Source organism: Paramisgurnus dabryanus, chromosome 7 (genome assembly GCF_030506205.2).
Source record: "Paramisgurnus dabryanus chromosome 7, PD_genome_1.1, whole genome shotgun sequence".
NCBI lineage: Eukaryota > Metazoa > Chordata > Actinopteri > Cypriniformes > Cobitidae > Paramisgurnus > Paramisgurnus dabryanus.
This window is the reverse complement of record NC_133343.1, coordinates 19561714-20561713: the sequence shown is the minus strand read 5'-3', so window position 1 is coordinate 20561713 and position 1000000 is coordinate 19561714. Positions and strand designations below refer to the sequence as shown.

The 1000000-nt window shown below is 37.1% G+C and overlaps 22 protein-coding genes and 2 long non-coding RNA genes across 75 annotated transcripts in view; 16 read left to right on the top strand and 8 right to left on the bottom strand.

The window, feature by feature from the left end:
* Nucleotides 1-4518, top strand: part of dnajc6 (DnaJ (Hsp40) homolog, subfamily C, member 6) — a 39177-nt gene extending 34659 nt beyond the window's left edge. For all 6 annotated transcript variants that reach the window (XM_065239941.2, XM_065239912.2, XM_065239920.2 and 3 more), the window contains 3 exons: nucleotides 390-538; nucleotides 1069-1245; nucleotides 2648-4518. In XM_065239941.2, the coding sequence (XP_065096013.1) occupies nucleotides 390-538; nucleotides 1069-1245; nucleotides 2648-2749 (428 nt within the window). In that variant the 3' untranslated portion in view covers nucleotides 2750-4518. The remainder of the gene's footprint in view (nucleotides 1-389; nucleotides 539-1068; nucleotides 1246-2647) is intronic.
* A 24513-nt stretch (nucleotides 4519-29031) lies between these two features.
* On the top strand, nucleotides 29032-91154 carry lepr (leptin receptor). 4 transcript variants are annotated; one of them, XM_065239956.2, is made up of 21 exons: nucleotides 29032-29129; nucleotides 47204-47260; nucleotides 50979-51031; nucleotides 53728-53780; nucleotides 60506-60718; nucleotides 63136-63244; nucleotides 66244-66425; nucleotides 68280-68425; nucleotides 69695-69833; nucleotides 73800-74072; nucleotides 74230-74335; nucleotides 74422-74645; nucleotides 76883-77034; nucleotides 77117-77270; nucleotides 80602-80684; nucleotides 81045-81258; nucleotides 83031-83234; nucleotides 83350-83427; nucleotides 83814-83907; nucleotides 86485-86560; nucleotides 89586-91154. In XM_065239956.2, coding segments are annotated over exons 3-21 (3219 nt in total). In that variant the 5' UTR covers nucleotides 29032-29129; nucleotides 47204-47260; nucleotides 50979-51029; the 3' UTR covers nucleotides 90303-91154. The 4 variants fall into 4 exon arrangements, with proteins under 4 accessions (XP_065096028.1, XP_065096032.1, XP_065096031.1 ...); XM_065239960.2 differs by lacking the exons at nucleotides 29032-29129; nucleotides 47204-47260 and adding an exon at nucleotides 47273-47629 and having other exon boundaries at nucleotides 86485-86564; nucleotides 89586-89695; XM_065239959.2 differs by lacking the exons at nucleotides 29032-29129; nucleotides 47204-47260 and adding an exon at nucleotides 47274-47629 and having other exon boundaries at nucleotides 60506-60697.
* Nucleotides 91155-120117: 28963 nt separating this feature from the next.
* Nucleotides 120118-312262, top strand: pde4ba (phosphodiesterase 4B, cAMP-specific a). Of its 5 annotated transcripts, XM_065264857.2 has the most exons (17): nucleotides 120118-120429; nucleotides 165478-165573; nucleotides 174091-174332; nucleotides 261615-261809; nucleotides 262251-262287; nucleotides 262383-262453; nucleotides 265077-265126; nucleotides 295798-295910; nucleotides 304377-304470; nucleotides 306760-306932; nucleotides 307021-307119; nucleotides 307211-307375; nucleotides 307462-307561; nucleotides 307645-307799; nucleotides 307888-308010; nucleotides 309247-309429; nucleotides 309519-312262. In XM_065264857.2, exons 2-17 carry the CDS (start codon nucleotides 165532-165534, stop codon nucleotides 309873-309875), a joined length of 2199 nt encoding a protein of 732 aa, XP_065120929.1. In that variant the 5' UTR covers nucleotides 120118-120429; nucleotides 165478-165531; the 3' UTR covers nucleotides 309876-312262. The 5 variants fall into 5 exon arrangements, with proteins under 5 accessions (XP_065120929.1, XP_065120931.1, XP_065120932.1 ...); XM_065264859.2 differs by lacking the exons at nucleotides 120118-120429; nucleotides 165478-165573; nucleotides 174091-174332 and adding an exon at nucleotides 191511-191929; XM_065264860.2 differs by lacking the exons at nucleotides 120118-120429; nucleotides 165478-165573; nucleotides 174091-174332 and adding an exon at nucleotides 238295-238401.
* A 7975-nt stretch (nucleotides 312263-320237) lies between these two features.
* On the top strand, nucleotides 320238-426689 carry sgip1a (SH3GL interacting endocytic adaptor 1a). Of its 4 annotated transcripts, XM_073815149.1 has the most exons (29): nucleotides 320238-320456; nucleotides 321099-321223; nucleotides 332245-332383; nucleotides 336517-336541; nucleotides 336976-337020; nucleotides 371418-371481; nucleotides 372443-372470; nucleotides 380159-380221; nucleotides 380364-380421; nucleotides 380935-381113; nucleotides 389971-389982; nucleotides 391371-391382; nucleotides 393426-393450; nucleotides 393527-393632; nucleotides 393830-393918; nucleotides 394475-394552; nucleotides 396797-396871; nucleotides 397057-397803; nucleotides 409102-409226; nucleotides 409813-409966; nucleotides 411908-411967; nucleotides 415107-415166; nucleotides 417453-417564; nucleotides 418464-418619; nucleotides 419442-419577; nucleotides 421768-421970; nucleotides 423999-424063; nucleotides 424169-424333; nucleotides 424918-426689. In XM_073815149.1, the coding sequence occupies exons 5-29, from the start codon at nucleotides 337011-337013 to the stop codon at nucleotides 424938-424940; spliced, it is 2805 nt and encodes a 934-aa protein (XP_073671250.1). In that variant the 5' UTR covers nucleotides 320238-320456; nucleotides 321099-321223; nucleotides 332245-332383; nucleotides 336517-336541; nucleotides 336976-337010; the 3' UTR covers nucleotides 424941-426689. The 4 variants fall into 4 exon arrangements, with proteins under 4 accessions (XP_073671250.1, XP_073671248.1, XP_065096060.1 ...); XM_073815147.1 differs by having other exon boundaries at nucleotides 332298-332383; nucleotides 336517-337020; XM_065239988.2 differs by lacking the exon at nucleotides 389971-389982 and having other exon boundaries at nucleotides 336517-337020.
* A 2932-nt stretch (nucleotides 426690-429621) lies between these two features.
* insl5a (insulin-like 5a) lies at nucleotides 429622-430670 on the bottom strand. The gene is made up of 2 exons (XM_065264688.2): nucleotides 430475-430670; nucleotides 429622-429767 (listed from the first exon to the last, which is right to left on the bottom strand). Exons 1-2 carry the CDS (start codon nucleotides 430668-430670, stop codon nucleotides 429622-429624), a joined length of 342 nt encoding a protein of 113 aa, XP_065120760.2.
* Nucleotides 430671-432773: 2103 nt separating this feature from the next.
* Nucleotides 432774-444962, bottom strand: dnai4 (dynein axonemal intermediate chain 4). Its single transcript, XM_065298232.2, has 17 exons — nucleotides 444831-444962; nucleotides 444384-444543; nucleotides 444101-444276; nucleotides 443863-443972; nucleotides 443642-443771; nucleotides 442692-442831; nucleotides 442373-442561; nucleotides 441548-441733; nucleotides 440050-440198; nucleotides 439865-439951; nucleotides 439445-439596; nucleotides 437513-437670; nucleotides 437030-437157; nucleotides 436820-436918; nucleotides 436206-436432; nucleotides 434596-434749; nucleotides 432774-433777 (listed from the first exon to the last, which is right to left on the bottom strand). The coding sequence occupies exons 1-17, from the start codon at nucleotides 444878-444880 to the stop codon at nucleotides 433727-433729; spliced, it is 2346 nt and encodes a 781-aa protein (XP_065154304.1). The 5' UTR covers nucleotides 444881-444962; the 3' UTR covers nucleotides 432774-433726.
* Nucleotides 444963-445081: 119 nt separating this feature from the next.
* pars2 (prolyl-tRNA synthetase 2, mitochondrial) lies at nucleotides 445082-447337 on the top strand. Its single transcript, XM_065240105.2, has 3 exons — nucleotides 445082-445215; nucleotides 445649-446234; nucleotides 446317-447337. Exons 2-3 carry the CDS (start codon nucleotides 445674-445676, stop codon nucleotides 447196-447198), a joined length of 1443 nt encoding a protein of 480 aa, XP_065096177.1. The 5' UTR covers nucleotides 445082-445215; nucleotides 445649-445673; the 3' UTR covers nucleotides 447199-447337.
* A 202-nt stretch (nucleotides 447338-447539) lies between these two features.
* LOC135746205 (basic immunoglobulin-like variable motif-containing protein) lies at nucleotides 447540-456374 on the bottom strand. The gene is made up of 10 exons (XM_065264777.2): nucleotides 456239-456374; nucleotides 454896-455459; nucleotides 453230-453359; nucleotides 453044-453139; nucleotides 452712-452816; nucleotides 452528-452622; nucleotides 452172-452304; nucleotides 451936-452019; nucleotides 448747-448843; nucleotides 447540-448656 (listed from the first exon to the last, which is right to left on the bottom strand). Exons 2-10 carry the CDS (start codon nucleotides 455365-455367, stop codon nucleotides 448360-448362), a joined length of 1509 nt encoding a protein of 502 aa, XP_065120849.2. The 5' UTR covers nucleotides 455368-455459; nucleotides 456239-456374; the 3' UTR covers nucleotides 447540-448359.
* A 1357-nt stretch (nucleotides 456375-457731) lies between these two features.
* On the top strand, nucleotides 457732-460325 carry LOC135717872 (uncharacterized). Its single transcript, XM_065240158.2, has 6 exons — nucleotides 457732-457832; nucleotides 458914-459113; nucleotides 459203-459388; nucleotides 459554-459665; nucleotides 459757-459893; nucleotides 459969-460325. The coding sequence occupies exons 2-6, from the start codon at nucleotides 458931-458933 to the stop codon at nucleotides 460323-460325; spliced, it is 975 nt and encodes a 324-aa protein (XP_065096230.1). The 5' UTR covers nucleotides 457732-457832; nucleotides 458914-458930.
* Nucleotides 460326-460424: 99 nt separating this feature from the next.
* On the bottom strand, nucleotides 460425-511952 carry tmem131 (transmembrane protein 131). Of its 3 annotated transcripts, none has more exons than XM_065265016.2 (41): nucleotides 511802-511952; nucleotides 502041-502102; nucleotides 498241-498281; nucleotides 491028-491096; nucleotides 487295-487415; nucleotides 486580-486696; nucleotides 486373-486495; nucleotides 486174-486254; nucleotides 483968-484118; nucleotides 483825-483881; nucleotides 483678-483739; nucleotides 483479-483587; nucleotides 481916-482024; nucleotides 481248-481401; nucleotides 480984-481154; nucleotides 479905-480015; nucleotides 479601-479735; nucleotides 477010-477114; nucleotides 476840-476926; nucleotides 476330-476482; nucleotides 476143-476218; nucleotides 475942-476056; nucleotides 474837-474975; nucleotides 473748-473857; nucleotides 473344-473416; nucleotides 470884-471035; nucleotides 470660-470802; nucleotides 470385-470568; nucleotides 470101-470286; nucleotides 469318-469473; nucleotides 468802-469235; nucleotides 468477-468679; nucleotides 468203-468342; nucleotides 466984-467105; nucleotides 465653-465808; nucleotides 465301-465460; nucleotides 464769-464884; nucleotides 464598-464682; nucleotides 464008-464111; nucleotides 463780-463922; nucleotides 460425-461461 (listed from the first exon to the last, which is right to left on the bottom strand). In XM_065265016.2, the coding sequence occupies exons 1-41, from the start codon at nucleotides 511920-511922 to the stop codon at nucleotides 461201-461203; spliced, it is 5397 nt and encodes a 1798-aa protein (XP_065121088.2). In that variant the 5' UTR covers nucleotides 511923-511952; the 3' UTR covers nucleotides 460425-461200. The 3 variants fall into 3 exon arrangements, with proteins under 3 accessions (XP_065121088.2, XP_065121089.2, XP_073671247.1); XM_065265017.2 differs by having other exon boundaries at nucleotides 468504-468679; XM_073815146.1 differs by lacking the exons at nucleotides 502041-502102; nucleotides 511802-511952 and having other exon boundaries at nucleotides 491028-491098; nucleotides 498242-498259.
* A 4498-nt stretch (nucleotides 511953-516450) lies between these two features.
* On the top strand, nucleotides 516451-521359 carry actl6a (actin-like 6A). Its single transcript, XM_065240170.2, has 14 exons — nucleotides 516451-516619; nucleotides 516919-516995; nucleotides 517084-517258; nucleotides 517354-517454; nucleotides 517561-517658; nucleotides 517851-517945; nucleotides 518024-518130; nucleotides 518243-518332; nucleotides 518421-518482; nucleotides 518816-518930; nucleotides 519018-519098; nucleotides 519202-519297; nucleotides 519404-519490; nucleotides 520853-521359. Exons 1-14 carry the CDS (start codon nucleotides 516595-516597, stop codon nucleotides 520931-520933), a joined length of 1290 nt encoding a protein of 429 aa, XP_065096242.1. The 5' UTR covers nucleotides 516451-516594; the 3' UTR covers nucleotides 520934-521359.
* Nucleotides 521360-521568: 209 nt separating this feature from the next.
* On the bottom strand, nucleotides 521569-524523 carry mrpl47 (mitochondrial ribosomal protein L47). Its single transcript, XM_065240183.2, has 7 exons — nucleotides 524357-524523; nucleotides 524082-524185; nucleotides 523814-523874; nucleotides 523629-523725; nucleotides 522820-522950; nucleotides 521916-522011; nucleotides 521569-521799 (listed from the first exon to the last, which is right to left on the bottom strand). The coding sequence occupies exons 1-7, from the start codon at nucleotides 524491-524493 to the stop codon at nucleotides 521691-521693; spliced, it is 735 nt and encodes a 244-aa protein (XP_065096255.1). The 5' UTR covers nucleotides 524494-524523; the 3' UTR covers nucleotides 521569-521690.
* A 358-nt stretch (nucleotides 524524-524881) lies between these two features.
* ndufb5 (NADH:ubiquinone oxidoreductase subunit B5) lies at nucleotides 524882-527734 on the top strand. The gene is made up of 6 exons (XM_065298248.2): nucleotides 524882-525041; nucleotides 525541-525626; nucleotides 525761-525827; nucleotides 525905-525966; nucleotides 526044-526150; nucleotides 527493-527734. Exons 1-6 carry the CDS (start codon nucleotides 524924-524926, stop codon nucleotides 527611-527613), a joined length of 561 nt encoding a protein of 186 aa, XP_065154320.1. The 5' UTR covers nucleotides 524882-524923; the 3' UTR covers nucleotides 527614-527734.
* A 1362-nt stretch (nucleotides 527735-529096) lies between these two features.
* usp13 (ubiquitin specific peptidase 13) lies at nucleotides 529097-566107 on the top strand. 2 transcript variants are annotated; one of them, XM_065240209.2, is made up of 21 exons: nucleotides 529097-529326; nucleotides 530709-530834; nucleotides 537021-537081; nucleotides 538326-538447; nucleotides 540883-541025; nucleotides 541368-541552; nucleotides 541648-541742; nucleotides 541894-542084; nucleotides 543435-543506; nucleotides 543791-543884; nucleotides 544668-544790; nucleotides 549107-549260; nucleotides 549524-549698; nucleotides 550280-550368; nucleotides 550832-550954; nucleotides 551949-551975; nucleotides 552100-552243; nucleotides 559380-559546; nucleotides 562250-562442; nucleotides 562535-562619; nucleotides 563221-566107. In XM_065240209.2, the coding sequence occupies exons 1-21, from the start codon at nucleotides 529216-529218 to the stop codon at nucleotides 563315-563317; spliced, it is 2577 nt and encodes an 858-aa protein (XP_065096281.1). In that variant the 5' UTR covers nucleotides 529097-529215; the 3' UTR covers nucleotides 563318-566107. The 2 variants fall into 2 exon arrangements, with proteins under 2 accessions (XP_065096281.1, XP_065096270.1); XM_065240198.2 differs by having other exon boundaries at nucleotides 529098-529326; nucleotides 544665-544790.
* Nucleotides 566108-566251: 144 nt separating this feature from the next.
* On the bottom strand, nucleotides 566252-663079 carry pex5la (peroxisomal biogenesis factor 5-like a). Of its 5 annotated transcripts, XM_065264904.2 has the most exons (16): nucleotides 662612-663079; nucleotides 662333-662387; nucleotides 616519-616623; nucleotides 609024-609135; nucleotides 599995-600189; nucleotides 599625-599742; nucleotides 595547-595643; nucleotides 595303-595332; nucleotides 591898-591993; nucleotides 580509-580625; nucleotides 579020-579163; nucleotides 577494-577564; nucleotides 574185-574391; nucleotides 570549-570714; nucleotides 569815-569972; nucleotides 566252-569100 (listed from the first exon to the last, which is right to left on the bottom strand). In XM_065264904.2, the coding sequence occupies exons 2-16, from the start codon at nucleotides 662345-662347 to the stop codon at nucleotides 568899-568901; spliced, it is 1833 nt and encodes a 610-aa protein (XP_065120976.2). In that variant the 5' UTR covers nucleotides 662348-662387; nucleotides 662612-663079; the 3' UTR covers nucleotides 566252-568898. The 5 variants fall into 5 exon arrangements, with proteins under 5 accessions (XP_065120976.2, XP_065120981.2, XP_065120975.2 ...); XM_065264909.2 differs by lacking the exon at nucleotides 616519-616623; XM_065264903.2 differs by lacking the exon at nucleotides 662333-662387.
* Nucleotides 663080-711703: 48624 nt separating this feature from the next.
* On the top strand, nucleotides 711704-720820 carry pde6d (phosphodiesterase 6D, cGMP-specific, rod, delta). Its single transcript, XM_065264913.2, has 5 exons — nucleotides 711704-711971; nucleotides 717570-717658; nucleotides 717870-717995; nucleotides 719767-719872; nucleotides 720306-720820. Exons 1-5 carry the CDS (start codon nucleotides 711922-711924, stop codon nucleotides 720385-720387), a joined length of 453 nt encoding a protein of 150 aa, XP_065120985.1. The 5' UTR covers nucleotides 711704-711921; the 3' UTR covers nucleotides 720388-720820.
* Nucleotides 720821-721542: 722 nt separating this feature from the next.
* Nucleotides 721543-729051, top strand: phb2b (prohibitin 2b). 2 transcript variants are annotated; one of them, XM_065240267.1, is made up of 10 exons: nucleotides 721543-721620; nucleotides 722515-722644; nucleotides 724929-725013; nucleotides 725129-725208; nucleotides 727295-727479; nucleotides 727559-727688; nucleotides 727770-727873; nucleotides 728017-728094; nucleotides 728353-728429; nucleotides 728626-729051. In XM_065240267.1, the coding sequence occupies exons 1-10, from the start codon at nucleotides 721600-721602 to the stop codon at nucleotides 728645-728647; spliced, it is 912 nt and encodes a 303-aa protein (XP_065096339.1). In that variant the 5' UTR covers nucleotides 721543-721599; the 3' UTR covers nucleotides 728648-729051. The 2 variants fall into 2 exon arrangements, 1 of the variants encoding a protein (XP_065096339.1); XR_010520456.2 differs by lacking the exon at nucleotides 728626-729051 and having other exon boundaries at nucleotides 727770-727913; nucleotides 728353-728414.
* A 25643-nt stretch (nucleotides 729052-754694) lies between these two features.
* LOC135717949 (uncharacterized) lies at nucleotides 754695-763307 on the bottom strand. 4 transcript variants are annotated; one of them, XR_010520459.2, is made up of 6 exons: nucleotides 762278-762876; nucleotides 761897-761985; nucleotides 759863-759988; nucleotides 759052-759197; nucleotides 757132-757207; nucleotides 754695-756398 (listed from the first exon to the last, which is right to left on the bottom strand). It is a non-coding gene; the product is annotated as an uncharacterized lncRNA (long non-coding RNA). The 4 variants fall into 4 exon arrangements; XR_010520458.2 differs by lacking the exon at nucleotides 759863-759988 and adding an exon at nucleotides 763289-763307 and having other exon boundaries at nucleotides 754697-756398; nucleotides 762278-762759; XR_012336969.1 differs by lacking the exon at nucleotides 759863-759988 and adding an exon at nucleotides 762905-762966 and having other exon boundaries at nucleotides 754697-756398; nucleotides 762278-762759.
* A 221-nt stretch (nucleotides 763308-763528) lies between these two features.
* Nucleotides 763529-767228, top strand: ptmaa (prothymosin alpha a). The gene is made up of 5 exons (XM_065240278.2): nucleotides 763529-763685; nucleotides 765813-765881; nucleotides 765965-766055; nucleotides 766184-766257; nucleotides 766371-767228. Exons 1-5 carry the CDS (start codon nucleotides 763641-763643, stop codon nucleotides 766407-766409), a joined length of 318 nt encoding a protein of 105 aa, XP_065096350.1. The 5' UTR covers nucleotides 763529-763640; the 3' UTR covers nucleotides 766410-767228.
* Nucleotides 767229-778689: 11461 nt separating this feature from the next.
* dlg1a (discs large MAGUK scaffold protein 1a) lies at nucleotides 778690-929999 on the top strand. Of its 17 annotated transcripts, none has more exons than XM_065240299.2 (27): nucleotides 778690-779222; nucleotides 779309-779440; nucleotides 784839-784999; nucleotides 833869-834036; nucleotides 843350-843457; nucleotides 880352-880450; nucleotides 880831-880884; nucleotides 884788-884838; nucleotides 885855-885979; nucleotides 887742-887911; nucleotides 888195-888331; nucleotides 890552-890696; nucleotides 892066-892192; nucleotides 894163-894222; nucleotides 896422-896578; nucleotides 896717-896819; nucleotides 912776-912890; nucleotides 918148-918315; nucleotides 919123-919189; nucleotides 921614-921710; nucleotides 924865-924906; nucleotides 927016-927066; nucleotides 927193-927294; nucleotides 927394-927566; nucleotides 927711-927820; nucleotides 928084-928175; nucleotides 928309-929999. In XM_065240299.2, exons 1-27 carry the CDS (start codon nucleotides 779204-779206, stop codon nucleotides 928413-928415), a joined length of 2940 nt encoding a protein of 979 aa, XP_065096371.1. In that variant the 5' UTR covers nucleotides 778690-779203; the 3' UTR covers nucleotides 928416-929999. The 17 variants fall into 17 exon arrangements, with proteins under 17 accessions (XP_065096371.1, XP_065096382.1, XP_065096377.1 ...); XM_065240302.2 differs by lacking the exon at nucleotides 921614-921710 and adding an exon at nucleotides 922041-922065 and having other exon boundaries at nucleotides 778692-779222; XM_065240310.2 differs by lacking the exon at nucleotides 843350-843457 and having other exon boundaries at nucleotides 778691-779222; nucleotides 880355-880450.
* LOC135718095 (uncharacterized) lies at nucleotides 904964-909292 on the top strand. Its single transcript, XR_010520541.2, has 5 exons — nucleotides 904964-905237; nucleotides 905774-905869; nucleotides 906916-907047; nucleotides 907130-907189; nucleotides 907715-909292. It is a non-coding gene; the product is annotated as an uncharacterized lncRNA (long non-coding RNA).
* A 235-nt stretch (nucleotides 930000-930234) lies between the features above and the next one.
* On the top strand, nucleotides 930235-939162 carry meltf (melanotransferrin). The gene is made up of 16 exons (XM_065264775.2): nucleotides 930235-930885; nucleotides 931035-931189; nucleotides 932136-932235; nucleotides 933166-933351; nucleotides 933445-933595; nucleotides 934529-934596; nucleotides 934733-934917; nucleotides 935013-935178; nucleotides 935252-935403; nucleotides 935764-935860; nucleotides 936391-936585; nucleotides 936679-936832; nucleotides 936920-936987; nucleotides 937090-937277; nucleotides 937382-937574; nucleotides 937859-939162. Exons 1-16 carry the CDS (start codon nucleotides 930837-930839, stop codon nucleotides 937924-937926), a joined length of 2175 nt encoding a protein of 724 aa, XP_065120847.2. The 5' UTR covers nucleotides 930235-930836; the 3' UTR covers nucleotides 937927-939162.
* A 1442-nt stretch (nucleotides 939163-940604) lies between these two features.
* On the top strand, nucleotides 940605-955774 carry lrrc40 (leucine rich repeat containing 40). The gene is made up of 15 exons (XM_065240387.2): nucleotides 940605-940848; nucleotides 941248-941429; nucleotides 943423-943496; nucleotides 943571-943700; nucleotides 943944-944067; nucleotides 948297-948439; nucleotides 948520-948692; nucleotides 948862-948952; nucleotides 949078-949123; nucleotides 949236-949344; nucleotides 949629-949736; nucleotides 949822-949932; nucleotides 954007-954084; nucleotides 955032-955217; nucleotides 955386-955774. The coding sequence occupies exons 1-15, from the start codon at nucleotides 940704-940706 to the stop codon at nucleotides 955489-955491; spliced, it is 1806 nt and encodes a 601-aa protein (XP_065096459.1). The 5' UTR covers nucleotides 940605-940703; the 3' UTR covers nucleotides 955492-955774.
* A 1289-nt stretch (nucleotides 955775-957063) lies between these two features.
* Nucleotides 957064-1000000, bottom strand: part of lrrc7 (leucine rich repeat containing 7) — a 136302-nt gene continuing 93365 nt past the window's right edge. For 2 of the 10 annotated variants that reach the window (XM_065240420.2, XM_065240406.2), the window contains 19 exons: nucleotides 999916-999988; nucleotides 999035-999052; nucleotides 997634-997763; nucleotides 996750-996865; nucleotides 996123-996192; nucleotides 988297-988396; nucleotides 988080-988204; nucleotides 985353-985541; nucleotides 985144-985287; nucleotides 982829-982915; nucleotides 978820-978931; nucleotides 976878-977058; nucleotides 974220-975930; nucleotides 971768-971917; nucleotides 970820-970945; nucleotides 966063-966293; nucleotides 961528-961620; nucleotides 960629-960703; nucleotides 957064-958094 (listed from right to left, as the gene is read on the bottom strand). In XM_065240420.2, coding sequence (XP_065096492.1) covers nucleotides 957987-958094; nucleotides 960629-960703; nucleotides 961528-961620; nucleotides 966063-966293; nucleotides 970820-970945; nucleotides 971768-971917; nucleotides 974220-975930; nucleotides 976878-977058; nucleotides 978820-978931; nucleotides 982829-982915; nucleotides 985144-985287; nucleotides 985353-985541; nucleotides 988080-988204; nucleotides 988297-988396; nucleotides 996123-996192; nucleotides 996750-996865; nucleotides 997634-997763; nucleotides 999035-999052; nucleotides 999916-999988 — 3839 coding nt within the window. In that variant the 3' untranslated portion in view covers nucleotides 957064-957986. Of the gene's footprint in view, nucleotides 958283-960628; nucleotides 960704-961527; nucleotides 961621-966062; nucleotides 966294-970819; nucleotides 970946-971767; nucleotides 971918-974219; nucleotides 975931-976877; nucleotides 977059-978819; nucleotides 978932-982828; nucleotides 982916-985143; nucleotides 985288-985352; nucleotides 985542-988079; nucleotides 988205-988296; nucleotides 988397-996122; nucleotides 996193-996749; nucleotides 996866-997633; nucleotides 997764-999034; nucleotides 999053-999915; nucleotides 999989-1000000 lie in introns of all 10 variants that reach the window. The other 8 variants (XM_065240422.2, XM_065240426.2, XM_065240417.2 and 5 more) reach the window with 8 other exon arrangements.

The window sequence follows — 1000000 nt, the reverse complement described above, 5'->3', positions numbered from 1 at the left end:
TGGCGAAAATTATTGTTTTGCAAGATAAGACCCTTATGTCTCAGATGGGATAATTTTGGCCCTTTGAAGCAGCATTGAACATGCAAACCATTGAGGTCCACTAAAGTCCACTATATATAGAAACATACTGGAATGTTTTCCAAAATGGGAGGTATCTTGAAAAAAATTTTCAACTAAAGAAAGAAAGACATATACATCTTGAATGACATGGGGGTGAGTAAATATCAGGTTTTTTATGAAAGTGGAGTAATCCTTTAAATATCTATTAATATTATATTCAATGTAAACAACACTTGTGAATGGGAATTTGTTTTAGCTGGAGACTTCTGCTGAGACGCTTTCTTCATGTTCCTTGATTAAGGCAATTTCCTGTTTTTTGTTTCTTCCAGGAACCAGGCCGAAAGTTTCGGATGCTAATTTTGATGACCTGCTATCTGGCCAGGGCTTTGCTGGTAGCAAAGATAAGAAAGGGCCAAAAACCATAGCAGAGATGAGAAAAGAAGAGATGGCAAAAGAGATGGACCCAGAGAAACTGAAGGTGAAAATTAAAGAAATAAACACATAAATATCCTGTAAGATGACACTTCTCTTTGGAATACTTGATCACCTTTTTTAATGACCAGCTGACCTTTATATCAAATATACATATCGATATAAATGAGATTATAAAATTAAACAATCTAGTAATTATATATATATATATATATATATATATATATATATATATATATATATATATATATATATATATATATATATATATATATATATATATATATATATATATATATATATACTAGTAGTATAATTTATTTATTATTGTTTTTCCACTAACATTTTTAAGGTTCCATCCAAATCAAGTTTTTATTGGGACAAAATAAACTATTTTTAACTATTCTAGACCAAAAACATTGAGATATCAACTATTGTCAAAATGTATAAAGATGTTTTGATGTCAGATTTTACGTACTTTATATCGCATAGCCCCACAGCTGACTTTGTTTATTGTACCACTCTCAAATATATGTCATCATCATATTTTAAGATAGCATCTCTTGAATGATACAGATCCTTGACTGGATTGAAGGGAAGGAGAGGAACATAAGAGCGTTGCTGTCTACCATGCACACAGTGCTTTGGGAGGGGGAGACACGCTGGAAACCTGTAGGCATGGCTGATCTTGTGACACCAGATCAGGTGAAGAAGGTCTACCGTAAAGCTGTACTGGTGGTGCATCCAGATAAGGTAAGAGATGTACAATATTCAATCACAATGTACAGATTAGCTGACCAATCAGGGACACAGAGCTTTTAAAATCAGGAAGTGAGTGAAATCTGGGGGTACAAACATTTACGGTACTGTCTGTGGAAAATAATGTGTTTTTTAACCATAAACCATGTGAACACATTGTATTATACCAATTACACAAAATAAAGTTGTTTTTGTAGCAATGAAATAGGTGCTCTTTAACACCCAACTCTTTAAAGGATTAGTCCACTACTTTCTTAAAAAAAAATCCAGATAATTTACACACCACCATGTCATCCAAAATGTTGGTGTCTTTCTTTGTTCAGTCGAGAAGAAATAATTTTTTTTGAGAAAAACATTCCAGGATTTTTCTCATTTTAATGGACTTTAATGGACCCCAACACTTAACACTTAACTCAACACTTAACAGTTTTTTCAAAGGACTCTAAGGGTAAGGGTCTTATCTAGCGAAACGATTGTCATTTTTGACAAGAAAAATAAAAAATATGCACTTTTAAACCACAACTTCTCTTCTTCCTCCGGCTGTGTGACAAGCCAGCGTGACCTCACGTAATTGCGTAGTGACGTAGAAAGGTCACGTGTTACATATATGAAACGCACATTTGCGGACCATTGTAAACAATAAACTGACACAAAGAGGTAAGTTAGTATCATTCGACTTAAAACAACGTCGGAACGGTCCTCTTTCTCCACACCTGTAAACACTGGGGTGTAGTTTTGCATACGTCATGCGTGACCTCTTGACATGATGACGTTTTGCGTGGGGTCGCGCTGGCGCATCACAGGACCGGAGCTAGACGAGAAGTTGTGGTTTAAAAGTACACATTTTTGTGTCAAAAATGACAATCGTTTCGCTAGATAAGACCCTTATGCCTTGTTTGAAACCGTTTAGATTCCTATGAAACTCCATTGAAAAAAACTGTTAATTGTTAAGTGTTGGGGTCCATTAAAGTCCATTAAAATGAGAAAAATCCTGGAATGTTTTCCTAAAAAAAAAAAAATTCTTCTCGACTAAACAAAGATAGACATCAACATTTTGGATGACATGTGGTGAGTAAATTATCTGGATTTTTTTTTTTTTTTTAATTGACCAATCCTTTAACTACGGCCATGCCTCAAAGGAACATATCTTTACCAAAATGGTACATATTAGGATTTTTTAAAAAGGTACCGTCCCAGTGACAACTTTTGTACTTTGCACTGAATGCTTTATCAGTTAAGCCATACAGTATGAACATAAAAAGGAACAAAACAGCGAAAATAAATTAATAAGAATAAACTCTTTAAAAGCTTTTTGATAATAAATGATACGACTGCTTTAGTAATTACTGTTTGCCGCTTTTTATACTATACCTCTTTATTCTCTTTCCATTTAAAGGCTACTGGACAGCCCTATGAACAATATGCCAAGATGATTTTTATGGAACTAAATGATGCCTGGTCAGAATTCGACAGCCTAGGACAGAAAGCGCTATACTGAGACTTAAAATCCAGAAAATGGCCCCAAATCTAAATATGGTTGCAACTAACAGCTCCTACCCAGATCGGACATCTTGCAACTCATCACAGCCCAAGAAAAAAACAAATCTTTATCATCTCTTCCACCTCCAGAAAGCAGAACTTACGTACAGTATAGTTGTGTGTCTCCCTATTTATCTATTTATCAGGTCAGGTCATGCACTAAGCCAACTTAACTGCTGTTATGAGAAGACTGCTATTGAACTTTAATTTTGTGTTTAAAAAGTTTGTGTTTCTGTCCCAGGATGCCTGCATAGCAAAGGTTGTGGCTTTACACAGCTGTAAATATATCCTAAAGTCATTGTTGAGTATCGAAGATGTGAAAATGGTGATGAATTTTGTATGGGAGGTATCTTTATTAAATGAACAATCCACATTCTCCAGAAATTTTTGGTTTCATGACCACTTGAGAGAGACGATGTTTAGAAAAAATATGCACAAATAAAAAAGAACATTGTATTACTGTATGTAACATAAAACTTATTTTAGGCATTAACCAGTAACTGCAGTGAGTATTAGTTTACATTCATTTTTGGGAGGTTAAAGCACAATAAATAAGAAAGACGATTTTTTTCTTTACCCTTGTTGGGAAGTTTTGCAAAACGTAGATTTACTGATCTGTCTGTATATGTTGCACTGTACTACATTGTTTACAAGCATAAATAATTAAGACAAATTGTATATTCGTTGTTTATTCAGAGGATAAAACGTATAAAATAAAGTAACTCAGCAAGACTACATTAAGATAAAATGGTGCTTTGGCATACAGAAGTTGTAATATGTTTTAACTGTTTAACGGTGTCCTAAATAACAAATTGCACTCGTAAGGCAATATGTTTTAACTTATTTGAATACAAAAAATATTGTTCTCAATATTGTATTCTCGACTGATTTCGCATAGTATTTAGAGACTTGCATTTGGATTGTTTGTTTCTGATCTGCTTGTTGATGAAGAGTGTCACTGAAAAGTGGTTAAAAATACATTCATGACCATCTATGTCTGTTAAAACCTTTATACATATCAGAGTGGACCATTAATATTTTCAACAGGTGATTTTGCATATGAACTCGATGAACATTCAGTGAATCAATCTTCAAAATCCAACTATATTTAGCTATTTATCTTGCTCCCACGTACTGTAATGAACTGCATGTTTGACTGTAAGTGGCACATAGTCCGGCGAAAGTTTCTTTAGTGTTCAGCCACTAATCTGCCCTTTCTCCTTTCAGTGTATTTGCACTTCAGTGGCATCAGGTAAACACTTGCAGTAACTGCTGTACATCTCATTATTTTGCGCTTTAGATCATGCAGCTTTGAATGGTATGAAAGCAGTCTTCTCTATCTCATATGTTATGTTGTAAGTTACCTTTACCTTCATGCTGTCCAGTGCTAAAGACATGCACACAGTGCATCCGAGTTTATCAAGAACGGATGAAAGAAGAGGTACCGTGTATCCATGATGGAACTTTTCCGCCCCCTCTTGTGGACTGAGCTGTTTATCTTCAATCTACGTGTATTATAATGTTCAACAGCTAACCTCTGTATACAGTAGTGAATGTGTGGTGTTCCCAATAATGCTGTTCTCTGTAAGAAAGTGATACGGTTCGGATAGAGCTCTGTGTTTATCTGCTGTTTCGGTTTTATTGTGAGATTTATTGTCTTCTATTTTCTGTTCTCCAAATGGAGTTGTACATATGATAATGTGCGTTGCACAAATAAATGGAAAACAATGCGGTCAATGGATCATTTCTTTAAAAAGTGATATTGCATTGTTCATGTTTAAAGGGCACCTATTGTCCGATTTACTGTTTTTTTATTTCCTTTGTTGTGTAGTGTGTATTAGTACATGTTAACGATATGCAAAAGGTACATACCCCAAATAAAAGATGACACGAGTTATTGTCTCCAACTAGGGATGCATAACGATTAAAGGGATAGTTCAGCCAAAAATGATATTAAAGCCATGATTTACTCACCCCCAAGCTGTCCGAGTTGCAGATGTCCATCGTTTTTCAGACAAACACATTTTCGAATATTTTAGAAAATGTTTTAGATCTTTCAGTTGATTAAATGTAATGTTACGGGGTCCACGACCTTCAAGTCTAAAAAAAGTGCGTCCATCTTTCACAAAATAAATCCAAACGGCTCCAGGATGATAAACAAAGGTCTTCTGAGGGTAATCCGCGTGGTGTTGTTGTAGAAATATCCATATTTAAAACTTTATTAACGTAAATAAATACCTTCCGGTAGCGTAGCTATTAGGGCTGGAACGACGCGTCGACGTAGTCGATTACGTCGATTACGTAATTACGTCGATTTGCCGGAAATGCGTCGATGCGTCGCACTGTTTACATTTTGAAATGATGGCGGCTTCAGCTCCGACCGGGTGATACAAGTGTTATACCAAAACAGACAGAACGCGATCAAAAGTGTGGGAATACTTTAAGCAGAGACCAAATAAAACACATACTGTGTAAAACTGAAATGGCATACCACCGCAGCGCAACACCTGTGTATGATCATCTTAAAAGAAAACCTGGGGCTCTCCGACCTCAAAATGACGAGACGTCAGCGTAAGAATTTGAACTATTACAGTAAGTTTTTATACTTACTCTATAAACAATAGAATCAATACATATTGTGCTTAATACAGCTGTGTTTACATCTTCGTTTAATACGAGCTGCGAGACGCCTGACAGACGCGACATTGCATCGCTTCTGGGCAGTATGTTGAAACAGTAAATAAAGAGCAGGACATGTTTTTATATTAAGAAGTTATGAAATAATAAGTTACTGTCACATTGAGAACTGATAGGCATGTGCCCGCGTGCACTGAAAGCCATCTGGCAGTGCGGAGTTCCCAATGAACGTCTTTTTTTCGAATATGTGCGCAGATATTACAGAAGCTCGTCTTGTAAGGTATTCCTGACATTATAAACAGTAACAGCGGCGTAAACGCCGTTTATAAAATATTAGATGATCATACTAACTGAACTTGTTTTTTACCCGGAACTTAAGAAAAGTTAAATGTTAAAGTTAAATGAGAATGCAGTACTACTAATAGTAATAATATTAACAGTAATAATATAACCATTACATTTTATATAAGGGTTCATGAATCACAATGAACTTATTTTTACTTCAGTCTGAACTAATGCTGAGTTAATGCATGTACTAATCATAAACTAATGTTTAAAATATTAATATATGCCTATTTTATTGTTTAAGGTGAATAATGCCTCTTTTAAAGTGGCACTGCCACTTTATTTTTCATGTTGAAAATTTTGGTTTGTGTGTTTGTTTAATTAAGAAAATGCTTAAATAAAATGTTGGCGTTAATGGCAGATGTTACATTTATTATTTGTTGGGGAATTATATGTATAAAAAAATCATTAGACTATTCGATTAATCGAAAAAATAATCGATAGATTAATCGGTTGAAAAAATAGTCGATAGTTGCAGCTCTAGTAGCTATCTTAGTCGCGTCCGCATTCAGGATGAGAGCTACGGAGGCTACTCTGCTGCTCTGTGCCCCCGGCCTCCGAATTTGTCATGCGTCACTAAGAAAAGTGCGTACACTACGCTAATACTCTCTCCTGAATACAGAGGAGTCTAAGATGGCGGCGCTACCGGAAGGTAGTTATTTTCGTTAATAAAGATTAAATATGGATATTTCTACAACAACACCACGCAGATTACCCTCAGAAGACCTTTGTTTATCATCCTGGAGCCGTTTGGATTTATTTTGTAAAAGGATGGACGCACTTTTTTTGGACTTGAAGGTCGTGGACCCCGTAACATTACATTTAATCAACTGAAAGATCTAAAACATTTTCTAAAATAGCCGAAAATGTCTGAAAAACGATGGACATATGCAACTTGGACAGCTTAGGGGTGAGTAAATCATGGGTTTAATATCATTTTTGGCCGAACTATCCCTTTAATCATGATTAATCTATAGCAGAATAAAAGTTTTTGTTTACATCATATATGTGTGTGAACTGTGTATATATATGTGTGTGTGTGTGTGTGTGTGTGTGTGTGTGTGTGTGTGTGTGTGTGTGTGTGTGTGTATATATATATATATTCACACATGCATGTATAATTTTAAGAAAAAAGACATTAAAGTATTTATATAATATAAATGATACATAAAAAAACAAATGTATATGCACATTTCTTAAATATATACGTGCATGTGTGTGCATTTATCCATACAAAGTTATTATACACAGTTCACACACACATATATTATGTAAACAGAAACTTTTATTTTGCTATAGATTAATCACGATTAATCGTTACGCATCTCTATGCAAATCTATTTTCTTGGACTACAACAAACACACGGATTGTAGGCAACAGTTTACTTTCTTGTTGACGTAGTAAAGACCGACATTATCATAATTCATCCAGCTTCAGACTCACAGTCTGTAAGTTAACTCCTGTTAGCATTGCATTGTGACCGAATCTTTTAAACATGGTAAGGAGGGTCACATTTCTGGCTGACGTCAGAGGTATTCAGGCCAATCACAACATACTGTACAGATTAGTTGGCCAATCAGGGACACAGAGCTTTTCAAATCTGTGCATTTCAGGAAGAGAGGGAAATCTGGAGCTATCTGTACTGTATGTGGAAAGTAATGTGTTTTTTAACCATAAACCAGGCAAACACATTGTATTATATCAAATACACAAAATATTGTTGCTTTTAAGCAATGAAGGTGCTCTTTAAAGAATCACAATGACATCATCATCTAAAATGTTTAATTCATGTTTTTAATGTTGATCACATAAAATGACCTTTAAAAGTGAAGACGATTTGAACTTAGTACGTCATTACTTGTAAAAGCCTGTAGGGTATGACCAAGCTCCTAAAAGTTTATAATGCATATAATAGTAATGAATCAACTGACTAACCTTTGATTATTCATTATATTTTATTGGCTGATTCATCGGGCTTGTTCCTCTCCCCTGTTGTTTAAGCATTTCAGAATATTGGATTACAGTAATAAACTGAAGTGTGTTATTTCTGCACTTTGAGCTGGTTGCATATGAAATCACCATACATTTTGTATGTTGATTTACTGTCCAATCAAACTCCTGCAGTACCCATTATCATAAGGCCTTTCTAGGACCCTAGACAGGACTATCTATTGAATAACTGAATATGAGCAACAAAGGCATGATACAAAAACTAACCAGTTCACCCATAAACAAAAAGTCTGTCATCTTACTCACTCTCATGTTGTTACAAACCTGAATTAATTTCTTTGTTCTGATGAACATAAAGGAAGATATTTTGAGAAAAACAGATCAGAGGCCCCATTGACTTCCATAGTGGGATAAAGAAGACTATGGAAGTCAATGATGCCTCTGATTGATTGGTTTGGTTACAAAAATTCCTTAAAATATTTGTCATTCTGTAAATGATGACAGATTTTTCATTTTTGGGTGAAATATCCCTTTAAAAATAGTAGCCTACTTTCTGTCTTGCAGTTCAACTTGGCTGCTAAAAGCTGCATGGTAGCACCATAGTAAACATGCTTTTCATCCACAGAAGACTTGGAAAGTGCAAGAGCACAAACATACAGAAATTATATTGTATGTAATACAGATTAAAGGTGGAATTGGTGTAAAGGGGTCCTAAAAAAACGTTCATTCAAAGATTATATACTTAAAATCTATGTATAATACAAATATTAATGGAGATTATTGCATGCTTTACAGAACAGGATTAGGGCCAAGCTAAAATAAAAAATAAAAAAACATCTTGATACTAAAGTCAAGATTTAACTAAAAAAAACTTTTATTTACACTGCAAAAAAATGTTTTTCAAGAAAAAAATTATTGGTATTTTTGTCTTAATTTCAGTAAAAATATCTAAAAATTCTTAAATTAAGATGCTTTTTCTTGATGAGCAAAACGACCCAAATTTAAGTGATTTTGTGCATAAAACAAGTAAAAAAATCTGCCAGTGTGGTAAGCAAAAAATTTTACCGCATTGGCAGATTATTTTGCTTGTTTAATGTACAAAATCGCTTAAATTTGATATTTTTGGTCTAAAAACTTATTTTCTTGGGTCGTTTTGCTCATCAAGAAAAAGCATCTTAATTTAAGAATTTACAAGACAAAAATACTAAGAAAATGTTTTCTTGAAAATCATTTTTTGCAGTGTAATATTTATAAAGAATTCAAACTAAAGAATAAGCAAACCTATAAGAATAAAGTAATCATATTTTGAAAATAAAATAAATAAAGTAGTAATATATAAGAAACTCTGCTATGCTCAGGGCTCCGGTTTGTTCACCGGTGTTCCAGGAAATTCTGTTCCCCTGTTAAAGTATTCAAATGTCCATACTTTCCCATGACAAAAAAGTACATACTTTTAGGGTATAGTAGACTAATTGGAATGCAGACTTACACATGTGATTTGAGTTTATGCCCACAAGATGGCTCTACTGCTTTCATTCAGTGATATAATACTCTTTTTACATCATATTTTAAACAAACCAATATAGTACTGAAGCATAAAATATGCTGGTGTGACAAATAAATCAGACAATTGTCATAGTTTAGAGCATTTTGCAAAAACCCCCAGGCTGCAGGTGTTTACCATAACAATACAACATACTGCAGGCTACTAAAATGCATGAATACAGTGAAGTTTATTGATTTGTTATAAGTGTGTAAGATTATAGACCACCATCAAAACTGAATGTGAATGTACCAGGCTATTATGTTAAGAAGTAAAATCATTCATTCAGTACAGGCCCATAACAAAGGCCCTTTTGTGTAAGCACTGGTCCTTAAAATAAGGGAATGTTGAGTCATCCTCAAGTAAGTGACTATAATGGGGTGCAATTCTGCTCCATTTAAGATCCGAGGCCAAGGATGAATTGACTCTGTTAATCTTTATAGTTTTCACCTGTCCTTATTCTCCTCGGCACTTAGACTACGTTAACAGTAGTGCGTTTTTATTTAAAAATGTTTATAGGCCTAGTATCCACATACTCTTGAGATTTTCGACTCATGTTAAAGGAGTCCTTTGGAGATGCTGCAGACCCTGATTTATCATAATTACTTTGGGGTTTGCGCTGCAGTGTAGACGGACCTTAACAGAGGAAGCCGTGGCTGCCTACATTCACTGTTCTTAATCATTGCGTAGCCTATCCTTCCCTGTTTTTTCAAGCTTCTATCATATGACCATTACAGTACTGAAAAATGACAGTGACCAGCCGCAACGGCCGTGTTAACAATAACATGGAAACAATAACTGCAGGCTTTGCTGAATTTGTTGTTTTTAAGCCCATTGTGTGTTTTTTTTCATGGCACAAACACCCAAAACAAGCAGATAAGTGCTACACAGAATGTTTTTGCCACTAATGAAAACGTACATAACTTTGACGTAACAGCGCAAGGTATTTATTCTGTCCAATTGAAATAGTGCACTTAGTGCAACCAACTATTGCCACAGATTATAAATGCTTTATCCACTTGTTTTTAATATGTATCCTGATGAATATATAAAGTTATGAGTGCTTTGTTTTTGTTTTGAGCTGTTAATGCAGTATAAACTCACATCAGGGCTGAAAATGTTAAAAGCCATTGTGCAGTAATAACACTGTGGCTGCCTACATCTGCAAGTTACATGGTTCCCTTCATTTGACTTAATTCACCTTAAAAATATTAACAACAATTTTTGAGTTAGCTAATATTTTAAAGTGGAATTAACTCAAAATTTAATGCATTCAGGTACCTTACTTTAAGTTGAACCAACAAAGCTTTTTACAGTGCAATAGAAAGGACAGATCCCAATTGCAGACAGCTTTTAACCAACTTTTAAGAATGAACAAAAACACCCTCGAGTACAAAGGCAAGAATCCAAATAATGATAATACGTAACAAAACAGTGTAAAACAATACAAAGACTCCTGACGGTGTCCCACAGGACATAGAATAATCAGGCACAAGACATCAGACATTAAATAGGGGAAAACTAAACTAGGGAACAAGGACGCATAGATGAAGGGCATTGACAAATAATGAATAATTAATAAGGAAACAAGGGGGTGGGGTCAAGACTAGAGACAGGAGAGCATGAGGTGCACATAACACAACACAGGCAACGTGACTCTTCACACAAACACAAGGATACAGGGCTGTCAGGACCCTGTCACCAGAAACCAATCTAAACACATGACAGAGAGGTGTCCCCAAGAAACAGTACACTAGACAAGACATGACAAGTCCACAGGCCAGAAGACCAGACAGCACTAGCGATCTGGACCCCCACGACAAGAAGCGGGACAAACAGTCTCCGCAAGAGAGACAAAGGGGAACAAAGTTGGGTGGTTCGCTATCCAGGAACACTTTTGCGGAGCTCACCGACCAGTAAAACTCTCACAGGGCTCGCCGACCAGGAACACTACCATGGAGCTTGCCAACCAGGCACAAGTCCGCAGGGCTCGCCGACCAGGTACTTATTCCGCGAGGCTCGCCAACCAGGAACACTCCCGCAGGGCTCGCCCACCAGGAACACTCCTGCAGAGATCGCCGACCAGGAACACTCCCACAGAGATCGCCGACCAGGAACAATTCCGCAAAGATCGCGACCAGGAACACTTCCGCAGGGCTCGCCGACCAGGAACACTCCCACAAGGCTCGGTGAACAGACACCAGAACCACTCAACGGACACAAAACACTTGACTTGGTAAAACAAAAACAGAGCTTTCTGCTGGGTTCTAGAAGGGCCGGTTCATTCTGTCAGGAATGGGGAGGACAGAACCCGAGTTCAGACAGCTCTTAAGCAAAAAGACTTTTACTAAGTAACAAAAACACCCTCGGTGAGGTAAACAAGGCAAGAATACAAATAATAATAATACATAACAAAAAAATTGTAAAACAAGGAAAAGACTCCTGACGGTGTCACACAGGAAACAAAACATCAGACACAATGCCATTAAATAGGAGAGAAGCAAACTAGGGAACAAGGATGCACAGATGAAGGGCGTTAACTAATAATGAATAATTAACAAGGAAACAAGGGGGTGGGGTCAAGACTAGAGACAGGAGAGCATGAGGCGGACATAACACAACACAGACACAAGACAAGGATATGGGTCTGTCAGGACCCTGTCACTAGAAACAAGATTAAACACATGACCGAGAGGTGACCCCAGGAAACAGTACACAAGACATGACAAAGGCCAGAAGGCCAGACAGCACTGGGGATCTGGACCCCCATGAGAAGAAGCGGTACAAACGGTCTCCACAAGAGAGACAAAGGGGAACAAAGTTGCAAGGTTCGCCGCCCAGGAACACTCTTGTGGGGTTCGCCGACCAGTAACACTCTTGCGGGGTTTGTCAATCAGAAACACTTTTGCAGACCTCGCCGACTAGTAAAACTCTCACAGGGCTCGCCGACCAGGAACACTACCATGGAGCTTGCCAACCAGGCACACTTCCGCAGGGCTCGCCGACCAGGTACTATCCCGCGGGGCTCGCCGACCAGGAACACTCCCACAGAGATCGCCGACCAGGAACACTCCCGCAGAGATCACGTCCAGGAACACTGACGCAGGGCTCGCCGACCAGGTACACCGAAGGCTCGCTGAACGGACACCAAGAACACTTGACTTGGTAAAACAAAAACAGAGTGTCTACTGGGTTCTAGAAGGGCTGGATCATTCTGTCAGGAATGGGGAGGACAGATCCTAATAGCAGACAGCTCTTAAGCAAAAATACTTTTATTAAGTAACAAAAACACTCTTGAGGGGGTAAACAAGGCAAGAATAGTACCTAACAAAACAGTGTAAAACAAGACAAAGACTCCTGACGGTGTAACACAGGAAACACAATGATTCAGCACAAGACATCAGACAAAATGGCATTAAAAAGGAGAGAACCAAACTAGGGAACGAGGGTGCACAGGTGAAGGGCGTTAACTAATAATGAATGATTTACAAGGAAACAAGCGGATGGGGTCAAGACTATAGACAGGAGAGCATGAGGCGCACACAACACAGGCCACGTGATTCTCTACACAGACACAAAACAAGGATACGGGGCTGCCAGGACCAGGGGGGCAGGGTTTCATATTTTATTGAAGCTTCCCTGGACGCCGCCATTGCTTAGCGAACACCCATCTGCTGTTAGCATCCCATTGACTCCCATTCATTTTGGCGTCACTTTGACAGCGAATAACTTTACATCTGAGGCGTTTAAAGACTCCATTTGTCCATTAATTATTTCTAAAGAAACACGAAAATGTATAAAAGGCTCCATAACCATGTATCTTACGTTAGGTCCCAGTAGAAGCAGTTTTTGTAAAAATAGGCTAACGATTGCGTCATAACCTGCGACTTTCTGTCGCACAGTAGAGAAATTACTGTATGGACTGGTAGAGAAGCTCACAGGCAATCTTTTACTGACTATGAGGCAATCGGGTGGACGTGAAGGCATAAAGTCAAGGGAGATTATTAATCAGAATACTAACCAAAATGTGCTCCTGTTCACGCTCGCGGTCTCTGCAAGATTCAGTAGGTGATTCAGATTTCCCGTGGCACGGCTATTAGAAGACTTACAATTGCCAGACAGGTTGCTCACGTGTGTTGTGGGTAGATGTGACTGAGAGGTCGTGAGCAGATGTAAACACTCAGGAGAAGTTGGATGAGTTTGAGAAGATGGGATTTTTTATTTATTTACCCCAATTCAGGCCAAATAAAGGCAATAAAAATCATCAACATTAAAGAAGAAAAATAACTATTAAATAAGAAAGTAAATTGACATGAGAGTCAAAAAAAAAAAACAATCAAAATTTATAATTTTCAGCTGCTTAGAAACAGAGCTTAATAAGAAATCACATTTGAGAGCCTACATCAGACTTATGTCTTCACCTCTCCTTTTTCCAAGACTGACACTGTTCGACTATTTATAGACCTGAAACACACCTCTGAAATTGGCACATACCAACACACCATACAATACAGGGGTGGCTCAGGTGAGCAAACAATAAAAGCTTAACAACAGCCAAAATACTAAATATACAAACGTAGAAAATTGCAGACCATTATTTATATAATGCAAGCTCATATTTGGCAAAGCCACAATATATATTTACAGCTAATAAATTAAATTAAATTAATAAATCAAACTCGGGGTAACTTCCTGTTGACCCGGAAGTAATAGCGTCATTTCAAGCTATTTAAACCTGCCCATTGCAGCAAACTTCCCTTTAAACAGACCAAACGGGATATGCTGGTAAGACACAATGATGATACCTTGAAACTCTGTTACCTTTTAAACTAAATAAACAGACACATAATTAATAAAAACATGTATTGTGTAGTTATTGTGATCAGCTATTGTTGTGAAGTGAATGGCATGATTTGAACAGTAAGAGATGTATAAATGGCTGTAGCTATAGCATATAAATCACCGTAGTGTTAGATGTCAAAAATGTGCACACAAAAGCTACGGGATAAATGAGTGTATTGATGAATGGCTATAATTGACAAATGATTAGAAACAGTATGATGGTTAACGAAATACATAAACACACTATACCAACATATAAAGGTAACATACTCAGTCTTTACCTTATGGTAGGTAGCGCTCCGCTACCGTGACGGTAGCTATGCGCTCTGTCACACACCCCCCCCCTTAAGAGAGAGCGTCCAGATCTAGTTCATGACGCGAAAGAAAGTCAGCAATGAGATTGTCCTTTCCAGCCCTATACTTCACCGTAAACCTGTATGGCTGTAAGGATAGATGCCATCGGGTTATTCTAGAGTTAAAATCACGCATGCGGTGTAGCCACTGCAAGGGCCTGTGGTCTGTCTCCAAAACAAAGTCTTTGCCAACTAGGTAATATTTTAAAGTGTCCAGAGCCCACTTGATGGCAAGACACTCTTTTTCGATGGTGGAGTACCGTGTCTCGCGAGGGAACAGCTTGCGGCTCACAAACTGTATTGGCCTTTTGTCCTCCCCCTCACCCTGCAACAACACTGCTCCTAGGCCAATGCCCGAAGCATCGGTTTGCACAGTGAAGGGCAAGGAAAAGTCAGGACTCTGCAACACTGGTTCGTGGCACATACTTTCCTTTAGGTCATGGAATGCTGCCTCACACTCAGCAGTCCAGACCACCTTGTTGGGGCTGGTCTTGCGAGTGAGGTCTGACAGGGGAGCTGCTCGGCTCGAAAAGTTAGGGATAAAACGCCGATACCATCCGATCAACCCCAGGAAAGATCTCACCCCTCTCTTGGTTGCAGGCGGCTGGGAGTTGCGTATGGCGTCCACCTTGCTGACCTGAGGACGTATTGTGCCACTACCCAAGACATATCCCAGGTAGCACACTTCAGACCGGGCAAGCTGGCATTTGCTGGCATTCACTACCAGCCCGGCCTGCCGAATCCTTCGAAAGACATCACTGAGGTGTTGAAGGTGTTCTTCCCATGATGAACTGTGGATGATGACATCATCAATATAAGCCGCGGCATAGTCCTCAGCTCCCCTCAGCACCTCATCCATGAGACGCTGAAATGTTGCTGCTGCCCCATGTAGGCCAAAGGGCATGACCTTAAAATGGAACAAGCCAGATGGGGCTTTAAAGGCAGTCAGTTTCTGTGCTTGGGGGGTGAGTGGCACTTGCCAGTAGCCCTTACACAAGTCTAAGGTGCTGAGGAACTCAGCCTTACCCAGGCGCTCCACCAGCTCGTCCACACGGGGCATAGGATATGGGTCAAAAGCGGAGATTGTGTTCAGCTTTGAGAAGTCGACGCAGAAGCGAAGCCCCCCATCCTTTTTTGGCACCAGGACCACGGGACTACACCACTCACTGTGTGATGTCTCAATCACCCCCATCTCAAGCATTGCCAATACCTCCTGTTTCAGTGCGGGGATCAATCGCGCTGGAACTCTGGTGGTGGTCTGCCTAATGGGGCCTGGAGAAATCAGCCGGATGTCATGGGTGATGACGTCAGTTCGCCCCGGCTGGTCTTGGAACAGGCCTCTTGGGATGATTTTCATCAGGTCCTCCTGTTGCTCAGATGTCAAGTGTGTAATGGAGGGGTAGGTTGACTTGCCGCCCGCAGTAGGAAAGTACTGCTCCGACGGCTCTTCTTCCTCTTCCACGGTCCGTGCCCACAGCTGATCTTGTATAGTAGATGGTCGATCAATCCATTGCTTTAAGAGGTTCACATGGAAGATCTGTTTGGAGCGACGTCTGTCTGGTATTGAAATTTCATAAGTAACTTCACCAACCTTGCGAAGTACCGTGTAAGGGCCTTGCCACTTCGCCAGCAGACTGCTTTCTGATGATGGCAACAGCAGTAGCACTTTCTGTCCGGACTTGAAGCTGCGACTGCGTGCTGTCTTGTCATACCACGTTTTCTGCCTCGTTTGAGCCTGGGCCAAGTGTTGATGGGCCATGGAGCTCAGCTGGTCCAGCTTCTCCCGCATCTTCAGGACATAACTCGCAATGTTGGTTGGCTGGTGAGGAGCGTCCCCCTCCCAACCCTCTCGGAGGATGTCGAGTGGGCCTCTCACCTCCCGTCCGTACAAGAGTTCGAAGGGAGAGAACCCGGTGGATGCTTGCGGTACTTCTCTATAGGAAAACAACAGGTAAGGAAGCCACTGGTCCCAGTCTGCTCCTGACTCAGATACAAACTTCCGCAGCATCGACTTCAGTGTCTGATTGAACCTTTCCACCATGCCATCGGTCTGCGGGTGGTAGGGTGTGGTCTTAATACCCTGAATCCCTAACAGGGAGTATATCTGCTTCAATGCCTTGCTTGTGAAATTACTTCCCTGATCGGTTAAAATTTCTTTGGGAACACCCACACGGGAAAAAAGTTGAACTAAACTATTGGCCACTTGCCTTGCCTTAGTATTTCTGAGGGGGAATGCCTCTGGGTAACGCGTTGCGTAATCACAAATTACCAAGATATAGCGGTGCCCTGTCCTACTCCTCTCTAAGGGACCAACTACATCCATGGCAATACGACTAAATGGTGTGTCAATAATTGGGAGGCTGACGAGGGGAGCTTTTAAGCCTCTTTTGGAGCGAGCAGACAACTGGCACTCGGGGCATGATCTACAGTACTCAGCTATGTCCTTGTTGAAACCTGGCCAATAAAATCTTTGCAGGATTCTCTTCTCTGTCTTCTCCCTGCCTAGATGTCCTGACCACGGAATGCTGTGCCCTAGGTGTAACACTTTGGCTCTAAGATTCTCAGGAACCACTAACTGCTCTGTGTTTGCACTCACTCGATAAAGTTTCTCATTATTGACAACAAAACATACGTCACCCTCCCTCATGGCTTCTTTAGCCTCTTCATCGGTCTTAACAGAGGAAAAGCAAGAGCTAAGTGTGGGGTCTTCCTGTTGAAGCTTCTTGAAGTCTTCACAAAAAACTTCATTGCCATCTAATTGTGGGAAGGACAGACTTTCCCGCATTTTGGTACCTGACACCTTTGCTCTGCGCCTCTCTGCCTTGGACTTTTTAGGTTTGTTATCAGAACAACCCTCAAATGGTAAGTCTGACCAACCATCAGTGTCTGGTTTGTCTCTGGCTTGTGCTCTAGTTGTAACATAAGCACTGACTGTGTTAACACTTTGCAATAGCTCTGTAAGAACTGGTACATCCTGGCCTAAAATGACTGGGTAAGGGCATTTATCCAAAATCCCCATGGTTAATAAGTATTTTTGGCCATTAATCTCAATGAGAACCTCACTGGTCTGGTGCTCAGACTCATCGCCATGGATACAGCGGACCCTCACTTTGCCCACAGTCTGAAAATCAGACTTCAAACAAGATTTGAGAATGAATGATTGACTACTCCCTGAGTCAACTAAAGCCTGAACTACTTTTCCTTTTATCTTCACAGGGACAGTAACATCCGAAGTAGTACAAGGTAAGTGTTTGCTAGGGCCAGGTAAATAACATAGTCTTGAATCAGACACTTTCTTCAGTGTACAATTGGGCCTAATGTGACCTTGCTGGCCACAACCATGACATATAGGTACTCTTGGTGTTTCAGCTGGAGTGGGGTTAACACTGGGGCTTTTGGGGTTATTAGAGGACCTAAACATACGACCACTACCCCCCGCAGACCTACCAGAGGATGTCTTCTCCGGCTCACGCTGGGCTACTTGGTATGGTCTTCTCCAGTCCTGCTGTTGTATACCCAGGTGATAGCCTTTTCTGGGTTGCCTAGCGGTCATGAATGTCTCCACCAGGTCTGCAGCTTGTGCCGATGAGAATGGGGTACGTTCTCTCACCCACACCTGAAGCTCAGGGTACAACATGTCCAGAAACTGCTCCAGCACGATTTGGTCACACACCTGCTCTTTGGTCAACCTGTCTGGAACTAGCCACTTTTCCATCAGGTCCTTTAGCCGGGCTTGAAGTTCTTTCGCCGCCTCGCCCTCCTTGATGAGCTTGGAGCGGAAACGTTGGCGGTAAGTCTCTGCACTGATATTAAACTTGTTGAGAATGGCTTGCTTCACTTTCTTGTAATCCTGACTGTCTTCCAAACACATGGCTACGTAGGCAGATCTGGCCTTACCATTTAACAAGGGAACGAGGTATAATGCCCAAGTCTCATGGGGCCACTGACTTGCTGCTGCGAGCCTTTCAAAGGTGGTTAAATAGTGCTCAATATCTTCATCCTCTTCATATGGGGACATCTTAGGAGGTTTCCACCCCCGCTGGAGGTTAAGTGGTGCAGCAAGGCCGAGAGTGGTGGAGTTGAGGGAGCTCTGTATCCTGGGTGCTGGGTGTTGACCTGGATGTGGCTGAGGAGTTGGTACATCCAGAAAAGGCATGTTGTGTAGTTCAAAAGTTGTCGAAGGGCGAGAGCCAGGTGAATCTATCTGCTGTAGTACGTTGAGTGGCTGTCTCGACGCCTGTATTAATGCTGGATCGCCTCTCACCAGTTGCTGTAGTTGCTTAAATTGGTGCTCCATACCTTTCCATCTGCGCTCTTGCCGGAGCGCCTCTGCCTCTATCTGGTCCTGCTGACGGCGCTGAGACTCCACCATCGTTCTCACCATCTTCTCCAAGCGGTCTGTTCTGTCTTCGACCACAGGAGTGGGATATTTAGATGACTCTGTGGATTTGGGCCTGGTCCCCATAGTTGAACCATCTCTAGGGGGTGCCATACCTCTGCCTTGACTGTCCATCTTGACTCACTGAGTGCTGCTCGGACACTGTTTACCCGGAAACCGCTGCCACCAAATGTTGTGGGTAGATGTGACTGAGAGGTCGTGAGCAGATGTAAACACTCAGGAGAAGTTGGATGAGTTTGAGAAGATGGGATTTTTTATTTATTTACCCCAATTCAGGCCAAATAAAGGCAATAAAAATCATCAACATTAAAGAAGAAAAATAACTATTAAATAAGAAAGTAAATTGACATGAGAGTCAAAAAAAAAAAACAATCAAAATTTATAATTTTCAGCTGCTTAGAAACAGAGCTTAATAAGAAATCACATTTGAGAGCCTACATCAGACTTATGTCTTCACCTCTCCTTTTTCCAAGACTGACACTGTTCGACTATTTATAGACCTGAAACACACCTCTGAAATTGGCACATACCAACACACCATACAATACAGGGGTGGCTCAGGTGAGCAAACAATAAAAGCTTAACAACAGCCAAAATACTAAATATACAAACGTAGAAAATTGCAGACCATTATTTATATAATGCAAGCTCATATTTGGCAAAGCCACAATATATATTTACAGCTAATAAATTAAATTAAATTAATAAATCAAACTCGGGGTAACTTCCTGTTGACCCGGAAGTAATAGCGTCATTTCAAGCTATTTAAACCTGCCCATTGCAGCAAACTTCCCTTTAAACAGACCAAACGGGATATGCTGGTAAGACACAATGATGATACCTTGAAACTCTGTTACCTTTTAAACTAAATAAACAGACACATAATTAATAAAAACATGTATTGTGTAGTTATTGTGATCAGCTATTGTTGTGAAGTGAATGGCATGATTTGAACAGTAAGAGATGTATAAATGGCTGTAGCTATAGCATATAAATCACCGTAGTGTTAGATGTCAAAAATGTGCACACAAAAGCTACGGGATAAATGAGTGTATTGATGAATGGCTATAATTGACAAATGATTAGAAACAGTATGATGGTTAACGAAATACATAAACACACTATACCAACATATAAAGGTAACATACTCAGTCTTTACCTTATGGTAGGTAGCGCTCCGCTACCGTGACGGTAGCTATGCGCTCTGTCACAACGTGACATCCACGTCATTGAGCTCAGTTTGAGTCTGCGCAGTACGCTCAACACCCAGGAAGTGCGTGCTTCTAATTGACTTCACTTGTCTCCGTTGAATCCAATGGGGTCGCTGTGTCCATTTCTTTTACTGTCTATGGCCAGGACCCTGTCACTAGAAACAAGACTCTACACATGCATGACCAACAGGATCCTGACAAGTTCTTGTTGAATGCATTTTCTATGTCAGTCCGAGTACATATCTTACCTTTTAATTTATTACCACATTTGTTGAAAAAAAAAAACTGTATCCTATTTGGGTTTTCTCTGAAATATTGGTCTACCCTTTAGTGCTATTTTCTGTTTGACCAGTAGATTAAAGATGGAGGTATATTAATGAAATAGTGAGGGAATACCACTCCTTAATACTTTAAATGGGAACAAATTACTTTTTGTCAGTACTGCTATAACAAGTTTCCAGAAATTCCACAGTTTTCTAGGTCAAATATCTCAGTACTCCCAGGCCCCTTGGAATTTTCCAGGGGAAAACTTTACAATACGTCTTGCACATGCACCATATTGCAATTACTCTTAAATGTAGGTTTTTTTATTTTAAATATTTTTTCTTTAAAAAAAAACTAGGTTATAATCAAAGTATATCTAAAATAACATGTTCAAATAAAATAAAGGTTCACAAAGCTCTTACTATACTCAAATCCTAGGGCTGTGGCGCAAGTCAAAAAGTTTGAAAACCACTCCTGTAACTTATAAAATAAAGTCGAAATAAGTTAAGCTAACTTACAGCAGTTACAGAACCTCATAAGTTACAGCAACTCATCACTAGTCAAAATAAAAAATGAAAGTTTAAACGATTTGTAAATCTTAAAAAATTGGAAGTGCAATTTTTTTTACAGTTTTATTTGGAATCTAATCGATGCAACATTTTAATAAGAAGGCTTTATAGACCCTGTGATCAATATGAAAACATTGCACTACCTTTCTTATAGTAAATCACAGAAAAATGATACAAAAGCTGTAACTATCCTTTATATAGGACATATACTATTTAAGTACAGATATGAGCATGTGTGTTTTTGATAAGTAATGCAGATGTGGTGACACTGTGAAGGTTATACATAATTTTGGCAGAGACGGCAAGTATATAACAGAATTTCATATGCTTTTGTTCCATCCTTTCTATTGGCATTGCAGTCCCTTTCACATCAATAGAGTGTGTGGATGAAGATTTAACAAGGCCAGAGATGAGTCAGGCCAGTTTACTTCATCATGAGGCATAATAAAATCAAATAAAATATGTTTAGTACAGAGTGGAAAAAGATTTTGTGTTCCAAATAGCCCCTTTATGTTAAATGGGGACCTTCGTTTTGACAGTAGCTAAAACAAATATTGAGAGAGTTGTGACCCTATGTGCAGAGTTATAATCATGTTGAGGCTTTCTGTCTCTTCCTCTCTTTTCCTATTCATCTGTTGTCCTTCTGGAAAAAGTGATGATAGCTAAGCACTCATTTTCAATTATAGACCAATTACAATCACGTTATAGTAGAGGCAACTGATGGAAGTTTATGTGAAAGTACATTACCACATAATTAACTGTCACGCTTAACACTATCATATTTCTCTTGGTGTTATTAATATATTAAACTTTGTTTTCATTGTTTGTTATATCATGTTTGCATTTAAAACAAATATTAACTCTTTCCCCGCCAACATTTAAAAAAAAGTTGCCAGCCAGCGCCAGCATTTTTTCATGATTTTCACAAAAGTTTAATGCCTTCCAGAAAATGTTCTTTTTTAAATATATAAACATACAATATATCAAATAAAAAACAGACCCTCTGCTTTCCAAAAAAAAAAAAAACGTTTCATCTTACCTTCATTAGTTCTCTTCACCTCTCAAATATGGGTAGATTTCTTCAAAAACACCCAATTTTTTTGAGCAAAAAGGACTTTTGATAGAGATCAGATGGAGAGAGACCAAAACATTCACGGAGTTCTTTCTCTTTCAAGCGAGGCGTTACTTCCGGGTTGTATAAGTTGCGGAAGTGCGCCACCTGGCGGATTGCCGAAAAATCTCGTCATTGGCAGGGAAGCATTTTCTCTTAACTCAACTTAGAGTTAATATATTATTACATTATAGTAATAATTTCATTACAATAATTACATTCTCATGATGTGCGTACTGTAAAAATAGCATACTGTGTGAAAATACTCCAAATTCCCATTTTGGATGCATATGGTACACCAATCCTTCCCGTTCACTTAATATGGCACATCTTTTCGTGTCATTTTATGTATTGGTTTCTCAATTTATTTCAGTTTTTTCTGATTTTGGTAGTATGCCATACATGGGACACTGGAGGTGAGTTTCACCTCGATTGTGTGTGCGTGTGTGTCAGATGACCCCTATGTCCTTTACCTCGGGGCACCAGCTAAAGAATTAAACTGAATTTGATCTGCAACAAATAAGAAAATATATCATTTATCCGAAGGATTTTGTGAAATTCTGGCCAACTTATAAAACTTTGAATTGTATAATCAATACAAAGAAGACACCATGTGTAACAGTTGTGTTTTGTTTTCTTTGTTCATGTCTCTTTTGAAATTTGTGTCTTTAATCATGTCTTTTATTTTGAAATTGTTCACTGTTATGGTTGTCTCTTCTTTCCCTGATGTGTCATGTGCTGATTGGTTCCCTGTATGTACAGTATAAGCCCTCTTGTATAGCATTGTCTTTTTCAAACTTTGTTTAATGTCAGTGTATTTACTGTTAAGCTCTCGTCATGCCATGCTTTATGTTTGTTCATGTTACTTTGTTTTGTTTAATGTAATCATATTTGCTGTACTGTAGGCTAGTCATGCCATGTCTATGTTTGTTCATGCTACTTTGTTTAATAAAACTGCACTTAGATACTTTTATAACTTTCAGATAAGGAGGAGTTCGCATCTTGGAACTGTGCTGATGCAGAACCGTGATTGGCTGTTGGAGCCCACAGAATGTGGCCCACTTTTCTTCACTGTGAGGAATTCATTTGCATAGCATAAAGTACACATTTAACTTTGCCTTTAGAATTTGTTCTAACCCTACCCTTGCCTAAATTGGTCGCTTTGACGTGGATGGCTCTTATGATGTAAAATTACTGTCTTATACATAACAGGGCTATTAAAATAATTTATAGGGTGATTTGTTCTTTGGTAAGCCAATACTTTGCAAAGCACTGCTGTTTCCTTATGGAATTTTTTACGATCACCCTGCCTTAAGATGAGGGTGAAGAGCGTTTGAAAGGATGATAAGGAGAAATGGTGTGGACCAATTAAAACGTCCTCTTCATCTCAGCTTTGACACTAAGGTCGGCCATTAAAAAATGTTGGTCAGTTTTATAATCTGTTCGAACTGGACAACTGTTTGTGCTAACCCACCAAAATCCAGTCCCAGTGTAGCAGTTGGGGAGGGGTCTGGAATGCTTTGTCGTATGCGCTGTTCACTACACTGTTTTTTAAACCATTGTCGCTTGGGGTTAAATTTGAGATTTGCTTTGGGATGTAATTTTATGTAACAAAAAGTTGTAACCCCAAACCCAAGTGACAATGGTAAAAAGAAAGAGAAACCAATACATAAAATGACACAAAATGATGCGCCATATTAAAGGTGCTCTAAGCGAATTCATGCGTTTTAGGCCACAAAACATTTTTTTGTTTCATATAGTAAACATCTCCTCATCTGTCGGCTGACTGTCCCCTGAACACACTGTAAAAAAAAACGCTGTCTCTGTGGACAGATCAGGCTCTGCAACCAAAACAAAGTTGTCAAACCTACCACCACAAAACATAACAAGGTGTTCCAGCCAATAAACGACAAGAAGGATTTGTGTTTGGGAGTTGTGTGCATTCATGACTCGTTTAGAAAGCACGGAAGAGAGGGGTTAGCTACATTTAGTTTTGTTTGACAAGACTTCGAACGTCAACAAGAAGTGACGTCACAAAGATTCGCTTAGAGCGCCTTTAAGTGAACAGGAAGTACTGTCGTATCATTTGCAAGCAAATTGTAATTTCGTATGTATTGCACAACTTTGGACACTGCATGCTAATTATAAGCAAATCATAAGAATGGGCTGCAAAGGGGCAGGACCCTAGAACAGTGGTTCTCAAACTGGGGTCCGGGGCCCCCAGGGGGGCCGTGAGATGGTTCCAGGGGGGCCCCAGTTTTATGACATTTTATAAAATACATTCATTTATCATGAATTCTGTGTAATTAAACCTAAAAAAATAAGGCTAACCAACAGAACTACTCTGTATAACATAATATGTTTTGTTTAAAGGCTCTCTAAGCGAATCTGCGAGACGTTAGTTATTGTTGACGTTTGAAACTGTTTTCAAACAGACGGAGCGTAGCTAACTCCTCCCCCTCCCCCTCCCTTCCCTTGCTTTCATGAACGCGCCCAACCCCCACCCCCAAATCCTTTTTGTCGTTTATTGGCTGGAATACTTTGTTTTGTTTTGTGATGCTAGGTTTGGCCACTTGTTGATATTGCCGTTTGTGAAGCCTGGGCTGTCTACAGAGATCGCGCTTTTTTACAGTTTGATCAGCTGACAGGCAGCAAGCTGATAGTGAGGAGATGTTTCCGGTATGTAACAAAAAATGTTTTATGGTCTAAAACGCTTCAATTCGCTTAGAGCACCTTTAATTAAAATGTTACATTTTTGAACAGTTTTTTGCCATAAATTTTCTTTTGGGGGGCTGCAAAGTAATGCACTGTACACAAGGGGGGCCGCATGCGGAAAAAGTTTGAGAACCACTGCCCTAGAACAGGGATAGGCATTCCTGGTCCTGGGGGGCCACAGCCCTGCAGAGTTTATCTCCAACCCTAATCAAACACAGCTGAAAAATCTAATTGAAGTCTTTAGTACTGTTTGGAAATGACATTCAGGTGTGTTCGATTAAGCTAAACTCTGCAGGACTGTAGGACCCTCAAGGCCCACACCTGCCCTAGAAAGATATGTGCCATGTAGGTACAGATATATATACTTATATATATAGAGGTACTTATATGAACTACACAAAAAAAAGCATAAAGTAAAAAAACACTTGATTTTGCAAGTCAATTCAATGTACTATTAGGAGTTTTGACATTGAGGCTGACATAACTTATAAAAACAAGTTGAAAACGTTTAACTTAATTTGTTAACTTAAAGTTACAAAATAAATGTTGATTTGACATGATTTTTTACAGTGTAGGTGTAATGGTGTACGTTTTGAAAGGGTACAACCCCACTTGGAGAAGTTTTTTATAACACTGTAAAATAAAATATTTACATTCTGATCATCTGTTTCTGCATTTTCTTTTTAAAAGGGTACTGTATCAGTAATGCATTTGTCATGTAAAATTCAAAGCACATATGCAGATGTAGACAACATCACAAAACTTCCAACAAAAAAACATATGCCAATATTAATTAGATTCAATGTATTTACGTAAGAACATGACATCTGTTAACCTTGTAAGGTACTGCCTGCTTTGAATTCCCTCATAAGTTTTTCTGTGAATTGACATGTAAATGAATCAAAGAGAAATATTCATGAGCCATAGATTTGGTTTTGAATCACAATTACTGTTCAAACAAAACTACTGGTTCATTATGTGCAAATTAGATGACACTTTCTACCAGGCAGGCAAGGCCACATATAGGGAAATTGACAGCACCTTATTGTACAATTTCAGTTCTTCGTCATTCCAGTGTTCTTGAGAAGTCAACGCAGCTCATAACAAAACAAAAGCTGTCGATGCCAAGCTCCAGGTTTTCCAAATCAACACAGCTGGCACTACAACTTTTCTTTTAGCTTAAGACATTTTTATGGATCTTTGAATTCATCTCACAGATTCAGTCAGAAGAAAACGTTGTTCTTAGCTTTCTCAAAGATATAGCAGAGGACATGATTTAAAAATAATCAGCTCTTCTCAAGGAAATCATAAGGACAATCTTTCAAAGGACACATTTCAGCCCACAGCATTACAAGCACTAGAACTAAAGCAGTCTGGATTTACAGTAAGATGCCCATTACAGCACAGAACCTATAAACAACTCTGTTCTGGAGTATACTGTACCAGACCCGGCGCCAGACACAAATTCACGGACAGGCATTTAATTCTTTCGGGGGGCACAAATGAGATCAACCTCACTGCAATGCATAATATTATTAATTATGAATTAAATGGACAAAAAGGAGGAAGAACTGACGTACCTCTCCATTGATGCAATACAACAGAGGAGTCGTAAAGATTGGACCTAGCCTACGTTGCCTGACGGGACAAGTGGCCTAGCCTGATTAAAACGCCAATGTATAGTCCCTGACACAAGAAATCGATCAGCATTTAAAAAAAAATATAAGGTGCACTTTAAAACAGTAACTTTTTTTTTAACTGCACTTTTTAAAACAGTGGCAACTATACATGATATGACAACTATTTATCTGTTAATTATTTTCAAACAGTTTATGTATGAAGCTGATATTCAAAACGCTTGAATTTGTTCCAGGAAAACTAAACATAGGTAGCTCTAAAATCTCCTCTTACCGCCATTCAGTGTGTATATTGCAGCTGCTGCTATGGAAACTATAGGTATAATAGTAGAACTAATAAATAGTTTGAGTGAAGTTTATGGGAAATTTCTCATCCGAGCCAAAATAACAGGTGTGGGGATTCACACAGTACCTCTTGTTGGGCCTTTAAATCTGTGCATCAAAAATAGGAAGCACTGATATTTAAAGATCAACAGTGAACTGAGATGTTGTGAGATATTCGAACTCATTGGCATCTTACTGGAAATGTTTAATAATAATAATAATAACCACAACAATCATAATAATCATAATAGGATGCGACACCTGAAATATATTTTAACATATTTTTAATACTTTCAAGCTTTGAAGTCCTTTGTGCTCCTGCACTGTTAACCTTCATTTTGTTTTAACCCAAATAAATAAGTACACCTAACCTAAACCCTGAAAAATTGAGTGTTGTTTTGCTGTTTGTTGTCTTTATTTATACAACTGCAGTTATTATTGTTGCTTTTTATTATTTTTGCGGTGAAGTCAAGTGCTCATCTTTTCACTTCATGAGATTTGATTCCTGTCACCATTATAAAAACTTGTGTGTTGAGGTCTCTGTGTGAAGTTTAACCATTGCTTTACTTGATGTTACTTTTACTTTGCAATATGTCCGCTTTTTTGGAAGGCAAAGATTGCAGAGTTCTTTTAAAATTACAAGTTTTATAAAACTATGTAAAAATAAAATGTGTGAAATAATGTTTCTCATATTGTTAACTGACCAACTGTAGAACAGGAAATGTTTAGTCACAAGTAAATATTGCTGGAAGATGTTTTACGTTCAGTAAACGAAATTTTTTGAATTGCCTGGTCAGCAATTTTACACTGCAAAAAAATGACTTGTTTGCTTAGCATTTTTGTCTTGTTTTCAGTAGAAATATCTAAAAATTCTTAAATCAAGATGTATATTCTTGATAAGCAAAATGACCTAAGAAAATAATACTAGTGTTTAGACAAAAAATATACAATTTAAGTGAATTTGTGCTTAAAACAAGCAAAATTATCCGCCAATTGGGTGAGAAAATTTTACTTGAATTAAGTGTTTAAGAAAAAAGAAATCTTATTTCACAATTTTTTTTTCTCACCCCATTGGCAGATAATTTTGCTTGTTTTAAGGACAATTTCACTTAAATTGTATATTATTTGTCTTAAAACTAGACTTATTTACTTAGGTCATTTTGCTCATCAAGAAAAACCATCTTAATTTAAGAATTTTTAGATATTTCTACTGAAAACAAGACAAAAATACTAAGTAAGAAAGTCATTTTTGCAGTATAAAATTACTTGTTTGTTTAACTCAAACTTAAGCGAATTACCCTATGTTTTTCTAAGTTGAATCAACTTGTCAGTGTGAGGTAAAATGATGCAGACTCATCCAGTGAATGCAGATCTGTCTTCGGCTACAGATATCAGGTTGATCAAAGCAAACACTTTATGCACGCACGCACACACCCGCACACACACGGTACGTGTTTGTGGCTGTGTGAATACTCAGAATGGTTTTGCATAACGTGGGAACTTTCTATTGACTTGACTGTTGCTTTTATACTGAGCTAAAGATGTTTTCTCTTCCATACTCCTAAACCTATTTTAGTTCACCCAAAAAGTTTTCATTATTTAGCTCCTTCTCATATTATCGTTTGAATTTCTAATGTCTTTCTTTGTTATTCAAAACACACATGCATATTTGTGACCTTCAAGGTGGTCACCTTTTACTCCCATCGTAACCCAAACAAGACAATTAAATTTTTCATTCGATGTTCTGAAGAACAACAAACACCCTGGGTGAGTGTCAAACGCCATGAAAGTTTGAATTTTTGTGTGAGCTATCCCTTTAAGCCATGTTAAGCCGTTTACTCAAGGAGACTGTTGGTCGGTCCTCACAATATACTGTAGGTGATTTCAGGTTTACTATCCCTGTGGGCACATCTGGTCCCCCCACCTGACCAACAAACACACATTATGGCCGGTCACATTGTGGTCAGTGTTAAACGCATGCACACACAGTTTCTAGTGAAAGATCAATAGGCAGTATTTGTTTAGATGTGGCAAATTAAATGAAAGCTCTTTGCTTAAACCACACACACACACACACACACACACACACACACACACACACACACACACACACACACACACACACACACACACACACACACACACACACACACACACACACACACACACACACACACACACACACACACACACACACACACACACACACACACACACACACACACACACACACACTTGGGCTAATAGTTGATTGGTGTATATTTCTGGCACTCCCTCTCAAAATAGCTCCATGTTTGCCTGGAGACCCGCTGGAAAGGAGAGATGGGGTCTGCAAATTCAACACAACAAAACTGAGCTCTCTTACTTTCTCGAAAACATTCACAGACCGCTTGTTCACATCCTGACTGCACAAGCCACATAGAGAATAAACTTACCGGGTGAGTTTGGCAACTTTTCAGGCAACTTTTTTGCCTGAATAAAGTCCTATTATGTATTCTTTGAACATGCAGATAGTTTTCCCAATGTTAATGCTGGATTATTTGAGCATATAAAGGAGCTTTCAATTGAAAAAAATATTGTGCAGTGTAAAAGGCCACAGATGTTAACTTTGATGTACATTGTGATGATGTGCGATGCCAGATGGTAAATTCAGTGATGGATTTCATTCAATTCAGTTATGACTAACAGATCCTACACGTGTTGTTTTCATTGCTCTACTGTTTCTGTTCATTGGTGCTTTGCATGAGTCAATAAAAAAAGATTCAATGCCAAACTGAATCTTAAAGAGCAGGTATATCATATTTTTGGTCGGTGAGTTCTATCTCTTTCCACATAAAAAGATGTATGCGTGTTTCCCTATATACTATATCATTATATAACATAATATCATTTATATTAAAATGACAGTTTTTCACTTTGATGCAAAAATATTCATAAATTGCAGAGAAATGTTATATTATTGCTTTTGCATTTTGCCAACATATTGTTTGCTATTATGAATATATCCAGTAAAAAAGGATGCACGTTTAGTTACACTTTTTTCGAAACAGAGAGAGAGAGCATTGAGGGCTCTTTCTGATCTAGTTCTTGAGATGTTCAGAGCACACTGTTCAGAATTAAACCCAATTACAGTAAAAAGCGAGTAAAAGCACATCGTGTTGTCTGCTCACAAGTAGCTGTTGATGACTTGGAGAGTCATTTAGTCACTGCATGAGGCTGTTGCTCAGTTTTTGTTTCAAATCTGGTGGTGCTTGTCTTTCTAGTGATAGATGGATCAAAGGGATAGTTCACCCAAAAATGAAAATCCTGTAATTGTTTACTCACTCTCATGTTGTAACAAACCCGCATAAATGTCTTTGTTCTGATGAACACAAAGGAAGATTTTTTGAGAAATGTTTGTACGTGGACCCTATTCATTTCCATAGTAGGGAAAAAGAATAACATGGAAGTATGGAACATGTTGTATAAAACATTTCTCAAAATATCTTCCTTTGTGGTAATCAGAACAAAGAAATGTATACGGGTTTGTAACAACATGAGAGTGAGAAACAATGACAGAATTTTCATTTTTGGGTGAACTATCCCTTTAAGGAAGCTGGTTAGGCTTGAAATGCAGGGTTCACACCAGACGCAGTAGAGGTGGCAAGCGTGAGTAATTTACATGTTACGTCAATGCAAAGACGCGAATTGACATCCTGCAGCACGATGCGCGTAAATGGCAAGGAACGCGTGGATGGCGCGTTCCGCGCAAATGGAGCGTTGCCGCGGAATACGAGCGAGATAGAAAAATCTGAACTTTTTCCGCGCCGCGTTAACCAATCAGTCGCAGAAGCCCCTCCCATGACGATAATTTCCACTTGAATTTCTCGAATTACTAGATTTTCACGCATGGCTTTCAAGTGCGACTGAAGCGAGTAAACTCAAATGTTCAAACGTCTAACTACGCGCAAATAGCGCATTTTTGCCACGGCTGGTGTGAATGCACCATAAAGCAGCCAGATGGAGATACCAAACAAAACATATTGACGCACTTTTAAAAAAAGTACAATTCCTTGTTGCACTTAAATATTTAAGTTTAATCAACTTGAATTTACAATTAATTTCAGCTTTTTTGAGCAGTTGCTATAAATTATAAAAATAAAGTTAAAATAACTTAAGCTAATTCAAGTTTATTTTTATAATTCAAAGCAACTTCTCACTAGTCAAGAAAGTTGAAATTAATTGTAAATTTAAGTTGATTAAACTTGATTAAAATTTAAGTGGAACAATTTATTTTTTTACATTGTAAATGTTGGTGCTGCCTTGAAATAAGTTAATTCAACTTAAAAATATTACTAAAAAAATTAAAATGTTGAATGAAGTAAACTGAATGAAGTAAAATTTAAGTTTAATTAGCTCAAAACAGTGATGCGCGGGTCAATGTATAAACCACCTGCACCCAACCTGCGTTTTCAACTAACCCGCCCGCAACTCGGACAGCAAAAAAAAAAAAAAGAATATAGAAGTAATAGTAGTAATTGTTTAAAATAGTTAATTGCCATCTTTATTTCAAACGACCTGACCGACTACCACTCGCATATCATTAAAAAATATTTTTGGATGACTCATGACCACAGGCTCATTTTGGATCAACCGCGCATCACTGGCTCAAAATTGTCAGCATAAACAATACTTTTTTTTGTTGAGACAACAAATCTTTTTTTACAGTGAACCTCCAACCCCGTATGCCCCACCTCATGCATATGGTTAATTCATTATCTTGGCAAATTTGTTAAATTTAGCACTCTAGTATCCTGTGCTTACTGTAAATCTTACACTGTACAATATTCTTTGCTACCTTAAATTTTTAAGTTTAAGTCATTTTAACTTAAAGGGGCGATTTTCCGGACAGGGTATAAATTGATCCAGGACTAGCCCTTGGTTAAATTAGGATATTTAAGTAGTTTTTACAAACAAAACATACAAAAAATACTGGTGTGCATCTTGAGACAAAACAATGGCACTAATATATGTTAAGATAGTACAAGGAGTTTTTAAATTAAGGCAGATCAAACATAAATTTTAGTCTGGGACTAGGATAAGCCTAGGATAAGTCTGGGAAACTGCCCCATTATTAATCTTGAATTTTCTTATTTTTTTGTCATGATAATAATAAATAATAGCAAGTTTAAATGACTTGTAAATCCAAGTTGATTAAACTTAAAAAAATTTAAACGGTGTATAGATTTACTTTAAAAAATTAGCATGGAAAGTTTGAAAAGGCAGATATTATCTGTTAAAAAGAGTTTTTTCATCCATCATCAGATTGGTAACCAAAATATGTATAAGACCTTATAAAACACAAAATTTCTTATTATTATAAATCAGTTTTCCAGAGCTTTTTCAGTTTTTAGCTTTACAAAAGAGAACTGTTCATATGATTATTTTTGCTGGGTGATCTTGTTGCATTAACACTAATGACTTCAGCACAAGGGCTGTGGACGGGTGTTAGCGCTGGATGCAGAGATGTTTTGGTCATCCAATGATTGTTCAGCAGTTCCAGGAACATGCATGCTGCTTATTCTAATCACCAATTAGTATTAGTGAATCAGTTCAACATACTCTTCTTCCATTCAAATGACAGTATAATCTAGTTTGTGGCTATATTATAATGTGCCATTAGGGCCAGGCTGTTAGGACAGGTGGGGGACGGAGTTTTCTCAGACAGACCCCTCTCAGACAGAGTTCATTATTCTAATGAGGATCCAAAACTTTTTTAAGATTTGTCACTGTCAAAAGAACTTGAACTGCAATTGCTTATAATGTTGATTAATGCATCAGTCACATATATTAACGCTTCGGCATGTTTTACAGCATTGTTCATTGATTTTCTCTGTTTATTTGCAATGAAATATCTTCTTCAAGGCTGGCCGGTGATGCACTGACATCTTTTCCATCACTGGTGCCCAATCTGTTAACTTAAAATGTTGGTTTTGATATAGTCTTGCCATATGAAATTAAAGACCCTCCATTAACTAACATTAACATCAATCAATTTTTGGCATTTTGATAGATCATCATATACAAACCAATTTTCTTTTTTAACTCATAAATGCTTCATCATTTTTTCTTGTGGTGTATAGGTCTCAACAGACATATAGGGTCCTGTCAGCTCACTGCTCACACCCACGCCATCATTTTTTATTTATTTCTTTTATAATTTAGCTCTATTATCCCATGCACATTCATTTAGGAAAATGGAGTGCGTTACACAAATGACTCTATGCTCTGCATTACCCTGTCTGTTGGATCCATAATGCTTTCATACACCTCGAATTGTAAACACTGACATTGAACAGTGCGTTTATGTTAGTCAAACATTTAATTCATGACTTGCAAAATTAGATTTTCCTTCTGTATGTGCTATGAAAGGACACTGAAGATATAAAGATTAAAATTATTTAAAAAATATGTTATTGCTCTTTTATAGATCAGATAAAATGGATGTCTCCATTGGGTTTCAACTTTGTGTCACCATCTGCGATTGAAATTGCTTGGAAGAAAACTAAATAAAATACAATATACTGTAGATATACAAAAGATAAATGAGGCAATTGTCGAAAAACATTGAGTATGGAGCAGCAGTATAAACTTAATTTAGATATAAAAGCTGTCACTGGGATGGTACTGTTTAAAAAGGTCCTAACATTATACCATTTGGTACCAATATGTAACTTTGAGGTACTAATATGCAATCTTTAGGTACAAAGGTGTCACATCAGTAGCTTTTGTACCTTTATTTCTGAGAGTGTTTGGATAAACTGGTTTTGGATACATTTAATAAAAATCATTTAAGTTCATACTGAAAACTTGCACAATATTTAACAATACTTGGCAAATCTAAAGTTATCTACATACCACTGGTTGATTAGTTGTTAAATATTTATTTTGTTCTATGAATATTTCTAATTATACATGTTCCCATTAAAACTAAATGAACTAAAACAAAGAAAAAAAGGCAAGAGAAAGACTATCAAAGAGAAACAAGCCATTCTCCTTGTTTTAAATCTTGTAACTCATCATGGACTTTTAACTGTTGGACTTTTGTAATCTGGTTTAAACATCTGGGAAAGTTTGAATGCAGAAGATGATGCAATGCATTTTGCTTGAGTTTCTTTCATGAAAACATCTTGTCGGTAAAAAAGTAAGCCACTGTAGGTCTGTATAAAGATAGTTTTTATCTTTTCTTTGTAAAAAGTGAAATTTGTAAAAAAGGAATTCTTACACTAACTTATATGAGTGTGAAGGGTTTTAACTGTAAATGATTCTCAGGTCTTTTATTTGTTTGGTTATTGTAGTTGCTTGCACACTATAGAAAATGTATTTATTATGATTCATAAATTATGTAACTTAAATAAGGGTGTCAAATTAAAACATTAAATCAGATAGTGCATTTGCTGTAGGTCACATTTTTCCTTATTCCACTTTAGAACACTTTTTAAACAATTTTAAAAAGATCACTAAACAAATGTAAAATATTTGTCAAAGATAACAAGATGCAGTTTTTAAATTAAGGGTTTTATTATGACGTCTAGGGTAAAAGTAACACCGCATTTCATAAAAAGAACATAACAACAGCAAAATATGGTGGTGGTAGTGTTTTGGTTTTGGTTTCTTTAGCTGCTTCAGGACCTGGAAGACTTGCTGTGATAAATGGAACCATGAATTCTGTTGTCTACCAAAAAAATCCTGAAGGACATCAAGCGAACTTGGGTTCTGCAGCAGGACAATAATCCAAAACACACCAGCAAGTGCACCTCTGAATGGCTGAAGAAAAACAAAATAAAGACTTTGGAGTGGCCTAGTCAAAGTCCTGACCTCAATCCTATTAAAAAGGCGGTTCATGCTCGAAAACCCTCCAGTGTGGCTGAATTACAACAATTCTGCAAAGATGAGTTGTCCAAAATTCCTCCACAGCGCTGCAACAGACTCATGGCAAGTTATCGCAAATGCTTGATTGCAGTTGTTGCTACTAAGGGTGGTCCAACCAGTTATTAGGTTTAGGGTAGCACTTTTTTATAGGGCCATGTAATTTTGGATTTTAATTCTTATTAATAACATAAACCTTCATTTAAAACTGCATGTTGTGTTCAATTGTGTTATCTTTGACTAATATTTAAATTTGTTTGTTGATCTGAATGAGGAGATTCCCCCGTTCATATGTAAAGCGCTTTGAGTACTGAGAAAAGCGCTATATAAATGTAAGGAATTATCTGTGTGACAAACATGCAAAAACATAGGAAATCTGGAGATGGGCCAACACTTTTGACACCACTGTATTTTACCACATCTTATAAATATGTGACTCTCCAACCCTTTCTGTAAAATCCAGGCTAAAGTCTCATGATATAATTATGAGTTATAAACATCAAATTTTGATTCCAAACAATAGCCTTAGTCAATATTAAAGATATCAAAGTTATATTTTCACATAATGTTCTTAAGGGTCACATACTGCATATGTGTTTGATTGTTTAATGTGTGTGTTCGCAGCAGTCAACAGCCTAACAAACTGTAACATATCTGCCTTACAAGTCAACACATTTGAAGCAACTTCTGGCTGCCATTATTTTCTTGATTACAAACCATCATCCTGATGATGTTTGACTGTGGGTGAAGAGCCTTTGGTGAATCAGGCCAATTGTTAGTACATCTGGATGCCTCAAAGAAATCACAGTAATGCAGACTGACCCAGTATGGGTGGTATTGCTATTGTATGCTTTAGCTAAAGGATTTGGAAATTAGAGGTTCATGCTGAGGTCAAATGGGACCATCGCTTTTTCAAAAGAAAAAGCTAAATCAGCATGTTTGCATTTAAACAGACACACATACAGTACACGTACATTCGTACTGACTTGCCTGAAATATTCTCAAGTTATAAAGCCAAAACCTGGCACACTGTTAAAATGCTGGCTCACTGTAAAAACTGTTGTAAACAGATTCAGCCTAGTTTGTATATGAGATGGTTTAATTTAATTGGTATGTGACACTTTAGTGGAAAACAGGGAATGGAAAGTCATTTGTCTCATGCTCATTGTTTTATATAACGGGTAACAAAAGTAACCACATCTGCACTTTTAGATTTCCTCGTGACTTTCTTTGAATTGTTTGTATTTTTAGATTTTTTGGCATGTAGCCCTCTTAAATGTGCTCACTTCTGGGAAATGGACATTGTAGTATTCTTTGACTGAAGTCGGCCAGCTGGCATACAACGGTCATGACTTTACAAGCCAGACTTTATGAATTAATGTAGACTGAAGTTAAAGCTTTAATATTGGTGCAGATTAGAACTATTTCTGCTCACACATAATAAACATAAACCATAAGCAAGATCAACTGGAAGTCTCTGAAGCTGCAAATCGGCACAAAATCCTAACATAAACATACTCTCTAGAAGCATCTTGTTTTTTGTATTTATCAGGTCCAGTGCAGAGTGGAAATGTAATACATCAAATAACACACAGATGTTGCAAATCATTTTGACAGGTACAGATAAATATTATATTTCAAAATTATTTTGCAGAATTGTTGTAATTCAGCCTCATTTGAGGGTTTTCGAGCATAAACCACCTTTTTAAGGTCATGCCACAGCATCTCAATAGGATTGAGGTCAGGACTTTGACTAGGCCACTCCAAAGTCTTTATTTTGTTTTCCTTTAGCCATTCAGAGGTGCACTTACTGGTGTGTTTTGGATCATTGTCCTGCTGCAGAACCCAAGTTCGAATGAGCTTGAGATCAGGGCTGTCGCCAGAACATACAGAACGGGGGGGGGGGGGGCATTTTGTTTTCATGGGGGGCACACTTCATAAAGTAAGAAACTGTCCATTTCTCTTTCCAAAGGCTGCAGCCTTTGGAGGTCGCATATGAAGGCTGTATTCGTAAACAAGCTTGGTTTATTTAAGTTAACAGAGTATTAGACTCGCAAGTCGTAAGCATATTACAAGAATTTATGATCAACTAAGAATAATTAAGAATATTCAACTTTATAAATGTTAATATTCTGAAATAAGACTTGATGAAGTACTGTATGCAGCCTACAAATGCAACCTCTGGAGGCTGCAGCCTTCGAATTAAGAAATGGCCACAGCCTGAACAAACTCAATTGAAATAGGCCAATACAAGTCCAGTCTACAATGACAAAAAAACACATAAGTAACATCATGCCTATACACGATAACGAGTCTTCAGTTCCTCCAACAACGCAATAACAACAATACATACCAGGTAGCAATAAAAAAAGTGATCTGTAGCATATAAAAGTGTACTCACCTTAAAATAATCACAGCCGGTAACAGGAGTAAAATCTCATAAGAACTCAATCTTTCCTCTCATGTAGATTTTTCGCGTGAGGTTTTCTCAGACATGATCTGAATGAGCTGATAATGGCACAAAACCGCTAAAATTTTATTTTTTGACTGCTTACAATAACCAGCTGTGCCAAAGGAATAACGAGTGACATAAACCTACAATACGGTATGCTTACTGTATAACCATCTTATCATTTATATCTATGTACCATTCTACAACCAAACCCTTTTATTTTAATAAACAGAACGTCTGATACAAAAATTGAGTTTTGCTGGAGACTTGCCATTGGATGTTGTATTTGAATAAATTAGTAGGCGAGTCTAAGAAAGGATTACAATGGCTATTTTTGAGATGTTTTAATATAAATGTTATTTTGTTTCATATAATGATGTTTTATATTATTATGTTTATGTTTTTTAATTTACCATTGTAGAGTTTGGCCATATTAGGGGGGCACGCTGTGTCATCTGGGGGGAACTGCCCCCTAATGTCTGCCCTTGGCGACGGGTCTGGGTCACAAACAGATGGCGGGACATTGTCCTTTGGGACTTTTTGGTAGACAGCATAATTCATGGTTCCATTTATCCAGCAAGTCTTCCAGCAAAACAGCCCCAGACCATCACACTACCACCATCATATTTTACTGTTGGTATGAAGTTCTTTTTCTGAATTGTGGTGTTATTTTTACGCCAGACGTAATGGGACACACACCTTCCAAAATGTTCAACTATTGTCTCTTCAGTCCATAGAGTATTTTCCCAAAAGTCTTGGGCATCATCGAGATGTTTTTTGGCAAGTCTGAGACGAGCCTTTATGTTCCTTTTGCTCAGCAGTGGTTTTCATCTTGGAACTCTGCAATGCAAACCATTTTTATCTCTTTCTTATGGTGGAGTCATAAACACTGACCTTAAATGAGGCAAATGAGGCCTGCAGTTCTATGGTTGTTATTGTGGGGTCTTTTGCGACCTCTGGGATGAGTCGTCGCTGCGCTCTTTGGGGTAGGTTCACCACTGTTTCATGTTGTCACCATTTGTGAATAATGGCTCTTACTGTTGTTTGCTGAAGTCCCAAAGCTTTAGAAATGGTTTTAGATCTTAAGTGACAAATCTAATAGATCTCAATTACTTTCTTTCTTATCTTTGGATCTCTGCATGATGGTTAGTTTTTGAGGATCTTGTGGTCTACTTCACTGTCAGACAGGTCCTATTTAAGTGATTTCTTAATTTAAACTTTGTGGCAGTAATCAGGCCTGGGTGTGGCTAGAAAACCTGAACTCAGGTGTGATAAACCACAGTTATGTTTTAACAGTGGGGGCAAACACTTTTTCAAACAGGATTTTGTTTTCCCTTAATAATAAAAACCTTCATTTACAAACTGCATGTTGTGTTATCTTTGACTAATATTTTAATTTGTAGTGATGATCTGAAAAATTAAAGTGTGACAAATATGTAATACCATAAGACATCTGGAGGGGGCCAACACTTTTCACACGACTGCATCTTCCTTTGTATTTAAAGTAAATTGGGTAACACTATACTTGAAGGGTTTTCATAAGACTGCCATGACACCTTCATAATCATAACATGACATGTCATGAACATGAAGAAGATTTTATGCACATTATAACTTTCATAAGTGTCATTCAATTTTGACATTTTTAATGCATAGATGACATTGTTTGAGATGTCTGTGTCATGAAAATTTTAGAACCAAGTGTGAGGAAGAACAAGTTCTGTTAGTTTTCAGTTTTTTATGTATTGTGCACCTGCATAAAGTTAAGTATAATATTTGATGTGTCTGTTGCATTTTTTTTAAGGTATTTACAGTTATTTGACATAGTATTAACACTTATTGACATTTTAATGACAAGTTCAATTTGTATCACTGTAGTTGAGGTCAAGAAAAATATTCAACTATTTGACAGAGTAGTAACACTGAGGGCCCTATTTTAACGATCTAAGCGCATTGTCTAAAGCGCACAGCACAAAGTCTAAATGGGCGTGTCCGAATCCACTTTTGCTAATTTAACGAAGGGAAAAATGGTTTGTGTGCCGAGCTCATGGTCGAAAAGGGTTGGTCCTTTTTTTATGAGTAATGGGAGTATTTTGGGCGTAACGTGCAATAATCCAATGAGAGTCTCAGCTCTCATCCCCTTTAAAAGCCAGTTGCGCTGGCGCTATGTCTAATCCTTATTTAGATGACAGACTTTGTAAACTGAAAAACTAAGCGGAGGAAGAAGATCCCCAGTTTAAGATTAATGTTAAATAATTGTGTTGTTTTTCACTTGTATTGAAATTGTTATTTTTTTATTAAAACCTTTAAAACCCGTTTTCTTTAGTCATGGATGTAAAAAAGCAGGCTTTTAATTGCTTTAAATGTATGGCTATCCAATATCATCAACAAAGTGTAAGAAAAGGTTTGTACTCTAAAAATACTTTATTTGTAACAAACAGGAGATAAAGAATTTACAAACGGCTAATCAGCACTTGGACAGCATCATGAGTTTTTTTTAAGCATTACTTAAAAATGTTTCTCATCTCACCATATCCACAGATACAGAGTCATCATATACAATAAATTCAGGAGGTAGCATTAAAAAAAACATTTTAAAACAGATGCATTTGTTTAAAGCAAAGCATTTATTTACTAACCAGTCTACAGGTGAAGCAGCACTCTTCTAACGTCTCATAATCAGTCCTCATTTATGTCCAAGAGACTCAATAATAATCTTTTACATTCAATCCTTTAATCTTTCATATTTAAAAGCGTTTTTGTGCTGTTGCGCATTCGTGTGTGAAAAGCAAACCCGCGTTTTCGTCCCGTTTATAGGCGCATATTACTAACGCGCTCTTTAAATAACAAAAAACATATTGCGCCATTGACTTTAGACTTTAGACAAGGTTTTTGTTGGTCAATGGCGTAGTCTATTTTAGTTGCCTCAAAATAGCAACGCGCCAACAATGCGCCTGAACACACCAATTGTACAGGTTTGAAACAACTTGAGGGTCAGAAAATGAAGACAGAATTTCTCATTTTTCTGTGAACTATCCCTTTAAGACCTATAGTGACAATTGCATCATTTGGCAAAGAGCAATAAGACTTTAGCCATTTACGTATTATGACGTAAACAGTCTGATTAACCTTTAGGCTAGAGGTAATTTCCTTTTGTTTAGAAGACAGCATTACTTATTCTGTCTCTCATGGTCGCTAAAACAAATTGAATTATTGATCTGCCGACACACATTTCGTTTCCCTACATCTGCAGGGAGGTAAAGAACTCAATGCTATGGTTTGCATAGCTTTACGTAGCTGCTATATAAAAGTGTTAAAACTTTCAGTAGTTAAACATTCACTGTTTATTTTTCTATTTCTAGTGGACCGTGGTCAGTGCTGTTTCTGGTCAGTAAGTAGTTACTGTCTCGATATGACTTGTCTTCACAGAGACTCATTCATATTGGACATGGCACAGACCCAGCAACAATTGGGTGGAACGCAAACATATAGACCTTCCAGACAGAGTGAGAGGCTCTCTTGTATGATTTTAGGGGGGAAAAAATGATTGTCCATGATTTGTACCCTAGCATACAGTAAGAGATGAATGGATTGCTTATTATCTTGGTAAGTCAATATTTGGCAGAAGTTGTTTTTTGAATGTGGTCTACAGAACAGCAGTTGGAAGCAGACCCCCTGCAGTAATCTGCTTTTAAGTGCCTCGCTCGAGAACACAATAATAACACAGGAAGAATTACTAACAGCCATTGTAGGCTTTGATCCTTAGGCATTAAGCTACCAGCACCTCTTCTCTTTCATATAATTCACATAATCGGAACCATCCTGATTCATCCTCAAAAGTCCTCTTTTAAGGTGCAAAATCAAGATTTTGTCTTTAGGTCTTGTTTATTTGTACATAGCCTACTAACTTTCTGTCACAGTGATTGTTTTTAATTTAGTGATTGACCCTGTAAAGTCAGATATTAGTGTTTTGAGTTTGTCACACCACAGAAAAATGCGTTATTAACCAACCAACTAAATTTGAATGATGAAAAACAAGTACAAAAAAATAAGTTATCAAAATCTTAGGCAGGATTTTCTGCTCTCGGGCAGTGGGGGTGTGTCTGTTGTCAGCATGTAAACCACGCCCACTCACGGGAAAGCTGCCGTCTCTCTCAACTTTCAAATACTGATACAATCTAAATGGATGCTCGCGAATGTGTTAAGGGTGGGGCTAGTGGTGGCCGGTGACTTCTTTTTTTGAGGGTGCATGATGTGAAGTTCAAAACAACATAGGACGTCATGTGTGTGGTTCGTAATTTCAAAATATGTGTTCGGTGCGTCGAGGAAACCTATGTGCATCACGTGTCTTGTCAAAATAAGTGCCTGCTGCAGACACGACTAAAGGTAGGCACTTATTTTGACAAAACACGTGATACACATGGTTCACATGACACAACAAACATATTTTGAAAACACGAGCAGCACACATGACACTCCGAACACATATTTTGGGTGGGGCCATGTGCGGTGGCTCAGACAAGTGCATCATCGAGCCACAGCGCATGGCCCCCTAAAAACTCCTGAACTCAGAAATGAAGAAATACTGTTTAATGATCTGACTCTGCAATTCAGTGCTACATAGTTTACAGTCTTTGTGGTGTGCCACAGCATTAGATTTCTAACATCTAGAAACAATTGTCAAGATTGAATTAAATAAAGACTATTAACTTACACACTTTAAAGCTTGAGAACCAATGTGGTAAATGTTCAAGACATTTCAGAAAAAATGTCAAAGATTATCATACCTGTCAACGCTCCCATTTTTGCCGGGATTCTCCTGTATTTTACCATTCTTTACCGCCATCATCCCGTTTAAACAATTTCTCCCGTATGTTTAAATCTATAAAAACATTTAAACGGCCGTAATTGATGTTTGCTAAATTCACCTCCGGTAAAGCAGGCAGCAGTATCTGTAATATTTCACTCAAACCATACCCGCAAATAAAACAAGAAAAAAGATGGGTGGAGGATGACGATCTGCGGCAAAGCTACAACCCTCACGCCATTTAGATGGCACGTCCGCCCCCAGCATACACACACTCACATATTGGGTTGTGCCATGTGCGGGCTGTTTTTTCTAAACTTTGCGTACCTCTTTTTTAAGACTGCTGCTTGTGCTTTAATTCTTAACTCTGAAGGTGTTAAGAGTTAACAAGTCCACGTGGGTGCACCGGAGTCGTATTTTGGGACAGACTCGAGCATCATTTTTACGCTTTGAAGTGTGCTCATCAGCGCCTCCTTTGCCCCCTTTTATGCGGTCTTCAGCGAAGCCCGCACTGCAGCAGGCTTCGCGCACTTTACCAACCCAGAAGTCCTTGCGAAAGGGCAGTCAGACCAATCAGACGACGGAAGGGAGGAGTTCACACTGACGGGCAACTTCTCTACCCATTTCTGGTGTGATGCTTGAGTCTGTCCCAAAATACGACTCCGGTGCACCCACGTGGACTCGCATCAAGGGTCCCTAAAGTCTGGACTACGTGATGTCATCAAAGTGTGGACTCTGAGGAGGACCACAAGTCCGGAGTGTGCCATTTGGGACAGGGCCATAGACGGTTTCATCGGACGCACGTGCGCTAACGCGATACACGATCCGAACGTTACTTCCGGTTTCGTTTTTTTTAATCGTCTAACTAGTTGCTAAACTGATCTCTTAAATGCCTCGTCGAAAATAACAAATGTATTGGTTTCCTATGTAATCTGTTTTTTTGCTTGTTATATAAATAAACTACGTTTAAAGAACTTTGTTGTTATTTATTCTTAGCGGAGTTTACCGGAAGTTACGTGCGGATCACGACAGCCGCTTGTTTATGTTGTTACTGCTGAAACCGTCTATACAAGACTACACACTGAGACAGGGAAAAGACTGGGATACAAAACAATGAACTAGAACACTACTCTTGACAACTTGACTTCTAGTTAACACACATGAACAAACATAGGGACAAAACCAATTAGCACAAGACTGCAAACACAATGGCATTAAATAGGGGAGAACTAAACTAGGGAACGAGGACACAGGTGAAAGGAGTTAACCAATAATGAATATTTAACGAGGAGAGAAGGGTTTTTAATCCCAATGTTGACAGGTATGAAGATTATAAAGTTCTCCTATTATGTATATATCATTTTGGACCAATCATCCACAAGGCAAGAAGTGTGTCAAGAAGTAGTTTAACAATAACCCAATAATGCATTCTGCTAACCAATCACAATGCTATCATAAGTAAAATTCCAACAATCTAGCAAACCTCTTGCATTACACACATACACCGAAAACACTTTGCATGTGTGTTAATCTGTGCTGATGAATCAGATGCTTTACTGTGAGTCAACTCATCAGTGTGGGTTAATTGAAGCTGTGACTTAGAGCTTGACTGGGTGTCAATTCTGTCTCGGACCAACGGTTTCATATGCAGAATTAAATGCCCCTATCTTTTGACTGACCTTTTAAGGCTTGCAGTTGTACATTTCCGTGACAATCGTGACACGGACGGTTGGTTAAATTGTTAAAATACAGAGATGAGCATTAACATCATGTTTTTGAGAACACTTGTATCTACTCGCAGACGAAAGAAATAATCAATTCGGTATATTCTTTAGCCAGGCCAAACTTTCCTTATTATTTTCTCTTCATTATTATTTTCCTGCTGTCGAAATTATCCTCCTTCTTGTGATTTACTATAATTATACCTGATTATGTAACAAAATGCATTCATTATACATACTGGGTTGTTTTTCTAAGCAAATGCGATACTGCTGAGATGCTCTTGACCTGTCTGCATGCAGTGTATTGAATATATGATGCTTTGCAGGCTGATTAGGGCAGCTATCCTTGTAATTAGTTAGCCCATAAATCTCACAGTCCTCCTCGTAATATATATTTCAACCAGAGGAAATAACGGTCCTCATTCACTGTGTGAATTGGCCAAACACATTAGGTGCCAAAAGAGTGCTTGTCTTTGTCATTGATTGTAAATCTGCTTTTGTGCTCAGAATGTTGTAAAATTCTCTCACCAATTGCTTTCATTTCATTCTCTAGAAGGTTTCATTGTGTAACCGTGTCCTCTTTGTTGTCTTTTTATCATTCAGAGATATATAGTATCAAAGCTACACATTTAATTGAGAGGTATTTGATGCTAAACTAAAGAGTGGGATAAAATTGTAATGAGGAAACTTTTGAATATTTCATCAGTTTTGCCCGCATCAGTTCTTTTAAGAACATGACACATTTTGAGTGCATGATGTCATAACGTTAACCCTCCAGGACGACATCATCAACATATTTTTGTGTTCAACCTCTCTTTCATCCATCCAAAGAAATGCATTTGCCACCCATTCAGTCCTTTGATAAGATTGAATCAATTCATATGAACTGCATGGCATGCTGGTTGATGACTAACACTGGCCAATGACTCTTTAGCTTTGGTATTTCAAAGAAAAAAATGTGTAGGGCTTTGATGTTTTGTAGATTATATGGTTGTTTCAATGGTTTCATTGTTTTTTGATGGCTTGAATTTATAAAAATCATACTAGATCAGTGCATCGTAAGCTGTGGGGTATAATGGCATGCTGTGACTCATTTGAAATGCATCCCATGTTGCAGTCTGCCCTAAGATGCTCATCTGCCCTCACCATTCAAATAGTGTATAGGTCCTCCCAAGCATCAGTAATTTAACTACATAATTATACAATGCATGACTAAACTCATTCTTAAGGATAAGACCCAGGAGAGCGTCGGCACCCCTATACTGTCAGTGAACACCCACACTAATCTGAGGATCATGCAATGCATTGGCTGCCCACATTCAAGCATATACAGTAAATATACCTAAACAAACAGATCAGTCCTGCAGTCACTTTTCACTGCGGCAATCTCAATAACCTTGGACAATCTGTAGTGAACAAAATTAATGGTATAATATTTTAAAAGTGCATTGTGTAACTTTTAGAAGGATCACTCTTGAATGAAATGCAATATAAAATACATAACTCTATTCAGTGGTCTATAAAGACCTTATAAAATGAACCGTTATGTTTTCATAACCTTAGAATGAGCCGTTTTATCTATACAACGCACCTTACATGAAAGAGGTTGTTATTTCGCAAGCCAACATGTTTCTACGGTAACCCTAAATGGACAAACTGTTCTACAGAGCTCGTTTTGTCACTACGTTGTCTCAGAAGATGACATGTTTGTCCTGTGTTGGCTGTATACTGTAGCTTCACCATGTGTTTTGAAAAGGAGGGGTGAGCTGTGGACTAAGCCGTTGGTTGCAATTCACAATCTTACCACTAGATGCCGCTAAAATTTACACAGTGGACCTTTAAAGGGGACATTTCATAAGTCTTTTTTAAGATGTCAAATAAATCATTGGTGTCCTTAGAGTACGTATGTGAAGTTGTAGCTCAAAATACCACACAGATAATTTATTATAACATACTAAAATTGCCACTTTGTAGGTGTGAGCAAAAATGTGCCATTTGGGGTGTGTCCTTTTAAATACAAATGAGCTGATATCTGCCCTAAATGGCAGTGCCGTGGTTGGATAGTGCAGATTAAGGGCGTTATTATCCCCCTCTGACATCACAAGGGGAGCCAAATTTCAATGACCTATTTTTTCACATGCTTGCAGAAAATGGTTTACCAAAACTAAGTTACTGGGTTGTTCTTTTTCACATTTATTGTGACCCAATTGTAGCACTTAAACATGGGAAAAGTCGGATTTTCATGATATGTCCCCTTTAAATAAACAAAAATGTGTTTATCCTGCATTTACAATCAGTTTTTCAGGGAATGCACATATTGATAAAGCCTGAATGGATAAATGTGTCCATCAAATTTGTTTGAATGCATTCTGCAAAAGTAATTGATAACAGCATGGCCTTATTTGCATAATAATGTAGTGTGAAACAGGACATTGTTACAAACACAAATGTTATTCATCTTTTCCTAATTCATTAATAAAGAAAGAAAGTGTATATCAAAATACAAATGACTGTATGTTTGAATATCATTGAAGAATTATACCTATAGTGATGTGCATCTCCAGATCTAATCTTTCAATATCCCCTATGCGTTCTCTGATAAAACATTTTCTGAAATGTTTATATGGTAATAGACTTGATGGTGGATTTGATAAGCACGTACATCTGATTAACATCCTGCTGGCAGTGAGCCGCTGTGGTCCAACCCGCTGTGAGCAGCTGATGGGATACAAGCTGTACTTACTCTGGATCACAGCATACGAAGGGCATCACAGTTCATGTTATGCATTTAAATGGCAAATGTGGGCAGTGGCTGTAGTGACATTGTGTGTTTATGTGAAATGCTTGATAAACATTTAGGCATTTGAGCATCACAGCATTAACAGCATGCTGCTTTGGTGTTGATATCTGTATGAACACATTGTGCTTCAAATAAAAACTTTATGAAGCTTAGGAGAAAGCTTGTGGGCATGTTTCAATTCTGTCATAATATTTAAGGTTAATAAGTTGGTAATAAAAGCAATTATAAGAGAGACATGGGTCTAAGCAGTAGTCAATCGTACAACCTTTATCTAAGAGATCACAACCGCCTCCTGTCTCCAGGGAAAGATAAAGAGAAGTTTATAAATTACATTTCGTGTCTGTATAGTGAATATTACATTGAACTCATGCAACATCATTCCCTGGGAGAGAAGCATGTCACGTGTGGGGCATCCTCGCACTCACTTAGAATAGATGATGACAGCATGGTGAAGTCATGCGGATGACGTAATGTTACTGTACTGCAACCCTGAGAATTACATCATATAAGCGCTGATTTCATGGATGTGTTCATCTCATTAATTTACTAGTTACTCATTATTAAACAGATTTAATAGCATTACAACCATGACAGTGGAATTTTGAAGAGATACACGTGAGTTTAGTGAAAGTATTAAATAAAAAGTTTTAAATTCAAAGAAAAAATTTTGTTACTATTTACGAGGTATTGACAATAGATATACAGTAAATCGCACATGTTTAACAACATAGCAAGTACTGGAATAAGGTAAATATTTATATATATATATATATATATATATATTTTTTTTTTTTTTTCTCAAGGAAGAATTGCTTACATTACAGATGCTGCAGACTTTTCCTTGCCTAAACAATGAAGATGATGATGGTGTGACGCAGTAGGTGAGGCCACGCCCTCCGCTGGGAAACTCAGCTCAGCAGCAAGCAACGGTCGATGCGAGAAAGCCGTTTCAACCCACACAACAGCTCTGGAAACACTGAGAAGGTCATACGCATCTCCTGCATAACGACTGCAGACATTCTCCACTACATGAGGAAGAGCTTAACTTTTTCCTCCAGATCCGGGTCTTTGCCCTAATTTTTGAGTGGAGGATTTGACACGTAAGACTTTGCCAATATAGTTTGATCAAATCTGCGGAGAGTCAGAAGTGCGTGAGCTCAGGTGTGAAATTCTGCGGATATTTCACATCCAATGGTGCCAGTTACAGCGGATCTCAGGGAGCAGTAACTGTTAACGTTAGCCTAATAGCGGTAAGACAGTTTATCTTATTTATAAACTTGTTTTTTAATGACACAGCTTTTTAATGTTGCATGTGTAGGTTATTGTCCACGCGCTGAATAAGATCGTTCGTTTCATGTAAACAGGAAAATGCCCTTTACACGTTTCTTTAGTTTATTTTGTGAAGTTTTTACACGTTGGCAGTGTTTTAATGTCTAGGTTTGCTTAAAAGGTGCCAGACAGGGACAACATTAGACTATTCTTATAGCGCTTTCCTCTTTTCTAGAGAAAATGTCAGGATTTCCGTCTCCATGATGTCAATGAATGAAATGGAAGTTTTTCACCGGTGGATAGCATGAAAGGGGAATAACGTTACAGGCAGATTATTAGATTTCAGTTAACCCGTTTGTGATCTTTAATGGAGCCATTTGTTCTTAATTCTGTAATTAAAAACCACTGTGGTTTAAAATCAGCAAGACTTTAAGGAACAATAGGGTTCTGTTAAAGTGTTAATTAGGCTAATTAGATTTAAGTGTACTATAATTTTTAAAATTATTTTTATATATATTTTATGTTTAATAGACATTCATCGATAGTGGATTTGTTTTTTGGCAAAAACAGACCCATATGCACTGTAAAAAAGTTGGTTCAACATAAATTAGTAAGTTGCTTTACTTGGTTGCTTAAATAGTTTATTTAACTTTAAAATATTAGTTGACACAACAATTTTAACACAACTATATTTTGAGTTTTTTTAATACATTTTATATATTTTTTATATTTTTTATAGGGCTGTCAAAAGATTAATTAATCGCATACAAAATAAAAGTTTGTTTTTGCATAATATATGTGTGCACTGGGTGTGTAATAATTTTGTATATATAAATACACACATACATGTACACATTTAAGACAAATGTTATGTATATTTTTAAAATCTATATATAATAAAAAACATACCAAAATCTATACATATATATGTGTAAAAGTTTCTTAATTAAATACATACATGCATGTGTGTGTATTATTATATACAAAATAATTACACACAGTGCACACACATATATTATGCAAAAACAAACTTTTATTTTGTATTGATTAATCTTTTGACAGCCCTATTCTTTAAGTTGAATTAACTCAAAATTTGAACTTACTTTATTAATTTAACAAATTTTTTTACGGTGTGTTGAATTAAGTGATTTATAAGTAATTTAGATCGATAGTTTGAACCAATCAGTGATATCTTAAAGGTATAGTGGAAGATTTTCCCGAATTTTTGAAAAGAACCGCCCCTCCACTTTAAAAAAAAATGCACATGCGCAACACTCTACCTGCTCCAGAGAGGGAACGCCTATTAAGCGTGTGCATGAGAGAGAGCATGTATGAGCCTAGTTCTTCTCTTCGCCCTGTTTCAATAGCTGTCGGCATGTTTACCGTGTCTGCGCGGTTCGCGACTTGCGCCAGGGTTGGCATTGCTAATCATAGCTTACATCAACTTTTACTAGCAGTGATTTTAAATGAATTTTTCCAAATAGCATGCCAAACTTTACCTGTCGAGTAGAAACTTCGCGTGGGAAGCCCAACCTGTGCTTTTAGCGCACGCCAGCGTGTGAAATAGTCTCCCAAAAACACTCTGGTCTTGTTTCGTCCTTTTCGTCTTCTTGTCATACAATTCGTAGACACTTTTTCTCTTGCGACCCTCAAACATTATGAAAAAACACGATGAGAATGCAAGCTTTAACCAATGGCTGAAACCGTAGACCACCACAAATATACACCTGAAAGTGCAAATGTGCAAAAAGAGAACCTAGGGACGAGCACGTACGATGGCTTTACGTAAACATACAGTATCACCAGAATGATTGACAACTGGGATGACCAATAGTCTTGATGATCCACCCGGAAAAAGAAAATCTTGTGCTTTACCTTTAAATAAATAAGCCTATACTTAAAATATCAGTATAATATAAATAATTCACCAATATTTAAAAAGTTGCTATTTACGCACATAAGGCTGTGATATATCGGTCAACATCTAATGTCCAACTGTAGCGCTTAAAATACTGCAGGTTTCTCCCCTGAAAATGAATGACTGTTATAGGATGTTATAACATCAGTCATTAAATAAGCTAATTAATTCACTTGTTCTGTTAGACGTCCCATGGCACCCTCCAAAGACTTATTGCTAGACTTGACATTAAAGAACCGAAAAATCATTAGCATATCGGTACAACAAAATCGGTCAAACCGATTTATTCTGCACATTTACACAATAATAAAATAAATGCCAGGATAGTACAAAACACCATCCAAGAGCATCTGGACTGGTTTCCATTTCAAAATCCATACCTAGACAAACCACTGATCTTATCAGCCTGGAAATAATCTGGATTAGCATATGGAGTATACTGAGTTAATAGTCATTTTGGTGAGCATTTGGTGTTATGTTATTGACACAGAAATGGAACATCATCAAAGTTGTTTTGATATTTGATAGGAGGGTACATGCATATATGGCATGTTATCACAAGGGCTTTCCTGTAAAAGGGCTTTACTGGAGTGAATGCCCACTTGCCTGTCTCCCTCCATATTTATTATGTTGATTCTGTTTTTATGTCAGATACCTATATCATGTTTGCTTCAGAAGCTTCTGTTAACACCACTTCACTTGGCGTTAACAGATGGTGTGGTAAGCATTGCATTATGGGAGCTGTAGTGTTTTATTTGCTGAATGCATGGCAGGTAATGACGCACTGGCTCTCGTCATGCATACATCTCTCGTAGAAGGCACAATGACTTTTGTTCACTGGGTCACTTTATCACAGCATTGTGCCAAAACAGGTTTTTCGATTACAAAATATAACACACAATAAAACACCAGGAAATGACTCTGCTTATGGGTGTTGTTGCTGTTAACAAGTTTATACAGGCAGGCATACAATACAAAATAATGCTCAACATTGTAGATATAATCTAACGTTTAAATACATTCAGGAGGAATAAGGATGACTTTATTTCCGGTATGTGAAGGTGAATTAAGGGTTCATGGTTGTCATTGACTTAAACAAGAAAGCTTATTTGTCTCCCCTGAGAAAATATAATCAGAGTAATTCACTCAGAAACTGGGGTCGCATTACTGTCTGATACATTTAATGCCAGAAGCAATCTGTGCCTGCTCCAAAAAAAAAAGAAAAGGTTTTATTTTCCATCATGTGAGTCAGGATTGAGTTTTATTACAAGAGCACAAAACTATGCCTGTTTTTTTCCAGTAAAATACTCATTTATGTTAGTTAAAATCAAAGAAGTGTGCCTAAAGGTTTTCCACACAGATGTTCTGATCGTATCTTTTTTTTATGTCCTTTTTCCTACTGCTTACTACAGACTTCATCACTTCTTCAACAAGAGCAATGATGTCCAGAATCAAGTAAAATTATGTAAGTTTTGTTTTTTATTTTATTTCACATGCTCAGAAAAAAAGTTGTAACTGGGACGGTACCTTCAGCTCCGAATATGTACCATTATGTACCTTATACATATTAACATGTATCTTTGAGGTAGTAATAGGCTCTCTTTTGGTACCAATATGTACCTCGGAGGTACTAATATGAACTCTTTAGGTGCTAAGCTATACAGTACTTTTTAAAAGGGAGTAGTCCCAGTGACAGCTTGGGTACTATTTTTTCCTCACAGAGTATTTAGCTTCTTAACTCTTTCACCGCCAGCGTTTTTAAAAAAAGTTGCCAGCCAGCGCCAGCGTTTTTCATGATTTTCACCAAAGTTTAATGCCTTCCAGAAAATGTTCTTCTTTAAATATATAAACATACAATATACCAAATGAAAGAACAGACCCTCTGCTTTCAACCAAAAAAAAACGTTTCATCCTACCTTTAGTGGTTCTTTTTCAATCAGCTTTTGAATATGGGTAGGTTTTTGCAAAAACACCATATTTTGAGCAAAAAGCAGAGATAATTCCATTTTTATGACGGACTTTTCATAGAGATCCCATTCAGAGCGATCTTTTAAACAGACACGGACATGCAGCAGCTTGCCATAGGGCAATACTTCCAGTTTTAAAAAGTTGCGGAAGGGCGCCACCTGGTGGATAATAGCGGTATTGCGGAAAGACGGAAAATCTCGTCATTGGCAGGGAAGTGTTTTCTCTTAATTGACGAGATATCTCGTCAATGGCGGGGAAAGAGTTAAAGGACAAGTTTGGTATTTTACACTTAAAGCCCTGTTTTCAGATTGTTTATGATGAAATAGAACGGTTTTGACTGAAATTTCGACATATGCGGCTGCCCCAAGATTTTTCGGGTGTTTGTTGTTTCACCTCTACAATGGGGGTATAGGTGCACTGGAACAATCCTTCCTAAAATGCATTAAACTTTCATTTACAAAGCCGTGAAACTCACAGAGTGGTCAGGGGTGTTCACTGATATGCTCACACAAAAATCGCTGCAAAAGATGCTTTCCAACAGGTGTTTTACCATTCGTTGTAAACTTGTGGACCTATTTTTCCAAATGCCTCACACCCGTATATACTTCCGTTGAGAGCTTGAATAATAGACCCTCCAGCCCAGTTGGTGGCGATAATCTGACTTTTGAAACAAAGTTCCCGGCGCGGAGTAATACCGTACCTCACAGCACATCTTATACAAGTCAACGGAGTTGGCAAAAACTACGATAAAATCTGTTGGAATGCATCTTTTGCAGCGATTTTTGTGTGAGCATATCAGTGAACACCCCTGACCACTCGGTGAGTTTCACGTCTTTGTAAACGTAAGTTTAATGCATTTTAGGAAGGATTGTTCCAGTGCAACTATAGACCCATTGTAGAGGTGGGAGGTGAAACTAGTGATGGGAGAAACAAAGCTTTTCGAAGCTTTGAATCAATTGAACCAATTGCTTTGAAAATGTATTCAGTTTTTCGAAGCAGTTCGAAACCCACACACGCTGGCGACCCCTGCTGGTCAAAATAGTGTAAAAGCAGATGTGTCCAAACATTTTACACTGTTTTTACAAAATAATAGCAAGATTTTTATTAAAATATGTTAAAAAAATTATTTAACCTAATTAAGACATAGTTAAAAGTTTATTATGTGTTTTTAGATTTATTTAGGGCAAACAAATTATTAAAACTAACTACCCTTTTAATTATGCACTTTTTTGTCATTTAATCTGTCTATAAACAAAAAGTAGACAAAATGGCATGTGTTATTAGTCAGAAGGATAAATGTTTTATGAAATTGCATAATAAAACAGACCCGAGTTCACCTAAACATATTAGACACTGGTCATGTGATCAACTCCCCCTAGTGGTGAACCATCGGATTTTCGAAATGTTTCGAAACAATTATGACGTAATGAAGCCTCGTTTGCTAAAATCACGTGACTTGGGCCAGTTTGAAACACGCTCCGAACCACTGATTCGAAACAAAAGATTCGTAAATGTTTCGAAGCCTCATGAAGCAGTGCTTCGAAAACGACCATCACTAGGTGAAACAACAAACACCTGAAAATTCTCGGGGCAGCCGCATATGTCGAAATTTCAGTCAAAACCGTTCTATTTCATCATAAACAATCTGAAAACAGGGCTTTAAGTGTAAAATACCGAACTTGTCCTTTAATACCCCTTTTACAAATATTGTCATTACCTGTCTGATCAGTAGTAATTTTTGAATTAATAATTTGACTTGCAACCCTCCACCATAAAAAGCTCATAGCAATGGACTAAAAACTACTGAAAACAACTAATATGAACAATTTAGGCACAGACATGTACCTTTGAGGTAGCATTATGCATCATTTATGTACAAAGGGGTACTTTTGAAAAGGTTTCACCCCAGTGATGTTTTTTATACCACTTTTCTGCAAAACAACTTTAATGCAAAAATCAAGTTCAAACTGTTCTTGCTAAAAGCATTTTCAAAATAACATAAACAAACAAAATCCATTTGAACCAAGCAGTATCCGAATGACACCCCCTGCAGCATATATGAGTAAACTAAACTAGTTTACTCGTACAGTCAGTACTGTCACGATGTTTGAACCTAAGGATTTTCCCTGTGAAAGAAGATAGTGAGTCATATCTCTATTAAACCATTTTACAGACGTCCTCTCTTTCCCCCAGGTCTCTGTTTATCATGCTTACACTTCTGGTGAATTTCGTTATCATTTCCAGAGGTGAGTTCTTGATCCATTTATATAAACTTGGCTAAAATGTTGCTTTTTCCTGTTTTCATTTAAACTCAGTTTGCCATAACCTGACCAACAGTCAAGTGTCTTTTCATTGTTTTCCATTTCCCATTTGCTGCTGTGGCAAATACCTAAATGTGGGTTGGACACCCACCAGCTGTCAGCAGTGCCCACCTCACAGATGCATTAGCGACGCACATGGTTGAGTGCGCACAGAGAGCAGGAGGTTGATAAATGTACAGAGAGATAGGAAAAGGGAGAGAGTGCAAGAGGGAGATTGAAAGAAAGAAGGTGGAGGGGGGAGCTGCTTACACCTTCATCATGAATCAGATGAATAAACTTTATTGGCCAGCCAGGGGCATGACGGCTGTTGGTGGGTTACTAATGGTGATCTGTGTCATGTTTTGGATGATACTTTGTCCCATTTTTTGTGTTTTATATGAGACACCTCCTTGTTTGTTAACTCTAAAGAGTGGTTTTAACACAGCCCAACACAGCTACATTGGCTTAGTCAATACTGTGAGTTTGGGGCTCTGCTATTTATCAACTAATGGAAAATGGAGAAGAGTTCTATGAAATCTGTGTGAATAAAGCAGGATTTTTAGGAATACACATTTTGCACATTTTACCTAAAAATAAATAAAACGATGTTGGGTCGATACGCTCTTTCAACGAGTACAAAACAAGATGTTTGGAAGCAGATAATTGCTTGCTAATGTTAATGTGCCAAACAGCTTTTGTTGTCTCAATGAAAGCAGCCAGTTTGCTGAACAGATGAACATTGCGCTTAAAACAGATTCGTCTAGTAGATGTTTCACAAATGACCTAGTTCGTTCGTGAAACTCTATAGAGGTGCAGGCTTGTCCTAGCCTTGCAGTCCGCCAGCCAATCAGCTTGCACTTTAGCATTAAAGAGATACTCTAGCGTATAATTAAAATTAGGCCACGATTTACCCATCCTTAAACCATCTTCGATGTACATGATTATCTCTTTTCAGACATACACAATTAGAGATATATAAAAAAATTACCTTGCTCTTCCAAGCTTTATAACAGTAGTAAACAGGGAACAACTTTTGACTTTGAAGCCCATAATAATGCATCCATCCTTCACAGACGTAATCCACACGCGCTCCATTGGGTTAATTCTTATTCGTGACTGGCGTTTTGTTTTTGTCTCTCCTATAGGGGTATAACGGTACTTGTATTCATATCGGACCGTTTCGTGCACCGAATGGCCAAATGCTATCTTTTGTATGCTGAACATAAGTCAATTTTTGTGTTTCCACATAAACATATTAAGTGGCAGAGGTCTCCGCGTTCAGCACAAGTCTTCTGTCAAACAAATAACATAATTCGGCCCGCAGAAAGATTTTTATTTACATAGTTGTATATTCGTTTGATTATTGATGTAAACGTTTTGTTCTATCAAATTGCGTGAGAGGTTGCCCGTCTTTTGTTGCTACGCAAATAATATATTTATTATATTTTAATAAAAAGTGTTTAAAAAAGTGTAAAGAAATTGTTAAAAAAAGTTTATAGTATTAAACAACCTGCAGTTTAATGTTTGCATTTTTCCCCTTACTTTACCGAAAATGAACCGAACCGTGGCTTCAAAACCGAGGTACGCACCGAACCATAATTTTTGCATAACGTTACAGCCCTACTCTCCTATGTGTCTCCGTCATTATAAAAATGCATGGAAAACGCGTGGGTTCTTGTGACATGACCTGTGGTGCGCTTGCGCCATTTTGAAAAGTTGAGATGTTTTTAACTTGATGAGGTGCGGACTCGCCTGGAAATAGCGGCTGCGTCACAGCACGTGCGTGCCTACATTTGAAATAACCAACTTGAGTGCGCAAAAGACGTGATATGTGAACGGCCCTTTTTAGGTGGGGCCTATAAGGGGACTATGAACTGCCGCATTTTTTTAGCTGTTTAGCGCATGACGTAAAACAAGGTGGCAGACCTACACACAGTCGGGTTACTTGGTGGATTTAGAGTGGTCATTTTCACACAAAAGAGAGAAAAAACAAGAGCATTGCAGAAAATTGGGAGAATGGGAAGATGCAACAATATTGGTTCTGAAACAAGGCAAGGAAAATCTCTGAACGTTTCTCAAACGCAAGGCTGCAACCTCAGGAGGTCGCATATGCATGCTGCATACATCATCAAGCCTGGTATATTTAAGTTAACTGAGCATTACATTCACAATTTAAGATATACTAAAAATAAAAGTCAACTTTACAATTGTTAATATTCTGAAATAAGACAGTCTTGAATTGATGACGTATGGAGCTTATAATGCAACCTCCAGAGGCTGCAGCCTTTAGATTGAGAAACGGCCTCTGTATCATCAACACAAGTTTCCCACCAGAACGATTTTTTACAACGAGGGAAACATTGTAACATGCCTGCGTTTCTCCCTGATGCCTCAAAATGTTGATCGTTTAGTATTTTAAAGGTTTCGTATTTTTAAAGTTTTAAGGTTGGCCAGTTTGAGTGTACAAAAGCACAGGTGCTATTTATTCAAATTCTTTTTATTTATTAATGTCAACATTATTTATGTTTAACAGCTAACAAATTTTTAATTACTCATCTTATGGGGTCTAAAACAAGGAAAAGAGACTTTTAAGACATGTTATTATAACTGAAAGTCCTGTGTAGCACTTAATATGCAATAAATGTTTTTGTTCAAAAAATGAGAATTGTGTAAGAGAATCATGATCTCATTTCCCATGGAGAAAAATCGTGATTCACATTTTAGCAAGAATCGTGCAGCCCTAGGATGGGAATGCACTTTTTGGGCTTAAAAAATGCACAGCATCAGAGATTAAACAGTCACTCGCTCCACCTGTCTAAATCTGTTTTCGGGAGGCTATTGTGCCTAACATTGCAGCTGCATCATTTGCATGCTCACTGCATTATGTGTATTCAGCAGTAGTAAGGTTTCTATGAAGGTATATTTGGTGCAAAACAACTGCACACCTGTGACAGTAAAATTTGTATTTGTAGAGATTATCCACACATGTGTATCAGTAAATTTGAAGTCACAGATGAAGAGTTGCAAACTTGTAGATTTTTTTTCTTTCCCTCAAATACAACACAACAGTTACACATTCACAAATCCTTCAGTGCAGCTGCACAAATCCCATTTTACAAATCACAGATTAAGAAACTCACAAGCTCACGTTTTTTGCTACAATTGCTGCAGTAAATATGGTGCATAACCTACTTGAACACCTGCATCAAAATATGTGAAGTCACACACAAATTTTGTACATTCGCAAATCAGTTTGTGCATCTGTGCGATGAGAGTTGCATGTGTGTACAATTGTTTTTTTCACAAATATTTTTTAATTTTTTTAATATTTTCTAGCACAAACACAAGTACATAAATACAACTGCTTGAATCTGCTGCTACGAGTTTCAAACACTCTTTTTCGTGTGCTCTCTGTTTTGCACCAAATATCACGAGATAAATGGTGCGAAAGTGATTTGTATACCTGTAGGCTATGGCGAGCACTGTTCAGCACTGCCCACTAGGTGGCGCCCGACACTCACTGAAGCAGAGTTTTTTAATTACCACCAATGTTTCAGCAAGGTAAATCAAGGTATTATTTTCACCAAGTGGAGAACAATACAAATGGGAGTGCTAATTATGCACAGATGAAGGTAATTACATACAATATTCCAATGATTCATTAGTAAACAAAATATAAGTTCCTTAAATCTCAAACCATCAATATAAGTAGATTAAAAAATACAAGCAGCAAATACACACATAGGCCTACATATAAATAAGATACCAAATGATGTAAGTCCCATTCATTTTTAATATCATAATACCTATTAAAACAACCCAAATCAAAATCTTCTTTTAAACCATGTGTGCCCAATGTTCGCATTTAATATACCTAAAAGGCCTCCTGTCTAAGTAAAAATTGGTCCAACTCACCTCACCTTCTAGATAAAAAATACCGTGTCAATTCCTATCTGGACACCCATCTGGCTCAGCTGCAGTAATGTTTCTTGTCCTATCACCTTGACAGTCACTGCGGTTTCATATTTCTCATCATTAAACTCCTGTCTGATAGCCAGCTTTTGACTAACCCTAAACCGAAGTGACAATGGTAAGAAAATAGGACAAAACAGTTGAGTAACCAATCTGTGAGAATGCCACGGAAAAGAAAGTCTGTGGCAGGGCCACGGAAATATGCAGGGATCCGTGAGAATGCCACGGAAAAATTAGCAAAAAATTCTGTGACTATGCCACAGAAATTCGTGAGATCAGGTTGAACAAAATTGAATGCCTCCCCTTAATTCTTGAAGAGATCTTTTACTGTATATTGATTAGATTCACTGTATTGTACTTGTCTGCCGCCTTGAACTTGAAAACACGACACATCATGTGTGCGGCACAACGCTTCATCCACAAGTAGAGTCTAAATGAGCCCATGTTCGGCTTGGCTTACACTGAACAATTCACATTATTTGTGAATTTAGCTGTTTTAGTGAGTATCATAGTAAACTACTGATTATGTCTTAATATGTCTTCCGAATGTAAACATTTTATTACAATCTGTCTTAAAGCCTAATAAACATTACCTGTTGAAGTCATTAAAGTTACTTAAATAACAAAAGAAGAGAAAATCACTCACTGGTCCTGACTGTAACTTTGTAAAAAAAAATAATAATCCATATTTACTTTAAAATAAATACCTTTTTTGCCAACAATCCTTAATGTTGAGCCCTGCTCTTTGAAGTAAGTTGGTTTATTATTGGTTTATTATGCAAGTTCAGCCTTGCATTATGTTTGTATCTTACAGTTAGTATAATGCATGTAATGAATTCAGGGCAAGAAGAATATTTATCTAATATGGGGTAATGTGAAGTATTATAATAATTACATGTCGTTTTCTTTCATGGAATATGGACCCCTTAAAAAAGCCTTGGACACCCCATTTATAAAATTCTAGTTCTGCCACTGGATTATTGATGTTGTATTTCAGCATATTAATAAGTGTATGCATATTGTGAATGAATTTAATAAACAAATTATTGATAGCCTTTAGTTAATTCACTAAAATTATCCTATATTCAGTTAGCCTATGTTTTCTTTACTGATACAGCAGTGTGCCCAGGATGGTAAAATAATTATTTCTATGTATTACTAATAAACAACACAAGTCTTGTGCATACTGAGATCTATATTTATTTGATTGTTTTTTTCTGATGTGTTAGAAGTCATATATGTAGAGCAGAGAAATAAGAAATTTTTTCCTGGGATGCATGCCCTAGAAAAATACATATGGACCTTGGTATTTATAAAATCCTGCGTACAACCCTGCCCATGACAATAAGAATCCACTCTCAATAGTGTATTACGAGCTGAACGTTTTTTATTCGGATCCCTATATAAACAATTACGAGCTACCCACAAGTCTAAAAAGCTGATTTGATTTGGGTTAGCATCCAAAGTAAATGTTAAGAAATCAGAACAACTGTTTAGATAATAATAAAAAGAATTTAGTTGTTCAGTAACCCGATTCAAAAAGACAGAAATAATCATCCAAATTAGTATATTAGAATAAAAAGCATGTATCTTATTTAAATGTAGGCCTATGTGTGTATTTGCTGCTGGTATTTTTTAATCTACTTATATTGATGGTTTGAAATTTATGAAACTTATATTTTGTTTACTAATGAATCATTGGAGTATTGTATGTAATTACCTTCATCTGTGTAAAATTAGCACTCCCATTTGTATTGTTCTCCACTTGGTGAAAATAATACCTTGATTTACCTTGCTGAAACATTGGTGGTAATTAATAAACTCTGCTTCAGTGAGTGTCGGGCGCCACCTAGTGGGCAGTGCTGAACAGTGCTCGCCATAGCCTACAGGTATACAAATCACTTTCGCACCACTTATCTCGAGATATTTGGTGCAAAACAGAGAGCACACAAAAAAGAGTGTTTGAAACTCGTAGCAGCAGATTCAAGCAGTTGTATTTATGTACTTGTGTTTGTGCTAGAAAATATTTAAAAAATAAAAAAATATTTGTGAAAAATTTTGTTTTACACACATGCAAATCTCATCGCACAGATGCACAAACTGATTTGCGAATGTACAAAATTTGTGTGTGACTTCACATATTTTGATGCAGGTGTTCAAGTAGGTTATGCACCATATTTACTGCAGCAATTGTAGCAAAAAACGTGAGCTTGTGAGTTTCTTAATCTGTGATTTGTAAAATGGGATTTGTGCAGCTGCACTGAAGGATTTGTGAATGTGTAACTGTTGTGTTGTATTTGAGAGAAAGAAAAAAAATCTACAAGTTTGCAACTCTTCATCTGTGACTTCAAATTTACTGATACACATGTGTGGATAATCTCTACAAATACAAATTTTACTGTCACAGGTGTGCAGTTGTTTTGCACCAAATATACCTTCATAGGTTTCATCCCTGCTCTGCAATAGCAGGAGCATGTTTAGTTCTGCCAGGACCAAATACATTGACGTCATGACCACTAACATGATAAAACATATCCTGAGAGTTGCAATGACTGAGAAGGAACAGGATTTCTTTCCTCATTCTATAATAGTTTTGATATCCGAATTAAATTAGATTTGAAGTTCCCTTGACCACATTTTTGCAGTAATACAAGGCATTAAAAGAAATAATGTTCAACTTTGAGATCAATGTGTTCCAGGCTTTGCTGCTTTGATTCCCAGTGATGGCAAGGCTGGGGTTTATGAAGACCTGAAGTGGACGGCTCTGCTATGTTGTCAGATGCCCTTAGATCAGAGAGTGGGCAGTGAACTATCTGTCACCAGCGGTCTTTTGGAACATTCATCCACAGAACGGTGCCAACTGCTAAATGCTTCAAGACCTGAACCCTCCAGTAAATTACTCACCCTTTCTGGTAAAACTAATCTTGCTGATATTATAACAATGATTAAGTCAGCAATTATTTGCACTGTCTACATTTTAGTGTGTTTGCACTTAATGAACATGGTGCTATGAGCAGTGATTTTATAAATAAAGTGCACTAAATAATATCAATTAAATAATTGTGTTTTTTGACAGTATTACTGTGCTTTCACAACGCCATCGGCGAAAGTGTCAATAACCCTGCCAACGACGCTATAAAAAAGATGTGGTGGACGCTCTGACACTTGAATGCATTCTCTGAACTCCTCTCAAGCGGAGGTTTCCGCCTTCAGATTGGTTGCCGCCGAACGTGTCCGCCTTCCAAGTGGTTGCCGCCGAATTGTGTCATAGCTTGTTACTATAAAGTTTAACTAATTTCAACTCCCCTCGATGCTCACACCGTACATGATGCGCCGGAGCTCACCTCTCATTGAAAATTAATGACTTACGGCCAGTGGTGTAACAAGTCAAGGCCAATATGCAAAAAAAAATTAAGGGCCCCCTTAAGCCAAAGCCACCCCCCCCCTTCCTTCCCCGTTGGCATTTAACTGTTGCGCGCAGGTCTGTTTACAACATATACTTTTTATAAGATAGTCAAATATTTTTACTTTACTTTTTTACTTTAAAGGGTAGATTTAAAAACAAAAGTTTTTGACTCTTGACTAACTTCTCCGCCTTCTCTTTTCTCTTTAAGGCCCCACTTTTATGTTTATATTTGTCCATCCTTACTGTTCATGTAGATGGCCGCTATAGTAACCTCTCACACTGTGTTTTTTATTTTTTTCGCGCGGCGATGCATGTAAAAAAATGGTGGCATAGTAGTCTACGCCGGCCGCGGAGTGCAAAATAAATAAATAAACGCAAACAAGAAATGATGGAGAAATTTGACATTTCGGAGAAATAAGAAATCAATACACATGATATGCATACAAAAATATATTTATTGCGGCCACAAATAAAAATTAAATTGAAAAAAAAAATTAATTAAAAGATGGCCCGGGCCCATTTGCACGTGCATACCCTGCATGCCCAGACGCTACGCCACTGCTTCCGGCCACTTTGACGCTTTAGCCGGTGGCGGTGTGAAAGCTTTCAACATTGATTAACATTTTTTGCACACACCTTTATTCAATCAACTTTTTTATGGTGCATGTGTGCCACATACACATTCAGTTCTTGTGCATGGATTACAGTTAAAACAAATGTTTTGTAGAGATTTACTGCATTTGTATAAGCTATTATGGCAACCCAAACTGTACAAATTATGTCAGTCTTCCTGGATTTCATAATAAACATTAAACAACCAGTCAAAACGGCACACTTGTGTACTTCGCAATTAGCTTTAGTGGCTCACCGGAAGTCATAAACCGGAAAGCTTAAAAAATGGCGGCGCCCACATTTACGTCAAGAAACAGGTGGATACCGCTGTTTTTACTGTCCTAAAATGAGCTGATATCTTCCTTGTTTTATGAAGTCCCTTCTTCAGAAATATACGTAACGAGTTCTGATTGCGTAGCTGGTTTAGTGTGTTGTGATTCGACAGCAGCTTAGCTTAGCTGGCTACTGGTGTATTCCTGTTGGCGGACGTTAGTCAAAAACTCTTATTTTGATTTGAAATATCTGTGAAATAGAGGACTGTAGTCCAAACCGGCCATTCTCTGTAGTCCTTAAAAAGCGAATTATGTTAAAGAAAATATATTACCTGCAAATTTGCGCGCGACTATGAAAAAATGCGCGATTGCCACGAACAAGCGTTATTCACGCTCAAGCGCGACTTCTGCGCAAGTTACACATTTTCAACTCAAGGAGAAAATTTGCGCGACGCAAAGTTAAATCCTGTGAATAATCTAATGTGAATAACACAATGCTTCGTGTTTGGTGTGTATGCAGCATTAGGGTGAGTAGAGCTAGTGACTGTAGAAAATAAATCAGTTGTATGGACGAGTAAATAAATTACGCATATGCTAATCAATTCTCATTATTTTCTTATCTCTGTGAAAGGCCTCAGACCTGTAATGGAAATCTACAAATAAATTGATCACATTAAATAAAAATGAGTTAGGGTTTGTGATTAAAGTGCATATTAACTTTTCAAAAAGAGCAAGAAATCAATACAGACAGTCAGAGGTAGAGGTTTATTTTGCCTCCGTCATAACATTATAAAGCATTTATAAAATCTTCAAGGTTAGGAGAAAAAAGTATTCTCCAGATTATTAACTGCAATAGTTCATGCCTTAAACTTTAATCCACACCAGACTGAATATTTGATGCTTTATGTGATTTGCTTTATTCATAGGATAGTGTTTGTGTCTTTCATGCTATTATTGCACAGAATCTAAAATCTAGAGGCGTCTAGTTGCTACAACCTGTGAAGAAAGAGGCTAACAAGAAAATGTAATGTCTTTTCAGGAAACTGTTTGGACATCTTGTGCATGTTTGAAGGTGAATGGTCAAATCTGATTTGCAGTGCAAAGAGCCATAAAGCAGCAGTCCCAGCCGTTAACCCACAACAATTAGTGTGAGTCTTCTCTTTCATTCCCCCCTCCAAATTAAATGCTAGCTGGTGTGTTGCTGGTCCCTGTTGTGTTTAAATAGTATTTGGGACGAATTAAAGAAAAAGTGTACTGAAAAATTTTAATTCTGTCAGTTTTTATTCACCCTTGTGTTGTTCCAGTCTGATAGTTTTAATGCATTGTGTGAACGTTTTACATGGTTCGTTTTTCTAATATCCAATTTGCCAAATTAGCATTTTATCCAACTTACAGTGCATTCAAGCTATACTTTTTTTATCTGTATGTGTTTTTCTATCAAACACATAGCACTCTTTGAGCTGTTAATGCAAAGCTCTTCAAGCTAAGCTCTGTTATCGTGCAGATAAAACCCCACATTGCATGATGGAAGTTTCTGTGGCATTTCCTTCTGCTGGTAGGAGCACTAATTTAGTAAACGCTCCTATGGGTCACATTCGAGGGAAGTGACAAATGACCTAACTGTATAGTCTTCTGTGGGGTGGAGGATATGTATCTAATGCTACTTTCTTTCTCCTGTAAACCACAAAGGCTAAAAGAAAGGAACTGACGGTCCTAATCACGATTCATTTACATGTTTTTTTTACTCTGAATAAACATTCTAAGTCTATTAAAGGAAAACACCACCGTTTTGTTATATTTTACTATGTTCTTACCTCAACTTAGAAGTAATACATACCTATATTTTTCAATGCATGCACTTAATTTTTGTACAGCACGTTGTGAATGTGTTAGCATTTAGCCTAGCCCCATTCATTCCTTAGGATCCGAACAGGGATGAATTTAGAAGCCACCAACCACTTCCATGTTTTCCCTATGTAAAGACTCACGAAATTACGTACCTATAGTCATGTAAATTTTTGATTCTTTTTCGGGATATTGTCACGAATTTCCGTGTTTTTTGGTAACGTATCACAAATTTCTGTTTACGTTGTCATGTATTGGTTATGCAACTGCTTTTTCTTATTTTCAAACCATTGTCGCTTTGGTTTAGGGTTAGATTTGGTGTTTGCGTTAAGATGTCACTTTAAGTATTGGTTTATACTATTTTTCTGGACTTAATTTTTTTTTTTTTTTTTACCATTGTCGCCTGCCGTTAGGGTTAGAGTTGGGTTCGGGTTAGGATGTCATTTTATGTTAATCAAACCCTAAACCGAAGCGGCAATGGGAAGAAAATAGGACAAAACAGTTGTGTAACCAATACGTGACTATGACACGTAAACAGAAATTCGTGATACTGTCACAAAAAAACGGAAATTTGTGATAGGTTCACGAAACAGAATCAAAAATTTACATGACTATAGGTACGTAATTTCAGGAGACTGGGCTGCGAGTAAGTATGGTGGCACTCGGTGCCATAGACAGTAAAAGAAATGGACACAGCGACCCCATTGGATTCAACGGAGACAAGTGAAGTCAATTAGAAGCACGCACTTCCTGGGTGTCGAGCGTACTGCGCAGACTCAAACTGAGCTTAATGGCGTAGATGTCACATGAGCAACCTGTCTGACAATTGTAAGTCTTCTAATAGCCGTGCCACGGGAAATCTGAATCACACACCGAACATTGCAGAGACAGCGAGCGTGAACAGGAGCAAATTTTGTTAAGTATTCTGATTAATAATCTCCCTTGACTTTATGCCTCCACGTCCACCAGATTGCCTCATAGACAGTAAAAGATTGCCTACCAGCTTCTCTCCCAGTCCATACGGTAATTTCTCTACTGTGCGACAGAGAGTCGCAGGTTATGACGCAATCGTTAGCCTATTTTACAAAAACTGCTTCTACTGGGCAATAACGTAAGATACATGGTAATGGAGCCTTTTATACATTTTCGTGTTTCTTTAGAAATAATTAATGGACAAATGGAGTCTTTAAACGCCTCAGATGTAAAGTTATTCGCTGTCAAAGTGACGCCAAAATGAATGGGAGTCAATGGGATGCTAACAGCAGGTGGCGGTTCGCTAAGCAATGGCGGTGCCCGGGGAAGCTTCAATGAAATATGAAACCCTGCTCGGTGCACAATAACATCATCACTCCTGACTACTCCCCCTCTCGCTCAAACTTCCATTAATATTACTGCGCCTGAGGTCGAAGTGCTGCAAACTAAGTGCTCTTCCGCCATACAATATTGTTCTTATTTTTTATCAGCTTAAAAAGTAGCCACTTTTTATTTTGTGGCACCATACTTACTTGTGTAACTACTCATGTTATAGTCTTTAGATTGTGAAAACATGGAAGAGTTTGGTGGCTTCTAAATTCACCCTGTTTGGATCCTAAGGAATGAATGGGGCTAGGCTAAATGCGAACACATTTACAACGCGCTGTACAAAGATTAAATGTACGCATTGAAAAAAGGTAGGTGTGTATTAATTCTTCTAAGTTGAGGTAAGAACATAGTAAAATATTGAAAACGGTGGTGTTTTCCTTTAAATATATACCAGCTGTTATGTCATACTACAAGTGAAAATGTAATATATAGTCATAAAGGCCTGAGTATAGTCTTTTCTATGTGAACTGTTGAACGGACAGCCTTGCAAAACGTATTTTATTTGACTCGTACTGGTAAACAGACGTTCAACGCATGCACATTGCGTAAAAATGCAATGCATCTCCTGGGCTACATACGTGCATGATGCATGACCTACAGTACATGTTTAAAGTACTCTCAGTTACAAAAATCCGGCGGTGTGCTTGCAGTGCGTGCATACTATTCAGATGGCGAAATGTGCATCAGGTGCACTATACGCGGACCGTCATGTCTTTCTTTTAAGAGTGGGTCTTGTGCTCATGAAGATGTATATAATTAGATATATAATGCATTTTCTCTATAGATTTGTATTGTATTGTAAATGGGTACCCCCCTTTTTCATTCTGGTTATAAAACGACTAATTTAAATATTTGTTTTAATTAATGTGTACGAGTGTTGTTAATGCTATGAATGCTAACATAAATTACATTGATTCTTGACTTGTTTTTTTCATTGTAGTTTGGAGATGGGTGTACTTTCAAATGCAACAAACCATACTACTCAGTGTGCTGGGGAAGATACCGCCACATGCTCTATTCCTCTTCATGGAAATGATGCAACTGTTTCGCTGTCCATCGGTTTATCTGTGAATGGCACTACTGCGCTCTCACCAAAATTGCTGATCAACACACATCATCTACGTAAGAACTACATTTTGAGTTAAAAGGTTATATGCCTGTATGTTTTCCTGTCTATGATTTTCTCTGTAAAAAGTAGTATGTTGCATAGCTTCTGGTCAGTGAAAGTAAGTGAATTAGGGCACAGTTCTGGTAATAATGCTGAATTCGTTTTAATCTGCTGTCATCAAAGTGAAAAACAGCCTTTTCATTTCCACCACATACTGGAAGAGCTATCATTCCTGTGCATGTTTACTTTTTTAAAGCTGTAAAGATAGCCGGATTGCTGTATTTCCTTTCGGTGTTGTTTAACATTTTTACTTTTTTAATTTTCAACATGGTACCACACCTAAATCTTTGCATGGCAACATAATCATCTTTATTAAAAGCGTAATGATGTGGTATTGGTGTAAAGCATTGGTTTTATGGCCTATAAATGCATGATTGTAGCCTGCATGATACTGTGAGTCAGTTGTACTGTTAAAAGCATGAGCTCATGGCGACAGGTGTTTTATTGGGGTGTGTTTGTTTTGTTGAAGTCTGGTGCTGATGGATCTCTCCCTCAAGCGTTTTTCCAGGCAGTGAAATACGCGAATATTACCATAGTATGGTTAAATAACCAAAGCTTAACAAAGCCGCATGATGGTCTTTCGGGAAAGAAGAAAATGACTTAAACATTAATTGAGTGAATCGTCCAATCAAAGTAAGCCTGTTTATATTAATTGCAGAGACAGGTCCAATTTCCTCAGAGCTGTTGGTGTGTTAGTGAGATAATGCATGTTAATAAGGTATGCTTTAGTTGAATGCTAATAATGGTTGCGCTAGTATTAATAGAAGGCACTTTGCTGTTTAATGATGCATTTGCTGTTCAGGACATCTTGAACTACAGGTACACAGAATAGTTTGTCTTTGAAAGTAAAACAGCAAATGTAAACAGCATACACTGGTAAACATGGTTTACTCTTGCAAATGCACGGGTGTGTTATTGATGTTTCATAGACAGTGGATTAGACGTCTGTGCCTTGCATTACTTCTAGTGTGTGTTGACAGCAGACGGTGTGATGCTGCTTAGCTAAACTCACATTATTTTAACATTCAAATAAAAAAAATTCAATGTAGGATATCATCATCACCAATTTTACAACACTGACATCCATCTATCTCAATATTTAACTATAAAAATGGGAAAAATCTATTGAATAATCCCCATATAAAATACAGTAGCAAACAGCAATAAATAAAGGCAGCAAACATTCATTCTTATTAAATGGTCCTTTCAGACAGCTTAGTTGTTTGTGTACTTGCCTGACTGTTTGTTGATCTTTTTTCTATCTCTTGCAAACAGGAATAGTTTGTTTGTAGAAATAATGGATTTAATACAGCATTATGCAGTATAAATACTGACTAAAGTGAAGTCAATTCACTTCACTGACCTTTATTATTGCTATAGTTTTGTTAGTTGTGTCAGATGTTTTCCGAAGTGTTTTTTAGAAATTGTGCACTCCACCTGGAAAAAACACCACGGTTTTTCAATATTTTACTATGTTTTTACCTCAACTTAGATGAATTAGTACATACATCTCTTTTCTCAGTGTGTGCACTTAATCGTTGGACAGCGCGTCGTGAATGTTAGCATTTAGCCTAGCCCCATTCATTCATTAGGATCCAAACAGGGATGAATTTAGAATCCACCAATCACTTCTATTTTTCAGATATACGAATGGAGGAAATGTTTACCACAAAAGTATATTATAAATCCGTACATTCACTGAGAGCAGTTTTATTGCATTTTATCCTTAATTTTTTTTTGGATGTGGCTGGTTTAAGAAGCCCACAAACAAAATAAATCAATATTTTGTGCTTTGTTGTCCTTCACAGGTACACCAGACCCGCCAGTCAATCTACATTACAATGTAACTACTGAGGGTGAGGTGATATTTCGATGGAGCGGTACGCAACCTTACAGTGATACAATCCGCTATGAGGTCCGATACTCATCTAACTCTTCAATTCATCAGTGGGAGGTCAGACTCATTATATTTTTTCAAAACTATTCTAAACCTATTTTGGAGGATACACAGAATCTATTCTGAAAAATCTATGAATAGCAACATTGTTTGCAATATTCTACGCAACCCCCTACTCTTGCATGATTGTTTACATTTTTCCACATTATGCCCACTTTAAAAAAATATATAATATATGAGGAGTTCAGAAACAAAACCCTCTTAAAGGAATAGTCTATCCATTTTCCATATTAAACTATGTTATTACCTTAACAATCTTTGCAATACATAGATACAATATATGAAATAAAAGAACAGACCCTCTGCTTTCAAACAAAAAAATCTGTTTCATCCTATCTTCATGTGTTCTGTTTTTATCACCTCTCAAATATGTGTAGGTTTCATCAAAAACACCAAATTTTGAGCAGAGATAATTCCATTTTTGTGAAGGACTTTTGATAGAGATCAGATGCAGAGCGATCTTTAAAACATACACGGACATACAGCTGTTTGCCCTAGGGCAATACTTCCAGGTTTTACAAGTTGCGGAAGAGTGCCACCTGGTGAATAATAGTGGTATTGCAGATTGACGAGATAACTCGTCAATGGCGGGGAAAGAGTTAACTAAGAAGAGTTGATAAATACCTCTATCATCTTAGTGCGTGCACGTAAGCGCTGGGGCGCGCTGCGACACTTCAATAGCATTTAGCTTAGCCCCATTCATTCAATGGTACCACTCAGAGATAAAGTTAGAAGTGACCAAACACATCAACGTTTTTCCTATTTAAGACGAGTAGTTATACGAGCAAGTATGGTGGTACAAAATAAAACGTATCGCTTTTCTAAGCCGATTTAAAAGAGGAACTATATTTTATGGCGGAATAGCACTTTTGGGAGTACTTCGACTTGCCTAAAAAATCCGCTCCCCTTCTCCCTCTCATAATGGAGAGAAGGGAGAGTGTTACTGCGCCAAGCATTTTTAACAGGGTGATATGGCTGCTTAATGAACAGATATTATGTGCTGATAGCATTCGGTTAATATCATTGTCTCATTTTTGATGGTGGTGTTAAGCGGCTTTTGCATCTGAGCTCCTCATATGTTTCAGCTATAAAGAAAGGTTTTCTCTACTACTGTATGTTTTTGACCATTCTAAAAGATTTGGTTCCTACTCATATATTGATCTTATTTGATTTTTTGATTGTTTTAGCTAACATATGTTAGTTAGTCTAATAAATGAAAAACCTTAACAGTGTCAAATAAATCTGAATGACCTGTGGCTCTTTTAGATGGTGAAGGTCAGAGGTCACTCGTGGGTGGCTCTGAATGAACTAAGTTCTGGGATCAGATACATGGTTCAAGTGCGATGCCAAAACGACTTAAACTACTGGAGTGAATGGAGTCAACCTTTCTATTTCACCCTTGATGGTAAGGATTCTGCATTTATTGCTACTGTATTCATTCTGTAATCAAGATGACATACTGCCATTTTGCATAGTTGGGTATCGAGGAAGGTCAGAAAATGAGTAAATATATGCAAATTGTGATATTTGTGAAAGGGTACTTAAAATATTTCAGACTGAGCATGATTTACAATCACCTGTTCTCAATAATAGAATGTACAGGTTACTTACACTAAAAGCATTCAGAATATTATCTATGCAGCTTTGGTGTACTATACATAAAACCTCTTGGGCTTTTTCATATGTGACCTTGGACCACAGATAAGTCATTATGGCCAATGTTAATGCTTTCAGGTGATTTATACATCATCTGAATGATGAATAAATCTGCCTTCCACAGATGTATGGTTTGTTATGACAGGACAATATTTGGTCCAGATACTGTACAACTAATTGAAAATTTGGAATCTGAGGGTGCAAAAAAATCAAAATAGTGAGAAAATCACCTTTAAAGTTTGCAACACATATTACTAATAATAAATACATTTATCATATATTTATTTCATGGGACATGATCTTCACTTAATATCCTTATGATTTTTGGCAAAAACAAATCAATAATTTTGACCCATACAATGCATTGTTGGCTATTGCTACAAATGCACCAGTCAGCCATAACATAAGGATCACCTGCCTATATTATGCAGGTACCCCTTTTACCACCAAAACAGCAGTGACCCATCGATACATGAACTCCACTAGACCTTTCTATCAGAACCAGCATTCACTTGTTCAGCAATTTCAGTGCAGTAGCCCGTCTGTTGGATCGGACCACACAGGCCAGCCTTCGATCCCCATTTTTCCTGCTTTTAACACCTCAAACACTTCTCCTCAAAGTTGATGTGTTAAAAGGAGGAAAAATGGGCAAGCGTAAGGATCTGGGCGACTTTGACAAGGGCAAAATTGTGATGGCTAGACCATGGGCCAGAGCATCTCCAGAACTGCAGCTCTTGTGTTCCCGGTCTCCAAGGAAGGAGAACCGGTGAACCAGCGACAGGGTCATAGGCGGCCAAGGCTCATTGATGCACGTGGGGTGCGAAGGCTGGTACGTGTGGTCCGATCCAACAGACGAGCTACTGTAGCCGAAATTGCTGAAAAAGTGAATGCTGGTTGTGATAGAAAGGTCTAGTGAAGTCCTGCCTTGACGTGTCAAGGCTGTTTTGGTGGCAAAATGGGGACCTACACAATATTAGGCAGGTGGTCATAATATTATGGTTGATTGGTGTATACCCGAGCAACTTTTGACTGGTTTTGTGGTCCAGGGTCACATATATATTAAGCTTCCAGGGTCACTTTAGTGAGATCTATCATTTTGCTGTGCTTCCACCTGAACAGCAGATGTTTAATAAATACTTTGATGCCTACTCTGTATGCGGACAGCACTGTGGCTTGTTGCTATGCTCTCAAACCCACATCTGAAATGTTCTCTAAAGATGCATCCATAATTCAAAGTCCTTTGAGCTCTCAGAATTAATTGGAATGCTTAACAGACATTTTTTGATCTTTTACTAAAGCCTGTGTATACCATGTTCTAGAAAACATCTGTCATGATAGGATTTTTTGTTTACTGTACTTGTTACTCATGGTTCTGAGGATTTTATGGATTAAAGAAATGTTCATATGATTAAAAGGGCACTTAGTTATAATTTTTTATTTCTTGGTTAGTATATTGTTTGATTTTTTAAATCCTGTTATTTTTGTTTAAATATGTGACCAGGACCAGGCCTTTAAAGTTGTCCAAATGTAGTCCCTAGAAACACATATTACCAATGGTAAATACATTTATAATATATATTTACGGTAGGAAATTTTCAAAACATCTTCATGGAACATGATCTTTACTTAATATGATGTTGGCATAAAAAATCAATAATTTTGACACACATAATGTATTTTCAGCTATTGCTGTGCTACCCATCATACTGAATCTCAAAGAATAACATAGTTCAAGAGTAGTAAAAGATGATGTGTAGTTCAGTGAAAATTTCATTGAAGTTAAAAGTGAATATGTATCTAGAGGTTATACAGCAAAGAGATTGGGATTATTTTAACCAAAGGTACACATTAAATTAAAGGGGACATTTCACACGATTTTTTTAGATGTCAAATAAATCTTTGGTGTCCCTAGAGTACATATTTGAAGTTTTAGCAAAAAATTCCATATAGATACTTTATGATAGCATGTTAAAGGGATAGTTCGGCCAAAAATTATATTAAACCCATGATTTACTCACCCCCAAGCTGTCCGAGTTGCATATGTCCATCGTTTTTCAGACAAACACATTTTCGGATATTGTAGAAAATGTTTTAGATCTTTCAGTTGTTTAAATGTAATGTTACGGGGTCCACGACCTTCAAGTCCAAAAAAAGTGCGTCCATCCTTCACAAATTAAATCCAAACGGCTCCAGGATGATAAACAAAGGTCTTCTGGTGTAATCCGCGCGGTGTTGTTGTAGAAATATCCATATTTAAAACTTTATTAACTTAAATAAATATCTTCCGGTAGCGCCGCTAATATAATTTTTGGCCGAACTATCCCTTTAAAATTTTCACTTTGTAGGTGTGTGCAAAAATGTGCCATTTTGGGTGTGTTCTTTAACATGCAAATGAGCTGATCTCTGCACTAAATGGCAGCGCTGTGGGTATATAGTGCTTATTAAGGGGCGGTATTATCCCCTTCTGACATCACAAAGGGAGCCAAATTTTAATGACCTATTTTTTCACATGCTTGCAGAGAATGGTTCACCAAAACTAAGTTACTGGGTTGATCTTATTCACATTTTCTAAATTGATAAAAGAACCGGGGACCCAATTATAGCAAAAAAGTCAAATTTTTATTTTGTGTTCCATTTAAGTATGATTGCATGAATGCTTTAGGTTTTTATCAAACCCTTTAAATCAGACACTTTTGTTGTGTATACACACATGTGAGTTCCTGTAGCTCAACTGGTAAATCATGGCGTTAACAGCTTAAGGTCATGGGTTTTAATACCCTTGTCTGGCAGATGCATACTGTAAATGTAAACATGCACATACTGTACACACCTGACCTTCAGCTATATGAATTCAGTATTTCAGTAAAATCTGCTTCTTCACTGGATAATTTGGTGGATAAAGAAATACATTTTTACACCTATGAAAGAACAGAGTTTCATTTATCAGCTTAGCTGAACAAACTTCAGGTGAGGTTTCTCTTTGTATTGTCGTCTTCACTTTTCAAAGCCCACACAACAGCAGTGCCCATGAGCAATATAGGAGGAGTTGAAAAGAATACCAAGCGAGCGCTTTAACGCATCTGACGTATTGCAGACAGCTACAGCACAATGAACTTGTTGAACTGTCTGCATATTTGTTCATATTTCAGCCTGACTCAACATGATATGGCCTTGTAAGGTTTCTCAGTTTTTTTCACTTTAATGCGATACACATGGCACCGACTTCCTCATATGATGCGAGGAACCAAGAAGAAAGTTGGAAGTGTATTTTCTCCAAAATGGAAAGAAAACATGAGGAATTTGTATTTTACAGTACATAAATAATATATTAGACTTTAGGAATTATTTCAATGCCAATAATGGGTCATTTAATAATTTGACAATGCAAAAATAATTATAATGCAAAAATAGGCATTTTATACAGTATGTGACACTGGCTGTGAAATACAGGCGTCACATTAATTCAAGACTTTGACATGACCTTACCGAAAACTTTATATGTTTACACAATGTTATTTACATTATGTAGGATGATTTTACAGCTTAAGCTGGGTTTTCACATGCATAGTCAAATTTCTTGGGGGTGAAAACTGACCCAGACATGTTTTTGAGAGGTCACATGGTGACTGTTATGAATTCTGATGTATTCATTTGTATTTTTACCCTACTAAACCTCCGCTTCACTTTATTTTTCTCTGTTTGTATCTTTTCAAAGTGAGTTACATCCCTGCTGAGGTCTTCACAACACCTGGCTCGAATGTAACTGTTTACGCCGTTTTCCACAATCGCAGCTGGAGTGCCAGCAAAGCTGTGTGGATGCTGAACGGGCAGGTGAAGATTCCGGAAAGCCAGTACATGGTCATCAACGAGCGTGTTAGCGCGGTCACGCTGCAGGCAACCAGCCCAGGGTTCGACTCTTTGATGTGTTGCCACCCGTGGGGAGAGAGGTTCAAGTGCACCATTGCCTATGCCAAAATGTACACGGAAGGTTAGCCAAGCATTATGGACATTTTTTCTAACCAAACAGTTGATTAAATATTACTGCTTGTTTAAAAAGCTAAGATGGTATTATTGACATACTCCAAGCAATAGAGTGTACTTTGTGTTAAAAATCAATATTTGAAAGTGTGTCTGTTTGTATTTAGGGAGGTTTAATGCAGATATTTCCTGCCAGAGCAAGAATTCAAGGGTTGACACAATGACCTGTGAGTGGAATAAGAGTGCCTGGGCAGAGGTCAGGTTCCTTTACAGGTATGCGGTTGTTTTCCTTTTGAACCAAGTTGTTTTCTCTATAGGTGACATTTATGAGCTCCCGCTTGTATGTTTTCATTTTGTAGACAATATAATTCGATGTGCGAAGATGTATTAAAGATGGAGAGCATTGAAGATGGTGAAGAATCCCTGTCTTCGGTTAAGGAATGTCCTTATGGAGCAGGGGACCACAGGGAGTGCACTTTAAGCGACCTGAGCTTGTTCTCTTGCTACAAAATCTGGCTAGAGGTGGAAGGGGGGCGTGGCAAAGTGAGGTCATTTCCTGTATATGTTGCACCTATTGACTACGGTGAGTTAAAAGATTTTTCACCTGTGTTTTGATGAAATTATGAAGTACAGCAAGTTCAGTTACAAACTTCATTATTCAAAATTTAGGATAATTTGTTGCTATGCATATTTTAATATTTTACTATAAAATGATTTTAAAATGTAAATTCTGCAAGCTTCCACATAATGTGTTGTGTGTATATGCATATATGTTTATTTTTGTACAGAAATTATGTAAAATATGTAGGGAATAACTGATGACGGGCCATTGAATTATTCAAAAATAATGCATTGCACACCCAAGGTGGTAATGAGGCATGACGTAAAGCGGAGTGCTGTTACACCACAGGTCTGCCTTATTTTCGAATAATTCAAACTACCAGAGTCAATTATTCCGCTTATAGCATGGTTACCACAGATAATGCTCTGGTGGGACATTTGAAAAGTTAGGTGTGCGTTTATCGAAAAATAATGCATACCTGTGGTACATTTCTCAACCAATCAGAATAAAGCATTCACAGCGGACCAATAATAGATCAGTAGTTTTATATGTTTTGATTATGAGTTTTTGTAATTATCAGTCCTTTCAGAAAAACGTGACATTTTTTTGTGATTGTTGCGGGAAAAAAATCATTGATCTTGCTGCACGTTTTCTTAAAAAATGCAATGGAATATGCGGGATATTTATGCAATTTAACGCGATGAAAATACAGGAACTTGCAAAAATTGGGGGAACTTGCAAAAACTGTTTGCAGCTTTTCAATGATGTCCACGTTACATAATCATGTCACTTTATAACGTTCCCATGGCAACAGGGGACATGTCTGCGCTTGTGTGAAGTACGAAAATGCCTTGTTGATGCTAGAGGTCAGAGGAGAATAGGCCGACTGATTCAAGCTGATAGAAGAGCAACTTTGACTGAAATAACCACTCGTTACAACCGAGGTATGCAGCAAAGCATTTGTGAAGCCACAACACGCACAACTTTGAGACGGATGGGATACAACAGCAGAAATTGGACAGTTGAAGACTGGAAAAATGTAGCCTGGTCTGATGAGTCTCAATTTCTGTTGAGACATTCATTCGTTTAAATGCCACGGCCTACCTGAGCATTGTTTCTGACCATGTCTATCCCTTTATGACCACCATGTACCCATCCTCTGATGGCTACTTCCAGCAGGATAATTCACCATGTCACAAAGCTCGAATCATTTCAAATTCGTTTCTTGAACATGACAATGAGTTCACTGTACTAAATAGGGCTGAGCAAAAAAATTGATTTATCGATTAATCGTTTTTAAAATGTGGTCGATTCAGAATCGATTCTCAACGAGCAGAATCGATTTTTTTTTCTTTCATAGTTATTTCTGAAAACATTGAACGAAAGATTAACGTTAATCGAATTACTAGTCTTCTTCACTAGATGTCACCCTATTTTTTGCTTTGTGCGAGGTTACCAAGGAGAGAGAGGCAAGCCTGTCATTCATTAATTCAGTGCTTAAAATGGCGGTTTCAGGTGCTTCATCGATTTTAATAATTAATTACCCACTTGAAACCTGCTGTTCACTGTTCTTTTTATTAGTATAGTATTTGAATTTAATCTATATTTATTGAGTTGAATCGAGTATAAAAACTGCCCCGAGAACCGGAATCGAAAATTGAATCGAAATCGAATCGATTTGACAGCTTGTGAATCGAAATGGAATCGATCTGAAAAATCTGAATCGATACCCGGCCCTAGTTCTAAAATGGCCCCCACAGTCACCAGATGTCATCCCAATAGAGCATCTTTGGGATGTGGTGGAACGGGAGCTTCGTGCCCTGGATGTGCATCCCACAAATCTCCATCAACTGCAAGATGCTATCCTATCAATATGGGCCAACATTTCTAAAGAATGCTTTCAGCACCTTGTTGAATCAATGCCATGTAGAATTAAGGCAGTTCTGAAGGCCAAAGGGCACAAACACAGTATTAGTATGGTGTTCCTAATAATCCTTTAGGTGAGTGTATGTGATTTTTACTACAAAAAAGCGGGGATTATAAAATTATGCAAGCCCCGTCTATTTTAAGCACAGAAATCTGCAATTTATGCTGTGAAAGTGCGGCGTATTTAAAAAAATGTGGCCCCTTCATAAATATGCGGACTTTGGCTGATTATGCGTTGAATTATGCGATCGCATAAAATCACGTTTTTCTGGAGGGACTGAATAATAACTAAATAACTATTATTCTAACTATTCCTTCATTTTATTTCCTAGTTAAACCATCTCCTCCCTCAGATTTGGAAGCAATCACTTTGCCCAATAAGACACTAAATGTAAGGTGGAGACGGCCTCTTTTACCTGTATATGATATGCAGTATGAGCTGCGCTTTATAGCTCTCCGTGGGATGGCTAATATGCAATGGGAGGTAGGAAGAAGAAATTTAGGTTTTAAGTCAAGGCATCAGGTGGCCAGTGGAACCAAAAAGATGAATCTTGTGTCTCTTGCAGGTTATCGGTCCTTTCTTGGAACCTCAGGCAGAAATTCTACTTGAGAAATCGTGTGTTCAGTTTAAAGTAGAGGTTCGCTGTAAAAGACTAAATGGATCCGGTTTCTGGAGTGACTGGAGCAAGAGTCAGCCTTCGGTTGTTTACAATAGAAAAGGTAAGACTTTCTTTTTTTTGACATTTGAGACCTGCTAAACCCAGTCTAAACTATTTCAACAGACAATGTTTTTGAGGATCTGGAATGATTTAGAGTTATGATGATTGTATTTATTAATAGACAATTCATTATACAATTGTAAGAATTTCATTAAAACAGTTGATAAAATATCAAACTGGCATCTGCAAACAAATGATGCTGGATTTTTTTCTCAGAATTTTCTTTTCTACCCATTTTTTCTAGTTTTTTATCTATTTTTTGCAAATACTTTTAACTAGTTCATATGACAGTTCATACAGGTGAACAGGTTTACCACAGCAGAGTAACCAGAGGTGTTGTTTATAATTTATTAGATATACACTTTTTTATCTTTTATTTGAAAGTGAAGAAAATTGCAACTTTTTTGTACTTTTTTTTAATATCCATACATTTTAAAGTGTGGCATAAGTGTTCAAATACTTGTTGGGGCCTAAAGCTGTGATCTGAATATAAGAGGAGATGCCTGCCTGTATATGTCATGCAGTACAATCTGCACTTTTTGGCTTTATTTTGGGCCTAAAGCAACTTTTTTATCACACACCTGCCGTTGTTTGATCTTATTAGGACATTATGTACAGTATATGTACAGTGATAGGCACTTTTGGTAAATATGAACAAAGAAGGCTTTAAAAAAAATCCTTTATTGTTTAACCTTTTGATCTTTTGCTCAAAATATTAACAAAAAACTGCTCTCATTAAAAAACAACTGGAAACACAACACAGTTTAAAAAAAAACTTAATTAAATATATGTGTGCCACAATTATTGGCACACTTTTAGTCAATACCACCCTTTTTGTGTTGTCCAACTGCAAGATCCAACCACGGTCCATTTTAAACTTTCCGGCAGAGACAATCACGCATTCATTTAATATTTATTGACATTTGATGAGCTCATGATGGCATGTATCCTAGCAAGATTCCCAGATCCTCTGGCAGAAAAACAGCCCCAAAACATTATTTTACTGTGGGCATGAGGTACAAGTTCCCCAGCTGTGATTCTTGAAGATATTTGGCCCTTCAAGCCATCCTCCTGACAGTGCGTTGGGACAAGATCAACACACATGCTCTTCAAGGCTGATTCATAACACGTTGACTGGAATTTCTTAAAGGTCTCGTTCTTTCTGTGTTTTTGAAGCTTTGATTGTGTTTACAGTGTGCAATATAACATGTTTATGTTTCACTTGTAAAAAAACACATTATTTTTCACACAATTTACTTATATGTATACCGCACTTTTCACTGTCCTAAAAACGGGCTGATGTCCCTCCTTCAGAAATACGTATTGTGTTCTGATTGTGTAGTTTGTTTATTGTGTTGGGATTCGATAGCAGCTTAGCTTGCCGTTAGCTTATCTGGCAATTGACGTATTCCTGTGGGCGGAGTTTAGTCAAAAAACTGTTCTACTGACGTCATTAAAACAGGAAGTATATGGCTGTAGTCCAGACCGGCCGTTTTGTGTAGGTTTGGAAATGGGAATTGTGTTAAAGAAAATATATCGCCTGGCAGTGAATTTTGAGCTTTATCATTTTATAGGTAATATTTAAGCTTTTAGCAACATTACACACTAACTAGGGTTTAAAAGATAGGACCAGGAAGAACGTGACTTTTAAATTATTAACCTGGTTGTGGAAATTGGCATTCACTGTGTTTTTGATATTTTCTTATATCCACTTCCTGCTTTGTTAAGCTCTACAACATTTTGCCACACATCACAACTATGTTTTTGGTCTTACGCATGTAATGAATTCATTCATTCATTGGGATGAATGAATAGGGGACTTTGGCCTATGTGTCCTCATAAATTTAAGTCATGGTTGACCAGTTTCCTGTTCCTAGTCACCCAGGTGTACTAAAAAAATGAATGCGAATATTCTCAAAAAATAATTTTTCTCATTCATAGGGGTGCCAATAATTGTAGCATTGTTAATATTTTGAGCAAAAGATCAAAAGGTTATCCCTCTGGGGTCTGAAGGTGTTTTGGGGCCCATGAAGAAGCTTTAACATGCTCTGACTTTTTATTTTTTTTAGATGCTTTATTGTTTTATTTTTCCATATCCGTCTTTACTCATATTTCACTGCATGTCATAAGCAGGTCCACATGAACATATGTGACCCAGTCTGTGAAAACCCAGCTTTAAGGTTATTTTTTGTGGGTTTTTTTTATGTAAAGAACATTCTGTACAGGACAAAGTAAAACCTTGATATCTTTAATATTGACTGACTAAGGCCATGTCAGATATTGAAATCAATGTTAAATCAATATCCTAATCCTAGATTATGAGGCTTTAGCCTGGATTTCACAGACAGGATCACGTAATGTATGCACAAAACCTCCACAAATATTGGTTGCACTCCAGTGACTTAATTAGTTGTCGCTGCCACACTAATTTGTCAGTGTGATTGTCATCATTTTAATGGCTTTGCACATACAAATTGGTTTCTGCTCCTTAGCTGGATTACTTTTGCTTTAGTAGGAAATGGAATGCATTATCGCAATTATAATAAAGTTAACTTACTTGTAAGTTAAATTTATAGTGCGCCACAGCTTATTGCAACATCACTGTAGGACTGTGAACTAAAACACAAATAGTACGATTGATGTCTACTTTGCAACACACTTTATTGTACCTTCTGTATGGCTATTTGTACAGAGTTCATGCTGAGACTTTGTTCGAACGTTCCTGTTGAGAGCACTTTGACGTCAGCACTACAGGATAGGCTGTAATCATAGTCCTTCTTGCTTGTTACAATAAGTATGTGGTTATAGGCTTGTGCAACACTTTCTTTCTTAGTTGAGGAATTATTTAGCTGGAGGGCTGAATGTCTGACCATTGTGATAATGTATTTCATTGTGTGGTTTGCAATGCTTGTAGATCTCACAGTAAGTACAGTATTTATTTCATGGGATCATTGCAGTATATTAAAGGAACACGCCCAGATTTTGGGAATTTAGCTTATTCACCGTATCCCCCAGAGTTAGATAAGCCCATACATACCTTTCTCATCTCCATGCATGCTGTAACTCTGTCTGACGCAGGCCCCGCTAGCTTAGCTTAGCATAAAGACTGGAAGTGAATGGCTTTAGCTAGCATACTGCTCCCAATAAGTGACAAAATAACGCAAACATTTTCCTATTGTGGACTTATCTAACTCTGGGGGATACGGTGAATAAGCTTAATTCCCAAAATCTGTGCGTGCTCCTTTAAATGCAGAGGAATGCATCTAAAAAGCTCACCTAGATTTTCTAGTGCATTCAGACACAACACCATGACTTGTATGTTGTCATTGCAGCACCAGAAATGGGACCAGACTTCTGGCGAATCATTCAAGAGGACCCTGTGAGGAATGTGACAAACGTCACGCTGATCTTCAAGGTTGGTCAAGATGCCTTAAGGGATAGTTCACCCAAAAATACAAATTCTGTCATCATTTACTCACTCTCATGTTGTTACAAACCTGCATAATTTTTTTGTTTTGTTCTGATGAACACAAAGATAGATATTTTGAGGAATGTTTGTAACCAAACCGTTTGTGGATCCCATTCACTTCCATAGTAGGAAAAAGAATACCATGGAAGTAAATGGGGTCCATAAAAGGTTTGGTTACAAACATTTCTCAAAATATCTTCCTCAGAACAAAGTGATTTAAATTCATTTTTGAGTGAACCATCTCTTTAAATATCGATGTGCCATTTTTCTTGAGTGTGATTTATGTTTATTTTACATGTTTTGCAGTCGGCCCGGGCAGGAGATCCAAACAGTTGTGTGGAGGGAATGGTGATCGTACACCAGGTTGCGGGAGGAGCCGCATGGTCAAACGAAACATCTATAGTCCCATTCCACTCGTTCCAGTGGAGGCGGGAAACTCACACGGTTACCGTCATGTCTCGCAACTCTTTGGGCGTCTCTACATGGAATAGCAACATCACGCTATCACGTCGACCCAAACGTGAGCTGACATGCCTTATAGCCTTCCTGTCACATCCTGCAAAATTATTTTGCATTCTGCTTGCCATTTGCAGTAGTTCTTAATGTTCATCACAGGGTCTAAAACTGATGCTATGTAAATTAAAACAAGATTTAAACAAGATTTTTTGACATACATGTGTGTTGACGGTGTTTGAACACAACCCTACAATGAAAAAATCCACCCTCTCCTTCTTTTATAATCCCCATTAGATCAAAGCAGTCTCATTAGACACTTTGATTCTCATGTTAATGTGATGTCACACTGATAAAGTCCCGCCCACAGCTACCCAAAAGCATGTAGCTTTGTTGTAGCGCTAATGTGGCTAAAGATACTATTGTTTCAGGGGCTGTTTACACTTGGTATTAAGATGTGTTTTCATCGATCGGATCACAAGTGGACGAGAGAGACATTGCGTTTACACCTGGTATTTAAATCCGTCTCTTTTGTCCACTTTCGATCGCATCTGTCCTGAATACTGTGAGGGGGCGGTCTGTGAGACGGTGGGCGAGTCTCTCTGCTGTCATTCAAACGCGAGCGGGGGTAATTATGAGTTTATATGGACGCAAACTAATATTATGTCGGAGTACACTGCTTGTTTAGCAAGTATACATGCTGCACAGTGTTTTGTACGTTTATTTGTTGGAGCTTTCTCTGAATTTTCAGCGCAATTGATGAAATAGGATCGCGCAACTTTCACGCTTTCAAAACGAAACTACGGAGAACACCCCGCAGTAGTTTTATCAATGAAAGTCTATAAATAGCGCTGTTCACCGTATGTTCACGGCAGAAGTCAAAAAAGACGTAAAACTTGTGTTTAATACCTCAGATTAGATAAATGGGAGGAGAGAAGGCGGTCGCGTGTGGGTGTTCGAACGCATTCAACCACATTGCGTTCCGCAACTCCAAAGCGATCCGATCGAAAGTGGTTTCGACTACCTCTGAATGTGGTTGAAAGTGGTCGAAAGTGGACGCGTTCAAAACGTTTTGAACACCGTTTACACCTGGCATTAACGTCGTCCACTTGTGATCCGATCGACGAAAACGCATGTTAATGCCAAGTGTAAACAGCCTCTCAGACTGTATTCACAGGAATCAGATCTTTCTTTAAACAAAATTGCTCGCTGTGTGTTGCTAAGGGAGTGAGGAGCAGTAGCTTATTTGCATTTAAATGTACACACATAAAAGAAACGTTTGTGTGTTTTGAGCTGAAACTTCACAGACACATTCTAGGCACACCTGAGCCTTATATTATATCTTGTATGCATAAACATTTAGCATCCTAAATAATCTCCTGATGATAAATGGTAAAAGTTAGACAATGCATGTCTTAAGCCATGATGTGTTTTCTTTAGTGCAGTTTTAAAATTTGGCCATACTATACTTAAGATTCAAATTAAAATCAAATGGTAATTCCAAACCACTAGGGAGTAACTCCAATTAATTTACTTGTATTATTTGTTACTTAGTTTGGACTCAGTAAATATATTTGTGGCTCTTGTTTCCAGCACTCATTTTGTTTAGATGCTTTGCTTTGATGGCGGCTTTGTGATGTTTGGTTAGAGAAAGGAGTATTTATTCCCTGAATAGCACATTCTTTCTATCCAAGGGAGGAAGGATTTGATTAGTCATTACATAAATACTTATTTACAATAAAAGATAATAGGGCAAACTGATATTCACTTCCTGCTAGCACCGTCTTGTCTCACATAGCTTTCTTTTTTTGAGCTAATAGAGTCATTATTGTTTTTTAGGACGTTCTGTACGGTCGTTCAGCGCAGGGGCTAATGCTAGCTGCGTGTATCTCTCATGGACGCTGTTATCTGATCAACCCCGGCCTCAGTCTTTTGTCATCCAATGGCTAGACCTGAACAAAGACCCTGAACAGAACCGGTCACTAACTGAGAGAATGCAGTGGGTCAGAGTTCAGTCCGCCGCAAGAGATCTCTCTCTTTGCCGTATGTTATTTACCTTCATTTTTCAATGCACATTTTTCTCCTAAAATCAACTGCTTGCTTATCATTATCAAAAAGTTTAGGATTTCACAGACACGTTGTCTTATTTATCTTACAGAACGGTTCTATGGCTCGGAGGAGTTCACCTTGTATCCAGTTTTTGTGGAGGGTGAAGGGGAATCGGTACGATGCACAGGTGGGTCTGGCAAGGGTGATATCCAACATTAATAGGCAAATTCAATAAGCAGTGAAAATCTCCATCTTATTCACCCATAAATGACGCCATCAGTCGGTGCACTTTATTTATTTATCCATTCATCAGATTTTCCCTTAGTGTATTTAAATATGATGCGGAGAGATATTTGTCATCTTTAAAGTCATATTTAACATTTATTCAAGGCAACATAATCCCGAGAACTTAATCTTATTTAGTATGAGATGGGTTGCTTAAAATTTAATAATATGCAATTTTATACAAAATGGCAATATATACTGATATAAATGAAATGCGTGGTAATCGAGTTACTAACAATGAGAAACATCATATCATGGAAATTTAACCGTTTTGTTTTTGTCATTCAGCTACAAGGGGAGACCCTGCAGCCTACATGCTCCTAATGATCATTGCCTTCCTGTCTATAGTCCTGTTCATCACACTTATGATGTCTCAAAACCAGTAAGACCTACAACATTATCCTAACAAATATGCATTTGACACAACATGAGCCCATTAAAACAGTGTCATGGTCATTACATAGAAAGTTACAGTATTCTGATGTTTTGTGCTATTATGCTTTGTTTGATCTATGGGAGGAAATTAAGACTAAGGGCCCTATTTTAAAGATCTAAGCACATTGTCTAAAGCGCACAGCGCAACGTCTAAATGGGCGTGTTCGAATCCACTTTTGCTAATTTAACGACGGGAAAAATGGTTGAAAAGGGTTGGTCCTTTTTTTTTAATGAGTAATGGGAGTATTTTGGGCGTAATGTGCAATAAACCAATGAGAGTCTCAGCTCTCATCCCCTTTAAAAGCCAGTTGCGCTGGCGCTATGTCTAATTCCTATTTAGATGACGGACTTTGTAAACTGAAAAACTAAGCGGAGGAAGAAGATCCCCAGTTTAAGATTAATGTTAAATAATTGTGTTGTTTTTCACTTGTATTGAAATTATTTTTTTATTAAAACCTTTAAAATCCGTTTTCTTTTAGTCACAGAAGTAAAAAAGCAGGCTTTTAATTGATTTAAATGTATGGCTATCCAATATCATCAAAAATAATTTACAAGTATGTCAGAAAAGGTTTGTACCCTATACTTTATAAATACTTTATTTGTAACAAACAGGAGATAAAGAATTTACATACGGCTCTCCGCACGTTTCAGCACTTGGACAGCATCAGATTTTTTAAAGCATTACTTAAAAATGTTTCTCATCTCACCATATCCACAGGTACAGAGTCATCATATACAATAAATCCGTGAGGTAGCATTTAAAAAAAAAAACATTTAAAAACAGATGCATTTGTTTAAAGCAAAGCATTTATTTTCTTACCAGGCTGCAGGTGAAGCAGCTCTTTTTGTCTCATAATTAGTCCTCATTTATGTCCAAGAGACTCAATAGTAATCTTTTACATTCAATCCTTTCATCTTTCATATTTAAAAGCGTTTTTGTGCTGCTGTGCCTTCATGTATGTGATAAGCAAACCCGCGTTGTCGTCCCGTTGATAGGCGCATATTACTAATGCGCTCTTTAAATAACAAAAGCATATTGCGCCATTGACTTTAGACTTTAGACCAGGTTTTAGTTGGTCAATGGCGTAGTCTATTTATTTGCCTCAAAATAGCAACGCGCCAACAATGTGCCTGAACACACCTCGTTTTCAGACCAGAACGCCCATGGGCGCAAAAGGGAGAGCAAATGCATTTCCTATTTAAACAACGTGGTGCTTAACGTGAAAATGAAATTGCGCAGGGTGGAAACTAGCAAAAGACACTTGCGTCGTGCATTGTGCTGCATTGCGCCGGGTGTAAGGTAGAGCAATAAATCTTTGCAGTCCCTTTGGTTGACAGTTATTGTTGGAATGCATACCAAGTTTTGTGAATAAATACAATTATTCATTTGATACCCATAGTGGTTACACTTTATAATAAGAGTGCTTGAATCATAATGAATTGAGGCATACATTTATTTTTTTCAGCATGAACTATTGCTGACTTAAGGCATGCACTATTCATAAACTAATGAAGAATTATCATTAAGTACAACATTACATGTTTTTAGTTGTTAGTAAATGTGTTCATGTGTTGAGTCATAAGGCATGTTGTTGTTAATGATGAATCTTCATTAGTTTATTATTAGTACATGCCTTAACTCAGCATTAGTTCATATTTAAGTAAGAATTAATTTAGGTTTTCATTTATTATGATTCATGGACCCGCCGGTGACTTCTTTTTCGAGGGCGCTCATTGCGAAGTTCGTCACAACATGTATGTAGCCCGTCATGTGTGTGGTTCTTGCGTGTCTTGCGTGTATTTTGTGAACGTGAGCGTATCTTTTATCATAAACGGTTTTCACGCATGAGCAGCAGGCACTTATTTTAACAAAACACGTATTGCAAACACTGTTTGTAAAAATGTACAATACCCACTGATTTTCAAAAAAATTAATGAGACAAAAGAAATGCAATGTACATAAATCACCCAAGTAATAATTCTCAGATGCCTTAAGGGTGAATATTTCACAAGATCTACCAGTAATAACTAGTAATATAAACTCGTATAAACTAATGTGGGCTTGAATTCCTGGTAATACATTAGCTATGTGGCCCATTTAAGGAGTGGCTGCTTTTTGCAGTGCTTTTGTTCAGTCTGCTTTCAAATGCAGAGTAAAAGAAACTTTTTGATCCATTCATATAGTATGTCATCATTGCTTACAGTAAATCTAGTTTACATCTGATGTCACGCTTTTCTGCTAACAAAAAGCTTGTTGAATGCTTGAGTGCAACAGGGAGTTATCTGTCATGAAGGTGGAATAAGAGCTGTTATGCAAATGCTTCATAACTAGATAATTCCAATTTCAAGTACCGTTCGCCACAAAACATAATATGAGTTGTTAGGAGTTACTTTAGACTTAATAAATGGACAGCAGACTTGTAGTGTGGAAGATAATGTTCAAAATTGTGTGTATTAAGTAAGGTTATTTCTGAAAATGAAAGGTAATGGTCTTATAATAATTTATTTGTAATGTAATTTACAGAATGAAAAAACTAATGTGGAAGGACATACCAAACCCAAACAACTGCTCTTGGGCCAAAGGAATGGATTTTAGGCAGGTCAGTAAGTATGAATAAGCTAAAAATGTTGTTCTCCACTGAAATCTGTTATAATTATGATTACAGTTATATTATAATTACAGTGTTTATTGGCAGAAAACTATTAAATTAATTAGGCTCAAAATATTTTAACTATTATAATCTTATAAAACTCGTGGTCATCACAAATTGTGGTCGCAATGTTGGGTTGATGTTATGCAATCATGGGGTATAGCCTAATAACCCAGAAGTCAGGTTAAAGCAACACCAAAGAGTTTTTTTACCTTAAAATAACATTTCTAAAAAAGTTTCAGTCGTTCATCCACTCGAAACAGGGTGAACGGTACTTTCGCTTTGCAGCCCTCTATATGCCAAAACCGCACTAAAGAAGTTTCCAACCATCTGGTCGCGGTCCTGTAGTTTGAGTGAAAACTACAAAAACTTGCTTTACGGCAGACCTACAATCCAATCAGAGCCAGCTATGCTGCAGTATTTATGACAGTGGTAATGAACAATTATGCTTCTAACCAGTAGGGGGAGCAAAGAGCAAAAACTCTTTAGTGTTGCTTTAAAACAACCCAGCATTGGGTCAATTTTAACCCAGCTGTCACTGAGATGGTATCATTTAAAAAAAAGTACAGATTTGGACCTAAAGAGTTCATATTTGTTAGGGCTGTTTGGATAAATTGCGTGTCCCATTAAAATGCCTGTCTAAAATCGATTCTGCATCGCAAGGCTGCGATTCTGTGTTTTATGTGCAGCTTGTGCGTGTACTATGGCGTTTTGGTCAGTAAGAAGTCCTTATCAATCTAAAATCATTATGAGTCAGAGTCGTTTATAATGTGCATTTAAAAAAGCAACACTCGTTAAATAAAATCATTCAAAATATTCTTTATTATCATGAAAATACCTGAAACAATCTGAAGAACGGCAATATAAATATCCTTCTAGACATATCCTGGAATAGCGTCTGTAATGCTACTTCTTCTGTGGCACAAAGGAAGTTTCTGCATGAGAGCGCCCTCTGGCTTTTGGATGTGGAGGCATTTCAGCATAATTTATTCAAATTCATTCATTGAGAAAACGCGCATTTGCACGATTAATCGCTACAGCCCTATTATTTGTACCCCAGAGGTATATGTATACATCTGTAATTAGGACCCTTTTAACTCTTTCGCCGCCAGCGTTTTTTATTAAAGTTGCCAGCCAGCGCCAGCGTTTTTCATGATTTTCACAAAAGTTTAATGCCTTCCAGAAAATGTTCTTCTTTAAATATATAAACATACAATATACCAAATGAAAGAACATTCATCCTACCTTCAGTAGTTCTTTTGTAATCAGCTTTTGAATATGGGTAGGTTTCTGCAAAAACCCCACATTTTGAGCAAAAAGCTGAGATAATTCCATTTTTGTGACAGACTTTTCATAGAGATCCCATACACAGATCTTAAAAACAGACACGGACATGCAGCCGCTTGCCATAGGGCAATACTTCCGGGTTTAAAAAGTTGCTGAATGGTGGATAATAGCGGTATTGCGGAAAGCTGGATATATTCGTCATTGGCAGGGAAGCATTTTCTCTTGATTGACGAGATATCTTGTCAATAGCGGCAAAAGAGAGTTTCATATTCATAGCTGTGAATGATCAGAAATGTAAATTTTTCAGCAAATAGTACATTCTGACTACAGAAATGTATGATCTGAAAACATTCGTTTAGATTTTCTACTCTTACCATTAAGTGACAATTTGAAAATTATTTTTTGAAAATTATTAAAAACATACTAAAGTTTTTACATGGCACCAAGTAACATCATGTTGTAAAGTTAGGGCTCTTACAGTGTAATATGTCAAAAAATATGCTTTCCTTGTAAAATGTCACCAAGAACAGTTCACAATGGCAGGAGTGATTTCTTTGTCTCTGACATCCATCTAAGACGAAATTTTGTGACAATTGACACTCTGACATCTAGTGGATTTTTTGGCATAACATACATCAAGCAAATGGTAGAGATAGCTCAATCAGCTTGGGGACTCCTCTCAATAAAACATTTTGACTACAAAATGTGCTTAACCATTTAGTTAAAGGGATAATTTGACTATTTTTTCTAACAATTTAATATTAGTACACTTTAAAAATGATTGGGTTATTTTTACCCATAATTGATAAATATTGGACAGAACACTCCTCTGGGTTAAAATTGACCCAATACTGGCTTGTTTTAACCCAACTTCTGGGTTATTAGGCTATACCCCATGACTGCATAATATCAACCCAACATTGCATCATTTTCAACCCAGCAAGGGGTAAATTTTAACCCAGCATGTGTTCTGTCCAATATTTACTATTATGGGTCAAAAATAACCCAGACAATTTTAGAGCGTACTTTCTATTTCTGTGAAGTTTCATTATTGGTTTTAGAGAGGAGTGAATGTTTTTGCATTTATTGCAGTCACGACCTACCAACTAATAATAATAGTTTATTACATTTATTACTTGCCATTAGAGGCTATAGAGATATTATTACATAAATACATTTGCATAAGGGAGATGAATCGGAAGGGCTTAATAAAGCAGAACACACAGCCAATTTGATACATTGTTTTCAATTTAAATGAAACCCAGGTGCTTAACATTATATTTGTGTAAATTGGTTATTTTAAATGGGTTATTTTTTACACAAAAATGAAAATTCTGTCATCATTTACTCACCTCATGTTGTTACAAACCTGTATAAATTTATTTGTTCTGATGAACACAAAGGAAGATATTTTGAGAACTGATCATGGACCCTATTTACTTCCATAGTATTCTTTATTCCTACTATGGAAGTGAATGGGGTCCACAAACGGTTTGGTTATAAACATTTCTCAAAATATCTTCCTTTGTATTCATCAGAACAAATGCATTTATAGAGGTTTTTAACAAAATGAGAGTGAGTAAATGATGACAGACTTTTTTTTATTTTGGGTGAACTGTCCCTTTAAAGCTAAATGAGGTTATAATAAAAACAGTCAGAACATTGTTTGTCCTTTTCTCCCCTGCAGATTGACACCATGGAAAACTTGTTCCCTCACCCAGAAGGTCTCACTGCTTGTCCTCTGCTGCTGGTCTCTGAGAGTATCTGTGAAGTGGAGATCATTGAGAAACCTCATCCTCTTTTACTAAGATGTGAAAAAGACAATGACAATCTCCTTTACAACTCTGTAGACATCAAAAGGACAACCACCGACTCTTCAGAACCCTTATCTCTGGAGGCCTCCACTGCCGCCGCTACGCCAGAAACATCAGGCCAGTCCTCGGTAATATACTCCAACGTTCTCATCTCCGATCAGCCTGGTCTTCTTCGAAAACAGCAGGAGAGTCTGAGCAGCTCCAGCGATGAGGGCAACTTCTCTGCCAACAACTCGGATATTTCCGGTTCCTTCCCTGGAGGACTCTGGGACCTAGAGAACCAAGTTTGCTCTGACGGCACCAATCGCCATTCCAGTTCCTACAATTCTGTAGAAGAGCTCTCAGAAACCTCAGAACAAGAGTATGAAGCTTCAGGTGTAGCCAAAAACCTTTACTACCTTGAAGTGAACGGAAATGAGGTGGAGGAAGAAGAGATGATGGATGACAAATCGGAGAGCGAAGAAGCACAGGATAAGAATGCAGAATTCCAGCTTTGCAAAGCAGATACTAAGCTTCTTTTGGAAGACAGTAATCACAGCATTCCTCTTTATCTGCCTCAGTTTCGAACTGAACACATCAATCCACCGTGAAATAACGAAGTGAACAGTGCCCCCTAGTGGTAACTTGGGATCATGTTTTTTCTGGAGGTAAATTATGAAAATGCCTCGTTATTAACAACCACAACCCTGATCTGACATTTTTATTCATTCTGAGCACAACCAGACCATTAAATTCATGTTTTGCTCACTGCCAATCCAGTGTTACAAACCGTGTTTCAAAGGACTTGATCTGCTTGACTCGCCCCTAATTTTTAATGCCTTTGAAGGGTCGAGTTGTTAAGGGAATCTAAGCACTCTGAATGTCTCACCGATAGGTTGATGATCAGCCTGTCATTGCTGGAACTCGCTGCTTTGCGACTTTATCGCAAGGAATCTTTTATACACGTTTGAAGGTTGAAGTGAAATCCTGAAAAGACCACATTTACAGGAAGTAAGTGCTTTAATACAAAAGTTCAAAGTAAGAAGGACTTTATTTTCTCTAACAGTGTGGCATCGTGTACACTGGTCACAGCTTTAGTGGCTGTTGTGCGTTTTAGTTGCTTCATAAAGTGCCGTATAAAGTTCAGTGTTTCATACGTGAAGGGGCTTCATTCATCCTTATTGCAGCTTTGTGAAGGTCTGGCTCTTAATGCCCGCTTTTACGTACAGTACATTGAGCTTAATCATTCAATATGAATGTATATTTTCTCAGTGAGGTCAATGTTCTTAAAAAAAACTCAAATATTTTGAGTATAAAATGTCACTTATTTTCAGTGTCTGATTTTTTCTTATGAAATAAGGGTTGAATGTAACTGTCAGTGAATGTGGTTATATACGTATCAGGAAGAATGTATACGTGTATTTTTGTCTATTTTTCTGGTCAGAATAAACTATTTATTGCAATCATTGTGAACTGTAATTTGTTTTTAATTTTATCACAACATTTCTAGATATTTCCCTTTGCATCTACATTAACATGACTGTTTTTTCTGATCACTAAGGGTCTGTTTTCCGGCAGGGTTTAGATTAATCCAGAGCTAAGCCTTAGTTATAGTAGGGCATTTAAGTAGTTTTTACAAACATATCTTACAAAAAAAACATAACTGGTGTGCATTTTGAGACACAACAATGGCACTGATACACTGTATGTTAAGATACGTCAGTGCAAGATGTTTTAAATTAAGGCAGCTCAAACATGCATTTTAGTCTGGGAGTAGGATACGCCCTGTCTGGAAAACCGCCCCAAAGAATGCTTTTCATGAGAAAAAAACCTGATTGTACGATACACAGCATGTTGTTTTTAACCAACAACAGGCAACCAAAAACTAAGCAGGAGGTTTTATGCTACTGTAGGAATAGCTACAGTATCAGCATTTTCTCTTGTTTTCTCTTTTACTAGGCTCTGGTATGATGCAAAAAATAAAAAGTTGGATAAAGTAAGTTACTTGGTTGCCTTAAAATTTTGAGTTAATTCAGTTTAAAAAATATTGGTTGACAGAACATTTTAAATTAACTAATATTTTTTAATTGAAGTTACTAAAAATTTTAAGGCAACCATATAACTTTCTTTTTTTGGTTGAACCAACAAATACCCCAGAAAAGTCAAAAGTTCTTAAAAGAATCATTTTAAATGCAATAAATGAATCCATTTAAAGTTGAGAATCACTAAAAAAATATGAAAAATATGCACAGTAAATTTGAACAAATTAAAATTTGTATTAAAGGGGTCATATTATGAGATTTTTCCAAGATGTAAAATAAATATTTGATGTCCCCAGAGTGCATATGTGAAGTTTTAGCTGAAAATACTCCACAGATAATTTATTATAAAACGGGCAGTTCTGGTTCTTCATTCTGATTGGTTGAAACGCGTTCCAAGCCGTGATAAAATACACCGGTAACCTCACGGTTCAGACCACATTACATTAGTATCACTGCGCCACTGTTGCTGCGTACTGATTTATGAAAATAAACACCACAGTCTATAATTATATTTTTAATTTGTCTACAATTGCACAATTAATGGCGATATCCAGATAACTGTCAATAAATATTGTTGAGTCATCTCGTCGATAAAGAGAAAACGTTGTCTGAGGAGTTTATAAGTCAAGTTCATACGTCCACTATTATCCACTGGGTGGCGATCTTACCCAACTTAAACACTGACGCATTCACTCAACACTGAAAACACAGCGTGTAAATTCTGATGGCTCAATCTGATCTCTTACTAAAGTTCTTCACAAATATGGAATTATCTTCGCTTTTAGCTAAAAAATTTGAGAGGTGATAAGAGAACAATGAAGGTAGGATGAATGAAAGTTTTTTTGTTTGTTTTTGATTGAAAGCGGATGGTCTGTTCTTTCATTTGATATTTTATGTTTATTTAAGAAGATAATTTTTCTGCAAGGCATTAAACTAAAACTGGGTGGCAACTTAAAAAAAACAAACGCTGACTGGGAAAGAGTTCAGCATGCTTCCAAGCATATTTGATCATCACTTCAACAGCACAATATAAATGTTAATGTATAAATTAGATAACTGGTGATTTATAAAATAAACACCACAGTCTTAAAACATATTTTCATTGTGTCTTTGCTGCATCTCTGTTGGTTGGGAACTGCGCTCTGTTTCAGTCACACTTGATTCTGAGGAACTACTTTGTTTGGCGGAAGAGGAATATTTGTACTAATATAATTACAACTTATTTGTGTTTTATTTTATAAAATCCCGCTAACGTTATGCATATGAAGTAACCGTTTTATAAACGCAATAAACCCCTTAAAGCTCTGCTTCGCGTCGTGCCTAACAACGCCCCTTAGCTGTTATAAAATGCACTGGTAACCCACTGCTTCTCGGGGTTTATTGCTTTATTATAGCATGTTAAAATTGCCACTTTGTAGGCTTGAGCAAAATGTGTTGTTTTTTAGAAGTGTATTTTAAAATGCAATAAGTGGATGAAATGCAAATACTGATCGCAATGATGGTGATTTATTGCAATCGAAACTCATTTTTGATTGACTGCTGTCAATTATTTTCTCTCTCTTTCTCTCTGCACTAAATGGCAGTGCCGTGGTTGGTTAGTGTAGATCAGGGATGGGCAACTTCGGTCCTGGAGGGCCGGTGTCCTGCAGAGTTAAGCTCCAACCATTATTAAACACACCTGAAGCAGCCAATTAAGGTCTAATAGGCATACTAAAACCTTAAAGGGCGTTTTGCAGGTAAAATTTTTCAACGAATTTGTGCAATTTGCTTGTTACTAATAAACATTTAAACTGTTATCCATTGTATTTTATGTTGTTGAGTATCACAAAACCCGAAAAAGTATGAAAAAGTACAGCGGTTTGCAATGATTCTCCTTTCCCCCACAACGCACTGTATGACGTCACGCTGGGGAGAGAATTTACCAAAGCAGCCTTGAGAGCATTGAGAATGACTATAGAAAGACGAGTAAAGTACAGTTCTGATAGCGCAGATTATTTAGATAGATAGATAGATAGATAGATAGACAGACAGACAGACAGACAGACAGACAGACAGACAGACAGACAGACAGACAGACAGATAGATAGATAGACAGATAGATAGACAGACAGATGGATAGGCTAGTACAGAGAGATAGGCAGACAGCCAGATAGCATAACGTTAGCATATTATCTTCGTGTAGAAAGTAAACAAACAATTAACATACTCGTGCATGCTTGCTTGAGGGGGTCCATGATCCTGCCTGAAGTGGGTGTAACTTTTATGCGATCTTCAGCACAAACGGTTTTGGCAGCATGTCTCTAATCCTGGAAGGTGAGTGAAGCACGTCACATCTGTTCGCGGGGACCAGCGACCCAAACGCACTCACTTTCTTACAGCCAGTAGCGGAATGGCAATCGAGAGAGTCGGGACTTTCCCGGTGGGTCGATCTGATAATAGTTATACGTTTCGAGTTAACAACACCGTCTGGCGGCGTGATGTGCGCCGGTTCCCGCAGCCCGCTGGTCAAAGTGCAGCCTCTCTGCTCAACAAAGTATATGAAAGTGCTCAACCTGTTCGGCGGGTCCAAACATGTACAGGATTTATAAAAATACGGTGATCAATGAGCGGTTCCTCCTCAAATGGCATAGTCTGTCGTGATGTAAAAAGCCGCCGAACGCCTGTTTATTACAGTATGTATGCGATCGGATCCGAGTGTGCTGCTGACTGCTGCTGCGTATAAAATGATCGTGTGATTCGTTATAATCACATAAACAATATAACAAAGCATCCTTTTATTTCACAAAACAATATATTTGAGATATTATTTGATAGACTAGTAAGTGTGGATTAAGGATGTTTAAAAATCTCTAGCCTGGTGGTCAGGACATGAATGGATCAAATCAGCAGATTTGCGAAGTTTTATTTATCTCCACATATATCATAAATAATAATTAGCATGGTAACTTTGCAGTATAACACATTATATATTTCCTACGATGTATATATGATTTCCAAATTATATACGTAAGTATTAAACAGCAATAAATGTCTCATCTATCTCTATGGCTCTGGCTGAGTCTTTCTCCACTTCTCCCCAACGTGACGTCATCGCAGAATTGCGTTAAAATAACCGTTAATACCAAAAACGTAAAAAAAGTGGTCTTTAAGACCATTTTTGAGACATTTTAAAAATTATACACATATCTTGAGTGATTTATGTACCCATTAATCGACAGTGGTGGTTAACCTGCAACACGCACTTTAAGGCAGGTGTGCTGAGGCAAGTTGGAGCTAAACTCTGCAGGACACCGGCCCTCCAGGACCGAAGTTTCCCATCCCTGGTGTAGATTAAGGAGCCATTTTATTGTAATTGGCCTTGCTACCTACCTCACAAAACAAAATCTAAGTGACCTAACTTTTCACATGCTTGCAAAGAATGGCTTACCCAAAAAAAGTTACTGGGTTGTTGTTTCTAACATTTTCTAGGTTGACAGAAGCACTGTGGACCAGAGGTGTATAATACTTAAAGCTCCACTGTGTACTTCTTTTAGTTAATTCTTAGCAAAAACCCATGTTTTCTTTCAAAAGTATGTGCTCATTCATGTGTAATTACTTCCACCCCACTAATCAAAGTATTCTCGTAAGTGTAGAATCTGCTATTTAAAATACATACCGCCGTATCGCTCACTGGCTGAATCCATGTTGTGCCTCCATCTTTGAAATACATTCGCCGACGAGGGACATTCCTGAAATTCAAGCTCCGCCTTTCGCGCTTTCAGACTACACTCACGCTGGTTGCACGGAGGTTGCATGTGTAGGCGGTATACGTCATCAAGACAGACTTATTTCAGAATATTAACAATTATAAAGCTGACAATTATTCTTAGTTAATTGTAAATTGATGTAATATGCTTATGACTTGCGAATGTAATGCTCAGTTAATTTAAATAAACCAGGCTTGATGACGTATGCAGCCTGCGACCTGCGTAGACTGAATCCTTCGGCCGCACGCCGTGTTACCTGCGATCTAATGCTTTGATTTGAAAGCCTGTTGAAGACATATTCTCGAGGACATTAAAACAAGTCGCCAAGGAAGCGAAACGGGGATTTTAAACGACAACGCGACAGAAAAAAACATCAAGACCAAAGTCAATATTGGAGTTAGTTTTCCAAGATGGGGCTCAAGGGACACTGAAGTTGCTACTTTCTATCTTCTCCACAGGTAATTCAGCATATTCGTTTGCATCTATACAGTCTATGTTGTAAACTTGAAGTTTTATAGTTCCTTGGCTAACTATAGCATGGTTATGCAGTTAGTGTAACCACGCATGTGGTTTTGTGTGCTCGAACCGCCACACGCCGTCTCTCCGCCCATTTATGTAATCTGAGGTACTGAGATAAATGTTTTTCATATTTTCTGACCTCTAGCACACACACGGTGACAGCGATATTTTTAGCCTTTCATTGATAAAACGCCGCTGATCTGCGCATCGTTCGTTTCATTTTACAAGCGTGTGAAAGTTGTGCAATCTTATTTCACCAATATCAGAGAAAACTCTTACATATACACGGACATGTAACGTTTACTTAAAACATAAGCATTGGACTCTGACATATTAGTTTCGCGTCCATTTAAACCTGTGATTACTCCAGCTCATGATTAAATGACAGGAGAGGGTCTCGTCCACAGACCATCTCCTCAGTAATCTGGAAAGAAGCGGTCGAAAATGGACAAAAAGAGACGGATTTAAACACCAAGTGTAAACGTAATGTGTCTCTTCGTCCACTTGTGATCTGATCGACGAAAACACATCTAAATACCAAGTGTAACAGCCCCTGTGATATTTTTCCTCGCGTGGATGAAAAAGGAGTGTCTAAGCTACGTTTATGGTTGTTTTTTGTATGTGATTTTAAGCGGACATATCATGACAATCAGACTTTTTACATGTTTAACATAAATCTGTGTGCTTTGACGGATCACACGATTGCAAATTGTTCATTTTTTTCATTGCTTTAGCTTTAGCTACTGGAAGCCATGTTAACCTTGACATGACAGGGCCACCGTACTAGTTAAAACGCGTTCCGAATGGTGGGGGCTAGAGCGTAATAATCAGTTGGTTGTCATATAGATTTTTACCGCTAGATGGGAGTAGATCCTACAAAGTGGGGCTTTAAGTATTTTAGTTACATTTTCCAAGCATATCCTTCGGATAAATAAAGTATCAATCAATCAATCAATCTGTGCTTTATTAGAGTGTTTGACTTGGGAAAAAAATTATTTTTTTTACTAAAAAATGTTTACTACATTCTAAAGCATAGAATCATACTGTGTATTCAATATATATTGCATATTAAAATTGATTTAATCCCTAATTACATAAAAATTGTGTACTTTTACTTTCTTGAGTAAAAGTACGAAAATAATTTTTACTTAAATAAAAGTACAAAAAATTACTAGATGTTTAATGTACTTAAATATTAAATATAAATCAAAAAACTTGAAATTATGAAATTTAGTGGAGTAAAAATTATGATAATATGTTTTGGAATGTATGTTTTCCAAAGAAAAACACTAATAAAATACGAATAATTGAAAATTTACTTTTATGTAGAAAGTTAAAATACTTAAAGGAGCATTTCACCCGTAGAAACATTAATCTTTATTGAAAGTGTGTCATATTTGTAGTCAAAATGTAACATACATTTAGAATTTGGTGCCTATTTGACTGAGAAAAGAGGTGTTTGTAGTCTCACTCCCTCAACAAAGATATTGGACTTCCTTCTTTCAATGATGCAAAATGATGATTTTTACATCATTGAAAGAAGGAAGTGCAACACTGAAATCTGTATTTCTCCTGTCGCAGTGGCAACCGAGGAAATGAGGCATGACCATTCAAAAACATGACTGGGGTTCTTACTATACAAAGCTTAATGCAAATGGTTGAAGTGTCCCTTTAAGTTCTACAACTCTGCTGTGGACCAAATTATAGCACTTAAACATGGAAAAAGTCAGATTTTCACGCTATGACCCCTTTAAGTAATAAATTGGAAAACACAGATGAACCCCATATTGAGCCATTATTCTCTGTGTAAAATGTGACATATTCAATGATAAACAACTTAAAATGTCTTCGAATATGTCTTTTTTGTAAAAAAAAAAAAAAAAAGAAGTTGTTGCAGTGCACTGAATTAAAAACTTAAGTTCAATTTCAAGTTCATTTTTAAAACTTAAATACAAACTAAGAATAGTGATAAATAGCACATAAAGTGGTTCACTGGCTCGTAAATATAGTGCCATATACCTTTGTAGAACCATGTGACCCTGGACCACAAAGCCACTCATAATTCGCAAAGGTATATTTGTAGCTTGCCATTAATACAGTGTAGCCTATAGACGGTTTCATCGGACGCACGTGCGCTGACGCGATACACGTCTGGATCCGAACTTTACTTCCGGTTTCATTTTTTTTATGGTCTGACTAGTTGCTAAACTGATCTCTTGAACAAATGCCTCGTCGAAAATAACAAATGTTTTGGTTTCCTGGGTAATCTATGTGTTGTTTTTTTTTGCTTATTATATAAATAAACTACGTTTAAAGAACTTTGTTGTTATTTATTCTTAACCAGAGGTGTAAAGTACTTGAGTAATTTTACTTGATTACTGTACTTAAGTATTATTTTTGGGGATTTTTACTTTACTTTAGTACAATTTAAAATCAGTACTTTTACTTTTACTTAATTAAATTTTTTAAGAAATAAAAGTACTTTTTACTCCTTACAATTTTATTTACAGTCAAAAAGTACTTATTTTTTAGAGATCACTTTATTCTATTTTCCCTTACTCTTACCAAACCAATTGAGCTGACAGCCAGTTTAATTTAAATGTTATTTATTTTCCTTGGCCGAGATACAGCTTGCCACTCCCTGAAATTCATACGGTTGTAGCTCAGGCACCTTAAGTCCGGGGTGTTCGCCCTTCGGGTCCCTTATCCTACCTGAGAGGGCCTTTCCAACGAGCCAATTCTGACGCTCTTACCCTTTCCCTGGCTGAGATACAGTGGTCATTCCTCTGATTTTCCCACGACTGTAGCTTGGATGCCTTTGGGTCGCTTATACCCGAGGGGACTTAAGGTGCCCGAGCTACAGTCGTGGAAAAAATTGGGGAAAGGACCACCATATCACGGCCGGGGAAATGGCTAGAGACTCATGGGTGGCTTGTTGGAAAGGCCCTCTTGGGTAGGATAAGGGACCCGAAGGGCGAACGCCCTGGACTTTTTAAGGTGCCTGAGCTAAGGCCAAGGAAAAATCCGGGAAGGGTTGACCATATCTCGGCCCGAGAAAGGGCTAGAGACTCGCGAGTGGGCTCGTCGGATGAAGATTTTTTCGCTTCTTTGAAACCGACAACACATTAAGCCAGCAAAGAGTTGGATGGATATCTGGCCTGAGTTTCAGACACCAGGAAGTCTCTGCTCACGTTCCCTGCTATTTGCAGCCTCTCTATCAAGACTAAGACCTTGTTCACGCTGTCAGTCCAAATCTGATTTTGTTGCATGTCTGACTGGACAGACTCACTGTCCACATTGTGTATCACAACTGTTTAGATCCGATCTGTGCGTCCTGTAGGGCTTTGCCATTTTCTGGATTATCTGCACTGTGTCTATGGCAATGACGTCACACTGGCACAACAATCCTGTTTTACATTTTACGTGACGCAACAGCATGACGTAACCGAAAAGCTACAAAAATACGATCAGAGCGGTCAGACTTAAATGTATTTCTGGAAATGTGATTTGAAAAGTATTCCAAACCACCTCTGGATATAGCTTGAAACAGAAAAGAAAAAAACAGATTACATGTGGTTTTTGGCCGTTCACACGTTCTAAATGTGATTGGGTTCCAATCGAATATGTACCAAAATCAGATTTGGACTGACAGTGTGAACAAGAACTAATACAACTCTTTCTGCACTGGCTGTCTGTGAGATGCTTGATACTCAATTTTGAAAATCAGCTTCTGCTTTAGTTAAATTCGAGGTTTCACAACTTTGAGTAGCATGTTGCATACTGAAATTAGTAGGGGTGGGAATCGCTTGGACCCTCATGAATCGATTCAGAATCGATTCTTAGGGTCCCGATTCGATTCAGAATCGATTCTTGATGTACTAATTTGCATATCTGTGACGTCATTACGTCGCATTGCTTTCAAAGCCAGGTTAATGTTTGCGCTTTTGCTAGTCTCTGAACTGTCATATACTGTACTTTAATGCAACTAGGGATAAATAATGTCATTCTTATATACATACATGTCCTGTTTCTGTTGTAAGACATTAAAACCAGTAAAAATATTAATTTAACGTGACATATTAATTCTATATGTTAACCGGCATTAACTTCCACAAACGTTAAGCGTCTAATCATCATCATTATACACAGTGATTGGCAGTATTACTGTATTTATATAATGCAGCGCACCCAGCGACTGAATAACAAACTATGTGCATATTTTTACAGAAGTATATTCATGTTATATCTAAACAGTCAGCGGATGGTTTAGGGCAGGGGTGTCCAATACGTCGATCGCAAAGGCAATGCCGGTAGATCGCACAACTGCTGCTCCACGCGCAAAATTGTCATTATGGTCTTTTGGAGTAATTGTGAAACATGCAGGTCTTTTTGAGTTGCTGCGCCTTTCTTCGAAATGTGTTTTGCCATGCCACTGCAGCTCAGTCGTCTTTAACTTCCAAAATTCACATGGATGCGCATTCTTGCCTCACGCAGTTGCTGATTCACACGCACGGTGTGTGTGAGCGAGCAAACGAGAGGGAGAGAGAGGCAGCGCTACGCTCAGTGGCGTGTTTACCCACCACGCAAACCACGCAATTGCTTGGGGCCCCACGGGCTTGGGGGGCCCCCTACTGTCCACAAGCGGTTAACTTATTTAATGATTTTTTATTTAATGATTGCAGAGTTATAAAAAGTCTGCGTGGTAAGCATTCCGCTTTTTTCTTATTTTTTTTTTAAGATCACACACTGAAGTTGCAGTACTGTATTAATTACATCATTTTAAATACATCCTATAAGGAATTTGCCAGCAAAGGATATATCTGAGATAGGCTTAAAAATATATTTCTGTACAAAAGGGAGGCCTTTTGGAAAAAGTTTGGAAACCACTGCGGTAAAACCAAGACCTTTATGTTTTTGACAGATAATGATTCTTTATTCTTTTGAATAAGACAATGGGCACTATTTGTATTTTTAAACCAATAATTTCTTAATGTTGGGGCATGGGGGGCCCCACGTCCTTGGACTTTGCTTAGGGCCCCCAAAATGGTAAACACGCCACTGGCTACGCTGATTTGTATTCTGATACTGTTTGTTTCACTAAACCGCATCTCCGCTATTTTAAGGAGTACTCAACATGTACTCATGGATTTTTTTTTAAAACTCCTCAAAAAGAATAGAGTAATGGTGACAGCCCTAAATTCAATGTAGAGATATATGCAGTATAGTCCTACAAGCACTTAAAGTGTTCTTTCTCTTCTGCTCTTGTAAGCTCCGCTATGCGCTCGTACAGTGCGCGCTCTCTTAAGTTGTCCGTGTGCATCAGCGCTCCCCCAGTTGAGTTCCGCCTTTTGGTTCTGATAACGTGACGTTATTTTGTAAACTAACATTTAAGAATCGATTCTTGACATTTGTGAATCGATTCAGAATCGGCCCACGTCCGAATTGCGATTCATCTAAGAATTGATTTTTTTGCCCACCCCTAGAAATTAGGTTGTTTTATAGTTTGATAATGAAATACAATTAAATACAACAGTTGTAAAGCAGGATAAAACCCTGTATATGGTGCATTCACTTCATGTTTTTAGAGATTAAAAGCTTAAACAAGAATCTGTAGTTAAAAATTTTCCTGTTACTTTTACTTTTTTAATACTCAAGTACAATTTTAATGTGGTACTTTTTACTTTTACTCAAGTATGATTCTGGCCAGATACTTTTACTTTTAATTGAGTAAAATTTACACTCAGTACTTGTACTTTCACTTGAGTAACATTTTTGAGTACTTTTTACACCTCTGTTCTTAACAGAGTTTACCGGAAGTTACGTGCGGACCATGACAGCCGCTTGTTTATGTTGTTACTGCTAAAACCGTCTATAGGTTTTTTTATGTAAACGGTGCATCCCCCAAAGAAAATGTATGACATAAAACATTCCAAAACGTAAAATTTGAATGACACAAAACTATTAAAGGTCAAGTTTTTCCTGTGTTTTTGAAGCTTTGATTGTGTTTATGGTGCGCAATATAACATGTTCATGTTTTGTGTGTAAAAAAACGCAGTACTCTATACCCCTGTTTTCCTTGTCCTAAAAACAGGCTGATGTCTTCCTTGTTCTAAAAAGTCCTTCCTTTAGATATACGTAATGAGTTCTGATTGTGTTGTTTGTTTAGTGTGTTGTGATTCGACAGCAGCTTAGCTTAGCAGAGCTGTTTGAGCTTAGCTTGCGACTGATGTATTCCTGCGGGCGGAGTTTAACTCTAACATTGACGTCAATTAACCTGGAAGTAGAGGGCTGTAGTCAAAATCGGCAGTTCACTGTATTATTATAAGAGGAATTCTATTAAAGAAAATATATCACTTGGCATTGAACTTTGAGCTTTATCATTTGAAGGTATCATTTATGCACTAATAGCAACATTACACATCAAACTAAAGTTTGAAAGATGGTATCAGGTAAAACAGGACCTTTAAAAGATACAATGTAGTGCTGTTGGTTAGTATAGCCTTATTTTTCTGAGATTTAATTACACAGAATTTATGATAAATTCATGTATTTTATAAAATGTCATAACATTAGGGCCCTCCTGGCACCGTCTCAGGGCCCTTCGGGGACACAGCCCCCAGTTTGAGAACCACTGCATTATGATAATAAGTAAAGATCATGTTTCATGAAGATATTTTGTAAATATACTATTATAAATATATCAAATAAGTATTTATCAGTAATTAGTGTTGCTAATCACTTAATTTGGACAACTTTAAAGGCAATTTTGTCAACATTTAGATTTTTTGGCACCCTCATATTCCAGATTTTCAAATTCTATCACGGCAAAATATTCTCCCATCCTTACAAACCATACTGTACATCAATGAAAAACTTCTTTATTCAGCTTTCAGATGATATATAAATCTCATTTTCAAAAAATTCACCCTTATTACTGGATTTGTGGTCCAGGGTCAGGGTCACATATGCACTTTAAAAATGGCTGGGTTATTTTTTTTACCCATTACGGGTCAAAAATAACCCAGCCATTTTTAGAGTGTGGTTCTACAAAGGTGCTAAGTGCTAAACTGTAGCACTTAAAGTGGTCCCCTACGAGCCAGGTTTTTATATAATGTACTGATTACGAAAATTTTGACATTTTTACATTTCTTATTAGAAATTATTAAGACAAGCTAAATGAAGAAAAAAAATGTAGTGCTGTTAGACTCACCCACAGATGGCACTATACAACTGCTTTTTAAAAAATGGCATCATCCATATTCAAGAGAATCATGTAAAATCATCATATTAGTTATGGGAGAAGTTATTAGGTTTTGCAAGCGAAAATGAGTTATAAACGTTTTAGTTTATATTTTAATTCCTTCAGCATTAGAGGAATTATGTGCTGTTATCAGTATATATAACCTTATGCATCACATTGCCTTTAATATTGTATAGTTAATTTTAGTGTGTTCAGCTTCCCAAAGATGAAAAGGGTCTGTTTGTTCAACTGACACAATGATAGTTTAATCTACATGTCTGATCATTTACATTGCTTCTTTTAATCGACTTAAGAGAGTTTTGAGGATCCCATAAGATACAGATCAGGACAACTCTCCGTCTTATCCTGCTTATCCTGCTAACAGACACATCTAAGCATTAAAAGTCCTTTTGCAGTGCTGCATGATATCTGAGTTAGCATTCACCAATCATCCTTGAGACAAGTTTGACACTTTTGTGCCAGGCTGAATAAAAGAAACAAACTTCTGGACTTCAGATTAAACTGAGAGACACTTTAGTTAACACATGCCTAAAATCTTTGATCTATTTGTATCGATCTGTATGCCGGCTCTGTCAGTCAGTGTCTGTGGGCAGTGATTTATTTAAGCAACAGATCTGAAAGTCCATATACTGTATATCGTATACCGAACTTTGTGAATTATTCAACATCTCAGATTTTGGTTCTCAGATTAATATTTGCAAAGAACTTCAGATGCCTTACAATTTATCAGCAACACTCTTTATAACCCACGTCTAAAAATTTTGAAGATCAAAATTACAACATGTCAGAAAGGAAAGATCTCTCAATGCCGTCTCTTCTTGTCTCCTTCAGAACTAAGCACCCTGCTGAAACGTACCAACAAATAAATAATGTAGTGATGTTAACTGAGCTGTTCATGAAACTTGTAGGAAGTCAATGTAAATTTAGCAGTATAAAACTACAATATCATAGTTTGTATTGCATTCTGGGTCATTTTGATTGATTTCAGTTAAGTATTTTTGCTGTAAAGGTATACCATGATTTCTCGCTTGCTTTTCGGTTACTATAGGGTCTTGAGCACAAAGCCATTTAATCCTTACCGTAGACAACCTTTTGGTAACCTTTTGTTATAACAAGTAGTTCTAAATGTATACCGCAGGAACCTGAAGTGATCTTTGCATCCTTTCTGGACGATAACTCGAAAGCTTTCACAAAGTCAGATCAAATACGAAACACTAAAGAGCTAAAGGCAAATCTGTGTAGGGTAGAAAGGACTAAATGGACTGAAATGGAATCAGACGGAGCTGCGTGTGCAGCAGGTTAAGTGCAGCTAAATGGCTCTTTCATACGGAAAACTGTCCAAAAATTGGATCCTTGCTGGATATGGCATTTCTTGTGAAATATTCCATTAGGTGTAATTTGATGGTCTGTAATACTTTGATTCATATTGTTAGTACCTGATGCAAAGTCATGAATCTATGAATAAGCTCTTTCATTTTGACAACAGCCAATCTTGAGTAAGTCATTTATGTAATGTTGTTTATGTTAGTAAGAGAGTAGCCTTCTATACATCAAAGAGTTTAAGGAACAGATGTGATGTGGGATTTAAATGAAACTGATGGTTGACTGATCGGTCAAGGTTATTCTGCTAGAGGCCTAGGCAACATATTATGTAACTCTAAAATCCTACTTCATCGAAGTACACAGGTAACAGTTATCATAGCTTATTCAAGTCTGTCTAGCATAAAAAAAATGTAATTTAATACAAAAATATTATTTAACTCAAAGTTATTTTTCCATACTGCCACTGGATAAATGCCATTTGATTATCCTGGTTCACGTACACTACTCTTTTATAACTGTAATGATGGTTTTATATTGATCTTGTCATTTAATATTAGAGACGGGCCTGAAAACACTGAATCATGTTCTCTGAATAATGCATGAAGCTCGTGTGTCCCCTTCGGCATGGTAAGGATGGATTTTTCCCCTGAGGTATTCAAAGGTTTTCACAGTCCAGTGCACATGTGATATATATTATCATGTGATGTTTTGTTTCTCCTGCAAAGGTTCCTTGTTTTTTGTCACATCAGACTATTTTTTATTTCTTAATATTTATAGGTTTACTGTAAAAACCACACTACAATACACCAGTCACCACAAGATTCTGAGAGAATTACAGATTACACAAATTTATCTTAACCGTTTTATTTTCAGGTGGCTTGTTGCTGATGTATAAAATCTCTTTTAGGTAGAGTTTAAAGGGAAAATGATATTAAACCCATGATTTACTCACCCCCAGGTTGTCCGAGATGCATATGTCCATTGTTTTTCAGACGAACACATTTTCAGTTTTTTTGTTTGTTTTTTTGAAAATGTTTAAGATGTTTCAGTTAATCAAATGTAAAGTTACAGGGTCCACATCCTTCAAGTCCAAAAAATGTGCATCCATCCTTCACAAAATAACTCCACGATGACAAACAAAGGTCTTCTGAGGGTAATCTGTATGGTGTTCACATCCGACTGTAAAGCTTTCTTCACACACTGTCAGAAAAAAATGGTAAAAAAATGGTCCTTAGCTGTCACTGGCGCAGTACCCTTTGAAAATATCCTAATTTGTACCATTTAGGTACAGATAAGTATAGATTTGGTCCAGTGGCGTAGCAAGTGAGTCCCGGGCCCATATGCAAAAAACATTTTATGGGCCCCCTTAAGCCAAAGCCCCCCTCCCCAACCTTGCCCATTGGCACTGTTAACTGTGGCGCACAGGTCTGTTAACAACATATACTTTTAATAAGGTAGTCAAGTTATTTTACATTACTTTTTCATTTTAAAGGGTAGATTTAAATAAAGAAAAACGTCTCGGATGTAACCCTCATTCCCTTTCAGTCGGTCACTACGACGTCACGTCGTGACCGACGAATTGGGAACTCGCTTAGAGAGACCAATCTGCTTCGAATACTACTAAAACGCCAATGAACTTGGCATTGAGATATTTGCATAATGCTGGCGCCGCCCCGCCAGGTGCGTATATAAGCAGCAGGTGCAAATAGGGAAATTAGCTTCTTTTATTGCTGAGAAAGCCGGAAAGTGTGACCGGCCGTAACAGCAGGTGGCAGCACCAGTGGCGACAGGACGTGACGTCTCTGTTCCCTCCTTCAGGGAACGAGGGTTACATCCGTAACCGAGACGTTCCCTTTCAGTCGGTCACTACGACGTCACGTCGTGACTGACGAATTGGGAATCCCTACCAAAACGCCACTAGGGGCTGACCTCTTCCAGTGTCTGCAGAAAAACCCTCCAAATCCCCTTAGGGAATGGAGAAATAGGATAGGGCAGAAAGGCCGGGCACTAGATGTTCCTTTAACCCCACAGAAGTGCCAGCGACTGGGAAGCGCCCTACCTGAGCGGGATAGGAACGCTGCGGAAGCCACCGCCCCTCTTAAGGGCTAATGGTGGACGATAAGAATAAAGACAGCCGTGGCTGTGTAAGCAAAGCAGTGCTCTGCTAAGGGAAACGTGGGCTGGTAGGATTAACCCCACGGAAAAATACTCACAAAGGAACCCGGTGGGACACAATGTGGAGCCCGAGCCAACCTGTAGGTTCGCGAGGATGCAGCTAGTGAAGGCTGACAGCCAATTCTCCGCAACAAAGGCTGCCAAGGCAACGGAGGAAGAACAATTCAAACCATTACGCATTTTTGCTCTGAAGGCTTTCCATACTGACACAGTTATGAAGCATCAAATGGAGGCTGCAAGCCGACCTGCGAGACTGCTCTCCGTGCTCCCCCTGATGAGGAAAGAACACGAGAGGATACAGGCTCGATACGAACACTGTAGAATCTAATGAACGTATTAGGTGTCGCCCAACCAGCAGCTCTGCAGATGTCTGTTAGCGAGGAACCACGAGCGAGAGCCCAAGATGAGGCAACACTCCGTGTGGAGTGCGCTCTCAAATTAAAGGGGCAAGGAATACCCTGAAGATTATAAGCCAGGGCGATAGTATCAACTATCCAATGAGACATCCTCTGCTTAGTGACAGCTTTCCCTTTCTGCTGGCCACCATAACAAACAAAGAGCTGGTCTGTGGTCCTGAGGCTTTGCGTGCGGTCCACGTAGAATCGCAGTGCGCGTACGGGGCACAACAAAGCCATGGTTGGGTCTGCCTCCTCCGGGGGCAGCGCTTGAAAGCTCACCACCTGATCTCTGAAAGGAGTGGTGGGAACTTTGGGCACGTAGCCTGGTCTGGGCCTCAATGTTACACTCGAGGCAGCAGGACCAAACTGAAGGCACGAATCGTCAACAGAGAATGCATGTAAATCCCCTACTCTCTTCACTGAGGCCAATGCTAGCAGGGTCAGAGCTTTCATTGACAAAAGCTTCAGACTCGCAGACTGCAAAGGCTCGAACGGGGGGGCCTGAGGTGCTTTCAGCACCATGGACAGGTCCCAGGGAGGAATAAAAGGAGTGCGCGAGGGGTTTAGCCTACGAGCGCCTCTTAAAAATCTAATAACCAAATCATGCTGGCCAACTGATCTGCCGTTGATAAGTGAGTGATGAGCAGAAATAGCAGCGATATCAACTTTAAAGGTGGAGGGTGACAGCCTACCGTCTAACCTATGTTGAAGATATAAAAGCACGATGTTAATAGGGCATTCTCTGGGGTCCTCGCGTTGCGAAGAGCACCAGGTGACGAAAAGGTTCCATTTAAACGCGTAAGCCCGTCTTGTGGACGGAGCTCATGCCGCGTCGATTGTGTTAGATACCGCTTGTGGTAAATCACCTGAACCTTGCGTGCGCTCAACGACCACACATGGAGATCCCACAGGTCGGGGCGCGGGTGCCATAATCTGCCCCCTCCTTGAGAAAGAAGGTCCTTCCTCAGGGGAATCCGCCAGGGAGGGGCTGTCGCGAGGAGCATTAGTTCTGGAAACCAATTCCTGCTCGTCCAGTATGGGGCGATCAGTAAAAGGCTCTCCTCGTCCTGCCTGACTTTGCACAGTGTCTGTGCGATTAAGCTCACTGGGGGGAATGCGTATTTGCGCATCCCCCGAGGCCAGCTGTGTGCCAATGCGTCCACGCTGAGGCTGCCCTCGGTTAGTGAATAAAATAGGCGACAGTGGGTATTGTCCGGCGTCGCAAACAGATCTATCTGCACACGACCGAACTTCTTCCAAATTAGCTGGACCGTCTGGGGGTGGAGTCGCCATTCGCCGGGGCGCGCAGCTCGAGAAAGGGAGTCTGCCGCTGTATTGAGTGAGCCCGGGATGTAAATGGCACGAAGGGACCTCAGATGCTTCTGACTCCAAAGGAGGAGATGACGAGCGAGATGCGACAGGTGACGGGAGCGCAAACCGCCTTGACGGTTGATATACGCAACGGTCGCAGTGTTGTCGGTGCGTACTAGTACATCCTTCCCTCGCAGCTCCGTAGCGGAGCGTACAAGTCCCAGATATACCGCCCACAACTCTCGGCAATTGATATGCCAGTGCAACTGGGGTGCTGTCCACAACCCTGAAGCTATAAGCTCGTCGTCGGACGCATCTGTGTGGACAACAGCATGCCGAGAGACCTGTCTCATGGACACACCGGACCTGAGAAACGCGGGGTCCGACCACGGGGGGAATGTTAGGCGACATGCAGGTGTAATAGCTACACGATGAATGCCGGCGCGCCACGCTCTCCTCGGGACTCGATCGTGAAGCCAACGCTGAAGCGGTCTCATATGGAGCAGTCCGAGCGGTGTCACGGCCGCTGCTGCTGCCATATGCCCCAGGAGCTTCTGAAATTGTTTCAGCGGGACCGCATTCTTCCCTCGAAATGAACCGAGGCAAGTCAGAATTGACTGGACGCGCTCTTCTGTCAAACGCGCCGATAAATCGATCGAGTCCAGTTCCATACCGAGAAAAGAGATCCTCTGCGTGGGGCAGAGTTTGCTCTTTTCCCAGTTGACCCAAAGACCCAAACGGGCGAGATGCCGAAGCGTTAAATCTCTGTGCTCGCAAAGCGTCCGCCGAGAATGCACTATTATAAGCCAATCGTCGAGGTAAGCCAATATGCGAACACCGCTCTCTCTGAGGGGTTTTAACGCCGCCTCCACTACTTTCGTGAACACACGGGGAGAGAGAGACAGCCCGAATGGTAAAACTTTGTACTGGTATGCCCAGCCCTCGAATGCGAACCGGAGAAACGGTCTGTGACGAGGGAGAATGGACACATGGAAGTACGCGTCTTTCAGGTCTATTGCCGCAAACCAATCTTGGGGGCGAATTGAATTAAATATTTGCTTCGGTGTTATTATCCTGAAAGACCTCCTCTGCAGAGATTTGTTCAGAACGCGCAAATCCAAGATCGGTCGTAGCCCACCGCCTTTTTTGGGTACTATGAAATACGGGCTGTAGAAACTCGACCTCATCTCGGTTGGAGGGACCGACTCGATCGCGTCCTTCGCCAGCAGGACTCCGACCTCTGCACGCAGTACATGTGCATCGGACGCTTTCACCGTGGTGAAACGAATGCCCGAGAATTTGGGTGTGTGCCGGTTGAATTGTATTTCGTAACCGAGGCGGACAGTGCGTAAAACCCAACGAGACGGGCTGGGAAGCTGAAGCCAAGCCCCCAGGGACCGTACGAGGGGAATTAACGGCACTACCGGTGTACCCGCGGTGGGGTGGGGAAGCGAGACAGGTGGTACTGCCGGTACGTCTGCTGTGACAGCATAAGTATCTACAGTATGTGTGTGTGTGACACTGACCTGAGCCCCCTGAGGGTGACGGTCGTCTGGTCTCCTCAGCGGAGAGCGCAGACTCCGATGAGGGTGCTGGTGGTCCAATCTCCTCAGCGGAGAGCTCGGACTCCTCAGGACACCCGCTGGCGATAGAGGAGAGGGAGGAAAAGCATGTGAATGCCCGCTCACATCTCTCTCGATCCTCTGGAGAAGGAATAGGAATGCACTCTTTTTGTGGTTTTGTGGGTGCCGGCTGAGAAGCCGGCGGAACAGAAACAAAACGAAACCAAAGATTCTCCACACGGCCCTCTACCGGTGGAGGGAGCGATGCCATCACTGTCTCCCGTAGAGTGATCCCATTCGACCCCAGGTCGCCCGTCTCAGGGCCGCTTCGACTTCCGTTTGCCGCTGGTCCCCCTCCGTGGCCTGGAAGATATTCTAGCGAGGGGGGTGGAGGCAGCCGCCGCAGGAAGCCCTCGGCGAGGAGCAGACGGGGCAGCCGGCGCTGGGGGGTGAGATGCAGATCGCTTGCGCCGGGGCATGATCTGGGCGATCGCCTCCGTCTGCTTCTGGGCGGCGGAGAACTGCTGGGCGAAAGACTCCACCGACTCACCGAAAAGACCAGTCTGGGACACTGGAGCGTCCAAGAACTTGTTCTTCTCCGCATCCGACATGTCCGCCAGACATAGCCATAAGTGGCATTCCTGGACCACCATCGTGGACATGGCACGACCAATCGCCTGCGCTGTCACCTTCGTAGCGCGAAGAGCCAAATCAGTGGCAGCCCGGAGCTCCGAAAGGACAGGCGAGTCGTGTCCTCCCTCGTGCAGATCCCTCAAGGCCTTCGCTTGGTGAACCTGCAGCAACGCCATTGCGTGCTGGGCTGAAGCCGCCTCTCCACATGCCTGGTGGGCAGCGCCCATTAAACCGGACGACTGTCTGCAAGCACGACCGGCTCAGCACAGTGATGCGGAGGTCGTCCTTTGAGAGCTTAACAGCCGCTCCGTGGCGGCGCTCAGCACTCGCATGACGAGGGTTGCGTTTTTCCCGAAGGAAAGACAACCGTCTCCGCAAATCCACAAGGGACATCTTCTCGCAGTGAGAACACTTATCCCCAGCAAACGCCGCCTCTGCGTGCTCGATGCCCAAGCACGAAAGACAACGCTCGTGACCGTCCTTCGGACCCATGTACTTGCCGCACCCAAGATCGCACGGACGAAAAGCCATCCTGAAAAGGACGCTGATCTCTGGATATACGAGAGAGTGGCTGCCTTTAACAAGGCGCAAAGCTCTCTCGTATCACTCTTTTAGGGAAATTCACTCAGATGCTCAGTTGATGATGCGCACAGGGAAGGGCAACGCACACACTAAACTCAAAACAAACAAACAGATGTAGAGCCGTGGAATAAGCGAAGCGTCCGCTGTGGTACTGCTAGTCCAACCAACTTCAGCAATCGAATCCCAACAGAGTAAAGTAGCTTCTCAGTAGCAGATACTGCCGGCTTTCGAAGCGATAAAAAGCTAATTTCCCTATTTGCACCTGCTGCTTATATACGCACCTGGCGGGGCGGCGCCAGCATTATGCAAATATCTCAATGCCAAGTTCATTGGCATTTTAGTAGTATTCGAAGCAGATTGGTCTCTCTAAGCGAGTTCCCAATTCGTCGGTCACGACGTGACGTCGTAGTGACCGACTGAAAGGGAACGAAATGTTTTGGGTTTTTGACTTGTGACTAACTTCTCCGCCTTCTCTTTTCTCTTTAAGGCCCCACTTTTATGTTTATATTTGTCCATCCTTAATGTTCATGTAGATAGTCGCTATAGTAACCTCTCACACTGTGTTTTCTTTTTTTTGCGTCATGTAAAAAAATTATGCCGTAGTAGTCTACGGCAGCCGCGGAGTGCAAAAATAATAATAAACGCAAACAAGAAATGACAGAGAAATTAGACATTACGGAGAAATAAGAAATCACTACACATGATATGCATGCAAAAATATATTTATTGCTGCCACAAATAAAAAATGTAATTTAAAAAAATTAAAAATTAAATTTAATGTGGGGTGGGCCCATTTGCACGTGCATACCCTGCATGCCCAGACGCTACGCCACTGATTTGGTCCCAATATGTAACTCTGAGGTATTAATATGAACTCTTCAGATGCAAAGGTGTACTTTATAAAAATTTTACTTTTCTTTGTTCTTTTTTTTCTTTCGAAACTCATCTTTAGTATTGACTATTTACACTACAATTTTGTAAGTGATGAAATCTGATCCACTTGTTAAATATAAGGATTATGCATACTGTAGGTGCTTTCATAATTATGTAAGCACACAGTGCCAAGAGACTTTCTTATACAATGACTAAGCATAGCTTTTAGGGTGGAAGTAGAGTATGGAGTATATTTGAAAACAAGTATTTCGCACTTGAAAAAAATACTAGACATCTGAGTTGTTTACGACTCTTAAAACAAATCAGATCTGAACCAGGTTTGTAAAATGTGACAAACTTTTATTTGACAAAATGTTATGCTGTTGCGACTAGATAAAAAAACTAAATGAATAAAGAAACATTTTTGTTGTCTGTCTGAGCAAAGTGCAGTTCGGCTATGACTGCAGATTAGTCATCTAGTATTAAATGTGAATCTTGCTGCTTATGTCACTGGTTGCTGAAGCTTGAATCCTTTGAAGAGTCTCTAACACTACGACCCCATTCATATTCATTAGATTCAGCCGCTGAGGTGAATAATATCAGTAGGAAATGATTGAATGGCCGTGTTTAGACAGCTAAATGACTCATTAATGATGACCACGCCGCACAGTGGAAAGAATAAATGATAGAATAAGTAAAATGAGGGCGAGTTGAAAAGGAGGAATAGAAATGGAGAGGATAGGCAAGAACAGCAAAGTGGCTTATTAACGAAATTAGATGAATAAATAATTCTGGGGTGCGTGTGGAGAAATAAAAAGCTTATAGCTAGAAAAAATGTGAAGACAATAACATGAGATGATTTAGAAGGCGATGACTGTGGCACTAACGTCATCAAACTGAAATACAAAAATGATGATTGTTTCCTAATTGTTGCCACATATCAAAATTACCCCATCATATGCTTACCCTCAAGCAATCTGAAATACATATACCCATCATCTTTCAGACAAACAAATTTGGATTTATTTTAGTAAATGTCCTTGCCAAGCTTATAATGGGAGAAAAGAGGGATCAGGGAACAACGTCTGACTTTGAAGCCCAAAGAAGTGCATCCATCCTTCACAGAAGTAATCCACACAGCTCCAAGGGGTTAATAAAGGGTCTTTTATTAATTGTATTATTATTAATTTTACTCATCGAGTAATCGATGCGATTTTGTAAAATACATATTTTAAACCATAATAACTTGCTTTCGGTAACGGCACCATCTTGGACTCATGCGATCTCGTGATGGCGCCATTGCAATTTAAAAAGTTTGAAATATGGATATGGATTTTTTGTAGAAGACAAGTAGTTTTGGGGGGTTTAAAGTCAGAAGTTGTTCCCTGATCCCTGTTTTCTACCATTATAAAGTTTGGGACAAAGCTGGGACATTTTCTAAAATAACTCAAAATGTGCTTGTCTGAAAGATGATGGACATATGTATCTTGGATTACTTACAGGTTAGTACACGTTGGGGTAATTTTGATATTTGGCTGGAGTATCCCTTTAAATTTATTTATAATATTCAGTTTGGTTGAAATCAATGATAATCCCATATGATTATTAAATATATTTTTGTTTCGGAAATAAGACACATTACCAAAGTACAGTAAAATGGTTTCAAATGGCAATTCATATTGACTTGTCATAGGAGAAAGTATGTTTACATTGAAAAAATTATACAGTTGACCTTTTTAGATAAAAGGAAGGGGAAAAAGTGAATGGAGCTAGAGAAGCTAGAAATGAACATAAAAGGTTTGAATACGTCGATGTGGGGAAGAGAGAAATTTGGGAAAAACAAGAGTGGTTATAATAGACAGATGTACAGGAAGTTATGGAACGTACAGTATTACATTAAAGGGATGAGTAATGAAGGATGTATGGATAAAAAAATAATATAGTGTCAAACGGTCTGTCATGTTTATAATGTATACCTACAGCACACAGCAGGTAGTCGGTCATGTGTGTCTAGGGGGGTTTTGTGGCGCAGGTCGGGGGTTGTGTTGGTGGATTGATTTATTTCATGCGCCTTAATACTGATGACTTTTTCAATCTCACACTTTCTCCAACTTATGAATTTTTCATGCATGCTGGTACATACCTTTATACTTGAGCCATGATAGGCATGGTAAACAATTCGATTTTCCTCCAATTTCCTGAATAATTCTCACAGTTTGAAAACACACACGTGGTTGGTGGTTGGCAACTGATAAGGGCTGAGGGGTTCTGGGGAAACACTCTTTGTTGAGGTGCATCCCACACTAATAAATATTCTGTTTATCAAACACTTTTAATTACAGTACCTTCATCCTGATGTGAGATCAGCTTCTGACCCAGTTCTATTATTTAACTTAATAAGCAGCCTGCGATTTCACACCTCCAGCTACAATCTTTTAAAGCAAGAAATAGTAAATGCACCCTTAAAATTAAAGATTTTTTAAGGTTCTTCGCAGTGATAGTAGAGTAACCATTTTGTGGTTCCTCAAAGAACAGTGCATTCAAAGGTTCTTAGGAACCATTTCTGGCATAGCTTTTTATAATCTCATGAACATTTTTTACCACAAAAACCTTTTGGGAAACAGAGAACTCTCTGTGTCTGTAAATGTATGCAAACTAAACTGGGTGGATGTTTATTAAAGCCCCCCTAATCGTAAAAATACACTTTTAAATATGTTTCTATCAGAAAATGAGTTGCCAGTGTGTGTGCAGAAACATCCTGTTATTATCTAAATCCATCTATTACTCTTTGTGTAATCTTCTTTAAACCGCAACAGTCACGTAAAAAAGGCTGTTGGGGATCCCCTGCAATGTGATGTCACATTGATTACCCCACAACCATAATCGCTCACAGCCTCCGCCTTATGAGCGTGTAGTTCAACCTTCTGCCAGAGACACATGTTTTGAGTCTAAAGCACACGTGTAAGCGTTCAACACCCTACTTTGTGGGAGGGAAACAGAAGCTTTATTTGCTTTTAAAGAGACACACACAAAAACATTGCAGCCAATTTTTTATTGCAGCCACAAATGGTCATTTTCAGAATCCTATAATGTAAGATCTGTGGTGTATTTTGAGCTGAAACTTTACAGACACATTCTGGGGATACCAGAGACTATTTTAATATTGCTAGGTTAGGCCCTTTAAAAATAACAGATCTAAGACACTGTAAATCTATAATGTATAAATGTTGGTATTTATCAAAATTTGTGTAAAATAGTGAAAATGTGGGTTTAGGTTATTTGTCTAACTAGGAAGGAAACCTTGTCTTGATTTTATAGGCATCCCACTGGCTCATTTATTCAATTAGATTTTTTTCTATAAAGCTTTAGCATTTGTGATTTAGCACCCCTTGTGAATGCACCTTAACAGGCCGAATTTTTGAAATTTTTTACGCATACGCGAAGGTGTATTTTTTGACAGCAACTAATGGATATTTGAAACCTTACGCATAGGTCGCACGTGTGTACCGGACTATATATCACAATGCGCATGCATCGAACGTACGTGTATAAGTCAAATAAACTATGCTTTGCAAGGTTCTTTCGAATGTGCGCGCTAGCGTATGAAAAAACAGACTATACTCAGAGCTTTAGGGCCGAAGAATAGTCCATTTTAACGTGTAAGCAAGGGTACGCATAGTGTTCGTGCCGCAATTTTTGTCAAAAAAAAGAGGTCGCGTGATTTTTACAAATTTGTAAAACCTGCGTACTTTGTACGCGTAGGTTGCGCATGCGCCTACGGGAAAATGTAATATGTACTTCGAACGTCTGTGTGTGTGTAAGCATACAAATCAAATAAACTTTGCAACGCTGTGCATTTGACTTTGCACGTTCGTGTACACATTCGTGTAAAAAAACAGACTATACTCTTGGCTACAGACTATACTCTTGGATTAACTGCAAATGTCACAATAGTAAAGTAACCGGATCTCACAAAGTTCCGTGGGATAGACACAGAAATTTTTGCTAATTTTTTCGTGGCATTCTCACGGATCTCCGCATTTTTCCGTGGCCCTGCAACGGACTGTCTTTTTCCACGATATTCTCACGGATTGGTTACTCCACTGTTTTTTCCTATTTTCTTTGTCCTATTTTCAACTGTTTTGTCCTATTTTCTGTTTTCTTAAAAATGAGCAAAACATTCCGTGACTATCCCACGGAAATTCGTGAGATCAGTTAAGTAAAGACAGTAGTTAGCGAAAAGGTTTAAACATTTGGAGGCTATTTTACTCAATCTGACCCACAAAAATGTTTTGATTGCATCATATTGAATTACAGTTTTGACTTTAATGAACCATAATTTAGCTGTCACCGCATGAAACATATTTTGGTTCACAAGTTTGTCAAGACGACATTTGAATTTTGCCATATTTCTACACTGTCAGAAAAAAATTCCCAGACTTTGTCTTCTGCGTGGATGTTTCTCTAAAGGGGTAATGTGAGTATAGGTTGCATGTTTCCATTTATGCCCCATTTGCTTTGAATGATGTTTAGCTGCAGCTCAGAATAAATTCTACTTAAAAGTTGTCCGGTGCATATTTGTATATGTAAATTATAGCAGTACTATAAGGGACTGTAAGATGATGATGTAAGAGTGATGAGTCATGCCTGAGGGTCGAGTGAGCGGTTGTTGCGGTGAAGGCCTCTGATTCGGGTGGGTGGCTGTTTACGCCTCTTCCATTAGATGAGTAACACCACCCCATTGAGTGAATAGTACGGCAGGAATGCTGATGCGGATGCCAAGACGCTAAACTAAAGTAAACCTATAGTCATTTACAGTATAGAGCAATGCATCCTTCAGATATTACACTTAAAAAGAAGAAACTTCAATATTAAATAACATCACAAAAGGTCACCATGTGAGATCAGGCAAGTGGATGCACTTTCAGAAATAAAAGTCACAAGATGTCACAAGGGGATCCTTTTAAAATATCATAGTATGTACCATTTAGGCATTGTGATGTATACATTTGGTACCAATATTTACCTCTTATATACTAATATAAACTCTTTAGGAGCAAAGGTATACTTTTTGTAAGGGGCCCATCCTACTAAAAGCTTGGGAACCTTTTTTTTTCTTTTTTTTGCTGACAGTGTGGATCAGGTTTTGCTTATTTGTGGGGATCAGTGGAAACACTTAAATCATCTACACTGTGGAAATTTTAGGCAATGAAAAACTTTCTGGACTAAGTAATGATTTAATGCTATGTAGTTTTTGCAAAAGTTTGGTTTAGGGGTAGGTTCCTTGTAGTTTGAAGACCAATGGAAAAAAATATGGGCGACAGAGACCGATTTGGGAGTTGCTTGTACACAGATCCTATTCTTTGTCTCTGCTTATCATAAGTCCCCATTTACAAAACAAAAACATGTGTTTTTCAGGTTTTCATATTCAGGGTAAGAGTTTTATGTTTTATGAAGGATTCAAAAATACCTCATTTAAAAAAGGTGCAACACAATGTTATCTTGCTGTAACAGCAAAACATGAGCAATGCATGTAAACATTTAAACACATTTCGGTTTCTAATCTAGACAAGGCCTCTATGGGGGTTATTAATCTGCTAATTGCTGGTTGGTAACTAATGAGAAGCCTGTGCTGTGTGTTACAGTGTGTAATTGTGTCCTCAGGGACCCTGATATCCTCTCCTGCTCTGTCTACAGTTATTGTGATGTGCATGGGAAATCTTATAAGAGTGTGCCCCTGAATATTGTATTTATGTGCGTTTGTTTACAGGCATTTCTGTGTTTGTTTGCCTAGACTCTTAAGTTAATGCAGAATGATATTATTAATAGTACATGTATGTGTGTTAATGTATTTTTGGCATTGGTGAGGCCAAATGTCAACAAACAACAAGAACTGACTGACGTGTGGGCTGTGCATGTTACATACACTGGGCCATATTAAAAATCTATGTGCATGTAAAAAAGAATCAATAAATGCCTGTGTGGATGAGCGCAAGGGGAAGATTTGGTATATTTTGAAAGTAAAAGTAATTTCATTTTTAATTTGATAGTATTCCCTCTTTGCTCTTTTAGTGTGGCTCCTTTCTTTTTTTAATGAAAGAGAGAGAGAGAGTGAGAGAGAGAGAGAGAGAGAGGAAGAGAGAGAGAGACTGACACAGACTAGCAGTTCTCTCTGACACAGGCTAGCAGATGGTCATGTTTCTTAATCATGGTCATGATGCTTAAGCACTAAATCCTCATTGCAAAAATTCAGCCAGACTTTGCTTTGGTTTCTGCATGACCACTTCAAACCCCTTCATAACATATACGCAGACCTTGACTTACAGTATTCATTCAATCTATGTCAACATGCTTTAAACTGAAAGTCTGCTAACGCATCATTATAAATGTTGGTAATTTGCGGTAGATTACTACACAATGCAGGAATTTTGAAAAACTTAAATGTCACTTCACAAGTTCTCTGGGAAAACTTACATGGATTTCCAAATCTGTCACAGGTTTCTCCCCCAATCCCATCAAGGCTGTACCTAAAAGCACCAATGGTCTGATTCACGATTTTAAATTTCCTTTGGTGTGTGTACTGTAGGTGTGTATTAGTACATGTTAACAATATGCAAAAGGTAAATACCCCAAAGTAAACAATGACACAAGTTATCGTTTCCAACCCAAATCTCTTTTCTTGTACTACAACAAACACATGAATTGTAGGCAACAGTTAACTTTCTGGGATTTGTGATGTAGTGAAGTGATGTAGAAATCTGACATCACAAGGGGAGCCAGATTTCAATGACCTATTTTTTCACATGCTTACAGAGAATGGTTTACCAAAACCAAGTTACTTGTTCTTTTTCACATTTTCTAAATTGATACAAACACTGGGGACCCAAATATAGCACTTAGACATGGAAAAATCTGATTTTCATGACGTGTCCCCTTTAAAGAATATTTTAATAGTTACAATGTTACAACTGTAAGAAAATTTTTGCTTTTAAAGTTGAGTACAGGAGTAGTAATACACTCAGGATGTGTTAATTTTAACACCTCATTTTGTGTTATCATTTTTAACACATTATGTGTCATTTCGTGCTGATTCTGTCTTCAAATAAATAAAAGGGACAACACAAGATGTGTTATTTTAACACATTCGTTTTAAGAGTGTAATCAAGCTTTTTTGTTTTATACCAGCACTACTTTAATGTGTGAACACTGTATTAAGTGTTATTAAAGTAGCCTATTTGATACTCTTATGGCAAGTTGCTTATAATATTATTATTTAAGGATTTTAGAGATCGGGTTAGTCACATGGGAATATTGTGACAGGAGTAATTCCTTTAAGGTTTTGAGTCAGATTTTTTCCCCTTGCATTTCCAAAAGTTTAGGAAACGGTCATAAAAATAATGAAGGTAAAGCTTAACATAAAAAAGTTTTTTTTATGTAAGTACTTTGTAGGTTGTCACATTTGTATAGGTGCAGATTTTGTGGAGGTTTATTGTTTTGCATCTTAAACTTGAGAAGTCATCAGATAGCTTTGAATATGTTTAAAAGCCTTTGGGCAGGTTTTAATTGTGGCAGCTTGAATATATTGATTACATGTTCTGCTACTGGGATATTGTCACAAAAGGTCAAGTGTGTTCAATGAGCTATATTTAGGGCACTGGCAATCTTCAATAGCTGTTTTGGAGCCAATACTTTAACGTGTCAATATACATAAAAATGGACTAAATGAAAAATAGGCTACAAACATCTAAACGTCAAATATCCTGTTCGGTAGGTTAATTATGGTTTCTTTAGGAACGAATGGCGATGAAAAAAGAGTAATCGCAGTAAATTGAGCATTCATCCTCCCATCCACTGACTTTAACACGCATCCCACGTCCCTGTCTATATAAGCGCTCTTTACTGGAATACTGGAGATCCTCCTCTCCTCTGCTTTGACAGATACACGTTCAGTGCTCGCGAACGGAAGCGCGCGCCTGCAGCGCGTGAAAATCGTCTACACCTTGCTAAAGCGAAATATACAATATTTAAACGTATATATTTTTTAACTATAGTTGGAGTGCTCGTTTCTGATCGGACCCCACCTTTCAGTTCACACACACACACTGAAACCAGCAGCGTTGACGGAAGGAAGCAAAGCACCGGGACAGAAAGATGCTGGTTCCTCTTCACTGACCGTCTGCTGGTACTCATGGGCTGGACACGCAACCCCAAAACGACACAACACTCGTGTTCCTATCGATCACGAGTTTAAAAAAGGAGATCCTTTTGTGCCTTTTAGTCGCCCACGTGGGAGAAAGTGGATCCGTATTTGAGGTAAGAATGTGATATTTGAGTCTTCTGCTTTTGTTCTTTTGTTTAGCCTACACTGTATCCTTTATGTTAATACGATGTATAAGAGTGACTGGGTGCTGTAAGCAATTTGGAATTCTTAGGCGGGATGCTGACTGACTGCACTGAGTGATAAACTCCTCGTGAGGATATGGTAGTGATGTCTGGTTAAGTTGTCTTTCTTTATTTGACAACAACGTTAAAAAACGGCCACCTTGGGAAAGGTTATTGACGACGTGAGTACTTTTATCGACAATTTTTCTTTTGTTTAATTACGATTCTTGTTCTGCTTCACAGTAAGTTACAACTGCACGTCACGGAATCAGAGTTAACGTTAATTTAAATACCAATGAAAGGCGCGAGGCAGATAAGATAATGTTAATACTATAGGCTTCATTAGACAAATAAAGTGAAAATACAAGAAGGTTAACGTTACGAAAGTTGGTGACTCGATTTGAATATAAGACAACCTTTAAAATATAAATTGGTAAGTGACTTTTAAAGCGAAACTCCCATGAGCTGTTTCTCTGCCATATTAAATGCTATGTTAATCAAATAAATGTCAGACATTATATTTAATAAAAATTATAATATTTATGAAATTAAAAAAATAAATGTTTGTTAGATGTATTCTCTGGCTTTTATCTCAAGCAAAGTGTTTGTTTAAAGTATATTTTTGACTCTTTCTTAAATAAAATTTGGTTAGAAGTGATAAAAGCACCAGTTTTGTTTTTTATTGGTTCGGAGTAATGTTAATCAGACAAAAGCAGATTGAGTGTTTTCAGCTGGCAAACTGTACTCTGGGAAATACCCTCCCTCCTTATGGTTTCATATTCGGTGGTAAATAAGTATGTGGTTATTAATTACAACATTAGTGTCCACAACTATTTGTTTGTAATTCAGTCAGCATCATCTCACTTTATCTGCCCTGTGTATTGTCAGTGTATAACCAACAACCACATTTCAACACAATGAGTAAAAATATTATCTATTTGTAGACGTAGTCTATTATTGTAACGTTACTGTTAATGTACTGCCCATACATAATATGAAGCCCTGTGGATCAGATGAGGTCAGTGTTAACTTAACAGTGGTTAAGGTCGAACTGAATTGTAGCCCACCTGTGGTAAACTAGATGTCATTTCATATAATTTTTCAAGGCTTTTATGTCAGCGTTTCATAAGCTGTAGGCTATTAAGGCCAGTTGTATTTGTAGACATTATATAATTATACAGACAATGACGTAAATGCTACATTTTTGCTTTAAAATACCCAGTGCTACAGATATAGAAAAACTCTTCTTGTGACTTTATGGCAGAAGACAGCATATTGCAAACCACTGACAGAAAATATAATACCTCGTCTAGAAAATGAGTGTGTGGGAGAACATATGTGTTTTAGTTTATCCTCCTCCTGATGCCAAAAGAGTTGGCTATCCTCCTATTTCGAGGCTTAGCTCATGATTACTTGTCCTGTTGGGACGTACATGTTTGCGGCTATCATTTGATAGACCATCAATCAGAGTTTGGGTGAACAGATGGACCTTCAGTGACAAAAGGATGCCTGATGAATGTCATACGATGATAACACATTCACTTCCTGGCTTGCAAGAATGTGTGTGTATTTTGATGTGTGGTTGTGGAGTGGCATTCCCACTTAACAGAATGTGTGGTGTGTACTGTATTTGTTAGCTGGTTGTTGAGTTTGGCATTGTTCTGCTTTTATAAACAGTAAGCAAAGAGATTTTCTCATTGTTTGTTTGATGTGCGATGTTTGGGGACTCTGGTAGAATTTTGACATCAGCCCATTGTCGTAAATCATCTGTTTTTTACTTACAGGTAATAAGTGGTGGACTCCCTCATTATAAAGGACAGATAGGAAAGGTTGTTTGTCCAGAGAAGCAAGGGCAAATGGTCACTGGTTAAGTGACATTCAAGTTATATTGTAATGTTGTAGGATCTTAAAGATAAACAATCAGTCATAGTAAAACTGGTGTCTGGCTTTGTGCCTGTCATGTTGATCACCTTTACAGGTTTAATATGGTTAGGGTTAGGTTTGAGTTAAGGGCCTTATCAGCATGGCAGGCACAAAGGGTTAAAGTCCCTGTGAACTGGAAGTTGCAATTGACTCTACTTCCAGATTGTGACGTATTCCAGAGTAAAACGGAATATCATGCGAGGAAAATAGTTGGAGTGGGATGTGTTTTCCAAGTAAGGGATAATGTAGAGGCATTGTTATGCTTCGCGTCGGGTCCTGATCACACTGTCGGGGCTTATTTCCCAATAACTACCGGCTGCCTCTACATTATCCCGCTTATTACACGGCTACTTGCCACATAAGAAAAAAAACTGGACATGAATATGAATTTTAAACATTTTATGGCATATTTGTTTTAAATTAACATTTTTATCCTTCCGCGAAACTTTGCACAGATGCATAAAATGATCGTAATACCTTATTAAGATCCTCTGCTTCATACTTGTCTGTCTCCATTTTTTCTCTTTTAGCCAGTCTTTGAGAAGTTTTAATCCCCATTCTGTATTTTTGTGTGTGTTGGCTTCGTAGCTGTCATGCTCTATTTTGTCAAGTTCAGTCTCAGTAAGCTGTCTGTGTCTTGTCGTGGTTGTCCAGTGTTTGTCACAAGATGGCGCCAAAAAGATAAAGATCTTATTGATCTTTATTGGCGCGGAGCGATTTTACTCGTGCAAGTAGTCCTGCTATGCGTTATTAATTTGGAGGGGTTATTATTTGAAAAGAACGAACCTGCAAATGTCTTAACTGACCAATCAGAATCAAGCATTCCAGAAAGCCGTGTAATAATGTGCTTTAAATGGATATAGAAAAGTAGGTGTTTCATTCAGAAATGGAACTTGCAGCAGACTAAAAGTTGGAGGGGGAGGTGCCCCGGTCCAAGCAGACATCATCAGAGAATAATTGCTACAAGAGGGTGTAAGTACATTTTCAGATTTTGATTAAAGTTTATGAGGGCGCATGAATGAAAAAAAAATCATACACTTACACAGATAAGATGTTTATAAGAAACGCTGCATTATTAAAGCAACACTATGTAGTTTCCATGTAAAAATGATTTACAGCTCCCCCATGTGGTTAAAAAGCGCAACAGTGCCTGGTATCAGACACTCTTCTGCAGTCAGGGGGAGGGGCGGGGCTGTGTGCTCTACCCTCCACCGCCACTTTCAGAGTGTGCTTATAGCAGCTAGGAGGCTGCTCAGGTTGCAGCAACAATACAATTTGTCCAGTTAAAAGTTGTGTGCACTTACACAGATAAGATGTTTATAAGAAACGCTGCATTATTAAAGCAAGACTATGTAGTTTCCATGTAAAAATGATTTACAGCTCCCCCATGTGGTTAAAAAGCGCAACAGTGCCTGGTATCAGACACTCTTCTGCAGTCAGGGGGAGGGGCGGGGCTGTGTGCTCTACCCTCCACCGCCACTTTCAGAGTGTGCTTGTAGCAGCTAGGAGGCTGCTCAGGTTGCAGCAACAATACAATTTGTCCAGTTAAAAGTTGTTCTATCACTGAAATAATTTTAGAGACATTTTTTAAAGGTAAAAAAACTACATAGTGTTGCTTTAAATAAAAGAATTAGAATGATCAGTTTTGATTTCATTGGGACTTTAAAGGGGATGTTGTGGCATAGTAGCGCAGAGAGTAAAACATAACGACAGTCAAGAAATAGCTATCTAAAAATGGAAATTTGCATTTATCATTACACCACTACGTCTCGAAGGTTACGTCATTCGTTGGAAACACACTCTCTCGTAACCGTGCATCAGCTTTTAACGGAACCTAGTTATTATAGTTGGTACATTTTTAAATATTAAAAATAATTTTTCTTTCAAAATTGCATCGATTGCCCTCATATGCCTTTATTAACCCCCCTTGAGTCGTGTGGATTACTTCCGTGAAAGATGGATGGAGTTTTGGGCTTCAAATCAGAAGCACCATTTGTTATACACTTACCTAAAGGATTATTAGGAACACCTGTTCAATTTCTTATTAATGCAATTATCTAATAAACCAATTACATGGCAGTTGCTTCAATGCATTTAGGGGTGTGGTCCTGGTTAAGACAATCTCCTGAACTCCAAACTGAATGTCAAAATGGGAACGAAAGGTGATTTAAGCAATTTTGAGAGTGTCATGGTTGTTGGTGCCAGACAGGCCGGTCTGAGTATTTCACAATCTGCAAAGTTACAGTACTGGGATTTTCACGCACAACCATTTCTAGGGTTTACAAAGAATGGTGTAAAAAGTGAAAAACATCCAGTATGCGGCAGTCCTGTGGGCGAAAATGCCTTGTTGATGCTAGAGGTCAGAGGAGAATGGGCCGACTGATTCAAGCTGATAGAATAGCAACTTTGACTGAAATAACCACTCGTTACAACCGAGGTATGCAGAAAAGCATTTGTGAAGCCACAACACGCACAACCTTCAGGTGTATGGGCTACAATAGCAGACACCGGGTACCACTCATCTTTACTACAAATAGGAAAAAGAGGCTACAATTTACACAAGCTCACCAAATTTGAACAGTTGAACACTGGAAAAATGTTGCCTGGTCTGATGAGTCTCGATTTCTGTTGAGACATTCAGATGGTAGAGTCAGAATTTGGCGTAAACAGAATGAAAACATGGATCCATCATGCCTTGTTACCACTGTGCAGGATGCTGCTGGTGGTGGTGTAATGGTGTGGGGGATGTTTTCTTGGCACACTTTAGACCTCTTAGTGCCAATTGAGCATCATTTAAATGCCACGGCCTACCTGAGCATAGTTTCTGACCATGTCCATCCCTTTATGACTACATCCAGCAGGATAATGCCATGTCACAAAGCTCGAATAATTTCAAATTGTATCTTGAACATGACAATGAGTTCACTGTACTAAAATGGCCCCACAGTCACCAGATCTCAACCCAATAGAGCATCTTTGGGATGTGGTGGAACGGGAGCTTCGTGCCCTGGATGTGCATCCCAAAAATCTCTATCAACTGCAAAATACAATCCTATCAATATGGGCCAACATTTCTAAAGAATGCTTTCAGCACCTTGTTGAATCAATGCCACATAGAATTAAAGCAGTTCTGAAGGCGAAAGGGGGTCAAAATGGTCGAAATGGTGTTCCTAATAATCCTTTAGGTGAGTGTAAAGCTCAGAACAGCCAGGACATTTATTAATATAACTCAGATTATGTTTGTCTGAAAATAATCATATACACCAGGGATGGTAAACCATGGGATAATTTGCATTTTTGGGTGAACTATCCTTTTAACAAGGTGTCATTGTTAAAAACAAAGAGTGAGACAATTTGTGTGACCCTGACTGTCTCTTATTTTGATTATGAGATGAAAAGCATCAAAGTTTGACTACACTCACTGATTTCACTTTATTTTCAATCGTTGTGTTGGCTTTACTCAGTCACTATTAAAGATATCAAGGTTATATTTTCACAGAATGTAGACATCCGAAAATCAAAAAAGGCTTTAGCTGGGTTTACACAGGCAGGGTCACAAATTGATCAGTTTTTTAGTTGGATCTGCTCCTGTCTGATAACTATACATTAAACATCGAATATCTTTTAGCTTCCCTGTTGTTGTGTCATGTCTTTCAGCCGTTTCAGATTAAATTGCGTGTGCTGCAATCTTATTGCATCACATCTGGTTAGGACAGGTTGTGTCAGGGTGATGATTGGAGGGCAGAAAATATCCTCTATCATGATTATGTGCCTGTTCACATACACATGTGCGATAGAGTGTAAGAACACAAAACAGACCCAAAGCAATAGCGTTGTCAAATTGGCCAAGGATGGAGATGAGTGTTTCTGTTTAATGAGGATATTAACATTGAACATGCATGCATATGTTGTAATTTTGACATTTTAGTCCCATGTGATGAAATGATTGATTTATTTTATAAAAGCCTCTTTCCCCTCATCTTCTGCCTTATTTTTAAGATTTGCTGCTGCACGTCCTTGTTTAGTAAACGACTGACATTTACAGGCTTTGTAACACTGATGGTTTGTGATTAGGGGGTCCCAAAAGGCCACTGTAAATTAATTTGGTCACCGGTAACTAGCTTGAGAGGAATTTATATTCTACAATAAATTTAATGTCTAGGCTGGCCTTGAGTATAATATGCAGAGTTGTATAATGCTCAAATTGGTCATAACATTTTTGGTAATTATGCCAAGTCGTTTAATGCTAGGCTTATTAGGGCAAGCACTGGTGTTCTTTAATAATTTGACAATGAGGTTAAAACTTTACATGGACGTTATTTCTGTAAGACTCAAAAAATACTTAACATTTCAAACATGTTTCTGAGGCCTCTTGGTGCCATGAAATGAGCCTTGCATGTGAAATGAGGAAGGAAGAGGACATAGACTGTTGCTGATGTGTAAAGTTGCATGTTTGTGGTTGAATGGAAGCGCTTTCTAGTGCAAACTGAATGATATGAATGCTGAAATGACAAAATAAGTAACAAGATCTAACAGTGGCTATTTTGGCAAACCAAGAGCTATTGGTTTTGTAGGTGTTAAGTTTGAGAAAAGACCATGGGTTCATTGTAACCCTACTGTATGTCATGTTGTTGCAACTGTTATTTTTCCTCTTTTTATATATGTGCTGAATTAAATGTTGTGCAGATGAACTTTGTGAGCTCTGGCAGTGCTCCATTATGTGGTTTTATGTAACAGTTCAATAAATCCATAACTATAACAAAGGAGTATTTTTCACGTTGGTTGTAATAAGTAGATGCGTTTTGACAACTATTTGGCAAATTTGCCACTGTTTGAGTGGCGTTTTCATTAGCTGCCTGGGACAAATTGATCTTATTTTATTTTATGTAATTGTACCTTGTGGGAAATATGAATCTCATTTCATATTTTGTGCTGGCTGGTGTAATGTATTATTTGAATTGCAGAGTACTGTTCTAGCTCAGCAGTGATTTTGTGATTATTATGTATGCTTAATGTATGCTGTGCATGTTATATTTATAGGTTTGAAGGTTATGGTCTGCAAATCTGGACATGCAAATTTGATCGTGTATTTGCATTTATTTGGGTGTTCATACTGTAGGTCAGGTCTGTCAGCTCTCAAACAGAGAGAGTGATCAGAGAGACTATGAACAAATAGGGGGTGATCTGACACCAAAAGCAAATGTTTTTTTTTCACATTTATGATGTGTTAATGTATTTGCATTTCTGTGTTAAAATATATTCAAGTCTATGTAATCTTGAATATTGTTGTATCTGGAATAACATTACTGTCATTTAGATTCAACCAATTAACCAATCAGATTTTAGTGTTCAAGCTAGGGATGCACTGGTGCAAAATTTATGTGATGGTATTGAGTTACGAAATTACATTTGCCGACACCGATTGATACTGATGGATGGTTCTGCTTTTCACACCTTGCTTCAAATTATGTTGAGAAATCCTAGCAGTGCAGAGCTTACAAACTGCAATTTTGTTGGGATTGTTACCCATTCCATCCATTTTCTTCTGACCAATTGTTCCACCCACTTTAATTGCATGGATTTAATCGGTTCGGATTGCTGGTTGTTATTAAACAATCGGCAGATGTCCAATTGCGGAAAATTGCTTTTATCTGCCCAAAACTTATAGGTTTTCTAGTTTGAGGGATATGTTAGATTGTTAAGGATTGTTGTTCTAAGACCAACAAAAGATTTTGTTCAGGGTTTGTCTGAATTCTATACTTTCTGTATTTTGAGATTTTTCTTTCCTTTATCTAATGGTTTATGTTTTGTGCAAGAATATAGACAAGTTCATAATTCTATTTGATTGACTAGTCCTTTTGTTGATCTATTTATCCACCTTAGTTTTGACGTAAATGTGGGCGCCGCCATTTTTGAGCTCCTTTGTGTAAGACTTCCATTGAGGCACTACAGCTAATGGTAGTCGTATTGCAAGGAATACCAGTGTGCCGTTTTGATTGGCTTTTTAATGTTTTTTTATGAAATCCAGGAAGACCGGCATAATTTGTGCAGTTAGAAGCTGCCATAATAGCTGATACAAATGCAGTAAATCTCTACAAAACATTTGTTTTAACCATAATACACACACAAGAGTGTATGTGGCGCATGTGCATCCATTATCTGTATCCACACATCCATCCAGTTAAACCTTTCATAGAAACTGCCAGTGAACAATACATTTAATAACAACTAATTTAAATGTAAAAACAACTAATATTATGCTAATAAAAATATGCTGATTTAGCTGGTTTATTTATTCTGCTACTATATATTATTACAAAAATGTGATTACAGTACAGATATATACAATAGAGCCCGACCGATATATCTGCAGGCCGATATTATTGGCAGATACTAGGCATTTTCCACACTATCGTTATCGGCATTCATAATGGCCAATAAATGAATATTTAAAAAAAAATAAAAAAACGGACGAAACAGCCTTCATTAGGTATCCTCACTGTTGGTGTTTTTGACAGAGCGCTCTGAACCAGTAGCTGCTGGTGGGGTCCAGATTTAGGCGTCTAGCAACTGCCTGAGTCAAGTGATCAGCAATTTATATTTTGCTGTTGTTGTTATTTATCAGAACTTAACAGAATTTGTCTCCAGTCCTATTCAAAGTTATATTTATGAACCAAATCTTTTAAAACTGGTAACTTTGATTTGGTTGTTGTTGTTTTGTGTTTTTGTTCAAAGCCTTTACGTTTCATATCTTAAGTTTGTCTTTTTATACATTTTATTTATCAGAACTTTAAAATATTTTGATGTTCCTCTGTTCTGTTGTGGCGATAAAAGAAACAAGTTTCTTTTTGAAAAGCATTATCATATTATTTTAGTTAAAACTCATAAATAACTACAAATAACTAATGTTAGGGAAATCAGTTAATGTTTTATTGCGCGTTTCTGAAAAAAAAAAAATCGGATTTTAAAACCAACAAACATTTGTATCGGTATCGGCCTTCAAAATCATTTATCGGTCGGGCTCTAATATGCAACATAAATTGCTCATTAGTTAATGTTTATAATAGTTTGAAATGTTTTTGCATGTACTTTTGTTATGTTTTAAATGAATTTGTTTTTAAATAAGCAAATAATTTCATAAGCTCATGTCTTATCTACTGCATAACAATATCTTCATAAAACCAAAAAACAATACTGAATACATGTAATAGTAGTTTAATTGGTTTATTATGGTTTGTTCAAATAACTCACAATGTGTTGAATGAGATTGATGCTGCTGACTGTCGGATCACGTAAAGCTTATGTGTTGCCATAAAAACTCAAACAACTCCATAAAAAATTGTAAAGATACTGGTATGCCTCTATGCTTTAATATTTGCGCATTGAAGACCCGCTACCCCTAAGCAACAACATGGAAAGATTGAATATATCTTCATGATATATCAGGCCACTTCTTAATTTCATCCTCACACTGGTCCATACATGGCAGGTGTAGTAAATATTTACCATAACTGTTTAAATCATGTTTTATGCATGCTCCCACCAAACTGTTATCTATCGGCTGCCTATTGAAATGGACGTCTCGCAAAAAGAAGGGAAATACATGACATCACTTTCGCGTTCGAAAATAAGGTGGATAGCGTGTGCACTTTTAATTCATAAACATGAAATACCTCTGCAGGCCCAAAATGGCAGTCTTAAGCTTTGTTAATACTCACACTTTGGTGTATGTGAGCATCCGCTGAATGTGCGCAAATTTAAAAAAACGGATGAGGCGTTTTTATAGTTGATGCGCTCGCTGTTGCACTATTCTTTGAAACGACAGGGGGCGATGCGAGCAAAATATCTCTAAAATATGTCTTTATTAAACATTATAATTTCATTAAAGTTACAGAAATCTCAAGGTTTGTATTTTATTCCTCATCCAGCGATACATTTACTACAAATATAAGCCAAAAATTCTTAATCCTCGCGGTCGGTTATTTTCGGATGCGGAGCCTTACGCGCAGTTACAAAAATTGCCGTGCACACCTCGAAATACGCGAAATAAGGTTTTGCGCACCCAACGCGCACGACCGCCCACTCCGCATTGCCGTAATTTTTGCCATGTTCACCAACGCGCTTATGCGGATGCGTCGAGTATAAACAAGGCTTTACAAAAAGGCCCAAAAAGGAGTCATCAGAATGTTTACAAAATTATACAGATTCTCCGCACATTGCATCTTTGTTGCTGGTTATTTAGCTACAGTACGGCTTTGCTTTTTACCCAGCAAGCAAAAACCATGACATTGAAATGACTAATGATAGACCCAAGTAGTCCGGCTATGAGTAACCCACTGCTACCCTAAATAACCTTGAATTTGGTTACATGCTATTTTGCCAAAATAACTTGGAAATGTACTATATTCCATCATGTAATCAAAGTCAACAGGTGTTCAAGGTGTTTGCTTTCATTTCTTTTACATGTTCTAAATGTATATGCATCGTTTATTCTTGGGCTCTGGTTAGACCTCTATTAGACTTTCACTGACAGCCCTTGTTTTAGTCAAAATTGATTGCTGGGTTGGTTACTGACACTGCTTTTGGCAGATTTGACCACATCTAGATCCATTTAGAAGAATTCGGCAGATGTCACACTAGAATCATAGAAAATGTAAAAAAGCCTTTCTAAGGGCTGCAAATATTCCATTTGGGGCTGCACATACTACAGTAAGTTGTTTCTCAATAAAAATCACATGAATTATTGTTACAGGGTAGTTTGCCTTCTGGTTAAGAGCCACAGATCTGCAGTTGTTACATATATGTGGCTTTTACATCAGATCAAGTGACTTTTTTGAAAGAAATGCACAGCACTGTAGATTGACCTTGGTGTTGTTAACAGTGTTTTAAAAAGATGGTGTTAAGATGATTTGTGGCTTTATTGAAGCTGTGCCGTTCTGCGGATCCGACAGTATTTTAACACGTGAAACAGCCATTGTGTTGTCACAGCTATTGCATTGAGAGACTAATTATTCTGTTTTAAAATTACAGTAAAATCCCAGGATCACAGTTCTGCTTAAATCATCTTTGTTAGAAAATTATAAATGCCTGGCTTACCCTCATATCATTGTAAACCCAGATGGCTTTCATTACTTGAAGAAATCATAAAAGGAAAGGTTTTAGGAGAATGTTTGAATTTTCATTTGTGGGATTTACTTTAAGCAGATGCGATCCATTGTGCTGTAAATACACAAAGTGGATCAAAAAAGTTAATCCAAGTTGTCCTAAGACAATAAAGAGTATTGTTCAAAATATTAAGAAAATTTTTATGAAAGGCTTTGAGCCACTTCAAATGTATAACCAGAGTGATCAAGGTGGCTGTTTGAAGAGTGTTCACTTGTTAAGTCATGCACTGCTTCCAGGTCCAACTAATCTCAAATGCCATAGGGAAATAATGTTTAAATAACATACTTTATTGAAATGAGTGGTTGCTTGGACCTGGAAACAGTCACGACATTAACAAGTGGATAACATCATTGATTAGATAAAACCGTAGACTGTACAAAAAGAAGGACACAGTGTCCATGAAGTCACCCATAGGTTTCTGAAGATTGTTTTTGAAGCTTAAAGTAGGCGGTGCCTGTCTTCGCCATCTTGGCCGCGCGTCACCGCGCATCACTCGCGGGTATCTGAACATGGGTAAAGAGGCGGGACGTGGATAAGCTAAGGTGGCTAGTTTCTGAAACCACGCCCGCCTAGGTCGACTCCGGTGACAGCAGTGGCTGTTAAACTGTCACTCAAGTGGCCACGCCTTTAATTGTGCAGAATGTTAAGGATTAAAGGGATAGTTCGGCCAAAAATGATATTAAACCCATGATTTACTCACCCCCAAGCTGTCCGAGTTGCATATGTCCATCGTTTTTCAGACAAACACATTTTTTGATATTTTAGAAAATGTTTTAGATCTTTCAGTTGATTAAATGTAATGTTACGGGGTCCACGACCTTCAAGTCCAAAAAAGTGCGTCCATCCTTCACAAATTAAATCCAAATGGCTCCAGGATGATAAACAAAGGTCTTCTGAGGGTAATCCGCGTGGTGTTGTTGTAGAAATATCCATATTTAAACATTTATTAACAAAAATAAATAACTTCCAGTAGCGCCGCCATCTTAGTCGCGTCCATTTTAACATGGAGCTCTATTGGAATTGACTCCCTTTTGGAGCCAGCCTCTAACGGCCAGTTGATGCAGTTTAAATCACTTCCTTATTGGCTTCATCAGAGAGATCAGAAGGTTGCCCCTCGATAAAAACCTGTTGTTCTCTATTGTTAAGCAATCCTCTATTGAAATGAGTGGAGACTTGGACCCTGAACATTAATAAGCGGATAGCATCATTGAAAACCTGTCCTTCTCTATTGTTTAGCAGGATCTATAGTTATACCAATCTTTAGGATACCGAGTGACAGTATTCCAGGAAACATTCAATAACTAACAAAATCCAGACTCTGTCCAGCAAATCTGTGTCATGTTTTACTCAGTTGTGAGTTATAGACATACTGTACGTGTGTGTGTGTGTGTGTGTGTGTATGTGTGTGTGTGCATAGGAAACCTGTTTTTTCCACAGGGTGTCTGGAAGGAACTAATACATCATGTTGATGCTAGCCAAGCTGCTCTGTTTGATGCCTGCATGTGTGGCTTGAGAGAATTTATTTATTTTCATTTCTGTAACTAAAACATTTATTAGGCAGCTCAGAAGAATACTTTTTTACTTATAGTTCTTTGTCTTGTATACCTGTATGTGTAAATGTGCACTGTAGGCACGCCCAAAACCACAACAAAATCTATGTATTTTTAGGCATACTTGGCCAGAAGTGTATCGATCTTTTTTTTCTGTTCTGGTCAGTTGCAGCCTTCAGTGGTCAAATGTTATCCTAGAAAGGCAATTAAACTGACCGGTAAGCCTTTACATGTATGTTTCTTCCATGTCTTGGTCCTGTTCGTCCTTGTAATGTTTATTTTGTGAAACTCCCACTATGGGTCTCCAACTGACTGATTGTATATTATCCTAGTGTCCACATATTACAAAATGGAAACACTGGTGCTGCATGAGGATTGCGATTATATTTCAACGCACAACGCACTGCCTTTTTAACCTTTTGGGGTTATAATGTTTCCAGCCTGACATGTTTTATTGTTAAAAAAGTTTTCTTTTTTTATTGGACTCTAACGTGCTTGTTTAATAGGTGCCAATTTCTTTTTTTGCAAATGGGTGCTCGTCACAATGTCAAGCAATGCTTAGGTTACTTTGCAATGTCAGACGCTCTGGACCGCCCAAGATCTTTAAAAAGGAGAAAAGCGACACGGATGGGTTTAGAGTAGGGTTGTGCTGATATTGACGATCGTCAGACATTTGGTCGATAGCAGGCGTTCATGTCAATAGTTGCCGTCATGGCGATAGTTATTATTATTATCATCATCATAGTTTCACATCAACATGCGCATTGAGTGATTTTCCACTGTGATTAATGGCATCACTTTTAAGAATGTTGCGGTAAATGAGTAAACTATTGCCCCGGCCCCCGATACTATTGTGTATCAACGATCTCACAGGCTGACGATAGGATGATCTCACAATGGAGCATATCGACCAACACTAGTTTAGATGCGAAATTTGAAGCAAATGTGAAGCAAGTGAGCATATGTGCTTGGCCATTTCAGTGGGTGCTTACGCTGAGCCCCACAGTACCCACGGGGTCGGCGCCTATGTGCTAACTCTGAATCTGCTAGTTTTTTTGCGTTCACACGACCATGAAGACATTCGCTAGGCGTTTGTACTTTTTATTTTTTATTGTTTGTGTGGATGTGTGGTGGTTATGACAACAGCCACAGCCCTTATTCTGCCAACAAATTGGAATTTCTGAATGACCCGAGGCCAGGATTAAGCTGATTTGAATCGAAAGTATTTGACGAATGTATACTAAATGCCAAGAGCATTCGGTTAATATCATTATCTCAGTTTTTTTGACAGAGGTGGTGTTAAGAGGCTTTTGCATCTGAGCTCCTCATATGTTCTTCTGTAATAAATGCTTTTATATAGATGGTTTCAGCAGTTTTGATGAATAGGCTACTAAATGCTGGCTGAACTTAAATTTGTTAGACACCATTTTATATCTTCAAATGGCCCAAAGGTTGCAATATTGTTTTTTCTTAGTACGAGTGAATGAACCTCAGAGCATATGCTCCCTGTAAAATTGTCCCCCAAACAAAGAAAAGCTGCCCAGATGTTAAATTCCTCCCTGCTAGCAATTTCACTATATCACAGTGTCATTTTCTGGCAAGAGTCAACAGTTTGGCATTCTGCTCCCCAGGTGTGCCTTCTGTGTCATTTTAAGAGGGCTGTGGAAACTGTGCCTTATTGTGTTGCATATTTCATGATGGTTTCAGACAGCGGAAAAAGCTAGCACCATCTGCTATCCGCACGTATACAACATGAAACGTCAATAACTTTAATACAAAACAAGGTTAGAAAAACACATTTGATGCGAGGACAGTATAGATGGGCGGGTGCGAGGAACATGCAGTTAAATGAATTGATGACAGAAAATTACACTCAGGAGCATTTTCGACAAAACACCTTGTATTTACAGTGTAATTATTTGTAAAGCATGGTTTCAAGGACCTTGCTGGTGGTTGCAAATAGGTAGAGCAGCTGGCTCAATGGTAATGATCTCAGAATATCTGTTGCGAAACAAGCAATGCTCCAGGGACCCGCTGTTTGCAGAGAGATCCTCTGCTTTTACGTGTCTTCACATTCTCAGCGAATAATGAGAGGAGAGACTGATGGAGACAGGGAGAGTGGGAGGATGAGAGAGGGAAATTGCACTGGGAACAATGGAAGCAAGGGATGGCACAAAATGTTAGGACGAATAGAAAGGCAGTTACTTTTTTGCCAAAAAGTAAGATAGCATCTTTCAGACGCTGTGAGATTGGGAGAAAGGAAGAAGAAGGAAATCACTGACAGAAAGATTTCCACAGGGGTGTTATAGCCCTAGAAATCACCTCGTATGGGATTTCTTCTAGCTATTTTTTTCCATTACACACAGGAGCTTCTTTAGAGCACCCTGCCTTTGGCCACGCTGTCTTTATTTCAATTCTGAGATAGCAACCTACAAGATCTGATAGACGGATCCTTATAAGCCAGAAGGATTGTAAATTAAACATTAAATTCATTGAACATTAAAAAAAAAACAATAAAATATGCATATGCAATTTATGCACCCTGAACCATGTACATCAAAATTCTGTAGTGAATTTACTCCCAATTTAAGCTTGAAGGAAAATCTCAGTCCGAAACATAAATGAATTATGCTGTTAGTGGAAATCCAGTTGATTCTAGCCAAACCATGCTTACTGAAATCAGACAGCACAGCATGAGCAAGAATCCCTTTGCGGCTTCTTTTTTTAGGAAATCCCAGTAAGCAAGCGTTTGCATACTAGTGTTGCCAGATCTTGCACCTTTTTATTTTAATAAAGCCAAAAACTTGATTGTTTCACGAGCCAAGACCAAAAACGATTAAGCAACACAGCGGTATAAGCCCCGGTATAAAACGTGGACATGGCAACACTGTCAAGCAGCCTCACAAAAGCTTGCAATACGCAACACCAAGATGATGGTTTAATACAATTGCAAAACTTGCAAACTTGTTTTTTCTAGAGCATGTTTCCCATTTTTATTGATATTGATGTTCATTATGTTGATGATTTACTGTCACTCATCAGCTAAGCCTCTGTATTAAATTTAAAGACATTACATTGACAATACTGGCCACTGACTTGATCTTTAAAAACTGGGAGGTGAGTTGAATTTCCTTAATTATTTCGTTGGAATATTCCTGTAAGATATCTTCCACCTAAATTGGTATAAATTTTATTTTATTTAATAAAATGTAAAATTGAAAGAAGGCAGTCTGTCAAAATGCTAGACATTTAAACTAGGGCTGTGCAAAAATATCGATAAAGCTAACTATCGTGATAGTTTGCTGTATTGATAGTGTATCGATATTTCAATCACATATTTCGATGTTTTAAAAACCATCAAATCCCTCTGTGTGCGTCAAACGACCTCCTCTGCCGCTGCTGTAGTTGTCACTGTCCAGTTGTCTGCCATATACGGCCATTTGGCCAATGTCACAGAAGTTAGAGGGAGTGAGAAAATGGCAGAAAAATTTAAAACATGTATCGCAACATTCAATGTATTGTATTGTATCGTGATGCATTGTATCATGATCCATGTATCGTGATACGTATCGTATCGGGAGGCCCTTGCCAATACCCAGCCCTAATTAAACACCATGCGTCATTCACCCATAAACACGTCTATGCACTTGCGCAGACACGGGTGGACGCACACACACAAACATGCTTATATTACCAACGGGACCATAACTGAACACTGAACGAGAGGGGACTTTTAAAAATCTTTGGGAAAAAACGGCATGCACATTTAAAGTTATATTATAAAAAAGCCTTAAAAAAATGTTCTATTTCTGTGGACACACACACACACACGCACGCACACACGCACGCACGCACGCACGCACACACACACACACACACACACACACACACACACACACACATTCTGGTTTCCATGTTTTGTGGGGACATTCCATTGACATAATGCATTTTATACCGTACAAACTGTATATTCTATTCCCCTTACCTGCCCCATTCCCTAACCCCAACCATCACAAAAACCTTTCTTGTACCTTAGATTTTCAATAAACATCATCTTGTTTGATTTATAAGCTTGTTTCCTCATGGGGACGTCAAAATGTCCCCACAAGGTCACAAAAACACTGGTATTCCTATCTTTGTGGGGACAATTGGTCCCCACAATGTGATAATTACCAGGTACACACACACACACACACACACACACACACACACACACACACACACACACACACGCACAATTAAAAATAAAATAAAAGAAATGCATTTATATGCATAAAGAAAAGTAGATATAATACTGTATATGCATTTCTTCTCTTATAATCTGTTTTTGCTGGGTGGGGCCAAGAGCTTTATGAAAGCAGCCATAATTCTTCTATTCAGCTTAGCAGCTTGGTTCCGTTTCAGCACATAAAAGCTTTGTGCTTTTAAATATGCCCTCCCTTCAGCTGCATCCGCTGTGAATTTACATGAAAATACAAAAATGAGAATGAGGCAAGATACGGAAAAGGCAAACTCTTAACTCTTTTTACTGGATTTTTCTAATTGTCTAGTGTTATTGGCAATAGAAACCCTACTAGATACTAGGAAAGTAGGATGTAATACAAATTGCAAATGTCATTGTCATATGTCGTAATCAAAACAAAAATTACATAAGAAGCAATACTGCATGAAATTTTAGATACTGTTGCTAACATACATTTTCAGAAGACTTTAAATAAGTGACAAAAGTGTAGTAATTTGTATTGCTTTTACAGTTTTTTTCGATTGCTAAACGACAGTGGGCACAACTGGAGTCACATGTGCAAAACTCTAACTACAGTCTGCACAGCAGCAGTTCATGTGGACCAAACTCTAGTTCGTTTTTCATTGGTTAAACACAGTTTTCAAAACTTTACACACTTATCCCATGACTTTAACCACAACCTGCACAACACTGTGGATTTACAGCACTTTGTTCAAATGCTAACACACTGCTGTCAAAACTGTGAACCACACATTCAAAACAGAATTGATTTCAGCCTTGTGCCTTTCAAACACTGCTGATTGCAATTTCATATAAATATAAATTCCAATTTCATTTATATATTTCATTTATATATAATATTACTTTTTATATAAATATGATAGGTAGAGCTTAGAAAGACAAATTTTGGAAATGGAACAAGGAAGACGGGTTCGTGGAGGGAGAAGGGTGGCAGGTAGTGGCCTGATGCTAGCGAAAGGCAGGATTAGCTCCTCAATTATTTGTTTGAAATACAGTATGTACTTTTAGTTTCTACCTTTTTCCTCATTACTATAATTCCATAAACTACTACAGACTATTGAAGCAAACTGCAAATTTTCATTTACCTTAAAGAATTGTTCTGGTCAAAAAATTTCAATAAATCATGTGATAAATCAATCAATAAATACATCATTATTTGAAGAAAATATTACTTTGTATGAAGTCACTGAAATTGTTCAAACTGTGAAGATAAAAAGTTAGTAATTTCTGTATTGGTGTTTGATGTTAGTGTTTTTCCTCTCAGTGTGTTCTGAGTGACAGTGTGTGTTATCTCAGTGAGGGTTGTGTTTAGTGTTTGGCTGCACTGAGCTGTTTTGAGTCATGTGTTAAGAGTTGTGCTCAGGTGACTTTTGGTATTGCAGGTTGTAGTTAGAGTTTTGCACATGTAGCTCCAGTTGTGCCCACTGACGTTTAGCAATCGAAAAAAACTGTAAATGTTAATTTTAGAATATATTAATCGGCAAAGACGCAAATACTCAACGTTTTTGTAATGATATTTTTGTAAATGTATATTTAAAAGTGTGTTATGTGTCCGAAGTAAAGTGGAGCTATTTTAGTAAAGATAGCCTGGATATAGGTGGTTTACCGGACAGGGTTTAGAACTCGGTCTTTATTATAATTGGGACATTTTTACAAACAAACCTTATAAAATACAATACTGGCGTGCATTTTGAGACAAAACAATAGTACGTTACTCATATGTTACAGTTTTTTTCGATTGCTAAACGACAGTGGGCACAACTGGAGCTACATGTGCAAAACTCTAACTACAGTCTGCACTACCAAAAGTCACCTGAGCACAACTCTTAACATATGGCTCAAAACAGCTCCGTGCAGCCAAACACTAAACACAACCCTCACTGAGATAACACACACTGTCACTCACAACACACTGAGAGGAAAAACACTAACATCAAACACCAATACACAAAATACTAACTTTATATCTTTACAGTTTTAACAATTTCAGTGATGTCACACCAAGTAATGTTTTCTTTAAAGAATGATTTATTTATTGATTTATCACAATATTTTTTTTAGAACATCATAATTTTTTAGGGTAAATGAAAATTAGCAGTTTGCTTCAGTTGTCTGTAGTAATTTACGGAATTACAGTAATGAGAAAAAAGGTAGAAACTTAAAGTACATGAAAGGTAATATTATATATAAATGAAATATATATATGAAATTGGAATTTATATTTATATGAAATTGCAATCAGCAGTGTTTGAAAGGCACAATGCTGAAATCAATTGTGTTTTGAATGTGTGATTCACAGTTTTGACAGCAGTGTGTTAGCATTTGAACAAAGTGCTGTAAATCCACAGTGTTGTGCAGGTTGTGATTAAAGTCATGGGATAAGTGTGTAAAGTTTTGAAAACTGTGTTCAAGCAATGAAAAACGAACTAGAGTTTGGTCCACATGAACTGCTGCTGTGCAGACTGTAGTTAGAGCAGGGGTGTCAAACTCAAGGCCCGCGGGCCAAATCCGGCCCGCCCCCTTATTTCATCTGGCCCGCGAAAGCTTATAAATTATGTTAATTATGTGGCCCGCGAGAGTTTACAGATTATTTTATTGTTATTAAGTTTTATTTTCTGCAGGTTATTTCCTACATTGATTTTTTAGCAGCCACCAATACTCATTTTTGTCCCGCCAAAGTCTTTTTGTAATGTAATTATATTGATAATGTTGATGATTGCATGAGAGAGAACGAGCAGTACCTCGCACGCGCGCACTACTAGAGTGGCCGTGCGAAGGCTGCAGCGCCCGGAGGTCGCATTTCCAGGCTGCATACGTCATCAAGACTGTCTTGTTTCAGAATATTAACAATTATAAAGTTAAATATTATTCTTCGTTTATAGTAAATAGTTGTAATATGCGCATGACTTGCGAATGTAATGGTCAGTTAACTTAAATAAACCAGGCTTGATGACGCTGCTTATGCGACCTCCGCATATGGAAACGGACAGTATCTGCTCGTTCTTTCTCTCCCTCTCTCGCGCACGCGCATCCAGCGAGAAAATGTTTTCCGTCTCGTTTGCAGAAATGTTTCGCGATGTCCAGCTGGGATCAGTTTACAACGCGTCTATTCCCGCTAAATACGCGAACTAATGACTCATCTGAACCGATTACTTTTAATAAACGATTGAAACTATTGATCTGTAGCCTACAACACTGAACTCATGAGACGTCAGTCAATCAGACACTCAAAGCCAGGTAAAAAAAATCACAGCTTTTTTGTAAAGAGGGCAAGAAAAGACAAGCCAGAGTATATGTGTCTAATAAATGCATATTGTGGTGGAGATTGTAAAACTCTTTATTAGTATCTGAAAATGCCTCTCATTTTCTTACCTGCACAATGAAGAATAACAGAATATTTTGAGTGTATTCACATACAACTTGTGTTTTTGTCACCACAATTATTTTTAAAATAATCTGTAGAATAGTTGTACTCTATACACTTGTCATTATTTGCCTGGGCTTCTACTTTCAAAGCTAGGTATTAATTGAGTTATTAACAAAACCAATAGAAATCAAATGCAGAGAAAATTATGCAATGTACAGTAATAAAAGAGTTGATACATTCATACAGTCGTTCAAAAACAACCGGCCCCTTGAGAGCAACCATAAAGCTGATGTGGCCCGGGATGAAATTGAGTTTGACACCCCTGAGTTAGAGTTTTGCACATGTGACTCCAGTTGTGCCCACTGGCGTTTAGCAATCGAAAAAAACTGTAATTACAACCACTTACCTGACGTGAACTTGAGGAAACGGCTGATGACTTGTGTCCTGTGAATCAGTAAGTGATTCCAGCTGTTGCGTGCGGATTGATCTCAGATGAAATGACCTGTGATCCAGATCCTTCCGAGTTAAGACATTTTAAATTAAAAACTCACGCACATACTGTACATACACAAACGCGTGCGAGCGGGTCGCGCGCACGCAGGCGCGCACACGGGTACACACAGGGGTATATTTAGAAGTTTTATTTAAGATTGTTATGATATTGGAACTATTTCTCCATCCGCTCCTTCAGCTCTGAAGTTCAAATTCGCATGCTGTCCGGTTATAACAAATGTAAAAGATATGAAACATCACTCAACAGCGATATCAATTAAGTGCAATCCTAAAATATGATTTAAAACATAACCCTTTCATTGTTAAGTATGAGAAATTAAAATGAATTAAATCACGTTTAAACGCCACAGAGATATCAGAGCCAGCAGTCGATTTCTGATGCGCTTGCCGAGGCGAGGCTGCGCTGGGCGGGGTGTGAGCACTTAAGCGCCGGTGATTTTCTGGAGCTCATATGGAGCTCATATGGAGCTAATCTCCGTCCGAAAGTGTCCGAGCACACTTTTAAATAGACGCTATCTTTATTAACCGACCGCATATTTAAACTTTAAGCACATACATTCACGCCTGAACAACTCTTACAATTACATTTTGTGACCAAATAACAGTAATATTTTGAGCATTTTGTTGTCAGGCAAAATAGCTGTCATAAGTCCACATATTTACCTGATTTGTCTTAATTAGTTCAGTCAACACTAGCCATTCTGAATGTTGACTGGATTTGAAAATAACCATTCATTTAATGTTTTAAACACAGATTTATCTAGACTTAAAATAATATGTCTTCTCAACTAGCTCAAACAAAAAAATTGGTTTAACTTATATATTTTTGCCCATCCAACATTTCATTAATTGGATTTTTTACAGTGTAGGTTCACCAAATTAAACACGTCTATAGAATGTATAATCACAGTTTCAGACCCATTAAGTAATTTTAAGTCTCTCAGCCTTTTATCATCTGATGAAACATGACCTATAGTTTCCAAGTGCTTCTTCCAAGGATACCTTTTGTTCCTTTCATTAATGCAGGACCTGAGTCTGTTCATCTTTGCATACATATGAGAGTTATGATTGTGCGAGAGCTTAATTGCTGTATTCCACACTTTGACATTTATGATATAGCCACAGTATTTAAGAAAAATATTTAGTTACACTGTTCTGCAGTTACAGTGGGGTGAAAAAGTGTTGCCCCCCTCCAGATTTCTTATGTTATTGTATATTTGTCACACTTTAATGTTTGAGATCATCAAACAAATTTAAATATTAACCAAAGATAACACAGGTGAACACAACATGCAGTTTTTACATAAAGGTTTTTATTATTAAGGTAGAGCCAAATCCAAATAACATAGCCCTGTGTGAAAAAGTATTTGCCCCCAAAACCCAATCCCCCTGACTGACAAAGTGAAGTAGACCAAAAGATCCTCAAAAGCTAGCCATCATGATGGCCATTCAGATATTCAGAAATAAATGAAAAAGAAAGTAATTGAGGTCTATCAGCCTGGAAAAGGTTATAAAGCCATTTCTAAAGCTTTTGGGACTTCAGCAAACCACAGTAAGAGCCATTATCCACAAATGGCGAAAACATGGAACAGTGGAGAACGGTGGCCAGCCGTCCAAAATTACCCCAAGAGCACAGCGATGACTCATCCAAGTAGACACAGAAGACCCCACAACAACATCCAAAAAACTGCAGGCCTCGTTTGCCTCAGTTAAGGTCAGGGTTCATGACTCAACCATAAGAAAGAGATTGGGCAAAAATGGCCTGCCTGGCAGAGTTCCAAGATGAAAACCGCTGACGAGCAAAAAGAACATAAAGGCTCATCTCAGTTTTGCCAGGGGGCATCTTGATGATGATCCCCAAGACTTTTGGGAAAATATCTGTATCAAAATCTGTAGACAAAAGTTGAACTTTTTGGAAAGTGTGCGTATCGTTACGTCTGGCTTAAAAACAACACAGCATTCATTAAAAAACTGCATGTTGTGTTCACTTGTGTTATTTTTGAATAATATTTAAATTAGTTTGATGATCGAAACATTAAAGTGTGACAAACATGCAAAAACATAAGAAATCTGGAGGGGGCCAACACTTTTCACACCACTGTATCTACTGGTAGGGTATTTGATGCTATATTGTATTCCATGCAGTCAGGCTATCTCCTCCTCATGCTACCTGAGTGGACAATGTGATGATGAGACAGTTCAGGTGAAATATTTCAAATTAATTTTAATTTAAGATTTTAGTTGAATTTTACAAGGTGTACAGTGGCAAGAAGAAGTATGTGACCCCCTAGGAATAAACTGGTTTTCTACAGTGATTTGCCATAAAATGTGATCTGATCCTCATCTAGGTCACAACAATAATTCTATTTTATTGTGTATTTTTTGATAACCCCATTATAAATTCACAGTGCTGGAGGAAAATGTAAATAAACCCTTTGATTTAATAGCTTGTTAAACCTCCTTTGGCAGCAATTGCTTCAAGCAAGCACTTTCAGTAGTTCTGAATCAGACCTGAACATCATTCAGAAGGAATATTTCCCATTCCCCTTTACAAAACCGCTTCAACTCAAACACATTTGTAGGATGTCTTTGTGTGAACCACTCTCTTGAGGTCATTCCACAGGTTAAGGTCTGGGGTTTGACAAGGACACTCCAAATTGTGCATTTTTTTTCTTAAGCCAGTCTGTTGTTGACTTACTTTGATGCTTAAGGTCATTGTCCTGCTGCATCAACCAACTTCCAATGAGCTTCAACTGGTGGACATCCACCCTGACATTATCCTTTAGGATATTTCTTTAAACTTGGGAATTAATTTTCTCCTTGATGATGGCATGTGTTCCAAGCCCTGAGGCAGCAAAGCATGCCCAAATCAAGATGTTCCCTCCACCATACTTCACTGTTGGGAAATGCTTATTGTTAGTAAGCTGTGTCCTTTTTGCACCATAGTATTTTTTACGAACAATTCAACGTTAGGTTCATCAATCCATAAAATATTTTCCCAGTAGTCTTGGGGTTTGCCAAGTTGCTCTTTTGCAAACTTCAGGCTCACAGCAATGTTTTTCAGAAGAGCAGCGGCTTCCTCTGTGGTGTTCTGCCATAGACACTGTCCCTGTTCAAAGACTTACGTATGGTAGACTCATGAACAGAGATGTGTGCCAGTTCCAATGATGTCTTCAAGCCTTTAGCTCTTACTCGTGGATTCTTCTTTACTTCACTGAGTGTTCTGCATTGTTCCTAACGCCCCATTCAGACAGCCAAAGACAAGCAGTAGCAGAGCGACGGGATCTCATTCATTTCAATGGAAACCTGGCGACTTCCGGCGACACGAGTGAAAGTGACCGTTGGCGACCGTATGGGTGTGTCCAGCGACACGAGAAAGTTAAGAAAAGTTTAACTTTATGCAAATGTCGAGCGACTTTCGGGAGCGACTACCAATGAGAACAAAGCAGTGGAGTTCACGTCACCCTTCTCTCGTCAGTTACTGGCGTGGATGGTACTAATTTGTTTATGACAAGCAGATTTAAAAATGCCTCAGTGAAAGAGATGGGCGACACACAGCGATAATGTCGCTGGCTGTCTGAGCGAGGGGTTAGGAGCCATCTTGGCTGTGCGTGCACTTCTAGGAAGCGTATTAAACTCTCCATTTTTGGACAATTTGTCTAACTGTCAACTGATGGATGTTTAAACATTTTGAGATTGTTTTGTATCCCTTTTCAGCCTTATGGAGTGCAACAACTATTGATCGGATATGTTTAGAGTAGTACTAAACCACACCTTTAAACAAATTTTATTAATTGGACTACAGTTTGCCAGCTTCTGAAACAAATTAGCATTCATTAAAATAATTAGTCTATGGGTTCACTTCCATTTTCTTTCATCACTGAATGTTTAATGGGTGTTTTCAAAAAAAGACACAAGAAACTAAAATTATTTGTGCGTTGTCAGCTTTTACACATTGTGTTTGTCTATTTTTGTGACTTTATTGTAAATCACTTGAGAAAATAGTTTATTCCTAGGGGTTCAAATACTATTTCTTGCCACTGTATATGAAACAATTATCCCCAGCACAAGCGCAAATAACTAGGCCTGTCACGATAACAAATTTTGCTAGGCGATAAATTGCCTCGGAATTTATCGCGATAGGCGATAACATTGATGCTCCGGGACCATTATAATAATGCAGATACACCTTTTCAAAGATCTATAAACTTTTATTTCTAAACAATAAGTAATACTGGAACTGGAAGACATTTTAAATATCCACAAGAAATGAACAAAATAACAGGATGATTGCGTTTTAGGTGCATATGCATGTTTGTCGTGTTGCCACTTTTAAGTGCTACGTTATTACCACAAATGCGACATAACGGCTCGTTCAGGTTTAGTGGTTCACCTCGGTCATTAGGTTTAAATCCAAAGTACTCCCACACTGCAGCTGTAGCGTTTGGTTTTGAAACTTGGCTGTTTACACTTGGTATCAAGATGTGTTTTTGATCAGATCACAAGTGGACGAGAGAGACATATCACATTTACACCTGGTATTTAAATCCGTCTCTTTTGTCCACTTTCGACCGCTTCTGTGCTGAATACTGTGAGGGGACGGTCCGTGAGACGGTGGGCGAGTCTCTCCGCTGTCATTTGAACGCCAGCGGGAGTAATTATGAGTTTATATGGACGCAAACTAATATTATGTCGGAGTCCGCTGCTTGTTTAGCAAGTATACATGCTGCACAGTGTTTTGTACGTTTATATGTTAGAGCTTTCTCTGAATTTTCAGCGCAATTGATGAAATAAGATCGCGCAACTTTCACACGCTTGCAAAATGAAACTGCGGAGATCACCCGCTTTAGTTTATCAATGAAAGGCTAAAATAGCACTGTTCACCTTGTGTCAGAAAAGTCAGAAAAGACGTAAAACATTGTGATCCGATCGATAAAAACGCATGTTAATGACAAGTGTAAACAGCCTATAGTAAATCCATCTTTTTCTCCAACTCTCGTCTTAACTAGTGTTTTCTCCTGCTACATTTCTCACGCGGCTCTCATCCTCCTCAGTACTCCTACTGTGATAGGCTACGCCAGGAGTCCCCCCTCCCCACACAGATCATGCGACTGACAAATGACTGACGAGGGTTCACTCCTTGTCACTCGTTGCACGGAGCGGTCATCCAGTCTCTTTGGTAGAGAGAGAGAGAGACAAGGAAAACAAACAAGCATGCAAATGTGAATTATCGCGGCCTAAAAAAATGATCGAGCTCATTTTATTTACCGTGCGATTAATCGATTTATCGTTTATCGCGACAGGCCTACAAATAACACTGCTGGATTTGATCTTCGTGATAAAGTGGATCTAACATATGATATGGAGTGATATTAAATGCGTGTGAGCTGTGAGACATAGTTGTTTTTTTCCCTTTTACTTTCTACAATCTTACTTCAATTCACAACCTTACCATCTGTGTTGCCAATTCCTTTTGTCTCCAGAATGTGCGTACACATGGCTCAGAGTTTACTTACAGGTGCGCACACTCTCCCGTCAGGTTTGTTTTTCATTGATCACAGCCTTTGAGTGAGAAGTGGCATATGCACATTTCCAGCCCCCTTTATAATCTGGTGTTAGAAGATAGTAAGATAGTACTAAAGTAATGTCTTTTTAGCAGGGCGGCTTGTGTGCTACGACCTCAAGTCATTTAAAGTGCCAATTAAAATGAGGAAATTCAGGTAGCAAATGTTCATGCTTTTTGGAAAGAAAAAGTAAAGTTTATACTTTGTCTCCAGAGGCATCAATTAGATAAAAAAGGGCAGTGATGGCATCCAGTGATGCTGTTAACCGTCAATGGGCCAGTGCTGGGCCTCAGCATCTTACTCGCATTCATGCCGTGATATCTTTGTTCTACGGCTTGCCTGAAGTTATGTTCAACAATTGGCTTGTAAGACATTTGAGACTGTCTTAAAATACCATTGGCTATTGTCAGCCAGTACCTTACAAACCAGTAAAACCAGTATAATAAGCAGTGGTGCTGGGGCTTTAAATTTTTGGGGGGCGCAAACAAACTCAAAATCAAACTTTTACTGTAGTAATGCAGGACTGTTAATAGCCATTTATCAGATGACGCTGTATCATTACTGCTTAGCTAAAATGCTGAAAATGTTACTGTTAAAGTCAACTGTTAAAGCATGAAATAAATGCACAATGAATGAATTTGAGTATAATGTGGGTTTATTATCAGTAATGAACTAATCAAGGTAATCATTCTCACACACACACTAACATTTCATGTTTTAATGATAATAATTGTTTTCGTTCACATGTTCATTTCTAATCATAAACTTACAAGACGTGCATACAAGTTAAAATGTGTTTATTCAATTTATTTGTGAAAAAGTGAACAGATAACTGGACAGGACTAGGAATTACATTTAGACAAGTTGTAAGTGCAATGGTCAAAATGGAATTCAGATTTTTTTTCCTGCTTAAAAATATTCAGTTGAAGACTTTTCGGTTAACGCGACCGAACACACATGAAAAACACACACATACATACACACACTAAAGTTCTCTAATCACGTTTCTTTTTCAAAAGGGTAGCACAAGGACATGTTTTCCCTCACAACAGACAACATACAGTCCAACAGCTGGTTCTGCAGGGTTCAGCCAAGTTCCCTTAAACACAGTGGCATTCTCGTGGGTGCTCTTTCAAACTCCATAAGCAACAAAGTTGACCAAGCCATGGAATATACTGGGATTATCTGAGCTCTCGCTCTCATTATGTCCATGCAAAGCCAGCTCAAACGTGCCACAAAATGTTGTGCTGTCTATCATACATTCAGACTTTAAAACAGCAAACAGGGAAAACAATAAAATGCATGACTTACATAGCATCCAGCTAGCCAACTCCATTTGCCAGAAGAAGTGGCTGAAGCACACAGACTGCAATCATTTGATACAGTTGGTCGATCTGGTCCAAGCCTTTTAATCCTTTATTTATTCTTAAACTAAACGCCTTGTAAAGAGTGATTTTATAAGGATAAAATTTTATTTTCTTTCATTTCAAGATGGGAGCAGCGCTGATAATGAGTGTAACCGTGGGTTCACACCAGCCGCGTTTGAGGTGTCAAAATTGCGTCTACTGCGCCTAGTTTGCCGCTTAAACAGTTTGAGTTTACTCGCCTCATTCGCGCGTGAAAGCCCTGCGTGAAATTCTAGTCATCGAGACATGTGTCATGGGAGAGGCTTCTGCGACTCCACTCACTTCCTGTAATCACGTCACTACTAGAGCAAGCTACTGATTGGTTAACACAGCGCGTTTTTCCGCCAAAAGCAACACTCAATTTGCGCAATTCGCGCAAACTAGACGCACGACTGAGGCAGAATCGTGTCTACTGCGCCGCGTAAATGCCTCATTCGCCCCACGCGCTTGACGCCTCTACCGCGGCTGGTGTGAATGGCTCTTGGTTTTATTCTTTACTTCAAAGCTTGCATTCAGCCTGCAAATTTTAGCAGTTTGTGTTTTTCCTGACTGAAATTCAAACCCTTGACCTCAACTGAGCTACAGGAATTTTGCCTTTGGAATAACTAAAGGGGCAAGATTATGATATCATTCAATACTTTCTGAAGGCTTTAGAATAGACTTGTTAAAATATTATTTCGGCTACACAGTTGCATTATTAAAAATTACATAATAGTTTCAGAGCAAAGATAATTGCGATTCGGAAATGCAATTAAACACCCCCCTAAAGGAATTACTAGTATAAACTGTGGTGTTAAAATCAGCCGTGGACAATGTCTTGACTATTCCTGCTGTATACTGGCTAATACAACTTTCTGCATTTCAGCCCACCTTCACCCAGCTGATTACCATACATTACATATTGTAGCCAAAAGAGATGTCACAATACTTAAAAAATCAGACTATTCCCCTAAGAAGATATTTAGATTGAACTTCATTCTAGAGTCGGTTTTGCAAGCTTTTATGGTAGTGTTTTCAATACTTACATTGCATATGCTTTTGCTAGATACTGTAATCCAAAGCAACTAAAAGTGCTTTTATACTTTACATTTCATGAATACCTGTACATCAATTTCCTGAGAATTGAATCCATAGCCTTGGCATTGCACTAACAACGCCCTACCAGTTGAGCTATACAGGAAAGCAATACAACACCGAGTCAATGACTGTGCTATGGTAGATTGATCTTTTGTGATCTGTTTCATGTTTAATTCAACAGAACATCCTGCATTCAGCCCTAAATTATCAAAACACAGTTGTTGTAAGAGAAATGGGTTTCAGTGAGAGTGAGATGTATTCTTTATCTTGTATTTCCTATTTATTGTGAAGGACATGCTTCACAGTCTCCAATTAATAGATAATTCTGAGTTTGAATTTCTTCATTTTAAAGATAAAGGGTGTAAAGTAGAATCACATGAAGTTATGTTTTTGCATGCAGTGGCATTGCACTGTAAAAAACATATTGTGAAATTCACAGTAATTAACTGGCAGCAATTGACAAGTAACTTACTTTAGAAAAAGCACAGTAAGTTACTTGTCAATTGCTGCCAGTTAAATACTGTGATTTTGCCGTACTGTAAGTTACTTGTCAATGGCTGCCAGTTAACTACTGTGATTTTTCCGTACAGTAAGTTACTTGTCAATTGCTGCCAGTTAACTACTGTGATTTTTCCGTACAGTAAGTTACTTGTCAATTGCTGCCAGTTAACTACTGTGATTTTTCCGTACAGTAAGTTACTTGTCAATTGCTGCCAGTTAACTACTGTGATTTTGCCGTACTGTAAGTTACTTGTCAATGGCTGCCAGTTAAATACTGTGATTTCTTTTCCACAGTAAGTTACTTGTCAATGGCTGCCAGTTAACTACTGTGATTTCTTTTCTACAGTAAATTACTATTGTCAATGGCGGCCAGGTAACTACTGTGATTTTTTTCCACAGTAATTTACTGGCAGTCATTGACAAGTAACTAAGCAGAGATTATAAGTTTTTAATATATAGTTCATTGTGGTTTTCCCTACAGCATTTGATTGGTTAGTTATTTTCTGTAAACATTCATCAATGTTAAAATAAAGTTGTAACGGCCAGCCTTAAAGGTTGAGTTACAATTATTTAAATACTCAAGACTGTTAAAAGAAGGAAATACAAAAAACAAATCTAAAACAATATAAAAGTCTAAGCGTGTTAAAAGTCCAAATGTGCAAAGTTTCCACTGTGTATATAAAATCCAAGAAAGTGATATCCAAAGTCCATAAAACGTAACTGGACAGGTAAGCCCAAATACACAAACTCCACAACCCAGCAACCGCTTGTTTTAGCTATAGCGTCAGCTAACCATGTGCTCCTGCTCCTTCCTTTTATACAAAGTTCCATGTCATGTGACCCCTCACATGACAGGCAGACGAAGCAAAATAAAAGACATACACACATAAAATAGCAAAAGGATAAAATGGCTAAGAAAACACGTAAAACGAATTTAAACTCAAATATACATAAGTCACAATATAATGAGTGGTAAAACATGTATCTTGTGTGATCATGTCACAACGTTAATGATCTAATTTAAATATGCTAAATTACAAAACAATACAATAAGTTTTCTGATTTGAGGGAAAATGCTACTATTTCACAGATATGTACTAAATTAAAAAAATTTTTTTACAGTCAAATACATTCAATAAATGCATGCTAACATTTGTAAAATAACATTTTAATTTGAAAAAGTATGAATTCCCAAGAAATGTATCTTAAAACATCTTAAACTTTTGTTACAATCTAAAAATATCTAAATATAATTCAGTACAATCTGTAAATAAAACAAAATCATTAATTATAAATCAAAAGTACACTTCAAGTAAACTGTTAAAGTTTCCTCCAATTTTTATTAAACACAATATTACTGTGAAGTATAATAACTGAAATGCAAAACAAATTTATGTCTACAATATTTTCACTCCAAAATAAATAGTTCTAGTGCACAACACAACCATTGATTCTAAAAATGATTCTAAATTCAGAATCCTAATTTTACAGTGTATAAGTAACATTAAAATATGCCCAAAAAGGTCAGTGAAACCATACCACAACAGACAATGTTAAGAGATTGAAAAGCTATTTTCATTTAAATTGTTAGTAATCTACTGGATCCTACAGTATGAATAAACATATTTACAAGATTTACTAAAAGTTAGAATTTATGTTTTAATTCTATTCAACATGCTTAAACACATTATTGTTTAATTTACATTAAACGTGCCTGTATTGACATTTAAGTACGAAATAATATCAGCTTTGCGTGGACTAGTTATCAGATGTTTAAGTGAATCACCAAAACATGACTCCAAACAATGGACCTTTTCCAATAGATTATGTATCATATATGTGAACAAAGTTATTTATTAAGTTATTTATACACACTTCACTTTGATGAAACTGTGCAATTTTATTTTCTGTGTGCAGTTTTAGCCACTGGTAAAACTCTAATGGGACTGCTCTCCATTCAGAGGGCTTATGTGTTTTCATGTCTCACCAGCATATGGCCAAGATGATTTCAGTGTAATACTGTTTAAAGTATCTATTAGCCTACCATGTGTATTTTCTCTAAAATTAAATATTTTAGCAGCAAAAGAAGTCACAGAAGAAGAAGCTAAGCAAGTTAACCCACAAACGAAGAAGAAACAGCAACTTGTTGTGTATAATTTGAGAAGACCAGTAATGATGGAAGTAAATAAACATCGACTTTTGATGCAATTTGAGTTAAATCACTCCTCAACTTGGCTCATTTTTGTTTTCACCGTCACAAACGGAAATACCTATGACACAGTTTTTTTTACCTGACGGGAGGGGTTCTGGTGGACCAATCTGACGCGCTGTAGATCTGACGCGCTGTTAAAAATTTTGTGAGGTGCGCGTCAGGCTACGCAGAGCTACGCACAGGCTACGGACCTATGCACGACTATAAATCGCCCTTTAAACTGACATACTGGGTGCATCCCAATTCAGGGGCTGTGGCCTTCCAAGGCCGTATCTGAAGGCAAATGACATCACCGGGCTGTGACGAAGGCTGTCACAATTCGAAGGCTCATTCATATAAAAGCCTCTTACTGTGGCCTTTTCCCCACTGATTCCGAGTTAGGGCTGTAACGCTATAGCTTGTCCCATTATAAAGACCTGCCTGATTATGCATCAAAAATATAATCATTCAAAATAAAACAAAATCATTCAAAATCATTCAAAATATTCTTTATTATCATGAAAATACCTGAAACTATTTGAAGAACAGCAATATAAATATTCCTGTAGACATTTCCTGGAACAGCGTTTGCAATGCTAGCCTACTTCTTCTTTGGCACAAAGTTAGTTTCTGCACGAGAGCGCCCCCTGGCTTTTGGATGTGGCGGCATTTCACCGTAATTCATGCAAATTCATTAATTGAGAAAACGCGCATTTGCACGATAAATCGTTACAGCCCTACCGAAGATCCATAGATGTATCCTTCACAGCCTTGGCTATCCCAAAATTCAATATGAAGTCTGGGTATTTTGAAATAAACATTCAAAACTGTAGTTAAATAAAATTGTATATTTTGCTAATTAAAGGTCCTTGTGTCTGTTTTACTATTATAAATGATGTTTTAGTGATGTAAATTAATATTATTGCTGCAATGTTGTGTGGTGCATTTTGCTTTTGTATATTTCTAAGGTTGGTGAATTTTACATACTGTTGGATAGTTTAATCTGCATCAATGTGTTATATTTTCTAAAGTATACAAAGAACAATTCCCGCACACTATCTGCTTGCTGAAAAAATGTATTTAATGAAAGTTGCGTTGCAACGTTTCGATCAACTGATCTTCATCAGGCAACTGATGAAGATCATGTTGCTCTTCATGTTGCCTGGTGAAGATCAGTTGCCACCATATTTATTTTTAAAAGTCTGATAGGTCTCAGCTTTTGTGTCCCAGTGACAAGCGTAGTGGGCGGGAAAAGCAAGTGATGCCCCCGTAGGCTAGACCGTCTCATTTCATTTCACTCCGTGGCGTTTAGAGGCTGCTGCCTTCAAATATTGAGCCTTGCCTTCAAAGTCCGCGGCCTTAAAAGGATCCAGACCCTGAATTGGGATGCACCCTTAGTTTGTTCAAACTAAACCAGTGCTCACACAGCAGTCATTGGCCAGTTTACTGAATGATAACCAATTATACTCAAAGCAACATGACGAGTCAGCCAATACAATTTGGTAACACTTTTTTTTGATAGTCCACTTTAGACATTTTACTAATTATAAGTAACTTTGCAACTATTTGTCCTACCAATCTTTACCGTATTAGTAGACTGTCTGCTTAATATCTATTCACACTTTATTGTGATGATATTGTGATAAGTATCTTTGCAGGTGCATGTCAACTTATTCCACTAACCCTAACCTCTTCTCTAACCCTAACAGTCTACTAATACTCTAAGGACAGTTAGACAGTTAGTTGAGATATAGTTGCAAATTAGTGAAAGTTGGTTCACATAGTTGAAAACTTATTTATAGTTGTATAAGTATTAAGTGTAACCTACAATTTATTTCAGTGTGGTAGCATATTTAATGGAATGTTGTGTGTACCATATTGCAGACAAAACAATAATCATAGTGACTTTCTCCTTTAAAGAAATAGAAAATAAATCTAATTTGTCATTACTAGCATAATACTCAAATATAATATAATAAATATACTTTAAAAAGGAATTCCCAACAAAGATTATTGAAGAAATAATTTTCTTCAGTTTATTTTGAGTATCCTGAATAAGATTAGACATCAGCATGTTGCTAACAAAAATTGTTGTTGACTAGACTTAAATACATTTACTGTAAAATGTGCTGTAACACATCATGAAATTTGATTTCTCAGAGTTTTTAAAAATAAAACTCAATCGGGTTTAAATGTCATGAGTTCCTGTCGGGATGAAAGTAACACTTGTTACTCTTCTCCTACTGCCAATACTGTTGGATTATGTTGAAAATGTATATTTTTTTATTTGATTTAATTTTATTGTGTTCAAACTGTTAAAAATGTTTTTTTTCAACAATTCAAGTTTGTACTGTCAGGTTGCTTTAGAAACATTTGATGAAACCAAAATTTAACCAAAAATACATATAAACAAGATCATAGTCATGTTTATTTACTAAAAACAAGTGTAACACAAAAAACTATCTTGTTCTGTTCTGCTTTTGAGCCACCTATGTGTTACTTTCGTCCCTGCTGACAGAGTCTAAGGCCATTTTGTTTCCAAAATTTCACCTGGAATTCATAGTCCACACTTGAGTTACTGATCACAGCAAAAATATATCTGTCTAAAACTTTATCTTTTAAAATTAAGTTTTTCTGAAAAATTGTACTTTCGCCCCTGCTCACCCCTACTGTGAGTCTCTACAGTACAATGTTGGTTACTGTGAGTCTCTACAGTACAATGTTGGTTACTGTGAGTATCTACAGTACATTGCTGGTTACTGTGAATCTTTGCAGGATATTTAATTTACTGTGATTTTCTACAGCACATACCTTTTTACTGTGATTTTTACAGTTTAAAAACACTACTGTGATTTCACACTGAATGCACTGTAATCCACTGTGAACTTTATTACAGTTATTTGCTGTGCATGAACACAGTTAATTACTGTAGATTTCACAAGCATTTTTTACAGTGTGAGGCTCAGAAAATGGAGACATAATTTGATTGCATTGCATAGATGAGAAAAGTGTTATTTAGTCATATACCACACTTATGAGTCTTAGCTCTATTCACTCTTTTACTCATGCAGGGTTTGATTATGGAAAAACTAATTCAGTAAAGTGTTAAATACGACCCCCTTCTGTCAACAGGTCTGGTCTTAGCCCAGAGGCTCACAAAATAAAACATTTATGAGTCCTCCAACAGTATCAGTAATTAACCTAATTACAGATAAAGTTAACCATCAGTCTTTACTCTATCATATGTCAAAGCAGAGTCCAGAATAATGATAGAGAAGTGAAAAGCTTCCTAGAGCTGTGTGAAAGATAATATAACCTGCATAATCACAGTAGTCAGCTAAACATGAAAAAAGGCCACCTGCATCTATTGAGAAGATTGACACACAGGCCGTTTTGAAGTGGATGGATAGAGAGAGAAAGAGAGCCTATAAAACTTTGAATATTGAATGATTTCAACCAGATGCGTGCTGAGAAATCAGTTTTATCTGTCGTAGACATTTAACTCATAGACATGGCTCTTTTCTTGATAACGTCACCTTTACCAATCAATCAGCTTTGCATTGACAGAATGTTGCCGCCTTATACAAAATCTCATAGATGGCAATTTTCCATGAATATAAAGCAGTATGAAATAGACCATAAACCTTTATTATCAAAAATATTATCAAGTTTAGTTACAGCCACAATATGTATGATTTTTGTAATAATATATCCGATAACCACTTGCACAGTGTTTGATGTATTTCATGGAGATTATCCCAAAGGTTCCGATGGATTTGTAAATCCAGAAAAATCCATTTACATTTATTACATTTATGCATTTGGCTGACGCTTTTATCCAAAGCGACTTACAGTGCATTACTAGGTAATAGGTATACATTTTTATCAGTATGTGTGTCCTGGGATTGAACCCATGACCTTTTGCACTGCTAACGCAATGCTCTACCACTGAGTTATATGGGAGCACATATCCCTCATCCCTTGACTCCCTTATAATACGATATATGTCGAACATCACGTAGGGATGCAGCGATTATAGATTTTGATGGTACGGTTATAGTCTGATAAATAATTACGGTTGTACGGTTTTTACGGTTATTATGGACTCATTTATTTTACAACATTAATGTAAAAAATCACATGGATACATTTTTGAACAATTGCTAAATTCTTTTGTATTTTCAGTTTGTGTATTTTTTGTCCAATTCTTGGACAAATGATAATAATAATAACCTAGCAGGCTTTGACTTAAACAGTATAGGTGCCTTTTGAAACCTGTAGGCTATTCATTTTAATGATCTTTGGAATAAATGTAATTTTATATTTGGACTGAATAAATGTATATTATTTTGATTTGTTTGAAGTATTAGTAAAATGATAAGAGCCTCTCAAAACGAATAATAACACAGGGTCATCCTGGACTGGGTACTGCGAGTCATTTTGGACCGGCAGCATTAACGTGTTAACTCATGCTATTAATTCATAAATCATTAACGCGTTAAAATAATTCAACGTTATTAAATGCAGTCAGAACACCAGGAGCCCCGTCCGGATTTGATCCCCGAGGAGGAGGTTTTTAATGCTGCACAGACTGATTGGAGTGTGGCTCTTTCACGCACCCGTGCAGGCACGCACGCACACACACACCGATGCATGAACAACCAAGAGACGTATCACGCGCACATATTCTTTTGAACGCGGAGCTTTGTAATACAGTGCGCTAACGAGCATGTCGCACGCCGCACGCGCCTCTTGGTGGTCCGTGGATCTGGTTTGTGTGTGTGTGCGTGCGTGAAACAAAAACACGCGGTGTAGCGGATAGTGAAACCGGTTAATCGCTGCATCCCTAACATCACGTGACCAAACCGGAAAACTGTGTCGATAGCTTCCGGTTGCAGTTATGTGCTATCGTAGCTTGTTATTGGTATTTGTAGTATTATTGTGTTATGTTTTTTTTATTCTATCTGAATGTATATGAGGAGAAAATCCCTTTGTCAAAAGCTATGAAGTATAAAAAAAGTTGAAGTTAGTACATTTTCTTTTACTTAGCTTTAAGATGTTAATGAGCATTTCCACTTGACATTGGTTATTTTTGTCTTTGATAGCTCCTAAATGTTTCATGTATGAAAACAGCACCATGTCAGCGTAAAGCATACAAAACAGGAAGCGATCTACTATGTTTAACAGGAATGCAGTTATGAAGTTGCGCATATACCCTATTGTTGCGCTTTTATGACTTGATATCCACGCTATCCACATTTTCCGATTGTAGAAGCTACAGTGTGGCAACATGAGTGGACAACTGCGGAAGTGGCAGCTGTTGTGTCTTGCAGCTAATTTATTACGATGGCATAAAACGTACTGTTACAGTCTTGTCTTTGTTAATTAGTTTTTCTTATGTTTCATTTAGTCTTTATTTTCTGCACCTGTTGTTTGTTGCACCTGTGTCCATAAGTATATATAGCCCTGCCTTGGTTGTAGTCTTTGTCCGATCTCGTTTGATTTATGTATTTATTGTATTTGTTGTATTCAGGTTCTATGTATGTTCCAATCTGTCGTCTACACTTGCACTTTCCTGCATTCCTATTCATGAAATCAGCTGACGTCACTTACATCTCAAACTTGTCTTCCGCCATTTTGAGTACCTGAAGTGGTCGCAAAAGAACTAGAAGCTATGCCTTCAATATGTTGTGAGCATCAAAATCGCTCTTTTTACAACACTAAAAAGGCTCGACACAACATGATACTTTGCTATCACTTGGTATCACTTGGGTCTCTACATGTGAACTCGAGCATTGTGAACATTGTTTGTTTACATGGAGTTTACTAAAAAGAAGGTTTTGAACAACTGCCTTTGGTTGTTTTGCTGTCCGCTCTCCGCCATCTTGCCAGTTAAGATCTATCAACCCAGAATGCGACGTAAGGAGGGAGGAGAGTAAAGATGGATAGCTCCTAAAGCATAGTTCCATATAAATGCACGGATAATTTGTTGTTTTGTCGCAAGTGAAAAACAGTATTGACCTTCTAGTTAAAAAAGGAGCCTCGTATGAGATTCATTCATTCGCATTCGGAAATCGATTCTTTATGTCTGGCAAAGACGGCGATCGGACACCATAGTCAGTTGTTCAAAACCTCGCCTTCATGTGTAGAGATCCAGGTGATACTTTGAGCAAAGTTTCATGTTGTGTCGTGCCTTAGTGTTGTAAAAATAGTGGGAGTTCGGTAGCAGTGGACAGCGGCTGGAAGAAAACATTAGGGATCGAGTAGGCATCACACCCTAACCAAGATTTTTTTCTTTTCATGAGAGTCGAGGTGCGAAATGTTGTCTTTCGTAGCCATTTCCCGTATCCGTAAGAATCATAGACAGTAAAAGATAAGAAATCCGTAAATCGTAGCAAGCTAGCCAATGCTTGTCAGTAGCCTACTGGAACTCGGAAGTTAATTAAGATGGCGGTAGGCAACTGGAATGACATAAATGACACCCCATCCAGAACATTACGTTTAGCGAAGGAGTGGCCTTGTCTTACCTTCACAAAATTGGCACCAAATTACGCACAAAATCCTGCTGCCTCTGGCTTGATAATCTTAATAGTATCTTGTAGTATGTGATACGCCATGATTTTCAAATTATGTAGTGTGAGCATGTTTAGGATTTAAGATCTGTCAAGATTCTCCTTATGTGTGTGCTTTAACCAAATTTCATGATTAGCCAGGATTCAAAAAAATCCTGTAGTGTGAGCCCAGCCTTATTATAAAAAACCTAAATGTGAAGCCAGACACAATTTATTACCTTATTCCTAGAAGGTGTCTGCTAGATTATTGATAAAACAAACTTGAATTTTTTAAGGCAGTCTTCTGTAGGAGGCATAAATCTAACTAAACCTTAACTATATTATTTGCTGCTAATAAATACTTAATGTCGGGTCCCCAGGTGAGCTGGATGAACTGCTGTACGCAGAACTCCAGTTTTGAGTAAAGGCAAAGGGGAAGACATGTTTGTATTCACCCGTGTCCCATCTGACAGGAGAATGCCAGTGTGACTGGTTTCTGGTGGCAAGATGATGTCAGTTGGGAATCCATTGCATGCAATGGATCAGATTCAGCAAGCAGGAAATTTCCATTGCGCCGCTGTATGCATTAATTCCTGCGTTCGACTGACGTTCGAGAACTTGTTTCGGCACTGTGGGGATGACTTAGAAATATGCACCTCTTCTGTCACCAGACCCACTGGGCACAAAAAGTCTTCTCATTAAATTTTTTAATGAATCCAATGATGACACCTTAAAAATTTGATCAGTTGTATGGTTTGCTCAGGGACTACTTTAACAAACACTTTTTTCTCATGGGTCATGGTGCCATTGTTTGTGTGTTTAATAAGCTTCAGTGCAGTTTCATTCTTATGGGTGACACACCCTAATTGATGCCTGCACTTGCTCCTGTTTAGGAATTGAATTTACTGACTGTGACTATAACCTACACCTTAAGAGATGAGCAATACACCAAATTGCACCTTACATGAAATAAGCTTTTCTGATCTAGACCTTATGGGATTTGCTTTGCTTACAGATGAAGAGGTGATTCCTTTGCAGAGCTGATTCCAATGAACCAGTGTTTGGTAACATGTTCATACTGTACATACTGTATGAGAAGTCAAAGGTTGTGTTTTTGGCGGATGAGCTTGTTGTCAGTTCATGTTCATTGCACAATAAGGTGTGACCAACCACTCATTGCAGCTGTCAGATCTCTCCATCTGATTTTCAGAATGCTCTCCGTATTACGTCATTATTAACTGTCATCATTTGTTTCCATTTTCCTCCCACCTCATTAATGCTGAAATGCATTCTTGTCAGTTTAACCAGTAATACGTTTTATTGAATGATCTACAGTATTTTCATAATCACTGTATAAAATATATCAAAACGACATTAATTATACTAAAATAATTTTGATTTTGCTTATATTAGACATAACCAGGTTGGTTTTTTGGAGATCTGGCAACCCTGCAGGTTGGAACACTTTTTTGAAAATATGCTCATTTTCCAGATCCCCTAGACAACATTTGATTCTTACCATTTTGAAATCCACTCAGGTGATTTCCGGGTCTGGCTGTACCACTTTTAGCATAGCTTAGCATAATCCATTGAATTTGATTAGACCATTAGCATCGCACTTAAAAATGACCAAAGAGATAATTTTCCTATTTAAAACTTGACTCTTTTGTAGTTACATCGTGTACTAAGACTGACAGAAAATTAAAAATTGCTATTTTCTAGGTCGATATGGTTAGGACTATGCTCTCATTCTGGCGTAATAATCAAGGACATTGTTGCTGTCTCATGGGTGCAGCAGGCGCAATGATATTATCCAGCTCTGCAACTACACAAACTAAGTGCCGGTCACATTGAAAGTTACCTAGCTGGGGTCTATTTTTGGGTGCTGCGTTATATCATTGCACCTGCTGCGCCCATGGCAGCAAAGTTTCTTGATTATTATGCTGGAACGAGTCATATCAGCCTATAAAATCAAAACTTTTAATTTTCCGTTGGTCTTACTACACAATGAAACTATAGAAAAGTTGAGTTTTAAATAGGAAAAATATCGAAACTCTTTGGTCATTTTTGAGCGTGATGCTAATGGTCTAATCAGATTTAATGAATTATGCTAAGCTATGCTAAAAGTGGTAATGTGAATTTTAATGTTATCCCACAAACGTTAGTGCATGTGTATGAGTTAAATGAACTATGCTTTGCAAGGCTATGCATTCGACTTTGCAAAACAGACTATACCCAGGGCTTTAGGCTACTTCATGCAAATGTGCTATCGGCTATTATTCTTCAGAAAAACATTGTCAATGTTCTATTGTCAATGCGCTTTTATTTTTCAGGACAAAAATATTTTGTTTAATAAAAATGCTTTTTGTTTGTGCCGGGGTATATGAATATGGTGTGATGCATGAATAAACATTGTTCTTAGCCTTAGAGCTCATGCAGCTCAGCTGGTAGAGTCCCATGGGTCTGATTCCCTGGAAAAAGACATAAAATGTATACCTTTAATGCACTGTGGATAAAAGCATTGGCCAAATGCATGAATGCAATCTAAAGATCAATTCTTGGAAAATTGTCTACCTAAAACAACAGTTTTCTTTCAGCGATTTCTGTAGTTCTGCTTCATGCAAATTTTCTGTACTGTAGCTAACTGTGTTTAACCACTAAAGCACTCTGTATTTTATGTGTCGGTTTATTCAGTCTGCATACAGTAATTATTTTCTGGGTGTCAGAGCTTTTTCACAGAAGAACGGCAAAACGACAGCAGTGGGACAAGATTTGTGATTTTTCCCAGAGGACCCTTTAAATATTATAAACTATTCATGTGAATCTCTAATGAGAATAGACTCCTCAATTCATGCAGTACTGTTTTTGTTGGAAATTTAGCAAATTTAAGTACAAACAAAACTTAAGGAGAAAAACTAAATATTTAAATTAAAGGAATAGTTAACCACAAAATTAAAGTTCTGTCGTTATTTAGTTACTTTCATGTTGTTTCAAACCCATATGTGCTGTAGATTTTGATTAACACAAAGTAAATGTATAATTTCGTACTTACGTTCCATGCTATCACAGTTCATAGTGACCACATCTATTTTACTCCAAAAATGCTGATACGACTGATCTATAGCTACTCCAGAATGAAACTTAATTACTCACCCTCATGTCGTTCCACACACGCAAGACCTGTTTTTGATCAAATCCCTGAGCTTTCTGAGTCCCTGATTTACAGCAACGTTCAAGGCCCAGAAAGGCAGTAAAGACATTAAAATAGTCCATGTGACTATAGTGGTTTACTCTTCATTTTATAGTGACAAGATTGTGCACACACAAAAAAAACAAGAGAATCAATTCATTAAATATTTTCTTTTCTTTCGTGTCACTCTTTAAATGTGGTGAACGCTCGCACCACATTAATTGTCACGTCTCGGCAGAAGATGCTGCCCGTACTGCGTTGCTTCCAGCGAGCTCAAGTTGTCAGAATTCACTCCTTCGAGTGAACTATATTGGTGGACAGATGCAGGGAATGGTAAAATGAGGGTATAGGGGGATATTATAATTTTAAACACGGCGCATGTGAATGAATGATAAGTATATGGAAAGTATTATGGGCTATTTCTGTGGTGCTTTTGTGTGTGATTTTTGTTTTATTTTTAATTGGAACATGCTCACTTTAAAATGTCATAAAACAGAGCTACATGATTTTTCTTTTGTGTTTGCCAGAAAAAATAATAAGATTTTTTTGGAAGAGCATAAGGGCGAGTAAATAAAGTGTGTAGAAAAGAAAACAGAAGAATAAGAATTGTAATCTTACTAAATATGTAAAACATATTTGTATCACATCTATTCTGTGGCAGACTTTGTTTGGCGAGTGTGTATACAGTATGCTGATTTTATGGAAAATGTATGGATAATTTATATAATTTGTATGTACTGTATTAGGAGAGGGAAGAGTTGCAAAAGGTATTAAACGTTGCATTTGTTTAAATTGATACACCGGGTCACTTTCTACCCAGCATTGTGCCAAAAAGTGGTGAAACCAACTCGTTGGGTTGTAATTTTACTTATGCTAGGTTCTTTTAAACCATTGTTTGGTTTGGTCAATGATGCGACGTTAATTATTTTGTGTCCGTATGGTTCAATTAAATGTAAAAGTGTTAACATTTCAAAATAAATTTTCGATTACTTGCATACATTCTCTTTTTTGAGAACCAAGTCCACAGAACCACAATGTCAATGGTCTGTGTCAATTGGTGTAACTAGTATTTTTTTATGAATATATAAATATATTAATAAAAAAATTTAGAATAAAATATAATCATCTAGTTTAGTGTAATATGATTTTTTTACATACATTTTTACATAATTTGTCAAAGATAATTTAGAAAACAGAGCTGTTTTCTACCGAACCCCTAAGGTGATATTGGAGTAAAAAAATCTAAAGTTCATGTGCTCACATGAAACTTTCATGTGCTCAGGCGAAACCTTTATGTGCAGAATTTTTTTTTTAAGTTTAGTTTCAGGTGCGCACTCGATAGTTTCACGTGAAACTATTGTGTGCGCGCGCTAAACTAACTGCGATAGTTTCACGTGCGCACGCCAAACTAAAATTTATTTAGTTTTTGTCCCCTTAGGGGCTCCGTAGTTTTCAGCATATGTCAGGACAAATATTACAAAAACGCATTAAAACGTACATTTAGAAATAACTAATAAAATTATATTTGATTTTTTTTTTTTTTTTTGAGGATTACGCATACATGCCATCAAGGTGGATAAATGATATTTCTCAATCTTTGGGGCAATTGGCGGTTACACCATTTGACATTTTCATGTCTATTCAGTCTTAACTTTCATAAAAATGGTGCAAATGTAACTTTTTTTTGCATAAAATTAACATAAATACACGATGTGCATTGAAATAAACTTGATGCATGCTTTTAAAACAAGTTTTTTTTTAAATTTATCTTCTTGCCAAACCATTTTTGTCACTGACCCATAAACATTTTCTTACCCCAGCGGTTGGGTTCGTCACTTTTTGACCCAACACTGAATGATGGACTTTTGGACAGTCTGCTTGCAATGTGGTCATTAGACCATATAGTGGTGTAGCCACTGATTTTATTGAGTAAAATTCTTGTAAACATAATTTTCTTGCAAGATAATGTATGTGATAATGAAACTAGATGAGATGGAGTTCAAGTATTATCTCAGAAAGCAATTTGGCGTTTAAGTACAGCTAAGACGTCTAGGAATAAACAAGGTAAAATTTGAGCTGTCAATAAAAATGTAATAAAATGTATAACCAAAGCCCAAATATAAATAACAAAACACCTTGTAATCATGGAATATCATACATCTCACAAGTTTATTTTGGCTAGAATTGGGTTACTTATAAGAGGACTGTATTAGGTTTAAAGTTAACCTGGTGAAATTATGGCAATGCTTGCTGGGACCATTCCCATGACAACCAAAGAAAGAGATTTGTTAATTTTTAGATGTAAAAAATTTAACATTTGAAGACATTGACCACAATCACCGTGAATTGTAGATGCTGATGAATGATTGATTTTAGCAAGTTGTGAAAATGTCTAGAAAAAGGAAAAAAGTATAATTTGGCAAAAAGCAAAATGTGTGCTCACATTGTAGAAAATCCTATTTGAATTCCCTATTGGAATTCCCACTTGTCTGTGTCTAAAGTGTCACGGATCAGCAGCTGGCATACAAAAGACACATATGCTGCTAGAGACTTCTATATGCCTTTTTACTGACCCAGTCCGATGGCTCACTGACAGTGCTGATAAAATATAAACTCTTACTTACCATTTAGACTTGACAGGCAATCTAAAATCTCTCTTTCTTTGGTTAACGTCAGTATATACGGGCTGCTTGGAGTACCTAGAACAGACAGGTTAAGAAAGTGATGGTCAAATCAATAGAATCTGGTTATAGAGTGACGCCTTTCTGGCCTTCAGCTCTTGAGTGACATCTCAAAGCTTCCTTGTTCCCTCAGGGCTGGACTGTCTGTCATATATATTGATTTAAGCACAGATTTGGCTCATGGTTTGACAAGACCCTTAAAAACAGCCATATGTAAATACTGAAGAGAAAACTGAGTTGCAGACAGACCCAGCCAATATACACACATAAAGGCACAGCTAAGTTCATTTATGTTTACTTAGGATAACAAAATTTTTACTTTTGCACAAATGTTTACTTTATAGTTTTCAATATTTCATCCTGTAGATGAGTTTTCAGGCTTACAGGAATAGTTTGTCTTATGTAGTTTTGTTCAGTTTTTATTTTATTTATCCTTACTTGTTGTGCTAAAAGCACTCAATATTTGTACACTTGAACATCTTCAATTTACAGCAACAGCACAAAAATCTGCTTGATGTTGCTTCTTTTGATGTTATCTTCTGAATAGTTATATATGTTATTGCTTGTTTAAAAATCACAGGTTTAAATCAGCCCATTTATTTCAACCTGTCTCAATTTGCATGGCAGTACAGACCCCATTAAAAAAACACAATCTTACCCAACAGTGGTATAAATCAATGTTGTGAGTATGGTCGAGGACTTCCTGTTTGTCCTGCCAGGGTCAAATGGCGGAAGTGTATGCAGTTCTGTTTGTTAACATAAGTCTGCAATTTCTGTTTCACTTCATCTAAACACTGCTTTGTACATTTCCATAAATAATATCCAGCAAGGTTGTTTTTGAAAGACTACAAGCTGTGCTTCTCTCTCTCTCTCTCTCTCTCTCTCTGTCAGTCTGCTTGAGCTACAGAAGAATTGTGAAGGACTTTGCATTTTATTATTACCCTGAGGCATCGCTCTAGCAAGAAAGGTCAAATGTTATTATTTATCCTCTCTTTGAAAGATGACGTTTGACGGGGTTGTGTATCTGTTTTTGCAGGAGTGTCAGTGGAGCAGGCCTGTGCGGGACGGTTGGAGAAAGACTTTGCAGAAGATGAGGAAGAGCCGGAGTGTTCTTACTGTGTCACCCAATGAGGTGAGTTTCAAGGCATCACAAGATGCAACTCGAAGGAGCGGGGCTTGCAAGCATGCTTCTTTCATCATGGGAGCAATGTTGCGTTTTGATGTTCGATAATTTCCATCGCAAAATATATGTCATAAGCTGACCAAATGGGTTGTTGCTTTATCCTTATGCCTTTAGGTTTGTAACAGGGATGTGTCCGTACAGTATGTAATTTTTTCATTTTGATTAATCCATAGGTCTGAAAAATGAGTACTCGATTAACTGGGGGCGGGGCAATCAAAGGCCTAAAAATAAAATATTTTTATAAAAAAAATCAAATAAAACTTAATTTTGAAGAAACTATGACAGAACAATGAACACATATATTATTAATGAATTCAATGTTTTTTTAACCTCTAAAAAACCTCTAACAGGAATAGCTGCATGATAAAGTGAAACTAAAGGGTTAATAAACACAAACTAAAGCGATGTCTACACTCACCTAAAGGATTATTAGGAACACCATACTAATACTGTGTTTGACGCCCTTTCGCTTTCAGAACTGCCTTAATTCTACGTGGCATTGATTCAACAAGGTGCTGAAAGCATTCTTTAGAAATGTTGGCCCATATTGATAGGATAGCATCTTGCAGTTGATGGAGATTTGTGGGATTCCACCTTCCTGCTGGAAGTAGCCATCAGAGGATGGGTACATGGAGGTCATAAAGGGATGGACATGGTCAGAAACAATGCTCAGGTAGGCCATGGCATTTAAACAATGCCCAGTTGGCATTAAGGGGCCTAAAGTGTGCCAAGAAAACAACTCCACACCATTACTACACCACCAGCAGCCTGCACAGTCATGATGGATCCATGTTCTCATTCTGTTTACGCCAAATTCTGACTCCACCACACTCTAAAAAAACAAACGGTGCTATATAGCACCAAAACAATTGCTTTGGATCGTAACGATAGAAGAACCATTTTAGTGCCATATAGCACCGGTGAAGAACCAGTGAAGCACCAGTGAAGCACCAGTGAAGCACCAGTGTAGAACCATATAGGGGCCATATAGCACCACATATGGTTCTACATAGCACTATATGGTTCTACACAGGTGCTTCACTGGTGCTTCACTGGTTCTTCACCGGTGCTATATGGCACTAAAAATGGTTCTTCTATCGTTACGATCCAAAGCAACTGTTTTGGTGCTATATAGCACCGTTTGTTTTTTAGAGTGCATCTGAATGCCTTAAAGGAATAGTCTACTCATTTTCAATATTAAAATATGTTATTACCTTAACTAAGAAGAGTTGATACATCCCTCTATCATCTTAGTGCGTGCACGTAAGCGCTGGAGCGCGCTGCTACACTTCGATAGCATTTAGCTTAGCCCCATTCATTCAATGGTACCACTCTGAGATAAATTTAGAAGTGAACAAACAAATCAACGTTTTTCCTATTTAAGACGAGTTATACGAGCAAGTTTGGTGGTACAAAATAAAACGTAGAGCTTTTCTAAGCGGATTTAAAAGAGGAACTATATTGTATGGCGGAACAGCACTTATGGGAGTACTTCGACTCTGCGCAGTAACACTCTCCCTTCTCTCCATTATGAGTCTTAGTTAAGGTAATAACATATTTTAATATTGAAAATGAGTAGACTATTCCTTTAACAGAAATCGAGACTCATCAGACCAGGCAACATTTTTCCCGTCTTCAACTGTGCAATTTTGGTGAGCTTGTGCAAATTGTAGCCTCTTTTTCCTATTTGTAGTGAAGATGAATGGTACCTGGGTGGGGTCTTCTGCTGTTGTAGCCCATCCACCTCAAGGTTGTGCGTGTTGTGGCTTCACAAATGCTTTGCTGCATACCTCGTTGTAACGAATTTTTAACAGTGTACACCAAGAAAAAAAAACACCAAGGGCAAGCACCACAATTTGTCTTGCATTCAAAAACAGCAGAGTGTATGGTTTATAAGACACTTTTGAGACAAAGACTTTTTTAAACATAAGACACAAAGTTGAGCTGTTTAACTTGTCATGGCATCTTTATAAAGAAACACAGATAAGACGTTGAAAACACCAAGTTGTTATGCAGTGACAGTGGGCGTCAGTCTGCATGTGCACTGCTGGCAAGGCAACTCGCCAGGCTACATCGAGCGCATGCAGCACAGATGCACACAGGATGCTTGAGTGATAAGGATGATTTAATTATTTGTAAATACAGCAGACAAAACCTTATTCCCAATAAGTCACTGGAGATTTCTAAACCCAACATAAAGAATACATTGTGATTAACCCTATCACATCCCTAGTAATAAAATGTTACCACTGCCCTGACGGAGTTTTACATATTGCTACTAGGAAATAAAAGCTTTTAGATGGTAGCCTGACTTTGTAAGCTGTGAGGCAGGTGGAAAGTCATTGGAACAGTGTGTGTTTTAATCTCTGGCTCTTCTGCTCTACTATTGGTTGGGTTTTTATGAGATGGGACAGATCCAGACGGAGTGCCCCAGATCTACTCAACCTTTTGCTTAACCTTCCTTTCTGCCCTCTTGTTTGCCATGGCTCACGCTTTTGCTCCCTGCCTGGCAGACGTTAAATGTCACACACTGATGCTTAACAAGCTCTCTTGTAAGCAGCAGGATGTGCGATAAAACGCATGTGTGATGTTTGTCTAATCATGTTTTGGCACTCATCTGATCCAGCTATTGATTTAAGTGACATGAATGTCAAGCGCAGTAGCAGCTCTCTCTTTCTCTCTTTATCACCCTTTAATGGGTCTCTTTATCAGCTCTGGGATAAATGGAGTAACTAATGTGTAGTAAATACTAAGGTTTAATTGAAGCTAGTTACTGCTTAGTTAACTCTACTATTAACGTACTGTTATATTTATTGTTAGATTACAGATATAACTAATTGTCAAAGTATGTATCATACAGTATGTGTTACTGTACAGATCAAGTTTAGAAAGATAATAACATCCTAAAGTGGACCCCAGCCCAATTCATTCAGCCCAATTTCTTTGTAAGCTTTATACTTTTTCATTACACAATTCATACTCTTGCTATTGGTTTATTCAAATATATAAGTCTGTATGTGAGAACATTAAAATACAGTAACATCAATGTATCCACAAGAATACAGCGGTCAGCTTGTATTATTTATTACACAATAAAATAGTTAATACAATAGTTCTCATTTTTTATCTGCTTAAAAAATCACCACGTTTTATTTTGTGCCACCATACTTTCTCGTGTAACTACTTATGTAACAGTCTTTAAATAGGGAAAACATGAAAGTGTTTGGTGGCTTCTAAATTCATCCCTGTTTGGATCCTAAGGAATGAATGGGGCTAGGCTAAATGCTAACACATTCACGACGTGCTCTACAAAGATTAAGTGCACGCATCAAAAAAAGATAGGGATGTATTAATTAGTTTAAGTTGAGGTAAGAACATAGAAAATATTGAAAAACGGTGGTGTTTCCCTTTAAATTGTTATATGTGACCCTGGACCACCTTCAGATTCCAGATTTCCAAATAGTTGTATCTCAGCCAAATATTGTCCTATCCGTAAAAAAAATAAGGATTTAATTCATTCAGCTTTCAGATGATGGATACTTCTCAATTTTAAAATATTGAGCCTTATGGCTGGTTTTGGGGTCGAGGGTCGCATATATGATACATTACTCTGATGAATTCTCTCCTGGGAATTAGTAACTTTTTTGCAAGGTGGCAAATTTTTATGAATTTGCAAGAAGTAATCGTACAAAAATTTTGGATTGTATGAAAGTGCCACCTCATTAGATAGTTAGAAATGGCAGTGAGATTTAGTGTTGTAGTCAAGACCACCTAAACCGAGACCAAGTCTTGACCAAGACCAAGACAGGCCGACACAGAGACAAAACCAAGACTTTAAAGGGTCGAGACCAAGTCAAGACCAAGACAGGCCGAGACCATGTCAAGACCAAGACCAGTGCAAGTCACTGCATTAAAACACTTATGATAAAATGTGGAATATGCAAATGATTATGCACTTCTTGTTTGTTTGTTTGCTTGCGTGTGTGTGTGTGTGATGTCTTTCTTTTTGTTTTTTGAGGAAAACATTGCAGGATTTTTCTCATTTTAATGGACTTTAATAGACACCAACAATTAATACTTAACTCAACACTTAACAGTTTTTTTCAACAGAGTTTCAAAGGACTATAAACAATCCCAAACGAGGCATAAGGGTCTTAACTAGCAAAACGTTTGTCATTTTTGATAATAAAAATAACAAATATACACTTTTCAACCACAATTTCTTGTCTAGATCCGGTCGTGATACGTCAGCGTGACCCCACGCAATACGTCATGACGTCAAGAGGTCACAGAGGACGAACACGAAACTCCGCCCCAGTGTTTACAAGTGTGTTGAAAGAGGACCTTTCCTACGTTGTTGTATGTCAACTGATACTAATTAATGTCTTCGTGTCAGCTTATTGTTTAAAATGGTCCGCAAATGTGCGTTTTATATTTGTAACACGTGACCTCCCTACGTCACTACGCATTTACGTTAGGTCGCGCTGGACCAACCTAGACGAAAAGTTGTGATTTAAAAGTGCATATTTTTTATTTTTCTTGTCAAAAATGACAATCGTTTCGCTAGATAAGACCCTTATGCCTCGTTTGGGATCGTTTATAGTCCTTTGAAACTCCGTTGAAAAAAACTGTTAAGTGTTGAGTTAAGTATTAAATGTTTGTGTCTATTAAAGTCCATTAAAATGAGAAAAATCCTGCAATGTTTTCCTCAAAAAACATAATTTCTTCTCGACTGAACAAAGAAAGACATCAACATTTTGGATGACATGGTGGTGAGTAAATTATCTGGATTTTTCTTTTAAGAAAATTGACTATTCCTTTAACCATTTATTCTGAACTGTCTTTCCATGGCTTGCAATCCACTTAACACAATGCAGGTGTTTTTATTAATAAAATTAGAAAAATTGTCATTGGAAGAAACCTAAACCATGCTTAAACAATGCCAACATCATATGCCAAACCTGAATAAGCATAAAATTAATGATAAAAAATATATTTGTGATGTGCCATCAGTTGTGGTCTTGACCAGTCTTGAAGTAAAATTCCGAGTCCTCTTTGTCTGAGACCGAGTAAAAATGTGGTCGATTCCAAGACGAGACCAAGACCTTTAAAAAGTGGTCTTGAGACCGATCTCGGTCTCGAGAACTACAACACTAGTGAGATTGTGTTGGATGTATAAAATGAGATTATACTATTTTGTCTTCGTATTTGCTGTTTGTGACTTCCGACAAAGTCAAACTGAGTCAAGCAATCATATGGTCAAAGGTTTTTGTCTGATTGCTTTGGATAATTTTAGTTTGAAGGAGAAAAGGTTGTCTGCCAAAGCACAGGAGCATTTTATGACTCGGAGCGAAGCTGCATTAGTCTAATGAATTAAAAAAGAACGAGGTCTCGGGTGACTGCAGTCGCTGGTGGTGAGCTGACCGCAAAGTGTTCCCCGAGAACGGGGAATCTCGGGAGGTCACCTCGGTCATTCCTCGTCTGGTTTATTTCCTCCATCAGAGCTGGGCCAGTCTTCTTAGCTAACGTTTGGATCAGTCGGAGCAATCTCATTCCGAAGGCTGCGTTTTCTGGAGGTTGCATTTGTCAGCCATGTGCGTCATCAGTGTTTATTATTTCAGGTCTTGTTACAGAAAAGCAACCATTTCATCTAAAAGCAAGAATGAAATCACAGTGATTATGTTTTACGAGGAACAAATTAAAGAACCTTGATGAAGTACGCGGCGGACAAAAAAAGCAACCTTCGAAGGATGCTGCCTTTGAAATGAGACATGATGAGCTCAGAGATGACATCTTCTGCACCATCTTTGTGTTCTGTCTGAGTTTTGTTGTTTTCTGTTTAAGCCCTGTGTGACATCAATCATTGTACAAGTCACTTCCAACTGTGAAGATGTTTTGTAAGAAGAAACACGCTCAAATAAATCGTGTCTTTGAAATTGAAATTCTGCCTTCATTTACGCTCATGTTTTTCCAAAGCCATATGTTGTTTTTTATTCTGTGGAAAATATAGGATTGGAAATTCAGCTTCAATGGGAATATCTTTAAAGGATCGGACAACATGCCAAAGCTTTTATAATGTCCTTACAGTATACAGTATGTGCGTTAAGAAATGTGAACCTTTCTGTGGTGAAAAATCTCTGTTCCTGTCAGTTTTTTGAAATATTGTAAATGTCTTTCAGCATGACTCATCCAAACATCTCGTATGTGATGCGAAGGATGGCAAATTGTTCCCAACATTCATAGCAAATATTGCCAAGCACACCATTACATTTTGGCCTTTCATTTGTGACGGCCTCTGTTGAAGGTTCAAGGAACATTAGGTGCTGTTTGTCAAAGCTGTGAAGAAAAATCCCGTTTATGTGGTTTATATAGGACAGTGTAGGCGTGTTTTTCTTGTCTTACAATCCAGAACTTTGCATCTCTGTCTGTTAAAGGAGGTTTTTACCAGCTCATGTCCTCAGATTTTCTTTTCACATGAAGCTCTGTTCGGTTCTTTTGTTGTTGTTGTAGTCCCTGACAGATGATGCAGATATATACTGTAACTCTTCATCTCTGACAACTTCTCAGCTTTAGTATCAGTAGTTGGTGAGTTCTTCTCTCAAGCCTGCGCATCTCGCTCTTACTACCTACCACTGTTTGACAGCACAGCACACATTGTCAATGTTTATGTGTGTGGTATATTTTGTTCATACAGTATATCCTCTCTAAAAAATGCTGGGTTATTTTCAACTCAGTGTTGGCTTAAAAAGGGACAATGCCAACATGTTGGGTTGTAATTTAACCTATGCTGGGTTGTTTTAAACTATTGTTGGGTCTAATGTAAACATTTTCTGGGTTTATTTAAATTCTGGGTGTCTTCAGGGGTTTACATGTCTCATGTTTTTGTATGTGATTGTTGGTAGAATTAAATGTTGCTAAAGATCTATTATATCTACACTCTAAAAACAAACGGTGCTAAATAGCACTAAAAGTGGTTCTTGGCTCGTAATCATAGAGGAACCATGTGACCCAGGATCACCAGCCGTAAGGGTCAAATTTGGAAATTTGAGATTTTAACAACTCCATTGATATGTCATTTGATAGGATAGGACAATATTTGGCAACTATTTGATACAACTATTTAAGAATCTAAAATCTGAGGGTGCAAAAAACTAAATATTGAGAAAATCGCCTTTAAATTTGTCCAAATGAAGTCTAGCAACACATATTACTAATGATAAATACATTTTTGATATATTAACAGTAGGAAATGTACAAAATATCTTCACGGAACATGATCTTTACTTAATATCCTCATAATATTTAGCATAAAAATCTAGATAATATTCGCCCACGTATTGTTTGCTATTGCTACAAATATGCCTGTGCATATAATCGCTGGTTTTGTGGTCCATGGTCACAAATCTTGAATATAATATGGATACGTTTTTTGATTTATATGGTAATTTAGTTTATTATTATATTTTTTTATTATTATATTATATATTATTACAGTATTATTGTAACTAATCAGTAATATAATCAGTTAGACTAAAGATTTTTTCTGATATTTCTGTTTTTGGTTGCCCTGACTTTGTTGATGGAAAGGGATTGGCTCCCTCTAGTGGTGTGTAAGTCTAATGCAAAGCTATCTCAATCCACTCAATAGTGGTCTATAAAACTGTAAAAAAGTTGTATTTTATCATTCATTTGCTATTCGTCTCATTGGCCGTTTTTTTGCTTTGGCATGACCATAATAACCAATCAAAGTCCATGCTGATGCAAACTATCCCTTAAAGGCGGGGTGCATGATCACTGAAAGCCAATGTTGATATTTGAAATCACCTAAACAAACACACCTCTACCACAATAGAATCTGGACCTTGTTTTTATAGACCCGCCCCAAACATACGCAACCCAGGCAACGATGTTGGTTAGTAGACATTGGTATCTTTAATTTATTTTAAATTGAATTATGTCTTGTCATTTGATGTGAGATTTACTGTGTCTTATAAGGCAACTCTGTATGTACAGTCAGTTCTGAACACATGCGTTTTTTAAATGCCACATGGAAAATCAAAGTAGGCGAAAAAATCATGGTAATTCTGATTGGCTAATGGCACTGCAAGAATGGATATAGAGTGGCAAAGTCTTCAGTAGAGAATATCCTTAGATGTTACATCAAAAGCAGCAGATGGAAAATCCATTTCAGCTTTAATACCTTTCCCAAAAATTATTGTGAATCGTTTGCTAGACATCCATCATAATATAATAAAATATATATTGTATCATGAAATATTTGTGTGTATGTTTTGCTTGTAACTTGTAAAGCCTTGTATTTTGTCACATTTACTTTTTAATGGCTGTGGTAACAACAGCTAACTAACCAAAGCTTGATTTGCTTATGTAACTTGCCAATTTATTTATTCAAATATTCTGTAGACTCTTACAAACAACATTTTTTCTTCTTTTTCTTTCTATCTCTAGCTCCAGGACAGCAAGGAGCCTCCAGACTGCAGACTTAGTGAATCTTTCACGTCTTCAGGTTGCACATTAGGGTTGGACCTACGCCGGAGGTGTCGTCGTTTGTCTGGTAACCTGCAGTTGCCTCCTTTGTCATGGAGGCAGATGGAGAGATCACGCAGTCCAGATGAAGAGTTCATGGCGAGACCGACCACCCTGCCCTTCATCACCCCTCGCATTGACATCACACCTGTGGACTCTGATTGGTGAGTTCAGTCCATTTATTTCCTTTGAGTTCATACATTTAACTGATGCTCCGAGGCAGGAAAATAAATTAAGCAGGGCTTGGTGCAAAAATGTTGCCAAAAGTTTAAAAAAGCAAAACATGCCTTTTATAATACTCGGATGGAACATTTATTCCTGAAATGAATAAATGAAAGCATTAATAAGTGAAAATATACACTCTTCAAGTAGCATTCCACTTTCATAAAAATAAAATCCTGATCATTTACTCACCCCTATGTCATCCAAGTTGTTTATGTCTTTATTTCTTTAGTCGAAAATAAATTATATATTTTTTTACAGGAAACATTTTGCGGATTTTTCTCAATTTAATAGACTTTATTGAACCCCAACAGTTTACAATTTAAATGCAGTTTAAAATTGCAGTTTCAACACAACTTCAACGGGCTCTAAATGGTCCCAAATGAGGCATAAGAGTCTTATAGTCGCAAAACAATAGTCATTTCCGTCAAGAAAAATTTAAAAATATTCACTTTTAAAACTTTTCGTATTGCATAAGCACGTCTTATCATGATTAAATTATCATGATTTTTTATAAGAGTGGAATATTCCTTTTAATTTTTATGTTTTTTATTTTTTTATTTTACTTTTATTGTACCGGGAAGTCTCATTGAGATCAAAATTCTCCTTTACACAGAGAGACCTGGCCAAGGGAGCAGCCATACATAAACATAAACAAAATATTAAAATGCTACATAAAAGGTAGCAGCCATCATAAACACAACATAGTAAAAACATACATACAGCGGGGAAAATAAGTATTTGACACATCAACATTTTTATCAGTAAGGGGATTTCTAAGTGGGCTATTGACACAAATTTCCATCAGATGTAGCCATCAAGCCAAATATTGAATTCATACAAAGAAATCAGAACATTTAAGTAAACAAGTTGAGTCATAATAAATAAACTGAAATGACATTTTTTATGATGGTCTTAAATGTATGTATTGATATACACGTTTCTAGTTAAGATCTTTTTGAAAATGATTCCTTTAACATGATATCAATGTTAACACCTTTGTAAACACCTTTGTAAGGTAAAATTTCTCCTGACAATCAGCTAAAGATAAAATACTGTTCTTTATTAATAAAGTAAAAATCATTTCTGACACTGATGAATAGGGTTTACACTAGATCTCAAGTGGTAAAAGTACAGTAATTTTTTTTCTCTTTTCTATTAAACCAAGCAAATGTATTTATTTGCATTAAAGGGATAGTTCACTTTAAAATGAAAATTCTGTCATCATTTACTAATCTCCATGTTGTTCTAAATGAATTTCTTTTTTCTGATGAACACAAAAGAAGATATTTTGAGAAATCATGGTAAACACACAGCAGTAAGTGACTATAGACTTCCATAGTAGGAATAAAAAATATGTTGGAATTTAATGGGTACCGTCAACTGTGTGCTTACCATCATTTATCAAAATATTTTCTTAGTCATTTATCACAAAACTTCCAGTCAATTTTTTTCCTACTATGGAAGCCTATGGTCACTTACTGCTGTGTGTTTACCATCATTTCTCAAAATATCTTCTTTTGTGTTCATGTGAAAAAAGAAATTCATACAGGTTTAGAACAACATGAGGATGAGTAAATGATGACAGAATTTTCATTTATCCCTTTAAATTATTTCGCCTGTATGTTATAGCCAATGACTTGTAAACCTAAGTTGATTAAACTTTACACTTAAAATTTAAGTGTAAAAAGATATTTTTACAGTGTGGTTAACTGCTAAACCTACTGTAAGACTGCAAATTTACTTCAGTGTGAAAATCCATTTTAAGTCATGTAAGATATAAAGTGTCTACAAAGTAGCAAATGGCTTTTATGTTATTGCATGTCTAAGCATCTGTGCATTACATGCACAACATTATGGAAAACACAATTGCTGCACTGAGAAATTAAATAATTGGTTTCTAGTTTGGATGATTTACAATCCAGATGCTCAATTTTCGTTGTTGCCTAAAGGAGAGTGAAATCTGTTTGTGTGAGGTTGTCTACACTGCAACATCTGGTTTTAATCTATCATTCATTTTGTCTGTCAGTAAGTTTTTAAGTGACATGAACATATGATGTCTTGTGCCCTATGGTGCCTTACCAAATGCCAAAAGAGACTAACGCACACGTGTGTAGGTAAACAGTAATAAGTTGTTTTTGGTGCACCCGCTCTCTTCTTCACTTTTTATCTCAATGGCACATGGTTTTATAGTTTGTGTATACAGTTTCGTTGTATGTGAGAATGTTTACCTTTGCATATCACTGACTGAGTAGTTGTTGTTCTTTCGCCAGTGGAGGGCAGCATTGAGAGTCAAATACAGCAGTCTTCTGTGTGTCTAAGCATTAATAAACCATATATACATTTATGAGCATCTGCAACTGGTAACAAAACAGTCCCACACATACTGTAATATATTCATGATTGCCATTCAGTTACATGACTCTTTAGATGTATTGTAATATATTATATATGGTGATATAACATGTTCTTTATGTTTGTAGTTCACTCTCGAATACATATTTGGTCATTATTTACTTATTCTTTAGAATACAATGCCAGTGCATAGTATCCAAAAAAGCAAACAAGCTCCAAAAACATCATAAAAGCACCTTTTTATAAATGTCTATACAGTGTGCTCCTAACTCTTTTAAAAACATGACAGATCATTGTGTGTGAGGAACAGACTGAAATGTAGGTTATTACACATTGTATGCTATATGCGTTGTACTGTATATGCTTTCCATTTTGGAGCTTGATAATCCCATGGTCACTATGAAAGAGACATCCAATAAGATGTTAAAGTGCACCTATTTCATTGCTAAAAAAACGTTATTTTGTGTATTTGGTATAATACAATGTGTTATCGAGTGGATTATGGTTAAAAACACATTATTTTCCACATACCGTACATTTTTGTAGCTCCAGATTTCACTCTCTTCCTGAAACACACAGATTTGAAAAGCTATGGCTGTTTCTCAATATGCGTTCTTCAGCGATCTTACGTCCTTGTGTCCTCGCTCTACGTCATCATTAACAGTCGAAGTTCAATTCTAATTCTCAAGAACGCAAGTACAGAGGACGCGTTGAAATCTGGGGAGGTCACGTGACCAGCAGGAAGATCGCACACATCTCGATTCTCACAAGTGCGTTCTGTGTTCTCGCGACCTTCTGAGTTCGTTCTTCCAAGGTCGCCTTGCAAGACCAGTCTCCATGAGAACGCAAGTCCGTTCTTAGAATTGAGAAACAGCCTTTGTGTCCCTGATTGGCCAGCTAATCTGTATGCTGTGATTGGCCTGAATACCTCCTTGTGACGCTCCTTACCATGTTTGAAAGATTTCTGCACAATTCAATGCCAAAAGGAGTTTACTTACAGGCTGTGAATCAAAGCGAGAGGAATTATGATACTATCGGTCTTTACTACATCCCCAATCCCAGGAAGTAAACTGTTGCCTACAATCCGTGTGTTTGTTGCAGTCCAAGAAAATAGATTTACCTCGGAGATGATAACTCGCGTCATCATTTACTTTGGGGTATGTACCTGTTGCATAACATTAACATGTACTAATACACACTTACACACCAAAGGAAATGTAAAAATGTGAATCAGACAATAGGTGCTCTTTAAATGCTTTACTTTCTGTTCAGTGGAAAAAAGACACCTGTAGTTCAATTGGTAGAGCAGGGCAAAGGTCATTCAATATATCCAAGAAACATATTGATGATAAATGTACACTTTAAATGCATGCATAGATGTACAAGATCATCAGAATCAATAAGCAGTATGCATTGTCAAAATTCACTGATTTGGTTTAGCCACACACATATACTACTTTCTTTTGTACTTGTATATGTGTTTACTTGTGAACGCTTGCTCATTATGCACATGCATGCACACAGAAGCACTCCTGTACTGTATACAGCGACATTCATTATCTGCCCCGCGAGCTCCTGCAGTTCTGCTCTTGTTAAAGCTGTCTGTTTGATGTGTGTGTCAGGAGATTCAGGAGACAGGGTTTGGGGAAAGTGCTATTTTTGTTGCACAATTATTTTCCCGCTGACGTGACTCCGTTGCAGATTGATTTAGGCGCTCCCAGGTGGATGGTGGGATGGCTTTATAGGCCAGGCATAAGAAATGATGCTGGAGGACAGACACTACAGGTCACTGAGCTATCTGCCAAGCAAATTCATCTGTGACTTTACCCACTTTCGCTTGACGAAGAGTCATCTGTTTATGGAGATATTTATTGTTGCTCTGGTGTTTTGCGTGCACATGTTTATAAAAAAGAGAGAGAGATAGACCGAGAAAAATAGAGACATGATTTGTTAATGAAATCACTATGTCACACAGACTTTGGAAGTCATTCAGAAATGCTATTACACAAATCTCCAGGGCAAAAGATCTTCTCTATGCTTTTGTATCTAGGTCTGTTAAGCCTTAATCTGTAGGATAATAGGGTGGATGATGTAAAAACAGGTCTGGCTGTGTGACGTTAAACCATCTTAAAGGGGACGTAATTCAGAAATCGGGAGAGAGCACCAATCGGGATTACAGAAATAATGACATGTTTCTTTCATGCATACCCAAAGACTTCATTCATCTGCTTCATGTGGTGTTGAACAGTAGTTGCAGTGCTCATGTTGAAAATGTGAAATAAAACAGAAGCTATTAAATGTCTTATCACCAAAATATGAAATGACATTTAATAGTTATGACGGAATTTTTGCGATCCTGTCTATCAAAATGACGGATACTGAAATAAATCTTAGGTAGGCTCTAATGTGTGTGTGTACAAGAAGTGTATGTGTGATGTTTCCCAGTCAGTGGTATTTTCTCATTACTCTGTGCCCTTTTCGGAGGAAGATTACAATCGTCTGTCTCAAAGGCTTTGGTTTTTTTATTGATGGTGTCCTTGAGTGCTCTTAGTCGGAGAGTTTGAGACATGGCCTTTCATATGACCCTTCACCTGGAAATGACATCAAACAAGAGGTATTATGGAGGCTAGATGCACACATATCATACCTGTGTCAACCCTCCCATTTTTGCCGGGATTCTCCCGTATTTTACCATTGTTTCCTGCCGTCATTCTGTTTAAACCATTTCGCTTATTTCTCCCATTTTTTTTTGTCTATCTATAAAAAATTCCTTTGGCCGTATTTGATGCCTGCTACATTCACCTCCGGTAATGCAGTATATCTGTAACATATCACTTCCTGTAACATATCAGCTTCCTGTGGATGGGAGGACGAGCCGCGCGCAAAGCTACAAGCACCACACGCATTTAGCGCGCATGTCCGCCCGCCAGCGTACACAAACTCACACATTTGGATGTGCTGGTAAATGCGTATGGCTAGGTGTGCATTTTTTTATCTTTTTGTGTAGGGAAACTGCTGGTGAATGCAATGTCTGCGACCTATGTGTATAACATGTCACTGGGAGATGCAAAAGAGCCATACAAATAATAATATAAGATGAAAAAAATGACTTTCTTACTAAGTATTTTTGTCTTGTTTCAGTACAAATATCAAAAAATTCTTAGAGTCGCCATGAAACGGAAGTAGCGATTGCCTTATTTTCCCCGTGGTGACGTATATCCGAATGAAGCGGCTTTTGAGATGAAATAAGGCAGGGCTGGATTTGAATTTATCTATTGAGATCTGATTGGATCGTTTGAAGTTGGGTCGTGTTGCTAATTGCTAATCGCTGCGATCTTCTCCCGGACCCCGCCCACCTGCCATACTTATGACCGGAAGTGAAGAGAGATTGTTTTGAAGAGAGGAGGAGATTTACATTTTTGATTAAAGATTATGAGCACACATAATTAAAAAAAAAATAATGAAGCTCACAGATAAGTCATTTGTTAATAATACCACAATATTAAAAAAAATATATATATAGTTTTTCATTTCAATTTCATTGCGACTTTAAATTAAGATGTATTTTCTTGATGAGCAAAATTACCTAAGAAAATAAGTCTAGTTTTATGACAAAAAATACCAAATGTAAGTGAGTTTGTGCTTAAAAATCTGCCATTGGGGTATGAAAAATGTACATCATTTTTTCTTGAATTAAGTGTGTAAAAAAAGTTTACTTATTTCAAGAATTTTTTTAACCCATTGGCTTTTTTATGTTGAAGGGCCAATATTGCCGATATGGCTAGGAACTACAGTATAATCTCATTCCAGCATATTAATCAAGGACTTTGCTGCTGTTACATGGCTGCAGGAGGCTCAATGGTACAGTATTACGCAGCAGCCGAAAATAGTCTCCTTGGTATCATTCAATGACAGGGAACACTTTTCGGGCACTACGTAATATCATTGAGCCTCCTGCAGCCATGTTACGGCAGCAAAGTCCTTGATTATTATGCCAGAATGAGAGTATAGTTCCTAGCCATATCTGCCTAGAAAATCACAACTTTTAATTTTTTGTCGGTCTTAGTACACGATTTAACTACAGAAGAGTCAAGTTTTAAATAGGAAAAATATCGGAACTCTTTGGTCATTTTTGAGCACGATGCTAATGGTCTAATCGGATTCAATGGATTATGCTAAGCTATGCTAAAAGTGGTTGCACTAGACCTGGAAATCAACTGAATGGATTCCAAAATGGTAAGAATCAAATGTTTAACTGGGGAGCTGGAAATGTGCATATTTTCAAAATAGTGTTGTGTCCCTTTAAGCACAAATTCACTTAAATTTGATATTTTTTGTCTACATTTTTTTGATCATTTTAATCATCAAGAAAATACATCTTGATTAAGAATTGTTAATTTTGACGAAAGAGGGTTATATAAAATATCTTTAGTTTGACATGCTTCTGCAAACAGGACATTTTTAAAGGCTTGGACATCACAGTAACTATTAACTCTCAAAATGCGCTTTTAAAGTGTATGAGCCTCAGGACAAAATAAGGATTAGTCCATTTTCTTAAAAAAAATCCAGATAATTTACTCACCACCATGTCATCCAAATTGTTGATGTCTTTCTTTGTTCAGTCGAGAAAAAATTATGTTTTTTGAGGAAAACATTCCAGGATTTTTATCATTTTAATGGACTTTAATAGAACCCAACACTTAATACTTAACTCAACACTTAACATTTTTTTTTTAACGGAGTTTCAAAGGACTCTAAACGATCCCAAACGAGGCATAAGGGTCTTATCTAGCGAAACGATTGTCATTTTTGACAAGAAAAATAAAAAATATGCACTTTTAAACCACAACTTCTCGTCTAACTCCGGTCCTGAAAGCGCCAGCGCGACCTTACGTTAATGTGTAGTGACGTAGAAAGGTCACGTGTTACATATATGAAACGCACATTAGAGGACCATTTTAAACAATATACTGACTCAAAGATGTTAATTGGTATCATTCCACATACAACAAAGTCTGAACGGTCCTCTTTCTTCACAAAAGGGAAACACTGGGGCGTAGTTTCGTGTTCGTCCTCTTTGACCTCTTGATGTGATGACGTATTGCGTGAGGTCGCGCTTTGAGGACCGAGATAGACGAGAAGTTGTGGTTTAAAAGTGCACATTTTTTTATTTTTCTTGTCAAAAATGACAAACGTTTTGCTAGATAAGACCCTTATGCCCCGTTTGGGATCGTTTAGAGTCCTTTGAAACTCTGTAGAAAAACCGTTTAGTGTTGAGTTAAGTATTAAGTGTTGGGTTCCATTAAAGTCCATTAAAGGTGACATAGAATGATTGAACGGGGTATTTATCCTTGTTCTATGATGTGACATGTAGACAAAAAATGTTTGGCGCTTCCTAAAAACCTCTCTCAGATAGCTCTATTAGGGTGGGGGATTTTAAACAAGTGGTTTTGCACCTATTTGGCTCCTCCTACTGGCTTAACTTGCAATCTCATTACTGATTGGCTGACTTTGCTGCCACTCAAAAAATTTAGCCAATTATTTTAAAGTGGAGGGGCAGTTAGATGCCTGTGATGTCATAAGCATCAGTTTTTTCATCAGACTGAGATGTTTAGCATGTCTAGCACTTTTTGTATATTCGTGAATGCGTGTAGACTACCATTATTCAACAAAGACAAGGTAAAAATGGCTTTTCAATCTCTGTCCCCTTTAAAATAATAAAAATCCTGGAATGTTTTCTCAAAAAACATAATTTCTTCTCGACTGAACAAAGAAAGACATCAACATTTTGTTGATGCTGTTGTTTTAGGCTTTTTGTTTACAATGGGATTGAATTGTGACTGCCTCTTTAAACTAGGGCACAAAAGGGCACAAAATCATCAGAAAATGACTAACATATTTTAAGTGATTGAAGGCATATATAAACAGGATTGGTGTAAAAAAAAATCCATTATTTGATGAATGTTTTGACCCGCACTAAATCTTGCCAAATTTAGCCAAACTTAAGCATAATTAAATCCTTATGGTTGTAGTTTGACACGGTGTATGTGTGTTTGTCCAAACTATTACACTACTTTGGCTTTCTAGGCTCGATTTGGGCTTCAGAGACCAAGTAATGGAGATTGTTTGGAGACTGAGAGGGCCTACAGTAATCTTTCTTCCGAGTCAAACTGACCTGCATTTTCCCACATTGTCAACTATAATGTTTCCTGCAGTGGAGCTGAGTGCTCATTCTAATCATTTCAAACAATTTACTAAAGCGTCTTCCACATAACATCCATAAACAGCAGTAAAAAAGGAAATGGTTTAAAACCCCAGGAGATACTGACAGGGTATAGAGCAGAACAGTTATGTTGGGAACTAGATGATTTGTTTCTGAAAAAAATGTGTGTTGATTGGCCATGGTATTTTGGTTAGTTGTCCAGTATCCGCACTGTACTATATGGTTTTAGCTCACATAACACACATTTTTGCTTATCTCATGTTAATCTTGAGTACTTATAGAGTACTATTAAATCCTTCATATATCCAAAAGGTCTTTATTTTTATCAGACTTATAAATGTCTATACCGATTCTTTCTGATTAAACCCGACCCCTTCTAGGCACACCACGTACGGAGTCTCTGGATCAGTTATGATTCACTATATGTTTGTGTGGTTTACATGATATGCAATTACGCACCGCTTGCCAACCCAACTCAGACATTTGATGCAGTTTTACTGCCTGCAACTCATGACCCGTTTGGGACTCCCCATTTCAATGAAATCCTTTAAACAAACACACACGGATAACTCTGCTGCTACCTTGGATTTATAAGCCTGTATTTATAAGCCTAAATTTCCCTCACAAATAAAAACACACTTCTCTGGTGACTTTGATTTTGTGTCAGCTCTTGGTTGGTGTGTGCGTGTGCTATTCCAGTTAAAGTGCCCATATATGGAACTCCATTGTACTTCCTGCACTGAGATTGCCCATAAAAGAAATAAAGTAAGATGATTACGTATGAATCTACTTATGTATAAAAAAAGACTTGGCTGGCTTTCAGCAGAGAAATATTTCGTCATAGGTCCACATGCTTTTTTGACTCTTAATTGCCTATGTTTAGCATGAGGAATCCAAAGCTTACTGTACGTTCACACCGCCGTCAAAAAATGCTCAGATCAGAGTTTCACATTAACTTGCGCATTGCATGTTTGTCATTGCATGGGAGGGTTTGTGGGCTTTACTTTGCGGGGGAGAGCTCCTAATGCGGGTGGATTTCTTCTTGCATGCACGTGGACTCAAAGTCTCTTTTTTTGCTCGGACCTGAATGCGCGCAGCATAGACTCATTCTAGGACCTAAACTTGTAATACGCGTGAAAAACAGCGAGTTTTTTGTTCCCACTCCCTGGCACGCAAGAAATTTTAGACTTAAAGATGCGGATCTTTTCCACGTTTCTCCTAATCTTTGCTTGTGTCACCAATGTAAGCTGTGATTTAAACTAATGAACCCTTCCGCAGCCGAGTAACAGCTGAGTAAGGCCGGGTTACAGCTCTTCTCGGTCCCGACCAGACAAACTGATGGCATTTTGACAATGATATGATTGACGTGAGGTGCAGATGAAAAATCTGATCACAGAAAGTGCGGCTCATGATTGCGTAGCAACGAGAGACGCGCAACCTCTCACGCACTTTTGAAAGAACTAAACAGCGCGTTGACACGCGTTTAACATGCGCTTTTAGACGCGTGTCACGTAAGCGGCCGTTTACATCATTAATCAACCCAGTCTCACCCCATGTCGTCAATATTTGACGACACTTGACCATTCGTCATATGTTGACGTGAAGGGTATACCTTTCGCGTCATTTTTTGACGAACTGGGGACTTCAATACTATTACGTCCGTTGCATTCTCTTTCCTATTTTCTTACCATTTCCGCGTCGGTTTAGGGTAAGATTTACATAATGACATCCCTACCCAAACCTAACTCTAACCCCAACGCCAGGTGACAACTGTTTCATTTCGCGTACCTAACTCTAACCCCAACGCCAGGTGACAACTGTTTAATTTCGCATAGACTGTTTAATTTTGCGTAATCTAACCCTAAACCGACGCGGAAATGGTAAGAAAATAGGAAAGAGAATGCAACGGACGTAATAGTATTGAAGTCCCCAGTTCGTCAAAAAATGACGCGAAAGGTATACCCTTCACGTCAACATATGACGAATGGTCAAGTGTCGTCAAATATTGACGACATGGGGTGAGACTGTGTTACAATAATCAACCGAACATACAACGAAGTAAATAAAGTAAATAAAATCTTTCTGCGGGCCGAATTATGTTATATGTTTGACAAAAGACTTGCACTGAACGCGGAGACTTCCGCCACTCAATATGTTTGTGTGGAAACACGAAAATTGACCTATGTCCCGCACACAAAAGATTGCATTGCGGTCATGACAGTGTTGCCCTTACTTCTTTTTTGTCCACCAATCAAGTGACTTGTCACAAGTAAAGTATTGTGGTAGTAGTTTAATAAATGAGTAAATTACTGCCCCGATACATGATCGTGTATCGGCGATCTCACAGGCTGACAGGACAATCTCAAAATATTGCCCAACACTACTCTGGTTGCCCTGCCAACGATGCTATAGAAAAAGAGTAGTGGACACTACTCTCGAATGCATTCTCTGGAGGTTTCTGCCGTCTGATTGGTTGCTGTTGAATGTTTTCGCCTTCCGATTGGTTGCCACCAAACCACGTCATCGCTTATTACAGTACCATACAGTTGAGCTGATTTCCACTTTCCTCGACGCTCACAACCTCCAAGGCATGCTGCGCCGCTGCTCACCGGGGCTCTCATTAAAAATAAATGAATTTCAGCCACTTTGACGCTATCACCGGTGGTGGTGTGAACACACACCTAAACAGTGTTAATAAGTCAGAATGCATGTAATAACTTTAATATTCTAAATCATTTTCAGTGAGTTGCTACTTTGTGTAAGTTATTACTTGGGTTAATAACTAACCCAATTCAAAAATAATCCCCTAACAGGCTTCAAAATATTCTGGTCCTTAGACTTGGCTTGGGTCCCCACTTTCATGTTCAAAATCTGAATATACAGATAAGTAATAGCACACCTTTCCAAGATATATTGGTGGTTTCATTCATCTTCGCAGCATGAATAGTACAGGATGATTTACATGCCAAAATGTAAGTCAATGTAATTGCGATTCGCTTAAGCAAGCACTACTAATATTCATCTACACCAGAAATCAGGACTGTGTGGCTTTGCAATGGTTTTGGAAAGAGCTTAATTTAATCTGCTTGATGCATTATTTACTATTGTGAACAGAAACCCCAACAGATGTGCTGAAAGTGTATTGTCTGTGCTAATACGTGTGGTTTTGGGACGGTGCAGATTCTACACGATACAGTGTGCAGATGACATAATACTTAAATATTGACGTCAACAGTAGATTAAATGATTGCTTCTCTCCAATTTGATTCCAAGCTGGTGTTTTGTTTCCCTAATACTCATTCTGTTACTAACACACTTCGATTATCTCGGTTTTCACTCATATTTTTCCCTTTGAAGTCCATTTCTCATCCTTTCTCCTTTGTAAACTTGCATGAGGGTCCTTCTGAGCCATATGACGTCCCTTGCTGCGTCAGTCGGCAGTAAGGAAATGGCTTTATGTAAGACATTCAGTTATGTAAGACCTCTCCTCAGAGGCTTCTTCACTGAATAGGCTCCAGACTCAAAAAGGTCAGCCAGAGTGACTTAAAAACATTCACATTCCTGGTCACTGAATCCAGTTTCCACAGCAGTGCTAGAACTCTGCGGTAATAACTGTGTTGTTAAGGGTCTACACTGGTAACCCAAAGGTTATAGGTTCAAACCCTGGAAATCATGAGTGCCACCGGTGATCAATGAACTGTGTGTGAGTAAAAAGGAGAGAACCAGAAAGATTTCTCAGTTTCTCATTATGGTTTTTCCAACCCAGGCTCACTCTCCATAACTACATTTCTGCATAACCTTAAATTTGTTGCTCTCGGTATCACTGCATCTTTGATGGAATGTCCACTAGAGGCGATTGTCTTTGTGTTTGTTTGACGCAGGATTTTTTAATATTAAGCAGCAGACACATACACAAATTACAATCTGCTCATCTCTGTTAAGTAGGTTTGTGCCGTTGGCAAACATGCGGCATGCCTAAACGACTTTGCGTCTTTGTGGTTTCATTTTAATAAAGCACAGCCGACTAAAGCATACAGATGTATTTTAATCATTGATTACTGTCCCTTTTAAAAGCAACTATGAAGTTCTTGACAAACATCATCCTGACAGTGAAGATATCAGACACTTATCCGGCACAGTCACACACACTGAAGAATATATTCCAATAATGTTCAGTATTGTCTGCTTTGTAACCTTGAAGAAACCCGTATCAAAACAGAGAAAAATCAAGCGCCTTCAGGGATTTTAGTGGACACTCCAACCAAAAGATGCAGTGATATGTACAGTAGGGCCCTATAAAATCCTGTTTTATTTATTCTTAAATTCGGTGTTTCTGTTTTTATTTTTCTGGATTCTGGTTTTAATGATTAAATTAAATTTCAAATCAAAAAGCATATCTTATCAACTAAAAACATTAAACGAATACAATTTAACAACAGTTTATTGAAAGTTTTATTTAAAATTACATAAAGTAATTACTACAACAATGCTACTGACCCCTTCAGGCATCTGTATTAAATGTAAATATATCAGCAGGCTACTGTCACTTTTAACCCAAGACAGCTTTAAAACTGCACTGTTTCAATATACTGATAAACATCCAGCTGTTTATGTTCATTTAAACAAGAATGTCCTGTAAATATTAGGGCTGTGTATCGCCAACAATTCCATGATACGATACGTATCCCGATACAAGGGTCCCGATACGATGCGCATAACGATACAAGACTATTTTGATTTACATTTTTGTTCAGAATTTAGTAACATTATTATTATTATTTTTATTATTATTTGTTTATTGTACATTGAATAAGCAGTGTTGTAACAGTTGTGTTTTGCCATTCATTTATTAGCTATTAGAAATATTTAAAATCCCAGAGTTAGTACTTAACTTATGTTTTTAGAAGATGGTGCCTTACTCTTGTCTCTCTTGTCTACATCTATGAATATATCTATAAACATGCAGTCAGACTTAATACAATTTAATATAAAGTAGCTCCATATCTCTTCTCTCGACATACACTTTTCACATGCAAATCTTTGTCGTGTTTCTTCTCAAATGCGTTAGTACTGTTTTATAAGAGCGTGGCTAATAAAGCCCTTTGCAGTAGTATAGGCTAAGACATCTGCGCTTTCATACTGAACCCATTGACTTTAATGTGCACGCGAGAGAGCACGAGTATGCGGCTCACTATGCAGACACGTGCGCCAGCGAGACAAACACGCAAAGTGAAAGTATACTCCGCCACCTTTAACTCTACGTACTTCGCGGGACACATGCGTCCTTTCCATAGATCACAGATCAACAGCAATTCGTCACGTTACTTTCAAAAGTACATCCGAATCGATACGGAAGGTGCTGTATCGATGCGCGCATCGCCAGGCGTCCATGACGATGTATCGTCGTATCGATATTTTGAACACAGCACTAGTAAATATACCTTCAAAGTTGTGCGGGCATATGCACGTGCAAGGCGACGATAGAAGAAAGTATACCGTACCTTTTATGCCTGCTTTGGTCCAGATTTTCACAAAACCTGCTTGCGCTCTAATGAGGCAACACTTGCCATTATTTGCAATGCATATACCTTTCTTTAGGTCCAACAGTACACAAAAGAAAAATGTCTCTGCGCATTTCTGTCATTTTATTTGCCAATAAAGTAAACCACATAAAAATGCCTTAATCCAAAATTTGTCAAATTCCGTGACATTCCGCGCTGTACAGTTAATTCTATTTTTATCCTTGGATTTCTGTAATTTAGTCTGCATTTTCCACATCACAGAAACCATATGGTCCTATACATGTACCAGGAAAAACATATTTCAGGTTATGGTACGTAATTCCAATGAGCCTGTGTAGGTTTTTTTTCTCCTGATGGGAAATTTCTCTCCATATGACAAAAAAATCAGGCATGAGACACAGTTTTTTTTAACTCTTTCCCCGCCATTGACGAGTTATCTCGTCAAATCTGCAATAATGCTATTATCCACCAGGTGGCGCACTATCGCAACTTATAAAACCCGGAATGTGTTTTTATAAATCTTATGCCAGGCTGCTGCAGCTCAGTCGTCTAACTTCCGAAATTCACCAGGATGCGCATTCTTGCCCTCACCCAGGAGCTGATCCACGCGCACGGTGTGTGTGCGCGAGCGAGCAAATGAGAGAGAGAGGGCGAGGCAGCGTAGCGCTGATTTATATGTTGCCAATACTCGACATGTACTCAATTATTTTTTTAACTCCTCAAAAATAATAGAGTAATGGTAACAGCCGTAAATTCAATGTAGATGTATAGTCCTTACAAGCATTTAAAGGGTTATAAAAATAATTAACTGTGTTTTTAGCAGGTAGACCTTGTCGGCTCTATTATTTTTAAAGTAGATCACCACACAAAAAAGTCTGGACACCCCTGCCTTAGGGCAGAACAGCTGTATGTCTGTCTAAGTTTTGAGGATCGCTCTGCATCAGATCTCTTATCAAAAGTCCTTTACAAAAATGGAATTATCTCAGCTTTTTGCTAAAATTTTTGTTAATTTAAAGAAACCTACCCATATTTGAGAGATGATAAAAAGAGAACTAATGAAGGTATGATGAAACATTTTTTTTATTTGAAAGCAGAGGGTCTGTTCTTTCATTAAATATATTGTATGTTTATATATTTAAAGAAACACATTTTCTGGGAGGTATTAACTTTTGTGAAAATCATGAAAGAGTTAAGAGTTAATATGATCAAAATGATCACAATGTAGTGAGCCCTTTACGGAACCTTAAAGCAAAAGTTCACTCAAAAACTGCAAAACCTGTACTTTCTTCTCTGGGGCATTATAAAAGATAATTACATTTTCCATTTGGGTGAACTTAATGAAATAGCAGTATAAAATAAACAACCTGATGTTCAAACGATTGTACTGTAAAACTGTAATAACATCGCTTGAATTTTTCATAGGCAGCAACCCCATCTGAAGTTCAGTTATTTCCCTCTACTAAAATAATAAGGGAATGCAAATTTTGTCCTAGTGCCCCATAAATTAAATTCACTGTAAATCGAGTACAGTAAGCGATTACAGACCTCACCGTCTTTATACTGCCTGTATCCATACTGATTGTCTTCACATTGGTTTTCTTGTTTTCATCTCTCTTTTTCTTATTAGTAATCTTAAAAATTAAACATCATTGTCGTCAACCCAGATCTGTACGAAGCTAAACAGAGGGAATCACAGCCACCTATCTTAAATACTCAGCGTTTGAACATCAAAGTCAAAACAACACAGAAAATATTTCACCATCTGTTCGCATTTTTTGTTTATGCTCTCATTTATCATCTTTTCTTGTTCTCATTACTTCTCCTCTCTGGTCTCCATGGTGAAGCCCTGGCTGCCGGCAGATGTTGACTGGCAGGTTGATAGCTGGCTAACATGCTTCCATTCTTCAATATTTCTCTATGAGAGCCACAGATAATCCTGCTGTGCTGCTGACACACTGCGCCGTTTCACTATCAAGCGTGCTTTGAAGGAAGCATAACACCTCAGATAATGGCTGTACGTCGTGGCTTCAGAAGTTTTTTTTTCTTGGTGTGGATTTTGTATTACTTTCTGACTGAACAACTAAACCATTGGAGGTATCTTAAAATGCTAATGAATGAGATGTAAAAGATGCATTGAATTGCACCAGTTTGCTTATGTGAAGTAAATATAAGGAGCACCTTCGCATAAACCCCATCCACGTAACATTTAATATGCGTTATTTTCTTGTCAAAGCAGCACATTTAATATCCAACCCTTCGTTTACCTCAAAGCTATATTTATTTTGTAGACACAGCTAATCCGGAGCTTAAATTGCTTTTGGGATTTTTTTATCGGTGTCTTCAGCGCCGCTGAGCTGTGAAAGGGCAGAAGCCCTCATCAGAATTCAACCAGAGTCACCCATCAAGCGAACCAACGGCTGACCAATCAGCCGCGAAGGTGGGCGGAGCTTTCACCGTCACCATGCACATTTTTCTCGTGACCTTTTTTTTTAATCCGGGGCTCTCAAAGCTATTCAGAATTTTTTCATTGAAAATAACACCTGAGGCAGCAGAGTTAGATGCGATCAGCCGATGCCTTTCTCCGGGTGTCCTCTTTGTATCTGCTGAAACTGTGCGGAGCATCATGGGAAGCTTTGCCTGCTACTTTCCAAAGAGAGGAGGTGATGGGAGAGAAGATCTGCTCTTGTTGAATAATTTAAGATGGAGTTTCCTGAATGAAGTGAGCAGAGGAAACGGTGTAGTGAGTGGAAGACAGACATGTAAATAAATAAGTATGTGAGTCATATCAAGAAGCACGGACATCCTTTGATTCTAAAAGGAGTCGGTTATGTCCATAAGAGAGAGAGAGAGAGAGAGACAGAGAGAGAGAAAGCTTTGCCTATATGAAGAAAAGGGTGAGAGAGGTGTGGTTATAGAAAAGAGAGAGGGTGTTTTTTTCTTGCTCTCACAGGAAGGAGGTGTGACTGCGCTGAGAGAGACTGTGCTCAGTGTGTCAGTGGAACCGAACGAGAGAGGATTATTCTACTGCATTGCTGAAAGCCTTAGCTGACTGAGAAAGAGAGAGAGAGAGAATAGCACAGCCCGAGCTCACGCAGATATTCCTGTCCGACACACAAAACATCAGCCTGCATGGCATAACCTCCAGTGGACTGATAGACCAGGAGGAAACAGTTGGCAGCAGTGTGACTCAAAAAAGGGGGCGAAATAGGGCCGGCATCATCATGTCATCCAATGAGCTGAGCACTACAGAATTGGACCCCTGCATTCGTACCTTTAAAGAACACATGCATTTGGAGCTGGAGCCGGCGAGACTGGGTACAGGCAACAAGCGCATCACATCACCCAAAATCTCCCCCCGCAGCTCCCCGCGTCTCTTTCGCAAGCTCATGGTCAACAAGGGTAGCCGCCACAGACGCCGGTTCACCGTCGCGCACACCTGGTAAGATCCAACTCTTAGAGAGGAGAGTACAGTACGTTGTTTTGCTAACTTCGGATTAATTTTTATGAATGACACAGAGTTACGGGAATTAGGGATGGGTGAATGGTTATAGGTCAGCGGGGTGTGATGTCACTGCAGGTATGTGAAAACAAAATCATGAATTAAATGACAAAAAAACTAGTGAATGTCGGGTGATGTGGACCGTGAGATGGAGAATGTGAAACGACAGGGTCATTTTTAAATCAATATGATATTGAGATGCTTTCTTTCTATTGTCGAAATTTCCTTTCAGGAAGGAGTCGAACCCTTGACCCTTTCTCTGAAAACTACCAATTACCACAAACACGGTACTGTAGATGTTAATCTTATAGAAAAGTGTAACTGTATGCAATATAGCTCAAGCGTTCTCAAAATAATGAGTGTATGTGTGTATTATATAAAAATGCAAATAATAAAAATAAATTTACATATATGCATAATCTTAAATACAATATAGACAACCCAATCTTGCCTTTTTCTCCTAAAACCTGCAGCTGCATACTGTAAGAAGGTCTTTGCGTCACTCGAAATAAAAACGTAGTAAGAGTCAAATCCACTTATCGTTTACTGAAGAAAATAAATGCTTTGTGTGGTGAGATGTTTCCTGTGTATTGAAGTGATTGGATCAGACTCGGGAGGATGTGGGCAGGATATGATGTGGCACAAAAGGTTATTTATTCTTTGGTAAATAGAAGATTTCTCATCCTGTCTAGACTCTTGCTACGGTCATATTGTACTACAATTAAGCATTGAAACACTTTTTAAAAGAGATCTCATAGTGACACAGCATGAAATATTTTTGTGTTTTGTGTGCTGTAAATTGAACGTTAGCTTTGGCCACACATGTAAAGCTCTGAGTCATTCTGTTTCAGTTTTACAGTAGTAGGTGTTCCTTCTACTTAGCTAGGCAAATGATGTTTGATGTTAAATGTGCCAGATAAAATAAATAGTATGACAGGATTACGCTGTCAGACATGCACAGACACACCTCATCCAGACAAGTATTAGACACAGATTGGAGACAGTTTAATGGGGCACACTGCAGTAAAAGCTTTCCTTTATATGGTGATTTGTCAGATTATAGTGGCAAAGATTTTCAGCACCGATCTGCCATGAATGGTGTCATTGAAGATTTTAACCATTCATAAAATAAAGACCACAAATCACAAATACTGTAGCACCAGAGTGAACATAAATGTCATGGCAGCATAGCTTAGAGGATTTAAACAGCTTTAAGTTAAAGGGATAGTTCAGCCAAAAATGATATTAAACCCATGATTTACTCACCCCCAAGCTGTCCGAGTTGCATATGTCCATCGTTTTTCAGACAAACACATTTTCAGATATTTTGGAAAATGTTTTAGATCTTTCAGTTGATTAAATGTAATGTTACAGGGTCCACGACCTTCAAGTCCAAAAAAGTGCGTCCATCCTTCACAAAATAAATCCAAATGGTTCCAGGATGATAAACAAAGGTCTTCTGAGGATAATCCACACGGTGTTGTTGTAGAAATATCCATATTTAAAACTTTATTTAAATAACTACCTTCCGGTAGCGCTGTCATCTTAGACTCCTCTGTATTCAGGAGAGAGTATTGGCGTAGTGTACGCACTTTTCTCAGTGACGCATGACAAATTCGGAGGGCGGGGGGCACAGAGCAGCAGCAGAGTAGCCTCCGTAGGCTGCGTAAGATCTCATCCTGAATGCGGACGCGACTAAGATGGTGGCGCTACCAGAAGGTAGTTATTTACGTTAATAAAGTTTTAAATATGGATATTTCTACCACAACACCGTGCCGATTACCCTCAGAAGACCTTTGTTTATTATCCTGGAGCCGTTTGGATTTATTTTGTGAAGGATGGACGCACTGTTTTTGGACTTGAAGATCGTGGACCCCATAACATTACATTTAATCAACTGAAAGATGTAAAACATTTTCTAAAATATCCGAAAATGTGTTTGTCTGAAAAACGATGGACATATGCAACTCAGACAGCTTGGGGGTGAGTAAATCATGAGTTTAATATAATTTTTGGCCGAACTATCCCTTTAAGGACATCATTATCTTATTATGTTTGCTCCTAATATGATTGTTTCAAATACAGCAGATCAGTTATTCTTAACTATTCTTACCTACCGACAGCGCCGCCGCTCCCGTAACGCACATCACTCGCTGTGCGTAGGGCACCAAGTGCTGAGGGGGCACCAAAAATAATAGCCTAATGAAAAAGCATTGTAATGGCGATATTATTTCATTAAACTATGGCAATAGTATTTTGCACTTTTTAGCCATGCATATCGTTGCTGGCCGATGAAACTTTTCAGGAAGTGAAAAAAAACACGGTATTTCAAAAGCAGTTGAATGTAGCGTTGTCATACTTGGTACGGCATCTTTACATGTGACCATATTCTTGCCAGTGTAATGATATAATTCACATTCGATCAAAATTGAGTTTAAATGGACATACGTGCATATTTTACAGTAACGGTGGTCGATACACGTTCTTCCGATCAATAAATAGAATGGCCAAGTCGCGTTTCATATTGACAGATGAATACACTCAGTTTATTAAATAGCCTACGTCTAAGTTTATTAAATACGCTTAGTTTATTTAATATTAATTATAAATGTATTAAATGTCTCTTGCAAACTATGAAGGGACAATGAATCAATACACTGGTAATGCTAGACAGATACTTTGTTTGCACAGTCCTACCGTAATTTTGTCACTCCTAGACGTACGTCTGGCGTCAGGGGGGAAACGTTTACCTCGATAAAGGAAAGTCATTGTCTCACCAGGCTATGTTTATTCGGCTATCCAGTGCTGAGCTTCGATGAAACTTCACGAGACCGGCGAGATGCTTCCACAGGGCAGGAGATATGTGGCGTGATTGACAGCTTTGACACCAAATGGATATACGTGAAAATCAGATGACATGATTTCAAAACTTTTCATTGGCCATTTAGATATGTGAAGCATACTGTATATGGAAATGAACTTGGACATTCAATCCGTCGAAAAATCTCAAAATCGGCAAAATGGACATACGTGGTTTTCATCGGACAGTGAAAAAAGGGGGAACGAGATCATTTAATTGCTCTAGTCTGGAAAGTATGCCCCCCTTGCCTTGGATGGTATGCGCCGGTTGATCGCGGGGGCCTGACGAAGTTTGACAGACAGTAGGCAAATTTTATGTTAACGTTAATGTTATACCGTTGTTATAACTTTGGTGTAAGCTAAAATGATTTAACTGTTAAACATTACCTATGCAAATGCATTTCACAAATAACTGACGTCAGCTAGCTGTTACTTTCTTTACTATCTTTCTTTAGATATTGAGCAGTAGTTTATGGTTTATTTTGATGTGACGGTGGTTAATACTTTCTCAGTTATAGTTAGCAGTGAGTGCAGTGTGCATGGTAGGCAAACAATTCCTGTTAAATATATTATCAAAATAATACAGACATGTTTTTTCCAAATTAAATATCACTTTTTATTTTTAAATTAATAATCATCAATTTTTACCAACCTGATCTCACAAATTTCCGTGGCATAGTCACAGAATTTTGTGCTCATTTTTCCGTGGCATTCTCACGGATCTCCGCATTTTTCCGTGGCCCTGCTACGGACTGTCTTTTTCCGTGGCATTCTCACGGATTGGTTACTCAACTGTTTTGTCCTATTTTCTTACCATTTTCGCTTCGGTTTAGGGTTAGATTTACATGAAATGACATCCCTACCCAAACCCAACTCTAACCCCAACGCCAGGCGACAATTGTTTAAAGTTTAGAAAATATAAAAGAATAAATCAGAAAAAATTATATAAACCAATAGTTAAAGTGACATACTAATGCAAACACCAAATCTAACCCTAAACCGAAGCGAAAATGGTTTGAAAATAGGAAAAAGCAGTTGAGTAACCAATCCGTGAGAATGCCACGGAAAAAGACAGTCCGTAGCAGGGCCACGGAAAAATGCGGAAATCCGTGAGAATGCCACGGAAAAATGAGCACAAAATTCCGTGACTATCCCACGGAAGTTTGTGAGATCATGTTGATTTTTACAAACACGAATAGCCAATCTTCTTATATAAAACAAAGATTTAGAGGACTAAAAGTCACAAATTTACTTACTTTGTAAACACAGTAGGCTATGTAGAACAGCTAAAACATCTAAAAAAATCTAATCTAAATATAAAAGCATAATAAAATGAGGTGCAATAATGCACAGAATTCAACAGTAATGTTTGCTTTATATCATTCATAATGACATTTTATATTTATATATTGTTTAATTTTTCTATTTACAAAAGAAAAGTTTGCACATTCAAATGTGTAGTGTGTGTTGGCTATTTTACATATGTTTACAAAGTCAACAAAGCTGTGAAGATTTTACTTTCTCTTTTTACTGCTCTTAAGTTTTATACTGTGATGCTGCCTATTGTGTTATTGGTATTAAGTTATATGTTTAGTAAAAAGTTAAACTTCTCATGGTCTGGGTGGGGGCATCATAAAGGAATTATGCTTAGGGCACCAAAATGGCTAGCAGCGGCACTCCCTACCGAACTTTTATGTTAGACACCTGAATTTGTGATTTCACGCCAAATGCAATCAGTCATTTTTAATAGTGTTTTCATCAACCCTGTCAGAACGGATCACTTGAGAACCCGTGGCATAAAGCGTTTAACCAAAATATGATTCAATTGAAAACTTTTGCAACTCATTAAACGTTTTATCGCAGATGTGCATCTTGTAACCGATGATTTCACATGCATTAACAGCTTGTGCCACAGTTTAGTGTGTGGTTTAGCCCCTGCAGTGTTAGCTGACACATCAGGACTGGATGGAGGGGGCAGGGCTGTTTTGAGGGAGTGAGGTGGTGCATGAACACAGAGGTGGAGAAGATACAGAAGTGCACTGGTGTGGAAAGCCTTTGAAAAGACTCTCGTCGCTTCATATTACATGATGCTCGGGAAGAGATTGAAAGGGGAATCTCTCGTGTCAATTAAAACGCTCAGTAACCTTGTGATGTAAGCTTTTCACTACATAAAACAAGTTAACTCCTGTGTTCACCGCTGATGGTCGCAGGCTGGACTCGAATCTACATTTCTCATATGAGCACCATAACTCAATGAATCTCATACATGAATTTGTGTGTGAAATCTGCATAATAATGAGTGCATGTGTGTATCATATTTAAAAAAGAATAAAAAACGCAAATACTAAAAATAAAAATATAATTTAATTAATTTTCAAATAATAAAAAGACATAAATATGCATAATCTTAAATGTTAGAAACATATAGACAACTAAATTTTTGCCCTTTTCTCTTAAAACCGGCAGCAGCATACTGTAGGAAGGCCTTTACGTTACTCGATATAAAAACGTAGTAAGAGTCAAATCCACTTATCGTTTACTGAAGAAAATAAATGCTTTGTGTGGTGAGATGTTTCCTGTGTATTGAAGTGATTGGATCTAGAGCACCATAACTCAATGAATCTCATGCATGAATTTGTGCGTGAAATCTGCATACAAATATTTTCACAAGCAAATGTTGATTTAATCCAACTTTTTAACTAAAGTTAATACATCAGAATGCATGAAATACTGTTAGAATTGCACTTTAATGGTCATTATATGAATTAATAACATTCAGAAAATGTAAGCTTTAGAATTTACTTAATGCAAGTTCATTTAACCAAAATATAAGTATCAGTATTGGCAGATATCAGTCTGAATAATCTGCTATAGATGTATATATTGGTGGAAAAACGTCCATATCGATGCATTTCTAGTTTAACCCAACATTTATTCTTAATGCACGAAAATAAATACTTAAACCACAAATATACAATAATCACACATGCTATAATCACAAACTGTAATTATAGTATATTTTGCAGAAAGCTCTTTTATAGAGCAAGTTTGGGCGTATATTATGCATACAGTATTACTAAACTTAGGCATGTCCAAACCCAGTTGTGACCACGTCAAGCAGTTGGAAGTTGTAATGGTTTCTTTTTTTTGTGGTGTTATGTTTTTTAAATGTGTGCTATTAGTCGCTGTGAAATCTATTTTTATGCTATCAGAAGTGTATTTGAAATTGGTAACATGCAGAAACAGATATTACTCAGACTATTTCCCTCAGCTGTATCTAAAGGGAGAAAATATTTTTTTTTCATACTAATCTACTTTCTTTTTCATCTAATGAGATATGCTTTCATTCTGCCTCCCCAGGGCCTAATATTTGGAGCTGTTCCATCCCTTCGTGGAAGACATTATACTGGATTAGCATACATAAACATTTGAAGTTTGGCATGCTCTATTAAAAGTTGTGCAAACAACTCTATATCAATACTCAGTTCTGTTAAAACCAAGGGTAGAATGCTTTTATTCACTAAAGTCTGTGTAAAGTAAATTTAGAGAACATATTATAATTGTTAAAAAATGTTTTGCTGAAACACATTACAAAGACTGTGAACTGTGTAGTACTAAATTGTTGCGTTGAGTCTGAGTTAAGGATTTTTTGGTGGGCCTAAAACCATGGCTCGATGACAGACTGGAGCAAGTGAGCATGGTCCCAAACTTAACATAATCGCGAGCATCCATTAAGGTTGTAGCGGTATTTGAAAGTTGAAAAAGAAGGCAACTTTCCTGCGTGTGGGCGTGGTTTTAGCACCGATAGCAGACACACCCCCAGTGTTTGAGAGCAAAGAATCCTACCTGTTTTGCCAAGATTTTGACAACTTATTTTATTTACTTGCAGTTTTTCATCATTCAAATTTGGCTGATTGGTATATAACTTATTTTTCAGTGGCGTGACAACAATATAAGTTTTTGTTTTACTTTAAAAGTAATAAATTAAGTTAAATAACTTCAACTTATTTTATAAGTTATCTCAACAAAGTAGTAGGTTCAATGGACTTGCTTAAAGGAAAACACCACCGTTTTTCAATATTTTACCATGTTCTTACCTTAACTTAGACGAATTAATGCATACCTATCTTTTTTCAATGCGTGCACTTAATCTTTGTACAGCACGGCATGAATGTGTTAGCATTTAGCCTAGCCTCATTCATTCCTTAGGATCCAAACAGGGATGAATTTAGAAGCCATCAAACTTTGTTTTGTGCCACCATACTTACTTGTGTAACTACTCATGTAACTTTGAATGGGGAACACATGGAGGTGTTTAGTGCCTTCTAAATTCATCCCTGTTTGGATCCTAAGGAATGAATGGGGCTAGGCTAAATGCTAACACATTCACGACGCACTGTACAAATATTCAAAGTGCACGCATTGAAAAAAGATATTAATTTGTCTAGGTTGAGGTAAGAACATATAAAAATATAAAAAACTGTGGTGTTTTATTTTAACCAATTGAATGAAACTTGCATGCAGCATTACAGCATTTTTATACCGCGTGAACACATTTCATGTCGGACTTTACACAGACTTTATATGTTTTTTCCAACCCAATTGCCTCTGCATCACTTCATTTTTGGGTCAGTTTTTGCTTGAGAAAATCCAATTTAAATCTGCTGTTGTACTTCATTACTTCATTTGGACAGGTCAGTGACTTGTGTGAAAGATATGTTGGTGTTTCTTGTGTTTTGGGTTGTAAACCAGGCCCATCCTGTCCCCAGTCAGTCTGAAAGTGTTTACTTATTTTACGTTGTTTAGTGTGTCGGGTTTTATGCGAATTTGGCTGCCGGATTCTTCAAGCCATTGGACTGGAATGCTTGATAATCAGATAACTAGGAGAAGAGATATTCATGCTTGCACAAAACATACACTATGCTGTCTCAGACGATGACATGTTTGTCCTGAGGTCGATACTGTATCTTTTCTATGCATTTGAAAGGGAAAGGAGAGCGGTGGACTGAGTTGTTGGTTGCAATTCGCAATCTCACCTCTAGAAGCCGCTAAAATCTACACACTGCACCTTTAATGAAACCTTCATAGTCTTTGTCTTAGCTTGTCTCTTACCTTATTTATTTATTTGATTTATTTTTTCACTTAGCGTGGCCAAATGCATTCTGGTATTGGTTTTTGCACAAAGGTCACACACAATAGTGTCATAAATGAAATGAAGTATCTTAGAAGGCAACAACTTTCTTTTTTATTAGGAGCTTGCCTACTGTATGATGCCAACATACAGGGGTGGTTTCCCAAACAGGGATTAGCTTAAGCCAGGTCTAGGCCTTAGTTTAATTATGAAATATAACAACAAACATGCCTTACTAACAACATTACTTGTGTGCATTTTGAGGCAAAACAAAGGGTTCTGATGTATTTTAAGACACGCCAGTGCAAGTTGTTTTCAGTTTGGACTGCTCTTACATTTTTTTAGTCTAGGACTAGTCTAATCCCTGTCAGGGAAACCACTTACTCACTTTTAGAACAGAGCAAATGTGCACAGTATTTAGATTTTGGCCCTCAAGACCATTCTGTCTCATTATCAACAGAGGATTTTTGTGAACTCTCAGATGGATTCAATTAGAGAGCAATATGAGCATAAATATTATTCTTGCAGAAAAGCAGCATGGTTGACAGCAACGTTTGCTGCTTCTATCAACACAAAATCAACAGGCAGAAATATGAGAAATTCGTTCAAGGTGTTGAGTAACAGGATACAGAAGTAGCACATATACTTTAGACACAAACAAGATCACATGCCGAATGCTTTTTAAACTAAAACCACTTAAAGGTTACCAGTTGAAAGTTTTAAGTTTAGGGGCAATGAGGAGTGCAGTGATAGACAGGTTTTTATCATATTTCCATTCAGTGCACTTGTATGCTTTGGGTTACAAGCACAAGATTCTTTACTGATATGCAAATAACACCAACATATTGCTGCACAAGCATTACTGTATATTGAACTAGTGATTTCTGTTCTCACACGCCTTATTCATGCCACTAACACACACACGTATTGGTTTAAATTTTTTATGGGGACTTTCCTTTTACATACAATAATGACTATTATACTATGTAAACTAGCAATGCACCGATGCAGTACTGATTTTTCAAATTACTATGTTCTGAAATCCTAGACATGCAGAGCGCACAAACTGCAAATCTGCTGTCATTGTCACCCAATTTAAAATAATCACACAGCATGAGTTCTTATGCGTTTTCTGCACTTTTGATTGCCAGGATATAATCCATCGTCTTTAAACAATTGCCTGATGTCCAAAAGTGGGAAAAAATGCTTCTGCATTTTATACAGGAATCTGATAAGATAAAGTTTGGGGTACTACACACACTAGAGTAAGTATTATATGAAGTGGGATCTAAAGATCTTTCAGGCGTCAAAATCGCATCTACCGTGCCTAGTTTGCCGTTTGAATGCATTCACGCTTCAAGAGCGAAGTAGAAGCACGGAAAAGCAAGCATTTGACACACGTCAAAATCCGCTTCTTGTGGGAGGGTGGCAAGTGCTATGCGGTTGTCTGTTTGCTGGATGGCTGATGTTGATTGTGCATTTATCAAGAGTTACCGGTTTGTATTTAGTCACCTTACTATAGGGGGAAAATAAACGGCGCGGGTCGATAAAGGTCACGTGACTCAAAAGTGAAACGTGTATTTACAACTTACCAGGTTGCCCAATGTCCTCACTGACACCCTTCCAAGCAAGGGCCTTTTTATTCCTGTCTCTATAGTCATAAGAACTTGTGTCGTATAGCTCCGGGTGACTGTTCACGGACAATATCAAGCCTTCATGCTGAATGAGTGACTCCGGGCTGCCGGCACAGCAGCAAGCAGGCTCCTGATTGGTTAACGCGGCGTGAAAATCCACCAAAGTTCAAATTTTCCAACTCGGGCTTCAGATGCGAATTCGCGTGAAAAGCAAAATGCACAAAAAGCACCAATCGCGCATACCGCACACGGCGCTCAATTCGCGCCATTCGCGTGAACTAGTCGCGCGAATGATGCCAGATGCGGGACCTCCAGACACGCGTCAACGCCTCTTCACATTGACTTATCATTGAAATCACTCGCGCTTGCCGCCTCTACCGCGTCTGGTGTGAACTCAACATTACACATTATATTATCAGGGTAACTATTTTGGATAAAAGGCAACTTATCTCAGATACATCTATCAACGGTGTTTGTGCATTCAAACAGATATGGTCTCTGCACATTTGAACAAAATCTAATGATCCATGTTGTCCCAGAACGATTTGGGAATGTTCAAAATGCAATTTGTTTAAACTTCCTTATTGAAAAGAAATCACCTTTTAGCATAAGCATAGTCAATGTTACTGTGCGTTCACACGAGACGCGAAAGAGCCGGCAAAAACGCGCTATTCGTGCGAAGTTGGATGGTTGACTTTTTTTCGTTTACTCGCTTCATTCGCATGTGAAATTATAGTCATTTAAGACATTTATGTATAAATTTGCGTCATGGGAGGGGCTTATATAGCTCAAATTGAGTAAACTTATAAGGGGTGAGTTTCCCAAAAGCATAATTGCTAAGTTAGCAACTTTGTTGGTTGCAATGCAATTTCCCATTGCCAACCTACTTTTGGGAAATGCACCCAAGATTGTTTGACCTCCTCACTCACTTTCTTTCACACAAGATCCTTTTAATTCCTGTAAAAGTACGAAGATGTCTCTTATAGCGATAATGATTGTCCTCCATTGTTGTTTTGTTTTTCTGCCTCCGCTCACTTCCTGTAATCATGTCACTGCTAGAGCAAGCTCCTGATTGGTTAACGCGGCGTGAAAATCCACCAAAGTTCCAATTTTTCAACTCGCGTGGTCATGCGTCAAAGTTCAATTGGCATGGAATGCACCATCCGCGCTTATTTACGCCACAGGATGCCTATTCGCGTCTTTTGCTTTGTGAATGCACCATTACAGATCTATGGTAAACAAAATATGCAGAATGTTATTTAGTATCTATTTTAAATTGTAATATTTCTCCTTAAACATTCAGGTTATATTCAGAATCCCATATTTTCAGTGTGATGTCAGACTCCACTGTATTATATGGCTCTTCAGAGACTACAATGTTTTGCCACGTTAAGAATAGCCAGGTGACCTTTTTATTTGGCTGTTGTTGTAATGCACTCGCTCTCCATCTCTCAGACACTTTCATGCTGGTGGACCCGCTATTTGCCGAGAGTTAATCAGTCTCCAGGGCTGAAGTATCTGGAACACAGTGGGTCTGCTGGAAGCAAACTCTCTCAACTGGATTTATGGCTTCACTCACATCACATCTACTCCATAATTATTACTCAGTCTTTCACAAGGCCACTGGCTGACCCCACATGCTTAAATAAAGCTACTATATAAAGGACCATACAGTAGATGTACAGCATGGGAACAGTACAGTAAAATAAAATAGATCACCGAGAAGCAATTGTGGAAAAAAGTGCCACCCACAAAGTGAACCACATCCTTGAAAACAGCTGTGAGTTGGCCTTTAAAAGTACTTTAGCTATTGCTCCCTTTCTCTTTTTTTTACATACTGTAACTGTAAGGAGCTGCTTACGATTGGTTTGCAAGAGCTATAGGTGGATTACTGCATAATTCTCTATACTAATTTTGATACAACACCAAATGCATCTGCCGAATTAGTAATTAGGAAGACAGAAATGGATAAAAAATCAATGTGTGATTTTTCTCTTTGCAAGGCAAATAATGCAAGCACAGTCCACAATAAGCCCTATTTACATAATGAAACTCTGCGCTGAATAAATAATAATGGCTCAATTTTAAAAAATCGTGATGCAGCAGTTTTACGTGGTTTCACAGCTAACGCATTCAACTGCGTCATGCTTGGTTGTTAGATAATACGCTTGAGCACAAAAAGTGGTGCAGGTGTTTGGTGAATTGGCCTCAGTATGTGGTCTGAATGTGTCAATCTCCGAAAAAGACAGTTTAGCGACTCTCCACCCTAATAGAAGCCCTATTGAGAGCAACTCCGTTGCTGCTTCTGCCTTTGCAGTTGTTCTGTCATGACTCATGAATTAAGCAAAAAGCCCAGTGCACTTTCTCTTGTTTATGTGTTTTCGGTTGAAAGGCTTTACAGGACTTGCACTATATCGTAAGATTGTGTACCAGCAGGACACATTAACTAATGCTCTGCTGTAATATAAAGCATACTTGGGATATCTCAGCACTTTTACTCTTTTAGCATTAAAGCCGACAAGATCTCCCAAGCTAGTCAGTAGTTTATGAATTTTATATTGTTATTACATATCGTCTCTTTAAAATATGCATGTTTATGCATATTTTGCACAGTGATGCTCAGTTGAGTCATTTGTTTACTTTCGGGTTGCACATCACTAGCTGCTAGTATCTCCTCCTCGCGTAACTTTACATCTTGGTTGTACTCGTGTTGCTGACATGCTGCTCTTTCTCTCAGGTGTTGTTGCTCTCGCAAAATGATATTTTTTATCATGTAAAGTGGTTCGTACTGCGTGGACCAAAAGCGCTGTGATTGGTCTGCTAGAACCCCTCCAGTCGAGTCAACAAAATCTGCGTTGCATTTCCTAATATGCATTTCCGCTTGTGACAGTAAAATTAAAGATGGACCAAGGTCAGGGGTAATATTAAACAACACAGGTTGTTGTCGTTTAACCTCCATCATAGGATGCTTCGCCATGCAATGTGCACAACAAGAAGCAAACAAGCTTTTTCTTCATCTTTTGGCTTGATACTGTAGGTTACACCAGTAACATGCATGTGGACTCTACTTACTAGTGATATGCATGTGTGAATGCAGGGCGACGTGACCAGCGACGCAGAAGTGTAAATGAAAACTGACACATAACCTACGCCGTAGGTCCTACGCAAAAGTACAAATCGCTTAAATTATTATTATACGCTTACTGAATCATAATAAGGTAATGTTGTGTCCTAACTAGATGCAATAAAGGGTGCATAGTGTGACGCAGCCAATCAAAAACCAGATAAAAAAAAGATATCTGTTACTGTGTGTCACAGCGTCGCTTCGTGTCTAGTTAGAACACAGTGTAAGGTAACAGATTTGAACACTGATTGTTTATGCACTTTAAACCAAAAACCTTATGTATTGCAGGTTTAAAACAGGAGATTATATGGATTTTATGTTGCATTCTGATGTGTGTTTGCATTGCCAGAATGGCATGTGGACTTTGAGTCATTGGATGTCAGCTGTAACACCAGATCAGCTTGTCATCCTCTCCAGATTTTCAATTTGAATGCCAAGAGATTGATTTAAATATGAACATTCATTTTTTTACTCAAAATGTGTTTTTTTAATCACTAGAGATTTGATATGGTCCAGTGCAGTTTTCCACTGCCTCATTATTGCCTGCAAGATCCAATTTTCTTTATGAGAAAAGTCCACCCACTCTTTTAAGAAACTTTTAGTGCTCATTAACAGCCCATTCATTATAAAATTTCTATTGAGCATACACACACAACAGGTGACCATTCGTTCTGCTACATGTCGTACTCCCAAAACGCATTATAATTATAACTGGGAGCTCAGTTTGATTTCATTTTTTATTTTATTTTCATGTGGCCGTCTTGTATAGTAAACTGCTGGGCATTTTTCTCTTTGGTTTTGTTAAAGAGTAACTATCGTCCGATTCACGATTTTACATTTTCTTTGGTGTGTTTAAGTGTGTAATAGTACACAATATTAACAATATGCAAAAGGTACAACCCCCAAAGTAAACAATGATGAGTGTTATCATCTCCAACGTAAATCTCTTTTCTTGGACTACAACAAACACACGAATTGTAGGCAACAGTTTACTTCCTGGGCCTGTTGACGTAGACAAGAACGACATTATCATAATTCCTCTCGCTTGGGCTCACAGCCTGTAAGTTAACTCCTGTTAGGATTGCATTGTAAGCGAATCTTTTAAACATGGTAAGGGGCTGACGTCAGAGGTATTCAGGCCAATCACAACGTACAGATTAGCTGGCCAATCAGGAACAAACATTTGAGGAAGGCAGAATATGTGCAGCTCCAAAAATGTACGATATTTAGAAAAGAATGTGTTTTTAACCATAAACCACGCAAACACACAAAATAATGTTTTTTTAAGCAATGAAATAGGTGCACTTTAAACAAACCAAATGTGTAAATCAAGTAGTAAACACCATGACAGTCAGATTAAGAGCGAGACTACTTTCATATTTCACCAAAAATGTGTTTTTATTTGCCTCTCTGTAGCTTTCTCAAACACTTTGTTCCTCATAAAACAAAAAAGAGAGAGTTTGGAAGAGTTTTTCTCTTTTATTTGGGTTCTCCAGAGCTTTTAGTGAGTTGGGCCATAATTTACAGGCTGTGATTTTTATGTTTCTCTGAAGGGCGAAGTTCACCAAGAATAAAAAAAATTCGGTTGTCTTTTACTTGTGTTCGTGTTGGTTCAAAGCTGCGTAACTTTGTTTCTTTCCTCTTGCATAAAAAGTGACCAATATGGTGATTTTGTGTACTATGGAAGAAACTGGAATGAGATGACAGTGAATAGCCAATGACAGTTTTTATAACTATAACTATGTCACTAAACATTCAGAGCTGAAGATGTGTGGCCAGAAGATAGTTAGGAATCTGCTCTTGAATTTATCAAAACATTACTAATCAAACGTTTCTATTGATTCTTTACTGTATTTCTCTGCTTGAAAAATCACACAGCCTAAATTGAAAGAAAGAGGATGTGTAAGTGTGTGGGGCGATGCATTTTCAATATGAATATGATGTATTTATTTTTAAAAAAAATGGTGGTTGGCAGCTTGGATTGGTCTATTGTATTAAATTGTTTAAACATCTGGCATTCTAAATTTGAAACAGGGAAATTAAAGTTTAGACCAATGTCATTTGTAGAGGAGAGCGGGCACAACCTAACGCTTTTTGGTTTTGGTTCAATCATTCAAAAAATATTTGAGTTTAATCAATTAAATTATTTACGCAAGCAACACACACAGCTCTGCTACAAATGAACATTTGAAGTTTGTTTCTAGTACTTACCATACTTGAACAATTACACCAAACGAGGCAGATGTGCAAACGTTACAACTTACCCCATAGGTTGGGTTAATTGCAGGGGGTTAGTTGTAACACTTGCTTAAAATTAAGTTTGCAGGCAAATATTTCAATACTATTTTGTCTATATACTTGAAGTGGATATTGTTTATATATCTGTCTATAAGTATCCACACTGTATTCATTCATCCAGCCATTTTCTAACAATAGTTCAATTATAAATGGATACAAATGTTTAAATATGTGAGGAAAAGCAGACAATTATGACAAAAATTTTTTTATATGTGACCCAGTCTGTAATAACCATACAACAGTTTCAAACTACGGTTATCAAATTCTGAGATAATGAGCATCAAAGTCTGATTTTAGCCATTCATTTCATTATGATTTCAATCTTTGACGTGACCTTATTCAATCAATATTAAAGATATGAACAAAAATAAATTAGACACACGATTTTTGATAAGACAGGCACATCTATTTTGTTGGCTGGCCGGCAATCATTTGTGTGTAGCCTATTTAAAACAACGACAAGAATTACGAAAACGTTAGTGGTTTTCATATCGTAAGTGCTGAGGGGTTAGTTGTAACACAGCGCTACAATTAACCCCGCTGGGTCAAAATATATTCCAACTTTTTACTATTTCCAGTGCATGTGAATCTCCTTCAGATGATGGTTGTATGGTTATTCCTGTAGCCAAACATATGGAGAAAGCAAGAAAAAATAAGCAAAAAAGACAATGAAAATGTAAAAAAAACATTGTAAAACCCAGCTGCAGACATATTTCAAAACAATGCTTAGAAACCGAAAAAAAAACTTTACTTACATGCCACCAAAACACTCGTTCATCAATAACTCTCTGGAAAAACATGATACATTTCCAATAATTTGCGGGAGAATGCTATTTGGCAGCATGAAAAACGTACCTGAAAAACAAAACACTCAACCTTGTGCAACAATGTAAACAGTCCGTGTTACAACTAACCCGCGTTATTTTTTGCCCTGCGCACCGCTACTTGAAATATTTAGGTGGTGCCAAAAATAAATTACTCGTGTTGGTAAAGTTATTTGTGGGCCATGCGCTGTTCATGAAATTATGCAAATCAGGTTACAGCAGTAAGATTTTCACGGATACAACTCCAGCTACATTTGGATTCTATGTTGCACCCATGCTCTGAAACACACAAGTAGATGGCGAAATTATGTATCATGAGTACTTAAGCCCGGTATACACTGTGCGATTTTAAAAAGTCCTTTAGCATTGTTGCTTGCCACACTGTGCGATCAAGATCGTAGTTAAGTCCATGTCACACTGTATGATCTCAGTTTCCATCAATGTCAGACTGTACGAGTTTAAAGACTTTAAAAATCGGACGCACGCAAACAAACGCGTTCGCAGTTTTACATCATCGATCGACGGCGGCTGGGTCGAACACACGCTAAAGTGAAGGCTAGCAAACCGAAACAACATCTATCATTCATTTTAATCATAACTTGTCTCAAGCATAAAAGAAGAAAAAACGAAGGAGACGAGTACCTGGCATTTGTATTTCCAGCGCGATTTCTCTCCAGGCTGCTTCATTTTTATCCTATACAGTGGCGATGACACATTGTACAAACACTCTTTATGTTTCCATAACTTCACAAGTTTCTCTTTCTGCAGTACAGTCTATCTGGCTCTTTTTGACATTTGTCTGCGTTGATTTGTTGTTGTCGCCACACTAATTGCGTCATCGGGTTCTGTGCTTCTATTGGGTCTTGATTTGCCGGTTGTCGTAGGGAGATGTCACACAGCAGGATTGTCTCACAAAATTTCTGACACTGCCAGAATTTTGTCGGAGGATAATTTTGATCGCAGCGGTCATTAATCGGCTGTCTGTGAACATGTCAAACTAGCGATCAAAGACGGCAGATTTTAGCCTAGGATTCCAGAAATCTTTTAGGATTTCAAAATTTGTCCCAGACAGCTATATCGTGGCTAAAATCTCACAGTGTGTACCGGGCTTTAGTATAGATTGACTATACTCTAGCTCGAATACAACTGCCCATGTAAGCATACATGCTCATTGATGGGACACTGTCTGAGCGTGTGAATGTTGTTTACATACTGTAAGAATGCGTATTTCCCATGTGTTCCATTTGGCCACAAATGTGTTGAAAGTCTAAACCTCCTACACTAGCTGGAGTCTATTTATTGCTTTCAAAACATCTTTGTCCTTGAGTTGTGAATGTGTATTTACATCTCCAATGCATTGTGTGGAAGAGACAGATTTACATCTTATGTATTCATATTTTACATGCAAGCTATGAATAGTATGTAGAAACCGCTACAGCTCACATTTAGGTCTGGGTATGGATTACTCCTACTTTAATGATTTGATTTTTTTCCTACCTTGTTTGAAAAAAGTACTTGTACTTGTTTGACGTAACTGTATGATATCTGAATGTATTTATTCCTGTTAACTAAAAGGAAATGAATGAAGTCTCTAGCTATAGTAGTACAGACTGACAACATTTTCTCCTTTGGCACACACATCACACTGTACTTGAAGGTCATTGTTTCACAATACTCTAGAATTTTATGAATATGTTTTAAATACTCCTGTCTGATATATTGTACAGTTAATTATCATGCTGGGTGTTGGTATGCTGGGTATGATGCTTGATATCTTTAATACTGAGTCAATACGTTTTGAATAGCAAACCTATATTTCAAAAAAAAAAAAAAATTGTACTTAGAACAGAACAAGGTTCTCACTTGAGGAACAGTAATATATCGTATAACATTCAAATGTATTGAGAATCCTATTGATCATGTTCCAGTTCTCATATACACACAACTAGCTTTTCAGTGCAAATTTTGTGTTCGTATTAGTCACATTCTGTTTACAATATTAATATGAATTAGGGCTGTCAAAAGATTAATCGCATCCAAAATAAAAGTTTGTGTTTACATAACATATGTGTGTGTACTGTGTATAATTATTATTTATATATAAAAACACACCCAATCATGTATATATTTAAGAAAACATTGTTATATTTATATATAAAATATTTATATTTATATATAATATAAATTATAGAAATGTATATACAGTATTTAAATGCAAATATTTCTTAAATATATACATGAATGTGTGTGTATTTATATATACATAATATTTATACACAGTACACACACATATGCTATGTAAACACAAACTTTTATGTTGGATGCGATTAATCGCGATTAATCTTTTGACAGCCCTAATATGAATATACATATAGATAATTATTAGAAACAATAAAATATATTGAGTTTTCATCCCTAATTAGGTTACCCAGTGGACTAGCTTTTCGTGTTGAATGTATGCCATAAATCAGAAAAAACAAACACACAGAGATAAGACAGTGAGTCACATAGTCAACAGATTTCAGAAATGTGTTTACATGCTTCCCCATGTGGCTGATCTGATGCGTCCAGCATCCCATTTAATGAGAGAATATGAGAGTCTCTCAGAGAGGTTAATGTAAGGACAAGAGCTCTCTCTGTAATGAAGCGATAACCATTTTATTAAAGCTTACTATAAGCCCTGCTCACGAGAGAGAGAGAGAGAGAGAGAAAGAGAGAGAGAGATTTTAGCCTTAAAATAGAAACAAACAGGTACCTTTCTCAATATGCTTCAGATTTTCATTACTATTGGTTTTGTAGAAACTGGATTAGGGAAAGTGACGTAATGACCAACGTATGGTAGGCCATAGTTAAAAAGTGACCTCTGCTTTTTACCCATCCCAGTGACTAAACACACGCAGTGCGATCCATGAACACATACACCCAGAGAGGAGAGCAGCAATCCCTGCAGTGCCCGGGGAGCAATGGGGGTTAAAGGGATAGTTTTGAGGTGAACTATCCCTTTAACCGTTATTGCTCCTAATTGAATGAAAATTCAAAGACTCGAACCGGCACGACTGCCATGGTACAATGGCCATAAAATCATTATGGTACCAATGGCAATACTTTACTGGCTTTGTGTGTGTGAAGAAAGCGAAGGTGTTAATGTGTCTCTGTGTGGTTTGAGTTCAATACTGAACACTGTTTTGTGTGACATAAGTGTTGTAGAGACAGCTGTGGGAACATACTGAAGCGTGTTTGGACAACTTTGTCCCAGATCGCTTATCATCTCTCTATAGCTTTTTATGCTTAATCTCCCTCAAGGCCTTTTTGTGTTTGAATCATTTTGTGAGATTTCTAAATATTGAAAAAATAACACTGAGAGGGCTTTATACAAGCTTTGTGGTTCTACAGTACTTTCTTTACTTTCATTTGCAAAAAATAAATGTAAAAAATAAAAAAATTACAAGGTCGATGGATTGGTTGATGGATTTTATTTCCACTAATTTTCATTTTATATTTGCCAGACACTTTTATCCGAATCAACTTACAGTGAAATCAAGGTACATTTTATCAATCAATGTGTGTTCCCAAAGAATCAAACTGATAACTTTGGCAATGGTAATGCTGAGCTACAGTACCCAAACCTGTAGCTCAGCTGTGTGTGTGTGCGGTCCACATAAATATTGTGCTTTGCTGTTGTGTTTTTTGATGACAGTATGGTGTTTAGCAGACACGGTGTGTGTGAGAGAGGAGTGTGTGCTGGCGCGTTAGCAAGGTTGCTACTGTTACTAATGTACAAAGTAGCTGTATTGAGAGTCTGTGCTTTAAGGAGGTTGATTTATTGGGCCTGTCACGTTTAAAACGAATGCAATTGAGAATCAGTCGATAGCAGCAGATGCTGTGTCACGCAGCCACACTTTAACCTGTTATCCAGCTTAAATATGATTTAGCGCCGCTGGGGATGAAAAAGGTGAGAATAAGGAGGAGAAAAAGCAGATACCAAAGGAATATATATATATATATAGATAGAGAAAGAGACAAAAAGACTCTCGTTGAATACAGTACTGTATACACATGGAAAGCCAAAAGGGATCTTAATATGTTTCTTATCCTATATTCGTGATACAGTAGGTGTTCCTGTAGAGTATTGCATTCTGATTGCAGCACTTGTTTACAACCATAGCTTTACTTTAGCTATGATGCTGGGTTGTGGTGGCCAGCATATTCTAATAACAATACGAAGAAAAAAAGACAATTCTAATGAAAATGTATTGAGAGTTTATTTAATCTTATTGTATTTTAAACGTTGCTTGCTTGCCAGATAATCTTGCATGAGTTCCAGGCTAAAATCACTCTTTTTCACATGTAATGCCATGAATTGGTACTCTCATAATGATTGCTATAAGATAGGCTAATGATTATGTTTATAAGGAAGAATATATATATAAATATATGAAGAGTTTGGTTCCAAAACGCAATAAACGGCATTTTTGAAAAAACTGAGTTACTGCCAAAATCGGTATTATACTGTATCAGGTCAGTATTTAAAAGTAAATTCTTAATTTTACGCAAAATCCAATATCCGCCGTGTTATTCTGTCCTCTTTTCTCCCTTTTTTCCCAAAACGCAATAAACGCCGCTCCTCCTTTTCTACAGAATGCAATAAATCCTCTCCACAAATTACAGCCACCATTCCACGCAATGTAAACAAACAATGGCAGCGCGTTGAGTACACAGAGTCCTAATTTTCCTCATCTACTTTGTACTTCGTGATCAACAAACAAACAAAAACGAAATAATACTTTAATGGCATTGATAAACCTGTGGTGGTTTTCTGTGGCGGGAAAGAAACGTAAGCCATTAACATCTAATAATTTACGCGAGAGGCACTCGGGAGACGATCGCTTGTTCTCCCAACTGCATCTAGCTTCTCTCGTGCTAACACATTGACCCCAGGGGATCGTATGAAAACCTTTCCATAATTTTACTCAAAGTCAACGAGAATCACAGCTGATCGCTGTGAAAAATGTTAAGCGACGACGTCAACTGTAAGCGCGCAGAAATGACAAAGAAAGTGTTTTAATTAATGCCATTAATGTTTATTTTTTTTAATCAGTGTGTACAACTGTTCAACTAAATGAATATAAAATGTCAAAAATTAATGCACATTTATACATTGATTGAATAGATTTATTGAATTTTGAAAAAGAACTTGTCATGGATTTATTGCATTTTGTGGAAAAAATTATTTGGTTTATAATAAATCTTTGAAAATCAAGTTATGGATTTGAATTTTTTATGTTTTTATAACCTAAAGATGCTATGATAAAGTTTGTAACAGAAAATTGTGGTTTTCATCTTGTTACTTTCTTGGTATATATATAAAATATAAAAAGACTAAAAAGACTAAAAGATTAAAACTTCTACCCTTTTTTTAAAAAACATTAAAATTTATTAAACTGTAACACTGTAATGTTGAGAATCTTATTAGAAATACAGTGACACTTCACATTGTTATATTTGTAGAGCTCAAATGCAAAATTCACCTCCTCCTTCAAAAATGAGATAATGACATTGACCGAACAATCTCGGCGCGTATTATACAATCATCAAATATTTTAGCTTCAAATCCACTTCAAATCCCAGCCTCAGGCTATTCATAAATACCGCTTTGTTTGCAAATCTTTTAAACGCCACAAAGTCCTTAAAGTGCATGGAAGAAAAATTTGAGTGTTTTACCAGGTAAAATGAGGTTTACCGAATATATAAGAATATTGACTTATTCAGAAAGGACAGTGACTAGTGACTGAAGAATTTTAGGGTAGAAGTTTTTGCATGTACAGTGGTGTGGAAAAACTGTTGGCCCCCTTCAGATTTCTTATGTTATTGCATATTTGTCACACTTTAATGTTTTCGATCATCAAACAGATTTAAAGGGAAATTTTACCCGTTGGAACATTAATCTTTATTGAAAGTAGGTCATATTTGTAGTCGAAATGTAACATACATTTAGAATGTGGTGCTTATTTGACCGAGAAAAGACAGAACGTGACTTTAAAGTGACACTTTGTAGTTTTTCAACCTTTATAATATATTTTTAAGACCCTTGTGATGGTACATTGACTTAAAATAGGTTAAAATGAATGACATGTCTACCATAGCCTGACGGGGTCTGTATCGCTTTTACTCGTACTTATAAACTTGGGGTTTTGGGTAGTAACCCCAGCACAAAAAGAACTACAAAAATCTGCTTTACGGCATACGTCACTTCCTCAAATTTGGAAGCGCAAATATTTACTTCCCTGATGTTTTTGTCATGGCCGAAGCAGCAACTAAGAAAAAGAAAACCAATGTTTTGTCGAAAGAGACCAGAAAGAGAAAACGGGAGGGTGACAGAATAAAAAGAAGGACGATGATCAATTATATTGGGCCAGTGTTCGCTCGCTGGCGTGAATTAAAGGAGGAGGAGGGTTTCCTGACCGATGCTGACTTAGCCGTCATGCTTTTGGACGAGTAAGTAATGTTATATTGCTTGCATATATAAGTCGTGTCTGGCGCCCGAACACTATTTTTTTACATGAATTTTACTGGAGGCTACTTGGAGAGCGTAGAGAGAGATTTATATCATGTGACACTGTGGCACCCTGGTAGCGTCATGGACCTACGACATTTAGGCATTACGACAAGTTCCGCCCTCGACGCATAACTGTGACAATGCAAGTGTGTTCGATGAAAAGGTATTTATTAGCTTATAAAGCAATTTAATGACTTGACAAAATTTTATTTTTATACATAGAAATATTCACAGACTAACTAAAATGAGCACTCAAAAATGTAAGCAAATATTTATCTCCGTTTGACATTCAGACCACATATGAAATGAATCACGTCAGGTCAAACATCCATTTTTAGAGACGGATCACTTTGAGATGGTCCTGCATTTACACACATACACTCACATTTATTCACCTCACATACGCAACATGTTGCTATGGGGACAGGTCCACCAGCTCGCCAAGGGTAGAAATTACATCAGGTTGTGTATCTGTCTGACCGCTGGCGTCTGTCCACTTTACCTTCATTTCTCCTCTCAGCACAGTAACTGCACCCCGTAAACCTGTTGTCATCTTGGCTCCTCTATAAGAAAGGTTTTCCTGACTCAGGAATGCGAGCGAGTCGGTCGATCTCATTAGTGCAGGTCACTCAGTCTGAAGCCCTTTCTGTCATCGATTTTGTTGCTGAAGGTTGTGCGGGTCCTGGAACAAGCGTCCCTAATCCAAGCCTGATTAGACAGACACATAAACAGAGAAATATCTGTTCTTGGCTTTTTTGTGTGTGTTATGTACGGCTTGTGTGTGTGGGGTGTTTGCAGTTCTGGTTGACTGTATTGTGGTAAACATGAGATTAGATTGTGGTTTTCAATTGCCGGTAACAGTCACACACAGCACCCTTTGATTGCAATGACATTTTCATACTTTTACGCTCCCACACTCACATTATCATGACCTTCATATACAAGGGGACAAGGTTAGCTGCTAACTAAGTATGGTGCAGTTAGTCCCTACTACATTATCTGGGTGCAAAACCCTATCTTAATATTCATTGCATGAATGCTTACTTTTGGAAAGCTCTTCCTTGACTTCACAGTTCAGTAAAGTCGATTGTGAATTGTTTGGGACTGTGCACATTCTTGTGATCTATTAGTGAAACATCTTTGATGATGTCATTTTCCGGCAGCTCCAGAATGATTAGTAAGATGACATTAATGGTTCAGGTAATAAGTTATAAAAACTCATCTTTAGTCAAGATAAATAGTAATAAGTTAAAATGACTTTTAAGGCAGCAAATAATTTTTTACAGTGTTCAAATTGGCATGAGTTAGCGTTGAAAAATTCCGTTTTAAAAAATTAAAAAAGAATAGCAGAGTTCACACCACAACTACTGTATACTCACCTAAAGGATTATTAGGAACACCTGTTGCTTCAATGCATTTAAGGTTTGGTCCTGGTCAAGACAATCTCCTGAACTCCAAACTGAAGGTTAGAATGGAAAAGAAAGGTGATTTAAGCTATTTTGAGCGGGCCTGTCTGAGTAATTCACAATCTGCTCAGTTACTGGGATTTTCACGCACAACCCTTTTTAGGGTTTACAAAGAATGGTGTGAAAAGAGAAAACCGTTCAGTATGCGGCAGTCCTGTGGGCGTAATTGCCTTGTTCATGCTAAAGGTCAGAGGAGAATTGGCTGACTGATTCAAGCTGATAGAAAAGCAACTTTGACTGAAATAACCACTCGTTACAACCGAGGTATGCAGCAAAGCATTTGTGAAGCCACAACACGCACAACCTTGAGGCGGATGGGCTACAACAGCAGAAGACCCCACCGGGTACCATTCATCTCTACCACAAATAGAAAAAAGAGGCTATAATTTGCATGAGCTCACCAAAATTGGACAGTTGAAGACTTGAAAAATGTTGCCTGGTCTGATGAGTCTCGATTTCTGTTCAGACATTCAGATGGTAAAGTCAGAATTTGGCGTAAACAGAATGAGAACATGGATCCATCATGCCTTGTTACCACTGTGAAGGCTGGTGGTGGTGGTGTAATGGTGTGGGGGATGTTTTCTTGGCAAACTTTAGGCCCCTTTGTGCCAATTAGGCATCGTTTAGATGCCATGGCCTACCTGATCATTGTTTCTGACATGTCCATCCCTTTATGACCACCATGTACCCATCCTCTGATGGGTACTTCCAGCAGAATAATGCACCGTATCACAAAGCTCGAATCATTTTAAATTGGTTTCTTGAACATGACAATGAGTTCACTGTACTAAAATGCAAGATGCTATCCTATTAATATGGGCCAACATTCCTTTCAGCACCTTGTTGAATCAATGCCACGTAGAATTAAGGCAGTTCTAAAGGCGAAAGGGGATCAAACACAGTATTAGTATGGTGTTCCTAATAATTGTTTAGGTAAGTGTATAATGATAAAGATGCAAGACTAATATTGATGAGTCAACAATTAACCATTGACAGCCAGATCAAGTGCTCGCATATTTAAATTGGCTAATGATACTGTGGAGAAGCTCATCGCTTTGGTCTATAACACAAAATGCAGATATGAAATGCAGCGTGCTGAGGACATCTGCTGGTTATAGCTGCTGTAAAGGCAACAACAACAGCATATTTACATGTTCTGTTGACGTGCTCTAGAGAAACAGGTGGAACAGGTTGAAGACAAAAGTATTTTTGTCTCCATAAATACGTGGGGCAGGTCATTTCGTGCACCTCTCGTTAAATGTTCAGCGCCGCCGGGTAAAGTTGCTGAACTCTCTCCACAGACGGCACCAGCTCGGCCAAGTGCTGCCATCTGTGCCACCACATTTTGCAGTGTTCCTGAACAGAGAGGGAGAGAGGCAGGAGGCAATGGGGGCGTTTGGCAGCGAGATGAACAGTCGCATCACAGACCCATTGACGGCACATGTGGTGATGGATGTAGTGATGGAGATTACAGCAGGGAATCGTCAGGATGATGATGATAATAATGGTGATAATGAAGATGAAGGTCATAATGATGGTGATGGTTGCACCTGTTTATAGGGTCATGTCACATTTTGTTTACATATTTTAAACTGATAATTATCTGTCCGTCTGCCCATTTATCTATGTATTATGTTCATACATTTGTTTAATGACTAGTTTCTATTTCTGTTTTTATTTTTAGTAACACAAATATTCTTTCTCTTTTATGTCTCTATGACTGGGTTTAGGTGAATACCCATATCTCTCTCTCTCTCTCTCTCTCTCTTTCTCTCTCTCTCTCTCTCTCTCTCTCTCTCTCTCTCTCTCTCTCTCTCTCTCACTGCATATCTACTTCAAGAGTGTGATCCAACTGTTACATAAGAGGAGATGAAGTTAATGAGATGGGAGTTATACACTTTTACCTCCGGTGTCCTATATCACGCTGCAATAACACTACTGAGAAATTGGCGGTTTGTGAGGTTGCTATTACTTAAAGTCATAATCTATAGCCTTGTTGCTGTCACAGTGAGGCAATACGCTTTTTAATTATTGGCCACTTATGTCATCTTCTAGACATTACCATCTCCTTTGGTTGCACAAGTGTCTTCTTGGGGCCACTCAGATTTTAGATGGTCTATGAGTCGGGTTAACCATGTGCTTTCTCTGTCCCTCTCCGGTATTTCAATGCATCTGCTTTTCATTATCCCATAAAACATTACTGTAACCAAGTGTGCCGCAGGTAAATGTCTTTTCACACTGCTGTTGACTTTACAATTAAATATATAAATGTATTTTTCGATCACAGATAGTAGAGCATTCCTATTACTATGAATAGACCCTTTTTCTGTTAGTAAACATTATAAGGGTTTTTTGTGTGGGCGGAGTTTAGGTGGAGGCAGAAAGACCGCTGAATGCAAGTTTGGTTAGTTTGTTTGGTTGGAGTTTTTTACATTAGTAAATGGCGTAGTGATATTACGCAGCGCCTGAAAATAGTCCCCTGCTATTGAAAGTAACCAAGGGGACTATTTTCGGGCAGTGCAAAATATCACTACGCCTGCTGCAGCTAAGTCCTTGATTATTACACCAGAATGAGAGTATAGTTCCTAGCCAAATCGCCTACAGAATCGCAACTTTTAATTTTCTGTCGGTCTTAGTACACGATGTAACTACAGAAGAGTCAAGTTTTAAATAGGAAAAATATTAAAACTCTTTGGTTATTTTTTAGCGCGACGCTAATGGTCTAATCGGATTCAATGGATTATGCTAAGCTATGCTAAAAGTGACCCATAGATCAGCTGAAGGGATTCCAAAATGGTAAAAATTTAATGTTTAACTCTAGGGGTGCTGGAAAATGAGCATATTTAAAAAAAAAGTGGAGTGTCCCTTTAAGGACAATACAGTTGTTTGTGTTAGTTCATTGTGCATTAACCAATGGTAACATTTACAACTTAAGATTTTTTTAAACGGTGCCAATAGATGCTGAAAACATTATGTACAGTTGATGTCAGGTTTTAGCATGCGATTTTAGATACATCTGTCTTTACCCACTCTAGTAAATAGGGCTGGGTATCGATTCAGATGTTCCAGATCGATTCGATTTCGATTCACAAGCTATCAAATCGATTCAATTTCGGGTTGATTTTCATACTCGATTCCACTCAATGAATATAGATTTAATATTACTTCAGCATTTCACCTCTGCATTACAAATCATATAGTTTGTTCTTGTTCACAATACTATCGTTGTCATCTTGCTTGGGAAATCTAAAATGCTTCCATACCTCATGTTTTTTTATGTGAGGCTCCTTGGTAACATCGCGCAAGGCAAAAAAAGAGGGTGACATCTAGTGGAGAAGACTAGTAATTGGGTTAATATTAATCTTACGTTCAATGTTTGCGGTAAAAAAAATCGATTCATGGCCTTTGAGAATCGATTTTGAATCGACTGCATAAAAAAATTATTAATCGAAAAATCGATTTTTTTGTCCAGCCCTACTAATAAATAGGACTTTATTCTTGCATAACTGAAATAACTTCCCGTAGGCATTGCAAAAATGACAACATAATGACACAACTTCTCTAAAGGGACTTTGGATAGATATCTTGGGGGAGGTTTACGGTATTTCATGCATTCTGACTCATCTTGAATGCCGACACGACTAAGATGGCGGCGTTACCGGAAGCTAGTTATTGTCATTTATTAAGTTTTAAATATGGTTATTTCTACAACAAAACCACACGGATTACCCTCAGAAGGCCATTGTTTATCATCGTGGAGCTGTTTGGATTTATTTATTAAGGATGGATGCACATTTTTTGGACTTGAAGGACGTGGACCCCGTAACTTCACATTTAATTAACTGAAAGATCTAAAACATTTTCTAAAATAACTGAAAATGTGTTCTTAAAAATGATGGACATATGCATCTCAGACGGATTGTGGGTGATTAAATCATGGGTTTAATATCATTTTTGACCGAACTATCCCTTTAACACAGTTTAAGAGTTGGATTTCTCATGCAAAACATAGTCATTTCTCTTGGATTTCTCATGCAAAACCTTTGACAACAAGTGATTGAACTTTGTCAGGGTTCGTACAAGTTTTTCTTCGAATATGGGTACATCTTACATACCATGGGTAGACCTTACGTATAATTTCTTTTATGGGCACTTTCCCCGGAAAAGCACACCCACATGTCAGTCAGCGGGAGAGTGAAGTCACAGGCATGCGACAGCTTTGTTTTATATCAAGCCTCAACAATGGCACGAAAGAAGAAGTGTGTTTTTGGCTGTAGGGAGAAGTAAGCCAGCCTTATTGAAAAAATGTATATAGTATATAACATGTGGATGTTTTTCACTGCTAAAAGGGAGTTTGGGAACTTACAACAAAGCACAGATGACAACAGGTTTGTTCGAGACAGCGCAAGCATGGAGGAAAAGCTAATCTTGCATTTAGCATAATGCTCGTCATGATTTCCCTTAGACCAGTCAGTGATCTTGTTTTCACGTCACGTTTTGGTATTAGCTCAGCTAACTTGGAAACTCAGCCGAGGTGGTACTAAAAAAGTATTGGGTGCTACATACTGTAACCAATGGAAAAGCCGATCAGACCCAAACCATATGTATGTAAACCAAATAATGTAAATATCACGAACATGAGGGGAATGATAAATTATCCAGTGTTGTATACGGTGTTGCATGACTCGTGACTCGCTCCTTCCGCAGCTTGTGACTCCTCCTCCTGAATGTTTCTGTGCATTTCTGGAAACAATCGCTAGAGCTGATCCGTTTTTTATGAATCTGATAAAACTAAAGACTCTTCGGAGATATGAAGCATGTAATACTACTCTATAGGTACTCAAGAAATAACATCAGATATGCAGAAACAGCCTGTGTTATGGGAGCTTTAAGGTTGCACACCTGGCGAGAAATGAAGCGCTGTGTCCAGTGTAAGACAGCCAGCATATATCACACACCGGACGTGCACATTCAATGGCGCAAGCTTAGTCAGACAGAGTCTACTTCCAGATGCAAAATATGCATAAGTAGTCAATGTTAATCATTAATCATTTTGGACAAATATGATTTTATTTAATGTTAAACTATGTTAGGGCATCTTTGGGGCACGGCAGGGATTTGAGCAGCGTCCAGAGTCACAGCGGACATCCGCCATCAGGCGCCGCCATTGGTGTAATTCATAGAAAATAATGTGTTCGATTTTTATATACATGGCGCAACGCAATGCCCCTTTAGAGTTTTTGAACGAAATTGCTGTGGGGTTTTGAAAGTAGATTTGAATACAACTCTGCATCATGATCCACGAAGCCAATTTCTGTTCACCTTTTTCTCTTGCAGATACAGTGTGTGAGTATCTCAGTGAGAGTTATTTTTAGACGTAGGGTTTTTGTTGAGTTTAATTGCATCTTTCCCCCGTGTTCCAGTTCTGTGGCCTTTATTTAATGCCTTCCATTTCATTTGCCACAACTAATCTAATTGAACACCCCTGTTTTCAACTAACAGTGTCAGGGCCTTTTGTAGCAAAATAGCCATTGGGGAAGAAAAGGTAAACATGGCTGCAGAGGTGCAAACAAATCAAATCTCACTTTGCAGGTTCAGGACAGCTAAGGCCATTTCTTGCCGGTGATCAATATTGTATGGCTGGTGGAGGTAGCAGAAAGTGGTACTAAGGACTGGCGAAAGGGTTACCCTGGAAACAAGCTCGGTGGCATTTGCCTCCTTATCTAGATCGATGTTTCACCTGGAGGTTAATTGTTAAATGTCAATACTGAAAATGACTATGGGTATTATTTGAATTCTGGGGATTGTACAATTTGTAAAGATTCTCATGTTCATTTTGTGATGTTAAATCATATAATAATATAGGATAACAGAATGACATGAGTATTAATCACCCAAAAACAAATTAGATGTATTTATCCTCATGTTGTTTCAAATTTAAAAGAGTGCCTTAGCTGTCTTCTGTGCAATGAAAGTGGATGGTGACCAGGGGATAATAAAATAGAAGAAAAATGAAAAAGTGCAGTTTATTTACTCACCCTTAGGCCATCTAAGATGTAGGTGATCTATGTTGTTTCTTCAGTAGAATGGTACAGAAGAGTTTTAGCTGAAACCGTGATCCTTGGTGCTTCATAAAATGCAAGTCCTCAGGTGTCAGTTCTTTCAAAGTTCAAAATCAGATACAGACAACACAGAAGTCGTATTGATAGGCTACAAAGCAAATCAACCGGTATGTGCAAGAAACTAAATGTTATTTACAACATTAGCTACTACAATAGCAATAGGCAACAGGTTTGAATATGCATTGTGGTGCAGCAGGGTCACATCTCTGATCCTCAGAAGAGTAAATGTTTTTTATTGGACCGCTTGCCAAGTGTAATCCAAGCGGCTATATTAAGAGATACAATTGACCATCATCTCTCTCCAGACTTCTCATTTTAAGGTCACTATCCATCTACTGTAAGTGAGTAGGGCAGATAACTGCTTTCACACATACCGTATTTGCTGGTGAATTGCAGTTAAAAGACCATGTGTCAACAAGACCATTTTTAAAATACTGGTAAATCGGTCCTGCCAATGTATCAGTGAGATAAATTGTCAGATTATTGGTAATTTAGTAGTGCAATGCTATGAGTGAACAGAGAATAGGATTACTGATATGAGCACGGACGACATTCTTCTGACACAGATGATGCGTTTACCTTCCACATTGTTTACAGATTTTTTTTCAAACGCTGCTTGAATTCAAACCATAAACGGTAAAAAATATGGACGTATTGTCAGTGACGTCACCCATAGACTTGTGAAAGGCTTTCTGGAGCTAATAATAGGCTTTATGCCCAGCTGCACTACTTCCTGAACTTCAGCCAGCTCCTTTTTTTCCTGTTTGCCATTATTGGACAAACTGATTAATCCAGGTGTGTCTGATTATTGTTGTTGTGACTACTGAGGTCAGGCACACCTGGATTATTCAGTTTGTCCAATAATGGCAGACAGGAAACAAGGAGCTGGCTGAAGTTCAGGAAGTAGTGCAGCTGGGCATAAAGCCTATTGGCAGAGCCTGCCGTCACCATCTTGGCAGCACGTCACTTGAGGATACCGAAAATGGGCAAAGAGGTGGGGCATGGGTGGAACTGAGGTGCCTGGTTGCTGATACCATGCAGGCCTAGCTCAACGGTGGTCACAGCAGCAGGAATTCACCTGTCAGTCAAGTGGCAATGCCCTTAATTATGCACAACGTAAGGTGGAGTGCACGATTTCTGAAAAACGCTTTGGAAAAGGGAGTTGGGCCGAGTACCAAAACACACTTGTACCCAATCAGCAGGAAGGGGCGTGCCTACTAACCGTCATTGTTGCCTGGATTGCGTATATGTGGGGCGGGTCTATCAAAAGAAGATCCAGTTTCTATTGAGTGTTTGTTTAGGTGATTTCAAATGTCAACATTGGCTTTCAGAGATCATGGACCCTGCCTTTAACTCTTTCCCCACCATTGACGAGATATCTCGTCAATTAAGAGAAAACGCTTCCCCGCCAATGACGAGATTTTCCGTCTGCAACTTTTTAAAACCGGAAGTATTGCCCTATGGCAAGCGGCTGCATGTCCGTGTCTGTTTTAAAGATCGCTCTGAATGGGATCTCTATGAAAAGTCCGTCATAAAAATTGAATTATCTCTGCTTTTTGCTCAAAATATGGTGTTTTTGCAAAAACCTACCCATATTCAAAAGCTGATTGCAAAAGAACCACTAAAGGTAGGATGAAACGTTTTTTTTTTGTTTGAAAGCAGAGGGTCTGTTCTTTCATTTGGTATATTGTATGTTTATATATTTAAAGAAGAACATTTTCTGGAAGACATTAAACTTTGGTGAAAATCATGAAAAACCTGGCGCTGGCTGGCAACTTTTTCTTAAAAACGCTGGCGGTGAAAGAGTTAATAGAATTTAAATGTTACAAAAAATCATCTCCCTCACAGTTGTCATGAAGAACAACATTAGCTATATAGACCATAAACACTTTTAGCAAATTTATTTCTGCTGTAAAGTTGGCCATTTTAACATTGGGGGTTTATTGGATTGACTCCCTTCAGTCTCTAGTGGCCAGTCGATGAATTGCAGTTTAAGTCACTTTTGTGTTGGCTTCACGATAGAGTGCTAAATCAGCCAAATGTCTTCTTCAGATTTGTTTAAAACAGTTTACTATCTATTTGCCGAACTATTTTACCAGTATTTGGTACTGATCATATCCTACTAGTAAAATAAGTAATGTCGTTACGTGTGTCAATAGCACATTTTTATTCGTAAAGTTATACTGTGTAAAAGAGGCTTATAGGCTTATGAGTAATAAAGTTGTAAGTACAGTTAAGTTTCCTTCACAGACTTTTTAATATTTTTAACCCTTTTTAATATGTCTTAATATGTCACCAGATGCTGCAGGGATTACTTTAGTGCTGCTTTTAAAACTTTCAAAGACATGAAACCTGTGGACCTGTATTTTGTAAATCACCAAGGACAACAATTTTTTCATTTTAAAATCTTTATTGTTCTATTAAAGAAAAATGTAATCGTTATTGTTAATGTGCATTTAAAACCCCTGCACATTAGCTGAACGATATAACTTGTTGCGATGTCACGCGGCATTTTTGTTTATTATAAGCTCATATGTGATGAACGTGACGCGATATTAAGTAAGTTATATGGGTTTGGAATGAAATACGGTTAGTAAACAATGACATAAATCACCATTCAGTTAACCATGTTGTTGTAAAGTATTCTTTTAAGGCAAACAGCTTTTGGCAGGACTTGCCTTTAATTGTTGAAGACCTTCTGTCTTGGTTTATTTTGCAGTGCATCACTTAAATATTTGATTCCATAATGGTGATTGCTAACTTTGTTCAGTTTGTATAATGGATGGCATGAAAGTTTTTTGAATAAAGGAAAGTTGTCCTGTTTACAAATCTTTCAGACATGGCAATTCTTTACATTTTAGAAACTGTTAAAATACACAGAATTTGTTTAGGGGTGCCATAAACTCTGTAGATGAATAGGTCTGGGCCTTTTAGGTGCTGTATTAATCATGTACAAGATCAGTGAAGTTGGATCTATTTTGGCATTGTGTAGTTGGATATAGTTTCTACAGTGATGTGATTTGATCCACGTATTCCTATTTCCAGTCAGACTCTAGGAGATGTAAGCCATCTGCTGTGTTTGGGGGGTGTAACGCTGGTCCACCCGGGGGTATCAGACAATGGCATGAGGAAAAATGAGCCTTTTATACGTGCTCACTCCACAAAAGAACCAACGTCACAGATGATGTCACTGCACCACTGAGAGGTTTCCTGAGTACTGCCGGCAAAGATAAGGGTGGGATTTTTTGTCACTAGTCAACATACTTCATAAGAATAAATCACTTACTAAATATGGTTCATGTACCGTATGTAAGCACTTTAATTCTGTATTAATTCACCCTTTTGTGGTTTCTAACTTTTTTCTATTTCTTTTGTACAACACAAAAGTTAAATTGTTAAAGGATATCTTTCCATATTAAAAGGAAATACATTGCATTGTGTTATTAGTTACATTTACAGTATTTTACCCATGCAGTGAATAGTAAACACATGCACACAACACACAAACATCTGGAGCAGTGAACTACTGCTTTGTGTAGTAAATGCCACTCCATCTGAAAGCAGGTAATGGCGATTTACTGCTACTAACGGAACCGGCTTTACTGACGAGATGCAATGACAATCACATGCAAATTATCGCGCATCCCTAGGTAGCAGAAATTAACAGCGGCTAAATTTTATCCCATGCGTTCTTCAAGGTTAATGCTAAGAGGTGTGTGGAGGGGCAGAATTTTGTGTGTCTTCTGAAGTAATTGTTACTCTGAAGATCTAAAGATACGTTATGCTGAGATGAGTGCCCTTAGTGCATGCTTCACTTTAAAGCAAGAGGCCAAATGAGATTGATGAGTTGAGTGAGATAGACATATCTGTCATCTGATGCCTTGGCAATAAAAGATCTTGGTTTGGGCTTAGATTTTGGTTTTGCCCAATGTACTGCAAGAGTCCCAGTTTAGCCCAGCCTTTCAAATCAGCAATATTATATGCACATTTATTCATACAGTTTGGAGTTTATCTGCAGTGTTTTAAAAAAACAGGTGTCTCCATTGATTTCCATAGCAGGATAAAGAATACAACAGCATGGAAATCAATGGGGCCTCTGGTCGGTTTGGTTACTAACATTCTTCAACATATCTTTCTTTGTGTTCATCAGAACAAAGAAATTATACAGGTCAGGCTTGCAACAACATAACATTTTTATCTCTCTGTCAGTGTAATTTCCAGCAAAATTCAAAACACTGTGAATCATTTGTTAACCGTGAAGTGTGAAGCTGTCTACAGTATGCACTCTGTAAGATTAATAATAAAGTGCATTATAATATATTTGCATTATTATATTTTTTTTCAAGCAATTTTTTGAGTATAATTCTGTCAAAATGATTTGAATCTGTCAATGTAAAATAAAAAATTACGGTGCACAGACCTCTTAAACCGTTTTAAAAATGTTTAATAAAGAACAATATCACCAAATTCATAAATCACAAAGAAGAAATGTTGTATTATTTTATTTCACATCATCAGAACAGGTTTATAACTAGCGTATATCTAGTGCAATTCAACCCAAGCTCTGTCAAAGCTTTGTATAAACTGTAACAATTGATTAGTAGCAGTTATATTAATTTGCACGCTCGCTACCATTTAACTTAAGGATAGACCACTGTGTAAGTACCACCTAAACCTTTGCATTGACATTGATCTTTCTTTGCACTTTCTTTGTTTGAAGAAATCTCGAATTACATATTCATTTATGCAGCATGGTTTTCAAACACACAAACCTTTAATCAACCTAGGCCTTAGTCATCTATCCAAATGTGTGATAAGTGTTGTGCCAACAAGCTAATGTTTCATCTTCTCTTGGCTCTATGTGGTTGTATCTCCATGTAATTCTAGTTTAAGATCCACAGATTATTTTTTAATCATCAGATGCTTTCTGTAGATCTAACATGGCATGTGTGCGTGTATCCACCTGTTTATATAGGCTGGTTTATTGAGTGTATTTGCCTTCTTGGCCTTGTTTCACAGTAATCAGTTAACCCAGCCAGTTAGTGCAGCAACAGCACACCAACCTCATTTGTCTCTGTCACGGCCAGCCAACTACTTTACATTTATTCACACAAACACATACACAGACAGACCCTATACCTGGGTCACATTCTTGAAGCATTGCCAGTGTTTGCACCGGTGAAGACAGAATCAAATTATCACCATTAAATGGATAGTTACCCAAAAAGTAAAAATTCTGTCATCATTGTTACACACCTGTATACATTTCTTTGTTCTGATGAACACAAAGGAAGATATTTTGAGGAATGTTTGTAACCAAACCGATCAGAGGCCTTAATTGACTTCCATAGTATTACTTTCCTGTTAAAAGTCACTTTCTTTCTGATCCCATTTTTGAAACCCTAGTTAGTGTGTAATGTTGCTATGATAGCATAAATAATACAGTGTTTCCCACAGGATTTTTACAGACTTGTGGCGGTGATGATGTCATATAATTAGCATATATGTACATGTTTATATTTGCATATACGTACAGTACGTGTTTGCGTTTGATAGAGTGTTGGCACCTGAAATATGTTTCACTTCTACTCTTTGATCTGTCACATTATATTGCATTTTAACACAACTGAATGCTATTTTTACATATTATCAGTTCTGTTGTCAACATAAAATGAGTATACTATCCTGAAATCACCATAATGTTGCTCTTCTCATCAATGTCTTGTTATTAGCCATTTTTTATTTTAAAGGGGCAATAAGTAGGATTTACCCCCATCTAGTGGTGAAATTGCATTTTGCATTCAAACAACAGTGCTCTCTAGCGCCTCGCCTTTCCAAATGTGTGTTGCAACTACGGTAGACGTTATGTAATTACTGATCTCCTTGGCCGTTGCAGCTGGTTCACGTGTTCTGAATGAAAACGCGTTGTGGAAACGCGTTGGTAGGTTAGTGCTTTTTGTCCCTCTCTGCTATAATAGTTTATCAATACTGCGGAAGGACACAGAAGACTCCTTGGACTTACCCGTTCAATGTAAGTAAAGAGGAGAAATTCTAAGCTTACAAAGAAAAGTCAGATCACTGGCAGAGGTCATTTGACACCAATGAGAACATATCTATGAATAAAGACATTGATTTTGATTATTAAAACACTTAAAATCCTACTTACAGTCCCTTTAAATGTGAGTTTTATTGTCGTGTATAGCGCAGAAAATTCGCTGCAAATTCAGACATATGAGAGAATACACAGTATCCGAATCGTTACAAAAAGTTACTACAAAACACGTGCGCCAGCATGGTGAACGTGATTTCACCAAGTAGGATGTGATCCTGGATCAACACCAACCGCGCAAGCATACCGCATCATAGAGAGGGAGAGAACCAGGGGCGAAAATCTCATCTAAATGTTGGGGGGGACAATAAACATAAAATTTTTCAAGAACAATTTTTGAAGGGGACACCAATAATACAGGCAAAATTGTACTTGCAAGGAAATGGGTACAGATAGAAAACGTTTCTCTTTCTCTATGAACGGACGCAAATTTAATTTTAATACATATGAATGCAGAGGTGAAAAGAGTAATACAATTTTCTACTTAAGTAATAGTAAAGTTACTTTAATAATATTTTACTTAAGTAAAAGTAAAGTTACTGGTCTAAAAATCTACTCAAGTAAAAAGTCATTTTAATTTTAAGAGTTACTTTTTTACAGCGGGGAGAGGTTTCTAGTATAGTTCACAAAGGAAGGATATATACATCTCAAACTATGTTTTTAATTGTAAACATCTCTACAATTAAAGTGCAATAACAAATGTTAATAAAATAAAAAGCTTTTTATAACTAAGAAACATTTATGGAATTATTTAATGATTTTTACAGGTGAGTTATGCACTTTTGAAGCAAAAATAATATGAGGTCAGCAGCTAGTAAATACAATCATTATATGAAGGTTGTAATTGATGTATTGCTGGTAACATACATTGTTATTAAACTATATACATAAATGAACATATAATGAGATGAGTGCCATGGCTATACACTATACATCCTTTACACGTTTATTAGCTCCCAGACCTGTGTACCTGATGTCTTTCAATCTATCTCTCTCGCGCTCTCTCTCTCTCTGCAATGTCTAATGATCTGCGCATTCTCGAGGACGTTCTCAAGTTGTTTGACTTGACGCGAAGCTGCTAGACCTCGGAAGATAATGCGCATGTATTAAAAATGCATCGTGCAAATTAGCGGTTAAACACGGTCGGCAATTCTCAAACTCCGTACTCAAGAGCATGAACCCTACCTGAATGAAACAATCGCTTTGCGTCAATGGCCAGGGGTTTCTTTCGTAAGAATTGAATTGAGGGTCTGCATTAGCCTGCGCCTGTCTCGTCCCTCTCCATGGTTCTTTTTGCGCGTTCCCCCGCCCATCAATCAATCATCCGACCGTGGCGCGTCTTTATCACCTTACTTTTTTATTTATTTTTACTCAGTAACGGATATGATTTAACATGTAGCGAAGTAACCAACAATACTTTAAACATACTTAAGTAAAAGTAAAGTACAGATTTTAAAAACTACTCAAAGTAAAAGTACACAAAAAACTCAGTTACAGCAAGGTGAGTAAATGTAATTTGTTACTTTCAGCTCTGCCTCACCTCTGCATGAATGCATAAAAATGTTTTCTTGATCGTTTATCTGCTTCTGTTCTCAGAAAACGAAATATGTTCATGTTTATATGTCAAAATAGTCCAGTTTTAAAACATATGAGGATAAACTGATAAGTGATGGGAAACGTTGTATTGTATATAGCTTATTAACGCGTCGGCTCCGTACACTTCTCTACCACCGGAATGTGTGGTGGTGAGGTAAAAGGGGCGTGGGCAGTGGACCAAACCACTGTGAGGCAAGGGAGGGGGAATCCAAATATTTAAAACGTTTTTTTGTTGTTGCTCCGTTTGCATTTGTATTGTTTCACTTCTTACACAACTAGTTTAAGTATTATAAATCATTAAATTATTTTCAATACACATATTCTAATGATAATTTAGGGGGGACAACCCTCAGATAGGGGGGGTCCTGTCCCCCCCGACCCCCCCGGGATTTCCGCCCATGGAGAGAACGGGTGTGTGTGCGTGTGTGGGAAACACTAATGCTAACCGTTCGTCAAGTCATGATAAACTCGATCAGCCAGTAAAATCTGTGACTGTTGACATTTACGCGAAAAAGAAAGTATACGGAGGAACGGACATTGGAAACACAACCACGTTTTCACTGTTCTGTGAGAGAGAGGCCTCCTGTATTTTGCCTACCGCTTTTCGAAGTACTATGAATTCGGACATAGTACTCACTTCACCTACTGCTTTTTGTCTATATAGTGTGGAAAAAGGTGGTTTCTAACATAGCTTTTGGCTTGGGGAAATAAAGAATGCAAAGAACGGACTTTTGCTCTCGTGGAGAATGGTCTTGCCTGGCAACCTTGGAAGAATGAATTTGAAAACACGAGAGGATAGAGAACGCATCTTTTTGAGAATTAAGATGTGCTATAATCATCTTGTTGGTTACCTGACCTTCTCAGCATATTTTAACTAAATTCACATTTATTCACATTCATAAAATTATAAACATACCATTATTTACAATTATTTATCAACATTGGTTTGTTGCATGTTATTGTTGCATTTTGCCATTTTTAAATGCATAAATGAAAATAAATGCCTTAAGATTATTGGTGCATGGTCAATTTCCTTATTAAAATGTTTACAAGCAAATGTCTACTTTTACCAGCCTTTTCACTGTAAGTTATGAACATCTTACCTCAGCTAAAACGATAATAACAAATATCAGACTTAGGGTCAGATTTACTAAACGGAACAAATAAGCGTGAGAGCGCAATTCCAAAAAAAGCGCAGATGGGAGTGGTAATGTCTGTGGGTTATTTACTAAAAAGTCGCAATTTAAATAACACAGGCCCAACAGTTGTTTTCATAATGACCAACACAATCTACTAAAAACAGCGCAATTAAATTAGTTCAGAGTCCAAATAAGCAGAACTGATGCTCCTGCAGGTGCAGGTGATCTATTAACGCCTAATGTGCTTGAGTTCAGCACCACGGACATCGCAGCTAAAAATGCGCGGTGTGAAATCCCAGCTAACAAAGCCAAAGTACATTGAAAAATGAACTGGAGGACAAAAAATTAAGGTTTACAAGAAGTTTTGAAACACCTTTCATAGTCTGACTTCTCCTAGTGTCTCCATTACCTATTTCCTCTAGCAAATAAAAAATAACATGGCTTGGCAAACAATATTATTGAATATTGTTTCTCTGGCATTCCAAATAAACTGTTATGGGTGGAAAATATATTTTCCCTTATACCATGCGCAACAATTGCAAACATTTCAAGCGCAAAATGATTTAATAAAATGATTAAATACCATTAATATCATGCGCAACCATTAGTAAATTGCATTGAGTAAAATTATTTAAATACTCTCCTCTCATAGATTTTGTGTCTGAAAGGGAAACTCTAGAAATGCATATACAATAAGGTCAGTCCCAAAAATAACTGGACCACACCTTTTCAGCGCAAATTATCATAACAGTCATTATTTTACGCCAAAATGATGGTTTGCGCTGGTGCAAGCTGTTCGTAAAACTGGCCCTTAAGGTGAATAATAGACACAATACATTCATGAGACCAAAGATTGCTCATTAGATATACCCAAAAAGAATTATATCTCATGTTTGACCATCAGACAAGACCACATGTAATATTATGCAAGTTTTCTGCATCATTGCTGTTTATGCAAAATGGTCCACACAAGTTACAGTACCTGCCGATGCATCTGTAATAAAAGGGACGGAACAAGAACAAATCCAGAGTTTATATTAACTTTGCTTGACCAGTAAGCTACTTGTGCCGTTTTACAAGTCTACAAAAATGCAAGTACAAGAACGCATATTGAGAAGTGGCCAAAGTCACCAACCTGGTCGCCGTGAAAACAAAAGCAGGACATTAACTGGATTAACAACAAGGTTGCCTCGACGACCGCATGTGTTGCATGACTAGCATGAACGTGAACAACACGTCATTGAAGCGTAGAACGTGCTTTAAAATTGATACGAATCCAGAGGAGCAAAGTTCTTATGGTTGAAACTGATTCATCTGTGAATCATCTGTTAGATGAATCATGAAATGTCAGGAGTTTGACTGGCCAGATACACGACGCGGGTGCGCGCGAGTCTGTCAGTGTGAATGTTAGAATAATGATTTTGTTCTGCAGATGTAGAACAGATAGATTTGTCCGAGTCTGTATTTGTGTTCAACATTTTTTTGGCTGTTAACAATCCCCAGCTGCCAATGAAATGATATCATATCAGCAAGAGTGCGGCTGTTTGGCTGTATATCAATATATCACCATAAACACAAGGCAATCACAGTGTGCTAATATATGACCATAACAACACAATTGCATGTTTGATATTGCTTTTATACAGGTCTATATCCTTGTTAACAAAAGGATGGTGTACATTTTTGTTTTTTTTGGCCCATCTTGCAACATGGCAGCATATGATGAGTAATTGGTTGTTGTGATAATCCCTCCTCCAAAATGTAATCTCTGATCAAATGAAATGTACTGTATACCTTGGTGATTCCACATAATCTTCTAACAAATTGCAGCCGTGAGTTCATTTATAAGTTTGCGGTACTGTGAAAACAAGTGTTATTCAGATGAACTGCTGTGCTTTTAAAAGGCACTAGTCAGAGGAGCATATGGCAAAGATGTGGGCAACAGGACAGGCTGTTGGCAAGAACAAACGTGATCAGTACATACAGTATGTGCACCAGCTGTGTTTAATGCTCCTGTCATTTAGAAGCCAAGTCCACCTCTCTAAGATAAATTTGTAGCACAGGTTTCGTTGTGAAGAGTAGGCCGATGTAGGGTGTGGGAGAAGCCTGACCCGGCAAGTTTACCTCCCACAAGCTTTTTGGTGCCCTGTGCACCAACAACTTTTCCTCGACTTTCTGCTTTTCAGGCAAACATTTTTATAGTATCTTTGTAGTAGATGAAAAAGACAAAAAGTAAAAAACAAGCAAGCAATTCATAAATCTAATGTCTGTACATTTGCATATTTGCACTCTGTTATTTTCTTTAAATGGCACCTATTTTGCAAAATCCACTTTTGCAAGGTGTTTCGGCATAAATGTGTGTTGGCAGTGTGTTAAAATGAAAAAAATCCACCCACTCTTTCTTTTCTAATCCCATTAAACTAAAGCAGTCCTACTAGACATGCTGTTTTGATTCTCTCATCATTGTGATGTCACACTGATAAAGCCCCGCCCATGGGCACTGACTGAAAGTCCTCCACTACCATAGTTTCCTCAGCAAGTTAAACGTTGTCTATCATATCTCAATAGCGAGATACCATTGTCTCAGACTGCATTCACAGGAATCAAATCTATTTTAACTGAAAGTGCTCACTGTCTTTGTTGGTAAGGGAGTGAGAGCTGTAGCTCATTTGCATTTAGAGGTACACAAATGAAAACAGCATTTTTTTCTTCCACCCAAATAGGGGCATTTTGGACATTCTATAATAAATGATCTGTGAAATTTCTGGGTACACCTGAAACTTATATTATAACTTATAATAGGTAGGCATATTAGGTGCCCTAAAACTAACAAATAAAATTAACTTGTTTCTACACTGTCAAAAATAAAGGAACAAACCTGTCACTGGGGCCGTACCCTTTAAAAAAGGTCCTAATATCTACCATTTAGGTACAAATAAGCAGGGCTCAAAATTAACTTTTTTATTTGGTAGCACTGGTGCTCCCAACTGTAAAGAGTTAGGAGCACCAGCAAAATTTAGGCGCATCCATCCAAAAATTTAAAAGCACCACAACTACAATGTATATGTTAATAGATTTATTTTATTAAAAATAAAACACCACCACCGGGCTTTACACATCCTATGTTCATCCACTTTCGCCATGTTTAAGCAAGGTCTGGCGCTTGAAATGTTTTGATTCCGCCACCAACGCCGTTTTACAGGATTTACAGTAAACACAGTAAGTTAAATCGAGCCATTTTCATAGCGGAGACACTCGAAATCTTTATGCCACTCTCTGTGAAAGGTTTAACGTCAAGTCTTATTTTCCGGTGGTGGAGTCAGATTTGAATCCGGATCGTCGTCATTAATAACAGTAGTAACATTGGCTGTAGTCGGCTTGTTCTCGTCATGCTCGCGGTTCGTCTTTCACATTTTCGCGCTTCACGTACCAACGTAGCACGGCAACAAGGAATGACTGACGCTCGGTCTTCATAAAACGTAAGACTTTAATGGTGAAATTTTGAACTAAAAAGGAGAGCAAGAAAGGACAGATAATGCAAAAAATGAACATGGAAAACAGACTTAAATTATAATAATAAATTAAAATACCAGTATAACAAGAGCTATTCCATGTTATTTCTAGTGAATATTTTGTAGTCTTATGCTTAATAATGGTGGATAAACTGTACATTCACACTGACATAGTCCATTTTCATAGAGGCTTTTATAAGTTCTGCATTTATTTGAATGATTCACTTGCTTGTTGTAAGGCAATTACATCTTGCTAAGGGCAATCATTTATACCTGGCAAACTTCTACAATAAAGTAACAAAATATTTCTGTCAAAATTAAAGGGTCCTGATTGATTAGCAGAATTGTTATGCGGAAATGGAAATTTAATAAATGAAACAATTGTTGAAATACATTGAGTACAGAGCTATTATGTAGATTTGGTAAGTACTATAGATTTAGTATTTTATATAATATATAGCTAAAATATCTTTGTGACATCTTTGTGGACATTTCCGTGTCTTTGGGCAAATGCAGAAAGAAAGAAATTTCTGTCTGTGAAAATGTTTTTCAGAACATTATCATATTCTTCTGGTGTGTGTTTTTTATTTACCAGATGATAATATTGACATATTTAATAGCAAGAGCACAAAAAAGGGAATGTCCGCCAAACGTTATGTTATTCCTGGCAGTGAGTTTTATTGGCTGTTCTTGAAAATCGTGCTGTTTCTGCTCTGCAGCATAAGCCTTCCAATATCAATGTTAGGATTTATGTTTACCACCGACCTTGATCAGTTTTTTCAAACTTGTATAAATGTATTTGTTTTGCTGAACACAAATAAAGATATTTTGAAGTGGGGCACCATTGATTCATTAAAAAATAATACTACGGAAGTCAGTGGTGCCCCAGATCTTCATTTTTGTTCAGCAGAACAAAGACATTTTTAAAAGTAAATAATGGCAGAATTTGAATTTTTGGGTGATTGTCCTTTTAATGCAGTGGTTCTCAAACTTTTTCAGTGTGCAGCCCCCCTTGTGTACGGCGCATTCCTTCGCGGCCGCCCCAAAGAAAATTTATGACTAAAACCTGTTCTAAAACTCAACTTTTACTTAAACAAAACATATTGAATGATACAAAGTAGTGCTGTTGGTTAGTAGCCTTATTTTGTGAGGTTTAATTGCACAGAATTCATGATAAATTAATTTTATGTCATAAAACTGCCCCCCCCCCCCCCGGCACCATCTCGCGGCCCCCAGTTTGAGAACCACTGTTTTAATGCATAAGTAGACCTCAGAGGAAATGTAACCTTTTATCATTTTTAAAATTAACATTTAAAGTTGTACACTCTAAGAAAAGATGTGTTAATTTTAACACATTGTTTTGTGTTATCCTATTTAACACATTATGTGTTATTTTAACACATTATGTGTTCTTTTTTGTTGATTTTGAGTTCAAATAAATAGAAGGGACAACACAAGATGTGTTATTTTAAAACATTTGTTTTAAGAATGTAGTGTCAGTACTATAAAGATCTGAATTCCAAGATTCGTAAATGTGAAATGATTAACAACAACAAAAAAATTATAATAATTAGATTTTCACAAAAGTTTACAAAATGCCTTCCAGGAAAATTTTCTTCTATAAATATATAAACATAGAAATATATCAAATGAAAGAATCTATCGTCTGCTTTCAAACAAACAAAACGGGAGAAAAAACGTTCACCCAATCTTCATTTATTTTCTTTTTATAATTCAAAAATATCAGATTTTGAGCAAAAAGCTGAAATTATTTTTTGTAAAGGAATTTTGTTAAAAAAAGTTGTTGGATTTGATTTTAATTTAGTTTTTTATAAATTTGGTAAGAGCCCATTTAGTGGATATTTAAATTCATAAACACTCACCTGGGAAGCGTCACTGGCAGGGAATGTTTTCTCTTAATTGACGAGATAACTTGTCAACGGCGGGGAAAGAGTTAAATGTGTAATGTGGGTTTTAGCGACATCTAGTGGTAAAATCGCGAATTTTGAACAACCTCAATTTTGAAACTTAATGAGAAGCTACGGTAGCTGGAAAAGGACAAACATGTCATCCTCTGTAAAACAGTTTGTCCATTTAGGGCTACTGTAGAAACATCACGGCAACTTCCATGTAAGGAGACCCACAGTGTATGAAGATTAAAACGTATCATTCTAAGGTAATTAATACAAAACAAAGTTCATATTCAGACATATGGCTAACTCAATCATTAGAAATGAGTAGGGGTGTGACGAGACACTTAATCCATGAGACGAGAAACAAGATTGGATTCACTATTAAAAAATCCTCAATGATAAAATGAATGAATTATATTAAAAACCGAAATCACATTATTTTGAAATGTTTCCTTAACAATTATTTTGCTAATTGATAATGAAGTTATTTGATTTTTTTTGTAAATAAAATAGACCCAAGTGAGCAATAACTTTTAAAATTACATAATAATAACAATGCAATAATAATTGGTTCAAATAAACTATGAAAACAAGTAAACACATTACAGTAATATTTAGGTAGCCTTTGTATTAAAAATCAGCATTATGTATTATAACAAATGCCTGCAGGGGGCGCTAAAGGACCTTCTTTTTTAGTTTCACTTTAGACGCTTACTTTTAGCCAAACAACGTTTAAATCCATTTAAATCTTTAATATTTTTCAATTTTTTTACAATAAAAATGATACATGATACTGAAAATGATACTGTTATTCTTGAGCAAGAACATGCAGACATAAAATCATGTAAGTCAGAGTGAGGGTTTAATCTGCTGAGACGCTTCACATCTGACACTGATCAACAGACATCACATATTTCTCTCAGAAGAACATTATTGGAAAAAGGAAAAAAAAAACATGCAGTAAAAGACAGAATATAGTGCATGTGCATTGCACTGCGAACGATTTAGCCAGAAACTTAACTTTATGCCAGAAACTTAACTTAACAGAAACTGCATCCTCCGGAGGTCGCATATGAAGGCTGCATACGCCATCAAGCCTGGTTTGTTTCAGTTAACTGAGCATTACATTCACAAGTCATAAGCATATTAAAACAATTTAATAGCGAACTTTATAATTGTTAATATTCTCTAATAAGACTTTATGACGTTTGCAGTCTAAAAATGCGACCTTCGAAGGATGCAGCCTTTTGTTTGAGAAACGGCCAGAATTTCACCACCATGAAAAATCTCGTGACATAATTAATTTTGTGTTACATATATAATCTCGCGAGATCCCGATTCACCCCTAGAAATGAGATATTTCGAACCTACATAAAGCCTTGATAATAACCGCAACAAAATACTCTCAAATCGAGCCAAGATAGCCAGCCAGTTTCCGAGAGATACCAAAATACAGAGATCATCTACTAAGCTCTGTTCTTTATCTCACAAAGAACAGACTATAATGGATTTTGGATAAAGCATAAATCCACTGAGACTGTCATCACCACAGAGATCAGCCAGGCGTCTGGTTTCCATTTTCTAGACTGTTACCATGTCTACCGTCTACTTGTGGATAAGATCCATCTAAGTAACATCTAAACTTTTCAAGAGTAATAGGTACATGTCCTGTGTCTCCCAGTGTTCTCACAGGCAGACATACTCCACTAATTGTGTGATTTCCTCTCGACTTCCTGTTTACCAACGAGCAGAAACCTCAATCTTTCGATTTCAAAAATCTAAAGAACCGCATTACGTTGAAGATTAGACACAGCACGCTGTCTCTGCCAGGTGTGAGCGGACCTATGACACTCGACCCCCTGAGGAAGGTAGAAGCGTGACAGACTGACAATGCAACCAGAGACTCCCACTAACAGATAACAGTCTCTACTCTACCCTCGCGTTACAACCCAGAGTCCCTCCGGCAGTTTGGACTGATGAAAGGATGAGTTTAGACTTTACAGAGATTGCATTGGATAATCTGTTGGGATGTTAAATATGACTGCGTTCAATCTGCTAGAGAACAAGAGCACTGAAAAGTCCTGCTTGAGTCCGGGTGCCTACTCGTACCGTCGACACTCTTGGGTCTGGTAAGCGCTAATGTGGGTGTAAGGTTATATCCAGAGCAGCCACCTGTTTGTTTTGGTCAGTTGTCTTAACTTGCATAGCTTGTTGTAACAGCTAATTAACCTGATGTACATTCTAGAAGGGCACATTGTGGTACACAAGGTAGAAAGTAATGTATGTTTGACAAATATTAACTTTATTAAATCTGATCTAAAGGCGAATGCGCCATCACAGTTTATTCTTAGGGTTTTTTTTATAGGGCTGTCAAAAGATTAATAAAGATTAATCACATACAAAATAGAAGTTTGTGTGTGCATAATATGTGTGTGTGTGTGCGTGCGTGCGTGCGTGCGCACGCACACACGCACGCACGTGTGTCTATATTATGTATATATAATACACACATGTATGAATTTAAGAAAATTGTATAGGTATATTTTTTATTGATATGTATAATATAAAATATATCAACATATATAAATATTCGTTTAAATGCTTTTTGCAACGAAACTCTTCATTTATATATATATATATATATATATATATATATATATATAATTACACACAGGGCACACACATAAATTATTCAAAAAACTTTTATTTTGTATGCGATTAATTGTGATAAATCTTTTGACAGCCCTAGTTTTATTGGATTCCTAACTTTCATAGTTTAAATTTATTAAAGGATTTGGAATTAAACTTCATTATTTTATATTTTTTCTTGCTTTCCTTAACAGTTTATTTTTGCAACTGTTTGCATGTGCAAAACATGGTGAAATGAAAAGGTCTATGCTACTGTATGTCTCAAGATATGTATAAATTATACTGTAGATGCTTGACAAAGTTTAAGGCAGACATCAGCAGTATTTACCCCAATTAGTACTGAATTACAAATCCAAACTTTGGTTGGGAACTTTGGTCCTATACTAGTGAGAGCAACAAGAAGGGGTGTAAAAGAGTGGATACAATAATAATTCCTGTTGTTTTTATTTATTACAGTTTACGTAGCACAGAATGGTCATTGTTGCTTGTCATTGAGTACCTGCCCAATTCAAGTACTGTTAGTGGCGGTATAAACTAGATTTTATAAACTGCTATGCCTGATGCACAGTATAGGTCTAGCTGGATGGAGGTTTATGCCTTTTTTCAAGGGTACTTGGCATAAAAAAAGGTTGTTTTTTTATACAGCTTTGTCTCAGAATGGTATAAAAATCATTAAAGAGGACATATCATGACTTTTTCCATGCTTGACTGCTTAATTGGGTAGCCTGGCTCCGCTTCTTACGTGCTTCCGCTTAATTTTCATTTCGCTTCAGTACTACGTCTGGGACTGCTCTGTAGAGTTTCGTTTTCTCCTGCAAAAATCTGCAGGACCAATCAGCGAACAGATGGGGGTGGCTAAGAACGATGACGTTGAGGTTGTGCGTCAGTTTGAGTTGTAGTTCAGTAATGGCAGCGGAGAAAGACGTGAGAAAAGCTATTCGGTCCGTTCTTGCAAAACTGCCGAATATACAGAAGTTAAAGCCGGAGCAAGAACCAGGTTTGCTAAGTTTTGTTGGTCTGATCATTCGTACTTGTTGTTTCCAGGCGGTTTCGGCGCATGATATACGTCACGACCACACGTAAGCGATCGCCTATGGCAGATCCTGAGTGACTCTGGGCAGATCCAATAGTTTTAAACTTCAACAGAGGACCCTCCTTAACGGAAGTAATGCTTTGCAACGGAGCGTGGCCAGACTCTCTGTACAAATGAAATGAATGTACGGGGGTCTGGTTGGACCAGGCTTATAATTGGGTCCCCAGTGCTTCTATCAACCTAGAAAATGTTTACTTCCTGGGCCTGTTGAAGTAGACAAGACCGACATTATCATAATTTCTCCCGCTTTGTCTCACAGCCTGTAACTTAACTCCTGTAAGCATTGCTTTGTGAGCGAACTTTTTAAACATGGTGAGGAGTTTCACATTTCTGACTGACGTCAGATGTATTCAGGCCAATCACAACATACAGATTAGCTGACCAATCAGGGACACAGCGCTTTTCAGATCAGTGAGTTTTGTGCAAAATCAATGCGTTTGAGGAAGGCACGATATCTGGTGCTACAAAAATCTACGGTATGTAGAACATAATGTGATTTTTAACCATAAACCGCGCAAACACATTTTATTATACCAAATGCACAAAATAACATTGCTCTTAGCAATGAAGTAGGTGCTCTTTAAATTCAGTTTTAAAATTCAACACTGCCCAGCAAGCAATTTTGGCTAAAACAAGGGATGTCAGTGAAAGTCTAATAGACGTCTAACCATAGCCCAAAATAGACTATGCGTATACGCTTAGAACATGTAAAAGAAATTAAAGCAAACATCTTGAACACCTGTTGACTTTGTGTACATGGTGGAATATTGTACATCTCCAAGTTATTTAGGCAAAAACGGCATGTAACCAAATTCAAGATATTTAGGGGAGAAGTGGGTTACTCTCATAGCCGGAGTTGGACTATATTGGGTCTATAGTTAGTCTTGTTTTTTGCTTGCTGGATGTGATCGACAGGGTAAGATATACATGCACCTGAAAACCATTGTTTCAGAAATGCATTGCATTAGTGAGGGCTGCACACGGATGCACAGAAGGCAGCTGTCATGCCTGTACACCAGATCACATTACAACATGCTTTGTGACCGGGTCATTGAATACGCCGCTCTGCACATATCATGTCCTACAACAACTCTAACAGTGTAATACAAGCATTTGTTATGGAAAAAGTTTTCTTATTGTTATGTGGCCTTACATCCAGCATAATTGACAATCACGTTGGATGGATTGAACGGTCATGCAGCGGTCATACAGTATCATATATATCTCAACACTATATGAAATTAACGAATGTGATTGATCCCATATTACATACTGAGCAGTATAAACTTGATAGCATCAAATATGTCATGACAATTAGAACTAGTTGTGTGTCATTTGTACAGATTGCAGTGCTTTTATGTAAGCTGAAATTAATTTGATCATTTTGCCAGTCAGATAAGCCTTTATAGAGTGAACAGTGTAAGCTAGATAGGGCCATTGGGCTCTTAGATAGCGCCTTCACAGTGGGAGCCAGACCCCGTTGCTTTTTGCCATTTACAGGTGTCTGCCCATTTTCCCTATCTATGCCCATCCCGTAAGAGCTAGCAAGTAAAAACCACACATTCCTCTGTCATGTTATCTTCTTCTGGCATACATTCCCATCACTTTTTTGTTTTATCTTCCTTTTTCTCAGCTTTTCTGACTATCTTTAGATGTTACTACATGAGTCTGCATCTTAAAGTCCCTGTTTAGTCAGAAATTAAATGTAAGTTTGTCAGACCACAGAAAAATTTGTTATTATTAACCATACGACTAAATTTGAATGAATTTGAACGTGTCCGTTTTTGGAGCTTAAAGGGGACAGAGAATGAAAAACCATTTTTACCTTGTCTTTGTTGAATAATGGTAGTCTACAAGCATTCACGAACATACAAAAAGTGCTAGACATGCTAAACATCTCAGTCTCATAGAAATTCCTCTTTTAGAAATGTCAGCCAGAAAACTTGCCAATCTGAAAAACTGATGTTTGTGACATCACAGGCATCTCCCTGCACCTCCACTTTAAAATAATTGGCTACATTTTTTGAGTGGCAGCAAAGTCAGCCAATCAGTAATGAGATTGCAAGTTAAGCCAGTTGGGGGAGCCAAATAGGTGCAAAACCACTTGTTTAAAATCCCCCACCCTAATAGAGCTATCTGAGAGAGGTTTTTAGGAAGCTTCTAAGACATTACAGACCCAAACAAAAACATTTTTGTCTACATGTCACATCACAGAACAAGGATAAATACCCCGTTCAATCATTCTATGTCACCTTTAAACCACACCCACTCGTGGGAAAGCTGCCATCTCTCTCGACTTTTAAATACAGCTACAACCTGAATGGATGCTTGCGATTGTCTTAGGTGCGGGCACATGCACGGTGGCTCAATTGAGTCACTGAGCCACTGTTTAAGCTCCGCCCAAATAATCCTGCACTTAGAAATGTTGAAAAACTGTTAGCAATTCCGTACTACATAGTTTACAGTCTTTTTGGCGTGTTTCAGTAATACATTTCTAAAAATTTTTAATGTGTTTAGAAACAATTATCAAGATTTATCAGGGACTTTAACTACATACAAAACATGCCACACCGCATGCTGGGAATATTCAAAACCCTTGTTTAATCCTTTTGTTATTATTATTTAGTACACACAAAATCTTTAAGTTACTTTATTTCCTTTGTTTGGAGAACATGTTGAAGATTTTTTTACAGTGATGTCTCACACCTGTCAAACAACATCACATCTGTGAAGAAATCAAAGATGCGCATGCAGTTCCTTTTAGTTATGTTTAATTAAGTCGGGCAGAGCAGCTAAACAGAGGTCTCTGCAGTTTCTGGTGTGTGTGCGTGCGTGTGTGTGTGTTTGTGTGTGTGTGTGTGTGTGTACCTGGTAATTATCACGTTGTGGGGACCAAATGTGGGGACCACAAAACATGGAAACCAGAATGTGTGTGGGGGGGGGGGTATACCAGAGGTATCAATCTATCTTATTTAATCTTTAAGTCATAATGTAAGCGCTCACAAAGCTAAAGATGTGGGATTTCTAGCACATTTGATTCATCTCAGTTCATTTGCAATGGAAATGAGTGAATAAGTCCTGGTGGTCTTGACATTTTTATATAATAACTGTAATCTCTTTCATATAAAATTCAGTCAGTTATATTTACATTTAGGCATTTAGACGCTTTTATCCAAAGTGACTTACAAAGATTAAGAAACAATAACGTCATATGTGATAGACAGGCAATAGTACAAAAGGTTGCATAAAAATACAATACACAAGTTTTCACTATTCCGACTCAATACCTGTTTAGAGAAAAAGAGAGAGGTTTTTTTTAGTATATAGAAGAGAGAGAAATGCGATCAATATATATGTCATTTATTTTTGGAAGAAATGAGTTTTTAATTATTTTTTGAATGTTGCAAGAGATGTGGCTGAACAGATTGCAATAAGAATATCATTCATATTTATTTTCTGAGGAGTTTTAACATTTTATTCTTGTCAGGATGTGTCTGGGCTCCTGTGGTGTTTATGTAATTAGTTAATTATTTTCACAAAATATTATAAACGTTTTAAATGTATTTTATGAGATTTGTGAATTAAAAAAGTCATATCATTATTTTAAAGAGGCTTATGTACCGGAAACTCCTAAATTGTGTGAATATGTGGTTGATATAAAATTAGGCTGTGAGTTAAAAATAAAAAATGCCCTACCCAGTCTCATGTAGATGCTTATAAATAGCTCAAAGTGTGAAAATCGTGCAATACATACGCCAAATTCCACTTCGGCATGCATGATACGCCATTCACTTAAAGGCGCATCTTTGTTTGTCGTTTTATTTATTGGTTTCTCCATTTTTTTCTGTTTTTTAAACCATTTCGCTTGGGTTTAGGGTTAGATTTGAGATTTGCTTAAGGAGGTTATTTAATATACAGGTTTCTCCATGTTTTTGTCTATATTTAAGCCATGGTCGCTTGGAGTTGGGGTTAGAAGTGGGGTTTGGGTCATTTTTATATAACAAAAGGTTGTTCTAACCCTGAACCCAAGCGAAAATGGTAAAAAAAATTATGGCGTATCATATCTACGCCAAAGTGGAATTTGGCGTATATTGCACGATTTTCACACTTCGTGCTATTAATATGTAACTCCGTGAGACTGGGTTCGAAATGCCACTAAGATTCCTTGAATTCAAAGGAGGTTAAATTAATTTATATTATCATTAGCAAGATTGTTCGCTTTTTCTAACTGTCGGTCTGAGAGGAAATGATTTGGGCCCAATAATCGAAAAAGCAATCATGCCCCCTCATCCACCAGTATTGTTGTATATTGAACAAAATGCTTCCCAATCAGTCCCACTCTCTCACTGCTTTGTATTTAGGGAAAACCAATTAGAGCATTCATTTAGATTGTAAATTGTTTCACATGTAAATAATGCATTGTAAATTGTTTCAGTCTTTTATGCATCTGTAATGAACCCTGGTGGCTCGAGCAGACTTCACTTTGAGAATGAATGAGGAAATGAAGGTGAAAATTATAATCAATGTTAATTTGTAATCAGTTTTCTTAACCGTCTCAGATCTTAATTACGGGTCTGCTTCAATCAGCCCCACACAGTCAATGAAATGCCCATGTGACTTAAGAACTGAGATGCTGCTCTTCTTCCAGATCCTGTGTGTTACTTATACTCTGGTGTCAAGTATGAAGGTTAGATGTAAATAATGGCTTTACGTAACCGAGTAGGTGAAGTTTGTTTAGTGATTCTGGACTGATTCTCCGCTTACTGGTGATCTTTGCATCAGCAGAAATACTATAGGTCTCTTAAGTTCAGCACTTTCATGCTTTATTTTCTATTTACTGCATGTCTTAAAGGGGACATGTCATGAAAATCTGGCTTTTTCCATGTTTAAGTGCTTAAATTGGGTCCCCAGTGCTTCTATCAACCTAGAAAATGTGAAAAAGATCAACCCAGTAACTTAGTTTTGGTAAACCATTCTCTGCAAGCATGTGAAAAAATAGGTCATTGAAATACTTTATTGCTCCCCTTGTGATGTCAGAAGGGGATAATACCACCCCTTAATCTGCACTATCCAACCACGGCACTGCCATTTAGTGCAAAGATCAGCTCATTTGCATTTATAAGGACACACCAAACAATGGCAAATTTCTTCTCACACCTACAAAGTGGCAATTTTAACATGCTATAATAAATTATCTATATGATATTTTGAGCTTAATCTTCACATACTCCAGCGACACCAACGATTAATTTTACATCTTAAAAAAGTCTTGTGAAATGTCCCCTTTAATAGGCCTATGGGGACAGTTCGTTGCAAGTGATGTTGGTGATTCAGTGCTATTTCCTGCTTATAGTAGTAGTTCACACTTGATTTTATCATTCAGGCAGCCAGATGCTGTTTTGTCATTTGCATGACATCACTCCCTTTATAAATCAATTATTATGTTATATTAAGTCACATTTTGTTGTTAAATTTTAATTGTACCTTGGAGTGATCATGTGTTAGTTATTGTTATTATTTTGTGTTATTGTGATGGTGTGTTCAGTAGTTTAGATTTTAAATAAATACCGGTATCAATTAAATGAATAGTTTAAATGATCAGTTAAGTAATGAACAATAGTGCAGATAAAGTAATTGGGGCATTTGAGCGGTAGTTAAAATACAATTATAGTTTACATGTATGTGATTTTCCTGGTTGAATAAAGGAAAATAATAATAATTTATTAATTATTTCAATAATACAATACAATTAATACTCATTGTCATAGATCACAATATGTTATAGGGGCCATACCAATGTAAAATTTTCTGTAAAAATGGTTGTATTTAGCTGAAAGTCACCATTTTCTTTATTTTTACATTGCTGCCATCTAGTGAGCACTGTGGTGTATTGTTGACTGTTGAATGTTTTCACGGAATTGAGTTCAAAATCACGCACTTCAATCAAAATCATCAAGCCAATAAAATCATAAACCACTGACATTACATCATATATGTCATGCATTCATATGTAATCAGTTTTAATCACAGCTCCTGCGAAGTTTAATTAATTTATTTAAATGATTAATGCCTGCATGGTTCTTTCCAGTTATGATTTATGACTTTGTCAGTTACAATTGCTTCAGTTTGACAGGCAACGTTGCGACATTTTTTCTCACGAAGTCATGCGATTACTCAGTTTTTCTCTGCCTATTATTGTCAGCTGTGTGCCAGACAGGTCGTCCTCTTCAATCCCATTGTTTCCTCCGCTCTGTCTGCTAAGCTTTTAACTCAGATTTCAAATTCATCACTGTCTCCCTTTACAGCTAATTCATTTGCACTTAACAATCACTTCACGGATGAATAAATATCATAGCAGAGCTCTCCATGCACACATCTGTGATCTTTACAGGCGTCCTAAACCATGGTGCCTAAATACCACACGAGCTTTTCAGTAAACTCTTTAATCCAACCACTTTGTCGTCACACACCAAACAATAGTGACTTATTACACTTGTAAGACAGAATGAGTGGAATGTTTCAGCTTGTTTTTCTTCTTTACTGGTGGAAAAAATGTTTCCTGGAATGGATTTCAATATTGTGAGTGAATAGCTGTGAGCTCCTAAAAAATGGAACTTGATGCATCATTTTACTCTTTTAATGTTAAGCCAATTTACATGTAATTTGTTTGTTCATGCAGTTTTTTAACTTTGTTATATTATTATTTTATATATTTATACAACATACTAAAAATATGTTGCATAAAACATTGGTCAACAGTTTGTGTTGATTGCAATTCTGATAGCAATGCTGCTTTACAGTATGCACTTACAGTACAGTAGACCTCAACAAGTCTTAACACACAAACCTAAATTATGATGACAATCAACAAGCATTATTAAAAAAAGAAAACTACATACAAACGATGATAGTGACAATTAACAGTAACAACAACACCCAAAAACAGCAATCCTTTTTAATAATATTAACCACATTGAACATGTTGCAATCCATGCTAGGAACTTTTAAAACTTTTAATTCTTCTTAAACATGAGCAGAAATACACTGCTTATTTATGTCTAGTCTAACAGTTAATACGTATACCCCAAGGAAATGAACTTCTCACTGTTTCCGACACTCCGACTCCTTTGTCATAGCTCCGCCCCAGGTTTCATGTACAGCCGGTTCTCGTACCGAGAGCCGCATGGAGCGGTAGCGCAGCTGGACTTTAAAGGAAGTGGCAGTGAAGTGAAGTGAAGCTCAATGGGAGGGCATTAAATGTTAGGCAGTCATGCAGAGGAGACGCAGGTAGAGCAAGCTTAACGGCACAGCGCTGTTTCGGGGGCCATGCTGCGCAGGTCGCCTTGCCACAGAGGCAGGGTACACTTTGACTTCAGTGAGGAAGTGGTCAAGAGGCTGCATGCATCACCATCAAGGTTAGAACTGACACGCTGAACACACTTCAGCTTTTTAGTGTCTCTCTCTTCGGGACTGTGTGTTTGACATGTTTCCACATGTTTTTCGCTTGTAACGCTTATTTGGGTTACACGGTCACAGTCTGCTGCACATATGGGCCACGATGTGCCTATCTTTGCTTCATTATGAGTTCTTTTCCTTCTTGAACACATATTGATCATGTGTCATTACTTATACAAATTGTTCATCTATTCTGTGCAATATTACTTCATGTATTCTCTCCGGCACTCTTTTCCTGAATTTTCCCAAGTGATTTTAGACAGCAAATCCATTGTGATGAATCATTATCGCTTCTTCAGCTGTGAGTGTGTTTGTTAAAAAACAAGCTTTGTGTAAATTGTTTACAGCTGGTTTAGATAACATTTTCCGTCAGTCCATTGTGTAAGCGGTGGATCACAAACATCCACAACTGTGTTCGGGATATCAGCTGGAAAGCTGTGCTGTAATTTCACACCTAACACTTGTTCTTGCATTGCTTTGTCTGGGTAAACAGTCTTGGTGTAATTGCAAACCAACGTAAGCTTACAAGATAACATTTTAACCCACTCGGATGAAAGATTATTTAAAGCGGTCCTTTCATGAGGCCGCCATAATCCATAGTCCATAATGTTTCAATTAAAACTTTTTACTGCATGGGGTGTCTAAACTTTGCTTTATAATTGATGTCATACTTCTGTTTCAGTTGCACATCTTTAGCATGAATACTGTACTGTATGTCGGTAAAAAACACGCGTTCTAGATAGACACATTGTAATTGTCAAATGTGAATGAATGAGTGTGTGAACATCTGTGTTTACACACAGCATGCTCTGACGTCCAGAGGGTGTGTGTAAAGGTCTCCCATAACTCCAAATGCCAACAAAGCTAATCTCCACATTAAGTGGATTTGTGCTGAAAGGCAGAAATGTTTGGCTTAAATCTAATGTGAGGACTTTTGAAAACAAACACAATGCATCCCAAAGGCCACACAGTTGTTTACCTAAAGTACATTCTGTCAATTGTGTTGTATTGGTGACAGTGTAATACATATTATTGATATTTATAATACATAGATATTTGAGACTTTTATTGTCAGTCCACCATTTAGGGCCCTATTTTGCACCCAGCGCAATTGACTTTGTCAGTGACGCATGTATCATTTTGCACCGGCGCACAGCGGGTTTTTCCCTCCACAGACGCACGTCGGCAAACTAGGGAATGAACTTGAGCTCCCTGGGCGGTTCAGCGCAAAAAAGGAGGCGTGTTGCGGTGCAAACCATCCCTGATGCTATTTTGCAGTTTAAAAAAACAATTGCGCCACTGACCAAAAAAAACTAGTCTAAAGTCAGTGGCGCGTTGCGCGTGGTTCATTATGCTATTTAAAGGGCGCATGCTTGACCATAATGTATAGCGTGCACAACGCGCACACACTTTGCTTATCTAATCTACACAGATGCAACAGTTATTTTTGCAAATCATAAATTGTTACAATAAAAAATATTAACACATGAGATAAGGGGAATCATAGTGGTGAGCATTGTGGTGATAGTTTTTATTTATTGTGTGGCTGCGTAAAAAAATTCTCATGCAAATAACGATTAAAATATTTTCATAAGAAACCTTAATGTATATGAACTTGATTTGTAAGAGTACTTTGGGGTTGGACCTTGCTTGCATTTCTTGGGTCCGATTTCAAAGCCCCCAAACCCTTTCAGCGGTGAGGGTGGACGCAGCGATGTCCTCTGCTGGCGTCAGGTCCTGAGGCAGATCCACCTCCCGTTACATGGCTCCCGTTACCCGATTTATGCTGGCAAGCTTGGGATTCCCCCGTCTCCTGACATCATTGTAGAGCTTTGCGCAACGATGGGGATGCCAGCTGATGAGACAATTGTGGCTATTTCCTCTCACGCCTGTTTAACCTACGCTGATTTGGGCGGGTTTCTCCTATCCCCATACAAAACAACTTCTCTGTCTTTGACTGCTCTTACAAGAACGTCGGTCTCCTCGGCTGTGAACCGCTCCTGGCGTGCGCTTGGTAAATCCGTCATAATAATAGCAACCCGTCATGGAACTTGCCCCCTTGCGTTTAAAGGGAATGTTGGATAGCGTTCTGATTGGTTTATTTGACGTTACGCCCAAACCACACCTATGAATAATGAACCTACTTCAGACCAACCCCTTATTGATTTGCGCCTGGCGCAAGAGTTATTTCTCCCGCCGGGAAAATAGCAACAACGCCCAAGATCCGCCCACAAAGTCACTTGCGCATTGCGCTTCGCACTTGCGTTTCAGATCGGTAAAATAGGGCCCATACAGTTTAAACGTGGTACAAATTATTTATGGAAAAATAAAAAAAAATAAGACCACTCCAGTTTTTACTTAATTATTATTTATATGTGTATTGTGACCATTTCAGTCCAGCGTCTGTTGAATTGCAACAAAAGCAAACCTCAGGAGTGAAATAAAGTCAACCAACAGCAAATGTTCAGTAAAAGACTGAGAGAATGATGCATGAAAGATGTGACTAAAAGTCAGGGTTTTCAAAAAAATCTTAAAATACATTTAAAAAAAATCTGTATTTTGTTGTTAAGAAATGAATTTGAACTTGTTTTTGAAAACACTACATCTTTTATTTATTTGGGCCATTTTTGCCTTTATTAGATAGACAGTAATTAAGGAGACGATAGGAAAGTATAGGGTGATGAGAGGGGTATGGGATTGGCAAAGGACCTCGAGCCGGGATTCGAACTCGGGTCGCCAGAAGTGCTTCTGCACCATGTGTCGGAGCAACGTCCACTACACCATCGGTATAGTAAATAAATGCAAATAAAAACAAAATTTTATAAAACATTGGAAGAAATGTTGTCAGTAGTTGATACAATGAAACAAAAATTATAATTTTACTTAAACACGTACCAACAATTAGTAAATCTAGAAAATCTGAATGGGAGCATATTTTTGCTGCGGCCGTATGTATTAGGGCTGTCAATCGATTAAAATATTTAATCTAGATTAATCGCATGATTGTCATGCTAATGGTCTAATCAGATTCAATGGATTATGCTAAGCTATGCTAAAAGTGCACCCACCAGACCCAGAGATATGCTAGGAAAGGGATTCCAAAACGGTAAAAATCAAATGTTTAACTGTAGGGGAGCTGGAAAATGAGCATATTTTCAAAAAAAAGTGTAGGTTCCCTTGAACTCGTGATCAATGGCACATTTGTATCTGTTCTAAGTTTACCTTAATTTAACACTTTTCAAGTTTTTAATATTTTAATCAACATAGGTAAGGACATATACTTTAGATGTTTTATGCAAATTATTAGTACTTAACATACAGCATAAAGAGCAGACATGTTTCAAAGACAGTAGAGCTGTTTTTAATGATTTTGTTTGTCTATTAAACGCATGGACAAAAAAAAGAAGATAGAAAAACCACAGGTTCCCATTACTTCTCTGTCTTTGCACAGAGCAATTAGCTTAAACCTGTTTACATATTTGAAAGAACCATCTGCCATTGTTTTGTTTAGGAATTCTCTTTTCACAAGACTCTTTTCTTTCCCCATTTCTATTTACCGTTGCATCATTTGTGGCCTGTGCTGGCAAATTGAGTCGGAATGAGCAAATTTTCAACGATTAGTTACGTATATATTTTTACATTCTCTATTAAAGCTGTAGTCTACGATGTTGAAAATCGGTCGAGATAGCCTGAGACGGTTAGTAAGTTTTAAAAAACTCATCCCGCCCCTCTGTGCTACCTGATCCCTCCCACCGGGAAACGACCTGAACAACGTCACTCAGTCAAGCTGTGATCACCGGTAGTAAGCATCGGAACAGAGATTTACAGAGCAGTAAACACATAAAGCCTTGAAGGAATGAACACTTACAATTATGACTGATTGACGTTATTTACTTTCACAACAATGTTTGGCATACGTTTTCCCTGCTGAGCCTCGTCACATTAATTGCACAATAATTATTAGTTAGTATTGCTAAGGTTTTGAGCAATTGTTATAGCAGCACACAGCGCATCTTGTTCAAATTCCGATCAGCTCGAACAGAAACTCGCTAGGCCTATTGAAATTCAAGCACTTTAATAAAACTAATTACTTTGACCCGTGATACGGCTAATATGAGCATGTTGTCAGACTGATATAAAGATATTTATGTAACACCGCAGACCATAAAAGTATAAATAAATGCGTACCTGCTCAACAAAAAGTCCGCATTGAGCATGTTGTCAGACTGATATTAAGATATTTATGTTACACCGCACACCATAAAAGTATAAATAAATGCGTACCTGCTCAACAAAAAGTCAGCTGTCTCAGCGTCAGTTTTTAGTCCCATATCTCCCTGAAGCTTCCTTCAACGGTCAATGGCAGACCCTATATTAATTCGACTTTAAGTCCGGCGTTTGGGTCTCAGTTTATATCTCTGCTATTTCTTCTACAGACTTTCTCTTTCTTCCAAGCAGGGGCCGCTTGCTGCTGTCAGTTTGCTTTTTCTCCATTTGTGAGCTGTTGCTACTTTGCTAGCTACCATACACTGTCAGAAATTTCATGTCGAGGGCGGGGTGGGGTGGAGACGCGAGCGCAAGGTGGAGTTTCAAGTGGAGCGGGGATTGGATGTGAGCAGTCGACCAATGTAAGCTGTCCGGCCGGACAGCTTACATTGGTCAAGTTCTCTGCCGCTTTACACCCAATAGAGTGATTGTTTTTTTTTATTTCTTTTTCTCTTCATATTGTTAGGATTTTACTGTAGAACCATAACCAGCATCTAAACAAGGTTATTAATAATGAACAATCTTTGAAATCGTAGACCATAGTTTAAAAAAACTTCAAAACAATGCATGATTTGTTTGAATCTGACAAAACATGACAGAACTACATCTGTTTGTAGTTGACAGAGTCAGCAAAGTTAATTTTGAGAAAAATCCAAGATGGTTCAAAAACAAAATTACCGCATCCATACCTTAAAACAGGGTTCCCACGGGTCCTTGAAATCCTTGAAAGTTTGTGAATCTGGGGAAAAAAATTCAAGGCCCTGTGAAGTTTTTGAAAATATACAAACATAGATACAGGTCATTGAAAGTGCTTGAATCTATTATATGCAAGACGTTTTCTGGAAAAAAAATCTATATTATTCCCTGTTTAGTGTAGGATAATATCATAAAAATTTGAGACTTTTTAAGCACACGTTTGCTTTAAATGTTTATATCTTCTGTATGCAAGTGTTGATTCATACCAAAATGCTTTTTTGCATAGTTGTGTTTGACACATGAAAACGTCTCGCGTTACATATGTAACTGTTGTTCCCTTGCCATACTTCCTGCGTCCCTGTAACGCAGTCTTTGGTAATATTTCAGAAAGCGATATACATCCTGGCTCCTGCGTCACCCTGTCTTTGTCGTTAATATATGATATACACATTCAGACGCACTTACCACTGGAGGCGTCCCCAAAGTGTCACAGCAGTGATGCAGCGCGAGTTCCCTCAAAAGGGAATTGTAACAATGTATCTTAAAAGGTAACACGATGTAACCTTGCTCTCACTTGAAATGTGTCTCCACATTTAGTCCTTGAATTTGAGGGTATTGGACCTGGAAAATCCTTAAAAGGTCCTTGAATTTGAAGTTAACTAACCCTAAAACTAATAGATTTGGCACACACAAAGTCAAAAACAAAATGAATATATGTTAAACTTTTTTCTTTTTTTTAATTGTTTGATTGACATTGAGACAGACAGCTTTAAGATCTACTGTATAATGCAGATCTAATGTAATGTTACACATCAGATATTTTCCTCAACAGTTAACCAAACAGTTACTTAAGACAACAGATTATTTCTGCCTGAATTCTTGTCAAAACAGATATTTTTTTTAAATGTAATTATGTGTATATATCGGGGTCGGACACTTGCACGTCTGTGTGCATGTGCTTCAGTTGTGTCAGTCGGCGCGAGGAAGATCATTTTCAAGTCTTGTCGCTCTTAATAACTCTTTTAACATCAGGCAAGTCCCGCACTTTATTTTCTCATTCCTGCATGTTTTAAAACCGAAACAAACATCTCATATGTGCAAGTGGATGGAAATGCATCCTATGTATTAGTTAAGCATTTAGGACATGGGTGACATTTACTGTCTAATGCTGCGTCTTAATTTATCCAACTATGGGCTAAATAAAAAATTGAAATTGCGCATTGCGTTAAGCGCACATTAATACAATTAGTTTGTTAAAATAAATTTGCATTAGCGTTAATTTTGACAGACCTTATATACCACCCCTATATATACAGTATATATATATATATATATATATAGAGAGAGAGAGAGAGAGAGAGAGAGAGAGAGAGAGAGAGGTGGAGGGGGAGTGAGAGTATATATATCTATATGAGCGGGGCAATAAGTTGGGGAATTTCTTCTGCTATTAGTTTACTTAAGTTGGCACAGACAGACAAGCGTGTACATACAAGCCGAATTCCTTCTAAACAACAACACGGACATCTTGAAATGTTTTCTAGACTAAACTGGGGTAATTCAGGCAGTTGTTTGGTCCAAAGTGTGTCATGGAAAAAGTAGTATGCATGCTGCATATTTCTGTCTTGTAGACTGCCATTTAAAGTTCTTCAACACTGAATATTCTCATAGACTAGGTCATCTGACCTTTCCTTTATTGACAAGTTTTGATGCCAGACCATATCCCAGTTTACAGTCACTCAGTGTGTTGCCATTTTTGCTTGAAAACACGTGATTATAGAAAATGCAATCATATTTGCATCGTTGTTTAGTAATTTGCTCCATTTTTAACAGTAAGGGCTATTTTGTAATGCTGCTAATCAGTTTCATTACCAAAGAGAGGAACTGAAAATGGTTTTGAAGAGACTTACTTTACTTCATTTCCCAGAACTCGTTTACGTCAACGATTGTGAGAAACCTGATATAATGTCTCTTTGTCTAAAAGACTGACCGTCGCTTGCAGGTGAATCGGATAAGAAGGAGATCTGTTGGCACTGCCCTACGTCTTCAAACGTGTACACAACAGTAACACTTTCCGACAATGACTCGACTCTAGTCTTAAGATCATTAGAGTTTTACTGGATACTTCCTAAGAAGTGAGGAAAAGAAAAGGCATTCCATTGTTCTTAAAACCGTGTGGACACGGACATTCTGTCTAGTGAATTTATTACAAATCCAGACAAGCAAAAAAAACAAGCACAAACTGACCACTGAGAATGTGGTCAGCTCTGATGTCAACTGCTATTCAGCTCAAAATTACTGACAGTTACCATTTACATTATACTGTACCATTATGTATTTTGAGTTCAGTCAAGCTAGGCTATTGAGAAATGCATTAACTTTCACTTTACATGATAGTTCACCCAAAAATAAAAATTTTCAGTCAATATTTACTCAGCTTCATATTAAACCCATTTTATTTTTTCATTCATAAAACTAATACGTAGGTTAAATGGGTTGTTCAACCCACATTTTTTTTAAATGTCTTAAAGGCACAATATATAATTTTTGCTTCTAGAGGTCACCAAACAACAAAAGCACCATAGCTTGATGCCACTGTGAAAGACTGGAACAATGTGTGTAGTAGTTTTCAATTTTTGGTCAATAGGAATCAATCTTACACGACTCACAAATCATGCTCATGGATGACGTAATCAAAAAAAGTTTTATAATCACTACATTGTAATGTAACTGTGCGTTCACACCAGATGCGGAAGAGGTGGTAAAAACTCGCTATTCGCGCGTAGTTGGACGCTTGAACATTTTGAGATTACTCGCTTAATTCGCGCGTGAAATTCTAGTCATTCGAGACATTCACACAGAAATTCGCGTCATGGGAGGGCTCCGCTCGCTTCCAGTAATCACGTCACTACTAGAGCAAGCTCCTGATTGGTTAATGCGGTGCGAATATCAGCCAAGTACACACATATGGTATTAATATATAGCAGCAAAGGCAGAAACTGAGGATAATTTGGACATGGCCCTATTGAAAAGCAACCTTATGAACAGGGTGGAGGTGCAGGTAAACTCTGTGCTCGCCATTGACGAGTTATCTCATCAATTAAGAAAAAAACACTTCTCTCCCAATGACAAGTTTTTACGGCAACCCATATTTCTGCTATTATACACTTAAATATATAACACTGGTGTTTTTTATATATTTAATGCAAAAATCTAACATATTGTGCAATTAACAGCAGTCCATTTGACTTTTTTCTTTACTCTTAAAAGTAAAGGTACTTTAAAGGTTCTTCACAGCGATGCCATAGAAGAACTTTTTTTGGTTTCACAAAGAGCCATTTAGTCAAAGAGTATTTCTTTTATACATTTTTATAATCTGAAGAACCTTTTATAACCTTAAAGAAACTTTTTTGAAACAAAAAGGTTCTTCCGATGTTAAAGGTGCTTCAGGATCTGCCATAGCCAATCGCTAACGTGTGGTCGTGACGTATATCATGCGCCGAAACCGGCCGGAAACAACAAGTCCGAATGATCAGACCAACAAAACTTAGCAAACATTGTTCTTGCTCCGGCTTTAACTTCTGTATATTCTGCAGTTTTGCAACAACGGACCGAATATCTTTTCTCACGTCTTTCTCCACTGCCATTACTGAACTACAACTCAAACTGACGCACGACCTCAACGTCATCGTTCTTAGCCACCCCCATCTATTCGCTGATTGGTCCTGCAGATTTTTGCAGGAGAAAACGAAATTCTACACAGCAGACCCAGACGTAGTACTGAAGCGAAATGAAAATTAAGTGGAAACACGTAGAAGGGCCTTAAGCTTTTAAATCTTTCTGTATATGTAATAAATTATTTAATACCGCACACCTGGTCACACCAACTTTGTGTAAATGCAAAATATGTCTGGTGAGCTACTTCATAAATAGTAATTCATCAAATTTATCAATTGGCTCTGGATGACCTGAAAGACTTTTATCACTTTTTGCATAATCTCTGTGTTTTTAGTGTCATGGGAATCAGGCAAACTGGTTACAGCTGAGGTCAGAGCTATCGTTTCCTGGTAGCTATTTTTTTGTTTTTTACTTCTCCAGGGAGCTAAAATGACCCAAAGCGTGTTCTGTTAGGAAGGTTATATTAGATCTTAAACACTAACATTTAAAGTTTCTTACAAACAATCCCCACAGGGATTTGCATAATATTGCGAGATGTGTGGGGCTGTGCAATGAGTAAGCTTTCTGGATTTAGTCATGAACTGAACTGACATGTTATCAAATTACAAGCCACTCAAAACCCTGCACAACTGCCATTCAAGCTGTTTCAGGGTATTAGTGCAGGGGTTCATTTTACAAATGCACTCTGTTGTTTGTAGCACCGGCTGTATTGCAGCCCAACATAGATGTTCAAAACCAGGAGTCATTGCCTTGACGGGTCAGGGACCTACACAATATTAGGCAGGTGGTCGGTGTATGTTGGAGGTGGTGTTGGTGGCTTTTGCATCTGAGCTCCTTAATTCTTATTCCATGTAATTGTTAAGTAAAATGTAACGTATTTAGTTGCTTGTAAAGTACAAAATCCCCAAAATAATACTTAAGTATATCAATACACAATTACTCTTGCTTGTTGCCAGGAGTGTCAAGTAAGTGGAATGACATGGTGACTTTTTTGTGGTGTATTGACCTATTAACCTGGTTTCTTATAACAATTACTTTTCTTAAATTCATATACTTGATCTTATCATTGTGTTATATAGATTTATCTGTTAACACTCACATAACATGTTAGTGTATGTGTGACCTTGCGGAAAATTGCGAGTCTTGTGTATTGATGCAGATCATAACATTTAACACAATAATACATCTGGCCTCAACAATTTATGGCCAGACTGATTATTGTCAGTGATATCGTGATATCACAATGATGGTTGCTGTGGAAGGCAGTCCAACAGGAAAGAGCAAAACAATTGCAGGATGTTGACCTGGTGCTAGGTGGTGTAATCAATCGCTGGGCCTCCAACGTATGGCATGTGTGCATTTAAAATGTTTCTATTATACATTATGGAGGTACAGTATTTTGTATTTATTGCCCTTAACTCCATGCAGGATGAATTTTTTAACTATAAGTCTGTTTGTGTGTGCGTGCACAGGAGTGAGTGCATGCTAAAGTTAGAATTAAGTTAAGTAAAGAGTTGCTATGCGGTTGTTATGGTGTCTTTATGACATTTTCCTTAAATATGTAGCAGGTTAATCCTTTTACCTCCTAAGACCTGGTGTGTCTAGATACGTGGACAACAAATTTTTTGTTGTTTGCACCATAATACTTAATTCTGTGTAACTGGAACCTGTTGTACACAAACATGTACAATTATACTGCTTCTTGTTCAAAGAAAAATATTTAGTTATTATATTTATTGGTTTTTCCTAAATAGCTGAAGAAATCTGAAAAAAAAAAGACGAAGCAAAGAAGGTTAAAGAGGTCATATAGAATCCAGAAACTCTTGTTATTAGCGACACCGGTGGATGTTAAGTGAATTGCAACTTGGTGCTCACTTAATGACGCAAGCAAGCCTCAGCCAAAACAGTAACTGAATGTGATTCACATTTACTGACATCATGGCAACAGATGAGGATAATTTAAATCAAATCCATGGAATCTTGCATAAGCGTCACATCCTTTGGATTTTCCCAGAAAAGTGTATAAGCGGCTTTCAAAAGGTGTATAGGCTTTCTGTTTCATCCAAGTCAGGAAAGGTTTTATTTTCATTACAACATTTGCAATAAAAAGTGTAAATTGTTACATACAGTATACAGTAGCTCCTCTAATGTAAGTTTAGGAAGTGTTTGTACTGCTTCAATGAGCCTACTGTATTGCCAAGTATAAAATGTGCATATTGTGAAATAATTACAGGTTCTTTGGCAATTATTTTTTTACTTTGATACATTTTTAAAGTGAAATTTTGAGGCCTGGAAAGTCATATGAATACCTTTTATTTTGAAATATTTTGTGAGAAATCGATGCAAAAATCTACTATATTTTGTCAGCTATAAATCTCTTTTTTAATGCAATCACCATCACATTTATTTAATTAATTAATAAAAATTAATTGATTCAGTATCTATTTCGATCAGTCAGTAATAGTCTTAGGAATTCATTGGTCAATAGATTTGGAACCCTGAATTCCTTAATTATTTTATAGCACAAAGAATTTGAAAAGTGGAAAAGGTACATTTTAAACAACAGCAGCAAAGCAAAGAACAAGGAAGTTTTTGAATGCATCTCTTGATACTTTTTTTTTACTTTAGTCCTTTTTGTTTTACTTTGAGGCTTTATTAGGAAAGCCCAACAGTCAAAAGGTTTCATACCCTCTGACGCTCTGAGCATAAAATGCATCACTACTTCCTCTATGAGATCACAAGCACATCTGAACAGAACACAAACTTCTTTAGACTGTGTTTATTTGAGTTAAGCGAAATGCGTTTCCCCTGCTGCTGTTCTGTTTGATGTGGGCTGAGGCCATCTCTGCTTTGTTTCCTGAGGGTTCGGAAAGATGAGATGGGCTTCCGTCCTGATTGCAGGGAATCGCGGAGACTTTCCAGAAAACTATTTGGTCCCTGGGGACCGCTGTTCCTTTAAATATTCATTAAGCTATATATACCGATGGCCAAGGTGAAACCGTATTGTTGTATTGATACAACTGAATTGGCAGTCGGAGTACTAAGAGAGTAGTACTGGGGTATTCATTTAAAGTTCCAGAAGGTCAGTCTTCCTTCCTTCCTAGCGGAGATCCGGACAATACTTTTTATAAAATAAATAAATAAATATTTCATTTAATTGAGCCAATATTAAAAGTTGAAATCGGATGTTTTATCATGCTATTGTTAATTTGACTTTTGGATACTTGCATATGGCACGAAGAAGGCCTTTATGAAAATTCAAAGTTATAAAGAGAAGTTTTAGTGGAACATTTATTTGTTTCTAAAGAATCCACTTATTTTCAATGTATAACAAAAAAATACTTTTATCATAAGCATAAAACAAACTTATTAGATTAATTAGTAATTTCAAAGTTGCCTTTCCTTGACATTCATATCAGAATTGATTATCTCTAATAATTTTTCTCTAAATTACAATATTGTTTATTAGGAAATGGCTTTAAACGTGCTAAATAATGATGCTAAATGTAGATCAAAAGTGTTGTGGTCTACAGTATGGCTCTGTGTTAACCTATCACAAACCTGGTTTAGTTAGGTCAATCATATAGGCTACTTAATATCCTACAGCTAAAAATTATTTTGCAGCATTTTTGTTTTCTGCAGTGTAGTAGCAAAAATATAAATATCTTTAGCTGCTCACCATGTCAACACTGTGGTTGTTAAAGAGCACATATTGGTGTTTGGACACGAATGTGTGTTGGCCGTGTGTGAACCATAGACTTTAAAAAAAAAAGATGGACACAGTGTTCCTGACGACACCCATAGGTTTCTGAAGATCGTTTTTGAAGCTTAAAGGAGGCGGTGCCTGTCGTCGCCATCTTGGCCGCGCATCACTCACGGATATCCGAAAATGGGTAAAGAGACAGGATGTGGGTGAAGCTGAGGTGACTGGTTGCTTAAACCACGGCCGCCTAGCTCGACTCTAGTGATGGCAGTGACTGTTCAACTGTCACTCTAGTTGCCACACCCTTAATTATGCAGAACTTTAAGGCTTAATATAATTTAAACGGATGAGTTACAAAAAAATTCACCCCCCTCACAGTATTAGCTATATAGACCAAAAACACTTTTTGTACCAGGCTGTAAACATATTCTTTTCTACTGTAAAGTTGGCCATTTTAACATGGAGGTCTATGGGAATTGACTCTCTTTTGTAGCCAGCCTCTAGCGGCCAGTCAATGAATTGCAGTTTAAGTCACCGTATTGGCTTCATCAGTGAGATAGGAAGGTTGCCCCTCGATGTGAACACAATATCCACCCTCTCCTTTTATTTTAATCCACATTAAACCAAAGCAGTCTCATTAGACATGCTGTTTTTATTATTTTGTTAATTTGATGTCACACTGATAAAGCTCCGCCCACAACCACTGACTTACTGGATATTTTACCAAAAAGCTTTTTCTAAACGGCTAAAGATACTATTGTCTCAGACTGTATTCACAGGAATGAGATCTATTTTTAACCAAAAGAACTCACATAAAACAGCACTTTTTTGCTTCCACCCAAAAGGGGGCATTTTGGACATGCAATAACAAATGATCCGTGGGGTATTTTGAGCTGAAACTTCACAGACACATTCAAGGCACATTTAAAACTTAGATTATACATTATATTATAAAAATGGGCATTATTGCATAATATGTGTGTCAGGATCCTGCCAAGAAGCTCTATGGCCCTGTCCCAAATGGCACACTCCGGACTTGTGGTCCTCCTCAGAGTCCACACTTTGATGACATCATGTAGTGCAAACTTTAGGGAGCCTTGATGCAAGTCCACGTGGTTTACCGGAGTTGTATTTTGGGACAGACTTCAGCGTCAAGCCGGAAATTGGAAGGAAGTTCGGTTGGTCTGATTGCTCTTTCGCAAGGACTTCTGGGTTGGTAAAGTGCGCGAAGCCTGCTGCAGTGCGGGCTTCCCAAAGACCGCATCAAGGGGGCAAAGGGGGCACTGATGAGCACACTTCGAAGTGTAAAAATGCCAGATGGGACACCCTACGGACTCGTAGACTAAGCGAGAACGCACAATTTAAGACCACAAGACCGAAAGTCCACATGAAGTGCGCCATTTGGGACAGGGTCTATGTGGAGGCTCATTGGCTTGCTTATTGGGTCATGTGCCTTTGGTGTCTTGTCTCTTGTCCCCGCCCCCTCGTTCTCCAGCTTGATAATGATCCCATCACTTGTTCCCCCTCGTTATCTTGTTTAGTTTTCCTTAGTTAATGTCATTGTGTCCTTAGTTCTGTGCAGGTTCATTTGGTATCGTTCAGTGTTTCATGTGAGTTATCTAGCCAGATTTTAAGTCTAGTCTAGTTTCATGTGTCATTGCCTGTTCTTCGTGTTTCTCGTTGTTTACCCCCACGAGGTTTTTGCTTTCGTGTTTCGTGTGAATAAAGTGTTTTCTGTTACCCCGACATCGTGTCATTTTCATAATTTTTATGTATTGCTTGCTTTTGTTTTTATCCCACTGTAGTTTTGATGTGGAAAATGGGCCATCGGTTAGCTGTAGTCCTTTGGACCCCCAGGCCTCCCCAGGTTCTGGTCTGGTTCTGCACCCAAACTTTCCCGGCCACAACCAGCGGCGAGAGTCCTTCCTCTACAGGTCGGACAGTGACTATGACCTCTCACCAAAGTCTATGTCTCGAAATTCGTCTGTCGCCTCAGAACTGTAAGTATCACTTAATCACTTGTTGCAGTCTTGGTTAACTTTAAATGTTAACTTTGTCCATAAGCTGTTTTATGTGCCTAAAATTGTTGATCCCACAGCATGGCCAGGTTATGGTCCACTTTGGTTACATTAGCTTGTCAGTTAGCTGACCATCTAAATACCTTCATGTCAAGGCTGAGAGACAATCTAGACCAGCAAAGACTAGCTTTCCATGCAAGGAGAGCAAGACTATTTGGAACCAACTAAGACCAGCAAATCATCATGGGCTACTTTATGATGTAATGTAGACAGCGCATTAATGTCTGTCACTTTAAAATGTTTCAATTCAAATTTAAGGGAGATGTACATCAGTCCACATTTCCAAAAGACTCTTTAATGTTTGTTTGAGCATAGACTGCACTGCACATGTTATTTATTTGTTGTTTTTTGTTTTGTTTGTAGGCATGGGGACGACCTGATAGTCACACCTTTTGCTCAGGTAAACATGGCCTAAAAACTTCACATCAGTATCGTGTTGCTTTAGAGATTCAGTTTCACCTAAACATGCCTGGTATTATTTTTCTTTTCTTCTAGGTTCTCGCAAGCCTTCGAAGTGTGAGAAACAATTTTACTGTCTTGACCAATGTTCAGTGCTCATCTAACAAGTGAGTATCGTTGATCTGGAAGTAAACTATGAAATCTTTCAAATCTAAATATATGTTATCTTGGAGACATGAAAAGGAAATTCTGAGTTTGAAACAGTTGAAGTGACTCGTCCCTCAGTTTGTATGCCAATGCATATTGCAGCAAAACAAATAGTAACATCCACTGTTAAACATTATAGATCTTAACATGAAACTTGTCTGATAGAATTGTTTACTAATCTGAATGAATTGTTCATCCAAACATGAACATTTGCTCATCATTTACTCACCCTCGTGATGTTCCAAACAATTATTACTTACTCTGCTGAATGAATACTGTACATTCTAATGTGAACTAAAAAAAATATAAAGTACTCCTCTAAAATAATAAAAGTATATAATAATGCATTATAGCATCCTACTTTAAAATAAGTTGATCCAAATATGGATTTCTTCCAAAGCCATACAATAGTTTCTGTCAGGTTCATGAGAAACATACCAATGTCTGATTTTATGTATTTTTATGACACGGCTCATTGGAATGCTTGATTCTGATTGGCCAGTTGCAACATTTGCAGGTTTGTTATTCCCAGATAACAACCGCTCAAACTAATAACACGCGGTAACCCGGATGCTGCAAATCATTTTGACAGGTACAGTTTAATATTACACAAAAATTTTATATCAATATGTCTTTTAATAACATATATGACTTTATATTTACAAATGATTTAACCAAATAGCTTGTTCGTGACATTTGAACGTCATGTCTTATCTTAAAGGAAAACACCACAGTTTTTCAATATTTTACTATGTTCTTACCTCTTAGAACAAATGTGTTAAAAACAACACACTAGTGTTGATTGTGGGACGACACACTAAATGCGTTGTCCCAGAATTCACCCATCACTGTGTTATTATTTAAACAACACATTTTGTGTTACTTTTAACACAACTTTACAAAATCAACACAAAATGACACATAATGTGTTAAAATTACACATAATGTGTTAAAAGCTTAACGCACAAAGATGTGTAAAAAATTAACACATCTTTTCTAAGAGTGTAGATGAATTAATACAGTACCTATATTTATTTAATGCATGCACTTAGTTTTTGTACAGCGTGCCGTGAATGTGTTTTAGCATTTAACTAGTGCCATTCATTCCTTAGGATCCAAACAGGGATGAATTTAGAAGCCACCAAACACTTCCATGTTTTCCATATTTAAAGACGGTTACATGAGTAGTTACAGTACACAAGTAAGTATGTTTGCACAAAATAAAACGATGCGATTTTCTAAGCGGATAAAAAAGTGCTCTTCCGCCATACAATATAGTTCTCATTTTTTATCCTCTAAAAAATAGCCACTTTTTATTTTGCGCACCCATACTTACTCGTGTAGCTACTCATGTGACAGTCTTTAAATAGGGAAAACATGGAAGTGTTTGGTGGCTTCTAAATTCATCCCTGTTTGGATCCTAAGGAATGAATGGGGCTAGGCTAAATGCTAACACATTCACAACGCGCTGTACAAAGATTAAGTGCACACATTGAATAAATATAGGTATGCATTTATTTGTCTAAGTCAAGGTAAGAACATAATAAAATATTGAAAAAACGGTGGTGTTTTCCTTTAAAACGGAGTGTAAACAGGGTTTCCTCTCAGAAGGTTTGCATTAAATATAATTTCAAATATGTATTTAATGTTCCCTACCTTACTTATGAGGTAAATAAAAATGTATTAAGCGAAATAAGTTCCTTAAGGTGTGATACTGTACAAGTCCCCCTAATTTTGTGTCAGGTCCTTTAGGTACAGAATACTTGTATGGATCACTTTAATATCCCATTTATGGTGATTTTGCATCTTTTTGCAAGCTTTTGCCCCATTCATTTAAACTGCTTCAAAAAAATGTGGAATTTATGGGTTTGAATTAAGAGAATATGAACTATGTGAACTGTTCCTTGATTGCTTTATTGACAATCCACTTTGTTATTCCTAAGACCATCCACAAGATGGCAGTCTTTTCTACCATTTGTTTTATAGACTCCACCACCAACCAACATTTTCATTTTCCACTTCACATTCCACCAGTTTCGAAGGTTTTAAAAACCTTTGCCAAAAAACTCACTCCCCTCGGCAGACAATTTCCAAAGTCTTTAAATTCCTTTTTTCCACCTGAGCGATGAGGGTAAATGAAGAAAAGATGTTTGTTCGTGGAAGAGTTACTTCCCCCAATCCAAATAACCATACATCTGCGTCAATGCCATTAAACAGCACTGTTAGGGGGTTTGTTAAGCAATTTTTTTAAACCCAGTTCGAATGAACTTCAGGGGGAAAGCAAACACACCCTGTTATATCATCATCATAATACGTCTGTATAAAGGGTGTGTCGAATTCATAAAAAAAGTTAGGGAGAAATATATTGCAAAATGCACGGGCATAAATTAATCATGTGGAAATGTTCCCTGCTTTGACATAAATCCTGTTTACGGTTATGGATGACACTATGAAAGGTTTCTCATACGTACGCACAGAATTGTTTCTCATAGCTGGGGTTTTCTGCTGTTGTGTAAATCATTTTGATCACAGAAATTTGTATTGAATGCTGAGTTAGTAATCACTGATTATTACTCCTTGTAGGAGATCCCCTGTATCCAACCAGCCCCCCATCACCAGAGTGTGCCTACCTGGTAAGTCACTTTGGATAAAAAAGCGACTGTGCCAAATACATAGGTGCAGTAAATGTAAGCATATAACTGTAACATAACAAACATTAGGTGTGTGTCTAAGTAGGCAGATTCTCATGCTTTGGCACCTTTGGGTTTTTGTGTTGTGTCTGTATATTTTTCACAATGGGGAGATTTCATGCTACGTGACTGCCCACGCGCTTGCCTTCTCATCATTCATCTCTGCTGCAGTTTCTGTTGATTGGCCCAGCAATGAAATGTTTAGTGCACACAAGCACAGTGCCCGTATTTGAGGCTGTTTTGTCTAGTTGGGCAGAATGTGTTAGGCCATAGGAAGTGGACATGGCAGATACTTGCGTCTCATGCACACCTGCGAAACACAACAACACAGCGGTTGTACTTCTGCCGAAGGTCAGTGCTTTGTATCACGGTTGGGAAAATTCCTTAAACTTCATTCTTTGGCCTTGCGGATGGTTCTCCATGCGATATGAGAGAACACGCCAGACAGAAGTGTAATCTATGCTAACTAAACTGAGCAAGGCCATTCACTGGAGTCTCTATTATACAGCCCAGACTGTTTTCTTAGAAATATCAGACAAAAACCTTGGCTGTACCTGGTGAGGTCATTTCTGATGGATAATAAGAGAGAGATGGTTCTCATTTAGTTGAGAAAGATAGAAAGAGTCTATTTTATTTTACATCTTTTTGTATAAGCAAACAATAAAGTGCATAAATAGACATGCACAAAGAAATTGCATTACTTTCACTCAAAAACCTGGGTTTTTTTCAAACCAGCGTTGGGTTAAAATGGGATGAGCCCAGGCCGTTGGGTTGTAATTTAACTTATGCTGGGTTGTTTCAACCCAAAGTGCTGGGTTATTTTTTGGTTAATTTAACCCAACGGCTGGGCTCGTCCTTTTTTTGACCGAACGCTGAGTTGAAGATAGCCCAGCATATTTATAGTGTACAGTAGTAAATGACTCCAAAAAATATCTTGTGCACATGCGACGTGGAATTGTGTTTATGTTCATGTCTTATTATTACCTCTTACTTATTCGTTGCAAAAACATGCAGTAGCAAGTCACACATTATTATGGGAATGGGGTCAAGCACAGTACATTTTGCAGGGTTTATATGTTCTTGCATAACATTACATAAAGCAATAAAATAGTGTTGTGCCATCCGGAATCGTTTTCCCATTGCCCATATCTGATAACATTCTTTAAAAACAACTTTCCTTAGTCCAAGTTTGACTTTGTATTCTGATCCAGAGATGAACCGCAAACAAAATGAGAGATGTCGCAAGCAGTGTTGCCAAGTCTTTGGCCAGTTGGATGAAAATCAGGCAGATTCACAAATAATTGGTGCATGCAAACAAATAAAAAGTGTAGAAAAAGCTACTTGGCTAAAATATGGAAAAAAATATATGTATACAATACAGTGCAAAAGTCTTAGGCCACCACCACCAGACTTGTTGTTTTAGAAGTTTTAATGTCCATCCATATTTATTTTTCAATATATTTTATTAGGATACAAACAGAAAATAGAGGAAATATGTAAAATAAGGAATACAATTTTCAGGACTAAACGTCTTCTTTAGGCATCATCTGTGTTTAGTGTGATCTTGCTTGGCACTAAACACATCTTGAGTGTTTTTGAGCAAAATTAAGTAAAAAGACTAATTTCTAAAAAAAAAAATGAAATTATGATTTAATTTTATTTGAGATCCTGCAGTTTCCTGCTATTGCTAAAGTGGAAGGGGCGTTTACCATAAAAACTTTGACACATCAGTTTACATTTGTAAACAGTTTTTAATACTATGTACACATTTCCTGTATTCTTCTGGTTGTATTCTATTAAATAGACTGAGAAACAATTATATATGAACAAGTCTAATTCTGGCATGGTGGCCTTAAACTTTTAAACAGTACTGTCTATATAAAGATAAGAAAAGTGGTTATAGACTGGCATTAGAAGCTAGTTTGGCCTGTATAGTTTGGTTTGTTGGCTGTATTTAGGATGCTGCTTTCACAGCAAAATCAATGTAGCTTCAAGGAGGATGGAAAAATCAAATAGAGTAGAAGAGTGGAAACAGAATAGCAAGCTGTGTTCCAAATCTAATGTCTGTAGGAAAAAATATAAAGGGGATGGGAGCTCCACCATGAGTAGATCAAATACTTAAGACAGATCATACTGCATTATTGGTGGCCTTGCAGGAAAAGACCTACAGCTAAGTGGCATTATACTGAAACGGAGAGCATGAGAATGAAGTCAGTATGAGTTCCTGTCAGGTGCACTGGGTTGTAATTGACGTCAGTCAGCCTGCATGTGGCTTTGTTGACTTCCTCTTAAGCCAGGTGGACTCAGATTTACTTCCTGAATAACTTCAGCCTTGATGAGTCTTCGCGTGTCTGATGCATGCTATCATGCTTACAGTGGAGTGCAACATCACATCACACTTACTCAACTTTTAGTAAGTGGTTAGTATTGTTATTTTGTTGGACAGTAGTCATGCACTGGTTTAGATAATAAATGCTGTGTGAGTGTAACAACAGTATGTACAGTGTTGCTATATGTACTTTGCATGGTGTTTTTGTAACTCAAATGGCTGAGCACGGTACTAATAACCCCACATTGGTTTGATTCCAAAAGAGCACACAAACTGATAAAAATGTATACTGTAAGTCAATTTGATTTAAAAAGCTGTCTAAAACCTGTAAATCTAATGGGGTCTGCACACCAAAAGCTGAAGTGATTATGCGCATTACATTACTCATCGTAGATTACTCGCGGGATCACTTGTTTGTTGCACCACTAGCGCAAATAAAAACTTTTCTTCATTTCTGATACCGGATGTGCCAATAAAATGTTTTGGCTTGTCCGACAATGCATCATGTGAACTTCCCATTCGTGTCAAAATGTAAAAAAATCTTTTTTTATGAAAAAAAATCTAAAATAGGTGTAAACATTTTTTAACTTTAACTATTTCGCCTCAATGGCGTCACCCAATTCATATCATTCATGTCGCCTGCTGCAAATTTGCAATAACTTTGCATGTAATCTATTTGTGCAAATAGTTAAATTAGCATTTGGTGAGCACACACCACAAAACACAACTAAAATGTACAATTAGATTAATATCGACCATTTGACTGCACATTATTACCCAGCAAGCAATAGCCATCATTTCACTATCTAGGTTAACTAAAGACCCAGTATAGTCCGTCAATGAGTAACCCACTTCCAGCCAAAATAATCTTGAATTTGGTTACATGTTTTTGACAAAATAACTTGCAAGATGAATTTCTATTCAGTGATTACAAGGTGTTTGGTTTCATTTATTATTTTTTATTATATTTATTTTTGGGCTACAGTTAGATGTCTATTCAATTTTCAGTGTGCCTAAATTTTTACTTGTTTTAGCCTGGACGTCTGGGCTGTGTTAGGATGGCTATTAGATATATTTAAACGCAAAATTCCTTGCTGGGACTTTTGTTACACAGCTGTTTGCATTGTAAAAAAAATAAGATATTAAAGGATAAGTCAATTTTTTTTTAAATCAGATAATTTACTCACCACCATGTCAACCAAAATGTTGATGTCTTTCTTTGTTCAGTCGAAAAGAAATTATGTTTTTTGAGGAAAACATTCCAGAATTTTTCTCACTTTAATGGACTTTAATGGACCCCAACACGTAACAGTTTTAATGCAGTTTAAAATTTCAGTTTCAACGGAGTTGAAGGACTCTAAGCGATCTCAAATGAGTCTATCTTGTCTATCTTCAGTCCTGTGATGCGCCAGCGCGACCTCACGTAATACGTCATCACGTCAAGAGGTCACGGATGACGAATGCAAAACTTCGCCCCAGTGTTTACAAGTGTGGAGAAAGAGGACCGTTCCGACGTTGTTGTACTGTATGTGGAATGATACTAATTAATGTCTTTGTGTGAGTTTATTGTTTAAAATGGTCCGCAAATGTGCGTTTCATATATGTAACACGTGACCTCCCTACGTCACTACACAATTACGTGAGGTCGCGCTGGCGGGTCACATGAACGGAGGAAGATGAGAAGTTGTGGTTTAAAAGTGCATATTTTATATTTTTCTTGTCAAAAATGACAATCGTTTCGCTAGATAAGACCCTTATGCCTCGTTTGGGATTGTTTAGAGTCCTTTGAAACTGCATTAAAACTGTTAAGTTTTGGGGTCCATTAAAGTCCATTAAAATGAAAAAAATCCTGGAATGTTTTCCTCAAACAACATAATTTCTTCTTGACTGAACAAGGAAATACATCAACATTTTGGACGACATGGTGGTGAGTAAATTATCTGGATTTTTTAAATGATCTGTAATCCTTTAACACTTAACAGCAGGCAACAAAACAATATTTCGCTTATCACTCTTTATAAAAAAGTGTCTACATGCGCTTGAAAATCATTGATAGTCTCCTCAAGATATTGTCACTCAAGACCATTCAATAAAAGCAAGACCAGTGATGTAACGATTGAGACAATGAGAGCGAACCACTGACTTGCTGCCTGCTCCTAAACTGCATCCTGTGTGTCATACAAACAGGGTTATTGGGCAGGATGGAAAGCGCAGATTTTTCCTGTTTTTCCCATACGGCTGGAATCCTCCGGAACTCTGAAGGTGTTTTTCAGTGTGTGAATGTTAATTTCTCGCACACACGGGTCGTGAGATGAACTTGTCTGTGGCTTAATGACCGAATGGGAAAAATAGGATGTAGACAGACAAATACCATTGTCTTCTCTATCAACACATAATGATACACACACACTCGCTTATAACGTCTGGGTGTATTGATGTCACGGGATCAGGTACCTCTACTGCGCTACAGTGACCCAAAATATGCAGATACTTGAGTTTGCGTAAAATGTGTATGTTTTATTGCATAAAAATAAAAGCAGGTTGCATGTGTATGAAAAAACGAAAGTAGTCCTGACATCTTCCACTAGTGTTGTTATATGTTACAAAGGCATTCTTGCATTTTTAAGTTGTATACAGTACAGTCAAAAGAGAGTAGATATAAGATCAAAATGTATATAGTCCATTCATTTGTGACCATTACAGCACCTTTTGTCTGTTATTATGGTGTATGAGGAATTTGTTGTGGTGGCCAGAGGTGAGCATAGTTTCCGTAACTCTGTCTCTTGCAATAGGAATTTTTTCATTCTTCCTGTAAGAGCCGGAAAATCACAGGTAACTTCCTGCATTTTTCATAATAAGACGCAGGCAACTTAACAACTCCAACCGCTGATCTGAGGTCAGGATGAGATAGGAAGGCGTTTTGGTTCTTGAGAACAGATTGTAGGGCAACATCTCAAGTATTTACAGAGAAGATTAGATCTAAAGTTGGGTTTATTACCTGTGAGGAGATATGCTTTTGAGAAACATACAATGGCAGTGTTTGTTTGACTGAAGTTTACATTATGTGATTTTATCGCATTTCATCTCTGACGTCTCTGTGCGCACGTGTGCCTTTTTAAATAAAGCATCAACAATGATAGTACGTGCTAGTTTGCATCGAACCACTTTAAGCAGAAACACTAGAGGATTGTCTCTACCCTTTTTTGTATAAGAATCAGTATCCCATTGACTTTGGTCTGTACTTTGGTACTTATGTGTTTTTGTTCTCTCTTCTTCTTGGATCTTAGAATGGCACCGTTGTTTTTATTCTCAAGGCCTTTCTGATAAAACATTTACATTTAGAGTCTAAACTGAATTTGTATCAAAGCTGTAGTTTTGGTTTGAACATTGAGGGGGTTGAAGTATCAACTGTAACATACGTTTCCATACATAACCATTGTGTAAATATGGGGGGTGCAGTTGCTACTTCTGATTATTAAGGGGTTACCTCCCATCCCCCTGGAAACTAAACTATTGATTTTTATACTTAGTATGCAAACTAGGGCTGGGATGATAGATGTGCGATTCTGCTTGCTATGCTTCTTAATGAATTACGATGAAATGCCGCTACATTCAAAAGCCAGAGGGCGCTGTCATGCAGAAACTCTATAGGCGTGGCAGAAGAAGTACTATTTACACCATAGACTGTAAAAAATAGATGGACGACGCAACAGCGCTTCCTTCCATTGTAATGAACTGAACGTAAAATGTACGACGATGGGCGCTGACAGGTTACGCAAAAACGTCAGTTAGGAGCCTGGGCATGCACAGAAGGAATCGTTTCTGTAGCCGCGTTATCAAATTTTCACACAAACACTCGCGCGCCCAATTTAACCATGCCCATTGAACGTCTCATTTGACAGGCTTGCTTAAATAAGGTTAGTTCAATACAACCCATTTTGTTTGGTGTGAAATATCACAGAAATCGAAAATGAATAGTTGGTTATATCTTCAATCTTCCCTCGAAGCTCCGAGAGTCGACTCAGAGAAGCTGTCAATCACAAATGTCAATAATAACGACACGGCCAGCCGTGTTGGGGAAACACATTACAAGTAACGCACATTACGTAATAATATTTCTTTTCTGAAGTAACGAATAAAGTAACGCATTACTTTATAAATGTACACATTAATATTTCAGTTACTTTTTAAAAAAATTAATGCGAGTTACTTTTCAGTTTAATTAAAGGTGCAGTGTGTAAATTTTAGCGGCATCTAGTGGTGAGGTTGCAAATCGCAACCAACTGCTCAGTCCACTGCTCACCTCTTGCTTGAAAACACTCAGAGATGCTACACTAGCCACCACTGGACAAACATGTCATCATCGGAAACAACTAAGTAAAAAAAGTTTGTCCGTTAAGGGCTTTTGTAGAAACATGGCGGCACAAAATGGCGACTTCCATGTAAGGGGACCCTCAGCGTATGTAAATAAAAACGTCTCATTCTAAGGTAATAAACACATAACGGTTCATTTTGAAAGGTCTTCATACACTCCTGATAATATAGTTTTGTATATTATGTTGCATTTCTGTCAAGATATCCTTCTAAAAATTACACACTGCACCTTTAATTCAGTTTAAAAATAAAATAATGTACTGAATTATACTAAACATATTAACGTAGAATTACGCACTCTGTGCGTCTGAGCAGGAACAGTTTGAAGCGAAACGTAGATGGCAGGCCAGAGCTTGACATTTTTGCGATAAAAAAACCACCTGCAAGGTCTGAAAGAGATCAAGCCTCAGCCAAGTAAGAAAAAGTAACGCAAAAGTTACGTAAAAGTAACATAACCATACTTTCCATGGAAAGTAACAAAGTAATGCAATTAGTTACTTTTTTGGGGAGTAACTTAATATTGTAATGCATTACTTTTAAAAGTAACTTTACCCAACAATGACGGACAGTTTCTATAGCATCAAATTACTAGCTAAAATGAAACTACTACCTTAACCTAAAAAGGATCACTGTGCCGTACACGCCACACCCCCTCCCTTGCACGTGAGGCTGCATAAATGTCATTGTAACTTTGAAGCATTAAATCTTCAAAATATAGGATCATGCGGCACATCATCTGAAAGCTTAGACTCTTGGGATTCCATTAAGTGCACACACAAAGCATAATATGATTTAAAGCAGTCATAAAACTGTAATCTAGTTGTTAGTTACCTGAACCGGGCGGCGCAGATTTAGGATATTTACTTACCTTCAAAATCTTCCTTTTATCCGCTTTGGTGAAATTGTCCAAAACAAATTGTTCATAAATCCCCAAAAGTCCAAGGAAATGGAATATCCAAGCCTTTTAATTCAAAACGATTTGTTTGCCTCACAATCTTGACGTTTCTGACCGATATAAATACCATATATGAATTATTATATACAATTAGTAATTGTGGAATTTCAGCTGTTCTATAAGAGCATACAGGACCAAAATCATCTTTCGGAAAATTTTATTGGAAGTGTAATTAGTTTTTATTTTGAACCGAGTCCTGTTCGTTTGCATGGAGGGGGCAGGGTTTATGACTTGTACTGCATATCCAATTTAGACGCAGTTCCACGAAATGCCTATAAGCATATTTATATGGCTTTATTATTTTCGTGATAATAAACAATATTCACAATGATTATGTTTGACAAGTGTTGCTTTTTCAAATGCATGTTATAAACGATTCAAACTCACAGTTATTTTAGATTGATAAGGATTTCTCACTGATCAAAAAGCCATAATACATATAAAAGCTGTGCATAATATCCCCTTTGCGATTCTGAATCGATATCAGACAGGCATTATTAGTATGAATCTCGATTAATCGTCCCAGCCCTAATGCACACTATAAAAACATACAGTATAGAGTTAATAAAATCAACTTGTCAGCATGTTAATGCCGGTAAATGTTTTTTGCTGCTCTATGCCAGGCATCATGCCAGGCATCATGCCAACTTAAATATATGATCAAGATGTGCAATTGATCTTTGATAGACTGGCCTAAATATTAACACACGCAGTGGCAATTTCCCGGACAGTGATTAGCTTAAGCCAGGACTAGGCCTTAGTTTAATTAGTAAATAAAACACGTTTTAACATACATGCCTAAAAAGATTACTTGTGTGCATTATGAGGCAAAACAAAGATCACTAATGTATTTTAAGATATGTCAGTGCAAGTTGTTTTCAGTTTGGACAGCTCTTACATTTATTTTAGTCTAGGACTAGTCTAATCCCTGTCCGGGAAACGGCCCCACAAGGTTTGGTTACTGTTAAATCTTTAAACTGTACAGTAAATATATCATAAGTGTGGGGGATGAGCATACACGATGAGCAGTAACAACAAGAAAACTGCTGCCCGTGGCACGTAGACGAGGCCACATAACTGACAGATATAGTGTGTTCACAGAGAAGGTCAGTGCAGTGCACCCTGTCCCGAATACTTACGGTCTTATCAGCTGACTGGCCCATATGCGGGATATCTCTGGCTGGCTTTCCTCACCTGGGTAAAAGACGAGCTTGTTTTAAAACATTTGAGTGATATAAAATGATTTTTCTCATATAGGGGTGGTTTCCCGGACAGAAATTAGTTTAAGCCAGGACTAGGCCTTAGTTTTATTAGGAAATATAACTAGTTTTAACAAACATGCGGCATGCCTTACTAAAACATTACTTGTGTGCATTTTGAGGCAAAACAAATGGCACAGATGTATTTTAAGATATGTCAGTGCCAGTTGTTTTCATGTTGGACAGCTCTTAAATTTATTTTAGTCTAGGACTAGTCAAATCCCAGTCCAGGAAACCGCCCCATAGAGTTATTTGAAAAAGAAAAAAATACATTCTTTAAAGAATTAAAAGAAAACTAAACAAATTACTTATCTCACTAAATTGTGTTAGGTATACGTAAAAGATAATATAAAGGTATTGATAAACAATCTAGATAACATGTGACCATGCCTGTGAAATGCAGTTTCATAATCTAACTCTTAGATTAGGTGCATTAAAGTATGATTGCACTTTTATTTATTACTTTTTGAGTAACATAAGGTTGTATTTTCATGTATATTTTCATTTCATGTTCATATGCCCAGCAATAGGTTAAAACAAGCCAGCATTTTGTGTTGAAACCCAGCATAGGTTAAATTACAACCTAGCCTACATTTTATGTAATAAACAGCAGATCACAAACACACATAAAAAAAGATTTTAGCTGTGTTTTTACAGACTACACAATTTTAAATATAGTTTAAGTTTAGGTATTTTTACTTAAAGTATAGGACTTTCACGTTTCTGGAATATCTTTGATTTATTTTAAATTTAATTATACATTTATGTACAGTACTGTGCAAAAGTCTAAGGCCACCTTACCTTACCAGCTTTGTTGTTTTAGCAAAGCTTTAATGTCCATCCATATTTATTTTTCAATCTTTTTATAAGATACAAACAGAAAATACAGGAAATATGTACACAAAATTAAAAACAAAACAATTTTCAGAACTAAATGTCTTCTTCAGGCATCAGACAGTATTTACTGTGACCTCTCTTGGCACGAAACACATCTTGAGCTTTTTTTGAGGAAACTGAAGTCCTGAAGTCATTCTATTAGAATTAGAAATTAGGATTTAATTTCATTTAGGTTTAAGAGATCCTATTGCTCAACTGGGAGGGGAGTTTACCCCTAAATACTTGACACTTCAGCTTATACTTTTATACTGTTTTTAATACTACATACACATTTCCTGTATTTTCTGGTTGTATTTTAATAAAGAGACTGGGAAATAATGATATATGGTCACTATACAATTGCAAAAACAACACATCTAATGGTAGCATCGTGGCCTAAGACTTTTGCACAGTACTGTACTTGGCAAACGCTTTTATCTGATGCATATCAAAGTATAAATTTTATCAGTACAGATATGCATGTTCCATGGAAACAAGCCCATGACCTTGCGCTTCAAGTTTTACTTCAAATGTTCCCCTATCTGTTATAACCCACCAAAAAATATGACATTTCTGAATCCAGGGATTTCCCATCATCCAGATACACCCAAACACGCTGCCGGGAAACACTGGTCAAGGGCACCTTGACCAGCGAGCAATTTATTTTAATCTGAAAAGACACCAGTCTGCGGATCAGCCTAAAAGAGCCAGTACCAAACAAGGTTGCCATGGCGATAGCTTCCTGCCATTGCTCTGTTATCTTCTCTATGGGCTGAATTTAGTGGCATTTCCAGTCATAGGACTAGTCAGTGTGCACACTTATAGTCAGTCTGTGTTTTTTGTGCGAGACACGCTGAACAGTCATACATATGTCCAGTAACTATCCACTTCCTTTGCCCGAGAGGAAATTCTTTCTTTTCCGTCTTTTTGCTCTCATCTCTAACTTTCAGTAAGGATCGTCTAGATTTATATTTAGGTTCATTCTCTGTCGAACTGTCTCCATTTCGGTCCCCATTTGATTAAGTTATGGCTGTTGTTGCTCCCCATTCTTTCGATTTGGGTATTTTGAGAAATGGAGAAGGATTGAAAGATGTAAAACGGTGACCAAAACTAGCACACTGGCTGAGAGGTCACCAACAGTCGGTCATTGAACTATTGGTCCCTTAGGCTTTCCTGACTCTTAACATCATTGGTGGGATGCACATTAAAAATTGGATGACATCAAAACTTCTTGCTAAACATAGGAAAGTGTTTGTATATAAATTGCATTAGTGCATAATGTGTCATATCATAAAGATACCCAATAGATGAATCAAATCACGCGTGATCCAGTCTTGTTGCATCACGTTGTGTGTGTATGTTTTTTCATGCATATAGTCATTTGTTGAGTCACTGCATGCGCACACATCACAGTCACCCTATGTCGTTGCGCAATGACAACCATCTTTTAGATCTTTTAGTCATTTAGGACTACTAGTTATTTTCTCAGCACAAACAAAGCTTAAAATTTGCAGAGAAAGAAATGCCCTTTTGTCTTATGCCCTCTGGGTAAAACCTTGAAGTTCACGTTCCAGCTTCCCTGCATCTCGTGAGCTCTGCATACAAAAGTTATTAAATGCCTGTTTAAGTCTTTCACGTGCCACATGTCTAATTTTGACCTGCTTTGATCCACCATGCTTGCGTCAATAACGCAATTTAATTTTGTGAGACTTTCAATAAAGTAGAAAAGATCCAAGCGAGGCTCATCTAAATCTGATTTTTGCGTCAGAGCTTGAGGAATGGCTTGCTTGTTTGGGCTTAATGGTTTCGAATGGGATTGACAGGCGGTGAAATCTGATCTAACACGAAAATGTTGCGGGCAGCTTTCCCTCTGAAGTTATTCCTTTGGCGGAGGTTTAGTTGGCAAAGCGCTAATGATGTTAGAGTTAACGGCTTTAGCTCCAACAAAGCACTTAAATTCCCCATCTGGTATTATCTGGCACGGGTGTTTTTGAGGTTGTTTTCACTGGAAGTCACAGTGGTGCTCTTTATAGTGGTTCACCCAAGGGAGCGACGGTCTGCGTCAGTGTCCTCGTCACGGCTTTAGGGGTCATGCCTCAGAACGGCACGAGAGGTGATGTCTCGGGTGTAAGACTGCAGGTTTAGCTCGCACGTGGCTGGAAAAATTTTGGAAGAAATGAAAAGGAAGTTCGGAAACTGAAAGACCGCAAATGTTTCTGTGGGCTTTCCCTCCATGGAGAGCACGGACATAAATATTTTCCTTATATGAAATTAATAATGGTTTATGATGCACTGTAAAAAATCCTTGTTGCAGTTGAATGACTAGTTAGAAGTTGCTATAAATTATAAAAATAAAGTAAGAACTTTTTCGCTTCCGATACCAGAATTTAGAATATCAGCCGATATCGATACCTGTCCGTTACTACTGTAATTAAATGTGTATAGTGCTTTCTGCTACATCTAGTATAATTTTAAATGTAAAAATAAATCATTTAAAATTATTTACAAGTTACAGAAAACATTAGTAATTATTAATCATGGCAGTGTTTAGGACAACATATAATAGGTATGTTTGATTAGTTAAGTATGCAAAATATATTTTCCTTAATTGCGTCATAGTAAAAAAGCTTTAATGTGCAGATGGTTATTTTTGAAATGATGCGCTTGACCGGACTTTTTATGCACATTCCGGGTGCAGAATTGAATTGAATTGAAAAGTTCATAACTGTTAAAACACAAAGAGAGATGCGCTAGGACAGGTGCTCCTCACATAGTGAATTGCATCCAAGGCTTACTGAGACTTCATAAAATCAGATCTTTAAAATAGCCTACAGTTATTTTGTGTGTGCGTGTGTGAATAACGCGTTTCTTCCGTCCGCTTCACCCCAGTGCATTAACACAGTCGAGTTGCGAGTAAGTTACAGTGTTTCTGTGATCTTAAATATCTTTAAATGTGTGTTTCTTCCTTCACATGAAGCTATTGAGTCTATTAAAATACTTTAAATATAGTGCATAAAACAATTATGGTGCTTTTATAATACTTTGTCCTTTTAATAGCTTGTCAGTAACAACCACGGCTAATGTACAGTATCAGAATTGGATCGGTCATGTTGCCGGTCCTCAATCCAATGTCCGATCAACCCAAAATCCTGGATGGGCCCCCGATACCTCGCTAGTCAAGAAAGTTGAAATTCAAGTTGTTAAAACTTGAAAAGTTAAGTGCATCAAGGATTTTTTTTACAATACAGGTGCTATGCAAAGATTCGAACATTAATTTTTAGCTTCCAAACTGATTTTTGTGAAAAAATTAATACAATCTACTGCAGCGTTGAATTGAACCAATCCTAAAGTTCATGCTAAATTCTGTTTTCATCAAGAACTAAAAAATGTATATGCTGTTATTCAATAGTGTATATTGTTATTTGTGTTGGTTCAAGTAAAACACATTTCGTTTTATAAATATGTAATGTACACTGTCAAAATTTTGCTGCCACTGGGGCAGTGCCCTTCAAAATGGTCTTACCATTTAGGTACAGATATGTAGAAATTTGATACTATGTGTACTAAAATGCACTCTTTGGTACCGATATTTACCTCCAATGTCCTATTAGGAAGTATAAGGATGTACATTTTGGGCCTTTTTACACCTGGTCACTTCATGTGTTTTATCTGATCGGATAGCTGTCTGATTTGTTAAAACTGTTCCATTTACATTTGGCCACATAAATGCGTCTTGGCAAAACGGATGAATCCGATCTTCTACTCCCACGCAAATGCAAATATACTATTCATTACTTTACCCTAAAAAAAACTTAAGATGACGTTTATGCAACAAAAGGCAGCACTTACTGTATGTTGTACTGTATGCTAGGCTGAGGATGTGCGCCTCCTTGCTCGGCATGAACTGGAGCATGCAGTACAGAGCAGGAGAGTGACAGGTCCATGACGGGGAAAAGCTTTCACAAAACTCTATCTCAAAGTTTTATTTCTTTGTTTAATATCATTCGAATTTGTCATTGGACTCTTTTAATGGTTCTAGAAAGCTTTTTACCCGCTGCCGTCACTCCATAAAGCAATAAGCGTGTCGTCTTTGTTTGTTTGCCTCTTTGCCTGATAACTTCCAGGTGACGTGTTTTCGTTTGGGAGGACTTATGCGCTGGCGTATGTGGTTTCATCAACCAGATGTATTTACACTTGTCCAGTTTCGTCTGAAATGCGTCCTGGACCACCTCCTGAAGTGGTTGGAGCGATCGGATTTTAAATCCGTTTAAAAACATTTCTGAGGGCATTTACACCTGGTCTTTTTGCGATCAGATAGTTATCCGATCAGAGGAAACACATGAAGTGAAAACCCCTTTAAAAGCGTACTGCCCCATTGACAGCTAGGGGCCATTTCTTTTCCTATTTTTCTGTCAGTGTACACCCATGCTCTCTCTACCCCTGGTAAATCTACAATTCTTTAAATTCTTCTTTCCATACATCATTGATTTACTAGCTACATGAATGAATTTCAAGTCAAAGAACGCTTGAAGGAAAAATATCTTCATGAGAGACGAGAAGAATGTGAAACTCCAAACAATGAGCTTTCTATCTGAACGTGTCCACTTGCTGCAGGAAAGACTCTAATTGGACATTTAGGATTATAACAGGAAGTATCACAGACTTTTCCTGTTGTTTTACACATTCAAAACCACTTTTTTAGGTTTGTTGTTTTGCATTCACATGAAATGATGCAGGACATCAATCTAGAAGAAAATGCATCACTCAGTACAGCAGCATAATGCTTACATGATTTTTTTATACAGTAGCTACAGCATGCCATAGTTTGTATATATTAATGTATATATCTACCAAAATCCTTGGGCCATATTTGTTTCCGTTTGAGAAGGACATTTTTGACGTGCAGAGACTTTGCAAGTCAAACCACTGTTTTAAAACAACCCGGTACCTATGGTCAAATCATTTCCATTCATCATCTACCTCAGACTCGGTTACCGTAGCGACGACCGTAGCAGCGGCCCACCCAAACCGTCAGGGTCTGGCAATGAAGTGGGAAATCGTCAACAGAAAGGAATCTTTTGAGGCTTAAAGAACACGATGGTTCAGTTATATTTAAGAAAGCACATCCGTACCCAGTGAAAACCTTTTGCAGTTGTACAGGCCACGATAGCAGCTGCCTGCAAGTCTGGTGCTGTTTATCTCAGGCCTTTGTGTGCAGGGCTTGCGTACGTCTACGTGACCGTTTCTGCGTTTGTCTTCGGCGTTTGACCAGTAGCCGACTTAACTGATGTGTGCGAGTGTTTGCATGTGAAATGTGTACATGTCATCGGGACCTGACTGCCTGACTGATGTCTAGTGTGCATGTGTTGACTCTGTGTGTGAAAGTGCGGAATGCCACACTCTCTTCCCAAAGCCCCTGGTCCACTGCTGTGTGCCAAACTGGCTTTAGATCTCAGCCCAGAACTGTGTTTATACACACAAGACCCCTAGAGACGGCGTGACATCATCAATAATATTTTCAAACATTTCTGGTTTCCAGCTAGGGGTGTCTTTTTGCATGAAGCTATAATTTTACTATGAAAAAAAACACGATGCACGTCTACATAATGCGAAGGAATTGCCTGAAGGCATTAGAAAATATCATAAAAGATTTTATGATTTTACTTCCTTCCTAGAATACAAACGGGTGTGAGTCAACTTTCTGAATGCTTATTATGACGTTGTACAGTAGGTGAACGGACAGGTTTGAATTTCATTAAAGCTTTTTACGATGCCAACATATTTTAAAGGGTTTGGATGTTGGTTGAAGTTGCGCTGTGCAACAATTAAACCGTGCAAAATTTGCCACATATCCAACAGTTAAACAGGCACTTGATTGTTAAAAACATCAGGATTCTCTCTAACCTCTTATAGTCACCTCAGACTCTTCCAATATGTAATAGCAATGGCATACACCGTAAGACCAAGCTTCCTACAGGTGTTTAAAAATGCTTTTTTAAATGTTAAGCTTAAAGCACTAGTACCATGACCCCAAATTGTTTGAATAACCTTTATGAAAGGCTAAAGGGCGATTTATAGTCGTGCGTAGGTCCTACGGCGTAGCAGCGACGGCGTAGGTTCCGCGTCGGTTTTCATTTATACTTGTGCGTCGCCGTCCGCGTCGACGTGCAAACACACGCGAAACCGCTGGTTGGCAGTAATCACGCGTGTAACCACAGAAGCAGCAGAAGTCGTCACAGAAGAAGAAGCTAAGCAAGTTAACCCACAAACGAAGAAAAAATAGCAACTTGTTGTGTATAATTTGAGAAGACCAGCAATGATGGTAGTAAATAAACAGCGACTTATGTTTCAGTTTGAGTTAAATCACTCCTCAACTTGGCTCATCTTTGTTTTCACCGTCTCAAACGGAAATACCTATGACGCAGTTTTTTTACCTGACGGGAGGGGTTCTGGTGGACCAATCACAGCGCTTACGGTCCGCGTAGAGCCGACGCGCTGTTAGAAATTTTGTGGGGGGCCCGTCAGGCTACGCAGAGCTACGCACTGGCTACGGATAGCCTACGCCGTAGCTACGCCGTAGGACCTACGCACGACTATAAATCGCCCTTAACAGTGGTATAGTGAGACATGCAGCCCCTTGTATTGTTTAGCTGTTTTACTGATATATTACAATAGCATCACAAACCTTCTGCCTCCTTGGGGAATATTGCATAACAGACCACATTCATTTATTTTCCCATGAAAAGTCTTCTGCTTATTTTCCAGGGAAATGTGCAAGATCTCTAAGCTTCTCAAGTATATGTATCTTTATGTAATATATGTTTCTGCCAATCTCATGTTAATCTTGAGTACCTATAGAGTAGTATTGCATCCTTCATATCTCCAAATAATCTTTACTTCTGATCAGATTTTCACGAAATTCAGCTTTAACAAACACACTCCGCTGCTACCCTGGATAAACAAACTATATCCATTGTTTCCATATTGCTGGGAAGCTGAACAAGCGTAAATTTCCCTCACAAACAAAAACACACTTCTCTGGTGATGTTGATTTCGTGTCACCTCTTGGTTGGTGTGTGTGTGTGCGCTATCCCGGTTGAAGTGCCCATATAAGGACTTCCACTGTACTTACAGCACTAATCTTGCCCATAAAAGGAATAAAGCAAGATTGTTACGCATGAATCTCTCATTTTTGAGAAAAAAACTTCCGGAAACTTGTACGAACCGGGGCCATCCAAATACCCCATCATTTGCCGAACTGCTTTTTTGACACTTATTTGCCTATGTTTAGCATTGGGAACCCAACTATTAAAGGTGCTGTAGAATGGAAAACTATATTTACCTAGGCATAGATTAATAAAAAAAAGTTCTGTACATGGTAATGCCATTTTTCATCCTCCTTATGTAAACCTTGTGCATCTGGAAAAGAGACCAATCTCAACATAACACTGACTGTGCGGTTACAATCGCGATGTAACAACATTTTAACTAATTTAATAGGTATTTAATGTTTGGGCGTACAATTCCAAAAAAAGTTGTGAATGCTGAGTTAGCACTATATGCTAGTTAATGCTATATGCTAACATTTAGACTGTCAAGTTCTACTTTTGACGTTACAGTTACGTTTTGCAGGTCCATACCAATCTGAAACGTCCATTTAAAATCTTCTGATAATTGATTGTTCCTCAAATTCTGTATCTTTGTCAGATATAGGCTCAAATGTAAGGTTTGTTTGCACAAACCCAGATGAGCTTCTCTGAGCCAATCAGAGCAGAGCTCAACATTATTATTCATGAACATTTCAAATAAGGTAATAATTATTCTGGCGACAAATCCTATGGTTGTTAATGGACATGTTAAACCCTTTCTGCATAATTTTCGCACTTAATAAAGTTACATACCTTCTACTGTATGTAGATATCAGAGAACAATGTAGCGTATTGTATAAGTGCATTCTTTGGCCCCTTTATAGAGTGTTAATAAGTCAGAATGCATGAAATAGCTTTAGAAAAAAGGATGCTGAAATATTTGACTGTAAAAACACAGAAAACGACAATGTTTTGGGCAGTAAAGGTGGAGCCCGTTATCCCATTTAGAGAAAGAGGTCTGTGTCTCCAGAAACATTCGGCTATCTTTACTTATACAGGGATGAACAGGCAGAAAGTCAAGACATTATGGGCCACAGAATCATTCAAATAAAGGCATCAAGACAGATAGGGCTGTCACAATGATTAAATAATCATCTCATCGCGATTGTTTGGCCTCATCGCAATGATTTCAGATCACCGCAATGATTGCACATCTCTTTAAAAAACACAAGGGGGAGCTGCAGCATGTGTATAAATGAGGCCGTATCAGATGCCGCTTCTTAACTGACAGTGTAACGCGAATTTTCAGTTTTTGAAAGATATATTGATTAAATAATTACTTTTAAATATGTTTTATGTGTATTTATATTTACTGCCAGAAGATTTAATTTAAATAATCACAATAATGTGTGAAAATTATTTCATGAACAAAAAAATATGAGAATTAAATGTCAAAAAAAAAAAAAAACTAAAAATGTATCGTCATAGTCGTCAAAGCCCTAAACAGGCAATCAATCGTCATGACCGTCACAATTTATTAGACAATTATCCGTTAGCCAAATTTCATAATCGTGACAGCCCTAAAGACAGATTAAGCCTTACTGTATTGATTTGGGGAAAAAATGATTTCTTTGCTAACAACTTATAATTTCTATAATGCATATGCCAAATGCATATTTAAAAAAACTGTAATTTAAAGTCGTAATTAAGAAAAAGTATCTTTAATGCACAACCATTCTTAGTACAATGTATTAAAGACATGGATATGTTCAAAATGAGTGTTATTTAATGAGAAGAACAGATGTTAGCTGAGGCCGAAACCGAAGTCTGTCTCTGGTTTTAGCATTGGCTCTGCTGTGGTGCAGTGTTAGAAAGCTGGAGCTTGCACCCTGCTAACTATTTGAGTTATGCCATTGACGTCAGCACAGCCATAAAGTAGACAAACTGCCCTTCCCCAATGAACAACCCTGCCAAATGGCCTGCATGTCTTGAAAAAAGCCTGAAGAGAAGGAGAAGGAAAGAGAGAGTGTTGATGGTTTTGTTTGGGATATTTAATCTGATTTAAATTTCTGTAGACAGCTGGGAAAAACAGTCTTCATACTGTATATTTAACAGACTCGAGATGAAATTGACATTAGCATCTAAACGTTTATTTCCTTCTCAGCATCTCAGAATGAGGAAGTCATTTACAACATGTCTGAGTCAGCTTTTTGGAAGTTGTTTATTCCATGTACATGTGTGAACTAACAGGTTAGAGCTTCATTAAAGTAAATTTTTGGCATTCATTCGGACAAAAGATCACTTTCCCGTAATCTAACGCGCTATGCCATATACCATTACCATAAAAGGATATCTGAAAAGCTGCTTGTTATTAAACATACATCAATGGTTATTCATAACAAAATGGACCATAAAACACTATAAATGTAGTTTATATGACGTACTTGCTATATTCTGTAGGAATTCATGATCATAGTAAAGTATAGTTTTGAGGATGAGTAATAGAGTGAGTCAGAACATGAAAGTATTTAAAAATAATTGTCATTAGTTTATAGACTTGATATTTTTATAATCACTGTAATGTAAAATGCTGGGTCATTTTCAACCCATAATTGGGTGCAAAATTATGAACCCTTGTTGGTTTGTAAATTAACCTACAGTATGCTGTGTTGTTTTAAACCAGACTGCCTGGTTGTTTTAATGCATTGTAAGTTCAAATATAAAAAAAACATTCTGGATTAATTTAACCCAATGGCTGGGTTTGTTCATTGTTGACCCAATTTTGGCTATTTTGGTTTGAAAATAGCCCAGCATTTTTTGGAGTGTACTGTTATCAAGCACTTGATTTGATTTATTTGTGTTCATGGTAGAGTTGCAACAACTAATAAATAAAATCTAAACAAAATCGATTATGAGAATTCCCTGTCAACAAATTTAATTATCGATTAGTTGGTCTGTGACGTCACATGCTCCCGCATCACCATCGGCTAAACATGCACACGCGACCGTTTGTTGTTCTTGTCACATGACCTGCAGTGCGCTTGCGGCATTCTAGAAAGTTGAAATGTTTTTAACTTGATGCGGTGCGGCTGCACCTGGAAAAACGAGCGTGTCAATTCCATTATGAGCGTGCATCCCACGTGCCTACATTTGAAATAACGAACTTCAGTGTGCAAAAGACACAAAATGTAAATCACCCCTACAGCGCGAGCTCACTTTTACTTCATACGGCACGAGCTGCACATTTCATATTATAATGGATTATTTATTTTGTTAATAACAAATAATCTTAATATTCATCAATTAGTTTATTTATCTTTGGCAAAATTCTCAGCACATCCCTGAATTGATATTTTGACACTTAAAGATGTTTTACTATTTAAAAGCTGCACCAACTTTTTTATTTAAGGCTTAAAATATCTAAATCAAAAAAATTATAATAGTAAAACTCTGTAGTGTGTGGCTTTTGCACTTTTAAAAGTACACTTCTACATTTGAATACCCTCATTTAGTGCCTTATTTATAAGCTACAATGCATGAAAACATCCAAATAAGTAAATATTTATATTTATCCGATTAGTTGATTAATCGCAAAATAATCGCCTGATTAATCGATTATGAAAATAATCGTTAGTTGCAGCCCTAGTTCGTGGGCACAATTTTCCAGTTTTTTTTTTTCAAGTCATTGAGCACAAATGTCTTTTTCGTGTCACTCAGCATGAATTTCTATATTATTGTGTTTTGTGTGCCCGAAAACTACTTAAAATTTCATGTCATTTTATGGATTGGTCTATCCATTTTTTTTAAACCATTGTCGCTTGGGGTTGGGGTTTGAATAGGATGTCATGTTATGTATTGGTTTCTAAAAAAAATTCTTCTGATTTTTTTAACTATTGTCGCTTGTGGTTATATCTAAAATGTAACAGAAAGTCGTTTTAACTCCAACCCCAAGCGAGAAAAAATAGGGGAAAAAATGAGAAACCAATACATAAAATGGCACAAAAAATAAAGTTGTGTTCAGGGACACGTAAAACAACATATATAAAAGTGAAAAAGACATTCGTGCTCAATGAGCTCGGGTACATAAATACATACATAAATCTAAATTTTGTGACCGTATCACAAAATGCCTGGGATTGGGTATTATCAAGCTGCAAATTGTCCAACATTAGCATTTTGATCTGCAAAGAATTTCCCTTTGATTGTCAATCAAATATTTAAAATATGCAGTGACTCAAAGTAAAATAATAATTTTAAGTAATTTAACCAAACATCTTGCTGTATTTACCAGTAGCATAGCTTTTTGCCATTGTTGCGTCATTGGAAATCACAGGTGCCTGAGTCTCAGTCAGTGATGATGTAGACATGATTATTTCCAAACTTTGGAGAGACTGATCATAAATCTTTCCATTTTGCCTGTTTTTAACACTTCCCATCCATCCTGTTTTCCCGACGAGTAAAAGGAAAGAAAAGTCTGGGTGACTAAATGGTGAGAAAGATGGATGCAGGTTTATTTTATTAGTGTGTATGGTTTGGAGCATTAAATAGTTTTTAGCTTTTAGGTGGTAATGAATCATCTCCACATAACTTCCCTGTCAACATTTATTCAACTCCTGCTCATTCATTCATATGGATCTCCTCAATGAACGGAGCTGAAGTTGCACAGGCAAAGAAATGTTGGACAAGTTTCTAAATGCAATTTGGGCTCCTAAAGAGCTCTGCTACTTTCTATACGAAAAAGAAAGCAACCAAATACCTTAACTAAAGGTCTGCTAAAGAATTAAACACAATATATGTATTTTAGAAAAACTATTTTGCGACATTCAAAAGCATTTCGTTTTTTGGGGGGGTACAGATGTGTAATTACAGCATTTGCTGGATTTCTTCTATGCTGCACTGTAAAAAATGTGCTGTAATTATGCATCTGGTTGCCAGTAACTTACTGTAAAAGATAAAGACTGAAAATGTTTCATGGTCATTTAACTTTCAGCTGCCAGTAATATTGTAATTTCTACAGAACGTTTTTACAGTGTGTTTTAGTCAGAAACAAAAAAACACACATTGCACATCATCATAGGCTCCTGACCTCACATTCCCTCTGGAATCTCCATTGGCTCTGCCAGTAATGGCAGAAGTGAAAGAATGAACAAAAAGCCAAACCTGACAAAAGTTAGAGCTAATTGGGTTATGCTGGCTTCCTAGCCTAGGGTTATGGAGTTGGAATGGGTCAGAGAGGAGGTACTGATGACAACAGCCCTATTGAGGTCTGTCAATACGCTGGACTTTGACTGCAGGGTTCAGGCCAGGTGACGGGACAAAGCCGTCCCTGTGTGTAAACTGTACGTTCACTTTAACCACCCTGGACCCGAATACACGTTTGGATGTTGTGTGGTCGCTCACCCCACATCCCCTCACTGAACTGACTATTGACTCGTGTAATGCGGCTCATCAATTCTCAGTTTTACTGAAATCGGATTTTGGAAATTTCCTAACGGCACTGGTTCGATTTAGGCAATGTGACCTCATTCGCCTTTGTATGTAAAGTGTGTACATTTTGCAACATGTGGATAGAAACTGAAGCGTGTATCAATGCATTGATGGCATAAACCCTTTGGGATGTTTGACACCCATTGTACAAATTTTATATTTACTGCATATGTATATGTCCTTTTTGAGATGTTGGTTGTTAAGATGATGGGAGTGATTGCTAAATCTGAACTTTGTATTGTTAATATATTGGATTTTTTTTCTACATTATAAGGACAAATATTAGTTTATCATCCTGGAAAGATCAATGGTGATTCAGACCATGAACAAATCGCTTTACAATGAGGAAAGGGTTTGAGGCAGGACTGGGAGTTTCAGACCACTGCTTCTTGGTTGCTGGCTTGCGTGCCATGCTGTATCCTATAATTTTTTTTCTTGGCAGTTATTGAAACTATTTTTTGTTTTTGATTTTGTAGCAGGACCTCGTAAATGAGCGTGGAGTATTTTCCTGGAATATTTCATGAGAGCCAGCCGTGCAGCATTGTGAGAGAAAAAAGGGATGGGGTAGATTTTATTCAACCTCAACCTTGGGGGATGAGTGGTTGAAGCCCGTCTCTCTCTCTCTCTCTCTCTCTCTCTCTCTCTCTCTCTCTCTCTCTCTCTCTCTCTCTCTCTCTCTCTCTCTCTCTCTTTATCACAGCCACACATTAACATACTGTATCCCCAAGTATTAGGCTTATATATATATATATATATATATATATATATATATATATATATATATATATATATATATATATATATATATATATATATATATATATATATATATATATACAGCCCAGTCTCACGAAATTTCGTTATATAGTCACGTATTTTTTTGATTCTTTTTTCGTGCTATTATCACGAAATTTCGTGTTTTTTCGTGATCGTATAACGAATTCCTGTTTTCGTGTGATTATCACGTATTGGTTACTCAACTGTTTTGTCCTATTTTCTTACCATTGTCGCTTCGGTTTAGGGTTAGATTTACATAAAATGACATCCCTAACCAAACCCAACTCTAACCCCAACGCCAGGCGACATATAAAAAAATAAATCAGAAAAAATAGTATAAACCAATATATAAAGTGACATTCTAATGCAAGCACCAAATCTAACCCTAAACCGAAGCGACAATGGTTTAAAAATAGGAAAAAGCAGTTGAGTAACCAATACGTGATAATCACACGAAAACAGGAATTCGTTATACGATCACGAAAAAACACGAAATTTCGTGATAATAGCACGAAAAAAGAATCAAAAAAATACGTGACTATATCACGAAACTTTGTGAGACTGGGTAGCAGCTATATATATATATATATATATATATATATATATATATATACATACATACATACATACATACATACATATATATACTCTAAAAAAATTTCTAGGATTACTCATGAAATTGAAAATCATCTTGCAATTGACAAAAAAAACATACAAACACCTGAAAAAAGTCATATCTTTTTAATGGACTTACAGGAGCCTGATGGGCAGCTTATTTTTCATAGGTGGTCATAATAAAACGCTCCTAATATGTACTATGACACACATATATGTATACATTTGGTACCAATATGTACCTTTGAGATACTAATACAGTATGAACTCTTTGGGGTGTTTTATAGGACAGGGATTAGACTAAAATAAATGTAAGAGCTGTCCAAACTATAAACAACCTGCACTGACATATCTTAAAATACATCAGTGCCCTTTGTTTTCCCAAAATGCACATAAGTAATGTTTTTAGTAAGGCATGTTTGTTAAAACTAGTTATTTAAACTGAGGCCTGGTTTCAGCTACTCCCTGTCCAGAAAATCACCCTTTTAGGTGCAAAGCTGTAATTTTTGAAACCCCTAGTGACACAAATTTTGACCATTTTTTCTGACAGCGCAGCTCATAGGTGGTCATGTACAGCTTCAAAGTTTTGTGTGGTCTAAATGTTCACAATTCCCAAGGCCAGTGAGTTCTGCAATGGCCTCTCATTTATGTGGTCCGGCCTTCTGTCTGCGGTCTTTAGCAGCACTCGTCGTTTATTCAATATGTCTGTTGTTGAAGTCCTCAGAACCCAAACAGTGGTTTCGCCCTTCCAGTGGAAAACATTTCATTTGAAGCAGTTGAGCGTTTCTTAGAAATTGCTATGTTGATATTAAACAGCTAGACAATGGGCACAAACTATGTACCGCACAGTATGATGCATCTTTGATTTATTTAAAAAATCTGGAAATGCGGAACAGCTGTTAAGAGAATTGATGACATATACAGTAGTGTGCCAGGGTGACATCATTGTGTACGATATTAATTATACAATTGTGCTTAATTCACCCTTTAAAATGAGCATTCTTATGATAAACTGCTTGTTAAACAGTGTTTATGTGTAAAAATATATATACTGTCAGAGGAAATGGTCCCAAGCTGTTACTGGGGCGGTCCTAATATGTACCACTTAGACATTTGGTACAAATTTGTACCTCTGAGGTACTAATTTATACTCTGTAGATCCAAAGATGTACTTTTATTTTATTTGTGTGTAAGTGAACATCAGCACATTCTTAACTTACTGTCAATTATATATTTCTCTTTTTTATTTTTTTTAATATGCTTAAGCACACACTTTTACCCAAAACATTTTGAATTTCTAAGAAGGCAAGTGCCTGTTATTAGTGTTTAGTCTGAAAATATATTTAATAGATCTACTTTATTTCCTTCAATGCAGAAGAGTAGTCACGTGTCCTCAGCGTAAAGCGATAAACTAATCTGTTACGCTGTTTCACAATGTCCTCTGGCAATTCATAAACAAGCCTTTCCAGAATTTCCCCATCTCTTTATTCTTTCTCTTATTCCCTCTCTCTGACAATCATAACCAGAGGAGGGAGGTGTTTTGTTAGCAGGCCCATTGAGATTTGGGCTGACGTCAGTGCTCATACTTCTTCTTTATTGGAAGTGCTACAGTTTATCATTACAGTGCTTGGCTAAGAGTTGGGACACTACGTAGGAATTCAGTAGGGGCATAGAGGGAAACAGAGAGAAAGAGAGATAGAAACAGAGAGAGAGAGAGAGGTAGAAACATAGAGAGAGAGAAAAGAGAGAGAGAGAGATGAGCACATGCCCATAGAAAATTACACAGTAATTCTGCTGCACATTAGGAAGAACAGAGACACAGCTGTTACCACACGCACCACATCCGATCCGATTTACAGATACACACTCTTAGCTGTGACATTAACACCATCAAATGATTACAGGACTTTTGTTATCGCAAGCAACCTTAAATGACACTCATGCATGCAAATGCATACACCCTGGCCACAAAACCCCAATACTTGTTAAACTGAATGGTCTTGTGAAGTAAATCGTGCTCAGAGACATGTAAGCTTTGATGTGAAATAGCATACGTTTCCCACATCAAGGGAGGTGTGCATACCCGTAAGTGTCCTTATCATCAGACAATAGGAGATCCGGTGTCAATATTCGTAAAGCAACACATTTTTTTATTAACTTTAAGGTAATAATGCAAAACTACACATTTAAAAAAAATCATTTTGTTATAACATACCCAATTTTGACGTTTATTTTTTGTTTTCGACTGTAGGCTTTTTCACCTAATAGAATTAAACACTTCTTTCTGTGTAAACAGTAAATGTTAAATAACACATACAGTATGCCATGTTTTTGCAATTGTATGACTTTATGAAATGCAGGGAAGTTGTATGACCATACGTGTCAGCATGTTTCCTGGACTGCCGAATGTTTTTTTCCAAATCTGCCAGAACCAGCTCAACCCCAATATATGTGTGTGTGCGCGCGTGTGTGTGTGTGTGTGTGTGTGTGTGTGTGTGTGTGTGTGTGTGTGTGTGTGTGTGTGTGTGTGTGTGTGTGTGTGTGTGTGTGTGTGTGAGAGAGAGAGAGTGGGAAACCCCTTATTATGCACGTGTGGTCAGACCCTACTGGTCATTTCAACCACGGCTTGCCTTTAATCGTAAAAATATAAGAGCACAGGCTTTTTAGTGTGTTCATCTATGTGAATAATTGTGGGTATTAACCGAAATGACAGTAGGATATGACGATACAAATAAAAAAAATAATTTAAGATGATTATCAAGAAGTGCCCATGACCAAAATGTGTGAAAATGATTCATTCACAGGCCGTAAAAATTCAACACACTAACCAGAACTTGAGTTCACTTGAGTTTAATGGTTGCATTGATGTTTTTAACTGAATATGGTTGCAGTGAATCATGGCCCTTCTTTCCAACCATTTCAAGTTTGCATACTCATGAATAAAATGTCGTTGAACATCTAAAATGTGTTAAATTTGACGGATTTGTCACGAAGTTTAAAGTAGTGCTCATAGGTTTGAGTAAAGCATATATTAGGAGTATGGCCCAAAATAAAAGAAAAAACATTTTTTTTTTTTTTAGTTTAATTGACAAAAAAGCCCCTTAATAATAAATATATTAATAAAATATTAAAATAAATCAATGAATCTGGAATCGGATCCATAAGAAAGGAATCGGATCCTTTAAAAAATAATTTCAATTCCACTTATCGATTCCGGACTGCATGGTCACATTATTTTGCGATATCTGCCAAGACCTGACTCACCTGACCTATAGCCATCTGCGCACAGTGCGCAGGACCGCTCACTTGAAAACTTGGGCCCTGTCCCAAATGGCACTCTCCGGACTTGTAGCCTCCTAACCTCCTCGTTTTTATGTAGCCTACTTTATTGTGTTCAGCTGTAATGGCACAAAGTAAATTTTTTTGATCTATTAAGGCTTGACTGTTGTTGCTTTTCACCTCTTTGGAATCGAAACCAAGAAACGGAAAAGATAAGCGGAAATCGAATTTGGAATTGGAATCGATAAATTTGAAATGATTCCCAACCCTAGCCTTGACTCAATAAGCCTTGTATCTGTTGCATGCCACCTTACATTCTGAATTTCTTTTCAAAGTTTAGCCTCAATTTATGCTCCAAAACAACTACCCAATCTTTTTAACAAAATCTTTAATAATATGTTTGAATACATTATGAAGACATCAATTATTTATCTTAAGGCAGGCATCACTTTTGGCCACTATTGTAAATTGTATTGTGCTTCTACTGTTAACACCTTAGCAAGCACTCAAAACACCTTGGCAACCACATAGCAACACCCTGACGAACACTTACAACATTTTACCATTATGTTGGTAATTTTTAGACCATTTTCTTTAAACAATGTAAAATGTTCTTATTGGGGTACAGTGTGAAATTGTGTCTTGCCCAACCACGTTCCACCATTTTCGACATACGGTAGTTGACCTGTAGCGTCATAGTTTACAGGTACCATTCCACACAGAAAAATGACCTGACCACAGTAAAGTGCTTTTACCTCTCGGTGTTCAAAAAGCAAATACGTGTGTGGCTTTGAGCGTGTGGAGATTAGAGAGAATTGCCGTCATTCGACAGGGTCCTGCTAAAGTTCTGCCTGTGTGTTGTTCTGCAACTAGGAGACCCACCACATTAAAGTCAGGGCCGCACAAGAGACCGTCTGTGTCCCGAAACCACAGGGCACCAATTCACCAAACTGCCCTCCACTGTAAACACATCTCTGCTTCATTCGGTCCCACACACAGGGCTCAAGCCTGTGCCTTATGCATTTCTGTGGCGCACATAGAGTGATGCAGCCCTGTTTACGTATTTGATGACATTAATTCAAGCCAAGACAGCATAAGGAATAAAACGCCTGATGGTTCGTCATTCACGTTCTTATGTATGAATGCAGCGGGCGGATTTTTTAATGTCGGCTTACACTGTGGTGTTGTGTTGTTAACTTAATTTGAGTATTTTAGGTTACAAATGGAGTTATTGAGTAAACTCTTATATTGTACAATGCTTAATACTCTCTAGATTATAAACAAAATGTCTTTACTGGGTTGTTTTAACTTATGAATAGGTAAAATGTGGACAAACCCAATTATTGGTTCAGTTTAACTGTATGTCTACACTGTAAAAAATAGAATAAAACTTGTTGGTTCAATTTAAACAAGTTACCTGGTTGCCTTAATTCAACTTAAAAATACCCAACTTTGAGTTAACTAAATATTTTTAAGTTTTTAACAAAATTTTAAGGCAACAAGGTAACTTTTTTAAGTTGAACCAACAAACCTTTTTTTTACAGTGTAGACATACTCTACTTTTTTAAGTTTGACCCAACCATGCATTGAAACAACCGAGCTTAGGCTCATTTAAACTCAACGGTTGGTTTTGTCTATATTTTACCCAATTTTTTACTCAACATTTTAAGAGTGCATGTTGGAGGACTGCCGATGAAAATTAGCACTTTTGAGCTAACTCTGGTACATTTACATTGTGGTAATATTGATTTAATGTACATTGTCTTCTTTTAAATAAGTAAAAAATTAAAAAAATTGGTAAAAGGGTTTGATCATATATCATCTCAAATTCGACTTAATTTTTTATAATTTATAGAAACTTCTAACTAGTCAAAAAAGTTGAAATAACTTTCATTCAAGTTGTTTATACTTAAACATTTAAAGGGATACTTCACCGATTTAGCATTCAGCTTTGTATCTGTAGAAACCCGGCAGTATTACTGAATGACCATGTTTCCCTCCATCATTTCCCCCTGAGAGGAGAGATATCTGCATTTTGGTTCTGCAAAAAAGTCCTCCGATGATGCAAAAATCGTCATATTACATCATCGGAGGACTTTTTTGCAGAACCAAAATGCAGATATCTCTCCTCTCAGGGGGAAATGATGGAGGGAAACATGGTCATTCAGTAATACTGCCGGGTTTCTACAGATACAAAGCTGAATGCTAAATCGGTGAAGTATCCCTTTAAGTGCAACAAGGAATTTTTACAGTGTATATGGAGTTTAAGCACATGTATTAACATACAAATAATATATGTAAATATAGTACATTTATAATCAATCCAAATTATCCAAATTGACTAACATTGCATGAAAGGGCACCTATTGTTCGATTCACGATTTTTAATTTCCGTTGGTGTGTAAGTGTGTATTAGTATGTTAACGATATGCAAAAGGTACAAACCCCAAAGTAAACAATGACGCGAGTTATCGTTTCCAAACGTAAATCTCTGTTCTTGGATTACAACAAACACACGGATTGTAGAAAACAGTTTACTTCCTGGGCCTGTTGACGTAGACAAGACCGATAATATCATAATTTCTCCTGCTTGGACTCACAGCCTATAAGTTAACTCCTGTCAGCATTGCATTGTGACCGAATCTTTCAAACATGGTAAGGAGCGTCACATTTCCAGCTGACGTCAGAGGTATTCAGGCCAATCGCAACGTACAGAGTAGCTGGCCAATCAGGGACACAGCGCTTTTCAAATCGATGAGTTTTGTACAAAATCAGAGCAAAAATGTACGGTTTGCGGAAAATAATGTGTTTTTTAACCATAAACCACGCAAACACATTGTATTATACCAAATACACAAAATAGGGTTGTTTTTAGCAATGAAATAGGTGCCCTTTAAAGCTATATATTTTTTCAGTATGTATGTTCCCTGGGATTCAAACCCATGACCTTTGTGCTGCTAATGGAGTGCCCCACCTACCGAGCTAAAGAAACAAATCTTTGTCATTGTTATTTAATTATGTGTGTTGTCTTAATGCAAACATGCATTTTTGCAAGTAAACTACTGTACTGTACTAAAACAAGGAAGTGAAGTATGCACATGTGTGTGCATCTAAGAGCATTCATTCACAAGTGCATCAGTTACAAAATCATAAAAAGGGAGGGGGCAAAAGAGAAATATGTCATGCGGGGTCTCAGACAGAAACGGAGAAAACAGGAAAATGAGGAAGCGCTGAGCCAAAAGCCCACGACAGCCAGCTCACAGTCATGAGTGAGAGAGGCGCACGCAGAGAGAGCAGTGCTCTGAGAGCGAGTGTGGGGGTGAGAGGAAGGGGCACACAGCCAAAGAGGCAGTATCACCTAGCCACAAACACCAGGCGAATGAGAGGAAACACAGAGCCTAAGAGACTCACAGCTAACATTCAGCATAACCCGCTCTCACTCTCTGGTTCGGTCTGGGAGCGTGTGTGCGTGCGTGTCTGCGAGCCCAGGATGAAGGATTGTCTGGCGGGCTGTGCTCGAGTGGCCGTGCAGCAGGATTTTCATGGTCCCCCTGTTTCTGTGTGTCTTTATCCAGACGAGTCCTACCAGAAGCTGGCGGTGGAGACCATGGAGGAGTTGGACTGGTGTCTGGATCAGCTGGAAACCATCCAGACGTACCGCTCGGTCAGCGACATGGCCTCCAACAAGGTGAGAAGATCCTCCTCCCGTATGTCCCGCTAACATGAACGGTCTTCTCGGAGCTGTTGTAGAAACTTTGTTGTGGAAACGCACATACCGTGATGTGTGTAGCACAGGGTGTACTCGAAAAAATTGTTTATGTTAAAAATTCTGTATAGTAAAACAATTGATCTAAAAGCAGTTTTGAATAAATAACAAAGGGCTACCTTAAAAGCGCCTTAGTAAAGTCTATTAATCATAACTGTATATGACGTGTATAACACGAGTAGACAAACACATTTTCAATCTGGTGTAAATAAAAGGAACTTTACTGATAGTGCTGTGGGGTTGCATAAGAAAAACAAGGTTAGGTTAAACTACACCAAAATGTAGGCACACACTTTTTATCTTCAGTGTATAGCCCTCCTGACTGTTTCTGGCTGTTTTGTGAATGGGGCTATTGAGAGGCGTCCCCTGTGCCAACATTAAGAATTCAAGCTACTATTTTCTAGGCATCCACACAAGCAGCTAAGTTTGCTTCTGCATACTTGAGTTTAAATCTGACGCACTACATTCGCCTATACAAAATATATTCCAGATTTATATGCACATTGGTTTTGCATTAAATATATTTGCCAGGCTCTCTTTAAGTGCATTTTAAGTATTAGGGCCTAGATGTCCCAGCAGCCTCGTACAGCCTTGATAAATGAACAGGTTTTAACACGCCTTTTCTTTCAAGCATATGATTTTCACGCCCCTGTTTGCTTGGAAATGTCGTTTCGGTGTGCTCAAAAACTGATTTGATTGACAGCTTGTGGGTCAGATGTGTTTTGTATTAACAATTACGCAATTGTTTTTGTACCTTGTTTTTATTTTCAGGTCTCGTTTTTTTGTTCTGTGTTAAACATAACCTGCCATGTAAAATTTAGTCAAACTCTCGTTTTACTTACGGTATAAATTAGTGCTGGGCAAAGATTAATCGTGATTAATCACATACAAAATAAAAGTGATTTCTGGCATAATACTTTATTATGTGTATATAAATACACACACATTCATTTATGTATTTAAGAAACATTTACATGTTTATATATATTTATATATACACATTATATATTAACAATAAAAATGGATATATAAATAAAAATATTCTGAAATGTATATATGTATGTGTGTGTATTTAAATATACATAATAATTACACACAGTACACACACAGGCAAAAATGCACTTTAATTTTGTATGCGATTAATCGCGATTAATCTTTTCCCAGCACTACAATATACAATAGTGCAGCTTTGAGTAACCCACTTCTAGCCTAAATCAACTTGAATTTGGTTGCATTCCATCATGTAAGCAAAGTCAACAGTGATTAGAAAGTGTTTGGTTTAATTAATTTATTAGTTGTTAATTCATTTTTGAGTCTGGGCTGTGTTCGGACAGCTATTAGATGTCTTAAATGCAAAATTGCTTGCTGGTGACACAGATGTGTTAACTTGTGTTGTTTGCCAAACCGTCCGTTTAGTCATTTAAACATATTGTGTGTTGTGTTGTACATCACTGTCATCCGATCTGATACCTTGCATAGTTCCACTGTGTTTGTGTGAGCCCTGCAGCTGTGACTCGAGTTTCCTGTCTCCTTCCTAAGCTCTAGTCAGGACCAGACTACAATAGGTGCAAGTGCTGTATGGCAGGGCAAGGCCGCACTGCCTGTTTGTTTCTTTTTCTGTTGACGTCAAACAGGCATACACTACAGCACGGGGAGTTTTGCTGCAGACAATGGGGATGAAACACACTCACTCTTACACACACACACACACACACACACACACACACACACACATGAATGAGAAATGCAAAAAAACACATCAGGCTTACAGATCTATGTGCAGGAGTGGATCGCCTTAAGGGTAAACAAGTCACACCTTAACATTTTAATTAATTTTTTTTATTTTTTATTCTAATTAATCAAATATGAGATGCAAAATTGCATGCACTATAAGAAAATGCAGCATAAAGTTAAAACAATTTGGTTTTGCAAGTCAATTCAACCTGCAATTTTAAGTTTCGGCTTGTGAAAAGTTGACCTCACTTGTATGAAGTTAGAAAATAGTAAGTTATGGTAAAGTAACAAAAATGAGTGCTGGGCAAAGATTAATTGCATACTGTATAAAATAAAAGTAATTTTTGGCATAATATATTAAGTGTGTGCTGTGTGTACTTATTAGGTATATATAAATGCACACACATACATGTATGTTTTTCATAAACATTTTCATGTATATTATTTATTTATTTATTTATATTTTTAGTTTTTAATTTATTTTTTAGTCTGGCCTGTGTTCGGATAGCTATTAGATGTCTTAAATGCATAATAAATATAATGTAATAAATATATATAATAGTAACACACTGGACACACACATATATTATGCAAAAAAATCACTTTTATTTTGGAAAAAAATGCTGCATATTTTTTACAGTGTGGAATTTAGACTTTTCAAAATAATTGTTGCTATAGAATAAATTTAGTAACAAAATTTAGTGATTTTATGCGTAAATAAAAAATAAAATGGCCAGTGGAGTTAGAACCCAGAGAAAAAATATTGCTCAGAGGTTCCTCTTTCAATTCTCAGAAGATTGTTTTTTTTTGTTGTTTCAAGTTTCAACTTAGTCTTAGATGTTTCTCTTTAAATTGGAAAAAATTAAAATAGAAGCAAATGAGAAATTTGTTAAAATGCATTAAGAGTTCTGCAAAAATGTATACAGAAGTATAGATAAAATTATCTGGATTTGGGTCAATTAAATGAGAAATTTATAAGTATAAACTTGAAACTTTTTATTGCCGTCTTGGCAAATCTGAGCTCAGTTTGTGACATTAGATATCCTTTGAAACTTTAACGGAAACACTTTTTCTCAAGAGAAATATGAAAAGACTTAAAAGTTTCTATTCCATTAGTCTCATGCTAAAGAGATCTCATATGAGATATATTATACATTGTCTGAAAACAAGTCTTTTAGTTTAACTTGTTTTAAGCACACTTTTACTGGAATACATAACAAAAAAAATCTTTTTTGCAGCGCATGCATATTAAGAAATAAGGAAACACATCTTGGGACAGGTGACGCACATAAAGCCTTAACAGCTTCTTATATCTCATATAGCTTTTGTATAAGAATTTTGTTTAAGAGCATAACATATAAAGATATCTATAAAAGTTGTACAGAGAGTACCAGGACGTCTGACCTTTTACTGCCCTTTTGGATGTCTAGGCCACCTGATTTGACTTGTGTTTGACTTACATTTTAGCTGTGTGCGAGCTTGTATGTAAAATTTATATTAGCTTCAGGGTTCTTCTTCCAGCATGTTTTATGTATCAAATATTGTGTAGGCATTCTGTTTCAGACAACCGAATGTTATTTTATTAATTACAATATTACAGACACGTTTTTTGCAGTGATTGTACAGCCACACAATCGATAGCCCACTTAAGTCTATGGCCATGAAACCCTAAACCTGTGTGAAATATCTGAATTGTACATTTGGGAATGCTAGGATTTCTATTGTGTGACTCTTGCTGTGCCTGTTTAGATAAAGCTTAGATAAATGCTTGCCTATTATGATGATCATATGTGTCTTTAATCTTGGATGAAAAAAAATATGGCATCTCTTTCATAGCTTAAATGAAACGTGCGTGGCAGTATTTGTATATGTTTACGTATGTTTACTCTGAAGACTTCAAAAGATCACATCAGGGTGCTTAATCGGACTCCAGATCAGACTGTTTACCCTGTAAACTATGTCGCAACGGGGTTAGAGTTCCAGTGTGTGTGAGAGTAGGCGGTCCTACCGTAAGGGGAGTGTGTATGCGGTGACACACTGGAGGATAGTCAGCGCTCACAGCTCATATTGAGTCAGTAACACTGTTGCGTCTGTCAAACGACAAACATAAGACTCAAGAAAGTCTTTGGGACATACAGAACCTAACTTAAAATGGGAGCTTGCTGCATTGAGATGAAAGAACAGAGAAAGATCGGAAAAGTTAACTGCTGGAGAAAGGTGAGCTTTTTAAACTATGTTTTGCACTTTTCTTAAACGTTAAGTGCGAGGAATTCAAGCATGGTGGTAAAGTCGCTTTCTGAACTTTAAGATTCTTTACTAAAATTTTTGGTTACAGTATATGAACAGTTGTGAATGCTGGGAATGAGTGTTTTGCACAGCGCTTTTTTTTGTTTATTATATGGATAATATGATGGGATCATTTAAGCCGTGGTCTACCAAGAGTGCATCTGCTGGAGATGTAAATGTCATATGTAAAGAGAAACTCTTGCGTTATGATTTTTATGCATGGAAAAGACTAAGCATGATCAGTCATTACAATCAAATGACATTGAAAATCTGTGCAAAAAATGTTGTGTGTGTTCCCAGCTTAAATTGGATCAAAACTGTCAACTCAAATTTGAGCATCTTAAGAAAGCTTAGTGATATTTAGTTTATTAAAACTACACGACAGGTTTCATGTAGGCTGCTAGTTCTACAATCATTTTTTGATTGTACAGTAGTTTATACAAAATGTAACCGCACTGCATCTATTTTGCATGAACATTTCAAATTGAATATTATTTAATCTGAACTCAACTGTTTTGGGAATTGTTTTACACCAAAAATAAAACCTAAATTAAAGGAAATAATGTTAACTTTTAAATAGTCTGGCTTACACAGCTGTGTTTTAATTTGATAGTTTATAGTTCTTTAATGTTACGCACACACATATGCAGACACACATTCATGCACGGCTTAGGCAATATTGAGGAAGTGAAACACAGGGCATGTGTCCTCAGGCAATAGTAGTTGGCAAACAAGCTGTCTTTTCTTCAGAAGTTATGTCATTATTACTGTAACCGTTGTATTATTCTAGAGAACCTGTTGTTCATGTTTATGTGCGTCACAGTCTTCTTCCAAAGATCATCGCTTTGTCATACGTCAATGTCTTTATAAGGAGAGGAATTTGCCAATTTTGCAATTATGTGCTTCTCAAATGACATCACGGACACAGTGTGGATTTTCCCCATTGGAGGAAGTTTGAAGAAATGTTGATGTTTTGCAATTAAAGTAATTGAACCATCACTGTAGATGATGTCATTTACAAATAACGTTGGTTACGAAGAAAGATTAAAGATCTTGAGGGATATTGGAATATGAAAGTGAAATTAATTTTGTTGTTTGATTGACTTGCTTGTCCTGTCAGACACATTAACACTTTACAAGGTCATCAAGGCAGTGCAAATTGATTGTATGCCGCCGGTTAGCAGTGTGAGGTGACTAAGTCTATCTCATTGAACAGTTTTAGGTTTATACTGCCCACTAGTGGAAGAAATAAAATAGTTTAGCATCAAATAACATCAAATTGCCCATGTCTAAAGAAATACAAAATTATATATATATAGTATTTCTTTAGACAGAGAGGGATAATTACCGAATAATAATAATCTCGTCCAAACTATGGTGTAACACAAATGTAACTGTGGGAATTTTGTTGGTGGCTAAAAGCAAAATCGTACTCGCTTCTTTAAGTTGCACTTTAGGATGAATTTTAAAGAATTTCAAAGGAGTTCACATTTAATCTGGGCTCTTATTGACTGCTTTTCCTTCAATATTCAGTGTAAGTCATCTATTACAAAAATATTATTTTAAAATAAAAAAATTCTTATAACAGAAATTAATATGTTTGCACAGTAAATTTTCACAGTAAATAAGTGGTTATGCAAATTAGGCATAAAACAATTTTCCTAAACAAAATAGTTTTGCTCGTAAGTGCATGTCAAGGAGATCTCTGGAGATCCTTCAGAATGAAATTCCCTCACCATCCTGCAAAAGTCTGTCCACAAAAGCCCACCTACAGGCAAGTTTCTCACAGGGCTTAGAAGGAGACTCTGCCATTGATTTTTTGATATAGATAAGAAGAAATGTGAGCTGCAGAAGGCAGCGTGTCTTTGATATGTCAGAGTTGTTTACAGGTCTGACTAGACGCCTCTCGCGCAGCAGAGGATTCCCCCACTGCAGCATAATGCAGAGATTCTCTGCTGTTTTCCTCTTAGTTCCTTTGCTATTTTTGTTCTCCATCTCTTCCTCTGTCTGCTCCTGTCTCCCTCCCACACTCGTTTTCTCATGCGGGCATGGTTCGGATTCGTTTCATGAATCCTTTTAGCTTTTCCTTTCTTCTCGACGGGAATGTTTTCTCCAACTTTAGTGAGGGTTGAAAGCACCGTGTTAGCTGTAATATCACTGGGAATGAAAAGTGAATCATTGTGCATCTTCTGTCTGTTGGTTCACAGATGCTTTGTTTTTGGGTTGGGTTACCCGACACAAGGCAATAATGCGTATCATCATATTCATTGTTTATTCTGCTTTAAGCAGAAAAAAAATAATTGACAGTGAGATCTTTTGTGTGCACTGGGGCTTTCCCCTGTCAATGGTCTCTGCCCTTCCTGGCTACTGCAAGGACAACTCATTGATTCTGTCTGACTGCCTCCTCCCAATTCAGATGAATTGGGGGGTTAAATTGGCAGATGTTATTGAGTCACAGTGGTGTCCTCACGGTGCCTGAGCGGCCATCTTTTGAGGATCGGGAGGGAGGGAATCCGCAGCGGCAGCCGTGTCACGTGACGCTGTTGCCATGGCGTTGGGATGTTGGTGTAATTGGTGCTCGGGCAGATGGTGTAAAGCGAGAAAGAGTCGCGGGGGGTGTTGATGTCACCGAAAAAGACAAAGAGAGGCAATTATCCAAGTCTCCATCTCCTCTCCCGCCATACACACTGTACACTAGCTGATGCCTCTGAGATAAAAATAGCACGGAGCTCCATGTAGGGTAGCTTTGTGCATTATGGGAATGCAATAAAGAAGGGCGACCGGGCTCGCCTGAGTCTATCCTCGGTATTAAAAAACCCGAATGGGGTATAGCTTATCTACATTTTCTCTCAAGTCACCTTTTTTGCTTTAGGACATATAAAGGCTTAAAGTTTGGTTTAATCCTTGGGTATCCTTAGACCTCCCTTTCTGTTGTTCTTTATATCTCATCTTTTCTGCTGCGCTTACCCTGTATAACAAGGCAGGGGCTCCCCCCTCCTTTCCCATCTCCCTGTCAAATCATATGTGCCGTGCGAAGTGTGTTGCTGGGGCTGACAGACTTGAGAACGGGGGGAGATGAAAAGAGAGAGAGAGAGCAAGATGATGAGAAAGCGAGAACGTACTGCAGCACTGGAGCAGCACTAATCCAGCAGAGGAAGACCCCCCTCCAGCCAGATGAGCATCCCTGGGTTTTTTTCCAGCATCGCATCCTCCCACTGCTCCGCTGCTTCATCATCTCCATAATTCATTGGCATTTTCAGAGTGTCGGTTCGAGCTCCGTCCGTTCTCTGGATCCTCCGACCCAGGACGGGTGTTCCCATCCTGGCTAGCACCTTCTCTCGGCCCCCGCTCTCATCCGCCACCATGGAGAGTCTATGCCGGAGCGTTTCGGTCAAGAGCCGTCGCCACGACAGCTTGTGCCCGCTCCTCAGCAACTAATCCACACCAAGCAGAACAGGAGAGGAGAGAAGAAGGGGTTTTTCGTTTTTCCATCCAGAAGAATCCCTTTCATCTGCCTCTCTCTGGCTCTTTTCCTTCGTGGTATAGGAGTGCGCTGTTGTGGAGATTAAATACGATCCAAAATGCCTGAGGCCAATTACCTTCTCTCTGTATCCTGGGGTTACATTAAGGTGTGTATGGTGGCTAATCTGCGGTTTTAATGTCGGCTAATGGCTTGTGCTTTGGGTTCGAGTGTTTGCTGGTGGTCTAGAAAGACGTTGAGGTGAAACACCTACTGTATGGCTTCTTGTGCAGGAATGCGAAGATCAGAGTTGTTCTGGGCTCCTTGAAATCAGTTTTTATTGGTTTAAATAGTGATTTGGATGAAAAGCATCCAGTTGTATCGGTTACTTTCGGGATTCATATCTTTTATGATGATAAGCAATACAAATCTGAGATGTGGCGCAGGATATGGCTGCCATTTTGGACTTATTTAATTATATAAGCATTTGTTTATTTATTTATTTATCGCCAACAATGCGTCTTTTTTAAACTACAAAATTCTTTGTAGTAAATAGTTTGTATGTAAACAAAATAATCACATTAAATAGTAAAAATGTGTCAAAATTTTAATCTTTTCACAAGTGTCTACTTTTTTTTTATTCTGGAGGTTTATAAGAATTTCATCATTAAGAGAAAATATATTTAAGAGTTACTATAATGTTAATATGACATTATTTCTCATTTATTGGAAAAAAAATTTTAAATGACGGATACTCCATAACACACTGCGGTATTGTACGCAAATGCATGCATACATAGAAAAATGTTAAAGATGAGTTAAAGAGAATGAAACCGAAATAAAGCAACAATGTGGGTTCTTATTTTTAGGATTTTGGACTAATGATTCTTTCTCTCTGTCTTTTTCAGTTCAAGAGAATGTTGAACAGGGAGCTGACGCACCTCTCTGAGATGAGCAGATCTGGCAACCAGGTGTCGGAGTTCATCTCCAATACCTTTCTAGGTAATTACATACAATAAATATTCACAGTCACACACGCAAGCAAAAAACATATGGGGTAACACTGCGGCATTGCGAATTCGGGACGTGTTGTTTTTCCGATTAAGACTGGAGAAATCGAGCTAAATGAGAAATCTGATTGGGACTAAACTCAGATTTGTACATAAAAAGACGCATTTTGTTTGTGGAATGTCGTGAGATGGCATCACACATTTGTTTCTGCATGAGGAGAGAGATCCCCAATGCAGCAGTTGGAAAAGAAGGACGGGAGGGTGGAAAGCAGAGCAGAATTAGGGGAGGGAGGGGCGACCGAAAGGGGGATGAAATGCTGCTGTAAAGCAACACTGATGGTGGAACCCCCCAGAACGTTGCAACCAGCCAAGAGAACCCGTGACTCATTCAGCTTCTGTGCTTTAAACAGGCAGAATCACATATCCCATCATCACACAAACATACACGGAAACCTTTATTTTGAAAAGCTATTTGCCAAAAAAATTATGTTGTATTATAATGTAATTATTATATCTCACATACTTAATTTGATCAATTATCAAATTTTTCTTAATTTAAGTTTGCATTCTAAACAAAACAAATCATTAAACTACAATCAAATACATATATATTGTTTTAAGGATGCTTTAATAAAGATTTATCGTGAACGTATATAAGGTTTGGTCTTTTCACGTGTATGGAAATGAGTCGCAGTCTCTCTAAAAGTGGTTAAATTTCACTGGCTTAAACATCTGTGTGCTGTGTCACGTGTGACTGCTCTGTTTATGCCTCACGCGATTCACTGTTCTCCGCCTGTCTGCATCTAAAAGAGCAAGTATAACAGTGATAATAAGATAACATCTGACTCGAGCACATTGCGTCTTCACTGCACGTGTGCCTTGTCTTCGATCGTGGGATTTTAATACTGTACGAGAAAGCGTGACATGTGACTGAATCATGTGAGAAAACGTGTTTGTGAGAAAACAAGCTAATTGGCTGTATGCAAGCAATGTTTTGATCTGCTGTTTTGCATCTTTATTAAAAGAAAGAAGAGAGAATTGAATCGGATACGGGGCTTTCAATGAAAGGGTATCAAGTGCTTCCTCATCTTCGGTCTTATGGGGACTCCATCGCATTTGTTTTACCCATCATGCATGAGCCCATTCAAACGACTGCGGCAGATTTGTGCACGGGTTAGTGTTTGACAGAGGAACGTGAATGAAGAGGATAATGACTATAATGAATTAACCAACCCTCATATTTCATCTCCTTTCATTTACTGACATGCCACGGGCTATTACCGGCCATTATCACGCTCTTTCAGCAACGTGCCAGTGAGAACTCCGTTATCTGCCATAACCGAATAAGCCTTGTGGGGCTAAGGGCCGACTTTGCTCTTGAGAAAATGGAAATAATACTGTCCACTCATAACAGTTTGGCTCTCATTGAAAGATTTCGATTTCATAGATGATCTATTTCCCAACACTGTTAAGGAAATCCCCAACAGTGATGAATAATATTCATGGGGGTTTATGAATAAGGCATCTTCAACTAAATTTTTCCAGTCCCCGAGGATAAGTTCACCCAATAAAAGAAATTTTTTGCTTTCATTCCAAAAAAGCCATTTACTGTATTTCCTAAAAAACACACTGAGGCACTTACAAGAGCGAATAAAGAATTGGAACCAACTTTGTGTTCCAAAACTTTTAATACAGGGTGCACCGACGTAAACCAGGACAGATTTAGCATTTTGGCTGAACTGTCCCTTTAAGATTGTTTGTCAATTGATATCCTGAAGGTTGACCTTTAGGAGACGCCACATGAAGCACGGATATGTGGTCCCCTGCCGTGGTTTGTTGACAGGTCTGTCACAGTGAAAATAGAGAGTGGGAATGGGAAGGGGGGTCACCGCTGCTTCAATAGCTCAGCGGCAGAGCTCGAGTCTCAAGTCGCTCTGAATGAGAGTCTGTTTGTGGGCAATGAATCCCAGAAAGCACTCATATAGTGCAGATGTAAGCTATTCAACTGTGGCACAGCACCTGGGCCAAAGGCAGCTACTGACGTCACTGAGGGAAACACGATACGGGGCCACCGGTTTTCCGACAATGGGCTTTTGTGCGGGCGTGTATGCGTCTGGTCTGTTACAATGAAGAGATTGAATATTTTGGAATGCGATCTGGCAACAACCACCGCCGCTCTCGTCTACAGTGATCTTAGTTCTCATTTTCTTAGTTATCGGGAGTTTTATTGCGAAATTAGTAACCCATCGTTCTAATGTGCTGGTTCTTGCTGTTCCTACAGACAAACAGAATGATGTGGAGATTCCCTCGCCCACACCGAAAGCCAGAGAAAAGAAGAAAAAACAGTTGATGACTCAGATCAGTGGCGTTAAGAAGGTATCCCACGGGCCGAGCCTCAACTGCGGCATTGCTCGCTTTGGCGTCAAAACCGACAAGGAGGATTTACTGTCAAAGGTAGGGATAAGAGCGATCGTAACGTGCCATTTTTGACGTGCAATATTTTTTGCAAGCTTCCTAAATTCCCTTGCCTCTTTTTTTTTAGGAATTAGAAGATTTGAACAAATGGGGCCTGAATATCTTTACAGTTTCAGAGTTTTCAAACAACCGGCCTCTGACCTGCATTATGTATGCGATCTTCCAAGTAAGTCTCTTGATATTTATTATTAGGCCTTCCTTGTGCATTTAATGTAGCTGTGACTGATTTTCATTGTTTTATTGTTTTTTTTTTCAAGGAAAGAGATTTGCTCAAGACATTTAAGATCCCGGCTGATACATTTGTGACGTATATGATGACCTTGGAGGAACACTATCACCAAGATGTGGCCTATCATAACAGCCTTCACGCTGCCGATGTGGCCCAGTCAACTCACATTCTGCTCTCCACCCCTGCATTAGATGTAAGAAATGTTTGCAAGTAAAAGTACAAACGGTCCATCATCCGCTTTTTCCATTTTATTTACCATTTAACCCTTGTTCCAAACAGGCTGTCTTCACCGATCTTGAGATCCTGGCTGCTATTTTTGCCGCAGCGATCCATGATGTAGACCATCCTGGTGTTTCAAACCAGTTCCTTATTAATACAAGTAAGTGACCACAACTTAAACTTTAATCTCAAAGTAGTTTCATTAACCATAACTGATCAATCATTTATGCGTAATTCTTACAGACTCCGAGTTGGCGCTTATGTATAACGATGAGTCGGTTTTGGAGAACCACCATCTAGCTGTAGGCTTTAAACTTCTCCAGGAGGACAACTGCGACATGTTCCAGAACCTCACTAAGAAACAGAGACAGTCACTTCGAAAGATGGTCATCGACATGGTAAGATTTTTTATTCTGTGCTCGTCCATGCTTTCGTGTACAATGCCTTGATGCCGAAATGCATTCTTAAATGTTGTCCTGTTAACAGGTACTGGCCACAGACATGTCTAAGCACATGAGCTTACTGGCTGATCTGAAGACCATGGTAGAGACGAAGAAAGTGACAAGTTCAGGAGTGCTGCTTCTGGACAACTACACAGATAGGATACAGGTACAACTTCCGTTTTAATGGATTTTAATTGGTTAGCTAATTACATATATTTCAATCAATCAATCAATCAACAAAATTTATTTCGGTCCTCACACATAATTTCCAAAACAAACAAAATGTATACATACATATCAACCGAAAAAGGTGCAGGCTGAAGCTTATGCTTATTTTGCCTACCCTTTATACATAATTACGCAATAAGCAAAACTGGTACATTCAAAATAAACATACAGTTACATAAGACAATTTATGAAGATATAAATACAAAGGTACACAAAAAGAAAACAAATAGAAAAAAATAAAAAATAAAATAATAAAAAATATATATAAATTATATCGTACTTAATTATTCATATAGTTTTTTGTAGTTATTTATTACCTTATTCTTAAACATTTTCTTAAATGTAGTGAGTGATGTACACAATTTTAATTCCTTGTCACAATTATTCCATAGTTTAACTCCTTTAACAGATATACATCTGTTTTTTGTATTGGTTCTTGCCCTTACTTTTATAAACATATACATTCCTCTAAGATTATAATGACTTTCTCTTATTTTGAACATCCTCTGTACACAATTTGGAAGTAAATTCTTATAAACTTTATACATGACCTGTGCAGTATAAAGGTTAACTAAATCAACAAATTTTAAAGCTTGTAAATTTATAAATAATTTATTTGTTGGTTCATAATAGTCAGCCCGTTTTACAGTACAATCCTTATTGCTTTCTTTTGTAACATATATATTGGTTTTGTATTAGTTTTATATGCATGTCCCCACACCACCACACAATAAGTAATGTATGGAACTATGAGAGAACAATACAATGTATATAATGTTTTTTCATTTAAAATATGTTTTATTCTATTTAATATCGCAATGGATTTAGACATTTTTGTTTTTACATGGTTTATATGTGATTTCCAGCTTAATTTATGGTCTATTGTAACACCCAAAAATTTATATTCATATACTCTTTCTATTTCCGTCTTACAAATCATAATTTTAGCTTTGATATTACTTTGTCGATTGCTGAATATTATGAACTTTGTTTTAATCAAATTCAATGAAAGTCGATTATCATCAAACCAACTTTTTAAAGCCATCAATTCAATTTTAACTGTTTTCAGGAGATGCTCCAAATTTTTCCCCGAACAGTATAAATTTGTGTATAAATTTCAACCTTACGTTGCCTTGTTTGGGTTAAATGGCTAAAAAAACTCTATTTTTTGCAGGTTTTGCGAAACATGGTTCATTGTGCCGATCTAAGCAATCCCACAAAGTCTCTGGAGCTGTACCGCCAATGGACAGACCGAATTATGGAGGAGTTCTTTCACCAGGGCGATCGAGAGCGAGAACGTGGCATGGAGATTAGTCCCATGTGTGACAAACACACTGCCTCAGTGGAGAAATCACAGGTACGGTAACATGCTACAATTCACGGTAAACTAGGTAGAGTGTATAGGGAAAATATCTTAACATACTAAATTTTTTTTTCTCTCGTCAGGTGGGTTTTATCGACTACATCGTTCACCCGCTGTGGGAGACCTGGGCTGACTTGGTGCATCCGGACGCCCAGGATATCCTGGACACGCTGGAAGATAATCGGAACTGGTACCAGAGCATGATCCCTCAGAGCCCATCCCCACCCTTCTACCAGCCCGACAAAGAGGGCAACGGCGGGGGTTCGGGGCCGGACAAGTTTCAATTCGAGTTAACGTTAGAGGAAGAGGACTCGGAGGGCACAGAAAAGGACGAACAGAGCCAAGGAGACGACGAAGACGAAGATAGGGAAGAGGACATGGAGTCGTCCACCACGCACATCCAAATAGTCACGGAAGACGCCTCCCCGGTCGACACATAGGACCCTATTGTCCGTTTCTAGATGGTAGCTGTTTTTCCCTTGCGAGAGGAGCAATCTTGCAGTTGATGCTTTTTCAAAAAGCCCACATGGGGTGCTTTTTTCGAGCCCTCGTGGGAGGAGGATGTTTTTCCCTCCTTGCACTTACGTTTGGAGATGGTTTGGTAGGAGCTCTCAGGAAATAAATGCTGCAGACATTTTGGACCTGAACGATTGACAGGCGACTTTGTTAAACATGAAGGATTGGGGCCAACGTGGACAGTTTGTTCGTTTACCAGGCGTTAAAGAGTAAACACTACTGAGAGGATTCGTTTTATTTTGTACCGACACGAGACTTTTTTTAGTAAAGCTATGGGTGTGCGTTGAGGTTAAACACGAACTACTGAAGAACAAGTATTTGTAAAGAAAGAGAAACTGTTTACTTTTCTGTACCATTTGTCTAAAGACTGTGTGCCTTTTTACTATTGTCTTTTTAAATAGTCTTTTATTTATTAAACTCGTTTTAGTATGTCGAAACGTTTTTGTTTTCTAAAAACCAAGCAGACAAAACATGCAGAATTGTTTTATACCTAAGCTGGAGAGAGAACTTAGTGTCTTCCTTTGTTTGGCAATATAACTTAATAATCCAAACATCTGACGTAGATCAGAAAACAAAGACGTGTGTATCATAACGAAAGAGGCACTTTCTTGTTCATCCTATACGTGTTTTTTAAATATGAGCACAAACTCTGATACTTTGGTAAATAACTATACATCATACCATTCGTTTTAAGGTGAGACCCCCCCTCCAAAAAAATATAAAAATGAATTTAAAACTCAAGAAAGCCAAAGGTATATTCACTCAAATGTTAAGTTGCTTTTACGTCATCATAACTTATAGTCTTCCATACTTCAACAACACCGGGCCGAGAAAGACGCTTTCAAAACTAGCTTTTGTAACTTCATTACAAAACATCTGGGGAACTTCGAAAAGAATTCCCCAAAAAGAACATAAATCTATCCAGATTTGATGATCCTAATGAAGTTCAATCTCAATGGGGTAGGGTTTAAATTAATCCAGGACTAGGCTTTAGTTATATTAGGACATAATAAAAAACGTATGTGCATCTTGAGACAAAACAATGGCATTGATATATGTTTAGATATGTCAGTGCGAAATGTTTTAAAATGAAGGCAGCTCAAACATGCATTGGGACTAGTGTAAACCCTGTCCCTTTAAACCCTAAATAACAGTCCGTCTCTCTGTAACATCACAACAGTTACCCTTGTCAGATTTGATAATGTAATGCCCGTTTAGTACTGACGTTAGCATTCTTACGTCTCATGCGTTCACGTTTTAAGGTACTTTACCTTAGTCTCACCGGTGAAAACAGTTAATGGCCAAAGTAGCATGCAAAAGTATGTTTGTGCGCACATATATACATGTCTACACATAAGTGTGAGTGTGTGTGCGTGAGTGTTTTATTACGCTCGATCACCAGCCCACGCTTTCACAATCTTTTCCATTTTCTTCATTTATATGCGCTCAAATCGGTCCTTTACTGTTTATAACAGTGTATTTATTACTGTCGACTGTACATAAGAAAAATAATGTTTCTTTGTAAATTGATTAATTTATATGCACTTGCATTACCGAACATTGGTGGTGTTTTTTGTGTAGTGGGCTCTTGGACTGAGTCTGTTTTATTTAGTAATATTGTTTATGTTTTAATATAAATAAATATATATATTATATATACTATGTATGAATATATTGCACAATTTTCAACTGCCCAGAACAGTAGCCTAAGAGACACGAGACCCATTGGTAACGGGGAAAGTCTGTAGATAAGACAATGAATACATACTGTAGACACCTGTCAGATATTAGAAGCTTTGTGTATCACTGTTTGATGTGACATCGATAATAATCAATATCTCACAGAATGTGGCCCTCGAATATATATATATATACAACATTTTGAATGGAGATTTTGCTAAAATGAGCTCAGACGGTTTGTTCTGTGTGTAACATTACAGGGAAGGAAATGCTCACGAACGGCACGGTCTCTGAACGACAATGTGAAATGGATATAATTACGAAAATGTGATCTTCTGTAATTATGTGAACTATTTTTCTGACCTTGTTAGCAGTTTTGAAATTCAAATTGTCCGTATGACTTTGTTCATCCATGTTTGAGATCTTTTGGTCCGATTTGTGTCCGAAAGCATTCGACGGAATTAGTGCTATATCTGCATGAGGGATGAGTTTTTATCGTCTGGTTATCCCACATTGTTGCAGGTGAATATTCAATGTTTCACACAATGTATGGTAATTTTATTGTATATTGTGTTCAATTAAATCTGAAACTACTTTTCTATGAAGTGATTAAAGACAAAGCATGAATATATGCCATGTGTCCATCTCTTTCTTCTTTGTTGGGACTAACAGATTAAAATATTAAAATATTTGTGCAGCTGATATATTAACTTTCTTAAGAAAGAGTTTATCTGTGATTGGTCAACATTTCTTTTTTAATGATCCTGAAGTGTGACAAAATAATTATAAAAAAATATTCTATTTCAAGAATTCACACAAAATAAAGGATGGTAAATATTTTCCAATGACTTTATAAGACTTATTTAGCAGACGCTTTCATCCAAGGCAACTTACAAATAAGAGAGCATTTAGCATTTTATTTAAGGAGACAACAGCACACTCTTATAAAAGGTGCTACTAAAGGTTCTTTATAGTTATGCCAAATAGAAGAACCATTATTAAAAGGTTCTCAAAAGAATGTTAAAGGACTTTTTTTAAACCATGAAGCCCATAATGGTTCTTCTGTGGCATTAAGTAGCACAACCTAACGCTTTTTGGTTTTGGCTCAATCATTCAAAAAATATTTGAGTGTGATTAATTATATTTTTACACGAGCAACACACACATCTCTGCTACAAATGAACATTTGAAGTTTGTTTCTAGTCCTTACCATTCATCGACAATTACACTAAACGTGACAGAAGTGCAAACGTAGGTGGAGTTAATTGTAACAGGCAGGGGGTTAGTTGTAACACTTGCTAAAAATTAAGTTTGCAGGCAAATATTTCAATATTATTTTGTCTATATACTTAAAGTGGATATTGTTTAAATAACTGTCTATAATAGACAGGTATGCACACTGTAATCATTCATCCAGCCCTTTTCTAACAATAGTTCAATTATAAATGGATACAAATGTCTAAATATTTAAGAAAAAGCAGCATAGCTGACAAAACATTTTTTTATATGTGACCCAGTCTGTAATAATCATACTACAGTTTCAAACTCAAATTCTGAGATAATTTGCATCAAAGTCTGATTTTCGCCATTCATTTCATTATGATTTCAATCTTTGACGTGACCTTATTCAATCAATATTAAAGATATGAACAAAAATAAATTTGACACGATTTTTGATGAGACAGGCACATTTATTTTGTTGGCAGCCAGCAATTATTTGTGTGTAGCCTATTTAGACCACGGCAAGAAGTATGCTAACGTTAGTGGCTTTCATATCGTAAGTGCTGAGGGGTTAGTTGTAACACAGCGTTATGATTAACACCGCTGAGTCAAAATAGTTTAAGCCCTCCAAAAAACTTGCTAAGAGCTGCAGACATATTTCAAAACAATGCTATATGTTTTAGTCAACAAGACCCTGATTAATATGACATAGCATTGGATTTGGTATCTACACCCAACTTAGAAACCGAAAAAACATATGATGAAAAAATTTACTTGCATGCCACAAAAACACTCGTTCATCAGTAACTCAGAAAAACAAAACTCTGAAGCTTGTGCAACAATGTAAACAGTCCGTGTTACAACTAACCCTGAGTTAGTTTTTGCCTCGCGCACCCCTACTTTATATTACATGCTACACTCTCAGAAAACAAGCAGTAACAGGGATGCTACCTTTAAATAAAGTTGTAATATGTACAATTTAGATACATATGTACCATTTCGGTACAGAAAGTGTACTTTTTGAAAAGGTCAACTTTTGTACCTTCAAGTAACTTTTTTCTGAGAGTGTAGTGCTGTAAATATTTGATTATGCAGCTGTTTACTTACTGTAGATTAATGTTATTTACATAAAACTGTAAATTAACAGCCTCATGACAAGCATTCTGGGAACCAGAAATCCTCATCAACCTTTTTAAGTGTTTTACTTTAGATTTCTGGTTCACAGAAAGCTTTGCATAAGGCTATTATTACATTTTTTCCTGTAAAGATAAAGACTTGTTAATGTTTACAGTTCATTTAACTTTGAACAAACTGTTCCCATACATAAATTAAAATTTACAGTAAGTTATTGGCAAAAAGCTTCCAGTAATACTGTCATTTCTAAATACATTTTTACACTCTGTATGTCTTTCTTAAAGACAACGTGATGGCTCACTAGTAAATGATTTTAAAACCAAAAGAAAAAGTAACAAAACCCAGTATGAAGGGTCACATTGCATCACATCCAGTGAATATGACTTCCTACGCTGTTCCTCCAGCTAAGTCAGCCCTTAAATGACACAGTCAAGATTGATCATGTGTGAATCATTTTGAGGCTTTTCGCCCAGAATCCTGAGAATTTATGTAAGGGCGTGAGAGAAACTTGACAGATGGAGTCAGAAAAACAAGGGCCATTTAAGGATCCACCAGAGCTTTCATATTTATCTGCTGATTTTAGATAAATTGCAAGTGTAAATTAAAGTTACATTTAATCTTTTAGCAGATGCTTTTATCCAAAGTGACTTAGTTTAAGGGATAGTTTACATAAAAAATGAAAATCTGTCATATTTTATGTACTTACTCTCATGTTGTTACAAACCTTGGTTTTCCGGTGAGAAGCCCCATTGACTTCCATAGTATTATTTTTATTCTTACTATTGATTTCAAAATGGGCTTCTGATCAGATGCTTTGTGTTAATCAGAAAAAATAAATACAGGTTTGTATCAATATAAGAATGAGTAAATGATATTTTTGGGTAAACTATCCCTTTAAGGCTTAAAAAGCTTGGTCGTAAACGTAAAACAGGGCAGCCAGTGACCGAATAATATTTTGAGGTGGAAAACAAGTACACTAAATAATACCCTTTATGACTACTATTTGTAAATATATTGCCACATAAACCTTTGAAATAGAATACATATCCAGTAACTAAAACAAAATAAATGCCATCTAAAATGTGTTCTCCGTGTAGTTAAGGCACTCTTTATTATTTTCCCATCCTTGTAAGACATTTGTTTATGTGATCTCATCTAATATGTCATATTATTACCAGTTTGTTCAAGACAGATTTACCCTCTTCCCAGTGGACTTGAAAAATGGAAGATATTTTTGGAAGCTCGGGAAGAGTATTATTAGAGTTATATTATTAGAGTTGGACGTCACACTTCTATTGCCAGAGGAAATATCCTTTAATAAACTGATTTTGGAGTTATATAACACATTAGCCAGATTGTAAAAATAGTGACTTTGTAGTTCATATCAGCTGTATGTCCAGTTTCAGATTTCTTGTGGTCTGATCTACATTACCAAGATTTATTCTATTATTAATAACAGGTCCTTTAATTCTATTCTATTCTATTCTATTCTATTGTTCGTGCTACCAAAGTCTTCATTTAAAAATCAGAGACCTCAATATTACCGTAATTTTATTGCAATAGTATCCAGATAATATCAATATTACAAACATTTCACATTAAATTGCTTCAGGAGCAAATTATTAGATGCTTTCCACACTTTTCCCCCTGCTTGTTACTAGTCACGGTATTGTTGCTATTTTTTTGAGGTGTTTTAACATCTAAGACAATCCTAACGTAAACTCCATTTGTCTCCTGAACTGTGCAATCTGTGTCTTTTACAAAAAAACACAAAAGAGAAGGCGTGTGCTAAGTGTATTAATGGACTTTCAAAGCTATGAATAACTAAAGGTTTGGAAACATCATGAGTACTTGAAGAACCCTCTGAGATTGTGTTAGCCTTGTAAATAAAGGCTTTACATCAGCTAGCTGCAGCTATTTTTAACATTTAACCAATTAGGAGAAGAAGAGGAGCTGGAGGGTGTCAAGAAGTCCAGCCTAGCCAGCTTACAAAAATCGATCCAAAATTCAATCCAAAAACACCCACACTGTAAAAATCTGTGCTGCTTTCATGTTTTTGTTGAATCCGCTCAGATTTACAAGTCATGACAATTTACTATTATTAATCTTGACAAGAGATGAGTTGACTTTTTTCAATATTTTATAAGTTATAACAACTTATCTGTAGTTATAACAACTCATAATACAGATAAATAATAGTAAGTTTAAATGACTTGTAAATCTGAGTTGACTAAACAAAAAAATGTAAGGCAGCAAAACAACCAAAACACAAAATTGTGTGTATGTGGTTGTGCGCATAAACAGATTCCAAAACAATAGGATATTTCATTATTAAATTTAGCGATATAATATAACTATTAATTATTTTGCATGCCTTGAAAATATGCTAAAAAGGGCTCTTCAGAGTGATGCCATATCAAATGTGTACATACAGTATCTTTAGGAACTATTTATAGGGTGCTGCCCCAGTGACAGATTGGGGCCATTTCTGACCATTTACATTTTTCACAGTGTAACCGTTCCAAAATCTCTATTCTATCTTGTTTCATTTATTTGACTTCAGTGGGGAGAGAAAACCACTTTCCTAAACAATAAAATATTCAAGATGCTTCGCACTCGCATTTACTTTTCGTGGTGGTGGAGTCTGCAGAATTTCTACTCTCCTGAAAATCCCCCGTCTGGGGTTCAGACAAGAGAGTTGGTGAGAGTACTTTTTGTTTTACTCCTTAGTGCTGTGACAAATTTGGAAATTATTCCAGTTTCCATTATACATTGCTCTTTCACATTAGTCCATCTTTACTTGTGGAATCAAACAGATCTTAGACAGAGAGAGCTTTCTTCTGTTCTGTCTAGACATCAGAAATTACATTGCTCCTCTTTCTTCACTTCCCGCTCTCTCTCGCTCTCTGTTTGATCCGCCTGACCAGACAACGCTAAAAAATTCATTTTCCACAGTCATTAGTTGCGGGTCAGCAGTGCTCCCTCGCCAGGTGCCCATGCGGCAGCTGTCTAATGCTGACGGCGTGTCAGTCTGTGTGCTGGCTGGTTGATTTATTTCCTTGCTTGTTCACAGTTGCACCGCAGCCCATGGTATGGCATCATAAAAACAATCAAGTGGTTTACAAGGAGCCTAATATACTGTAAGGACCAGAAAAAACTGAATGTGAGGTTCTGTATATCTTTTGCTGTCTTGAAATGAATGTCTACCCTTATTAAAAATAAAGGTGCTTAAAAGGTTCTTCACAGCAATGCCATAGAAGAACCCTTGAACCCTTTTGTGAAACAGAACGGATTGAATTTCAAAGGTATGGAACCATTCAGCCAAAAATGTTTTTTCTGTGGCATCATAAAGCACCTTTATTTTTAAAAGATGAAAACTTGTGGTGGCCGTGACTTCTCTTCCGAGGGAAGCAAATTCAAAATATGTGTTCGGAGTGTCATGTGTGTTGCTCGTCATGTCAAAATATGTGTTCGTTGTGAAATGTGAACCTATGTGCATCATGCGTCATGTTCAAATACAATACGTGGAAAGGGTTTATGATAAAAGAGACGCTTACGTTCACAAAATACTCGCAAGACACTAACTTAACACTTAATTCTGATTACACATGAGATTAAGCGAGTCTCTTTTATGACATGATGCATGATGCACATAAGTTAACAAATTTCAGATTTTGGTGTATGTGGATACATTTTCTAAGAAGAGGTGCTTGATGCTAAACAATATTATTATGTTGGGTAAATACACTGTAAAATATTTCTGTAGAAATTACAGTATTACTGGGTATTACTGTCAACTAGCTGCCAGTAACTTACTGTAGATTTTACATTTATGTTATTTACTGGCAACAATTTGTTCAAAGTTAAATGAACATTAAACATTTTCAGTCTTTATCTTCTACAGTAAGTTACTGGCAACCAGCTGCAAAAAACAGCAATTTTTTTACAATGCAATATACATAAATGTAAGTGGATATACAATATCCCTTCTTTAAATTGTTTTAAAAATGAGTGCAAAAATTACTTATTATCCCTAAAATATCTATCAAAAAATATTCCATCCCTCTTTGACATTTATACATTTATGTCTCTCTCCTTCTAATGATGTGCCTATACCTTGCCTTTCCCCCATGTTTTGTTTTATTTTCATTGTTTTTTATTTTCCTTTTATGTTTTTTTTTATTTAAATGTGCATACAACTGGGAGAAACAGCGGTTGAAAATTTATAATTTTTTTTGTATATATTATATCCTTGTTGTTATCCCCTACTTGAATGTGTGCATTTTTTGTTATTGAATAAAAAAATTGATGCACATAAGTTTGCATGACACTCCGAACACATATTTTGACATGATGAGCCCTACATATGACAGGCTAAATACATGTTGTGCCAAGCTTTGCACCACCCGCCCTTGAAAAAGAAATCACTGGCCACCACTGTATATAATTAATATATTTGTAACTATAAAGTTGAAGGTTAAAGGAAAACACCACCGTGTTTCTATATTTTACTACGTTCTTACCTCAACTTAGACAAATAAATACATACTTATATTTTTTCAATGTGTGCACTTTTAATCGTTGTACAGCACCTAATAAATGTGTTAGCATTTAGCCTAGCCCCATGCATTCCTATGGCTCCAAACAGGGATGAATTTAGAAGTCACCAAACACTTCCATGTTTTCCCTATTTAAAGACTGTTACATGAGTAGTTACATGCGTAAGTATGGTGGCACAAAATAAAACTTACAAAGATTAAAAGTGCACACATTGAAAAAAGATAAGTATGTATTAATTCATCTAAGTTGAGGTGAGAACATAGTACAATATTAAAAAACGGTGGTGTTTTCCTTTAATGCTTTACTGCACCAAATCATGTTTCTCACAAGACTCCAAATATACATCATCTGTCAACCTAAAATTTGACAGGTAAAATGTAACAATTACGCAATGTAACCTGGAAACAAATGTTATATAGTGCAGCTTCAGCTAGCCGCATAATTCTGTAAATGACTCTTTCTCTCCACCCACGCATCCCTGCATCCTTTCAGCTTCTCTGGGCACAACAACACAGTCGCGGTGCAGTGAAACTGGTTGAGGGGGAGGGATGCTTTGCCCTGAGAGAATGCTCTGCCTCAAATGAGAAGCCTAAATGCTTTTTGACATTTGGTGGCTGCTGCATGAGCCGGCCTCATCTGGCCCCAACAGCAGCGGGCACACCAATAATATATTAAGGGCATGTGTGAAATAGAATTGAACTGCATTCATTTATTTCATCCACCTTTCTTCTTTTACTTTTCTGTTGCAACACCCTGTTTTGTATGAAAGTACAGTACTGTGATGAGTGATGAGAACATTTGTCTGGACAGCCTTATATGGAATTATGGAATCCCATGATGTTGTTGTAAATGTGAGAAAGAAGAGAGAGAGAGAGAGAGAGAGAGAGAGAGAGAGAGAGAGAGAGAGAGAGAGAGAGAGAGAGAGAGAGAGAGAGAGAGAGAGAGAGAGAGAGAGAGAGAGAGAGAGATTACCATATGATATCATTACATGAGGAATGTCCGGTGCAAATCATACTGATGTCTCGAACATCAGAGCTTCAGTACAAGCTGGGCTAGAACACTATGTCTATGGCAAGACTTGTTACTATGGCAACTCCATCTAGGAATTGAATCTCTGTAACTTTTGAATAAGACGCATAACATCCACAAAAGACTTAAACAGCCGATAAATAGTACGTCAATACGAAGTAAAAAATAGAAAACCCTCGAATTCCTCTAAAATTATATCTTGTGGTCCCCAATTGCGTAATCATGAAGTCAAGACCACACATTTGCCAAAGACACGATTTCATTCGAGAAGTTTCTGTTAATCTCTGATTGTCTACGTAGTATGCGTCTATTGATCTTGTTGTTTACACAACAGATGATCCACTGCTACAGTATGGAGTCAAGGACAGTTCTCTACAATTAAGTAACTAAATTATTAGCTTAAAATATTTCCATATAGTCACATTATAATTTTTGAATACTGTAATTTAGATTAATCATGGTTTGAGTTAAAATGTTAAAACAAAATAGAAAAATAATATTTTCTTATTCATTGCTATACTATATTACCACAACGTATGGTTCAACTGGTTTACAGTTAAATATAAAAAATGTTGTGCATTTATTTTTATACGCAGATCAGTTGGTCTCTGTTTACTACATCATGCGTTTTCAACACGTGGCAACAGTTCCCGCTTTAAAATACCATTGATCTTTTGGGATCTGCTGAGTTACTTATTTGTAAAGCTAATCTTGGTTGTTACTTGTGAGGAATTTTTGGGTGTCACAGTAAGAAGCCGAAGCGTTTTCACAACCTGTCAAAGTTTGTCATATGAGAGTTTGTTTATAAGTAGTGTTAAGGGCAGGGTCGATAAACAGCAACAGGCGGGGACGCGAAGGGAGCATGAATCCAAGTAAATGAGGTAATGTGGATTATTAGTTTACTATACTGTTGTATTTTTAAAGTTTTTGGAGGTTTTGTATTCATTCTGTTTCCTCCTTAAAGGACATCAGTAAATTCTGCGACGTTTTAAAGAAAAGACCAGTTTCTCATTGTGTTTTACAAACGTAAAAACGTGCAAAACATTATAAAGGACTTTTTTATGTTTCCTTAAAGATAGTGTCAAGCCGTGCCTGAATAATGACAGAAGAACTGTTTATATGGGTGTAAAACGCAGGGTTGTTCGATTTGCTGCGCAGACGTGAGATTAAAGTTCCGCGAGAGCAAATAGAAAGCATACGTTTTAAATCGTTCTCGCGGTACTTTGATGTCATACGCAGGTCGGTCTACGCAAACGCGAATAAAGTAAAACACACCTGTTGTTTTTCATCTTGTTAGCATGTTTTTATGATTGGCAGCTAGAAGATTAAGGGTAAAGATGAATGAGAATTTGATATGTGTGAGGTTAAAAATGGGATGAGGTGTTTAATGTCTATCCATTTGGAGTCCTAATCACATTTACAACCATTCTTCAACAGTGCAAAAATATGTTAAGCCTGTTTTTTAAATCTCTTTCTAGAGGTGGAATGATGCTAGTGTTTTATTTTTCTGTATGTGAATGCAGGTGAAGAAAGAAATCCTTGCAGTCGTGCTGGATCAGCCAGTTTATGCTCTGTTTACATACAGCCGTAACTTGTGGAAGCCACAACATGTCTTCCTCGATCGTAGGACCACCAATTTGAGGACAAGGTAAGTACATTTGAGTTATTTTTTTATTTGAGGAAAGTTTTGTGAGTCTTCTTGTGAGTAATTATTTGGTATCCAAGTATCAAATAATATAGATTATTTTGTTTTACTTGGAATATCAATGTTCCTAAATTATATATTAATAGACAAACCTAGATTTGTTAAAACAATGCTTGTTTTTTAGTTTAGTTTTTAAATCCAAACATGCATTCTCAGACAGTGAAATGGAACCAGTATGGCAAGCTGCAATAACCTGACTGAAACAAGTAGGGACTCGTGCTGGTTATAACATCTTCAGAAATTTGCTTCGCTCTTTGCATTGCAGTAAACATGCAGTGTTTGAATGCTTGTCAAAAGTCTTTCATTTTTAAAAGATTGTATCTGTTTTATGCTTGGTGGATCGGTAAAGAGATAGCGGCTATCACAACAGGTTAAGTTGAATAAGTTACTGTGTGTGGGAACTGCTTCCTGCAACATCACTTTGAGAATTGCAGTTCAGTACGTGACATATAGCACAAACTCAGATCAGGTTACACATATCCAACATACTGTAGGACAGAAGTTCCTAAACTTTTCTTTATGCAACCAAGTTAGACATGTATAATCTATTTCAGGACCCATCAAAATATTATTTTTATAGAAATATGCAGAAGAATACACTAAGGAATAAAACAGAAATGTATCTTTTTGAAGGGAGTTTTCCCTTCAAAAAGGACAAAACTGTTTTTGTGTCATACACTGTAAAGTGACTTTGCGTGGCCCACCTTATTTGACTGTGGGACCCACTAGCGTGTTCCGACCCAGAGTTTGAAAACCCTTGCTGTAAGATATTGTTTTCTCTTGGAAAGACCCAGAATGTGTTCTAGTAACTAGCCAAGACATCTTTAGCAGCTAGTCATGCATTAGCATTTGCAAGCTGGGTGAAAATGATTGCTAAAGAAAACAAACAGTAATGCATACGTACACTCACCTAAAGGATTATTAGGAACACCTGTTCAACTTCTCATTAATGCAATTATCTAATCAACCAATCACATTGCAGTTGCTTCAATGCATTTAGGGGAGTGGTCCTGGTCAAGACAATCTCCTGAACTCCAAACTGAATATCAGAATGGGAAAGAAAGGTGATTTAAGCAATTTTGAGCGTGGAATGGTTGTTGGTGCCAGACGGGCCGTTCTGAGTATTTAACAATTTGCTCAGTTACTGGGATTTTCACGCACAACCATTTCTAGGGTTTACAAAGAATGGTGTGAAAAGGGAAAAACATCCAGTATGTGGCAGTCCTGTGGGCGTAAATGCTTTGTTGATGCTAAAGGTCAGAGGAGAATGGGCCGACTGATTCTAGGTGATAGAAAAGCAACTTTGATTGGAATAACCCCTCGTTACAACTGAAGTATGCAGCAAAGCATTTGTGAAGCCACAACACGCATAACCTTGAGGCGGATGGGCTACAACAGCTGAAGACCCCACCGGGTACCACTCATCTCCACTACAAATAGGTAAAAGAGGCTACAATTTGCACGAGCTCACCAAAAATGGACAGTTTAGGACTGGAAAAATGTTGCCTGGTCTGATGAGTCTCGATTTCTGTTGGGACATTCAGATGGTAGAGTCAGAATTTGGCATAAACAGAATAAGAACATGGATCCATCATACCTTTTTACCACTGTGCAGGCTGGTGGTGGTGGTGTAATGATGTGTGGGATGTTTTCTTGGCACACTTTAGGCCCTTTAGTGCCAATTGGGCATCGTTTAAATGCCACAGCCTACCTGAGCATTGTTTATAACCATATCCATCCCTTTATGACCACCATGTACCCATTCTCTGATAGCTACTTCCAGCAGGATAATGCATCATGTCACAAAGCTTGAATCATTTCAGATTGGTTTCTTGAACATGACAATGAGTTCACTGTACTAAAATGGCCCCACAGTCACCAGATCTCAACCCAATAGAGCATCTTTGGGATGTGGTGGAACGGAGCTTCTTGCCCTGGATGTGTATCCCACAAATCTCCATCAACTGCAAGATTCTATCCTATCAATATGGGCCAACATTTCTAAAGAATGCTTTGTTGAACCTTGTTGAATCAATGCCACGTATAATTAAGGCAGTTCTGAAGACGAAAGGGGGTCAAACACAGTATTCGTATGGTGTTCCTAATAATCCTTTAGGTGAGTGCATATTCTATTTCGTCACTTAGCCTACTTTAAATGCTTTGCTTTTTGCAGTAGAAAAGTGCAAAGCGATTTGCATTTCATTACAAGGTATAAATTTAATCAGTATGTGTGTTCCCTGGGTTCAAATCTATGCCCTTTTGCAATGTTAACGCTATGTTGTACCAATGATTTATACAAAGTACAACCAATCCTGCCAAGATTGACAATTAGGATGCACTGATCTCAGACACTGCAAAGATGTCTCATGTGCTATTGAATGACATTTAATATGACATCATTATTTCGGTAAAACGTTCGTAATATTTGTAATCGTTTCAAAGCATTCAAGCATGATTGGCTACCACTTCTTGGTCAGGTTCTATTTGAAGTCAGTGCCATGTTGGCTAACACATACCTGAGAAAATCTAACAACTGGTTAAAATTTGTGACACAACCCCTCTAAAGTCTACATTAAAAAAAGATTGGGATTGCAAACGGTCACCCTTTTTAAGGGAGGGGAAAGGGATCACCTTGTTGCAGGATCTAAGCACGAATACATAACACAGTTTGGAAACAAAACATTTCATTTGAGATGTCTACAAGCTTTCCAACAGCTGTGGTATTAATTAAGCTGATTATGCAAGTGACAGTGATTTAAACCCGTCGTAATTCAAACAGCGATTATGCCACTGTGCAGACATTTCTGTTCATTCTCATTTCAACTTGGCACGGCAGAGTGACATGATGTTGCAAGGTGGCCGTAACCAAAACCAAATTGTTATGCATACGTCATACTTGTCTTGCTGTTGTGGCAACCTCTGCGGACCCAAACATGGCTGAGCTGCCATCTGACTGGCTCTTTTCACATGCCATAAATCATCACCTTATGCTGACTAACATTCGGCAGTGTCCTGTTACCTCGATACTCGCGGTTTAACGGCTCCTTGCATTTCTACAAAAGCAAAGTTTGGAAAAGAAAGAAAAACGTGTTTGATAAATGGCCTGGTGGTTTATCTTAGAAAAGGTTCAGAGGATGAGGTGAGAGAGGTCGATGGGAAGTCGTTGGCCTATGCTGTGAATGAGGCTTAGAAGCATAGTTAGACTAAGAGCTTTTGAGAGCTAGTACATACCACAGATGATTTTTAGCAGTGTGCAAAATAACATTTAAAGGGGACATATCATGAGAATCTGCCTTTTTTAATGTTTACGTGCTATAATTGGGTCACCAATGGTTTTATTTCAACCTAGAAAATTTGAAAAATAACAACCCAGTAACTTAGTTTTGGTAAACCATTCTCTGCAAGCATGTGAAAACATAGGTCATTGAAATTTGGTTCCCCTTGTGATGTCAGAAGGGGATAATACGCCCCTTAATCTGCACTATCCAACCACAGCAATTGGACCATTGTGACACATCCCTAGTGATTTTGTACTGATTTTGGTACATACTACTGTAACTACTGTAAATGGTTTCCTATCATATCAACTCCGTATAGACGAAGTAGCAGATGAGAAATGCAGTTAATCTATTCACAGAGCCTTTTCACCATTTAAAAAAATCTTTTCATATTACTTATTCATAAATGCTATTTAATTGGTCCCTAAATGAGTAAAGATTACCTATAAGCTTAATCTCTTCTAGTTTTCCTGTTCCTTTAACGCTCCCATGCTCTACCACACCGCCTCAAGAAGAAAAGCAGCCGCTGTCGTTTCTCTTTCATGTGTCAATGCAGATTTCAAGTGTGTAGGAGTGCCCTACATACAGATTCCCCAGCATTTCTCCCAGATATCTCTCCTTCCAGCACTCCAAACCCGTGAGAACCAACCCCTGTGGTTGACCTGACCTATGTGGGGACCATCAAAGGGTGATACAGTGGAAGTGATTCTTCCCCTGGGCCTGGAAATAGGGCTTGTCCAAAAGTGTCACTGTGGACTTATTTAGATTGAGAAGTCCCAAATCTGTTACAAAGACCCGGTTAAGTGCGTTTAAGTACGTCAGTTAGGTAGTCCTGGAGCAATTCTCCATCACTACATACGCACAACCCACTTTATAATGGCCTGTTTAGAAATACAGTAATCCGGTCATAGATGGAGTTAGATAATGAAAAGTTAGAAGGTCAGTATGGAAAAGCTCAATCAGTCTTTCCTTTTGATTTCCCAGTGTTTCCATTTTGGAAAACCAAAAGTGAACTTGAATAGTTTTTAAAGGTGCCATAGATTAAAGGCATAGATGAAGAGTTATGTACATTGTAATGACATATCGTGAGCCTCAAATGTGTTTGTTTCCTCATTCTTATGTAAACCTTGTGCATTAAAAAGACAGACCAATCTCAACAAAACACTGACTGTGATGTAACAGTCGAGATGTACGCCCCAACATGTTTACTAATGTGATTAATTTACTAATAAGCCTCAAAGCAGAGCCAACCAAAGCAGAGCTCAACTTTATTATTCATGACCCTTCCAAATAGGGCAAAAATAGACCATTTTATTCAAAGGGCAAATTGTAAATGGACATGTAAACATGTATCTGGATCATTTTTGCACTTAATAATGTTACATACCTTCTATGTAAATATCAAAGAACAATTTAACAGATTATTTCAATGCATTCTTTAGCACATTTAAAGAGCACCTATTTTATTTGCTAAAAATTATTTTGTGTATTTGGTATAATACAATGTGTTCGCATGGTTTATGGTTAAAAACACATTATTTTACACATACCGTACATTTTTGTAGCTCCATATTTCACATTTTCCTGAAGCAAATGTATTTGAAAAGCTCTGTGTTCCTGATTGGGCAGCTATGTTGTGATTGGTCTGAATACCTCTGACGTCAGCGTGAAATTTGACGCTCGTTACCATGTTTGAAAGATTTGCGCGCAGTGCTAACAGGAGTTAACCTACAGGCTGTGAGTCCGAAACTGGAGGAATTATTTTAATGTCGTTTTTGTCTACATCACCAATCCCAGGAAGTAAATTGTTGCCTAAATATGGGTAGGTTTCTTCAAAAATACCAAATTTTGAGCAGAAAGCTAAAATAATAGCATTTTTATAAAGGAATAGGGTTTATGCCCAGCAGCACTACTTCCTGAACTTCAGCCAGCTCCTTGTTTTCTGTCTGCCATTATTGGACAAACTGATTAATCCAGGTGTGTCTGATTATTGTTGTTGTGACTACTGAGGTCAGGCACACCTAGATTAATCAGTTTGTCCAATAATGGCAGACAGGAAACAAGGAGCTGGCTGAAGTTCAGGAAGTAGTGCAGCTGGGCATAAAGCCTATTTTGTTAGATATCAGATTTAGAACGATGATCAAAACATACACAGAGTTTAAAATGTTTTTGCTTCAGTTTTTTATAAATTGGGTCTAGTGGATAATAGCAGAAGTACAAATTACAGTAAAACCTCGTCAGGAAAGCATCATTGGCAGGGAAATGTTTTCGCTTCATTGATGAGAAAACTCAAAAAGGAAAGAGTTAATAAAGGAACATAGAAATGAAAAGGGAAACCTTTGAAGACATTAGAATGCTATACAAGATGTATGGTATACATGGCATGGTATCCAGATATTATATTATCATGCTTTTTTAATCTCAAAATTAAGCACTGACTGACTGTAAAAAAATGTAATACACTGTAAAATAATTTTTCTGACCATATTTGTTTTCCATAGACCATAAAAGCATGTATTTTAGCCATTACAGTTAGTGTACTTGGTTTATGGGCAGCATACAGCGTCGCTTTAAGCTATCTCGGAAGGTGAGAGAGATGCGGGAAATGAGATCAGGGGAGGGGGACATTTACAGAAGTACATTTACTGCCTTGTTTATTTAGGCCTAAGGTCCCATCTAACTAGCCTGTGAGTAAAACTAAATATATACAAACACGCACACACACACACACACACACACACAGAGTGTAATGACAGCGGGCTATTAAAGGTCCTAAACTGAGATCCTCTCTAGTGAATTCAAATTAGTGCTAAACTTTTCCACAGTCCCATCCTCAGCTGTGTTCTCAGGGGCTGTAAACACATGACCTTTTGGTCATGAACACATCATTTGAAAAACAACAGCCAGTTTAATTTTGAGTTTTTCATGTTAACATAGTACTATTTATTTAATGACAGTATCCATTTTTTGTAACGCAAAAATCGCTTTGCACCACTAACCATCTTAAAACTAAAAACATTTACTTGAACAAACAACTTATTTGTTTGTCACTTTTTAAGTTAAACTGGTACTGGCCTTCGTAGATACTCATTTTAGTTAAATAAATATATAATGAATAAATCTGAGAGTAATATAGCTTTATCTGTTTGTTTTTGAGGTAAATGGTAGACCAGGCTTAACAAAGACATTGATATCTGCAAATCTAGAACGTGATGGGTGCCATATCTCAACAAAGCATTTACAGACAGTGCTTATTCAGAATAACTTGCACCGAGACCTTAACCCATTTATGAGGTCATAGCCTCTCATGAACCCAAGAAGGAGGCTAACTGTTGGACACGTCTGCACGTGTGGAAAGTCCCCACGACTTCACAAGCTTCTGTAATGCATTCCCCTACCCGATGAGCGACGATGATTACGGGAGTGACCCAAACCAAAACAACATTCTTGGTGCAGAGAGATGGCGCAGATTGAGGGACGTGCCCGTCTGCCACTCTCCTTCGCCTACGTGCCGTTTGCCAAGCAATGCCCTTTAGAAGATGAACAAGGGCCTTTTTGCACTTTTGTACACCCTCATCCGATTGCTTCCTGGCTTTTTGGTGCCCAACAGGATTTGAGGCTTTTAAAGTGTATGGTGGCATCTCATATCTCATAGTTCAATCAAAATGGAGTAAAAAGGTCAACTGAGGTATATCAAGTAATTTTAATTGGTTTTTATAATAAAAATTGTGAAATAGTTTATAAAGTTAGTAAATAGAAGTAACAATGCTGTATTTAAAATATGCATTAAAACTGAGAGTGTTTAGGTAAGAGAAAGTATCTGTGCTAGAGACGTGCAGCGCAGCACATAACAAACAGTATCCGGCTTACAGTATAACCAGGTCTACCACTTAACTAGATGGAAAGATGAACTTTTGTGACTTCAAAGTTTTTCATTGACTTTAAAGGGGGAACTCAGAATGATACAACTTCCTGCATCCGTTGCTCTTGGGCAAATTTGAGGAGAAACCGATTTTAAGGAGGGCTGAGATGAAATGACCCCTAAAATAAAGTGTAGCAACGCCTATGGGTATACGTTGAGGAAGAATAACACCCACACTGAGATGGGCAGTTATGGGTGGTTTTGGACTCACTTGCACTGTAGCGTCCATTTTTCATAGCACTGTGACAGAATGCACGTTTACATACAGTGCACACCCTTCAAAGATGACCAGATAAGCAGCCATTTACTCCACAATTATGGCCAAACAGGTGCACACCCAGCTCACAGACTCGCCTATTACTAAGTTTGTGGCTGCCAGCACGTGTCGTTGTACATGATGGCTCACAAATACAGATGCCCAGATCCCGGCTGCCCTCTGTTGGAGACTGAAATAACACTTGGGTGGGAAAATAGGTCACCAAACGTGGAGGAGGAGAAAGATGTATAAAAAGGGAGACGTAACAAAAAGAGAATGGGATAAGGGAGACATGGGAGAGACATGGGAATATAGAGGCTTGCCGTCTTATTCCTCTTATTTGTGTCACAGTATTTTTTGCTGTGTCTGTCTTTATCTGTTGAGTTTTCTTAAATCCATTGCACCTTATTATGACAAAAAAGTGAAGGCTTTCATGTACCATGCACTGACAATTGACGTGAATTAAACTCCTTTTGCTTGAAAACCAAACAAATGTTTTCAAGCCGAAGATTCTATTCAGGCAAATTTGTTCTGTTATCTAATGCAATTAGATGCTTTTATTTCTGCCTTTGTGATGCTATTCACTGTATAAATAACAGTGGATATAGTCCCTATAAATATAGTCCCTATTCTATGTGCATAAAATACTGTAAAGCACAAGGTGGCAGTGTTTTACTCTATTGTTCAAATTCCAACTCATTAAAAAAATATGAAAACAAATCATTAAAATGTAATGGAGTGAATAAACAAAATTTTTTTCTGATGTAAAGATATGCATTACATAAATTTAATTCGAGGCTGTGCTGTATCATGGAATAAGTCATTTTTTTCTACAATGCAAGTGCTAGCCTCAATTACCTTGTTACTTTTATAAAAGTTTTATCACCCTTAAATATAGGTATCAATGCAACTTTAATGAAGTAAAACCTTCCTTCTTCTGGAAAAAATCCCTTAGCTGCTGTGTTAGTTTTAATGATTTAGTACTTACTATGTTTTCACAGAATGTTTTTTACATTGTGTAAGATAAGAAAATCACAAAAATGTCTTTAGGTGGGTTTTTACAGACCATGGCGCATGTTCACATTGCTGTGTGTGCTGTGCATTGATCCACATAATCGTTGGGTCCGGGGTCATACTAGTTGTGTTTTATTTGCGATAAATCAAGGACTGGATCTAACTGTTTTATAAATATTTCATAAGCTGCTTCTTTTTTGTGTGTCTATATTGTCTGTAATAATAAGCATTTACTGTAAAGCTGCTTTGCAACAATGCAAAATTATAAAAAAACGCCCTGTGCAATTAAATTTAAATTGAATTGTGTAAAATATTTGAACACTCCCTGCAGCCCAGTTAAAAACTTTATTTATTTTAACATTTACCCTCCTGTAATGCAACAAGTTAAAAGAGCACATGACCTTGTCCAGTTCTTATTCAGTTTGTAAACTCTACACTAGGGATTATCTCTCTTTAACGTCATTGGAAAGTGATATAAATATGGCCCTTACACACAGTGACTCTAATGTTTCCAAAGAGCTGTATTACATAACTGATATCATTAACAGGCACTTCATGAATCTGTCAAAACGGGCACAGAAGCTAAATGATCCCAAGTTGCTTTTCAAACGCAGTTACAATCAGCTGACAGAAGGTGGCAGGATCTGCCTCTCTATTTACTTATTTAAAAAAACAATAGGAAAGTTTCCCAGATATGGTTTACAGCTGCTGGTCATATAATCAAAAAGTTAATTTATTTAATTAACTCCATTCAAAAAGGAAACTTGTATTATGTTCATTCATTACACACAGACTGATATATTTCAAATATTTATTTATTTTACTTTTGATGATTATAACTGACACAACTAAGGAAAATCCCAAATTCAGTATCTCAGAAATTTCGAATATTACTTAAGACCACCACAAAGAAAGGATTTTTGGAAATCTTGGCCAACTGAAAAGTATGAACTTGAAAAGTATGAGCATGTACAGCACTCAATACTTAGTTGGGCTCCTTTTGTTTGAGTTACTGCAGCAATGCAGCGTGGTATGGAGTCGATCAGTCTGTGGCACTGCCCAGGTGTTATGAGAGCCCAGGTTGCTCAGATAGTGGCCTTCAGCTCTTCTGCATTGTTGGGTCTGGCATATTGCATCTTCCTCTTCACAATACCCCAATAGATTTTCTATGGGGTTAAGGTCAGGCGAGTTTGCTGGCCAATTAGGAACAGGGATACCATGTCCTTAAACCAGGTACTGGTAGCTTTAGCACTGTGTGCAGGTGCCAAGTCCTGTTGGAAAGTGAAATTTGAATCGCCATAAAGTTGGTCAGCAGCAGGAAGCATGAAGTGCTCTAAAACTTCCTGGTATACGGCTGCGTTGACCTTGGACATAAGAAAACACAATGGACCAACACCAGCAGAAGACATGGCATCCCAAACCATCACATGGCATCCCAAACCATCACTTCCTGTTGGAAAGTGAAATTTGAATCGCCATAAAGTTGGTCAGCAGCAGGAAGCATGAAGTGCTCTAAAACTTCCTGGTATACGGCTGCGTTGACCTTGGACATAAGAAAACACAATGGACCAACACCAGCAGAAGACATGGCATCCCAAACCATCACTGACTGTGAAAACTTTACACTGGACCTCAAGCAACGTGGATTGTGTGTCTCTCTTCTCTTCCTCCAGACTTTGGGACCCTGATTTCCAAAGGAAATGCAAAATTTACTTTCATCAGAGAACATAACTTTGGACCACTCAGCAGCAAACCAGTCCTTTTTGTCTTTAGCCCAGGCGAGACGCTTCTGATACTGTCCGTTGTTCAAGAGTGGCTTAATGCGACAGCTGAATCCCATGTCTTGCATACGTCTATGTGTAGTGGTTCTTGAAGCATGGACTCCAGTTGCAGTCCACAAATTTTGTATGTGTTTGGTTTCACAATCCTCTCCAGTGTGCGGTTATCCCCATTGCTTATATACTTTTTTCTACCACATCTTTTCCTTTCCTTCGCCTCTCTATTAAAGTGTAACTAAACCCCTGGACAGAGCCTGACTCCACCCACTGCAATATTTGAAAAATGCAAGAAAAGTGGGCAGATCCCAACGGAGATAGAGGGGACGAACTAAGTGTGTGGTGAGATCGTAACAAGGGCGTGGTGAGCTTGAACTTGCTTACGTCACGAGTATTAGCAGTAGCAAGTCTTTATACTTTGCAACATTAACATCACTTTAGGCAGATCTAGTTCCACCAAATACATTGCTGCTGAAGTTTATCCAAAAAGTCATTGTGACTAAAATACATTTCTTTTTTGTTTTTGTTTTAATCCCAGTAACTTTTGCCGTGAACGCTTTAAAGTCCCCTGCTGTTTTGTACTTTACAGTCTGTTGCTGTTTATGTGTGTATTTGTTGAGGTGCTAACACTGTGTGCTTTGTCATCTACAAAGAAATAATTGGGATGTTCTGTTCTCCCTGTTCTTTCTTGTCTCAGATTGCCGTCTATATGCTTTCAGGTGTTTCAGCACTCAGTTCATCACCAGACAACCCTTTTCTGCTTTTTATTTAGTATCAGGAGAAGTTGTCATCTGCATCTTGTGGAGATTGTTACAGATGACAGGAGCCTCGTATTGGATACTTGTCATAATTGCATTGGTGAGGTCATTTATCTGTGTTGTATGTATGTGTATTTGTGCGATTTTAAATGAAGCAAATTAAAATAACAAAATTAGGATAGCAGGATGGCAGATGGACCAAAGATGAGTCCCAACATCTGAGACCTTGGTAAAGTAGTCTTGCATTTTTTTAAACGTAGGACTTTTTCATTACCAGTTATATTATTAGAGTGAAAACAAATGAAAAGTTTGGTTACAAAACGCGATAAACGGCATTAAAAAAATTGTTATCAGTATTGTATCAGGTCAGTATTTAAAAGTCAATTCTTCTTTTTACGCAAAATCCGATATCCGCTGTGTTATTCTGTCATTTTTTCTCCCTTTTTTCCAAACAGCAACAAACGGCAGTCCTCCTTCTCTTTAGAATGCAATAAATCCGCTTAACCAATCATAGTGCACTATTCCACACAATGTAAACTATAATGGATACTTTGTGATCAACAAACAAACAAAAACAAAATAGTAATTTTAATGGCATCGATAAACCTGTGGTGGTTTTCTGTGGCGGGGAAGAAACGTACGCCATCAAAATCGAATAATTTACGTGAGAGGCACTAGGGCAAAGTAAAAATGCCGGCTGTTGCTTGTTCTCAAATGACAGCATCAAGCTTCTGTCATGTTAACACAATGACCCCAGGGGATCTTATAAAAACTTTCCATTATTTTACTCTTACGTCAGCGAATATCGAGCAGGACCAAAACATTTTACTGCTGATCGCTGTCAAAAAAGTTTAGCGACGACGTCCCAAGGATGACAGCAGCAATGACAGTGTTCTTAAAATGACAAAATAAGTGTTTTGATTAATGTCATTAATGTTTATTTTTTAAATTAGTATATACCACTAGTCAACTAAATGAATATAACATGGCAAAGATGAATGCACATTTATATATTGATTCAATAGAGTTATAGCATTTTGAAAAAAAAAATCAGTTTTTATAATAAATCTTTGAAAATCAAATTATTGATTTAAATTTTTAATGTTATTATAACCTAAAGATGCTATGTGCAAGTTTGTAACAGAAAATAGTGGTTTTCATGTTGTCACTTTCTTGGTACAGAAAACACATTTTTACCCAAATTAGTCAAAAAGGATTTATTGCGTTTTGGAACCAAACTCTTTAAGTTAACCTAAACTTTCTTGGTATTTGATGTCAATCCTTTTTCTATCCTTGTATTTTTCCACCACCATGTTTGACTCCTTCCCACAAATATTCCCTGACAAATATTTTGTTCCCGAATGGGTTTGGGAGGATGTTGACAGAAGTAGTTGGTGGTAAATGGTATTTGTTATGCAGTACAAGACGAATTCAGAAGAACTTCACTATGCCCTCATCTCCTCTTATACATTTACAGTTTAGTTTTGAATGTCCTCTTTGTGTGTAGCATTGTAGAGTTCAAGCCCTATTACAGTCGCCTGTTTTGTATTTCACATTAAGTATTTAAACAAAGCCATAGCATTTTGAATTTTTCTGGATGTTTTAATTCATATTGTTTAGTTTAGTGTACTTTTTACTCATTAATGGGGAATTTGTATATAAAATATATAACAATTATGCTGTCTCCTACTGTTAAAGTACAACCAAACAGTCATTTCCTTGTCACTCTAATGGTGAATAAAATTGTGACAAACCAGAGTACAGGGAAAAATTACTATAGCTGTGCAGTGAACTTACAGTTCAATGTTAGTCAAATACAAACACATAGGGGCAGTTTCCCGGACAGGGATTAGTTTAAGCCAGGACTGGGCCTTAGTTAAATTGAAATATTCAAGTCATTTTTAAATGCGTGATTTATAAATAAACATTACTGGTGTGCATCTTGAGACACAACAGTCGCACTGATATGTTTTAAGATATGTCAAAGCAAGTTGTTTTCGACAACATTAACATTTAAGTAAGGCTTGGGCTAGGCTTAAAGGAACAGTATGTAAGAAATGTATATCAATTAATCCTAAAATGGCCCTGATATGTCACTAGACATTAAGAAATCATTGTAATTTCAAATACTTATATCACAGACAACAGTGGTCCCGCCAGGATATTGTCATTTAAAAAGTGCAGTTGCAGCCCTCAACTGATGTTTATGTTGTCATTTTGTGTATTGGCCCCCAGTTGTGAGATTGCAGTACCAGTTTTAGCCACACGTTTTGTGATTGCAGTACCAGTTTTGACCACAAAATTCTACATGCGGTTCCTTTAAGCCCAGTCTGGGAAACCACCCAATACTGTATAAGAGCACATCAAAAACACAGACACGCACATATTTTACACTGCAAAAAATGACTTTCTAGTATTTTTGTCTTGTTTTTAGTACAAATATCTAAACATTTTTAAATCAAGATGTATTTTAGTCATAAGCAAAATGACCTCGGAAAATAAGTCTAGTTTTTAGACATTAAGTAATTAGACATTTTTAGACATTTTAGATAAAGTCATGGCTCCGCCCTGCAGAGCTGTCCGGCATCGGGCCAAAATAGAAGCTCTGCGTATTTGTGCCGGAGGGCTGCGGATGGCTGGAGCTGTGACGGATTCGGAACACAGTCAGTGGAAATACACACATAGACTTGAATGAAAAAACTGTTTGACTCCGCCGCTGTTCCGCAGCGGATCTGCAGCCTTTACGCCGTCGGGGGAAATTGGGCGTAGTATTTTTGTTTTGTTTTAAGCTCAAATATCTAAATATCTAAAAATTCTCCAGTCAAGATGCTTTTTCTTGATGAGCAAAATAACCTAAGAAAATAAGTCTATTTTTCAGACAAAAGATATCAAATTTAAGTGAATCTTGAACTTTTTACTTAAACACTTAATTCAATTAATTTTGCTCAATCCATTGGCAGATTTTTTTTATTGTTTTATCCACAGTTTCACTTATATTTGAAACATTTTGTCTCAAAACTAGACTTATTTTCTAATGTAATTTTGCTCATCAAGAAAAAACATCTTGATTGAAATTTTTTTAGGTATTTGTACTGAAAAGACAAAAATAATAGTAAGAAAGTCAGTTTATTTCAGTGTATAGGAGGGAGTTTTTGTGAGGGAATCCTTGGTTGTTTGTTTTTTGTGGTAGGTCAGATAGGTTACTATTGGTCAGCTGTAGGATGAAATCAAATAATTAGGATTGAGGGTGTGGTGAACTAAATATGAATTGTCTATTGAAAATCCCATGCTGCTCCAACAATAATCTGATTATGGTCCATTGTCCATAATGGTTATGGCCCTAAATGTCATTTTGTGTAAAGACTGAGTGTACTGGAAGTAGTTTGACGTTTATTGACTGTGTTTAGATGAACAGATGACTACAGACAGAGGGCGCTAGAGACATTTGGAGGAAAACTGAGATAATAGGGAGAGAGAGATCCTCACATGGACATAAGCATGACTTTGTTGAACAGAAGCTTTAGAATGAAACGGCATCTTGTGGCTTAGATGTAATCGTGACTTACAGTGAGAATAGAGATGGGTTCAAAGTAATAATAATCACAGAATACACACATCTGAAAAAAGAAAAATTGTTATTTATATGTAATGCATAAAGGATTATGGTTTAATTGCACATTTTTATTGTCCTCATAAATAGATATGTGATAAAATGTTTTGTGCTTTTTCTGAGAATATAACTATCTTATGAATATACTATATGTTCCTCAAATAATCATTAGCCAGTGTTATGGTTTTGTCTAAAGTCCAACTGATGCTTTTGTGAAATAGAAAGCTTATTGTCAGTCCGCCCAACCCCTTTTGGTCTTTTGATCAGTAATTCAACGGAGAGGACTCATCTCCTCATATAAAATAAATTGCCATCCCTCACATGCACACACATACATGGCCTCACCCCTCCTCCCCTGTCACTTCTCTGTATTGAATGTTAGCTCCACCCTCTCTGAGGCAGCTACTGTTTCTGTCACATGTGATGTCAGATTGATTGATTTATCAGAGAGAGAGGGAGAAATACAGGGAATGAGGCAGAACATTAGCAGCTGAGCCTTGAGTGAGAAGACAGACTATTGCCAATCCATTTAAGAATTAGCATATCTGTCACAATATACATGAAATAGTTGGCTACTCTGGCAACCAACACACTATTAATCCACTTCCTTTCTGTTCTGGCAGGAGCTGCATGCTGCACCATAACAAGGTAAGCTGTGTGTGTATATGTGTGTTTTTTGCGTATATGAGTTCCCAGCGAGGACGCTGACAGAAGCGATGAACCGCTTGCCATGTGACGTGCAGCAGTGCCCGTGGGATTGGCTGAGTTGAGCGATGACCTCAGCAAAGCCTCCCTCCCTCCTAGCAGCACCCTCTCTCTCTCTTTCCCTTCTGCCTCTCCGCTCTGCTTTTTCTTGCCCCCTTTTGAGCATCCTTTGGTGATCGTGTAGAGCACAGCCGCAGTGGCTAGCAGCAACATCCATGGCCTAAACATGGAACGGTAATCATCTGACAGCCCTCTCTATACAAAGGGACACAGGGACTTGAAACCAGAGGGCATCGGAAGCTGGACGCGTGCTGTGTTTTATTACATCCCTCCATCTGGTAACCAGGGGCTTCTGTTTTCCCCTCCTCCCATTTCAGGCTCCTTGGAGATAGAGGAATGCAAATCTGCAATCATGATGGAAGGTGAGGGCTTGGTCTATTTTTATCTTATTAGTCTCCTTGTCATTGCGTGTACGGCCCGACATGTGCTGGCTTTAAATGCCATAAGCTGGCCGGCTATTTTGAGTGGCTTGACGTTCCGGTAACTTGCATACGGTATATTCTTCTCAATTTAGACGTTGATGCTCCCTCTCCATGTGAAATGATCCCATACTGTACATTCATGCATAAGCACGAATATGTATTCGGATGTCAAACAGCAGCCATTTTTTTGTTTGTTTTTCTTTGTGCTTTTGTCTCAACCCCCCTTTAGATTGCTTGTCTTTGTGAAGGATTATTTGGATTTTGCTGTTACGGCTTATGTGTGTCCAGCTGGCCCTCTCAGAATTTTCTTCACACACATATATTTACACATGCACACACGTACATTATACTATAACGCAGCACTCATTTTTAATGATGTGTCTACTCAAGGCCTTTTAAAAGGGATGTGTTCATGTGATGTGTGATTCTGTGTGTGTGTGTTCATGTGAACGCCGCTGTCAGCTGTGTTTTGGATGGAGAAACGGGGGATGGTTTGTTTCACATGTGTGACGGAGGTTTTTATGTAACTGTTGGTCTGAGACGAATGTATCATTTATTTATACCACTGGATCAGATAAACTCAGTATCAATTTCACAGGCTTCCAATCAACGTTTCATGACCCTATGCATTAACAGTTGATGTCATTTTTGGTGTGCACACTGGATCAAATCTAACAAATTCAGCGTATTTTGTTTTTGTAGTATGTATGTGAATATATATACTTATATGTATGATGTACAATACTGTAGCACGTCCCACTGTGGGTGTGTCACTGTCATCTATTGTGTTTTATAATCTGGTGTGTTATATTGTGTGGGTGTGTGGTTGTGTGTGACAGAGCTTAAGTATTAAGTAACAACGTAGCAGTAAAAAGTAATATATTCACTGTGGCTGGCTTCAAAAAGCAAGAAGTGAATCTCTTAGTGTGACTGGCAAAGGCTTAGCTGGGTTAGCTATTTGTGGATTACCTTAAGGTGTAAAATAGGAAGGTAATCCACAATGTGTGTTTTGATAATGATGCCTCCCAGAAAGTCAAAAATCATGTTTGAGTTTACATGTCCCCTAAATAAATAGTAAAAAACTATTGATGATGAATTAGTTAGGGGGGTTACTATGGATGTACGGCATACAATATACTCTGCTTTGATGAATATGTTATATTGCAAAAGACTGGGGTTGACTGTTGGAAATTGCTTTTAAATGTCGTTTTTTTTTCTTTCTTTCCTTTAATTATTTGTGGCAGGAAGATGGTTGGTTCCTCTTATTATTGTGTTCCCATTATAACACTTGTCCCCAGACTGTCCAAACATCATAATTTGGCATAGATCATTGAACAGGAATGTAAGCTGTTTGTATTTAGCCTAAAATTTGATAATTTGAGATACTAAAATATTTAGCAAAAAATAACCTGGCAAAATGTTGACATTTTTAACCTAATGATACCTCACGTACCATCATGTCTTCAAGATGCAGAGCAGGTGATGGTGCTTTTCTTAGCTCAAAAGCATACAATACTGTCTGAATGTCCACCATATTACAGTACATTTTTAACAAGATGTCCATTTTTACATTACAATTGTCACCCATTTTCAATTTGTCCATGGCTTTACCCGTGTCTGATGTGATTGGCTGAGTCAGTCATGGCAGTGACCCTAGCCAGGTCTGGGTGGGGACTGACTATGCTTTCTAAATAGAAGGGCTGCTATATACTCTGCTTTAAATAGTGCAAGTGGTAGATAGTATTTCCTGCAGGGTGGAGGTTTGTCCCCTCCCAAACCCATGTCATATATATGAGAAGGCATGTTCACATAATTACTCCAAGTACATAGAGTTAGCCTTATTTATAGTTTATATATCCACCAGTGGGGAACCTTCAGGGCCTTCTACGCCTTCAGAGAAGGCCTAAAAAAATTAATAAAAAGATTTTTTATTATAATAATACAAATAAATAATATTCAATAAAAATATGTTTTTACATTTTTAAATTTCTATTTAATTCAATTTAATACAATACATGTAATATATTTTCTCTCATCTATGTTCTAACGTTAAGTTTACTGTCAGGTTCATGTCATGAAAACATCTAATCCAATCAGAATCGTCTGTCTCTATTAAGGCCCGGTTATCTGGCTCATTCATTGGTTTGGTGTGGAGAGTGACGGGCAAATCGACCAATCACGTTTTGATTTCAAGTGGGCGGGCAAAAAACAATACATTGTAAGCCTTCATGAAGTCCTAATCATGCAACAAACTGGATGCGAGCTGCCGTAAAACACCAAAGACGAAGATCATAGACCGTTAATATTAATACAGTCTAATGGCCCGAATCTCTGCGCGGAGAGTTGTTGAGGTAAATGGCGGAAAACGTGATTGACGTTGTAGCTATTTTGATAGGGCTGAGGTAAAACGAAATAACTTAAGCGCGTGAAGAGCACAGCTGGGAGAAGCGCGTGCAGAGGAGCCTGTGCATATGACGCGAACACGAGAAAAGTAATGGGTTTAATTATACTTTTACTTACTGACAGTTTCACTTGTTACGTGAGGATAGTAATGACTGACAGACGACGCCGAATTACATACAATATAATTTCCTAACTAAATCTGAGAGAATGCGAAAACATTCAAATATTTTTTACCTCGCTATACCCGATGGCAGGGCAGAGACACATTTTGGTAACGTTAACTTAGCCCGACAAGAATTCGTAATAGCCCCGGGACCTCGGGCTAGAGATTTTGCGAGCCCTGGATATCTTATGACAACAGTTATAAGCCACAAGGAGGTGCACTGAGAACGCAGGGTGCTATATTTACCCTTATGAAAAAGATTAACAAGGTAGCCTACAGCTAAATATATATTTCCAAAAAATAAAAAACAAATTAAAGAACATAATTTAAGATGGTTAAATGCAAATTTACAGAGCCCCTGTCATTACAGAGCAGCAGAATCTGTATTTGTGTTTATCAGTTAGATTAAATTAATTTTAAACTTTAAAACTGCATTTAAAGGCAGACAATGCCCATTCTGTAATTCAACTTTGCGTGATCAGAATTTTTACACATTCACTGTATGATTTAACGAAATACGAATAGCCTAGTATTATGGATGGAGAGGCATTTGCACTTCATTGCATATTTTGAAGGCCCAGCTGAAGTACCCACGGTTCGCCACTGATATCCACATACATACTATAAAAACAAATGACACTTAATTCAATAGATTTGATCATGTGTGAACATCATAAATTACTATTGTATGAGATTGTAAATGTAAAGACATGCATACTTTCATAATATAATGATTTTTATATATGATTACAGATACTCTGTTCACATGTGAGTACCACAAAAGAAATACTAGATTTTGTGAAGTTACCACACATTGATATTATATTTAATATATCAATATTTTTATGCAAATTATTGTGAAATAGTAGATATTCTGAATTTACCCAGACAATTGATGTGACATATTTGTACGAGTATTCTGCCTGAGTATTAACTAAAGGGATCTGTCAGTGTGCCATATGGGAGTCGTAAAAGAATAATTCCATTATGTCCTTCTGCTCAACTTTTAATAAATAAATTAATTTGAGGAATGATTAGCTTCAATGCTTATTTGTGACTTTGTGTAGGAGGCCCACAGAATTACTCTGAGGGGCTGTTTATACCTGGTATTAAGATGCGTTTTGGTCAATCACAAGTGTAGGAGAGAGACAAATATTATGTCAGAGTCCAATGCTTGTGTTGTTAATAAACATTATGGCTGTAACGATTTATCGTGCAAATGCACATTTTCTCAATTAATGAATTTGAATGAATTACGGTGAAATGCCGCCACATCCGAAAGCCAGAGAGCGCTCTTGTGCAGAAACTCTTAGAGTTTAATTAGAGTCTAATTGTGCCACAGAAGAAGTAGCATTACAAACCCTATTCCAGGAAATGTCTAAAGGGATATTTATATCGCTGTTCTTCAGATTGTTTCAGGTATTTTCATGATAATAAAGAATATTTTGAATGATTTAGTTTTTTTGAGTGTTGCTTTTTAAATGCACATTATAAACGACTCCGACTCATAATGATTTTAGATTGATAAGGACTTCTTACTGCACAAGCTGCGCATGAAACACAGAATCGCAGCCTTGGGATGCAGAATTGATTTTAGACAGGTCTTTTTAATGGGACACGCGATATATCGTTACAGCCATAATAAACATGCTGCTCCTGATTTTCTGATATTTCAGAGCAATTGATTAAATAAGTTTGCGCAACTTTCAAGCACTGGCAGAATGAAACGACAATTGAAGAGGCAGAGAGCAGCCATTTCAGTTTTATCAATGAAAGACACAGTGCTGTACACTGTGTGTTCGCGTTAGAAGTCAGGTCCGGTGTAAAATCATTGTGCTCGGTACATCACATGCAATTGGCTTAGAGTAGGCGATCTCTTGTGGCGGCTCAAACACGTGCGTTTTTGACTACCTCTAAATGTGGTTGAAAGTGGAAAAACACAACTTGCCACCCGCTCGTTTTTTGAAGTCGACAGCTTACAGTATAAAAACATATTTCTGTTTTTTTTTGCTTGTTAGCTGTACAAATTGTCACACAGCAGCTTTTAGATATTATTCTGTTTTTAAGTTTAATCTGTAAATAAGTTTATATAAGCTGTCGACCCCAAAAAACGAGCGTTTAAAGACACAAAAGTGAAAACAGGCAACTTTTCATAGTACTCATATTAGTAGAACTGCGTCCACTAGGGGGAAACGTAGTCGGTGATCCACTTTTTTCTCCTTAAAGGCTGGGTTTTACGGCTCGACAGCTTATAAAAACTTATTTCTGGGTTCTTTGGCTTGTTAGCTGTACATATTGAGCCTGTATCAGATTTTGAGGAACAACCAATTGTTCTGAGATTGTAAATGGACGTTTCTGAGTGGCAAGTTGTGTTTTTTCAGTATGGAGCTGCAAAAGGTAACTCTAACGTCAATAGTAGAACTTAAGCCTAAATGCTAGCATGTAGCATTAACTTACATATAGCGCTAACACAGCAGTTACAACTTTGTTATTATCATTGTAACAACATTGTAATTCATTTAACGTTGGGGGCGTACATCATGACTGTAACGTCACAGTCGGTGTTACTGTACAGTATGTTGTGATCAGGCCTCTTTTCCATGTGGCTTTTTGTATGCACGATGTTTCCATAAGAAGGAGGAAACAATAGTGTTTGAGGCTCACAATATGCCATTACCATTCACAGAACTCGTATTATTGGTCTAGGCCTGCCTAACTAAATACAGCATTACATTTTATGGCACCTTTAATGATATGCAAAACTATTTATCTTGAGAGCAAAAGAAAGCAATATTAAATAAACGCAGATCATAAGAAATTAGATTGTGAAAGAGGAAGTGCAGGCAGACAGTATTGCACTGTATGTGAAAAGGCTCTCACTGTACTGCGGTGAGACAGAGGACTACTTTGGTTGTAGTGGCTGGGGCAGATACTGTACCGGGGCCAGTTTTTCTCAGCATGCTAAAGCAAACAGTGGTTGTGGGAGGAAGTTTCTTTACCGTCCCATAACGTCGGAAGCATCTTTCACACAGTACTTCAGTAATACACAAGCTGAGCTCAGTTCAGTTTACACATGTTGAGAAGGTCCTAAAAAGTTCAGTGAATTACAGTAGTTGTTCTCCAGTGGTTTTGCTTAGGGGCTCAGCTTTTACGTTAAAAATCCAGTATCAGATTTATTTAAACTGTACTGATATTAACATGAACTACACTTTCCCTAAAGAAAATCCACAAAGATACTTTTTACTCTGCGCCTCATCAATAAAAAAAAAATAGTGCTAAATAGCACTAATAGTGATTCACAGGCTCGTAATCATAGGCAAACCATTTTTAGTGCAAAACATCACCTATGTGTAACCTGTGTAGCACCATATTGTGCTATGTTAAACCATAAGTGGTGCTATAGTCATGCTTTAGCAGACTTTAGCATTCGTGGTGCTATATAGGTGCTCTGTAGTGCTAAAAATGTGCTTTATTATTTAGCACCATTTTTTTTTAGTCCAGTGTGATAACACTCTCTCACCACCTAATACAGACACACAGCATCCTTTAAGGAATGGGTGTCCTTGTTCAGCAGACAACAATAAATGGACAAACAAAAACTGAGAGGAACTTTGCAAAATAAGAAAAGAATAGACTCCTTTTATAACTAAGTTTTAACTAATTTGAGGATGCATTATTTTGTGCACGTATATGCACACTGTTAAAAGTAATACATAAATCTAACTCATAAAAATTGAGGCAAGTGATTGCATTTGATGTTTTAAGTTGAGTCAACTTGTAGCGTTTCTTAAGTATAATAAACACTGTAATATTAATGAATAAAAACGCCACAAAATTAAGTTGAGTTAACTAATAGTTCTAGTATCACTCAGTTTAATTAACTTTTCTTGGTACAGGTAACTTTTTTATGGTTTGTTGTTGTTTCCATAAACATGCATTTAGACTTTATCTTTCTGTGAGATGAGGGCACGAATTGTTTATTCAATCAACGCGCCCACCTAGTTTAGTTTTGGGCAGCTGTAAAGCGTGACATACTTCGGTATGCAGTCTATGCACATGCACCAGTCTTTTGAACAATGGTAACTACAAAACTCAAAGATGAAACAAAAACTCTTCTAAATCTCAAAGATAAATGAACATTAAAAACTAAAAAGTCTTTCTTTTTAGTTAAAAACACATAAAATAACGTTTATATTTAGATTTCACTGTCCAAATGCAGTCCCATGCTAAGCATGCTGGGAACTATGAGTCTACTGCCTAGTTATCTATGTTTACTAAAATCATTCATGTAGTTTCAACTCAAAATTATTAAGTTAATTTCATTCTTACAAATTTAAGTGGATGATAAAATGAAGCTGAATTTACTCATTAAAGTGTTCATTTAGATTTACTCAAATTATTCATCTTTTTATGTTATTTTAACTCAAATTTTGATTAAAAAACAAGAATAATTTTTTTTAATACAGTTTACTCGTTTTATCTTTGTTAAATCTACTAATGTAAATTTCTGTGTATGTGCAAACGCATAGGAACATATTGTTTAGCCAGACAAACTTACAGTACATAAATAAACTACTTTTATAATATCAAATAAAATGAAATGTATATTTCTCAATGTATATGAGGAAGGCCATTTGGCTGTGTAAAGCATTAAGTTCAAATGAACTATGTCTTGTTTGTACCAGTTTTAACACTTGCCCCATTGCAAACATGTGTTTGGCCATTTTATTTGTATGTGGGTGTTTGTTAGTCTGTTTGTGGTACCGGAGGCCCCAGATTAGAACTGTTTGCCAAATTTGACCCTGGATTAACAGATCCCTGTGTCCTCATTTGCCACCACGATCAAGGTAAACATCACAGATATACAGTAAATGAAATTCAGACACGGTGTAGTAAACAGAGTGTGTTGCAGTAGTTGGTATTTAAAATATATATATTAACTGTAGGAATAACTAATGTCATGTTTCTGAAACACAATGGTAATACTAGCTACATTTTGGATTGTTGACATGTTAAACTGTTAAGTTGTGTTCGTAAAGTTTGTATTTGTAAATTTGAGACTACTTCTTTAGAGTACTCTGACAAGTGTGGTATTTGTACGAAGGAAACGCTGAGCTCAGAGCAGCAAAGTACTTGACCAATAATTTCCTGTTTACATTAGTGGATTGGAGTGGATTATCTCTTTTCTGTGCTGGTTTGCATTTGGCAGTGGTTACAGAAACAGCAAGGACTGGATGAAACATTCTTAAGTGAAATACTATATTGCTTTATATGTCTAATGCAATATAAGGAAGAGGAAGCTATTAAACACATACTCTTTTGTCTACATCCATTTCTCTAACTGGTTTATACAGTACACAGACAGGAAGTGAACGGTCCCTAAACACTTGTGTTTTTGTTTTCATTTACTTCTGTTATTTATTCACGGAGGCTTTGCAGTACCTCCAAACATTCAAAGCTTGTGAATGTCAACTTATGATCAGGGTAATGCTGGAAGACGTTCTTTACACTGCACTTAAATTTGATATGGATTTTAGATCTGATCTTTAGGACTGACTGACATCTTGCATTTTGTAAATTTTGTCATTTAGTTCAGACGGTGTCTGTATTCTGTACACAAATTAGTAAATTGCTAATGATGTAATAATTGTCAAAATAATACAGAGAGTGACGTAGTGCACCTGTTAGTGTAATAAGAGGGCAAAAAAATTATTATTACATCTAACAGCGGTGCTGAATTTAACATATACATAATTGTCAGAGATGCAATTTATACAAAATTGCTGACTTACTTAACCCATTCAGTATATAGTATGTAGTGAATACCACATACAATAATTCACTAGAATTAAATAAATGTATGAATTAAATGACCAAATTTGCACAATTTGCATGACATTTACATATGCTTAGACTCCAAATGATGAGAAAAATAACAACTTACAGTAGCTGATAGATGAGACTGCATTGTTTTGTGTTGAGCATCTATGCTTATCTTAAATATTTATTTGCATACTATGAGCTTAAAAGGCCCTGTTATGCAAACAGTAGCCAAGCCAGAGGGAAAAAATATTGTCTTTCTCTGTTCTCATTGTGGATTGATGATTGAAAGCATTAGTTCTGTGGCAGGATGGACAGATTAGGGAGTTTCTGAATGGACCTTGGCTGTGATATAACAGGAAAGCATCTGTCATCGAGACGTGTGTATGACGCATTGCAAAAAGGATCTTCTGCATACATTGTGTTATTGTGTTTTTTGAACATGACACGAGTGTATGAATTTCTCGGTCAGATGTTAATTTCTACACATGCAGAGGAGATTTGTAATAATCTTGTGAGAGTGTTTGTAATCTTAATATTTTAATCTATATGGTTACATACTGTATACTGTGTGGCTGTGTAATATCATGTGTGTTGGAGCCTAGCATGCATGTGGGTCTGTGAGATGAGTCATCTGAATGAGCAGTGCTGCTCACCGTGAATCTTTCAGACTGCAAACATGATGCTGGTGAGCTCAGAGCTGATTGGCTACATAAGCATTAAAGGGATAGTTCACCCAAAACTGAAAATTTTGTCATTTACTGTACTTGACATTTGTAGACAAGCAGAAAACAGGAGCATCATTGACTTCCATAGCAGGAAAGACAAATACTATGAAAGTCGTGGTGCTCAAAAACGGTTTGGTTACAAACATTGCTTAACCTCCTAAGACCCGAGCTTTGGTTTGTTGTTTTTACAGATTTCTACCAGCTATTTTGGGGTTAGGAAGAACCAATAAATATAATAACCACATTTTTTTCTTAACATGAAGCAGTGTATTTGTCCATGTTTGTGTAAAACAGGTTCCAGTTACGCAAAAATGAAGTATTATGGTGCAAAAAAAATGTGGACATCCAGGTCTAATGCCTGGCTCACACTACAGGATTTTTTAAATCCTGGCAGATTATGAAATCTGGTTGCAGCACACACATAAGGAGAATCTTGTCAGATATTCTTCTCTCAAATCTTAAACATGCTCACACTACAGGAATTTAAAATCCTAGTGCATCACACACTAAAGGATATTATTAGGATTATCTTGCCAGAGCAAGCACTTCACGTCACCTCAGGAGAAGAGTATATAAAGGAATGAAGATTATGATACATTTATTATGATTTCTTTTTAAATATTTACAAAGTAGCAGCTTTCATTTTGAAACCTAGGCGATTTCTCCTCCTCAGCTCTTGTTTATGGCAATGATCATGATATGTTTTAAGGATGTGTTATGCAGGCAGTGTTTGAATGCATACTGTAGATGTGTGCACAATCTAGCACCAACTCAGGTCTAATCCTTATGCAAGATGTATTTAAATTTAAACATCTATTTAAAAACATATTTTAAATATAATTGGCTAGCCTATATGTCACTTTTTTTTTTTTGCACATTTAGGAGTTACTATTAAGTGATGTATGCTATTTCTATCAATGCTCTGTTTTCTTGTTTCTTCCTAACATGAATATTATTGTAGGTTTATAAGCATTGCTGCTAAATGACTTATGCTTGGTTAAACTCTATTTTGCACTGTTGTTTGCATTATTTAATTCCACTGTATATATACTGCTCCGCAGTGATATTATTTTTAGCTATATACTATGTAAATTCTATTTTTCTTGTTTATTCTTCTGAGGCTACTGGTCTTTGAGAGCTTCAAAACAAATTTCATTATAGTTTTATTATGACAGTAAAGTTTCTATTTTATTCTAATCTATTCTATCTTGCAGTGTAGTGTCTAGTGTTAAATTCAGTATTTACATTACCAATGGTTCTGGACAAATATGTAATTTAATGTGAAACGTTGTAAGTCTGGATATGAGGCGCATCAGATTCACAAGTGTGCGGTGTTTCAGCAATCAGTTTCTGTGCGTTTGTGGAGCACGTCACAAAAAAGAACTGAAAATCGTCATATCAATTTAAATTTGTTTTGTTAATATGCTAATTATTTAAGTGCAACATATTTCGTGTATGCCTATTTATATAGCTGCAGGTGCGTGATGTGACTGACCATCATCATGTTCTGTTGTTTTTAAAGGAACAGTATGCAAGAAATTTATATCAATTAATCATAAAATGGCCCTGATATGTCACTAGACATTAAGAAATAATTTTCCTTTCAAATACTTAAATCACTGACAACATTGGTCTGGCCAGGATATTGTCATTTAAAAAATGGAGTTGCAGCCCTCAACTGATGTTTATGTTGTCATGTTGTGTATTGGCCACCAGTTGTGTGATTGCAGTACCAGTTTTAGCCACAAATTTTGTGATTGCAATACCAGTTTTTGCCACAATCCTACATACTGTTCTTTTAAGATATTTTAGATAATGTTTATAAAAGAGTGTAGGGGTGACCCCGAATAGTCGAAGATTCGATGCATCGATAGGAGAAGCCTGATTCGGCTACCAATCTCATAGTCGAATCGTCGCAGATGTGTTATGAAATGAGGATCATTCAATTTTGGCCGTATGGGTGCACACATTATCTGATTTCACATATAACAGCTTTCTCACAATATATTAATATACTGCATATTATGATAATGCTGCAAATAATATGTGAAGTAGCAGCTTTCAATAAATATTTTTTAAATGCGTTAATAAATCCAAAAACCCCTGTGACCGGGCTTTACGTCCATAAGAGGTCTCTATGTTAATAAAGCCTTGCCTCTTTGTTTCGACATTTAAAAGACAAAGCTGGCAAATTAAACTATGACTTTCGTTCTTTTAATAATTTCTATATTTTATTTTATTTATAAATCACTTTGGGTTATCTGATTTAACTATTTGGCTTGTGTTTTGTTTCCGTGCACTTGAGGCATTTTGCATATTTGTTCTGCACTTTGTTACTTCTGACCTTATTTTATTAAAAAATTGTATTTATTATAAACGTAAATGTAAACGTAAAAATGTAAATTTTGGATAGCTTTTCGTTGTATCGATGTTGCGCTATTGCGTGCTGGCCATGCTTGCGCATGTAATTTAGCCGAACGGGCTAGGTGCTCTGCATGCGTCTCATATTTAGGAGTTCATCAAACTAAACATTAAAAAACGGATGTTTTTCGACGAGTATAAGTTTTTAAAATGTATTTAAAACAGAGTGGTTATATTGTCTATCTTAAAGTTAAACTACAAAACAGGTAAGCCGTTTTTTTATTTCGGTGATGAAACGGAAATTAGTATCTGCACCGAACCTATTTCTGCCTGACACGAATGTCTTTCTTGTGATTTAATATTATGGTCAGTCGGTGTTCACTTTCAAATGATAGCAAAGAGATTCCTGAAATAAATAATTTCATCCGGTCTTTCTGTATCTAAAGTGAATACAGAGATGATCAAAGTCAAAGCAAGGAAGCAGGTATTTCTATGCTAAATAATAACGCGTAGTGTATATAAAATCATTAATTTCAGTGTTTTTCTTGTTATAAATTAAAGTTTAATGAATTGTATATAAAGATTAGTTTTTATCATTTACAGTCACAATCACAAATTATTTGTCATTTCTCATTTGTCGGGTTTTTTTGGTCATGACTGCTTTGACGCGCTATCTCCAAATTAAATAAAAACACTTAATTGTAGCCGGAGTTTCCAAGGCAGGGTCACCTTTGTTATTTTTTTAGGTTTAGTTATCAAATGTATTTTTGTGTGATGTTCTGTAGATCGTGGCTTTAAAATGTTATGAGGAATAATTAAACAAATGTTGCCTTACATTTTACCTTTAAAAATATATATATATAAATGCATCCTCAGTTTTGTCTTCGTTTATTACTTGAAAGACAGTTCTGGTCACTTTATCATACAGTTGTTTATGTGTGCTGCTTGTGAAAGAAAATAAAAGTTACCAATTTGTACCTGGTCCCAACCCATGCACACAAACATAGATGATTCGACTATCGGTCGACTATGGAAAGATTCGAAAATTCTGATTCGAATATGTAAATCCTTAGTCGAGGACACCCCTAAAAGAGTGAAGTACGTGAATCATGCGAGGAATTTATTTCGATATTTTAAATCGCCTGTCTGCCCCAACGAGCTGCAGTTGTGGCGGAATGAAAGTAGAATGAAACATTAACTTCCACAAACTATTTCTCCGGCTGCGCTGTCTACCCGTACCGCAGCTTGTTTCGCGGTCCCGAAAGCTGTCAATCATCTCCGTCTCTCATTGATTATTGTGAAAGTACTGACGTAATTATGCGGATTTAAAATCCTAAATATCAAACATGTTTGATAAGATCGGGGCGGCCCCGATTTGCTTGAGAGCATATCGCAAGGTGTAAGTTTAGACTTTTAAACGTCTCACATTACAGGATAATCTGGGCCGAACTTCGGAGCCGATCAAGGTCCATTGCCCGATTTTCCCTCGGATTCTCGGGAGGGGAAAATCGGGGTAAATTCGGCCCGATTATCCTGTGGTGTGAGCCAGGCATTAGGTGGTTAAAATACAGCTGAAGCTATTTTAATTGGTAAGACTTTACTTGAAGGGGTGTTCATAAGACTGGCATGACACCTTCATAATCATGACATGACACATGTCATGAACATGAAGGAGATTTTATGCACATTAATGACAACTGTCATTATGTGTCATTCGCTCAATTATGTCACTTTTAATGCAAAGATGCATTAAAAATGACATAATTGAGCAAATGACAAATAATAACAATTGTCAAATACATACATAAAATCTCCTTCATGAAACGTGTCATGTCATGATTATGAACACCCCATTCAAGAAAAGTGTTACCTTTTATTTAAGGCAACAACATATAATATTTAACATACAATCTAAAAATGCTGGGTTATTTTTAACCGATGATTTGGTCAAAAGGACAAACCCAACTATTGGATTATAAATGTATGTCTTAAATGTTGGGTGGTTTGAACCCATGGTTGGGTCAAAGACGCCCATTTTCTTGCTTAATTTAACCCAATGGTTTGGTTTGTCTCTTTTTTCACTCAACCATAGGTTTGAAATAACCCAGCATTTTTTAGAGTATAAGATTTACTGTATCCACCTTATTTTGACGCAAATGTGGGCGCCGCCATCTTTGAACTCATTTTTGTAGTGTATTGCGGGGGACACGAGTGTGGTGTTTAAACTGGCTTGTTAATGTTTATTATGAAGTCCAGAAAGACCGGAATAATTTGTGCAGTTAGGGGTTGCCATAATAGCTGGTACAAATGCTGTTAAATTGTACAAAAATTTTGACCATAATCCACGCACAAGAGCTGAATGTGGATGTGATGCACGTGCACCCATAATCTGTATTCCCACATCCATCCAGTAAAACCTTTCATAGATATATCAGGCCACTTCTTTATTTCATCCTCCCACTGGGTTTTACATGGCAGGTGTAGTAAATATTTACCATGACTGTTTTAATTGTTTTGTGCTTGCTCCCACAACACCGGATGGCTATTGAAATTGAAGTCTCGCACAAAAAAGGGAAATACGTAACATCACTTACTTCGACGTTCGAAAATAAGGTGGATACCTCTTATGCCTTTTCAAAAGTTTTTTTTTTTAGTACGTCCAAGTTTTTATTTATGAAAGGTGTTACTTAAACTCAAGTTAAGGTGATGTAGATAGGAAATTATGAATGTAGGTCCTTTGTGACTTTAGATGTGATTTTAATCTTTTTTTATCTAGATATTGTTCTTATCACCGACATTAAAACTGAACTAAGTCAACTGCAGTATTCTTTCATTTTATAATAGATCCTCTTCCTTAAAACTGCGCTGCTGATGAATTAAATACTGACAATGGATGTGGACCCCGTCCTGTTTCGTCCCTGTCCCAAAGATGATTCATACTGATTAGGTTTCATTACACTTTGCCTTAGACAATAGAGGGTCTATTGATTTTATCATCAGCAGAACCAGAGAAGAGAGAATGTGGAAGGCGAGTGGCTTTTCAAATCAGCAGAATCTGAGCAGAAGGCTTTGTGTAGCGGCCTTGAAATGCATTCTAAACTGGAGTTTAAGTTGTGCAGTTTCTAAAGACTAAAATCCATCTTGTCTACATACTGTGGGAGGCAAAGAACCATAGTCAGATATTGCTGAAATTTTTAAAACCCTGCGTGCATTGGACGCTTAGGTCACGCATGTGTGCACGGCAGAATGTAGCCCAGGAGATGCATTTTGTCGCAATGCACATGCATCGAATTTCTGTGTACACATATGAGTAAAAAATATATATACTTTGCAAGACTGTGTGCTCGACCGTGCAAACGTACACGTCAAAATCAGACTATACTCCGGGCTTTATGCTACAAATATTCTTTTCTACCTCATATGAGTTTTCTTAATGTTAATGGCTCCGAATGCACACTGCCGACTTTTCCAGATTGTACTTTTGCATTGAGGAGACGTAGAAGAGTGTCAGCTTGTGAGGCCAGAGGGCTAAATCAGCCCTTTGAGAAACCACACTGCTGTGTACTCCTGCTTTACACAGTCATGTGTGTGCACATTTCAGCAAATGTATTTTCTCAGAGTTTTTAAACAGATGGAATTTATACTTAAATTGTGCTCGGTTTTGTTTGTATTTATTTTATTTCTGAATAAGAGAACACCTGGTACTATAGTGATACAATGAGGCAAAAAAAGAATTTACAGTAGAAAAATTACAGAAATGTATGAGATAAAACAAATTATCACAATCATATGCAGTACAACATAGTACTAAATGTGTATTCACAATACACTCTTACAAAGCATACTGTGGTGGTACAGTGCTATACTGTATTAGATGGTAACAACATAATATTTTTGTATGTACTGTAACAAGGTATTTGCTCTGTTGCACCTTCACTGTATTACAGTGGTGCATGTCAAAAAAATAACATTTACTATGATAATGCATTTCGGTTAATTTGTGTCCCTAACAGTGGGGAACCTTCAGGGCCTTTTACGCCTTCAGAGAAGGCCTAAAAAAATTAATAAAAATATTTTTTATTATAATAATACAAATAAATAATATTCAATAAAAATATGTTTTTACATTTTTAAATTTCTATTTAATTCAATTTAATACAATACATGTAATATATTTTCTCTCATCTATGTTCTAACGTTAAGCTTACTGTCAGGTTCATGTCATGAAAACATCTAATCCAATCAGAATCGTCTGTCTCTATTAAGGACCGGTTATCTGGCTCATTCATTGGTTAGGACTTCATGAATCCCAGGGAAGGCCAAGCTATGTGTTTTGGTTTGGAGAGTGACAGGCAAATCGACCAATCACGTTTTGATTTCAAGTGGGCGGGCAAAAAACAAAACATTGTAAGCCTTCATGAAGTCCTAATCATGCAACAAACTGGATGCGAGCTGCCGTAAAACACCAAAGACGAAGATCATAGACCGTTAATATTAATACAGTCTAATGGCCCGAAATTCTGCTGTGAGGGTGGTTGAGGTAAATGGCGGAAAACATGATTGACGTTGTGGCTAGCTTGATAGGGCTGAGGTAAAAACGAAATTACTTAAGCGCGTACTCGGGAAGAGCACAGCTGGGAGAAGCGCGTGCAGAGGAGCCTGTGCATATGACGCGAACACAAGAAAAATAATGGGTTTAATTATACTTTTACTTCCTGACAGTTTCACTTGTTACGTGAGGATAGTAATGACTGACAGACGACGCCGAATTACATACAATATAATTTCCTAACTAAATCTGAGAGAATGCGAAAACATTCAAATATTTTTTAACGTTACCTCGCTATACCCGATGGGCAAGGCAGAGATACATTTTGGTAGCCTGACAAGAATTCGCAATAGCCCCGGGACCTCGGGGCCCGGGCTAGCGATTTTGCGAGCCCTGGATATCTTATAACAACAGTTATAAGCCACAAGGAGGTGCACTGAGAACGCAGGGGGCTATATTTCCCCTTATGAAAAAGATTAACAAGGTATCCTACAATTTAAATATATATTTCCAAAAAATAAAAAATAAATTAAAGAACATAATTTAAGCTTGTTAAATGCAAATATACCAAGCCCCTGTCATTACAGAGCAGCAGATCTGTATTTGTGTTTATCAGTTAGATTAAAGTAATTTTAAACTTTAAAACTGCATTTAAAGGCAGACAATGCCCATTCTGTAATTCAACTTGGCATGCTCAGAATTTTTACACGTTCACTGTATGATTTAACGAAATACGAATAGCCTACTATTATGGATGGAGAGGCATTTGCACTTCATTGCATATTTTGAAGGCCCAGCTGAAGTACCCACGGTTCGCCACTGGTCCCTAACACATGCTTTACCAGTTTTTTTTTTTTTTCAAAACAGCCTTGAAATTTGAAGTTCTGATGTGTCCATTTTTTTTTAAAGGTCCTTTGCTTACTCATTATACAGAAGTCTAAAAAAGAAAAGTCTAATATGTAGGGAGGTGCATATGTCATTTTTTCATTTCGATTAATCCATAGGTCTGAAACGGGACAATCAAAGGGGCGTACGCATCATGGTGAAAATAAACCATGATGAAAAACTCAAATAAAACTTAATTTGGAAGAAACTATGGCAGAACAATGAACACATACTAGATTATTAATTAATTAAATGTTTTTAGATACAGGAATAGCTGCGTAATGAATAGCTACAGGAATAGCTGCGTAATGAAGTGAAACTAAAGGGTTAATAAACTCAAACTGAAGCGCTTTCTTTATGACGCACTCTACATAATATTAAGCCTTGATACAACATAATGTATTATACAACATGGATATATCTGCACAATATGCAAGACTTAAACTGCAGAAAGTTTTACTCCATTGTGGATGTGCACCATAGTCTTTACCATAGTCAAACACGCACCCAGTCTTTACTACCACAGGCACTTTAACGATAACCTAATATGCAAATGACACAATAATCACAAAAAATAAATAAATAAACCCAGACCATCATCGTTTTCGTTGTCAATCATCAATGCCACGTTCGAGTACTTGAGCAATCGATTACTCGTGCCCATCCCTACTAATAAAAAAGTGTAGAACAGACAGATAGATTGTAACTTGATTTATAACGACTCAATATAGTAATAGTAGATTGTCAATTTGTTGTTGATGTTTAGAGAAGACTATATAATTGTCCGTGCTTTCTATCAGTGGGTGGTGGAGGAAAAGAGCAATTTGGGTCTACATGGACCAAGCCCATCACAAATATGGTTGCTGGCGCAGTCAGATCCAGATGAAGGGAACTCCCATGTGAAAAGTCAAGATTAAAGATAGAGGTTAATGTAAGAAACCCACTGACATTCCTTGAGAGGCCAATTCCAGATTAAGAGATGATAGAGAGAACACTATAATTGACAAACAACAGAAATGAAGTTTAACAATTTGATTTAAGCATTTCAGTTTTACATCATTAGCCATATAAACAAAAAAATCAAACAGGTTTGACCAAGGTAAATGTAAAAAAAAATAATATCCGTAGCAAATTTTTCTCATGTCTAATGCGTCTTGTAGTAAATGTAATTTTTATATATACATATATATATGTAAGCCAGCTAGAGATATTTAGGGTTTGTTGGGCTTGTTGTTGGTGTTTGGGCAGGTGATCATTGATGTTTACTGTGCTGTGACTAACTTTCCATCTGCTTCTGTGTCTCACGGTGCCCCATCTGCATGTTTAACAAAGAATCTTCATTCATTCCCAGGATATTGAATCTGTTTAGTGTGGCGATTTTCTCTTTAAGAAACAGGGTTCCCATGTATCAGAGCTGTGATGCAGAATGCTTAATGCAGATGAATTTTGTTGCAGAAAACATTGGTCTACATGTATCAAGTCATCCCAGTGTGGTTTTGATAGGATAGTTAAATCCTAGTGACAATTCAAAAGAAATATGTCAAGATGCACTTCTGTTTGATATCATCTGCTGCCATTTTATTGCCAATTTTAAGATTGATTGGTCTCAGCACTGCACTCAGACACTTTGATAAAGCCACTTGATTTGTTGTTTCACTGCCAGTCAGCTCAAGGGCATTGCAGATGTCACACATAGACTGGCACGAGAGCTTTACTTCCCTCATTAGTCTTACACAGAGTGCCTAGATGTCCACCCAGAGATATAGTATGTTATTCAATGTATTCACACCCCACCTCTGCAGTCTGCACCCTGGATTCTTCCACTTGTAATTCAAGATGTCACATGGTGGTGGTAATAGGCAATAATCCATTTTGAGGTAAAGCTGCCGGTCTTTAGTTTAAGATTCCCACTTTAAACCTCTAGAAGTAAGTAGAACCTTCGTCCCAATATATTTTATGCGGTATATTGTGTATTACTTGTATGTGTTCAGTAGATTAAAGTATGTGCCCATATCATGTTCCTGTACTGTAGCTGCAAAACATTTTTTTGTATGTGCAATAATTTTTTTTTTCATTTAGTTTAGCAAACACTTGATTGTTCTGTTTGACTGTTGGTGTATGTCTATAACAATAGAATAAAGCCTCCTCCACCATCCATTTTACAAAATGAGTTGGCCAGGTTTGAGTGTTTATAAGTCATAGTGAGTCTATGCAACGTGACTGGGAACGGTGCCTGGTCGCAAGTAAAGGCAAACTTAACAAAAGCATTATTATCATGACATTCAAGTAAACCACTTTCCAACACAGCCTAACCAAAATGGGTTTATAAAGAGGTTTTTAGATAGCATGAGATTTACATTTCACTGTTGAGATTGTTGGTCTTCTTCACTTCCGTTGTTCGTTCATCTGCTTTGTTTGGATTTTTTGATTGTTGCTTATTTATATATGCATTACGTTAAATTCAGTGCTGGACAGTGTTGAATAAGTGACATTAGCTTAATGAAACATTCGATTTGTTCAGCCACTCTCAAGTTTAGTAATGTCTGTACTTTTAGCAATAGATAAGAACTGAACAATTTAACAACGTAAGGCTTCTCGCACTGTAGAGGATTACGGGGCAGTCTACCGGACAGGGCTTATAATATACAGGCTTAATTCACAGCAGCTGAAAATTGTCCCCTTGGTAACTTTCAATAGCTGGGGACTATTTTCGGGCCCTGCGTAATATCATTGTGATTCTTACGCCGGAATAAGAGTATAGTTCCTAGCCATATCGACCTAGAAAATCCCAACTTTTAATTTTCCGTTGTTCTTAGTACACAATGTAACTACAGAAGAGTCGAGTTTAAAATAGGGAAAAATATCGAAACTCATTGGACATTTTTAAGCACGATGCGAATGGTCTAATCCAGGGGTGGGGAACCCTGGTCCTGGAGGGCCATTGTCCGGCAGAGTTTTGTTCCAACTCTAATCAAACACACCTGAAAAATCTAATTCAAGTCTTCAGGATTACTTATAAATGAAATTCAGGTGTGTTTGATTAGGGTTGGAACAAAAATCTGAAGGACAGTGGCCCTCCAGAACCCAGGGTTCCCCACTCCTGGTCTAATCAGATTCAATGGATTATGCTAAGCTATGCTAAAAACTCTAGGGGAGCTGTAAAATAAGCCTATTTTTTAAAAAGTGGTGTTCCGCTAAGCCAAGGTGCATTTAAAAAAGTTAAATGCGTTGAAACTAGAGAAACCAGCATATGGTTTAATCATTTGTAAATAAAATCGCACATGATAAAACGTATTCACATTTAAATTTTTTGTATTTGTAAGTATTAAACTGTGCGTGTCAAGATGACTTGCAGTACCTGAATGAGGCTGTGTTATTAGTTTGAGGTGGAAGTTATCTAAATAACAAATCTGGGAAAACAAAGTGGAATGCCAATCAGAATCAAGCATTCCAAAATGCTGTGTGTAATAAAAGAAAACAATTACTATGACCTGAACCAAACATTGATTTGTTATTTTGGTAAATGTTTTTAGTTTCTGTTAGGAAAGAATTCTGTCTTTTATCATTTGCCTAAAGCTAAGGACAGATCCATCAATGATAGATCTATGTTTGTGTGGTGGAAAATGCATATGCATAATGCATATTATAACAGTAAGCTAGAGCCAAGCCTGGCAACCATATTTAAATTTGTTAAACAGCTTAATGGGGATAGCCTTTGGGTATTGGTTCTGTCTGATACCCAGCACTCGCCAAGCTTGGTTTGCTACAGTTAGATTCAGGACTAGTGTGGTCGAAATGTCATATTTATGATTTTTTTTAGACAGTTTGTTTAGACAGTGATGCAAAATTTATTGCAATGCAATGGGCTGACAAAAATAAGCTTTGCAACATTTTCTACTATGCACAAGGATAATGATATTGTTAAAAAATAGTTTGTGATATTTTGAGTATGTACTGTAAATAGGAATAAGAAGTCCGTTTTTTACTATTTAACTTACCTGCTGCTTTAAATTCATTTACTGAGTATGGACTAGTTGCACGGGATGACGTTTTTCTATTTCCGCTTTCTTGAGTGTACGCGTGTAAGCTTCCGGTTTCGCGATATGAATAGAGGAAGATATGAATCATGGCGCTGTTATAAACACAATGTCTGCAAGATCTATCAAAGTAACAATCACCGATGTCCATCGGCTAGTACACCAGCATGCTCAGCTCCGATGAGCAAAAGGAAAAAGTTGTTCAAGGTGTATATATCAAGTTACATCGACAACTATGAAGGTAAGTTATAACATTAGCTGACTGACTGGCCAGGGGGGGCCAGGGGGGGCACGGGCCACCCCCACAATTTGATTGGCCACCCCAAGTGCCCCCCCTCCCACACCATCAGTCTCGTCAGTATTAATTATGTACTAGTGGTTTTGCTTTTCTTAAAATAAAACTTCATATTTTACAGGGCTTTGATTTATTTATATTACATTTTTTTTATTAGCTTAAAATATTAAAATATACATTTTTGTGGAGGCTCCGCCTATGAAAAATTGTCTAGACCCGAGGAACCACTCTACCGTGACATGTTGTTATCGGAGTCAATTAGTAGGCGCACACTTATAGTAACGAACGGTGGTGGCACCAATAAAAAGCAAGGAAAAACAAGGAAAAACACAGAGGACGGAGAAAGGAGTTTTATGCAGATAGTGAAAAAGGACAACAAAGTCATAGGTGAGTGAGCTGAGTTTTGATATGTTTCCTTAAATGTGGAAACCTGCGATTAGTAAGTTAGAGCTAGCTCCTCTCTGTTACTGTCGAGAATGCTCATTACTAAAGTTGAAGACAACCTAACGGTACGTTAAAAGAATAAAGTCACGTTTGCCTTTGCGTTTGTAATAAATAGTGGTGTGTTAGATCGCAGTTTATCCATACGGATCAGAACCCACGTTTCAACCCGCATGCGATTCGATCGCGGATTAAACAGGGATAGTTTATAATTTACACGTGTTTTAAAATGTTAACCTTCAAGTGCTTTTAAGCAATTTAACACTAAAAAGGCACTAAGTGAGTAGCTGTATGCAAAGACAGGTTGAATGTGTCCGGTCCCGTTCCAATCAGACGTAATCCTCCCTATATCCTTCAAATATTGATGTGTAAACTTTAGGGAGAGTTGCGCTATTGTATCTCATAGTGTATGGAATAGATCAATGAAAAAAACGTAACGTTTTTATGTGGAGTGACTGTTTAAGCTGCGCCGTCTGTGTGTGCATGGGTTTATTTAAGACGACAAGTGCCCTCAATAGTCGACACATGGAGAGAGCTTTGCGTTGATTCGGCGCATGCAAAAACATTAACATGTCATACGACTATGAATAAACGTCTAGAATTTCCTCAGCCTCTAAACTTTCATTGCTATTAACTGTTTTCCTTTTGTTAAGTACATTTTCTGTTGCATGAAGCAGGTTTCACTTTCAGGTGCACAGGCTTTGCAAACTCTAGATAAAACACAAAGTTTAAACCAAGCATTGTCCAACATCTGATCCTGATCTAAACCAGTTTGGATTTATCTGGATTTGTCGACTCCAAACTGACTCTGAATTTTGAAAATTAAGAGTTTGTTGTTCAAATAGCTTCATGCAACAGACCACAGCCTCAGAAGCATATTTAAAGAAAACAACATAAACATTATTTTTTTCTATACATTAACTCACTGGGGCTCTGTGCAATATGCCATTTAATACAACCAAATGTTAGGGATTGGCCGGTTGAAACCGGTTAACCGATAGGCCTATTAGTTTAAAATATGCTATGCTATTTAAAATAACAGCCATTTCGAGCCGCGCCTGCAATTTCGCAACTCGCATCTCTCTGCGCTCTGCCTACCGGCTCACACACACACACAGACCTCACAATACTTTTTAAATCCCCTACAGCGCGAAACATGAGTCCCGCAAACGGCGCCGTGCTTAGTTTCGAAATAGTTTAGGTACTAGGTGATCGCGTTGAACTTAAAAAAATAAAGGCGTTTGTGAAGCTCATTTGAAAATTGCCGCGGCTCATTTAATAAAATGACAGCAGAAGAGACTGCGCTTTAGTTTGGGGTAGTAATAATAAAGACATAGGATGATCATCATCACCTTTTCTGTTACCACTGAAATATAGATGTAATGTATTTCCAAATCTAAACCCATCTTATGCGGAATGTTGCCTAATAGACTGCAACACGATAAAACCAATGGATTAAACGTGCACCTTCAGAATGTGTAAAAGCACCGGCCAAAGCAGGTCTCGCACTGTTTTTGCAGCAAATATATTTCTTGTATGAGGCATATAGGCCTACGCTGAGTTTTATTTATTTATGATGAGGTGCGTTCTAATTAACAATGCAATGCAAGTGAACGCGCAGTGCCGGCGCCTTCATGCACGGACCGGTAATTATATACTCTGCTATATTTGCTTTTTATTTATTAAATACATGCATTTGGTTGATGAAACATTTATTAAAATTAAGATACAATTTATACAAAACGAAATTCACTTCAAAGAAATGCTTTCTACAAAGCAAAACTTAATAAAGTGGTTAAAATCATGGCTGAGGATTTACAGAAACAAAACTTACTCTGCACTTTACTGTTCGCCTAAAAGACATAAATGTTAATAATTTGGAACACAACCAGGAGAGACTTTAATTTTAATTATTGTATTACTGTATTTTATTTACTATTCGAATAAAAGAATTTATCAAAAAATAGCCTGTAGCATTTACTTTTCGCAAACCTTGTGAACATGCGAAACCAAAAGCAGTGACCTCGCGAGTGGCGCCAAATGTTTTTTTATTGGTTTATAAAGTACAAACAGACCAGTTATGAAAAACTGAGTGTGAGGGATTTGTTCACTTCACACAAAAAGATCTTGGAAAGAAAGAGATGACTAACTGTAGTAGGGTTTAGTCCACTGTCTATAATAGCCTAATTTACAGATCCCTTTTTTTAACCGACAACCGACAACTTTGACCGGTTAACGTTGATACGGTCAACCATCGGTCAAACGGTCATCGGTTAACATCCCTACCAAATGTAATATCTTTATTAAGATGATATGCGGACAACATTCAACTTTAGGAAATAAATTAGTTTATGACTTGACAAGGTAACTGAGAAAAATGCCTTATTATTTCTTTAGGGACAGACAGACAGTCAGATACAGGCAATAGGACCAATGAAAAGGTCTCAAAAAATTCAGAATTTCTTCATTTTGAAGAAAAAAAGAGAGATAGAAGCAGAAAGGCATGAGGAGAGGGAAGAGAGGAAGACACAGCAGTAGTCCACTGACTTTTCTGCAAACCAAGGTATGTGTATTACATGCAGAGACCAGAGGGAGGTTAAAACAAAAACACATCAGGAGGTTTAAATGTACTGAATGTATCAGGATACAGTATACAGTATTATTACCTTCAATGTAGGGCAAGTTACACTAATTCACTGTTTATATGTATTTAAATGTGCCACCCCTCTCTAAGTCTGTGCCCCAGTCCGGCCCCCCCACGAAAAATTCTCTAGACCCGCCCCTGTGACTGGCTAGCTCGCTCTAACAGTTAGTAAATGACTACTGACTTTGAAAACTTGACAGGTTATTTGATGGTTTTAACGATGTACAGTTAACTGTATTAATAACATTAATGATGTCCAAACCTCACAGTTTCAAACCAAAGATTCATCAGGGAGGGAGCGTCAGGGCTACAATGCTAAAGGGGGAGAACCCTCACGACCCTGGCCTGGAGTGGGAGTAAAAAATTAGAAGTGTTTATCAGCTCAAAGCCTCAATCAGGTTTATTATTTGTGTTTTTGATATGCCTGTGTTGCAAAATGAAGAATAGGATCTTAACATACACCAAGCTTTCATGGAAACCACAGAAACTGGTTCTGACGGCTTGTGTTTTTTTACTGTATGATAATTATAAACCGTGAACGGTCAGTTATCTTTAAGGTTCATTGGCAAGTAATATTTAAGTACTGATTTTGTACCCTGTACCTATCTTATGCTTTAAACTTTCACTGTTTTTATAAAACTCTATATGAAAGTGAGTAAATTGAGACAGGTGATCTATTGGGATGTCCTTAGATTACAGTATTGTGTATAGTGTTATGCATTTGATAACCTGACATGGTTAAGCCTATTTTCATAACTTACCTGACCAGCCTGCTCTCAGCTTTGTCATTTTCTGTGTTGTATTGAATTTGTCCCTGATTCTGTATGTGAAATAACATACTGTATATTTTGTTTTAATGTGTAGATTGTCTTTGACGACTCCTCACCAGTTGACATTTCAGTGGCAGACTGTTCTGTGTGGCTGAAAGAGCACTCCGCAACCACTATGTTGTGTTTGACCCAGCTGAGAGCCCACCCTTCGGACTGCTGGAAATTAAATGTCCCAATTTAATGACTGTAGCTACTTGAAAATACAGAGTGCAATGCTGAAATTAAAGCAGACTCACAGAAAGAGCCAGGATGCCAGCTACTTCTTATAGGGATGTAGTGGTGTGATTTTTGGTGTTTTTACAGAGGAGGGTATTCCCATACAATGCATCTACATGGCTAAAACTATAAGGGAGATTATTTTTATTTTTACATGAATTAATGTTTGAAGAGGGTTGGCATCACTTATGGGATTTAATTTGAATAATATGCACTACATTATTTCCTCTTTAAAATCCACTGTACATATAACATTGATTCTTTATATTGTAATAATGATACAGTTAAGTATTAAAATAAATATATTACTTTTAATGTGCTCCTATGTGTGGCTCTCTTAATGCTATCATGCTGTGAGTCAGGTGTATAAAGCAACAGCAATCCTAAACTTTCCTTAGTGGTAACGTGTAACTGTCCATCTCATAAGTTGTGGAGAATGGGGTTTAAAGGGTTTATATAAGTGTACACAGTTGTTTGAAAATAATTACCTTTTTAATAATGTAAAAGATGTCAACAAAATACTGTTTAATTAATCAATTCTGGTAAGTAAATGTCTAACAAAATTATAGAACATTAATTATAAAGTATTTACAAAAACTATTGCAAATAGAAACATTCATTCCAAAGTATTTACATGAAAACATTTTAGAAATACTTTCATTGGAAGTTCATTACAAAAAAACGTTTACAATTAGAAACAGTCCTAATGTATTTACATGGAAATATAAGAAATACATAAATTATAAAGTATTATAAAGTATAATAGTCAAGTCCAGTGTAAGGGAACCGGTATAGCTTCTTTTATAGATCTCCTAAACCCCTTAGCAGTCACTACGAAGTCACACGCACATACGAGTGATTTTCGTAGGGTTGAAGCTGTCCCTACGGATCTTGATTTAACACTGAGCCCATACCGCAGTATTTACAGGAGTGAAAACTTATCTCTGTGTTATTATAACGTGACGAATGAGAAGAAAACAATGTAATGCTCCGTTTTTCCGTTTGAAAGCAAGTTAGAACTCAACAAGGTAAGCTAGATGCTGTCATTTGCAGTGCATAAACACTTAGACCGGAAGTACTGATGCGTACACTCAAATCCCGAAGTTAATAGACGCCATCTTGTGCACCTAGTCCATACTGTAACTGCATGTATGTTATTTCCATTTAGTTTAGGTGTTCAATAATGTTTTTCCCAGGGACCTCATGATCTGATTGGCCATATATACAGTATGACCACCTGTCTTCATCTTGCAATGTAATTATTATTTAATGAATTTTCCTAGCTTAACGTCATGCATTTTGGGGGTCATCTGCGGATCTTTATATAGAGACAGATTAATGCTTGTTCCCTGATCTCTTTTCCTGGTGTGATGGCTTGACTCTCTCCTGATTGTTTAGCATTAATCCCTGCTTAAGCAGTGATATATTAGAATTAAACGACCAGATTGATTTATCTTTGTGTCTCTTGTTTTTATTCTCTTTATCCCCTGAAAACCAGGAGGAACTGGGCCCTGCCTTGTTTAATGGTTTTTCCTTTAAAGTTGCACATGTTTATGAGTTGATAAGTTATGTTTATGATGTGCTCTTGTTTGTGATAGTTGCTGTGATAATACAGCCATGGACGATGATTTTTGCTCTTTACCCTTTTATCAGTTATTTTCCTGTGCTAATATTGTCATTTACTGTAAAAGAGAAACCAACTGGCATCTGTAAACAACTTATTGGCATCTTATTGACTAAATTTGATATTCTATTGTAGGCTATAATGGACATTTGGTGCAACATCCATTACTTTACATATACCACAAAGAATTTTAAAATTATGCATATTCAGTTATATCCAAACCTGCTTCTTTATGTCCATTATGTATAAAGGTCGAACTATTACTTTCCATTGCAATTTTCCTATATGGGTCATAGATGGAACAAACTCAATGGAACCTGTTAACTGAAGTAATGAATAATTAATAATGGGAGCAGTAAAGCATATCCTGCATATGACCTACCACACATTTTCCACCAGAAGGTGGAAGAGGACTTGTTAGATCTATTCTTGATCTACTCTTTAGTACATAATCAAGAACCAATGACCTGAGACCACATAATGCCAAGTATGATGTCAATAGTAATTGATAACATGTAAATATAAAGTTTTATTTACATTTATGAATTGGCAAATGCTTTTCTCCAAAGCAACTTGCATTGTATTCTACGTACGGTTTTATCAGTATGTCTGTTTCGTGGGGTTTGAACCCATGAACTTTGCACTGCTATCAACTGAATTACAGAAGTCTTATCGCTCATAGTTTCGCTATTTTCATGTTTGTTTTTCTAATCTAAAGTAATCCTCTGTTGCATTAGCTTTGTGTTTGCCTTAGCGATACGTGCGGGACGTTTTTCATCTGACCCAGTTTGCTCAATGTTTTTCTCTGGGTGGGTGGGGATTTAAGAGTGTGACATTGCGTCTTTTGATTATGTGCAGTCATTCAGTTTGATCTGTGTTGAAGAGAGTGCGTGTGTGTGTGCGTGCGCGCGTGTGTGCGTGTGTGTGTGTGGCCGGGTAATTATCACGTTGGGGGGACCAATTGTCCCCACAAAGATAGGAATACCAGTATTTTTGTGACCTTGTGGGGACATTTTGATGTCCCCATGAGGAAACAAGCTAATAAATCAAACAGAATGATGTTTCTTGAAAATCTAAGGTATCAGACAGTTTCCTGTGATGGTTGGGGTTAGGGAATGGGGCAGGTAAGGGGAATAGAATATACAGTTTGTACAGAATAAAATGCATTACGTCTATGGAATGTCCCCAAAAAACATGTAAACCAGAATGTGCGTGTGTGTGTCATTTTGAGCTCAAGTCACCTGGACTCAGCAAGGAGAGTTGACTAGGATATTCGGCCACATTCTGTACACTGTAAACCCCAACAGTACTATGTACTCATTTAAAATGAGTAAACGGTACTCAAACTAGCTTCCAAACAGAGTCCTTTCAATACAACAGCCTCATTTTAACAAACACGGCAGATAAATACAGAGTTGGTGGTGTAATGTGGTTTATAACATTCAGTCTGCCAGTTAAGCTAAGAAAAAGTCTGGCACTTCAAATTTACATCAGTTTAACGTTAAATCAACACAATTGGTTGGGGAGGATTTCCAGTTCCCAGCATGCTTTCCATAAGCCTGCATTACGAGAGCATTTATGGAAATTAAGTGATATTTTATGTGGTTTTCATTAAAGAAAAAGACTTAATAGTGTTAAACATTCATTAACTGTATATTGGAGATTTTTTTAGTTTTGTGGTTAACATTATTTAGATGTGTAGTGCCTGTGCTGTAGGCTGTAGGTCGGACATGTGTTGCTTTATATAAACAATAACTGTGTGAAGTCAATGCTAGCACTGATCTCAGTTTCTTCACACTTACATACACATGAGTCACATTGTCTGTGTCTGTGACTTTTAAACAGAAAAAATATTTCATTGGCTCCTATTTCATTGCTAAAAAACAAGGTTATTCTGTGTATTTGGAATAATGCATTGTGTTTGCGTGGTTTATAGTTAAAAAACACATTATTTTTACATACCATACATTTTTGTAGCTCCAGATTTCCCTGTCTTCCTGAATGCATAGATTTTGTTCAAAACGGTCCCTGATTGGCCAGCTAATCTGTACGTTGTGATTGGTCTGAATACCTCTGACGTCAGTCGAAAATGTGACACTTCTTACCATGTTTGAAAAATCCAATTGCTAACAGGAGTTAACTTACAGGCTGTGAGTCCAAGCGGGAGGAATTATGATAATGTCGGTCTTCTCTACATCACCAATCCTATGGAAGTAAACTGTTGCCTACAATCCCTTTCTCGTTTTAAGTGAAAATTTTAAGTAGAAAAAGCTTAATTGTTTTTTTTAGATTTTACCAGTTCAAGTAATTTTTTTCAAGGTTTTTCAGTTAAAGTAAGTAATTGAGGTATTTTGAGCAGAAATGCAAACTGTAAACATGCAAAAATGTATTAATTTATTCAGCCTATGAGATTTATAGAGTCTACAGTAAATATATTAGATCAACAATATTCATACATAAAATGAGCTTGATTTATTAATACTTTACAAGCTTTCTGCATGCATTGTAATGGATAAATGATGTTTTTTTCTGGCTTATTGTTTTGTTTTTTGCAGTTGATGATTTCTTTGCTAGTCAGTTATCTTGTTATCTTTAATGTGGTTATGTTAACGCTCATCTTTATACTTGATGTTTGTGGAGATAGTTTCTTAAGGTCTACATTTGTCTAAATTAAACATACATAATTACTTGCAAGATGTTCCCTCCTCCATGGAATTCACTTCAGGGATGTATGTAAGAGATAGCTTAGATCCAGCCAGTTGTTATCACAAAATAAACCATGACATGATGAGGACCAGGATGCAAAGCTGTGTCATTAAGCCATGTAATAGAATGGAAAAGACTAAACTAATTTGCAGAACAGGAAATCGGTAGTTGTGCCTTAATAAGATTTTTGGCTGAAAGACATTTTGTCATGATCCTGTAAGCTTTTTATGTCTTTTTATGTGTTTCATGTGACAGGGTCATGGCAGCCCTCACTGTTGTCTTGTTTTGTGTGAAGATTCGTGTGGCCTGTTTATGTTTGTGTACCTCGTGCTCTCCTGTCTTAAGTCTTGACCCCGCCCCCTTGTTTCCTTGTTAATTATTCATTATTAGTTTACGCCCTTCACCTTTGTGTCCTTGCTCCCTAGTTTAGTTCTACCCTATTTAAAGCCATTGTGTGTGTGATGTCTTGTGTTGGATCATTGTGTGTGACACGTCTGACACTGTCATGGGTCCTGTTTTGTTTTTCCATGTCTTGTTATATGTTATCATTTATATTCTTGCCTTGTTATATAATAAAAGTCTTTTTAGTTGAGAGCTGTTTGCATTTGGGTTCTGTCCTCCACACCCATGACACATTTTGCATTTGAATGCATATAATTGGCTACAAAAGGTAGGATTACTGTTGATAGTCATTGAGATAGTTGTCTAAAATCTAAATGCATCATGTTTTATTGTATCTTTTTACTTAGTTTTTTAAGCAACAATTATTCATTGTCTATTTTACAGTACACACAATCATCTGCTTATGAGTGTTTGCTAATGTAGCAGAGCCGCCTCCACCAACAAACCCCCCCCCCCCCCCACACACACACACACAATTTAAACGGCCATATGTAGGAAGAGCATTATTATACTGCTTCTTGATCAAAATACGACTCTTGTTTATAAAATAGACTGTCTCACCAACATTTCACTTTTTGGTCTCTAAAACCCTGCATACCATCTATCATTATTCTAACAAATTTCTTTATCTTTTCCTGTTTGTTTAACTCTTTCACCGCCAGCGTTTTTAAAAAAAGTTGCCAGCCAGCGCCAGCGTTTTTCATGATTTTCACCAAAGTTTAATGCCTTCCAGAAAATGTTCTTCTTTAAATATATAAACATACAATATACCAAATGAAAGAGCAGACCCTCTGCTTTCAAACAAAAAAAAACCGTTTCATCCTACCTTTAGTGGTTCTTTTGCAATCAGCTTTTGAAAATGGGTAGGTTTTTGCAAAAACACCATATTTTGAGCAAAAAGCAGAAATAATTCCATTTTTATGACGGACTTTTCATAGACATCCATTCAGAGCGATCTTTAAAACAGACACGGACATGCAGCAGCTTGGCATAGGGAAATACTTCCGGTTTTAAAAAGTTGCGGAAGGGCGCCACCTGGTGGATAATAGCGGTATTGCGGAAAGACGGAATATCTCGTCATTGGCGGGGAAGCGTTTTCTCTTAATTGACGAGAAATCTCGTCAATGGCGGGGAAAGAGTTAAGTGGTTTCCCTGGACAGTTAGTGCTGTCGTTTCTTTTATTATTACAGCTATTATTTTTATTGCCACTGATTGATGTTGTGTTGTGCTTAGAATAAGGTTTGCTTATGTAGAATGTGGGCCCACTTTGAGGTTTGTTTCTTCACAAAGACTATAATCTGCTCTGCCAGTATGTGGGTTTAGTTAAAATTATGGTATGTCAGGATTTCAATTCAAAGCTTAAGAGTTTTATCCATGTGAACTAAGAATGCAGTAGAGCTATTTACTAAAAGTAACAAAAAAGGTACCAAAATCTTTACTGTATTATGGTACTGTATTCTTATTTTGTACTTTTAACATGGCAATACCATGTAGTATCATTGTAATCTATATAGGAAGCTTGTTTTTACTGTATATATGAATGTACCACAGTACTAACAACATCTTCGTATGTATAGAATAACATATCTTATATTTTATATATATATATATATATATATATATATATATATATATATATATATTTCCATTATAATATATGACCATATAATATATTCAGTAATTTTTTTTGTTGAAGGGTAATTGCAGCAAATAACTATTATATATATATATATATATATATATATATATATATATATATATATATATATATATATATATATATATATATATATAAACACTATTAATGTATCCACTCAGAAAGAATTGCTGAATTTCTTCTATGGGGTCTTTTAAAACCACACAACAGGAGATCCTAATTAGTGCAATCGGATAAATCCAAGAATATAAGCATACATCATTGAAATAATAGTTTTTGAGTTACAGACGTTTGACTGTATGATTGTTTTACACTGTGTGTAGAAATTAACCCCTGTTGATGTGTTAAATTCAGTGTGGGCATAAAAAATACATTCCAATGCTAATCATTTAGTCATAATGTGGGCTTTTTTAGGTTATTTGCATTTGCCATTTTTCACTTTAAGTGAATTGATAGTAAATATTATGCAAAATAAGTGTTCTTTTAAATTAATTTTGTGCCAATACAGTGACAGTTTGCCAAAAATGAAAATTACCCCATGATATACTCACCCTCAAGCCATCTGAGATGCATATGTCCTCTTTCAGACGAACACATCTTAAGTATTTTAGAAAATGTCCTTTCTCTTCAATGCTTTATAACTGTTGAAAACGGGGTCTACTTCCTTTAAGCCTAAAGAATGTGCATCTATCCTTTACAAAAGAAATCCACAGGGCTCCAGGGGAATAAATACAGGCCTTCATGCAATTTTGTGAGAGAAATATCCATTTTTAAAACTTTACAAATGAAAATAACCAGCTTCTGTTATAGGCCAATGTGCATTATGTATCGTATGATGCATAAGATCTGATGAGAATCTCTTGTCTATTGAAATCCTCTGCCATTTTCTTTAAAATCCCTTGTTTTGCTCCCTGCTATGTGCTTCCACCCTCCGCATTCGTCACTACGAAAGGTGCTTAACTCTTTCGCCGCCAGCGTTTTTAAAATTTTCACAAAAGTTTAATGCCTTCCAGAAAATGTTCTTCTTTAAATATATAAACATACCAAATGAAAGAACAGACTCTCTGCTTTCAAAAAAAAAAAAAAAAAAACGTTTCATCCTAACTTCAGAGGTTCTTTTGTAATCAGCTTTTGAATATGGGTTGGTTTCTTCAAAAACACCACATTTTGAGCAAAAAGCAGAGATAATTAAATTTTTGTGACGGACTTTTCATAGAGATCCCATTCAGAGCGATCTTTAAAACAGACACGGACATTGTGGAAGGGTAATAGATAAAGATAATAGCGGTATTGCGGAAAGCCGGAAATACTCGTCATTGGCAGGGAAGCGTTTTCTCTTGATTGGCGAGATATCTCGTCAATGGCGGCAAAAAAGTTAAACAATGCTAAATATTTTTTGTTAATGCACAGTCCAAAATGCCGTTGTTAGCAGAAACTAGTTATTTTCATTTGTTCAATTTTTAATATGGATATTTTTCTTTACCTTCAGACCTTATATACTGTATAGGCCTTTATATATGCCCATGGAGCCGTGTGGATTACTTTTTTGAATAATGAATGCACATTCTTTGGGTTTGAAGGAAGTAGGCCCGGTTTTCAACCTTTATAAAACTTGAAACCGCTAAGACATTTTCTAAATTAACCGAAATGTGTTTGTCTGAAAGATGATGGACATATGCATCTCGAATGGCTTCAGGGTGAGTAAATCATGTGGTAATTTTTATTTTTGGCCAAACTATACCTTGGAATTATGTTGGGAATATATTGACTGAAAAAATCCCTACTGTCTAAATATAAGTATTGACAAAGGCTAAATCTGTTGACCACTACTGATGACCTTGCTGCTTTAATATTAGAGGCCACTCTAATATGAGCCACTGACCTTCCCCTGTGTGGATAGTTATTCTTTGCTGAATAACTTTGCTGAATATTCTTTGCTGAATAACTTGCTGAATAAAATAATATTGATGTAAAAAAGCATCTTGTCCAAATGACTTAAAAGCCGGAAGTAGACCCTCTATCTACAAGTAAAAAAAATGAGTCTGTTTTTAGGTTTTATTTTGAATTATTTTATCTCTTTTTTAGAGTCAGCATACCAGTGAATGAAGGTTAAAATCTGTCTGCTTATAATTTCCCAACTTTTTCCAACAATTTAAATCTGCATATTTGAATATAAAATACTATCATCATAGTACCGCTGCAGCACAGATTTCTTAGCATAGCTGATCATTATTTAAGAGGCTAGTCATCTCTTAGCGCTATTACGCCACATAGGTACTTAATCTCCAAAAGGAGGAATATGCAGAGAAAAGAGAAGTAGATTCTCTCTGTGTTGGACAGAAGCCTCTGAGCCTCTGGATGTGTTAGGAAAGATGAATAATGTTTTAGACCAAGCTTCCAGCCACAGTATGGCTTTACTGGATCAATATCTGGTCCAAAAAAGTCGTTTAAAAAAAGAGTCTGACCAGATCATGATCACTAAGAAAGTTGGTAGCAACAAGTAAAAAAGTTAGTCTGGAGCCCTAGGTCTGCAGATTTTCTTTAAGGTTGTGTGTTTGTCTCTTCCCAAACTACAGGATTGAAAAAACGCACCAGGAAAGCTTTCGGGATACGGAAGAAAGAAAAGGACACTGACTCTACGTAAGTTCAAATAATTTGTGCTGTATACCATTATAATTATATAATAATTATTAATATAAAAATTAATTATATGAATTTATAATTATATAATAATTATAATTAAAGAGAAATAAATAACTCTGTTTATACTTCACATTACTCTGAAAAAAATTATTTATTTAATATACTAATTTTTTTAAGGTAAGTGGTTGCAAACAATTTATTTAAGCCACATTTGAACAAAAAAAATTGTCAAATAAAATTAAATAAAAAACTTTTGTTTAAATGTAGCGTAAATAAATTAATTGTAACCACTTACCTTAAAAAAATGAGTAAATTGAATGAATCATTTTTTTCAGTGTACAGTCATATTATATCCATCTTCTTATCAAAATCTTTTCTTTATCTGTTTTGTACTAATTGTTTTAACTGATCCTCACTAAATATTTTAGATGTACTCTCTCAAAAAAGGCACAACCTATTAGGAGGACCTTTTCAATGTGTACTGTAAATGTACGGAGTATTTGCTTTAAACAAGAAACAATCAGGAATTAAAAAGGAAAGAATAGGAAATAAAAGTAAACCTCAAACTATATTCTGGATATTTTGCATTCAAGATATAATTTCTTTTCCTAAAAAACAACACAGATGAGCAATAAGACAAAAACAGAGAACCTTCCTCCCTTTTTTTGACCATAGGCAGGCCACCGAGTTCTCATCAACACAATGTAGCATTTGCTGCTTTCTCAGTGTGAATCTCTTCAGTTTCATGCCTCACTGTGTGAAGTGGATACCACAGATGAATAGATGATGCCTATTTTAAGTGTGTGTCTGTTTAGGGCCCAACATGCAGGTGTCTCTGTGCATCAGAGCGACGCTCTGCTAATTGCTTGTGTACTTGAGTTGAGAGAAAGAAAGGCTTGCATATTCAATGAAGACCTCTTTTTGTGTCTTTCTTTCATTTGTTTCTTTCATCTTTTAGGGGGTCACCAGACAGAGAAGGAGGAGGAGTAAGTACCTCTTAACTTACAGCTTTGTTTCAAGAGAGCACTGTTTAAATTGTATTTTGGAATTTGACTCACTGTTTGGTTTAATGAACTCATTTAATACACACTAAAATGCACCAACACTTTAGTATTATAAATGGGGATGCATCGAATGTTCAGCAACCGAAATTATTCGGCCAAAAATAGCAAAAAAAAATCAATTTCGGTGTTCGGCCGACCAAGTGAAAAGGCAGAATAAATTTGTTTCTTTGACGCGATCATTTGCAACCAGCGCAGAGTGAGAGACGCGCAAACATAGAGCACTAAAAGTTTAATTTATCATTCAAAATCACGGAACACCATGCAGCGTATGAGAAAGACATGGCGGGTAAATGCACAAGCATGAAGAACGAGAGACTTTAGCTCTTCATCTCATGTCATAGAGCGACGAAGACCGTCAGCAGTATGTAATAAAAACTTCCTAAAACCATTTAAGTCCTACAATGACAAACATGCTTATATTAAACAAGAAATAAAATGTTTATTAACAATTAGCTTTTTGTTTGACCGCTTTGTTGAGCTCATCTCCGGTCAATCTTGGCGCCGTCTCCCTCTCTCCATTTTGCTCGTGCTGGACCACATCTGCTGCTCAACATACAGTGATATAAGCGCTGTTGCAAGTTTCTTAAAGGAACACGCTGACTTTTTGGGACTTTAGCTTATTCACCATAACCCCCAGAGTGAGATAAGTCCATACATACCTTTCTCATCTCCGTGCATGCCGTAACTCTGACTGACACACCCACCGCTAGCCTAGCTTAGCACAAAGACTGGAAGTAAATGGCTCCAGCTAGCATACTGCTCCCAATTAGTGACAACGCCAACATTTTCCTATTTATATGTTGTGATTTGTATAGTCACAGCGTGTACAAATAACAAGGTTACTGTATATGAGACACAGCCATCTTTTAACCATATACATACTGGGAACTAGCCTATATTATCAGAAAGCAAAGCACTGCTAGTCGGCATGTTCCTTTAAGGCAGAGTAATGAATAGGTTATTTGATTTTGCGTGGGAATAGATGATCGGGGGAAAGTCCGTTTAGCCAAGACTCATTTATGTGGTTGAATGTAAATTCAACAGTTTAAACAAGTCGGATAGCTATCTGATTAGAGAAGTGACCAGGTGTTAAAAGACCCTATAATAACTTCTGGAATGTTAAAAAAATAATAATTGTTAAATAATGTGAAATAAATCTAGTAAAAATGACATTCTGGATGTTACTTGTGCAATAGTGAGAAAATTGACAAAATAATTAGATAAATGAAAAAAAATTGTTCGGATATTCTGTATTCGGCATTCAGTTACGTTTTTCATTTTATTCGGCTTCTGCCTAGAGTTTTCCTTTCGGTGCATCCCTAATTGCAAATTTTTTGTAATACAGTACTTTTCAGTTTTTTAGATAATAAGATAACTAGATAATGTAGCCTTTTTGAAATGTAATAGCTTTATATCATGTCTTTATATGTCATCCTTTGTATGATTGAAGATGGTGACACAGGAACGTCTCGGTTACGTATGTAACCCTCGTTCCCTGAAGGAGGGAACGGAGACGTCACGTCGTGACCGACGAATTGGGAACTCGCTTAGAGAGACCAATCTGCTTCGAATACTACTAAAACGCCAATGAACTTGGCATTGAGATATTTGCATAATGCTGGCGCCGCCCCGCCAGGTGCGTATATAAGCCACAGGTGCAAATATGGAAATTAGCTTCTTTTTCGCTGAGAAAGCCGGAAAGTGTGACCGGCCAATAAACAGCAGGGAGCAGCCCTGTGGCGACGGGACGTGACGTCTCCGTTCCCTCCTTCAGGGAATGAGGGTTACATACGTAACCGAGACGTTCCCTTTCAGTCGGTCACTACGACGTCACGTCGTGACCGACGAATTGGGAATCCCTACCAAAACGCCACTGAGGGCTGACCTCTTCCAGTGTCTGCGTAAAGCCCTCCGGTTCCACTTAAGGATAAGGAGAATTAGGTTTTAAGGCAGAAGGCCGGGCACTAGATGTTCCTTTAACCCCACAGTAGTGCCAGCGACTGGGAAGCGCCCTATCTGAGCGGTATAGGGACGCTGCGGAAGCCACCGCCCCGTTAAGGGCTATTGGTGGGCGAAAGTCAACCGTAGTTGAGGTATAAATGACAGCCGTGGCTGTGTAAGCAAAGCAGTTCTCTGCTGAGGGAAACGTGGGCTAGTAGGATTAACCCCACGGAAAAATACTCACAAAGGAACCCGGTGGGACGCAATGTGGATGCCCGAGCCAAACACAGGTTCGCGAGGATGCAGCTAGTGAGAGGCTGGCAGCGGATGCTCCGCAACATCAGGCTGCCAAGGCAGCGGAGGAAGGCAAAACAATTTATTACGCGTTTTTGCCTCGAAGGCCTTCCATAACTGAGCTCAGTTTGGAGCAGCAGTCGGAGGCTGCAAGCCGACCTGCGAGCCTGTTCTCTGTGCTTCCCCTAACGAGGAAAGAACACGAGAGGAGACAGGCTCGACACGAACACTGTAAAATCTAATGAACGTATTAGGTGTCGCCCAACCAGCAGCTCTGCAGATGTCTGTTAGCGAGGAACCACGAGCGAATGCCCAAAATGAGGCTACACTTCTAGTAGAGTGAGCTCTCAAATTAAATGGACAAGGAATGCCCTGCAGATTATAAGCAAGGGCGATAGTATCAACTATCCAATGAGACATCCTCTGCTTAGTGACAGCTTTCCCTCTCTGCTGGCCACCATAACAAACAAGAGCTGGTCTGAGGTCCTGAGGCTTTGTGTGCGATCCACGTAGCTGCGTAACGCTCGTACGGGGCATAATAAAGCCATGGTTGGGTCTGCCCTCCTCCGGGGAGCAGCGCTTGCAAGCTCACCACCTTATCTCTGAAGGGAGTGGTGGGAACTTTGGGCACGTAGCCTGGTCTGGGTCTCAGTGAGACAGCAGGACCAAACTGAAGGCACGAATCGTCAACAGAGAATGCATGTAAATTCCTTACTCTCTTACGGAGACCAATGCTAGCAGGGTCAGAGTTTTCATTGACAAAAACTTCAGACTCGCAGACTGCAAAGGCTCGAACGCGGAACCTGTAGTAGGGCTTCAGCACCATGGACAGGTCTCAGGAGGAATAGAGGGAGGGCGCGAGGGGTTTAGCCTGCGAGCGCCTCTTAAAATCTAATAACCAAATCATGCTGCCAACTGATCTGCCGTTAATAAGCGAGTGATGAGCAGAAATAGCGGCGATATCAACTTTAATGGTGGAGGGTGACAGCCTACCATCTAACCTGTGTTGAAGATATATAAAAGCACAATGTTAAGCATTCTCTGGGGTCCTCGCGTTGCGAAGAGCACCAGGTGACGAAAAAGGGTTTCATTTAAGCGCGTAAGCCCGTCTTGTGGACGGTGCTCGTACCGCGTCGATGGTGTTAGATACCGCTTGCGATAAATCACCTAAACCTTGCGCGCGCTCAACGACCATACATGGAAATCGCACAGGTCGGGGCGCGGGTGCCAAAATGTGCCCCTTCCTTGAGAAAGAAAGTCCTTCCTCAGGGGAATTCGCCAGGGAGGGGCTGTCGCGAGGAGCATTAACTCTGAAAACCAATTCCTGGTCGTCCAGTACGGGGCGACTAATAAAAGGCTCTCCTCGTCCTGCCTGACTTTGCACAGTGTCTGTGCGATTAAGCTCACTGGAGTGAATGCGTATTTGCGCATCCCCCGCGGCCAGCAGTGTGTCAGCACATCCACGCCGAGGCTGTCCTCGGTTAGTTAATAAAACAGGCGACAGTGGGTATCGTCCGGTGATGCAAATAGATCTATCTGCGCACGACCGAACTTATTCCAAATTAGCTGGACCGTCTGGGGGTGGAGTCGCCATTCTCCGGGGCGCGCAGCTCGGGAAAGCGCGTCCGCCGCTGTATTTGAGCGTCCCCGGAAAGTGAATGGCACGAAGGGACCTCAGATGCTTCTGACTCCAAAGGAGGAGATGACGAGCGAGATGCGACAGGTGACGAGAGCGCAAAAACCGCCTTAACGGTAAATAACGCAACAGTCGCAATGTTGTCGGTGTCGGCTAATACATCCTTCCCTCGCATCTCCATAGCGGAGCGTACAAGTCCCAGATATACAGCGCACCGCTCGCGGCAGTTGGGGTGCTATGCACACCCCTGAGACTGCAAGCCCGTCATACGTGGCTGCTCATCCCGTGCTGGGGGCATCGCATGCTACAGAATGCCAGGAGACCCGACTCAGAGGCATATATTGCTATCAGAAATGCTGGGTCTGACCACGGGGTAAAATAGAAATGACACGCAGGTGTAATGGTACACGGTGTATGCCATTGCGCCACGCTCTCCTCGAGACTCGATCGTAGAACCAATGCTGAAGCGGTCTCATATGAAGCAGCTCGAGCAGATGTCACGCCGCAGCTGCTGCCATATGTCCAGGAGCTTCTGAAATTGTTTCAGAGGGACCGCGTACTTCCTCGAATTAAACCGAGGCAAGTCAGAACTGACTGGTTGCGCGCTCTTGTAAAACACGCCAATAAATCGATCGAGTCTATTTCCATACTGAGAAAAGGATCCTCTGCACGGGGCAAAGTTGCTCTTTTCCCAGCTGACCTGATGACTTAAACGAGCGAGATGCTGAAGCATTAAATCTCTGTGTTCGCGCACGTTTGCCAAGAACGAGCCATTATAGTTGACGTAAATATAAGCAGAATGCGAACAACGCTCTCTCTCTCGGAGATTTAAATGCCGTGACTAGCACATGGAGACACGGGGAGAGAGAGACAGCTCGAATGGTGTACTTAGTATTAGTATGTCCACTCCATGAACGCAGAGCGAAAAACGGTCTAAGGCGAGGGGAGATGGACACATGAAGTACACGTCTACAGGTCTATGCTGCAACCCGATCTGAATATTGAAATACGAGCCTCGGCGTATCATCCTAAAGGATCAGATTTGTAGAGCCGGTGCGTAAATAAATCGGTCGTAACCCACCGCGTATTTTTGGGTACTATGAGATAAAGGCTGGAAAAACCCTATCATCATTCTCGGTAAGAGGGACCGGCTCGAAACGTCCTTCGCCAGCAGGACATCGACTTTTGCACGCAGTACATGTGCATCGGACGCTTCACAATAGTGAAACGAATGCCCGAGAATTTGGGGGAGTGCCGGTAATTGTATTACGTAACCGAGGCGGATAGTGCGTAAAACCCAACGAGACGGGCTGGGAACTGAAGCGAAGCATCCCGGGACCGTACGAGGAGAATTAACGACACTACCGAAGTACCCGCGGTGGGGCAGCGAAGCGAGACAGGTGATACTGCCGGTGCGTCTGCTGTGACAGCATAAACATCTACAGTATGTGTGTGTGAGACACTGACCTGAGCCCGCTGAGGGTGACGGTCGTCTGGTCTCCTCTGCGGAGAGCGCAGACTCCGATGAGGGTGCTGGTGGTCCGGTCTGCTCAGTGGAGAGCTCGGACTCCTCAGGACACCCGCTGGCGATAGAGGAGAGGTAGGGTGAGCAGGTGTACGCTCACGGCTCTCTCGATCCTCCGGAGACCTGGAGAGGAAAGAGGAATGCACTCTTATGTGTGGTTAAGTGGGTACCGGCTGGACAGCCGGTGGAACATATGCAAACCAAGGATTTTCCACCCGACCCTCTACCGGGGGAAGGAGCGAATCACTGTCTCCTGAAGAGTGATCCTCTGCCACTCCGGGTCGCCCGTCTCTGGCCACTTAAACTCCCGATTTTCACGGGAAGCGTCTAAGCGGGCGGGGCGAGCTGCTGACGACCGGTTCCCCTGCGCTGCCGAGATGGGGTCCGAGGAGGGGAACGGAGGTGGCCGCCGCAGGACGCGGACGGCGAGAGGCAGACTGAGGAGCCGGCGTTGGTGGACCAGGGCAGCTCTCATCCGCCGGGGCACGACCTAGGAGATCGCCTCAGTCTGCGCAGCGGAGCTGTACGACTCCCCGGGCTCGCCGAAGAGGCCGGTCTGTGAGACAGGAGCATTCATGAAGTTGTTCCGTCATATAAGTCAGACATAGCCAAGGGTGGCGATCTTGAACACTGTGGTGGACATCGCACGACTGAAGGTCGCGGCTTCCCTCGTATATCTCTAAAGCCTCGTTTGGTGAACCTGCAGTACGTTAATGCGTGCAGGGCTGAAGCCGCGTCTCCGCATGCCTGATGGGCAGCGCCCGTAACCGGACGACTGTCTATACAAACACGGGAGGGAAGGGTTGGGAGGTCCCTCCAGGAACGCAGCTGCATCGCAACCCCCCGCTCAACTGAAGGGATCCCCCCCTTAGCGGCTCCGTTAGTGAGGGAGATGAGGGGTGAAGCTGAACGGCCGAGACGGCCGCAAATCACGTCAGCTCTTCGTGCCGTCGGGAAAGGCAGGCACAGGAGGTGAGGACCGTAGAGGCCCGGGCAGCTCCGAAGTACCAATCATGTGGGCGGGACGGTTCGGGCGGAGAGGGATTAACCCCTCCAACTCTACCGTTTCCGCCGCTCGAGCGGGCACGGCCGCCATCTCCGGGAAGACTCCGCCTCGGAGGGAAAAAATGGGCACCCCTCTGATGCTGTAGAAGTGACGGGACCAGAAGGAGGTCCAGTGGATTCGGCAGAAATCGCAGAACACGACTCTGCAGTCTCCACCGGAGCCTCAACCGGCTGAGGATGAGAAGGCCGGTAGGTGAAGGACGCATCCTCCGTCCTACTCAGCGTAGTGATGCGAAGAGCGTCCTGCGAGCGCTTGACAGCCGCACCATGGCGGCGTTCAGCACTGCAAAGGCGCGGACGCCGTTCCCGTAGAAACGACAGTCGTCTCCGCAATCCAAGAGGGTTATGCTCTCACAGAGAGAGCAAAAGCTCTCCACGAACGCAGCCTCGGAGTGCTCGATGCCATAGCACGAAGACAGCGCTCGTGACCGTCACTGGAATCCCTGTACTTCTCGCATCCAAGATCGCACGGAGGAAAAGCTATCCTGAAAAGGACGCTGATCTCCGAATATACGAGAGAGTGGCTGTCTTTAAAAAGACACAGAGCTCTCACGTATCACTCTTTAGGGAAATCACTCTTAGGTGCTCAGCTGATGATGCGCACAGGGAGAGGCAACGCACACACTAAACTCAAAACAAAAAAGATGCAGAGCAGTGGAATACTGCGAGCGTCCGCTGTGTCAGTACTGCTTGTCAATCAACTTCAGCAACCGTTCCCAGAAGAGCAGAGAGTAGCTTCTCAGTAGCAGATAATGCCGGCTTTCGAAGCGAAAAAAGCTAATTTCCATATTTGCACCTGTGGCTTATATACGCACCTGGCGGGGCGGCGCCAGCATTATGCAAATATCTCAATGCCAAGTTCATTGGCGTTTTAGTAGTATTCGAAGCAGATTGGTCTCTCTAAGCGAGTTCCCAATTCGTCGGTCACGACGTGACGTCGAAGTGACCGACTGAAAGGGAACCCCAAGAGATTGAATCGGTACTGAACATACTGTACATTGATATTAGTATAGTAAAGCATATGTAGCTGAAGGTCTAACATTAGACTCAAAAGCCCCGGTAGATTCCCCCAGTGACACCTCAACACAGGACAAACTCACCTAATGTGAATGTCTAAACTAACTAAAGTTCTCTTTTTCATTTCCTCAGTCCCAGAAAAAGACTAACGGGGCTCCAAATGGGTTCTATGGAGACATTGATTGGGAAAGATACGTAAGTGCATTAATTCAGATCTTAATGATTTCATCAAAATATCATCAGGCCTCTAATGTATTCAGGATTTAATACCTTGGTAATAGCCAAGTAATAACAGCTGCTGAATAAATAAAGATTGACATAAGTACTTTTTTTGTAGAATTCTCCAGAAGTAGATGAAGAAGGATACAGCATCAGGCCAGAAGAAGAGGAGGCAGATATCCTTCAGCTCAACCACAATTTGTGGATTTGTTGAAATTGAGGAGTGATTGTCATTGACTTTGCTGTGCCCATCCCGTTATTAAATGGCTAACATGCTTTAGTTATATTATGGCTAAGAATAAAAGAACGACATTCTCTATCTAGAGAAAATAAATTAGAGATTAAACAAAAATATATACATATTTTGTTGCACTACATTCTTGGAAAGTACATTTTCCAAGAAGCAAAAGACTAGTAATCAATCCATGATCTATCTGCAAAAGTAGAAGTGCACTGCCATATTGTGATAACCACAAAACATTTGTCATTTTTTTAATCATTGGTGTCAGGTTAGACATCATATTTCATTTTATGCAGACAAAAATGAATCTGTGAGGGATCTAAATGAAGTCTGTCCTAAGTCATGTCATGCTTTCGTCATGAGCACCCAAATGATACAACCCAAAAGTATGTGCTTTCAATTTAAAGGACTTTTCGTCTGTGGAACTGACCCCTTAACAGCCATCCACCAGCTGTAAAAGAAAAGACTCACTTTTTCTCCTCTAGTGAGTCTGAAGAAGAGGAGGACCATCGCAAAAAGTTCAAGATCAAAATCAAACCCCTACCGGCAGACGCTAGCATTGCAGCACCATCGGTAGATGAATTAAAAGCCTCCGTAGGCAACATAGCTCTGTCTCCTTCGCCTCTGGTGAGTCCAGCCAATATTACACATGCATCCCTAGCTTATGCAGTCATTTCCTCCAACCGTTCTTTCTATGGCCCTGCCCCAAATGCTGTCCTAAGCTGTCCCGAGAGTGTCATAATGCTGCCTGGACTGTCAGGTAGCCGTCCATTAGAGAAGGATAGGGGCATATGTAATGTGTTTGTATTGTTTGTGTGTGCACTTGTGTTGACATTCATTACAAAATGCTGTGGTTGTATCATAGGTCTGTAAAGGTATCAGATGGTAATGCTATGGTACTTTGTAAAAATTATGTTGATATTTAGGCATTTATGTATTATTTTTTTGGCAGTACCATTTGTGCTTTTTTGTTCTTTGTACTTACTGTATAGCATTTAAAAGTATTTTGTGTAACATTTTCTCCCATCCGTGGGAAAGCTAAGATCGTGTGTCCACCAAAGCTTTTTAATGGCAGCTGCTCTTCTGAAAATGCTGGCTGTGGGCGCTTAAGAGCATGTCTTTCAGCGTAGGTGATTTGATTTCTATGATATGCAATTTCCGCCAAAAATTTGTTACTAGTATCTGATTTTGCAAATAGTTTGTTTATTAAAAAAAATATTAATATTGTGGTTGCCCAGGGATATCATCTGGTACCCTGGCAGGGGTTTGATTTTAATCATCTGGTGACAAGTGCAGCATTTTTACTAAAGTTGAACATTTTAATAATTGTAGATATGATAAAGGAGGTGCATTTAATAGAGCTGGCGCCTCCTTATTATCTGAATTATAGACCTAGAGACTTTTTCAGCATGTACCCAGATCTGGCTGTAGACCGGGAGTCAAAAATGCTTTTTTTAAGGGCCTTGCTTAAAGTTCAGACATCTACAGAGTTGTGAACTGAACTTGTGTTGTGCTTGATATCAGGGTGTCATGCTGTTATAGACAATTTTGGAAAGACTGGTAAGAACAGCTTAGATGGAGCTGCCCACCATTTTAATAGTCCAAAAACTCCTACTTGCTGTTTTACTAAAGATCTTAATATGGCTGCATATTTGTTTAGATTTATTTATTTATTTAAAATCAGATTCACAAGCCTTTATAACCCTTATTGGAAAACCATAAAGAACACAAAAGATATGGAAGGAATAATTGATGCATTTGAATTGTCTGAAAATTATGCACACACGAGGTGGTAATGCGGCCACGACGTGAAGCGGAGCTCTAGGGCGGAAGACTGACTGTATGTTTACATCCCCGCAGACTTAAGCTTCCAAAGAAGCTCAGGCCGCCCGGTCAAGGACGCTTGTCAAAAGTACGGGGAGGCTTGTTGACGCTTTGGCCGCTCTGAAGTCTGTTTTCTCTGAACTAATGTTTTGGTAGGAATGAAAGTTTACATCATATGTTTCTCCGGAATTAGCAAGCGAAGAATGTCTAGGCTATATTTCGATTGGTTGCTGGCATTTTGCCACTGCTTGCCGCTGAACCGCATCATAGCTCATTACCATAAAGTTGAGTTTCTTTCAACTTTCTGATTAATGCTCTGGTCGCTCAAAACACCCATAACGCAACGTCGATGGATTTCGCTCCTTGCAGCTGAGAGAAGCCAGCTTCCAATGTAAATAAATGACTTCCGGTAACTTTGGAAGCTCAAGTCTGCAGCAGTGTGAACGGACAGTGAGGCTACATCCACATGAAGCCAGTGCTTCCCCTATCCAATCTTTTTTCCCTCAAATGGCAGAAACAGTGCCTTAAGGGGCGTGTCGTAGTGAGGATGCATGTGTCATCGCCAGGGACGTGCACAGACATTTTGAGGGGCAGGGGCTCAAGTGAAATAAAGGGCACTTCTCATAATTATGTATATTTTTTTCTTTCTTTTTTTAACAAAAAGTATATATTAACGCAATTCTGACTTCCTTTTTAAAAAAAATATTTAAAAAGTTAATTAATTTTATCTTCCTCAAACTCACGCAATTGTTTAATTTTCAAAAGATGTCTACAAAATAATCAGTTCACACAGACACCATGGTCTCCTTAGTAGTCTAGGTTTATAGAGCAGCAAAGGAAGCCATTACACAATGTGCATGTTTTGAAAACATTAAATTACAAATTAATTACAAATTTGTTAAAATGCTAAAAACAAAGTTGTGACTGCTGAGTTAGCGCTACATACCAATAAATGCTATATCATATGCTAGCGTTTAGCTGATTAGTTGTTACTCAAAATGTATTTTTGTCTGATAAGGGCTCAAAATATAAGGTCTGTTTACTAATGTGAGCTTCTGGCATGAGCCTCAGAGCAGAGCTCAACATTATTATTCATGACCCTTTCAAATAGGGCAAAAATAGACCATTTCATTCAAATGACAAATTCTAGGGTTGTAAATAGACATGTAAAAACGTTTCTGGATAATTTTTGCACTTAATAAAGCAACATACCTTCTATGTAATTGTCAAAGAACAATTTAACATATTATGACAACACATCCTATGGCACCTTTAATCTTAGGTTTCATATTTATTAGGGTTACACGTGTCAGAAACAACAAATATAGATTAGGCCTATTTTATTTGTATTTTATATTTTACTTTTTTGTGATGTCAGTGAAAATTGAGACTGGGCAAGTAAAATACTGAACCATCAGATTTCTTCCCAATCTACTCCAGCAATCCAGTATAACACATTATACTTATTTAACAGCCATTACAAAAAACGCAAAAAAAAGCTTACTACTGCAATTAGCAATTATTTTATTGTTTGTGCTTTATTATTTTATGAGCAGTCTGTTTAAACTACAAACACTACACTGTTACAAGTTTGCAACTCTTCAGGTTAATATGGGATTGCCGTGGAAAACAATGTCCCTGAATCGTTATGTGTAACAACGTGTCCCATATTTTGTGCCTAAAACTGTTAATATAAGAATGCTTTCTTCCTCACACACTTACCGGTAGCTGCCTGCATAATCATGCACATGATCGCGTCTCGTTCAGGCTGAGCTTTGGCGCTTGAAGCGCGAATGATGCAGCATGAGTGTAGACAAACCAATCATAAAGCGCAGTAAGTTAGAGAGGCGGGACTAAGGAAAGGTAAAGCCAATCATATTAGCGATGTGAATTTTGGAGGCGGGACTCATCTGTTAACCGTTTGTGTGCCACAAATAGCGCTATTTTTCTTTATATAAGAGTTTAAATCTCATTTAAATGATTCCTGAATAAATGCAAGTTAAATTTAATAAGCAACAAGTAAAAAACACAAGAAACAGACAGACATCAGTTGTTATATGAATAAAGATCATATTATTATTATTATTTTTTAAAGGCACCCCAGAAAAAAAGGGCACTTTCTCTCCAGGAATAAAAAGGGCAGGTGCTCAAGCCCCCTTTGATGTCTATGTGTGCACGTGCCTGGTCATCGCAACAAGTTACCTTTCAGCTCTTTGATACTGGGATTTTAAATACAGATCAACATTCACGATGGGAAATGTGTGCAAACTGGAATAATGCAGAGATCAGGGAGAGCCTCACTATCCGTGCTGAAATTGAGATCGATAGACAGAACAAAATGCCTTCCAGGAAATTTTTCTTCCTAAAATATATAAACATACAAATATATCAAATAAAAGAACAGATCCTCGCTTTCAAACAAACAATAAACAAACAAACAAAACGGGAAAAAAACTTTCATTTTTATTTATATTTTTGTCTCTGCTTATAAACTCTTAAATATGGGTATTTTTCAGATTCAAAACGATTATCAAAACATACACAGAGTTTAAAATTAGTAAATAACTTTTTTGATTCCGTTTTTTATAAATTGGGCAAGTGCACTATTTAGTGGATAATGCGGTATTACAGATTAACACTAAAATCATCAGGAACATGTTGTTTATGCAAATGTTTTCTCTTCAATAGCGGGGAAAGAGTTAATAGAACATTGCGCTTCATGAGCAAGTTTATGATCAGATCAGAAAATAAATGCACGCGCGTGGTTTCGCCAGAGAGCAATATCGGATGATGAGCAAACTTACACATCTTTCTGTGTATTTTCCATAATCTGTGTGAGAAAAGACGCAAGGGTGTTGGTTTTAGATTTATCCACTCTGGGACCCTGTTTCCAAAAATATCAGATTCATGCTCCCAAAATGCAGGTTAGATAAAACCTGAACCTACTTGATAGGTGTGCACCGACTGAAATATAATGCACACCCGTAAAACGTTTCTCAACCAATGACAATGAAGCATTTAACAGCCCTGTACCCAATGGTACATAAAAGGACCTTTTTAAAGGATACTGCCCCAGTGAGAGCTGGGATACTGTACATATTTTGACTCATCTTTAAACTCATTACGACCTCAGTAATTAAAATCTGTTATGTCCAGTATGCTGGAATGCCAGGCATTCCTTACTCATGAATGTTTTATCAGTCACATGCCCCTGTCCTGTGCCATGGCAACCCGTACATACGTACGTGTGTAACCATAGTGATGGATTAGCCAGGAATGCTCTTCAGAAGAAAGTGGGTGCAAAGGTTGAACAACACAAATTGTACAATAGAGATTTTGCACTCTTGTATCAGAGGAGTGGGATAATTTGCACAGCTTACTGTATGTTTTATTCTTCTATATTGAACTGATGCATCAAGTGCTTGGATATAAGGGCCAGCCATCCAGAAAACAGGGAAAGATGAGAATGTAATAGTGGAGATGCTGTGCAAACAGAACACAAAGACATAGGGTTTCTTATTTTAGCACAACTTTCAGCCAGGTGCTGGGTTCCAGCCGGTGTTCATGTTTTATTTATACGGTTTGCTTCTTTATTAAGCCTCTTTTAATGGGCTGTCGTCCAAAAGGAGTTAATAAGACAGTTGTGGTGCTTTTACATCACACAGGCTAGGTGGATATATTTTAAATTATAGACCACACAGCAGAAAAGAACATATCCTCCAACCAATACAGTACAGCACTATAGGCTCATAGGAAAAAAGAGCACCCCCAACCTCAGCAGTAGTTGGCACAGACTCCTTTACCTTAATGCATTGTGTGGTTTAATCTGCACAATAACGGCAAATTCATGCTCAGTTGGTAGACCATTGTGTTTAAAGTGCAAAAAATATTGGTTTAATCTCAGCAAACACACATGGTAATAAAATATATTGTGTAATGCACCTTGAATGAACTGAATATTGAAAAAATAGTAAGGGACCATGTAAAAAGTTCACACATTACGTATAAATGAACCCACAATTTAATTAGTTGCGACTGGCACACGCAACATGACACTGAGGTTTTTTATGACAGCTAGCGGCACTTAACTATAGACCCCTTAATCGCCTACATCAGGGGTCTTCAACGTTTTTTGGGTCGGGGACCCCTTAGATGAGAGACGCATGGAGCAGGGACCCCCCTAATACTAAATGTGTAAAACAGAGATATTTAAGTAAGCAGTAAGGTACGAAAGGCTGCCTTTTCGTATTAGCCACAACGCAAAGTGGAGTAAAGTACAACTGATGACCAATCAGAATCAAGGACTGGAACTGTTTTATAAATAGAAACAAACCATATTGTCACACAGCCATACTATATTAACATGCATAATTTTTTTGTTAAAGTAGGTTTAGTTTTTATATTAATATAATAATAATTATATAATATTATTTTAAGGTATTTGCAGTGTAATATATTTTCATTTTACTGTGAATTGGACAAGGGCTTTCAGTTTATAAAGAAGACTGATCATGGTGAATGGCACAAAGACTGTCTATTCTGGTGGGGATAGAGGTTGTGCTACTTTATAATTCTGAGGTCTGTTGCCTTTCTCGTGTATTATTATTGTCACGAGTTTAAGTAACGCAGGTTTGTTTTCTGCATACCTTCATATCAGACTCAGGAGAACAACATGCAATGAGTCCGAGCGCATCTCTTTGGGGAATCTTTTTGAGAGGCGGATTTCAACCTTACTATGAATCTTGCACAAAACACCATCACGGCGCGCGTTTCATTAATTTTTAAATGCGAGCGATAGTTTTGTCACAGTTTAAAATGCAGATGCGGTGTGGTGTCATTTGCCTGTTGAATTAGTGCTTTAAATCTGAACCGCGTGAAACAGCCGTCCAAGTTCAGAAATATAGATGAGACAACATGTTGCACTGATTCTAAAATGACATTCTGAAAGAAAGACACACATAAGATTTACCTGTTTTATGATGACTTTGCTGTCGCTACTGCTGCTACCTGAGTGGTCATTTATAATCTTTAGATATTGTATTTTGGTCCGCTGGCTAAAGTGAATGCGCGCCTTCAAACCTATGCGACCACGCCCTTGCACAACTTAAAGGGGATATGTAACGTTTTGTAAATATATTTTACGTTTTAAGCAAAAAATAGCTTGTCGTTAAACATCATTTGGCGGACCCCCGGTTGAAGACCCATGGCCTACATCACTGTGACGTCACCGCTCTAGCTGGAGGCAAAAAAATTGTAGGAACTTATAGCAGGCGCACTAAAAGTTTAAGGTTTTCACTTTAAAATGTCGTATTGTTGTGTTTTTGCCGCCAGAATAGAAGGAACAGCACTTTTGGCTCAAAACTAAAGTTTTACAAGATCCCGGCAGACATTCCTTCACAGAAATCAAGAAGATAATGGTGGATGAATACAATACAGCGTACAGACTGGACAGAGACGATCACAATACTTGTGATTGCAGTGCACACTTCATATCAAGTAAAATAATCTGTGCATATGTACTGGTGTGTTGGTTTTATCTAGTACAAATCAGCAAGTTTTTGTTTTATATGTGAAAAGTTGCTAACCTTCAGCGCCATTGTTTAGCTTAGTAAGAAGCCAATTTTCACTGTTTATAAGTCCCGGACAACAGGTTAAAATGCATGCAAGTTCTGTAATTTTCTCAAAATATAAATTTAAAATTACCCCATTTCTCAGAGATCCCCAAACGATTCGTGTGAAGCCGTTCAACGACTCAGTCTGCCTAAACCCCACCTTTCAGTAGCCTACTCTGCTCTGATTGGTCAACTGACAGAGTCTGCGCACAGACCACAGATCAGTGGCACAGACCAACAATAGTGCAACATGTATTGACCTGGTGCTAACATGATTTACTGAGAAGACATTATCGACATCAATACGCATCATTCAAGAAATAAAAACGACGACAGAAACTATCGTTTTACACATATTTAAGCATTTATGTAAGCTAACCAGGTCATGGCAAAACCATAAGTGCACGCCACATGCGCTAGCCGCTTGCTAACGTGACTCTCTGACAGTATATTAAGAGTTTAAACAACAACATCAATTATCAGTAATCCAAGCAATAAAAAAACGACGATAGAAACTAACGTTTTACACTCATTTAAGCAAGGATGTAGCTATAATCATACTTACACAGGTTGTTGTTAGGAGACGCATGTTGTTACAAATAAAGTGGGTACTGAACCATCTTTCATTGCCAAATGTTTAGTAAATAATTTTAACCACTGATTCTTCATAATAATATCTATATCCTTTGGTAGTAAAAACAACCAAAGGATAAAGTCAGGCAGGAGATTCAACCCATATGACGACTCGTTTCAGCGATTCAGAGTCGACTCCCTAATTTAGAAGCCAATAACTTTATTAATCATGCACTTTTTGGTTCAACTCCTTTGCACATTGTTTACATTAATGGACAGCTACATGACACACTGCAATACAGGTCATTTTTGAGTTTGGATCTGTGTGGCTCTTTAAATGTTAAACAAACATACAGCGATTGATGTGTGTACCATGCTTTGAATGGTCTCTTAAAATAATCCACATTGCTAATCATATAGCGATAGGTTATATTAGACAATAAGCCTTGACAAAATTGCCCAAACCACCCGAATGTAATTCACATGTTGTCTAGCTAATATACAAAACCTGGTTAAAATCACGAGAGTAGCTGTCATGGTCCCGCAGAATCAATTCTGCATCCATGTTTAAGAAATCCCTCCTAAAACGTGCTAGCTTACGCTTGTCAACATTGCCTCAGCGGCTCTATCTGCCCCCAGCTAAGCCCCGCCCACACAAATAGGTCACAATGTTTACCAACTGTAAAAGGGTCTATAGGTTGTACTACAAAAGGCTGCTTACTCAAATTAATAGAGTAGGTCAGGCTCGAAGAAACATTTAGAGTGCTTCATTAAATTCGTCTATTGAATTTACTTTACCTCAATAACTGCAAATGCATTTATGAGTTATTACACAGATATAAAACATATAATAAATTTTCAAATAACTAGAACATATAAACCTGTATCCCTCAGCCATAGTTTGAGAAAATTAACCTGTTCATTTGTACTAAACTGAAGATGTGTAACTGATCTATACATTAGGTAGCCCATAGTACCACTCAATTTTTTCACAATTTGATCACTTTATATGTGTCCATGTCTCGGAATTCAGCTTTTTTCCGTGCCGGGACAACGGATGTCTTTTCTGTGTCACATGGCATGTAAAAACGCTGAATTCCGTGACATGAACACAGATAAAATGATCAGATTTTCTGTGACTATAACACAGGTTGAGATCAGGTTGAATAATAAAAGACATTGATTGAGGTCACGTATTGATATCTTGATTTGTTGAGTTTTGACTGATCTACTTATTATTTTTATTATGTGCTGGAGGTAATGTATTTGGTTAATGTAGGGCAATTGCTAAAGCAGATTTGCTCAGTGTTGCATCATACTGTAGTCTGTGTTTGTAGAAGACATCACAACATCGTTCCTTTGCAATTCATCCTGTGTTTGTACATGCTTACCAGACCTATACTAATGTAGATCATGCTTCCTCTTCTTTTGTCCCTCTGCCTGACTTTTATCCTTACTGATGCTGGCTGTTGTAGAGGAATAGTCCGGTAAGCTATTTATACTTTGTCCACCAAATTTAGACTGCTGTCTTCCCACATTTCTTTTTTGACATGATGGAAGAAGCTTGCTTGGTGTTTGAAATGGCATTACCGTATGAACTGATATAAGTTTTAGTCAGTGGCAGTTTTTATGTTTAGGTATGGAGAAGTACAGTGATTTCCACTTATTGAATTATGATTAATTTTATGTCTTAAAGTTCCGCTTTGAGCAAATATTGGGCATTAGTGGACTTGTGGAAACTAAAACCCCTCTCATATCTGTTTGTGTGGAATGTCACAGCATCTTAAAAATTCCTATAGATACTGTATATGGTGTTCTGTTTATGCATGAACATGCCATTGGGGTGCTAACTTTATACAACATTGTATGTGTTACTTCTTGAATGAGTTACTCATCAGCTCAGCTTTTATATGAAAGCCTTTGATCCCATACCACACTTCCTGCTTGTCCATTCTTGCCTTTGATTGGAAGTGACACTTGGTGACCATAGCCAACAGCCCATATCATCCTAATCACTTGCAACTCACAAGCCTAACTTATTCTTAAAGTCTTAGACTTAATCCAGCTACTGTATATGGGAGGAAGTTCAAGAGTGATGTTTGACTGGAAGGCTTTGTTGTAATAAACTTTGTTGTCTTCTGGGTCCTCAAGCTTTGAATTTTGTCCAAAGGTGTTAAACATCTTAAAACAGATTAATCTGGTTTGCATGTTTAAGAGGGGTTTGGGACTCTCAATGTCAGGTTTATTTTTTAAGGTCAGTGTGTAAAATGTAAATGTATATGGTTATCAAGTTATTAAAAAGCCCTTTTGAAGTAGTCTTTTTGTTGCAGTCACTCTTAGAAAAATGGTACCTTAAAAAAGATGTCGCTGGAGCTGTACCTTTTCAAAAAGTACACTTTTGTACCTAAAAGTTGCACATTGGGGTACTCTGCAATGGAAAAGCGCCATTATAGGTTCATACCCGTACCATAAAGGTTCACATCTGTACCAAAATGGTACATATTAGGACCTTTTTAAAAGGTACTGTCCTTTTTTTCTTAGAGTTTAAGATCTGTGACAGATCAGCATTTTGTGATTTTATTGTAGATAAGCACAGCCAGTTACTTGTTAAGCTGACATTTTATTGCTGTCTTTAGGTTTTCCTAGCTTTGGTACTCCATTACATCTTTAGTTATGTCACTTTGCTTTTGTCTTTTGCCGGTCTCAAAAAGTGAGTTAATTTGAACAATCATCATTAAACCTCGTAAGGGGTAACATGGTTTTAATACACAGGATAGAGATTAAGAACAAAGGTTTCTTTTGATCAAAGTCTGTATTACTGATTTGTCACTTTCTGACCAGGTGTCTCTTCTCTCTTCCTTTTTGCTGGTCACAGAGACGTAGCCCGGTGAGTACCATTTACCAGTTAAAGTATTTTTGGGTTCTTCAGTGGTCGATGATTCAGTCAGAGAGAGACCTGCTTATATTTTAAACTTCTGATATTTGCATTTTTGTCTATGATATTTTAGTTTAAAAAATAATGTAGCTGTGTCTCGTTTCAGTACGCTGCGTCCTCCGCAGGTCGCATTCGAAGGCTGCATATGTCAGAATGCTGTCTCTAAAAAAAAAACTAAAACTGAATTTTTTTGTGTTAAGTAACTGCAAAAACCATGGTGACGGATGTGTTCAACTTCATACGGTGCCGCACAGACCAGCATGTGGATGACATCAAAAACCATGAGAGCTACTTGAATTGCTCTCGTGGTATTTCTTGTGACGCCACATGAAGTTGACCACAACTCTTTTATCTTTTCCTCCAATCAAACATACCGCACCATATTTAAAAAAATATCAAATTGATGATGTCATAGAGACAGAGCGCAGTTATGCAAATTTGAAAACCACGCCCACCGGGGGGAAAACAATCTAACCATCTCCATTGACTTTGTATAGCGAGAGGCTGCCTCCTTGTCATTTCTGGCTTATAACAAAAAACAGAATAATGCCTAAAAGCTGCTGTGTGACAATATGTACAGCTAACAAGCCAAAGAACCCAGAAATAAGTTTTTATAAGCTGTCGAGCCGTAAAACCCAGCCTTTAAGGAACAAACAGTGAATCGCCGACTACGTTTCCCCCTAGTGGACGCAGTTCTACTAATAGGTTTACTATGAAAAGTTGCCTGTTTCCAGTTTTGTGTCTTTTAACGCTCGTTTTTTGAGGTCGACAGCTTATAAAAACGTATTTCTGTTTTTTTTTTGGCTTGTAAGCTGTACACCTTGTCACACAGCAGCTTTTAAGTTTAATATGTAAATATGTTTTTATAAGCTGTCGACCCTAAAAAACGAGCATTTAAAGACACAACATTAGTAGAACTGCGTCCACTAGGGGGAACGGTAGTCGGCGATCCACTTTTTTCTCCTTAAAGACTGAGTTTTACGGCTCGACAGCTTATAAAAACTTATTTCTGGGTTTTTTGGGTTGTTAGCTGTACATATTGGCACACAGCAGCTTTTAGGCATTATTCTGTTTTTGTTATAAGCCAGAAATGACAAGGAGGCAGCCTCTCGCAATACAAAGTCAATGGAGACGGTTGCATTGTTTCCCCCCCGGTGGGCGTGGTTTTCAGGTTATGACGCGCTGCGCTCTGTCTCTATTCTACACACATCAGGTGGCCTGTAATTGCGGAATATATTGCAGTTTTGCTATATTTCGAATTTCCTGAAAAACCAACTCACCCGAGTGTATAAGCGTTTTGACGATATATGGGAGTTTATGCGGAATTGCCATTTTTGCACTGGGTGCATTTGCAATTCGCTATTTCAATTTGTGCAATTTGAAGGGTAATGAAAACGAAGCTATTTGTATTTATTATTAAAACAGTTAGTCATTCCTATTTTTTTTCACTTTCACTATATCTCACTGACCTCAATGTGCTGTTATAATAGATCCATACTGTGAATGATTTTCCATAACTGTTTGGCTGGAAACTTTACTTGCACTTTGAGACCTTTGAGAGAGTTCTCCAGCTAAATTGTATTAGTACTGTAAATGAAAAATTACTACATTTATTAATTAAATTATGATCTGAATATTATCTCACATTTTAAAGTAAAGAAGATGATTTTGCTTAAAAGCCTTTATTTTCCATAAACTGTACTAAAACAGGATGTAGTGCCTTGTAAGTTCAATTCAAATTTCATAGCAGCCATGAAGATCCTGGTGCAATAGAATTTATCCCATAGTGATTTGTAATACATCAGTAATTAAGATTGTTTGTCACCCGAGTCATTTATAGAAATGAGCTCTTCTGCCAGCTGTATAGTGCATTAAGGAACGGCCTGAATTTGAGCCACCAATCTGCAGATTAAAGTCACCCACAATGCATTTCTCTGGTACAGTGTTACAAGCTTTTACACTTATGAATATTTTCACCATTGTGTTTTGTTTCAGAGTCTGGCAAAGAGAAATGCACATAGTAAGTACACACAAAACATTTTATTCCAGGTATGCTTTCTGTATTTGTACCTACATGAACTTACTGTGTTTATAAGGTGATGAAATTGCACGGCCCAGACGTGTTGTGCCGACGCCTGTACCAGCTCCTGCGCCCTCCCTGACACGTGCACCTGCTTCTGCACCTGCTCCCGAGCCTGCTAGGTATGTGTTCACACACACACACTGTATTTTGGTTGTTTGCCGTTACAGCTGTAACATTAGCATTGCATTTAAACCTTTTAAACAGTTTTAAGAGAATCTTTATAGATTGTACAGTATCTTGAGAGTTGCAGTGGATGTTACTGCACCATCTGTTCGGATGACTCATGCAGATCTGGCTCGTTTTTCCTCCATTGCAGTCGTAAGAAATCACCAGTGCCAGAGGATGCAACAGCCTTATTTGGTCCACCACTGGAAACAGCCTTTGATGAGCCGAAGACCAGTGAAGGTACATCACCATATGGATGTTGGTCTGTTGCATAATATATATTTACAGGCTACTGAATTAAATAAAAACTGCTCAATATCCTACAGAACCTGACACAAAGGTTTGGGGTTCATATTGTTTATATCATTCATTTGAAACAAAATGTTGTTTCTATACGTCATATACTGTTGTATCTTCTGGGGACTCACATATGGTTATTATTATTATTAATAGGTTTATTGTTATTAATATATCAATAGGATAATTAGACACTTTAGACCATAACTGATATTTACTCATATTTCATGTGTACTTAAGAGTTATGTAACATAACCAGAACTATATATAGTGTAAGAACATTAATTCATTAATTCATTAATTCATGTTGATAAAATACATCCTCTCCATTCCATTTACATTATTTGAGGTTGAAAAAATTACATAATTGGGTTAATTCTGTCAGAAATATGTATACTTAAGTGTTGCGTGGTGATTTCTAAATTTCTGTGAGTCACACAGCTGTTAATTCTGCTCCTCATCAACTATGTATCGTGTCCTCTTTTATAAAACCTGACAGAGGAACCTGAGGTTTGGGGTGCACCCCTGCCTGAGAAACACCTAGACTCCTCTCTGTCAACAACTTTTACTACAGGAAGTAAGTCGTTGCTTGTGTGGTATGAATTGCCATCTTTCTGGTATCAGTGAATGGTCGCCTGAGATTTAGTTAGATTTTTAATTTAAAAACTCTCCTGACAGTCTCCATTAACCTACTAATTTTCTAAGCCATTAGCCAACTGAGTCACTCAGCTCATCCTGTACTGATGTTTTTTTTTTTTTGTAGCAGTTTACTCAATGTGGCCTATTTCTATGCATATATAACACTGTGTCGTAATCAGAAGCGACATGATACAACAACATGTTATAATCAGAGTTTTCGTACATTAAATATGAACAAGGATAGACTGATTAAAGAAACTGAAAGAGAGTTAAAGGGATAGTTCGGCCAAAAATGATATTAAACCCATGATTTACTCCCCCCCAAGCTGTACGAGATGCATATGTCCATCGTTTTTCAGACGAATACATTTTCAGTTATTTTAGAAAATGTTTTAGATCTTTCAGTTAATCAAATGTAATCTTACGGGGTCCACGTCCTTCAAGTCCAAAAAGTGTGCATCCATCCTTCACAAAATAAATCCAAACGGCTCTACAATGATAAACAAAGGTCTTCTGAGGGTAATCCGTGCAGTTTTGTTGTAGAAATATCCAAATGTAAAACTTTATAAAAGAAAATAACTAGCTTCTGGTAATGTCGCCATCTTAAACTCCTCTGTATTCAGGAGAGAATATCAGCGTAGTGTACGCACTTTTCTTAGTGACGTATGACAAATTCGGTGGGCGGGGGCACAGAGCAGCAGCAGAGAACCCTCCATAAACAGCATACGCTCTCATCTTGAATGCGGACGCGACTAAGATGGTGGCTTTACCGATTTTCGTTTATAAAGTTTTAAATTAGGATATTTCTACAACAACACCGGATTACCCTCAGAAAGCCTTTGTTTATCATCGTGGAGCCGTTTGGATTTAATTTGTGAAGGATGGACTTGAAGGACCTGGACCCAGTAACTTTACATTTGATTAACTGAAAGATCTAAAACATTTTCTAAAATTTCTGAAAAATGTTGGACATATGCATCTCGGACAGCTTGGGGGTGTGTAAATTGTGGGTTTAATATCATTTTTGGCCGAACTATCCCTTTAAAAGTGAAATCAGGGAGTTTTGGCAGCATTTAGTGGTGAGACTGTGAATTGCAACCGATGGCTCAGTCCAAAGGTCACCCGTCCTTTTCGAAACGCATAGTAAAGCTTTGATAGCCGCAACAGGACAAACACGTCATCATCTGAGAAACTGTAGTGACAAAACACACTCCGTAGAACAATTTGTCCATTTAGCACTACTGCAGAAACGTGACGGCGACTTCCATGTAAGGAGACCTGCGGTGTATGTAGATAAAAACGGCTCATTCTAAAGTAATAAAACGTATTAGTACGTAGTTATGTATATAATGTTGCATTTCTGTCAAGAGATCCTCCTGAAATTTTCACGCTGCACCTTTAAAGACTTAAAAAGAAATGATATGTAACTATGGGGACCGCAAAACCATACGTAGCACTGGTATATTCTTATAGCAAAAGCAAAAAATACATTGTATGGGTTAAAATTATCTATTTTTAATGCCAAAAATCATTAGGATAGTTTGTAAAGATCATGTTCAATGAAGATATTTTATGTTTCCTTATGTCGTTGTTTGTTTTAGGGTAACAGACATTATTAAATGCTTACAATTGTGAACACTCCAATTTGGCTTTATTTCAAATAGGCCATATTAACTCTTTCCCCACCATTGACGAGTTACCTTTTCAACTAAGAGAAAACGCTTCCCGGTTAATGACGAGTACTCCAGCAATCCGTAATACCGCTATTATCCACCAGGTGGCAACTTATAAAACCCGGAAGTATCGCCCTAGGGCAAACAGCTGTATGTCCGTGTAAGTTTTGAGGATCGCTCTGAATCTGATCTCTATCAAAAGTCCAGATGAAGTCATGAGATCCATGAACTAGTCAATCAATAACCAAAGCAAGCACTATCCTGTCCAACCCCAAGTAAATGAATGCTAAAAACATTTGACATGTAAAATCGTGACAAATTTGGTGAGTATTACATGATATTTGGTAGGTCACAGACAGTAAACTGTTATCAGACTGTATGATATAGTCATCCCATGTCATGCAATTGTCCCTGACTGCTTGAATGAGACCTTCACTATGCATGGTGCTTTGAGGCATGGAGGTGTGGCATGTAAGGGTATGTGAGAGCTTGTATTAATGTCATTGCAGCACTGCCTCCGCTTCCGCCTAAGAATGTGCCGACCTCCCCCCCTCCAAGTGAATCTCCTGATACAGAACCTTCCGGTAAGATCACCCAGTGCTTAGTCTGTACTACATGAAATGTTTGCCTGGTTTGTTTTGTGCCTGTACTGTATTTAGGCATTGTGGGGAAGATATATTGGTATCTATGTGCAGAGCTTCTATCTCGTTTATCTCTCGGCTTATCAGTTCTTTGTTTCTATCTGATATCTGTGTGGTCCCTGATGCAGATGCGCAAAAAGAAGAGGATGGTTCGGGGCTGGCCACACAGAGGCCTTCAATAGCTGATCTGGACAATATATTTGGTCCAGCAGATTCTCCAAACCCTGTTCAGGATGCCGGAGACAAGTGGGTCTGCTTCAGTGACGCGTCACCAAAAAAACACCCTCCTTCAGAGGGAGAGACTGCACCTCCATTCCACTCCTCTCCACCTCCCCCAGCAGAACCCGCACCCCCATTACCTAAATCCCCACCTTTATCAGAGGAGTTCAGCCCTGCTGTACAAAAATCACCAACTTCTCATACTGAGCCTGCACCTTCTCTTAGGAATAGCCCACCACTTTCAACACTTCCCCCTATTCCCAAAGACACTTCTCCTTCTCCTCCAACTGTCCCACCTCCTCCAGTTGAAGAGGCTCCACCTCCACCAACTTCAGATGATCCTTTCCACTCCCCCACAGATTTTTTACCACATGCTCCTCCAATGGAGACGCAAGCAAACTCAACCAATAGCCAACAAGCTGCTGTAGAGACAAGTGCACGTACAATCCCCCTACCCTTGGTTCTAAACCAGGAGGACAAGAGGAGCCCAGAGGAAACCCCATCAAAAGAGGACCTGAGTGAGAGCAGCACTTCACCCAAAGAGATTGGTCAAGGACCACGTTCGACACCACCCCCTCCCCCACCTCCCACATACAGGGCGGTAGTATCATCCCCAGGGCCTGTCCCTCCAACTGGCACAGGCGGAAATGAAAGTGGTGAGTCTGATTCATAAGAAGCATAAACATCCACACATTGTTGCAAAAACTACCATGTTTTGTTTGATTTAAAGAGCAATTGTGGTCCGATTCACGTTTTTACATTTCTTTTGGTGTGTAAGTGTGTATTAGTACATGTTAACAATATGCAAAAGGTGCAAACCCCAAGGAAAACGATAATGCAATGTAAATCTTTTTTTTTTTGGACAACAACAAACACACGGATAGTAGGCAACAGTTTACTTCCTGGGGCGGTTGACGTGGACAACCTGTAAGTTAACTCCGGTTAGCAGTGCATTGTGAGCTAATCTTTCAAACGTGGTAAGGAGCGTTACTTTTCCGGCTGACGTCAGAGGTATTCAGGCCAATCACAACGTACAGATTAGCTGGCCAATCAGGGACACAGTGCTTTTCAGATCGATGAGTTTTGTACAAAATCAAAGCATTTGAGGAAGGAAGGATATCTGGAGCTACAAAAATATTATGTGGAAATGTGAAAAATAATGTGTTTTTTAACCATAAACCGCGCAAACGCATTGTACAGATGTGGCCTTTAAAAACGCGCGTTTTCTCCCGCGGCATTCGCCAAATCGTCTCGCGGAGTCACGCAGAATTCTGCAAGTGTTTTCGGGGGGGCTACTTTCCCTTTTCCCTTAATGTGTTTCGCTTCACAGAAAATCCACCAGGTGGCGCATAAAAAACTACATTTTTATATGCGTTGTCATTGCGGTTGTTTCCAGAAGTTAATAAGGGCATTGCTGAATATTTAACATTTCTATTAAAACAGCAAAGTGACGTCAACCAATTCTTGCCAGCATAACAGCGCATACATATATAAAGATGACTGTACGTGCAATGGGCATTTATACTAAGTGCAACAAAGAATTTAGTGTGAGCCTAATACACTTAACTCTATTTACAATGTATATCTTAATTATTTGTGTTGTCGAATTTTGACACCGTTTCATTGTTTGTTCATAATATTAATAATTATGTCCGTTTTTCTAAAAGTATTAATATTTTAAAGAGATTCATGTGGTATAAAAATACATGTTTTAAAGTTAAAAATGTTGTAAAAATATAGTAGTATTATTGTTCTTAATATATTAAGAACAATAATATGACACATGTATATTGCGCTAAATTGCTTTACATATGGAAAGAGGAATTCTTCTCAACCACCACCAATAAAGTTTAAAAAATATTCTTTAAATACGGCGTTTAAACCCACGCAGAGCGAACAAGAAAACATGGGCCTACATACTGTACAGTGGGCATATGATATCTTTATTTAGTTTTACATATTTAAAACTTTAATAATACCTTTCTTGCGCATATAGGCAGTCAGTGTTATGATTTTTTTTTATCCTTTCAGCCGTTATTCATAACAGTAAAAATATTCAGTGGCTTTGTAAATATATTACTAAAATAATGGATTAAAGTAACTTTATAAAATCTCTTAATGTCACTTATGTATTTTTTAGTTGGTCAAAACAAAATAAATTGCTAGAAATAGAACAGACATTTTAATTTAAAATGTACATATATTATAGGCGTATATTCCTTCCAGATATCTTATCTCAGACGTTCGCAGTCAACACTTTTAAAACTTATTTATATAAAATCTAATTTATAAATTAAAAAACAAAGTTTTAAGTTAAGACAATAATAAATATGTTTATTTTTATTGAAAGAAAAACGTAGAAAATGTTATTATGGGTATAGTTGATGCAAATAAAGTGTGCAGTATACAAAAAATGCAAACAAATTATTTCTAAAAGTGGCAAGATTTTAAAAAGATAAAGGTGGCATAAAGAAAGACATGAGAAAAGTAGAGGTATGCAAAAGAGCACAGTTTAGTTATTGTTAATTAAAGCGGTTTTATACACCTTTGTTTGAATTGACAAGCATTTTATTCGCCACTTTCAACACATTTTGTGATTGATTTACTGATTTATTACAGAAAATTGTTGTCAGAAGCAAAGCTATTGTACAAAGCATCTTTATATGTATGTTTTAAAGTTAAAAATGTTGTAAAAAATATATTAGTATTCTTTTATATTAAGAATAACAATATGATACATTTATATTGCGCTAAAATGCAATATACATTATTCTGCAATATAAATTATTCTCAACCACCACCAATAAAGTTTAAACATTATTCTTTAGAAAAAAAACGGCGTTTAAACCCGTGTTGCGTGGAGCGAACAAGAAAACATATGCTTACATGCTCAATCGGCACCGGGCGGGTATCCTTTTCCTCCAGACCTTGACGCATGGTCGCGGAAAAGCGAGAAATATATTTTTTTTAAGTAAAAATATTTTGCACAATTGATATATTACTTATGAATATTTTAGGAAATTATTTTTGACACACGTAGGTTATTACGTGTATTTTGGATTTTAATTTCATTACTGTGCCTATCCGTGGCCTCATCCGAGCGCACTTTCTTTGTCTTGCGTCTTTTAAAGACATTGGTACAGCACCATGACCCAGAAAAGACTCACACACCTTTCCCTGATGCATGCCCACACAGAAATACTGAACTCCCTGGACATTCGTCCTCTAGCTCATGAGAGACTTTGTATTTCTATTATACAACCGGCGCAATGCGCGACGCGAGTTTTTTCTGCGCGAGTAAAGAGCGCATTGATAATATGCGTATTAACGGAATGACAACGCGGGTTTGTTTATTACATACATGGATGCGCAGCAGCACAAAAACGCTTTTTAATATGAAAAATTAAAGGATTAAAATGTAACAGATTATTATTGAGTCTCTTGGACATAAATGATGATCAATTATGAGACGTTAGAAGGCGCAAATAGCTGCTTCATCTGTAGCTAAGTAAATAAATGCTTTGCTTTAAACAAATGCATCTACTTTTAAATGTTTTTTTTTAAATGCTACCCAACGGATTTATTGTATATAATGACTCTGCACCTGTAGATATGGTGAGATGAGAAAACATTTTAAGTAATGCTTTTAAAAAAAACATTTCGCTGTCCAAGTGCTGAAATGGCTCTCCACACGTTTGTAAATTCTTTATCTTTTGTTTGTAACAAATAGAGTATTTTTACAGTACAAACCTTATATAAAGCCTATTCTAAAAATGTAATTATACACCATGTATTTCTTTATAAAAGTATACAATATCAGAACTAAACCCATCATTATTTTTGTTCAAATTATGAATTATTTATAAGTTTAAAAAAGACAGTAATAGTACTATTTAGTAAAAAAAAAGATCTATATAAAAATATACTAGGTATGTTAATGTGAGAATATTTTACATCTGTCGTGTGATTCTAACTTAAAAACGAAAGTAAAATATGTTCGTCCGCATGGACATTGAAAATTGTGAAGTTTAATTAATATTATATGTTGTTATAATATTATATGTTGTATGTAAATTGTAACTAGAGGTCGACCGATTTATCGGCCGGCCGATTAATTGGCCGATTTTTGGCATATTTTAAAAAATCGGCTTTGGCCGATTTTGCTGCAAAATTAGGCCGATTAATAGGCAGGCGCATCTGCGGGCACCTAAGCGCTGTTGTAGAGCTCGTGACGCTGCCTGCCTCTTGCTGCAAGCAGCTCGCTCCCGTCTCGTGTGTGTGCAGCCATGCCTCGTTCACAAACAGCTTTACTAAATGATGGGGATCGCGCGAATTAAGCAGCCAGTACAACAGCGCGACGGGGTTATGTCTCGCGGTGCACTGTCCGTGCAAAGATTAGGCTCATTTCATGTGATTAATGAGTGATGATGAGTTTTGTTTGCGTGACAGAGAGAGAAGAGCCGCGCCCGCACGCTTTCTGTCTCCCTGCTTTTATTATTCAAAACAAAACTGACCCGATGGCGAAAGGTCGGAAGACCAAATCATATCCACCGAGGAAATGTTTTTCGTGTTGTTACAGTAACACTTTGTTTACAGTTTTGCGCTGTTCAGCCTGGATTAGAACACAGCGCGTCCGATTCGCGAACTGACTCCTTTGAACGGATTCGTTTGAATGAACGGTTGAAACAACAGATCTGTCCCAACACTAAACTCACAAGACGTCACTGTCAGCACAATCAGTCACTTATAGCGTCTCAGAAATGAGAATGTAAATGTGTTTAAAAAGATTTGCCCTAAATAACAGTCTCAACTAAAAACCATAGACATTTACTATGTTAACTTTATGATGAATAAATATTTTATCAGGTCTACCAAATAAGGATTTTATCCTACAAAGCAATAAAAGCCATGGTAAAAAACTGATCAAAGATGATGACAGCAGAGTGTCAGGTAATAATCTGTGTCTGATAAATGCATGGTGCAGAGGAGGTTGTAAAACTCTTCAGAAAGACCAGTCATATATTTTTAAATACTTTGACTTAAATAGTGACATTTTTGCATTTAAAATATCTGCTAATAATGATGAGAACATTTTGATTATTATGTACATATAGAAAATCGGCCAAACATATCGGCCATCGGCTGCCCTGATTTCAAAAAAATCGGCATCGGCATCGGCCAGAGAAAAAGCATATCGGTCGACCTCTAATTGTAACGAAAGTAATTCCCCCTGGGATAAGTATTTTTGCTTCTGATTAATAGCGCATATTCATCTGAGAACTGATGATGTCTGTGTGTTTCAGACCCTGGCTGTGTGCCCTGAAGTGTATATGACAATAAAGTAGTAAATCTCAATGTATTTATTTTTAAAATGTATTTTAAATAGGCCTATAGGCTCATAGGTTTTTTGGTTAAAAAATTCACAGCACCCCCTGTTCAAAATGACTTCCAGCGGCCCTGCCTTGACGCTTTGTGTGTTCGACTTTAAATTTTTTTTTTTTTTTTTTTTTTATTAGAGAACATATGAACATTAATACAGAAAACAGGCATCAAAATAGAAACTTCCAAAGTTGAATAACAAAATAGTTATAAAAATAAAATAGAAGACATTCACAGGACGCCAAATACAGACTCATAGACATTAACAATACATGTACCTTTTACATTTTTAACAAGTTTAAGAGACTTCATTAAAAGAGTGATTTCTTTTAAGAAAACCAGGTGTAAAGGATAAGATTTTAACAATCTACATTTATGAATAAAGAATTTGCCATACAAAATGAAGAAATTTACCAAATTGTAAATGTTTTTATCATCATTCTCAAAGTAACAAATAATATCTTTCATATTAAATGTTATGACTGTGTTAGTTTTAGTTGATAGGACAGAAAAACATTCATTCCAAAATGCCTGAACATTTTGGCAATCAAAAAATAAATGACATAAAGACTCCTCAGTATTATTACAAAATGAACATTCGTTCCCAATTTCCATAAATTTAGAAAGTAGTAAATTAGTTGGGTATATTTTGTGTAATATCTTCAAATGAATTTCTCTCACTTTATTTGAAATACAAAATTTATAGGGCAGCAACCATGCTTTACACCAAATTACATCTCTTAGAATGGAATTCCAATAAAATTTTCCTCTTGGAGTAACTCTCTTCCTTTCATGAAAAACTTGTCTAATATCTTTATTAGTGCATTTTTTTTCAAAAATATTTTTTCGACTTTAAATGGTGCGGCGCTGACTGGTCGGCGTATGACATCAGAGTACCGCGAGAGCAAAGGTAAAGTCGGACCATTTGTAACATTTCGACTTGCTCTCGCGGTACTTTGATGTCTTCGTTGCCGACCTGTCTGCGCAGCGCCACATAGAAACGCCCTTTGACTCTTTAAGGCAAAGTACCAGCAACATGAGAAGTGGTGGCACGCAAAAGAAAGTGAAGGTACGCAGTACGCTAAAATATAAAGCGTCTGTACTGCGAGCACTGGTATAATTATTTACATCGTGTGTTGCTCTTTCACCATTGTGCACCCGCGCACTCGCTCTGTAGTTTGTAGCTCGCGCTCCGGCTTCGATAAACACCGTTTCTCAATACCAAGTAGGGGAGAGTGGGGCAAAGTGAGCCAGTGGGTAAGTTGACCCACCCCCTTTATCTAGGCAACCATACAGATTTGTAGCCGTGTGACCACAAATACAGGTAGCAACCATAATTTATATGTTAAAGAGAAGGACAAATTAAAAAGTTATGATTAAAGTATGATTTTTTTAACAAAAAAAAAAAACAGTTTTTATCCTATCAAAGTAAAATTTATACATACCAGGTATAAAGGCTGTTATGTTAAAGTAGATTTATCCAGGTCTAAATATTCATACCATAAATATTTGTGATAGGCTATGTATAAAACCATGTGAATGATTTAGCTAAAGATTAGCCTGAATTACTAAGCTAGGCAGTTTCCCAGAACGGTGGCTGTGGGGCAAAGTGAAACAGATGGGGTAAACTGAACCAGGGGTTAAACCCCACCATGAGGCACTGTAACCATTGAATATGTTTCATAAAAAAAAAATTCTGTGTAGTTTCGCACAACTGATTTGTTCATTTTTAAACATTTTAGAAAACATATCATGCTAAGACATTACCATATTAATTAATTTTTATGCATTTGGCGTTTTGCAGGTCTACACTGAAAAAACAAACATACCACTCAGAAACGTCCATTGACAATCTCCAAACAATAAGTTGTTCCTCAAAATCTGTATTTTCATCTGATACAGACTCAAACATGAGTGGATGACATCAGAGTACCGCGAGAGCGATTTAAAACCAACCTCCTCCGCTTTATTTCTCGCGGTACTCTGATGTCATCTGCTTGTCGGTTCTTGTGGCGCTGCGTAAAGTTGACCACACCTAAAAAATGTACTGCTAAACTCGACAGAAATGCTCTGTATACCAGCACCTCCTTTATTAATTTGTATAGCAGGAAAAGTTCTATTTTACTTCTCAGCGTGATAAATAGCTTACAAGGTTTGGTGTGTGAGCGTGTGAACTGACAGAAATGCGTGTGTCTCATGGCGATTGCGTGGGACTTAAGAGCCTAGGTTATATCAACATATGTCAAATTAAGTTACCTGATATCCACTTAATTTTATAAGTTATAAACATTCATTTAAAATAACATACAGCTTATGTATTAGGCCTATTTGCTTAAATTACATTCTAACAAAGAAACTGCAAAGGTTGATATTAAAACCCAACACGCTGGTGAAAACTGGATAAACCGGTTTTCTTTGATGAGGTGATCGATTAGCATTGGGGGTTGGCAAAGAATTGGCAGACCTAGGGGTGGGTGGTTTTTAATTTCTTGACTCTCTGTCACTGGTAGCTGCTAAAACAAGCAGCTAAACCATGTGCAATTAATTACATTTTGGAATTAACTTCCTTCATGTCTTTTTATTTATACACTGTAAAAAATATTTTCTGAATTTTTAAGTAAAGTTAGCATTAAATATGTTTTACAAACAATTGATTTACAAACTCTGGGATGTTTGTGATTATCATCATTCAGAAAAGTGGTGCTTGTGTTTAGACTCATGTTTTACGTGATTAAATCAGGTTACATTAGTTTCTTTTCAGTGTAGAACAGTTTGTAATCAAAATGCAAAAATATAGTACATTTATAAACATCGCTGAAACAAAGAGTGAATTAAAAAAGTAATAAAGTTAAAGCTGCTGATAATTTTGTTTATATTTACTAGCATTTTCTGAGTGAAAAATGTTTAGATTTTGTTAAGTAGCCTAAATCCTACTCCAATTTATTTCAGTGTAGGTTTCTCATTTTTATCAGCTTTCTTTTGCTTTTCAAAGGGCCGTCTACCTTTGCTACCGCCAGTGCTTTAATGTGGGCCAGTACCGCCACTTCCAAATATAGCTCTTGAGCGTACCACCATCTCTCCCTGCGCCCAGAACCTACTTCTAACGTACCAGAACGCTCGTTTGCACATCTGTTTAAATCAGAGGCTTAATTTAATTATTTGGCTGCGCTGCCGCTTTTCAAAGCGCCCTTCACAATGCAAGCTACCTAATTCGTCCCACCGAGAGCAGAGACTACATTACCCATTCACCTTTGAGTTTTACAAGTTAAAAGCGCATGCGTAGCTTTTGCTGCTGTCAATAGGCTTGTTCGACTTCATGCGGCGCCCCGAGAATCGACAGCCAGAAGACGTCACAGTATCGCGAGAGCGAGGCGAAATATGATTTCTTGAATCATTCTCGCGGTACTCTGACGTCATCCGGCTGTCGGTTCTTGCGGCGCCGCATGAAGTCGAACAAGCATAGTGTTAACAACGTGGTTTGGAGAGGTGTGTGAAACGCGCAACCATAGCTGCTCTGTTAAAATGAAAATACAAATGAATACTTAATATGCCCTCCTGGTTTTAGACTCTAAGGAGTAAAAGAACAAGGTCAGAATCAGATGACTCTCGCTGGCTGACATCCCAACAAGCCAGAATGATATCGCTGCAGGTCAGATGCAAGCTTTTTCCAATACCCTTCTGTAGGTACGTGACAATCTCTGCTGTCGCGGCTGTCAGCTTGGTTTCCCTCGACGCAACTTCGGATTTCCTCAGACGATGTGCAGACTGATTGTAGCCTATTATACATACTTGCTAAACTACAAGTGTACGAAATTTCAATGAATTTGAACGACGCGCACAGGAGTTTTACCACACGCAAAATGGAAAACAATGGGACAAAATAAAGTGATGACTTTCGAGTTTCAAATGGCCAATATTCTGTTATTCTTGAACCCATAGACATGGTCTTGGTGTCCAGAGAGTATCTTTGCCCGACAGCGACAATATGTTATTAAAAAATAAATTACATCATTATGGATAAATGAGTGCTTACAGAATATATATGTTTGAGAATGCTTATCAGTACTTTTTTGTTTCTTAAACTTTAAAGATGAATATTCTCCTTTAGAGATGGGCAATTTTCAGCAATAGCACATTATATTCAAATTTTTGAGCTCATAAAAAATATTTTTTCGCTTATTTAAATGACTTTTTTATGTTTTTATGCACGTTTAGTTTTGGTGCAATTTCATCAAAAGCTTGTAATTAGGAAATACACACAACATGCTTAACGTGTATTTTCTATATGTTAAAAAGTTTGTAAAAATTGCGTATTCTTATATAATAAGAATAACAATATGATATATTTATATTGCGCTCAAAATGATTTAGAAATGGAAAAAGGAATTCTTCTCAACTACCACCAATAAAGTTTTAAAATTCTTCTTTAGAAAAACGGCATTTAAACCCACGTGCACCGAACAAGAAAACGTATGCTTACATACAGTCCGTGTATGATATCTTTTTTATTTAGTTTTACATATTTTTATTTATATGCATTTAATAATAAGGTCATAATGTACACACTGTTAAAAATGATTCAGTGGCTTTGTAAATATCTCTAAAATAAATGATTAAAGTAACTTAATAAAATCTCTTAATGCAGTTATGCGATTTTTTTAGTTGGAAAATAAATTACTAAAAATAGAACAGATATTTTGTGTAAAATGTACATATATTATTTGATGTATACGCCTTAATAATATAAGTATTACATTTACAGATTATTTTAGTCAATATATTTAAAAAGGTCAGAGTAATATATTTAAGTTTTTAAAACTGTAATAATTGCATATTTCAAATTATTATTATTTCTATTTGACATCAAAAATGTGTAAGTTTTACGCCTAACTTGAAGTATGATTTACTTATATTTTCACATTGATATTATTTGAGTAAATGTAGGCAAAAAATAAATTAATAATAAGTAGAAAAAATGTCAATTTTAAACAATCACATAGCCAACGGTTTTTAATCAGCAACAAAGAAACTGCGCATTTTGCCGATGACAAACACATCAGAAACTCCTCGAATTTATGAATATTTACACTCACAATATGATTTTATTTCCTTAGTACAAAAGTATAACATATTATACAAATTCTCAGTGAAATGTATTAAACACCAATGCATACTTTTTATCGTGTTTCATACCATGTAAAGGGAAACATATAAAAAGTAGCCTACTGTTCAGTAATGCAGAAAAGCGCACCACAACCATGTTAAAGCTATTAAAACGTTCAGATGCAAAAATGAACTAAATGTAAAATTAGATAAACTAGTTAATGATATTGCGTAAATGCGCTCGGTCTCTTCAAAGGTCTTCGCGAATTATTTTGTTATAAGACTCGATTATCATACATCACGTCTCTTCTACTGTAAGTACACGGAAAAAATAAGACAAATGATCCGCGTTTGAGTCGGATTTTTATGAAGAATATGTGACTGTTTATGTAACTGGCAAAAGAAAACTTCGCCAACAAAATGTTTGCCAAAAAGCATGCATTTGTATGACATCAAAGTCCGTGTCATGTTACTTCAATATCATACAGTATACGCTCAGCATGAAGTCGAGCACACACATTGTCGTCAGTATGGCCTACAAGAAACACGCCTGCCCTCTACAGGTTTTTATATTTCCTGCGTCCCCCACCGAACCCCCCTTTTGCGGGATCTCGCAGAATTTCGGAAGTCTCCGCGGCATTCTGGTCTCAGAGACGCGCATTTTTAAAGGCCACATCTGTATTAAACCAAAAACACAAAATAACACTGTTTTTAGCAATGAAATAGTTGCACTTTAAATGAACACTAAGGTAATGAGCAGGCTTGAAAAAGACTGCATATTGGATATACAAATAATTTAGTTAGATCTGCATTTCATGTGAATCTGCTTCTATCATCATTTTATGTTTTTTTTACAGAGGAGACTCAAGTGTACATTACTGTATATAACAACTTTTTGCCAAGTTATTTCTAAATATAGACATATTTACATTCTTGCATGTACATCATTCACAAGGCCGTAGTGGTTTTCTGTCAACTTCTTCGACTTAAGTTATAAATATCCATGTACATGAATACTAATGTCTGGGTAATGATCAAAATGAGGTGATGATTGACTAACCATTGATTTTCCATATGCATGTTCCAAGAATAGAAATGCATTATTTTGCCCACCAGTCAGGTTCACAAAGCATATCTTGCACATTTAGCAGTCATCACAAGACTTGCGAACATGTTTAATCACCCAGACTTAGTTGGGTAGTACTGTCCAAGCTTTTCTAGTGCGGGAACTGGGGGATCAGCACAAAAAGTGCCAAAGACACATCTCCAGAGCTCATCCATGTCACCAAAATATGTTTATTTAAGTATTAGAACAATGCTTTTCAGTCTTTAGCTTGGTCGTATATGTGAAATGATTTACCTGATGATGATCACCTTCTTGAATGTGTATTTGATGGTCAGGATTGAGTCTTGAATGGCTTTGAATGTTATTTTTGACCGGCTTTGCTTTAATGGGCTGTTTTGATCCACAGGCTCCTCCTCCCCTCCACGTCCCTCAACACCATTGGCTACCAGCAGCTCCCCTCCTCCCCCTCCACCACCAAGGCCACCATCACGACCCAAACTGCCTCCTGGGAAACCAAGCGTAGGAGATGTGGTACGTGTTACCTACCATTGAAAACATTAATACTTTCATATAGCTTGTAAAACTATGGGCCATATGATCATACACCCGGCGCGATGAAGCGCCACGTTGTTTAAAAAGCAAATGCATTTCCACCCATTTTTGCGGCCATGGGCATTGTGGTCTGAAAGTGAGGTGTGTTTAGGCGCATTGTTGGCGCGTTGCTGTTTTGAGGCAACTAAAATAGACTACGCCATTGAACAACTTAAACCTGCTCTAAAGTCTATGGCGCAATATTGTTTTGAGTGCCTTAGTAATATGCTCCTATAAATGGGACGACAATGCGACAAAAAAATATTTTTAAAGTACAAACCTTTTCTTGCATATTTGGAAATCCTTTTTTGAGATAACACTGATCATGTAGGCTATTCTTCCATTTACAATAAAGCCTGCCATTTTTACTTCCTAAAAAATGACAAAATGACTGACTGCATGTCAGATAAATATTATTGAAAAAGAAAAAACGCGCGAGGAATAGAGGTTGCTTAGTGTAAATGACAAACCCATTCTCTTTACTAAACCTCCCGTTTATTTTATTTTTCTCTGCATCTCCTGTCAGAATCGGCCATTCAGCCCCCCTGTACACTCGGCGAGTCCCCCTCCATTGGCTCCCCTGGCTCGGGCGGAGAGTACCTCTTCCATATCCTCAACCAACTCACTGAGCGCTGCCACCACACCTACAGTCGGTAAAGAGCTCTCCGTGTCTGTGTCAGGTGTGACTCCATTTCCCATCATTCTCTCTGCTTTGCCATGCTGCTCTGCTTTTGTGTGTTTGCTATTGAAATCGTCTCATCTGCTGTAGCTAGAATTCAGTCATCCGTCAAGGCCCAGTCGTGCTTAGTTTTATGCATTTATTGCTCTGAATGTGCTGTAAATGTCAGTAAATCACTATGGTCAGTATGGTGATAACGCAGTTTAGATTAAAATAGACAGAAGTTAAATTTATGTCCATTTTGATTGACAAGATGAAAACCACAATTTTCTGTTACAAACTTTCACAAAGCATCTTTAGGTTATAAATAACATTAAAAATTCAAATCCATAATTTGATTTTTAAAGATTTATTTATAAATACTTATGATTTTTTCTGCAAAATGCAATAAATCCATGACAGTTGTTTTTTTTCAAAATGCTATAAATCTATTGAATCAATATATAAATGTGCATTCATCTTTGCCATGTTATATTCATTTAGTTGATTCGTGGTATACAGTGATAAAAAAATAAACATTAATGGCATTAATCAAAACACTTTGTCATATTAAGAACACTGTCATTGCTGCTGTCATCCTTGGGACGTTGTCGCTGAATTTTTTGACTTTTTTGAGCATGACAGAAGCTTCATGCTGTCGGGTGAGAAAAAGCAGCAGCCAGCATTTTACTTTCGCCCGATTGCCTCTCACATAAATGATCCGATTTTGATTGCTTACGTTTCTTCCCCGCCACAAAAAACGAACACAAGTTTATCAATGCCATCAAAAGTATTATTTGTTTTTGTTTGTTTGTTGATCACGAAGTACAAAGTAGATGAGAAAACTAGGATTCTGTGTGTATTCGGCACCACCATTGTTGTTTACAAAAACAATTATAGACAAGCTTAGCCTACATTTATGAAAACTAAAATTATCAGCTAAATTATTAGAATTATTTGCTAAATGTCTTTTTTATTTCTTTGGGGCATTTATAGCATGCCGAACAGGCCCACGCTTGCGGCTGTGCTTCCTTGATATTTGAAAACATCCAAATTGTTGGACAAAAGTTTTATAATTATCCTAACATCCCAACAACTACTGATATTTGTGAATTTTTATAGGAAAAGTTTCGAACACAAAATAATGCCAAAGTATCTTATTTTGAATTTTTTATTATTTAAAAAAGATATATGAGATATTTTCACAATTAATAAGCAAAAAAAAAAATATTTAAAATAGCAATTAAAAAGATTTTATTAAATTAATTTTAAATGTGATAAAAAGAATAAAACACAAGATTTACAAAATATCAGTGTTATGATTGGTCAAGGTCAGTCAAACTACCGGCGAAGGGTCACATGTGAATCTGTATGGATGTTTATATTTTAAAAAGAATTACTTTAATACCGTATATTTTAGAAAAACTTGAAGGAGATATGTTTTATGGGAGATAAGTTCTAAAAATATTAGGTTTGTATCAGGATAGTTAAATCAAAATATCTTAATATCAAATTGATAACTTGCAAACATAATAAGATAATTGTCTTTTCTGGACTTTTTTGTTATTTTATTGATGCCAAAGGACTATTCTTTATGCTAGACAGACACATTTTCAGTAGTTGTATTTCCCTTAGCAGCAAAAGCTTGAAAATTACTTATGTAAATTTTAAGAGTTTCATTTAATAAGTATACTGTAGGTCTATCTGCTGCTTTTGCTATTCCAACATTTTGTTTGTTTGTTTGTCTGTCTGCTTCCATTGACTTTTAACCATTACATTTCTTTTTAGTTGCTGTCTTTTTAGCATGTTCAATGTGTGCTGTGTGTCCATTGTGATGCCTGAGTTTAAAGACTGATTATTTTCTTTCAAATTATTTGTCTTTTGCTTTGAATTACGTTTATTTTTTGTTTGTGTTTTGTCGTCTCGTCCTGTCTTTTGGGCTGACGTAATTGTCTGATGTCAGAAGATGATGCTTTTATAGACAAACTTCCCAACTTTGAGAGACGGGCAGACATGCCAGCAGGTATGCTATGAACCCTTCCTAAATTAATGGATGGGATGGAAACCGATCATTCAAAAATGTAACAAACTGTTACATTACCCCAGAGTCGTATAATAATAGAGTTACGACACTCACATAGACGTCCGTTGTAAGAATGGAATGCGGAAGTAACAGCGTTTCATGTAGTGACCGGTAGTGACGCATAGTTCCAAACGCAGCACTGAAGCCCATTCATTTCAATGGCACCTGCTGGTAAATCGATGAAATTACCGTTTCTCTTTACATTTTCGGACATTTCATTAATATAGTCAGTGATATTTTATGAACTCTGCTGTAGGTAATGATTATCGTTAATAATAACTAGTAAAAATTTTATATTTTAATGAGTTGTGTATAATGTGTGAATAATATAGATTTAATGGTTTAATATTTTATTACTGGTGGCCATCTACTTTATACTTATCTTTTTTATATATTATGAGTAACACTAGGGGGCAACAGCGACAAGCTAAATGCCTTATAAGAAAGTCACACTGCTTCACAATGCTGCTATGTGTTTCTTGTGTTTGGTAAGTAATACGAGTGATGTATCCTCGAAAATCATGTATAATTATATTAACATTTAATGTGTACTATAAATACAATTAAATATGAATTAAGTGTGTTTCTGTTATGCTTGACTGTTACAAATAACCGCGTTGGCGATCTTTTTTTGTAATTTTAATATAGTAAAAGTGTAGGAATTATGTTTTTAGCAGATTGATAGCCATTTATATAGCCATATTTTGCTACAAAAATAAAAGATAAACTGTGTTGCTGTAGTTGGTATAGATAACCACAGTTATCTTTGGGTCACAATTAACTGTTTATAACTGATTTACTGTATTTCCATCACTCCCTAGTAAAAAAACGTTATAAACATAGTAAGTATAGTGATCAATTCCCATTACAAGCTTATATTTACCTAAAATAGCTCAAAACCTATGCAAACAGATTGACAGCCCTGCTTGGTTTGGAACTGTAGAACGTTACATGAACCACGTGACCGCGCGACGGCGAGATCAAAGCGTTTCGTAACTCTGTTATTATACGACTCTGCATTACCCATAGTGCCAGTTAGCTCATTCATAGATATTTTTACCAACATTTTTCACATTTTTTCTAAGAAGCAAATAATAAGCGTAGTGTAACAAGATTAGTGTAGCTTGTGGTTAGCAGTTGATTTTTAATATACAGTAGAGCTATTAAAGGGGACATATCATGAAAAATTCCATGTTTAAGTGCTATAATTTGGTCTCTATTGTTTGTATCAACCTACAAAGTGTAGTAACTTAGTTTTGGGAAACCATTCTATGCAAGCATGTAAAAAATAGGTCATTGAAATGTGGCTCCCTTTGTGATGTCAGAAGGGGATAATACCACCCCTTAATCTGCACTATCCAACCACGACACTGCCATTTAGTGCAGATATCAATTCATTTGCATTTAAAAACATCACTTTTTTGCACACACCTACAAAGTGGCAATTTTAATATGCTATAATAAATTATCTATATGGTATTTTGAGCTAGAACTTCACATACGTACTCTGAGGAATATTATTTAACGTCTTACAAAAGTCTTGTGAAATGTCCCCTTTAAAGCAATGTCTATAGAGAGCAACCATGCTCTTTACGTCTGTGAAAGACATTTTTTGCATGTAAGAGATCTGGCTCTGCCAGTAACACACAGGCAACATCCCACATTTTAAATCTGCACTGACTTCAAGAACCAGGAACAGGAAAGTCTTTCATTGCCTGAAAAACATCTGTGTGGCTGTGGACTGTGTGAAAAGTGCCATCATCCCACTTGAAAAGATCAGACGTACTGACACACACACAGCCTCTCAGTGTTTGAAGTGAGGTCTGGAATTTGGCCCAAGAGGCAGCAGAACTGATCAGTATGCTCGACACCATCTAGTTTGAGTGGAGAGCACTTAGACATTGCACCTGGATGAAAGCATTTCAAACATCAAATTATCCATGTTGCAAAAGTTGAATTTTACTGTCACATACTTTAGGTTCTCGCAGGTGGAATGCATAACTTAGTTTTTTGTTCAAACCATACAGAACATCAGGTTTGCAGCCAAGCGAACACATGGAAAATTCTCACTGCCTTATTCAGTTTAATCATTCATAATCATTTAAATCGCTTTTTTCTTTTATCCTCGTTTTGTCTAGTGCATCTAGCATTTTTTTAAATATGCTGTGACAATAGCTTTACTCCTGTTGTCTCACTCATTACTGCCCTCTGTTGTCCATAATTCCTTCTTTATATGTTGTATAAAGAAATATACATAAAATGTTTTTCACAAAGCAAACTGAAGATTTTTAGGGGTCAAATTGTTACTTAAAAATGCAATGTTTTATTTTGACCATTTAAATTTTGATTTTATTTTGGTCTTTAAAGGGACACTCCACTGTTTTTTTTTTGTAAATATGCTAATTTTCCAGCTCCCCTAGAGATAAACAATTGAGTTTTGCTGTTTTGGAATCCATTCAGCTGATCTCCGGGTCTGGCGCGGTACCACTTTTAGCATAGCTTAGCATAATCCATTGAATCTGATTACACCATTAGCATCACGCTAAAAAATAACCAAAGAGTTTTGATATTTTTAAAACTTGACTCTTCTGTAGTTACATCGTGTACTAAGACTGACTGAAAATTAAAAGTTGCCCCCCAAAAAAATCCCCTGGGTAACTTTCAATAGCTGGGGACTATTTTCGGGCTCTGTGTAATATCATTGCACCATTGCTGCACCTATGGTACGGCAGCAAAATCCGTAATGAGAGTATAGTGCCTATTCATATCGGCCTAGAAAATCCCAACTTTAAATTTTCCGTCATTCTTAGTGTATTTACCAAGAAACCTTTGAAGTCTTGAATTGTCAGTGTGTTTTTGTGATTGATCCATGTGCTCTGCAACACATATGAATGTTTCACACATCATAGTCATGCCCATCTGAAGTGTTTGTGACCACATCGTTGACCTCTGCCCCCTTCACTGTGCCGTATGATGGACCTGTGTGTGACTCACGCTACTGTCCTTCTCTTCCCCTTCTCCTTCCCGGCCTCTCCTCACTCCCCCACCCCAAACCTTATACCCCCTCCCTCCAACACAGAGACAGACCAGCCCTCCCTCGTTTGGTTTGACAGAGGCAAGTTTTATTTAACATTTGAAGGTAAGTCGAGGTTTATGTCTAAGGACGTAGCGCGTGTACACTCAAGTCTCATCTAATCCCCTTTCTCTCATGCACTCCTCCATCATTCATCTGCTTCACAACGTCACAACATCTGCTTTGCTCTTTATATTTGGTTTGCCATCCTGTTGTTCATTGTTGCTTTCGGGCAGCTTGTCTTTTCTTTCAGGGTCATCATATTTTGACTAATACATCTTGTTCTTGTTGTTTCGTGCTTTGGTTTTCATTTTCACACTGGTCTTGGATCATAACACTGTATTTCAGCTTGAATCTGCATGCTGTCTGTGTTCATTTGCTATCGTTTTCTTTTACTCTTTCATCTTTAACAGTTTCTCATTTTACACTTGTTCTTTGTTGGTCTTGTTATTCTGATTTAATAGAAATGCATTCAAAATTCATAGCACAGGCATTAAAGAAGCATAGGTGCCATTATCACTGTATAAAAGCCGGTTTTGTCCCCACTTTTTGTTTCCTCGGTTTACATCAAGGATGTTTTTATAATAGGGAAGACATTTTTAGGAGTGAGTTTAGGAGTTTTTTGCTGAATTTGTTAATGATTATGGTTTTCAGTGTGAAAGATGGGAATCTTTAGACAAATAGGCGTAATGTTTTATTGCCGGTTCATGCATTGATTTACTGACCTGACAGTAACAGATGGAGCTGAGACTAAGTGATGAGTTGCTGTAACATATAAAAGAAAGTTAAAATAAGTTAAGCTAATTCAATTTTATTTTATAAGTTACAGCAACTCACTAGTAAAGATAAAAAATAAAAGTTGAAATGAGTTGTAAATCCAAATTGATAATAAAACTTTTTTACATTGAATAGTAATGTAAAATGGAATTAAATTAGAAATTATATAATGTTTCTGATTATAATAATATTTTTACATTTCCGTTTTGACTTAAACAAATACTCTTTCTTCAGATTTTAACTCTTTCCCCGCCATTGACAAGTTATCTCGTCAATTAAGAGGAAACATTTCCCTGACAATGACGCTTTCCTGATGAGTTTTTTGGTAATCTGTAATTCCACTATTACCCATTTTATAAAAAAAACTGAAGCAAAAACTAATTTAATTAATTTAATTTAAATGTTTTGATAATCATTCTGAATCTGATCTCTAACAAAATTCCTTTACAAAAATGCAAATATATATATTTTGCTCAAAATGTGGTATTTTTAAAGAAACCTACCCATATTTAAGATGTTTTTCCTGTTTTGTTTGTTTGTTTGTTTGAAAGCAGAGAGTCATTTTAAATATTGGTATGTTTATATATTTATAGAAGAAATTTTTCCTGGAAGGCATTTTGTGAAACTTTGGTGAAAATCACAAAAAATGCTGGCAGGCATCTTAAAAAAAAAATGCTGGTGGGGAATAAGTTAAAATCTCTGTAAAGTCAATCTTGAAAATTGTTTCTAAACCCATACATTTAAGAAACTATTTCTGAAACATGTAAAAAAAAACTGTAAACTATGTAGTAATGAATTGCAGATTGTTCGTAAAACAGTTTTTATTATTTCTGTAGGGTGCACACTTAAGCCATCGCGCATGGCCCCGCCCATTAAACAAATGCAAGCATCCATTCAGATTGTAGCTGTATTTAAAAGTTGAGAGAGACGGCAGCCTTCCCATGAATATGTGTGTTTCAACGCCACTGGCGGACAAGATTTCCAAGATTTTGATAACTTGTTTTATTTTCTTACACATTTTTTACAGATTTCAAATTGGGTCAGGAAGTTAATAAAAAAATTTCTGTGGTGCAACAACCCAAGAACACATTTAATATCTGACAGGGACTTTATGATAATAATGTTATATTCATAAGCTAAGCATTTGCCATTACATAATGTCACAACCAGTACATCTTTAGATTCCCTCCCTCTCCATACTATGTTTTTGTACCAACAGAAAAGAAAAGCATAGACGTTAGAGAGGTGTAGTGTAAATCACTCTTAAGAGATCGAATAAATAATCAGGGTGTTTATTCCCTAATTGAACTATTTGCCTTGTGTTTTGTTACTCATGCTTTGAAAAGGTAAATCTTATGATTGTCAGGAAAGTTTTGGAAAAGAAAGAAAAAAGGAGTTTCGTCAGCCACTGTTTCCTCTTGTATCTCTGTGTCTCACAATCTGAGGTGTTTTGTTTCCATTTCTCTCATTCTTTCTAACTCGTCCTCCATGCATTTGGCTCTGTTTGATCTCTGTTAGTGTCTGACCAAATGAACATGTCCTGACTCTTTTCTCGTGTTGTTTGTGTTCTGTCAGGCTGCTCTCGAGGGCCCAGTCCCCTCACCATGGGAGCCCAGGACACACTGCCTGTAGCGGCAGCTTTTACAGAGACAGTGAGTGCCTACTTCAAAGGAGCTGACCCTAATAAGTACGTCAACCACATACGCACACAAGTGTTTATTTGCACAAATAAAACATATAAAACGATTTTTTCTTTTATTACAATCGTGACCTCCCCGTGAAGCGATTCATTCTGAAGATTATTTTGCAATATCAATTTTCACTTTACATAACTTACACTCAAAAAATGCCATACTATATAGCAGGCAAAAAGCAGTAGGCTAGGTGAGTAGTATGTCCCAATTAATAGTATTCGAAAACAGTATGTGCATCACGTGTTTAGTCAAAATAAGTGCTTGCTGCACACGCGTCAAAACCGTTTATGATAAAAGAGACGCACACGTTCGCAAAATACATGCAAGACACTCCCTTAACAGTAAACTCTGATTACGCATGAAATTATGCGACTATTTTGCAAACGTAAGCATCTTTTTTTTATCATAAACCCTTTAGATGCGTCTGCAGCTGGCATTTATTTTGACAAGACACGTGGTGCACATAAGATCACTCGACGCGCAGAACACATATTTTGAAATTATGAACCACACACATGACGGACTACATACATGTTGTGACACATTTCGCATCGATTGCCTCGAAAAAGAAGTCACAGGACGCCACTGATATAGACACAAACTCAGAAAATCCCGCACACTATCTTCTTGCAAAAACGTATCAAAATCTCTTTATTAGCAACGTTTCGATCATATGATCTTCATCAGGCATCCAACCAATAGGAAATAAGTAATTTAGCTAAATGTTTTCAACCAAATTTATCCTTATTTACCACTATTGGTTCATCCAAAGCATTTTTGTCTCACATTATTTCTACTCTTTTTCTTTCTGTATCACTCTCGCTGATGTCTTGATTGTTCTGTTTCTAAAGTTGTTTCACACGCATTAAACTTATGTATGTTGCTTTTTAAGGTGTGTGGTGAAGATCACTGGAGAGATGGTGTTGTCCTTCCCGGCAGGGATCACTCGGCATTTTGCGAATAACCCCTCGCCTGCTGTGCTAACCTTCAGCATAACCAACTACAGTCGACTGGAGCACGTCCTCCCAAACCCTCAGTTACTGTGCTGGTAATAACATTCATCCACCATTAACATCAGCCAAACCTTCGCACACCTCTTCAAATTTATTCATGACTGCAAACTTCAAACAGTAACAAAAACTTGATTATTATCACTTCATCTCAGCAATATTTCAAATTTCACTCAATAATTTAATCTTAAAGGCAAAAAGCCGAAGTGTTACAGAGATAGATAAATGTATTTGTTCTGATGAACACAAAGGAAGATATTTTGAGAAATGATTGTAACCATTCGTGGACCCCATTATTTTTCCTTCTATGGAAGTGAATGGGGTCCACGAATGGTTTGATTACAAACATTTCTCAAAATATCTTCCTTTGTGTTCATCACAACAATGTCATTTATACAGGCTTGTAGCAACATGAGGGTGAGTAAATGATGACAGTTTTCATTTTTGGGTGAACTATCCCTTTAAGCTTGTATAGTTTTTCTTATTAATTGTTACTTATTTACTTTGTTACTGAACTGTTGGTAAGGAAACCAGTTAACAAGTGAAGGAGCGTTTGTAACGGATATTACCATGAGTTAAAAATAATATTTGTATAACTTAAAAGTGTATCACACCTACATTAAGAATGACTCCAGTCTCTTACCTCATGATTCACAGCCTATGCAGTCAGCTGAAAGTGACTCATATATGACTAATCAATACTTTTGGAGGGGCAGAGCATTGTTCAGTATTCACTGACTGGAGGGGGTCTCTATAAGACCTAAAATTGTTGCTTGTGTTTTACATTGGTGTTTTGGATATGTGTTAATAAATCAGTCAAGCATGATCTGAAGATTAAATGTGTTTTCAATGTCTTGCAGTAGTGACACCACGCAGTCTAATCCAAACTCAAAAGAGTTCTGGGTGAATATGCCAAACCTGATGACCCATTTAAAGAAGGTGGCAGAACAGAAACCACAAGCAACATACTACAATGTAGACATGCTGAAATATCAGGTGAGAACTTTAAACCACCATGGGCATAGAGGTATAAGCATAGTATTTATGTACATATCTTACATCTTTAGGCTCTGGGTTTTAAACCTTATATCAAGTGATGACCCAACACCATTTATTAATCATACAGTTTTTATATTCTTAAAGGAAAACACCACCGTTTTTCAATATTTTACTATGTTTTTATCTCAACTTTGAAAAAAGATAGCTATGTATAAATTTGTCTATGGGGCTGTTTACACTTGGTATTAAGGTGTGTTTTCATTGATCGGATCACAAGTGGACCGTGGATCATTACGTTTACACCTGGTATTTAAATCAGTTTCTTTTGTCCACTTTCGACCGCTTCTGTCCTGAATACTTTGAGGGGGTGGTCTGTGAGACGGTGGGCGAGTCTCTCTGCTGTCATTGAAACCCGAGCGGGAGTAATTATGAGTTTATATTGACGCAAACTAATATTAGCACTATTCGGACGGGATTAGTTTTCCAAACGACGTTTGAGTTTCAGCGTGTCCCCCAGGACGTCTGTGATTTTATGTACCGATTCGGACGGGATTAAAATGATGCAGTCTATTCCAGAGATGGGAGTGTCTGTTTCTTCATTTGGGCGTTGCAGTAGCACGTGCTCTGGATACGCGTGTTTGTAATGTTTAATATTTTGCTTTAAATGTAAAATCATGACAGAACATGTAATTTATTAATTTAATTTTAACAAATAAAAATAAAATATACAAATCCTACTAAAGTAACATTAGCCTACGTGTTTTATATAACTGTCTGCTTATAACAAACACAAAATAATGAAGAAATAATGATTAATACAATTTAATATCTTTATTAATTAACATTACCATTCCGGCGTTGAACAACTTTGAACGGAGTTTCTTATAATGTTAATGATATATCAGTGTTTAGTCTTAACAGTGTATGATATTCAGCTCGTCTTGATTTAATTACTTTATTTTGCCGAATGCGAAAAAACATCCATATCTGAATGAATGGGACTCAGGAAATACAATATACGCGCATTAGTAAGACCTTACGGCAGATCAAGTTGGCCAAAACACGAAATGAACCGCGTTTTCAAAAGATATTGCGGGCAAACACAGACATTTGCATCCGGACGGGATTAAATTTCTCAGAGGACCTCTGAGTTCGGCGAAAAACAGTAGGTAAATTGCTCTGGAATTCTTACGGAGGTCGTCAGAGAAAAACACAGACATGGCCGATTCGGACGGGATTAAAAACACAGAGGACCTCTGAGAAGCACGATTTTCTCAGAGGTCCCCCTGTAATACTAATCCCGTCCGAATAGGGCTTAATATTATGTCGGAGTCCACTGCTTGTTTACCAAGTAAACATGCTGCACAGTGTTTTGTACGTGTGTATGTAAGAGGTTTCTTTGAATTTTCAGCGCAATAGGATCGCGCAACTTTCACACGCTTTCAAAACGAAACTACGGAGATCCTCCGCTTTAGTTTTATCAATGAAAGGCTAAAAATAGCGCTGTTCACCGTATGTTCACGCCAGAAGTAAAAAAAAAAAAAGTAAAACTTGTGTTTAATACCTCAGATTAGATAAATGGGCGGAGAGAAGGCGGTCGCGTGTGGTTGTTCGAACGCATTCAACCACATATGCGTTCCGCAACTCTAAAGCGATCCGATCGAAAGTGGTTTCGACTACCTCTGAATGTGGTTGAAAGTGGTTGAAAGTGGAAGAGCTCAAAACGTTTTGAACACCGTTTACACCTGGCATTAACGTCGTCCACTTGCGATCCGATCGACGAAAACGCATGTTAATGCCAAGTGTAATAAATGTCAGCATGTCATAAATGTGTTAGCATTTAGCCTAGCCCCATTCATTCCTTAGGATCCAAACAGGGATGAATTTAGAAGCCACCAAACACTTCCATGTTTTCCCTATTTAAAGACTTTTACATGAGTAGTTACACGAGTAAGTATGGTTGTATAAAATAAAACGATAAAAATGAGAACTATATTGTATGGCGGAAGAGCACTTAGTTTGCAGCACTTTGACACCATCACTCCCGACTACTCCCCCTCTCGCTCAAACTTCCCTCAATATAACTGCATCACAATATTTTTGAGTCACAACCCACAAGTTGCGAATTTCTGTATTGCATAGGTTCAAGATGTGACATGTATCTTTATTTCTGTCTGTGTTCATCAGGTGTTACCGAAAGGTCTACAGTCCACTCCTTTAAATCTGGCAGTAAGCTGGAGGTGTGAGCCCACCAGTACAGATCTGAGGATAGACTACAAATACAACGGTGGGGCAATGACTACTCCTGTCGCCCTTAACAATGTTCAGTTTCTCATCCCAGTGGACGGAGGAGTGTCGAAACTGCAGGCTGTGCATCCCACAGCTGCATGGTGAGAGATCAATAACTGAACACAAAAATATTATAAACTTAATGGATTGTAAAAAAAAAAATAATGGGGTAGTGCAAGATCTGGTGTTTTAAAATCTCAAAGTCTTAAACTTAAACTCAAGTGCTTGGGACAAATTTTAAAGGTGACATATCATGAAAATCTAAATTTTCCATGTTTAAGTGCTATAATTGGGTCCCCAGTGCTTCTATCAACCTAGAAAATGTGAAAAGAACTAACCAGTAACTTAGTTTTGCTCAACCATTCTCTGCAAGCATGTGAAAAAATAGCTAATTGAAATTTGGCTCCCCTTGTGATGTCAGAAGGGGATAATGTCGTCCCTTAATCTGCACTATTCAACCACAACATTGCCATTTCTAATGTGTAACTAATCTTTAAAGTTATAAAATGTCTTTTGAGGTGAAGCAGTATGTGTGTTCATGAGAGAGTTAATATCAGGGGGAAGAATGACTTCTGAGCCAACTCTACAAAAACTCATTGCTTCAAATCAGAACACCTTAATAACTATATGGCTTAAAATGGAGCTTAAAAAAATTGGGCACTATCCAATCCCATTATAAAGACCCAGGATAATTTTAAATATAACTCTGTGTTTGGCTGAAAGAAGAAAGTCATATACACCAAAGATGGCTTGAGGGAAACTAAAATTAAAATATGTGCAAATTTTCATTTTGGGGTGTACAATTTTTGTTAACTTTACAAATTATGCCTGAAAACCAAGAATTCACAGCATAAGCTTTTTTGCAATTTTACTGGTAGAGTAGGGATGGACACTATTGACCACAATTCATATTATTTAAATTTTGGGATGCATTGTGACATACAATAAATATCTCAGCATTTTCTGCAAAGTGGAATAGATGTTTACTTGCAAGTCAAAGCCTCATGTAAATAAAACTAAAATAGCTTATCATGAAAATAAAATGTCAAAACCTGGTTTTCCTCCATGTGTGGATAGCATTGTCTCATCCTAGCCGATATATAAACCGAACGTCTGCGCAAGTGCAAAGCCAGGGTTGCCAGATTCGCATATCAAAACCATCCGAATGGACATTCAAAAGGAGCCCAAAAGCATCCTAATGACGTTCACAGCCCAAATATCGATAACTAATCAATAAAATAATTTCATCTTTAACCGCAGAAAAAATGACTACTGGTGGAAACAAATCTAAACTCGAAAAAAGCAGACTACTTGGCAACGCTGCGGACAGCATCTCTCGTCGAGATAAATGTACAAAGTTGAGTTGGATAAAGTTGTTCTTAAGAAGTTTTCAGATTTAGGCAATGAAAAGACAATTTTCAAAAGGCACAACGCTATTTTATTGCTTTAAGTAGCCTAATGTTTTAAAAGTACACATAAACGCTGCAGACTGTTAAGCGTGTAAACCCATTAATGTTATCTTAATAATGGATGATGCCATGCTATTGCGTGTTTCTGTGACATGAATCATGTGATATAAGAGGTAAATAAGAGACGTGAACTTAAGCACAAAGGTTCTGCACATGTGCACAATTTATTTTTGCATCCGATTGTGAAAATCCTACCTTTCAAGCGTTTACATGCTTACTTTTCTCCTGCGTATCGGATCACAGATTGAAGTACACTCCCCCAATACGATCCAAATTTGCATCCGATCGTCCTCAATTGAATTGATTAAGGTGTTTACATAAAGGCTTTCCAATACGATCGAGCCATTAATACGATTACAAACAGATTATTTGGTTGCATGTAAACGTACTGTGAACAAGGTCATAGTCCCTTTTTGTGTTGTCTCATTATATATCTTGTTGGGGAAAAAATTACGATTTACATTCAAAACTCAATATACCGCCTAGCCCTATAGTATGTTATAGAGGCTTTTTAGGCATCAATCCCAGCTATTAATTGTATTCTTGGGCTCTTCCAGTCAAAGGCACTGGGTCGATCAGCCCAGGCCCTTATCTTGTCTTAATAGTGAAATGAGATCTTTTTGGCAGATTACCTCAGTTTTCTGTACTTGATCTTTAAAGGAATCCAGAGCAGCAGAGAATCTTGTGGAAAATTCCAGATATTTCACAGAAATCTGAAAATGCAGGTGAGATTTGTTATCTCAAGTAGAGCGATGGATTTGTTATGCATGCATTGTTTATATATATAAACTTCTTAATCTTTCTTTTTACTTTTTCTCATCTTTCTCCAGGAGTGGGATCTCTACTGGCTCGTTTCCAGCTCACTGATGGTCCCAGTAAGCCCGCTCCAGTGGCAGTACAGTTCACCAGTGAGGGCAGCACTCTGTCAGGCTGTGACATTGAGCTTGTTGGCCTTGGATATCGCTTTTCACTCATCAAGAAGAGATTTGCAGCAGGTAATGTAAAAGCACTAACCCAAATTCTGTTTTCAGAAACTCGTACAAGACAGCTGATAAAGCAAATGTGCATCTCTTGGTTAATTAGTACTTTTTCGATTAGTATAATGACAGTCTTGCAGACGTGGTTCTTCCTATATTATGACATTTTCACATTTCATTTTTTTGTTTTAAGTTCATAGTTTTGTTTATAATAAAGAAAATACCTTTTGGCCTATACCTGTAGTTGTGTCCCCTCATTTTTGCCACAGACTATGAGTCGGCCTGTGACAAGTGGGGGCTCGTCTGGAAAAAATGAAATGTGAAAATGTCATAATATAGGATGTATGTAAAGTGCATGGATGCATGAGTCTGAAACCTAAGTAAAACTACAAAAGAACAAACAAAACAGGATCATACCTGGAGGAGCAGGGAGAGAGAGCAAAGTGGTTAGTGTGGCAGTTTAAATACACTGAGCCCAGGTGGCTCCAATTACCAACAACCCTCTGCTACCTGCAGGAAGAACCACGCATGCAAGACAGGGGAGGGGCCGTGACAATGCATATTGCCGAATGTAAATTTGTGTATGTGTGCATTTATCCTAGGAAAATACATGGCAGACAACTGAACAACATCTTGCAAGTCTGCATATTTTGGACCAACTATGACAATTCAAAACACAGGACAGACCACAACCCTGACTTGTACTTGACCTTACGGGTGAACCTTTGTAGATGTACAATACAGGTGGACCTCACACACTCCAGCAGTATTAAATGAGTTGCATTACACAAATGTGGACCGTTTTAGGGTGTACTACTTTATATTTGTGAACTGTATTCACATCTGTATTACTGCAGTTAAATAGCCCGGGTTTGTTCGTAAGGTTTAGCCTCTATTTCTGTCCGATGTGGTGTTGGCTGTGCCTGAACCTGAATTCTCTGTATCCCACTTTAAATGTGGTACACAAATGTAATGGTTTTATTACTCTGTGCATTAGGCTTGTCAAAGGTATCACATTTCAAAACAATGTAGGTAGGAAATGATCTAAAGTTCTTAGTGAGGATAAAAACCGGCTCTGTTTAAAACATACTGTAATTGAGCCGTCCGCCACAAGATGGCGCTGTATTGTTGCATGTCTGAACAGGATTTGATATTGCTCATGAATAATTGGTCATGTAAAAAGAATTCAGGAATCTCACCTTTTAATTTAGTACATTCAGGTTAACTTAAGGATTGGAAAACAATAGAAATTGTATTATGTCAGGATTTTTAAAAAGCAATGGCTTTAAAAGTCTCCTGCTTGTAATAGACAAAAAAATTTCCCAAGAAAAAAGTCAAATATAAATTGATAATATATAAATATATATCTTGAAAGCCGTGAGTGTTTTCTTGTACTATTAAATAGCCTTTCTGTTGTTCCCAAGGGAACAGTGTAAGACATCAGAGTACATTTACGTCATTCTATTTTTATTTATTCATGATAATTTGTTGTAAAAAAACAAACAAAATAAAAGATACACTGTATATGAATAGACTTTGAATGGTATCACGATTTAGGACTTTTTGTTATTTGTGTAGTTGGTTAAGGCGTGTACAGTATAATGCTGAGGTATAATTTTTACATTTATTTCAGATGGAATTTTTTTAACTCAAGTGCAAAAGAAAATTTATGCTAGGCTATATATGGGTCAGGGTAAACATTTAAAAACTGAAACGGGATACTATATCTACCTAGATGCATCAAGCTTAATGTTATTACAGTGTTATGTATAGCAGCACTACTGTATTAGTTACAACATGGATTGTCAGCTTTCGTTTATTCTTTATACATTCATGCAAATGTGTTTGTATTCAGCCTCTACACCCCACAGCACATACTGTATTCCCGAGCATGAGCCCATATCCCACCACCCCTGCGCTTGAGAACATCTTTATTTCGCAAATGGTAACGGTCTCTGTGAGATGACGAGGTTTTTTTGAGTGGTTAAATGACCAAATCACTTTTTTCTTTCTTTTTTTCCGTTTGTTTGTGTATATCCAGAATTGTCCTGTAAGAGAGAAAATAAGCTGAATATTTTTTAAATGTTAAAACTTATGAATAAAGTGAAAAATATTGTTTCTTGTGGAAAAAACGAAAAGATAAAAAACACTGTGTTACTGTTTAACTTTCCGGATGCTCTGATGTTTAATGTCAAGAACAAACATGACTCGGTTACATGGATCTTTGAGTGTCTGATGTAGACGTCGTGATGGCTCTGAGAGATTACTGGTGCTTTGTGATTCATAGGTTTGTCTCCATCTGCATTAAGACTGCATTGTATATTTTCTGACCACTGTAACTATAAAGGGTTTTTAATTGCACTGAGATATAAATCTAAGAAAAACTCCTATGAATTCAATTCAGTGTAGTGCTTAAAAAGTACAGTATGTCTACATGGTTCAAAGTGAAATGTCGGTCAGATGCTCAGACGTAAGAAATCTCATGTATGTGGATGTGTGTGAATGTAGCATTAGTGTGAAGCGGAGTTTGTGAGTGTGCTTGTATATGTGTGTGCGCGCGCGTGCTGTCTGGTAACTGTACACCATCTCTTCCCAGCGACATGTGCAAGCTGTGTTTGTACAAATACTATTGAAGATCTGAGATACTGAGATTACTTTGCTCTTTCCAAAACAATAAAATATATAAGCCTGATAAATGGATGCATTGTGCGTTATGATTGTACATGTTTTACAAAAGTGTACAAAATGCTCTCAAACAAAAAGGTCAAAATATGTACCCCAGCTTTCACTAGAGCTATACCCTTTCAAAAAGTACAGCTTAATTGCACCTAAACAGTTCATATTAGGTAAAGAGTGTGTATTAGTATTTCAAAGATAGATATTAGCAGGCTATCTCAAAAGTACATATTAAAACCAAATATATACCTAATGGAACATAATACATTTACATTTATGCATTTGGCAGACACTTTTATCAAACGTGACTTACAGTGCATTACAATAAAGAGTGTGTTTTGTTACTACGTTGTCGCAGACGATCATAGATGTATACACTAGATGTCGCGTTGGGGTTCTTAGCATGCGTCAAAACTGCCGTCCATCTTGGAACTGGGGTCTTGTCATAGGAAGTAGCTAGGAAACGCTGCTATAAAAAAAAGAAAATCGCATCCATGACGATTTTTTTTCCCATTAGACCTTTGCCTACGTTGATGCTGATGCATTAAAGAGGAGGGGCTCCCCTGTTCAAAGATGGCGGCTCTATTGATGCATTCATTCCAATGAAGTGCCGTAGCAAAGGCGACATCTAGTTTATAAATCTATGGCAGACGATGATGTGTTTTTCCTGTGGTGACTACCATAGCTTTACTATGCATTTCGTAAAAGAAGAGTGACCTTTGGGGTCATAGATATATACACTAGATGTCACCTTGGGACAGGGGTCCTGTCATAGAAGTAGCTAGGTAATGCTGCTATCTCTGTCTGTACTTCAAATTCATGGACGATGCCGGCCTTTTGTGCTGCGTATGGATGTTAGGCCTACTAGCACTATGCATTATAGTTAGAAAAAGTAGATTTTCTTAATATAAAACTTTAAGTTTTCTTAAGACTTAATGCTAAATACATGTCTTACTGTTGGAACGAACCAAAAAAAAAATTAGGGTGATTTTATTTCCGTTACACCTTTGCCTAAATTGACACTGTTCCAAGATGACGTCTCTATTTGACGCACTCGTTCCAATGAACTGCCGTAGCCAAGGCGACATATATATGTATGCTTTGGGGTAAGCTGTTGGTTGCAATATACAGTCGGACAGTAAGATGCCGCTTAAACTCCATAATTAGACCTTTAAACCATTGGTTTTCAAACTGATGGTGCCAGTTTTATGATATTTTATAATATACATTAATTTTTTTATAATTTTTGTGCAATTTAACCTCTGAAAAATAAAGCTACTAACAAACATTACTACACTGTAATTTAGTATAATTGAATGTGTTTTGTTTAACTCAGGTAAATTCATAAATTTTCTTTGGAGGGCCACAAAGCGAAAAACCGTACACTGGGGGGCCACATGCCGAAAAAGTTTGAGAACCAACAAGCTTTAAACAAACAATCCACCTTACACCACTATTTAAATATTATAGACTTATATTATTGAACTATTCTTTTTACAGTGACAATTTAATTTTATTTATATAGCGCTTTTCCAAATTGTTTGATTGTTTCAAAGCAGCTTTACATCAATAAAAGCAAGAAAAAATACTTAAAAATCAAGGGACAACACAAGTAGCAGACAGCTGCTACGATTAAACCGTTCTACCGAGCGTAGTAATAATGTAATATATAGACGGTTTCAGCAGTAACACTCCGCAAAGAATAAATAACAAAGTCCTTTTAGTTTATTAATATAAGAAGCAAAATAAACAACACGTAGATTACCTAGGAATTTTTATTTTCAACGTGAGGTATTTGTTCAAGAGTTCAGTTTAGCAACTAGTCAGACCATTAAACAAACAGAGGCTGGAAGAAAAGTTCCGACCAGAGGCGTAATTGCGTAAATCTAATTCTTGCATTTGTGTAATAAAAAAAGTCTATAGAAGAGAGCTCACGCTAAGCCAATGTCAGCTGACTCCCTATGAGTTTAAATAACTCCTAAAAAAACGAATTTAATAAAAGGAAAAAGTCCTATGGAGGGAAAAACCCTTGAGAGAGAGCCAGACATATTAGATACTATACTATACAATTTTATGGGAATAATTTTATTTTTATTTTAAAGAAATCTCGTTTTTTTGTTGTGCATTCCAGTTAATATCAATTCAACTGCAGTGGTTTTGATTTAAACCTTCATAACTTAAAAATACCGCTAAGTAGCACCATAAAACAAAATAATATCATAATAATAAACATGTTTTGACAAAAATGTTAAAAATGGAGTTATCTCATTTTGCAACGAAACTCTTCATATATATATTTGGTAGATTAAACATGACAATAACTATATTATTGTACCTTGTTAACACTTTCTAAAAAGTAAAAAACTCAAAAAAGGAAAAAACTTTGCATTTGCCACAACATTTATTGACACTGTTTTCAAATTAAAACATTCACAAATTAAAATGCCTTAATTTCTGTTTTTTACCCTAACATGCAATGTCACTTTAACAGATATTAAGAATTTACATATTAGCATTATCCATCATCATTTTCTTACACAAATTAAGTTATTGTACACTTTATAAATAAGCCTTATATGAACACACAACAATATGAACGAAAACAAAGAGACACATATAAAACCAAACATTCAGCAGAGAAACGCAAGGTCACTTTTCTTGCAGCCAACGTGACAACACATGTTTGTCATCACATTATTCATGTCTCTTCTGGAAAGATCAGATCCCAAACCCTCACTTAGATCTTCAGCACTACTCGGATCATCATTCAAAACCCCTGTGACATTTCAAACAGAATAGTTAGTTAAAATGTTATCCTGTTAGAAAGTTAAAATGATATCTTGATTTCCTAAAATAGGTAATGGTACAAAAAATGTATCATGTGGAAATTACTTACATCAGTGTTTTTCCCCAATTTAAAATCAGTGTTTTGTTTACCAATTTAAAATTGGCCATGTTATTTAAAGCTATAGGGGATTTCTATCTAAGATTATATAGCATTTATAAATGCCATGTTTGTAGACTGATGATAAGGACTCAGATGTTCCCTACTTTCCATACTTGAACTCAAGTTAATATAATATCATCAGAAGTTGTTTATCTGTTGATAAAGACTTGACCGCACTGATAGTAAAATGTAATATGATTAAAGCAGTGTTCTGTTAAATATCAACAGGCTTGATATAGAGAAATAGACACTAGGATTTTTTTTTAAATGTTACAATTAATATTCATATTAGTAAAACATGATTCACATATTACAGCATGAAATAGTTGTATACTAATACATTTTAAAAGTATTTTCTTTTTTTTTTAAATGCTGTAAAATTGTCAGTTTATGATCCCTTCAGTGACATACCCAATATTAACATATCAAACCTAAATACAAACATGGAAAGCATAACATCACAGAGGTACTTTTTGTTTGAAGACATGGGAACTGACAACAAAAGCTTCGCTTTTCATGTGCAGTTCAGAACTCACCTTGCTCAGCTTCCATATCCTGCACACTGCTCAACCTCCTCCATCTGGATCCCCCACAGGTGTAGACGACGGCCCTGATGAACTCACGGCCACACAGCTTGACGGTTCTTACCTGCGCCTGCACCTCAGATACGCTACACACAACCCACAGTAGCAAAACTGGCAACAGCAGTGTATGTGTATTCAAACGTTTCATTGTGATTTCTCCTGATCTGCCCTCAGCTTCTCCTACTGGGTCTCTAAACCTCTCTTTAGACAATTGTGATTATCTCATGGGACGCGACCCCAATTTATGGATGCATCTTGTTTGGGTCATGCCGGTTCATCTTGACAAAACCCCACCCATTACTTATTTTGCTTATTTTCGCCCCCTCAAGTCAAACAACTTTATATTTATGATTGTTTCCAAACGATCGGTGATTGAAAAACAAAGAGCAGCAGGTATTTAGGTGCTTTACTGCCCCAATCTGGAATTAAATTACATCCTACGGGACGAGTCGTTGTCTCTTAACATCTTCAGTTTAATGGTCTTGTTGCAGTGATATTCTGCTTAATGAATGGATAATCTAGTCACATAAAGGCCAGCACTGCTCCCCGAGCAAAACAGATGTCCAATGTTTGCTGATTTGACCATCAAGTTCTGCTCCCTTAAACTTAGATAGCCTATGAGAAACGGTACTGCAATATGGCTATGATAAGCCATTATGGTTTTATGGCTGAAGTGACCTCTGAGATGATAAATACTTTTTTTTAGTTAGATATCAGGTTTTACATGGAAAACACAGTAAGTATTATAGTAACACAACAGTGAATTACTAAATTATTTTTAATAATTTAAAAAAAAAAATCCCTTCTATTTAAATGCCACCTTCTATACATCTATTTGCCAAGCTGCAAGTTAAACTGTAAAAATGATATCAAATCAACATATATTTTTTGTTACTCTAACAAATAGGGATCTATCATACACCCGGCGCAATGCAATATAGAACCAAGTGTCTTTTGCTAGTTTCAACCTGGCGCAACTATAATTTTCACGTTTAGCGCCACGTTTTTTAAATAGCAAATGCATTTGCGCCCATTTTTGCACCCATGGGCTTTTTTGAGGCAACTAAAATAAACTACGCCATTGACCAACAAAAACCTGGTCTAAAGTCTATGGCACAATAGTGTTTTTGTTATTTAATGAGCGCGTTAGTAATATGCGGCTACAAACGTGACAACGCGGGTTTGCTTATCATGCACATGGATGCGCAGCGGCACAAAAAAGCTTATATGAAAGATTAAAGGATTGAAATGTAAAAGATTATTATTGAGTCTCTTGGACATAAATGAGGACCGATTATGAGACGTTAGAAGGCGTAAAGAGCAGCTTCACCTGTAGACTGGTAAGTAAATAAATGTTTTGCTTTAAACAAATGCATCCCCACGGATTTATTGCATATGATGACTCTGAACCTGTGGATATGGTGAGATGAGAAACATTTTAAGTAATGCTTTTTAAAAAAATCCATGGCGCTGTCCGCGTGCTGAAACGCTTCGGCTCTTCGCACGTTTGTAAATTCTTTATCTCTTGTTTGTATTTTTCGAGTACAAATCTTTTCTTGCATATTTGCAAATTATTTCATGAGATTACAATGATTATGTAGGATATCAATACATTTACAGCAATTAAAAGCCGGCTATTTTTACTTCCATGACTGAAGAAAACTGCTTTTAAAGGAATTAATCCAAAAAAATAATAATTTCAATACAAATAAAAACAACACAATTTTTTTTACATTTATCTTAAACTGGTGGTCTTCTTCCTCCGCTTAGTTTTTCTCCAAATTCTGCTTTCCAATTAGAGATTAGGCATGGTGCCAGGTGCAACTTTTTAAGGGGTTGAGAGCTAAAGGCTCTCATTGGTTTATTGCACGTTATTCCCAAAACACTCCCATTACTCATTACGAAAATATGTACAACCCTTTTAGGCTGTGCGCTTGGCGCGTAAACCAATTTCCAGTCGTTAAATTAGCAAAAGCCGGTTCAGACATGCCCGTTTAGACCGTGCGCTTTAGACCATGCGCTTAGATCGTTAAAATAGGGCCCTTTAGAAAAAAAAATGTATACAGGTTTGTAACAACACGATAGTGGGTAAATGATGATATTTGGGTGAACGTATTTCTTTATTAATATTTTATGTATTTGATACGCTTGGCCATTTTGACATGACAACTACCTGAACGCATTAAGTGAAGTGAACACAAACTTTATATGGAAGAGATGTTTTAAACATATTCATGGTCATGTGGATAAACAGTCGCAATACACACAATGCAGACAGTCACATTAGCAAAAGAGCAGGATCCACTTCCTGCTATCAAGTTTTAAAAGCTCTCTAGTGTATTTGTTTATGTCAGCTTAGTTGAATCTTTATTGCTAAATTGTTTGATTAACACTAAAATGGACACATTATAGGGCGTTTCTGAGAAGTTACAAAGAACAATAGTTCAGTAATGACAGTCATTTGTAAAAGTGTGATAGGGATCAGATGCCATAATTCGGATGTAATGTGCTGAGGGCAAGCAGTAAAGAAACTCTTTATCCATTAACACACATGACACATTTCAATTGACTGTAGTCTAGCATAATGGTTCCCAACCTTTTTCACTTCAAGGCCCCCTAGTTGCCCATAACAATATTTGAAGGCCCCCACTCATTCAATTTTTCCAAATTAAATTAATTAGAGCATGGAATGACTAGACCGATGTATATTCGCTACTAAAATGGCCAAAAAATAATGTGCTTGTTTTAGCTTATTTTAATGCTTGTTTTGTCCAATTTTTTTTAATTTTTAGTCATCTTGAGGCCCCCTTGTGTGCCCCGGCCCCTGGTTGGGAAACACTGGTCTAGCAAATACCCGATGCAGAGTTGGTTGCAATTTGTAATCTCACCGCTAGATGCCGCTAAATCCCATAATTGCCTTTAAAATAAAGTGACCTAATCACATTGCTTTTTGTTTTTGAAAAACAATATTTGAAGCAATACACGTACTATTACATAAAGTAAAAAAGGGCTTATTTTAATTTAGAAATAGAGTCAATGTCACCCAGTTTGACAATGAACAGAACACAAGACTAAACCAAGAACAAGGAAAACACAAGGGCTGTATAATCAGAGATAACAAGACACAGATGAACACAAGAGGGAAGAAAGAGACAAATAAACAAAAAAGTAACAAAATAAAAAACAGGACAGACAAGCAGACACTCAGAGCTGACTGGCCAGTGTAGACTGAATTATATCCTCCAATGCATCTACCTGTTGAAAGACATCAGACAGATGTGTACAGACAGTACTTTAAATAAATACTCTACATAAAGGTTACACAATCCTGCCATATAGCTGCCTGCATTTAAATAAAGGATTTAAAAAATAAACATGAGAATTTAGATCCAAGACAGCAAAAGATTAAAGGTGACATAGAATGATTGAACGGGGTATTTATTATTGTTCTGTGATGTGACATGTAGACAACAAAATTTTGGCTAATGCCTTAGAAGCTTCCTAAAAACCTCTCTCAGAAAGCTATATTAGGGTTGGGGATTTAAAATGCGTGGTTTTGCACCCATTTGGCATCTATTCGGGCTTAACTGGCAACCTTATTATGAAATGCAAGTACTTCGCCGTCTTCAGAACACAGACAGACCAAAATTTTACAGATAGAAGAGCACACCTCAGAACGTGACTCGACACTTGGCCTTGAACTTCGCGAACACTGCTGCAATTTATTTCCCATTGGAGGCGAGAGGCCGGATGTATGCAAGTTATTTTGAAGGGGAGGGAATTGAATGACAGTGCAGGGGGGAGTGAGATGCATTTAACGTAAATGTATCCAGTGTTCAGATTGGGCCATTTTTTGGCGGACATTTTTAATGGAGGAATTTCTATGAAACGGAGATGTTCATGAATGCGGGTAGACTACCGTTATTCAACTAAGACAAGGTAAAAACTTTATTCATTCTCTGTTACCTTTAATGAAAGCATGGTAAGACAAAAAAGTAAGGTTAAAATATTTCTATTTGATAACAGATAAACAAAGAAGTAGGAAATTAAATATGATACAAGCCATACAGTACCTGTGTGCTGTCTCCTGTAGTAAAGTTTTTGAGCTTGTACACACTGACATCACCTTCACTGTCCCCAACCAGAACACAGTCTGTCTCAGAGGTGAACAGCAGACTGGTCGGCTTCATTTCTGGACTGGTCATGTTTACGATGGTTGGGTCAAGACTGTAAAAATAAACCGATTAATAAATTATAAATGGTAAAATTGTACATACATGAATATTTCTTATGTGTGCAGATAAATGGTTTGAAAAGTCTATTTCGATAATAAAAAAAATTATAATAAAAAATATGAATAATATTATCATCAGATTATTATTAGCATTAATATATGGGTGATTCTCACGAAATCCAGACTTAAAAGGTGTCCAGCATCAGATTTTTTTTAAATCCCTTGAAGCCAATTTTTTTGCACATATAAGATTAAGGTCTGAACTTACTATAATCATTATTTTTAGGGGATTTAAAAAAATATTTTCTATAGAATTATTTACATTTTTTAGATTATGATTATCAAAAATTATCATTACCGCAACATGATATTACATTAAATATATGCATTTACAAACTCATTTTTCGGTAATGAGAACTAAAAAGTTGTCTAGGTACTATGACAAACAAAATTTCAGCTTTTATCTGGAGAGAAAAATAAGAACTGCTTACCTGGTAGCCATCTTGAGTGTCACAGTCAATTATGTCCCTTCCAACAATTTATTTTTAATTTTAGTTCCTTGAGGGCTTAAACAATGACTGAAAATTGTTGTGGAGGGTGAGAAAATTGGTCTTGGACACATTTATATTCCTTATTATTGTCCCTACATTTACCAATGATCACCAAATACCACATGTTTCTTTACTGTAAATGTTTATAGTATAACATACATTGAAGCTGTTTATTTTTTAGATTTTTTTAATTCTAAATATTTCCATGTCAAAGAACGCAAATCCAGTCATGGACAAGTTGCGGTAATGAAAATTTCCCCCTTAAATGTGTTTAAAACAACAAAATTGGTTTGTATGATGTCCTTTGAAATCATGTGCAAAATGGTACATGAAGAGATGTTTGTAACTGTATGCTTCTTATTTTGATACTCTTACTTTGCATTTACTTTTTGTATAAAAATGTTTTATGACACCTCATAAGTCTAATTTCGCGAAAATCATCCATATGAATCAAATGTAGTATATGTTCCTTTTTGGATTTAATGAGAAGAACATGCCCTTAAGCTGGCAAATACTCAAAGTTTCTGAAGATCATGTTTTCTCAGCCTGTTATGAGATTCCTGTTTGTTTTAACACAAGCAAGAAAATGTAATGCGTTGTACAAAAAAGGTTAACATGGCCCATATTAAACATTTACCTTTTTGACTAGTAACACTGAATGAAGTATTACAGTAACATCTTTTCTTACCAAAATTAGACAGAATCATCATCAGTGTTATCTCACATTTTCTAAACCACACTTTATTTTGTGCATATTCATATAATGCAACTCCTGATCTGCAGCATTGACTGTGAAGTTTTGTTGATTACCTTTTATCTAAAGAAATTTATTTCGCATGGCTTACAACTTTAGCCCATGTGACTGTTAAAACTGACAAAGAAAGTGGAAAGCTCTTACATGTTGATTCTCAGGTCCCAGATCTCCACCCTGCCCTCACTGACAGCTCCAAACACAGTGGCGCAGTGCGGTGACCACACAACATCATACACAGCTTTTTGGCTGGAGGTAAAACTTAGGACAGGTGTAAGCAGGTCATGCTTCCACAGCTGAATGCTCCAGTCTGAGGAACAACTTAGGAAAACATCTGGATTGAACGGTGACCATCTTATCTTATAAACGGGACCCTAGGGAGAGATATGTAGTGAACAGAAATGAAAGTTGTTTAAAGATTTTAAAAGGACTGATATTATATTACAGTTTTAGGAGATATACACTACAACAGTAAGGTCTTCATCACCAATAAACTGTGCTGTATGTGATTTAGCATTATCATTATTGTTAATGGCTACAGTTTGTATGGTAGGTATAGTGCTAGTATATCCTGTATATAGGTTTAGGGTCGCTTCACTAAAATGCTTCTCATGATCCTATAAACTATATGACTATGTAACTGCTTAAGGTGTTGTAGACAAAAATGTAATTGTACAAACATATTAGTTGTTTCTTCATTGTAAACCTGAAATGTAATTTTTTGTTGGAACTTTAAATAATTAGAAAAGTATGGATCATACTTTGTGGGCTTCGTAAGTATCCAAGAACTGCTCATTATATGAATAAGAGCACTTGTGTATTTCACCCTCCTCTGTTCCAGCCAGGTAGATATTTGAATCCTGAAACATAACAGAATGGTAGAACAACGTTTAACTTCAATATTATAACTTTTTAGAATAAAATTTTGTGACATACATTAAAACAGTATTTGCACTTCCTGTAGTTCTCACCTTAGGATTGAAATCGAAACACAGGCCTGAACCCAGACGTGAAATTGGCACATCACACTTGCTTTTATATGTACTCAGTTTTGTGCTTTTCTCATCTCTGTCTTTAGTTTTCCTCAGTTTCATCAACTCTAACAGACAAATGACTGTAGTCAACAAATGCTTTAGAAAAACAGAAATTGAGCTATTTCTACCAAAACCACTCAAACATTTTTACGAGAGACCAAAATAAAATAAAAAACTTTCATATACTGTATATTCATGAATTCAACTTTGAATTAGACAGTTATAGTTTTAATAATGTTAAAAGGTTAAGGTTTAAAACTGATCAAGATAAAGATTATTTTTGTAGCAGTGGATCATTTTTGAACCCAGCAGTGTGTTCTGTCCAATATTTAACCAGCATGGCTTAAAACAACCTTGCATTTTTTAGAGTGTGGATACACACAGAAATATTGCATGTATCTCATCCTCAATGATCATTACCGGTGCGTTTCAGGTCTTTGCGGAGGAACCACTTGCTAATCTGTCCATCAGCGGACACACAAATCAGTATCTCCTCTTTATCCTCACCAGACCGCCCTTTCTCATTAAGAATCCATTTCAGATGCCACACTGGACCTGTGTGCATGTTGGCCGAGTCACTTCGATGGAGAAACACAAGAGGTCACTGTACATTCAAAACAGTGTTTGCAACAGAGATTTGTGCATGCGGAAAAGTACTCAATGCTGTCAACTGACAAACATTTATTTACTTTTGCAGCATTATACACCCTTAAAATGAAATATAAAAAATTATTAAGTTATTCTGCATAACTGAACCCCACAAGCTCAAAATAATATTTACATTTTGTAAATGGATAAATGGGTCAATGATGTGACATTAATGATTTTGTGTCCGTATGGTTCAATTTAATGTAAAAGGGCTAAAATTTCAAAGTAAATTTGCAATTACTTCCATACATTCTCATTTTTGAGCACCAAGTCTAAAATTTCTGGTTTTATTTCATTTTGAAAGAATATTTGGGGGAAAATTGCAAAAATGTCAATGTGGTTGCAAACCGGTGTAACTAGTATGTTTTAGAATTAAAATATAAATAAATTCATAAAAAATTATCGAAGAAAATATAATCAGCTAGTTTAGTGTAATAGATTTTTTTACATACATTTTTACATCATCTGCCAAAGATTATTTAGAAAACAGCTGTTTTCAGCATATGTCAAGAAAAATATTACAAAAACGCATTAAAATTTACATTTAGAAATAACTAATAAAATAATATTTTTAAATGTTTTTTAATGATTATACTTAATATTATGTTAAGGTGGATAAAATATTTAATATTTCTCATCCTTTGGAGCAATTGGCGGTTACACCATTTGACATTTTCAGGTCCATTCAGTCTTAACTTTCATAAAAATGGTGCAAATGTAATTTTTTATGGCATAAAATTAACATAAATACACTACGTGCATTGAAATAAACCTGATGCATGCTTTTAAAACACGTTTTTAAAAAATATTTTTGAATTTCTCATCTTGCCAAATCGTATTCTCACTGACCCAAATAACAAGCAGAGCTATAATTTATCAATCTAACACTAGGCCAAATATTTTTCTAGGCTGCTAAATGAATAAAATACACCTTATTTTGGGGTATTCTATAAAAAGGAAAAACTACAATAAATATATATACCAAAACACTACAGACTTTAACTGAACATATGGGCAACAGTAATGCGCAGGTTGATCCAAAATAAGCGGGTGCCTGCTGTCAGTGGTGGGAATGGGAATGGTGTCAACAAAAAAAAAACATGTTTAAGTGGCTGTACATATTTATATAACTATGGTAACTAAATACAACTCTATGATTTGTTGTATTGTATTATTTTAATATTTTCATTTAAAGGAGACATTTCACAATTCTTTTTAAAATGTCAAATAAATCTTTGCTGTCCCCAGAGTATGAATGTGAAGTTTTAGCTCAAAATATCATACAGATAATTTATTATAACATGTTAAAATTGACACTTTGTAGCTGTGAGCAAAAAAGTGCAGTTTTTGGGTGTCTCCCTTTTAAATGAAAATGAGCTGATCTCTGTACTAAATGGCCGTGCAGTGGTTGGATAGTGTAGATTAAGGGGTAGTATTATCCCCTTCTGACATCACAGGGGATACACATTTCAATTACCTATTTTTTCACATGCTTGCAGAGAATGGTTTACCAAAACTTAGTTACTGGGATGACCCAATTATAGCACTTAAATATGGAAAAAGTCAGATTTTCATGATATGTCTCCTTTAACATTGTAATCCTTTTAAACAACCCATGTGACCAATTTTGGGGACACAACCCACCAGCTGATAACCACTAATAAAAAACGATTTAACTGTACATAACTATTAACACAGCTCTACCTTTTGTCAATGATGGCCGTTTGCTCTGTGCTCTGTACATTATAGACAGCAATGGTGCCATCATACATTCCTACAGCCAGCTGACTGGCTTTACAAGCTGAGAAATCCAGAGCAGTTACCCCACTCTCGCAATGAAAGATTCGCTCGGGCCACTGAAACACATTAACATAGAGATTTAAACATCATTCAACCGAAACACTACACTGTAGATGATATATATAGCACATATAGTGGCCAATAGAGTTTATATACACTTTAAATGCATGAACTTTATTGTATCTGTATTAGGTAAGATTATTTAGCAGACATTAGTTTCCATCACACAAGCAATTTTTCAAAAAGCTATAATGCAGTATGAACACTGTGGCTAAATGTGGTATTTATTAAAACATATCTTAATGTGTAGCAGTGAGTTTGTACCGTGGGGTTCTTTAAAGACCAGCAGCAAACAAGTCCAGATTTCTGATCTTTGAAATTAAACTCTCCATATCCCACAGCAAGAAGATCCTGCAACCAAACACTACATTTCAATATTTTCATTTCATTGAATATATAAACGTATAAAACAAAATATATGAAATGTGTGCTGGAAATATGGATAGTACTGGGTTTCTCTTGTTCCAGGTCATACTGCTGATATTTCGGCCCATGGTGAGTTCACACCTGAAGGCCCACAGGTGCTCCAGGAATGGGCTCATGCTGTTCGGATCTGTCCAACTGTCCACTTCCATTTCTGGCTGCACACGGTCTGGATCTAATAAACACAGCATGTTGGATAAATGTTCCAGAAATTTATAGCAAATGATATTAAACTTATGGAAACATAAAAATAATGAGTACATTTGAAGAAATAGTTCACCAAAATTGTATGATCACAAAGAGTTAATTGTAGCAGAATTATTCATTTGATTTTCCATACAATGAAAGTAAATAGAGCTCACACAATTTTTTGTTAATAACTACTTAAAGGAATAGTCCATTTTCTTAAAAGAACAATCCAGATAATTTACTCACCACCATGTCATCCAAAATGTTGATGTCTTTCTTTGTTCAGTCGAGAAGAAATTATGTTTTTTGAGGAAAACATTGCAGGATTTTTCTCATTTTAATGGACTTTAATGGACCCCAACACTTAACACTTTTTTTTCAATGGAGTTTCAAAGGACTCTAAATGATCCCAAACGAGGCATAAGGGTCTTATCTAGCAAAACGATTTTCATTTTTGACAAGAAAAATAACAAATATACACTTTTAAACCACAATTTCTCGTCTAGATCCAGTCCTGAAAGCGTCAGCGTGACCTCACGCAATATGTCATGACGTCAAGAGGTCACAGAGGATGAACGCGAAACTCCCCCCCAGTGTTTACAAGTGTGTTAGAAGAGGACCGTTCCTACGTTGTTGTATGTGGAATGATACTAATTAATGTCTTTGTGTCAGTTTATTGTTTACAATGGTCTGCAAATGTGCGTTTTATATATGTAACACGTGACCTCCCTACGTCACTACGCATTTACGTTAGGTCGCGCTGGACCGGACCTAGACGAGAAGTTGTGGTTTAAAAGTGTATATTTGTTATTTATTCTTGTCAAAAATGAAAAACGTTTCGCTAGATAAGACCCTTATGCCTCGTTTGGGATCGTTTAGAGTCCTTTGAAACTCCGTTGAAAAAAACTGTTAAGTGTTGAGTTAAGTGTTAAGTGTTGGTGTCCATTAAAGTCCATTAAAATGAGAAAAATCCTGCAATGTTTTCCTCAAAAACCATAATTTCTTCTCGACTGAACAAGGAAAGACATCAACATTTTGGATGACATGGTGGTGAGAAAATTATCTGGATTGTTCTTTTAAGAAAATGGACTATTCCTTTAACTAAACCTCTCTTTTAATGTTTAACATAAACAAAAACATACTGTACTGCAGTGTTCTTCACTCCCAATCCTGGAGAGCCGGTGTCCTGCAGAGGGTTGGAAGTGAAGAACACTGCTGTACTGGTTTGGAACAACATGAGGGTAACAGAATTTAATTTTTTAAGTGAACTACTGTATTCAATAAAATCCGATCCCTGTTTATATTTATAAGTTACCGTCCCATGCAAGTCATCACCTTCTATGACCGGCAGCTGTCTGTATGCAGCAAACTTAGGTTGGAAGATATTTTCCAGAACCACCCTCTCCATCACAGCCACATCCTGCTTGAATTTGTCAGACTGTAAGATCAGCTCAGGGTCTGGCTCTTCCTTCGTCAGAGATGCAAAGGCACCCATTTCAATATAAGAGCTCGCACCACTGCCTGAAATTAAAGGAAGACAACAAATTTGCAAATTTGTTTTGCATTGTATTCATTAATAAGATAAATCTGCAAAATAACCACAAAATCTACATAATCTAATAATAAAACGTTTTATTCAGTTTATCAGTGACGCGTGCACTGCTGGAGCGATATTGTTTGACGCGGCATTTACTCACGGTACAAACATCTTTGATCACCTCATAGCACCTGTCATACAGTATTTATAAAATCCACATCTAGAGATCCGTCTCATATGCATGTATTTATCCTGCCTGTAGGTTTGTGCATATATTCATTTTACATGTTGCCTATTTTTAATGTATGTATGCATAAATACAAAATAGAATGCATACTATAGCTTCAATAGTCTAGAGAATGAATAACTGATTTAAAAACAAGATTCTGTCTATCAAGAATTGATCTGTTGTTATCTTCTAGGCATTTTCACTCTAACTTTTACTTGCCCAAATTTAAATATTGTGTTGAGCATTTAGTTAAAAGCTAACCCTAACCCTAACTGAAAACATATATACCGTGAAATATATTGTTTCTGTGAAATACAATATCTAATTTCGTGAAATGGATATTTGGTCATAACCCCCATCCCAATTACAAATACCAATAATGACCAAAAATCACCTGCACCGATGGTGCTGATCATAGAAACAGTCATGTCAATCCCCTTAGAGTTGGTTTGGAGACTCATAGAGGATCTGCCTTGGACAACAGCCTTCTTTTCTTCAGAAAACGTTACAGTGTCATGTTCACTGACCTCTCCAGTTTCAGTGCAGAATGAATCATACATGTCCCAGACGGTAGACATGACAGCTGCACAGATATCAAAGGATATCAAAGGATATCAAAGTCATACTGTTGCTTTTTTTGTATTACCATAAATATTCAGTATGTTCATTGCATTCATCTATTACATGAAGGTTCAATAACTTTAATGACACACCTTTGTCTTTCAAGGTAACAGTATCACATTGGACCTCCTTTGTCTTTAGGGCACCATTGAATGTCTGCATTGAGCGCTCCACATATTTATCATTGCCTTGTCTGTTTTTACACAATTCTTTGTAAGCATTGTTCCTTTCCCTTAAAAAAAAACATCATGGATACGAAAGATGAAAGATACATTTTGTGTTACATTAAATATACACATTGAGAGATATGCTTTTAGGTAATAATGACTTAAAGGGACACTCCACCTTTTTTCAAAATTTTCAAATTTTCCAGCTCTCCTAGAGTTAAATATTTTATTACCGTTTTGGAATCCATTCAGCTGATCTCCGGGTCTGGCACTACCACTTTTAGCATAGCTTAGCACAATCCATTGAATCTGATTAGACCATTAGCACCACGCTAAAAAATAAGGCGCAATGATATTACACAGTGCCCGAAAATAGTCCCCTGCTATTGAAAGTTACTAAGGGGACTATTTTTAGACACTGCATAAAATCAGCCATGTTACAGCAGCAAAGTCCTTGATTATTACGCCAGAATGAGAGTATAGTTCCTACCCATATCTGCCTAGAAAATCGCAACTTCTATTTTTCCGGCGGTCTTAGTACACGATGTAACTACAGAAGAGTCAAGTTTTAAATAGGAAAAATATAGAAACTCTTTGGTTATTTTTGAGGGTGATGCTAATGGTCTAATCAGATTCAATGAATTGTGCTAAGCTATGCTAAAAGTGGTACTGACAGACCCGGAGATCAGCTGAATGGATTCCAAAATGGTGAAAACCAAATATTTAACTCTAGGGGAGCTGGAAAATGAGCATATTTTCAAAAAAAGTGGAGTGTCCCATTAAATGTCATTCTAGTAAACAAACAGATAGGAATGTCACGTTGTGGTTTTTTATATAACTGGCAAGTAATGATGATAAGTGATGTTTGTTCTCACTTTATTGCCTCGGCATTCTTTGAATCTATTGACACAGAAACTGAAGGAATGTCTAACAGCCACATAGTGTCTGTCTCAGTAAGGTAACAATCTACCACGATGTCTATCATGGCCTCCTCAACCTGGACATCTGCATAAAGCAAGCACAGTTAAGAATGAAATGCAAATTTTAAAAATTTACTAAAAGACATTTTTCAGGAAATAATTGTATTCTGTGTGACCTGAGAAACTGGTGGCTAGGTCATGTTTCAAGACATCCTCAGCTTCATCAGCCACTGATTCTGCTGTCGACTGGCTTGTTTTGGATGCTACAATGCTCCCCAATAAAGACCTGACATAACATCAATGATCACACTTGTTACTATATTGATGGTGATTTTACATGAACAAAATCATGGATATGATCTATTTCAGTACTGCAAAAAAAAGATGCTTTTCAGTTTTCACAGAGGAAATTACCTTGTAAATGGTGCAGCCAAGCTTGCATTGGTCTGGAGGGCTAAAGACATGAAATCTGTTGTAGTACCCCATGATCTGTCATGCATAGTAGATGTTTTGCCCTGTTTAAACTGTACTGCAGGATCTGCATGATACAATGGCTGAGGAGCGACATCCCGACCAGTTTCATCAAACACCTTAAAAAAGTCTTCTTTAGAAAATGTTTGTATGCTATACAATTATTAAAATAGAGAATACACAGACACTACACAGTACTATGCACATTTAAAACTGTCACAAATACCTGTACATTGTGTTTTGGTGGTTGGCCAAAGCACTTATCTAAAGTTTTACTATCTTCTCCTGAACTGAAGCTTCTTCTGCTGAATGAACTGCGGGTGCTCTTTATGAAGCTTTGATTTGCATGCAATATTCCAGATGATACATTCAGTGTTTTGGATATTCTGAAAGAAACAAGAAGGTTATTAGTAAATACATGTAGCCTATGTAGTTGACAAAAACATAAAATTATTATTTTGTATTTTTCCAACAAGATGTAAGGTAAGAAACGACAGGTCGATGACGTCAAAGTACCGCGAGCGCGATCAAACGGAGAAATCTAATTTCGACTCGCTCTCGCGGTACTTTGACCTCATCCGCCTGTCAGTTTTAGCAGCGTAGTATCAAGCCGTACAAGCCTACTTTCAGACTCAGTTTTTGCTTTCAGTCCGTTGAGTAAATAAAAACTTACTTGGTCGCTTTCGGAGCGGGTCTCTTCTGTTTGACTGTTGTGTTTAACATGTTTCAAACTTTCACAAACGAGCGATATAAACGGGTACCTTGACACACAGTCCGTTGCTTCACCATTTCGTTTGGAATCACCTTAGAAACAGACCCCTCCTACACTTCTTCTGATTGGTCGGCTGTGGTTGCCATGTGGTTGCGCTCTCATCCAAAGCAGTAGGGGGCGCTGTGAACTACTAGAACTAGTAGCCCCGGTTTATCAGAAGAAGAGCATTCTCATTCAAGGAAGTTTGACATGTGTGCGTGAAAAAAATTAGCAATGTCACAAAAACGATCTCAGTTTCGTCTGAGCAAATTTTAGAATAAAGACGGTTGTAAAAAAAGAAATCACGGTAAGTTTGACCTATTTCGTTTTGCTTGGAAATAAGCAGGACTGTTAGCTACAAGCTAAATAGCAGCTCACATTCCTAAGCAATAATGTTGCATGTATGTAACGTTATATAATGTTTATATTTTTATAAGGCAAAGTCACGAGTGAGCAAATTTTGTCTAAGCAGCCAATAATATGCAGTTATTATGCAGGTTACAAGGTTATTGACATGATTTACGTTAGAGGAGATCAAATGCATAATAATGTGCATACTTTGGTCCCTTTCTGTATAGTTTTTGGAATATGAACAAAGGTATGTAAATTATGGAAGGGTGTAGGGATGTAATGTACATGCAAGTCACTTTGGATAAAGGCTGTCAAATGCATAAATGTAAATGGATATTTCCTTGTCAGTAGCTCTGTAAACTGATCCTTCTTTGTTCTCTCATTGACAGAGGAACAGTATCAAAACTGTCAAACATGGACATATTGATGCATCAGTGTAAAGTTCACAAACTTCCAACCCTGCTGTCAAGGACTTTCTTCAGAGCATTGAAAAGAAGCCACATATGTGCCACCCACACTTCTCCCCCCGTCTGTGCTTCTTCCAAACCAGTAATCCCAATACCACTTGTGTCTCGTCTCTTCCAGCCTTCCAACCTCCGGGAAGGTCAGGAGGGAGGAGACTTGACATGCCGCAGCCAGAGACTGATGCTGCAGACGGGACTGATCCATCCATCCAATCCTGGTTGCTTCTACTACCTACCAGTAGCCCTGAGATCCATGGAGAAGCTGGTCCGACTTATTGATGAGGAGATGCATGCGATCGGTGGGCAGAAAATTGACATGCCAGCATTGTGCAGTGCAGAACTTTGGAAAACGAGTGGACGGTGGGAGCTCATGGGAAAAGAGATGTTTAGGTTGCAGGATCGGCACAATGCGGAATACTGTCTTGGGCCGACTCATGAAGAAGCAGTTACAGAGCTTTTTGCTTCACAGAGCTCAGTATCTTATAAAAAGCTTCCACTTCTGTTGTACCAGGTATTAACAAATTGCTTGTTATCTTTGTTGTATTCTTGTGCTATGGTAATATATTGCTAAAATAACAACTTATGTCTTTCAGGTAACACGTAAATTCCGTGACGAACAGAAGCCAAAGTTTGGGCTCTTACGTGGACGGGAATTTTACATGAAAGACATGTATTCATTTGACATAAGTGAGGAGGCAGCCCTTGAAACGTACCAGTCTGTGTGCCGTGCCTACGGACGCCTGCTCGACCGACTGGGCCTGAAGTGGGTGCAGGTTCAGGCTGCCACCGGCAACATAGGAGGCACACTATCCCACGAATTTCAGCTACCAGCAGACATCGGTGAAGACCGATTGGTTGTCTGTAAAAATTGCGGCTTTTCTGCCAACGTTGAAACTGTGGAACCGGGACAGACTGAATGCTCACAGTGCAAAACTGGCACTTTGACTGAAACCAGAGGCATTGAAGTGGGGCACACTTTTTACCTTGGCAAAAAATATTCACAAGTGTTTAAGGCCTTGTTTGTTAATGCTTTGAATGAGCCTCTGGTGGCAGAAATGGGCTGTTTCGGACTGGGCGTCACTCGAATCCTTGCCGCCTCTGTAGAGGTACTGTCATCTGAGGAGGCTATACGCTGGCCTGGGTTAATTGCTCCTTATCAAGTGTGTGTCGTTTCACCCAAAAAGGGAAGCAAGGCACATGAAGCCACAAGAATGGCTGAGGATCTGGCTCAAAGCTTGAGCAACAGTCTAGCCAACCTAAGAGGGGAGGTGGTCCTGGATGACAGGAATCAGATGACCATTGGTAAAAGACTAAAGGATGCTAGGATTCTGGGGTATCCGTATGTGGTGGTGGTAGGGCAGAAAGCTTTGGATGATCTCCCCATGTTTGAAGTAATCTGTCAGCAAAGTGGAGAAACCATGTTTCTTAGTAAAGATGGGCTGGTGGAACTTTTAAGTGGAGTTGAAACCATCTAGTAACGTTTCTATGAAATGTATTTACTGTAGGCTGTGTTCAAGTGATGTTCGCAAATGTGGGAGGAAGAAATATAATACTTACTTTGTTCATAAGTTGACTGTTAATTGTTAATGTAAGCTTGTTGTATATGCATAGATGTATGTCTTATTTTATAAAGCTTTAAAAGAGTTACAGCCAGGAACCCCTGAACATTTGAGTTGTGCATGTTTGAGTGCTTTTGTGTAATTGTCTCCATAATAATCAACTGATTTGTAAGAAGGTGTATAAATATTTTATTTATAAACAAAACTATCAACACAATAATTCACAAGAAATTTGTGATGACTACACATTGAAAATGGATACGCAAAGAACACAATTTGCAATGCATATAACATAAAGACAATCATGCAGTCATAGCTTACAGCATTTCACAAAAACACCTTTAATCCTTCACAGTACTATTTACAGATGGCTTCATCTTACTGGACTGTGTGACCACAAAGGAAGATATTTTGAGGAATAACCGTTCATAAGCCCCATTGACTTCCATAGTATTGTGGGGAAAAAAGAATACTAGGAATTTAATTGGGCTCACGATCGGTTTGGTTTTGGGTGAACTATCAGTTTAAGATCATCCAAGATGTACATTTAATACATTTTCCATTATTAACATAGTGTCCATACAGTACTCCACTTATCTATTTTTAATGAATAGCATATCATTGAAATGGAATAAATGCTATATACCTAAAAATCAAATATCATTGGTATTAACAGTGCAGTAAAATTTTGCACTATATGATCCATTTATTTACAATATTTTTAACAAAGCAGCATTTTGACCTATCAGAGGTGACATAACCTCTTTCTTGAAAGCTATTGGGCAAACCTTTGAACAAAATACAAAAGAATAAATCTTAACTTATCACATGACCAAACCTGGAATCTGTTTACATTAAGGCCTAACATTAACTGATTGTTAGAACAAATCTTTTAAAGCAACATTAAGTTACGGTAAAAGCTTTGATAAAGGGATGATACAACCCATTCCTTGCAGTAATCAAGCCAGCAACATTACACTCCCTCAAACACCATTGCATTGCTAAAATTACATATCTACTGTAATTATCACCTTTCAAGTTTGCTAACAGCCCGGAAAGGTTAATTTAAATGATGATTTAATCAGTTATGTCTTCATCTTGGTCACTATCTGGAGACCCTCTGTGCCTATACTCTGCAGTGTTCGACAAACGCTTCCAACCACTGTCTAACTTCTGGTTTCCTGTGCTAAGGGACCTGCCCAGACGTTTTACGGCTCTCTCCTCAAAAGTGTCATCTGTTGGTGCATGGCTTCTGTTCTCTGGATCCTGATGGTGGAGATCATGTCTCAAATTTTCCAGATTCAGCGCCCACGGTCCCAACTTTTGCCAGTTTACTCTCTGGAATGCCATGATGCAATGCAGATTGCCCCCCACCTATAACAGTATTAGAATGTTACCCAGATGTTTTAATCTTATACCCATACGTTTTTACAGTACTGTTACCATTATTTCCAAGTCACTTACCTTCTTGGTTCTACGATACTGAATGCCTCTCTCTATATGGCGAATGTCTAAGTATTCAGGGTTTTGAGTGTTCAGATCTGTCACAATATCTGCCCACCTGTTTAAAAACAAGATCATATTTATAAATACACATTACATTAAAATATACATTACTTATATTACATTGTCATAATAAACAATAACACCAAACACTAAAAAAAACTTAAAGGGGTCCTATTATGATTTACACTTTTAAGCATGAAAAGGTTTGTTAAAATACAAAACTCAAAGGCAAATATTCTCATTAACAACTCTTCAACGTGCTTCTTTCATATATTCAAACATCACAATATGCCTCATTTATTTCATAATTATCTGACTGGGCTTTAATTGATAGGGTAAAACTAAACATTGTTAGTGTTTATAGCCGAGAAGCTCCCAGTAATGATAAGGGGCGATGCATTTCCCGGCATTTATACTCGAACCTGGCTCTGCACCACTAACCTTTCTTTGTTCAGTCGAGAAGGAATTACGTTTTTTGAGGAAAACATTCCAGGATTTTTCTCCGTATAGTGACTTTAGTGGACCTCAACAGTTTACAGTTTCAATGCAGTTTGAAATTGCAGCGTCAAAGGGCTCTAAATGATCCCAACTGAGGCATAAGTGTCTTATCTATCAAAACGATCATCATTTTCGAAAAAGTACTTCTCTTGCACTAGCAAGGTGATGCGCCAGTGTGACCTTGTGCATTACATAATCACGCATAACGTATGCTACCGCTCTGGTGTTTACAAGTTTGGAAAAAGAGGACTGTTCCGACATTATTGTATGTGTAATGAAATAAATTAATGTCTTTGAGTCAGTTTATTGTTTAAAATGGCCCACAAGTGTGCCTTTCACATATGTAACGCGTGACCTTTGGACGTAATTAGGGGTGTGACGGATCACAAAACTCGCGGTTTGGACCACATTATTGTTTTCCAGTATCATTTTTCAGATCAGCAAGAAAGGGGTGGGAAAAATCTAATAACAAATAAAGAAATGACAAACATTTATAAAAAAGAACAAAGTTGCATATTATGTTATGTCTAAAATTAGCATTAGGTACAGAAATCGAATCAAATGAATCATAACACTGTCTTTACTGTATGAATTAAATATAATTATTATTTTTTTAGAGCTACAGAAGTGATCTTCTCTCTGTCTTGGGTTGTTTGATTAACATAAATGACACAGACTTAAGTAGGTTAATTGAGGTTACTGTTTCTTACAGACCAATGCACATGACCAATGACTGGTTTCTGTTCTAATCTATACATACACTTAAGACATAAATGCTTTTATTAGAAAAAAATACTCTGGAGGTCATTTTGTTTGTATGTGCCCTGTCAATAACAAAATGAGTTTATGTTCGCTAGCTTTTTGAAATGCGTCACTCCGTGTGTGCACTTTTGAGTGCACTTAAACGCGCACACAAACACATACACATTGCTATATTGGCCAAATGTATGTTAATGGACTACAGTATGTGACACAGTAGCGCAACTCTCTCTCTCTCTAAAGTTTACACATCATGAGTTCAACCATTGTTTAATGTGCATCCAGAAACCTGCTCACTTTAGCTAATTTTTGTGTTAAAATTTTTTAAAATAACTTGAATGTTAACATTTGCAAGCCTTTGAAACACGTGCAAATGATAAACTTTTCCTATTTAAATTTTGTGTATTAATCCGCAAATCTAGGGCCCTATAAAATCCGTTTTATTTTTTCCCAAATTCCGTTTTATTTTTTCCCAAATTCCGTTTTCTCTGTTTACATTTTTGCAAATTCCGTTTTAATTTTTGGCAATTATTTTTTTTACTGTTTATTGTTATGTTAGTCATAAAAAGGGTGTGCCTTTAATGTTAATGATTAAAATGTAAATGATTTGGGGAAAAAAGGCATAACACGATTACTTAATGACTGTAAAACATGCATTTACACATGCACATACACACACACACGCGCGCACATCAGTCCAGCGGAACGCGATCCATATTTTATACACAATCGCTTGAAATGCATATAACTTTACAAACATACAAAGGATAGTGAACTGACTTAGGACAGCACGAGCGCGCAGCTCTTTGCACGTGCGAGCGAAAAAGAGCGGCCTCAGCTCGCTTGAAATGCATAAAACTGAACAAATACATGAGGATTTGTGTTCGGACTTCGGACAGATGCAAGAGCGCGTGCACGTGAGAGAGGTCCAGTTTGACAGACGTGGATGAGAGAGTGCATGTATCTTTGCGCTCACAGTTAACATAATGTTGAAAAAACTTACAAAATAACAGTTCTCCGGTCACATAAAAGTCATGTGGGAACTGCTCGGAACTAAGTGCCTAGCGTCAAATTTCTTATTTTTTTCACTGATTAAAGCAGAGTCGTGGAGAGCCGCTTCGTCATGGTTTCAGTGTTTTGGAGGGGGTCTGAAATGACGGGAGGGGGTGTGTCACCCAGATTTACTTCCCCCGGTCTGCATTTCCCCCCAAACATACGTTCTTCTCCCACACAAAACAGAATTTTATTCAAAATATGTAAAGTTCTGCGAAATTACGTGTTAACACAAAATTCCGTGTTAATTTGCCAATTCAGCGATTCCGTGATCGCGGAAATTATAGGGCCCTACAAATCACATGCCAGTCAAACCGTGGGTCGTGATCCGTATGGATCACGGATCAACTGCGATCCGTCACAGCACTAGACGTGATTATGTAATACGTAAGGTCATGCTGGCGCGTCACACGGCAAGTGAAAGACGTGAAGTTGTGGTTTAAAAGTTGCATTGAAACTGTTGAGGTCTTCCTCAAAAAAACTTTTTCCTCAAAAAACTTTATTTCTTCTTGACTGAACAAAGAAAGACATACACATCTTGGATGACATGGGCCTTAGTAAATTATCACAATTTGTCGGAGCCAATGGTGTAGTGGGCAGCGCTCCAACATGTGGTGCTTTCACACTTTCGGCGGCCCAAGTTCAATTCCTGGCTCATTTGCTCACCCCATACCCCTCTCCCCTCCCTGTCCTTTCCTGTCCTCTCCTTAATCACGATCAAATAAAGGCAAAAATGGCCAAAAAATATATATTTAAAAATGTTTCACTTTTTTTATAAAAGTGGAGTAATCCTTTAAAGGTCATAATAGGACCCCTTCAGCATAAAACTTAGCATACTTTTTACAGTGGATTGCAGGATGTTTCCTGCTTGGTTCACCAATCAGAATCCAGTGTTCCATCTCATTGAGAGCAAGTGCTCCTCTGTGGAAAAATCATTTTTAATTATAATATAGTTCTTCACTTTTATAACTTTTCAATTTATCTTATATGTTATGTTATTTTCTCTAACAACTGTTTTAGCCAAAAGAACCTACTACAGTATGTAAATGAACACAGAAATGTTTGTATGTTACCTGTATGCTTTGGTTGCTTTTAGAGGTGTAGCTTCATAGCCCACAGGACAGAAGTAGTGATTTTGACAGTGGTAAATGTAGGCCATGGATTCATCTCTGAGGCCCTGGGTCAGCTTCATCAGAGCCCCGTCGGCTACAATAAAGAAACACAAGCTATAAAACATGCCAAAATAATGATACTTTGGTAACAAAATAACTGGCTGACTTAAGAGGTCTGGAACAAGCGATTTACCTGTAGGTAACTTGATGATCTCTCATTATATCTGAGCTGTTGTGTGCTCAACGGACCACACTGACAATGAACAACATGCTATCGAAGCCTCTGTTCTGATGAAAATGACCTAAAATGCACACACCTGTCTCTCCTGCTGTCTTGTGCTTCCCATGAGGTTTGTACAGAATATACGAGCATCCTCGGACACGGAAATTATCGTTGATTTGTCTGAACCATCTGCATCAATATATAAATATATTTTGGCTAAATGTATTTTAAAACCGAAATGGAGAAGCCTTCCGAGAGCAAGAAATACAGTATCTTACCGCATTAAAGTGGCATTGCCTGTGAATGGTCCGAATTTGATGTCTTCAAATGGAGGCTGGAAACCAAGTATATGCAGGGCCTCTTCTTGAGAAATAGGTGGAAGACTGAACAAATAAATCTGGAGGTTACTCTTCATTATTCTTGCAAAGACTTCACCTGCCTACAATTCTTAAAATAGACCAAATGAATGTGCTGTACTCACTTCTAAAAATACACATTGCAACATTCATTCTTCCATTTAAAAACAGCTACTGTAAAAATCTGTACTTAATGTATAACAAGCTAGTTTGTGGCAAAATGGCTGATACATTTCAGCAAGGACCACACAGACCTGCCTGCTCCTAAAGTACTGTAAAGAAAGTTCCAGCAGGAGACCAGTGAAGAGATTCCACATGATGTTTTATACTGGGGACGACTGATGCAGTACCTAGAAAGTCAAACAAAATGAATTATAATACTGTAAGTTGTCTCCGGTCAAAGCTTATTTATTTAATCATTTGAATGAATGCACTTATACCATCTACGGAGGTCCAAGACTTTTCTCTGTTTGATGTCCTCCAGAGAAGCTTGTGGTGGCAGATCTTGAAGGTTTCTGCTTTGCCTGTCTGATGATTTCATTTTCTTGGAGTTTGATTTCTTTAAATTACCTGAGGAAACAACATACTGGGTTAAATTACATTTTGAACCTTTAAAATTATTATAAATATTATAGTAAGCATTTGCCGGTGGTGATGGCACGCTTGGCACACTGATGGCACGCTTCTTCATCAGGGCATAAAATAGGCTGTTTAAGATCTAGGAACGGTGATGTAATGAAGTCCAATGCAGTTTTAGCAATCCATTAACAGGTGTCATATCGAATGCCCCCCCCCCGACCGTTATCGTTAAAGGTGTATCGACGGTACATAACAATATCATTTTATCGCCCAGCCCTACAATAGATGCCGCTAAAACTCCCTGACTGCACCTTTAAAAGGGGACATATCATGAAAATTAGACTTTTTCCATGTTAAAGTGCTAAAACTGGGTCCCCAGTGCTTCTATGAACCTAGAAAATATGAAAAAGATCAACCCAGTAACTCATTCTCTGCAAGCAAGTGAAAAAATGAGTCATTGAAATTTGGCTCCTCTTGTGATGTCAGAAGGAGATAATACCGCCCCTTAATCTGCACTATCCAACCACTGCACTGCCATTTAGTGCAGAGATCAACTCATTTGCATTTAAAAGGACACACTCAAAAATGACACATTATTGCTCCCACCTTCAAAGTGTCAATTTTAACTTGATACAATAAATTATTAATATGGTATTTTGAGCTAAAACTTTACATATGCTCTCTGGGGACACCAAGGATTTATTTGTCTTAAAAAAGTATTGTGAAATGCCCCCTTTAATATTTATATACAAAAAATTAAGCGATGCTTTTCATTTTAATTTGAGAAAAGCTTTTTAAATATGCAAAACAATGTATAATTGTTGGTGTTTGCCTATGGCTAAAGGTCATTGTTAAGTATTTAAGTAGAGATGATTGTACTAAATTTGTCCCTGCACTTTGTCTTGTTCCAATTCCAATAAGCTTGAATCTGTGACTAATTTAGCACAGAGCTAATCGAAAACTGTGCCTTCCTCAAATTAGTTGGAGACATACACAGTCACCAGTGTCAATGAGGCCATCACAGTGATGTTACATAAACTACAGCAGATGGTATAATCTCATTTTTCGGGCATATTTTACAAGGTCACCAGCTTGTCGATTTAAAGGTGCATTGTGTAACTTTTAGAAGGATCTCTTGACAGAAATGCAATATAATATAATCAAATGTAGTGTTTAAAGACCTTACAATGAACTGTATTGTTTTCATCACCTAAGAATGAGTGAGATGTTTTTATCTACATACCACGTCTCCCCATACATGGAATTCACCATTTTGCGCCGTTTTGCAAGTTTTTACAGTAGCTGTAAACAGACAAACTGTTCTATAAAACACGTTTTGTCACTACGTTGTCTCAGCCAATAAAGTGTTGTCCTGTGGCAACTATCGTAGCTTGTATTTAAATCTATTATTTTATTTTTTAATTAATCTAAACTAATTTAAATTGTATAATTTCATATATCCAATGCTTTCTTTAGGGTGATCTGTAAATAATATGTATATATTAGCTTTAATATGAAGACACATACTCATTTTGGATTTTCGGGTTAGAACCGCATCAAAATCCGAGGTGTCAATCTCCCATGCCAGCACAGGCTTGTTGCTGGATGTCACTTCCATATCACAGTTCCCATCTAATGACATGCTTAATCCCCCAGAGTGACCCTGGGAGGAGGAAGCAGTGTTGGGCTTGACTAACGGTGTCCCGCTTTCTGGATTGTCATTCGGCACATCTTCAGATGTGACGATGGGTCGGGCTCGATTGAGCAGCGCATAGTCAGAGCATACGGTGTAAAACTTCTCCCGGGAATGTGTTACAGGGCAGGTCCATGGAAGCTGAAGCTCTGCGCTAGATGCCCGTCGAGCCCTCAGCGCGTCACGTGTCAAAGTGCTAAGGAAGCTGCGTTCACGTTCATCCTCTCTGCCCGGGGCCCGTGATGGGGCCTCCTGATCACTACTAGCAGATACCTTGGCGCCTTCACTTTCCACAGTGTTAGGCATTGAACGGGGAACTGGGATGATGGTTAAGAGAATAAACTCAAGTGTTTGTCCAGCTGTGACGGTTTGTTCCAAGAGGAGATCTCTCCCACTGACTATAATTAAGAAAACAATTAAAACACAACAGATACAATGAAGAAATTTCAATTTAACAAGACATAATGTAGAGAGGACACAAAAGATACACAGACAAGTATATCTCTACCAATTGTGCTAAAGGAACACATTATTTAAAAAAAAATCAAATATAAGATTTTAATATTAGATTCGATCTTATAATATTACATTTAAGGTATTTGTTAGATGCTCTTATCCATCGCAACTTAAACGTGCTTCAACAGATGACAAGCATACAATTCAATTCATGAACACAACACCACTAAATAATAATAAAGTATGCTTGATTTTTGCAACCTGGCGTGGACTGTTGACTCCATCACCATGAGTATTAGTCGTTCTACTGTAAAGTCCTAAACTAGGCCAAATGGCTTGATATTGTCATCTTCCCTGCTGTGAGATATTGGATGAAACTGACGGGCCATCCATACTGTAGCTAACACCGGCTATAGATTTCAATAATAGACGTTTCATGGATTTAATGGTAACGTTACCACACATGACTGAATTTAGCAGCTATATGAGATTTGTAGACAACAGCATTTAAGTCATTTTTATCGACGACAATGGAAAGGTAAGGTTTTATTTCAAGAATAAAACACAGGCTAAACCGGCGCTATCTTAATTTGACCATAGGAAATCTCTCACAAACACAAACATTATAGCTCAGAAACAGTAGCGGTATCCACCCATTACATAAGCGTCGTTATGTATTTGGTTTTTACTCAAATTAGATAAGTAAGCATTTTCCACCTACCGTCAGTTATGCGAGCATAACGTACAGTATTTATTTAAAGGGCTATGTACGTCCTCACGGTCCTCTCTGTTTGACTGCCTACTGTCTGTGCATAACTGTAGGCTTGTTCGACTCTATTCGGCGCCGTAAGAATCGACAGCCGAATAACGTCAAAGTACCGCGAGAGCGATTCGCGAAATCATACGAGGAGTTTGCTTTTATATCGCTCTCGCGGAACTTTGACGTCATCTGGTTGTCGTTTCTTGCGGCGCCGCATAATGTCGAACACACCTCTTGTGTTTCCGTAGGCTCTACCAACCTGGAAAGAGGGGTGTTATTTGAAATAAAATTTGAGGTTTCTCTAAAAATCACACCAGAACGGTATAATATAACGTTTGAACATAACCGTAATACACATGTTTAGAAATGCTAACGGAAAATTGGATGTCTTGGCAGGTAAATGAAGTAAAAATGGTAAATATTTTTTAGACAACCCCTCTGTTGGTAATTATTGAGTGGAGCGTGGTTGCGTGGTAATAAGTAGCATCAAACGAGAGGCATTGCTGTACCTGTATATTAAAAGTATTTCACAGAATTTTTAAAATACCAATACACTGATCTTTTTTTTTTAATGGATTGTTATACACATTTAATGGTCCTGATAATACGTTAAAGGTGTACAGGAATATTACAAAAATTAACCACATATCTGCAAAATATTTCACTTTTATATTGATTACTTTAGATGGTGGGTCTGGTGGTCTTTCTGCCCTAACCAGCCTGCTAGACCATCTTTGTACATAAAACCAGTCAAGCAGGTTGGTTTAAGATGTTTTATAAAGTAGTATGTAATGTAATATGTACTTTTTTCTATTAATTTACATTATTTTTACATATTTTTTATATGTACCTCTTTACTATACCAAGTTAAACTGAATTTCGTGACACTTTCAAAAAATGCACCATAAAACATCAAAAGCATTCTGTCATGGACATTAAAAGAAAGTAATTTCAACATTCTCTATTGTGTCTTTATACTAGTATAATATCTCATTTCAGTTTAAGCACTGTAGCAAGATGTTTATTTATTTTTTTGTAAATGACATTAATGTAGCATGTGATGTATTTTCAGTAATCATTCAATGTGTGTTAAACTGTACTCTGAATTTTGTTGAATCATTGGATTAAATCATCAACCATGATTTATTCACACATTATACTTTAACTGAGTTATATCATTACAGGGAGATCTAGGCAGTAAAATTATGTGGATTATCATACTGATGAAGTGTGAAATTAATTGTCTTTTAATCATTTATAGAAGTTATTTAGTGGATAAATAAATAAAAAAAGAATGTAAGAAACGAAAATATTCAAACCCATAATTATGCATATGGCATTTCTACTGATAATGTACAATGATTTACAATTAACAGTTAACTGAAATGCATTACTAAATTAGTCAAAAATGAGTTCTCTGTCGCAAAAGAACAAAGGTACTAAAACTGCGAACTTGGGACTTTGGTCCAAACTACAGCCTCATAGACATTCTGCAGGATTGTTGTTGAAAATGAATCGAGCTGCCTGTCAGTGAAATAACAGCAGCATAGACGGGGTAAGTAAAGCAATACGTAAAAGTTGATCTGTAGATGTAACCTTGCTATCTTTAATATTGTAAAATTAAACTTTGTTGCTCCTAAACTCATAATTACATTAAGACTTATGTTTAATGATACCACAAGTATTCCCACAAAAGCTTGGGAAAAGCTTACATTTTTAGCCTATGAATTTAACCTTATGCTGTCAATTTATCAGGATTAATCGCATGCAAAATAAAAGTTGTGTTTGCATAATATATACTGTATTTGAGTGAGTGTGTATGGTGTATAAACACAAAAGAAATTACACAGTGCACACATTAATTATGCAAACAAAAACTTTTATTTTGTATGCAATCGCCATTAATCGCAATTAATCGCAATTAATCTAGGCTATTTAATAGGCTATTATTTAATTAAAGGTTATTCATATTAGTTTGATGCTGGTTGTACTTCACCCAAGTTCTATATTGTAGACACAAGTCAGTTTAAAAAAAGGCTAATTTCATTGTGACTACTTGCTAACCATGTTGCACAGATGAAAGAGAAATACGGGCACATGAAAATTAATTAAAGATTTGAAACAAACAAAAAAATAGTTCAAAACCAGTTTCCTTCTCTATCATCTCAACCCTTTACCTTCATAAAATTTGGATGGACAGTGAACATAGCACGTTGTACAGCCCTCAATTGAGTATGTAGATGAATAACAGGTCATAGGGCACATTTAAGCACAAGCCATTATGGGCAAGGTTTAAATACTACAATATACTATAGTAAAAACTATACCACTGCTGATATTTGTGATGCTATACAGGTGAGTTGCTGAAAAACAGTGGGGAGGAGACATAATCTAGCAGGAAAACTAAAAAAATTATTCATTCAATTTACACATTTTTTTTAAGGTTAGAGATTTTTAAGGTTAAAGTTTTTTGTTTTGTTTTTCTAAAAAAAAAATTGTTTACATATAGCTAAATACATTTATTGCAACCACTTACATAAAAAAATTGAATAAATATTTTTTTCAGTGAAGTTAAAATTTACCTTTAGATATAATTGTAATATTTCTGATTTAAACTATACTGATACCTTTACAAGGGCTTTATCTAACCAGCATGGCTCAAAAGCTGATGATAATCGACACAGACTGTGGAATAGACGATGCTCTGGCTATTATAGTTGCCCTCGCAGCTCCCAACGTGAAGATATTGGGTATCACCTGCTGTTTCGGGAATGCTGATGTGGATAACGTATGTCAAAACGTGCTGCGGGTACTGTCAGTCTGTGGACAATCGCAGGTCAGTCCAGTACCAACTAAATGATCGAATATATATTCAGAATTTACTTCTGCACCAAGGTTGAACCACAAAGTATTATTTATCCTCAGATTCCAGTCTTCAAAGGGTCTGCTGGGCCTTTAGTTGGAGCTGTGAAGTCTTTAAAAGATCACTTTGGCACAGATGGGCTGGGAGATGTTTTGGAGAACAGAGATTCAGAGATTTGGAAGGAGCAGATACAAAATGAGCAAGCTGTTCAGGCCATAATAAGACTGATAAATGAAAACCAGGGAGAGGTAAAAAAAAATAAGCTATTTGAGCCAAAAACAAGAATCAAAATTTGCTTAAATGTCTGCAAAAGTATGGAACGAATGCCAACTTTCATTTGCAGAATGTTGTGATGCCATCTTGTGGTTGAATTATTAAAAATGCACAGACCAGTTTGTGTTAATTGCACACAGGTGTCCCTCATAGCTCTTGGTCCGTTGACTAACTTGGCTTTGGCTGTAAGATTAGATCCCGGTCTGCCTCAAAAACTGAAGGATCTGTACATTATGGGTGGTAATATGGAAGGTAAGGACCCTTTACGGAAGCCAGCACCAAGTAGCTACTGTAGAAAAATCAGGGCGTCAGCTCCCTATAGTGACTACTGTTTATTTCACAGGCAAGGGAAATGTGACACCAGGGGCAGAATTTAATTTTGGAATGGATGCAGAATCAGCATACGTAGTTTTGGAGGAATATACCTGCAAAACACACATTGCAACCTGGGAGTTTACTTGCAAAAGCAAATTATCTTGGGTAAGAACCAACCTCATGATTAGGACATAGTTTTATTTATTTTTTAAAGTAAACATTGCATAATTTTTTTGCTAGGAGTTTTTTGATGAGCTGGTGAATCAGGATACATCAGCTGCTCGATTCATGAAGAAGATAACCTCGAAGTGCTGGGCCTTCTCTAGAGACTTTGGCATCAACAAAAAAGATGTCTTTTTTGGGAAAGGGTTTGTGCCCTATGATGCTTATGCTGTTGCGGCTTGTGTAGACAGCAGTGTGATTACAGAGAGTTTTGAAAGTGCTGTACGTGTGGAGAGGCAAGGCGAACTGGCACGAGGCATGCTGATTTTGGATCCATCAAATACATTGAACAAGAGCCATCGTGTTTTTTTGATGACGAAATGTGACCACCTAAAGTTTGGCTTGATGCTTAAAAAATCTTTACAGTTAGCATAGAAAGATGTGGAAAATCTATGAATAATATCTGTGGGACTTAAGGTTGTATTTGGTATCCCAAATTCTGTTCACCGTGTTGAGAAATAAAACAAGTCAATGTTCCAGCCTGATATGTTTATTTCAACCAATGTGACCATCTTTCACTCTCGAAGGGACAAATGAATGATGCACAGAAGAACATATTTCATTTTCTTTGAGCTCCCTCAAATTAAAAGTCAATTTTAGCAAATAAAGCTTTTCACTTTAAGCGGTGGCCAATTAAAACTAAATAAAATCATAAGTCATTTACAATCTGGTCTTGACTTAGAGGGGTAAGACTTTACTGCCCTAATAAACAAATCTTGCCAACCACTTAATCTTTCCAAATGTTCAAATCAACCAACAAGTGCGGTCCGAAAATGCGCTAAAATGAATGAAATCCCCAAGGCAAAATAATAGCTCTGTATGAGCAGGGTTTTACAACAAAGTGCTTTCAAATTTTTTTTCAGGCTGAGTAACACTGCATCTTAAATCATACATGAATACTGGGCCATATACCTGAATTTTAAATGCAGTATTACTCAAAACAGGGAATCTCTAAAATCAGAAAAAAAACATCCCTACAAGGGCAATAGGATTGCGTTCGGCCAATGTCTTTGATATTTCATTCATTACGTCAGTTAAAATTTAACTTAAGGCATTTTTAGGATATCCCACCAAAAGAAATATACTTAAAGGGGACTTGGTAATGCAACACTGGATTTTCAGTGTACATTTTTTTCCAATTTTTATAATTAAAATTATCTTGATGTACAACAAAGTACAGTTTTACAAAGGAAAATAAAATAATATTAGAAACCACTGCATTTTCTGTTGCTCAATGGGGCATGTCTGTCTCAGTTGCCGTTGTTGTTGTCAGGGCTGTTAGGCCAGGGCTCTGAGTTCCAGCGATTTAGTGCCGAAGACCACGGCATGCTCCAGGGGTTATAGGTGCGGCCCATGTCACTGGGGGCAGGTGTGGGCCGTGCGGTGTGGCTGACCAAGTCAGGGAGAGTGGTGGGAGTGGGAGGGTTGAAGGGGTTGAGGGTGGAGTCATTGCCAGTGGACCAGATGGAGCTGCTGAATGACCAGGGACTGCGCGCATTCCCCAAAATGGACTAAAAAGAAAAAAAGAAAAAAATGTCACTTTCTGGCAGAACATAATATATAATTCATAATCCTGCTATTTAAGAAAAAGTAAAGAAACTATACATCTTTCATGAACCAAACCGGACAGGAGGAGACACTGCTGAGTACTTGTATCAAAAAATCCACCAAAAAAAGTTCCTTTATTGAGTTGTTATTAAGACTTTAAGATAGCTCCTCAGGTCTGGTGCCATTTTGGTAAGAAATGCTCACTTTCCCTTTAATGTATTTCAGTGACAAAAATCAATGCCTTAAAGGTGCAATGTAATGATCTCTTGACAGAAATGCAATATAATAATGGGCCAATGACGTGATGCTAATTATATTGTTTCTGTAAGGTTCAATTAAATGTAAAAGGGTTAAAATTTCAAAATAAATGTGCAGATTATTTGCATACATTTTCTTTTTAAAGAACCAAGTCTAAAATTTCTGGTTTTATTTAATTTTAAAAGAATATTTGGGGGGAAATTGCAAAAATGTCAATGTGGTGTAACCGGTCTGTGTCAATTGGTGTAACTAGTATTTTTTTTAAATGAAAATATAAATATATTCATAAAAAATGTGGAATAAAATATAATCATCTAGTTTAGTGTAATATAATTTTTTTTGCATACATTTTTACATAATTTGTCAAAGATTATTTAGAAAATAGAGCTGTTTTCAGCATATGTCGGGACAAATATCACACAAACAAATTTAAATTTACATTTAGAAATAACTAATACAATGATATTTTAAAATGATTTTTTTTTTATGATTACGCTTACATGTCATCAAGGTGGATAAAATATTTAATATTTCTCATTCTTTGGTGCAATTGGCGGTTACACCATTTGACATTTTCAGGTTCATTCAGTCTTAACTTTCATAGAAATGGTGCAAATGTAATTTTGTATTGCATAAAATCGACATAAATACAGTATGTGCATTGAAATAACCCTGATGCAAGCTTTTAAAACGTTTGCATTTCTCATCTTGCCAAACTAGTGATGGGGACAAGACCGCCTATGCCGAGTCAAGACCAAGTCGAAATTATGAGTCCTTCTCCTCCCACTGTGGTCCGAGACCGAGTCAAGACCGAGTCTTTGAAGGAACAAGTCCAAGACAAGTCAGAGAAAGCAGAAATCGGTCTCGAAACCTTTTTTGTAACTGGCCCACAGAACTATATTATCAGTGGTGTATTTTTTTATCTACATACACAGCTGGTATATAGGTAGGAAGGAAGATATTTTGAGGAATGTTTGTAAACAAACCGTTCATGAGCCCAATTCACTTCCATAGTATTCTTTTTCATACTATGGAAGTGAATGGGGCTCATGATCAGTTTGGTTACAAACATTCCTCAAAATATCTTCCTTCATGGTGAGCAGAACAAAAAAAATTGGAGTGAGAAAATGATAACAGAATTTTTATTTTTGGGTAAACTATCCTTTTAAAGGAATAGTCTACTCATTTTCAATATTAAAATATGTTATTACCTTAACTAAGAAGAGTTGATACATCCCTCTATCATCTTAGTGCGTGCACTTAAGTGCTGGAGCGTGCTGCTACACTTCGATAGCATTTAGCTTAGCCCCATTCATTCAATGGTACCAAACAGAGATAAAGTTAGAAGTGACCAAACACATCAACGTTTTTCCTATTTAAGATGAGTAGTTATACGAGCAAGTTTGGTGGTACAAAATAAAACGTAGCGCTTTTCTAAGCGGATTTAAAAGAGGAACTATATTGTATGGCGGAACAGCACTTTTGGAGTGGATTTTTCAGGCGAGTTGAAGTACTCCCAAAAGTGCTATTACGCCATACAATATAGTTCCTCTTTTAAATCCGCTTAGAAAAGCGCTACGTTTTATTTTGTACCACCAAACTTGCTCGTATAACTACTCGTCTTAAATAGGAAAAACGTTGATGTGTTTGGTCACTTCTAACTTTATCTCTGTTTGATACCATTGAATGAATGGGGCTAAGCTAAATGCTATCGAAGTGTAGCAGCGCGCTCCAGCACTTACGTGCACGCACTAAGATGATAGAGGGATGTATCAACTCTTCTTAGTTAAGGTAATAACATATTTTAATATTGAAAATGAGTAGACTATTCCTTTAAATTAAATATCCTAATTCACTTTGAAAAAGGTGTCCCTATACTTTCCTTTTGCTTTATGAACTTGAATTTTTCACTTGGGACCAAATGTGAATGATGGGATGAGACAAACAAGTTTGAAAGCTTAAAACTCTTTACCAATATGATTCTCTCTATTTTCTATGCAAATATCGAAATGAGATGTCTTACGGTTGTTGGAGTTGCTGGGGATCCAGTGCTGGTTACCCAGGAACTACTGGGCTCGGTATCCCAAATGGACGGTGACACTGGAGTGTAGTCAGGCCAGGTTTGCTGGGGCTCAGAACTTTTAGGAACAGTCATACCTCTGAACACTAAAACAGAGAAGAAAGATGCTATTAGACACTTAAGATATAAATAAAAAACATTTTGTTTTTGAGTGGGTTTGTGGCTGCATACCTCCAGACAGGTTAAGCGGGTTGTTGGGTCCAAAAGCAGAGAAAGCGTTAACTTGACTGAAACCGGGACTGTTTGCGCTGTCTATTGGGCTCCACAGTCCCGAGCTAAAAAGAAGCAAAATAGCATCATGGGTGTCTTTTAGTTAAACAAAAAGATTAAGAAGATCAAAGGGGACATTTCCAAGACTTTTTTGAGATGTTGAATAAATAGTTGGAGTACATATGTGAAGTTCTAGCTCAAAATACCATATAGATAATTTATTATAGCATGTTAAAATTGCCACTTTGTAGGCGTTTAAAAATATTTTTGGGTGTGTCTTTAAAATGCAAATGAGCTGATCTCTGCAGTAAATGGCAGTGCAGTGGTTGGATAGTGCAGATTAAGGGCGGTATTATCCCCTTCTGACATCACAAGGGGAGCCAAATTTCAATGATCTATTCTGAGAATGGTTTGCCAAAACAAATACACTGGGCTGTTCTTTTTCACATTTTCTAGGCTGATAGAAGCATTGGGGACCCAATTATAGCACTTAAACATGGAAAAAGTAAAATTTCAATGATATGTCCCCCCTTAAGACTGAAATAACTCACCTATCAGATCCATCACTCTCAACCGATGTCATGTGAGCCAATGTCATCTTTCCCAGACTATCAGGTTTACATGAGCCACTGCCACCTGTGAAAACAAAAGCACATGATGACTTCATCCTGCACCACAACTTTGAAGCTTTCTATTTCCAGCCATCTGACATATGAACTCACCAGGACTTTTGTCATAGCCAGCAGCTACAGCTGCAAAAGTAGGATTTCCATTTTGTCCGGGTAAAGAGGCTGATTTGGTGAGTTTGTTCCCTGGGGCCTTCTTTAAAGTAACTTCGCTATAAAAATACACAAGAGAAGTAACTTAACTGATGGATTTATTTTATTTCATAAACATCTGGATAACCGCACAAAATGCTTTGGTCCATCCAAAGTCCCTTTAAGTAGAGCCATCCCAATCTGCAGTCAAATCTACTTAAATGGTGGAAGACCAATAGAGCAGCTATACTGGGGTGCGTTTCCCAAAAGCAACATTGCTAACCTGTTAGCAACTTAGTTGGTTGACAGTGGGAAATTGCATTGCAACCAACAAAGTTGCTAACTTTGTTGGCAACAATGCTTTTGGGAAATGCACCCCTGAGCAATGCTTTTCCCCCATTACAAATAATAATGGCATTAAAGTTTCTTGTTATAAACTATACTGCTTTTGGTCGTTCACATCCAGATATGGGTTGAGCATGTGTGTCCATTTTACCTGTTGGTGTGGAGGATGCTGCTGTAGGCATTTCCACGAGGCACCAGATTTGGGGAGGTTGGGGGTGGCGAACAGGTTCTGGAGATAACCGAACTGGGTCCTTTCAAAAATTGGTCTGCATGCATGGTCTGCATAGATATCTGCTGAAGACTGTCTGCATCTGATAAAAACAATTGAACAAATACTCAGATCTTGAGACAGAAATGGAAACCATAACTAAACATACCATGTATTTAAACACGCATCAATAAACGGAAGTGATTTTACAGGACAAAAATAAAATCTGCTAACTTTAAAATCTGTATATCCAAAACAGGGCCCTGTTTATTTTAACCATAGGTTTACTACTTACGGTTATCTGATTTGTTGATGGGAACGTCCCATTCTGGTGGAGGGGACTCTTTCTCCCCTTCAGATCCACTGCTATGGCCCAACTCCTGCATGGAGCCGTTGGACTGAAACTTTCCAAGCGGAGATGGCCGCTCGTCCCCCATCTTTCCACAGGCCACTAGGACAGACAAAGTAAATGGCCTCTTTCACACAGTAATTTCGGTAAACTACCATGTATTTACTAGAATTACTTCACCAGTAAATACAAAAAATGTGCTGTTTACACATGCGGTGATGTTTTGTCTTTTTACCAATAAAGTATCATTCACACATCAGTACCAAAATACCGGTAAACGAGGGGAGAAAGCGGAAGTTACCTGCTGCGCGGTGAGGTCAGTGTTGTATTTGTAAACAATGGTGGTTTACGACTTTATATCCATGGTCCGTATTTAGTTGTTTTCACTTCTGTGGCAAACATTGACAGTCACGCAGTTGCTCGTGACCAAACATTGCATTAGGTGACTAAAAACGGAATTGAACTGGGGCAGAGTAGCAACCAGCGTTTTGAACAGCAGTAATGTTTACACGTATGATTCATACAGTGTGTGCGAAGGATGTGGGCAATTCTGCAAATAGATGGTAAGCTGTTTTAAACAACTTTGGTAAAGAGTTGGGGACGTTAACTTCAGGTGTGCTCGACTTAAAGCAGTAGGCGTGTGGAAATGTCCGTAAACAGTGCGGGGATAAACGTGTCATCTGTTTTAAAACGTTATGATTTGCCCGAAGTTGTCAGCGTGTTCTGACTTTGTCTGTTTTAATGCCGGTAATCCGTTCACACAGCTCACATCTTACAACCTCTCTTAGGTTCTGTTCACACATAATCTGTTAAAGGAACACTCCACTTTTTTTTGAAAATAGGCTCATTTTCCAGCTCCCCTAGAGTTAAACATCTGATTTTTACTTTTTTAGAATCCATTCAGCTGATTGAATCTGATTAGACCATTTAGCACACAATGTAACTACAGAAGAGTTTTAAATAGGAAAAATATCGAAACTCTTTGGTTATTTTTTAGCGCGATGCTAATGGTTTAATCAGATTCAATGGATTATGCTAAGCTATGCTAAAAGTGGTAACCCCAGACCCAGAGATCAGCTGAATGGATTGCAAAACACTAATGTTTAACTTTAGGGGAGCTGGAAAATGAGCATATTTTCAAAAAAGTGGAGTGTCCCTTTAACTGCAATTTACCAGTTAAGACTATGTGTGAAAGATATTGTTGTCTCTAAACGTTTCCTAAAAGTAACGGATTTAATACTAAAAACAAAATAGTAAAGCTGAAAACTATCACTTACATTTGCTCAGAACCCGTGGTTTGGAGACACTATGAATACCCGGATTGCTGAGTGCTTTAGTGAAGGTTTTCCGTTGCTTGTCCTGTTTTTCCAAAGGGGTGATGTAGGGGAGTTCTAGAGAGCTGTATAGGAAATAAGGCCACTGAACATTAGGAAACTTGAAGATTTATTTTAAAAAACGAACAGAATAAATCTGATAAAAATTTTTTAAATGTTTATTCAGTATAAGTGCACACAAAGATGTCTTTGTATACTGATTTTGTATACTAAAGGTTTCAGCACCACTAGAGGCACCAAAATTATTCACAAAACATGTTTAAACAACTTCACTTTTGAACACTCCCATGTTTCTACTTTGTGGCCAAATATGGCGCTTTCCATTGCACAGTACCCCATGGTTTGGTTTGGGTCAGCTTACTTTTGGGAGCGTTTCCACTGGGTGCAGTACGTAGTACCCAATACCTTTTTTAGTATCACCTTGGTTGGGGTCCCAAGCTGATACCAAAACATGATGCAAAAACACTGTAGATCACTGAATGGTCTGAGAGAATCGTCACTACCAGATTAGCTTTACCTTCATGCTAGCTTGCTCTGACTCGAGTAAACCTGTTGTCATCTGTGCTTTGCTATAAGTTCCCAAACACCTTTTAGCGATTAAAAACATCCACAGGTTGAGAATCAGGGACACCATATCAGTTTATTCCCAGACTTGCAGTTTGTGGCGGCACATTCGCGATTGCGAACGTCGGCATGTATGCTTACTTAAATGAGGCTTAGCGGAAAGCGTCAACTGATGCACGGGTGTTTGTACAGAAACTATCATGTGAGAGAGAGGTAGTTATATACGCGATGTGCAAACATCTATTTGTGGTGGTCAATTTTAATTTTGTGGCGGACTTAGAAATAAATGAATGTATGGAAATGTACAAAAACGCTCTCACTTGTATGATGTCCAGCAGTAGGGAGTGCAAATATAACAACACACCTATAATCCCTCCCACTCCGAAGTGTTACTAAACTTGATGGAAAAGCTAACCAGGCCAAAGTGAGGTGAGCTGACCCAACCTGAACCAAGCCAAACCACTATGCAATGGAAAAGTGCCAATAGGTAGCCCAGCTCCAAACTCATGCCGGTCCAGCCACTCAAAAATCACAGTTTTAGTTGGTGCCGCAAATAACATTAAAATGACACATTCAATAGATTTATATCTTTACAAACCTGGATTTTTCCACTTGGTTCTCCTTTTTCATAGCTGATGATTGTTTCTTATTTTTTGGTTTAGTTGGGGATGGAGTGATTTCTTCTCTTTCTTTTGCACTGTCCAATGTCACTGTTTTGCCTTTCAGCTTCACTGGTTCCTGGTTATAACAACAACATATTTTAGTCATGCTTATAATGCTCCTCTATCTGAACTGGTAGCAATATTTGATAATGTATTTGATCTATAATGTACTTTGGATAAAATGTATACGAAATGAATGAAGTTAAACACCATATTGTCCTGCGTATAGACACGTGCCTCTTTAATATTGGCCTCCATGTCTGGATTTGAGGTCTCGGTGGTAGTAGAGGAGCTGTCATCATTGTCTGCAAGTGGTTCTTTTAAATCGTCTTGAGTCTTTCCCTTTGTTTTCCTCTCCTCTTTCTTTTTGGGAGCTTTTGTTTTATTCCTCACTTTCCCTTTTGCTTCAAGCACTTCAAGATAAAAACATGTAAAGAAAACTTGAAAGATCACAAAACTAAATTTGCATTTAGCAAATTACAAATTTCTACTCTCAAGCTTCTACAAGCTTCTACTCTCTAAACATCAGCAATACCTTTGTTGGGTGGAGACGGTTGTGAATTCTGCTCTGAAGACACAATGGCAGGGGACTCTGGCCTGTCCAGGTCTTTATCCATGGCTACCAGAAGTCTGTTGTAATCTTGATCATCTGTACTGTGGGCTCTGTTGGACTGTGAAGGTCCTGAGGTCGGAAGGTCCTCTAGGAGGCCGGACCCCTGCTGCTGCTGCCTGGAACTCCGGGCCTTTCGGTTAGTCAGCTGGTTACTGTCTTTATTGAGAGAAAAGCTGGAAGAGGATTGCATAGATCCAGAGCGCCCTGAACCAGATCTGGGCTTGCTGTCTGGCAGGACACCGTTGCCGTTGGAACTGGAATGCGGACCACCTTGCCGAACGCCGGCCCGCCCGCCACCGCTTGACCCGTACATTCCTCTAGTCGAATTCTGGTTTGAGTCTGCAAAATCATTCAAGCTGCAACAGATTGAACAATCATGTGACACATGGAAATATCATTGTCGTTAAATCAGTGAAAAAAAATGAAAATCCAACTCACTTAGCTTCACTCTGAATTCGTACAATTTCCCTGAGATCAAATGGTTTTCCAGTCTCCATGGGAGAGTTGGATTCCACAGACAACCGTCGTTTGAAGGGTTCCCATATTCCTTGGGCCTCAAGATAGGCTGTGGCGATAACCAGCAGGAACATGGAGCTAGAGAAATTCATCATATAATAAATAAATAAGACACAACAGATAAAATACAAATTGGTACACATAATCTGACCCCCCCCTTCCACCTGCCTCAGCTAAATTGTTAACAAAAAATGCATAAAAAATTAAACATTTTACAGAACAGAAACAAATCCAAATATGTCTTAATTTATTAAAGGGGACATTTCACCATACTATTATTAAGACGTCAAATAAATCTTTGGTGTCCCCAGAGTGCAAATGTGAAGTTTTAGCTCAAAATGCCATATAGATAATTTATTTTAACATGTTAAAACTGGTACTTTGTTGGTGTGAGTAACATTTGCAGTTTTGGGGTGTTTCCTGCAAATGAGCTGCACTAAATGGCAGTGGCGTGGTTGGATAGCGCAGATTAAGAGGTGGTATTATGCCCTTCTGACATCAAGGGGAGCCAAATTTCAATGACCTTTATTTTCACATGCTTGAAGAGAATGGTTTACCAACACGAAGTTACTTGTTTTGTTCTTTTTCACATTTTCTAGGTTTATAGAATCACTGGGGACCCAATTATAACACTTAAACATGGAAAACGTCAGATTTTCGTGATATGTCCCCTTTAAGGATGTTTAGAAATGAGAGAGAAGAGACCTCATAATAAGTGAGACGATGATGTAGAGTTCTAGCTCCCAGCTGGGACGGGGAAGGGTCTCGGCACACACTGCCAGCATGTGATATGGCAATGAGGCGTTCAGTGTGAACACGAACACTGAGCCCCCCGAGGTCACCAACTTCAGCTCCCGGATAACTCGAGATGATGTGAAATCGGGTGTAAACCTGCAAAAAAATTTAAATAAATAAATAAGAATTCTTGACACATTTATAAGAAAAACACTGCAGAGTGCTTTTACAACGGTAACAACCAAACTACTCACAGTATGATGAGGTCTTTTGAAGTGTTTGGTTTGAGTGCAAAATCTTCACAGTTGAGAATTTTGAAACCATAGCCTTCACATGAAATGCCACTAATCTCCATAGATTGGATGTGAATTGGGAGAAGCCCTGTGTTTTCCAGCCTGAAAGTCTTTCGAAGAGTGAAGTTCGGTTCCTTGGCTTTAACTTAAGAAAATTGAGAAAAAGATTTCATAATTGAATACAAAATTGAAAATGTATCGATGTTTTAATTTTTGTTTAACGTTGAAAGCCTCACCATCTAAACAGTCTTTGAGGAATGCTTCAGTGAGTTTAAACCTCAGGGAGGTGCCGACACCTGGGGCTTTACCAGCCAGCTTCAGACTCTCTGTGGTGCCTCGACCATGGACCATAATCAGGTCTACTACTGTCAGGTTGTTCCTGCACAAAATTAATGTCATTGATAAATTCTGTACTGTCATGTCATGTATCTGAAAAGTTACAATTGTGCTTTGAGCTAACCTGACGACCAGGAGAGAGGACACAGTATGATTGCTGATGGGTTTAAACCTCACATTGAAGGACTTCACCTCCCCAGGCATAAGAAGCAGGTTGTATACGTAGGGCCGAACTAAACCTTCAATAAATCCTGTAGAACTCTTCATTACTGAAGACTGACACACACACATACATACATAGGCATCATTAGTTGCACAGAGAGACAACAAAGTCAGTGCAATATTGGTAGAAATCAGTAGGGACCTGGTGATACAATATGTGACCCTTCCTGTGAAATCCAGGGTAAAGTTTTAGAGCATCAAAGTTTTGATTTATTTTAACGTTGATTTCAATCAAGACCTTACTCATCACAGTCTATTGATATCTATTAAGATATCAAGTTTATACTGTATTTAACATCATATAGGATTATTTTATGCAACAGTAAATCACAAAAATGACTTTAGCTGGGTTTTCACAGGCAGAGTAAAGGTGCTCCAAATGATCGGGCGGCAATCAAGTTTCATCAGCAGTCTCTATATATAAGGCCGATCAGAAGAGCCATTCATATGGCGCAAACTCACTGTTAAGTCTCGCTAGATGTGTTTAATGTCATGCAGTGCCATGCAGACAGACAGGTATGTGACAGCAAAGTTTTACAAGAGTGATTCGAAAGCATGTGGAGCAGTGTGCTCTTGTCATACTCTTGTCTGTCTGCGCAGCGTTGCATGAAGTCAAACCCGTCTAATGACTTCACTACATTCACCGGTTTACAGGACAGTTCTGCAATGTGCAGCGTTTGTGCTAAGGAAATCGTGAAAGGCACATTTCACAACCTCCTTAGATATTTGAAGGTTAGTCATGTAAAAAAAATATAAGCAGTTTTCAAAGATTTAATGGCAAGCAGCCAATGCAACCCAAGTTTCAAATCTGACTTATAACGACTGTCGTGATTTCAATAAATTGTAAAAATTAACGAGAAGTGTCGAGAACACATTAAGATTTGCTCACAGTATATTAAATATTTCTTAATACACGATTCTGCAGCGTTGAGCATTTGAACCAATCACAGACAGTTTGTTGCATGTGGAGCAGACCGCCACACACAATTGTGTTTTAATAAAAGTGCGCAGTCACGCTTTCATAATGAACAACAAAGTTTAAATACGATGAAAGTAAGATACGTGCAAATTTATTCGTGATGACAGGGGTTTTGTGAAATTAAACTTAATTCATTGACAGCTTTTAGATTGTCCTTTGATCGCTTTTTTATAATTTAATTCCAGTTTTGTTCATCATGCTACAAGACTACCTAATTTACTAATGCTTTAAACAGCATCATTAAAAATATCTCAGCTCATTTTTTGGTTAAAGAATATGATTTTTGTTTTAACCTTGCTTTATTGAGTGCTTATTTTTTATTCATAACATCTGATAAGCTCCTCTGAGCCAGCTCAGTGTTTAAAGACACTTCTGGAGGTGCTTTGCTTCATCATTTATATACTATATGCATTAAAATTACATTCATTTTATTATAATTTCACTCTTTCCCCGCCATTGACGAGTTACATGAAAAAACGTGTTCCAGATGAGTTTTTAAGTTAATCTGAAATACTCAACTGTAATAGTGATTATCCAGTAGATGGCGTACTTACCCAATTTATAAATAAACTGAAGGAAAAATATTATTTACTATTTTAAACTCCGTGTATGTTTTGATAATCATTCTGAATCTAATCTCTAACAAAATTCCTTTACAAAAAAAGGAATTATTTAAGCAAAATTTTTATTTTTTTAAGAAAAATACCCATATTTAAGAGTTTATAAGCAAAGAAAAAAATATAGATAGGATTAAACTTTTTTCCTGTTTTGTTGTTTGTTTGTAAGCAGAGTGTCTGTTCTTTCACTTGATATAATATTTGTATGTTTATATATCTTTAGAAAAAATTCCTGGAAGGAATTTTGTGAAACTTTTGTGAAAATCACAAGAAATGCGGGCGAGCAACTTTTCATAAAGAGCTGACGGGGAGTGAGTTAAATACTTAAAATATTCTGTTCTAATTTTTGATAATTTGAAATGACATCCCATTGCGCTATGCAATTATACTGCTGCCTGCCTATAAACTTACAGTTGTCAAATCTTGATTTTTTTAAATATTTAATAATACCCTGTGATCGGTAATTGGTATTGGCCGATACTGCTTCCAGCGATCTGTAATTGTCACCAAAAATCTGATCGGAGCACTCTTACATATTATATTGCTATGTGGGTCACAATGTAAAAATACTGTTTATTTGTGAGTGCATAGTTATTCACTTTTCTCTTTCAATTCCATGTTTCTTCATCTGAATTAATGTTTTGAAGTTGTATTCTTGACTTGTTCTGAGTTTAGATTTTGGTCAAATAGAAACCACTGAGTGTGCATTAAAGCCAAGTTAAAATGACTCAACCTTCCATTAAAATATAAGTCCTCTTCCACTTACCTGATTTTTCTGAACTTGGAATTCCAGTGTATTTGTGTCAATGTTTATGTTAGAGAACTTTCCAAAAGGAAACCTTTAAGACACAAGAGAAAAGAGTCAACTTTTGCAGTAAACTACCGAACATACCAAACAATGTTTGAATTTAATCTTGGGTTTGAGTAAATCAGAGATTTAGGGAAGGTTTCCCGGACAGGGATTAGACTAATCCTAGACTAAAATAAATGTAAGAGCAGTCCAAACTGAAAACAACTTGCACTGACATATCTTAAAATACATCAGTGCCCTTTGTTTTCAAAATGCACACAAGTAATGTTTTTAGTAAGGCATGTTATATTTCCTAATTAAACTGAGGCCTAGTCCTGTCTGGGAAACCACTCCGTACTGTTAAGCATAAAGTGCAATACCTGTCAGTAATTGTTCCTGAAAACACTAAGGGATTTGGGTACAAAGCCACAGGAAGAACCTGAACATAGACTGGGAAATCGGCTGGGTTTTCTAAAATCACTTCTTCTTCCTTCAGAGACACAAGATCAAGAAAATTCATTTAAATTGGACTAACTATTACAGTTCATAGTGTTTGTGCACTTGCATGAAAAGCATTGTCAGACATAAGCAAGGCATATGTGTGCCTGTATATATATATATATATATATATATATATATATATATATATATATATATAATATATATATATATATATATATATATATATATATATATATATATATATATATATATATATATATATATTATATATATATATATATATATATATATATATATATATATATATATATATATATATATATATATATATAGGCAGAACAATAAAGATGGTATGTTGGAATAGGGCCAGTTTGCAAATTTGGGCCAGATGACAAAACTGTTATATGTGCTATAGAGCTATTATATTGTAACACCATGGATAATCAGCATTTTAGATTGCTTTCTCTCTAGGATTATGTAATGTTGGTTTTAGATTAAAGTGTGTGGTTAATATAACTTAGAGACTACGTGTTCTACAACGTAAATTAAACAGTCCTGGTACAGAGGTAGATTTTGAAACCACGGTGTTCTTTTTTTGAAATATGCGCTGCCAACAAGATGCTATTTGGAGCCATAGCAAAAATACCCCTCCCACCCAAAAAAATTAAATGCAAGAGGACTAAAACTACCACAAAGGATATGCGCTTATCTGCTGGACAAATCAAACATCCCTGCAGTACTTACATAAGATCTTGCTAGCAAAAAAAGATTGCGTTTTCTCTACAACAGTACAACTGAAGGATCAACTGAGCAGGTTGGAAATTATAAACAAGTTCCATTTAGAGAAATTGATTTTTGTTAGCTCAACTATAAACTGATTTTTAGATATGTTCATATTAATAGTGTATAAATTCTTCTGGTGGGCCAACATGTTGGCAGAGCAGGTTCAAATCCAAAAGGGGCATCAGGAAAAAAGATAGTTACTGTGTGTATGTATATACACTTACCGATGAGCTATTGGTGCTTGTAAGAGGGAAATGTATCTGTTGCGATGAGTTGACCAATGAGGGCCACGTAAGCTGCGCAGAGATTTTAGCCTGCACATTTTTTTGCAGATCTGTGTTCACTTCGAAAAAGGCTTCGATCCTACACATACACAAGAATCATATCACAGAACGCTACAATGCATTTACCTTAATTTATTACACAGCTTGATTCTGATTGGCCAGTTCCGACATTTGCAGGTTTGTTATTCCCAGATAACAACCATTCAAAACTAAAAACACAGGGTAACCCGGATGCTTCAATTTTTTTTTGACGGGTAAAGTTCAATAAATATAAATGTTTTTTAATAACATACAGTACTGTGCAAAAGTCTTAGGTCACCACCACCAGACTTGTTGTTTTAGAAGTTTTAATGTCCATCCGTATTTATTTTTCAATCTATTTTATTGAGATACAAACAGAAAATACAGGAAATATGTACAAAAAAAATTAATTTTCAGTATTCTTTAGGCATCGTCTGTGTTTAGCGTGACCTCTCTTGGCACTAAACACATCTTGAGCGTTTTTGAGCAGTAAACTTAGTTAAGTAAGTTCAGTATCGAAGTAAACTTAAATTAGGATTTACTTTCATTTAGGTTTAAGAGATCCTGCAGTTTCCTGCTATTGCTCGAGTGGAAGGTGAGTTTACACTCAGTTTTTAATACTTTATACACATTTCCTGTATTTTCTGGATGTATTCTATTAAAGAGACTGAGAAACAATTATATATGATCACTTTAACATTGCAAAAACAACAAATCTAATTGTGGCATGATGTACTTTTGCTCAGCACGTGTTTTTCTTGTGGAAGGAGGAACAAAACGAGCAAATAAAATATTTCAAATCAATATTTATTGTACCTTACCTTACTTATAAGGTAAATAGGCGTGTAATAAGCAGGATAATGTACATACAGTCGGCTGTTATCGTGAAATAAGCCCCTTCAGTGTGATACAAGACCCTCCGCTTCATGTCAGCTCCTGATCACACTATCAGGGTTTATTTTTCAGCTGCCTATACATTATCCCATACATAATCTGTTTAAAACTCAAGATGCAGCAGACTCACTCAAAGCCTGATTGCTCTTTGAGCTCCCGCCATCTTTTCAGGAGCCTTTGATGTAGATCTACATCAGCATCCCACATGTCCTCCTGCATAACCACACCATGGGGTCTGGACTCAGCTGGAGCGAAAACACACAGAAAAGTCTCGTAAAAATGCACGCAAAACCAACAACTAATTTAGAAGAAGAAATGCTTTGAGACATACATTTCAGCACAAACGGTAACCCAACGTAACAGTGATCGCCACACTGCAAGCTGGCATCAAAATAAATGTTTGCTATCTGGAAATGGAGTAAAACAACAAAAGTTAATATCAATTAAATATCAATTTATTATAGTTTGCATAATGAACTAAGCAAACTGAGGGCAGGTAGGTATTTGGTATCGGGCACCTTGGATTTTCGTCTGGGTTCCAACTCCACTTTGTTATTGCGAAGTCGTTTGAAGTAAAACCGGACATCCTCTGTGAGAGAGCGAATTTGCTGAAGCTTTACTTTTTGCGAGAACGAACTCAGTATGCTGAATCCTTGGTGAACTACTTTTCCCTACATGCAAATCATACAAAAAACAGCTGATGAAAACCTCAATGAAACCATTTGAAATCTAATGCATTAAAAATAAAAGTGGTGTGGTAAAAGGTTTAAATTAGCACATGACACTGGACACGGGGGTGTGGTGCTCAAACAATGACTTTGGGTAGAAGAGGGGATGAATCACGTATGCTCATATTACAGTACTGTCTGGTGTGCTTATGTTGTCTTATTAAACAGGTGCGTTTAAAGAACTAATTAAAAAATAGTGCTAATAAAACAAACATTTGCTTTTTAAAAAGATCAAAGAATTCTTTTCAAAATCCCATTAAAACATTTTCAGAACACTGGACCTCTGGCTTTGGCACTCACCGGGAAGGAAGGGGGTAGGATGATGTGTTTAGGTGAACAGCTTAACGTTCCCACTGCTATGAGGGCCTTTACAGGGATGGTCAATATCTGAAAAAGATGCACAATGCTGCTGATTGCTATAGAAAAGATAAAGACCTTCATCGAGCATACGTTCTGGAGGGAACACGTACCTCATATTCTGTTGTAATGTGTACAGCTCCGTCATAAACACCTTCTAAAGCCTTAGCCAACAGAGTGACTTTAAAAGCTGCGTAATAGCCTGAGGCTAAAATGACCTGCAAGAACACAAGACATTCAACACATGGTTATGAACACCTACACAAACAAATGACATAGCTCCAAAGTCGTGCTGCTTTTCCTAAACACACAATGTGGACCGTGACTGCATGAGAAACGCTCCTATAAACTTTACAAACATGGTAAGGAACACAAAGAGGAATTTTCTTCCCATAGCGTCACATTCAGGCAAGGAAACATTTCATAACAGTGGCAATTCAAAGTGTTTAACCTAGCAAATTACAATGGCAAAATATATAAACATGTTTGTATCCGGAAATAATCTGATCCAGAAAAAGGTGGAATGTTATGAGATGGGAGGCCATTAAAATACCTCATGTGTGGAACAATGCATTTTATTACATACACATCTCAGAAACAGGCATGTAAATGTTAACAAACACCTTTCTATGCACACTTCTCCATTTATATTTATATTGTGGTTTTGGGCCCTTTAACATAATCATTAAAATTGCACAAAAACAGCAAAAAATATCTAACCACACTTGTGCAACCTTACCACATGTACGGACATGCAAAGGTTTACCGGAAACCATATGACTGCGTGCAGATATAATCTGTTTCCTGGGAAATGTATGGTACTGAGTTATACAACTACTGGTCCTAAAGCTACATGTCCAAAATACATAATGACGTAACATGATGTAATGTTTGATCAGTATATAGATATACGTGTATGTTTTAATTAGATTTTTATGAGATATGAAAATACTTAATTGATAACTCAGGTTTAATACAATTTCACAAGTTCGCATTAACATGTAATCAATAGGTAGGGTAATATGATGGTAAAGAATATCTCTTATATTTGTAAGCTGTGACTGTAACTGCTGTCCACTCTTGGTCAGGACTTTCCTGTGAAAGAGGTTTTTAATCTCAGAGAGATTTTCCTGGTTAAATAAAGGTCAAATAAAAAATATATGGCATTAGGGGTGGGCGGGATGACCAATAATCCATTTCTCGGAAAGGGTCATTTTATTTTACGGTAACGGTATAGTTCACGCTATTTATGTTTTTCAGTTTATATTATTTTTGGAATTTTAAAATTTGCAGAAATTTGCCACTCACTATAGCTTTTAACTAAATATGGGCAAGTTAATGTTAGTTTAAGAGTGAAAATGGCCAGAAGATAACATCATATTAAGTCTTGATAGACAGAATCTTGTTTTTAAATCAGTTTTTAATTTTATAGACTATTGAAAGTATGTTATGCATTGTATTTGGTATTTATGAATACAGTACATAAAAAATAGGCAACGTGTAAAATGAACAGGTATGAATATATGCACAAACCCACAAACAGAATAAATACCTGTATTTTAGAGACAGATCTCTAGATATGGATATTAGAAATATGACACGTGCTATGAGACGATGACCATGAGTCTGTTTTAAGGTCTTGCTGTCCTTTACTTTCTATTTCTGATTTCTGATCAAAGATGTTTGTACTATAAGCAAATGGAGCATCAACGTGTCCAGCAGCGCACGTGTCAATGATATAAACGTGAGTTTTGTCTTAGCTAGCTTGCTTAAAGTTCAGAAAACTTTACAACTTTTAGCGTTATGTGTGAGAACAGCTTTCTTTAATGGGAGGCCTTACGCGAGAGACCTACTGCTGCATGAGCCGAGAGAGAGAGAGAGAGAGAGAGAGAGCGAGCGAGCGAGCGAGCGCAAAAGAGAGAGAGAGAGAGAATTTACCATGTTTCTCCATCACACTCAGTCTAACATGCGGGAGGAGTGGAGAGTTAGCCACATCCACTTATTTATATTACGTGGTATAGACGCGTTCATCGGACGCATGTGCATCTGGTGCAATCTTTACATCCGGTTTCAGTTTTTTTAATTGTCTGACTAGTTGCTAAACTGAACTCTTGTCGAAAATAACAAATGTTTTGTTTCCTAGGTAATCTACCTGTTGTTTATTTTGCTTGTTATATAAATAAACTACTTCGTTGTTATTTATTCCTAGCAGAGTTTACCGGAAGTTACGTGTTGACCACAAAAGCCACTTGTTTATGTTGTTACTGCTGAAACCATCTATAGACGGAATAGAAAAATCTGTTACGTCTGACATTTAATATCACAGTAATGAAATATACTGTCATACCGCCCAGCCCTATATGGCATGCTGTTCGAGGGGAGGGTTCCGAGCTCGGAATTTAAGCCCGAACACAGAGTACTCACCCTCTTTTACTGGGATAGATGTACTAGCTAAGAGTGAGGTGACGGGGTGAAGAAGGGATGCTGCAAAAACTGTCACGAGACAGTTGAGGGACAGCTATATAGAGAGTTTATGTAATCTGCAAATCAACAAATTTATGTTATCAACTTGATCGAGTAAGTCAATGTGTCGTTTTAAGCGTAATTATTTACTACATTTGACTAAACATTGTGAAAAAAGATCAGATATTTTTTTTTTTACCAAAGTACATGGATGTTTTGGGTGTGAACCAAGTGCTCTTACAGTTTTGTACTGGGCAGCTGAGGTGTTTTGGAGCTCTATGATTCTGCTCAGTGCTTCACTTCTGTTCCCTCTTTCTGTGTTCAGTAACTCCATTGTCAGACTGTCTCCTGTAACCAACCAGGACTTTATCGCCAACTACAGAGACAAACAGATTTGATAAGATAACAAACATTCCTATAGAAATGGGCAAGCTGAAATTATTGCTCGCTATCGAGCCTCTTCATTTTATGAGGAAAAAAAATGTATTTCTCTAAAATGAAAAAAAAAGGCACACAAATGTACTGAACATGAGGTAACCTCATACCTCTATTGGGTTACTGTTGACCACCACAAACAGTAAACTGTTGGTATCTGTGGCACTTAAGACACCAAAGTCCAATATGTGCTCCCGAGGACAGGGAGGAAGCACAATGGGCTGGTAAAGAAGAAAAGGCTCATAAATTTTCTATATTTACTGTTTATTATTTCCTGATGTTTTGTGTTCCATTCGGGTGATTCTCGCGAAATTAGACTTATGAGGTGTCATGAAACATTTTGATAAATAAAAGTAAATGCAAAGTAAGAGTATCAAAATAAGAAGCAACAAACATCTCTTCATGTACTATTTTGCACACGATTTCAAATGACATCATACAAACCAATTTTGTTGTTTTTTCCACATTTAAGGGGGATATTTTCAGTACCGCAATGTGTCCATGACTGGATTTGGGTTCTTTGACATGGAAATATTTATAATTACAAAATCTAAAAAAGTACAGTAAAGAAACGTGGTATTTGGTGATCATTGGTAAATGTAGAGACAATAATAAGAAATATAAATGTGTCCAAGACCAATTTTCTCATCCTCCACAACAATTTTCAATCAATTAAAAAATAAAAAAATCTATAGGAATTTTAAATTCCTATAGAATTTAAATCCTCTAAAAATCTTATATGTGCTAAAAAATATGCTTCAAGGGCTTTTTAAAAATTCTGATGCTGGACACCTTCTAAATCTGGATTTCGTGAGAATCACCCATATGCAAAACTGCTGTCTAAGAAGACTGGACCACAAATTTTAAAAACACAGCTGCACAGAAAATAACTTAATAATATACTAATAAATAAAAATAAATAAATACATATTTAACTCAATCATTTACCTAAAGCTTAATCCTGCCTTAATCTAAACCTTGTCTTTGAAACCGGGCCATAAAGTCCCAAATTACAGCACTGTTTGCTAAGACACTCTTTGGTGTTTTCTTAAACGGATATTCAGTAATTAACATGTTTTGTGTTTGGCAGAAAGTAGTCAAATAAAAGAGTTTGAAATAACATGAGGACGGTTAAACAAATTTCATTTGAGAAATAAACTAATCCTTTAATTCATATTTATCCATGTACCTCTAAAAAGCCTGTGTAGGCCCTGACAGGCAGGTGAAATTTAGAAGCATTGGTGATGAGGAGAATGTTACTGTCAATATTGATGGAGGGTCGCACTGGCCGAAAAAGAAGGGAGAAAATGTAGCGCGACTCATGGGGAGGGATAAGAACTGGCATGCTGAAATTATGTACCTGAAAAACACAACAAAATCGATTTACTTTGACATTCATCATTTTGAAAAAAAGTTTGAATACCTGAATCCAGAGCCTAGTAGACGGACTTACATTAAACATGGTTTTGGCCTCTTCAGGGAGTGACACATTGTGTATGCTTATGGCAAAGTTGAAGGTATTAGCGAGGTAGATGGGTCTGTCCACAGGATCTACAGGGCTGTCTCTGATGTGGAACAGGGTGGCTGTGTGGTTAAAGCCCAGGTACCTGAGGACAGGTTCAGGAACATAAAATATAATTATTTGTTATAGTGTATGCAACAATATATATATGTGTGTGTATAAATGTATAAATATATAAATGTATATTTAACTACTAGGGCTAGGTATTGCGCCCAATTTGGCAATTCGATTCATTTTTGTATGGTTTTGATTCAATTCAGTCAAATATCAATTTGCTATTAATATTTATTAAAAAGCTTTAGTTTTTCAGACATGGATTTTTTTGGGTGTGCTGTCACTTTTAGACCTTAATCGGAGTATCGATATTTTCCTTCAACCTTAAAGGGACACTTTATTTATTTATTTTTTTAATATGGTCATTTTCCAGCTCCCCTAGAGTTTTTTTCCAAAACTGTACAAAAACAAATGTTTAACTCTAGGGAAGCTGGAAAATGAGCATATTTAAAAAAAAAATGCGGAGTGTCCCTTTAACAACTACAATACTAGTTACAGTAATGAGAAACACTAAATCTATGCTTGTAAATACAGGGATTTCTTACCCTTCTAAAACCTCAGCTTGGTATGGGATTTCAAGTTTTGAGTAGCTTTTCTCTTTTGCCTTCACTGTAATTTTTCCAGAAAACTGGTCTGATCTTCTTGCTTTTGAAGCTGAAATGGCAAAGCATCAAACACAACACTTCTATTGTTGTATCTATAAACATACACTTTGTTCCAACTAAAACAATGAGCATGGGTGCAATTGATTGTGAACAATTATGCTTTCATGACATGAAAAAAAAACATGGTAAAATGGTACACAGCCTAGCTGGTTCAATGATGTTATGAGACATATAACATTTTGTTTATGTTTGGTGGATAGCTATAGGGTGCCACAGAGATGACGTAATTTTGTAGGCCAACCTGGAAGTGGGACACTGGTCCTCTTGCCAAAAAGCCCATTTATTTTTTCCTATAGGCGTTTGGATTATCACAAGAAATAAACTCTGTGTTTTGTCCAACAAGATAATCTTCACGGATGAACACAAGTTTTTTTGAATTTTGAAGACTAAACGCACTAAGAGCTAAACTAAGCATTTTTTCAGTGTTTTTCTTTGGAAAATACATTCCAGGGAATAATATCATAATTTTTACTCCACACTACATTTCATAAAACAAGTTTTTGTTTTACATTTTATATTTAGGTACATTAAACATCTAGTACTTTTTTTAAGTAAAAGTACTTGAGTAAAAAAGCATTCAATTTTAATGTAATTAGGTATATTTACATTAAAATAATTTAATAATTTAATAATTAAATTTAATAATTTTTAATATGCAATATAAGAAATAAACAGTATGATTCTATGCCTTAGAATGTAGAGAAGTAACATTTTTCCCAAGACAAACACTCTGATAAAGTACAGATGCTTGGAAAATGTAACTAAAATACTTAAGTACTGTAGTTCGCTTAAGTATAAGCGGTCAGTCGACTTCGTCATCAACACCAAGTTTTCAACAACTCTTTTAACTTTATTAAAAACATGTTTCCTGAAAAGGAAATACTCTGGGGATGAATCATTGTTGGGAATGTTGCATTGTTTTTGAGGTCTTCATCAATGATGACATTTAAAGTTCCCGATAACCTGGAGGCCCACGAAGCTATTTGTTAGCAAACGCCCATTTAAAGACACCTTAAAGCTATAAAAAGTCATGAGTGGGGGTATTATTGGTGCGTTTTATGTCATAGAAAAAAAGATGAAAATATCTTGGACTTGTGCTAACCCATCATTTGAGGAATAAAAAAAACACCATTGACCAAGATTTCATTTGTGGCGACTTTGGGATGATGAAACAGGAAGTGCTAAAATGCTAACTCGCTTTTGGGTTTTCCCCAAAAAAATTGTGTCATCCCTGTGGCATTCTATTAATTAGTCCACACAGAAACTATACTACTTTAAACTTTTGACTTATTGATTAAACTGATTTAGTCTGATTCAACTTATTTACTTTGTGTATTGATTTGACGGATTGTGCTTTGTTCTGAGAGGTGACTGATGGTTCATTCAATTTGAGAACTTAACATTAAATGCCTACAAAATGCATGAAAACAGAAAAGAACATACCATCAAAAATAATACTTGCGACTTTGGTATATCGACTTTCGCCAGCTTTAAGTGTGACTTGTTTAAATTCAACTGTGACAGCTTCGTTAGATGGAGTCGGCCGAACACTCTGTGCAAAACAAATCACATTCAGAGTCTTTGAAATCAAATTTTATTGATTGATGAAATCAAAAACTTTGCCAGTCCTACAGAAGCTTACCATTATTGATACATCTTTTGCTCCAGAATTTAATAGATGCAAATTTAGTTGTTTTGGTCGATCTGTAAAGTAAAAAGAAAACTATTTGCATTCTGCATTTTTTGCATTCATTATTTCTCTCTCATAAAATATAGTGTAAAAGCACACCTTGCGACCGAAGCGTACCAAAGTCCAGCATCTCTGTGGAGGAGTATATACCAGGTGCTGGGCAGATGCATAAAACAAACACAATTAGAGATTGCTGAAGTAATACTGATGAGATTATATCAGGCAGGGTGATAACAACTGACCTGTTGTGACTTCAACCTCCACAGGAAGGATGATAAACTCGTCCTCGTTGGACGCATTTGTTTTAATCCTGATGAAGGCTGTGTGGTTGTCGGCATCTCGTGAGGAGAAGCTGGCTCTCATTACACCCTTCGTCTCAAACGGAGCGATCTCCTATGAAACATAAGAAATGTTACATAAATAAGACATTGGAGCTTAAAAGTGATTTAAAAAAATGTTATGTGCTTTAAAGGGATAGTTTACCCAAAAATGAAAATTCTGTCATTATTTACTCACCCCCTCATGCTGTCTGATGAACACAAAGGAAGATATATTAAAGAAGGTTTGTAACAAAGCAGATCTTGGGCACCATTCACTTCCATAGTATATTTTTTCCACTGTGGAGGTCAATGGTGCCCCAAATTTGATTCGATACAAACATTATTTAAAATATATTTGTCTATGTTCAGCATAACAAAGAATTTGTACAGGTTTGAAACAACTCGAGAGTAAATGACAGAATTTTCATTTTTTGGGTGAATTATCCTTTTAATTTAGTGTATTTGAAGAGTTTGGTTCCACAACGCAATAAATCCATTTTGACAAATTTCAGTAAAAACATTAATATTAAAGTATTATTTTGTTCTAATTTTTTTGTTGATCACGAAGTACAGAGTAGATGAGAAAAACTAGGACTCTGTGTACTCAACGCGCCACCATTGTTTGTTTACATTGCGAGGAATGGTGCGCTGTAATTTGTGGAGCGGATTTATTGCATTCTGTAGAAAAGGGGGAGTGGTGTTTATTGCGTTTTGGGGAAAAAGAGAGAAAAGATGACAGAATAACACGGCAGATATTGGAGTTTGCGTAAAATTAAGAATTTACTAAATGGCATTTATTGCGTTTTGGAACCAAACTCTTCATTTGTACATCTAAATATTATGAGTATTTGGTAGATGTGAGGGCTTTTGTTGAATTATTTAACCTCTTGAAAAGCACCCCCACTCTGGCCCAAACCATGAAAAGACCTACTTTCACTAAAAGGGCTGTTTTTACTAAACCATTTAGAGTATAAGCATAACTGTGGTATCATTAAAAAGAAGACACTTTGAGCTTCATTTTCCAGGTTTCAAAAATAAAAATTTAAAAAGTTAGAGAAGCTGAAGTACATTGTAATACAATTTTTTTTGCATAACATCTTTTTTAATACTAAAATTCTTAATGATAAATATGTGTGTGAGACCTAGAAATGCAATGATGCCAAAGCCACAAGTCTAAAGAAGTTATGTTTCACGTTTGAGGTTATTAGGCCCAAAAATGAGGTTCTTGCAAGAGTTTTTGTAAGACTAGTGCCTTTTCTAAGTGCCAGTCAGCCCCAAAATAAAAGTCTTTTGTTTACATGCATACACGTTCGTTCTTATTTTTATTTATCCTTATGTAAGCGTATAAAATGCCGTTTCCACACCAGGAAATAAAACGTCACACAAAGATCGTTGGATTCGTTATCTAATTGGCTACATGTTCTGTCTGTCATTATTTTCCATGAAGTCATTGGAAGAACGAGAGAGTCAGATGACGTCATGATATTTGACAGCGGTGTTTGGATATTATGTATTATAACCCCGCCTACTTTTACAAACAAAGTTTGACCGCTGGTTTGAACACGAGTATAATATCATGTTGTTACGATGTAAATAGTCCTCAGATTGTATATTATAGTCTATTACAAGACGTTCATGTAAAATCTGATGTAAACAATGGACAATATATCTATATTTCTCGGATTATACGCATTTGTGGACAAAAATGGTCATTGGATGTATTTTATTGGAGAGTTTTTATGGGTTATTCACACATCTGAAACAGACTGGATTCGATTCGCGATCGTTATATAAACACAAAAGGTAAGGAGTCCCGTTTATATTTTGCATGTTGTCATCTGGACTTCTGTAACAAAATAATATATTTCTGATGCTAGAGCATCTGTATCTCAAAACGGAGACCATACACTGATGCTAAACCCATAGACCTTTTAAACGATGTATAGTAATGTTAATATTATTATTGTTTGTAGACAGTAGGCTATATAGATATTGTTAGCAGCTTTTAAAAAAAACTGACGTCTTTCCCACCCCCGAGCTAGTGTGCGTCGAGAGGTTAAAAAAAAGTAAAATGTGAAAAAATTATTGACTTATAAATCAGTGTGGATTTGCAGATTTTGATGCTCACCCATAATTTATTGGTGCCACTCTGTTGGCCAGTGGGCAATTCTAAATGTAGATCTCCTCCACTGGTATACATTTCTACAACCTGAAACCCAAATAAATAGCATGAGGAAGATGCACAATACGAGTTATTGAAATTGAAAATGCATATTTAAACATACATGCAAAAGCAAAATATAAGACAGCAGTATACCAAGTATTACCTGCAGTGGTTCACTGTGTGGGTTAAACATGCTTATGAGTGGAGAAAAGCTGCTATTTACTGGAACTCTGGCACCTACAAAGGGCCTGAGTCTGTAGGGATTAGGTATGCCCACACCAAACACCTAAATCATACACAGACAGTATATAATGTGTCAAGATAATTTCAGCAAATGTATGCCAAATTTGTATAAGAGCATTGAATGTACCTGGTATGTAAATATTCCATGATGCGATGTGTTAATAAATAAGGTATTTTCTACATTTCCTACTACTCGTGCTAGAAACACCACATCAAATGAGGTGTTGCCTCCAGGTGGAATTATCTGTAAATAGACAACACAAAGTACGCAAGCTGAATACATTAGCAAAAAATAATAGCTATTTGTTATGTGTCAAATGTAGCCAAACAGCATCAACTGAAGACTAATGTGAGTTTATGGTTTCTGACCTCATGGCTGACCAGGCGCAAGCCATTAGACTGAGTATGATTTATGCAGGTGTCAGGAACAGGTGGGATGGGTTTAATTTATAACCAACTGGCTTGTGAGACCACACTCTTAGCACACACGCTAAAAGCTTTAATTAGAAGTTTCAGTGAGGCCAAAAGCACGCCGTTTCCTTGACGTGAATGTGTGTGTAAAGGTGATGGACACTCAATATTTTTGATGTTTGAAGAGGGTCAGCGGAAATAGATGCATGTGCTTTGTTACATGTAAGCTTTGTTTATTTAAGGACGTTTTAGGTTAAATCATTTTGTGGGCCACACAGGAAGAAAAAGTGTTCACCACATACATCCAGCAACTGGCACACAAGCCAGCTTTTGCAGCTAGCCTAGGACAGGAAGTCACATGAAGGCCTCTGTATTTAAATCTAGGTCAGTGGCGTGAAAACATGGTGTTAAAAAAAGAAAAATCAACTTACCCTATTTTGAAAAAAGGATGCATGAAAATGTGATGTTGTTGCTGATATTGATATTAAACTTATTTCTTCTGAACTTGGATTGTGTAAGTAAACTTTTTCCATTTTTGGCATTCCAACTGGCCTATGGATAAAGACAAAGGAACATTTTAAGTAAGACTGCAAACATTTTCATCAAATATAAATGAAAATCTGTCCAATAAAATTGGGGGCAACCAAGGGAGGCTTGTTCGAATAAATTTAATTATTTGATTAGTCGCAGAAAAAAAATCTTTCCTTGATTGACAGAGATGTAAAGTGGAGTGATCATTTCTAAAGAGTAATTTTTGAACCAAAAACTTAATTGTTCATGTGGACATGGTGTCCAAAAAGTACTGTAACGCTATAAGCCTGCTAGATCTGTCAAGCACTTGCATCTCATCAAGGCCATCAGCGTGGATGTTCTTAAAGAAACATGCATCGGCTTCACTGCAGCAGGACACAGATCAGTTTTCCTGACAATGCAAACAAACTCTGTTTCCTTTCTTATGTAAGACTGAGATCCAAAGAGAAAGTGACGCAAGGTTTTTATTTTAGTGTTTTAGTTTTTTGTTTTATATTTTATTTAGTTAGTTAGTGTGTTTTTTTTCCGTATGACTACAGTTTTCATTAGACAATTGCGCTATTTTTTTTCACAGATTTTTCTCCTGTGTATATATTATATATATATATATATAAATAAAAATAAATAAATATAATAACAAACAAACAAACAATTAAACATACAGATACACACTGTAAAAAAATTGGCTGTAATTTTGCAGCTGGTTGCAGTAACTTACTGTGGAAGATAAAGACTGAAATATTTCAACTGTTGCCAGTAAATAACATAAATGTAAAATCTATAGTAAGATACTGGCAGCTAGTTGCCAGTAATACCCAGTAATACTGTAATTTCTATAGAAATGTTTTACAGTGTGCAAGTATATATATATATATTTATTATGTTTTTATGTTGTGTTCTGACCTCAGTAAAGCCTTCAGCAGTTTGTCACTGATATTTTCCTATCAAGTGTTTCAATTTGCAGTACATTTATTTATTTGTTCATAATTTATATGTCCTACATGTATAAAATTGTTTAAACATTTGTTTTTTTAGAAGAGTGTTGTTATTTTTTTAAGGCTATTTTTTTTCCTTCTAATCTGCAGACTTTTTATTTGACCGTTAGGGGTTGTGTACACCAAAACTTTTACGCCCGCAGCCGGCGCATGTTTTCAATTGTTTCCAATGGAAGCTCGGCGTTTTTCAAATAAGCGAGCAGCTAGCGGGTTTTTTCCGCGCTGAAAACCGGCGCTCGGCGGTTTTTCCGCGCTCGGCGCTGAGCGTCAAGAGTTGAAAGAGATTCAACTTGGGGAGAAAAGCTCCGCTCGTCAATGTCAGTTCTCACACGGCCGCCCAATCACAGTGGAGGAGGGGCGGGACATTACCACAGCAACCAACCGGCTCGCAGCTGAAGTATCACAGCTACCAAAGCGCTCAGCTGAAGAAAGCTGGCACTCAGCTGAAAAACAGCTGGCATTCGGCGTCCACAAGGCGTTTTCAGCCGCGTTTAAAAGTTTTGGTGTGTCCAGCCCCTTATGCTGTTTTTTTAAGTGTAAGGGGTTGTGTACACCAAAACTTTTACGCCCGCGGCCGGAGCATGTTTTCAATTGTTTCCAATGGAAGCTCGGCGTTTTTCAAATAAGCCAGCAACTGCCGTTTTTTCTGCGCTGAAAACCGGCGCACATCGATTTTTCCGCGCTCGGCGCTGAGCGTCGAGAGTTGAAAGAGATTCAACTTTGGGAGAAAAGCTCCGCTCGTCAATATCAGTTCTCACACGGCCGCCCAATCACAGTGGAGGAGGGGCGGGACATTACCACAGCAACCAACCGGCTCGCAGCTGAAGTATCACAGCTACCAAAGCGCTCAGCTGAAGAAAGCTGGCACTCAGCTGAAAAACAGCTGGCATTCGCGTCCTCAAAGCGTTTTCAGCCGCGTTTAAAAGTTTTGGTGTGTCCAGCCCCTAAGTTTTTAAGTTTTTAAATTTGTTGCATATTTATTTATTTATTAATTTATAGATCCTAAATTTAACAACCATATTCACAATTTCATTTTTAAAGAAAGGCCTGCTATTTATATAGCATTTTAGAAACAATGTGGTGGGAAATATAGTAGGGAGTTTTTGGTGGGGAATTTTTATTTAACAAATTACAGACATGGCCGAATTGCATGGGATTAATGTCACAGACAACCTCCGCAATTCTAACAAATGACTAAAGATCACCAGGTTATAATAATTCCTTTCAAATATGATGTAAGCTGTACGTTGTTACTCATGTAAAACTTTGCATTTATAAATAATTTAAATCGTCAGGCAGCCGGAGCGCTTCAGTATATCTCTGCTGTAGCGTAAAACAATGTTAGCAATGTTACCGATAACATTCTTTAAATCCATGAAACTCACACCTTTATCAGATATACATACTCACATCATATATACATTTAAATAATAAATTAATATCAAAAACGTTACAAAATGGATTATTAGGCTAAATATCCTCTACAAAATCTTAAAACTTATCTTGACTTATGAATTATTCTGCTTGCTGCTAGAGAGATGACCTGACCTGCTCAAAGATGAGTAATGACAACTAAAGACTAGGAGATATGAGGGTCTGTTTAGTAATGGGGTGGGGCTGAAGGAAAAAAACTAAGTGTAGTAAAGAACACCAGCAAAACACCAGCAAACAAATGGCATACGCCCATATTGGGTGTGGACAAAACAAGTAGATTGTTTTACTCCTTGCAGTTATGATCTCTATGCAGAGCACTTTGAAAATTTTGAGAACAGACCTTTGTAACAAACTTTTAATTAAATTTTTTAGATTCATTGCACTACAACAGATTCATCAGTTAGGAGAGGTTACTGCAAGTTACTTTGTGTCTAATACTCATGGCAAAAAAAAAACCTCATGGCAAAAAACATTTAAACCTCACAGGAACAGGAACTTTATTTGTCTAAATATTGTTTAAGTCTTTTATTATTAGTTTCAAAGCATTTTTAAACCGTTAGCCTTTTTTGGTTTTCTAACTTTTTTGCTATTGCTATTATACTGTAAATATATACTCTAAATACTTATTATTATTAAACACATACTATACATCTGATTACTAGTCTAGCACACCGCAGAATTATCACCCTTTTCAAGTTTAATTAGTTAAAACATTACTTAATTATAGTAATCACATCACCCTCTTTGGCTTTGTAACATAATGTTAATGAGGTAATGTTTGAAGGTGAAGCCTTCACATAGGCATGATCACTTCAGAAGGGAACGCACTGAGTCATACGCTATTGGAATCACCTGATCTGATGGCTACAGATGAAGTCAGCTAATAAACTAATGCATCTAATGATGCAGGCATGGGTGTTGGCCATGATCTAAGCACTCAAAGGTACATACAGAAAGTAAAGCAAGTAATAAAGCAAGTATTTGCCTAGTAACAGGACTACACTCAAGTACGCAAAAATACACGGTTTAAAAACAGAAAAAATGACTAACTGTAGACAACCACAAAGCTTGGTTTAGGATTTTCATCCATTTATAGTTATATATAATATTAGCTTCAGTTATAAGCTGGTCTGTGTAATTTGGAAATTGCTAAAACTGAAGTATTTTTAGAATTTCTTTTTTACAAAAGCAGAAGAAAACGTACTGTTCATGAAAGTCCAGCATTGGAGGCTCAAATCGTATTGGCCTGCTGTTTCCCCTCTGGGAGGACACACTGCAAGAGAAAGTGAACACAGTGTAAATAAGAAGGACAAAGTTACAAAAACAACCAGACACCAGAGACATGTTTCTTGAACATAAACAAAAAAAAAAAAAAAACACATATAGGACGGTCTGTTAAGGATCAAATGGTGCTTTTTCATTTTCCCTTAGGGCAAAGGGAAAGATACACCCATATTCACACATACAGGTAGATAGTCTTTGTCTGGCATGGGCGCATCAGTTTATGCCAAATATGGGTTAGGAAGCCACTACACCTAGAGATGAATCACCTTTACACTGCAGACAGCTATTGACACAAATACGGAAGAAACTCTATCGGAGTATTTTTTATTAGCTAAGTTTTTGGATTAGCTGATTAATCCCTTGGCTAACTTGCCAATAAATGTGTACAATTACTACCATTATTATTTCAAAATGTAATCAAATCATTTTCTAAAAACAATTCAACTTTGTTGAAATGTCCTAGAATAAAAGAGCCAGAATTAAAATACAAAGCGTAGCATAAATGCCACATAAATTCTGCCTAACACTGTGCAAAAAACAATATGAAGGCATTAAAAGGAGGAACTAGTTTAAATGAGTCAAGTATAAAACAGTGCAAAGAATACCAGAACACTAATAAAAAAGCCTTGCTAAAAAAAAAGATAGTATAGGGGCTAGGGCTGGGCAAAAAAAAATCGATTTTTAAAATGTGGTTGATTAAAAATCGAGTCTCAAAGAGCAGAATCGATTTTTTTCCATATTTATTTCCGCAAACATTGAACGGAGTTATGAAAGCATTTAGATTTCGCAAGCAATATGTGTTGTGGCTTTTAATTTCTTTTTATTAATTACCCACTTGTAAACTGCTATTTGTATTTGTATTAAATCTAAAAACTAACTGTATTAAATCTATATTCATTGAGTTGAATAGAGAATCAAGTATAAAAACCTACCCGAGAACCAGAATCGTAAATTTAATCGAGAATCGAATCGATTTGATAGCTTGTGAATCGAAATCGAATCGATCTGAAACATAAGAATCGATACGCAGCCCTAATAGGGGCTACATTGCCTGATGTTACTCATTCTGAAAATGGAATCCTCAGGGTTTACACATCTATAATTACGTGTCTATGTGTCAATGTCTTTTTTAAAGTTGACCTAATTGATGCTGTTGATGTGTCATTGTAGACCTACTGTGTTGAATGAGCAAATAAGTGCATTGAATAGGGGTATAAATATTTGAATAGAACAAATGCAAAACCCTCTAAGTTCAAGCATTTTATTATGAGAATCTTAAAAACTGTCATTTCTAAAAGGCCCAAGGCCAGGATTAAGCAGATTTGAAGCAAAGGTATTTGATAAACGTATAATACACGCAGAGAGCATTCAGTTTTCTAATTTTTGACGCAAGTGGTGTTTAGAGGCTTTTGCATCTGAGCTCCTTATTTACTCTGACAATTAATGTATGATTCCTCAACTTTTTGTAACGCACAGACACGGCCCTGTCACCCCCAAGTGAAGAAGCATTTCCAATAGTGTTATGAGTTTTTAATAAACAGTTCATGTACCAATAATACCATTGAAAAAATGTACAATTTTCATTGCAAAAATGATGCACAGTGATGCATTTTTCATCACCTAAAAGTTTATCACCTCATCCTGTCTCACTACTGTTTCCTATCCAACTATATGCAGGGTTCCCACAACTTAGTTAACTTCAAATTCAAGGACCTTTTAAGGACTTTCCAGTTCCAATACCCTCAAATTCAAGGACTAATGTGGGGACATATTTCAAGTGAGAGCAAGGTTACATCGTGTAACCTTTGAAGATACATTGTTACAGTTCGCTTTCGAGGGAACTCGCGCTACGTCACTGCAGTGACACTTTGGGGACGCCTTCAGAGGTAAGTGCGTCTGAATGTGTATATGAAATTCAACCAATGGTGAGGCTTAACAGCAAAAAATAAGGTGACGCGAGAGTCAGGAAGCATTTTGCTATCTGAAATATTGCCAAAGACGGCTTTACAGGAACACAGGAAGTGTGGCAAAGGAGACGCAGCGTTTTGTTCCCTTCTGAGGAGACATTTACACACGTAATTCAAGACATTTTTATGTGTCAAACACAAATGTGCAAAAAGCATTTTGGTTTGAATCAACATTCGCATACAGAAGATATAAGCATTTAAAGTGAACAATTTAGCACGTGTGCTTAAAAAGTCTAGACTTTCAATGATATTATCCTACACTACACAGGGAATAATATGGATTTTTTCCCAGAAAACTTGCTGCATAAAATAGATTCAAGCACTTTCAATGACCCGTATCTATGTATATATATTTTAAAAAAAACTGGCCTTGAACTTTTCCCCCCAGATTCACAAACTTTCAAGGATTTCAAGGACCTGTGGGAACCCTGTATATATGATATGGTTCCACCTGCAAGATATCAGTGATTTTAGGGTGTGGCCAACTAAACTGCCATTGCTTTTAAGTAGCTTTCAAAGGAAACAGCTTTCAAGATGACTTGCTTTTCAACAATGGTAACAAAGTTTGTTTAAATTCTTAATTTGAAATATTCCTAAACTAAACAGTATGTTAAAGAAAAATAGTATTAATTTGCATAATACAATTATACTTTTTAACTGCAAGTTACCATAACTAACTAGTTTGACACAACTAGTATATTCAAAAATCTCTGAAAGTGAAGTTATACTTAATGTGATCATTATACTTTAAGAAATAACCCAGACCATGAGAGGGATTTAGCAAAACAGTGTGACTGATTATTAACCTGATTGTGGACATTCTCTCTGGAGCAAGACTTGCAGCATATTTGTGAATTAATTCACAGACAGAGACACTTCACCTTTACGTGGAAACTTGCCAAATGCAGGTTGTGCAAGTATAACACAAACCCTGTTAGTGGTAATGCAGAATATTTTATTCAAATAAACAGTGTCATTGTGACATCTTTCTACACAGAATAGCCAAAATAACAAGCAAAAATTGATTACATAATGTTTGCCAATACCACTGTGTATAATGAAGTACATCATTTGCAACTCGCTTTTCGTCTGAACTTATCCATGTGCATCTCTTCACACACACAGAGCCGGTGCTTGTATCTCATCAACTTTAAACTTTAGCCCTTTTTTCAATATGATTAAATATGATTAAATTCCAAGTGAACCCTTAAAAAGGTATGTTAAACCTTCTGTTATCTGATTTTCCAAGCAGTGTTCTGATACGGTTGGCCAAGGTTTATCAGCCTTCTAAAACCAAAACAGTAACAACACTGGTCAGACTAACGGCCAGATCAATAATGTCTTTAAAAACATCATCCATGAATGTGACAACAGTGCTTTGAAACAAATTAAGGCAAACTTTGATGAGAGTTAATTACACGATAATCACATATCATTAGTGGTGTACCGGATCGCAGTTGATCCGTGATCCGTACGCATCACGACCCATGGTTCGGCTCACATGCGATTCACGGATTTATACACGAATTTAAATAGGAAAAGGTATCATATGAACCACAAAAAGTAGCTAAAGTGAGCAGTTTTCTGTACACACAGACCCACATGCGGTTAAATGTGTCTCTAATCACACATGATCATCCCTAAGCCGTTCAAAGATCAAAAGCTGCGCTACTGTGTTTCATACTGAAGTTGATTCAAATACATTTGGTAGCACTGAAAAGAACATAATTTTGACTTTATGTGTTGCTATGCTGCATCTTCTTCCTGAAGCGCCCGTTTGTAATTCGCCCTCCGTCTGCGTGTGTTTAAGTGCACTCAAAAGTGCATACATGGAGAGGTGCATTTCAAAAATCAAGCAAACATAAAATCTGTTCTTGACGGGACAAATACAAACAAAATGATCTCGAAATACCACAGTATTCATTTTCTAATAAAACATTTGTTTATGTTTTAAGTGTATGTATAGATTAGAGGCAGAAATCAGACCATGCGTATCTTAAAGAGACAGTAACCTCAATTAATCTACTTAAAGCAACACCAAAGAGTTTTTTTTACCTTAAAATAACGTTTCCAAAAAAGTTTCAGTGGTTCATCCACTCTAAACAGGGTGAATGGCACTTTCACATTCGCTTTGCAGCCCTCTATCGGCCAAAACCGCACTAAAGAAGTTTCCAACCGTCGGGTAGTGGTCCTGTAGTCCGAGTGAATACTACAAAAACTTGCTTTACGGCAGACCTACAATCCAATCAGAGCCAGCTATGCCTCAGTATTTATGACAGTGGGTAATGGACAATTACGCTTCTAACCTGTAGGGGGAGCAAAGAGACAAAACTCTTTGGTGTTGCTTTAAGTCTGTGTCATTAATGTTAATCAAACAACCCAAGACAAAAAGAAAATCACTTCTGTAGCTCTAAAAAAAATATTATATTTAATTATACAATAATGACAGTGTTATTATTTATTTGATTCAATTTCTGTACCTAATGCTAATTTTAGACCTTACTTAAAGGAACAGTATGTAGGATTGTGGCCAAAACTGGTACTGCAATCACAAAACTTGTGGTTAACACCGATACTGCAATAACACAACTGGTGGGCAATAGACAACATGACAACATAAACATCAGTTGAGGGTTGCAACTCCACTTTTTTACAATTTCCTGGCCAGACCACTGTTGTCAGTGATATAAGTATTTAAAATGAAAATGGTTTCTTAATGTCTAGTGACATGTCAGGGCCATTTTATGGTTTATCGACTTAAATTTCTTACATACTGTTCCTTTAATGTGTAACTTTTTTTTTTATAAATGTTTGTAATTTCTTTACTTGTTATTAGATTTTTCCCTCCCATTTTTTTGCTTATCCCAAAAATTATCCGATCTGTGCCTCAAAAACTATAATGCGATCCAAACCATGAGTTTTGTGATCAGTCACAACCCTACATATAATGCACAAATTACAGATAATTCAAAGACATTACAAGTGCAGTCAAGTAATTAAGTGATAAGACATGATAAAAGGTGTGTTTAGATATCAATATAATAAAACTACTACTTAGGGATGCTTTACAATTAATTGCGATTAATCTATAGCAGAATAAAAGTTTTTGTTTACATCATATATGTGTGTGAACTGTGTATAATAACATTGTATAAATAAATGCACACACATTCATGTATATATTTAAGAAATGTTTACATGTGTATATACATTTGTATATTTATGTATAATTTATATTATATATATAAATACTTAATATATAAAAAACAATTCTTAAAATTATACATGCATGTGTGCATATTTATATATATATATATATATATATATATATATATATATACACATATTTATTGTACACAGTTTACACACATATATGATGTAAACAAAAACTTTTATTCTGCTATAGATTAATCACAATTAATCGTTAAGCATCCCTACTACTACTCAACCACAGATCGCAGCATCATTTTGTATCAGGTTTGAAACTGTTGCAAGATTTCTGTCTAGTCTGTGATGTGAGGTTTTACAATTGTTGGTCTTTGTACACACGCAAATGGACGTCTGCCACCACTTTTTAAAGATTCAGTGTCAAACCAGTGGTTAAAAGAGTTTAACGCCTAAATGCATCTTGAGACATTTTTTAAGCTCTGTTCATCGTGTGTGAATGCCTCCTATTCTTATTCTATGTTTGTTTTTTTAAGATTAACTATACCAAATAATTGTAATTTTTATACATATATGAGATTTAGTTGATGTGTAATAAAAGTTTATTTTCATTTGTCAATGTTATGAAAAGAAAAGTGTGACATGCAATGTGTGCTTTTCTATTTATTTAAAGCTGACAGACACCACAGGGGTGCGATCAGAGAGATAATATGTGTGTCACAGACTAAAGCTGGACTTCCTGGTGTAGAGACAGAAACCACAGAAAGAAAAAGAGCATGTAAAAAAGTCCTTAACGCAGCTAAAACGCTTAAACCACTTGCCAACAGCAGGATGGAAAGACACAAACCACTCTAATCAGTTGCAATAAAAACATCAGTACACACAAAGATATCAGAAGACACAATTTTAACTTTATCAGTAGACACAAAGTTTAGTATTAGCTCTGAACACACACAAAGGACAAACTGTCCATCTATCAGCTTAGGAGAAAAGAAAGTCTGATGTCTATCAGCACCTAGAACAAAGCAGTTTTTGTAAATATCAAATATTATGAAATACAAACTGCTGACACACTAACTATCCTGATACAAAAATATAGATGGCTATTTAAAATAACAAATGTCCAATAACACAATGCTGTTTGGGTATTTCCTCATTTTTGTGCTGTACGTGAGCTTGCAAGCTTTATACTGCTAAAGGCTAAAATCCTAAAGGGTGTGTCCTCCGCCTGCAAAACCTAAAATGACGAGCCGTAAAGCGCACAATTAGCCAATGAAATCCAGCCACCGCTAGCGTATACAGCTGAGTATGTTGGCAAATCCCCTGAGCTGGAAAGTTTTGATTGGCTGAGGAAATAAATAAGCCACCTACAGTAGTATACAAAAATGTGATCTAATAGATTAAGTTTAAAACAATTGAGAAGTGAAAACATAGGAGGGAAGTGAACCAATAAAAAATTTTGTTGGCTCACTGTAATTGAACTTTGATGTTTTCTATGTTTTTTTTTTTTTATATCTGAGATCTCTAAGGTACGACCAGTTCCTCTGCTCACAATCTAAAAGGACAATGTGTAACTCCAAAACAAGTATTCGAGAGGTGTTTCCTAGAATTAGACTTAACTAGAATAACCAGAACCCTCTACTGAAAAGTAAAATCACTGTTAAATGACTTAAAATACCACATTCATTCATCCACAAACTTATTCATTTCCTTATAGAGGAACAAAATGCATCAGCTGTACATTGTAATTCTGCCAAGAGACTCTCTATTGTAAATTTTATTGAATTTATTTATAGCAAGAGAGCAAAATGACAGCTGAGGGGGCTTGTATTTTTGCTCAAGAACAGGAATGTCTCATAGTTTAGTGGAAATATCTGGTTCACATGCCTTGTTAAGTATGAAACAAACGTTTCTTGGCCAGTCTAATGTGAACCACATGCCAAGGATGTACAAAATGATGCATGCAGAAATGCTTAGGGAGTACAAAAAGAAAAAACGTACCTTTTTTGACGATATGAGCTAAGATCAATATCAGACTCTGTCTGTAGGAAGAAAAGAAAAATATGTTTCAACAAGTAGTACAGCCAGTGTGCACACTGTAAGCCCCAATGTTTTTTGTACTTTAAAAAAATCATGACTTAATGTTACTTAAAATATTGCATTTAGGACCCATACATTAAAAGCCTTTTTTTTTCATTTAATTTGTTAATCAAAAATATTTATAGACTTAAAAATGTAAGTGCAATGAACTTAAAATTATGAGTATATAATATTGTGAGAAATACCCCAAATCCCTTTCCCCTGAATATTTGGATTATTTGTGCTTCGTCAAACAATAACAACTGATAAAGCATCGAAATACTTCTCAATAAAAGGTTAAAGGTTTTTAAGCTCTTTCTAGTAATATTCATTGTTTTGTTTTCTGTGACGTCACCATTCTGCTGACCAGTGTTTGCTTTGGTTAATGTTGGACAGGGTCCACTCCTTCCTTATACTTTTCACCACAATAATGAAAATAAATGTCAATAAATGCACATACAGTCATTCACAAATTCCGTTTATTACTCTGTTATAATATCCTTCAGTAGATTATATGAACACAAAGGTAAATTAATTTAACAAAATTGAGTAGTCTACATGATAACCACACTTTCAGTGCAGGACACCTAAATAAAAAAAGAAAGAAAACGCAACAATCACTCCAACTCTAAACCCTGTCATATGATTAGAGGTTCACAATGAGAGAAGGCCATGAGCCAAATATGTCCCACCAATGTGTTATGGTCAAACTACTGAACAAAGTTCTCACTGTATTTTTGGGTTCTGGATGGGGAGCATGGTCTTGTCTATTTATAAACCTTAACATTTCATTTCACACAAGTCCAAATTCACATCATGTACCCAAAAAGTTCACAATCACAGCATTATGTAATAGCCCATTTAAGGGACTATAAGAATGTCCAATAAAAATAACTCTGTTACTTTGTTCAATCCTGCTCCTGGAGGGCCAGGGTCTCTTCGGAGTTTAGCTCAAACCCTAATTAAACACACCTAAACTAGCTAATCAAGCTTTTAAAAGGCATCGCTTGTTTACTGACAATGCAATGCTTGTTTATAAATGTTTGATTTGTAATCTGCTACTTTTATTGAGTAATGTAGCAGTCAGATTTAAAACCTAATAAGACATTTTGCAACCTATTCTAACAAAATTAAAATAGATAAAAAACTACTAACGTTTAGCTGTTACTAAAATAACAGAGTGAATTACTATTACAAAACGTATACATTTAAGCCAACGCTACTTTTAAAAACTCTTTCTTTCAATAGCCTTTAATGTTTTGTTGCATCCCCTGTAGTGTTGACAGACCAAATGAGCTGCACACCACACAATGGGGCAAGCTTTCATTTGGATAGCACATTGTGTTTACTCGTGTTGCGCCTCAAGGCTGTTCTCATTTGATGTGTTTTTGAATCTGTTTTTGGTTGGACACTCACCTGTGAAGTTGTTCTTGCAATGAGACTGCAGTTTGTCATTGAGTGCGTTTACATGCACAGAAGAAGCGGATATCTATAAAAATCTGTTTATTATAGAAAACTGTTTTTATGCGTTTACATGCAAATCAATAAACCGAATATGCAGACAACTGCGTTTACATGGGACTTCAAGAATTGTCAGGTTTATCGCAGGCAGTGACGTCACCGCCTATAGTACATAAAAATCTGACGGCATATCTGTCTTAAGCTGTAAATGTAACATAAGCTTCAATTTTCACAGTTTCTCTGCCAACTTTTAGTCGAGCAAAGACTTTTATGGGTTACTTTGTGCTTACGTGTGTGACGTTTAACTTTCACACGCGGAGACATGCGCACACGGACAAAACCATAAGAAAGCCGGTTAAAGGGCTCGTTATAGTTGTGCGTAGGTCCTACGGCTTCGCCGCGACGGGCGTGGGTTCCGTGTCGGTTTTCATTTATACTTTTGTGTCATCGTCTGCGTCAACGTGCAAACACATGCGCAGACTGCTGGTAGGCAGTATCCATGCGTGTAACCACAGTAGCAGCGTGACCATCAAAGAAGAAGCAGCTTGGCAAGTTAACCCGCAGACGAAGAAGAAAACAGCAACTTGTTGTGTATGATTTGAGAAGACCAGCAATGATGGAAGTAAATAAACAGCGACTTTTGTTGCAGTTTGAGTTAAATCACTTCTCAGCCTGGCCCATCTTTGTTTGCACCATTGCAAGCGGAAATACCCAAGCCGCATTTTTTTATCTGACGGAGGGGTCCTGGTGGACCAATCACAGCGCTTCAGTCCGCGTAGAACTAACTAAATTTTGCGAGGTGCACATCAGGCTACGCAGAGCTACGCACAGGCTACGGATATCCTACGGGGTAGAGCTTACGCACGACTATAAATCGGGCTTAAGGTGTTTACATGCCTCACAAAATCGGGGAAATGAGCAAAAAACTACCTGTGCAGGTTTTTGGTTACGCCGTTTATGGGCTTTCCCCAATAAAAGAAAACCGTTTTACACGTTTTACCGTTACATGACCCCACATGTTATCAGTTTATTAAGCATAATCGCCGTAAGATGCACTAATTGCCAATATTTTAAAACTACATTTTACCATTTTTTTGCCCCTTTAAGTGGTTGTAGCATAAAACTGCATTGCACATTTCTTCTTTTGGAACATTGTTTACGTAATTAATATGTTTAATGCCTATTGATGTACCTACAGAGTACAGATCATCATTTTAAAGAAACTAACAGCATTCAAAGAAAATGAATAAATATATCACAAAATTATAGTTATTAAATTATAGTTATTAGTTAACTCAAAAAGTGGTGTAAAATTGTTGTGTTAAGTTGCAATAACTAGGTAACATACTTTTTTTTTAAAGTTGAACCAACTTTTTTTTTAAATTTAATAAAATGCAAAAGCTTCATAAAACAATGCAATGCGATTTCTTAAACATATTTCAAGTGTGCCACATATTTTGAGTGTCCTGCAAATTTGGTGAAAAACAAACTAAAATATAATCCATTTCATATAAAATTTTTTATCCATGATGTGGCTAAACTTGCATCGTACTGGACACAGTTAATGAAGTTTATTACCTAATGCATATAAACCAGAATAGCAGCACTATCCACAACTGGAAAGAGGCAGAATGAACTACATTGTTTAACTCTCACACAAGAACAACATCAACAGTCAAGAGTTTCCTAAAATAATGAATTATATTCTAGTTTGTTTTTCAGCAAACCCGTTTGTATGCCTTCGGGACACTTAAAATATAAGGCACGAGTCAAGTGGAGTCATTTAATACTCAAACAACACTTAAAAAATGGTGAAAAAAAACAAAGAAAACAATGGTAGGTTTGAGCGACACACGGATAAGTAAATAATGAGTAAATTTTCATTTTGGGATAAACTTACCCTTAAAATCAAGTTATCTTGTTTACTTACAGGCACAAGAAGGTACAAAAGTTGTCACTAGGACGGTTCTCACAGTTTCAAAAAGTAAACTTTTGTACCTATAAGGTGCTTAATGTGTACCTTTCAGGTACCAATACGAGGCACATACTGGTACATATTGGTACCAAAATGGTACATATTAGGTACCATCCCAGTGACAACTTTTGTACCTTTTTTCTGAGATTATAGAAAATGCAATGATGCTTAGTCTATCTGTCAATATTTTTTTTACAATATCTAGTTCCCCCCCACAATATCAAGTTTTTTTTGTCATATAATCCATATACTGCAACACAAAGCTGCATGATCATGAGAGGCTTACCTGCAAGAGGCCTCCTACCCCAAAATGTAGTACCTCCAGGATGTTTTCTGATTGTATGAAAGCTGCAGAGAGAAAAGAAAAAAATTCCCATGAGGTTTGGATATCAGCAAACAATGTCATGCATGCTGCTGATTTGAGTTCCCTTTATGTTCAAGTGACTGTGCGAGTATATCAGATTTAGACAAAATTACCCATCAGGCAAGACAAAGCACTGAAGACACAGTAAATCATCCAGTCATTTTGCGATCATTCACTGACTGGATGTGTTTTCAGTCTTGATCACGGATTATACAGGGCCTAAACTAGCAAAGACTTCCAGGGATCAGTTCTGGAGGTAAAAATCAATGTGGTCGACAAGTTTAAACCAATATGCGTTTCATTTTTTTCTTTTACTTTTTTAAGTAATGCATTAAACATTTAAAATGTAACCACTAACTGTGGATTGAGTAGTAACCATAAAACAATGAATTGCAAAACTGATAGCTTAAGCCTTTAAGCAGAAGCACATATTATGAGTCAGCACGATTACAAATCAACAGATGGGTAAATGCAAAGGCAAGTCCTCCTGTAGCAGCAGAGCTCTCAAATTCAGCCACATGTCAATCTACTCAATGTGCTATTATTAGTTCGCAGGTCTGTAACACTAGTAAAGTTTATAGTGATGTAGGCCTCATAAAGTTCAAAATATTCCTTGTATTCACTTTCAGAGGTGCACAAAACACACATTACTATCAACATCATGGTACTTTATACTATTAACTTTTCTGTGTGCTGCAACAGTACTAGCCAAAAGATTTAGTTGCTTTAGGCAAGACATAAGTTTTGTTTTAATCAAACATTTTGAAATAAACTATATAAATTAAATATCCAGATTTATAGTTTAGATTCAAAAGCATAGATTCCAGCTGTGTTGACAAAGCAATTCAGATATCAGATTCCTAACATTAGTAAGGCTCCACTTTTATAGACGTTTCATTGGACACATGCTCGCTGTCACTGTTATGCATCTGGACTAAACTTAACTTCCGGTCTCTGTTTGTTTAATGGTCTGGCTAGTGGCTTAACTGAACTTTGAAACAAATACCTTAATAAGTTTTGATTTCCTAAAGACGAGGGGAAACTGCCTTCATGGATCACCGATATGTGAAGGGATTTGGCCGCTGATCTTTAGTTAAGATTGTATATAGGGATGTCAATTTATGCAATTTCCCATATTTGATGATCGTTTAAATTAACGATCAATCAATCGAATAATCATTACCTGTAATAGTGCAATAAGTCTTTTCTGCAGTGGCATATAGACCCCTTAATCGCCTACGTCACTGTGACGTCACCGCTCTGGCTGGGGCCAAAACATAAGGAATAATTCATAGCAGGCGCGCTAAACGTTTGAATGGTTTTTACTTTAAAATGTCATCTTATTGTGTTTTTGGCTACCAGAATAGAAGGAACAGCACTTTTGGTTCAAAACTATCAAGACGACAATTGTGGTTGAATGCAATACGGCGTACAGACTGGACAGTTACATTAGAATGCAATACGGCGTACAGACTGGACAGTTACATTAGACATTAAGCCTTGACAAAATTCCCAAAACCACCCGAAAGTAAGTCATATGTTGTCTAGGAAATAGGGATGCGCCGATACCACTTTTTTGGAATACGAGTACGAGTACGAGTACTTGCATTTCAGTACTTGCCGATACCGATACTGAGTACTTAATAAAAAACATGATTCAAATTTACAGGTAACAGCTTTAGTCATATAATTTAACAAAAAAACAAGTGACTAGTTTTCCAGTTTGTTGTAAACCACGCCCTTTTTGACAACACAAGAGGCATTAACCCCTTACACGCCACTCAAACATAGACATTTCTCAGACCGTGGTATCGATCCCTGGTATCGGGGGACTTTTAACGAGTACGAGTACTTTAGAAAATGTGGTATCGAGGCCGATACCCGATACCAGTATCGGTATCGATGCATCCCTACTAGGAAATATCCAAAACCTGGTTAAAATCGCAGAATCAGTAACTGTACATATTCCGACAGTTCCGAACCGTCTTCTGCATCCATGTTTAATAAATGGAATCTTATGTGCAGTGTGTAATTTTTAGAAGGATCTCTTGACAGAAATGCAAAATAATATACAAAACTATATTATCAGGGGTTTTATAAAGACTTTTTAAAATGAACAGTTATGTGTTTATTACCTTAGAACGAGACCTTTTTATCTACATACACCGAGGGTCCCCTTACATGGAAGTCGCCATTTTGTGCCGCCATTTTTCTACAGAAGCCCTTAACGGACAATTTTTTTTACTAAGTTGTCTCCGATGATTACATGTTTGTCCCGTGGCGGCTACCATAGCTTCTCTATATGTTTCAAAAGCGAGGGGTGAGCAGTGGACTAAGCCGCTGGTTGCAATTCACAACCTCACCATGAGATGTCGCTAAAATTTACACACTGCACCTTTAAGCTTGTCAACATTGCGTCCGCGCCTCTTTATGCCTTCAGCTAAGCACCGCCCACCCAGAAACATAGCAATGTTTACAAACTTTTAATGGGTCTATTGCCAATGATATGAATGACAACGCAAATTAAAAGCCTTTTTTGTTTAAATAACATGCTAGTGGGATTGTAAAATAAGTCAATGTAGTTGGTGTATTGATAAAATCAGCAGTTTAAACTTATCTCATAATGAAATATAATGACTAATAGACATGTGTATAACTTGTCTCAGATGCTCACTGGTAACAGTTGCAAATAATGCGTTCATGACATTTCAGAATAAAGGTTTCATTAAGTGCTATTTTTCTTGTTGTTGACCTCGCATTCCATGATTGTTGATAGTACTATTTGTTGTAATTATATCCAAGCAGCATACGGGCACCCTACTTTAAAACAGATGCTTAGTTTGTGAGTTGCACTATTTTTATGAAAACCCAACAACAATTAAACAAATACAAACTCACTTATATTAAAGGAAATTAAACCTTTATTAGCCAGCATTTGATTGCACTTTGTTTCTGTCATTGTCCTGTCAGGGTTGCCAGATCCGCGTGGCCATTCCAAACAAAACCAGCCCAATGGCCATTCAAAATTAGTCCAAAAACATACCAATGACTATTCACAGTCCATATACCAACAACTATGAACTAAATCCTTCCATCTCGAACCCGCAGAGAAGCATAAACCTGCAGAAACAGTTTAAAAGTAGCCCAATTCAGAACTGGCAATGCTGCCTTGCTTTTAACCCTCTGGGGTCTAAGGGGTTTTTAGGGCCCTGGGGAAGTTTTGACATGCACTGACATTTGTGCTTTTTTCAGTTGCTTAAAAACATATTAATGGCAAAAGTCTCATAACACTGTGTTCATCACAAACTGGGCTACAATATCATATAATCAACATGTATGTACATGTTTGTATTTTTGAGAGAAAAATGTTTCTGCGTGGTTTTTGAAAAAGCTAAATTTTTAAGTCACTGATATAACTAATATAAAAGTCATTCTAAACATGTTTTCCCAAGACTTTTCAAAACAGGATCTAGTAGTCTAGAGTTTTTTCTTCAAAATGATATGAAAATCATATGGCCTACTCATTCACATAAAGCAAGATATTGATTTACAATTTCTAAGACACTTTTGTTTGGGAAAGGCTGTATGCGTGGAGGTGGGAAAGCTCCTGAATAATCAGTGATTGACAGCTGAGAGACAAAAGAGTTAAATAATGAGCCACATAATGAGCCTTGTGGGGATGTTCAACAGGAATATAACTTTCTCTGTAGTAAACCATGCTAAGGTTTACTTTTCAATATAATGTAAACACACACACACACACACACACACACATTATGTAAATTACATATATATATTTCTATTGAAATATTTTCTATTAATTTCACAAGTATAAGTTACCTTTTAAAAACCATAGTAGCCTAATCATGGTAAAGGTACTGTTTGGCCATCGTAAAGTGAACACAGGGTTTGTATTTGGTTGGCCAGCGAGAGGTTTACTTTTGTGCAGTAAAAAGCTCAAAAGAACAACTGCCTTTCGTTGTCTGGACTCTTATTTGTGTTTTTGTAATCATTATAGTAGAAACACAACAAGGGACAAGCGTGATAAACTTATCAATGTTTGTTTACAGCCGCCGCCATTACCTCACGTCGAGTTTCCTGACTCATGTGTTTGTGTATGTGCGTTCCCGTCGCGTCAACTGTTTGACGGAAGACAAAGAAAACACTCGCGTCTGGAGATACTGACACACATACGCAAGTAAATAAGGATTTAGATGTCATGTTTGGTGCAATCGGATGGAACAACAAGGAATGGAGAGACTGGATTGTGGATTGCATATCCATTGACTGCAGGAGGCACGAGTCATGCATATGGATGTCTCTGCTTGTTCACTTCAATGGCGCGGGGGTGTGGCGATCTCATCTCATTACAGATAATGAGGTAACTGGAGAAATACGGTACTAGAAAAAAACTAGACACTTTAACGTTTTAAATGATGTATAAATCATATCTGTATGTCAAAAATCAGCAGAGTAATTTAAGTCTCTTTGCGGAGTGATTGAAAAAAAAAAGGTTTCGGGCCCCGGTCCTCCGTCGACCCCAGAGTGTTAACCAATTACAGACCTACCTACTAATCATTGACGAAATGTGTTGACAATGAATCGACTAGTCAATTTTATTGATTATATGTTGCAGCCCTAAATTCTATACACAAAGATAACTGCATAGGAAGAAACTTTCACTTATTTGCACAATAAAAATTGCTCAGAATTTTTTTTACCTATTCTAGTAGACCCAAAAACTAGACTTTGCTAAAGGGCATAGTAAGGCCCCATAAAAAGTCAAATAACCAGGAAGAAGATTAATTTTGCCTAATCTACAAAACCACCAAGTGATCATAAAGATCTGCAAGATTCGAGGACATTTAAACTACTGCTTTCAACACATGCGCTTCAAGAGTTTGTATGGTTAAAATTCACAGCCTGTTTCTTAAACTAATGCTTGGTCAAACATGCCAACAATTCCAAACCATTTAAAGAGATCCAAATGCAGCCAAATCCTGTGTTTCTTTCAACAATAGTGCTGTCAGCATTGAAAACGCAACAAAGTTTGACATAAACACTGGGCAGACAGCAAGACAATGATAGATGTTGCATTGTGTGGAACGTGTGTCCGACCCTTTCCTATTGGAAACCGGCTTTTGTAGAATGTCAGCGGGAGGCAGCCATGTGTTGCAAAATGAGCGAATACAGCACAGGACTGTTGCTCATCCATACACACCATTAATGGAAACATTTAAGCCGAACACAGACAGACTTATGGTCAAATCAAATGTATCTCTGGACATCGTGGGAGACACTCACTGTTACATACTCATTCGCTACAGCACTGAAAAGAAACTACAGCCAGCAAATCTATCACAGGACCATTTGCAGGATGAAACATTTCTGAAAAACTGAAGACCCTAAAACACTAAAACCAAATGTGGTATATGACTTGAAAGCTAGAACATTATGTGCTTCAGGAGACATGACGAGACTGGGAATTATGCAACAGCAATTGCACATCTCTCCGTCACTCGTTTTCCTTCTCTTTTCTCTGTTGAGCAGATAAGCCAAGGGTCTTGGAGAGGGAAGATCCCCAAAATGACCACTTTCAACCTTTAGGTGCTGACCTCAGCACACAAATTCTGTTACTCTAACTGCTATACAGTTATGTATTCAGCTAAATACTGAACCTGTTATAATCATAAGATGATAAAATCAGGAGAACCAATAAATTAAAAACGAGTAGTAAACAGAGAAACCTCAATCTCCTATTTACCAGCAGTTAACTTGCTTGTTTTGCTCATTTTCCTCCGTGTTTATTTAGAAGCCCATTCATTGCTATTTGCTTAGTAATAAATACCCAGTACTAATACAAAGTAAACAATGAAATGTTTAGTTTTTACGCACTTAAAAAGTCAAGGTGATTTGTTGTTGATGAAACTTTGCTTAAAGATCTCCCTTTTACAGATACATGCAGAGGATGATGTCAGAGACAATCTGTTTTTTGTTTGTGAAGAGGGTAAAACATCCTTATATTTGACTAAAAAGCCTTCAGTGAGTTCCCAAGTCAATAACTGGGTTGTCACAGAAAATAAGCGGTGCATTCATTTTCAGGGATACGTGAATATATTTAACTTACCCAAAGAGAGCATCTACCCATCTGTTTAAGCTTCTGTGTGGTCTCTGGAACTATTATGTTTATTTAGGACGTTCAAAGAGTAAGAGGTGAGCAATGGGTCTATTAAAGTCATTGGGACCCTAAGGACCCACCAGTGCAAACCATCATTTTGCCGTTGAATAATGACCGTCGGGATTTAGTAAAGACACGCAATGGATAATTCACGCTGAAAAGGTGTGGTCTAGTAATTTTTGTGAATTACCTTATTGTATATGCATTTCTAGGAGTTTTCCTCTCAGACGCAAAATTTATGGGAGATTATTTAAATGATTTAAGAAACGCGATTTAAAAAGGTTTGCGCGTGTGATATTACTGGTTTTTGTGCTATTATTTAACACAAAAGTCATGTCAGAGGAAAATATTTTTCAAAAATATTGTTTGCCAAGCAATGTTATTTTTTATTTGCTGGAGGAAATAGGAAATGGAGTTACTAGTACCAGTCACATAATAACAAGCATTTGAAAACTTTTTGTAAGCCTTTTGGTCCTCCAGTTCTTTTCAGTGTACTATGGCTTCGTTAGCTGGGATTTCACATGCCGAATTTTCCGCTGCCATGTCCGTGGTGCTGAACTCAAGCGCATTAGGCGCAAGCAGATCTCCCGCACATTATCAGCTATGCTTTTTGCGACCCTGAACTAGTTTGCAGATTGGTCATTATGGAAATCAGCTTTTGCACCTTTTTAATAAATAACTGGCAGATATAACAACTCCCATCAGCGCTTTTTTGGAATTGCTCTCTCAAACCAATTTGCCCGGTTTAGTAAATCTGGCCCCAAGCGTTTTGCATTGACAACAAAACATTGCAATGACATTGGTAAGATTGATAGGTGACTTCTTGTGAAATGGATAGCTCACTCAAAACCCAAAACCATTAACCATATAATGTTTTCATCATGTCTATTAGCTTGTACAAAATCGGTTAAAAAAAATTATCAAGTCATTATTTATGTGCTGTTTGAAAGGTAGTTTTAGACAAAATATATTTTAACTGATGCCAGATTTCTACTATTGCATATGCATATATATGAAAATGGCGTGAAAAAAGTAAAGCACTTTTAGTTTATTTATTCAGATGCCCAATTACTAGGGCTGCATGAAAAAATCGCATGTGATTGTCATGTGCATCTCATCAGTTAAGCCGGTTCCTTAATTATTAGTAAATCGCAGTCACCGGCTTTCAGATGTACAGCATTTACAGGGGCATTTTTCGTATTAACCATCGCAGACGTATTGCATGTGATATGTATGCAATATGGCCTAGCTTGTCAGTGAACCACGGCTTTGTGTAGTAAATGCTGCTCCATGTGCCAGTTCAAATTTGTCACGAAGTTGGATGTAATAAAAGTGTTAAGCACTGTATGTTCAGCCAATGCCTTATTAAAGTTTATTCTATTTCTTTTTAGCAGGATATTTATCACGACCCCAGAAAAAACAGTCAACAGCTGCTTTAGCTTTTTAGCGCCAACTGTATACTTGAAATTTGCAGAATTGTTTAGCCTTTAATACATTTTATATAAATATTTTACTGTATTAATAGAGTTCTGTTTAATTTACATGATTTGTCTTTTGCTTTGGGTACCAAAATTGGTACAGAGTACTGTGTGTAATTTTACTAGTATTGGTACAACTACTGAAATTTTGGTACTGTGAAATATATACATGTCACTGATTTCATGTTGAAATTTCTAACTAAAAAAACAATCACCAAGGGCCTAGTCATCTAATCTGTAAAAGCACTTTTGAATTGCACCACTGCCCTGAAAGAAAGAGGAAGAGTAAGCCTGGGATTATGAAGAAAAGAAGCATCCTGTGTGTGAAGGGCAAAGATCACGCACCTTCACTGACCAATGGTACTCAAGTACTGAGAGAAAAGTCCATCTCTGGTAAACTTAACTGAAAGTATCTAGTCGCTTTCATTTGTGACACTTCAATACACATGCTCACAACAAGGCCAATACATTTTTCTTTAAAAGCAGATGCACTATATTTCTGTAGCTCAGGCGAAAGAGAGTTGTGTTAGCAGAAAAGGGTTGGGGGGGTGATTTTGAGGAAAAAGACAAACAGATCATCTTTGCATAAAAGCGTCAACCAAAAGCATAAGTGCCAAAGATATCACATATCAGACTTGACAAAGTGATAGACAAATATATTGGTCAATATTTGGCCATTGAATTTTGGCTTTACAAGTCATCAGTTTAGCCATTAAAACACTAAAGGGCTTTTCATACTTGAAATAGTTATTCTTAACCCCAGGTTAACAGAATACTGGGTTATCTGTTAAACGTTTCGCACATATGTGCTCTTTAGTTTCTTATTGGCTGTCTGTTTCTAAGCATCGAGTCATAACATTCTAACCGCAAAAGCAGAGGTAACCCTGCTTCGGAGCAAGATTTCATTAACATCAGGGATAAACCCGCTTCTAAATTACAAGTGTGAAACGCTCCTTAATTTAGGGTTTAAAGCAGGGTTTAGAACAAAGATAACCCAGGGTTAAACGCAGTGTAAAAAGCACTTAAATGACATACTGTTAATACAACCCTTTATTGTTTATTAACAATTAGTTACACATATGTTAAAATATTTAAATAAAGGAAAAAACTATCAAAGCACAGAAATCCTCATTATTTTTCACACGAGCAAATCAACTGTTCCACACTTTCACTTTTTCCAGAGATTGAAGATTTCTAAACTTTGCTTCAACAAACTGATCATTCAACATCTGGATCATTCATTTTATGTAATATAAATCTCTACAACAAATTAGTGTAAATATCTAGAGACATCCAAGACTAATGTATTTAACAGTGCTTTTGACAACATAAATACATCCAAAACTTGTATGAACTTGCAGTACTCAGTGACCTCCTCTTAACTCTTAGTTGGTTGTCATGTCACTGACAAACTGGGCCTCAAAACAAAACTCGCATTTACTTTCAATATTAACACAAATTGGCACGGTTAACAAATTTGCCATTATTCGTAATATAACACTTTGAGTAGGTTATTAACGTAGTAAAATGTACCCGTCTCCTACCACAACAACATTTATTAGCCAATCAACCAGCTGACATGAGCTAGACATTCCTGGACAGTGAACATATTTAATAATGATCTTTTAATAAAGATGAAAGCTATCGTGTATTAAAAGCATAGGTCTCAGATCAGTAACACATTGTCCACTGGTGTTATTGAAAGTGACAGTAACTTCAGGTTTGGTGTATTAGCTGATGTAATATGACTAAGCCTGTGTTAGCTTTAAAACACCAAGTGAACCACTCTCTAAACCGTTTATTCTAACTGATTTACTGAAAATGAAAACAGTAAGTAGTTACTGCTCATTTTACCAACCAAGACGAGTGATTTCAAAAGTGTGGTTGAGGCTTTACTCAGTATTTATTTTGTTTTTGGACTCGATGCTAACAGGCATTAGCTTGCAGTGGAGCCGCAGTTCATATCAACCCATAAACACTCCGGCAAAACAGTCCTTTACAACACATAACACGCTTCAGATAGTTACCTTGTTTGTTCGCCTGTGCCACGTGAATAAATGCAATAAATAAAAGGCGCAGAAATCCGACACATGGTGATTTTGTTCGGGCTGGATGTGGAAAACTCTGTCTTGTGTCCTTGCTCGCCATCCTGCCACTGCTTGTTTCTCTGGCTGTACGTATGCGCGCGCGCATCTTGTGCGCGTTCATATCAACAGCGGGCAGAAACTCATTTTGTCAAAAGTGACACGTGGCGGAGGTGAAAGGAACTGCAAGAAATATATATATTTTATGCATTTTTACAACTATTTACAACACTGTTTACGTTTGCGTGACCAATAAAATGTCAACCATAACACTTAATGAAAATGCTTGTCAGTAAGATATAAATTTCAGCCTTCTATAATTTCTATTAAATTTGAACATGGAGGTGAACTATACAATCCATCTTTTTAGTAAAATTATCAAACAAAGAAGGTTTGTCAGAGGAAATTTGAGTAATATTTTTAGCATTATTTAATAAATGTATTTTTAAGGACTTTATTCAGACTTTTTATTAACAATATGAATACAGTATATAAAAAGTATATAGCCTATACATCTTTTACTATTTTGCTTGCCATTAAAAATATTAATTAATTAATAAAGATTAAAATGAATAAAAAATTTGTATTTTGAAATTTACATGTAAACGTTTTGTACTTCATCCAAAAAACATCAAATGTATGACAAAATATTTCAGTTATTGTATAAGTTGTAATGTAGTATGATTCTTATTATGCCTACTTTTTGATTTAAAACAGAAATTTTTACACATTAGTATTTCTTCCCATTAATTTAATATTGATTTTTATTTTAGAGTGTATATAAACATTAAATTATATTATAAAATAATATATATTATAAACGATTGAATTGAAATGTTAAAAAATTTTAGTACACCAGTTGAAGTTAACTGATCACAGTAATGAATAGCCTTTCTATCATGAACCTTCATCCTATCATGAATACAACCAACCCCCAATCAGATCATCATGCAAAACAGCCTTGTGCACAGCATGCAAACAAGCATACACAAGCCAGGTGCACCTATTCATTCTCTTTTCTTAAATGAATTATAATTGATCCAATGCTGGGTTATTTTAACCCAACTGCTGGGTTTATATAACCCATGGTGGCATAAAACAACCCAACATTTGGGTCATTTTGGGTGCTTCTTTTCAATATTTACCCATTATGGGTTAAAAATAACCGAGCCATTTTTAGAATGTAGGCTACTGCTTACCCTGGTGGTAATTTAGCCCGTTTGAAATTGTAACTTTGTGAGAACTCATATTAATGTTTTATTAATTAACAACCATTGTTAAAATATTTTTTAAATTCAAACTTTTATTCAAGGTTTTCTCTTATCAAAAATGGACTAGTTTTTGTTGGAAGCAGCACACATTTTTAATGTTTTAACATTTACTTGCATACATTGATTTTTAATTTATGCCAGATTTTATTTATTGTATATCAACCCAACACTAGGCTTCCTGTATTTAATGTAGAACTGCAACAAGCAATGTTCCCTGACCACTACTTCCCTATCTGTGCGCACACACACACACACACACAAAAATTTGATGTGATCATGTGGCCAGTTTGTTTGCATTTTCGATGACAGATATGTGAGCCACCAGGCCATCATTATATATTTCTCTTGTTTAAATATTTATTGTATTCTTAGTCTCGCTTTAGAGACTTGTACTAATCCCCCAAGAAACATGTGAGACAGATCATAATGATCATGTGACACAATCATAGTTGAGATAATGATGTATGTTGTGTAATGTGACAACATAGTGGTCATCCCTTTTTGAAAAGCTGACAGATTACTTTCTTAAATCAACAGGTTTAGGTTTGTGCATCTTATGAAAACTGCTGTTTCTACATTCATCACCAATAAAGCTGTAGTGCAGTATAAGCTGCTGCAGAATCTCTTCTTTGGTGCGATCAGTTCAATGATATGCAAAAAAAACAAAAACAAAAAAAAACCAGACAGACAAAATAACCTGACAAACAGAAAGAATTGTATGCCAACACATATTCATGCCAGTTCTATCGGTAAAAACATTCAGATAAAGGCTAATGATGGCATTTTCGTGACATCACTAATGAAATCCAATGACCTGGTTTTAATGATATTCTCTAGTCTCTACTGTAACAGACAGACATGTTGCAGACAAGAAGTAAGGTTAACAAAAAGACACCTCCCTTTAAATCTATTCAGTATCATTTTTGCTACACCTTTAGAAAGCACAATAACTGCCCTGAAAATTAAATTTCGGTTGCCATACTCTGCCTTTATTTCATATTTTAGTGTAATATTAGTCACATCTGATTTAAATGAATGTATTTTCAATCTGTTTGGTTCATCAAAAGTACAAAAACTCTCTTAGTAATCTATGCAAAAATGCTTTTGACATAATTTTACTTTTTCCGAAAGGGTTTTCTATTGGACATTGTCTTTCCAGAGCTTTTTATAACCCCTTTACGTAACTGGGAATTTGTAACTTTTTTTATAGTTTTCCACTTAGTATTTTATAATTCACTGGACAAATAAGGAAACAAAATGCTGTAGACATGAATCATGTTGTCTTTAAACATATTTCTAAAAAAGTTTGATGGAACAAGGCTATTATATGAAGGTTAAGGAAACCATATTATTTAAAACATTTTAACCACATGAATTCTAAACATATGAGTCTGTCAGCATAAATATGTACAATCTTTGACTGGAATTGGTGATGAATTTCTAGATGGATGGGTGTGGTTCTTTGTATATAAACATAATCGGATTGTTTAGTTGATGAGTGATAGTGATTACTCACACTTAAACAAACACCTGTTTACTTATATTCTGATGTGAATGAAATTAAAGTTTTAAGGGGGCAATATCAATATGTGTACCCTGAAATTGAAATAAATAAATAAAATAATCATAAATCAATACAATAAAGAAAAAAAAGAAAAAAACACTGTCATTTTCAAAATGGTTTAATTAAATGTAAAGACTATCAAGTTTTTTCACTATTAATGACAATTCCATAAGAATGTGTAGCCAAACATGGATTTCTTGCTATAGCATGATCACGTTAGGATCCCTATAATTTTTTTTCAGGTCTTTTCTCCCCCTGCTGGTGAATTTTATGATAATGCAGCAAATCATTTAGTATACATTACCTAGACACAAATATTGAGACACACCATTTAATTATTGTATTTAGGTGTTTACATCAGACCTCGTATAGCCATATATTATGCCATATAGGTTTATATGTATAAGTCATGTTGTGTGTCAATTTACAAACATCTGTGTAGCAAAATGGGTGTTATAAAGAGCACATTGACTTCAAATGTGGTACTGTTAAAGGATGCCTGATTACAATATGGTTTGTGAAATTTTATCCCTGCTGCTGGTATTATTGGAAAGTGGAAGCATAAGGACAACAGAAACTCAGCCACAATGCGGAAGAGCATGTATAGTTGATCGGGGTCAACGACTGCTAGGCATATGGTGCGAGAACATCACCAGCATTCTACTGATTCCTTAGTTGAAGACTTCCAAACAAGAATGTGGAAGGTGCATACCAAGCCATTTTGGACAACACTATGCAACCAACTTTTCTAAAAACAATTTGGGAAAGGCCCTTTTCTATTTAAGCATAACTGTGCCCCAGTCATAAAGAACTTGACTGGCCTGAACATAGCCTTGACCTTAATCCCACTGAACATCTTTGGGATGTACTTGGCCTTTCCTGTCCAACATCCGTGCCTGACCTCATAAATGTGCTACCGAATGAATGGGCACAAATTCCCGCAGAAATGCCCCAAAATCTTGTGGAAATCGTTTCAAGAAGAGTAGAAGCTGTAATATCTGCAAAGTGGGGAAAACCTCCATTGAAGTCTTGTGTATTGAATGTAAAGTAATCGTCAGGTGTCCAATTACTTTTGTCCTTATACTGTATAATGCAATATATATTTCAATTTTCTAGCAAAAACAAAATACATTTAAACAAATACAATTTGTAAAATTAAATAAATAAATAAAATGTAAACATTTTAAAATACATTACAAAAATCATTAGAATGAAATAATAGCTTGTAGTTATTAGTAACCTTATACTTAATGTAAGTAAAAAGTTAATTTTAAAAACTTAGGTACTAAGAACTATGATACATGCTTACAAGGATGCATGCAAAATGAAAATTATTACTATTGTTACATTTTTCTTTCTTTTTTTCATAAACAGAATGTAAACAATCAAAGTATGACAGCATCATATAATTTTATAACAGTGTTTTTCTGTGAGGCCAGCCAAGGTCACCATTATAAACTATGCTCTCATGTTATTCCATGCAAGTTTATTGCATTCTAGATAACACATCTACTTGTTTTCATTAAAAGTAAAGGATTTGTGACAAAACAATAGGACATCAAACATTACAATAATGATCACTTTACAAACTAATCCTGAACTATCAGAATACATATATAATTGAATCTAGAATTCGTATAAGCAGAAAAGAGACGTTTTTCTATTAAATTAGAGGTGGAGCCAACTGATAGGAAAAGTAGCGTCACTTACTCCCCCAGGCCGATTGGAGGCGCTAAACATTGTAGTTCACTCACGCTCCACCATAATCCCCCCAAAGATGTCTCATTCGCTTCCTTTGTTGTGATCGTGAAATTACAAAACGCACCGTTGCGGTTTTATTTTCACGCTTCAAAATAAGCAACCAAGCATTTCTTGTCTATCGTTATTGACCAGGCGCAAGAATGAGTGGCGGAGTGTATGGAGGCGGTAAGTGCCGTTTTGGAGGGAGAATCAATGAATGAACGCGCCACGTTTATGAGCGCTCGCTAGCCATCAATACTAGCATGACATGACCATTTATATTAAGACACATATTTGAGATTGTTACAATTTATAAAATGCACTACGAGATATTACTACTTGAAATTATCGTTCATTTTGAAACAAATTGCAAAATGGCTTATTGAATCGTATACTCTACTTTATTGTCTACATCACTGTCATCGCAATTGAGTGTAACGTTATTCTTTTTAGTCGTATTATCATCTGTTTCTGTTTTTGAACAGATGAAGTTGGCGCTCTTGTCTTTGACATGGGCTCATATTCAGTGAGAGCTGGATATGCTGGAGAGGATTGCCCCAAGGTGTGTAACTTACAGTAAGATGAGTTCACATATTGGTCCTAAAACTGAAAGATGAAAGTTGATTCTGATGGCGTTGTTTGGGTTTTAGGCTGATTTTCCCACAGTGATTGGTGTGACGCTGGACAGGGAGGATGGCAGTACCCCGATGGAGACTGATGGGGAGAAGGGAAAGCAGAGTGGTACCACCTACTACATCGACACCAACCAGCTGAGAGTCCCCCGAGAGAGCATGGAGGTCATGTCACCTCTCAAAAATGGAATGAGTATGTTGTTTTTGGTTAAATTAGTGAATAATGTTTATGTAAGACAGCCAAACTATAAATGTATTCAAATTTCATCACTTTTCTGTCTTCTTAAGTTGAGGACTGGGACAGTTTCCAAGCCATTTTAGATCATACATACAAAATGCATTTCAAATCCGAGCCCAGTCTACATCCAGTACTGATGTCAGAAGCCTCGGTATGTTGATTTGATTTATCTGGGAATAGATCTAAAATGCACCTAAAATCATATGTGGCAATGGCAAGTCATTGACTAAAACATGCCATTCTCTGTTTTTTCGCAGTGGAACACGCGAGCAAAGAGAGAGAAGCTTACCGAGCTAATGTTTGAGCATTACAACATTCCAGCTTTCTTCTTATGTAAATCCGCTGTCCTGTCTGCGTATCCTTTATTGTCACTGTGTGGCAGGAAAGATACAGTCCTCTGTAAAATGACTTTGGGTTTAGTGCTTTTATTGTAAAGAAGACTTAACAGTAGATTTCAATTTGATTGAATAAAGTAATGGTATTAAGAGGATAGCATTGGAAATGGGGAAAAAAACCCCCATAAAAAATCCTTTACTCAGCGCTCCAGGTTTGCCAATGGAAGGTCGACAGGTTTAGTGTTAGACAGTGGCTCGACACACACAACTGCTATTCCAGTGCATGATGGTTATGTCCTACAACAAGGTAATTAATAAATTTATATAAGATTTGTGTGGCATTGTGTGTTTGCTTTTTTTAAAAAATATGCTTTTTATTTTGCAGGCATTGTAAAGTCCCCTCTCGCTGGTGATTTTATGAGTATGCAATGTAGAGAGCTGTTTCAAGAGTTGAGCGTTGAAATAGTGCCTCCATATATGATTGCATCAAAGGTAAGGTTTTTTATTTAGTTGGTGTTCATTCTATTCAGTTCATACTTCAAGTATCCTCAGTGTTTTTGAGTTGCTTACCATTAGTCACCGGTTTTATGTTCTTTTTCGAAAGGATTCAGTTCGTGAAGGCTCACCAGCCATTTGGAAGAAAAAAGAGAAGCTACCTCAAGTTACACGTACATGGCATAACTATATGTGTAATGTAAGCAAACAAAATTATAAATAACTTAAAGTTACTCCCATAGAGATGGAGAGTCATTTGTGATGAATGTTGCTGCCTATTGTTTCAGACTGTTATACAGGATTTCCAAGCCTCTGTGCTGCAGGTATCAGACTCGCCCTATGATGAACAGTAGGTCCCATAATTTTTTTAATGTTTAATAACAGTGGATATATTAACTAGAATTTTATAAATGATGTGGCCAGGGGTTGGGCAAGCCTACTTTAAGGGGTCCTTGGTTTTGAAAAGCATTAATGAGAGTCTTCACATTACTTGACATGAGATAAATATTCCTTTACTGCATGCATTACTAACACAGATGTAAACATAATGTAAGTTTAAACTTTTTGTTAATGCAGCAAAGGATCTCATGTGAAGAAAATACATTTTCCAAACTTGCAGTAATTTTTAAAGAAAAGGTTTGTTTGTGATAAACACCAAATAGTGACAATCTGTTCTTTACAGAGTTGCAGCCCAGATGCCCACTGTTCACTATGAGCTGCCTAATGGATACAACTGTGATTTTGGAGCGGAAAGACTTAAGATCCCAGAGGGTCTCTTTGATCCTTCAAACGCAAAGGTAAGAAGTACTATAGTATATACACTATCTTAAGTTAAATTAACAATTCTGTTTTTATTCTAACCTTTATAAATATCGTTCTCACAGGGTCTGTCAGGGAACACCATGCTGGGAGTCGGCCATGTTGTAACCACCAGTGTTGGCATGTGTGACATAGATATTCGTCCAGTAAGATTGCAACATCACGTTCTTTACTGGATTATGTTCACTTTAACATATTTTGTCTTATTTGTGCCAATGCAAGAGGGATAATGCTGGCTGTTTTTTACAGGGTTTGTATGGCAGTGTAGTAGTTACAGGAGGAAACACTCTCATCCAAGGCTTTACAGACAGACTTAACAGAGAACTCTCTCAGAAGACACCACCAGTAAGTGCCAAGTGATTGTTTTTACACTTTTGTAACTATAAGGTATCAGTCTTAAGTTATTATAACTTCTGTGATAATATAAATGTTTTTCTTACTCTCTGTGCAGAGCATGCGTTTGAAATTGATAGCCAATAACACAACTGTAGAGCGGCGATTTAGTGCTTGGATCGGAGGGTCCATTCTTGCATCACTGGTGAGTATTTATTTATCTTTTTACCATAGATTACTCCATTTATTTAAGTTTAGCAACAGCATATAGGGGTCAGTGACAAAAACAGTTGATGGCAAGATGAGAAAATCAAAAATCTTTTTAAAAAACTTGTTTTAAAAGCACGCATCAGATTTATTTTAATGCATTTAATGTATTTATGTTGATTTTATGCAATAAAAAATGACATTTGCAAAAAAATTTGAAAGTTAAGACTGAATGGACCTGAAAATGGTGTAACCGCCAATTGCACCAAAGAATGAGAAATATTAAATATTTTATCCATCTTGATGGCATGTAAGCGTAATCCTCATCATCACAAAAAATAATCATTTTAAAATATAATTTTATGAGTTATTTCGAAATGTAAATTTTAAAGCGTTTTTGTAATATTTGTCCTGACATATGCTGAAAACAGCCATATTTTCTAAATAATCTTTGACAAATGATGTAAAAATGTATGTAAAAAAACATATTACACTAAACTAGATGATTATATTTTATTCCACTTTTTTATGAATATATTTATATTTTCATTTTAAAAAAATTACTAGTTACACCAATTGACATAGACCGGTTACACCAGATTGACATTTTTGCAGTTATCCCCCAAAAATTATTTCAAAATAAAATAAAGCCAGAACTGTTACACTTGGTCCTCAAAAAAGAGAATGTATGCAAATTTAATCTGCAAATTTATTTTGAAATTTTAACCCTTTTACATTTAATTGAACCGTACGGGCACAAAAGAATTAACGTCACGTCATTGACCCATAGACCACAAAACCATAAGGAATTTTTAAATTAAGATTTATACGTCATCTAAAAGTTGAATAAATAAGCTTTCTATTGATGTATGGTTTGTTTGGATTGTTTGTTCAATTTAAGTACCTGGTTGCCTTAAAATGTTGAGTTTAATTCAACTAAAAATATTAGTGAACACTACTTTTTTTTACACATACACTTTTTTGAGTTATATAATATTTTTAAGTTGAATTACTCAACATTTTAAGTAACTCACTTTTAAGTTAAACCTACAATTTTGGAATCTGAGGGTGCAAAAAATCTAAATCTTGAGAAAACCACCTTTAAAGTTATCCAGTAAGTCTTTAGCAACACATATTACCAACGATAAATACATTTTTGGTATAATTATGGTAGGAAATTTACAAAATATCTACATGGAACATGATTTTCTTTAACAAAAACTATGTATTTTGGCTATTGCTACATGACTTGTTTTTTTGGTCCATGGGTCACATATCTCAATATTATGGAATATAATGTGGCGTTACTGTTTAATCAAACTGATTGATTAATAAAATGTCTCAAATTTTTCCCTTTTAGGGAACTTTCCAGCAAATGTGGATTTCAAAACAGGAGTATGAGGAAGGTGGGAAACAGTGTGTGGATAGGAAGTGCCCTTAACACGCCCCTTCAGCACCCGGTTGCCTTTAGAACCTCAATGAGACGGAAGAAAAAAAAACACACCTAGTAGAGAAAGCCTTCTTAGTTGACTCAGGAACTAACAAGGACACTCGCCTGTTTTTCTTTTTGTGTGCAAAACAAACCATATTTTAAACAATTCCACGCAAATGCACTCTTTTATACTTTCAGAATATTTTCATATCCAATTTGGCAACAAAGTATGGATAATTTTGAAAACAGTGACTGCATGTTTTGCTAAATGCAAATTGCCAAGATCCCTCAAACCGTATCAGTGCTTATGACAGTTATTTTTTGTTTTGCACCACTGTTACATCCTAGATGATAATCACAAGAAACCAAATGTTTGTTATGCTTTTAACATTGATCGGCTGTTTTGGGAATAAAATTGTTTTTTGTTAAACTGGTCTGTTTTGATGCCTTTAAATAGGCTGTTTTTTATTTTGTGTTTATTTACATTAAACCCTGATCTTTTACACATTTAAAACAGTTTATGCTGCCTCTGTGAAAATTGTATATAATTTGATTAAAAGAGGCATAATACTATGTAGTCTTCACAATTCACATATTTAATGCCAACACAACCATAAATGATAAACAATACAGATCACAGCATCTTGATTACGAACAAGTGTGAATTTATTATTTGACTGTACAAGTTTAAATCAGTGAAATGAAAACAGTATTGTATTGAAAAGACAACATTAAATGCAAAGCATCCTTGCTTTTTCTAGTGGTCTCATGCATGTGCTGTCTTCTTTGGGAACATCTCTGCAAGCTTTTTCTGGTTTCCCCGTTCCCTTCTTGTTTTGCGCATTTTATTTTTCAGGTAGTTTTCAAGGCTCAATCTGGAATGGAGAACAAAAGAATTAAACTCAAAAAATTATTTTGTATGCATCTATTATAGTTTAGCAATGCACCACATACATCACATTAGCTGTATATAATTTTACATTAGTCTTACCTTGTGAATGGGGCAACATGTAATGGTTCATAAAAACGCTTCCTTTTGTATCTTGTGTTCAGGTGCCAGGGGATGGGGTATTCCCTAAACTTGTGCCTGATGATGAAATATACTCAATATTACAATTATTTTATTTATTTATTATACAATTATCAAAGATACATGATGTGCATAAAATCTTTTCAGCAGTTGAAAAAACATAAATATTCTTAAAGGGAAACTCCACTTTTTTTTGAAAATATGCTCATTTTTCAGCTCCCCTAGAGTAAAACATTAGATTTTAACGGTTTTGGAATCCATTCAGTCGATATCCGGGTCTGGTGATTCCACTTTTAGCATAGCTTAGCACAATCCATTTAATCTGATTAGATCATGAGCATCGCGCTAAAAATAATCAAAGAGTTTTGATGTTTCCCATTTAAAATCAAGGTCTTTGCTGCTGTAACATGGCTGCAGCAGGCACAATGATATTACGCAGCGCCTGAAAATAGTACCCTGCTAATGAAAGTAACCAAAGGGATTATTTGCGTGCAGTGCGTAATATCACTACAGCAGCAAAGTTCTTGATTAATTCACCAGAATGCGAGTATAGTTTCTAGCCATATCTGCCTAGAAAATCGCAACTTTTAATTTTCCGTCGGTATTAGTACACGATGTAACTACAGAAGAGTCAAGTTTTAAATAAGAAAAATATTGAAACTTTGTTTTTTGTTTTTTTACCGCAAAGCTAATGGTCCAATCAGATTCAATGGATTATGCTTAACAATGCCAAAAGTGGTACCACCAGACTCGGAGGTCAGCTGAATGGATTCCAAAATGGAAAAAATGTTTTACTGTAGAGAAGCTGGAAAATGAGCATATTTTCGAAAAAAAGTGTGTCCCTTTAAGACAATGATTTGCTTACCAGATTGTTTTGCCAAAGACATTCTTTCGCCATGAGCCCGGTCTGGATTTTTCTTGTCCTGTCTGCAGTAAACGGAGAAAATCTTCTCGTTCGTTTACAATGGTGTCAAGACGTTTCATTGACCTTTCAACCTATTTAGGGAAAACAGAATTGGATACATGTTAATTATGTATGCACTCTTTGAAATGCAACATACCAAAACATGTTTAAATAATAATAATAAAAAAAATACTTTATAGAACAATACTGTACCACACTCTAAAAACAAATGGTGCTAAATAACACCAAAAGTGGTATCATATCAAGTAATCATAGAAGAACAGTGCCATATAGCACCGATGAAGCACCTGTGTAGAACCATATGGGGGCCATATAGCACCACATATGGTTCTACATAGCACTATGTGGTTCTACACAGGTGCTTCACCGATACCATTTGGCACTAAAAACGGTCCTTCTATGATTACGAGCAAAGAACCACTTTTGGTGCTATTTAGCACCGTTTGTTTACACTCTAAAAACAAACGGTGCTATATAGCACCAAAATTGGTTCTTTGCTCGTAATCATAAGAACCATTTTTAGTGCCATATAGCACCGGTGAAGCACCTGTGTAGAACCAAATAGGGCTATGTAGAACCATATGTGGTGCTATAGTGGTGCTATATGGGCCCTATATGGTGCTATATAGCACCGTTTGTTTTTAGAGTGTACAGTACTTCAAACTAGTAAGTGTTGTAAGCACATGGGGTACAGTAAGAATTAAAATACATTTCTACTTAATTCTTATGTATTGTTTTAAATGTCTTACCTTTTTGATACGTTCTGGACTGGGCATCTGTACACGTTGTCGTTTTGCTTCCTGTTCTATAGTGAGTAACATGTTCTTTTCTTTTAAGAGAACATACCTGGGCAATATAAACAGGACGTAAGGGATACTTAAAATTATTTTTCAAAACCTTCAGGCTGTAAAAATGAAATATAAAATACGATTACCATAGTTTGTGTAAGTCTTCATTACTTTTCGTCCTAAGCTGTTTGGCGGTCCATGGAGCACCTATAAAGAGTCAAAACAATAATGTGACCACCCCACAAATCAATAGTACATCACACTGTATCTCCACACTTTGTGACGATATCATATCTTGACAAATGCACTTACCTAGACTTGACCTAGCTTATAACACTGTAAAAATGCAAAATGACTCTAGAATTTTACAAAATTGCACAAATAAACAAGAATTAGTAAGGCACATAAAATTACCTGATTTCACTGTTGATTCACCCCAGTTCTCTGGGAGGTCAAAAAATTCCTCCAGACCTTTTCTGACACAGGATGTGTGGAGGGCTCGACTATAAACGGGAGGGCTGGAAAAATACATTTGTATAAGCAATAATACATTGGATTATGAAAATATTAAAAACATAAATTATAAAATAAATGGTAACGTTATAGGAAATCATGCTGTAACGATATTCTGAAACTGTCAGATGCTTTGACATTTAAGCCTGCGAAATGGAATAAACAGAAAACATTACCTTTGCCAGCACGAGTGAAATTTGGAAAGCGTTCGAGTTGCATATTGGGGATGTGTAAGTGAAGAAGACACTGTAACTACGCGTTGAAACTGTTTGCAGAGGGCAGTAGTCAGACGGCATGTTACGGCCGCAGCCATCTTGACAAACAATGTCAAGCACGACTAACGGAAGCGTACAGCGCCATCTGTCGAGGAGTACATGGAAACATTTTTCCTTCTTGAGTACATGGAAACCACGGTACATTTGACAGTTTAAAAGTTTAATTTGTGTTCACACTTTCCAAATTATTAGCAAATATTTTTTTTTTATTAAATATGTATGAAAAATAATTGTTTCATTTATCTCCAAAGTCAGCAACCACGTCAAATTACTTGTCACACGAAGTAGCACTTTATGGATATTTTATTTTTTAAAATAGCATATTTTTTATTAACAGACCAAAATTGTTTATTTTTTAATCGTTGAAGGTAAACTTTTATTTTGTTCAAGTTTTATTGGTGAATGGCTTCACACAGTGTTTGATGAGCCAATCAGGGAAGCCCGTGTTAGCTCGCTCCTCCAACAGTCATGGTGGGCATGAGCGTACTACGATCTGCGGCTGCTTTTACAGCCAGATTAAATCCGCTAAAACGACATCAACTATCAACAAATCTACTCTCCAGGACTGTTGCACGTACAGAACAAGGTAAAGAGTATTTATACATTACTAAACACCATGATACGACGTTTTTGGACGATTATTCCTTGTAGTGACCTTGTCTGACTTGCTTTGCTTATAGCCTGTCTAGTGTACTATTACTAACTGTCATCAAAATCAATCGTTTTGTAACCTACCTGCATAGAAAGCGAAATCGCGGTATTTCATATGTGAATATTCAGCAGCACTATTTTATTTTTATAATTGCAAATAATTAACATGGTTTCTGTTGCTGACCGTTTTATTCAGAAGTGAGTGTTGATGTAGTAGTCGTTTACTAGATAAATAAAATAATTAACGTTATGTCTCTGATCTTGTATGTAACATTTTATATTCACTGTATGCTGTAAAGTATTAAGCTTGTATTTTCGGTTTACAGCTATTGTTTATAAGGTTTACTTAAGTTTATCCTGCTACTTCCTGTAACAATTAAAAGTCTCCTCTTGTTGGCTTTATTTTTTGCTAACCTAACTCATTTGTTTTGCAGTTGCTGTCCGCTATGGGAGCCATGGAAAAAGGATGTTTATCATCAAACCCACTGACTTCTATGACAGAAGATTTCTTCACTTGCTGGTAAAAGCAATGCTGTTTACTTTGCTTCAATTGATAATGCAATTCTCATTCATTCATTCATAAGTGGACTTTGCTCATTATTTATCATTAGCATTATTTCATTCTGTCTCTACTCTTTCTTTCCATCACACCAGAAATATTACATACTTCTCACTGGGATCCCTGTTGCAGCACTCGTGACCTTTGTTAATGTTTTTATTGGTAAGTTTTAGGTCTACTTGAACATTTTTCATCCTATGGGGCATCTTTAATTGATTAATGTTTGTTGTGCACTACAGGAGAGGCCGAGCTGGCGGAAACACCTGAAGGCTATGAACCAGAACATTGGGAATACTATAAGGTAAATTTTGATATTTGCATAAAAACCTAATTTTGCCTCAGAAATGCTTCACATCTTTTCATTGTTTTCTTCATCAGCATCCCATCACTCGTTGGATTTCCCGTACCTTTTATGACAGCCCAGTGAAGGACTATGAGAAAATGATGGCACTTATCCATATTGAGACAGGGAAGGCTGAAATGAGGCAAGTTCTCTTCACATGAACACGAAGTTGAACAGGTCAAGGAGAAAATGCATGTGATGCTCTGTACTTTCAGTCTCATCTTATTTCCAATTATTTCTGAAACATATGTAACCCCCCCCCTTGCTGGATTATATGCCAATTACAAAAAGTATTCTGGAATGCTACTGCCCAGCATTTATCATTGGATTAGACGCGCCTCGTCTTTTTAATTATTTCTATTTTTCCATAGAAACAAGTCAAAACTTTATACCTACCCTTGACTATACATAAGATTTAGTCTCGGACATACGATAGGCCTAGATGGTGCAACAGGTGTAAATTCTAAGTAGGATGTTAACTGCATTTTGGGGCAGTTTCCCGGACAGGGATTAGACTAGTCCTAGACTAAAATAAATGTAAGAGCTGTCCAAACTGAAAACAACTGGCACTGACATATATTGAAATACATCAGTGCCCTTCTTTTTGCTTCAAAATGCACACAAGTAATGTTTTTAGTAAGGCATATTTGTTAAAACTAGTTATATTTCCTAATTAAACTAAGGCCTTGTCCTGGTTTAACCTAATCCCTGTCTGGGAAACCACCCCATATTGTGCAGACTAGTTTTATGACTGGGTGTACGCCCAGCTGGTGCAACAGACCCCTGGAGTTTGTCTCCTTAACACAGTAAGTGGCAATAATGCGCCTTAACGTTGGGCTACCCACGATTTAAAGAAGAAGATAAAATTGGAAATGCACTCTATTGTAAAAGGGGATCAGCGTTTATGGGAAGCTGTAAATATTTATATTTTTCTATGCCATGAGAAGGCCTTTATTAACCCACTGGAGCCTTGTGGATTTCTTCTGTCAAGATGGATGGACCTTTTTGGGCTTTAATTCAGAAGCACCATTAACTATCATTATAAAGCTTGGAAAAGCGAGTGCCTGCTTGCATGAAAGGGATTTCTTTAAGAGCGTTGCTAAAAACGTCTTAACTGTCATCAAGTATTTTACTGTAGTATGTGTCAAAATACGGGAATGGAGAAGTTATAAATCTAGTGCTATAGTTACAAAATGTCACAGCATAAACAAATCAACGCACCCAGCTCAACAGATGGTGAATTTGTGTAAAATAAAACATCGCAAATAACAGACTGTAAAGTATCATCGGTAATCTTTAGCTTAAATAACCATAAAATCAGCCATCGCGTGTGACGTTAAGGGACCTGTTATGTAATAGCAGTCAGTTCTACAACAAAACTATTCTTTAAATGTATTTAATACACACAGAACTGTCTTGTTTTTATTTTTAAATGTATTTATCAAATATATTCCATGACTCATTGTTCCCAATTTGCCTTGCAGACAAACACAAATTGAAGTTCGCAAACACATGAGAGAAAAAGGAGATGGACCCTGGTTCCACGTCAAAACGCTTGATAAGAACCTAATAGACCACAGCCCCAAGTCATCCCCTGATAACTAAGAGCAGTCATGCACACCTGTCAAAATATTCAGGCATTATACAATGTATAATGCATTGTTATTAATTAAAATATCTTTTTCTTTTCTTTGCCTCTGGCACCAATAAACAAAGTAAAAATTTACTAACCGTGTGTGTTCTATTATCCTACTTCACAAACAAAATCCTCAAACCATTACTTCAGAATTTTATTTAGCAAGAATAAGTTGTGTATAGGATTTCTTTTGATGCAGCTGTCTAGACGGCGGCGGGCATGGTAGCAGGCAGTGGCTCACTCCAGTCGGTGCTTTGTAATGCCAATTGGAGTACTAAGTTGTGCAAGCAATGGCAATATACACTCACCTAAAGGATTATTAGGAACACCATACTAATACTGTGTTTGACCCCCTTTCACCTTCAGAACTGCCTTAATTCTACGTGGCATTGATTCAATAAGGTGCTAAAAGCATTCTATAGAAATGTTGGCCCATATTGATAGGATAGCATCTTGCAGTTGATGGAGATTTATGGGATGCAAATCCAGGGCACAAAGCTCCCGTTCCACCACACCCCAAAGACGCTCTATTGGGTTGAGATCTGGTGACTGTGGGGGCCATTTTAGTACAGTGAACTCATTGTCATGTTCAAGAAACCAATTTGAAATGATTCGAGCTTTGTGACATGGTGCATTATCGTGCTGGAAGTAGCAACCAGAGGATGGGTACATGGTGGTCATAAAGGGATGGATATGATCAGAAACAATGCTCAGGTAGGCCGTGGCATTTAAACGATGCCCAATTGGCACTAAGGCGCCTAAAGTGTTCCAAGAAAACATCCCCCACACCATTACACCAAATTATACAGGTGTTCCTAAATAATCCTTTATATCTCAGTTTCACAGTACAGATACCTGCCAACACACAGAAACAAAATGTATAATGTATTAAACATTTTTAAATATGTGCACATCAATGCAATCATAGTAAAATGATCAAAAGTCCATAACACAAGAATTATATTAATATTTGATCATAAAGTATGCATACTATATTAGAAGTGCTTTAACAGCACAACACAGATTGTTATGTGAAGTCCGTTTTTAGAGAAGTTGTAAATGACAAAATATCACAGTATTTTTGAAGCAAGGTTAAAGGCAAATATATATGTCTGTTGTTTTTGATATATGTATAAGGTAATATATAAAAATTGATAAGTGGATTGCCGTCTTATTTTCTTCAGTAAGTTTCTGACAACAATAATTAAAAAACATTACGAAATCTATTTAAATAGGTTCAATAAAGATAGTCCAGCATGACTCTACACCGAGTAATAAGGATAGAAAAAACATCATCAAACTAATTTAGCATCGATCTGAATACGCCACCACTTGGCGTCTAGGTGAATAATATCAAATACTGCCTGTTTCTCAAAAGGGACACGACACCCATTGTTTTCCTCCCCTATGCTCCCCCTCCATCCATCCATGCCCCAATGTTTTCGTCGTCATATCCCTCGGTCCATGTGGAATGTCGGGTCTGTATGATTTAAAAATAGCCCCATCTCATCTTCAGCCTGACACGCTGCTCCAGTGAGTCTCATAGTGGTGCGAGCAGCAGGAATGTGAAGATGGCTACAGATCTGGGAGAGCTACTGGTCCCGTACATGCCCACCATTAAAGTACCGAGGACAGGAGACAGGGTTTTCAAGAGCGAATGCGCTTTTTCTTTCGACTCTCCTGTGAGTATTATGACAAATATTTGATGCATGAACGTGAAAACAGTACTGTTGTACGGTTGGGCGCACTGGCTTCCCCAGACACGTGAAAAGCTGCGTATTTTAGCGCGCGTGGCCACCATTCTTCTGTTGAACTTCTGTGTGACAGCTTTCATGAATAATTAAAGAAATATCCCACTGATGTTTACATCTTTACAGTGGGACGACTGTATCTTTTTTGCGTTCCCGTTATTTGTGATTTAGAGCTAGAAGGGTTTTATAAACAGAACAATGATTAAATCTGGGGTGTATTAGAGAGAATTACGTTTAAAGGCGTGTCTGTCTAAGCAATTATTTTTTTTCCCGTTCTCATGTATTCGACAACATCCCAGGCATACACGGGCAATGTAGCAAGACTTGTTGACAAGAGCCTGCCGTTTGCTGTGTTTTTTCCCATTTGGAGTGAAGGCGAAAAAAGACTAACATGTGTAGTGTACGGCTTAGAATTTCTCGACTATTTCCCAAATCTACAGTAATTGGCATTAAGCGGCCATTCTTCACGGCCTATTTGAAAGAATCCAGGTCAACGTGGGTCGTCAAACGTACACAATCATTGAAGCTCACACCATAAATATCTCACGCATATTATATGTTTTTTTAGGGACAGTGTAACTTTTATACAAACGTGGGTAAATTGACAGTTGCTTCCAGCTGTATAAGTTTTAAAAGTGACTCAGCTGTTTGGAGTTCGTCATGTCCGACTAAAAGACAGGTTATTTTTACACACTATCTGTTCAAGCTCGTGTGTCACCAGCAGCTAGTGACAGGTTTTTCAGTCTGGTGGGTCCTTAACACCCCCCACACAAAAGCTCTGTATTATTTTGATTTATTTTTTTAGATGAATCTAAATAATTTTACTTTTATGTACCAAACAAACCTCAAGACAATTATTAATATTTAAATAAAAAGCTATATATTTTCATAATGTATTTGTTTTGTCCAAATTTGGCAGACATTTTCATGTGAATCACTAAGTGTGAAATCACACTTACAGTGTGTTTATATACATTTTTGTAACAGTGTGTGTCCCTTAGTGCTTGAACCCATGACATTTGCGTTGCTAATGAAGTATTTTACTCTTTAAACTCTTTTGTTTTTACATTAACCTTTAAGAAACCGCTGCTTTTTATTTCCTTTTTTAAATAAAACAACCAGAGTTTTGTAATTATTATAACTCAACAGCTTTATTTCTATAGGTCTGTGGTGTCTGTGATTTAGATGGCTGTTTTATGTATGTTTATGTATATAGTTTTAAACTGTTTTATACATTGTTATGAGTCTGTAGTTTACCATAAGCCTATAACACCTGTGTTTGTCTGATAGCACAATGTTTGCTTTTCTTTAAGGAATCAGAAGGTGGTCTCTATGTGTGTATGAACTCGTTTCTGGGTTTTGGAAGAGAACATGTGGAAAGACATTTCCGTAAAACTGGACAGAGTGTTTACATGCACTTAAAAAGGCATGTGAAAGAGGTAAGTGACAAATCTTTTGAATGACTTAATATAGAAGTAATATAATGCATAAAATTCATAGGAAAAGTAAAGTTATGTATTGCTCTGAATTTTGACATTGTTGGGTGCCCATAGGGTTGATATTTTTAATTCTATGCTAATATACCTTTTGGTTTCCATAATAGTACGTCTTATCTGCAAATTCTTTAATATTGTATACATGAGCAGTATTCATAACAACAAAAGATGTAAAGTTATATTATATAATCTTTGGTTTAATGAAGTGAAACACTTGTTGAAGGTAATTAAAGTTGCCATGAAATGGAAGTAGGGATTGTCTTTTCCCCCCTGTGGTGACGTATATCCGAGTGAAATAGAATAAAATTAAATACGGAAGGGCAGAATTTGAATTTGTCCATTAAGCACTGATTGGATCGTTTGAAGTTGAGTCGTGTTGCTAATTCCTAATCGTTGGGATCTTTTGCCGGATCCCGCCCACCTGCCATACCATATGACCAGAAGTAAAGAGAGATAATTTTTTGAGGAGGGAGGAGATTTACGTTTTTTTATTAAATAGCACATATTGTCCATTCCATGTTTTTTACATTTCCTTTGGTGTGTAAGTGTTTATTAGTACATGTTAACAATATGCAAAAGGTACATACCTCAAAGTAAATAATGACGCGAGTTTTCTTCTCCAACGTAAATCTCTTTTCTTGGACTACAACAAACACACGTATTGTAGGAAACTTTACTTCTTGGGATTGGTGATGTAGACAACACCGACATTATCATAATTACTCCCCCTTCTTTCAAACATGGTAAGGAGCGTCACATTTCTGTCTGATGTCAGATATTCAGGCCAATCACAACATACAGATTAGCTGGCCAATCAGGGACACAGGGCTGTACAAATTTCCAAAAGATTTTGATTAGTTTATTTCATTTTATGTGCGTTGTCGTATTTAGAGTGGTTGGTTGGTTTATTTCATTTCATGTGTGTTGTCGTATTTAGAGTGCCACAGGGATGATCTATTTTAAAAGGCAAAACCCGGAACTTAGTTAGCGTTTTAGCACTTCCATCTTCCCGAAGTCAATAGGTGTGTTCATGCTAGCTGCCTTTTAAATGCAATGCATTTTGGTTAGAAAATGTGTCCGAATTTGTCGGATCACATGTGTCATTAAAGTACGCAAGAGCAAGACGAGACCAGCCGCCTAGGTCAGGCTCACCAGTAGCCCCCAAACTGGCTGCTTTATTCTTATTTGCCAGACTCAACAATCACGTGCATTTCAGGTTTAGGACACCGTTAGTTCCTCTAATGCTCAAAACATTTATAATAAAAGTTCTCAGTTCATACAACCTTACTATCTACAGTGCTATTTATTGAAATAATACAGACCTCAATTTATTGATATTTAATATTATATGCTAACCTGTAACTTGCTTGTATCCTACAGTTAGCTTTTAATTTCTAGTTTACACATTTATACTTCAAAATTCATACAAATTGTGTTCATCTGGGAGGATAATCTTGTTGGACAAAACGTTTAAGGTCATAAACATTTGTTAAGCACAGAGCTTATTTTTTATGACAATCCAAAAGTCTATGGGAATTAATGTGTTGAGTAGGCTTTTTGGTAAGAGAACCAGTGACAAAAATACATCATCCCTGTGGCACTCTTTTGGTGCGTGCTCCTAGTTGATTTTAGTTGGTTTATTTAGGGGGCTTTCACACTGGCAGTTTAGTGCAAAACAGGGCACATTTGGCTATAGTAGATTAAATTGGTTAAAAGCAGAAGGAAATATTATTTTATGTAAAGACTTTTATTAAATATTATTATCTAACACTATAATGATTAGATCAAGCAAATAATTAGGATCTTAACCGATCTGTTTATTATATTAAGCAATGAAGGCAGTAAAAATAGATTTCTTGGCCAAGGGCGAAGGAAAGGATGATGACAGATAATGTCTATATGAACGTGTCAGTCACCTATAACCAAAGACAAAACACTGAAAATGAGCACAGTGAATTTTTAATGAAAGCTTATGCTATATTTCATTTGATTTTAAACAATTTTACTGTTTGTTAACTGTATAAATGAACACATCAGTTGATATGTTGTGTATTAATTGAATGTTTTATAAAAGAAAAAGTTAATAATTTTCTTTATTAAAACACAAAAAATAGGTCGCTTGTAAAGTGTATTGTTAAACGGCGGTATACATGCCTGCTGCATGTGTGCATTAGGAGGATAGCATCATCTCCACCTCATTTTGAGCCAGGAAAAACCCTGTATGGTATGATGTAGAATTTATGTTTGCTAACTACAAAGTCCCTAGTTGCTAAAGGTCAATACTGAGATGTATTGGAAAGTTTGAGACTGGCTTAGGAGGTCAGGAAAAGCTGAAGAATATTCTCTGTCTTGAGGATAATCTGTGGATTTCTGTGATATGGATTTTAATTAGCAGGATCTTTGTGGGTCTGAGGCTACTGAGGGTGTATGTGTATTGTGTTGAGTTTGGTTTCACTTCTTTTATCATTATGTCAGGTGATTATCCTACTGTATACTTTAAAGATTTACCATCCCATGTTGCCTTCCTCCAAAAAGGGCAGAAAATGTTATTTAACACAGATGACAGGATTGCTATTGAATTTGGAAAGCAGTTAAGAATACTAAAGTAATTACCTGAGAACCTTAATAACATGATGTTAATAACCTATTCATCATATTAATATGTTTTAGGGGGAGCTAAAAAAATATAAGACTTTCACAATTTTTGAAGGATACAAAATATTGTCTGTTACCGGCAAAATGATCCAGATATGAATTTTTGACAATATCACACACCCCTAGTCTGCATACATGCGCCAAAGGTAAACTGTTATTAGAATATAAGTTCTTTTACACTTGTGTGCTTCAAGGGTCATGTTTCATGTGTTTATGGTCGTGTATAGTGTGGACGAAAATATTTTTTGAAATGGCAGTATAGACGAGGATCGTCCCTAAGATTTTAGATGTGGGCCGCACCAGACCTGATTTAGTGAAACAAGCCTTAGCAGATAATCTCGAATACAATAATCTTACAAAGTGTATGTTTTCATATTTGTATTTAGTTTATTTCTTGCATAAGATTTTGCCAGCCTCTACACTGGGTTTAAATGTCTGCTATGGCACCATGAAATTAGCATGCAGCTTCAGAAAGATTCCAGATTTTTATAACATGAAGTTTGTTAGATTTAGAAAGCTACTAAGAACAATGAGGTGGTTTCCAGAGAATACATTATGATGAAGCACTTTTGAATCCCATGGTTTAAGTCCTGTGGTGTTGCAGTTCCTCCACAAAAGAGCATTGTGTTACCAAAGTAAGGTCATGCGTTCGATTCCCACGCATGCTAATACTTTTTTTTTAAGTAGCTTTGGATAAAAGTGTCTTCCAAATGTAAATTCAAATTGAATGTAAATTGATAAATAACTTTTACTAAAAAGGCAACAATCAGATATCAAAGAGGTGAAATTTACATGGATAAATTTACTTTGTTGTGTTATTAAAGAACATTTTTTTTTAAATTATCGTTTAAAGAGCTTAGGCGCAAAAGTGAATCTGTCATGTTTTCTTGTAAATGAGCATTTTTTTTTTAACTCTACTACTGTTATTTCTAAATGGCCTGAGGAGGAGATTTTCCCAACCCTATTTCACAAGAATTCCGAATTCAAATAAATTCATACGACCACATTTGTAGTTTTTTTTACTATGGATTAGTGCTGCACAATTAATCGCATCGCAATCGCAATCGCGATGTCAGCCTGTGCAATTATATGACAGCAAAATGTTGCAATTATATTAAATAAATAAATGTGTGCACTTGTTAACACAAACTTTCTGATAACAGTTTGATGATTTTCCTTGCTGTTTAAAAAAAAGAAAGAAAAATGAACAAAAACGGCAGTGCACGTGTGGCATGTACGTGTGTGGTGTGCTTCGTCACTTATACCAGAGCGAAGATGAATGCAGAGGAGGTTGACTGTGATCTGGTAGCTAAAAAAAACTCTATGTCTGTTGTATGGCGGTATTTTGGATTTAGGATTACTGACACTGAGCAGTTGCTACATCACTTGGCAATACGAAAACATTTCTAGTTTTACAAATACAAATTTTAGCCAAACTGTGTGTGGATTTTTTTTAAAACCCATCAATTTGACTCATGATACCATTTAGTATAATCGCAATCGCACATCGCAATTTTAGCATCAATAACCGCAATGGGAAAAATTACCCAAATCGTGCAGCCCTACTATGGATTAAGCTGATTTGAAGTGAATGTACTTGATGAACTTATAATATGTGCTGAGAGCATTCAGTTCATATCATTATCTCATTTTTTTGCGGGGGTGGTGTTTAGCGACTTTTGCAACTCAGCTCCTCATTTGTGCATTTATGTATATTTAAGCAGACACTTTTATGCAAAGTGAATTACAGTGCATTACAGGCTACACACTTTATCAGTCGGTGTGTTTCCTGGTAATCGAAATTTTGAGGGTATGCAAGCACGCAGTAGACGCCGGTACCCATTGACTTCCATTGTTATATTTTTTTCCTATGGACCTCAGCAGGTACACTGTAAAAAAAGTGCAGCCTGAAGTTAATACAGTGCAATTAAACCTACTATTTTAAATTTTGACTTGTGATAAATAGACAAAACTTAAAGTAGAGCGGGGCACAACCTAACGCTTTTTGGTTTTGGCTCAATCATTCAAAAATATTTGAGTTTGATTAATTATATTCTCCCACAAGCAACACACACATCTCAGCTACAAATGAAGTTTGTTTCTAGTACTTACCATTCTTGGAAAATTACACCAAACGTGACAGAAGTGCAAACGTTACAACTTAACCCATAGGTGGGGTCAATTGTAACGGGCAAGGGGTTAGTTGTAACACTTGCTAAAAATTAAGTTTGCATGCAAATATTTCAATGCTATTTTGTTTATATACTTGAATTGGATATTGTTTATATATCTGTCTATAATAGACAGGTATCAACACTGTATTTATTCATCCAGCCCTTTTCTAACAATAGTTCAATTATAAATGGATACAAATGTCTAAATATGTGAGAAAAAGCAGACAATTATTATAACAGAACATTTTTTATATGTGAACCAGTCTGTAATAACCATACCACAGTTTCAAAAATACAATTTTGAGATAATGAGCATCAAAGTCTGATTTTAGCCATTCATTTTATTATGATTTCAATCTTTGACGTGACCTTATTTAATCAATATTTAAGATATGAACAAAAATACATTAGATTTTTGATAAGACAGGCACATTTATTTTGTTGGGAGCCAGCAATCATTCCTGTGTAGCCTATTTAAAACAACAGCAAGAATTAAGCTAACTTCAGCGGTTTTATATTGTAAGTACCAAGTGGTTAGTTGTAACACAGCGTTACAATTAACACCTCTGGGTCAAAATATATTAAAGCCCACCAAAAAGTTGCTAAGAGCTGCAGACCTATTTCAAAATGATACTATGTTTTAGTTAACGAGACAATGATTAATATGGCATAGTATTATATTTGGTATCTTACACACCCAACTTAGGAACAGAAAAAAAACATATGATGAAAAAATGTACTTACATGGCACAAAAACACTCGTTCATCTATAACTCTCTGGAAAAACATTATGCATTTCCAATAATTTGCGGTAGATCGTCTTTTGGCACTCAACCTTGTGCAACAATGTAAACAGTCCGTGTTACAACTAACCCTGTGTTAGTTTTTGCCCCACGCACCCCTATAAAATCAAGTTAATTTGTTAAGTAACAGAAATAAATGTTGATTTGATATGATTTTTTACAGTGCACCATCAACTGTGTGGTTACCATCATTTATCAAAATATCTTCTTTTGTATTCAACATGAGGTTGAGTAAAAAATGACTGAATTTTTATGTGAACTACCCCTTTAATGGATTTTTAGTTCCAACTAAAAAATGTGCTGGGTCTGTTTTGCTTATTATTATGTTTGGACCTATTGGCGATTGTTGCTTTGTACAGTATATTCATTTCTGTGAAGCTTTTATCAGTTAGATTTGTAATATGTTTCTGTAAGATGTATTAATCATATTAAGGACGTGTGTACCAGGTGTAACATTACACTTTAACTGTTGTGTTGTTTCTTGGTGTTTATTACAGAAAGCCACAGGTGCTGCGGGGGGTGCCATACCCAGAAGAAGGAATGGAAAAGTGTTTTTAGGTAAACCTGTTTTGGACAAAAGAAAAAATACCCCCCCCCCCCCAAAACCTAAAATAACAGTCATGCGATGGTATAATTCTTTTATTTTTATGTCTAGTTATTTCAGTCATTCCTGGCTGAGGCTAAATTTAGCTAATTTATTTGTATATGCAGTTAGTAACCGTTCTAAATCTAAAGTGGCCACATGCTTGCACCGGCCTAATCTTTTGCACTGAAGGGTTGGTTTACATTGGGTGGCTATGCCTGTCAGCTGCTGTGCCCTATCAAACCCACAGGCTGACACACTTGTGCCATTTGAGGGGTGACGTAGGAGGTGAGGGACCAGTGGTCCCTTATTATCATGCATCCAATCAATATAAATGCCTCCCGCGCTGTTTCGAGGCCATACGTCAGAAAGGATTCCAATCGTTTAGTATACCCCGTAATGCTTTGCCAAATCTGTCATTTTAGATGAATCTGACTTCAAAATAATCTATCTGTCACTGGATTGAAATGGAAACAGTTTAGTTTTTACATCTAATAAGTCAAAATCTTGTTTGTGAATAGTATTTCCTAAAATGTGTGTTTGCCTCAAACTTGAGTTTATAAGATAACTTCATGTTTTTATTTTTACATTTACATTTGATAATTTAGCAGACACATTAATCTTAAGCAATTAACAAATGAGAAAGCAAGTTAAGCTTGAACTTGAGTAGAAGAGAAAAAAATCGTACGGGGTTGTCGCTGTTATTTTCTTTGCATTAGGTTGTGTAGTGCAGCTATGTGTATGGGACCACATCAGGTACAGAACAGTAGTTTACCTGCGATGACATCAACATATCGATAGTGTGCATTTTAAGTGGTGTGTGTGCTTTAAGTGGAAGCAGTGTAATGGAAATAGTGGTGGTTATTAAGGAATAGTGATCAGTCGCAGCAACCTAGTATTTACATTCTTTCTTGTACATTTAACTTAATCTTGATGTTGGTTAAACAATTTGTTAACTACCCTTACAGTTAAGGGTAATTTTGGATAATTTCAGCTAAAGATAACAGTAAGAAAGTATAATACATGTATGTAAAGTATACAAAACATTGTATGTAAATAACAAAAGACTAAACATTGATCTTTTCCTTCTCCTAAAATGGCTTTGTGTACGTTTTGTTCCATCAAATGTTTGTTAATTAATCCAATGGGACATTTTGAAGCAGTGTAGTAATCCTGTCAGTTCTGGTTGACAAATAACTCTCTGCTTCCTTCCCTAAAGATTTAGAGCTTAACCGTGATTTTAACGGCGATGAGTATGAGTATGAAGATGAAGCCAAGCTTGTCATATTTCCAGACCACTTTGAGATCCCTTTACCAAATATTGAGGAGTTACCCGCACTGGTTAGTGAGACCATGTGTGCTTATGCGTTCTGTGTGTGGCCTGCATGCCAAATGCCTGATCTGCCATTTGAGTTTCAGTGCTTACCTTTTAGACGTCACTGAATTGAGTTTATAATTCTGTTTACGAGCTTATTCTATACTATACTATACTATACTATACTAATACTGTGACATTATGCTGTTCATTTACCAGTAATTTGTTATTTTGTTATACCCTATGGGGCGGTTTCCAGGACAGGGTTTAGATAAATTCAGGACTAGGCCTTAGTCATTTTAGTTATTTTTACTTAGTTATTGTTACTTGCATGTGCAGCATGTTTTATGTTTTTGTTGCCATTATTACAGTTAAAGAGTATTGCCACACACGGTTCATCAGTGGGAAATATGTAGTTCTAAGCCCTAAAATTAGTTAGTATTCCCATATGTATTCCACTGCAGGTTACATGTTCCACTGCAGGTTTACCCAACTTTAATTCTTATCCTTACCCAAACATTTTTTTGTGAGATTACTCTGGGTAAGTAATGTAATCTAAATGCATACCTTACATGTTTACCATTACTCCCCAACCCTGAATATACAAAGAAAAAGTGCTTAACAATCAGTATGTTATACAAGTAGAAAATATAAGAAACTAAAACATGTTGGATGATTGCTTATTGATGTTTTTGTTATACATGTTACATGTAATTATTACTATAGTAATAACAGTAAATTATACATAATTACATGCAACTTAAACTACACTCTTATTCTATAGTAAGTAGATGATGTTAATACTACACAGTACTTACATGTATAATTACACTGTAACAAGGAAATAACACCTACCCTATCTCACGGCAAGTCGTGTTATTGTCATGAAAAATTTTATTAATGTTTTTGTGTTCTTAACACGAATTTCCACTGTTTTTCCACGAATGTCTTTTTCGTGCCACCCAGCACAAATTTCTCTAAATGGGTTTTCGTGTCTGTGCCATGACTTTCTTTATCGTGTCTTTAATTTTTGTTTTTCTCATAGTTTTTCTTAATTTTAAATCATTGTTGCTTGGGGTTAGGGTTAGATTCTGGGTTTGTGTTAGGATGTAATTTTATGCAGTGGTTTCTACTGAGGGGCAACCTTCCGATCTCTCTGATGAAGCCAATACGGGAGTGACCTAAACTGCAATTTATCGACTGGCCGCTAGAGGCTGGCTCCAAAAGGGAGTCAATCCCCATAGACCTCCATGTTTAAATGCCCAACTTTACAGTAGAAAATAATGTGTTTACTGGTACAAAAAGTGTTTTTGGTCTTTATAGCTAATTTTGCCCTTCTTGACAACTGTGAGGGGGTTGAATTTTTTTTGTAACTCATTTGTTTAAATTATATTAAGCCTTAAACTTCTGCATAATTAAGGGCGTGGCCGCTTGAGTGACTGTTGAACAGCCACTGCTATCACTAGAATTGAGCTAGGCGGGCATCGTTTCAGCAACCAGCCACCTCAGCTTTACCCACGTCCCGCCTCTTTAACCATTTTCAATTTTCTGCGAATGATTCGCAGTGACGCGCGGCCAAGATGGCGACGGCAGGCAACTCCTACTTTAAGCTTCAAAAACAATCTTTACAAACCAATGGATGACGTCACGAACACTACATCCATATTTTTATTACAGTCTATGGTTTGTACATGTTGGAGTTAGAGTTGGGGTCTGGGTTAGGAAATCGCAAAAAGTGATTCTAATTCAAATTCCAAGCGACAATGGTAAAAAAATAGGAAAAAACGATGAGAAAACTAAATATAAAATGACATGATAAAGAAAGTCGTGGCACAGACACAAAAAAACATTTATAGAAATTAGTGCTGGGTGGCACGAAAAAGACATTCAGTGGAATGTTTTAATAACACGAAAACATTAATTAAATTTTTTGTGACATTAACACAAATTTCTGTGAGATTGCATAACACACACTGTTTCTGCTCTCATGTTAATCTTGAGTACCTATAGAGTTATACTGCATTCTTCATATTTCCGAAGAGTCTTTAGTTTTATCAGATTTATAAAAGACAGATCATCTCTAACGCTATTTTTTTGAAATAAGGCGAGCTCCTGGAGGTATACGGTGGGCGGAATAAGCACGAGAACACAACACACTCCCAAAACATGATCCCATATGTTATTTATAAAGCACATTCATTTAGAAACACATATTGATGCACACAACGTACAGGTACGCGTGTTTTCCTTTGTCCTTGTAGACATTTGCAATTGCATGGTGTGCTTTTTTAATGTTGCTTTAGTTACTTTAATTACTTAGTTATTTACTTTTGTCTAACCTATACAGATCTGATCAGCTTTAGTCTGCACCACTTTACCACATTCCAATGTCATATTCAGCCGTGAAAGAGACATATGATAGTCATGTTCAAATGTGTCCCAATGTCCCTTTAACTTGCAGGTAACAATAGCCTGTGATGCTGTCCTCAATGCTTCATCTCCATACAAAAAGCAAGAGTCTGAATCTTGGGAAGAGGAGATCCAAGTATCAAAACATGCCAGAAGTCTCAGACAGCAGGATAATGGGGTTCGAATTCCTCCAAGGTTTGTCAAATGGGAACATTTCATATGGACTTCTAGCACTGTAGAGACAGCTTAAGCATGCTTAAGGGGATCCCTTGAATGTAATATTTGATTTAATTTGCCTTCCTTGCAAAGTGGAACATTAACGAAACTAGCTATTGATCATGTTTGGTAAAGTGATGGAAAATGTTTAGGGTACTTTATCATCACACCTAGTTGAATATCTTAGTTATATGAGGCAATAAATGCTATTGGTAGTGGGTTAAAGAGCAAGTAACGTCCCCTCATAATTTCGAATACCTCAACTGAATAAGAGAAACTCCTTGCCTGCTTGTGTCTTCAAAATGGTTTATGTCCTATTAGTGGTTGGAAGTGTGCCAAGTGTGAAATGAGAGAGAACCTGTGGCTGAACTTGACGGATGGTTCTGTCCTCTGTGGGAAATGGTTCTTTGATGGGAGTGGAGGTAACGGACATGCCCTTGACCACTACAAAGAAACCAACTTCCCCCTGGCCGTTAAACTCGACACAATCACCCCAGATGGAGCAGGTAAATGTCCACAATTTTTTTTTATGTATCACGTAATAAATATGGCTCATGTTTTGGCTCACCATAGCTTAATCATAATTTGGCCTGTTTTGCAGATGTTTATTCCTTTGATGAAGAAGAAGCCGTGCTTGATCCTCTTATATCAGAACATTTATTGCACTTCGGAATAGATATGCTGCAGATGCAAAGAGTATGTTTCTGTTTTCGTATCATTGGCTGACTAGAACAGGGGATTGGGGTGCTGTGGAAGGCTGGAAATTGCTTTATTTGAGACCTTATATACGTGGACCACAGCTTCTTGTCATCCTCTGTTTTTAAATGTCTGTGTCTGACCTTCGCAGACAGAAAACGGCCATCACACAGACAACCACGTACAGCCACGTGTAAGTGACTGGGAAATGGTTCAGGAGGCGGGGCTAAAGCTGAAGAATGTGTACGGCCCAGGATACACAGGCATCAAAAACCTGGGCAACAGCTGCTACCTGAGCACCACTATGCAAGTTCTGTTCAGTATTCCAGAATTTCAGAGAGCGTGAGTACCTTAAAGTCATCTAGTACAGCTCTACCGAAGCAATCAGATTTTTCAAAAATGCTGTCTAGTACAAGAATGTCTTGTAAAGGTACACTCCACTTTTTTTGAAAATATGCTTATTTTTCAGCTCCCCTAGAGTTAAACATTTAGCAGTGCCCGAAAATAGTCCCCTGCTATTTAGAGTTACCAAGGGGACTATTTTTGGCTGCTGCGTAATATCATTGCGCCTCTTGCAGCCATGTTACAGCAGCAAAGTACTTGATTATTAACTCTTTCACCGCCAGCGTTTTTAAAAAAAAGTTGCCAACCAGCGCCAGCGTTTTTCATGATTTTCACAAAAGTTTAATGTCTTCCAGAAAATGTTCTTCTTCAAATATATAAACATACAATATACCAAATGAAAGAACAGACCCTCTGCTTTCAAAAAAAAAAAAAAAAACGTTTCATCCTACCTTCAGTGGTTCTTTTGTAATCAGCTTTTGAATATGGGTTGGTTTCTGCAAAAACACCACATTTTGAGCAAAAAGCAGAGATAATTCCATTTTTGTGACGGACTTTTCATAGAGATCCCATTCAGAGCGATTTTTAAAACAGACACGGACATTCAGCAGCTTGCCATAGGGCAATACTTCCGGGTTTAAAAAGTTGCAGGTGGATAATAGCGGTATTGCGGAAAGACGGAAAAACTCGTCATTGGCGGGGAAGCGTTTTCTCTAAAATTGCCCCTTGGTGTGTCCTTTTTGAATATCTGACTAGAAATTTGCAACTTTTAATTTTCCGTCTGTCTTAGTACAGAATATCGAAAAATATCCAAACTCGGATTATGCTAAGCTATGCTAAAAGTGGTACCGCCAGACCCGGAGATCAGCTAAATGGATTCCAAAACGGTAAAAATGTAATGCTTAGCATTTTTTTAAAAAGTGGAGTGTCCCTTTAACCTCATACCAATTGAAACATATTTCATCCAGACTTTAGTATAAAATATGTCAGCAGAGGAAAAACATTTAACTTAAAAACACTTAAGCATTATATTTTTCCAAGTGAAATGTGTAGATCAGCATTTTTTGTTGGTCCTGGAACAACATCCTTACCAACTTACCCTTAAAACCAGAGGAGAATAATAGATTGATGAAAACAATATATAATACATTGACGCTAAACCTTATCCTACAATCTTTTAAGAAAATCAATGTCACTGGATGTATCTTTCACAAAAGCTAATGGGTTTGGATGTTGTCAGATTGTGAAAGAAACATTGTATTTTGCCACCTCTCTCCAGGTGGATAGTATTTGGCCAAGGTTATATTAATATGCTAAAACATGTGTTTCTTTCCCATGTGTATATCACAGGTATGTTGGGAATCTACAAAGAATATTTGACTACTCACCTCTTGATCCAACTCAGGACTTTAACACACAGATGTAGGTGTTTCTGTTATTAAACATCAATATTTTTGACAAATAATCTGTACATCGCCTTTAATAGTTATTCATTGCCTTCCTTCTCACATACTTTAGTATTACCATGACCCCAAAGTCTTATAGGCCGATGAGCTTGTGCTTGAAACAAAAAAGTAGTTCTTAAGTAAACACCATTGCTAAATTTCTCATGCAATATTATGATTTATATTGCATTGTACAAAAAACATTTGTCTCATTTAAAGATGCAATCTAAATTAGAAAGCTATTTTTTTTTTGTTTTCAAGGGCGAAACTAGGCCATGGGCTTCTCTCAGGCCTTTACTCTAAACCTCCAATGAAATCAGAACTTATTGAACAGGTGATGAAAGAAGAACACAAGGTACTTGCCTTTAATTAGGTTCACATAATTAAGTTTATGCCTACAGTTGCTTTGAGTTTATGCATTGGATGCTATTTCATTTTGGTCGAAAGAACTAAAGCTGTTGAATTTTTTTATTTTATTTTACAGTATAAATTTTATTTCATTTTATACTGTTTTATATTTATATTTTATACTTTTATATAAGGCTCAAGCAACTGTAAATGTAAAATTGTTATGCAAAAATAAGCCTTTTATTTTTTCATAGCTTCTTAAAGGGGACATTTCACAAGACTTTTTAAATATTTTTTCAAATAAATATTTGGTGTCTCCAGAGTATGTATGTGAAGTTTTAGCTCAAAATGCCATATGGATTTGATGTATTTTAATATACTAATATAGCATGCTAAGATTGCCCCTTGGTGTGTCCTTTAAAATGCAAATGAGTTTATCTCTGTACTAAATGGCAGTGCCATGGTTGAATAGTGCAGATTTAGGGGCGGTATTATCCCCTTCTGACATCACAAGGGGAGCCAGATATCAATTACCCATTTTTTCACATGCTTGCAAAGAATGGTTCATCAAAACAAAGTTTTGTTGTTCTTTATCACATTTTCTAGATTGATAGAAGGACTGGGGACCCAGTTAAAGCACTTAAACATGGAAAAAGTCAGATTTTCATTAAATGCCCCCTTTAAAGAAATGCCATGCTGCAAACTTTCTGTTGGCTTATGAAGTTCACTGTTAATTCATTTGGAGACCCTGATGCTGTTTATAATGAATCATGCTTTTTCTATGTAGCAGCAGCAAAAGGGGATTTCGCCTAAGATGTTCAAAGCCTTGGTCAGTAAGGGACACCCAGAGTTCTCCTCCAACCGGCAACAAGATGCTCACGAATTCTTCCTGCACTTAATTAACCTTGTGGAGGTATGTATGAGTTCCTCTCCTTTGATGATCTGTAGTTCATCCAAAAATGATTTCCTCCTCACACCTATGTTGTTTCAAAGCTGTATGACTTCAGTTTGTCTATGGACAAAGAAATAGTCAGTTTTTAAAGGATATCCTGATGTTTTTCAGGTAGTGAAAGTGAATGAGCACTGATTTGTTCACAAATTGGACTAATCCGGTCACATGTGTTTGCCCTTTATGTGAGGAATAGTTGATAATCTTCACCTATAGTGGGCTGGTAAAGAGCACCTATTGTCCGATTCACTTTTTTTTACATTTTCTTTGGTGTGTAGGCATGTATTCAGGTGATCTCCGGGTCTGGCCCAACACATTTAGCATAGCTTAGGAGTAGCACAATTCATTGAATCTGATTAGACCATTAGCATCGATGAAGCTAACAAAAATTTACGCAATGTGGAAAATTATGTGTTTTTTTAACCATAAACCACGCAAACATTGTATTATACAAAATACACAAAATAACGTTGTTTTTTAGCAATGAAATAGGTGCACTTTAATGGTCTGTGTGTCAGAGAGTTAAACTCAAAAACCTGATTGGTTTAATTTAAGAAGAAATCTGTGCTTCCCTTATGGGATAAATGTAGCCAGGATATTTTTCAAAAAATCATTTTGTATTCCACTTATAAAGTTATATAGGTTTGAAATAGCATGAAGATAAGAAATGACAGAATTTGAATTTTTGATCTAGCCTTATTTGCCTGATTCGTCCTTGACATATCAGAGAATCACGGGTTTCTAGGGTTTGGCAAAAAAATTCCCCAGACATGTTTGTGGACTTTGAGACTGGACAGCAGGCTCTAGTTTCAGCAGACACTTTTAACTGCACTCTCTACCCCTCTGCTGGCAGACACACTTGTGGTCTGAAGTGACTTTCTCAACCGAGTTAAAATTAGATACCCCTATCAGTTACACAGGGCAGATAATGCTTCCTGTTACCCTCCCCTGCCTGGTACATTTCCAGAATGAAAGCAGTTCCTTGACACTTTTCCGTGACTCGAAAACAAACAACAGTAGGTGCTACGCCATTTGACTTTTACATGGTGAGACGTACCATGTTAATATCAACATGACATAGCATTTACACCAATCTTATGTGATGCTTATCTGAGTGGAACAAACTATTCAACAAGATACAAAATGGTGCGACTTAATTTTAGTCATCAGGTGTTGATAGTATTGTGAAAGATGGTGTCAGGTGTATGGAAAATGATGGGGTTTGGTGATGCCAGTCGTAAAGGAAAGTAATTTCAGCAGCAGCAGAGGTTTTTAATGAAAAAAAGAAATGTGTGACCCAATCTGTGAAAACCTTTATGGTGAAAATCCAGATCCAAAAGTCATTTTTTTTGTGATTTACAGTTTTTTTTAACATAAAATCATCCTACATAATTTAAAGAACATTCTGTGAAAATATAACTTGATATCTTTAATATTGACTGAGTAAGGTCATGTCAACGATTAAAATGAAAGCAAAATCAGTGACTGAAATCAAACTTTAATGCTTCTAATTACATTATGAGACTTCAGCCTAGATTTGATCAGGGTCACATAGTATCAAAAAGTGGCTTTTTATGAGGAAAGACGCCTTTCCACTGAACATGACAAACAATGGACGATAATACGATAATCCATTTCCTATGGAGAGTTCCAAAGGGGCTTCGTGAGGTACCGACCATCTGTGGATGGGTAATTTTCAGATCCATTTGAGTGTTGGATCCGTTAAAAAATTTGAACTTGTGCGACTGCACCGCATGTGATATTACGACCGGAATTGGTGTATTTCAGTGTATTCCAATCAAAAACTGTGTGTAAGGTGAAAATTATTAAACCTTCTTGTTTAACTTTATTAGTAACATTTGAATCTTAAAGTGATTGCTGATTAGTAATATATTATTAATTTAATATGTATACGTTATTTTAATCTTGTCTCCATATGTTCTACCCCCAAAAAATATTGGCAGTCTTTGTTCATATATGCATAGCTGTTTATTGTTTCATTTATTTGCGTTCATTTATTTATTCCACTATGGTAAATATTGGAATGAAGGCCCTTGCGCTGGAAGGAGCTTCTCTCCCATGTTACGATTAAACTAAAACTTCATTACGACTGCCACTAGGGGGCGAAGTCCGACAATTGTGTCGTTATGTCATTTGCAGCGGCTTAAGGGGGCTAGCACACCAAAGCTGTTTTACTGCCAGCTATATATCAGCCGACTGCCAGCTTTCTTCAGCTGAGCGCTTTGGTTGCTGTGATGCTTCTGCTTTGTTTATCAGTCATTGTACGGTGTGCTGGTTGGTTGTTGTGATATTTGCCCACCCCTGCTTCACTGTGAATTGATGGCAGTGTCAAAACTGACATTGACGAGGTAAGCTTTTCACCCAAGTTGAATATTTTTCAACTCTCTGCGCTTAAAGGTGCTCTAAGCGAATTCACGTGTTTTAGGCCATAAAACATTTTTTGTTTCATACAGTAAATATCTCCTCACCATCTGCTAGCTACCTGTCCTCTAAAAACACTGTAAAAACATAGTCTCTGTAGACAGCCCAGGCTTTGCAAACTGCAACAAAAACAAAGTGGTCAAACCTACCACCACGAAACATAACAAAGTGTTCCAGCCAATAAATGACAAGAAAGATTTGGGAGTGGGGGTTGGGCGCGTTTATGACTCGTTCAGAAAGCACTGAAGGGAGGGGGATTGGAGGAGTTAGCTATGCTCCTATTTGTTTGACAACACTTCGAACGTCAAAAAGAAAGGACATTACACAGATTCGCTTGGAGCGCCTTTAACTCTTTCACCGCCAGCGTTTTTAAAAAAAGTTGCCAGCCAGCGCCAGGGTTTTTCATGATTTTCACCAAGGTTTAATGCCTTCCAGAAAATGTTCTTCTTTAAATAAATAAACGTATACCAAATGAAAGAACAGACCCTCTGCTTTCAAACAAAAAAAAACGTTTCATCCTACCTTTAGTGGTTCTTTTGCAATCAGCTTTTGAATATGGGTAGGTTTTTGCAAAAACACCATATTTTGAGCAAAAAGCAAAAATAATTCCATATTTGTGACGGACTTTTCATAGAGATCCCATTCAGAGCGATCTTTAAAACAGACACGGACATGCAGCAGCTTGCCATAGGGCAATACTTCTGGTTTTAAAAAGTTGCGGAAGGGCGCCACCTGGTGGATAATAGCGGTATTGCGGAAAGACGGAAAATCTCGTCATTGGCGGGGAAGCGTTTTCTCTTAATTGACGAGATATCTCGTCAATGGCGGGGAAAGAGTTAAGGGGCGTGCACACCAAAGCTTTTACGCCCGCAGCTGGTATATGTTTTCAATTGTTTCCAATGGAAGCGCAATGTTTTTCAAAAATGCCAGCAGCTAGTGTTTTTTTTCCGCGCTGAAAGCCAGCGCTCTGCGGCTGAGTGCCGAGAGTTGAAAAAGATTAAACTTTGGGTGAAAAGCTCAGCTTGTCAATGTTAGTTCTTAGACAGCCGTACAGTCACAGTGGAGGGAAGGGCAAAAATCACAACAACCAACCGGCGCATCATACAACAAATGATAAACAAAGCAGAACCAAAGCACTCAGCTGAAAAAGGCACTTTCAGACGCGTTTAAAAGCTTTGATGTGCACACCCCCTTAGCATTATGTTTGGAAAAACCGCTGAGCGCAGAAAAACCCAGAGCGCCGGCTTTCAGAGCTAAAAAAAATGCTAGCTGCTGGCTTTTTTTCAAACGCTGCGCTTCCATTGGAAACAACTGAAAACATACATTGGCGGCGGGCGTAAAAGCTTTGCTGTGCATGCCCCCTAAGTGTAGATGAATTGTTAAAAAAATCCATATGTATATTGTCAATTTCATGCATTTTCAAGCTCTTTACAATATAAAATTTAAAGTGATGAGACATAAGAAGAAGGTCATGACCAAAAGTATATATTAGCAAACACTTGGGCATTACACATGAGGTTCAACATTTAAGCCAAGACAAGGCTATATTCAACCTCAAAAATGTGGGCTGCTTTATTTGTGACTTGCTTCAGCTGTGCCTTGTGGGCCATGAACAGTTAAGAGACCTCACAGTGTATTTCTACCTCCTCAGCAAGTTTGTTTCCTAGTCAGTGGTCTCTGGTATCACAGACTTGATAGAGGGGGCTGGTATATTTTTGTATGGCCTCAAAATAGTAGGACTGCTGTAGGATGACCTTGCTGTTATCTGTTATGGACTAACTTCTTACCGCCTCATAATAGACCTGAATTTAATTATTAAGTTGTCTTGTCTTTTCCAGAGGAACAGTGTTGGATTTGAGAACCCCAGCGATGTTTTTCGTTTCATGGTGGAGGAGCGCGTGCAGTGCTGTCAGTCACAAAAGGTGCGATACACACAGAGAGTGGACTACCTAATGCAGCTTCCTGTACCTTTGGAGGCCGCCAGCAACAGAGGTAATACCTTCTATAGTCTTACTACTTTGATCTGATCATTTAAATGGCTTGTGCGTTAGTGTAGGCTAATATTAATTTAACCCTAAATTAGATGAACTGATAACCTAAATAGGTATACCCAAATGCACTATGGATAAATGCATTATGTGAAGCGGTTATTTATTACTTTATTAAATGTGAAGTCTTTTAATTAATCTGACTGGGTGATAAACGTAAAAGCACCAATAGTATTGTATTAAGCAATGGTTATGTCATTTGTACAGAGGAGCTCATAGCGTATGAGAGTAAGCGGAAGGAAGCAGAGGAGAATATGCGGCCCCTTCCAGAGCCCGTAAGGGCCCGCATTCCCTTCACCGCCTGTCTGCAAGCTTTCACTGAGCCTGAAAATGTTCCAGACTTCTGGAGCTCTGCACTACAGGCCAAGTCAGCCGGAGTGAAGTAAGCCAGGTTCTTGTCCAAGAACTTTTCAAGGATTTACCACACATGCTCCACATAAACAATTATGTTTCATATGGACTTTACATTTAGACTTCATTTCAAGGATCTCTGTTCAAAGTAAATAATCAGACTTGGAAAAGCTTTATTGTCACTTATAGCTTGTACATAGCGACATTTTTGAAGCTTTTCTTTGATCAAATTTACCTTGCATCCAAGGGTTGTACATTATTTGATGCTTCTGATAATGTTAAAGGGATAGTTCACCCAAAAAAATAAATTTTGTCATTTACTCATCCTCCAAACCTGTTTTGATAAACACAAATGAAGATAAAACAAGTTATTAACCAAACAGATCTTGGGCACCATTCACTTCCATAGTATTATTGTTCAATGGTGCCTGAGATCTGCTTGGTTATAAACATTCTTCAAAATATCTTCATTTGTGTTTATCAGCACAAAGACATTTATACAAGTTTGGACCAATTTAAGGGTGAGTAAATGATAACAGAATTTTCATTTTTTGGTGAACTATCCCTTTAACGTGTGCTGCCCACTAACAGACTATCTATGTCAATCCTCAGGACCTCCCGTTTTGCATCCTTCCCAGACTACATGGTATTACAAACGAAGAAGTTCACGTTTGGAGTAGACTGGGTGCCCAAAAAGTTAGGTGTGTGAACTTGAACTCACATCTGACCAAAGCAGGCAATGTTTTTGATTCCAGCTCCTGTTCAAACCAGATTTAGTGATATGTGATGCTTCAGATCATCTGTGGCTGACCTTCATAAGCTCTCTTGTGCAATTCAGACCATCACATGTCATGCATGTTGAGCAATTGATGATGATTGTTTACCTAAAGACTATTAGTTTGCTCAGCAGAACTTTTAACCTAGTCCAGCAGAGGGTACTGTAACACTGTGTTGGACACTGTAGCTGTGAAATTACGGGATTAGAAGCAATTTCACCGTGGTGGTTGGTGGAGCCAAAAAATCGAAAGGTTGACGGTGTTTAAAGAAAGTAATAATGGCCTGTTCTGTCTGTCTGTTTGGAGCCTTGGGCCTTTTATGAAAAAAATGCATTTTGCTTAATGCAGTGCATCAATCAATATCATTGTTGTTGTTTTTTGTATGCAGACATTTCTGTAGATGTACCTGACTTTCTGGACTTGAATCGTCTCCGGGGGACAGGGCTACAGCAAGGAGAAGAGGAGCTGCCTGACCTCACACCTCCCATTGTCATTCCTGAAGATACAAGAGGTGAGACGATGCTTATAGGTGCATTTGTTTTCATATCAAAAGCACTTAAACCACATGTACAGTAGTTTGTTTTTTCTAGTCGTCATTTGTTTAAAATTAAAAAAGTTTTTTAATTTGACACATTGTAAACTGTTGTTGTTTTGTTTTTAGCCATTATATACAGTGGTCCCAAAAGTATTTGGGAGCTTAATATTTTTAAGTATTTGGGATATATTATTACTTATTATTATTATTATAGCAATATTTGACCCTACCTGTTAAAAACTCATAATATAAAGAACATTCTATCAAAACAACCTTAATATCTTTAATAATTAATTATATAGACGGTTTCATCGGACACACGTGACACACGTCTGGATCCGAACCTTACTTCCGGTTTCGTTTTTTTAATGGTCTGACTAGTTGCTAAACTGATCTCTTGAACAAATTTGTGCTACTAACTAGTGCTGCCTCACGATTAGTCGTGACTAATCATTTGCAGAATAAAAGTTTTTGTTTACATAATATATGTGGGTGTACTGTGTATAATAATTATGTATAAATACACACACACACACACACACACACACACACACACGCGCGCGCACGTTGACTTACACACGTATATAATTAAGAAACATTTGCATGTGTATATACATGTTTATATTTATATATAAGTTATATATAAATTATATTAAAAAAAATATTTATTATATAAATATTATTAGTCGTGACTAAACGCAATGCAGAAGCATAATAATTAATAATTTTTAATCTCACAATTAGATTATAAGACTTTGTTTTGGATTTTACAGGCATGGTTACATATATATTACAATATATTATACAATACATTATGTATTAAATAGCAATATATTACAAAATTGTAAACCTTGTCTATTTGAAGTATTGTAGTACAAGCACATTTAAGCACAAATGTTTAATAAAAATAAGTTTTAGTTTGCAAAGTATTTAAACACATACTTTTTTATTGTCTTTATTTTTATTTCAGACAATTCAATAAACAACTCATTGGAATGTAAGTTTTACTTTAACTGTAAATACATTGAATTCACCAAGACAATATTTGTGAAATAATTGTGTATACTGTAATTTCAAATATGCTATTTGTATATTTATTTGACTTCTTCCATATTTCCCAGCTCCAGAAATAGATGAATCATCTGTAATGCAATTGGCAGAGATGGGTTTCCCTATGGAAGCATGTCGAAAGGCAGTGTACTACACTGGGAATATGGGAGCAGAGATGGCCTTTAACTGGATTATAGCACACATGGAAGAACCAGGTAGGACCTTGTATATTGACATAACCGACATATTTTTAGTTGTTTTATATAAAATAACGAATATTTTAAATTAGTGTATAAAATACTGTATAAAAATCCTCAATTGTTGGGGTTGTTTGGTAAGAAGACTAACATATGTACTAATATATACATTTTAGACATTTAACTCAGATGAACTTTCTGTGATTTGCATATTAGCCTTCCTCATAACAGTATGTACTAAGGCTTATTCTACAAGCAGGTGTTTCGTTGTTTTACTTTGAAAAACTACGTACAAAGTACACCTGCTGTTTTCTTAAAGGAACCATACATCTTAACTGCCATCCATGTTGCCTTGAAGATTAATAAGCTTCAGAGGTTTGGTGTGCTTTGTGGAGCTCATTATTTGAGTTGCTGCCACAGGGGAATATTTCTTGTTTGGAGAACATGCTGGCGTCTAAAACGAACACGTGTGACGTAAACAGTTACGTACATCCACTGACGTACTGGTATAGATTCAAGCAATAGACTAAATCAAACCATTTACATCTAGGTTGCCTTATGAAAATTGTGAAATTTCAAGATGAGTAAATCCTAGTTTACACTGGGTTGTATTTTTAATACTAGATGAACATCATGTTCATCATCATGTTTCTTGCTAGTAGGCACACTCCTCACACGTTAGCATTGCCGTTGAGCTGGGAATTCTGTCCTCCTCATTTTCCTGCCCTAGTTAAGCAACCATCTGAGATCGCACACATTCACGCATGCACACAGAAGCAGACTCTCTAGTGGTCTGTTTCACAGCTGGGCCTGTTTCTATATTGTTTGTCACCATTAACACTATTAATATAGTGTACACTTCATACACTTATTTTGCTCTTAAATTAATTTGTGCGAAGGCTTGTTGATAAAAGCACCAATAGAATCTTACACTGCTGTCAATGTTTAAAAATAATTATCAAGACAATCAAATTAAAGAGATGTAACTATTAGAATTATGTTGTGACTAAACAAAGTGAATTTAATTTTTTTTTTTTTTTAGCGTGGAAATAATTTTCCTTGAAATGCTTTTTAAACAGTATTTAAGCAGTTCCCTATCTTTTCTGGGCTATTATTTACTGCTTTTGCTTAGTTATTCAGTCAGAGTCATGCATCTTAAAAAAATTTTTCTGCAAGTTTTAGTTTTCTATTGGAAGAAGTTAAAGGATAATTCCGGTATTTAACACTTTGAGTCTCATTTCTGGTTTGTTTTGGATGAACTACAGTGATGGACACTGAAATTTTGACAATGGGTCATGTCTTGACTTTTTGACTCGTTTAGAAGCGTCTCTTGACTGCTTCAGAATGGAAGTCAATGACCATGCACAAACATGTCATTAAAACAACACTTAACATTCATTTTCAAAACTGTGCTACTCACCGAGTGGTTCGTGGTGTTCGTTGCTGATTAAAAACAAGTAGTGTAGCGAAATACAGTTTCTGTCGTGTTTTATTTGGCATTTTGTAAAATTCCATTGACTTCTCTTGGAAGACTCATTGCTTGCTGATATATCACTCCGCCGCCGGAAACGGAAAAGGGGTCTGTTTACATGTGGTTGTAGTTTTTTCGCTCGGTTTCGCTCAGAATTTTTTTTCCCATATTTGATGGCTCAGTGACCAGCCTTAGGTTTGAGGTTGAGCTCGATTGTGACTGTCTATACGCTAGACACCGAGTTCCGTTCAGCGTCCTTGTACGGCAAAGTGGTTGTCGCCATCAAGTGGTCGGGAGTGTGCTAACGCTTCAGACTCAAATATAGAGCGGAAGTATATACGCAGTTGTAAGGTATCTGAAAAAATAGTTCCACTATAGCAAATAACACGGATTGAAATCATACATTGCACGGATATATTTGTTTTTAATCATCAACAAACACCATGAACCACTCGGGGAGTAGCACAGTTTTGAAAATGAACGTTAAGTGTTGTTTTAATGACATGTTTGTGCATGGCCCTTGACTTCCATTCTGAAGCAGTCAAGAGACGCTTCTAAACGAGTCAAAAAGTCTAGACACGACCCATTGTTAAAATTTCAGTGTCCATCACTGTAGTTCATCCAAAACAAACCAGAAGTGAAACTCAAAGTGTTAAATACCGGAATTATCCATTAATATATGAGCAGAATTATATTTTGTCCATTAAATAATTTCAAACATTTAAGCATACAACTTCAGATCAAAAGATTTTAAAGATCATGAGAAACATTTTAGTCAAGTAACCCAAAACCTTTGATTGGCTTGAGAGGGTGTGTAGTGCTCTTCCACCATACAATATAGTACTCATTTTTGCTCCACTTAAAGCAACACCAAAGAGTTTTTTTTGACCTTAAAATAACGTTTCCAAAAAAGTTTCAGTCGTTTATCCAGTCGAAACAGTGTGAACGGCACCTTCACATTCGCTTTGAAGCCCTCTATCATTCGCACTAAAGAAGTTTCCAACCGTCGGGTCGCGGCCCTGTAGTTCGAGTGAAAACTACAAAAACTTGCTTTACGGCAGACCTACAATCCAATCAGAGCATGCTTTGCTGCAGTAGGCTAAATTATTTGCGACAGTGGTAATGGACAATTCCGCAAAAACTCTTTTTGTTTTGTGCCACCATACTTACTCGTGTAACTACTCATGTAACAGTCTTTAAATTGGGAAACATGGAAGTGTTTGGTGGCTTCTAAATTCATCCCTGTTTGTGAATGGGGCTAGGCTAAATGCTAACACATTGACGGCGCGCTGTACAAAGATTAAGTGCACACATTGAAAAAAAGATAGGTATGTATTAATTCGTCTAATTTGAGGTAAGAACGTAGTAAAATATTGAAAAACAGTGTTTTCCTTTAACTGCTTGCCAATTGAATGTGTTAATTTAGTGCAGTTAATTAATACAAAAATTTATGAAATTAAAAATGATGCTTTTTGACCTTTTGCAAATTAATGTCTGGACCCTCTGAGCAATTCCAGCTTAAAGTACCAAATACATTTAAAGGATGTTTTTAATAAGTACTGCAGGCACTTACTGAGAACAGGTTGCTCATAATGAGTAGTCAAACCTATGCAGATCTCTTTGATTTACACAGTTCAAAAACAGACAGGCGAAGTGCAACACAATAAACAATTTGTTCAAGTCTATAGAGGAATTAACTATTCATTTAATGGAGTGTCTTAAAAACTCAGCATCCATGGCATGTTATGTTCAACAATAAGGGCAGGGCTGCGTTTCCCAAAACCTTCTTAGCTATACGTCGTTCTCAATTTGTAACTTAAGCTGTACCTTATCGTTAATACATGTCACCACTGTGATAAAAGCTTGTGTACATAGCAGTCTATATGTATAATTAAAAAAAGTTGCAATTCACTCTGTGTTCAATTAGGCAAATCCTTTTTTATTTAAAGGTGACATAGAATGATTGAACGGGGTATTTATCGTTGTTCTGTGATGTGACATGTAGATAAATTTTTTTTTGTTTGGGTCTGTAATGCCTTAGCCTGACTACGTCAGACTTTGTACTTCCGCTAAATTTCATTACGCTTCTGTACTCAGTCTGAGATACCTCCCATTCAAACCGTTTTCCTCAGGTTTCAAAACAACCGGCGAATCAATGAACAGAGGGCGGGCTGAGAGCCGTGACGTAGACGCTAAGCGCCGAATGTACGGTTGTAGTTTGTAGTGGACATGGAGGCACAGAAAGCTATTTGCTCTGTTGTGGAGAACCGGCACTTGCCAACTTAATCCCGAACAAGAAAAGTGTTTGTTAAACATTTTGAATGGAGATTATGTTCTTGCCCTACTCCCGACAGGTTTTGGGAAAAGTTTAATTTATCAACTATTATCGATCGTCAGCGAGAAACTGTGTGCAGCACAGCTTGACGTGCACAACAATCGATATCATGGAAGGAAATTTCATTGTTCACAGTTAATGGTGGAGGACGCGTGGGCAAACATTCTTTGGTGACGTTCCTGATTAACCAGAAAAAAAGGTAGGAAGATTTAATTTACATATGGTTATGGCTGTCTGGTGGAAGAGTTTGAGAGAAGAGAGGGGCGTTCCTCCACTTAGACGTGAGTGGAAAGACACCGTAAGGATAGTGTTCAACTAGCTCTGGCCCGATTTACTTTACATAATCTGCATAAGTCGTTCATAGCCATGTTAACTTCGGTATTTCGCTCGATGGGTTTGTTTTCACATCATGCGTGTGTTTTACAGCAGAAATTTGATGCGGCTGAGCTGGCGCATAACGCACATCATATCCAAACGTTATGTGATTGGCTTACGTTTAGACCAATGATTTTAAACTTCAGACAAGCCCCTCCCATGAGAAGGAAAACGATTGTCAATTATGCCCAGCCAGACTCTGTCTATGAAGCGAAGCAAAATAGCAGAGGATGGTTCTACCAGGCTAGTAATGCCTTAGAAGCTTCCTAAAAACCTCTCTCAGATAGCTCTATTAGGGTAGGGGATTTTAAACAAGTGGTTTTGCACCTATTTGGCTCCCCCTACTGGCTTAACTTGCAATCTCATTACTGATTGGCTGACTTTGCTGCCACCCAAAAAATGTAGCCAATTATTTTAAAGTGGAGGGGCAGTGAGATGCCTGTGATGTCATAAACATCAGTTTTTCAGATTGGGACGTTTTCTGGCTGACATTTCTAAAAGAGGAATTTCTATGAGACTGAGATGTTTAGCATGTCTAGCACTTTTTGTATGTTCGTGAATGCGGGTAGACTACCATTATTCAACAAAGATAAGGTTAAAATGGTTTTTCATTCTCTGTCCCCTTTAAAGAATAAAACATTCACATAAATAGGCATCGTTCCACTGATGGTTGTTAGCTTTTTAATTATACTTTCCAAAGGTACATTAGCTGCGAACTAAGATGCTTCAGTATTTAAGCTGCAAATGAATAAATCAAGTAAAAATTGCATGCCAATGCAGCAAATTCAGCAGATTTTTGATCTTGTTGATTTGACTTGCCGTGTCAATTTCAACGGAGCAGCCCCGAAATTCATCTTATTGAGGCTTCTCCTTCTTTCATTATCTCTGCATGCTAGCTTTTTTAAATATGTTTCGCATGTTGTGCCTTAATAGAGTAGTTAAATCCACCTTGGTTGTGGTGTAAATGAAGACATTCTGGCAAATATACAGTGGTATGCAAAAGTTTGGGCACCCCTGACAATTTTTATGATTTGGTTGTATGGATCAGCAATTTCATTTTGATCTTTCAAATACTGAAGTAATATTTTCAATAGTGAAATTAGGTTTATTGGATTAACAGAAATGCATAAAAACGAAATTAGACAGGTGCATACATTTGGGCACCCTTGTCATTTTGTTGATTTGAATACCTGTAACTACTTAGCACTGATAATTGGAACACACAATAGGCTTTATGCCCAGCTGCACTACTTTCTGAAATTCAGCCAGCTCCTTGTTTACTGTCTGCTATTATTGGACAAACTGATAAATCCAGGTGTGCCTGACCTCAGTAGTCACAACAACAATTATCAGACACACCTGGATTAATCAGTTTGTCCAATAATGGAAGACAGGAAACAAGGAGCTGGCTGAAGTTCAGGAAGTAGTGCAGCTGGGCATAAAGCCTATTGGTTTGGTGAGATCATTAAGGGGTTGTGTACACCAAAACTTTTACGGCCCATGGCCGGCGCATGTTTTCAATTGTTTCCAATGGAAGCTTGGCGTTTTTCAAATAAGCCAGCAGCTAGCGGTTTTCTTCCGTGCTGAAAACCGGCGCACGGAGGTTTTTCCGCGCTCAGCGCTGAGCACCGATAGTTGAAAAATGTTCAACTTTGGATGAAAAGCTCCGCTCATCAATGTCAGTTCTCACGCAGCCGTCCAATTACAGTGGAGGAGGGGCGGGGCAAGTATCACAGCAACCAACCGTCTCACAGCTGACGTATTAGAGCTACTAAAGCGCTTAGCTGAAGAAAGCTGGCACTCAGCTGAAAAACAGCTGGCATTCGGCGTTGTCCAGGCGTTTTAAGCCGCGTTCAAAAGTTTTGGCGTACACAACCCCTAAGCCTTGAACTTCATAGACAGGTGCATCCAAGTTGTTCTTCTCCTTGACTCTCCTCTGAATGGCAACATGGATGCCTCAAAACAACACTCAAATAACCTGGAAAAAAAATTGTTCAACATTATGGTTTAGAGGAAGGCTACATAATTTTTTTTCAAATGTTTTATAACTGCAACTGCAGGCCACATTCTTTTTAAACATTCAAAATAAACGGCCCCACTTGCATACTATACTGCTTGTATAGTCTTCAAAGGTCAACAAAATTTTCACATTATATTTATATATTATATATTTTTATATGTTATATTTGAAGTAGACAGACAGGCTCCAAAAATGCATCCATTAGGCTTTATCTGTAAACTGTACTGTAAACGCGCTGCTTGCGCATCCAGTGTCCAAGCACAATAAACGCATAAAACAGTTTGTTTTTATATATTTTAAGTGTAATGCTATTTCCTTGTGCGACGCACTGATATAAACGATCCTTTCAAAGGCAAGTGAAGGCATACTGCAGATGCATTGGAGTAGTTTATGCATGATACGCTTGGAGATGAAGTTGCAAGTTTTGCACGGGTTTGATATAAAATAAAATATGCAAGGCTGCCTGGATTTAGTTGTTTGCAATTTGAATAGTCCTAATAAATTCAATTTAAGGTTTTTCTGAAATGCTTCTTTTATAAAAAAAACACTGCTATGTCATAACACAGTGAAGCACCTTTTGCACAGAATGAACAATTGATTGTCGACTGATTGATATGAACCTATTCAGCACCATCGCCATGGACAGAACCTGGTTACGTTTTACATAAGTATACCTTAAGAAACCCATTAACGTGCAGTTTGGGAAACATGCCTAGAAAAGGTATCCCTGTTGTTAAGGTTTACCTTAAGAGTCTTCATAGCGCATTAAGAGACAAGCAGCCCAGGTCGGTCCAGGATCCTGTGCACAAATTGTCTTCATTTGGGACTTTTTCAAAGCAAATATTGATATATGTGATAAACTTGCAATGTCAGATAATTAATTTGATTAGAATCCAATGTAATAACACTTAAAATGTTATGTAAAAACATGTATTTTGTGATGCTTACTCTAGATTTTGCTGAGCCTCTGGCCATTCCCTCTTACATGGAACCAGACCTCCCCAGCCCCAGCCTTCCCGCCATCAGCACACTAGACAACCAGCCTCCGGAAGAAAGCATCGCCATCCTCACCTCAATGGGCTTCCCCAGACATCACACCATCCAGGCTCTCAAAGCCACAGTGAGTGCCCAGCCAGGATCAATTTCCCAGCTATGTGACCCACGCTATGTCACATTATATGTCCCTCGCGACCCTACAGAGGACAAATGGGTTCAGAGAATGGATTGATCGTTTGATAGGGATTTGCTTTGTTAGCTCAAGAAGAAATAGTTTAGAAGCAAATAAAAAATGCTGCCATGCTTTTTCAAACCTGTAGGTAATTTTTTCCATTGAAGTGAAAATAGAAACTATTACACAGCTTTTGTTATACTATCCATAATGACTACATTTAAAAATAATTATAATAAGTGCACTTTTACAGTATAGTATAGTATAGACATATATTTATTGCTTGTCTGCGTTCTCCTAAAGCTCACTTTCAGTCACATTTTGCACATGTGATCCCATCTGTGAAATCCAGATTAAAGTCTGATAATCCAAATATGAGGAGCATCAAATTTGATTTCACTCATTGATTTCACATTAAGTCAGTCATTGATATGGCCTTACTCAATCAGTATTAAAGATATCAAAGTTATATTTTACACAATGCTTTTTACGTTATTTTCCTGACCAAATATGATACACGTAGGGAGAAGACGTCCACTTGTTTAACAATGTCTACTTTTGTGTGCCACAGAAATAACAACAAATAACCACATAAAGATTTTGGAAATGGCATGAGAGTGCATGATGATTAATAAAAAATAATAATATGTATATAGTATAATGTGTATATATATAAGCATCACTGCATTTAACTCTTTGGAAAGGGAGTTGTTTTGGTACTCACATTATTATTGTACTCTCACGTGACTGACATGCAAAACAAGTCCCAGCGTGTCAGGATCGGTTCTGTCACTGGACTCTCACTGGACAAGCATGTGAGAGTAGAGACGCCTTCTCTGATGTTTAACTACTTGGCTGACCTTCAGATTCTCTTAATGTATTTTTAAAAGTTTGTACATGTTTACATTTGAAGGAAATGTGATTTGTAATGGTTGGAAGTTGTTCAGAGGTCACTGAAACTGAAAAGACTCTGTCTTTATTCAGAATAGACTAATTCACTTGGATGGGCCATTCTAGTATTCATTTAAATATAAATATACTGACTAACATTTTAGATCTTATAAATATTTACAGCAGTGTTTCCAGACATTCCCATTTTCTTAATTCTTTATAGAACGTGCCTCTTTGTATGTATTTCTTATTGCCTTATTGTGCTTTTGGCAATTTTCTGGTGTTTTATGTGTGCATGTCAGTGTGTGTGTGTGTGTGTGTGTGTGTAACCAATAATAGCGCAGTGACAAGTGGACGTCTTCTCTCGACGTGTCTCATATTTGGCCAGGAAAAACAACAACGTCAGGACACATTTGCTTTTAGTGAATCACAGCGCTATTTCAGATTAGTGCCGATGCCCAAATGTGCCTTTCACCACCTTATCCTCCTATGACCCGAGCTTTGGTTTGTCTTTTTTTAGATTTCTTTCAGCTATTTTGGGGATAAAATAATTTATTTAAATAAAATAAAATACCCAATTATTTTTCTTTGAACATGAAGCGGTGTAATTGTCCACGCAGTGGCGGATCTAGACCATTTTAACTGGGGGGGGGGGGATCTGGGGCCAGTTGTACTGTTAGAGGGGCCAGTTGCATTAAGACCTTATTCTTGTCATATTATTTTCTGCATTGCACTGCAAAAAATGATTTTCAAGAAAAAACTTAGTATTTTTGTCTTGTTTTCAGTAAGAATATCTAAAAATTAAGTCTAGTAATATGTCTAGTTTTTAGACTAAATGTATCAAATGTAAGTTATTTTGTGCATAAAACAAGCAAAAAATCTGCCAATGGGGTAAGAAAAAAATCTTAAATTTTTTTCTTAAACCCTAAATACATGTTTTATGCATAAAATCACTTAAATTTGATATTTTTGGTCTAAAAACTAGACTTATTTTCTTGGGTAGTTTTGCTCATCAAGAAAAAGCTATTTAATTTAAGAATTTTTTGATATTTTTACTGAAAACAAGACAAAAATACTAAGATTTTTTTTCTTGAAAATCATTTTTTTGCAGTGTGCACTAAAGACATTAACAGGCCAAATGCCATGTTTATGCTACTGTCTAATTACGGATGTAAAAAAGAAACGATCGCAAAAAATTTGTTAAAATAATTTCACACCCCACATTTAGGGGAGTCACAACGGGGTCCAAGCTTGTTGTCACAGGGGCACTGGCCCTCGCTGGCCCCTCCTTAGAACCGCCACTGTGTCCACGTTTGTGTACAACGGTTCCTGTTACACAGAATTAAGTATTATGGTCCAAACAACAACAAATGTGATGTCCATGTATGTTGGCACACCAGGTCTTAGGAGGTTATAGTGACTTTGTTCAAATCAAGGGCTTTCCATTGGTCTGGTTAAAAATATCTCTGCCCTGAGGACATCATTTTGATGTTCAGTGTTTAAACTTTGCTGTTTTTTAATTAGGAATGAGTAGCATAAAAAGAGAATAGCATTAGCAGCTCAAAAGGTCATGGGTTCAAACCCAGAGGGAACAAACATAGCGATAAAAATGTGTACTTTGGATAAAAGCATGTCCCAAATGCATAAATTAGATATAAAATGTTATGTAGTCAAGTGCCAGTGTAGTTGGCTTGAAAACACTGGCAGCTTTTTTGTGATTTTGTCAACCAATCAAATGTCTGCTCCTTTTCTAACCGACTACAGAACAACAATTTGGAACGAGCACTTGATTGGATATTCACCCATCCGGACTGTGAGGAAGAAACTGAGGCCATGTCAGACACACCGGATACAGAGCCAAATGATAACAGCTTCTCAAACGCCAACGCCAACAGCGACTCCTTACTGACCCCAGATCAGGAGCCTTCCAGTCCTCTTTTCAGAGATGGACCCGGGCGTAAGTGCCTACTACTCACTGCAATGAAAAAATGGGTGAACAAATGAACAAAATGTCCATTTTTTTTATCTCACGTTATTTTTTACTCAAAGGTTATGAGCTGTTTGCCTTCATCAGTCATATGGGAGCATCAACGATGTCTGGCCATTACGTCTGTCATATCAAAAAAGAGGGAAGGTATGTTGATAAAATATTTTATTTTATAATATATATATATATATATATATATATATATATATATATATATATATATATATATATATATATATATATATATATATATATATATTGTTTTATTTGTGACAACATTTATGTATCATTTAGTTAAATTATTACACATTTTTGAAAACATTTACAATCATAATATGTATTGTACTGGTTTAAAGGCACAATATGTCATTTTCCATTTACAAACAACCCAGTCGAAACACTGGTTAAAATAAATATAATTTAAAACATTTGAGTTCATGTAAGAACACATGATCAAAATGTATAACACTATGCTAGTGATTTTTTTTATTGTGCCTAAAAGAGAGCAAAGGGATGAGTTCATAGAGAGTGAACAACTGAGTGCCCTTATATGGAATTGTTGTGGGAGTGTGTTATGCTAATCACTAGCAATTAAGAATAATTCTGATAAATTACGCGTGCATAAGTATAAAACTTGCACAAAATGATTATTTAATGGAAATTTATGAGGATCACACTTGATCTGTTTTATTTCCTTCATCATGTATTTCATTCTTTCATCATTTTTAATATCTTTTATCTCTCCTAGATGGCTGATTTACAATGACCACAAAGTGTGTTTGTCAGAGAAGCCTCCTAAAGACTTGGGCTACATATATTTTTACCGGCGCCTGTCAAGCTTATAGATCTGGACCTTCATAGTCTTTATGCACAAGAGAGGTGTGGGATACCACTTACATTGCTGGAAACTAGGAAAGCATTTACATCTGTGAGAGACGGAGAGAGGACCTTCCAGTCCCTGCCAGGACCTGCACCTGCGCTCGTCACACGTGAATGGTCAAGCAGGAAACCGAATGTGTTTTGTTTATTTGTTGGTTTTGTGTCTGCGTTATTGGTACAGTGGGATACGTGCAATTTTAGGTATGAAGATTATTTTCCTAATAGATTATTTTCTCTTTTAATACTTTGAGCTCCTATGCCAGTATTTTCAAAAACTTAATTTTAAGGAAATGTGTGCCTGCGGTACAAAGTGTATTTACTGCCATTTCAAAAGAATGTATTCACTTTAGTTTATTTCATCCTCTTTGAGGTATGCAGTTAAAGATATATTTAATATTTTAAAGGGACACTTTTTTTTCAAAAATATGCTCATTTTCCAACTCCCCTATAGTTAAATATTTGATTTTTACCGTTTTGGAATCCATTCAGCTGATCTCTGGGTCCGGCGGTACCACTTTTAGCATAGCTTAGCATAATCCATTGAATCTGATTAGACCAAAAGAGAAAATATCGAAAACTCTTTGGTTATTTTCTAGTGCAATGCTAATGGTCTAATCAGATTCAATGAATTATGCTAAGCTATGCTAAAAGTGGTACTGCCAAACCCTGAGATCAGCCGAATGGTTTGCAAAACGGTAAAAAATCAAATGTTAAACTCTAGGGGAGCTGGAAAATGAGCCTTTTTAAAAAAATGGAGTGTCCTTCTAAAACCGACTTAAAAAGTAACATCTGCCACATGCTTTTGTTACAGCAATATATTTACTAGGCCATAAAGAATTAAGATAAGGATGTTTTTTTGTGGCAGTCGTGTGTATTATGCTCCTATAGGTTGGCCTTATGTGTTTCTGTTGATATATATGCTAGATATTCCAGCATTAGAAATTAATGCATATATGTGGCACCATCTGCTGGTTTTATCAATCATTTAAGTCTGTTCTCACTAGCATGCAAAGTTTAAGATTTACATACCTTTAGGCAGATGATCTCAAGTTTAAACTTGGGAAAACTCAAAGTCTGTAGTTGCTTTTTATATATATGTTTATATCATCTCTTTGGTTCATGGGTCTGTTGTCCCTAAGGTCTATGATAGCTTTCAGTCAGTATAACTGACCAAATAATGCACCAATATCATTAATCATATGTTGATACAATATTCAAGTGTTTTTTTTTAAAGAAACACTCAACAGTTTAAGGACTGAAATTGATTTAAAGTTTCGGTTGATATGATTCTCAGTCTCAAAGAATGTCAAAGTATTTCTGTTCTGTACTGAAGCAATATTTAATAACAAATCTATTCTTTCTTTTACGGTAAATTACATTCAAGCTTTATGACATATCTGACACACTAAGCTTCACATTATTTTCACTGACTACAGGGTCACAACCCTGGAAATTTAATTCATCTTGCTGAAAAAATGTCATTATCAAACACAATTTTGCATGTATCATTTAAAGGGACATTTTTTGGAAAATATGCACATTTTTCAGCTCCCTAGAGTTAAACATTTAATTTTTACAGTTTTGGAATCCATTCAGCCGATCTCCGGGTCTGACACTACCACTTTTAGCATAGCTTAGCATAATCCATTGAATCTGATTAGACCATTAGCATTACGCTCAAAAATAACCAAATAGTTGATATTTTTCCTATTTAAAACTTACGGAAACTAAAAATTTTGATTTTCTAGGCAGATATGTCTAGTAACTATACTCTCATTCTGGCATAATAATCAAGGACTATGCTAACGAAACATGACTGCAGGTGGCGCAATGATATTACGCCATTCCCGAAAATAGTCCCCTTGATTACTTTCAATAGCAGAGGACAATTTACGGCAACAATGTCCTTGATTATAAGTCAAGTTTTAAAAATATCGAAACTCTTTGGTTGTTTTTGGCGTGTTGCTAATGGTCTAATCAGATTCAATGGATTATGCTAAGCTATGCTAAAAGTGGTACCGCCAGACCCGGAGATCAGGTGAATGGATTCAAAAACGATAAAAATCAAACGTTTAACTCTAGGGAAGCTGGAAAATGAGCCTATTTTCAAAAAAAGTTGAATGTCCCTTTTAAGCGTATGATTGGAAGTTTAGTATTTATTGTTAAGTGAGGCCTGTTCATCTCAATGTATTTCAACCGGATATCGCACATACGTTTGTGAACTGTACCCTGTCATGTTTCTTTATATTGTGCACTATGTGTTAGGTTGGGAGTTCTTTTCCCTTTACCTTTTTGTGCCTTTTCTTCATTCGCTTGCCCATCCAAGGCTGCTTATTGGGTCCTCTCTCTCTTTTTCTCATTTCTTTTTTTCACCTGCTCCTCACTCTATTCCTCTCTCATTCTATATTGGGTGTGAAAGTGGATGCTTTTACCCCACCATTCTCAAACATGCCTTGATATTATCAGTATGTGCACTAAAACTCAAGAGGTTAGTCAGTAGGCATTTTGCAATATATTACTGATCTTTAGTGGGTTCCGTTTTTAATTTTTATTGTTGTTTTTTGCAAAAAAGGTGTGCCAATACTGTAGCTACTTTACAAACTCGCCCACTTTGTTTGTTATAAGTTGTTTTTTAATGGATTTTTTGTTTAGAACACACAAGCCGAACAAATGCAGGAATTCTCATTTTAAATCTGTTCAAACATACCTGTGACTCATAATGTTTGGATTGTTCAATAAAGTCCACAGTTGTTTAACTGTGTCGTTTTCATATTTGGCAACCCTTGCATAAAGACAGAATTTGCAAATTGTGGATTTGATTGTTTTAGTGTGTCTGAAAAAATACTTTTAAAAATACATACAGTGCATTTTGATCAGGGGCAATAAACAGGCATACAAAATCTAAAACAATATTTTATTTTTAAAACATATCTTTTGTATATGGATCATCTACAACGTTTTGCCATTTTCAAATATTGCGCCAAAATTAATAAAGAGAAATCAAAATAAGCACATCCAAAAATGTCCATTGACAATTGACCAGGTGCAAGATCAAAGGCAAAAATTAATAAAGCCTTTGGCAAACATTCAAGTTTGCGTGTACAAATTCAGAAACAAAGTTCTGATCAATGCATAATGTACAACTGACAGTATTACATTATGACTCTAATAAATAATGCGACCTCTAAAGACTTTAGTAAATCGTTGCAAGAATAGTAAATATAAGTAACAATAAAGAATGTCTTAGATTACCACCTGCATTGCAAAAATGCTAATTTCTGTATATTGTATGGTTAATATGCCATTCTTCAGATCGATTTACATTTCGAAATGCAAAATAGTGTGATTATATATATAAGTCATAAAAATGAAAGGTATTGATTAAAATAGGCATGTCAAGTTCATGCATATAAAGAAATCTACGGCATTCAAAAATAAGTATATTCGGCATGCGGTCAGGATTAATTTTTATGACTTCATCTAGACGATCACACCTGAGATTGTACAAAATTCTAGAAAAAGGTTTGGCTTCAGGCATCATATAATCTACAGTACAGTATCTACCATTCTGCTACAAAGCACATGCCTGTGCCGACTATTCATGAGCATATACAGGGCTTTCCAAATAGTTTTGGATACAGAATAATAAATACACAGCAGAGTAATTCAATAAATATAGAAATAAATAACACTTGAAAGTGGGTGCTTATTAAATGGATTTGCATGCTTTCAATAACATTATTAAAATAACTTCTTGCACTTTGGAAATAATGAAATTATATGGTAACAAAATCAGCTGGATTAAGGTGTCTTTTTAAATAAGACATTAAAACAAATGCTTAATAAAATAGAGAGACCTACTGCAGTCCGACAGACTTACACCTTTTTAAACCATGCTTTGTATATCACATTGTGTATTAGATGCAAGCAAATTAAGTCTTGATGATTCTGCACTCCAAAAAATAGGGTTGTTTTAAAGGGGTCATATTGTGAGATTTTTATAAAGATGTAAAATACGTCTTTGCTGTACCCAGAATGCGTATGTGAAGTTTTATCTCAAAATGTCCCACAGATAATTAATTTTGGCACGTTAAAATTGCCACTTTGTAGGTGTGAGTGGGTGTGTCCTTTAAAATGCAAATGAGCGGATGACATGCAAACACTGATCGCAATGATGGTGGTTTGTTGCAATTCAAACTTAATTGTGCTGTCAATTATTTTCTGTCTCTCTATTTCTCTCTGCACTAAATTGCAGTGCTGTGGTTGGATAGTGCAGAATAAGGTGCAGTATTTTTGTAATTGGGCTTGCTTCCTACCTTACACACAGGCGAAATCTGAACGATCTAATTTTTCACATGCTTGCAGAAAATGGCTTACCCAAACAAAGTTACTGGGTTGTTCTTTTTCACGTTTTCTAGGTTAATATAAGCACTTGGGACCCAATTATAGCACTAAAACATGGAAAAAGTCAGATTTTCACACTATGACCCCTTTGAACCATGGTTGGGTAAAATATGGATAAACCCAACAGCCTACAGTAAATGAACCTAGAAATTTTTTATATTTTACCCAACCATGGGTTGAAACATGGGTGAATGAAGAAACAAAAATTATCTATAAGATTTGCATAGCACTTTACAATCATTCCTCTCTTCCGTACATGCACTTCAAAATATCCAGCAAAATAAAATGTAATGTAAGCTTGACATTAACAATTTTAAGCTACAGCGTTCAATGACATTATTGGGTATAAAACATGACACTAAATTTAAAAAGCGTTTGGCTTCAATTTTGGGCAGTTTTCTTCTTAAAAAAAACAACATAAACATTTCTCTGATAATTGTGGCAGAAGGGGCAGTAAATCAGATATCCCTGCTGATCGTAAGATTGTAACATTTCAACGATGTTTTACAAAAATCTTGGATGGAATATAGTTTTTGTCCAGTTATATCAAGAGGTCAAAGTATGGCAAGGAATGGCTTTAATCTGATTATTACATGCATGAAAAGTAAGGCTTTGTAATCCGTCCGGCAAGCTCGAGGAAATAAAGGGGATGAAGCAGCAGAGATCAGGTCAAGGGTTGAACGAAATACTCCTGTCTCTACTAAAATAACCCCACCATCTCAAATAAAAAGTGCAATTGAAGCAATTCAAGGAGTCTACTGTATGTAGTACATCTCTATATACGGTAGCCAGTAAAGTTCTCTGAGGGTTGAAGCATTATTTTTGTAAATGTAAAGCGTAGGTTCCTCTGTTCAAAAGTGAAAGTTGCTTGAAATTTTTTTGAGACTAATCAAGTTTTCCACTGGCTTCCATTGGTAACATTGCAAATCTTGCTGATATTTTCTCTATAAGGCATACTTCTACAATCTTCTCCTCACTCTTGTGCTCTTTAACTGAAGTGCAAATCTGTTAAAAGAGTATCAAACCAGCACTCAGTTCTCAGGAATGTAAAGGTGTTCTGCGGAAAACTTAAGACAGAGTTTTTGTCTGCACCGTTCCCATGAAAGACTTTGGATTTTCGTCACGGTTAAAGGGTATTCTCGCTCACATATCCAAGTTAAAAGCTCTCATGAGTAAATCCAGGTCTCCGATGTTGGCAGCCTGAAAAAGCTCAGGCTGATCCAGCATGGACAGTGCTATCCGCAGGGCAGCCCAGATGTTTCCGGACATGACCTGGTGTGAAAGCTGACGACTCTTGCTCTTCCTCTGAAGACTGAGAGCTGTCAGAAAGTTACTCGCTGCCTCCCTGCAAAAATGTTCAAACATGAATGAATGCATACATAGAGTAGCCTATGTTGCATGCATTGTATTTCAATTCTGGTGTATTTTTTCAAACCTTAAATCAGTGAACGGCAACTGTGTATCTTTATTTAAAAAGTCCCGCTGTGGGGGAAATCTGGTTTTTATTGTTGTTTATGTCTATGTGGTGTTTTTACTGTTTTAAGACAAGCCATTTAACACCATTGCAGAAAAATTTCTCGATCGCCCCCCAGTGACTGGTCCCAGTATAGGTCATAAACCCCGCCTCCCCATGTTATTCAATGGGACTTGAGACTTGAAACTAAAAAAATTAATTACACTTCAATTATCTTTTTTCCGAAGCTGGTTTCTGTCATTTAATGTAGTTTTTATCACGCTGATGTACATTCAAATGTTTGTTTTTAAAATAGGTTTGTGTTTAGTTAGTTATTTAATAATATAAAAACTGTGGTGTCCCGTCATGATTGACAGCTGTGATATCGTGTGATATGCGCATTCTACGAGAGCGAGGGCGGGGTTTTGATTTCGCGGCTTCACTTCCTGCTCACTACTGCGCATGACTGGTCCCGAAATCGCTACTGCGCAGACTCAAGACCCAAGATGTCAGCGCCATGTCTGGACACTGGCGGCTTCACTTTTCACTAATGGAAGAGAGCGCACAGGCGTCGTCCATCTTTTTTTTACAGTCTATGTCACAAACCTGTGAGCCCCCATGTTAATGCAGCTGATGCCCAGGTTGTAACGTGAGCGGATGAAGCCGGGCTGCAGCTCCAGGGCTCTGGTATAGGCCTCCACAGCCTCCTCACTTCGATCTCCATTAGCCAGCGTCGCCCCCAACCGATTCCACAGCAGGTAGTCCTGTGCACACCAAGGGCAAAAAAATTTCCTTCTCACAGTTCGGCTCAGTGTCACAGATCACAATAATTACCGGTCTGTGCCTCAAAGATTATGTGGTTATATGCTTAATACCTTTAAGATATGATCTGTTTTCTCTTTTAGGGATATAAAAATGAATTCGACCTTTACGTGCAGTGACACCACATAAAAAAGGAAGATCTAAGTTTCTGCTGCTCTAAGCACAGAAGGAGCTTCTACATCGTCATTATCTTTCATCGTATTCAAGCTCCGAGGTCCCCAGCAGGCAAGCAGACATTACCAAGTCAAGCAGATAGGGAGAATTGTCGGATGTGTGTAAATGCGATCGACACGGGGACAGGATCCGGCTTAGTAAGCATCAATCGCCACCAAGGTGACCTATAAGTTTCTGGAGTCGGCTTACATGAATGGCAAAGCCCCCCCACCCCTTAAGTGTCAAATGACCGAAAGATGTTGAGATGCCCTGTATGCCCTTTGGCACTTTGCTTTTGTCTTCTCTCTTTATGCCTGTATGATTTAGTAACAGTCTGTCAGGTGAGTACATTGAGCGGGATTTACCTCAGGTCGCACTGACAGTGCTGCATTGAAGGCATCCACTGCTTTGTTGAACTCAGAGCTGAGATTATACAGAACTCCCAACCCTGTCTGTAGGTCGGGGTCGATATTGTCCGAGCTCTGCTGGGCAGCTTCAAGGAAGAGTTCCTTCACCTCAGGAAGCAGGGGGCTGATGTGGTAGAAGACAGAAGAAGAGAGCTCAGAGACTCATAAGAGACACTGTCCTTGAGGGATGTCCCCATCAGCATTATAATTAAAAAGTGTGTCATTTATTGGCTAAGAAAAAGGGATAAAGCCTCTCTAGAGGGAGTTGAATGTTATTGGTGCCCATGACATTCTATTTAGAAGGGTTGTAGCACAAGTACAATATATTCCTCATGTCCTGGTTGGAAATCTGGTTTATGCTTGTAACTGTGTTATGAAACATGGTACCTGGAGCCTGGTCTCTTAGCTGGTTCTCTTTAAAATATTTTACTTTATGTTTGATGTACAGTACTATGCAAACGTCGTATGCCAAGTTCAGACTGCATGATTTTCAAACTAGTCAGGTCACAGATCTTTTCATGCTGTATGAATTGTCGACAACTTTTTCCCAGTCCGCAAACCACGTCTCACAACCAATTGCATGCAAGAGTGACAGGGAAACAACGCAAGGTCACACATGCAAGACCTTCAAAAAAACTTCCAGCTGCCCTGTATGTTGCTCTATCATTGGGTGTAGGTCATCGCCAATGTTATTTTCAGTCAGAACACATTTCAAATGACATGATTTTGAATCAATGACAGGTCCAGATATCTAGCATGCCAAATATCTCACGGGGGTGTCTGCGACTTTCAGTGTCGGCGTTTCACTCAGATCGCGTCTTTGATAATTCACACTGTGTGATTGTCACTCACGTGCACGAGGACTGATTTGTCTGTGATATATTTGTCGGTGATTACTCAAAACCTGTCGGCGAGTCAAAATCAGGGTTAAAATCGTGCAGTCTGAACTTGGCATTAGGCGTAAATTTGTTGTTTTAGGAACGGTACGCTGCCAGAAAAAAATTGTTAAAATATGACACCATCTGTCACTGGGGCAGTACCCATCAAAAAGGTCGAAATATGTACCATTAGGTATTATACATTTGGGACTAATAAGTACTTTTGAGGTACCAAAAAAGTAATTTGTCCTTTATATACGTATTTTCTGCATTTCTGTTGGACTTAATAGAGAGTGAGCATAAAATAAATATGGATGATCATTAAAACTTTATTGGCCTTAGACATTTGCACAATACTGTATTCATCCTTAATGTGAGCTCTTAAGCAAAAGCCGTAATTTGCTCTCTAATGATAAATAATCCGCTTATTAAGTCTGACGTCATGCAACGCTTCTGGGTCCAACCGATCTCAAATGCCATAAGGAAATAACCAAAAAAACACGCAAATGTACACTCGTATCATAATGCAAAACTACCAAAAACACCAGATCTTAATTTTTATCTCCATAACAAAATTCGGACATGGATTTATGGACATTGAGTTTTTTTTTACGAATTATTAATACATTGCTGTTGGTAACTCACAATGACTTTATAAAATTTTCACTTAAATGTGTGATATGAATAAATAGTGCTCATAAGCAGCAGTGTAAATACAACCCCAAATGTAGAAATTGTGAGTAAAAAAGGAATGAAATAATTTACTAATCTCATACAACTTATATTTTATTTACAATAGAATATAGATAACAAATCAAATGTTGAAAGTGAGACATTTTGAAATGTCATGCCAAATATTGGCTCATTTTGGATTTCATGAGAGCTACACATTCCAAAAAAAGTTGGGACAGGTAGCAATAAGAGGCCAGAAAATTTAAATGTACATATAAGGAACAGCTTAAGGACTCATTTGCAACTTATTAGGTCAATTGGCAACATGATTTGGTATAAAAAAGGCTGTCAGAGTGGCAGTGTCTCTCAGAAGTCAAGATGGGCAGAGAATCACCAATTCCCCCAATGCTGCGGCAAAAAATAGTTTTCTGAATTTCTCTGAGAAAAATTTGCAAAGAGTTTGAAGTTATCATCATCTACAGTGCATAATATCATCCAAAGATTCAGAGAATCTGGAACAATCTCTGTGCGTAAGGGTCAAGGCTGGAAAACCATACTTGATGCCCGTGATCTTCGGGCCCTTAGACGGCACTGCATCACATACAGGAATGCTACTGGAATGGAAATCATAACATGGTCTCAGGAATACTTCCTGAAAACATTGTCGGTGAACACAATCCACCGTGTCATTCGCTGTTGCTGGCTAAAACTCTATAGGTCAAAAAAGAAGCCATATCTAAACATGATCCAGAAGCGCAGGCGTTTTCTCTGGGCCAAGGCTCATTTAAAATGGACTGTGGGAAAGTGTAAAACGGTTCTGTGGTCCAACGAATCAAAATTTGAAGTTCTTTTTTAAAAACTGGGAAGCCATTTCATTCGATCTAAAGAGGACAATGACAACCCAAGTTGTTATTAGCGCTCAGTTCAGAAGCCTGCATCTCTGATGGTTTGGGGTGGCATGAGTGCGTGTGGTATGGTCAGCTTACACATCTGGAAAGGCACCATCAATGCTGAAAGGTTTATCCAAGTTTTAGAGCAACATATGCCCTCATTCAGACGTCGTCTCTTTCAGGGAAGACCTTGCATTTTCCAACATGACAATGCCAGACCACATACTGCGTCAATTACAACATCAAGATGGCATAGAAGAAGGATTTGAGTACTGAAATGGCCAGCCTGCAGTCCAGATCTTTCACCCACAGAAAACATTTGGCGCATCATAAAGAGGAAGATGTGACAAAGAAGACCTAAGATAATTGAGAAACTAGAAGCCTGTTTTAGACAAGAATGGGACAACATTCCTATTCCTAAACATTGGTCCTCCTCCAGCTGTTCCTTTATATGTACATTTCAATTTTCCTGCCTCTTATTGCAACCTGTCCCAACTTTTTTTGGAATGTGTAGCGCTCATGAAATCCAAAATGAGCCAATATTTGGCATGACATTTCAAAATGTCTCACTTTCTAAATTTGATATGTTCTCTATATTCTATTGTGAATAAAATATACGTTTATGAGATTAGTAAATTATTCCATTCCTTTTTTACTCACAATTTCTACAGTGTCCCAACTTTTTCTGATTTGGGGTTGTAATATCCTTTATTGAAATGAGTGGAGGATTGGACCTGGAAATTGATATTCCTTACGTCATGACTTAACAAGTGGATTACAATATGAAGCTTTATAAAACATTATTACCATCTTATACCAGCTAGAAACCAGCAACCATAAAGTTACCATGTTTCAGAAAAGCTACCAACCTAAAGCAATACTTCTGGATTACCTCTGTGAGGGATAAATGCACTTTTATTGGGGTTTAAAGTCAAAAGTTGTTCCCTAATCCATGTTTTCTACCAATATAAAGCTTGGAAGAGCAAGGACATTTACTAAAATAACTCCAAATGTGCTCGTCTGAAAGCTGATTGACATACAGTACAGTATGTATCTCAGATTGCTTGAGGGTGAATAAATCTTGGGTAATTTTGATATTTAGCTGGAGTATCTCTTCAAGATAGAGTTTAGATGTGATCTCTTAAAACACATACCAGCCAGTAGAGGAACAGTAAGAGAGTCTCCGTGGGCCTGGTGAGACCTGCAGGTGTGCACGGCTCTTTAGAAGATATTTGTATTTTGGGTTGTGCCTTAGCCAGCCCAGCAGTGCCTCACATGCTTCCTGCCTCATGCCTGTGTTGGTCAGGCTCACTGCCAGGGCCATGAGAGCCAGTAGGTTGTTGGGGTGGAGCTCCAGACACCTGCACACACACAAAACAGGGAAGCATCTGAAGAACCGTTGCTTTTGATGGACACTAATTAGCACACTGCCATCATAATGAGAGGCAGATGCTTCCTGCTTTAAATTCATGGATGAATACTTGTGTTATCTCTTGTATCTGCACCAGGGCCGAAGTGGGACTCATTTTCAGGCCTGTAGTTTTATGCCTTAGCCTGTCCCGACTTAGTTTATGATTGACTTTATTAAAATGTTGTAATTAAAACCTCAGTATATAAGTCTGCAATAGTTCACTGTTCTAAAAATTGCTTTAAAGTTAAGATTTATTAGAACATTTAATAACAGTATTCTTACAACAACACAATGTAATGTTTAACAGTATCAGAAGTTCTGTAAGAATTAGTGTTCAGGCTCGCTAGTATCTTGCACTGCTCCTAACTAGCTTAGCTTAACGTTAGCTTACCGGGTGTCTCATTATCCTTATTGTTGCAACTCTCATTGGTTTTAAGGAAATGATATTTGGCCACGTCAGTTTCTAGAGCTTCCTTTATTTATTTGGACATTTTCAGTGCTGCCTGTGCGCTTTCTATTATCCATTTTTATCTATTATATTTTGCTCGCATTAGTCGGATATCTTCAACAACTGACTTTTTGCCAATGTCAGGGAGTCAAAAGATAATAACGTCATCATTAACCTGCAGGCTGCACTCTGCGAGTGGGGCTGCGAAAAATAATAAATAAAAAGTAAGGCTGCTGTGAGTGCAGGCAGCCTAGGGACAGCATCCATATTTTAACCCAGTGACATGACAACACCTGCCCTCGCGGCAGACCGGCCCACTGGGAATTCTCCCGGTGCTCCTGATTAACGTATCTGGGCCTGATCTGCACTCCATGTCTACCATGTAGGAGTCCATGTCTAAATGTTTCATGAAAATATAATAAATAATCACATTATGTCACATAATAACATTAAATGGATTTTCTGTATAAAAGTTGTTTATCCTTTTATATATATTTTTTGTTTGTTTATTATTTTTAATGGCATTTCAGCATTCATGGCTATATTCAAGTTGGGGCATCTCAAATTCACCTAAACTGCATGTTGTTGCCTGTGGAAGGAAACTGGAGTACCTGAAGTAAACTCACACTGGGGGAACATGCAAACTCCAAAGGTCCTTCCATCCCGGCCGAGGCTCAAACCAGGGAGCTTCTTGCTGGGGCAACAACGTTACCAACTAAGACAATGTGCCGCTCAAATTTAGACACTGTGCCGCTCTACTTATTCACAATTACAACACTAGTAGCCATTAGTAACCATTAGCAATTAGTATTACTAACCAACTCACACTTAGTAAGTTCTAATCACTCTTACTCTTCTGATTTAAATGAGCCCAATCTACCTTTTTATGTAAAAGGTTAGGACTAGTCTCGAAGAAAAAAACAGATTACTAACTTAAACTTATAACAGCGCATTCACACGGGGCGTCAGCGTTAACGCTTCCCATTCACTTTTAATGGGTGATGTCATGCATTGCCGAACTGAATTGTGGATCCGTCGGCGCAGCGTCAGTGCCGTTGCTCGCGGCAGAAGTTGAACATTTCTCAACTTTTCAAGCGGTAACGCGTGCGTCAGCCAATCAGATCGCTTTATGCAAATAACCTAGGCAGAGCCAGCCAATTACGTTTATGGAAGAACGGAGCATGTGTAGCGACCACTGTGATTGGCTGTTGGCCACACTTCAGACAAGCCTTCCGTTAAGCGTTAACGCTTACGCCCCGTGTGAATGCGCTGTAAGACTAATATAAGCAGTTTTTGCAACCGGCCACTGTACTTAAGCATTTTTTACTTGCTCCCTTTCTTGCCTGAGATCATGATTGTTGGTACAGTTGTGAAGGACATAGGACTGTGCAAGTTGTTGTGGTGCCATCACCCAATCAGAGACCTTTGAGCGATTCATCACATGGCATTTACGGCTGGATCAATGGTTCAAATCCTTAAATGCCCAAAACTTAAATGCCACGTCTATTGGTATTATTGATCACTAACATACTATAATTTGGAATATTATATTAATCCTAAACTTCCATACTATTATGCCTGGAGTATAGTTTGTTTTTTATACAGTGAAAGTGTTGTTGAAATATTGCAACACTTTTTGGCAACAAATCAGTGGTGGGGAGAATATGGCAGATCTTATCTCTGGCATGCAATATAAATATTTGCTTTTTAGTTTGCGAACGTATGTGCACACCCGAATGTACAGCCTTGCAAAGCATAGTTTGTTTTGTACGTGTACACAGATGTTTGACGCAGGAGAGTCATTGCGACAAAATGCAATGACTCTCCTGAGCTACATACTATATTCTGTATATGCATATGTGACCGTTTACAAAAATCTGGCAGTGCACATATAGCAGACCCTCGCGTATGCCTAAAAACGGAACTAAACTTCTATTCATTTGTCGCTGTATGAATCACAGATAATACACCTTTCGAAAATTGCAATATTAAATATTATTTTGCATATTACTGGAGAGTGAAATTCTAAAACCACTTTTACTCCATAATATAAACAATGATAAAGATGCATTGTATAAATATACAACTTCAAGTGTCACTGATTAACACACACAGATTGGAGTTTTCACCCTCCAGTCGTTCAGAGGAACATTGTATGAGATGATGGCTGGCTGTTCTATACAAACTGAAAGCAATCTCCCAAAGGCCTCCCTGCTTAGGCAATGCAATTTTAATTGGATCACCGGGTTATTACAGCAGCTCTTTATCTCAAGCAAAGGACGGCACAGCAGAGAGCTTTGTCTCATTTGGTGTCACAGATAATGGCGTGGAGGTTTTGTGTGAAATTCTTCCTCTCTGCATCAGGACTTGTTGTCATTTTAATTCTGAAAGAGCTAACTTTAAGATTAAACCCTAATTCTTATTTCTCTTATCTTGAGTTTATTTTTGTCTGGGTACCTACACCATAATCACCAATGATGCATCAGAATTCTAACAGGTTGTATTATTTTGCCCACATATTCAGTCCAGTCCTAAACGTGACCACTCTAGCTCTTCACAGGCCAATCAGATGTATACAAACATCTTGTAAGGTTACTGCCTTACCTCTGGAGGGAGACAATCGCTGCCTGCTCATTCTCATTCTCTGCTTGAGTGGTTCCCAGCACCAGCCAAGCCTGCAAAGAAAATCGATATTGAACAATAAACTTTGGGGTTATCACCCTGAATCTGGTGAGGAGGTTCTATTGTATAGTGCTAAACTGGGGGAAATGACTGGTTCTTAAAGGAAAACACCACCGTTTTTCAATATTTTACTATTTCTTATCTCAACTTTTTGTATTAAGACAAATTAATACATACCTATCTTTATTCAATGCATGCACTTAATCTTTGTACAGCACGTCTTGAATGTGTTAGCATTTAGCCTAGCCCTATTCATTCCTTAGGATCCAAACAGGGATGCATTTAGAAGCCACCAAACACTTCCATGTTTTCCCTATTTAAAGACTGTTACATGAGTAGTTACACAAGTAAGTATGGTGGCACAAAATTAAACATGAAAGTGTTTGGTGGCTTCTAAATTCATCCCTGTTTGGAGCCTAAGGAATGAATGGGGCTAGGCTAAATGCTAACACATTTACAACGTGCTATACAAAGATTAAGTGCACACATCAAAAAAAGATAGGGATGTATTAATTGGTCTAAGTTGAGGTAAAAAAGACGGTAAAATATTGAAAAACTGTGGTGTTTTCCTTTAACGGCGAACAAGTTTTGTGAGGAACTGATTGGATTTGTGTTGCCACTGAATGTTGGATGTACTGTATATGCAACCTTCATAGTAGCAAGTACTGTGGTCTTAACTTAAATGTAGGACACTGGTATTAGGTATATGAATTTTTTCTAGAAGTCTTTATTTATATTTTATGCATTTGGCACTTTTATCCAAAGCGGCTAATGCAATGCTATACCAGTTCAGCTATCCGTAATGAAGCATTTATAGGGATATAAACACCAAGTAATACCAATTTATTAAATATATGCTTATTAACTGTAGGCTATGTAGGATAAGGCTGTTTTTAAAGCTGTGACATTTAATGGAATATGTTTTCATGGTTGGCTGTGTCTGCACTTGGCACGGTACAGTGAGTATAGCCTACTTATGATATTTTTTAAAAAGACAAATATCTCTAAAATTGCATTTCTTTAGTAATATTTGTTAACATTCAGCTTAGAGACAAGAGGCAAGGTATACTACCAGGAGCCCAGGAATAATCCTCTCTGGGATTTAAGTGAATTATTACATCATTAATTTGTCAGAAAAAGGAAACCTAATAAGTTTTCGCTGTGTTAATGATTTTCCATCAGTCACTGTCAACCGCTACCACAAAAACAGAGCTCTCGCTGAAAATCTTTGAGAATATGAAACCCCCGACTTAGCTAATCATGCCATGATCTGTAAGACGTTCAGTGTGGGCAAAAACTCAAACAGCACTTATCGCTGTAGGAATGGTACAAAGGATGTCAAAGGACTTTGATTGGCAGAACACATAGCATACTGTTTTCAAGCTGTGCGGACTTTGATTTGATGAAATTAAACGACTAACAGTGTTTTTCTGAGCCCACTCGCTCACCTCTGAATCCTGAGGGTCCTGCAAAACGGCTCCTTCCAGAAGCAGTACGGCGTTAGGCAGGTCTCCCTCTTTTGACTTCCGTAATCCCTCCTCAAATGCATTAGGCCAGTCTTTAAAAGGGTTATCTGTATGGAAGTAGTATCCCTGAGGAAAACAAGGAAATTATCAAATATGTGATTCATTTAAAAAAACTAAAAAAATTTTTTTTACAGTGGGGTCCCTGTTATAAATGAGATTTAAAGTTGAATATACAAGACTCTGAATACATTGATTTTGAATCATTTGACAATTAATACGGAATATTCAGGATTATTCATTACATTTTAGGTCATTAATGAAATAAGAGAAATGGTGACAGTATGCATGCTAAAAAGGCTGGGTTGTTTTTAACCCATGCTGGCTAAATATTGCACAGAACACACAGCTGGGTTACAAATTATTACAAACCATGAGTTGTAATTACCTAGCACTTGGGGGTTTAAACAACCAAGCATTGGGTCAGTTTTAACCGAGAGATGTGTTTTGCCCAACATGGGTTAAAAACAACCCAGCATTTTTAGTGTTCTCAAATCATGCTATGAAAACACAATAGACAACAATACTTAAATCCATGTATAACTGTCGATTAAGTAATCACTTGACTTATTACAAATAATAATATGATTATTATATTGTCATATGATAATATATGGGTCAATGACGTGACGATAATTATTTTGTGTCCGTATGGTTCAATTAAATGTAAAAGGGTTAAAATTTCAAAATAAATTTTCAGATTACTTGCATACATTCTCTTTTTTGAGGACCAAGTCTAAAATGTCTGGTTTTATTTAATTTTGAAACAATATTTGGGGGATAATTGCAAAAATGTCAATTTGGTGTAGCCAGTCTGTGTCAATTGGTGTAAGTAGTATTTTTTTAAATAGAATATATATATACATTAATAATAAAAAAAATATATATATATATATATAAAAAAAAAATGTGAAATAACATTTTGTGTAATATATTTATTTATTTATTTTTTACATACATTTTTACATAATTTGTCAAAGATTATTTAGAAAACAGCTGTTTTCAGTATATGTCAGGACAATTATTACAAAAATGCATTAAAATTTACATTTAGAAATAACTAATAAAATTATATTTTAAAATGTTTTTTTTTTTTTTGATGATTACACTTCCATGCCATCAAGGTGGATAACATCATTAATATTTCTCATTCTTTGGCGCAATTGGCGGTTACACCATTAGACATTTTCAGGCCCGTTCAGTCTTAACTTTCATAAAAATGGTGCAAATGTGATTTTTAATTGCATAAAATTAACATAAATACACTATGTGCATTGAAATAAACCTGATGCGTGCTTTTAAAACACGTTTTTTTTTTATATTTTTGAATTTCTCATCTTGCCAAACCGTTTTTGTCACTGACCCATATATTATATCATTAGATTCAAAAAGTGCATATGAGTTTCTCTTGTACCTTTTCATAAGGAGACACATTGGAAGGAATCAGTGGTTGATCAGTCTCTGTTAGCCAGTTCCTGCGTGCAAGCTCTTCCCACTCCGCCTGCATCTTATCCCAAAACTCTGTGTCGGACTAAGAGAGACAGGCAAAACAAAGTAAAAGACAGAAACTGGACTAAGATGTAGCTCACAGAAGAATCCACAACATCAAGTTCTGGGCATATTTCAGTGGTTAGTTGATACTGTGCAGGTGTGTGGAGCACTTAGGAATGTCTTGATACTGTATCAACATGTCTCTGAACTCCCTGTGCTCAGCAATCTGAATAATGAATCAATGCGCATGAATATTGATGGCAAGAGGAAACTTACACAGCCACGCTAGTCATTCAACTCACAGCCGTCTAGGCCATTTTGGAAACCTCATTTAGGGGTTTGATTAATCAAAAGTGTTCCTCTCACGTAGCATTAGGTTATGAACTGAGTACACTGAAACATTTGCAATTAATGCAAGAGTACAAGATGGATTAAAGGGCCCTAATATGTTTATGGCCAAATTTACAAAACAGCTGTGCCGGTGTGCATAGTAGCCTATTTCTGTATCTAACCATTTGTAATCCAGTTTAACAAGTGCTTAAATATAAAATATATGCAATTAGAGTTTTTGTTGGACTAGATGCTCCAGACACGCAAATACAAAATTTTAATACTGTCAGTGGCTTATTTAAAGGTTTTTACGTTAAAACAAATCACACGTCTCACCAGAAAACAATGCAGCGTGTGCAAATAAACTGCTCAATTACCATGGATGCTTTATTATCAGCTGGCCATTACCACTACACTGTCAATATAATGGTCACAATTTTGTCCCTAGCTGTCATTGAGGAGATACCCTTTTAAAAAGTACAACATTGCACCTACAATAAAGTCTTTATATTAGTAACCCAAAGGATTTAATGTATACATATCTATACCTGCTCCTATGTAAAATAGCTAAGTACATATAGGACATTTTTTTTAAAGGGATAGTTCGGCCAAAAATGATATTAAACCCATGATTTACTCACCCCCAAGCTGTCCGAGTTGCATATGTCCATCGTTTTTCAGACAAACACATTTTCGGATATTTTATAAAATGTTTTAGATCTTTCAGTTGATTAAATGTAATGTTACAGGGTCCACCCATAGTCCACGACCTTCAAGTCCAAAAAAAGTGCGTCCTTTCTGAGGGTAATCCGCGCGGTGTTGTTGTAGAAATATCCATATTTAAAACTTTATTAACGAAAATAACTACCTTCCGGTAGCGCCGCCATCTTAATCGCGTCCGCATTCAGGATGCAACCCAGTCTCACCCCATTTCGTCAATATTTGACGACACTTGACTATTCGTCAATATGTGACGCGGAGGGTATACCTTTCGCGTCATTTTTTGACGAACTGGGGACTTCAACACTATTACGTCCGTTGCATTCTCTTCTCCTATTTTCTTACCAATTTCGCGTCGGTTTAGGGTTAGATTTACATAATGACATCCCTACCCAAACCTAACTCTAACCCCAACGCCAGGTGACAACTGTTTCTAACCCCAACGCCAGGTGACAACTGTTTAATTTCGCGTACACTGTTTAATTTCGCGTACACGGTTTAATTTTGCGTAATCTAACCCTAAACCGACGCGAAATTGGTAAGAAAATAGGAGAAGAGAATGCAACGGACGTAATAGTATTGAAGTCCCCAGTTCGTCAAAAAATGACGCGAAAGGTATACCCTCCGCGTCACATATTGACGAATGGTCAAGTGTCGTCAAATATTGACGAAATGGGGTGAGACTGTGTTACAGGATGAGAGCTTACGCAGCCTACGGAGGTTACTCTGCTGCTGCTCTGTGCCCCCGCCCTCCGAATTTGTCATACGTCACTAAGAAAAGTGCGTACACTACGCTAATACTCTCTCCTGAATACAGAGGGGTCTAAGATGGCGGCGCTACCGGAAGGTATTTATTTTCATTAATAAAGTTTTAAATATGGATATTTCTACAACAACACCGCGCGGATTACCCTCAGAAGACCTTTGTTTATCATCCTGGAGCCATTTGGATTTAATTTGTGAAGGATGAACGCACTTTTTTTGTGGACTTGAAGGTCGTGGACAATGGGTGGACCCCGTAACATTACATTTAATCAACTGAAAGATCTAAAACATTTTATAAAATATCCGAAAATGTGTTTGTCTGAAAAATGATGGACATATGCAACTCGGATAGCTTGGGGGTGAGTAAATCATGGGTTTAATATCATTTTTGGCAGAACTATCCCTTTAAGGGTACTGCCCCAGCGCCAGCTTAAAAACCAATGTTAAGTGTACATTTAACAATCACAATCCATATAGGTCATGAGTCTCTGTAAACCTACAATATGGACCATATTCATAAGCACTGCTGTAAGATAGCTATCTACTCTTCAAAAGCGTTCGTAGTGTATCTTGATTCCCCCATAGATTACATTTATGATGAGGGTTTTCAAATGTTGTGCAACTGAAAGCTGACGAGATGATATTTTGCTCAATGACACATCTCTTGCTGAGGACATAAACGCCCCTCCATCTTTTTGATGGGCAACAGCCTCAATAAGTGGCCAATTACAGTAATTGGTCCCTAAACAATTCAGCACAGTGCGAATTCAACTAGTCAAAGGTTAAAGTTGAAGACTCATTATCTTTCAGCTGGGCAAAGACTGTCTGACTGAACTTTTAAATGTAAAAAGATTTGGGTTAAGGACATCCATCATAGCACACATCTTCGCTGAAGACTTTTCTCATAGATTTTGTCGACTTTATCATAATTCATTTATGTTCCTAAAATTAGTTCTCTCCCCAGTAAGATTAACATTAGCATGAACATTTCCATTAGCGATAGGGTGAGGCGTGAGAGTGGGCAATGACACCCAAAATGGATTTTAAAAGAAACATTTCTTTCTTACTTTTTATAATCTGAAGAAGCATTTTACACTATAAAGAACCTATTGTGTAACAAAAAAATTTTTTTTTTGTGGATGTTAAAGATAGAAAATCAGTAAACTTAAGATTTTAGCTTAGATTATCTCTATCTTTAATAAATAATTGTCCTTTTTCGTTCATATGCATGCAGGACTGTTATGGTTTTTATAGCTACAAATGCTTTTACAAACTTTCTTTGGTTAAACAAAATTTGTATTCACTTAAATGGGCAAAGACAACAATTAAACCTCAACATCAACCATACCGTAACATTTGTTTCTTAAGCTCAAATTGACCTGTTTTCAAGGTTGTTTGCATGCGCACAGGTTGGCAAGCACCTCATGTGATTCTGTATAGACAGTTTCATCGGATGCACATGCGATGACGCGATTACGACTGATGAGTCTTTATCTACTGATGATTGGTTTTTTTAACTTTTAGGCAGGACTTCTGTCACAAGAGCGGCCATATTGAGCGTTGCATGGTCCCCTATCATAGTAAAAGCAGTGCTACATCTTGTTATATCCAATAGCGTTGGTATATCACACCTTGCAAGCAGGAACACAGACAGCTGCCCATAGTTAAAGTGTGTTTCCACAACTTTGGTTAATATAACTTAATGCATGATTATTTAGGTATAACATATAATTTTTTATTATGTTAGTACTGTTCTAGATTTAAACAGGACATATCATGAAAATCTGACTTTTTCCATGTTTAAGTGCTATAATTGGGTCCGCAGTGTTTCTATCAATCTAGAAAATGTGAAAAAGATCAACCCAGTAACTTAGTTTTGGTAAACCATTCTCTGCAAGCATGTAAAAATAGGTAATTGAAATTTGGCTCCCCTTGTGATGTCAGAAGGGGATAATACCGCCCCTTAATCTGCACTATCCAACCAGAGCACTGCCATTTAGTGCAGAGATCAGCTCATTTGCATTTTAAAGGACACACCCAAAAATGGCAAATTTTTGCTCACACCTACAAAGTGGCAATTTTAACATGTTCTTATATTATCTATATGGTATTTTGAGCTAGAACTTCACATATGTACTCTGGGGACACCAAAGACTTATTTTACATCTTAAAAAAGTCTTGTGAAACGTCCCCTTTAAAATTGCAAAATAGCTTTTCCTGGCTAAATCTATTTTGAATTTTAATACTTTCCATATGACTTTCTTACCCTAAGATAACATCCCTATTAAGGCCCTTCAACAATCAACAATTCTTAAAGTATTCATATTTGTAAAACAACCTGTATAATTGAAAAGCTTATGTCAAAAAAGCAACAAGAGCATTAAAACAGTGAAAAACACTCATGGTGAGAATAATGAGAGAAATGCTAAGACATGCCCTGAAGCTGGACACAAAGAAAGAAGGCATTGCTGAATCCCCTATGACATTATCCGTCATTCAAGACAGACATCTTTATAAGCAAAATTCCTCTACTTCTGTTGTATTTCTTTTCCATGGGGACAGTGTGAAATAGAGCTATAGACTATATGCAATTAAGTCTAAAATGTTGTCAGGAGCTTTGCAGGCCATGACAGGAACCTTAACGGGAACACTGAAGGGGGTCAGTGCTCAATCTTTCCCTTTTCAACCTAGACACACATGATAAAGGCCATCCAGATCCAATGGGGTGAAAAGGTCTTTTCTAATTGGTTGGTGTTTCTGAAACAAATGACCTTTTGTTTACAAATCTGATCTCTTTATTTTTATTTGGGAGGTACACAAAACCTATAGTACATTATAGTTTTCCTTTAGCTCAATTTGTAGAGCATTGTGTGCAGAGGAATGCAAAGGTCATGGGTTTGATCACAGTAAACACATTTAACACTGATTAGAATTAGAAAAACAATCTGAATAGAAGTATCTGCCAAATGCATAAAATGTCAATTTAATTTAATTCAACTTTATTTATATAGCGCTTTTTACAATTGTTTCAAAGCAGCTTTCCATAAATAGATGCAGGAAAAAACTGTACTAGCGAGCGTAGTAATAATATAGAATAGGGTGCTAAGCAGTGGCGGCTCATGACTGCTTATCCGAGGGGCACAAATTCAAAATAAGTGTTCGGAGTGTCATATGTGTTGTTTGTGTTTTAAAATATGTGTTCTGCACGTCGAGTTGTCCTATGTGCATCACGTATTTTGTCAAAATAAGTGCCTGCTGCACACGCATCAAAACCATTTATGATAAAAGAGACTCTGACGTTCACAAAATACACGCAAGACACTCCCTTAACAGTAAACTGAGATTACGCATGAGATTATGCGAGTATCTGGCAAACGCGAGCATCTCTTTAATCATAAACCTTTTAGACGCGTCTGCAGCAGGCACTTTTTTTGAAAAGACACGTGATGCACATATATGATCAATTGACACGGAGAACGCATATTTTAAATTAAACCATACATGACGGGCTACATACATGTTGTGACAAACTTCGCATTGAGCGCCCTCAAAAAAAAATGCACCGGCTACCACTGGTGCTAAGTTAAGCCAATGTCAGCTGACCATGACTACCCCAGAGGTTAAAAATGTACATATATGGTATTCTTACAAACATAATTGATTCATTAACAAAACCTTTACAACATCTTCAGTGATGATGGTGGTGGTGGTGATGGCGCAGTGGATAAGACACATGCCTTTGGTGTGAGAGACCTGGGTTCAAATCCACTGTGACACACCATTGTGTCCCTGAGCAAGACACTTAACCCCTAGTTGCTCTAGAGGTGTGCGACCTCTGACATATATAGCAATTATAAGTCGCTTTGGATAAAAGCATCAGATAAATGTAATGTACATCTTTACTAAGATGTATGTGCTACAGGGTTAAACAATCTCTGTTTTAATTATGTGTCTTATTCACTATAAAGGCACAAAGCTGTGTTTTAATGAGCAAGGAAAGCGCTAATCAGGGTTTATGAATCAATGTACAACATTTAAAGTTTGACAGATAACTGTGAATGCTCATCAAAAACTATTGATGGGCATTAAAGGTGCAGTGTGTAAATTTTAGCGGTATCTAGTGGTGAGGTTGCAAATTGCAACCAACGGCTCAGTCCACTGCTAAACTCTCGCTTTTGAAACACATAGAGAAGCTACAATAGACACCACCGGACAAACATGTCATCGTTGGAGACAACTTAGTAAAAAAGTTTGTCCATTAAGGGCTTTTGTAGAAACATGGTGGCACAAAATGGTGACTTCCATGTAAGGGGACCCTCAGTGTATGATAAAAACATCTCATTCTAAGGTAATAAACACAAACGGTTCATTATGAAAGCTCTTTATACACCACTGATAATATCGTTTTGTATATTATTTAGCATTTCTGTCAAGAGATGCTTCTAAAAATTACACACTGCACCTTTTACTAATGAGTCAAGATGTTAATTTAAATTCTACAAAGCATGTGGACAGGTTAGATCACTTGCTCTCTTCATAATTTAACACTGTAAAAAAGATTTGTTGGTTCAACTTAAAAAAGTAAGTTACATGGTTGCCTTAAAATGTTAAGTTCCTGTACTTCATATCAAAACTAATCACATCAAAACTAAAAGAGATGGGATCAAATCATATTTTGAAAAAAGCTTAAATTTAGAACTCATAGGAGAAAAAATTCAGTTTACATTGTAAAAATGGCTGGGTTAATCACAGCACTGGGTTAAAATGGACCCAATGCTGGGTTGTTTTAACCAAACTGCTGGGATATTATTCCAGTCCATTTACTCATACTAATATTTACTAAGAAATGTCCCTCATAATTTTATTTCTAGAAAATAATATTTCCAGGACAGAAGTTGTGCGAATCTAGTTGATGTGCTGCAGTGTTGTTTTAGTCAACGATGACGACAACAAAATTATTTCGTTGACGCACCTATTTTTTATGACGCTAACGCGACGATGAATAGCTAAAATGTTTCTAAGGTGACGAAAACATGACGATACGCTTTCGAGTTTTCGTTGACGAGACGAGACGGAACGAAAATGATTATAAGTCTGACGTTTACAATGCATGTCATTTCTGCCTATTTTGCGTGAAATCTGTCTGTTTTTAGCTAAAAAGTATCAGCAATGCTGCTGCTTCCTATCCTTGTTTTGGGTCAACTCTTGCTGCGTCCCAAACTGCCTACTTCCATACTATATAGTAGGCAAAGAGTACGAGACTTAGTGCTTTTTGTCTACTATATAGTATGGAAGTATGCGGTTTGGGACGCAGCGACAGTCTCACTCACGCCCACCACCCGGCTACCGCCATGCCGTGCTCGCGCACCAAATTTCCAACAACAACACACCTGCGGCTGTGGTGAGTTCGAAGGACCGTGGTGGTGACACCAATAAATGGAAACGACGAGATGATTTATGGACATTCTTTCTGTATAATCCATCAAAAAGAAAAACGGAATGCATATTGGGAGACGACGGTAAATGTGGCCACAAACTAGGTGGGAAGAATACCACCAACCTCAAGCGGCACCTGAAGGCTCATCACGCTAATTTTTTTTTTAAAGGTAACTAACAAATCACGCTGTTACCATATCATATACATTCAATTTTACTCGACATTCGGCTTGTGACACATTTCAAGGTAAGCTTAATGTTTTACATCTACTTGTCAAACCTAAGCCCATTTCCAATACTTTTTGTGGTGTATTTAAATAACAAGGCAAGGCACTTTTTAACCTAAATTAATTTGTTAAAGAATACTTTTTTTACTAAAATTGACTTAAACTTGACTAAAACCTTTTTGCGTTTTTGTCGGCTAAAACTTGACTAAAACCTTTTTGTGTTTTCGTCGACTAAAACTTGACTAAAACTATCAAGTTTATAAGTGACTAAAATGTGACTAAAACTAAAAGTGACAGCTTTTGTATATTTTTGTAAAGAAATTAGGGATTTTTCTCTCCTGATTTTGTCGATAAATGTCTGTCATTTTGCATCATCCAAAACTTATACAGTGCATGTAAGAAGATGAAACGATTACACAGTTTGTATTGTAGAGTCCTTAACACTAATGCTCTTACAAATTTAAAGCTTATATGTCTGATTTAAAATCCTTTATTTTAATATAACTGGTCTCGGATTCGCTTTAGAGACACAGTATTTTGACACTCTGATATTCACGACTCTTTTCATAAATCCATTGTGATTTATGACAGTTGATGTGTGGAAACAGAGTCTCTGCAGACAGGAGCCCTAAGCTCATCTAAATCCCTACATTTAATATAAATTTGTGCTATCTTTGCCACTGACTACCGGAGTAAAGCCCATAGCCTATTTTCTCCTCTTGCCGTCTCTGCCTGTTTCCAAATAGCACATCATAATTTCAGTTGCATTTTGTTTCCTACATCTCAACATGATCCTCCCTTAAGACTGCTGGGCGTAAATGTATTTTCCGTTTTGCATCTTCATGCACTGTTCAGAGGGACCGGCACTTTTTCCATTTAAATTCATTTATAGGCTCCGAGATATTTCTTCACACTGGACATCAGCAAATGAAAATGATTGTGAACTAGCTTCACTGTGCCAGACAGTCGCTTTCTGGTCAATTTAGGTTCCTGTTTCTCTAATAATCAGATTAAATATATGCAGGTTGCTTGGGGAGGGGGGTGGTTAGAGGGAAAAGGGCAGCTCTCTGCATGAAGGCCAGGGTTCCCGTAATGATTGAAACCCAAGGATGATGTTATCGATCAATCTTCCATTTGTTTCCTTTGCAGCACTAAGAATCTTGTCTTCGCTCCATCCCTCTTTCAAACTGCATGTTTGACACTTTATTAATACTAATTACTAATACTAATTGCAGGAAAATATCTCTCTTTAATATAATGAAATCTAATATTGATAACTACAAAATAACATTTGGTCCCTTACTAGTAATCACTACATGTAGCTTAATTTGGACTATATTTCCAACCCTGTGACCTGCAACCCTACTACATATTCTGGCATTTTTTACATCATTAATTCATTTTTTTCTATTTAATTCTAATGTTTATTTAATATGTATTTTTACAATGTGTTTATTTTTAGTTTGATCTCCTGTGGTTTAAGATTAACATTTGCAAGGTTAAGCTCCTCTATTTACTAATGCTTTGTTGAAAATTAAGTAAATTGGCTTCATTTTTAGAAGTTTCAGGCCCAGTTTTGTTGAAAGTGTTCGTCTCACTTTTAAATGTCCTTCCTTTTCTCCTCTATTAATCATGTGTACTTGTTTTTGCCCTCAGCATTTATCCTCTGCAACACATGCACTGTTATACAATAGGTGCTGCTTATACACAACATTATACCCATCGAAACAACATAAAGTTAGCACTTTTAACATGCATAAATGCTCCTGTTATGGTAAAAAGCAATTCCTGATTTGCAGCATTGTAAAAAGTAAAAGCTGGATCAACTTAAAAAAATACTTTAAAGATGCAGTGTGTAATTTTTAGAAGGATCTGCAAAATATTATACAAAATATTATACAAAACTCATAATGCACCGTTATGTTTTTATTACCTTAGAATGAGATGTTTTTATCTGAATACACAGAGGGTCCCATTACATGGAAGTCGCCATTTTGTACCGCCATGTTTCTACAGAAGCCCTTAACGGACAAACTTTTTTACTAAGTTGTCTCAAACGATGACATGTTTGTCCGGTGGCGGCTAACGTAGCTCCTCTATGCGTTTCAAAAGCGAGGGGTGAGCAGTGGACTGAGCCGTTGGTTGCAATGCGCAACCTCACCACTAGATGCTGCAAAAATGTACACACTGCACCTTTAATTGGTAACACCTAAAATCTCAATTTTTTTCAACTTAAAACCTCTCACTTAAGTGAAAATGTGAAATTTTAGACGTTACCCATTGAAGTAAATTTGATCCAAATTTCATTTTTTACAATGAGGTTTTAGTTATTGGTTTATTCAAAATGGGCAATTTGGGATTTCAGGACCCATCACATGTCTCCCTCCCATGCAAGACTGCCCGGATTTTAATAAATAACTGGTGTATCAAAAAATTTTTTGGTTAAATGATTGATGTCCAGATTATCCAGATGTTATTTTAATCTCTAGGGAGTAAATTTCTTTCAATGCATTAACGGTTGTGATCACTGAAGCAGAGGAACTGATGTTGGACTACAGGGTCTCCAGTTGAATTAAGTCATATCTAGTTTCTGTAAGCACAATACATTCTCATCTGCCACCTGATGCTGTATGACTAGCCTATTTTCTTCTTTTATCGAGCAATGGAAAGTTGTTTTATGGTTCAGCTACTTTCATGAGCAACATTGGCGATATTATAATAAATTATTAATTGGGTCTAATTAGAGCCTCATTACTCATGACAGCAGAAGGTTTCCCCTCAACTCTTTCAATGCTACGTGAGACCATATCAAAACATAAATGCCAACAAGAATAAAGTTAAGTTCTATATATTTTGTGTTGAGACATCATATTGTATAAATATGCCAGTCGAACAATGGATCATAAGGCAAAGTCCATCTACATTCTTTTAATCCATCTATTCAGATAATTTGTCATTAAAGGGGACATATCATGATAATCAAACTTTTTCCATGTTTAAGTGCTATAATTGGGTCCCCAGTGCTTCGATCAACCTAGAAAATGTAAAAAAACCCAGTAACTTAGTTTTTGTAAACCATTCTTTGCAAGCATGTAAAAATGGTTAATTGAAATTTGGCTCCCCTTGTGATGTCAGAAGGGGATAATACCGCACCTTAACATGCACAATCCAACCACAGCACTGCCATTTAGTGCAGAGATCAGCTCATTTGCATTTTAAAGGACACTTTCAATTTCAGCATGCCATTATAAATGATCTGTTGGGTATTTTGAGCTAGAACTTCACATGTGTACTCTGTGGACACCAAAGATTTATTTGACATCTTAAAAAAGTCTTGTGAAATGTCCACTTTAAGTAAACTGTAATAGTTGCAAGTATACAGATGATAATAATTTACAGATGCACCTTTAATCAAATCATCAGATCATTTGTAGGATTATTTCATAATGTTGTCATTTCAAATTCATTTAATTTTGGGCTTAACTAACGGGTAGATGTTCACGTGGGTGAGTTGATTATTCTCTAACTATCTTGTTTACACCGGTTTGTCCCTTTAATATAGATTTAAGGACTATCTGAAAGAACGGATGATAGACGGAAATCATCACATTTGCATAGTAGGCTAATCAGCCAATCACACCAAAGCGGAGCCATTTTCTCCTCTCGCTGAAAATGTAAGCACTGGTGTCACTGCTGATCAGTGCTTAACACACTTGATCTCAAGAAAGCACAACCTCCCCTCCGCTCTCTTGGAAAAAGCGCCTCAAAACTACGGCTGAGATGCTAATGGATATTTCCATCTTCCGCTCTGGTTATGAGAGAGTCTTTTCTTACCTCCACTGCAGCTTTTGCTCTCTCAAACTCCTCCTCCAGAGACTGATTCCTGGACAGGAGTGTGCTGCCATACCTTTGGTCTTTGCTCAGACGGCCCTGTCAGAGACACGTACGCAGAGCAAAAGTCAGAGAAAACATGGTCAGGCATCTCTTTGACAACACATTATGCCAGAGGCAAGGAGAAATGCCAACGTTATCGTTTCTCTCTTTCTTTCTGTGTCTCTCTCTCATTCAAGGTGTTGTTGCCCACACCTAATGCCTCCGGACTGACTAATCTTGTGCACTGACTTACCTTTGCGCACCTTTCTCTGCATGCAAATCTGAAAATAGCATGGCGGGAGACTTTCGCTCAGCATGAATTGTCAATTGTAATTTTTCAGCAATATACAGTACACCCAACGACATGCTGCGCATGCGGCAAAGCCATTCATTTTGATGCGTTGCTGTATGTCTGTGCCACCCACCAACAGAAATCAAGCAACATACAGCAGAACAGTAATAACTTTAGGGTTTTATTTTTTAAGACTTTAAGGCTAGAGTGTGACATTTGTGAACCCTGAACCACAAAATCTGTAATAAGGGTCAAATTTTTTATTGAGATTTATCTTAATCTGAAAGTTGAATAGGCTTTGATGTATGGTTTGTTAGATTAAGAAAAAAAGTCCACATTTGAGTTGTCCACATGAAGTCCTCAGCATCTTCATCCACTCATAAAAATAATGTTTTGATATATTTATAGTAGGACATTTCAAATTATCGTCATGGAACATGATCTTTACTTAATATCCTAATGATTTTTGACATAAAAGAAAAATCTATAATTTTGACTCATACATTGTATTGTGGACTATTCCTACAAGTATACCTGTGTGACTTAAGACTGGTTTTGTGGTCCATGGGTGTACCATAAAGAACAGGAGCTTCTGTTAACATTCGCTGATCTGTTAAAGGGTCACCCCACTTTTTTTTAAAAAATATGCTCATTTTCCAGCTCCCAGAGTTAAACATTAGTTTTTTACCGTTTTGGAATCCATTCAGCTGATCTCCGGGTCTGGCGGTACCACTTTTAGCATAATCCATTGAATCTGATTAGACCAGTGGTTTTCAAAATTGGGGCCGGGGCCCCCAGGGGGGCCGCGAGATTGTGCCAGGGGGGCCCCAGTTTTATGACATTTTATAAAATACATTCTTTTATCATGAATTCTGTGTAATTAAACCTAAAAAATAATAAGCCAACTAACCAACAGCACTACTAGGTATAATTTTATATTTTTGTTTAATTAAAATATTACATTTTAAAACTGTTTTTGTCATAAATTTTCTTTTGGGGGGCCGCAAAAAAATGCACTTTACTCAAGGGGGGCCGCACGCTGAAAAAGTTTGGGAACCACTGGATTAGACCATTAGCATCACCCTAAAAATAGCCAAAGAATTTTGATATTTTTATTATTATTCCTTGATTATTACGGCAGAAAAAGAGTATAGTTCCTAGTCATATTGGCCTAGAAAATCTCAACTTTTAATTTTCTGTCGGCCTTAGTACACGATGAAACTACAGAAGAGTCAAGTTTTAAATAGGAAAAATATCGAAACTCTTTGGTTAGTTTTGAGCGTGATGCTAATGGTCTCAGATTCAATGGATTATGCTAAGCTATGCTAAAAGTGGTATTGACAGACCCGGAGATCGGCTGAATGGATTTCAAAAAGTAAAAATCAAGTGTTTAACTCTAGGGGAGCTGGAAAATGAGCTGATTGAAATAAAGTGGAGTGTCCCTTTAAAGTCAAAACTATTGATATATTTGGTTACATATGTTTTTTAAATGTTCAGGGATAATAATTTCAAGGTTATAATGCTCCTAAAACTTTAAATTGCATTTTAATGAATTATGTGACCATTTAAAAATCAGCCTCTGCCCGTAGCTTTGTATTTCATTCTCAGGTCGCTCTAAATGTCAAGTGCTGAGCTATCAGAGGAAAACTTTCATCCCTCCCAATTTAATTTTCAGTATAACAAAGCCTTCCAGGCAAACTGAATCAAAGGATGACGATGAAGTATTTTCCACCTGCCTCAATGGATATTAATCAATTACCAAGGTTACCAAGTTAAACGGATTTCATACGGGAGGCTATAATGGAGGCATCAGAATTGGTCGTGCTTCAATGTGCAGCCCTGTATAATTACATTTAATGTGTCTTGTCAAACTTTATGTCAGTGCAACAATTACCGTTTACATATTCCATTTCTCCAGCCCCATTGTGGTGAAAAGACTGATCTGAGCTCATTTTTAAAGAACCATGCAGGTCACATGTGTAATGACTGCTTATGATAATAACTTGTCTTAACAGATGTACGGTGGATCTTTGAAATGGGTCAGATGGTTTGTCTGCGCTCCATATACAAGCTTCAGGAAATAAATAGAAAGCGTATACATTGGTGTTCCTGCAACTATAGGCACATTTATGATCTAGGGATTGATTTCAATTAAAACTAATAACTATAATAAATAGCTTCTGGTAACTAGGCCATCATGCTCACTACGCTAAAACTCTCTCGGGAATTGCATGACTAGCCTATTATAGTTTATAAAGTTTGAAATATGGATATTTGTCTTACAAAATCGCACTGATTACCTTAAGAAGACCTTTATTAACCCCTTGTTGATTACTTTTGTGAAGGATGGATGCACTTTTTTGGTGTTTAAAATCAGAAGTTGTGCCCTGATCCCTATTTTCTACTGTTTTAGAGTAAGGAGGACATTTACAAAAATAACCTCAAATGTGTTCATCTGAAAGATAATGGACATATCTCGGATTGCTTGAGGGTGAGTAAATAATGAGGTAATTTTGACATTTGGCTGGAGTATGCCTTAAGGGAGTTTACTTTATAAAGTGTCCTGTAGTTGAAGAAACACCTAGATACAAAAAAGATGTAAGTTCCTGCTGTTTACATAAATACAGTTGTTTATGAACACCCGAGGGGTCGGAAATTAGTAGTAAAAGTAGTAAAGGATGTGCCCACAAATGGAAAATTACATTTGGTGTAATCTCATTTCAATTATTTTAAATTGCATTCGTGAGCAATATATTGACAAGATTCTGTCTTCTTGTCTTAATGGATAATTAATGTAATAATGACAGACAGCAATACAACAGACCTGCATGCTTCACTGAAGGTGGAAGCGTGTAACATTTGTACCCTGTAGCACCACGAGCAAGAACATTTTTAAATCCTTGCAAGCTGTGAAAAAGACACTTCAGTTCATTAGCTGGCATAAATGGAGCTCAAGTAGTGCCAAAATGGTTCAGGCTTTTTTGTATTGAATTTGGTGGTGATGCTGTTGCCATGGTGCAAATGCATAGACCATTCAGCGATTCATACACAGAGAGTGCACAGAAAAAGCTTACATGTCTTCCACTAACAAATTGCCTGTTGAGCTGAAAATAAAGAATTCTAGATGTTAGCACAGAACGACTATGCATCGAGCACAGGTTGTTTAAAGACATACTGGCCACGGTTCAAGTGAATGGACTCATAGCGAAATGTCTGCTACAGTGAGTGGGACACATGGGAAATAACTTGTGTAAGTCACTGACACGTGTGGAGATGTTATCATGGTGACGCTTGAAGGCTTCTTGGAATTGCACTTACTTGAGTTACTTGTGCTGCCTCTGCCTCTGCTTTATTATTTACCTCCAGGGAGTTCCTGGGGGCTGTGGTGTCTGGCTGGGTCTTGCAATCCATAGACCTGTGGTTGTGTCAGAAGAAACAAATGTTCACAAAAGGTGTTTTATGTGTAAGGAATAATTGACGACGGGCCATTGAATTATAAGAAAATAATGCACACCAAAGCGGAGTGCTGTTACACCGCGGGTGTGCATTATTTTCAAATAATTCAAGGGACCGGAGTCAATTATTCCTCTTATACCACGGTTACCACAAACATTGCTCTGGTGCCTATTTTTAAGACATTTAACAAGTTAGGTGTGCGGTTATCAGAAATTAATGCATACCCACGGAACATTTCTCAGCCAATCAGAATACAGCATTCAACAGACCCGTTGTATAAATGAAGAGTTTGGTTCCAAAACGCAATAAATCCATTTTGACAAATTTCGGTAAAAACTTGTTTTTTATACCAAGAAAGTGACAAGATGAAAACCACTATTTTCTGTTACAAACTTTCACATAGCATCTTTAGGTTATAAAAACATAAAAAATTCAAATCCATAACTTGATTTTTAAAGATTTATTATAAAAACGATTTTTTTCTCCCACAAAATGCAATAAATCCATGACACGTTTTTTCTTCAAAATGCTATAAATCTATTCAATCAGTGTATAAATGTGCATTCATCTTTACCATTTTATATTCATTTAGTTGAACAGTTGTACACACTGATTAAAAAAATAAAAATTAATGGCATTAATCAAAAAACTTACTTTGTCATATTAAGATCACTGTCATTGCTGCGGTTATACTTGATGTCGTCGCTTAACATTTTACACAGATCAGCTGTAAAATGTTTTGGTCCTGCTCGATTTTCGTTGACTTTGAGTAAAATAATGGAAAAAAAATTTATAAGATCCCCTGAGATCAATGTGTTAGCATGACAGAAACGTGATGCTGTCGGGAGAACAAGCACCTGTCTTCGAGTTCCTCTCGTGTAAATTATTAGATGTTGATGGCTTACATTTCTTTCCCGTCACAGAAAACCATCACAGATTTATCAATGCCATCAAAGTATTATTTTGTTTTTGTTTGTTTGTTGATCACGAAGTACAACGTGCCGCCATTGTTTGTTTACATTGCGTGGAATGGTGCGCTGTAATTTGTGGAGCGGATTTATTGCATTATGAGGAAAAGGATGAGTGGCATTTATTGCGTTTTGGGAAAAAAGGGAGAAAAGATGACAGAATAACACGGCGAATATTGGATTTTGCATAAAATTAAGAATTTACTTTTAAATACTGACCTGATATAATACTGATTTTGGCAGTAACTTATTTTTTTCAAAAATGGCATTTATTGCGTTTTGGAACCAAACTCTTCAAATATATGCAAAGAATAATTGATGACAGCCCGTTCAATTATTTGAAAATAATGCACACCCAAGGTTAGCAGGGTGCCGTTACACCGTGGGTGTGCATTATGTTTAAATAATTTGAAGGACCGGAGTAAATCTTTCCTCTTATATCATGGTAACCACAAACATTGCCTATTTTAAAGACATTTGACAGGTTAGGTGTGCGGTTTACATATATATCATCTACGGCTTGCAGAATCTACAAAATATGCACTTTTAACTTACTACTATAGTCCTATGTTCAGTATATGGATTGCCAACATTTTTTATTAAAATTTAGTTTAAAGATTTTATTCTTCATATATTAATGCACTTCGAAAGCTACAAAAGATATTCACATGTTTCCCATTCGACTGATCTCACGAGAATTCGTACATATTTTACAAGTTGACTAATTCATATGAATTCATAAAAAGTTAATTGTGCAATAAAATGTGATTATCATGAAAAACCGCCCTAACCCCAATGTCAAGAGGGAAAAGGCAAATTGTTCAAAAATGAACAATTGTGGTTCATTAATTAATACGAGTTAGCCACCTCATAAAATACCAATCCAATCTCACAGAAATTCATGTTATAGTTTCTATAAAAAGTTTTTCGTGTCTGTGGTAAGACTTTCTTTATCATTGTTTTTTTCTATTTTTATACCACTGTCGCTTGGGGTTGGGGTTAGAATCACTTTCTGTGACATCCTAACCCAAACCCCAACTTTAACCCCAACTCCAAGCGAGAATAGTTTTAAAAGCAGAAGAAAAACATGTAGAAACCACTGATCTATAAATGACTGGATTGCGCATAGAACGCTTGACGTAACCGAGTGAGGTGAGGCCAGCGCAGAGTTTCCATCTTGGTATACCCAACCGGCAGAGAGCGTCATTGACTTCCATTCAAAATCATGATCAAAATTGAGGTCACAAGGTTAATTTTTAGGATACGTGTACGTTAATTATTTGTTAATTCTGGTGTTGTTTGCAATGTTTATGTTTTAATCGGGCAGGATAATGGATTTATAAAAAAACGTTAAGATGAGTGTGTCTGTTGCATTTGTTAATCACACAGGTATAAATAAAGTTTTTTTGACATTCAGCTACACTGTGACGGTCAGCGTTATTTCTCTAAATAAATTTAGGTAACTTGTAAGTTTAGATAACATATTTACAAAACTATCAAATTATTGCATGCACATAAATACAAAGCATGATTATTTATTTAAATTTCAGAATGAGCACGTTTATTGTCATTAATACTAAATATGCTGCGGTATGTCTGCTGATCTGATACTGTAATAAAGATGAATGTATAATAACTGATTAAAACGCAAAATGTAAAACTTTCAGTAAATAACTATTTACATGCTTTGGACGTTTGTGTTGTAATAATGTACAGGGTAACTTCACATATAAAAACGAAGACGAGTAAAGTGATGTTTTATCATTAAAATCTGATAACGTCCATTGATTTAATAGAACGTTTGGGTATACCAACATGGCGGCGCGGTGGCTTCACAAGTGTGACGTCATGCGCAATCCAGTCATTTATATAGATCAGTGGTAGAAACCAATGCATAAAATTACATTCTAATGCAAACCCCGAATCTAACCCCAAGCGACAATTAGGGATGTTACGATTCAATCGCGTGTCCCATTAAAAATGCCTGTCTGAAATCGATTCTGAATTGCAAGGCTGCGATTCTTTGTTTAATGCACAGGTTGTGCGTGTACTACGGCATTTGGTCAGTAGGAAGTCCTTATCAATCTAAAATCACTATGAGTCGGAGTCGTCCATAACGTGCATTTAAAAAAGCAACACTCGTTATATAAAAATCATTCTAAATATTATTTATTATCATGAAAATACCTGAAACAATTTGAAGAACAGCGTATAAATATTCCTGTAGACATTTCCTGTATAGCGTTTTGTAATGCTACTTCTTCTGTGGCACAAAGGGAGTTTCTGCATGAGAGTGCACCCTGGCGTTCGGATGTGCCGGGATTTCACCGTAATTCATTCAAATTCATTCATTGAGAAAACGCGCATTTGCACGGTTAATCGTTACACCCCTAGCGACAATGATTTAAAAATAAGAAAAACTATGAGAAAAAAAAAAAAATTACAATATAAATGAAGTATAAAAATTTGTGCTGAGTGACACGAAAAATAAATTTGTGCTCCAGTGGCACAAAAAGCGAAAAATTGTGTCAATAGGATGAATAAATGAATCAAATATTTCGTGACTATAACATGACTTACGGTGAGATAGAGTAGAAAATACAAATGAATTGCCATGAGATAGCATTACAGACTGATTAATAACATTTGACAGTAAACGTATGACCACAAGAGTTTGTACGTATTTTACGATTTGGCAAATTGGTATGAATTCGTACATAAAATATGAAAAAAATCAATATTAAAAACCCCAGCCCTAACCCCAACATCACAGGGACAAAAGCAAATTGTTTAAAAATTTACAAATGTGGTTGTATGAATTACTACAATCTAGCCACGTCTTAAAAAACACATGAATTACAATGAAATAGCATGGCATGACCCCAACTGTATATAAACACACACAAACACACACACATATATACAGTATATTTTTTCTATCTGAACAAACTATTTTAGAAACTGCTGCTTACCACACAAATTCCGAGTTTTTTGATGAACGTCTTCTCTCAAGTTTCCACTTTCTGCTTCCATTTCTCTCTGGATGTGGGTTGAGTTCCTCCCATTTCTCCAAAGAAGATGGAACTGCAACTGCAAGGTAAATGAGGCCATGCAGCTTGACAAAAATATATATACATAACAGGACCAAAGTAAACTGCAAAAACAACTGAAGCCAGAGGCATTTGCATAGCACATACTGTATACACATATTAAAAAGTACAGCCTAAAGCAAAATACAAAGAAATATTCATTTAATGCCATGAAGAAACACATTTATAAATCTGTAAAAGTACTTTTGGGCATTCTAGCCCTTTACTTAATGTGTCTGTAACCACTTTATACCTAAATCAAGAGAAACTTTCTCAGGTGCGCGAGAACAGGGTATACTCTGTTCAACGTCCACCTGAATCAGCTCTGTTTCATCTGGCTTCTTCCTGTACAGTGTCCCTTTAGAGGAAAGAGGACTCTTCCTGTCTTTGCTCTGTCTTCTCTCGCTGGGTTCACTCAGATCCAGCAGGTCCAAAGACGAGGACAGTACTGGACACAGAAAATAATAAGAAAGGTAAGAGATCTGACAGGGAAACTCTTCTTTTATTCGCCTTTCTGCTTCAGAAAGAAAAAATGTTATTGTGGAACACTGAATAAATAGTTTTTGCCCATTTCCAATTTAACATATAAACAAAAGCTCAGGGAAAGAAAAGCTGAGAAAAACACAAGCTTAGTTATTGCTCTTGGCACTTATTTACCTGAATGGCCATAGCAATAGCAGTTTCGACAGCCGAAGGGGCTGGGGTCAAATAAACTTTGAAGTGCATGTTCCTCACCAAGAGAACAAAGAGAATTTTATAAATTTCATGCTGAGGATAAAGTTTTCAGAAACCATGTTTATAAATATCCTAAGGGAATGTACTCAGCATTTGGGAACTGGTGAAATTAACAATTCAGAAGTTGCTACCATATGTAAAATTTTGTAGACGTCCGTCCAATCTAACTGCATCCTGTACGACAGTGTCTTGCAGAACAGAAGTCTTTATTAGCAGGTGTTTGGCATGCAGGTCACTTATGCGTGTAGATGCCAGCAGGACAGATGAGTTCATGATTCAAGCCTTGAGGGGCTGAATGCACCTTCAATATTCTGGCACAAATATCAGCACTGAATCCAAGTTACCACACATGTTTTGTGCCAGACAACCACACATAATACATTCTAAGGTCCTGAACTACAAAAACTTGTTAATGCTTAAACTTTCACTAAAGCCTGTGAATGCTGCAGTCCACTTATATCAGTACATATCTATGTAATATCTATATCTACACATTAATAACACATTGTGTGATATTTTAACACAGTATGTGTTGATTTTGTGTTCAAATAAATAATAGGGACAACACAAGATTTGTTAAAATAACACAAAATGAGTTGTTCCAATAATAACACAGAAATGTGTTATGTGTTGTCCTTAAAGGAATATTCCATTTTCTTAAAAGAAAAATCCAGATAATTTACTCACCACCATGTCATCCAAAATGTTGATGTCTTTCTTTGTTCAGTCGAGAAGAAATTATGTTTTTTGAGGAAAACATTGCAGGATTTTTCTCATTTTAATGGACTTTAATAGAGCCCATAGAGCAACATTTAATACTTAACTCAACACTTAACAGTTTTTTTCAACGGAGTTTCAAAGGACTATGATCCCAAACGAGGCATAAGGGTCTTATCTAGCGAAACGATTGTCATTTTTGATAAGAAAAAAAAAATCCACTTTTAAACCACAACTTCTCGTCTAGATCAGGTCGTGATGCGTGATGTGACCCCACGCAATACGTCATGACGTCAAGAGGTCACAGAAGACGAACGCGAAACTCCGCCCCAGTGTTTACAAATGTGTTGAAAGAGGACCGTTGCTACGTTGTTGTATGTCAACTGATACTAATTATTGTCTTTGTGTCAGTTTATTGTTTACAATGGTCCGCAAATGTGCGTTTTATATATTTATCCCTACGTCACTACGCATTTACGTTAGATTGCGCTGGATCAGACCTAGACGAAAAGTTGTGGTTTAAAAGAGCATATTTTTTATTTTTCTTGTCAAAAATGACAATCGTTTCGCTAGATAAGACCCTAATGCCTCGTTTGGGATCGTTTATAGACCTTTGAAACTCAGTTGAAAAAAACTGTTAAGTGTTGAGTTAAGTATTAAATGTTGGGCTCTATTAAAGTCCATTAAAATGAGAAAAATCCTGCAATGTTTTCCTCAAAAAACATAATTTCTTCTCGACTGAACAAAGAAAGACGTCAACATTTTGGATGACATGGTGGTGAGTAAATTATCTGGATTTTTCTTTTAAGAAAATGTAATATTCCTTTAACTAGACCCAAAATGTGCTGTTTTAACACAGCTGTTTTAAGAGTGTCTATCTATCTATCTATCTATCTATCTATCTATCTATCTATCTATCTATCTATCTATCTATCTATCTATCTATCTATCTATCTATCTATCTATCTATCTATCTATCTAGATCTGAGGTGTTGGGGTGTAAGATAAGTCGAATAGAAGAACACAAGCATAAGCGCCAGCATCACACCGTATCTCTGGCAAACTTGGCTCCAGCACTCGCCTGTTCACTCTGCTTACTTTTAGACAAAGAAATTGGCTTATCAGCCATCTTTGCAACCACAACACTTGAGCCCTTTTCACACAGACTTTACGGAAAATACACAAAAATGGCTTCCGGGATTTGTTTGGGATCGTTTGATTTTTGGTTAATTCACACTGCCAATGATTTTCCGGAATCTGTGTGTGCATTTACACACATACCGTTATCTCATAAAGACATGTGACGTCCTGCACTTAGTAGGTTTTTCTCTGCAGCGCCTGAAGTTTGCTTATTATCAGTTATTTCAGCTTCAGCACGAATAGTAATGCGCTCCCTGATAACTGCTTCACTCCAGTTTGCAGACATTTCTGGTCGTCTGAACCATAACTTGCACTACAGCATGCCCCTTACAGCATTGTTTCTGTGTCTTGTTCACACAGAGGGCTTTCCATGTATCTTATGGCAATGTTACTAGGTCTTTTTCTGGGAGCGACCCCAGAAAATGTATGGGACATCTTTGCGTTCACACAAAAGCTTGTCTGACAGTTTTACAAGAATTTTCTGGGACCAAAGTGTTGTGTGAGGTTTTAGTGATTCAAAGTAGTCAAAGTCATATATAATGAGGAAAATAAGTATTTGAACACCCTGCTATTTTGCTGAATTTGTCTTCGTAGGTGCATGTCCACTGTGAGAAACATAATCTAAAAAAAAAAACAGAAATCACATTGTATGATTTTTTTATCTGTTTATTTGTATGATACAGCTACAAATAAGTATTTGAATGCCTGAGAAAGGCAACTTTAATATTTGGTACAGTAGCCTTTGTTTGCAATTACAGAGGTCAAACGTTTCCTGAAGTTTTTCACCAGGTTTGCGCACAGTGCAGGAGGGATTTTGGCCCACTCCTCCACACAGATCTTCTCTAGATCAGTCAGGTAACTGAAGGAAGTTCAGAAGGAAGGAGGTTGTTCCCCAAAATCTCGCAATACATGGCTCCGGTCATCCTCTCCTTAGTACAATGCAGTCGCCCTGTCCCATGTGCAGAAAAACACCCCCAAAGCATGATGCTACCACCCCATGCTTCACAGTAGGGATGGTGTTCTTGGGATGGTACTCATCATTCTTTTTCCTCTAAACACGTTTAGTGGAATTATAACCAAAAGGTTCTATTTTGGTCTCATCTGACCACATGACTTTCTACCCTGACTCCTCTGGATCATCAAAATGGTCATTGGCAAATTTAAGACGGGCATGGACATGTGCTGTTTTAAGCAGGGGAACCTTCCGTGCCATGCATGATTTCAAACCATGACGTCTTAGTGTATTACCAACAGTAACCTTGGAAACGGTGCTCCCAGTTCTTTTTAGGTCAATGAGCAGCTTCTCCGTGTAGTTCTGGGCTGATTTATCACCTTTCTTAGACCCCACTAGGTGAGACCTTGCATGGAGCCCCAGTCCGAGGAAGATTAACAGTCATGTTTAGCTTCTTCCATTTTCGAATGATTGCTCCAACAGTGGACCTTTTTCACCAAGCTGCTTGGCAATTTCCCCGTAGCCCTTTCCTACAGGGAACCATTTTGTCTCTAGTGTCTTTGGACAGCTCTTTGGTCTTGGTCATTTTAGTAGTTGGATTCTTACTGATTGTATGGGGTGGACAGGTGTCTTTATGCAGCTAACAACCTCAAACAGATTCATCTAATTTAGGATAATAAATGGAGTGGAGGTGGACATTTTAAAGGCAGACTAACAGGTCTTTGAGGGTCAGAATTCTAGCTGATAGACAGGTGTTCAAAAACTTATTTGCACCTGTATCATACAAATAAATTGCTAAAAATAGATTTTTTTTTAGATTATGTCTCTCACAGTGGACATGCACCTACGATGACAATTTTAGACCCCTTCATGATTTCTAAGTGGGAGAACTTGCAAAATAGCAGGGTGTTCAAATACTTATTTTCCTTACTGTATATATATATATATATATATATATATATATATATATATATATATATATATATATATATATATATATATATATATATATATATACTGTATATATATATAGGTCCATAAGACTCCATTTGAAACGGTCTGATACATGAGCATGTGAAGTTTTAAAAGTGAAAGACGTAATAGGACTACTATTCGTGTAAATGTATTCAAGCAATCTCAAAATCAAACAAAATTGTATAATAGGACCCCTTTACTGTAAAAAGATTGAGATACATCAGCATACATCTGATGCTTTTGAATTTTTGCTTAAATGTTACAGTTGCAAGTGTCAACAGACTTCCATTAACTTCAAGGTTTGTACTCATAGATATACAGTAGAGCTATATAGAGCTGAGACTCAAGTGTGCCTTAATGTGCTTTGAATCTCATAAGTCATTAATAGACAAAATAGCGTACTTACGTGGCCTAACACCTAGTGTCTGTCTCAGAAACCAAAAGAAAATGAAGTAGTGTTTTTGTATCTTATTTCATAAAATGCACTCAGAATCCTCCACAGAATAATAAATGAATTCAGATGCATTCATTTTTAAAGATTACAGCAGATCCTGTTAAAGACCTGAATTAAAATAGATATAATAATTTCTATACTTTTTAAAATAAAGGTGCTTCACGATGCCATAAAATAACAAGTTGTTGCTGAATAATTACACAAAGAATCTTTAACATCCTAAAATAGGATCTTTGTTATGAAGGTTCTTTAGATTATAAAAAGGTATAAAAAATTCTTCTGAAAACCTTTGACTGAATGGTTCTTTAAGGAACCAAATAGTTTATTTCAGTTTTAGGATTGTACCTGTATTCTGTTTAAAGAGGCTTCAAAGAGTCTGATGTTCTTTTAAACACATAATTTTTTTGCTTTAAATTACATTTGATTTCTATTGAGCCACAAAATTATATAATCGTATTCATAAAACACAAGAGGAGCTCATATGCAAAAGATACTTTAAATGCCACCTCTGTCAAAAATGAGATAATGATATTGACTGAATGCTCTCGGCATGTATTATGTTCATCAAATACCCTTACTTGAAATCTGCTTAATCCCGGCCTCAGGTCATTCCGAAATACCATTGCTTTGTTGGCAGAATCCGCTACGATCACATTCAAACTTGCGTCCATTGTGTACTTGGACCATACAAGTATGTGGTCTCATGGATCCCAGCTCTCAATATTGTGTGGTTCAGTTTTCTCAGTTTTACATTCTGACTTTAATTATTTGCAACGTTTCAACACTCTCAGAAATACAAAAATTGTCACTGGGACGGTACCCTGTAAAAAGGGCAGATTGATCTCACCGAAAGTCGTATTATAGTCATGAAAAATTAGAATATTTTATTCATGTCCATGGCACGGAATTCAGCTTTATTACGTGCCTTGAGCACGAATGTCTTTTTTGTACAAATTTCTATAAATAGTTTATCGTGGCTGTGGCACGACTTTCTTTTTCGTTTCATTTTATGTATTGTTTTCTCATTGTTTTTTTGTACCATTGTCGCTTGGGGTTGGGGTTAGAATCACTTTCTGTAAAATTTTAACATCCTAACCCAAACCCCTAATCTAACCCCATCTCCGGGCGAACATGGTTTCAAAAGCGGAAGAAAATCATGTAGAAACCAATACATGAAAGTACATCCTAACCCAAACCCCAAATCTAACCCCAACCCCAAACGACAATGATTTTAAAATAGTGAAAAAAAATGAGAAAACAATCCATAAAATGACACAAAAAAGAAAGTCGTGCCACGTCCATGAAAAACTATTTATAGAAATTCGTGTGAGTGACACGAAAAAGACATTTGTGCTCAAGGCATGTAAAAAGCTGCATTTCGTGCCATGGATAAGAGTAAATTAATAAATATTTTCGTGATTATAACACGACTTTCCGTGAAATCATGTTGAAAAAGGGTGGTAATATGTACCATTTTGGTACAGATATGTACCTTTGAGGTACCATAATGTACCTACAAGGTACCAAAGGGTCTTTTTGGTTACCAATATGCACCTTTTAGGTACAAAAGTGTACAAAACTTTTGTATCTTCTTGTACCTTTCTGAGAGTGCGCATATTTAGGGATTTTACAACTGTCTTGGCATAGAAGTCGATTTCTTTTAGAATTTGAGGTTTTTGCCAAAAAGCTTGCATGCACTTAGAGGGTTTTGCAGCAAAATACACTTAAATTTGTTAAATACCACTGAAATGACTAGTGAACGTGACATTTGTGAAAATAAGGCATATCAGCCACTTATAATAACCTTTTCATTGCCATTAAAGTAAAATTACTGAAACTAAACATAAGAGCATGATAAAAATGCTAATTTACAAAAAAACATGTCAGACACACTCATTGCTACTTTAATGTAATGCTTGTCTGACTTCAGACTCAAGTCCGACACTCAGATACTCAACTACAGTGTATATAGATCAATAGCTGGCGCCTTTACTACTTGCTTGATAAATGGTAAATCTTTCATACTGTGAAGTAAGTAAGCATATTGTAACATTTTTTATTTCGAAAGTTCTGCATTGCATTTTCTAATCCTCAGTTAGCAATTTGCTCTGAGACATTTTATAATAATTAAAGATTGCTGCTTCATTACATACAAATCAAAAGACACTCCAAACACATTCTGTTTGCAGATACAATATGTTGTTTTTCTTAATATAGAAACTTTTCAAGCAATGGAAGTCATTGTTTTGTAATATAGGCATGTGGAGAAGCAAGTGAATAAATATAGTTTTAGTTTCTAAAATAGAGATATATCTCATAGAGACATATCTCATTGTGTACCAGGGGCGTTGCTAGACATAAAGCTCTACTGGGGCACAGGCCCCCCATTTTTTGCTGACTTTTTTTTGAAAGCCTGCTGTCTGCAAGAGGTGTGCAACACTTCTATACAATGTCCTTTGCTTAGCCCACTATTCTACAGTGCAACAGTTACTGCGAAAGATACACATATACAAGTGTAATCTTCATCATACCTAACATAATTAACATGTTTGGAGGCATAAATGGCATAAGATGTTTGTAAATAATGACAGCAGAGAAATATTTTCTACATTATACAATGATAGCAATGATTAATAACTTATTTTTACAAGAATATTTTAAAGCAACACCAAAGAGTTTTTTTTTACCTTAAAATAACGTTTCCAAAAAAGTTGCAGTGGTTCATCCACTCAAAACAGGGTGAATGGCACTTTCACATTCGCTTTGCAGCCCTCTATGGGCCAAAACCGCACTAAAGAAGTTTCCAACCGTCGGGTAGCGGTCCTGTAGTTCGAGTGAAAACTACAAAAACTTGCTTTATGGCAGACCTACATTCCAATCAGAGCCAGCTATGCTCCAGTATTTACGACAGTGCTAATGAACAATTACGCGTCTAACCTGTAGGGGGAGCAAAGAGCAATAACTCTTTAGTGTTGCTTTAAGAAACCAGTCATTTTGACTGCTATACTAAATAATCTCAGTCATAGTTACTGCTAACTGTTATGTAAGTTAGTGTCCTAGAGTTAAATATTAGTGAACTAAATATTAATTTAATATCTGAAAATACAGAACAGTATAACACATTCATCTGTTGATTTTCTCGGCAACAATCCAATTGACAAAAGGTTTTCCTGAGATTTTTCCTCTAATGTTTGAGACCTGACAGGGTCAGGATGTAGTTTGTCTTACCTCTCTTAAACTCATCATCTCTCCTTTCTTCTTCCCTTTCCCTGCTTTGCACAAAACATTTCTGATGTCCATCTACAGAAGCCAATAATGATCGAATCAAAATAATATTAGCATTATTATTTAGAAACTTACTTTAGTTTCGTTATGCTTTCATAAACACTCGCGTGGCGTCACCTTTTGAATGCGGTTGTGCGCGGTCAACGCAAACGCGCGCGGCCATGGATACGTGCGTGCACGCGTCAATGCGAATGCTTTGTCGCTTTTACAAGCCTAAATTGGGTAACTACTTTGCATAAAGATCAGTTTTTGCCGCGATTGTCTTTGTAAAGGATTGCACTAGTTAACTGCTAAAATTTAAACTGGAGATTTACACCGGGACACAAAAGATTTACACTGGGACACGTGCCCCAGTAAAAGGGGTCTAGCGATGCCCCTGTTGTGTACCTTTATTTCTGAGCGTGTATGCAGTCAGAAAAAAGGTAGAAAAGTTGTGACTGGGACAGTACTGTACAATTTGAAAAGTTCCTAGTATGTACCATTTTGGTACAGATACAGTATGCACTTTAGAGGTACCTCTTAGGTACAAATTGTATCTTTAAAGTACCAATATTCACCTTTTAGGTACAAAAATGTACTTTATTGAGAGAAAAATTTACTTTGAAAAGATATTGCCCCAGTGACAACTTTTGTACCTTCCTGTTTTTTTATTTACTTTTTTTCTAAGAGTGTGGAACTTTCATTGCAAAGCAGCTTTACAGTAAATACATCTTAGTACAGGCTATGCAAAAGTATAAATAAAACTTAAAAAAAAATAGAAAATATGAAAAATATTAAATTGTAGAATACATGGCATTATTGCAAAGTTTTCATAAGATGTATAGATGGTTTGGTTATTGTATTGTGTATTTTATATATAAAATCTATATATAACACTGACAACATCTGTAAGGATAAACGATTGATGTCTCTTTATCAAAACAGACACAAATATTATATTTTGTTTGATAAGTTTGTGTAGATGTTTTGGACAATACAGAAATAAGAGTTTTAGGAGACGTAGAATGGTGAGTATCTCCAGTACCTGCTGTGTTGGAGGTTACTGGACGGGCAGCTCCATCACACTTGGTCTCACAAAGGAAATCATCAATGGAGGGGCTCAGCAAGGGACGGCTCTCTTGTTGCTCACTCACCAGCTGAAAAAAATCAAGCAGAAGTAACTGGTGAGATTCACATTGTTGCACTTGGCCTCTAGTACTCTTATTGCTTGAATTGCATTCAGCGTCCATGTAGTGATCATCTCTGCGTAAAACGGCAGTAATCTTCCTCTTCAGCTCCTTTGACTGTCTATTTTTTTACCATTGTTTGAAATAACACCCTTCCCAGACAGCAGATGACCACGCACCAGATCCGGGCCGAAGTCAGCGGCTCCGGCACAAATACGGTTTGGAGTCGTCACTGTCTGGGTTATATCAAACAAGGTATTTCACAAAGTAGATAAAGACTTAGACCTATTTATTAATAGGAATTGTGCTTGAAGTGCCCGAAGATAATTTAGAAATGTTGAGCCTGAAGTCGTTTTCAACATAGTATGTTCTTAATGTAAAAAAATCTACTTTTTACATATACATAATCTTTACAGCATGATTTTCCAAGTACGTTTTTATAGAGCCGGTTGTAGAAATAAAAAAGTATGTTTCCATTGGTTTTTTAGCAAATGCAAGCAAGCATTTTCAAGTTATTTGAAGTGGCGCACCGAGAATTGTGAGACTGAATCCGGCTCGGACTGTATTCACATGACAAAGCAAAAACATGTAATTGGACAGATTTTTTGATTTCCTCCACTGCAGTGGTCAACAAAGTGCTATACTGTGGGAGAAAATAAAGCATTAAATCCCAGGCAGTCGTGGTTTACACTGAATTAAGAACACCTAAGGGATAACACAGAGCCACAGTGAATTTAGCTATTGTTTACTAATATTGAATATGTATTAAATAGTTTGACAACCACAATGAGTAAATAGCACATTAAAATCACACATAGTGCATATTGCTTGTTTTTCCATTTCACAGCACAAAGTAATCGTATATGAATGTAATTATGACAAGATGCGAGGCTTTCTATATACTGTAATGCCCCCATTAGTGTACTATGTGTAAGAATGACAGAATGTGTGTATGTTCTCCTGAGAGACTGGCAGTGAGGTGGCCCTCTGTCTACAGAATGGAAACAACACATCAATCATCATTCGCTTGTTCTCCGTGTGTGCATTCAGCTGTGCCAAAGACTCATAGGAGAGCTCTGTTCAGTACAGTACATGAATACAGCACACTGAATGTCATTTATTTAAAAATGTCATGTTTTGGGCAGGAAAGTCATGTTTGTAACATAGTGAAGCTTTTTGTGCTTAATTTGAATTTTTTATGTGTACATATCATTTCAGTCTTTTTTCTCCATGTATATTCTCAGTTTTTGTTATTTTTTCTAGAATTACATGAGCTTGATTAAATTAAAACAGCAATTTCATTTTTGGGTGAATTTCCCTTTTATATTGCATTTCAGTGTATAGGGCCCATTGCAACATTAAACTCATAATGACTGAACATGATTCAAGGGATTTTAATGCCTAGAAGACAGAGAGATTTAAAGATTTAATTGGAAAGAATTGGAAAGAACTGATCTAGGGGTGGTTTCCCGGACAGGGATTAGCTTAATCCAGGACTACCTTAGTTTAATTAGGAAATATAACTAGTTTTAACAAAAATGCCTTACTAAAAAATTACCTGTGTGCATTTTGAGGCAAAACAAAGGGCACTGATGTATTTTAAGTAATGTCAGTGCAAGTTGTTTTCAGTTTGGACAGCTCTTAAAAATGTTTTAGTCTAGGACTAGTCTTATCCCTGTCCGGGAAACCGCCCCCTAGAGTCTGAATGAGGCGTTAAATTACATGCTGAATATTTATGAATATTGATAGCAGTGTATGCTGGCCCCTGGATCATTTGGAAAAGATTCCTGTTGTGATATTATTTGCCAAAACACTGACCCAGGAAACATAATTGGGTTGCAGAGACAACTTCTGGCTCTGCTGGTGTCAGGGAGGAAATGTATCTCTTGGCTGACTGCAATGGCTGATGTTACCCAAGTTGAACTCCTGCTGTTAAAACAGCTTGTAGCATATGTTTGAAAGTTAAAAAAGAAAAATGCTACAATCACCTTAAACTGTTGCCTTGCCTAGTAGTGTCTTTTGAAAAACTCAGGTTTAAGTTAAAACAAATTAAAGTTTACAATTCCATAGATAATATCATTGATTATATCTTAATCCTCAAACAGAAGTTCAATTTTAAGTCTTATTTATAGCAATGTTGACATTGCAGGCACGCACGTCAAATTTCTGGGTCGAACTTCTGGGTTTCATCCGGCGTGTTACTTTAAATAAATTGCGAAAATTTTATTTGAAATAACTAACAAATTCTAAAGTCTGTTAAAATTTCATGCAAATATCTAATTAAATGAGAAAGATCCAAGCAAAAACATAAATAAGCAGCATTTTCGGTCACACACCTTCCATTGACATCCATATATAACTTTTTCCTCTGATTTCTAATAATAAAAATATCATAACTTTCTCAATCCTCTACAGATTTGTACAATCCATTTATCTTTGTAAATGGGAATGTATGCTTTGTCTAGTCATGTGATAAATTTTCAGCTTTGGGGTTTTTGAAAATTTTGTCATCATACCTATTATTTATTTTACCACTTATAGAGCATATAAAGTCTCTGGTTAGGTTATGTAATAGCATCTCCTGTACGGATGCATAATAATGATTTGTGTGCTTAAGTTTGGAGGACTCTCACAGGCTTATTATAAAAGCATTACTTCTTCCCCAGTGAATGCCAGAGGAATAAGGGTCATAATGAGAGAGGGGAATATTTCATGTTTCTGGCTCTATTTCTTAATTATATAATTCCCCTCTATTCAGTGTTAAACTAAATATTTCTTCATGTTTTCCACAAATATAACAGGGTTGCTTTCATTAAAATTTGTGATTACACAAGATGACTGCAGTCACATTGCAAAACAGTTAAATTATTTTTAGCCAGTCTGATTTATTCCAATCATCCGACAAAGAGATTGTTGGAACATTTTTAGGGGAGTAGTACTGCAAATAAAGAAAAACTGATCTCCTTCATTGGTGATGCACATATTTCTAACACCCAAAACCACCTTGATCGTGTGCCTCTGTCTAGCTCAATTGTTTATATTTTATATGCATTTCATGCCATATATAAATGTGATTTTTTATGAATAACGGAAGTTTTTCCAAACGCTAACGTCAGGTCATTTACATGTTCAACTGAACACAACTAAAGCTAGACATCAGTATAAACTCAGCCTTTATTATAGCAAACTGCTTCCTCTCAACTAAAGACGTGCACCTGCTTTTCCTCTCTTCTCACACCACTTTGATGTTGTTGATTGAAGTTGCTTTATTGTCTCATCACACCTCATACGCTCTATTAACCCATCATCTCTAACAAAAACAAACAACCCTTTCCCCAAGACTGCTTATTTTGCTGTAATTATAGCAAACACCAGCTAAACTAACATAAAATGTAGTTTTAATCAGAACTTGACCCCTCAACCCTGAGAATGTGCAACATCACAAGCCAAAAAAATTAATATTATCACAGATAATACTGGATGTGACAAAAAGTGGTTCATCAAGCATTTATACACATAACATAAATATCTAATCCAGTGGTTCTCAAACTGGGGGGCCCTGAGATGGTGCCAGGGGGCCCCATTTGAATGACATTTTTATAAAATACATTAATTTCTCATAAATTCTGTATAATTAAACCTAAAAAAAGCTACTAACCAATAGCACTACATTGTATATTTAATATGTTTTGTTTCATTCAAATGTTAATTTTGAGAACCACTGATCTAATCAGCCAATCGCATGGCGGCAGCTCAAAGCATTTAGGCATGCATACATTAAAACCATGCATTGGGGAGGACGTGTGATTTAGGTGACTTTGAACGGGGCATGTTTGTCGATACCAAATAAGCAGGTTTCACAGACCCAAAAAGTAATTTTGTGTGATTTATTGTTTTCTACATAAAATTATTTGACAATGTACAGAACTTTCGAAAATACATTAAAACTGACTGAGCAAGGCCAAATAATAAAATCAATGAAAGTCTGATGCTTCAAATCTCATAAGATTATAAGACTTTAGTCTAGATTTCACAGATAGGTTCACATTTTTAGAAACTGCTGATCCACTGGGATTTTAATCTCAATCATATGTTCACAGAGAATGGCCATAATATGAAAATATCCTCACATGTGTGTCTTGCTATGTTTGTTTGTTGATAGCATAAAAGTCTTATTAAAAATAGTTATTTAAGGTTAAACAAAAGGAATATTGCAACCGAAGGTACATAATAATCAACCAAGACTTGCATCAAGGTCACACACTTTAGTTAAAATTAGGATTTGATGATTCACGTTGTGCAAAATGTTCTATTCTGAGACTGTACCATCATTGTGCATCTGATGTGCTATCCAGACATGATGCTCCAGGGCATTTATAGCAACCACATGCAGCCCTGTGAAAACATTACAGTGCTGGTTACCTTGTACTGACACTGCGGTTAACTATGAAAAAAAATATAAGGCTTGTTGATATAAGAAGAAATATAAATTCGTCAAAGGATTGCCATTTAAATACTGTTGCTTATAATCAACCAACCATTACATATCTTTTATGGCTTTTATGTATAACATCATGCTTTCTATGCTTTCCTGAAGGACAAATCAAGAATTATGTCATGGAAAACTTCAGTTAATTGTGTCACATGGGTTTAGCTCCTGGTGTTAATGCCAAGATATTGTTGTCAAGGGAACATGGAACCAGTTTGGCTATATGACTCTTAAGGGGGAGGGTTCGAGAAATAGAGGGAGTGTTTGAGAGGTAGGTCGAGGGGGGTAGACTCATGTGAGCCAATAATAGTTTCATAAATAACAGCACGAACGTTCACAACTGCATTATGTATGAATGAATGATTTTTAGTCCTATTTGTGAAAGTCTTAACAGGTTAAAACAGCTGTTTTGTATTAACATACTGTTGTTTCACAAGACTAAAGAGACTGAGGTGATGGTGAAGTTCCAGACTGTGGTTAAATAGGTCAATAATGATCTGATAAAACATCGGTTTAGATAAGACTCTACGCAGAGAAATGTGCCATTAAAGATCAATAAACTATCTCACCTGATGTGAAAACCAAACTTTATGCTATGATGGACAAAGCAAACAAGTTAAGTTGGCTTTAGGTCATTTGTCTATTGACAAAGCGCAGTGTAATGCAATTATAATTAAATTGCTTAAAATCATAATCTGCTTTGCATCAATACAACACAAACATATATTACTGCATGCAGACAACAATGTTATGCACAGACATGACACACTGGTTGTTTTATCTTATAGACTAGCATAAATTCCCCTAAACCCCAACACTCAAACAAAGCTGCATATATACATTTTTATTAGGACTATACAAGTCAGATATTTACATTAAATGTTTATTTTGCAAATTTTTAGATGTTTTAGCCTAAATCTTATAAAAATTTAAGCATTCCATTTAAATTTTACAGTGTTAGAAAAATGGTCAAACTGTACCCAAGCTGTCACTGGGGCAGTACCTCTAAAAATGTTCCTAATACATACCATAAGGTACAGATATGTATATATTTGGTAGCCACAGATAAATCATTAGCAGCTGTGTCTATGGGCCATTAAAAGCAAGTGGTCCGCCTTATTGGAGCGTCAAGGCGCTATGTAAACTAGTGTTGCCAAGTCCGTGTTTTTCTGTGGAAATTGATTACTTTAAAAATGTTGGCATGGACTGCACATGTTCATCAGCTCTCAATATATATATGTAGTAAATGAAAGTAAAGTTTTGCTATGTGGAAAAAGGTCATTGGGATAGATTTGATTCTAACGCAAATCTGGCAACCCTGCCAAGCCGATGCGTGAACACTGACTGTGCGCATAATATGCATATACTGTATAATTATCAAATGTTACGTGATGTTGTGTAGACTTAAGTTTCTTGTGGCACAATATTTGAATTTGAAATCATAAAGAATAGGAGATTTGACATTTACAGTCGCTGCTGAGAACTGGATTTAAGATCGCTGGATAAAGGGCTGAATTTGTATCGGTTCCTTGCAATAGTATTAATTTTTAAGATGTGGTTTGACTTTGAATCTTTTGTGACTTTATGTTGTGTCTTGGTGTAATTATTGTTGCATAGAAGAAAACGTATTTTGTGTGTCATGGGAAACAAACTAAATATTGCAAAATGGTAAAATACTTACAGAAATTTGACTCATTTTTGTTTAATATTGTGTAAACTCTCTTTATAAAATAAGTCAGAAAATACGACATTAATATGATTAAGAAACGCCAATGCCTGCTATTTTGATAAATATGAATAGAAATGAGTGCAAATCTGTACGTTTGTAAAGCTGTTAATATGTAAATAAATTATGTATAAGTCCTTTCAACATGTCAATATTATACGTCTCAGTGTTTATGAAAACGTAAGTAAATGTGCGTGTGGTACAACCACACTTTACGTAAAACACACCCGTATTCTCATGAGATCACCTTGCATTATTTAGTATGTTCATTAAGCTTTCATCGGGGGGACAGTTGGTCCCCTTAATATATTGTATTGAAGATGATTTCAGGTTTTATATCCTGGGGAAATTTGGTCCAAACAATGTAGGCAAAACCTGAAACAGATATAGAGAACTAAAAGAAGAACTAATGGGATTATAACACAGAATGATCCACAGACCACAGAGGCAAAACTATGACAATTGCATTACCTTGCCTAAAATCAACCACTGAAGAGCTAGAAAATGTATTTTTGCCAGAAATGTTCTGAAATCAAATAAACTTGCTTGTGCTGTCATATGCTGTTAGTGGAACCTGCATGTTATCCCTACTGAGAAAAGACCAGCTAAAAGATGTTTGAATGGTTTTAGCTGGTCTCCCAGTTGTATTAGTGGCGTTTTGGACAATTTTTAGCTGATCTGGTTATGCTGGGAGACTGGTAAAATTGATGGATCAGCTGGGTTAAGCTGTTGGGTCAACTGGTCTTCCAGCCTAAGATCAGCTAAAAGTGCCCTAAACCACTCTAAAACCAGCATGCTACACCAGCTTAACCACTATATTTTATTGTATATTAAAGATTAACTTACAGTATGAAAGGAATTACAGGTAAATGTTTAGGGTATGTGGTAAAGTGCCAGTATTAGATAAATCTATACAAAGCTAAAGGGTGTGTTTTAAAATCCTATTCTGCATATCTCTGTTGCCCCATGAGTCCACTAAAAATGTCTTTTGTTCCTGTTATATATTGTCTGTGACAGGTCTTGCCTGATGGGAAAACCTTTGTTTATACAGCAGCTCTGAATGAAATCAGTCCCAATGGAAATTATCACCCGCATCATCATCAGCACTTTTGCATATGGCTGCAGTAGTTCTGCCCACCTTGTTTGTCATCGTGAGGAGGGGTTTGCCTTCTGAGGACGCCTTATTGGGTATCTCCTTCAGGACCATGGCAACGGTCTTATCTGCAGCCCTAGCGTCTTTCCCCTACAACAGTGAAATCAACAATGACTTATGTCAGGACAGAATATTTAGATATTCCAAATATTACTTGTCCTAGGGTGGTACAAGGCTCAACGTTGTATTTGGTAACAGACTGACATGGTTCATGGTTCAAAATAAAGCCACCACATGTGAAAACAGCTGTATTATATGGGGCCTAAACATATTCTCACTCTCTTAAACGTCACCCACTTTTTTACTTTGCCCGATGAAGTGCAAGACCACAAAAAGGCCACTGCAGTCATGTGAGTGATAGTGTGGCTATGGTTAACTGCCTTTATCTGAACTACAGAGACAGAGATGTATAGCTAGTCTGTCACTTTCAGTCAACCATTTCCTCCCCTGCAGTAAGCAGAGAATCATACTGCTCCAAGGACAAGTTATAGAATAGTTGAAATCTATTAGAAACCAGTACAATACTCTATTCAACTTTGCATTACTCGAGAGTCGAGACAACAAGAAACGAATGCACTGCCAAATGAAATCACATCTCTTTAAGCCTAAACAACCACTTTTGTGAACACCCACTTGTAGTTAATGGGTTTAGCTATGTCATCTACACCTATTTGTAAAAAGTGCATAAAAGCAAGAAGAATACACCTTATTCAGTCCGCCGCCATGTTGACGTCCAGAGCGTGTGCTTTAAACTGCTGGTTTTGTATGGATGCTTCATTCACCCATCAAAACACAGAAAATGCATCGTTTTACAAATTTGCCCAGGATAAAGAATATCAGAAAACGTGGATTGTTAAAATTAAAAGGGACATATGACCTATATTTTAGATGGAATATCGCATTGTGTACTTAATATCTGTTTCGGATATTAGCCTGTTGGCTAATCGCTAATTTCTCATGTTGTAAGCATGTTTACTTTTCTATTAAACACCATAGTGCAACAATTCAACACCAATATAGTGCAACAATTCAATATTTTATGACAACAACTATACAACAGTGTCCCTGTGCACAAGCAGGGTCCATGAAGAAATGCTTTAGTGGGTTTTCCATAAAAGAATGAGGAAAAAGTCCACTGAACACCTTTGCCTGATCTGATTTTGCCAAGTGAGAGATGTCCTCAGGGGGACATATTGTGTTGACTCAAGGACAACATTTTGTAAATAATACTCCAACCCTAACCATAACCCTAACATCAGAGGGAAATGATAAGTGAAAAGCAATGATCTAGAAGCGGAACAGCTTTGGGTTCAGTTTGTGCAACATGATCTCACAAAGTTTTGTGGGATAGTCACGGAATTTTTTTCTCATTTTTCGTGGCATTCTCAGGGATTGGTTCCTCAACTGATTTTTCCTATTTTCAAACCATTGTTGCTTCGGTTTAGGGTTAGACTTGGTGTTTGCGTTAGTATGTCATTTTAAGTATTGGTTTTTACACTTTGTCTGGTTTATTCTTTTATATTTTCTAAACTTTAAACAATTGTTTCCTGGCGTTGGGTTTAGAGTTGGGTTTCGGTAAGGATGTCATTTTATGAAAATCTAACCCTAAACCAAAGCGACAATGGTAAGAAAATAGGACAAAACAGTTGAGTAACCAATCCGTGAGAATGCCACGGAAAAAGACAGTCTGTGGTAGGGCCACGGAAAAATGCGGAAATCCGTGAGAATGCCACGGAAATTCGTGAGATCAGGTTGGTTTGTGACATCACTGATTTTCCCGAGTCTGAATCGGAGCAAATCCCAGCAGTTTATTCCAATATTTAGTGGAAAGCTTCTCAGAAGAGTGGAAGCTGTTATACCATAGCAGCATATGAAGGACCAACTCCAAATAAATAGTCATTGTCAAATTACTCATTGTTCAAAATAATTGAAATTTAAATTTGTCTTCAAGTGCTTTTGGCCATGGTAGTTTAATTGAAACATAAAACATAAAATAAACAGCTATCACCTATATAGTATGGTTTTCTTAAATTGGCTTTACTGAGAAACTATCCATATTTTCTCAATTCTATCTTAAACAGAAGCACCATCCATCTCTGCATCCCAAATTATAGTCTAGTGCAGTGACTACAATTAGATTTGAAATAGATGATATATGGCAAAACCCCACAATTTACATAGCATTTTGCATATGTTTCCTGAAAAACTGCAAGATTTACCCCTTAAAACTTCCTAACCATCTTTTTTTCTATAAAACGTATTCCCTGACAGTCTAATCTTGCATGGTTCTGCTATTAGAGATAAGAAAAGTAATCTTTCTCTGTGAATCAGACTGTCGTCACTCTTCAAACAAGAACTACTTGTGTTCAACTGGACTACTCTACCTTATAACCGTGTTTTAGTGTTCTAGTGTGTACTTGGCTTACAGACATCTCTCTAGAGAACTTGATGCTATTAATGGAGAAAAAGCACTTACGTCTGCAGACAGACTGAGTCATGTGACCGAAAGTCTTAGTAGGGTACAGATTTTGTTTCAGATATGTACCTTTGAGGTAGTATGTACCTCTAAGGTACCAATGTGTACCTTTGAGGTACCAATATGCAACCTTTAGAAACAAAAGTGTACTTTTTAAAAAGGTACCACCCCAGTGACGACATTTATACTATATCTTCTTGCACCCTTTTTTCTGTTATTGGTTATGTTGTATTATGTGTATGTTAATAAAAAATTATTTGTTATTTTCAACTGAGAGTTGGGTCAAAAAGGGATGAACACAACCCATTGGGTTGTAATTTAATTTAATAATTTTTTGGGGGGTTAATTTAAACCAATGGTGCTTTTGACCCTGTGCTGGGTTAAATTTTTTAGAGTAAAACATGACCTTTTAATTATGGTAAATGCATTTTCTAATTTTAGAAGGTACAAAAATAAAAGGTATCCCACACACTTGCGACCTAATAGTGTGCGGGACACCTTTTATTTTTGTACATGATTGGACTTCATTGTCTCTCTATCCTACGCATCGGGATTAACAGGTGTGGGACCCTGTTTTTCTTATCATTTTAGAAGAAAAATATATAAAACATTGGACAAAAAAATAAATTTTTAATCTAAATTGAATTGTTAATTGATTGTCAGAATCTCAGCAGGTATCTTGCACCACACAGTTTTTTTATACTGTGAAAAAGGAATTGAAAATGTCCCAAATCATGGTCTCTGTTGTAGAAATCACAAAAACTTGGCTAGTTCACTTACTTTATCACATAACTTTCATTTAATCTGACAATATTTAATGCCGTATAAAGAAAACAAGATTTTAAAATGAGATGAACGATTAATCCATGCTGAAACCTTGTTTTTAACACAGTTTTCAGATTATATAATCTCACTAGTGCCTGGTAATGTATCAGGTGTTATCAGTGGTGCTGAACTAATAAATTCTATCTTGAGTACAAATTAAATCTTATGCTATAGTAACACCTCTGAAAAAGTAATATCACAAGTTATTAATTACATTTAGTTGATTAAACAGTACTGTTCCCACCTTTTTCATGCCAATGTGTAAATGAATCATCACACAATGTCTCACATTTCCAAATGACTGTGACAGAGAATGCTATATATATCGTTTATGTCTTTCCCAAAAATTATCTTTGAGTCACAATTCATGGGTTTAACATATCGGAGTGTCTATTTACAATGAGTTGGCAAACACTATTTCCCTTGTTGGCAAACACTATTTAAACTAACTCCACCCATCAATGATGCTTTTGATGTGATGTAGAGAGTTCAAATCAGCCTTTTGCTGACCTCTCTCTTCTCCCTTTACCTATTACATTTCATATTTAAAAGACATTTATTTTCAATACTAATTAAGAAAATGGTTGAAAGTGCTGAAACGAGGTGCCGTTATTTCCTGTGTTTTCTTAGCTATGATTGTGTTAACAGTGCCAAAATAACATGTGTTCATGTTCAATACTTTGTTTTTTTCCACACAATTTACTTTCCTTAATACCGCTATTTTCATAGTCCTAAAATAGGCTCATGTCTTTCTTGTTATATGATGTCACTTCTTCAGAAACACGTAACGAGTTCTGATTGTGTAACTTGGGTCAAGTGAGTTGGGATTCGACAGCAGCTTAGTACACGTTGTCCAGGAAGGTCATGCCAGGTTGAGGAAGCTGTCCTCAGCAAAGGCCAGACAAAGGGGACTCAACTGTGGGTTGAAAAATAACATCATCTCCCTGGAAGCTTAACAAGGTCACATCCCTTTTTGGTGTATTCCTGTGGTAGAGGTTAGTCAAAAATTCTGAATATTGTTGTCATATACCTGGGAAGTAGAGGGTTGTAGTCCAAACAAGCCGTTTGGTGTAGTTCTTGAAAAGCAAATTTTGTTTAAGAAAATATATCGGTTGGCATTGAACTTTGAGCTTTATAATTTTAAAAAGGTATTATTTATGCTCTAAAAACAGTATTACACACTAATTGGATCACGAAAAATGGTACCTTTAAAGGAAAACAACACCGTTTTTCAATATTTTACTATGTTCTTACGTCAAGTTAGACAAATTAATACATACCTATCTTTTATTCAATGCGTGCACTTAATCTTTGTACATCGCGTCGTGAATGTGTTAGCATTTAGCCTAGCCCCATTCAATCCTTAGGATCCAAACAGGGATGAATTTAGAAGCCACCAAACACTTTCACGTTTTCCCTATTTAAAGACTGTTACATGAGTAGTTACACAAGTAAAGATGGTGGGTCAAAATAAAATGTGGTGATTTTTTTCAAGCTTAAAAAAAAACGAGAACTATATTGTATGGTGGAAGAGCAATTGGTTTGCAGCACTTTGAGTCTTTAAATAGGGGAAACATGGAAATGTTTGGTGGCTTATAAATGTATCCTTGTTTGGATCCGGATGAATGGGGGTAGGCTAAAAGCTAACACTTTTACAACGCGCTGTACAAAGATTAAGTGCACCCATTGCAAAACGATAGGTATGTATTAATTAGTTTAAGTTGAGGTAAGAACATAGTAAAATATTGAAAAACTGTGTAAGTATTTATTGGGTAGGGTTAGGGCTCAATTTAGGTAGGGGATTTTATATCCCAAAAATGCAGCATCCATTTAATAAATTTAATAAATATAATCATTTACATTTTATGTTATTATTGCATCCTGTTAAACTACAAAAATACTTAGGTGCAAATAGTATCTTCCAGTAAAGATAGCATCTAGTTGGGTCAAAAAGGGACGAATCCAGCAGCTGGGTTGATTTTAACTCAGAAAATGATAAAAATATGTTAAAACAACCCAGCATGGGTTAAATTACAACCCAGCAGGCTGGGCTTGTCACTTTTTGACCCAACGTTGGTTTGAAAATAACCCAGCATTTTATAGAGTGCAAGGTCATGTCAAAGATTGAAATTAAATTGAAATCAAACTTTATTAGATTAAAATAGAACAATTAGATTATAAGATTTTCACAGATTTCACAGATAGGGCCACATTTTACTTAATTCATATTATAACGTAAAACATAGTGGTAGCCAGACATGGTCATATATATCTGTGATGTGGGCTACTTTAAAACCGGTGCTTGCACGCTGCTCAGTCTGTAGATTATGTAACAGCAACGTTTATAACGCCTGGCTGATTGATGCATCTTTCCATTTGATTGGATTTGCCCACAACTTCAAAGAGCTCATTCATGTTGAACAGCCTTGACTGCCCACAAATTGAGAATCATCTGGACTCAGGACCAATAGCTATTATGTGCGAACAAAACAGAGCCCTGCCTCTAATTTTACGTGTCTGAACAAGCAGTTACGTTTAGAGCAGCAATCGAATATCACGAAAATAAACCACAGGCGTGAAATGAACACATATGAGATGTCCTCGCATAAACTCTGGTACCACGACCATCAAGTGAAATCTTATCTAAAGCTGAAACCAGTCTGACATCAGTGAACACTACAAAACTATTTGAAAGAAAATACATTCACCTTCTTGGATGACTTCCTTCTTTAAAACTACATTAGGAACCGATTCATGGTCTCACTTCACAGTTTATGACACCTGGAGAAAGCTATCCATTAACATTTCCATCAATCTCATGGCAGCTGCATGCTTTAGAATTTAACACTTTGAATTTGGTCAGCTCCCGTGGCCTCCTGGGATAAAATAGTGTCCATTGGAGAAATGCTGGGAAATGTTGTCAGAAGCAGCTGAGCATTTTTCATATACTGTTATGGTTTTGGACATACTACTCATTTGCATGCTCCTAATAGAGCTGGAACTGCTTTAACACTTAGAGATGTTTGTCATGTACAGGGATGTGTCCTAAACCAATCCTACATGACAGTCAAAAGTTCTCTACAGTCACAGCTGGCTCTTACAAAAGGAATTATAGTGAAGTGCTCTGAAAGATTGCATGCCACGTTTTATAAATGTACACAATACTTCAATGCGGTCATTTATGCCAATTTGCAGCTGCAGCAGTACGTAATGCAGCACAGAAATCTGCCCTAAATATGCGGCAAACTCCTGCACATTTAATGATTTTAATTTTCTCCCTGTGCTGGGAGCACTTTGTGCCGCTGATCTAATTAGAGCCTTTCTGGCTAAACAGAGATGGAAGACATTCTTCTGCTAATCTGGAATAATTTCTGACCAACTTTATTCTGGGAGAGGGCTCATCGTTAGAGCCACATCTGTGAAAACAGGTTTTTACACTTACACCGTCTATAGCAAATTACTGTATAAGTTTTAGTATCAGAGATGTTAAATACTGTAAAATAAATCTTTCTTTATTTTGATCCATTAAACTTCACAATCATTTAGGAATTATCAATTCTGTTTTATAGAGTAGCCTAGTATACTCTTCTTTTCATCAGTAATTAAATTCATGTAATGAATTTAGCCCTGCAGATTACTTTGGCTCTACATTGATACTCTTGAATATTTAAAACAGCAATTAAACCTACATTTTTAATTTTAGCTGATTGACAGTTTTTTTCTACTTTGAAAGATTAAGAATTTAAAAGTCTTATTTCCCAGAAATAGGTGACATTTGCTGGTTACCCGTTGTGTTATTGCAACAAGAACAGCATATTTATCGATTTAATGACGTAAACAATAACAAACAATTAAAATTTTTAGCAAAGGAAATATGAAATATTAGTTAATGCCATTGAAGGTAAATGATTTGAGCGAGTAATGAGCCTGGTGAGCGAATTAGCATAAAGTTATCGTTCGGTGGTGTGGATGGTAACATAGTTATCGTCAATGATGGGGGTAACACATTACAAGTAACGTGCATTACGTAATAATATAACTTTTCTGAAGTAACGAGTAAAGTAACCCATAACTTTATAAATGTACACATTAATATTTTAGTTACTTTTAAAAAAAGTAATGCAAGTTACTTTTAATTAATTCAATTTAAAAATAATAATAATGTAATGTATTAAACTGAACGTAGTCACATAGATTTATGCATTCTATGTGTGTGCCTGAGCGGGAACAGTTTGAGTGAGAAACAGAGATGGCAGTCCAGAGATTGACATTTTTGCGATGGAAATATCCATTTTCTGAATGCAGAACTTGTCAGTCATAAAAACACCTGTAAGGCCTGAAAGAGATCCGCAGCCAAGTAAGAAAAAGTAACGCAAAAGTGACTTGAAAGTAACGTAAGTATTACTTTCTATGAAAAGTATCTAAGTAATGCAATTAGTTTTTGGGAAGTAACTTAATATTGTAATGCATTACTTTTAAAAGTAAATTTCCCCAACACTGGTTATCGTTATAGCTAACGGTATCGTTATAATGTGAACGGTCCTTTACAGAGCATTATGTTGAAAATAGTGTCATCACAAAACTATTAAGTGTAACAGTTAAGTTCTTGTTACATCGCAGGACTTTGTGTTTGTGCACGTAAATTTATTGATGGTGGTGTAGGTAGAAACTTAATTTGTGTTATACCAAAGTCTCTTTAGGGAAGTTGCACCTAGGCGGCCATCTTTGCAACGCCACTGGACAGTTATTTCTGTCATGCAAGACTAAAGTCCTATCAAACCAGAGTAATACAATACAAAACAGCTTTCAGGTTTTGATAATTTTGATAGCAAGTGTTAAACAACTCTAATAATCACCTGGTGAAGGTGATGTTCTGCATTAACATTAAGGTCTGATCCCCCAATCTAGTTCACATTGAGATCCTTGTGGTAAGTAAAGTTGCCAATCTGTTACAGAATCAAGTTTTGTTTTTGAAGCTATGATTGTGTTAACAGTGAGCAATATAACACCTGTTCATGTCTCACATGTAAAAAAACCACGGTATTTTTCACACAATTTACTTATCTCTATAGCGCTGTTTTCCCTAGCCTAAAAATGGGCTGATGTCTTCCTTGTTCTATAAAGTCCCTTGTTCAGAAATACGTATCGAGTTCTTGTTTAATGTGTTGTGATTCGAGAGCAGCTTAGCTTAGCAGAGCCGTTTGAGCCTTGCTGGCGACTGACGTATTCCTGTGGGCGGAGTTTAGTCAAAAACTGATTTATTGACGTCATTCAAAGTAGAGGGCTGTAGTCCAAATGGGCCGTTCGCTGTAGGCTTTGAAAGGGAAATTCTGTTAAAGAAAATATATCCCCTGGCAATGAACTTTGAGCTTTATCATTTTGCAGTTATTATTTATGCTCTTACAGCAACATCCACACTACCTAAAGTTTAAAAAAATGGGATCGGGAAGAACGTGACTTTTAAATTCTTAATGTTTGTTTTTAAAAGCTCTAAGTGAAACGGCTCCTGAATGCCTGAGTGATCTTTTAAGCCAAAATATATCTGCTAGACTGTTGAGGTCTTCTAAGAAAAGAGTATTGATGGTTCCTAAATCTAGACTGACGTTGAGGGGTGGCCGTGCCTTTTCAGTGGTTGGGCCAAAACGTGGAATAGTCTTCCAGTCTCCCTCCGATTAGTTCCATCGGAATCTAAATTGAAATCTAAGTTAAAAACATACCTTTTCCAAGGCTTATAAATGAGTATAAGAATCTGTTATCTATCAGTGATTTTATTTTTTCCTCCTTGGTGTATTTGCAGTCAAAACTGTTTCATTTTATGTCTTTTTAGCAAGGTTTGTACAGCACAGTGGTTGTTTTTATTGTGCTTTATAAATACATTTTGATTGATTGATTGATTGATAAAGTCTTCTCATGGCCTTGCCCCTGCAGCCATTTTCATATATCTGACTTACCAAACTATTGTTATGCAGCATTATTGTCTTTCCACAAGTCTCTTTGGACTAGATTTTATCACGGCACAGTGCAAGTAATCATGATAATGAGATACTGTACACACCGCTGCAGTGCAGACACCATTGTCACTCACAAAACCAAGGGTGAAGAATTTAAAGGTCAGGTTTTGTGTAAATCCTTACTTGGTTGTTTTCCTTTGTTCTTCAGCGACATGTTAAATGCTAATATTAAAGTAAGGGAGCCCTAGCGCATCTCTTTCAAGTGCACAAAACTCAATGATATCACGTAGTGCTCGAAAATAGTCTCTGAAAATAGTCCCCTGCTAAGGAAAGATACTAAGGGGACTATTTTCAGGCACTGCGTAATATCATTGCACCTGCTGCAGCCATGTTACAGCAGAAAAGTCCTTGATTATTACGCCAGAATGAGAGTATAGTTCCTAGCCATATCTATCTGGAAAATCGAAACTTTTAATTTTCTGTCGGTCTTAGTACACGATGTAACTACAGAAGAGTCAAGTTTTAACTCTTTCACCGCCAGCGTTTTTAAAAAAAGTTGCCAGCCAGCGCCAGCGTTTTTCATGATTTTCACCAAAGTTTAATGCCTTCCAGAAAATGTTCTTCTTTAAATATATAAACATACAATATACCAAATGAAAGAACAGACCCTCTGCTTTCAAACAAAAAAACCGTTTCATCCTACCTTTAGTGGTTCTTTTGCAATCAGCTTTTGAATATGGGTAGGTTTTTACAAAAACACCATATTTTGAGCAAAAAGCAAAAATAATTCCATATTTGTGACGGACTTTTCATAGAGATCCCATTCAGAGCGATCTTTAAAACAGACACGGACATGCAGCAGCTTGCCATAGGGCAATACTTCCGGGTTTAAAAAGTTGTGGAAGGGCGCCACCTGGTGAATAATAGCGGTATTGCGGAAAGACGGAAAATCTCGTCATTGGCGGGGAAGCATTTTCTCTTAATTGACGAGATATCTCGTCAATGGCGGGGAAAGAGTTAAATAGGAAAAATATCGAAACTCTTTGGTTATGTTCATAGATATGTACACTAGATGTCGCTTTGGCTACGGCAGTTCATTGGACCGAATGCGTCAAATAATAGCTGCCATCTTGAAACAGGGTAACCCCGCATCAGCGTCATTGTCGGCAATGCTGTAACGGAAATAAAATCACCATAAATCATCCTCAATGTGATTTTCTTGGTTTTCTTTTGGTTTGTTTTAACAGTCAGACATGTATTTAGCATTGAGTCCAGAAGAAAATAAAAGTTTTGATATTTTAAAAACCTACTTTTTCTAACTATAATTCATCCATATAGGCCTAACATCCATACGCAGCACAAAAGTCCGACATCATCCATGAATTCGAAGTTCAGGCGGAGATAGCAGCTTTACCTAGCTACTTCCTATGACAAGACCCCTGTTCCAAGATGGCGGCGGTTTTGACGCATGTTTAGAACCCCAAGGCGATCTAGTGTATATATCTATGGGTTATGTTTTAGCACGATGCTAATGGTCTAATCAGATTCAATAAATTGTGCTAAGCTATGCTAAAAGTGCTATCGCCAGACCTGGAGATTAGCTGAATGGATTCTAAAACGGTAAGAATCAAATGTTTAACTCTAGGGGAGTTGGAAAATTAGCATATTTTCAAAAAAGTGGAGTGTCCCTTTAAGAGGAATACATGGCAGCCAGCCAGTGAAACTTTTGTTCACTGGAATTAGTATTTTTTCATACATTCTTTTCTTTGCTCTACTTTGTTCTACGACTTGGGCTATATAATATTAGAAGCTTGGATATGAAACTCCAGATTTCATTAAAGAGTGGGTATGATGCCACCAAATGTCATGTTCCTCTGATAGAGCAATGCTTGGTTTGATTCCCAGGGAATGCATGGACTGATAATATGTAAATTTACATTCATGCATTTGGCAGAGGCTTTTATTCAGAATGACTTAATTAAAATTAATCCCATGATCTTTGCAGTGCCAACAAAATGCTCTACCAATTGAGCTACATCCGGAAAAAAGCACTTGCCAAATAAATACCATGATCTGATATTACATGGGTCATGTACTGGCATTGTGGAGGCCCTGTGTAACTTTGAGCAACATCACGAATATTTTTGATAGTTGTTATGGCTGTAAGATTTTGAAGTAATTACACTGTGATGGGAATATAAAATTATTTGTGAGTTTCATTTACGTGTTTTGATGTGTGGATGGAGACGTAAGACTACTTTTTCTAATTACTCTTTTTGATAGCCATGGGGCGGCTTCATGTGCTAGCTTATCAAAAAATGAATTGCGGAGCATCAAAAATATTACATGAAGGAATAATTATAATGACACAAACACATTTACCAGCCTTGAATGATAAACAACTTGCAGAGAAGAACCAATCTATTTATGTGAAATAATTGGTTCATGCCTCAGCATGCAAAAACTGTGCATTGATGATGGCACGGTAAGAAAGGTAGTGGGGAAGAGAGAGAGAAAGAGAGGTAGAGATGCATGCTTGTTTGTGTTATATGAAACCATGATAACATTAAATTCAATAACAGTGCAAAATTTTATATAGGAGACATTAATCACAAAGCTATGGGTATACTTTATACTGTATACATTACAGAAATCTTGAAACTGATGCCATGAAGAAATACTGTAACAGCAGCACTTTTCCTATCTAAATGTATCGATGTAAGTCAGGGGTACCACGGGGTGACCTTATCATCTCCCTATGAAATGTTGTTGACTGTTTAATGAGAATATAATGACTGGGCGGAGAGCTATAATGAACCGGTACCCTATATGTGGGTGACCAATTTCTGGTGATCAAAACAATACAGAGTGTATTCTGGGAATTTGTGATCGACCTGTACAATCTGTTGTTTCTAGTTCCTTTGGTCTGTAGCAGCAAAGCCTATTAACATCATTATTTAACCATGCAGAGTCTTAAGGTCTCCAATTAATGTACGTCTTAACTTTCTCCTGCGTTTTGGAATTGTACTATATTCTGTCTTGTTTGCATCACTAGGATCATCTTCCAATAAATCTCCCCTCAGTCTCTAGAGAATAGAGGCGAAGCTGCCCCCATATGAGCAAACCTGAGGTCAGAAAGTCACATAACAACATCCCAGGAGACCAATTTTTGGCTGAATCTCAAAGGTGTAAAACTAGAGGAGTGTTAGGAGTGTCAATGTTGTTTTTTTTATGAGGATGTGAATGAAGCCTTACAGAGCTCTCATAGGCTTTTGGACATTATCTGTTGTTCTATACCGTGTAAATCTCTTGAACAGACCTGAAAATCCTAACAATTCTCACCCTAAACCCAGGATATGAACTGAAATGACATGAATTATTGTTTCTCTCTAAACTTATGCGATGAAGTGACAAAGTTGATTTAATTTGTGTCAATCAAATTTGCACACAAAGAAAATGTTTAAAGTACACTGTAGTACATTTTTGTCAATGATTTTTTTTTTTAGATTTTTGTCCCCAGATTTAAGATAATCTGACAACACTTCCATCTGGAAAATTTGCGGACACCCACATTTAAAAACGCACGATTTATAAATAAAATAAGTCATGGTATTACATTAAGGATTTATGAGAAACCTGCGATGAAAGGATGGTAATTTCATAAAATAGACATGACTGTTTAATGAGCCCTTAAGTGAAAGGTCAGTATCAGTGTCTTATCTTTAATTATTAAAAACAGGAGCGTGTGCACATTGTCTGTAGGAACACAAGAAGAAAAGCTTTCAAGCTGCTGGTAATATAGTGCCAGGATTTGACGCCATTAGCTGGGACTGCATTGCTGCTGTCATGTTACTGAATGATTAAATTACTGGGGTAGGATTTTGTTGTTAGAATTGGGGTTTTACCATGTAATCCTTTCTTACAGGAAAACTTCTGTCAAATCCAATCAACACTAGAACAGAAGCGGTGCTATGCAATAATCGCTCGCATAATAGCCTACAGTATAAGGTGTTATGGGTGGTTTCCCCATTGGTTCTGGAGCGTGATGCTAAGGGGTTGCTAGGACATTGTGGATGAATTCTGGGAATTTGTGATCGACCTGTACAATCTGTTGTTTCTAGTTCCTCTGTTCTGTAGCAGCAAAGCCTATTAACATCTTTATTTAACCATGCAGAGTCTTAAGGTCTCCAATTAATGGTGAATGCTAAGTCAAAATATAAGCAAAGTCCAAATATGGCCCCAATTCTAAAATATTAGCATATCTCCAATATACTTTCATCTTCTACAATTTATATATTTTATAAGACTGATATGACACCTTCATAATCATGACATGACATGTGACATGAACATGAAGGAGATTTTATGCATGTTTATGACAACTGTCATTGAGTGTCATTCGTTCAATTGTGTCATTTTTAACTCAAAGATGAGATAGTTTGAGATGTCTTTGTCATGACAACTTGACATTACCAAGACAACATAACTGACCACTTTTTACCAGTGATACAAATCCAATTTGTCATTAAAATGTCATTAGGTGTTAATCCTCTGTCATATAGTTTTATAACAGCCTTGTGAATATTTTTCTTGACCTCAACAACTGGTACAAATATAATTTGTCTTTAAAATGTCATTAAGTGTTAAAACTCTGTCAACGGGACCAGAGCACACAACGTTTTAATTGATTTTAATATATAAAACAGAATGACTAACGTTTTTCGACGCCCATGCGTCGTCTTCAGAGTCAAACATTCATTGGCAACGATGTACAGATTATAAAGAGTCAACATGATCAAACATTGGCCACTGGCCTAAGTGGGTGTTGTACACTAACTACCCAATCATATATATAGGTAAAAGAAGAAAATGAAAATATAATACAATAACCTAAACAAACAAACAAACAAAAAATAAAATAATAATAATTTCAACATGTGCATACACACCTACTATCAACATGTATACAAATGCCTCAGTGTAAATTAAAAACATCATAAACAACATTATAAACAGTGTTGGGGGTAACGTATTACAAGTACGTAACGTGCATTACGTAATAATATTACTTTTCTGAAGTAACAAGTAAAGTAACGCATTACTTTTAAAAATTTACACATAAATATTTGAGTTACTTTTTTTAAAAAGTAATGCAAGTTACTTTTTTTAGTTTAATTAATTTGATAAAAAAAGAATGTACTAAATTAAACTGAAAGTAGTCACATCATGAATTCTATGCGTACACTCCTGTGTGAGAACAGTTTAAGTCAGAAACTGAGATGGCAGGCCAGAGCTCAACAAAATGCTTGTGATGAAATATGCACTTTCTGAATGCAGAATTTTTCAGTCATAAAAACACCTGCATGGCCTGAAAGAGATCAAGCCTCAGCCAAGAAAAGTAATTCAAAAGTAACTAAAAAGTAATGTAAGCATTACTTTCCATGAAAAGTAACTAAGTAATGCAATTAGTTACTTTTTTTGAGAGCAACTTAATGTTGTAATGCATTACTTTTAAAAGTAACTTTCCCCAACACTGATTATAAAAAAACAAGAGAGGCCCAATTCTTCATTAAGACCATTAGGTTCCTCTGTATTAAGAGTAAAAATCCAGAAAGCCTCTCTTTGAAATAAGGACTTTACTCTGGCTGTTTATAAATTCTAAGAACGCAAAGAAAAGACTTGTGTTCTCGTGTAAACTGGTCTTGCCAGGCGACCTTGGAAGAACAAACTCAGAAGGTCGCGAGAACACAGAACGCACTTGTGAGAATTGAGATGTGTGCGATCTTCCTGCTGGTCACGTGACCTCGCCAGATTTCAACGCGCAAGTCTGCACTCGATGCATCCTCAATATCAAGAACTCATCCGGGTATTTTCAGGCGTCCTCTGTACTTGCTTTCTTGAGAATTGGAATTGAACTTCGACTGTTAATGATGATGTAGAGCTAGGACACAAGGACGCAAGATCGCTGAAGAACGCATATTGAGAAACAGCCCTTTGTCACCTCATCGTGGGAAGGGTAGAATTCTTTCAATCCCCCAGAATTTTAGAGATGCATCGGAACCATGATTAGCTTGTACATAATGCCTCGCAATTGCATAATTCATATTCTGGTTCCGAATTGCTGCTTTATGTTCTGCGATGCATAGTTTGAGGGAACGTTTAGGCTGACCTAAATAAACCAAACCACAAAGACATTTTAGCATATAAATCACATGAGTAGTATTACAATTGATAAATGAATTAATCTTGTATTTTTTACCTGACTGAGGATGAGAAAATTGCTTTGTGTTATTTGAATTGCAATGGGTACAGCGCCCACATCTATAAAAGCCCGCAGGAATAGCCAGTAGCAACCAAGGAGGGCACTTTAAAGTAATACACAGCAATTCTGCACATATATCTTTAAGAGCTGAATCACTCTGCAAGATATGCCAGTGTTTCTTAAAGCAACACCAAAAATAACGTCCTTAAAATAACGTTTCCAAAAAAGTTTCAGTGGTTCATCCACTCAAAACAGGGTGAATGGCACTTTCACATCGCTTTGCAGCCCTCTATCGGCCAAAACCGCACTAAAGAAGTTTCCAACTGTCGGGTAGTGGTCCTGTATTACAAAAACTTGCTTTACGGCAGACCTACAATCCAATCAGAGCCAGCTATGCTGCAGTATTTACGACAGTGCTAATGAACAATTACGCTTCTTACCTGTAGGTGGAGCAAAGAGCAATAAGTCTTTAGTGTTGCTTTAATGACATGTTTTATTTCACCACTAATGTGAGAGAACTCTGTGGAGAAAACAAAGTCTTTGCGTCGAGGCACAGTTGGTTTTACCCAAAAGATGTGAACGTTGCGTCAATCTGGCTCGTTCATAAGCTGCAGTATAACCCCTGCTGTGTTTTATTACAGTGTCATGAATATTCTTCAGTTCACAATGTTTTTTTTTAAAGGTGTATTGGAGGATTTTCTAGAATTTTAGGAAAGAACCGCCTTCTCCACTTTTTAAAAAAATGCAATTGCGCAACACTCCTGATTGACAACTAGGAGGACCAATGGTCTTGATGATCCACCCGGAAAAAGAAAATCCTCCGCAATACCTTTAAGTTTCCTCCTGATCTTAGGGAAATAAAATCAATCATTCAATAATAATAATAATGATAATGATTAAAATTGATAAAATTATATTTTATTTCATTTGGAGACCGATTCACCTAAAATGAAATGAAAACAGTACAATAATGGATCAAGCCATACATGTCACGGCAGGCTTGTGCACAAAAGAGGGAGAACCCAAACGCAGACGATAAATATAAATAATTGGGAGTTTATTAAAGTAACAACCACAAAAACCCACGAGGGGGTAAAACAGAATATAAATAAACACAGTGATGGGAACGAAACACAGTAACAAAACACTGGAATCAAAGTATAAGTCAGAAACACGAAATACATGAACTCACTGACTTACAACAACTGTAGACAATGAACGCGCACACGACAGACAACGAAAGGGCATGATAAAGACACAACATCAATGGGGAACAGGTGAACATAATTAATCACTTAAGACATGATTACATAAGGGAGTAGGGTAAAAGTGACAAGACACTGGGAACACGTGTTACACATACATGATGTGAAACAACACGTATTCCCACATAAACACAATGCTGCCCTGGTCTTGCCCTCTGGATAATAACCAAGGTCAGGCAAGACCATGACAGCCACAAGACACTGGGAACATGTGGAAGCCACACATATAATATCACTCCACATGTCCCTAACACAGAACATAGTACTGTCATGGTCTTGCCAGATACACTCAGACCTGAGTAAAATACCAAAGATCTGGCAAGCCCATGACAGTACCCCCTTCTTTAATGACGGATACAAGACGTCACAAAACAAAACATTAAACACGAGGAACGAGAGACTGCACAACAGAAGACAACCATGACAACATCACAATAAACAACAACGGTAAACAAACATACGTGACAAACGGGTTGGGGTGATTTAACAAAGACAGAACATCATGAAGGGGTGGTGGGGCAATAACAGGGGGAAACAAATGTCCAGAATGTGGAAAATGAGTCTTAAACCTCTGCTGAAAAGCAGAGGAGTGGAATGTCCTGGATTGCGCGGTAGACTGCGCAGACGGCTGCGCCGGCGGGTGACGTGTCTCCGGCTGCGCCGGCGGGTGACGTGTCTCCGGCTGCGCCGGCGGGTGACGTGTCTCCGGCTGCGCCGGCGGGTGACGTGTCTCCGGCTGCGCCGGCGGGTGACGTGTCTCCGGCTGCGCCGGCGGGTGACGTGTCTCCGGCTGCGCCGGCGGGTGACGTGTCTCCGGCTGCGCCGGCGGGTGACGTGTCTCCGGCTGCGCCGGCTCCGAAGCTCTTTTCGTCCTCTTCTTCCTCTGTTTAGAGGCAGGGAGGTCAGGACGGAGACTGACCGCGGAGTTAATCTCCCGCACCGGGGAAACGAGAGCAGGCTTCCCCAGCTTGATCGCCCCCGTAAGGATACCCCCTAGCTTAGGTGCGGGTGAAAGGGGTCGGGCAGTCTCAGCTGGGCTCTGTCGTTGAGCGAGGCAGTCTACCAAATCCCAGTAGGACAGCTGGAGTAAACTACCTCGCTCCTGAATTGGTGGAGGGTCATCCATTCCCGCCACCAGATAAGCGCTGGCTAGGAACTCCGGGTAGCATCCCTTCCTCTTCTCAACCGCCCGGGCGTAGTCATTAAGGGGACGCCCCTTCTGCGGTGGGAAGAGACTACTGCCGGAGAGAGTCTGGCTGGCGATCGAGGACCACCATTCCGGGTCCGACACACACTGCATGCTATGTCCGCTGGGTTCAATGAGGCGCGTTCATTCTGTCACGGCAGGCTTGTGCACAAAAGAGGGAGAACCCAAACGCAGACGATAAATATAAATAATTGGGAGTTTATTAAAGTAACAAACACAAAAACCCACGAGGGGGTAAAACAGAATATAAATAAACACAGTGATGGGAACGAAACACAGTAACAAAACACTGGAATCAAAGTATAAGTCAGAAACACGAAATACATGAACTCACTGACTTACAACAACTGTAGACAATGAACGCGCACACGACAGACAACGAAAGGGCATGATAAAGACACAACATCAATGGGGAACAGGTGAACATAATTAATCACTTAAGACATGATTACATAAGGGAGTAGGGTAAAAGTGACAAGACACTGGGAACACGTGTTACACATACATGATGTGAAACAACACGTATTCCCACATAAACACAATGCTGCCCTGGTCTTGCCCTCTGGATAATAACCAAGGTCAGGCAAGACCATGACAGCCACAAGACACTGGGAACATGTGGAAGCCACACATATAATATCACTCCACATGTCCCTAACACAGAACATAGTACTGTCATGGTCTTGCCAGATACACTCAGACCTGAGTAAAATACCAAAGATCTGGCAAGCCCATGACAATACAGTGTTGGGTCCATATCATTGCAAAGTTAGTTATGTTAGTTGTCAGTTTTTTATGTATTGTGCACATACTGTACATAAAGTTTAGTATACTCTTTTGACATGTCTGTTGCATTTTGTTAAGGTATTTAAATTTTTTGACATAGTATTAACACTTACTGACATTTAAATGAAAGTTTAATGTAATGTTAACCCATGAAGCTAGGTATTTTCTTAAGTATAATAATTATTCTGCTATGTAATGTTTACGACATATTTATAATATAATATATAATATATAATAATAGTTATAATGGTTTATGTCAAGTTGTCAAAACAAGACATTTCAAACAATGTCATATTTGCATTAAAAATGACATAATTGAAAAAAATGACACTTAATAAAAGTTGTCATAAATGTGCATTAATTCTCCTTCATGTTCATACAGAGACATCAAAGAAGTATTATAAAGCTTTCAGTCTTTTCCATGGCACTTACATTTCTAACAATCTGAACACCCCTACTTTCATGCAAAAACCTCCAAAATAAAAGTGTTGAGTAACTTTCATATCAAATTCTATTTAATCGGAATAACAACATGGTTTTTACATCTGAAACGGCATGTTTTATTTATTTAAGTTTTAATAAATTACTTGTTTAATTGTGCCATTAATGCATTTTGCACAACAACTGCATTATCCTATAAAATTAATGTTATTTTAAATCTATGAAGTATATAAACAATTGAAAATGATATAGCCACGTGATTGATTTTAATGTTCAGTAATGATATAAAAATGATTCCGTGCCCCCGTGAACTCTGGCGAACTTTGGCGTTGTACCAAGATGAATCTAGAAATCTACTAATATAACGTCGAGACTGTCACATTTTAAACCATACATTTTCTACACAGAGGAGGTTAACTGCACATTACCGTCCTGGGGTTTGGAAATGCTGTGAGCGTTTCTTACACGTTTTAATTCCTCAGATAGCAAAATGCAGCACCAACAAAGAGCCCGTGAGCGCTCAGACGCTAATGACATCTGCGACTGCGCTGTCTGCAGCGCCTGCCGCCAGAACAATGTAATGTAACACGATCAAAACACTATCAAATCGGCGAAAATCTCCGAAAAGTGACAAGGATGCAGCACAGAATTGATAATATTGTGCATAATAAACAGATTAAAAGTCAAATAACAGATTAATGGACGTTTCTTTGATTTTGAGGTTGCATGCAAAATTCATTTGGCTCAAAAAATCAAGGGGGCACTAGAGCTTTAGTGACATGATTTTTAAATTTTATGATGCACAAACAGTTTTCATGGCAAAAGGAAAATGTGCAATTAAAATGCTATGTTTCAAGGTTGGTGCCATCTGTGCTTTTCTGCTAATGTCTCCTCTTCCCTGGAAACTCTCTATATCTAGAATCTCTTTGTTAAAGATAAGACATGCAGAGGTGATACACTTCATCACATTTATTTACTGAAAAAGCATGAAATGTGTTTTGTATTCATAAAACCACTTTTCAATGTTCAATGCTTTCATTTAGCTTTTATAGAGAATGGTGCTAGCGATGCCAAGAGGTTTAATTCCCAGAGAATGCATGCATTAACAGAGTAGCCTGAATGGACCACACATCACTTTGCATGAAAGCATCTGACAAATGCACTAATGTAAAAACGTCCAGTCATAGATTAGTTGAAGGCGCTCAAGTATCAATTTAAGCTCAAAGGGAAATTGGATTTACAGTATGTGAATTGCAGGTCTGACAAGTACTCCATAAACATGTAAAGAATGCAACCCTGAGCAAAATGATTCAAGCATTGCCTTTGCCTCGATTTCATTCACAAATTTTATCCTAGTTTGTCATACAGAGTCAGTCTGTATCTATTTTTTGCTTCTGTGCTTGTTAAGAAAAAGCAAGACTACTGTATGCTACTCTGGGGTGGCACCAAATTATCTGCCGATTATCTGTTGTTTCTCTTAGAAATCAATGAATCATTCCAATTCCGATCTCATACAGTATATCATGAAACTCAATGGATTTTTCTCATGAGAAAACCACTTTCATTTTTATTCGTAGCTTTAATACCTACAGTAGCATTCTGAACCTGGCTGTTGTGTTTACCAGGTCTCATTACAAAATGTACTCCCAATGTCATGACATCGGCGTCCTCCATTTTACAACAAAGAGTCACTGGGCCCTGCCATCCCATGGTTAACAGTGTTAACGTCAGCACAGTGCCAGGCACTGCTGTGCTCTCATTGGCTGTGGCACAGAAAAAACATGGTGCCATTAAACCACAATCTCGTCTCTGGGGACCGGCAGCCAAGCAGGTGTGCTGTTGAAAATAATTCACCAGAGGGGCATGGCATTATTCTTTCAAATTCTGGCGAGGGAGGGGTGGGGGACGTTGCATCCACTTGCACATTAACAAGACGGATGAGCAAAGCCTTTTTGCTTGCTTACAGTCTATGACTTTCACAGATGGCCAATGTATTTATGGGGTCTTCCTGAATTAAACAACGGCAGAATATAGCGAAAGAGCGCCCTGTCACCAGTAAAGTTGCAAAGCTACACACTGACAAACTTTCTGGGCATGATAGCACACAATATGAGCCTTATTATCACAAAATTCGTACTGAGAAGCAATATTCTGAACAGAAACAAAGCCTTGTAGTATAACATTAGGCATGTTTCTCTATTCGACTATGGTTAGCAAACCACAATATGACCACATGTTTAAGAACTACCAGTAACAAGGTAGGCATTTATTTTTTTAAAAGTGTCATTTCAGTGCTATAGTTACAGTATCTTGTTTAGCCAATAATGTCATTGGAATTATTATTAGTTGGAAACAGATATACTAAACAGCTACAAAAAGTATATATTTGGCACCATGGTACAGTGGTGATAATACCATACTCTAATATAGACTATGGTACTTTATGATATGCCATATTCATACTGTATACCATTTACATGATACTTTAGACAACAGTATTACATAAGGATAACAATAACGATAAAACCATAATATTTTTCTAGGAATGGCCAAATATGTGTATGGGCTACAAAGGAGTTAAATGTATCTAGGACAATCCAAACAGGTCCTCTTCATGTCTTGTAAATGCCAACTGTCTTTGTTATTTAAACGCATACAAGATTCCTTGGTTTTAACTACAGTAACAATAGTTTTTTGTTTTAACTGCATTAAAATTATAGTTAATTTTCATAAGGGACATCATGAGTTTGATCCCCAGGGAACACACCTGCTGATTAAATGTATACCTTATGTATTGCGAATCACTTTGGATTAAAGCATCTACCAAATGCAAAGAGTAGAATACAGTTTATAATATTTCCCAAAGTCAGGGTATTTAGTGCACATTCAAATAGTTATGTAAGTCATAGCCTGAAACATGACCGGACTCAAATACGGCTCTTCATAACATATTGAATACACCTGTGCAAAAGAGGGTCATGAGCCTAACACCTGCCGCCTTGAAATATGAAACACAGAAAAAAGCATCTAAACCACAGAGGACAGAAAGGGACACTAATATTTTTGGGTTATATGTTAATGAAGGTTTTAATAAAGGTTGAAGCACCATCTTTGACTAACTCTTTGAGCACTGTACAACACCAAGACAAAACCATAAAAGCCATGGAGCTTTAATTCAAGCATTACAATGCACCAACAGTGTGCAACACAAACCTGAGAGCAGGTATAGCCTTGAGCGTTAGAGATACCTGCTAGAGATACCTGCTAAAGCATCATACTGTAGATCTAGGACATCACCCGGAGGAAGGCTCGTGTGAGAATGAATTGGCTTTCTGGTTTTTCTAAGTCAAGGTAGATTTGTGCAACCAATGGACTGAGAAAGTTAAAAAAAAAAACAGCACCCAGACCTGCTTACAGTATCTTATTCATCTTAATCAAATCTGACTCAGTGGGAGGGTTTTGCTAAATTTGGACATTGTGTGTGTTTGTTTGTGAAAAATATTTTAAAGGTGATTTTTATTATTTTATTTATTATTTTGTATTTCCAGTCATATAAAACCATACACTTTTAAAAACCCTGGAACTAATAAATTTAGGGTCAGTTTCCTGGACAGGGCTTATCCTAGTCCCGGACTAAAATGCATGTTTATGCTGTACTTTGTACTTTATAAAATGTCATTAAACTAGTGCCACTCTGGCACCATCTCAGGGCCCCCCAACGGGGCCACAGCCCCCACTTTGAGAAGCACTGGTATAAGTTATCTATTTAAAAAAATATATTTTAAAATTAAAATTAGTTTGGCACATGTATCTTTTTGCCCTCAAAAGTAATTTCAAGCAGTTAACCATACACCTTCAGATTAATTGATTTTTAAGATCATAGTTAACATTTTAGTCAAGTGTTTCAAAATTTTAGACCGGTAGTGTATGTGTTTTGTCTGACATTAGAATAGTCGCATCTTAAATAGAATTTTCAATAAAGGAGTTATAAAGGTTATGAGGGTGTTCAGTTTTTTTTTTTTTATTTGGCCAAAATCCCATGTAATAAATGATAAAGTAGCCTACCATGCACATGATATTAAGGACAGTATTGGATAAATAAGTAGTCAACAAAAGCTAGACTAAAAGCAGTAGCTTTAAAATGATGAAACAAGGTTTCATTATACATAAATAAAGCCCCACATTCACCTGGCTTCATAATACACTGTAGATACGTCTAACAGACCATTTTTAGCTCTGACAATTTAAATGGTCTTTCTGAGTTATTTTTATGTTGCTGTCGGATGCATTTTTTGCCCTAAGCTCTGGTGAATTTTTAACCTCGCCTTACTGTTTTTCCACATGTGAGTAGATTAACAAATTTGTAACAACAGTATCAGTAGAGGATTGCAGGAGAAAATGGAAATACATTATTGATAAACAAGGATTGAGTGTGTACTGTATTGGCAGAAAAAGTTTAATGAACAATAAAATCCAGTGTGGCACAGTTGGCAGTAACACGAGAAAGGACACACAGTGGTACTAACAGCATCCACTGCCAGCCAACAAACTGTAATAGATGACTACTAAAAATCCCCCTGTGAATACAAAACAGATGTGCATTGTCTGTTTTTATAAGAAAAGAGAATTGTTTTTCTCTTTTATTATCTATACTCAATATTGATTGTGTTCTTCTGTTCCATTCAATTTTTGTCCAAGCAAATGTTCTCTAAAATAACAAAAACCCCAAACCTGCCACCGGTTGGCAGGTAGCCCAACGCAATCTCAAGAAATACTGTATCTGTTTCAAGTGGCTTATTCACTCAATGTTATGATTTTGTACTTATTTGAGGTTGGAGGCTGCTTTTGGTTTTGGTTAATTGTAATTTTTTGTACAATTCGCATCATACTAATTCACATTGGCAAGAATACATTTGTTGTTACCAGTTTAGGTTCTAAGAACAGTATCTAAATTAACCCTGTTATTTGCCTCACTGTCAAAAACACACAATTCAGTGAACACTTTAAAACCCATCAACTCGAGCGCAGAGTGACAAACAATACCCACTTGTCACTTTCCTGCCATTGCCAACTGGTACTGCATATGAATGGATCTTATTTGAGCAAGGAAATAACCATTTCCATTGACTTTAAAAATGATGAATTACACTTCACATTGTGACATAGCCATGTGACACTATAAAACATATTGCATGTTTCAGCAGAGCTGTAATCGTATGTAAAATGGTGTGTGTGCGCAATGGCAACTGACTCACACTTACACACATTAATGTGTTTTACCTACTAATGGAAGTGACAAAAGCCGCTGTTTCAGCTGCAGTTTTGTCTTAAATCACAAATAGCTATCTTGGTTGCAAATAAGGAAGTAAAATAAATGAAAATATAATTGAAAGTACAGAAATTAAGCTTATAAAATACAGCAAACAAATATTATGAAATGACATCGTACAGTATGTGATCCACTCATTTTTCTTAAGAAACACTGTCCTACAGGGACACCAGCTGATACTGTAAACATTTGAAGGGAGGCAATCTCTTATGAGATTGTTGTATTCCCACTGAGATTTTAAAGCACGGATGGTAATTTAGAGAGATTAATCACACAGCATTTATGGCTAATGTGATAAGAAGTGATGTGATAAGAAAATGATAAGAAGAATACAACATATGAGGTGAAGATGGCATCATCTAGTCCATGTATGAATGTGTATTTGGGGTTACATGCACCGACAAGCAACTGTCATTGAGATAAATGTGAACCAACAGCTCTCTATAGGTTTTTTACTCCTTCATGTGTCAAACTGAAGGAAGTGGATGGACTGATCACAGAGCTAACGGCTTAACCCTTTAGATATTACCAGTCTCAGTCATGTTCAAATAGAAATTAACTTACTGTAAAATGACTTGAAACACAAAACTGTCAGTAACAAGTTGGTTTTTAGTAACAACTTAGCTTAAAAGAAATGAAATGTGCTCCTCTGCCATTATGGCACTTAATATAAGGACATGATTAATGAAAGATATAAGGTGACTACAATAGCCATACAGCCGCTTGTAGTACCAAGACGATTGTTTCCTTATTATTGTGGTAATATTGCAGTAATCTGTCTGCTCAGTTCATCTTAATGACAATATAATTTGATTTATAGCTTTAATTTTAATAATGTCCAGTGGCGGCCGGTGACTTTTTTCAATGGCGCACGATGGGAAGCTTGTCAAAACATGTATTTAGCCCTTCATGTGTTTGGCTCATCATTTCAAAATATGTGTTTGGTGTGTCAAACTACTAAAGGCATGTTTGAAATACATGCCTGCTGCAGACACTTCAAAGAGGTTTATGATAAAAGAGACGCTTACGTTGCCAGATACTCGCTTAATCTCATGTGTAATCAAGTTTAATGTGAAGTTAGTGTCTTGTGAAGTATTTTGTGAACGTGAGCGTCTCTTTTATCATAAACCCTTTTAACGTGTGTGAAGCAGGCAAGTATTTTGACATGAAGCATGATGCACGTAGGTTCACATAATGCACTTAACACATATTTGACACAACGCATGATGCACGTAGGTTCACATGACGCACCGAACACATATTTTGACATGACGTGTGATGCACGTAGGTTCACATGATGCAATGAACACATATTTTGACACAACACAAGATGCACGTAGGTTCACATGATGCACCGAACACATATTTTTGACACGAGGCATGATGCACACGGGTTCACATAACGCACCGAACACATATTTTTGACCCGAAGCATGATGCACCAGGGTTCACACGACGCACCAAAGACATTTTTTGACCCGACACATGATGCACATGGGTTCACACGACGCATGGAACACATATTTTTGACCCGACGCATGATGTACGCGGGTTCACACGACGCACCGAACACATATTTTGACACGACACATGATGCACACGATTCACACGACGCACCGAATACATATTTTTGACCCGACACATGATGCACACGGGTTCACACGACGCACCGAAGTTGACCGAACACATATTTTGATAGGACGCATGATGCACATGGGTTCACACGACGCACTGAACACATATTTTGACCGGACACATGATGCACACGTGTTCACACGACGCACCGAACACATATTTTGACAGGACACATGATGCAAACGGGTTCACACGATGCATTGAACACATATTTTGAAGCGACGCATGAAGCACATAGGTTCACATGACGCACTGAACATATATTTTGACAGGACGCATGATACACACGGGTTCACACGACGCACTGAACACATATTTTGACGCGACGCATGAAGCACATAGGTTCACATGAGGCACTGAACACATATTTTGACACGACGCATGATGCACACGGGTTCACACGACGCACTGAACACATATTTTGATGCGACGCATGAAGCTCATAGGTTCACATGACGCACTGAACAGATATTTTGAAAGGACGCATGATGCACACGTGTTCACACGACGCACCAAACACATATTTTGACAGGACACATGATGCACACGGGTTCACACGACGCATTGAACACATATTTTGACGCGACGCATGAAGCACATAGGTTCACATGACGCACTGAACATATATTTTGACAGGACGCATGATGCACACGTGTTCACACGACGCACCGGACACATATATTGACAGGACACATGATGCACACGGGTTCACACGACGCACCAAACACATATTTTGACACGACGCAGGATGCACACGTGTTCACATAACGCACTGAACACATATTTTGACAGGACGCATGATGCACACTGGTTCACACGACGCACTGAACACATATTTTGACACGACGCATGATGCACATGGTTCACACGACGCACTGAACACATACTTTGACGAGACGCATGAAGCACATAGGTTCACATGACGCACTGAACACATATTTTGACAGGACGCATGATGCACACGGGTTCACACGACGCACCGAACACATATTTTGACAGGACACATGATGCACACGGGTTCACACGACGCACCGAACACATATTTTGACATGACGCATGATGCACACGGGTTCACACGACGCACTGAACACATATTTTGACGCAACGCATGAAGCACATAGGTTCACATGACGCACTGAACACATATTTTGACACGACACATGATGCAGACCGTTTCACACGACGCACCGAACGCATATTTTGACAGGATGCATGATGCACACAGGTTTACATGACGCACTGAACACATATTTTGACATGATGAGCCACACACATGACACTCTGAACACACATTTTGAATTTGTGCCCCTCGGAAGAGAAGTCACTGGGCGCCACTGATATTATCTATTCTAATATTAAGACAAGATGCTAAAATGAAGACTCACTATACTCAAGACAAAATGCATCTACAGTAATAGAAAAATGTAAAAATTCACATAAGATGGAGCCTAAGAGTTTTATAACCAGACATTGCTGTCATTAGTCTCAGTATGATTGGCTTAGGATGTGAAAACAAATGTTTTGAGTTTTTTTGCTGCTGGTGCTGTAATGAAAAATAGATGTTTATTTATCCACAGAAAAGATGTGTCTCTGTATGTGTACTGTATAGGCATGTATAGGTGTGTGTCTTTCAAGGTTCTACATTCATGTTTTACCATAAACACATGAACTACTTGATTGACAAATGTTTTCTTTTCTGAATTAATCCATTTTTATATTGTAATAGGAAGCTTAGGTGTGATATCAAATGGTTTGTCCCCTTTTTTCTAAAAAGCCACATTATCTGATTGGTCTAGCACACAATAATTTTCGATCCATGTTCCCAGACTGTTAATTTCTGCCATCATATATAAGTACACTACCATATGGATATGGACCTCAAACCAAAAGACCTTGACTAGTAAAATCCACAAAGCTCCATATCTGATGGATCTTTATACATAACAGGACCAGACTTTATAAATAAAACAGTTGTAAAACGTGAAGCTATCAAAACCCATGTTGGCCTCAATCCCACTATAATCCCCCTGACATCTGTAGCAAAGTGGCCTGAGCCCTGGGCACCAGCTTGACATTACACTGTTTCTAATTGGAGGACATCTTTGACCGGGTGTTATGCTTTGCTTGAAACACCAGCGCTAACCAGCTGGGTGCTTTCTAGTCACAACCCCTGGCAGCGCAGCAGCTTTGTCAGGATGCCTGATGTCCTGATACGCCGTCTCTAAGCCACACATCTGGAAAGCAGATTAGGAGAACAGAGGCCATTCAAACGCCATGCTGTGAGTGGCCAGATACTGGCACTGACTTTATCGCCTCTGTTTTCATGGGCGGCACGTCAGGTGGCTTTGAAAGGAGTCGGTTGCGCATTCACAGCTGCACAAGAGGCACACACAGATACTTTGTGCCACCAGACAAACTCATTAAACCCATTTCATATCCTCACCAGTGCACCGGGAACGCAGTATAATCACTGAGCAGAATGTTTTGGTTTACTGGAAGGCCATTTATAGCCATGATGTATTTTTACTGTCGTCTTTCACCTGTTTGTCTGCAATATATTTGAGCAAAAATACAGGATGAATTCACCACATAGTTTGAATAGCTCTATTTGAGTAGAATCATTATTGAATATTTTAAACTTGTGCCTTGAAAAGATAGATCCCTTTTTTGGGTGGTAGGCAGCTCTTACATGTTTTGGATCTTACATGTGGTAATTTACTGAAATCACAGCTCTTTACTGTGCAATCCAAATGTCAAATTACAACACGAGTCAAGACTAACACATTTTCATGCTTTTCCCCAAATGAAGCCCTGTATGGGAACCTTGCCATTACTAAAGATAGCACAGTGACTAAAAAAAGAGCTCTTGTGAGCCAGAAAGCTGTAAATTTAGTACTTAAGCACAACAGCTCTGATCAATATGGGGTACCGAGGGACTGTGTAGAGGGGCATCTCAGTAATGTGATATTTGTACTGACAGAGGGCCTTATGTGTTGGAGGTCCACGGCATTTCCCTTCCCACCGTCTGGACGGATTTAGATCGGCCATTGGCCCTTTTCCACTTATCGATCTAAAAGTATAGAGTTACGAACTTGCTTTCAGGTGTGCATAATGCACCAAAAGATAAAAGGAACGCAGCTGCTTCATCATCATCCCTTCTCTTCTTTCGTTCACTTTCCTTATTCGTTATTCCATCACTTCGAATGAAAGATGCACCCTGTTAGGTCTGATCCGTTCATCAGCGATATTCCTCAAAGCGAGAGAAAAACACAAAGTGCTTGGGCAATCAGTCTGACGGGAGGTTCGGAAGAGGAGCATCAATTTTGGGACTGACAAATGATTGAGGCTACAGCTCCAGGGCTGTATTTTCACTCAAGTGCTTTTTTGATGCAGGGTGAAAAGCAAGCGGTCATGTACATGTCAATCTGCATAAGCTAATCACCAAAACTTTGCTGAGGACTTCATTCTTAAGGGCCATTTTGTTAGGCTTGTCTTCCAGGCTGTAAGGGCTCTATGTAAGATTAGAGAAGTACCATGGTCTTGATTGCACGAGTCACGGAGAGATCCGGGTAATCATGCCATCCATCATTTCCCAAAACAACACGGCGGGTCACGTAAGTGACGCAAAAGTAATTCGGGACTATGGTAAATGAAGTCGGGAAATGATTGGGCATAAACTTATTTTCCCTGCAAGTAGCAATTACTGTGCGAGTTCATCACCAGCTGTTTTATTTATTATCAATAAAATATGTGGCACAGAGCTTGAGATTTCCATTTAAAGGTACAGTACAGATTTGTATGCAGCAAGCAGTTTATTCAAGCCGTTGTGGTAATAAACTCAACAAAGAATGTTTTCATTTTTAGGCTGACATTTGATTACTGTTTCTTAATTCATTTTTTTTAACAGTCACACAGCTCTGTTTTGAAGCCCCGGGCATATTCCTGGGTTGGCAGTGGCATTGTTTTAGCAGCCTTGAATTAGTCAAGCAAAACGCATTTACGCAGATGTTACAGACAAAAGCAAAACAATCCAGATAATTATGATAAATTAGGAGATAAGATAATTACCTCGAAGATGCACAGCAATATCAACTTGGGGGACTGAACAGAATAAATAACAGGAAAACAGGACCCCAGCTGTCCTGCTATAATGCTTTCTTTAGACTATAACATTTCTTGCCAGGTTTCGGGGTTACAGCTGACCTTTGCTTTGGCAGACACTATGTAACCATACTGGATATCTGTGCCTGAGGACAGGATATAATTGACATAGTCGGCTGCTTGAGGGTTTGGTAGACTGGTACATCATGACAGGAAGAAATCATTCGGGTTAATAATGCGGATCGTCTGCTTGGCTGGAAGGGACACAGACTAATTTTTTGTTCATTAAAAAAGTTTTACTCTATAAGAAATTATTTTTAGTTAGTACTGAAAATGATTTTAAAATCAAGTAGACTCACTTAAAAAGAATGCTGTAGCCTTGAAAAATCAAATCTATTTCACATAGACATTCACATTACAAGACATCGTACAGGGCCTCCTTAAAGGGAGACAACGTGTAACTCAATAGGAGTTTTTTGTTTTTAAACAGGTCACAAATACTGGTCCAGGTCTTTTTCACATGCTTCATGAATTATAGAGATGTTTAACTAAAATGCCTTCAAAGAAGCTATTAAATTTAAATTACTTTTTTTTTTCAGTTTAAGGGTGTTTTCACATATAGTTCATTTTAAAAGAACCAAACCCAATTCACTTAAAGTGAACCAGAAAAGGAACTAGCCGAATATGACCTCAGTCCTTTTGGTGTTCACAATATAGTGGACTCAAAAGAGGACCCAGGTCTTTTTTTGGTCCTTTTCAGAACTAAAGTGATCTCAGACCCTTTCTTGTTCATATCACAACTTCATAAGAACTCAGACCCCAGCTTTCTGTGCAGCAGTTTATTTTGAGACAATGTCGAAACGACACTCGAAGCGCACCGGGACCTCATTGATTTCACATCTCAAAAATAAATCGAACCACAAAAGAACCCAAAAGCGAACCGTACTCAGACCACCTCCAAACGTGGTCTGAGTTTGGTTCACTTTTGGGTCCTTTTAGGGGGGTCTGAGATCACTTGGTTTGTTCACATATACACCCTGAACTGCTCCGAGAGCGTTTGGAGGGCTCAAATGAACTAGGTGTGAAAACACCCTTAAAGTGAACCAGAAAAGGAACTAGCTGAATGTGACCTCAGTCCTTTTGGTGTTCACAATATAGTGGACTCAAAAGAGGACCCAGTTCTTTTTTAGTCCTCTTCAGAACTGAAGTGATCTCAGACCCTTTCTTGTTCACATCACAACTTCATAAGAACTCAGACCCCAGCTTTCTGTGCAGCAGTTTATTTTGATACAATGTCAAAACCACACGCGAAACGGACCGGGACCTCATTGATTTCACATATCAAAAAGAAATCAAACCACAAAAGAACCCAAAAGCGAACCGTACTTAGACCACCTCCAGACGTGGTCTGAGTTCGGTTCGCTTTTGGGTCCTTTTAGGGGGGTCTGAGATCACTTGGTTTGTTCACATATACACCCTGAACTGCTCTGAGAGCGTTTGGAGGGCTCAAACGAGCAAGGTGTGAAAACACCCTAAGTAAAAATTTGCTGAAATGCTTCCATTTTTTTTAATTGTTACCAATTAAAGTAATTTTAACTAACAAATGTATTAAATAAAACAAAATCACATGAACAGCTAGTAACTAATCACATTATTTATACATGTATCTATTTTGGTAACTCCCCTATAGAGTGCCGCAGGAATAACATATTTTGTAGGCTAACATCGGAAGTTAGCACTGGTTCCCACTGGTTTCCTCCCGAAAAAATCAATTTATTAATCCCATAGACTTTTGGATTATCAAAAAAATCCCTGTTTTAACAAAACTTGCATGTCTTGTCCAACAAGATAATCTTCAAAGATCAACATAACTTTTATGCTTTTAAGTCTAAGTTTATTTTTTATTTCTAGTGAATGCATTTAGACTTCAAATTGTGTTCATCTGTGAAACTCTGTTCTTGGACAAAATTTTTTCAATAATCCAAAAGTCTATGCGAAAAATGAATGGGCTTTTTGGCGAGAGAAGCGTAGCCAGACCTGCAATACTGAAGGTCTGGTGGTTTTCGCTGCTTTCTTTGGCCAGTGCCCGCCCACAAGGCTGTTTCACTGACATGTCAAACAACAAACATCCTGCGTCACGTTTCGGGGGTTTGGAAGTCTCCCCAAAATTACAGACCGGCGTGCAACAAGTCGAGAGACGGAAAAAGTAGTGAGTAATTTTTAGCGAACGTTGCAAAAGTGCCTAACAATGGCTCATTACTCTCCTAACAAAACCCCAAGTAAAGCGGTAGGAAACGTATGCAGCGTTCAGCTGATCATGATAATTGCTCATTATTACCACTTAAACAACTACTGCTCTTCCTCGATCGAATGACAGAGCTTTGTTTCGCCAGGGTTAAAAAAATCGCAACACTGGTGTATCCCAGAAATGCGTTTAATTTCAACAAATCAGAAGACGACTTCGACATTCCCACAGGGTTTCCAGTTAAGTGTACAATACACATCAGACGTTTAGCCAACATTCTGCGGGCGTGACGTCTGAGGCTGAGACTAGTGCCCCCTACAAAGAAAGGCTACTACTACTTTTCTGTAACGAAGAATAGTTTTTGGTAAAATATTGCTCTGGCATAAAGGTATATGCATTATAAGTCCAAAATGACATCAGCAACATACTAAACAAAATACTGACAGTATAGTACAGTACAGTACCGTTAAAATCTGTGTGACTTCAGGGTTTGTAATTCAGTTTAAAAGTACATTGTCACTAACTTTTTGTAAAAAATGTTGTCAATTATTAAAGCGTTAATTATTGCTAATTAGCTTGGTTAATTCTAACATGATTCTTTCTATTGGGACCAAAATAACCTATTTACTTTTCTGTAGGTCACCACATACACTCGTGTACATTTCTACAGTAAAATGCTTCTGTCTGCTGACAAATAGCCCCCTTCCATCAGAAGAAATTATTTGCCATGCCTAACTGCTCTCTGTATTACTTTATTTCTATAGATGAACTCATATTATCTAATTTAGCAGGATGTATTTAGAGTAATGCATGCTGGCTATGGTACTAAAACGTATGACCTTTACTTCACTCTTTCATAGATCGCTTTGAAGCAAGGTTATAACCGAAGAGCTCAGATGCAAACCCCTCTAAGTGCGCCTGACGTTTTTTTTTTGTACAATTAGCATTTTTTATCAGACTCTTAATAAATTCTGCCAAGAAACCGGCATTTCTAAATTGCATTAGGTCTCTTTAAAGCGGATTTGAAGCAAAAGTATTTATTGAACGTATAGACGGTTTCAGCAGTAACACATAAACAAAGGCTTTTGTGGAACACACGTAACTTCTGGTAAACTCTGCTAAGAATAAATAACAACAAAGTCCTTTTAGATTAGTTTATTTCCGATAACAAGCTAAATAAACAACAAGTAGATTACCTTAGTTCATATTTCATAGCTAAAGCGTATGAAAACCGACACTGAGCTAACGTTGCTGTGTAAAATGTGTACGTTAATGTATACAATACCGTCCCCCCCTTTTTAAATTTTTGACAATACAAGTAGGCAAGGGGAAAGACCCCAAGTGTGGGTATTACATCAGGCTCATTTTTATGTATTCATATATACACAAATTTATTATATATATATATATATATATATATTATAAATATCATGAAGACAAGGGTTTAAAACAAGCTGTTTCAGCAGAAGACAAGGGTTTAAAACAAGCTGTTTCAGCAGAAGAAATACTATTGAGAAAAAACAGTAAACAGTCTCCACCTCAGAGGGCCATCTGTGTTTCGACAAGTTCGGCCCCCAGACAGTACAGCCAGACTGTGTGTTTAGGGGTCAGTCTGGTACACACAGACACTCTCAACACAATCACACTCGCACACATACAGTAGTATCCCTGAACAGCTGGTGGAAATTATATGTAGGCCAGTAATATTTGTAATACAACCACGTTTCTCTGGTTTATACACACATGTGCACTCTCAGTTTGTCAGTGACTACGTTTACATGCACACTCATAATGAGATTATAATGACATTTTGGAAACATTACGATTACACTTCATCTCATGTAAACATAATACTTTGATCAAAATAATGCGATTACGCTCATAATCGCAGCGAGTATAATCATATTAAAACAAGTGATTTTAATCGCAATACAGATTGCGACAGGAACGTACAACCATTACAGGCATTTTCATATTATTTCTGTGTTCATTATGGCACTGAATAACAAAATACGTCCATAGGAACAGGATTTGTCATTTAACGTTAATGAATTAAAACAGTGGACAGTAACACACCTATGTGAGTTCATTGTTTGTGCTGTGCATTGTTCTATGTGAATTATATCCACAATTATTAGCGAATAATCAGAAAATGCATGTAAACAGGAGTGAAGATGTTTGCTAGAGTCATGTAAACATGTTACTGCGATTGAGTCCTTACTGTGATTATTGGAAATAATCACAATATTGGTGTACATGTAAATGTAGTCAGTGTTTTCCAAAGAGTACTAGTGATTGGTGTCAGTGTTTTAGCTATGCTTGGACTTCTTCAGTATTTGAGGACTATAAGTAATTGAGGTATGAAGTGGAAGTGAACAAATGATGCACAAAAATAAAATGCAGGCAGCTGTTAGGAGACTTCAAAAGGTGTCTGCCATATGCTGTCAACAGCCCTCAATTTTTTAGTGTACTCTCCTTATGAATACTCTGGAGGGTTGTGTTATATTTGTGGGCTATTTTCATATTGTTTACCCCATGTATGATTCAGGTCTGTTTAGTCGGATTAAGTTAAGGAATTTCAAATATTTTTTCAACATAGAAAATTTGAAAAATATCAACCAAGTAAATTAGTTATGGTAAACCATTCTCTGCAAGCATGTGAAAAAAACGGGTCATTGACATTTGGCTCCCTTTGTGATGTCAGAAGGGGATAATACCGCACTTTAATTTGGACTATCCAACCATGGACCTGCCATTTAGTGCAGAGATCAGCTCATTTGCATTTTAAAAGACAGACCCAAAACCACAAATTTTTGCTCACACCTACAAAGTGGCAATTTTAACATGATATAATAAATTATCTATATGGTATTTTAAGCTAAAACTTCACATACATACTCTGGGATCATCAAAGATTTATTTGACATCTTAAAAAACTCTTTAAAATGTCCCCTGTAACTTGCACAGCCAATTTTATTCAACTTAAAATTAAAAACATTCAACAACTCAATAATGCGTAAAAAGTGAACTATACTTGGGCCTTTAAGGGCCATGTACAGCCCGTTTTGTACATTTATGCTGGGGTCCATGAACAGTGTGCGCAACGCAGTTTTCGGCATCAGAAGAGTACATTGCGTACACAGTGTAAGTGCCAGTGGGCGTTAGCAATCACATTGGTATCTATCAATTTAAATCAATTAAATTCTGCACTTTATTTTCTCTTGCACGTTCCTACGTGCTTTACTTCCGATGGACATTGGATTATTATTATGTAATGGATGTATTTTATTTAGTCTACAATAAAACTGTGCATTAATATGTATTATAGGCCACAAAAATTATGTTTTATAATAGTCGATTGATTCCTTTATTTTTATGCATCAATGTAGAATCGTTCACATCAGCATCACAGTGCATCATAAAAACTCTTAAAAAATGCAAATGTAGATAATTCTAGATGTTTAATTACTCTTTGGAGCATCGGGATCACTAGACGAGAGCTTAATAACCTAATTTTTGTGAAAACCGTCTTTTCTTTAATTGTTTTGCCTGTCGTATAGCCTGTGTGCCAAGACTCATTTAGCCTTGTCACATATGGGGAGAATTCCAATTGAAAGTGATCATCCCTATGCCCTATATTCCCTTTGAAGATCAGAGCACTTGACTGTGCAGGGAGTTGCACAATTAAGTCTCATTGTGAGGCCGCTAAAATACTCTTGGAGAATAGAGCAATAAACAACGTGATTTCCCATTTATCTGGAGCGAGAGTTTATGCGTCATCCCCTTCCCGAAGTGCCCTCCCCTTTTAGGGCGCAAAAACGTCATTCAAAATGTTATTTTTTCACAGTCTCTTCTATCTACTACCCTGACGATCTCTTTTGTATCTATTTGTAATTTGTCTGTCCTTTATGTTTGCATCACGCTCCTGTCAATCATGGTCACTTCTTTCATTTATCATGAAAAAAGTCTGTTAAGGATGGATAGGCTGATACCCTCTGACCTCTCATACTGTATGCAGCATGATCTCTTCTTCTCTGAGTGGGGTATTCATCATGCCTACGCCACTTGACCTAAGCACGTGTGAGCCTGTGTGAAACAGATGGGACCAGGCAAGGGTTTGGGTCACAGCTGTGCTGGAGGCACTGCCCCCTGCTGATGTATCCTTGAGTCTCTTTAAAAAGCCCTCTATGAAGGTAAACCCCAAAGTCCCTGCGAGTGTCGTTGTTGCTTACTGTAGCTACTTTTGCCCCTCATAATGCCACTGCAATAATGCTTAAGTCTGCATATTAGATCTAATTCCCTGTTCCCTGAACTATTTAAGTGAGAGTGCCAGCTTACAGTGGGTTTACTAAATCACTGTGTTTGGGAGCCAACAATCTGTCTCATGCACTTCACGATGCCAAGAGAGATGCTTTATGCAGTTCTGACATCATTTGCTTAACAGTGATTTGACATAATTGTATAAATACTTATCTATAAATCACTGTTGTTGTCAAATGTGCCCGCTAAACAGTGCACTGTACTACGAAACTGAATCTAGTAATGTTTTTAGATCAATTACAGCTGAGGATTGCCTGCTGTGTTATGAAAGAAATTCATAAAATGCCATGAATCAAAAGGATGAAATCTGTGATCGCGTTCACATGCTCGCTTCTGACTGTCTCGCTTCATGCAATTAAGTTTACCTTCATCTACAGCAATTATCTTGATTGTTTGTATCAAGATTCATTCAGAGGCAGTTTCTCCTCCCAAATGTTACGTAATACAGTTTTCAGACAATTTTGGGTCCAAAATAAAACCATAAACATTCATTTTAAATATCAGAGCATCCTGTGTTTGTTTTTCCCTCTGATCTCTGTGGACTAGTTTCCAGAATGTTTTGGTTCAGCATATTAACTGGAGATCTGCCTGGAACAGAAATACCTAAAGGTGGATATATATGAATGATGACTCTTTATCATCTGTGTTCATCACATCATGTTTTTAAAGGGACTGTGAGTAGGATTTACCCCCATCTAGTGGTCAAATTGTATTTTGCATTCAAACGAACAGTGCTCTCTAGCGCCTCGCCTTTCCAAATGCGTGTTGCAAGTACGGTAGCCGTTATTTAATCACTGATCTCCTTTGTCCGTTGCAGCTGGTTCACGTGTTCTGAATGGAAACGCGTTGGTAGGCTCGTGCATTTTGTCCCTCTCTGCTATTTTAGTTTATCAATATGGCGAAACGACATGGAAGCCTCCTTGGACTTACCTGTTCAATGTAAGTAAAGAGGAGAAAATCTAAGCTTACATAGAAAAGTCAGATCATTGGATCATTTGACACCAATGAGGAAATATTTATGAATAAAGACATTGATTTTGATTAATAAAACACTTAAAACCCTACTTACTGCCCCTTTAAGATGCCCATATATGAGAAAATGCTGCAATTGCATTTTGATATTGCTTTGTTGCTGTGAAAATACATGACATGGAAATGCTGACATGGAAAATTGCAAACTTTTACATTAAAGGCAGCCCTAACTGTAAAACGCAAATGTAAATGCTAAATAAAAATGAATGCGTGGCTAAGAAATATTAAACATACTTAAAGGAATAGTCTACTCATTTTCAATATTAAACTATGTTATTACCTTAACTAAGAATTGTTGATACATCCCTCTATCATCTGTGTGCATGCACGTAAGCGCTGGAGCGTGCTGCGACACTTCGATAGCATTTAGCTTAGCCCTAAATAAAACGTAGCGCTTTTCTAAGCGGATTTAAAAGAGGAACTATATTTTATGGCGTAATAGCACTTTTGGGAGTACTTCGACTCGCCTGAAAAGTCCGCTCCCCTTCTCCCTCTCATAATGGGAGAGGGAGGGTGTTACTGCGCCGAGTCGAAGTACTCCCAAAAGTGCTATTACGCCATAAAATATAGTTCCTCTTTTAAATCCGCTTAGAAAAGCGCTACGTTTTATTTTGTACCACCAAACTTGCTCGTAAAACTACTCGTCTTAAATAGGAAAAACGTTGATGTGTTTGGTCACTTCTAACTTTATCTCTGATTGGTACCATTGAATGAATGGGGCTAAGCTAAATGCTATCGAAGTGTCGCAGAGCGCTCCAGCGCTTATGTGCACGCACCCAGATGGTAGAGGGATGTATCAACTCTTCTTAGTTAAGGTAATAACATAGTTTAATATTGAAAATGAGTAGACTATTCCTTTAATCCCTAAAATGGTGGACAAGGTGATGGAAAGGATACCCATACAGCCACTGGTAGAGCTTCAGTATTTCTCCGCACACCACTTAAAAGCGATTAGATGTGAATCCATATTTGTCTAGTCAAAACTTTCCAATGTGACAGCACATACTGCCACGCCCCTTAAAGATGCATATGGCGCCTATGATGAGTTCATGGGCTCATGAACAGAACGCTTAAAAAGGGAGAGGTATTTAATCTTTGAACTGCACTCAAAGATGGATGAGGTATCATGTAAAGATAATAATATCTGGCCTACTTGCAATGAGTTTAAATGTAAAGCTCAAATAACTGTTCTAGTGACGAGCTTCTCATTTTAGAGAAGACTCAAGATATTTATACACATTAATATACATATACAATTTGTAGTGAAATTAGAGTTTTATATTTAAGTTCTGTTGTGTGAGAAAATGTGAAAAATTTTCTATGGCATCGCTGCAAATAATCGTTATCGTATGCTTTTAAAATGTTTGCCAAACTTTATGTCATTATGTGCTGAGTACACCAAAAGAAGGTCATTGATGATTAAAGTTTCGTACTGGCCTCGCAGCATTTCCTCCACTCATAAAATTTGAATTTTTCTTATTTATTATATATTCATTACTATCTTATTAACACATTACATAACCGCTGATGTGAACGTCTGTCTCATCATTTATTTAGCATCTTTACAGAAGTGACAGAATCAGGCGGACCATCAGGCAATAAAATGATAAAAAATTGACAAAGGTTGCTCACATATTCTCGGGGGAAAAGCGAATGCTATCACTTTTTCCACTTGGCTTCGGTCTGCTTCTCCCGACTCACTTTACCGCAAAGTATCTCCTGCTGATTGTTTTCCCCACTGGCCTTGAGTTTTGTCCTTTTAGATAAAGTGTCAATGATGAGAGACGTGACACGCTCAACCTAATCAGCTCTAACAGGTAAAGGACAAAACAGCATCTTGTATGTCATGTCTTCTCTTTTAGGTATTTAGATTTCAGACGGTTTCGGTGTTATAAGAGATGTAATGGTACAAGTGACATCATGCTCACCAGTTATGTAAAAATATCCCCTGTTAGGAAGCACACCTTGAATAAGACAGATGGTGTATTGATTTTATGTGAAATGCTGCCACATGCCCTTCTCTATTGCTCTGTCCTTCTTAATATTTTAATATCATAATGATGGATACTGAGAGTCATGATGTACACTGCTAGACATATTGATGGTGTCCAATGCAAAAAACTGATGTATGTCTACTGATATGCATGTTTAACGACTGGTTGCATCCTAAATTAAAATGAATGAATGGAAATACATATTTGTATTGTATTTAACCTTTTAGCAGATAAAAAATGAACAATTGTACTAAAAATGTCCAAATACACATTTTATCAATATGTTTAATGTCTGGGACTCCTAAACCTGCAGTTTAGCTTACTCTCTGTAAAAAATGGCCAAAAGATGATCCCTAACTGACACTGGGGCAGTACCCTATCAGTACACCTGGGTACAAAAAGAGTGCATATCAATAGTACCCAAATTGTATATTAGGACCTTTTAGAAGGGGACTGCCCCAGTGAAAGCTAGAACTGTAATATCAAAAAAGTCAAAGACTTGCCATTTTAAGGCACCGCATTTATTTGGCTTTGAGTATCTTTAAAGAGTTGTGCGAGACTTTCCTTTCATGCTCTAATAAAAATAAACTGATCATATATTTTTGGTTAAAATCCGTGGTTTTCAAATCCAGACCTAGGCTGTGTCTGAACTAGCCCCCATACCCTTAAATAGTGCACTATTTGAGAGGACAGCCATTATGGAGTGGTGTCTGAAAATTTAGTGGACATTATCAAGTGCACTTCTTAAATGCCATAATGCACCGCAATAGCAAGTGTTCAACCCATACACTCAACGGCTATCTGCTAAAGTTACTGTTAAAGGTGTTCCCCAAGGATCCGTGTTAGGGCCCCTTTTATTCACTATTTATATTAACAGTCTTGATCATGCATTACAAGATGTTAATTTCCATTTTTATGCAGATGACACTGTCCTGTATTGTAGTCCTTCTTCTGTACAGCAAGCTCTGTGTAAACTTCAGTTAGCTTTTAATGTCATTCAGTCACGGCTTTCCAATTTAAAGCTTGTTCTGAATAGTGAGAAAACTAAATATATGGTGTTCTCGGATTTAAAGAAACTCGATAGTAAGTTGATTTCTCTTCAGACATTACAAGGTTCAATGCTTGAATTAGTTAAAGAGTACAAATACCTTGGCATCATTGTTGACGATAATTTATCATTTGGCTCTCATATTATGCAACTGAAGAAAAAAATGAAAAGTAAGCTTGGGTTTTGTTTTAGGAACAAGTTTTGTTTTTCATTTAATGCGCGAAAGAAATTGATTTCTTCTACGTTTTTATCTGTACTTGATTATGGTGATGTAGTATATCAGTTGCTCCAATTTGTATTCCTTAGATGCTGTTTATCATGGCGCCCTTAGGTTTATATTAAATTGCAAATCTTCTGTGCATCATTGTCCCTTGTATAAAAGCGTGGGCTGGCCCTCTGTCCAGTAAGAGAAAAATCCACTGGTACTTAATTATTTATAAAGCTAACTTGGGGATGTTACCTTCGTAGAGTACCTTTGCAGTTTAATACAACAGAAATCTGTCACAAAATATTCTTTACGCTCTCAAAACTGCTATATGCTGTCAGTTCCTTTTGCTAGAACTGAACTGGGTAAGAAATGTGTTCATATGCAGCACCGTTTGACTGGAATCTTATTCAATCGAAATTGAAGTTGCAAAACATTCTTTCCTTTCACCAGTTTAAAGCAGATATTTGGCAACTGGAAGATGACTCTTTGTTTGTGATATGTAATTGTTTAAAACTTGTTTTGTGTTGTGTAAGTGTTACTGAATTTCTTGTATTGCTGCTCATCTTGGCCAGGTCACTCCTTCTGTGAATGAGATTTTTAATCTCAGTGAGTTTTTACCTGGTTAAATAAAGGTTTATATATAAAGTGAGTCTAAAGAGAGACATACAAAATGTGCAAAGCATTGGTACTCCAAGACTGCTACAGTGTGTAAGCATGTTTCATTACCATTTATATGTCTTTAAAACATCAAATGTACTTTTAAGCAATTTGATAATAAATTGCACCCAACCACCACAACAGCCCAAAATGTTTGACCAATCCTCTTCACCTAATAGATTTTGTGTACTACACCCGCTCTTGTGATATTTTGGATTTTTCCACTGCAGGTTCATTTGCATGGAGGTAGTTTGAGAGCCACGCTGAGGAACACGCTGTTGACTCAGTGGAAGAGCCAGGGTGTGACTTCCACAGCAATTAAGTAGTCTACGAGTGAACAAACACTTTAGTGCTTCGCTAGGGATTTGAACCTGGTGTACTCTCATTTCGCAGAAGTCTGAACCTCCGAGAGACCTATGAGCGCAAGCTGAAATTCTTGACTGTTCTCTTAACACTTTCAGAAAAAGGTACAAAAGCTGTGGTTGGGGCAGCCAGTACCCCTTCAAAAAGTAAACCTTTGTACCTAAAGGGTGCATATTAGTACCTCAAAGCTACATATTGGTACTTAAATGGTACATATTAGAAGGGTACCATCCCAGTGACAGCTTTTGTATTTTTTTTTCTGACAGTGCACTATTCCTAGTACAAAAGCACTGATCTTTAAAGAATGTTGTATTGTTATTTTACAGCAGAGTGGTTTTATAATTTCACTCGAATTTAATCCTTTTTGTAACAATTTAACCTCATTTGTCACGCCATTTATCTAACCTTGATTAACTCGGCGAAGGATTCATCTATTATTCTATTAATACGCAGAGGATCCAGACTCTCCAAATCCAGCTGTCTTCTTCTTTCTCTCGCTATTCTATGAAGCGAGGCCCTAAAAGGTCATACTGAGACCATCGCACATAAATCAATAACTGTCACAACCGTGTGGTCTCTGAAAGTCTCACATGCATCGGTCTGCTGTACTCTGCATATTTCTCACTTCCAGCTGTGTTACACAAGCATGTCTCAATCACTTTTTCTGAGCCGAACTGAAAGGCAAGAAATCAACCGCTGTGCATGGCCCACACGCACATTTACTGTCAAAGCCAGACCTGTAAAAGCCAGCAGAAAAGCACATAATTGTGGCATACTCTGCTGAGTGAGTCGGAAAGTAGTGTATCTGGACTTCTCGGGAAACTTGGTGTGACAGAAACAAAATTCACAAAGAGTATACATAACACAACAGACAGATGAGTCACCATGTCACCAGTCATTTTCTATTTTTTTGTAAATATCTTGAAATAAAAGAAAAGACTGAAAGTTGACATAGCCAAAATAAACTTGAATTTGAATGAAGTTCTTGTCAAAATAACTTGCAAGATGTATGATATTCCATCATGTAAGCAAAGCCAACAGTTATTACAAAGTGTTTAGTTTTATTTATTTATTTTAGTTCATTTCATGAATTTTCACTAGATTGCCCAACTGTTGCGTTGTTTTAGCCTAGACAACTGGGTTGTATTTGGGCAGCTATTAGACGTCTTTTAAATGCAAAATTGCTTGCAGGGTTATGTGAATGTTGTATGTAAATGTATGTTGGTAAATGCTTACATTACAGACGGTAATGGCCAAATATAAAAAGGTATAACTGACATAAAGGTAAGCATTTTACTTCACTGCACCTAATATTTGTAATACATTTGCAATTTTATTGAGTTATTGATAGCAATACCAAACCTATTGAAAGTTAATTGCAGAGTTTTGTCTATATCACTATATATTCATAGAAAAAGGAATGACTGAGATTCAGTAAGTTAATATATTGAACTGTATACCAAAGACACTTAATTTGATTGCAAGAATTTTACAAAACATCCTTCTTTAAAAAAAAGAAATAAGCTTAGATACTACATGAAGTACTGCGTATATAAAATGCCTCAGCTAATTAAATAAAAAAAGATAAACTGTGATTTTTGCCAATGTTTAGTAAGGTGTTTATCTTGGCCAGACAGTACGGTGCATCCCAGCGATTGAGCGAGATAGACATATTACGTATGCAGATAGCTGCACTCTGGCTACTCGTGATGACTATGTTTGAAAGTGAAGGCAATGCACTGCAATGCCTGCAATTTAATCTCTTACAGCCATTTCGCCGTAAAGGGCAGAAATCACCCAAGCAACCGAAGTTATTTATAGTAATTATAAACGTTTCGTTTACTTTAAATGGGTCAAAACACTACGATTTACTAAACAAAAGTTTTTGAAATCATATTTAGATATATTTCAATGCACTGTACAGCATATTGTCCCAAACAAGAGGTATACTGTAAGCTGTCCTCTGTTTTTCTGTGAATAAACCAGCATGAGCAACTAAACTGTTGAGCCATCTAAAAACATCTCAATGAGTGTTTTTTATTTGTATGACATTCTATTTTATTGCTGTAGATGAAGCAAACCTCACTATTTAACTCTCAGAGTGAAATCTAGTCTATGGAAATGATTGGGGGAAATATTGATTTCCAATGCCCCCTAGTGTGGTAAGAGGCTGATGTTAAACACATAGCAAAGCTGTTCACAAACAGTTTACCGGATAAAACTTTAAAATTCAAGTTTTGATTGATGCATGCAGGAATTGGAAGATGCAATAGCTTTAAACACCTGTAACATCCATACAGATAGGCTTACTTATTGATTAGTACAACATATTGTTGCTTTTGAAGTGAACAGTGCTCTTAACCTTTGATGGAAGCGGTTAGTGCTATAAAAAATTTGCAAACTGTTTGCCGGCTTTAAAAATTTAAATGTTAATGCAGACTCAAAATATGGATCTGTTACATTAATTTGCACAAATGGTGAAACAAAACGGCATGCGTATAATCTGAGATGGTTTCAGCGGAGAATGAGCCGTCACTGTCATAAGATAAGTGTGTTTGTTTGCATGGAGGAGCCGTAAAGAGCCGGTAAAGGACAGATAAAACATCTGCTTTGCACAGAGAGAACATTTCCTCTTAAATTACCTCCCTACCTGACAGGTAAAATGTGATATCTTACTCCCCCTAACTCCCCAATGTCTGAAATAAAAGACTTTAACATGATGAGTACAGTTATGAATAGGACCTTACGAGACTCTTATCAACTGTCAGGTTACTTTTGTTCTGAAAACATATCTATTTTCGGTCTCTTGGAACATTAAAAACACAACAGAGAACATTTCATCTTGTGCAATGTATGTGCATGCTTTACATACAAGCCAATGTTACCGTATGTGTGTTTACACATGAAATTATGGCCAAGCTAAAGACAATTATGATGCATATTAATTATTATCCAAGTGGTACGAAAGTAACGGAAGGCACATCTGTGGAAGACCATAGAGGTATTGTAAAGCTAATTTGTTTTCCTTTAAAGCCTGGTGTTGAAGTCATTAAATATTTATCTGTTAATTACTTGTAAGACTAAGTGATAAAACGCTGCCTGCTTTTGTTTAGCAGTTACATAATAAGAGATCTTCATGAAAAAGTTATTTCTGTATGCAAGTAACTTAAGCTTAGGGTTGGAAAAACCCAAATGTTAGAGGTACAGTAGCATACAGTAAATGAATAAACCCATAACAGTGTCAAAAAAAATCCTATTTAACTATTTAACAACTGGATTTAACATGCACTTCTTTAAAAGTTCATCTTTGCTTATCTTTTAATTTACATTAAAATCGCTTCTTGAGGTATTCCACTTTTGGTGATGCTACAACAACCAAGTATGCAATTGAAGAACAAATCTTTGATGTGCAAAGCAAGACAGAACACCTGCCAAGCTTTTATGACAGGAAACCTGCCTTTTCTTTCCTTTATCCATTTAAGGGAATGGAAACGATAAAACGTCTGAGTACACAAAGCGTTCCATAATGGCATTTATATGTCATTGCTGTGCAGGCAGATGAGCAGCATGACTTATTATCATTTCAGTTTTCTTAATGGACTATACAGTACAAGTTTGCAGTTTCATTACATAAGCATAAATAATTGAACTTACCATTCCAGAGCCCATTTTCCATTAACATATCTTATCTTGGGGAATGTGAATGAAACTGCATGAACACAATCAACATAAACAAGCAAGAATCTTCTTGAGCCGGACAAAAACTAACTCATAAAGCTTTGACACATGATGTTTATGTAATTTTTGTTTACCAAACATGCTTAGACGCTGAATGTGGATCATGCATGTCCAAGTGTTTCAGTGCAGGTTGTAAACTACAATAGCAATAATAGCAAATCATTAATGTATAGAAAACTAAAGCATACATCTTACCTGCAAGTGCCCCTGGTACATATTTAGTGTAGAATCAAATTGAAGGTTCCAGACTATGGATCTCAGTTACATGAACACGAAATAAGACCAATCAGTTCTAAGGTTTAAACGCGTAAAGTGTTTTGAAACACCTGGAAAGGTCCATGTAGGTAAGCTGACGCGCCGGAGCTGTCTCTGAATCAAGTGCTGAAATTACGCGATTTCTTTTTTTACTGATGTACTTTATAATAGGTGAGAAACCTTCAGCTTCTTTACACGCGCCGCCGAGTCTCCTCAGCAACTTCATCAGGCGCGCAACGGACGCGCTGAATGCACGATAAGCATTCCCACATCATAGTCTCAGACCGCGGTGTGGCTCTGTGGGTTTAATCGCAGTTGGTCTGGTTCTCCGGCAATTTTGCCTGCTTTATTAGACTCCCTCTCTCCTGGTCGTCTGCTGCGCTCCTCCTCTCTCCATCCCAACAGATTTAGGCGGAGTCGGTTCCGTCATTCACAGAAGCAGAAGTAAGCGCACAGATGCTCAGTCCAGGTGTTCTCATTGTTTTCATGTGCGCGGATTCTTCGTAGTAAATTTCACAGTTGTCATCTTCGTATGTTGTCTCTCTAAACTAACGCGTGTTGCTGATTTGTTACATAAGAACCAGCTGTGTCTTTTTGTAATAGACTTTAAACACTACACTTTACACTGAAAGTACTCTATTACCATTTGACACTTTACATCCTGTGAAATTGCTGTATTTGTGGTTGCTTTTATGTTTTAATTTAAACTTTGTTTGGTTTTTGTGTCTTTTTTATTTTTATTAGGCTATTTGTTTCTTAATTGTAATTGTATATTGTGTATATACATATATATTTATTATATATATTATGTAAGTAATAATTGAAGACAGGCCATTGAATTATAAGAAAATAATGCACGTGCTGTTACACTGCGGGTGTGCATTGTTTTCGAATACTTCAAAGGACCGGCGTCAATTATTCCGCTTATACCACGGTTACAAAAATTATTGCTCTGTGTCTATTTTTAAAGGGATAGTTCGGCCAAAAATGATATTAAACCCATGATTTACTCACCCCCAAGCTGTCCGAGTTGCATATGTCCATCGTTTTTCAGACAAACACATTTTCGGATATTTTATAAAATGTTTTAGATCTTTCAGTTGATTAAATGTAATGTTACGGGGTCCACCCATAGTCCACGACCTTCAAGTCCAAAAAAAGTGCGTCCATCCTTCACAAATTAAATCCAAACAGCTCCAGGATGATAAACAAAGGTCTTCTGAGGGTAATCCGCGCGGTGTTAAATATCCATATTTAAAACTTTATTAACATAAATAAATACCTTCTGGTAGCGCCGCCATCTTAGTCGCGTCCGCATTCAGGAGAGACTATTAGCGTAGTGTACGCACTTTTCTTAGTGACGTATGACAAATTCGGAGGGCGGGGGCACAGAGCAGCAGCAGAGAAGCCTCCGTATATCCGAAAAAATTTGTGTTTGTCCGAAAAACGATGGACATATGCAACTCGGACAGCTTGGGGGTGAGTAAATCATGGGTTTAATATCATTTTTGGCCAAACTATCCCTTTCAGACATTTCTCAACCATTTCTCAATCAGAACAAACATTCAACAGCCCCTTGGTATAATATATTTTTAATGTATCATTATGCCTTTCACTGTAATTAATGGGCCTGTCACTGGGGCGGTACCCTTTCAAAAAGTACATTTTTGCACCTATTAAGAGTTAATATTACATTAGAGGTATATATTGTTACCAAATGTATACATGTTCCTTAGTCCTCAGTGCCCTATTTAAAGGGTATTGCATGCCCCAGTGCAGCTTGAATTATGATGTGATTTGAAAAAAATCAATTAGAAATGGGAGTACCTGTTTTCGGGGGTTTCACCTATTGCTGTCAAGTTAGTAAAGACAGTGAACATAATGGGATACATTATTTCCTGTTTCACAACACAGTACACTTATTTTTAACCCACACTCTAAAAACAAATGGTGCTATATAGCACCAAAAGTGGTTCTTTGCTCGTAAACATAGAAGAACCTGTGTAGAACCATATAGGGACCATATAGCACCACTATAGCACCACATATGGTTCTACATAGTACTATATGGTTCTACACAGGTGCTTCACTGGTGCTTCACCGGAGCTATATGGCACTACAAATGGTTCTTCTATGATTACGACCAAAGAACCAATTTTGGTGCTATATAGCACCGTTTGTTTTTAGAGTGCAGCGTTGGGTCAAAAAGGGGAAGAGCTCAGCCCGTTGGGTTGGAATTTAACATATGCTGGGTTGTTTCAAGCCAAAATGCTAGGTTGTTTAACCCATTGTTGGATCAGATATAAACATTTTGGTTAATTTAACCAAAAGACTGTGCTTTAAACATTTTTGTTGAATTAACTCGGATTTACAAGTCATTTCAACTTACTATTATTTATCTTGACTACAGATGAGTTGTTATAACTACAGGTGAGTTGTTATAACTTATAAAATATAGTTTAAAAAAGTCAACATAATTTTATAAGTTGCAACAACTCATCTCTTGTCAAGATAAATAATAGTAAGTTGACATGACTCGTAAATCTGAGTTGATTTAACAAAAAAAATGTAAGGCAGCAATATTTTTTTACAGTGTGGGTTGAATATAACCCAGCGTGTAGAGTGTAAGCATCATTCACTGTACATTGGACACATTACAGTAGATAATATTATTCCAGTTTTAAGATTTTTCATAAAATCTATTAAAAGAAGCAGATACAGGTCTCGATGTTAATGGAACCCTTTAAACTCTTATTAAAACACTTCACTAGGAATCTCTTAAAAAGAACAGACCCCTTCTAAAAAAAGTAATATATTATTATCAATGAGTAATATGCCCTCTATTCAGTTAATAAAGAATGGTGATTAAATAAATCAAATATTTATAAGAGAGGATAAGAATAGATATCTTCATTTATTCAAATGATCTGTCTGCTGCAGACAGATTCTGTACAATACTCTTGAGTATGATAAATTTAAATGACTATCATCAAAAATATGACAGATTAGGCTCCATTTTGTCCTCCGGTAGGTCAGTACCTTAAACCATTACATTTAATAAAAAGTTTTTAACTTATGTTCAATATCTGTTGAAAAATAATTAGTTGGGGGGTGGGTTAGTATTCAACCCCTCAAAACAGCCGACAGCTGTCTAAAAGGTATTCATTGTTTTCTGTCAACACAAGAGCATCATCATTTATCCAGTCCTACCCTTGTTTGCTGTCTTTGTTTGTCCGGGCTGCTGTTTGGTTATGAAGACACATGATGTCAGTGACAGAAATATGGTGAATGGCTGACAGGGGTTTAGTTTCAAGTAAACGGTTTCCAGATCTGATACTGATGTCACTCATTAACACTCCAGAGTGCAGGCTTCTTTTGCAACGTTTTGGAGTCAAGATGAATAGAAAAAGTGACTTGGATGTGACATCAAAGATGACATCATACACTACTGAAGGTCTGAACGTTTTTTGGGGGGTGGTAGTGGTGATGTGGAAAATTGAAGAGTTCAACCTCTGAATTTGTGTTCTGGTTTTGATTTGCTTATTTCTGTGTGTGTGTGCGTGTGCCATGTGTGTGTGTGTGTGTGTGTGTGTGTGTGTGTGTGTGTGTGTGTGTGTGTGTGTGTGTGTGTGTGTGTGTGTGTGTGTGTGTGTGTGTGTGTGTGTGTGTGTGTACCCGGTAATTATCACGTTGTGGGGACCAATTGTCCCCATAAAGATAGGAATACCAATGTTTTTGTGACCTTGTGGGGACATTTTGATGTCCACATGAGGAAACATGCTTATAAATCAAACAGAATTATGTTTATTGAGAGTGTGAAGTATCAGAAAGTTTTGTGTGATGGTTGGGGTTAGGGATTGGGGTAGGTAAGGGATATAGAATATACAGTTTGTGTGGTATAAAATACATTACGTCTATGGAATGTCCCCACAAAACATGGAAACCAGAATGTGTGTGTGTGTGTGTGTGTGTGTGTGCGTGCGTGCGTGGGTGCGTGTATATATAAAGTTCACCTAGTTCCAGCCATGATGCTGTTGTCAAATGATGCTTAAATATTACAGCTGAGGATTTTGAAATAATTTTGCGTTGTGTGGGGTGCATTGTTTGCGTACCACCCCCCCCCCCACCCAAAGAAAATTAATTAAATAAAACTTAGAATTTGCTTTAGCCTTATATTTCTGAGCTTTAATTAACGATAAATTAATGTATTTTATAAAATGTCATAAAACTGGGCCCTCCCCCCGGTTTGAGAACCATCGCCTTAACTGACTAATATGAGTCCCCCGAAAACATTAATCAGTCTATAAAGAGAGACTCTAAAAATATACTATTGTTTAAGTAGAAATGAAGTAACTGCGTCTATCAATTTTAAATTTGTTGGTTTGTTCAATGGTTTTCAACAGAGGCTTCATGAGCATAGGTCAGGGGTTTTCAAGCTGTGGTTCGGGACCAACTTGTGGGTCGCACAGTGGGATAAGGTGGGTCGTGCAAAGTTGCTTTGCTGTTGTGATGAATGACACAAAAAAATATTTAGTCTAACTTACTAATGACAAGCAATCATAATGATTTTGATTATATAACAAATAATTTTGATATTTAAATTGAACTTACATTTCATTAACAAAATGAAAATTACAAAGGAAGTCAAATGTGTATTTTTTCTCATATTTCCATTTAAAAATATGTTGGTGGGTTACAAAATGAAAAGTTTGGGAACCACTGCCTAGGTGGTCTGTAAAGGTACTGCATGGTGTCCACAAATTTTAACTTAAAGTGCACCTATATCATTTGCAAACAACGTTATTTTGTGTATTTGGTATAATATAGTGTTCACGTGGTTTATGGTAAAAAAAATCATTATTTTTCACATACCGTACATTTTTGTAGCTTCAGATATCCTGCCTTCCTCAAACGCTCTGATTTTGTAAAAAAGCAAATCGGTCTGAAAAGCACTGTGTACCTGAATGGCCAGCTAATCTATACGTTTTGATTGATTGTCTTGAATACCTCTGATATCAGCTGTAAATGTGACACTCCTTACCATGTTTGAAATATTCGCTCACAATGCAATGCTGACGGGAGTTAACTCCTGAAATGGGAGTAATTATGATAATGTCGATCTTGACCACATCAACAGGCCCATGAAGTAAACTGTTTCCTACAATTCATGTGTTTGTCGTAGTCCAAGAAAAGAGATTTACGTTGGAAATGATAACTCGCGTCATTGTTCACTTTGGGGTTTGTACCTTTTGCATATCGTTAACATGTACTAATACACACTTACACACCAAAGGAAATGTAAAATCATGAATCGGACCATAGTTGCTCTTTAAACTAAGCTATAGTAAGGAACCTTAAGTTTGTACAAGCTTTAACAACTGACTCTGTGCATTAATTATTATTTTAATGGTTTTGCAATGCTAGCATTTTTACAAAGCATACACATATAGCTAAACTGTAAGTGTAGGACAGGCTTTAAATGCAACATTCAATTTTATACAATACTGATCTGGTTGCAGAACGCTGTGTCGGGTCTGTAGCATAAATAAGGATTTATCTCAGGTTTGATGTAAGATTTAATGAGCAAATGTTCTCTTTATTTGAATAACATAATATGAGTGGCTATGAAACATTGTATTCATAGATTAAATTTCTTCAACAATGTGTTTTGATGTTTAATTAATTATATTGCAATTCTCCTCTTTTGCAAAGCAATTTAAAACAATATCTATCAGGAAATGAATAAAGCGACAGGGAGGCTGTCGTAATTACCAGACCAATTGTAATATGTCAATACTCTGCTGGGATTTCTTAGACACCCTGTCCTCATTAAACTGGAGCACATAATCTATTATTCTCCATTGTTACATAAACGACTAGGCATCTAAGCATTTGCACATTTGGCAGAAGCAACTTACAGTGAATTTATGATACAGTTTATCAGTTAATGTGTTCTCCGTGAATCAAACTCCTGATTGTTGTATTGCTATTGTCATGCTCCAGCAGTTGACCTACAGGAATCCATAAACTGCTGCATGGTAACTCTGACTGATCTTTGCCTTGAATCAAGTGCAGTCTATGTATAAAACTAATTCACGATCCCAGGACATTATTGATCGCAAAACAAACAGACAAAACATGAATCCAATACAAGTTGAAATTTCGTTAGCGGAAAGAGGGAGGTTTGGACTATCTATCACAGTAATGAATACTGTCTGCCCACCAGACAAAAGTTTGGAAGCTAATTTCATTCACCATTGATGCTTTAAATTAATAGTTATGACAGCTGCAACAGAGTTTGTTCCTTCTAGGGATTCCTAAAGAATGTATGCACTCTTAAAATTATTGCCGTACAGTTTTTAGTCAACCATGGGTTGAAATAACCAATTATGTAACATTAGAACACTACTGGAGCCATTAACAGCTCTTTCTGAAACCAAAACTCTTTTGAATTGTGAACTGTTCCTGGATGTGTTCAGGGAAACAGGGAAGCTCCATTTATATGTATCTATTTCAGAGAAAATCACACAATAAGCATGACTTGTACTGTCAATCAGGAATGACCCTGTGATCTTTCCACCAGCATACTGACAGAGTCATAATTACCTGTCTACTCTCAATAATACCATACCTCACATCTCTGCGCTTTCAGACGATGTGTACTCGTAAATGTAGTGTATGCAGATCCCCGCCACAATTCGTTTAAACCGTCCACGTTTATTAACCGTGTCACTGTTTTTAAATGACATTTTATCAACTTCCTGCTCCATTTAATGTGTTCAAAGTATTTTTGGATCCAGTATTCCCCGGGGGTAAATGTCAGCCCCCCTTTCATCTCAAACGTACTGTAGTCAGACCAAATGCAAGTTGGACTGAAAATGAACGGTGGATCTTAAGGGATTTAGGGCTTGTGATCTCATTTCCTAGTGTATTTTTAAAGATGATCCGTCCGAGGTCCATAAATCTAGACTGCACTGGTGAGAACCACGAAGCACCTTGTGAAAGCTTGGAGATGAGTTGACATGAGGAGTGCTGCGCTGTTAATGAACTTTGAAATGGAAGTGAGAGGCAGGAGCTATCAATTATAGTAACAGCCTCCACCTCTTTTAGACAGAGCAGCATCCGTCCCCATTACGGTCCAACACTCCCGTCATGTTTAGCCTCATTAAGCAACTCTCTGCAATAAAACCGTAGGCCAAAGGCGTCATTGCACGATTGCGCTGAGCTCTGCTTGAAGTTGATAGATTCACATTTTTAAGAAGTTACTTACTTTTGCAAATATTAATAGCATTAACTGATTAATAACTCATCTTCATATCATCTGAAACCATATTGACTTTCATTTTTCGGGAATTCAATACAATTCCCGTACATTATGGCTCATTTTAAAGAAGTTATTTAACTTACGTTTGGGAGGAGCATGCCCAAACAAATCAGAGGACAAATCGGAACTTAAAGGGTTCGAGAGTTTTACTGTACGTAGTGAGCGTTGGTTGTCATAGGTATACACTAGTGTCCAATTACCGGAACCTAATTATTATAGCTTATAAAGCAACAAAATTGCATCTATTACCCGCAAAAGACCTTTATTAACCCCTTGGTGTTAGGTATACACTGAAATTTTGACAATGGGTCGTGTCTTGACTCGTTTAGAAGCGTCTCTTGACTGCTTCAGTATGGAAGTCAAGGGCCATGCACAAACATGTCATTAAAACAACACTTAAAGTTCATTTTCAAAACTGTGCTACTCACCGAGTGGTTCGTGGTGTCAAAAAGTCAAGACACGACCCATTGTCAAAATTTCAGTGTCCATCACTGTAGTTCATCCAAAACAAACCAGAAATGAGACTCAAAGTGTTAAATACCGTAATTATCCTTTAAACGTAACTATATGATGTAACTAAATATTTATGGAAGCCTCTGTCCATGAATAACGGTTGAAATAAGATGTCAGCCAGATTAAATCACATCGATGAGCTTGTAATTGATCACGAACAGCCGCAAGTCCATCAACAAGTTTTATGAGACAGACATTATCCGTTAAATATTGATGATGATGTCTACATATATGCTCGTTTTTTTGCTTTAAAAGAAAGAGAATAATGCGGATAATGGACTTGATAGCATCTGATATTCAGCATGAGACAGACAGAAACTGGTTTGTGACAGATGATTTTAATTTGCTTTCAAGGACTGTTTTGTTTTCTTTGTATCCATAAATAAAACTAAGAATTTCTTCATGACTGAAAGTTTTCTTCCTGTTTCTTTTCTCCTCCATGTGTGAGATAGATATTTTAATTAAAAGTGTTTTGAGGTCGATCAAGTTTACTTTATGTACGTTGTCTTTTTTAACTTTCAGTTTAGGCCAGTCAAGAATGAGCTTTAAAATACGCGCTGTTCAGACTATTTCCTGTTTACCTATTAGAAGGCTTGTGATTGGGTTAAGAAAAATAGACGTCATTCTATGCGACAAGACATTGCTTTACAGAGACCTTACGACCTACTAGCTAGGTTCTGCCTTAAAGGATTAGTCAATTTTCCTAAAAAAAATCCAGCTAATTTACTCACCCCCATGTCATCCAAAATGTTGATGTCTTTCTTTGTTCAGTCGTGAAGAAAATATGTTTTTTGAGGAAAACATTCCAGGAAATTTCCCATTTTAATGGACTTTAATGGACCCCAACACTTAACACTTAACTCAACACATTTTTTTTCTTTTTTTTCAACAGAGACCTCTTGATGTGATGATATTTTGCGTGAGGTCATGCTGGCGCATCACAGGACCGGATATAGACGAGAAGTTGTGGTTTAAAAGTGCATTCTTTTATTTTTCTTGCCAAAAATGACAATCGTTTCGTTATAAGACCCTTATACCTCGTTTGAAATTGCTTAGAGTCTTTTGAAACTTCGTTGAAAAAAACTGTTAAGTGATGAGTTAAGTGTTCGATTTCGTTCTTACTGACCGCCAGAGGCAGTGCTTCTCACTGAATATTATCTCTTTTGCTCATGCGCAGGTCGAGTCTAATAACAACAATGTCATCACATGACCAGTTACGTCATGGGGATTCCCTCTATTTAACCCCGTGACGTCCTGCAAACTGTCCCTATAATCTTCTTGCATACGTGCAAAGATTGCAGGTCGAAAGGAAAACTTTCATTCAGAAATATTGGATTCCGTCTGAAGACAAACTTTACTTTGTATGAACACGTCTGTTTATTCTGGTCACTGCCAGAACGCGGTAAGTTGCTTAAATAAGCACCGGATATTGTTTCTCTTATGAAATGTGTATAAGTGGCGTCTCAGGGTGGTTTCGCCCCGTAGAATAGCCAAATATAGTAACAAAAAAGAGTGTGTGCGCTCCAGGAACAACAATATATAGGCCTAAAGGCTTTGTTGTTAAAGACTGACGGTGTACACTGCAGTTGGTGGTAGTCATATTGAACATTCATTTAAGGTAAGTAATATTTTAATAAGTTACATTGCTTTATACATGTAGCTTGTATATGTCATTGGTTGTTTTTGTTATTTTTTCCTTTTATATTTTTTGCAGTTGCATTACGAGTGTTTTCGCTCTGTTTTCTGTACAGCTACCTGGTACTTATATCAACAATGGGATAACTATTACAACTAGTTTGGTTGTAAAACAAATATTAATATTATTTCAGTACCTTACTGTTATAAAATATAGAGTGCTCTCGCTCTGTATTATAGCACTATTGTGTCAATATGGAACACCTTAGCCTGACATGCACTGTTTGCAAGGCCACTTTACAGCAGGACGATGGACATGACTGCTGTCCATCCTGCTTAGGCTTGGTACACTTGAAGCAGGGCCTCACTGAGGATGCCTGTATGAATTGTAGCATCATGTCGTTGGAGCAGAGAACTTCCAGACTAGCGGCAGTAGAGGCACTCTTGACCTCAGACAAGCCTCGGCATGGTAAAGTGTCAGCTAAGCGGAAAATTGTGGAATCAGTTAGTGTCTCCACCAGTAAGAGACATAGAGAGAATTCTTTTGCCAATAAAGTGGAGGTGTTGGCTTCAGAGTTTGACCAGATTAAAGCTTTATTACTAAACCTGCAACCAAAGGAGGTACCATCACCGATGTTGGCAAATCCCAATACAGAGTTACCCGTTCCTCAGAACGATATGCTGTCCATGGAAGCCTCTCAAAACCAGTTTCGTGAGGAGGGAAGTGAATTCTAATCAGAATTCCACTCTCAGTTCTCTCATGATGATTCTCAGAACACGGCACGGGGTTCAGCGGAAGGAGTAGATTCGGATCAGGATGTTGTAAGACAAGCCCTCCAGATCAACACATCCTCACCCCATTTCGTCAATATTTGACGACACTTGACCATTCGTCATATGTTGACGTGAAGGGTATACCTTTCGCGTCATTTTTTGACGAACTGGGGACTTCAATACTATTACGTCCGTTGCATTCTCTTTCCTATTTTATTACCATTTGCGCGTCGGTTTAGGGTTAGATTACGCAAAATTAAACAGTGTACGCGAAATTAAACAGTGTACGCGAAATTAAACAGTTGTCACCTGGCGTTGGGGTTAGAGTTAGGTTTGGGTAGGGATGTCATTATGTAAATCTAACCCTAAACCGACGCGCAAATGGTAATAAAATAGGAAAGAGAATGCAACGGACGTAATAGTATTGAAGTCCCCAGTTCGTCAAAAAATGACGCGAAAGGTATACCCTTCACGTCAACATATGACGAATGGTCAAGTGTCGTCAAATATTGACGTAATGGGGTGAGGATGGGTTGTCCAGATTGCGTTGGCACGCTTAAGCCTTGACACTGCTCCTACAGTGGCAGCCCCCTCTAGCGCCTTTTTCAGAGGAACGGCAAAACCATCTGCTCTTAGCATTCCCCCATCCAAAGACTATATTGAGGAACTACATAGGTGCTGGGCTAATCCCAAATAACTTACTCATCATACCACACCAAGCAGAGCCTTGGCAGCAATGCACGAACCAGAATCTTTTGGCCTGGGTCAGATGCCTAAAGTGGATCCATTTATCCAACCTGATCTCACGAATTTCCGTGGCATAGTCACGGAATTTTGTGCTCATTTTTCTGTGGCATTCTCACGGATCTCCGCATTTTCCCGTGGCCCTGCTACGGACTGTCTTTTTCCGTGGCATTCTCACGGATTGGTTACTCAACTGTTTTGTCCTATTTTCTTACCATTTTTGCTTCGGTTTAGGGTTAGATTTACATGAAATGACATCCCTACCCAAACCCAACTCTAACCCCAACGCCAGGTGACAATTGTTTAAAGTTTAGAAAATATAAAAGAATACATCAGAAAAAATTGTATAAACCAATAGTTAAAGTGATATACTAACGGAAACACCAAATCTAACCCTAAACCGAAGCGAAAATGGTTTGAAAATAGGAAAAAGCAGTTGAGTAACCAATCCGTGAGAATGCCACGGAAAAAGACAGTCCGTAGCAGGGCCACGGAAAAATGCGGAGATCCGTGAGAATGCGAGAGGCTTGGAGACCTAATGCTCGCTGCCCACGACCCCAGTGCAGAATTACAGACGATCTTCTTAGTCAAGCGTAAAATACTGCAGCACGCATGGGGCGCATTGGAAATTCGCTCTGCCATCTCATGCTGGCGCAGTCCCAGTCACTCCAACCTATGGGTAGTGATCCTTCAAACCAAATCCTAAGCGATGCGTCATTACAAGCATTCGCATTCATGTCAAGAGAATTAGGTATACTCATGTCAACACTCACTCAGGCACGCCGCCAAGTATGACTAGCACAGTCTTCATTGTCAGATGCTTGTAGGAGAACACTTTGTGACCTCCCTGTGGTCCCAGGCCAACTGTTTGGACCAGCGGCACAGCAAACTCTGGAACAGAGGTTTCAGACGAATAAGAGCAGACAGCAGTTGGCAGACCTAAGAGGTACTCCACCATCACAATTTAGACAAGGCTATAGGGGTCGGTATCCTACTCGCTCTCAACCTTTACCTCGTTCAGGGGCTGTTCAGAGGAGCCAGGCAAGGCAACTAGATCAGCATGTGCAGTACCCCAGAGCACGTGGACAACAATTATTTCGGGGCACCAAGGGGCAGGGCATCAGGTCAGTGCCCCCCCAGAGATAATAAAAAGCCCATGAAGAGCATGAAGTTCTGGGGCCAACCGTCGGACATTTTTCAAACCAGCAGCTCAAATAATGGAAAGAAAACACCTCAGATCTATGGGTGATAGCAACGCTATCTCATGGGTACAGGCTGCAATTCCGAGGGCGGGCCCCTGCCTTCGATGGGGTCAAGATGACTCTCGTCAGAGACCCCAACAGCTTACTGGCATTGACAAAACAAGTTGCCGAACTCCTGGAAAAGAACGCCATAGAGCCAGTAGAATCCAACAGAACAACTATGCCCTATGCGAGCCCTTCGGGGCTATTTGAATGCTACAGAGAAACTGCGACAGTCTGACCAACTCTTTCTCTGCTACGGTGGGCCAAGAAAAGGGCAGCCTCTGTCAAAACAGAGGTTGTCACACTGGGTGGTGGAGGTCATTGACCAGGCATATAAGGCCAACAACCTGACTGTGCCAGGAGGCATAAAATGCCATTCGACGAGAAGTATCTCAATATCTTGGGCAGCATTAAAAGGTGTCCCCCTAATGGACATTTGTGCAGCGGCTAATTGGGCATCCACTGATACCTTTTCCAGATACTACAGGGTTAATGTGGCAGCCCCTGGCGCTATGGAAGCGGCAGTCCTGTTAGGATCCTCAACTTCAGCTTAAGGTTAGGAGCTGCCTCCTCGTGACCTTGTTGTTATGAGCCATCCAGTGAGAAGCACTGCCTCTGGCGGTCAGTAATGAAATAGAATAAGAGTTACGTATGTAACTACAGTTCTATGAGTTCTGGATGAGCACCCTGTCACTTGGAGTCTTGCGTGAAGATTCTGTAGAGACAGTTTGCAGGACGTCACAGAGTTAAAAAGAGGGAATCCCCATGACGTACCTGGTCATGTGATGAATTTATTGTTATTATACTTGACCTGCGCATGAGCAAAGGAGATAATATTCAGTGAGAGGCACTGCCTCTGGCGGTCATCCAGAACTCATAGAACCGTAAATACATACGTAACTCTCGTTTCGTGTTCGTGTCCATTAAAGTCCATTAAAATGAGAAAAATCCTGGAATGTTTTCCTCAGAAGACATAATTTCCTCTCGACTGAACAAAAAAAGACATCAACATTTTGGATGACATGGTGGTGAGCAAATTATCTGGATTTTTTTAAAGAAAATTGACTAATCCTTTAAGAACAAATGGTGCAACCGCATAAAGTACAGAGTTAGTTATTAACTAGCTAGTAGTTACTAAGCCTCTTGTTTAGACTTTTCATAAGTAAGAACTTACAAATGGCTGTAGCAACCCTACCCAGGTAATGGTGATTAGTAGTCAGGTGATTGTGATCTTTGTGAAGGATCAAAAGTGAGTGAGGAGACTTGTGACTCTGTAACACTTGGAGCCGTGTGGATTACTTCTTTACTAAACTTTCTGATACCTTACATTTGCAATAAACATCATTCTGTTTGATTTATAAGCTTTTTTTCTCATGGAGACCTAGAAATGTCCCCACCAGATCACAATTCCTATCTTTGTGGGGACAATTGGTCTCCACAACTGGATAATTACCAGGTACACATACGCACACACTTTATTCTACACCTTGAATTTAAAATTTTCATTAAGCTTGCAGCAATGCATTCTGGGATTGTGAAGGACACATGTTATGCTGCCTTGAAATTTGGCTAAAAGGAGGGTTACATAAAGACAAGAGCAAGTTGTGATCCACTACCTATAAAACACATGAACCCTGTCGGTCCTCCTTTTAGATAACCAAATACTTCTTGTTTCCCTAAAGACTCACAAGCCTGTAACCTGTTGCCGTGATAGAGAGAAAAGATTGGATAGGCAATTACTCATTATTAGTCCAGAGCAACCAGCAATAAATTACAAAGTGACACTTTTCTAGGACGGCACCATGAGGTTCAAAAACTTTTTAGGACTGGAGCATGCAACTGCAAACATGAATGCAATACCCACAAGCTGAGAAACGGAGATACCTCAAAAAGAGCCAAAGGAACACGGTGTGCCGAGCCTAATCTACATGATGAATTATCATGTCGAGACGACATTCTTTACTGCTGCCGCTGTGCAACAAAAGCGCACGACTGAGGTGAATGGAATATGAAAGTAAGATATTACAGTGGATATATATTACAAATAGTGCTGAATTATGCAAAACGATGTATGAGGCTAGTTTATAAAATTAGATGTGATGGAAGTTGGTGTGTTGCCAACTGTGGTATGAATTTTAGAGAGTTTTCTGTAGACTGTTTTCAGGCTACAAAGCAATGGTCACAGCTCGAGGGATGAGTTTTTTTGCTTAGCTGATGGTTCAGCAAATTTGTTACCGGTTTGATTCAAAGTTCTGTCAAAAGTTACTTCCCGGAAGTCGCTTGTGTGGTTTGCGCCCCTGATGGGATATTTGCTTCCGAAGATTAGGTTATGTCAACATAAGCATAGCTGTTTTTAGTCGAGGCAGACGAACAGGCTCTTGGGAACCCTTCGGAACATGGTGGTGAAAAATAGCCATTCTCCAGGGCCACACTTAGACTGAAGTGACAGAAGACATGGTCTTCTGATTTTCAAAACATGAGTCAGCTGCTTTCTTAAGCCAAATCTTTATCTTTACCATCTGCCAGTTAGATTCAGCCAATCCAAAATAAATCATTGATTAAAAAACTCAGCGCAATTTCGTATTGCATTTTGTCTTGTGCTTAATAAGGCTTGGGCTATTTTTCCCACACTTCAAATACTACAAATACATATCCAGCTAATATAATATTAATAAAAGCATACAACACTGTATCTATACAAATATACAACACTGAATGTGAATTAGTAGTTGGAAATTATGCTTTCTTAATCTCAAAGTGTACTATTGTTTTGATTTAACTGTAAAATATTTAAATAGCTTACTATGTTTCTTTACTAGCAAACCTGTGGGGATGGAAAAAATGTGCCTTAATTTCACTATGACTTCTCTGGTGGTTCAAGTCATGTAATGTGTACACACAGTAAATTGTTTTTGGACAGCTGTGTGCTTTCCATGTAAATAAAGACAGGAACAGTTCAAGTGTTAATCCGTCATCTTTCATTTTACTTTTTGGATACAAGGCCTTTAGATTACAGATGTATGTTACACAACTAAACCATAGACTTGTAGCATTAAAAAAACAAGTCATTAGTTTGAAGATGGGGGGTGGATTAAATCTCATTTTGAATACCAACAACTGGCACCACTGTTATGGGACATGTAGGCCACATACAAATACTGTTGTATACTTTACTGTTTACAATAATGTAAAAAAAATATTCTAACAGAGATAATTAAGCAACTTGAACGATGATTATGTACAGTACATTTATTATTTTTTTATATACCAAATAAGAATTACTTAACATGTTGCTAAACAAAGAGGTACACAACAAAAGACAATCCTAGCAATGTCCCGATTATCTAGATGTTTCTACATATTTTCTTATCAGATTTTCCTTTGGTGTGAGGTGTGTTAAGAGTGTCCGAAGCTGATCAGAAGAACGTCGGAGCTGCTATGATCGCAAATCGTAAAGCATGTTTATTATTTACGATCAGAAATCCTGATGTGTGGGGGGAACCACGAGTACAAACACATGCTCTTGAGATTATCACGTGAAATGAAACAATATCCAATCAGAAAGCTAGATGATGAAAAACGGAAGCAGTCATGGCGCAGCACAAAGTAAAGTTGATGCAAAGTGAACATGTGCCTGGTCTCTCCACAACTTTACCCAAACAATTTTTACCCTTGACTTTTCTGTGAAAATCATTTCAAACACTATCATTAAAATTTCTTCCTGCATATCTTCTGCCATTCTTATTATGAAGTCTCGCGAGATTTTGCGAGATTTCTTGTGTCGAGACTCTGGTTGAAAATCTGTTTGTGTGTGTTTGTGCTGTCTTTAACACATCATGGCACACCACACACTATAGGAGCAAAACGGTTAAATCTGGGATTTTTTATCCTCATGTTTGTGGTCTATCACATTTAGAAAATCTTATAAGATGTAAAAAATCTTTTGGTGTGTACCCAGCATAACTGAACTCACTGTATACTGAAGTGTTTGTCCAGTTATATATTTAAAGATTCAAGCATGTATTGTTGCATGTAAAATTATTGCCTGGGAATTATAAAAAGATGACTGTTTTAGTGTTTGATGGCTTTATTTATGCTGTTGTTGTTGTTGTTGTTGTATCTGTTGTATTTAGAATAGTTTTTTAGAGTGTTTTCACATATGTTGGTGTGCACCGTGGTGCGGCCTCAGAGCGCACCAAAATACATTGTATCATTTTTCAGTTAGTGCGGTCCGTGTTCACATATATATTTTTTACTGTACTCGAAATGCCGCACCGTACACCATGTGACAACGGTCAGCGCTGTCATTGGTCTCTGACAGCTCTTACAGTCTCATGACCACCCCCACGTTTCCACGACAACCAGCCTGACAGGGAGAGCGCAGCTATCAAGATGTGGAGATAAACGATGCACGTCTTTGCGAAGTTTCTTTGCTTTAACGCGAAATTGCATAGCTGTTCTATTAAAGTTTTTCTCACGGAGCCGTTTGCTAAAAAGCCCGTAATGTCACTATTTGTGTGTGGAGGACAGCTATGCATTTATAAAACATCAGCTCAAATGTAAAGGAGACTGCGAATCTCTGCAACGGACCAGGATTGGCTTGTTTGTTGTTAACCCACAATATAACACCCGGCTCACGTCACGACGGAAGCCCAATGGCTCAAACATGTGGAGAACTTCCTGTATTTGGTTCGGCCAGAGGTCCAACAGTGTTCACACCACAGGTGGGTCGCCTCAGAGTTCGGCGACAGCCGCTCCGAGACCACCTGTTTAGAGCGGTCTCGGAGCGGCCGTTTAGTGCGCACCCGAGTGCGGCTGTTGTGTTCACACTGACCCAAATGAACCATACTCGGAGCGACACGTCATTTGGGCCGACCTAAACAGTGTATATGTGAAAACACCCTTAAAGAGTAATATTTTTGTTTTCTGTGATCGTTGTTGCTGTCTGAGAACATGATGCAGTGTTACTTTTAGTAAAAGTTTGAACAGTTACTTGCAGTGTTTTGGTCTCTCTTAAGTGACCATGTCTATGATAAAATGTTACAACATAGTTAAATAAAAACTTAACTAACTTTTTAAGTTGAATGGACTTTATATTCTAAGTTGAGCAACCTCAAAAATGTACAGAACTTAAATTAAAAGTTTCTAAAAGTTTCCTAAAAGTTGGTTCAACTGATTCTTTCTTGTAGTGAAGTTCAAAGACATAAATTGAGTTAGGTGAACTAAAGTTGAGTAATCTTAAAATGGACTTGGGTTTGTTGAGTTGATCTTTTTAGGTTTTCCCCAAATATAAATAATAATATACTGCCCTACAAAGCCAAAGCGCAGTAACTACGCATTTGGTCAAAATTGAGTTAAGGGTTGAAATGGGCTTTCTGAGATCTGTTATGTCTTGTGACAAAGTCTCCTGGTTCAATTTTGTCCCATTTCAGAGAAACGTGTGTGCCAAAATTGCAGTAATATGTTTGATTGACTGGTGTAAAAAACTTTAAGGGCTTTCTCAGTTTCAGTGTTTGCGAAGTTACTGCACTTAGCCTTTGTAGGGCAGTATAGTGTCTATGAACTTTATTATAGTACATGTTACAGTACAGCATTTACTACTTTACTACAATATTAGTTTTCCTATTGAACACACATAAGCCTGCTGAAAAAATTTACAGCTTGAATACAATGTAAGTTGATTTTGGATAAATATGTCTGCCAAATGCATAAATGTAAAAAATCTGTTCAGTACTCAATGGATGGGTTAAATGTAGAGGTCAAATTTCGAGTACGGTTACTACTTGGCAATCACGTCATTTGTAAATGCCCTATTTATTACAACAGGATACTATACGTTTGGGGGGGGGGGGGTTCCGGACACGTATTAGACTAGTCCTAGAATCAAATAAATCTAAGAGCTCTCCAAACTAAAAAAACACCTTGCACTGACATATCTTACAATACATCAGTGCCCTTTGTTTGGGCAAATGCACGGCAGTAATGTTTTAAGTAAGGCGTGTTTGTTAAATTATAGTTATATTTGCTAATCAAACTAAGGTCTAGTCCTGGTTTAAGCTAATCCCTGTCCAGGACACCACCCCTAAGTAGTATTACTATAATATACTGGTACTTTTTCATGAAGGATTTCTTAAATAATGAAACGAAAATGTTCAAAACTCTTCTTTCTTCTGTGGTGTGATTAGACAGAACAGTAAGTCCTCTGCTTCTCCTGTAGACTTTCATCTATGCCATGTCAGCAATGTCTGTAGCCATCTGGGACACCAAAGTCTGCTGGAAAAAAGGCTGAAATTTTCAGAATGAGCATTTCTTTAAACGGTTTCAGGACCAAATTATCTGCTCTATGGTGTTTTATGATTTAAAGCTCTTTTTTAATGTGATATTATTTTCCCACAGAGGTAATACTAAAATTAATCAAAACTGAAAACTCTTTCAAGATATATAAAGGAAACCTCTTAGCAATGAAACACCTCTGGGTCTTTTTGTGGCTTGCCCTTCATTTTCAAAGCTTTGGCATTTCCAGAGCATTGGATCATATAATGCAGTCTTAAAGGCATGTGACGTTTAGACTCAGTCTGTAAGGTACAGATCAGGGGTCTCATTTATAAAACTCTGCATAGGATCCTTCATAAGGTCTACGTATGCACAAAAGCCAAAAATGGCATATGCCAAAAAATATTAAGACAGTCTTTTATTAAGACTGTTTAAGTTTGTTTTTTATAGATCACAACCTTTGCGTGGGAACTGGCGTACGCACTTTTCCATCCCTGTTTTGCACCGTTCCAGCATGCTTTATAAATAAGACCCCAGACCCTGAGCACGGATCAGCTGTAGCTACATTATTCTCTCCTACAAGATGAAAAGTATTTTCACACTGTACATTAACACAACAGTTCTTCTTAACCTCTGTTAACTCTCTGTTGACACCTTTGCGAAGCAAAAGTTACATATTTGCCAATGCATGGTTAGACCTTTGCATTTAAAGAAAACAGAGAATGAAAAACCATTTTTACCTTGTCTTTGTTGAATAATTGTAGTCTACCCGCATTCACAAACATACAAAAAGTGCTAGACATGCTAAACATCTCAGTCTCATAGAAATTCCTCTTTTAGAAATGTCAGCCAGAAAACGGCACAATCTGAAAAACTGAGGCTTATGACATCACAGGCATCTCACTGCCCCTCCACTTTGTAAAAGCAGATATGTAAAAACAGACAAATGCATACAAATGCATACTCTCTCTCTCTCTCTCTCTCTCTCGCTCTCGCTCTCGCTCTCGCTCTCTCTCTCTCTCTCTCTCTCTCTCGCTCTCTCTCTCTCTCTCTCTCTCTCTCTCTCTCTCTCGCTCGCTCTCTCTCTCTCTGAATACCTCACTACCTTTTTATTCCCTAAAGCACTTAATGTCATTCTACCTTTAAGAGGTATGGTTGAAATTCAACAACACTGAACTTTTTAGATATCTAAAAAGTACACCTACTGTATACTGTCCCTGTCCTACCTAAACAAGCATTCCCTGTGATATTGGCAATTGTGGATGTTCATTCTTCCTTCCCCAAGGATGTCATTATAGAAGAAAAATGTCTGTAGAGTCTGTTATGTCCTGTTTGATATTTCTGCTGTAACCTCCCTTGGTAATGCTGTGAGGCTTCAAAAAGAAAAAAAAATCCACATATAGCCTACAGTGTGTAAATAAATATATTTTTCAGTTAATGCAGAATATATGTTTTTATGATTTAAATCAGTGAAAACAATAGCAAACCATATAACAAAGCAAAATCATCAGATTATTACACATAAATTTAATCTTTAAAGTGTAACAAATACCTAAACTTTATAATGAGGATTGTTTGAAACATATCGGGGTCTATCGGGTGTCTTTTGTGAACAGTGTGCTCTTATTATTTGTATAATAACATTATGTGTTTGTTGTTATGTTTTTTTTGTCATGTGTTCCACATGACCATTGTATGTTTTCTAAATGCCATGTGCTCTGTCATGTTTTGACATCCCCCCCATATGTTAATCAAAAACTTGTGCCCTCCACCTGTTTCCCTTCATTACCCTCCTTTCTTTCTTATTCAATGCTTTTTACTGTGCTTTGTCATTGTCTAATAGTATCGAGTTTGGTCTATATTGTGTGTTTATGCTGTTTTGCCATCTCGTGGGTTTTGTCCCAGCCCTTTTCTTGGCTGCTTAGTGAAGTAGTGAATCGTTTTTAATTTACTCAAGTGCATTTGTCCAGTATCTGACTTTATCAGAGTGTTTTTCTTTGACTTCACTATTCTAAAGTGTAAAATAATCATTTTTACTCCAATACTTACATAAAAATCTAGTATGACTTTCTTACTTTTACTCAAGTAAAAGCATTTTAGATTAATGTAAAAGTATTAGAGGTAAAAAAAAAAGTATTCATAATTGTATAAATTGTATTTATAAAATGTAGTGGAGTAACAAGTACAGTATTATGCATCAGAATGTTCACTTTTAGTAGTTTAATCTTTTCAAGCGTTTGCCAAAGAAAAGCACATATACTTGAACTTTGTACTTGAGTAAAGCAAATATACTTCATTACTTCACACCTCTGGACAGTGGATGCAAAATGCAATAATAAAGGTATATATTAAAGCCCCCCTAACCTAAAAATTGCACTTTTTAATGTGTTTCTATCAGAAAATGAGTCACCAGTTTGTGTGCAGAAACAAAAATCCATCTATTCTTCTTTGTGTAATCTCCTTTAAAACGCAACAACAACACAAAACAGGCTGTTGGGGATCCCCTAGCAATGTGATGTCACATTGATTATGACACAACTCAAACTGAAAAAATCGAGACGAAAGGGACTCTTCTTTCCAACTGGCTCATTTACATCTCATTTAGCTAAGCCATACCCCCTGTAAAGCCGTTTTGAGATACATGTTCTAGCATCATATGCAGTATTTTATGAAAATTCTAAATTATAACATTAAATGTATTATTAAATATTATTAATAAAACCATTTATGCCTAGCGAAATAAACAGTATTCTGATGAATATTTCCCAATTTAATATAGTGCAAATATTTTCTTGGGGGGTGGTACTGTAATTGCAAATCTTCCTCTTAGTTGCCCTGAACCAAAAGCAATTGCCCTGAAATATAAGCAGTGATCTCATGGTCCTGCCTTTGTTTATAATGTTTATTATCTTAAAATTAGTGACTTGCAGATTTATCTTTTTGCAGTATTAGATCATGCGGCAGAGTTTCATTCATTACTGAAGGGTACCGCACTGGCAGCTATCAAAGTTAACCCACTTAACCTCCACAAATTGAATAAGCAGGAAATTTGTTGAAGTCTTTTTCACACCTTCCACTGTGCATTATCTAATGCTGCATATTACAGTACTGTATTACTTTACTGTAGGGTTTCTTCTTCTTCGGTGACTCAGCATCACAAGTGTAATTAGAATCACACTTAATTACTTAGTTATTACCATCTGCTATGTGAAATATGATACCAAATGCTGAAATTGTTAAGTTCAACAGACAAATGCCTATACTGCATTACTCTCTAACATCCCTTTGATATTTTAACATGATCTTTGCCTACATTCTTTTTTACAAAATAACTTCACAAATAGATTGAACACTTTTTCCTTCTGGTGCCATTATTCAGTTAAAGTAAAAAAGTATGGATGTCTTTGTTGTTCACAATAATTACATTTGTCATATATCATTTTTATTAAGGACATATTCATTACAATTATTACCATTTTGTTACACCTTTAAATTAACACAATTTACATTGTTATTGCCTGGAAACTGCACAGTAATTACTTGTAATATGTGGGTTAAAATTCATATTAGCATGAAATTACATATATATTACCATAACATTACTCAGTTATTACCAAAAGTAAAGCGCTACCAGAATTATACCTTTCTCACATTATTTCAATACAATCTATATATCTTTGCTCTGTTGAAAATGAGAAGGCAAGATCAATCATAAAGTGATCATTTCGCTTCTCTGACCTTATTAGCGTCAACTGTAGACGAGCTAAATGGTCCACGTACCTCTCATGTCAGACGGACTCCATTAAGCTCCGGTTCAACTGCACATTGATACGAAGTTATGACCTCTACAGTGCCAGAACAGATAAATACCCACTGACACGGCACTGAAATGGAAAATTGAAATGACTGTGACCCGGGCTATAGTTTTTATCATGGTGCTTTTTCAACATTAACTTAAAGAAAAGAAAATGTCTCTGTTTGACAGAAAGTACCTTTCAAGGTCTCTCCATTTCTCTAATTCACAATAGTCTAATTAACTGTTAATCTACTGATAAACTTTCCTGTATAAAACAAAATGTTATACAACAAAACATATTAACAAAGTCCAGCAGTTTTTGTTGCTCTCTGCAGAGCCTCCAAATTTAGTTTATCTGAGTGTACTGTCTTGATCAGGGTCTGTTTAAATCGAATCTGCTGGAAGTAATTCAATCATTGTCTTATACATTTTCGAGGCTGAGTTTATTCACAAATAATCTTCAGGCTGTTATGCCTGAAACATCTTCACATTTCTCAACAGACAGAAACTATTAGAGACTTTCTGCTTCTGGGGAGATTAGATTTGATGTGCATGTCATACGATTCTCTTACAAATCTAATTGCATGCATTCAGCTCTCTAAGACTGAGCCTTACATGCTGGAAAGCATTAATGCATGCGCAAACAGCATTTTTTTCTATTTTAAATTTCCAAATTAAGACTTGAAATGCTCATACTTAAGGCAGCAAAACACACTACTGTAAGATTATCTCATTAGCTGCAGCTGATATCAGTATGCGATATCATCACATGCTTTAGTTCATTTGCATGTGTACGTGCATTCAGCAGTATGTGACCCAGTCTGTGAAAACTCCTTTTTTGTGATTTTCTGTTTTTACACAAAACATTCTACATAATGTCAAACAAATCTGTGAAAATATAACTTTGAGATATTTAATATTGACTGTGTACGGTCATGTCCAAGATTGAAATGAATGTCAAATCAATGATTGAAATCAGGCACGGTCACTAATTTATTCAAAAGCCTTGACCTACACTAACACCTAAGATTTAATGTTTGAATGAGCTCTCTTACGTATATAGTACACATACGATAGCTAAGGGCACTCTTGTCTTTTAATTTTTATTATAGTAATGTTTATATAATTCACAGTTATGTGCAAATGTTTTTATGTTTGTTTTTTTAAACACTGAACTGTTTGTGAACTTTGCATGCCATGTAATTCATAAAAAAAGTGTTGGTTATAATCTAAATGACCTCTCTTTAAAGACTCACAATTATATTGAGAATCACACATAGAGAGTCATCATGATTATTGTGCATAATAAATTAAATTCAATCGGGAGGTCAAATAATGTATACAAAACCATCACATCAATATGTGCAGCATTTTATTGCCATAAAATGTCATAATAGAACTCATAAATCTGAACTAATCACATTGGCAACTGTGTTGTGAGTTATTTATTTGCCTATGTAATGGGATTGAATAATTGTTTTCCATCTTTACCGGTCCCTAAGTTGAAGTATCCCATTTACATTTATATTGCCACTTATAGTAATACTGCTCGGCTGGGTCAACCCTGCGTTTATAATGTGTCAGGGTGACTGCTTCACTGGCTTTTTGTGCAGATGTGGTTCTGAGCTCCAATTTTTTCACCTTTAATAAAATGCACGGCCTGTGTGGGAGGGAGAAATAGTGACCTATAGACTACACTGTCAGAAAAAAAAAATTGTCAAAATGGTCCCCAAATGGGGGGCTACCCTCTTAAAAACTATGTGCACCAAAATATTAGTACCTCAAAGGTACGTATCAATGTACATATCTGTACCTACATATTATGATTTAAAGGGTACTGCCCTAGTGAGGTATTGACTGTAATTATACAATAGGCCTTTATACTTTTTAGTTACTTTTAATTTAGTTACTAATTGAGGTAAGAGGCTCAGCCAAAGTATATAAAAAATGTCCTCCAAAAATAACAACCTTAGATTTTTTGTGCAAGCACATTATTATGACGTCAAGGTAGGGATATAGTTCCCTTTAGCAACCCAAAGCTTAAACAACCATTGGTTATGTTTGAATGTTTTTTTTCCTAGTATGTCAGATTGGACATATATGCATTTTTAAATGTAGAAATGGTTTCATAAACAATTATTTACCCCACCCTTACCTTAAACCCAACCAGTTCTCAGCCATATGAAACCCAACACGAAAGTACAGTCACAGGTATTTATTGCATAAATTCACCAAAAAACAACAGTATAAACATATTACAATAAATTCGCTTTGCAACCCAGGGTTATTTTCGTAAACTAAAACTGAAGTTAAGACAAAAACAGTTGATAAAATGCATTTTTGTAAACTGAAATAAAAAATATAAAAATAAAGCCTGTAAAACTAAACCTAGATGGGGATTGACGCAAGTAAGATTGGCTGAATTAGGTCACGTCATGTCTTCAATATAAGAAAAGCCTACAGAGTTTACTTGATTTTACATAAATAAAACTATTAAAGGTAGGTTTCAAAGAAATAAAATATTGACAGTTTTGTGTTAAATATGGTGTTTAGACAGACATGAACATACAGTATAATTTTTCCAGTCAAAGCTATCCTACATTACAGTGGCGGCCGGTGACTTCTCTTTGAGGGGCGCGGATTCAAAATATGTGTTTGAAGTGTCATGTGTGTTGCTGGTCATGTCAAAATATGTGTTTGTTGCTTCATGTGAACCATTTGCATCATGCGTCATGTCAAAATACGTGCCTGCTGCACACGTGTCGCCAGGGTTTATGATAAAAGAGACACTTACAAAATACTCACAAGACACTAACTTACACTTAAATTACAAAATTACACATGAGATTAAGTAAGTCTGGCAAATGTGAGCGTCTCTTTTATCATAAACCACTTCAAAGCGTCTGCAGCAGACACATATTTTGACATGTTGCTGATGCACATAAGTTTACATGACACGCCGAACACATATTTTGACATGACGAGCCACACACAGGACGTGCTAAATACATGTTGTGACAAGCTTACATTGTGCGCCCTCGAAAAAGAAGTCACTGGCCGCCACTGATATGTTTGATAAATAGTTACTTTTGTTATTATCTAACAATCACTGCATATTTGCCTAGACAACAGATACAAATTTGTTATGGTATTATTTATTACCATTTAAAAACCACAGATTGTTAAAAATAAAAATGCATTGATGATTGCAAAAATATACTCCAATATATAATTTCATACCCTATTTTAGGCGCTTTATTTAGTAAAGGCATCTGTTGGTCATATTTGGGTAAATAGACAAATGACCAAAACAATCGTATGGGTTGGTGAATAGGTTCTTGTGCTTTATTCAAAACCTCTAGACCTATGGACCTAAGGACAGTGCTGGCAAAAATTTAGGCCATACACTGAAAAAAAAGCATGAAGTTGGTCAATTCAACCTACTATTTTAAGTTTTTGCTTGTAATTGACCTAACCTATAAAATCGAGTTAAAATTGTTTAACTTACATTTTTTAAGTTAAAGTAACATGTTGGGAGTTTTTGTCCAGTGATAGCACAAAGGAAGTAAAAAAGACACTGGGACCATTTTAAGGCAGTAATAAAATACTGTAGCTGTCCAATGTACTGAAATGTTAAGCAGATAAGAGACATAATCTCCATTTGAAAGTTGCCTTTTATTCACACTACCTAATAACTCATCCACAAAAAAGCACAAATCCCATGCAGCATGTTCATGCAAAACCTTGTGCATCAGCAGAAAATGAAAGCAGGAGTAATATAAATACACACTCAAGTTGGCTGTCAAAGCACTGTGTGTTTTTTATTTGTGCAAATTGAATGACCTCCTTCACTCTCCTCAAAAGATTTCATTTAAAAAAGCAGCAAGGATGTTCAAAGATGATTGTATATAACAACAGTAGGCTCTAAATTGCACAGGATATGGGGCACAAAGAAGTGGCCTTGATAAGACAAAGTCTTGAGGCCAAGTCACATTGGTCCAACAACAACTCCAACAAACCCCACCATTCTAAAGTCTCATTTACATTGATCCAGAAACTGCCAACAGGGGTTTCATAATGACCCAGACTCCAACAAACAATTAAAATTGTGTTTTGATAGTTGTTTGTGTTGTTTCTTCATGAAACATTTACACATCTGACAGAAGCTTTTATCCAAAGAGCTTACAGTGCATTACAGTAGCAAATAATGTTTTTAGGAGTATGTGTGTTCCCTGAGTTCAAACCCATGACCTTTTGCGCCGGTAATGCAATGCTCTACCACTGAGCTATACAGAAGCAAACAGAAGAAGTAAAACAAGCAAAAAGAAAAGAAGGTGTCTCTACTTTATATATTTAATATACAATCCAAGGATTAAACAAATATATGGTGCTATAGCATGTAAGAAGTGACATTGTAATGCTGCGTTTACACCAGATGCGGTAGTGGCGGCAAGCGCGAGTGATTTCAATGTTAAGTCAATGTGAAGATGCGTTGACGCGCGTCTGGAGGTCCCGCGGCGCGGATCAGGCGTTTAGCGCGGAAGACGCGTGTCCACCTCGTTCGCGCGAATTGAGCATATGCCGCGGTACGCGTTATTGATGGTGCTTTTGTGCATTTCGCGTTTGACACGAATTTGTGGCTGAAGCCCGAGTCGAAATACTTGAACTTTGGGGGATTTTTGCGCAGCGTTGGCCAATCAGGAGCCTGCTTGCTGCTGTGGCGGCAGCCCTGCCCGGAGTCACTCATTCAGCATGAAGGCTTGATATTGTCTGTGAGCAGTCACCCGGAGCTATACTATAAATAATAAGTTATTATTTCTATAGAGACAGGAATAAAAAGGACCTCGCTTGGAAGAGTGTCAGTGAAGATATTGGGCAACCTGGTAAGTTGTAAATACACTTTTCACTTTTAAGTCACGTGACGTTTATCGGCCTGCACCGTTTATTTTCCGCCTATAGTAAGGTGACAAAATACAAACCGGTAACTCTCTCCATAAATGCACAATCAACATCAGCCATCCTGCAGACAGACAACCGCATAGCACTTGCCACTCCCACAAGAAGCGGATTTTGCCTCTGACGTGTGTCAAATGCTTGCTTTTTCCTGCGTCTACTTCGCTCTTGACACGCGCATTCAAACTGTTCAAGTGGCAAACTAGGTGCGGTAGACGCGATTTTGACGCCTGAAACGCGGGTGGTGTAAACGCAGCATTAGAGATTAGATTCGTTTTTCCACTATTATTTACAGTATCACTGTGAGTTTAGGGTACTTAATAGGATGTTGCAAGTTTTAAAACAATATCACACAAGGAAGAGTGCTGTAGTGGTAAATGGTAACAACAGCTGTGAAATAAGTTAAATGTACCACTGATCAAGTCTTCATTTCAGTTTTGATTATAAATCTCGAAAATAACAGAAGTCGTGTTGCTTCCTTTGGATATTTAAAAAGAAAAATTCACAAATGTGTGGTCAGTGCCCTGGTACTGAAAACCGTTTTTGTCCTTTTATAATACATAAAGACTATCACATGCCACTACTCTGCTAGCAAATTGCTGGTATGTGACATCATGGTAAAGGTAAATCAATGAATAGTTCGGCTGAGCCAAGAATAGGCTGGTGTGGCCATGCAGAACAGCAGCACTGTGCAAAGACTGATGAGGATTTTAAAGAAATTGCCTGAAAGACAGACAGGGTCACACCCCCTATTTCCTTTAGCCAAAGTGGATGTGGGCTCAAAAAATTGCCTGACATTAATGCTGCCCCGTCAACCTAAGTATACTCTTGACAGAAATGAAGACTAAAACACAAAGTATATAGATGGTAAGTCTCACCCTGTTTAAGCCTTACTATAATACCAAATCACTTTTAGGCTGATTAAAACTTTCTGATGTGTTCAGATTTTAAATGTACATAAAAACGACTTCCTATGGTGGCTTGTAAAGTGATGCTGAATCCATCTTTACAGTTCACTGTCAGTCATGCTGACAGATGGAAAAGCACAGTTGAGTTTGCACAGGTGAATTAATCATCTTTGCATCCCATTACAAGTGAGAGAATTTATCAGCAACATCACATTTATTATACAAATTCATATTCCTATACAAGCCAAGTATCATTTGTCCGGGACATGATGTTTCAGACCAGTCAAAACTGAAGAAATATAATGAATATCTATCTTCACTGGCTTGAATGTTATAATTATTTAAAGACATGATAATAAATAAATAATATATTGTATAATCCTTCATCGGTACATCTGGACTCCTTTGAAATTGTCTAATGCAGGCAGAGATTCATTAGCTCAAAAAGAAAAGTTTCAGCAGCTTTAAGAGCATATTTGAACGCATGTTAAAGGAATATTCCATTTTCTTAAAAGAAAAATCCAGATAATTTACTCACCACCATGTCATCCAAAATGTTGATGTCTTTCTTTGTTCAGTCCAGAAGAAATTATGTTTTTTGAGGAAAACACTGCAGGATTTTTCTCATTTTAATGGACTTTAATAGACACCAACAATTAACACTTAACTCAACACTTAACAGTTTTTTTCAACGGAGTTTCAAAGGACTATAAACGATCCCAAACGAGGCATAAGGGTCTTATCTAGCAACACGATTGTCATTTTTGACAATAGAAATAACAAATATACACTTTTAAAGCACAACTTCTCGTCTAGATCCAGTCCAGCGCGACCTAACGTAAATACGTAGTGAGGTAGGGAGGTCACGTGTTACATATATAAAACGCACATTTGCGGACCATTGTAAACAATAAACTGACACAAAGACATTAATTTGTATCAGTTGTCATACAACAACGTAGGAACGGTCCTCTTTCTCAACACTTGTAAACACTGGGGCGTAGTTTCGCGTTCGTCCTCTGTGACCTCTTGACGTCATGACGTATTGCGTGGGGTCACGCTGACGCATCACGACCGGATCTTGACGATAAGTTGTGCTTTAAAAGTGTATATTTGTTATTTTTATTGTCAAAAATGACAATCGTTTTGCTAGATAAGACCCTTATGCCTTGTTTGGGATCGTTTAGAGTCCTTTGAAACTCCGTTGAAAAAACCTGTTACGTGTTGATTTAAGTGTTAATTGTTGGTGTCTATTAAAGTCCATTAAAATGAGAAAAATCCTGCAATGTTTTCCTCAAAAAACATAATTTCTTCTCGACTGAACAAAGAAAGACACCAACATTTTGGATGACATGGTGGTGAGTAAATTATCTGGATTTTTCTTTTAAGAAAATGGAATATTCCTTTAACCTTTAAGTGCAAAATTCACCTGGGATGAGACTTTGACCAAACTAGAGGACTTTAAGTTTAATTTTGCATGAGTTCTGTACCTGCTGGACAAGGATGAGACATTGCAAGCTTCATTGCATAAACTGTTATATAACGCCTTAAGAGGTTAAACTCTGCATGTCTCATTGTGTTCCCTTTCTAGGGACAAAAAGCACCTTTCTACCGGTTTCAAACTGCCATTGTGCCTCCTTAAAAGAACATCTCAATCTTATCTCTCTAACTGTAAGTGCACACATAACCAGACTATTTGGCAAGCATGCTGAAAGAAGTGTTTTGCTAGCAGAATGTTTTGTATAAAGATGAATTTCTGTAAAAGAAATGTTGAGCTTTCTAAATATATTTTGCGGAACACTTTGAATATATACAAAAATGTATGAGATCCGGTTTCCGGAATGTTCTTATAACATATGTTATACTTATTTTAAAGCAAAAGCATTTCCCAAACCAGCACTTAGATAGCTTGTTAAGTGGATGTTAAGTGCATTGTTTCCTGTCAGATTCAAAAGTGCTGAACTGAGGCCAAAACTTCTGAAAATATATCCAAAACCCTGTCACTCCAACACTGAAATAATAGAAAAATACAAACTTGTCTTATTTGTTTCTTTACAGTGTTGGTTTGATGGTTTTTATGATTTTTATTTTTATTTCATCCCAAAGCCCTATTATCCGTTTGATGTCAAATATTGCAAATATAAGTCAGCAGCTGACCTTTTGAAAGACCAGAAAGTAAAGTGCAACAACTATTGCACTATTCAATGTCTATGAGTGCTGTGATTTAAATAATGCTGGTGTACTCTGCCTTCAGCCCAGTTCCTATTTAAAGAGCCACACAGATCCAAAATCGAAAATGACCTGTGTTGCAGTGTGTCATAGCTGTCCATCAATGTAAACAATGTGCAAAGTAGTTGAACCAAAAAGTGCATGATTAATAAAGTTATTGGCTTCTTAAGTAGGGAGTCGACTCTGAATCGCTAAAACGAGTCGTCATATGGATTGAATCTCCTGCCTGTCTTTATCCACGTAATACGAACACTTTGCATAATAATCTCTGCCTACAGCCTTGACCGGAAGTTCAGACCATACTCTGTGGTCACAACATGAAACACAGGAGACTTACCAGTCAACACGTGATATCCCGCAATGATCACAGTGACGTCACACCATTCTCATACAGTGATAATCACAGTTTGAGCTATATGTGAGCTCATTCTGATTTCAAAATGTTGAGCAGGTTACAGAACAAAGGGGGGCATTCTACTTCCTATATCTCACTAGGAAAAGGTGGATACTGGAGGATCACAGTGACTTCACACCATTCTCATACTGTGAGATTCTCACTTGCAAGCTCATTGTGAATTCAGAATGTTAAGTTCATGGTATGAGTGCACAATGAGTGTTCCATGACCTCACATAGTGACCATGATATACGCTTACTGTGAGTTTACCATGACCAGATAGTGACCATGATATAAGTGCAAAGTGAGTGTACCATGATCATGTACCACTGTGGTTACACTTTTAGATCACTGTGACCCACACATTGTGAGGATCTTTTGAGCTCATGGTGACTTCACTGGGAGATCAAATTGTTGACTGGGTTAGGTTCAGACCATTCTTCCATAACAGGAAACACTGCGACTCCTCCTCTTTGGTTATGACGGAAGGTTCAGGAGACTAACGCTTAACGGCTGTTACCATCTCGGAAGAACAGAGTGAAGACCCCACACACAACAGAGCCATAGCAATGGTAACACAGAAGACATTGGAAATACCTCAGACACCACAGGGACCATAGAGCTAGAGACCCCCGGACTAGGGGCACCAGCCACCCACACTGACACTAGTGAAGCATCTGCCAGACTTAAAACCAGTCGCGTAGTCATGAAGTTCACCAGAAACACTGTAAAAGGGGTCATCTTGGGAACTTATTCAGATCCTGCGGCCATCTTGGGAACCAGTACTGGCATGAACCTGATACCTGGTATCCTAAAAGTTTGGATGGGGTGATGGAATTTTTTTCCCCTCCTGAAACTTAAAACCCAAGGGGAGAAATGCCCGACATGGATCAAGCAGTGTGGAAGGCCACATCCACAATTAAATGTCGACAGGATTAACAAAAACACATATGATTGCTCTAATGTAAGAGCACGCTAATGTTAGCTTATGTTAGCTAGCTAATGTAGCACATCATTATTTGGAAATAATGCATATATTTAAACGTAAAATAAAATGATTAAAGGCAAGATGGAGGCTGACTGACATTCTTTAATAAATATGATAGCATTTTGTTAATAGACGGCCAACCCCTAAGTACCCCAATCCGATCGTGGCTCTCCCGGGTAACTTAGTTCTATAAGCGTGAGAATGTCATCACTGCAAAGTGGTCAGGCTAATTTTTTGTGTTTATTCCACAAAACTAATTGATAAGCTGTTTGATTTATAATTATTAGAGTATTTTCAAAAATTTCACTTACCCTGCTGTGCATGAACAAAGCTGTTTCTCAATTCGTGTGTTTCACATTTGATGGGAAAAAATGGGATATGAGGCGACTGCTGCTTGTTCTGGGATCAAAATTTTGATCAAATTATTTTCCAATTGGTTGCATATTATGTCATAATATATCCCTCAAATGCATACTGCAGTCCCTTTTGTCTCGTTCTCTAAGATATTTCACCTGTTTGCCAAAAATGACTAATTATCTCCTTGGGAATGTCTGACACTGGTGCAAACATACTGTAATAGGCTACGTTTACACATGAGCGGCTATTTTCATAAACAGACATTTCAACCTCTCCGGTTTCAAAAACAATATCGTGTACACATGTCAGTTTTCAGAAAAGTGTTCATTTACACATACCCATGCATATATGCCGTCTAGAGAAGCTCAAGCCCACGTAAGCCAATCATCAGCGGCGCTAGTGCTGACGCGGACTGGTTCTTTGTGTTGGAGGGAGGAGTTGTTGCAGTAGGTGTTAGATGACATCAAAGTATTCGAAATTAGACCTCTACGTGTGATTTCTCAACTCGCTCTCACGGTACGTTGACAAGTCAAACAGGCGTAGCTGACCTCCGGGCACTCGTCTCTGCTACTCGACATAATAAAGCAGCTGTATTTGCTAATACAAACACACGAAACGAGTTTGCACTAACATAAATGTGATCTTGAAAGCATTCAGAGTAGCAGTCACATGTAAACATAGGTCGCACTTTTGACGTAGGTGCGAGCTCTGGCGCATACTCTGTGACGTTGCCTGCTTAAACATTCGTTTGTCTCAGTTTACATGCAACCGTGCAACCGAAGATTTTCAAGATCTCCACTCTGGCGGGAGTTTTTAGAAACAATCGGCTTCAGAGGCAAGTTCCCAGTTTGCGTGTAAACGAGGGGCACAACCGAAGGTAAATCTCTTAGTTTTTAAAAATAACCATGTACGTGTAAACAGGGCCATAGACTTGTCAGGCGTGAAAGCTTGTCAGGCGAAGCAACAGTAACTAAGGAGGGTGGGGCTTAGCGAACTGTCAATTACAAACCAGCTAAAGGTGCCCACAATCAAAGGTGCTCACACAAACTAGCAATTTGCACCTGTTGCATTTTTTCTTCATGGTTACATTTAATGCATCCAAACAGGCATTAAACAAGAAAACACTAACATTGGAAATTATTCACATCTGCACCTTATCATTTTGCCTCTGCAATGCTATAGAAACACAGCAATGTGAAATAGCAACTAAATGGCAAAAACATTGTGACCTTTAAACTTATCAGATCTGTGAAGGTTCAGTATGTCTTAACTTGTCAGATCAAGCTGATGGCTGATCAGCAGGCTTTTATGAGGTAGACTCATTGTCAGAAATAATGCCCAATATGTTCCCAAGCTGTCACTGGAGCTGTACTTTTTAAAAAGGCATTTATTTTGTGCAATTTATGTACAGGTATGTATACATTTGGTACCAGTATGTACCTTTGAAGTACTAATATGCACTCTTTGCTATACCAATATGTACCTATTAAGAACTCTTTAGGTGCAAAGGTTTTACTTTTTGAAAGGCAACCGCCCCAGTGACCGATAGGGATCATTTTGACCATTTTTTTTCTGATGGAATCTTAAATGTTATATCATCTGTTTTCAGGCAGGCTTAAAGCCCAGTGAAAATGTCTCCCTTGAATTGCAATGTATTTAGACAGACACAAATGAGTACTTCCATCATTATGCTGTGTGAAATGCATTGCTATTAGTCTTAAAATATTGCACTTCAGTCCCATGTTAGGTTGGTGACTGAAAAAATAAATTTGCTTTCCATCGAGGCTGTTTTGTTGATGAAAAGCACAGCAGTTTGGTTGCAGATGAAGTTTGCACAAAAAGGCCATTTAAAGATTGAACAAAAAATAAATGTACAAGGGAAGCAGTCATACATTTTATGCACTCTGTTTCAAAATGTGTTAACATACATAAAGGTGGCAAAGAAATTGCTCAGTCCAGTAATTTTCACACTGCAGTGAAAAACAGTTTTACATTGTGTAAATAAATGGGCAATTTATTTTCTATCACAGTGTGAAATTCTGTTTAAATGAAACAGGCCATTTGCTTTCTGATACCTTTAATGCATCTTAAAATAACAAATTAATTTTATGCAATCAAATTGAGTAATTTTTTATGCCATAGAGCAGTGTGTAGCCCAAACACACCCCTACACACTGTTCTACGCCTTCCCAAGAGGTGGCTGCAGCCCATGACTCCATTTCTGAGCTTCCTGTCACGGCCAAGATGGCTAAACCTGAGTCCCCTGAGCTTACTGTCATTGGAAACACTGAAGAAGGGATAGAGCATTTGGACCAACAGTACTGGATTTGGGACCACCTGACTTGGGACCTCTGGGACCATGGACAAGGGATAACCAGAACGGGCACCTCTGAGAACACCGGACTTGAACAACCAGAACAGGCAAATTTGGGACCACCGGAACATCAGCTGCCTGCACGGAATTCAACGGAGGGTCCGCCAGATTGAAGGCCAGACTTCTGCATCTTGGACCTATTTTCTTGGTCTCTACAGCAGCATATTTCTTCTCCACAAATGTAAAGCCACTCAGTTGTAATGCAAAACCAATATAATATTGCTGAGTCCAAACAGGATTATAAAATGGCATGAGTGAACTGAGTGGCTCAGATAGCCCACCCTCCAAAAAAAATATCAGACATATTGGGGTGGTTTCCCGGACAGGGCTTATCCTTGTCCCAGACTAAAATGCATGTCTGAGCTGCTATAATTTTAAAACACCTTGCACGACATATTTTAACACCAGTATTGTTTTTTGTAAGGTTTGTTTGTAAAAACTACTTAAATGTTCTAAAATAACTAAGGCCTAGTCCTGGATTAATCTAAACCCTGTCCAGGAAACAACCCCATTGAGTCCAGTGAGGTTAGATATGCAAGTTTAATAAAGTCTTTAAGATCCACAATTGGTCGATCTCCCTGTTGGAAACGCATAATTTCCACTGCTGGATCCATAGTGGCAAAGTTTTCTATAATAAACTGCTCAGAGACTCAAAGGATATGTAAAAGATGTAAAAATTTAATGCACATCCAAAGACCCTTACAGTGCATTACAGGGTATTTTAATCAGTGGCGGCTGGTGACTTCTTTTTTCGAGGGCGCACGAAGAGAAGTTCATAACAACATGTATGTAGCCCGTCATGTGTGTGGTTCGTAATTTCAAAATATGTGTGCTGTGCATCGAGTGATCCTGTGTGCATCACGTGTCTTGTCAAAAAAAAGTGCCTGCTGCAGACGCGTCTAAAGGGTTTATGATAAAAGAGACACTCGCATTTGCCAGCTACCAGCATAATCTCATGCGTAATCAGAGTTTACTGTTAAGGGAGTGTCTTGCATGTACAGTATTTGGTGAACGTGAGCGTCTCTTTTATCATAAACGGTTTTGAAGCATGCTTATTTTGACAAAACACGTGATGCACATGGTTCACATGATGCAACAAACACATATTTTGTAAACACGAGCAACACGACACTCCGAACATATATTATAAATTTGCGCCCCTCAGAAGAGCAGTCACCAATTTTAATCAGTTTTATCAGTAAACATTTGATCAGATTCTAAACAGGGGAAACCCCCCCCCCCCCCCCGCACTAATTTCTGTGTACATTAATAGTGGCAAACTGATTTCACACCATGAACCTATTGAACTTTTGACTACTATCGATGCCAGTTTCGCTACATGAAAACAATCAAAAAGACAAAAAATACTTGTTTTCTCAAATGTATTCTTTATGCAGTTACATTTTTGTTAAAGATTACATGAATGCTTTGGTGATTTTCAACCCTTATCAAAAATCCTAGCTTCCACTTATACCACTTGAGGACAAATGGATGTCCTTGTGGTTCATGCTATTTTGAACTGATCCTTTCTGAATAAAAACTTCTCGCTGTCATCTAAAATATGCATAACTCAAACAAATTAAACAAATATGCAGTGCAATATGAATGACAGTTTTGTTAAACAAAGCACTTGCTAATTTAGTGCAATATGTTTGGTTTTCAAATGTTTACCCATAAAAAAATTATTAATTTGAAAGGGAGACCAGGGATTGTTGAAACACCATAATTTTAACAGTTTGAAATAAATCATAGGATAAACTAACTGGTGCAATTAATGCACCACCCTCCTAAGTGAGAAAGGTGAAAAATATAAAACATTTATAGGACAAAATATGATAAGAAAATTAAATGTAAAGCTTGATTTCATTTGATTTACAGTTATTTTTCCATACACTGTAAAAATGTGCATATATTACTCTTAGATAAATCTTTCAGATGAAATTACAGTGTGTCAGATGGGGGGGTGATATGAAGTGTCCATTCCTTATATTAGCTCTTAACGTTAATTTAAGAATACATAGTATACACACTCTAAAAACAAACGGTGCTATAGCACCAAAAGTGGTTCTTTGCTAGAAGAACCATTTTTATTGCCATATAGCACCTGTGAATGGATAATGGATAAAGTTAAATCAGCAATCGTGATATGTTCTGATTTTCAAGTCAATTTTACTACTTAACCTCTCTATGCATAACATCCATACCAAAGGACATGCATCAACCTAAATCACTTACAAACTACCCACAATGAGCACATGATCTCATATCGTGAGTGATAATAATAACCGACCCTTTAAAGTGAATGAGCACTTTTTCCATTTATAGAAAATGTTATAGATTATAGAAAATGACATACTTCAAGTGGATTGCACCTTTATCAAACTAGTGGGGGCTGACTCTGGGAAAGATGAATGGGAATGTAGCATAATTGAGTAAATGACTCTTAAAGTGAGCCACTGCATTTGCAATAAGAGACGTTCAATGAGTCTTCTGGTTAAAATTGCTTCTGCATTAACAAGCTTTTTAGTTTCTATATGAAAATAAGCCAATTGCAAAAATGGTACTGGATTTATCCAACCATCACACATGTAAAACTGTGGCAATGGCAATTTGTTTTGTAGGATTGTAAATCAGCACGCACTCTGAAAACAGCTTTTAATGAAAGTGCCACTGGCACTTTTTTATTTTAATGTACAGAATGTCTAAAAGTGTCATGGCTGAAAGGCTTATGAAAAATCATTTCTCCTCTGCATGAGAGAATGCTTAGCTGAAACGTTGTGTACTGTCACAATCAAATGAATTATATTTACCTCTGCATTTTAAATTTGGCTGCATGAATTGATTAACACACACATATATGTATGTATGTATGTATTTGTTTATTTATTTATTTTGCTTTTAATTGATCTTGCTGTAAAAAGGTTGAATTTGTGTCTCTTAAAACTTTCCGGATTTCCAAACTGCCCTCTACTGGACTAAGTTGGACCAACCCTAAATTAGATCTTTCAATTAGATTTTTAGGCTGTATGCTGCTACATTTTGAAAGTGAAAGAAAGCAGTTTAGGTCTCACTATAAGGTTAGGTTTACATTTAGGAGAATGTTAATGTAAGACAAAATGGTCTAAAAATGGTCCCTATGTGTCACATATTCAAAAAGTACACTACAAAAAGTGCACTAAAAATTCCTACAGTATAGTACCTCAAAGGTGCATATTAGTACCTCATAGGTACATATGACTAACTCATAGGTAAATATTGGTGCAAAATGTACACATATCGGAACCTAAAAGGTACATACAAGGACCTTTTTAAAAGTTACAGCCCCAGTATCAGCTTGGGTCCATTTGGACCATTTTTTCTGACAGTGTAGGACACACAAAATTGAGTCTGCTGTTTCTCATTTCACATGAACTGAGTAATTATGTGTTCTGAATTTTTTGCAATGTAATATACTATTGAACTGAAAAAAAAAACATCAGATAAAAGCGACACTCTTTTCTTTAAATACTGTTGGACTTTGTGTATGTGACTTTGAAACCATTTAACCACCATGACTTTCTCTTTATCCTCTGTTCATTACAGATGAGGTGGAGATACTCCCTTTCACAGCTATTCAGATCCAGTGACCTTTATCAAAGTTATTGCTGAAAGTCTGCAGACATATGCGAATTGCAGCAGTTCTTTCGGCCTGAAAGAACTTTGCTGACCTTTTTACAGAGAACGTGCTTGAAAACTCTCCTGTCCTCATTTTTAATGACCTATTCACCCATATTTGACAATAGTTTAGATTAGGAAATACCACTTTTTTCTCGTGCATGCATGATTAGGTCCTTTAAATAACCTCAAATTAACCCAGATGTGAGGTGACCCGGCAGACTATGTTCCTGGGTTCCTCTGTGTTCCTGGACTGTCAGAGTAATGTTCAAAACCATATCTCTCATTCACAGCTGATAAATTACCATGTCTGCTTTTGAAGAAGAAAGGGATCAAAAGCAATCTAGGTGATTAAATTGCAGGCCTAGAGGACTGAAAACCCCACACAAACACCCAAACAAAGACATCTGAATGCTGATGATGTTATCCAGAGCTAAATCTCTAATTCACAGTAGCATCTGTGTCTGTGATTTCATGCCAGAAGCAGATACAGTAGAGATCGCGTATAGCGATTGGATAGGTTGGAATGTTACAGTAAACATTAAGTTGATTTTGCTGATAAAGCAGTTTAAGGAGCACTGTATAAACCAACTGTATTAAAGCTGGACATTCCAGGATTTTCCAAAAATATAAAGTATAGACTTATGGAAAAATAATTATTTTCAAATATAGTTTACAGTGTGCTGGTGTTTGTGTCCATGGAAACATTGTCCTCTGTCTGCATTTTCCTATTTTTTATGGTTTTAGGATGCCCGGGACATTTTTTGGAGGCAACCTTTAACACCGAGCTAATAATGACTTCAGGTGAAGGCAGTGAACAGATGTTAAGTAGATAAAAAAATGCTGATCCAGATCCCTAAGTCACAAATATACTGAGACAAAACATCAGGCAGACAAAGTTTCTTGTAATAACAAAGCGAATGTGGGTTTGGCTTTCACCTGGTGAACGCTGAAAGATAGGATGGGTCTGAAGGACAATATACATACAAGCAGCTTGTGTACACACTTTGTCCAGTACTGAAAAATAACTTCTATAAAGGTCTATAGAACTGACTTTGAATTTTCTGTTTAACACAAGCCTGTCTAACACACAACCCTTGTCAGTTACAATGTTGGCCACAAATCTATAGTAATTTATTGTTGGATACTCACAGATTTTCCAGTTTTGTAAATGTGTACATTAGTGCCTTTCTGGCAGTGTTTAGCCTATATAGAGGCTGGCTAACTGTGTTTACCAAAAGTAAAAAGTGTGCTTTAAATTTTAAAGTTAATACTTAAAAAAAAGATGTTATTAGCAAAAGAACATTGTAAATGAGATTACTGCGATAATGGCTTCCTCAAATTAAAATCACATCTTCAGAAAACTACAGCTATTACCACATTTTCACTGTACAGCATTTACATTCCTTATAACTATTCATTTTTAATTAAAGTTATATTTTTTCCTTAAGAGTTTTTGCAACTTTCTTTAAACTGCAGACGTGTGTAAAATGTGGATCACTGTGCATCTTAGCTGCAGGGGCATAGCGCAGAATCTTAGGCCCTTTGTGCGGGCCTCTATCCACACTTATCATCTAATCAAAGCTTTTTTTTAAATATTAGATCAATGACATGACATGCATTTTTTAAATAAAAATAACATTCATGTTTCACTTTATTCTAAAAACCTATTAAGTTTAAATACATTTTCAGTATTTTTCAGTGGCTGCAGGTTAGTTCTCATCCAAGAGGGCGCAAATTCAAAATATGTGTTTGGAGTCTCATGTGTGTTGACCAGGGGCGCTGTAAAGGGGGGGTAAACAATGACGATTCTCGGGGCCCACGAGTAAGAGGGGGCCCAGAGAAGCCCCCAAAATTGTGGTGCTAAAAATATTTAATAGTAAAAATTATTAACTTTAAATTATTCTATTTGCTGTTTCCTGGTATCAAAATTTTTTTTTTGTTTAGGAAACACGAACAGTTCTAGTGTTAAAGATAATTACCACACTGCAAAAAAATATTTTCAAGAAAAAAATTCTTAGTATTTAGGGGTCAAGCCACGAAGTGGCGTAGACACCTATTGTTATTGTTAGTTTTCTTATTATTATTCATCCTAGTTCTTCCGCCATTGAAGTCAATGGCAGCCCATAGAATCGTACGTAGGAAAGTTATGTAATTTGGCACACATGTAGAGGACAGTCTTAGAAGTTACTATAGCAACATTGGTGTGTCTAACTCAAACCCTCTAGCGCCACCAACAGTCCAAAAATCCACTTATGTTCATGCTCATAACTTCTTACCCGTGAGTCCTAGACAATAAATTCTTGTTTCCTCTGAATCCTTGGCTCATGATGATTCAATTGCACACATTGATGTCATTTGTGTCATGCACATCTTTCCGCCATTTTGAATTTTCCGTAAAACCTACTTTTTCGAACTCCTCCTAGAGCGTTTGTCCGATTTGCATGTCATTTGGTATGTAGCATCTAGAGACACCCCAGACAAAAAGTTATCAAAAGCTTTTTGATAGACCAATGCGTTCTCGTATACAGTGACAACATATAAGGCGGCGAGCACGCCAAAACGGTCGTGAGGCCGTATCTTCGCAAAACTTTTGTGTATCGACACGAAACTTGGTATATGTCATTACAGTCATGACCTGATGGTACCTGCAACGTTTCGTCTCAGCGCCACCTAGTGGTCACGAGATTCGAAAAATGCTTATTTTTGCTTATAACTACTTCAAACTTGAGTCTAAAATCATGAAGGTGGTTTTGTTAGATTCCTTGAGGCATGCCGAGTCAAACGATAACAAACGGTTTTCGGTTGGCCATTTTGGGTGTCGGCCATTTTGAATTTTCTCATTAAGTTCAGTATTTCACAGACAAAATGGCGTATCGCTACGAAATTTGGCATGGTTCATCAGTGACATGTTCTGAGCGCACCTATAAATCTTTAGGACAGCGCCACCTAGTGGTCAGGATATGTAAAGAAATTGTTTAAAATCTTTATAGCATTTGATTCATTTGCCACACTGACATGAGACTTCACTCTATTGATTCCTTGGCTCGTGCTAAGTCCGACGGTACCAAATATGTCTGAGTCAAACCTACTTCCTGTCAGCCATTTTGAATTATATTGAACACCTACTTTTTCGAACTCCTCCTAGAGCGCTTGTTTGATTGGCTTGATTTTTGGTACGCATCATCTAGAGACACTCTAGACAAAAAGTTATCAAAAGCTTTCCGGTAGACCTATCCGTTCTCGTATAACGCATCAAAGAATGCGAGGGCGAGCACGCCAAAATGTGTTTGAGCCTGTATCTTCGCAAAACTTTTGCGTATTGATATGAGACCTGGTATATGTCATAACAGTGATGACGTAAGGGTGCATGCACCGTTTCGTCACAGCGCCCCCTAGTGGTCACGAGATATAAAAATTTCTATTTTTGCTTATAACTACTGCAAACTTAAATGTAAAATTATGAGAGTAGTCTTGTTAGATTTCGTGAGGCATGCCGAGTCAAACGATACCAAATGGTTTTTGGTCGGCCATTTTGTGTGTCGGCCATTTTGAGTTTTTTTTTAGTTCAAGCATTTCAGAAACGCAATTGCGTATTGTTATGAAACTTGGTATGGTTCATCAGCAACATGTTCTGAGAGGGCTTGTAAACTTTTTGGCGCCCCCTAGTGGTCAAGAGATTTGAAGCTATATCTCTGCATCTCTTTATCGTATTTACACCAAATTTGGTGGGTGTCATCACAATCATGACCTGAGTCACCATCTATTGTTTTGGTCAGTGCCCCCTAGTGGTCAAGTCATTTAAGGCTATATCTCCGTATCGCTTTATCGTATTTACACTAAATTTGGTATGTGTCATCACAGTCATGGCCTGAGGCACCATCTATTGTTTCGGCACAGTGCCACCTAGTGGTCTCAAGATACAAAAAATTGCAATTTTTTCCCTAAAACTAATGCAAACTTAGATCTTGAATCATGACCGTCATCACGTATGAATCATTTTTGCCATGTTTGGCTTGACCCCGGTATCGCTGCTTGCAGCTATATTTTTGTCTTGTTTTCAGTAAAAAATATCAAAAATCTTTTAAGTCTTAAATTAAGATGCTTTTTCTTGATGAGCAAAACGACCCAAGAAAATTAATCTAGTTTTTAGACCAAAAATATTAAATTTAATTGATTTTGTGCATAAAACAAGCAAAAAAATCTGCCAATGGGGTAAGCAAAAAAATCTTGAACATTTTTCTTAAACACTAAATTCAAGAAAAATTCAAGAAAAATGTGCTTATTACCCCATTGGCAGATTTTTTTTGCTTGTTTTATGCACAAAATCCCTTATATGTAATATTTTGGTCTAAAAACTAGACTTATTTTCTTGGGTCGTTTTGCTCATCAAGAAAAAGCATCTTAATTTAAGAATTGTAAGATATTTTTACTGAAAACAAGAAAAAATACTAAGATTTTTTTTCTTGAAAATCCTTTTTTGCAATGCATAAGTTTAAATGTTGCGGTTAAAATGACTGCTGGTGGCCGTTATAGTGTTAAAAGTGCATGATAAGGGAACTCATTTTCTCCCCATGTTAGGTCAAGAAAACGCTGGAAAAAATAACAATACACAGTTTTAGTTAAACGTTCAACATTGCAAAAAATGACTTTCTTACTTAGTATTTTTGTCTTGTTTTCAGTAGAAATATCTAAAAATTCTTAAATTAAGATGCTTTTTCTTGATGAGCAAAATTACCTTAGTAAATGAGTCTAGTTTTAAGACAAATTAATATACAATTTAAGTGAAATTGTCCTTAAGACAAGCAAAATTATCTGCCAATGGGGTGAGAAAAGAATTGTGAAAAAAGATTTATTTTTTCTTAAACACTTAATTCAAGTAAAATTTTATCACCCCATTGGTAGTCAAAATACCATAAAAGCGCATGATTTTATGTAAATTAATATAAAAAAAGTCTCAGCTGTGTTGGGGGCCCTGTCAAGATTCTTTTAATGGGGCCCAAAATCCTTAGCAGCGCCCCTGGTGTTGACTGTCATATCGAGTCGAAATATGTGTTCGTCGTTGTGTCATGTGAACATGTGCATCATGCGTCTTGTCAAAATACGTGCCTGATGCACACCTGTCGAAAGGGTTTATAGTATTATAAGAGAAGTTTTTAACAGTAAACTCTGATTAAACATGTGATTAAGCAAAAATCTGGCAAACGCGAGCATCTGTTTTATCATAAATGCTTTCGACGCATTTGCAGTAGGCACATATTTTGATGCACATGGTTCACATGACGCACCAAACACATGACAGACTAAATATATTGTTGTGACGAGCTTCGCATCGTGCGCCCTCGAATACAATTTTTTGTATTGGTATTTCAAACTTGTAAAATGGCGGGTGGGGCAACTGTCCATACAAATTAGCAGTTTAAGACAACTGTTAAAAATGCTGCTTAATTTTAAAAAATCAAAATAATATACTTTTACGTTATTTTTTTTTATTCGCAACTTGGCCAAATTCAGCAGTTGTTGGGATGTTAGGATAATTCTGTCCAACAATTTGTTCTCAAATGTCTAGGTAGGACAAACAGTGCCGCTGCTAGCCATTTTGTGCATAAATCCTTTATGATGCCCCCCACCCCAAGAAAAAATGGCTGTTTTTATGCACAGGCATCATCTCGCAGTTCCTTCTTTCTTTTCTCAGATCCTGCTGTCTTTTCGGGGCTATTTCCATAAAAGTTGAAAGGCAGACTTTCTAGACTAGACCAATTAAATTTAATTATCGTGTTCCCCTTTTTTGTCTCATATACATGGCTAAAAAGTGCCCAATAATGTTTCTATAGGCCAATGAAATAATATCGGCATTATAATTTTTGGTGCCCCCTCAGCACTTGGTGTCCTACGCACAGCACGTGGCGGCACTGATCGCAATCGTGGGCCTTTTAATAAGAAGTATAAACAAGTAAACATGATATAACATCATCATGTGAACCCCAGGTGATCTTTATTAGACACAAAACATTGTCAAATTATTGCTGATATATTTTAGAGTGGACTTCATTTAAGTTTTAGACATTAAGTATCTATAAGAATGTACCAGGATTTTTGGAGAACCTATGAACGCTTACTAAACAGAAAACTTTAAACAGAAGAATCCAAACTAATGTATCAGCTAATGGAATCTGAGGAAAACAATTGAATGATTGTATGGAAAAAAGGAGATAAAAATAATTCTGGAGAAAAATTAATCTGCTTTGTTTTATTTGTAGTTAGATGCCTGACAAATATTGGTTTGAACATTAAAGTGCAAAACAGTAAACTGCAAACAACACAGTAACAGCATTTGAGAGTTGGTTCAGGTCTGATCCAAACTGTACCTGCCTACTAACAATTTCTTAATTAAATAGAGAAGCAGCACCCGTTTAAATGTATTGTTTTTCATTATTATGGAAGGCATTTACAGGTACAAAAGTACACAAAAGTTTCTCTGTTTCAAAGTTTCAATGAACAGTACTCTGTCTTCTCTTTTAGACTATAGCAATGCAATATTTTGGTCTTTGCTGCTCGATAAGTCCAGGTAACGAGCTGTCTAATAGAGAAGTCACAGTCAGCTTATCATCCAGCTGCAACACTCCGTTTTAATGAGCTTTGCCTAATTTCCTGCTTTTTTATGTGTTCTCCCATTTAGCTCCTGCAAGCCCTTTTCACACACTCTATTTCCTGTTCAGCTCCATTTCCAGGCAACATTAGAGCTAATTTTAGTAACATGTCTCCATAGAGTACAGTAAAGAAGTTTAAGAACGGGTTAATGGTTTTGTTTGTGATTAATGACATTATTTGTAATCTTAAATATTATTCTATATGCTAAAGAATCATTTGAGAAAAACTTTGAAATGGATCTCATGGATGAGCTGTTCAGTTAAAGTCCCCCTGTAGTCAATAATTTTATCACCTAAAACTCATCTTTGAGCATCATAGTAGCACATGTAAAAGTTTTGTCACAGTAATTTTGTCATGCTTTAAAACAGCTGGAATATACACCCTTGCCTCATTAAGTTCATGGAGCACGATTCAGCTCCAACATTCCCTCTTATAGCATAAAGGATATTTATTCTCTATACACTCCAAAATAAAATATTGAATAGAGTGAACAACAACAAGGAAATCGTTTACACTGTCAGATAAAATGACCTTGTCACCCGAAAGCTGGTCACAGCGGTTATAGAAGTTTTATGTTACTTTTAATAATAATTAAAGGTGTTGTGTGTTTTAGCGGCATCTAGCGATGAGATTGCGAATTGCAATCAACCTCAATTTTGAAACGCAATGAGAAGCTATGGTAGCTGCAACTGGACAAACATGTCGCCATCCCGTTTCGAAGGCTGCATCCTCCTAAGGCTGTATTCGAAGGCAAATGATGTTGCCACGACAAAGGCTGTCCCAATTCGGAGGCTCAATCAAAAGCCTTCAGATGTGGCCTCCAAATGCATCATTTCGTTTCCCGTTAAATGAAGGATACATCATATGGATCTTTCACAACCTTGGCTATCCCAAGATTCAATGCGTGCCTGTGACTTCTGGGTATTTGAAAATAAAAATCTACAAATAAAAGGTCTTTGTCACAGTTTTACTATTATAAATGACGTTTTAATAATGTGAATTAATATTATTGCTGCAATACTGTGTATGTTGTGTTTTACTGTTAGATATTTCTAATGTGATAAATTTGGGTATTTAATTTGCATCAACTCATCATATTCTCTTAAATGAAATGAAAAAATATCTGCCTTCATTCAGTAAAAGTCTGACACGTCTCCGCTGTTGTGTGAGGCGCGGCGGGCAGGATGCCGGTGATCCAACTCTCTCCTACGATCTCATTTTAATTTGCTTAATGGAAAGAGCCTGCATCCTGGAAAGACAGTCTTGCCTTCTATGTCCCTGTCCTTCAAAGGATCCAGCCTTTGAGTTGGGATGCACCCAAACCAAACACGCTCTGCAGAACAGTTATAATAGAAGTTATAATATATATATATATATATATATATATATATATATACACGGGTCTCCTTATATATATATATATATATATACAAGGAGACCCGTGGTATGTATATAAAAAAGGCTCATTCTAAGGTAATAAAACCAACACAGTTCATTATGTAAGGTATTTATACACCACTGATAATGTATAGTTATGAATGTTATATTGCATTTCTTTCAAAAGATCCTTCTTAAAGTTACACATTGCACCTTTAATTGATTTTAAAACACCTGAAAGCATAGACACTTTTTTCTTCAATGTGATTTGTTAAAGAGGATGCAAATTGTACTGAGGTGCAAGACAAGTGCAGTTTTCTAGGAAACATTAATGCGACTTTTGTCTACTTTAATGTTCTTTTTCATAGAAATGATTTGAACAGCTGCAGCTCTGACATCATCAAACGCTATTACATGTGTAAGCCTGAGTACAGCAGCTCTGTCTTTTATGTAACAACCTACTGCTTTAAACTGTCATAGAAATAACCAAAAGCAACTCTCAGTTCAAGAAGACTTTATACAACTTTACAAACATATTGTAAGTTATAAGTAAAAAAGCAAATGATGAGAATAATTAATTTATTGAAACAATTCACTAATCAGTTTAAAAATATTTAAACTGCACTTTTAGAAATAAAGTACTCAAGCCATAGCAGCCAGAAGTAGGGGTGCTGCAGCAACCCCTGGCGTAAAGCCCAGGAAAAATAAAAAAGCAGACTGGGCAAATAATGCAATCCGTTGATGACCATACACTCTGTAACATTAATGTTTCTTTGTTCTAATGCATACTTAGCGTCTAAAGCTGTCACTGGGGCTTTCACTGGGGCTGTGTCACTTTCAAAAGGTACATGCTTGTCCCGTCTCAGTGACATCATTTGTAATTTAATTTCTGCCAGTGTGTTGGTCTATTACATGAGGACATTAAAAAATTAAGCTGAGGGGGTGAGATGAGGCCAGCGTGGCCCTCCAATGACGTACCATCTGGATGAAAATTCAAATGGACAGGAGAAAAACATGAGCTTTAGGGGGATGTGTCACATGTAGGCCTATTATTTTATTGTATGCATTATTATCATGGTACTCTTGATATGAGACCTAACCATGCATTAAATACAAGGTGAAAGGTCTAATTATTAATTAAACAGCTAAAGTCCAAGTTTGTCTTCTCTCTGTGAGTGATTAGTTTGTGGCATGGAATCTACAATCCTGTTATACATAAAACATCACTCAAACATATGTCCCTGTTAAATGCACTGTGAGATGCTATTAGCAACATGATAAAGGGTTGGCTGACTGAAATGTAATATACTGTACGTGAGCTGAAAAATCAAATCCATACACAACTATATTTCAAGCTGCTGGAAGATATAGTGACAGCAGTTTATATAGAGCTTTGCTGAACACTGCAGAGACATAATATTTTGTGTTAATATAGTGGCTTTCTCTTTACAGTTTCTTATCCCTTTGCTCTTGGTTGTGATATTTTTTAAATGTCATAGGAAGGAAATATACATTTCTTATGTCTGTGTAAGGTGGGTTGTAGAATCATATAGTATCACTTTACTGTAGTAAAAAGTTCATAAATATGACCATGTATGTGCAATCCATGTATGTGCTAAAGTTTCATAATCTAATTATGAGATTAGGAGAATCAAAGTTATTTCAATCATTTTTAAATTGTTGACATGGACAATTCTTTACACTATTTAGGATGATTTTTATATAGAAAAAATACATCACAAAACAAATGACTTCAGGGGAAAAGTTGATGAAACAATCCCAAATAAATGCATTATCAGGATTATTACTTAACAGTTAATATGTATAATGCAAATCATGATTTTGGTTTGACTATATGCCATTAGAAGAATGAGGAGACCACTGTGTGGTGATAGCATGTTATTACAGCTTATGTCTGCAAATGACTGGTCATTTTTAAGTGTCAGTATTTCCTGACAAAAGCCTGTCAAAAATATTATGATATTACCATGTTGAAGATAAACATGAATATGAGGCTATAAAAATATAGTGAAACATAAAATATGGGTAGCCTTTTAATAGGTTCTAAATGGTATACAATGTGTCCTGACTTTAGCTGAAATGAAAAGAAATAAGAAATATTATATACTGTTCACATTCTGAAAAAGTATATTTCTGAAAGTATATATATTTTTTATTATTATTATTTCAGCCAGGACACATGGTATACCATATAGAAGTGTTATACTGGAAATAAAACTTTTTTTACCCACTTGTTCACACAGCTAGCAACTGTTAAAAAGTTAAGTAGTTCACTGTTACAAAATCTCCTTGTTTGCAAATTTATTCAAAGAAGCCTTGTTTATGGCCAAGAAACCAGCACATGGTATGATGATGGCTATATTTGTCCAATTTATGATCACAAAGATGCTCCATTAAACCACAGATAACTATTACTCAAACAGGTCTACTCTCACATGCACGTAATTTTAAATATTTCAAATGATACTTTTTAAAATAATAGTTTTTAGCAAATACATTCATGTTATTATTGATAATACTGCGAAAATAATTTAACTAATAACTACAACGAGTTTAAAAAAAAAATATCATGCAGATATTACCCTTTCTCCAATAATAACCATAAATGAAACATTATTAAAAATAATATAAAAATCACATGGACCTACGAAGAACTTTTTGTCTCACACGCGCTTCCGTTCAGCTGTGTTCGAAGGACGTTCAAAGGGTTGCCATCGGTGACGCGTCCCTACGCAACAAAAGCCCGCCCTAGTTCTCGTTTCTCCAATATGATTGGTTCGTTTAATCCAGACCTTCAAAAACTCGCAACATAATTGGTCGAACTAGTTCTCAATCCCCCACAAAAATCTATTTACAGTAGGTTGTGAGCGGATAAAGTGTATCCGTTTAGATTAAAACTGGCTTTCACTGTAACGAAAAGCTTTATCTGGCTGGATTTCTTTAATAATAAACTACAGTTTTTGGCTATATTGCATTAGTTATTCGTCGCCGAAACGTTCCATTCGTCTTTTTCATCTGCTGAAGCTGAAGACCGAAAAAGATGTCTTCTGATGAAGACAGAGCGAAGGAGATTCTGAAGGGGTTTAAACTGTATCCTTAAGTAATGATGGGATAGATTAGCTCGCTAGCTACAAACTCATACAACTTTACAAGCTATCAGATTTCGGGTTTACGTCTTTATTATGGCATGCATTTTGCCAGTATAAAGCCTGGTAGCTAAAATGAATGATGCTGTTTGAGAGGTTGTTTACAGTTAATAAGGCTGCTGTAGCTGGAATAGGTATATATGTGTCTGTATGCTTTTATTTAATGATATGATAAAAGCTGTATACATTTGTGTGCATTGTGTTAGACTGTGAACTAGTAGGACAATTATAATTTCAGATGTTTTGATACCGTTTTATGAATTTAACACTTTATAGCATCCAGTCAGTTGCAGTATAATCGTTAGCCATTATATAAGCAAGCAGTTTATTTGTTGTGTAATGTGTTAACAATTGGAATTCTCCTCTAATTTAACATACCTTTGCATTGTTCCATTAAAAGATGCTTATGTTAGTGGTATGCGTACTTGGACTATTAAGTTGATGATATGTGAATAGTAACTTAGTTTTAAAGCAGTTTGACATGTCAGTAAATTTCACATCAGTCTGATGTAATTTATCTGATTATATTTTTCAGTTTAAAGTATATTTGTGCATATCAGTATTAGTAGGAGGCTATACTTCACTTTGAATCGATTTCTCTTGGTGTTCTCAAAGGCTTCATGAAACTACGAGACTCTGACAGGCACCTGATTCTTGGGATCAGGTGCATTAGGCAGGTGAAATCTCCTCACAGTTTGTGCCTGCCATTACAATTACATAACATTGTCCAGTGTTTCTATAATAGGCTCTGTAAATCTGATGACCGTAATCGCACAAGCATTAGAATGTTTTGGGGGGTGGAAGTGGAGAAATTGGAAAGAAAGGCAAGGGTGTACCGTGTGTGAACTTTTTTTTGGAAATCAAGAGTGTGTTGTACCAGCTGGCAATTCTTAAATCCTTGATTTTAAAGGACAGGGATTTGGTGCGTCATGCACTTTACACTTTAACTGTGTGCTGCATGGAGCAAAGTTGTGAAAATTATAATATATGAAAGCTGCAAATTAAGGTTGTGGGAGGTTGTGCCATAAATATCAGAATAGAAAAGAAGTTGGGCGTTATGGATAAGAAATGTAGACATTATTATGCAGAGCATTTGTAAACTAAGAGAAACCTGGTAAGCATGGCTGTTGTTTCTAGTACACTAAGGTATGCCACTACCTATTAAACCTTAATTTATGACAATTAATCTGTTTTTTTTTAAATGTATTTCATCTGTGTAGTTCAGAAGGTGTGCATGATTGCATTATATATTAGCAATTTATATATTGCATTATATTTGTTAAATACTATTGAAACTACTGAAAACTACATTGGGCAGTCTAGGAAACCACCAAATATTTGCCATTTTAGTGTGGCACATTGTTTAATAGCTGCGTGAATCAAGCTCAGTATAGTTAAAAAAAGAAAATTAAACCACCTGACGCCTTAACCACCAATTATTTGCCATTTTAGTATGACACATTGTTTAACAGCAGCGTAAATCTAGCACACTATAGTTAAAAAAAGACAATTAAACCACCTGACGACTTAACCACCAATTATTTGTCATTTTAGTATGACGCATAGTATGTTTAGTATGATTAACAGCAGCGTGAATCTAGCTCAGTATAGTCAAAAAGACAGTAATAAAGACAATATTACCAATAGTAATAAAAACAGATTTTTAATAGCTTTTCCAAAGTGTTGCTGCAGTCTTATCTCATCTGACTTGTGTAGTTTTTACGCCAGTGTGCCCCAGGGGTGACTACCATGTACGATGTACAGTCCCCTTGAGTGGCTACAAAATGCACTAACTTAACATATAACAAAGACGGATGTTGATATGGGACAGTATTCTGTGTTCCATTTATTATCTTTGGAACTTTGGATATTCTGTAGCAGTTAAAGCTTTATTACAGTTTTTAGACCGTAACAAACAAGGGCGCCTGGATTCCGTGTTCAGTTCCCTGTTCATTGCAGCACATTTTCATGTCCCAAGTTAATTCAATAAAGTTTCAGCATGAATCCTGAAACAGCATTTGAGAGCGATCCACAAACGTAAGGTGTCTCATGTACTCATCTTTGAGGTTTCGGACACATTTGTTTAGTTCTTTTGCACTAACAGCACCCTATAAATGCCAATAATCTGCCACAATGAATGACTTATAAAAAAATAAATGTAGCTTCAATGAAAGCAGTGGCACCAGGGGGACTAATTATCACGATTGTGACAGTGTTTGTGAGTTAAAGGGTCTATCCCCTGTGACTCTCTTGGTTTGTCACTGGTGTCCTTAGCAGGTATGATCCCAAAGACATCTGTCACCAATAATCTCAAATGGAGCCTGGTCCATCCATTACAAAGCCTTGCACTTAAGTGAATAGTTGTCTTTTTAGCATAGTCGTGACTGGAGTGATTGGTGTCCATATTATTAAGACTTAAATTGAAAGGCAGCATGGAATATAAAGGGCAGGATGGAAAGTTTATTGGAATATGAGAGTCCTTTTCCATTTTAAATGAGATGGAAACTAGGTAATATGATAAAAATGATAATAATACTTTAAATGGGACCAAATGTTTTCATTGACAATCATACGTCTGGCAGACACTTTTATCCAAAGCGACCTGCAGTCAGGTATACATTTGTATCATTATGTAATGAAACTTATGACCTTTTGCACTGCTAATGCTATGCTCTACCACTGAGTTACAGTATACAAAAACACTATGGGGTGGTTTCCCGGACCGGTATTAGCTTAAGCCAGGACTAGGCCTTAGTTTAATTAGGAAATATAACATGCCTTACTAAAAACATTACTGGTGTGAATTTTAAGATAAAACAAAGAGCACTAATGTATTTTAAGATATGTCAGTGCAAGTTGTTTTCAGTTCGGACAGCATTTATTTTAATCTAGGACTAGTTTAATCCCTGTCTGGAAAAATGCCCCAAAGTCTGTTTATATTGATTTGAATTGATTATATTTATGAAAAGCCCTTTTTTTCCTAACAAGAATAACTTGGTGATTTGCAAGTGTTAGGGGGCATTTATGTGTTGCTAATAATGCTTGAAAGATGGATTAGGATTAGTGCTACATGTGCCACAGTTGTGCAGTCCTGGCTAAGATCTCAAGGGGTTGGTAACTGAGGTCTGTGCTGTACACTCTTAAAGACACATGCAGCTTGAGTGTACTATAGTAGCCTAGAAATGTTCATACAGGTGGTCTGAAGATAAAGAGGTCAGATGTCATTGACATAGAGTGCTGTGCGTTGTCACAAGCCATAGATAGATAGATAGATAGATAGATAGATAGATAGATAGATAGATAGATAGATAGATAGATAGATAGATAGATAGATAGATAGATAGATAGATAGATAGATAGATAGATCGATCAGGCCATTTTGGGCTTAAAGTGTGGTCTGTTTCAGTTAGCTCTTACCAAGGGGGTAGTGAGCTTAAGATGCATTATTTCATGTGCTGTTGGGTTATGAAGTCTTCCATTAAATATATACACTCACCTAAAGGATTATTAGGAACAGCATACAAATACTGTGTTTGACCCCCTTTCACCTTCAGAACTGCCTTAAATCTACGTGGCATTGATTCAACAAGGTGCTGAAACCGTTCTTTAGAAATGTTGGCCCATATTGATAGGATAGCATCTTGCAGTTGATGGAGATTTGTGGGATGCACATCCAGGGCACAAAGCTCCCGTTCCAGCACATCCCACAGATGCTCTATTGCAGGGGTGTCAGACTCAAGGCCCTCATTTCATCGCAAGAGTTTTTTTTAATAGTTTTTTACAGTTATTATAAGTTTTATTTTTTGCAGGTTATTTCCTACATTGATTTTTTTAGCAGTCACCAAAACAAATTTTTGTCCCGCCAAAGTCTTTTTGTAATGTTTTTATAGTAATAATGTTGATTATTGCATGAGAGAGAACGAGCAGTGCCCCGCACGCGCGCACTACTAGAGTGGGCGTGTCTTAATGCGAAGGCTGCAGCGTCCAGAGGTCGCATTTCCAGGCTGCATACGTCATCAAGACTGTCTTGTTTCAGAACATTAACAATTATAAAGTTAAATATTATTCTTCATTTATAGTAAATAGTTGTAATGCGTATGACGTGGGAATGTAATGGTTAGTTAACTTAAATAAACCAGGCTTGATGACGCTGCATATGCGACCTCCTCAGGCAGCAGCCTTTGGATAAAGAAACGGACAGGATCTGCTCGTTCTTTCGTTCCCTCTCTCGCGCACGCACACGCGTATCCAGCGAGAAAATGTTTTCCGTCTCGTTTACAGAAATGTTTCGCGATGTCCAGATTGGATTAGTTTACAACGCGTCTATTTCCGCTAAATACGCGAACTAATGACTCATCTGAATCGATTAGTTTAAATAAACGATTTAAACTAGTGATCTGTAGCCTACAACGCTGAACTCATGAGACATCAGTCAATCAGACACTCAAAGTCCGGTAAAAAAATCACAGCTTTTTTGCAAAGATGGCAAGAAATGACAAGCAAGAGTATATGTGTCTAATTCATGCATATTGTGGTGGAGATTGTAAAACAGATTAGTATTAAAATGCCTCTCATTTTATTACCTGCACAATGAAGGATAACAGAACATTTTGAGTGTACTCACATACAACATGTGTTTTTGTCACCACAAATATTTTTAAAATAATCTGTAGAATGGTTGTACTCTATAGACTTTGTCATTATTTGCCTGGGCTTCTACTTTCAAAGCTAGGTATTAATTGAGTTATTACCAAAACCAATAGTAAGCAAATGCGGAGAAAATTATGCAATGTACAGTAATAAAAGAGTTGATACATTCATACAGTTGTTCAAATACAACCGGCCCTTTGAGAGCAACCGTGATGCTGATGTGGCCCGGGATGAAATTGAGTTTGACACCCCTGCTCTATTGGGTTTAGATCTGGTGACTGTGGGGCCATTTTAGTTCAGTGATCTGATTGTTGTGTTCAAGAAACCAATTTTAAATGATTTGAGCTTTGTGACATGGTGCATTATCCTGCTGGATGTAGCCATCAGAGGATGGTTACGTGGTGGTCATAAAGGAATGGACATGGTCAGAAACAATGCTTAGGTAGGCCGTGGCATTTAAACAATGCCCAATTGGCACTAAGGGGCCTAAAATGTGCCAAGAAAACATCCCCCACACCATTACACCCCCACCGCCAGCCTGCACAGTGGTAACAAGGCATGATGGATCCATGTTCTCATTCTGTTTACCCCAAATTCTGAATCTACCATCTAAAGTCTCAACAGAAATCGAGACTCATCAGACCAGGCAACATTTTTCCAGTCTTCAACTGTCCAATTTTGGTGAGCTCATGCAAATTGTAGCCTTTTTTCCTATTTGTAGTGGAGATGAGTGGTACCCGGTGGGGTACTGTTGTACGTGTTGTGGCTTCACAAATGCTTTGCTGCATACCTCGGTTGTAACGAGTGGTTATTTCAGTCAAAGTTGCTCTTTGATCAGCTTGAATCAGCTTGTGTGTCTGTACTGTGGGATAATGCCTTAACTTGTCTTCAGAAACTGGATGAATCTTAGAGATGCAGAGACAGGGAAGGTTCTCTGGCAAGGAACTGAAGATCTCTCCCTTCCTGGGGTAGAACATGAAGGTTTGTTATTTAAACCATTCATATATTAAACCATTCACTAGATCCATCCAAGCCATGTAATTTACTCTCTAATGCCCTCTACTTAACTACTTTTGAAGTGATGTCAGTGAGGTTAAGATTTGCTGACATGTTTTTTTATTTCCTCAGTTCTAAATGTACCACTGAATGTACCATGTTTGGTAACTAACCTATTTTTGTTGGTAATTTTCAGCTCGGGTTCCTAAGAAGATTCTGAAATGTAAAGCGGTTTCCAGAGAGCTGAATTTCTCTTCAGCGGAAAAACTGGAAAAATTCAGACTGGAGCAAAAAGTTTTCTTTAAAGGACAGTGCCTAGAAGGTTGTTCTGATTTTTAAACCCTTTACTATTGTAAGAAACACTTACATTTTAGGTAAACTTAAAATTTTGTGCAATACCTAAAACTGTCTGTGTGGTCTGTCTGTCTAATGCCATTATTTGAGATTGCCACATTGACATCCTGTTAAAATGAAATGTCATGGGATGGCATTGTTAAAAAAAGAGGTTTATTACACTTTAATGTTTTTGATTAATTTTGGATGGATTGGACTTTAACCTTCTAGGATTAACTTACCTAATGAGATTTTAAAATGAAAACCTTTAAAAGTTGTGCATTAGCTTTGAAGGGGACATTTCACAAGACTTTTTTAAGAAGTAAAATAAATCTTTGGTGTCCCCAGAGTACATATGTGAAGTTTTCGCTTAAAATACCATATAAATAATATATTATAGCATGTTAAAATTGCCACTTTGTAGGTGTGAGCAAAAATGTGTCGTTTTTGGGTGTGTTCTTTAAACTGCAAATGAGCTGATGAAATGCAAACACTGATCACAATGATGGTGGTTTGTTGAAATTGAAACTCAGTTGTGCTTTTAATGATTTTTTTGCACTAAATGGCAGTGCAGTGGTTGGATGGTTCAGATTAAAGGTGCTCTTAGCGAATTGACGCGTTTTAGACCATAAAACATTTTTTGTTACATACAGCAAACATCTCCTAACTATCTGCTTGCTGCCTGTCCGCTGATCAAACTGTAAAAAACGCGATCTCTGTAGACAGCCCAGGCTTCACAAACGGCAATAACAACACAGTGGCCAAACCTAGCACCACAAAACAAAACAAAGTGTTCCAGCCAATAAACGACAAAAAGGAATTGGGGGTGGGGGTTGGGGGTGTTCATGAAAGCACGGAAGGGAGGGGGAGGAGTTAGCTACGCTCCGTCTGTTTGAAAACAATTCAAACGTCAACAAAAACTATTGTCTCGCAGATTCGCTTAGAACGCCTTTAAGGGGCGGTATTAATATAAGAAGATCCCCTTATGACATCACAAGGGGAGCCAAATTTCAAATGACCTATTTTTTCACGTGCTTGCAGAGAATGGTTTACCAAAACTAAGTTACTGGGTTGTTCTTTTTTACATTTCATAGAAGCACTGGAGACCCAATTATAGCACTTAAACATGGAAAATGTTCATGCTATGGCCCCTTTAAACTTTCCGATCAGTGTCAACAGTGACACTCTTTGGGTCGTGGTTTAGGCCAGTCCCAGTACTACAAAGCCGATCCTCCCTATACGCAAGTCTGGGTACACAAGTTGCGTTGGGCCTGTACCACTAAGGGGCCCACTTCCTCTTAATTTTATGCGGCGATGCACAGATCAATTGCTGCGTGACATCACTCTCCACGAGAGCATAACAAGCAGTCCGATCTCACGATTCTTTAATTTCATTTGTCAGTCGGTCTATGCAATTGACATGCCTATCAACATGCATCTTGATATATCGATATGGTTTTCTAACAAATCTATCGGTCCGGAGCACTGAAAAGGCCTTTTTTGCGTTAATGTGCTTTAACATATTCTGAACCTGAATTTTATAGGTTACATGCTATATTCTAACAGATAAAGTTTTCTTAAGATTTATATATGTAATCCATAACTTTTTCCACTTGTTTATTTATGCAACACGCATATATTAAATACACCTTCAGTGCTTTAACACAATTATGCTTATGTTAGATATTATGTTAAATACATGGATTGACCTATACTATTCACACAAAGAAATGCTTATATGTACCCTTGTTTTTTTTCAGAGTGGTTCTTTGAGTTTGGGTTTGTAATTCCTAATTCTACAAATACGTGGCAGTCTTTGATAGAAGCTGCACCAGAGTCACAGATGATGCCTGCAAATGTTTTAACGTAAGATGCTTTTATACACTTTATTTAAGTTACCCTGCAATTGTAAATGTTATGATTTATTAGTAATTCTTAACATATATGTTCTTACTACTTTCAAATATTTATAAATAATGATGGTTATCCATACAGTGTAACACCATATAGGCACTCTTATATCACCCTGTGGTCTTTACAAACAAGTTCATGAAATAATTTAAACTCAGATCAATGTTTATTTACTTGGTATGCATGTAATAAGCAGGATAATGTACAGTACAGTCAGCAGGTCACTATCGCAAAATAAGCACATTAGGGTTGATACAAACCCATCTTCTTTGCGTCTAGATTGTCAAGGTTTATTAGTGATAATGATGAGCTGACTGTACATTATCCCTTTCATACATTAGTAGTTGCTCATGATGACTGAAATGTAATTTTCTCTCCTTCCTCTCAGTGGTAATGTTGTTATAGAGACCAAGTTTTACGATGACGACCTTCATGTCAGCACATCCAGGGTACGACTCTTTTATGTCTGAGGAAATGAGGTCTTAATTTTTTTACTTTCACTCTGGAGGATGCGCCCAACACTACGAGTTTTAATAGCCAGAGGAAACGCTCTACATGCTGAGTATTTATGAGGGACAGCGACAAAGGCATTGAAAGGAATATTTCAATTAAATCCCCTTTTTAAGTCGAACGATCACACCAGTTTTATGGCAGATAAAGACTTGTACATAAGAGCTGTGATGCTCAAGACAACCTGGTTGTGTAAATTTCTGTTTGTATATTTTCTCCTCCTTCTGTAATTGAATCATGCAATGTACACTGCTTCCTTTTTGGCTGTTTTTGAAAGGTTAAGCCTTTGTGGTTATTCATGGTTTTGTTTCGTTTTTTTAGCCAGCATTGTAAAATAGGCTGTGTTTTTAAATACATTGTGTAGTTATGGATTAAAATATTGATATTACTAAATACTGTTTATGACTCTAAATTGTTTACTTTTCTCTTGGTCAAACTTAGGTAGATTTTTACAAAAGGATAGACCCAATATATACTATTGAGGTTTTTGCATATAAAGGAATGTGTACTGTAGCTTTGTCTTAAATAAGCATTCTAATAGAAACACTTTAGCTATTTAGCTCTTTACATCCGTATTATATCAGTAATTCGTTAGGGGGGAAAACTAGATTATTATTATTACAATACAATCATGTAGTGTCAGGTTTTTAAGTAGGAGACTAGAAAGGTAAGTGCATTTATAAACAATATGTATAGAAGCATATACACCATGATGTGTTGCAACAAAAATATATGTACATGTAGAGGAATATAAATAGATATAAATACATTTAAACAGGGTACATTAATGGTATGTTAAACATTATGGGATGTATTAACGATGGTTTTATTGACCGTATTGTTAGGTGTAACTTGGGAATATTTTTATTTTGTTTGGTTTTGGGTTTGCATTGATTCTGTACATGTTAACCTGTTTTTTAAGTGATTTTATATTGTTGTTAAATACATAAAACACGTCTGTTATCAAAGAAAAAAAGAATACTAAATGTAATGAAAATATATATATATATATATATATTTAGTCTGTTTTTTGTGTCGTAATGTACACAAAATATAAACCTATTACAGAAAACGTTTTTAGTTCGACAAGAGCCATAAACACTACATTACCCAGAATTCCTTCCTGTCTGAGCGGAAGTTGTCTGTGACGACCTTGGGTCGCTCTCACAAGCATGGCGAATAAAGAGCCTAGCGTAAGTATACTTTTTGCTTTATAAACAAATCATAGATATTATTCTTGTGAAGGTGCATTAAACTAAAGGGCATTTGTGCACAGATTGTTATTTTCTGTAAAAGCTACGGTCTATCACGTGTTACATTTACTGTACTACTGTAAGCCAGTATTGGCATATACTATCATTTAATTTGCTCTCTGACAATTTCAAAATCTAAACAAAAAACAGGCAGTATAACTTGTTATTGAGATATCAACTAAACGTATCATTAACAACTGTATTTATTTGAATACCTAACGTTATGTTTAACTCATGATGCCGGGTAGTCTGATAAACTGTTGGGCCTTATTCTTATAGAAAATTAAACTTACCTGGTAACGAATGGATGCAGATCTGCATTTAGCATGGTATGCTTGATAGTTGGCGTAGAGTTCGTAGACGATGGATTTTAATTTATTGGTGGACTTTTTTAAAGATTTAATTTAATCACACTGCCCCCTCTTCTGTAGTCCTGAATCAGAATATCAACCCATGTAATTTTCTAGAAATTGATTTTTATGAAGACTAAATATATAATCACAAATATAATAGAAAGTTGGACAAATTCTAGACATGACTACTTAAACCCATCAGTTGTCAAAAGGTGGCGCTGTCCTTTCATTTAACCCTTTGAAAGATGCAGTAGTAATGTCCAGTTCACATCTTAACAATTTATTCAAATATTTTATTAAAGATTTTGTGTACGTTTTGTGTAGTTGTGCTTGAAGTCAGTAAACTATAGCCCAGTTTTGAGAAGAATCTAAGGAAGGCTTGTTTAAATTTTTATTACATGTTGCAACTTCAATTGAATTCTTCATTTCAAAAGAAGTTTATAACTTACACTAAGGTTTAATATATTGTGTACCCCTGCAGAAGTTTGTGCAGCACCTGAGAGATCTGGCTGGACGCATGTCCTCTGGCTCAAAGGGTGCTGGACTTGGACTGAAATTATTAATTGGAGCAGGTGCACTTGCTTATGGCGTCAAAGAGGCCACATACACAGGTACCTTCATTCAGATGAGTGTAACATTGTCTGCTAACTTGCTTTACTGTACCAAAATGTAATAGACACCTTACTCTCATAATAACGTGTTAGTCTGTAGCTTATATTAAGCTTATTTAGTCTATTGTGAAGTTATATGATTAAAGGAAAACACCACCGTATTTCAATATTTTACTATGTTCTTCCCTCAACTTAGACAAATTAATACACACCTGTCTTATCTTTGTACAGCAAGTCATGACTCTGTTAGCATTTAGCCTAACACCATTAATTCCTTAGGATCCAAACAGGGATGAATTTAGAAGCCACCAAACACTTCCATGTTTTCCCTATTTAAAGACTGTTACATGAGTAAGTATGGTGGCACAAAATAAAACGTGATTTTTTTAAGTGGATAAAAATGAGAACTATATTGTACACTCACCTAAAGGATTATTAGGAACACCTTTTCAATTTCTCATTAATGCAATTATCTAATCTAATTTAATGCATTTAGGGGTGTGGTCCTGGTCAAGACAATCTCCTGAACTCCAAACTGGAATGTCAGAATGGGAAAAAAGGGTGATTTAAGCAATTTTGAGCGTTGCATGGTTGTTGGTGTCTGAGTATTTCACAATCTGCTCAGTTACTAAGATTTTCATGCACAACCATTTATAGGGTATACAAAGAATGGTTTGAAAAGGGAAAAACATCCAGTATGCGGCCGTCCTGTGAAAATACCTTGTTGATGCTAGAGGTCAGAGGAAAATGGGCCGACTGATTCAAGCTGATAGAAGAGCAACTTTGACTGAAATAACCACTCGTTACAACCGAGGTATGCAGCAAAGCATTTGTGAAGCCACAACACGCACAACCTTGAGGCGGATGGGCTACAACAGCAGAAGACCCCACCGGGTAACACTCATCTCCACTACAAAAAGGAAAAAGAGGCTACAATTTACACGAGCTCACCAAAATTTGACAGTTGAAGACTGGAAAAATGTTGACTGGTCTTATGAGTCTCGATTTCTGTTGAGACATTCAGATGGTAGAGTCAGAATTTGGCGTAAACAGAATAAGAACATGGATCCATCATGCCTTGTTACCACTATGCAGGCTGGTGGTGGTGGTGTACTGAAGTGGGTTTTCTTGGCATGCTTTAGGCCCCTTAGTGCCAATTGGGCACTGTTTAAATGCCACGGCCTACCTGAGCATTGTTTCTGACCATGTCCATCCCTTTATGACCACCATGTACCCATCCTCTGATGGCAACTTCCAGCAGGATAAAGCACCATGTCACAAAGCTCGAATCATTTCAAATTGGTTTCTTGAACATGACAATGAGTTCACTTTACTAAAATGGCCCCCACAGTCACCAGATCTCAACCCAATAGAGCATCTTTGGGATGTGGTGGAATGGGAGCTTCTTGCCCTGGATGTGCATCCCACAAATCTCCATCAACTGCAAGATGCTAACCTATCAATATGGGCCAACATTTCTAAAGAATGCTTTCAGCACCTTGTTGAATCAATGCCACATAGAATTAAGGCAGTTCTCAAGACAAAAGGGGGTCAAACACAGTATTAGTGTGGTGTTCATAATAATCCTTTAGGTGAGTGTATATCGGAAAAGCGCTCAAGCTGCATTCAGACTAGCAGTGACTAGCAGTAGAAGAGCGACGCAATCTCATTTATTTTAATGGAAGCTTGGCGACTTCCAGTGACACGAGCAACAGTGATTATTGGCGACTGGATGGGGCGCGACTGGATGGGGCGCGTCTAGTCGTGCGACAAAGTTGAGAAATGTAACTTTATGCAAATTATTAGCGACTTTCGGGAGTGACTACCAATGAGTTTGCAGCATTTCGACTTCTGCGGGCAGTAACATCATAACTCCTGACTACTCCCCCATTTGCTCAATATTACTGCGCCCAACGTCAAAGAGCTGCAAACTAAGTGCTCTTCCACCATACAATATAGTTCTAATTTTTTATCTGCTTAAAAAATGTTTTATTTTGTGCCACCATACTTACTCGTGTAACTACTCATGTAACATGGAAGCCTTTGGTGGCTTCTAAATTCATCCCTGTTTGGATCCTAAGGAATGAATGGGGCTATGCTAAATGCTTTTACATTCATGATGCGCTGTACAAAGATTAAGTGCACGCATTGAAAAAAGATAGGTATGTATTTTTTCGTCTAAGTTGAGGTAAGAAAATGGTAAAATATTGAAATACGGTGGTGTTTAACTTTAAGAAAATAAGAGTTGGGAAAATCTAAGTCACATGAATGTTTGTGGTTTTAGTGGAGGGTGGTCAGCGAGCAATCGTCTTTAACAGAATTGGAGGAATGCAGATGGATACTGTCCTCTCTGAAGGTCTACACTTCAGGTAAAGGTTTGAATTTTTTTTTTACTTGAAATCAAATCCTGTATGTTATCGCACTGTAACTAAAAGTATTAACCAAATTGATAATTATTAACTTTGAATTGTAATTGTTTTACAGAATACCATGGTTTCAGTATCCAATCATTTATGATATCAGAGCCAGACCAAGAAAAATAGCATCTTTAACAGGAAGTAAAGGTAGGGTGTTTTGATATTAAAATATTACAGTGTCATTGCTGACTGTGTTGTGAGCAGGGTACCCGCGGAGTCTTAAAAGTCTTGAAAAAGTATTGAATTTCATTTTCCCATATTAAGGCCTTAAAAGGTATTGAATTTCACCTCAAAGTCTTGAATTTTTCACGGAGGTCTTAATTTTTCAAATGATCAATAGATTTATATGCTGTTAATTCAGACACAAAACGCGTATGCACAAAAACCACGCGCGAGCGACAGATACGAGCGCAGAACACTATCCATGTTTGGAAAAGCATCTTAGCGAGCGCGCAGAACACTATCCACGCGCGGGAAAGCATTCTTGCGTGTTCACAGAACACTATTCGCGCGCAGAAAAACGTCCTCCCTAGAGCGCGCCTCTGTTCAAAGCGCACAAATGCAGTCACGCGAGCAAAGTAAAAAGTTAAGTAAAAAGGCTGGGATGATAAAGTAAAGGCTGGGATGAGCGCTCGTTCGACTCTCTCTATGCGCTCGCAGCTGCACAACACGCACTTGCTCGATCAAGTTGACTTAGGGACTGTGGGGCGGGACAATGACGGGTGTCCAAGCACCTGTGATCGGCTGTTTGATTTAATCAATGACACACACAATCTTCTGTTCCACAATCCGTCTCTAGTAAATCTAGGTAGAAAAGACACATTTTAATATGATCATTATGTCGGAGAAGGTAATTTATATGTTAAACAATAGTCTTGTGTGATCCATGTAATAATAAGCTGCAAAAATAACGCAAATTTGAAAGCTATTATATATTTTGTTTACTGTTTAATTAGATAATATCAACTTGCAATACATACTATAGGTTACATATTTACATTGTCACACTAAGTTAGCATTAGAAAACTTTAGTATGGTCCTGTATAAAGATTAACAGAAATATATCCATGAGCTTGTGTCCAGTTTTTTTGTTTGGTGCAGTGAACAGATCTCTTGTCTTTTTAGGGTCAAAATAGCATTACATTTTAATTTGTTGTTGTGTTTGAGGGGTTTTTCTTTCATTTGCCATAATATGGTTAATTTTGTTTGTCAGTATTGTTCTGGTTCAGAGCATTACTGATGAGTGTTATTAGATGTTGTTACATATTTAACTATATTAAACAGTAAAAAAATAATATCTTAAAATTGGTGTTATTGTTTAGTTTGCAGCTTATTTCATGGATCAAACAAGGCTATTGTTTTAACATAAATTACCTTATCCGACATAATGGTCATATTAAAACGTGGCGGGCTGCACAAGATAAAGAGGAGGGCCACATGTGGCCCCTGGCCCTCCAGTTGCCCATCCCTGATTTAGGGATTTTCAAATTGACAATAAATGTACATTTAAATCTATTAAATCTATTTGATTGTTGGTTTTGATTGTTGGGTAAAGATAAGGGTTAGGCCGTTTGGGCCTTGGACTCAGCCTTTCAGAGGCATGTTGTCATGAATGTTCAAACACTTGTAAATAGTAATTATTTGAGGTATATTACGTTATTTAAAATGATTTATTCTACCCGAATGGGTGCGATGTAGGTATTAATTTCATTTGAAGTGGTATTAAAAAGGTCTTAAAAAGCCTTGAATTTAGGTTTGACAATCCTGGGGGTACCCTGGTGAGGCATAGCAATTTGCTTGTTTCTCAATGCATTATTACAAAATCTGTTTGTTCATATGCATTGACCTTAAAATGTGATTTTTGTGGAAAAAAATCTAAAACCTAAAGATTGAATGTGTTGTGATTCAACAAAGTAGGATAATTCAAACATTAAATTAATCTCTCATGACACGGGCATAGATGATTCTCATTTTATAAGTATGATCACAATAAAATACACTTTGGGTGCAATGAATTGCACGACTACATTCTTTTTGTTTTTTTACTATACATTACAGCAAGAAGAGTCCTTTAAAAGTAACTAAATTGAATTCTGATATTGAAAACATATTTGCTGTCTACCCAAAGATTCACACCACTACTTTGTTGTTTAAGTGAATTGGATCAAATCATGAGGAAAGAGTTATTCTTTAATTTGTATGTGATGTGAGAATGTTTTTATCATGTGGTCAGACCTGCAGATGGTGAACATTGCTTTGCGTGTGCTATCGCGACCTGTTGCCTCCAACCTTCCCGTCATGTACCAGCAGCTGGGGAAGGACTATGATGAACGTGTGCTGCCGTCTATTGTAAATGAGGTTTTGAAAAGTGTGGTGGCCAAGTTTAATGCTTCCCAACTAATTACACAAAGAGCCCAGGTTAGTGTTCTTTGCCCCATTCGTGCATTACACATTTTCAGTTTAGTTTTCTCCTAATCTGTCTTCTCTTATGATTTAGGTGTCTCTGCTGATCAGGCGGGAGCTATTTGAACGCGCTAAGGACTTTAACATAATTCTCGATGATGTGGCGATCACAGAGTTGAGCTTCAGCAAGGAGTATACAGCAGCTGTGGAAGCCAAACAAGTTGGTAGGTAAAATGAATTTCATATGTGCTATAGCAAAACGTGTGCACCCATTTGCGGTAATAAAAGTGTATTTGGTCTTACAGCCCAGCAGGAGGCACAACGAGCTCAGTTCTTTGTTGAGAAAGCAAAACAAGAACAGAAGCAGAAGATCATCCAAGCTGAAGGAGAGGCCCAGGCTGCCAAAATGGTGTGATGAGCTTCTCCTAGAAATATTCCTCAAATCTCATGTGAATAGATCTTACGTTTCATAGTTTAGGTGCACCTTGCATAATCAAATGGGTACTTGTGACCCTCTCAGGTTTTTGATTTGTGGCCTGATTTCATTCACAGTTAGGTGAAGCCGTCACAAAAAACCCTGGATATCTTAAACTCAGAAGAATCAGAGCAGCGCAGAGCATTGCCAAAACGGTATGACGTTAATATTTACATGTGTTCAGTCTTTGCTTATTTTAATGGCCGTTTATTCATGGCTTTAGATGAACAAGTTTGCTTGTTGTAAACTGTATCCATTGGAAAAAAGTTGTGTATCTAGCCCATGTAAATATTTGATGTACACATGTAGCTCTGCCAAGCTTAAGCTGGTCTTGCTAGGCTTTTATTGGCATAAAGTTTGGATGTTTTGATGTCCTTTCTGAAAGCCCTGACCAGATGAAGGTTGTTTTCCAGGTGGCAGCTTCACAGAATAAGGTGTATCTGAGCGCGGATAGTTTGGTTCTGAATCTACAGGATGAATCTTTTAACAAGTAAGCTCAGATTTTATTTTACTGTTTAACATTTGTACATCTGCTGTTTCTGTATGACATGAAAGAGGAGGATTTTTAAGGATAATTATGCTGGTATTTTTCTGCATGCCCTCTTTGTTAAAACCCGTTTTCTTGTTCACATTTTCTGCATGTTTAATATAGTTGATGCTGATAATCTTCTGTGTTTGCATTGCAGTTTGTCTCTTGGAAAGAAGTAATGTTTTCATGGATGCAATTTCATTCCAAGTGTTGTACTACCAGATGGCTTTTTCTGATTGGGTCACAAATGGCCATGTCATCCAGGGAAGATTTATTTAATATCTGATGATGGTTTAGTTCTGGTTTGTCTGACAGACTTTACTTGACAATTTGCTGATTATGAAGACACTGCAGTTTTGCTAATTTTCAGCATGATGAATGATGGCAACAACATACTTGAATAATTTTCATACTTTTGATTGTTTTTATTGGTGAAACAGGAGACGTGTCGGTAAATAATACATCAGATGAGCTCAAGAGTGCTTAATCCATTGTTTCAGGATGTCTTGTCTGAAATGAAATGGCCTATTCAATTGTATGTGACACAAAATGACTGTGTAATAAAAACATTTATTAAATGAAAGTTTCTGTTCAAATCATTTCTTCTGTCTAGAAAATATTTTCTTAACTTAGCAAAAAGCAAAAAAATTTTACTTGAGCTGTAATATTTTAAGCTTTTATATTGGGCGAGTTTAAAAAAGTTACAGTTGTTCTGCACCAACCGGTTGTCTTTTTTGCCTAACAAGCGTTTTCTTGTATGAAATGCTTTGGTACCTGCAGTAACCTGACATGAACTACAGTATACAAGCATTGCCTGCCATCTGTTTCTCTTTACTCTGTTCTAATAATCCGGCTTTGTCCATCTCTCTAGTCTCTACCCTTTGAACTCTTATCCCTCCCCCAAAAGTTGCATTGGTGCTGGTATTACTTTTTTTCTTCCTTCAATTGAAGTATATGCAGAACTAAACCTATTGCCAAACTGCTTACCCAAAACATTTTAAATAGAAAATGTAAGGCTGTTACCTGTATTGTTTTAAAGAATCATTCACTTTTTTGTCAGTGGAAGCACGTTGAAAAGATGTTGCACTGAAAAAAATAAAGGCTGGATTTACTTAAAAAATATAGTGCATCATTTAGCAATTTTTAAGTAAGTATAACCTGGATTTTTAAGCAATTAATTCAATTACTTAAAATTCCATGTAAAACTTTTAAAAAGTGGATGCAAAAGTTATGCACTATATTTTTAAGTAAAGTCCACATATCATTTTTTTTAAGTGTGTGTTTATTTTTTAAATACAGTATAAATTGTCTCATTGTAAGATTTTAGCAAGTACACATAAGAAGATATAAGCTGAAAGACTCGCTGACTGTGTGCATATTTTAGTGGATCATCACAGGATGTATTAAAGCTCTTATATGACTCTTATATGGCTGTCTTTGTATAAGTGGATCATGTTAAGCCATTTGTTCTTATGTGGAATGGAGGTGTGGTGTGAAAGGCTACAGAAGTTGTTCAAAAAGTTATTCTTTATGCGCACATTGCTAATACAGTGTTGGGACAAAGAGCTGATGATATCAGACTTACAAAAAGACCCCACCAGGTGGCATTCAATACTCAATACTGACAAACAAGGCCATTCAATTAAGTTGTAGAGACCACATGCTCCATAAAACTAAAAAATTTGAACTCTGGCACAAGACTTGGTCCTGTGTATCTGGCACAAGACTGTTTGTACAGTTGGGTGACAGTACACGAGTTTCCTCAGATTTTAAATCATATATTCATTCCTCATGGGCATACATACTGTGACTATATTTAAAAAGCTCTGTTTGGGAGGGTTGCTACATGGGCCATTCCACCGAATCGTTGCCATTTGTGTGCCCAGGACATTATGTGTTTAAAATGCAAGAAAACTAGCACTCAAATACATTTTTTTATTTAGCAAAGTGTCACACAAGCTAATCTATCACCAAATTTAAACTATATAATTTAAGAAATTAATAAAAACTACACAAATTTTTTTTATCGATCCCCGCTCTCTATACTTCAGATACTTTTTTTTATGCATTTTTGTGTGGGTCCATATCCCATATTTGCTTTAAATATATTTTTAACATTGAAAGGTCATAATATTTTAGATAAAATGCACATTTTAGTCATGCCCCTTTGTGTTCCCCCCTCTGAAAATCTAGTAATATTCCACAAAGTCACATTTCAAGCGGAAGTTACATCATCTGGATCTGAAGGCCATGTAAAGATAAAAAATTTACTTTTCTCATTTTCTTTTCTGTATATTTTATATTGAGGCTATGACTGTAAATGACAATCTTAAAGGTGCCATAGAATAAAAAACTGTATTTAGCTAGGCATAGATAAATAGTAAGAGTTCTGTACGTGGAAATGACATATTGTGAGCCTCATTCCTCATTCTTATGTAAACCTTGTGCATGCAAAAGACTACTGGAAAACAGGCCAATATCATAACACTGACTGTGATGTCACAGTCGAGATGTGGGCCCCAACATGTTTACTAATGTGAGTATGAGCCGCAGAGCCAATCAGAGCAGAGCTCAACATTATTATTCATGATACTTACAAATATGGCAAAAATAGAATAGGACAAATCCAAATAATTTTTGCACTTAATAAAGTTACATACCTTCTATGTAAATATCAAAAAACAATGTAACACATTATTTCAATTTATACCATGGTCTGTTTAAATACTCGATTCTGATTGGCTGGAAGGTGTGCATTAAAACCATTTAATGCACAGGTAGTTCCAGTCAGTTTGATTACAGTTAGAAATTAATCTGCTACTATAAACATTGGTAACCATAGTAACACAGTTACTCTTGCAGAGAGAGAGAGAGAGATAGAGAGAGAGAGACATAAGTGCGTCTCTCTTTAAAGTGTGCAGGTTTTATTTCAGCACTACTTTATTTAAAGCGGATGGAGTGCGAGCCTTAACTTAAGAAAATGACCGTAATTTTTACCCGTCAGATAAAAAATCACACTGTTAACATTAATTACAGCTTTAACTTGGCAAATAACCAAGGTATAAGCGGGATAATCCACGGCTAGCCATGCATTAAAGGGTTTTAATGCACTTCGCAGAGACAACCACCCTCCGCTACGCGTCGGGTGGTTCTTCGCCTCTACGTCGTGCATTAAAACCCTTTAATGCATGGCTAGCCGTGGATTATCCCTTACGCATTCTTTGGCACCTTTAATGTTCTGTTCTGTTAACTGTATTATTTCTTTATAACGGTTTATTTTAAAATAAAAAAGGTAAATCACTAGAATTTGCTCAGTGTCTTCATTAGCACATACTTCACACAGCTATATTTCATGTATATTCTAAATCTATGCTAAAACTCAGTCCTGTTACTTTCAGTCATGTTACCAAAATGACTCAAACCATTAACTTCCTTAAGGAAACAATGTTAAAAATAAATTATTACCTGAGATTGACCAATACTCATTTTGAAACGTAAAATATGTGTTATTAGATTTAATGAAAAAGAAAAAAGATAAAAAATTAACTTCAAATTTGACGAGTTACAACATGCAAATGGAACCGATTCGGTTGAACGGCCTACATTCACGAGGGGTAGTAGTAGGTCAGCGTGCTGCGTGCGTGCATACTTTTGAGAGAAAACGTCTGAGAAAAGTCATTGACGGAATGACGGCCTACAAGAGTTGTAAGTTATGGTCCGTTCATTTATAAAGTGTTATTGTGTTTAAAAATGCTATCCCTAAAAATAAAAACAAAGTATAGAGTGTGTTTTAAAAATTGAACAATCCTGACAACTTGACAAGCGATTTTTTTTTTACATGCAGCGGCATTCAGCATTTGTTTACATATGAAACCGTTCATAAACAGCGCGGTAGATTTCAAAAAATAATCGCAGCGAGGTAGCCCTTGACACTTTTTGTTTGATTTACGGTTGAAAAATAATAATAATCACTGTTAGAAGGCCTGTGTGGTGTGTGTTGTGGTTCGTAAATGCACATTTTCAAGAAAATGTTATTTGCTTATTTATTGAGCCTTTAGGCCTGCGGTAACGTTACACTCCGTTGAGCAAGAACAGTGAAACACCTTCCCGGGTAAACTGAATGTTAACTGGGAATTTCGGTTGTACATGTTTTACTGCTTGCTGCTGCCTCCCTTCCTTCCACACGGTAAAATAAAAAAAGAAGGCAAACCCATCGTTAAGTTGGTGTGTCTCTATGGCAACACTGACCTCATGCTGTGACAGGCAATCTGGATGGGTTGCTATGGTGACTCGCTGACATCAAACCTGGCTCCAGTTGCCATGGCACCACACCTACTAGCTCAGCAGCTATTTCTGTGTGATGTCTAGAGCCAACAGGCAGCAGAGTTACAATGTCCCATTTTCATCTGCCTTACGCATTTCTTTGTTTCAGTGCTGTTTTCTAGATGCTCTTTATGTAACGTCGTGTATACTTAAAATTATAAGGTTTTTCCAATCACTCCTGTGTGATCGTTTACTGCCTAATAGTGTAGAATAGGTTTTATCTGTTTTTTTTTAACATGTTTTATTGTCAGATACGTAGCCTCTGAACATTTCTTCTTTGAAAATCTTTAATTTTACTGATATAAAAAGATAAAAAATACATAAATACACCATTAAGAGCGTATTGTCTTTGAATAAATCACGTATTTCAAGGACAAATGAAAAATGAAGAACTATATATTTAATCTAAAGATGGCGCTATGTGACAACTAATCCCCTTCACTGCTGCACATCTGAATGAAGACACATCACAGTTTTCATTCTGAGTAACATTTTAGATTTTTGTATTATTGTGTTTCTTGTGCTCTCTGTGATTGTGCTTTTGTACTAATAGTTGTGCTCACTTCATAACCCAAAATGAATTATGAGTTGCTCGTAATTTCAAAACAAGTATTGCAATATTACTTTATACTCTGTTTACACTGAAGTGTGTGTGTGTGTTCTGTTTTTTTGGAACCGGTCATAGGTGCCACCCATGCTTGTTTGGTGTCTTTGGTGGCTCATTAAAGGTGTGTGAGGGTCCCTCATGGCAGAGAGGTTGGGTACCGCAAAGGCCCCCCTCACCCATCTTCATTACGTGTGACAAATGTGAACAAGGGCCCCCATAACAGCTCTGCCCATCCCCTTTCTTCACTCCCCTCTCCTCTCTCTTTCACGCTCTCCACCCTTCCCCCTTCACTCTCACTTCGCTCCTCCCGCCTTCAATTATTGTGTCCTCACCAGCAGGCCCTGTTCTCTGATACAGTTGAAATTTATTTGTATTTATAGTTCCCCAAGTCAACTGTCTTTTCATTGCCCCCATGGGTCTCTGTCATTTTTCAGCCTGCCTTCAGAAATGCTGCACAACAATATATTTGAAATGAATTAACCTTCTCCTCTCCTTCTCAGAAGCCGTTAAAAAGCTAAGTGACATTGGGGAATTGTGTCCTAGTTTGACGTACGTCATGTGGAAGACAGGACTATACATGCTTCATCTGTAAAATTGGGCACTTCGGTTTAATAATGTAGCCCCAAACTGGTCAAGAACTCTTAATGGAAAGAAAACATAACTTGAAACAAGGCTTCTGCTGTATGAGGGTTTGTTTCCATGAGCACTAAATGTAATTTTGATGAGCATGTGTAGGCTACTAACAGTTCACTGTTTGACCACTGTAATAGGAAAAATGAGTAAGCTGTATAAAGGCCACATTTTCCACTTTGCTGTAATATGCAAGTGAGAAACTACATCAGGAGCTAAATAATACACATACATAATATACATCATCCTCATGTCGTCTTTGCATATATTAAATGCCTTTCACATATAATGTGATTTAAACTAAAATAACCCTCATACAAAAAAGGCCTTCGTCTGCCTTAGGTTTTGAGAAGACTATTTTAAGCGGGTTCATCTCTGCACAGTAGCTCTTTGATATAGTAGTTCAGGACCGTTTCCTGTTTTCATGTGGTCTGTCTTCCTGTGGTGAGGGTGAGAAACTGTGCCTCAGGTGACCCTCTACAAAGCCAGTATATTTTCACCTTCATTTCCAACCCCTTCACCCCGATGGCCTCCTTTATTGTTCCCAGGAGATGATTTATAATGGTTGGACCACCACTTTAACAGATCTAGCAACTGACTCTTAAAGTCAGCACTCATCTGAGGCCATCATTCGCCAAACTTTTTAGGTAGTGGACCATTTCATCAGTAAAACAAAAACTGTGGACCACCTTAATCTGTTGGATGATTAGTATTTCACAAATGAGCAAATAACATTTATGTTCAAATATGGTTTAAAAGGACACTCCACTTTTTTTGAAAATAGGCTCATTTTCCAGCTCCCCTAGAGTTAATTATTTGATTTGTACCGTTTTGGAATCCATTCAGCAAATCTCCAGGTCTGGCTGTACCACTTTTAGCATAGCTTAGCATAATCTATTGAATCTGATTAGACCATTAGCATCACGCTCAAAAATGACTAAAGAGTTTTGATATTTTTCCTATTTAAAACTTGACTCTTCTGTAGTTACATTGTGTACTAAGACTAACGGAAAATTAAAAGTTGGGATTTTCTTGGCAGAGATACTCTCATTCTGGCGTTATAATCAAGGATTTGCTGCCGTACCATGGCTGCAGGAGGGGCAATGATATACGCAGTGCCCGAAAATAGTCTCCTGCTATTGAAAGTTACCAAGGGGACTATTTTCTGGCGCGTAATATAATTCCGGGTAAAAATCTAATGTTTAAAGTGATAGTTCGGCCAAAAATTATATTAAACCCACGATTTACTCACCCCCAAGCTGTCCAAGTAGCATATGTCCATCGTTTTTCAGACAAACACATTTTCGGATATTTTAGAAAATGTTTTAGATCTTTCAGTTGATTAAATGTAATGTTACGGGGTAAACGACCTTCAAGTCCAAAAAAGTGCGTATTTCTACAACAACACCGCGCGGATTACCCTCAGAAGACCTTTGTTTATCATCCTGGAGCCATTTGGATTTAATTTGTGAAGGATGGATGCACGTTTTTTGGACTTTAAGGTCGTGGACCCCGTAACATTACATTTAATCAACTGAAAGATCTAAAACATTTTCTAAAATATCCGAAAAGGTGTTTGTCTGAAAAACGATGGACATATGCAACTCGGACAGCTTGGGGGTGAGTAAATCATGGGTTTAATATCATTTTTGGCCGAACTATCCCTTTAACTATAGGGAAGCTGGGAAATGAGCATATTTTCAAAAAAAGTGGAGTGTCCCTTTAATGGATTGCTACTTCTAATCCTCCATGGACCATAAGCATCCCACATCTGACAGTTTAGCAAGAAACTTTATTTTTTGTTGTTGTCCTGAAGCCATTACATATGTGACCCTGCATGAAAAACCCAGTTAGTCATTTTTTGTGATTTATGTTATTAGACATGTGAATAATAACTTGCCACTTCAAAGACTGAACATTAAAGTAAAATCAAACTTTGATGTTCCTATAATCTTAAAATTAGATGATGAGACTTTGGCCTGGATTTCAAAGACAGGGTCACATATTTCCCTATAAATCTCAGACTGTTATGTGAAGTGTTTTTAGATATTTTATACAAATAATTGACACTTCTGAATTTCTTTGTTAGATTTCTTGTTGTTGTGAGTTAGGTGGATGTTTCTCACTGTTCTATGCAAATTCTCAAAAGAAAGATTGCAGTATGTTGTGCTTGGTGTCGGTCTACTGTATGTGAATGTTTTCTATAAGGATTGGTTCAGTTAAAGCTGTTCTATCATATTCAGAGTCTCACACCTCAGTGTGGTCATAAATCATGTTGCCTGTCTGTCTGTAGGAGGTGCCGGTGTCTCTTAGCATTGGTCCTAACTTGCCTGCAGTTATCAGCAGGGCTCACTCACTCTCTCTTTACACACTGACATTTCTCCTTTGCACTTTTAAGCATTGGCGGCCGGTGTCTTCTTTTTTCAAGGGCGCTTGATGCGAAGTTTGTCACAACATGTATGTAGCCCATCATGTGTGTGATTCGTAATTTCAAAATATGTGTTCTGCGGGTTGAGTGATCCTATGTGCTTCACGTGTCTTGTCAAAATAAGTGCCTGCTGCAGTCGCATCTAAAGGGTTTATGATAAAAGAGACGCTTGCATTTTGCCAAATACTCGCATAATCTCAGTGTTTACTGTTAAGGGAGTGTCTTGCGTGTATTTTGTGAACGTAAGGGTCTCTTTTATCATAAAAGAGGTTTTGACGCATGTGCAGCAGGCACTTATATTGACAAAACATGCGATGCACATGGTTCACATGATGCAACAAACACATATTTTGAAAACACAAGCAACACACATTACACTCTGAACAAATATTTTGAATTTGCGCCACTCGGATGAGCAGTCACGAGCCGCCACTGCATTTAAGCATGGTTACAATTCACTACTTTGCATATTTTGAAATAATATTACAATGTTATGTTCTGCATAAACCTCTGTCTTGGCATGTTGTTGGTGTTGTACCATTTGTGAGGCTGATTCACATATTGTGATGCATAATAGCTTTTGAAGCAATCAAGTTTTTGGTGTTATTAAAATAGAAAGGTGACATACCAATATTTTGGTATTTGAGGTAAAGCATTTGGATTTGTTTCGGTTTATCTCATCTTGTTCGCTGTTTTTTTATGTGCAGTATCTGGCAACACATGTAAGCAAACATTTGAAGAGTTTCGTTTCAAAATGTGATAACTCCGTTTTTACAATTTTTGTCAAAACATATTAATTATTATGTTATCATGTTATTATTTTGTTTTGTGGTGCTACTTAGCTGTATTTTTTAAGTTATGGTTTAAGTTAAACCTACTGCAGTTGAATTGATATTAATTGGAATGCACAACCAAAAAACGAGATTTCTGAAAAAAAAACGGAGTTGTCTCGTTTTGCAACGAAACTCTTAATTTGTACTTCTGTTATTTTCTGCACCGCTCACACTTTTTCTAGGGGTGTGAATCGTCACTGGTCTCACGATTAGATTCGATTACATTAGGTCAACAATTTCATTCGATCTGATATCTCGATACATCACAATGCTTGCATCCTTACTTTTTTATATTACGGCTCTTTGTTTTCTTTTTTTATCAAAGCCGCACATTTAAACTTGCGAGCAAGAGAGAGAGAGATGCGAGAGAGTAGAGACACGCGGGCGAAAGAGAGACGTGCGCAAACATTGTTTTTTTAATAATCGATTATTCGTTTTATTTATCGATGCAGTAATCGTGGACAAATTATTATATTCATCAGCCCTAACTTTTCCCCTTTTAGGCATTTTTTTTAGAAGAGAGACAGATCATGTCCACGATGCATGTTTAATACTTTATCGACAACTAGTTGTTCAGTTCGGTTCTGTACACACTACACAGAGTTTCTGTAAATATATTTGTCACTACCTGAATTTTGTTGGAGTTAATTCGGTATTAAAATGCGGTTGTCACTCCGTAAATTACTGAATGGGGTATGTAAAGAACAAGATTAAGCATTAAAAGGTGACAACGAATTTAGTTGTAGTGTGTACGAGGACTTAGAGCCGCGCCGAAAACGCGTGCATGCTAGGAATAGGACCGACGCCTATTTTTCACGCCACACGCAAGCGTTTTGGAAGTGTCAGGTCAGTTTATCAATAGGAAACATACATGCATACAGAATAGGCTAGCAGCAGCAGCACTGTGTCAGAAACGCTTCTGGTAAGCAAGGGCATAGAAAACGCCACCCAGCTGCCATGCGAAAGACACGCAGCAGACACGCCACGCATCCAGTGTGAATTGGCCCTTAGATGTTTTTTTGCAATTTTTACACTTGGGTTGGCAAGTTATGTGAATGTGTGCAAACCTCACAGAAGTGTAGGACAAACTAGGTCAAGTTTGTCAAGTTTCATTTTCAGAATAAAAAAACTCAACAGACTGCTGACTCTGTCCAGAAAAGGCAACAAAAAAATAACTAAGTGATTTCTCAATGCCCAACAGCCTTGTAGAGACATTGGTTTAGATGTTGTTATGTCATTCAGTGATGAAAAATGCAAGGTCTTCTGCCAGTCGCCACATACACAAGAGCAGCAGATTTACCTCAAAATCTTTATCCTGTTTAGAAAGGCATGTTCATTTGGTTACCTTGTCCTTCAATAAATCAGAATGGTCATTGCATTCTCACATGCATTTTACTCATTAAGGCAAAATCAATAGCAGGATACATTCTTAAGTTCAATATTATGCTTCTAACTTGGATTCACTTGAATAAGAAATTCATTGATATAATCTGCACCCTTCTGTTTCCTCTAAAACCTTGCAAAGCAGAAATATGTCAGTGCACTATAAACTCTTTGTATCCACCAAAAATCAAAAATGAAGAGAGCGACATTAGCAATTCAAAAGTTGCCTTTTTGTGACACTTTGAACAAACAGGCTGTTTCAACTTACGAGTGGCCTTCATTGTTTCTGGTTCTCCAGCTATCAGTGAAATCATTCTTTGGGCTTGTAAATATTCTCATTCCTCCCCATCTTTCTTTTCTGCATTGGTATCTCCCACTCACATTGCAAAAAGCTGGACATTTTACACACTGCAACCTTTTTTTGTCGGTGAACATGAATATTTATTCATTGTGTGCATTCGCTCTCTCCGCCTCCTCCATCGCTCTTCTTCTGTGTGTCAAACTTGCAGATTTTCTGCCGTTTTTTTAGTTATCATCTCTTTTTCAATCTTACCTTCTCAATTTAGGTTCATGGACAGATGTACTTTATAGTACAGGTGTGTATGATACATATCAGTCCTACTGTGTGTCAATACTGGTAAAAAAAATAATATGAACCTAATGATAAAGAGACAAAGCATTCTGTTTTTTTGTGTTCACATAGGCCTTTCACTTAAGCTGACAAATTCTTCAGTTTTATTTGTTCATTTGTGCTGTCAGTGACTCACAATCCACACACTGGAACTAAAGTCCACAATGTCATTTCGAACATCCCCAGTCTACCACGTTTTTGGGCACTTTCATACCTGGAAAATTCAACAGAATTCTCCAGGGGGGTTTCCATGCGTTATGTGCTTAACCTCTGTTGCCTGAGAAAGTGTGGCAGCGCAGACAGACATCTGCAGCCATAACAAAGTCTTAAGTCAGAACAAAAGAATGTTAATGGGGTAATGTGATGTGAGGTTGGACAGGTCTGTGTGATATATTGGAAGGATTGTTCGGTGGAGGAAAAAGTGTGCTACAAGCCCCAAGTTTATAGGGACCTGCTTATCACCATCCATTGTGTGAAAGTGAAACCTGATAGTTTTTTGGCACAGTGCAGTCGCTCATAAAGATGGCAATGCACGGTGCCTCCAGGCAAATTGTATGCCTAAAATAAAGCTAATGTAGCTTCTGTTGATGAATTGCTGTTGTAATGAATGGAGCATGTGGTTTTTCGGTGGTAGGGGTTTTAATGGGGTTTTTTAGGCTTAATAGCTTACATGTATTTTAATACTTTTATTTCATGATGTTTATTTTTTTCTAATTATTATGGTGAAAATTAGATTTTAAGGATATAAAATAAACATTTATTACGTCTGGTCTCTTTTTGCCCTAAAGCATCTATTTTTTTCACCTTCTGCATGCAAGGCCCCCATCATCTGGCTTTTAAATGATTTTTTTACTAGATTATAGCAACTCATTTCACATTTGCCAGCTGTCATTATATACCCCTCAAGTGCATTCAAAACAGTGTGGCCCAAATTTGGTTCAGTGAATTCTCCCAAAAACAGATTTAGGACACTGTTTATGACAACACACTGGGCACCTGCTAACCAATGCCTAAAAAGTTGGGATGGCTCTTTCCTCTCTAAACCAGGTAGAAAACCTGATCCTTGGCACTTAAAATAATAAACCTTCCAAACAGTCGAAACTGAAGACTCAATGCACACAGTTTCGAACGATTGTTTTAATGACTAATAGTCAGATCTGACCACACCTTCTAACCAAACCTAACACTTCCATGCATAAATATGTTTTCCCTGGCACCTCATGACTATTTTTTTACCTTCATGCATTTGACTCTCAGAAAAAAAAGGTACAAAAGCTGTACCTTTTTGTCACTGGGACAGTGCTTTTTAAAAAGGTCCTAATATGTACTTTTTATGTATTAAGGTGCAGATATGTACCTTTGAGGTACTAGAATGGCTCCAGCGTGTATTTTAGAGATACCAATTTTAAGTGCAAAAGTGTACTTTTTGAAAAGTACCGCCCCAGTGACAACATTTGTACCTTCATTTACCTGTGTACGAAACCTTTTACACTGCTAAGACTTGTGCTACAGGAAATGTTTTGCTTAATTTATTATAATGTACTCACAGTGAGTGTTTGCTTTTCCATAAAAACAACCTTTTCTTTAACTATGAATCAACACACAGGTACAGGTTCAAATCTAGTATGACATGTATTTAATATTTACATGCATTTGTCTACACAAGAGAAAAACAACACTAAGTGGGCACTTTTATAATGATAATATAAATAGGCTTATCGACTTTTCAGAAAGAGAAAATGTTTTTTTAAAACACTAAAAAATATTAATACACGAGATAAGGGGTATCATAGTGGTGAGCATTGTGGTGATAGTTTTTATTTATTGTGTGGCTGCGTTAAAAAATTCTCATGCAAAATTAAAATATTTTCATAAGTTTGTTGTGTGGCTGTATTACGTTTATTTTATGTAAATAATAATTAAAATGTTTTCATAAGAAACCTTAATGTATGTGAACTGGATTTGTAAGTGCACTTTGGGGTTGGACTGCTTGCGTTTCTTGGGTCCGATTTCAAAGCCCCCAAACCCTTTCAGCGGTGAGGGTGGACGCAGCGATGTCCTCTGCTGGCGTCAGGTCATGTGTAGGCAGATCCACCTCCCGTTACACGGCGTGCCCGATTTATGCTGGCAAGCTTGGGATTCCCTCGTCTCCTGACATCATTGTAGCGCTTGGCGCAACGACGGGGATGCCAGCTGATGAGACAATTGTGGCTATTTCCTCTCACGCCTGTTTAACCTACGCTGATTTGGGCGGGTTTCTCCTATCCCCATACAAAACAACTTCTCTGTCTTTGACTGCTCTTACAAGAACGTCGATCTCCTCGGCTGTGAACCGCTCCTGGCGTGCGCCTGGTAAATCCGTCATAATAATAGCAACCCGTCATGGAACTTGCGCCCTTGCGTTTAAAGGGAATGTTGGATAGCGTTCTGATTGGTTTATTTGACGTTACGCCCAAACCACACCTATGAATAATGAACCTACTTCAGACAAACCCCTTATTGATTTGCGCCCGGCGCAAGAGTTATTTCTCCCGCCGGGAAAATAGCAACAGCGCCCAAGATCCGCCCACAAACTCACTTGCGCGTTGCGCTTCGCACTTGCGTTTCAGATCGTTAAAATAGGGCCCTTAGTGTCAATATAAGTTGGTCTTCTGACTCGGGGTGTCCGCTGATTTTAAAGGGGGAGTGCACGATTTGTAGCAAATCAGCAGTAAGGTGCGTGTATACTAAACAACATTGTTGCCTGGGTTGCATATGTGTGGGGCGGGTCTATCAAAAGAAGGTCCAGATTCTATTGGGGTAGGGGCGTGTTTGTTTAGGTGATTTCAAATGTCAACATTGGCTTTCAGAGATCATGGACCCTGCCTTTAAATGTTACTCAAAGAGATGATGGGATATTCATGGTGGAGTGTCTGAAGTAGAAAGTGCTATTAGAGTCAGCAAAGTAGGAAAGTGGATTGATAAGATTCATTATAGCAAATTTAAATGCTATTGTTCATGATTTTTATCGGCTGATCATCCATTAGTTTCTATTATTTATAAGCAATGTGGTGTAATGTGCCAATTACTCAGTTAAATGGTACACTTGTAAATGCATGGTCTACGTCATCTATTGCATTTATTTTTCACCACCACAAAGAAAAATATACAGGCTAATGCACAGTTATGTTTGTGTTATGATATTTACTTATAAAACCTACTATTTGTATTCAAAATATTACACACTGTTAAAAATTTGCTGTAGTTATGCAGCTGTTGCCAGTAACTTACCGTAGATTTTTACTGGCAACAGCTTGTTCACAGTTAAATACATTAAACATTAACAAGTCTTTGTCTTTACAAAATAAAACTATACAATAGCAGCCTCGTGCAAAGCATACTGGGAACCAAAAATCCTCTTTAACCTTTTTCTGTTTTTTCTTTCAGATTTTGTTTCCCAGAATGCTTTGCATGAGGCTGTTATTTTAGCTTTATTCTGTAAAGACAAAGACTTGTTAATGTTTAATGTTCATTTAACTTTGAACAAACTGTTGCCAGTAAATAACATGACATTTAAATTACAGTAAGTATATTGTTATTTCTACAGAATTTTTTTACAGTGCACCTACACAAACCGCTGACCATTTTCCATGTAAAATTTACTGTATTTGATTTGTTGGTAGTCAAAAAGAGAGAAAGGAACAAACCAACTGTAATTGTTACACTCAACACTGACAGCTTCTCTAATTCTTAGTCATGATGTCAAATCCATCACCTAAAACAGAATTCCTCTTTTGTTTTTTTACATAATGTACAATTTGACAATGTAACATCCTCCTGTCCTGTCCCTAGTACTGTATCAGTTTCCTGATCCTCAGGAAATACTTTTCATACAGTTAATAGCTTGTTGTGTGCAGTAAGTAAACATCTAGATGGCACTCATTGTAAAATTTGACGTATAAATATGAAGTGAAACTTGGGATTTTACAGACATGTAATTTCCTGTTTTGTATTTGTGGGTTATATGAATGTGAAACAAAAATTATGTTCCTCTTCTATGACACTATAGGTCTATATCAGTAGGACAGGGATAGATTAAAGGGGACATAGCATGAAAATCTGACTTTTTCCATGTTTAAGTGCTATAATTGGGTCCCCAGTGCTTTATCAACCTAGAAAATGTGAAAAAGAACAACACAGTAACTTAGTTTTGGTAAACCATTCTCTACAAGCATGTGAAAAAATAGGTCATTGAAATTTGGCTCCCCCTGTGATGTCGGAAGGGGATAATACCGTCCCTTAATCTCCACTATACACCATACATAAATTCCATCCAATGAGTCACACAAATTTGACTATACCGAGTCGTCTTGCTCTCATATAGTAAGAATAAAATAAATTGACTCGTGGATGTCATGTCATATATCCCACACTACAAACTCAAATGTCATCAAAAGCACCTAATGCATAAATCAACCACCGAGTTCTTTTTATTGGCATGGCTATTTCAAACTTCATCAGCAGACCTCAAGTAAGGGATAATGTATAGGCAGCAGGTTGTTTTCGCAGAAATAAGCCCTGACAGTGTGATCAGGAACATACTATTTGGTTTAATCATTTGTAAATATAATGTCATAAATGTTATTAAAAGTCCTTCCAGAAAAACGCTGAGTGTTTTTGGGATAGTTGCGGGCAAAAATCCTTGGTCTTGCGGCACGTTTTCTTAAAAAATTCAATGGAATATGCGGGATATTTATGCAATTTTATGCAAAGAAATTGCAAAAACTGTTAGAACTTGCAAAAACTGTTTGCAGCTTTTCAATGATGTTCACGTCACATAATCACGTCACATATTTTGCGCATGGAAATCTGCAATTTATGCTGCGAAGGTGCAGCGTATTTGGAAAAAATGCGGCCCCGCATAAATATGCAGACTTTGGCTGATTATGCATATAATTATGCAATCGCATAATCACGTTTTTCTGGAGGGACTGAACAGCACTCGTGCTGCATTACCACTTTGGGTGTGCATTATTTCCTTATAATTCCACGGCCTGTCATCAATTATTTGCTACTACATAACATACATTGGAATGTTGTGACTGGCCAATCAGGATCTGTGTATTAAGCAGCAATAACAGGAAGTAGCCTACTAAAAATTGTTTGTCCAATAAGTACTTTTATGTCTGTGGGATGCAACCAGCATGCATCTAATGATTGAGACATAAAAATTCCTATGAGTAAGGAAGTCAAAGTCAGCTAAAAAGGCCTTTAGATAAGTAAACACAGCTACTCCAATACAGTTTCCTCCAGTTACTTTCACAAAGTCGTCAGACTGCATGTTAAATCATGCAAATGTCGTGGCTTTAACACCGGGTGCATCTCTTTGAAGTACACAGTAAAAAGTGAAACTGCATTCTTTCCTCAAGGCACTATTTCTGCCTTGATCAGGCCCATAAAAACTTACTTTAGTTGGAACATGCAGTCAGGTTGATTTGGTAACACTGTTTAATATTTAAACTCAAAAGCATGACCACATCTTTGAAAGAGATAAACATGGTGATTTGTTCGTCAACCTTGTAGTAAATGAGTCACAGGCATCTGTATCAGAAGAAGTATTTCACATCCACACCCAGAAACACCTATTTGTGGCTTTTACAACGAAAATAAATTCAAGTCTTTACAAGTTGGGAGGCCCAAGTGAGAAGTACAGTATAGTTGAAGTTTCTGTTTCCCAGCCAGTTAGTTCCTCAGTCAGTTTTGGGCCGTTTTTAGCTCTTGCACTGTACATTTTTGTGGTGGAGGAGCTACATGGCCAATGTTGCAGTCTGTGTTTCAGGTCCCTCCCTTTTGTTTGGGTGGCTGTTCACTTCTTCCTACAGCTCTCCTAGCATGCCGTTTTTCTCAACCAAGACCATGTATGGTCAGGGACTAATCGAGACTGGATGGGAGGGACAACTGGGAACAGTCAAGGCCCCGGTGGTGAAATTAACTTGAGAATAAGTATTTATTTTGAGGACCAGCATAATCAGAGCTGAACAGGAATGAAAAACAGTGGACAGGATCAAGACTAATACTCAGCAAGTCGGTTATAGTGGATAAGACATTAGATCAGTACACGAGGAAGAGTAGAGAGACTAAAAATAGTGATTTGGTTTGGTGGTTGCCATCTCTTCAGGAATTTATGAGAATATTATAACACAGTTGAAATTAGGTGAAGTTCAGCAAATGATTTCATATGATTGATGAAGCTTTTCATTAGTGAACTTTTATCTTGTCAAAAGTACATTAGTTATTTTATTAAAATTTGTTATCATTATTTTTTTCTGGCCTTGTTTCCATAAGCAGCAACTTATATGCCCTGTAGACTTGCACCCTGGGTAGGCTGCTTAAATACAGACTGTAATCACAAACTCATGGCATTGTACGATTTACCCCCATGGCATGCACGCTGCAAGCGACGTGCCAAGCTCTGCATGTGGACTGCAGGAGAGTCTGGCACGCTTTCTCACTCCATAGTTCCACAAGATTAAAGTTAAGCACGATCTAATTGACCGTCCACTCGCAATATGTTTGTGTTGTTGACAGCGTCGTTGATTTTAACGAAAGCGGTCGTGTTTTGGCGCGTAGCGCGTGTGCACGATTCCGCTCTGTGTGTGTGATTCCGCTCCGCGTTTTCTATGTCACTCATTGGCTCGGTGCAGTGGCGCAGTACTGTATCATGTTTCCTCCTCTTGCCGCCATTTCACATGATCGAGACTCATAATACTTTCACTTACCGTGTCATGGTGGATCAGAGTCCTGCTGTTGTAATGGCAATAAATGTGCTATTAATAACCGTGTAGTTGTCGCTTTGTTCTGGCCTGCGCTTTGTTTGACGGGGTCTTTGTAGCTTCCACGCTTGTCAAAATTGTATTATTTGTCGGAATGAACATGACAACAGCAGCGTTTTCATATTATTGCTGTTTTTAGGCAATATAAATCTTTAGTTCCTTACAAATATGTACCATTCGTCCCAGTTTCTGCCAAATTACTGATTAGTACTATTCATTCTTACAACAACCAGAAATGTATTGTATTATTATTTAATATAAGTCACTACTTTATACTGTCATGAAGCAAATACATACATCCTGAATATACATTCATCTTAATTTAACACTTTAACATAATTTCTATATTTTCTTCTTTATTTCCTGTAAAGCTTCTTCGGAACAATGTGTATTGTAAAGACATACGTAAATAAAATGTAAAAAAAAAAGTATTTTAAGACATTTATTCAAAATTATGCATACAACTCCAACTAGATTTAGTTGTTTTGGTGCTTCAACACATTTAGTCTTAAATAGACTGATCTGATGTCATGTTTCACAATTATAGCAGCACAACTTTTTGGAAAATATCTACAAAAAAAAAAAAAAATCATCAACTACTGTTATGCATTAGAAAGCAAATTCTTTATTGTGTCATTATTGGGTTAACTTAAACTATTGGATGTTATTTGTCACTTTAGATTTTGCGTATCAGGACAAGCACTGCATTTTATTTAGTTTTAGAGTTTTGTTGACTTATTTGATCAATCTGATATATTTTTCCTTTACTAAAGGACAACATTTTGCTGTTATACTTGCTGTTAGAATAAACAGAGGATTTCTTTAGTCCCTCTAGTGGTCATAAAATCATGGATGCGCAGAAATGTACACAATTACACATTTGGCAGTTTAGTTTTTACATTTTATTTTCTTTATGAACTTTGTAGCAATTCAGATATGTAAAACTGACTAAGTAAATTAATCTAAATGTAAGTTTATATCAAATAAATAAATTGGGAGGAATTTCAGTGGATTTTGCTGTGAGCAGTTCATAAAAGAAACATTTGACCCTTTCGTTGTTTGTTACTATTTTTCTTAACTAATGTAATCTTTGTTTGAAAATTACCGTAACATAATTATAATAAAGCACATCAACTGGATGTGTATGAAGCACAATCATTTACATTTTAGGACATTGCGAATGCAGTTTGTAAAAGTTCCCACCAGATGGCAGCAAATATCTTTAGTTTGTTGAAAGTCGTTCCTTCAATGAAGGAAATGTAGTATTATGATAAATATTTATAAAAACTGCACTGACAATGCAGACTGCATTGTAATCAACACTTATATATTACTCATATCTGTATCAACATACTGCATGTTCCTGACTACACAGTAGGCTGTTTTCTAAACTGTTTATGGACTTTTGCACATTGGCACAATCCATTACATTTTATTGATCCGTAAAAATAATCCTTGAATATTTATTTGCTGTGAACCACAGTTCCAAGATAAAAAAAAAATATTCTGCTATGTATCTACTTGTTACATACATGTTGTATCACAAGGTCCATCTGCACATTATAACATTTATATTTTACATAACTAAATTAATTGTTAAACCTTTTAGGATTTATTGAACCCTTTGAATAGCACAGCTGTGGAGAGCATGTGGTCTATGAATTATTAATACTGTTTTGATGTCATGCATTTATAGAGACACGTTCAATGTTTTATTGAAATTGAATCGGATAATGTGCATCCTAAATTGTATACTTTCTTTCTGTGTTTCCCGGTCTTTCTTTCTTTGCCAATAGCATTTACTGGGTAAAGGTCTCAAGATTTCAGATTTTTTCTTGTTGGGTGGAGAAATTGCTTTAGTTGTCACATTACAAAGGTAATTCACTCAAGCAGGACAATAAGTGAAAAATGCTTTGGTCAGCAAGTTGACTCTTAGTAGTCAACTAAACCTTTTTTCACCTTATCAACAAAGCAGAAAATGTTTTAAAAGTTTGTGATTGGCCGGGCTCTCCTAAAACTTGAATTTTGGAAACTACATTATTGCTCTCACCACTAGGTGAAGTCAAAACACTTAATAGGTAACTCACATAGGTACTGCACCCCACTGCAGGTTAACCCTACACTCTAAAAATGGCTGGGTTATTTTTAACCCATAATGGTTAAATATTGCACAGAACACGTGCTGGGTTAAAACTAAACCATGCGTTATAATAACCCAGTTCGGTTAAAACAACCCAGCATTGGGTCAATTTTAACTCCGCATCGGGTCAATTTTAACCCAGCATTGGGACAATTTTAACCCAGCATTGTGTCCTGTTCAATATTTACCCAACATGGCTTAAAAATAACCTAGCTATTTTAGAGTGTAATACAGAAGTGCAACTCAAAACTTGACATGCACAATAGTTTGGTTTTTATTTATCCATAGTTCAAATACAGGCCTTTAACAAGTACAGTCTTATGATACCTCAGGATATAATATTTAGTTTGTCTGGGATGAGATTAGCCACACACGTTAAAAATATACAGGTGGGCCAATCAGCATCCGTTCACTATAGAAACTGCACATACACACTTTGTCTCTATTATAACTTGCTAAGTTTAATACAAGAACCATAAACATTGAAAAATGGCAGTCTGCGATCTGTCTACACTTAAAGGTAGGTCTGTTGTTTTAAGCTTGAGGAAGCGAGTCTTTTATCACTGTAGTGACACCTACACAAAAGGTACCATCGAATAAGTCTCCGTGGACCTCTCGTATGTTGACATATCTAACTCCTCTCAAGGGCAGAGATGCAAGTTAAGACAGAGCTCACACTGGTTTGCAGCATTCCTGTAGCGAAACCAAGCCCCATAGCATATGACTTAAAAAAAAGAAACAGATGTTTCAAGGTTTTGAGTTTATTTGAAGTATTATTAGATGCATATTGATGATCTGGTCAAGTGCATTTCTTAAAAGTATACTTATGTGCATGAGTAGCCTGCATATCAAAGTAATAGAAGTCATGTAATGGAGACATTCTAGCAAGCAATAGCCGTCATTTCGCCATCTAGGTTAACTCTAGACCCAATATGAGTAATCCAAAATAAACTTGAATTTGGTTACATGTCGTTTTTGCTAAGTAAGTTGCAAAATGTACACCATGTAAGCAGAGTCAACAGTGATTACAATGTGTTTGGTTTCATTTATTTATTTGCTATGGTTAAACATTTATTCAATTTTTTAATTTGTTTAGTTTTAGACATAGACGTCTGGGCGGTCATTAGAGGTCTTTTTAACAAAGAAATTGCTTGCTGGGATCAGTTATCCGGTACTACATAGCAGCAGCATGCTTATCCCTTAGCAATGATAACTGAAGAAATACCCTGAAAATGTAATTTCACTACAATTAGTTTCAGGGAAATGCATTTACCTCCCCCATGTTTTTTCACAGTTTAAGAACAGAGGCACTGGCGCTGTGTGCCAGTCTGACCCGGTGTGCGATACCAAACCAATTTAAGTGGGATCTAATAGTTAAAACAGAGTGTTATGCTTATGCTGCAGGGCCAGCAGGGTTCAGCTTCACTGTTTATTTGTCTTTGGGGAAATCCTCACTGGGACCTTTATACAGTAGGCTGTGATCAGCGGAAGTTTGTGTAAACCATGAAATAAACAAGCTTGATTCATTGCATTTTAATGCTGAAATCTTAATAGTTTTCCTTTTTTTTTTTTGGCTGCACAAAATTATATTTGCCTTGCATTCGTTTTTTCTTTTTGTGGTTAGGCAACAGTAACAGTACCGATCTTGCGATGTCTGCTTGGCCCATGCTAGACACCACTACTAAAGCACTTGTTTTACCTTAGATTACATACAAGACACGTGAGAGAACCACAAAACACTTCTTTTAAATGTACCATTATGATTCATTAGCTAGATGTTGTATTTCAGATATCATTATTTGATATAAAATAAAAGCCAATGTTCCCATGTATTCCCATGTGGTACTTAATGGGCCTAAGTAAAACTCAATACAATACTGTTACCCTGTATAAAATCAGTTCAGAAAATGACTGATGATCATTGTCAGTTTATTCATAATGTATTTGGTTGATTCAAAGCATCTTTTTTTGGACTAGTGACAAGATTAATTAGTTCAGGTAAACACTATTTGGATGGTAACACTGTATGCACTGTATTTAAGGGTTTTGCATTGAATTTAAAGGTGACATAGAATGATTGAACGGGTTATTTATCCTTGTTCTGTGATGTGACATGTAGACAAAAAAAAATTTGTTTGGGTCTGTAATGCCTTGGAAGCTTCCTTAATAAAAACCTCTCTCAGATAGCTCTATTAGGGTGGGGGATTTTAAACAAGTGGTTTTGCACCTATGGCTCCCCCTACTGGCTTAACTTGCAATCTCATTACTGATTGGCTGACATTGCTACATTTTTTGAGTGTCAGCCAATTATTTTAAAGTGGAGGGGCAGTGAGATGCCTGTGATGTCATAAGCATCAGTTTTTCAGATTGGGCTGTTTTCTGGCTGACATTTCTAAAAGAGGAATTTCTATGAGACTGAGATGTTAAGCATGTCTAACACTTTTTGTATGTTCATGAATGCAGGTAGACTACCATTATTCAACAAAGACAAGGTAAACATGTTTTTTCATTCTCTGTCCCCTTTAAGCTTGGGAAAGGACTTCATTTGGTTTTGGAGTGATGCTAAAAATATAGGTATTGAAAATTTTTTTTAAGTCCTTTACGTCAATATATTTAGCTTGTTTTTTGAATTTGTATGAAGTTTATTAAAATCTTATTATCCCCTTCCCCTACGTTTTTAATTAATTTTTATGTGTTATCATTAAAGTTATTAATAATAACTCACAAAAGGTGCTACACACTCAAAAAAAAGTGTGCTAAATAGCACTAAAAGCTCGTAATCATAGGGGAACCATTTTTGGTGCTATATAGCACCTATATAGCAACTATGAAGAACCATCGGGGGTGATATAGCACCTTTATAGCACCACACATGGTTCTACATAGCACAATATGGTTCTGCACAGATGCTACATAGGTGCTATATGGCACTTAAAATTATGGTTCCCCTATGATTATGAGCCAGTGAACCACTTTTAGTAGCACCATTTGTTTTTAGAGTGTATTGCCTGAGCGTCCTTTTGCTACATCACACAACAGATTTGGGAGCTGTTCACACTTTTTACTCCTTTGAATGTTTCTTTGGTAAGGTTGTTTTTGAGAGTCATTTTTTGGCACATAGTTTAAACTACTCCAAAATTATAATAGCAGAGAATGGAAATATGAATATAAAAATAGGAAAGGTAAGATTATACTTTTGTTTTGAACAGAAGCTGTTCAGTTCTATAAAATCAGTTTGGTTAATATCTACTCCCATTATACACTACACAGTTGACATTTGCCTAAATGTGTGTTTTTGTATTGAGTTATTACAAAAATGTGATGTTGTTAAGTTTTAGAGAGCATATGATTAAAAAATTGAACCCAACACACAAAACCAAAACCATTCCTTGTGACAAGCATTTGTGTATTTGGACTTTGCACTGACAACCTTGTTTGTTCAGGATATAGCTCTGTTTGACAACACATCTAGATCTGCCCTGGATATTTATAATATTTAACCCTGTCTGTGAAATCCAGGCTAAAGTCTCATAATCTAATTTTGAGCTCAAAGTTTGATTTCAATATCTGATTTTACATTAAAGTCCACCTTTCATTGCTAAAAACAATGGTATTTTGTGTATTTGGTATAATACAACGTGTCTGTGTGGTTTATGGTTAAAAAAACATTATTCTCCACATACCGTATATGCTTTTTTAGCTCCAGATTTCACTCTCTTCCTGAAACGCATGGATTTTATACAAAACTCATCGATTTGAAAAGCGCTGTGTCCATGATTGGCTACCTAATCTGTATGTTGTGATTGGCCTGAATACCTCTGACGTCAGAGGGAAATATGACACTCTTAACATGTTGGAAAGATTTGCTACCAATGCAATGCTAAGTAAGGAATAATTGATGACGAGCCGTTGAATTATAAGAAAATAATGCACACCCAAGGTGGTAATGCGGCACGACAGGAAGGACTGGAGTCAGTTATTCTGCTTATACTACGGTTACCACAAACATTGCTCTGGTGCCCATTTTTAACCATCTAACTGTGGGTTCACACCAGCCACGTTTGAGGCGTCAAATTCGTGTCTACAGTGTCTACTTTGCCGTTTGAACATTTTGAGTTTACTTGCTTCATTCACGTGTGAAATTCTAGTCATCGAGAGATTCACGCGGAAATTCGCATCATGGGAGGGGCTTCTAGGACTCCGCTTGCTTTCTGTAATCACATCACTACTAGAGCCAGCTCCTGATTGATTAACGCGGCACGTTTTTCCGCCAAAGTTCAAATTTTTCAACTCGCTCTTTTCCCGCGGCAACGCTCAATTCACGCGAACGAGGCGGAATTGTGTCTAACATGCCACGCTAAACGCCTCATGCTGCGTTCAGACCAGCCGCGGTAAAGGCATCAAGCGCGAGTGATTTCAATGTTGAAGTCGCAATGAAAGTAAAATAAAAAAATGTAATTTGTTTTGTAATATTGTGGTATTTTTTACAAATGATTTATCTGTGAGCTTCATTAATTTTTAAAAATTAATGTGCCCTCATAATCTTTAATCAAAAATGCAAATCTCCTCCCCTCCTAAAAACGATCTTTCTTTACTTCCGGTCATATGGTATGGCAGGTGGGCGGGGTCCGGGAGAATATCGCTGCGATTAGCAATTAGCAACACGACCCAACTTCAAATGATCCAGTTAGATCTCAATGGACAAATTCAAATCCAGCCCTGTCTTATTTCATTTCAGAGGCCGGTTTTACTCGGATACACGTCACCACGGGAAAATAAGGCAGTTGATACTTCCTTTTCATGGCAACTTTAAGTCAATGTAAAGACGCGTTGATGTGCGTCTAGAGGTCTCGCGGCGCGAATGAGCCATTTAGCGTGGTGCGGTAGACGTGATTCCGCCTCATTCACACGTCTAGTTCACACAAATTGAGCGTTGCTTTGGGAAACACGGTTGAAACATTTGAACTTTGGCGTAAAAAAACGCACCGCGGTAACCAATCAGGAGCTTGCTCTAGTAGTGACGTGATTACAGAAAGCAAGCGGAGTCGCAGAAGCCCTTACCAGGCAAAATTCCGCATGAATGTCTCGATTACTAAAATTTCACGGGCGTCTTTCACGCGTGAATGAATCGAGTAAACTCAAAATATTCAAGCGGCAAACTAGACGTGGTAGACGCGGATTTGACACCTCAAAGGCGGCTGGTGTGTACCCATGGTCATTCGCGCTGCAAGACTTCCAGACGCACGTCAACGCGTCTTTACATTAACTTAATATTGAAGTCACTTGCGTTTGATGCCTCTACCGCGGCTGGTCTAAATGCAGCAGACCCGAGTTTTGGTTTGTCTTTTTTTTTTAGATTTCTTCCAGCTATTTTGGGGTTAGGAAGAACCAATAAATATAATAACCAAATATTTTTCTTTGAACATGAAGCAGTGTATTTGTCTATGTTTGTGTACAACAGGTTCCAGTTACACTGAATTAAGTATTATGGTGCAAAAAAAAAAATTGGGTCCGGGTCCTAGGAGGTTAAGGGCGCACTCACACTATCCAAACCAAACCGCGCTCGAGCGCGTTTGACCCCCAAAGCCTGGTTTGTTTGACTAGTGTGATCGCTCTGTTCCGTGCCAGGCGCGGATTGTTTAATTGCGCCGCGGCCGGGTTGCAGAGGTGGGCCGGAGCGTGGTTCACTTGCGCTCAGGCGTGGAAGGCTATGGTGTGAGCGCAATCGCGCCTGAGCGCGATTCAAAAGGTGAAGACGTCAGTTGCGCGACCACTCACGTTCATCTGCCTGCGTAAAAACCTTTTGCTGTGAGCAGCGGGGTAACGTGAATGTCCGATCTGCACACGTGACAGATCAACTAAGCAATATGATGACATTTGAGAGGGCTGCCTGTAATCGCGCACCAAATGATTCAGAATAAAAAACACAGACTTTTCATTACGGTGGGTTCCAGTGTTAAGAGAGAGCTTTACTTCCTGCTTTTTTCAAAACAATCGCATCTTAATGACGAAAGCCGGCCCGGACTCGGATCGATAAGAAGTACATTGTGAGTGCGTGCATCTGGGGGAGTAGGGAGGGGTGACAATCGCGCTGCGGCATGGTTTGGTTTGGATAATGTGAGTGCGCCCTAAGACATTTGACAGGTTAGGGGTGCGGTTTACAGAAAAATAATCAACACCATCGAACATTTCTAAGCCAATCAGAATAAAGCATTCAACAGGCCCTATAACAGGAGATAAGTCCAGGCAGGAGGAATTATAATAATGTCCGTCTTGTCTACATCACCAATCCCAGGAAGTAAACTGTTGCCTACAATGTGTTTGTTATAGTCCAAGAAAAGAGATTTACGTTGGAAACGATAACTCGCGTTATGGTTTACTTTGGGATTTGTACCTTTTGCATATCGTTATCATGAACTACATCACACTTACACACCAAAGGAAATGTAAAATCATGAATCGGACAATAGGTGCCGTTTAATATTGCCTGAGTAAGGCCATGTCAAACATTTAAGACATCAAAATTATATTTTCACAAAATGTTCTTTATAGAACTTAGAGCTTTTATAGAAAACCACCAAAATATATATAGTAAATCACAAAAAAGTACCCTTTATCTGGGTTTTGACATAAATTCATAAGAAGCTGTGCAGTTTAAATTCTTCAAATTGCTGCTGTATAAAGCCAGTGCTCACTGCCCATAAAACGGCACTTATCAAGATGTTATCAAGATCTCTGGATGATCGAAATCCCGCCCTACGTTACAGCTCTGAGCACCCCAAGAAGTCACCCACCCAGCTAAATGCAGTCACCATGAGATCTTAATACTCTAAAGTTTATCTGTGCATCTGTGATGCTATCTCTTCTGTAACTCTAGAGGGGACACATGTGAGATAACTGGGGTCTGTTGTTTCCCAAGAGAAAAAATCTCCATGTTTGATCTTTTTGGAGAAACACTTGAGATATTAAAGAGATCCTAAATGCCATTTTTCTTTCTTATGGTTAACTGTCATAGTTGTTTAGATTGTTTCTGTTTTATGTAAATTTGTCCTTGGTCCACAGACTTGGAAAATATACTTTCTCCTCTCTCAGATGTGGCCATTAGGTCAGATCCACAAAGGGCAACTCAGTTTCCTTTCAAATGCGCAAATACTATAACACACGAACAATGTTCTAGTTATGTGGCGGAGATGAGGAAGTGAAGCAAACAAAGCACCTTTCTCTCTTCCAAATGAACACCCCTCCCACTGAAACTAGCTCTTAGCTCACTATGGTGCCTTACATCATCTGTGCGTGATGTCACAGTGGATGCATTGGATGACCTCGGGCAAAAATGAATGACCTTTCAATCCAGACTAACTGACAATCGCAGACATTCAGTCCACTGATGCACTGACAGAATAACTGACAGGTTGTTTGATTTCAAAGATGTGTTAACAATCTGTAATGACCTTAAGTAGATGAAATTTATTCAGCCAAAAATATTCCCCAACACCTTCTGCGGCTGTATAAAAGAAAATTTACAATAGCAGTTATACAGTACATAAATATTAAGTAAATATTTTACTCTGACCTCGCATGCCCTCATTCACTAAATTAAAATTTAAGCCACGCACTGCATGAGGTCCGAGCCCAACTTGTGTGTATGATTCAGGCCAAATTCATGCATTTTTTTTAACAACCCTTCAATCTTGTTAGGCTTTAAATAAAGACTTGGGGACTATCCTGTACACCTTTGCACCTAAATAATTAATTTAGTTCCTCAATGGTACATATTTGTACAAAATGTTACCTGAAGGGTACAAATTTGGAACTTTTTTAAAGGGTACGGCCCAAGAGACAGCTTCGGACCATTTTTCGGACAGTGTACACACTTGCTTCTAAATGCTTGTAGGTAGTGTTAGCTTGTTGACACATTGAGGCATCGTGTAATACGTTTATAAGACTGGATATTCATCTGCCATCTCGTTTCCTGTCAAGAGTGTCCTTGGGGAATTCTGTCCAGCTTGAATTTTGCCCAGGGGTCCTCTGGCTTTGTTGGGGCTACAGCTGCTGATATGGATAAGATGTAATCCAAGCCACAGCACTCATTGGGCCATGTGGGACCCCCAACACCGCAGAGATCTGTCCTGCTATAATAGCACTGATGAGGTAATTGCAGATAAATTTAGAACTGAATCAAATAGTGGGTGGGTGCACAAGAGTTGAAAGAGCAAACGCTTTGTGGGTGATAACCTAAATAATCCACTGCATATTGTTTGAAAATGGTCTCACTTACAGATGCTACCTCACATCATTGTTGAACAGCAACTTGTGCCGAGAGAGTGTGCTACAATAGTGTTTATATGGACACTATTGTGATGCAGCTGCTGAAGCCAGTTACCGTGGCAGCAGTCAGCATCATTTCCCCAGTGAACAACAAACATGCCCAAGTACCATCATCCTCTTAGGCTTTATTACACCATGATCAGTGGTGAAAATTGAAAAGAATGATGTAACATGGGCTAATGGTTTCAACATACTGTGCTATTTGTGCTTTAAACGTTTAAGTTCTACAGACTGTGTCATTAGTTGTAATAGAGCCAAGCATTTGACATTTAGCATAAATACACATCAGTGCTTCACATTTGTGCGGGAAGATAATAGCTTTGTTACTAAACCTAGAGCTTGTGAGTTATTCAGGTAAGGTAAGACCATAATCATCTTCGTACATCTTAAATGACTGATTGGAGAACACTACATCACCATGTGACGCAAATAGTGCTCCTCATAGGGACTAGCATGTTGCGTCACGATACTCATATGTAGGACATTCAAATATTGTGTTAAATAAATACATTTTAATTACACTGAATATGTATTCATCAAAACCTTACAGTATTAAATGAAATATAAGTATATCATCCACCATCCATGCTGTGCTCGGCGCAGTGCATTCTGGGGTTGCCTTATCTGCAAAGAACAAATAGGATGCAGTGTTACAATGTGGACAAAATTAGATCATATGAGACAGACAAGTTACCCAGAGCATTTACAGTATGTTAACTGTAGGTATTGCATTTCAGGTTTTGGGACAGAAGAAATGCTAAAAGGATGTAGAACTGTGCTCTATAAGACCCACAGACTTCCATAAATCAAACAGCTTCTGGCTAACTGGACACATGCTGTTAAGTGCAATGGGCTGTTTGTTCACCCTCCTATCAGGGTCAAGAGAGCACTGCCCTGTTAGTATGACTTCACATAACTGCTGGGTTGACTGCTGGGTCACAATGTGTCCCATAGTGTAAATATGTGGTTTATCGCATCTACAGAGAATACTTGTGCATGCGAGCAAGTGATGAAGCCAAAGATAAAGCTAATACGAATTACCTTAAAATTAACTCACCCTTAAGTTGTTATAGACCTATATACATTTCTTTGTTCTGCTGAACATAAAGGAAGATATTTTGGACGATGTCTATAACAAAAGTGTTTATGAGCACCATTGACTTCCATAGTATTTGGATTTCCTACTATGGAAGTCAATGGTGCTTCTGTTTTCTGCCTGCTTACAAATATCTTCCTTTGTGTTCATAAGAACAGAGCAATTGAGGGTGAGTAAATGATGACAGATTGCATTTTTTGTGTGAATTATCCCTTTAAGGAGACTAACAGCTAGTAATAGTAAAAGACAGGTGTTCACATAACTTATAATAATATAATACCTGCCTAGAATAGGGCCACAGGTCATGTATCCTTTTATTTGTGATTTACTTTTTTTACATACAATCATACATAATGTAAAACACATTCTGTGAAAATTGACTGAGAAAGGTCATGTCAAAGTGTGAAATAATAGAAAAATTAATAGTTGTAATTTGACTGAATCTGGCCCCTAATCCCATAATAAAAAATGTGTGTGTGTTGCATGCGCGTTTGTGTGTACCTGGTAGTCATCGTGTTGTGGGAACCAAATGTCCCCACAAAGATAGGAATACCAGTAAATTTTTGACCTTGTGAGAACATTTTAAGGTCCCCATGAGGAAACAATTATAAATCAAACCGAATGATGTTTCAGGAAAATCTGAAGTAGGAGAAAGTTTTCTGTGAGGGTTGGGGTTAAGTGAAGGGAATATGCAGTTACAGTATAAAAACTGTATTATGTCTATGTAATGTCCCCAAAAAACATGAAAACCAGAATGTGTGTGCATTTGTGTATGCGCATGCGTGTTTGTGTATGCGCTTGTGGCTTTTTGCCAGCTGTCTGTTAGCAGACTATTATGATGAGATTCAAGTAAATATTACAGTTTCTTCAATTGCATAAAATTATTTTTAATAAACTGCTCCAATAATCCCTCACCCTACATGGAGAACTGGCAACTAACAGAGGTTTTACTATTCTGCTATAAATGATTATACACTGTATATACAGTATATGTATTTTTAGTATTTTAGCAGCAGTCAAGATGTAAAGATGTAACATCTCACATAATACTTTTCAATGATTTCAGTAAATAATATTTTACCGTGTTAGCAATTTTATATTAGCTTCACATTTCACACCCATCCTGTCTAGTCATTGGTTTTTCTACTTTAATTCACAAAACAGTACTGAGACATATAAAAAAATAAAAAAATTTGGTTTGTTATTACATTTACATAATAAGCATATTTACATATTCTTAAAACATTAATAATGTAATATATTTAATGTGAGTTAAAGAAGTCAATTTCATTCTGTAGTCCATTAAAACCAAATAGTTTTACAATTATGTAAAAAACTAAATGTGAAAAGTATACCGTAAAAGTCCACGTACCTTGCTGGGATTGTTTAAAAGTGCTGCATTAGGATTCCAGTTCATAACAGTAAAATGAAGACACTTCCTGTAATGGCAGACTGCGAGAAATCATCTGAGAGGTCTGCAGCTTTATAAGTCCTCACTGCACATCAGTGCCACCTAGCCTTTAACACAAGCAGATCTGGTTGGTTCTTGAATGTAGGAGGAGCTCGGTATTTGATGAAAAACAGTTTGATATTAAATCATTTAAAACCTTATCTAGATGAATGACAGTTAAATTTGAATTATGCTGTTTGAGTTTAGCAACAACATTTTAGAGTGGATGTCTGTTTTGGCACATGCAGTAATGCAATAAAGCTGAAGAAAGCTTTGCGAGTCAGTATAAATGGCTACAAAGAATCACCTGACCCATTTTCATGTTCATGTAGAACAGTCAGATGACAGGCTCTGATATAACCAAATGCTTTGAGTAAATTCATTGCAGAAGGTGTGAGCTATTTGCCAATCAGATTGCTGGGCAGAGCAGGAAAGTCTGCCAGCGATGACAGACATACTGTTGCTATTTTGCAGTCATGCAAAGCACCAGAAAAGAAGTAGAAGCTGACGTTTTATTTAAATCCTCTCAAAAAATATTCAAAAGCAACTCATAATCCAATAACCAGCTCAGCAGTGAAAAGGTCAAAAATGTGTTTCTTTTACATTACATTATTGACTGGTATTGAAATAAATCTGTAATTAAAGAATAATCCAGATTGTGAGGTAAGGTACGGTAATTGTATGAATAATCTGTTAGAATTAACTTTTAACATGCTTTATTACACACACACACACAGAGAGAGAGAGAGACACTGCAGAGATGGGGTCATGGGCTCCATGCATCAGCAACATAGATTTTTGCTTCATCTCCTGCCATCTCTTAAACAGAATATTTTGTGCCTTCTTGATGTTGAGCCGTCTAGAAACAGGATGCAGTTGGTGTCTTCTCTTCGATTGAGATGATTTTTATCACATTTCCCCTACCATTTGCCGAAAGAACTCAAAACAGGTAATTATAAAAAAATTTAAAAATGTGTTTCCAAATGTTCTAGTAGGGTGGATGTATGTCTGTTATGAATGCAGAAATATTAGAGTAAGGCATTGGCCTCATGGTTTATCCCAGCTATGGAAAAACTGTTGGAACAGCTGCAGGATAAGTGAACGCTATATTTAAATACATTGAAAAAGGGGAAAATGCTGCAAGCTGAGCAAAAATAAAGCATCCCAGATGAAATGTATTGTTTCCTTGGGAACCTATTTGCTGTCCTTATAATGTGGAGGAAATATTGCATGCATAAACTAAATATTTGTCACGGTAACGTTATATTTCGAACCAACCTGCATATATGCGCTGCATTAATGACTGCAGTGTAAGGTTACACCTGATCGGTACTGTTTTGCGGAAGTTATCTTCTTTCATTCTTCTGTGACCGTGTCCCTGAACAGTAATATTAAAATGTGTAGATGGATACTGAATGGACCGACCCATTGATCATTTGACAAATGACGACTCAGTTTTTAGAATTTATTAAGCATAACAAAATCAACCTTAGTCTCAAATATTACATTGCCAAAGCTGACGCATAAACAAATCATCAAGTAATTATAATAATGTACCACTTAAAATGTATTCATAATATCTTCTCCATGATGGTGAGATACTAAAGTAATCCAGTTATCCTCCCACACAAACAGAGCTTTAATAATTAGAGGGAGTCCATGTTTCTATCTCAAGGCCATTGTGGATTTTTAGTTAACAGCAATAGGATTCTGTGAGTAAACAGGAGCATCTAAGAGACCAGGGTGAGCAGGGCTCTGGGCTCCAGGGACTGCGCAGTATCACGTGACTCCCCATACCAGACGGCAGCAAAGCAGGGGGATTTCCACATTGGTTATTATTGTTGCAGACAGGAAAAGAGTCCATTTAGATGCCAGAGATCATTGAGAAAGCCCTCTCACGGGTTCATCTAAAGAGCCGTAAAGCAGAGGTAATGGAGACTGATCTTAGGGATGCTTAGAGGTTAAGAGAGAGAACGGGGATGGAGAGGGGGTGATGGAGCGAATGATTGTTTCTCTTTTGTCAGTGCTTTAGGGATCATGTTTCAAACATTTCTCATCTTTACATTAAAAAGCAGTTTTGAGTAACAAATCCAGTTAGTACATCTAAGACTGACCACACAAAACACGTTACGATTTAAACTTCTATTCAAAATATAAAAAGATAAAAGGTCATTATTTAAGTGTGTGGCAAAAATTTACAATCTAACGGGGGTGAGGGTGGGTTCTTACACACACACAAATCTGAATTGCACTTTTCAATATGAGATATATGACCGAGTCAGAAACCGGGATGTAAATCTTTGCTTGCTACATTGCAACATTTCAGAAAGCAAATGGCGAATGTGTTTCTCTTTGAACTTTAAGTCATTACATTATCATATAATTGTAACAACTACAATTTCTAACAAGCTAATATCTTAATTTTGTATAAAAACAAATTTTTGTAAAGTAATGTCTGGGATAAACAAACAGTATTCCTGCTCTGGAACATAGCTGTTGTGCCTGTAAACTTCACAAATTACCTAAATTTGATTGGCAGATGTAATTTGACTGCTTATCAAACTTTGATTAATTTAATCATTTATTTCATACTCTGAAGTCGACAACAATATTTGTGTTTGCTATAATAACATATTATAAATGCATGAGACTATTGGAAGTGGTGGTAGGCTGATGGTTATAAATACGCTCTGCTACCACAAAGGTTGCATGTTTAATTCCAAGCAACATTGACCCAGGAATGGGAGAAGTGCCTGGGATCACTCACCATTTTGCCCTTGAGGGTGGCACTTAACTCCAGTTTGCTTCAGAAGGCCCTGTATTTCCAGTTAAATAGCTTAAAATAAAAAATGTCTGCTGAAATGACAGAGTAGACAGTAAAGAGTACAGACAGAACATAAAAATGAATGTTCAATTATATAATTAGGTTATAAGTCTTCAGTTGCAATTGCTTGATTAAATCCAAATTAAACAATCAATACATACAAGAAAAAGTAATAAATAAATGTTATTGAACTAAAGAGAATAGAGAATTCCCAACAACGACAAAATAATAATAATACTCAATGGTTTTATCAGGTGAAATGTTCTGTTTAATAAGCTACATAAAGATTTTTGACAAATACGCGTATTGGTTTAAATAACTTACCTTCAAATGTTACGGGGGTAACTATTATGCCACACACTGTAAACCACTGTGACAAGCCAATCCTGAACATGTATTTGCTAACACCTTTTATCGGTCCGTGATGTGAGAGGGGAGCAATAAAAGGGAAAAGCCTATAAATCCAGTTCCATGTTTTCTTAAGCACCGTAAGGCGGGCCTTTCGTTGATTGACATACGCTGCATCCAATCAACACTCGCAAAGCGTCAAGCTTGTGTTCGTTCGGCCCAATTACCCAATGAGGAGTCTTTAAGACGCCATACGGTATTTTTAGTCGGCCATGATGGTGAGGTAGTTTCCACAATTGCATCTTTTTCTCGTCAATGCAGCATGCATAGTTTAAATTGCAGGTATTATTGAAACTCCCCTTTTAATGTTTATAAAACACTTTGTTTTGAGGTGCGTGTTCGTTATCCGTCACAGTTATCCATCACTGTTCGTAATAATCCGTGTTTGCCATTTAGTACTGCAAAGAGAAACATGAACTCGGTTAGGCAAATACATAAATTGCAGTTATTACTTTTGTCTAGAAATTACTTGAACCGATGTGTGTTATCTCATATATTTTAAAAACTGATTCCATAAATCACAAGAGGATGTGTTTCACATACCCTGCCGAAATGTTAGTAAAGGGGAGGGGTTTGAGAACTGTCACTCAAATCTTGAGCCGGTTTCACCAGTGGGGCGTCCACTAACTGCCGCAACATTAAATTCATTAAACGTGAGTTTTTCTGATAACGCAAAGTTTATGAGTCACCTAAAACTAATTATGTGATTTGTGTTTAGGAGGTGTAACTACAACGCTTTTAGAAAAATAAAACCAGCATATCACATTTTTCTGGACATTTCACAAATAGGACAAATTTGAGAAGAATTGGCAAAATTTTGTATACATATTAATGTGATGATGCGAGGTTAATGCAAATGCAATGACATCCAAAAAGAATCATTTTTTTTCATGCTTGAGACAATATAGGCCATTAGAGTATTAATACCTTATGTACGTAGTCAACCCATCTAGGCCATCCATCAAATAGAGGTTGACCAGGATAGTATGGATCGACAGTTATTCCACACATAAATGAGTCAGAGGTTGGTTTAGAGGCGGGGTTTGACTTTGTTGAAATACTGTCTATTGTTCCATCTGGACCAATCAGGAAGACTGATTTTCTAGCACGTTGACCAATCACTGAAAACCGCCCGCCTCTATGCTCCGCCTAGTGCTCTATATTAACGGCTCTGCTGCCGTGTGAGCTCGCTACAGACGCTTAATAGTCTTTTTTTTAATTATATCCAGATCGTATTCGTCTTTATATTATATATTATATTCCTAATATTTAGGCAGAAATGGCTGACACAAAAGTCGATACCAGCTCGGAAGTCTCCGCAAAGGTAATGCAACTATTTATTTATACACTAAATTCTAAAGATGCAGGATTTTATTAGTTTAGATAAATAAGCTTGAAATATGAAATGTGCTATGAAAAGCTTTCATGCTGAATTATTCACCGCCGTTTGAAAGCTATTTGCAAATTCTGTAGGTGTTTTGACAGCTCACTATCACTTTGAAGACTTCTTGTGCATGGGAAAATGTGAGGTGCTCTGAAGTTAGGGTTTGTTACGAAAACGTTTGCAACTAAAGGGGTTTTGTTCTGATTCTGCGCGGGTTCTTTGTTTATAAAGGCGGTTTTCGGTTCCGCTTTAAAGAGTGGAGTGTAAAAGATGGACGCAGATGATCTTGAACGATCTCGCGTGCGCTTATTTGGTTTGTTGCACGAGTTTCGTTGTTACTTCGTAGGCTTAATTATTAAAGGTGCCTCGTAGAGTCCGCCAGACGCGGTGATTCGTCAGCCCCGCAGCCCGATCTGTCACATAAGTTACCGCAGCCCTCACGATTCATAATGTCACACGCACGCTTTCCTCCGATGTTCAAAAGGTTATAGGTCGAGTTAGTTTTCCCAGTTTTCCAGTCTTTTATATTTTGTATTAAAATGTGCATTTGTTAATGCATTTGATACTGTATTAAAATTGTTAACATTAGAACCAACCTTCCTCCTATTCACTGTCTATTTAACGGGAGTTTACAGAAGCTTAGAGCGCACTGTCTTCAAGTTATATTAGGTTAGGCACGTAGTTCACTTTTGTCTTAAAAATAAAAGGTCACCTTACGATACTGATTAAAATGATTGACATATTAGCTTTTCTAATTCATGCTCTACCTGTCCGACACTTTGGAAACTAATATACAGAGGATGACTCTTTTGGTGATGCACGTAGATCGACTCGGGTAATGTACGAGCGTCGTTATTGCTTTTAGATCGTGCACAAACGTGTGCCGCGAAACCCCGCTGCCGTGTTGCGGATGCACCAGTCTGACTGACTGAAGGAGTTCTCATTGTAGCGCGCTGCAAGCGCAGGATGTGAGCGCGAAGCCGAAGTTACACAGCGTATCGACGTAAACCAACATTTTCCACCAGACACGTCAAGTGTGTTTGTTCAGTCTCTAGTGGTGTCCACTGTACTGGTCGGTTGTAGGCAAAATAACATTTCTGACCGGTTTGTCCTTTGTTAGGCTGTTTATGCAGCGCCCCGTTTCAAAACGTACTTACTTATAAGCTCGAGTTTTTGATTTACGTTCACCTCTGAAAGACACCGCCTGTGCTACTTATTTGACCGATGCGTGTATTTTATCTTGTATACGATGCGATCTCTATCTGTGGAGAGAGCATATGTTCATTATTCATGTATGGCTTACTGACGCGCTGTGTCGGTACAAAGCGTTGGCATGTAATGGTGACGGTGTGAGAAGGCGTTGCAGGCGTGATGTACACGCTAACCGGCTTAAAGGCTAAGGATAATGACCTACATTTTAGATTACGAGCGGTCTTCTGCATGGAAGCACAATATATGATATTGCGAGGGGATCAGCATTATTAAATGGAGGCGAGGCAATGATTTCAAATAATTTGATAAATAACGTACATGGGGTTCCTCTTAAAAATTATGATTTTTCTTGAGGGAACAATATTTATATATATAGCTCAGAAAGGCGAAGTCTTTAAAAGGACCTTAGCGCTATTGTTCCCCATCTCTCTCTCTCTCTCTCTCTCTCTCTCTCTCTCTCTCTCCCCCTCTAGGGTTTATGTGGCCTGCCTCTCTTTGGTTGAGTTCGTTTGAGCGTTCTTATTGGTCAACTTAAAATATTCTCTAATTGTAATCTGGGAGTTGTAGTTTTTTAGCGGGCGTGTCTTTAGCAAACCCAATGATGTGGGTTGTGTAGGGAACTACACAGTTTATTGGCGGCAACGCCATCGACGTATCAAATTACAACACCTCAATATGGTGTTTAAAGCAGGCGGGGATGAAGGAGACAGGCGTCCAATGAATATACAATATGGAAGTGTCGCGTTTCAAATGTGAAATAAAAAACATAAATAAGAGACGGTGTGAAATTAATTTATCTTGATTTAGATAACTAACTGGAGCAATTACAATTAATATTGTTATTTTTTCCATCAGGACCTGAAAGAAAAGAAACAGGTTGAGGAGGCAGAAAATGGAAAAGAGGTTCCTGCTAATGGAAATGCGGTGAGTTTCCATAATTTGGCTCTCAACAGGTTTTTAACTATTTTAGCAAATAAACTGAATTTCATTTAACTTTTTTTGTTTAGGAAAACGAGGAAAATGGCGACCAAGAAAATGAAGTAGATGAGGAAGAAGAGGATGTTGGTGAGGAAGAGGAGGAGGAAGATGATGGAGAAGGTAAACTAATGAACTAATGAATCACATTCTCATTTGAAATAGTGGACAAGATCCTATCACAGCGCCACCTATGTGTCGACAGTTGAAGCACATAAACAAAGATGTGTAACTAGCTAACTGTATTGTAGGTGAAGATGATGAGGAGGATGAAGAGGCAGAGGGTGGTACGGGTAAAAGAGCGGCAGAGGATGATGAGGACGAGGCAAGTTTAACTTTTTATTAGTCACTGAAGTGAATAAATTAGAAAAAAAATAATTTTGAATACATGATCTTTTAATTGCAAAGTGTTTTAACTGTATTTAACTGCATTTTCAGGATGACGTTGAAACTAAAAAGCAGAAGACCGATGTGTAAGAAGCTACTCTGCTTGTAACCTTCTCATCCCTCCTTTCCTTAACTTGTCCACTGGGGGAGGAACAAACGTGGTCATCATCAAGTAGAGTCCAGCATCTGTGTACACACACCTAACTGCAGATTTTGTAGAAACAACGAAGACTTCAAAGCTCTACCTTCTTACAAAATACTTTAAAAGGAAAAATTTGTTTGTATTTTTATTTACATTTTATATTTTTGTACATATTGTTAGGAGGTCAGCCATTTTTGACAGTGATCTCTGGTTACCAAACGGTGCTTTGAAGTTGATGCTTCTCTAAGAAATAGATTTTACTTGTGGTTTGACCATGTCATGTTATCTCAAAAGAAACTTCTGGAAAAAATGACAAAAAATTAAAAAGGACAGAAAACCTACAAAAAAAACTTTAATTCAAAGCATTCCAGTAACTTTGTGTATGTACATCAGTTGTATCATACGTAGTTGGATTGTATGAGAGGGCAAGGGCGAAAGAAAAGAATTTTCTTCTTTTCTGTCTTGTCTGTTAAATTGCTATCTATTTGTGGCCTGTTTGATGTATGTGTGAAATTTGTTGTGCGACAATAAACCGAAATTTATTTTGTGAGTTCTTAATTTTTTCCCCATTTTTTTCCTTTTCATGAGTTTTAATGTTGGAGCTGTATGGGCAGAATAATTGAACCAGCATTACCTTCAGATGCAGTTCATGTTTTTCATCAACCTGTCGAAATGTACATCAATGTAAATTATTCAGGCCTTTGAGACTCCAGAATCTGGTATAAATTATATTGTGTTAAATAAAACTGACTGTGTGAATTCTTCCATTTATATTCATATTTCTTCAGAAAAAAATAATCATCACATCAGTTGGTCTTATTCCTTTTTTTCATATATATATTGCATGATAATAAAACAACTATATATTTAAATGCTGCATTGACATAAATGCATGGTGTTACAGTGCAACTGCCACTTTTTCCATTTCTTAACAAATTATTGCATGAAGCAAACTAATTTGCATATCAAAGAAGTTATTGTTAAATACATTGCATTTATAAATAGAGTTTATTATTAATATTATGTATAAAAACATAAACCCTACTCAAATTAATTTAAAAGGGATAATTCACCCAAAAAATTAAATTAATATTTTAAACAATGATGGAAACCCACACAGTTATTGACCTATTGAGTCGGAATAACAAAGATTAGTGGGTACCGTCAGATGTGAACTATAATTTATTAAAATATTTTCTTTTGTGTTCCACATAATAAATGAGTAAATTACAGAATTTTCATTTTTGGGTGAACTACTGAATATTACTTTTTAGCCACTGTTTCATGAAGTATGAATCTGATTGTATTATAAGAGATGTTTACACAGAAATTTAGTCCAGGTGACTCAAATCCATCTAATCTATTTTAGTTTAAAGTTCTGCTTAAAAATAATGACTTGATAACAAAAGTTGTACTGCTTAAATTGCATTTATGTAGCTGTTATAAGCATGGAAAAACTTGTAACAAACATTTACATGTCAAGCAATAGAAAAGATGCACAGCACCGAAAGGTATGACAGTTAGAAATGGAAACGGCAAAAGTGCTTTGGTGGTTTTCCTTTATCATTGCTCAGAAAACACTTACACTAGTGACAGTTGATATTGCACAACTGTTGTTTGGCTGTTCAAAGATGTAGTAGAACTGACAAATAATGAGAACCAGAACTCAAATGTGAACAGTTTGATAACCTGCTGACAAAACCTTTAAATTTGAAAATCATTTATGTAATAACTTAAAGAAGAATGGGCCACCGAGCATTATTTTCAAAACCTGGCTGCTTGAAAACAAGCCAAGTTTCAGAGGCAAGCACCAAATCAAAATCAGTGAGGAAGCAGGGAATATGAGCAGTGAGACATGCTGATCTAATGAGATGCCTGGAGAATCAATTATTAGATAGGATAGGAGTCATGCTTTAAGCAATGAGAAAACAAGCATTTTTTATAACAAGGGATGATCAGAGATCAGATAAGATGGAGATCTAGATAGATGGAATTAAAGTTTTCGGAAGCATAGTTTCCCTGATCATAACTTTGGAAGTCGGATCTGTTTCATATTGTTTTCTTTTAATGTGGTCTGATATACCATCAAAGATTAACATTTATATCCAGAAGGCACATGTGAACCTACAGATACTATAGCATAAATTTGACAAGATATAAGTTAACACTTGCCCAGTGAAGACACAAATGGCACCATGACAAAATAATTGCTGGCGTCTCTATAAAAGTGGGAAAAAGACAAAAAGTAAGGCATCAGCAATCTGTATGAAAAGGCAGTATCATAGGAGAAATATGTGGAACGTATAAGTTAAAGTTGCATTGTGTAACTTTTAGGAGGATCTCTTGACCGAAATGCAATATAATATGCAGACCTATTTTATTAGTGGTGTATAAAGACCTTACATAATGAACTGTATTGTTTTTATTACCTTAAAATGAGCCGTTTAATCTCCATAGAATGCAGGCCCCCTTACATGGAAGTCGCCGTCATGTTTCTACAGTAGCCCTAAACGGACAAACTGCCATACAGAACGTGTTTCGTCCCTACACTGTAAAAAAATTCTGTAGAAATTACAGTATTACTGGCAGCTGGTTGCCAGTAACTTACTGTAGATTTTACATTTATGTTATTTAATGGCAACAGTTTGTTCAAAGTTAAATGAACATGAAACATTTTCAGTCTTTATCTTCTACAGTAAGTTCCTGGCAACCAGCTGCATAATTACAGCAGTTTTTTTACAGTGTACGTTTTCTCAAGATATGTTCCAGTTAGAAATTATACATAGACTTATTTATGTCTGTAGCAGGCTGGTTTTAGTGGGGTTTTGGCCAAGTTTTTAGCTGGTCAAGCTGGTCTTAACTGGTCAGGGTGGGAGACCAGCTGACTCACTAGCTATAATCAGCTGACCCACCAGCTTGACCAGCTTTGCCAGGCTAGGAGGACCATCCTAAACCAACTATTTCCATCTTAAACCGGCCAACCAGCCTAGCCAAGCTTCCAGATTGGTCAAGCTGGTTTAAGCTGGTGGGTCAGCTAGTCTCCCAGTCTGACCAGCTAAAAGTGTCCAGAACCCCTCTAAAAACAGCCTGCTTAAATAACTAAAACTTAGGCTGGTTTTAGCTGGTCTTTTTCTTTAGTAGGGTAAATATTACGCTTAATTCTGGTTTAACTTCGCTGTAAGGATTCAAACCAGTGCCCTGTTGTAATGAGCATCTGAACATTATATATCTGCAACTTATTAATGGTATTTACTGTTAGACTTAACTGTAATTTCTACAGTTACTTACCACAAAATGCCCAGTAAAATACCATAATTTTCTTTTCCAGTTCATTACTGTAATATGCATTGCATTATGGGTATTAACATTTAATTTACAGTGATTTACTGAATGTTTTGAATTTGCGGTAGACTGCTGTAAAACAACAGCAGTAGTGCTACTGCAGTTGAATAAAATAGTGTTATAAAAGCATATAAAATGGAAAAATCAAATATTTATGAAATGAAATACATTTTATATGTTATGATTTTAGCAGTGAAGCAAATTTCTAAATGTGAATTGTTTTTCAGCAGTGTAAATAATTTATTGAGAATTGTAGATAGAAACAAAAAAGCGATTATGGATAAATGCTTGACCGTCAGATTTTAATTTGACCTCAAGACTTCAAAACACTAGTGACGCCAAGATTTCACTCCTCGGAGTGTCGGGACAGTAACAGAAAAGTTTCTTGGGGAGTGTAGCAAGTAACTTTTATCAAGTGACTCTGTGGCACTGTATTACTGACCTATGACACGGGCGACCTGGGTTCGATTCCCCTTCAAGGCAATATATATTTTAAAAATAGGTTACAGTAAGGGTATTATACTGTAAAATGGAACTGCGGTAAAGGCATCAAACTGTAAAAAATGGTACTGTAATGTGTCAGTTACAGTAACTCCATATATACAATAAAATGTCTAACAGTGTTGTTAAAGGGATAGTTTACCCAAAAATTAAAATTCTGTCATCATTTACTCACTCTCATGTTGTTACAATTCTGTATACATTTCTTTTTTCTGTTGAACACAATGGAAGATATTTTGAGAAATGTTTGTAACCAAATCATTTGTGGACCCAATTCACTTCTATATAGTATTCTTTTCCCTGCTTTATCATGATCCTAAATGATTCTGGTGTCCAATAAATTTGAATATCAATGTGTCTTAATAATGTGCTAGTCTCATGCACTAGAACTGTCATACTGGGTGTATAACTATAACTAAACAGCTCTAACGTGTGTACAAAGCCATGTTTATGTCTCTGTGTGTAAGCACACATTTGGAGCTCATGCAGGCTATTGTTCAGTGTTACAGTGGTATACAGAATAAAGGAGTTTAAATATTTGCCATGATATACAATATGTATGCACAAGATCAGATATCAAGGGTCTGTGAAAAGGATTCAACATAACTGCAGTCAAGTATTAATATGAAACATTATTAACATAAAAAACAACAATTACAGATAAATAGTAAGATTACAGACAAAAGATCTGTTATCAACAGTACTACAGCTTTAAGAATATAAATGTTTGTGTTAACAAACAGGCTTTAAACCAGCTTTCTCTTTGGGAGTGTCTTTGATCTTGTTAGAAAGCTTTTGTTATTACTCTTTGTAACATTCAGTAATATACAGGTGTCAGTATGCTATCAATACAGTATATTAAAATGTTTCATTACAGACTAAGGTGTACACATCTTAGCTATGCACTAATCCTGTCTTTAGGCTTGTGTGTTGTTTGGGTATAAATGAATAAGTGTGTATGTGAGAGAGAGACAGAAGTATGTGTTTGAAGAAAGCAAAGCTTGGTGACCACAGTTTTAAGTCTTACAATATCATAATTTTTTTTCTTAATAAACAAAACAAAAATCACAGTTATAGTTAACAGTTTAATTTTAATAGCATGCTTAGTATCAAAAATACATTTTAGCTTGATTCTTTTTATATTGTAGTAATTTTTATACTGTGATCATTTTAATAATGTCAAAATTGTTGGTTTAAAAAAATCATGCTAGCAGAATTATTATGTTTGGCATACTCTTTAATTCCATAAATTGTTAATTAAATTATTAGAAATAACTGCATAAACATGCATACATTAAAGTGACATACACATTTATTTCTCGCTTTCCTTATTGTCATAAGAACATTGACATATTTAAATACAATAATGTGACATAAACTTACATATCTTCTCAATAAAGAGATAAGCAAAGTCCTTCTGATGCTTGATCATCTCAAAATCCACAATCCAAAGTAGAAGACACATCTTCAAATGTGAAGACACGTCTACTTCTAGTGCTTTTCTAAATCCTTGTTGTCTCCTTAGTGTCCCATTCATGCAATGCATCATCCCAGGGCCGAGAACAGGCATCCAGGGAATTCAATTTATTGGCATTGTGCACATTTTTAGTAATCATTCATTTTCCCTTCCCTCTTTCAGTATTCCAGAAGAATATTGAGTATGACACAGGACTGCTGTAGTGTGGTATATCCACCTCTGTCCCTTTCTGTGTGATTCTCAGTCCTGTTAGTAATCTGCCTGCTGGATAAATGACTCACTGTAGCCTAGTCAAGACAGTGTGGGTGGGAACTCCTCTTAGGACTTTTATGCCACCTTGTGGTGATTAAAAGAATACACAACTTCATACAGCATTTTTTGTATTATTATAGGCCTACACCTTCTTCACTTACTTGAATATCAAATTACTGTCCAGTCTTTATTAAAGACGTTGAGACATATGAGCAATACATGCTTTATGATGGTGTATTGTTCAGTGTTGATAATGTTTAACACTTTGTTGTATAAGATAATTGTAAAATATCATTACTTGATATGAGCTTTTTATAATCAAAAACATCTATTACTGCCATCTAGTGGTAGTTTCCTATCACTACACAATACACACAATCCCTATGGCTGATTGTAACCTTAAAACTTCTGAAATGGAGTCTGTTTGTTTGACATAACAGGACTGTACTATGCAAATATGCAGAAATTAAGTTTTACTAGCTATATGCATTACAACTGACTATGAATTTAGGTGGGGCCGATTCTGGGTCGTATCGTAGGCTGTACGATTAACTGCTAGTGGCATAAGTATTATATTTAAATGACTGAACGCATGCAGAACACTGAGCAGAGGTCTAGTGTCCTTCAGTAATTTAGCCTGAAGGGGGCGCTATAATGCTGATTAATTCGTTTTCAGCCTTTTCAGACAAATGCACACGCACACACACGCAGACCTTTAAAAGTGAACGACTTCACTTACCATTGGTCGTTTGGCTGTTGTACATTTTTTATATCTTTCTTGTAAGGGCAAAGTGGTTTGATGTCCATTTTCTTATTAACTGACAAGTTTCCAAAGAATTCTGTAATAAAAACTCTAGACTATTACAATCGGGTTGATTGTTCCTCTCGCGATGCTCACAGCCTAAATAATCAGTACTAAAGTGCAAGTTAGTCAGCGAACAAACGGTTTAGAACTGCTAAATAGTACTAAAAGTAGTGCACTGGCTCGTAATAATAGGGGAACCGTTTTAAGTGCCATAGCATCCTTTGTGGTACCTATTGCACCTGTGTAGAACAATATTGTGCTATATAGAAATCTGGTGCTATAGTGGTGCTATATTCGGTGCTTTATAGGCCATATAGCACTTAAAATGGTTCCCCTATGATTACGAGCTTTTAGTGCTATTTAGCACCATTTTTTTAGGTCAAGGGCTGTGCAAAATAACTATCGTGATACATTTTTTTCCCCTGGTGTGTCGATATTTCAATCTCTACTATAGATATTTTTTTGTGCATCAAATGACCTCCTCCGCTTCTGCCGTAGTTTGTCACTGTCCAGCTGTCTGTCATATACGGTTATAGCGGGAGTGAGAAAATTGCAAAAAAATTGTGGGTAAAACATTACAAGTACCGTGCATTACGTAATAATATTACTTTTCTGAAGTAACGAGTAAAGTAACACATTACTTTAGTTTATAAATGTACACATTAATACTAAAAAAGTAATGCAAGTCACTTTTCATTTTAAAATAGATAAAAAAAAAATAATAATGTACTAAATTAAACTGAACGTAGTCACGTAGAATAATGCACTCTATGCGTACTTGCCTGAGTGGGAAACGGTTTGAGTCAGATACGAAGATGGAAAGCCAGAGCTTGAAATTTTTCTGAAAGAAATAAGTTCTCAGTCATAAAAAACACCTGCAAGACCTGAAAGAGATCAAACCTCAGCCAAGTAAGAAAAAGTAACGCATAAGTAACTTAAAAGTAATGTAAGTAGACTATTGCTTTTCATGAAAAGTAACTAAGTAATGCAATTAGTTACTTTTTGGGGGAGTAACTTAATATTGTAATGCATTACTTTTAAAAGTAACTTTCCCCAACACTGCTCCTTTTCTAGCGGTCTGCATGTGTAATTGACAAGACAAACACTCTGATAAAGCACAGATTCTTGGAAAATGTAACTAAAATACTTCAATAGTGTCCACCTCTGTAAACTACTGTATTCAAATGCCAAACAACTAACATTTGAAAATATCAAATCTAATGTTTTATGGTATTTGTTTGCTGTGTCCGAAAACTTAATACAATCAGAACATTGTTTGCTTTAAATTTGCCTTGGGTCCTTATTGACAAATGTTTTTTTCCTTTTAACTTTAAATACTTTAATACAATACAATTTTGATGTTCACTCAAGTACACTGTAAAAAAATGCATCATGAAGTTAAAATAACTTGGTTTTGCAAGTCGATTCAATACTATTTTAAGTTTTGACCTTTGAGAAGTTAACATAACTTAAAAAAACATGTTGAAGTTGGGAACTTAATTAGGTAAGTTAGGTAACATAAAAATATATGTTGGTTTGAAAAAAATGCTGCATTTGTTTTACAATGTAGTTTTTTGGTTGGATGCTTGATTTTAATTGAGAAACGTAAAAAAAAAAAATGTAATTGAGGTTTTAGCAATACATTTTGGATCAGTGTAGCCACTAGATGGCAGTATACAACACAACATTGACAGCACCAAGGATTTGGATTGGACAATAAATGTAAGATTGACAAGTTATTCAGCTCTTCTATACACCCTTAAATGAAGTTCATATAAGTTTAACAATGTCAGTTTATCAATGTTGTTTTTTATTGTGTGACTACATTTCCCAACCTTATATTTTGTATTACAAATGTTAAACAGAGTAGCTGCAATTGTAACATTTTCATAAATATCCAGTAAACAGGCCTATAGAGAAATACATTTTGACATGAACTATTAATGAAAATCAGAAAATTGAATTCTATTTTTTCTTTTATCTTTAGCTTAATGTATGATTTGAAATATAATGTGAAATCAACGGTTTTACGTTGTAATAAATAAGGGAAAAAAAATTCCAACTTAATTTTACTCTATGTTAACCAACTTACATTCTACCCTGTTTGGACCTCTTTAAACAAAGCCGAGACCAAATGATATCTGTTCACTATTTTTTTATTAATCGTGTAACAGCTGCAGCCATGATACATGCTTTAATGTGACTGTTGCTGGTGTTTATTTGAAGTTAAAGTCTTTTGGATCTTAGCTTTCTAACAAATGAGATCTGTTAGCAATATTATAGAACAGTACTGCTGCTTAAAAAATGAATTATAAAATAAATGTAAGTTAATAAAAGTAAATGTTCTTCATCAGCGAAGCATTCAAACTTGTAACAGATAATACAGCAATATGGCTAATCACTCAAATAAAAATGGTTATTCATTATTCAAAAAAAAAAAAAAAAAGGGAAACCATAACTGTTCCTAATATGAACACAAACATGAGAATATGGGTGATATTGCCAATTATTGTCTGATAACATCCTATTGCTTAATAGAGAAAAACAAACATAAAACTGACACAATGAAGAGGAATATTCATGTTAAAGTTTTACTGAGCAGAAATCTATTTTTTCTGTCATGCCTGAAAAAGGTTTGAAGAACTTTGGTCCCACATCAACACCATATAAATGTTTATGCAGAAAAACAATATAGTTCAGTATGATAGTTTGTAGACACCCCCAGTCCCCCCCACCTAAAATTGATTGCAGGGCATTGCTGGCCCTGACTGTGTGCAGATTTGACACCATTGTAGTTGTTAACAATTTGTCTGTGTTTGGTGGTGAGAAATGAGACGACAAAAATCACTTGGCAGTCTTTGGCTGGGGTCATTAGTGCTGAGTGATTAATTGCTTCTTTGTTGCCAAAAATCATTTGAGTCGGCGCTCTGCCTATAATTCAATGATACAGTACAGTGTTATGTTTCTTTGTAAAAAATGTTACTATATATTCCACTTGACTTGTTTATATGGTAATTGTTAAATACAAAGGTAAATATTGCAGGATTACACCTTGGACAGGAATGCACTTGTCTGATTGACAACCAAAGCAACCATTACATTTATTTACACATGATTTGTGAGTGGGTTTACAATATCTGAAATCATATATTGTAATCAATAATCAATAATAATCCAGTGTGGGGAAAAATTAATTCAAATATTTACACATGCAGCAGTATATATATTTTTGGATCCTATATATTATTTTGTAGGATCCAAAGAATCCATAAACTCTAAAGAAACTTGTGCGAAACCAGACTTTTTTAAGGTGGGACAGCTCACTATATATAGCGTGAACATAAAGTTGTTTTAAACAAGTTAACAACAATGTGTTGCTGGATATTGACAGATTATAAGATGTACCAACTGTGTTACTATTCAAAGCAACTTTGTATACCGATGTTGCATGGTGTCATGTCATGCAGATCAGATTGGTACACCATTGGATTAGTTGTACAAAGGTTGTTGGTTTAATTTCCATGGAACATGCAGTCTATTGATAAGCAATGTGACAAAAATGTACTTTGAATGCACTGTAAGTCACTTTGGATAAAAGCCAAATGCAAAAATGTAATGCAAGCACTCTTTGATTCAATACAAGAGATTAAGTATTCAGTTACAGACATGCATTCTCTGTCTTCACTTGCATGCTTCTAAAGAAAGCAGAGGGTGTGTAACTGTAATTAAGCACAGCTGCCAAAATGGTTTATTCATTTAAGGTAATGCAATATATAGAAGGAACATTCTTAAATAATTACAGGCTTATCAGGAAATTCTACATTAATGCACTTAACAGGAAAAAATAGTACTCTATCTTTTATGTGCAATAGGCATGATAATTAAGTTAATATAAACAAAGCCATGGGAATCAGATAATAGTGTCAACAGAATTTGCATTGTAAGAATACATTTATTAGGCATAACCTAACAAGACCAGTCTTGTCAAACTTTGTGGGCTGTGAAGGCATTTGTCAAAATTCTGGAAATACTGCTCAGACATTGAGTTTGTGCACATGGATTATTAATTCATCATTATGCCTTTCTGTAAATTGTGAATATAGTAGCTTGTACTGCCAATAATAACACAAATTCTTAGTGTAATGTTCTCTCAAATAACCTCTTGTGGATGTTTAAGAAAAGACGCCAGTGTTTTCTGTGTGTGGCATGCTTCACCACACCCATTCTATGGCAGCGTGACAGAACTTTGTGACTTGACATCCAACCACTCACGAGACTCAAATGACAAAAGGCATTTGAAAAGATCACAACAACGAACAAAAGCTAAGCTCATGTCTCTCCCAGTAACACTGTACCCTTTGATGGCACACCACAACTCACTGCGTAGCCTATACAATAAATGCCTTATCTGTACAACAATAACTGTTTTAAAATATTAAATCCTGTTGGCACTATAATAAATACCTGTTTTTGCATATTGATCGAAAAAAGAAATGCATAAGATATAAAGATGAATATTTATATTCCACTATCAGAATTTTTTTTCAAAATATGTACCCCAGCTGTCACAGGGGCTGTACCCTTTCAGCTTTGGACCTAAGGAGTTCATATAAGTATCTCAGAGGTACATATATACAGTATCATATTGGTGTCAAATGTATACATCTGTACCTAATGGTAAATATATAGAAAGTTTTTAAGGGTACTGCCCCAGAGACAGCAGGGGTATATTTTGACCATTTATTCTAACGGTACAAAAAAGTCCAAGGCAACTTACTATACAGTACTCAATGGAATTTATGCAGTATGGATGTTTTGTGGGGATTGTGGGGCCCTTTATGTTGCCAATGCAATGCTCTACCAAATGTGCTAGGAACACAATAAGATTGAAATATTATCATAAGGTCCCTGTGTTATAGGTCAGTGGTTTTCAAACCAATTCAGTGATATTTAAAAAAAAAAAACATTTGTTTATGTTTTGTTTAATTCAAATGTTAAGTTTTGGAAGGTTTTATGTCATACATTTTCTTTGGAGGGGCCACGAAGGGATACACCGTACACAGGGGGGCCACATGCCGAAAAAGTTTGAGAACCACTGCTCTAGGTCACATTACATAAAAACGAAACATGTTAAAAACATGTTTTACTTTGTGGGACTATCAGTGAGATTTTGATACCACCGCCATTTCATCAGCCAACAAACAAACAAACAAAATAACAAACAAACAAACACAAACAAATGTCCTCTTAAAATGTACTCTTGAAAATAAATAAATAAACAAACATATATATATATATTCTTTCTAGAACCTAATTTAAATAGGAAACTACTGTTTATTTTGTACTCTTCAAAATAAATAAATAAATAAATAAATAAATATAAATAAATAAATATATATATATTTATTTATTTACATTTGTTTATTTATTTTGAAGAAGAAACAGTAGTTTACTATTTAACTATATATATGTATATATATATATATATATATATATATATATAATTATAGAGATTTCTAGAATCTAATTTAAATAGGAAACTGCTGTTTATTTTGTATACAGTACAATTTTTAGACATGCATTTTCACAAGACAGATGTTCTTGCATAATTTCTGCATTTTAAAGATAGGAAAAAAAAAATTATTCTGTAACTATATATTAACATAATCCTTCATTACAAAACTTTATTTACATTTAGACACGTTATATGAGTAAAATTATCTTTGGCCGCGTGACTGAAGATGTTTTCACAGCATATGAGTGAAGAAACTTGAGCGCTGCTTCCATTGAGCGCAGAGGCACGGCTGTGGATCAGTCGATCATGTGATCCCTTTGCATATCAAGGTCGCCATTTTGCAAGAAAGTTTGGGAATTTCGGACACATTGGAAGAAAGAGGAAGTGTTGCGCTGAAGAAGTTTCGTTTACGGACGTGTACGGATCAAGGAGGACACCAGGCAGGATAGAACTGCAGAGGCGTATAGACGGGAATCCCTCTGAGAGTGCACGGAATAAACTTTATAATAGTCATCTTTAATAGGGATTGTTATTATTATTATTGACATTGTTCAAGCAGATCAGGAGCAGTTTTTATATCTTTCAACTCTTGTGATGCAAACTGCGCATCGGTTCGATATAAGATTTACTATTTTGTCCGTCACTGAACAAAAGTCTGTGAAAGTTGAATGAAAGATCGTGATTATGGAGTGTTACCGTAGCTGACAAGTTATGAGGAGTGACAGCTATAGTTTTGATCGGATTGTCTGACCCGGTCAGTTGCCGCGTACAAATCAAACTGACTCATTCATTCCAATGGTTCACACAGTTGCCTATTTAACAAGTCTGGGACGTATCTAAATCTTTGACCATGCCAGTAAGAAAGAAAGGTAACGACGGATGTTAAATTGCTTTATTTCTCTAATGTTTTGTTCAGCCTGTGTTTACAGCAGTGTTTTCATGATGAACTTTTCAGATGCACAGAAAGCGCTGCAGCTTCTGGAAGAGTACAGAACCAAACTCAGTCAGACTGATGAACCTCATCTCAAACTCTCCATTGAAAGAGTCATCAACATATTTCAGAGTACACTCTTTCAGTCTCTCTTAGGTAAGTTTAACCTAAAATTGTTTTGAAGGTCTTTTTCTTTCATACCACACACAATCATTTTTGGTAACACTTACACTAAGGTTGTTATTGTTAACAATAGTTAATGCATTAGCTAACTTAATTAACAATAAACTTCTACGACATTTATTAATCTTAGTTCACGTTAATTTCAGCACTAACACATTTTGTATGTAACTCAAAAAAAACTTGTATCTGTGAACATTAGTAAATGCACAATGAACTAGCATAATAACTGTATTGGCATTAACAAACACTAACAAAACATAATAAATGATGAAAACCTATATTGCTTATTATTACTTCATATTAGCTAATGCATTTACTTATGTTAACAAATACAACGTTATCGATAAGTATTACCAAATTTTCAAGTATGTGTGTCACTCTTTTCTGTTTAATGGATGTAAACAAGGCTGACAAGTTTAGAAAAGTATTATTTATTAAAGGGGACATATCATAAAAAATGTGACTTTTTCCATGTTTAAGTGATGCAATTGGGTCCTCAGTGCTTGTATCAACCTAGAAAATGTGAAAAAGATCAACCCAGTAACTTATCACTCTTAAAAATGCTGGGTTGTTTTTAACCCAGGGCTGGGTCACTATTGGACAGAACACATTGCTGGGTTAAAATATCCCAACTGCTGGGTTGTTTTAACCCAACAGCTAGGTTTTTTCAACATGGTTGATTGACAATAACCCAGCAGTTGGGATAAAACAACCCAGCAGTTAGGTCATTTTGACCCAGCAATGTGTTCTGTCCAATAGTGACCCAGTCCTGGGTTAAAAACAACCCAGCATTTTTTTGGTAAACCATTCTCTGCAAGCATGTGAAAAATAAGTCATTGAAATTTGGCTGCCTTTGTGATGTCAGAAGGGAATAATAACGCCCCTTCATCTGCACTATCCAACCATGACATTGCCATTTAGTGCAGAGATCAGCTCATTTGCATTTTAAAGGACACACCAAACAACGGCACATTTTTTCGCACACATAAGTGGCAATTTGTTACAATAAACATGTAATAATAAATTATCTATATAGTATTTTGAGATGGAACTTCAGAAACGTACTCTGGGGATACCAAAGATTTATTTGACATTTTAAAAAAAGTCTTGTGAAATGTCCCCTTTAAAGGGATAGTTCCTCCAAAAATTTAATCATTTTCTCAGCCTCATGTTTGTTACAAACCTGTATAAGATTTCGTTGTTTTGATGAACACAAAGGAATAAAACCAAAACATTCGTGGACCCCATTTTCTTCTATAGTATAAGAATACAATGAAAGTAAATGTCCACAAACAGTTTGGTTACAAACATTTCTCAAAATATCTTACTTTGTGTTCATCAAAACAATTAAATTAATACTGGTTTGTAACAAAATGACAGTGAGTAAATGATGACAAAATTTTCATTTTTGCGTGAACTATCCCTTTAAAGCGTCATTTAAAGTGGTTTAAACAACATATATGCTGTCTTCTTTCAAGTAAGATAGTAATAAGGGATCGACCGATATGGATTTTCAGTGCCGATGACGATACCAATTTTTGTTTCATCAGTTTTAGCCGATGACCGATACAGGCTGCCGATTTTCTTGAGCCGATTATTTGGAGTCGATACTGCTTTTGCTCATACAGATACAGTTTACATCATAAAAATGCCACGATGATGCCAAATGTTACAAGTCTCAATTAAAAAAAAGTTACATTTATTGAACTTTAAAAAAACTATATTTAACAAATTGTAAAAACAGGTGAGGGTGCTATGGAACCATGAACTGCACTCTCCACAATGATGAGGAACTATCAGCAAAGGATATTGATTTCTAGCACTTCACTACTACAAATAAATATAGGGGTGGTTTCCGGGAGCTTAGTTTAATTAGGAAATATAACTAGTTTTAACAAACATGCCTTACTAAAAACATTACTTGTTTCCATTTTGAGGCAAAACCCAGGGCACTGATGTATTTTAAGATATGTTAAAAAGAGATGTTATAAGTTTTGACAGTTCTTAGGACTAGTCTAATCCCTGTCCAGGAAACTGCCCCATAGGGATGAGAAATAAAAACCCGCTTTGTTTAGCTAGAATCAGCTGTTAGGTCGAGCTTTCGATGTTGTCATGTTATCAAAATGTGGTTGTTTTTAGTCACATGACCTGCAGTCTCTTGCAGCTTCCAGCACTCTGTCTGTAAATAATGGCGGAAAAAAATCGGCGAACACGGCAGCCACATATCGGCCGATGCCGATACGCATAAAACTCGCAAATATCGGCCCGATATATCGGCCGGCCGATATATCGGTCTATCTCTAATAGTAATTTTCTTTGCATTCAGTATTGAGCTTTTAGTTGCTGGGTGATTTGCAGTGAATTATGATTTTCTGTGCCTCACACAAAGCTATCATATGGCTTCAGATGGCTTGTAATATAACACTTAAGTCATACTGAGCCCTCTATTTTCTTTTTAAAGTTCATTTTTGTTTCATTTTGCAGCCCCATTGTCATTGACTTATTGAAAGGGGTTGCCAAAATATTTTTGTTCAGAAATTAGCTTTTTGCATTACACACTTACAAATATAGGTACTAAACAGGCAGTGTCACATAAGAACATAAAGGGTATGTGGATGGATGTTAAAGGGTCTTCCTTTATTTTGAAAGTGTATGGAAAAAGTGGTTCAATGACTTTTGTTTTTGGATGAACTACTTATTTTACATTTGTATTACTGCTGTTGTGCTATGATGTAGAACAGGTCGGATTTTCTTATTATGTGGTATTGTAAATTCAGATGTGTTTTACAACAGTTATGGTATTCAGATGCAAATTCACGAGTTTGCACATACACATAATCAAATATGACGATAAAGCATATTTGACGTGCTGTCCGAGGGGAGGGCTCGGATCTCAGAATATTAGTCTAAACCCAGAGTACCCCCCTCCGATATATATACCAGCTGAGAGAGAGATGCTGCCATGGGACAGAGGTGAGAGACCTATATATAGAGACCTCTTCGTGCCGATTGGTTGTATCACATGACCGTGCTTCTCCCGAACTTAGTTAAATAAACTTCATTAAATGTGTTTGCACTTTGCACACATCCTTTCAAACCTGTTGGGAGTTCTTACAACTGTTACTTAGAAAACAAGGCACCATTGGTACAAAACAGTGTTTAGTGTTCAGCCTTTCCAAGTAATTTACGATTTGTTGATTTGGGACTTTTTTGGTTTCCTTTCAGGGCTAGGTTTTTGGGAGTTAAAGCGATTAAGATAAAATGGATGTGGAAATTAGTGATAAGCAATTCCCTGGTAAAGCTATGTCCACAAAAAATGAAAATGGTTACATTTAATACTTTTGTATGTTTTGTTCTGCTGTACAAACACAGTTTTAGAGGGTGGAGAAACCAGCAAAAGCCAGTCTGTTTTTAGCTGAAGGGCGTGGTGAGATAGTTGATAAATTTGCTTACTAGCAGATTTACTGGCCTATTTACTGGAATCTTGTAATAGGTGATTAATGAAGGGTGGTTTTGAAATGCTTCAGTACTTGTATGATGCTTCTGGTTATGCTGTGCTCAGAAGGCAGTCTTATCAATTTATTGTTGAAGGCCAAAAGAATGTAATGTTTTATTTTACACAATGTAATCATTTCTCAGCATCTTACTTTGCTGCACACATAATAAACGTACTGTGTTGCATGCATGCCAGCTGCGTGTGGGTAGATGTGGCATGTCATGCTGCCCACTTTTAGAATTTGTAAAGATGTATTCAATCTCTGTCCATTTTCAGAAATGGTTGCACGAAGAAGGATCTTACCTGTACATCTTCATATGTGTGACCCCTATGAAAATCTAACTATGAGATTAGGAGCATCAAAGATGGATTACATTAATTGATTTCCCTGTTATAATAATTGATAAGCCTTACTCTTACTTTTCACTTTTATTATTTACATTATGTAGCATGACTTTATGTAGAAAACATATGTAGTAAACCACAAAACAATAACTTTTTTACAGCCAAGTTACTTATATACCACATACACATAGTTGCTGTCATTGCTGCCTTTGCCATTTAGATCAATACTTGCAAACCCTAAGCTAGAACTTCACATAGTCTGGGGACACCAAAGATTTATTTGACATCTTAAAAAAGTCTTGTGAAATGTTTCCTTTAAGTTCTCTACCAAAGAGCTGGTGATGTAAACAGGTGCCTAGAGCAAAAAGGGCTGGGAAACACTTCCTGGCCTCATCAAAAAGTTAGTTGTAAGTCTTACTACAGTCCAATTCCACTATCAAACTAATCAAGTTTAAGTTACTATTGATAGTTTTCATTCACGTGATCCATGCAGTGGCCTGGCGGGCAAAAGAGTGGGACAAAATGGAAAATTTTGGATTCTCTATATGAGCGCTGCACAAGCTGGTTTTCCTAATATTTCAACCCACGTGTATTTTAGATCAGTGCATACCAGTCCTGGTCCTCGAGCACCCCCTCCCAGAAAGTTTGAGATGTTTCTGCATCTGATTTAACTCATTAGCTTGTTAGGGAGACGTGTTTACCATTTTGGATGGAGGCTGATAAGTTGAATCAGGTGTTTTAAATAAAGAGACATCTAAAACTTTCATGGAGGGGGTGCTCGAGGACCAGCATTGGGAAGCACTGATTTAGATCACATGTCAGCAGAAGAGAAACAAAGATATCAACACAAGCTGCATGTTTTGGGTACTCACGGTTATACATGGCACCCAATTACATATTTTATAGTCACTGAAAACCGTCAGATTATTGCCAAACCTCCACTTTGGCCATGTTTGCATATATTTTGGGGAAAATTCCTCACCTTTTACTGTCGCCAGGATTATATTATTATTATATTATCATAATGTATTGTATTGTTATATATTAAATCATATATTATAAAAAACAATAAAGTTTGTTAATTTTATTACCCTTTTTATAAGAAGTTTATTACTCTTAGTACAACAAATGATTTAACAAATTGCATTTCACTCTTTCACATCAATTAAGCATTTTTACATTATAACTCTCTTTAGCTAGTTTTAGCAGTTAGTGTAACTTATCACTGTACATTGTTTGCCCCAGTACAACAATCCATGTAAGAAGATATGATTTTTGGCTAAAAAAATTAATATATCCAGTGTTTACAATAGGTTACCTTTGAATTTGATTAAGCGGTCCCTTTAAATACGAGTGTACTGTATATTGATGGCTGCCTGCATTGTTTCCCCTCACTGGGGTAACAGGCACATATACGTTTATGATATGTCTCGGTTTTGACTGCATTATTATATATTCACATTAGGTGTATCAGTGGCTTGGTAATCTCATTTTTATGATAATCTCTATGCAACCTGATAATTCTTTCAGATATCCAGGAGTATTATGAAGTGAGCCTGCAGGATAATGAGACAAAGCCCACAGAGCCTTCAAACCTTAAAACTGGAGAATCCTTTGCTCATGTAAACCAGTGGGATCTCACTGGCCCTACCAGCAGCACACCACCAACAGAAACCAAGCAAAGTGAAGAGGTAAGCAGAAAATATGTTCAGTTGATGCATTTTGGCGAAATTGTGTTTTTGCTGTATGTAAACCTAGCTCCCTTGTTGTCAACTTTCTACTTTATTTCTGAATAATTGTTTGTAAGTAATATGTCTATAAATGTGAATGAGCTCTAGAATCATGACTTGCTAGCCCTGCAATTGCCCTGAATTACCCTATACTTTTGTGGACGCAGTAGTAGTGGATGCAGTAGTGTTCCTTAAAATCGCCATGAAACGAAAGTAGCGATTGTCTTATTTTCCCTGTGGTGAAGGATATCCGAGTGAAACGGGTTCTGAAATGAAATAAAGGTAGTGCTGGACTTGAATTGGTCTATTGAGTATTGATTGGATCGTTTGAAGTTGGGTCATGTTGGTAATTGATAATCACGGCAATCTTTTCCCGGGCCCCGCCCACCTGCCATACCATATGACCGGAAGCAAAGAGATATCGTTTTGAGGAGAAGAGGAGATTTGCTTTTTTGATTAAAGAAAATGAGGGCACATACATATTTTTTTTTAAATAATGAAGCTCACAGATCATTTTGTAATTTGTAAAAAATACCACATTATTCCAAAACAATAAATTCATTTCAATTTTATTTAGACTTTAAAGATTTTGCCTTTTACAGACTTTCAGTAGCCTATTACAGAAATTAGATGTGGTTGGTATCAGTTTTTTTTTTACAGTACATTAACCATGGCGTCAGCAGTGGCCACAACATATGCTCCGGTCTTCCATAAACGTAATTGGCTGGCTCAACCTAGGTTATTTGCATAAGGCGATATGATTGGCTTGCGCATGCGTTGCTGCTTGAAAAGATGAGAAATGTTCAACTTCTGCCGCGAGATCCACTATTCAGATCGACAACGCATGACGTCACCCATTAAAAGTGAATGGGAAGCGTCAGCGCTTACGCCCCGCGTGAATACGCAGTTATAGTGCTGCTTTACAGTAAAAATGCTGTTATAATGTTAGTTTCACATTTTATAGTCATGCTGATTATTAAAAGCTGAATGCCAGAAACATGCCAGAACATAACTACTTTGTTAAACATGTTGTGCATGAAATGGAGGTCCATATTGAAAAACATTTAATCTGGCTGCATTAAACATAATGCAAATTATGTGAATATAAGTGAATAAAGTTTAAATATGGGTATGGGTAAAATAAATAGGTGTTCTGTGACACTAAGGGGTGGTTTTACCGTACAGGGATTATCTTAAGACAGGATTTGACCTTAGTTTAATAAGGAAATATAACTAGTTTGAACAAACATGCCTGACTAAAACTTTACCTGTGTGCATTTTGAGGGAAAACAAATGGCACTGATGTATTTTTAGGATATGTCAGTGCACGTTGTTTACAGTTTGGACAGCTTTTAAATTTATTTCAGGCTAGAACTATAATTCCTGTCTAGGAAACCGCCCCTAAGGGCATATGAATGTGAAATTGTCCTTTTATTCATTAATGTTACTTTTCTTGTAAATTGTATAAAGATCAGTCATGACTTTTTTATTTAAATACCGGTAGTTGCTTACATTCTGAAAAGTAAGTAGAATTGACCCTTTCTGAGACTGAAAGTGATATTCCACCATGTTAACAATGCCTGCGTCGTCGTCCCAAGTCTGTAAACTGAAGTTTAAATTGATGTGTTTGAATGTAGATTATGTCTCTCCAAACAGGATGTACTACCTTATGTTTAGCTTATGGTGGTGTGCTCTATCAATTTCTGTCTCTACAAAATGGAAACACAAGTTCACATGAAAATCTTTATCTAATTCTATTTGCTGGTCAGCACATTTAGAAATAACATTGTTTATAATGTTGGGGATTCATCCTTCAAGGGGCTTACATAGTTGTCTCTAAGGTGGCAAAGGATAACTGTGTAATAATCATTGTTGAGTACTTTTGATAATTTGATAACAAAAGATGAACATTGTTTTTCATTTAACCCCCATGATATATAAAATGGTTACATTTACATAATTCATTTGGCAATTCATTTAACCATACCATAGTAAATACTAGAGTAACTGCTAAAATGTACTACAGCATGTCTTCATGTGGATTAAGCAGAAAACCCTTTTGCAGTTTTGCCCTTCTTTGTGAAAGACACATGGTACGCTGAGCAATATGCGATACAGCATACGCGGGGGGCAGTTCAGTTCCCCACACACTGACGCGCAGGTCCACGCGGGTCCAGATGTGATGTAGCCTACAGTAGCACATGACGCTGGTCAGTTTCCCGCGGCGTCTCTTTTGACTCTCAACGCGCGTCAATATGAGTGCAGGCGTATTCTCCTCAGCATCCCCAAAACACCGCCGCAGAACGCAAACGTTGGATGACGCGGATGTGATTTATTGACTGATGATGTGAATGCGAAGACTGCGGTCAACTGAAGTTTATGTCTCGCGCGCAATGTATCCACGCGCGTATTTTAGCGCCACAGCAGGAGTAATGAGACGCTGACCGGTCGCGCGCGGAAAAATGGACTGTTTATGCATTGTTAGCACAAAGGTAAGAAGGCATTTATATGCGTGAAGTGTTTGCTATGATCTGGGTTAATTAAATATGTATTAGAATGGTGTAGTGGTTGAACGATTTTGATTAACAGATGTGGGAAATCCCAAGGAGGAGACTGGTACCAAAGACAACAGAATATTACTAATCTAATAATTTCCTTATGTATGGACACTTTTAATCCTATAAGAAAGCAATTGTCCATGTAATATAATGTAAGATGGAACAAGAACACACTTTAAAATGTTCTAAACAACCTAAAAAAAATTCTCAAGTACATAATGCAGAAAAATAATGTAATCCAAAGAACCTTTTTGTCAAAAGTTCTTAAAACAACCAATTAGTATTATTTTTAGGAAGATGTGCTTTAGGACATCCATTAGTTTCCTACAGAGTTGCATTTCTTTCTGTCTCTCTGGGCAACGATCTATATAAACATGGCATGAGGGCACCCTTTTCAGCCTGAGCTAGGTGGGCACCATAACATTGACATCTGGAATTGCTAAGAAGAATGAACATAATGTCATAATATAGTGGATTGGTCAGTTTAACAGTTGTGTTTTAGTGGATACAGTTGTGTAGTGCACATGGAAATTAAGGTCTACGGGAGTTAAACATTTATTTCAGGAATTTCAGTATTAAAGGGATAGTTCACCCAAAAATGAAAATTCTGTCATCATTTACTCACTCTCATGTTGTTACAAACCCATATAAATGTATATGATGAACACAAAGGAAGATATTTTGAAAAATGTTTGTAACCAAACTGTTCGTGGACCCCATTCACTTCCATAGTATTCTTTTTTCCTACTATGTAAGTAAATGGGGTCCACAAATGGTTTGGTTACAAACATTTCTTAAAATATCTTCCTTCGTGTTTATCAGAAAAAAAAAAGAAATTTATTCAGGTTTGTTACAACATGAAAGTGAGTCAATGATGACCGAATTTTCATTTTTGGGTGAACTATCCCTTTAAGTGAATGGTGCCTGTGACTTGAAGACAACTGTTCAGCGAGCACTAGCATCGTCTGTACACATACAGGCATGCACTTTAAATATGCAAAATGACTTAGCGGTTATATAATCTACGCCTGCTTCAAGACTGTTTTTTTTCTACTTGAATTGAGTTATATTTGTCTGAAGTGGCAAATGACAACATCTGTGCCTCTGCAAATGGATTGCCATGGCCAGCCCCTTCCCTGGAGGGCAAATCACCTTGGGTATCCTTTAAAGTCTAGCATGCTTGACCTTCCACAGACCTTCTTGTGTGTTCAAGCAGGCAAATGATCTCCAGCAGTTGTTCAAGCTGTGGCATGGATGTAGAAATCCCACAATGTGATATTTTCACTTGATAATGGAGAGAGTTCCTTTCTAGATATGATGAATATCTACAGTGACATTTAAAACCTAGTGCTGTGTCTTGTGCATGCATAAATCATTTTAACAAGAATGTCATATGGAATTCAGTGTTAGTTTTGTCAGTATGTGTTTTTAGTCACCCCCTCTTCTACATTGGTTTGCCATCACTGAGTGGTTTGCCCTTTTCAGGAGAATCTCTTTTAAGAACATAATATGCATGGTTTTCAAAGAGCAGCCGCTGTCTGATTTAGGTGACTTGTGGATGGGAATAAACTTAAAGTATGTTGTAAAGTTCTTCTGATGTCAGACTTAGAAGCATACAGGGTTTCACACATATTTCACATGTCACGTTCGCTTTTTAAAACCTCTTTAGACAGTAGTTGTTTAGAAGTTTATAAGGTTGAATATTTCAGTATTTATTAGCAATGAACACAAGAAGATCTGACATAAGTTTACTTTACAAGTTGTCACTCCTTCATGGCAAATATTTTGCAGAGCCTACCTGTTGCTTGACATTGGAATGGCACATTTTACTTTACTGAAATCTTTATTATCGATTTCGGTAACTATACTCACTGTGGTTGTGCATAGGGTTGTAAAATTCTTGGAATTTTGGACACTTTATGGAAATTACAGAAATATGGGGCATATATACAGGAGTATATGGGAATTTTGGCACATGGATGAAAATGAGTCAGTTGTTGAGGAAGCTAATGTTTGTTTGTGAGGCAACTTGTAAAACTACCAAATAAAATTTCCTTTAATTCCTTAAGCTTACAACTTGGAATATTTCCAAAATTCCAGAGCTTTTCAACGTTAGTTGTGCAGAATATACTTGTTTATTTCAAAGAACTTCGTAAAACAGTCCTCCATTATGCCCTCGATAAAATAAACACTACTACATAACTGATGCTTGTGGTAAACAGTGGTTTATTAAAGCTGAAATGACCTCATGAAAAAAAACACAGAATAAATGCGGCTATTATAAAAGGTACACAAAACGATTTGCTTTGCAATAATCACAACCTTAAAGCCCCCATAACCCAGAAAATGCACTTTTAAATGTGTTTCTAGGAGAAAATGAGTCGCCAGTGTGTGTGCAGAAGCATCCTGTTATTATACAAATCCATCAAAGTTATTCTTCTTTGTGTAATCTCCTTTAAACCACAACAATCACACAAAACAGGCTGTTGGGATCCCCTAGCATTGATTACACCCCAATCATAACCGCTCAGAGACCACCTAAAGGTACATTCACATTATAAGTGACTTTGTCGCTATGTGGCGCTTATCTCTTTCAAAACAGCCGTTTCTAAATCTGGTTGTCATAAACAAATGAATACCGTCCACTCCAGACGAGAGACAGATGACGTGAACTCCACTGCTTCATTCTCATTGGTAGTCGCTCATAATCTGCATTAAGTTAAATATTTCTCAGCTTTGTCAAGTTTAATCACACGCGCATGTCCCACAACAGATGAGGCAAAGTCTTGCAATGCGGAGCAAGGTGTGAATATTTTACATGCATTGAGAGACACAGGCATTGAAACCACTTGTCAGTTTGGGAGAAGCGCCATTTTGGTTGAGGTGCCTCACGGAGACAGGTGCCAGCTAGTATGGTGCTCACTCAGTTGGTTTGATTGTCACCTGCTGCATATTTTTCAGATTGCAGCCTTTCACGATTTGCTAATCACATTGCAATTTGCTTCGAAACTGATTAATCACCCAGCCCTACTGTCTGAAGCTTTCGCCTAACTATGCCAGCATACCACATTAAACTAAATTTTAAATGAGCAAGCATGGTATGACCCCTTTAATGCATAAGTGTGTAATTTAACCTGTTTTGACAAACTAATTTTTCTGCTCTATTTTAGGCTAATGTGTTCACTGAACACACCCCTGCATCAGTCGTGAACCTGCAACAGTATAATCATTATGAATCTATTTATAAGACCTAATCCTGTCCTGTTTTCCAAACATTGTTTTTGCAAACAGCACATACAGAACAGATGTGAATATACAGACCTTCCAGATACTTAAGTATTTTTATAAGATTTGCTTTTGACCTCTGCTTTAGATCATGTTTAAAAATTACTGCATACTTAGCTTTTTAAAGGAACGATTTTTACAGTCAAAGACATCAAAAGCAATAAGTAATAGGCTATTTCATACCCTCGTTTTGAGGCGGGCCGCATTGAAGACCTGGATGTAAAGGCCCACTGCTATGATTGGATAGCTTCATTCCCCATCATTACACGTGGGGAATTGTTTAAAAAAATCTTTGAGTAAAAATAACAGCCGAACACATATATGTTCAAGCCACAAAAGATTTTGGGTGAAGTAGCAACAAAACTTCAAACCCGACATGACCTGTGGGCGGGGCTTCAAAAGAAGTCGTTGCCATTTGACTTTGGATGTGGTGTTTAAAATCTCTACGTCAGTGAATGAATTTTGATAATTTTCTGTATACACTTTTTTTATTGTTATAAATGTTGTAGTTGTGCCTAGAAGTGTTTTGAGGTGATTATTTTGAGGTAAGTAAAAGTTTCAGCCTTGGCTTACCTCTTAAGCTTTAAGTAGCTTACCATTTATCCTTAAATTGTCTTTGGAATGACCTATTTTTGATTGTAGGAGTATCTGATCTTTGTCTTGGTCAATTGAAATTCAAGCCACAAGAATCAGTGTTAGTATCAAGCGTGGTACTAATTTATCAATGAGCACTTGCTTTACAGGATTTCACGTTGAAGTGTCATAGTGCGAAGACTTGTGAAGACGTTGCGGCTAAATGGAGGATTTAAACGAGAGCCTTAATGTAAAGTATTTGGCATTTCTAATTTCATTTTTAAGCCAAGTATATTTATCTGTCAGTAAAATTGGGTTTATTACTACCTTTTGATGATATTTCCGGAGATTGACACCATGATTAGGAAGGAGCTGTGTGTATTTTTTTCTTTCATAATGTAGGACTCTTTAGATGTATGATCAGAGCTGTGATCTGTAAATAGCACATGAGCTGAATTTTTTTAGGTTATGTGGTAATTTTTATTTATTTACAAACTCAACGTAATTTTAGGGTTGTAAGAGAATTGTAACTAAGTGGTATTGTAGCAATATTTAATGCTTTTCACCAAGATGCATTTGGGTTTCTGTAACAGTAGTAAAAAACAAAGTTCAGTCAGCCAATTGCCATTTTAAAAAATAACTGAGGGTGATCACACTTTTTTTATGAAAATGCCCAGCTGACTCTTATACCACTTACTACAAAGCTACTTGCCATATAAATTTTGGATAAAACATATTGATTTGAGATAAAACATAAGATAATTATTTTATTATTTAAAACATTTAATTTCAGCAGGTGTTAGAGGTCAGTTGTGTGAAAACAGATGGGAGTCAGCGGGCTGGCTTGGTGATCTCCCATTCACTTACGTGGGATTGCGAACACACACATGCATGTAGACGCGCTGCAGTATGCAAATGCAAAGTATTCTTCAGCAATACTTCATCCTAAAATGAGATGTCTTTGTCATGTACTCTGTTATTCTTTCCATGCAGTCAAGATAAATGGAGACTAAAGCACACAAGCTTATACAAAGATGCAAAGGTATCATAAAAGTTATGTGAAACATCGTTGTGGAGCCAGTCAACAGCTTTAATTCATATGAGTAAACTATATGTGAGTACATGATGACACAACTTTTTGTTTTTGGTTGGATTATCCCTTTAAATACACACACTTTTGGTACTCTATGCTTCCACACCTCTCTCTTATGCACACAGTGGCAATCTTGCTGAGTGGGCGATTCATGTAGAGATCCAGTCTGGAGCAGTAAGATCCCCAGCTGTTGTCTTCTTTATCAATCCTGTGGGGTATTTGTTTTAAGTTAGCCTAATGCTTAGGTTCAATTGCTTGTGAACACACATTGCTAATCAGCCAGTCACATGGCAGCAACTCAATGCATTTAGGCATCTAGATGTCTTGTAGACGACTTGCTGAAGTTCGGGCATCAGAATGGAGAAGACAGGGGATTTAAATGCTTTGAACGTGGCATAGTGGTTGGTGACAGACGGGCTGGTCTGAGTATTTTAAAAACTGCTGATCTACTGGGATTTTCACGGACAACCTTATTTAGAGTTTATAGAGAATGAAAAAGTGAAAAATCCAGTGAGTGGCAGTTGTGTGGACGAAAATGCCTCGTTGATGTCAGAGGAGAATGGGCAGATTGGTTTGAGATGATAGAAAGGAAATAGTAACTCACATGCCACTCCTGTCAGATAAGAACAGGAGACTGAGGCTACAGTTTGCACAGGCTCACCAGAATTGGACAATAGAAGATTAGAAAAACGTTAATGACTCTCGATTTCAGCTGCAAGATTCAGACAGTAATCTCAGAATTTGACACATAAAACATAAAAGCATGGATCCATCCTTACTTGTTGCAGCAGTTCAGACTGCTGATGGTGATGTGAGTATTGTTGCTGACCATTCGATCCCTTTGTGATCACAGTGTACCCATCTTCTGATAACTGCTTACAGCAGGATATGCACCATAACACAAAACTCAAATCACCCCTAACCCTACACTCTTAGAACGCATGTGTTAAAAAAGAGGGGCAACCTTCCGATCTCTCTCATGAAGCCAATACGGAAGTGACTTAAACTGCAATTCATCGACTGGCCGCTTGAGGCTGGCTCCAAAAGGGAGTCAATTTAGACACCCATGTTAAAAATGCCCAACTTTACTGTAGAAAATAATATATTTACAGCCTGGTACAAAAAGTGTTTTGATCTATATAGCTAATTTTGCCCTTCATGACAACTGTGAGGGGGGTGAATTTTTTTGTAACTCATCCGTATAAATTATATTAAGCCTTAAACTTCTGCATAATTAAGGGTGTGGCTGCTTGAGTGACGCTTGAACAGCAACTGCTGTCACTCGAATCGAGCTAGGTGAGCGTGGTTTCAGCAACCAGCCAACTCAGCTTCATGTCCCGCCTCTTTACCCATTTTCGGTTTGCTGCGTGTGATTCGCGGGGATGCGCGGCCAAGATGGCGATGGCAACGCCTACTTTAAACTTCAAAAACGATCTTCACAAACCAATGGGTGACATCACGGACACTGCGTCCATCTTTTTTTACTGTCTATGGTTAAAAACACCCTAAATGCCTTGTCCCAGAATCTACCCATCTCTGTTATTGAAACAACACATTTTGTGTTACTTTTAACACAACTTGTGTTTTATTTTAACACAAAATGACACATAATTGTGTTAAAATTACACATAATGTGTTAAAAGCTGAAAACAAAAAGATGTGTAAAAAGTTAACACATCCTTTCGAAGAGTGTAACTGGTTTCTTGAACATGACAGTTAGTTCACTTGACCAAAATGAGGAAAGTTTCCAACACCTTGCTGAATCTGTGTCACAAAGAATTAAAGTTAAAGTGGGTCCAACCCAGTACTAGCAAGGTGTACCTAGAGACCGGTGAGTGTATGTGACCCTGCCTGTGAAATCCAGGCTAAAGTCTCTAAGGAGCAATAGGAGCTTCACATTGATTTCAATTTTTGACATGTAAACATTTGTAACCCTGGACCACGAAACCAGTCATAAGGGTCAATTTTTGACACCCTTTAAGATTTATACATAAAGTCAGAATAAATAAACTTTCCCTTAATGTATGGTTGTTAAGATAGGACAATATTTGAACCGCTATTTTAAAATCTGGAATCTGAGGGTGCAAAAAATCTAAATATTAAGATATCCAAATGAAGTCCTCAGCAACACGTATTACTAATGATAAATAATTTTTTTATATATATTTACGGTAGGGAATTTACAAAATATTTTCATGGAACATTATCTTTACTTAAATTAGTATTCTAATGATTTTTGGCATAAAAAAATATTATCGATTCTCATCTGGTTTGGAGGGACCCATGTATTGTTTGCTATTGCTACAAATATACCCTTGCTACTTATGACTCTTTTTGTGGTCCAGGGTCACATTTTTCACAGAAATTTATGTAGGATGGTATTAGAAGTAAATAACTTTAGCTGGGTTTTCACAGGCAGGCTCATATTTCTTACTCTCAATTTTAGGAACTTAAGGGTAGGACATCCCTTTTTAAAAACTGTACAAATTTGGCTTTTTCACTGACTTTATATAATATCCAAAAAGCCCTTCGGTTTTGAATATTGAAACCCCAGCATAACCAGTAAGGTTTATTATACCCCAAAGAACAGTGAAACTTATGCAGGCTGGAGTTGAGACAAAAAAAACACATTTATTTGTAGTCTGTGTGTTGTGCTGCAGCTGAGCTGTTGTACAAGAGACTCAAACTCCAGTGAAGTTGACAGCATGGTGCAGGCAATCTAATGAGACACCTGTGGTGCAGCCAGAGGCTGACGCCCACCTGAGTCTGACCCCTCTGGACAGAGAGGAATAAATTACCTTTCAGTGTGTGCGTGTGTTCAGAAAGAATGTCAGCTTGTTTTCTGCTGCTGGCTATTGTGCACTGCATATTTTAAGCATCGCCACAGTCCTTGGAATTGCTCTCAGGGGACACTGAACAAAATCTCTTGAAATGCAGCTGAACTTTACTTCCATAGTAAAGTTATGTACAGGTGTCTAGATGAACATTACACAGTGCAAGAAATACTTTCTCTGTCTCGTACAACTGGGCGGTACACAAAGCACACATATTTACTCAAAGGGTGCATATTAGGGTGTACACACACTATCCAAACCAAACCGCGCTTGGCCGCATTTGACCCCCAAAGTCTGGTTAGTATGACTAGTGTGATCGCTCTGTACCGCGCCCGGTTGACTTGGTTTCTGGCACGGAAGGCTGTGGTGTTAGCGAAATCGCGCCTGAGCACGATTCAAAGGTGAAGACAGCAGTTGTGAGACCACTCACCTTCATCTGTCTCTGTAAAAACCTTTTGATGCGCGCAGCGGGTTACGTGAATGTCCGAGCTCACATGACGATCAACTAAGCAATATAAATCGCGCACTAAACGACTCTGAAAAAGAAACACAGACTTATCATTATGGTGGGTTCCAGTGTTAAGAGAGCGCTTTACATTCTGCTTTTATAAAAACAATCGCATCTTAATGACGAAAGCGCGCCCGGGCTCGGAACGATAAAAGTACAGTGTGAGTACATGCACCTGGGGGAGTAGGGAGGGGGGACAATCACGCTGGGGCATGGTTTGGTTTGGATAATGTGAGTGCGCCCTTAGTACCCTTAAATGTAAATTTATTAGGACCTTTTAAAAAAGTACCATCCTAGTGACCGCTTTTGTACCTTTTACTAACTGTGCGTTCACACCAGATGTGGAAGAGGTGGCAAAAGGGCGCTATTCGTGCGTAGTTGAACGCATGAACATTTTGAGTTTACTTGTTTCATTTACGCATAAACTTGCATCATGGGAGGGGCTTATATAGCTCAAATTGAGTAAACTTACGATATTGTTCGACCTCCTTACTCACTTTCTTTTAATTCCCGTAAAAGTACGAAGATGTCTCGTGTAGCGACGATGCTTGTCTTTCATTGTTGTTTTGTTTTTCTGCCTCCGCTCACTTCCTGTAATCACGTCACTGCTAGAGCAAGCTCCTGATTGGTTAACGCGGTGCAAAAATCCATCAAAGTTCAGATTTTCAACTCTCAATTTGCACGGAACACAACATTTATTGTTGTGCGTATTCGCATCTTTGCATTGATTAAACATGTAATTCACTCGCTTGCCGCATCTGGTGTGAACGCACCATAAGAGTGTATACATTTTACAAGGGTCATTCAGCAAATTGGGGTGGAAGATGAGAGGCAGAATTAGAATTTTATAAAATGTGGATTGTGGAAAGTGAAACCAGTGAATAATATCAAATTTTGATGCTCCAAATCTCAAAACTAGATTATCGGACATTAGCCTAGATTTGACAAAGTCACAAATGTCAAAAATGATTTCAGCTAACTGCTTCTGCCATGATAAGTGTGATATCTATATGATAGACCCTAGTTAGGGTAGGTGGCATAAATTCATTTTAAAGAATGAAAATGAGGCTGTACAGTACCTCTAATATTTTTTTCAGTCTTAAATTTACATTAACGTTCACAAGACACATTTTCCATTGAAAAATGTATTTCCAATGTTGCATCCGCTGAATGATTGACAGCTAATTTATAAGAACACTACAACTGTCTGTGTATTAACCGTGTAATTTCCTCACAATATTTTTTTATTCAATGTAGCTAAAAGAAATGTACCCACGCTAAGGGCCTTAGAGGAGAGCTTTATTAGATGAACCTTTATCAGGACATTCGTCATTTGTAAAAAACTCTTGTGTCTTCCTGAAAACAAGCAGAACTGCATCAAGCATTTTTAAAAGTTTATTGATCTGTTTAATATAAAAAAGATGTGCATAAGGGATAAAGGCTTTCTAAGTCTCCTTTTCATACTGTTTGAGGTCATCTCCACACCACATTATAAAGGGATTTGGTATTTATTTTAGTCAACTGAAGCAGATCTATTTTAAGAAGTCCTGTGTCAGTTCTTCTGGATTTGTAAGCTGTGATTATAGGGCCATTACATTGTGGCCTCTGTAAAACTATGATGTTTAGCTTTCTTATCAGCTTTTTAGTATATTTGAATACAGGCTTTAATTTACTCAGACATTTGTTAGGAATAAAGTAACTAAGTAACATAACAGCAATACAAGAGCACTTTATACCATCAGGGTTTATTTTGCATTAGTTTTCTGCTAACTGTCTGTTGTCCTGTTTATTACAAGTCTGTTTGAATGAATGAATAGAGGACAACAAAAAATTATAGAGTTAAAAGTGTATTAGAAAAGAGACACCAGCAATACAAGAAAAACTTGCTTTCATGAGTCATGCAAATATATTTTACGTGATTGATCGGAATGAAGAATTCAAAAGGGCGTGTAATAGATAAGCAAATCAAACAAGCAAGCAAGTTGTGTGAAATATCAGCACAGCTGTGATTCGCTCAGACAGTAACAAAGAACCAGGGTGGACCAACAATAATTTCCACTCCACATCAAGACTTATTGCCAGGTTCTCTGCGACATGAGTTGGGGCACGCATTAAAACAGATGTGTGGATTCTGGCACCACACGTTTTATTTCGTAATCCTTACAATGCTAAATATTCTCACCCTCTTAACTTTGGTGTAGAGTGAGTGCGCTTGCCGAGCGGTGAGGTGTCTCTCCCTGCTGAGAGCTCATAGCTCAGGACCTGGCTGCTGAAGTGGTGTTGGTGATTTTGCTTGTGGTAGGCGGTGGGAAGGGTTGGAGGTGATGTGAAGGAGCCATGAGTCAGTTTCAGCTCTCATAGGTCACCACCTGCGAGCCACGCAGTCTTTTAAATTTACAGACAAAGCTGTGAGAGTCATTTGAGAGAGTGGAAAGAATGGATAAAAGCAGTAGAAATACTTTTTTTCTTGTGACACAGATTTGTGTCTTGTACTTTGGAAGGTCGCAGATTTTACGGTAAACCTTGGTGGTACTTTTCTGATTCCACGTTTTGGCAGAAAAGCACATTAAGGGGGCGTAGTGACTGATAAGGGAGGGCCTTTACTGACAGAAAAAATGGTCCCTAGCCATCACTGGGGCAGTACCCTTACAAAAAGTACACCTTAAGCATAAGCGACACCTATTCGCTCTCTTCCATTGTGAAAAGTGAAGCTGCCAGTTTTCCGATAAGGTGCTGACATTTTGGGTCTTGAGTCTACGCAGTAGCGATTTCGGGACCAGTCCTGTGCAGTAGCAAGCAGGAAGTAAAGCCGCGAAATCAAGGCCGCACTCTCGCAGAATATGCATATCACAGCTATCAATTTTGACGTGACACCACCGTTTTTATATCATTAAATAGCTAACTAAAAACAATCTTATCTTAAAAAAAAACACTTGAATTTACATCAGTGTAATAAAAACTACATTACAAAATGGGCAGTTCTGGTTCTTCATTCTGATTGGTTGAAACACGTTCTAAGCTGTGATAAAATACCCCAGTAAACCCACGGTTCAGACCGCATTACATAAGTATCACTGCGCCACTGTTGCTGCGTACCAATTTATGAAAATCATATTTTTAATTAGTGTACAATTGCACAATTATGGTGATATCCAGATAACTGTCAATAAATATTGTTGAGTCATCTCGTCAATAAAGAGAAAACGTTCTCTGAGAAGTTTCTACATCAAATTCATATTTCTGCTATCCACTGGGTGGCGATATTACCCAACTGAAACACTGATGCATTCACTCAACACTAAAAACAACGTTGTGTAAGTTTTAATGGCTCTGAATCTGATCTCTTACAAAAGTTATTCACAAAAATTCACATGCATCCGGAATTATCATGCAGAGCCTTTTAGCTGAAGATTTGAGAGGTGATAAGAGAACAAATGAAGGTAGGATGAAACAGTTTTTTTTGTTGTTGTTGTTTGAAAGTGAATGGTCTGTTTTTCAATTGATATTTTATGTTTATTTAAAGAGGATCATTTTTCTGTAAGGCATTAATCTAAAACTTGGTGGCAACTTAGAAAAAAAAACGCTGACAGGGAAAGAGTTCAGCATGCTTTCATCACTTCAACAGTTGCAAGATATACATTTTAATGTATAAATTAGATGAATATTGATTTATAAAATAAACACCACAGTCTTAAATCATATTTTCTTTGTGTCTTTGCTGCGTCTGTGTTGGTTGGGAACTGCGCTCTGTTGCAGCCACACTTGATTCTGAGGATCTACTTTGTTTGGCGGAAGAGTAATATTTGTACTAATATAATGACAACTTATTTGTGTTTTATTTTATGAAATCCCTTCTAACTTTATGCATATGAAGTAACCATTTTATAAAAGCAATAAACCCCGCAAAGCAGTGGGGTTACAGTGCATTATAACAGCTAAGGGGCGTTGTTAGGCACGACGCGTAACTGGGTTAGCAGTTACACGACTGGTAACCCACTGCTTCTTGGGGCTTATTGCTTTAGTAAATGACAGAAACCACAGATAATTGAAGTGTAATTAAATTGATTAGTTGGACTCAAGTCCCATTGAACAACATGGTGGAAGCGGGGTTTATGACCTATACTAGGACCAGTCAAGATGTTTTGGCTTCACTTTTCAGGGCTTGTGCGGCACGCTTGATCTAAAGTGTTCATATTAGTACCTCAAATGTACATATTGATTCCAAATGTATATATAACTGTACACTCTAAGAAAGAATGTGTGAATTTTAACACATTATTTTGTGTTACCCTATTTAACACATTATGTGTCATTTCATGTTGAATTTGAGTTCAAATAAATAAAAGGGACATTACAAGTGTGTTGTTCCAAAAATAACACTGATATGTGTTAAGTTAAGGACAACACTATTAGATGTCCTTAAATAGACACACGATGTGTTATTTTAACACATTCGTTTTAAAGGGTACTATACTGACCCAGTTGACATTATGACCATTTTTGACAATTTTTACTGATTGTGTAATGTTCTTCTGCATTGTAGTGTGTGTATGTAATTTAACACTGCCATCTACTGTATTGAGTGGTCACTGAGTTGATTTTCCTAATTTTATTGTGATCTTGTCACTTGAATCTCTGTTTTCTAAGGCCGAACTTACTGTATCTAAATACAGTGGTCACTACTACTCTCAATTCCAATCAGTTTAATGATCTTGCAGAAAAGATTTTAAAAAATCCCAAAACACAATATCACATCTTATAGTGTATTTCGGGTCAGTTTCCTGGACAGGGATTAGATTAAGTCAGGACCAGACCTTAGTTATTTTAGAAGATTTAAGTAGTTTTTTTTAAAAAAAAGGTGTGCATCTTGAGACAAAATAGTGACACTGATATATTAAAAAGATATGTGAGTGCAAGCTGTTCAGTTATGACAGGTCAAACATACTTTTTTGTCTGAAACTAAGCTTAAGCTCTGTTTGGTAAACCGCCCCATTGCGAATGCGAACCAGCCTACAAATATCATTTATATTCAGACTTTTTATTAAGTTTACAGCATTAATCTTTAAAACTATCAAAAAAATTATTATTTGAAAGAGTTTGAATTGACATTGAAAGTACAATTGATCAGATTGTGCATTGTTTTTCTGTATGTCAAGATGATCCTGTGCTTCACATTTTGGCCACAGAGGGGAGTTCCTCATCTTCCTCCAGAAATGTTGAAACTGAAGCTCCCTGTGCTTTTTGGAAAAGACGGGGGACTATAAATCACTGATGACTCCAGAGCTGTCAGCATGGGTTAACAGGGCTATCCCCGAGAGCTTCCACATGGCTATAGAAGAACAGTTTATCTATGAGAAGAAAGAGAGAGAACAGTAGCAAATCAGATTAGAGCTGGATAATCCATGTCATCCAGTCAGTCATGCAGAGACTTGATGTAGGCTATAAATCATATTATGAGAGGTCAAATACATTATACATTGAGTAATCTGTATGATCTTGTCAAGATGGGTCACTACTTGCACTATGACATAGACATAGCTTTCCTGACATTTAGCTCTCTAGTTGGCTGTACTGTAAATGAACCTGTTTCCCTCTTTAAAGTATTTCACTGTATTGGACTGTTTGGGGGTGTAATGAGGCTTACTTGTGACTCAACAGTTCTTGTCTAGATGATTTTCAAGTGAATATATCACCAGTGATATGTACTGAAACTGTACACTTTCTTTGCAAGAAAATGTATGAATATTTTGTTTAGTATTGCCATTTTCCATTTGAGGGAAACATCATGGCTTTAGCATGTTCAGCCCTGCATCTTATTCCTAGTGTAAGATGTGACTATTGAGTGGTGTCAATTTTTCATATGTCAATCATGAAGGTTCTCATGTTGTTGCATATTTTAGTGTGAAAAACTTCAAAATGGTGTAAAATAGTGCAGATACATGTAGTAATTTAATCTGTTTTATTTAATTCAAATTCCAAGTTTGGAATTGTTTTATGTCATGAATTTCATTTGGGGATCACAAAGAGATGTACCCTACATAAGGGGGGCCAAAAAGTTTGAGAACCACTGCTGTAGATTAAACACGTAATAATTACCGTATTACTTCTCAGTTTTCACAGATGTTTTTGGTTGTTTACACAGAAAGGATAACGCCATTTTCAAAAGTTTGCATTTTAAAACCTTAAAACACTGTTGCACATCTGTGTAATTTAATAGTTATGTTAACAAAGGTTTATCAGAATGAACACAACATTTTTGAGTTTGAGAACAGGATGACTTTCCTGCCCTTTTGAATTCATTTGAAGAGGTTTCGAAGAGTTACAAGATTGCAAGTTGACATCTCGCTACTTGCTGAGCTGAAGTCTCTTTTGATTGTAGTTAACAGATGGTCTACCCTTGAGGTTAATAATCAGACTGTTGAGTCGGTAAAAATGTTCTTCATGGTCCAATTTGTAACTTCTTCATGTTTTTTTACAGAGACTTTTATGTTCAACATTAGTTATCCCACAACATCTGTCAAATGAAATTTGTTAATTTACATTAAATTAAATTCTCATACATGGATTTTTTGTCATGCACCTAAACACAGAATTATAATATAACAGACAAGTATAAATACAAACACATATAACGTGGCAGCTGGCTTTAACGTGACAGCTTGACGGTTTTTGAAAGTGAAAGCGATTTCTTTTGTTAAACAGCGTTTGCATCCTAAATAGTGCCATCAACTCTTGCTACAGATTATAAATGCTATACCAACTTGTTTTTAAGAAGTATCTTGATGGATATAGAATAATATGGACATAAAATGGATATATAATCACTCTGTCCACTTTGATCAGGTGCAGTATAAACTCACGCCAGAGACTTGTTATATTACATGATAGGTTGCACACATTGCACCACCTGATTTAAGCAGTACAGCACAAACAGCAGTGTTTCCCAACATTCAGAGTTATAAAAAAACAAGGCTCATGCATTCACAGCGCAAATCTGAATGTGCAAGTTTGTGTACCCAAGTATGCGGATGTGCGCGCTAAGCACGCGTGGCAATTGTAGCTTTGCATCGTTTGAATAATATGTTACAGACAGGGTTTCCCGCAGAAAATATGTTAGTTAAGGTGGTAGGGTTGTGCAGGTGGGCGGGCCGGGGGGGCGTGGCAATCAAAGGGGCGGGGCGTATGCGTCATGATGAAAATATTTTATTTAAAACACTCAAACAAAACTCAATTTTGAAGAAACTATGACTGAAATGAACACATACTAGATTAGTAATGAATTAAATGTTTTATCAACAGGCTAGTTTGCCTCCAGACAGTGACGGACCATGTCTTTCTCTCATTTCGGCCATGTGGCGTTTGGTGGAATTTGTTTTTTGGGACGACCTAGTTAAGGTGGTAGGGTATCCCAGCTTAGGTGGGCCGCCCAAACTGAAAAGTTCTGCGGGAAACCCTGACAGATATACTTCTGCCTGCTCTACCAAAGGTAAATGTAACATAAAATACGGGCAGTGGGATTTTTTTATAGAAAGATTACCATATTTTGCGGACATTAAATCTGACTTTTTTCATAGTTTGGCGGGAACTGGAACCTATACTCAGGTGCGACTTGTACATCAAAATTACATAAGATCCAAGAGAAACCATTACTTTCTACAACCGCGAAAGTCCACTCTATGCTGCTCCTGTATTTATGTAATTCAATGGATTCAGTGATGCGGAATGACTTCGGGACCTTTTTGAACAAATTTGGTTTGTGTTAATTTAGCCTATTTAGCCTTCCAGGTATGTTCAGTAAGCTATTGTGTATCGTGTAAATAACTGTTTATGTTACTTTAACATTTACGGACACCCAGGGCCGGCCCTGGGCATAGGCGGAATAGGCAAATGCTAAGGGCGCTGCCGACCCCTTGGGGCGTCCGTGCGCCCAAATTATTATTTTTTTAATATATGTATATAAACATTTAACTATAAATATTTAATTTTGCACAAGAAAACAGCAGTTACTGATGAATTATTAGTAGCATATAATCTCGGAAGATCGTGCTTGTTAAATAGCTCTGTGGCTATACTGCACTGAAGCAGCAGTTTAAAATGTAAACCCAGAATTCAGCAAACGTCAAGGACAAGAAAACGGAAACAACAATCAGACAGAGACGCAGAATTTACATAATGTTACACAGACCATGTTTAAATTTCAATGTTTCTAGACAGAAATAGCAACTTGTTCACTTTGTTTGGTATTAATAAGCTGCGCATTGGAGTGCTGGCCGCGGTGCTGAAGACGCGCTCAGACAAAGTACTGGTGGCAGCACAGATATTTACGTGCAACCTATTGGAGACTATTATTCGTTATTATATAATTATTATTCGTTATTTTACTTTATTACTTCCACTTAAGAAGAGTTTTGCACTTTTATTTCAATATTTCTCTTTATATAAATACTATTTTGTACTTAAATCTATAATTTCATTATTTTACTAACCAAACTCATCTGCGCTTTCCGATAGGTTGCACGTAAGGAGAAAAGTAGCTTACTTCCCCTTGAGAAGGGTTGTGTGTTTTAAACTTTTAAAAACATATATCTCTTTACAAAAAACTTTTTTCTTCTATTTAAAAGCTATAATTTCGTTATTTTACTAACCCAACTAATGACTCCTCCGCTTTCCAATAGATTGCACGTAAATATCTGTGCATATGTGCCATCACGCGCCTTCAGCACCGCCACTGTGCAGCTTATTAATACCAGACAAAGTTGGTATTTCTGTGCAGAAACATTGAAATTTAAACATGGTCCGTGTAACGTAATTTAAATCCTGCGTCTCTGTCTGATTGTTGTTTCCGTTTTCTTGTTCTTGACGTTCGCTGAATTCTGGGTTTATATTTTAAACTGCCTTTTCAGTGACAATGTCAAGACCAAATGCCTGAGTGACAGGGTATTGTGTGTATGTGTGCGCGTGCGTGCGTGCATGCGTGTGTTTCCAAAATATTTTCAAAATTAAGAAAAACTAGACAAAGCTGTGCATTTTTTTCCTGTGTAAGTTTATGAACAAAATGATTCTAAAGGGCACCAGGTGAAATCTTGCCTAGGGCAGCAAATTGGCCAGGGCCGGCCCTGCGGACACCTATTCAGCCTGCTGTTCTGTGCTATTGTTTAGTTGAATAACCTGCCTTTCCAGATTAAATGTCTGTTTTTCGGCTTGGAATTTGTGAAATCATTTACTAAATAAACGCGACTAGGGCTGCAACTAACGATTATTTTAATAATCGATTAATCTGTCGATTATTTGTTCGATTAATTGATGAATCGGATAAAAAACAAAAAACAAGAAAAGCATTCATTTCCAACCCCTTATTCAGAACAGAACTAAAATCTTTAGAAATTGCACACACATGTTGCTCCTTGAACACACCTGAGCTGTTACAATAATAATAAAATAAAATAAAAATGGACTAACACAAAAAATACACATGCATGCTTTACATCTGCCAAATATTTAGACTTTTTATGATGCATTTCCCATCAAGAAGCCTCTCTTGATGGGATCAAAAAGATAGTATATGAGTACACTCTCAGAAATTAAAGTACAAAAGTTGTCACTGGACAATACCCTTTCAAAAGGTACACCTTTGTACCCCAAAAGTGCATATTAGTACTTCAAAAGTACATATTGGCAGTTCAAAGATACATATTTGTACCTAAATGGTACATATTAGGACCTTTTATCAAGGGTACTGCCCCAGTGACAGCTTTGTACCTGATATTTGACTTTATGTGTTTTCTCTGATCGGATAGCTATCTCATTTGTTAAAACTGTTCCATTTACATTTGACCACATAAATGCGTCTTGTGAAAACGGAAAATGCGTCTTCTACTCCCGCGCAAAATGCAAATACACCATTCATTACTTCGCCTAAATAAATGTAAGACAATGTTTATGCAACAAAAGGCGGCACTTACTGTATGTTGTACTGTATGTTGGGCCGGGCACGCGCGTCTCCTTGCTCGGCATGAGCTGGAGCGCGCAGTACAGAACAGCAGGAGAGTGACGGCGCGATGATTTAACATACAGGTCCATGACGGGGAAAAGCGTTCATACTCTCTCTCAACGTTTTATTTCTTTGTTTAATATCATTGGAGTTTGTCATTGTAGTTTGTTTTCGTTCTAGAAACTTTTTTTACTCGCTGTCGTCGCTCCATAAAGCATAAGCGTGTCATCTTTGTTTGATTACCTCTTTGCCGGCTATAACTTCCAGGTGACGCGCTTACGTTTGGGAGGAGTAAAACACTGACGTGATTTTCCTCTACCTTTGCTGTTTTTTTATCTTTTCTCCGCCGCCCTGTCATTTCTCCGCCCTGTCTATGAGGTGCCGAACTCTGCAAGCAACAGTGCCCGAGAGAGACCGACGCTCCGTTCCAAACTGCATACTTCCATACTATAAAAAAAGCACTAAAAAAAGCACTACTTCTCGTACTCTTTGCCTACTATATAGTATGGAATTAGGCAGTTTGGAACGCAGTGCGAGTGGTTTTTTTTATTAAACGTCTCTGCGTCACGCAACACAATGAATCGATTATGAAATTTGTTGCCAACACTTGTAGTAATCGATTTTTATCGATTTAATCGATTCGTTGTTGCAGCCCTAAACACGACGTATAGTCCAGTGCTACTTATATATGTTTTTTCCTCTTTAAAGCACATTTTTGACTGATGCGACTTATACTCCGGAGCGACTTATAGTCTGGAAAATACAGTAAAAATACAGGAGAAATACAGGAAATTATTTGATCTGGATGATGGCGGGATAGCATGGTAAAATATGGGAAATCCCGGGAAAAACGTGAGGGTTGACAGCTATGAGGTAGATTTCACATTATTTATGTACCTCACTAAATAATTAAGAAAAGCTTGTTTAGGTCTGTTTGCGTTGGATTGAAGTTATATTTTGCAGAATTCGGTCCTCCCGGAACAGAATTAAATAATCCAGCTTTAAACTACAGGGACGATAAAATGATTGATGTTTGATAATAAATGAGAAATTAAAAAAATTAAATGCATATTAGGCCTATTTAAAGTTTATAATTGCTTTTTAATGATCCCCTTATAATATTCACTGCCTGATACCGTTTTTATGCATCTCACATTTGTGTCATAAGATTAGTACATTAACTTTTCCCGTACCCACTAACTCAACCTAATCTAAATTCTGCCTTATGATCTTAACACTGTTCTTTTGTAAATTTTGTACATTTTAAAATATTTTCACATTTACCACAAAGATTTATGTACACAGTGCTTTCATTTTTCAAGGAGAGGCAAAAACTCTGCTGTGCTTTTTTTGAATGTAAAAAATTTATGATGAATGCAGTGAATGTACTTTTCATACGTTTGAAAAAACTGAAATTTGTTTCGTTTTTGTTTTATTTGTGTAATTCCAGTAGGGATTCCCTAAGGTCATTCCCACAGTGTTTTCAATGAACATTCAGTAGAGACATCAACTACAATGGCAGTGATTCTTTGTTTAGGCTTGTAGGCAAGTTGTCAACATAAAGGTGTCCATATTTTTAAAAATAAGTGTTGCTATTTTGCTATATATTGCAAAGGCATTCATTCTTTTTCTTTTTAAGTGTGGCATAAGTGAGTTGGGCATATACTGAGCTATGCGCATACACCATATCCGACATTAGCACGTGTCATCATCTTGAACGCTTTTTGAGTAACTTGTTTTGCCATCACGTGTACAGTTCACATAAATATGAGAAACTGCATTAAATCATTGAAAGACAGATACTGTTGAGCAGAAATTAATGTTTGTACAAAGTGATTCTCATTTTGCCAGTGAGAGACAAAGTTCCTCTGCTTCTTAAACGTGCTTCTTTACACACACACAGAGAGTCTTTGATGGTATCGTGAGAATTCAGCAGTCTGCAATCTAGATATTTCCTCTGAGAGCTTCTGCACAGCAGAATAATGATTAGCATCAGCATGCACACACAGTTTATTAGAGGAAAAGTTCCTCATTGTTCCAGTAGAAAGTGCTGAGTTCACAGCTGTACACAAACTTGAAGAAGCTCTTAAACATCAAGCTAAGTTTAAGGATGGCACCTGCTGTAAGAATAACTTGTCCCTTTCTCCTTGAAACTCTCAGGAGAGAAGGATTGATTTAGAAGTTAATAATTGGCTTCAGCTGCAGATTTGTTTGGATCGAAACTCATCCAAAAGTCATTGTATCTATCGCCATTGTCACAGTGCAAGATTTCACCTTGTTGAAAATAAGATTGGATGATGAATGGGATGCCGTATGCATACAAACACAAAAGGCTTTTACCGTGGTAATACATATATTAGGGATAAGCTCAAATACTCAAACATGACAGCGAAGGACAATCATAAAAATAAGGATTGTGTGGGTTTAAAAAAATACTGTGTGTTTTTGATTGGATGGTTCTTTGATGTCTAATTGATTAGCATTGCGGCAGATGTGATTAAGATGTGTAGTACTGTATGTGAAGGGGCCAAGTCTACCTCATGTACCAACTACAGTAGTAACCATAACATATTTTACCATCAGACAGAATTGCGACACAAGCAGCTGAAAAGACATGGCTGTTTGCTGACATGATATTGAATAAAATATTTTGTAATAACACTATTTTATGTTATTTACCTTACTTATGAGGTAAATAGCCATTTAATAAGCGGGATAATGTACAGGGAGCCGGTTGTTATCATGAAACATTGTCTTGGTGCATTATTAATAATCTGACAGTGCTTCCTGTCATAGCTTCATCAAGATTCTTTTTTATATATCATATCAATATGTGCCCTGCCCCCAAGTACTCTTTTCTTAAAACCTATAGTATATAAAGATTTAGAGCTGCCTAACGATATTTTATTTATAAAATATTTAGAGCTGCCTAACGATTAGTTGCGACTTATCGTTAGCAGAATAAAAGTTTTTGTTTACATATTAATTGTGTAATAATTATGTACAGGGTTTCCCGCAGAAAATGTGTTAGTTAAGGTGGTAGGGTTGTGCCGCAGGGCGGGCCGGGGGCGTGGCAATCAAAGGGGCGGGGCATACGCGTCATGATGAAAATATTTTTATTTTAAACACCCAAATTAAACTCCATTTTGAAGAACTTTTGACAGAAAATGAACACATACTAGATTATTAATTAATTAAATGTTTTATAAACAGGTTATTATCCTCCAGACAGTGACGGACCATGTTTTTCTCTCATGTGGCGCGTGCCCGCTCGGGGTGTGAAGCGCGTCCACGCTATTCTCAGAGATTCACTTGACAGCCTTTTGTGCAGCGAAATTTTTTTTTTGGACGACCTAGTTAAGGTGGTTGGGTATCCCAGCTTAGGTGGGCCGCCCGAACTGAAAAGTGCTGCGGGAAACCCTGATGTATATATAAATGCACACACATGTATATATTTAAGAAATATTTGCATGTGTAAACATTTGTATATTTACATATAATTTATATCATATATAAATATACATATTTATTATATCAATTAATTTTTCCTTAAAAATATACATATATGTGTTTATATTTATATATCCATAATATTTGTTGAAGTACTGTGTATAATAATTATGTAAACAAAAACCTTTATTTTGCAAACGAATAGTCGTGACTAATCTTTAGGCAGCCCTACAAATATTGTCATATTCTAACAAATCATAGATAAATGAAAAGCTTTGAGATGATATATAAATTGCCCTATATATTTATGGTCCAGGGTCACATACTGTATAGTCTGTAATGTTGTTATGCACACAGTGTTAAAGAGAATTATTATAAAGTGCTGCGAGTGGTCAAGACTTTCCTAAGATGTCAAGATTGTATATGACGTATTGCTTAAAATGCACAATAAATATAAAACAAATGTTACCATTAGTACTGCTGTCTGAGAAATTAATTATTGTTATTATATGAAAGAAATAGCATGTTGTTCTGTGACAGAGATTGCTTTCCTCTAATTATCAACTGATGCTGCACCGTCATGCTCTAGATGCAGATTTATTTGGTTATATTTATAAAAGATTGTATTTGAGGGTCTGTGCTGTAGTAGTCTGGGATCTGCATGCCTCTCTGCACTGATGATGTAACAGTTCAAATAATTTACTGTGACAGGGGTGCAGGAGAGAGGAGGGGCAGAGGAGAAGCACTATCACACTCAGATTTATTACAGCCCACTATAAAATTGTATATCATACTTTAGAAAGATCTCAAATGGCCTAAAATGCAGATTTTTAGCTTCAGTGTCACTCCTAAAGAATTGGGCAGACATGATGTCTAACGCACCTCTGTTATCTGGGGTCATTTGGGATGCGGTGAGACCATAGATCGTAAAAAATATGGACGTAGTGTCCGTGACGTCACCCATTGGTTTACGAAGATCGTGTTTGAAGCTTAAAGTAGGTGTTGCCTGCAGTCGCCATCTTGGCGCGAATCACTCGCGGAAAACCGAAAATGGGTAAAGTGGCGGGACATGGGTGAAGCTGAGGTGAAACCACGCCCGCCTTTCGCGAGTCTAGTGACAGCAGTGGCTGTTCAACCGTCACTCAAGCGGCCACGTACTTAATTATGCAGAAGTTTAGGGCTTAATATGATTTAAACGAATGGGTTACAAACAAATTCACCCCCCTCACAGTTGTCATGAAGGGCAAAATTAGCTTTATAGACCAAAAACACTTTTTGTACCAGGCTGTAAACACATTATTTTCTACTGTAAAGTTGGGCATTTGTAACATGGGAGTCTATAGGAATTGACTCCCTTTTGGAGCCAGCCTCAAGGTGCCAGTCGATGAATTGCAGTTTAAGTCACTTCCGTATTGGCTTCATTATAGATATCGGTTGCCCCTCGGGTGAGACGCGGCTTTATGTATTTGTGCTTCGCATATCAAAGTGTTTTAGTGAAAGCTGAAGCTCAGCCTTCCCCTGCTCGTACCCTGCTCCCAAATTAAATTAAACTCTGCAACGTGTATCCAGGTACGAATACACCCAGGTACAGTACGGAGCGATCACACTACCCCAAAGAATATACTTTGGGGTCAAATGTACTCTGGTACGGCATGCATAATGTTAGTAGACCCTAAGTGGACTTCAGTTAAGTGGATATTAGTTTAAGTTTGATACTTCGATTTCAATCAAAAAGTTTGTTTTGAGAGATTCACAGTGTTCGACCCTACAGGAACCTGTATAAAATAAAGGATGTGTTAAAGAGCACCTATTTCATTGATATAAAAACAACATTATTTTGTGTATTTGGTATAATACAATGTGTTTGCATGGTTTATGGTTAAAACACACATTATTTTCCTCATATGGTAAATTTTTGTAGCTCCAGATTTCACTCTCATCCTTTCTAAGAGTGCATGTTTGAAAGATTTGTGCACAATGCAATGCCGACAGGAGTTAACTTACAGGCTGTGAGTCAAAGCGAAAGGAATTATGATATGATGTCGGTCTTATCTACATCACCAATCCCAGGATGTAAACTGTTGCCTACAATCCGTGTGTTTGTTGTAGTCCAAGTAAAAGAGATATACGTTGGAGACGATAACTCGCATCATTATTTACTTTGGAGTCTGTATGTTTTGCATATCGTTAACATGTACAGTACTAATACACACTTACACACCAAAGGAAATGTAAAATTATTAGTTTTAACACTAAATGCGTTGTCCCAGAATCCACACACCTCTGTGTTATTATTGAAACAACACATTTTGTGTTAACTAGGATGGTGCAATATGACAATATTTGACCGTGAATGATTAAAATGTCTCCACAATCCACTTTTTCAGGTATCGTTGTTCCATGCCAAATACGTGACAAGTGCAAGTAAGCAACAAATTGATGCACTCGCTACATGAAGGGTATATGCTTTATCCACGTTTGGCTTGCGAGGAGCTTTCAAAATATACTCTAGCGGCTACACGCGGATGATGTTGTGTGTGTGTGCAAATGCTGTCTATTTCCTTTGTGTAATTTTTGTCCTGTCTCAATATTTTGTATGCGTACTGTCCGCACATATTTTGTTACCTTGTAGGACTGCATTTTTAATGGGGGCATTAGTATGGCTGTATTAAGGCTCAGTAAGTGCAAAATAGTCTTTAAAAAACCAACACGAAAAAGAACTGTGATGAAATCGTGACCCCCAAAATAATCGTAATATTATATTTGTCTCATATCGCCAGGGCTTGACATTAACACCCGCCAACCTGCCAAATGCAGGTAGATTTCGGCTCTGGCAGGTAAGACAGCCAATCCCACTAGCCACTTTGGCTGGTTGCATATAAATTTTTAATTGTAGTTTTCTTAAAAGTTATGTGAAATGATAAACAATGCGCAATGCGACACTGGGAAACTACAACTCCCATGAGCACTCTGCACCAAGTGCAAAGCACAGAGATCGTTTGTTAAGACGCACGCGTGATCAGCGGAGCGTTGCGGACCAAAGCGCCACCTTTCAGAGAGTGCGCGAGAGCTGATGGATTTGCGAATGCACGGGACACAGTCTGAGCGTATATACTACACTTCGGGAAAGATAAAACAATTGCATGGAAGTGATTAAAGAGATATAAATTGTGTGCACACTCTCAGGGCAAGAGCGGAGAGAAATTCAGCGCATACCTGAATGCACACGAAAATCAAAGGAAACCCACCAGCTGAGAGGTTCACGCAACATTTTAATGTAGGCTACTTTAACAACAATAATGCCCTTTCGACATTTGACATTAAAAGTCTTTAATCACTTTTTACAGAAACCATGATCAAGCTTATAAAATACAATCTGCATAAACTAGTTGAAAGTAAAATTCATGTACATTTCTTGACAGTACTGCTGTTGTTAATAAATATTTAAAGTGGTTGTCGAGGGGTTTTGTGTTTATATTTTCAGTTAATCTTCTACACCCCTGTTCCACTTTTACTATATTAATTCAAAGTTAATCTATTTATGCCTTACTAGCATGTTTTTCATGCACCTATATGATCTATACTGGTATATACCAGCTAATAAATGTCTTAATTTGGGGGATCAGCATTTGAAATTCAATCTGCATCTAATTTAGCTAAATCAAGTAAATTTTCTCGAATTAAATTCATTTAAGGATGCCAAAGTCAAGTTTAATCATATAAAATTTATTTTACCAGCAACAAAATTTTGGCCAGTGAAAATGAGTGGCTAGTAACTTTGGAAAACAACTAGCCACTTTGGCTGGTGAGCAAAAAAGTTAATGTCAAGCCCTGCATATCATCCACCCTTATACTGTACTTTTAAAACAACTTGTGCTTTATTTTAACACAAAATCAACACAACATGACACTTTTAGGGCCAGATTTACTAAACGGGGCAAATTAGCGCCAGATCGCAATCCTACAAAAGCGCTGTTGGAAATGGTAATATCTGCAGTTATTTACTAAAAAAACGCTAATTAAATTACACAAGTGCAACAGCTGATTTCCATAATGACCAACACTATCTACTAAGAACAGCGCAAATTAGTTCAGGGTCACAAATAAGCAGAGCTGATCTTGAGTTTTGAAACACCTGGTATTGTGTGACTTCTCCTAGTGACTCCATTACCTATTTCCTCCACCAAATAAAAAATAACATTGGCAAATAATATGTAAGGGATAATGTAGAGGCAGCCGGTAGTTATTGGGAAATAAGCCCCGACAGTGTGATCAGGACCCGACGCGAAGCGGAGGGTCTTGTATCACACTGAAGGGGCTTATTTCCCAATAACTACCGGCTGCCTCTACATTATCCCGCTTATTACACGGCTACTTGCCACATAAGTAAAAAACTGGACATGAATATGAATTTGAAACATTTTATTGGCATATTTGTTTTAAATTAACATTTTTATCCTTCCGCAAAACTTTGCACAGATGCATAAAATGATCGTAATACCTTATTAAGATCCTCTGCTTCATACTTGTCTGTCTCTCCATTTTTTCTCTTTTAGTCAGTCTTTGAGAAGTTTTAATCCCCATTCTGTATTTTTGTGTGTGTTGGCTTCGTAGCTGTCATGCTCTATTTTGTCAAGTTCAGTCTCAGTAAGCTGTCTGTGTCTTGTCGTGGTTGTCCAGTGTTTGTCACAAGATGGCGCCAAACAGATAAAGATCTTATTGATCTTTATTGGCGCGGAGCGGTTTTACTCGTGCAAGTAGTCCGGCTATGCATTATTAATTTGGAGCGGTTATTATTTGAAAATAACGAACCTGCAAATGTCTCAACTGACCAATCAGAATCAAGCATTCCAGAGAGCCGTGTAATAAATTTGAATAATACGTTCCACTGGCATTCCAAATAAAACTGTTTTGTTAAAACAATCCTTTGCATTGTATCACGTGTTCTCTGCTCTCTGTAATGCCTCTTTTTTAGCAATAATTGCAGCCATTTCAAGCACAAAGTAATTTAAGACATGCTTTTTTTGTTGTTAAATAATGGCGCAAATACCAGTCATAACACGCGCACAAACATTAGTAAATCGCGTTGCGTGAATCATTCAAATTATCTCCTTCCAAAGATGTTGCGTCTGAAAGGGAAACTCTTACAAATGCATATGCAATGAAGTCAGTCGCAAATATAGCTAGACCACACATTTTCAGCAATAATTATCCACTGTGCATCTCATAGTAAATCCCAACAGTTGCTATTTTACGGCAAAATAATGTGCAGTGTGCAATGGTTTTTAAAAAGAATGCAGATTTGAAACACTTTGATTTAACTTGACATGCTGTCTTAAAATCGCAACCCTTTTTCAAAGTTTAACATTTCTAATATATTTACTTATCTACACTGGACTTAAGTCATTTTGCACAATCAGATAAATATTTTAACTTAAAACATTTTTTTTAAATCAATAGAAAATTTCCCCAAAATACTGTTTCTACATCCCTCACCCCTTTCATATTTAATGCAGCTTTTTAATTCAGCATCTTTCTCACTATTATTCTCGTAAGTCTGTTGAAAAAAGCAGTCAGTTTCAACTCTGAATGCTCCCATTCCCTTTCATCCCCTCTCTCCGTCTGTGCGCTGCAACCTTCGGCTCAAGAACTCTTCAGTTTCTCTCTAGTGAACTGTGTAATAAGCCCAACGCTGCTGCTTGCCCCTCCTCCTCCATTCTGCTTACCTCTCCTCTCTCTCCTCTCGCGCCGCTTGCCGCGTCTTGTTTGGATAGTCGCTGAGTGGGAGAGCATCCCGAGGCTTCTCCTCTTTCCTCCGAGTGGAAAGTCATGGCATCGTTTCCTCTGCAGCAGGTGGAACGCGTCTGGCAGAGCAGAGAGCCCCTTGCGTTGTGACACGAGACCCTGTGCGCTTCACTGCCCTCTAACCCTCCTCTTCCTCCTCCCACTGCAACACCTCCTGGTCACGGTAGGCAACATGGCTCTCCCAGTGCTTCCTAAAGTGCACATCTCTTTGGGAGCTATCTGATCGGTCGGGCCGATTGAGTCGAGTCAAGCGTAGAGATAGGAAGAAAGACCAGCGCAGTGGACTCAATTGACAAGGGCTTGCTGGATGAAGGCATCACTTCGTTGCTTCTGCTTACCCTGCCACGGACCGAGCCAAGAGATGAGGGTGCACATCAAGAGCAGGGAAAGGGCTGCACTCCTGGAAGCTGTTGGCCGGCACCTCAATCGCTGATGGATTGAAGTGGCCAGGCGCAGAGAGAATGTCTCCCAGCATCAAAAACTTGGATTGCTTTTCCCCAATGTTGTGCCACTGTAAAGTAGCATGCACCAACAGCACCATCTCACTTATGTTTGGATGCAAGGTAGGGAATGTGCTGTTTTTAACTCATGCAAGATTTATCAGAAAGCATCTGATGCATGACTGACAGTCAGCAAAGTGTAAATACTATTAACCTCATTTGCTTAAATAGTTTTTGGACTGAGACCTGTTAATTGTCATCTCATACTGAGAATAGCCTTGTTGATGACACCTTTAGTGGGTTATGGGCTGAACATATGCTCCTCGTGGCAACCATCCATTCCTTGCATGCGGTCCTGATATTTGTGCGTGATTATATTTAGAAGTCTTACAGTGTCTCCATTTGTCCAGTCGTACTCTGACAAAATGAAACTCAACAAGACCTGTGACATACAGTAGTGGCCAAAAGTGATTTCCGTGGGAAAATATACAATTATACAATACTACAATTTTGCTTTAAATTCCCCCTCAGGTTAGATTAAACCATATGAAGTGTATGGTAAAAATAGACAAAACGCTGAACTTTTAAGATATTTATTTGGGAAAAATTTGGTAAAATCAGCAAAGCACAGTTTATTAGAGAATGAGTTTTTCTGGAAAAAAGCTCACAGGTAATAAAGGATATATACAATTACATACATGCAAATAAATCATACATAAATTGTATGTGTTATTAATATTTCTTAATCCTCATTTGTGGTAATATTTTATAGTCATTGTCCATTATGTCTTTACAAACTTATTATTATTATTAATAATAAATAAATTATACATTTTTGCCAAGCCTGCTTCAGCTTTAGTTTATACTCCAAACACACCACACCAATTTAATGCATATTTAATAAAATATTTGAATAAAGAGCAAAGATGTTAATTGTTCAAACAGGGACATCACTACTGTACTACTGTACTTTATGGCAGAAATCTCCATCCCAAAGCTCTGCCGATGCTCTTTACGCTTCTTGAATTTACCAAGCATGCACAAGTGGTCCATCCTTTCATTAAATCCACCAATGTGGAACACAAGGCACATACAGCTGGGGAAAAATCCTTATTCCCCAGGGACTTCTTGGGTTCTGTTAACTGTTTTGTTGAAACAAAATAGATTTCAGCTTGAAGCAAAGTTAATCTATTTCTCTAAACAAGCAAATGCCTTGATATAAATCTGAGCCGTGCAGTGTATTGCCCAAGATTCCTCTGTTCCATTTTCAGCTTGTTTAGTATAGAGCGGCATAGTAAGATCTATTAGTTACATAACGGCCCGGTCCTCTGGGTATCTTAGTCTCTGTCCCAATTATATCTACTATCTGTGATTAGGATGTGAAAAAAAAGCTTTCTTACGACTCAGTTGTTAGTCTTGCTTAGCTGTCTTCATCTACAGTCCTTGCAAAGAGCACAGTGGCTTTTCACATTGTGCCTGCGCTGACGGATCAGACCCAAAAATCTTATTTCCATTACAGCTGATTCTTCCTGCAGGGATGAAGTCAGAGGTCTCAGGAAAGTCCTCATCATTAACTTGTAATGAATAGTAATCCCAAGCATGCAGGAAGTAGAGAAATAAACCTGTAATGTGTAGCAGAATTATGGATGTGAGTACAATACATTACCAATTGAATTTTTTTATTTGCACCATTTATATTTTTTGATAATCTGTAAATGATCAACACTCATTTAAATCCTAATATAAAAAAAAAATTATGCATTTTTTTGTATATTCTGGTTTAAAGCATTGAATCAATAATAAAAGTAAAAATGTAAAATAAAGAATGTGTACACTGAGATAAAACTACAAGATTTATTTCACTGACCTATTATTGTTATATAAAATTATATTAATATATCATATATGTATATTGTTTATTAGGATCGGTTAAGATGTGTGTTAAAGATAAAGATTGACCAAAAATATATATTTTGTTGTGTTGAGTGATACATCTCATTAACTCCTGATCAGAAAATCTTTTTATCTTAAACACATTTTTACACAGTTTTTCATTTTGCATACTTCCCGGCCTAAATTCCCGTATTTTCCAGACTATAAGTCATTTTTTCTTAGTTTGGCTGGTCCTGCGACTTATAGTCAGGTGCTACTTGTAAGTCAGTATGAATTAATTTTGACATATACAGTATGAACTAAGAGACAACATTACTGTCTACAGCGCGGGAGTCCGCAATATGCTGCTCTTGTATTTGTGTAATTCAGTGATGTGGAATGACGAGCCTGCGAAGTTAATGTGCGTTGGCTTGTTCTGTTCATTTAGCCTATTTAGCATTCCATGTATGTTCAGCATGCTATTGTGTATCGTGTAAATAAATGTAAAATAATGTTTAAGTTACTTTCACATGTACGGACACCTATTCAGCCTGCTGTTCTGTGCTATTAGTTGAATAACTTGCCTTTCCAGATTAAATGCCTGTTCTTCGGCATGGATTGGGTGAAATCATTTTCTAAATAAATGCAATGTATAGTCCACTGCATCTTATATATGTTTTTTTGCCTTCATGATGCATTTTTGATTGATGCGACTTATACTCCGGAGCGACTTATAGTCCGGAAAATACGGTATATAAACAGATGTTTGAGTTGAGCCAGCAACATCGGTTTTGAGATTTGCATTAGTTTGTGGTTTACGATATCTAATGGCTTTCTTTAATGCTGAAGAGGTTAAATACGGAGTAGTTATTGGGTAAGGGGCCCAAAGATTGTTTGAATAATAAATTGTCTGAATGATGGTCACAAATGCTCTCAAGCTGTCAGTGACGCAGTACTCAAAAGGTCCTAACAGTGTATACATTTGGTACCAAATTGACATACTAATATGCACTGTTTGCTACCAATGTGTAGCTCTGAGGTACTAACACGAACTCCACAGGTGTAAAGGTATACTGTCCCAGTGTCATCTAGGTAACATTTGACCATCTATTCTGAGAGTGTACAGCCCCTCTCTCCATCTATTGGTGTCTGCCTAAAGTCCGGTATATGAAGGAAATCTGTTGGTTACCTAAGATTCTAAATTGATAATTAAAGCTCATTTATCTTTCCTCAGTTAGTCCTTGTACATTTTATCTCTCTCAGAGGACGGATCACCAGCCTCTCTGATCCTCTGCTAAACGGCACTCTGCATTACATTGATTAAATCCTGCTGGGATGCGCCACACAGAAAGCTCAGTTTTTGACTCATTAATTTATGCAGAAAACATCCGGAGATCTCTGTCCTGATTGGCTACTTTGTCCCCACAGATGGCTCTTTTATTAATTTCTGCAAAGGCCTTTTAAAGGATTTGTGCTGCTTACCATGATTATGTGTATCACAAAGTGAGTTTCTGATTATTGAGCGCACATACTGTATTTTTGTCCAGTTTTTCTGAAAAAAAAAAAAAAACATTTTAATAAAGGCACATAATGTATGATTAATGCATTAAAAATCCAAAGCTACTAACGCCAGGTTATACATTTTGTTTACTTGCATTATTCCAAATGTTTTCAACACATATATGGCAGTTTTACAAAGCGTTCTGCCCCTGTTCATGAAGTCACATGTCAGTGATGTAATGTCCGCATTATACACGGTCTCTGCTTTTACTGCGGTACAAATCATAGATGTGTTTGACTTAATGCATCAACTCCGCAGACCGGTTGACATTTGACATCATAGTATCACAAGGTTGATCCAAATGCTATCGAGTCACTCTTTTTAGATGTCATAGGCCAGGGCTAGTCAACCCGCGGGCCAAGGGCGGCCCTCCAATCATCTTTACCCGGCCTGCTGGGCATCTTTCAAGTTGACTTGCTCTAGCAGAGCAAGTCAGGTTTTTACTTTTTATCTGTTGGTATTTTGATATAATCCACGAAGCCATGTGTCTGAATAAGATGTCCAGAACCTCTGGTATAAAAGTAGGTTCAAAACAATGAAGATCCAGCAGTATTTTTTAACTCTAGACATGGAGGACCTTTTAATCCATGTGTGCACCAAAAACATATTGTGTTCCAACTTCCTACTGCCAAAAATACTCCTCTTCATTTTATATGGCCGCAAAACCAAGTCCTATTAAAAGTTCTAGTATGGAAAATTAAATAGGACTTGGTTTTGCAGCCATATGAAACATCTTATTCAGACACATGGCTTCATGGATTATATCAAATACCAACAGATAAAAAAGTAAAAACCTGACTTGCTTTGCTAGAAATCGTATAATGGGTCATGGTAAAATCTTTCATCAAGACAGTGGTTCAAAACAGACATCAAAGTAAATAAAAAATGGGTCCCTGACACAAAATCAAGGTCCTGCCATATCCATCCCAGTTCCCTGACCTGATTCATACAGAAAATGACTGAAGAGTAGAGAGCAGCAACATATTAATGGTCTGGAGAAATTCTGTGGAGGAATAATCTAAGATCCCCTGCCATGAATTCTTCAACCTCATCAGATATTATAAAAGAAGACTCTTTGCAAATAAAGGGAGCAAAGAGGATTAAATAAAGGGGTGCCCATATGTTTGCCCATTGAGTATTAGAGAAAATTATTTATTTTGTAATGTAATTTCCCCTTCACTTTCAATTGCTTTACTTCAATGAAACACTATATTTTTGTGATTTTTTTTTTTTTTTTTTTTTTTTTTTTAAAGCTTAAAACAAGAAACATTATAGATTATTTTTTATAGCTTTCTTTGCTCATATTTTCCAATGGTGCCCAAACTTTCGAACCCCACTGTATATCTTTAAAATATTAAAAAAAGAAAAATGTAGTGGAATTTTTGTTTTTAGGAGAAGACTGGCTATATGTTGTGAATACTTGACATGTAACAATTAATGAAAGTAAAACAGTTATATACTAAATACATTTATAAGCTCTACATGTGTTGATCTGTTACACTTGTACTTTTTTGTGCACATTTACTTAAGAAGCAAAATTGAATGTCTTTTTTTTAGAGAATACGTGTACAATTATCTACATCAAGAAAAAGTAAGGGTGTTTAGAAATTTGTATTACAATAAAAATTTACTGGTTATGTCTTAGTTTTGCATGGAGCCTTGGTTGACTCGCAGTATTTACCGTGTTTATTGCCTTGATGTAGGTCATGTCAGCATCTGTTGTAAAATGGTTGGAATTGGATCTGTTTTGCAGTGTTGTTTACAGGGTTCTTCAGACTTTCTCCAAAACATAAGTCACAGCCACAAACCATCAGTTCCTGATGTGAATTTGTAACAGGAGGGATGTGGTGTGTTTATGTAGTAGAAGCATGTAAAGATCAGTAAAGCCACCGGAGAATTACTATAATCAATAGACTGCAGCTTATACCATTAAGCCAGTAATAGTACAGTAGTTGTGTGTGTGTGCGTGTGTGTGTGTGTGTGCTTTGTATATATATATAAATTCTCCGTTGGTGTGCTTGTTTCCGTAAATTTTTTTCTGGTCTTTCTTCCGTTTTAAGTTTTTTCATTGTTTGGATTTAGATGAATTTTGAGTTGTTCAAACTGTACTTTTTCTGTCATTACCCTTATGTTTGGGAGCAGAAGCAGATTATCACTGCAGAGGTCATTTATGTCTTTCTTATTAGCATGTTGGCAGCTACAGAGGTCAGCAGACCTGTTGTAAAGGTCAAATAGATGCCTCATGCCGGTCTTTTCTCTCTCAGGTCTGTAAATTGTATTGGTTGGTATGCTGTGGACAGCCTGTTTGCCGTTGGCCCAAGGCGCTGTTTATTACGGTTTAGTGTCATCCCCATTCTTCTCACTTTTCCCACCTGCCGTTTTTGTCATCAGCTGTTAATGTGCCCATAAATAGACCCCGCTGTGCAGATTCAAATGGCAAACAGTATGAAACTATTGTGTTTCTTTCAACAGAGCAGCTTTTGACAGCTGTTATCTACTAATAAGCTGCACATATGGGACTATGATACAATCATTAAACTTATGGATTGGTACAGAGTAAATTTAAAAGGGAGTATAATGTGATTAAATCTCTTCACATTGTGATATTTAAGATTTTATTGAAAAGTTAAGTCAAACAAAGTATTAACAAAGTTGTTGTTATCGTCTGAAGCATGCTAATAGTTATCGTTATAGTTAATGTTATGCTTATTGTTAAAGTGTGAACGGCCTTTTATGGCATGTTTTAAGGCAGCATACACCTGCACCCGACTCTATGCTGTCTTCTAAAATACCACAATCATTTTGATAAAAAATAGTTTAACATGCAGTATAAATGCCTTTTTTTACATAACATTTGTGCTTTGTATTTGTTATTTATTAGTCTATTGAAATGTAAGATGAGCAAGATATGAGAAAGACAGACATTTTGTACAAAAACTGAGAAAGCATTCCTGTTGATCCCAATGCTGCAATCTTTGCTTATAAAATATCAAAAAGTAAATTTTTGCTTCTTTAAAGACCCCTGTAGTCAATAATTTTATCATTTAAAACTGATCTTTGAGCATCATAATAGCAGTGTAAAAGTTTTTCCTGTGACAGTACTTTATACATAACGTCTATGACTCTACACCCGCTCAACTGTGATTGGTTACATCGGGTCCCCCAAATCTTACCCTGGAGGGCCGGAGCACTGCAGAGTTTAGCTCCAACCCTGATCAAACACACCTGAGCAAGCTAATCAAGGTCTTCATGATCACAAGACAATCACAGGTAGATAAGTTCGATTTAGGGTTGGACCTAAACTCTGTAGTGCCCGGCCCTCCAGGGTAAGATTTGGGGAACCCTGGGTTACATGCTTGTGACGTAGAAAACCGAGGAGATTTCAAACTGCTGTTTTGAGACTGACTTTGGAAAACTCCAATTATATGGAGAAAATACTCCGCAATAGTGTTGAATGATGAATTTGCACGTGGTTTGTCTTAAAGCTTATTAAAAACACCACATAGACATATAAATTTATATAAACGCGGCTAATAGCCATAACTTTCTATCAAACCCCTGCCCAGCTGACTGGATTTGTGTCTCCAGGGTGCACAGGGTCAGATTACACAATATTTTTGTCTGTTACTATAGTCACTGTGTCCGATAATGTCATTTTGACGTTTAAATTCTTGTGTCATGGATAAGAAACATGCAAGACTATGTGTTGCTTCCCAGTCATCGTTTGCCATCTTTAATTATTTACATTTACATTTGGGCATTTAGCAGACGCTCTTATCCAAAGCTACTTACAAAGATTAGGAAACAATAAAGCGATTTGCCTTATGAAGACAGTAATAAGTAAGGGCTTAATACCAAGTTACAAGTTTTCACTATTCCGAAACATAATTGTTGAGATAGAAAGAGTGCAAGTATTTTTTTAAATATAAAAGGGTGTTTCTGTAGTCAATGTAAATTTTGGAAGAGTGGAGTTTTTAGTTGTTTTTTGAATGTTGCAAGAGATGTGGCTTACCGGACTCCTATAGGAAGATAATTTCACCAGCAGGGAGTACTGAAGGAAAATGAGCGGGAACGTGATTTAGCCCTTTTGGGCTCCTGGAAGATGAGCAAAACTGTTGCCTTCCGTACCAATCTTTGTGGTTTGATAGACTGCGCAGAAAGGCAAGCAATGACAGCATTGCAGTAGTCCAGCCTAGAGATTACCAGGGCCTGGATCAGGAGTTGTGCACATAGACTGCAAAAAATATGGACGTAGTAATGTCTGTGACGTCACCCATAGGTTTGTGAAGCACTTTTTTGAAGCCAATAGTGAGCAGTGCCTGCCGTCGCCATCTTGGCCGTGCATCACCGCAAATCACTCGCGGATAACCGAAAATGGGTATAAACAAAAACCTATTTTTAAACAATTGTCGCCTAACGTTAGGGTTAGAGTTGGGTTTGGGTTAGGATGTCATTTTATGTAACAATGTTGTTCTAACCCCAAACCCAAGCGACAATCTTAAGAAAACAATTGAGTAACCAATAGGTGAAACTGACACAGAAAAGAAAGTCCATATACAGACACGGAAAAAAGCAGAGATCCGTGACAATGACACGCATAAATGAGCAAAATATTCTGTGACTATAACACAGAAATTCGTGAGATCAGGCTGCTGTAAACATATTATTTCCTGCTGTAAAGTGGGGCATTTTAACATGGGACTCTATGGGAATTTGCTCCCTTTTGGAGCCAGCCTCTAGCGGCAAGTCAATAAATTGCAGTCTAAGGAGCCGTTCACATGTTGCGCCTAAAAAACGCTTGGAAAACCCTAAGAGCGCGTCGCTTCCATTATGACCACGAATACCGCACACCTACATTTGAAATCATAAACTTGAGTGCACAAAAGACGCGATATGTGAACGGAGAGCATAAACAAATAACATAAAGGCAGAAGAACCTAGCAGCACCAAAATATTGTCTGTTTTTGCTTTACCATGTTTGAAAGCTGTATTCCCATTGGTCAAACATTTTAAACATGCTGGTCGTGTGTCGCAGATTGTTGTCCACTGTGATAGACTATACAAGAAAAACGATTGATTCTTGCATCCCAATGCCCATTTTTACAAATCACCTCTATGTACCCTAACTCAAACAGATTGTGCCAAAATCGGTGTATTCTGAATCTGCCATTATAGCACATGGTGAGCGCTGTTTAAATGCTTTGCAGAGTTGTTTTCTGTCTGGAACATTTGAAAGCAGGTTTAGTTTTGGTAAAGTGACTTTAAATTACTTAGTTAAAGCCTTTTGGACTGTTGTGCAGCAAGATGCAAAAACAGAAGGATCACAGGAATTCAGCTTACATATTAATTTTACTTAGGATATGTTGGATTCCTTCTGGATAAGACAAGGTGATTCTTTAGCATTATGAATTACATAACCGAACATTTACATTTACTGTAGTCACTAAACCGTGAAGGCAGTTCCACATGCTCTCACATTCATTAATCACACAGCGAATTCATTACGTAAGGCCAGTTAGGATGGATCACCCTTTACATCTTTGTTGATAAACCTTTAGAGAACGAGGAAATCCTTTTGGAAGGTGTAAAACGTCTTATACCACCCCAGGTGTGTGTGATGTAACAAGAATTTGACAAACCTATAGAATGATCCTACTGTTTATCTCTGAATATTGCTTGTTTTCGAACAAGCCTAAATTATGCTGATTGTGCTGACAAACTATCTCGTTTGATTTTTCCCTCGTGGCTCTTTTTCACGTCCCGTCCACTTTGGAAGTACAGCTGGCTTCCTGCTAGTTAATTATAGTTGTCTCATGGGAGGGATGCCAAGACACAGCCAGTCGTTTTTCTGTTTTGATGTGCAGAAGCAAAATGTGTGCCTGTGATTTGTACTTCCGATCTTTGCTGTAAAAACCTGTCATCGCTTGTGTGCTCTTTGCAAAACATTTGGTCGTCAAACTAAGTGGATCATCTTCATAATAAATGTGATAAAATACACTGGAACGGACTCGATATGCCCAGTATAATCTATAACCAAATTACATTAAAACATTTTTGCAAACAACCCATAACACATAATGTTGTCATCTGCCTTTTGTTCTGGATTTGCCGTAGCAATGTGCTTTGAACATTTCAATTTAGGTTTTGCAGAGGGGACAACTATAGAGGGAGTGGAGGACCTGATATTTCCTAGAAAGGCAAGAGGCAGAAACTATTTTAATTCTGCTCACAGCACACTTTTTAGATGTCAGCTTTTTCTTTATCTCACAGGTTGAGGCACAAGCAAATGTGGACGTGATGATCTTATGTCTGCAGGAAGTGGAAGAACGGTACACTGGGAGGCTTAATGAGATATGGATTAAATGTATTAAGTATTTAGAATGCAACCTAAATTGTTTTGGATCAATGTGCCTACCAAATACATGTAAATTCAAACAGACTTACGAAAAACAACAGCAGTCCTGGTGCTGTTATGCTAAATTTGAGCACTTTTTGAACATTGGAGCCAAATCAGATGTCCAAACCAGAATATTCCTCCCTTCAGTCTTTATTTGACAAGGAAGATAACTTAAAGGAAAACACCACCGTTTTTCAATATATTTTACTATTTTCTTACCTCAACTTAGATGAATTAATACATACCTATCTTTTTTCAATGCGTACACTTTTAATCTTTGTACAGCGCTTCTGAATTTGTTAGCATTTAGCCTAGACCCATTCATTCCTATTGCTCCAAACAGGGATGAATTTAGAAGCTAGGGCTGCACGATTAATCGAAAAAGAATCACGATCTCCATTCATACATATAGGCGATCTTCATTTTAAATGACGGCGATTCACTTGCATTTACAGTATTTCCCTGTATTCAGTTTCTGCGTTCAAGTGTTCACGTATTTACATTACAACAACCCAAGAATATCAGTCAAACTTGCTAACACACACTCATACAGGGTAAAACCAAACCCTATTCATTCACCAATCAGACCCGATCGTTTCTCTCCTCTCTCTCATCTCATTTGCGGCGTTCCGCTGTCACTCGCGTGACGTATAACAAGGCGGCAGACCTAAACACAGTCGTTTACTTGGTGGATCTGGAGCGGCAATTTTCACAAAAAAGAGAGGATAAACGAGTGTCACTGTGGAAAATCCTGGTGGCGACGGAGAAAGTGAAGATGCAACAACATTGGTTTCGAAAAAGGCAAGGAAATTATTTACGTCAGGCTCTGGACGTTTCTAAATCGGAAGGCTGCAACCTCAGGAGGTCGCATGCAGGCTGTATACGTCATCAAGCCTGGTTCATTTAAGTTAACGGAGCATTACATTCGCAAGTCATTAACATACTTCAACAATTTATTATTAACTAAAAATATTAGTCATCTTTATAACGTTAATTGTTAATATTCTGAAATTAGACAGTCTTTATGATGCGCAGTTTAGAAATGCGACCTCCAGAGAGGCTGCAGCCTTCACATTGAGAAACGGCCTCTGTGCGTTCCCCATTAGAAAGGGTTTTTCGCACGAGGGGAACATTGTTACATGTCTGCGTTTCTCTCTGATGCCTCAAAATGTTGATCTTTTAGTCTTTTAAAGGTTTAACGTTAGTGTTTTTAAAGTTTTAAGGTTGGCCAGTTTGATAGTACAAAAAGCACAGGTGCAATTTAACAGCTAACAAATTTTTAATTATTCTAAATTTTAAGGGGTCTAAAATAAGAAAAAGAGACTTTTAAGAAACGTTATTATAACTGAAAGTCCTTTAGCACATTTTTTAGTTAAGTGCATAACAAATGTTTTTGTTAAAATAAAGAGAATCGGGTGAGAGAATCGGGATCTCAATTCCCATGGAAAAAATCGGGATTCACATTTTAGCTTGAATCGTGCAGCCCTATTAGAAGCCACCAAATACTTCCATGTTTTCCCTATTTAAAGACTGTCACATGAGTAGTTACACGAGTAAGTATGGTGGCACAAAATAAAACTTAGTCCATATGAATGAATGGGGCTAGGCTAACATATTCAAGAAGCGCTGTATAAAGATTAAAAGTGCACGCATTGAAAAAAGATGGGTATGTATTCATTCATCTAAGTTGAGGTAAGAACATAGTAAAATATTGAAAAAGGGTTGTGTTTTCCTTTAAAGAGGCAATATTTTGCTCATTTTCACAAGATGTAATATAAGTCTCAGGTGTGCCTAGAATGTGTCTGTGAAATTTCAGCTCAAAATACCCCACAGATTATTATTATTATTATTATTATTATAGCTTGTCCAAAATGTCCCTATTTGGGCACGAGGAAAAAAGTTCTGTTTTCACGTGTATACCTGTAAATGTAAATAAGCTACTGCTTTCAGTTTAAAATAGAGCTGATTCCTGTGAATACAGTTTGGGACAATAGTATCTTTAGCCGCATTTATGCTACACACATTTAGAAAAGCTTTTGAAATTAACCAGTCAGTGACTCTGGGCAGGGCTTTGTTAGTGTGACATCATATTAACAAGAATGTCTAATGGGGATTAAAAAAGAAGGAGGGGTGGTTATTTTTTTATTGTAGAGTGGTTTTGTTCACACAGTGACAACACACATTTATGTCCAAACACCTTGTAAAAGTGGATTTTGCATAATATGGACCCATTAAGTCAAACCTCTGTGATGTTATAGTTTCAGCTTATCTCCGGGTCTGGCGGTACCACTTTTAGCATAGTTTAGCATAATCCAATGAATCTGATTAGACCATAAGCATCGTGCCTAAAAATAACAAAAGAGTTTCTGTATTTTCCCAATTTAAAACTTGACTCTTCTGTAGTTACATCATGTACTAAGACCGTGGGCAGCAAAGAACTTTATTATTATGCCAGAAGAGTATAGTTCCTAGACATATCTGCCTAGAAAATTGCAAATTTAAATTTTCTGTCTTAGTACCCAATGTAACTACAGAAGAGTCAAGTTTTAAATAGGAAAAATATCGAAACTCTTTGGTTATGTTTTAGGCGTGATGTTTATGGTCTAATCAGAAGCAATGGATTATGCTACGCTATGCTAAAAGTGCTAGCGCCAGACCCGGAGATCAGCTGAATGGATTCCAAAATGGTAAGAATCAAATGTTTAACTCTACGGGAGCTGGAAAATGAGCGTATTTTCAAAAAAAGTGGAGTGTCTCTTTAACATGCGCATTGTGTGCTTTTCCTCGCATGAGAGTTTTTGTGGACTAATGATGCGGATGGATTAATGGCATCAGTTTTGAGAAGGTTGCGGTCATAAAAGTTATTTTTTTGTCCACCAATCAAGTGACTTGTCATAAATAAGTAAAAATGAATAAATAAATGAGTAAACCACTGCCCACCCCGATACTATCTTGTATCGGCGATCTCACAGGCTAATGATAGGACAATCTCTTAACGGGACATATCGCCAAACACTAGTTTACAGCAACACCTGCTCTGTGTGGTTCAGCTGAGGTGAATCTGTCAGACCTCATAATTCTGCATCCCAAATGATGCTGATTATGCAAGTATCATGCAAATGATGCTTAGCTCTGACTTTTTGTCATGTGGATGCGGGTTGTTTTGGCAGCAGTGGGGCAGAGCACAGACAGGTTACACAGCTCTCCAGAACGTACAGTAAGGTGAAACATCTATAAAAAGTGCAGTGTTTGCTGAGTTCTGGACTCTGGACTGATATGTTCCCTGTCAGATAAAAAGACAGGAGCTGTCAGCTTGGCAGCAGCTTGACTAGCCTTGTGAGAGAAATGGTGTGAGAGGAGCAGACAGGAGTCTCCTCCACTCCTCAAAAACTTATACAGTATGAAGTCCATCACACTGGATTCTCCACCTCTCAGGGTTCACCCCGGTCTAAGACTGTGGCATTGCCTGACTAAGATTTGTTTTTCACTGTGTCAGGTCTTTGAAAACATGTTCTCCTTGGTTGAATTGCTGGATGAGTGATCCTCTTGAATTTATCAGGTTTTACTGACGGTAGCTTGGACGAGACCAACCAGAAAGAACGATGATTCAGCCGAGCAGCTCATTATCCTGACAAGCTGGTCCCATAGCGGCAGCGACTGTGAAGCACTCATCGGTGTAATAACATCTTCAGAACTATTAGATGTCTGTTTTTTTCTGTCCCAGCAGTGGCTCCGAGTTCATACTCACCTTTTGAATCTTACTGGCTTTGTAGCCTTCCAAGAGTCATCCGGGAATTTGGAGTTGTTCAAGGCAAAGACTTCACATTTCATAGAAAATTTCAAACTTTAGAGGTTTGCTAGCACAGAATTTCTGTTGTTTAACAGATTTAGCTGATGATATAAGTTACAGTATGTTTTAGTTTCTAACAGTTGTACCTCTATGTGTTTGACCTGAAGGTTTCAGTACTGGGTTTCCAGCAGAAAATTTGTTAGTTTAAGTGGTGGGATTGGGCTGGTGGGTGGGGGTGTGGGAGTGTGGCAATCAAAGGGGCAGTGTGTACGCGTCATGATGAAAATTAATATATTTTTATTTAAAACACCTTAATTTTGAAGAAACTATTAAAGAAAATGAACACATACTAGATTATTAATGAATTAAATGTTTTTAACAGATACCTCTAACGGGAATGGCTGCGTGATAAAGTGAAACTTAAGGTTGTAGATGTTGTAGAACAACTGGCAAATGATGATAGATAGCGCGAAGATTGTAAAAACGAATTATTTCCTACTATTAATTACATTATCTTAAAGTGTAACTACTGTAGCATGTAAATAATGCACATAAATAACGTGATCAAGAGCGCTCAACAATTATATCTAATCAACAGGCACGTGAAACCTAGCTAGCAGGTTGCTCAAACAATAAAATCACCACCTAACTTACTTTTAATTTGCAAGAACTGTAGACGAATACAATAACAGGCTTTAATAAACCCAAAACATAAGTCTACTTACAGTTCTCACGGACACGTGTTTTATCAACTGGCTATCCTCCAGACAGTAAATGTGACGAACCATTTTGGCCGTGTGGCGCGCGTGCACGCTTGCGGTGTGAAGCATGTCCGCGCTATTCTCCGAGATGTTTTATCAACTGGCTAGTTTTCCTCCAGACAGTGACGGTCCAGACCACGTCTTTCTCTCATTTCGGCCGTGTGCCGTGCGTGCCCCTTTGTGATGTGAGGCGCGTTCGCACCATTCTCCAAGATGCACTTGATGGCCTTTTGTGCGGCAAATGTTAGTTAAGGCAGTAGGGTTTCCCAGCTTAGGCGAGACGCCCAAACTGCAAAGTGCTGCAGGAAACGTTGAATAATGTCGACGTGAGCAAACACAAATCAAGATCTTCCGACACAATGTAATGGCAATTCGTATTTTTTTGTATTTTATGAGGTGGTTAATTCATATAAATCTTATTTATACGTTTTTGTTGAATCTGCTTTCACCCCAGTGATGCCGGGTTAAAGTTTTGACCTGTTATAAGTTGACATTACCTATAAAAACATGGTGAAATGTATTTAACTTAGTTTGTTTAGTAAAGGTAACATAAATATATATTGATTTGACAAAAATGCTGAATTTCTTTTACAGTGTATAAAAACAGGTTGGGTCTTAAAGGGGTCATAGCGTGAAAATCTGACTTTTTCCATGTTTAAGAGCTATAATTGGGTCCCCAATGCTTCTATCAACCTAGAAAATGTGAACAAGATCAACCCAGTAACTTTGTTTTGGTAAACCATTCTGTTCAAGCATGTGGAAAATTAGGTCGTTCAGATTTTGCCTGTTTTGTGAGGTAGGTAGCAAGGCAAATCACAATAATACAGAGGCTTATTCTGCACTATCCTGCCACAGCACTGCCGTTTAGTGCAGAGAGAAAGAAAAAATAATTGAGTTTCAATTGCACCATCATTGCAATCGGTGTTTGCATTTTATCAGCACATTTCAGTGTTTCCCACAGGATTTTGAGATACTGTGGCGGCGATGATGTCACTAGCTGATTAGCATATATGTGACGTCATTGCTTTTTGATCCGTCACATTATATTGCATTTTAACACAACTAGGATGCTATTTTTACATAGTTTCTGTTCTGTTGTCTATAAAATAGTGACTAAACAGGACCCAGTAACGACCCACGACTCAGTAACTCTTTGTTTAATCCAATCAGCTCTTTCTTAAACTGCTGCTAAAAACGCGACCTTATCTGAAAAAATCATCATACGTTTACATTGAGGCTGTACTGGTGTTGCTCTTCTCATCAGTGTTGTTGTGTTATGAGCGCTTTTTTATTTGAAATACGAGTGGTATTTTATTGTAAAGCGCAGACAATTTGTTGCAAATTCAGAAATATGAGAGAATACACAGTTGCTGTTACTACAGAACACGTGCATGGGCATGCCGCGGTAGGGAGAGAGCTCGGACACAGACTCACATCAGAACGGGTATATGTGGGAAACACTACTGCTAACCTTTTGTTAAGTCACTCTCATGATGAACTTAATCAGCCACCGCCTTCTCTGTCAGTAACATCCGTGACTGTTGACGTTTACGCGAAAAAGAGAAAGTACACGGAGGAACACGGAGTTAAATACTTTTCACTGTTATGTGAGAGAGACGTGCAGGCTCAGCAAAGAGAGGGGAGGGGGCCGGGGGCGCGCGCTGTTGCGCTTCCCACAACGAGAGAGGGAGGATGGAGGCGCGCTGAGCGCTCGCTGCAATGAATTAAGCCATTTTAAATAGTAAAATTAAAATGTAAATGGGAATCATGAAAAATCTATTTGTGGCGGCCAGTGTTGATGGCGCCACAGATAAATTAATATATGGGAAACACTGCATTTGCATTTTGAAAGACACACCCAAAAATGGTAAATTTTTACTTAGGCCTATAAAGTGGCAATTTTAATATGCTATAATTAATTATCTGTGGGGTATTTTCAGCTAACACTTCACATACGCACTCTGGGGACACCAAATAATTATTTTACTTTTTTTAAAAAATCTCATAATATGACCCCTTTAACAACAAAATATAACTTGTACCTTTCCATTGTTTGGCTTCATAAGATTTGGGAGATTAAGCTGCTTTTTTTACAGCTAAAACAATCTCTGAATTCACGAGTACTCAAATCAATATATAATCTATAGCAGTGCTTCCCAATCTTGGTCTTCGTGGACCCCCCCTGAAAAAGTTTTAGATGTCTCCTTATTTAATATTTAAAACACCTGATTCAACTGATCAGCGTCTTTTCAAAATAATAAACATGTCTCCCTAACAAGCTGATGAGCTAAATCAGGTGTGTTAAATAAGGAGACATCTAAAATGTTTTGGGAGGGGGTCCACGAGGACCAGGATTGGGAAGCACTGCTATAGATTATAAAATATTGATTTTAGTACTCTGTGCATTTAGAGATTGTTTCAGCTGTAAAGCCATAATGCAATGCTTCTTTATATTTTGGACAAAAATATATAGATTTTGAAACCAATATTAGAAGCTACCAAGGCTGCATCATTTTGCTAACTATTGTTTGGAACCTTCAGTGTTTTTTGTGATTATTGATCACAACAGAGCAAAATGTGTATCTATCTTAAATCTAGCCTGCCTTTTGTGCATTGGTACAGTTAAATTCATGCATCTTTAGCTTTAGAGGATGTATTTTCCCTCATAGTGCAAGTGCAGTGACTTTTCACACCTATCAAACATAAGAACTTTAAGCTTGTCCCACTTTTTCGGGCAACTACCTTCCACAAGAAAGGCTATGCCCATTTTTCATCTCTCAAGACTTGTGTGTTTGCATTTCCTAACCTATATTCTGGGAATGCCATAGAGGCGGCCTACAGATTAGGGTCAACAAGGCACCCGGGCAAGATGGATGTGTGTGGATAAAAGGCACTACTTGAATAGCTTGTGTTTTTTGTTAAGAAACTACTGTAGCAGAACACAATTTCAGATACAGCTACTACAGTATGGCAGATTGGGGTCGGCTGTGATGACTTTGCGGCAGGGATATGGGTTGTCTGGCTCATTTAAAACAGTGCTCCCCATCTGAGCAGTGAGGTCTAGGGAGAAATGGATCTCAAGTACTTTCACATTTCTGTACAAGTGCATGATTTAAACTTTTATGAGGTTTTGTTTTTAGCAACACCATTTTTGACACTTCATCTTGGAATGAGGTAGGCTAGGGTACAGTATTAACTTGTGGTTTACATTATATCGTTTCTTCCTTTAAATCATGAATATATGTAACTGAAAAAGACCCATTTGGAAACAAAAAACTGAAACTCTGTGTTTAGTTTAATGACATATAATCTTTTAAAGATATTACACTACTTGAAAGATATTTTTTGTGACTTTGAGTGACTATACAGTACATTTTATTAATATGCGTGTTCCCTAGGATTGAACCCATGACTTTTAATACTACTAACACAATTATCTTCCAATTGAGCCAAAGGAACATAAAGTAAAAAAAAATAAGATATAAGACCTAAATGTAAAGTAAAATCAAGCGTAAAATCAAAGTAATTGGTGGTTTATCACATCGGTCATATAGGCTCTTCATAGCAGTTTTTGTCTGAATGGGAAGACTCTTGTTAAATTGAGAGGGAGTTCCGGCAGTTTCTGTGGAATACCATGCAGGAATAATTCTGTAGAATTGCTGCTTGTCTTCATATCGGTGAGCCCCGACCCACTTTGAGCAGTGACTTGTATTATTCATTTACACTGTTGGGTTGCTTATAATACAGTATACTGTATGAACCTTTTATTTTTGGCATCAGTTTATATTTCTTAATAAAGATGCAATCTCCAGTTGCTCATAAGGAATTCATGGTTGGCCGAGAGAAGCTACAAGCCTATATTTAATATCTTATCCTGGTTTAACTTATCCCACCCTCTCTCTTTCTCCTCAGAAATATAGATATCAGGATGAGGATACCACATCGCCTCCAGAGCACAACTCTCCTCACATGGCAGGGGATGTGCGCCCTCCTGAGCTGGTTCAGGTATCGGAGAAAAACATCTCACAAATTGAGAACGTACATGGCTATGTTTCCCATTCACACATTTCTCCAATGAAGGTAAAATATCACTGCAATCCTTTGGTCTTTAATGCATTTCTGTGCTGCATGTCATCTATTCTGTGTCTATGTGTACTCTGTAAACATGCAAACATTTTGTGTGTGATAGAATCTCCATCAGTGTCATGTTTACAAGCAAACACACACACACACAAATAAGATTTACACGAACCACATTATGGGCATTTAGAGAAAAAACAATTATCCACCTAAATGTAGAGCATCAAATTTAAATATTTTAGTTAAAGGAACAGTATGTAGGATTGTGGCCAAAACTGGTATTGCAGTCACAAAACTTGTGGCTAAAACTGGTACTGCAATCACACAGCTGGTGGCCAATACACAAAATGACAACATAAACATCAGTTGAGAGCTGCAACTCCAGTTTTTAAATGACAATATCCTGGCCGGACCACTGTTGTCAGTAATATAAATATTTGAAATGAAAATGATTTCTTAATGTCTACTTTAGTGATATATCAGGGCCATTTTATGATTAATTGATATAAATTTCTTACATACTGTTCCTTTAAGTGTTCAAGAAAGAAAGTCCTTTGTCTCGCAGACAAACACATCTGGAGTTTTTTTTTTGTAAATGTCATTGCTTTTCCAAGCTTACAATGGGAGAAAACAGGGATCAGGGTAGGGCTGGGAAAAAAATCGATTTGATTTTAAAATCGAGTTGGCAGGTCAAATCGATTCATATTTTAAAAAAATCGATTTTTTTAGATTTTTTTTCTCCCCCTCTGCAGTATAGAGCAGTACATACAGTGTTTCCCAAACATAGGCTCTACTGGGCATTCCGCCCAGGTAAAATGGACCCGCCCAGGAAAAAAAAATCACTTTACGAATTTCCGTATTTTCTGAACTCGACTGGATGACCCGTGTTTTGTTGAGAGAGCCCGTGAAGATGCACGCGTCATAAACTCATTATCCAGCGCATCATAAACTCATCATCCAGCGCGGCAAACTGGATCAACTGCAGCACATACTGAGGTAACTGAGCAGCCAGGGAACTACACTGCGACCAAAATGGTCGCAGATGCTTTTGTTTCCTGGAAGCTAGTTATTACAGTTTATAAAGTTTGAAATTTGGATATTTTTCTTAGAAAATTGCATCAATTACTCGCAGAGGACCTTTATCAACTCCTTGTAGCCGTGTGGATTACTTCTGTACAGAAAATCAATTTCCTTAATGCTTACCAAACATAGCGTTGTTTGACAACATTACTTAATAAAAGCTAGACGATTTCTCAGCTTTGTTTGGATGTGGAGTGAATTGCTTGTTAGAGAAATGTTAACCTGATTATGTGTTCAGTACTCTGTGAACCTTTCTTTTTACAATCCAGTGAGAAACATTTCAGGGTCAGTGTGTATTTTTTGTACAGAAAGAAATACATCATGATGGGGCATGCACATTTTCATTAGTGATTGAGAGGGAGAGAATGTGAGTCTTCCAGAATGAATTAAAATGAATAATTTTAGAATATATCAGATTTGAGAATAATATGTGCATATTAATTACTTAAAGCATTATCAGATTGCCATAAATATTTGATCAAATATTATAAATAGGCTAAAATGTAATTTATAAATGAGATGTGTCAACCCACACCAAAATCTGTCAAGCTTTCTGCTTATTTTCTGCCTAATAGTGACCTACTTTTCTCACTTGTTGAATGACTCTTATGAATCTAGGGATTGATGATGAGGGATAAATTGTGGACTATTCTAGTGATGCTTTAAAGGGATAGTTCACCCAAAAATGAAAACTCTTATTTTGTTACAGACCTGTATCCATTTACTATTTGTTCTGTTAAGCACAAAGAAAGATATTTTGAGGAATGTTTGTGGGTCATTCTATTGAAATGTAAATTTTTCTGTACTCAGCATCTACAGAAATATTACACTTGAAACACCATTTAGGGTTACACATTTTTATATATTTTAAAATGAAACAATATGTTATTTGATCAATTACACCTTCTTGAGCCATCAACGTAGCAATATTTGATTTGTATTAATTAATTCGAATTCCAAGCACCACAGAAGTGCTCGTCCCCACAGTCATGTACAGAGGGAAAATGCTTTATTTTGAGATTAAAGTGTTTTCTACCATTTAAAATACAATAATGTATTTTACATTCAAATATATGAATTACATTAAAAGGCAAAATGCTAAATAAATATTATAAAATGAAAATATATAATGAAAGTAGTGGTCCCCTGGAGTTGTGTCACTGGTGTTATCGTTTAACAAAAAACTCCTATTTTTAAATCAAAATCACACTGATGACATCACTTGACTTCCTTCTTCCAATTTCCTGATACTTTGCATCAGAAATGTAGTAAAATGTAGTTTTCATGAAAATTGTCGCTGGTGTTACTGTCACTGGTGTTACCTTCCTTATGGGTAACAGCAGTGAAGATCAGTAACACCAGTGACTGGTGATTTGTTGTGTCACTGGTGTTACTGTGTTTTTTTTCTTTCACATTAAAGTGGGGGGGTTCAATGGTATTTCAACCATTCTGACTTATTAACACAGTTATACAGTTGTTTCCTCATGCTAAACGTAGGCAAAGTGTCAAAAAAAGCAGTTGGACATGTTACAGAGTATTTCTGTGCCGAATGCACTTCAGCAGGGTTCGTACAAGTTTCGGAAAGTTTTTTTCGATTACAGGTCCAACTGACGTTTCGGGGGTTTTCTATACAAATCACTTCTTTGTATGGGCACTTATCCCGGAAAACCCCGCCCACCCGTCAATCAGCGGGAGACGATAGAGCTCGCAAACAGCTTAACACGCCACTCAGCTTTGTTTAATTTCAAAAGTCAACAATGGCACGAAAGATGAAGTGTGTTTTTGGATGTAAGGAGAAGACATCCAGCCTTATAAAAACGATGGACATAGTTTATTATCCGGGGTAGCAGCGGAGTTTTGCATGTGTGTTTGATGCGGTGGATTTTCCCAACCGGGTCATGAGTAAGAGTTGTCGTGTGCATATTATATAAATATAAATATATATAAACATATTATATACATGACACGATTATGTAGTGAATCATAAGTTAAAACAGTGTTGTATAGTGTTGCATGACTCGTTCTCGCTGCTCCTGCGGTATAACTCCTTCTTCATTTTTTCGTACGTTATCGGAAAGATTCGGTAAAGCTGATCTTTCTTTATAAATCTGATTGAACTAAAGACTCTTCGGAGATATAAAGGATGTCATACTACTCTATAGGTATTCCAGATTAACATCAGAAATGCAAAAACAGCGGTGTGTTACGTGATCTTTAAATAAAATCTTTCACATGTGACATGATGATAATTTTTAATTCATTGAATTCTGCTACACTTAAGAATTAAGCTTTAACACATTCATAAACACCTTTTAATATTGCTAAAAAAGTAAGGTAACACCAGTGACAAAAAAAGGTCTATGCAGTCTTGACGTACATGCACACAAAAAAAATCATTAAACTGTCATTTATGTGTACTTATAAAGTTAAAGAGTAATCTAATAATGTGGTATAAGTTTAAATGTTAGAAAAAGAAATACATTTTAAGACATCTTGCCATGCCGAAAGTGGACGTTTTTGTAAAATGACCCTTGAAACCAAACCAGTCAGAGGACCCATTGACGTCCATGGTATTCTTTAATCTTACTATGAAGTCAATGGGGCATCTGATCAGTTTGCTTGCATCCATTCCATAAAATATCTTCCTTCGTGTTTATCAGAACAAAGACATTTATAAGTTTTTTTACAACTTCGTATTTTTATTTGTGGGTGAACTAGCCCTTTAGTTAACATGATGCATTGCTCCTCCAGATATACACATGCAGACAGACGCCTTCAGCTATGAGTGCTGACGTTTTATGCCATCAGTCTTCAAGATAGCGTGTCTAGTGAAAAATAGCTCATCCTCTCAAGACCCATAAATAATTCCACTTTTTGTGAAACAGTCTTATGTAAACACCATCCCAAGCAATGTGACTGATCCCAGGTCAGGTGACCCTAGGACCCACTTAATATTTTACGGACAGACTGAATTTCCTAATCCATAGTATTGGACATCCCTGCCCCAAACCAGGAAGTGTGATGCGTTCAAAAAACCCTGCAATAAATTGTGCAGCGGACAGTTTTTAAACCAGAATCTGCATAGAGTTGAGCAGTGCTGATGTTTGAAGAGCAGTGCTGGGCTCAGATCAGTGAGGCTTTCTGCATGCCGACAGAGCAGCGCCTGACAAGCCCTGCCTGTCACCTCCTATCAGTCTCAGCTGCGCAGAGCGCAAGCTAATGCTCCCTGTCCACATACACACACACACACGCATGCATACACATACTCTGACATCACTACGAGCCCACATTTTACCTAAATCTGTCCATGTGCTCTAGGCTGATGGTGCGCGCTCTCTCTCTCTCCCCCCTCTCTCTCTCTACAGTATGTGAATGTGGGCATCATACCGCAAACATCCACCTCATCCACCTATGCAATTTCTTATTTTTTTCCTATAAGCAAATCATGCTGGCATCTTATTTACGGAAACACCCTTGGGTAGTTCAATGCCATTAAGATTAAAATAGTAATTCAAAACAATTTCTTTCAAATCAGGCCGATCACGTGACCCATTCCTGTCCTTATTAGAGACTGCAGTTGTCTTACTCCACCTTGTGGCTATTATTTGTAATGAAAGCGTTGTATTTGAAACTAAAGCGTGTAAGGCACCAGCATCATCAAACACAATTGCAAAAATCATTTAAAAGATAATGTTTCCTTGTTGACAGACTAAAGGACATTACAGATGAACTTATGAACAGCGCTTATTGGTTGAAGACTACACTTATTGTTGGTACTGTAAATGCTATCTCATTTTTTGGCCATCTAAAATGTGTCTACTAAATGACTAAAAGTAAATGTGATGTAAATGGCTTACTTGTAGTTGTCTCTGAATAAAAGTAGGTTTGGTGAAAATATTTGAATAAAGTAGAAAGAAACTTTACCCTTAAATTTAGTTAAAAAGGAGATGCTTTTAGATCCTGTTAAAAAAGTAATATCAAATGTTTTGCTACAGTATGCTAGAAAATTGAAATTGTTATAATGCTGCAAATTAAATCAATTATTGTCAGGGTTGATCAATTGTCACGTGAATCAGATATTGCTTTACTTATTCTCTGCCCTGAATGACGATAACATGACTGCACTCTTTCTGTAGCACGCAACACATGAACCACATGCCTCTGGTCAGGTTTCTATTTACAGAACCCTCTACTGGCAGTCAAGACACAGAGATGCACCCATCCAGAGTAGTGCATATTTAACCTTTTGCTTCAGTGGCACATAGCCTGGCATCTTCTAAGACAAGTGCTCTTTAAATATATTATATTTATTATCAATCATAGATGTCATTTCCATTAAACATTTTGCTTTTGAAGCTCTTATCGTGAGTATGGGGTTGTGGTATTAATGTTTGGCTTTAACTGTCAGCACAGATGGAGCTGGCATCTTGTGGCTCCCCATGTCCCACAGTTGTAACGTCCTGTAACTGGCTCGTATACCTGCAAAGGCATATTATTATATTGAGAAGAACAGAAAGGTTCCCATGATTTTTTTAGGATGAAGAAATATTTTTTTATTAAAACAGGCCCTAGAGTAAGTAAAAATAATTAGGGCTGTCAATAGATTTGCTGTCCCCAGTGCTGTGTGTACATTTTTGAGGATCTATTGACAGAAATGCAATATAATATACAGGTACATAACTTCTTAATTAACCATTATGTATTTATTACCTTAGAACGAGCCATTTCTGTCTACATACACCGCTGTTCCCCTTACGTGGAATTTGCCGGCATGTTTCTAAAGTAGCCTTAAACGAACAAAATGTTGTCTTAGACAATGAGTGCGTTTACATGCACAGAATAAGCGGATAACTATCAAAAATCTGCTTATTATAGAAAACTGTTTTCATGCGTTTACATGCAAATCAATAAACCAGCTATGCAGACAACTGCGTTTACATGGGACTTGAAGACTTATCACTTTTCTCGCAGGCAGTGACGTCACCACCTATAGTACACAATAGTCGTTCAAAAAGTCAAGGGCATATCTGTCTTAAGCTGTACTGTTGTATCTCTTCTCGTGTCTACAGAACCAGTAAATGTAACATGAGCTTCTATTTTCACAGTTTCTCTGCCAACTGCTTTTGTCGAGCTGAGACTTTTATGCGTTACTTTGCGCTTACTTCCGCGTGTGACGTTTATCTTTCATACGCGGAGACATGCGCACATGGACAAAACCGTGAGAAAGCAGGTTAAGGTGTTTACATGCTACGCGAAATCGGCGTAATGAGCAAAAAACCACCTGTGCCGATCGGATTTTGCTTACGCCGTTTATGAGCTTTCCCCGATTTATGCGTTTACATGACCCCACGTGTTATCAGCATATTAAGCATAATCGGCGTAAGACTGTGCATGTAAACGCACTCAGTGACATGCTTGTCCTGTGCTAGCTATCGTAGCTTCTCTGTATTTCTAAAGGGAGGGGTGAGCGGTGGACTGAGCCGTTGGATGCAATTCACAATCTCACGGCTAGATGCCGCTAAAATCTACACATTGGACCTTTAAATATGAATTAATTATTAATAATTTCAGAGAATGACTCATAATGAGGGTTCAAATGTCTGAGACACATATAAAATAAGAAGATATTATTTCACATTGTACATTCATAAACCCTGGGTTAGCATTCTTAATTGCATATTTTCTGTGTCAGCAGTTATTATTGGATAAATACAGTAGGACATAGTCACTTTAAATACAACAGGGAAAATAATGATTTTACACATCAGGATTGTTATCAGTAAGGTGATATCTAAGTGGGCTATTGACACAAAATTTCCACCAGATATAGCCATCAAGCCAAATATTGAATTCATACAAAGAAATCAGAACATTTAAGCATACAAGTTGAGTCATAATAAATAAAGTGAAATGACACAGGGAAGAAGTATTGAACACATGAAGAGAACAAGGTGCAAAATGGCATAGAAAGCCAGAAAATCACCTGAAATCTATCAGCATTGTGAGAGAAACCCTGCCCCATATCAGTCCTAATTGATATCAGCTGCTTAAGTCCTAATTGATGGCCTATAAAGGCTTCTCATTCCCAGGAGGCAGACAGGAAAGACTTCATAATGGCCATTATCCAGAAATGGAAAGAGCATCACCTCACCATAAACCAGCCATGATCAGGTGCTCCACATAAGATCCCTTTCTGATGTGTCCAAAGAATAATCAGGAGAGTTCTCCAAGATCCAAGAACCACTCAGGCAGAACTTCAGGAAGACCTTGCATCAGCAGGTACTGTTGTTTCAAAGAAAACTAAAAGCAATGCACTGAACCGCCATGGCATCCATGCACGCTCACCACGCAAGACTCCATTGCTGAACAAAAAGCATGTTGAGGCTCGGTTAAAGTTTGAGAAAGAGCATTAGGAGAAGCCTGTGGATTATTGGGAGACTATAGTATGGTCAGATGAAAGCAAAATTATACTTTTTGGCAGTCATTCTACACACCATTTTTGGACAAGAAATGGCACTGCCCATCACCCCAAGAACACCATACCGACAGTTAAATTTGGGGGTGGAAGCATCATGGTTTGGGGCTTCTTTTCAGCAAAGGGTACTGTCAGACTTCATATTATTGAAGGCAGGATGAATGGAGAAATGTACCGGGACATTCTGGATAAAAATCTGCTGCCATTTACCAAAAAGCTGAAAATGAAAAGAGGGTGGACAAACACAAGTCCAAGGAAACAATGAAGTGGTTTCAAAGAAAGAAAATCAAGTTGCTTGAATGGCCCGTCAATCACTTGACCTAAATCCCATCGAAAATCTATGGAGAGAACTGAAGATCAAAGTTTATAAAATAGGCTCAAAGGACCTTCAAGATTCAAAGACCATTTGTGTGGAAGAATGGGCCAGAATCATTCCTGAGCAATGCAGACGACTGGTCTCTCAATACAAGAGGCATCTAAAAGCTGTAATCACCAACAAAGGCTTTTCTACAAAGAATGAAATAAAGTGTGTTCAATACTTATTCCCTGTGCATTTTACTTTTATTTATTATGACTCAACTTGTATACTTAAATGTTCTGATTTCTTTGTATGAATAGAAAATTAAATTAAGCCACCTGTGATATATTTGCTCCATTACAGGCATTTTCTGTCACCTTTTGACATTTTTTTTTTACTTTTCTTTAAACTCTGTAAAGAATGTTTACATGCAGGGTTTTTTGACGGTACGCAGATTGTGATATGAGTTGCATGCTCTTCAGTGACAGAAAAGGTACAGTTTTAAACCTTTTTTTCTGATAGTGTATGGGAAAAATTTGGGTAAACAGGGTATTATGTTTTGAGAGAAATTTGGCATTTTTGCTTTTACAGTGTTAAACATTGGTTGATTTAAAGTAATATTAGATTTACAGGAAGTAAGTGCACTAGAATAGGAGGATGACCTGAGGTGGACTCAATCCCAGATCTCACTTTAGTTCCGAGAAAAACATATTTTTTTTTTAACACAGATGTTTTAATGTTTTAGGAGTTTATGATTTGGTCTTTATTATAAACATATGTACCATTAATGTTTTGCTAATAATTAATATTACCCATATGGCGATGATTTATAAATTAACCAGATTTTAATCAAAATGTAAGTGAAATTTTAGTTAAAACACTTTGATATTGCTGGTGAGCCGGGGGCCTTTTTTAAATGTGTTACTGAAAATCAATTAAACTTAATTAGCTGTGTTAAACATGTTTAATTTTGTAAGTGGAGCAGTCCTAATAAATACTTTAATTAAATTGCCATGCGTATTAAAAAAAAACAGTAGTTACCGATTACCAACAAAAACTCTAAATCAAGCAAGGAACACTTATTTTATGTCAAACCATCCAGTATGTCACCAGAGGATCACATTGTGACCCATCTGTCTCAGATACGTCAAGCTTCTGTTCTACCACACAACACCAGTTGTGTGCCTTTTTGATTGTCTGCTCTTTGTTTGTCATGATGATCAGTGTGTTTTGAGGTCATCATCATGCCAGCAGTTTGTTGCTTAGCTCTTGTGGTCTGTGTTTTGTACCTGCATGCGTTTCATTGAAGGGCTTGATGGTTTTCACCAGAATAGACATGCACCGGACTCATTCAAAAGGTGTATGTGGGCACGCACTGTAGTTTGATATCTGTGTGTGTTTCTGTAAGAGTGTGCTTTTTGTACTCGTACGTACCACCTGAGCTACATGCCCCTCTCCAGGTAGAGTCTTTGGAGTACGTGTTTGATGGATCCTCAACATTAGGAGGTGAGGAGGTCCCGGCCCCTGCCTTCGCTGCACTGTACTCACAAAGCGGCACAATGATACAGGTAATTCGGTGCGATTATATGGTCTCCATTTACACACATTTTATTATTATATACAGCTCTATGTGCAAATCTTTGATGAGAGAGAGAGAGAGAGAGAGAGAGAGAGAGAGAGAGAGAGAGAGAGAGAGAGAGAGAGAGAGAGAGAGAGAGAGAGAGAGCCAAGACAATTTTTAAAATGTTGTGTTGTGGTTTGTCTTTTAAGCACTAGGTGGCACAGTTGGATCAATGCAAGATGACTTTGTAGATTTCTGCATTGTTACTGTTTAAAACATTTTGCTCTTGTAAAGTATACAATTACTGTAGAGGTGATAACTTATGTTTTTAAAGAAATAACTGTAAACTGGTACAGTGCAGTGCTTCTGAGGTTATATATGAAATCTTATACAGTATAGAAGCCTACCCATCTTGTAACACTATCAACAGGCACAAGTACCCCTTCATCAAATCCACTTTGTTTCTTTGAACTCAATATTAAACTGCATTTCCTTTAGCATTATCAACTTTGTTAAAATGACCTAAATCTATAAGGTCAAAAGAAAGTAATGGTGCAATGACAGTGCATGGTGATAAGGCCTTACATCAGCATGCTTTAAATCTCTTTTTTTGTTTCCACTAACAAGAAGTCATATTGTATAGGTCAGTGTAACATACTGTAAGGGTAAATGAAGACCAATTTTTGGTTAAGGATTACTATTCTTCTAGCAGGGGCTGCAGTAAATAATTTACAGAATCGTTTACTGCTTTATAGCTTCAAGATTCTCCTATACGGGGACATATTTGGCGAAACAGTGGCAGTTGATCAATAAATTTGGTCCCTTGGGGGAAGAGGGACCAGATTAGTTTTTTTAAGCACAAAGATGAAGTCAAATCTAGCTATGATTAATTAAGATTTAGCATTTTGCATTTACTGGTGACATTTAATGACTGCATTCAGGTAAAATTCATTAAGTTTTCACTTGATCTAGATTGAACTACTGTATTTTGTTATTCGTATATGCCTTAGTTATATTTACAGTAGGTGATAACTTGCCTTTCTTTTTTCACACATTCAGAGAGCTGGTTCGAGTCCAATGAACAGAATGTCATACCGCCTTTTAAAAGTGGGCAGTTGGGTTAGCAGCAACAAATCATTTTCTGGGGGAGGCTGTGAAAATGGGCGCTGCGTCGTCCTTATACTGTATTAAAAAGCCTGCACACTTCTACTCAAACAGATTGTAGGTTAGGCCTGTTTGTAAGAGGCGGCAAGTTTATCATTTTTCAATGTGATATAGCATATCTTGTGATTAACCTCATTGAAGACATTAAATAAATATTTCTCTTTCCCTACAGCATTAGAGAGGTTATGTGTGACACTGCATCTCATAACTTGACTTGCAGGTCTTAGGGTGCTTTCACACAAACACTGTTCAGGTCAGCCCAAATGATGTGTCGGTCCGGTACGGTTCGTTTGGGTCAGTGTGAACACAACAGCCGCACTCTGGTGCGCACTAAACGACCGCTCTAAACAGGTGGTCTCGGAGCGGCTGTCGCAGAACTCTGGTGTGACCCATCTGTGGTGTGAACACTGCTGGACCTCGGGCCGAACCAAATACAGGAAGTTCTCCACATGTTTGAGCCGCTGGGCTTCCGTCATGACGTGAGCCGGGTTTTATATTGAGGGTTAACAACAAACAAGGCAATCTTGGTCCGTTGCAGAGACTCGCTGTCTCCTGGACGTTTGAGCTGATGATTTCATAAATGCATAGCTGTCCTCCACACACAAAATTAGTGATGGCTCCGTAAGAAGGGCTTTTAATAGAACATTAATTTCGCATTAAAGCAAAGAAACTTTCCAAAGACGTGCATCGTTTATCTCCATATCTTGCTATCTACGCTCTTCCTGTCAGGCTGGTTGTCGTGGAAACATGGGGGATGGTCATGAGATGGTAAGAGCTGTCAGAGACCAATGACAGCACTGATCGTTACCACATGGTGTACAATGTTTCGAGTACGGTAAAAACAACATATGTGAACACGGGCCGCACTAACTGAAAAATTATACAATGTAATTTGGTGCGCTCTGAGGCCACACCACGGTGCGCACCAACATGTGTGAAAACACCCTTAGTTCAAGTCCATTATCTTACTCATTTGATTTTAGGTGTATGAAAAAGTGTAAAAAGCTGTCACTGGGATGGTACCTTTTTAAAAATCCTTTTACGTACCATTTAGGTACAGATATGTACGGTAAAGGTACTATTATGTACCTTTGAGGTACTAATATGCACCTTTTACTGTAGGTATCGCCCCTATGAAAGCTTTTGTACCCTTTCTTGTGAGAGTGTAGAAAATGTTTGAAGTTCTTGAATATTGTTTATTAGGATGCATTTCAATTTGTTTTATATTTTGTGTAGTTTATTCGTCAGCTATGCGTTTAAGAAAACCTTATTTTTTTCCCAGCCAGCGTTTTAAAAGAAGTTGCCAGCCATTTTTATGATTTTCACAAAAGTTTAATGGCTTACAGAAAATGTTCTTCTTTAAATATATAAACATATCAAATGAATTAGCAGACCCTCTGCTTTAAAAAGATAAATGTTTCATCCTACCTTTATGTGTTTTCTTTTTATTACCTCTGAAATTTGGGTAGGTTTCTTTAAAAATACAAAACTTTTAGCAAAAAGCTGAGATAATTACATTGTTGTGAATGACTTTTGATAGAGATCAGATTCAGAGCAATGATCAAAACAAACACAGCAATCTTACCATTTGCCCGAAGGGGTTGCTTCCAGGTTTTATAAGTTGGGTAAGCGCGCCACCTGGTGGATAATAGTGAAAATACGGATTGCTGGAAAAACTTGTCATTGGCTGGGAAGCGTTTTCTCTTAAAGAGCACCTATTTCAACGTATTTCACATTGGAGACGATAACTCACATCATCGTTTACTTTGGGGTATGTACCTTTAGCATATTGTTAACATATTAACATGAATCAGATAATTTGTGCCCTTTAATTTAAAGAGTTAACCCGTCAATGGCGGAGTAAAGAGTTAAAACGGGAATTAGTAATAAACTTTTTTTTTGCTTTCTTGGTCTGTGATTGTTTTGGCCAGCAACAACTATATTTTATTCACCACCTATAAACTATTGTTTACCACTGTAACTGTTTTATTTTGTCTTTTATCTAAGAGACACATGAGGCACACGAGGGGCAATGAGCTAGAAAATGTGGGTTGTCTCGTGTTGTTTTTTATTATTTGATTTAGTTCTTAGTCTTTTCATGTCCTTTGGTCTCAGGCTTTTTCATCTTTTTATGGTGTATGTCTTCAGTGCTTGTCATCAGCAGCGGAGAGTAATGTAGTTGGATCTAATGTGGCTGGGGCTGCAGGGCAGTAAGTGCATTAGTTTTGTCCAGATGTATAAAGTAATGGGTGCTGGAGGTGGAGTCGTATCTGCATCACGCTGTCTTGAATTCTAATAAGGTACTTATTATACTGACTCGGGTACAGTAAGTAATTCGTCTTGGCCTGTAGCCTCTGTGGGGACAAGGGCATCTGCGATGGGGGCACTAAATGTACAATGAGTGTGAAGACTTCCAATCCCATGCGTTTGTAAATTAGGTGGCACATAACAACAGTTGACAAGGATACCAAAATGGCTGCCAGTGAGCTCTGAATCTGCTTGTTGTTCTCATATCTATGAGGAGTCATATACATTTTTGTGGTTTAACTTTTCTTAAAGCCGGTAGACTTAATTTGTTAAAGAAAACGTTTGCCACTCTTTTCCCATATCCCTACTCCTATTGTTAATTAGATTTTTACAACCAAAAATAATAGTATCTTCTTCTGGTTAGTAATGCAGCTAAATGAAAAATCTGGTTCGAAAACGAAAATCCAAAGGGTGCACTTGGCCAAAAAACAAAGCTGAAAATAACTTTTCTTATTAAAATACATACTTTAATTAAATACATTTGAATAATGGTATTAATATAAGACTTTAACTTTAAATTGAGAAACGACAAACCAATCAAATAATCACAAGTTTATTGAAAGGAACACACCAAAATTATCAAATTAGACAGAAATATATATTATTTAATCTAGCCTGAAGACATTTTTAGTGTTTTAAGATTTATAGACGGCTGAAAATGGCTTACTTTGAAGATTTGTATTTATTTGTACATGTTTATTTTGACTAAATAAAGAAGAACTAAAGAGTATATTATTACATTTATAGGCTGACTTTAGGGAGGACATTTTTCAAGGAACAGTATGTAGGATTGTGGCCAAAACTGGTATTGCAATCACAAACCTTGTGGCTAAAACTGGTACTGCAATCACACAACTGGTGGCCAATACAAAAAATGACAACATAAACAACAGTTGAGGGCTGCAACTCCACTTTTATAAATGACATAATCCTGGCCGGACCACTGTTGTCAGTGATATAAGTATTTGAAATTAAAATTAATGTCTCGTGACATATCAGGGCCATTTTATGATTAATTCATATACATTTCTTACATATTGTTCCTTTAAATAAAATTGTTTTTGCGTATTTCAGTTTAATGAAAGACATTATTTTGTCACCATTTCAGAACAAGCTTATAATTAGGCTTCATCTACATAAGCTACCATTATGCTTTTTTTGGAATTGAAAATATGCAATGTGTTTAAACAAGTACATAGCAAAAGCTTTTTACCTTATCAAAGCCAAAGTAAAACCTGTTAAAAAGAAGACACTCTTTACTAGGGATGTAACGATTCAATCGCGGTCCCCATTAAAAATGCCTGTCTGAAATCGATTCTGAATCGGAAGGCTGCGATTCTTTGTTTCATGCACAACTTGTGCGTGGACTATGGCATTTGGTCAGTAGAAAGTCCTTATCAATCTAAAATCATTATGAGTCAGAGTTGTTTATAAAATCATTCAAAATATTCTTTATTATCATGAAAATACCTGAAACAATTTGAAGAACAGCGATATACATATTCCTGTAGACATTTCCTGGGATAGCGTTTGCAATGCTACTTCTTCTGTGGCACAAAGGGAGTTTCTGCATGAGAGCGCCCCCTGGTGTTCGGATGTGCCGGGATTTCACCGTAATTCATTCAAATTCATTCATTGAGAAAATGACCATTTGCACGGTTAATCGTTACACCTCTAGTCTCAACATAAAGTGATTACGTGTTTATTATTTTAAATTTTTTTGTTTTAGAAAAATTTGCAATGTTGGTTTCAGAGAAGTCACTACGTTTGCGCAGAAGCTGCAGGGACACAGATACAGTAGTGGTTGCTAAACGATCGAGTTTATTTAAGTGCTTTGTATTTTGTACATGCATTATGACTTCTTATTGTGCTATAAAAATCACTAAATCACTAAAATACATTTCTTAATCTGAAAAACTAAAATTATTGGTCAGATAACGTGCAAGATATTAATTAAAATTAATGCATTTCTTAATTTAGGGTGCTTTCATACTTGGTTCATTTGCCTGTTCCGAACCGGAGTTCGATTGCTCCTCCCTCCCCCTTCCCCTGCTGGTCTCTGTTTACATCATAGTATTTGGTTCTGAACCCCGGTACACTTGCGTCATCAAGCTGCAGCCATGTGCTGATGTTGTTAGGCAACGGCTATAAAAAAGAGAGAGTCAAAATGACAGAGTTGTTCTTTATTTGAACCTTTGTTTTTTTATAAAAGAATAAATACAGAAATCCACTTGCATCTGTCTGCTGCAAAGTACTTAAATTGCACCAAAGAAAGCAGGCTCTCTGGGGTGGAGAGTAAAAAACAACAATACACGGTTTAAACCGTAAACAATAAACATTTTATTATACTCTGGGGCCGCAAGTGCTTGTCATCAATTTTAAAAAGCACCAAAACGCTCATGCTATCATGAAAAGCGGTGATTTTAGTTCAATTGACCTGTCGCCAAGCCCTGCCGCAGATGAGCCAAGGGCAGTTCAGTATCAGTTGCACTGGGACCGGGAAATCGGACGCCATAGAGAAGCATTGCAAAATCCGAAGCACACATCGATACATACACACATTGTGCTGCCAAAATGGTAAAACAATGTGCCTAGGGTACTTGTAACACTAATCCCAGGTATCTTGGGAGGATGGGCAATAAAATGTATTTTATTCCATTTTTAACCAAAACAAGACAGAACAAATGTCATGTTATTGTACAGTTCAACAAGGAAATTTGTTTTAAGGTAAGGTTTTTAAGGTAAGAAAAAAAAAGGTTTTATCTGTACTAACATCATCTAAACTTTGCAATCATTATATACAAAAACAGCATCGATAGATAGCTTGCTAACGCTAAGTTAGCTAAAGTTCAGTGCTTCTACATATTAAACTTGTAAAATGAAAATTTATTTAATCGTACCCTGCGTAGGCCTACATGAACAGTGTTAATCCTGATGTCATCTGCGATTGTGACGACCGCAACATAAGCGTAAGCTTCTCCCGCTTGCATTGTGATCTGTAAACCCTCGCTTCTAAATGAATCTTCTTTCCTATCATATTTATATTCAAATATTTTATGTATCCAACTATGGCAAAATATATAAAAAAACATCCTGGGAAAAGATATTCAAACTTGACAGCTTCCATTGTAAGACATGCTAGCAACCATGTGTTTGTATGAGTTGGGAACAGTAACTAAGTGGGCGGGGCTTAGGGGTAGGTCAGTTGCTGTGTATTTACTGTGCGGTCACACCAGACGCGAAAGAGGCGGCTAGCATTAGTGATTTACATGTTAAGTCAATGCAAAGACGTGAATAGGCATCCTGCAGCACCTTCCATGCGAATTGAACGTTGCCGTGGGAAACACGCAAGTTATAAAATCTGATCTTTGGTGGATAATCGCACCGTGTTTAACCAATCAGGAGCTTGCTCTAGTAGTCACATGATTACAAGAAGCCAGCGGAGTCGCAGAAGCCCCTACCATGATGCAAATTTTCTGTAGATGTCTGTAATGACTAGAATTTCACGCGCAAATGAAGCGAGTAAACTCAAAATGTTCAAGCATCCAACTACGCGCGAATAGCACGTTTTGCCGCCCTTTACCGCGTCTAAATTTAGTTTAAATTTGGTGAATTCCTACTCTACTGGTGTTAATTCATATAATTTGCAGCCATTTTGATTTTTAGAGGAAGTCATTTTGCATCTTTCAATAAATGGTGCTTTTGGACTGGAAAGGGTGTTTTGAGTTCTGAAAGTTGAGTTGAAAATTTCAAGCATGTGTACTACATCAAAGAATTTTTCAAAAGAAGATTTTTCATAACAGATTTTTTTTTATTCTGCGCATTCCATGAAATGTAAATAAGTTTGATTATTTACGAAAGACACTTCATAGCACCTGTCATATTTATATCATCTACATCTAGAGATCCGTCTCTCATATACAGGTATTTATTCTGCCTGTAGGTTTGTGCATATATTCAAACTTTTCATTTTACATATTGCCTATATAAATACAAAATACAATGCATACTATATTAGCTTTAATTTTTAATAGCTTTAATATAAAATTAATAACTGATTTAAAAACAAGATTCTGTCTATTAAGACTTAATCTTCTGGGCATTTTCACAATGTAACAATAACTTTAACTTGCCCATTTTTAAAAACTGTGGTGAGCATTAAGTTAAAAGCTATAGTGAGTGGCACATTTTTGTAAATTGTTATATTCCAAAAACAATATAAACTGAAAAAACATAAAATATACCAATACCGAAAATAAAATTACGTAAAATGGATTTCTGGTCATACCGCCCACCCCTACTCTACACCCTTGCCTCATTCAGTATACGCGTGTGCTGCAACCGTTTCATCACCGAGTCTATGTGGCATCCATATATAATAGTTATGACTCAAACTACTAATTCACGCATTCAACTGTGTTGATATGATTGGATACATGTTTGTGACGTTGGAAACCAAAGCGATTTAAACCGCGGGAATAAGACTGTCACCAATTTTATGGAGAACATTCTTACCAATGGTGGCGGCTCATGACTCTTCCAAGGGGCGCAAATTCAAAATATGTGTTTGTTGCGTCATGACGTGCATCACGTGTTTTGTCAAAAAAAGTGCCTGCTGTTCACGCATCAAAACCGTTTATGATAAAAGAGATGCTCTTGTTCACAAAACACACACAAGACACTCCCTTAACAGTAAACTCATGATTACGCATGAGATTATACGAGCATCTGGCAAACGTGAACGTCTTTTTTATCATAAACCCTTTTGACGTGTCTACAGCAGTCACTTATTTTGACAAGACACGTGATGCACACAGGTTCACTCGACACGCCAAACACATATTTTGAAATTACGAACCACACACATGACGGGCTACGTACACGTTGTGACGAACTTCGCATCATGCGCCCTCGAATGCATTTGTTACATGGCTTGTATTAAAACAATTACATAGAAATACAAACAACAATAAAAATGACTTTAAAGCGGAAGTCCACCCTAAAACAACATTATGCTCCAACACTATATTTCATCACATATATGTAGTTGATTGTGCTGCCATCAAATGTACTAACTCCATATAAAAAATGAAAGCTTTTAACTACTACAGTAACGGTGATTTGACGTGTCGTCAAATCACCGGAAGAAAAATGCACGACTACATTATTCTGAACGTTCTAAATGGGGGCGGGTCTTGAGGCGAGATGATTGACAGTAGATGATAACGTTTTTGATTGACAGCTGCACAGGAGCTAACGTTAGCTTGCTTTGCTCGTGTTCATAACAACAACAACATGATAATAACTTCCTACGTAGTATGTTTACAGTAGTTACACAAAACAAGCAACAACAAAGCCAATAGCCAAATAATGTTTTAGATATTTTTACAATTTTACATTAGCTGAGTCCGCGGAAAAACTGGGCTGAAAACAGTACTCAAAATCTTCCTGACGAAAGTGCTGGCTGCATAATCAAATTTTCGCGTAGTGGTGGGTCAGCTGAGGGTCGCGTTGATGTCAACAATAAAAACTCCCGGTGGCCTGAATTTGTTGTCCTTACATCCACATACTGCACAGGTTCTAGTCATCCTTTATCGAGGGCTTTGGTGATTTCCCCTTCAGAGACTGTTAAAGCGGAGTTACTCTTTGGATGGGTTCGTCTGCCGGCTAACTTCAAGTTGACTTGAGTTGATTTTAGAGCAAGTTGAGCGGTAAAAGAAGTTAGGCTTGTTCAACTGTATGTGGCGTTGCAAGAATCGACAGCCGGATGACGTCAAAGTACCGCGAGAGCGATTCGCGAAATCATACGGAGGAGTTTGCTTTCAAATCGCTCTCGCGGAACCTTGACGTCATCCGGCTGTCGGTTCATGCGGCGCACATGTAGTCAAACAAACCTGAAGACTGAATCGAACAGCGGTTAGTGGGTGGGGCTAATGACTCAGTTTCGCGCAGTGCATTCTGGTTAATTGAGTCCATTAAAGACCGTTACGAAGATTCAGCTTCAACACACTATCAATCTAATAATCGAAATCGTGCAAATTTCTTTTTTTTTTTCTCATGGAAAATGCAAAATGGACATAAATTACCCATGGTAACAGGCTAAAATGTCTAGATTGGACTTCCCCTTTAAGAATAGCAAACAAGTTTAGAGGGAAAGGATCCAACATCTTTAACCTCTGTACTGTAATTGAAATCTCATAAGTGCATGGGCATTGTGCCTCAGAGGTGAAGGAGGTGACCTAGTGGAGGTCATTGTCAATATTTGGAGCATCTAACTGTCATTAGTCTAATGTACTCTATTAGCATGCCAGTGTTGGCAACTCTTACTGTATAGAACCTGAGAACCTGTTGGACCAAAATATGTATTAGCAAAGCTTAAACATCAGCATTTTGACATCTGTCAAAGTACAAAACTGCAGTAAAGTTTCAATATTGAAACTTTCACTGTAGCAAGTAACTTTATACAGCACTGTATATTGTATGTAGCACTGTATTGTTTTCCTCATTTTTTAAATGTAAACATAATACTTGCTACTGACTTGCTACATACTTGCAATGTTTGTTGCTTGACATGTGACAGACCCCAGTGTATAAATAATTAAGCGGTGTAATCGATGAATGAACACATTAAAGGCCTAACCACATGTCATTTACCATACAGTATACTGTATGGATATCATCCATGCATCAGTGGTATATGACATCAAACAAAAAGTTCATAGACAAGTTCAGTTCTACAGCATAACTTTACATCAGTCACCCTACAGTATGTGACCTGGATTTAAAACTTTCAAGAATAGTTTTAGAATAAAACTCATGCCTGCTATACCTCTTTAACAGAATGACATGATCTGACTACCTGAATCATAGCATTACACCCTGTTATGCCAATGTACCTCAGGTCTCATGTGCTCACCAAGCTCCAGCTTAGGTTGACAGACTATGCTCCGTACCGCCTGTGAGCCAGTCGTCTGCCTTGAACCACGTCCTCTCTGTCCCAGCCTCTGTTAGTCTAGCTGCGAGCCAAGATTGCAGAAACACAGGGGAGGAGGGGTAGAGAGATGGCATTAGTGAAAAATGAGCTGTGCCCTTCCTGGGGAGTCTAACAGACCACAGTTTAAAGTCCTGTGGTACCCTAGCGGCCAGCACACAGCTCCACATGTTCTCTGGTGAATCTCTTTGGCGGGCTCAAGCAGGGACAAGCTCGTAGCCCCCTATCCTGTGTGCATCGCATTACAGGATCACCTTGATGCAGCTTTTAGAGGTGGGTGGAGAGTTTGAATCAGAGCAAAGGACTACTCTGTTCTTTTTGGTGCCGGGTACTACCTCAGGACTCATAGGTGACATGCTGGCCTCCATTTGGTATGCGAAAAAGATGGGACGGCATCTGATCAGAAGCATTAGGAGGACCAAGAGACTGCAGCTGCTGGTAGGTAATAGTCAGCAGTATATATGTGGATCAGGGATATATAAAGCATGTCTGCGGGACAAGCTCGCTCCAGACAAAATGACTTTGAGCTGTGCATGTAAATCACAGGATAGTTGAGAGGTGCACAGGGAAATATCACCTTCGCGGAAATATCTTCCATTTAATGTGTAGAGGTACACACAGATCAGTTTTATTTTTGGAAGTTTTAAAAATGTATGTAACTTTAAATTATACTTTCTGAAAAATACTGTATTTGCATTCTACTTAGTTTTATTTGTTTGGGACAGAACACGTGTACAAAGAAATATGACCAGATTTTGGAAAGTAACAGGACATTTTAAATCATGCGTGTGTGTGTTGATAATGTTCAAATTTAATTTTTACGACAATATCCCTTATTTTCCTGTTATAATAGTGGGAAGTTTATTCAATGTCCCGCTTATTGTGCATTATAAATGTTGCACCTGTTATTAATGTGATTAAACATATTATTTTGTAGAAAAGAGAACAAAGCATGCATATTGATTCTGTAATAAAACCACTATTTACTGTATTCTCATTTTCTGTTTGTAAACGTCCCAGAGAGACCATTGGTGGTTGTAGCACTCAGTACAGGTTTAGTGAATTGTCATTAAATGAGTTTTATAATGTACCAAAATTCAGCTGGTGTTTATTTTTCTTATGTTTACTGTAATTCGCTGTTCATTTTTCCCAAATAAAAAAAGTAAGAATGCATCTTAGCTGTTAGTAGGTTAGTGGTTAAGATGTGGAACAGTATCACATTCTTGGCACAGCTGGCCAATTTTAGTGCATTCTATGTGTCTATTTTAAATATCATATTATTCAGGCATGTTATTCTTATTATTGTTTTAATAACTCAGCAGTTAGGTTGAAACAAGAGTGTAGGTTTGTTTATCGGATGTTCTAATGCATTTCAGAAGTCTTTCATTGGTTTTGCATTTACATACCTTGTTGTATTATTTTTATTGTAAATATCATAAAATGACAATTATGCACTGCATGTTGACAGAAGTTGTGTTGTGAAGCGTTTTTTTTAAGAGAGCCGGTATTTTTATATTGTCATAGTGTCCGACATTCCATCTTTGTAATAACTGCTCTTCCGATGTCTACTGCCGGATTCATTTGGCCTTGAGACCCAGAGCTTGTGGAAGTGGCAGGGGACACTCTGAAGGCTTTTGTCCTTGTATTGTGGTATCGATTGATTGCCATATTGCTGGTGGTTGTGGTTTCTCAGAATGGAGTCTGTTTTAAAATAAGCAAACAAACTTGTTTGTGTGAGTGCCAATTCAATTGTCGTAGAAATAGATTTTGTTGTGATGATTTTATCGATTTTGTATGGAATTCTGCCATGCCCATTTTACCTTAGATCCATCTGATAACTTAATGAGTAGTTGGAAATTCTCTCATAATTTACTCCACCTCATAACAATCAAGATGTACTATCTGTCTTAAATTCTACATTTAAACACAACAAATAATTTAGTTAAAATGCTGTTCTGTAAAAGGGACACTCCAGCTCCCATAAAGTTAAATCGAAATGTTTGTTATGTTTGAGCGTAATGCTAAATGGTCTAATCAGATTCAATGGAGTATGCTAAGCTATGCTAAAAGTGCTTCAGCCAGACCAGGTGATCGGCTGAATGGATTCCAAAGCGGTAAAAATTAAATATTTAACTATAGTGGAGCTGGAAAATGAGAATATTTTTTTAAAAAAGTGGACTGTCCCTTTAAACCTGATGCGTCTGACCTACACTGGGGGTACAGCATAGGGTACATGACTATGTAGGCTATGACATACACTTGACGCAGAAGTATAAAGTGGCCTTTACATCCATCATTAAAGTAAAACAAATAAAACTCCAGTGGGTTAATATGTTTTCTAAAGCAAAACTATATTTTAAAGGTGCAATGTGGGACTTTCAGCAGTGAGACACTAAATTGCAACCAATTGCTCAGTCCACAGCTCACCCCTCCCTTTTGAAACGCATAGTGAATCTACGGTAGCCGCCACAGGATAAACATTTCATCGTCTGAGACAAATTCGTAACAAAAAACGCGATCTCTAGATTGTTTTGAATAACTGTAGAAACATCACGACCTTTAATGCTAGGGGACTGGCAGTGTATGTACATTAACCTCTCGACGTGCACTAATTCGTGGGCTGCTAACAATATATAGCCTACTGTCTACAAACATTAATAATATTAACATAACTATACATCGTTTAAAAGGTCTACGGGTTTTGCATCAGTGTATGGTCTCTGTTTTGTGATATAGGTGATGTACCAACATAAATGTAGTATTTTGTTACAGAAGTCCAGATGACAACATGCAAAAGACTTTTATTTTGGGGCTGACATTTTTTTGACCTCAAACCTGAAACATAACTTCTTTAGACTTGTGGCTTTGGGATCATTGCATTTCTAAGTTTCACACACATATTGATCATTAAGTTTTTTAGTAATAAAAAAGATGTTCTGCAAACATTTTTTTATTCCAATGTACTTCAGCCTCTCTAACTTTTTAAATTTTTAACTTAAAATAATTTTGAAACTGGGAAAATGAAGCTGAAAGTGTATGAAATGTGTTTACTAAAAATGGTTTAGTAAAAACAACCCTTTTAGTGAAAGAGAGTCTTTTCATGGTTTGGACTAGAGTGGGGGTGCTTTTCAAGAGGTTAAAACGGCTCATTCCAAGGAAATTAAAGCAATACAATTCATTATGTAGGGCCTTTATACACCACTGATAATATACTTATTTATATTATATCTAATTTCTGTCAAAAGATCTTTCTAAAAGTTCCACATTGCACCTTTAAAAAACAATGTCAAATCTAATTGGTAATCTGTGGCATGTGACGAGTTGTCGTCATGCATGTTTTGTCATGTGACAAATGAGACAATACAAACATAAAGAATCTTGAAATAACTTTGTATGGCCAAAATTCTATCAAAATTACCACCGGCCATACTTAACCTATATTAAAGGTTATTGTATATAGTTTTACCCTGGGGAAATATAGAGGCTGTACTGTAATTGCATGATTACGCCTCTCTCTTACATGTTATAGGCTGAACTAAACATGTTTTGTCAGAATTCTCCCCTTGCATGTCTGTAACATTGTGATAAAGATTATCATTATCCAAAATGTGATTTGTATTATGGTACCATTTGTCTTAACGTAAACACTTTAACTGTGTAAAATGTAAGTTTAACACAAAAATGTAAAGATTTATGGCACTGATTTAACACTAAGCAATCTGTTATCAATGGTAAATGCTGTAGATCGTGTTTTACTCCCTATCTTCAAGCTCTTTATGGCATTGCAATGGTTATTTTGCACTGTAGACCGCTCTTAAGCTAACATGACATTAGTGGTCTGGATTTTGATGGTGTCCGTTGAATCGGTAAACTGTAATGAGTGGTCCGCAGCAACACTCATAAAAAATAAATGCAGTGTTTTCATTTAATTGCTGATGAATTATTGATACACTGTAACACTTAGAAGGTCAAATTTAAATGAGAATGCTTGAACATTGTCTTAAGGCAAGCTAAAGTAATCATATTTTGTATTTAATAAATGTTCCCAGTGTTTTATTTTTTACCATTTCAATACAGATTTTCCATGACTACATAAGGATGCAATGGCTTTGTGTTTGTTTGTTTGTTTGTTTGTTTTTCCTTTCCTCCTTGTGCTAATTTGAAAATTGCCAGTATCACTGAAGACGATTGCCAGTATCTCTGATCAGATGCTGTGCAATAATAGGCCCGTCGTATGTGGTTGTTTAATTTCTATTAAAGCCCTGTGAATCTAAGCTATTTAGGTGTAAGAGAAGGCTGGGCTTGGGCTCTGTGGGGTTGCTTGCTTTATTTGATGTGGAAGCTGTTGCCATGGTTTTGGTCCTGGGGGAATTGAGGCACAAGCTGTGACAATGTCTGTTACCTCATTTGACACCTGTGGCACACCTTGGATAGTTTTCGGTGGCTCGTAGCCGACGTCAGTGGGTTCGACAGCGGAGCGTTGCTGTGGTGGAGATCTGCAGGAATCTTGCCTTATTAACAAAAGACGTAGTTATTTTTGAATCCGCTCTCTCTTTTTTTCCGCCTGTGAAGCTCAGCCTTTGTCTCCCCCTCACTGTATCATATGTGTGTGGAAAGAGACTGCAGTGTGTGAAGAGAGATCTCTGTCAGAACGAGCATCCAGATCACCATGGATTCCTCTTCGCCGTCGTCGTCTTCTCAATGTGTGGTGCACGCTCTGGATTTACCTTTACGTCTGGATCTCGCTAGATCTGTGCCTTTCCCTCACGCTCAGCGTTGTGAGTATGTTTGCTAGCATAAAGTTTTATAATCATTAGGTAATCGTCTATTTTCGAACAATGAAGCTTTTAGCCTAAAGTGCCAGGAGGGGAAAAATCGATAGCGTTGCTGAAATAGTTTTGTGGCTTGGCTGGCTCTAATGATCGGCCAGGAGTTCTCTCAGCTCGGCCATGCCTAAGATGAAAAGGACCACAACAGCACAGATTGTTTCTTTTTCGTCAGGGTACCACCCTGAATGCCAGCATCTATATTTAATGCGCAGTGGAAGGCTTTCTGTTGCTTTTAAGAAAGTGATGTGATTGATACCTGCTCTTGGACGATCTTGTTGCCCCGGTCCATTTAGATTAAGAATCCCTTGAGAACTGTGGGGCTTTCGACTGCAACACTTGCCAGTTAATTGAACCCATTTCCTGCCTCTTCAAGCTCTTAGGTTCTCCCCCATGCACAGAGACTCCCTTGCTCGTTCATTGATCTTCTCTCAGGTCCCTGCTCGTCTGGAGCCGGAGTCAGAGCCCAGAGTAGCGCGCGCTGTTCGTGGGCAGCACGTTCACCGCCTCCCTTCTTACTCCTGCCCACTCCACTTTCCAGCATGAGACTGCTGCACACTTGATCTCCCAGCTGGTGAGGACAGGAAGGTTGCAAGTTGGCCAATGGATGGATTTCGGGCTGTCGGTTTTAACTTCGCGTCGTTCCGTGTTCGGGAGAGGATGCTGTAACTTTATCCAGGTGCACCCTCCCACCCAGCCGCTCTTCCACTTTGCCAGCTGCCTCGGGGCTTGACAGCTCTGTGCTGGCCCCAAGGGCTGTGATGAACTACATCTTCGGAAACAACACGCTGTACCCGCGAGGCGGTCGGGCCAACGCTGGATCCGGCCATGCCGCCCCGGGGAACAAACAGAGGCAGTGGCCCAAACGGAGCTCGAGTGAAGAGCTGCCTTCGTCTTCCTCACGCTGGCAGCAGCTGCTGGCCTTCTTCTCGAGACGCGGGGCCTTCAGTGACTGCATCACAGCAGGTGCAACCCAGGTAACTCTTCGCTACAGGGTGAAATTGTGTTGCTTTGTGGGTGTGTGGTGTAGTTCATGGGCCTTAATGGAGTTAACTTTGTCAATGATATTTCTCCTAAAACTTGTTAGGAGAAATTAAATAGTTTGAATATAAACATAGAGCTATATTGTCATGTATAGCTTGGCTCAGGTCATTTTAATTGGAAAAATTTTGCTTTTGACTTTAAGTTGCAGCATTTGGTGTCTTGGCAAATCTGAACACAATTTTTGTAGTCTCTATTGAAACTCTGTAAGGTTCTTTTTTTCAAAAAACTTTCTCGAGAAACGTTTGAGTTTGATTTCCATTTAATTTCATTACTGTGTAGGGAACGTTTTCTTAATGATAGTTATAGTATGTACATTATATAGGTAGAGGCCCCTTACTGTAAAGTATCTTAACACTCCACACAGCATATATTATCAATTCAGTTGAAAAGGTTTGGTTTGGCTGTGGTGTTTTTGATTGTAGTGAAACAACTACATCCTTTGACACCATGTGATAATTAAACATGACAGGCATTTATTTGCTTTGCTTGTCTCTTCTTGTTTGCAGAGGCAATAACATGATTGTAACATATAAAGCTGTTATGAACAGACACTCAGACTTTATAGATTTGTCTTTCAAAGTGACTTTGACTGTTATATAAGTTTTGCTAAATCTATTTTATGCGTACAATAAATTACATTTACTCATGTTATGAATGTGGCAGCCTTTTTTAGTAAAAGTCCATTTAATTGAGAGTTACAATGCATAATCTCACTGGACAGTTTAAGTATCTGCTTTTTATAAGCACTCACAAAATGAATAATGCCCCACTCATATGTACAGTAATCATATAAGGGATTACGTTTTGGGATCTGCCCCCCTGTTCTGTCTGTGCGTGACTGGTACCAAAAATCTGTCAGTCAGGTGATGGGTGCTTCTGAAAGGACAAATGGTCAATTATTGTGTTTTAGGGTCATGCCCTGAAATTAAAGCCCAAAGGCAAATAGAAGCCCAACAAAGGGTTTTCTTTTATTGCTTCCCTTGACTCCGTTATCTCCGTTATGATAACTTCATATTTTTTTCATGAATGCTTTCAAAAAGCCATGCTTGCCAAGACATAAAGATAATGCGGTTAAACACAGTGTGTATGTTTTTATTAACATACTTTAACATTAATTCATGAGAAGTTGTGTTTTACAATGATTTTACCAGAAGTGAGAAGTGTTTGTTTCCCACTCATCTGTTTGTAAAACACAAATGTTCTTTAAAATCTATAATCATGAAATCCCATCTTTCTGTTAGTCCATATAGTCATGTGAAGATTGACAAAACGTTGCTATGCAACACAAATAATGATCATCTACAGGTGCTGCACAGTGATATTAATAGTAGGTCTTTTTCTGTAAATAAACCATGGCTATTGACATTAGAATCAAGAACCATAACCATCCTTTTATAATGTTCATTATTCGAACTGTAAGTTATTTGCAGTTGCTAATCAACATTTGAAGAGTTTGGTTCCAAAACGCAATAAACGGCATAAAAAATAATAATATGAGTGCCAAAATCAGTATTATATCAGGTCAGTATTTAAAATTAAATTCTTAATTTAAAGCAAAATCCAATATCCGCCATGTTATTCTGTCATCTTTTCTCCCTTTTTTACCAAAACGCAATAAACGGCATTCCTCCTTTTCTACAGAATGCAATAAATCCGCTCCACAAATTACAGCGCACCATTCCACGCAATGTAAACAATGGTGGCGCGTTGAGTACACAGAGTCCTAGTTTTCCTCATCTACTTTGTACTTCGTGATCAACAAACAAACAAAAACGAAATAATACTTTAATAGCATTGATAAACCTGTGGTTTTCTGTGAAGCGAAAGAAACGTAAGCCATCAACATCTAATAATTTACGCGAGAAATTACTCGTTTTTATAATAAATCTTTGAAAATCAAGTTATGGATTTGAATTTTTTATGTTTTTATAACCTAAAGATGCTATGTGAAAGTTTGTAACAGAAAATAGTGTTTTTCAGCTTGTCACTTTCTTGGTATAGAAAACACGTTTTTACTAAAATTTGTCAAAATGGATTTATTGCGTTTTGGAACCAAACTCTTCATATAAACATTGAGCAATAAAACAGGATGTGAAGTTGATGGTGTGCACGTATCATAACTTCAAATTTTATTTGAAGGGTGGTTTAACACTTTTTGATGTGTTATAGGATATGTAAACATTTCTTCGGAATACTAATGCTACGTACACACCAAACATGGGGCATTGCGTTATTCGCTCTAGATTACTTGCGGGATTTAACTTCGTATCATGCAAATTTTTTCACTTGAGTTGGATATTTTCAACTTGGGCGAAGAAGACACGTTTGAGGCGAATCGTGCATGTTTTCGATTCAAATGCGCCACCCATATCACATCATTTACATCACCCCACGTGATTACGCATCTGATCACGTATTTGCATTGACTTTGTATGTAATCTAATCGTGCAAATTGTTGAACTCGCGTCTGGTGTGAACCCACAGTAAGACTTGAAATTCCTGTGAATGTGCAATGACATTGAAATTGCATGTGACTCAATAGAGCGTGCTGCTGTTTACATTTACATTTAGACATTTGGCAGACGCTTTGTCCAAAGCAACATTACAAGGTATACATTTTTAAGCATGTCAAAACTAATTTAAAGGGGACATATGATGAAAATCTGACTTATTCCATGTTTAGTGCTATAACTGGGTCCTCAGTGTTTGTATCAACCTAGAAAATGTGATAAAGAACAACCCAGTAACTTTGTTTTGGTAAACCATTCTCTGCAAGCATGTGAAAAAAACAAGTAATTGAAATTTGGCTCCATTTGTGATGTCAGAAGGGGATGATAACACCCCTTAATCTGCACTATCCAACCACGGCCATGCCATTAACTGCATAGATCAACTCATTTGAATTTAAGAGGACACCCAAAATGGCTAATTTTCTACAAAGTGGCAATTTTAACATGTTATAATAAATTATCTATATGGTATTTTGAGCTAAAACTTCACAAACTTACTCTGGGGACACCAAAGATTTATCAGACATCTTTAAAAAGTCTTGTAAATGTCCACTTTAAAGCTTCTAACATATAAGCACACACATTTGCCTGGTCACTTTTCTTTAGCATTGAAGCCAACACTACTGTATGTTCAGATCCCTCAGTAATACGATTGAAACAGCTTGCACTGACATACTGTATCTGTCCTAAGGTATCTGTAAAGCTGCTGTGCTCATCTGCAGAAAATCTATTTTTATGTGAACATTACCTCATCTCGTTGTTTTGTACTGCTGTGTGCATACAACGACAATAAAATTAAATCAAGTTCAAATTAATTCTACACTGCACCTACATGAACCTCAAATCCAATTTGTTTTTAATAAATGCAATAAGCCCATATACGTAAAAGAGACCAAGAGTTTGTGATGCAACCCACTCATTGCTGTGTTGAATTACAAATGCATAATGATTACTGCAAACTTTTTAGAAACGTGTCCAGATACAGCCTAGTTTCTCAGAAGGTATTAAACTTTTAGCTGCAAGTTAGCAGTTGGTGATCAATCTGATATTCAGATGCCGTTAGCATAATGCAGTCAATATTTGTTTCACTATGAGCATTGTATTGCAGATATTGTACCGTTATAGGTACTACATTGCATTACGTCTGTCTGGAAGCATTTAAGTATTAATTCTTAAATGTGTAACAAAAACTGCATGATGTCTGACGTCTTGCATCAATGTTAACCATATTTTGTATATGTTATAGCTGAATGTATCAAATGTCCTCAAAAATACCCTGTGAGCTAAATAAAGATTTTGGCTCTGCTTTGATCTGACAAAGAGAGATATATGCTTCAAAGTAACCGGAAGACATTGCCTTTAGGATTTAAGACTCATCTGAAATCAAGGATGCATGCAAATCTATGGTATAAAAATAACATGCATGACATGTAACTCAAAATAAACCACAAAAATAAATGATGCTTAAATGGTAAAAATGCGAAATACAGTAGTGCCCAGTTTTTGGTCTAAAAAGCTTACAGAGACAGGAACAATATGATATTGTAACAGTATGGTAACTTCTAATGTGTACTTGTTTTCCTCTAGCTCACTTGGTAGAGCATTGCATTAGCAGCACAAACATTGTGGTTTGTTCCCAGGAAACACTTATACCACTGAAATGTATACCTTAAAGAGACAAAATATGCTCATTTTCCAGCTCCCCTAGAGTTAAACATTTGATTTTTACCTTTTTGGAATCCATTCAGCTGATCTCCAGGTCTGGCGGTGCCACTTTTAGCATAGCTGCATAATATCATAGAGCCTCCTGCAGCCATGTTACGGCAGCAAAGTTCTTAATTTTAACACCAGAATGCGAGTATAGTTCCTAGCCATATCTGCCTAGAAAATCGCAACTTTTAGTTTTCCGTTAGTTTTAGTTTTAAATAGGAAAAACATTGAAACTTTTTGGTTATTTTTGAGCGCGATGCTAATGGTCTAATCAGATTCAATGGGTTGTGCCAAGCCATGGGTGTCCAATACGACCAGTCGATCGCAAGGGCAATGCCGGTAGATCGCACATAAGTTAACTGCTGCTCCATGGGCGAAATTGGCATAATGTTCTTAAAATACTTGCGTGTTTCACAATTACTCTGAGTTGCTCTGCCTTTCATCTCAAATGTGTTTTTATAAATCTTATGCCAGGCCGCTGCAGCTCAGTCGTCTAACTTCCGAAATTCACCAGGATGCGCATTCTTGCCTTCACCCAGGAGCTGATCCAAGCGCACGGTGTGTATGCGCGAGCGAGCAAACGAGAGAGAGAGAGGGCGAGGCAGTGTAGCGCTAATTTATATGCATCTAATACTGTTGTAATTTTCTAGTTTGTTTCACTAAACCGCATCTCCGCTATTTTAAGGAATACTCGCCTCAATGATTTTTTTTAACTCCTCAAAAAGAATAGAGTAATGGTAACAGCCCTAAATTCAATGTAGATGTATAGTCCTAACAAGCATTTAAAGTGTTATAAAAATAATTAACTCTGTTTTTTAGCAGGTAAATCATGTCGGCTCTATTATTTTAAAAGTAGATTGCCACACACAAAAGTCTGGACACCCCTGTGCTCTGCTAAAAGTGGTACTGACAGACCCGGAGATCGGCTGAATGGATTCCAAAACGATAAAAATCAAATGTTTAACTCTAGGGGACCTAGAAAATGAGCATATTTTCAAAAAAAGTGGAGTGTCCCTTTAAGTCCGCTGTATGTCACTTTAAATAAAAGTGCCTGCCAGATGTGTAAATGTTGCTGTATATTTCTGGGCTTCTTAATTACAATTTAATTAAAATATCGATGCGATGAAGGACTTGTAAAAAAGAATTTGTGATAAAATCTAACCCTTTTGGACACTCTTTTTGTATGTGTACATTCTGTATAAAGCACAGATGGGCAAACTTGATATTTTATGTTTGTTCGAATTTTTACATGGATATCTTTAGCGAAAAGCAGATTGACTATAAACAAATCATACTCTAAAACATACTGTACTATAGCATTAGCTTAATGCACATTTTTATTGCATTACTTTCCGTGTTAAGACTCCGATATCGATGTAATAGAAAAGCAGGTCGTTGCTGGCTCCCACCCATAATGTGCAGTACAGTAATATGTATATAATATGTCTCTGTACCACCTGTTTCCCTTGCTGGAATGATACTGTATTCCAAGTTTCAAACATACACCCATCAAGACTTGAAGCACACGTAAGCCTTCCTGTGGTTTTACTGTCCTAAGTAAGAAACTAATTGTGAAACCTTGTAACTTGGTATAAGCGCTTCTTGTATTATTGCTTTCCTATAACAAATTGCTTGATTGTTTCTTTATCTTAATAAAAGCGTCTGCTAAATGTAAATAGTCAGGTTGAATACGATAGAAACTGTAGAAACTCTTACTGTTGAAATGGTTGTGACTATATTTACCCTAACTAAAGACAAGTAGAGGTAAATATGCAACTAAATACTTCAGCATAGGTTCCCCAGCAAATTCATATTAATTAAAAAAGAAACCAGTTTAAGATTTGCAGAGCTGCAGTCTAGAGCTGTAATCGGGCCTTAAAAGTTAGGCCCGAAATGTCCGGAGCCCGACAGAATGCAGCCCGAACCCGAACGTACATTTAGATTGACAGCTTTTTAAAAGCCCGAACCCGTTTACAGCCCGACATTATTTAAATGTGCGCACACACACAGCTTTTGTCAAGAATGAGAAATTTACACAGGTTTTAACATTATTTATTCATGACTAATAATCTACACGCCACTTGGAAGTTGAAACAAAGAAATAAGTAATCTGTAACATTGTAACATCTCATTCTAAATAGGCTTATGCAATACACTATAAATATGCCAATAAAATTATTATTTCTTAACGAATTAAATTAAGATAATACAATACATTCTGAATTAAGATGGGTATTTGGCAATAACGAAATTAAGAGGCAGGCTCCGCGGGACTTGCGTCGGCACTTCTCTCCATTACTGCCAACATTAGTCTATATCCTTTGTCTAAATTATGTAAGACTCGATTCATATTTAGTTATACATTAAAAAACCTACTCACCAAGATTAGGCTACATGTTTTTGATGAGGAAAATCATTAAATCCACTGTAAATGAATTCAGCGCGATCCTGCGCTACTGATTTGAACTTGACCGCTCATTTACCTCACAAAGCCGGAGCGGAAGCCCGAGCCCGCCCCGAACCCGTGTAAAATGTTAGAAATGAAGCCCGAACCCGCCCGAGCCCGTCGGGTTCCGACGGGTCCCGTCGGGTTCGGGCAAAGATCTTCAGCTCTACTGCAGTCATCCTGTGAGCATGCATAGCCTTGCAGGTCTCGCTGCAGCTTTAGCTGTTGCCATGGCGTTACCATAGCAATCGTCAAGCAAGGACATTTCATCATGTGGTAGCACTTGTTTATTTATTTCTCATATCTGTCGAACATAGAGGTTTGCATGACATCGCCTCTTTCATCAGGGACGCCGAGCAGGTGAAAACTCTTGCTCTGGGGTAAACAACAGATGAGACGGTCATTGATTCATCAATCAACATTGTGTTATCCACCCAATCGCTCTTCGTGACCCTGCCCATTAACCCTATTAGTTCGGCCGAGACAAAAGAAGGAGCCTCCGTGTTGGCGTAATTTATGGCCGCTGCAATGTTGTAGTAGATTAAAACATTTTCTCAGGGAGACGACAGCTTCTCAGTATGTTGAGATGCGGCGTTCCTGTACAAGCTGGCCGGGGGTAGGTGGAGGAGAGATATCTGTGGGCTGTGTGTGAGTAGGAGACATTCTCTTCAATGAATCACGGCAACAGAAATGAACATTTTGTTTCCCAGTGTAAAACAATACAGATCCTGTTTCAACAAATAAGATGCAGTCCATATAAAAGTGTTTTTTTTGTTGTTGTTGTTGCAATGGACAGTCGAGTGCTCATTAATTAATAATTTGCCATTAAGCTGATGCTTTCATTCCAAACAACGTATTGTGGTACTTTTATAGTGGCAGCACCTCTTGACCAGATTGGGGTTAAGTATGTACAAGTACACGTACAGCTGTGGTTACTGGCTCTCAAAGGCAGGGCTACAGTTTCAGTGGAAAACTATGAGCGGTAACGACATCATTGAACATTTAGACAGTGTTTAAAGGCGAATTGCATAATTTTTGAGACACCAGTGGCACTAAACATAATCACAGGAATAATAATTGTTTTCAGTAAGTTAACTCTAAAAAAATTTATTTTCAACCCAACTTTGGTTCAAAAACAGCGAGCCCCCGTGTTGGCGTAATTGAGGTGTAATTTTACCTATGCTGGGTTGTTTCAACCCAAAATGCTTTGTTTTAAACAATTGTTGGGCAGGGCCGGCGTCAAGAGGGGGGCATTCGTGGGCAGTGCCCCCCCAAACAGGTTGTTGTGCCCCCCCTTAAAAGTTTTTCTTTAATTAAAATAGATCAGTTTCTCTGATTGGATGTATTGCCGCGTCTCACCCGTCTTACGTCTTTAGCATATTTGTGACTTGATACTAGCAACGTGTTTTTTCGCGGCATTTTATGGATCGTGTAAAATATGGATTGTAGAACATTTAAAACGAACCAGCACCGCCTGCTTCATCTGACTTCATGCAAACACAGACTGGCTCAAACTCAGAGATTAGAGGTCGAGGTGGAATTTACAAATCTACAGAACACTGTTTTAAGGAAGTTTCATGTTCGTACACTCCGTCTTCAGCTATTTTATAGGTAAGTAAGCATTGTTTTAAATTACGTAAGCTTAAATGTGAAGTGTGGCTATAGACCGTTAACAGCATTATGACATGATTATGGTAAAGCGGCTTTTTTAAAGCTAGGACGCGGTGTGTGCTGCGCTATGAAACCCATTCATTTCAATGGCTTGCGCCGCGCGAGGGCGGTTTGTTGTTGCGTCGATCAAAGAGCGAGCGCAGCAGAGCTCAGCTGGCGCTCACGCCGCGGTCGAAGTTCGATAGTTTTGCGCATAGTTTGTGGTCTTTTGCACTTTATACGGGAAATGAGCTGACAGTCTGTACCAGTTGTATGAGTGTGTGCTTGCACTGTATTTGTTATTTTAATGTCTTGTTTTTGCAAGTTATTGTGGCTATTGCGTGCCCCCCCGTTGGAAGCCAAGTGCCCCCCCTGTTAGTTATGGTCTGGCGCCGGCTCTGTTGTTGGGTCAAATCTAAAAATGTTCTTGTTAAACTTAGAGTGTTGGGTCACATGTTTTATTCATTGGTCTTGTTTACTTTAGAAACTGACTTGTTTTGCCTCTGTGGAAAGAACTATTATTATTGCAGTTTCTTTTGTGCACAAAGAAATTACACATTTTCATGTGATGTAATATAAATCTCATAACATGACGTATAGTCGATGCATGTGCAAGTATAACAGTGAAACAAAAAAATGTCTGAAGGAAAGAATTCAGCTTGAATGTCACGTGATAAGCATAGAGAACCTGTAGCAACATTAAGTGCAGCCTGGCACCACACACCGAGAAATTTAATATAGCTTGTGGAATAATATAGCTTATATCATGTAATAGTCCAGCTGAAAACCTAAAGACACCATTTTAAGACACCTAAAGACACCGTTTTAAGTTTTTTTGCTTCAATTAAGTTTTTTGCCTCCTTAACAAACAGTAAATCAAATGTGAGAAATAGTTTATAACTGTGCTAGAAATGCATGCAGTGCAGTAGGAATTTATGCTTTTTTTAAACAGGGTTACACATCGTTTTTTTTTTTCATGGACTATACTGTTTGAACCCCTTAAGGGCGCACTCACATTATCCAAACCAAACCAAACCAAGCCCCAGCGCGATTGTCACCCCTCCCTACTCCCCCAGATGCACGCACTCACACTGTACTTCTTATCGATCCGAGTCCGGGCGCGCTTTCGTCATTAAGATGCAATTGTTTTGAAAAAAGCAGGAAGTAAAGCTCACTCTTAACACTGGAACCCACTGTAATGATATGTCTGTGTTTTTCATTCGGAGTCGTTTGGTGCGCGATTACAGACAGCCCTCTCACATGTCATCATATTGCTTAGTTCATCTGTCACGTGCGCAGCTCACGCATTCACGTAACCCGGGCGCGGAACAGAGCGATCACACTAGTCAAACAAACCAGGCTTTGGGGGTCAAACGCGCCCGAGCGCGGTTTGGTTTGGACAGTGTGAGTGCGCCCTAAAGCAGCCTTGGCCACCCCATTCATAAAATTGTAGTTCCGCCACTGTATATGAGAACAATAAAATTTGCTATTAATTTGCAAGGATTATTAGGAACACCATACTAATACTGTTTGACCCCCTTTCGCCTTCAGAACTGCCTTAATTCTATATGGCATTGATTCAACAAGGTGCTGAAAGCATTCTTTAGAAATGTTGGCCCATATTTGATAGGATAGCATCTTGCAGTTGATGGAGATTTGTGGGACATCCAGGGCACGAAGCACCAGTTCCACTACATCCCAAAGATGCTCTATTGGGTTGAGATCTGGTGACTGTGGGGCCATTTTAGTACAGTGAACTCATTGTCATGTTCAAGAAACCAATTTGAAGTTATTTGAGCTTTGAGACATGGTGCATTATCCTGCTGGAAGTAGTTATCAGAGGATGGGTACATGGTGGTCATAAAGGGATGGACATGGTTAGAAACAATGCTCAGGTAGGCCGTGGCATTTAAACAATGCCCAATTGGCACTAAGGGAACCTAAAGTGTGCAAAGAAAACATCCCCCACACCATTACACCACCACCAGCAGCCAGCACAGTGGTAACAAAGCATGATGGATCCATGTTTTCATTCTGTTTACACCAAATTCTGACTCTACCATCTGAATGTCTGAAGAAATTTAGACTCATCAGACCAGGCAACATTTTTCCAGTCTTCAAATTCCAATTTTGGTGAGCTTGTGCAAATTGTAGCCTCTTTTTCCTTTTTGTAGTGGAGATGAGTGGTACCCGGTGGGGTCTTCTGCTGTTGTAGCCCATCCGCCTCAAGGTTGTGCGTGTTGTGGCTTCACAAATGGTTTGCTTTATACCTCGGTTGTAACGAGTGGTTATTTCAGTCAAAGTTGCTCTTCTATTAGCTTGAATCAGTCGGCCCATTCTCCTCTGACCTCTAACATCAACAAGGCATTTTCGCCCACAGGACTGCCGCATACTGGATGTTTTTCCCTTTTCACACCATTCTTTGTAAACCCTAGAAATGGTTGTGCGTGAAAATCCAAGTAACTGAGCAGATTGTGAAATACTCAGACCGGCCCGTCTGGCACCAACAACCATGTCACGCTCAAAATTGTTTAAATCACCTTTCTTTCCCATTCTGACATTCAGTTTGGAGTTCAGGAGATTGTCTTGATCAGGACCACACCCCTAAATGCATTGAAGCAACTGCCATGTGATTTGGTTGAGTCGATAATTGCATTAATGAGAAATTGAACAGGTATCCCTAATAATCCTTTAGGTGAGTGTATATTCTATATATACTAACTGTATATTTAAGCAATATTACTCGAGTAGGAGTGTGATATATCTCTATATCATCACGGCTGTGATTAGGCAAGAGGCATGAGTTTGCAGGCCTAAGTTATCAAGTGTACCAATGTATAGCGAGCCAGTGCCTGCAGTTTCAAATGGCATTTTTGCATCCTTTTAAGGGCACTTCGGGCAGGAGAGACGCGTAAACAGATGCCCCAGATAAAAAGAAAATGATGCTGGGAAGGGCTCTTAGCCAATCAGATTGGAGAACCAGAAAGAACTGTTGTATAAATACATATAATAATTTTCCAGTTTTCTGTGGTTTCTTTTTATCTTTCATGTAAAGCTGCTTTGAAAAAGTGCAACATTGCAAAAAGGAGTTTTATAAATAATTTAGAATTTTTTCAGTTACTTGATGAAATCCTTAGGCTAACGTATATATTTAAAAGCAATGTTTTCAAACATGTTTCACTTATCTCGTATTCATTACAAAGGAAGTGGATGTTAAAGGAATGTAATTATTGGCAGCGTCTCCCTTTGTGGTTTATGCTGTTGAAGCACAGAGCATAATGTCTTTATATTCTTGAGATGCACACTGTAAAAAAATTCCGTAGAAATTACAATGTTATTGCAGCTGGGTTGCCGGTAATTTACCGTAGATTTACATTTATGTAATTTACTGGCAAGAATTTGTTCAAAGTTAAATCAATTTTAAATATTAACAAGTCTTTATCTTTACAGAATAAAACTATACAATAACTGCCTCATGCAAAGCATTCTGGGAACCAGAAGTCATCATCAATCTTTTTCTGTTTTTTGCTTCAGATTTTGTTTCCCAGAATGTTTTGCTTGATGCTGTTTTTTAGTTTTACTCTATAAAGACAAAGACTTGTAAATGTTTAATGTTAATTTAACTTTGAACAAAATGTTGCCAGTTAAAAACATAAATTTAAATCTACGGTAAATTACCGGCAACCCAGCTGCAATTTCTACGGATTTTTTTTACAGTGCAGCTCTGTAGTGGCTGTACTTCGTAATGTAATAAGAAGCAATGTCTCAGAAGTGAAATGCATCTCTATGGTCTCTCTCTTACTGCAAGGAGGAGACCAATTGAATAATATCGTGTTCTTGTACTCTTAACATTTTTACTTTTTGGTCATAAATATCCTGTATTTAATGGCCATTGGCTTTTGAACAAGTTCATTAGACCGAAGCAGAGGAAGGATGTTATGTCTATCAAGTCTCGTGAACAGCTGTCTTCATTGATTAAAAGGAAATACAAGCCGGTAACATAAGATGTTGGCCTGAATCAAGTCTTCGGGGTAAACCTGAACCCTGCTAGTCTACAATCGAGTTTTTAATCAGAATGATTTATATTAGGCTTGTTATGAATGTTTACAGATCAATGTTATTGCCTAGATTTTCCATTCGCATGCAGTCTCTTTGAACAGTACTGATTTAGCCATCCAGAGTCTGCTTTTGTCTTTCCTTTTTTTTATGCAGACAATATTTGCATTTTTAAGTTTGAAGTCCTTTAGTTTAAGCATTTAGCTAACTCAGTTTTCTACTATGGAGAGACAACTGTGAGCCTAATGATGTGAGTTTATTTAAAATATTTGATATAAACTTCAGCTAAATTATTCTTTTTCTTATTAAAAACAACACTCCATCTCACATTGTCTTATGTGTTTTATACATTAATGGACCTCAGATAAAACAGACTATATGGCGCCATAATGAGTGTATTTTTTTATTTTTTTAAGACTGGTAGTTGTGAAATATTAGGCCTAGTGTTCTTTGCTTCAGTCTGAGTATGACTGTGTGTATGGAGCCATCTGCTGTACAGCATGAGGTGTATCTGTCTGTTTCATATGAAAGAAAAATATCACTATGGTCATTGAGGGTCTATAGATTAGATTATTTTTGGCATGATATGTAAAACATTTTTATTTTTATTCAGGCTTAAACAAAAAATCAGAGCAAAAGTGAACTAATAATGTGTTGTTTTTAGCACTGACTCATTGTAATATTCCTTTCCTTGTTCGTTTTTGGGTTGTTTGAAAGGCCTCAAGCACAAGTGTTCCCTGTCTCTCCTTCTCTTCCTTCTTTCTTACCCCCAGTCGCTTTAAGAAACAGCACAGGGAGCAATAATGGGTGCAGTCAACAGGAAACAGTACTTTCGCATCTGGCCAATCCTAATGTACATCCAGCCCGTCTGTTATCTCTGTCCACATACACGTCATCGCCTGAGGCGATTCTCTTCATTACATTGGACAACATGAAAACTAGGGCTGGGCAATATTTTTAAATATCATCCAAATATTTTTCAGTGTTTGATTTTTTTTATATTTATATTTTAAATATTTGTAAAATATATTGTTATTTATTTATTAACTGTAGATTGCTTAGCAAATTAAAAGGCATTTAAACTAGACATTTTTATCAGGATTTGTGTTCCCTGCAGGATCGAACTCAAAACCTTTGCAGACCTAACACAATGCTCTGTCATTTATGCTATAGGAACAGAGCAATATTTTAATTTATAAAAATGTGAAAACTCTGTTTTAAATACTAAAGCAAGCAGACAAGTTTGAACTTTGATGCGTCAAAGTTTTTTCTCATACTTGCTAGTCTCAAAGTATTGAGAAGCAAATGCGATTTAAAATCTTGCTGAAATCGATGCAATTTATTCACAATGTCCGTATATATTATTTAGACAGAAAAATAATTATAAATACATCATGATTATTTAATAATTTGCTCAGCCCTAATGGATACACATGTAGGATCATTGTTCTAATTAAAATAGTAAAAGTTATTTTATGCTTTTTACTTTATTCTATAAGATACTGGTTAAGTTAAACTACAGGATTGTATATTTAAATAATATAAAGTTTGCATATTTCATTAATCAATTGATTTAATGATTACTGTACTTTTTATCAACCATATATAGCACATATATCATATTAAAGTGATCCGTTGTTGAACTTTATATGCTTAAATAAAAAAAAAACATTGCACAGCTATGAATAACAAAGCATTAAGCGTTGAATGCAGGTATAAATGAAGCTTTGTTGTGAATAAGGTAAAGTAATTCAAATATTTCCTCACGTTCTCCACCATCATATGCTCCGATACACAGCACAGGCCCGTTCGCTAAGCATTTATTAGAGATTGCGTTTATCCCCTGTGACCCATCACTTTGTGACCCGTGCTAATGCTTTGAATCAGACTACAAAAAGCCTTGTGAGTCGGACGTGCAGGGTGCAAATCCGCTGTTGTTCGAGAAGCGATGCGCAGACCGTCCTAAGCGAGCACCAGACGCCAATGCTGAAATCAAGAATGGAGCATTGATTATTCATGCCTGCAGAACGGACTGTGTGCTGTCATGTGCAGTGCCCATTGGAGCTCATTAATTGGCGAGCAAGTGCAGGGGGATGAGAGTGAGCGAGGCGGAAAGAGACATAGAGAGTACGAGAGGTTTGGCAGAAGAGTGGAATCAAGGGTAAAGGACTGGATTTACTGTACAGCCACGGTGTGTCCTCTGTTTTACCAGATTCATCATTTTGCAGACTGCACCATTCATCTTTTTACCTGGCATAAGCTTGCTGGTCTCTTGTAGTGACCTTACAATAATGAACGCCTACTGCCACAACCATGAATACTGCTGTGGCGCTTACGTGGACTGTCGGCATGGGTTGCCAGAGGTGGCCAACTGCAACCATCCCATCATGCACCAGAGGGTGGGACACATGCAAGGTGCGTTGACCGGAATGCCGAGACAAACGGTACAACAACCGCAGTTCCATCATCATTTTCACCATCATTTGCACCAGCAGCAACAACTGCCTCACCTGTCTCCACCCGCCCTGGTGAGCATCCAACAGGCTCCTCTGATGTCCCGCAGGTCTCCGCAGTACAGTTCCTGCACCCTTCCGGCCTTCACCAAGAGCAGAGGCAAGTTCATCAACCTGAGGGACAGTGTCAAAAAGAGCCCCACCAAAAGCACAGCTAAAGTCAGAGCCTCTTCCAGCGGCTTGTGCCTTGGCAATTCTTGGGGCACGTTTTCATTGGATAAGGTATGTGTCCTAAAAGATGGCACTGTGAGAGGTGGTTTTGGTCTTTGGAGGTAGTTTTGGTGATTTTATTTTTAACCCAGTGGTGTCTCTTACATTGTGTTTGTGCAGTTGGTGCTTAAGATTTATAATTGGTGCATTGGCTTTGAGAAGACATTATTAGAGGTGTAAAGCGTGTTATTTAAATCAGGTGTATTATTATTCAAAATTCGCATGAACAAACTATGTAAAATAAACTTTTGTAATATTTTATAATGCTATGTCCAGTGTTGGGGGTAACGCATTCCAAGTAACACGCATTACGTAATAATTTTACTTTTCTCAAGTAACAAGTAGTAATGCATTACTTTAAAGGTGACATAGAATGATTGAACAGGGTATTTATCCTTGTTCTGTGATGTGACATGTAGACAAATTTTTTTTTGTTTGGGTCTGTAATGCCTTAAAAGCTTCCTAAAAACCTCTCTCAGATAGCTCTATTAGGGTGGGGGATTTTAAACAAGTGGTTTTGCACCTATTTGGCTCTCCTTACTGGCTTAACTTGCAATCTCATTACTGATTGGCTGACTTTGCTGCCACTCCAAAAATGTAGCCAATTATTTTAAAAGTGGAGGGGCAGTGAGATGCCTGTGATGTCATAACCGTCAGTTTTTCAGATTGGGCCGTTTTCTGGCAGACATTTCTAAAAGAGGAATTTCTATGAGACTGAGATGTTTAGCATGTCTAACACTTTTTGTATGTTTGTGAATGCGGGTAGACTTCCATTATTTAACAAAGACAAGGTAAAAATGGTTTTTCATTCTCTGTCCTATTTAATGTACCCATTAATATTTGAGTTACTTTAAAAAAAAAAGTAATGCGAGTTACATTTCAGTTTAATTAATTCATTTAAAAAATAAACTAATGTACGGAATTAAACTGAACATGTTAACATAGAATTACGCACTGAGCAGGAACAGTTTGAGGCAGGCCAGAGCTTGACATTTTTGCGATCATAAAAAACACCTGCAAGGCCTGAAAGAGATCAAGCCTCAGCCAAGAAAAAGTTACTTAAAAGTAACATAATTAGTTACAACTTAAAGAGTAACTAAACCCTAAACCAACTTTTTTTAGTTAATGATCTGTAAGAATGATGCTTTATTAGTGCTGTTCATTGATTATAGTAAGTTTTTCGACATTTAGATATAAAGTGTTTCAATACTGCAATATATGGTGTAAAAACGTCTGAGTGCTGCCCTCTTCAGGTTGAACGGTGGCTATTGCAGTTGAATTTTCCTATTGGATGTTGGGTCCAAAAAATGACTCGTGACGTAAGCAGTTTCAAGCTCACCACGCCCTTGTTACGATCTCACCACACACTTGGTATGAGCTTAGTTCGTCCCCTCTATCTCCGTTGGGATCTGCCCACTTTTCTTGCATTTTTCAAATATTGCCAGTGGGTGGAGTCAGGCTCTGACCAGGGGTTTAGTTACTCTTTAATATTGTAATGCATTACTTTTAAAAGTAACTTTCCCCAATACTGGCTATGTCAATAAAAGGCAGTTTTGGTTACCTTATTGAAGCCTTTGCATGGTATTCACTGTACTGTATGATTTTTATTTATTTATTTATATTTTTTTAAATATCCCTACTTTTTAAGTGGATTTATTTTGTTTATACAATCATTATGATTACGTGTTGTGTGTGGGATGTTTTGTATTGTTATTCATTTGAGACATTGGTGGGAGTTTAGACTGAACTCTAAACCAGTCACTCTGATCAATACTAGTGATTGATTCTAAGTTTAACATCACAGATAGCAGGCCATGACTACTGTACCACAGCCATAATAACATGCCATTCATTATAAATAGATTGTTATATAAGGAACGCTGGTCAATGTAGCCAGGAAAATACGCTGTAGCTGAATACGTTATTTCTGCAGTCTCACTCAATTATACCACCGTGATGTGTACCAAGTGTCTCAGATTCTCTGCCACAACCCTGTGTTTGTGGATTGTTGAAATGGAAACCTGTAGTAGTAGAAGTGTTGTGCCTGTAGCTGACTGGGTGAAGCGGACTGAATATCCGTCTCCTTTGACCGTGTGCTTGATGCTTGGACAAGCGGTAGTGGATCAGATCGCCTTTGTTTCGGAACGCTGACACAGGCAGCCTGAGCAAAGGGCCAGTGGTTGTCTACTTACTGACAGGATGGCAGCCCTGATTTTGCTCCTGTAGAGTTGGAATCTGCTGAACTCCCATAGATAGTGCTTGCGTCAGATCCTGTCACAACAGTGCACACTCCACAGTCAATGTGCAATATATTTCAAATTTTGTTAAACAAGAAGGGCTTCATTTGTTATTTTATTATTGTGTGTATTTACAAAATTAGGAAAAGGCTTGCTAGGTAATGTAAGCTAAAGCTACATAAGCTTCTGTATTATAAATATACAGTTTCAGTGCAGGGATTTATTTTTAAGTGTCTATACATAGGCTGATTTACATTGTTGTGTGTAAGGAATTGTGAAAAATATAGCTACGGTGTTGCTATGACAAACCTTATACTCAACTATACAGTATACTGTACCTTAGAGAACTGACTGACATATTGGCTGCTAATTTACTACCTTACACAACAGCCCACATGAAAAATATATTATAGTACACTATAGGATTTATTACAGTGAACTGTAGTATATAGCTTATACCATGGGCCTGTATAATGCTTTATTCTGATTGGTTGGTAAATGTTGCATGGGTGTTCGATTTTTTTCTATAAAACAAACACCTAACCTGTCAAATTTTTTGAAAAAACCACCAGAGCAATTTTGTGGTAACTGTGGTATATTATTTGTATTAATTGACTCCGGTCCCTTGTATTATTTGAAATTAATGCAGATCTTATTGATTACAAATTGTAGTATTTATACAAAAGTAATATAGTAAGTATAATAAGTTACTATAGTATACTTTATTGTACAATATAATGTACACTATAGTAACATTCAAAAACACTGTAGTTCACTTTAGTGCTTATGTATTGACATTTCTCAGTCACGTGACCTATCAGTGGGGTTGGTGGGAAAGAAATCAGCAGTTTACATTGGACTCTCCATAGAGATGTATTTTGTGGGAAATGGTTTGCCTTATCCACCTTATTATTTTATGTAAATGTGAGCGCCGCCATTTTTGAGCTCCTTTGTGTAAGATTTCCAGTAAGCCACTACAGCTTGTCGTTGACAGGCTTTTTTGATGTTTATTATAAAATCCAGGAAGACCGGCATTCTTTGTGCAGTTAGGGGTTGCCATAAAAGCTGATACAAATGCAGTTAATCTCTAAAAAACATTTGTTTTAACCATAATACACGCACAAGAGCCAAATGTGTATGTGGCGCACATGCATCCATTTCAAAAAAACTGCCAGTGAACAATAATTATTCAAAAACAATTAATATTAAGCTGATAAAAATATGCTAATTTAGCTGGTTTATTTTTTCTGCTTCTATATATTATTACAAAAATGTGATTACAGTACAGAATATATATGTTATAAACTGCTTATTAGTTAATGTTTATAATAGTGCTTAATGTGTTTGCACGTGCTTATTTTTTTGTGAAATTTGTGCGCACAATTTTTTTTAAATAAGCAAATAATTTCTAAAGTTCATGTCTTTTTTACTGCATAATAATAATTGAATAAAACGAAAACAATACTGAATACATTTAATAGTAGTTTAAAATGTTTTTATGCATTGTTCAAATAACTTACAATGTGTTGAATTAGAAGGATGCTGCTGACTGTAAGACCGCTTGAAGCTTGATGTGTCATCATAAAAACTCAAATATGTAGTATAAATAGTTGATTAAAAAGTGTTGTTTAAAAAATCTTACACCAGAGGGACAGTTGTAAATTTCTTTTTCACCATCCCTTGAAAAGGTTAAAACACAAAGTGTGAGTGTATTCCATGTACAAACACTCGACTGACTTTCCCATTTTAAAGATATTGTTATGTCTTTGTGCTTTATATTTGCGCATTGAAGACACCGTCACCCCCGAGCAACAACACGACTGTTGTCGTGATTGAATGATTAAATATATTTTCATTTGATATATCAGGCCACTTCTTAATTTCATCCTCACACTGGTTCATACATGGCAGGTGTAGTAAATATTTACCATAACTGCTTTTAATCATGTTTTATGCATGCTCCCACCGCTCTTTTCTTCCGGCTGGCTATTGAAACGGACATCTCGCACAAAGAAGGGAAATACGTCACATTGCTTACTTCTGTGTTCGAAAATAGATACTTTTGCCAGGATTATATTCATATTATATTAACATATTGTATTGTATTATAATATATTAAATCATATTAATAAAAAGTAATAAAGTTCAGTCTGAGCACAAATAAACACATTTTTTCATTGCACTTTTACTACAAGTTTGTATGACAACTTCTTTGGTAACTTTAGCAGTTAGTGTAACTAATCACTGTACTTGGTTGCCTCAGTACGCAACAAAAATTCAGGTAAGAAATTTACCTGGATAACGCTCAATTTCCCGCCGGGGCATTCCCCTAAGTGCTTGATGACACACAAAAACTATCAATACTGTACTATAGTGTTTTTTATGTCGGATGATGCTGGTTACATGTGTAAATTTTTCCGCTTTTAGATTGTTGAAATGGAGAGTAGATATTTGTTCATCAAATGGCTCAGATACCATTACACAAATCTTGACATTTACACTGATGCTGATTCTATCACACAGTTTGCTATTTTAATCTATAGTGAAAAATACAAATAATACTTCAATATAAAATCCCTTTCATTATTTAATTCTTTTATTTATGTTTTTAGTTTATGTTGTTAAACATATTGAAATTTTGTGGTGTCCTTTGCTAAGGCTAAAGGGGGTTGCACACCGGACGCGCAGCTTTTTAAAAAACAAACAAACAAACACATTGTTTTCTACGAGTATACGCACACCGGCGCCGACAGATGGCGGTTATCCGCGGCGCCCAGCTTTGACTCAGGAAGTTGCTCAAATCCCTGTCGCGCCACTCACATAGTTTAACATTAAACAACATCATATTTGTCCCAAATCATTAACGATTAACATTGGCTGCTAACATATACAGTATTTAGCATTTTGAAGTAGACGCTATCTGACTAAGCTTGCACTATTCAATGTGCACTTCCGGTGTACGATACCTCCGAGTTGTCCTAGATGCGACTCGATGCGGCGCTGAGCTGCGCATCCGGTGTGCGACCCCCTTAAGAAATAACTTTTTAAAAGCAAATAAGTCAATTTACCAGCCAGTTGAATCATATTTTGATTTCTATCTGTTATTTTGTTATCATGACTACATTACCATTGCCATGTTCATTTAGTAGATCTGAAATTAACTCTTTTTTTTTAATGAAAATCAGTCATGCTGTTTGTTATCTGGTCTGACCTCTGACCTCCACTGTCATTGTTTAGCAGGCAGATGTCATTCCTCCCTCTGCTCCCATAATCCCTGTGATCCCTATCTCACCCCTCCCAGCCGAGATCACTGCCATTCCTGCATCCACGTCACAGGTCTTTTTTTTCCTCATGATTTTACTCCACCCATCTCAGTGACGGTGTTCTTAAGTTAGATTGCAGAGAGACTTGTATACTATATGACTGATGCGCACTTGTACTGTACAGACTGCTTCTCTCACACAATCGCTACATGTTTGCATAAGGATTATGTTTCCACTGGCCTATGTGTTGCATATTCTGCAGTATGTTATGCTGCGTATGGTCTGTGCTGCGTATGTTAATCTCTTGCAAATGCCATGGTAATACTGCATCAGCATGCCAAGAGTAAGTGATTATTTTTATATGGTATGTTTTTAATAATTTTCAGTTAGGGTTTAGGAGAAGAAGAAATGATTTATAACTGTGAAATATATTAACACGTGTTTCTTCTGCAGGCAAGCCCAGCACCAGTTGTGGTAAACACAGAAAGCCTTGATGCATCACCCTATGTAAGTTACCAGTTTTATTATTGCAGAATACTATTTATTTTGTAAAATGTTAGCTGAGTTCAGATAATTTAGAGAGATAATGGAATATAAATGGTGTTGCCCTTCCAAAGGAAGGAAATTGTCTTCAAGGAAACATGCTCTCATCATGTTTTATTAAAAAAAATAATCTGTTTGTTGACAAAAAATATGTGATTTGTGCAAATTGTGATGCTTGTTCAGCATTGAGAAGCTCCTCTGTGTCTTTTAATGTTATGGAGTTTCCATGTTTTACAGGCTTTGAGATGTAACTTTGATTGACATTTGTCAGGGTCCCGTGATAATTTTTTAAAGCCCATCCTTTCAGTCTCAGCAGCTTCTGATAATCCTTACATCCAGTGCCAGAAGCATGCTGAGCTTACTTCTGTCATCCTTCATGAACACTGCTGCCATCATTCCATCTAAATGAAATATTGCCAGTGCCTTTATAATATTTACCATGAAGTTAAAATCCTTCAACAATCTGACAGTGCTTATGTAGTATTATACTGTACCACGGGTCTGTTGAATGCTGTATTCTGATTGGTTGAGAAATGTTCTACAGGTATGCATTATTTATCAATAAACACACACCTGACCTGTCAAATGTTTTAAAATAGCCACCAAAGCAATATCTGTGGTAACCGTGGTATAAGCAGAATAATTGACTCTTAATAATTGATTTGCTATTATTTATATGCACTTCTGAATGGCTTTGAATAGATATAAAGCCAGTTGAAAAGGGCCTTTGAATTATTTAAAAATAATGCACGGCTTCGCGTCATGCCTCATTACCACCTCAGGTATGCATTATTTTCGATTATACCACGGGCCTGTTGAATGCTTTATTTTGATTGGTTGAGAAATGTTCCATAGGTGTTGTTTATTTTTCAATAACCACACACCTAACCTTTAAAATGTCTTAAAAATAGACACCAGAGCAATATTTTTGGTAACCATGGTATAAGCGGAATAATTGACTCAAATTGAAAAAAATGCTGCTTCGCGTCGTGCCGCATTACCACCTTGGGTGTGCATTATTTTCTTATAATTCAACGGCCCGTCGTCAATTATTCCTTACATAATTTAAAGGCCCACCATTTTTAAATGACTTCATCTATTCAAAGCCATTCAGAAGTGCATATAAATAATAGCAAAAGTGTTGTTGTAGTGTAATGTCTATGGGTGTTATTAGGCTTGGAGTATAATACAGATGTAAATGATTGATGTAAATTCCTAACATAAGCCCCATCCCCCCATCTGATATCACAGACAGATGTTTTCTGTTGGAGAAAAAGAGAGATAGAAAACCGCTAGTATTTAAAGTCATTAAATATGCAGTTTAGAAGCTTAAAAATAAGCCTATGGACCAAAAACTAAAGGCAAGCTGTGGCTCTAGCTCTTCATAATTTTAGTCCAGTATTTGACTTTTGAGATGTGTTTTTATATTTGATTGTGTTACCTTTTGTTTCTTTCAAAAGTCTGACAATTAAGGTTTTAACTGTCCATCCTCAGGTATATAAAACAGAATAAACAAGAGAGAAGGGCTCCCCACACATTTGCTTTGTAAATAGCATGTGCATATTCTCTTTAGCCAGGCTCACACTACAGGACTTTTGGCCCTCTGTTTTTCCCCTCCTGAGAATCGAGAAAAAATCTGGTTCTGGCCTTCTATCGTTTCCGATGTTCCTCAGATTATCATGTAATGTGTGACACTTACAGATCAAATCTTACACCTACCAAACTGCTCGCAAGCTAATCTTAGCTGATCATATCAAACATGTTTGATATTTCAGATGTAAAATTGGGATGATTATTTCAGTACTTTTATAATAGCCAATAAGAGACAGAGGTGAATGACAGACCTGTTGAAACAAGCACCCGAACATGTCCGGTAGACTGCAGAGACCGAGAAACTGTTTCTTTACATAAGCTTTCCTGTGAGAATCGCTCGCTTTGGCATGAACTTCTAGTGTGAGCATGTTTAAGATTAAAGAGAATAAGATCTATCAAGATTTTTCTTATGAATCTTGTGCTGCAGCCAGATTGCATAAAAATCTTGTAGCGTGAGCCCGGCTAGTTTACCCCTAGTTTAGGGATAGTTTACCCAAAAATGAAAATAATGTCAGTAATGACTCACCCTCATGTCGTTCCATACTCGTAAGAACTCCGTTCATCTTTAGAAACACAGTTTAAGATGGTTTAGATTTAGTCTGAGAGCTTTCTGAAGCTCCATTGAAAATCTATGTACTGTATACTGTCTATGTCCAGAAAGGTAATAAAAACATCATCAAAGTAGTCCATGTGACATCAGTGGGTCAGTTAGAATTTGTTGAAGCATCGAAAATACATTTTGGTCAAAAAAAAAAAATTACGACTTTTTTCTGCATTGTCTTCTCCTTCGCGTCTGTTGTGAACCACGTGCACTAGACTGCAGTGACGCTGCTGACATATGATGCTACTGACGTGTTATCTGGTGCGCCCCAGCTGTTTTTTTTGTGCCCGTGCTACAGTCTGAGGGAAGACGCACACTGTAACTTTGAAAAAAAAAGCTGTGGAGGATTTAGGCCTAATTTAAAAGTATGAAAGTACACAGACAGGGCCATATTTCCAGAGATTTTAATGGGATAAATTTGAAACCCATATTTTAGCTTAAGCACTTTATTAAATTACCAGTAAAGAAATTATTTGACATTTAAAGACTGGAAATGAATAAGACTAATGTAAGTTTTCTCCAAGTAAACAGAGCCTTTCTGGTATCACTTCCAGAATTATGGATTTTTATGTGTTGTTATGTTGCCATTAGATTTACAGGTTGACAGATTTGATATAACTTTACACGCACACAAGGTTGGCAAGCAATTCTATTACACTAGTTTTATGCCAACATGTTTAATATTAAAGTCTTGTGGTTTGTGGCTACATTTTGGATAAGGTGTTTTTTATTATGAATTGTTTAGCCCTATGCACTTCTATTGTTCCTGTTGAACGTGGAACATTGCATTAAGAGTGAGATTAAGGTGACAGTGAGAGCACTACAGTTCATCTTTAACTGACAGCACTGCTAGTGTGCTGTGTGGATCTGGTTGCGACCCTTGGCTGTCCGACTGAAATACATAGCAATGGGCAAGAGATACTGCAGTGTGAAAATTGTAGCTACAGTACAAAGGCTTCTGTGGAAAATTTGAGAAGAGGTGAAATGCATGGAAAGTAAAAGAGTACAACATTTCATGGTTGAATAGGGGTTACTCGTGATACATGCATATTGTTTTACAGTACAAGAGATACAGTACAAAAGATAGTTCTGTCAAAAATGAAAATTCTGTCATCATTTACTTACCCTTAAGTTTTTCCAAGAAATGTATTTGTTTTCCTGAACACATTTCCTGAAGATATTTATAATCAAGCAGGAACACCACTGACTTCTATAGTAAGTCAAAGGTGCTCCAAAGCTGCTTGGTTACAAACATTGCTCAAAATATCTTCCTTTGTGTTCAGCAGAACAAAGAAATGAATACAGATATGAAAAAACTAAAGGGGTAGAAAATGATGACAAATTTGATCCAAATTTCTTATAATTACACTTGCTGTTTTTTGTACTTGCTATTCTACAGTAAAATGTTGGTATTAAAATTTATATATTATATATGTAAACATTTCAGTAATACTAAATGATTATTATGCAACAAATTTGTCAATACAACCCATAATTCCATAGAAGTTGGGACAGTACAGTACATGTGACTTAAGTGTGTTAAAACCCAGCTCAAGTGACTTATACATAAAATCATACTATGTAATGTAAAGAACATTATGTGACTGATTAAGTTCGTATGCATGTATTGTGACATTATGGAGTTTAATTATGTTATTTTTTTGCTCTTTCAGGTGAATGGAGCAGAAGCTGATTATGAATACGAAGAAATTACACTTGAAAGGGTAAGATTGTTTGAAAAGCACCAATGATCCGATTCACGGATTTCCTTTGGTGTGCGAGTGTGTATTGGTACATGTTAACGATATGCAAAAGGTACATACTCAAAACAAGGGATGACGCGAGATATCGTCTCCAATGTAATTGTAGGCATCAGTTTACTTCATGGGCCTGTTGACATAGACAAGACCGAAATTATCATAATTCCTCACAGCTTGACGTTAACTCCTGTTAGCATTGCACTGTGACCGAATCTTTCAAGCATGGTAAGGAGCGTCACATTTCCGGCTGACGTCAGAGGTATTCTGGCCAATCAGAACGTACAAATTAGCTGGCCAATCAGGGACACGGCTCTTTTTAGATCAATGAGTTTGTACAAAATCTGTGCATTTCAGGAAGAGAGGGAAATCTGGAGTTACAAAAATGTATGGTATGTTGAAAATAATGTGTTTTTTGAACCATAAACCACGCAAACACATTGTATTATACCAAATTTTTAGCAATGAAATAGGCGCACTTTAAGCTTTGACATGACAAAAATCAGCTGGCTCTTAAAATGTCAGTAGGGTTTTGTATTTTCATAATATTTATTATTTATTTCTTTTTGATTTAGTAAAAGGGAATCATGAAATGAAAACATGAACGACTCTTTCATGGTTCTTGTTCAAGATTTTAAAGTGCTACTGTCAGAAAAAGATGACACATGCCTAATGTACGGGCTAACACGGGAGTTAAAATTGTGGTCTGTCTGGTATAATCCAGTGTAAGGACCTAAAGACAGTTTTGTTAAATAGGGTCAAGGGCTTATGCCATTTAGTCAAAAGGCTGAATGACTATACAGTTTTTGAAAGATCAACTGCCTGTAAAATTGCTGCATTCTTCATCCACATGCTTACAATTCAGCTTTTTTTCTCTGGCATTTAAAAATCCTTTTTACAAAAATTTTTTGCCTTAAACTTTACTGTTTTTATCCAAAGGCATTTTACTTAATTTTTATAGGGTATTTTATTTCTCCCTTTAGGGAAACTCGGGCTTGGGTTTCAGTATTGCAGGCGGTACCGATAACCCCCACATCGGCGAGGACCCAAGCATCTTTATCACCAAGATCATCCCAGGAGGAGCTGCTGCACAGGACGGCAGACTCAGGTGAGACTATACTTCATTATCACCGGCAGATCGTTTTGGGTTAGATACAGAGCCTAAAATGAATGCCAAAGTGCAAGTAAAATGTACTCTGGAGAGTATATGAAATTATGTCAATCGCCATTTGCCCAGTGACATTTTTATGAATTCAGAGCACGGCTTTAATGGGTGTGTTCAACCTAATGCAGAGCAGCGCAGACCGAATGGTGTATGACATCAGTTTTTATGACTCTAGCGGCACTTGGACAATTGATCTGCACAGCGCCACCTTAAGAACCTAGCAGCTATTACTTTCCTTCAGAAAATAACTTTCCTTTTTTTATTATTTATAACTTCCGAATGTGGTGACACATACTTGATGTCAAATTACCAAAATGGAAACATTATGCACAAACAATTTTAAAACTCGCAACAGTTTTCAATGAGCAATGTTTTTTCAGCATTTATTAATCTTTGTTAATTTTGGTTGATACAAATACACTTGTCCATTGTCTGTTTAAGGTAGTTCATGGCATCAACTAATGTTTAAATAAAGGTTCAAATTTGCATATATAAAGAACAATAAATGCTGTAAAACATTGTAACCAATGGTATTACACGGAGCTCTAAAGTGCTTGATTCTGATTGGCCAGTCACGACATTCCAAGGTTTTGCTCACGGAAAATCTACATTTGTTAAAAATGAACAAATAAAATATTTCAAATCAATATTTAATGTTCCTTACCTTACTTGTAAATAGTTTTGTCACGGTACGCAATTTTAGTAGTCAGTAACGATACCAGTAAAAATTTACGGTTTTCTGTACCAATTTCGGTAACAAAACACAAAAACATGCAAATTAAACACTATTTTATTGATAAAGTTCAATATAAAATAATAATATAAAAGCATTGTCATTCCGTATTTACTTTACAAATATCAAATTTAAAATGTATTTGTTGCTGAAATGTTTCAGCAGCTGTTGTTTGTGTGTGTTTGCTGGGGTAGTTCATGTTGACAAACATCATCCTTAGTCTGCTGCTTTTAAAGATGTTATAGCGGTGTAATAAGCAGAATAATGTATACCTGTAGGCAGCAGGTCGGGACCGCTTTGGGTTGGGTCCTGAACACATGGTTGGGGCTTATTTCTGCCATAACAACCAGCTGCCTATACATTATTCCATTGGCAACTTTACCTTATTGGTAAAGTTGCCGGCCATTGGCATGGGTGGCAAAAAGTTATATTAGGCCCCGGATATCTTTTTTGTTTGGAGCAGTGTATATATAGATTGCTTGTTTAAGCAGTATTTCTATGTAGCTTTTTGTACATTGAATGCTCTCAGAAAACAGATTTGGGGGAATTCATGAGACTTATTAATTTACTTATATTCACCAAACACCCACCATCCATTTGAACTTATATTGTATGCACCAAAATATCACAGCATAGTGTATTTTTACTATTTTTATCATCAAACAAAAAAGTTTATTATAGATTGCCTTTAGCAATATTTGCATACCAATATTATAGTGACCGGAATAAGGATTTGAAAAATTGTAAGCCCCATTTTGGTTGGTAGCTACAGTCAAATGTCATTTGAAAAAGTGTTTTGCTACTGTTTGTGCTGTTGTCCTACACACATAATGCTATCACAGATGTGCATGAAAATAAATTATGTTGTCAGTAGAATTCACTGTTCTAAGCAATTTCCTCTTTTTTGTCTGTTACTTTGTACTGCTTTCCTTTGACTATTAAGTTTTTCTCTCACTTGTTCTTTCTGTGCAGAGTTAATGACTCTATACTGCGGGTTAATGATGTAGACGTGAGAGACACAACTCACAGTAACGCTGTTGAGGCGCTAAAAGAGGCAGGCTGCATCGTCAGACTGTATGTCAGGAGAAGAAAAGCCGTTGCAGAAAAAATTGTGGATGTAAAGCTGGTAAAAGGTCCTAAAGGTAAAGCCACCTTTCATCTTGAGAAAATAATTGAAGACTGACGTGTCTTGATGTGTAATTACTATAATTCACATCAGGAAATTAACACCTTGTAGGCTACTATAGACTGACAGAGTTGCAAACACATCAAAAATTATTAATTTTTTTCCTAATTAATTATTTAGTTCAACCTTAGTCACACTGCATTCTTCAAATACCTGGTTGAACTTAATTACATTTAAGTCTTAATTTCTAATTTATGTACATGTCTGTGCTTACTCTCTACCCAATTCTGCTGCTGTAGGTCTAGGTTTCAGTATAGCTGGAGGAGTTGGAAATCAACATATACCTGGGGACAATAGTATTTATATCACCAAAATCATTGAAGGAGGGGCTGCCCACAAAGATGGACGGCTACAGATTGGAGACAAACTTTTGGCTGTAAGTAAGAAATAAAGTTGTTTAATGGAGTAACATTAGAACATAAAAAGGGAATTTAATAGCTGTACTGAGACCAGATTTTTGTTCAGCTTTATTACCAGCCATTCATTTTTTTGACATTTTAAAATACACTTCTTTCAAAACCAGCTTTTGGTGATAAACTTTCTGCTACTACGTACATTGCAAAAGTACAGGCATTACTTTACATGTATTTTTGTGTCATTGTATAATTATACAATATACTGTATTATAAAACGGTTATTTCTGATCCTTGATTGGTTGAGCCTTGTTGCAAGCCATTGTAAAATTCCCCAAAACATGCTGACCGCATGTTTCACAAGTATCACTACCCAACTGTATAGCTGTGTCCCAATTCAAATTATGTGACCCCTGAAGGCTGCATTCTGAGACCGATTGCGTCACAGCATTGTGACTGAAGGTCAGTAAGGCCTAGTTCGTTGAGATTCGTTATAGCCTAGGCCCTAGGCTATCGTGAGATTCATTGTACTGTATATAACGGCTAGATATTTTAAAATAAACACCTTCAAACCTTTGTTAAATACACATGTGTATTTAGCAGAAAATAGTTTATTGTGATTGTTTTACTATTATAAGTTATCTTTTGTATTAATAATATTCTGTGTATGTTGCGTAAGGTTGTTTAATTTGATATACTGTTGGATAGTTTAATCTACGTGTCATATTAAAAAAAAACTAGTTCCATATTTATTTTAATGAGTCAGACATCTCCCGCTGTGTCCCGGTGGGCGCGTACAGCAGGTAACGCAAATTATGGATTCTCCGAAGCCTAGACCGTCTCATTTCAGTTCTCTTTTTGGGCTTCAGAGGCTGTGACCTTCAAAGAATGAGTCCAGCCTTCCAATTGGGACACAGCTTATGTTGCTGAATCTTTGTTGCTTGGCAACTTTGTTGTTTCTCTTTCTGGGGAACAATGTTTAATGGAGCATTAATGTTTCTTACTAATATCATAACATTATATTATATTTGCTGTTTTATTTTATGAACTAGCTAAGCTGCTCTGTGTGCCCTTTAGTTGTTGTAAAATTACTCTAAACCAAGCCTTCTTGGGACTTATTGCTTTACAATGTAATGCAATAATTAGTTTTCTAAAATTGTTTCCATTTTTAAAAATTCAAATATTGCACATAAATATACATAAAATTCCCCGTAGAGGCTTTTAACTCTTTCACCGCCAGCGTTTTTAAAAAAAGTTGCCAGCCAGCGCCAGCGTTTTTCATGATTTTCACCAAAGTTTAATGCCTTCCAGAAAATGTTCTTCTTTAAATATATAAACATACAATATACCAAATGAAAGAACAGACCCTCTGCTTTCAAACAAAAAAAAACCGTTTCATCCTACCTTTAGTGGTTCTTTTGCAATCAGCTTTTGAATATGGGTAGGTTTTTGCAAAAACACCATATTTTGAGCAAAAAGCAGAAATAATTCCATTTTTATGACGGACTTTTCATAGAGATCCGATTCAGAGCGATCTTTAAAACAGACACGGACATGCAGCAGCTTGGCATAGGGCAATACTTCCGGTTTTAAAAAGTTGCGGAAGGGCGCCACCTGGTGGATAATAGCGGTATTGCGGAAAGACGGAATATCTCGTCATTGGCGGGGAAGCGTTTTCTCTTAATTGACGAGAAATCTCGTCAATGGCGGGGAAAGAGTTAAGCAAACCACCACCGTTTTTCAATATTTTACTATGTTCTTACCTCAGCTTAGACAAATTAATACATACCTCTCTTATGTCACTGTGCGCCGTGGTCGAGTGCTGCAAACTAAGTGCTCTTCCGCCATACAATATAGTTCTCATTTTTATCCACTTAGAAAATCGCCACGTTTTATTTTGTGCCACCATACTTACTCGTGTAACTACTCATGTAACAGCCTTTAAATAGGGAACACATGGAAGTGTTTGGTGGCTTCTAAATTCATCCCTGTTTGGATCCTAAGGAATGAATAAGGATAGGCTATACGCTAACACATTTACGACACGCTGTACAAAGATTAAGTGCACGCATTGAAAAAAGATAGTTATGTATTAATTAGTCTAAGTTGAGGTAAGAACATAGTAAGATATTGAAAAACTGTGGTGTTTTCCTTTAAGATATACAGTTTAGTTTTTTGTTCTACTAGTACACTTTTTTAATGATAAACTAAACGTGTGAATTATCTGATGTGCTTGTGTACAGGTAAATGCTGCTTGCCTTGAAGAGGTGACCCATGAAGACGCCGTGACTGCCTTGAAAAACACCCCTGATGTTGTCTATTTGAAAGTGGCAAAACCCACCAGTGTCTTTATGAATGATAGTTATGTTCCTCCTGATGTCACCAGCTGTAAGTTGGTTGCACTTAACTTGGTTTAGTATGATTTTTGGTTTTGTCGACAATTCTGAACATGACAAGTGATTGCTGTATATCGGCATGTCTATCAGTTATAGGAATAGTTCACTTTGTGTCACATCCTATGGGGAAAATCTGTTTTTTTATTGCTAGTGACCGCAGATGTCAATCTCTAAACAATGACAATGGCTTGTATGCTAAATTGTAAGTAAGGGATAATTAACAGTTAGACTGAAATGATTGTAAAATTAGCCCTGGCAGTGTTTGGTATCACCCTAAAGAGTTTTTTGTATGTATGGCTGACTTTACATTAAACCACTGACTTTTTACACAGCTACCTACCAAAAAAATATGTCAGTGGACATAAAATATTAATTTAAGTTTATGTTAAATGCATATTATCTTACATAAAATTATTATCTTAATCCACACAAGTTGATGTGTACACACATTGGGTAAAGTGCAATTCTGCATCTCCGGTTCACATAACCTGCATGTTTTTGGACTGTGGGAGAAAACTGGAGTACCCATAGTAAATCCACCCTGACACAAAGAGAACATGCAAACTCCACACAGAAAGACCCCCCGACCCATCCAGGACTCAAACTGGGGACCTTCCTGCTGCGAGGCAACAGTGTTACCCACAGAACCACTGTCCCACCCCTATTTCCTCTTAAGATTAAAGAATACAGATATTAAAAAATGGCAGCATTTTCATTTTGTTTCTTTAAGCTCTGTGCATTAGTCTAGTGTATGCTCACTTACAGCTTAAATCCCACCTGAAAGCCTCTATACGCAGCACTTTGCACTGATGGGGGCAGGAACTCATGAGGAACGCCACTAAAATTGACTCTGCAAAGTGCTGAGTCAATAATGTAACACCTTGGTGATATTCCAGGGGCAGGCCAGATACCCCAGCATTACATCCTGAGAAAGGATGCTGTCATTAGGGCTGGCTTGAAGGACAAAAGCACATTTAATCATGAAGTGCATCACGTGGCCAGACACCTTCACCAGCTAATCCAGCCTCAGTACTGTATGTGTAGAAATAGGTTTGTGCAAGTGTTGCAGAGGGAATTTTAAAGCCACATTATAATACCTGCACATGTCCTGGTCACCTGTGCGAGTATGCAACTTATTTTAGAAGGTGTAACAATTTCATTAGTGGTTCAATTTCATTGTATTTGCTTTTATTCTGAAGTAATCATACGTTTTGTATGCCCACTTTATATGAATTCAGACAAATTAGCCACCTGTAAAGTAAGTACAAATTTTTGTAAGATCAGGTTGGTGATACCGTACAAGGTGCAGACTCCTGTGAACATCGTTAAATAAATCATTTGTTTGTGTGTTTTTGTTCTAGCGTATTCACAGCAAATGGAAAACCATATCAGCACCCAAAGCTATCTGAGTCAGCCATTAACCCCCGCCACCCCATCACGGTACTCTCCTGTCTCAAAAGGCATGCTGGGAGATGATGAGATCACAAGGTGAGCCACTGCCACCCCATGTCTTTGTGTTTAGAGAGTTGAAATCTGTAATGTTCCTTATGTGATAGGCCTTAGTTTATACACTTACAGCACGAAATGATCCTTTATTTTGAGAGAATGTTGATACAGGTCGTAACATGCTCTTAAAAATTTTCTGTTGTGAGTGTAGCTTACCAGTAGAAGCTATGCTTAATGGTTCTTTTTTGTTTGCATCTGTCATTTTTTCTTCTCTTATGTGTAAACAGCTTTATCTTTTCAGATAGTTGTTTCCTTAGTATCACCCTTATGAAATTTGCAGCTATTAAAGTTTTATTACATGAAATATAGTGTGAAGACAGCTCCATATTTTTGGTGTAGATGTAGATACCTTGTGACATACCTATGAGGTTCAAAGATTACAGTATCTTTCTATTTACAATACGAGATGCACAAGGTTAATGCAAATTTTAGTGCATATTATTTTTTTCTGGTTTACATTTTTGTGCTTTATTTGCATTTCTTTTTTCAGTTACACTTAATAATAAGGGACAGGTACATGAATCATAATGAACTTATAAACAAATGTTTTTTTTTTAAGTTAATGCATTAATTACCAATGAATTCATGTGTTTAGTCATGTTGTAGTTAATGATGACTCTTCATTAGTTTATGATTAGTGCATGCCTTAACCCGTCATTAGTTCATATTCAAGTAAGAATTCATTTAGGTATTAGTTCATTATGATTCATGGACCCTTCATTCATGGACCCTTATTATGAAGTGTTGCCCCTCAGAATGTCTATAGTGAAAATAGAGGTACTGGTATAATTACCTCGGTTCTCTATGTCATGCAAAGAGATTTTGATATTCTAGAAAAACCAATATCAACCAATATCAATTTGTACCAATATGTACCTTTGGGAAACTAATAAGTATTTTTGAGGTACTAATAAGCTCTCTTTGGTACTAATGTGTACCTCAGATTTATTAATATGTATATGATTTAGTTGCAGAGCTGTACTTTTTTAAAGGGTGCAGCCCCAGTGCCAGCTGGGGTAAACATTTTGACCATTGTTCTGACAGTGTATATAAAGCAAGCATCAACAGTAAGTTAACAGTTAATGATTAATAACAAATACATTTTCATCAGGTGATATTCGCTCTGTTCACACACATGCACCTTCAGCATTAGGGAACATTTGTCACTCTCAGTATTTGTTAGATCAGTGTTTCCCAACCAGTGTTTCCCAACCAGTGTTTACCAATCAGCAGATTTCCAAGGGGGCCTCAAGATGACTTAAAATTATAAAAAATTGGACAAAACGAGCATTAAAATAAGCTAAAACAAGCAAAAATCTAAATGTTTTTGTTTTTTTTGGCCATTTTAATAGCAAATATACACTCACCTAAAGGGTTATTAGGAACACCATACTAATACTGTGTTTGACCCCTTTTCGCCTTCAGAACTGCCTAAATTTTACGTGGCTTTGATTCAACAAGGTGCTGAAAGCATTCTTAAGAAATGTTGGCCCATATTGATAGGATAGCATCTTGCAGTTGATGGAGATTTGTGGGATGCACATTCAGGGCACGAAGCTCCCATTCCACCACATCCCAAAGATGCCCTATTGGGTTGAGATCTGGTCACTGTGGGGGCCATTTAAGTACAGTGAACTCATTGTCATGTTCAAGAAACCAATCTGAAATTATTCAAGCTTTGTGACATGGTGCATTATCCTGCTGGAAGTAGCCATCAGAGGATGGGTACATGGTGGTCATAAAGGGATGGACATGGTCAGAAACAATGCTCAGGTAGGTGCATTTAATTGATGCCCAATTGGCACTAAGGGAAATAAAGTGAGCAAAGAAAACATCCCCCACACCCTTACACCAGCACCACCAGCCAGCACAGTGGTAACAAGGCATGATGGATCCATGTTCTCATTCTGTTTATGCCAAATTCTGACTCTACCATCTGAATGTCTCAACAGAAATCGAGACTCGTCATCAGACCAGGCAACATTTTTCCAGTCTTCAACGGTCCAATTTTGGTGAGCTCGTGCAAATTGTAGCCTCTTTTTCCTATTTGTAGTGGAGATGAGTGGTACCCGGTGGGGTCTTATGCTGTTGTAGCCCATCCGCCTCAAGGTTGTGCGTGTTGTGGCTTCACAAATGCTTTGCTGCATACCTCGGTTGTAACAAGTGTTTTTTTCACTTCAAAGTTGCTCTTCTATCAACTTGAATCAGTCGGCCCATTCTCCTCTGGGCTCTAGCATCAACAAGGTATTTTTGCCCACAGGACTGCCGCATAGTGGACGTTTTTCCCTTTTCACACCATTCTTTGTATACCCTAGAAATGGTTGTGTGCGAAAATCCCAGTAATTGAGCAGATTGTGAAATACTCAGACCGGCCTGTCTGGCACCAATAACCATGCCACGCTCAAAATTGCTTAAATCAACTTTATTTCCCATTCTGACATTCAGTTTGGAGTTCAGGAGATTGTCTTGACCAGGACCACATCCCTAAATGCATTAAAGGAGCTGCCATGTGATTGGTTGATTAGATAATTGCATTTATGAGAAATTGAACAGGTGTTCCTAATAATCCATTAGGTCAGTGTACATCTGTCTAGTCATTCCAAGCTTTAGTTAATTTTATTTAGAAAAATATAGTTTGTGGGCAACTAGGGGCCCTTGAAGTGAAAAGGGTTGGGAACCACTGTGTTACAGCATATTTATGTGTATTTTCAGCTGTTTACCGCTTTATTTAGGACAAGTTTCTGTGCCCATATCCTGTTACCGTTCTTTTATTCACCTTATTTGTGTAGTCATTTTGTAAAAGCTGCCTGAGCCTGTTTGGACAGTACAGATGGTCTTAGGCGGACATGGATGTATTTGGGGTAAAAGCTGATGCTCTATGAGGACACACGCATACTGGTGTGCCTTACCATGTTTAATCCCCTTTAATCAGGGGATTTATTTCCTATCGGAAGAATCACAAAATACGTCACTTTGACGCTAAAAACAAACAGCTATTGCTTCATAGGCTTGAATGATGATATGGCTATCCAATCTGTGAAGTCAACTTTGACAAATCTGATAAGCTTTGATGCTTACATGATGCTTTTAAAAATTCTTTTATTACTGAAATTTATATAAATGCACTTGCATCCCTTAAATGCTCTGTTTAAAGGAAAGTTTAGACACAAATGTAAATTATGAAATCACTTACTCTTGGTAAAAAGAGCCATCGTATTCATTTTCTTAGATTGTATTGGAAAAGGAGCAACATATTTTTATTTTCTCTTGTGTTCAGTGAAAGAAAAAAGATCTTTACATCTTTTTATTGGATTGTTTTTGCATCTTTAAAGGGGCTGAGTGGGGTTTGTTTCAAAAACACTCAAATGCAGCTGAGGCAGTGACTGTGGCGCCATCTACAGACCACTAGATGCACACACAGATGAACATTTCTGTTCTGGTTGAATCCAAAACTGACAGTGTCACTGTCACCCAGTCTCAATTTCTTTGTGAAACTGCGTCTGTCACAAAAGTTTGAAGATGGTTACACTTTAAAAAAAAATCTTTATATTGTTAAGCAGTGCAAGCTATTTTTTATAATTTCCTGTGCATTACAGGGTTTACATTTTATCAGTGTGTTGCCTGGGAAATGATCCCAGAGCCTTTGCACTGCTAATTCAGTGATCTACCGACTGAGCTACACAAACAGGCTTCAGTTTAAAAATATTATTTTGGATAGATAAAAGAATATAAAAAGGAAACTCTCTATGTTTAAAAGCAATACTGTGTGAAGGTAAATGGATAACATATACTTTAATTTGAATATGAGATCTAAGTTATGAATAAATGAAAAAGATATAATTGTCTCTCTTTTAATGTTAAAAACATCTTTAAATATCATTTGAACTGAGTTGGAAAACTAAATACATTTGTAAAAATCTGCCCTCTGTTGTGTAGTTCATATTTTCTTCACTAGATGGCGATATAGTATAGAAAATCCTCATTTAAAAAAGATTTGGATTTTATTAGATTATTAAACGTTAATGTGCATGTGTGTGCTCAAAGAACACAGTTGTGCTTTACCCTACAAATGCTTAATGAAAAACATGAGAAATATTTACCTTCCCAATTTAATTTTGTAAAGTGTAATGTATGTAATATATTTTTTCTTCCTCCTCTTATTCTAATTGAAAGCGCTACCAATACTAATTTGTATTTATTTTTATTTTTAGGGAGTCTAGAAAAATCGTTTTGCACAGGGGTACCACAGGTTTGGGCTTCAACATTGTAGGAGGAGAAGATGGAGAGGGGATCTTCATCTCCTTCATCCTGGCAGGAGGGCCTGCAGACCTGTGTGGAGAACTGAGGAAGGGAGACCGCATTGTCTCTGTAAGCACATCGCATTATCAACAATGAAGTGTTCGCCTGTATTATATAGCTTCAACTTTTCATTTATTATATATTGTTTTGGATGTGTCAGTGCTTGTGTTTTGGTAATATGTTATTTATACCACACGTGTGCTGCAGGTTAATGGGGTGGACCTTCGCAGTGCGACTCACGAACAGGCGGCCGCAGCACTGAAGAATGCTGGACAGACAGTCACCATTGTGGCTCAGTACAGACCTGAGGGTAAGTGGACAGTTTGTTATTCAATATTTTAGACATAAAACACAAAAAAGCTGACCAGAAAGACCTTATGATTAGCTTGACAAGAGAAGTTTAATGCTCTTATGCTTTACTTTTTATTGAAACAGAACATTTTGATGGGGCTTGTCCCTTTGTTTAAGTAGCTATAGATTTTTATTGTAGAGAACTTTTTGTAGTGCATGTGTCATCGGTTTTTGGCCCGATTTCCCAGAAGGGAATGTTATTCTGCTAAATGTCAAACATTACGAGTACACTACAGACATTTTTTTCATTTTCCGGCCTCTTATTGCTACCTGTCCCAACTTTTTTTAGAATGTGTAGCTGTCATGAAATCCAAAATGAGCCAATATTTGGCATGACATTTCAAAATGTCTCACTTTCTACATTTGATATTTTATCTATATTCTATTGTGAATAAAATATAAGTTTATGAGATTTGTAAATTATTCCATTCCTTTTTTACTCACAATTTCTACAGTGTCCCAACTTTTTCTGATTTGGGGTTGTACGAACCTTGGCCAAGTGCATTCGGAAGAGAAATACTCTGTAATACGTCAAAGTACTTTTTTCACATTTTGCCTATGTTTAGCATGAGGCAACCAACTCTTAAACTGTGTAAATATATCAGAATGCATGAAATACCGTTGAACCGAAAACCTTTGGATGCTGATGCAGTGCTCTACCAGTTGAGCTACAGGTACAGGCTTTTGGTTTAAACACAAATTATTCCTAATAGCTGAAAGAAAATAATTAGAAACTTATTCATTTTGAAAAAAGCAATACTCTAGCAAGGTTAATTTGTAAATACTTAGATTTGAAAATGAGCAAAATATTTGGAGGTTTACAGGAAAATGAAGGTAAAAATCTCTATTAATTTTTTTCTATAAATTAATTTGCTTTACTAGGAGGTTGCCCTATTAGTCAGATTATTCATCAGCTTCCTTAAATCATTTCCTGTATGTGCACACAGCTCATGGAGAGGAGCTTTTTATAAAAACAAACTCGACTTGATTATACAATGTGCAGTGAATACTATGAACGTTTACTTGTTCAAAACTGAGCACAACAGAATTTCATTTCATGCATGGCAGGGTGTGTAAGTGAATAGAGTGTGTGGATTCAGTAGAAAGGGGGTAGCGAGTGATCGCGGTAACCTGTCTGAATCCCCTCTTGTAAAGTAAACCTCCGTTTGTGGGTGTTTTCTTATGCTAAAGTCTGTTTAACATAAAAATTTGGTTTACATGAATGATAAAAAAGGTCTTTCTTAAAGGAATAGTCAATTTAAAAAAAAAAAAACCCAGATAATTTACACACCACCATGTCATCCAAAATGTTGATGTCTTTCTTTGTTCAGTCGAGAAGAAATTATGTTTTTTGAGGAAAACATTGCAGGATTTTTCTCATTTTAATGGACTTTAATAGAGCCCAACACTTTATACTTAACTCAACACTTAACAGTTTTTTTCAACGGCGTTTCAAAGGACTCTAAACGATCCCAAACGATCCCTCTAAACGATTCTGAATTTACTTGACACAGACTTTGAAAAGATTTTCAATTTCAACTTCATGCTATCTCATAAATCTCAGTCTAAGTTAGCATTAGGGGTGTCACGATTCTCCAAATCCTTGATTCGATTACATTTTCGATTCTAAGCCCACATTTCGATTCTCAACTTTTACTTTTTTTGAAAGAACAGGTTGCTACGCCATTTTTAGACTAGACCTTTATGAAATATAATATCTGTACTTGAACCCGGAGATGCCCTGCCATGTTAGTCGTGCTGCCAGTGGAAAAATATGGTCCATGCACATACCTGATAAAACGAAACTTCCTGTCAGATGAACGTCTGTCAGTACTTTGCACCTTAAAAATGTGCTTTTATTACTTTCAGACGAGATTGTGAGACTACACCCCAATAAGTCATGTTTAAATGCTGTTTTCATAACTCTTAAGCAGCTGAAATAAGTTATTATGAAACGACCGGTCCTGGCACAAACGTTGCTCTGCTGTGCACGCGCACGTGCTCTGATTGAGTTCAGCTGAAGGCGGGAGGCGCGTGCTTTAAAATGGAAATCGTGACACCCTTAGTTAGCATGTGCCTGAATTAGCTGGAATTGTGATGTTGTGGTCGTGACTCAGAGCAGCCTGGCCTCTCCACCCCAGGGGTAGTGTCCAGCCTAGCCTTCGTTTCTTCAGTTCAGCAAGCCTGGCTGTGGTGTTTATTAGAATGCCAGTGGGGTGGAGGTAACCCTCCTGGAGCATTGGCTGAAGATAGTAAGAGTGGGCCTAAATTAAGCTACTGAACAGGTCTGTGTGTATGCGAGCTACTTTCACACTCCTAGCGAGAATATGCATGTTTATGTAGCTTGTGCTCTGTTTGGTGAAAGCTGTCATCCTAGCATGGCTCCTGAGCCTTGCTTCCTGTTTCTGTCACGTTCTTAGATTCACCGCCAGCAATGAGCAGCTCTGCCCTTCAGCTTGGCTTTCACAAGCACAACGGTCTACAATCCCGGGTTGTAATGCAATTTGTTTATTTTAAGCAGTTAAGGTTCTCAATTGCAATTAGACTTTTCCCTTTTAGCAATCATAGCATGGATAAGCATTTTTTTGCATCAAGCTGTTTTCCGACCTGCCTTGTATTTCTTAACATTGGAGACTGTCCTCCAAAAATAACAACCTCTTAAAGCACCTCATTACGACGTAAAGTGACGTATTAAGGGATTAGTGTCCTCTTACCCTAAACCCAACCACTTCTCAACCAAATAAAACACAACACGCAAGTGAAAGTACAGTCACAGGTATTTATTGCATAAAACAGTATAAAAGTATTACAAACCATTTGCGTTGCAAACCTTGCCAATCGAGCCATAGGATTAGGATTAGCCATAGGAACTCAGATCTCATTCAAACATTAACCAGCATGACATATTTGGTCACAAGACCCAATAGCGCTTCACATACTTAGCAAACGTAACGATGCAATCGGTCACGAGACACACAATAGCCAAAGCCTTTTCACAATCATAAATGACGTACTGTATCATTGCTGCGGATCTGATATTTACAGCGGAGTGTCATCACTTTTGCATCTTTTCTAAATTGATCGTTTGACCTCGGTACACTTGGAATATTTTAAGTACATTTTTAAAAAGTTGTTTTGTATTTTGTGTTTATATCATATAATAAATAAATGCCTGTGTAGTGTAATGTGTTATAAAATACAATTAATCCTGATGGTTTAAATTAAAAATCTTATCCCAGTACATGTATTCATGGCAAAATTATACACCAAAATATTATTTTGTACACTAATATATTAAATTTCACCTGCTGCCGGTAGAGGCGCTAATTTAGGAAATAAATCGATTGGTCGTATTTGGTGAAATGGACAAACGAATACGAGAATAGGTTTACATTACTTTATGCATTTGGCAGAAGCTTTTTGTCCAAAGTGACTTTCAGGGCATTACAAGGTGGACATTTTATTATCAGTATGTGTGCTGTGTTAAAGGGTATAAATATTGTACGGCAGCACTAAAGTTTTAATGCGTCAAATGCCAGGTTTTGTGAGATGCACCCAAATCGTCTGTCACCTCCTCATCACATTGTTCATTTTGCCTTTCACTCATGTGCTCCAAATGAAATTGCACACCTCCTGTCATGATCATCTTATGTTACAGAGCAGATGTCAAGTTGCAATTCTCTGGGTCTCAGAGGTGCGTTCAGTTTAAATATAGATTTAGGGCTTCACTAAGGTACAGTCATACTGAGGTACAGTAATAGAAATGCATTTTTTCTAGTTGTACATGTAATTTTATGTTTCTATTACTACATTTATGATTTAATAAATGTGATTCCTGCTAAAATACAAGCACTGCTTGTAACAACAGGTGTAAATGGGTGGCAGTCATACTCGCAGTGGTGCTCATTTTAATTACATGAGTTTGGACCAAGAAATAAAAGCACCATTTAATAGTCATTGGGGGGCTGCTATTGTCACACAGACCTGGCAACCCAGCTTGATTTGTGTCAGTGCTGCGTAGTGTTTTTCATTTCATGAGTATCCAGAGGTTGTTTAGATATTTAACCGAGGAACAGATGTTATGGTGTAATTATTAAACTGCGATGTATTGTAGAGCCTCCATCTTGCAGCATAAATAACAAATGCCATTAAATGAATGCCGATGGTGGTGTTTGGGTTGAAAATGAAACCCCTCAGGGCTAGGCAGCTTTGATCAGAGGGATTAACTGGCATTGAGGATCTGTGCTGAGGCTTAAAGACATCTATGCCTATTTTACAGCTGGGCTATGCATATACTCCTGCTTAAATCACATGCCCCCCAGTTGAAGAGAAATGCACTAATTTTAACGTTTAGGTCTATTAATTTAATTACATTTCTGTAGTGCTTTTCACAATGTGCAGCTTTACTCTAAACCAAATCTAATGAGGCATCATATTAAGACATCATAGAATCCTGATGTGACGGTTTTCTAAAAATGCTAAATTTAGCTGCTTCCTAAATTATTCTGGTTTTGGCCAAATTCCAAGGTAGTAATGCATTTTCTTTGGCAGTGAAGGCAGTCCCAGAATTGCACCAAGTTAAATTGAAAAAGCATCATATAGCTTTAATTATAGATAATGCGTAACATATATAACTGGCAGGTTGTTATTGCAGAACAAAACCAACAAGGTGATCAGGACCCTAACACGAAGCTAAAGGGATTTATTTATTTATCTATCTCATACATGCTAATAATTATTGACTTTTAGTACTCGCATGAGGCTGTGTTATCAGTTTCTGGTAGTTATCTGGGAATAACAAACCTAAAAATGTCACCATTGGCCAATCAGAATCAAGCATTCCCAAGCACAATAAAAGAGTAATGAAGTTATGCTTAGACTGCATGTTTATGCCCCAGCAGTGCTGAGGTTTTAAAGTGCCCATGTCAGAACGAGTTAAGCTTTCTTTAATACTCAAAGGAGATGACTAAAGTATTAGTCAATATTATGTATGAACCAGAAAGTGCTTTAGCCTTGTGCATTAGGACCGCATGCTGACTATGACGACAGACTGAGGCAGATTTACGAAAGCTAAATCCCCTCTCGTACATCGTTGACATTCATGTATTCATAAAATCATGGCTGTGGTGTACAAATTTTATGATGCTTTGAAGAACACACTATTGAAGTAAAAGTTATTTGTGGCACAACCATACGAAAGTCATATTTGGTGTTTGTCAATGCCAGTTCATGAGTAGTTTGCATATACTGTAACTTTAAGGCAATTATCATTATTATTTTTGCTCATATGGTGGAAAGTCAACATTTTTGAACTTTGAAAATTTAGGATATATTAAATAATATTAAAGGGAAGATATCGAAGGACAGGATCCAAGTCTGGCTATTTTATGGCATTGCTATCAAGAACCTTTTAAAACACCATTTATTAAGAGTTTAGCATTGTAATTAAAGATCACCCTTACCTTTCCAAAACAAAAATAATGGAGAAATATTTTTATAAAACAATTGTCATGCTTAAAAAGTTGCATATTTTAAACCTAAATAAAAACCACACATAGGTGTTTTTTATTCACTGGTCCCTCATCACCTTGCATTTTCTAAAAGTATCCCCCAAGCTGTGTCATTTGAGTACTGCTATGAAGGATTAGTAGCCTTTGTCCAAGCAGCTCGAATGTAATTTTATTACTTACCAACCTTCCCCCTTCTCATTTTTCAAAGCAGCTCGAATTAAATAAATGTGTTAAATGTTACTGCAGTCTGACCCCAGCAGTTACATAAAATAATATTGATTTAGCATTGTGCCATAATGTCGTTTCTAAATATAAAAACCTGTTATTTATTCAATTTTAATTATTGTAAAACGTGACTCAAAACGTATTAATCCATTTCTATAGCTCTCTCACTTTGAGGCTTTCCAAAAGACCCTTAATTGTTCTGTTGTTTGACACAGAATTGATGACGATAACTGTCTGAATTCTTCATAATAGAAAAAGGCTTTCACTGTTGTACGGCGGCACATGCATCATTACTCTCATTAAACTATTCTGCATTCAAAATCCAATGTAATCTTTAGGGGAAATAGCATTTTGTTTTTTGTCGTTTTATCTGCATGATCTACTTTTAGCAGCAAGCCGTCTCTATTCATGCGTGTGCTCCCCAGTTTGTTATGAATGGCTTCATGTTTCAGCAATCTAATTATAGGTATTTTATCTGCTGTTTATCACCAGGGACTTGACCACATCCATTATACCTCCATATTTATCAATCAAGGGAAGATGGGATTACCTTATAGATAGAATGCATGACCTCAAGAGTTTTTTTCTGCACTTAATGTTGTATATCCATATTTTCTTGTCAGTATGCCAGATGTTTTGCCCTGGTTTAGGTGAAAAACTATAGAATGGTTTTATACATACTGAGGTGTGAGTACTTAACACTCATTCGGGGAGCTGAATGCAGAATAAAATTGGCCAAAATATTTAATAAAAACTTGTTGTATAGGGTATTTATAGAATTTTCAAAATAAAGGAAAATTTCAACTTTTTTCAAGCTTTTTGTAGGATGGACAGATTCTTTATAAGGTTTTTTATCTGTTATTTTGCTTAATGAAGGTGTTAGTATAGGAGTATCTCGCACAATTTGTAATATCATTACATTAAATAGAAACAGTTAGTAAGTAGTAAGGTACTGTAAGGCTGTGAATATAGCCATAGATAAATAAATAAATAATATTGCACTTTGTAATATGTTTGGAATAATGTTAATATTTAAAACTCGGACATTGCTATGTCTCTTTAAAGGTGACATAGAATGATTAAATGGGGTATTTATCCTTGTTCTGTGATGTGACATGTAGACAAATTTTTGTTTGTTTGGGTCTGTAATGCCTTAGTAGCTTCCTAAAAACCTCTCTCAGATAGCTCTATTAGGGTGGGGGATTTTAAAGTGGTTTTGCACCTATTTGGCTCCCCCAACTGGCTTAACTTGCAATCTCATTACTGATTGGCTGACTTTGCTGCCACTCAAAAAATGTAGCCAATTATTTTAAAGTGGAGGGGCAGTTAGATGCCTGTGATGTCATAAGCATCAGTTTTTTAGATTGGGCCGTTTTCTGGCAGACATTTCTAAAAGAGGAATTTAGATGTTTAGCATGTCTAGCACTTTTTGTATGTTCGTGAATGCGGGTAGACTACCATTATTCAGACAAGGTAAAAATGGTTTTTCATTCTCTGTCCCCTTGTAACTACATTGGACTCTCCAACATGGTGCCCACACAGAGTCTGTGAGTTGCCTGCACTCTAAAAAAAAAGGTTCCTTGAGGTTCTATATAGAACCATGGGGTTCTTTACTTGGCCAATAGAACCTTTTACCAAAAAAAGGGTTCCATATAGAGCCCTTGGAGGGCAAAGAACCCATTTTATTAAAATGGTTCTATAATTCACGTTTGTGACTGAAGTGTAAACTAAAGATTACACAATAATTACAGACCTACAGAACTCATTTACAAACCTTACACAACTCATTCACAAACCTTTTTGTGTCAATAGGCTGTGGTCAAATAAAGAGAGAGTCAACAAATAGGCTATTCATATTTATTGTATGATTTATTTCCTGTGAGCTTTTTTATGCAAGTTTGTACATTAGCATGAAACTTACAGTGCAGTTTGCGTTTTTGGTGAATAACCAGGTGTTTTCTTTATTTTGTACATTCTATATTGTCAATGTTTAATTTAACCTGAAGGGGCATTAAAAACAAATAATCGCAAAAGTGCCCTCTGGTGGCGTATATATGCGTTGCACCATAAGCGAAGATGAGTCTCAAGACGTGACAGTTTTTTTTTTCAAACTGGAGTTCGGACTCCGGACCGGCATTTCTGCTTGTTGGTACCCTGAGGTAAGTAAACTTTCTACATTTTTGAAACGATATTACACTCTAAAAAACGTGAGCCAGTTGGGTTATTTTGTTTGGTTGTTTTATCAGTGTTGGGTAGTTATATGTTGGGTAATTTTGAAGCAAAGCCAGCTTAATAGATACATAGCTGTTTTTCAATATTACTTTCTCTAGTCCACAAAATGTATTTTAAACATAAGTTTAGGCGAGAATATATATGTATAATGTTCAAATTTGCAGTCGGTTTGTAAAGTGAACGCCAATTTTAAAGTTTAATTACACAAAGTCGGAATGTTTCCGGCGTGACCACCGGGTGTCAGTGTTGTTCTTCCCCAGAGAGAACTCGTCCCTTCCCCCACACAGATGCGTCAGCTGAACTTCTGCTCTCACTCACTGCAACGATACCTGAAGCGGGAGTTTACTATTCACCTCACGATTCATGAACGGTTTTTCATCGACTTATCTTTGATTTATTTGAAGGAAAAGGTTTGTATCATTGTTTTTAATCATTTAAACTATTTCTGAATGCAAAAGTATGCAAAATGATGGTTCACATGACATAACTGTTATTAAACTAGTTTTATTAGCTTCCGTTGGCTGGCCTGTAATGCCCAGTAAATCTAAACGATGTTTATGCTTGCTTTTAAATGATTTAAATATTTCGTTTGATCAAACGTTTTATGAAATATGTCTAAAACATGGCTTGTTTTAATAATTTTAGAAACGTTAGAATGTAACGTATTCTAATGGTTTAGAAATTCAGTTTAAAACAGATAACGTTAATATGAGGAAGAAACGTGTACGTTTTAAATAAATAATCGTTTGTTGTAAAAGTTGAAATCAAACTGATGCTTTTAATATCATGTTTAGATCATGAAACTTTAGCCTTGAGTTCACAGACAGGGTATCACAACACATATTGTGAACTCTCATTTGGTCTGTGTAAGTTACAGACATTTTTATCTTTTTCAAATGTTTTTGATGATGCCCACTTAAATCACAGTTTTGGCTCTTTTCCACAGACCCTGATGGATAAAAGATGGATATTTTTTTCCTGGAGAAGCTAAAACAAAGTAACTTTGAGGTTCTGATACCAGCTTTTACAACGTTATTTACAGGTAACATGAAAATGCACTTGTTTGTTATTATTTAAAGTGATATGTTGATATTACAATGAGGCATATCAAAGCATTTTTTTATTAAGAATCCCTGCTTATTTTGCTATGAGTATGTCATTTTCAAAAGTGGTGTGTAAGGTTGCACGATTAAAGGAATAGTTCACCCAAAAATTATATTAAACTCATGATTTACTCACCCCCAAGCCATTCAAAATGCATATGTCCATCATTTTTTTGACGAACACATTTTGAGTTATTTTAGAAAATGTCTTAGATCTTTCAGTTAATCAAATGTAACGTTACGGGGTCCACTCCTTCACGTCCAAAAAATGTGCATCCATCCTTCACAAAAGAAATCCAAACGGCTTCACGATGATAAACAAAGGTCTTCTGAGGGTAATCCGCGCCGTTTTGTTGTAGAAATATCTATATTTAAACTTTATAAACAAAAATAACTAGCTTCCGGTAATACTGCCATCCAAGACTCCTCTGTATTCAGGACAGCTCTCATCTTAAATGCAGACGCGACCAAGATGGCGCTATTAGCAGAAGCTAGTTATTTTTGTTATATTTCTACAACAACACTGCACGGATTACCCTCAGAAGGCCTTTGTTTATTATCGTGGAGCCATATGGATTTATTTTGTGAAGGAAGGATGCAAATATTTTTGGACTTGAAAGAGTGGACCCCATAACTTTACATTTGATTAACTGAAAGATCTAAAACATTTTCTAAACTAACTGAAAATGTGTTAGTCTGAAAAATGATGGACATATGCATCTTGGACGGCTTGGAGGTGAGTAATTCATGGGTTTAATATCATTTTTGGCCCAACTATCTCTTTAATTGTATAAAATTGTCAAGCCTATCTAATCGGTAAAGCCGGTTCTGTGATTAGTAGTAAATTGCCATAATCTGAAAACAGGTGAAGCACCGTTAACTACACGCCGTAGTTCACTGACAAGCTAGCCCATATAGCATTCATTATCGCATAAATTTACATTAAAGTTTTATTGAAAATGAATGCATGATTTGTCATTTTCAGAGTTCACCAGACTTCTCTGTGGTATTTCCTGACCATGCCGAAAAGCTATTTGAAACTTGGGCATTGCATTTTCCAGACAGAATCCTGCAACTTCCCAGCCAAGAACCAGGAGCATCAACAAATCACCTCCAGGTACACTTGGGAATACAATAGTTGTTTGCTGTGTATTATGACAATAAAGTTACTAATTTAACCTAAACATTTATCTCTACAGAACCCCATGATGATATTCCAACTCCTGTCTACAAAAGTGGGAAGAAAATCTTAAGTCTATGTAAGTAATGGAAGTATTGCATATTTTGCTTTGCAAGCAACCTAAAACATTTAATATTTTGTTTGTGAACTAGCAAGAAGACATGTTTACAAGTACGAATAGAGTTAAAACTCGGACAAGAAAAATTGTCTTTCACTCGCACATCCAAAACATTAACTTTAGGGACAAACGTTAATGTCCAGCCTTGTATTCATTACATAATATATGCTAATAAAGTGTTGGCTATATTAAGTAATAAGGGCAAGTATGCAGGTTGTTGCAAAATCAAAAAAATTGGGCTTACTGCCAGGTAAAGTGATGTGGCAGAATCTGAAATTACTGTGAATCTGAGTTATTGGCATGAACAAAGAGTATATTGTAAGGTTATTGAAATAAAACAGAAATGTATACATTTCATTACAATTAAACTAGACACTACATTTGTGTGTATGAAATATGAATTGTTTGGTTTTGTATAATAATGCTGCATCATGCATTTAGAGTCTTTGCCTGCATTCTAACAAGTGTTTTGTCTGTTTTCAACAGGTTGGGACCAACATGGTTGCATTCTTCTGAGAGGCTGATGTGACAAAACCATTCCCATTTGTCCTTGGATTGGAACATGGCGATCTCTGCCATCAAGCCTTCGTTGTTTTTGACAGACAGTCACTCCAGCAATATACCCTCCTTGGTGATGTTGACATGTTTTGAACTTTTTTTTATGTTTTGGACATTAATTTTACTAAGCAGTGCACATCAGTGTGGGTGTTTTTGAAGACTGTTGTTTACAAACTCCCAAGAACGGAATCCCTTTCTATAAGAAGTCTGTGAAGTTATTTGTCATGCTAAGGTGATAACTCATGTTGATCATATATTGACTGTTTGTGCAACTTTGTGTTGATCTTATGTGTTACATTAACCATTTCTTATTACACGGTTCTCTAAAATGCTAGCTTCTGATTGGCCAGTCGTGACATTCTACTACTGCTCAAAACTAAGGGGCTGGACACACCAAAACTTTTAAACGCGGCTGAAAACGCCTTGAGGACGCCAAATGCCAGCTGTTTTTCAGCTGAGTGCCAGCTTTCTTCAGCTGAGCGCTTTGGTAGCTGTGATACTTCAGCTGCGAGCCGGTTGGTTGCTGTGGTTAATGTCCCGCCCCTCCTCCACTGTGATTGGGCGGCCGTGTGAGAACTGACATTGACGAGCGGAGCTTTTCTCCCAAAGTTGAATCTCTTTCAACTCTCGACGCTCAGCGCCGAGCGCGGAAAAACCGCCGAGCGCCGGTTTTCAGCGCGGAAAAAAAAACGCTAGCTGCTGGCTTATTTGAAAAACGCCGAGCTTCCATTGGAAACAATTGAAAACATGCGCCGGCTGCGGGCGTAAAAGTTTTGGTGTACACAACCCCTAAAAACTCCAATGCTGCAAATAATTTTGACAGGTACAGTTTTATATTACACAAAAATTAAATATCAATGTCTATTAATTACATATCCGACATTAAATTTATAAATGATTAAATGTGTTCGTGACATTTGTCCTGAAGAAACTGTTGGGGCTTTTTTCTGTGATGACATGCTGCCAATACATTATCCCTTACTTGTACAACTTTTTACTTGATCTAATTGTAATGTTAACTGGGTGTCTGTCATTTTAGATTGTGAGATATAATACTAATATATTTTTTTTATATATATATATTTATTTATTTATATATAATATATAAACGTATGTATGTTTATTAAAAAGTGAAAATGCTTAATGGAAATAATTAAATAACTAAATGGTTGAATGAAATGAGACATTTTAAATGTAAACTAAAGTTTTGCTGTCTAATACAGAATAAAGAGATGTGATTTTAAGTAATTTTTATAGATTTATATTTCTGTATAATACAATTAATAAATAGTAAACTTTTATAATTTTCTGGATCGGTTATAATTTCTTATCAATAATAAATTACTCATAATAATAAAGAACCTTTAATGGTTCTAAATAGAACCATCTAACTTTGATTCAAAGAACCATTTGGGGTTCGTTTTAATGAACCCATTAAAGTGGTTCTATGTTGAACCATTTGGGGGTTCCATATATGAAGCGGGTGATAGAACCATTTCTGGTCCGATATAGAACCATTTTTTTTAAGAGTGTGCCAATGCACATTCTATTAATAGCCTCAATTTTAATATATATATATATGACGTATTTTATATTAGCTTGGCTTCTTTTATGCATGTTCACATTTTAAACAGTGATAAAACATATCAACAAGTACAATACAATTAAAAATCAACAAGTAAAAAAAGTTTTGAGTATACTATATAAAAAAGTAGCCCTCCAGTTTTATAAATTGTGGTAGCCCTTGCTCACAAAAAGGTTGGAGACCCTTGCTATACTGTATGTTTTTCGGGATTATGTTTAAGATAAAAAAAGCTGTGGGCATGGACCTAATGCTTCCATTGTTTTGTCTTCTTACAAGAAACTTCTCTTAGTTTAAAAAAATTATATATTTCTCACCACACTTATATTTTTACAGACTTCATGTATGCATTTTTTGTGTTTGTACTTTGAGCTGCCAAAATCCTATTCCTAAATAAATCCTGTGGATTACAGTCACATTCAGCCACCTGTGCATACAGTTCTGTACCCCAGACCAATCTGCATGAAATTTAACAGCACCTTGGTTCTCCCCAAATATATTCACACACACGTCAGTGCTCCTCTGGTTTTTAAGTATTAATTAATTCTCTTCATATCTGCCTTCTTTGTTTTCATAAAAACAAAGCACAGGTTTTGTGCGCACAAGCCAACTTGGGTTAGGTCTGTGACTTCACCAGGGAGGCGAGAGAGAGACGGAAAGAGAAGTGAGCGAGCGAGCGCTGTTTGGTCCATTAGCATCTGTTGTGTTGCTGTGCTGTAGGTGATCAGATAGAGCTCTGCTTGGTTGCTTCCCGCTAAGGCAGGTTACACACAGACTCGCACGCGGGGAGAGCAGCTGTGTATGATTTGGGAGCTGTCCTTCAGCACCACAACATAATTAAACTCCAACATGGAGAAATAGAGGCAGAAAGGGGAAAAGGCGCTCGGCAAACACTCATCTTCTCTCTAGACTTCTGCACGGCTCTGAGGAAAGAGTCTGTGAGTATGCAGGTTTACTCAATTTAATGCCTGATATTTTTTTCTTGTTTGCTTGAGATGGTATTTAAATTTTTGGGGTGAAGAAGTTTTTTTTTAAAGATGCCTTTGAATAGATTTTGTTTTATGATTATATTTTTTTATCTAATCACCACTTGATTTACATTACAATGTTGTTATTGAATTACATTAAGATTTAGTCATTGAATTGTTTCATTGAACAATTTTTCCCTTTCCTATGAAGTTAGGGGTTTTGCTTTGCTGATTCTAATGTGTTAAGAACGGACTCTTGTGCATTTTAAAGATTTTAATGGTATCCTATAGCTTGAAGGTCTTTGTTGGATTCACTTAGGTCAAATGACTTAGGAGTGGAAAGAGTAGAAACACAAAGTGGGTTAAGCCACTGAATAATTCATGAACATTTTCACAGTTTTTGTCTAGCGTGAGCAAACTCTCCTCATGGATGGATGATGAACTTCAATATTAAATAGGGCTTGACACATTATGGTCACAGCTGTGCATATGTTGATGCGTCTGCCTGTTGTTTAGTGTGTGTGCATCAGTTTGTCGCTCCTGTACCTAGCAGACCTCGATCAGAGGATTCATAAACTGATGATCTACCATTCACACCCCTCCCTCTCTCTCTCTCCAGTCTCTCCCTCTCTCTCCCTCTTCCCCACACAGACACAAAATATAATTTTAGTCTGCTTCATTAGCATGACAAAAACTGTACATATACATTTTCAGAGTGATTTCTGCATATATTAAATTAGTTATTATACACTGTAAAACAACAATACTGCCTCAAAAATCAATAAAAATGTAAAAAGAATGATCTAATGAATCTGTTCTTTGAATCTGAATTTCTTTATTATGTTGCTAGGGTGCTCATATTTGGTTGCTAGGGGCGTGGCTTAATACCTCAATAAGAATCCTATGAAGACTGATTGGATGCCTGAGTAAAATGAGCCCACCCCCATGTCTCTATGACACTGTGGTTCAAAGATATCCATCTGGGCTTTTTATAATGGTAGTCTATGGGAGATGTTGCTAGGGTACCCAAAATTGTTGCTAGTGGCGTGGCTTAATAGCTTTGAAGAGATACTGAAAGACTGATTGGATGCCTGAGTAAAATGAGCCCACCCCCATGTCTCTACGACACTCTAAAGTGAAGATATTCAATCTGGGACACTTTTACTCCCTTATATGGGCATGTTCCCTGCCCCATTATAAGTCAATGGGAAATTTTGGGGGCCTCTTACACCCCAGGGGTACAGCTTACACCCTAATGTGAGGTATGTTCTTACAGAGACTGTCAGCCTCCTTAAATGTGGTAAGCCACAAGTTTCTACAAGTTTCTCACTCGCAGCTATGACCCGTCAAAGTTTGTCTCAATGTTAAGTCAATGGGAATTTTTGCCCAATAAAATGTGTGTATATATATATATATATATATATATATATATATATATATATATATATACATATATACATATATATATATATATACATATATACATATATATATATATATATATATACATATATATACATATATACATATATATATATATATACATATATACATATATATATATATATATATATACATATATATACATATATACATATATATATATATATATATATATACATATATATATATATATATATATATATATATATATATATATATATATACGTATATATATATATATATATATATATATATATATATATATATATATATATATATATATATATATATACGTATATATATATATATATATATATATATATATATATACGTATATATATACATATATATATACATATATATATACATATATATATACATATATATACGTATATATATATATATATATATATATATATATATATATATATATATATATATATATATATATATATATATATATAAAATATGTGACCCCGGACCACAAAATCGGTCTTAAATAAAAAAATTTATGTTTTTTAATTTATGACAAAACTCATTAGGATATTGTGTAAAGATTCATGAATATATTTTGTACATTTCTTACAATAAATATATCAAAATGTTTATTTTTGTGAGTGGATGCAGTGCTAAGAATTTGATTTGGACAACTTTAAAGGCGATATTTTTCAGTATGATAAGTTTTTCAAATAGTTGTATTTTCACCAAATATTGCCCTATCCTTACAAAAACATAAATCAATGGAAAGATTTTTTTAAATTAGCTTTCAGATATACATCTCAATTTCTGTTATAATAATCTGGAATAATATACTTCAGAAATGCTGTTTAAAAAAATGTCTTTATTTAAAAGCAGAAGAAACTCTTTCTTTATGCATGTCTTCTGTTTTTCTCTCTTCACATCTCCATCAATATTACAGATCTATCCATCAGTTGTTTTTCTCTTCTTAGCAGGTAATCATACAGTACGTGATGTTGTGTTCTTTGTTTCCAACAGAGTACAGTCGATTTGAAGCAAAAATCCATGATCTTCGAGAACAGATGATGAACAGCAGTATTAGTTCCGGCTCCGGCTCATTGCGGACTAGTCAGAAGAGGACCCTGTATGTCAGGTGAGCTCCCCCATTCATCGCCTGTTACATTTGAACATTCAGTATAATTAGATTCTTAATTCTCAGAGCACAACATAAGACTGTAAACACCTAACGAAGTATGAAGTACATCAAGTTTTGTGTTTTTATAGTCTGATTATTTAAAAACTACCTTTAACATTCCCCTTTAATATTCTATCTTTTGAAATAATAGTTTTCTGTATTAGTTTTAGTTTTCTAAATAGTTTTACAATTGTATATACCTTTTATATACATACTGTATATACTGTAGCCTGAATTCCACAAACAGGGTCACAAATCTAAAGTGTTTAATCATTGATTCAATCAATCTTCGATATGTAGGATAGTTGTATGTAGAAAACAGTAAATCATCAAAAAATTACAAAATCACATTTTCATTACTAAATTATTATGTAGACATAACTATATACAGTAGAATGCATTAGCTGTATGGTACATCTTGTTCCAGTATTATCTAAGAATGTTTCAAAAAAAATCTTGTGTGATGCAATAGAAGCAAGCGAATCTTAACAGAAAGATGCCAACTATAAATAGTGCAAAGTCTGATATATTCATGAATATTGAATTTATACATTCAATTTCCTGTCATTTTAGAATTTTCTCCCACTGTTTTGTACTACAACATGCTACTGCTGATGGTGGTTCATGTGTTGATGTCATTTTCAAAAGATGCTCTTAACACAAATTTTAGCCCAACAGTTACACAGTAGATTGAGTCACTAAGTTGAAACAAATGTTTTTTTATATCAGTTTTATATGTTTTTAGAGCCATTAGTCTTTTTACTGGCCTGTTTTCTCCTTTAAGTTCTTGTTGTCTCCTTGCTTCTCTCTTGCTGAAACTTACTTCATATTAGGCTTTAGTTTGTTTCTAATTAACTCTTAGGTTGTTCAAAGGTGCAGTGTGTAGCTTTTAGTGGCTTTTGTCCGTTTACGGCTACTGTGGAAACATTTGTGGCACGAAACGGCAACTTTCATGTAAGGTGACCAGCTGTGTATGTAGATAAAAGTGGCTCATTCTAAGGTAATTAAAACCGCGGTTGATTATGTAAGGTTTTTATACACCATGAAAACGCATTTATGTGTATTAAAATTTCTGTTAATAGATCCTCTTAAAATGTAAAAAGCCTGTTTTTTTAACAGGAATAGCTTTGACATTTTGAGTATTGTAAAATCTTTGGATTCTCAAAGCATGGAGTATTCATGGATTTTTAAGCTGATGTGATTTTTCAACTGTATAAGCCCCATTTTAACGATCTAAGTGCATTGTCTAAATGGGCGTGTCCGATGCTACTTTTGTCAATTTAACGACGGGGTAAATGGTTTGTGCGCCGGGCGCACGGTCAAAAAGTGTTTTTTATATTTCCTAATGAGTTATGGGGATAGTCTTATCTCTCATCCCCTTGTAAAAGCCAGTTGCTGGCGCTATGTCTAATCCCTATTTAGATGACAGACTTTGTAAACTGAAAAATTAAGGAATTAAGGAAGAAGACCCCAAATTTAAGAATAATGTAAAATAATTGTGTTGTTTTCACTTGTATTGATTTTCTTTTATTAAAACCTTTAAAAGACGTTTTCTTTCAGTCATAGAATTACAAATAGCAGGCTTTTAACTGCTGTAAATGTATTGATATCGTACATAATCATTGTAATTTTATAAAATAATTTGCAAATATGCAAGAAAAGGTTTGTACTCTAAAAATATACACAAGATATAAAGAATTTACAAACCGAGCCGAAGCGTTTCAGCACTAGAACAGCGCCATGGGATTTTTACAAAGCATTACTTAAAATGTTTCTCATCTCACCATATCCACAGAGTTATCATATACAATAAATCCGTAAGGTAGCATTTAAAAACATTTAAAAATAGATGCATTTGTTTAAAGCAAAGCATTTATTTACTTACCAGCCTACAGGTGAAGCAGCTCTTTGCGCCTTCTAACGTCTCATAATTAGTCCTCATTTATGTCCAAGAGACTCAATAATAATATTTTACATTCAATCCTTTAATCTTTCAAATTTAAAAGCGTTTTTGTGCTACTGCGCATTCATTTATGTGATAAGCAAACCCGCGTTGTCGTCCCGTTTATAGCAAAGTCCTCATTAAATAACAAAAAACATATTGCGACCAGGTTTTTGTTGGTCAATGGCGTAGTCACACCTCGTTTTCAGACCAGAACGCCCATGGGCGCAAAAGTGGGCACAAATGCATTTGCTATTTAAACAACGTGGCGCTAAATGTTTAAATGATAATTGCGCAGGGTTGAAACCAGCAAAAGACACTTGCGTCGCGTGTATGATAGAGCCCTTTGAGAGCTAAAACTATAACATTCTGCCTCATATCTATAGTTACAGTTTAGGCTAAATTTGCATATTGTCTGTCCATATATTTTCATTTACATTTTTTATACTGTTACAGTTGACATTGAATATATATTTTAAAAATGATATTATACTTTAGAGTAAAAAGAAACATTTTAAGTAAGTGTTCACTGTCAAGTTGTTCCAAATCTGTTTGATGCCCTTTTCCTGGATTTTGTCCTACAAAAATGAAGCAGAAGCACCCTAACATGGCTTATTCACCATCTAAGTCATTTGATAGCTTTGTGTGGGGAACAATCTGATATTGAAGTCGTTTATAATCCTCCACCCCACTGAGCCGTTCCTGCTACCAGATCTTTGAGCCATTGAGTTTGATTAGTCTAATGATTCAAACCAGCTTAGCCGATTTACTGAAAAGATCAAACTCAACAATTTGTTCACGAATCAGACTTCATTGTCCCTGTGAACTGGCAAGGGGGGCTAGGGCAGATGATTGAAGTAAAAAACAGCTTACATTTCCTTATGTTCCTTACACAAAGCTATCATATAGTTAAATATAGAGGTGAAGGGAACACTTTTGGATTGTAAGCCCCAGTGCCTTTTTATTGTAATTGGATGACAGAACTTTCTCAACTTTCACAACTCTGTATAGGACATAGCACTGTACACATCAGCAACCAACGATTATGTGCGATTGCCATCCTGTGCGCACAGCAATATAATGGCCACTTATAATGTACTATACATTTATTATTATAAGTTAAGGTTAAAAATGTCCTTTAAATTTGACAACTAAACACATTGAGACTGCAGAGAAATCATCAGCATTACATGTACCTTTCCAAGAGATCTTCAAGTGCCATTGAGGCTCCTTGTCCTTGTGTGTTCCTTAAAGCCCCATAGGCTTTTGGATTCCTTGACCTTCTCCTGGAGGTGTTTCATTATTGATGAGAAAACAGAGATAAGCTAGTCAAGAGCTTGTGAGGCTGGTTACTTCAGCTCCAGTTCACTTAAATACACATGCACAGTACAGCAGTGGCCTACTTAACAGCTCACCAAATCTGTCTGTAGGCAAATCAGTCTCAGCACACTGGATTCGTAAGATAAAAAATAACTTTGTTACAGTACAGAATAGTTTCAGCATCTTTGTGGTTGCATAACGTAGAAGCTCAAGCATGCACAGTCTGAATGGCACTGTTGCTGTAGTATCTGTCTTTTATTTTTAAGAGGACATATTCCAGATTTTTGCATCACTTAATTTGCCAATGCATTAGGGTACAATTATCATCAGAAAATGATTTTATTCCCCCAAAATGGAATATACAATGCTGGTTGTGCATTGTAATTTTAAGAGTAATACTAATACTGCTTATCTTTTTTGTTGCATTATATATTTCTTATACTAAATATCTTTAACCCAAAACAGGTTGACACTAAACTGTTTCTTAAAGGGATTGCTCATCCAAAAATGAAAATTCAAACCCATTTACACGAAGTATGGCTTTCTTTTATGCACCTTAGTTTTGACGTAAATGTGGGCGCCGCCATCTTTGAGCTTTTTTTGTGTAAGGACTTCCGGAAGTCGTATTGCGGGGGACACAAGTGTGCCGTTTTGATTGGCTTTTTAATGTTTATTATGCAGGACAACTGACATAATTTGTGCAGTTAGGAGTTACCATAATACCTTGTACAAATGCAGTAAATCTTTACAAAACATTAGTGTTTAACCATAATACACGCATAAAAGCTGAATGTGTATGTGGCGCACGTACACCCATTATCTGTATCCACACATCCATCCAGTAAAACCTTTCATAGAAACTGCCAGTAAACAATAGATACAATAATTATTTAAAAGCAACTAGTATTGTGCTGATAAAAATATGCTGGTTTATATATTCTGCTACTATATATTATTACAAAAATGTGATTACAGTCCAGAATATATAAGACATAAACTGCTTATTAGTTAATGTTTATAATAGTTCTTAATGTGTTTGCGCTTACTTTTGTTATGTTTTAAATGAAAAAGCAAAATTTTTTAAAATAAGCAAATCATTTCATAAGATCATGTCTCCATCAAGTGCGTAAGAAGCGATGTAATAATATTTTCATAAAATGAAAACAATACTGAATACATGTAATAGTTTAATATGTTTATTATGGTTTGATCAAATAACTTACATTGTGTTGAATGAAAAAGATGCTGCTGACTGTGAACTGCGTGAAGCTTGATGTGTCACCATAAAAACTTTAACAAGTAAATTTAACAAGTAAAATTGCTGTTTAAAAAACCTCACACCAGAGGGACAGTTGTGACATTTTAAACAATCGCCTGAAAAGGTTAAAAACACATTCTTTGTATATTCTATGTAGAAACACTCGACTGACTTTCCCATTGTATACTGGTATGTCTCTGTGCTTATATATTTGCACATTAAAGACCCGTCAACCTCGAGCAACACAACATAAAAATAATGAAATATATATTCATGATATATCAGGCCATTTCTTAATTTCATCCTCACACTGGTTCATACATGACAGGTGTAGTAAATATTTACCACAACTTTTTTGCATGTTTTATGCATGCTCCCACCACACTGTTTTCTACCGACTGGCTATTGAAATGGACGTCTTGCACAAAGAAGGGAAATACATCACATCACTTACTTCCGCGTTCGAAAGTAATGTGGATAGAATATTAGTGGGACTGACAGCTTTAGTCATCATAACTTTAATTAAATGGAAAAAAATGCAGTAAAAGTGAATGCTGACTGCGGGGGTCGTTTTTTAACATTCTGTATTTGAGTTTCACAGACGTCATTCAAGATTTGAACGTTTTGAGGTGATTTTTCCTTTACAAAATAGATTCTTACTCATCGGTCTCTAATCGCTACCTTATTTTTTCCAGAGCCCTGTTCGATTATGATATAACAAAGGACTCCGGCCTTCCCAGTCAGGGGCTGAACTTCCGCTTTGGCGACATCCTGCATGTTCTCAATGCCTCAGATGAGGAGTGGTGGCAGGCACGGCATGTGACTCCAGATGGCGAGATGGGCGTCATTCCCAGTAAAAAGAGGTAGGCTCCACCCAGTGCATTCCAGGACATAATCCACCCAGCTTTTTCACCTTGATTGACGCAGTTGTGTGTACTAACTGAAAAACCATCCCTAAAATAGCCTACCCATCACATAGCAAAATAGCCTACCTGGAAACCACCTATTTGTATAGGCAAATTATCCAACACTTACATTTTCTAAACCATTTGCACTGCTAACGCAATGCTATACCACTGAGTTACAAGAACATAAAGCTAAAAAAAAAGTACCACAGTATCTATGCCAAGCAGTCAAATCTTAGACTTTCAATGTCAGTGACTCAGCTCAACAATATGAAAACTATTGAGGCACTTCAGTACACAGGACATTATTGGAGCAATTCAGTTACCGTATGCTTTAATTTGATCCAGGTCACGAGTTTTCCTGATTTTATTAAGTCTTATTTAGAACCTGACTCATGTGCCAGTGTGTTATGATGTCAGAGTCTCTCTGCTTCTCTCCGGTTTTAGATCGTACAGTTGATAATTGACTTCTCACCTCGTTAAAAAAAATTGCCTCTCTCTTGTTTCCTCACTCTTGACTTGTAAACTTGTTGGTTTTGACACACATGGCACAGACAGCCCTGTATTTTTAGAAGCAAGTTGGAATTTCTGTATGTGAAAAGTCTCTTGGTTTCTCCCCAGCCAACGACTAGTAACTTATGTCTATGGCACCTTAAAGATCAGTGCAATAAGTTCAAATATTGTGGTACATTGATAACATTGAATCTTATTGGTTCTCACAGGTCTCTGTAAAATGTGGTTTTCTTTTCTGTATGTCCTCTTTAGGGTGGAGAGAAAAGAAAGGGCCAGATTAAAGACGGTCAAATTTAACTCCAAGACTCGAGACAAAGCGGTACGTCTTTGGCTTGATACAAATACTTGACACAGCAGATGAGTATAAACGAATGCATTATAAACAGGGCGCATGTGTGCGTGCGTGCGTGCGTGCGTGCGTGCGTGCGTGTGTGTGTGTGTGTGTGTGTGTGTTTGGGAGTCCAATAACAAAACCATAACTTTACTTCATAACTAAAACTTGAAAGCATTGTAAATAAGCCTTGTAACCCAGTGGTTCTCAAACTGGGGCGGCGCAAGATGTTGCTGGGGGGCCCCATTTTGACATTTTATTAAATGCATTAATAAAGCAATAAGCCCCAAGAAGCAGTGGGTTACCAGTGCATTTTATAACAGCTAAGGGGCGTTGTTAGGCACAACGCGAATCGGAGTGCCTAAAACCCCCTTAGCTGTTATAAAATGCACTGTAACCCCACTGCTTCGCGGGGGTTATTGCTTTTATAAAACGGTTACTTCATATGCATAACCTTAGCGGGATTTTATAAAATAAAACACAAATAAGCTGTAATTACGTTACTACAAATATTACTCTTCCGCCAAACAAAGTAGTTCCTCAGAATCAAGTGTGACTGAAAAAGACGCAGCAAAGACACAATGAAAATATGATTTAAGACTGTGGTGTTTATTTTATAAACCAACATTCATCTAATTTATACATTAACATTTATATCGTGCAACTGTTGAAGTGATGATCAAATATGCTTGAAAGCATGCTTAACTCTTTCCCCGTCAGCGTTTTTTTTTTTAAGATGCCACCAGGTTTTAGTATAATGCCTTGCAGAAAAATTATCTTCTTTAAATAAACATAAAATGTCAAATGAAAGAACAGACCATCCGCTTTCAAACAACAACAAAAAAACTCGTTTCATCCTACCCTCATTTGGTCTCTTATCACCTTTCAGATTTTTTAGCTAAAAACTGAGATAATTCCATTTTTGTGAATAACTTTTGTAAGAGATCAGATTCAGAGCCTGACGAAAACACGCTGTTTTTAGTGTTGAGTGAATGCGTCATTGTTTAAGTTGGGTAAGATCGCCACCCAGTAGATAGCGGAAATATTAATTTGATGTAGAAACTCCTCAGGGAGCGTTTTCTCTTTATTGATTAGATGACCACAACAATATTTATTGACTGGATATCGCCATAATTTTGCAATTGTATACAAATAAAAAATATGATTAAGACTGTGGTGTTTATTTTCATAAATCAGTACGCAGCAAAAGTGGCGCAGTGATACTTCTGTAATGCGGTCTGAACCGTGGGTTTACCGGGGTATTTTATGACGGCTTAGAACGCGTTTCAACCAATCAGAATGCAGAACCAGAACTGCCCGTTTTATAATTGATCATAAATAATGTGTAATTAAACTTCAGAAAAAATGCTACTTGCCAAACGTCATGGCACTGTATGATTTAATATGTTTTGTTTAATTCAAATTCTAAGTTTGACATTATTTTTATGCCATGAATTTTCTTTGGGGGGGCCGGACAGGGATGCACCCTAAACAGATTTGGGGAGGGGAAGAGACGGGGGGCGCACACCGAAAAGTTTGAGAATCACTGTTGTAACCTAATTAAAAAACATTGTTATACGATGCTGTTTTTAGATGAAGTGTGCTAACAAGATTTGATTTAAATTGTCACACCAGTGAAATGTGTAAAGCCAAAACTCTTCTCACATAAGACAACTAACAGCTGGCAAGTGTAAACTCTGAGCATGTTTATTGGATTAGGTGATGTGTCATTCTTCATGAAAGTTTCTCTCTGTGAAATTAATTATAATCTATTTTAACTCGATGTACAGTAGCGTGTACTAATCCTGTGCCTCCACAAGACTCTCCTTTGAGAGGTTTCTAATAGCATGTGACATTGACTCTTTAGCCTGTGCTGCAAAGTTCTGTATAGCGAGCATCTTCTTTACCTGTATCCACACGTATAGCATTTTCTACTCCATTAACTACTGCAGCATGTCTCCATATACAGACATACTGTATATATATAGTACAAAGATATATACGCTTGCCATTGATGTCAAACTGCTCTCCACATGCATGTTGGCTTATTTTTCTCATACAGTACTCAACAGTGTCTAATATCTGCATGTCCTTGACTTTGTCCTAAATGCATAAACCTACTATAATGTTTGTGGGATCTCCTTGGTGGTGTTTACCTGATGTTTAGTAATCCCTCATAATTTCACCTGTGTCTGTGTCCATTTCCAAACCAAGATTTTGTTTTATACCATTTTAGTTAATTTGGGGCAATTCGGCATCATTTTATTAGTAGGTGATGGCCACAGAATCAGAAACATGGGCATCTGTTAAGTTGGGCATTTATTCCTAACTATATACACCCAACTCCATTCCATCTGTTCTTCCTTTTTTGTTCTCCCTACCTCCTCCACCCCACCCCTTCCTTCTCAGCAGTCGCTCAATGACAAGCGTAGAAAGAACCTCTTTTCGCGAAAATTCACTTTCTACAAGACCAAGGACCCCAGCGAGCAGGAAACGAGCGATGCGGATCGTAAGTACCTTAACCGTGGCACAAACCAGCACTGGGCAGTACAGGACAGGGTAGCGTCACACACCCGACACACCGTTGGACAAAACTCCTGCGCATGCAACAACCTGAAACGCATTCAGTGGCTATGGAGATCCATTATCTTATGGATAAGATCCATGGACAGCATCTCTGTTTGTTTTTATTGAACCAGGCGTTGGCAGCCATTTGATTTGGGCTTGTTGTATGGCAGGGGGTTTGTTCAGTGGTAAGACCAGATGTGTTGTTCCAGTAATCATTGTTATTTTTGTGGTTTTCTTCTGTCTTTTTTGCTCTCTGCTGACTGATCTGCAGGACCTGAGTGACGACAAAGGCTTGAGTAAGTCAAAAAAGGCAACAGCAGACCTGTACGCTCTCTGGCCTTACTAAAAACTCATTTAATACCTCAGAAAACAACCCTCTAGCAGTTATAAATGAGAATCTTTGGTCTTGTCTCTGGAGCCTGTGTTTTGTCTGTGTGGATATTAAAGCCCTAAACACAGTATGCGACAAGATGCAAGCAGACGGGTTGCAATTCTGCTTTTCTGTATTTCCAATACACTTGTTTCAAATGAGTTGGGTTTACTGTTGCTCATACGTAGGGTTAGGAATTTGAACACCTTGTGTTATTCCTAATACTAGGTATTAAACTTGTCCTGCTCCCCTATATGTGAACCTGCCTGTGAAATCCCAGCTAAAGTCATTTTCGTGATATATTGTTTTCTACATATTCTACAAATAACCTTGATGTCTTTAATACTGACTAAGGTCATTTCAACAATTACAATTTAAGTGAAATCAATAATTCAAACCAAACTAGATTGAGACTTTAACCTGGATTTTACAGACAGGGTCACATACTATTAAGCAATTATTTGGTATTACAAATATGTGCAAAAATACCATTGTTTTACAATAAAAAGTGAACCCATGCAATGTACATGGACTAGAACAGATCAGTTAAATTTATGGGTGGGCTCTTTTGACTTAAAATGTCAGTATGTTATCACTTATACAAAAGCAACCATCCACAACACCCTAGCATTATATGGAGAATTTTACACTGGCAAGTGTAATTCACATTTCCCTGTGTAAAAATGTGATTACTGCTATGATTCTACATTACAGAGAGGTCAAGGGTCATTTTAATTTAAAAAAACTGAATGGATTCCCCACAAATGATGTTATTGTCAGAAGTTTCTTAAAAGCAGCATGTAATGTATGTAAACAAAGCTTATGTAAAATATAAGTAGCTTATTTTTTACTTTTCCAAATGTTTAGTATGTTTGTCCTTTTCTGGACTGCTATGCAAGACACTTTTGGGTGGTGGAGTGAAGCCCCTCTGTCCATTAAAGTTCAACGCACCATGGCCGTGCTAAGAATGTGGAAGACTGCTTAAAGGATAATTCCGGTATTTAACACTTTGAGTCTCATTTCTGGTTTGTTTTGGATGAACTACAGTGATGGACACAGAAATTTTGACAATGGGTCGTGTCTTGAGTTTTTGACTCGTTTAGAAGCGTCTCTTGACTGCTTCAGAATGGAAGTCAATGACCATGCACAAACATGTCATTAAAACAACACTTAACGTTCATTTTCAAAACTGTACTACTCACCGAGTAGTTTGTGGTGTTCGTTGATGATTAAAAACAAATATATTGGCGCAATGTATGATTTCAATCCGTGTTATTTGCTATAGTGGAACTATTTTTTCAGATACCTCACAACCGCGTATATACTTCCGCTCTATATTTGAGTCTGAAGCATTAGCAGCACACTCGGCATGCCTGTCACGCGTCCTGCGAGAACAGCATTAGTGAAACAAAACACAAGAGCACTTTTAATAAGGTAGCCTTACATTTTTCTAACAAACAAACACTCCCGTATCAGAAATTAACAGCACAGTAATTACTGACAACGTAAAGGGTAACTGTTAGGCTATTTAAATAAAACAACGAAAATAAATGAACGAAGTTCAACAAACTAATAAAACGGTAGCATACTTTCCAAATTATGTTTATTTATAACACTTACACCATCCAATATGTTTTTTCATCAGCAGAACAATAAAGAAGATATTTGCAGAAACACCAGTGCTCTGTCATGCAAGTCAACCGATCCGCACACTTTAAGAGCTAAAGCATATATATCCAATACAACAGTAATCCCCCATAACTCCGTGTGACATATTGACGTCTTGTGAAGCACATCAATCAGTTTTTGCAAGAAACTGAACGTTATTTACAACACTATTAGCGTGAATGCCAAAGCAGGAAGCGCGCTTTCCGTTTGAGGCGATCTCTTCCACTGGTGGCGTTTGGTGGCTGTTGGCTATGGATGTTGGTCTCTCTGCGCCACCTATAGAGCGGGAGCGTGAAGCGCACTTCCTGCTTGGCAAAAGCTCTGCATTAACGCTGTGAAATATTAATATATATATATACGAATCTCAAAACTGAAAATCGAATGTCAATCCACGGAACAAATATTCAAATATTCTGGTCCAGCCCTACAAATATGGGAAAAAATTCTTCTGAGAGAAACCGAGCGAAAAAACTACAACCACATGTAAACGACCCTTTTCTGTTTCCCAGTGGCGGAGTGATATATCAGCGAGCAATGAGTCTTACAAGAGAGATCAATGGAATTTTACAAAATGCCAAATAAAACACGACAGAAACTGTATTTCGCTTCACAGCTTGTTTTTAAACATCAACGAACACCACGCACCACTCGGTGAGTAGTACAGTTTTGAAAATGAACGTTAAGTGTTGTTTTAATGACATGTTTGTGCATGGTCATTGACTTCCATTCTGAAGCAGTCAAGAGACGCTTCTAAACAAGTCAAAAACTCAAGACACGACCTTTTGTCAAAATTTCTGTGTCCATCACTGTAGTTCATCCAAAATAAACCAGAAATGAGACCCAAAGTGTTAAATACCGGAATTATCCTTTAATGTGCTGTCACACAATTTAAAACAATATTAAAACAGACATTCAAAGCTTCATACTGTATATCCTGCACAGTTTCTTAACACTGCCATCTGCTGGTGATGCCCTGAGTGTTGCATCTGTCATATATCTGCAATAAGTCTGTGCCTTTAGTGTTGGTGGTGTTTATTTTCCCTTTTTATGGTTTCAGAGCATGTAACTTCTAATGCCAGCGATAGTGAGAGTAGTTACCGTAAGTGTGTCTTCCCTTTTATTTCCTTTCATTATCACCATTTGAGTGTATTCTGTTAATCTTTTTAAACCTTATGGGGCGTTTTCCCAGACAGGCATTAGACTAGTCCAATAGATGTTAGAGCTGTCCAAACTGAAAACAACTTGCACTGACATATCTTAAAATGCATCATTGCTCTTTGTTTTGCCTCAAAATGCACACAAGTGATGTTTTTAGCAAAAGCATGTTTGTTATAACTAGTTACATTTCCTAATTAAACTAAGGTCTAGTCCTGGCTTAGGGTAATCCCTGTCCGGGAAACCACCCCCATAAGTTTCAATGCTCAATTCCCTCTCCGCACACACACACTTGCAGTCAAGATTTTGCAAAAATGTTTTATTTTATTTAGTGCTGGGCATAGATTCATCTAGATTAATCTCATACAAAATAAAAGTAATTTTTTGCATAATATATGACTTTGTGCTGTGTAAATATTATGTATATTAAAACACATACATGTACATTTAAGAAATGTTTTATTATAAATATATAATATAATATAAAAATATACATAAATATATATACACATGTAAATATTTCTTAAATACATACATGAATGTGTGTGTATTTATATATACAAAATTACACACAGCACAAACTCGTATATAATATGTTATGCAAAAAAATACTTTTATTTTGTGTGAGATTAAATCTAGATTAATCTATGCCCAGCACTATTTTTATTTAAAGAAATGCTTTAATGTTCTAGGACAAAAGACAAAGCAAACCAGATAGCAAAAACATAAATAGCAAAATCAAATAAACAACAGAAATCTTTCTCTCTACCCATATAAAATGGCAATATTAAGTAACAATCCTTCAGTGCGTTATACTTTATAGCTTGGTTTGTTATTCATGATAGTTTTATGTGACAATACAGGTGCTGACTTTGTTATCTGTGCACCTTGCTACTTAGTGATCAGGCCAAGGACACAACACATTATGCCCTAGCCCTAGAACATTATCTTAAAAATATCATTACACAGGCTTTCAAACAATAGTTTAATAAACCACGGCCATGCACATTGAGTGGTCTTAAAAACCTCTTGAACTTTTCTTAAATGCTGCAAGCCTCTTAAATCTAACTCATTTGAATAGTGCTAAAACAATTGTATTTGATGTTGAGAACAGTAAACTCTGAACAGCACAGTATGTATTGAATTCAGTAAACTGTTTTTATACAGTGACTAAGTAAAACATTCAGGAAAATTTAATTTAGAGGTAAATACTACCCGAATTCAATTACATGGATTCATTTTCTGTTTACAAGGACATGTTGGTTATTAATTCTAGGAGCTTTTTCAATAAGTAGTGCATGTACAGTTCAGTTCATAGCAATTAACTTAATCTGGGTTTATGCATGCATGCTGGATAAATGAGGTGTAGGGTGAAGTGTATAATTTTGGTGAAATTGTGAAGTGTATAATTGTTACAATTATACCAAATTATTACCTTTTTTAATACTTATTAAAGTCAAATAAGTGTGTGTCGAAACAGTTTAGTGCTGAGTTAATTGCAATTAATCTCATACAAAATAAAAGTAAGTTTTTGCATAATATAAATATATATATATATGTGTGTGTGTACTGTGTGGACAGTAATTAGTATGTATATTTAAACACACACACATACATGTATACATTTCAGAGATTTTGTATATCTTTTTTAAATGTTTTTTTAAATATAGAATATTTAAAAATATAAATATATATATATATATATATATATACATGTGTTTGTTTTTTTAAATACATAACAAAAAATGTGTGTGTGTTTATATACATAATAATTACACACTTATATATTATACAAAAAAATAACTTTTATTTTGTATGCGATGAAAATTTGAACAAACATTGCTCTGCCTGTTTTGATTATTCCAAACATCCCATCACAGAAGTGATGGTGACTGGAGATTTTGGGAATGTTCTGTATATATAAAAAAAAGAGTCATTTTTGTATTTTCTTAATATATGTGACAAATTAACACTTTTCCTTTAACTTTTATAGTTTTACTATATATAATACATGAGGATTTTATGCTAACTTAAGTGGTTTTGTCTGTACTAGGTGGACAGGAAGACTATGTTCTTTCTTATGAGATGGTCACACAACAGGAAGGTAATCATCTTTTACAACATTTAAGAGTTTCCATATACAGTATATTGTGATAAATTAGTTTTTAAAACTTAATCGTGTGGGGTGTTGTTGAATAATTGTTTATAAGATTCTTATCGTGCTTTACAGTAAATTACTCTCGTCCGGTCATTATCCTCGGACCAATGAAAGACCGAATTAATGATGATCTGATCTCCGAGTTTCCCGACAAGTTTGGATCCTGCGTTCCCCGTGAGTACCTAACTTTGAGTGGACTTTTACCTAATTATCTTGCACCAATGTTGTCGTCATTATTTGCATATCCTGAGATGGACACCGTTCTGTCCACAGACACGACTAGACCAAAGCGAGACTATGAGGTTGATGGCAGAGACTATCATTTTGTTATATCAAGAGAGCAAATGGAAAAAGACATTCAGGATCATAAGTTCATTGAAGCAGGTCAATATAACAATCACCTGTACGGGACGAGCGTGCAGTCAGTACGAGAGGTTGCAGAAAAGGTAAGCAATTTCAGCGTTGTTAGGAAGTAATAAAAAACTTATGGCTGTAATAAAAAAGCGTTTCTTATGACCTGTTGATTTGCATCATGCACTGTTTCCTAATTTTTTTCTCTCTTGACAATCTCTTTCTTTTCTTTTTTTAAGGGCAAACACTGCATACTGGATGTCTCTGGCAACGCCATCAAACGACTTCAGTTAGCACAGCTCTACCCTATTGCTGTGTTTGTGAAACCAAAATCAGTGGAGAATATTTTGTACGTTATTTTGTAAACAAACAAATAGGTTTTAAAATCTGATTAAAACCAAGAAATATATAGATGTTTAAATTCTGTAAAAATGTAACATTTATATAAAATAAATAACTCAAGCCATTAGCATTAAATTAACATTTATTTTACAGGAGAGCTCTTCAGTCTCACTATAAACAGAATACACAACAGATGCATAACTTGATCATTGTTAAATGATTGGTTTTGAAGTGAAGATACTATTAAATTATTTTGTGTGTCCTTCTTAGAGAGATGAATAAGAGGTTACTAGAAGAACAAGGCAGGAAGACTTATGACAGAGCTATGAAGCTGGAGCAAGAGTTTCTAGAGCACTTCACCGGTAAGAAAGAATTAATGAATAAGTGATTGCATTTGACCCCTTTATTTGTCTTATGACCCATTTATGTAATCTTCTGTTTATCAGAACTTTCACATATCTCTTCTTATCAAATTTGTCCCTTGCATTTCTTTAGCCATTGTACAAGGGGACACATTGGAAGAGATCTACAACCAGGTTAAACAAATCATCGAGGAGCAGTCTGGACCGTACATTTTGGTACCAGCCAAAGAGAAATTGTGAGATGGCTGGAGACAAAAGAAACGTTTCTTTTTTGTATTATTTTTCTTTCTGTATTCTTTTTTATACTTACCTGGCCTGCTGCTTGCATTGGCTTTCTGACCCCCAAGCATAGGAAATAAGTTTTCTTTGGATTGGCTTGGGTTCGGGCTCATGGTGGTTTTTTCAGCCACCTGTTTCTCATGCCTCTCTGTAAGACTGCTGTCTAGATCTCGCACCCCAATCTCTGCATTCGTCCTCCAGTGGGGCGAGATTTTTCTGACTTTACTGGACAGATTGAACGGTACGATTCCTTAATGTTTAAGGGAGGTGATTTACTCGAAGGAAAAACAATTGCATCGTATACATTTTGGTTTGTATGTTTTCTTACCTAATATGAACAGAGGTTAATGTTTTTTTTATGTTTCTTGACACCCTGAAAACACAAGAGGCAACACTTTGCACGTTTCAGCGTTACGAGCATGTTTCAGACTATTGTTTTTTTTTTTATTGACACGTGTTCTTATGGTTTCGTCAGATGGATTTACACTACACGAATTACACGCACCGTAATTATTTTGTTTATCTTTTTATCTCGTAAGATGTCCCATTCGCTTTACTCAACTGATTTCACAAGTGCACAAAGAGGACAAAAACATTTGGCACAAAATTCTTTTTATAATAAATGTCTATTTGTACATTTTAATAAAGGTGCATATGAGAGTAGCTTTTAGTAAAGGTGAAAAGGAACTGCTTACTATTACCTTTATGTTTCGAAAACCAGGTGATGACATATTCTTACTTCTGAAAACAGCAATGCAAATAAGAGAGTATAAATTGTAATGTATATTCAACCCTCGGTATACTGCCTATTTTGTTATAATAAAAGTCTATATTGAGCTTTTTAATTAAACTACACCAATGGGAATTATTTTCTTTATTAATGTTAAACATACATGCATATGAATATGTATGTAAATAAATGGATATATGTAAGTATAAATGGATATAAATCTATATTTTGTTTTACTTATACAACCATTTCTTTAGTTGCTTTTGGTTGGTTTTTATGCAAAAGACACTTTCACGGGACACTTGAGCTACATGGTGGTGTTTATATTGCAAGCTGAAAACTCAAGTTGGCAGTTTGTATAGTCTCCAGCCCTCTCTCTTGTGTAGTTATATCATAGATACTTTTTTCATGTGACATGCATGATTTCTCCAAGCAATAGTTGTTACACATTAAATATGAGCGAGAAGCGGGGCAGAGGGCTTCTGTTTTTAACAGAGGTTGTGAAAACTTTTAGAGTTAGCATGAATTGTAAACGTTAGAGGCTTGTAGATTCTTGCCTCCGTGTTTGTGAACTTATTGATTGCCCATAGCTGAAGAGAGATTTGCTTTGCCACTCTCTAACGCGAGCTTTTAATTCTCCACCAGAGGGCGCACTGACAGCATCCCTCGGAAATGATTGTTTACTAAAAGATTGCATCTCTAACTTGTCACCATTGCTTTCTAACACATTTTTGACTGGATTGTGTAAATAATCTGCCAACTTGATTCATTCCATTTGTCAAAGAGGAGAACAGCTAATAAAAAAATTTCTCATACATGGTGTTTTTGAATGTACCTTTTTTCATTGTTATAAGTAACTAAATTATTTTCTAAATACTTTTTAAAGATACTACAGAGCATAACAGTCCTTATCAAACAAAGATATAAATAATTGTTCTGGCACAAATGCAAGCTATTTAAATCCAAAACATGTTTATTACTTGAACAGTTATATTTCCGCTTATAGGTTTAACTGTTGTATGTCATGATGCTGACCTGATGGTCTTAAAACATGTCTGCATCCTGTTGTAAAACAATGATGACTGCTTTGGCAGAGATTTTTGGGAACATGACATTTTTATAAGTTTTCTGCATTTCACAAGGATAACATTCCTCAAATAAATATTTTAAACCTATCACATGATACATACGCTATTAAATCTCTGAACTCTTGACAGTCAACAAAAGTCTAAAGTACAGTAATATTGCCAGTCCCTTTTGAAAACGTGTATTTTCCTTTTTATTATTTAATTTTTTTATTAATACCTGGCTTATGTGACGCGACCTATCCATGCCAGGTATTTTTCCCTTCATTCTCTTTTGGAAAAGGTGGAGTTTCCAAGAATGAAAGACCCCTCTGTGTGCACCTTGGACCTCCGCCCGTCTCTTGGACGTGTCAATTTAAGCCTAGGCAAAACCTGGTCACCTTACAGTCTATAAATCTTGAAACCTCCTGTGCTTCGAGATATCTCAAAACCTTTTATGACAAGCCGTAGAGTAATTTCCGTCCGTGTTGACGAGCTGAGCTGTATTTTGGACTTTGAAATCTCGACTCTCAAATATAAACCTAGAAGTCTTGAACTGCCACACATCTGCGCACGCGGGACTTAGAGATGGGCAGTTGGGTTTTCCTGAGTATTCTGCTTGTCGCTGCGCATTACGGTAAGAGCCTTAAAAATGGGATATTCATATATTATGTAGGCTAGTTTAATAACATGCAATATGATTTAAAATTTTTATTAGCACTTAAAAAATCAAACTATTCATTGGTTAAAGAAATTTAATATTATATTATAAATCAACTGCTGCAGTGTCGGGACAGAGTACGGTAAGGTGGTGCACTATTTCATCCACGGAAGAGGACAAATGCAAAGCCATGGCGGAGGCCTTCACCAGTGCGTCAATACGGCCAACACTGCGCTGTGTCCTCGCCTCATCTAAAGCCGAGTGCGCTCAAAAACTCACTGTAAGTAGGCTACACTATTCTGTATATTTAATATGACATATTTAACAAAAAGACGTCAAGGAAAATCTAGTAACGTTCTGTAAAATGTGTTTTTTTTTGTGAAAAAATTACTGTTTATTAAACAGTAAATTGTAGTAGTCCATGAATACTGCACTGAATGTAGGCTGATACCGTAATAGTTAGGCTTCAATATTGTAAAGTTTAAAAAAATACTTTAGAATCTAAGAATTTTACTTTTTAATATAGCAAATACTAAAGTTTTTTTTTTTTATTCATGTGGGCTGACTAAAAAAGTAGCATGAAGTAAAAGAACAGATAGATCATATCTTATCCACTGGATGCAGATATAATAAAACAGATGTTGATCAAATGTTCTGGTTTCCAAGGGAAACAAGCTTATATAGCATACAAGTTTTTTTAAATCTTAAATAACAAAGTTTTTCTGTGAGGGTTTTGTTTATGGGTTATGGGAAGGGGATTGAATATTCTACAGTTTGCATGCGTGTGTAATAGGCATAGGCCGGATACCGGTTTCAAGGTATATCAAGGTTTCAAACAGTTAAGGTTTCAAAACCACTAAAATGTTTTGTGATACCGTCTCCAAGGTAGGTATAAGCTGTGTTTATAAAAAAAAACTCAGTAAATCATTAAGTCGTGTGATTGAGTTGATGTTTAATAATATACATTATACAATAATATACAGTAATATACATTACGAGAATATTATTTATTTTTTGAAAGCATATTATAATTTAAAGGCTTTATTTTTACCGGGCATTTGAAAATAACACATTTTAGTGTTGCAATAGCAAAACCGCAATTAGTTTTCGATGAAGGTTATTATTCCGCCAGAATATACCAGCCCATGGTAATATATCAAACATTTTTTCATTTTTTTATCGAAAAAGCTTATTAAATAATGTGCATTTGTGAACAACTTTGACAGAAAAAAGAAGTTGATGCATTTTCAGCCACTGTTAAAGACATCTATGACAATGGGAAACAAACCAGCTTCAAAATTGCAGCCGGAGAGTCTGGAGCAGATGGTATGTAATGTTGCATTATTTTAATGGCATGATTCCATATGTCACTTTGACTGTACTGTAGAGATCATGCTAATTGTACCTCTGAACCCTGGTGAAATGCATATAGATATAATAATTCAATGTCATAATTAGGTTAATTATTAACAGTTAGTGCCTGTATCCTTATTTTAACGATATTCAATTCAATGCAAATGTTGATACATTGTAGCGCATTTCAAAATTTCACATTGAAGTAAAGCAATATAAATAATTAAAGACATTATGCATGTGGATTTAGCATTAATGATTTATTATCAAAAATATTAAAGTTCGTCATGTCGGGAGTGTATATCAGTTGTTTATTGCCTCTAATGAATGTCCATTAGGCTATAATATAGTGCACTGTAAAACAAACCTGTTAAAACAACCTGGTTTTGCAGGTCAATTCGACCTACTATTTTAAAAGGGACATTTCACAAGACTTTTTTAAGATGTAAAAGAATTGCTTAAAATACCATATAGATAATTTATTATAACATGTTAAAAATGCCACTTTGTAGTTGTGCACTAAATGGCAGTGCTGTGGTTGGATAGTGCAGATTAAGGGGCCGTATTATCCCCTTTTGACATCACAAGGGGATCCAAATTTCAATGACCTATTTTTCACATGCTTACAGAGAATGGTTCACCAAAACTAAGTTACTGGGTTGATCTTTTTCACATTTTTTATGTTGAAGAGCACTGAGGACCCAATTATAGCACTTAAACAAGGAAAAAGTCATATGATATGTCCCCTTTAAGTTTTGACCTGTTATAAGTTGACATAACTTATAAAAACAAATTGAAATTATTTAACTTATATTTTTATGTTACTTTAAAGATTTTGCTGAATTTACAAAAAACGCTACATTTTCACAAGTCACTCAATGTTTCTTCTTTTAATGGCTACAGGGAAAGGAATAACCTACTATGGTGTCGCTGTGGTAAAAAGGGCAAATTCGGCCATCAACATCAACAACCTAAAAGGGAAGAACTCTTGTCACACAGGCAAGCACCGTACAGCTGGCTGGAACATCCCTGTAGGGTATTTAATTGATAGTGGAAAGATGTCTGCAATGGGATGTGACATTTCCCAAGGTACTCCTTAGATGTGCTGCCGTGTTAAACTGTCAAACTGATTTGGCTGTTATCAGATGGAAAAGTATCTTGTGGTTTACATTGCCTTGTTAGGGTTTGCTGACTTCTTTAACGCCAGCTGTGTCCCGGGGGCTAAAGACGACCCCCCATCCTTGTGTGAACAGTGTGCCGGAGATGGGACAGGAAAATTTAAGTGTGACGAAAGCAACAGCGAGAAATACTACTCATATAATGGAGCATTCAGGTATCATATCAAATAAAAACATTATCTGCTTGTTAAGTTATGACGTAAGGAATACTGTTTTTAGGGTACAAGCCTCCACTCATTTCAATAGAAGGCGTTTATGAGCACTGTTTATTCATATTACACATTTACGTGAAAATTGTAAAAAACTCAAAGTGTACACTGCCGTGTCCAGGCTCATGGAGTCACCGACACCAATATATTAACAATTTGTAAAAAAATCCATGTCCATGAGTTCATGTCTGGTCATCTCGGATTTTGTTATGGAAATAAAAAATATTATAAGTGCATATTACAGTGATTTTTTGTTATTTTGCTATGGCATTTGAGATAGGTTGGACCCAGAAGCGGTGCATGACGTCAGACTTAACAAGTGGTTTCACAATACCCAAAGTTATTCTGTATATTTGTAGCAATGATATATGAAATAATTTAAAGGGGACAGAGAATGAAAAAACATTTTTACCTTGTCTTTGTTGAATAATGGTAGTCTACCCACATTCACAAACATACAAAAAGTGCTAGACATGCTAAACATCTCAGTCTCATAGAAATTCCTCTTTTAGAAATGTCAGCCAGAAAACGGCCCAATCTGAAAAACTGATGCGTATGACATCACAGGCATCTAACTGCCCCTCCACTTTAAAATAATTGGCTACATTTTTTGAGTGGCACCAAAGTCAGCCAACCAGTAATGAGATTGCAAGTTAAGCCAGTAGGGGGAGCCAAATAGGTGCAAAACCACTTGTTTAAAATCCCCCACCCTAATAGAGCTATCTGAGAGAGGTTTTTAGGAAGCTTCTAAGGCATTACAGACCCAATCAAAAACATTTTTGTCTACATGTCACATCACAGAACAAGGATAAATACTCCGTTCAATCATTCTATGTCACCTGTAAGCATGTCAGTTAACTGTTGTTTTTGGTTCTGTAGGTGCATGGTCGATGGTGCAGGAGATGTTGCCTTTGTGAAGCACACTACTGTAGGCGAGAACACTGATGGTACAGATACACTCTAAATATATTGTGAATGGCACAAGATCATGATGTTCTCTATGAAACTGTTTAAATAATAACAATGATTTTTCTTGTATGTTGTTGTATACAATGAACTGTATGTTTGTGTGTTTTGACTCAGGTAAAGGGGAATCATGGGCTCAAGGGCTTAAGTCAGATGACTATCAGCTCTTGTGTCAGGATGGTACTCGTAGTCCAGTTAAGGATTATGAAAAATGTAATCTGGCCAGAGTTCCATCAAGAGGCATTGTGGTCCATAATGACATCAGTAGTTCGGTGGTTTACAACATGTTGCGTGAAGGGCTGGTATGATTATTTTTAAATACCGGAGACTTTTGTGTGATAGTAAAATGCATGTTTTATTGATTCAAGCATGTAGCCTATGTATTTTTTCTCTTTAGCAAAAGTCTGGGTTCTCCTTGTTCTCCTCATCGTCATTTGGTGGGTCAAACCTGTTATTCAGTGATGATTCAACAACATTTATTGAAGCTGGAAAGGAAAACTATATTGAGTGGATGGGCCGTAGATACTATGACGTACTTAAAGCTATGGACTGTTCAGCGTCTGGTATGTAAATGTTTGCGTCTTTGTTAAACTACAAAAAATGTTGTATTTATAATGTTTATTTCTCTGTGTGTAGACGTTCCTTCTGACCTTCGCTGGTGTGTCTTGTCTTATGGAGAGCAGCAAAAATGTGCAGACATGGCCGTGGCATTTAACAGCAAAAGTTTGGTTCCCAAGATTAAGTGTGTCTTTGGCACATCTGTGGAGGATTGTCTAAAGAAAATTAAAGTATGAAAATCAAGACAATTTTGTTCAAATTTTCCCCCAACTGTGGAACCAAAGCATTTCTTTTTCCATATAATGAGAGAAAATGACAGCTGGGGGTGTCTAGCTCCATAAAAGCAAGATGAAAGTATCATGAAATAATCTATTTTTAAAGCCATATGATATTTGTGTGTGAAAAAAACTGGCTGAAAGGGAAGACATTGTTCACTGAAAATCCTCTCTGTCTGTCCAAAGTGACCAGTATATTTTGACACACTGGAAATTCACACTGGTTTGCAATGACATGTAATTTTCTGTAAACTTTGACTTTAACTATCAGACTCGCTTACTCAGTATTAATCTAAATCCTATGTTTTCCTGTAGAACAAGGAAGCTGATGCCATTACTCTTGATGGAGGTTACATCTACACAGCAGGCAAGAGTTTTGGTCTGGTACCTGCTGTTGGGGAAAGCTACACAGGTTAGAGCCATATATCAATACTGTACCAAATACAGGTTCGAATCCTGCAGAATACGCCAAAACTGTTAGATCAGGTCTCCACACCAGACAAAATAAAAAATGTACGATCCAGCCCCAGACGCCAGATCACGTCAGAAGATATAAATTTACTCATTACTCATGGATGGGGGGGTAGTTTTTAAGGCATTTAATAAAATACATTAATTTATCATAAATTCTGTGTAAGTATTATACCTAAAAAAATAAGGCTACTATCAACAGCACTATGTTGTATAATATAATATGTTTTATTTAAATAAAGTTTTATGTCATACATTTTCTTTGGGGGGCCGTGAAGGGATGCACCATACCCAAGGAGGGCACACACTAATAAAGTTTGAGAACCACTGCTGCATAGTATAACTGTTTGGGTTACACATTTTAATCTAGGAGAGATGTACTGTAAGTAGTACCCAACAATGTTTTATTTATAACTGATGATTCATTGCAAGGACTTTTCACAAGCCAGTGTTATTCTCCCTGTGTTTTAGGAGACACTGATGGCAGTATTTATTACTCTGTTGCTGTGTTGAAAAAGAGTAACAGTAACATCCAGAGATTCAGTGACCTCAAGGGCAAGCGCTCTTGTCACACAGGTTATGGCAGGACTGCAGGCTGGAACATTCCCATGGGTTTGCTTATAGAGAAAGGCCTTATCAGACCACAAAAATGTGAAGTACCTAAAGGTACCTATTTTTGCAATACAAAAGTTTTTTGTCGTACACTGACATAAATGGCATGTGTTATTCTGCTATACTTAATGTTTGAATCTGTCCTAGCTGCTGGGGAATTCTTCCAGTCATCCTGTATACCTGGAGCTAACCAGCCTGGTATCCCCAGCAACTTGTGCGAGCAGTGCATTGGAGACTCCAGTGGTAAAAACAAGTGTGAGAAAGGTCAAGACCTGTATGATGGTTATAATGGAGCCTTTAGGTAAATGGAGATTAGAAAGAGTACCTTAAACTTTGTTTCTTCTCCTTTGAGTAAATAGTTCATCACGGTGTCCATTTATATTCCCAGGTGCCTTGTTGAAGATCATGGTGATGTGGCCTTTATTAAACATTCCACTGTATTCCAGAACACAGATGGTGCGAAAATTAGTTGCTTTAAACCATTAAATTATGTCTATTATATGCAAGTAGTTAACAATTACTTTGGTAGTATTCTTATATCAGAATTGGTATTTCCAGGAAACAATACAGAACCTTGGGCGGTACACCTGCAGTCCCGGGACTTTCAGCTGCTTTGTTCTCACGATTCTCGTGCTGAAGTGACTCAGTATAGTAAGTGCAACCTGGCCCGTGTCCCCTCCCATGCTGTAATGATACGACCCTGTACCAACCATCACGTTATCTTTGGCCTTTTGGACAAAGCCCAGGTAACACACAGAACTCCAAATGACTTTTCCGCATTTTTAGTGCAATATGGAGATGGATATTGGAATTGTCTCATTTTACATGACTTTTGGTTTGGATCTTTCAGAGCTTTTTTGGAGTTAATTCTGCCTCAGGCTTCAAGATGTTTGAATCCAAAGATTATGAGGGAACAGATCTGATTTTCAAGGATTCAACCATCACCTTGATTGGCGTGGGAGAGAGGAAGACTTATGAGGATTGGCTTGGCAAAAGTTACCTGGATGCAGCGGTGGCCATGGAGTGTTCAGCTTCCTCAACAGGTATTATCAGTTTGCAACCTTGTGTAACACCTCACTTTTAATAGTGTCTTATTAGTTGGATAATTTTGATGTTAAAGAAGACAATAATTTGTAAAATAGATGTATAATTTCAAGGCATCCTCATTTTTCCAATGTGTAAATGTAACATTCAATTGAATTTATCATCTCAGATAGCAACAATGATGCGATGACCCTTTACAGAACTCTCTGTACCAGAGCATTTAAATGCCAAATTTTAGTCACTAGTCTTCATTTTGTGTGCATTTGTTTCTCTCTTTCTGCAGTGTTTTCCTTATCTTCGGTATTGTTGATGACCATTGTGAGCTCCCTGGTCTCTCTGTTGACTTCGTAGCAGGTCTGCTAGCCAAAGCAGGGGAGTCACCTCTCTTTGACTTCAGCCTTCATACCCATACCAAAATGTTTTAAGGATTTAATTTAAAATCAAGCTGTAAAATCAACAATAATGCACTTTATCTGTCTAGTATTTGTTTCTTCTGAATATAATACACAGTGCATAAATATGAAAGGGTCTGGGTCTGGGGGAAATTTAAAGGTCCAATTTAAAATAGGTAATACAATAAAAAAAAGAGAGTAGACTAAGAACTAATCATTTAAAAAAAAAAAACATATGTGTTTTTTCTCCTTTTTGATTGCCGAGGGCAATAGCCATACTTTATCAGTGCATATGCTTTAACATATTTATTGCATGCTGTTTATTGCAGCGTTTAAAACCTATATTTTATTATTGTGTGCACATGCCATATCAGGGAATATGCTGTGCAAAGCACTTTTCTCTATTATATATTTAAACAAGACATGCACGTTATTGAAAATAGTATGCACTGGAGCTGTACTACTGAATGGATTGAATTGAAATGGTTGTTTTCCTCATGTATTCTCTCCTAAGCTGAAAGCATATGGAAATTAGTTGAATGTTCAATATAAGCAATTTCGCTTTTATTATGTATTCAAATGTTTTTAATGCTTTTAAATTCAAAGTAACTTTTTAGTAATTTGATAGATCATCGACCTTGGATATGATACACTGAGCAGAGAATTGCTTTCAAAAGTTGGGAATACATCTTAAGTTACAAACCCTTGTTTCTTCATTCTGTTAAAATTATTGCAATGCAAATGTACAATCCCAACAACCTCAAACTGTAGTAATACTTTCAATATCTACAAGCAAATGAGGCTTAACAACTGACCTTAATGAAAAAAAAATGATTTAAAGATTTTTGCTTGATTTCTCAGTGGGTTCCTTTGGCCTGCTTTGTTCTTACTGCAGTCTGAAATTTAGATGTCTGTTTAATAACATTTTGACTTGCATATCTCTTTGATTGGCATTTCACTACTTCCCTTGTTAATTTTAAGTGTTCCTAAAATAGATTTATTTTTATATGTTGTTCAGATACCATATCAGTGTATATGTGCTGACACATTAATGTCATACATTAATGCTTGCTTTGTTGGATTTTTTCAATTAAGTGATCCAGTTATAACTAATATTTAGTTGCCAGGCCAGTGCGTCTGCTCAAATATTATCTTACATGAGCTTTTTACTCTTCCTAAATAAACAATAAACATGCATTAAAAAATGTTGGTTGTCTTTCATTGCTGCTTTGGCAAATTCTAAATCATATGACTTACAGTATAATAATGTATATATAGGATTTCTTGTTAGACCAAATTAATATCAACAAATCAAATATTTTATGACTGTTTATTCTCAACTAGATTTACTTTTTGAGGTCCAAATACTGAGAAAGTAAGGATGTTTTCATAGGTGCCTTTTTATAATGAATTAAACACATAGGGGTTTGCAATGGTTACTTTTTTAAATAATTAACTGTATCTTTCAGATTAGCACCATCTGCAGATCATTTTACTATGGTTTAGACCAGAGGAATTTAACTTTTTCTGACCAAGAACCCCTTAATAGATAGAGGAGGAGCAAGGACCCCCAGTACATTAAAGTATGAGATTAAGCATTTTGATATGACTGGATTTACATATTTTGATGGTTACAAATAAAGTTATTTTTGGAATACAGTACACAGTTTGCTTAATAGATTTTAATGTGTGCTCTTCATCTTAAATAAGTTTTAATGTTTATTATTAGCCCATTAATGCACTTTTAATGCATGCCTAAATTTTTTTATTATTTTAAATTCAAATAATATTTGGAGGAGACCCAGTACCACCATGGACCCTTAAAGGCATAGTTCACCCAATTTTTTTATTTGATTTATTAAACAAAAAATGAAATGCACACATTTGTCATAACACAATAAAGTAAAAATGGTCCTTAATGTAAAGCACAACTTCACTTCTAGTGAATTGGCATTGTCATTAGATTATTATTATTTTAAATTACATATTATTATTATTATTATTATTATTATTAATAAAACAACTGCAACAAATAAACACCCTTTAAGAAGGTACAATACAAATTTGCAATCACAATAAAACGCATACAGATAGGAATAACATAAGGGTAAGTAAATGATGACAGGGTTTTCAATTTTGGGTGAATTATTAAAAGGGGTCCTTCTTAAAGGCTCAAGGTGTAGCCTAAACTGTATATACTGTACTGTTTATCATTAAAACCTAGTGTGAGCAAAGGAAATTACTGAAAAGTATTGTAATTAATTAAAATAACATTGTTTTTTCGCAAAAAGATAAATTATACAATATTGCCTGTAAGAATGTTTAATTTAGTTTAAATTTTAATTTATTGTAGCCTAACTACACTATTCAACATTTAAAGTGGATCAAAAAAGTTTATCAAAGTTGTCCTAAGACAAGAAAGGGTATTGTTCAAAATTATAAGACAACTTTTATTAAAGGGTTTGGTCCACTTCAAATGTTGACTAGTATATGTGAATTTTATTGATTTATTTATGTTTAACAAATTGAAAAAATCTGTTAAAATAAAATTTTAAGCGAAATAATTTATTAAATTATTTATTTTTATCTTTGATTTATCTAATTGAAAGAAAAAGATCTTACGTTCAATTTGAGACTTTTATTTTAAACGTAGGAGGCCATTTTGAGTAACTGCTGTTGGTGTACTTCACAACACCACCGCTGTTTTCAAGTTTGCAGGTATTTCAAAGCGCTTTAATGTCTCGTTTTAAAAGAGGAGCACATGTGGACTCTCGAGCAGGATTTAGACAGGAGAAGGAAGACTGTCCTGTCCCATATGGATTATTAAAATCTGCTAGAAAGAGTGGACAGCTCAATTTATCCGGGCGCGGTCTCACTGAAGGTAAGTTAATGTAATTTATATAACACTTTCTGTTTATGCCTTAATCAGACAAAATATCACCACGGTAACCATGGTTTCCGCTGCAGAACATCTTTTAAATAACGTTTTATTATGAAAAAAATTAAACCAGCTGATAAGGATTTTTAAAGCCTCTGTTAGTGTGTTAAAGACCCATATTAACAAATTATTCGTTTAACGTTACACACATAATAAGTAACTTAGTGACTGTATTGTTTTGATGGGATCCGTGGTGGTTACCAAGGTGAAAGTCATGGTTGGCATCTTTTTGGTTTTGAGTTATACGGTTTAAGTTCCACGTAGGTTGACGTCATACGCCGATCGATCTGCGCAGCGACGCATGGATTCGAACACCGCTAATTTGAATGTTATTGGCTTTAGTTCCTAAGAGTGTGTGGAGGTTGAACTTAGACACACCTGAAGAAGCCCAGCAGAACTTGTCTTTTGGAGCCGCAGATCGCTGGTGGGAGCAGACAGATTTAACCAAACTTCTGTTGTCCTCCAACAAACTTCAAAGCCTCTCTGATGACGTCAAACTGCTCTCTGCACTGGTTGTCCTGGATGTAGGTCTCCACACCTCTCATTTTGTTTAAAATGTTATTATTAAATTTAAAGTGGACATTGATTGACAGCATATTCTGTTTTGTACCTTAAAATAAAAACAGAGTTCTTATTTACCAGCTTGGTGTTGTATTTACAGTAAGACTATGGAAACAGTATACTTCTTATTAAGTCTTGTTAATAGAAACAATACAATCAATGTAACTATTTTTTTAATAAACTACTATTTAGTTTCCCTTACTAGATTAGATTAGATTACATTACATGACATTATTATAATAATAAATATTAATATTATAAATATTTTAAAGGGACACTCCACTTAAAAAAATAGGCGCATTTTCCAACTACCTTAGAGGGAAACAATAGATTTTTACAGTTTTTGAAATCCATTCAGCCGATCCGGGCCTGGGTACCACTTTTAGCATATCGTAGCATAATCCATTGAACCTGATTAGACCATTAGCATCGCGCTCAAAAATGACCAAAGACTTTTGATGTTTTTCCCGTTAAAGATTTGACTCTTTTGTAGTAAGTCAGTGACAAAAACGGTTTGGCAAGATGAGAAATTCAAACAATAACATTTGCACCATTTTTATGAAAGTTAAGACTGAATGGACCTGAAAATGTTAAATGGAAAATGTTAAAGGGATAGTTCGGCCAAAAATGATATTAAACCCATGATTTACTCACCCCCAAGCTGTCCGAGTTGCATATTGTTTTTCAGACAAACACATTTTCGGATATTTTAGAAAATGTTTTAGATCTTTCAGTTGATTAAATGTAATGTTACGGGGTCCACAACCTTCAAGTCCAAAAAAAGTGCGTCCATCGTTCACAAAATAAATCCAAACAGCTTCAGGAGGATGATAAACAAAGGTCTTCTGAGGGTAATCCGCGCGGTGTTGTTGTAGAAATATCCATATTTAAAACTTTATTAACGTAAATAACTACCTTCCGGTAGCGCCGCCATCTTAGTCACGTCCGCATTCAGGATGAGAGCTTACGCAGCCTACAGAGGCTACTCTGCTGATGCTCTGTGCCCCCGCCCTCCAAATTTGTCATACGTTACTAAGAAAAGTGCGTACACTACGCTAATACTCTCTCCTGAATACAGAGGAGTCTAAGATGGCGGTGTGTTTGTCTAAAAAACGATGGACATATGCAACTCGGACAGCTTGGGGGTGAGTAAATCATGGGTTTAATATCATTTTTGGCCGAACTATCCCTTTAATGCTTTTTTGTAATATTTGTCCTGACATATGCTGAAAACAGATCTAAATAATCTTTGACAAATGATGTAAAAATGTATGTAAAAAAATCATATTTGACTATCATAATGATTATATTTTATTCAACCTTTTATGAATATATTTATATTTTCATTTTAAAAATACTAGTTACACCAATTGACACACAGCGGTTACACCACTTTGACATTTTTGCAATTATCCCCCAAATATTCTTTCAAAATAAAATAAAACCAGAATTTTTAGACTTGGTCCTCAAAAAAGAGAATGTATGCAAGTAATCTGCTAATTTATTTTGAAAATAATATGCCTATTTTCAAAAAAAGTGTCCCTTTAAATACCTGATTCTCACTGGTAAGTTACAGCATCCCAAGGTCTGTTGTCCCCTGATAACAACCTCTAAAACTCACAACACCCCACAACCCCCTTAGTGTGATACAAGAAAGGTTTTTATTTTGAGATAATTATGTTGTATATTTACACTGGGATCCAAGAGACTGCCACCTACTACCAATAATGCTTATATAATGCATTTTTAATACTCTTTAATCATAACAAATTACAGTTGTGTATTATCATCATAACTTTAAATTATGTTTAACGAAACTTAGCATGAATTTAAAAAAATGTTTAATGTCCTACTTTTGCTTTAATGATAGCATACACTCAGGCTGTCATAGAAAAAGAGATTTTAGAAGTATTAAAAGACAAAAAATGTATTTAGTTTTTCCCTGCCTTTTTCCAGATACATGACAATCAACTAAGCTCACTACCAGAATCCATTGGAGAACTAGAGCAACTGCAGAAGCTCATACTGAGGTATTCTTTTGGCTCCACTATACTGTACAATAGTACAAAGCACACAGTTCCTTATGTCTGTGTCCTCTCTACAGTCATAATAAACTGACAGATTTGCCCGCCGGTCTCTGGAGACTTACGAATCTACGATGTCTCCATCTGCAGCAGAACCAGATGGAACGGCTTCCACAGGATTTAGGGCAGCTGATTCATTTAGATGACTTTGTAAGTGATTGTGATCTTTTGGTCCTGAACAGCCAAACAAAACGGTTTACAAATAATGCTTCTTTTCATATTTTTAGCTAGTAATATCTAACAAATTAGATTCATATCTTCATGAAATAATCCACAGGTGTCCGATTAGTTGTAAACTATAGTTAAATTAGTTATATTTGTGAAATCTGTGATATTGCTTTGAAGAACATTGAGTGAAATATGTGAACTTTAATGTATTTTTCCACCTGATAGGATGTCTCCAACAATCAATTAACGGATATTCCGGAAAGCCTTTCAAAACTGACCAATCTTGTCAAACTGAATTTGTCCTGCAATAGGCTGAAAAGTCTCCCTCCTGCAATCAGTCAAATGAAAAGTAAGTCTGTCTTAAACTGGTTAGATGTCAGGTACATGATCATGTCCAGTCAGCTGGGCTGGGTTTCCCGATAACGATTAAACTTAGCACTTAAGAGCGCTTTCTACGAGCTACTTAACGAACATTCGTTGTTCATTTACGTGCGTTTCCCAAAGATGCACGTGAAACGATCGCTTGCAGCTGGGTTTTAAGTGCTACTTATGAGTCGCTATCCGTTTGTCAAGTGCTAAAATGTCACCAATAGAATGACTCGAATTTGTAGCAGAAGCTTGTTTATGCTAATGATCTTTAGCCGATGTGCACTAATATTTATTATAATATTTTTTTATTAGTGTTCAATGACCTTTTAATGTTTTAAAATTGTTCATAGTGAAATATTCTTTTCCGTATTTAGTTAGGACTCGTCCCACTGCAAAATGCCTTCTGCATTTTATCTTATAGTTTAGATTAGAATTATTATTTGTAATATGTTATATTTATTATAGGGATTATTGCATTGTACCGTATATATTTATTTGGTTTCTTTAATCAGATGCCATACCCTTCAAAAAAATTTTTTACTGTAGCCTAGATGAATTATAGCAGCAATTGGTAGGAACCATTTATCAGTTTGCTAGTACCAACTTTTACCAAAATTGTACCAAATATGTTTTCCTTCTTTATTAATTTATGTTTAGTCAATTAAATTATAGTTCTCGTTTGAATTTTAAATGTATTATATTAAAGTAATTTAAACAAATAAACAAAGAAAACCCCCCCAAAATAAATATAGCCTACATTTAAAACATTACATTATCGTTATTGCAGGAGTGCAATTTGCTCGTTGTCCTGCAGGTGACCTTGTAACACTGCTGTCTTACGATGCACTTATGAATGAACGATTACTCCAGAGCACTAGTAGATCTACGATGATTTTCAAGTGCTGCTTAAGCTACGAAGCTTTTGGGAAACGGTCCGTAATTCTAAGATGATTCGTACAATCGTTTTTACAATCTTCTTAGCCTTACGATGCTTTTGGGAAACCCGGCCCTGGTTATTACCTCAAAATATAAGTCTGTGTGAAAAGTCTTGCGTCACACATAGTGCCTGACGATATATCGGCAGACCGATATTATCGGGCGATATTAGGCATTTTCCAAACTATCAGTATCGGCATTCATAATGGCGATAAATGAATATTAAAAAAAAAAAACGGACGAAACAGCCTTCAACCATGTCATGAGTGTTTCCGTTGTATAGTTTGTCCACCAGAGGGCCCTCTACAACCTGCTACAACTGCTGTTAAATAAGCCGAGAGTGAAGCGGAATTACCTTGTAAATATCAAATTATTTTAGTTAAAACTCATAAATAACTACAAATAACTAATGTTAGGTAAAACTGTTAATGTTTTGTTATGCGTTTCTGGGAAAAAATATCGGCCGATATATCGGAATATCCGAATTTAAAACCAACAAACATTTGTATCGGTATTGGCCTTCAAAATCCATTATCGGTTGGGCTCTAGTTAGGCCTGTCACGATAACAAATTTTGCTAGGCGATAAATTGCCTCAGAATTTATCGCGATAGGCGATAACATTGATGCTCCGGGACCATTATAATAATGCAGATACACCTTTTCAAAGATCTAGAAACTTTTATTTCTAAACAATAAGTAATACTGGAACTGGAAGACATTTTAAATAACCACAAGAAATGAACAAAATAACAGGATGATTGCGTTTTAGGTGCATATGCATGTTTGTCGTGTTGCCACTTTTAAGTGCTACGTTTTTACCACAAATGCGACATAACGGCTCGGTCAGGTTTAGTGGTTCACCTCGGTCATTAGGTTTAAATCCAAAGTACTCCCACACTGCAGCTGTAGCGTTTGGTTTTGAAACTTGGCTGTTTACACTTGGTATTAAGATGTGTTTTTGATCAGATCACAAGTGGACGAGAGAGACATATCACATTTACACCTGGTATTTAAATCCGTCTCTTTTGTCCACTTTCGACCGCATCTGTCCTGAATACTGTGAGGGGTGGTCTGTCGAGACGGTGGGCGAGTCTCTCCGCTGTCATTTGAACGCCAGCGGGAGTAATTATGAGTTTATATGGACGCAAACTAATATTATATCCACTGCTTGTTTAGCAAGTAAACATGCTGCACAGTATTTTCTACATGTATATGTTAGAGCTTTCTCTGAATTTTCAGCGCAATTGATGAAATAAGATCGCGCAACTTTCACACGCTTGCAAAATGAAACTGCGGAGATCACCCGCTTTTAGTTTATCAATGAAAGGCTAAATATAGCACTGTTCACCTTGTGTCAGAAAAGTCAGAAAAGACGTAAAACATTGTGATCCGATCGATAAAAACGCATGTTAATGACAAGTGTAAATCCATCTTTTTCTCCAACTCTCGTCTTAACTAGTGTTTTCTCCTGCTACACTTCTCACGCGGTGCTCATCCTCCTCAGTACTCCTACTGTGATAGGCTACGCCAGGAGTCCCCCCTCCCCACACAGATCATGCGACTGACAAATGACTGACGAGGGTTCACTCCTTGTCACTCGTTGCACGGAGCGGTCATCCAGTCTCTTTGGTAGAGAGAGAGAGACAAGGAAAACAAACAAGCATGCAAATGTGAATTATCGCGGCCTAAAAAAATGATCGAGCTCATTTTATTTACCGTGCGATTAATCGATTTATCGTTTATCGCGACAGGCCTAGCTCTAGTCACACATCACTTCTTGGTTGCATAAGTCACTGGATGCAAAATATAAATGCAGTATTTTATGTTGTTTTATGAATAATAAGTAAGTAGATGATAAAGATATATTATTAAGATGTAGGGCTGGGCAAAAAAATAGATTTTTTGATTAATCGTTTTTTAAAACGTGGTCGATTCAAAATCGATTATCAAAGAGCGGAATCGATTTTTTTCTTTCATATTTATTTCAGCAAACATTGAACGTAAGATTAACGTTAATCTAATTACTAGTCTTCTACACTAGATGTCACCATCAAGTCAGAGGTATGGAAGCATTTTAGATTTCGCAAGCAAGATGATGACGACAATGTTGTGGCTTTTTATTTCTTTTTATTAATTACCCACTTGTAAACTGCTGTTCACTGTTCTTTTTTATGAATATAGTATTAAATCTATATTCATTGAGTTGAATCGAAAATAAAAAAACAGACCCGAGAACAGGAATCGAAAATTGAATCGAAATCGAATCGATTTGATAGCTTGTGAATCGAAATCGAATCGATCTGGGACATCTGAATCGATACCCAGCCCTATTAAGATGTAGTAATTCAATGTAATTTAAAGAAGCCTGAATGAGCAGTGTAATATCATGTGATTCTGGATATTTGGTAAAATTTCACCCTTTTTTATTTAACCCCGCTATCACTGCCATGGCCAGGGAGCTGTTTGGGCACCTCAGTTATTTCGTGCAGGCTTTGAGTATCGAACCAGCAATGTTTGAGTTACAAGCCCCAACTCTCTAACCATTAGGCTTTTAAGGAATGTCAAAGGAATGGCACGATTGACCAATTGAAATTGTGCATTCTAAAGAGACGTTTGTTTAACTCTACATTAAAGATGCAATTTGTATAATCTGCGCCAGATCAAATCAATAACAATGACGTAGATTAATGATGCTCTGAAGCAGCGTGGACTGATGGGATTTGTTGTCTTTAACTCAAACGCTGATGCCCATCAATCAGACGGGAACGAGAAATCATGTTACACATGATGTAAAGTAATCAAGTTTTATAAATGTTGTGTTTGATGACATAGTTTTTTTTTCATTATGTAAGGTTTCATGTAATGTTCAAAACGCAATTGTTAGTCATGGATGTTACAGTATTAGTCCAATACGATGGTTTGTTAACACAGCACAGAATTAAGTGTTCAGATGAACAAACTTATCATAAAAAAGCAAGTGGCCCGACAGACGCTATTACTTACGCTTTTGTCCACGACACTGTTGTCATGTGGTTTTTACGTCAGTAAAAGCGGTAACAAAGGGTCACGTAGATATTAACGTCATTAACAGGCGACTGCACTGCCCCTTGTCACTGTTTAGGGCAGCAATTTTCTCATAATTTACAAGTAGTTGAAAACATTATATTGTTAGTAATCAGCTGGACAAAATATATAACACCGAACTAGTGGTTTTTGGATATTTTACTACAAATATCTTACTAATTGTACCTTTAATTTGTTAACCCTTACAGACATAAGAATGTTGGACTGCTCCCGAAATCAGCTGGAAAGCGTCCCTCCCGTTCTGGCTCAGATGGAGTCTCTCGAACAGCTGTACCTGAGACACAACAAGTTACGCCTTCTTCCAGAACTGCCTTGCTGTAAAACCCTCAAGGTGATCAAAGATGACTGATGTGGTAGAATGATCAATTTCTTGATTAAATAAAGCTAACGCGGTGCAATTGATATTTTAAGGAACTGCATTGTGGGAACAACCAGATTGAGGTACTGGAGCCGGACCATTTGAAGCACTTGAGTGCTTTAAGTTTCTTGGAGCTCAGAGATAACAAGGTGAAGAGACTACCTGAAGAAATAACTCTACTGGAAGGCCTGGAGCGGCTGGATCTTACTAACAATGATGTCAGCAGGTGCTGTTCATATGATTTTTGTTATCTGACATTCAGAAAAAGCGCTTGGTTTGCACAATCCATTAGAAGTCTACAAGAAAACATGTCAGACGTACTTGGGTTTTGCATCTGAGCTCTTCAAACAAGTGGATAGAAATCTGTAAGTGTTTCTCTTTCTTGTGTGAAACAGCCTGCCTAGTGGACTTGGCACATTACCCAAGCTTAAGTCATTGTCTTTGGAGGGCAATCCACTGAGGGCCATCCGCAGAGACCTTCTGACTGTAAGTGCTCAATGTTTCAAAGCAGAAAAAACACTTTATCTTAGTTGGTCTTTGTGATGTCAGCACTGGAAAGGTCAGAAATAAAAGGTCTTAAATTACATGTAAGAATTTTGTCTTTTTTACAGAAAGGCACTGGTGAACTACTAAAATATCTAAGGAGTCGAGTACAAGGTGCATCAATATTTATTTGTTTGTAGAGTTCAGTTGTCCAGTATGGCACATCTTTTTCATTATAGGATCTTCTGTAATTTTCATTTTGGGGTTCTTCAATTTTAAAATATAGAGCAACCTGATGGGGACTTCAAAGAAGAGCCAAAAACAGCAATGACTCTACCAAGCCAGGCTAAGATCAATGTACATGCCATCAAAACACTGAAAACACTGGATTACAGGTACACACAAAAACAGACAAAAAATATTGAAAATACTTAAAAAAAACAGTTTAGTTATTGACTGTTTATGAATTGAGTTGTTCACTATTTATGTAATGTGTGTTATGTTTTGCTGAGAAGAAGCAGATTATGCTTGTCAGTATCCATATCTTAATTGTTTTTTATTTACACATTTTGGCATTGCAGTATAAAGTTATAGTAACTAAATGATTGTGTTAAAATGTCAACCCTAAAAAAATCCTTTAATTTCTTTAATAATTTAATTTCTTACGTATTTTTCTTAGTGAAAAACATGAGGCATCAATTCCCGATGAGGTGTTTAATGCAGTCGGTGACAGTGCTGTGACCAATGTGAATTTCAGCAAAAATCAGCTAACCTCAGTTCCACAAAGGTACACCAATTCCACCTTATAGCAGAGATACAATATTATACTCCACTTTTTTTGGTGGTTTGTTAAACGATTCTCTAATTTTTAGAATAACAGAGTTAAAGGACACTCTTGCTGACATTAACCTTGGGTTTAACAAGCTAACAACTATTCCAGTGGAATTTTCAAAACTGCAGCTGCTGGTACATATAGATCTCAGGTAAGTCCCCATATAGCTGATCATTTTATCACTTAAAACTCATCTTTGAGCATCATAAAATAGCATATAAAAATGTTTTTCGTGTGACAGTAATTTCTACATGCTAACAGCTTGAATGTAATACCCTCTCATTTAGTATACGCAGATCTATGAATATGCAAATTAGTCTCCGCCACTACTCAACCGCACAGCTTAGATCATAGATGTGAAAATGCAAATTAGTTCTCCACCTCCATCCTTTCAAAAACGTAAATATATGCTTATTTTAGAGGTATCAGAATAGGGATGCATAACGATTAATCGCGATTAATCTATAGCAGAATAAAAGTTTTTGTTTACATCATATATGTGTGTGAACTGTGTATAATAACTTTGTATAGATAAATGCACACACATGCATGTATGTATTTAATAAATGTTTACATGTGTATATACATTTGTATATTTATGTATAATTTATATTATATATAAATACTTAATACATAAATATATATTTTTCTTAAAATTATACATGCATGTGTGCATATTTATTTATACATAATTATTACACACAGTTCACACACATATTTGATGTAATCAAAAACTTTTATTTTGCTATAGATTAATCGTGATTAATTGTTATGCATCCCTATTTCAGAAACATAACTGCCAAGTCCGGTTTCACAATGCGTACATAAACGGAGCGTTAGCAGCACTAATATAACTGCGTTTAGCACTGATTTTAGCAGGTAAGACTTTACACTCTGCTTGTGAGTTCAAATGTGATTAATTAGACAAGGCGATTTCAAACCGGAGAAATGAGATGTCTTTTAAAAACTCAAATATTGTATTATGGACAAAATAATCAGCAATGGTGTTGAATGATGAATTTGCACATGGTTTGTCTTATGGTGCTTTTCCATTGCATAATACCCCATGGTTTAGGTCGGGTCAGCTTACTTTGGCTTGGTTAGCTTTTCCATCGAGTTTAGTGTCACTTCAAAGTGGGAGGGATTATAGGCGTGTCGTTATATTTGCGCTGCCTACTGCTGTGACATCATACAAGTGAGAGCATTGTTGGAATGCTATACATTCCCATACTGTCATTTATTTCTCAGTCCGTCACAAAATTTAAATTGACCAACACAAATAGATGTTTGCACATCACGTTTATTGCTGTGGATGTTTTTTAGCGCTAAAAGGGAGTTTGGGAACGTACAGCAAAGCACAGATGACAACAGGTTTACTTGAGACAGCGCAGGCTAGCACAAAGGTAAAGCTAATCTTTTACATTATAGTGATGACGCTGGTAGTAGGGCTGTGCAGATTAATCGTGCAAATGCGCGTTTTCTCAATGAATGAATTACGGTTAAATGCCGCCACATCCAAAAGCCAGAGTGCACTCTCGTTTAGAAACTCCATTTGTGCCACAGAAGTATCATCACAAACGCTATTCCAGGAAATGTCTAAAAGCATATTTATATTGCTGTTCTTCAGATTGTTTCAGGTATTTTATGATAATAAAGAATATTTTGAATGATTGTGTTTTGACCAGTGTTGCTTTTTTCAATTCACGTTATAAACGACTCAAACTCATAGTCATTTTAGATTGATAAGGGCTTCCTACTGATCACAGAGCCGTAGTACACGCACAAGCTGTGCATGAAACGCAGAATCGGAGCCTTGCAATTCAGAATCGATTTCAGGCAGGTCTTTTTAATGGGGAACGCAATGTATCGTCACAGCCCTAGCTGGTAGTGATGTTCTCTCAGACCAATCAGTAATCTACAGTGTTTTCAAGTTTTTGTATCAGCTCAGGTCGCTTGGTCCCCAACCAATGTGGTACTAAAAAAAGTATCGGGTACTGCGTACTGCACCCAGTTGAAAAGACCCCAAAAGTAATCTGACCCGACCCAAACTGTGGGCTACTATGCAATGGAAAAGCACCATTAAAGCATATTAAAAACACCATATTGGCAAATAAACAGCTATAAAAACCTTGATATTCCTAAGAAAAAAGAAACCACATATGGGCTGCTTATGAAGATGGCTCACTAATACTGCCCTACAAAGGCAAAAGTCCTTTGCCTTTGTAGGGCAGAATAGAATAAACATTTTGTTTTTCACTTTTATTCCTGTTTGTTTGTTCATGGAGCACAAATAAAGGCAGAGTATTAATCCCAGTCACCATTTACTTTCATTGCTTTTTTGTCCATACAGTAGTGAATTGTGACTGAGCTTGCCTAACATTCTGACTTTAATGGGCTTAAATCAATTTAAGGTAAATGAAGACAGATTCATGTGAACTATTTATTAAACTAGAAGTAAAAAATAAAACTGTAAAGAGTGACAGCCATCTTTTTTTTTGGTAAATATGTAGGTACAAAAATCCATTCTGTTTTTTTCTAATGGGCATTTTCTGAATTCTGATATTTTGTGTTCTAATAAATCTGGCTTTAAAGACAACAATTAGGGCTGTCACAATGATTAAATAATCGTCTCATTGCGATTGTTTGACGTCATCGCAATGATTTTAAGATCACCGCAATGATTGCACATCTCTCTAAAAACACAAGGGGGAGCTGCAGCACCTATATATACAAGACAGTATCAGATGGCGCTCCTTAACTAACAGTGCAACATGATACATTGCAAAGCCATTTAATACAGTGAAAAAACAGCATTCAAAGAAATGCTGCAAAACTTTGATAAGCAGTATAAACTGCCAGATAAAACATACATTTCCAAATTTAGGGAAGTTAAGAATGCTATTCTTAAGGATTTGATTTTTGCAAACTACAGACATGTGGTCCAGTACTAATATAACCTTTAATAAATAGTAGAATAGATTTTCTACTATTTAAAGGAATAGTCCATTTTCTTAAAAAAACAATCCAGATAATTTACTCACCACCATGTCATCCAAAATGTTGATGTCTTTCTTTGTTCAGTCGAGAAGAAATTATGTTTTTTGAGGAAAACATTGCAGGATTTTTCTCATTTTAATGGACTAATAGAACCCAACACTTGATACTTAACTCAACACTTAACGTTTTTTTTTCAACGGAGTTTGAAAGGACTCTAAACGATCCCAAATGAGGCATAAGGGTCTTATCTAGCAAAATGATTGTCATTTTTGACAAGAAAAATAAAAAATATGCACTTTTTAAACACAACTTTTTGTCTAGGTCCTTTACTGTGTGACCTAACGTAAATGTGTAGTGACAGAGAGAGGTCACGTGTTACATATATGAAACGCACATTTGCGGACCATTGTAAACAATAAACTGACACAAGACATTAATTAGTATCATTCCACATACAACAACGTCGGAACGCTCCTCTAACTCAACACTTGTAAACACTGGGGCGGAGTTTCGCATACGTCATCCGTGACCTCTTGACGTCATGACGTATTGTGTGGGGTCACGCTGGCGCATCACAGGACCGGAAATAGACAAGAAGTTGTGCTTTTAAAGTGCATATTTTTCTTGTCAAAAATGACAATCGTTTCGCTAGATAAGATCCTTTATGCCTCATTTTGGATCGTTTAGAGTCCTTTGAAACTCCGTTTTAAAAAACTGTTAAGTGTTGAGTTAAGTATTAAATGTTGGGCTCTATTAAAGTCTTTTCTTTTAAGAAAATTGACTAATCCTTTAAGGCCTGTTTTGGTATTGTCAGTTTACTTCGATTGCATTTTTTATTTCAGGTTTTTTTTACATTAGACACTTTATTTTGTTTATTTCTCATGAACAAATATCAGTTTTTGAAAGATATTCATTAAATAATTACTTTTAAATGTGTGTTGTTAACCTTGCAAAATATTTAATTTAAATAATCACAACAATGTGTGGAATTTGTTTCATGAACAAACAAAAACATTTATGAGAATTGAATGTCAAAGCCCTAAACAGGCTTTATTAATTGTCATAATCGTCTCTAATGTTTTAGACAATTAACCGTCAGCCAAATTTCATAATCGTGACAGCCCTAACAACAATAATGACTTTGAAAAAGATCCCTTACTTCTAAGGACACTCAAACATGACATTACAATCAACTAAGATGTACTGAAATAACATTTTTTTTCTTCAGGAACAATCTACTGATCTCATTGCCCATGGAGCTGGAAGCACTAACTAAACTGCGCAGTATTATTTTATCTTTTAATAAGTAAGTTCTACCAAAACCGTTTTCATCCCACTTATACTGTAGAATTGTTTTAACAGAGAGATAGTTTATTGAATTTTAATAAATACACTAGTCAACATTTGAAGTGGATCAAAACGTTTAATAAAAGTTTACATAAAACCAATACCTAATACCCATTCTTGTCGTAGGACAACTTTGACAAACATTTTTGATCCACTTCAAATGTTGACTAGTATAGTTGGAGGAAATACAGTACTGTGCAAAAGTCTTAGGCCACCACCATCAGACCTGATGTTTTAGAAGTTTTAATGTCCATCCATATTTATTTTTCAATCTGTTTTATTAAGATACAAACAGAAAATACAGGAAATATGTACACAAAAGTTTTCAGGACTAAATGTCGTCTTTAGGCATCGTCTGTTTAGTGTGACCTCTCTTGGCACGAAACACTTCTTGAGCGTTTTTGAGGAGACTGAATTACAAAGAATAATTTCTATAAAATTTGAAATTAGGAATTAATTTTATTTAGGTTAGACGGTGTCTCTGCAGAGTTTTGCTCCAACCCTAATCAAACATACCTGATCCAACTAATCAAGGTCATCCTAGGCAGATTAAACTTCAGGCAGGTGGGTTTCAGCTAAACTAAGCAGGACACCGGCCCTCCAGGACAGAGTTTGGTGTAAGGGGAGTTTACCCTAAAAGCTTGACACAACCGTTTACATTTTTATATAGTGTTTACTATGTACACTGTATTTTCCGGTTGTATTCTATTAAAGAGACTGATAAATAATTATATATATATGATCACTATACAATTGCAAAAACAACTTCCGGTAATCTTATTCTGGCATAGTGGCCTAGGACGTCTGCATAGTAGTGTATATTTAATGATTTGTTAACTTTTTGATAATACGTGGAAAGTTGTGGTGTTTGGTGTGGACTGAATCTTTATATACATTTATCCTAAGGTTCAAGTCTTTCCCAGAGGTGTTGTACCACATCTCATCTCTCGAGACCATTTTAATGTGTAACAATCAAGTTGGAGGTATCGATCCTGTTCGACTGAAGATCCTAAATAGGCTGTCCACCCTAGATTTGTCCAACAATGACATTATGCAAGTGCCACCAGAACTTGGCAACTGTATCAGTCTGAGGTAAGGATGATGTTTTCTTTGCTATACTAATAAACTATAAGGATTATTGCTATTTACTTTCAGAAGGTACTGGAGCATTGAATATGTGAAGTTGTACTAGTGCTTGTTGTTTGTTATGTGATCTGCAAGATCAGTCATTGAGTTTAAATGTTTTGTCCATGTCTTCAGAGCTCTAATGCTTGATGGGAATCCTTTCCGTAATCCAAGAGCTGCGGTCTTAAGTAAAGGAACGGATGCTGTACTTGAGTATCTCAGAAGTCGAATTCCAGCGTAATCTTCTCTTCAATGTAAATTCAATCATCACCATTGCACAACAATCAATTCTTGTGCCATAACAATTACTACCAAATCAAATACTTCTTGTGTGCTACATCTCAGTAGAAATTGTATGATTTACATTTCAAACACTGACCAAAACAATTTACGTTTACAGTCATCTCCTGCCACTCTTGTCTTAACATTTGAATAAGATAAAAGAATTTTCTAATGAAATCTTTTACAGATAAACCATCTGCGTGTTTGTACTGAAACTGACATACCAACCAAATAAATAAATAAAGAACTTGTTTGTGTTCAAGTCTAAAGTTCTTGCCGGCGAAATATTTAATATTTCCCAGTTAAAAGGCACTATAAATAATAAAATATTTTTGCTTGCACATTAGGAGCATTTATGTACTGTATAAACGGTAAAAGAACGACCAGTCTTAACAATAGTGACATTTTTATTATTTGTACAATAAAGACTTTGATACATTATTCAAAACAACTCTTAGATACCGAAAAATTCTGTACTCCAAAGCCGAAAATGGCTCCAATATTCGCGGAACAGCATTGGACTTTCTTCTCCTTTTTATGCATGTTTTAGTTATTTAAAATTTTTTAACTAAAGTTTATTTGAAATATGTACATATAGCATCTGCAAAATGCATTCTAGACACAGAATTATAAGTCAATTACATATTTGCAGTAATACAGAAAAAAATCGGAAGGAGGAAACTTGCATGTGCAAATAAATTATATGATAAATTGTCACTAATTCCTGTTAACTAAATTGAATAGTTTCTTCTAGATATAATTCAACTTTTTGCACAAAAATGAAAACGGCATTCAAGTTCAGTAAGTCTTAATACTGCAGAAAGCTTTAAGTACATTCACAATCTATTGGAATAATTTAAATGTCTCCATTCATAGTTATTTACATCAATACTGCAATTAGACTGAATAGTACCATATATTACCTTTTATATTCCATAGGTCTTTAAACACATACAAAAAAAATGACCATTTGTATATTCATATACATATATATGTTTATGACACAAATTCACAATTACTTTAGAAAGAATTGTACATATTTGTTTCCAGTATTTCCTTTCCATACACACTAGCTCTCTTTTCGTACATTGTTTTGTATTTATAAAATTTAATAATTTGAGCATAGCTAATTATATCAATATATTAGAAACCATTATCTGAAAACACGTAGTAAAAATAATCATTATCAAATTTTCTTTCACAATAGTATTTGAACAATTATTTGCATCATCCATAATAATCTTTAATATTCAACAATCTTTCTCATGGGCTAAACGTAGTGGGTGTTGTGTTGTGTTGGGGGCTCTCCTGCAAATGCTACATTTTAGCAACATTTTATACATGCCCAAGATTTTTTCAGGAATACTGTATGGCACTGATTCACAAAATTGACTTATAATGGTTATGTATGTTGCCAAAACACGAAACCCCTAATTTAAAATAAATAAGTTTAAAAGTGAAAGCATGCGCTCATCAGGACAGCCTTACAGCATGTGTGTTACTGTATCAGTCAGTTTTTATAAGAAATTCATTTATTTCTTCATAAAAAAAAAAATAAGCAACAAAGACAACTGCAATGATTTGCTTCCCATTAAAACTCTCCAGTACATTAGATTGTTTGAAAAAACTATGGGTTGCCAATAGCCACACACTTTTTTTCAAAAATTGTCCTGGCAGCAAACAAAATATTGGAATAACATAGCAATGTACATTCACATTATTTAATAAAAAATGAATAAGACCCAGGCTGATCTTGGAAAATTAATATGTCTACATTAACCAATAGAGGGTGCTGCAGGAAAAGCAAAACTGAAAAAGAAACTGAATATTGCTTGGGGTTGTCTGTCATTTGATTTGTGCAAATCCAGAATCTTTACATGTATCAAGTTATAAAGGGGAGATTTTGGTTTTCCCTAAATTATCATTTTCATCTGAAGAATAAAATTACATCTCTTCTAAATCTTATAAAAACTTGGATTATATAAGAAAATCCTCAGTGTTTTCTTCATTCACATTATACGCTCTAATCACATTTTAGTTGTAAATCATGTATATATTTACACAAGGCATTTACAAAGTTGAGGCAGTGTTATGGTGGGTAAATGTCCTTAAAGCAGATGTGCTTTCATGCTCAAAAGATTCAACTGAAAAGCTGCTAGGAAAAATAGGTACAAAATAATACGCCATATAAATAAGCAGGAAAAATGCACCCACTTACAGCCACAGGCTGAGATAAAGAATATCAACAACATCAACGAAAGATTTAAACCGATGTATGTTCGTGTGTATAATGTATAAGCAATATGTAACGTTATTAGATATGTCCTCTATTATACATTTGGCACTGGAAATTGCCATTGGTCCAGCAATTGGCAAAATTGTTCCTAGATAAAAAGAAGATTTACAAGTTCCTGTGTTCGATCTGGGCGAGAAGTCTTTAAGCTATAAAAATATTTATGTTGTGCTCTCCCTTAAGATTACCATGTCCACAGTTTTCGGGAAATTCTTCAGAAGAGACACAGCGGTTTCATGCTCCATGTGTAAGAAACTATGTCCATTGGCCTGCAATGCAAGAATGAAGCACATGGTAAACAAAGTGAACTGGGAAAGAGAGGCGGGAAAAGGGTTGTTGGGCACAGCAGCACAGGATGGCTGGGTACAGGCCTAGCTCAAGGAGGATTAAGAGATAGTCACTGTGAGGAAGAGAGGGGGGGAAGTGATGCACACGAGTGGAGGAGACGGAGATCATGCTGTAAAAGAGAGAAGGTGGAAAGAAGATGGTCTTTAGAAACATTCTTCCTTAGTTTACACTGGATCTGTGGAAAAAGATCAACCTGCTTTCCGCAGGCTATACAAGCAGGAGAAGATTCTGACGGCATACACTGACAGCAACACAAAACCAAAGACGGCTCAATAAACATTGCTTTCTTTAATGTTATAATGTTATGTATAGGCACACAGAGGTTTAGAGTATAGTAGGCTGGGTTACTGTTTCGTGTTATAATAATAATAATATACTGTATAATAATACAATGCGAGCAGTGATTTGATGAACATTTAGAATTTAGTGAAAAATATCTTTATGTGAATATCTGTAAGATCTCTATTATTATCCAGCTCAGATAAAAATTTTGGACATAGGGGGTTAGACAATTACAGCAGATTCTTTTAGTGAGAATTCAGTTTTAATATACTGGGATAAACCAGATTTGTCTGTTAAATTAAAGGCAAACTGAGGTAGTAGGTCTTTTTTCATTGATTTACATCCATTGTGCACTGTTAGAAAGAAATGGTCAAAAAGTGGTTCCAAGTCGTCACTAGGGCAGTACCCTTTAACCCTAATAATAACCCTAAACATTTTCCTGTATACGTTATAGTTCCGCGGGGGTAAAAATGACCTCAGAGATTAAAAGAGTGATTACAAAAAATATATAAATTTTTAATGATAAATAATATATCATTTTTTTGTTTACTTTCTATCTATATATTAATGCTGTGTTTTGGGAGATATGAACTGAAGTACCTTTATACCTCTTTACCACTAAATTCCTCAACTACACCATTAGCTTGCCTGTAAAATATAAAAAAATGTAAAAAAATAAACATAAATCATAATCTAAATTTGATTTAAATTGTTTTTAGATATAGATCTACTGTAGATGTTATGTGTTGAATTCGGCCATCAGGTGTTTAGAAAAAAGCAAAAGAATTACAGTTTAGGAAATGAATCATTTTGACCAGCAGAGGCCCAGAGACCCATTCATTTCACTGGATGTGGCTAACTGCTCACATCACTACTTTAGTGATACATTTTGTGAGTTTATGTATATATAAACATTAGAAAGGACATTAAAAATAAATATTATTTCAAATAGTAAAAATTTTTTTGTAGTTTTTGATGCATTTTGAAATGTCTGTTTTTACAAAATGCCACAGAAATTTGACTGAATGTAAGTGTGTGTGTGTGTCCACATGTGTGTGTGCATGTGTGTCTCTTTATGTGTATGTAAGTTTTATTGTGACTTTGTGTGTGTGAGAGCCTGTGTGTGTGTGTTTGTGCACGTGTGTGTGTGTATGTGTGTAGATGCATTTTCATCTTTGTTTGGCATCTGTGGTTGTGTTTTTGCTAAATTTGTAAAAAAAATGCTCTCTGTGGCAGTCATACCTGTGTGTGTGTGTGTGTGTGTGTGTGTGTGTGTGTGTGTGTGTGTGTGTGTGTGTGTGTGTGTGTGTGTGTGTGTGTGTGTGTGTGTGTGTGTGTGTGTGATTGAGCGTGTCTTTTCTATATTGCATTTGTGCTCTAGTACCAGGCAAACTTTTCTGTGTTTAAATTTTCTGATTTATTCTGGATGCATTGATTTTTTTTGACAAATGAAAAGAAAAAAATGCTTTTTTGGCATTTACCATTCATTTTCAATTGGGGTCATTTTACCCCAAAGGGACTATTTAAGTTAAATTATTAAAATAAATAATTATTATAATTTTTTATGGCTCTTAAGAATGACTGAACCAAGCCCAGTTTTTTATATGAATCTTGACGGATAATCTGGAAAAGTCACAAAATCTTATTCCACTGAGATGAAGGGAACCATGTTTTTAAACTAAAGAAAAGTGGCTTGGGGGTAAGATTGACTCCAATGGTAAAAGGTCTTAATATGTACAGATATGTGTACATTTGGTACCAACATGTACCTCTTAGATAATGATATGACCTGTTTAGGTCCAAAGGTGTTCTTTTTTAAAAGGGTACCATCCCAGTGACAGCTTGGGACCATTTTTTCCTGACAGTGAAAAGTATATCAGTCATCATTTCATAGACAATCATTAAATGCCATCGTTTCATGCTATTTCATTTCAGATATTTTAAGACCACTTCTAAAAAACACATATCAGCTTGAACAGTTTTTATCAGAAAGGACTATAATGCATGTCAAAGTTGGACAAACATAACAACAGACGTCCATGCTCATTTCTTTGAAACACACACATACACACACACTGGATACTAAATGCCACATGCAAAGCCCTTCACTGGCAGTGTGGCCGAGGATGCATTGTTGCAACTCATGGGACAACGTGATGGAGTACAATGTTACCTTCAGAATTTTGTCCCCTGGTCGAAGAACGTTGTAGGCAGGTCCATCAGGCTGTACCCTAGTAACAAAGATACCCTATAAGTCAAAAGTGATATGAGGTTAGGAACCACATGGTAACTATGGTTTAGAATCTTTGCCTTTTAATTTGGATTTATTTTTAAATAAAAAATACAACATTAAATAGATACCGTACGTCTTATATTGCTAAAGAAATAAATAATGCACAGGTTAAGGATACTGGATGGAAATTGCTATTTTGTCATCAAGGGTGATGAAAGTATTTTGAAAGATTTCTTAACAATAGTGTTAATGCAAATTATTAGTCTTTCTGTGCTTGTTTTAAGGCAGAGATTATAAAGCATAAATAGATAAATTACATGTGGGACCCATCAATATGCGCCACGTTGAATCTCATTATTGGCGCCACATACAGTATTGAGTCCACCAAACTGTACATCTTTTCTACAGAGCTCACAGGGAATCAGCTTGTTAGAAGATCCCCAAAACAACAATACACAACACAAGCAATCTTTACACTATGTGAGACATTTTTTATCTAAATACAATTTACAAAAAAAAACATTTAGCTTTAACATTTTAGACAAAACCCTGATATTTCCTTTCAACTATCATGAAATGTTACCAAGACATGAAAAGGTTAAAAGGTAATGCAGTCAGCTGGTGTGTGAGGTTGTGCATTGCAGTAGTGCATGTTTCCATGGAAACTCTTCCATGGAGACACACTTTAATAAATGAAGAGAGATTTTGCTTTGAATTGCTCTACAGTATATGGAGCGATTATTTAAGGGAAATTTCTGGGAATTAAGTGCTGATACTAGCATATTAATGTACATTAAGTCCTTTGAAACGGATTATAAATGAGAAAGAAATGGTCTTACCATGTCCGAGGGCTTGAAGGGGTTCCCTTGCCCACTGATACCCCCTGAGATACTGAAACCAAGGCCAGGGTTCTTCTCAATTCTCACACAGAGCTATCAACAACCATAAACATAATTCAGTTAAAAATAACAGAAGATTTAACAATATAAATTTGAACGATATCAGTCAATATATTATGAAATGGCTGCTTACAAGACAGCATTGTTCAATTCAAGAATATTCAGCATTCAAAATATAACAAAAAATGTCTTAGTGGCATACTAAATGATCACTACCACTACTCTATTTTAGCCGGATCTGTATTTTACAAGGGGGCTAATTCATATGATTACGTAGGAAGTAAGTTTTACGATTAGAAAAAAACATTAAAGCAATAGTTCACCAAAAAAAATTGTAAAATTACCACGATTAACTCACCCTGAAGCCATCATTTTTAACCAGCTAAAACCATGCTGGGAGACAAGCTAAAACCAGCCAACCAGCTTAGGTTGGTTTTAGCTGGTCTTATGAATGAAAATGTTTTGTCTATTTACATGCTAAATTGTGAACACTTTTTGTAAACACTTTTTTGTTCTAACAATATTGAATTCTAAAAAAAGAAAGTCAGCCAAAACTGATGTTAGGAAGTTATAGCTTCTTTCCCTATATTCATTATGGATAAAAGAGCAGCGACAGCCTCAACCATCTTTAAAAAATTCTGTGTTTCCCAGTCATTTAGTCAGTCAGTTTTACAGGGTTTGAGTAAAATGAGGGTGAGTAAATCGTGATTAAAAACCACATAACATGATAGTTAAAACCAGAGCCTCTAGAGTAAGCCTTTAAGATTAGTAAAACAAAAGAGGACATGTCGTTGCATTGACATGGAGAAAAGTCTGTTAAAATTAATGTCAATAGAGGGGTACGCTTAAAGCAAGCTTAGCTGCTTTTGTCTGGAACAGATTATGATTTCATGAACTGACAGCCTGTTTGCTAATTGTCAACATGTTTCCATTAAATATTCATTTTGGAGCATACTTTGAGTTAAAAAAAATTATGCATTATTTTTTTTGCAACAAGTAGGCCAGTATATAAGACTAATCAAAAATTTCATCTGTACCTGCAAACAGTGACTGAACTGTAAAGATCAAAGTTGACTGTCACATTTTGCCCATTAAAACAAGTTTCAAGTTTGCCATACTCAGAGACATATATTAAGACATATACAAGTTCACATGACCAGCTCCCCCCATCTTATAGTCTGACAGTCTGCTAGTTGTAGGCCTATTTTTTGTTGTCTGTTTCTATACTGTCACGAATTTCAGATTAGACTATACCAGCCTGGTCTCACCGTTAATACGTAATAATACATAACTTTTAAAAACACAAAACATACTTTTGTTGTACGTTTAAATGGATGCTGAATCGTACAATGTTGAAGTATTTGTAACATTTAATCGTAGTATTATAATGTTTTTACAGCTACAAAACATAAAACATTTACAAGTTTTTCATACCATTAAGATTGCTGTATAATAACATATATAATAACTTACCCTTAACTCAAACCCTTTTTATACGAACATTTAAAAAATATGTAATGTACATATATACACTCACCTAAAGGATTATTAGGAGCACCATACTAATACTGTGTTTGACCCCCCTTCGCCTTCAGAACTGCCTTAATTCTACATGGCATTGATTCAACAAGGTGCTAAAAGCATTCTTTAGAAATGTTGGCCCATATTAATAGGATAGCATCTTGCAGTTGATGGTGATTTGTGGGATGCACATCCAGGGCACGAAGCTCCCGTTCCACCACATCCCAAAGATGCGCTATTGGGTTGAGATCTGGTGACTGTGGGGCCATTTTAGTACAGTGAACTCATTCTCATGTTCAAGAAACCAATTTGAAATGATTCAAGCTTTGTGACATGGTGCATTATCCTGCTGGAAGTAGCCATCAGAGGATGGGTACATGGTGGTCATAAAGGGATGGACATGGTCAGAAACAATGCTCAGGTAGGCCGTGACATTTAAACGATGCCCAGTTGGCACTACGGGAACCTAAAGTGTGCAAAGAAAACATCCCCCACACCATTACACCACCAGCAGCAGCCAGCACAGTGGTAACAAGGCATGATGGATCCATGTTCTCATTCTGTTCACGCCAAATTCTGACTCTACCATCTGAATGTCTCAACAGAAATCGAGACTCATCAGACGAGGCAACATTTTTCCAGTCTTCTACTGTCAAATTTTAGTGAGCTTGTGCAAATCGTAGCCTCTTTTTCCTATTTGTAGTGGAGATGAGTGGTACCAGGTGGGGTCTTCTGCTGTTGTAGCCCATCCGCCTCAAGGTTGTGCGTATTGTGGCTTCACAAATGCTTTGCTGCATACCTCGGTTGTAACAAGTGGTTATTTCAGTCAAAGTTGCTCTTCTATCAGCTTGAATTAGTCGGCCCATTCTCCTCTTACTTCTAGCATCAACAAGGCATTTTCACCCACAGGACTGCCACATACTGGATGTTTTCCCTTTTCACACCATTCTTTGTAAACCCTAGAAATGGTTGTGCGTGAAAATCCCAGTAACTGAGCAGATTGTGAAATACTCAGACCGGCCCATCTGGCACCAATAACCATGCCACGCTCAAAATTGCTTAAATCACCTGTCTTTCCCATTCTGACATTCGGTTTGGAGTTCAGGAGATTGTCTTGACCAGGACCACACCCCTAAATGCACTGAAGCAACTGCCATGTGATTGGTTGATTAGATAATTGCATTAATGAGAAATTGAACAGGTGTTCCTAATAGTCCTTTAGGTGGGTGTATGTAGGAAAATTTTAGTAACCATAGGAACAATATAGCATTTAAAAGCTATTTTACTTCGCTAATACAGTCCTACCCCTAATCCTACTCAAAAGAGTTTATTAAAATCATGTACTATTAGAAATAAAAGCATAACAGTTTAATCGCAATAGTTTATTTATTGCCAAATTTCAAAACAGTACCAAAAGTAGTTAAAATGATAATGTGCTGCAGCCGCAGTCCTCTCTGGAGTATATGAAGTACAAAGAAGTTAATCCTGCTTCTCACTGTTAAGGCGCGCTTTTCAAATTCAAAGTACACCAACTGAAAGACGGGAATTAATGTAGCAAATCTGACAATGAACGTTTGATGTTACTGCCGTAAAGCAATGTCTCGTAAAGCTTCTTGATGCACAATATTTGAATTTAAAATCATAACAAACGTGAAACTTGACTGAGAACTGGCATCAAGATGGCTGGATAAAGAGCTGAATTTGGATCTGTTCCTCACAATCGAATGAATTTTCATGATATCGATTACAGCAAATTAATAAAATGAACATCTTTTGTAAATTTGTATTGAGTTTTGGTGTAATTATTGTCGCATAGGAGAAAGCGCCTCTTGTGTGTCATGAGCTAACTAAATATTACAAAATGGTTAAATAATTACAGAAATGTTATTCATTTTAAGGTCTAAAGTGTCTGGGTCTTGTTTAATATTATGTGATTTTAAAGAACATTTCAGGAAAATTAGTAAACTGAAAACATGTCATTTATAGCAGGAATTATGGACACAATGCACGTGATTTTTATATTTATGAATAGTAATACGTACAGATCTGTATGTCTGAAAAGTTGCTATACTCAAATAATAAAAGTATTGGTCCTGTCAATACGTTGATATTATATGTTTTAGTGTGTATAATAATGAAGTAAATGTGCCTGTGGTACAACCACACACTGTAAAAATTGCTGTAATTATGCAGCTGGTTGCCAGTAACTTACTGTAGAAGATAAAGATTGAAAATGTTTCATGTTCATTTAAATTTGAACAAACTGTTGCCAGTAAATAACATAAATGTAAAATCTACAGTTAGTTACTGGCAGCTAGTTGCCAGTAATACCCAGTAATACTGTATTTTTTACCGAATATTTTTACAGTGCACTATGTAAAAATAATTGGTGCTCTTCCGCAAATTTATAAAACCCGAAAGTATTATCAGCCTAGGGCAAGCAGCTGCAAGTCCGTGTATGTTTTGAGGATCGCTCTGAATCTGATCTTTAACAGTAGTCCTTCACAAAAATTGAACTATCTCTGCTTTTTGCTCAAAATTTGATGTTTATATATTAAAAGTTAGAACTTTTTCTTGAAGGCATTAAACTTTTGTGACAATCATGAAAAATGCTGGTGCTGGCTGGCAACTTTTTTTTTTAAACGCTGGCGGCGAAAGAGTTAGGAACATACATATACAATATATAGAAGGCATTTAATTTGTGCTAGCCCTACTCTGTCCATGGATGGCTGCTTATTATTATATTAGGATAAGCTATTTTTTAAATCACAACCTTTCGAAATGCAAATCTAGTTAATAATTCAGGTCCATGTGTTTAGTGATATTCACTGCTGTTCTGATTCAACAGAAAAAAATGCATATTTCCTAACAATATTTTGTCAAATACAGGTCAACTAATAAGTCATTCCAATGAAAAGGGTTATTTTTATTTAACTCAAATAGATCAGCAGTACCTGTTCTGGAAAGCCATCCATACTCTTCTGGCCTTTAGTCTGGATGAAGCAGCGGGCACTCTGTGGCCGTGGGCTGGTGGTGGTAATGGGCATGGGCAGGGGTGACTGGTACTGCTGGATGGACACTTTGTTGATGGCTCCTTCATACTGCTGGTCACGGCCTGTCCGGTGGGGTGGGGGTGCTGAGGTTATCATCATAGACTGTTGTTGATGGGGATTGTGAACACCAGCCTGTGGGCAAGATTTAGCCTAATGTTATTTTTAATGTACAGTTCATCTAGTTTCCATTCAAAGCCAAGCTAAGCTCCGGAAAATTATGCACTAGCTACACAGAACTGCTTATGGCAATTTGTTATATATTTCCTTTTTAGAGCATTAGATAAGTCATGCTCTTATTTTCATCAGAAGCTAATTTTTCCACAATATTGAGCGATAACCTTTAGGCATTCACAGACTGATGGAGGTTGCTTAGGAGACCAAACAGGAACACAGTGTTGTGAAAATCAATCTCAACAGCAGGTAGTAATGTATCCTGGCATTTGAAAAAATTAACATGGCAATCATGATGCAAAATAGATGTCTAACCCACACAAAACAATTCAGCTTTTTACTTATGAACAGTTAATCCATAATTTAGCATTTTTTTACATTACATGGGACCCAGTCTGTAAAAACGCAGCTAAAGTCATTTTTGTGATTTACTTTTTAACATAAAATCATTCTACATAATGTAAAGACCATTCTGGAAAAAGATAATATCAAAACACAGTAATGACTAAGTTTACATCAAAGATTGAAATCAAACTTTGATGCTTCAAAACTGTATTTTCACAGGCAGGGTCACGTACAGTATCTCCAGAAATTGAGATGAACATAATTTACATCTATTCGCACTTTTTTTGACAGCTATTTTTACACAAATGGCTGTATGTTAAGTTATTTCAGAGGACAGCATATCTATACTGCTATACAAGGAGCACATTGACTAATCTAAAAAATATATCCAAATTTCCTTTCTGTAGTATTGTCCCTGGAGAAGAACTAAAATAGTTCTTGAAATGTGACGGGTGTACTCACATTTGGGAGATACTTTATTGTAAAATAAAATTTCCTAGATGGCATGTAAATATAACTTTTATTTGCTCTTGCCCAGCTAAAGTTCAGTAGGTAGTCAACCAGAATGTTTATTACAACTGATTGTACCACCAGCAGCAAGGTCATAAAGCAGGTTCAGGTTCACTTTATTTGTAGGTAGACTAGATATGCAGTGTTACGAGTTCACAGATCTCCACATTTTACAGACACCACAAACATTAAACAACATATATGATAAAAATGCATTAAGGTTCTCAGCATCACTAAAAAATTAAATTTGTTCCTAACTGTGCATTCACACCGGTCACCGACAAGAGCGTCAAAGTCATTCATTTTCAATGACGCGTCATCAGCCCCGCCGCTCCCATAACGCGCATCACGCACTGTGCGTAGGGCATCAGATGCTGAGGGGGCACCAAAATAGTAATGAAAAAAAATTATAATGCTGATTTTATTTCATTTTAACCTATAGAAATATTATTAGGCACTTTTTATCCATGTATATGTTACAAAAAAGGGGGAACGAGATAATTTAATTGCTCTAGTCTAGAAAGTATGCCCCCCAGCATTTGATGGTCCGTGCCAGTTGATCGCGCGGGCGCCTGATGAAGTTTGACAGAGGCCGTTTCTCAATCCGAAGGCTGCAGCCTCCAGAGGTCGCATTTCTAGGCTGCATACGTCATCAAAACTTTCTTATTTCGTAATATTAAAGATTATAAAGTTGACTATTATTCTTAGTTAATCGTAAATTGTTGTAATATGCTTATGACTTGCTAATGTAATGTTCAGTTAACTGAAATAAACCAGGCTTGATGACGTATGCAGCCTGCATATGCGCAGGCTGCAGCCTTCGGATTGAGAAACGGCCAGTCAGTAGGCAACTTTTGGAAATGGCCCCGAAAAGACAGCAGGAGTCAGGATAGAAAAAAAGAAGAAACTGCAGGATGATGCCCGTGCATCACTTGCAGGTAAGTCCATCATGTTTAATCATTCACTTCTAAATAAGGGAAATGTGCATAGGCTGCAGCTGCTGCTTATCGTAATGCGCCTCGAACTTGCTGTGCTGACATTAATGTTAGCAAACTATGTTGTTATAATGTATAACTTCAGTGCAAGCTAAATTGAGATTAACATGTCTGGATCATTTTGATAATTTAAGTTTGGTATTTTTTTCTATTTTGCTATTCTATAAAAGTTTGCACTTTCAAATGTAGTGTGTGTTGGCTAAAGCTGTGAAGATTTTACTTTCTGCTATTAAGTTATATGTTTGGTAATAAAAAATTAAACTGACAAAAACAAAGTTTTTTTTTTCTCAGGGTCGGGGTGAGGGGCATTATAAAGGAATTATGCTTAGGGCACCAAAATGGCTAGCAGCGGCACTGCGCGTCATGTATAGGGCTGGGAATCGATTCCAAAAATAATCAATTCCAAGTTGTTGGGAATTGAGAGTCGATTCCAAAGGTTGGAATGGATTTCATTAAGGGGAATCGACTCCTCTTTAAGATTTTTTTGTACACAAACCGCGGCATGTAGCCAATTTCATTTGTCAACACAATCCCATCACCTGTAAAGAAATAAAGTTCAGACTAAATAAATGGATGCAGTCGTGACACAAAATATGATTTAGGTTAGGATGATTATTTCAGCATTGTGTAGGCAATGACTGACCCTAATACAATATTTAGAATCGGTTGCTGGGCAGGGTTTGATCTTACTCGTTGTAGTTTAGGACAAGAAGAATAAATCAATCGACAACAACAATAAATCACACTCACGTGAAGAAGTATGCTTCCAAGGTCAACATCAGTAGTCTGGTGCTATTTTTTAAGTTTATATGTGTAAAGGCCTAAAAGGTTTGTATGTGTAAGTGTGCATGAGTCTGTTCCTGAACAAAATGCTTTTAGAATTTAACAAGAATTTTAGCTATAGTTTTATGATACTGGATAAAATATATGTACCACAAATAAATAAAAATCTATCCACATACATAAGTGTATGTATATATGCGTGTTTTTATGTGTGTAGGTAGGTATGTAAATAGAATTTATAGAATCTACCGCATATAGTGGACATATTCCTAGTGTTTACACTGTCTACACCTGACACAGGAAGCATGACATGAAAAATCCCCGTAGGTAAATGCCTCGTTCTATTTATGACCAAGCAGCACTCGCAATACGTTTAATAAAAAGGACAAATTGCAACAGTTGCTTTATCATGACCGGTGTAGAGAGTTTCTCACTGTGTGGCCTGGTAAGACGCGACAATGTTAGACATGCTGTTGGTATAAAAAGAATCGAAAATAACAGTGAGGAATCGATTCCAGAAACAGGAGACGGAATCGATTCCAAAAAATCCAGAATCGAACAGCCCGAGTCATGTACGATGTGAGCGTCGAGGAGAGTTGAAATCAGTTCAACTTTATGGTAATGAGCTATGATGTGGTTCGGTGGCAACCAAACGGAAGGCGGAAACGTTCGGCGGCCACCAACTGGAAGGAGGAAACCTCCGCTTGAGTGGAGTTCAGAGAATGCATTTGAGCATCAGAGCTTCCACTACACCTTTTCTATAGCATTGTTGGCAGGGAAGCCAGAGCTTTTATTGACGCTCTCGCCGGTGGCGGTTTGAATGCACAGTAATGGCGCTTTTCCATTGCATAGTACCCCACGGTTTAGTTTAGTTTGGGTCGGGTCAGTTTACTTTTGGGAGCTTTTCCATTGGGTGCAGTACGTAGTACCCGATACTTTTTTTCGTACCACCTCGGTTGGGGTTCCAAGCGACCCGAGCTGATACCAAACGTGACGCGAAAACACTGTAGATCACTGATTGGTCTGAGAGAATCGTCACGTCATCGCTATAATGTAAATATTAGCTTTAGCTTACTGCTAGCTTGCGCTGTCTCAAGCAAACATGTTGTTATCTGTGTTCTGCTATAAGTTTCCAAACACCCTTTTAGCGATGAAAAACATCCGCAGGTTGAGAATCCGGGACACCATAACAGTTTTTTCCAGACTTACAGTTTGTGGCGGCACATTCACGACGTGCACGTCCGCATTATATATGCTTATATGCAACTTGAATGAGGCTCAGCGGAGCGCCGTCGACTGACGCCACGGGTCGGGTGTTTGAACAGAAACTGTCATGTGAGACAGAGGTAGTTATAAACGCGATGTGCAAACATCTATTTGTGGTGGCCAATTTTAATTTTGTGGCAGACTGAGAAATAAATGAATGTATGGGAATGTACAACAACGCTCTCACGTGTATGATGTCACAGCAGTAGGCAGCGTAAATATAACGACACGCCTATAATCCCTCCCACTCCGAAGTGATACTAAACTCGATGGAAAAGCTAACCACGCCAAAGTGAGGTGAGCTGACCCGACCCAAACTAAACTAAACCGTGGGGTACTATGCAATGGAAAAGCGCCATAAGACATATCCTTATTTAACTGAGTGATAGCAGCTGGCACAAAGCTGTTTTTATACCGCTTAGTTCTACAATACGGAAATACAAGCAAGGCGGTAAATCGTTTTACATTACATTACATTTTCAACTCAAATATAACAAAGGTTATATTTAAAATACAGCATTATAAGAGATGTAAGTTCTTATCATCTGTAAACAACAATTTATAAATAAAAGAAAACCAACACTATACCTTTTTGATGATATTCATGCTCTCTGGTGGCACGTCTCTTCGACCCAGTGAATATGGAGCCCATTGGCTACTTGGGGAAACAACCTCTTGTCCATTATCTAAAATATTGCTCTGTTGTGAAGGTGTCTGAAAAGGAAATAGTGCTATCAGCAGCATTCAAAATAGTGGTGTAAAATTATATTGTACTGCACTTAAAGTTATGTCAAAACTTCTTGTTTTTTTAGAAGAAAAGAATGTTTTCACTTAAACCATGATTGTCTCACTACACTCTTAAAAAGAAATGTGCTTTAAAAAGATTCTTCACAGCGATGCAGAAGAACCATTTTTGGTTCCTCAAAAAAAACTATTTTATACCGTTTTATAATCTAAAGAACCTTTTTCACTACAAATAACTTTTTATGAAACAGAAAGGTTAATTGGGTGTAAAAGGTTCTTTATAGAACCATTCAGCCAAAACTGGTTCTATGGCATCGTGAAGCACTGAAGAGTGCAGTTTGTTCATCATTAGCTGTTCACATGTTATCTTAAATTAAAGGACTGGTTTTCACTTTGCTGGATTGTATTATATAAGAGACAGAAAGAAAGAAGCTGCAGAGTAATTCATAATATATAAAATCTCTACTGTCTGTCACAGATTATTCTGTGATCTGAGGACAGAATAAGACTGTAGGGCAGACTGAACACAGACTGAGCACATGCAACACAAAACATCTAAATATGTTTACATCACAGTGATGGACAGTGTCTATAAGCTGGAATTGGCGATGTGTTAAACTGTTTGCAGTATTTTATATCTGCAAAATATGTGTCAATCATTGTATTACCATTATCTTAGAAGTTAAAGCAGAATCCGCTCTTGGTCTCCAGAAAAAGAGCTTCAACAAAATAGGTTATTCTGAGTTTTACTTCTTCATGCTGAAACTGGGGCTGAAGTTGCTTCATACTCACTTTTGGTAGAGGTAGCCACTGAGTTGTTTGGTTTTCATGCTTTGTGTTATTGTAAAAGTTTATTGTCATGCTTCTGCTGGCATGCGGTGCAGCATAGCCTCCAGAGTACAGCATGCCGAAGTTTACTGTGTTGTGCTTAAGGACAGCGCTCTGATTGGAAGGAAACAATCACATGATATGGGTGAATGGGAGCACCACACAGAAAAGTCAAAGGGTGTGGATGTGGCTGAGGGGTGAACACTGAACTGCCACACACATAAACAGACTGCTGTAACAAAGTGAGTAAGCTTGACAAAACAGAACAACGATACATTTTTAGAGATTACATTTAAATCATATTAATAGTGCTGTAGTGTACTGTGTTTCACTTGTACAGAAAGGCTCGCCACCTAACTATACCATGTTTCATGTACAATACTGGGTTAATCTATAATGTATAGGTCATATTATATCCCAAAAGCAAATTTGAATATCATATTTGTCATCAAGAATGAGAAATGAATCTTCCTTTTTGGTTTTGGATTATGACAGTTACTTTCATAACAATCCCTCAAGCAGTCCCTATACTGTCATTACATTCATGGGGAGAACAAATGTCATTACTGTATTACAATGCTGCAAATATTGTTTCTGCAAAACTATAATGAAAAATATTCTCTCTGGACACAGTTTTCAAACTAAAATCAGCATAAATTAAATTCTGTACACACAAACAAATACTACCATGAAGCATTGATTTAACTTCTTTTTTTAACTGGGTGTCAGACAACAAAACGCACATCACCTTAAAATAGGTGCTTGATCAAATGTCACATAAGAATATAAAACAAGATCGGCACACAGGAGCTACAAAAAAAAGGTGCCAAAGAATGCACTGATACAATATGTTACATTGTTCTCTGATATCTACATACGTGTGTGGCTTTATTAAAGGGACAAACCCCACTTTTTTTGAAAATATGCTCATTTTCCAGCTCCCCTAGTTAAATATTTGATTCTTACCATTTTGGAATCCATTCAGCTGTCTCCGGGTCTGGCGCTAGCACTTTTAGCATAGCTTAGCACAATCCATTGAATCTGATTAGACCATTAGCATCGTGCTAAAAAATAACCAAAGAGTTTCGATATTGTTCTTATTTAAAACTTGACTCTTCTGTAGTACCATGGTGTACTAAGACCAACGAAAAATTAAAAGTTGCAAATTTCTAGGCAGATATGGCTGGAACTACACTCTCAAACTGGCGTAATAATCAAGGACTTTGCTGATGTAACATGACTGCAGCAGGCGTAGTGATTACGCACTGCCCGAAAATAGTCCCCTGCTATTGAAAATAACCAAGTGGACTATTTTCGGGCAGTGCGTAATATCAGGGGTGCTGGAGCAAATTTTTTAAAAAAGTGAAATGTCCTTTTAAGTGCAAATATTATCCAGAAACGGTTTTACATGTCCATTTACAACCCTAGAATTTGTTCCTAGAATTAAATGGTCTGTTTTCACCTTATTTGAAAGGGTCATGAATAATTATGTTGAGCTCTTCTCTGATTGGCTGTTTATTAGAGCTGTTTATTTCAGTAGCTCTGTGTGTGTTCAATCAGATCTTAAGTTTGAGCCTGTATCCGACAAAGATAATGATTTGAGGAATAGTCAATTATTCTGAGATTGTAGTGGTAAGTTTGTGTTCTTTTAGTATGGACCTGCAAAATGTAACTGCAATGTCAATAGTATAACTTTAGCCTTAACGCTAGCATAAATACTTAAAGGTATAGCGGAGGATTTTCTCGAATTTTAGAAAAGAACCGCCTTCTCCACTTTTTAAAAAATGCAATTGCGCAAACTGCTGATTGACAACTAGGAGGAACAATAGTCTTGATGATCCACCCGGAAAAAAAATCCACTGCAATACCTTTAAGAATGATCTGTTTTTATCTACATAGACCACGGATCCTCTTACATGGAAGTTGCCATCATGTTTCTACAGTAGCTCTAAACAGACAAACTGTTCTACAGAGTGCGTTTCATCCCTACATTATCTCAGACTATGACATGTTTGTCCTGTGGTGGCTACCATATGTTTTAAAATTGAGGGGTGAGCTGTTGGTTGCAATTTGCGATCTCAATACTACATGGCTCTAAAATTTACACACACTACCTTTAATGCAAATATAAATTCTCTTTCAGTTTTGGGGTAAAATATGACCTCTATAGTTTTGTGACATTAACTCGGCTATTTATGTTGCTATTATTATTCAGTTAAGCTGTATTCATAATACGTAAAACAGACGTACAAAGATGTAGTTATTTGAAATTACAGTCATTTACCGCCAAGCTAATAAACACTTTTCCTGAAGCCTTAAAAGAAAAATAGCAGTACTAGTGAAATTGCAAGGTAGTGTAGGAATCAAATCGCATCAAAGTAAATACGGAGATGCGAGACGAAGCTTGCTTACTCACCCGGTCTAATCTCTTTGCTTCTATGTGTCTAAGCAGCTGTTGTCTCCAGTCTACCGGCATTTTAGAACTCGGGTCATCTGGTTTTTGACTGACAGCTCTCATCTTCATGTCAGCTTCAGGGTTCTTTTCAGTGCACGTACTAAGATTGTAATCTGAAGGCATTTTCTCGAGCAGTGCCGCCATGGTGGGTCGGGCGGACACTGGCCTTGCCTGAGATGCCCCGTATGTCTCTGTGCTGTAGCTCCTTGCAGACAGGGGTCGACGTTGTGTCAGACTCTTGGTGGGGTAACCCATCATGGGCTTTTTGGGATCTTGATAAGATGAATATTCATCTTCATACCTACCATTTCTCTTGTGGAACTGGGTGTCAGCGATGTTGGACAAGCTATTTTGTTGCTCCAACATGCTCTTTAATTGTTGAGGTCTGTTGTAGTGTTCTGCCATCTGGAGCTCATGGTTTTCTGCAACTCGGCGGAATAACGCCATCTCTGTTGAACTTACCAGAGAATCGGCTCGCCGCAGAAAACCTGGCCTGGAGCGTTGAGGCTGAACAGAGTGCTGTAGATTCAAAGCATCATCAGTGACTGCAGCCTGAGTAAATGAAAACATCTGGTCCATTGGTTGATAGCCCCGGTAACCTCTTGGGCTTACAAGTTCCTTTGGCAACGTCTTGCCTGGTTGGTTTACATATTCAGGAGTATTGGGGAAGGGTGGAGGAACTCTCCTCTCTTTCATAACATCCATGGCTCCTTGAGGGTTGAAGCTTTGGTCAAATTGGTAAACTTTCTTTGGAAGGGCGGGCTTCTGCTGAAGGCTTTTGTTGGAACCGTATAAATCCAGATCATCATCCAGCATGGGAGCCGATTGGCTCCTAGACATACTCTGTTCCATAGGCATATGGAGGTCTGCTCGATCAACACTTCCCTGATTTTCTATGCTAGAACTGTAGCTGTCCAATGGTATACTGTAAACCTTGTACGACCCAGTATCTATTTCATCTATACTTTGGGACTTCTTAAATTTCGCCTTTACCTCCCTCATCATCGGTGAAAGTCTTTCAGAACTCTTGCTAACAACCAAAGTGCCTCCTTTGATTGGTTCTTTTCCGCTCTGAACATGCGTAAAAATGTTGGGATGACCTCGTCCCATACCTGAGTCTGTGGAGTCAAGAAACCCCCAGGCTCCGGTCGAGGGAAAAGTACGAGGAATATCTCCTATCTCCTGTTCGAAGTCCTTGCGGTCCGGATTGGGGCTGTTTGCTGGAGTAATTTCCAACTTTGAAGGAAAAGCTGTCCTGTCCTCGAAGGGGCTGGGAGTCCTTGTCCAGTTCTGCCATGGGTTAGAGGGAGCAGGCACTTCAGTTTCAGGGGTGGTGCGAACTGTGTGGAAAGTGTGTTGGGATTGATCGAGCTCCAAGGGAACTCCCACGATGCGTTCTTGTCTCATGAGAGGGCGGCGCCCATGTGCCGTTGAGGCACTACGGGGCTTTGAGCCTAGCATGGGGTTTCCAGCACTGCTGCTGGGTGTGTCAATAGCCGTCTCCTCGGAGACAAAACCTGTGTTGTCGTAGTGGGGCACGTCGTTCCAGCTGTCGAAGGTGTCGCTGAGTGGCCGCCTCTCACCACGCTGCTGCAGCGTACTGGGTGGAGGCGTTTCCCTCTGGCTGAGAAGGGGCTTGGTTTCGATGGGCTTTGGGAAGGACTGAGCCAGCCTGTTGAAATATTCAAACAAAATATAATTTTGAGATAAGATTATAACACTGGTTGTAATATATGCATACTGCTATTTAGTTCATGCATCCCATCCAAACATTTTATAGTACACTTAAAGGGCACAAGGGTGATAATGTAGGGTTTGATTTTTTTGGACACTTCTGGTGGTCCTTTGTTAATTTCTACTTGAGACTGAAACTCATAAGCCAAAATTTATTAGAAAACCTCATTATAATTAGGGATTCATCGTATTATGAATGGTATTGTGTTTTTTATTCTGATGTCCACCATATCAAGCAATCTTGTAGACCAAATATCACAAATAACATTATTAAAAATGTGGCTCCATATGTTTATTTTACAATCAAAAATTCCAAATATGATTTTCAAATTTTAGCTTTGGTAAAATCCTATAACACAAGGCTTCTCATTGTTAATGAATGGATTTAAATAATTATGTGCCAACCCACATGTGGTGCAGTTTGGGCACTAAGTTGCTGATCAATCATTAGACCTATTCACTATGAACGTCTATGACAAAAAGCTAGAATGACAGACATTTCTGTAAAGTTAAAATGTTCAGCTTTCATATAAATGTATCCATGGAAACTGGGCATCTATATTGGTGTCATACTGTTCTTGTGAAGAGAGGCTTTGTTTCTGTGTGTCCCTGAGATTTGATTTAAACAGTTGTTACAGAAAGTTGAAGGACCAGTATGGGTATACCACAATGAAATGGACATTTACAGACAACGCATATACTGTATGCATTTACATAAAACGATATATTACACACTTGGAATCTTGAGCACAGTATGCCGAAATACAGATAAAATAGAAATTGATGTCAGCAAGAGACTAAAGTATCGGTTTTCTGTGATGCAATATAAGTGGACTTTCTATTTGATTTTGTATTTTTCTATATAAAGGAACTCTGATTACCAACCTGTTGGTCCAGTGAGTCTGTGACGGGCCCTCTTTCCCAGTGGACTGCAGGTTACTGGCATTTCCAGGTGGGTTGGAGGATCCAGATGAACCCTGGGATGGTGAGTAGTCTGAATAGGTGGCAGACGAGCCACTGTTGTTCATACAATGCATTTTCTCTGGCTCAGATTCATCTGTGGACTCTAAATGCAATTAAAGAAAATCCTGATAAGGTCTTAGGGGCCAATCACATAGAATGCATTTTTAATAGTTAAGAACGCAATGCGGACCACACTGCCTTTATTTAATTTACTTCAGAAAAATATGCTTTTCTGCTCAGAGCGCTCATGTAAAAACACGTGGCATGGCAGTCGGCAAAAACACGAGGCGTTCACTACCCATAGAAAACAATTTGAAAAAAGTCGCCCGCCACTGCCAGAACCGTGTTCTGTGTGATCTGCCCCTTAGTGTGTACAAGCTTTAATGCAGATTTGTCATGAAATAAACCCTAATTATTACAGTTTTCCCAGTGTCATTTAAGTAAACAATACTTTTCTGGTACAACAGAAGAGCATTCTCAGTATGATTCGAAAGAAAAACATGTCCCACTTTATGTTAAGTGTCTTTAACAACTGCATGGGTCTCCATTGTAGTTCCTGGAGGGCACCTGTCCTCCATATTTTAGTTCCAACCCTACTCCAACATACCTGCCTCTAATTTTTAGGTAGCCCTGTACAACTTGATTAGCAGGTTCAGGTGTGTATGATTGGGGTTGGATCTGAAATCTGCAGGACATGTGCCCTCCAGGAACAGGGACTACTGTGTACTTACATACTGTATAAAAAAGCTATCTAATACATTTCACTTACTGTGTACAAGCATGTTTTTCAGTTAGGGTCAAGAGTGTAATTACATGAAGACTTGTAAGTACAATTTAACACAGTCATTAAATTGTACTGTATACATTTGTTTGGTTAGACTTTTGTGATTGTGCACTTAAGTACTGAACAATAATGATAAACAGCATGTACTGTACTTACTATATGGTTAGGGTTTAGTGTAGGGTTAGTTGCATGTAATTTTGCATAATGTACTTTTTTTACTATAGTAATGACATGTAACGTGTAACAAAAAACACTGCAAAATAAAATGTTACCCTTTTTTATCTAAGTATATTGTAGTTAGACACTGTCTGACAGAAAGCCAAAAAAAAAACTGAAATATAAAGGTATAGTATCAACAATTTTAGTTATACAGTAGGAATGGTTTACCTGAAAATACAAAATTGGCATCATTTATCGGAGACCCGAACCGGAAACCTTCAGGTTACAAGCCGAACTCACAAACTTTTGGGCCACGACTGAAGTCTGAAGTCATAGGGGACGTGCACACCAAAACTTTTACGCCCACGGCCGGCGCATGTTTATAATTGTTTCTAATGGAAGCTCTGCGTTTTTCAAATAAGCCACCAGCTAGCGGTTTGTTCCGCGCTGAAAACCGGCGCCCAGTGTTTTTTCCGTGCTCACCGCTGAGCGCCAAGAGTTGAAAAATATTTAACTTTGAGTGAAAAGCTCCGCTCGTCAATGTCAGTTCTCACACGGCCGTCCAATCACAGTGGAGGAGGGGCAGGACATTACCACAGCAACCAACCGTCTCACAGCTGATGTATCAGAACTACCAAAGCACTTAGCTGAGGAAAGCTGGACAAATGTTGAATGCCAGCTGAAAAACAGCTGGCATTTATGCGTTGTCCAGGCGTTTTCAGTCGCATTTAAAAGTTTTGGTGTGCACAACCCCTTACTGTACAAGTATGGCAAGTAAATAGGGACAGATCTGTTTGCGCTACTACAAGATTCTCAGCTGATAAAGCTGATAAAAATACCAAAACTCAAGCAAGAGACCGAGATAAGCACTGAGAAAATCAATTGTGAGTTAAGCCCCTACAGGCTTTTTGTCTCACTGACCTTTTTTTTCCTTGCCCAGTAACACAACCTTTGGCTTGTACATAGGTGGCTCCACCAGAGTTGGCCTCATGTCAGATATCCGGATATCATTAGGGGAGCCTCCCATGGAGTCCTGGAAGAACAAGTGTCAAATTAAAAACTACACGAAAAATGTGATAAACCAGACACAAGGGGGGGGGGGGGGGGTGAAGGCCTGCTATCTATTTCTATTTTTTAAATACCAAGTCTATCAAGCCTGACTACACATAAATTGCGAGTACTAAAAACATATCATGTGACCTTTGTAATCCAATTTAAAGCCACAATGTGAATCAATTAATTTTTTGAAATGTCAGTATCAGCAATTATATTAACAAATGTTGACTATAATAATTTTAGCTGAATTAAAAACATGAATGTATTGTACACTCTTAAAAATAAAGGTGCTACACAAAGCCATAGACAAACCATTTTTGGCTCTATGGCTCCATAAAGAACCTTTATCATGCGGAGAACCGTTCGGTTTCAAAAAAGGTTCTTTAACGTGTGAGAATGTTTTTTTAGATTATAAAAGGGTTCGTTTAGAAATGGCAATGCTGTCAAGAACCCTGTTGTAGCCCCTTTATTTTTAACTGTGTAAGAAAATCTATTAACTGCAAAAACTCTACAGTACTACACAATATGAAACCTCTTAAACACAGAATTAAGAGATCAGTTTAAAAACATGTGTTGAAGGTATAGACACAGTCAGAATATGTTTAAGCAATTTTCACCCCGTATTATCTTACAGTGACAGTTATGATTATGTAACACAAAGACTGGCTCCATATGACCTTTAAGTTAAGCCAAACTGAAGCTTGCATTAGAAGTAACAGAGTGTGATCTCACACCTCAACTTCAAGCTGAGATTCATCATTAGTAATATATAGACTGTAATGATTCATATGCCTTGTCCCAGCCTGTCTAGTCAAATCCCACAGGAGCAAATCAGTAGCTTCCACCTCTCAGCAGCAGTCTAAGGCAAAACTCACACCTCTCAGACCTGACTGTACATCAGCAGGCTGGCTCACACAACCGACAACAAAGCAAAAAGGACATCATCCTGTAGGATTCTCTCAGAACAATGTCTGTTTTTTATCTTATAAAGTATTCTTTAAAAGTCCACACTTGTCTTATTTGCCATCATCCCTTTATTCATCACTGCTCCCTTACCAAGGTTAAATTTTTTTATTGTGAACTTGTAAACTGGTGAGACAGACTAATGCTTTCATGCTTACATTAGCTATAAACAAAATTTAATTGAGAGGGACCATTCGATGGACTTGCCATTGTGCTGATTGGACTGATGTTTCACCTTCTTTTATACTACGGTCAAACTAGACTTTCCATTCCATTGCAGCAAAAAATTCAAGTCCGGCTAACTGTTGTGACCTGCAAGATGTGTTACCTATAGATAGTGTAAGTATCACACGTCATAATTTTTGTACAATAACATTTAAATCCACATAATGGTGCAAGCATGTCAGAATCCATGATATCTGGTTGCTGCCCACTTTCGCACTTAAAGATTTTATCTCAGAGGTACATACTGATACCAAATTTAGCCTAGCCCCATTCATTCCTTAGGATCCAAACAGTGATGAATTTAGAAGCCACCGAACACTTCAATGTTTTCTCTATTTAAAGACTATTACATGAGTAGTTACACAAGTAGGTATTGTGGCACAAAATAAAACGTGGCGATTTTTTAAGTGGATAAAAATGAGAACTATATTGTATGGCGGAAGAGCACTTAGTTTGCAGCACTTCGACCTCAGGCGCATTAATATTGACGGAAGTTTGAACGAGAGGTGGAGTCAGGAGTGTGCTCTTCCTCCATACAATATAGTTCTCATTTTTATCCACTTAAAAAATCACCATGTTTTATTTTGTGCCACCATACTTACTCGTGTAACTACTCATGTAACAGTCTTAAAATAAGGAAAACGTGGAAGTGTTTGGTGGCTTCTAAATTCATCCCTGTTTGGATCCTAATGAATGAGTAGGGCTAGGCTAAATGCTAAAACACTCACAACTCGCTTTACAGAGATTAGGTGTACGCATTGAAGAAAGATAGGTATGTATTAATTTGTCTAAGTTGAGGTAAGAACATAGTAAAATATTGAAAAAAGGTGGTGTTTTCCTTTAAGAATTGAGTAATCTCCATCAGTCTTTTAAGCTCTGTTTACACCGGGTATTAAGATGCGTTTTGGTCGATCGGATCACAAGTGGAAAACGCTAAATACATGTGTAAACGGTGTGCAAGTTTTTTTTTAGCTCATCCACTTTCGACCACATTCAGATGTAGTCGAAAATGCATTTGACTGGATTGCTTTTGTGGTGTAAAAGCAGACCGCCTTCTCTCCGCCTTTTGATCTAACGTGTGATGTCCCAAGCACAATGTTTCCCATAGGTCCTGACTTCTAGAGCAAACCCACAGTGGTCAGTGCAGCCTTAAAACTATCATTGATAAAACTAAAGCGACTGCTCTCCACCTCTTTTATTTTTGTCACTTTGAGAGCGTGTGAAAGTTGAGTGAAATTATTTCATCAATTGGTCTGAAATATCTGAGAAAACACTTACATATACATGTACAAAACGTTAAGCAGCATGTTTACTAACAACGCAAGCAGCGGTACGACATAATATTAGTAGGCTATGTTATGGCGCTCTTCCATTGCATAGTACCCCACGGTTTGCTACCCCACATAGTACCCAATACTTTTTTTAGTATCAACTCGCTTAGGGTTCCAAGCGACCTGAGCTGAAACCAAAACGTGATGCAAAATCACTGATTTATCTGAGAGAATCGTCACTACCAGCGTCTTCGCTATAATGTAAAAGATTAGCTTTACCTTCATGCTAGCTTGCGCTGTCTGGAGCAAACATGTTTTCATCTATGCCCTTCTATAAGTTCACAAACTCCCTTTTAGTGATGAAAAACATTCACAGGTTGAAAATCAACAACACCACAACAGTTTTATGCAGATGTGCAGTTTGTGGCGGCACATTCGCAATGCAAACGTCCGCATATATGCTTAAATGCAACTTAAACGAGGCTCAGCGGAGCGCTGTTGACTGACGCCATGGTTGTTTATACAGAAACTGTCATGTGAGACAAAGGTAGTGATAAACACGATGTGCAAACATCTATTTGTGGTGGTCAATTTTAATTTTGGTTGAGAAATAAATAAATGTATGGGAATGTACAACGGCGCTCTCACTTGTATGATGTCACAGCAGTGGGCAGCTCAAATATAACAACATGCCTATAATCCCTCCCACTTTGAAGTGTTGATGGAAAAGCTAACCAAGGTAAAGTAAGGCTCGTACCTTAAAGGTGAGCTGACCCAACCTGACCCAAACCATGGGGTACTATGCAATGGAAAAGCACCATTAGTAGGCGCCATTTTATCGACTCTCCAATAGACCATCCCCTCATAGTTATCAAGACAGAAGTTGTCGAAAGTAAACAAAAGAGACATTAAACGTCAGGTGTGAATGGAAATGTGTCTCTCTTGTCCACTTGTCATCCGTTCGACCAAAATGCATCTAAATACCAGGTGTAAAAGTGCTCTTAGAGTTTCAGAAAAAGATAATGTCCCACACTGTGTTCAGATTCAGCCAAGATACCAATGACTGCAATCATGGCAGAAATGTCAATATAAAACATTCTCATTACAATTTTCAGAAACATAATGTATAGATCCATACGGCTTTAAATAACAATTGTCACATTAGTGTCAACGAGAAAAAAGTTACGTAAAATACAACTGAGAACTCAATCAATGTTGGCTTGCTTTTTAATACTTGTTTTTGAAAATCTCATTTTACTCCATTATGAGAAACGAATCGAAATCTAATTAGGAAATGTTTCACCCAGAATGAGGGTGTCTGAGAGAAAAAAAATCAGTTTGCTTTGAAAGCAGTTGAAATGAGCCACCCCTTATGTTCAGCTGATTTTCTGTTGTCTGGTCTCTCAGCCACTTACTATGAGGCAGAAACAGGAAGAGGAAGTAACGGCCAGGCTTGTATTCTCTGGCTGTTGCGGCTTGGGAACGACGCGATGTAAAGAAATCTAAGCAAAACAAACATACATACATATATACACACAAACAAACAAACAAAAATGGATTCTTATGGTTTAGAAAGAAAAGAATGTGTAAGAAACATGACGTTTATGGCACTGGTACTCCCAAGGTCCCGATAACCCTGATTATAATGTTTGCAGCTCCACAGTTTAGACGGGGGTCTCTGAGACCATGGGGGGAAGCAGTGTGAGGCTAAGCTGCGATGGACACAATACACCATGCACCTGTTTACTATTCTAAACAAACAGCTACTACAAGCATAGAAAAGCCCGGCATCAATGAATGGATATGAATGTAGTTGTGCCCGCGTAATTCTTTTTTAGATATAGTTTAGTTTATGGAAACCTTTTGCAATTAGTTTTCCTCAAACATATTGTTTTTGAATTTAATTAGTATATTCCTATAAGACCCTTATTGGATCTGAGTGCACTTGACATTTCAGACTGACCTTTACATCTGCTTATTCAATGATTTTTGCCAGATTCTTAAGCTGAATGCACACCGCCAGCGACTATCAACGACAGAGCGACGCAATCTCATTCATTTCAATGAAAGCTTGGTGATATCCGGCGACATGAGCGACAACGACTGCTGGTAACAGGAAGTGGGCGTGTACAGCTACACAACGAAAAGTTGAGGAACGTCCATTTTTTTTTACAAATAACGAGCGACTTTCAGGAAAAACCCTTTAGATCTTTCAATTTAAGACCATTACGTTTTTGTGATACTGTATCAGGTATCTAGATCTAAATATTTTTACCCTGACAAATCAAGTATTTGTAAACGTGTAAAACGTAATTATTTAGTTTTGTCTGTCGCTTCTACGATCACAACTGCAGACATAGTTTTATGTTTTAATATCCTTACCTTACCAATCTGTTACAGTCTGCTCAAGCCGCACTGGCAAAGTTGATCGATCAGCTTGGTCATCTGCCTTTTCTGGATCAGATTCGGGCTCGTATTAATAAGGTTGTAAAGACGATTTTATCTCCTGTTTGGAGCTGATCCTCCAAACATGCTAAGGAGCGCCACATATTTTCGCCACTTGCTTGAGGTTTTTGGGCAAATACAAGGCACTGAATAGCTGGCCAATCGAAGCACACCACACTTTCTCAGAACAATACACTTTGTACAAATCGACGCGTTTCAAAAAGGCAGGGCATAGATAAGCAACAATAATACGGTATGTGAAAAATAATGTTTTTTTTTTAACCATAAACCACGCAAACATTGTAATACACCAAACAACATACTTTTAAGCAACGTAATAGGGTCTCTTTAATGCTTTTACTTAATCATTACTTTAGTCAAATCTTTTACCCTCTCTGTCTGTGAAATCCAGACTAATATTTCACAATTATGAGATAAGGTGCATCAAAGTTTGATTTCAATTATTGATTTTACATTAATTTCAATCTTTGACATTTCTCAGTCAAAATTAAAGATTATATTTTTACAGAATTTTCTTTACATTAAGTAGGATGATTTTATGTAGAAAACATTTAAAGGGTTTTATTTTTTAACAAAATTTTACCTATGATTCCAGCATGAATGCATACAGTAGATTTAATTTTTAAATATGTTTAACTGAATTTTAGCATTTTCTTCTTATTAACATCTTAGCTTGACTGGACTGTTCATTGACCCATAAACAGTGAATTTATAAATCAAGTGTATAAAGGATTTACCTTAAACATATCGCAAGATTACTCTGGAATTCATTACTAACTATACCAGTGCTACTCTAATATTAATTGGCAAAGTTAAAGACCTCATCATTATCCTGCCTTAGGCAACACTGTAGCCCATGGCTTTGTCGAGGGGGATAACTGGGTGTGAGAGATGAAACATCTCTACTGATCTTTATGTATTTTATCTACCTGGGTCCAGCTAACCTTTAACAAACACCCCTACAACAACACAACTCTCTCCATACATTGTAAAAATGCAACTATATTACATATAATAATAGACTCACAATATTTAACATTATTACACACTCATCCTTTTCAGGTTAATTTATCTTTCTAAATGTCTGACTATTGAATTCTCATATGCGTGTTCATCTAGAATAATTTGGCATTAAATCCAATATGAAAGGTAAAGAGGAATGTAAATTAAGCTGCAACCTCAAGACATTACTTGTGTTTGAAAGTCCTCTATTTTTTTTTTTCAATTTTAAGATGACAAAATTTAAAGAGAAAACTTGTCATACCTCCGAGCTCTCAGTCAGATCCTCTTTGTCTTTGCGTTTTGGGATGTCAATGGCTGTGTTATGGATGGCACCTTGCTCAGACATCTGTTGGTTAGAGAAGTCCTTCACGTCCCGTTCCGTCACCTGGAAAGAATAAACAGCGGACTGGGCTTGAATGACTTGAAGAATCTACTTTGAAACGCTAAGATGAAATAAGCATAAAGTATTACCTCCTTAGGAGCAATGGGCCACTTGGGCTCATACTTGTCTTGACTGTGGTGCTCCATATTGGTCCCCGAAGAACATTTTTCAGTGTTGAGAGGGTGAGTGGATTTACCCACTAGGTTCTGCACTGACTTTACCATGTTCTTCAGGTCTTCTGGGTACGGGGTGGGATAGCGCTTCAGATTAATCTCAACCTGCAGAATATGAGAAAGGGGGTAGTATTATAAGTGGTCATCTGAGACATACTGTAATTCCATTCCCATATTGTTAGTACTCGTGATTTTATTTTGTCCAGGGGAGTATCATATCTTGACCACACCCATCAATTACTATGTATGTGCATTGCAAGTTGCTCTAAAATATACACTGTCAGAAAGAAAAATGGTCAAAAATGTCCCTAGCAATTTGGGCTATAACCTTTCAAGAGGTCATATTAGTACCTCAAAGATACATATTGGCACTGAATGTATACACATATGTACCTACAGTAAATGTTACATATCAAATACCTTTTTTGGGGGGGGGCATTTTGCCTTTTTTTGACTTTGAAAGGACAGGAAAGTACTGGATAGAGGGGTATGGGATCAGCAAAGGACCAAGAGCTGAGAACTGAACTTGGGTCAGCGATTTTTACGTAGTTCCAGGCAGCTCTCTTGACCGCATTACAGTTCCATATCATTTCACATAGTTTACTGTAATAACCGAAATTACAGGACTAACAAAAACAACATGACAGACGAGGCAATAACAGCGCTGTTTAGAGACGTAGTGTTGTAGTCAAGACCACCTAAACCGAGACCAAGTCATGACCAAGACCAAGACAGTCCGAGACCGAGACAAGACCAAGACTTTAAAGGGTCGAGACCGAGTCAAGACCAAGACCCAAGACAGGCCGAGACCGAGTCAAGACCAAGACCATTGCAAGTCACTGCATTAAAACACTTATGGTAAAATGTTGGAATATGCAAATGATTAGGCACTTCTTGCCTGTGTGTGTGTGCATGCGTGCATGTGTGTGTGTGCGCAATCAGAGAAGTTGATAAAATAAACAAAGGCATTGCAGATATGTGGGAATTTATCTTTCTCTATAAGCAAATAAAAGTGAACAAACACTAAAGACCTGAAATCAACTTAACCATTTATTCTGAACTGTCTTTCCATGGCTTGCCAGCCACTTAACACAATGCAGGTGTTTTTAGTAATAAAATTAGAAAAACTGTCATTGGGAGAAACTTAAACAATGCTTAAACAATGCCAACATCATATGCCAAACCTGAATAAACTGCATAAAATTAATGATAAAAAATTAATTTGTGATGTGCCATCAGTTGTGGTCTTGACCGGTCTTGAAATAAAATTCTGAGTCCTCCTTGTCTGAGACCGAGACGAGACCGAGTAAAAATGCGGTCGATTCCAAGACGAGACCAAGACCTTTAAAAAGTGGTCTTGAGACCGGTCTTGAGACCGAGTCAAAAAAATGGCAAAACTAGAACACTATTGAGACGCACAGAGGTAGCCTAGTTCACACAATCGCTCTCTCTCTCTCTCTCTCTTTCTAATAAATTCATTAATAACTGCATTACAATGTTATCAACGGCTCAAGCCTCCATTGCCAGCTTTAAAATTACGTTTTGAATGTCTTGGATGAGACGCGGAAGAAATAGTCCTACTCACAATAGCGATTTAATTACAAAACCCGGACGAATCCCTTTAAATATATCATCTGTTTGATGTCTTGAGGTGCGGTAACCGTAGTATAAGCAAAATAATTGACTCCGGGCTGTTCAATTATTAGAAAAATAATGTACACACCTCGGGTGTGCATTTTTTTCTAATAATTCAACGGCCTGTCGTCAATTATTCCTTATTTATACAAACTGCATGATTGGATTTTTTTAGCATTTACTGCAGTTATTGGGGAGTGTAGGGCATCCTTTCCTGTTATCTGGGAAATATTAGGATGGATTAACATTTCCACAAAAGATGTGATGTGGTCACATATATTTCTGAATCAATTGTGCTCTAACCTCAGAATAAAATTCAAAATATTTAACTACAAATGCTTTGGGCTTTTAAATTTTTTTAGCATTAGTAACTTGTGATCGTTTCAACCAAAATGAATACCAAGTACTGGAGTCAATCAGGCTGGAAATTGAGCTCAAGGGGGGATATGAGTGAACTTTTGGTGTTGTGGATCGAGAACTAGCAATGACTGCTTGGGCTGTATTTGTGAAGTACTGGTGTAACAATGTGAGAAAGAGTGATCTGAAAAAGCAGAAACATGTCTGCTGTGACAAGTCCACTAAGGAAATCAATAACTTTGACATTGTAATCACTGAGATGATACAGTGACACAAAACAACAATGCTTTTCTGTGCTGTGAGGGAATGTCCTACTTCTGCATTGCTTGAACTCGTTCAATCTGATTTGAGGACCAGACCATATTGTGGTATAATAATTGTTTTATAGATAAATATATTGTAAGACTGAAATTCTAGGCCTGGGAAAAGGGTGCAATAATAACACAAGACATATAAAAAACTAAAAATAAACAGTGAAGGGATCATTAAAAGGTTCAAAGAGAGTTTAAATGTGGCTTTTACAGCATACAAAAAATAAAAACCTGGTACAGTAGTGCGAATAAAATCAACCTCTGTCTTGGACATTAAAGAGCACCTACTAAAAGAAACACTGGTATATGGGGTTGTGTGAGGGTGTCATGCACTGTGGACCTTCACTTTTCCTGAGTTGTCCTCCTCCTCCTTCTTGTCCTCAAACTCAAATGCCACAGTCATCCTCTGCTGTCTTTGCTCCTCCCAGAGGGTGGGATTAAAGCTGTCACTGTCAGATTGGTAATCTGCAGCCATATAAACACACATCCATCCAACATTTTAATCTGGTGTAACAGCAATCAGAGAAGATTGATTGAAATGGTTTATTTATTCTCACCCTCATCGTGTCGGGGCTGCTGAGGAAACATGTAGTTGGTAAGGACTCTCTGTTTGGTCTCCGGGTGAGCCTCTGTTTGGAGGGGGATAAGGGCCTTGGACTGAATTAGAAAAAAACTATATAACTAATAACACACATTTCTAAAGTATTACATTTTTTATCAGTGGTCCGAAAAAGTATTTGGAAACTTATGTTACACTAAATAAGGAACAAATGCTATTGCATTAGATTATATCAAACCATGTGGCATTTCATTTAAATAAAGATGGCATAAGCCCACATTTCAAGCAAAAGTAAAAAAAACAAAACAGAGGTTTTCAATAAAAAGTCACAGTTTGGTTGTCAGATGGTAATAGGATATGTCTAAAGTGCATGTACAGCACTACACCTGTGGTTACTCTGATAGGGAAACTGTGTGAACTGTGTGAGAGCAACTTAATACATCCATTAATGTTTTTTGCTGATGCCACTTTGTTTGATATACTGTATGACCCTGCCTGTGAAAACTCAGCTAAAGTCAATTTTTATGATTAACTGTTTTCTATATCCTGCATAATAAGAACATTCTGTAAAATATAACCTTGATGTCTTTAATATTGACAGAGTAAAGGGCATATCAAATATTTCATGAAATCAATGATTGAAATCAAACTTTGATGCTCCTAGGGCCAGATTTACAAATAGCTTGTGGCAGTAAAAACCATCATTTTGGCGTTAAATAACGTCTCGTAGTTTCCCTTTCAAACACAATGTGGTTACATGTTTGTGCGTGTTATAATACTGGTATTTGTGCCATTATTTAACACAGAAAAAAAAATGTCTTAAATCATTATGCGCTTGAAATGGCTGCAATTGTTGCTGATAGGAGATGCATAGCATACAGTAGATCACAGAGAAATAATTTTTAACAAGTAACAGTTTATATGGAATATATTATTCAAAAATATTGTTTGCCAAGCCATGTTATTTTTTATTTGCTGAAGGAAATAAAAGAGGAGTCACTAGGAGAAGTCACAAAACACCAGGGGCCCTATCTTGCAAACAGCGCAATTGACTTTGTCAGTGACGCATGTATCATTCGTATTTTGCACCGGCGCACAGCGGGTTTTTCCCTCCACAGACGCACGTCGGCAAACTAGGGATTGGGAATGAACTTGCGCTCCCTGGGCGGTTCAGCGCCAAAAATTAGGCGTGTTCCGGCGCAAAACCATCCCTGATGCTATTTTGCGTTTCAAAAAACAATTGCGCCACTGACCAAAAAAAAATAGTATGAAGCCAGTGGCGCGTTGTTCATTATGCTATTTTAAGGGCGCATGCTTGACCATAATGTATAGCGTGCACAACGCGCACACACTTTGCTTATCTAATCTACACAGATGCAACAGTTTTTGCAAATCATAAATTGTTACAATAAAAAATATTAACACATGAGATAAGGGAAATCATTGTGGTGAGCATTGTGGTGATAGTTTTTATTTATTTTGTGTGGTTGCGTTAAATAATTCTCATGCAAATAACGATTAAAATATTTTCATAAGTTTGTTGTGTGGCTGTATTACGTTTATTTTATGTAAATAATAATTAAAATGTTTTCATAAGAAACCTTATGTGAACTTGATTTGTAAGTGTACTTTGGGGTTGGACTGCTTGCGTTTCTTGGCTTTCAGCGGTGAGGGTGGACACAGCGATGTCCTCTGCTGGCGTCAGGTAGTGTGTAGAGCAGGGAGCTACACTGCGACCAAAATGGTCGCATATGCGACCTTTTGAACTGCCGTTGCGACCCTAATTTTTAATGGGTCGCAAATGTGCTACCTAATGTTTTAGACAATATGCTATGATTTACTAGCATTTATTAAAACAGAAATGTGGATCTTAAGAATACGTTTTATAACATGCTCTGAGCCTTCAACACGTTGGCTTCATTTTGCGTGAAAGCACGTCGTGTCTCTCCCTATCAGTGTGCGTTTGCGTGCTCAGCTATTTTTTCAATGAATTGGGTGGGACGCGACGCAAGCGCAGTGTCTTCCTTGTTTCTGAACTTGAGCAGAGGTCTTTCTTCACTGAGGACGCGGGACCCGTATGGTTCCGGGTTTATATTTTAAATGGTCTGTCGGGTCCGGTTAGGTCCTAGTTTAATTACTTTGGGTCCCAAGTCTGATTAATGTTGTGTTTATAACCCGAGTCGATCGGAAAACGGCAATGAGCGCTACCGCGCTAAAGCTCGAGTGCAGATTCAGCGTGCCTCCGGTTTCTATGGCGATGGTTCTTGTTACGACCACGCGCTGCTTTTTCTTTCTCACATTTTGTTAATAATCTTATTATTAACCATATATTTTCTAAAACCATATCCATATTAAGTTTGGACAGAGATTGTAGCAAAAAGCAATGCTAATGTCAAGCCAATTGCACTGAACGAGCAAAGCAATGTAAAGTCTGTCACCGGGACAGCAAGTAGACTTTTAAATCTGAAATAATGAGTGGATTAAGCTTTTTAAATCGGCAAGAGAGAAATAGAAAGATAGAGCAGAAGCAGTTAAAGTGCCTTTCTAATAGAAATTATAACCATTATTACATCAGTCACATTTATAATCTATAGACCTAATATACTATACATAGTATTGTATTATATTGAGTTTGATAAAAGGGGTCTAATTGCTTCATATATCAGTGCAAAAACAGTAAGTGTTTTCGTGGTGCTTTGACAAACAGTGTCAGCTTTGTTAATGGCAAAGAAAGTTTGGGGTGGTTAGATTAATGAAATATAATGTGAAATTAATATTAATTTTCAATAAATCAAAGTATTGTGTTGTGTCACACATTATTAGTTCTACGTCACATGTATAGTAAGTAGACCATTATTTGTCAGTGGGTAATAATTGCCCTTTTCACCGGCTACCACCACCAAGTAAATTTCAGATCTGTGGGAAACACTGCAACGTTTAAGAAAACAAGGCGGCATGTGGTTTAAAAGATGGCAAGTAAAATAAAAAGCATATCTGTATGCAATACAGTTTCATTATTGTTCATTATTATCCAGAGCGCCTTAATATAACTTGAAAAAAATATGTGCGACCAAATCATATTTTGCGCCGGTAACTGAAAAAGTTGGTAGCGCAAGTGCCACCAGTGGAAAAGGTTAGTGTAGTTCCCTGGTGTAGAGGCAGATCCACCTCCAGTTACACGGCGTGCCCGAGTTATGCTGGCAAGCTTGGGATTCCCCCGTGTTGAAATATAATTTAAAGTCATTGTTTTTGTTTTGTTAAATATTATCATATGTATCTGTTCACCTAAATATGAAAGAAACAGCAAGTAATGGAAGCTATTAGCTGGAATGCATGCCTTTGTTTTCGTAGGGCATATTGACCATTTGTTATCTACTCAAAGGGGGATGATCTGGGATGCGTTTACACAGACCCCAGCTTGCCGTAATGGTTATCTGATCAAAGGGGGATGATCAGGAATGCGTTTACAGCTGTCCTTTCTTGCCTGACTGTAACCTCTCTTTCATGTTTATATTGTAATCTAAAGGCATTGTTTCCATCTGAAGGGACTGCCCCCTTCGAATGGCTTTAAATGTAATGCATGTATACCCAAAGTCAGACTTGGTTACTGCAGCTCCCCGAGCTCTATGCTCTGATTCCAAGAACGCTTTCTGCAATAAAGACTACTGCTCGAGGAAATCCAAGTCTCCTGGTCTTCGCTAAAAAAAGTTTCCAACAGATGGTGCCGTGACCCGGATAGAGTTTCTCATTTCACCAAATATCTACAAACTTCACTCCAGACTGATTTTTCAGCTCAACTTTGATTTGGTGAGTGTCACTCTATCAAAAGAACCTCTACAGACCAGTACATGTGTTTAAGTGTTAACAAACAGCTGCATGGTTCTGTTAACAAATGTTTGTTTACCCTCTGTTTAGGCAGGGAAGATTAGCATAACGTGCTAAAATTTGTGTTATCCTCTGTTTATCAGAGAAGAAATTTTGGTTATCCTCTGTTTAGGCAGAGAAGAATTTGGTTATCCTCTGCTTGGTCAGAGAAGAAGCTTGGTGTATCTTTTGTGTATCAGGGAAGAAGCATTTTGGTTAACTTCTGTTTAGTCAGAGAAGTTTGGTTTAACTTGTTTACCACAGATTGTTAAAAGAAATCCACTTTAAGGAAATAATGGTTAAAAGGCATCCTAGACTGATTCCCACAACTGAGAAAGGTGGACTTGCAACCCCTTTATGGTCAGACAATGAGTTTAGCTCAATCCTGAATAATCACATGGATTCTATTGTGTCAGAATCAGTTAGACAGAATCTAACACAGAAATTTGGAATTGATCCAGATAGGACGTGGACTCTTGAAGAGTGTAAGAAAGTTTTGGGGGCCTGTGTTAGAAAGAACAACACAAAAGGCATTATCTACTGTTACAGAGAATACAGTTTGGCTTTAGCTGCAAAGCAAACTGAGTGTATTGCAAAACTAGAGAAGAAAATTCAAGATTTGTGTTCTCATGCTATCTCTCCTAATGAGAAGATAGGCCATGACATGTCTTCACCAGAAGACAATCAGAAACAACACTCAGATGTCCATCCTGACTTACAATCTGTTAGACAGGAACACAGTGTTTGTGTTAATCACAGAAATAATACAAGTGACAAAGCATGTGATTCAGTTAAGGTGTGTGGAGCAAGGAAAAAGGCTCAAAGTAAAAATGATGGAACTGCATTTCCTTCAATGTCAGTAGTCCAGCTACAAGATGTAGCTCCAGAAACAATAGATAGACTTGCTGAGAGTTTGCCATCAGCACATGCTAATTTTTCTGAGTTCAGAGGAGCTTTGTCCAGAAAAATCCGTTTGTATGACTTGTCTTTAGCTAACATCATGCAGCTTATGTCACAACTTTTGTCTGAATCAGAATTCAGTACTTTTGAAACTGCTGTTAAAAGTTATGAGTTACAGGATGCAAATAAAGATGGGTTAAGAGAAGGAGTGTTGGCCATACTGAGAGACATTGTTGGACCAAAGGTTGATTGGACTAAGATCACTAGTTGTGTGCAAAGAAAAAATGAAACTGTGAGTGAATACACAGAAAGATTTTGTCAGTCAGCTTCAGCATACAGTGGGATAGCAAATAATCCTGAGGATGTATTAAATGATAAAGGACCACTAGTCCGCTCATGGTTTGATGGCCTTTCATCTGAATACAGAAATTCTCTGCCCTTCCTAGACCTAACATGGTCTAATGCAACTCTGAGAGGCAATTTGGACAGATTAACCACTTGGGAACGAGATTCTGATGTTAAGACAAATGTCAAAATAGCAGCAGCATTGCTGAATAAGGCAAAAAAAGAAAGTGGGCCAAATAAATATCTTAGGAAGGACATCAAATGTCACTACTGCGGGAAGCAAGGGCATTATTTAAAAGAGTGTAGGAAAGGAAAAAAAGATACTTGGAGAAATTAACAATGCTTCTCAGCTCTTACAAAGCCTGCTTACAATACTGAAGCAGCCCCTCCCTTCTACATCTAATCTGTGGGGTAACTTGCTAAGGGTCTAATCATTAAGGCTGTGAGAGGTTATTGTTGTACTAAATTTTACAAGGATGAAATCTGGATGATGTCTTTGATGACTGATGTTTCTTTAGAGGATTTTGTTGTTGTTTAAGAATTGATTTTACAGTTTAAAAGGGGAATGAGTTTATTTAGAATTTAAGATGTTGATAGCTCTCATGTTGACAGGGACAGACTAGGACACGTTGACCAGTGAGGAGCCCAGGGCAGAACCGAATGCAATAAGCGTCGGGGGCCAAACCCTGTGGTGAAGATTCCCTCATAGGTTTTTTCCCCTCATATAGTTTATCCTCACCTCATCTGGTCCTTAGGTGTCAAACTAAAACAGATTAGGGTAAAAAAAAAAAAAATCTATACGATCACAATGATGTTAAGGCTATACGATCACAAGGAAGTTAAAACTATACGATCACAAGATGTTCAAATTTAAAATGTTTTGAATAGAATACTGCTCTTTGGTGTCTTTCTTTTTGTGTTGCAGATACTGGACATGACAGTGACACCCTGGTGTGAGTCACCCTGGACAGCAGTGTGGACAAAAGAGTCATTTCGCAAAGAATTTGGAGTGTCAAAAAATCTACATACTGTAACATCTGAAACGACTGTTAGCAGCAAAACACAACGCATCTACATTCAAGGACTGCAGAACTTTCAGTATAGTTTTGGTTCCAGAAAAAAAAAACAGAATCATGATATTCTGTGCCAAATCACACACGTCAAATTTGACTGTAACTTCCAATGTTACAAGACTAGAAGATGGGACATTATGTTAACCAACATATGTCAAAGAATGGACTTATAAAGGGTTAAAATTAAATGATGTGAGAGTTATTTAGAACTCTCAAAGGGGGAATTGTTGAAATATAATTTAAAGTCATTGTTTTTGTTTTGTTAAATATTATCATATGTATCTGTTCACCTAAATATGAAAGAAACAGCAAGTAATGGAAGCTATTAGCTGGAATGCATGCCTTTGTTTTCGTAGGGCATATTGACCATTTGTTATCTACTCAAAGGGGGATGATCTGGGATGCGTTTACACAGACCCCAGCTTGCCGTAATGGTTATCTGATCAAAGGGGGATGATCAGGAATGCGTTTACAGCTGTCCTTTCTTGCCTGACTGTAACCTCTCTTTCATGTTTATATTGTAATCTAAAGGCATTGTTTCCATCTGAAGGGACTGCCCCCTTCGAATGGCTTTAAATGTAATGCATGTATACCCAAAGTCAGACTTGGTTACTGCAGCTCCCCGAGCTCTATGCTCTGATTCCAAGAACGCTTTCTGCAATAAAGACTACTGCTCGAGGAAATCCAAGTCTCCTGGTCTTCGCTAAAAAAAGTTTCCAACACCCGTCTCCTGACATCATTGTAGCACTTGCGGCACAACATCCTGGGGATGCCAGCTGATGAGACAATTGTGCCTATTTCCTCCAAAGCCTGTTTAACTGACGCTGATTTGGGCGGGTTTCTCCCATCCCCATACAAAACAACTTCTCTGTCTTTGACTGCTCTTACACAAACGTCGGTCTCCTCGGCTGTGAACCGCTCCTGGCGTGCACCTGGTAAATCCGTCATAATAATAGCAACCAGCCATGGAACTTGCGCACTTGCGTTTAAAGGGTATGTTGGATGACGTTCTGATTGGTTTATTTGACGTTACGCCCAAACCACACCTATGAATAATGAACCTACTTCAGACCAACCCCTTATTGATTTGCGCCTGGCGCAATAGTTATTTCTCCCGCCCGGAAAATAGCGACAGCGCCCAAGAACCGCACCCAAAGTCACTTGCACTTTGCGCTTCGCACTTGCGTTTCAGATCGTTAAAATAGGGCCCCAAGTGTTTCAAAACTTCTTGTAAACCTTCACTCTTTGTCCTCTATTTTTTCAGTGTACTATTGCTTCGATAGCTGGGATTTAAAACCCTGAATTTTCCGTTGCGATGTCCATGGTGCTAAACTCAAGCACATTAGGCGTTAGTAGATCACACGCACCTCATCAGCTCTGCATATTTGCTACCCTGAACTAATTTGCGTAGCTTTTAGTAGATTATGTTGGTCATTATGGAAATCAACTGTTTTAGTAAATAACCTTCAAATATAACCACTGCCACATGCTAATGTTAAATTGCCTAATTTAGTGAATCTTTTCCCTAATCTCATAACTGAATTTTGAGACCTTAGCCTGGATTTCACAGACAGTAAATATAGTTTTTGTGTCCAATGCAAGTAAACCGAATGTAATATGAAAAGGTGTTCCGGGTAACAACCTGATTGTCAGATAACCAGAGTGCAGCAAGATCCTTAAGTTTAGTAAAAGTGAAGGGAAGATTCTTTAACCTATAGAAAAAAGTGAAAGAACATCAGTTTAAATAAATTCTGAGAAGCCAAAACAAGAAAGTGAAAAAGACAAATGAGTCTGCGGGGAGGAGTTCATTTAATGTAGTTAAAATATTGTTAAGACCAAAGGTGATTCTGTCCACTTAAGATACCCCATTAACTCAGGTACTCTAATGGCTGGGCCATGTTTAGTCTTAGTTAAGTTTAATTACTCCGCTTGTAGGTAATCATGGCCCGAGCATGAAAACTGTCCACATAGCTCATAAGAAGCTTTCTTAATTAGCCCGTGGGCAGGCCAGGCACTTTTCCAATGCCATGCCCCATTACTGTGGCATTATGGAAAATAATAATCACCATCCTCACTGCTTTACATAAAGTAATGAGGACTGATCATCAAACCTATAAGAGCTTTGAAGAGGTACTTTGAAGCCTTTGAGTAATTTGTTTTATATTTTATTCATAAAACAATGTGGCAAACCATTTGTATACTAGTGTGCAATGAATGTGGATAAATGCATGCAGGTGTATCAAAAAACTAAAGGAACATCAGGTGTTACCTATTGTCACTCAGATTGAGAACACGTAGTTTTGTCATCTGTCCGATTTCATCAGGCAGAAACTCCAGTTTATTGGAGCGCAAGGACATGACCGTGACGTTCTTGCAGTTTCCAATCTGCAGCACAGGACAGGACAGGACATGAGAGCTCTTGTAAGGTGCAATTTTGTCAGCTTTTTATGTTGGATATCAGCATTCTCTCAGGTAAAATGACTCTTGTAATCTGTCAATACAGCGAGCGAGGTGAGTGAAGGTCAGAAAGACATCACCGTGCATTTGGCTTTAGATATTCTGGCTGTGCGGTATTTTCTGGTTCAAAGAACAGCATTGGTATAATGGCCAATCATAAGGAAAAGATTACAGCTAAAACCATAGCAACCAGATCTTGATGTGAGCAGAGAAGTGATGGGGGTCTATGTGAAGACTTTGATTAAAATCATTTACATTTATTAATTGGGGAAATGCTTTTATCCAAGGCTCCAGTACGATTTGTTGGTTAGTTTTAAATTGGTCATTGAAATCGGCCACCAGGTATTCACTAATTGTTTTGGGGCAAAATATATACACTGTCAAAATAAACAGTCAAAAAATGGTCCCATGTTGTCCCTACCCTTTAAAAAGGTCCTACATGTACGATATTTAAATACAGATATGTATCCATTTGGTACCAATGTGTACCTTTGAGGTTTTCATATACACTTTTGATACAAATATGAACTCATTAAGTGTAATATTTGAAAGGGGACCACCCTTGTCACCATACTTGTCACTACAAGTAGGCGCCACTTTTAACCCTTTTTTTCTGACAGTGTAAAGGAAGCATTTAAATTTTTTAAATCTTGTTTGCTTCTGTCAATCCTTCAGAAATAAAACATTAATACTCACCTCCCTGGGTAGCTCAGCCAAGAAGTTTTCATCGGCTGCAAATGTCCGAAGACTGTGCAGGTAGCCAATGGTTGGAGGCAGGGATTCTAATTCATTACAGCTACAGTCAAACTCCTCTAAAAGTGATAAACTGGCAGATGTAAGGGAAAGCAGGTGAGAAGTCTTCAAATATGAATGCTCACTTAACCTCCATTGAAAACACTTTATGAGACAATAAAATGAATGTATACATCACAAGACACCTTTTCAAGGGTCAGCCATTAAGACTTTATTGCCCCATTACAGAGAATAGACTGAATATTCAAATAAAAGTCTTTTGAAGTATTTTAAGACCAAACAATTAAAGAGACAGGTAACCCAAAATTTTTTAGACAAATTCTGTATACATTAACTCATGTAAATCTAAAACCTGCATGACTTTCTTTGTCCAGTAAAACAACATTTTATCAAAACATCTATCCAAATAATGACAATGTAAGCACACTGGGTCCCTTTAAAGTTCCAAACATACAAGAAAGTGGTTCAGTGGTGTGTTGTATCCCAAGTGGTCTAATGATACAATAGGTTTGTGTGACAAACAGACCGATATAATAATTTTTTATTTTAATAATTTGGAAAATGAAAGTTTTCAAAAGGAAAATAAGGTAAACAGGTTTGAAATAAAACATGAGGATGAATATATTTTGACAGAATTTGTATTTTTGGGTGCACTGTTCCTTAATGATGGCATTCACATCCAATCACCCTAAACATTTAAAATGTCCATATTTGTCCGTATGCCAACAATATAAATACTGTAGTATCAATGTCTATGGCTCATATCCTTTTAACACAGCGCATACATGAGTTGTGGTAATGAATAATGGGAATTGTGAATTATGTGGAAGCATTATCTTCACTTAACAAAGGTGTGAATTAACAGGACACTTTCAAGAGGGATTAATGATTAACTTAATATACTATACTGCAATATAGTTCTCTTAATAAAAGCACTCTTAGCCTATAAAATACTTGTTTCTTCAAACAAACAAACCGTTGTTAGTTTATAACACTCACAATGATCTGATATATGCCACAGTGTTTATTGAGCCAAATGAGGTTCAGTACTGAATAAATTTGGACCTCACACCAGTCATTCATAACCACCACTACATAGATTGTCCTTGCATACTTCTGTTTTTAATCCAATTTACCCTTTTTTCCTTTAATTTGAAGGGGTCAATGTATATTTGTTAAGCTAAGTAAGGTCATTAGTACAACATTTGTACAAGCAGGCCACTCCAGCTGTCTCTCCATATGCATAGCTTTCATTGTGTCTATGGATGCAAAGGTATGCCCTTGCCTAAATAAACATGCTGTGGCAGACGTGGGGGGAATACAAACACTCGCTGGTCTACTTACCCGATTTTGCCTCGTGCACTGAGGTGCCCATTTAAGATGCATGTTTGATTAACACAACACACAGAACCGAGCAATGACAAACCAAGAAGAAAGATGCATGGAGAATACTATCACAGGAATGAGGTAGTGGTGACCGCAATATGATAAATGAAAAAGGCAGACTGTAGAGATTGTGACCTCTAAAGTAACAGATGGATGGTGCACATACCCTTCATCCCTGAATCCCAATCTGATTTTGCATTAGAAATCTTTACGGTCAAACAACAACAGTGTTAAAGGTTTTGCCTGGTCTGAGAAGCTATCTATGAGTATCTACATTTTAACCAAACCTAACTCAACACAGGTTTGATTTAATGTCTGTCTAAATGCTTTTAATTTGAAACAGGTTAATTTGAAATCAGGTATGTGCATTATTCCGCTAAATCATATGCATGAATATATTCAAAATTTGAACACATTATGTGTGTACGCACACAGGCATAATACAGTATATGCGACATTATATATGCAGCTTAAGACTTTTTCTGGATTTGTACCTACTCTACTGTAAATAAGAGTTAAAAAAGAGATTGTTAACATTGCTGAGAGTCAGAGTAAAGTTGACAGTCAGCATTTGCTCATGCAGGGGTGAGCAAAACTGCCTGAATGACAGCAGTAGAGCTGCTGACTCTTTATTGTTGAGTCTCAGAGAGAAACCCAATACAGAGACTACACAGTAAGTTGCTGGAATTTGGCTGTAAACTAAAAATTCTATATATACGGTTCTCAAAAAATGGAAAAACGAGTGCATTAGAGGGATGTTAACGGATTTTGAGGAGTGTAAGATATCTTCTGCCTTTGCCATTTTCTATATAAAACCGGATGAGATGTGAGTTACTAACCTTCCAATGGTGTTAGGCAGTGAGGTGAGCTGGTTGTCATCAACTTTTAATGTCGTCAACTTTTTCAACTTTCCTGTGAAGGATT

Excerpts from the sequence above, each read along its gene's own strand:
- lepr (XM_065239956.2), top strand. Across the intron at positions 53,781-60,505 it reads TTTCGTTATCATTTCCAGAG|GCTTTGCTGCTTTGATTCCC; the intron begins GTGAGTTCTTGA and ends AATGTGTTCCAG. Across the intron at positions 68,426-69,694 it reads CTTCAATTCATCAGTGGGAG|ATGGTGAAGGTCAGAGGTCA; the intron begins GTCAGACTCATT and ends TGGCTCTTTTAG.
- pde4ba (XM_065264857.2), top strand. The coding sequence starts at position 165,532 with ATGAGGAAGAGCCGGAGTGTTCTTACTGTGTCACCCAATGAG. Across the intron at positions 261,810-262,250 it reads TCGTCTGTCGCCTCAGAACT|GCATGGGGACGACCTGATAG; the intron begins GTAAGTATCACT and ends TTTTGTTTGTAG. Across the intron at positions 308,011-309,246 it reads ACTACACAGATAGGATACAG|GTTTTGCGAAACATGGTTCA; the intron begins GTACAACTTCCG and ends TATTTTTTGCAG.
- sgip1a (XM_073815147.1), top strand. Across the intron at positions 380,222-380,363 it reads ACATTGATTGGGAAAGATAC|AATTCTCCAGAAGTAGATGA; the intron begins GTAAGTGCATTA and ends CTTTTTTTGTAG. Across the intron at positions 409,967-411,907 it reads GCTCTCCGTGTCTGTGTCAG|AAGATGATGCTTTTATAGAC; the intron begins GTGTGACTCCAT and ends GTCTGATGTCAG.
- insl5a (XM_065264688.2), bottom strand. The coding sequence starts at position 430,670 with ATGAAACGTTTGAATACACATACACTGCTGTTGCCAGTTTTGCTACTG. Across the intron at positions 429,768-430,474 it reads GGATATGGAAGCTGAGCAAG|GGGTTTTGAATGATGATCCG; the intron begins GTGAGTTCTGAA and ends GAAATGTCACAG.
- dnai4 (XM_065298232.2), bottom strand. The coding sequence starts at position 444,880 with ATGTTAAACACAACAGTCAAACAGAAGAGACCCGCTCCGAAAGCGACC. Across the intron at positions 444,277-444,383 it reads CACCAAAACACAATGTACAG|GTGTTTGATGAAACTGGTCG; the intron begins GTATTTGTGACA and ends GACTTTTTTAAG. Across the intron at positions 437,158-437,512 it reads CAAAGACCTGAAACGCACCG|AGTTGATGAAACTGAGGAAA; the intron begins GTAATGATCATT and ends TTTGTCTGTTAG.
- pars2 (XM_065240105.2), top strand. The coding sequence starts at position 445,674 with ATGGACATATTGATGCATCAGTGTAAAGTTCACAAACTTCCAACCCTG. Across the intron at positions 446,235-446,316 it reads TTCCACTTCTGTTGTACCAG|GTAACACGTAAATTCCGTGA; the intron begins GTATTAACAAAT and ends TATGTCTTTCAG.
- LOC135746205 (XM_065264777.2), bottom strand. The coding sequence starts at position 455,367 with ATGCCTAACACTGTGGAAAGTGAAGGCGCCAAGGTATCTGCTAGTAGT. Across the intron at positions 452,817-453,043 it reads AGTACTTTAGGAGCAGGCAG|TCTTCCACCTATTTCTCAAG; the intron begins GTCTGTGTGGTC and ends TTATTTGTTCAG. Across the intron at positions 452,623-452,711 it reads GGCAATGCCACTTTAATGCG|ATGGTTCAGACAAATCAACG; the intron begins GTAAGATACTGT and ends ATATTGATGCAG.
- LOC135717872 (XM_065240158.2), top strand. The coding sequence starts at position 458,931 with ATGGCTCAAAAGCTGATGATAATCGACACAGACTGTGGAATAGACGAT. Across the intron at positions 459,114-459,202 it reads CAGTCTGTGGACAATCGCAG|ATTCCAGTCTTCAAAGGGTC; the intron begins GTCAGTCCAGTA and ends ATTTATCCTCAG. Across the intron at positions 459,666-459,756 it reads TATGGGTGGTAATATGGAAG|GCAAGGGAAATGTGACACCA; the intron begins GTAAGGACCCTT and ends TTTATTTCACAG.
- tmem131 (XM_065265016.2), bottom strand. The coding sequence starts at position 511,922 with ATGGCGAGCAAGGACACAAGACAGAGTTTTCCACATCCAGCCCGAACA. Across the intron at positions 481,155-481,247 it reads AGGCCAAAACCATGTTTAAT|GTACATAATTTCAGCATGCC; the intron begins GTAAGTCCGTCT and ends TGTGTTTTTCAG. Across the intron at positions 467,106-468,202 it reads AACCAAGTGGAAAAATCCAG|CTCTCTAGAACTCCCCTACA; the intron begins GTTTGTAAAGAT and ends TTTCCTATACAG.
- actl6a (XM_065240170.2), top strand. The coding sequence starts at position 516,595 with ATGAGTGGCGGAGTGTATGGAGGCG. Across the intron at positions 518,483-518,815 it reads GACTCGCCCTATGATGAACA|AGTTGCAGCCCAGATGCCCA; the intron begins GTAGGTCCCATA and ends TGTTCTTTACAG. Across the intron at positions 519,099-519,201 it reads GTGACATAGATATTCGTCCA|GGTTTGTATGGCAGTGTAGT; the intron begins GTAAGATTGCAA and ends TGTTTTTTACAG.
- mrpl47 (XM_065240183.2), bottom strand. The coding sequence starts at position 524,493 with ATGGCTGCGGCCGTAACATGCCGTCTGACTACTGCCCTCTGCAAACAG. Across the intron at positions 523,726-523,813 it reads GAAGACTTACACAAACTATG|GTATGTTCTCTTAAAAGAAA; the intron begins GTAATCGTATTT and ends TATATTGCCCAG. Across the intron at positions 522,012-522,819 it reads GTCTTTGGCAAAACAATCTG|GCACAAGTTTAGGGAATACC; the intron begins GTAAGCAAATCA and ends TTTCATCATCAG.
- ndufb5 (XM_065298248.2), top strand. The coding sequence starts at position 524,924 with ATGGTGGGCATGAGCGTACTACGATCTGCGGCTGCTTTTACAGCCAGA. Across the intron at positions 525,828-525,904 it reads CTTTGTTAATGTTTTTATTG|GAGAGGCCGAGCTGGCGGAA; the intron begins GTAAGTTTTAGG and ends TGTGCACTACAG. Across the intron at positions 525,967-526,043 it reads AACATTGGGAATACTATAAG|CATCCCATCACTCGTTGGAT; the intron begins GTAAATTTTGAT and ends TTTCTTCATCAG.
- usp13 (XM_065240198.2), top strand. The coding sequence starts at position 529,216 with ATGGCTACAGATCTGGGAGAGCTACTGGTCCCGTACATGCCCACCATT. Across the intron at positions 559,547-562,249 it reads TCCAGGCTCTCAAAGCCACA|AACAACAATTTGGAACGAGC; the intron begins GTGAGTGCCCAG and ends AACCGACTACAG. Across the intron at positions 562,443-562,534 it reads TTTCAGAGATGGACCCGGGC|GTTATGAGCTGTTTGCCTTC; the intron begins GTAAGTGCCTAC and ends TTTTACTCAAAG.
- pex5la (XM_065264903.2), bottom strand. The coding sequence starts at position 662,632 with ATGTACCAGGGGCACTTGCAG. Across the intron at positions 591,994-595,302 it reads AATTTGTTAGTGGAAGACAT|GGCCGTCTGAGCAAAGACCA; the intron begins GTAAGCTTTTTC and ends TGTCTCTGACAG. Across the intron at positions 579,164-580,508 it reads ATGTGTCTCCTTATGAAAAG|GGATACTACTTCCATACAGA; the intron begins GTACAAGAGAAA and ends TGTTTTCCTCAG.
- pde6d (XM_065264913.2), top strand. The coding sequence starts at position 711,922 with ATGTCTTCTGATGAAGACAGAGCGAAGGAGATTCTGAAGGGGTTTAAA. Across the intron at positions 711,972-717,569 it reads ATTCTGAAGGGGTTTAAACT|AAACTGGATGAATCTTAGAG; the intron begins GTATCCTTAAGT and ends ACTTGTCTTCAG. Across the intron at positions 717,659-717,869 it reads TCCTGGGGTAGAACATGAAG|CTCGGGTTCCTAAGAAGATT; the intron begins GTTTGTTATTTA and ends GGTAATTTTCAG.
- phb2b (XM_065240267.1), top strand. The coding sequence starts at position 721,600 with ATGGCGAATAAAGAGCCTAGC. Across the intron at positions 725,209-727,294 it reads ATCTTTAACAGGAAGTAAAG|ACCTGCAGATGGTGAACATT; the intron begins GTAGGGTGTTTT and ends TCATGTGGTCAG. Across the intron at positions 727,480-727,558 it reads TAATTACACAAAGAGCCCAG|GTGTCTCTGCTGATCAGGCG; the intron begins GTTAGTGTTCTT and ends CTTATGATTTAG.
- ptmaa (XM_065240278.2), top strand. The coding sequence starts at position 763,641 with ATGGCTGACACAAAAGTCGATACCAGCTCGGAAGTCTCCGCAAAG. Across the intron at positions 765,882-765,964 it reads TTCCTGCTAATGGAAATGCG|GAAAACGAGGAAAATGGCGA; the intron begins GTGAGTTTCCAT and ends TTTTTTGTTTAG. Across the intron at positions 766,258-766,370 it reads CAGAGGATGATGAGGACGAG|GATGACGTTGAAACTAAAAA; the intron begins GCAAGTTTAACT and ends CTGCATTTTCAG.
- dlg1a (XM_065240299.2), top strand. Across the intron at positions 888,332-890,551 it reads TTGGAGACAAACTTTTGGCT|GTAAATGCTGCTTGCCTTGA; the intron begins GTAAGTAAGAAA and ends GCTTGTGTACAG. Across the intron at positions 896,820-912,775 it reads GGCTCAGTACAGACCTGAGG|AGTACAGTCGATTTGAAGCA; the intron begins GTAAGTGGACAG and ends TGTTTCCAACAG.
- meltf (XM_065264775.2), top strand. The coding sequence starts at position 930,837 with ATGGGCAGTTGGGTTTTCCTGAGTATTCTGCTTGTCGCTGCGCATTAC. Across the intron at positions 934,918-935,012 it reads ACATGTTGCGTGAAGGGCTG|CAAAAGTCTGGGTTCTCCTT; the intron begins GTATGATTATTT and ends TTTTCTCTTTAG. Across the intron at positions 936,833-936,919 it reads GGTTATAATGGAGCCTTTAG|GTGCCTTGTTGAAGATCATG; the intron begins GTAAATGGAGAT and ends TTATATTCCCAG.
- lrrc40 (XM_065240387.2), top strand. The coding sequence starts at position 940,704 with ATGTCTCGTTTTAAAAGAGGAGCACATGTGGACTCTCGAGCAGGATTT. Across the intron at positions 940,849-941,247 it reads CGGGCGCGGTCTCACTGAAG|TTCCTAAGAGTGTGTGGAGG; the intron begins GTAAGTTAATGT and ends TATTGGCTTTAG. Across the intron at positions 941,430-943,422 it reads CTGCACTGGTTGTCCTGGAT|ATACATGACAATCAACTAAG; the intron begins GTAGGTCTCCAC and ends GCCTTTTTCCAG.